The sequence below is a fragment of the Loxodonta africana genome, chromosome 21, assembly GCF_030014295.1.
Source record: "Loxodonta africana isolate mLoxAfr1 chromosome 21, mLoxAfr1.hap2, whole genome shotgun sequence".
In the NCBI taxonomy this organism is placed as follows: Eukaryota; Metazoa; Chordata; class Mammalia; order Proboscidea; family Elephantidae; genus Loxodonta; species Loxodonta africana.
In genome coordinates, this window is record NC_087362.1 from 20,271,353 (window position 1) to 21,424,785 (window position 1,153,433).

The window sequence follows — 1,153,433 nt, forward strand, 5'->3', positions numbered from 1 at the left end:
AAGAGACAGAGAGCTTTCCTTCATCTCATCCAATCTCTGCCCCCTTCAGTCTAAGCCTACATAGTGGGTTGAACCCATGGGCCACACTCCTCATCTGTTTAGCAAATGGTTATTCAGCTACACCTTTGGTGTTCTGTCCCGAACATGCACTTAATTTTGCACCAAAAAATTTTCTAAATTTTCATGTTTTGGTTTCTTTTTGCTTAAGAGTTCATGCCTCAATTTATATTTTTCCTCTTGTACTTTACTATAAGTTACAAGGAGAAACCAGACTGCCCAGTCAAAGTCTTACTTAGAAATCTCCTCAGTGAAATATTCAAGGTTATCACTTACAAGTTCTACCTTCCACAAAACATTTTCTAGGTAGAAAATCCCAAAGAAAATCCCTGAAACTCATAAGCAATTACAGATGGAGACAAGATTGGTATGCAATGGTCAACTACTTTCCTATGAACAATAGAAATTTGAAATTAAAAACACAACACCATTTATAGTAGCACAAAAAAATACTTATTATACATCTAACAAAATATGTACATGTTCTATATGAGGAAAATGACAAAGCTCTGAGGAGATAAATCAAAGTTCTAAATAAATGGAGAGATATTTCATGTTTATGGATTAAAAAAATTATCATTGCTAAGATGTCAAGTCTCTTCAGCTGATCTATAGATTCAATCCATTCCTCATCATAATCCCAATAAATTATTTTCTGGAAACTGACAAAATGATTGCAGAAGTTTATAAGCAAAAGAAAAAGAAGCGTAATAGTCAACACAATGCTGACAAAGAACAAAGCCAGAGGACTGACACTAGCTGACTTTAAGATTTACTATAAAGCTACAGCAATCAACACAGCATGGCACTGGTAAAAGAACAGACAAAGTGAACAATGGAACAGAATAGAGAACCCAGGAATAGACTCACACAAATATAATCAAGTCATATTTGACAAAGTAGCAAAGGTAATTTAATGACAAAACAGTCTTTTCAACAAATAATCCTGGAAATACTGGACATACACATACCAAAATATCTAGACACGGAGCTCACATATTTCACAAAAATTAACTCAAAAGGATTTTAGATAGATCTAAATGTAAACTGCAAATCTATAAAAGTTCTAGAAGATGACGTAAAGAAAAAACTAGGTGGCCTTGGGTTTGGCAATGAGTTTTTAAATACAGCACTAAAAGCACATTCCATGAAAGAAAATAGTGAGAGATTGGACTTTATTAAAATTAAAACTTTTGCTCTGTGAAATGTACTCTTAAGAGAATAAAGAGACAAGACATAGACTTTGAGAAAATATTTGCAAATCACACATCTGATAAAGGTCTTGTCTTCAAAATATGCAAAGAGCTCTTAAAACTCAACAACAAGAAAACAACACAATTACAAAATGGGCAAGATATCTGAAGAAACACCTCACCAAAGAAGATCTATAAATGGCAAATAAACATATGAAAAGATGCTCATCATATGTCATTAGGGAATTGCAAATTAAAACAATGAGATACCATTACACATGTATTGGAATGGTCAAAGTTAAAATAATAATAATAAAACTGTCAGTACCAAATGCTGATGAGAATAAAGAGTAACAGGGACGCGGACTTACAGCTAAAGAGAGTGCAAAATGGCACAGCAGCTTTTGAAGCTAAAGATAATCTTAGCATATGCCCACTTATCATGATTTTAAAAAACAACCTAAACCAAACCTGTTGTTGTTGAGTCTATTCCGACTCATAATGACCCTATAGGACAGGGTAAAACTGCCCCATAGGGTTTCCAAGGAGTGGCTGGTTGATTCAAACTGCTGATCTTTTGGTTAGCAGCCTGAGCTCTTAACCACTGTGCCACCAGGGCTCCAATCATGCTCTTAGGTATTTACAAAATTGGGATGAAACAAGTGTCTACACAAAAATCTGCACACAAATGTTTATAGTTGCTCTATTCAATATTGTCAAAAAACTCAAACTGGCCAACATATCCTTCAATAAGAGAATGGATAAACAAACATGGGTATATCCATACAATAGAATATTATTCAGCAATAAAAAGAAATAAGCTACCAAGTTGTGAAAACACATGGAAGAATCTTGGATGCATGTTGCTAAGTGAAGGAAAGCCAGTCAAAAAAGACTACTTACAGCATGGTTCCAACTATATGGCATTTTGGAAAAGGTAAAACTATAGAAGCGATAAAAAATATACTGATTGCCAGGTATTCTGGGGGAGGGAGGAGAGAGAGAAATAGGTAAATGACAGGAAATTGTTAGGGTAAAACTATTCTGAAAGCTAGAAACAGAAATATCAAATGATCCAGCAATCCCACTCCTAGGAATATATCCTAGAGAAATGAGTCGTCACACAAATAGACATATCCACACCCATGTTCACTGAAGCATTGTTCACGATAGCAAAAAATGGTAACAACCTAGATGCCCTCCAACAGATGAACGGATAAACAAGCCGTGGTGCAGACACACAATGGGGTATTATGCAACAGTACAGAACAATGATGAATTTGAGAAGCATCTCATAACATGGATGAATCTGGAGGGCATTATGTTGAGTGAAATAAGTCAATCACAAAAGGATAAATATTGTATATGAGACCACTACGGTAAAAACTCATGAAAAGGTTTACACACACATGCAAAAAAAAAAAAAATTCTGTACGAAACTGCAATGTTGGATACATATCATCATGTATTCATCAAAACCTATACAACTGTACAATACAAAGAATGGACTTTAATGTAAGCTATGAATGATTTTTTTTATTATGAATGATAGTTAATAATAATGTATCATATTAGTTCCATTAACTGTAACAAACGTACCACATTAATGCACAATGTTAATAATAAGGAGAACTATGGGGAGGTGTGGCATGGTTGCGGGTTGGCTATATGGAACCTCAGGTTCTATTTGCTTAATTTTCCTGTAAATCTAAAACTGTACGTAAAAAATAAGGCCTATTAATTATTGAAAAAGAAAAAAGATATTGCTTTCTCCTGATGCATCTACCTTATCTATGTTTCTGTGCCCTTCTTTACGTTATTTCTTCTGTCAATACTGACCCATGCATTTTTCACAGGTTATATAAATCAGACCCTTAGGACTGTGATCCAAACTCATCTCATCCTTGAAGCACACCTTACCCTCATACTTGTTGTCAGTTATTCTAGCTACTTTGTGTCCACGGATAAAGACATAAGCGTTTATATATTTGAGAATGTCTCAATCAGATTTATGATTCCTATTTAAAGCGTACTTACGAGGTACCGACCATGTGCTATGCACTTTACCCACGTGACCGTCAATCTGTACAATAATCCTGAAAGGAAGGAAAACGTGTTCTCATCTGAGGAAACCGGAGCTCAAAGGGAATAGGAATTGACTCACAGCTTGAAATGGAAAGACAGAGATTCAAATCCAGCCCTAATGATTTCACACCCATCTCTTCCCCTTGCGCTAAGCCCACTTTTTATATGTTCCTTCAAAGTGGGAAATACCTGTTACTTCATCCGTATTCTTCAACTTGCTCACAGTCATAATGAATACGTAATAGAAGGCACAAGCACAAAACCTGAAGCACAAAATTTTATCATTGACCCCTACACACAATTTCTCATGGTAATTACTGAAATTTATAAACTTAGTAACATAACTCCACATACAAACATAAACACACACACATACATGCACACAATTTTTGCCTATTTTTACAGAGAGCTTCAAAAATATAGTTTAAGGTGACCACATTTCATTTTCAATGTAGTTTGTTTTCTCTGGGATATAAGCTCCAGAAGAATTTCTTGAAGTCATGGGCCATTTTCATCAAATCAGATGGCTCAGTTACACAAAATGCCAGTTCGTGGGTCACCCCAAAATATATTAAACCAGAATCTCCAGAGTTACACCCCAGTAATCCACATCTTTAACTAACAGTTGAGACCACTGCTTCAGAATTTGAGGCATCGTTCAACGGTGTAAAATGGTGACCTAGGTGATTTAGACAGAGGCCGCATTGCTCTTGGCAAGATTTGGGAACCTTTGAGCTGAGGGTGTTCATACCCAGGATACAGTGCAATGTGACTTGCTTATAATTCTGTGCCTGCAGTCATCTCTTCTCAGGTTATATCACAGCTTTCAAATTAGTCCCTTACTTTCTTTTACTTGAGAAATAGACCTTAATAACATGTTCGTTAGTACTAATGAATAATGACTTAATCGCTTCCTTATTTGCATCTAATCCTGCGAAGGTCTTTAGCACATCCAAATATTTTAGATTGGCATATTTGGGGATTAAAGATTGTTCTCTTGAAGAATTCAATCATAATCAGTATTTTTAGGATTTTGAGACTAGGAAAAAAAAAAAAAACTCCCTAGCAAAGAATACTGTCAGCATTTGGAGAAGTCAATCTTGAGAATATATATATATATTTTTAATATTTATTATTCCAAATATTTATTGGGTGGGACTTGCAAGCCAATCAACTATTTTTGGAAACCAGAAATATTTAACTAGCATATATTATGAATTAACATCTTTTTTTTTTTTGCAAGTAACAGAAAGCCCAGTTGCAAATGACCTCAACAAATGAAAACATATTTGTGGGTATAATACGTACAAATGAAACAATATAAATACACACATATTCTTAATGTAATAGAACAACGAACAGAGAGACTTCAGGTGCCATTCTATCAAGAGATTCATGATACCTTTCTCCACATCCTGTTCTCCCTTTTATCAGCTTCATTTCCAGAGTGGCTCCTCTCATAGTGGCCAGAGTGGAGGCTCTGATTGAATCTGCTCTTTCAAAACTATTCTGAGGAGAAAATATTTGTTCTGATCCTATTTCAGGACAGTCAGAAAGCACTTTTTTTAAAGAAGCCTCTGACAAATGTATCAGTGTGTGTCACTGGCCTGAATTGGGTCATATGGTTGCATTTTCACTCATCATTTAATGTCATAGTGTTAGAGCGGGGCTCTGGGAGCGAAATATGAACTTTAACTTGAGCCTTTTAGGGTCCACCCCTTGGCTAATAATGGAGTTCAGCCTACCCAGAATTCATGGCTGAGAATGAGGAGGAGGGAATTCCCAAAGAAACACGTAGGTGATATTAACAGCAGAAGAAGGAAATGGCTAGGGCAGAGGGGAAAAGCAAACGTCCACAACAAAACCTCTCAATGAAATGGTAAAGTATTAATTTTAAGGGAAAGTGTGTGGGCATATCTAACAAACTTTCTGAACAGGTGGTAAAAATAGAGTTTTTATATAAGTTTGGAAGTTAAGTATATTTTCTGTTGCATATACAGAAAAAGTTGTTATTTAAGTAACATTGGGCTACCTAGAGGCCCCAATATGGAACTCCTTTGTAAGGAAAAACCTGAAAAACCAAACCTGTTGCCATTGAGTGGATTCGAACTCAGTGACTAGATTCTTTTATTGATTATGGAGTAATTTAGCAATGAAATTCAAATGTGTGAAAGGTTAGCATTCAAAACGCTGGCCAGATGATGCAAGCAGGGGAGATGTGTTTAGACTGGAGCGTGAGGAGCTTATACATAAACAAAGAAAGAAGTTTCCTGCGAGTGGGTTATTAAACCCTGCTTCCATTGTCAAGGGCGGCTCTGGAATTTACTCTGGAAGCCTACCTACAACAAAATGTTTCTTTTTTTTTCTCACTAACATTATTCAAAGAAATCCTGTCTAAAGATACATTGGACAACTTTTAATGAATACAGTGAAACCCGTGAGAGCCTGAACTTGATAGGAATCCCTTGCTTTTTCAGATCTCACGAGTTTTGTGCCTTTGACAGGGTGCTTACCTCTTTTCTACTATTCTCTGTGAAGAATCCTACCTCACAAACACCTAGTGAGTTTTCCTCCTCTGACAGGTTTATACCTTACACAGGTTCCTGCTTTCTCAGATTTAACTGTATTTAATAACCATCGATTTTTTTTTAAGTTGATATTTTACCCTGGAAAATATCAGCCATAAATAGACTAAAGCAACACAAATCCTTTCCCAAACATAATTAAATTTCTAATTCCTCATTTAGGAATAATACATCAGCAAGATATGATTTTATTTTATAGACTACAGCAAATGTGTCTTATAAAGCATCAGCTTAACATCTTATATTTAAATCACAACATCTTAAACAAAATCTATTCTGCGTGTAAACACCTAGGGTACAGGATTTTTAGAACATGGCGGTAATTCATTCTATGAAATTAGAGCAATAGTTTTTTTAAAGGCAAAAAAAATGATTTTTAGTTCTGTGCAATTTAAATCAGATTAACATACATTATTCATATTAGAAACCAAAATCCAATTCTGCTAGTCAGGGAACTTGTGTCAAGTAATTACTGGATATAACGTTGCTGCTATTGCTCACAGCTCTGCAAGTGTCCCATTGAGAAAGTAGCACTTATTTTAGAAACAAAATATGAAGCAAGAAAATTGCAACTGGCAATCAAAAGTCCATTAGAACCAATACATTTTTTTTCTTTTAGCTTTGCAATAGCTTTACATTTCACTCTTTGTGTTCCGACTATGCATAGATGGCACCCTAGAAAGAACGTTTTTATTTTTACCCTTTCATAGCAAAGGCCCATAATGAAAGTGAAGTAAATGATGCTTTTTAACATTAGAAATGATAAATTATGGAAATAAAATCCTTGGATATCCATGGTTTACCAATGGCAAACAACATCAGAAAGATTTTTAAAAGGTAAAAACTTGGAAATGGACTTTTAGAGACCCACAATTATTAAGAAATGTTGCTCATCTTAAATGGATAATAGTTTGGCACCAATAAAACTCATCTCTATAATGAAATGTATTTGAAACAAAAAAGAAATAACCTTCTCCTCACTTATTGACTACCTTGTTATCTGACATTTCACATTTACAACAATAGTAAAAGATCTACTCTCTGACTATTTTTCTCATTAACGACATATGCCTTGGCTGTAAGAATGTGAAGGTGTGAGGTGAGAGTAATGCTGGCTTTGATAGTTAAGGATGTGCGTCACCTTGGCTGGGCCGTGAATCTCAATGGTTTGACAGTTATGTAATGATCTCACTTGGCAGTTATGTAATGATGTAATTTGGAAGTTATGTAATGACAAAGTCATCCTCCATTTTGGATTGGATGAGAACATTCTCCATTTTCACAGAACACCTATTTTGCGTAACGACCTGGTCTTTGGAACCTAATCATGTCGATAAGTGAGAAGAGGGTGTACCTACTTTCAGATTTTGCATCATAAAATTAGTGGAAAAAAATTGGGGTGGTGTGTTATAGCAAAATTAAATGAACAGTGAGTGATAGGTTATTATTTTACAAAAAGATGTCTAGCAAGAAGCAGTATTAATGCAAAAAAAAAAAAAACCACCTCATTTTCGATGATTAATTCAGATAACCAGTGTCATACATACTAGGTATTGAATGCATGGTACCCTACTGAGGACTTCAAAGACTACCAGAGCAGTATGAGAATTCTGACCTAATACAAAAGTTATACCTGTTGTTATTGTTGTTAGGTGCTCCCGAGTTGTTTCCGGCTTATAGAGATTGTATGTACAACAGAACAAAACACTGTCCAGTCCCTCACCATCCTCACAATCGTTGCTGTGTTTGAACCCATTGTTGCAGCCAGTGTATCAATCAATCTCATTGAGGGTCTTCCAGTTTTTCGCTTACCCTCCACTTTACCGAGCATGATGTCCTTTTCCAAGGACTGGTCCTCCTAATAACGTGTCTGAAGTACTTGATAAGAAGTCTTACCATCTTTATTCTAAGAAGAATTCTGGCTATACTTCTTCCCAGAAAGATTTGTTTGTACACCTTTATTCAAAGGCATCAATTCTTCTTTGTCCTTATTCATTGTCCAGCTTTCACATGCATATAAGGCAATTGAAAACACCATGGCATGGGTCAGGCACACTGTAGTATCCAAAGTGAAATCTTTGTTTTTTAATGCTTTAAAGAGGTCTTTTGCAGCAGATTTGCTCAGTGCAATTACGTCTGATTTCTTGACTGCTGCTTCCAGGGGCATTGATTGTGGATCTAAGTAAAATGAAATCCTTGGCAACTTCAATCTTTTCTCCATATATCGTGATGTCGCTTATTGTTTCAGTTGTGAGGATTTTTTTTCTTTATGTTGAGATGTAATTCAAACAGACAGCTACAGTCTTTGAATTTCATCACTAAGTGCTTCAAGTCCTCTTCACTTTCAGGAACAAAGTTATGTCATCTGCATATCGCAGGTTGTTATCAAGTCTTCCCCCAATCCTGATGTTGCATTCTTCTTCATACAGTCCAGCTTCTGGTAATATTTGCTCTGCACACAGATTGAATAAGTATGATAAAGGATACAGCCCAGATGCACAACTTTCCTGTTTTTAAACCACACAGTATTCCCTTTTTCTGTTTGAACGACTGCTCCTTGGTCTATGTATAGGCTCCTCATATGCACAATTAAGTGTTCTGGAATTCCCATTCTTTGTAATGTTATCCATAATTTGTTATGATCCACACAGTGGAATGCCTTTGCATAGTCAACAAAACACAGGTAAATATCTTTCTGGTATTCACTGCTTTCAGCCAAGATGCACCTGACATCTGCAATGACACCCCTTGTTCCAAGTCCTCTTCTGAAACCGGCTTGAAGTTCTTGCAGTTCCCCGTCAACATACTCCTGCAACCATTTCCAATTGTCTTCAGGAAAATTTTACTTGAGTGTGATATTAATGATAATGTCCCGTAATTTCCACATTGGGTTGGGTCACCTTTCTTTGAAATGGGCACAAATACGGATCTCTTTCTCTCCATTGGCCGGAAAGCTGTCTTCCAAATATCTTGGCATAGATGAGTGAGCACTTCCAGTATTACAGGCATTTGCTGAAACATCTCAATTACTATTCTATCTATTCCTGAAGCCTTGTTTTTTGCCAATGCCTTCAGTGCATCTTGAACTTCTTCCTTCAGTGTCATAGGTTCTTGATTGGATGCTTCCTCCTGAAATGGCTGAATGTCGACCAATTCTTTTTGTACAGTTATTCCCACTCCAGGGAAATTGCACCATATAGCTAATATGCGATTAGTAAATTATCCTCATCTATGATTTACAAATGTGTGGTTTAAGAGATTTTGACACAAAATGATCTGAGCCACAAAAGTAGTGATATCTCATTCTGTTTCTTCAGGTGATCTTTTAAAAAGTATTTCATGTAGCCAAATTCTACATCCTTTGTCTTCTACTTGCAGCTCTGCTTAAATTATGTATTTGCAGATTTAGTAACTTAGTAATTTAGAAATTCATATATAACTATTAAAATTGTTTTGGCTCCTAAGAATAAACTGCTTTAGGGATCCTATGGGTTGAAAATATCCTGTGTATTCTTGCAAAATAATCAAAGTTCCCTAACAGAACACTGAGCGTTTCTCAATTCTAATCTAAGTCCTCTCACAACAACGGAGAATATCTGCTTTGAGAATTCTGGGCTGTATTGGTCTGTGTGTGAATTCCCAGGTCCTCAGGGAAGCTACTCTGCAGCCAGTCCAGCAACATTATCACAACTGCCCCACATCAGTGACAAGTCTAGCTATGAGTAGAAATTCACTCTAGGTGTCTTTTCCTTGGTTGACCCCCAATGACAAAAGTCAGACTGGCTACCATACTGAAGAACAATATTACTCACTCTGAGAATGCCTGTGGTTATATGAGACTCATTCTCTGGGCTGTTGCAAAATTCCTGAATATGGCAGCATGATTATAAGTCCTTACTTTCAGATATGACATTAACACAAGATAAAGAGACATGCTTTATCTCCTTTACACAACTATTTTTGTAGTATTGCACTTCAGAGTGATAATGTAAGTGTAAAATAAAGAGACATGTCGATTTAGAAATAAAAACGTTATTTGCACAGATCTCTGTCATAATGCTACTGTCCTTTTTAGTTAAGTAAGTCACTTACGTTTAAGTATTTAAGTGCTTTACTTGATTCATTTTCCTCAATTTCTCTTTTCAATGTATGTGAAAAATATTATTCCCAATAAACATTTACGGAAACTAGCAGTTAGAAAAGTTAAAATGATTGGCTTAAAGTTAGATTAATGATAGTAAGTGCTGGAGCAAAGGCAAAATCAAAGTTTTCTAAGAAGAAATCATAGGCTTAATCCACTCTCACATTTATTCACAGATTTAATCAGTGTATCTTATGCCATTTCTTTGAAAATATGACTTTCTAAAATAAATATTGTCTCCCTACTGTGGCATTAAATATTCCATATGTTACCCTGATCATTAATTGTCAGTAAATAGCACAGCTACCTGGTAACAGGAAAAACTTCATGAGTAACAGGAAGAAATATGAGACATCATGTATCAGGCAGGATGATCCATAGTGTTCGTGATTGAAATGATGGGATGGGGAGGGAGGAATTGTCATGGATTGAATTGTGTCCCCCAAAAATATGTCAAGTTGGCTAGGTCATGACTCCCAGTATTGTGTGGTTATCTACCATTTTGTCATCTGATGTGATTTTCCTATGTGTTGCAAATCCTACCTCTATAATGTTAATGAGGCAGGATTAGAGGCAGTTATGTTAATGAGGCAGGACTCAATCTACAAGAATGGGCTGTGTTTTAAGTCAATCTCCTTCGAGATACAAAAGAGAGAAGCTAGCACGGAGAGAGGGGGACCTCATACCACCGTGAAAGAAGCTCCAGGAGCACAGCAAATCCTTTGAACCCGAGATTCCAGTGTGGAGAATCTCCTAGACCAGGAGACGATTGATAACAAGGACCTTCCCCAAGAGCTGACAGAGATAGAAAGTCTTTCCCTGGAGCTGGCACCCTGGATTCAATCCCTCTAGACTCTAAGAGAATAAATTTCTCTTTGTTAAAGCCATCCACCTGTGGTATTTCTGTTATAGCAACACTAGATAACTAAGACAGGAGTGATCGTAGATGGTTTTCTTATGCCTTGATAAGCATCATATTTAATCATGAAATAAATGGTCAAGGATGAAAAAATTAACTAAGAGAGTAACACAATCATGTCTGCACTTAATGTAGAACACACGTGCGCTCTTTAAAGAAAAAGATTGATGGAGATAAACCAAGACATGAAGAAGCCATTTAGAAAGTGATTGTTGTGATCAAAGAAGAGCCAAATGATGATTGTCGTAGAATAGCCAAGGATGAAAATAATCCCAATTTAGACTCAGTCAAAAAAGGAAATCAAATCTCCCATCTAAAATTATTATCAATTTCTATTTTTTAACTCATTTATTACCTTTTGTTTCCCCCATCTAACAGTGTTTTCACTGTGCCTTTCACACTTCCAGTTGTACCATAAACTGTATTTCAGTTCTACATTTTTCACAGAATTTGAATTCTTTAACTCCAAGTTGTAATTGGAACTTAGCTAGAAACACTGCTTCTCTTATAGGTAGCTCCAAAGGAATTGGTTATTTCCCACGTGGAAAATTTCCCATATGGTTATTTCCCATGGAGCTTGAAGCTGCATTTTTCTAGTTAATGACTGTTAGTTCAAAATCATTACTCTTTCATCCCTGTATAAAAGTCCTAATTTTGAGGCTTTTGCCAAATTTGTTGTCAAAAGATTTTACCTTGTTTATTTATTTTCTTTATAAACAATCTTGTATATTTTAAATATTTTTTTCATATATAGGCTATTCATAAGGTTTATTTTATTAATTATTTATTCATTTTTACCATTGGATTGTTTCTTATCTGAATATAGAAAGTTCTTTATATATTGAGATTATTACTTCCATTTTTGCTTATAATTCTTTAGATTGATTTCATTTGCTTAAGTTTCTATGACAAACTCACAGAACTGCATCTTATTTCTTTGGAAAAACTGCTGCTTCCCTAATTTCACTCGAGTGTTGGTATGGGAGTTATAGAGTCATAGTGCCCCTACCACTGCCGACAGGGCTAGGTGTGTGGGTAAAGATGTGTAGGTGAATATGCGTGCTTTGCAGATGCTGGCAACCATGACTCTACTACTATGGAAAAGATGGCATGAAACAATGAAGCATATATGCAAAAAGCATTGAAGAGATTTTCTTAATTGGTTTTTCTAGTGGAGCAATACCAGTGAGATGTATATGTGCATATATATGTATACAAATGTGTATATATATATATATATATATATATGAATGCATACATAAATATATAGAGAGAGATTTACTTCAAGGAAATGGCTCATACAATTGTGGGGGCTGGAAAGTCTCAAATCTGTAGGTCAGACAGCAGGCCGGAGACTGTCACCGACTCATGGAACTGTGAGGCTATGAATCCAAAATCTATAGGTCAGGTGACAGGCCAGAGACTTCTTCAGGCTTATATGCCATGATCCAGAGGTCAGGTAATGAAAAGAGTGCAAGATCAATAAAGTGCAAGCTCTGCCAGAATACCCACGTGTACTCTGGAGGCAGAACACGATTCCAAGGAAACTCCTCTTTCAGCTGATTGATTGATCGTGTTATGGATGGTGATTACATTGCATTATGTTGCATTGGATTGCATTGTATTACATTGCATTGTTTTATTATGTTACATTACAGAACAACAACCAACCCAGTATCTGGCCAAACTACTGAAAATCACAGCCTAGCCAAGTTGACACATAAAATTAACCATCACATTAAATCGCTTGTTAACTTGGCACCTATAAACATTTTGTTAAACCATACATAATCTCCAAACAAAGACAATTATAAAGTCATATTTCTGCCTAAAATATATGTGTGTACAACTGAAAACTCACTGTCCCCTTTTAAATCTTGTATTTTATAGTAATTATAGAAAATTATAGAAAACAATGACATTTGCTAAACACACACACACATAAACATACGTCTAAACAAGGAAGAAATACTTGTAACAATTACAGCGCTTGCTTCTGCAGCTAGGCATTCCAGAAGGGTCTGGGCCACTAGCAGTCCTGTCTGAATTGAGTCGTTGTAGTTTTCCGTGGTATTTTCAATCATCTGATATGCATGTGAAAGCTCATCAGTGAATAAGGAAGACCAAAGAAGAACTGATTGATTTTAATTATGGTGTGGGTGAAGAGTATTGAATTTACTATGGGCTGCCAGAAGAATGAACAACTCTGTCTTGGAAGATACAGCTAGAATGCTCTTTAGAAGCATGGATGGCAAGACTTCATGTCTCATACTTTGGACATGTTATCAGGAGGGACTAGTCCCTGGAGAAGGATATCATGCTTGGTAAAGTGGAGTGTCAGTAAAAAAGAGGAAATCCTCAAAGAGATGGATTGGCACAGTGGCTGCAACAATGGGCTCGAACATAGCAATGATTGTGAGGATGGTGCAGGACCAAGAAGTGCTTCATTCTGTTGTACGTATGGTCTCTATGAGTTGGAACCGACACTTAACAACAGTTGTACATTTAGACAGTTCACAAATGTTGGCCATTATAAATGTGCTTTAATGAATACCTGAGCACATAAATTTTTATTCACATCTTTTATTATTCTCATCAAAAGTGTGAATAATTTTGAGCATTTTGGTTTTTGCTTCCAAACTGCTTTATTAAAAAGTTTGACTAGTTTATTAAATCCACATACTATCTTAATTATGATTGCTTTCCTTCTGTTTAGATGTGTGGTTTTTATTGTTGTCCTTTTTATATTTTACAGTTTACATGTTTCCATGATCTTGGAAAGTTTTTCAAAACCATAATTTTATCTTGTCCTAATATCTTACACTTAATGTATACCTATATTTCCCATTATGTTTAATATGTCTCCATAGAATTGGGCTGCTAAAACCATGAGCTAAAAATAACAAAGACTGAACTTCTACATTTCTCTTTTTTAAATATTGATATGGAGTATGCTAATTTAATTTTATAGCTTTTTATGCAGTTTATCTGACGTTATGCTTTGGTACATAACTGTCTATTTTTTATGCTCAGATATTAGTGTAGAAATCACGGCAATGAACTTTATCACCACATGATATCAATAATGAAAGCTGCTGCTTCTTTAAACATATTGCCTAAATATTTTCTTTTAATTCTAAGAATTTAGTTGATCATTAAAAGCTTGCTAATTACTTGAACCTCTCAATCTTTGTTTTTGTTTTTAATTGTGCTTTAGGTGAAAGTTTACATAGCAAATTAGTTTCTCATTATACAAGCAATACACATATCGTTTTCTGACATTGATTGCCAACCCACGACGTGTCAACCCTTTCCCCTCCACAACCTTGGGTTTCCCATTTCCATTCATCCAGCTTTCCTGTCCCCTCCTGCTTTCTTATCCCTTCCCCTGGGCTGGTGTGCCCATTTAATGTCATTTACATGGTTGAACTGCATGTGTCATTGTTTTTTTTATAGGCCTGTCTTAATTTTTGGATAAAGGGTGAAACTCAGGAGTGACTTCAGTACTGAGTTAAAAGTGTGTCTGGGGGCCATATTCCCAGGGTTTCCCCAGTTTGTTTTTTTAATTTTTACAGCTTTTGAATTTATCTTCTAGTCTCGGTGTTATGTCTACATCAATCCAATGCTCAAAATCAAATTTCACAGTTTCTTAACTTTCCCAGGATTTCTATCTGCAGGATATTTTTTCATCCTAATGATGGTAGATAGGCAGTCTTTGAAAATAATATTTTTGAATCTTACGTAAAATACTATGGAGCCCTGGTGACGGAGTGGTTAAGTGCTCCACTGCAAACCAAAAGGTCAGCAGTTTGAATCCACCAGCTGCTCTTTGGAAACCCTATGGGGCAGTTCTGCTCTTCCTATAGGATTACTGTGAGTCAGAATTGACCTGATGACAATGGATTTTATGTAAAACTATTTATTTCAGGAAAAGAGCTTATAGTTAAATTATTGCTGATTAATTAATAAATGAATAGTCTCTTTGAAGTTCAAGAAATATAAGCAGGAAAATCTAGATGCCTGGTTTTTGTTTTGCCTTGATTTTTCTTAAATTAGTCATGATATAGTCCATTTTAATACAATTTGTGCCTTTACCAGTTTTCAATATTTCAATGTAGAATGTAAACCAATTCTTTAACACTCATATTTAGAAATGTTAAACTTCAGCTTACTCAGAGTTGGTAGCTATTAACTGATGTTCTTGAATAATAACTATAAAACCAAGAAAAGTATTTCCAATAAGATGAGGAACTAAATATGCTTTATGATAAAAAGTCCCTCTTCCTAGTCCTTCATATGCAATTAATTTGCTCCTCTGGACTAGCTGAAATGAATAGAATTCCAATTCAAAATGTCTAAATAAAATTAAAATGAGTGAAGACTTCATTATGACATTTATGTGAAGAGACACTTGTTCCAATTTCTCTTTAAAGAGCTGAAGGAGTCTGACACCATATATTTCGTGAACTTTTTATCCTGTCTCAGGAAAATGTTGAAAATAATGATTTATGACTGTTCATTCAATTTTTTTTCCAAAGTAAAAGCCACTCAATCTGTGTGTACATTTCTAAGAAACAGATTTTGCTTCGTAGCTACAAATGGAACATGTATTGCATAATTGCAAGGAGGAATCTTAACCCAAGAATTGTGCCAATTTGTAGCTGAATCTTTAATCTTTCTACTAAAGAACAGTGTGGGGTCCACTCATTTAACAACCTTCCATTGAGGTAATGGATTCTGACGGCAATTTTGCCCAAAGGGAGGTTATAAAAATGCTACAGACCTCCCTATTTGAAAGTGAGTTTAAGTTGTGAGCAAAGTCCATTTTGATCAGCCTTCAAAAATTTTCGATGAGTGTGGGTGCCCATACCGTTTTGGACAGACGTGTGAGGATGAACTTGCATAAGCCAACAGCTGACATCAGTATTTTGAGATAACGAATGTTTGATAGTGTTGTTTTGAAAAAGGAATAAAAGGGGGTAGTAGAACATTCTATAAATACAACTAAATTTAGGTGAAGTGGAACGGTACCCGGAACAGGGAAAATTATGGGTCAACACCCTGGAGATACTGTTAAAATATAGCCATCTTTTGATTTCCATTTGCATGGCATATCTTCCATCCCTCGCTTTTAATCTATCTGTGTCTTCATATTTAAAGTGGGTTTCTTGTAGACAATACTTAGTTGGATCCTGTTTTATAACACTGTGACAGTCTCTGTCTTTTAATTGGTGTATTTAGGCCCTTTACATTTAAAATTTTCATTGTTATCACTGGATTAAAATCTATCATATTTGTGACTGTTTTCTATTCCTTGTATTTGTCTTTGTTTCTTTTTTTGTCATACATTCTTTTTCTGCCTTTTCTTGTTTTAATTGAGCATTTCATAAGATTCCATTTTCTCAGCATTTTAATTATACCTCTTATTTATTTCTAGTGGTCTGCCTAGAGTTTGCAATATGCACTTATAACTAATTTAAAGCCCACTTTCAAATGAAAGCATACTGCTTCATGGGTAGTTTTAGTAGTTTATAAGAAAGTATTCCGAATTCCGCCTCTTTTACTTATAAAAAAAAAAAAAAAAATCTGTTATTCATTTTTACTCATCCTAAGATATAATCACTGGATTCATTGTTGCTATTGTTATTTTGAACCAAGTGTTACCTACTAAATCAATTAAGAGAAAGACAAATAATTCTTTTCTTTTTATATACAGATCTGACTTACCGGCCTATGTCATTTTCCTTCTCTCTGAAGAACTTTTTTTTAACATTTCTTGCAAGGCAAGTCTACTGGTGACAAATTCCCTCAATTTTTGTTTGTCTGAGAAAATATTTTTCTTTTATTTTTGAAGAAAATTTCACTGGATGCAGAATTCAGGATTGGTGGGTGCGATGGTTAAAGTTTTCTGTCAGCTTGACTGGACCATGATTCTTAGTGGTTTGGCAGTTACGTAATGATGTAATTTGGCAGTTATGTAATGATGTCGTTACTCTCCATTTTGTGATATAATGTAATCACCCCCATGATGTGATCTGATGTGCTCAGCTAATCAGTTGTAAGGGGATTTTCCTTGGGTGTGTGGCCTGCATCTAATATATATGGATATTCTGGCAAAAGCTCGCTGACTTTTTGCTTGCTCTGAATCCTGCATCTGGCTCCTCATCACATTCTTCGGACTTGAGCCAGTGGCCTACTGCATTGCCTTTCAATCTTGGATTCATCAGCCTCTGCAGCTCGTGAGTCTACCATCTAACCTGCCAATATTGGGTTTGTCAGCCCTTGCAGCTACACGAGTCAGGTGAAGCCTTTGGCCTAATTGATGCCTGACCCACAGACTTAGGACTTGCCAGCCTCTAAAACTGCATGAGCCATTTCTTTGACATAAATCTGTCTATCTCTCTGTCTGTCTCTCTATCTATCTATTTATCTGCTTCACTGGTTTTCCTTCTCTTGAGAGCCCAGGCTAAGACAGTGAGGTTTTTTGGTTGTTTTTGTTGTATACTTTAAATATTTCAATCCACTCTCCTCTTGCATAAATGGTTTCTGAAAAGAAGTCTAATGTAATTTTTATTCTTGTTCGTTCATAGGTAAAGTGTTTCCTTTCCTCTAGATTTTTTCAACACTTATTTCTTAGTCTTTGGTTTTCTGAAATTTGAACATGGTTTTATGGCTAGTCGCTCAATCAACTTGGAAGAAAAACCTAGCAATCTGTTGTGGAGAAATCATCCATTGAAATCCCTATGGAGCACAATTCTACTCTGACATGCATAAGGTCACCGTAAATTGGAATCAGCCTCATGGCAACTACTTAGGTATAGAGATGTTGGTACATATTTTGCTTGAGGTTTTGGAATTATCAGACTATGAATTTAAAATAATTTGAATTAATATGCTAATATGTTCTCTATGTTTCTTAGATTTGTAGTTTAGATTTATTCATTAATTTTATAAATACCTCAGCCATTATTCTTCAGGTATTTGTTCCATACTTCTTGGGTATTCTATGCCCCTCCCTCTTTTTTCCATCATTTTCCTTTTCTTTGCTCTTCAGTTGGAGAGTTTCTGTTAAGTACCTCCAAGCTCACTGATGTTTTTCCATACCCATGTTCAGTTTACTGATAAGCATCAAAGTCATCCTTCATTTCTGTTACACTATTGTTTTGTTTTTCCTAGGATTTCCTTTTGATTCCTTAGAGACTTTATCTTTCTGCTTACATTACTCTTCTATTTTTGAATATTTTCCAGTTTTTCATTTAGAGCCCTTAACATATTAATCCTAAAAAAAAAAATTAAATTCCCAGTCTAATAATTCCAAAATCTCTGCCATAGATGAGTCTTGTTTTGATGCTCACTTTGTCTCTTCAGACTACATTTTGTTTATTTGTTTGTTTGCCTTTTAGCATCTCTTGTAATTGTTTTTCAAAAGTCAGACATAATCTGAAGTAAATAGGCCTATTGTGTGAGGTTCTGGCCAGGAGTTAAGGTGTATTTACTGTTTGTTGTAGAAAATTGTTAGTGCCATGAGCTAAAACTTCCTCTAGTGTCCTTGTTTTTTGTTTTGTTTTCCTTTCTTGTCTTTGTCTTTCCCAGGGATTACTTGTTAAATAGAGTTTGAGGCTTGCAGTTTTTTCACCTGTAATCCCCTGTTATCATATTGAAGCTAAATTAATACAGTGAGATTTCAGGGGAGAAATAGTATTCTATAATCCTATGATTAGGTCTCAGTCTTTAGCGAGTGCTCTTTTGCTGTGCTTTACAGGTACTTCTCAGCTCCCCTACCTCTTAGGTTAGATGGGAAGTCTAGAGGGGACAGGAGTTGGGTATTTTCTTTCCCTTGTGTGGAGGCTAGAAGTGGCTGGAATTGGGAATTTCTAATTCCACAGCTCAGCTTATTTCTAGTAAAACCCATGTCTGTTAGATTTGCAAAAACAATTTCCCTGAAGTGCAGGTTTTGTTAAGGAGAACAGAATGCTATGAGCGTATTTCAAAATGGCTATATTTTGCCTTCCCTCTGGAATCATGATGGAATTCTTTGCTGATTTTCACAGTAAGAACCTTGGTTGGGCACCTGGAGGTAAAACTTATAAAGTGTGTGGGCCCAGCTATGGCTAAAACCCAGAATTTTTAACCCTCAGACCCATCCACACTGAGACTGCAGCGATTTGTCAATCACAGTATAAAGTGTTTCTACAGGTACTAGCTCCACCAGTGGACTTCTGCTCCTGGTCTTCTGCACCCAGTAAACTATTATTCTCAGTATTATCCTGTCTGTCTCTCCGGTTTTGGCACTGTTGCTTGCCCTAAGACCTCATTTCTCTGATAGATATAAGTAGGATTGTTGATTTTCTATTTGGTCAGCTTTTGTGTGTGTGTGTGTGTGAGAGAGGATGGGAATGAAGACTTCCAAGCTCTTTACATGGCACACTGAATATGAGAAGTTTCTGTTAGGTTTTCAGTACTTTTCTGCCCCATTTTCTGTCTCTTCTACTTCTAATATTCCAATAACAGATTGTTTTGTATTGTTCCACAGTCTTGGATGCCATGTTATTTTGTCTTTTTTTTTGTGTGTGTGTTTCTGTTTTACTAATTTCTATTGTTATCTGCAAATTAACTGATATATTTATTCTTCAGTGTCTAGTCTATTGATGAGTACAAATGGTTCGTGCTCACCTACTAACCTAAAGATTGTTGGTTCAAACCTATCCAGTAGTACCATGAAAGAAAATCCTGGATATCTACTTATGTAAATACTACAGCCAAGAAAACCAGTGGAGCAATTCTACTCCGTAACATATCGGGTCACCATGAGTTGGAATCGACTTAACAGCAATGGGTAGTCTATTGATGAGCTGACAGAAGGCATTCTTCTTCAACTTTGGCTTTTTTTTTTTTACCCCAGACTTTTTATTTCTTTCTGAGTGTGGTTCTGTCGTGTAGAAGTGTGGCTACATTTTCTACTAGGCCTGAATGTGTGAGGTCGAATCAGTTAGTCAGGATCTGAGCAGGTTTTGGGTTTTGTTATTTTCTATGGTAGCTGTCAGTGCAAACTGATGTTAAATTCCTCTGGTGTTACCATGTGCTTAAAGTGGTGTTTGTGATTCTAGAGATTTATTCTCAACATACGTCTTCAATCCTAAACCTTAGTCCCCTTCCCTTTGCTGCTATGCAGTCTTTTGCTACATTTTTTTCCCTTTTTCGGTGGTACCTTGCTACTGCTATTTATTAGATTCTTGCTAACTTGGTGTTGGGAATTTGAGAAATGATTCTCTTGTCCTAGTTTAACCTCAATCTCAAGTTCTCAGGGGCAAAGCTTTCTCAATTATCCTGCCTCTTCCTCAGAGATAGGAAACTCTAATGTTCTAAATCCAGGATGTTATTCTATGGCCCCTCCCACAGAGGTAAAGATGAAACTTTTTTTTTTTTCTTTTATCATTTCCCTAGACACACTTAGTCTTCACCTGTGCCCTGGTGGGTAATTGGTTTGTTGTTCTTTCTCTAGCAGTTTAAGGCCATTCTTCCCCAGGGAAGAAAGGATGGCTAGACTTTGTGTTTTTCACATTCTTCCCCTCCTCCTGGCCTGCACAGACCAAAGAAATCTCTCTCTTCTCCCCTGCTCTGTTTTTAATCTTTCTCCTAAGCACCTAGTGAAGTTTGAGTAGAAGAGCTGGTAAGCAAGTTTAAACTTCCCTTTTGTCTGCATATCCTAGTGGTTCCCCAGTTTCATATTAACCCACATTTGGTCATTAGCAATTCCTTATTTTTTTTTTTTCTGCATTCTTCCTCCTGTTTATATGGTGGCCATACCCTCTCACCCTGACATGGGTGAGCCAGTGTTCATGTATCATCTCACTTTGGGGAATCTGTCACATCTTAGATTTCAGATTACTTGCTGTCCTAAGACATCAGCTGTCTCATAGGTCCACACAATTTATAATTTTGAAAATTATTTATTGTATTCCTCTCATAGGGTGTGTAAGAGGCTATTTTCAGATTTCTCCATTCTACGCAGAAGCCAGAAGCCCTAGTTTTAATGTATTTTTAGAAAGCTAATAAAATAAATCCCTGCTAATGAAATACAACTTTCTGGTTTAATTAATAGGTTGCACTAGTGTGCATGGTTTCATTTTAAAACTATAAATAGGTGGTATGATTGATATTATTAGAATATATACTAAGAATATTACATGATAACTAAATTTTAAACTGTTCTTTTTGTTGTTAGGTGCTGTCAAGTCAGTTCTGACTCATAGGGACTTTACGTAAAACAGAATGAAACACTGCCTGGTCCTGTGCCATCCTTACAATCATTATTATGCTTGAGCCCATTGTTGCAGCCACTGTGTCAGTCCTTCTCGTTAAGGGTCCTTCTCTTTTCCATTGATCCTGCACTTTGCCAAGCATGATGTCCTTCTCCAGGGTCTGATTCCTCCTGACAACATGTCCAAAGTATGCAAGACATAGCCCCACTACCCTTGCTTCTAAGGAGCATTCTGGTTGTACTTCCTCCAAGACAGATTTGTTTGTTCTTTTGGCAGTCCATGGTATATTCAATATTCTTCGCCAATACCACAATTCAAAGGCATCAATTCTTCGATCTTCTTTATTCATTGTCCAGTTTTCACATGCACATAATGCATTTGAAAATACCATGGCTTGGGTCAGGCACACTTTAGTCTTCAAGGAGACATCTTTGCTTTTCAACACTTCAATTTCTGGCATAAAATATACATTTATATATTACATATATTAATATATAGTAATAAGTATGTTTTTATTTTAATTTAAATATACTTATGCATAAATATTAATTATGTAATATACAAATATATTTTTTTATGCCAGAAATTTATAATTGACCAAGTATATTTCTGGGATGGATTAGGACTATTTAGCCAGGAATGTCATATTGTGTTATTGTACATACCTGGAAATGTATATTCATTGCTGTAACAAAATATGAAGCAAAAATATCTAAGCATTTTCTTACTTGTGAGGTTTTAATATCAGAAAAATATTTCAAAGTTACCTTCAGCTAATGTGAAGGAGCAATATATAAATGAATGTTAGTAAAATATACTTAGACATAATGTGTTCTTTTACTGTTGCTTAAATTTAGTTTCTTTAGAATTTGTTTTTTTTTTGGCCTGGAGCATAATTTTTTTCTCATACAAAATCAACTGAAAAGAAACACATAGCCAAAAACAACAAAATTAACAAAAGAATCATTTTGAGTATGTTAACAGTAAAAATAATACAGGATAAAAAGTTGAACCAATTTTAGGAGGAAATAATGGCCAAGTTACTAAAAACATGGGAATACTATGTGTTTGTTTTTATACTAACCTTATGAATACATTATATATAAACTGTTATTGTTTTTAATAACTTATTTCCATGGCAACCCCTGGATCATGATATAAATGGTCCTTTAGAGATTTAAAAAATATTCTTATAGAAAATGCAAACTCTTTTAATGGTTAAGAATGCTAGTAGGCAAAAATACATTATAGCAGGCGGGGCCAAGATGGCGGACTAGGTGGATGCTACCGCGGATCCCTCTTGCAACAAAGGCTCGGAAAAACAAGTGAATCGGTCACATACATAACAATCTACAAACTCTGAACAACAAACACAGATTTAGAGACAGAGAACGAACAAATACGGGGAGGCAGCGATTGTTTTCAGAGCCTGGAGCCGGCGTACCAGTCAGGTGACCTTCGGCGCCCGATTTGGGGCAGAGCCCAGGGGGGCAGATGGCACAAACAAGGGGCCCAGCCCTAGCCCCCGAACTCATTCTGAGAGGGGGCCCAGCCAGTTCACGCGGGCGGCGTGGTGGCGCAACCAGGGAGAAGTCCCCGGGAGGCAGTGACTGGTTTTGGAGCGGGGAGAGCAGCGTCCCAGCCGGGGAGCCGTCCCGCCGGGATTTTGGTGGGCCCCGGGGATGGCACAAGCACGGGGAGCAGCTCCATCCCCCTGAACTGACCCTGGGGGGGGCCCAGCCGGTTCACGCGGGCAGCGCGGCAGTGCAGCCAGTGGGAGAAGTCCCCGGGAGGCAGTGACTGGTCTTGGAGCGGGGAGAGCAGCGTCACAGCCGGGGAGCCGGCCCGCCGGGATTTTGGCGGGCCCTGGGAACGGCATAAGCATGGGGAGCAGCTCCATCCCCCTGAACTGACCCTGGGGGGGGGCCAGCCGGTTCGCATGGGAGGCTTGGCGGCACAGCCGGTGGGAGAAGTCCCCGGGAGGCAGTGACTGGTCTTGGAGCGGGGAGAGCGGCATCCCAGCCGGGACGCGCGGTCACGGCGCAGGCACGGGGAGCTGCTCCGCTCTCCAGAGCCGACCCCGGGGGGGCCCAGCTGGTTCGCGGGGGCGGCGCGGCGACACGGCTGGCGGGACCTGAGTCCCCGGGAGGCAGAGACTGATTTTGGAGTTGGGAGTGCACCGTCCCAGTAGGGGAGCCTTAACCTTGGGCGTGGGGCTGACAGCAGAGGATCTGACCGTGACTCCAGCGGGCCAGACCCCCTGGGGGCAATCTCCACACAGCCAGCACACATAGGCGATGCGCCCCAGGGAAATCTCAGATATAATAGTCATTCCAAGCAAGACAAGCAACTCTGGCTATATACTGAGGTGCTACTGACCTATCTCGCTGATCCCTCCCCCACCCTCCCCAGGCGACTTCATTAACATCCGAATAGCCTGAGCCAGAGGGAGAACTCTGATAGGGATCTGACTGCATTTTTTTTTAGCGGATTTTCTGGAAAAACTAGTTTTCCAGTGATGGCTCGGAGACATCAGTCCATATCAAACCACATAAAGAAGCAGACCATGACAGCTTCTCCAACCCCCCAAACAAAAGAATCAAAATCTTTCCCAAATGAAGATACAATCCTGGAATTATCAGATACAGAATATAAAAAACTAATTTACAGAATGCTTCAAGACATCACAAACGAAATAAGGCAAACTGCAGAAAAAGCCAAGGAACACACTGATAAAACTGTTGAAGAACTCAAAAAGATTATTCAAGAACATAGTGGAAAAATTAATAAGTTGCAAGAATCCATAGAGAGACAGCATTCAGAAATCCAAAAGATTAACAATAAAATTACAGAATTAGACAACACAATAGGAAATCAGAGGAGCAGACTCGAGCAATTAGAATGCAGACTGGGACATCTGGAGGACCAGGGAATCAACACCAACATAGCTGAAAAAAAATCAGATAAAAGAATTAAAAAAAATAAAGAAACCCTAAGAATCATGTGGGACTCTATCAAGAAGGATAACTTTCGGGTGATTGGAGTCCCAGAACAGGGAGGGGGGACAGAAAACACAGAGAAAATAGTTGAAGAACTCCTGACAGAAAACTTTCCTGACATCATGAAAGACGAAAGGATATCTATCCAAGATGCTCATCAAACCCCATTTAAGATTGATCCAAAAAGAAAAACACCAAGACATATTATCATCAAACTCGCCAAAACCAAAGATAATGAGAAAATTTTAAAAGCAGCCAGGGAGAAAAGAAAGGTATCCTTCAAGGGAGAATCAATAAGAATAAGTTCAGACTATTCAGCAGAAACCATGCAGGCAAGAAGGGAATGGGATGACATATACAGAACACTGAAGGAGAAAAACTGCCAGCCAAGGATCATATATCCAGCAAAACTCTCCCTGAAATATGAAGGTGAAATTAAGATATTTACAGATAAACACAAGTTTAGAGAATTTGCAAAAACCAAACCAAGCTACAAGAAATACTAAAGGATATTGTTTGGTCTGAAAACCAATAATATCAGGTACCAGCACAATACAAGGTCACAAAACAGAACGTCCTGATATCAACTCAAATAGGGAAATCACAAAAACAAACAAATTAAGATTAATTAAATAAATAAATAATACACATAACAGGGAATCATGGAAGCCAATAGGTAAAAGATCACAATAATCAAAAAGAGGGACTAAATACAGGAGGCATTGAACTGCCAGATGGAGAGTGATACAAGGCGATATAGAACAATACAAGTTAGGTTTTTACTTAGAAAAATAGGGGTAAATAATAAGGTAACCACAAAAAGGTATAACAACTCCATAACTCAAGATAAAAGCCAAGAAAAACGTAATGACTCAACTAACATAAAGTCAACCACTATGAAAATGAGGATCTCACAGTTTACTAAGAAAAAGTCTCAGCACAAAAAAGTATGTGGAAAAATGAAAAGGCCAACAACACACATGAAAAGGCATCAAAATGACAGCACTAAAAACTTATTTATCTATAATTACCCTGAATGTAAATGGACTAAATGCACCAATAAAGAGACAGAGAGTCACGGACTGGATAAAGAAACGCAATCCATCTATATGCTGCCTACAAGAGACACACCTTAGACTTAGAGACACAAACAAACTAAAACTCAAAGGATGGAAAAAAATATATCAAGCAAACAATAAGCAAAAAAGAAGAGGAGTAGCAATATTAATTTCTGACAACATAGACTTTAAACTTAAATCCACCACAAAGGATAAAGAAGGACACTACATAATGATAAAAGGGACAATTGATTAGGAAGACATAACCATATTAAATATTTACGCACCCAATGACAGGGCTGCAAGACACATAAATCAAATTTTAACAGAATTGAAAAGTGAGATAGACACCTCCACAATTATAGTAGGAGACTTCAACACACCACTTTCGGAGAAGGACAGGACATCCAGTAAGAAGCTCAATAGAGACACGGAAGACCTACTTACAACAATCAACCAACTTGACCTCAACGACTTATACAGAACTCTCCACCCAACTGCGGCAAAGTATACTTTTTTTTCTAGCGCACATGGAACATTCTCTAGAATAGACCACATATTAGGTCATAAAACAAACCTTTGCAGAGTCCAAAACATCAAAATATTACAAAGCATCTTCTCAGACCACAAGGCAATAAAACTAGAAATCAATAACAGAAAAACTAGGGAAAAGAAATCAAATACTTGGAAAATGAACAATACCCTCCTGAAAAAAGACTGGGTTATAGAAGACATCAAGGAGGGAAGAAGGAAATTCATAGAAAGCAACGAGAATGAAAATACTTCCTATCAAAACCTCTGGGACACAGCAAAAGCAGTGCTCAGAGGCCAATTTATATTGATAAATGCACACATACATAAAGAAGAAAGAGCTCAAATCAGAGAACTGTCCCGACAACTTGAACAAACAGAAAGTGAGCAACAAAAGAACCCATCAGGCACCAGAAGAAAACAAATAATAAAAAGTAGAGCTGAACTAAATGAATTAGAGAACAGAAAAACAATTGAAAGAATTAACAAAGCCAAAAGCTGGTTCTTTGAAACAATTAACAAAATTGATAAACCATTGGCTAGACTGACTAAAGAAATACAGGAAAGGAAACAAATAACCCGAATAAGAAACGAGAAGGACCACATCACAACAGAACCGTCTGAAATTAAAAGAATCCTTTCAGATTATTACGAAAAATTGTACTCTAACAAATTTGCAAACCTAGAAGAAATGGATGGATTCTTGGAAAAACACTACCTACATAAACTAACACATTCAGAAGTAGAACAACTAAATAGACCCATAACAAAAAAAGAGATTGAAACGGTAATCAAAAAACTTCCAACAAAAAAAGCCCTGGCCTGGACGGCTTCACTGCAGAGTTCTACCAAACTTTCAGAGAAGACTTAACACCACTACTACTGAAGGTATTTCAAAGCATACAAAATGACGGAATACTACCCAACTCATTCTATGAAGCCACCATTTCCCTGATACCAAAACCAGGTAAAGACATTACAAAAAAAGAAAATTATAGACCTATATCCCTCATGAATATTGATGCAAAAATCCTCAACAAAATTCTAGCCAATAGAATTCAACAACACATCAAAAAAATAATTCACCATGATCAAGTGGGATTTATACCAGGTATGCAAGGCTGGTTTAATATCAGAAAAACCATTAATGTAATCCATCACATAAATAAAAGATAAAAACCACATGATCTTATCAATTGATGCAGAAAAGGCATTTGACAAAGTCCAACACCCATTTATGATAAAAACTCTGACCAAAATAGGAATTGAAGGAAAATTCCTCAACATAATAAAGGGCATCTATGCAAAGCCAACAGCCAATATCACTCTAAATGGAGAGAACCTGAAAGCATTTCCCTTGAGAACGGGAACCAGACAAGGATGCCCTTTATCACCGCTCTTATTCAACATCGTACTTGAAGTCCTAGCCAGGGCAATTAGGCTAGACAAAGAAATAAAGGGTATCCGGATTGGCAAGGAAGAAGTAAAGTTATCACTGTTTGCAGATGACATGATCTTATACACAGAAAACCCTAAGGAATCCTGCAGAAAACTACTGAAACTAATAGAAGAGTTTGGCAGAGTCTCAGGTTATAAAATAAACATACAAAAATCACTTGGATTCCTCTACATCAACAAAAAGAACACCGAAGAGGAAATCACCAAATCAATACCATTCACAATAGCCCCCAAGAAGATAAAACACTTAGGAATAAATCTTACCAAGGATGTAAAAGACCTATACAAAGAAAACTACAAAGCACTACTACAAGAAATTCAAAAGGACATACTTAAGTGGAAAAACTTACCTTGCTCATGGATAGGAAGACTTAACACAGTAAAAATGTCTATTCTACCAAAAGCCATCTGTGCATATAACGCACTTCCGATGCAAATTCCAATGTCATATTTTAAGGGGATAGAGAAACAAATCACCAATTTCATATGGAAGGGAAAGAAGCCCCAGATAAGCAAAGCATTACTGAAAAAGAAGAAGAAAGTGGGAGGCCTCACTCTACCTGATTTTAGAACCTATTATACAGCCACAGTAGTCAAAACAGCCTGGTACTGGTACAACAACAGGCACATAGACCAATGGAACAGAATTGAGAGCCCAGATATAAATCCATCCACGTATGAGCAGCTGATATTTGACAAAGGCCCGGTGTCAATTAATTGGGGAAAAGATAGTCTTTTTAACAAATGGTGCTGGCATAACTGGATATCCATTTGCAAAAGAATGAAACAGGACCCATACCTCACACCATGCACAAAAACTAACTCCAAGTGGATCAAAGACCTAAACATAAAGACTAAAACGATAAAGATCATGGAAGAAAAAATAGGGACAACCCTAGGAGCCCTAATACAAGGCATAAACAGAATACAAAACATTACCAAAAATGACGAAGAGAAACCAGATAACTGGGAGCTCCTAAAAATCAAACACCTATGCTCATCTAAAGACTTCACCAAAAGAGTAAAAAGACCACCTACAGACTGGGAAAGAATTTTCAGCTATGACATCTCCGACCAGCGCCTGATCTCTAAAATCTACATGATCCTGTCAAAACTCAAGCACAAAAAGACAAACAACCCAATCAAGAAGTGGGCAAAGGATATGAACACACATTTCACTAAAGAAGATATTCAGGCAGCAAACAAATACATGAGAAAATGCTCTCGATCATTAGCCATTAGAGAAATGCAAATTAAAACTACGATGAGATTCCATCTCACTCCAACAAGGCTGGCATTAATCCAAAAAACACAAAATAATAAATGTTGGAGAGGCTGCGGAGAGATTGGAACTCTTATACACTGCTGGTGGGAATAAAATGGTACAACCACTTTGGAAATCTATCTGGCGTTATCTTAAACAGTTAGAAATTGAACTACCATACAACCCAGAAATCCCACTCCTCGGAATATACCCTAGAGATACAAGAGCCTTCACACAAACAGATATATGCACACCCATGTTTATTGCAGCTCTGTTTACAATAGCAAAAAGCTGGAAGCAACCAAGGTGTCCATCAACGGATGAATGGGTAAATAAATTGTGGTATATTCACACAATGGAATACTACGCATCGATAAAGAACAGTGACGAATCTCGGAAACATTTCATAACATGGAGGAACCTGGAAGGCATTATGCTGAGCGAAATTAGTCAGAGGCAAAAGGACAAATATTGTATAAGACCACTATTATAAGATCTTGAGAAATAGTAAAAACTGAGAAGAACACATGCTTTTGTGGTTACGAAGCGGGGAGGGAGGGAGGGAGGGAGAGTGTTTTTTATGGATAAATCAGTAGATAAGAACTGCTTTGGGTGAAGGGAAAGACAACACTCAATACATGGAAGGTCAGCTCAATTGGACTGGACCAAAAGCAGAGAAGTTTTTGGGATAAAATGAATGCTTCAAAGGTCAGCGGAGCAGGGGCGGGGGTCTGGGGAACATGGTTTGCGGGGACTTCTAAGTCAATTGGCAAAATAATTCTATTATGAAATCATTCTGCATCCCACTTTGAAATGTGGCGTCTGGGGTCTTAAATGCTAACAAGCGGCCATCTAAGATGCATCAATTGGTCTCAACCCACCTGGAGCAAAGGAAAATGAAGAACACCAAGGTCACAGGACAACTAAGAGCCCAAGAGACAGAAAGGGCCACATGAACCAGAGACCTACATCATCCTGAGACCAGAAGAACTAGTTGGTGCCTGGCCACAATCGATGACTGCCCTGACAGGGAGCACAACAGAGAACTCCTGAGGGAGCAGGAGATCAGTGGGATGCAGACCCCAAATTCTCATAAAAAGACCATACTTAATGGTCTGACTGAGACTAGAGGAATCCTGGCGGCAATGCTCCCCAGACCTTCTGTTGGCACAGGACAGGAGCCATCCCCGAAGACAGCTCATCAGACATGAAAGGGACTGGTCAGCGGGGGGGGGGGGGGGGGGAGGGGGGGAGAGATGCTGATGAAGAGTGAGCTACTTAAATCAGGTGGACACTTGAGAGTGTGTTGGCAGCTCTTGTCTGGAGGGGGGATGGGAGGATAGAGAGAGAGGGAAGCTGGCAAAATTGTCACGAAAGGAGAGACTGAAAGGGCTGACTCAATATGGGGAGAGCAAGTGGGAGTGGGGAGTAAGATGTATGTAAACTTATATGTGACAGACTGGTTGGATTTGTAAACGTTCACTTGAAGCTTAATAAGAGTTAATTAAAAAAAATACATTATAGCAAAGTATCCCAGTTTAAAATTACGTTTAGCTTAATGTGTATAAATATTTAGTATCTATTAAAAATAAATTATCTTTAGGAAAAATGCACAGACATTAATATTTGGCAGTTACTTTTTATCTTAGCAGATTTCATGACACTAAACTTACTATAAAATATGACCAATCTCGTAATTATGATAACTTAATAAATGGTGTTTTTCCAATTTTCCTTATGCTTCTGAAGATGAACACATTTAACAAGTAGAAAGAGCAATTGGGATTCATGCTAGTTGCAAATATTCTTTGTGTCTCAGTTATTTTATCTTTGAAATGAAGATGTGTTCTGGGAATTTTTCTTTACTGTACTTTTCCACCCACTTGTCCTATCTATCTGAGTAAATTATTAAACTCTCCCAAGTTGGGTACTTTATCTGTAACATGAAGGGACTATAAGGGTAAACATTCCAGTCAATTTTGTAAATTTATTAATTTTTTTTCTCTCAGATTGTGGAAAGCATTTTCTCTATCTAGATGACAGGTAACACTGTCCTCTCTACAAAACCTTAAATGAAGTAGAAAATACCCTGGTGTTAAATGAATGAATCCAAATAAACAAATGGTTGTACCTATAAGAAGTACTAAAAATCTTTTTGTAGTCATAGTTTTGTCCTTTCCTCATTTTAATTCACTGATATGTCATTCAGCTACTATTGTCCCATCTCTAAAACTAAAAACTTAAATTGTAGTACTATCTGTCTTAGGCTGGGTTCTCTAAAGGAGCAAAACCAGTGAAATATATATGAATATATATAGAGAGAAATTCACTTCAAGGGAATAGCTCACCCAATTATGAGGAAATGGCTTACTCAAGTCCCAATTCATGGATCAAGTGACAGGCTGAAGACCTCTGCTGGCTCACATGGTGGCACGGTCTGATGAACCCAAAATGTGCAGGTCAGGCAGCAGGATGGAGACCTTTGCTGACTCACAATGTTGCCCTTCCCCCCGCTCCAAAAAAAAAGAATGTTACCATCAAGTTAATTCCAACTCATAGTGACCCTATAGGATAGAGTAGAACTACCCCGCAGGGTTTCCAAGGAACGGCTAATGGATTCGAACTGCTGACGTTTTGATTAGAAGCCCTAGCTCTTAACCACTGCACCACCAGGACTCCCACAATATTGCAGGAGTTGGCAAGTCCAAAATCTGCAGGTTAGGCAGCAGGCCAGAGAGGTTTGCAGGTATATAGCCCAAGAATCAGAGGTCAGGTGGTAAGTAGAGTGCAGGGTTGAGAAAGACAGCAAATTGCCAGAACATGCATTTATATACTGGAGCCAGGCCACATCCTCCCAAGGAAACTCCCCTTCTAACCAATGGGCTGTTCACATCAAATCACAAAATGGAAGATGATTACATAGTGTCTGCTAAACCACTGAGAAACAGCCTAGCCAATTTGACACACAATGTTAGCCATCACACTATCATACAAGAAATGTTGAGGTTGAAGAAGTAGACATAAAAAAAAACATTGAAAATAAATGGGGTAAAAACATTACTTTCAAGATTACAAAGACAAAAGAATTATCTAATATCCATAACTAAATAATTAAAATGTTATTGTACATCTATAGAACAAATATGTTGCCAAAATATATTGAATGGCATAGTAAATCCCTTAAACTTTAAAAGCAAGATACAATGCTGTTTATGTATTTCATAAATTCAAGCTTGATTAGAAATGCACACAAAAAGATTGGAATAAATACCACAAAATATTAACAACAGTTATGTTCAGGTGATTAGAACATTATTTTTTCATTATGCATTTCTATTTGCTAAGTATGCTATGACAACTTGTATTAATCTTCCAATAGAAAAATAAATAAGTTTGGGAGAAAATAAAAAGGGGATTTTCACTTTAACATACGCTTACCTATTCTGGCATTTTTCTCCTGACAATTTGAAATCTAAACCTTTGCCTAACTTGTGTAAAAATGATAATAATTACATTTAAAATATTTTTCACCTTTGTAAAATGTTTACTGTTAGTTACTGTCATGGATTGAATTATGTCCCTCAAAAAATCTGTGTATCAATTTGGCTGGGCTATGATTCCCAGTACTGTGTGACTTCCTCATATTTTGTAAATCCTGCTTCTATGATGTTATGAGGGGTGGCAGGTGTGTTAATGAGGCTGGACTCAATCTAAAGATTGGATTGTGTCTTGGGGAAGTCTCTTGAGATATAAGAGAGCAGAGAGACATGGGGACCTCATACCACCAAGAAAACAGCACCTGGAGCAGAGCGTGCCGTTTGGACCTGGGGTGCCTGTGCCTGAGAAGCTCCTTGACCAGGGGAAGATTGAGGACAAGGACCTTCTTCCAGAGCCAACAGAGAGAGAATCCCTTCCCCTGGGGCTGACACCCTGAATTTGGACTTTTAGCCTATTTTACTGTGAAGAAATAAATTTTTCTTTGTTAAAGTCATCCATTTGTGGTATTTCTGTTGTAGTAGCACTAGATGACTAAGACAGTTGCCATCAAGTCTGTTCAAACCCATGACCACCTTAATGTATAACAGAATAAAACGCTGGCTGGGCCTGCACCATCTTCATGATCTTTGGTGTGTTTGTATTGATTGTTGCTTCTAATGTCCCAATCCATCTCACTGATGTTTTCCTTCATTTTTGTTGGCTCTTTATCAAACATGATGTCTTTCCTCATGACGTGTCCAAATAAGCAAGATGAAATCTCACCTTACTCTCTTTTAAGGAATATTCTGGTTCTTCTAAGATGATTTATTCACTCTTCTGGCAGTCCATGTTATATTCAACATTTATCATCAATACCACGATGTGAACATATCAATTCTTCTGCTTTCTTTTACAACTTTCGCATGCATATGAAGTGACTGAAAAAAATCATGGCTTGAGTCAGGCATACCTTAGTCATTGTCTTAGTCATCTAGTGCTGCTGTAACAGAAATATCACAAGTGGATGGCTTTAACAAAGAGAAGTTTATTCTCTCACAGTCCAGTACACTAGAAGTCCGAATTCAGGGCGCCGGCTCCAGGGGAGGGCTTTCTTTCTGTCGGTTCTGGAGGAAGGTCCTCGTCATCAGTCTTACCTTGGTCTGAGAGCATCTTAGTGCAGAAACCTCAGGTCGAAAGGACAAGCTCTGCTCCTGGCGCTGTTCTGTTGGTGGTATGAGTTTCCCATGTCTCTGTTTGCTTATCTCTTTACATTTCAAAAGAGATTGGCTTCAGACACTACATAATCTTGTAGACCTCATCAGTATAATTGCCGCTAATCCATCTTATTACCTCATAGTGACAGGATTTATAATAGATAGAGAGATCACATCAGAAGATAAAATGGTAGACAATCATACAATAATACAAGGGAATCATGACCTAGCCAAGTTAACAGATATTTTAGAAGGACACATTTCATTCAATGACGGTCATCAAAGTGACATCTTTGCTTTTTAATACTTTAAAGAGATCTTTTGCAGCAGATTTACCCAATGCACTATGTCCTTTGATTTATTGACTGTTGCCTCCATGGAGATTGATTGTTGATCCAAATAGAATGAAATCGTTGACAACTTCAATTTCTCTTCATTTCTCATAATGTTGCTTATTGCTCTGGTTTAAGGATTTTTATTTTCTTCACACTCAGGTATAACCTATCCTGAAGACTGTAGGCTTTGATCTTCATCAGTAAGAGTTTCAAGATGTGTTCACTTTCAGCAAGCAAGGTGGTATCATCTGCATATTGCAGGTTGTTAATGAATGTTCCTTCAGTCTTAATGCTGTATTTTTCTTCATATAGTCCAGCTACTCAGATTATTTGTTCAGCAAACAGATTAGATACGTAAGTATACAGGATACAACTCTGACACGTATCTTTTCCAATTTTTAACCAGACTATACCCCTTCGGTTTGTTAGAATGACTGTCTTTTAATCCTTGTACATATTCTGCATGAGTACAACTAACTGTTTTGGAATTCTCATTCTTCCTAATGTTATCCATAATTTTTTATAATCCACACAATCGAATGCCTTCACATCGTCAATAAAAACACAGGCAAACACCTTTCTGGTATTCTCCACATTCCACCAAGATCCATCTGACATCATCAATGATATTCCTTGTTCTGCATCGTCTTCTCAATCCAGCTTGAACTTTTGAAGATTCCCTGTCGATGTATGTCTGCAATCATTTTCATATTATGTTCAGCAAGATTTTGCTATCAATATGTAAATGTGTATAATTTTACCATATTTTCCATACTTTCAGATAACGCAGTTGAAATTATTTTTAACCTTTTCTGCAGGAACATATTACAGATCAGAAAGAAGAAACTTGATAACTTTATACCTAATCCAGTATTCATTCACCTGGGCCATGTGGCAGCAGAAAGTGGCTGAGCACAGAAGTCATCTTTACCTCTGTCTCTATCTATCTATCTATCTATCTATCTATCTATCTATCTATCTATCTATCTATCTATCTATCTATCTATCTATCTATCTATCTATCTATCTATCTATCTATCATCTACCTATCTACCTATCTACCTATCTACCTACCTACCTATCTATTTATCATCTATCTATAATGCCCTACTCACAAAGCTACTCTCAGTGGGGAGTGCAGGTCTTTCTGAGAAAGGCAATACAATTATAAAAACTTCACTTCTTTGGAAGTTGCCACTAGTGAAGACTTGGGAAGTAGAATAATATGGCTCCAATGAAGGCGAAAGAAGAAAAAGAACTATCTTTTACTGAATACCTAATATGCGTTAAATATATTGCTAAAGTTTTACTTTTGTAATCTATTTTAATTAGCATTAAAAACCTGTGAATAGGCATTTTTATCTTCATTATACAGTTTGTGAAATTTAGGTTCAAAGTCAAGCCAAGAGCTGGGACCAGACCTCAAACTGAGGCCTGAATGACTTCAAATACCATGGTTCACACTCTGCATACCATGAACCCCTAGAGATGTGTATGGTTTCTGATACTAGTTGGTAACTCTTTATAAAAGAGGTGTATATTAAATAATTGATTGATACCGTACCTAAGAGTTAGTAATTATTTTGTTTTGTTTTGTTTTTTAACTCTGCAGTTTACGAAGAGAATTGGGCATCACTTTTTCTTTACCATGAGCTTTGCTATTTAACAAGATTCTGTTGATTTTTCTCATGTGTGCACTTAGAATATTATGAATATGAAGTTATCTCACATTATTTCCGTGGAGATTAAGATGTTCAAACAAAAGTAAGGATATTATAATTGCTTTCTATGGCCTCTGTAGTCAAATTCATAGAAAGAGAATACTTAGGAAAGAACACACGAAACACTTAGGGGGATATAGGAATTTGAAGATGCATATTTTATGAGTGCAACCAAAGTAAATGTTGACTTTTTACTAGGTAAATATTATTCAATGGCAGAATGCAAACAAGCTGTGTCAGTAGGCTAGTGCTGAGTTAAAGTGCTTTGAATTGTATTAAGAACAGGTGGATTTAAAAGGGTAAGCAACGACTCCAAGAGTAGCAGTGATATGTTAGACAATGATCAAGTTTTGAATTATAAATAGTAATATCAGCAATGATAACATTATCTTAGAAAAGACACTGGAAAATTTGGGAGGAATCCTGGAGGTACCTGGAAGCAAGGCAAGTAGGACTTTTGATGTAATAGAGTTTTCAATCCTGTCATCCTTTTTTCAGGTTCTCTATAGGAGGGAGCCTAATACATATAGTATGGACCTACAACCCATGATACTACAATCTAGATGGAAAAAATAGTACAGCTTTTACTACAAATGATTTAGAGCAGGCAGAAACAATATCGATAATAATAATGTTAACAATGAAGACAATTTCAAAGATTTGTCATGCCAATTCTAAATATTAGGAAATGATTAGTTTAACAGCAGATTATATTTGTGGAGCCAATTGTAAAAGTCATGAAGAGCTATGTATTAGTCATTGCATACTCAGTTATAGCTCATAGTGAATATGTTCCGTATTCATTTATCATGGGTAGGTAGGAATAACTACTGCAAAATAATAGTTATGTTCAGAAACTTCTATATATGAGTTGAAAGATAAAAATGCTTTACATAAGACTCAAATTTATAACTTTAGGACAGAGAGTTTTCTTAAACTAATCTTGCCCATTATCTGAGTTAAAATTGTTCAAAATTTTGTTTGCTGTTACCACTATATAGTTTCCAGATTGTTAGATTACTAGATTTCCAATATTTGAAAAATGGATGGAGAGTGTTAGTTGATATATGAGACCCTCCTCCATTATATTAGAAAGGTTATGGATACAAAAATATAGAAGAGTAGGTAATATACACATCTACCTGGAGAAACAAGAGATGAGAAGTGGGACTATACATTTAAATATGCTAGGCATCAGATCACCCTCTCCCTGTCTCATAAAATATATTTACTGATGAAACCAATGAAATTTAGATACGAGTAAGTTACATTGATCGATCATCATAACATGATAGAAAAACGATTGGAAACAAAGCATTGATGAAACAGTGTCATGACCACCCACCATACATGCAGATTTATTCCATGTACACAGAATAGAGGAATAGAATGACACAATATAGCAATGTTTACAGATTGGTGATAAAACCTTTGGTGTATTACCCTGACTTCCTCACTGATGGTCCACGACTATCTAAAAGACTAAATGATGCTACGTGATAGGAACTTTAAGTTAGACATTGGCCCAAGAGGTATGTGGGAGTATACATAAATCCACATTAATATAAGTTGTTTACATAGTGGGACCCATTACTAGGACACAATTAGGGCTTAGTAAAAAAGCGACATTAACAATACAAAAGAGTTACCTTTTGGAGACAGGGCTTTGGAGCCTGGAGAACAAGAAAGGAATGTAGGGATGTAGGACCTGGAGAATTGATACATTATCCCAAAATATCAGCTAGAAGAAGAAGAGACATTACAAGTACTTCTCTAATGATGAGCAACTGTCAAGGCCAACATGACGAAGATCTGGAGATACTGATTGACAAACTAGGAAAAGACTAAATAAATATAAACACATTACAAATAGGTGTAAACTTCAATAGTCATGCAAAGGCAGATGATGATAATATGGTGTTGTTAAGATTTTATTTTAGAAAATTAATAGATACTCAGGTTTGTCATGCATTAACACATTTATTTTATTGCAAAGCAATCATGCAAGGCACGCAAGTAAGGCCTTAAAAGACCTTAAAAACCTAAACCAAACCCTTTGCCTTCCAGTCTTAAGAGATGAAAGGGAAGCAAGCAGAGAGTGGGGGGCCTCGTACCACCAAAAAGCAGCACCGGGAGTAGAGTGCGTACTTTGGACCCAAGGTCCCTGCACCTGAAAAGCTCCTTGACCATGGAAATACTGAGGACAAGGACCTACTTCCACAGCCAACAAAGAGAGAAAGCCTACCCCTGGAGCTGACACCCTGAATTTGGACTTTTAGCCTACTTTACTGTGAAGAAATAAATTTCTCTTTGTTAAAACCATCCACTTGTGTGGTATTTCTTTTATAGCAGCACTGGATAACTAAGACACCCACAGAGTTTCCAAAGAGCACTTGGTAGATTCAAACTGCCGACCTTTTGGTTAGCAGCTGTAGCTCTTAACCACTGTGCTACCAGGGTCTCTGAAAACCATTTTCCAGATTGAAGTTAATATATTTTCCCACTGTATTTTTATGTGTTTATAAATTTTAATAGGAGCCCTAGTGATGCAGTGGTTATAGTGCTCAGCTGCTAACCAAAAGGTCAGTGTTGGAAACCACCAGCCACACTACAGAAGAAAGATGTGGTGGTCTGCTTCTGTAAAGATTTACAGCCTTGCACAAAACAATATGTGTATTAATGAGAAACTAATTTGCTCTGTAAACCCTCACCTAAACGCCCCAGGGTTTCCAGTAAGACTTCACAGCATCCATTTAGAACTGGAGAATCAGAATTAGCAATTACAATGTTATTTAAATGGTTAGAGTCCAAATCTTTAGATTTAAAACTTTTATCTTTAATGAGAGGTCTGAGTAGGAAGGCTTGACCATAGCTTGAACAAGGTGGGGATCTCCAGTAGCTGGGGTCCAAGGTTGGCAATGGTGGGCAGAGTCTCAGCAGACTCTTGGTCTTCAAAGAGAGTAAGAGACTAGAAAAAGTACCTTTTTCTCTGCCTTTAATTTTTTTTTTTTTCTCGGAGAGCGAGCAGAAAATCAGGTTTTATATGTGAAATTCTCACCTTGGCCTCACACAGTAAGAGCTAGTGTGATGTCTAAGATTTGTATGTAATGTCTTTTCTCCAGGGTCAGGGAGTAGTGAATGTCACATTTTTTCAGAGATCAGGGAAGTTGTTTAAACTTATGTCTCAAGGATAGTTACAAAAATTAACTGTTATATCTTTGTTTACCACAGCATGCTGGGTCAAAGTAAACTTAATTTAAAAGTTGTTTATCACATTGTTCACGTCATATGCTTCTATGTCTAAGTTTAGAAGCTTTATAAGTAACTTTCTAATGAATTACAGGTTCCTGATGATTTACAGTTAATGTTAGAGAACCTCACAAATGTAGACATATTTCTGTTTCTAAGTTCATATCGTGAGTGATCATACATACGTGTTTTGAAAGCATAACAGTGCTTATACGTTATGGAATTTGAGATCGTTATAGAAACACATAAAACTTATGGTAAAGCCAGACAATTGTTGTGTTAATGAAGACATATAAGTACTTAGAACATCAGAGCAATGACAATATACAAAAAAATCAAAATTTTTATGCAAAGTTCATATTATATTATCACTTAGCCCTTTCATTACTACATTTTTTGCCTCCTAATTTTTTTTGATGGCATGTGTTTTCAGTATTGGAATGCATGCTTACTAATTGAGTGTATTTAAATTTTTGGTAATATGGATTTTTGGGGCCCTGATGGGCACTTTTTTTTTTGATGGGTGCTAACTAAAAGGTTGGCTGTTCAAATCCACCAGCTGCTCCTTGGAAACTCTATGAAGAAGCAGTTCTACTCAGTCCTATTGGGTCACTCTGAGTCAAAATCTACTTGATGACAATGGGATTTTTGGTTTTTAGTAAGGATTTTGAGAAATATGATCTGGTAATACAAGCGAGCAGTAAGGTGAGTAGCACTGTGGCACCACCCATTTGTCATATGACAATGTACCAACGAGAGCTAGATAAGTGGCGCCTTCCCCTCTGATTTTCCAAATATGAGACAGAAAATACAAAACAAACTCATCAGGGCTCCCTAACTATCACACAGGAAAGCCATAATTACAATTGCAATCCTTATCTCATAGAAATAAAGGTTAAAAAAAAAAAAAAGGCAAATGTTTACAAAACTAACATATCCAGGAAGTATCACCTAATAGAACACTCAACCTACACAACGAGGCCCTATTTCTGATCTGCTAAGCTTCACACATTTCAAAAGGGACTCACCTTGACTCTAAATGCATTAGAACTGAAATGATGCCTTACCTCTGAGGTTCAGAGGCATAGAAAGTGGCTGGTATACCATTAATCCAATAGTAACAAAAAGCTTAGCTTGTGAGCAGAATTCATCAAGGCCAGGACTAAGAAAATTCAATGTATGACCTGAATGTAGGAGATTTTAAGTGGACCAAAGCAAGACAATTAGCAAATAATGGCTGTGACAGTAAGGAAAAAATAGCATCAAATATGTTAGAAGTGATATCAGGAGGTGAAAATATATTTGTCCACCCAGTCATTCCTATGAGTATGTCTAGTTGAAAAGAAAAAAAAAAAAAAAGATCAATAAGTCAATTAGCATTAACAAAGTTGGTTGAGTAAGAAATAGTTCATGGACAGGGAGCACCCCAAAGTGAAAATGGTGAGGGGGCTTGAGTTTATGCAGTTACAATGACCTTTTAAAGCATAGAGGAGTATCTTGCCCTTTGTTTTGATTATCACAACTAAATTTTCCTTTTGTTTTGGGAAAGTTGATAGCTGAATGCTAAGCTTATCTTGATTGGATGAGTGTTACTAATTCATGCTGATAAGTACTTTTATGGTAACTTATGCTAATTAATGCTGATAAGTAAAATTTGCTTAAGTTTTGATACTACTTCTTGGAAATGGCCTTAAGATTAATTTTTGCTTGGCCCTTGGCCCAGAAAAGCCATTTTAACTCTTGCATCTATAAAATTTTTAACATTCTTACCTTGGCATTGGGATCTTGTCTTCGAAAGATAGCAAGTAAACACCATTCTAGTAACTATAGATTATGTGCTGAATGGTTATTACTCCTGGTATCACCTCCAACACAAACATGAACTCAGAATATTGGACAATTGTTCCTGGTCTAGATGAAAGAAAGTTTCATTTTGGGAAAATAATAATTTAACTAAGGAATTTGGTGTAGTTTGTTGCAAGAGTCTTCCAATAATAGACATGACTAAAAAGAATAAATATGGCATAATCCAGACATATAGACAACTAAAATATGAGGAAGAGCTTTGGATTCCCCAGAATTATATATTTTTATAATAAAACCACCTTGTTTCAAAGGAAAAAGAACTTGAGAAAATGTCTCCCCATCTCACTTGAGAATATAAAATGATGGAGTCACCTTGACAGCAATTAACAATTAATGCTGAACAGAGATCTAATAATGAAAAATACAGATTCACACAAGATATGATATTTGCCTCTTACTTTGGAGAAGCAAAAAGTAAAGGGCACCCTTGGGATTATGGGAAAGGTTGAACAAATTGAACTCATTTTGATACTATTGAGTTAAGCAAAGGTATTCTAAGAGGAGCTGTTATTACTATTGGTAGCAATCTGTAATAGGAGAAAATCAGTCTTAAATAAGACCTCAAGATAGAGTGTTATGAACTGAATTATGCACACCTGAAATATGTGTGGGAATTCCTGACCCTTTTACTTGTGGAAGAAATCCTATTTGGAAATAGAATTTTCTTTTGTTATGTTAATGAAGTCATATCAATGTAGGGTGGACCCTACATCTAATCACTTCTGAGTTGTAAGAAGACTAGATAAGACAAAGAAATACACCTAGGGAAAGATGGACATCATGTGAGGATTATTGAGAAGGAGGGATCTACAAGGCCTAGAGATTCCAGGGTCACCAAGAAGGAGGAAATCCACATGGCCTACATCTTGATTTGAAATTTCAGCCTCCAAAAGTGTGAGCAAATTAATTTCTGTTCTTTAAAGCTACCCACTTACTGTATTTGTTTTACAAAAGCACTAGCAAACTAAGATAGAGATTAAAGGACTAGACATTCTAGAGGTGGATCGTGATATATGAAATAGGATAAATAACTTTTTGTAAGGGTTATGCCATCCTAAATTTTAATAGGATTTAGTCAACTTTTTGCTGCACTAAAAAGTGGTAAACAAGCTTTCTTCCCTAAATCTTTGGTGGTGAACATGTTTTTCCCAAAAGTAGCTGAAGTTGTAAACATATTACCCCATTATGAATAAGCATATAACTGCCTCATTCAAAGGAAATACATATCTACTGTACCCAAAATCATAAATAGGCTTGGAAATTATCAAAAAATTATGGAGTTTATTATTAAGAGATGGCATAATCTGTAAACAATTTAAATAACCAATGATGTCATGGCTTGTGTATCTTTGGGTGTATCCAATCAGAATTAGCTTATATGACTATAAGCAATTAGAATGTAGGCTGCTAATTAGCACATAGTTCTGATTTATTGTACCATAATGGCTAGCCTAGTCACTGTCGTGGAAGTACTGAGATGGCTGGGGATAAACACATGCTGACCAGATCGCACCATTTACCAGTATGAAACAAAGCCATCTGTGAGTAGAGACCACTAGACATGCAGGCTGGTACTGAGCAACAGCTGCTGTAGTAAGAGATACTGATCAATCCATGCAATCCCTATTGTTTGATTTCAGATGCCACTTGTTAGTTGCCATCGAGTTGGCTCCTACTCATCGCAACCTTATATGTAGCAGAACTAACAGTTGCCCAGCCAGTCCTGGCCATCTTCACTATACTTGGTATATTTGAAGCCAGGGTTTGGACTATTGTGCCAAGCCATTTCGCTGAGGGTGTCCCTCATTTTCACCAACCCTCTACTTTACCAACCATGATGTTCTTTTCTGGCAATTGCTCTTTCCTCATGTGTCCAAAATAAGAGAGTCATGGAAGTCTCATCATCCTCACTTCTAAGGAGCATCCTGGTTGTCTTTCTTCTAAGACTGATTTATTTGTTCATTCTTCGGGCAGCCCATGGTGTATTCAACATTCTTCACCATCATCGCAGTTTGAATGCATCAGTTCTTCTTCTGCCTTCCTTTTTCATTGTTCAATTTTCACATGCGTATGAGATGATTGAAAAGACCATGGTTTGGGTTACGCTCTTCTTAGTCATCAAAGTGACATCTTTGCTTTTTAAGATTTTAAAGAGGTCTTTTTCAGAAGGTTTACCCAATGCAATACGTCCTTTCATTTTTTGACTGCTGCTTCTGTGGGCATTGAATGTTCACCCAACTAGAATGAAATTGTTGCCACAGAGCTTATTTAAGTAAACAAACACGAAAGCTGTTTAGTTAAGTGGTATGTGGTTGCAGTTTCCTTGGTTATATACTCATTTGTTGCCATGTAGATGCTAGGTTCCTGCTTTGACCTTGAAATTTAGGTCCTCGACACCAAATAGCATGTTTGAACATTAGCAAGCAGCACGTATGTTTTGACCTAAAAATTGTACAAAAATTAAGGTACCAGTTTATAATTAAAATGGGCAAGGATGTGGCAAAGCTGAAACAAAATAACCACAAACTGAAAATAATCTGAATTTCCAAAATTGGGCCATAATTGACTAAAATGTGATTTGGCAGATCAAAATACTCAAAATATTTTGAGAACAAAATATTAAAATGATTTATATTGATATCTATGAATCTGAAAGAAAATGTACAATGTATTTGAAATGACAAAAGCAAGATATTGATTGGTGTTTGGAGTGTGATCCTACTTTTTAAAACAGAAACAACAACAAAATTATGTTTATAGTTGTGTTGCTGTTGTTGTTAGGTGCCATCAAGGCGGTTCCGACTCATAGTGACCCCATGCACAACAAAATAAACGCTGCCAGTCCTGCGCCATCCTTACAAACGTTGTTATGCTTGAACTCATTGTTGCAGACACTGTCAATCCACCTCGTTGAGGGTCTTCCTCTTTTCCACTGACCTTGTGCTTTGCCATGCATGATGTCCTTCTCCAGGGACTGATCCCTCCTGACAACATGCCCCAAGTATGTAAGACGAAGTCTTGCCATCCTTGCTTCTAAGGAGCATTCTGGTTGTACTTCTTCCAAGACAGATTTGGTCATTCTTTTGGCAGTCCATGGTATATTCAATACTCTTTGCCAACACGATAATTCAAAGGCGTCAATTCTTCTTTGGTTTTCCTTATTCATTGTCCAGCTTTCACATGCATATGATGCAATTGAAAACATCATGGCCTGGTGTTAGTCTTGGGCTTAGTCTTCAGGGTGACATCTTTGCTCTTCAACACTTTGAAGAGGTCCTTTGCAGCAGGTTTACACAATGCAATGTGTTTTTTGATTTCTTGATGGCTGCTTCCATGGCTGTTGATTGTGGACCCAAGTAAAATGAAACCCTTGACAATTTCAGTCCTTTCTCTGTTTATCATGATGTTGCTCATTGGTCCAGTTGTGAGGATTTTTGTTTTCTTTATGTTGAGGTGCTATCCAGGCTGAAGGCTGTGGTCTTTGATCTTCATTAGTAAGTGCTTCAAGTCTTTTTCACTTTCAGAAAGCAAGGCTATGTCATCTGCATAACACAGGTTGTTAATGAGTCTTCCTCCAATCCTGATGCCCTGTTCTTCTTCATGTAGTCCAGATTCTCGGATTATTTGCTCAGCATACTGATTGAATAGTTATGGTGAATGGATACAACCCTGATGCACACCTTTCCTGACTTTAAACCAATCAGTATCCCCCTGTTCTGTCCGAACAACTGCTTCTTGATCTATGTAAAGGTTCCTCAGGAGAACAATTAAGCATTTGGGCATTCCCATTCTTCGCAATGTTATCCATTATTTGTTATGATCCACACAGTCAATTGCCTTTGCATAGTCAATAAAACACAGGTCAAAATCCTCCTGGTATTCTCTGCTTTCAGCCAGCATCCATCTGACATCAGCAATGATATACATGGTTTCACGTCCTCTTCTGACATCAGCCTGAATTTCTGGCAGTTCCCTGTCTATACACAGCTGCAGCCGTTTTTGAATGATCTTCAGCAAAATTTTGCTTGCATGTGATATTAATGATACAGTTTCTGCATTTGGTTAGATCACCTATCTTGGGAATAGGCATAAATATGGATCTCTTCCAGTCAGTTGGCCAGGAAGCTGTTTTCCATATTTCTTGGCATAGATGAGTGAGCACCTCCAGCGATGCATCTGTTTGTTGAAACATCTCAATTGATTTTCCGTCAATTCCTGGAGCCTTGTTTTTTGCCAATGCCTTCAGAGCAGCTTGGACTTCCTCTTTCAGTAGCATCGGTTCCTGATCATATGCTACCTCTTGCAGTGGTTGAACATCGACTAATTATTTCTGGTGTGATGACTCTGTGTATACCTTCCATCTTCTTCTGATGCTTCCTGGGTCATTTAATATTTATCACTGTATATGATTGTATAGACATGGTGATGGGTGTGGATACATGTCAGGTTTTTAATCAATTCTGTGGTGGGGAAAAAGTTACCATATGAAAAGAAAAGGAGATACTTTTTAAAGAAAGATAAGAAATAAAATATGCATGGCATACATTAACAGAAAATAGAAAATAAATGCTTCTATCTATGACAACTGTAAGTATGCAAACACTGAATACGTACAAGGGCAACAATTAGAAGGCAAAAAGAACAAATGAAAACATTAAATTGATTTCAATTTGGGATTGTGACCAACTTTTACCTGGACTTTTCTTAATTTTAGTATAGATTTTCAGTAAAGTAGTTGGAGATAAAAGTGCCTGAGGTTTGTTCTGTGTAAATATCGATTTTTCAGATTATCTTTCCAGGGCAATTTCTCCACAAAATTTTTCCCTTAACACTGAAGTACTCTGTTCCTCCTCTGAAGTATTATAGCAATTAGATCTTGCATAGTTAATGTAGCAATTAAAGCAATTAATCATGTGCTGCCTCATGACATAGCTTCTTTTTCTTCTTGACCTACATACATTTTTAATTCTTATTGAAATTTGAATAGTTGTCTTATTACCCAATTAGGTTTTGAATTCCTTGTGGCTGGAGAAGCTATCTAATAAATCTTGGGATTTCTCAAATCATTCACTGTATTGCTTTGCCTGTGCAGATGCCCTCAATAAAAGTTATAGGATTAATTCAAGGGTAAGGCTTCCTGACTTAAGGGAGGCAACTGATTTAATTTGCCACCTTAACCCCTCACTTAAATATTTGTTGAATGCCTAATCTTCTAAGCACTGGGGACATTGGTCAGAGACCCTATTACATATCTCTGGCAATAAATAAAAACCAAATAAAATAGCAGATACAACATGAGCAATGAAAAAAATATAAGGCAGAGTAAAAAACTAGAAGGAAAGAGAAATGATTTGTATTTAATAGAGGTAAGAAAAGTTTGGTTTGATGAGGTGTCATTTGAGCAGAGACTTGAATGCTGTGAAGGAGGAAATAATGTGGCTGTCTGAGAGAAAGCTATTTCTGACAGAATGAATAATGCTGGCTGTCTTCTAAGATAGCCAGAAAACCACTTGTGGTTAGAATATATATGAGCGACAAAAGCGGTAGGGAGAGAGTTCAGGCAGGTAGCAAAGGGTCAGATCAGGCAGATGCTTCTAGGATTTAGAATTTTATTCTAAGTGTGTTAGGAAGCCACTGGAATGTTTTGGGCAGAAAAGAGATACGATCGCATATACAGGCAGACCTCGTTTTATCGTGTTTTGCTTTATTGAGCGCATAGGATACTGCACTTTTTATGAATTGAAGGTTTGTGGCAAACCTGGAAACTCTGGTAGTGTGGTGGCTAAGTCTGCTAATCAAAAGGTTGGCAGTTCGAATCCACTAGGCACTCCTTGGAAACTCTATGGGGCAGTTCTACTCTGTCTTATGGGGTCATTATGAGTAGGAATCAACTGGACGGCAATGGGTTAGGTTTGCTTTTTTGTGTGTTGAGCAAAGTCTAACAGCATTATTTTTCCAATAGCATGTGCTCACTTTGTGCCTGTGTCACATTTTGGTAATTCTAGCAATATTTCAAATTTTTTCATTATTTTTATGTCTGTTATAGTGATCTGTGATGCTTCTATTATAATTGCTTTGGGATGCCATGAACCATGCCATATAAGAGAGTGAGCTTAATTAATAAATGTTGTGTGTACTCTGACTGCTCCACTGACCAGCCAGTCCTACATCTCTCCCCTGCTCCTCAGGCTTCCCTATTCCCTGAGACATGACAATATTGAAATTTAGCCAGTTAATAATCTTACAATGGCCTCTAAGTGCTCAAGTGAAAGGAAGAGTTGCACCTCTCACTTTAAATCAAAAGCTAGAAATGGTTAAGCTTAGTGAGGAAAGCATGTTGAAAGCCAACACAGGCTGAAAATTAGGCCTCTTGCACCAAACAGCCAAGTTGTGAATGCAAAGGAAAAGTTCTTGAAGGAAATAAAAAGTCCTACTCCAGGGAACACAAAAATGATAAGAGAGTGAAACAGCCTCATTGCTGATAAGAAGAAAGTTTTAGTGGCCTGGATAGAAGATCAAACCAGCCACAACATTTGCTCAAGCCAAAGCCTAATTCAGAGCATGACCCTAACTCTCTGCAATTCCATGAAGGCTAAGAGAGATGAGGAAGTGGCAGAAGAAAAGTTTGAAGCTAGCAGAGGTCAGCTTATGAGATTTATGTTATGGAGAAAGAAGCCATTTCCATAACATAAAAGTGCAAGGTGATATAGAAGCTGCAGCAAGTTATTCATAAGGTCTAGCTAAGGTAATTGATGAAGGTGGCTACACTAAACAACAGATTTTCCATGTAGACAAAATGGCCTTATATTGGAAGAAGATGCCATCTAGGACTTTCACAGCTAGAGAAGAGATGTCAATGCCTAGCTTCAAAGCTTCAAAGGACAAGCTGACTCTCTTGCTAGGGGCTAATGGAGCTCATGACTCCATGCATATTTACCATTCCAAAAATCCTGGGGTCCTTATGCTAAATCTACTCTGGCTGAGCTCTATACATGGAACAAAAAAGCTTGGGTGACAGTACATTTGTTTACAACATAGTTTATTGAATATTTTAATCCCACTGTTGAGACCTACTGTTCAGAAAAAAAAGATTCCTTTCAAAATATTACTGTTCATTTTCAATGTATCTGGTCACCAAAGAGCTCTGATGGAGATGTACAAGGAGATTAATGTTGTTTTCACGCCTGCCAACAGAACATTGATTCTGCAGCCCATGGATCAAAGAGTAATTGTAATTTTCAAGTCTTATCATTTAAGCAATACATTTTGTAAAGCTATAGCTGCCATAGACAGTGATTCCTCTGAAAGAGCTGGGCAAAGTAAATTGAAAACCTTCTAGAAAGGATTCACCATTCCAGATGAGAACATTAAGAACATTTGTGATTCATGAGAGGAGGTCAAAATACCAACATTAACAGGAGTTTGGAAGAAGTTGATTCCAACCCTCATGGATGACTTTGAGGGGTTCAAGATTTTAGCAAAGGAAGTAACTACAGATGTGGTGGAAATAGCAAGAGAACCAGAATTAGAAGTGGAGCCTCAAGATGTAACTAAATTGTTGCAGGCTTATGATAAAACTTTAATGAATGAGGAGTTGCTTCTTATGGATGAGCAAAGAAAATGGTTTCTTTAGATGGAATCTATCCCTGGTTAAGATGCTGTAAACGCTGTTGAAATGACAACAAAGGATTTAGAATATTACACAAAATTAATTGGTGCAGCAGTGGCAGGTTTTGAGAGGACTGACTTCAGTTTTGAAGTTTCTACTGTGAGTAAAACGCTGTCATACAGCACTGCATGCTACAGAGAAACCCTTTTTGAAAGGAAGAGTTAATCAATGCAACAAACTTCATCATTGCCTTATTTTAGGAAATTGCCACAGCCACCCCAACTTTTGGCAACTACCACCCTAAGTCAGCAGCCATCAACATTGAGGAAAGACCCTCCACCAGCAAAAAATTATGACTCGCTTAAGACTCAGATGATGGTTAGCATTTTTTAGCAATAAATTAAGGTATGCACATTATTTTTTAGACATAATGCTACTACACACTTAATAGACTACCAAAACCCTAAACAAAACTCATCATCATTGAGTTGATTCTGACTCATAGCGACCCTATAAAACAGAGTAGATCCGACCTTTTGGTTATCAGCTGAGCTCTTAACCACTAAGTCACTAAGGCTCCTAATAGACTATAGCATAGTGTAAACATAACTTTTATACACACTGGGAAACCAAAAAATTCATGTGACTCTCTTTATTGCAGTGGTCTGGAACCAAACCAGTAATTTCTCTGAGGTATGTTTGTATATTTAAAATCATCCTTCTGGCTGCTATAAAAACCAGACCGTAGAGGTGCAAAAGGAGAATCAGGGAGAAGAGTTAAAAGACCATTGTAGTATGTACTGGGCAAAAGGTGGTGGTGGCATGCACTATCAGTGGAAATAATAAAAAGAAATGATAATAAAAAAAATTTGGACAGGATTTATTGATGGATGGCATGTAGCATGTGAGAAATAGAGAGGAGTCAAAAATTATTTCACGTTATAGACTTGAAAAGCTGGGTGATTGATGGTACCATTTACTAAGATGGGGAACATAGGAAGAGAAGAAAGTTTGGCATACAGAAACTAGTAATTCTGCTTAGAACATGTTATGTTTCAGATGAATTATAAACAGCCATATTATGTAGGCTAACTGAAGTAATATACAACTCTAAAATATCAATGGCTTAACCCAAGTAATATTTCTTTTCTTACTCACATCATAGTCTAAACTAGTTTGGTGATGGGGAAGAGGGAAGGAGACCAGGTTCCTACTCTTTTCCCTTCTTGTCCCTGAAAATTCTGTTCTAAATGCATTAATTGGTCTGAAAATGGTTAGCTTTCACTCAAGATGGAAGGAAGCTGTAATGACCCAGAACAGTGTGCCTGAGTCCAAGCAGAGCGAGGAGGGTGTCTTCTCAGGTCGACAACCCAGCATGGGGTGTCAGAACTCTAGTAGCGTAAGGAAAGTATCCCCAGAGACGAGCTGCCTTGCATGAGGTGTGGGACCTGAAGCAGGATGATAAGGGCATGCACACAGCATGGTGGAATGTCATGAGATATGAGAGCGCAAGTAGGTTGAGGGATACGTTCACACAGATGCATAGGGCAGGCAGCCTGGAATGTGTTGTCAGAGTATGCGTGGGAGAAGGAAGGAATCCAAGTGAGGGAACAGAAACAGCGGTATGGCATGAGTTGTTGGAGCATGGGTGGAGTGAGGAGAGATTCCATATGAATTGGCAGAGGCAGCAGCCTCATTCAGGGTGTTGTTTTCTGAATGGGGTAAGGAGAACGTCTTCTCAGGAGAGGATTAATGGCAGAAATGGGAGATGGGTTACTGTAATGGACAGATATTTAGGGTTACTGTGATCCTTGCTTCCTTGACAAATCAATATTGAAACATTAATATTAACTAAAATAGTTTATGTTAGGATTCACAGTTTGTGTTGTACATTCCAATGGGTTCCACAAATGTATAATGTCCTATGTCCACCATTACAGTATCATACAAAATAGTTTCACTTCCCTAAAAATACCAATTCATCCCTCTGCCCTCCTCCTGAACCCCTGGCAACCATTGATCTTTCCACTGTCTCTATAATTTTGCCTTTTATAGAATATCATACAGCTGGAATCATACAATATGTAGCTTTTACATACTGGCTTTCCTTAGCAATATGTCTTTCAGGTTTCCCCATTCCTTTTTGTACCTTGGTAGCTCCTTCCTTTAATTGCCGAATAGTACTCTATCGTATGGATGTTTGTCCATCCATTCAGCTATCAAAGGACATCTAGGTTGCTTTCAATTTTTGACAATTATAAATAAAGTTGTTATAAGCATTTGTGTGCAGGTTTTTATATGGAGGTAAGATTTTCATCTTATTTAGATAAATGTCTAGGAGCTCAATTGCTGGATTGTACGTAAACCTATGTTTAGCTTATAAAGGAATTGTCAAACTGTCCTCCAAGTGGCTGTACCATTTTGCATTTCACCACCAATAAATGAGGGCTCCCGTTTCTCCATGTACTTGTCACCATTTGGTATTGTCAGTGTTTTGGATTTTAAGCACTCTTTTTAATAGGTGTGTAGTGATATCTCATTGTTGTTTTGATTTGTAATTTTCTGACATGATGTTGAGTATTATCTCATGTGACTATTTGCCATATGTCTATCTTCTTTGGTGAGCCTTCTGTCCAGATCTTTTGTCTATTTTGTAGCTGGTTTGTTTGTTTCGTTATTACCCAGAAACCAGTGTTGATTTCTGACTCATAGTGACCCTATAGGATGGAGTAGAACTGCCCCATAGAGCTTCCAAGGAGCACTAGGCGGATTCGAACTGCTGACCCTTCGGTTAGCAGCCGTAGCACTTAACCGCTACGCCACCAGGGTTTCCTGTTTCATTATTGCTGGTCGTAAAATATTTTCTGTATATTTTAGGTACAAATCCTTTATCAGCTATATGTTTTACAAATATTTTCTCTCAGGCTGTGGCTTGTCTTTTCATTTTCTTAACACTGTCTTTCTGAGCGCAGAAGTTTTTGCAGCTTAACAATTCATTTTATAAATCATACTCTTGTTATTATACCTAAAAGTCATTGCCAAACTCAAGGTCACCTAGATTTTCTTCTGTGTTATCCTGTAGAAGTTGTATAGTTTTTCATCTTACATTTAGTTCTCTGATACATTTTGAGTTCATTTTTATGAAAGATATAAATAAGGTCAGTGCCTGGATTCAATTTTTTGCATGTTTTTTCCAGTCGTTTCAGCACATTTGTTAAAAAGGTTATTCTTTCTTCATTCCTTTTGCTCCTTTGTCAAAGGTCAGCTGACTATACTTGCATGGGTCTGTTTCTGGGCTCTCTGTAAAGTACTACTGGGCTATTTGTCTACTCTTTTGCCAATACCACACTATCCTGATCACTGTAGGTTTATAGTAAGTACAGAATTTGGGTAACGTCAGTATCAGTCCTCCAACTCAGTATTGTGTTGACTATTTTGGGTCTTTTGCTTTTCCAGAAAACCTTTAGAATTATTTTTCCAATATCTGCAAAATAATTTGCAGGTGTATTGATTGAAATTGCATTGAATGTATAGACGAACTTGGAAAAAATTCACATCTTAATAATGTCAAGTCTTCAATTCGTGAACATAGACTACATCTCCATTTTATTAGATATTGAATTCTTTCATCAGAATTTTGTAGTTTTCCTCATATAGATCATATATATATATACATATATATATAGAGAGAGTTAGATTGATACCTAACTTTACAAGGCTTTTTTTTTTTTTTTTGGGCACTAATGCAAATCATGTTGCAATTTTAATTCAAATTTCAATTGTTTATTGCTGGGATGTAGACAATTGACTTTTTTAGGGTTGATTTAATTGTTGTTGAATGGGAATGGTGAGAGAGGGTCAGATTATTTATCTAATCAAACACATTTCTTTCCCCAAAAGGAAATTATACGCCAGTCAGTAAATTAATTTCTCACAGACTAAAATCTCATCCTAATACATTATGATCCCAGAAGAGAGTGTCATAGTCACAGAACAAACCCAGAGATAGGGTAAAATTCTCACTTTTTCCTTCTTGATAACTCCTCCTCAGAGAGAGCATCTTTCGTACAATTATTACAATTTAGCTTATTCTCCAAAACAAACTCTTTAATCCCTGAAAGATAAGTCTTATCTTTGATAGCAACAGAACTCAATTCTCAGCATGGGGACAGTTAGCTGAGAAATTTCTATGTTACCTGCAATCCTAAATAAACAATGATCACTTGTGCTCTATTGTTTAGATCAGGGAAACCCTGGTGGCATAGTGTTTAAGAGCTATGGCTGCTGACCAAAAGACTGGCAGTTCAAATCCACCAGGTGCTCTTTGGAAACTCTATGGGGCTGTTCTACCCTGCCCTATCGTGTTGCTATGAGTTGGAATTGACTCAATGGCAATGGCTTTTTTTGTTTTTGTTTTTAATTTAGATCTGGTATTTTTCTCCTTCATACCCCAGTCACCAACAAGTCCCCTACCCCCACAAGTCATCATCTGGGGTATCATACTTTTTCTATATACTCATATAAATCATTGTGCCATCCATAAGCCCATCCACTAAGACATCACAATCTTCAGCAAACTCCTTAATGAATTTAGTCTTCCCTATGTAAATTCAATTGATCTTGCTGTCCCCAAACTAACAATTTATCTACATTTATACCCATATATGCTGCTTCTTTTCTTGTATGACTCTGCTCTGTAAAGCAATAGCCCAGCCACTTGTGTGCTGTATCACAACCTTTCCTGCCTTTTAAATGACCTGACATTTTTAATTATGTCCTTTCTCTCCTGCCTCAAATTTTCCCTCTCTACTGAACTATTCCCATTAATACACTGTAAGTCTGAGTATTTTCTATCTTAAAACAAAACCAGTCAAAAACTTGATTATTTGTCCACTTCTGTCTCTGACCCACCTTCCTCTACTTGTCTGTAGTCACTGCTTCCAGTGCCATGATGATTGTCTTCTCATCCCACTCCAGGTAGGCCTCAGTCTTCACCACAGCTTCGAAACACTCTTGCCAAGATCAACAATTAGTTCCATTGCTCCAAATCTAATAGTCGCTTCTTTGTATCCTCTTGCTCCAGATTTCATCAACAGACCTACATTTTCCTAGAGATCCTAGCAAGGCAAAAAAGAAAGGAAAAAATACAAAGGCTACTCCCCCAAAAACTGAAACCCATTGCCATCAAGTCAATTCTGACTCATAGTGACCCCATAGGACAGAGTAGAACCACCCCACAGGGGTCCCAAGAGGTGCCTGGTGGATTTGAACTGCCTACCTTTTGGTTAGCAGCCGAGCTCCGACCCATTACACCACCAGGGATTCCATTTAAGGGATACTAGGCTTGAAAACATAAACCGACACTAGAGTTCCTGCAGTTGATATGACTGAATGCATAGAAAACTCATTAAAATCCATACAAATGATTAATATTACTAAAAAGTTGAGATATGAGGTAAGAGACAACTATACAAAAACGAACAAAAAAAAGACAAACAAATACCTATGAAGCAGAAATAGCGGTTACAAAGTGTAATTTAAAAAGAGATACTATTTACAGTGACAACAAAAACTCTAATACACTTAGGAACGAAATGAACAAAGGATGATTAAGACCTTTATTGCACATACTAGCAGCGGAACATGATCCACCTTTTAACATCCTTTGTAGAACAGGGAAACACTATTCCACATAGGTCATGCTACACTGTATGTCTAAGTTTTCGTCTAAGACATTAATTTCAAATGGAACCCTTCTTCCCTACCTTTAGACCTTCTCTTTATAGTGATGTTGCAAGCTTTTAGGTGATATTCTAGAATTTGTGATGGCTTTTTACGGACTGGCATAGCCATTACTACATTAATATTAATTCCCATGCCTTACCCTTTCACAATATTGATGAAATGTTCTATCCAAATTCATAACAGTGATAATTTGAGATGGAGCTGGTCGTACATCAAAACCTGACTAGAATTTCAGTAGCATATGGTAGATGTTTATTGGAGGCTGATAGATGTCAATATGGGAGAGGGGTAGACAGGAAGAGGAGGAGCGCATTGCAGTACAGAGATATGAACTAGATTATGTAAACAGACAATTAGATATTTCTAGTCTGGTGGCACAATTGGTTGTGTGCTTGTCTTAGAAGACAGGCCCCATGATCTGCTTCTGAAAGAACACAGGCTTGAATACCTCATGGAGCAGTTCTACTTTGCACACATATGGTCGCCATCGGTTGGAATCAAACTTGATGGCAACTAATAACAATGACAACTCTTAAGAAATCCTTTGGTCATTTTCATCAGTAGAATCTCAACCTCCCTCTATGTTATTTGTCTGTATCTGTCTCTTCATGCCCCCACTTGCAAATCGTGGTTATTTGTTTATGTATTTTTTAAGATACAAAAAAGTTTACCTACTTTTTGGTGGTCCTCCTCCCATCCATTCACAGATTCATATTGTTCATCCCAAAGTTATTATCAAGATAACTAACTTAACAGAAATGTTTTTATGAAAAGAGTACTGTTTCTAGATGATTATTTCTCTTAATGGAGTCCGTGGGTAGTATAAAAGTTTAACAGGCTAGGCTGCTAATAGAAAGTTAGAAGTACGAGTCCACCCAGGGGTGTCTTGGAAGAAAGACCTTGCAACCTGCTTCTGAAAAACCAATCTCTGAAAACTCTTTGGAGCACAGTTCTACTCTGACATACCTTGGATCTCCATGAGTTGGAGTTGACTCGACAGCAACTGGTATATCTCTCAATAGTTTAGTAGGTTGAGAGAAGGAGGGTGGGAGGTAAATATGTGACTACTTTTAACGGTTGTTGTGTCATCTGAAGGAAACAGTGATGCTACTTGAATCGTGGGCTTTGGAATCATAGCAACATGCATTCATATGCTAGATGTGCCATTTACAAGTTTATAATCCCAGAAAAGGCTAAATGAAGATGTGAGAATTAAACGAAATAGCACACTTAAAGCATTTTGCCCAAACCAAGTAATTAAGAATTGATGCATTTGAATTATGGTATAGACAAAGAATACTGAACATACCATGGACTGCCAGAAGAACAAACAAATACGTCTTGGGAGAAGTACAGCTGGTAGGCTCCTTAGAAGCAAGGATGACAAGACTTTATCTCACGCACTTTGAAAATGTTATCAGGAGGGACCAGTCCTCAAAGAAGGACATCATGCTTGGTAAAATAGAGGGTCAGAGAAAAAGAGGAAAACCCTCAAGGAGATGGATAGACACAGTGGCTGCAACAATGAGCTCAAACATAGCAAAATTGTGAGGATGGCGCAGGGCCAGGCAGTGTTTATTCTGTTGTACATGGGGTCACTGTGAGTCAAACTGACTCAATAGCACCTAACAAGAACATGATTTCTGCCCAACGGTTTTATCCTCTTGGTAATTACGATTTCTTCTCTGTTGATGAGGGCTGGATGGTGTTGGGTGATTCCCTGGGCTTTGAAAAACAAGGCAGGGAACAAGTCGACAAAAGGTCATATAAAAGGCAGTTCAGAAGAGGAAAGTACAAGGACACATATACTAAAGATATTATTTTGCCATCACACAGAAATATTATTTTACCATTGGGCAGAAATCACGTTGTTGTTTTTATAATTAAAGGAATAAATACTGTTTTGTAAAAATGAATTTTTCACTCATTTCCAATCTTGATTGTTAGAAAAAAAAATTTTTGTTTTATTTTAGTCTAATTTTAGAAAAAAAGTTGGTTAAAATGGAAGAAAATTAATGTAGTACATCTCCTATTCTGTGTATTGGAATATACTGATACAAGTATTTAACTTCATGTTATTTTTGTTCTTTTTTATTATGGTAAATATATATGCAACAAAACAAATATGTCAACAATCTTCACGTGTACAGTTCAGTAGCATTAATTATCTTTATCATGTTGTTCAATCATCACCTTTATGCTTTCCCAAATTTTTTCATCACTTTTAATATAACAGAAATTCACTGTCCCCTAAGCCTTGTGTCTTCCTTTACCCGTCCTTCCTGGCCCTGGTAACAACTAATAAACACTGATCTCTATATAAGAGAATCAACATCATGATTTGGACTTCCTTATTCTAGACATTTCATCTAAGTGGAGTCATACAATATTTATCATTTTGTGACTTACTTATTTCCCTTATCATACTGTTTTGAAGATTTGTCCATGTTGTAGCATGTATCAGGACTTTATTTCTCCTTATGGCTGAGTAATATTCATTGTATGTATATACCACATTTTGTTTATTCACTTATCTGTTGATGGACATTTAGGCTGTTTCTATCTTTCAGCGATTGTAAATAGTGCTGCAGTGAATATAGGCACACAATTACAGCAGAATCTGTGAGAGCCGGAACTCAGTGGGACTGACCTGCTCTTCCAGGTCTCACAAGTTTTCTGGCTTTAACAGGGTGCAGTCTTACCACTTTTCTATCCCTATTATTGGAAAATATTTGAATTTTCCTTCTCTGAAAGGTTTCCATCTTACACAGGTTCCAACTTTCACAAGTTTTACATAATTTGTTTGAGTTCCTTCTTGGAATTGTTTTGGGTATATACCTAGGAGTTGAATTGCTGGAACATACAGTAATTTTATGTTTACCTTTTTTGAGGAACTGCCAAGCTGTTTTCCACAGTGGCTATAATACTTTACGATTCCACCAGCACTGGATAAAGATTTCTATTTCTTCACATCCTTGCCAACCCCTGTAGTATTCCATTTTTTTAATCATAACCATCCTAGTAGGTACGCAGTGACAAGTCGTTGTGGCTTTGATTTGCATTTCCCTAATGCCTTATGACATTGAGCATCTTTTCATGTGTTTGTTGGCCATTTGTAGATCTTCTTTGGATAAATATCTATTCAAGCCTTTTGTCCATTTTTTGATTGGGCTATTTGTATTTTTGTTGTTTTTGTCTTTATGTCCCTGAATGGTAGGTCCTAATTTTTTAGGGTATTTTTTAACCTGAAAGGAAGCCAAGAAAAGGAAATACCACCTCAGTACAACAAAATGAGTATTGAAAATTCTGTTATAAACTGAACTGCTTATTCAGGATCTGACAGGAATCAGTATTCCTAAAAGCAACTTAAAAAAAATTGTTTCTATTTTCTCTATGCTTTAATTATATTAGGAGAATTTTTTTAATGAAAATCCTATGTGTATATTTACTATATCTTCCTTTTTATTTCAGAGATTTTTTTTCTTTTTAATTTCAGGGTTTAGAGGATGATAGATTAATTATGGACATTACAGGAGAAATGTAAGTTTGAACGTTGAATTTTTCTAACAATTCTCAAATATAAAGTTTCAAATCTTACCAAAATATGCCTAATTTATTATTTGTTGCTGTTAGTTGCCATTGGGCTGATTTTGACTCATGACATATATAGAGTCAATTATAATAAATGTTTTATTTTAAAGTTCCTTAGAAGACAAAAATTTAGCCATACAAATTAAAGTGCCTGTGAAACAAAAACTTCATTGAACATTGAAGTTCTCAAATCTAATTTCACATTAAAAAATACTGAAGCTCAGGCCCCACCTGAACGCAGTCCACAGTAATTTTTAAGCTCCGTAATGTGCAGCCAGAACCGAGAACCACTGAACTGTATCCCATGATATTTTGTTAATGTTTTTTGACAAGTAAATCAGAATATTTATAATCTATAATCTGAGAGATAAGTATAAATAATATGCTTTGTGAAAAAAAGAAAAATCCAAAACTCAATAATCTGAATTCTGTTACATAGACTTTTACTAATTTCTCTCTGATTTTAAATAGTTATTTAAATCACCTTATGGAGGAAACCCTGGTGGCATAGTGGTTAAGTGCTACAGCTGCTAACCAAAGGGTCGACAGTTCGAATCCATCACGTGCTCCTTGGAAACTCTATGGGGTAGTTCTACTCTGTCCTATAGGGTCGCTATGAGTTGGAATTGACTCAACAGGTTAGTAGCTAGGTTGTGTGATGGATTGAATTGTGTTTGCCCAAAAGATATGTTGAAATCCTAATCCCTGCATCTGTGAATGGGATCCTGTTTGAAAATAGAATTTTTCTTTTGTTAATGTTAGTGAGGCTAGCCCATAGTAGGGTGAGTCCTAAACCTAATACCTTCTACAAACCAAAAACTAAACTCATGGTCATCCAGTTGATTCTGACTCATAGTGACCCTGTAGGACAGAGTAAAACTGCCCCATCGGATATCCAAGACTGTAAATCTTCATGGAAGCAGACTGCCACATCTTTCTCCTGCAGAGCTGGCTGGTGGGTTTGAACCACTGACCTTTCGTTTAGCAGCCGAGTGTTTAAGCACTGTGCACCAGGTCTCCTAATCCCTTCTCAAGGGTGTTTTATAAAGGGGATTACAGACTTGGAGAGTCACACACACAGTAGGAGAGACTTAGAATCAACACCATGATTTGGACTTCTAGCCAGAAAGCTTAGTCTGGAGGCTAGCAGTCTATGAACTATGAGAAAATAAATTTCTGTTCTTTAATGCCACCCACTTGTGGTATTTTTGTTACAGCAGCACTAGGAAACTGATATAACGCCTTGAGTACCTGCTCTAAAAATGCCACTTTTCTAAAATAAATATCACTTCTTCTTGTAAGTCCACTTAAGGAGTAACCAACTAAAACCTTTTGTTGTAGCATTTTGGTAAGATAAAGAGGCAAATTATTCCATACATTTATGTAGTCACTCCCTCGTGTCTGGTGGAATTATCTAAACTTGAATCTATGTCTATGAAAAGAGGAAGACCTGACTTCAGTGTTTGTTAAACGTTTTAACCTTAGTACTGACTCAGTGGTTGCCCTTATCCTCCCTCACCATCTGACCAGTGTGTCTTCCCAGGGTAAGAGTACAATTGGCCCCTTGTAGAGACTTTTATCAGTCAGGGGTTGTAATGTGTCCAATACCAGGACAGGACAGAGAACAGCAAGAGAAAGTAAGAGCTGAATGAAATGACGTCTCTGCTTTTCCAAGCCATTTTTATATTTTCAAAAATCCTTGCTGGAAATTCTTTCCACTCTTGTTGAAGTAAAGTGCCAGTAAAAATTACTTTAAAATATTGTGCTGATGCCATGTTCCTTTTGATTGAAGACTGGGTGAAAAAGCAAAGGACAGACTGACCTGTATTAAATAATGTCCTTTTCCACACAGAGAGCCATGATCCATTGTTTCAAAGGGAATTTATAAATTTCAAACACTGTCGGGCTAATCAACATTTCTGGTCAAAGAGTGAAAGTTTCTGTTGCTAGAATTCACATCATAAACATCTTCCCTTGGCAATTCATGAGCAAATAAATCATGGGAGGCCTACACTCAGAAGGACGTGAATATTGTTTTTCTCCTGATACCAGTACTGACGGAAACAGCTGAAATCACAGCACCTCCCATGGGGCGGATGCTAACAATTTCACTTCCTGAAACAGCTGATTAAAATCTGAACATATTGTGGGCCCTTAATATAGATTTCAAAGTTACTTTAAGTAATACTTACAAGTTTTACTGCCTTCACAAATAATAAGCTCTAACTCAGTGTTTGCTAAATTTTAGTAAGCTTGTAAATCATCTAGGGATCTTGTTAAAATACAGATTCTGGAATGTGGTCTGAGATTCTGACTTTCTAACAAGCTCCCACGCAATGATGGTGCTACCAGTAGGTGGACTGTACTTCTTTGCAAGTCTCTTAACCAAGATGGTTTCAAAACATCATCTAGGAGCAATCTGCAATTAGAATTGCCTAAAACCCTCGTGTTGTAGTGGTTAAGTGCTACAGCTGCTAACCCAAGGGTCGGCAGTTCAAATCCGCCAGGCACTCCTTGGAAACTCTACGGGGCAGTTCTACTCTGTCCTATAGGGTCGCTATGAATCGGAATCGACTCAACGGCACTGGGTTTGGTTTTTGGTTTTGGTATGGTGCTCATTGGAAACTCTGGTGGTATAGTGGTTAAGTGCTACAGCTGCTAAACAAAAGGTCGGCAGTTTGAATCCACCAGGTGATCCTTGGAAATCCTACAGGGCAGTTCTACTCTGTAGCTATAGGGTCACTACGAGTTGGAATTGACGGCAACTTTTTTTTTAATGGTGCTTATTGGAGTAGCCGGGTGGTGCAAGCACTTAAGCACTCAGTTATTAACCAACAAGTTGGTCATTCAATCTGTGAAACATTTCATGACATGGAGGAACCTGGAAGGCATTATGCTGAGCGAAATTAAATTAGTCAGAGGCAAAAGGACAAATATTGTATAAGACCACTACTATAAGATCTTGAGAAATAGTATAAACTGAGAAGAACACATACTCTTGTGGTTATGAGGGTGGGAGAGGTTTATTTACTGATTAGTTTGTAGATAAAAACTACTTTAGGTGAAGGGAAGGACAATACTCAATACATGGAAGGTCAGCTCAACTGGACTGGACCAAAAGCAAAGAAGCTTCCGGGATAAACTGAATGCTTCAAAGGTCAGTGGAGCAAGGGCAGGGGTTTGGGGACTGTGGCTTAAGGGGACTTCTAAGTCAATTGGCAAAATAATTCTATTATGAAAACATTCTGCATCCCACCTTGAAATGTAGCGTCTGGGGTCTTAAATGCTAACAAGCGGCCATCTAAGATGCATCAATTGGTCTCAACCCACCTGGATCAAAGGAGAATGAAGAACACCAAGATCACACGATAACTATGAGCCCAAGAGACAGAAAGGGCCACGTGAGACAGAGACTTACATCTTCTTGAGACCAGAAGAACTAGACGGTGCCTGGCCACAACCGATGACTGCCCTGACAGGGAGCACAGCAGAGAACCCCTGAGGGAGCAGGAGAACAGTGGGATGCACATCCCAAATTCTCATAAAAAGACCAGACTTAATGGTCTGACTGAGACTAGAGGAATCCTGGTGGTCATGGTCCCCAAACTTTCTCTTGGCCCGGGACAGGAACCATTCCCGAAGACAACTCATCAGACATGGAAGGGACTGGACAATGGGTTGGAGAGAGATGCTGATGAAGAGTGAGCTGCTTGTATCAGTTGGACACTTGAGACTGTGTTGTCATCTCTTGTCTGGAGGGAAGATAGGAGGGTAGAGAGGGTTAGAAACTGGCAAAATTGTCACAAAAGGAGAGACTGGAAGGGCTGACTCATTAGGGGGAGAGTAAGTGGGAGTATGAAGTAAGGTGTATATAAGCTTGTATGTGACAGACTGACTTGATTTGTAAACGTTCACTTAAAACTCAATAAAAATTATTAAAAAAAAAAAACTACCCAGAAGCTCCTAGAAAAAAGCCTGGTGATCTTCTTCTGAAAGGTCATAGCCTTAAAAATCTTATGGAGTACAATCCTACTCTGACACTCATAGCCTTGAGTCAGATCAGTTTGATGGCAACTGTTTTTTATTGTTGTTGTTTTCGTGGTGCTCATTTAAAATTAGATTCATCTCAGCCAAGACCTACTGAGTTATTACAAGAATATGCATTTTAAACAAAAGCTGATGTGATCCTGGTTTATATCAATATTTGAAAGCCACAGCATATCTAAAAAAATTGGGTCATCACAGTTGTATAGTCTCTCAAAATTCTTATAAATTGAGTTTTTCACTGTTCCTTCAAGTAGTATATGAAACTGCCACTTTAGAATAGCTTTGCCAAAAATCAGGTATTATAAAATCAGTTAAACTTTAAAAGACTTTTAAAGTAAGATAGAGTATGGGCCTAAACTATGTTCATATATTATTTGATTTAATGGTGCTATTTAATTTTTCTCTCATTTCCTGAATTTTAAATGTAAAGAGAGGGAATGTCTTTGCTTTTGCTGAAGGCAGCATTTTGATTTGCAGGCTTGATATCTAAACTGTGATGAAAACTATTGTATATCTTTACTGTGGCTTCTCTCTCTCTCTCTCCCTGAATTACTTAAGAAATAAAAAGTAAACTTTTTTATAATAATAATCCACTTATTAGAAACCCTGCTTCCAGGAAATCTATACCCTTCAGAACACAGCCAAAACTCAAAAGGACCTCAGAACCTCAGAAACAAGAATAGCTTTCATAAGGGCTCTGCAGACGCACACACACAAACACACACACACAACACAACACACACACACACCCTTACTTGTTTTACCTCTACAGCTTAATTCCCTAATTCCGTAAAATCCATACTTATTTTGATATCTCCTCAGGGTTTCATAGATGTTTAGGAAGGCAAACTACAAAAATTGGGGGCCATTTATGGCAAGGACAAAAGCAAATTGGAAGTAGAGATGAGAGCTGACAAGTAAAAAATCAAAGAAGGTGAAAAACTACAAATTCAATAGAATTGTACGGTTTCAAGAATTTGTTAAAACTAAGTTCAGTTTTTCATGTATAAGAATGAAAGAACAGGCATATTTGGATTAATTGTCGGAGTCCAAGAATACAATTTCAGACAAGTCATGCTTCACTTGACTGAAATCCTTATTCTTTGGTGACACTGAATAAAATATTTGTCTGCATGCAATTTACTACGGATTGACTTTTAGGTACCCCAAAAGATATGTCGAAGTTCTAATCTCCAGTATCAGTGAAATGTAATTTTTTGGGAAATAGGGTATTTGCAGGTATAATTTTGAGGTCATACTGGAGTAGGCTGGACCTTAATTTAATATGACTGGTGTCTTTATAAAATAGAAGAGACACTGACATACAAACACAGAGGAAAAACAGCCATGTAATGATGGAGGCGAGGTTGGAGTTACACTGCCATAAGCCAAGGAAAGACTGGGGCTACCAAAAGCTTGAAGAAGTAGAGAAAGATCTTCTCCTAATGCCTTTATAGAAAGTAGGGCCCTGCTAACACCCTAAATTTGAATTTCTAGCATCCAAAACTGTGAGAGAATAAATTTCCATTGTCTTAAGTCACCCAGATTGTGATATTTTATTATATCAGCCCAAGGAAAATGATACAGGCTGTCATGGACTGAATGTCCCCACCCCCCATCTCCCACCAAATATCTGTCAACTTGGCTATGTCATGACTCCCAGTATTGTATGATTATCTACCATTTTGTCATCTGATGTGATTTCCCTATGTGTTATAAATCCTATCACTATGATGTAATGAGGTGAATTAGTGGCAGTCATATTGATGAGATCTACAAGATTAGATAGTGTCTTAAGCCAATTCTCTTTGAGATATAAAAGAGAAGTGAGCAGAGAGACAGGGTGACCTCATACCACCAAGACAGCAGCATCGGAGCAGAGTGTATCCTTTGGACCAAGGGAACCTGTTTGGAGAAGCTCCTAGTCCAGGGGAAGATTGATGAGAAGGACCTTTTTCCAGAGCCAACACAAGAGAAAGGCTTCCCTTGGAGCTGACAATCTGAATCTGGACTTCTAGCACAGTAGACCGTGAGAAAACAAATTTCACTTCGTTAAAGCCATCCACTTGTGGTATATCTGTTTTAGCAGCACTAGATAACTAAAACACACCTTTTTGAAATAATTCCAGCAGCCTTAAATGTGCTTACTATTTTCCTAACTGGTAAACATTCTAGAAAAATTTACCTATCAAAATTTGAACACTGGAAGACTTCTACTCACATAACCCATTGACCCTTTTTAATTTAGGAGCTAGAGAATTAAAGGCCAGTGAAGCTTAATGTCTCTCAACTCACAGAAAACACATTCTTGTGAAATACAGAGGACTGAGCATAACTTGAAACGTCACACACCTAGAGTGAGATTTAGTTCGCCGACATGACAAGGAGGAAAAGAACAGAACCACAACACTCAGCAGAGTAGGACGGACCATTTAAAATGGTAATACACTGGACTGTCATCTTCTTTTGCTCCCGGCATTTGCTCATGTCAGTCATTTGGTATAGTTTGTCAGCTGAATATCAAAACAAGCATGACAAGCAAATAAATATGAAAGTCAGAAAATTTACTCTGACAGGAGCTGAAGCTGAGTTTGAGCGGCAGGTACCCACTGATACTGATGATTGAATATTACTTTGTGACTAGAAAACTAAGTACTCTTCCTCTCAATTCTCTGTGGGTAGACATATTGTGATTTTCTCATATTCAACATACATAAAAAAATACATACACACACAAATATCTCAGCAGTTGGGAAAGTCTCATGTTACATTGGTTAGCTCATCACATCTACTTTCTGAGACAATTTTACATGTGAACATGTCTAGTTTAATGTTCAGGATGAATTAGCTAGGGCCTGAAATGTCAACGAAGACAATACTTACTGGTGAGCAGGAACCACCTCATCGGCCACCTTTGTTGTTCATTTATTGTTTAAATACATTCTGCCACCATTAGAAAAAAGGTAATTCCATTCTGTAAGAAGCAAACTCTATTCAGAAAACCCAATACACTGGTTTATTCATATTCTATCAATGGAAACCATTTCAAAGATCAATAAAGTCATGAGAATAGACATTAACTTTCAAATTGCAATGCAGGATTTTTTTTTTTTTTAAAGCATTCATCAATTCCAACAGATTATACTATGACATGCAGCATATAAGAATCCCCCAGCTGTCTCTTCAGCCTCTCAATAATGAATAATGAAAGGCTAATCTATTTAACTTGAAGGAGTAAGCTCTTGGAATGTTGATTGCCCCCACATATTCAATGTCTGCCTTCTGCATAATGCATACGTTAACTTGGCTTTTTCCTCGTGGGTCAATAAAAATAAACAACCACCAGGTGAAAAAGAAAAAAACATATTTTGTTTTTCCAGTGTTGGGGAATTGAACCCACCGTCCCAAGTGTGCCGTGTGGGAACATCCCTCCTGCGCTTCATCTGAACACCACAGGGTTTATGTGGAGCCACAGAGAATCAATCCTCCCACCTGATTTCTCTGATTCTAGACTTACTAGGCTTATGCCCAATTTAACCAGAAAATTGCTTGAAATATTACACAGTAGTCAACTACTACAGGTTTCTATGTGGATCTAACTTCTCTTAGAAATTTGGAAATGCAAACTGAAGCAGCTTTGCACAGAAGTTCTGTGTACTACTACTAGCCACAAAGAACTGATAAAATTTAGGCTTATACCATATAAAAAAAAAAAAGTTCCTCCTAAATTTTTCCCGAGATAGGAAAAAGTAACTCTTTTCTTCTCATGAATAAATAGGCGTATATCTTTCCCTAGAATTTATATAAATACTATGTCTAACCAAAGCATCAAATGATTAGGCATACTTAAAATATAAAGAGAATATCTCTTACTAGAATGTGGTTTAATTCAATATTTCTACTTTTTAACCACTACAAAGTCCTTAGGACTCCCTTGAAAATAGGCCATTGAATATTTATTATTTTCCTTGCAGTTCATTTGTATTCTCTTTAATTAAAAAGAGAGAATTTGAAGAAATAATTGCATGGGAGTAAAAGGATTTACACTCAGTATGAGTAAGGTTTATATGTTCTAGATTAGGTAGAATTACACATTCCGTTAGGAGCTCTGGTGGTGTAGTGGTTAAGAGCTCGGGCTGCTATCAAAAGGTTGGCAGTTCAAATCCACCAGTTACTACTTGGAAGCCCTATGAGGCAGTGCTACTCTGTCCTATAGGGTTGCTATGAATCGGAATTGACTGAATGGCAATGGGTTTGGTTTTGGCTAATCAAACTAAACCAAACCCATTGCCGTCAAGTGGACTCCGACTCATAGCAAACCTATAGGACAGAGTAGAACTGCCCCACAGAGCTTTCAAAGAGCAACTGGTGGATTTGCACTGCTGACATTTTGGTTAGCAGACATAGCTCTTAACCACTGTGCTACCAGGGTCTCTGAAAACCATTTTCCAGACTGAAGTTAATATATTTTCCTACTGTATTTTTATGTGTTTACAAATTTAATAGGAGCCCTGGTGGCTCAGTGGTTAAAGCACTCAGCTGCTAACCAAAATGTCAGCATTGGAACCCACCAGTCACTCTGCAGGAGAAAGATGTGGTGCTCTGCTTCCTTAAAGATTTACAGCCTTGCATAAAACAATATGTGTATTAGTTGTTTAATGAGAAACTAATTTGCTCTGTAAACCCTCACCTAAAGCACAATAAAAAAAAAAAAAGATTTACAGTTTTGGGGAAACTAATTTGGTCTGTAAACTTTCGCCTAATGCACATTAAAAATTTTTAAAAATAGGAGGCAGGGCCAACATAGCACTAGAGACAGACACACCATGACATTACTCCACAGCAAAAAAAAAAGACCCGAAAAAATAAGCAAAAGAGAGACAAACGTTAATCTTGGAACCCTAAGTGTCAAGTGAAAAGTTAAAGAACTCAACCAAGCACCGAATAGAATAAGTAACTTACAGAGAACAGAAAGTTAGGAGATATATGGAGCGAGATCCCTTATCAGCTAACGCAGCACTGATTCACCATCTTGGACTCCCATCAGAGATCAGCAGACAGGGAGTTCAGGAAAAGCGGCTTCACAGCACTCCCAGCAGGAGAGAGAGCACCGAGTAAACAGCGACACACGCTTTCCCACTCTTTACCCTTTTTCACCCTGCTTGGCCTCTGCTACTTCCCAGTGGGCTGAGGTTACTCAGCCAGGAGGCACCGGCTCCATGCCACTTGGATTCATCCCACCCACATTGGCCGGCTCCTTCAGTGTCAGAACAAAAGAAGGAATAAACAGTATAGGTATAGAACTTTCTAGTGGGGAGGAAGGCAAGGCGATATGAAGTAATAAAAGATTAGACCAAACTTAGGAAGATAAGAATAAATTTCAAGGTAACCATAAAGAAAGTTAACAAATCTACTCACCAAAATAAAGAACAAAAACATAAAGTTTCAGTAAAAACAAAACCTAGAAAAATTAAAAAAAATGCACAAAAGAAAAGGAATTCAGCACAGGAAAGTAAAAGGAACAAAGAAAACATCAGCACCACAAAAAAACTCAAAACAAACAAAAAACTACAAAATGACAGCAATAAACTCACACCTATCAATAATTATACTAAATATAAATGTCCTAAATATACCCATAAAGAGACAGAGAGTGACAGAATGGTGAAAAAAACAGGGTTTATCAATATGCTATCTACAAGAGACACACCTTATAAACAAAGACATAAATTTATTAAAAATCAAATGACGGAAAAAATATACATATATCAAGCAAGCAGCAACCAGAAAAGAATAGGAGTGGCAATACTAACCTCAGATAAAATAGACTTTAAAACAAAATCCACCATAGAAGACAAAAAAGGGCACCATATAAAGATTAAAGGGACAATCCATCATGGAGACATAACCATAATAAATATCTATACACCCAATGACAGGGCTCCAAAATACATTTAAAAAAAACAGAGTACTGAGAAGAGAAATTCACAGCTCCACAATAATAGTAGGAGACTTCAACACACCACTCTAGATGAAAGACAGAACATCTAAAAAGAAACTCAACAAAGATACAGAAGATCTAAAGAGCACAATCAGCAACCTTCAACTCACAGACACATATAGAACACTCCACCCAACAGCTACAAAGTACACATTCTTTTCCAACACACTTGAAACGTTCACCAGAATAGAACACACTTTAGGCCACAAAGCAGCCCTCAACAAAATCCAAAACACTGAGACACTACAAAGTATCTTCTCTGACCATAATGTCAACAAAGTATAAATTAATAACATGAAGAGCAAGGGAAAAAAAATCAATTGCATGGAAACTGAATAACAGCCTACTTAAAAATCACTGGGCAATAGAAGAAATCAGAGATGGAATAAAAAAATTCCTAGAATCAAATGAGAATGAAAACATATCATACCAAAACCTTTAGAACACAGTTAAGGCAGTGCTAAAAGGTCAATTTATAGCAATAGATGCACACACCAAAAAAGAAGAAAGGGACAAAATCAAAACATTAGCTGCACAACTCAAACAGATAGAAAGAGAACAGCAAAAGAAGCCCACAGCCACCAAAAGAAAGATAACAAAGACCAGAGCAGAAATAAATGAAACAAACCAAAAAAACAACAAAACCAAACCCACTGCCGTCAAGTCGATTCCAACTCACAGCTACCCTATAGGACACAGTAGAACTGGGCCATAGAGTTTCCAAGGACCAGCTGGTAGATTAGAACAGCCGACCTTTTCGTTAGCAGCCATAGATAGCTCTTAACCACTACACCACCAGGGTTTCCATAAATGAAATAGAGAATAGAAAAACAATAAAAAAGAATCAACAAAATCAAAAGTTGGTTCTTTGAAAGGATTAGCAAAATTGACAAACCACTGACCAAACTGACAAAAGAAAAACAGGAGAAGATACAAATAATCTGAATAAGAAATGTAATGGAGACATAAAAACAGACCCAAAGGAAATAAAAAGGATCATGACAGAGCATTGTGAAAAACTATACTCCAACAAATTTGAAAACCTAGAGGAAATGGATAAATTTCTAGAAACACACTACCTACCCAAACTAACACAATATGATGTTGAAAATCTGAACAGATCCATAACAAGAGAAAAGATTGAAAAGATAAAAAAAGAAAAGAAAACCTCCCAGCAAGAAAAAGTGCTGGCCCAGATGGCTTCACTGGGGAATTCTACCAAACATTCAGAGACGAGCTTACACTAGTATTACTCAAACTATTTCAGAACATAGAAAAGGAAGTGATACTTCCAATTCATTCTATGAAGTCAGCATAACCCTGATACCAAAACCAGACAAAGACACCACAAAAAAAGAAAATAACAGACCAATATCTTCATACATACAGATGGAAAAATTCTCAACAAAATTCCAGCCAGTAAAAGTCAGCATCATATCAAAACATAAAAAATAAAACACCACAACCAAGTAGGATTCATATAAGGTATGCAAGGATGGTTTAATATTATAAAATCAATCAACGTAATTCACCACATAAATAAATTGCTAGGTCTTCTCAATTGACACAGAAAAGACATTCGACAAAGTCCAACACCCATTCATGATAAAAACTCTCAATAACATAGGTATAGAAGGAAAGTTCCTCAACATAATAAAGGACATCTATACAAAACTAACAGCCAACATCATTCTTAATCGAGAGAGGTAATTGGTAATAAAGAAGTAAAACTCTCCCTATCTGTGCATAATATGATACTGTACATAGCAAATCCAAAAGATTCCATGAGAAAACTACTGGAACTAACAGAAAGATTCACCAGAGTTGCAGGATACAAGATAAACATACAAAAATCAGTTGGATTCCTATATACCAACACAGAAAATTGCAAAAAGAAAATCAGAAAAAAACAATATCATTTATAACAGCCTGTAAAAAAAATAAAATATTCAGAATAATTTTAAGCCAGAAAGTAAAAGATCTAAACAAATAAAACTACAAAATACTGCTGCAAAAACCCAAAAGAGACCTACATAAATGGGAAAATATACCACGCTCTTGGATAGGTAGACTTAACGTTGTGAAAATGACAATTCTACCCAAATCGATCTACAAATACAATGCAATCCTGATCCAAATAGCAGCAACATTCTTTAAAGAGATGGAAAAACTAATCATTAACTTTATATGGAAGTAAATCATTACTGAAGAGGAAGAATAAAGTAGGAGGACTAGCACTACCTGACCTCAGAACCTTCTATACAGCTAGGTAGTCAAAACAGCCTGGTACTGGTACAATGACATATATACTGACTGATGAAACAGAGTTAAGAACCCGGATGTAAATCTATCCATGTATGGTCACCTGATCTTTGACAAGGGCCCAAAATTCATCAAATGGCAAACAGACGGTCTTTTAAACAAACAAACAGTGCTGGCAAAACTGGATGTCCATTTGCAAAAAATGAAACAGGACTCGTACCTCATACACAAAAACTAATTCAAAATGTATCAAAGACCCTAAATATAAAACCAAAAACTATAAAGATCTTAGAAGAAAAAATAGCATCAATGCCAGAGGCAATAATACACGGCATTAACAGGATATGAACCCTTACTAACAGCACACAAACTCCAGAAGATAAACTAGATAACTGGGGTCTTCTTAAAAAAAAGAAAAAAACTTACGCTCATCAAAAGACTTCACAAAAAGAGTAAAAAGAGAACCTGCAGACTGGGAAATAATTTGTGGCTACTACAAATTTGACACAGGTCTAATCCCTAAAATCTACAGGCAAATCCGACACCTCTACAACAAAAAGACAAAGAATCTAACTAGAAAATGGGCAAAGGAAATGAACAGGCACTTCACTAAAGACATTCAAGCAGCTAACAGACACATGAGGAAATGCTCATGATCTCTAGTCGCTCCAAGAAATGCAAATCAAAATGACAATGAGATACCATCTCACACTGGCATTACCAGCATGAATCAAAAAAAACAGAAAGTAACAAATGTTGCAGAGGCTGTGGAGAGATTGGAACTCTTATGTACTGCTGGTGGGAACGCAAAATGGTAAAATCATTTTGGAAAACAATATGGCACTTCCTTAGAAAGCTAGAAATAGCAATACCATATGATCCAGCAATTCCACTCCTAGGAATATATCTTAGAGAAATAAGAGCCATTGCAAGGATAGACATACGCACACTCGGTTTCATTGCAGCATTGTTCACAATAGCAAAAAGATAGAAAAAACCTAGGTGCCATCAACAGATGAATGGATAAACAAATTATGGTACAGTCATACAATGGAGTACTAGACAATGATAAAGAACCACTATGAATTTGTGAAGTATCTCACAGCATGGATGAATCTAGATGGCACTATGCTGAGTGAAATAAGTCAATCACAAAAGGACAAATATTGTATAAGACCAGTACTATAAAAACTCATAAAAAGGTTTATACACAACGAGAAACAATCTTTGATGGTGATAAGGGAGGGGAGTGGTGGGGTGGAAAAACACAAATAGACAATAGATAAGTGGTAACTTTGGTGAAGGGTAAGACAGTACACAATACTGGGGGATCTAGCACAATTTGTACAAGGCAAGGTCACGGAAGTTCCATTGTTGTTGTTGTTAGGTGCCTTCAAGTTGGTTCCAACTCATAACGACCCCATGTACCACGTAATGAAATACTGCCTGATCCTGCACCATGCCCACAATCGTTATGCTTGGGCCTATTGTTGCAGCCATTGTGTCAGCCCATCTTATTGAGGGTCTTCTTCATTTCTGCTGACCCTGTATTTTACCAAGCATGATGTACTTCTCCCAGGGACTGATCTCTCCTGACAACATGACCAAAGTACGTAAGACACAGTTTCATTATCCTTGCTTCTAAGGAGCATCCTGGTTGTACTTCTTCCAAGACAGATTTTTTTGGCCCTTTGGCAGTCCATGGTATGTTCAATATTCTTCGCCAACACCACAATTCAAAGGCGTCAATTCTTCTTTGGTTTTTCTTATTCATCATCCAGCTTTTGAATGCATAGTGCAACACGGTACACAATACTGTGGGGAATCCAGCATAGCTTGTAAAAGGCAAGGTCATGGAAGCTCCATAGACACATCCAAACTCCCTGAGGGACCAGATTACTGGGTTGAGGACTGGCGACCATGGTCTAGGTGAACACCTAGCTCAACTGGCATAACATAGTCTATAAAGAAAATGTTCTACAGTTTACTTTGATGAGTAGCGTCTGGGGTCTTAAAAGCTTGTGAGCAACCATCTAAGATACTCCATTTCTCTTACCCCTTCAGAAGCAAGGAAGAATGAAGAAAACTAAAGATGCAAGGAAAAGATTAGTCCAAAGGACTAATGAACCACTACTACCATGGTCTGCACCAGACTGAGTCCAGTACAACTAGATGGTGCCCAGCTAGCATCACTGACTGCTCTGACAGGGATCACAATAGAAGGCCCTGGACAGAGCTGGAGAAAAACGTAGAACAAAATTCTAACTCAAAAAACAAAAAAAGACCGGACTTATTGACCTGACAGAGACTGGAGAAACCCCGAGAGTATGGCCCCTGGACACTCTTTTAGCTCAGTAATGAAGTCATTCCTGAGGTTCATCCTAAGATTAGACAGGCCCATAAAACAAAATGAGACTAACGGGGCACACCAGCCTAGGCTCAAGGACTAGAAGACAGGAAGGGGACAGGAAAGCTGGTAATAGGGAACAAACTCAAGGTCGAGAAGAGAGAGTGTTGACATGTTGTTGTGTTGTTAACCAGTGTCATAAAACAATATGTGTACTAACTGTTTAATGAGAAGCTAGGTTGTTCTGTAAACTTTCATCTAAAGTACAATAAAACGAAATAAAAAGGAAATTAAAAGAAAGAAGTAATTCCCTTACCAGCCTACTCACCACCAAAATAAAGATGAAGCTTAGAAAAAAGTTTCTGACAGCAATGGACATCAGAAGAGACTCTGACACTTGCTCTTGAATGTAGAGTAGCTAATGTGAACAGAAAAGATGGTGAAGTAAAAGAGCCAAACAAGATTTCAAAGGGTGGCTCTAGAAGACAAAGTAAATTATTGTAATGAAATGTGCAAAGAACTGGAGTTAGAAAACCAAAACAGAAGAACATCCTTGGCAGTTATCAAGCTGAAAGAAATTAAAAAAAAAATACAAGCCTCGAGTTGCAATACTGAAGGATTCTATGAGCCCTGGTGGCACAGTGGTTATAAGCTCAACTGCTACCCAAAAGGTTAGTGGTTTGAATCCATCAGCCACTCCATGGAAACCCTACAGGGCGGTTCTACTCTGTCCTATAGGGTCACTATGAGTTGGAATCAACTTGATGGCAGCAGGTTTGGTTTGATTTCGTGGGCAAAATATTGAATGATGCAGAAAGCATCAAAAGAAGATGGAAGGAATACACAGAGTCGCTGTATCCAAAAAAAATTGGTAGACATTAAATCATCTCAGGAGGTAGCATATGATCAAGAGCCAATGGTATTGAAGGAAGAAGACCAAGCTGTACTGAAGGCATTGTCAAAAAACAGGGCTCCAGGAATTGAGGAATACCAATTGAGATGTTTCAACGAACAGATGCAAAGCTGGGAGCACTCACTCTTCTCTGCCAAGAAATTTGGAAGACAACTTCCTGGCCAACTGACTGAAAGAGATGCATATGACACAGCCTTGCTTGCTGAAAGCAGAGAGGACTTGAAGCACCTACTGATGAAGATCAAAGACAACAGCTTTCAGGATGGATTGCACCTCAACATAAAGAAAACAAAAATCCCCACAACTGGACAAATAATGTCATGATAAATGTAGAAAAGATTGAAGTTGTCAAGGATTTCATTTTACTTGGATACACAATCGATGCTCATGGAAGCATCAGTCAAGGAATCAAATAATGTATTGCATTGGACAAATCTGCTGCAAAAGATCTCTTCAAAGTGTTAAAAAGAATTAGGGTGCACCTGAACCAAACCATGATATTTTCAATCACCTCGTATGCATGCAAAAGCTAGACTATGAATAAGGAAGATCAAAGAAGAATTGATTCATTTCAATTATGGTGTTGGCAAAGATTGTTGAATATGCTGGGGACTACCAGAAGGAACAAATCTGTCTTGGAAGAAGTACAGCTAGAGTGCTCCTTGGAAGCAAAGATGTAGAGACTTTGTCTCAAGTACTTTGGACATGTTATCAGGAGGGATGAGTCCCTGGAGAGAGACATATCATGCTTGGTAAGGTAGAGGGTCAGAGAAAAGAAATAAGATGGATGGACACAGTTGCTGCAACAATGGGCTCAGGTATAACAATGATTGTGAGGATGGCGCAGGACCAGGCAGTGTTACGTTCTGTTGTAAATAGGGTCGCTATGAGTCAGAATTGTCTCAAGAGCACCTGATGATAACAACAACAGCCTTCGTATCATCTCCATTACCAAGGTAGAAACAATGACTCTAATTCATACACATTTAAATAAACTCCCCTATAAGAAGCACAGGGCTCAGAATAAAAAGACCTGGATTTTCTTCTCAACTTTATCAGTTAAAGGTAGTTTATGAGTGAAGTGAATGGGCTGCGTGACAAAGTTCTCTGTAGATATTAACATTGCCTGCAATTCTTAGTTATTATTTGTGTTGGATTTCCTGGGTAGTGCAAATAGTTACAGCTGCTAACTGAAAGGCTAGAAGTTTAAGTCCACCCTGGCACACCTTGGAAGAAAAGCCTGGCTGTCTGCTTCCAGAATACCAGCAGCCATTATAAACCCAATGGCCTTGAGCATTATGCTCGTTTAAGAACTGTCTGCATGGGCTCCAACTAACAACAGCAACTCAAAAGATAAGAACATTAGGGGGCAGTGAATTTATGTTAATGGGGAGGAATAACTAAAAGCAGGGTAAGAATGGTTGCCGAGCTTGAAGAATGTACTCAATATCACTAAGATGTATGTGTAGAAACTGTTGAATTGGCATACGTTTTGCTGTATATATTCTCAACGACAACAAAATAAATAAAATAATAATAAAAAAAAAAAAGATTTGTAGCCTTGGAAACCCTATGGGGCAGTTTTACTCTGTCCTAGTTTTTTATAGGGTCACCATGAGTGGGAATTGACTTGAAGACAGTACTCACCACTAAAATATAGATTTTAGTATTGTCTTTCATCTGCCATTTAGAGTATAGCATAATTGATAAAATAGATTATTTCTTAATATTTATTCTCCTTTCATTGCATAAAAAACAAACAAAGGAGACAATTTTTGTTGAAACTGAAAAAATTTAGTTTTTAAAGTAGAAAAATAGCTCACAAGATGTTTTGTATTCTCTAAAGGTTAAAATTCTAGTAACTTAAGTTATATGTCTTGTTTTTATGACAGATATTAAAAAGAAAATGCATACTTAGCAAATAAAAGACAAAAGTATAAAAAATGGATCTTGCCTATTTTGATAATACTAAGCAAAAATTTGCTTGGAGAAAAATGTAACTTTGTGACAGAGAAGCCAGTTCTACTACTGATATATGAAGATATACCTACAAGACACAGAGTAAGGGTTTTCATCTTATAATAAAAAGATGTAATGAATACATGTAATCTAATACACCAACTTTCCAATGGGACCACCATTAAAAGGAAAGATTTTTATAGCTTGGTGCTAAAAAACCTACCCCATAGCCATCCAGTCGATTCTGACTCATAGGGACCCTATAGGACAGAGCAGAACTGCCCCATAGGGTTTCCAAGTAGTAGCAGCTACCGCTAAAGCCCTGAAGAGTAGAACAGCTTGGCATGTTCAAGATCCAGAAAAAAAAAGCCCGTGTGATTAGAACACAGTGAGCTGAATGTGAGTTATGAGATAGGAGATTTAGGCAGGGAGAAGAAAATATCAGGCCTCGTAGGATAGAGTGATGGCAACCGCGTGTGCTACAGAGTAGAAATGATCCATAATCTTGGCTATAATCTTTTTGGAAGCAGATTGCCAAGCCTTTCTTCCATGGAAGTTGCAATTGACTCCACAGCAATGAGTTTGTTTTTTGTTGTTTGTTTCATTTTTTGGTTTAAGATAGAGCAGTAAGTCTCAGTATTATTGTAAAAGTAATTAGTCATTGGAATGTTTGAAGCAAAGGCATAAAATAATCTGCTTTACACTTCAAAGAATTTAATTTCACTGATACAGGGAGAATATATTGTAGAAAGACACAAGGGAAGCAGGAGCAGGAGCTACTGCCAATGTCCAGGTGAGAGAGGTGATTGTGAATTAGCCTAAGGTTTCAGCAAGGGTGATGATGAGACCACACAGGTTCCAAAACATATTTTGGAGATCGTAGAAGATGATTTGCTGGTGGGTTAGATATGGGATGTGAGGAAAATGAATCCCACATTTACGGACTGAGCAACTGGGTGATTAGTGGTGCCACATGTTGAAATAAGCTAAGAAGGGACAGTAACTGAGGAGGGGTGGCAGATGAATCATTAAGTCTGCTTTGAACTTGTTAAGTTCAGGATGCCGCCCAAGTAGAGTTGTCAAGCGTACAGTTGAATATAAGATTCTAAAACTCAGGGAAGGGGTCGGAACTGAATATAAAGATTTGGGATTCTGTACCATATAGATCTGAGATAGACTAAGATCAACAAGGAAAAGAGAAAACTTGCAGGAGAAATGACTGTTTAGGGATGAGTTTCAAAGAATTAGTGGAGTTACTGGCTTCAATTAGAGCAGGAGGGAAGGCAAGGTATGAATTATGGGCATATGGCAAGAGTACTGATAAATTGGGAGGAAGAAAGAATACGTAGTTATTGCTTACGACAACTTTTCAGAGAAATATGATGCAAAGACATTAGCTAAGATTGAAGAGGGGGAATGGAAAGCGGGGGTTTAAGAGAAACAGGTTTAAAGGATTAATTTTCTGAAATATTATTGATCTTAGATAACTAATATATTTGCTAAGCATGATAGGATTTTCTGACAGTGCTGAGTGCCCATTTAAGAAATATAGTCATAAATTGAAAGTGTACCCAGCTACCTTCTTTTATGATTATTTTTTTTTCCTCCAGCAATACTCAGGTGCTTAGGCACAGGCATGAAGTTAGTGGATATTTTGCTATAACTCAGGTTGGAGCTAGCCAGGTAGCTACAATATAAAGGAGAGTGGGGCAAGGAGTTAAAGAGGCTCACAAATAAGAAGTTAAAATATTAAGCAATAATATCTAAGCTGGGAAAGGAGTGAAGTGAGTACATTATGGGTCATAAAAGCTGAAAATGCAATAACATCAGCAGATTGGAAGTCAAATTACAGTTGGGGAAAAAAAAAAAAGGTGGCCAGAGATTCTGGTACATCACAAAGAGTCAGTTTACTAAGGTGAAGTAATACCTGATCCCAAGAAGATAACGTTGAGTAGGAGTGGTCAAAATAAAGATAGCTGGAGTTGGGAAAGTTAAGTTCCTGATGAATCAGTGTTCTGAATGGAACTTCTATGCTGCTAATAATAATGAAAAGAGGCATGGTGGAAATCAAGAGGCAAAGTGTAATGTCATCACGAATGGGGAATGCCTGGGATGTAAGTGCATGTCTTCAAGTAAGGAGTATTGGGTGTTAAAGTCTTCTGGTTTGAAGTTAGAAGAGCTGGAGTTTTGAAGAAGATACAGATGAAAAATGGTTGGAAAGCAGCAGTGTGGTTCAAGGACACATCTTGATCTTACATGTCTCCAAGCCCTGAAGACTGATGTAGGAGAAAAATTGGCTTCCACTGGAAAGGTTCTCCAGGGCAAACAGTATTGTCTGGCTGGACTGCCCTGATCAAACCATGCACTGGTTGGATAATTTCCAGTTATTGTGGGACAGTAAAGTAGATTCGATTTATTAACAGTCTGTTCACCAGCATAAGAGGCAATCTTCTACGTTAAAACACCAAAGACTGGTTTTTGAAAGCCCTCGGATAGGAATAAGACCCTTATTTATTTCAAAAGCTCTTCAATGCAATTTATTCTTCCCAGTCTCTAACTGCCCTAATCCGGATTCCAAGTTGGGTGAGTGGGTAGTGATAGGGCACAAACATGAAAAATGTTTTGGAATTCTTTAAAATTTGATGAACTATTATTGTCTGAATTTATTTGCATTTAATAAAAAAAATTATATTCGTTATTGAAAATTCTACTCATGAAATATTTCTGTGTGATCATACAAGAACAGACATATATCAATATGTTGATTCAATATCAATAGCTAATTATTGATATCAATATCAATAGCTGATATCAATAATTTGTCATTAATATCAATAGTTATTTTTTTTATGAGTCAGAATTGACTCGATGGCAGTGGGTTTTTTTGGTTTGGTGGGTATCAATAGTTAATTCCTACCTTCATTAAAAAAAATTTTTTTTTTTTTTTTTTTTTATCAGTAGTTAATTCCTACCTTCCTGGAGTAAAGTGGAAGGAGCTTGGAATAGATGTGTTAGAATTCTGGTTCTACAATTCCCTACCTGTATAAACTTAGACAAACCACTTAATCTTTCCGAGAATGTTACTGGGAAAGTAGGACAAAAAATAATCTAAATTGAAGATAAAAAAAAAAAAAATTGAAGATAGCACATGCAAAAGACCTAAACTGTGCCTCACTCATATTTGGCACTCACCAAATTATAGTTTCAAATTATTATTTCAATCTATGACATAACCCTGGTGGCGTAGTAGCTAAGTGCTACGGCTGCTAACCAAAGGGTTGGCAGTTCGAATCCACCAGGTGCTCCTTGGAAACTCTATGGGGCAGCTCTACCCTGTCCTATAGGGTCACTATGAGTCGGAACCGACTCGACGGCACTAGGTTTTATTTTTACGACATAAGCCAATTTTATTGTTGTTGTTAGCTGCCATTGAGTCAGCCCCCGACTCATGGCAACCCCATGTATTACAGAGCAAAACTGTTCCATAGGGTTTTCCTGGCTCTAATCTTTATGGAAGCCGTTCTCCAGAAGGGTGACAGAACCCAGGGGTGAGGTTTCAGAAAAGGCTTCTGAAAGGAAGTGGTTCAGATGCTGACATCTGAAGGATGAGAAATTTAGTCCTACCACCATGACATGACCAAAGGCCTAAAGGGGAAGGTTCTTGGTGCGATTAAACCAAAAACCTGTTGCTGTCAAGTTGATTTCAACTCAAAAAAAAAAAAAAAAAAGACTGAAGTATAGAGGATGAGATTTGAAGCCAGGGTAAGCCTAAAAGGATGTATCCTACAGGATCTAATGGACCATGATCATCCTAAAAGCAAGGAGGACTCATTGAAGGGTTTTGAGTAAGAAAGAAACTGACATGAACAGATTTTACTATCAGAAAGATAGATCTGACTCAAGGCAGAGAAAGAATTAGAGGAGGCCAAGACTCGTGAGAAGGTTGTTGTAATCCATAAAAGCTGTGATTATCATTTGTACTAAGGGAAGTGTTGGTCCTTACTTTGTGTCAGATACTATTCTCAGTGCTTGACATATATTTACTCTTGTAATCCTCACAATAAAACTGTGAGATTGGTGCTATTTTCTCTAGTTTTCAGATGAGAAAACTAAAAGACACAACTATATTAAATAACTTACACAAGTTCACTTAGCTGAGATTCATACCCTCACTGCCCGATTTCAGCACCGGCAAGCAAATACTGCACCAGGGAATGAGGAAACAAGTGGTTAGGCTTGAGAGTTATACAGAAGACTGTATCAGCAGAACCTACTGACTGACGAAAGTTAGGAGTTGAGGAAGGAATAGTTTTATGAAAGATAACCAGATTTTAGCCTTGAGCAACTAGGGAGATGATTTTAGCATGAACAACATAGGAAATAAAGAAGGTAGCATGGTTATGGGGAAGATATTGTAGACATGTCACAGGAGGCCAGTAAGCAGTTATATTTATGTATATATATAGTCTGAAGTTCATAAGAGTCAGAGAGATCTTGAGAATCGGGCTACAAATTTGCGATTCATCAGCATATTTATTACAACTGAAGCTGTGGGAAGGCACAAGACAGCCCAGAAAAGAGGGTCCAGGGCAGCACCCTGAGGGATTTGGGCCTTTAAGGCAGTAAAAAAGAACTTGCAAAAGAGACTGAGAAGGCAGTGTCAGGGAAGTGGGAAGAAACCAGAGGAGTGCAGTGTCACCTCAGCCAAGAGGCAAGAGTTAGAGGAAGGAGCAATTAGAGGGCCAAATTCTGCTAAAAGTTCAAGCAAGATTAAAAATGCCCATTGTATCAGCAGAGTGTCCCTGAGAGCAGTGCTCGTGGAGTGATAGGTGTGGAAACCAGACTCCAGTGAGTTGAAGAGAGATTGGGAGATAAAGAACAGAAAAAGCAAGTAAAAATACCTTTCCATAAGATGGAAAGTAGTCATGAAAGGACAAACATTGTACAGTCACCATTACAAAAGGGCAAATATTGTATGATCCCACATAAATGAAACATCTAGGATAGGCAGGTATATAGCGATCAATGTTTATAAGTGGTTACCAGAGGGGGGAGGGAGGAGGAAAGGAAGAGTTGTTGCTTAGGGTGCCTTGAGCTTCTGATAAGAGTGATGGAAAAATTTGGAAATGGATAGTGGTGATGGTTAAAAAAAATAAATAAATCTTTCTAGAAATTTGATTGTGAAAGTGAAATGAAGCTTCCTGAGAGAAAATATGGGTCAAGAAGATTTTTAGTTTTGATGATTAGACAAGATAAAATTGCACATACTCATATGTTAAAAAAAAAAAAAAAAATTTATATGTTAGAGACAAGGTGCCAGTAGAAAGGACGGTACCAGGAAAATGGAGATAAGAATTACTAGCTTTCACCTGGTGAACAAAGATGAGATCCCAAGCTCAAGTGAAGGAATGAATCAAGACCACAAGAGCAATACCTCAACAGCTTTGAACCTAGAATCCAGACTTGAAAGATTTACTGGTTGTGTGCCTGGTGGTGCAGTGATTAAAAGCTCAGGCTGCTAACCAAAAGGTTGGCAGTTTGAATCCACCAGGCACTCCTTGGAAACCCTATGGGTCAGTTCTACTCTGTTCTATAGGGTCACTGTGAGTCAGAACTGACTCAACAGCAAAGGATTTGGAGTTTTGTTTTTTTGGTCCTAGATAACTTACTTAACCTGCATGTGTCATAGGGTCTTCATTTCAAAAATGGGGAAAATGATATTTACCTCAAAGAGTTGTTGAGAGTTAAGGACCAGTACTTGTAAAGCACTCAAAACCATGCTTGTTGCATAGTAAACTTTCAACAATATGTATATTGTTGTATTATTGATAATATTGACAACATAAAAGGATAACTGAGGATACATTTAAAATTCTGGGCAGGTAACAGAAGGTTATGCAAGTCACAGTCTCAAGGATTCTATTTCCTCTATGAATTAAAAACCAATTACCTGTCATGAACGTAGGAAGGAAGAGTCAGCGTCTGAGGTTTGAGAAACAAAGAGAGGCAAATATTCTCCTATGAATTTTCACCTATTTATATACTTGTTAATATAATTGTGAATAATTCCCCTACAAAACCTGACTAAGGCACTTCTATTGCATTAATGCACATTTTAGCTATAATCTCTCCTTATTTGCATGTGAGAAACTTGGGGGAAAAAAAGCAATGTATCATTATTTCTTCATCGTACTTGGGTCCATCGAGAATATTTACACACTGATTCAAGAAATTCTTCAAATCAAATTAACAAATTTTTAACAAGCTTTGCACTGTTTGCTGATGACCGTCAATTCCAGGCTCTGTCGATTATCCAGAATTACAATTCTTTATTAGAACACCTCTCCTGCTAATTCCAAAAATCAAGAGCCTGAAACTTTTATCAGGTCCTACTACAGAAGATCTAGTTTAATCAACTACAGTGAGTTGACTATACCCTGAATAGTAATCTCAATGACACAGAGATTTACAGTCAACAAAAGATGTGGTCTATGTACTTGAAGCTGCTGAAATTGAAAATAAGGACTTTTGTCCTAAACCATTCAGGACTTAAACTCCTTAAATTGTACACAGATAAGTTGAAATGAGACTATTTTGCACTTATGGGAATCCATTCTACTTAAAACGTAGACAGTAGCTTTTTCAACAGCCACTACCAGGTAATTAGTGCTTCTAGTTCTCAGGTGTCTAAGTGCAGTGGTCCAAATGTGTTTTCCACAAACCGGGTATTTTCCACCAGTGTACAGTTTGTACCCTCATAAACACGTACAGCAGTAGGGCTCAGGGTGACTGATTACATCGGCTTCCCAACTATTGCCTCCTCTCACAATATGTTTCGAGGGACCCTGAGTTAAACACCATTTGTAGAAGAGTATCTTAGGTTTATAGCCAGATTTCCAGGTAGGTCCTGTTGTTAGCCAAACATATCTAATCATGCCCTAATGCTATTCACAATTATGTCTTCAGCTTGCACGACAGGAAATAAACTATAAAATACATGTGAAAATTTCCTTATTAACAGTCGATAAGAGAAATAGTTCACAAAACCTAAATAACAGGTAAAGTAGGCCAGATGTTTCATTAATATCTAAAGCAAAGACCAAACTCATTGCCTTCTAGTCAATTCTGACTCAAATTCGCATTTTTCATTACGTTTTGTATTTCAGCTAGCAGTCAGTTATTTCAAGTCATAATTTATCTACTACTTTCTAAGGTCTGAAATTTAGGTAAGAATGCAGAATTTTCTTGGTTGCAGTTTTTATGAGGTATGCTTATGTGGAATTTACTTTCCTCCCGATTCTAAAATAAAGATTTCAAATATTTAGTACTTACGACCCATGCCGTATGAAATATGGTGTTTTCATTAACCTCACAGATACTTGACTCAGCATTTCCTGGGGATTTGAACCAGCGATTGATGGAAACTTCTGTTTACTTGTACACACTCTATTTCCTCTGCAGAAAAATTTCACTTTAATTTTGATAGTTGGCTTTCTTGTTTTCTTAGAAAGTTTTTTTTTTTTTTTTAATTTTTGATCTTCTCTTCAGCTCACAGTGATATGAGACTTTCTTCACAATCACTATAGATATTGTAATGGCAGCTTTTAGCATTGATTGGTCTAGTCACTGGAGTATGGCAATCCCGTTCAAACCAGCTTTATTGCACTTAACAGCTCCCCTCCCCCTCTCATGGATGAGTGAATGAGGTAATTCTGAACAGTGATGAATGGAGTTTCAGATTCTACTCTCCACCTCTGGGAACTCTCTAGGCACTGTTTCCAAGGTATTTGGTAACCTAAGTTGATAGGCCAGACTCCGGCTATGAAATCTCCTGAACTCTTGAGTTTTCTCCTCTGTCTGATGGAGTGATGCTTATTCAGACTGTCTTTGTGGCTCTCAGGGATATTGGTGGTTCAGTGGTGGCATTCTCATCTTCCATTTGGGGTACTCGGTTAGATTCCTGGCCCATGCACCCCATGGTGAGCCACCATTCTGACAGTGGAAGCTTGCGTATTCCTATGATGCTGAGCAGGTTTCAGCCCAGGTTTCAGACTATGATGGACTAGAAAGAAAGCCCTGGCAATCTACTTTCAAAAATACTTAGCCAATGAAAGCCCTATGTATCACAATGGTCCAATCCACAACCAGTCATGGAGATAGCGATGGATGGGCAGGATTTTCTTCCATTGTGCATGGGGTCTCCATGAGTTGGGCCAGCTCCAAGGCAGATAACAACAACTTTGGCTCTCACACCTACTTTTGTTACCTGAAAACTCCTTTCAGTGGCCTCAGGCTCCATGCCTGCCCAGCAAAGGGCAGCCTAGACCTGTCCCAGAGTCTCTCAGTGTCCCAGTCCAGGTCAGGGCTTTTGATACCCAGCTTATTCCAAGGAAGGGAATTGAGGCAAATATCTAAATAAGCACGCTTAATGAAACTCCTCAGGTAAAGTCAGTGTGGCTTAACACACATGGAACACAGTTCTTCACGGAAAATAGGACTATACCTGGTTGGAATGGGTCACAGAAGTAAGTGAACAACATCCAGGTAAAAGTCACGCAGTGCTTCACATAACCACCCAAGCAGATAACAGGTAGGTGGTTGTGAGAATGGAAAGGTAACAAGGCCTCACATTCTGGGAATGTCAAAGGGTCTACTTCAGATATGTAGCTCACTTTTCCATTATTGCAGAAACAGCAGTAAAAAATAGAGAGGAGACATTAGCAGAAAATATAAGAGATGAGCGGGTTATCTGGAAAATTTGAACTATACATACCTGCTTTACCATTTTAAATTAGAATCAAAAAATTAGGAAAACATTCAAAAGAGTCAAGTTTTATTACGGTGCAATCTAATGGGGAATCGTATAATTCAACACTTGCATGGGTCACTTAGATCTGACGAATGGAAGGTCCATAAATTGCTTAGAGTACAAGTTTTAGGCAACATTACCTACTTTACATAGTATCTAAACTTATCTCATCTTCACTTAACACTGGAGAAAACTGAGGGTCAGAGGTGCTAAGAAATTAACCCAATTCCAGATCAGTGGTAAAAAGGAAAGATTTTTAACTCAGATTGAATACCAATCTGGTTTGCTTTCAAAGTATTTTTTCCAATTCTTTTATTTTGGCTTCTTTTAGGGGTACAAGAGGCTCTGTGTCTTTGGAAGCATTATATAATGCACCGTTCTATTTTTCTCTGAATTTTGAATGGTATTTTAGCTAGATGAATAATTGCATATTAACTTGTACTCTATTCAACACCTTGAGAATATTAATTACCCCATTGTCTCCTGGAGTTTGCTGTTGCCATTAAGAAGATTGTTCTCATTCTACCTATTTTTCTGAAAACATATGCTTCTATTATTTATTTTAAAATTTTATTGATATGGCAACTTTCAGGCAAGACTCTTTATTACTAATATTCTGAAGTTTCACCACGATGTGTCTGGTAGGATTAATTTTATTTACACTGTTTGGTACTGAATGCCTTTTTCCATTTGCAAACATTTCTTTCTTCAGTTCTGGACAATTCTTTGCAAGTTTAGGTGTGAAGGCTGATTTCTCTGTCATTCTTTCCTTTCTCCTCTTCTAAAAGTAGGTTGGAGCCTCTTGATATCATTCATGTATCTTACCTGACTTTTTCCTGTATTCACTGATCTTTGCTTCTCTGTGTTGTGTTCTACGCAGTCCCTCTCATAAGGCTGTGTTCCAACCCACTAACTTACTCATCAGCTGGCTCCAGTTTAGGGTCTATTCTAGCTTTTCATTTTTATTTCACAGGTTTTATTTCCTTTTTAATTACAAGCTTTCTAATTGTTTCTTTTTTATCCTCTTGTCTTTCTTTTCTGTATCTGCCTTTGTATCAACTTTTCCATATATAATTTTTCCTTCCTGCCTACATGGGTTTTATAATTTCTTGGTCTTACTTAATAAGAATTTTTCTTTCACTTGTCAATTCGAACATCCTGGATCTCTTAACTTAAAGCCTTTTTCAAGCTTTTCTGTAAAGTTAAGTTTATCAAGGATAAAATCATATTCTATTGCTTCCCCCTTTAGGCATTTGTTTTCTTTGATATAAGACTTCTTCAAATCTTTTTGAAACTTGATATAACCACTTGGAGTAAGCTCTGTTTTGGTTTTTATTTCATTCTGTCTCTTTTACTCTGACTCATTCTGTGATCTGTGCTCTGCACCTCCTGAACAACCTCAGTGTAAGGCAGGGTCTTATATCAGTGACTCAGAGTGACTATATCTCGTAATGGAAACCCTCGTGGTGTACTGGTTAAGAGCTACGGTTGATAACCAAAAGGTGGGCAGTTTGAATCCAACAGACACTCTTTGCAAACTCTATGGGGCAGTTCTACTTTCCTATAGGGTCACTATGAGTTGGAATCATCTTGAGAGCAAAAGTTTTTTTTTTTATTTTTTGCATCCCTTATAATATTGAGGATATAAAAGATCCAGCCATAGAGTCATGGGGTAGTTTGACTCAGGCTGTGATCATAAGGCTGGCCATACCCCTTTCGAATAAAGCCCTAGACAACACTTGGCAGTGTTTTTTCAATCTTGGTTTATAATAGGAATAAGAAAGGAGGTGAATTTGGGCAAATGACTGGCTTTAAGCAGAGACCCTGGCCCCATTCCACCATCTGGATGAAGACCTATTTTGATGCAGGATCCATCCTTTTGCCACCACAGCCTCTTTCTAGACTGGAAGCCCAGTAAGATAGTGGACATTGGCTTGATTACTATTTTTCATTTCTTTTCTTCTTCTGATCCATAGACTTTGTATGTGAGGCTGTAGTGAACAACTGAGTGTGTACCATGTATGCAGTGGATGATTAAATAAATAATTTTTGAAGTCAATAGACCTAAAAAATACATTTTTGAATATTCCTGCATATTTTCCTAATCTGTGACACAACACTTGTACAAACTTGAAGTTTGTGATATTGATCAAGTTCTTGACACTGTCGCTAGATTCAGAAATGATAGACCTTTACCCTCAAATAAGGCTATATAAAGACCCAAGACCCATCTCAAATGCATTATATTTTTTGTTTGTTGGTTGGTTTCTGTCTCCCAAAAGTCTACCTGGTATTTACAAAAGAAAAAAAGATAAATGACACCCAGGACATCAGAGTGGGAAAGGACACAGACTCACTGTGGCAGAGCAAGATGTTAAAAATACAGACAGACATAATGGCTATGGAGGTGAGCCGTGGCAAGAAACAAACAAAGATCCTAAGTCTGTAAAGGACATCTGAAAAGAAAGACAGACAATATACGCTTATGGACTTAACTACAGCTTAAGTCAGGATGTTTGTTTGCAAGTACCTGAAATCTAATTAAATTAACCTAGGCTAAATGATAGACTTGTTGAAGGGAACTTGGAGTAGCTTACAAAGCAGAGTGTGGAACTAAGAAACTAAGTTTTGGAAAGACAGAAACTCAGACAGCTCCTGGGAACTCAGGAGCCAGGAAGAAGGAAGACAAATGCTATCTGTGTGCTCTCTTCCTCTCTCTCTTTCTCTGTCTCTCATTCTCTTCTCTGTTTCCATCCCCTTTTCTTTTCTTTTCTTTGTTTGATTGTGAATGCTTATTATATCCTTTCAGACCATCATTCTCTAAGAAACTGGATCAGGTCACAACTCTTCTTTCTCCCAGAATCTCTTTCAAAGACTGTGTGTAGGAACTCTAATTAACCTGATTTGATCTTATAACCACCCCAGAGATTAGTTCCTAGTACTTTGGGGTGGATTTCGTAGCACAGTTTCCTTCGAAAATGGAGTCTGAAGCGAACATTGTAGAAGGATTACAAATGCAGGACAGTAAAGGTGAAAAAAAAAAAAGCAAAAGAATGGAGGAAAGAAAACACAGGGAGGTGAATGACCAAATTGGCCAATGCTTCAGCAGAAAGCAAAGCTAGTTGCTTTTTATGCAGTATGTCTCAGGAGAGGCCATGTGGAGATAAGGGACCTCATAATAGTGTCCTGATGGTTGAAGAGAATTTACCCCCAGATTCTTTCCATCTTCTGTGTTCCGTTGGTCAAGTTTTCTCTACTGGGCATTAAGTTCTTCCACTTTTTTGGGTTCTATTTCCTCCAGGTCTTTGCTTAAAAAACCAGATCAGCACAAGAGTAGCAGTAAGATTCACCGTATACGCCATAACTTGAAGGGTGAGTCATCAAACAGAAACTGGCAACTTGCACTCTTTGCTTGCTCATTTAATGCCTACATCTCACTGACCCAACCAGGTGGTCATTAACATGAGTGTTCAGAAGGTCCTGAGATGCCTTACACCTTAATGGTAACAGAGAATTCCCAGAGTGGATGACTTAAGTAGGCGTGCAGGCAGGAGATTATCGGACTGTACACTGAGCAATATGAGGGACTGGTTGCTGCATCTGGCAAAAAAAGAGGGAGTGCTAAAGCAATATGGAATACTTCATGATGGTGGTGATGGAGGTCTATGAGCTTCTCTCCAACAAAAATCAAAACCTTCTTTCAGTGGCCCACAAGATTGTGGCTGATTCCAGGAGATCTTCCTGAAATGCTAATCAGTCACATCGAGTAGAAATATATGGCCATGTGAGTGTACGCAGGGACATACACTAGGACTTGTACATTGGGGTATTATAATTATTGCAGTTTGGCTGAGATACTTCTCAATCAATTAGTATAGCTAAGGCTTTCGGTCATTTAAGAAGAATGACATTCAAACGCACACACATATGTACATGAAGGATACAGTTTGAAATCTGTGTGAGAGGTGGGAGGTAGAGAGGAAGCAGGAAATAGAAATAAATCAGAGACTAGGATGAACAAGATTGTGAATTCAGTGACTTTAAGGAACAAAGAGAGGGAGGGAGAAAAAAGAGAGAGAAAATGGAGGTAGAAGCCAAAAAGAGACAAAGACAAAGAGATAGAGAAGTACAGATAGATAGAGGAAGAGTGAATGAAAGGGACAGGAAAAAGGCAGAGGTAAATGATGAAATGAAAAATATAAAGCAGAGGAGAGATGAATTGATACATTACTGTTCAAATTACCGTATGTCCTCATAGTTGGTTGTTTGAAAAGGAAATTTCTCTTGAAATTCTGAAAATTCAGTAAGGAATTAATGATGGGGCTAATCTTATGAGGTGGACCGTACCATGAATTTTAAGAAATTTTACTTCTTTTTTGCCTTTTACTTCATATAATAAATATAACAAGTAGATATACCTTCATCGTGATCACAAAGAACAAGGTTTTTGTTGTTTGTTTGTTTTTGTTTTTTAATAATGCACTTAATGTGTTTGTTTCGGGTAACAATCAGATAAAACAATGAAGACACTGAAAAGTGAATCAAGTAGAGCAATGAAGGAGATTGAAAGAACCACACCTCAAGTCATACCACATTTTCACCTCCCTTAGAGCCGAGGGAATGAAGTAAATGAGAGAGCCTGCAAACAACACAAAATTAAGTTAAAAAACAGGTCTATATATTTATATCCACACTATATGCACAGGTAAACATAGCCATGTTTCATGTCTACGTTTATATGAATTGGCATGTATCTATGTAACAATTTTATGTCAAAGAAGTATTTCTGGTATCCACTCCAATATTTACATGCCCATCACTCCTTGGCCATATCAGTAACACAGCATCTCTGCTCTGATTATAGGGTGTTTACTCATTACTTTGCTCATTGTTTTTCATCCTTGCTTGGAATGTGAGCTGCAGGAAAGCTGAAATCTGTCTGGTTCATTGCTATCCCATCACTAGAAAGAGTGTCTTCAATAGAATAAGGGTTTTACTCTGAAACACACACACACACACACACACACACAAAAACATTCACTCACTGGTACTCTCTGAAAAAAATCCTCATCTGGTCACTGTTACCACTAATCTATCCTGAGTTGCTTCTTCTCTATTTCGTATCTAGTAAATGAAATTATATGACTCTGAGCACTTCGATGTGATTGTATATTTTCTTTAGTTCCCTATACAACCATCTTTTTTACAGACATACTAGTCAATAAAAGTAGAAATATATATTGTAGTCATTTATCTGTTATCAAGTGTTATCCTGACCATAAATCACTGTTAAGCAATAGTTTTAATTTTTTTTCCTATTCAATAGTAACACTGACCTTGAATGCTATCTTAGTATCCCAAGTTAAATTATTTGCTAAATTTTATGTTGATTCCTTTCTTTCTAATTATTGTAAAGCTGATCACTCCTCTTATCTCTCTCAACAGACCAAGTGTTTCTCCATGTTTCTCTTAAGTGGGTGTTTGATTAACCAGACTATTTACTGACAAAACTATAAAATGGAGAGTAAATTTGGCATGACTTGTAGTAGCACAAGGCCCCCACATAAACATAGCAGGAAGCCATAACAAGATATATATGCATTCCACTACTTCTTGAACACTGTGATCTCCCCACATTCCAGGAACTATGAGGTAACCTTTGATCACTAAATTTACTTTCTACATGAGGCATATCACTGTATAATGACTGAGCACTACTGCTTTGGAAAACAGGGACTTTTTTTTTCCTGTGTTAGAATATGGGGGGAAGTTTGAAAATAGATATATATTGACATGATTTATTTATCTTAGCTTTTGTATCATGTATTTCATTTAACTGCCCAAAATGTATCCATTATTTCATTCTGTACTATTAATTAATAACAATCTACGGTCAGTCTACAAGATGGGTATAGTTTGTGCATGTAGTATCAATTTCAGAAACTAATATAGGGTCCTTAAATCTCTAATTTTTCCCTTCTAAATGTCACATTCTCTGAATAACAGGCATTTGTCATTTGCCTGGTGAATCTTAGACATGAAAGACAGCTTGCTTTTGGTAGTGAGGAGAAAGAATCAAGACATGTCATAATTTAGAGGATGCTTTTTTTTTTTTTCCTCTGGAAGCTGGGTTAATTGAACTTCTTGTCTCTCATTAATATGGTATAGTCTGTGTACATCTGGCCAACCTCTAAACTAAGAGGAAAACATTTATTTTTTTCTTTCTCAGGGTTTAGCTTTGGGTATAAAGTCATCAAACATTATTGCATGTAATTAAATTTAAATATTAACACAATTATTTTGTGCTTGGTAACAAGGTAACTGTCACACAATAGCTCAAACCAATAATTTCGTTACATGATGCCCTCATTAAAAAAAGAAAGCTAATCAATATTTATCCACTTCAAAAAAAAAAAAAGAAATGTTGATGCAATCTGAATCATTGACCTTGAAAGACTTTATTTCTACTGTATGCAGAGCACATTGCAAAATCAATGATTTAAATAATGTAAGAGGGAAAATATTCATACACATAGTCTGAATAGCTTTCTTTGCCTAAGTCAAAACTTTCATACTATTTGAGAAGAGGTATTAGATGACTTGAGCTAGAATCTCATAAGTGTAAATATAATTCCTATATTATTTTCAAAATAATGACAGAAACAGTTTGAATTCCAGAAATTACCTGCAAGTTTTATTTTATATGTTATCTCTTAGTTGAAATCTTTCCTCACTTGTCAAAATAAAGCAGAAAAGAGGCCAGATTGATTGATTTCCTCCTCAGTTCATTCTGTCAAGGGTAGTATTGGCTAGTCTAGAGAGCAAAAAAAAAAAAAAAAAGTAAAAGAGAGATAGAGAGAGAAAGAATAACTAAATTGGAATTTATAAACTGAAGCATCATTTTATTCAAGGGATAGACTCTAAAATCAACACAGAAGCTCAAATTGTGACTACTCACAATTATTACTGAGGAACATTAACACTATAAAGACCCATAAGATCAATGTTGGCAACAATGTGAAGTAACTGAAATGATTTTCTTTTTTGTATTTTCAAATTGTATAAAACTATTTGGATTATCTACTAAAGCTAATCATATATCTGCCCCATTTTACAGTGGTAGCACTCAAAATTTTTGAGTACATTTCCACCAAAATAGCTCCTTGAGAATGTACACAGCAGCTTTGTTTATAACAGCCTCAAGCAGGATACTATTTAAATGTCCATCAACTGTGGAATTTATCAATACATGATAGAATACTCATACAGGAGACTACTTCCAGCAATGAAAAAGAATAGGCTTCTGCTACAGGAAACAACCTAAATAAATTATACAAACATGTGGAGAACAAAAGAAGTCAGACAATAACACGTGTTTCCACCTAGGTTATAAAAAGCTGGGAAAAGTACAGCTCCCAACCTAACAATAGAGAAAAGCTACATACACTACAAAATGATAACTTTTAGTGAATCCATCAGAGAACTAGGTTTGCAGAGAGCTAGGGCTACAAATAAGGAGCTCTGGTGGCACAGTGGTTAAAGCGCTTGGCTACTAACTGATAGGTCAGTGATTCAAACCCACCAGTTGCTCTGCAGGAGAAGGATGTGGTAGCTTGCTCCCATAAAGCTTACAAAGATTGCAGCCTTGGAAACCTATGAGGCAGATTCCTACTCTGACCTATAGGGTCTCTATGAGTTGGAATCCACTTAACAGTAATGGGTTTTGGTTTAGGCTACGAGTAGCATAAATTGTAAAGGATGGGCATCTTCAAGGAGAAATGAACTGTTCAGGCTGGCTCATCCATGGCAGAGCATAGAAGAAGAGGTACCCGTTGATACACAAGTAGGTAAGAAAAAATCACCTAAAACTTTAAAAATTTGCTAAAGGCCAAGTATGGATTAGTGTAGTAACTCTGGAAGCTTGTGGAATAAAAAAACTTCCCTGGATTTCTCAGTGGTCCTGTAAAAAACAAACAAAAAACCACTTTCCTGAGACTAGGAAATGCTATCATCTAAAGATAAGGGAATGTTTGCTCTCACTTCCTCTAGAAGCACCTGACTCTTCACATACTATGAAAATTAGATGTATAGCTATTTGTCTAGTTAATTGCTCTTGATTTGAGAGGACCAATTAGATGCTGGATTAGATACTAGACTGAGCTTTAAGGTTCCAGAAAGACTGGACCACTACCTCTCTAGGTATCTATATTTTAAAAGGCATATAGTCCAGATTATGGAGTCACCTGCAGATCCTAAAAGCCAGAGAAATCCTAGATTTATTTGGCCCTTGAAAAGATGAATTTGCATTCCAAAAGTTAAGCATGAGAACCAAGGACACTTTTCATCTAATCCAATGAGCAGAAGTTGGTTTTTTGTTTTGTTTTTATCCTCTCCTATTGGGAAGAGAGGGGAACTGCTGTCTCTCTCCTATATACTATTGGAAACAACACATTGTTCTCCACTTCTTACTTATGGAGTGATTGGCTGATCCTGTAAGGGAGTTTCCCATCTGGATTTCATTGTGTTGCCCTGGGGGTAAGCTCTGGGACAGGAGGAAACGACACACTACTAACTAGAAGGAAATTAATACGAGTTCTGTCTATAATATAGAACACCTTTTGTTCATATTCAGGGTAAAATTAATAAAGATGAAAAATGAAAACCTGAGAGAGTCCCAAGCACAAGGGAAGTTTATACTTACACATGGGCTCCTTTCATTGAAACTTTATGCTGAGCTCAAGAAAAAGATTGGAGCGGTGCTAGAAACAGAGATAACTGCCCTCTGTGGTGTTGGTATAGAGGAAGTCATTGGAAGCTGCTGGTCAAAAGGAAAAAACTTCAGCCACCTGCCCAGACCCATCATTCATACAGAGCAATAGCCTTAGTCCACTGCAGAACTGGCAGCCTGTCCTCTCTCCCTCAGGGCACAGAATAATACTGATTGTACTTGGAGGAAGAATATTCAAAACCAATTGCCCTAGAGTCAGTTCCAAATCATGGTGACTCTAGAACAAAGTAGAACTGCCTCATGGTGTTTCCAAGGCTGTAATCTTTACATAAGCAGACTGCCACATCTTTCTTTCATGGAGTGGCTGGTGGATTCAAACGACTTACCTTTTGGTTAGCAGTCAAGCTCTTAACCACTGTGTCATGAGGGCTCCTTGGAGGAAGGATAGACAGGGAAAAAAATACCTCTATTCCAGGGGAGGAGCAGGAAATAATCCTGAACCCAATAACGAATACCAAAACCATTAGAGATCTGATACTGCTGTGGGAGGTGCAGGAAACTCTCATATACAAGATCTGCTGTGGATACAAGGCAGAGGTTAGCTGTTATAGGAACATGGCGGGAACACTGATCAAGCCCTCACCAAGGCCCAGGCACTCAAGGCCTGTCTATGACTGTGACAGGACAACAAAACCATATTTACTGCCCACCACCAACCTAGCAAGCAACAATGAACCAGCAATGTATAACTATTTCTTGCAGTGGGGCAAGGGTATCAAGAGAAATTGCATTTATGGAAAAGCTTCTGTGAGAAGTAAAAACTGACAGTGGACTGAGAAAAATACTATAGTATCCCATCCCTAATCTAAGCACAAGGCAATGGCAGCCCATTGCTATAGAAATTTAAAGCATAGAAACGACTAAACACCAATCAAGCTAAGCTCCACAGTAGATTGACTCAAACCACCACCAACGACAGCTAGACAGAAAAAGATGTGCCTATTTTCATGAGTAAATGTATAGTCTCTACTGCACATAATGCTTGGCACTTAATAAAAAATGAAACACACACACGCAAAAAGCGAGAACATAAATGTCAAGAGCCAATAGCTCAGGTGCTAGAACTATTAGATAGAATCATTAAAATAACAATTATTAATATGTTAAATTGGACAACATGCATGAAAGATTGAAGATGCTACGTGAATTTCCGCAGAGCGATGGAAACTACAAGAAACTGTCAAATAAAGATACTAAAAAAAAAAGTATCAGAAATAAATTATTTATTTTCTCTTAACTCATACATATACTTGAGACAGCTAAGGAAATAATAAATGAATTTAGAGATATGTTAATAGAAATTACCAAAACTGAAAAACTCAACACATCACAACAAAACAAAGGTTTAAAACAATAAACAGATCATGAAAGAGTCGTGAGATAATATTTATAAATCTGACATTTGTGTAATTAGAGGGCTAGAAGGAGAAGAGGGTAGGGGACAGAAAAAAAGTATTTTATGAGATAATGGCTAAGAATTTTTAAAATATATTGAAAGATACCAAATTCAGGAAAGTCAAAGAACTCCAAAAGGGATAAATGCAAAAACAATGATAAAACTTTAGACATACCATATTCAAATTGTTGAAAATAAAAGAAAGAGAAAATATTGAAAGCCAGCATACAAAAAGACACATTATACACGGAAAAAAGAACCCAAAATACTCATTGCCGTCGAGTCGATTCCAACTCATAGTGACAGAGTTGAAATGCCCCATAGGGTTTCCAAGGAGCAGCTGGTGGGTTCAAACTGCCGGCCTTTTGGTTAGCAGCTGAAGCTCTTAACCTCTACCCCACTAGGGTTTCCACATATAGAAAAGCAAGCATGAAATACAGCAAATTTCTAATCTAAAATTATGCAAGCCAGAAAACAATGGTGTGGCATCTTTAAAGTGACAGGGATAAAAAAAAAAAAAAAAAAAAGAAACTAAAGACTATTAGCATGAATTCTAAACCCAGTAGAAATAACTTTCAAAAATGAAGGCAAAATAGAATTTGTCAGACAATAAAAGTCTTATATTTTATCTCTCTTATAATCAGGAATCAGATCTGTCCTATAAAAAATGTTAAAGGAGGTTCTGCATGCAGAAGAAATAGAGAAAACTGTGGCTCTTTTACAATTAAGTAAAGAGCACTGAGATACGACAGAAATAAAGGTGCACGTACAAGACATTTTTTTCTTATCTGTAATCATTCTAAAATATTACTGGCTATCTAAAGCAAAAACAGAAGCAATGCACTGCAGTGTTTAAAATACATGCAAAATTAAAATGTGTAACAATAGCTCAGCTGATGGGAGAAAGGGATCAAAAGTATATAGTTTGATGGTTGTACACAGCACATGAACTGGTGGAGCCCAGAGGACTTCCTGAGACGTTTGCCCTCAGATGCTCTTTAAAACTTGAACCCAAACTATCCCCTGAGGTTACCTTTTAGTGAAATAACAGATTGGCACACAAAATAAAGGATAGTACACACAAGTATGGGGCTGTATTAAAAAAAAAAAAAAAATCTATATAAGACCAAAAGATCAAGAATTACTCTAAAGCAAAAAAGAGAAGGGGGCAAGAAAACTAGAGCACCAGAATTGGAACAACTGGAACACAATGTAAGATAATATAGACACATTGGGAAAATGTAACTAATGTCACTGAACAATTTGTATAGAAATTGTCAAAGCGGAATCTAATTTGCTGTATAAACTTTGACCAACAACACAATAATATATTATTTTAAAATGTTTATATATATATATGGCAAATATTAAAACACCAAAATAAAACAAGTATAACTAATAAGCTAATTGTGGAAGTAAAATATACAAAAAATAATAATTATAATAAAAGCATGCAGAATAATAGGGAAAAAGTAAAAGAAATGATGAAAAAAAATATGGCTTTGGCAAAGAATATTGATTATATTATGGACTGCCAGGGGAATGAAAAAATCTGCCTTGGAAGAAGTACAGCCAGAGTGCTCCTTGGAAGCAAGGATAGTGAGACTTGGTCTCACGTACTTGGGACACGTTATCAGAAGCGACCAATCCCTGAAGAAGGACATCATGCTTGCTAAGGTTCGGGGTCAGTGAAAAAGAAGAAGACCCTTGATGAGATGTATTGACACATGGAGCCTACATTATGGTGAGAGGTAATCAAAAAATAAAATGACAATAAGAAAATAAGGTTATAGAGGGTGATGGAGGCAACTCTTTGAAAAAGAGTCATCTGAGCAAAGAAACGAGTGATTAGAAGAATTGGAGGTTATTTTATTGAGTTTTTTTAAAATGAAAGTTGGTTAGCAATATTCAGCTAGACATCAAAAAATTAATACGTCCAAGGACAAAGTCTTCAGTTTACCGTGAAACCTGACCCCAGTTCTCTCCAGCTCAGTTTATGACATTACCATGCTTCTATTCATATTACCCTATTAATCTGATAACTAGTAGGTAAGAATTATTATGGGTACAAAATAGGATGAGATGGGAAGAAGATAATTTAAACATAAAATGCTTAAAGCACTGATAATTATTTAACAAGACCGTGTAAAAATCTTCTATGATACTCTTTGTATGTAGTCAATTTGTACTTGCTTAGGGCAAAATAATGAATTAAGAGTCTTTTAAGAAGTTTAGAATTGTAATTGCTATGTTCCCTTTTAATCCCTCGGAATTTACATGACCATTGCTCACTAAAAATACCAAACGCTCAAAAGCTATCTGTGGAAATTTAAAGGGCACTGAGGAATGAGCAACCTTCATAAAACATTATAGATTCACGTTAGAGCTGGAGTTCTGATTTTAATCTATGACATTGTCACAATAGTTTCCCAATCTAATGACCACTGTTTTGATAAAATGTGTTGTTTAATAGAAAATTATATTGGCTTCTGTGAGATTAATTTGAATAGAATTACAGAACCATCAGCAACAAAAGTATGTCTGTTTTTATTTATTTATTTTTTTTAATAACTTTTATTAAGCTTCAAGTGAACGTTTACAAATCCAATCAGTCTGTCACATATAAGTTTACATACATCTCACTCCCTACTCCCACTTACTCTACCCCTCTTGAGTCAGCCCTTTCAGTCTCTCCTTTCTTGACAATTTTGCCTGCTTCCCTCTCTCTCTATCCTCCCATCCCCCCTCCAGACAAGAGTTGCCAACACAATCTCAAGTGTCCACCTGATATAATTAGCTCACTCTTCATCAGCGTCTCTCTCCCACCCGCTGACCAGTCCCTTTCATGTCTGATGAGTTGTCTTCGGGGATGGTTCCTGTCCTGTGTCAACAGAAGGTCTGGGGAGCATGGCCGCCAGGATTCCTCCAGTCTCAGTCAGACCATTAAGTTTGGTCTTTTTATGAGAATTTGGGGTCTGCATCCCACTGATCTCCTTCTCCCTCAGGGGTCCTCTGCTGTGCTCCCTGTCAGGGCAGTCATCGATTGTGGCCAGGCACCAACTAGTTCTTCTGGTCTCAGGATGATGTAGGTCTCTGGTTCATGTGGCCCTTTCTGTCTCTTGGGCTCTTAGTTGTCCTGTGGCCTTGGTGTTCTTCATTTTCCTTTGCTCCAGGTGGGTTGAGACCGATTGCTGCATCTTAGATGGCCGCTTGTTAGCATTTAAGACCCCAGACGCCACATTTCAAAGTGGGATGCAGAATGATTTCATAATAGAATTATTTTGCCAATTGACTTAGAAGTCCCCGCAAACCATGTTCCCCAGACCCCCGCGCTTGCTCCGCTGACCTTTGAAGCATTTATTTTATCCCGGAAACTTCTTTGCTTTTGGTCCAGTCCAATTGAGCTGACCTTCCATGTATTGAGTGTTGTCTTTCCCTTCACCTAAAGCAGTTCTTATCTACTGATTAATCAATAAAAAAAACCCTATCCCACCCTCCCTCCCTCCCCACCTCGTAACCACAAAAGTATGTGTTCTTCTCAGGTTTACTATTTCTCAAGATCTTATAATAGTGGTCTTATACAATATTTGTCCTTTTGCCTCTGACTCATTTCGCTCAGCATAATGCCTTCCAGGTTCCTCCATGTTATGAAATGTTTCAGAGATTCGTCACTGTTCTTTATCGATGCGTAGTATTCCATTGTGTGAATATACCACAATATATTCACCCATTCATCCGTTGATGGACACCTTGGTTGCTTCCAACTTTTTGCTATTGTAAACAGAGCTGCAATAAACATGGGTGTGCATATATCTGTTTGTATGAAGGCTCTTGTATCTCTAGGGTATATTCCGAGGAGTGGGATTTCTGGGTTGTATGGTAGTTCTATTTCTAACTGTTTAAGATAACGCCAGATAGATTTCCAAAGTGGTTGTACCATTTTACATTCCCACCAGCAGTGTATGAGAGTTCCAATCTCTCCGCAGCCTCTCCAACATTTATTATTTTGTGTTTTTTGGATTAATGCCAGCCTTGCTGGTGTGAGATGGAATCTCATCGTAGTTTTAATTTGCATTTCTCTAATGGCTAATGATCGAGAGCATTTTCTCATGTATCTGTTGGCTGCCTGAATATCTTCTTTAGTGAAATGTGTGTTCATATCCTTTGCCCACTTCTTGATTGGGTTGTTTGTCTTTTTGTGGTTGAGTTTTGACAGAATCATGTAGATTTTAGAGATCAGGCGCTGGTCGGAGATGTCATAGCTGAAAATTCTTTCCCAATCTGTAGGTGGTCTTTTTACTCTTTTGGTGAAGTCTTTAGATGAGCATAGGTGTTTGATTTTTAGGAGCTCCCAGTTATCTGGTTTCTCTTCATCATTTTTGGTAATGTTTTGTATTCTGTTTCTGCCTTGTATTAGGGCTCCTAGGGTTATCCCAATTTTTTCTTCCATGATCTTTATCGTTTTAGTCTTTATGTTTAGGTCTTTGATCCACTTGGAGTTAGTTTTTGTGCATGGTGTGAGGTATGGGTCCTGTTTCATTTTTTTGCAAATGGATATCCAGTAATGCCAGCACCATTTGTTAAAAAGACTATCTTTTCCCCAGTTAATTGACACTGGTCCTTTGTCAAGTATCAGCTGCTCATACGTGGATGGATCTATGTCTGGGTTCTCAATTCTGTTCCATTGGTCTATGTGTCTGTTGTTGTACCAATACCAGGCTGTTTTGACTACTGTGGCTGTATAATAGGTTCTGAAGTCAGGTAAGGTGAGGCCTCCCACTTTCTTCTTCTTTTTCAGTAGTGCTTTGCTTATCCGGGGCTTCTTTCCCTTCCATATGAAATTGGTGAATTGTTTCTCTATCCCCTTAAAATATGACATTGGAATTTGTATCGGAAGTGCGTTAAATGTATAGATGGCTTTTGGTAGAATAGACATTTTTACTATGTTAAGTCTTCCTATCCATGAGCAAGGTATGTTTTTTCACTTAAGTATGTCCTTTTGAATTTCTTGTAGTAGAGCTTTGTAGTTTTCTTTGTATAGGTCTTTTACATCCTTGGTAAGATTTATTCCTAAGTATCTTATCTTCTTGGGGGCTACTGTGAATGGTTTTGATTTGGTGATTTCCTCTTCGGTGTTCTTTTTGTTGATGTAGAGGAATCCAAGTGATTTTTGTATGTTTATTTTATAACCTGAGACTCTGCCAAACTCTTGTATTAGTTTCAGTAGTTTTCTGGAGGATTCCTTAGGGTTTTCTGTGTATATAATCATGTCATCTGCAAATAGTGATAACTTTCCTTCTTCCTTGCCAATCCAGATACCTTTTATTTCTTTGTCTAGCCTAATTGCTCTGGCTAAGACTTCCAACACGATGTTGAATAAGAGCAGTGATAAAGGGCATCCTTGTCTGGTTCCCGTTCTCAAGGGAAATGCTTTCAGGTTCTCTCCATTTAGAGTGATATTGGCTGTTGGCTTTGCATAGATGCCCTTTATTATGTTGAGGAATTTTCCTTCAATTCCTATTTTGGTAAGAGTTTTTATCATGAATGGGTGTTGGACTTTGTCAAATGCCTTTTCTGCATCAATTGATAAGATCATGTGGTTTTTATCTTTTATTTATGTGATGGATTACATTAATGGTTTTTCTGATATTAAACCAGCCTTGCATACCTGGTATAAATCCCACTTGATCAGGGTGAATTATTTTTTTGATGTGTTGTTGGGTTCTATTGGCTAGAATTTTGTTGAGGATTTTTGCATCAATGTTCATGAGGGACATAGGTCTATAATTTTCTTTTTTTGTGATGTCTTTACCTGGTTTTGGTATCAGGGAGATGGTGGCTTCATAGAATGAGTTGGGTAGTATTCCATCATTTTCTATGCTTTGGAATACCTTTAGTAGTAGTGGTGTTAACTCTTCTCTGAAAGTTTGGTAGAACTCTGCAGTGAAGCCTTCTGGGCCAGGGCTTTTTTTTGTTGGGAGTTTTTTGATTAGCGTTTCAATCTCTTTTTTTGTTATGGGTCTATTTAGTTGTTCTACTTCTGAATGTGTTAGTTTAGGTAGGTAGTGTTTTTCCAGGAATTCATCCATTTCTTCTAGGTTTTCAAATTTGTTAGAGTACAATTTTTCATAATAATCTGAAATGATTCTTTTAATTTCATTTGGTTCTGTTGTGATGTGGTCCTTCTCATTTCTTATTCGGGTTATTTGTTTCCTTTCCTGTATTTCTTTAGTCAGTCTAGCCAATGGTTTATCAATTTTGTTAATTTTTTCAAAGAACCAGCTTTTGGCTTTGTTAATTCCTTCGATTGTTTTTCTGTTCTCTAATTCATTTAGTTCAGCTCTAATTTTTATTATTTGTTTTCTTCTGGTGCCTGATGGATTCTTTTGTTGCTCACTTTCTATTTGTTCAAGTTGTAGGGACAGTTCTCTGATTTTGGCTCTTTCTTCTTTTTGTATGTGTGCATTTATCGATATAAATTGGCCTCTGAGCACTGCTTTTGCTGTGTCCCAGAGGTTTTGATAGGAAGTATTTTCATTCTCGTTGCTTTCTATGAATTTCCTTCTTCCCTCCTTGATGTCTTCTATAACCCAGTCTTTTTTCAGGAGGGTATTGTTCACTTTCCAAGTATTTGATTTCTTTTCCCTAGTTTTTCTGTTATTGATCTCTAGTTTTATTGCCTTGTGGTCTGAGAAGATGCTTTGTAATATTTCGATGTTTTGGACTCTGCAAAGGTTTGTTTTATGACCTAATATGTGGTCTATTCTAGAGAATGTTCCATGTGCGCTAGAAAAAAAAGTATACTTTGCAGCAGTTGGGTGGAGAGTTCTGTATAAGTCAATGAGGTCAAGTTGGTTGATTGTTGTAATTAGATCTTCCGTGTCTCTGCTGAGCTTCTTACTGGATGTCCTGTCCTTCTCCGAAAGTGGTGTGTTGAAGTCTCCTACTATAATTGTGGAGGTATCTATCTCACTTTTCAATTCTGTTAAAATTTGATTTATGTATCTTGCAGCCCTGTCATTGGGTGCGTAAATATTTAATATGGTTATGTCTTCCTGATCAATTGCCCCTTTTATCATTATATAGTGTCCTTCTTTATCCTTTGTGGTGGATTTAAGTCTAAAGTCTATTTTGTCAGAAATTAATATTGCTACTCCTCTTCTTTTTTGCTTATCGTTTGCTTGATATACTTTTTTCCATCCTTTGAGTTTTAGTTTGTTTGTGTCTCTAAGTCTAAGGTGTGTCTCTTGTAGGCGGCATATAGATGGATCGTGTTTCTTTATCCAGTCTGTGACTCTCTGTCTCTTTATTGGTGCATTTAGTCCATTTACATTCAGGGTAATTATAGATAAATAAGTTTTTAGTGCTGTCATTTTGATGCCTTTTTATGTGTGTTGTTGACAATTTCATTTTTCCACATACTTTTTTGTGCTGAGGCGTTTTTCTTAGTAAATGGTGAGATCCTCATTTTCATAGTGCTTGACTTTATGTTAGTTGAGTCGTTACGTTTTTCTTGGTTTTTATCTTGAGTTATAGAGTTGTTATACCTTTTTGTGGTTACCTTATTATTTACCCCTATTTTTCTAAGTGAAAACCTAACTTGTATTGTTCTATATCGCCTTGTATCACTCTCCATATGGCAGTTCAATGCCTCCTGTATTTAGTCCCTCTTTTTGATTATTGTGATCTTTTACCTATTGACTTCCATGATTCCCTGTTATGTGTATTTTTTTTTAATTAATCTTAATTTGTTTGTTTTTGTGATTTCCCTATTTGAGTTGATATCAGGACGTTCTGTTTTGTGACCTTGTGTTGTGCTGATATCTGATATTATTGGTTCTCTGACCAAACAATATCCTTTAGTATTTCTTGTAGCTTTGGTTTGGTTTTTGTAAATTCTCTAAACTTGTGTTTGTCTGTAAATATCTTAATTTCACCTTCATATTTCAGAGAGAGTTTTGCTGGATATATGATCCTTGGCTGGCAGTTTTTCTCCTTCAGTGTTCTGTATATGTCGTCCCATTCCCTTCTTGCCTGCATGGTTTCTGCTGAGTAGTCTGAACTTATTGTTATTGATTCTCCCTTGAAGGAAACCTTTCTTTTCTCCCTGGCTGCTTTTAAAATTTTCTGTTTATCTTTGGTTTTGGTGAGTTTGATGACAATATGTCTTGGTGTTTTTCTTTTTGGATCAATCTTAAATGGGGTTCGATGAGCATCTTGGATAGATATCCTTTCGTTTTTCATGATGTCAGGGAAGTTTTCTGTCAGGAGTTCTTCAACTATTTTCTCTGTGTTTTCTGTCTCCCCTCCCTGTTCTGGGACTCCAATCACCTGCAGGTTATCCTTCTTGATAGAGTCCCACATAATTCTTAGGGTTTCTTCATTTTTTTAAATTCTTTTATCCGATTTTTTTTCAGCTATGTTGGTGTTGATTCCCTGGTCTTCCAGATGTCCCAGTCTGCATTCTAATTGCTCGAGTCTGCTCCTCTGACTTCCTATTGCGTTGTCTAATTCTGTAATTTTATTGTTAATCTTTTGGATTTCTACATGTTGTCTCTCTATGGATTCTTGCAACTTATTAATTTTTCTAGTATGTTCTTGAATAATCTTTTTGAGTTCTTCAACAGTTTTATCAGTGTGTTCCTTGGCTTTTTCTGCAGTTATCCTAATTTCATTTGTGATATCATTAAGCATTCTGTAAATTAGTTTTTTACATTCTGTATCTGATAATTCCAAGATTGTATCTTCATTTGGGAAAGGTTTTGATTCTTTTGTTTGGGGGGTTGGAGAAGCTGTCATGGTCTGCTTCTTTAAGTGTTTGATATGAATTGTTGTCTCCGAGCCATCACTGGGAAACTAGTTTTTCCAGAAAATCCGCTAAAAAAAAAAATGCAGTCAGATCCCTATCAGAGTTCTCCCTCTGGCTCAGGCTATTCAGATGTTAATGAAGCCGCCTGGGGAGGGTGGGGGAGGGAACAGAGAGATAGGAGAGTAGCACCTCAGAATATAGCCAGAGTTGCTTGTCTTGCTTGGAATGACTATTATATCTGAGATTCCCGCGGGCGCGTCGCCTATGTGTGCTGGCTGTGTGGAGATTGCCCCCGGGGGGTCTGGCCCGCTGGAGTCACAGTCAGATCCTCCACTTCCAGCCCCACGCCCAGCGTCAAGGCTCCCCTACTGGGATGGTGCACTCTCGACTCCAAAATCAGTCGCTGCCTCCCGGGGACTTCTCGTCCCTCCAGCCGCGTGGCCATGCTGCCCCCGAGAACCAGTTGGGCCTCCTCCCGGGGTTAGTTCAGATGGGTGGAGCAGCTCCCCGTGCTTGTGCCGTGACCGAGTGTCCCGACTGGGACGCTGTTCTCCCTGCTCCAATACCAGTCGCTGCCTCCCGGGGACTTCTCCTACCGGCTGCGTCCCACGCCGCCCGTGCGACCCGGCTGGTCCCCTTCTCGGGGTTAGTTCAGGGGGGTGGAGCAACTCTCCGTGTTTATGGCGTACCTGCGTCCAGTCCAAATCCCTGCGGGACGGTTCCCCGGCTCGGATGCTGCTCTTTCTGCTCCAAGACCAGTCACTGCCTCCTGGGGACTTCTCCTACTGGCTGCGTCCCACGCCGCCCGTGGAACCGGCTGGTCCCCCTCCCGGGGTTAGTTCAGGAGGGTGGAGCAGGTCTCTGTGCTTGTGCCGTATCTGACTGGTACGCTGGCTCCAGGCCCTGGAAACAATCGCTGCTTCCCCGTATTAGTTCGTTCTCCGTCTCTAAATCTGTGTTTGTTGTTCAGGGTTCGTAGATTGTTATGTATGTGATCGATTCACTTGTTTTTCCGTGTCTTTGTTGTAAGAGGGATCCGAGGTAGCGTCTGCCTAGTCCGCCATCTTGGCTCCGCCCCCTAAGTGTAGTATGTCTGTTTTAAGAATTGCAGTTTAACTATTTGAATTTTTATTTTTTAGAAACCTCATTGTGCATATGTGTGTTGTGTTTCACGTAGACTTAATATTCATTTACCTTAAAGTTTGAATCACTTTCTCAGATTATTCCTCCAAGGCTATTCTTTCCTAAAGAGCATGTCAGCCAAATGCAGGAGTATTAAGCAGTTTGGCCCATATTTTGGAGTTCTAATGAATAATTGTATCTCTATTTATTTATTTGAAGGTCCAGCTTTCCAAAGACACACACGCAAACATGGTAAATTGGACTTTGAGTCATACGTAAAGAGGTGTCTGAAAATAGACTGGAGAGAATCTGGTGTTCTACAATCTGTTATAATCAAAATGTTAAATGTTAACGTAATTGCTGCTTATTTTGTTGAGCTGCCTTAATCAGGCTTCCTAAAATGGCCCAAATCATAAGAACAGGCATCATTTATGACATCAAACTAAAGGTACCAAAATCTAGTTTCCTGGGGACAGTCTTTAGGAGGTCAAGTTCAACTGATATTTCATTTATTTTTGTTGTTGCAAATGTTAAATAATGCATTGCTGTATACCTGCATGACTCCATGCCTATTGAGGATGTTGTTAACAACGATAACCTTCCACATAATTCTAACAACAACCTCCTTCAAAAAATAATTCTGCTTATACAGTGGCTTTTAGTTTCTAGCATACTTCCACACTTAGGCAGTTTCCTCCTGGAAACTTCCTGGATTGGATCTGACCGAGTGAGTTAACATATGCCACATAGAGAAAGAAAATGATATAAAATCATTTGTCAGTTTCATATTTCCTTATTTGGGGACCTATTTGTAAACTTATGCCAAAACATTCTCTGGTGCACACTTCAGTCAGATCTAAATTCTTCAGGATGTCTAAATTTTTGGTAATCATTTTCATTACATAAATTATCCAGTTTTATTAAAAAAAAAACCCACCCAGATAACATGGAAGAATAAAACAGAAAAGAGAGTTCATGGGAGAATTAAGAAAACTGATCTATTACAGTTTTTCATGGTCCTTAAGTTACTAAGGAATAGTGAATTAGGAGCTTAGAAAATTTACTTAAGCTCTTCTTGGAATATAAACACCTCAAGACAAGCATTAAAAATATTAGGTTGGAAAATATACATAAAGCCATTTTCCATTTAAGTTTATTAATCTAAGCAAAGATCCAAAAGCAGAGGTTAAGCTAACTGGAAAATGGAATAATCCTACAACACTTTGAAATGGGAAGATTATAAATACTGGAAGGCCATTTTGTAAAGCTTCCGGTACTTTAACATTTTTGAAGTAAAAGTATATATTTTCAACTATTGGGTGGAAAAAAGAGGTTTTGACAACATTATTGTTGTTAGGAGCAGTCAAGTTGATTCTGACTCTAGCAACCCTATATACAACAGAGTGAAACACTGCCCAGTCCTGTGCCATCCTGACAATCATTGTTATACTTGAGCCCATTGTTTCAGCCACTGTATCAATCCATCTCTTTGAGGGTCTTCCTCTTTTTTGCTGGCCCTCTAGTTTACCAAGAACAATGTCCTTCTCCAGGGACTGATCCCTCCTGATGACATGTCCATAGTACGTTAGACTAGTCTCTCCATCCTTTTTTCTAAGGAGCACTCTGGCTTTACTTCTTCCAAGACACATTTGCTCATTCTTTTGGCAGTCCATGGTAATTCGATACTCTTCGCCAACACTATAATTCAAAGGTGTCAATTCTTCCATCTTCCTTATTCGTTGCCCAGCTTTAATATTGGTTTTCATTATAAAATTCACAGTGTTGCCATAAAATCTGATTTGGGACATGGCAGCTATACCACGATAGAGAAAGCTATTGAGAAAGTTTAAGACAGGGAGAATTCATCCTGTGAAGATTCCACAATATTAAGAAGTAAAATCAGAACAGAAGAATCTGTTATCCACACAGATATTATTTAATTGCTATATTCAATAAACTTCACATGTACGTGGAAAGTGAGGAGGAGAGAAGCTATAGAAAAGTTGGAAAAATCTAGAAATTAAAAAAAAAATATTTCTAGCATCAGCATCAGGTACCCACACATTCAGAAAAAAACAAAACAAAACAAAACAAAAAAACTCCAATAGAGTCCTCTCTGAGGAGATATGCTGGTGCAGTCTTACATCAGAGGTATTGATTCAGTGGTTTCAGAGGGATGAAATATTTAGAAGCCAGGAAAAAATGTATTTGTAGTGATGATATATTAGTATTGTTCACTTCAATGTGGTTTGCATTTTATTTACTGTTTTAATATGCTCTCAGAAAAAGCTGTCAATAAATTGAAGTAGTCCTATTTAAGCTTACTAAATGATGTAGCACAAGTGATATATCTTTTAAAGGAAGTGATTGTAATTTATCTCTCCAAGTCATCTTCTATGCCCAGTTGGACGCTCAAAATTTAGACTGAATTAATAAAAGTAGTATGTAATTAGAAGGCACAAAACTCATATAGGTCAGTTGCATACATCCACTGCTTCCTACCTGCAGAGCTTGTTAGGCTAAGCCATGCCTAAAACATTCCTAGTTTTATTTTCTCCATATCATTTTGCTCATGAACACTCTGCTGGTGCTTGAGACAAAGAGAGGCCAATTTCCCTTTGTCACTTTCTCCAAGCCTAGATCATCATAAAGCCATGGTATTTTCAAAAGCATCACATGCATGTGAAAGCTGGACAATGAATAAGGAAGACCGAAGAAGAATTGATGCCTTTGAATTGTGGTGTTAGTGAGGACTATCGAATATACCACAGACTGCCAAAAGAACAAACAAATCTGTCTTGGGAGGAGTACAACCAGAATGCTCCCTAGAACAAAGGATGGCAAGACTGCACCTTACATACTTCGGACATGTTGTTAGGAGGGGTCAGTGCCTGGAGAAGGACATCATGCTTGGTAAAGTACAGGGTCATCGGAAAAGAGGAAGACCCTCAACAGGGTGGACTGACACAGTGGCTGCAACAAATGACTCAAGCATAATGATCGTAAGGATGGCGCAGGACTGGGCAGTGTTTCATTCTGTTGTGCGGAGGGTTGCTATGAGCCAGAACCAACTCAACTGTGCCTAACAGCAACAACAACAGATCATCATGGCCACACATGTGTGGTAGTTAAGAGCCCTATCCCTGGAGTCAAGAATTCTGGTTTCAAAATTTGTATTCAGAAAGCACATAGGAAGGTTTGGAAGCAGAAGCTAAATCTCTCAGATATTAAAATATAGTCTAAAACTTAATAATTAAAACTCTGTGGTATTTATATATAAATAAATGGACAGAACAGTTGAACAAAATTTAAAAAAATCTAAAAGTAAAAGTGTAGTATATAATATACGTAGCAGCTCAAATCAGTGGTTAAAACAAATTTCTAATAGATAGTTATATAAAAAAAAAAAAAAAAAAAAAAAAAGCTATACCTGCTTCCATCCAGTTAATTTGGACTCACAGCAACCCTACGGGACCAAGTAGAATTGCCCAGTGGGGTTTCCAAGGATTGGCTGGTGGATTCAGACTGCCGACCTTTTGGTTAGCAGCCTGAGTTCTTAACCACCAGGGCTCTGATAGTTATACAGAGACATATAAAATTTATCCATTCATCACATCATACCCAAAAACATATTCCAAGTGGATTAGAGACCTAGACGTTAACAATGGAATCATACAAGTGTGTGCTGAATGGTGCGTTCAACTTCGTTAAGACTTGGAGCTTTGTTTTTCCAGGATCTCCTCACCTAAAATTGGTTAGATTTGGCCAGGAAAGAAACGAAGACAAGATCCAAAAGGATAACTGGAGTAAGAGCAATTACTCTTGGAAAGTTGTCCCACTCACATACATTGACACACAGACACGGAAGTGCTCAGTGGGTCAGATTTTCCTCACTCTCCTTCCGCTCCATATGCCAGTCCTGATGACCAAGGATAATCTCAAATCTACTACCAGATACTTGGCTGTGGACTCCACAGACAGTAGCTCCACAGAGGAATAAATCTCTCCATATGTTCCCCCTTGGTGGTCCCACTTTTGTGGTTCAAAACCCATGGCTTGTGGTATTATCAACCTGCAAACTGACTTGTCCACTTATACCAGTGTTTCAGGTGGACCCAGTAGGGATTCTTTCTACGATCTTCTGATTCCTGCTTCCTGACTAACTTCCTCAGTTTTAGCCACATTTATGCAAGGTTAATTCCCATCATATATACTTCTGCTCTATATACTGACCCTGCTTCTCTGACTGAATCCCAAACTATAAAGAAATTAATGTTTAGAAATTGGGTGCTGTCATAACAAAGACATAAAATAGATGGCATTAACTTTGGGACAAGAAGTAACAAGTAGGCTGAGTGGCTGGGAAACTGTTAGCAAAGTAAAAAATTGGTGAGCAAACTGTTTGTTGACACTGAAAAAGTAGTAAATAAGTTCTGTAACAGGTTGGAAAAAATGGTGACCTGTGTTTGTAGCTGCAGACAAAATACTGAAAATTTCAACAGTTCTATTTTACCTGAGTATAAGAAGGTACAGGAATAAGAACTAAGGAATGAACTATTCAGTTTTCAAGCAGAATTGAGGAACTATAGAAGAATCAGTGGGCCCTGTGGCAAAACGGTTACATGCTCAGCTGCTAATCAAAAAGCTGGTGGTTCGAACCCAGCCGATCCATTGGGAGAAAGATGTAGCAGTCTGCTTCTGTAAAGATTACAGCTTTGAAAACTCTGTGGGACAGTTCTACTCTGTCATACAGGGTCGCTATGAGCCAGTATCGACTAGACTGCAATAGGTATAGAAGAATCAGATTTCTAGTTCAGTAAAGAGAACTGTTTCTCATCCTTAGACTCTCTAATCAGTAAAAACAAATAATAACAGTAATTCCACCCAAAATGTAAAACAAGGTCTAGAAAAAAGGTCAATTCCATGGATATGGCTGTAAGAGAGTCGCTAAGATCTGTACTACATTTCAAGTAGTTCTTAACAGTCTCTTTAAGCTAGACAAAAGTGTTTCTCAGAATTTTAATAGTATTGGACCATTGCAGACTGACATATTCCTTGTAAAAAGAAGCCTGCAAAATCTGTGGCTGCAAGGGCATGAAGTGCACCTGAACCAGATTCACAGAAACTTTTCTTTCAAAACAAAAGAGGTTTCTGGGCTTTCAGCTTTCTATATGTAGAAAGAAGTCCAAAAATGTTACTCAGCTTTTATTTCGGTTACCTATTTCTGTGTAAAAAATTACCTAAACTTCCTTACTTTAATGTACTCTTGAGTCTGTGGCTAAGAATAACAACAAGGTCTAGTTGAGTTCTTTTGCTCTACTAGCGTTGTCTGGGGTCATTCACCTGACTGTATTCGGCTGGTAGCTAGACTGGACTGGAAGGCTTAAGAATGTTTCACTCACTTGTCTGGAACCTTGGTGCCCCTACAAGTAGACTCTTTCTCCATATAGCTAGCTTGGGCTTCCTCACAGGTAGTCTCAGAACAGTAGAACTTCTTACATGGCAGATGGTTTCCAAGAGGGATTATTCCAAACAGAGGAAAAGCAGATGTCTATCTCTCAAGATCCAGTCTCAATGGTTAAACAATATCTCTTCTGTCACATTCTATTACTCAAATCCAGTTCAAAGGGCCACACCAGGCTCTGGGAGAGAGCAAAGAGTCCCTGTCTCTTGATGGGAGAAGTGGCAAAGAATTCACTGGAATTTTTAATTCCCCATAAATGTCAACTTGGCCCATTTCTGATGAAAAATAAAGGATATCTCAGAGGGCAAACGAAAGAATATAGAAGGATGAACCATGAACCACTGAGAACATTCATATAGAGAACTCTCCCAGGAAACAGGATAATGGAGTGGAGACTAATCTGAGGCATATAAGTAGTCAGTGAACAGGGGGCCACTTCCAGGGACCATGTCCAGGATATATTCATGGAATACTTCCTGTCGCTGGTACAGGAGGTCCAAGCAATATTTGCCCAGCAAGATTTCAGAATTACTATAGTCAATAACTATGTGCCTTCCTTTCTTCCCCTATATGAATGGCAATGCCTATAGAGTGGTCCCAGGCCTGTCTCAACCTTTTGGGTATGTTAACTACAGGTTATTTGTCCTTAGGCATCCAAGTCAAGGGTATTCTCACCTGCATTCACAACTCAGAGGTAGATGTCATATTTGATAAAACTTTGGGTGTCCTGTGTTTGGTTTAGTATATTTTGCATATGGGAGAAGTATGAATACAAGTGGACAAAAACTGAATGGCAACTGATTGCAAAAAAAAACGAAAAATTCTTCCCTTCCCAGAAAAAGGGAATAATGGATCTGAGTCGGTCGGTCATATGACTTACTTTGGCCAACAATATATTACCAAGTATAACACACAAGCAGAAGTTTGTAGGGTGCATGCATATTGGAACTTGTCAACTCGATGCTCCTGGAAAGTCTTTGATTATCACAGTGTCAAAAAGCCAAGGCAACCTTCTGGGTGTTGAGAGGCATGTGTTTCAATTACCCCATCAACCCAGGGGATATTCAGGCATTAGCAAGTCCTGTGACATAATCAAGATATAAAGCTCAGCTGACACATTATTTGAGGCTCAATAATAAAAGTAAAATTTCCTGTACATTTTACAATTCATTTATCATTTTTTTATTTGAAATAAGCAATATAAACTGAACAATCTTTCATTTTATTTGACCTTATATTATTAGATTGTATATTGTTGTTGCTGTTGTAAGGTGCCATCCAGTTGTTTCTGGCTCATAGTGACCCCATGCACAACAGAATGAAACGTTGCTCACCCCTTGCCACCTTCACAGTAGTAGGTATGTTTGAGCCCATTGCTGCAGCCACTGTGTTATTCCATCTCGATGAGGCCTTTCTTTTTCACTGACCCTCTACTTTACCAAGCAAGATGTCGTTCTCCTTGAAATGGTCCCTCCTGATAATATGCCCAAAGTAAGCAAGATGAAACCTTGCCATTCTAGCTGTACTTCTTCCAAGACAGATTTGCTTGGTCTTGTGGCAGTCCATGATATGTTCAATATTCTTCGCCAACACCAGAATTCAAATGCATCGGTTCTTCTGCAGGCTTCTTTTTTCATTGTTCAGCTCGCACATGTACATGAGGCAACTGAAAAGACCATGGCTTAAGTCAAGCTTACTTTAGTCATCAAAGTGACATTTTGCTTTTTAAGGTTTTAAAGAAGTTTCTTTGCAGCAGATTTGCCCAATGCAATGCATCATTTAATTTCTTGACTGCTACTGCCATGGGCATTGATTGTTGATCCAAGTAAAATGAAATCTTTGCCAACTTCAATATTTTCTCCATTTATGATTGATGTTCCTTATTGGCCGAGCTGTGAGGACTCTTGTTTTCATTATGTTGAGGTATAATCCGTATTGAAAACTATAGTCTTTGATCTTCATCAGTAAGTGCTTCAAGATCCCTTCACTTTTGGCAACAAAGTTGTGTCATCTCCTCTATGCAGATAATTAAAAAAAAAATTAGACCCTATTAAAAAAAAATATTGAAAATTATGTTTAGTAAAATAAAATTTGGATAGCTCACTTCTATTCAGGTCTTTATAGCTACATATCAGCTTCCCTTCTTCCTGCTAAAAAATTAGGTGTATATTAAGTTGAAATGTTTTTAAATTAATGTTTAATTCATTCAGATTATTTCTATTATATGGTTTTATCAACACCCACACTAACTATGTCATTAAAATTAGTATCTTAAAATTCTAAACTATTTGCCTTGGTTAATCCTTTAGAAGAAAAAGGAGAAGACAGAATAAGATGGCAAAGTGAGTGGATGCTCCCATTTATTCCTCCAGCAACTAACTCACTGAACAATGAACAAAAGCAAGCACAGACTGAGATCTCAGAACTCTTGATGGCAGTTGAGTTCAGAAGCAGGAGAGAGGAGGAGCAGGGACGGCACAGAAATTGGGTGTCATGAATTGAATTGTGTCACCCCAAAATATCTGTCAACTTGGCTAGGTCATGATTTGCTTGTATGATTGTACGATTGTCTACCATTTTATCTTCTGATGTGATTTCCCTATATGTTGTAAACCCTGTCACTATGATATAATAAGATGGATTAATGGCAGTTATATTGATAAGGTCTATGAGATTAAGTAGTGTCTTAAGCCAATCTCTTGTGAGATATAAAAGACAGAAGAAGGCAGAGAGACATGGGGACCTCATACCACCAAGAAAGCAGCACTGGGAGCAGAGCACGTCCGTTGGACCTGGGGTCCCTGCACCTGAGAAGCTCCTCAACCAGGGGAAGATTGATGACAAGCAATCTTCCTCCAGAGCTGACAGAGAGAGAAAGCTGTCCTCTGGAGCTGACACCATGAATTTGGACTTGTAACCTATTAGACTGTGAGAGAATAAATTTCTCTTTGTTAAAGCCATCCACTTGTGGTATTTCTGTTATAGCAGCACTAGATGACAAGATACTGGGAGAACCTACCTGCTATCATTGGGAGTGCTCACTCATCACAGCCATTTTGAGATGGGGTTGGACAATGCCCTAAACAGGGAACAAAGAAAAGGAGCTAATCTGAGGGAGCTGTAGCCTGATAGTCTAAAGGTGGCACAGATTGGCTGTGGGAGTTCATGGGCCATGCAATTATACGGGGGAGAAGGGAGACCATGGTGCTATGAGTAAGCACTGTTGAATCTCATTCATGCCCAAGACAGTGGTCTCCAGGAGCAGAAGAAACTACAAGCGCAGCAGAGCAAGAGGAATACTTCAGACTGATGGGCAACAGAAGTGGAAATGGCTGCCTCTCTGCCCACAGCAGGACACTGTGGGAGAGCCTGTGCATGGGTGCCTGTGAGGGAAAGGCAAAGAGACTCTCCCACACTTGCCACAGGAAAGTTAAGACCCACCACCACATCAGCATCTGTGGCCACCTAAACTCCCCCACCCACCCACATGTATTGAATTCCACAGATCAATATCCAGAACTCCTGAATTAGCACTGAAAACAACCTAAGGAATAAGCATGCACTCTAGTGGTTCTCAGGAGAAGATGCCAAGCTAACTACTCTAGAGTCTATTTCGACTCACAGTGACCCTGTGGGGTGGGACAGAGTTGTCCATGGGGTATTCAAGGCTGTGAGCCTTTGTGGAGGCAGGCTGCCGCATTTTTTTCCAGTGGAGTGGCTGGTGGGTGCAGGCACTGGTCTTTTGGTTGGCAGCCAGGCCCTTGACCACTGTGTTACCAGGATGTCCAATCAGGAAATTATTCCACAAAAATCAGAATACAAACTTAAAAGTTAAAAAAAAAAAAAGAGATACCAAAATGGCTCAAGTTAAACAAAAAAAATACCAAAACACACAAAAATCACAAGAGACAAATGACAAATCAAAAGCAAAACAGAAAGAAGAAGTAATTTCTCCTGTGGAGTCCAGACTAACTCAAAGCATTGATAGCTTTCAGACTCTGGTGCCAAATATGTTTAAAGATATCAGGAAACAAATGGAGAAACAATACAAGAGACTCAACAATGAAACTGAAAACATCAACCAAAAAAAAAAAAAAAGAGAGAGAGAAAGAGAACTATTGGAACTTAAGAATAAAGTGACTGAATTAGAAATTGCAAGAAAACACTCATTAATAGAATCAAACACACAGGAGATAGAGTAAATGAACAAGAAGACAAAATAACTGAATTTAGCAAGTCTCAAGAGAAACAGAAGAAAAAAAGAACAAAGGAAAGCGAATAAACCCAAAAGCAAATATGAGATTTACTTAAGAAATCTAGCATTGGAATCCCTGAACAACATGACAACAATAAAGGTATAGAAACAATTTTCCAAGAGATAGAGAGAATTTCCCAGACCTGAACAGAAAACCAAGGCTGCAAATGAGGGAACTACATGAACGCACATGGAAATCCTGGTGGCATAGTGGTTGAGTGCTATGGCTGCTAACCAAAAGGTCGGCAGTTCAAATCCACCAGGTGCTGTTTGAAAACTATGAGGCAGTTCTACTCTGTCCTATAGGGTCACCATGAGTGGGAATCGACTCAATGGCAATGCGCTTGGTTTACAAGAACCCAATCAGAAGAGATAGAAAAAGATTAACTCTGTGCCATATGCTAATAAAATTCTAGAAAACCAAAGATAAGGAGAGAATCTGAAAGTAGCAAGAGAAAAACGCACTATAACATACCGTGGATCTTTCCTAATAACCAGCACAGATTTCTCCCCAGAAGCTCTAGAGGCCAGAGGACAATGGAACGACGTATATAAAATACTGAGTGTAAACAACTGCCAACCAAGAATTCTTTACCCAGAAAAGTTATAATTCAAAAACGAGGGGGAAATGAAGACATTCCCAAACAAACAGAACTACTGGGAATTTGCCACTAGCAGACCAGTTTTGCAAGTGTTACTCAAAGGAGTATTTCAACACTCTTTCCTGATAACTTTCAGCAAAAATAGTAATAGAAGGGAAATTTCTCAACATCATTGAAGGTCCTTATGAAAAACCAACAGTCAACATTATACTCAACATAGAAAGATTGAGAGCTTTTCCTGTGAGAAAAGAAACTAGCAAGGATACCATTTATCTTATTCTTATTCTCTTATTCAACATTGTACTGGAAATCCTAGCCAGAGCAATAAGACAAGAAAGAGAAATAAAGGTATATAAATTAGAAAAGAAGAAGTAAAACTATCTCTACTTGCAGGTGACATGATTCTATACATAGAAGACTCTGAAGATTCCACAAGAAAACTGCTGGAACTAACAGAAGAATTGAGCAACATTGCAGGGTACAAGATCAACACACCAAAATCAGTTGGGTTGCTCTACACTAACAAAGACTACTCCGAAAAAGAAATCCACAAAAAAAAAAGAAAGAAAAGAAAATTACGAGAGCCCCCAAATCGATAAAATACCTAGGAATTAACCCAACCAGGGGCATTCTGACACATAGCAACCCCGTAGGGCAGGGTATAACTGCCTCATAGAGTTTCCAAGGAGCGCCTGGTGGATTCAAACTGCTGACCTTTTGGTTAGTAGCCATAACATTTAACCACTACGCCACAGGGTTTCCTAAGAGACTAAAAAAAGAGACTAAAGAGACCTACAAAAATAAAAACTGCATGCTCGTGGATTGGAAGAAATAGTGAAAATGTCCATACTACTTAAAGCGATCTACAGATAAAATGCAATCTTGATACAAATCTCAACATTTTTTACTAAAATTGAAAACTAATGATCAACTACATATGGAAAGAAACAAAACCCTGAATAGCCAAAGAAATATTGAAGAAAAAGAACAAAGCAGTAGGCCTCATACTCCCTGATATCAAAATATACTATACAGCCACTGTAATCAAAATAGCCTGGTATTGATTCAATGACAGGCACATATACCTGTGGAATGGAATTGAGAACTCATATTCAAACTCAGCCATCCATGGACAACTTATTTTCGACAAGGAGTCGAAGTCCATTCAGTGGGGCAGAAACAGTCTCTTTAATAAATGGAGCTGGCAAAACTGGCTATTCACCCACAGAAAAATGAAACAGGGCCCACAACTCAACCATACATAGAAGCTAATTCAAAATGGATCAAAGACCTAAATGTTAAACCTAAAGCTATTAAATTCCTGGAAGAAAACATAGGGAGAGAACTATGGGACCGAATCTTTAAAAAAAAAAAAATAGGATAACTAACACAAGAAGCAATGCACAAACAGAAGAAGACAAAATAGATAAATGGGATCTCATAAAAACTAAGAACTTATGTTCATCAACAGACTTTATTCAAAGAGTAAATAGACAGGCTACAGACTGGGAAAAAGTCTTTGGAATTGACTTATCCAATAAGGGTCTAACCTCCAAAATCTGTAGAAAACTGGAACAACTCAACAACAAAAAGACAACCCAATCGCAAAATGGCAGAGGATATGAACAGAACCTTCACGAAAGAGGACATTCAAGCAGCTAATAAACACATGAAAAGATGCCCATGATCACTGGCCATTGTGGTACTGTTGTTTTCAGGTGCCATCGAGTCGGTTCTGACTCATAGCAACCTATAGGACAGAGTAGAACCGCCTCACAGGGTTGCCAACGAATGCCTGGTAAATTCAAACTTCTGACCTTTTTTTGAGTAGCGGCTGAGCTCTTAATCACTGCGCCACCAGGGCTCCACTGGTCATTAAAAAAAAAAATTTTTTTTTTTTTAAGAGATGCAAATCAAAACTACAATGAGATACCATCTCACCCCGACTAAAATGGCACTGATAAAACAATAAATGAAAAAAGATAACAACAAATGTTGGTGAGGATGTGGGGAGATTGGAACTCTTATCTATTGCTGGTGGAACTGTAAAATGGTACAATCACTATGGAAAACAGTGTGGTGCTGGCTCAAGAAACTAGAAATAGATATACCCTATGATCCAACAGTCCCACTTCTAGGTATATACCCTGTTGTTGTTGGGAGGTGCCATCGAGTTGGTTCCTACTCATAGTGACACTATGTAATACAGAATGAAATGTTGCCCAGTCCTACACCATCCTCACAATCCTTGCCATGTTTGAACCCATTGTTGCAGCCACTGTGTCATTACATCTTGTTAAAGGTGTTCCTCTTTTTCCCTGACCGTCTACTTTATCAAGTATGATGTCCTTCTCCAAGGACTGGTCCCTCCTGATAAGGAGTTCAAAGTAAGTGAGAAAAAGTCTTGCCATCCTTTCTTCTAAAGAGCATTCAGGCTGTACTTCTTCCAAGGCAGATTTGTTCATTATTCTGGCAGTCCGTGGTATATTCAATATTCTTCACCAACACCATAATTCAAATGCATCAATTCTTTTTTGGTATTCCTTATTTATTGTCCAGTTTCCACATGCATGGAAACCTTGGTGGTGTAGTGGTTAAGTGCTACGGCTGTGAACCAAACGGTCAGCAGTTCAAATCCACCAGGTGCTCCTTAGAAAATCTATGGGGCAGTTCTACTCTGTCCTATAGGGTCTCTATAAATCGGAATCGACTCGACGGCACTGGATTTTTTGTTTTTTTCACATGGACGTGAGGTGATCAAAAACACCATGGCTTGGGTCAAGTGCACCTTGGTCCTCAGAGTGACATCTTTGCTTTTTAAAACTTTAAAGAGGTCTTTTACAGCAGATTTTTATATATCCTAGAGACCTAAAAGTAATGACATGAACAGACATATGCACACCTATGTTCATTGCTGCTTTATTCATATAGCAAATAAATGGAACCAAAGTGCCCATCAGTGGATGAATGGATAAGCAAATTGTGGTACATAGATACAATGAAATACTACGCAACCCAAGGGAGGATTACCCAGTAAATAATGAAAGCAAAGGCTTACTTCTGCTTACTTATTAACCTGTAGTGAACAATTTCATACAAACCCATGTGAAATTGTTCACCACAGAGTAGTAAGTAAGCACAAGTAAACCTGCATTTCCCTTGCTTACTGGGTAATCCATCCATTTCAGGGATTGTAAATTTGAAGAGGCTTTGATTCTGTAGGAAGGTGATGTAGGATGGGGAGAGAGACAGATGCCAGCCATAACTAGAAGCGGAATCTCTGATGTGATGGAAAAATGTGAAGTTGTTCACTACACAAGATCTGGTAAACAAGGTAGGCACAGGGCTTACCTTGCCTATTGGATAACCTACCCCTAATGAAACCATAAAGAACTATGACCAGTCTGGAAGAGATATTATAACATAGATGGACCTGGAAGGCATAATGTTAAGTGAAATAAGCCAAGCATATAAGGACAAATATTGTATGATCCCTCTTTTACAAGAAGACAAGAACAGACGTAGAGAGAGAGACCAATGTTCACTGGTGGTTACCAGGGAGAGGAGGGGGTAGGGCGAAATATGCTTTAAATCCTGGAGACTTGTTGTTTATTTATCTGGTGATAGGAAAAATGGCACCAAAAGTGGATATAGTGAGCACAGCACAACCAAAGTAAAAAGGAGTGTTTGAGCATGTACGGAAGGATATAGGCATATTGGCATACAGATAGACACAGGTGTATTCAAAGATAAGAACAGTTAGAAATATCTATAGGTATTTGTGAATACATATGTTGGTGCAGGCACGTATATTCATTGAAGACACAAATATGAATACTACACAGATGTAACCAAACACCTTCCAGCACTGGTTTTCTGGGTTTGAAAGCTTAGAACCACAGTCTTATGGGACAATTCAGTCCATTGACATAACGTAGTTCACGAAAATAATGACCTGCATCCTAGTAAAGTGAGTAGCATCTGGGGTCTTAAAAGCTTACAAGCAGCTGTCTATGACACAGCTATCGGTCTCTACTCTCTAGGATCAAAACAGTAAGAAGGTAACCAAAGTTCAGAGAAGACACAAGTCTACACCAGCCACAACCCCCCATCCCCTGAGGTCAGAACTAGATGGTACCCAGCTAACACCACTGACCGTTCTGAGCGGGGTGGTTCCAGACAGAATGGGAGAAAAGTTTGGAGCAGAACTCAAACCTTATTTAAAAAAAAAAAAAAAGCCAGACGAACTGGTATAGTAGAGAACTCCCTGAGACTATTGCTCTGAGAAACTCTTTAAAGCTAGAACTGAGCCTATCCCTTGAGATTACCTTTAAACAAAATCCCAAAATAGCAGAATGGCATACAAAATAAAAGATATTACCTGTAAGGTCAATGTTCTTCTTAAAAATCATCAGTACGAGACCAAAAGGTCAACAAATATTAAAAAGCAAAGATGAGAAGACAAGGGGGTAAGGAAACTAGAGTACTGGAAATAGAACAAACAGAACACAACTAAAGAGGATGTTGACACATCATGATAAATGTAATTAATGTCACCGAACAATTTGTGGGAAAATTGTTAAATTGGTACCTAACTTGCTGCGTAAACCTTCACCAAAAACTCAGTAAAATATTATTAAAAAAAAAAAAAAGAAGAAGAAGAAAAGGTGAAGCCATATTTCATTTGTTCATGTTCTTTTACAGAGTTTGGTTACTAAGGTGACTATTCTCATAAGAAATCTTAAAGTACAGTGCTTTGATTTTGATTTAAAAATTACTTCTCTGAGAAAGCAAGGGAATATTAGAAATGAAAAAAAAACCTTTTTATTTTATAACTATTCCTTATTCAACTGTTATTTAAATAATACTAGGAACTTCACGATAATCCTTAAAATCTCACCCTCCTTTAAATTCCTATATATTAAAATACTAATGTTATAGCATTAGGTTCTAGTGATGTGTCATTTATAGTATTGTATAACATGCTCCATTAGAAAATAATTATTCGAAATCCATCTTGTTCTTAGGTGCTGTCGAGTTGGTTCCGACTCACAGCAACACTATGCACAACAGAAGGAAACACTGCCTGGACCTGCGCCATCCTTACAATCGTTGTTATGCTTGAGCTCATTGTTGCAGCCACTGTGTCAATCCACCTCGTTGAGGGTCTTCCTCTTTTCCACTGACCCTGTACTCTGCCAAGCATGATGTCCTTCTCCAGGGACTGATCCCTCCTGACAACATGTCCAAAGTGTGTAAGACGCAGTCTCGCCATCCTTGCTTCTAAGGAGCATTCTGGTTGTACTTCTTCCAAAGTAGATTTGTTCGTTCTTTTGGCAGTCTGTAGTATATTCAATATTCTTTGCCAACACCACAATTCAAAGGCGTCAACTCTTCTTCGGTCTTCCTTATTCATTGTCCAGCTTTCACATGCATATGATGCGATTGAAAATACCATGGCTTGGTTCAGGCGCACCTTAGTCTTCAAGGTGACATCTTTGCTCTTCAACACTTTGAACAGGTCCTGTGCAGCAGATTTACCCAATGCAATGCGTCTTTTGATTTCTTGACTGCTGCTTCCGTGGGTGTTGATTGTGGATCCAAGTAAAATGAAATCCTTGACAACTTCAATCTTTTCTCCATTTATCATGATGTTGCTCATTGGTCCAGTTGTGAGGATTTTTGTTTTCTTTATGTTGAGGTGCAATCCATACTGAAGGCTGTGGTCTTTGATCTTCATTAGTAAGTGCTTCAAGTCCTCTTGACTTTCAGCAAGCAAGGTTGTATCATCTGCATATTTTAGAATTTTTATATCTTATATTCCAATATAGTCATATTCTTAAAAAGGTTTTTTTTTCTCAACATACTCTGTTCAATGTATTTTCTGAAACATAGTATTCCAATTACTATGGCTTCATAACAAAGTACTCAAAACTTCATGGTGTAAAACAACCATTAGTATGCTTTTGGATTCTGTGGGTCAAGAATTCTGATAGGAAACAGTGAGGAGGCTTCTCTTTTCCCCCAATGTCTGGAGCCTCAGCTAGAACATGCAGGTGCTAAGGATTTTCTGGAAACCCTGGTGGCGTAGTGGTTAAGTGCTACCACTGCTAACAAAAAGGTCAGCAGTTTGAATCCACCAAGTGCTCCTTGGAAACCCTACCAGGCAGTTCTACTCTGTCCTATAGGGTCGCTATGAGTCAGAATCGACTTGATGGCAGCGGATTTGGTTTTTTGGTTTTTAAGGATTTCCTGAGGTTGCCTGCTGATGGTAGCTATTGACTGAGAACTTACCTGGAGTTGTTGGTCAGAAACCTCCCCCCAAAAATTATACAGACAAATTGGCAGTCTGATAGGTGAGGAATAGTGTCTCAATGTAGTTTTAATTTGAATTTCCTTTATTATGCACATGGTTGATAAATGTTTTTATGTTTAAGAGTCACGTCATCTTTTGCCATTTATCTTAAAACGTCTTAGTCTTGCCCTTCTCTGTTTTCAGATTCTCTTTATACAGTGGGGATATTAACCTTTTACTAGTGATACCAATTGCACTTTTTTTTAACTGTATTTTTACTTTGCTTACTTATTATGAATTTTTGTTTTGTTTTGTTTTTGTGCTTTTAAAATGATTCTTCACTGCTCTTATATTCTCTGAATTTTAACCTTAGGAAAATTTTCCCAGGCCAGTAATTTACCCGGGTCTTCTTCTAGTTATTTTTATGATATAGCTTTTGCTACCTAACGAACCACCAAAATTCGAGTGGCTTAACACGTTGTTGTTGTTGTTGTTAGGTGCCGTCGAGTCAGTTGGGACTCATAGCGAGCCTACGCATAACAGAACGAAACACTGCCCGGTCCTGCACCATCCTTACAATCACTGTTATTCTTGAGCTCATTGTTGCAGCCACTGTGTCAGTCCACCTCACTGAGGGTCTTCCTCTTTTCCGCTGACCTTGTACTCTACCAAGCATGATGTCCTTCCCTAGGGACTCATCCCTCCTGACAACATGTCCAAAGTATGTAAGACGCAGTCTCGCCATCCTTGCCTCTAAAGAGCATTCTGGCCCCACTTCTTCCAAGACAGATCTGTTCGTTCTTTTGGCAGTCCATGGTATATTCAATATTCTTCACCAACACCACAATTCAAAGGCGTCAACTCTTCTTCGGTCTTCCATATTTATTGTCCAGCTTTCACATGCATATGATGCGATTGGAAATACCACGGCTTGGATCAGGCGCCCCTTAGTCTTCAGGGTGACATCGTTGTTCTTGGACACTTTGAAGATGCCCTTTGCAGCAGGTTTAACATACAAACCCAGTGCCGTCGAGTTAGTAAATTTTTTTTTTTTTTTCTGTAATGGGCTAGAATGTAAATATTTTGGGCTTTTTGGACTACATGATCTCTGTTGTGACTACTCAACTCTGTCATAGTTTTCTGACCCACATTCTAGTCCTACACTTTTGTTTTATAGATAGGTATCTGACATTGTACGCAGTTCATCATGATCATTTGCTTCATAGCTGAAAAGGCAGAGAAGGGTGAACTGTGAGCCACGGAGAACATTGAAACAGAGTCGCTCTCAGAGAACAGAGGAGCATAATGAACTGGGAAACTCTCCCTGGTAATACAGACGTCAACGAACTGGGAAGCTACTTCTAGGCATCAAATCTGGGTCCTCATGCATGAGAGAAAACATTCAATAAAATGCGTACGGTAGAATGATGGAGTTAGAAGTTTAAATTGTAAGATTGTACAATTTATGTTGCTTTTTAAAAAATCAACTCAAACTACATAAATATATTAGGACACATATGGGCAAAGTTGTAACTAATCTCTAACAAGATAGATTTATTGATTTTAACTTGGTTATATTAAAATTGAAATGATTATTATGAATCCAATGTTGAATATATTTTTGCATAAAGCAAAGTTATACCAAATATTAGTACACAAGCTAACAATGACAGACAAAAACTGCCATGCATTAATTTTGAACGGAATTTTGAAGAAATTTGAAAATTGAATTGCAAATACAGTTGAACCTAGAAAATTTTAATAAAAAAACTGAAGTAATGGAAAGTATGTTATCAACATATCAGGATTAACATTTTTATAACTTTTGCACAAATGTGAATTTGGAAAGGCTATTATCTGTTACATGTTCTGAAAACTAATATTCTTTTAGAAAACCAGAAGTATAAATCATGTGAATAAAGCAAAGTTCCATATTATTAACCTTTTTACAAGAAATGACTCTAAAAATTATATTGGAACAGAGTGTAGATGTCCAAGTATTCTCCTGAACTCTACACTGGTGTTCTAAATGCCTAAATAATCATTTCTGAGCATAACCAGTGGCTCTCCCAAAAATAGAAATATAAACAAATTATATGATGTGGAAATCTCTAGCTACACCTATCCCTTTGTGATTGTGTGTGCGTATCCATGTGTTTGTGTGTGTATATGTCACATGTGTCTGTGTGTGTAAGCATGCGTGTGCTGAGAAAGAGAAAAGGAGCAATTTATGCATTTCTCTTTAATAAACTGCAATTTCCACACTGTGATTCTGAGTCTAGTAGTTGTTCTGCAAATTTCTATAATGGTACCTTTATTTTCTCAACTGGAGATGATGGCCAGCTGCAGTCACAAGCCGAGAATTGACCCAGTAAAATTCTGTATTCAGTAATAACACTGACCGCTGTGATTATTATACCTTATGATACATATAGTCATTAAATTTCAGTTTATATGATAATTCTGGTGTTAATGGGAGATACTTCAGTCAATTTAATTTTTCTCTCCCATATTGAGGAAGTTCTAGCGCTAAGATTTATTCTGATTATTCACTGTGACTAAAATTATAACAAAGTTTGCCAGAGACTAGATGGATCCCCAATTGTGACTAGTCTTTCCTAAGATCCAGGGGCTTGTGATTGGGTTTATTTTCTGGCAGAAAAAAAAAAAAAAATCCTAAAGTCTAACTTCAGGTCTACTTGTCAGCCTATTTTCTGATGCTACACCCCATGTTTTCATTCACTATCAAAATAAAAGGTGTAAAGAAGAGTTATGAAATTATTATTCTTTAGAATTTGTTTACCTCCCTCTTAAATGAATATATTTATTGGTTGGAAGTTAGAATTCTTATATATATATGTGTGTGTGTGTATATATATAGTGACCATAAAGCTGACTCTGACTCGTGACCACCCCATGTGTGTCAGAGTAGTCCTGTGCTCCATAGGGATTTCAATGGCTGATTTTTCAGATGTAGATCACCAGGCCTTTCTTCCTGGGCATCCTGGGGTGGACTTTAACTGCCAAACTTTTTGATAGCTTCCGAGGGTGCTAACCATTTGCACCATGCTGGTACTCTGTGGCATATACTAGGGACCCATGATGCCAGACATAGTTTAGGTGTGTGATATGTGCATTTATTTACGTACTATACTATTTTGTTATATGGACTTTTATTTGAAGTGACTATAAAATAATGCAAGGAACCCTGGTGGCACAGTGGTTAAGTGCTCCACTGCTAAGCAAAATGTTGACAGTTTAAACTCACCCAGAAGCTCTATAGAAGGAAGACCTGGTGAACTGTCCCGTGAGGATTACAGCCTAGAAATCCTTACGGGGAAGCTGTACTCTGTCACATGGGATTGCTGTGAGTCCAAACCAACTCAACATCACCTGACAACAACAGCAATGAAATAATATGAAGGATTTAACCACTAAGTCCATCAAAATTAAATGCTTTATGTTCAAAAACAATTCTGTTACAATTCCACTGATACCACCATTGGTAAAGCATGATTTTTATTGTCGCTTTAAGGTTTACCCCGTGGTGTGCTGGAGCTGGTTGCTCCCAGCTCAAGAGCTGATTGTGTATCTCTCCTCAACTATGAGTTTGCTGATAAAAAAGCCTCCGCCAAGGCTTCCTGGGCTCCACCACGGTTCTCCCCTCTCACAGCCCGCTAAGCCTGGGCTTCTAACTGGGGTTTGGCCTGACCACGTGGTGACCCTAACTGCAGTTTGAATTTGGCGCCAGAATCCTGTGCACGTGCAAACCAGGATTTTGACACAGGTGCAGAACCTGAAGAGCTGGGTCCTCAAACTGTCCTTGGACCTGAGTGTCGCTGACATGATTTAGCATCTGGACCTCCAAAAATGGACCTGGGAGGGCTAAGGGCAGAGAGTTCCAGGCACCAATCCCAACCCCCAGATGCCATTGGAAATAAAAAACTCCCCAAACCCTTTAGATGGGAAGCACGTGGTCTTTCAGCTGATAGGTCCCACTAGTTGCTTCTTGTTTGCACAAACAATAAATTGCTACTTTCTGTTTCCCTTGCAATTGGTGGTGTGGTGTCTGTCTTATTTCAATAGGCTAATAGGACAGAACGCGAACTAGTGTTTGGTTGCAATACCGCGTTTGTAGCTTAACTTTAACAGTTGTTAAGAGTATTTACACCAGATAAACTGGCAAACAGCACAAATTAGGGTTCCTCCATCCCTTCAGAACCCATTGTTAAATATTTACTGGCACAGGATATAACTCAATTTATTATTATTTTTTTAACTGAATACAGTCCACTGTCTTTACCTATGTTTTTACTCTTTTCTTTGTTTTCTCTCCTTTCCTGATGTTTCCTGGCTTTCACCGTGCCGCCCTAATGTTAAGTACTAGAGCAAACGGGGAGCTGCTGCACTTACTGTTCACTGTGAGGGTCACTATGAGTTGGAACCGACTTGAGGGCAAAGGGTTTGTTTTTTTGGTTATTTAATGAGAAATCTGTCTTTCACCCAGAATACCTCATATGCACACTCAAGATCAAATTAATAAAGATGAATATTAAAAATGCAACAGAGCAATAACTCTGTCTCCCGCAAAGAAAATACACATAACATTTATATACCCTTTAAACATGAAATATAAATAACCAATTCTAGGCCTTATAAAAAAAAACTCAACAAATTCTCAAAACAGATATTATATAGGTCCTTCCTTTGTCCTTACCAAATTACAATACAAGATCAATAGGGGGCTGTTCGAATAAATCATGGAACATAAACACATGGAATATGCATCATTTTAACTTTTTGTATTTTTGAACATTTTATGGTGGAGAATTTTGATAGATAATATTGTAGAAAAAATTTTAGACCAAAAAAAAACAAAATACAAAGACTTCCATGTAGCTCTCCTCCAGCACAGAAGTCCCTCATCAGTTAGAGATAACAATACTCCTCCATCAACCAGCTGCTGTCCAATCAAAGAGTGAGGTTGCATCCACCCCGGATAATGAATTCTGGGAACTTCCTCTTTATGCTTCCCCTGGTATTCGCAAAGCTGAGTCACTTCCCCAAGTAGGAACCATTACCACCAACGTGGCCTAAGGCACATTCTTTCTGAGAAAGAACTATTCTTCTCTAGGGCATGTGGTGAGGAGTAAAGACCAAAAAACAAAAATAAAACCTGTCTGTTCCCACTCATGACAACCCCATTTCATTGGTTTTTCAAGGTTGTGACCTTTCTCAAGCAGAAATCCTTTTTTTTCTGGGTGGGTGGGTTTGAGTCACAACCTTTCCGTCAATAGCTGATTGCTTAACTGTTTGCACCACCTAGGGACTCCAAGGAATAAGGAGAACTGAACAATTATTTCCATTTCAGTCTTCTCCTTTTTATCTGTGCAACCCAAACAGGGATTTTTCTTTTTTCCTATTTTTTTAGGTGCCTGGTGTTAAATAGGAATCCTGGTGGCACGGTGGTTAAGAGCTTGGCTGCTAACCAAAAGGTCGACAGTTTGAATCTACCAGCCACTCCTTGGAAACCTTACGAGGCAGTTCTGCTCTGTCCTACAGGGTTGCTATTAGTCAGAGTCAACTCGAGGGCAATCAGTTTGGTATTTTGGTGTTAAATAATCTTTAGTCCAGTTGATGCATGGAGATGGGATTAGAGAACTTGAAAAAGGCCATAAACTACGGAAGTTCCCCCCCTAAAAAAAAAAAAAAACCCATTGCCCTGAAGTAGATTCTGACTCCTAGTGACCCTGTGGAACAGGACAGAGCTCCCCATAGAATTCCAAGGCTATAGTCTTTATGGAAGCAGACTGTCACATCTTTCTCTCACAGAGCGGCTGGTGGGTTTGAACTGCCACCATTTCAGTTTGCAGCCACATGCTTAACCATTGCTCCACGGGGACTTCCTTTTCCCACGAAAGTTACTCTGTAATATAGGCTCATTAAACAGTTCTGTTCAAGACGCCATCAATCTGAGAAACCCCAAGATGATAAAAATTCACATTTCCTATTTTGGAGTAAATCCCTACAGCACAATTATTTTACTTTCAACCTTTAAACTTGGGTGGTTTATAAAAGGCAGAAAACAAAACCAAACCCATTGCCGTTGATTAAATAGCATTTTTGTAGTACTTTTTGAGCTTTCAAAATGATTGCATACATAATAAAAATTGCCCTGTGTTTTCATTCAATATCAAAATAAAAGGTGTAAAAAAAGAGTTATGAAATTATTATTCTTTAGAATTTGTTTACCTCCCTCTTAAATGAAAATATTTATTGGTTGGAATTTAGAATTCTTATAGAATAAAGCACATATTGTTATTCCAGTCATAAAATAATGTATGTTTAAAACAGTATTACAATAATCGATGACTAAGAAATTGGCTCAAATATTCCAAAAGAAAACAAATAAATGTCAACCACAGCAACAAAGGAACGAGGTAAAGAATCATTTAAATCAAATCTATGACCTGGCTTTTGCAGCAGATTAAGTTTGTCACAACTCTAAATTAATGGTAATTTATTATTGTGAAAAACCAAGCTGCATTATAGAAACCACTAATAAGTTTTTCTAAGGCTCAAAGCATCAATCTCAAAAATTAAATTCCCAAGTCACTAGACTCAACACATTCATTTAAGTGAATGGGTCTCCATGCATCAGGAACTTTCTACCAAGCACAGGCTATTGAGCAAAGTAGTAGAATTAATGGACTCTGAGTATTAAAAAGGAATTGGTCATAGTAACTCTCAGTCTTCCGTAATTTTATGTACTTATTAGATGTGTCTTCACCTGTAATAATCTTAATGTTAATAATAACCTACTAATTAGTACCTTTTTATAAAGAACTTTTTTTTAAAACCTTATTCAGTGTGGTTAATGAATATTGCTTTACTCCAGGTAGAAATTAAAATCCTTTATTGTTGTTGTTAGGTGCCATCAAGTTGGTTCTGACTTATACTGACTCTATTTATAACAGAATGAAACACTGCCAGGTCCTGTGCCATCCTCACAATCATTGCTATGCTAGCCCATTGTTGAAGTCACTGTGTCAGTCCATCTCCTTGAGGGTCTTCCTCTTTTTCTCTGACCCTCTACTTTCCCAAGCATGATGTTCTTCTCCAGGGACTGAGCCCTCCTGATAACATGTTCAAAGTATGTGAAGAATAGTCTTGCCATTCTTGATTCTAAGGAGCATTCTGACTGTACTTCTTCCAAGACAGATTTGTTCTTTCTTTTGGCAGCCCATGGTATATTCAATATTCTTAACCAACACCATAATTCAAAGGCATCAATTGTTCAGTCTTCCTTATTAATTACTCAGGTTTCACATACACATGAGGTGATTGAACATACCATGGTTTGGGTCAGGCGCACCTTAGTCCTCAGAATGACATCTTTGCTTTTTAACACTTTAAAGAGGTCTTTTGCTGCATTTTCTCCCAATGCAATATGTCATTTGACTTCTTGACTGCTGCTTCCATGGGCATTGATTGTGGTTCCAAGTAAAATAAAATCCTTGACAACTTCTATCTTTTCTCCTTTTATTACGATGTTGCTTTTTGGTCTAGTTGTGAAGATTTTTGTTTTCTTTATGTTGAAGTATAATCCATGCTGAGGGCTGTAGTCTTTGATCTTTCTCAGTAAGTGCTTCAAGCCCTCTTCACTTGCAGCAAGCAAAGTTGTGCCATCTGTGTATCACGGGTTGTTAGTCTTCTTCCCATCCTGATGCCGCATTCTTCTTCATATGAAGAAAGTACATTACAAGTAAACTTTTTGCTAGTCTTCACCTCTTCTCTCCCTTCTACATACCCTATTCCATCAAACAACACCCATCGCTCTCACTTTTCCTGCAAAACAGCCTTTCTTTCCCACATTCAATGCCTTATTTAAACTCTTTTGTCTTTGAATTCCCTACTCTTTCATGTGTCTTTGAGACCTGCAAATTTCTATTGTTCTCCAAGGAAATTTCTGAGATCCAAACCTTGAGATGTAATATTCCACAGTATGCTTGCTTGTTTTAGAGTTATGTAACTAAAAAGAAACAAAAATAAAAAACCCGTTGCTGTTAAGTCAATTCCGAGTAATGGTGACCCCTGTGTTACAGAGTAGAACTGTGGTCCATTGGGTTTTCTTGGCTATAATCATTATGGAAGCAGATTGCCAGGTCTTTCTCCTGTGGTACTCTTGGGTGTATTTGAACTGCCGAGCTTTAGGTCAATAGTCAATACTCAAATGCAAACCATTAGCACCACCTAGGGTTGAAAACCTGGTGGCATAGTGGTTAAGAGCCACAGCTCCTACTCAAAAGGTCGGCAGTTCAAATCCACCAGGGGCTCCTGGGAAGCTCTATGGGGCAGTTATACTGTGTTCTATAGGTTCACTATGAGTTGGAATAGACTTGGCAACAGGTTTAGGGTTGCTATGAGTTGGAATTGACTTGATGGCAAAGGGTTTGATTTTTTAGTTTTAGGGACGTTTCAGAGTCATGTAATGAGTCAATAATCACAGGCATTGAGATTTTACTTTTGTTCCAGAACTGGTCTAATTCTCAAAGCTAAGAATAAAAAAAAAAAAAAAAAAAAAAAATAAGAAACCATAATTAATCCATCATCTGAGATTTCCAAACTCTTGGTGAAACTTATGAAAAAAGCACAAAATAACTGCTTTACCCCACATCCTCACCTCAGTTTATCTAAGTAGATTGTCTTAGTCATCTAGTGCTGTTGTAAGAGAGATACCGCGGGTAGATGGCTTTAACAAAGAGAAATTTATTTTCTTACTGTCTAGTAGACTACAAGTCCAAATTCAGGGCGTCAGCTCCAGGGTAAGGCTTTCTCTCTCTGTCGGCTCTGGAGGAAGGTCCTTGTCATCCATCTTTCCCTGGTCGAGGAGCTTCTCAGGCGCAGAGATCCCATGTCCAAAGGATGCACTCTACTCTTGGTGCAGCTTTCTTGATGGTATGAGGTGCTCAACTCTCTGCTTGCCTCCCTTTCCTTTTAGCTCTTGAAAGATAAAAAGTCGTGCAGGCCATACCCCAGAGAAACTCCCTTTACTTTGGGCCAGGGATGTGACCTGGGTAAGGGTGGTGTTATAATTCCACCCTAATCCTCTTTAACATAAAATTACAATCACAAAATGGAAGACAACCACAGAATACTGGGAATCATGGCCTAACCAAGTTAATACACGCATTTTGGGGGGACATAATTCAATCCATGACATAGATGTCTAATAAATGAAAAGTCTGATATGTGAAAGAGTGACCTTGAGGGATTTCAGGATTTGTGAGAAGCAGGAAATCTTTTACCTTCTAAGACAATCATTTATAAAGATTCTACTGGAAGGTCTCACTGGCATTTTCATATACACATCTGCTTAGGTGGTGGCTTATTTAAAAAGCTTATTAAACAATTTCTTAATAATCAGGATTAGGAAAAGGGAATTGGGAAGGATGGTAAGTTGGGTGATGGCCAAGAGGGAGAAGTAGGACTTCTCCCTCAGGTTGCTAGTCACCAAGAGGTTTGGAAGACAGATTCTGCTGCCTAGAGGAAAGGTCAAGAATTAAGGACAAAAGTATTGCCTAGCTCTGCTATAGCCTGAGGAGTGAAAAGCCATTGACAGTAATGAAAGGGGACAAGTTGCTCCATTCTTAATATTTAATTGTTTATTTAAAAACAATTTAGACCTAAAACTGAATTTCTAAAGAAACATTTTTAAAATTTTTCATTTGGGATATTTTTATGACTTATGATCCCCATTGAAGGAAGCGAGGTCACTTTTATTGAATCTATATAACGTTCAGGTACTTTAAATAAATATTTCTGATTTTTCAACTGATGAAACATACAGCAAAGCTCTTAAACCAGAAATGCAATATATATTGCAATCTGATCCTTGATTATTTTTCCAAACATATGTGCCTGTAAACTTCATAAAAATGAAACCGGACCAATGGGTCTGTGCCCTGCATGCAAGAAGCCAAAATCTCAGATGCTGGTTTTGAGAGGAAGAAAGAGTTTATTTCGCAGGTTTGCAAGCGGGAACTCAGAGGTATTGGCCTCAGACTGATTTCCCCCATCTGTGAGACCAACGTACAATTTAACTTACACATGTTCATTTAGGTGTGGTGGGACACGGTAGGCAGGATCAGAGGTTTTACCTATTCATATTTTCTACTGATTATTTCAAGGCAGGGCTAAGACTCTGAACGGAAGTAGCCAACGTACCAAACACTTTTGAAATGGGCTCAACTATTGTCAACGATGCATTTTCAGTGATTCTGGTTCCTTGGTGTGAGTCTTTTGGTTCCTTGACATAAGTTCTCTTGCGTTATTGAGCATGTGTGGCAGCCCAGGGTCATTTGTCAGTCATCGTGGTCTGCTCTGTTCACGTCAGGCTACTCTGAGCTGGTTAAATCTGGACTTTCCTGGAGCTCTCTGGTGGGTCTGAAAAACAACTTAGAGGGACTGACCTGGTGGGGAGGTGACTGGGAGTGCCCTGATACCTGGTGGAGTACTAATTAATTAGCTGTCTTCAATGTCTTCAGCCTTCAGAATCCCTTAACAAAAACACCTCTCCCAAGTGAGTACAATCATTTACTATCAACCACATTTTGCTCAATCGTGACAATCTCATCACTCTTTCCAAATTTATGTCAGGTTTATTCTCACTTCAAGACATTTTTTCACAGTATTCTTTTCACCAGGGGTATGGACAGATTGGGCAGCAAGGAACATAACTGCTCCCTATACTAATTTTCTGTTGTTGCTGTAACAAATTAGTATAGACTTGTTGCCTTAAAACAACAGAAATCTATTATCTTACAGTTGTGTAAAACAGAAGTCCAGTGTAAGTCTCAGCTGGTTAAAATCAAGGTGTCAGCAGGGCTGCATTTGTTCCTGAGGCTTGAGGAGAAGATCCATTTCCTGCTCATTCAGTTGGCAGAATTTAGTTCCATGCTGTTTTAGAACTGAGTTTCTCATTTCTTTGCTGATTGCCAGGGGAAGGCCGCTCCCAGCTTCCAGAGGCTGCCATATTCCTTGTCTTCTACAGGCTGCCATATTCCTCATCTGTGGTCCTCTTCCTTAGACTTTAAAACCAGCAATGGTGGGAGTCCCTCTCATGTTTTGAATTTCTTTTACCTCATTTTTGACCTCATGTCAGCTGGTAAAAGTTCTATGCTTTCAAAGACTCATGGGATTAGACTGGATTTACCCAGATAATCCAGTATATTATTCTCACCTCCAATGTCTCTTTTGTCATGTAAATTAACGTATTCGCTGGCCCCACGCAGGGTGTGGAGATCTTTGGAGGGGCCAATATTCTGCCTACCACACACCCCTGGAACACAATTGCCAAAACAGAAAAACTTAAAGCAATATTTAATAAGTAGCCATTTGTTTAATAGGTAGCCATGTATTTAATGGTAGCCATTTTATGTTATGTTAACTAGTAACAAGAGACTCCTGTCAACACTATAATGAAAATACTTGAAGGAGTAACTATGAAAGCAAGACTGAAATTTTTTCAGTAAATGCTCTAACCAGAAGTTAGAGTGTGAGACACACAAAGGCGGTGTTTATAGAAAGGCTCCTTTCCATGGGCTCATTTGCTTTCCTCATACTCTTTTTGATATGCCTCTTTCTTCTTTTTGTTCCCCTTGTGCCATTTTCTTCCTTTGTTTACAAATTAAAAAAAAAAAAAAGGTTTGTTTTAAAAAAAGCTGAACTACTGGTGTTGAGTATGTTTTTGAATAATTTCAATAGAATCAGAGTCTGCCCGAGGTACTAGGCAAATGACCTCTATGTGGAGACCATCTTGTCTACTAGGATTTAATTTACCTCCTTAAATTATAACAATGTCACCCTGCACTTGCTATTCTCTTGCTCTATTATTTTGTACTTAGTGTTGATCACAATTTAAGAGACTATATGTTTTTCTCATTTATCTTATTAAAATATCTTTTACTTCTACTTAAATGTCAACTTTGTGAGGATGAACTCTTGCCTGTTTTATTCATAGTTGCATCCCAAGCATTTGCAATAGGGCCTGACACAAAACATGCACTCAGTAAGTATTTACTGACTGACGATTGAATGAATAAAAGAAGCATGCATACAAATATAATCATTTAGTAATAGAGCTCATACTACAAAACCAACTAAACTGAGGTAATCGCTTCAGACCCTAATCATTCTATATAAAGTAATAACCTACCCCCCCAAAAAAGAAAAATCACACATACTGGTTACTCTTCATCATTATCATTCTGTTCATTTCTTACTCAACCCTAGGACCATGTGAAATACTTGCCAGTACACATAATATGAGATCCTTCACAACAAGGACCTCACACCTCTACTTCAGACTGTATCAGAACAGTTCGTGACACTTCATAGAGTGCGTGAAATACTCATCTGTAGATGAGTGAGTAAATGAATGCATGAAAACTGTATGTTATATGCCTCCCTGTTGTTCAGTGGGTTGTTCAGTGATGGCAAAAGCCGATCACTCAGACAGGAAAAGAGAAAGTGGGCAGAAAAGGAAGAAATATAACTTTCTGTTGGTGCTTAAAAGAAAAAAAAAAAACTCAAATTGCAGTGAAAAAAGAACAACCAATGAATGAAACTAAGACACGTAAAATTAAACCATTACATCTCCCTTCATCACCAAGAGAACAGTGTGGGACTATTTGCCATGCCAAACTCTTGCCTGTGTATGGATGTTCTGATGTTTTCTCCTTCAAGGTTGTCAAGCTCTTCTTGATTTCACCTGTTTAAGATTGTAAGGGTTGAGGTAGGCATGAAGGAAAGGGGCACCGGATGATTAAACCAGGGATTAGGACCAGTTCTGGGTCCCACTGTTTTGAGGATAGCCCCTGGGATGAATTCATTGTCCTGTTCTTTTGTTCCATGACTCGTCCATATCTCCCTTTTTTGTATGACATTTTGGATTTATAGTTACCACGCACAAGATTTGTAAAATAAATAGAATACAAAAAATTAAATCACTTTTAACCTTTTGATGACAAGTAATTTTTTAATTAGAAATTATGGTTCTTAGTTGCAGACTTCGTTCAACCTGCACATGGATTTACATAAAAATGCGAAATAAGTAAATTAGCTAGAACTCTTGTTTTAAAAAGGAGCCCTGGTGACCCAGTGGTTAAGTTCTTGCCTGTTAACCAATAGGTCAGCGGTTCAAACCCACTAGCAGCTCCACAGGAGAAAGATGGGGCCATCTGCTTCTGTAAAACTTACATTCTTGGAAACTTCACAGAGCTGCTCCTCTGTTCTACAGGGTCTCTGTGATTTGGAATGGGCTCAACTCAACTCAACAACAATGGATTTGGTTTTTTCTTATTTTAAAGAATATCAGCTGTTATTATTTCTATGATCATATTTTCTAAATTAAAATAACTGACAAATGGATGGTCTGAAAACAGGGAAAAAAAAAATCTTCTATTTTCACACAGTGCTGACTTTCACATAACGACCTCATCTTTGGAGCCCAACCATGTCGATAAATGAGGAATGGGTGTAACTTTCCATCACAGCTAAGCTCTGGAATAACGTGATTGCAGTAATAGAATGAAAAGGATATGCCGCTGAAGCACTAGGTAGCTTTGTCTATTGTTGTTGTTTGGTGCTGTCTATTGGGTTCCGACTCGTACCGATCCTATGCACAACTGGGCTTTGCCTAGTGCAGGTGAATTATGGCCAAGAAATACATTGGTCATTGTGATGGTTAATGTTAGGTATCAAGTTGGCTAGACCATGATTACCGGTATTATGTAATTATCCTCCATTTTGTGATCTGATGTAAAGGGGGTTCCTTTGGGGGTGTGGCCTGTATCCAATATATATGGATATTTTGGCAAAGCTCTCTCTCTGTCCATCCTGTATCCGACTCATCATCATCTGACCTCAGGTTCTTGGGAGGTGAGCCAGCAGCTTGCTGCCTGACCTGCAGATTTTGGTATTCGGCAGCTCCTACAGCCCCCTAAGCCAGCAACTTGCTGTCTGACCTGCCGATTTTGAGTTCATCGTCACCTACAACCACTTGAATCAGGAGAAACCTACAGCCTGACACCAGACCCACAGATTTGTGACTTGCCAGCCTCCGCAGTTGCGCAAGCTATTTCCTTGAAATAAATCTCTCTCTCTCTTTCTCTCAGTAGATACTTATACACACTTCCCAGGTTTTGCTTCTCTAGATAACCTAGCCTGAGATAGTCATGCACAAAGCAACTGTATTTTGCTTCCTCAGATTTAGTTAAAGCACACTACAAATCAGTGGTGCTCAAAATCAGTCGAAAATTCCGTCAAATACAGCAGCAATACCAATACAGGTTTAACTCTGCTTTAAATTTGCAAACTGAAGTTAAAAGGCTTCTTTTCAACATAGGACTATTTTAATTCTTATCCTGGTGAATGCTGTAAAATATAGTTAATTTTTGTAATGTTTTACTTAGTACCATGAGAATAAATCATTTGCCACTCCATCATTACTGTCTAAACTGAACAATATTTATTCATTTTTTAATAAATATATAACAAACGCTTAGTAGATACTAGGCCATCCTCTACTTTCTGTGGATACAGACGTGAACAAGGCACACAAAGTACTTGCACCTCAGGAGGTTTATAAGTTATTAGGGAAAATAAACAACATGCAAATCCATCAATAAAAATACATTTCAGTTGAAATAAAGCAGTATAAAAAAACAAAGAAACAGTTCAATGGTTAAGAGTGATGAGGGAGAGGAGTATCTGAAGAAGTGACATTTGAGCAGTGTCATGGATTGAACTGTGTCCCCAGAAATATGTGTCAACTTCGTTAGACCATGATTCTCAATGTTGCCTGGTTGTCCTCCATTTTATGACTGATAATTTTCCTATGTGTTGCAAACCCTAATGTCTGCCTATGGTTAAAGAGGCGAGAATTGAAGTAACTAGGAGGCCTACTGGCAATTTATAAAAGATAATAATCATGAGAAAAAAAGTGGAAATCAGTGGAGGTGTGATAAATGTTTGAATTGGGATTTATTTTAAGGGTAGATCCATCATATTTTGCCAATGTGGAGTAATGACAGCACTTGAATTTGAACCCTTAGTGTCTGTGCGAATGATAATACCTTTTAAGGTTAATGAGGAAGACTAGAAGAAGAGGTTTGGGAAGGGGGAATGTATCATACATGCAGTGCATAGTGACTTAATGAGAAAAGATAAATATAGACAGCGATATAGCCAAGAGTTTTAGAAAACATTCACTTTATCAGTATTTAGGCTTAGATACGTTTTCTAAGTCAAAGCGACAATGTCTCACTAAATCTTAGTGGTATCTTTCTATTTATGGTGCTAATATTTTGTAAAAATATGGAAAATACATGAAAATTTTTGTAATCAGCATCTCAAAATATATCCAGAATCTGATTGCTTACTAACTCTACTGCTTACGCAGTGGTTTAAGCCACCATCATCTTTTACCTAGATTATTGTATACCTATCTCTGCTCTGCCCCTGCTCCACTATGGCATAGTGTACCCACTCCTCACTTATTGACTATCTCATTACCTGACATTTTGCATATACAACAATAGCAAAAAATCTACTATCCAACTATTTTGCACATTAATGACATATGTCTGCCAGTAAAAAACACCAAGGTACGAGGTAAGAGTAATGCTCATTGCGATGGTTAACGTTATGTGTCAACTTGGCTGAGCCATGATTCTGAGTGGTTTGGCAGTTATGTAATGATGTAATTTGGCAGATATGTAATGATGTAGTCATCCTTCATTTTGTGATCTGATGTAGTCATCCTTCATTTTCACATAATGCCAATTTTTGCATAATGACCTTGTCTTTGGAACTTAACCATGTCTCTAAATGAGGAGTGGTTGTACTTGCAAAATAGCCAGGACAGTCCCATTAAGATAAAAGTCATATCATTTTGCTCTTTCAAAAAACCATCCAAAGAGGCATATTCTAAATATGCCTGGAATATTTCAGGAGGAATAAAAATATTGTACGACAAAAATATTAACAGAAAAAGAGAAATAAAGCTAGGTCAGTCATATTGCCATCAGACAAAATAGATTTTAAGGTAAAAACTTTAACTACAGACAATATACTTCAGTTCATCAAAGGTGTAGCATACAAAAATAATGATCTCCCAAGCCCTGGTGGTGTAGTGGGTAAGAGCTACGGCTGCTAACCAAAAGGTCAGCAGTTCAATTCCACCAAATGCTCCTTAGAAATCGTATGGGGCAGTTTTTCCCTGTCCTATAGGGTCGCTGTGAGTCGGAATCAACTCAATGGCAAAGGGTTTTTTTTTTTTTTTAATCTCCAGAACCTGTCAATATATTACCTTATATGGCAAAAGAGACTTTGCAGATGCGATTAAATTAATAAGTTTGAGATGAGGAGGTTCTCTTGGATTTTCTGAGTGGGCTGAATATATTCAAAAATGTGCTTACAAGGGAAAGAGGGATGCGGGAGAGTCAGAGACGTAATGAGAGAAGCAGAGGTGAGGAAGAGAGAAAAGAGATTTGAAGATGTTCCGCTGCTGGCTTTGAAGATAAGGGAGGAGGCCAGAGGCAAAAAAATGTAGGTGGCCTCTGCAAACTGGAAAAGGCAAGGAAAAAGATTCTTCTCTAGAGCCCACAGAAGCGCAGTCCTGCCAACAACTTGATTTTGGTCCTTTAAAATGCATTTCTGACTTCTGAAGTATAAGATAATAAACTTACATTGTTTTATGCCACTAAATTTGTAGTAATTTGCTATAGCAACAATAAGAAACTAATGCAAAAAGTATGTGTTTCTAAATTATACACATCCACTAACTTTTAAATTTATTTTTAAAAACTTACGAAATTACAAGAAAAAATAACAAAAAGTATCATATCAAGGCATCTCAGTGCATTTATTTGAGTAATAGAGCTAAAGAAAAAAGCCATAAAGGATATAGATGATTTTCACATCATAATGATCAAACTTAACCTATAGTATACTGTAAGCAGGAACATTTTAAAAATTGACTACATAAGAAGGAACAAAGAAAGCTTCAACATGCTTCAATTAATTGGTATACCATGTTCTGATAATAAGATATTTAATTGAGGAAAAAAAACCCCAAAATCTATAGATATTGAAACGCCAAAATGTATTTCTAAAAACTCTGTAAGTCAAAGAAATAAATCATAATAGATTTTTTTTTTTTAATTTAAAGGCAAGCTAAAACTTAAAAAGTATAATATGAAAACTTGGGGGTATCAATTTAAATAATATTTAGGAGGAAATTAAAAACCTGGAAAAGAAAATAAATCAATAAACTAAAAGACCTAATTAAGAAAACATTATGTTTCTTAATTTACAATACTTCACTATATATATATTAAAAAAAAAAGTTTTATATATATATATATATATATATATATATATATATATATATATATATATATATATATTCCCCCCCCAAAATAAGGGTGTAAAATGGCGTCTCAGTATTTTAAATTGCATTCCCCTGACTACCATTATGAGCAGCTTTTTTTATCAGCTGGCTTCATGTGTGCCTTCAGGAACATTGTCTATTGGATTGTTTTTTTTCCATGAACTCCTAAAATCTCTTTTTATGTCTGGATAGTAATCCTATGTCAGTCATTTTTTTTCTTTCCACATAACTAATTCCCCTATCTATTGCTTCTCTTTTCACTTCTTCCTGTTGCCTTTTTATATACTTTTTTTTTTTACTGTGTTATTAGTAGAATTAACCATTTTCCTTTTTAAAAATGGAAACCCTGGTGGCAGAGTGGTTAAGTGCAACGGCTACTAACCAAAAGGTCACAGTTCAAATTCACCAGGTGCTCCTTGGAAACTCTACGGGGCAGTTCTACTCTGTCGTATAGGGTCTCTATGAGTCGGAATTGACTCGACAGCAGCAGGTTTGTGTGTTTGTTTTAATGGTTTTAAAAGCCTTATCCTACCTCCATATAATAAATTAGTTCCCTATGCTTCCTTTTAAATTTTATAATTTTGTTTTCATATGTGTTCATTTGTTATTTTATATACCCCAATTTTTATTTATGTTTGTATATGGTGAGAAGATAGGATTCCAATTATACAGGGTAATCACATATCTTTTTGTAATATTTGTTGAATAGTTCATCTTGTTACTATTTATATGTAAGATCATTCCATAATACATAAATCTTCTTAAAATATTTGACAATTTTTAGTCTCACTATTTTGTATTCATGATCAGTAGCCCACTGTTTTAAATACCATCTCTTTATAGTCATCTTAATTTATTATAAATAGGTCTTCATTTATTCCTCTTCTTCAGATTCTTGATCTTTTATGGAAATATGAAAATATGTAATTATCAACCTGCCAAAAGTTGATTTGGGATTCTCGATAGAATTAATTTAATTTATAAATTAAATTCCAAAGAATGATTTATCTATTTACTTTTTTGAAATATGATATATATTTTCATTTATTTAAGATATTGTCACAATTTGTTCTAGTTATCTATTTTAAATAGAATCTATTTTGTAAAAATAACACCTAATGTTAAAAAAAAATTTTTTTTTAATGTTGCAAGTATGAAGAAATGCTATCAATATTTTATATTAGTCATCTTTTGGAAATCTTGAATTCTTTTAATTAAGTTTTTCATTAAATATTCTTAGTTTATTGTTGCAATCATATTTTGATACTAATTTATATTATCATTTGCAAATAAGGCTTATTCAATGTCTTTCTCTCACGCTCACATACACACACACACACTGCATAGACTAAGACCTGCTGTAGCTATAGTTATGCCTTCTTTTTTTCCCACTGTGTTTGTTATTTCTTATTCTTTTTTATTGATTTACTTTGCCTGGGCTTTTTATATATTTATAGTTTCTTTAAAAGAAATGAACTTTTGTTTTGCTATATATATTCTTTGCTCTTTATTTCTGCTCTCATCTTATACAATATCCACAGTTCCTTTTCTAACTTAAATTGGACAATTTATTAATTTTCCAGCCTTCTAATATTCTAGTACAAATATTTAAACATATATATATATATATTTATATTTATAAGCACGCAAACATGCATATATACGCATAGTTCAAATCCGCCAGGCACTCCTTGGAAACTCCATGGAGCAGTTCTACTCTGTCCTAGGGTCGCTATGAGTCACAATCGACTCGACGGCACTGGGTGGGTATATATACCTTAACTACTACTTTCGTTTGTTTTACTACTTTGGCATAACCCACACATTTTGGTGTGAATTTTTCATAGTCATATACATATATTGCTGATTTGGTTATCTTCTTTTTTGAAGAGTCTATTTTTCTCTCCATACAACCTTCAGTGTGCATTACACCTTAATATAAATAAAACAAAAATCCTCACAACCGGACCAATAAGTAACACCATGACAAGTAGCAAAAATACTGAAATTGTCAATGGTTTCATTTTACTTGGATCCACAAGCAATTCCTGTCATGGATTGAATTATGTCCCCCAAAAATGTGTGTATCAACTTGGTTAGGCTATGATTCCCAGTATTGTGTGGTTGTCCTCCATTTTGTGAGTTCAATTTTATGTTGAGAGGATTAGGGTGGGACTGTAACACCACCCTTACTCAGGTCACCTCCCTGATACAACGTAAAGGGAGTTTCCCTGGGGTGTGCCCTGAACCACCTTTTATCTCTCAAGAGATCAAAGGAAAGGGAAGCAAGCAGAGAGTTGGAGACCTCATACTACCAAGAAAGCAGCACCAGGAGCACAGCGGGTCCTTTGGACCCGGGGTCCCTGCTTCTGAGAAACTCCTTGACCATGGGAAGACTGACGGCAAGGACCTTCTTCCAGAGCTGACAGAGAGAGAAAGCCTTCCCTTGGAGCTGATGCCTTGAATTTGGACTTTTAGCCTACTCTACTGTGAGGAAATAAATTTCTCTTTGTTAAAGCCATACACTTGTGGTATTTCTGTTACAGCGGCATTAGATAACTAAGACAATTCCTATGGAACATCCAGTCAAGAAATCAAGACACATTTTATTGGGCATGTCTGTTGCTGGAGACCTCTTTAAAATGTTAAAAAGCAAAGATGTCACTTTGAGAACTAAGGTGAGCTTGACCCAAGCCATGGTATTTTCAACTGCCTCATATGCATGTGAAAGCTGGAGAATGAATAAGGAAGACCAAAAGAGAATTGCTGCCTTTGAATTATGGTGTTAGCAAAGAATATTGAACATACCATGGACTGCCAGAAGAACGAACAAGTCTGTCTTGGAGTACAGCCAGAATATTCCTTAGAAGTGAGGCTAGCAAGACTTTGTCTCTTGTATTTGGATATGTTATCAGGAGAGACCATATGAGCCTTTGTGTATCAAACATGTGATAAAAATCTTTTCCCGCTCTGTGGTCCGTCATTTCATTGTCATAATAGTATCTTTTGAAAAGAAGTTCTTAATTTTAATGTCATCCAATATGTTAAACATTTGTTTCATTCTTACTATGTTTTATACCCAGTGTAAGAAATCTTGTCTACTACAAAGACATGAAGATATTTTCTGATGTATTCGGGTACACTATTCGTAGCATTATCTTTCAGATTTAGATCTACAATCCACCTAGAAGTAAAGTTTATTATCATATGAGGAAGAGTTTGGGATTTTTTTTTCTATACATATATCCAAATGACCCAAAAGATTATTGAAAAGACAGATTGTTTGGGCAGTATCAATTTTTCCATACATTTTTTCAAACAATCCATATATATCAGGGTCTCTGTCCATAATTTAATTATTTTCTATTCATCAACTTATGTATACTTTAGTCAACACCATACTTCCTTAATTTCTGTGTTAATTATATAGCTTTGATGGGTCTTGATAGCCTTAGTGTAAGTCCTTGAATTTTATTCTTTTTTTGCAATCTACTCTGTATTTCTAATAAAGTTTAGAATCTGCTTGTCAGTGTATATACACATGCACACACACACACACAAAGAGAAAGAGCAAGTGAGCTTGCATTTTTGTTATAATTAAATTGAATCTCTAGATCAATTTGTAGAGAACGAATTATCATAACAATATTGAATCTTCCAAACTGTGAACCTGGGTTTACTTAAGTCTTCTCTCACGTCTTTCAATTGTGTTTTATAGTGTTCTGTGCACTCCATCTCTTCGATTTTTTCCTAAGTATTCAACAGTTTTCTATGTTATTCTAAATGATATCTTTTAAACTTGTTTTTAACAACTTATTGTTGGCACATAGAAAATAAATCAATGTTTGTATATACATCTTAACTCCACAGACCTTGCTAAACTGATGTACTAATTTTTAAGATTTCTTATTTTCTTTTGGATTTTCTATACTCATAATTGCGTTGTCTGAGATTTACAGATTTATATTTCCTTTTCTAATCTTTACACATTTCTCTTCCTTTCTTTGCTTTAATTCACTGGCTAGTCTTCCAATACAATGTTGAATAAAAGGGGTAATAGTGGGTACCCTATTCACATTCTTGATTTTAGAGAAAATTATTTAATGTGATAAATAGCAATGATTTATTTTCAAATATTAAATCAATCTTGTATTCATAAATTATATTCACGCTGCTAATGGTATAATGCTAGTTTGTGAATATTTAAAAAATATTTTTTAACTATCCTTATGCATAAGATTGGCCCATAGTGTGTTTTTTGCTTGTCTTCCTCTTGTACGGGACAGAGGTTATGTTTTCCTGTTGAAAGTTTTGCCTCATTTTCCACCCCTTGCAATAATTTTTTCAAGATTGCAGTATTTTTTAATATTTAGTAGAAATCATTCAAAAAGCCACTGAACCTAGTTTTTTTCATGGGATTGTGTCTTACCAGAGAATCTGTCTGTTAATCCTTACAGGACTATTCATATTTTTTATTTCTGTCAGTTTGGCATATTTTTTTCCCTTGACATTCAATCATGTCATTGAACTTTGTTAATATATGGACATAAATTTGTATTTAATATTCTGTTACTAGTAAGTGGATCTATTGCATATGATTTCAATCTTTTGAAATAGGTTGACATTCCCTTTATGGTTTAGTGCATTGCAATTTTTTATAAATATTGATCACATACTTGATAAGATTACGTATTCAGCAATTGCTGGATATAGTTTATTATAAATGTTAAGTCAGTTGGCATTAATCTTGTGTACAAATTTTCTATATCCTAAGTTTTTATTGGTTGCTGTGAGATCCATACACTGTATTTTGTTATTTGTATTTTTAATTTTTATAAATTTCCCTAAATCCTTTTGTAGAGTTTCTAGCTTTTTATCAAAGTTATTCATACTTTCTTATATATTTTTGAACATATTCACTGTAGTTATTTTAAACCCTGTTTATAACCAAACTCCATTATCTATTTTATCTGGCTGCCTACTTGGGATTCCTTTTATCGAGAGATCATTGGCACATTTGTTACAATTGATAAACCAATACTAATACATTATTATTGATTAGAGTCCTGCCCTCACATTTTTATAACATGCATCTCTGTCTCATTTTATGTCCCACAATTGAACTTTTCCAGGTTGATGAACTTTGACAATGTTCCTTACCTACATAAGAACCCCTGCTCTCTCTCAAATACACACACACACATGCAAACACACTCAGAGGGAGTGCTCTGTCCATAAACATGCAACGAGATAGTCAAATATAATTCTATATCAGTCTATGTCCCAAAGTTTGAATTTTTCCATCTTAAATAACTTTAAGTGGAAGTATCAGTAGGTTAGGCTGAAGTTTGGTTAGTCCCATTCTTTATCTGTCTCTTCCTATCGCATGTTGAACAAAATATTGGGCCAATATCACCATAATAAACGTGACATGAGCATAAAAGTACCTACATCAGAGGGGTTTATGAAGTAATATATGGATAATAGCACAAATTCTATTTTTTTCAGTTGATGTTACCTAATGATGAGGAAAACAAAAGTGTCTTGGCAAAAGAGTTAGTGAATTGAATTACTCACATCTCCCTCCTCAACCATGAAAAATTTTATTAATCTAATCATCTCCTAAGTGTGAATTTTAAGCTTTATTCTAATCGTGAAATCAATGATTTTGCCTTGTATTATGAAAGATTTCCAACTCATAAGAAAATAATTTTGTTCAAAGGTAGTGCTTTTATTGTGATCTAGCTTCTCACACTCAGTCTTTGAGCCAGTCTATTCTAAGGGTTAAACTCTTACCAGAGAGGGAATTTTTTTTTAAGTCAAAATTAAATGAATATAAGGAATAAAGCAGTAAATGAAAAGAAAGGAAAACTTTGGAATACAATTGTGCCTCATTCTATAATAATCCTACACTCAAGGGTTTCCATTTTGTCCCTGAAAAGGGCGAGTTCTCATAGGGAGGAGCTCTTGCCAGTAATAATCCGTATTTAGAAGGTCAAGTGATAACCTGAGACAGTGGACACGTGTGCGGAAGGGCAGGACAGACACAAGTCCAGTCAGAATTCTTCTACTCTAGACCAGTCAAAGAGAGTCAAGAGAGATGTTGGCTAACGTATGGTCCAGAGCTACATAGGTTTCGGGGCCAAAATGTGACTAAGTTTTGGAGTTTATTAGCTTTTATAATTTGCTAGTCATTACTCTCTCTCAGGGCTATATGACAAACTTCACTCTATTTAAATGTCTCTCAACGATTACAGTTTATTCATCAATTATAAGGAAGCAAGCAATAAACATTCTCCGGAATTAGATTCAGCATGCTTGGTTTATAATACACTTACTCATCACTTATCAACATGGTTAGGTTCCAAAGACCAAGCTGTTACATGAAAATTGGAGTTATGCATAATTGGAGGATGACCACATCAGATCATAAAATGGAAGATGACTACATCATTACATAACTGCCAAATTACATCAGGACATAACTACCAAACCTCTGAGAATCATGTCCCAGCCAAGTTGATACATACATAACCTCAATCTTCACAGTCAGCGTTACTCTCGCTTCACACTTTGATGTTCATCAGTGCCAGACGTATGTCGTTAACGTACAAAATAGTTGGACAGAAAAGTTTTTACTATTGTAAATGCAAAATGTCAGATAACACAATACTCAGTAAGTGAGGAGTGGCTGTATACAATATGTAGCAATCACAATGGGAATCTCATTTTCATTAGATCTGGTATATTCCCGTACATGCCTTGATTTGGTTTTGCAAGTAATTTCACCAAGTATCAAATCATCAGGCATCTCTGAAGCTGTGGCAAAAGATTACTGTCCAGAGACAACATTTTTCTTACAATAATACACCTATAAATTGATGTTATTTGTATATCCGGTAAACTACAAATCTGTGGTTTATATCTATAACATAAAATAAACATACAATGTTTCAGAAATTATAACTACCTCATCATATGTACTTGGTTTAATTAAGGATACCCATTGCCCTCCAATTGATTCTGACTCATAGTGACCATATAGGATAGAGTAGAACTGCCCCATAGAGCTTCCTAGATTGTAATCCTTATGGGAGCAGACTGCCACATCTTTCTCCCACAGAGCAGCTCGTGTGTTCTAACCTCCAGCCTTTCAGTGAGGAGGCAAGTGCTTGACTACTGCACCACCAGGGCTCCTTAATTAAGGACCATCTACCTCCAAATTAAAAATGTTGTATGCTTAAAATATAAGTCAAATAACTAAATAGTTCCACAATTTTAAGAAGAACAAAATTACATCTTTTAAACAATTGGACTTTAATTAGAAATTTGTAATAATTAAAAAAAAAAAAGACCTTAAATTAGGTAAGAATTTTAAAACAATGCCCTAATCAGTTCCAATATACACAATAAAAAAAAAAAAAGGATGGAAATTGACTAAATTTACTCTCACAATAAATGATTAACATGACAAAAATTAGCTCTCCCAGACAATGAGGATATTATTTTCTAATTGTCATTTCTCAGAATTAGTAAAGTCAGGTTTTTAGTATATATATAGTTGAGCTTTTGTAAAAACAGAAAAAACATGTTTTTAAAAGGAATAAAACAACTTTTTTGGTAACTGATTTTATCGTCACTTTGGTTTAGACTACTAAAACAGATGTATCCAAGTCATCTTAAAACCAAAAACCCATTGCCATCAAGTTGATCCCAACCCATAGCAACCCTATAAGAGAGAGTAGAACTGTTCTATAGGGTTTCCAAGGAGTGGCTGGTGGATTCAAACTGCCAGCCTTTTGCTTAGCAACTGTAGATCTTAACAACTACAACACCAGGGCTCCTAAGTCTTCTTAGTGCCAGTATATCCTGTATAAAAACTTGCAATTCCATAAATTCAAAGGCAAGATAATAAACAATTGCTTCAATTATTAATTAACCATATTAAAATTTTAGAATATTCTGGGAAGTCTGAGTTGAGGAAGAAACTAAAACCTTTATTCTCCTTTAAACCCATTGAAATTAAATAATTTTAATTATACTGTTAATATATCTTGGGCATTAGTACAAGAGCATATCAGAATTTTCCTTCTTTACCAAACTCTTTCTTAAAATCATACGTATAAATCACATTTTAGGGAGAATATTTAAAATAAATAAATAACTGTATTCAAACACTTGTCAAGCAGGTAACATTGTTATGCTAACTTAGAACATACTTGGACTTCTTTTAAGTCCCTGAGTACCAAGTTATCACAGACTCATAAAAAATAAATAATTTTTTAGGCCTTTACAATGAAGGTGTTGGGCAATGCTGCTAACCTACCTAAAGTTACTGCAGGTGACTAAATATAATACAACCAAATTCCTTTTAGAATCAAGAAGTAATGTAGACTACTTTTATTATTAAGGAGCAATTATTACAAGTCGTGAGATTTACATGTGTTTTCTGATACTATTTTAATTACTTGCATTACCACAACACTCCAGCTGTCTTCATCTGCTAATGTCTTATACATACCAGGAAATTAGATCTTAGGGAACTTAATAACATCTATAAATATAGTTATGATTGGTTTTATAGTCACTACAACTACACCCCTAGATTTCCAATATTGTTTCCATCTGTTAAATGGCAAAGAGTATAGAATGAGCAGCCATGTTTTACGAAGCAAAATCATAATAATTTAAGTGTACTGAATGCTTACACTGGGCCAATCGATTTCTGTGTTAAAAGTTTTGCATGCATTATCTCATTTAATACTAACTATAGCATTATCAGAGCCCTGGTGGTACAGTGGTTAAGAGCTATGTCTACTAACCAAAAGGTCAGCAGTTCGAATCCACCAGATGCTCCTTGGAAACCCTATGGGACGGTTCTACTCTGTCCTATAGGATCCCTATGAGTCAGAATCAACTCACAAGCAATGGGATGGGTTTTATAGCATTATCACCCTATAAAATGAGTTTTATTATACACCTACTTACAGGTAAACATACTGAGGCTTAAAACTTCCAAATTTCCTCAGCTGGTCAGTATTTGCCCAATCAAATACTTGTTAGACCTTTCCCCCTATTTTCCAAATGTGTATCTGTGTATCTTGGTACAATTTCCTTCTCAACAATTAAGATAAACACTCAAGTTGAATCAAAATCAAAATCAAATATAATAAAGCAATATTTTATATATACATACTCCATGTAAACTAGAGAAAAATATTTTGATGTATGTATCATTTTTAATTATACCACAGATGAGGTGATTGTATTTTTTTAAGTAAAGAGATCAACTGAAAGTCATTTTTCTAGTATCTGATTGAGTCTGGTTGTGAATTAGGAATTATTGCTTTTCAGTTTTTCCCCTACAGGGCATCTATCTCCTGAGAACTTGACAGATCAACTCTTAAGTTACAATTATATAAAAGCCAGTTTTACAGCTTTTATCTCCTTAGAAATGAATCTTGCCATTAATGACATTTCTGGGAAAAGATAAAAAAAAGTATTTGCAAAAAAAAAAAATTAAAAAGACATTGGTTTATAAGCTAATGTCATGGACTCCATTGCATTAGATTACTTCCAACAGGGTGTGCATGTGTGTTGCTGGAGATGAAGGCAAACTGTATTATTTTCTGAGAGCTGCTGAAAAAAGTACCACAAAGTACGTGACTTTAAATTATGTCTCACAGTTTGAAGGTTAGTGTTAATCGTTTGAATTCAGCGTGTTGGCGGGGCCAAGTTCTTTCCAAAGGCTCAAAAGGAAGATCTTTATGTGTCTCTCAGCTTCTGGTAGCTCTAAGGATTCCATGGTTTGCAGCATAACTCTGTTATCATAAGACCATCTTCTCTTTGTCTATCTCTCTGTGTCTCCTCTACTCTTTTATAAAGACGCAACTCACATGGGCTTAGGACTCACCCTACTTCAGTGTGACCCCATTTTAACAACTAATAACATCTTTGAAGACCCATTTTCCAAACAAGATCTAGTTCATAGGTGCTAGTGTTTAGTTGTGCTCATGCAGAACCTGTACATAGACCAAGAGGCAATCATTTGAGCATAACAAGGGGATATAGTGTGGTTTAAAATCAGGAAAGGCGTGCATCAGGGTGGTATGCTTTCATCATACTCATTCAATCTGTATGCTGAGCAGATCATCTGAGAAGCCAGATTATATGAAGAACATGGCATCAAGATCGAAGGAAGACTCATTAACAACCTGCAATACGTAGACAACACACTCTTACTTGCTGAAAACAAAGAGACTTGAAACACTTACTGATGAACATCAAAGACCAAAACCCTTAGTACAGATTACACTTCAACATCAAGAAAACACAAATCTTCACTTCTGGACCAATAAGCAACATCATGATAAGTGGAGAAAAAATTGAAGTTGTCAAGAATTTATTTTACTTGGATCCACAATCAATGCCCATGGAAGCAGCAGTTAAGATATCAAAAGACGTGTTGTATTGGGAAATCTGCTGCAAAAGACCCTTTAAAGTGTTAAATAGCAAAGATGTCACTTTGAGGACTAAGATGCACCTGACCCAAGCCATGGTATTTGCATGGTCTCATATGCACGTGAAAGCTGGACAGTGAATAAGAAAGACTGAAGAAGAGCTGATGCCTTTGAATTTTGGTGCTAGTGAGGAATATTGAATATACCATGGACTGCCAGAAAAATGAACACATCTGTCTTGGAGAGAAGTACAGCCAGAATGCTCCGTAGAAGAGAGGATGGCAATTCTTCATCTCCCATACTCTGGACGTGTTATCTGGAGTGACCAATTCCTAGAGAAGGACATCATGCTTGGTAAAGTAGAAGGTCAGCAAAAAAAGGAAAGTCCCTCAGTGAGATGGATTGACACAGTGGCTTCAACAATGGGGCTCAAACACAGCAATGACTATGAGGATGGTGCAGGACCAGGTGATGTTTCATTCCGTTACACACTATTAGTTGGAACCGAGTGGAGAGCACCTAACAACAACAACAGTGGTTAGGGGAACACAATTCAGTTCACAACACAAACCAAATCATAAAAGAGGTACATTTTTCCATAATATTCAATATTTCCCAACTTTTCATTAAAATATTGTGTTTCATATATAAAATTGAAAAAGAATGCCACCAAAATTTGGAGTTCTAAAAAGAAAAAAAAAGCCTTCATCCACATACCCTGAGAAAAGACTAAAGGAGATATTTGTACTCCTCTCACTCCTCGCCAATTTTAAAGAATGAAAGGCTTACCACTTGGTATTCTAACTTCTAGAACTCAGTGTCAAATAATAAGAATCAGCACAATAAGATTTTCAAGCCCGTTAAGTACTGCAATAGCTAATTTGTTGTGATGACAGAAAGAAACATACTCTAAGAGTACTCTTAAAAAAAGCATACAGTTTCCTGTCCTCTCTTTTTTCTACTTACACAAAGTTGCTTAATGGTGGTATACAGTTGATTAAATGCAGCAGAAGAGAGGAAAAGCTGCTGGGAAAAATAACTGAGGTGCATCAGAGAGGAGGGGCTCAGCTAAGAAGAGTAGTAAGCGGAGTTTTTGAAAAGGAAAAGGAAAGACGTGGATTATGGTGGATCATGTGAGTGATGGGGAGGTAGTTTCCACAAAGTACATCTATAATTACTGACCTAAGCGTTCACGCACGCACACACACACACACACACACACACACACATACTTACACCCACTGACACACACATATACAGGTTTCCTCAGAGAAGTTACAGTATTGCCTTTGGTTTAAAATTGGTTGAAGCAATTCACATAATATGAGAGGAGAAAATCCAGCTGAATGTCATTCAGCCTGCTGTTTTAAAGCATTCCCTGTCTATATGTTTGGTGAAGAGTGTTCTCTAGGCTTCTGGAAAGACAAGGCCATATAGGAAACATGATTGCAAGCCATTGTAAATATTCTTCATATAGGAGATGTGATTGCAAATCATAGCACATATTCTTCATATAAATATAAACATTATGTGTGTGTGTATGTGTGTCTACGTATCTAGATCTATCTTATGTAATACTTTTGGAAATCCTGGTGGTGCAGTGGTTAAGAGCTACAGCTGCTAACCAAAAGGTCTGCAGTTTGAATCCAACAGGCACTCCTTGGAAGCCCTATGGGACAGTTCTACTCTGTCCTTTAGGGTGTCTATGAGTTGGAATCGACTCAACAGCAGTGGATTTAATACTTTTATGTACTACAAATAAACAGTTTGCATTTTGAAGATACATGGGCGTATACAAATTTGTTTGGTCAGCTGAGCTAAGTCTGGGAACAGAGAATAGCACCACTATTAGACTGAGCAATAATATTGCTGGCCAGAGAACTGGGGTCTAATAAGTCAGCTAACATATGCACATGGAATATGCATTTACTTTCCCCAAAGTAACTATATGAAGAGGGTCCGCATAGTATAAATTAAATATATGTGATATATTCACTGAGTTTTTGAATAATACACTGATGAAGTAAATTTTAGTGAAGAAGAAATGTACAGACAGCTATGGCTACCTTTTTTTTTTTTTTAACCCATTAAGGTAATGTTTCTGTCTGATTAAGAGTCGATTATGTAAAAACAAAGCTTCCAGAGGCTAGCAATTGTCAGCCTATTCTTCATTAAACTGCATTTGGCAGGGCGAAGAGGAAGTTAAGAGTTCTCAGAGCAGAAGAAATGGTTCTATCAAAGGATGCATTTGAATTGAATCCAGTCTACGTTAAATCTATTTCAGTGTGTCTCAAGGAGTTGCAATAAATCCAAACAAAATTCAAACCAATACCCAATTTCAGCAGTCAAGAATTAGAAAACCTTGGTAGGGTTCAGCCAATTTAAAGAGCACATTCGTTACGTGTTAAGATGTTTTATGATACTAATTGCAGAGGCTATCATGTACTAAAGTGTAGGAAACAATTTTTGATCAGAATGTAATGAGAAGATGTGAATTGGGGATGAACAATGAATAAGAACATTAACTCATTAAAGTTTTCCCTGAGAAACAGGTTGCCCATAACAACTGCTTATTTCAATTTTACAGTGATAAGAAAGGCACTTGAAGCTCTCCAGATGAGCTTTATAAGAATCAAATCAATTATATCATATCATAGAGAAGATGGAACTGAACAACTTCAATTGCAAAGCCCCAGCTGGTAATATCAACTCAAATTACCACCTACTGCGTTCACAGCTTAGGCTTTAACTCAGTCATCAAATAGTCAACCAAGGAGTTGTCTGATGATCATCCGAGAGACTTAGAAAGTGGCTTTGTCAAAAATTTTAAGATAAGCAGTTGTATAATGTGCATTCTAAGCTAATTAAATATTACACAGGGTAAAACCTATACGTATATAAATGGAGTCCCTGAGTGGTGCGCAGTTAAGGCACTCAGAGGGTAACCAAAAGGTTGGATGTTTGTGTTCACCCAGAGGCTCCTTGGAAGAAAGGCCTGGCAATCTACTTCTGAAAAAAGTTAGCCATTTAAAATCCTATGGAGCACAACTGTACTCTGACACACGTGAGGTCACTAAGTCAGAATAGACTTTACAGCCAACTGGTAGTGGCTTATTTATATAAAGTACACAAATACGTGTGTATTTCCGTGGTGCACTTCAAGTACTTGATCATTTTTCACACAGTCCCACCTCAATATCAGAAAATCATTTGCAGTAATAATCCTGAAATGAATGAATTATAATAATGACCAGAAAAGAAATGCAGCTGCAAAGACCTCATGAATGAACCCGAAGTATGAGACCCTCCAGTTTCCTCCTATAGGACTGAGTACGTTCAACGCGACTTTGGGGAGTCATTTTGTCGCAGCCTTCCTAGGCCTGACACTAACAAATCAAGGCTAGGGCACCTCTAACCTACAAGAAACATAACTTAGTCATTTCGAAGAGTTGGCTGGAAAACATAGTTTTTAAAAATGCCACTAAAATTTTGCCTTTCTTTTTTTTTTTAAGTGATACTTCAGTTGAACAAGAAACCTTTCTTATAGTATACCTGTAGTATCCTGCGCCATTTGCAATACCAGGTTAAGCTGTGCTTCTGTTGTTGCACATAAACCGCACCAGCCCACTCACTAAGGCATCGAGCCCTGTGTCTTCTTGCTAATCCCTCAACTGACGTAACTGCATTTACTAAGACTCAGCTGTTAGAAATAGCACGTCTTTATCAAAAGAGCGATTCATCTATGGAAAAGACACACTGAACTTCAATTACTTGTCAAAGTCAAATCTCAAATGGCTCATTTTGCTCAAGGCTAAAGTCACTTGATCGAGTCCCCACAAGGGCTTTATTCTCCAAGTGTTGTTTTGAGCATTCTATTTCACTTCTCTCCTGTTTCTCAGTGTACCTGGTCAATGTATCAGATGCTAAGATTTAAGTACCTAGTGCATAGTCCAAGATTCCCTGACAGATTTGAAAATAAATGAGTAAAAGAATTAGGAATCAGGCAAGTGAAGAGCAAAATATCACTTTAATACTAATTTTGTCATGAAATATCTGCCAATCAAGAGCCTTGTTAATACTTTACTGGATTACATAAATTTACCTAGACACACTTATAGGCAGTGTAGAATAACTACAAACTTTCCCTAATAGTAAAAAAGTTGAAAATATCTTAAATACACCTAAAAATTTTTTTTGTTATGTAAATCATGGACATGCTTTTCAGCCATTGAAAGGAATAAGGCATTTATCTTTTGTATGGGGATATAGACATAGATGGTATGGATACAGAAAAAGACAAATACGGATATAGATATATAGATAGAGATAGAACATTTTTCTTGCCTTTTTTAGCTTCTATAGGCTCCCCATATCCCTCGTGGCTTGTGGCCCCCTTCCTCCAGTTTCAAAGCCAGCACCATTGCATTTCCTTGACCATTCTCCTTGACCATCTCCTTCTAACTACAGTTGAGAAAGGTTATCCACTTTTTAGGGCCCATGTGATGAGATTGGGCCAGTCCACAAAATCCAGAATAATCTCCCCATTTTATGGTGCTTAATTTTATCACAGCTACCAAGTCCCTTTCGCAACGTAAGGTAACACATCTACAGGTTCCAGGGTGAAGGACATGGACATCTTTAGGGACCATTACTCTTCCCGACACAAAAAGTGAATGTTCCATTTCAACCACAAGTGGATTTCTGTTACCAGTGCAATTAAACTAAAAGATATCAAGGAGGCTGTACCGTATTTTTTAATTTATTGCCCCATGCAGACACAGGTCTCCTCCTTCTGTCACTTTGCTGTGGCCATTTTCAAATCATCTAGTCATATGCAATTTCACTTCCGGCGTTCTAACATTTCAGTTCTTTGTTCTGCTTTCATCTTTGTTGGACTATTTCATCTTTTGATTACACTTTTTTGCAAAATGTCAATTATAGGTGGAAGCCAAAGAGGCAACACAAACATGTACTTTGCTCTCAGTGCATGAACAGAAAGCACAGTGACCTGTCACTGGCAGGCTTTGAAAAAGTGACATGATTGGTCCTTGATCATGATATACACATTTGCTACTTATGGAATGATTTGTGGAATGAAGAGCTTGCAGTGAAGTTTGCACTTTATACAAACACTAATAGTTAATATGCCATGAAAACTGAAATTTAAACCATGTTGTTCGGGGATTGCTGTTATTTAACTAAATCATGGTACTGAAATCCATGCATATGAGAGCCGTGCAAAGAGAGAACTGGTGAAGTAAACAGCAATGAGAATAAACAAGTGTTATATGCAAAAGCATGGAAGAATCTCACAACTTAGCACTGAGTGAAAGAAGCCGGACACACACACAAAAAAAAACCCATCCTCTGTGATTCCATTTGTATAAACTGTTGGGAGGAATCTTTCTCCTTTTGGGTTGTAGAGTGGTAGGTGCATGCAGAGAGTGAATCCACATTTCTTAGGGCTTCGTAACAAACTACCACAAACTGAGTGGCTTAAAACAACAGAAGTTCAATCTCTCACAGTTACGTAGTCTAAAAGTCTGAAATCAAGGCATCAGCAGGGCCGTGCTTCTTTTAAATGTTCTAAAACCCAGTGCCGTTGAGTCGATTCCGACTCATAGCGAGGGAAGAACAATTCCTTGACTCTTCCTAGCTTCTGGTGGTTGCCAGCAATCCTTGGCATTCCTTGGTTTACAGCTGCCTCACTCCCATCTCTGCCTCCACAGCCTTCTTTCTTTCCTGTGTGTTTCCTCTGTGTCTCTGTGTCCAAATCTCCCCCTCATTATAATGACAATGGTCATTGATTTAGGGCCCACCCTAATCCAATCTGACTTTGCAAAAACCCTATTTCCAAATAAGGTCATATTCTCAGGCTCTGTATTGAGATGGATTGGGGAGGGCACTATTCAATCCAGTAAAAGGTATCTTAGAGAAGCAAAACCAGTAAAATGTATAAATATATAGAGAGGGGGATTTATATCAAGGAAATGGCCCACACAGTTGTAGAGGTCTGAATGTCCGAAGTCTGTGAGTCAGGATAGAGGCCTCTCCTGATTCACGTAGCCACAGAGGCTGGCAAGCCCAAGATTGGCAAGTCAGAGAGCAGGGCTCTTGCTCACAGGCTGCAAAGATCTATGAATCCCAAGACTGACAGGCAAGACCATAGGTAAACTGTTAGTTCAAGTCCCAAGAACTGGAGGTCAGATGAACAGGAGCCAGCTGCAGGATTCAGGGTAAGCAAAAAGTTACTGAGCCCTGCCAGAACGTCCACTTATATTTGATGCAGTCTACACGCCTAAGGAAACTCCCTTTGAACTGATTGACTACTCACAGCAGATCCCATCATGGAGGTGATCACATTATACCAAATCTCATCTGGAAGGGATCACAACACCATACAACTGCCAAACCACATCATAACTCCCAAACCACTGAGAATCATAGCCCAGCCAAGTTGACACATGACCTTAACCATCACAAGGGGTTTAATGATTTTGGCGATCTGGGTGGAGATCACATTCTCACTGTGTACTGTGTATGCTTTTCTGGATATTTTATGTACTTTTTTTAAAATTTCAGTATAAATATATTTCAATGAAGTAGTTCATTTAAAAATATACAATGTCATAGTAAATTGGAGAGACCACAGGACCTGGAGGCAGGAAACTGAAGTTCTAGTCCTGATCTATCATGAACTTATGCCTAGTCTTGTAAAAATCAACTCATTTGTCTGAGTCTCTGTATCTCATTTGGAAAATAAAATATTTGGACATGTGATCTGTAATTCTTCAAAATCTAAGTTTCTGTAATTCTTTGACTAAAGTAAGATGCCTTCTGCAGTTTAAGATCTAATAATAGACTCTATTCAGAGAGGAAGATGGTTTATAGAATGTAGTGACAAGAAAATTTGTTGTACCTTAGGCAAAAGGAGCAATTATCAGGAATATTTATTTAAAAATAGTTAAATGTCATGCTTAGATGCACTTTAATATCAACTGTAGCTGTCACACAAGAAATGACAGCATGAAGGCTCGCTCAAATATTAACAGTAATATAATATCCAAACTTGGCATAAAAGCTTTCTGTCCCACATATGATACAAACCACCATTTACAAAATGCCCCACTTTGCATCCACTTTGATCTGGGCAAAAGTTCACATGTTTTCTAATAACTAAGTATAAAATAATGTTTTTTTAATGCATGGAGAAAATAGCAGTTGTGTCAGCATAAGAGCAACCAGTGAAGAGGAAAGGATGAAACATTTTAATAGTATCCTAATGTGCTGAGACAGAAATTGCTAGGTGTGATGAGTCTTACCCTTGGCTCTTACTGTTTCCACATAAGAGAGGAAATATCTTGTTTTCTTGTTTTTACTTTCAGAGGAGAATAACATGTGAGAAATATTCTAGCTTCTCTGCTATGTCATTTTTTCTCTATATTCCCGGAGAGGGATCACTTATCTGACTGCTGAGTCTGGGATAAGAAATTTAGTGTCACATTTGGCCCTTTCAGTGTTTATTTTAGGAGCAGTCTGCTAACTTTTCTCTGATTTTCCACGCCATAACATAGCAAGGTGGTATACACCTCACGGGCAAGGCCTATAGAATTAGAGGGCTACGAGCAAGACCTTCTGCTCCTAGACGAAAAGCCATATTCTCAACCTGCTTTATTACTTGTAAGTTGGAATTTGGACCTCCACCTTTTCTTGGGTTATACTTCTTAATTGGGTCTGGATTAAGGATGAGAAAAAAACAGGTTATTTATTTGCCGCATAGACTCTCAACGTTATTGGACCTCTAAAAGTATAAAAAGAAGAGTGATGAACTAATGTAAGAATAAAAAAAAAAAAAAAATTGCTGTGAAGTTGATTCCAACTAATAGCGGCCCTACAGGACAGAGTAGAACTGCCCCATAGAGTTTCCAAGGAGTGCCTGGTGGATTCTAACTGCCGACCATTTGGTTAGCAGCCTTTGGTTAGCAGCTGTAGCCCTTAAACACTACGCCAAAAGGGTTTACCAATGTAGGATTAAAGGACACTTTAACTGGCAGGCTGAAAAAACAAATAAAAAAAAAATGAATCAGGAAGCAATGCTTCAAATATACGTGAGATAGCTTTGAGGAAGAAACATATCCGCTTTTGTTGGTCCCCGAATTCCCTCTTTAGAGGTTACACTCCTTGAGCACAGGTTCAGTATCTTATTTATATTTATTTCAAACACAGTATTGATAAGAGTGCTTGTCTATGATAAATGTTCATATAATATTGTTAAATTAAATTGGATCATCTCCTTACCTTGGCCTTTCACTTTTTAAAATCAATGAAATCATATTTGAATATGGATATATGTTTTCAATGCTTTAATCATAAAATTTCACAATCAACAATAATAAAAGAGGGCTAGTTCAAGACTTTTAAATATTCAAGAATAGATTATTGGTCTATGTAGTTCATGTTTTTAATAAATCAATTTAAATATTAAAAATAAATAAAAATGATTAAAAAAGAACAGCATTAGGATGTCAAATAAAAAAATTGGCCTCCATTTTAAAAAATCTTAATATATATGTTTGCATTTATTCAAGATGGCCAAAATTATTTTCCCTCAATATAGCCTTATTAAAAAATAAAATTTAATGGAGTTCGTCACTAATGTAAAATTGTGAAAGCAGATAGGAATTTTAGAGTATAAGGCAAAAAGTTACTTAAGAAATATGATGTCAGGGATAAGAGCAATAGTGTGTACATACATGCTGTTAATAAATTCAGATGTTCCCATCCCTTAATGAACTCATTTGATTGCTTTCTCCACATGCTTCTATAAGTCGAAGGTAGGATTCCACATTTTCAAACCAAAGGGAAGCATGTTCACTCTTGGGAGAACGCCATTTCACATTTTCAGGGCTAACCCTCTGGCATAATTACTAAAATTAGATAACAACAATATGTCATGGAGCAAGTTTTAAAACTAGAAACTGAATACTCTGTAACCTTGCTTATGGATTACAAAATACTTGTACCTGCTTTTAAATGACTGAGATGATGTAAGTAGTATATCACAGTCCAACCCAAAGCAAACCAAACCCACTGCCGTCGAGTCGATTCCGACTCATAGCGACCCTATAGGACAGGGTAGAACTGCTCCATAGAGTTTCCAAGGAGTGCCTGGTGGATTTGAACTGTCGACGCTTTGGTTAGCAGCCATAGCACTTAACCACTAGGCCACCAAGGGTTTCCATATCACGGTCACAGAGAACAAAACAGATGATTGCTTAAAATATTGGTTTAAAAAAATTTAATTTCAGTCTCTCTTCTTTTTATTTTATTTTTTGTGGTCAGGGAGTAGTTTTACTTCTCTCTGCAAATAACCCAGCACCTGGAAAGAGGTTTGGGGGCTATGTGGTGTATTGGTCATCCCTAACCTGGCAGCTCATGACCGTAGAACAGCAGCATGACTTCTGATTGTCGATGGAAAAACATACTTAGAAGCAGAGCTTGTTTCATTTGACTTTCAAAAATTCTCCTCCGTAATGATATATATATACTTTTTTTTGGTTAATGATATTTCACAGTATATGGAAAAGACAGCATTCAGTTGTTCATTTTAACATAACTCTTTTCTCCCACTACCTTACATACAAGTATTTGTTGAGTACAAGTAATTAGCTAATTTTTTTTTAAGAATACATCTTTAGGAAAATACAAAACTTACATATTGTAAAATTGTAGAAAGTAATAAATTCCCATTAAATGTTCTATACTTCAGTTCTATTCCCACTGGGAGCTTAATAGTGTCTTCTTGGTGTGTGTGTACGTGTCTGCATTTCGTATATTATTCCGGTAGCATAGATAATTTTATAATCCCTTTATTTTCTGACACATGGTGATTGATATAGATAATTTATGGGTTTTGTGTTAATCATGTAGGTAATGTTTGATCATTTAATCATCTCACAGCAAGTCTGAACAGAATAGCAAACTCACACTGACGTGCTGACTGTTTTTTCAAACAAGGAAACAGTGACTACGAAAATATATAATCTGAATCATTCTTCTTATGATATAAAGATGCACACTGCTTGAGGTGACATAATTAAATTGCCTATGCATCTAGATGATGTTTTAATATTAAAAAAGAAAGCCTGTGAGCATTTAAATTATTTGCTACGTTCATTTAAACAGGGTATTCAGTAGTACCTACTCAAGCTTATTCATTCTTTCTCTTCCTGACAGCAGGAATGAAGGCATTCGATTTTTAGAGTGATTTTTAACGCAATGGATTCGTTATCTTTGCTGTTTAAAATACTGCCGACTGGCTCCTTTGCAAATATCCTAATTCCATGGAGTCAGGTCTTTATTAGAAGAACACTCCTGCCTTCTCCTCACGCCGTGTTTACACCACCCTCCCTTGCAAATTGTGTTTTTGTTCATTTTGGTATCAAACTGGAAATCCTTCTTACTTAAATCTCTGCCAGCTAAAGGTCTCTCTCTCTGTGAAACCAGTAATTTCAGCATATGATAAGCCTATTACTTCTCATTCTTCATTCCTGGTTCCTGCTTTTTTCCCTTCATTTATTCCTGCCCACTGAGTGACTACTATATGTCAGCATTACACTTCGGATGTGGTAGCATAGTATGGGTCTTCCTGTTCAATAGCCATTTTTTTAATACACTGACAGGAGAAGAACTACATGGTTCCAGCAGAACTGAGAGCCTACCTAATGCTAGAAATGATGAATTTAAAGTGAGACCGATAAGCACAGCTATATCTTCTTCTCTGGCTACATAAACACCAGAGGTCTAGAACTTCAGTTTTAACAGTAGGGTATGTATTTCTGTAGATATTAGAATCAGATACATTTAATTTGGAAGAAATGAGGGAATATTAACAAGTTGAAACATGTTACAACCTTTTCTACAAAATATGAGTCCAGGTTTTTTCAGGGGAACTTGACTTTCAAAATGATTGGTAGAAAGATAGGTTGCTAAAAATGAAGTGCCAAAAAAGTGAAGACTATGTGAGAAAGAAGCCAAGGAAAAAGAAATACAACAGGTAATTCTTTAAGAGAAATATATGTCAAAAAATACATAATCAAAATAAATAAAATATGTGATGAATAACGAAGAAAAAGCACCAAATGTTAAAGCCAGACAAAGAATATTTGACATACAGATAACACAAACACCAGAGAATGAAAAAAAAAAAAAAAAAAACAGGGGAATAGAACTAAATATTAAATACTATAATGGAAAACAGCTTTCCTAACTAAATTTTAAATATTAATATGAAACTATCTATGGAAAAAGCATGTCACATACCTGAGAATATTGGTATGGAATGACCAACACTAAAACATATTCAATCAATATTGTTGTGCTAGGTGCCATTGAGTTGCTTCCAACTCATAGTAAACCAATGTACAACAGAATGAAACGCTCCCCAGTCCTGCACCATCCTTACAATTGTTATTATGTTTGAGCCCATTGTTACAACACTGTGATGATCCACCTCGCTGAGGGTCTTCCTCTTTCACTAACCCTCTACTTTGCCAAGCACAATGTTCTCCTTTAGGGACTAATCCCTCTTGATAACATGTCCAAAGTACATGAGACAAAGTCTCACAGTCTTTGCTTCTAAGAAGCATTCTGGCTGTACTTCGTCCAAGACAAATCTGTTCTTTCTTCTGGCAGTCCACGGGATAGTCAATATTCTCCAACATCATAATTCAAAGGCATCAACATTTCTTTGGTCTTCCTTATTCATTGTCCAGCTTTCACATGAATCTGAGACTATTGACAATACCGTGGCTTGAGTCAGCAGCACCTTAGTCCTCAAAGTGACATTTTTGCTTTTCAACACTTTAAAGAGGACTTCTGCAGCAGATTTGCCCAGTGCAATTTGTCATTTGACTTCTTGACCGCTGCTTCCATGGACATTGATTGTGGGTCCAAGAAAAATGAAATCCTTTACAATGTCAGTCTTTTCTCCATTTATCACAATGTTGCTTATTGGTCCAGTTTTGAGGATTATTGCTTTCTTTATGTTGAGGTGTAATCCATACTGAAGACTGTAGTCTTTGACCTTCATCAGTGATGACTTAAGTCCTCTTTGGTTCAACAAGAAAGGTTCTGTCATCTGTACATCACAGGTTTTTAATGAGTCTCCCACCAATCCTGACCCCACATTCTTCTTCATAAAGTCCAGCTTCTCAGATCATTTGCTCAGCATACAGATTGAACAGGTATGAAAGGATACAACCCTGACACACGCTTTCCCTGACTTTAAACCATGAAGTATCCCCCTGTTCTGTTCAAACAACCACTTCTTGATCTATATATAGGTTCCTCGTAGCACAATTAAGTGTTCTGGAATTCCCATTCTTCAAATTTTATCCATAATTTGTTATGATCCACAGAGTTGAATGCCTTTGAATAGTCAATAAAACACAGGTAAACATCCTTCTAGTATTCTCTTCTTTCAGCCAAGATCCATCTAACAGCAGCAAAGATATCCCTCCTTCCATGCCCTCTTCTGAATTTGGCTTGAACCTTTGGCAGATCCTTATCAAGGTACTGTTGTAATCATTTTTGAATGACCTTCAGAAAAATTTTACTTGCATATTACATTAATGATATTGTTTAAAAGCTGCCATGTTCTGTTGGATCATTTTTCTTTGGGTGGGTACAGGTATGGATCTCTTCCAGGCTGTTGGCCAGGAACAGTCACATAGATGAGTAAGCACCTTCAGTGCTACCTAAATCTGTTTATTGAAACATCTCAGTTGGTATTCTGTCAATTCCTGGAGCCTTGTTCTTCATCATTCCTTTCAATTCAGCCTGGACTTCTCCTTTCGATACCATCAGTTCTTGATCATATGGTACCTCTTGAAATAGCTGAACATTGACCAATTCTTTTAGGTAGAGTGACCCTGTGTATTCTTTCCATCTTCTTTTGATGCTTCCTGCTTCATTCAATATTTTCCCCGTAGAATCTTTTAATACTGCAACTCGAGGTTTCAATTTTTTCTTCAGTTCTTTCAGCTTTAGAAATGCCCAGTGTGTTCTTCTGTTTACGTTTCCTAACTCCAGGTCTTTGCACATTTCATTATAATACTTTCCTTCGTCCTCTTGATCATCCCTTTGAAATCTTTTGTTCAGCTATTTTCCTTCATCATTTCTTCCACTCGCTTTAGCTACTCTAGTTCCAAAAGCAAGTTTCAGAATCTCTTCTGATATCCAATTTGGCCTTTCTCCTTCCTGTCTTTTCAATGACCTTTTACTTTCTTCATGTATGATGTCCTTCCACAACTCATCTGGTCTTCAGTCATTAGTGTTTAATGTGTCAGATCTGCTCTTGAAAAAAAAAAATTTTTCTTGAGGTGGTCTCTAAATTCAGGTGCAATATACTCAAGGTCATACTTTGGCTCTTGTGGACTTGCTCCGAACAATATTACTGAACTTTAAAGGAAAGAAAATAATCCTCTGGGCATCAAGGCAAAAAGATATGGAGCCTTTTAAAGAAAATTAAAATTAGATTATCATAAACTTTTCCACAGAAATGCTTGTCTACAGAAAAAAAAAGAAAAAGCAGGAAGAAAATAGCATTTAAGATACTCAGTGAAAGAAAGTGTGAGCTAAGGAATCCAGGAAAAGATGACTTTCAAGTACAAAGGTCACAGGCGGAATGTTATGAACATGAAATACTCAGGGACTTATGTTCCTACAGTCTTTCCCTGAGGGATACACCAGAGAGATAATGATATAAGGATTGGTGACGAGCATTAAAGTCACACTTACTTGAAGAACTAAAATGAAGTGATGGATAAAAGTGAGAGCACACAGTATGCATTGGCTATATACTTCAGCAATCCAGGTACAGTTCATTTATTTCAAAAAAGAAAGAGAAAAGGGAAAGAAAAATATCAAAAAACAAGATAAAATTGCCTGAAGCCCTGGGAAGACCTCCTCCACCCCTTAACGAATACCCTAAATACTGGTTATACTGTGAGGGTTATTGACTGGATTAACATAAGAGGTGATATTTTAAGATGATGGCAATTCATTTGTTCACGGAATGAATATATATTCATACAGCGTATATTTTAAAAATAGATTTATTGAGCACCAATTGTGTGAATAGCACAGTGCTAGCTGCTGGATATTTCGTGATAAATATAATATTACAATAGAGAAAATATAAATTCTAATAAAATAGTTTTAAACCTTTGAGTTGGACTTGAAACATTACATTGCCTGCACTGAAAATGCCAGTGAGCATCATGGTATTAATATGGTTGCCTTTGACTTTGTCAGGTAGACTGTTATGTTTCTGGTACGTTACCAGTCATAGGCTGACTATCCCAGAAGGCAGGCTTCCATTAGAGACAACATTATTAATAAGCATTCATCTGTCCCAAAATTAAAATATTCTGGATGAAACATTTCTAGATATTCAAATGACTTAAGTTAATGCATAATGCTTACCCCTAAGAAACACACTTTCTTGTCCTAGGGAGAATTCTATTATTAACATCTCAATTTTTTTTTTAAGTAGATAATAGAGACAGAGTGGTGTTTGAACACCATTGAAAAACATTTAATAGCTAAAGTCAACATTTAAAATTTCCAGAGGAAAAAAAAACTCTACAACTTATACTAGGTTTATTTACAAATCTCCTAGAACTATACTAATGAGTTTTTTTCAAATATAAATTATAAATTTATAAAGAAATTGAAAGAGACCTAGAATTTAATGTTATGCTAATCCCTTATTATACATGACAGGTTTTAAAAAAAAAAAGGTATAAATAATACTGAATTTGTGCTCACAAAATTAATTCTTTAATTAGTATGTTTCAGACTTTTTGAGATCCTTGCTCAGCTCACCCCCCATCATTTTTTTAACTTGAGTTAATTCAAGTTCTTTCATGCATTTAGCAAGTATATATTGAGTGCTTTGAACAAATATGTATTGAAAGCAGTATGCTAGTGTGCTAGGCACTGGGATATAGCAATGAGCAAAGTAAAAACAAAAAATCACTACTTTCATGGAGCTTAAATTCTGGCAAAAAATGGAAAGTCGGCGGGCCCAAGATGGTGGACTAGGTAGACGCTACCCCGGATCCCTCTTGCAACAAAGACTCGAAAAACAAGCGAAACGATCACATACATAACAATCTAGAACCCTGAACAACAAACACAGATTTAGAGATGGAAAACGAACAAATACGGGGAAGCAGCGACTGTTTTCGGAGCCTGGAGCCAGTGTCGCAGTCAGCGGAATTTCTGGAAAAACAAGTTTCCCAGTGATGGCTCGGAGACAGCAGTCCATATCAAACCACATAAAGAAGCAGACCATGACAGCGTTGACAACCCCCAAACAAAAGAATCAAAATCTTTCCCAAATGAAGATACAATCCTGGAATTATCAGATACAGAATATAAAAAACTAATTTACAGAATGCTTCTAGACATCACAAACGAAATAAGGCAAACTGCAAAAAAAGCCAAGGAACACACTGATAAAACAGTTGAAGAACTCAAAAAGATTATTCAAGAACATAGTGGAAAAATTAGTAAGTTGCAAGAATCCATAGAGAGACAGCATGTAGAAATCCAAAAGATTAACAATAAAATTACAGAATTAGACAACGCAATAGGAAGTCAGAGGAGCAGATTCGAGCAATTAGAATGCAGACTGCGAAATCTGGAGGACCAGGGAATTAACACCAACATAGCTAAAAAAAAAAAAAAACAGATAAAAGAAATTAAAAAATTGAAGAAATGCTAAGAATCATATGGGACTCTATCAAGAAGGATAACTTGCGTGTGATTGGAGTCCCAGAACAGGGAGGGAGGGACAGAAAACACAGAAAAAATAGTTGAAGATCTCCTGACAGAAAACTTCCCTGACATCATGAAAGACGAAAGGATATCTATCCAAGATGCTCATCGAACCCCATTAAAGACTGATCCAAAAAGAAAAACGCCAAGACATATTATCATCAAACTTGCCAAAACCAAAGATAAAGAGCAAATTTTAAAAGCAGCCAAGGAGAAAAGAAAGATCACCTTCAAGGGAAAATCAATAAGAATAAGTTCAGACTACTCAGCAGAAACCATGCAGCCAAGAAGAGAATGGGACAACATATACAGAGCACTGAAGGAGAAAAACTGCCAGCCAAGGATCATATATCCAGCAAAACTCTCTCTGAAATATGAAGGCGAAATTAAGATATTTGCAGATAAACACAAGTTTAGAGAATTTGCAAAAACCAAATCAAAGCTACAAGAGATACTAAAGGAAATTGTTTGGTCAGAAAACCAATAATATCAGATATCAGCACAACACAAGGTCACAAAACAGAACATCCTGATATCAACTCAAATAGGGAAATCACAAAAACAGATTAAGATTAATTAAAAAAAAAATGCTCATAACATTTAATCACTGAAGTCAAAATGTAAAAGATCACAATAATCAAAAAGAAGGACTAAATACAGGTGGCATAGAACTGCCATATGGAGAGGGATACAAGGCGATATAGAACATTACAAGTTAGGTTTTTACTTAGAAAAATAGGGGTAAATAATAAGGTAACCACAAAGAGGTATAACAACTCCATAACTCAAGATAAAAGCCAAGAAAAACATAACAACTCAACAAACATAAAGTCAAACACTATGAAAATGAGGATCTCACGATTTACTAAGAAAAACGTCTCAGCACAAAAAAGTATGTGGAAAAATGAAATTGTCAACAACACACATAAAAAGGCATCAAAATGACAACACTAAACAACAAAAAAAACACATACTTATCTATAATTACGCTGAATGTAAATGGACTAAATGCACCAATAAAGAGACAGAGAGTCTCGGACTGGATAAAGAAACACGATCCGTCTATATGCTGCCTACAAGAGACACACCTTAGACTTAGAGACACAAACAAACTAAAACTCAAAGGATGGAAAAAAATATATCAAGCAAACAATAAGCAAAAAAGAAGAGGAGTAGCAATATTAATTTCTGACAAAATAGACTTTAGACTTAAATCCACCACAAAGGATAAAGAAGGACACTACATAATGATAAAAGGGACAATTGATCAGGAAGACATAACCATATTAAATATTTATGCACCCAATGATAGGGCTGCAAGATACATAAATCAAATTTTAACAGAACTGAAAAGTGAGATAGACACCTCCACAATTATAGTACGAGACTTCAACACACCACTTTCGGAGAAGGACAGGACATCCAGTAAGAAGCTCAATAGAGACACGGAAGACCTAATTACAACAATCAACCAACTTGACCTCATGGACTTATACAGAACTCTCCACCCAACTGCTGCAAAGTATATTTTTTTTTCTAGCACACATGGAACATTCTCTAGAATAGACCACATATTAGGTCATAAAACAAATCTTTGCAGAGTCCAAAACATCAAAATATTACAAAGCATCTTCTCAGACCACAAGGCAATAAAACTAGAAATCAATAACAGAAAAACTAGGGAAAAGAAATCGAATACTTGGAAACTAAACAATACCCTCCTGAAAAAAGACTGGGTTATAGAAGACATCAAGGAGGGAAGAAGGAAATTCATAGAATGCAACGAGAATGAAAATACTTCCTATCAAAACCTCTGGGACACAGCAAAAGCAGTGCTCAGAGGCCAAATTATATCGATAAATGCACACATACATAAAGAAGAAAGAGACAAAATCAGAGAACTGTCCCTACAACTTGAACAAATAGAAACTGAGCAACAAAAGAATCCATCAGGCACCCGAAGAAAATAAACAATAAAAATTAGAGCTGAACTAAATGAATTAGAGAACAGAAAAACAATTGAAAGAATTAACAAAGCCAAAAGCTGGTTCTTGGAAAAAATTAACAAAATTGATAAACCATGGGCTAGACTGACTAAAGAAATACAGGAAAGGAAACAAATAACCCGAATAAGAAACGAGAAGGGCCACATCACAACAGACCCAACTGAAATTAAAAGAATCATATCAGATTATTATGAAAAATTGTACTCTAACAAACTTGCAAACCTAGGAGAAATGGATGAATTCCTGGAAAAACACTGCCTACCTAAACTAACACATTCAGAAGTAGAACAACTAAATAGACCCATAACAAAAAAAGAGATTGAAATGGTAATTAAAAAACTCCCCCCCAAAAAAAGCCCTGGCCCGGACGGCTTCACTGCAGAGTTCTACCAAACTTCCAGAGAAGAGTTAACACCACTACTACTAAAGGTATTTCAAAGCATAGAAAATGACGGAATACTACCCAACTCATTCTATGAAGCCACCATCTCCCTGATACCAAAACCAGGTAAAAAAAAAGACAATACAAAAAAAAGAAAATTACAGACCTATATCCCTCATGAACATAGATGCAAAAATCCTCAACAAAATTCTAGCCAATAGAATTCAACAACATATCAAAAAAATAATTCACCACGATCAAGTGGGATTTATACCAGGTATGCCAGGCCGGTTTAATATCAGAAAAACCATTAATGTAATCCACCACATAAATAAAACAAAAGACAAAAACCACATAATCTTATCAATTGATGCAGAAAAGGCATTTGACAAAGTCCAACCCCCTTTTATGATAAAAACTCTCACCAAAATAGGAATTGAAGGAAAATTCCTCAACATAATAAAGGGCATCTATGCAAAGCCAACAGCCAACATCATTCTAATGGACAGAACCTGAAAGCATTTCCCTTTGGAACGGGAACCAGACAAGGATGCCCTTTATCACTGCTCTTATTCAACACCGTGCTAGATGTCCTAGCCAGGGCAATTAGGCTAGACAAAGAAATAAAGGGCATCCGGATTGGCAAGAAGGAAGTAAAATTATCTCTATTTGCAGATGACATGATCTTATACACAGAAAACCCTAAGGAATCCTCCAGAAAACTACTGAAACTAATAGAAGAGTTTGGCAGAGTCTCAGGACATAAGATAAACATACAAAAATCACTTGGATTCCTCTACATCAACAAAAAGAACCTCGAAGAGGAAATCACCAAATCAATACTATTCACAGTAGCCCCCAAGAAGATAAAATACTTAGGAATAATCTTACCGAGGATGTAAAAGACCTATACAAAGAAAACTACAAAACTCTACTACAAGAAATTAAAAAGGACGTACTTAAGTGGAAAAATATACCTTGCTCATGGATAGGAAGACTTAACATAGTAAAAATGTCTATTCTACCAAAAGCCATCTATACATACAATGCACTTCTGATCCAAATTCCAATGTCATTTTTTAAGGTGATAGAGAAACAAATCACCAACTTCATATGGAAGGGAAAGAAGCCTCGGATAAGCAAAGCATTACTGAAAAAGAAGAAGAAGGTGGGAGGCCTCACGCTACCTGATTTCAGAACCTATTATACAGCCACAGTAGTCAAAACAGCCTGGTGTTGGTACAACAACAGGCACATAGACCAGTGGAACAGAATTGAGAACCCAGATATAAATCCAACCACATATGAGCAGCTGAAATTTGACAAAGGCCCAGTGTCAGTTAATTGGGGAAAAGATAGTCTTTTTAACAAATGGTGCTGGCATTACTGGATATCCATTTGCAAAAAAATGAAACAGGACCCATACCTCACACCAAGCACAAAAACTAACTCCAAGTGGATCAAAGACCTAAACATAAAGACTAAAACGATAAAGATCGTGGAAGAAAAAATAGGGACAACCTTAGGAGCCCTAATACAAGGCATAAACAGAATACAAAACATTACCAAAAATGACGAAGAGAAACCAGATAACTGGGAGCTCGTAAAAATCAAACACCTATGCTCATCTAAAGACTTCACCAAAAGAGTAAAAAGACCACCTACAGACTGGGAAAGAATCTTCAGCTATGACATCTCCGACCAGCGCCTGATCTCTAAAATCTATATGATTCTGTCAAAACTCAAGCACAAAAAGACAAACAACCCAATCAAGAAGTGGGCAAAGGAAATGAACACACATTTCTCTAAAGAAGATATTCAGGCAGCTAACAGATACATGAGAAAATGCTCTCGATCATTAGCCATCAGAGAAATGCAAATTAAAACTACCATGAGATTCCATCTCACTCCAACAAGGCTGGCCTTAATCCAAAAAACACAAAATAATAAATGTTGGAGAGGCTGCGGAGAGATTGGAACTCTTATACACTGCTGGTGGGAATGTAAAATGGTACAACCACTTCGGAAATCTATCTGGCGGTATCTTAAACAGAAATAGAACTACCATACAATCCAGAAATCCCACTCCTCGGAATATACCCTAGAGAAATAAGAGCCTTCACACAAACAGATATATGCACACCCATGTTTATTGCAGCTCTGTTTTTTACAATAGCAAAAAGCTGGAAGCAACCAAGGTGTCCATCAACTGATGAATGGGTAAATAAATTGTGGTATATTCACACAATGGAATACTACGCATCGATAAAGAACAGTGACGAATCTGCGAAACATTTCATAACATGGAGGAACCTGGAAGGCATCATGCTGAGCGAAATCAATCAGAGGCAAAAGGACAAATATTGTATAAGACCACTATTATAAGATCTTGAGAAATAGTATAAACTGAGAAGAACACATACTTTTGTGGTTACGAAGGGGGGGAGGGAGGGAGGGAGGGAGAGGGTTTTTACTGATTAATTAGCTGATAAGAACTGCTTTAGGTGAAGGGAAGGACAACACTCAATACATGGAAGGTCAGCCCAATTGGACTGGACCAAAAGCAAAGAAGTTTCCGGGATAAGATGAATGCTTCAAAGGTCAGCGGAGCACTGGCGGGGGTTTGCGAACCATGCTCTAAGGGGACTTCTAAGTCAATTGGCAAAATAATTCTGTTATGAAAACATTCTGCACCCCACTTTGAAATGTGGCGTCTGGGGTCTTAAATGCTAACAAGCGGCCATCTAAGATGCATCAATGGTCTCAACCCACCTGGAGCAAAGGAGAATGAAGAACACCAAGGTCACACGACAACTAAGAGCCCAAGAGATAGAAAGGGCCACATGAACCAGAGACCTACATTATCCTGAGACCAGAAGAACTAGTTGGTGCCCGGCCACAGTCGATGACTGCCCTGACAGGGAGCACAATAGAGAACCCCTGAGGGAGCAGCAGATCAGTGGGATGCAGACTCCAAATTCTCATAAAAATACCATACTTAATGGTCTGACTGTGACTAGAGGAATCCCGAAGGGCATGGTCCCCAAACCTTCTGTTGGCACAGGACAGGAACCATCCCCGAAGACAACTCATCAGACATGAAAGGGACTGGACAGTGGGTAGGAGAAAGATGCGGAATAAGAGTGAGCTAATTATATCAGGTGAACACTTGAGACTGTGTTGGCATCTCCTGTCTGGAGGGGGGATGGGAAGATAGAGAGAGTTGGAAGCTGGCAAAATTGTCAGGAAAGGAGAGACTGGAAGGGCTGACTCATTAGGGGGAGAGCAAGTGGGAGTATGGAGTAGGGTGTATATAAACTTATATGTGACAGACTGACTTGATTTGTAAATGTTCACTTGAAGCTCAATAAAAGTTAATAAAAAAATGGAAAGTAAAGCAATAAATGAATAAGTTAGCTTATAAAGGAATGAATAAAACAATAAATGTACCCATGTTGAACAGTGATAGCGTTAAGGAAAAATAAAACAGGTAAAAAGGAGAGGAAATAACAGTGATTAGGTAGAAAAATGTAGATTGGAAGGCCTCCTCCATGGGCAGGTAGCATTAGAAATAAGATATGAAAGCTCAAGGAAGAAATTGAGGCACCAAGCAGGCAGAGTAGCAAGTATAAAGACTGATGCAGGAGTGTGGATTGCCATATTCAAGGAATAGTGAGGAGGCTACTATAACTGAAGAAAAATAAGTGAGATGACAGGAATAGGAGAGAAGGACACAGAAGTAACCAGCAATCAGATAATCTCGGGCCTGATTGGTGTAGACTTTGACTTTTACACTGAGTGAGATGGTAAACAACAATATGATACAGAGCAAAGGAGTGATGTGATCTGACATTACTGTTAGCAGGCTCATTTTTTGTGCTATTTTGTGAACAGACTATAGAGAGGTGTTAGGAATTGAATTTCATCCCCCAAAATATGTGTTGAAATCCTACCTCTGTACCTATAAATATGATCCTATTTGGAAATAGGAGTTTTCATTTGTTTTGCTGATGAGATCATACCAGAGTAGGGTGGGTCCTAAACCTAATCACATCCGAATTATAAAAAGAGTTGAGGAGACACAGAGACACATGCAGGAGGAAGGACACCATACAAATCCAAGGATTTCGTGCAGCTACCAGAAGCTGAAATTGACAAAAGAGGACCTCCCCTAGAGTCACACTCTGAGTTTGAATTTCTCGCCTACTGAACTGTAAGAAAATAAATTTCTGTTCTTTAAAGCAACCCACTTGTGGTAATTTTTTGTTATAGCAGCACAAGCAAGCTAAGACAAGTAGCAAGAATGGAAACATGAAGGCCTGAAAGTAAGCTATGAGGGAGATGGTGGTGGGTTGTACTAGGATGGGCACCGTGGGGTAGAGAGCTGAGAGTCTGGATCTTCAAAGCCCTCAGAGGGACCCTGGAAATTTATCACCATGTTTTTGTGAATTTTGAAAGATAAGATAGTTTAACTCTAACCAGAAGATTATGAAAGTAATATGTTTGAGGAAACTAAGAACAGTTTAGTTTTTAACATGTTACTTTTGAGATGTTTTTAGGTGTGGGGATATCAGGTAGTCCAGGAGAGAGGTGCAGGCTGAACACGTAAACTTGGGAATCATCCCATTATACACGGCATTTGAAGACATGAGACTTGTTGAGATACATAGCAGATATGGAGCATGGAGTTTAATGTATAAGCTTGAATTTTAAGTGAGAGTTATGGACTAGAGATATGAATTTGGGAGTCATCAGTACAGATTCCTTTCAAAAGTCACGAAAATCATGCAGATGAATACAGATGGAAAAGTAAGCTGTCCAAGGATTCAGCTCTGGGTCATTCCCCATTTAAAGGAGAAGGCAATGAGTAGGAATCAGCAAAGATGACTGAGAAGAAGCAGTTAGAGTGATCAAAGGAAAATAGATGAGTGTGGTATCCTGAAGACAAGTAAAATTCATCAAATGTTGACAAAAGTTCAAGTAAAAATGGGGATCAAACATTGTTTATCACAGTCAGCAATACACAGGTGACTGGTAACCTTAATAAGAGCATTTCATGAGAAGGGTCTGCCTTCTGAAGACACAGAATGAGTTCCCATCCCAAATTTGGTTTGAATGTTGAGAGTGATGATGCCACTTATACCAAGAGGGAATGATAATGTTTATTACTCACATAATGAGGCTTCAAGGGAAAGCAGGAAGGCAACCCTAGCTGGTTCAAGAATGGCTTCAGAAAACAGAGAAAGAGACTGGCTTTCGTTTTTTATAGAAATTATGGGTATGGTGCCAGGTGTGAGAGTTCCTGTGGCCAGAGGCTTACATAGTTTGAACCTGTCTCCTTATCCAAAGGAGGGAGCATCAGGGCTTTCTTATCAGTTTGCGCAGATGTGGAGCAGAAGGGGAAGAAAGAGCTGTGAGGCTTAAAAACTGTCAGCAAACACCAAGTTATGGAAGCCAGATTCTATCACAGGGTGTGAGCAAATATACAACCAAAAAGAATCCAGGAGAGAATGCAATGAGAGAACTGGGAAATAGTAAAAAAAAAAAAAAAAAGATTTTTTTTTTTTTGAAATAGTAGTAAAGCATAACTCACAGAAATTTTCTGTAAAAGAAAGGAAAGAAAAGGGGTGATACTGGTTCTGGGAATAGAGTCAAAAGAAGGTTGTTTAAAGATGAAAGAAATGACAGTATGTTGATAGGAAGTATTAGAAAGAGAAAACTTGATGTAAAGGACAGAATTGCTACATGAAGAAGGAATAGGATGATAGCAACAGGAGAGATGATGAGTATAAAGGCTTAGAGCAGGTCGGTCTGTAGATGAGTTGTGGGGGATTTTCTTTGCTTGCTTCAGTTTTCTCAACAAGATAGAAAATGAGGTCATCACTTGAAAGCAGAGAATGGAGGATAGTGTCCAAAATTTCAGGATAAATGGGAAAAATTGAAACAGTCATCTAGAAGAGTTGAAGATGTTCTGGGTTTTCCTCTCTTCTGGAAAGCAAACACTTCTAAATTGAGGTTAGATGATTGACACCTTTAAAAATAGTTGGATTTTTTTGAGAAACAAAATATTGCATAAGCATGCATAAAAAAAATTAAGCACGCATAGTCACTGTGAAATACATTAACAGTTGGGTTTTAATATCTGTTTATATCTATCAGCTTCTGGAAATTCAGACCACAGAATAATGCAATGACTAACAGCCTACTCTACAGAATTAGAAAGATTGATTAATTAAGGCTTCATCACTTCCTATAGGAGAGACTTGGAACAATTTCCCTAACCTCTCTATATATCAGTTTCTATTAATATCCAGTAAGGTAGTTGAGGAGACTAAATAAGACAAAACATGTAATGCGTTTAGTGCATTGCCTACCCACTACCCACTGCCATCGAGTCGATTCCCACTCATAGCGACCCTATAAGACAGAGTAGAACTGCCCCATAGGAGCACTTGGGGGACTCGAACTGCCGACCTTTTGGTTAGCAGGCAGCTCTTAACCACTACTCCACCAGGGTTTCCAGTGCATTGCCTAGCACAGGTTAAAAAATAAAAGTGTAACCCCCACCCATTGCTGGTAGGATTGTAAAATGGTGCAGACACCCTGTATTAACAGTGTGGTCATTCCTCAAAAAGTTAAACAGAATTACCATATGACCCAGTAATTCCATTCCTAGGTATACACCCAAAAGAATTGAAAGCAGAAACTGATACTTCTGCATCGATCATCATTACAGCATTACCCTCAATAGCCAAAAGGTAGAAACAACTCGAGTGTCTATCAGATGACTGGATAAATAAAATGTGGTATATACACACAATAGAATATTACCCAGCCATCAAAAGAAATGAAGTTCTGATACATGCGATGACCTTGAAAAATTATGCTGAATGAAATAAGTCCATCACAAAATGACAATATATATTACATAATCCCACTTACATGAAATATTTAGAATAGAGAAATGTATAGAAACCAAGGTTTATTAGTGGTTACCTGGGCGGGGCCAGAAGGGGGCATAGGGAGGTATTCCTTGAGTGGTACCGACCTCCTGTTAAGGGTGATGAAAAAATTTGGAAATGGATAGTGGTGTTAGTTGCACAACATGGTGAACGTAATTTATGTCACTGAATTGCACATGTAAAAATGGCTAAAATGGTAAATGCTTTGTTATACATATTTCACCACTATAATTTTTTTTTTTAAATAAAATTTTACTTTCATTAGTAGGTGTAATTTTTGGAATTAGAGTTCAGTACTTTTCTGTGTTCTGCTCAAGAACTGGCTATCATCCAGAATTGGCTGAAAAAAAGTGTTATATACACTTTGTCTTCTTCTCCCCTTTGTCTACAGCTAAGGTGGAATTCACTCAGCTGGCACCAAAGATGGTCTGACACTGTGAAAATGTCTTGACCCAAATGTGTCTAAGTCCCCTTCTATACCTCAAGAATAGCCATTCCTGTATACAGTACCTTGCAAAATTAGGTATTACAAGGCATAAGGACCTATATTTGTGGGTTTTTTTTTTAAGTTCTTTTTAAAAGAGCAAAGTTTTTTTTTTTTTTACCTTTCATAAACACAGAGACACTCTAGCAGATTTTGTATAAGATTGTACAAATTTTATCTCAGTTGATCTTCTTGAAGAAAACTGCATGAAATATTTAAAATGCTATGCCTCAAGGTCACTGCCAAGTGTTCTTATTTTATATGGAGCTGCTATGTGCCTCCGTTCAGCATTTTTAATTTGCATGTTTGTTAACCTCTTGACAGAAATGATTCTTTGGCAGAAATATCTTCAATTTTTTGCAGTTTTAGAAAACCACGTTATTTTTTCAGCCAGCATCACTATTCTCTGATTTGTTATGGTTTACATGCTGGAAAGTAATAGAAATGTATATATAAATACGTGTGTGTATATACACATGTATTTAAATATCCATCATAACACGGGGGAAAAAAAAAGAGGATTTACCCATTTGAGAAAGCTAGAAGCATCCTGTATAGTGAAAACCAGAGTCATAAATTTATAATATGTAGCCATGTGACTTGAGGGATAAATATTCAGCACCTGGGATGACCTGATAAAGTCCTACATATGCATAGCTCCATTTTACGTGATAATTACTGAATCTAACTTTAACATCTGCTTTTACCTGATAAACGGAATTTATTATTTTGAATAAGACTGTCACAGTAATTCACAGCATTGGGAAGAATTGGCAAATAAAGGGGTCATAAGAGAATGGAAAGGTGAGAATGCAAATTTATCAGAAATTCCAGGCACACATACAAAATGACAATTGTCCATGTTATAGAAATTTTTCAGAAATTATTAATTGTATGTTTAAACTCTATATTCTTCAGGAACAAAGTCAAAATAAAGCTCAATCCAAAGGCATCTGAAGAATTTCTGAACTATTATTCATTTTAGCCCTTGAATTTTAAAGTGACTTTTATCATATTTCAAAGTAGCCGTGCGTTTTCTCCCCACACTTAGTAACAAACAACTGATTCTGTCCCTCTGTTTCTTGTTCAACTGCCTACCATCTAAAAGCAAGTGATAAGCTGAGAAATGTATTTTAGTAATGAAAGAGATAAGCTGAAGAAGAATGTAGGTTGTTGTTCAAAGATATGGGTGTAATAAATCAGCTTTCACATCTACAGAATTCTTCTGCTTAGAATAAGCAGCTTTAAGCTGAATCTTAAAATTGCCTGTATCAACTGTGAGCTAATAAAAGACTGCTGTTTTAACTTGATAAATTTTTGGTAATTTGCTATGCATTAGAAAAAAAATAAAACAATACAAAACTTTAAGAGTGATAATTCTACTCAAATTTCATAAATTGGATGTAGTTTCATTAAAAACGCTTAGTTCTTCACAAATTATAAACTATAGAGGGAACAGCTAGAACCAGAGTAGATAACCGGAGGGGAAAACATTCCTCCCGTTATCAAGACTTGCTGTAAAGTCATAATAATGAAAATCAGTGTATTGGCCCAAAAGGCAAATATTATCAATTCCACCTAGCAAAAAGCCCTCAGACAAATACAAACATGGGAACTTGGCATATGAAGTTCATACGAAAATTTTCTTTAAAAATGAACAATTTATAGAGGGGAATCAGGAATAGTTAAAATATTTATGCAGAGATACTTAACCAATAGTTAGGGAAATGCAAAAGAAAATGGCAATGAAAGACTACTTTTGACATCTAAGTAGCTAAAAAAAAATCTACAGATGTCAAAAGTTCAAAGGATAAAGTATGGGACTCTGCTAATTGAAACACATATTATGATGCAATGAGATACTTTGTAGTAAAATTTAAAATGGCCAAGTCTCACAACCCATTAATTTCTTTCCTAGATATATAACTTGGAGAAATTCTTACCTGCAGCCAAAATCTTACTTTCAAGGATAGTCATTGCAGTATTTCTTCTCATATAAAAATGTGTCAGTAACCTAAATGTTACCAGAAAAAGGAATACAGAGAATATTGTATGTTTATAAAATGCAATATTACATAGCAGTATAAAACAAATAAATTAGATCTGCAAGAATCAACACAGATATGTCTTAAAGGCAAAATGATGAATGAAAAAAAGAAGAATTAAGACTACTTAGAGAAATGGCTGATTCTAGGACTGGGGCAGGGTATGTATGACACTGGAGAATCTTGAAGAGCCAGAAACTAAGGAAATGCTAAAAAAGGAAAAACAAAGGAAAGAAGGAGAGATGAAGGGAGGTAGGGAAGGAAGGAGGCAGAGAAATAGAGCCAGGCAGAGAGAGAAAGAAAGAAGGAAGGAAGGAAGGAGGGAGGGAGGGAGGGAGGGAGGGAGAAAGGAAGGAAGGAAGGAAGGAAGGAAGGAAGGAAGGAAGGAAGGAAGGAAGGAAGGAAGGAAGGAAGGAAGGAAGGAAGGAAGGAAGGAAGGAAGGAAGGAAGGAAAGAGAGAGCGATAGAAAGGAAGAAAGGAAGGAAAGAAGAACAGAAAAGTTACACTGATACAATTATGTCAAAGGGGCAAAGGGAGACAGGAGCTAGCTGAAAAAGCTCTCCCACTAGCCAAAGATGAAAAAAAAAAAATCAACAAAATAAATGATGTAGTTTTGGATTACAATCCAAAGTATAAAATAAATATCCATGAGTCCACATTGATATAAACAAATAGTTGAAGAAATGTACAAACTGTGGAGAAGAAGACAGATTTCCCTTTGTCAAGGATTGAATTGTGTCCCCCCAAAATATATGTCAACTTGGTTAGGCCATGATTTCCAGTATTGTGTGGTTGTCTTCCATTTTGCGATTGTAATTTTATGTTAAAGAGGATTAGGGTGGGATTGTAACACCCTTACTAATTCTCATCTTTGATCCAATGTAAAGGGAGCTTCCCCAAGGTGTGGCCTGCACCACCTTTTATCTTACAAGAGATAAAAGCAAAGGGAAGTGAACAGAAGATGGGGGGGCTCATACCACCAAGAAAGAAGCACTAGAAGAAAAAAAAAAAAAAAAAAAAGAGCACATCATTTAGACCAGGGATTCCTGCATGGAGAAGCTCCTACTCCAGGGGAAGATTGATGACAAGGACCTTCCTCCAGATGTGACAGAGAGAGAAAGCTTTCCCCTGGAGCTGACGCCCTGAATTTGGGCTTCTAGCCTACTAGACTGTGAGGAAATAAACTTCTCTTTGCTAAAGCCATCCACTTGTGGTATTTCTGTTATAGCAGCACTAGATGACGAAGGCCCCCTTGCAGAGGAAATTCCAAGTAATTTAATTTAGTTTTACACACCTCAACGAGGGTGTACATAACTACCAACTCCATCAGTGTAGAAAGAAGTGCATAATAACTTCCTTCCAAAGCATACAGTCTAGAAGTGGGGATATGACTTTAGAATGGTGAAACCTGACAAACTACTGTCAGGAGAGCAAAGTAAACATCATCAGAGATAAGCCATGCTGGCAACATGTGTGACCTTGACATGATGTGATGAAACTGGCACTGTACCCCCATGATCTTTCTCCCAAAAAGCCATAATCCCAGTCCTCAGCCTAAGCATTAGGAAAGTATCAGTCGTATCCCAGTAGAAGAACATTTTACAAAATGCCTGACCACTATTCCTTGAAACTGTTAAAGAGAGTCTGAAAAACTTCACAACCGAGAGGAGCCTAAGAAGACATGACAACTAAATGTAATGTGGTATCTTGGATGGGGACCTGGAAGAGAAAAAGAGTAGGTAAAACCGAAGAAAATCTGGATAAAATCTGGGCTTTATTTAATAAGAATGTATCAATTTTGGTTCATTAATTATAACAAATGTACCATACTGATGTAAAATGTTAATAGTGGGGTAAACTATGCTTAGGCTTCATACTATGGTCACAATTTTTTCATAAATCTAAAACTACTCTAAAAAAATTAAGTTTATTTAAAAAAATAAGCAGAGCTATTTGACAAGTATGATTCAATTAAAAAAAAGACAATGATGAAATTGACAAGCATTAAATCTAGGAATATATTATTGTATATCTTATATAACATTGTACATTATTACATTATAGTATACTATTTTTGTCTCTTTTGTTTTCTTATTTTAATCCTTATTATAAAACAAAATAAAGACCACATGGAAACAAAAAGAAAGATCTGCCAAATATTCCCTGCTTAGACAATATTGGATAGTCACTGATGTGGACCGTCACAGAATTAGTGACTTGATTTTGTTTATATGTTTTTGGCTTTTCTTTCTCCCATCCATGTATGTTAATGTGGCAAGGAATTAAAACAAGTCTCTAATATGTAGCTTTATTAGTAATAGTTGTGACATCTTGGCAAATGGAGGTCTGTTGCAACCTTATTGCTTTGCAGAATCTTTACAAAAAAAAAGTTTTCGTTTATAATAAGGCCCCTCCAAACAGGCAACCAAGACTGTATAGCTCTTCAGATCCTAAATGATAACAGGTAATTTTTATTTATAAAAATACTTCAAGCAGCTGAAAGCCTGTTACTATATGATGATTTGAAAATAATATTAGCATGTATTTACACTGTATTATAGATAATCTGTCTAATTTCCTCAGCTTTGGCTCCACAGGGATCAAGGCTGTACACCTCAGAAGTGTGGAAGGAGCGAAAGCTCTCTTTGTTCTCTTCCCACTCACTTTGTACATGCGGATAGCAGAGAACAGCTCTGTGGTTAATGGGCTGCCTGGGTAGTTTTCTAAAAGATTCTGAAAGCCTTTCTACAAAAGAATCTCAGCAGGGTGCCTAAAATTTTGCCCCCAAAAAAAAGAGAGGCAAGAGAATCAAGAAAAGGAACGAGGTAGCAGGGAGAAGAAAAATCTGGTTACCCAGACACTGAAGAGACAATTCTGCCAAAGAGAAAATGCCTTAATTATTTAAGATTGTCCTAAGGGGACTTGACAGGTAATTACTAATGACATTCTTGTGGTTATCACCCCATGGGGAATATGGATAAGCTGATGCAAGTCATTTGTCTAAAAACATCTGGTTAAAGATCATTGTTCTCTGACCGAATTGAAACATCATATTAATTGAAAACCGTAGGCATGAGTGCTTCTCTATGTTACCAAAGTCTTACAAGAGGTTGACCCTCAAATGTGGAACTTGCTCCACTGGTTCAACTCCATCATGATTTGCTTCTGTTTTAGTAAGAAACTGGTTTCAAGAATGTAGGAGGGGAAAAAGCCAATTTTCTAAAGCAAAGCTTTACGCATTATTTAACCTTAAAGGAAAACATATCTTTATTTACAAAGTGATGCTTAGCCTTGTTTTGAAAGATGACAGGCCCATTGGGGAATGAGATCAAAGATATGATAACTTTCCCTGCTGCCCATAAAACACAACTACATATAGACCTTCAATATTTTAAAAACCATATCTTGGGATCATGTACACCCAGGAGCCCTGCGATGAATCACGGGTTAATAACTTACATTCTTCTGAGCATTTGAAATTGGCCAATTTTTGCAGGCTAGTTTATTTCTATAACAGTATAAACGTTTCTACAACTTTAAAGAGCAACTGTGAAAATAAGCACAGTGCTGCAAATTGTCTCAAAGTTTTGCATAAAACATTTAGACACAAATAAATAGATTTAGTATTTAAAAGCAGGACATATGTTGTTTTTGTGATGGAAAATACTAATTATACTGAAAGCTTTAAAATGTGGAGGGGGGAATGTTTTGAGAACAACTTTTTCCCCCTAATTTTGAATGTACATGAGAGCAAGGAGTTCACTGAATAATTTGTAAATATAATTAGGAATATATATATATGTATATGTTACATATAGATAAAAGATAATTTAAATAGCCTCTAGAAACATATGCATATTAAATTTGTTATAAATATCTGTATCAGAAAATAAATCTCTGAACTCCATTTTACAGCTATTATAGCAACATAAAAAGCAAATTCACAGTTTAATGAAGTACAAGGTTATTGAACAAAAGCAGAAACGAGATGTTAAACCAGTCTTTGTAGCCATATGTGTTTAAGCCTATAAATAAAATATACATATGTACTAATTGTTTCTTTCCATCTAAAATTGTTTCTTGGTTCATATAATGTGTATTTATGGAGATCTTACTTTTTGCCAGGTACTATGTTAGGCAATAGAAATGCTAAGTAATAGAAATACAATAGCAGACAAGACAGACAGGGTCCATTTCTTCGTGGCACTTGGCAATTCCATATTGGTGGCAGATTAGGGGGTATGGGTGACCCAATCCTAGCCTGCCTTTCTAATTTCATCTCATATCACTTTCCCATTGCTCTCAACACAATACACATGTAGCCTTCTTTTGGATTCTCTCTTTCCTATCTTTCTACTTCCTATGTTCAGTGTTTCTTGGAAAGATATTCTGTACTAATCAGGACTCCAACACTCACTGGGGTCCCTACGCCCAGTCTACATTAGTTAACTCCAACTTTATTTCCAGGTCTCATTTAATGTTTTTCCCTCAAAAGTGCCTTCTTTTTAATACTTTTCACATTTTTAATTATTTGCTCAAAATTTATATTTTTTAACTAAATTTTGTGCTCCATAGTGGTATGGGTCCTACGACCCTCCATAACTCCTGGAAAGAGTAGGTGGTTTTTATTGATTGAATTGTCTGACCCCCTCAAAGTTATGTTGAAATCCTAGCCTCTGTATATGTAAATATTTAAATATGACCCCGTTATGGATTGAATCATGTCCCCCAAAATATGTGTTGTAAATCCTATCATCTATGCCTATGGTTATAGTCACATTTGGGAATGGGTCGTCTATGTTGTGTTAATAAGAAAAGTTTAGCGTAGGGTATGCCTTGAGTCAATCTTTTTTGAGATATAAAAGAGGTTATACAATCAGAGATGGGGTAAGAGGGATGCCAAGACACACAGAGATCTCCAAGGAACCAGGAAACAAACCTAACAGCAAAGACCTTCCTCCAGAGTCAACAGACGAGAAAGCCTTCTCTTAGGGCCGGCACCCTGAATTCAAACTTACAGCCTCCCAAACTGTGAGAAAATAGATTTCTGTTTGTTAAAGCCACCCACTTGTGGTATTTCTGTTGTAAAAGCACTAGATAACAGACAGACACTCTTTGGAAATAGAAACTTTCTTTTGTTATGTTAATGACTTTATACCATAGCTGAATGGGCCCTAAATCTAATCTGTTCTAAGTGGTGTCTTTTAAAAAGACCAGTATAGATACAGACACACAGGGCAGATGTATCTCCAAGAGACAGGGGAAAACCTTCCTGTAAAGCTGGCACCCTGAATTTGGGCTTCTAGCCTCCCGAACAGTGAGAAAATAAATTTCTGTTCTTTAAGCCAGCCACTGGTGTTATTTTGTTATGACAGGCCTGAGAAACCAAGACAGTGGCTCATATAAGAGAACAAACAAAGACATGAATAAATGAATGATTAACTAATGTGCCTTTGAGGGTTTACAACTTTCAGGAGCTTTAAGTATCCTGTTCAGAGAGTGAGATCTAGAGTGGCAATGCAGGGATCTGTTGTAGATGGTGGATGCCGCTGACACTGTGAACAACAACTGAGTATACAGCTGCATATTGGGTCTCATAGCAAATGTGGTTGATTGAGACCCTCATTTCATGCACCCTTCCATATATCCATCCATCAACCCATCCATTTATTTATACATCTATAAAAATGCACTGAATGCTCAAGAAACAGTAAGACATTGCTCTCTATCTGTCCTTTTCATAAGATTTCCTAGCACACAATAAAGGGCCTGGCATAGGGTCAGAGCTCAACATATATTTGTTCAGTGGGTGATTGATTGCACCGAACAAGAGTCACAAAACTGAATAAAAAGCATAATGTCCAAGATTGGGGAAATGATATTCTAAGGCTCTAATTCCTGAACTCGGAAAGCTTTAACAAAAATAATCCATGTTGAATATTTATGTCGTGTAAGCATGTTGGCATTTTTAGAAATTAAGCTTTCTTTTCCCTTCATTAGCTATCTTCATTAAAAAAGATTTATTTCTAAGTTTAAATGCATTGAAAATACAGCACAAATATTAAGAAGCAACATAGAACCACACATTTGCAAACATTTAAAATCCAAACAGAAAAACAGGCATCATCTGTTCCTTTCTCATCATACCTTAATTTGATATGCAAATTGGTATGACTTCTGCCCATATCTAAATTTTACTTGGCAATTTGCTAATTTATTTTACATAATATAGTACATAGACACAGACATTGATACACAAAATTATACTAAAATCTTTTTCTAATTTCTAATATTTTATTAACAGATGGTGAAAGTGTGATGATTTTTAATACTTCAAGGTAAACAACCATTTTACTGTAAATGTTCTCTAATCTTTTTTTCCTGATTACACATTTGATTTTATTCCAATAATATGACTTCATTTTCCTTTGTATCTATTTTATATACAAGGAATAAAGAGCCCAATTTAATAACAATGAGCTTTTTATAGAAGAGGAAATAAAACCCCAAAATAACTCCCTGAATATGAAATCAACTTCCTTGAACTCATCCCTCATACATAAGCTAATTGGTATCCACAGACAACATTTAACTTGAAGAATAAATAGATATTTACTGAATTTGTCATAAATTTGCTGTGAGAATTAATTTAGATAATACACTCAAGGTGGTATGGCTGACACAGGTCCATTGTAAGCACTCAATGTCATTTAGATTATGTTAGCAAGGACATTGAAGGTCCCTTTGTGGCACAAACATTTAAGCACTCAACTACCAGTGCTGCCAGGTGAAAACCAGATTTTGCTCAGCATGACTTGTTACAGCCAAAAAACAAGAGGGCACGGTAAGAGATCAGAAAGACGCCTTTATTTTGTTGCACAAGGAAAGGAGCAATTGAGGCTGTTGCATCCAAAGCTGCTTGTAGGCAGCTCGGCAAGGTGGGTTTTACAGACAGCGGACAAGGAAATGCAAATTAATCATGAATATTCAGGATTGATCTTCACAAGGCACTCAGAGCTTTGGGGATGACTATGCATTTTCTTTAGACAAGGGTTCCATCCCTCAGGATGGAGGAAGAGGTTGATTTTCTTTCATTAGGATGTTAAGCCTCCACCCAGAGGTGGGTTGAGACCGTCTATCGCCCGTTCTGTGGTTATCTAGTCAAGGACAATTTTAAAAGAATGTGCAGCTTATTCTGCTCCATGTAGGAGGATAAGCCTGGGCAGGTGTTTCTCAGAAGGGTTGGGCTCTGAAGGTGCCTGCTTCACTAGCAGAAATATTGGCAGTTTGAACCCACCCAGAAGTGCCTGGGAAGACAGGCCAGGCGATCTTCTTCTGAAAGGTCACAGCCTTGAAAACTCTATGGAGCAGTTCTACTCTGCAACCCATGGAATTGCCATGAGTCAGAATAGACAAGAGAGCAATTAACAACAGCAATAAGCCATAGTAGCAATATTTGTATTTGTATTTTGTGTATTATGTAGATCTTCTGAAGTTTACACCCTGACTGTGAAAATTGTTTCTTAACACAAAATATTGCTCATTGTAACTGGGCCTCTCTTTAGAGCTAATGCTATCCTGTTACAGGTGTGGGTAGGGCTGGCTAGTTGATTCTCTATATAGTATAGATTCTCTATATAGTATAATATTGATATGCAGCATTCTTTCTATCTCTTCTCTCCTCCTGGAAGAAAAAAATGATATTCAAGGAGATGATTTTATGCATAACCAAGACAGTGGCCGCCATTAATTTTAATATCAGAATTTCAAAAATAGGAAAATCCAATATTCTCTCCCACTCTCAGGTCTGAGAATATGGTCACCTGTTCTGATCTTCTGGTTCTGCTGAAGAACGTGACTTCACGCATGCTCAGAGGTTGGCCTCGCCTTTCTCTTCCACAAGTATTAAAATAAAAAATAAAGATTCTTTTTCTTTAAACTTTTATATCAATTACTCAAAACATTAGTTGTTTACTCCAAATATTTCCTGAAAGTGTGGGGGTAACACAGAAGATTCTAGTACAGGACAACATGTGATTTAATAATAACGTTGTTGTTGGGTGCTGCCAAGTCCATTTTTGACTGGTAGTGACCCCGACTGACAGTGTAGAAATGCCCATAGGGTTTTCTAGGCTGTCATGTTTATGGGGAAGTCCTGGTGGCACAGTGGTTAAGAGCTCAGGCTGCTAACCAAAAAGTTTGGTAGTTCAAATCCATGAGCTGCTTCTTTGAAACGCTATGGAACAGTTCTACTCTGTCCTGTAGGGTCACTATGAGTCGGAATCGACTCCACTACGATGGATTTGGTTTTTTTGGTTTTAATCTTTATGGAAGCAGGTCATTAGGTATTTCTCTGGTGGAGCTGCTGGGTGAGTTCCAGCTGCCAACCTTTTGTTTAATAAGAATAGACCACTTTTTAGAGAACTTGCCCTCCCTTCTTCTGTTTTCTGCAATTTCCTCTCTAGTTTTTTTGAAGTGCAAAATTTCTCACACTTTGTTGTGTAGAACAAAACAGGGTTTTCTTACCCCTGCCACAGACTCAGCTCTAGGGCTCATTTTACTTATGTAAAAATTTGTTAATGGACGCTGTCTGCTAAACAGAGACCCACTTAGTATAGAAGCCAAACCTTCAGCAACGCAAAGCGCTGGCAAAAAGCTTTGAAACAAAAATCTTCCTTCAATATTATCCCACAAAACTTTCTAAGCATTGTTCCATTCTCTGCTGGGTTGTCTAAGCAGAAAAAAAAAAAAAAAAAAAAAAGCAGAAGGAGGCAGAATTAAATTATCATCCCCTTGATATTAATTATAGCTATAATTAATATCACATATGGTAGAAGCATCTTAATTTTGTTGTTACTGTCGTTATTTTAAGTTACATTAAAAATCACAGCTCTTACGGGATGCTGTAAACACCATAAACCTGTGAAAAATACAGAAACAAAGAACAGCCAAATCAAAGACTCCTTGGCTTTTTCCTGTTTTGAAATTCTTGTCAATTCCAAGAACATGCATTAATGCATGAATATGGAAATGTATTTTCACTGAAAAAATGTTAAAGTTACAGATGTTGAAAATAATCAAAACTCAAACTGAAACTTAAGTTTTATTCTGAGCAGTTATTCCATATGCATATAGAGAGAACATTCTGACTTAACAAAAAAAAGCAAAAGGGTAGTTACAACGAAGCTTATCAAGAAAAGAGGAGGGAGAAGAATAGAAGGTCAACTGTTAGTTAATCTTAACATGATTAATTGAAACCTCCCCCCCTTTCCTTTTACTGAAATCAACTGATATCAGGTCACTCTCTGGCTCCCCACCCACCTGCAGCCATAAAACCTTTCAGGTATTTAAATACCTGAAATTTAGATTAAGTAAACCTGGCTTCGAACAGGAAGACTTGGTGGCACAGTGGTTGAGAGCTATGGCTGCTAACCAAAGGTCAACAGTTCAAATCCACCAGGTGCTCCTTGGAAACCCCATGGGGCAGTTCTACTCTGTCCGATTGGGTCACTATGAGTCAGAATCCACTTGATGGCAACGGGTTTGGTTTTCGTTTTTTTTTCTTTTTGGCTTCAAACAGGAAAGAAAAGATGAGTAATTTGGGGTGACAAAAAGCCACTGGCAGGATCAATTTGGGGTAAGAAATTTATTTATTTTTTATGGTTAATATTTGGTTTCATGGGTAAGAAAAACCTTAAAATTAAAGTGAGATGTCTGTTATTAATTTTTCTCTTTGACACAGATAACACCCGTATCATCTGTAACCACCACTCTGGCCTTATCCTCTTTCTCATATGTAAACAAGGTTATCAGTGTGCTATGCGTTCTTTCAATGGATTTACAAATCTCTAGAAGTATATACTGGAAGCCCTGGTGGCACAGTGGTTTATCGTCAGGCTGCTAACCAAAGTGTTGGCTATCGGCAATTAGAACTCATAAACTGCTCCGTGGGAGAAAAGACCTGGTGATCCGCTCCAGCAAAGATTACAGCCTATGAAACCAACTCAGTAGGGGCAGTAATAGTCTGTCCTATATGATCACTATGAGTCAAAATCGACTCCACAGCACACAACAATAACAGAAGTATGTTGTTGTTGTTAGGTGCCATTGAGTCAGCTCTAACTCATAGAGACACTATGTACGATAGAAGAAAACACTGCCCGATCCTGTGCCATCCTCACAATCATTGCTGTTTGAGCCCGTTGTTGCAGCCATTGTGTCAATCCATCTCCTTGAGAGTCTTCCTCTTTTTTGCTGACCCTCTACTTTATCAAACATGATGTTCTCCGGGGACGGGTCCCTCCAGATAAAATCTGCAAAGTACATGAGACGAAGTCTCACCATCCTCACTTCTAAGGAGTATTCTAGCTGTCCTTGGTCCAAGACAGACTTATTCATTCTTCTGGCAGTCTACGGCATATTCAATATTCTTTGCCAACATCATAATTCAAAGCCATCAATTCTTTTTTGGTCTTCCTTATTCATTCTCCAACTTTCACGCACATATGAGGCCATTGAAAATACCATGGCTTAGGTCAGGCGTACCTTAGTCCTCAAAGTGATGTCTTGGCTTTTGAACATTTTAAAGTTTTTTCAGAGGATTTGCCCAATGCAATACGTCATTTGATTTCTTGACAGCTGCTTCCATGGGCTTATACATCTACAAAATATACATCTACAAAAATAATGTTGTTTTGTTTGCATATTTTCACATGAAATATATCTTACTGTATATGTTACAGGTATATACATGCATACATATTTTTTTATTCAATGTGTCTTGGGCATACTCTTATTTAATTCATGTAAATACATCTCATTCTTTTAACTTCCAAAGTCCGGATGATTTATTGATGAAGATTTAGTCTGGTCCCATTTTATCTGCTCTTAGGCATAATACAATAAATAACTTAGAAAATATTTCATCACATACGTGTGTTCCTCTGCTTGACAAAACAAGAAGTGAAATTGCTGGCTTATATGGTACTACTATTAAGTATTTTAGTAGATACTGGCAACATCACTTTCCAAAGTGGCTGTAGAAATCTTCTGCCATGTATGAACTCCTGCTTCCTTATGAACCTTTTCTCTTTCTGTAATCTCTTTTTTGTTGTTAACTGTGTAAGTTGCCAGAAAAAAAAGAAATGCAAAAGAGTTGAAAATGGGCAAAAGATTACTAAATGCCTTTCCACTGAAATGATAGCCGTGGTCCAGATGATGCTTCCCAGGTTAGGTAAGTTTTTACTGCTCTTTGTCTTTGGCTATTTCTCAGTTCTGTAGAGATTAAAATTAATTTACGAAGATCTATTGGTTTGATCAGTGATGATTTTTGTTATAAAAAATGTAAAGGAATTTTCTCTGCTTGCAATACATTTGACATCTGCCCTGGGAAAAAGATGTTTCCAAACCTTACATTTTGTTCCCTATAGGACACTATTTTCATCTATTAGGAAATTCATTTTATAACTAATATAAGTTGTTGTTGTTGTTAGGTGCCATTTAATCAGTTGTGATACATAGGGACTTAATGTACAACAGAACAAAACACTGCCTAATCCTGTGCCATCCCCACAATTGTTGTTATGCTTGAGCCCATTGTTGCAGCCACTGTGTCAGTCCATCTGGAGACTCTTTCTCTTTTTCGCTAACCATCTCCTTCACCAAGCATAATGTCATTCTCCAGGGACTGATCCTTCCTGATAGCATGTCCAAAGCATGTGAGACAAAGTCTCACCATTCTTGCTTTTAAGGAGCACTCTGGCTGTACTTCTTCCAAGGCAGACCTGTTCCTTCTTCTGGCAGAATATTCAGTATTCTTCCTCAACACCACAATAAAAAGGCGTCAATTCCTCTTCAGGCTTCCCTATTCATTGTATAGCTTTTGCATGCATATAAGGTGAATGAAAATGCCATGGCTTGGGTCACGTGCACCTTAGTCCTCGAAGTGACATCTTTGCTTTTTAACATTTTAAAGAGGTCTTTTGCAGCATATTGCTCAATGGAATGGGTCATTTGATTGCTTGACTGCTGCTTCCATGGTGTTGATTGTGGATCCAAGTAAAATGAAATCCTTGACAACTTCAATCTTTTCTCCATTTATCATGATGTTGCTTTCTAGTCCAGTTGTGAGGGTTTTTGTTTTCTTTATGTTGAGGTATAATCCGTACTGAAGGCTATGCGCATTCACCAGTAAAGGCTTCAAGTCTTCTTCACTTTCAGCAAGCAAGGTTGTGGCATCTGCATTGTCATGGATTGAATTATGTCCCCCCAAAAATGTGTGTTATCGACTTGGTTAGGCCATGATTCCCAGTATTGCATGGTTGTCCTTCATTTTGTGATTGTAATTTTACGTTGAGAGGATTAGGGTGGAATTGTAACACCACCCTCACTCAGGTCACCTCCCTGATGCAAGGTAAAGGGAGTTTCCCTGGGGTGTGGCCTCCAGCTCCGTTTATCTCTTAAAAGATAAAAGGAAAGGGAAGCAAGCAGAGAGTTGGGGACCTTATACCACCAAGAAAACGGCACAAGGAGCAGAGCACATCCGTTGGACACAGCGTCCCTGAGGCTGAGAAGCTCCTTGAGCAGGGAAAGATTGATGACAAGGAATCTTCCTCCAGAGCCGACAGAGAAAGAAAGCCTTCCCCTGGAGCTGACACCCTGAATTTGGACTTGTAACCTATTAGAGTGTGAGAGAATAAATTTCTTTTAGTTAAAGCCATCACTTGTGGTATTTCTGTTATGGCAGCACTAGATAACTAACACATGCATATCGCATGTTGTTAATGAATCTTCCTTCAGTTCTGATTCAGATAGTCCAGCTTCTTGGATTATTTGCTCAGCATACAGATTGAATAAGTATGGTGAAAAGATACAAGCCCGATGCACATCTTTCTTAACTTTAAAACATGCAGTATCTCCTTGTTCTCTTCGAATGACTACCTCTTGGCCTAAGTTCAGGTTCCTCATGAGCACACTTAAGCATTCTGAAATTCCCATTCTTGGCAATGTTATCCATAATTTGTCATGATCCACACAGTGGAATGCTTTGAATAGTCAATAACATACAGGTAAACATCTTTCTGGTATTCTCTGCTTTCAGCCACTAGATCCATCTACATTAACAATGATATCCCTTCTTTCACATCCTCCTCTTAATCCAGCTTGAATTTCTGGAATTTCCTTGTCAATGTACACCTGCAACTGTTTCTGAATGATTCAGCAAAATTTTACTTTTGTATGATATTGTTAAATAATTTCTGCATTCTGTTGAATCAGCTTTCTTTGGAATAGGTACAAACATAGATCTCTTCCATTTGGTTGGCCAAGTAGTTGTCTCCCAAGTTTCTTGGCATAGATGAGTGAGCTCCTCCAGTGCTGCATCACTTTGTTGAAACATCTCAATTGATATCCATCAATTCTTGGAGGCTTGTTTTTCGCCAGTGTTCTCAGTGCAGCTTGGACTTCTTCCTTCAGTACCAGTCATTCTTGATCATATGCTATCTCCTGAAATGGTTGGATGTCGACCAATTCTTTTTGGTATGGTGACCCTGTGTATTTCTTCCACCTTCTTTTGATGCTTCCTGCATCATTCAATATTTTCACCATAGAATTCTTCAGTATTACAAATCAAGGCTTGAATGTTTTCTTTAGTTCTTTCAGCTTGAGAGGTGCTGAGCATGTTCTTCCCTTTTAGTTTTCCCATGCTACGTCCTTGCACATTTCGTTATCTAACTTTACTTTGTCTTCTGAGAATCTTTTTGAAATCTTCTGTTCAGCTCTTCACTTCACCTTTTCTTCCATATGCTTTATCTACTCAACAACATTCAAGAGCAAGTTTCAGAATCTCTTCTGATGTCCATTTTGGTCTTTCCTTTCTTTCTTGTCTTTTTAATGACCTTTTGCTTTCTCCTTATATGTTGTCCTTGATGTCATTCCATAATTATTCTGGTCTTTGGTCATTAGTGTTCAATGCATCAAATCTATTCTTGAGATGGTCTCTAAATTCAGGAGGGATATTCAAGATCATATTTTGGCCCTTGTAGACTTGTTTTAATTTTCTTCAGCTTCAACTTGAACTTACATATGAGCAATTGATGGTATGTTCCACAGTCGGGCCCCAGCCTTGTTCTCACTGATAATATTGAGCTTTTCCATTGCCTCTTTCTTTCTACAGATGTAGCCAATTTGATTCCTGAGTATTTCTTCTGGTGAGGTCCAAGTGTATAATCACAGTTTATGTTGTTGAAAAAGGTATTTGCAACGAAAAAGTCATTGGTCTTGCAAAATTGCATCATGTGATTTCTGGCGTTGTTTCCGTCACCAAGGACATATTTTCCAACTACTGTTCCTTCTTCTTTGTGTCCACCATTTGCATTCCAGTCACCAGTAATTATCAATGTATCTTTATTTCGTGTTTGATCAATTTCAGACTGCAGAAATCGATAAAAAAGTCTTCAAGTTCTTCATCTTTGGCATTAGTGGCTGATAAGTAAATTTGAATAATAGTTGTTTTAACTGATCTTCCTTGGTGGCATATGGACATTATCCTATCACTGACAGCTTTGCACTTCAGCATAGATCTTGAAATGTTCTTTTTGACAATGAATGCAATGCCATTCCTCTGCAATTTTCATGCCAGGTATAGTATACCATATGTACCATATGATTGTTGGATTTAGAATAGCCAATACCAGCTTATTTGAGCTTGCCAATGCCTAGGATATCGATCTTTATGTGTTCTATTCTATTTCATTTTTTACTGTTTCCAATTTTCCCAGATTCATACTTTGAACATTCCACATTCTGATTATTAATGGATGTTTTTAGCTGTTTCTTTTCATTTTGAGTCATGCCACATTAGCAAGTGAAGGTTCCAAAAACTTGACTCCATCCACTCATTAAGTTTGACTCTTCTTTGAGCAGAAAGTTCTTCTCCAGTGGTATTTTGAGTGCCTTTCAACCTGAGGGGCTCATCTTACAGCAATATATCAGACAATGTTCTGCTGTTATTCATAAGGTTTTCAGTGGCTAATTTTTTCAGAAGTAGATCATCAGATCTTTCTTCCTAGGCTGTCTTAATCTGGAAGCTCAGCTGAAACCTGTCCACAATGGGTAAACCTGCCAGTATTTGAAATACTGATGGGATAGCTTCTAGGATCCCAGCGACAAGCAAGCTACCACAGTATAATAAAATGACAGACACATGAGGAATTGGTTACACACTGGTTAAGAACTATGGTGAGCTACAGCTGCTAACCAAAAGGTCAGCAGTTCAAATTAGCCAGGCACTCCTTAGAAACACTACAGGGAAGTTCTGCTTTGTCCAATAGGGTTGCTATGAGTTGGAATTGACTCAACAGTAATGAGTTTTATATATATATATATACCTACCGTCACAGTGGTTCAGAGATAGGCTGCTAACTAAAGGCTGGGCAGTTTGTGTCTACCAGCCACTCCTTGGAAACATTATGGGCCAGTTCTACTAGGTCGTGTTGGGTTGGTATGAGTTAGAATAGAATCAATGGCAACAGGTTTTTTTGATTTGTATATATATGACTGTGTTTTTGGATTCTCCTTTGAAACTGCTTTTGTCTTACTGATTTTTTGGTTAATTAATTATTTAAATAAATTATTTTATACATGTTCATTTCATATTTTCAGGACTTAGGATTTTTCCCTTTTAAAACTTATGTTTTAGCAATGTTATTACATTATTTATTTACTCAGTCTTTTACAGTACAACGCACTGTTTCTGCACTAGATGAAATTTGGCAATATATGCAAACTATACAAAAAAAATTTTTTTTTTTATACATACGATATAAAGGTTTATTTCTGATATCACTTTTTCTCAAGTTAAATCTAAGGCTCTCGCTTTCTGTACCCTGTCATTTAGGCCAATTTTGTGTACTCATATACCCAGTATCCCTGATACATGAATGAGAGACAAGGATTTTCCAAAGTTGTTCATAAAATTAAAAACATCATATTACCTGGGTCATCATATATGCTCAATAAATGATTAATGATTGAATTATCCTGGATTCTTTCCAGATGCTCCTAAGTTGCATTTTATCTAAATCTGTCTTCAGCTTTCACAATCTCAGTTTGGATCTTGTTCTTTATCAGTGAGACTTGATATTTGTACTTATGACCCTTAGCATCCCGCTTTTGCCTTTAACTCTGAACTGACAGACCCATTTGTATATTTGCCCTACACACTTCTTTAAAGTAGAATCCACAGATATTGAGTTTTTGGCACTAGTCTTTGAATGTGCATTTTAATATTTTCCCTATATTCATAATTTCTTTATTCTTTAATTTCAAAGTAAGATCACTCTTCTTATTTGACAGTGTTTTTTCTAAATTTTACAAATTTATCCCAAACTCTAAATATTCAATATCAAAGTCATAAGAAAAAAAATGTTTCCAAGTTCTCTAAGTTTATTTTTCATGTTTTAAGTGAATTGTGTCCCCCTGCCAGAGTCACTTGGAATGGGCTACTCCATGATTCAGGATGTGTGCTAATGCAGGCAATTAGGCTACCAAGGACCACTAAAACATAGATTCATTCACTGGCTAGGGGAAAATTTTTACACTTCCTTACAGCACAGAGATTGCGCTGTTTGTTAATATAAATTTTTTGATTTATATCTCTGTGCTGCAACTATCACAGTCTTCTCATAAACGGCTAACCTTGAACCTGACAGATACATCCTCCTCTGGGATTGACCTAGAATATCTATATCTGCCCTCTCTGCCCTATGCTGTTCTTTTGTCCTGTAGAACTTCCTTTTATCCTTTTTTTTTAATATTCTCAAAAAATTTTTTTCCATAAGCTAATATATTCTGATGACTTAAAAATGCCTAAAGTGTGTGGATCAAATCATCAGTATTTTTCTAAGTCTTTCGTTTAGCCTTCATTTTCCTTCTAGTTCTACCCCCTTTCTTTGTAATTATACTGATGTTCTTACTTACTAGAACGTTAGACACAAATGGAACTTCTGTAATTTACAACTTTTTCCCATGCTGAAAAGCAGGAGCTATGATACAATGTAAGATGGGTTGAGTCGTAGTTCTTGACAAAGGCTACGTAATACATAAATATATTTATTATTCATATTTGAGTCTTCACATATATAGTTAAATACATTATTAAATTTTTCTAATTAATGAGTTTCATATTTATCAAATATTTATCAAACACTAGAAAGGTCAGATTTTTACAAGTTGATATGAATCATGTGAATTACCAACTGCAAAATAATTTCCTTTTACCTCATAACAATGCTCTTCCCCACCCCAATGAAAATACACCAGATAATCTTATAAAATTCTTCTGTTCAATCTGCTTCAGAAAATTCTCAATATTCGTTTTATCCCTACTTTCTAACTTTATATTTTCACATAATCAATTTTATGAATTTCCTTTGCAATTTTTATTTTCTTAAGCTGGGCATTCTCCAACTTTATTATATTATTTTGTGAAAATGGCATTATAATAAAATTTTATTTCTATGACTCCTTACTGTTGTAATACTTATTTGCTGTTTGTTTTGCTATCAAAACTTATCTTGCCACTCTGAAGAGAAAAAATGGTAGAAAATGCTAGCTAAGATGTATTTCCAGAGAAAACTCTTCTTTATTCTCAAAGCATTTTTTCCTCTCCAGTATCAGCCTTTGAATTGATCAGTTCATAACTCATCATTGCTGAAGTGCAAGGAGTCACAAGACACTAATTGCTCAAAATGTGAATGATGCTAATAGATGGGAGAAGAGGAGGTCGTGTCAAATCCATTAAGTTTTCAGAAGCATCAGATGCTGCTGGGAAAAATGCTCTAGAGACACATTTGACAATAGTGCTCAGTTCATAATGAGGTTTCTTTGAATCAGTTTTGCTTAGCCTCCGTTTAAACTGTGGAAAGATTGCATATTAACAAGTGGGGTTGACACTCAGCAGAATAGTAACAAGAGTGTCTCATCCTTCCAGTCTTAATTTACTGATGCTGACGATGCTATTTCCTGTGTTAGATGTCTCACCCTTAGCAGATCTTAACACCATAGATGTTCCCAGGTACCGTGACTTGCACCACACTCTCTACTCTATTAGCACCTTGCATTTCTTGTGATCTCATTCATTCTACCTACTCAGAGAAACAGGAAAAAAAAAAAAAAAAGAAGAATGAAGAATAAATATGTGGCATTAATCTGTAGTAAATCCCTAATCCAAAACCTTAAATCCAGCCCAGGTTTGAAAGAAGTGATACAAAAGGAGAAGAAAAGGAAATAGGCATTTCCCAAAGCAGTCACTATTCAACATGATAATTTTTATGCCAACATATTTATTAGAGGACAACCAGCTCAGCTAAATCCGGTTTACCTGAGGGGACTTCAGTAGAATGTTTATGATGGTCTAGTTACAGCCATGTTGACAAATCAAACATTATCTCTATTTACACAAGGAGAATCAAGTCAAAATTATTTGTTCAGCAAATACATATTAAGTGTAGCCTATTGCCAGGTAGGATACTAACACCGGGGATTCTGAAATGAACAAATTAGCCAAACATCTCTAAGGTGCTTATTTTCCTATTAAAATCCTATTCTACAGTGCTTATTTTCATATGTGTATGTGTGTGTGTGTGTGTTTCTGGTAGATAGGGGTTGAAGGAAAGGAGCCCAAGACAGACCCTAAACAACATAAATACACACACGTATGTCTACACATATGTCTATATATATATCTACGTATATATATTACATGGAGTTAAATGCTATTAAACAAAAAAAGCATAGAGCTAGAAAGCGTAGACGGATGGGGGCTTAGTAGAGGTTGAAATTTTTAAATAGGTTTTAAGGAAGAGCCCATTGAGAACATGACATATAAATGAAGGCAGTGAGGAAGTAGTCACATAGATAGCCAGGCAAACATCATTCCAATTATAGGAAATAGCAAATTCAAGATCTGGAAGTAGGAGGACGTCTGGTGTATTCCAACAACCATAAAAAACAAACAAACAAAAAACCGATGTTGCTGAAGCAGATATTAAGGGGAGAAAGAAGTAGGAGAAGGTTTAAGAGGGATCACTGAGACCATGATAAAAATTTTAGCTTGTATCCTAAGTGAAAAGGAGAGAATGCCATTGGAGAGTTTCATATAAAGGAGTGACCTGATATGATTTAAGTTTTGGTAGGAAAATTACAATTTCTGTATTAAAATCGACTGAAGGTGAGCAAGAATAGAAGAAGCAGAAAGACCAGGACTTTGCAGCAATATATGTGGGATAAATGGTGAGCTGGAACAAAGCGATAATGAGAGATGGCATAAGATGTTGCCAGCGACTATATATGCGTATGGCTCTACGTGTGTGTCATGGATTGAATTGTGTCCCCCCCCAAATATCTGTCAACTGGGCTAGGTAATGATTCCCTTGTATGATCGTATGATTGTCTACCATTTTACCTTTTACCTTCTGATGTGATTTCCCTATATGTTGTAAATCCTATCACTATGATGTAATAAGATGGATTAGCAGCAGTTATATTGATGAGGTCTACAAGATTAGGTAGTGTCTTAAGCCAATTTCTTTTGAGATATAAAAGAGAGAAGTGAGCAGAGAGACATGGGGACCTCATACCACCAAGAAAGCAGCACCAGGAGCAGAGTGCGTCCTTTGGACCTGAGGTTCCTGTGCTGAGATGCTCCCACACCAAGGGAGGACTGATGCCAAGGGCCTTCCTCCAGAGCCAACAGCGAAAGAAAGCTTTCCCCTGGAGCTGGTGCTTGAATTTGGACTTCTAGCCTACTGGATTGTGAGAGAATAAACTTCTCTTTGTTAATGCCACTCACTTGCGGTATTTCTGTTATAGCAGCACTAGATGACTAAGACATCTAGTGTGTGTTTGTTTAAAGGAGAAGCCAAACTTACTTTTACTATAGGATTGTATGTAGTATATGAGAAAAAAAAAGAAGAGACAAAGATGACACCAATGGTTAAAGTCAGAGAAACTGAAAAAAAATGGGACTGTTATCAACTGTGATCTGTAGGATGGCAGGAAAAGCAGTTTGGGTTAGAAGATCAATAGTCACTTGTGGATATTCTTTTGGGGTTAAAAGTAGATGCCCAAGTGGAGAAAACAATTAGGAAGTTGGATATGAGTCCAGTCCAGACAGTGATTCAGGCCAAACATATGATTTTGAGAGTCATTAACATACAGAAGGTATTTAAAGACATAAGATTAGCAAAGATCACCAAGGAAGTAAGTATAGATATAAATGGGAAAAGATGCATGGACTAAGCCCCGAAACTCTTTTTGTTGTCATGAGATGAGGTGGAAGCAGGAAAAGAAAGAGATTGAGGAAAAATGAACAGGATTGTGGTGTTCTGCAAGGTATGTGAAGAATGTTTCAAGAATGAGAGAATAAATGAAACTTTTCAAAATATTTGCTGAGGCTGACCTTAGGCTAGCAATAGGGAAGACACTGGTGACCTTGTTGATATCTGATTTTGTAGAAGAGTGAGAGCAAAAGCCTGTTTACAAAAATAGAATAATAGTAACTAGAGTATCAGATGTAGCACTGGAAGTGCTCACTCTATTCCAAGAAATTTTGAAGACAGCTACCTGTCCAACTGATTGGAAGAGATCCAAATTTGTATCCATCTAAAAAGATGATCCAACAGAATGCAGAAATTATCAAACAATGTTATAAATATCACAAACACATAAAATTTTGCTGAAAATCATCAAAAAGCGATTGCATCAATACATCGACAAGAAACTGTCAGAAATTCAAGCAGAATTCAGAAGAGGATATAGAATAAGGAATATCATTGCTGATGCCAGATGTATTCTGGCTAAAAACACAGTACACCATAAAGATGTATAAAAAAATATATATTTTTTATACTTATGTTTTATTGACTATGCAAAGGCATTTGACTGTGTGCATCAAAACAAATTATGGATAACTTGCCAAGAATGGGAATTCCAGAACACTTAATTGTGCTCATGAGGAACCTGTACTTAGACCAAGAGGTAGTCGTTCAAACAGAACAAGGAGGTGCTGCATGGTTTAAAGTTAAGAAAGATGTGCATCAGGGTCGTATCCTTTCACTACACTTATTCATTCTGTATGCTGAGCAAATAATCAGAGAAGCTGGATTATATGAAGAAGAATGGGGCAACAGGGTTGGAGGAAGACTCATTAACAAACTTTGATGTGCAGATAACACAACCTTGCTTGCTGAAATTGAAGAGGACTCAAAGCACTTACTGATGAAAATCAAACACTACAGCCTTGAGTATGAATTACACCTCATCATAAAGAAAATAAAAATCCTCACAACTGGACCAATAAGCAACATCATGATAAATGGAGAAAATCCTAAATTGTCAACAGTTTCATTTTAACTTGGATTCACAATCAACGCCCACAGAGGCAGCAGTCAAGAAATCAAAGGAAACATTGCGTTGGGCAAATCTGCTGCAAAAGACCTCTTTAAAGTGTTAAAAATCAAAGATGTCACTTTAAGGACTAAGGTGTGCCTGACCCAAACCATTGTGTTTTCAATTGCCTCATATGCGTGTGAAAGCTGGCCAATGAAAACGGAAGGTTGAAGAAGAATTAATGCCTTTGAGTGATGGTGTTGGTGAAGAATATTGAACATACCACGGATTGCCAGAGGAATAAACAAATCTATCTTGGTGGGTTTTTTTTGGGGGGATCTTGGAAGAAGTATAGCTAGAATGCTCCTTACAAGCAAGGATGTTCATGTTATCAGGAGAATGCAGTTCCTGGAGAAGGACATCACGCTTCGTAAAGTAGAGGATCAGTGAAAAAGAGAAAGACCCTCAACGAGGCTTTCAACAGTGGCTTCAACAATGGGCTCAAACATAACGTTTGTGAGGATGGCACAGGACCAGGCAGCATTTTGTTCTGTTGTACATAGGGTTGCTGTGAGTCAGAACCAACTTGGAGGTAACTAACAACACAGTAACAGAGAACATAGCCAGTGCTTTTAAAAAGACTTGAGAATAATTGGAGGAGTTGGATACAAAAGCAGTGACAAAATTTTTCTAGGCTTTTCTTTCTTCTTCTTTTCATTATTACTATTATTTTTAGTTTATAAAAAATGAAAGGATGCTGATAAAAACAATCCAATGTAGAAGGAAAAAGTAGTGATTCAGGAGCAATATTCTTGAGTAGATGTGGAAATTGCATCTATGTAGTCCCCAGGTGCCTTAAATGGGAACATGAACAAGTAATACATTATACCTACTTTTTGACATTGTTAGGTTTTAAAGACCAGGTTATTAGGTGAAAATTATCTTTATACAAAAATTAAGGATGACCACATCAGATTACAAAATGAAGGATGACCACATCATTAAAAAATTGCCTAATTACATCATTACATAACTGCCAAATCACATCATTCCATGACTGCCAAATTACATCATTTAATAACTGTCAAATTACATCATTACATAACTGCCAAACTACTGAGAATCATAACCCAACCAAGTTGACAAATAACCTTAACCATCACAGCCAGAGTTACTCATGTCATTAATGCAGAAAATAAGTCAGATAGTAGATTTTTTACTACTAGTATAAATGTGAAATTTTGGATAACGGCATAGTCAATAAGTGAAGAGTAGGCGTACAGTAAGAAATAAAATGATGGTATAGACATAAAGGCAGTGAAATTGTTAAAGATGGTGGTGTAAACTTGTGAAGGTTGGTTGTCTTCTAATTGCTTTTATTTTCTCAGTGAAAGAAGGAACACAACAACAAACTTTGAATGAGGGGGGGAAAGGAGTTAAGAGGTATTTGGAGATAAAGTTATGTAAAAGGAGAACAAAATAATGAATAAATGAGGAAAAATATTACAAATGCTGAGCAGATTTATGATGTTTGAAATTAATAGTTGTGTATTTAAAATGAACCTTGTCAGCACTTTTATTGGTTTATCTCCAGCCATGTTCAGCTGATTACGTGTAGCTGAATAATACTACAGTTGGATGTAATCAATAACAAGTTTCCCCAAATCAGTATCAGGAAGGGAGTAGGAGGGAAGAGAGTTAAAGATTTATAAAAAAGAGTACTAATAGTAATTTCCCTTGGAATGTTGTGATGTAAGAAGGGAAGGAATGTCATGAGAAGTCAGAAACAGTAAGAAACATGGTGAGATCAATGGATTGTTGATCCTAGTGGGGTCAAAGGAGTGTTGGATTAAGGGAGCCACAATCTGTGACCTGTAAACCAGGAGTAACGTTTGGTGAGTGGGATGCTTGAAACTGAGATTATGGTGCAGAAAGTATAACCATGTGAGGGGTTAAGGTAGGATGGAGGACAGAATCATATAGAGTGGCCCAAGACATTCATGGGTCTTGGCTACCATCCCTGCTTAATGGTGTCATATTTTCCTTTGAGAAACAGCACTCCTAACTCACTAGTAGACAAGAGGATTAGATGGAACTGACTTCTTTCACGTTTATAGGGATGGTCCCAGATTATCATCACTTTCCTGGCTATAGTGCTTGTTTCCATTTCCAGTCATACAAAATGAGATGACTACAAATCAAAACTACAATGACATACTATCTGACCCCGACACTACTGGCATGAATAAAAAAAGAGAAAATAATAAATGTTGGAGAGGCTGCGGGGAGACTGGAACTCTTATGCTCTGCTGGTGGGAATGCAAAATGGTACAACCATTTTGGAAAATGATATGGCACGTCCTTAGAAAGCTAGGGAAACCCTGGTGCCGTAGTGGTTAAGTCCTATGGCTGCTAACCAAAGACTCAGCAGTTTGAATCTGCCAAGTGCTCCTTGGAAACTCTGTGGGGCAGTTCTACTCTGTCCTATAGGGTCACTATGAGTCGGAATCAACTCAACGGCACTGGGTTTTTTTGGTTTTAGAAAGCTAGAAATAGAAGTACCATATGATCCAGCAATCTCACTTCTAGGAATATATCTTAGAGAAATAAGAGCTGTCATACAAACAGAAATATGCACACCCATGTTCATTGCAGCATTGTTCACAATAGCAAAAAAATAGAAACAACCTAGATGACTATTAGCAGATGAATGGTTAAACTGTGGTACGTTCATACAACAGCGTACTATGCAACAATAAAGAACAATGATGAATCTGCAGGACATTGTGCTGAGTGAAATAAGTCAATCACAAAAGGACAAATATTGTATGAGACCACTACTATAAGAACTCATGAAAATGTTTACACACAAAAAGAAACAATATTTGATGGTTACAAGGGAGGGAAGGGATGAGGATGGAGAAAACACTCAAAGACAATAGACAAGTGGTTCTATCGTGAGGGGTAAGACAGTATACTGGGGAAGCCAGCACAATTTGTCCAAGGCAAGGTCCCGGAAGCTCCATAGGTACATCCAGACTCCCTGAGAGACAAAATTACTGGGCTGAGGCCTGTGGGGACCATGGTCTTGGGGAACATCTAGCTCAATTGGCATAACATGTTCTATAAAGAAAATGTTCTACATTCTACTTTGTTGAGTAGTATCTGGGGTCTTAAAAGCTTGTGAGCAGCCATCTAAGATTCTCCACTGGTCTCACCCCAAGTGGAGCAAGGGAGAATGAAGAAAACCAAAGACACAAGAGAAAGTTTAGTCCAAGTGGCTAATGGACCACAACTACCATGGCCTCCACAAGACTGAGTCCAGCACAACTAGATGGTGCCCAGCTACCACAACCACCTGCTCCAACAGTGATCACAATAGAGGGTATATAGATGGAGCTGGAGAAAAATTCTAACTCACAAAAAAAGACCAGACTTACTGGCCTGACAGAGATTGGAGAAACCCCGAGAGTATGGCTACTGGACACTCTCTTAGCCCAGTAATGAAGTCACTCCTGAGATTCACCCTTCAGCCAAAGATTAGACAGGCCAATAAAACAAAATGAGACTAAAAGGGCACATTAGCCCAGGGGCAAGGACTAGAAGGCAGGAGGAGACAGGAAACCTGGTAACAGAGAACCCAAGCTCAAGAAGGGGAGAGTGTTGACATGTCATGGGGCTGGTAATCGATTCCGACTCATAGCGACCCTATAGGACAGAGTAGAACTGCCCCGTAGAGTTTCCAAGGAGTGCCTGGCAGATTCGAACTGCTGACCTTTTGCTTAGCAGCTGTAGCACTTAACCACTACGCCACCAGGGTTTCCAAACAGTATGTGTACTAGCTGTTTAATGAGAAGCTAGTTTGTTCTGTAAACCTTCATCTAAAGTACAATTAAAAAAAAAAAAAAAGAAAATGAGATGACAAATATTTGTGGGGACTTCAGAAAAAAAAGAAACATCCTCTCTCTTCCACAATAACTGCTTGAAGATGTTTTTCAACCACATGGGTGGTAAAATGTGGTTTTTATGTCCTTTTACATGAAAAAGGAGTGCTTGAAGGAGCTTGCATGAGGCCACCATGAAGAGCTCAATATGAAGCTGGAATCATAGTAGTTAGACTCAGGAGAAAGAGAGAACCTGGGTCCTTGATTATTTGAGTTCCTGGATCAAGCCTTGCCTAAAGAACTGTCTGTGAATTTTTCAGTTATGAGAGTTATATATATATTCTTTCCTTTAATAAGCCATCTTATTACACCTGGAGATGAGAATGTTCAAGAGTGAATGAAAATTTTACTTTGTAGAATCTGACTCCTTTGGAGTAGCAAACATTAAGTTTAGCTAAAAATTCAAGATGCCATCAGAGATACACTTAGAGAATCATATTACAATGTGTGATTTTTGACAGTTGAATCCATCACTGGGTATATCAGGAGATAAAATTTTAGATGAAGGTTGAATTAATAGTGATAAAGGACATAAAAATATTATGTAGTCCTTGACATATTGAATAAATTAATGTTTTTTTCTCATTTGTCCAACTGGTTGATTTTAAGTTTGGAGAGTAAGGTGTGCTAACATAATTGTTACTCTATGAATGAATTACTTGTTCTTCCTTTTAGAAACAACATGATGTATAATGTTGTAATATCAAAAGTAGAAATCAGTACAAAATAACCTGAAAACAGGGAGGTTTGTGTTTAAGTATTATAAATGTCCAAGAATATTTATGGTGACATCAGAAAAACTGTTAGGAAGTGACCTTAACTATTCCTTTAAGACTAACATTCCAGTTCAAATTATTCCTTATCTTTTGTGACTTTTACTGCCTACAGTTAATGGTTTGCTTTATTCAATATATACACTTGATGGGAAAACCCATTCACTGTTTCATTATTATCTATTCATAAATCTTTAAAAACTATTTGAAAATGTCAAATAATTCTCTCACCAAAATGACTGAAAACAATTGCACATTTTAATGCAAGAAAGGCATTGTTCTATATAGATCATTGTCCACTTTTTAAATTAAACAAATTTTCATGTCAACAGATTATGCAGACAATATGCATAATAGTTAGGAATTGGCTATATCATGACTGAAAAGATGATATTAAACTTATTTAAACAATAAAACTATAAGTATTTTAATGAAAAAATTATTTGAAGAAATGCTTCAATAGCTTCTGAGCTTTTTAAAAAAATAACAATAAATGATTACTTTTCATTCCTAAAGAGTATACTCTTAGAGAGTTTCATGAGATTTTATAGCCTCAGGTTTTCACAAATGTTTTATGATAGAAGTTTTATTACAGTCTTAACAGATATATCAGAAAGGTCCTAGAAATAATATGTCCCTTAGTAACTATTCCATTTTCCTCTTTCAACTTGTTACCAGGTGGAAATCCCAGGTTCTTGCTCAGCATGACTTGTATTGGCCAATAAACAAGAGACCAGGGTGGGAGAATAAGAAAGACATTTTTATTTTGTTTTACAAGGAAAGGAGTTTGTCAGAGCTGCTGCTGCCAAGACTGCTTGCCAAGAGTGAGCAGGCAAGGTACTTTTAGAAGGGTTTACAAGTAGGGAGTTCATACAAGTTACACCAGCAACATTCTTAATCATACTACATAGGCACAATGGAGTTCACACATAACCTCCAAGCAAAAGCAGGATTCTAAAGCAAATCTGGGAAGGAAGGGGGGAAGCCCAGCAAAGGAAAGAGGATTTTTCAATACAACACTCTAGGGGAAGGAGCCAGGCAAAGAAAACATGATTTTTAATACAGCACTGTGGGGGCTCTGTCTCAAACTAGTCTATGTTCTCATCAAGGTTTTATCATGGACAGAACCAGAGTCCCAGCTCCTACACCCCTGAACTGGGGTCCCCTTTTGCCTCCTTCTGCCAGCCCATAATCCAAGGCAGTGATTACCAAGGGGAAGGTCATATTATAAAATCAGAGGAAATATCAAATGGGACAAACAAATCCCCTGGCCTTAGGAGAGCACACAGGAGTCTGGAGGGATGGTGGAGAATATTAAACTTAATGGTACAGCTTGAAAAATATGAATGTGTTGCTCCTATACTCTCTAACTGCTTTTCTGTCCACATACCAACTACCGTATGTATGATGCAATATTGTTTGCCTCATTATTTGCCAAGCTAATCTATTACTATTTTTCAGAAAACTGTTAACAAAAATGTATACTCTAGCCACTAATGTATATAGTTCTCACACTTAGTGTGTATACTTTCTTCCCACAGCTCATTTTCTATAATAAAAAAAAAAATTTGGTGATGTCAAAGAAAAACAAATCCAGACATAGGTACGGAGAGATGTTATTTGAAAGGATTATTGGAATATAACTTAAGGGACTGTTACAATAGAGGGAGGATGATTATTGCAATAGGGAGAACTCTCTGGTCATGGACTCAGCAAGCATTTCAAAGGTCAGACAGAAAGGAATTTTCTCCTATAGGGAGGGATAAACAAGGTTCCGGTGTTCTGGTCTATTGCCAAAGCCATATTTTCTAACTGCTTTGCTTCCAATTTTGCATTCTGACTCAATGGCACCTAACAACAGCAACAAGCAAGGTTAAAAACAACAGGGTATGGAGGATTGGAATAATCAGATGGCTTGATCAGTTGATGGTTTTCCCTGAGGTCACCTAATTCTTCGGAAGGGTTGCTCAGGAGAGACTATTCTGTTTTCCAGTGCCCAAAGACGACCCAAAATTCAGGGGAAGGAGAAAAGCCTGATTAAGTCAAGTTAGTGGGATTTTGTTCAGCTTGTCAGTAGGTACAAACAGATCAGCTAATGATTTATAAGACAAAATCTGTGTCTGACTTTTTCCTAGGTTAAAAAAAAAAGGCATCATCCAGGTTAGTCTTACCTAAGTCATATGGAGAAGAATAGTTCTTGACAGTTAACTTGTTTCCCAGATAATGAAAAGGTGTTGGACTTGGGGGAGTGTATTTCTCTTAATCATTACTGTTTATCAGAAGCACAGGGCTCAGGTAAAATTTAATATTGGTAGTGTGATGAAAAAAAAAAGGAAAAGCCAGATACCTTAGGCTGGGTTCTCTGGAGAAGCAAAAACAGTAAAGCACATAAATATATATATATATATAGAGAGAGAGAGGTTTATATAAAGGAAACTGTTCACGTGATTTTAGAGGCTGGAACTTCCCAAGTTCGTGGATCAGGATAGAGGCTTCTCCTGATTCACATAGCCACAGGGGCTGGCGAACCCAAGATCAGCAGGTAGGAAATAGGGCTCTTGCTCACAGGCTGTAAAGGCTGATGAAACCCAAGATCGGCAGGCAAGATCACAAGGCTTCTCTTGATTTACACAGCTGCAGGGGCTGGTGAACCCAAGATCAGCAGGTTGGAGAACAGGACTCTTGCTCGCAGGCTGTGAAGATCAATGAATCCCAAGATTGGCCGGTAAGCAGCTAGCTCAAGTCCCAAGAACTGAAGGGCAGATGAACAAGAGGCAGCTGCAGGACCCAGAACAAGCCAAAAACCATGGCAAAGTGAGCAGGAAGGAAGTAGGCAGCAGAGGGCAGAGAGATGAAAAATGAGGGGGCAGTGAGCTGCCACAGGCCCCAACTCCATCAGTACCATTCAGCAGATTCCACCATGGGGGTGATCACATATCAAATTTCAACAGTGACGTGATCATAACATTATACAACTGCCAAAACACTGAGGTTCATCACCCAGCTGGTTGACGCAATGTTAACCATCACACTAGGTAACTGAGCTGCTTTGAAAAATAGAAAAGACTGCATTTGAGGAGCAGAGTTGTCCACAAAAATGTCTCAGAATCATCTTTATCACTAATCATATAATCTACAATGAATACCACTTGTCTGTCAGTTTGTTGTACTGAAGTGGCTTGTATGTTGCTGTGATAATGGAAGCTGTGCCAACAGTATTTTAAATACCAGCAGGGTCACCCAGGGTGCACAGGTTTCAGTTGAGCTTCCACACTAAGACAGACTAGGAAGAAGGACCTAGTGATCTACTTCTAAAAAAACTGTCCAGTGAAAACCTTATGAATAGCAGTGGAACACTGATATAGTGCCAAAAGATGAGCCCCTCAGGTTGGAAAGCACTCGTGGGGAAGAGCTACCTCCTGGAAGTACAGTCAACCTCAGTTAGATGGATGGAGTAAAGCTTTTGGGACCTTCATTTGCTTATGTAGCACTACTCAAAATGAGAAGAAAGTAACTGCAAACATCCATTAATAATCTGAATGTGGAATGTCTAAATATGCATCTAGGAAAATTGGAAGTTGTCAAAACTGAAATAGAACACTTGAAGATCAATATCCTAGGTATCAGTAAGCTAAAATGGACTAGTATTGGCCATTTTTCATCAGACAATCATATGGTCTGCTATACTGGGAATGAAAATCGAAGGGGAGCAGCATCACATTCACCATCAAAAACATTTCAAGATCTATCCTGACGTACAACGCTGCCACTGTTAGAATAATATACATACACCTACAAGGAAGACCAGCTAATTCAACTATTATTCAAATTGCGCACCAAGCACTCATGCTAAAGATGAAGAAATTGAAGATTTTTTACTACCTTCTGAAGCCTGAAATTGATCGAACATGGAATCAAGATGCATTAATAATTACTGGTGATTGGAATGTGAAAGTTGGACACAAAAAAAAAGGATCAGTAGTTGGAAAATATGGTCTTGGTGATAGAAATAACAGGAGATCAAAGATAGAATTTTGCAAGACCAACTACCTATTTATTGGAAATACATTTTTTCAAAAATGTGAGTGATGACTATAAATGTGGACTTCTTCAGATGGAATACACAAGAATCAAATTGACTACATCTGTGGAAAAAGACAATGGAAAAGCTCAATAGCAGTGAGAGCAAGACTATGGGCTAATTGTGGAACAGACCATCAATTATCAATTGCTTATATGTAAGTTCAAGTTGAAGCTGAAGAAAATTAGAACAAGTCCCCAAGAGCCAAAGTATGGCCTTGAGTATATCCCACCTGAATTTAGAGACTACCTTAAGAATAGACTTGACACCTTGGACACTAATGACTGAAGACCAGATGAATTGTGGGATGACATTAAAAAGACAAGAAAGAAAGAAAAGACCAAAACAGATGTCAGAAGTCATTCTAAAACTTGCCCTTGAACGTAGAACAACTAAAGTGAATGGAAGAAATGATGAAGTAAAAGAACAGAACAGAAGATTTCAAAGTGTGGTTCAAGAAAACAAAGCAATGTATTATGATGAAATATATAAAGACCTGGAATTAGAAAACAAAAAGGAAAGAACATGCTCTGCATTTCTTAAGCTGAAAGAACTGAAGAAAAAATTCAAGCTTTGAACCACAGTATTGAAGGATTATATGGGCAAAATGGAGCCCTGTCTGCAGTGGTTAAGAGCTTGGCTGCTAATCAAAAAGGTGAGCAGTTCAAATCCATCAGCTGCTCCTTAAAACCCTCTGGAGCAGTTCTGCTCTGTCCAATAGGGTCACTATGAGTCGGAATCGACTTGACGGCAACAGGTTTGGTCATTTTGTTTGATTGTCTTTATTTTGTTGTTGTTTTGGACAAAATGTTGAATGACACAGGCAGTTTCAAAAGAAGATGGAAGGAATACACAGAGAAAATGTACCAAAAAGAATTGGTCAACATTCAACCATTTTAGAAGGTAGCATATGACCAAGAATCGATGGTACTGAAGAAAAAATTTCAAACTGCACTGAAGGCATTGTGGAAAAACAAGGCTCCAGGAATTGGTGGAGTATCAGTTGAGTTATTTCAACAAACAGATACAACCCTGGAAGTTGTCACTCATCTATGCCAAGAAATCTGGAAGACAGCTACCTAGCTAACTACTGGAGGAGATCCATATTTGTGCCCAATCCAAAGAAAGCTGATCCAACAGAATGCAGAAATTACTGAACAATATCATTAACATCACACGCAAGTAAAAATTTGCTGAAGATCATTCAAATACGGTTGCAGCAGCACAGAGACAAAGAACTGCCAGAAATTCAAGGAGGATTCAGAAGAGGATGTGGAACAAGGGATATCATTGCTGATGTCAGATAGATCTAGGCTGAAAGCAGAAAATACCAGAAAGATGTTTATCTGTGTTTTGTTGACTATGCAAAAGTATTTGACTGCCAACTTTCCTCATTTCATCCACTTTAAAACTGCAGTCCCAGCAGTTTATGGCTTGGTAAGCATGTCAAAACAGGGTTATGTCTTCAGAAATTAAATCTGAAACATCACTGAGTTCTGAACTATCCCTTGGCAAGGTCATGTTGTTGTTGTTAGGTGTCATGAAGTTGATTCTGACTCATAAGGACCCCTATGTGCAAAAGATCAGTCCTGTACCATCCTCACAATGGTTGCTATGTTTGAGCCCATTAAGCCACTGTGTCAATCCATCTCATTGAGAGTCTTCCTCTTTTTCCCTGACCATCTACAGAATATTTTTCTCCCTAAAAGTGCAGAAAAGATACTTATTTTTCTCATTGACTTTGTTCATTTAACCAGTCATTCTCTTTATTCAATTAATGCCCTGGTGATGCAGTGGTTAAGAGCTCAGCTGTGAACCAAAACGCTGACATTTTGAACTACTAGCTGCTCCTTGGAAACCCTGTGGGGCAGTTCTACTCTGTTCTACAAGGTCGCTATGAGTTGGAATCAACTAGATGGTAACAGGTTTGGTTTTGGGTTTGATACCATCAACTAGATGGTAACAGGTTTGGTTTTTGGTTTGACGCATACTACGTTCAGTCACTAAGGGTACAGAAATTGAAATACATGGCCCCTTGTTCTCAAACAGCTCAAACCTCAGAAGACGCACACATATGCACACAAAAATAATTACACCACAATGTGATATCTATAATGTTCATAACTTCAAGGTATATGGGAACATAGAAAAACTGGGCTTAACTTAAACGTTTTACATTTTAACATTGTATTTAAAATCCATGACAGCCAAAGTGCAAATTAATTATTTTTATTTTCTTATTGGGTTCTTAAAATGATTTATATTTAACAGAAACCACAGGTCAAAAATGTAAGAAGTGTTCGGTACAGTGTGACTGCTATGATTATTAGTCTAGGTAGAAATAAGTGTTATTTAGAATCTAGTGAGTCAGGGCCTGGGGATGCTTATAACACCTGTCATTCCTCTTAACAGCTCTGATCTTGGTCAACTACTTAGAATACTATTGCACCATTTTTCAATCTCAGCCTGCAGTAGCTTAACAGAGTCACTGGTACTTTTTTTGCAATCTAAGTTGATATAGACAGGAATTTTTGAAGGCAGCCCTAGGGCCAAGGGGAGTATTTATATCTGCTGCCATTCACTGAATAACTGAGCCAATAAAGCACTCGATAGATTTTGCACTTTTCCCATTATGTTTCTGGGCTTCCTGTGGGTATTCTATGAAAAACTGTGGGTGTTCTTAATCAAGAAAAACAACATATTTTTTTCCATCAATCTGTTATTTGCCATGTTTTTATTTAAACAGACTTCTTGCCAAGCGATATTGAAGTTTGAAAAATATTTCCTCTATCCAGTGGAGCATGTACAATAATGCTAATATATTAGTATTCATTGACCGTATTCAATTAATTCTGATAGGCTAGGAAATGCACTAAAGTTTTCCATATAAAAGTTTTCCTCCTTACTACATGAAACCCAGGCATACAAGCTAAAAAGCTAATGAAGGAAAAAAAGAATTAACCCTTTTTTTGAGTAATACAATTATAATTTTGTTTATACTTTATCATTCCTGAGAAATATATGGTACAAGAAAATTTCTTCCTTAACGTTATATACTTCATTTTGATAATGGTTAATCAGGTTAGTATGTTAAATGTTCTAAAATATTAATCTCCCATTCTGTGACTTTTAGCCAGTACAATGTAAATATACGAATTCACCCAAATCACACGCCTTCAATTACAAGTCACTGCAGCAGTGATAAATCCTTCATATAAAACTTGCTTGACTGACGCTTTTCATGGGTAGTTGTCAGCAAGACAGGAGGAGGGATATTAACAACACTTTCTATATTGGCTTTAGCAAACTGATAAACACAGGAGGTATATGACAAGTGATCCCAAATATCAAATCTACGAGATTACAGAAATTGAAACTACTCTTCCAAACAGAAGAGAAGTTGGAAAATACTTTTGAGTTTGTTGTATTTAAAAATTCCTATTAATGTTCTCAGGTTTGCAAAAATAAATACCATATATTAACATCATCACACCCATCACACGCCCATCGCTATTCAGTCAATTCCTACTCATAGCAACCCTATAGGACAGAGCAGAACTGCCTCATAGGATTTGCAACACTGTAAATCTTTAAGGGTACATACTGTCACATCTTTCTCCTGTGGAGTTGCTGGTGGGTTCAAATGGATGACCCTATGGTTAGCAGCTGAGCATTTAAACACTGTGCCCCAGGGCTCCTTTGTGGATTAACATAGGCACTCTAAATTATAGCTTAAGTTACTATAAGCCTTTTGTCTCAATAAATAGGTTAATATTTTTTTAAGAATTAAATTTTGGATTAAACAGTGCAAGGCACGCTATTAAATGGCCCTCTTACATAGTGAAAAACATTCAAGGTTATCAAAACGGACAGAGAGTTTGTCATTTTATCATTGTTTTACTGTTTATAAAAAATTGTTTTATGGTTCAGTATGATTCTTTGGCTCCAGTAATATAACCAAAAATAAACAAAAAATCCTGCATTATCTGTGAGTCCTAATTTCATAATGGCTCAAAACCCAAGGACACTGAAAGTTTCAAATTTCCTATATACTGGTGGCACAGTGGTTAAGAGCTCAGCTGCTACGCAAAAGGTCAGCTGTTAGAATCCACCAGCTGCTCCCCGAAAACCCAGTGAAGCAGTTCTGCTCTGTCCTATAGGGTCTCTATGAGTTGGAGCTGACTTGACGGCAACGGGTTTGCTGTTTTGGTATTACATACATAATAGATATACTTTGCATCCTCTCAATCTCTTTTTGTCAGACAGTGACAAAAGAATCATAATAGGTCCTATAATTAGTGAATTAAAATCAATACGAAAATTTAATTTTTTTAAAGGAATAACAAGAATTTGTAAAGAATGTAAGTGCAAATAATGACAGAATTGTTATTGTTGTTAGGTGTCATCAAGTCGGTCCCGACTCACAACAACCCTATGCACAACAGAATGAAACACTGCCCGGTCCTGCGCCATCCTTACAATCATTGTTATGCTTCAGCTACTATGTCAATCCACCTCGTTGAGGGTTTTCCTCTTTTCCGCTGACCCTGTACTCTGCCAAGCATGATGTCCTTCTCCAGGGACTGATCCCTCCCGACAACACGTCCAAAGTATGTAAGACGCAGTCTCGCCATCCTTGCTTCTAAGGGGCATTCTGGCTGCACTTCTTCTAAGACAGATTTGTTTGCTCTTTTGGCAGTCCATGGTATATTCAATATTCTTCGACAACGCCACAATTACAAAGGCTTCAATTCTTCTTTGGGTTTCTTTATTCATTGTCCAGCTTTCACATGCATATGATGTGATTGAAAATACCATGGCTTCGGGCAGGCGCGCCTTAGTCTTCAGGGTGATACCTTTGCTCTTCTACACTTTAAAGAGGTCCTTTGCAGCAGATTTGCCCAATGCAATGCATCTTTTGATTTCTTGACTGCTGCTTCCATGGCTGTTGATTGTGGATTCAAGTAAAATGAAATGCTTGACAACCTCAATCTTTTCTCCATTTATCACGGTGTTGCTCATTGGTCCAGTTGTGAGGATTTTTGTTTTCTTTAGGCTGAGGTGCAATCCAGACTGAAGGCTGTGGTCTTTGATCTTCATTAGTAAGTGCTTCAAGTCCTTTTCACTTTCAGCAAGCAAGGTTGTGTCATCTGCATAATGCAGGTTGTTAATGAGTCTTCCTCCAATCCTGATGCCCTGTTCTTCGTATAGTCCAGCTTCTCATATTATTTGCTCAGTGTACAGATTGAATAGGTATGGTCAAAGAATACAACCCTGACACACACCTTTCCTGACTTTAAAACAATCAGTATCCCCTTGTTTTGTCCGAACAACTACCTCTTGATCTACGTAAAGGTTCCTCATGAGCACAATTAAGTGTTCTGGAATTCCCATTCTTCACAATGTTATCCATAATTCATTATGATCCACACAGTTGAATGCCTTTGCATAGTCAATAAAACAGAGGTAAACATCCTTCTGGTATTTTCTGCTTTCAGCCAGGATCCATCTGACATCAGCAATGATATCCCTGGCTCCACGTCCTCTTCTGAAACCGGCCTGAATTTCTGGCAGTTCCCTGTCGATATACTGCTGCAGCTGTTTTTGAACGATCTTCAGCAAAATTCTGTTTGTGTGTGACATTAATGATATTGTTCTATATCAGCTTTCTTGGGAATAGGCATAAATATGGATCTCTTCCAGTCAGTTGGCCAGGAAGCTGTCTTCCATATTTCTTGGCATAGACGAGTGAGCACCTCCAGTGCTGCATCTGTTTGTCGAAACATCTCAATGGATATTCCATCAACTCCTGGAGCCTTGTATTTTGCCATTGCCTTCAGAGCAGCTTGGACTTCTTACTTCAATACCATCGGTTCCTGATCATATGCTACCTCTTGAAATGGTTGAACATTGACTACTTCTTTTTGGTATAATGACTCTGTATATTCCTTCCATCTTCTTTTGATGCTTCTTGCATCATTTAATATTTTCCCCATAGAATCCTTCACTATTGCAACGCGAGGCTTGAATTTTTTCTTCAGTTCTTTTAGCTTGAGAAACGCTGAGCATGTTCTTCCCTTTTGGTTTTCCATCTCCAACTCTTTGCACATGTCATTATAATACTTTACTTTGTCTTCTCGAGCCACCTTTTGAAATCTTCTGTTCAGTTCTTTTACTTCATCAATTCTTCCTTTTGTTTTAGCTGCTCGACATTCAAGAGCAAGTTTCAGAGTCTCCTCTGACATTCATCTTGGTCTTTTCTTTCTTTCCTGTTTTTTGAATGACCTCTTGCTTTCTTCACGGATGATGTCCTTGATGTCATTCCACAACTCGTCTGGTCTTTGGTCACTAGTGTTCAGTGCATCAAATCTATTCTTCAAATGGTCTCTAAATTCAAGTTGGATATACTCAAGGTCATATTTGGCTCTTGTCGACTTGGTCCAATTTTCTTCAGTTTCAGCTTGAACTTGCAGAGGAGCAATTGATGGTCTGTTCCACAGACGGCCCCTGGCCTTGTTCTGACTGATGATATTGAGCTTTTCCATCGTCTCTTTCCACAGGTGTAGTCAATTTGATTTCTGTATGTTCCATCTGGAAAGGTCCATGTGTATAGTTGCTGTTTATGTTGGTGAAAGAAGGTATTTGCAATGAAGAAGTCATTGGTCTTGCAAAATTCTATCATTCAATTTCTGGCATTGTTTCTATCACCAAGGCCATATTTTCCAACTAGTGATCCTTCTTCTTTGCTTCCAACTTTTGCATTCCAATGCTACCTCCTGAAATAGTTGAACGTTGACCAATTCTTTTTGGTATAATGACTCTGTGTGTTCCTTCCACCTTCTTTTGATGCTTCCTGTGTTTTTCAATGTGATGTATTAATAAGTGCTATAAAGAAAAATACCCTTTACCGTGGTGGCACAGTGGATAAGAGCTCAGGCTGCTAACCAAAAGGCTGACAGTTCAAATCCACCTGCTGCTCCTTAAAAATTCTACAGGGTAGACTTACTCTGTCCTGTAGGATCACTATGAGTTAGAATCAACTTGACGGCACCAGGTCTTTGGTTTATAGAGAAAAATGTAGTAGATTTAAAGATAAACAGAAAAAAAAGAGGAAACTATTTGAAAGGAAGCAACCTGTGATCAGAGAAACTTAGTCCATTTACTATCTACAAGAGTGTTTTATGTGTTGACAAAGGCTGGACACCTAAGGTGAGAGCCAGGCTTTTGTTGTTAGGTGCCGTTGAGTCAGTTCTGACTCATAGTGACCCTATATGTACCACAGAACAAAACACTGCCAGGTCCTGTGCCATCCTTACAATCATCATGCTTGAGCCCACTGTTGCAGCCACTGTGTCAGTCCATCTTGTTGAGGGTCTTCCTTTTTTCCACTGACCCTGTGCTTTACCAAGGATGATGTCCTTCTCCAAGGACTGATCCCTTCTGACATGTCCAAAGTATGTAAGACACAGTCTCTCCACCCTTGCTTCTAAGGAGTTGAAAAGTACAATAACTGAAATGAAAAATTCACTAGAGGAATGCAAGAGCAAACTGGAGTAGGCAGAGGACAAAATCAGTGAACTTGAAGATAGGACAATTGAAATTACATAGCCTAAAGTGCAGGATAAAGAAAACTAAGGAACCTGCAGGACACCTTCAAGCAGACAACATATGCATTATGGGAGTTGCAGAAGACAAAGAGTAAAAGGAGCATAAAGAATACCTGAAGAAATAGTGGCCAAAAAAATCCCAAAATTTGATTAAAAACATGAGTCTACAATCCAAGAAGCTCATCGAAATTCCAGTAGGATAAACTGAAGGCGATCCACACTGAAACACGTTATAATCAATTTGTTGAAAGACAAATAGAGAATCTTGACGGCAGTAGGAGAAGGAACACCTCACAGAAAAGGGATCCTCAATAAGATTAAAAGTTAACTTCTCATCAGAAACAACAGAGTCCAGAAGACAGTAGGATGACATATTTAACATGCTGAAAGAAAACAAATGTCAACCTAGAATTCATTATCTGGCAAATCTGCCCTTCAAATATTAGAAATGAATTAAGACATTCCCAAACAAACAAAAGCTGAGGGAGTTTGTTACTACTAGACCTTCCCTACAAGAAATGTTAAAGGGTACTACTCAGATTGAAATGAAAGGACAGGAGATTAGAAGTCATATGAATATATAAAAACTTCCAGGAGAGGTAATTATATGGTCAAAAATAGAAGCCAGTATTACTGTACTTTTGGTTTGTAACTCTACTTGTTACATACTACATTATTTAAAAGATAAACATGTAAAAAATTATATACCTAAGTTATTGTGCACATAATACATAAATATGCAATTAGTGACAACAAAAATTAAAAGGGGCCCTAGTGGTACAGTGGTTAAGTGATTAGCTGCTAACCGAAAGGGCAAACCCACTAGCTACCTCATGGAAGAAAGATGTGGCAGTCTGCTTTTGTAAAGATTATAGTCTTGGAAACCCTATGGGACAGTTCTATTCTGCCCTATAGTGCCACTATGAGTCAAAATTGACTTGATAGCAATGTGTACAGGTATACATAACCTAGACTTAATAAACATATATAGAACAATCCACCAAACAACATCATGATGTACATTCTTCTCAAGTGCACATGGATCATTTTCTAGAACAGACCATATTTTAGGCTGTATAAAAAGTCCCAATATACTTAAATATATGAAAACCATATGAAGTATCCTCTGCAACCAAATGAAATTAAGCTAAAAATTAGTAATAAAAGGAAAACTGGAAATCTCACATATATGTGGAGATAAAACAGCACAACACACTCATAATAATTCAATTGGTCAAAGAAGATATTAGAACAGAAATTAGATAATAGTTAGAAATAAATGAAAATGAAAATATAACATACTAAAATTTATGGGATGCAGTGAAGTCAGTGCTCAGAGGAAAACTTACAGCTTTCAACGTCTAAATTAAGAAAATAATTTTTAAAAAATTCATAAATTAACTTTACACCTTAAGAAACCAGAAAAAGACAAGATAATTAAATCTGAAGCTAGAAAAAAGAAAACAAAAATGATTAGAAAGAAGTTAAATGAAGTTAAAAAAAAAAATGGAGAAAATTGACAAAACCAAAACTTCCTTCCTTAAAGACATCAGCACTTGACAAACTTTTAGCTACACTAAAAAGAAAAAGAAGGAAGATGAAAATAACTAAAATCAGAAATTGAAATGGGGACAATACTACTGACCTTACAGAAATAAAAAGGATTATCGGAGAATACTGTGAACAATTGTATACTAATGAATTAGATAACCCAGATGAAATGGACAAATTTTCCAAAATATACAAATTACCAAAACTGAGTCAAGGAGATACAGAAAATCTCCACAAATTTATAACAAGTAAAATGATTGAATCAACAACCAAAAACTTTTCCACAAAGAAATGTTGAGCACCAGATGGTTTCAGTGGAGAATTCTACTAAATATTTAAAGAAGAATTAACAAAAACCCTTCTCAAACTTTTCCAAAAATTAAAAAAAAAAACCAAGAGGTGGAGAAACTTTCCCATTCATTCTATGAAGCCACATTACCCTGATACTAAAGCTAGATAAAGACAACACAAGAAAAGAATGTTACAGACCAGTATCATTTATGAATATAGATGCAAAAACCATCAACAAATTATATCAGCACGGTTATACACCCTAATCAAGTGGGATTTTTTCCAGGGTAACAAGGGCAGTTCAACCTAAGAAAACCAATCAATGGAATGTATCACATTAAAAGCATGACGAAAAACAAACAAACACAATTATCTCAAGTGATGCAGGGAAGGCATTTGACAAAATCCAACCTCATTCATGATAAAAACATTCAGAAACTAAGAGTGGATGGAACTTCTACAACATGATAAAGGCATCTATGAAAAACCCAAAGATAACACTGCATTCAATGGTGAAAGACTTAATTGATTTTAAGCTTTCCCCTTTAGATGAGCAGAAAGTCTAAGATGCCTGCTTCCAACACTCTTATTCAGCATTGAACTGAAAGTTGTATAGCCAGAGTAAATAGATAAGAAAAAGAAAGAAAAGTTATCCAAATTGGAAAGGAAGAGTAAAACTATGTCTTTTCACAGGTGACACGATCCTTTATTGAGAAAATTCCAAAAATTCACAAAAAAGATACCAGAGCCCTGCTAGTGCAGTGGTTAAGAGCTTGGCTGCTAACCATAAAGGTCAACAGTTTGAACCCATCACTGTTCCTTGGAAACCTTATGGGGCAGCTCTATTTTGTCCTACAGGGTCACTATGAGGTAGAATCCATTCCAAATTGAAAAGAAAGAGTAAAACTATGTCTATTCACAGATGACACAATCTCGTATCGAGAAAATTCCAAAAATCTACAAATAAGATACTATAGCTAATAAATGAATTCATCAGTGGTACAAATTACAGGATCAACACACAAAAATCAGTTGTGTTTCTATACACCAACAAGTAATAATCAGAAAAGGAAATTAAGAAAGTAATTTCATTCATAATAGCATCTAAAAGAATAAAATACCTAGGTATCAATTTGACTTGCACACTGAAAACAACAAAACATTGTTGAAAGAAATCAAAGGAGGACTAAATAAATGGAAGGACATAATGTGTTCATTGACTGAAAGACTTAATATTGCAAAGATATCAATACTACCAAAGGCAATCTACAGATTCAGTGCAATCCCTATCAAAATTCCTACAGTTTTGTTTTTTTTTTTTTTTTTGAGAAAATAAAGAGCTATTCCTCAAATTCATATGGAATTGCAAGGTACCCTGAATAGCAAAAACAATCTTGAAAAATAAAAACAAAGTTGGAGAACTCACAATTTTCAATTTCAAAACTTACTACAAAGTTACAGTAATCAAAACAGAGTGGTACTAGAATAGAGCTAGAAATACAGAGCAATGAAATTGAATTGAGAGTCCAAAAATAAACCCATGCATCTATAGCCAAATGATTTTCAACCAAGTTGCCAAGTCCATTCAATGCAGAAAGCATACTCTTCAATAAATGGTGCTAGAAGAACTGGATTTCCACATGCTTTTTCTTTCTTTTACACCACATACAATAATTGACTCAAAGTGGAGTAATAGCCTGAATATAAGTGCTAAACCATAAAACTTTGAGATGAAAACGTAGAAATAAATCTTCATCTTGATTTGGCAATGGACTCTTAGATATGGCACCAACAACATGAGCAACAACAACAACAAAAATAGATGTACTGGACTTTATCAAAATTAAAAAAAAAAAAAGAAAACTGTGCATCAAAGAATATCATTTAAAAAGCAAAAAAAAAAAAAAGCCACCTATAAGATGGTAGAAAACATTTGCATTCATTCACATATCTGATAAGGGTTTAATATTTCAGAATATATAAAGAATTCTTACAACTCAACAAAAAAAGACACAATTCAATTAAAAAATAGCAAAGGACTTGAATATACATTTCTCCAAAAAAGATATATAAATGAACAATAAGTACATGAAAAGCTGCTCAGCAACATTAGTAATCGTTGTTCTTGTTAGTTGCTGTCAAGTTGTCTCTGACTCATGGTGATCCCATATATAACAGAATTTAAGTTGCTCAGCCCTGAACTATTTTCACAATCATTGGTATGTTTGAGTCCATTGTTGAAGCCATATGTCAATCTATATTATTGTGAGTTTTCCTCTCCTTTGCTGACTCTCCATTTTACCAAAGATGATGCTTTGAGTCAGTGTCTCAGACAATACTCTGTGATTTCACTGGCTGATTTTCAGAAGTAGATCTCCAGGCCTTTCTTCCTAATCTTTGGAAATTCTTTATAAACCTCTCCACCAAGGGTTACCCTGCTGGTACTTGAAAAAGCAATGGAAGAGCTTCCAACATAGCAGCTTGCAAGCCACCAGAGTATGATAAATTGATAGACCAGTGGTAGAATTAGTTGTAAGGGAAATGAAAATCAAAACCACAAGGAGATACCATTTCATGTCTTCTAGTAAGATGGGAACACTTTTTTAAAAATGGAAAATAATTGATAAGAATGTGGAGAAATTGGAATTCTTGTACATTGTTAGTGCAGGTATAAAATGGTACATCTGCTATGGAAAACAGATTAGCAGTTCCTCAAAAAGTTCAACATAGAACTACCACATGACCCAGAAATTCCACTCCTGGGTGTAAACCCAAAAGAATTAAAAACAGACACTCAGACACTTGTATACTTGTACATCAATGTTCATTGAAGCATTATTCACAACAGTCAAAAGGTATGAACAACTCAAATGTCCACCAGCAGATGAATGGATAAAAAAAATGTGGTGCATACATACAATGTAATATTCAACCAAAAGGTTGGCAGTTCGAATCCACTATCTGCTCCTTGAAAACCATATGGGGCAGTTCTATTCTGCCATATACAGCTGCTATGAGTTGAAATCAACTCAATGGCAGCAAGTTTTTGTTTGTTTGTTTACATGTATAAATGTGTATGTATATTTATATATATGTACGTGTTTTATATATCTAAAGACTCTACTCTTATCATTTACTTTTTTTCTACAGAAATTTACTTACTGAATCAAATGGGTATTTTTGTCAGTTACTAACTTTCAATTCTTAAAATCACTCCATAATCATGCATTTGTCTAATACTAGAAGCAAGCCAAAAAGACAGAAAAATAACGCAAATAAGTATTAACCAAATATAAGCAAATTATAATTATTTGTAAATAAACACAAAAAGTTTTTCATAAGATACTGCATTTAAATTGAGGGTCATTGCTAGAACAAAACTTAAAGGCGTACAAATATACAACATATTCAGGAAAAATTGAATAGTTCATTGTATTAAGAAAACAATGATCCTCGCACTAGGGAATACGTACCACAGAAGACTTTTCAAGGGTAGCAGAGGCTAGATGGCTTTAAAACAGTGACTCTCAAGCTTTACTGTGCAACAAAGTCACCTGGAGGGCTTAGTAACACAGATTTCTGGGCCTACAACCAGAGTATCTGTGTCCATAGACATAACTGGGGCTTGAGAATTGGCATTTATAGCCAAATTCCTAGTTCTTGCTACTGGCTATTGGGCCACACTTCCTGAATCACTGTTCTAAGGAAATCAATTCCTAGATTCCCACTTTCCATATACATTAAAAAAAATTTTTTTTTGCATAGGAAATCCTCCATGGTCAAATCCACAAGAGAATTCTCTTTTTCTGTTTCTCCCTTCCCATATGCCTATAACTCACTTTAAAAAGAGGAACGCATATCTGGAATCTTTCTGTGATGCATTGCTCTTAAGTTGTAACACCTCTGTGACGCCATAGAAAGTGACAATCACAAACATCACAATGATTGAATACAAACAGCTCTGTAAGTAACCAACTTTTACAAGCCAGGTAAATTCCAGTTCTTTGCTTTCAATAAAATTGAAGCAAGATCTAATAGAAAAGTCACCTGATAGATTTTTTAAACTAATTTGGGAGAATAGATAGCTATGTGAATTTGTCAAAGAGTTCACTATTGTTTAGAGACACTGGTATTAACAAGTTCCTTTATCTTGAACGATAAAAATTTGTCAGACTTTGCTCCTATTAAAAAATATATATATACGCCTGGTGCTGACTTCTGTGTCATTCCAGCAAAAAGTGACATCACCCATGAATACATGAAACAATATGAAAAAAAAAACTTTATCTTATTATGGGATACATTTCAAATAAAATTTTATCTGTAACTCTAATTTACCAAAATCTGTATGTTCAGCTGTTTTGATCACTTTTTAGTGCTAATAATTAGAATGATATTCCAAATCAGAAAAACAATTTTTTGTTTTGTTTACATTTAGAGCCACATAGTGACAGGAAATTTTAAAAGTTTTTTTCAATGTATATACTGATTTATATACAAATTACTTGGTTGTTATTGGGTGTTGTCGAGTCAGTTCCAACTCATAGTAACCCCATGTGATAAAGGAGAACTGTCCCATAAGGTTTTCTAGGCTGTAATCTTTATGGAAGCAGATTGCCAGGTCTTTCCCCCGTGGAGCCAATGGATGGATTTGACCTCCGACTTTTTGTTTGGCTGCCAAATGTACACTTTTAACCATTGCACCACCAGGACTCCTGAAACAATTATTTTAGACTTTATCAATAAAAGACTATCCAGCATAAAATAATGCAGTAGGTAAGAAGTCTGTGACTTAAGAGAAGCAGAATATGAGTTCAGGAAGAAAAGGAAATCATGTGTAAGAAAATCCCAAATAAGGAAAAATGATAACTAGGTGTCTGCAATAGAAAACCTTGCATTGTTTGCAATGCATCCTCCTAGGTTTTCTGGTCTCTCCTGGCCTTTACGCTATTTTACAACTCTGTGAATTGTAGATAACAGATATATAAAAAAAAAAAAACAAGCCCAGTGCCATCAAGTCGATTCCGACTCATAGCGACCCTATAGGACAGAGTAGAACTGCCCCATAGAGTTTCCAAGGAGTGCCTGGCAGATTTGAACTGTCTACCCTTTGGTTAGCAGCCGTAGCACTTAACCACTACGCCACCAGGGTTTCCAACATAACAGACACAAATAAAAAATAATAATATTTTTCTTCAGACAAAGAAATAAACTCTGCCAAGTGGATGTTGAATTGACGTCTATTCCCTGCCGTCATTAAAAAAGCCAGTTTTGGTCCATCTACAAATTAATTTCAGCATTCCTTTACACCTTATGTATTTTTGTTTCTTTTTTCTTTTCCTTAATCCAGTTGACATCTGCCTGGCTCCATCCTTAATAATAAATTAAATAAAGTCTTTAACACATTTTCATTGTATATCTGCATAGAGTAATGATTTTACTTTTTGGAAAATTATTATTTCATAGGTGCAGAATTGTTCGCTATTAAAACAAACTTAGTTCATGTATTCTCTAAACGGATGATAGTGTCTTATCCAAGCGCCATATAATTTAGATTCCACTGGACATGCTTTGAAAACCCTGGTGGCGTAGTAGTTAAGAGCTACAGCTGCTAACCAAAAAATGGGCAGTTCGAATCCACCAGGTGCTCTTTGGAAACTCTTTGGGGCAGTACACCTGTGTCATATAGGGTTGCTATGAGTCGGAATTGACTCGACGGCAATGAGTTGGTTGTTTTTGGTTGGACGTAGTTTAAAATGTGATGCAACAATTTTAACATGCTGATATTTGAAATATACTGCAAATTAGATGTTTAAAACTAATTGCATTATAATAAAAAAAAGAATTTAGCTATTAACTTAAAATGCACTAGGAATAATATTGAAGATCCTCAAACAAAATATTTTGACCTGCACTGGAATAGATGATACAGGAATGTGTAAACTAGTTAGGAAGAGATAGGAAAATTTGAAGTACTTTAAATGCTTTGCTAAAACTGTGATTTATTGTGTAAACAGTGGTTTTTCAATTAGGGAGTGAAAGAATCATGCTTGAGTAAAAAAAAGTCCAATTGCAATGGAATAAGTGGGACTAAGGAAGTAAGAAACCATAGGCAGGAGGATGGTTTAGGTGGTTATGGTAGTGTTAGGGATGGTTTCCTGGTGAATGAGTGAGAGTAAGAATAAAAAAAAAAAAATGGGTTCAGGGATGAGAGAAATTATGGAAATAAAATGAATACAAAATGGTAAATGGAAGCAGGAAATGAAGATACCATAAGATATCTGATGACTGTGGGAGGTAACTGAAATCTATGTATTTTCTCCTCAAGGCAGCCTATTGAGCTAGATATTGGAATGTCTGTTTTCAGAAGATCTATTTGGATTTTACCAGCACTTCTAATTCATTTTGTCCCAAGTAGAGCTAATTATATGCTCATCATTATACTAATCACTTCTTCCCCAGACTCTCATCCATTCTTGAAAATAATGTGCATTCTGCTGTTTTTGGGTGTTCTATAAATGTTAATTAGATCCCTTTGATTGATGCTGTTGTCCAGTTCTTCTATGTTCATATTGATTTTCTGCTGAGTGGTTCTATCAATTATTGAGAAAGGGGTATTGAAGTCACCAACTACATCTCTGGATTTGCTATGCTTCCTTTTAGTTCTGTCAACTTTGGCTTCATATGTTTTGAAACCTTATTATTTAGTGTATATATATTTATGCGTTATGTCGTCTTGGGGAATTGACCCTTTTATCAACATGTAAGGTCCTTCTTTGTCACTAGTAATTTTCTTGGCTGTGATGTCTACTTTGTTTGATATTAATTTAACCATTCCGGCTTTCTTTTGACGGTGGCGTAGTGGTTAAATGCTATGGCTGCTAACCAAGAGGTCAGCAGTTCAAATCCACCAGGCGCTCCTTGGAAACTCTATGGGGCAGTTCTACTCTGTTCTACCGGGCTGCTAAGAGTCAGAACCGACTCGACGGCAGTGGGTTTGGTTTTTTTTTTTAATAAGGACAGAGTATCCCTTAGGGTTTTCTAGCCTGAAATCTTTATGGGAAAAGATCACCAGGTCTTTTCTTCCAGAGAGCTGCTGGTGGGTTCCAACCACCAACTTTTCAGTTAGCAACCGAACACACAACCATTGCACCCCCAGGGCTCCTTATGTATAACTTAAAAAATCGTTATATTTGAAGTAAATTTCTTGTGGACAGCAGAAAATTGGGTCATGATTTTTTTTTTCTTTTCTACCAATATTTGTATTTTTAATTAGTATGCTTAGACTGTTTACATTGAATATGACTATTGATAAAGTAGGATTTGACCTGCCATTTTACTTTTAGTTTTCTGTTGCTTGTCTATTTTTCACTCCAGTTTCTCCTTTCTTGTCTTCCTACTGGTTGCTTGAATAATTTTTTTTTTTAATATTCCATTTTTCTTCATAGTGTTTTTCATGGAGTCCCTGGGTGTTGCAAATAGTTAAACACTAGACTAATAATCAAAAGGTTGTGCGTTCAAACCCACACAAAGGCCCCTTGAAAGTAAGGCCTGCTAATCTGCTTTCAAAAAGCCACAACCTTGAAAACCCTATGGAGACGTGATACTCTGCACACATGGGGTTGCCATGAGTATGGATTGACTTTCCAGTAACTAACAACAGTGACATAGCATATTTTAGCATATCTGCATGCGTGTGTGTGTGTGTGTGTACTGTTAGGTGCAATTGAGTTGGTTTCAACTCATAGTAACCCTGTACACATTGCCCTGTCCTGGTCATCCTCACATTTGTTGCTCTGTGTGTGTGTACACACACACACACACACACATTTAGTGGTTGTTCTGGGAATTGCAATTTACATACGTAACATAACAAAGTCTGCTAGTATCAGTGTCAATCCTTCAAGCGAAATGTAGAAAACTTACCACTAGTTAGACCCTTTGACCCTTCCCTTTTTATGACGTTGCAGTCATATATTACTGCTACATACATTGAGACATCACATAGTGTTATAAGTTTTGCTTTCCACCATCAAATATAATTTTAAAAACTCAAAGAGCAGAGAATATTTTAGGTACCTAATGTTGCCCCTGTGTATTGCTCTTTCTTAATTTCTGAAGTTCCATGTTTCCTTCTTTTATCATTTCTTTGCTGTTCGAAGCACTTGCTTTAGTAATTCTTTTAGAGCAAGTCTGCAAGAGACATATTCTTTTAGTTTTCCTTTATCTTAGGATGTCTTTATTTGACTTTCATTCCTGAAGGATAAATTCGGCATTGGCAGTTCTTTATTTTGAAAACTAGAAAAATGTTCCACATTCTTCTGGTCTGTTTGATGAGAAATTCACTGTCATTTCATTGGTTATCTTTCCATAGGTAATGCATCTTTTCGCATTGTGTACTTTCAAGACATTTTCTTTGTGTTTAGTCTTCAGAGGCTTGATAAATCAGTTATCTTATAAGACTGGATAATTTCTTTGGCTCTATCTTTAAGTTCACCAATTCTTTGTTCTGTCATATTGAGTCTACTATTGAGTTTTTTTTTCCAGTTAACATTCTATTTCAGCTATTGTTTGATTAACATCTAAAAGGTCTATTTGGTTTTTTATTATATCTGTTATTTCTTTGTTTAGACATTCTATTTTTTCTACATGTTTTAAAAGTGTTCATAATAGTTAGTTGGTTAGAGCATTTTTATGATAGCTGTTTTAAAATCCTTGTCAGATAATTCAAACGTTATATCATCTTGGTGTTAATATTTGTTGATTTTCTTTTCTCATTCAAGTGGAACTTTTATTGGTTCTCGTTAGGATGAGTAATTTTGAGATTATACCATGGACATTTTGCATATTATGTTAAGAGATTCCGTTTTAACAGGCAGCCAACCTCTGAGGCTCAGAATGTACATTCTTGACCACTTTGCAGGCTATGGCTTTAAAGTCAATTTTTTTTTTCAAAGTCTGTACATACTATTCTGGTACATTCTACTTTTGTACTACTCAGAGACCAATCTGAAACCAGAGTGTTAATTCACAAAATGCTTTAGTTTGTAAAACATCTGTTGCTTCTCATTGATTTCACATATGGACCACACAGAAGTCTTACCATGACTTTACACATGGATTTCAAGGATCCTTTCTCCAGCTCTCTCTTCTTCGTAGTCTCCCCTTCCTGTTCTAGCTGGGCAGGGTAGGGAGCTGCCTCTTTGTTGCCATTTCTTAATGTAGGACAAGGAAGATCAACAGAGCTTTATTTCAGGTCTCTGCAGTGCCTGGTGGGGATAATGAAGGGGCTGTTCTTATTAGAGCAAAGTGGGGATGGTTAGCAGGGCTCTACTACAGTCTCTGTGGCTGCAATACCCAGCAAAGAGCCAAAGTAGCACAGTTGTTGCTGTTGTTATTTATTTGTTTCTAAATGAAAGTGTTTCATCAGATCAAAACCAAACCCATTGCCGTTGAGATGATTCCAACTCATGGCAATCCCACACAACAGAGTACAACCGCTCCAAAGGGTTCTTGGCTATAATCTTGACAGAAGCAGATCACTAGCTTTTTTTTCAGTTGTCCCACTGGGTGCATATGAACTGCCAACCAGTAGGTTAATGTTGTTTTTGTTAGTTGCCATCCAGTCAGTTCCAACCCACAGTGACCCTATGTACAGCAGAACAAAACACTGCCCAGTCCTGCATGATTCTCACAGCCGTTGTTATGCTTGAGCCCATTGTTGCCACCATTGTTAGTCCATGTTGATGAAGGTCTTTCTCTTTTTCGGTGACACTGTACTTTACCAAACATGATGTCATTAGGTTAATAGTCAAGCACAAACTCTTTACTTCACCCAGACATCCTGGACTTTTTCTTGCCCTCTCATAGCCACCCAATAGTTGATTTCTGTATTTTGTCCAGGTTTTTAGTTGTAATTAGTGGGAGGAATATGGTAGAATGTGCTTGCTCCAATTTGTCCAGAACTGAAAATCTCATCTGCTTTTCTTGTGTTCCCCAAAACAATAAAGAAAACCACTATCCATTAAGTTGACCAAGCCAGGACCTAAGTCTGAGAGTATGTTCTTTACGTTCTCTTCATCCCCAGTACCACTGCTCAAGTATTTTTTATTGTTCATTGTTTCTGCACTCATTACTGCAATATCTTCATAGGTGTTCTCTTTGTTTCCAATCTTTTCTTGTTTCAGTCTATTCAGTAAGGAGCAATCAGAGTAACCAAAAATAAAAAAACAATCTGACCATAATAAATCTTTATTAAAATCTTTCAACAGATTTCCACTTCATTTAGGAAAACACCATGAATATTGATAAGATCTTTTAGCATCTGGGCCCTGTTAACTTGTTCAGCCTTATTCCTGCTTTTACATACTGTGTCCCAACAATAAGGAACTTCTTTAACTTCCTAACTTGGCATAATTTTATCACTCAATATTAATTGAGGTTCTGCTTTCCCTAAGAGATTATAAGCTTAATGAGAAAGTTGCAGTTTCAGTCTGTTCACCAATCTATCCCTAGAACATGACACATAGTAATTATTCAAAATTTCTCTTTTGTTTGAATGAATAAGTGTGCAAATCAAAGTGTCTGAGACTGGGCAGATAATGGTATCATTATCAAAGTTAGGAAATCAAGTAGGAGATTCTGTTTCCTGACAGAAGAGTTATAATGGGCCCTACTTTGAACTTTAATATTCATATACACGTATATGAGTGTGTTGTTGTGTGGGTGTTCTTGTTTGGTAGTTACTTACATGAGAAAAGTACAGATAGTAATATGTATGACTAAGCATAAGAAGAGAATACTTGAAAATATTTTAAGTATTCTCTTCTTATGCTTAGTCAGAAAGAAATGTTTCTGGTAATAAGAACACTAGACAAGTTTAGTTGAAAAATACACCTGTCATAAAAGAGTTGAGTATAGATAGACCTGTAACTGAAAATCCAGGAGAGGAGAAAGAGGTTGTAGAGGTCAATAATACATGAGAAAAGAATAACCTCCTTAAATGAACCGGATTATTGTGTGAAAAGTAGTGTTCATCCTTGGGCCTGGGTCCTTGGGTTATCCTCTCAAAGCCTAATGGCCTCAAATCTTAATTTTTTTCATTCCTAAAGTATCACAAAGAGATATTTGGTATAAAACAAATGTGAGAAATTACTTATTTTTAAGTAATTTGTATGAATGCTGAAATATAGCTGTTAGTTCCAATATTGCCTCTTTTAAAGTGGCAAGTATGAAACAATTTATATAAAAAGTACAGTAATGGTAAAAACACTTATGCTCCAGACATTAGAAAATACATAACAAATCTGTGTAGGCAGTAATCTTATATGTTAGGTGCATGGGTCCTAGTGTAGCTGTGTAAAGGTAAACATTGCATTGCAGACAGGATGCTACATTAGTGGAGCACTAATTTAATATAATCCTCAATGTAATAGCTGAGCTTCTAGTAAGTTTCAGTTTTTACATTACTGTTCTCAGAAATGACTTAGCCTTGGAGTTGAGTAACTGTGAGGTACAAAACAGAAAAAAAAAAACAAAAAAACAAAATATTAGGAATGTGTGACTAATACCAAATTCAGATTCCAAAGTCCAACAGATAAAACAAGAAAAAAAATATTCTCATAAGTACGTAATGCCTAGAAACACCAAAACCAAAAACCCATTGCCGTCTAATCAATTTGGACTCATAGCAACCCTACAGGTGAGTAGAACTGCCTCATAGGATTTCCAGGTGTAGCTGGTAGATTCGAGCTGCCAACATTTTGGTTAGCAGCCATAGCTCACCATAACTCTTAACCTGAAGCATAGACTGGAACCCTGATGGCACAGTGGTTAAGAGCTTACCTGCTAACTAAAAGGTGAGCAGTTCGAATCCACCAGCCACTCCTTGGAAGCCCTATGGGACAGTTCTACCCTGTCCTATAGGGTTGCTATGAGTCAGAATCAACTCTACAGCAGCGTTTATTTTCTTTTTTTTTTTAGGGATAAACTAAAAAAATACTTCTTTGTTATTTGCTGTACCAGCGAGAAACATCCACAAATACAAGGCTCTTATAAACTGAATTTGGAGTTTATGGTGTAGCCCAGGGGTAGGCAAATTATAGCCCTAAGGCTAAAAAGCACCCCTTGCCTTGCTTTTGTAAATAAAGTTTTATTAGAGGTAGCCATGTTCATGTCCCTTCATTACCTATGACTGCAATTAGGATGGCCCACAAAGAGGAAAATATTTACTCTTCTGTTCTTTATAGGTAATGTTTGCTGGCCCTCAGTCAAACCTAAAGGCTTGAGAAAGCCTCTAGTTTCTCATGAGACCAGATTCCAATCTTGGGACCTTCCAGCCCTCTGGTTAGTCACAGGATTCAGGAGAAACACATTCATTCAGGCATTCTATCTCTGTTAAAATACTAACAGGAAACATGATTCACTCTAATAAGGATGGTTGAAAGAGGATTTTTTAACAAATGTACAGGTTTTACTAATAAAGGTGTAGGTGGGGAATAAACAAACCATAGGAATACAGAGTAACCTTGGTCTAGTAATAGCAGAAGAGAATCAGAGCAAGACCTTGCTGACCCCGTTCTATTCCCTCCAATCTCTTACTGTTTTCCCCACTTTGGGAATCAAAACAGAAGCCAGAGGACATGGAAACCATTAATCAGTTCATCTTGGTCAGCCTCCTAGGGCAGAGAGTAGGGTGAGGAAATGTAGAAGGCTGGGATGTAAATCAAGGAGAACAAGTGAAAAGACAAAGAATATATGGCTAGAATAATATGAGTGGCTTTTTAAATAAATAGTCTTCCGCAATCCATTCATAAAAGGAGACTAATCAGTGACCTTCAGTCTCATCAATCACTCTAGCAAAGAGTCATCAATCAGGCTAACGAACGGTGAGAGAGAGAGAGGCAGAGAAAGAATAAGAAAAATAAAGAGGACTGGAATAGCTGAGGAGTTCCCACCTACACACATAGGGAAGAAATAAAAGCAAATAGTATAAATTGAATTTACCTTCTTTTTATAAATATGTGATTTCATAACATGATTTGTTCCAGGGAGTACTTTCAGGAAAAAAAAAAATACATATATGAGGTCCTGCAGCCATGTTCTTGACAAATCATTATCTATAGTTATTTAATGGGGGTGAGGGGGTTCAATTGCAACTGTGACCAAAATGAAACACCGATGTTAAGTTTTGGGGAATATCCTCTGCCCAGAATAGTTACGTAGGTTATAAAAAAAAAAAAAAAAAATTTTTTTTTATAGCGAACATAAATTATGTGAGTAATCTGTGTAATGCCTCCTTAAGTTCTTACATTTTCTATGCAAAAAATTATTCAACTCTTAATCAGACTAAGATCCCTTGCTTGGAAATATAATTTCCACTTAATTATTCCTTTTTTCAGCCGTAACACCACAAGTTGTTCCCCTGAGAATTTCCTTTACATATTTCGTAGAGTAGGAAAAATTCATGAACGACTTTGAAATGGACAAAAAAGATTACTGGATAGCTCACTTCTAGGCTATTTTTACTTTTAATTTTCTGTGAAATACTTTTATAAACCTTCAAATTGTAGAAAACTGATAATATTTTAATGACTTTTTTCTATAGATACACAAATTAAATTTGTACAGTGACAAGAAATTGGTTATTGCCCTGTGGATATTGATGAGTTTTACATCTATATGTAGCTTCAGTTCAGCATTATTGATTCTTTAATATACGTGTGGAAACCCCAGTGGTGTAGTGGTTAAGTGCTATGGTTGCTAACCAAAAGGTCGGCAGTTCGAATCTACCAGGCGCTCCTTGGAAACTCTATGGGGCAGTTCTCCTCTGTCTTATACGGTCGCTATTACGGTCGCTATGAGTCGGAGTCGACTAATTCGCGACGGATTTGGCTTGTTTTTTTATGTGCGTGTGCGGGGGTGGGGGGGGAAGCAAAATCAAATCAGATATTCATTTTCAAACTTTGTGGAAACCCTGGTGATTTAGTGGTTAAGTGCCATGGCTGCTAACCAAAAGGTTGGCAGTTCGAATCCACCAGGGGCTCCTTGGAAACTCTAAGGGGCAGTTCTACTCTATGTTATAGGGTCCCTATCAGTCAGAATCGACTCGATGGGAATGGGTTTGGTTTGTTCCTTTTCTTTTAATGTACCTGTGGTCCTTTAAATTCTCCTGGGAACCGAATGTAAGACCTTACGGTTTCCCTCATTAATTGATGAGTTAAATAGAAGCTATATACGTGTTTACTTAATATTTATATGAGAGTCATGATTTTACCATTTTTGAAAATTATGCTTTAGTGATAGCACGTCTAAAGCCAAGGGTCATGATTTAAACTGGAGAAGGTGCATTAGTTTCTTAAGAGGCTTTAAAAGATGTCACTGATTCCCTAGAGGGTGGAAGAAGGATTGCTCAGTAGCAGTTGAAGTAAACATCAATTTAAGCACTATGGGCTCCATGTGCCAAGTTGATAAAGGAAACAACTTAAAAAGACAAACACATCCAATGCTTCTTAACTTGATCTGTGATTTTTCTGATCAACTGTGGTATTTAAAGGCCTGCTGTGTAGTACTTCCTAAATACTTCAGAGAATGACGGGGCCTGATTTCCATTCCTTATTTTATGGTAAAGAAAAAAGTAATTTTATTGTTGTTTGACTATTTTTATACGCATCCTTCATGCCTGGGCTCCCTTATGAAAACTGTAGGCTTCCTAAAGCTTCACACTGTTACCCCATTAAGGAAAAAAGTTTTTTATTTTTCTCATGCAAGATGAATTAGGTTTTTGCCCACCTTAAAGGTATCTTCTATAGCCTGTAGGCTCAGAGCGAATTATGCAGGCAAGTACGCCTTGTGTAGGTACAGAAAGAAATGTTTTCATTTGGAATTTTTCAACAACATGTAAAAATTATTCTATATGTTCCTTTGATAATGGCCCAAGGTTTAACCTATATAAAATGTGAATACTAAAACAAACATTACTTATACATAATATTATCAGTGCTTTTGCCATAAGAATTATGCCTAATGCCATAAAAGATAATTATGTGACATAGACAATTAGAAATAGAAGCCTCAGATGTATTCAAAGATAGCCCAGTAAATGGCACTGTGGTTTTAAAAAAAGAAAACAATATGTGGTTAGGAGTTAGATTTAGTCACCCTTTTGAATGGGCATATAAGCAAATATTAAGGAAAATGACTTCCAGTAAATATTAATGCTAAATTATATTAAGAATTTCAGCAGAAGCATAGAAGTAGACTTTCCTCACGGCTGCCTGCTGAGGTAAAAAATTAGCTCATCCTTATTCCCTAGAGACCCTAAAGCTGTTGAGTTGGTGAAAATAAGCATGACCCTAACCACCTCTCATTTAAACAAATGGTAATTTATCATTTCAAACCAAAAGAACAAATCACCATCAAAATATTATTCTCAACATGAGAAATGCATACTAGCTAGCACAGGGTCAGTGACTTTTTGATATTTGCTGTATGAATCTCAATGAGTCCCAGTCAGCCTGGAATGTAGAATAATGGGCAATTTAGGCCTCAAAATGTTGATTTTGTATGTGCAAACAGACTGTTTCTCAAAAAATCTAATAGCCAAATCCTCAACCACAAATCTTTGGGGTATATAGATGTTCAACTATTTTTGAAATGATATAAAGAATTTGCTTAAGATTACCCACCCAACCCACTGCCGTCAAGTCAACTCCGACTCGTAGTGACCCTATAGGACAGAGTAGAACTGCCCCGTAGATTTTCCAAGGAGCATCTGGCGGATTTGAACTGCCAACCTCTTGGTTAACAGCTGTAGCACTTAACCACTACGCCACCAGGGTTTCCCGCTTTGAGCTACATTCTGTCTTCTGCTTAAGATTAGAAGACAGAATGTAGCTCAATGAAGGACAATTCATTGATTTTTTACCTCTTTTTAGAAGGTAAAAATGTGTGAGGCGTTTGAACTAACCTAATTTAAACCTCACAATGTCTTTGGATTACTTTCCTTGTCTAATTTAATCCTCACAATAGCCAAAAGTACATATTATTGTTATTTTTCCCATTACATAGGTGAGAATTAATAGTTTTCCCCAGCTCATTAAGGGATGAAGCTAGAGTCAAAGCCAGGTCTGTTTGCTCACAACACATATATTCTGCCTCTATGGGAGCAAAGCAGACATTTAACCAGGAAATATAATTTAATGTATTTTAAATACTACAAACAGTTTAAAAAAGAAAAACTAACAAATGTTAAAATTAAAAAACCATTACATACAGGATTTCTCTTAAGATAAACAGAAGATGTATAATGTTAAAGCACAAAGTAATAGGTAGTTTTATACATACCAAACCCAAAAAACCAAATCCGTTGCTATGGAGTCAATGCCGACTCCAAGCAACTCTATAGGAGAGACCAGAACTGCCCCATAGGGTTTCCAAGGAGCAGCTGGTGAATTTGGATTCCAACTGCCGACCTTTTGGTTAGCAGCCACCAGACTCCCTTATACACAACACACACACATACATACAGTTACATATATACATATAGCTTATATATAGTTATATATACATATCTACTGCTATCTCCTACTTTGTCCTATATCATATATTCAGTAGATGTATGATATCAACTGAACTGCTTAGAGAACAATTCTACCTGCTCTGTCCTCCTGCCTCCACACACCTTCATGTCCTGTCTATCTTCCCCTGGTTATGTGTTACCGGGGACATCTCTCTGCTATTACAATATGACTCTGCCCACTCCACAAATAACGGTTGGACCCAGGATATATCAGGTCTATGGAGCCCTGGTAGTGCAATGGTTAAGAGCTCCCCTGCTAACCAAAAGGTCCGTAGTTCAAATCCTCCAGCCACTCTTTGGAAAGCCTATGAGGCAGTTCTACTCTGTCCTGTAGGGTTGCTTGGAATCCGCGACATGTTTGATTTTGGTTTATGTCCCAACAGACAAGTATGTTCCTTGGCTGTTGTATTTTTGGAAACAGAACCGAGAAAGTTCACTTCGGAGCTGAAGTTACAACTTACAAAACTTGGAGAACATTGGTGGCCTCACGTCATTCAGTGTAAAAATAAAAAATAAAAAAAAAATCTCGTCTTCCTCAGAAAGACAATGAAACTAACAGGCATCAAGAAGCAAAGAAAAGCGAAGTCCTAGTTGGGGTCCTCATGTGGGTCATGACTGGTTCCGCTTGTTCCCCCGCTTCCTGTGGCTTGTTTGATACTTGTTTAGGTTCCCTGAGGAAATGAATTCTACTCTTTGTTTCAGCTTGTTTGAGTTCAGACTCTGTCACTTTTAACCGATCTGGTTTTAGCTAATACAAATTTTTAGAAATCCCTTACTTCAGTGTAAGAAGTTATCTCTGAAACATTCATCACATATACATTGCAGGGGAGATGCTAAAAGATAAGAAAATAAAGGTCAAACATTAGTCCTCTTCCAAAGTAGAGAAGAGAGAGTGAGACATTGATAAACAGAAGCAAATGGTTCTTCCATAATTGTACAAATATTAATAAATTTCGCATAGTTCATCTAGCCAGTAGTTAGCTTTAACAAAACTTCCCTCACCTTCCAAATACACACCCATAATCAGGAATGAATGAGCTTTTCTAAAAGGTTAATTAATATGAAAACATCAAAACAATGTCAAAATGAAATTCTAGATCAGTAGCACATATTACAAGATTAAATGCCAGACAAAAGTATCCCCGTGTGCTCAGTCAGTAATGTGGAGCAAGAAAATCAACCATTTGACCACAGCCTTGATGTTTAGCCTTTCAATGACTGGAGATTATAAAATTTTTGTTTCTATTCTATAAAATCAACTGAAATTTGGATGCTAAGCATATAAAATATGTATGTGTGTATACACATACATATGCGTGTGTGTGTGTGTTATATCTAAGCTCAGTTATAATCATCCTCATCAGACTCATGATTTTTTGTTTGTTTTTATTCTTTTTCAATGAATTCTAATAAATGATAAGAAATTGTCTCTTGTAAACTTTTTCCTGAGAAACATATATGCATTTACTGACAAAACCTGCCATTTTTTAAACAAAGTTTTTTTATTTATTAAGTATGTATTTAAACTTACGTTTAAAAATCTATTCGGGAATTGGACATTATAATGAGAAAATGTATTTACAAGTCTGATTAAACTGTAAAGCGAAATATCCTTATCATTTTTTTACTATTTCTTGTTATTACAAAGCTAGTTGTAGTACAATATACTAAGAGCAGTATTTCAAGTTTTTATAAAAACAAACAAAAAAGACCAAAAGCATGTTAATGAACTGACTCTTGTGTTTATGGTTTTCCAGCAAAGTATGACACGCTCTGACATCTGTCAGTACTCAGTAGACCTCCTAGTAGTACTGAAGAGAGAAAAAAGAATACATATAATTACTGATGAGATTTATTTGATCTGATCCAGGCGCTATAATAGAAATAAACAAAGAAATCACCATGGGACAAAGGGAGAAGTGTAGAGTCACAAATTAAAATTAATTTCCAAAGGGTGTTGCTAAAACCTGACTACCAACAAATAATTATTAGGCACCAGATACAGTGCAAAGCACTGTAATTCAAGTAATTACACTTGAATAAATTAAATGTTTTCTTTAAAGTGTCAAAGTTAGTAAAGGTCAAAACCTAACTTTTTACTGAGTACTCTTAGGTCTAACTAAGTGTTTATTTCTGCCCTCCAACCCCAATAATTTATATCCCTCTCATACGCAAAATACCCTCACCATCTCAAGGTCTCCAAAAGTCTTATCCTATTATAACATCAGCTAAGTGTCTAGAATCTCATCTGAATCAAGTCCTGACATAGAACAGGCTGCCTGAGAGTAGTCGTTCCTGCACAGTTCCTAGTGTACGGTGCCTCTCTATCTGTAGATGTTTGAAACTAAGGAGACAGATTATTTGCCTCCCACCCACCAATAAAACGTTGAGGGCATAAAGCAATAGTTGTAGACAGTCCTGTTTAAAAAGGAGGACGGAGGATAGGAGGCACAAAGCAGTCACTGGCCTACAGCGATTCCGAAGTGCAGCCAGCAAATGCTGGCATTTTCTTGAGTAGTTCTCATATCCTAGAAATGATTCTCCACGACCCTGGGTTTTGCCCATTAGGCTCTTTTTTCTGCCCTGCGAGTCACCTTTTTTTTTTTTTTTACTTTCATGAAAAGTGGCATGGTTTTGCACATAAATAGTTTTCTCTTCCTTCTTCCTTTTAGTAGAATTTTAGGGGTTCAAAATTTTTTTTTTAAGTTGTGCTTTTTCCCTTTCAGTCCAAGTTGCCGTTGTTTCTGCTGATAACATTCTCTTGAAAACATTGTGGCCCTTCTATAAGTTTTTGGGAAGATTGCTCAATTAGACAAAAGCCATAGGCCCAAAGCTTTGCGATAAGTCTTTCTCTGACGTGGGTTCGTACTGAGAAGGTTGAAGGACAGCATCTTTAAGATTCCTAGAAGCCCTATTTTTCAATTGAGAGAACCTGTGAAGTACACTTTTAATCTTGTAAAGCATCTTTTGTCTGACACCATTTTTGATCCTTCTGACATCTTAACAAAAAGGATTTACAGTCACATTCTTGACTTCATCTATAGACCATGTTTTCTTAGCAGCAGCCTGGAGTCAATATTTGCTCAGGAGCCAAATCTTAATTTTGACATTGTTTGTCATCTGGAAAGGTTGAGAATTTTTAAAACCATCTTTTTTGTTCAACAGTCGTTCCCTCAGTTTCTCTCTTCTTTCCTGTATTACCACAAGCAGCACATGGAAATCAGATACTCTCTTCCTTAGAAGTCTCCTTAGCCTTATCAACCAGTTATGTAGGCACATTTTATACTTTCTAGTTTAGTGTAGGCAACAGTGTTGCTAAGATTTTTGGCCCTTATACAACAGGGCTTCTCCTTTCTTCAGTCACCGGTCTATAGCAATTCCAAAGTTCAGCCAGCAAATGCTGGAATTTTCTTGAGTAGTTCTCATATCGGGAAACCCTGGTGGCTAGTGGTTAAGTGCTACAGCTTCTAACCCAAGGGTCGGCAGTTCAAATCCACCAGGCGCTCCTTGGAAACTACGGGGCAGTTCTACTCTGTCCTATAGGGTCGCTATGAGTCGGAATTGACTCGAGACATTGGGTTAGTTCTCATATTCTAGAAATGATTCTCCATGACCCTGGGTTTTGCCCATTAGGCTCTTTTTTCTGCCCTGTGAGTCACCTTTTTTTTTTTTTTACTTTCATGAAAAGTGGCATGGTTCTTTAGCTCTTTTGTGGCTTAAGTGACAGTGTCCTCAATGTCCAGAATTCTCCAGTCTGTTAAAGGCAATTTAGGCCTTCTCTAACACGCCTCCAAATTCTTTCAGATTCTACCCATTGCATTTGAAAAGCCACTTCCATATTTTAAGTTTTGTTCAATCAGCACCCTATTTGTGAGTGCTAGTATCAGTTCTGGCTGTATAACAAGTTACTTCACTCCCTAGCAGCTTAAAACAGTCAACTATTATTATTTCATGGATTCTTTGGGCCAGAAATTCTGGTGTGGCTTAGCTGGTAGCTCACAAAGCTGCAGTAAAGACATCACCTGGGGCTGAGGTCTCACCTGAAGGCCTTGACTGAGGGAATACCTATTTCCAAACTCACTTGTTTGTTGGCAGGATTCAGTTCCTTGTGCGCTGTTTGGACTGAGCACTTCATTTCCTCACTTGCTATGGGCCACGGGCCTTCCTTCGTGCCTTGTCACTCGGCCTCTCCACAGAGTAGTTCACAATACGGCAGATCACTTTCCTCAGAACAAGTGAGTGAGAGAGGAAGAGAGAACAGCCCAAGACAGATGCCTCGGTCGTTTTGTAACCTAATCTCAGAAGTGATATGCACCATTACGGTTGCCATATTCTGTGCATTAGAAGTGAGTCCCTAGGTTCAGCCTCAAAGGCAGAGAATTAAGAAGGGCATTAATACTGGGACACAGGAATCATTTGGGGCTACCTTAGATGCTATGTTTATTCTTTCCTGTGGTTATATGTGTCAGAGGCTAAAATTTCTTCTGATGTTTTTGTTTTTGTCTCCTTTGTTGTCTTGAGTTTCCTTAGAGAACTCTTGTTAAATAAGATCTGAGCTTCACAGTTCTTTTAGTTGTAATCCTTGTTATGATATAGGAGCCCTGTTGATGTGGTGGTAGGGGAAGTGAGCTTGGAACAAAATTTTCTATTGTCTAGTGGAATTCTAAGGATACCTTTTATAAAATAAATATGCAATTATTCTGCTGGGAAATTATTTTTATGTCAGTGTTCTGTTCATTCAATTAGGTATCCTTTCATTTAACAGACTTTAGCATTTCAGACTTTATTCAATATTCTGAATGGAATGATATTTAATACTGGCAGTTAAATAGATTCCCAAAGACCCTGAAAGTGTAGGGGAACAAAGTTTAAGAAAGTCATTAAGAAACTCCTAAGTGCAGTGATCACAAGGTAGCCATCACCAATGAAATCAGCCACTTTCTCAGTAGGATGCCTACAAGTCACAGATAAAACTTGATATCTGATGCCTATCAATGCCTACACACCTGCTGACAGCAGAATAATGGCCTTACCTTTCTTTTCCTGTCTCCTAAATTTTGTTCAAATGCCCCTAAAGGACAGAATTTGACTGAAACCTGGTGTCAAGGGACACCTGACTTGGTAGTTTTCAGACTTCACAGTTTTGCAGTACAAGGTATGACTTAGAAGGATGAGGATGAAATTGAGTATCGGCCAATAATATTTAGTAGGGTCCACTCATGGCAGCTTGGTACCCTTACACATCTTTCTATAGAAAAAACAGAAAAACATGGTAAGTTTCGGAAGGTATTCCTGGAGTGTAGATTTGAAGTTAAAAAAAGAAAGATGTCTGGATAAGTATCAAGACATGGAGACTATATATCATCCAAGAAGTTTTATATGCTAGAATTCAAACTCTGATTAGGTGAAATAGAATTCCCCAAAATTTTAGACTTTTGTTTCCTCTTCTCAAGTTAAATTTTGGGGGTTAGCATTCCATTGGCCTAGCTCTTTGATTATCAGAGCTGTGAATTCTGTATTTTCAAAGAACATACTGGGACAACTCAAATGAATTCACAAAGTAGTGTCCATAGGTGTCAACCTGTATTTCAATAAGTCATTCCTCCGTTCTATAAGACCAGATGCTTCTGGATGTTAAGATTCATAATAAGTCTAGAGAATATCTTAGCTATTATACCATTATCTTATATTTCTCACTGTTATGTGAGTTCCTCATTCAGACACCTTGTTGTATGGAATCCTATAATACTACATGGGGTATTTAGTAAGTCAAATACATTGTAGGATCAGAAGAGGCATGATTGGCATAGAAATAAAATACAAGTTCAGAATATGTTAATTTAATTGAGGGCAAATTACTACCTTTTATGAGATGGCAAGAATCCACAGTAATTTAGCTAACATCCGGTATCTGGCTAGTTCAACCGAAATATGGCCATATTGACAGGTGTTGTGAATTGAATTTTGTCCCCAAAAAATATATGTTGAAGTCTTAACCCCTATACCTGTGAATGTGACCTCATTTGCAGAAATAGGGTCTTTCTTTGAAGAACAGTTAAGATCAGTTAACAAGGTCATACGGGAGTGGGAGTAGAGTGTGTCCTAAGTCTAATACCTTTTGAGAGATGTCTTATAAAAAGAGTCGAATAGACACAGTGACATACACAAAGGGAAAATATATGATAACACAGGCAGATACACTTACACAATCAGGAATGCCAGGAATTATGGCAGCTACTAGAAGCTGAAATAGGCAAAGAGGACCTTCCCCTAGAGTTGATGCCTTGAACTTGGACTTCTAGTCTCTTAGACTGTGAGAAAATAAACTTCCCTGTTACTGTATTTTTTTTGTTTTAGCTGCACTAGGTAAGTAAGAGAGGGGGCTACAATGAATTGAGTGCTTAGCAGCACCCATGTTATCCTTGATGAAGCCAAGACCTTATCATAGAGCTCATGTATATTTTGCCTTCCTACCACTTTAAGCATTCATTTTGTTAAACCAAACCAAGTGCGCAATGAGAAACCTAGAAAAGTAGACTGACTGGAAAAAAAAAAAAAAAAATATTTTGCCTTCCTACCACTTTAAGCATTCATTTTGTTAAACCAAACCAAGTGCGCAATGAGAAACCTAGAAAAGTAGACTGACTGGAATACATAGAAAAATTTATCTGGATTACAAAATCCTTCACTTGCAGTACAGGTCCCTTGGTGAACATTTGTATGGGCACAAGTTTCAATTGGGCTTATTCTTAAAAGTTACTCCACTACATTTCCATGTTTTTTTTTTTTTTTTTTTTGTCATCAATCACCTTATTTCATCCTTCCAGATCCTCGGCCATCTGAATAGCCATTGGCTCCCTGCATCCAGTCATCTTTATTACCAGGAGAAAGGGAAAACAAGATATTCTAAAATCTTTCTGCTTGGAAGATTTACCTTCTCTAATGTCCTTTATGGCTATCCCAAATAGGGTTGTAATGTTTTAGTAGTCCATTTTCAATTTATGCCAAGCATATCATGCAGAACCTTCTGTAAAAGAGACTCTCTTCCTTTCTCTCTCTCTCTCTCTCTATATATATATGTATAGTCTGGGATATATATATATATATATATATATATATATATACATGCATTTTTTTTTTTTCCTCCTCATCTAATTGATGACCTAACTCCCTAGGATGGCAGGCACTGTACTGGTCCATAGTTGAATCACTGGGAATATCAAGAGCTTTTCAGCCTGAAACTTACTTATGCCTCAAGTAACTACTCAGGCTGAATATATGTATACCAATTCCACTTGATGATGTAGTGCTCCTAAGTATTTTTGACTCTGCCTAAATGTATCTGAAACCACCTGATTTATACTGGGTAGTTATGGTCACATTGTCAAATGGCATCTACGTGTTATACAGTCATCTTCTATCAGATTCTGATAGAAAACCAGAGAGCTGATTTGCCAAAGGAGTTACTTTCTGAAGAGAGAATAGCTATGCTTCAAAACCTAATGTTGTTCTCTGACCTCTAATGTAGACTGCCATCTTCACTATTCAGCATCCCATTTGATCACTGACACTTCAAGCTCCACTGGATTATACCTATTGGACCGTATCAGTTGAGTGGAAGAATGACTTATTCTGTAGGGTAGATTCTAGGTGTGTAGCCATTTCTTTCTTTGTATTCCAGTGAAAATTGGCAAATTTTGAGTCAACAGGTAAATGAGGTAAAAGCAGAATTTCAAAATATGGTATATGTTAAATCTTTCTTTACATCAGGTGATGTATGTCATTAAAGGCATTTAAGCAGGGGCCATTCATGCTGATAAATTAAAATGATAACTATAATGACAGAATTGGAAAGAGGAGAAATAAAATGCTAAGAAAGGTATCTGATAATGTCCGTAATGAACATAAGGAAAGACATGGAAGAAATAGTTGAGAAAATCATATTTGAGGATTATTAAGTTGAAGAATGGCTTGATTTACTGACTGAATATGAATGGAAGGAGAGAGAAGTTGGAAATTATGTCCAGATTTTTGCTTTGACAGTTGATTGACAAGTGGGGTCCTCAATAAAAATTGGGAGTCTCTAAAGCAAAGGTGAAGTCGACAAGAATTCAGTTTCTTAAATGGCGTATTTAAGGTGCTTCTGAGAGGCCTAAGCTGGACATGCAGAGTTAAAGCTGAGAATAAAAGCTTGAGATATTCATTTAGAAAATAAGGTCGCTATGAGTCTGAATCGACTCAACGGCAACGGGTTGGGTTTGGATGAGTGTTTGGCTATTGGTAGCTAAATCCTTTAAAGCTGAACTATAGATATTGATGCCCAACTATTAGTGATAAAGATATTCTTGTCATTGTGGGCATGCTGCAGTTTATTGGTTATCTTTCTTTTATTACCCTTTATTTAGTAGCTTAAAAAAACAGTCATTTAATATGTTCAAAAAATTTGTTGGGTCAGGAATTTGAGCAGCTCTTGCTTGAGGTCTGCCATGCAATTGCTATAGTTGTTGATTGAGACTTCAGTTCTCCGAAGGGTTGACTGGGCTGATGTTCAAGATTACTCAATCATTTACCGTTGGCTCGGAGCTCATCTGTGTGTCTGACGAGCGTACTTAATCATGGCTTCTCCATGTGATGTCATCTTGTCATATGGATTCAGGGTAGGTGAGATGCTTACATGCTATCTCACATGTGAATATTGCAGTGTAAAGTGATGTCCCAGGTATATTTCCTTCTATGCCCTCCCCTCAGCTTCCACACAGCATGAAGCATCCATTAGATTTTATTGGTATGAGTAAGTCACAAATTCTAGCATATACGTAAAAGAAGGTGACATCCCGATAAGAGGAATATATAAAAAAACAAATCCAAAATGTGTTTTAAGATGCCGAGCTTCCTTACAAATGGGGCCTTTTGTTTGCATTTGTTTCTTATTGCTGCTGTAACGAATTACGGAGAACTTAGTAGTTTAAAAGAACTATTTGTTTTATCTTACACTTCTGGAGGCCAGAAGTCTGAAATGGGTTTTACCAGGCTAAAATCAAACACTACACTTCTTCTGGAAGTTCTAGGGGGGAATCTGCTCCTTGGCTTTTCCAGCTTCCCGAGGCTGTCCACATTCCTTCGCTCCTAGCCGCATCACTCTGATCTCTGCTTGGGCTGCCACATCTCCTTATCTGACTTGACCCTCCTGCTTCATTTTTATAAGACCCTTGTGACTACACTGGGCCCAGCTGGATAATCCAATATTCTCTTTTTCAGATTCTTAAATTATCACATTTGCAAAGCCCTTTGTGCCACGTAAGGTAATGTATTTACACATTCTGAGGATTAGGATGCAGACATCTTTGGGGTGCCATTATTCAACCTACAATATTCCTTGGTGAGAACTGGAATGCTTAACACGTTTTGACCCAATACTTTCATATTTTGAGTGTAAACAGAACACATAGATTCATGGGTACTTATCTGGTGTGCACTTTAATCTACAATTTCAAAAGATGTTATTACTTATAGGGGTGTTTAAAGGTCATTCTGCTTGAATCCACTATTTTACAAGGTAAAAAACATGTCTAAAACCTGGACTGTCTGACTCCTGGCCTAGTTCTCTGTCCACTGCACCACTTGGATGACAAGTTGAGCAGAAACAGTAGAGGTCCCGGAAATATTGATTCAGTTCCAAGAAAAGCAGTGAAAAAGCATTTGGACTCAAGTCGGTCTTAAGCTAATTGCTTTAGGATGAGAGATGTTTGTAAAGCAGATATTCATGATGATGGTACCAAAATGAAAATCAATTTACCTATATCCACTCTCCATCTTTAAGCTAAAGCCTATATTTTTCTTTATTGTCTCCGCAGTCCCTGTTGACTTGTTACTTTAACAACATATATACAAAATATTCCTTTCCATTAGAACAAAATCTGAGTGCTTCTGTGCTCAGAATAACGGGATATATCCTTTCCCTTCATCTGTGCTTACTCATAAGGACTAATATATTTGAACCTACAGAACACAGTAATACTATGTTTTTTAAAAAAAGTTAGGTTAGTAGGTAAAGAGTTTTTTTTTTTTAAGACTTATTTAGTGTACTTTATATTCATTCAAAATAAATTTATGTTTATGACAGATGGTTCAGGAACATCAATCATGTTTCTGCAATAAAATGTCATAGAACTTGGGTTCCAGCTAAACACCCCATGGACTGAATGAAGGGTATTATTTCTTTAACCTCATAAAGTTGTTGTCAGCATAAACTCACATTATGTGTGAAAACCTGGTTTGTAACTGAAAAATACCATTGAGTACTAGAAATTATCGTCATTCTCACATTACTTGCCATTTCTTTCAGTGTTTCTATTTTTCCTGCTAATCAATAAAGCATTGCAATTATATCTGAGTATAGATAGTGTCTTCAGGGTTACTGCTAGTGTATGTTTTTATTAAACTACCAGAAAAAAGGCCTAAGTCACACAGAAGACAGGTGTGTTCAAGAACTGGATTTATTCCTCTTGATCCCATGCTCTGAAGGTCACCATGAACCGTAGCTATATTTGAGATGCTTTCAGTCTGCCTTTTGCTTGCTGGGTAGAGGCAAATTTTGCATTATCGTTACCTTTAGCCACACTCTCTTTGACCCTATTTCACTTCCTTTCATTGTGACCTTTAGCTGTGTTTACCCAGGGGAAACTGCTATACTTGTTAAAAACACAGACCTCCGTATCTCACTCCTGGAGGTGTGGATAGAGCGGGTTCAAGGTAGGGACCAGAAATCTAAATTATTGATCTGTGCCTCTGTAATTCTGATGCAGCCAGTACATGGTGCAGGAGGCAGGACCTATTACAGCCATCCTAGAGTCTATTCTAGGAGCCTGGATGGCACAAGCCATTTGGAATAGGCTGCTGATTTAAAGGTTGGTAGTTCAAATTCACCCAGTGGCTCTGGAGTAGAAAGGCCTGGAGAACTGCTTTCGTAACGATTACAGCCAAGAAAATCCTATGGAGCAGTTCTACTCTGTAACACATGAGGCTGCCATGAGTGAAGAGTCGACTCAAATGCAGCTAAGAAAAGCAATAACAAGGGTCTACTCTTAGGAGATTCATAAAATATAGACCTAAAATTGATTTACAAGACAATTTATGCATCCAAGTCAGTTACAAGATCCAACTATCTTCATGCAATTCCTATATCACTTTGTCAAATTTTCCTAAGTACTTCATCTCCCTAAGGGACCTGGCTCAGATGGTATCATACTACAACTGCTTTTTCTCCAATTCCATTTCTTCAAAAACCTTTTTTATCTGACTTAGACCTAGCATGTGGAAAGCTCTTATTTACTAAATATTTCCTTTGTGTTACATTAAATAATAGTTGAATTTTAAGAGAGCATTACCTTCTTCAAAAACAGGATTTTTTTCCATGTATTTTTTATGCTTTGGTAGAGCTTTCTCTGTCATGCTGTGAGCTGTTGGGTCAGTGTTTACCATATTGTCTCATGTTCACAAGGCGTTTGCTTTTATCCAGTGTTAGGAATACATATATACCTATATCTATGTCTATAATTATATCTATATCTGTATCTATAACTTTCTATATAAAAGAAAACATTAATGATTTTGGGCAAAAGGTCAAGGAATATATCTTTTACTTAATCTTTTAGTTTCTTGTACAGAATCCATACGTTTTAAAGAGCAATAACTTAACCAGGTATAAGCTAATCATAACTTACAAAGTGCTTCAAACGTACAATCTCAGAGCCGTTCTATAAGGCAGACATTATCTTACAGAGGGTAAACCTGGTTCAAACGTTCCTTTCTCAAGAAAGCTCCCTCCAACTCCTAACCCACTACATCTCTTACTGACTTTGCCTGCAGCAAGTATCCTGTACACTTGCAGGTATTGAAGACAACAGGCACGTGCCTCTTTTGCCTCTTCCCTTTCTCTCAGCCCACTTTCTCTTATCTAGGCCAGGAAATGATCTTATAAATGCAATATTCCATGCTGAATGAGGGAAGACTAAGGTCTTTAACTACTGTTGTCATTGTTGTTAGCTGCCACCCAGTTGGTTCTGACTCATGGCAATCCCACATACAACAGAATGAAATGTTATCCGATCCAGAGCCATCTTCACAATTGTTGGTATGCTCATATTCATTGTTTAGGTCACTGTATATTTGGAGTGCCTTACAATATAAAATCAATTTACAATCTAGGGGGCTCATCTCCCAACATACTGGGCAATATTCTATTGTGATCCATAAGGTTTTCATTGGCTAATTTTTGGAAGTAAATCATCAGGCCTTTCTATTCTGTCTTAGTCTGGAAGCTCCACTGAAACCTATTCACCATAGGTGACCCTGCTGGTATTTGAAATACCAGTGGCATAGCTTCCAGCATCATAGCAACATGTAAGAGACCACATTATGACAAATTGACAGATGGGTGGTGCCTTTAACCTAGTAACTTTTCTTAAATACCCTTCCAGGGCCACATGCACCATCTATATCTTGTCCTCGGCTATACTCAACAGTTTCAAAAAGCAATTTCAAGAATGCAAAACTATAAAAGAAGGGATTTCCTATATTTAGTAAGTTGCTTTGTTGTTTATAAGACTGTAGGATCATAAGAACTAATTAAAGAAGTACAACTGGTAGCTAATTTTGCCAAGTGTCATAATCTAGGATAAGTAAGAATATTAGTTTGAGAAATAGTGAAGGCCATGATCCATAAAAGGATGGAAAGGGAACAGTTAATTAGAAATAGATAGGTTGGGTCACAGTTCCAAGTCAATTAAGAATACAGGTAGTCCCCAGGTTATGAACACCCGACTTAGGGACAACTTCTACTTGTCCTTTAATATTATGTAAATTTGCCCTCATTTTGAAACGACTGAACCAACCCCTACTCACAACAAATTCCTCATCACAATCACTTTCACTTTTTGCACATGCAGTTTTTAAATCTTTGAAAAGGCTTCAAGTCTTTTCCTGCATTAAAAACCAAAAAATCCCATTGCCGTCAATTCCGACTCACAGCGACCCTATAGGACAGAGTAGAACTGTCCCATAGAGTTTCCAAGGATCACCTAGTGAGTATGAACTGCTGACCTTTTTGGTTAATAGCTGTAGCACTTAACCACTACGCCACCAGGGTTTCTTCCTGCATTAAAGTAAGGTTAAATAAGAACCATATGTACCTGTTCCGACTTACCTACCAATTAAGACTTAAAAACACAGTTAGGAACAGATCTCATTCATAACCTAGGGACTGCCTGTAGTTAAATAATTTATAGATTACACCAGTTCTCTGGGTCCTGAAAATATAAAGACAAACCTAGAGTTTACATTTTCCTAAATAAGAATTAAATAGTTTTAACATTTGAGCGCTATTTCTACTTAAAAAAGAAACAAAAAATCGAGTGCCGTCGAGTCGATTCCGACTCATAGCAACCCTATAGGACAGTTAAGCCACTATTAAAAAAAAAAAGAAGCAGAATACCCAATCTGTAAATCCCAAACATTTAATAAAGTATAGAGTAGAGCTCCTCACCTGAACTAAATACCTGGTTTGTATTATGACCTTTCCTAACACATTGTCTTTAGTGAAATTTCTCTGATGTTCCTCTACCTTTCAAACCACAGAGGGGGGAAAAATAAAAACCCTAGAGGAAAAGGTCGCACCACTGCACGGTATGCAGCTACAATTTCAAGGGAGTATGAAATTCAGACACTGAGTAGCTCTGGATTGTTTCCAGGAAGCTGTCGGGAGAAAGCAGCAGCCTTTCATGATCACAGGCCTCTATGTTCAATTGAGTGTGACTAGATGAAGCAAGAATTCAAACTGAGTCTCCTCGGTGACTTGTCAGTTGATTGAGATGTAGCTCAGTGAGAGGAAAACGGTCCCAAGGGAATGTGCTTCTATTGAGAAACCAAGAGCAAAACCTGCTTTCAGGCTCGGGAGTGCACTTCAGTTTAGGTGTAGTGTAGAATTCTAATGCGGTAAATAAAGATTAGATTGTAGTTATTAAGGGGCTTTACTTTTTGTCCTAATTAGGTAGCCCAATAACTGTTGAGGAAAGTATTTTTTTATTTCCCAAAACCTCAACAAAAAATAATTTTTATTTCAGTAAATTACTGCATGTTTAGAAACATCTTACCATCTAGCAGTATCTAAATTTCCAAAAAGGACAAATTCATCAAAACAGATTCATTTAGACTGAAAGTGAAAAACAGCAAAAGGGACAACAGTATTCCACTCATGATTTGTGAATGTTATTATTTTTACATAATAAAACTACATTTTTACCCATCTTACTAAGTTTGGAGTATAAAATAATACAAAGGATTTTTGAGCAGGAAGGTCATCTGATCTAATCCATTCATTTCACAGATGAGCAAGCTGAGAGCCTACAACACATTGTGAGCAACGGGCCCATTACCTGGGAATCCATGTGTCTTTCCTGCCAGTGTAAAGTTGGTATCCATTATGCCATGAGGCAAGGAATTAGAATTTTTAGAAACACATACAAAGCCACTAAACACACATATCTCTTGTTCAAAAATGATGGTCTCCTGACCAGGAGCATCAACGTAACCTGGGAACTTGTTGTTGCTGTTAGGTACCATCAAGTTGGTTCAGACTCATAGCCACCCTATGCATAACAGAACAAAACACTGCCAGGTTCTGTGCCATCTTCATAATTGTTGCTATGTTTGAGCCTATTGCTGAAGCCACTGTCAATCCATCTCATTGAGGGTCTTTCTCTTTTTCTCTGACCCTCAACTTTACCAAGTATGATGTCCTTGTCCAGAGACTGCTCCTTCCTGATATCGTGTTCAAAGTATGTGAGACAAAGTCTCGCCATCTTCACTTCTAAGGAGCATGTTGGAAATGAAAATTCTCAGGCCCACATCAGATTTACTGAATCAGAAACTCTAGGGGTGAGGCCAGCAATCTATGTTTTAAGAACTCCACCCAGCCACCAGGTGATTCCCATGCACACTAAATTTTTTTTTTTTTTGTACTTTAGATGAAGGTTTACCGAACAAACTAGTTTCTCATTAAATATTTAGTACGCAAATTGTTTTATGACATTGGTTAACAACCCCACAACATGTCAACACTTTCCTTTCTCGACCCTGGGTTCTCTATTACCAGCTTTCTTGTCCTCTCCTGCCTTCTAGCCCTTGCCCCTGGGCTGTTCTGCCCCTTTTGTCTTGCTTTGTTTTATGCGCCCGTCTAATCTTTGGCTGAAGGGTGAACCTCAGGAAAGACCTCATTACTGAGGTAAAAGGGTGTCTGGGGGCCATATTCTCAGGGTTTCTTCAGTCTCTCTCAGGCCAGTAAAGTCTGGCCTTTTTTTGTGAGTTAGAATTTTGTTCTACATTTTCTCCAGCTCTGTCTGGCATCCTCTCTTTTGATCCCTGTCAGAGCAGTCAGTGGTGGTAGCCAGGCACCATCTAGCTGTACTGGACTCAGTCTGGTGTAGGCCATAGTAGATGTGATCCACTGGTCATCTGAACTAATCTTTCCCTTGTATGTTTAGTTTTCTTCATTCTTCCTTGCTCCCAAAGGGGTGAGACCAGTGGAATATCTTAGATGGCTGCTCACAGGATTTTAAGACCCCAGGCACTACTCACTAAAGTAGAATGTAGAACATTTTCTTTATAAACTCTGTTATGCCACTTGAGCTAGATGTTTCCCAAGACCATGGTCCCCACAGCCCTCGGCCCAGCAATTGGGTCCCTCAGGGAGTTTGGATGTGTCTATGGAGCTTTCAGGACCTTGACTTGTACAAGTTGCACACTAAAATTTGAGAACAGCTGATGCCTTAAGCAAACTTGGCAAACTTTAGATCTTTGCTCTTCCCATCAATTTTAGAATCAGCTTATCAAATTCTATAAAAGGAAAGAACTCTGATTTAGAGATTTTTAAACTGGTACTGCATTGAATCTACTGATCAATTAGAGAATTGACAACTTTTTGACATTTTTTCTTTCCATCCAAGAACATTGGATGCCTTCCCATTAATTTAAACAGCCTTTAGTGTCTTTCAATAAAGTTTTATAACTTTCTTCATAATGTTTTTGGTCAGATTTTATAAGAATTTTACTTTGGTACCTTGTTTGCTTCTATTTAAAATTTTAATTTTTATCAGTTTGTGCTAGCTTACTGAAATGTAATGCTCTTTATGTAGTGAAGTTAAACAGAGGACTCTTTTCTAAAATCTATAATTAACTCAATAATTTGGTATACTGGCTAAGAACTCCGGTGTTTTGTTTAATAGAAATGATGACATCAAAAAATATCATCTTGTTCTTGATTTTAAAAGGGATGCTTCTAATATTTAATCATTACGAGTATTATTAGCTAAAACTTTGGGGGGGTTCCCCTTTATCAGGTGGGGTTAGATACTATTATTAACTTTAATGGTTTTGTCATAAATGATTTAATTATATCAATTAATTTTTCTGGATCTTATGAGAAAATCATATGGTCTTTTACATATGTCACTGTTATGAATTATACTGATAGATTATCCTTGTGTTCCAGAAATAAATCTAAATTACTTATAATAGTGAGTTATCTTTTTGTACATTGTTAGATTCATTTTGGTACTTTGTCTATTTATAACGACATAGGATGTGTTCCTTGTCCTCTTTCTAAAGAGTTTATATAATATTGGAATTACCTGTTTTTTGAAAATGTTTATGTACTCTACATGGAAAACAATCTAGGATGTTTGCTCTATTTTCAACTGCTGATTCATTTATATAATTTCTACTGGACTATTGAGGTTTTCTTATTTCTCTTAGAGTCAGTTGTAGTATGTTATATTTTCTCTGAAATTGTCTATATTGCCAAATTTTCAAATTTATCACCAAATATTTGTTTACAATATTCTCTTAACTTTTCATGCTCTGCTGCGTCTTTAGTTAACTCCTCGTTTTTCCATTCTTTACATTGCTTATTTGTGCTTTCTCTTCCTTTTCTCTTGATAAGTCTGGTCATTTACTTTGTCAAATATATTTTCTAACATTTAGTCTTATTAATGTTTTCTATTATCTCTTCGGAGCCCTGATGGTCCAGTGGTTAAGAGCTCTGCTGCTAATCAAAGATCAGCTGTTTGAATTGGGTTTGGTTTGTTTTGTATTCTCCCTTTTTTTTTTTTGTTTAATAATTTCTGATCTTTTCTTTGCTAGTTCTTTCCTTTTATTTTCTGTGGGTTAATTCTGAAATATATTTTTTTCATTTCTTAGTGTGAGAGGTTTAGCCCAATTATTTCTACCTTTGTTTCTTTGCGTAAGGCTTTGAGGTTATGAATTTCTCTCCAAGTAACTTATATCGTCATACATTTTGTCTTGTATTATTTAGCACATTGTACTCTAACCCAGTCTTTTACTGCTTACCTGTTTCATTACTAGGTGCTTGCATGGTTAATTAGAAGGGTTCTTTAGCCTTGTTCTCTCACAAGCCCTCCTTTTGTTTTTAATACTAAGAAGCACAATACCATGATTTTTGTTGTCATTGTTGTTAGCTGCCATCAAATCAGCCCCCAACTCACGGCAACCCCATGCACAACGGAATGAAATGCTGCCTGGTCTTACACCACCCCCATGGTTGTAATTCCTAGGGTTTTTACTGGCTGATTTTCGGTAGGTCACCAGGCCTTTCTTCCTAGTCCCTCTTAGTCTGAAAGCTCCCCTGAAACCTGTTTAGCATCATGGCCACACACAAACTTCCATTGACAGTCTGGTGGTGGCTATGCATGAGGTGCATTGGCCAGGAATTAAACCCTGGTCTCCCGTATCCCCAAAAAAATCCATTGCCGTCTAGTCAATTCCAACTCACAGCAGCCCTATAGGACAGAGTAGAACTGCCCCATAGAGTTTCCAATGGCCACCTGGTGGATTCGAACTGCCGACCTTTCGGTAAGCAGCAGAACTCTTAACCACTACCCCCAGGGTTTCCAGGTCTCCCTCATGGAAGGCAAGAATTCTATCACTGAACCACCAATGCCTCACATCATTACATTCACTATCATAGAAATAAAAAGCAATGCCATATATTATGAAAATAACCCGCGCCTTCTATGTTTGTTTCCTAGCCACTCCCCGCCCCCCCTTCACACAGACACCCCATGAGGTATTTTCCATAAGCAGCTATGCTAATGTTTTACAGAAACATGTAAAAAAAAAATCAGCATAGTGGCTTACAAAAATTCCTCCCGGGGGGAGTAAGCAGCTGGCAAACAAATGTAGAAGGTGAGCGCTGTTTGTGGGAAAATATGGCAAGCTTTTACATATCTGTAAAAACCTATAGATATCTGTGATAACTGTATAAAACCAGCAGATGGATATACAGGTATAAAATAAAAAAAAAAAAAAGTGGCTATAAATAGCTTGTGGACGAAAAATCAGTAGATGTGGAGCATATGCATTTCTTGGTATTTAATATACACTACTCCTGACTCACTGACATGGTTAGATTCCAAAGGCCAGATCACTATGCCAAAACCGGCGTTATACGAAAATTAGGGTAGCCTAGGCCTAACCAAGGCTGTCTCTGAGAGTTTACTTTAGCCTACCATACTCTGTGCGCAAGAGATAATCTGAAAAGAATAAAACAATCCTAATCTTAGGAATTCCTGACTGACTCTTGGTTTAAGGTGAATATTGTACATTTTAAGGTTCAGTGAGCCTTGCTGGAACATCCGGCCTGGAGCCTCTGCTGTGGTCACATCCCTACCCGGCGCAGGGTTACCTTCTTGGCCTCTTTGGTCCCCGCCTGCTGGGCTTGGGTGGCAGGACGGTGGCTGGCTGCACGGAGTTGAGATGGGGATGGTAGGGAGCCCAGGCTTGGCCGTGAGCATCCCGGGGCTCCACGGCGTCTTCGCTGCCCTGGCAGACAAGCTTGTGCTTCTTCCAGTCCTGGCACTGGTGCTCCTTGCTGCAGCAGGAGTTACAGCAGCCACTGCGGCGCAGCAGGTTCTCCATCTTCCTACAGAGCTCGCAGTACTGCCCGTCTCGTCTGCTCGGGCTCAGCCCGCCGGGCCCACCACTGTCATCGGCCATGGTGGTGGTGGTGGTGGCCGAGCAGCCTGGCGTAGCAGCCAGGTGGCCTCGCCTGAGGCCAGGGGAGCAGAGGTGAGCGGCCACGGCTGCCACGGCACCATGCCTCAGGGTGGCGGCCAGGGTCTCCCACTGGGCCTCTCGCCAGGCCGCTTCCTCGTCCCCTGGTCTGGGCCACAGAGCGCCAGTGGCCGCAGCCTCAGCACCTCATCCCCGCTGCCGCCGGCTGAGGGAACGCGGCCTGCAGGCCCAGGGCTCCCTGGGCTCCGACTGCGCGTGGTCCCGGGCACGCGAGACCAGCCCCCTTGCCGCCTCTGTGTCCCAGCTGCCCGGCCCAGCGTGCTCAGGAGAGGGGAGGGCGTGTGGGGGCCCCTAGCTCTGTGCACTTTCAGTGCACACTTGGATGCTGCATCTGGGCGTTAGTTCCTGCCAGATATCTGTCATTAATTCGCAAAATAGTCCAGATAGTCAATTTTTTAGTATTGTAAATGCAGAATGTCAAAACGTCCTATAATGAGATAGTCGGTGAGGACTAGGTGTAGGTGTAATTAAGAATATGAAGAATATCTTTAAGCCTACAATGGACCCATTCTTCATAATATTTGTAATTTCCAGGTTCATGCTACTAATTTAGAAGAGTAATTGAGTTTAATCTATTTGGTGTTCATTTTACATGGAATGTATTATACACTTCTGGAAATACATTGCTAAAAATAAACCTCTACCCCCAAATTAGTAAGAGATGAAATTCATAGGTGACAAAAATTGTGGGGGAAAAACAAAACGAAACAAAAAAAAACCCCAAGAGTATCTTTCCTGTAACATCACTTAAGCCTTTTTAATGAGACACTATGAATTTAAATTAGACTGTTTAATAGATGCAGACTAAGAACATGGAAATTAAAAGTGTGGGTTAGAAGAACATTGTTTGTATAAGTGCCAAAATAGCAAAGGTGATTAAAGAGGTTCTTGGGATTACACTAAGGATGAAGAGTTTCTCAATTATTCACGTAGACACCTATACAGCAATGCACATTTTCATAGCATTTAAATACTTAAAAGCCATCTGGTTTGGATATATGGTGCTACGATACCTAGCTAAGTTCCTTTTAAAGCTATCAAAGCTTAGCATTCTATTAATTTTCCATAGTAGTCAACATATTTATAAAAAGGAATAATTAAATTAGATATTCATTTTCAAACTTTGTGGAAACCCTAGTGGCTTAGTGGCTAAGCGCTACAGCTGCTAAGCAAAAGCTTAGCAGTTCAAATCCACCAGGTGCTCCTTGGAAACTCTAGCGGGCAGTTCTACTCTGTCCTGTAGGGTCACTATGAGTGGGAATTGACTTGACAGCAATGGCTTTGGTTTTGGGTTTTTCAAACTTCGAATAGTAAAATTGTACAATTGACATCTCTTATGATTTACAATCAGTCCTCTTCTCCATTCCTTCCTTGTCTTAACTTTAAACAATAACGTTACTTTATTTGTTTATTTACTCATTTATGGAATTCCAGAACTGAGGCCCCCAAGCTGATTTCCACATTAGTTTAAAACATAGTCTGGGGTTTAAGAGAAAGACATTGGGTTTTAGTTTCCCGGGGCAGCCATAACAAAGTACCACAAACTGGGTGGTTTAAAACAACAGAAATTTATTCTCTCAGAGTTCTAGAAACTAGAAGTCTGAAATCCAGCTGGTTGTGGGCAATCTTTGACGTTCCTTGACTTGTAGAGGTATCACTCTAATCTTTGCCTCTATCACCACGTGGCTAATACGTGTCTACGTTCTCCTCTGTTTTATAGACACCCGTCACTGGATTTACGGCCTACCCTAGTATAGTAATGACCTCAACCTGATTACATCTGCAAAGACCCCGTTTCCAAATAAGGCTACATCCTGAGGATGGGCATGAATTCTCAGGAGACACTATTTAGGATCCCTATGAGTCCGAGTCGACTTGACAGCAATGGTTTTGTTTTTTGGTTTTTAATACAGTCCAGTACAATCATAAAATTACAAGATATCACAGCTGGAAGATCAATACATAAGATCGAGGTGACGAGAGTGGTTGTTGTTTCTTATGACTGTAAGATTTGTTTTTGTTCCTAGAGAAGTCAACCAGAAACATCATTACTGACTTTTCTTTCCCCAAAACATTTAGCTATGTACATGAATATTAAATATATTAATCTTGTTGTAACAAAAGTCATTATTCGGGGGAAGATCCCTGATTTTGGGTCATAATTCATACTTTTTTTTTTAATTGAAAAGCCTAAGATTTTCGATTAGTATCCTAGAACCAAATAGACTGGATAAATTGAGAATTCTTGTTGTTGATCTGGTCAACATGCAAATAAAACATAATCTCCCTAAGTAGCCCTGGTTTTGAATTGGCTTTTCCTCACAGGCATTCACCATTTCACCATTTGGGTAGTATTAGATTATAGTCAGCACATTAAAAACATTCTGAATGTTTTAAAGTAACATGAAAATTAAAAGACAGATATTCTAAGAAGGCAGCATAAATGATCGGATCATTCCAGTGCATAGAAAAAAACCATCCTTGCCTCTAGTTTGGAGTACTGAAATGGTCTCTAAAACTGTCCCCATTTTTCCATTCTTGCTCCAGCCCCACACATCAAATTCTGTTCTTTACTGATCCCAAAAAAATAAAAGCAAATTTTTTTTTTCTTTTAATAGAAATCACATCACATTTCTCACCTGCAAGGAGTTCTCTAATGGTTTCATTTTGTTTGGGATAAAACTCAAACTCATTACTGTCCACAACGTGCTACACAACCTGATCTTTGCCTCACTCAGACCTCACCTCCCACCAGTGCAGCAGCAGACACTTACACAGCCCCTCTTCTGTGCTGAGGACTTGAGGTATATTAACTATTCAACTTTACCACGACCTTATGAGACAAGTATCTCCTAGTCCCAGTTGACAGACCTGCACTCAGAGGGAGAAGTTGCCCAAGGTTATGCAAAATAGTGAAGCCAGCATTTAACTGAGGCCACCTGGCTCCAGGCCCTGCACTTAATGCCACATTTTGCTCCAGCTCTTTTCCTGGTCTCCACACCTGCAGCCAGCTGGCCTTTCTTTAATTTCCTCAGCTCTCATGGCCTTTCCAACAGCTTTTCTCTCTGCTGGGAGAGCTGCTTTCCCAGGTCTTTGAATGGCTTGCTTTTCATGTTTTTCAAAGGTCTGTTAAATATCATTTTTAAGATAGGCCTGATTACCTCTCTAATAGTCTGTGTCTCATCCTCATCTACAACTCCCAACCTAGGTCCTGATCATTCACTAAGCAAATGGTTAAGGAGTTGACTACTAACAGAAAGGTTGGCAGTTTGAATCCACTCAGGTGCCTCAGAAGAAATGCCTGGAAATCTGCTTCCAAAAAATCAGCCACTGAAAATCCTACGTGGTGCAGTTTTACTCTGATACACATGGGGTCAACTCGATAGCAACTGTTTTTTTGTTTTGTTTTTTGGCATTTAATACTTCCTGTATTAATATTATTTATTGCCTCATTTACCCATTTATTCTCAATAACATTTACTAGGATGTATATTTCATTCTGTTATATGTAGGGTTGCTATGATCTGGGGCTGACTAGAAGGCACCGAACCACAACATGATGTATTTTATGGATATCAGGGTTTTATATTCTTCACTAGTATACCAGTAAATATTCCTTGAATTAATTAAATATTTGTCTCATATTTAGAATACTTTCCAGGAAAACATTTAAGATACTTGAGGAACTGACATGAGAATAATATAGGATTATTATTTCTGAGTATCGAACAAGTTTTATTGAAATGGTGAAGCCCTGGTGGCACAGTGGTTAAGAGCTTGGCTGCTAGCAAAAAAGTTGGCAGTTCAAATCCACCAGCTGCTCCTTGGAAACCCTGTGGGCAGTTCTACTCTGTCATATAGAGTCACTATGAGTTGGAATCGACTTGACGGCAATTGGTATTATAATTCTATTTGTCCTTTTTACCTGTCCACTCATTATAAAGCTGAATTTACTGTCTAGATTTTCATAAACTAGCGTTATGTGCTCTCTGGCTTTTTTTTTTCCTCCCCTTTCTTTCTTGGATAACTTACGAAAGAATAACGATATGGAGAAAAGGAGTTCCCCTGTTACAATTACAAAGTTGTTTTGTCCTAAATATGATAGTTTATTATTAGGGATTGCATATGGGTGCATTGAAGAATCTGCATACAGTTTAATTTAATGACATCACAACATTTGATTACACTCAGGAAGGTGAACATGAAAAGAAATAGAAAAAATAGCAGACAGTCACACACAAAAAAAGAGTTTCTTGAACACCTAGTTTAAAAGGTTACTAGTAAGTATTAAGGGACACAGTTTACTGATTTATCTCCTTTGCTCACTGCCTGTTTGTGTAAATCACTGCTTTTTTGGAACACAGCCAAGCCCGTTATGTATTATGACTGCTCTGATGCCGCAACAGCAGAGTTTAGTGCTAGCAACAGAGACTGGATGACCTGCAACACTCAATATATTTATCATCTGACCCTTTACGGAGATAGAATTTATAAAAGAGGGAACATTAGTCAACACCCCACTTCATTCATTACTTTTCTGTGAGCACCTGACAAAGCTTATAATCATGAAAATTAATTTCCAGAACCTAGTCTAGATGATATCAATACAATAATTTTGAAGAAAACCAAAAGGTGATGTAGAAAACCATTCCTCTAAATACATACCCAGTGACTATGAAAGGCCTCCTTGTTGGCTGGTGGTCCAGTGTGCAATACGTAAAGAAATCTGATAACTTATAATGAATGACTCTTGTGACAATTTAATAGACATGTGTAAAAAGTGTCCAAAGATTGAGCATGTCATAAAGGAAAACAGAGCATTTTCAACAAGGGAAACATAACTGTCTAATGTATTTTAGCTTATTGCTAGGCATAATCATTAGAAAGAAAAATTTCATTACTCAAAAGTATTTATACTGAAGGATATTTATGTAAGAAAACTTTATATAAGATTAAAATAATGTTTTTATCAGAAATATAGCTCTAGCTATAGACCGAGGGGCCATGAGTTGGAGTCAACTAGATGGCAATTTTTTTTTTTTTAATAGTTCTAGTTTAAAGAAAACAACTCAAAGAATGTTATAAAGAGTTTAGCTGGTAATGGGAGGTCCTAGGAATTGGGGCTGGGTCTAATACAGAGAAGCAATCTTAAATGTTGCCTGAGAAAGTCACAAATTCCAATTCCCTCTCAATATCTCATTGTGGGTCTGCCACCTACTGGTTTCCTTCTGAGACTGTTTCTTTAATATGTTTTTCCTTGAGATGTACATAAAGTGCATAGATCTTAAGTGTACATCTTTATGGATTTTTACATGTGGATACCCCCATGTACTTATTACCCAGATAAAGATGGTGAACTTTCCCAGAGCCCCCATGGGCTCTCTCATTCCCCCTCACATTTAATCCCCCACTTTTTCCAACCAGAGGTAACTACAATACTGACTTTTATCATTCACTGATCAGTGTCACCTTTTCTTGAGCTTTTTATAAGTCGGAACATATAATATATACTCTCTTGTGTCTGTGACAGATAACTTTGTGAATAAAAATCAGCATAAAGCTAGTTCCTATGAGGTGAAGGTCAAGTATATCCCCATTTCCAGCTTGGCCATCGTCTTTGACATCAGCACCTCCTCCCACCAATGGCACTCTCTTTCTCTGCTAAGTTGGATAACTCACTGCAACGTCTCACAAGCTCACAAGCTGTACTTTTGATTATGTGGATCTTTAGGGTAAAAGTATACAACTCAGGACTAACAGGCTACAATTTAGGATCAGTGTCAGGAAGAGATACACAAGCGAGGTCTGGAAGGATCCCCGAAATGGAAAGTGCATTGCTCCCTTTGTCGACCAGGGCAGCTCTCAGCCAGTACAGCTTTTGAAGCAGGAAAGCTCTCTGAGTTCCAGGACTTTTAATAGTCCGTCCGCATGCACCTTCTCTTTACGGCCTGGGCTCACTAGCCACAACGAACCAAACCCATTGCAGCAGAGCCAACTCCAACCGGTAGCGACTCTAGGGGACGAAGTAGAACTGCCCCACAGTGTTTCTAAGGAGCAGCTGGTAGATTCAAACTGCTGACCTTTTGGTTAGAAGTTGTAGCTCTTAGGCAGTACGCCACCAGGGTTTCCCTAGCCGCAGCAGTAACCCACAAATTATCAGGGGTAGTCAATTACCTGGGAAATCCCCTAAGACTATTTTTATCAAAAACCAAGGACAAAATGCCAAATAAAGATTTCTCTGCTTCACTGCCTGGCTTTCTTTGCTTAGCATTATGTCTGTGAGATTTAGCCATGTTATCATGTGCATCAATTTTTTTTTTTTTTTAAAGTTGGTATTTGTTGTATGAATATATATTAGTATATTCATAGTAACGTGTGGACTAAAGATTGCTTCCATTTCTTTGTTATTATGAATAAAGCTACTATGAACATTCTTGAATTTTTTAGTAGACATATATGCCCAATTCTTTTGGATATATACTTATGATAACGAAGAGTGGAGTTGCTGAGGCAACAGGTTACACAGTCTGTTTAGCGATAATTTCCAAACAGTTGCATAATTTTACACTACTGAGTGTGCAGCGATATCTCATTGTGATTTTTATATTCTTTTCTCTGGTGACTAATGAGATTGGGTGTCTTTTTATATGCTTAATTGTCATTGAAAATCATCGTTTTTCAAGTGTCTGTTCAAGTCTTTTGCCCAGTTTTAATTGGATCATATTTGTCTTCCGATTCACTTGCAGCATTTCTTTAAATATTCTAGATATGTGTTCTCTGTTGGGTATATTAATTGCAAAATTCTTTTCACAGGTCGTGGCTTGTCTATGCACCCTTCTTACTGTCTTTTGATGAATAAAAGAGCTGAATTTTAATTAAATCCAATTTATCAAAATTTTCTTTTAAAATTAGTGCTTTTGAGAGTGCTGTGCCTTGTTTAAGAAATCTTTGCCTACTTCATGGCCATCCATATATTGTCCTATATTCTCCTCTAGAAGCTTTATTATTTTACCTTTTACATTTTGGTCTCTGATCCTTTTCAAATTTATCGTGTGTTTGGTGTGATGTTGTGGTCAAGTTTCACTTTTTTTTTTTTTTGTATTATTATCCAATCCCTCCAGAACTATTGTTTAAAAAAAAAAAAGAAATATATTTTCCCCCACCGAATTGCAACAGTCTTATAGTAGTTTAGATGATCATGTGTGTGTGGACCATCTTTTCTGTTCAAGTAATTTACTTGGCTATTCGTGTGCTAATAACACTCTCTTAACTACTCTTCTAAGATACTCTAGAATTTATTATTCTCAATCTTTTATAACTTTTATTGTATTGCACAGTGGCACTTCATATTGTGTTCAAATACCTGTCTAAATTTTAAAGTTTCTGCTAGTGGTAACAGTGATTGTTATTTTTAATAAATACTCCCAGACAGAAAAAATAAATTAAAAAAAAAAATTGGTCAGGGAAATTACTGACCTGATTTTGCTGACACTGACTGGACAGCAGGATCAAGATTACTAACAGGCACAGTCCGGCCACCCTATCTGACCAATATCTAGTTATAGTCTTTTTACTTTTTAATAAAATATAAAACAATGTATCACTTAAAAATCACTGAACTACAGTATGAAGTGAAAATACAATTGACTAAATAACTGACAACAAATAAAGTGTGGCAAGGATATGAATTTCACGGCTTTCCTTTGATGTGCTATTATAAGTACCTTTATCCAACCTCAGTAATACTGCCTACTATTTTAGTCTGGGAGAGCTTTCTAGAGGTTCTTTTGATCTGCTTCTGATTGGCATGCTGAATTGTTCTATTCTGTTTGCATGGAAAGTAAGCATAATTTCAGCAGAGTTGCATTTAATATGATTAACAATTATATTAATTCTCAGTTAGAGCAAGTTGTGCAAAGTTTGCTTGACATAACGGATAATTTACTATTATTTTTTTAAATGGAAACCCTATTTCCTTCCAGTGTGCATAAGACGATATAAACTAAAGTTTACTGTTGTTCCTCCCTTTTGATTAAATCTGAGTGGACCAAATGTGTGAAGGAAATTTCTGGATTTCAACAGCACTATAGAGTTCTTTCCATCTTGCACTGGATTATCCATTTTTACTCTGTTTCATGCCTCAGCCTGACAAGGCATTCTGAGGTAGTGCGGTTGTAGTCCGAAACGCTTTGTGGTTGATTATAGCAAATGACTTGGATATTAGTGAACTCTAAAATCTATCGCTAATCTCTTTAAGAAGGTGTCTATTAGTCCCATGTTTGCTTAAAGAAATATAAATAGTATTTTTTTAACTCTGTTAATTAAAAGCCCTTTCAAGAAGAGCAAAAGAACAAAATCCTCCCTTTAAGACTCTTTGACAAAAATAGCTATACAGATCATATCAGTTTCCAATGAATGATGTTTCGAAGGCTATCATAAACTCCCTGGAGGAGGATCTCATGCTTGGAAAAGTAGGAAAACAAACAAACAAACAAACAAACCTGTTGCCATCAAGTAAGTTCTGACTCACAGCGAACCTATAGAACAGAGTAGAATTGCCCCACAGGGTTTCTAAGGAGCAGCTGGTGGATTCAAACTGCTGACCTTTTGGTTAGAGGTCATAGCTCTTAACCACTGCACCACCAGGGCTCCCTGGTAAAGTAAAAAAAAAAAAAAAGGGTCAGCAAAAAAGAACTTCAGTAAGATGGACTGATAGAGTGGCTACAGCAATGGGCTCAAACATAGCAACTACTGTGAGGATGGCAGTGGACTAGGCAGCATTTCATTCTGTTGTACGTAGGGTCGCTACAAGTTGGAACTGACTCAGTGGCACCTAACAACAACATCATAAACTCAATTCATTGACTTTCACTTTTCTATTTCCCAAGTAATCAATATAAAGGAAAGGTTCTGAAATAATATTTTAAAAATCGAATATTAAAAACCAGGGACAGAAAAGGTACAAGAACATGACAGGATTTGGGTTGTTGGCTTTCGTTTTTCCTTTTTATTTACATGTGGTTGCAGCTTCTCCCTTGGAACTAATGAATAAAGTCAACAAATAGTTTAAAAAAGGAAAATACTATTCCAGAAAATTGTTAGAAGTAGTATAGTTCCTTTTTTCTCTCTTTTCTCCTCTTCTTGTCTCTCTCCCTCTTCTTTCACCTTCTTTTTCTCCTCCTTCTCCTCCTCCTGCCATTGCTTAATTTCTAGCTTCTTAACTTCTATTTTTAACCCCCAGGATTTTTGTGGGTGGGGTGGAGAGCACAAGTGACAGAATAAAGACAACTAAGATAAAATTAAGCATTTTTATACAGAAAGTCCCCCACTTACGAGATATTTGAGTTACAACATTCCTTTATTTTTGTTTTTTTTTTTGTACACCTTTTTAGTAATACGTATACATACAACGATGCAGCATGTAATTTTTTTGATGTTATCATTCTCATGCCAACTCTCAAACACAAATAAAGATCATATTTATAATATCTTTGTATATTTATAAAGATACTTATATTTAAAGCCGATAATAATGAAAACTAAAAACGAAAACAAAAGTGAGGTATTCAACTTACTTCAGAACCAACTTATAATGGAGTGATCAGAAGGGAACCCTGTCATAAGTGGGGGACTACCTGTATATTCATCTTCCAAAAAATACAAGGTGATTTGCATACCACATCTTATTTAAAAAGAAAAAGAAGAGCATGGATTAGAATAGCTGTAATAAACAAGTGCTTTATTTGATTAGCCTTAGTTCATCAAAATCTGTTGAATTGCTGTATTTATGTACTGATTAATTTAAATATATTCCTTTATTTATCTAGAACTTTTGGCTGAGAGTCTCATTGTTGGCCTCCACATCTTATCAATTTTCTTAATGTAAATAAGACTCTTTTCAGTCCATATCTTGCTTGACCACTCAATGGTTTTTGACAGTGATCGACATCTCTTCTCTAAATAGACTATGTCCCAGTCTTTCCTAGACTCTCAAATTTCTGAATCATTTCCATTACTTTGGCCACTCCCCCAGTTCCTCTTTATTAGGCCTTCTTTTCTCTATCTTCACATTAAATATTCTGTTACCAAAGAGGTGGACCTTACCCTCAGCTCCTTTCCTTAAATGGTTCCACTCTCTTTAGATGATCTGATCAATTTCCTTAGTTTAGTTGCCATTATAATGCTGATGGCTCCAACCTGAATTTACAGTCCTCTCCTTAAAAATTTCAGAGCCATACCTACAAACTACTGGACATTTTCTTTTGGTTATCTCACAGTTAAACATTTGACATGTTCAGTACTAATCACATCATTTTCTCAGAACCTCCTCCTATTCCCACTTCAGCTACCAAATTTGCTACCCAGTTAATATTTTTTAATATTACCTGATATTAATTAATGGCACAATCATTCATTTGCCTCAAACAAAAGCTTTAGAATCATCCTTGACTCTTGCTCCCCTCTAATTTACAACCTCGATCCCATCCAAATGAATGCAGTAAATTTTGGAACTTATTTACTTATTGCTTCCAAAATACTTTTGGAACTTATCTACTTATTACTAAGTCCACTATCATATCCTAGTTCAAGATATGCAATGTATTTTCTTTGAACAATTATACTAGACTCTTGGCTGACTGCTGTGTCTAATTTTCCTCTCTTCTAATGGGGGCCCTGGTGGAGCAGTGGTTAAGCATTTGGCTCCTAAACAAAAGACTGCAAGTTTGAAACCACCAGCCACTCCTTGGAAACCCTATAGGGCAGTTCTACTCTGTCCTGTAGGGTCGTTATGTGTCGGAATTGACTCAACAGCAACAGATGGGTTTGAATCTGTTGTTCACTTTGAAAAAAAATAAGTGATCTTTTAAAGTACAAATTCTGTCGATTTCTGGCTTGAATTCTTGATTTGGTTTATACCCACGTGTCTAGTTCTGAAAGTTCTTCATATCGTGGATAGAATTTGTTCTCTAGTTTTAATCTCATCTGTCTTAGCTCTTAACCTAAAAGTGGACTACAGACTCTAACCAGAATTCTTCTATTAATATTTTTCTGTACTGCAATATTCAAATGTATCATCTCCAGAGTCTTAAATACATCACGTGATGCAACTAATGATCACCACCCCCCTCAAAAAAGAATAGGAAAACTTGATGTATATCAGAAAGAAGTTGATACAGTGGAAACAGAAGCTGGTTTTCAAACATCACTCTTCAAATAGTGGTGTACCTCAGGGTTGACCATATCCTCCAAATATAATGTTTTATCATCTAGCACGGGTCCCTGGGGAGACATCTAGCCTAAAGGTTAATGGGTCTAACCTACCCAGGAGCACCATGGAAGAAAGTATTGGTGATCTGCTTACGTAAAGATTACAGACAATAAAACCCTAGGGAGCAGTTCTACTCTGTAACACCTGGGGTCGCCAGGAGTCCGAATCGACTTGAGGGCAAAGGGTTTCATGTTTTTGTTTTTGTTTTTAATCCTCCAGCATAGACTGAAGAATTAACACAATGGGAGGCTAATAGCTGAGAAAATCTCTGGCAACATGACTCAGATAAAAATTTAGGCCATCTATGTCAAAGTTATTTAGTTTTTTCTTCCAGAAAATTCTTGCAAGGGAAAAAAAAAAGTCTCTAAATCAATAAGCAACTTTAATGTTCTCTTTAGGAAATCCTTACAGATCAATTTATCAAAAGCTATAGTGGGCTTACCTGGACAAACTGCTTACTTATTAAGCAAAATCTTTATTTCAGGACTCTTACTTTGCTTCTTCACCTGCCTTAAAATATTCTATGAAAAATTAGGCCCATTTCAGATCAGCTCCCCACCTTGAAGAAACAGTTTCAAACCACTTAAGCCCAGATACCAAAGTCCAATAAATATCCCACATTTGGCTTTCCCCTTCTGAAATACTACTTAGAGTCTGTCAAGGCAGCGTTTTCCCTTTGCTAAAATGAGTTAAAATTATATTAAAAATTATATTAGCTAGGCTTTATTTACACATTATCTGTTGATGTTTTAGAGAGTTCAGCCACATACTGAAATGATGAGGGTTTCTGACACAATCTTTGCCAATCAGTGTTCTATCTGAATAGTTCTGTTTGTTCATTAAGTATTTCAAGTCTGATACTGTCTACCCTCTTGAACAGACAAGATATAAAATTAAGAGCTGTTAGCCAGCAGCCATGTTCTACCATGTACAGTAGGATGCAAAGGAAGCAGACCTGAAGTCATAAAGAAAAATGAGGCTCTTGGAATGTGCAGAGGAGAATTGGAAAGAGAACTTCTTACATCATCCCAGACTTGTGTTCTAGAATATTCTTCAGTCTTGGTTCTTTTACCTTGGAGTCCTTTAAAGTTTCCTATTTTTGCTTTTAAGGGCTTCATTAGGATTTTGCTCAGTATAACTCATAGAATCTTAACAAACAGGAAGGTGGTAGATAACGGAGAGCTTCTAAAACCGCAGTAAGAAGTTAGAGAACTTTATCCTAAAGACAGAAATAGTTTAGAATGATTTAGACTGAAGGCAGTAAGATATTAGAAGAAATGGTTATGTTCTAACTTAATAAAGAGGTAGCAATGAGTCAGAATGGGTTTTTTTTTTTTTCTTTTTTAATGAGAAAAAACAATTTAATCTAGAGTATAGAGGATTTTTTTTTTTTATAGAGGAAGAATTGGTGACTGGTAGGAAGCGGTAGGTGATTGAAAAGAGGTATCAATAATGATTTTTAGTTTTCAAGAGCCATTTTTGGCAAAAACTGGGAGCATGAAAGTGTAATTCCCTGAGCTGTGAAGTAGAAAAATGTCACACAAATATTAAAGAGACCCTATGTTCAGACTGGGATATTGAAGATAGGCTAAAAATTAAGAGAAGACGAAAGAGGAGAAGGAAGGTGCTGTCAACCATGTCAAATAAAACAGAAGAGCTAGGTGATAAAAAGTTTGAAAGTAGTCACTTTTGGTGACCTTAGGAAGAGAGACTTCAACTTAGTAGTAAAGGAATATTTACATTTTATTAAACTTAATGTAAGGTTATAGAACTGCCAGATGTGTATTGTTCTTTAAGCAAAACATATTTAACAGGAAGCAGGAAATGCATAGTCTATATATTTCTTTTTTCTTTAAACATGATACTCTTGAAAGTTGTTTATGTTTTTAAAACAAAGAACTAGTAGAGAATTTGAAGATAAAGATAGGGATGCGAATGGATTAGGAAAAAGATTGTGAAGATTTGTGAAATTATTCAAAAGTCTAAGAAAGAACAAAGGAGAAAACAACCTTCTTGTCTGAGAGAGTCAATAAGTGCTTCACGAGTAAACGTGTTATTCTACCCATTGTATTTTAAGATTTTTAACAGCTTGTTACATAGTCAACTATATATGCTCTGTCTTCCTACAAATATGCAAAATGTTATCACGGCAGAGTCTTACTTATATAGTCCTTTCCATAGTGTGTCCAGTCCAGCTGTATCAGGCCTAATTGTAACTATTTATGGCATAATGAGAGTACGGAAGACCCAGAAATGGACGGAAGACTCTTGATTGAGTTAAAGTTTCTCTGCTTGTAAGTTTTACCCAATGAACTTTATTCTCTGTTTCTAGGTCCCAATTCTAGTGGTGTGGATGCTTGTGTCCCCTTTGTTCAACCATATTAAAGATTTGCTAGTGTCAAAAAAGGAGTGTGTACTAACTTGAAAGAGGGTGAAAGGAAAAGGGAGAGTAAGTATTTACTTACATACTTATTTTAGGATGCACAAAATGTGAGCATAGTTTTAGACTTCTCTGTGACTAAGCTTTCCTCTGGAGTACAGTGCATGCCACTCTAATCCCATTTATTAAAGATATCATTAAAGTAAACTTAGAATAATACTATGTACTTGTAAGAACTTCTTCCTGCATGGAAGTTTTTCTTTAGTTTTTGTAAGACTGTATCATCACCGGATGTTAGTCTTATCTGAGAGAAAGATCATGAGCAAGAAAACCAGGCAATATTAGCTTAAAGAGATTTCATCATCTTAAATGTGTCCAGAGTGTTGATGAGTTAAACATGTCTGCAAGTCCTTTGATCATCTTCTCACCAAAAGAAAGAGTCTAATTATTCTCCCATTGAGTATGAGTTGGCCTTAGCAACTTGCTTCTAGCCAATAGTATGTGTGGTGGCAGTAATGCTGCATGACTTCTAGCTAGGTCATCAAAGGTTGTGCAGCTTGTACTGGCTCTCTATTCCTGGGAAGCTTATTCTTGAAACCCAGTCGCCATGCTGTGAGGAAGTTCAAGCAGCCACATGGGAAGTTCATAGGTAGGTGTTCTAGCAACAGCTCTAGCTGAGGTTCTAGCTGACACCAAGAGGAACTACCAAGGAGTGATTGAGTGTTCAGATGATTCCAGCTTCTAACATTTGATCAGTCTCAGCTGATGCCAAGTTAGCTGTTTTCACTAAGTCTTTCAAAATGAATGCTGTTGTTATAAGCATTGAATTTTGGAGTAGCCTGTCATTCAGCAATAGACACTAGAGTGGCTATCTGTTAGCTAATGTATAAAATTAACTTTATAAGAGGAATAAACTACACATTGTTTTCTGAAATTATTTTATAGAACCTTTTTCTATAAACACCACATAGGACTCGTGTACTGTAGGACCCACTTTGAGGAACGCTTACCATTAATCATCACTTTTTCTTGAAGTTTTTGAAATCATCCCTTTAAAAAAAAAAAAAGAAAATCTTTTGCTGAGTGTTATTTGGGTTACATATCTTAATATGGCCATCCTTTTCTTCCATGATTGTCAAGAAATTTAAGATGAAAAACTTGTAGCCTCCCAAAGGGCATATCATGTCCATTATCCTGATGCGCGCTCTCTCTCTTTCTCTCTCTATTTTTAAGCCAAAGTTAGGTATGGAGTATAATGTTCTCTAGCTTGTTTTTTTGATTTCTGAGAGAAGAAATTACAGACAAAATAATTTAAGAATTTCTCATACAATATATATCATACAAATAAATAATAAAGCTGCCTATTTCAAATTGAAGTACTTCCATGAAAATTTTGTCTTCTTTCAAAAATCATCTGTTTCCATCTATATAAATAAAAGCATCTAGTACATTCCCTCATTGATATCATTTCAGTCTTATTCTCCTTTTGCTAGCAGCCAGCTTCTACCCTCATATTTAGGTATTTTCAAGAAGGTAAATGCTTTTAAGAACTACAGTTTTTATTCTGCCTTTCCTCTTATAAAGTGAATTTCTTTAGTATATGGAATACTCATAGCATGTTACCATTTTCCAGTCTTGATTTCCATTTCACGAAGTCACAGTAATAACTATAAGATTATATTTAGTGTTCTGTTTTAGAGTCTCAATTTAAGTTTTCTTATTATCCCTCTTCTGCGTGTTGGCTTATAGATACCAAAACCTTAAATATACTGAAATGATAGGATTTTAAGCCATGGTCCTGAAATTCAATTTCAACTCATCTACGACATTTTCAAACACAGATACCTCCTTATAGATTTTATTCTCTCTTCTGTAGTCCCAAAGCTCCGGAATAATCTGTTATGAAGTTGATATAACACAAAGTTTCATTATATCTATTGGCTTTCTGGGTTTAAGACACACAGTACTGAAAAAGCGCTCTACTGTTTTTATGTTTTCTTTACATATTCTTTACATTTTCACCCCCCTGTCTATAGTCAAATGTTGTAATATCAGTCTTATTTCTATATAAATTCATCAATGCATGTACCTGCAATGTCTCCTAGTATAGTATTTAGGACAAAACAACTTTGTATTTCTAACAAGGAAACCCCTTTTTTCTCCATGTTGCTATATTTTTGATAAGATATCCATGAATAAAAGAAGAAAAGAGCATTGCCAGAAGGGACATAAAACCAGTTTATTAAAATATACAAGGTAAGTTAAACTTTTTGAAGAATGGACAGGTCCAAAGGACAAATATAATGACAATAAGGCATGTTTAATATTGCAAAATAACAATCCTATGTTATCCTCATGCCAATTACTAAAGCATCTAAAATATTTTCCCAGAAGTTATTCTGAATATAAGATAATTATTTAATTAATTCATGAAAAAAGTTTTGCATACCTATTATAACAGATTTAGGCATAGGAAATATAACAATGAATAAGAAAAGTCCCTGATGTGCTTAAAATACATTCTAGTAAGTGATGTAGAGAAGAAATATATAAATGACAAAGTAGTATTATAAAAAAATTTTTTTTTTTTTTTTAGGAAGTGTTAAATGTTAAGAGAACAAAATGTGAGGGATCCAGGATTACCCAATGATTAGGGCCTAGGTTGGGAGTTGTGGATATGGAAGAGACACAGATTATTTTAGATGAGAAATAACACCTATCTTAAAAATGATATTTAACTGACATTTGAAAAATGTGAAAAGCCAAGCCATGCAATGACCTGAGAAAATAACATTCCAGGCAAAGGGGAAAAGCTATTGGAATAGCCATTGTCATGGACTGAATTGTGTCCCCCCAGAAATGTGCATCAATTTGTCTGGGCCATGATTCCTAGTATTGCGTGACTGTCCACCATTTTGCCATTGGATGTGTTTTTCCCATATGTTGTAAATCCTGTCACTATGTTGTTAAGGAGGTGGATTAGAGACAGTTATATTGATGAGATCTACAAGATTAGATATTGTCCTAAGTCATTCTCTTTTGAGATATAAAAGAGAGAAGTGAGCAGAGAGACATGGAGACCTTGTGACACCAAGAGGGCAGTGCCAGGAGCAGAAGACATCCTTTGAACCCAGGATTCCTGCAAGGAGAAGCTCCTAGACCAGTGGAAGACTGATGATGGATACCATCCTCCGAAGCCAACAGAGAAAAAGAAAGTCTTCCCTGGAGGTGATGACTAAGACAGCCATGAAGTGGGCGTGTTCCTGGGAGCTGAAGAAACCATATCAAGGCTAGCTGGCTACAGGAGTGGAGACCAGGAAAACAGCTGGAACAAAACACGGCATTAAGTGCAGGGTCTGGATCCCAGTAGCCTCAGTTAAATCCTGGTTCCACTGTTGCATAACCTTGGGCAACTTCCTCCTCTGAGGGCAGTTTCGTCAACTGGGACTACGAGATACTTGCCTGATAGGATCGCGGTGAAGTTGAAGAGTTCTTACAACTCAAAGTCCTCAGCGCAGAGGAGGGGCTGTGTAAGCATCCACTACTATATGAGATCTGAGTTAGGCAAAGATCAGATTATGTAGCACTTTGTAGGCCATAAAAAGAGTTTGGGTTTTATTCCAAATCTGCTGATGCAATTAGAGAATTCCAAGCAGATAAGAGACATGACCTGATTTGTATTTCAGAAGAAAAAAAATCACTTATTGTGCTGAGTGGGGAATAGAATTTGAGGTGCGGGGTTGAAGTAAGAGTGGAAGCACAGAAATAGGTTTGGAGATTATTTCAGTATTCCAAACTAAAGGGGAGGATGGTTTGTGATATGGTGAAATTAAATAGTTCTTTGAGTTTTGGAAACCCTGGTGTAATAGTGGTTAAAAACTACGGCTGCTTCCCAAAAGCTCAGCAGTTCGAATCCACCAGGTACACCTTGGAAACTCTATGGGGCAGTTCTACTCTGTCCTATAGGGTTGCTATGAGTCGAAACTGAAGTAATGGGTCTGGTTTTTTTAGTTTTGATTTTCTTGGCCTTAGAATTGTCTACAGGCCTGAAAAATATCTTGTGGACTTGGAAACCATATGTTATGGAACACTGGAAAACCACTGATCTTTAAAGCATAAGAAACATACTTGGTTTTAGTCTTAAAACTATTAACTTGGGTGAGTCCCTTGATACATCTAAAATAATTTTTACACAAAATTGGTCACTGAAAGAGATGGCAATGGAAGCTACTAAGTGGAGGTTACTAAAATTCTAGGCTATTTCCTGTTCTAAAATTCTATCCTAAATTTTATTTGGAGTTTTGGTAATATATTTTAATATGAAAAGATAGATTAAATGTTGTCTATCATTATTCAAAAAATAACCTTCAAATTATTGGCCCACTTAAAGTTAGCTTTGCTTTCTTTTTCTTTTCTTACATTTGAAATTACCAAATAAATTCCTCTTGTTAATTAAGGTGTACGTAATTCCTTAATTTTGGCCTTGTGGATTTTAAGGATAAGATGTCAAAATTTGCACTTAAATTGTTCAGTTATTTTTAAAGACACACATGTTTATGTCTAAAAGTATTTTCAGGATAAAAACATCTTAAGACCATTAATTTAAATTTATCCTAATAGACCACTCATCTCTGTTTCTTCTGTGTTACCTATTATGCTACTTTCTTCTTCCCATTTTTCACATCCTCGCATAAAAACAAAACAAAAGAATTACCATGGAGTCAACTTCAACTCATGGCAGTCCTATGTGTGTCAGTGTGCTCCACAGGGTTTTCAATGGCTGGTTTTCTGGAAGTAAATCACCAATCCTTTCTTTCAAGGTACCTCTGGGTGGGCTCAAACTCCCAATCTTTCAGTGAGCAGTCAAGTGTGCTAACAGTTTACATGACCCACGGATTTCCATCCCTTGCATATCCCTGTCCAAAGCCAACAACCCACCTTTCAACATTCATTTTCTCTTGCTTTTCTTAAGGCATCTTACATTGTCTGTTTAGGATTACGGCATTTTATAAAAATAGATGAGCACTGCAGCCTTAGTAATAAAAAGAATTTAAGAATCCCTATGTCTTAGAGTTGCCGTTTTTTCTGAGGCTTTAAATTTCCTGTGTTTTTTTTTTTTTTTTTTTGGCTTTACCTCAATATCCCAGGATACTTTTCTCAAAAATATAGCCACTTTTCATCTTGTTGCATGTTTTATATATTCTTTCTTTCCAAATGATTATGGCTATAAGACTGGACACTAGTTATTTAAAACATTGCATTTCCATGGGACATTTAAATCAAGAAAGCTAGTATTTGACTAAATTAATCCATACAATAAAATATTTAATAGTAACCTGTCTTTAATTTTACATTAAGTATCTTTTTTCTTCCAGTGCTATGGTACATAGTGATGGGTGTTAGGAAGTAAAAATAGTTAGCTTTATAAGAATCTGATACACATTTTCTTTCTTCTTTTATCATTTTTAGTAATTTTATAAATGATCATGTTAAATGTATAGGTTAAAAAAAAAAAAACCCATTGCCATCAAGCCAATTTCAACTCATAGTGACCCTATAGGACAGAGTAAAACTGCCCCACATAGTTTCCAAGAAGCACCTGGTGGATTCAAACCGCTGACCTTTTGGTTAGCAGCCATAGCTCTTAGCCACTATGCCACCAGGGTTCCCACAGTATATAGGTAGTTTCTGATTATTATTAAGGACATTTTTAGGTAAGCATTCATAAAGTTTTGATAACAAAATTTGCCATTGGAGAGAATAACAGATATTATTAATACTTAAAAAGTAGTTGCAATGTGAAATTTTTGAGAAAGATATGGCATAAGGGTGTTTTCAAAAACATATTATGTATTCCAAAAATTCCTTGAATATCATTAACGTACATGTTTTTGATAATAATGAGAAGATGGGAAACAATAATCCATTTTTGAAACTACTGCACTAAAACAATACCGCTACAATAATACCTCGGAGACAATTTGAATTTTTATGTTCTCTGAAATTTCAGTATAGTCAAGAAAAAAAGTTACTTAAATTGTATCTATTATCATGTTGTCTCATATATGATGAGGCAATTTTGGTCCCTACCAAGGAAAGAATATATCTGTGCACATTACCAGAATTTTCTTACGATAATAGGATATGATTTCCTTCCTCTTTTATATATTTTCTCTTTCTTTGTTAAAATAGACTATAACTAGGATAGAGAAAAGGAGGGTTAGACAATTTTGTTGCATGCTAAAATGATGGCATCCAGTTCTCTGTTTTAGTGATGTCAGGATATGAAAAAGAACATAAGCTAGCAGAGTAATGTCGATTGAGCTTAAGGAAGACTTTTGAGAAATAAAAGTTGTTTTTTTTGTTTGTTTTCATAGATAAAGGTTTTATATTGAAGGGTTGTAAAAGACTCTCCTAAATGTTTTAGAAAATTAGCTCTTGAGGTTCATCTAATTCTAGAAGTACAGAAAAAATAGTCATGACAAGTCTGTTTTTATGTGTCTACACATTTATAATTATTATTCTTTTCTGCTGATTTCACTTTTTATCATTAGAAAGTGCTCTACTTTATCCTTATTAATATTTGATGATCTTAAGCCTATTTTGCCTGATAATAATAGAAACCTGGTTTTCTTGTGATTAGTGTGTGCAGCGTTTAATTTTTTACATTCTTTTTCTTTTAAGCTATCTTTATAGTTCATCATATTTAAAATCATTTTCTTCTATACCTATATATAGTTGGGTTTTGCTTTTAATAGTTGTCTGATAATGTCTTTTAATAGGGTGTTTAAATCATATTTAATGTAATTATCAACTTGGTTAGATTTAAGTCTGGAATTGTGACAAAATAGTTTTGGATTCCTGCTTCACTTAGTGAAGACGATTCCTTTCTTTAAATGTTCAAGAGTCAACCTAGAATCATAATATTACCTTCACCCAGGGTTCATGTCATGGCTCAATATCCTTTGTCATGGAAAAGCTTCCATGTCAGTAAAGATGCCTCACTTCATATTTTGGCCCTTGATCCCACATCTCGTTGACCCAGGATCCTGAAGATTTAAAAACCAAACTTCTCTGGAACTCTGCTACTCTTGTAATTAAGTCTTGGGCCTGATTCTCAGTTTTTGTTTTTCTACCCTCCAGCTGCAGGAGATAGGAGTCTTTGTAAATACTGGCAAGTAGACTCTGTCTTCCTTACTTTGTTTTCAATGATTGATTAATCACACCCAGCCGTTCAAAGTATCATTTTATTTATCCAATGTACCCCGTGGTTTTCAGCAAGAGTCATCCAACTACATTGTCTTCCTTATTCCTATTTCTCAATGAGCTTTTAAGGAGCCCTGGCTGGAGCACAAAATTAAGTGCTGACTGCTAACCAAAAATTTGGTGGTTGGAACCTCCTCAGCAGCTCCAAGGGAGAAAGACCTGGTGAGCTACTTCCATAAAGAATATAGCCAAGAAAACACCATGGGGCTGTTCTTCTCTGTCACATGGTGAGACCAGCAGGATGCCAGCCACTTTGAATAAACAAGGAGCTGTGCCAAGGGGCCGAGCCTGCCATCTTCAGTAACATAGTTCACTCCCAGCTTGGAAACTATCCCCTTATTAGGCAAAACAGGAACTAAATCCTGCTTTTAAAGTGTCTTCTTATTTACGTATACTTCCTGTTCCAACTCAGTTAAAGAAAACAAGAGACTGGGGTCTTCAGTCCAGCTAAAACCAGTCTTGGGCCAGCTCAGGCCCTCCTGAACTGGAAAACACTGATGACCTTGACTCTCAGACAACTTATTGATGTTAGAGGCTGAAAACCACACTCCCCCGACTACACCCTGGATGTGGGCAAAATGCCACCTTCGTAGCCCCCTTTTAGATTGAACAGGCATAGAAGACTGGATGGCCCTGAGAATGCCCGCTCATGTCAAACCAGTCAGCAAGCTGGCCCCACCCTGGGGTGTTACTGGGGACCCCAGCCCTAATTTACTTTATCCATATAAACCCCCTTGGGCTATTGTTCTGAGAGACACCTTGGGGACCTGAGTCCTGGTGTTCAACTAAATAAATCTTCTTTCGCTTTCATCTGCTCCCTGTGTCTTCACAGCCTTGCCAAGCAGACCTTGGAGTGTCCGGTTACAATGGGGTCGCTATGAATGGAAAATCGACTCAATGGCACCTAACAACAACCAAAAACAACAATAATGCCCTTTTAATACTTGAGATGTTGCACTTGACAGTGTACTTCCTTCCGTTAGTATTCCATCCTTTGTTCGCCAACAGTGAAAATTTTAAGATCCAAATCCCTCCTACTACCAATAATGGGACCCTCATTGCTACCTTACACAGGGGTGATCCAACTCCATAATCCCATTAAATTCTGCTCTTATGGACCACTGCTGAATGTCACAAACCTGTTAAGTTGGTTTCCCTGGGAAATAGACAAAAATATGCATGAATTTTATAGAGTCATGCTCATGGGAACAGCACATGTAGGGGAGTGAAAGAAGGAGTGGGCAGAGGGAGAAGAGACAAATGAGAAGCAGCTACAACAGACTGTCTCCATTTCTAGAGGGAGCCCTGGAGCAAAGATGACCCTTTAGTGTTGTCCTAAGTTGAGGTCAAGTGTTGGGCCATTGCGTCTTCACATGGTCAGTCATACAATGTGGATTACTCCTGATGGGGGGAATATGCCTGGATTAGGTAGTTTTCTTCTACTGAGGGCAATTCCTAGGGAGAGGCTCAGCCGTATGTTACCAGCAGATAATAGTCCTGGCAGCTAAGGGAATGATCAGTTCAGTCCTCAGGGCAGTGATCTGGGGGTTGCACCACAGTATTCACCCGGCCCTCATAGTAGGCTGAAGATAAAGGGCAGAAGTAAAGTTGTGCAATTACCTAAGAAAGCAGGAGAGCAGGCTCGCTGAGAATGGTAATAGGATTAAAAGGCAATATTCAGTTCTCATCTGAGGTTGAGAATTAGGTTTTTAAAGTGAGAACATTGGTTCCTCTGAGGATTCAGGGATGATACTAGGATTGTATCCAGAGCTAGAGTTTTGACAGGAGAGAATGGATGAAGAAGAGAGGGACATGGGAGTTAAGGGGCATTGCAGGGGAATAGTAATGATGGGCAAGGATTCCCACAGGATAAGGAGGGTAGTGGGAAAATTAAATAGGCCATATTTTGGAAAAGTGATAGGAGCTGCAAATATTTGCTGAAATGTAACAGTTATGAACATTCACTGTCTTCTAATATCAAATTAATTGTTTCTCTCAGATTTTCATGTTTTCTTTCTCTGCTCATTCCTAGTTAATACTACCAGTAAATCAAGATCAAATGAGGTCATGGCTTTATTTTTCAGTGTGTAGTAAATTTTCTAGACAGACACTAGAATAACTAAACAAAATTACATTTTAATTCTTCCTGCTCCAAGTTCACAGATTTTGTAGGAAGGATTTATTATTGGTATGTTCAAATTTTAATTAGAGAGAATAAATGAAGACTGAAGTTTTCATTGTTATGGTTCTTAGTAAGGTTATTGATAAAATATTTTCTTACATAAAAGCATACATCTTTTGCGGTAAATAAAAATTCATTTTTAATTAGGTAACTTGGTTTTAATAGTGTTGAGTATACGTTGTGCATTTAAATTTTATGGAATAGTAGTTGCTCTAGTTTTTACTGTGCTTTGCAGTATTTGAAGGAATTTGATGGTTAATTTCTGCATTATCAAGTGAGAATAGCTTATCCAGTATTTTTAATGGAAATGTTGTAGAATGCTATGAATTATTGCTTGATATACAGAGCCAGTTATCTCAGGTTTATAATAATCTGTGTCATAGGTCTCCTAACACACAGAACAAAACCACTGCCATCAAGTCAATTCTGACTCATAGTCTATCCTATAGGACAGACTAGAACTGCCCCATAGGGTTTCCAAGGAATAGCTTGTGGATTTGAACTGTCAACCCTTTGCAGCCAAACACTTAACCACTGGTACCACCAGGGATCCACAGGTCTCCTACATGAATTTAAAGAGTTAAGGATTGATTATAAATTTCTAAGCTTCTCCCCCCCCCCCCAGATAAATACTGTCTGTCTTAGTTACCTAATGCTGCTATAATGGAAATACCACAAGTGGATGGCGTTAACGAACAAAATTTATTCTTTCCTAGTCTAGGAGGTTGGAAGTCCAAATTCAGGGTACCAGTTCAGGGGAAGTCTTTCCTGTCTGTTGGCTATGGGGGAAAATACTTGTCATGAGCCTGTCCCTGGTCTAGGAGCTTCTCAGCACAGGAACCCTTGGTCCAAAGAATGCACTCCACTCCTGGCTCTTCTTGCTTGGTGGTAATGAGATCTCTATCTCTCTTCTTGCTTCTCTCTCCTTATATCTCTTGTAAGATAAAAGACAATGCAGGCCAACCCCAGGGAAATTCTCTTACATCAATCAGGGCTGTGACCTGAGTTAGGGTATTGAATCCCATCCCAATTCTCTTTAACATAACCTAATCTTGCCTCATTAATCATAGGCAGAGGTTAGTATTTACAACACATAGGAAAATTACATCAAATCACAAAATTACATCAAATCATAATACTGGGAATTATGGCCTAGCTAAGATGACACATATTTTGGGGATACAATTCAATCTATAACACTGTTTTGCTGACCTCTTTATCTGCTTATAGAGAAAATCTCTTTCTTTCTTTCTTAACTTGATATTTGGAATTCCAGCTATAAACAAGCTAAAGCTTGTTTTCATGAAACCCTTGCCATTTGTTGCCTCCAAAACCTTCTTATAAGAATGGTATTCAATTTTCGTGAAAATATACAGCAACTTTGCTTGTTCATTCAAGATTGGGGATTGCAGAAAACTGGTCCATGACTGTGTGTGTATTTTTTTTTGAACATTTCTATGTAGATTCTAGTTTTTACTAGATCAGGTAGAGGGCTAGAAACAAGTTTCCGTAGGAGAAAAATATTTAGCATCTGGTCTTCGACCTCTTCGACTGTTTCTGAGCTTTTGCTGCTACTAACTGATAATCCACCAGGCGCTCCTTGGAAACTCTATGGGGCAGTTCTACTCCATCCTGTAGGGTTGCTATGAGTCGGAATCGACTCGAGGGCACTGGGTTTTTGGTTAACTGATTATAGATCATGAGGCATGAATCCACAGATCTATAATTAACATATAAGACTTGAAAGTAGTTATGGCCTCTTATATGATACCCAGTCCTGAACTATAAGATTTCTGTAACAGAAATGATACCTTAATTGTTACCAAGGATAGGCAATTTTTAATATATCAGAAATCACCCTACCCCACCCCCACAACCCAAGAAAGGAAAGAAAGAAAGAAAGGCAAATGAAGCCAATGTCAACTCAGTTCTGTTCATTTTACGCCTGTAATGGGCTTAGGGTAAGATATTAATCAAGGTTTAAAGTTCATCCATTAGTCACTGTATTTCTCTATGTGTCTCCAAATGCCTGAAAAGTTACTTCCTTTTAACTACTTTTCCTCCCAACCTCATTTTCCTGAATAAAAGCTATGGAAAAAAAAAAAAAAATTCATACTGTAAGCCTTTGATCAAAATGTGCAGCTGTTAAAAAAAAAAAAAAAGTTGATTACTCCTAAAGGCAAATAATCCCATTTTTCCTCAACTGTGTAGAGCCATAAATGTCCAGAAATCATCTGTGCCTCTTTCTCTGATCCAGTGTTTGAATTTTAAATGATGACAGCTAAATAAAAAAAGCTCCCAAAAGTAGCAAACACACAGTAACATGCTGGAGGGTCTCTTTAGTCAGCTATGGAGACAAAACATCTGTGAAAGATGTTTTTCTTTAATACAGTGGAAGGATGACCTTTAAAATCTCTACAAAAGCAAATCTTTAAGTACATGCTGAGAAATAGAAGGTAGTGTTTACGTTGCAAGTGCTTCTATCCATATAAATTGGAAACAGTGACAAGTCTGGCATTATGCTTGCGTGTTACATAAAGCCAGAAAAAGTTACTACTTGTAACCAACTTAAAATTTTCTCACTAAATCTATTCATTGAATAGGTGGTCTTCCTGGAGAATGATCAATTTATGGAAGAACTTAGGGCAAAAGAGTAATTTGGAGCCAGAAAGTAATGGAAATGCCTTAAAATGATAAATTCAAAGGAATATTAGATAATTTGGGGGAAAAAAAATGTTGGAATGACAACCTTTAGGAATAAATATGACTACAAGACATTTTAAACCATTAAAAGCCAAAATAAATGTAAAAAGCAAAATCTCTTAATGTATTTAAAGTTACAATTGGCATCATAAGGGAAGTACCCCTGATTTTCCAACTCTTGACCTTCATACAGCCCTTGCTTTCATACATTAAACTTTGATGCCTCTAATTTGCATATTTATGCAAAGTTTTGTTTTTCCTACATCAGTTGACGAATGATAATTTCAACCCTAACGGCTGGTTTCTGCTGCTAGAGAAAATGTCCAGGTCTCACCCAAATCAGAAGAAGTTGCTTGTCAGGTTTCAATGCACCCACTGGGTTTGTGCCTAGTGTACGCACGTTTGTTTAAGCCCCAGGTGAATAAGGTTATGTCACAGACTTAGTGTGATTTAGGCTCTTCCACATAGAACCTCCATCATGATATATCTCTAGTGGCTCTTTAGAGAGTCACCTTTTGTTTTCACAGGTTCACTGGATGAAAGGTAAAGGCCACCTCCAAAACGCAAATAAACCCAGGCTGATTTGATTCATCATGTTATTTATCTTACTGAAGATATTTCAGGAAATTTCCTTCTAATTCCATTAAAAGCTTTGTAATATAAGGCCAACATAACCATTCCTTTTAACACTAACTGCTGGTTTTGATTCCCTCAGCCTGCCATCATCTGAGCAGTTATTTATCTTACCCAGAAAATGTCCAGGGAAGTCACAGTGACACTAATAAGTGACATTTCATGCTTTCACAAATAACACATCTTTTCTTTTTCTGAAGCACTAATAAAAACAGTATTTGGAAACTATTTTGAAATAACAATTTCCTACAGAACAGATTTTATTTAAGAATTCAAAATGTTAACATCACGACCCCCTCTTGGTGTTTCAGAAAGGCAATGGATTTATATAAAATTTATTCTTTATTTTGTTACATCAGCTAGAGTGATTCTGATCCTAAGAAGCGTCTTCTCTCCCTTCAGTACTTCATTTCTCCCCCCTGGTTTCTTCTGCCCATAGTTTTTCCTTGTTTCCAGAATTGGTATTTCTTCCCCAATTCTTTTATAAAATACTGATGCAACTATACTACTTCACAATGTTTCTGAAAAGCACCAGGTCCTAGTTATTTGCTTTCATCTGCCATCCTTGATGCCAGAGAAACTGACAACGGAGACAAGAGGCAATCAGCAAAATGGGACCATGCTTCTCAGGAGAAACATTATACGGTACTTTATTATTGATGTGGGAGGTGAGGAAAGCCCAATCACTTGAGAGAGAGACGGAAAGATTTGCCATTTTGGCAGGTTTTTAACAGGCAGTAATGAGAGTAAAGCAGTGTAGCGGTTTTGAGTATAAGCTCTGTGGTTGGACCACCTGGGTTTGAGTCCTGGCTCTGACACTTCCTAGCTGTGTCATCTTGGACAGTTTATCACAACATTCTGTTCCTCACCTATGAAATGGGATGAAATTAGTAACACCAACCTCACAGGGCTGTTCTAAGGATTAAATAAGTTAATAATATAATTACTTATAACAATGTTTGGCACATGGTAAGCGCTCAATAAATGTTAGGAATTGTTATTAGCTTTTTGTACGTGAGGTACAATTGAACACTATTGTGTCAAGGTCAGAAGGCCCTCAAGGTCATCTATCACGACCACTCACCTGTGTTTGATTCTTCTCCACAAGACCCTTGCCAAGCAGTTGTTTAACCTCTGTCCCTACCATTTGTTTTAACTGTTTCTATATGACACATTTTTCAGTGCCCTCATTATTCTAATCCCTTTTCCATGATTTCATTTTACTTGTCTAGGGTTACCTGGGTGGTGAAAACAGTTAAGCACTCAACTACTGGACAAAACTTGGCGGTTAGGACCCACTCACTGATGCCTCGGAAAACAGACCTGGCAATCTGTTTATGAAAGGTCACGGGCCTTGAGAACCCTATGGAGCAGTTCTACTCTGCACACATGGAGTCACCATCAGTCACAATTGACTGAATGGCAACTAACAACAACAAACATACCCCATAGCAGTATGTGCCAAAAATGAAACAAAATGCTTCATTCACTTCAAAATAAAAAGGGACTAGCTACTGAGTTCAGGAGTCCTGGGGAGGCTCAAACAGTTAACATGCCTAGCTGCTAATTGAAAGGCTGGAGGTTTGAGTCCACCCAGCGATGCATTGGAAGAAAAGCTTGGTGATCTACTTACAAAAAATTAGCCAGTGAAAACCACTATGACCACTTATGGGGTTGCCATGAGTTGAAATTGACCCATAGCAACTGGTTAGTGGTAACTACTGAGTTCATCTTTCTACATATTATGTTCTACATATTATGTTTTTTTTTAGTGCAATTAAAGATCAATCAGATTTTTGGGAACTGTACCACACTGTCGATTCCATTCTACATTCAATAAAATTTGTCACTTCAACAAATTCCTACAACTAACTTTATGATAAACAGTGAACCAAGCAGTGGGGTATCATGTCAAAGTTTCCCTCAAGGAACTCAGTCTGGTAAATAAACCACTATGGTGTGAGCTGCAGTAGAGCTCTACTGAGGAAACCACTAGCAATCTAAAAGGTCTGCCTTCTTCACAGATGCCACTAAGATGCAATCCTCCCACATACGTTTATTCATCACTTTTAGGAACAGTATATAAAACCTACCTACACTTTGAGTTGATGTTCATTCATCTAGCTGAGTTCAACCCGTTTCATTTTCAGATTGGCAGACGCATATCTGTTCATTTCCTCTATTATTTCTAATATCTATACATTTAATGCTATCTATGTCTTTTTTCAAGTAATTGATCAAAATGTTAAGCAATTCAGGGCAAATGTCCAGCCTTGCTCCCTTACAATTTTGTCCATTGAAGTCAGAGTGATATTTTTGACAATAGTACTTATGAATCTTAATATAATATGATGTTGGTAGGAATTTTATACATTTTCTGAGTAACATGGCTAAAAGCAAGGTTCTTGAATTTCAGAGAGGTATCACTGAATTGTTAGCATTTGGAGCTGGTCAGTTCCCTGCAGTTTCCAGAACTATATCACCCATCACAATGCACCCTCAATCAGACAATAAGGAGTGCTGAGACAATCAGACAATAAGGAGTGCTGAGAGGCAGATGCTTATTAATCTTATGGATAAAATGCACAATATTGTGAAAAGCTATCCTTCCCCCTCCTCATGGGGGAAGGAAGGAAGATACTCTGAAGCTTGTTCTTGAATGTTGAGTAGCTAAAGTGAATGGAAGAAATGAAGTAAAAGAGCTGACCACAAGATTTCAAAAAGCAGCTTGAGATGACAAAGTATTATAGTGACATGTACAAAGACTTGGAGTTAGAAAACCAAAAGGGCAGAACACTCTCAGCATTTCTCAAGCTGAAGGGATTAAAGAAAAAATTCAAGCCTCGAGCTGAATATATAAGGATTCTATGGGCAAAATATTGAATGAAGCAGGAAGCATCAAAAGAAGATGGAAGGAATACACAGAATCACCTTCTCAAAATTAATGGACATTCAACCATTTTAGGAGGTAGCATGTGATCAAGAACCAATGGTGCCGAAGGAAGAAGTACAAGCTGTACTGAAGGCATTGTTGAAAACAAGGAAACAAGGCTCTGGGAATTGACAGAATAACAACTGAGATGTTTCAACAAACGGAAGCAGCACTGGAAGTTCTAATTCATCTGTCAAGAAAAGTAGAAGACAGCCACCTGACCAACCAACTGGAAGAGATCCAGATTTATGTCTATTCCAAAGAAAGGTGATCCAACAGAATTCAGAAATTCTCGAACAATATCATTAATATGACACGTAAGTAAAGTTTTTCTGAAGATCATTAAAAAGCAGTTGCAGCAGTACATCAACAGGAAACTTCCAGAAATTCAAGCTGGATTTAGAAGAGTACATGGAACAAGGGATATCATTGCTAATGTCAGATAGATCCTGGCTGAAAGCAGAGACTACCAGGAGGGACTAGTCCCTGGAAAAAGACATCCTGCTTGGTAAAACAGAGGGTCAATAAAAAAGAGGAAGACTCTCAAGGACATGGATGGACACAGTGGCTCCAACAGGCTCAAGCATAACAATGATTCTGAGGATGGTGCAGGGCCTACCAGTGTTTCGCTCTGTTGTATGTAGGGTCACCAAGAGGTGAACTGACTCGAAGGCACAGAGCAACAACATCTTTCCCTCTCCTCCTGGAGGAAGCAAGGAAGGTGCTTTCTCCTCCCACAAGTGAAGGGGGAAAGGGGTTCCAAGACAATCATTCCCCTGCAGGAGAGTGGCACCTCATTCTCCTGAGGAATGCCGCTGATTTGGGTAATTTACTTCTTCACCCTGATGGTGTACAGATTAGGCTAGGCAGAGCTGGAAGGCTTTCACTGTAATCAACATTTCAGTAAAGAAGGGCCTCTCCGGCCTCCTACTTGTCTACATATTCATAACGAAGTAAGTAAATGAAATGTGTGAGCCACTTTGTAACAATGGCAGCCCACTCCCAGGTCAGGGAAGTGGATCCAGTAGAAAAAGCAGCCTCTGGAGCTCAGGGGCTGTCATCGACCAATTCTACCCCTGAGCTAATCCAGTCTCCTGAGCTAATTTCATGCTAAACTCCAAAAGGACAGAGGAACTAAGCCTCCAGGGCCATCAGTTCTGTCATGGTCCCAGTTCTCCAGGTATTTGCATTCTATTGACAGGCTGAATCTGTTTTCCCTAATCTGCTATTCTACTGCCAGAAAAAGAAATGAGGTTAGTGTGACATGAATTGCACTTAGTGTGCCCATGTTGGCTCTCAATGATTACAAATCATCCTTTAATAATTGGATCTAGAATTGTTTTGGGAATTGATGTCAAGGTAACAACCGTGTAGTTTATGTAACGTACCTACTTACCCTTTCTGAGGATCGGAGCAGCTGTCTTCCAGCACCTCTCCTGTTTGCCATGGTTCAACAGAGCACCTGGCAGTGATCTCTGTGAAATGTTTCAGTGCCCTGACAAGTCCTTGTCCAAGCCTGGTGAACAGTACACATTTAAAACTATTGGGCATTTTCTTATAATCTCTTCACCCCTCTCAAATTTGAATTCATTTTTTCCCACTATTCATTCAGACTTCTTCTCATCAGAATTCATTCCTTTTAGAGAAGATGGAAGCAAAACCAATATATTGATATTCATTTTGTTGAATAAGACTGACTTTTAAATTCATGAAGAAACTTACAGGGCATAACTTTGTCATCACTGTTTGGTTAATCCATGATGCAACATATAAAAGATAGAAAATCTTGGATTACTCCACTGGATTCACACTGATCATAGTATAAATCCCAAAGAGTGTTGAATCCTTTTCCTCATCTTACCATATTTTTCTCAGAAAGATGTAAAAAGTTCTTAAAAACTGCTGAAGCAAGAGCACTTCTTAAGGACAAAGGGAACCAAGACCTCAGTTGATACTGCCATACTTTTTAACATCTTTGTTATGTTGGGTCTGTTAAAGATTTCTGCAAACTGGTGCAACACCAGGGAAGCATAAAGTGATATTTCTATGCTTATTTAAATGGCGATTTCTCTTTTTGCACATATGGCATTGTTTCAGGGTTAAAAAAATCCAAACGTAGATTATTTCCTAATATTTGCATGAAATCCTTGATACACAGTCTAACACTCTGAAAGCTTTCCAGGTCACTTAACATGGCGATAGAAAGAATTCCATTGATTTTCCGGTATCTTATTCTGCATGCATTGGCACCTTAGTGTTAGAATGTTCATTTGTGTGAAGAGCTATTCAGTGTTTATACCATTTGGAAGGTTGTAAAATGGTACTTTCACATTATTCTTCAAAGGGTCTTGTAGGTTCATCTTCAGATTGCAATTTTGTAAAGACATCTCAGGTAGTTGTTAAAATCTCAATACTGACTCAGTTCCAGGTTTTGTTCGCAGGGTTGCAGGTTGCTGCTGTCCAGGACTGGAATATCTTCATCAGCTGCAGGATTTGCTGAAGCCCTTACTCATCAAGTTTCCATTCAAATTCCATCTTGGTTCTCCGGGATGCCTTGATTTAAGTCTTTGAATCATGATACCCAGTGGAACTGTTATCACCAAGTTGGCCGCCAATATCTGGATTGGCTTTTTTTTGACTGCCGATTACCACTGCTTGATGTGCAGAAATTTATTATGAAGAATTCTGCTCTGAAGTCTGTCTAGAACTCTGGAGCGTCGGAGACTTCACCCTACTTGGAAGCTAATAAGATAGACTATTTTCATGACAGATATTTTTGTGAATGATGGTGGAAGACAGAAAACTCCTGGATCAGAGATAAAATATTTTATTACGTACAACAAAAGCAATGGCATAGAAAATAAAAACAGAGATTCGGTAGATTTGTGTCCATTCCATTTTCACCCAAGTCTCATGGCGGGATATAGGTGTAGATTATAAATAAGTGGGTTTGTATCACAGTGAGCAAACTGAGGACAAAAAGCCAGCATTAGTTCAGTGAATAGTAAACACTACTGCAAATCAACTTCTACCACAACCCGATACTTCCCCCTTCCTGACAGGTGAAAGCAGTTGTGGTTTTCATTCTGTTTTGTTTTGTTTGTTGTTTTGCTTTAGTTATTTTGTTTTTGTTTTTTTTTTAAGGATTATCAATTTGATTGATTTTTTAAAGAATCAATTTCTGGTTTTATGTGCTCTCTCTGTGGTTTTCTATTCTCTATTTCATTTACCTCTGCTCTGATCTTTGTTATTTCCTTTCTTCTGATTGCTTTCAGCTTAGTTTTCTCTTTTCTAGCTCCTCAAACTGTAAGGTTAGGTTATTGATTTGAAATTTTTCTTTTCTTTTTAATGTAGACATTTCCAGGTATACAATTCCCTCTGCACGCTGCCTTCACTGCATCTCATAAGTTTTGGCATGTTGTGCTTTCATTTTTATTCATTTCAAATTCTTCTCTAACTTCCCTTTTGATTTCTTCTTTGACTCATTGGTTGTTTAATAGTGTGTCATTTAATGTCCCCATAATTGTAAAATTTCCAGTTTTCCTTCAGTTACTGATTTCTAGGTATATTCCACTGTGATTGGAGAAGACAGTTTGTATGATTTTAGTATTTTCATAGTTATTGAGACTTGTTTTTGTGATCTAGCAACCGTATGGCCTGGAGAATATTTCATGAACACTGCAGAAGAATGTCTATTATGCTGTTTTTGGGTGAAGTGTTCTATGTACGTTTGTTAGATCTGTTATATGTCTGCCTAAATGGTTTATACTGTTTTTCCAGTCCTCTCTTTCCTTATTAAGCTTCTGTCTAGATATTCCGTCCACTATATAAAATGTTGTATTGAAGTCTCCAGCTGTTAAAGTAGAACTGTTTCTACCTTCAATTCTGTGTTTGTTACATGTATTTGGGGCTCTAGTTTAGATGCATATATATTTATAATTGTTAGATCTTCTTGATGAATTTACCCTTTTATCATCAATCATTGCATCTAACAGATTTCAACTTAAAGTCTGTTTTATCTGATATTAATATAGCTAAGCTAGCCACCCAGCTGTTTTTTGGTTACTGTTTGTATAAAATATTTTTCTATCATTTTATTTTCAAACTATTTGTGTCTTTTAGTCTAAGGTATGTCTCTTGTAGACAGCATAGAGACAGATCCTATTTTTTGTTTCTTTAATCTGCTAGTCTTGGCCTTTTTATTGGATAGTATAATCTACCATTTATAGTAACTATGAATTTTCCTGAAGTCTTCTTAAAACCACGGAACAGTTTAGCTTAATTAGTAAATCATGTCTGCCTTGAGCATTGTGCTCCTTTACGATCTATCTATATGGGATAAAACTGACAACAGCAACTCAGAAGATTAGATAAAAAAAAACCTGAAGCAATGTTGTTGTTGTTGTTGTTAGGTACCGTCAAGTCAGTTCCAACTCATAGCGACCCTATGCACAACAGAATGAAACACTGCCCAGTCCTGAGCCATCCTTACAACCGTTGTTACACTTGAGCTCATTGTTGCAGCCACTGTGTCAGTCCACCTCGTTGAAGGTCTTCCTGTTTTCCACTGACCCTGTACTTTGCCAAGCATGATGTCTTTCTCCAGGGACTGATCCCTCCTGACAACATGTCCAAAGTACATAAGACGCAGTCTCACCATCCTTGCTTCTAAGGTGCATTCTGGTTGTACTTCTTCCAAGACAGATTTGTTTGTTCTTTTGGCAGGCCAGGGTATATTCAATATATGAATTGTGGTGTTGGCGAAGAATACTGAATATTGAAGCAATGAGTTTATGTTAATGGGGGGGAACAACTCTGAAAAGAATGGTGAGAATATTTGTAAAACTCAAAGAATGAAATCAGTGTTGCTGAAATGTGCATATAGAACCTGTCAAACTGCTGTAAGCATTGTTGTGTATATTCTCAACAACAAAAAATAAATAAATAAAATTAAAAACAATAATAATAAAGTAACTACAGATAAAGAAAGGAGCCCTGGTGGCCCAATGTTAATTAAGCACTTGGCTACTAATCAAAATGTAGGCAGCTCGAACCCATGGCTCTGTGGGAGAAAACACCTGGTGATCTACTCGTAAAAATTGCGGCCTAGGAAACCCTATAGGGCAGTTGACTTTGTCCTATGGAGTCACTGTGAATTGGAATGAACGCAAAGACACACAACAACAACAATGTTAGTAAAGAAGGACTTGCTTCTGCCGTTTTGCAATTCTTTATGTGTGTGTCGTATCTTTTTTGTCACTAATTTTTTCCAACACTGCCTTCTTTTGTGTTTTGTTGCTTTTAATAGTGAATCATTTTTATTCCCTTCTCCTTTCCTTTTGTGTATATTTTTTAGATGCTTTCTTTGTGGTTACCATGAGGATTGTGTTTTATACAATTTTATCACAGTCTAATTTAAATTGATACCAACTTAACTTTAATAACATACAAAAACTCTATTTATATATCACATCTCTCTCTCCTTTATGTAGCTGTTGTCACAAATTACACTTTTTATGCATTTGTCATTTGAAATCATGTAGCTATAACAGCTAGAGCTACAAAACAAAAATACCATAAAACTGGCCCTAATTTGGCCCATGAAATTACTTTATGTGGATACCTTTTTTTTTTTTTCTATGTGTGGCTACATGTTACTGTTTATTGTTGTTGTTCTTAGGTGCCGTTGAGTCGGTTCTGACTCATAGCGACCCTAAATATAACAGAACGAAACAATGCCCAGTCCTGTGCCATCCTCACAATCATTGTTACACTTCAGCCCACTGTTGCAGCCACTATGTCAATCCATCTCATTGAGGGTCTTCCTCTTTTTCACTGACCCTCTATTTTACTGTTAAAAAAAAAAAAAAAGTTGGTAACCTGTCAATTCTGATGCGTAGTGACCCCATAGGACAGAGAAGAATTGCCCCATAGAGTTTCCTGTTTAGTGTCCTTTTATTTCAATCTGAAGGACTCCCTTTAATGTTTCTTGTAGGGGAAGTCTATCCATAATGAATTTCCTTAGCTTTTGTTTATCTGGGAATATCTAAATTTTGCCCTCATTTTGTTGAAGAATAATTTTGCCATGTAGAATTCATGGTTAACGGTTCTTTTCTTTCAGCATTTAAAAAATGTCATTCCACTCCTGTTTGCCTTCCAAATTTCTGAGAAGAAACTGGTGCTTCATTTTATTGAAGATCTTTTGTATATGGAAATTTGTTTATCTCTTGCTGCTTTTAGGATTCTCTTTTTATTTTATTTTATTTTTTTACAAATGTTTGATTCTACTATGCTTCAGTGTGGGTCTCTTTGGGTTTATCTAACCTGGAGTTTGTTCAGTCTCTTGGATGTTTAGATTTATGTCCTTCATTGAATTTGAAAAATGTTCTCCATTATTTCTTCAAATATCATTTCTGTCTCTTTCACTCTCTTTTCTCCTTCTGGAACTCCAATGATGTGTATATTGGTTTGCTTGAAGGTGTCTCACAACTCCATTAGGCTTTGTCTACTTCCCATCATTCTTTCTTCTTTTTGGTCCTTACATTCAATAATTTCAAATGACTTATCATCTAGTTTGCTGACTTTCTTCTGCTAGCTCAAAAACGTTGTGACCCTCCACTGAATTTTTCATTTCACTTATTATAGGCTTTAGCTTTAGCAATTCTGTTTGGTTCCTTTATGTCTATTTCTTTATTCATATTCTTTTTTGTGTGTACTATTTTTTTATCTTCTTTTATTCTTGTGCTTTGATTTAGTTCTTTGAGCAAATTTAACATGGTGTTTTATAGTCTTATAGTCTGTCCACTATCTTAGTTTCCATAAGGATGGTTTCTGTTACTTCATTTTATTCTTTTGAATAGGCCATCTTTCCTGTTTCTTTGTATGACTTGTGATTTTTTGTTGAAACCTGAGTATTTGAATATTATAATATGCTAGGTGTGAAACTCGATTCTTCATCCCCATGGCTTGGATTTTTTTTTTTTTTCCTTGGTGTTTGAGGCCATAGTGCATCTGCTCAGCAATCTCCCCTAACCCCCTATTTTTGCAATGACTGTTCTCTTGGATGTGTGTGGACACTGACGCCTTGTTCTCAGCCCATGTCCAGCTAGTGTTTTGAAAGAGATTTCCTTGTGTCTCAGGGGCAGGGAAAGGGGAAGAAACCAACAAAACACTTCATCCAATCTTCGAAAATTGGTTCTGTGACAGAACCTCCATTAACACTTAGCCTTGCTTGCAGTATCTTTAGGAATTAGTACAAGGTGGTCCTTAGGTAATTTCTGAGCATGTATTTTGCCCTAAGCATACATGTGACTTTTCTCAATTCCCTATATACATAGTTCATAATGCTTTTGGAAGTGCTGATTTCTGAAATAAATGCTCACTCTGGCTTCTGCTTTTGCCCTTAGGTGTTAATTGTATGCTGCATTTGCACTATTACATCCCAGGCAATTAATGGCAGTCACAACCTTTAGGTATCGCTTGCCACTTTTCTCCACCTATGTGAGCTTCAATGCAGGCAAAACTGAGGGGAGAGCCATGATTCAATCATTCAGGTAGGCTCCAGGCAGATCAGACCAGACATGCACAATATTCTGCTAGCCCAGCCTGTTCTGTTTATTCCAGAAGCGGAGATCAGGCCCCCTCTGTGTCAGCCCAGTCTGGGGTCAGGTGCCAGTGCAGCTGAGCCTGGGGAAGAACTGGTGCAGACAGTAAAAGATAAGTTTTCTACCATTTAGAAGTCACCTTTCTCTTGATTCAATGTTCATGTAGTTGCTGAAACCTATAGTTGCTTTATAGAGTTCTTACCGAGTTGAGTCTACCAACTTCTGGTTGTTTTCTTTGGCGATCGTGTGGAGGGACAGGAACATGGAACTTCTCATACCACCATTTTGAAGGTGTTAGCTGCAAGCAGCATTTTTAGAGCAAACTTCTTTGATTTTTAAGTTAGATTCTTAACTAACATTTTAAAAAATGTCTTTGATTCAAAATCAATTTAAACTGTTTCAACTTTATTAAAATATTACAAAAGTTAAGAACCCCATCATTTTGTTTTGATGTTTGTAGAAATGTCTGGCTTTTCATATACTTTTTCATGACTTGGAAGATTTTACCTAAATTTAATTATTCAGAAAAATAGACAATAGTGTACATTGCAGATGTTGAGCTTCTCAAATAATTTGAGTTAACTAAGTAAATTCTTTAAAAGGCAAATAAGATATTGAGTTTATATGATAATGATTACCGACAGACTTACAATCATCTACAGACCTTACCTTTTTTATCACAAAAAAATACGTATGAGAACAATGTAAGTATAACATATGGCATTTGAAACCTATGAAGTACAATGGAATTGAAAGGATTTTTCCTAATTGATGATTAGCCATAACATTTGTCCATCACGCCTTTCTACGGCTTTAAACTGAATATGCAACACTTAGTTCATGATAATGTATCTAGTATAATTTCATATGACAGTCCTAAAATATCAACCAAATCAAATATTGTGGAGTTATAAAGTTAAATATTTGCAATATACCAAGTGAGAATATATTAAAATTTGATGGGGGCAATATATTGCATCATTAAATTTCTTAAAATTTATGAGGTAAAATTTTGTCCAGGCCAAAGCAGGAAAAAATGGGAACCTCAAGTATTTACCAGGAGAAGAAACTCTGCTATTAAATTTTTTATATCACCCTTTATCCTGAAGAATTTTGAAGAAGACCTTGACACAATTTTTATAACATAGAAAATAATAGATAAAGATATGTATTAGAGTTTAGTTTCTTCCATTTGAAAAAATAAAATGGGTTCCCGAAGACATCAGATTGTAGAGTTAAAATAAATATTATAATGGCTCATCTGGGGGTACCTAATTCAAATTCTATGGGACTGTTCTACTCTGTCCTCTAGGGTCACTATGAGTCGGAATCAATTCGATGGCAACGTGTTTGGTTTTTTGGTTTAAATTTGGTATTACTTGGATCATTTTACTCGGATCCACAATCAACACCCATGGAAGCAGTAGTCGATAAATTGAAAGACACACTGCACTGGACAAATCTGCTACAAAAGACCTCTTTAAAGTGTTGAAAAACAAAGATGTCACCTTGAATACTAAGGTACGCCTGACCCAAGCCATGGTATTTTCAATCACCTCATATGCATGTGAAAGCTGGACAATGAATATGGAAGACCAAAGAGTTGATGCCTTTGCATTGTGGTGTTGGTGAAGAATATTGAATTTACCACGGACTGCCAAAAGAACAAACAAATCTATCTCAGAAGAAGTACAACCAGAATGCTCCTTAGAAGCAAGGATGGCGAGACTAGGTGTTACATAATTTGGACATGTTATCAGAAGGGATCAGTCCCTGGAGAAGGACATCATGCTTGGTAAAGTAGAGTGTCAGTGAAAAAGAGGAAGACCCTCAATGAGAAGGATTGATACAGTGACTGCAATAATGAGCTCAAACATAACAAGGACTGTGAGGATGGCACAGAACTGGGTAGTGTTTCATTCTGTTGTACATAGTGTCGTTATGAGTCAGAATAGACTCCACGGCACCTAACAACAACAAACAATATAATTTTTATAGTTCAAAAAATGTTTACTGAATGTAATGGGTTTATTATTGTTTTTTTGAAATGAGGTTATAAATATTTTTTTAAATGTTGTTAAATGAATAGAATATCAGATCCCAGTAATGGCAACTCTAAGAAACATAATTCCACAGATGTAAATATAAAAGCTTGTGGGCATCTAATATAATTGACATGAAATTATGTAAATTACATAGTCTGTCGTCCTTAAGCAGAGCCAGTTTTCTCCATCTTAACGTGCATTTTTGTTTACCATTTATGTTTTCTTAGACCAAAGCATGCTGGAAATAGAAGTCCTTTTCAAATCATGAATACTGATTCCTTTGAAAGTGACCGCCAATAGTCTCTTAACAGAATAGAAGCAAAACTGATAAAATTTTCTGTTATAATGCAAAAAAAAAATTGACATTAATGATTGTAACAAGTTGACAAAGAGTCATTAAAAAGTTTACATTATGCTCAATATCCACATATAAAAGGGTAGAAGGGTAGGATAGGAAGACTTAACATAGTAAAAATGTCTATTCTACCAAAAGCCATCTATACATTTAATGCACTTCCAATCCAAATTCCAATGTCATATTTTAAGGGGATAGAGAAACAAATTACTAATTTCATATGGAAGGGAAAGAAGCCCCGGATAAGCAAAGCATTACTGAAAAAGAAGAAGAAAATGGGAGGCCTCACTCTACCTGATTTCAGAACCTATTGGGTATATAATAGATTTTAAAACAGAGATTCCCACACATTTTCTGCCAGTATCACCATACTTTTACCCCACAACAAGCTGCCCTCCAAACATTCCCTTTATATGTGTTAAATGTTAGAATCTCTTGAAATAGAAAATGTATACATTTTAGAAAGTCTTCTTGCAAATGTTGAAACAAGCTTCCTAAGAGAAAAGCACCGCATTAAAAAAGAGTACCATAAAATAAGGTCAAATTAAGTGTTTTTTAGATCAAAGGGGATGTTCTATAATGTGGCAAGTTAATATATTTTAACCTAAATGCAGAAGAATTCATTGTGCCTTCAGAAAATACCTGTAAGTTTTGTGAAGAAAAAATAATCACAAATATATATTTACTAAAAGAAAGTGTTAAGAACTGTAAGACCACAGTAAAAATTGTTTACTACTTCAATTTGAAATCACCTGCTGAGTCAGTTTATGATCCGCAAAAGAAAAGCAGTATAATTATTTATGAATTTCCATGGTTTACTTAAGAGTCACCATAGAAATTCCTTATGTTGAGTATATGACTCATTTTGATTGCCCAAATGACTTTTGTCTCATAAGAGTTGCCTATTATTCTTAAACAGAAGAAATAATTATCACAACTGAAAATATCTAAAAGTACAATCTGGAATTTCCAAAACAAACCAAAATGAAAAATTACTGAAGCATTTGTAAATAAAATTATCACAAGAATAAACTAAACTGCCTCAAATACATCATTTTTGTTAACTTAGAGTAGCCAGATTTTCTACCTCACAGATGTAAGAGTTGTAGCTTTTATTACAATTTCTTCTGACTACTATGAAATATGGCAAAACATGAGTTTTTGTGTTCTAGCAGGTTTTTTCTTTTAACATATATAGTCTTAAATATAGTCAATGAGAATGATCATATTTTTTTTAATAAAACTAATTTTTATCTTATTGGAATCAATAAATAATGAAAAATAAATAAATGAAATATTAAATCAATATAAAGTGACTTTTAAATTTTTTCCAATTTAATTATTTGCTCAGAGATTCTGTTCCATTAAAAATTGACTATATCCTAATAAGTCAATAAAACACAGAGTGTTTTATATTCTTTGTGGAGATTTTTACTCCTGGAAAATATTTACTAGGATAGGCTTTAAACTTGGATTGCATATTCCTCAGAACTCCTCTGATGTTAAATCTCTCTATCTATCATCTATTCACACTTATATACACATACATGAATTCTTTGAGAATAGATTTAAAATTAAATAAGTGGACTGCTTGAATTCAGATTCAGGCTCTACTATCAGCTGAAAGACTATGGTTTCTTAATTTCTGTTACCTCTGCCTCATTTCCTAACAAATGAGAATAATTACAGAGACCCCTTTTGCGAATATGTGAAGGATCAAATAAGATTGTTGTTGTTGTTAGGTGCCATTGAGCCGGTTCCGACACATAGTGACCCTGTGTACAAAAGGACAAAACACTGCCCAACCCTGTTCCATGTTCACAATCATTGTTTTGCTTGAGCCCATTGTTGTAGCCACTGTGTCAGTCCATCTCATTGAGGGTCTCCCTTTTTTTTGCTGACCCTCTGCTTTACCAAGCATGTCCTTTTCCAGGGGCTGGTCCCTCCTGATAACATGTCCAAAGTACATGAGACAAAGTCTCACCACCGTTACCTCTAAGGAGCACTCTGGCTGTACTTCTTCCAAGGTAGATTTGCTCATTCTTCTGGAAGTCTATGGCATATTCGATATTCTTCGCCAGTACCCAAATTCAAAGGCATCAATTCTTCAGTCTTCCTTATTCATTGTGCAGCTTTCACATGCATATGAGGCAATTGGAAATACTATGGCTTGGGTCAGGTGTACCTTAGTCTCCAGAGTGAAGTATTTGCTTTTTAACACTTGAAAGAGGTCTTTTGCAGCAGATTTGCCCAACGCAATACGTCCTTTGATTTCCAGATTGCTCCTTCCATGGGTGTTGATCATTGAAGCCATGTAAAATAAAATCCTTGACACTTCAATCTTGTCTCCATTTATCATGATGTTGCTTATTGGTCCAGTTGGGAGGATTTTTGTTTCTGTATGTTGAGGTGCAATTCATACTGAAGGGTATAGTCTTCGATCTTCATTAGTAAATGTTTTAAGTTCTCTTCACTTTCAGCAAACAAGGTTGTATCATCTGCATCTGTTTATAAATCTTCCTCCAACCCTGATGCTGCTTTCTTCGTGTAAGCCAGATTTTCAAATCAGTTGGTCAGCATACATATTGAATAAGTATGGTGAAAGGATGCAACCCTGACACAAACCTTTCTTGCTTTAAGTCACGCAGCAATCCCTTGTTCTGTTCAAACGACTACCTCTTGTTCTATGTACAGGTTCTACATGAGCAAAATTAAGCATCTCGTAACCCCTATTCTTCACAATGTTATCTATAGTTTGTTATGGTCCACACGGTAGAATGCATTTGCATGGTCAATAAAACACAGGTAAACACCTTTCTGGTGTTCTCTGCTTTCAGTCAAGATCCATCTAAATCAGCAATGACATCCCTCATTCCACATCCTCTTCTGAATCTGGCCTGAATTTCTGGCAGGTCCCTGTCGATATACTGCTGCAACCGCTTTTGAAAGATCAGCAAAATTTCACTTGTGTGTGATAATAATGATAAGGTTCAATAATTTCCACATTCTTTTGGATTACCTTTGGTTAGAATGGGCACAAATATGGATCTCTTCCAGTAGGTTGGACAGGTAGCTGTCTTTCAAATTTCTTGACATAAATGTGTGGGCACTTCCAGAGCTGCGCCCATTTGTTGAAACATCACAATTGGTATGCTATCAATTGCTGGAGCCTTGTTTTTTGCCAATGTCTTCAGAGCAGCTTGGACTTCTTCCTTCATTACTACCAGTCCTTGATCATATGCTACCTCCTTGAAATGGTTGAATGCTGATCGATTCTTTTTGGTACAGTGACTTTGTACATACCTTCCATCTTCTTTTGATGCTTCCTATGTCTTTCAGTATTTTTGACCATACAATATTTCAATATTGCAACTTGAGGCTTAAATCTGTTTTTCAGTTTTTTCAGCTTGAGACATACCGAGCATGTTCTCCTTTGGTTTCCTAACTCCAGGTATTTGGACATTTCATTGTAACAATTTACTTGGTCTTCTGGAGCTACCCTTTGAAATCTTCTGTTCAACTCTCTTACTTCATCATTTCTTCCTTTTGCTTTACCTATTCTACATTCAAGAGCAGGTTTCAGAATGTCTTCTGACATCCGTTTTGATCTTTTTTTCTTTCCTGTCTTTTCAATGACCTTTTGCTCTTATAATATATGATGTCTTAAATGTCATCCCACAACTCGTATGGTCTTCAGTTATTAGTATTCGATATGTCAAAACTGTTCTTCAGATGGTTTCTAAATTCACGTGAGATATGCTCAATGTCTTATTTTAACTCTTGTGGATTTTCTCTAGTTTTCTTCAGCTTCAACTTGAACTTGCGTAAGAGCAATTGATGGTCTGATCCAGTTGGTCCCTGGCCTTGTTCTTAATGATGATGCTGAGCTTCTCCATCATATCTTTCCACAGGTGTAGTAGATTTGATTCCTGTGTTTCCCGTCCAGTGAGAGCCAAGTGTATAGTCACCATCTACGTTTTTGAAGAAAGGTATTTGCAATGAAGAAGTTGCCGGTCTTGCAAAATTCTATTATGTGATCTCCAACATCGTTTCTATCACCAAGGCAATATTTTCCAGGTACTGTTCCTACTTATTTATTTCCATTTTTTTGCATTCCAATCACCAGTAATTATCAATGCATCTTGACTGCATGTTTGATCAATTTCAGACTGCAGAAGTTGATAAAAATCTTCAATTTCCTCACCTTAGGCATTAGTGGTTGGTGGGTGAGTTTGAATAATAGCCATATTAAGTGGTCTTCTTTGTAGGCTTATGGATATTATCCTATCACTGACAGCACTGTACTTCAGGATAGATCTTGAAATGTTCTTTTTGACGATGAACACAATGCCATTCCTTTTCAATTTGTCCTTCCTGGCATAGTAGACGATACGCTTGTCTGATTCAAAATGGTCAATACCAGCCCATTTCTGCTTACTAATGCCTAGGATATTGATCTTTGTGGAGTCCATTTCATTTTTGATGATGTCCAATTTTTCTAGATTCATACTTTGTATATTCCGTGTTCTGATTATTAATGTACGTTTGCAGCTGTTTCTTCTTATTTTGTGCTGTGACACATCAGAAAATGAAGGTCCTGAAAGTGTGACTCCATCCACGTCATTTAGGTTGACTGTATTTTGAGGTGACATCTCTTCTCCAGTGGTATTTTGAATGCCTTCCAACCCGACTGGCTCATCTTTCAGCGCTATACCAGCCAATGTTCCACTACTTTTCATAAGATACTCAATGGCAAATTTTTTCAGAAATAGGCACACTCAGTTCCTTTTTCCTAGTCTGTATTAGCCTGGAAGCCCCGTTGAAACCTTTGTACTATGGATGTCCCTGCTTGTATTTGAAATACTGGTGACACAGCTTCCAGTATCATGAAACATGCAAGCCACCACAATATGAAAAACTGACAGATGTGTGAGGTCAAATGACGTAATACATGTAAAAGTGCTTAAATCAAGGGCTGGTCAACTTGTAAGTGATTAAGAGTACTACGTGTTGTGATTGGTACCTGTAGATCAAAGGAACTTTCTCTCATACACAAGTAGACCAAGAACAGGACTCAAGATGCACTTATGTTTCTGTGGGCAAACAGCAACTGACTTCTTTTGTGGATGAGTAGAAACAATAAAGGGTCTATATGAGATCAAATTGATAATAGAAACTCAAAAGATTACATAGGAAACTTAGGGGGCAATAAGTTTATGTTAATGGGGGAGAGACAACTTGGAAAAGGAGGGTGAGAATGGTTGTACAATTGGAAGAATATAATCAATGTCACTGAATTATACGTGTAGAAACTGTTGCATTGGTGTATGTTTTGCTGTGTATATTCTCAACAACAACAAAAGTAAAATAAATTATCAAAAACAAACAATAGGGGTAATGATGATGAGTAAACAAAAACAATACAGAGTATTTGAAAAATTACTGCAACACCAAAAAAAGAGAACTTTTGTACTTCTTCACACTGCCTGAGAGGCTCATCACCGTACTTTTGTAGCCTCAGTTTTTTAAGGTATCTACTCAAACAGCAGCTTCTCAGAAATGCCTTCACTGACCACCCCACCTAAAATAATGTTCAGAGCAACTCTCTGTCTGCTTATCTTGCCTTGCTTTTTGTTCTATTAGTTGTGGCTACTTGGCAACTTTAAATATCTTTGTTTTCATTTCCTCCCACTAGTGTATGAGTTCCGATAGGAATGACTATTTTTCTTATTTAGTGCCATAACTCCAGTGAGTAGTAGCTTTTACACAGCAGTCATCACATAAATATTTGTTGAATGAATATAATATATACTCCTTGAGAAACATATGTTATAGCTTTTGTTCTGTTTTATTCACAGGCAATAGCTCCAGCTAAGGCAAGGCTCTGGCCAACGTATATAAGATCGAGGTCTTTGCAAGTGATCAAGGCTGTTTCCTTACCATTAAATATAAAGCAAGGATTGTGCTATGAGCCATATATGTATTATCTTATTTAATCTTCATAACGTACCAGTGAAGTAGGTAATGTTCATATTCCCATTTTGCCAATAATGGAGGAGGAATGGCTGCCAACATGAACATCTGCTTCCTGTGCCATAAGACCAGAAGAACTGGATGGTGTCTGGTTACCATTACTGAACAATTTGATCTAAGATTCTATAGAAGAATCCTGATCAAAAGGTAAGGGTGGAATAGAATATCAAATCCTCAGTGGAATCCAGAACTTCTGGAGCCATTGAGGCTGGACAAACACTTGAAACTATTGCCCTGAAATAATCTTCAAACCTTAATCCTCAAACTAAAACTCTTCCTGGAAGTCTGCTTAGAACCAAACGACAGTTTAGCTTAATAAGTAAAATATATCTACCTCGAGCTTTGATATCTTTCAAAGATTTATCTACGTGGGATCAAATTGACAACAGCATCTCGAAATGTTAGATGAGAAGCTCAGTTGCCCTTTGTTGGTCCACAGCCTCTGGTGGCACACGGCATATGTGTCAGGTCTCAGAAGACAAGGCAGCAATCCTGGAAACCAGGGCCACAGGGGTCCAGTGGTTTTTGGGTGTGGGATATGGATGACCTGTTGGCCATGTACAGGAGGTAAACTTGGGTCCTAGACTTTGTGTTAATGGTAGTAGACTCAGTTGGAAAAAAATAGCAAGAATAGTTATACAACCAAAACAATGTAAACAATGTCACTGAATTATACACACAGAGTTTGTTGAAATGGTGTATCTTTTGCTTTGTGTATTTTCACCAAAAAATTAATTAATTAGAAAAAATTGCTGCAAAAATAACTTGAAAATTTTCTATTAATTGCAAGGCTAATTAAAGAATTTAATCTTCAAAATTGAAGGAAAGAAAGTGAGACTTAGAGAAGTTAAATAGCTTGCCCAGTTAGTGACTAGCAGAGACAAGATAAATACTTTCTCTGATTTCATGCCATAGATAAAAGGGTGCAGACGTGAACTATGCTACAAAGCCATCCCTACACCATGAAAAGCAATTCAGAGCTCAGATCCTTATGTGCTGGCTCAATAGCATCATTAGCAGGTACAAAGACAAAACATTATAAAGTCCATTTAAAATCCTGATGGACTTAATGCCGGATCAAAGACTTACTGTGTATCAGCTAATTAGTAACTAAATTAAGTTCTTAAAATTCTCTAAGTAATGGGTTTTAGACAGAAATTAGTAAAACCATTGCCAAATTGCTGGTTCGTTTGCCTGAGAAGTCAATTTCTGCTATTAATAACCTGTGAACCAGCTATTGAAAGCCTTTTCAGAATCAAGAGTATTGCTCCAGTTTAATCGTCAGGCTACAGATCACATAGCACTACATCATAGATTTGCAATAAGGTGGTAATTGTGGACAAAATTGCGATGGAATTTTACTAAGGAATATATTTTCATAATGCTCATGCTGACTGAGAATTGTTACAACCTCAAATTTTTTTTAAGGTAGGGTTGTAGAAATAGATTATGGGTTGCGGTTAATGGACCGCTAAAGTTTTATGATAATAATCAACCTTGTTCCTACGTAAGGGACAGGGATTGCCAATATTCAAACAACCATTGATCAGATGAACATGATTATCTTTTTGGTCATGGTTTCTTATGGCCGGAGTAGGGAAGAGTTCATCTCAGACTCTCTTTAACTGTGAAATGCAATTATCAATACCAGCGCAAGAACTTATATAGCGTATATTGGTTGTTTAGGTACTGAGACCTATGTATAACTTTCTAATTCAAATTCTCACTCAGAGACAGAAGTACACAATCCAAAAGATTGATTTAGACTGAGGTTTGAAAGACTTAACAAGTAGTTATTCCTCTTGCTTTGAAAATATGTGACATACAGAATGACCAGATTCAAAAGATAAGGTTATTATTCATGATTGCTTCCTAAAGAAGATCAGGATTTCCTTACCAGTCAGTAATTTTTCCATGCCCTGCTTTACTACTGCACACCAACTGGCTAAACTACTTTTAAGACCTCATCTTGTCAGCTGTTGACAATGTTAATTACTTACTCCCTGTCTAAAGTTTCCTTTTCTTAGCTTTTCTGAAAAAACACCATATTGGTCTTCCTCTTAACACTCTGGATCCGCCTTTGCTTTCTTCCACAAACTCTTGTCCTTATTTCCCCCGTCATTAATTATTAAGGTTACTCAAGCTTGGGTCCTAGAACTTCTCTCCCCTTTACACAGTAAAACCTATAAAAGCTGGAACCTGTGCAAGGTGGAAGACTTAAAATGAGAAGGAAAACTCAAACATTTTCCACTAAAGATTGTGATAGAAAATTGTAAGACTGCTTCCTGTCAGAGGTGGAAAAGTTACGAGACCTGGGAAAACAAGGCGTTCCCATTGAGTTCTGGCTCTCACAGGTTTTACTGTACGTACTCTTGAGCACACTCATAACATCAACGTCTACCTTTAAATTCACTATACGTAATGTATATCTCTAGGCCAGGCCTTCCCTATAAGCTATAGACTCATATTTACTACTTCCTTCTGTATATCTTGGAAATCCTGGTGACGTAGTGGTTAAGAGCTACAGCTACTAACCAAGAGGTTGGCAGTTCGAATCCTCCAGCTGTACCTTGGAAACTATATGGGGCAGTTCTGCTGTCTCCTATAGAATTGCTTTGAGTCGGAATCGACTCGAAAGTAAAGGGTTTGGTTTATTTCTTTTTTACTCTTGGAGATACACAGAAAATCCAAATTCTATTATTTTATGGTGAACTTGTAATATTCCAATCCTCATAAAATTCCAGTGAAACTCATATCATTAAATGGCATCACACTCCCCTCACTGACTCCCCATATTTAATCCATCACCAAATCTTGCCAAAATCACATCCTACATCTTGAATCTAATTGATTCCATTTACATTGTAATCATCCTAGCTATACTTTCTTTTGATTTATTGAAATAACCTCCACACTGTTAACCCCATCCACACTGTTCTTTCTTCCAATCTCTTCTCCCCAGTGCAACAGAAGTGATTATTCTAGAACACAGGTCTAATAATGTCAGCTGTCTGCTTAATACCCTTCAATAGCTTCCTAGTGGGGTCCATTCAAGAAAACAATCAATGAAATAGGTATTTCAAGCAGAGAAGATTTAATACAGGAAATTGGTTATTTGAGTGTTGAGAGGCTAAAATAGCAAAAATTGAGGTAATCCAGAGTTTAATGACTACAAGATGCAGTTACTATATATAGAGCTGGAAAACAAAAGGGAAGAGTTAGAATTACAGGAATTTAAGGACTCAGAACCTGGCTCCTGCTGGGCTCTTCATCAGACCTCTAAGAGGAAGCTTCATGCAGCCCTGCAAAGAGTAGAAGCAGGAATCTGAAGCTGTAGCCTACTGCTGTTGCTGACAGAAACTAGAAAACAAAGTCTTACTTCCCCTCTTTCAAACTTCCAATCTCCCTCTCGCCTGCTTCCTTAAAGGCAGAGCCTAATAGAAAGGCATTGAGGGGGGTGATCTTTATCCCATAAAAGTAAAGAGTTAAACTGTATTTGTGCGGCTGAACAAATTTTAACAGCTGGTATTGTATGAAAACCAAGAGTGATGTTTGTAATCTTGACCAAAATTTATGCGTGTCAGGGGTACTGCTGCTGTGCCTTTTACACCGTGGATTTAAGCCATTCCACCCCCATGATAACTAGGGGACAGGGCTGGAAGCAGTAATATTAAGATAGATTATGTATCTTGATATCTTTTTTGAATCTGATTAAATGATCATCCAGTGCCTTCCAACAAAAGAAGGTGAACACAATGTCTATAAAAAACCCAAACCAAACCCGTTGTCATCGAGTTGATTCCAACTCAAAGCGATCCTGTAGGACAGAGTAGAACTGTCCCATATGGTTTCCAAGGAGTGGAGTGGATTCGAACTGCCAACTTTTTGGTTAGCAGCCTGAGCTCTTAACCACTGCGCCTAAATTTACATGATCTTAGGAACCTATTTTCCTTGGCCTAGTTCCCATAGGGCAAGGGTAAAATTTCCTCGCTGACGGATGATATAAAAAAAAACAAAAAACACTGCCGTCGAGTCCGTTACGACTCGTAGCAACCCTATAGGACAGAGTAGAACCGCCCCACAGGGTTTCCAATGAGCTCCTGTTGGATTCAAACTGCCAGCCTTTTGGTTAGCAGCCATAGCGCTTAACCACTAGGAGCTGTACTTTTAGTGATACATGGCAATTTTCATTACAGGAAACTGTTTAATAGATAATAAAAATTTAATTGTTTCTAAAACTTTCCTTGATATCGTGAAAATTTAATTGGAGAAAAATTTTGAGTAGGATCAAAAGCAAAATTATGCTTGAAGGTGATATTATTAATAACATTTCCTTCATTAGAAAATCAGCAAAAATATCATAATTAAATAATATTAAAACCAATTTAAAGATGTTCCCTTTAGTTATACTGCCAAAGAACGAAAAGAGATAGAAATTAACTGTACTCAAACAAAAGTGTCAGTGGAAAGGTTTGTCAAAAGGAGGTTTATATCTTTGGGACTCAATTAAAATTTTAATGAAGGATTACAATTGGGATTTAGGAAAAGAAAGAATTCTATGTGGATTTCTGAGCAGAAATCACTTAGAGTGATATGCTGATAGCTTAAAGGTTTCAGAACTTAAGCTGTTCACTTTCTTGTGTGTATTCAGGTTGTTTTATAAGACCTTCATTAAATTTTGTTTGCGATATTAAGGAATCATTTATCAAAACAACTTTTCAACGTTGTGCAGCTATGAAGGGATTTTCCCTTTGATTTTTCAGAGTAGAACTCCCTACTTCCTTATATTGTAACTGATAATATATTCATCTCAGTTGACACCGTATTTTTTAAAATATTAAAAGTGCTGATTATCTTAATTTTTAGGAAATAGTTTTTCTCTCACCACTTGGACAACCAGATGATTCAAACATTGCGTGGCACAGTTACTAATATCGATAACGTTATAGATATTTACTAGTGTTTTGATTTCTTAAAATTGATAAGCACTTTAAAACCTTTTTGGTTTGGTGTTTTTACCTCGGAAACCCTGGTAGCGTAGTGGTTAAGTGCTACGGCTGCTAATCAAAAGGTCGGCAGTTCAAATCCGACCAGCGCTCCTTGGAAACTCTAAGGCGCAGTTCTACTCTGTCCTATCGGGTCGCTATGAATCCGAATGGACTTGATCACAGTGGTTTTGGTTTTTTTGGTTATTTTTACTTTGTTTAGGAGTCTGTTTAAATATTTCATATAAGGTAGGAGATTTTTAGATGAAATGATTGAAGGTATTTTTTGTGACTATAAACACACATCAGATACCAAAACAGTAAGGTAAGCAAGATAAAATTTCACTGATAGCTTTAATGGTTTGCTGACATGTAAAGCATTGAGACACTAGTAATCTAAGGACTGCACTAGGTCTGATAACATGATTTAACATAAGGGATTCATTGCCATCTATACCAATGTGAAAGCCTCATTAGTCCATATTTTGACAGTTTTGTTATTGTAGTTTCTTTGTATAAATGGCTCTTATTAGCAGATGATACTTGGATGCATTTAAAAATTTGTAAAACTGAGTCTGAGACATCTGCAGACTCTGATGGGCCTGCCTAAACCTCAAACAATCACACTAGACATATTACACGTCTGCCATCTTCTGTAATCTAAACCGTGGCAAGAAGGAAAATGCATTTCTATTTCAGAATGAAAAGGAAGTGTCTGAATGCCAACGAGCTGACACAAAAGATTACCACCTGAGTTGCCAGGCTTGCATTGTCTGGCATTAAATGTTTTAGCAGCTAATTCTTATGAATTATTGATGTTCTCACCATTTAGCAAATGGATCGCATCACTATAGTAATTAGCACCCTGTGTCTTCTGCTTATCATAGTTAATGTGTCATGAAAGAGCTTAGCATAGGACTTAAAAAAAAAAAATGATGAAATTTGTTTATAGTCAGTTGCTAAACAGAAGATAGTAATTTAGAACTGAGGGAAAATGTTCAACAGGTTTACGGTCTGAACAAGGTATGAAGTTATTCTTCCCTTCCGGGTGTTTCTTGGGAGAAGGAATACTAATCCGTTCATTTGAAAGATTAGAATTTAACATGCTCCCAAATTGCCCCCCAAATTACACCATTCTAACAGGGCAATTGGTTTTAGTCTGGCAGAGGAAAATCATTTTTAAAACAATTACCACTTTATAACTTTAGCTTTGTATTGATTATTATTCTTTATTACTGCCATTTACTACTAAAATCATTCCACTTAAAAAATACCTTAAATAATTCTCACTTAAATAAGTGATAAACAGTTAAAAAAAAAAATAACATACAAATTTTGAATACTGCTGTTCTCTTTTTGGTTTTTAACCCCACTCAATTTACAATGCAGTAATAATGTCAAGGCTTCCAGCATCATTGTCACCAGGGTTATATGTCAGGGTTCTCAAGTAGAGAACAATATGATATGTAGAGATTTAATAATCCATCAGCAATTGTAATGTTGTTTGATAAGTAAGCAATGTTCGTTTTGTAATAATAATGAAATTTATGGTACTTGATATTAGCATTTTTTCTTTTTTAACTCTAGTATCCTAACTATTCAAGTCATTTTGGCTTCAAACACTCCTTATTAAAAAAGTCATTTAATCTGGGAGTAAAAGCCATGTCAGCTACCCTTACACCTTGCTTAATTTAATATTAAAAGATCCAGGGTTTCTCACAAATAGCTCTCCACCAGTCTGTCCATATCTATTGGCAATGGAACTGTTTATGATTGCTGGCTGTGTGAGTTGCACAAGATTCTAGATACTACTGGGGCATGAGAAGCCAAGGAGTACACCCCAAAAATGTCTCCTAGAAGACTTGTTTATCTATATGCTTCTGACTGTCTACAAAATGAAGAAAATTTCATTTGCTTTCTATTTCTAATACTCACACACTGGGCTGCCAGAATAATGAGAGTGGCTAGAGCAGAAAGTTGCTTTATTGTCCAATACTAATTATGTCCCTAATAGCTTAAGGGGGTGTGTTGTACCTGTAGGAAAACATTACATGGAAATAGTCTCTGCCCTATAAAGTTTGAAATTTAAAGCAACCATAGATGATACTGGCAATCAAAATAATACACACAAATCATGAATAAATATATCGAGCAAAAAAGTAAATCACAATAAAACAAGCAAGTGGAAAAAAATGCACAGATTAGTGGTAAGTGCCTTTACAAAATTGAATGCAGTAAATACAACCTCCTTAAATAGCATGGAAGGCTTTCTATAAAAAAAAAAAAAATCTATATCAAGGGATTATTCAGTTATACTACTCCACACTTTTTAATTTCCCTTGAGACCAAGAATCACCAGGTTTCTTACTTTCTGGCAAGAAAGCTTGTGAATGCATGGAAACGGTTGTGCATCAGAGTTTGCAGTGAAAACTTTAGGCTAGTGTCATAGGCTGGGTTCTCTAGAGAAGCAAAACCAGTAGAATTATAAATATATACATAGGGAGAGATTTATATCAAGGAAATGGCTCAAGCAGTTGTACAGGCCTGAACATCCCAAGTCCATGGGTAAGGATAGAGGCTTCTCATGATCCACATAGCCACAGGGCCTGGCAAACCCAAGACTGGCTGGTTAGACAGCAGGGCTCTTGCTCACAGGCTGTGAAGATCGAGGAATCCCAAGATTGGCAGGCAAAATCACAGGTAAGCTGCTAGCTCAAGTCCCAAGAACTGGAGGTCAGAAAAACAGGAGCTGGCTGCAGGATCCAGCTCAAGCAAAAGGTTCCCAAGCCTTGCCAGAATGTCCGCTTATATTCAATGCAGGCCACGTGCCCAAGGAAACTCCCTTTTAACTGATTAACCACTCACAACAGATCCCATCACGGGGGTTATCACATATGGAATCTCAACAGGGACGTGATCACATTATACGACTGCCAAAACTCTGAGAATCATGGCTCAACCAAGTTGACACACAATCTTAACCATCACAGCTAGTTAATCTCAACATATCCACTGCCTAGAATTTAAAATATGATGAATTCTAAACTCTGTACATTTACGGAGAACTCTCCCACTATCTCAAGGTATTAATTCAAACTATATGTGCCCCTTTACCACAAGCCACACATACACATCCAGCATTGGAAAGCATATATATGCAAACTTTCTTTAATATTAGAGACTTGTTCTCCTACACCCAGGAAAAAAAAGCAGGACAATTTTGTGGGCCTATTTTTATTTTAAAATATCTGTTTGTCTACTTAAAACTACCTTAGCCTATAAGATTCAACGCAGAAAATAGCACCACAGTCTCTTCAGTGATCCAAGATAGAATCTTTAACGCTGTCGATAAGTCATTCAGAAAATACTTATTGGTGTTTACTTTATGCCATTTTTTATTTACTTTATGCCAAGCTATCTATTCTAGATACAAAGAGTATAACAGCGAACAAGAAGGACTGAGCCTCTCCCCTCAAGTTATTACCTGCTTTCTTTCTATTCAGAGAACTTTAACAATAAACAAGGTGCAGAAACAAAAAGATAGGATATTTTTTGATGTGGTTGATTTAGTCAGTAACGGAAATCCTTTTTGAGAAGATGACATCTAACTGGAGAAGGAAACAGTCATGCAAATATATGGGAGAAGAGTGTTTTAAGCAGAAAAGGGAGTGAATGCAAAGAAGTTGATGTGAGAATGAGCATGTGCTAAACGAACAAAAAGAAGAAAAATGTGCTGGAGCAGAGGTAATCAGGGACAGAGTAAAAAAACAGGAGCATAAATGATAAAAGGCAGTCAGAGTCCTGAGGACAACAGGTTTGGATTGAACATTGGGTCAACCATTTACTCCTTTATCTCTTCCCGATCAATTATTTGAGCTGGTGAGCTAGCTTTAGCTCCTCTAAATGTTGATTCTCCCTAAGTGTTTAAAGATGAAATTCTTACCAGAGGAATTGCCTGAAGTAGTACCAGGAAACAAATATGGCAATAAAAAAACCCAGACCAACTGGCAATAAAGAAAACCTGAAGAAGTTCCAACTCAGAGCAACCCAGTAGGACAGAGTAGAACTGCCCCCATAGGGTTTCTGAGGCTGTGACTCTTTAAGGGAGCAGGCTGCCACATCTTCTTCTCTCGAATATGGTAATAGTGGTATAATGAGGTCTGGCACTCAGCTCCCTTGGATTTATTCCTATCTTTTTTTTTCTGCTTGACTCCTAAGGATTGACAATGAGCCTAGCTTTTTAGCTCTTTCTTCTCTGACACAAGTTACCAGACAGAGTAGCTGATAACCTCAAGGTAACCTGAATTTACAGGTCAAAATTACTAGCCCTTTTAGAATAAGAACAGCAAACTTTATGATACATACCATCTGAAATACAGGTACTGAAAAACCTAAAGTAATTTAAAATAAAACAAACATATATAAGGCATTAAGGAAAATACTGGCAATATGAAACAGGATGATAAGCTATAGTAATGATCAAGTAGAAATTCTAGATATAAAAATGTATAATAGTTCAACTAAAGCAACTCATGAAAAATAGGGTTAAAAAAGCTGAATAAAAAATTGGAGGGTTGGAAGAACAGACTTTCTCAGATAGCAGCCTAAATGAAAATAAAGCTTAAAAAATATAAAATGAAAGTTAAGCCATACATACAGAGGATAGAATTGGTAAAACACAAAAATAGAAGTGTCAGAGACTTTTAAAAACAGAGAGCAAAACATGTTTGAATAAATAATTGGAATACATTTCCCAGAGTTAAAGATGTTTTCGAATTCTCAGACTGAAAGTGTGTACAATGTGCAATACAAGAGTGATAAGGAAAGAAAACACACCCAGATTTAAGAAAGTTAAATACAGAGAGAAGATGCTAGAAGCTTAAAAATAGAATGAGATTACTCTTGAAGGAACAAGAGTTAGACTGGCATTAGAGTTTCAACAGTAACTTGGGTTACAGAAGGTAGTAGAGTGTTATTTTAAAAATAAGAAAAAAGAACTTTGATACTAAAATTTTATAGCTGTCTAAGTTAGCATATAAATATGAAAGCGTAATAAAATATTTTCAACCGTACCCAAAACCCAGTGCTGTCGAGTTGATTCCAACTCATAGCGACCCTATAGGACAGAGTAGAACTGCCCCATAGAGTTTCCAAGGAGAGCCTGGCAGATTCGAACTGCCAACCTCTTGGTTAGCAGCTGTAACACTTAACCACTATGCTACCAGGGTTTCCTCAAATGAGACCCATCTAAAAAAAAAAGAGAGAGAGAAAGAGAAAGAAATAAAGAGTTAAAAATCTTATAAAGCTTGAAAATGAAAGGATGGGGAAAAAAATGCCTAGCAAGTACAATGAAAATCCACCTAGGGTAGTAGGCTTAATCTAACAAAATAGATTTTAAGAAAAATAAAAAGAGAAACTCTATGTGATGAAAAATGAATGTCATATATCAGGAAATGTTAAAGTAAAGAAGTTATATTCATGACAATAATATATCACTTAACGATAGAGCCTTAAAATACGTTTTTTTTTTTTTTTTTTTTTTTTTTAAAAAAGCCTGGCAGAACTGCATCAAAAACAACATAAATCACAATTTCAACGAGAAATTTGAACACTTTCTTCTCGGAAATCGATTGACCAGAGAGGTAAAAAGAGAAACTTGAGCAATAAAACTAGTAGATGTATATAGAAATATAAAACCTCCCAAAATAGAATGCATATTATTTTCAAGGATAAAAGTAATATTTTTAATAAATAGTTTGAGAAATTAGCTGTCTTATTAATCCTGCCTTTCCAGTGTAAAAGACCCACATTGCGTTTTTCCAGTCCCTGAAGACCTAGGGCGAAGGAACGTGAGCGAGGTGCCGCTGGCACTACCTCCCTGCATGAATACGTGAGGCTACCAGCAACAGATGAGATTCAATTTTTAGTAAGAATAATATTGGATGCATCTGACTGCCAACGGTTAATGTTAGAAGGGACAAAAATTCTGAAGTTCAGGTCAGGACAATAAATTACAGAGTCTATTTTCAAGCGCAAATTTTTTCACTGGCCAATTTTTTCCAGAGTAGGTTGCCAGGGGTCATTCTTCCCAGTCTGTCTTAGTCTAGAAGCTCCGCTGAAACCTGTCCACCATGAGTGACTATCCTGGTATTTGAAATACCAATGGCATAGCCTCCAGCATCACAGCAACATGAAAGCCACCACAAAATGACAGATGAGTGGTGGGTGTCACCTTGAGGACTAAGGTGTGCCTGACCCAAGCCATGGTATTTTCAATCTCCTCATATGCATTCAAAAGCTGGACAATTAATAAGAAAGACAGAAGAAGAATTGATGCATTTGAATTAGGGTGTTTGCAAAGAATATTGAATATAGCATGAACTGCCAAAAGAACAAATAAATCTGTACTGGAAGTACAGCCAGAATGATCCTTAGAAGCGAGGATGGCAAGGCTTTGTCTCACGCACTTTGGACATGTGATCTGGAGGAGCCAGTCCCAGGAGAAGTATATCATGCTTGTTAAAGTACAGGGTCAGTGAAAAAGAGGAAGACCCTCAATGAGAAGAACTGACACAGTGGCTACAATAATGGGCTCATGCATAGCAAGGATTGTGAGGATGGCGCGACCAGGCAGTGTTTTGTTCTGTTGTACATAGGGTCACTATGAGTCAGAACCAACTCCACGCCACCTAACAATAACAATTTTCAGCACTGGTAGTGCTAGAATACTCATTGCTGTCAAGTTGATTCCAACTCATAGTGACCCTGTAGAACAGAGTAGAACCTCCCCAAAGGGTTTCCAAAGTGTAAATCTTTTGAGAAGCAGACTGCCACATCTTTCTCCCATGGAGCGGCTGGTAGGTTTAAACTGCTGACCTTTGGATTAGGAGCCCAGTGCTTAACCGCTGCACCACCAGAACTCCTTAGGCACTGGAATAGTCAGTACAATTTGGCCATTGTTTCTAGTCATACAGTCTCCAGGCATGTCTCTCTGGATGTGGCAGCAATAAAAATATGCCCATCAGATCTGCTGCAAGAAGCATAGTTGAGTGACTGCCCCAATTGCCAAACCCTCTGCATCTACCACTGCTTTCCAGTGAAAGCCATAATTCCCTGGGATTGTTTCCTGCTAGTGACCGGGCGGCTCAAATGCATGGTTAAGAGCTTGACTACTAGTTCAAAGATTGGTGGTTTGAACCCACCCAGAGGGACCTCGAAAGCCAGGCCTGGAGATCTGCTTCCAAAACACCACAGCTTGAAAATCATATGAAGCCCTTCCACTCGGAACACACGGGTCATTAAGAATCAGAATCTACTCTACGGTGACTAAGAACAACAACAATGACAGAGAAAGGTGAGAGAATTGAGGCAAACCTATTCTGGGAAAATAAGGACGCCTCCTAACGGCAACTTTGGCTCAAGGACTTCTCAATCAACCTGGTCAAACATTGGAAATGTGCTACAATGCAAACTACAATTCTCCTTCCTTTTCTCATAACATCTGCAAGTATAAGATCTTCATAGTGGCCTAAAGCCTTTTTCTGCTCCCTCTCCAATAAATATCCTGTACATTTAATTCATTCTGGTTTGTTTCTTAGTTGAACTAAACTAATGGGAATAGTGTCTGTCAGTTTGTCATGCTGCAGTTCCCTGTATGTTGCTGTGATACTGGAATTTTGCCACTGGTATTTCAAATACCAACAGGTTCACCTTTGGTGGACAGGGTTCAGCAGAGCTTCCAGACTAAGACAGAGTAGGAAGAAAGACCTGGCAGTCTACTTCTGAAAAAAAAATTGGCCAGTAAAAACCTTATGAATAGTGGCAGGACATTGTCTGATATAGTGCTGGAAGATGAGCCCTTCAGGTTGGAAGGCACTCAAAGGACAACTGGGGAAGAGCTGCATATTTAAAGTAGAGTCTACCTTAATGATGCGGACGGACTAAAGCTTTCAAGACCTTCATTCAAAATGTGAAGAAAAAGCTGCAAACATCCATTAATAATTGGAATGTGGACTATGCAAATTATGAATTCGGGAAAAATGGAAATCATTGGATTCAGAAGAGGATGTGGTATGTGGGATATCATTATTGATGTCAGATGGATGCTGGCTGAAAGCAGAGAATACCAAAAAGATGTTTACCTGTGTTTTATTGACTATGCAAAGTCATTCTATTGTGTGGATCTTAAATTATGGATAACATTGCGAAGAATGGGAATTCCAGAACACCTAACTGTGCTCATGAGGAGCCTGTACTTAGATGAAGAGGCAGTCATTTGAACAGAACAAGGGATACTACATAGTTTAAAGTCAAGAAAGGTGTGCCTTAGGGTTGTATCCTCTCACCATACTAATATATTCTGTATGCTGAGCAAATAATCTGAGAACCTGGGCTATATGAAGAAGAACAGAGCATCAGAATTGCAGAAAGACTCTTTAGCAACCTGCATTATGCAAATGACACAACCTTGCTTGCTGAAAGTGAAGACAACTTGAAGCGCTTATTGAAGAAGATCAAAGGTCACAGCTTCACTATGGATTACACCTCAACATAAAGAAAACAAAAATTCTCACAACTGGACCAATAAGCAACATCATTATAAGTGGAGAAAAGATTGACGTTGACAAGGATTTAATTTTACTTGGATTCATAATCAACACCCATGGAAGCAGCAGTCAAGAAGTCAAACAATGTATTGCATTGGGCAAATCTGCTGCAAGGTATCTGTTTAAAGTGTTGAAAAGCAATGATGTCCCTTTAAGGACTAAGGTGCACCTGACTGAAGCCATGGTGTTTTCAATTGCCTCATATGTATATGAAAGGTGGACAACGAGTAAGGAAGACCGAAGAATTGACGCCTTTGAATTATGGTGTTGCCGAAGACTATTGAATATACCATGGACTGCCAGAATATACCACGGACTTCCAGAAGAATGAACAAATCTGTCTTGTAAGAAGCACAGCCGGAAGGCTCAACAGAAGCAAGGATGGCAAGACTTCGTCTCACATACTTTGAACATGTTATCAGGAGGGGCCAATCCCTGGAAAAGAACATCATGCTTGGTAAAGCAGAGGGTCAGTGAAAAAGACTCTCAACGAGATGGACTGATGCAGTGGCTACAACAATGGGCTCAAACACAGCAATGATTTTGAGAATGGCGCAGGACTGCGCAGTGTTTCATTCTGTTGTACAAAGGGTCGCTATGAGTCAGAATTGATTGGAAGGCAACTAACAAAAACAACATTATAGAAGTGGCTATATTTTACTTGCAAATAACAACTAATTCTTTTATCAACCCTGTGTGGCTCTTTGGGCTGAAGATCATTATTAAAATATAAGCTGATGACTTAATTTCAGTTGTTTTCTACTTTTATTGTAACAGTGTAGGGGCCATAAAAGGTGACATAGCATTAGGAACACCTGATATCCAATTACATGGTGTCAATATCCTCCAGCCAAACACTAGTGGGAACACATCTGTATTTGAACAAGTTGGGTTTATCACTTGTCACAGGGAGACAGAATAGGTGTGTCTCAGTGAGATGATGTTAGAAAGAACTTATTATAGGATTTGGGTTTGTGTTGTGATTTTATTAATCATTTGAAAAAAATCAGTGCTCTGCTTCTCTAGTAGATGCTATCAGGAAGTGGGGTAATTCCATGGTGGGTATCTTAATAAAGCTTGTCTAGAAGGAGGAAACACAAGAAGGAGGCTAAAGCTGTAATTGATAAAGAAGCAAGAGTCATTCATATTAGCAAGGAAAGGGGAATGTTTGGTCATTTTTGTGATTTAAACAATGATTATGTTCTGTCTGTGTTGAGGTATGAAACGGTTTTGTTTTTGCCTTCACCTGTCATGGTCACAGGGTGGTGTTATCTGATGATGTTGTTTTTGTTTGTTTTTTTATGTTCAACAGGAGAACACCATAACCTAGCTGTGAGTGCCAGGTCAGCTGCCATATAGGTCAGGGGCCAATTTTCTCTTTCTCAACAGTAAACAAAGCAAATAAAATGAATAGGCACACAGAAATACCTTCAGACACTCAATAGCTAGCTCCAACACTTCACTTTTAATTTCAGTGGAAAATTTAAGTTAAATGTTGTAATACATTTTTTTCCTGAGTCCCATTAAACCTTTTCTTATAGCCTATTAGTGCTATCTTTGGAAATCCACTCTTTATTATTCATAAAATATATAAGTAAACAAGACAATTATATTGTAATAGTGGAAGATTAAATAAACTTATATAAACCATTATAATCATTAAATTGGCATTACGGTGGACAATTTTTTAAATTGTGCCTCCAGAATATGTTCCCATTTTTCCAGCTGATTTGTGGATAAGGTAACAAAAATACCTGGGATAAAAAGGCTTGGAAAACCTTAATAACTTAAAAAGACTGTAGTGTTATATAGTCCGGGGTCTTATTTCAGATTCCAGTGGGGATAAGAGTAGTCAAATAGTTTACAACCTAATTGGAGCAATCAGAAAAATACAAATGAACAGATTTTCCAAAGCCAAGAAAAAATTAAAAACTTTATAAATGTTAAGTGGGAAATGAGTACAATAAGTAATAAAAATTTAAGACAGAAAGTCAACCAGGGGCCTATGACACAGAAAAGTTTCTCTGACAAAGATGGAATTTGAGCTCTAACTTAAAGGACGTGTAACTTGGATAGGCTGAGAAAGAAAAGAACATCTTTGATTGGCACATACTATGTACTTGACACCCTACACATTCACTTCATGTAATTTAACCCTACCAGGAGTATATTAATGGATGCCTAGAAAATTTCTGTAGCCATAGTTCATACAGCTACCTATTTGCAGAGTCCATATTTGAGTCCAGGTACTGACTTCAAAGCCCATATACTTTCCACTGTATAGTGGCAGAGAATATATCTGAAGACAGACAAGCAGGTTGTCTTAGTTACCTGGTTCTGCTATAACAGAAATACCACCAGTGGATGACTTAGTAACAAAGAGAAATTTTGTCACAGTTCAGTAGGCCAGAAGTCCAAATTGAGGACCTTAGTCCAGGGGAAGCCTTTCTCTCTCTGTTGGCCTTCTTATCGTTCTTCCCCCAGAGTAGGAGCTTCTCTGTGCAAGGACTCAGGGCCCAAAAGATCTACTCTGCTCCCAGCACTGCTTTCTTGGTGATTCGAGGTCCCCCTGTCTCTCTGCCAGCTTCTGTCTTTTATACCTCAAGAGATTGCCTCAAGACACAATCCAAGCTTGTAGCTTGAATCCTGCCTCACTAACACAACTGCTGCTCATCCTCCTCATTAACATCATAGAGGCAGGATTTACAACATATAGGAAAATCACACAATTCTGGAAATCATGGCCCAGCCAAACTGATACACACATCTTGGGAGGGACATAATTCAATCCACGACACAGGTGTAGCCAATATTCAGAGAAAACCATGATTAAAACATCCAGGCTTAGTCCAGAAAAATTAGGCTGGAATCTATAGTTGGTTAGGGAAAGAAAGGCAAAAAAATTGGAAACATAAATGTAAGACTGGGTAATATGGTTGAATTTTCTTAGGCATTGAGAGTCATTGATGAGTTGCTGTTGTTGTCAGGTGCCATCAAGTTGGTTCCAACCTATGGCGGCCCTGTGTATACCAGAACAAAACACTGTCCAGTTTATGTAGCATTCTCACAGTCTTTGCTATGCTTGAGCCCATTGTTGCAGTCACTGAGGCAATCCATTTTGTTGAGGGTCTCCCTCTTTTTTGCTGACCCTTTACCAAGCATGATATCCTTCTCCAGGGAATAATGCCTCCTGATAACATGTCCAAAATATGTGAGATATACTCTTGATTCTAAGGAACATTCTGGTTGTACTTCTTTCAAGACAGATTTATTCATTCTTTTGGCAGCCCATGATATATTCAATATTCTTCGCCAACATCACAGTTCGAAATCATCAATTCTTCTTCAGTCTTCCTTATTCATTGTCCAGCTTTCACTTGCACATGAGGCAACCGAAAACACCATGGCTTGGATCAGGTGCACCTTAGTCTTCAAGGTGACATCTTTACTGGTAAGTAAAGGAATGAAATTACAAAAGCATTAGTTTATGAACACTACCTATGTCAGTTAGCCGAGGGGTTGAACAGAAAATAAATTAAAGGCAAGGGATCAGTTAGTTATGGAAACAATAAAGAAATACCTGACACAAGTTTAGAAACATTTGCTGAGAATCTAAAAAACCAAAGTGTCATAGAAAGAAAATATTAATGTTCAATTGACTTCGGTGCTTTTTTTTCTAGGTTGGATAATTACCTGGGAAGCACTTCAAAAAAGCAATTGGATTTTATTGCTTCACGTTTGTGATCATAGCAAATATGATAACGTATTCTAAACAGAATGCTCTTTTTACTACTGTAATTTTTTGACAGGCAAGAAAATTAATTAAGGGTACATGTGTGGAAAGTGAAAAGTAGTACATTCTTATTTATTTTATTTAACATTTTGATAGTGCTTACCTCTTTGTCATATTACAAATATCACCTCATTTAATTCTCAATTTCATGAAGTATGTACTATTGTATCTTCATTTAAAAGAGAAGTAAACTTCAACACAGAGAGGTTAAGAAATTTGCCCAAGGTATCCTAGCTCCAGAGGATGAAACCTGTTGCCCTTGAGTCAATTCTGACTCATAGTGACCCTATAGGACACAGTAGAACTGCCCATGCAGTTTCCAAGGACTGTATGGTGGATTCAAACTGCTTACCTTTTGGTTGGCAGTCTTAGCTTTTAATCACTATGCCACCAGGGTAACCTATCTAGTGGATAGTAAAAACCTGGGATTTGAACCCAGATATTAAAGCTCCAAGGACTATGCTCTCAATTCATTTTACTTTGTCGACTACCTTGTTCCTACTTTAAATGATGGATAAAATGATGTGCAACTGTACTAGGACATATTGAATAAATTTGATTCTGTGAGTTTAAAACAAATCCAAAAACAACATATATTTTGGATGCCTGTTATGTGCAAGACATTGATATAAAATATGCAAGACATGTTATAAAAATGAATCATACACAGCTTCTGTCTGTAAGTTGACAATATAGTGGTAGATTAAGTAAGAATATAAATAATGATAATATATTGACTGTCATTAAGGTCTACAAACACTGTCAGAATTTAAAAAAAAAAAAAGGAGCTATCAAATTCAGGTAAAGGTCAGAAAAAATCCTGAGAAGAAGGTAGTTTCCACTTCAAAGAATAAGTAGGATTTCGATAAGCAAAAATAATAAAATGAATCATCTAGAGAGAAGTAAGAGTATCAGAGAAGATCAAGACTCAAGAGGATAACTGAATATGCATGAAGGGTGTACTGAGTAGGACTGTAGCAAAATGGTATACATAAGGTCTTTATAAAAGCCTGAGGCATTTGTACTTAGACAGGAAATAGTCAAACTAGTATAATTCTATGTTTTAGGTAGTACATGAGAGGTGGAAAAGAGGGAAAGAAGGAGAAATATTTCCGAATTAAAATAATTTTGATTTGCAATTGAGGGTCCGGGAAGAGAAGCATGACAAGGGCAACTTTAGGACTTCAAACGATGAGAGCTCAAGGAAGACATTGTAATTTGTAAGAGCACAGAAATCGAGAGCAAGCATGGAGGAAAAGTTAGTTTTCCCATGGACATATTGAATTTGAAACCCTGATGAAATATTTATAAGAACACTCCATATGCATTTGAAAATGTGCTATTAGAAATCAATGATATTGATTTGGAATTTGTCTATGATTATTTAATGCATGAGTGTAATTCTAAAAATGAGAGAGAAAAGAGAAGAAGCTTAATCATAGCAGATGTTCTATTTTAAGAAAATAGAAGAAAAATGAATACCTTGCAAAGGAAAAAGGGGAAAAGACGGGTCAACAAACACCAGAAGAAAAATATCATAAAAGTCATGGAAAGAAAATTTCAAGGTTAACGTGGCCCAGATTAAGGTCACATAGATGAGAACTGAGGAAAGGACTTTGTAGTTTGTTTCTGTGAAGTAATCATCTGTCTTAAAGAAAGAAGTTGATAAAAGCTAGTATCAATAGAACAGAAGGAGAAATCGATGATTAAAAAATAGAAATAGCTTGGTCAAATTGATGGTTTATTTACAAGGAAGTTCAAAAATAGCACACTTCAGGAACTGAATTACTAGGGAAGGGGATTTTGTACACAGAAAGGAATCTAAGACTAAGGGAGAGATTATGTTAGACAATAATTAATGAGTCAGATATGGGAGCCAAAATGTGAATGGATGGAAAAAATGGTTCTTCCTCTAATCTGATACAAACAAGAAGCAAAGAAAGGCAACTTCTCAGAGAATTTAAGGAGGTACATATCGGATTACCTCAGTATTTTCAGTTAGCTTTTGAGACAAGCGACCCTACAGGGTCACCATGAATAGGATTCGACTCGACGGCAGTGGGTTTGGTTTTTGGTTTTTATTGAAAAAAGATAACGTCACAATCCAGGCTCAAGTTGTGTAAAGATTTAAAGACTGCTCCACTAAGGAATGGCATATAGAATAAATAAAAAATTCAGTATAAAAAAAAAAGTACGGATTGACAAATGCAGTGAGTATCAGTTGAGGTTTGATAACACGAATTCCATATGTGTGATAGGAATGATTTCAATACTTTCCAGGAAACTTCAGGGGCTTGGAATATAAGTAGAGAACTTGGCGATCAGCTGCTACATGGAGCTAAAAAGGGCAAAATTGTCCATTAGATCAAGTTAGTGAATACTACTGTTTAAGTATTTTGTATTTCTAAATTTCGGTTTACGTGTTATATCAATTGCTGAAAAGGAAGTATTAAACCGACAACTATAATTCAAATTTATCTATTTCTTCTTTCATTTCTGCTAGTATTTTTTTTTTATTTCTTTGTTAGAACTGTTATGTCTTCTTAACCAATATGAAATGCCTTTTTTTTTTTTTTTTTAAAACTCTGGTGATATTGCTTGTCCTGAATTCTATTATGTCAGTTAATAATATAACCATTTCCCATTTTTATTTACTTTTAGCTTATCCTTGGCTTTATACATAAAGTGTAAAATTTATGGACATAATATAATTGAGCCGGTCATGCAATTGCCAATTCTATGACAATCTCTGCCTTTTAATTGGAGTGCTCAGAAAAACTGAATTTAATGTAATATTTGCTATGGCTGGATTTAAATCACTCATATTGCTATTTGTTTTCTATTTGTTCTATCTGTTCTTTGTTTCCATTTTCCCCTTTTTCTGTCTTTATTTGTTCAACTGATTAATTTTTTAGTATCCCATATTATCTCCACTATTGACTTTTTAACTATATATCATTGTTTTACTTTCTGTGTGATTTATCCAGGGTTAAATCATGCACTTTTTCTAACTCTTCCAAAAAATAGAAGGGAGGATGGAACATTTCCTAACTTATTCTATGAGGCCAGCCTTACCTTAATACTAAAATCAGCAAAGACATTATTAGGAGTGAAAATCACAGACCAATATCTCTCAGAACATGGATGTAAAAAACCTCAACAGAATACCAGCAAATCGAATCCAACAATGTATAAGGAGAATTTTACACCGTCACGAAGTGGAATTTATTCCAGATATTCAAGGCTGGCTCAAACTTGGAACATCAATTAATGTAATTCATCATATCAACAGACTAAAGAAGAAAAAAAAATCATATCAATAGATGCAGAAAAAATATTTGACAAAATTCAACACCCATTCATGATTTAAACAACAACAAACTCTTGGCAAACTAGGAAGAGAGGGGAACTTCCTCAACTTGGTAAAGAACATCTGAAAAAAAACCTATAGCTAACATAATACTTTACGGTGAGAAGCCAGATGCTTTCCTCCTAAAAATGGGAGCAAGCCTACGATGTCCCTTCTAACCACTCCTATTTAACATTGTACCGGAATTCCTAGTCAATGCAATTAAAAAAGAAGAGGAAATAAAATGGTATACAGATTAAAAAGACAAAATAAAACCGTGTTTGTTCACAGATTACATGACTGACAAGGTAGAAAATCGCAAGGAATCAACAACAATAAAAAAAAAAACAACTCTGGAACTAATAAGCAATGAAAACAAGGTTACAGTATGCTAAGCTAATATACAAAGGTCAATTGGTTCCCTATGTACTAGCAAAGAACAATTGGAATTTGAAATTAAAAAGACAACATTATTTACACTGTTGTTGTTGTTGTTAGGTGCCTTGGAGTCAGCTCCAACCCATAGTGACACCATGCACAACACAACACAACACTGCCTGGTCCTGTGCCATCCCCACAATCATTGCTATGTTTGAGGCCCTTGTTGCAGCCACTGATCAGACAATGTTTCATTGCTTTTCTTAAGGTTTTCACTGGCTACGTTTTTCAGAAGTAGACTACCAGGTCGTCCTTCGTAGCCTGTCTTAGTCTGGAAGCTCCGCTCAAACCTGTCTACCATGAGTGACCCTACTGGTATTTGAAAGGCCAGTGGCATAGCTTTCAGCATCACAGCAACATGCAAACCACCACAATATGACAAACGGACTTTATATCAGCACCAAGTAAAAGAAATAGTTAAGTACAAATCTAACAAAATATTTGCAACGTCTATATGTGGAAAGGAAAACCTGATGGCTTAGCGTTTAAGAGCTACAGCTGCTAATCAAAAGGTCAGCAGTTGGAATCCATCAGGTGCTCCTTGGAAACTATGAGACAGTTCTACTCTGTCCTATGGGGTCACTATGAATCAGAATCAGCTGAACCACAATGGGTTTTGTATGTGGAAAACGACAAAACTCTGTTGAAAGAAATCAAAGAAGATCTAAGTAAACAGAGAAGCAGTCCATGATCTCGTATAGGAAGTTTTAATATTAAAACATCGATTCTTCCCAACTTGACCTAAAGATTCAACACAATCCCAATTAAAATCCCAGCAAGTTATTTTTTGGGTATTGACAAACTGATTCTAACATTTGTGTAGAAAGGCAAAAGACTCAGAAGGGTCAATATAATACTGAATAAAAACACAGTTGGGGGATTGAAACTACTTGACTTCAAGACTTACTATAAACCTACAGTGATCAAGACAGTATGGTATTGGTAAAGAAATAGATCGGTAGAACAGAATAGAAAGCCCAGAAATTCACACACACAAATATCGTCATTTGATCTTTCACAAAAGAGCAAAGTCAATTCAAGGGAGAAAGGATAGTCTTGCCAACATGTGGTACTTGAACAACTGAACATCTACAGGCAAAAAACAAAAACAAAAATGAATCTAGAAACAGACCTTACACCTTTCGTAAGAACTAAACCGAAATTAATAATAGACCTAAATTTAAGATGCAAAACTATGCAACTTCTAGAAGATAGGGAAAAATTTACATGTCTTTGGGATCGGCAATGACTTTTCAGGTATAACAACAAAAGCATGATCCATTTAAAAATACATACTTTTAACTTATATTCTAATTTTAAATAATAAGATACCAGTTCACATATATATAATACATATTTTAAAGATACTTATATTTCCCTTCTCCATCCTTCTGTGCTATTGTTCTGTATACCTGTATATTTTCTTTTTCTTTTCTTGAGCACCTTGATCACTTCATTTTAACTTAGTTTAAAAATTATATACCTGTTTTTCTTCAGTGGTTACAACAGTGGTTGATGACAACACTTAAGGAAATGTGAACTCATATAACTAAAGGGTCACAAACACATTTTTTGCCTTGAAGGCGTTTGGTGATCCAGGTAAATTCAAATTTTCTCTGTTAGTGTTACAGAACAGTACTTCCTAGGTCAGGACTAAGCCCTGGTTAGGTTCTTACCTTCTTCTGACCAAGAATGACCAGGAGAGGCTCAGAGATTCCACACGAACAAAGGTTAATAGAACCCAGAACCCAGTGCCGTCGAGTCAATTCCGACTCATATTTAGAGACAGAGTGAAAGCCTCGCAAGGGAGAGAGGGAGAAGGGCTTACACCTACACTAACCTCCAGTCTCTCACTGGACAAAGGATTCCCTAGGGCTTATAAAAGTTTTTAGGTGGGAAAAAGGCATTATTTTTATTCATTAGAAGGGCGGAGATTTCCAGGAGAAGGGGAGGGATTATGAGAATCAAATGCGTGCACAGTTAGAATTCAAGATGGACTTCCTCGCAGAGGTTGCTGGAACCAAGATGGAGTCTGTCACAAAGGTTGCCGGGAGGTCGAACAGGACTTATTCTGGGATGTTGTGCATGTGTGATGTCTCTGGATCTTGGTTGGAGCCCTGGCGAGGAGTCCCTGTTCATGTTTGTCTCATGTGGAAGGTCATCCATAGTCCATGTTCTTCTTTACTGCAGATGCTCTGCACCTGGCGAGGCCTTGAAAAACAACTCAGAAAGATTATCAGTAATTTATAGCTGGTCAAGCACACAGGGTCTTGAAACGTAGCCCCTTATCTCGTCTAAGCACCTAGTTTGTTAATTATAAGTAGTTTTCGGGTGCCAGCAGCAAAAGTTATATGGTGGTTTGGACTTAGGTTTAGGTTCAGAGGCTAATTATAGCTGGTCAAGCACTCAGGGCCTTGAAATGTAGACTTTATTTAACTCTACCAGCCCAATCTCTTCCCTGTCTCATTAGCATTGTGGAATAAGAGGAACAGAAACCAAAGCCTAGGGCCTTATAAGTGGGGAATCAACAGGAATGCATACCCACAATAAGATGGATTCCAAAAGGTCAATAGTCTAGCACGTTCGTATTATGGAAATGTATTGCACATTAAAACCTGGATTTTAATATTCTAGGTTTTGGGGGAACCTATCAAACCTTGAACTGGATTAAAAATTTTCATATTTATCAGGAACCTGGTTGAAGTAAATGGACATCCTATCTAAAGAAAAGGTACAGTCTTAGTCATCTAGTGTTGCTATAACAAAAATACCACAAGTGGATGACCTTAACAAAGAGAAGTTTATTCTCTCACAGTCTTGTAGGCTACAAGTCCGAATTCAGGGTGCCAGCTCCAGGGGAAGGCTTTCTCTCTCTGTCAACTCTGGAGGAATGTCCTTGGTCTGGGAGCATCTCAGCGTAGGAACCTCCAGTCCAAAGGACATGTTCTGCTCCTGGCACTGCTTTCTTGGTGGTATGAGGACTCCAGCTTCCTGCTTGCTTCTCTTTCCTATTATCTCTTATAAGACAAAAGGTGTTGCAGGCCACACTCCAGGGAAACTCCCTCTACATTCGATCAGGGATGTGACTTGGTAAGGGTGTTACAATCCCACCCTAATCCTCTTTAACATAAAATTACAATCACAAAATGGAGGACAACCACACAATACTGGGAATCATGGCCTAACCAAGTTAATACACATATTTTTGAGGGGACGTAATTCAATCCATGGCATTACCTTTCATCTGTTATCTTTAGAATTAAAATTAATTCCAAAAAATTATCAACTCAGAAGCAAAGATAGGGAGGCACATAACAAAACTAGACTCATGCGTCAAATATAAGCCAAAAAAAAAAAAAAAGACAATAGAAATAGTTCCCCAAGTATAATGAAATTACCATACACAGGCCAAAAAGTAAATATGAATAACTTTTAAGGAAATAAAACACCAGATGGAAGATATTTTTGAGGAATAAGAAATCATTAAAAATGACAAAATTTTGAGAAACAAATATTTTAGGGTTAAAAAACTCGAAGTTAAAATCTTATTTAATAGTTTTAGCTGAATTAGTGAACTAAAAGTTAGATTAAAAGAAATGATCCAGAGAACATGAAGAGACGCAACTATTAAAGACATAGAAAAAGTTTTTTAAGCATCTTAGTTATTAGTGCTTCTATAACAGAAATACCACAAATGGGTGATTTAACGAACAGAAATTTATTTTCTCACAATTAGTAAACTAGAAGTCTGAACTCAAGGTGTTGGTTCTAGGGGAAGAATTTCTCTGTCTGCTCTGGAGGAAGGTCCTTGTCTCTCTTGGCCTATCTTCATGTGGCTTGGCATCCCTTTTCCCCCATCTCTGCTACTCATTTGCATGTTTAATCTCTTATATCCCAAAAGAGATTGGTTTAAAACACACCCTACACTAAACGTGTCCATTATCATAACAAAGACTACCCATTCCCAAATAGGGTTATAACCACAGGCATAGATGTTAGGATTTACAAGACATATTTTGGGAAGATACAATTACATCCATAACGTTTCACCCTGTGGCCTTCAAAAATTCAGGTCCTTGCCATATGCAAAGCACATTCACCCCATCACATCATCCTAAAAGTCTTAAATCAACACCAAGCCCATAATCTCATCTAAATAAAATATGGATAAAATGCTAGGAGTATTCCATCCTGGGGCAAAATTTCTCTTCATCTGTGAATCTGTTAAATCTAGAATACAAGTTATCTGCTTTCAAAGTACAATGGTGGAACAGGCACCAGGTAAACGTTTCTGTTACAAATGGGGGACATCGGAGGGAAAGAAGGGATAAAGGGCACCAAGCAAGTCCAAAACTCAGCAGAACAATTTACGTTAGCTCTCAAGTTTTGGAAACAATCTTCTGTTTTCTGAGAACACTTGGGCAAAGGCCCTGCCCTCCAGACTATGGGCATTGGCCACACCCTCTGGATTCTGGGTGCAGTCCCCTTGGCCCTGGGCTTCAGCTCCCCCTTCCAGGCCCACTGGGACAGAAACTCTTGGTGACCCCATTCTCCTAGTCTATCTGAGTGAGCACCCCACACCCTCAGCCCAACTAGCCCTGTTCTTCTGCAACTTGGGCATGTAGCCCCACTTCCTCAGCTTTAGGTAGATTCCCCATCCCCCTGACAAGCCTTAACGGCAGCCCCATGCTTCAGAACCTCGTCGGTGAAGGTCCAACTCCTTGACACCTAAGAGGCTGTGGCCTTACCCTTTGAAACCGAGAAGGCCCTGCTTCCCATGCTCCTTCCAACAGTTCTGTTGTTTGCCAAGGTGCTCCAGAGATAATCCTTTTCTTTTCTTGGAGGACAACAGATGTCATTCCTTTGACCTGTTTCCTGCCTATAGAATTCCACCATCTGTTGTTAAAGAATTGTTTCCCAAAAATATGTGTTGTAAATCCTAATCTCTATGCTTGTGGTAATAACCTCACTTGGGAATGGGTAGTCTTTGTTATGTTAATAAGGCAGGATTAGCATAGGGCATGTTTTAAGTCAATCTCTTTTGGGGTATAAAAGAGATTAAACAAGCAAGCAAAGGAAGAATAGATGGGTGAAGAGAGATGCCAAGCCCCATGAAGATTGCCCAGGATCAGAAGCTCAAAAGAGACAAGTAACTTCCTCCAGGTCTGACAGAGACAGAAAGCCCTTCCTTAGAGCCGGCACCCTGAATTTGGACTTTTAGCCTCCTATCTGTGAGATGATAAATTTCTGTTTCTTAAAGCCACCCACTTGTGGTAATTCTGTTATAGCAGCACTAGATAACATAACCTGCATGTTGTTCTTATTTATTCATCAATAAATTATTTTGCAAGTTTTATTGTATTTCATGCCTTACCTCTATTAGAGAAGGCAACATAATTGCTGTTGCAAAATAAAAAAATAATAAATGCCCCTAACAATGTAAGTTATTTTTTCTCACTAACACAAAATATAAAATGGGCATTCTTTCTGGTTCTCAGCTTTCCTCCAAGTAGTGATTCAGGAATCCAGGCTACTCCATCTATCAACATCTCCATATTCAACGTTTGCCTTCCAGGTTCACCTTGCTTGCCTTTAAGTCAGGGGAAAACAAAGACAGATGAGAATTGCCTGTGGAGGGTGTTTATCAGCCAGGCCTGGGAGATAGCACACATTACTTTTGCTCACATTCTGGTCTCTAGAGAGGGAGAATGATTGCACCTAACTATTATTAAGGTGTGTGAGATAAGTCATTTAAGAATACCCTTAAAGAAGGGAAAACATATTTGTTAACAGCCAATCTATCATAACCTGCTACTTAATGATAAAATCCAACACTATCAAAAAGAGAAAAGCTATGGATTTGCTTCCAGTTTCTGGATTTTAAAGGACTTTTTTTTTTTTTTTAATGGAGGCATGGAGGATGACAAAATATGCTTTGTTTATTAAAGTTTTTCAGATTGTGACCTCATATATGTTTTTACAATCTCCATAAAGAATGAAACTTTTACAAATTGATATAATGCTAAATATAGTTTTCTTGAATTTTTTAAAATATGCTACTACCCATGAGTTTATCTCAATCTCAATTGCTATTCCGTCAGTTCCTGGAGCCTTGTTTTTCACCAATGCCTTCAGTGCAGCTTGGACTTCTTTCTTCAGTACCATCGGTTCCTGATCACATGCCACCTCTTGAAATGGTTGAACATTGACTAATTCTTTTTGGTATGACTGTATTCCTTCCATCTTCTTTTGATGCTTCCTGTGTCGTTTAATATTTTCCCCATGGAATCCTTCACTATTGCAACTTGAGGCTTGAATTTTTTCTTCATTTCTTTCAGCTTGAGAAACCCTGAGTGTGTTCTTCCCTTTTGGTTTTCCATCTCCAGCTCTTTGCACATGTCATTATAATACTTTACTTTGTCTTCTCAAGAGGCCCTATTGAAATCTTCTGTTCATTTCTTTGACTTCATCAATTTTTCCTTTTGCTTTAGCTGCTGGACATCCAAGAGCAAGTTTCAGAGTCTCCTCTGACATCCATCTTGGTCTTTTCTTTCTTTCCTGTCTTTTCAATGACCTCTTGCTTTCTTCATGGATGATGTCCTTGATGTCCTTCCACAACTTGTCTGGTCTTCAGTCACTAGTGTTCAATGCGTCAAATCTGTTCTTCAGATGGTCTCTAAATTCAGGTGGTATATACTAAAGATCATATTTTGTCTCTCGTGGACTTGGTCTGATTTTCTTCAGTTTCAGCTTGAACTTGCATATGAGCAATTGATAGTCTGTTCCACAGTCAGCCCCTGGCCTTGTCCTGACTGATGATATTGAGCTTTTCCGTTGTCTTTTTCCACAGATGTGGTCAATTTGATTTCCGTGTGTTCCATTTTGCGAGGCCCATGTGTATAAAAAAAATAGTCAACGTTTATGTTGGTGAAAGAAGGCATTTGCAATGAAGAAGTCGTTGGTCTTGCAAAATTCTATCACTTGATCTCCGGCATTGTTTCTATCACCAAGGCCATATTTTCCAACTACTGATCCTTCTTCTTTGTTTCCAACTTTTGCATTCCAATCGCCAGTAATTATCGATGCATCTTGATTGCATCTTTGACGATGTCACACTGCAGCAGCTGATAAAAATCTTCTATTTCTTCGTCTTTGGCCCTAGTGGTTGGTACATAAATTTGAGTAATAAAGAGAACATATAAAAATAATGAAAACAAAAGAATACCAAAGAGGAAGCATGAAGATAGACATAAGCCTGAAAATTTGTTCACATAACTGTGACATCCAATACTTTTACCTTGTGAAACTTTTTAAAAATCCATTTGAAAATACTTTCGAATTAAAATTTTCTAATTCAATAACCTGCATTTCCAGGCCAAAGAAATTCCTAAAAGATATATACTGTTAGTAGGAAGATTAAAAATAAACATAGACAAATAACAAAATGTGCAGCCATATGTAGAATAAAACTTTCAATAAATGTCTCTTAAATATTTCCTAAATACTTGGCATTTAATTTTAAACAAATTAATTGAGATCACTTATTTCTTATTAATTAAGCAAAGAAATGAACCAGAAGTCCTCCAAAGGTACAGAACTAAAAGAAGCCCATCTTTATTTTTTGATCCTATAATATATCTGGGAGCCCGGGTTGCACAGTGGTTAAGCAATCAACTGCTAACCAAAAGGTTGGTGGTTTGAATCCACCAGCTGCTCCTTGGAAACCCTATGTGGCAGTTCTACTCTGTCCTGAAGGGTTACTATGAGTCACAATCAACTCGGCAATGAGTTTATAATATATCTGAGTTAGAAATCAACTTCAAAATTAAAGCAAAGTATTTCACAATCATTTCTCCATAGCGTTCCCATATTGAAATGCAATGAAACCATAAAAAATGAAATATGGAAACAATAATAATCCCAAACTATAAATGATGAAGAGTATCTCACATAATGTAAAATGTATATTCAGATGAGGTAAGAAGCTGAAAGTAAAATATCGTCAGATCTCACAATTTCCCTAAAAGCAACTGTCAGGACTCTGTGAGGTCCTTTCAATGATCCTTTGGTTAATATGAAGACAGCCCAGTAATTAGAGAAGGGGGTGGGTGTTGGGGGAGAGACATCTGTAGAGGCCAAACTTGATATAATAAAGTGGGAGCAGAGGTGGATCTGAAGTAGAAATCATGCTGTCACGCCATTATTTTTCTCTTTCTATTAGAGCCTGCTGTCCAAAAAAGACTATTGCAAAACGGATTTTTATTTCGGATCTTTTGTTTCTAATTTAATTCCCATTGCTGGGATACAGAAAAGATATTTTTGATTACCTTGTAATTGGATTACCCAGGCATTTCACCATATAATTTTACAATTTACTAGAGTTTTATTTAAATACAAACTCTTTGTTCTAGGTACGTAATAGTATCTGCAAAGCCATATTTTTCTCTTCAGTTCAATTTTTATCCATTGTCATGTCCTTATACTACATTAACTAAAATGCCCAAATAATGTTGACCAACAGTGGTGATTCTAACTCTCTGGGCACACTTCCCTCTGTCACCAACTGCACTGCATTTGTGCCCATAGCTCCAAGGTGGAAGTAATGCAGGAACAAAACCCAAGCAACAACAACCCACGTTGCTCTGAGTGAAGCCAACAACGTACAGATTCTTGCCCAGCAGACTAGCCAATGAAGTCAGCCAGACACGAGTTTGGAAGAACACAAAGGTTTATTCACACTTTGCGAACTGAGAGGCAGGCAGCGTCTCACGACCTAAGGCTGCCAGCTCCCTGAACTAAGGCAGATTTGCTCCTTATAAAGGGAATGGTATACATATTCATGAAGCGAGAGGAGGATCTTCATTCCTGCAATGCCAGCGCAGTCCGCATAATTTTTGTGAATGAATTTTTGCTCAGGGCTCTAGAAATACTGCACACAGTCCTAAAAAGATGGTAACAGCTCCTACTGCCCACCCCCAGGAAGGTCGCAGAGTGGGTAAATTTGGCGCACATGCGTCTCAGCCTCCTGCCAGGAGAAGGGAGGAAACCTGGGGAATCAACCATTCATGGTGCGATGTTGTAAAAGTTGTAACAAAAATGTAACAACACTAGACTTTTCTGAAAAGCAGCTATTATGGGATGGCCAATAACCCTCGGCCTGCTTCGTGAGCACCGAACCAGAACACCAAGACCTCCAGTGTTTCTCCCAAATTTTCCAAATTAACTTGTCCTCTAATATTGATCTCATCTTCTGAGCCTATACATAGACTCCTCCCTTTGATCAATACTTCTCATTTGCCAGCGATGGCAGCCATTTATTGGAAATGATTTCTACATTTCAGTGTTGGTTTGTAGGACTCTTTATTCTGTCAGTTTTTCTCCTATTACTATTTAGAGAATTTATTATAAATAGACGCTAAAGTTAATTTAATGGGTCCTTGGCACTTTTTGATATAATATGTAATTTGTTTCACTTTAGTTGTTGAGATAATATCGATATTAAGTCAACACTGGTCTGTGATAAGTAACCTGTGCTTTCTCTCTGGAAACCTGTAATTTTTTTTTTTTTCACATTATTCTTGGCAATCAGTAATTTCATTATGATAAGGCTAGGGTAACACATATGTTCATTAAACAGCCTGGAGCTCACTGACCCCATTTAATTTGGAGATTGAATATTTTACTAACCTCAGATAATTTTCCTTTATTATGTTTCATAACTCCTCCAGCATCTAGCCTTGTACACTCCTGGAGTTCATTTAGGAGCTTGTATGGTCTCTTGGTTCTGTCTTTCTAGTCTCTGATCTTTTCCCCATGGTTTCCTTTTCTTTTTCCTCTGAGTTACGACATAGTATTTTCATTTGATTTCTCTCATTAAAAGTTTGGAGATTAGCAATGATTGGTCTCATATTCCATTTGTCTATTGATTTTTAAGGTTTATTTTCTTTTTAGTCATAGCATCAGGTGTGTGTGTTACGTGTGGTACGATTACATGTACTTAGTAATTTTTACTCGTATTTTATTAGAGAGCTCTCGGATATATCTGAGGGAAATAAATCACCAAGTGTAGGTATTCACTCTCATCTTTCTCCTAAGCCACTTCTTAAGTGAGTAGTGATTTTTTTTTTGGGGGGGGGGTCAGGTTATAACTTTTTTATTTTCTAATGACCACATTTTGTGTTCGTAGATGGCCACACATCAGATCATTGGGATTTATAAGACAACAGAAATCCAGTTTTGCTGTCAAACAGAGGCAAACAAACTGGCAAACCCTCACTTATTGTCTGAAGCATGGTTAGAAAGCTCCTCCGTGACTAACCATTCTTACCATAACTATAGGGTCAGCACTTTTCTGTGCAACTGTCCTGTTCCCTCCCTGTCCTTCGAGTTTCCTAGGGTCAGCAGGGTTGCACACGCACAAGAGAGAAAGCCACAGCCTCTCTTAGAGACCATTTCCAGGCTTTAGAAGGCTGAACATTTTCAAGGACTTGTACAGCCCCATCTCTGCTTCAGGCCTTGAGCAGAGCCAGTTCACTCTCTTCTGCTTCCATCTTACCAGGCCTGCTCTAAAGAAGCAGTTGAGAGAGGAGAGGTGTAAGGAATACACCTGCAATCTGCCATCATCCCTTCTATTTCCTGTTCTTTTTATCCATTCTAGTGCTGAAGTGATTAGCCTCCTAACTTTCAGTCTTTCCCCTCTACTTCTTCTGGTGAGTACCCAGTTGCATACGTATATATACACACACAGTTGTTTTAACCTGAGAAATATCTAGAATAATGACTTCCAAATTTTCAAAACAAAAAATATTTTTTTATTATATATATAGAGAGAGAGAGAGCGAGCATTGATGGCCACGGCAGTTAAATGCTATGGGTGCTAACCAAAAGGTCAGCAGTTCAAATCCACCAGCTGCTCCTTTGAAACCCTATGGGGCAGTTCTACTCTGTCCTAAAGGGTCACTATGAGTAGGAATCAACTGAATGCAAATGGGTTTCGTTTGCTTTGGTTTTATAGATAAATGTGTATGAACCCTGGTAGCACAATGGTTAAGCGTTCAGCTGCTAACCAAAGGTTGGCAGTTTGTACCCACCCACAGCTCCACAGGAGAAAAGACCTGTAGATCTGCTCCTATAAAGCTCACAGCCTAGGAAACCCTATGGGGTAGTTCTACTCCATCATATAGGGTCACTATGACCCCTGGTGGCTCAGTGATTAAGAGCTTGGCTGCTAAGCAAAAGGTGGGCAGTTCGAATCCACGAGCCGCTTCTTGGAAACCTGAAAGGGCAGTTCTACTCTGTCCCGTAGGGTCGCCGTAAGTTGGAATCAACTCGATGGGAACTTTTTTTCTAAATGTAGCAATATGTTTTAAAAAGAATAAATAAATCAGGGAAGGGAAAAAGGGGGGAGTAAAAAAAAATGTCAGGACAGAAGGATGGAGAATATATTATACGTACATTTTTTCTTTAAACTGTCCTTAAGTAAAGTGAAGCAACAAAGACAGCACCTTTATTTGCTGCTTGCAGGAAGGTTGGTCTGAAAGTGAGAGCTGCTTCTCTTTTTTGGCAGTTAGCAGAGGCTTTGTATTCCACAGGCACTTACCTTGGTCACAAATAAAAGGGAATGAGTAAGGTGCGGAGCAAGGCAGAGATTATACTTATGAGAAGTCGATGACTGAAGCAAATCCAGGGAAATACATTCTACAGTTAGAAGGTTTATGTCAGGAAAGAAAACGGATACATAAAGCAAGTCTGAGAAAACATATTCCTCACTTTTGCTCAGGTTGAATAAGAAAAACTAGTGCATTAGTCCTCGGGCTTGAAGCTCTTGGTTTAAGAGCTACAAAAGATCTCAACCCTTTACAGATGGAGTGGCCGTGAAACGACTCTGAGAAGGTGACTTTTGTGTAAGTACTGAAGGAAGCAAAGGAATGAGTTCTGTCGACATGTAGGCAAAGAACATTCCCTGAAGGGAGAACTCAAATTGCAAAGTCCCTGAGAAAAGATCATGTCTGCTTTATTCCAGAAACATCAAGTGTGGCTGGTGAAGAGCGAAGAGCTGGTTAGGTAGGAGAAGAGGAAACCTAGAGACCACAGTCAGAGCATGTAAGACTGAGTAAGTCACAACGAAGCGTTCTGGCTTTGACTCTGGAAGACATCAGAGGGTTTTCAGCAGAGGAGTGATGTGATCAGGCTTATATTTGAACTGGACCGCTCTGGCTGCTATGCTGAGACTAGTTTACAGAGAGGGCCAGGGAAGTAGCTGGAAAAGCAGTTTAGGAGCTTACATGGAATAACCAAATCCACTTTTTCTGACACCAACTATGAAAATACAACAAACCCCAACATTTCACTACTCTGGTCAGTCTGACACCAGCTGCTCCTGCAGCTCTCCTGCTGACCCTAACCACCCGGAGCTAGGTCAAAGCTCACAAGTTAAATGACACGGTCCTGCAGACTGCAGAGTATGTCAAGATTTCAGACAAGAGTCATAAGCTAAGAGGTCCCCAGATTCCCCTTACTCCTGATCTCCTATCTACAGATTCTAGGGTTCTCTCTACGCTTTCAGAATACCAGCTGTAAACTCAGGAGTTCCCAGCCCCCTCACTTCTGACCTGCTGGTTCCCACTACTCCCGCAGGTTTGATAATTCACAATGACTCACAAAAAGCTCTAAACTTATGATGGCGGTGTTACTGTGAAGGATACCCAGCAGAGTCAGCGTAAAGAAGAGACACATAGGGCGAGGTCTGGGAGGGTACCCAAAATGAAGCTTCCATACCCAGAGAGGGCATGTCACCTTTCAGAGAGCTGATGTTTACTGAAAGAAACCAGGAGGCAATGGAAAATGGAGATTCAGTATCCAGAGATTTTATTGGGGGTCTCATGTAATGCAAACTCTCCTGAAGTGGGCTGATGTCACTAGGTGATTACAGGTATTAGGTGGTGGATCTTTCTGGTCACATCGTCATGAGGTGATCATCAAAAGGTAGGTCCCTCTGGTCTGGCCAAACCCACCCCAGAACTGTTTCATTACCTCACTGGCATAACCTGTTAGTTAGGTGTGGTCTGGAGTCCTTATACCAAAAAAAAATCAAACTTGTTGCCATCAAGTGAAATTCCAACTCATTATAAAATATACTTAAATCCCATTAGGGAAAATCTAAGCTTTTATGAATTCTCTCTCAGGAACCCAGGGCAAAACCCAAATTCTTTGGGTAAGGTTGAATTCTAAAACCCAGAGAAGTTAATACAATAATACAGTTTTGAAAAAGCCATAAGGCAGTAGCAGTGATGGAAATGGCCAAATAATGTATACATTTTGAAGGTCAAACCACAAAGATTTCAGGCAGACCTGATGTGGTATGTGACAAAGAAGAGATAAGGATGGCATAGAACTTATTAACTATTATTTAAATTCTTCATATCCTTTATATCATTAACTAATCTGTAGACTTCTTAAAAGTTTAGGGAGAGTAAGTGGGAGTATGGCGTAAGGTGTATAGAAGCTTATATGTGACAGACTGACTTGATTTGTAAACTTTCACTTCAAGTTCAATAAAAATTATTAAAAAAAAAGGGAGAAAACACATATGGTTTTTCAGTTTCTGTATTAATTCATAATAATGTAGATAATTTCTCTGTTAAAATTGAACAGTATTAAAATACAAGGGCAAGGTTAAGAATTAATCACCTAAAACATGATACTCAATGTAAAATAGATTTAACATCCTTATTTTACATATTATATTAAAGTTAATTTACTCATGACAGCAAAAAAAAAAAAAGATTATGTCAAATTTCTCTATTAAAACTAGATTTGTCTGTTTGTCATTTCATATCTAATAGGGCATTGTATATTGTAGCTCTGTATTGATATATATATATATATACACACACACACAGGCATAGTTGTGGTGTGCCATCAAGTCAATTCTTACTCATAGTGACCCTAAAGGACAGAGCAGAACTGCCCCACAGGCTATAATCTTTAACAGAGTAGACCTTTTCTCCTGAGGGGTGGCTGGTGGATTTGAACTGTTGACCTTTTGGTAAGCAGCTGAACACTTAAGCATTATATACCTGTATCTATATCATCTATGTCTTTATCTATCTACCTATCTAATCTATCTGTATATAGATAGATAGATAGATAGATAGATAGATAGATAGATAGATAGATAGATAGATAGATAGATAGCTAGCTAGCTAGCTAGCTAGCTAGCTAGCTAGCTAGCTACCTATAACTATGTCTGTATCTTCATGATTCTTTTATCTTCCTGGATGATTTTATCCTCTATACTTATAAATTTTAAAGGTTTGTTAAAGTATGTATCTTACATCCCTTTCTTTTAGAAGGAAATGTAATATAGCCAAACTTAATAAAATCACTCGTATGTTCAGAATTACCAAGGAATTATACTTTATAATTCTTGGTTACTATGGTACTTTATCATTTTGATTGTGTGTGTGTGCTTGTGTGTAACTTTTGTTAAATTGTTTTATATATGCTATTGTTGTTTTGTTACCATTCTCTTTGCTTAATTAGCTTAACAGCCTAACTGTAACAACATTAATGATCACAAAATAAATGGATCTATACAACCACTACTTGGAGCCCTGGTGGTGAAATGGTTAATTGCTGGGCTGCTAAATGAAAGTTGGCCACAGGAGAAAAGACCTGGCGATCTGCTCCTATAAAGCTTGTTGTTGTGCGCCATTGAGTTGGTTCCAAATCCCAGTAATGGGAGCAGATTGCCAGGTCTTTTCTCCCAAGGAGCAGCTGGTGGTTTCAAACCCAGAAACTTTTAGATTAGCAGCTGAGCACTTAACCACTGTGCCACCAGGGCTGTTAAACACACATATCTACTGACATTCTGGTGCTGGCTGCACACGAGGTGCGTTGACCGGGAACCAAACCCGTGAATTTCCCCTGGAAGGCTCGAATTCTACCAACAAACCACCACTGCCTTCCCTTAAGGATTACAGCGTAGGAAACGCTGTGGGGCAGCTCTACCTACTCTGTCCTATAAGGTCACTATGAGTCGGAATAGACTCCACAGCAAACAAGAGCAATAACATACAACCTCTACCACGGTCAATATATTTGATGTTACAAGGAGCCCCTTTCAGCCCTTTTCCACTCTCGAATCCCCTCCTCTTCTCTGAGTAGCCACTGTCGCATCTACTAGATTAGTTTTGTCTTTTTTTAAACTTTATATATAAATGCAACCACTCAATATGTATTTATTTTTGGTGGTCTCTTTCCATTCAACATTTTGTTTGTGAACGTATTCTTGCAGTTGCCTGGGAATTTCTATATTTTAAACTCATGTCAATTTCATTTTTTTCAGTATTCTAATTCAAAATAATGCCCGTCAAAATATTGATTCATATAATACTATGTTTTTCAAGATGTTACCATTGGGGGAAAATGTGTAAAAGGCACATGGAGGTTTCTCTGTATTGTATTTACAGTTGCATGTGAATCTTGAGTTTACAGTTATCTCAAAATAAAAAGTTTAATTAAATGGATGTTGATGATGGTGGCACAACAGGATGTAATAGATGATGTTAAATTGTGCATGTAAAAAATGTTGAATTGACAAATGTTATATTCTTTATATTTTACAATAATAATTTTTTAATTATAAAGTGTTAAATTATTTGATAAGTGCCAGAAGAATGAAAATTTAATAAGGATTAAAGATGACTATATATATTTTATATATATATATATATATACCAAACTCAAAACCAAACCCATTGCCATCAAGTCAACCCTGACTCCTAGACACCCTACAGGGCAGAATAGAACTGGCCCACATCATTTCCACGGAGTGGCTGGTTGACGCAAACTGCTAATTTTTGGTTAGCAGCCATAGCTCTTAACCACTGCACCACCAGGTCTCCATATATATATATATATATACACACACACACACATATCTATGCATATATACTCATATTTATGTGTTTTATATATATATATATATATATATATATATATATATATCAAGTAGAACTACCGCATAGGGTTTCCTAGGATGTGATCTCTACAGGAGCAGATAGCCAGGTATTTCTCCCGGGAACAGCTAGTGGGTTTGAATTGCTGACCTTTCAGTTATCAGCCAAGTGGTTAACCATTGTACCACCAGGGATAAGCACACACACATATACACACACACATACACTCACACACAATTACGTGTATGTGTATATATATATATATATCTGATTAAGTAAGCAGACAGAAGCCAGGTTTGGAAAGCCCACATGCAATATAAATTTCCCTCAAGTAGCCTATGAACTCTCTAGATATTATTTACAAATATGAATCCAATATTAGGAGTCAAATACAGTGCTAAAGATACAGATTTGGAAAGAGTGGGTACATAGGAGACTTCTTATAATTTTGAAGCACATTGATTAAGAAAGTATACCAAAAAACAAACCCGTGCCCATTGAGTTGATTCTGACTCATAGCGACCCTATAGGACAGAGTAGAACTGCCCCCGTAGGGCTTCCAAGGAGTAGCTGGTGGATTTGAACTGCCAGCCTTTTGGTTAACAGCCATAGCTCTTAACAACTGTGTCACCAGGGCAGGGTATAAATCAGGATACAGTGGGGTTTTGTCAGTACAGTATAGTAAATTGATACTAAAAGCTGCTTTTACATTAATTTCATCTGATAGTAGTCCTAGAGGTCAAAAGACTTAAAAGAATAAGGTAGGTGCCAAGTACTCTCATAACCAATTTTAGTTTTCTATTTCTGCATAATTACCACAAACTTAACCACTTGAAACAACACACTTATAAACAACCACCAAACTCCTTTAATTTGGCTTCATTTGGAGAAAATCAACAACAATAAGGTGAAGGAAGAACACAGTTATATATCTCATACCAGCACACAACTGAACCAGTAATGTAAATGCTTTTATCCTTTGCCAAGAACAATGAAAGGAGGAAGAGAAAAGAAAAAAAAAAAAAGATCAAGATGGTAAATACAGCAGAAGGAAGAAGTTGCCCCATCCCTTTCCCCATAATTCATGTTTCCAAGTCTACAGCATACCCGAACTAGGGGTAAATAAATTTTAAACTAAGTATAAAACTACAGAAACTGTCTGAATTTCATCCAGAGAAGGAAAAAAACAAGTCAAGAATTCACGTTTAAGGGGGCATATATGAAGAGATATACTATTCCCTGCTTTCACCATAACAGATCCATATCATCCAATAAAACGATCACATAAATGTTAGAGGTACATTAACTCCTTCACAAGAACATATATTTTATTGAATACTGTAAAAAACTTTGCATACTAGTGACAAACACCGAATAAGGCAAACCTCACAGAAACCTTATTAACTGAGGATCTTTGGAAATATAGTCCTGAAGCCTAATGTTATAATTGCTATGAGATACTATCAAATAACTGAAAATGAACCATTCAAAAGGCAAGAAAAGTCTCAAAAACATTTAAAAAGCCACTACACCATTTGAGAGACCAGCAGTCATACGCAGGAATATCAAATTTCAGGTGAAGCAAAAATTCAGAGAAGCCAGGGTTATTAAGCAATGTCGTATAACCATTTGATTTGGACTTGTTACCAATAGTATTTTCAACTTCAGAAGACTTTACTAATGTCACTGGGCCACAATAAATAGTGAAAAATGCTAAGGAACCCCGGACCATTGGACCCCTAGAAATTTCATAGAGGTGGAAAGTGCCTGATTTTTTGTTGGGTTAATTCCCCATCCCCTAGCATGCAAATATTTTACCTATAAGTCCACAATCATTTATACTCCTTTCTTACTAGGTCCAGTCAGCATAATGTCATCAATGCAATGGACCAGTGTGATGTCTTGTAGAAGGGAAAGGTGATCGAGTTCTCTGTGGAGGATTGATATAGCTCTGAGGTAGGACACCGAAGGTGTATTGTTGGCCTTGCCAGTTGAAGGCAAACTGCTTCTGGCGGTCCTTCGAAACTGGAATTGAGAAAAAGACATTGGCCATACCAACAGAGCTGCAAACCAGGTACCAGGAGATGCATTCATTTTCTCAGACAGTGAAACCACATTGAGAACAGCAGCTGCAATTGAAGGCTCCACCTGGTTAAGTTTACAATAATCCACTGTCATTCTCCAAAATTCATCTGTATTTTGCCCTGGCCGAATAGGCAAGTTGAGTGGGGATATGATTGGAATCACTACACCTGCATCCTTCAAGTCCTTGATGATGGCAGCGATCTCTGCAATCCCTCCACAAATGAGGTCTTGCCTTTGGTTTACTATTTTACTAGGTAGTGGCAGTTCTAATGGCTTCCACTTGGCTTTTCCAACCACAATAGCCCCTACTCCACTTGTCAGGTATTCAGTTTGGGGGTTCTGCGAGTTGCTGAGTATACCTATTTCAATTACACATTCTGGAACTAAGGATATCATGACAGGATGGGTTCATGGACCCAGTGGAAACACTGTGAGATGAACCTGAGCTAATACTTCATTATTAACCTGACTCCCATACACCCCCACTATGACTGGTAGGCCAAGGTGATGTTTTGGGTCTCCTGCAGTTAGTGTCAGTTCAGAGCCAGTATCCAGTAATCCCCCCAAAGTCTGATTATTTCCTCTGCCCCAATGAACAGCCACTCCAGTAAAAGGCCATAGATCCTTTTGGAGAAGGCTGGGAGAAAACATTATAAAGTTTTCACAGTGTAATGGATCTTTCCTCAAGGGGACCCAGCCTCCCCTTCATTAAAAGGGTTCTGGGTCTGTAAACTTGCTCATGTCTAGGAATTATATGAGGGGCTGTGACTCTGTATTCTGTCGATTTGAGTTAGACTGCTGTTCACTGACTTACATAAAAAAGCAGTCACAGCAGTCTTCAAGGATGCTGGGGCTCCCTTCACAAATTTGTTCCTCACCGCTGTGGTAAAACGTGTGTCCTCTGGGCACTCCATGTGTGGGTCTGTGGGTCTAACCTGATAAATCCACTCTAACACGCCAATTTCCCTAAGCCTTTAGATACCTTCTTCTGTAGTATACCAAAGCAGATCTGGTACTTTAACTTAATTTAGTGTAGGACACCACATAATCTATGCTTCAGTGAAACAACCAAATAAACTATTAGATCCTTTCCTAACCTCTTGAGCTGAAACATTGAATGAAGACTCTGTGCTTAGCAGGCCCATACCAATAAACTCAGACTGATCCAACGTTATGTTTCTTGCACCATTATACCACACCCTTAATAGCCATTCTCACAGATATTTCCCAGGTTTCTGTTTGTACATATTAGAAAAGTCAAGCAGTTCTTTCAGAGTGTAGCATACCACCTCCTGGGTCACACTTTGCACTTCATCTTTCGGGGCTCTCTGGGACTTAAGTCTTATTATAAGTCTAGAAGCAAAAATGGCAGTGAGGATGTGTTCTCAGACCATCAACAATGTCTTATGAGGCGCCTGCCTCAGGTGATGCCCCAGGCAATAACTCAGACACCTCCCTAAAAAATGACTCAGACAGAGGCTCTTGAGACACAGCTGTGTTAATATCATCAAGTGGGGGTAGAGAGGTTAACGGTTTTACTTGAGAGGATGGCTAAGCAGACAAAGAAGGTGTAATCTCTTTAGATAGGAGAGAAAGGGCTGGTTCTCTTGGCAGGAGTGATTCAATGGAATTTAGGGGTTCAGTGCCCCTAGCTTACTGATCATCTGCCCATATGTACCCATCCCAAGTTTCAGGATCCCATTTCTTACCAATCAGTGCTCTCACTTTAAATTCAGAGACCATTTGAGGATGGGAATTCAATTGGCGTAATTCAGCAACTCTTAAACAAGACTCTGAATTTAGTTTTCAACAGTATGAGCTCTGTTGCTACAAGAAAATAAGGCTTTCTTTCAGAACACAAGTGGCAACTTTCAGGTCATTTATACGGCAGTTGAGCTGCGACTCTGAAGCCCTGAGCTCATCTCTTTCATCACTTTGTCTAGCAAACTTTGGACCAACCAGCTAGTCTCCTTATACTTCTCATTCTGACAAAATTATAGAAAAGTATCAAATGTGATCACCCAGAACCTCACCTCTCAACAATGCTTGATCTACTGGTAGTGATATTTTGTGTATTTCTATTGCCACCTCATGTCACAGATTAGCAGTGCCCTCTTTACTACCAGAAGCAGCCAGAAGCAGAGTCATCAACATCTTTAAGAGTCACCAGACTTGACAACCAATTCAGAAAACTCTTCCTTAGAATGTCGTTTCTCTAGAACCACTCTTGCTACCAAATGTCTTAGGCTGGGTTCTCTAGAGAAACAAAACCAGTGAAGAGTATATATATATATATATATACACACACACACACGCATAAAGAAAGATTTATCTCAAGGAAATGACTCCAAGGTTATAAAGGCTGACAAGTCCCAAGTCCTTGGGTCAGGTGGCAGGTTGGAGGCTTCTCTGACACATGTAGCAGCAGGGACTGATGAACCCCAAATTGGCAGATCAGACAGTATGCTGCTGGCTCAAGGCTGCTGAGGCCAACAAACCCCAAGATTAGCCGGCAATATGGTAAGCCACTGGCTCAAGTTCCAAGAACCAGAGGTCAGATGATGAGCTGAATGCAGGATTCAAAGTGACCAAAAGCCTTCAAGCTTTGCCAGAATGTTCATACATATTGGATGCATGACATACCCCCAAGGAACTGCCCTTACATCGGATCACATAAAGGAGGTTATTACATTATATCACAAAATGGAAAATAACTACATCATTATATAACTGCAAAATTACATCATTAGATAACTGCCAAACCACTGAAAATCATGGCCCAGCCAAGTTGAAACACAACCTTAACCATCATAGTCATGATGCAGACATATATAAAGACTAAAGCCTACTTCCCTTTTGTATTATGACTTGGAGAACAAAATATCAATAATTCAGCAGGATTAGGGGACAAAAGGTATTTGGCTTGGGGTAGAGAAAAAGTGACCAAAGTAGCTGCACTGGAAAAATTCCCTTTTGAAGAAAACAGGCTCTGAAACCAACCTGCCTTCTCTGTTAGTTTTAGTGTTTGCTGGAGAGAAGAATATCAGACTTCAGTGGTGTATGTTTGTAGGTTGGTTTATATGTTGTGCGACTATGAGATTTAGTAGTAAATATATGATTCTGAACTCACCGTTTTTAATAAAGGAATAGAAAATTGCCTAAAAAGTAAATGACAGTTTTAATCATCTACTAGGTGCCATGAACTGGCCAAGGAGGTCCATGCACGTTATCACATTTAACACTTACAATATTCTATGAGGTAAATTAATAATTTTAATATTTGCATGGAATGAAAAAGGCTTGCGCAGAGGTACAGAGTCAAGTGACGCATAACACTTTGTACTCCTGTAAGCTCCCTAGAGAATAAGCCTGTCCTGTTCACTTAGGATTTCTTGTATTTCTCAAGTGATCCAAGACATTTGTAGTCTTGATCAAGTTTCAAGAGAAGCGAAGATGAAAAGGTACTTGTCTTTAGCTTATATATAAAAAATAATAATAATAGATAAAATAACTTTGTGTTTTCTAAAATTCTTGAGAATTAAGATTGTTTTTTAACAAATTAAAAAAAAATTCTGCTACACTACAGTACTTTTATGCAAATAACACACTCCTTCTATGTTTGTTTGCCAACTACTCCCTCACCCTGAAGTATTTTTGTAAAATTGCTATGAAAAAAAACTGGCATAGCTGCACTTATGGAAATAACCTCCCAGGAGGGAGGGAGCAGTTGGCAAATGAATGTAGAGCACACATGTTATTTGGGTAAAAATATGGTATACTCTAATTATTTTATAGAAAGGGGAAGAATCAACAGAGAAGTACATGGTAAAGATAAAAAGATGAAAAGTGGGAGAGGATAATTCATTCATAAGGTGAAAGAGGATGGGACCAAGAAAACAAATGAATAATTCACCTTTAAACAAAGAGTGACTTTCCCTTAAAGTGAAAAACAATAACTGGAGGTACTACTATAAGGGAGAAGAAAATTGAGGAAATGTATAATTACAACCATTAATTTTGAACTGGTAGGTTAGTGTATTTCCTGAGAATCACAATAAGCGAGAAGTAGTCAGTTTGTAGAGAGTGATAGAGATATGCACTAACCATTTATGAGATTACGGATTGAAGGTAAAACTAAAGAGGTAATGTAAAATAGATAAAAGCCTAAACTCTGGTTTTGTAGGGAAAAGAGGAAGGTGCTTTACAAGGACAGAACCAGAGGACCATGGCCATCGTGGTCATGAGCCCTCCGGAAAAATCTTATTTAAAACAAAACAAAACAAAGCAAAAAAAGAAACAGGCAAAAAAACCCTGTCATTTCAAAGCTCTGCCTACATTTATATTGTGAATGTAACAGAGATCTGACTATACAACCCATTGCTCTCGAGTCGATTTCGACTCAGAGTGACCCTATGGAACAGAGTAGAACTGCCCCACAAGATTTCCGAGGAGCCGCTGGTGGATTTGAACAGCCAACCTTTGGTTAGCAGCCGTAACTCTTAACCACCATGCCACCAGCATTTCCCTGATTATACTAAGCTAAAACAATATACAAGATGGTGAGATTTGGATACATTAGAAACTAAAATCATCCAATCAATAAAAGATGGCTATTTTCTTTGCGAAAGTACATTATTATTATCTTAAATTTGCTGTAATTTCCTCTGGCCAGGGCAGATAAAGAGCAAGGGCTTGGAGCTGAGGAAAAACAGGCCCCAATTACAAAATAAAGAGCCTAGAGGCTATGTTCTAAGGAGAAGAAACATCTCCAGGAGGTAATGGCTGATATTCAGTTTTTATTTGTTTCTGCTCTGTGATGTAACTCCTTCCAGTAAAACCATATTAACCAAGAACACTTAGTGTTGCTTTTGTATTAGCTATGCCTGGGAAATAATGAAAGAGATCAATGTCAGCATTTGGGGCAATGTGGACCAGAGAGAGCTTGTAACTTCCTGTAATAAGAGGCTGTAATAAGATTTCCAGAAGTGATTGGAGAGAAATTGAAATCCAGAGGTTAAAACAAGAAGTGGCATGTGCCACAGAAAGATTATAAACAATCCATGCACAGAAATAGTCTGCCAAACACTAAGTTTTCTACAACCAAAGTAGCAGCTGGTCAGTCCTATAGTCAATGAAGCCATGGTGGCTCCAAAGGAAAGGGAATATCACAAGGCCGCAGGACTTAAGGACACAAAGGAAACAGAAGAACTGCCAAGCTGTGACAATATAGTCAATCATAGTGTCTCCAGAGTTTAAGTAATTTGCAATAGTCTCCATCACTCCTTGACCCATGTATTCTTTCAAAGAAATGAGTGAGCATTTTTGTGACTACCAAGGTATCTAAATTAAGATTTAGGCATTGCTCTAGAAACAAACATAATAAATGTGAATTAATTATTAAAAATATCTTACTTTTTGGAGACAGCTCTATAGCTGTCCTATAACTGATTATATGTTTGAGCTACTAAAATTATAATGAGTTAAAAAATCTGATGCAATCTGGTTTTTATACAGTTGGACACATTAAAAATGATCAATATTATCTCTGCTCCAAAAGTGCAGTTTTTTGCAAACAGCACAGTTAATAACAGGTTTCTAATCAGTTTTTTTTTTTTCAAATTAGCTTATGTGATAGATATGATCTTACATTTCTAAAGTTAGGAAAAAGAAGTAAAACGTAACACAACTAGTGCCATTCATACTTCAAATGCCCATGTACTTACTAGAAACTTTATCACTTTGAGGGAAAATCCGTTTCTTTTTTCCATTTGGAATTATGTAAGTTTCAAAGCTTCATTTGGCCCAAATGATATTCAGTAAGTTGTAGCATGTCTACCCACAAACATGGAGCCTTGGAGGCACAGTGGTTAAGAGCTCACCTGCTAACTAATAAGGTCAGCAGTTGAAATTCACCAGCCACTCCTTGGAAACCCAATGGGGCAGTTCTATTCTGCCCTATAGGGTCGCTACGAGTTGAAACTGACTCAACAGCAATGGGTTTAACGAGTTACCCACAAGCATAGGATAGCATTGTACTGTAAGTGCTGTACAGTCTCTTGAAATAAAAATGAACATTTTCTCAGAAAAGAAGTACTTTTAAAACTTAGAAAAAGATGTATATCAAAAATATGTATGACAAAAAGATGTATACGAAATCTTTGTGTACAAAAGACTTGAAAGAGACAGCAAAATGAAAGAACAGCAGAATCAGCAGGCATCAACTTTAGGCCCAGTTCTTATATGACACCACAATAGTAAGTTGTATCAATGGATATTTATCAAAAGCTGTGATTTTTAAAGGCTATAGTTTTTTTTTTTATAGTTTAGGTAGTTTTTTTAGACTGAGACTTTCGGTGTTGAATAACTTCAATTTATAAGATAATCTCTGAAATAAATACCATTAGCTCTTTGATTTTCTCAATGTTTTAGGCACCTCTTTGAGGTTTCACTTTGCAGTAGGAACTGGAGGGAAATACTGCACAAAGTCATATGTGGTCTTGGCCATTAAAGAGTGAACAACCTTGGAAATAGACAGGTATTGATCAAGTGTTCATCAGCTACCTGTGAAATTCCAAAAGTGATAAGTGCTTTGAATAAAAGATTCCTGATGCTATGAGTGCTTATAACAGGGGGCCTGACCAGGCCCACATTTGCTTCTTTTTATATGACTTTTAGATATAAAAAGTTCTAGCAGTTTAAAAGGAATTAAAAAAGAAAAAAAAAAAAAAACACCTTTCTATCTCTTCTTTCTCTCTTTCCTCTCTCACTATCTCCTTCTCTCCCTCTCTCTTTTCTCTCGTTCTCTCTCTCTCTATCTCTCCGTCTCTACTCTGGATCTAAAAAGACAACATGTCCATTATGCAATGTTTTCCACTTTAAAGAGGTTCCTGCTTAAACTTTTATAATCATGGTTTATGCATTGGCTTCATGTTTTATGAATCAAACTTCAACATCGATTTACTTAAATTTTACCATATGTTTCTTCTGCACTGTCCATTCTGTCATAGATATTTCTCCATTTGAGTAGAGTTGCTTTCTCAGATGCATGAAATAAGTGTGCTACACCAAACCTAATTGTACTTGTCAGGAGAAAACTGTATTGGCGGCATAAAAATTGTCAGAACAAATTAAGTCATTTGGAATGTGATAATTCATTTGGGAAATCATGTTTTACAATTTGTTTCATTTTGTATAGTTTGACATAGTTTTTTAAAAAAGACATAAAACAATTTACTCCCTTTAGAAAATGTATTAAAGCCATAAAGAATGACGATTTTGTGAAAACTTTTCTTTAGCTAAATGGTAACTATTTGTAAACTTGAAAACAAACGAACAGTGTTTTAAAGATTGATACACAATTTATTATCTTTGACTGCCATATAAACATCTTAGTACAGTGGCTTTTTTAGAACATATGCTTGATCTCTCTGGCAAAAGAATTTATGAAAAAATATGGGTGAATATCTGACACCACCTTTCGGTCACAAATTTGACATTCACATTCATCATTAAACAGAGAATCAAGATTGTGAAAGATGAAAAAAAGATGAAGTCATTTTTCAATTTCAGTATTCCAAATTATGCATTAAGAACTGACAGTAACAGCTCAGCTACTTGACTTAAAACCAAATGCAAGCTTTTAAAGGTTGTAATAAATTACATATGCATAAAAATTCTAAGTTAATATGATTATTACCGGGAAACAAAAGCCAAAAAGAGCACTAAAAGCTTTCTTTCAAATGTTTTCCTTTTATGCCTGTACCCATGGGAACAGGAGAGTAGGAAAAAGAGAGCTAAAGAGGCAGCAAAGAAGAGTGGAGAGAACCAGAGAAGCTGGAACTGAATTCTGCCTCTACCAAACAACCAACCCACCCACTGCTGTCCAGTCAGTTCCAACTCATAGCTACCCTACAGGAAAGAGTAGAACTGCCCAAGAGGGTTTCCAAGGCTCTAATTTAGAAGCAGACTGCCACATCTTTCTCCCATAGAGTGGCTAGTGGGCTCAAACCGCCAGCCTTTTGGTTAGCAGCCAGATGCTTTATCCAGGGCTCCTTAATTCTGCCTCTAGTACTTACTAACTGTACTATCTAAAAAAAAAAAAGCAACCACAAACTCTCTCTGAGGCTCAGAAAAAATTAAAAATATTAATGCTTATCTCTCAGGGCCACGGTGAGGGTTTAATAAGATGATGCATATATAGTGCCTAAGAGAGTATCTGGTACATGTCATTGTTAGGTGCTGTTGAGTCGGTTCTGACTCACAGTGACTGTCTTAGTTATCTAGTGCTGCTAAAACAGAAATACCACGAGTGGATGGCTTCAACAAACAGAATTTTATTCTCTCAAACTCTAGTAGGCTAGAAATCCAAATTCAGGGCATCACCTCCAGGAGAAGGCTTTCTCTCTCTGTGGTGGAAGATCCTTGTCATCAATCTTCCCTGGTCCAGGAGCTTCACAGCGCAGGTACCCCAGGTCCAAAGGACAGCTGTTCTCCTGGCTCTTGTTTCTTGGTAGTATGAGGTCCCGACATACCTCTGCTTGCTTCTCTCGTTCATATCTCAAAAAAGATTAGCTTCAAACACAACCTAATCTTCTAGATTGAGTTCTGCCTCGGTAGCATAACTGCCTCCAATCCTGCTTCTTTAACGTCACAGAGGCAGGATTTACAACACATAGAAAAATCACTTCAGATGACAAAATGGTGGACAGTCACACAATACTGGGAATCATGGCATAGCCAGGTTGGCAGCCATTTTTTGGTGGGACACAATTCAAGCCATGACAATGACCCTATGTGCAACAGAATGAAACACTGGTCCTGTGCCATCCTCACAATCATTGTTATGCTTGAACCCATTGTTGCAACCAATGTATCAGTCTCATTGAGGGTCTTCCTCTTTTTGATGCCCCTCCACCTTACCAAGAATGATGTCCTTCTTCAGGGTCTGGTCCCCTCTGATAACATGTCCAAAGTATGTGAGACAAAGTCTTGCCATCCTTGCTTCTAAGAGCATTCTGGCTGTACTTCTTGCAAGACAGATTTGTTCATTCTTATGGCAGTCTGTGATATATTCAATATTCTTCACTAACATCATAATTCGAAGGCATCAGTTAATTTTTCTTCTGTTATCCTTATTCGTTGTGCACTTTTCACATGCATATGTGGCTATTGAAAACACCATGGCTTAGGTCAGGTGCACCTTAGTCCTTGAAGTGACATCTTCACATTTTAACACTTTAAAGAGATCTTTTGCAGCAGATTTGCTCAATGCAATACATGGTTTGATTTCTTGACTGCTGCGTCAATGGGTGTTGATTGTGGATCCAAGTGAAACAAAACCCTCAACAGCTTTCATCTTTTCTACATTTATCATGATGCTGCTTATTGGTCCAGTTGCAAGGATTTCTGAGGTGTAATCCATACTGAAGGCTGTGATCTCTGATCTTCCTCAGTAAGTGCTTCAGGTCCTCTTCACTTTTAGCAAGCAAGGTTTTATCATCTACATAATGCAGGTCATTAATGAGTCTTCCTCCAATTCTGATACCCTGTTCTTCTTCATGTATTCCAGCTTCATGGAATATTTTCTCAGCGTACAGATTGAATAAGTATGGTGAAAGGCTACAACCCTGCCGCACACCTTTCTTGACTTTAAACCATGCAGTATCACCTTGTTCTGCTCAAAGTACTGCCTCTTTGTCTAAGTACAGGTTCCTCATGAGCACAATTAAACACAAACCCATTGCCATCGAGTTCATTCTGACTCATAGTGACCCTATAAGACAGAATAGAACTGCTCCATAGGGTTTCCAAGAAGTAGCTGGTGGATTCAAACTGCTGACCTTTGGTTAGCAACCATAGCTAGCTCTAGCTCTTAACCACTGCACCACCAGGGCTCCACTGCACTACCAGGGCTCCACAATTAAGTGTTCTGGAATTCTCATTCTTCCCAGTGTTATCCATAGTTTGTTATGATCCACACAGTCAAATGCTTTTGTATAGTCAATAATAACACAGGTAAACATCTTTCTGGTATTCCCTGCTCTCAGCCTTCTGACATCAGCAATAATATCCCTTGTTCCATGTCCTCCTCCTAATCCAACTTGAATTTCTGGCAGTTCTCTCACCATGTATGGCTGCAATCACTTTCGAATGAGCTTCAGCAGCATTTTACTTGTGTGTGATATTAATGATACTGTTCTATGATTTCCACATTCTGTTGGATTTCCTTTCTTTGGAATGGGTACAAATATGGATCTCTTCCAGTTGGCTGGCCAGGTAGCTGTCTTCCACATTTCCTGTTATAGACAAGTGAGTGCTTCATCTGTTTGTTGAAACACCTCAATTGTTATTCTGTCAATTTCTGGAGCCTTGTTTTTCATCAATGCCTTCAGTGCAGCTTGGACCTCTTCCTTAGGTACCATTGGTTCTTGATCGTATGCTACATCCTGGGATGGTTAAACATTGACCAGTTCTGTTTGGTATAGTGACTCTATATATTCTTTCCATCTTCTTTTGATGCTTCCTTTATCATTTAATATTTCCCCCATAGTATCCCTCAATATTGCAACTCAAGGCTCAAATTTTTTCTTCTGTTCTTTCAGCTTGAGAAATGCTGAACATGTTCTTCTCTTTTGGTTTAATAACTCCAGGTCTTTGCACATTTCATTATAATACTTCACTTTATCTTCTCTAGCCACTCTTTTAAATCTTCTGCTCAGTTTTTTTACATGATAAATTACTTCCATTTGCTTTGGATTCTTGACATTCAAGAGCATGTTTCAGAGTCTCTTCTAACATCAATTTTGGTCTTTTCTTTCATTCCTGTCTTTCTAATAGCCTCTTGCTTTCTTCATGTATGATGTCCTTGATGTCATTCCACAGCTTGTCTGGTCTTTGCTCATTACTGTTCAGTGCATCAAATCTATTCTTGAAATGGTCTATAAATTCAGGTGGGATATACTCAAGACCATGTTTTGGCTCTCGTGGACTTGTTCTAAATTTCTTCAGCTTCAACTTGAACTTGCTTATTAACAATTGCCCCTGGCTGATGATATTGACCTTTTCTATAGTCTTCCTGCACATGTAATTGATTTGATTCCTGTGTATTCCACCTGGCGAGGTCCACATGCATAGTCACCGTTCATGTTGCTTAAAAAAGGTATTTGCAATGAAGTTGTTGGTCCCATGAAATTCAATCTTGCAGTCTCTGGGGTAGTTTCTATCACCACGTGCATATTTTCCAACTACCAATTCTTCTTTGTTTGTAACTTTTGCATATCAATCATCATTAATTATCAATTGTGTGCTTGATCAATTTCAAACTGCAGGAGTTGGTAAAAAAACCTTCAATTTATTCATCTTTGACCTTAGTGTTTGGTGTGTAAGTTTGAATAGTCGTATTAACCAGTCTTCCTTGTAGGTTTCTAGATATTATCCTATCTCTCTCAGCATTGCACTTCAGCATAGACCTTGAAATGTTCTTTTTGATGATGAACATGGCACCATTCCTTTTCAATTTGTCATTCCTGTACAGTAGACCATATGATTGTCTGATTCAAAATGGTCAATACAAGTCCATTTCAGCTCACTAATGCCAAGGATATCAATCTTTATGTGTTCCATTTCATTTTGGACTTCCAATTTTGATAAATTCATACTTCATCTATTCCATGTTAAGATTATTAGTGGATGTTTTCAGCTGTTTCTCCTCATTTTGAGTTGTGCTACGCCAGCAAATGTAGGTCCTGAAAACTTAACTCCATCCAAATCGTTAAGATTGACTCTAATTTGAGGAGGCAACTCTTCCCAGTTGCATTTTGAGTGCCTTCCAACCTGAGGGTTTCATCTTCTGGCACTATTTCAGACAGTATTCCGCTGCTATTCATAAGGTTTTCACTGGCTAATTTTTTCAGAAGTAGACTGCCAAGTCCTTCTGCCTAGTCTTAGTCTGGAAGCTCCACTGAAATCTGTCCACTAAGGGTGACCCTCCTAGTATTTGAAATACAGGTAGCATACCTTCCAGTATCACAGCAACATGCAAGCTACCAGAGTAAGACAAACTTGCAGACATGTGGTGGGTCTGGTACATAGAAGAAGCTAATAAAAGATGACTATTTTTCAGTCACTGCTATTAGTATCTCAAGAAATCTGGATCAAAATTTGTGTAGGTAGTTAAATGGTTTCTGGAAACCAGTATCTGGTAATACCTTTAATTGTCAATCACGTGGAAAGTAACATTTTTTAAAAACACAAAATGTGGCATTATTTTTCTCCAACGTTTTTTATGAAAAATTTCAACCATACAGCAAAGTTAAATTTTCTTTACGAAAGCACTCATATAACCACTACTTAGAGTCTACCATTAACATTTCATATCCTTGCTTTGTCATCCATTGGTGTTCCCAGCCATTGTTGTTGTTGTTCTTAGGTGCCGTCAGTCAGTTCTGACTCATAGCGACCCTATGCATAACAGAACGAGACACTGCCCAGTCCTGTGCCATCCTTACAATCCTTGTTATGCTTGAGCTCATTGTTGCAGCCACTGTGTCAATCCACTTTGTTGAAGGTCTTCCTCTTTTCTGCTGACCCTGTGCTATGCCAAGCACGATGTCCTTCTCCAGGAACTGATCCCTCCTGACAACATGTCCAAAGTGTGTAAGATGCAGTTTTGCCATCCTTGCTTTTAAGGAGCATTCTGGCCGCACTTCTTCCAAGACAGATTTGTTCGTCCTTTTGCCAGTGCATGGTATATTCAATATTCTTTGCCAACACCCAATTCAAAAGCGTCAACTCTTCTTCAGTCTTCCTTATTCGTTGTCCAGCTTTCACATGCATGTGATGTGATTGAAAATATCATGCTTGGGTCAGGCACACCTTAGTTTTCAGGGTGATATCTTTGCTCTTCAACACTTTGAAGAGGTCCTTTGCAGCAGATTTGCCTAATGCAATGCATCTTTTGATTTCTTGACTGCTGCTTCCATGGCTGCTGATTGTGGATCCATGTAAAATGAAATCCTTGACAACTTCAATCTTTTCTCCATTTATCATGATGTTGCTCATTGGTCCAGTTGTGAGGATTTTTGTTTTCTTCATGTTGAGGTGTAATCCATACTGAACGCTGTGGTCTTTGATCTGCATTACTAAGTCCTTCAGGTCCTCTTCATTTTCAGCAAGCAAGGTTGTGTCATCTGCATAACTCAGGTTGTTAATGAGTCTTCCTCCAATCCTGATGCCCCATTCTTCTTCATATAGTCCAGCTTCTCAGATTATTTCTTCAGCGTACAGATTAAATAGGTATGGTGAAAGAATACAACCCTGACTCACATCTTTCCTGACTTTAAACCAAACATTATCCCCTTGTTCTGTCTCAACAACTGCCTCTTGATCTATGTAAAGTTTCCTCATGAGCACAATTAAGTGTTCTGGAATTCCCATTCTTTGTAGTGTTATCCATAGTTTGTTATGATCCACACAGTTGAATGCCTTTGCATAGTCAATATAACACAGGTAAACATCCTTCTGGTATTCTCTGCTTTCAGCCAGGATCCATCTGACATCAGCAATGATATCCCTGGCTCCACGTCATCTTCTGAAACCAGCCTGAATTTCTGGCAGTTCCCTGTCGATATACTAGTGCAGCTGCTTTTGAATGATCTTCAGCAAAATTTTGCTTGTGTGTGATATTAATGATATTGTTCTATAATTTCCACATTCGGTTGGATCACCTTTCTTGGGAATAGGTATAAATATGGATCTCTTCCAGTCAATTGGCCAGGACGCTGTCTTCCATATTTCTTGGCATAGATGCGTGAGCACCTCCAGCGCTGCATCTGTTTGTTGAAACACCTCACTTGATATTCCATCAATTCCTGGAGTCTTGTTTTTCGCTAATGCCTTCAGAGCAGCTTGGACTTCTTCCTTCAGTACCATCAGTTCCTGATGATATGCCACCTCTTGAAATGGTTGAATATCAACTAGATCTTTTTGGTATAATGACCCTGTGTATTCCTTCCATCTTCTTTTGATGCTTCCTGCATCATTTAATATTTTCTCCATGGAATCCTTCACTATTGCAACTCGAGGCTTGAATTTTTTCTTCAGTTCTTTCAGCTTGAGAAACGCCGAGCGCTTTTGGTTTTCCATCTCCAGCTCTTTGCACATGTCATTACAATACTTTACTTTGTCTTCTTGAGAGGCCCTTTGAAATCTTCTGTTCAGTTCTTTTACTTCATCAGTTCTTCCTTTTGCTTTAGCTGCTCGACGCTCAAGAGCAAATTTCAGAGTCTCCTCTGACATCCATCTTGGTCTTTTCTTTCTTTCCTGTCTTTTCAGTGACCATTTGCTTTCTTCATGGATGACGTCCTTGATGTCAAATCTGTTCTTCAGATGGTCTCTAAATTCAGGTTGGATATACTCAAGGTCATATTTTGTCTCTCATGACCTTGCTCTGATTTTCTTCAGTTTCAGCTTGAACTTGCATATGAGCAATTGATGGTCTGTTGCACAGTCGGCCCCTGGCCTTGTTCTGACTGATGATATTGAGCTTTTCCAGCGTCTCTTTCCATAGATTTAGTCAATTTCATCTCTGTGTGTTCCATCTGGCAAGGTCTATTTGTATAAAAAAAAATAATAAATTTATTTATTTATTTATATTTATTTTTATAGTCACTGTTTATGTTGGTGAAAGAAGGTATTTGTGATGGTCTTGCAAAATTCTATCATTTGATCTCTGGCATTGTTTCTGTCACCAAGGCCATATTTTCCAAGTACTGATCCTTCTTCTTTGTTTCCAACTTTCACATTCTAATCACCAGTAATTATCAATGCATCTTGACTGCATGTACGATCAATTTCAGACTGCAGCAGCTGATAAAAATCTTCTATTTCTTCATCTTTGGCCCTAGTGGTTGGTGTGTAAATTTGAATAATAGTCGTATTAACTGGTCTTCCTTGTAGGTGTGTGGATATTATCCTATCACTGACAGTGTTGTACTTCAGGATAGATCTTGAAACGTTCTTTTTGACAATGAATGCAACACCATTCCTCTTTGAGTTGTCTTTCCCGGCATAGTAGACTACGTGATTGTCCAATTCAAAATGGCCATTACCAGTCCATTTCAGCTCACTAATGCCTAGGATATCGATGTTTATGCATTCCATTCCACTTTTGATGATTTCCAATTTTCCTAGATTCATACTTTATACATTCCAGATTCCAATTATTAATGGATGTTTGCAGCTGTTTCTTCTCATTTTGGGTTGTGCCACATCAGCAAATAAAGGCCCCAAAAGCTTTACTCCATCCACTTCATTAAGGTCGACTCTACTTTGAGGAAGCAGCTCTTCCCCAGTCATCTTTTGAGTGCCTTCCAACCTGGGGGCTCATCTACCAGCACTATATCAGACAGTGTTCCACTGCTATCCATAAGGTTTTCACTGGCTAATGCTTTTCAGAAGTAGACTGCCAGGTCCTTCTTCCTAGTCTTTCTTAGTCTGGAAGCTCAGCTGAAACCTGTCCTCCCTGGGCGACCCTGCTGGTATCTGAATACAGTGGCATAGCTTCTAGCATCACAACAACACACAGGTGCCCACAGTATGACAGACTGACAGACACGTGAGGACCCCAGCCATTAATGCACCTTATTTTTGATGCATTTCACTCTCGCTGTTCTTCTTCAAGACAACTTGTTCATTCTTGTTGCAGTCCCTGATATAGTCATTATTCTCCACCAACACTATAGCTCAAAGATATCAATTCTTCTTTGGTCTTTCTTATTCATTGTCCAGCTTTCACATGCATATGGGATGATTGAAAGTATCACGGCTTGGGTCAGGACACCTTAATCCTCAAAGTGAATCATGGAGTAGTAAACGACATGACATTTTAAAAAAAGGAAAAGTCAGTAAGGAGGTATTTGGTGATATTGAGCTAAAAGTACAAGAGATTTGAAAAAACATATTTCCTTTTCATCTCCATTCCATTTTCTCTAGTTCTAACCAATCTTAAGAAGCACGTTGCTCAATTGAGACAGCTTTTTAAAAATTGCTCTTTCACGTATTATTTTGCAGACTTGCTTCTTCCAAAACTTCTATGTCTATGACTAAATAAAATGCAATGTTTAATGTTAGTGAATTCAAAGGGACTTGACAGTTTGAGATTAGTAAGCAAACACATTGTGGAAAACCTTGAAACAAAGAGTAAGCTGAATATTATCACGGATGCATAGGCCAAATAACAAAGTGTAGTGTTCCTCATGGTGCCGCAAATAGGGATGAGGTACCGCTGGAATCTCTACCAGAGAAAACTGTATTCAGCCATGTGGATTTAGAGAATGCTTCTCCTTTCGTGGTCATTATGAGATAAACCATATCACAACTTGTATTTGTTAGTATGCCGGAAGAATGCCGTCCTGCATTCATCATACATGTGGATGACGTAAATGTGCAAAAAGCACAACAAATAGAAATTTTTAATGGTGGATTAGTGACAAAAACAATCATTACAATAAGTGAAATAAGATTCCAGGTGTTTCCTGGGTTACAAAGGAGATCCATTCCTAAGTGTACCTTTAAGAATTTGTAGGTAAGTCAGACCAGGTGCATATGGTTCTTATTTAGCTTTACGTTAGTGCAAGAAAATGCTCGAAACCTTTTCAGTGATTTAAAAGCTGCACACGCACCGGGTGAAGAGGATTGTGATGAAGAATTTGTCGGGAGTAGAGTTGGTTCATTCATTTCAAAATGAGGGCAAATTGACTAACATTAAAGGTCAAGTATGACTTGTACATAAATCGAACGTTCATAACCTGGGGACAGCCCTTACTAAAGTTTTACCACTGATTAATAAGCTTCAATGTAATCAATCACATGGATAACAAAATCCCAAAAGAGGATAATTATCCTACTTCATTCATTTAACATGTCCTACAAACACACACACACATATATATATATTTATATGTATAAAACCAAACCAAACCAGTTGCTGTCGGGTGGATTCTGACTCATAGCAATCCTATATGACGGAGTAGAGCAGCCTCATAGGGTTTTGAAAGAGCAGCTGCTGGATTCAAACTGCTGATCTTTGGCTAGCAGCCAAGCTCTTAACCACTGTGCCACCAGGGTTCCATTTATATGTACATGTGTGTATATATATATGTACATACACATACACTTATATGAGGCCTAGGCAGCCCAGTGGTTAAGTGCTCAGATGCTAGCCGAAAAGTGGGTGGTTTGAACTTACCAACACCTCAGGAAAAACATGTGGTGAACTGCTCTTATAAAGATTACAGCTTTGGAAACTCTATGGCACAGTTCTATTCTGTCCTATAAAAAAAACGGAAAAACCAAATCCCTTGCCGTTGAATGGATTCTGACTCAGCAACTTTACAGCACAGAGTAGCACTGCCCCATAGGGTTTCCAAGGAGTGCTTGATGGATTTGAGCTGCCCACCTCTTGGTTAGCAGTCGCAGCTCTTAACCCTTACGCCATTCTGTCCTATAGGGTGGATATAATCAAATTGACAGCACACAACAACAACAACAGGTGGTGCAGTTTGTTTACCTAAAGGTTGGTGGTTCAAACTCACCCAGCAGTACCATGGAAGAAAAGGCCTGGTGATATGCCTCTGTTAAAATTACAGCCAAGAAAACCGTATGGAGCAGTTCTTCCCTGTAACACACGGGGTCACCGTGGGTTGGAATCAACTCAGTGGGAACTAACAACATAAGTATCTCAGACATACGTGTGGTCAGCATGAGTCAGAATCGACTAGACAGCATTTAAAAAAAAAAATAGTCACATGCAATATTTAATTTTGATGCTTCAAATCATCTATTTCCATGCCGTTCCCTCGTCTTGCGAAATCTCACCCTTAACCTAGTTAATTGCTACATCTTCATGAAACCTCCAAATTGATTTGAGCAATCAGTTTTGCTGACCACTGGTTCCTAAAGGACTCATGCCCAAAAGTTCTTTCCATTATCTGAAAGAAGGCCCACTTTTTCTTACACTCAGAATATATTGACATAAACTTGCTTCATAAGTGTACACCAGACTAAATACTTCAAGGCTATTCTCACTTATCCAGGAAGTGAAAGAAATACAGACCTACCTTGAACCCTAGGAGCCCTGGTGGAGCAATGGTTAAAAAGTTTGGCTGCTAACCAAAAAGAAGGTCACGGGTTGGAACCCACCAGCAACTCCAAGGGTAAAAAGACCTGGTGATCTCTTTCCGTAAAGATTACAGCCTAGGAAACCCTGTGGGGAATTTTAGTGTCCTATAGGGTTTTTTTTATAGGGTTGGTATAGGTCAGAATCCACTGGATGACACACGACAGCCCTGAGCCCTATACCTAGGGACTCCATTTCTCCAGACAAAATAATCAGTACTCTGAATAATTAGTACAGCTGCAGAGCATACAGGTCTGGACTCTCCTGCAAGTAAGCTCAGATATGGAGTTCCTCCTCCTGCTCACATTGTATTTCCACTGGTTTATAGAGACTTTGATGTTTACTGTCAGAAAATTTGGGCTGAACATCCTGAAGGATGGCTTTGAAAAATCTGGAGGCCTTAGTGAGCACAGCTCCTGAAACCCTCTCCACATCATGTTAAATATATTCAATTTACAAATACCTTGTTTATGTACAGTTTTTCTGGAAATCTTTAGAAGGATTTATTTTTAAATCTAGGATTTTGTTAAAATAAATCATTTCATCTTGTGATACAAATTTTATCTATATAACCAAGAGTTGTGTTACAGTTCACTAGCTCACATCTTTAAGTTTATTAATTTAAATTTTGCCTTTGAATTTTTATAACTTTAAACAGTACATTTTGTATTTATGTTTGTGTATATATATATTTTTTTTAAATATGTATGTGTATGTACATGTGCGGTGTTTTAGTCTCAAAGAATTTCGTACATTTTTGTGAAGCTGAGAGACCTTAGATTCTGGGCTTGTAATACCTTGTGGTTATGTTATCCTAAATTTGTCAGTGATAACTATGTACCAGATCAGGATACAGGAGACTGGCCCAAATGTATCACTTACTTTATTCAAATCTTATTTAATTACTTTTTTCTGACATGAGCATAAGAACAAGACTCTGAATGTTTTTCCTCAACTACCTTTGTTTTCCCAAATTATTCCACAAAACCATCCACTCCTGCTCTTCCCTCACTCTTAATTTTCTATTTCTTTCTAGCTCAAATTTCTTCCTTTTCTAGTATGACATACCATCATATCATTCAGCCAGCCCAGTCACTTTATGTAAAATTCCTACATATCTCTTCTTGACATTATTTTTTCTGTTATAAAGTAATATCCAGTTATAATAGAAATTGCAGAAAATTAGAAGCCAAACTCCTATAGTTTTAAATTCATATTTAAAATTGTTACTATTTTCTTGTACTAACTTCCCATCCATCATCCATCTCTCAGTTCGTCATACTATGGTGGACTGTGTGTTGCTATGATGCTGGAAGCTATATCACTGGTATTTCAAATATCAACGGGGTCACACATGGTTGACACGTTTAAGCAGAGTTTCCAGACTAAGACAGGCTTGGAAGAAAGGCCTGGTTATCTACTTCCAAAAATTATCCACTAAAAACCTTATGGATTACAACAGAACATTGTCTGACTTTCTTTGGAAAGATCATCAGGAGGGAGGGATCAATCATTAGAGGAGAACATCAAGTCTGGTAAAGCAGTGGGCCAATGAGGCCATGGGAGACCCTCAGTGAGACGAATTGGCACAATAACAGCAATGATGGGCTCAAACATGCAGGTGATTATGAGGATGATGTAGGACCAGACATCATATCGTTCTGTTGTACACGAGGTTGCCGTGAGTTGGGGTCCACTCGGATGAAAGCTGACAACATTTTCCCATTTTTTGCACTTACTCATATTGTAAAAATAAATATGTTAAAAACCAAAACCAAACCCGTTGCCATCGAGTTGATTCCAACTTATATGACCCTGTAGGACAGAGTAGAACTTTCCCAGAGGGTTTCCAAGGAGTTGCTGGTGGATTCGAACTGCTGACCTTTTGGTTAGCAGCCATGCTCTTAACCATTGGACCATCAGGGCTCCAAATATGTGTTATTACTTCTTATATATCTTTTCTAATTATAAAGGCAACACATGATCATCGTAAACATTTTGGAAAATTTCAATGCATTAGTTTTTAAAGAAAACATCCAGATTTCCCTTATACACAACTACTGTTAATTTTTTTTTTTTCTGAATATCCTTATGGATATTCTTTGCATAGTTTTATATTGTCGATATCATATTCTATGTGTCACTTTTACAGCACAATTTATCAAAGAAACCTTCACAAGGACAAGATATAACATGATTTAAAGAAAGAGACTTATTAAAAACAACCCCAGGTGAGTGTCTTATTAGTATATCTTGTTTAAAAGACATAGTAACATCAATTATTTAATATGAGTTTTAATTATGAAGCAAATGATTTCTTAGGCTTTTCATAATAATAATACAAATACTTAATCTAATGATAGCAGCTGTATTGTGAAGACACATCTGACATTGTTTAGTCTTTATACATACATTCTAAAATTCAACAATGATATAAAATATGTAATATTTTATTTCCTCTTTATACATAATGAGCCATGAAGTTAAATCATATGTTTATTGATTGTTTTTTAAGTGCCTACTATATGCTGGGATTAGTTTCTAAGGATAGAGTGGAGAGATATACCACACAATCCCAGACCACCTGCAGTCTTAGTTATCTAGCACTGCTATAACAGAAATACCACAAGTGGATGGCTTTAGCAAACAAAAATTTATCATCTCAGTTTAGGAGGCTAGGAGTCCAAATTCAGAGTGTCGGCTCTGAGGGAAGTGTTTTTCTCTTTCTCAGTTGACTCTGTAGAAAGGTACATTTTTCTTCAGCTTCTGCTTCCTGTTTCCTTTGAGATCTCCATGCATCTTGGCATTTATCTTACCCCATCTCTCCTCTGCTCACTTGTTTAATCTCTTTTTATAACACAAAAGGGATTTACTTAAGGAACACTGTATACTAATCCTGTCTTATTAGCATAACAAAGAAAACCCATTCCCAAATGGGATTATAACACAGGCATAGATGTTAGGATTTACAACACATATTTTAGGGAACATAATTCAATCCATTTCTTCTCATTTTGAGTCATGCCAGATCAGCAAATGAAGGCCCCAGAAGCTTTACTCCATCCACGTCATTAAGGTCGACTCTACTTTGAGGAGGCAGCTCTTCCCCAGTCATCTTTTGAGTGCCTTCCAACCTGGGGGCTCATCTTCCAGCACTATATCAGACAATATTCCACTGCTATTCATAAGGTTTTCACTGGCTAATGCTTTTCGAAGGAGACTGCCAGGTGCTTCTTCCTAGTCTGTGTTAGTCTGGAAGCTCAGCTGAAACCTGTCCTCCATGGGTGACCCTGCTGGTATCTGAATACCGGTGGCATAGCTTCCAGCATCACAGCAACACGCAAGCCCCCACAGTATGACAAACTGACAGACACGTGGGGGGTGTCTGTCAGTTTGGCACAACTCAAAAAGAGAAGAAACAGCTGCAAACATTCATCAATAATCAGAATGTGAAATGTATGAAGTATGAATCTAGGAAAATTGGAAGTCATCAGAAATGAAATGGAACACATAAAATCGATACCTTAGGCTCTAGTGAGCTGAAATGAACTAATGTTGGCCATTTTGAATCAGACAAACATGGTCTACTATGCAAGGAATGACAAATTGAAGAGGACTAGTGTCACATTCATCATCAAAAAGAACATTTCAAGATCTATCCTGACGTACAATGCTGTCAGTGATAGGATAATATCCACACACCTACAAGGAATACCGGTTAATACAAATGTTATTCAAATTTATGCATAAACCACTAATGTGAAAGTTGATGGAATTGAAGACTTTAACCAACTTCTGCAGTCTGAAATTGATCAAACATGCAATCAAATTTCATCGATATTTACCAGTGATTGAAATGCATATGTTAGGAAAAAAAAGGATTAATAGTTCAAAAATATTGTTGACAGAAATGATGCCAGAGATCACATGATAGAATTTTGCAAGACAAACAACTTATTCATTATAAGTACCTTTTTTATCTACATACATTGTGACTATATTACATACATGGACTTCACCAGATGGAAAACACAGGAATAAAATCAACTACACCTGTGGAAAGAAATATAATCAGTCATAGCCAGGCCAGGGGCCAACTGCAGAACAGGCCATCGATTGCTCACATGCAAGTTTAAGTTGAAGCTGAATAAAATTAAAGCAAATCCACAAGAACCAAATGTGATTTTGAGTATATCACACCTGAATTTAGAGACCATTTCAAGAATTGAATTGAAGCACTGTACACTAATTACCAAAGACCATATGAGCTGTAGGATGACATCAAGGATATCATACATGAAGAACACAAAAGGACATTAAAAAGACAAGAAAGAAAAGATCAAAATGAATGTTGGAAGAGACTCTGAAATTTGATCTTGAACGTAAAGTAGCTTAAGTGAATAGAAGAAATGATGCAGTAAAAGAGCTGAACAGAAGATTTCAAAGGGCACCTCGAGAGAACAAAGTAAAGTATTATAATGAAATGTGCAAAGACCTGGAGTTAGAAAACCAAAAGGGAAGAACACGCTAGCCATTTCTCAAGCTGAATGAACTGAAGAAAAAATGCAAACCTTGAGTTGCAACATTGAAGGATTGTATTGACAAAATATTGAGAGATGCCGAAACAACAAAAGAAGATGGAAGGAATGTACAAAGTCACAGTACCAAAAGGAATTGGTAGCTGACCAACCATTTCAAGAGGTAGCATATGATCAAGAACTGAGATATCAAAGGAAGAAGTCCAAGCTGTACTGAAGACATTGGGGAAAAACAAATCTCCAGGAATTGACAGAAAACCAGCCGAGGTATTTCAACAAAGGAATGCAGCACTCAAGATGCTCACTCATTTATGCCAACAAATTTGGAAGACAGCTACCTGGCCAACTGGAAGAGATCCATACTGTGTCCATTTCAAAGAATGGTGATTCAACAGCATGTGGAAATTATCAAACAATATCATTAATATCACACGCAAGAAAAATTTTGCTGAAGATAATTCAAAAACCATTGCAGCAGCACACTAATAGTGAACTACCAGAAATTCAAGCTGGATTCAGAACAGGACATACAGTCAGGGATATCATTGCTGATGTCAGATGGATCATGGCCGAAAGCAGAGAAAACAAAGTTTTTTAACTGTGTTTTATTGACTATGCAAACACATTTGATTGTGTTGATCATAACAAATTATGGATAACATTGCGAAGAAAGAGAATTCTAGGACACTTAATTGTGCTCATGCAAAACCTGTACATAGACCAAGAGGCAGTTGTTTGAACAGAGCAGAGGGATACTTCATGGTTTAAAATCAGGAAAATTACTTGCCAGGGTTGTATCCATTCACTGTACTTATTTAATCTGTATGCTGAGCAAATAATCATAAAATCTGGACTATATGAAGAAGAACATAGTACCAGGTTTGGTGGAGGACTCACTGACAACCTGTGATATGCAGATGACACAATCTTGCTTGCTGAAAGTGAAGAGGACTTGAAGCACTTACTGATGAAGATCAAAGACAGCATTCTGTGCGGATTACATCTTAAGATAAAGAAAACAACAATTCCCACAAATGGACCAATGTACAGCATCATGATAAAGGGAGAAAATATTGAAGTTGTCAAGGATTTTATTTTACTTGGATCCACAATCAATGCTAATGGAAGCAGCAGCCAAGAAATCAGACAACGTATTGCTTTGGGCAGATCTGCCACAAAAGATCTCTTTAAAGTGTTGAAAAGCAAATATGTGAGTTTGAGGACTAAAGTGTGCCTGACTGGAGCAGTGCTATTTTCAATTACCTCATATGCATTCGAAAGCTAGACAATGAAAAAGTAAGACTGAAGAAAAATTGATGCCTTTGAATTTTGGCGTTAGAGGAGAATATTTAATTTACTATGGACTGCTAGAAGAAGGAACAAGTCTGTCTTGGAATAAATACAGCCAGAGTGCTCCCTGGAAGCAAGGATGGCAGGAATTCGTCTTGCACTTTGGACATGTTATCAGCAGAGATGATTCCCTGGAGAAGGACATCCTGCTTGGTAAAGCAGAGGGTCAGAGAAAAAGAGGAAGACCTTTGACGAGATGGATTGGCACAGCATCTGCAACAGGGGGCTCAAACATAACAATCATGAGGATGGCCAAAGACTGGACAATTTTTTATTCTTTTGTACATAGGGTCGCTGTTAGTCAGAACTGTCTCAATGGCACCTAACAACAAGTTGGTTAGATCCATCAGTCACAGGCTTAGTTTCTTTATGAAAAGATAGCATAGCCACGTACTTGGTGAACATTCTAGGACACATGTCCTTAGTTTGTACAACAGAAATTTTATGAATCTGTTTTTTTGTTTTGCACGGCTCATTTTTTTTTTTTAATAACTTTTATTAAGCTTCAAGTGAACGTTTACAAATCCAATCAATCTGTCACATATAAGTTTACATACATCTCACTCCCTACTCTGACTTGCTCTCCCCCTCTTGAGTCAGCCCTTTCAGTCTCTCCTTTCTTGACAATTTTGCCGGCTTCCCTCTCTCTCTATCCTCCCTTCCCCCCTCCAGACAAGAGTTGCCAACACAATCTCAAGTGTCCACCTGATATAATTAGCTCACTCTTCATCAGTGTCTCTCTCCCACCCGCTGACCAGTCCCTTTCATGTCTGATGAGTTGTCTTCGGGGATGGTTCCTGTCCTGTGTCAACAGAAGGTCTGGGGAGCATGGCCGCCGGGATTCCTCCAGTCTCAGTCAGACCATTAAGTTTGGTTTTTTTATGAGAATTTGGGGTCTGCATCCCACTGTCTCCTGCTCCCTCAGGGGTCCTCTGCTGTGCTCCCTGTCAGGGCAGTCATTGATTGTGGCCGGGCACCACCTAGTTCTTCTGGTCTCAGGATGATGTAGTTCTCTGGTTCATGTGGCCCTTTCTGTCTCTTGGGCTCTTAGTTGTCGTGTGGCCTTGGTGTTCTTCATTTTCCTTTGCTCCAGGTGGGTTGAGACCAATTGCTGCATCTTAGATGGCCGCCTGTTAGCATTTAAGACCCCAGACACCACATTTCAAAGTGGGATGCAGAATGATTTCATAATAGAATTATTTTGCCAATTGACTTAGAAGTCCCCCCAAACCATGTTCCCCAGACCCCCGCGCTTGCTCCGCTGAGCTTTGAAGCATTCATTTTATCCCGGAAACTTCTTTGCTTTTGGTCCAGTCCAATTGAGCTGACCTTCCATGTATTGAGTGTTGTCTTTCCCTTCACCTAAAGCAGTTCTTATCTACTGAGTAATCAATAAAAAAACCCTCACCCCCCTCCCTCCCTCCCCCCCTCGTAACCACAAAAGTATGTGTTCTTCTCAGGTTTACTATTTCTCAAGATCTTATAATAGTGGTCTTATACAATATTTGTCCTTTTGCCTCTGACTAATTTCGCTCTGCATAATGCCTTCCAGGTTCCTCCATGTTATGAAATGTTTCAGAGATTCGTCACTGTTCTTTATCGATGCGTAGTATTCCATTGTGTGAATATACTACAATTTATTTACCCATTCATCCGTTGATGGACACCTTGGTTGCTTCCAACTTTTTGCTATTGTAAACAGAGCTGCAATAAACATGGGTGTGCATATATCTGTTTGTATGAAGGCTCTTGTATCTCTAGGGTATATTCCCAGGAGTGGGATTTCTGGGTTGTATGGTAGTTCTATTTCTAACTGTTTAAGATAACGCCAGATAGATTTCCAAAGTGGTTGTACCATTTTACAATCCCACCAGCAGTGTATGAGAGTTCCAATCTCTCTGCAGCCTCTCCAACATTTATTATTTTGTGTTTTTTGGATTAATGCCAGCCTTGCTGGTGTGAGATGGAATCTCATGGTAGTTTTAATTTGCGTTTCTCTAATGGCTAATGATCGAGAACATTTTCTCATGTATCTGTTGGCTGCCTGAATATCTTCTTTAGTGAAATGTGTGTTCATCTCCTTTGCCCACTTCTTGATTGGGTTGTTTGTCTTTTTGTGGTTGAGTTTTGACAGAATCATGTAGATTTTAGAGATCAGGCGCTGGTCGGAGATGTCATAGCTGAAAATTCTTTCCCAATCTGTAGGTGGTCTTTTTACTCTTTTGGAGAAGTCTTTAGATGAGCATAGGTGTTTGATTTTTAGGAGCTCCCAGTTATCTGGTTTCTCTTCATCATTTTTGGTAATGTTTTGTATTCTGTTTATGCCTTGTATTAGGGCTCCTAATGTTGTCCCAATTTTTTCTTCCATGATCTTTATCGTTTTAGTCTTTATGTTTAGGTCTTTGATCCACTTGGAGTTAGTTTTTGTGCATGGTGTGAGGTATGGGTCCTGTTTCATTTTTTTGCAAATGGATATCCAGTTATGCCAGCACCATTTGTTAAAAAGGCTATCTTTTCCCCAATTAACTGACACTGGTCCTTTGTCAAATATCAGCTGCTCATACGTGGATGGATCTATGTCTGGGTTCTCAATTCTGTTCCATTGGTCTATGTGTCTGTTGTTGTACCAATACCAGGCTGTTTTGACTACTGTGGCTGTATAATAGGTTCTGAAGTCAGGTAAGGTGAGGCCTCCCACTTTCTTCTTCTTTTTCAGTAATGCTTTGCTTATCCGGGGCTTCTTTCCCTTCCATATGAAATTGGTGATTTGTTTCTCTATCCCCTTAAAATATGACATTGGAATTTGGATCAGAAGTGCGTTAAATGTATAGATGGCTTTTGGTAGAATAGACATTTTTACTATGTTAAGTCTTCCTATCCATGAGCAGGGTATGTTTTTCCACTTAAGTATGTCCTTTTGAATTTCTTGTAGTAGAGCTTTGTAGTTTTCTTTGTATAGGTCTTTTACATCCTTGGTAAGATTTATTCCTAAGTATCTTATCTTCTTGGGGGCTACTGTGAATGGTATTGATTTGGTGATTTCCTCTTCGGTGTTCTTTTTGTTGATGTAGAGGAATCCAAGTGATTTTTGTATGTTTATTTTATAACCTGAGACTCTGCCAAACTCTTCTATTAGTTTCAGTAGTTTTCTGGAGGATTCCTTAGGGTTTTCTGTGTATATAATCATGTCATCTGCAAATAGTGATAACTTTACTTCTTCCTTGCCAATCCGGATACCTTTTGTTTCTTTGTCTAGCCTAATTGCCCTGGCTAAGACTTCGAACACGATGTTGAATAAGAGCGGTGATAAAGGGCATCCTTGTCTGGTTCCCGTTCTCAAGGGAAATGCTTTCAGGTTCTCTCCATTTAGAGTGATACTGGCTGTTGGCTTTGCATAGATGCCCTTTATTATGTTGAGGAATTTTCCTTCAATTCCTATTTTGGTTAGAGTTTTTATCATGAATGGGTGTTGGACTTTGTCAAATGCCTTTTCTGCATCAATTGATAAGATCATGTGGTTTTTGTCTTTTGTTTTATTTATGTGATGGATTACATTAATGGTTTTTCTGATATTAAACCAGCCTTGCATACCTGGTACAAATACCACTTGATCAGGGTGAATTATTTTTTTGATGTGTTGTTGGATTCTATTGGCTAGAATTTTGTTGAGGATTTTTGCATCAATGTTCATGAGGGATATAGGTCTATAATTTTCTTTTTTTGTAATGTCTTTACCTGGTTTTGGTATCAGGGAGATGGTGGCTTCATAGAATGAGTTGGGTGGTATTCCGTCATTTTCTATGCTTTGGAATACCTTTAGTAGTAGTGGTGTTAACTCTTCTCTGAAAGTTTGGTAGAACTCTGCAGTGAAGCCGTCCGGGCCAGGGCTTTTTTTTGTTGGGAGTTTTTTGATTACCGTTTCAATCTCTTTTTTTGTTATGGGTCTATTTAGTTGTTCTACTTCTGAATGTGTTAGTTTAGGTAGGTAGTGTTTTTCCAGGAATTCATCCATTTCTTCTAGGTTTTCAAATTTGTTAGAGTACAATTTTTCGTAATAATCTGAAATGATTCTTTTAATTTCATTTGGTTCTGTTGTGATGTGGTCCTTCTCGTTTCTTATTCGGGTTATTTGTTTCCTTTCCTGTATTTCTTTAGTCAGTCTAGCCAATGGTTTATCAATTTTGTTAATTTTTTCAGAGAACCAGCTTTTGGCTTTGTTAATTCTTTCAATTGTTTTTCTGTTCTCTAATTCATTTAGTTCAGCTCTAATTTTTATTATTTGTTTTCTTCTGGTGCCTGATGGATTCTTTTGTTGCTCACTTTCTATTTGTTCAAGTTGTCGGGACAGTTCTCTGCTTTTGGCTCTTTCTTCTTTTTGTATGTGTGCATTTATTGATAGAAATTGGCCTCTGAGCACTGCTTTTGCTGTGTCCCAGAGGTTTTGATAGGAAGTATTTTCATTCTCGTTGCTTTCTATGAGTTTCCTTATTCCCTCCTTGATGTCTTCTATAACCCAGTCTTTTTTCAGGAGGGTATTGTTCATTTTCCAAGTATTTGATTTCTTTTCCCTAGTTTTTCTGTTATTGATCTCTAGTTTTATCGCCTTGTGGTCTGAGAAGATGCTTTGTAATATTTCGATGTTTTGGACTCTGCAAAGGTTTGTTTTATGACCTAATCTGTGGTCTATTCTAGAGAATGTTCCATGTGCCCTAGGAAAAAAAGTATACTTTGCAGCAGTTGGGTGGAGAGTTCTGTATAAGTCAATGAGGTCAAGTTGTTTGATTGTTGTAATTAGATCTTCCGTGTCTCTGTTGAGCTTCTTACTGGATGTCCTGTCCTTCTCCGAAAGTGGTGTGTTGAAGTCTCCTACTATAATTGTGGAGGTATCTATCTCACTTTTCAATTCTGTTAAAATTTGATTTATGTATCTTGCAGCCCTGTCATTGGGTGCATAAATATTTAATATGGTTATGTCTTCCTGATCAATTGTCCCTTTTATCATTATATAGTGTCCTGCTTTATCCTTTGTGGCGGATTTAAGTCTAAAGTCTATTTTGTCAGAAATTAATATTGCTACTCCTCTTCTTTTTTGCTTATTGTTTGCTTGATATACTTTTTTCCATCCTTTGAGTTTTAGTTTGTTTGTGTCTCTAAGTCTAAGTTGTGTCTCTTGTAGGCAGCATATAGATGGATCGTGTTTCTTTATCCAGTCCGAGACTCTCTGTCTCTTTATTGGTGCATTTAGTCCATTTACATTCAGGGTAATTATAGATAAATAAGTTTTTAGTGCTGTCATTTTGATGCCTTTTTATGTGTGTTGTTGACAATTTCATTTTTCCACATACTTTTTTGTGCTGAGGCGTTTTTCTTAGTAAATTGTGAGATCCTCATTTTCATAGTGCTTGACTTTATGTTAGTTGAGTCATTACGTTTTTCTTGGTTTTTATCTTGAGTTATAGAGTTGTTATACCTTTTTGTGGTTACCTTATTATTTACCCCTATTTTTCTAAGTAAAAACCTAACTTGTATTGTTCTGTATCGCCTTGTATCACTCTCCATATGGCAGTTCAATGCCTCCTGTATTTAGTCCCTCTTTTTGATTATTGTGATCTTTTACCTATTGACTTCCATGATTCCCCGTTATGTGTATTCTTTTTTTTTTTTAATTAATCTTAATTTGTTTGTTTTTGTGATTTCCCTATTTGAGTTGATATCAGGACGTTCTGTTTTGTGACCTTGTGTTGTGCTGATATCTGATATTATTGGTTCTCTGACCAAACAATATCCTTTAGTATTTCTTGTAGCTTTGGTTTGGTTTTTGCAAGTTCTCTAAACTTGTGTTTGTCTGTAAATATCTTAATTTCGCCTTCATATTTCAGAGAGAGTTTTGCTGGATATATGATCCTTGGCTGGCAGTTTTTCTCCTTCAGTGTTCTGTATATGTCGTCCTATTCCCTTCTTGCCTGCATGGTTTCTGCTGAGTAGTCTGAACTTATTGTTATTGATTCTCCCTTGAAGGAAACCTTTCTTTTCTCCCTGGCTGCTTTTAAAATTTTCTGTTTATCTTTGGTTTTGGTGAGTTTGATGACAATATGTCTTGGTGTTTTTCTTTTTGGATCAATCTTAAATGGGGTTCGATGAGCATCTTGGATAGATATCCTTTCGTCTTTCATGATGTCAGGGAAGTTTTTTGTCAGGAGTTCTTCAACTATTTTCTCTGTGTTTTCTGTCCCCCCTCCCTGTTCTGGGACTCCAATCACCCGCAGGTTATCCTTCTTGATAGAGTCCCACATAATTCTTAGGGTTTCTTCATTTTTTTAAATTCTTTTATCCGATTTTTTTTCAGCTATGTTGGTGTTGATTCCCTGGTCCTCCAGATATCCCAGTCTGCATTCTAATTGCTCGAGTCTGCTCCTCTGACTTCCTAGTGCATTGTCTAATTCTGTTATTTTATTGTTAATGTTTTGGATTTCTACATGTTGTCTCTCTATGGATTCTTGCAACTTATTAATTTTTCCACTATGTTCTTGAATAATCTTTTTGAGTTCTTCAACAGTTTTATCGGTGTGTTCGTTGGCTTTTTCTGCAGTTATCCTAATTTCATTTGTGATATCATTAAGCATTCTGTAAATTAGTTTTTTATATTCTGTATCTGATAATTCCAAGATTGTATCTTCATTTGGGAAAGATTTTGATTCTTTTGTTTGGGGGGTTGGAGAAGCTGTCATGGTCTGCTTCTTTAAGTGGTTTGATATGGATTGTTGTCTCCGAGCCATCACTGGGAAACTAGTTTTTCCAGAAAATCCGCTAAAAAAAAAAATGCAGTCAGATCCCTATCAGAGTTCTCCCTCTGGCTCAGGCTATTCAGATGTTAATGAAGCCGCCTGGGGAGGGTGGGGGAGGGAACAGAGAGATAGGAGAGTAGCACCTCAGAATATAGCCAGAGTTGCTTGTCTTGCTTGGAATGACTATTATATCTGAGATTCCCACGGGGCGCATCGCCTATGTGTGCTGGCTGTGTGGAGATTGCCCCCGGGGGGTCTGGCCCGCTGGAGTCACGGTCAGATCCTTCGCTTCCAGGCCCACGCCCAGGGTCAAGGCTCCCCTACTGGGATGATGCACTCTCGACTCCAAAATCACTCGCTGCCTCCCGGGGACTTCTCGTCCCTCCAGCCACGTGGCCGTGCCTCCTCCGAGAACCAGTTGGGCCTCCTCCCGGGGTTAGTTCAGATGGGTGGAGCAGCTCCCCGTGCTTGTGCCGTGACCGAGTGTCCCGGCTGGGACCCTGTTCTCCCCACTCCAATACCAGTCGCTGCCTCCCGGGGTCTTCTCCTACCGGCTGTGTCCCACGCCGCCCTCGCGACCTGGCTGGTCCCCTTCCCGGGGTTAGTTCAGGGGGTGGAGCTGCTCTCCGTGTTTATGCCGTACCTGCGTCCAGTCCAAATCCCTGCGGGATGGTTCCCCGGCTCGGACGCTGCTCTTTCTGCTCCAAGACCAGTCACTGCCTCCCGGGGACTTCTCCTACTGGCTGCGTCCCACACCACCCGTAGAACCGGCTGGTCCCCCTCCCGGGGTTAGTTCAGGGGGGTGGAGCAGCTCTCTGTGCTTGTGCCGTACCTGACTGGTACGCTGGCTCCAGGCTCTGGAAACAATCGCTGCTTCCCCGTATTAGTTCATTCTCCATCTCTAAATCTGTGTTTGTTGTTCAGAGTTCGTAGATTGTTATGTATGTGATCGATTCACTTGTTTTTCCGTGTCTTTGTCGTAAGAGGGATCCGAGGTAGCATCTGCCTAGTCCGCCATCTTGGCTCCGCCCCCCCCACGGCTCATTTTTAAGTCTATCGTTTTCCTCTGGCAAGGTGAAACCATGGAGCCCTTTAATATCTTCTTCAGAAATCTCATCAGCCAGGTACCCAAGTTCATCACTAGCAAGTTCTACCTTCCATCAAACTTTTGAATATAATTCAGACACGTTCTTTGCCACTGCATAAAAACATCTCCTTTTCTCCTTTGTCCAATCACATTTTCATCATTCTTTTTTAAAGCTTCACCATAAGTACATTTAACATCCATGTTTCTAGCAACATTATGTGCCATATGTATTCTCTAAGATGACAGAGACTTTGTCTAATAGCTCTCCTCACTTCCTTCTGAGCCCTCACCAGAATTGCCTTTGATGTTCATAATTCTACCAACAGTCTCTTCAAAGCAATCTAGGCTTTTGCTTTGCTATTAGGCACTTTAAACTCCTCTAGCTCTACTCATTACCCAATTCTAAAACTGCTTCCACATTTTAGGTATCTGTTAGAGCAGCACCCAACTCTCGGTACCAAGTTCTATGTTAGTTACCTAGTGCTGTTATAACAGAAATACCACAAATGGGTCACTTTAACAAACAGAAATTTATTTTCTCACAGTTTAGGAGGCTGGAAGTCTGAATTCAGGGTGCCAGCTTTAAGGGAAAGATTTCTTTCTCTGTCAGCTCTGGAGCAAAGTCCTCGTCTCCTCTCAGCTTCTGCTCCTGGGCAGCCTTCTTGTGGCTTGGCATCTCTCTTCTCTGCTACCATCAAACTTAAAGCCATCCACTTGTGGTACTTCCGTGATAGCAGTACTCGATCACTAAGACACCTGCCAACAAGTGGCAGAGGTAGCATTTGCGACCAATTGCTCTGACTCTACAGCAGCCAAATGCTAAACCAGATTCACTGCTGTCCAGCAGATTTTGAGTCTTAGAGACCCTGTAGGACAGAGTAGAACTGCCCCGTAGAATTCTCAAGGCTGTAAGTCTTTACAGAAGAACACTGCCACATCTTTCTCCCATGGAGCGGCTGTTGGGTTTGAACCACCAACCCTTTGATTAATAGCCGAATTTTTAACCACTGCACCACCGGGGCTTCTTGCTCTACAGCATAGGTCTTTATAGTTGCTCCGTGCTACCATTCAGCTGCTTTCTATCAATCTGGGTTTCCTAATAGGTATAGAGATAGTTTATTTGTTATTTCTCCCAGCAGAGTGTCCAAAATGTATAAACAATTTGGCAATTTTTACTTGCAATAATAGAACAGAACATGTACTAGTTTTATGACTGTTAAATCTGGCAAAAGATTCCCCACAAAATGTGGAGTGAAGAAATTACAAAGCCATCAACTGTTATGATACAATGAAATTATGGTCAGTAATACCTGAAAACAGATCGTGCAGTTAGATTTCTGAGTCTGAGGATCAACTTGAGCAAGGGAAGTTCCACAAGATTTTTTATCTCACAATTTCTCCATTTTAGATGTCTTAATTTTTTTGTTCAATTTTAAGTTAACTGGAGATTACCTTCCATAATTATTTTTATAACTAAGTAGGTGGTATAAACGCTAGGACTGAGCAGGAAACATAGAAAATGAACCTGTAGCATCTTGTAGTGTCAGAAAAGTAAGAAAATGCTCAAACAAAACACACATGTATAATTATGGAAGTATATCAAAGGGACACAGGAGCCAAAAGAAAGCTTCCCCTGGGCAAAGCAGGAACAAAATGAGCAACAAAATAAATAAATTAGAATTGGAATATAACCCAAAATATAAAATAAATATCCATGAGTCCATACAGATATAAATAAATGGCTAAATTAATGAAGGAGAAAAGACAAATTTTGTGTGCAAAAGAATTCCAATTAATTTATGTAGATATTTCTCCCCCAAGGAGGTGGAGCATAACTCCTGACTCATCAAATGATCTGACATAATGACTTCTGTTTTAGTCGTCTAGTGCTGCTATAATACCATGAGTGGATGGCTTTAACAAAGAGAAATTTATTCTCTCACATTCTAGTAGGTTACAAGTCCAAATTCACGGCATCAGTTCCAGAGGAAGACTTTCTGCCTCTGTGGGCTCTGAAGGAAAGTCCTCGTCATCAGTCTTCTCTTGGTCTGGGAGCATCTCAGCACGGGAGCCTCAGGTCCAAAGGACATGCTCTGCTTCCGGCAGTGCTTTCTTGGTGGTATGTGGTCCCCATATCTCTCTGCCAGCTTCTCTCTTTTATATCTCAAAAGAGATTGGCTTAAGACACTATCTAATCTTTTAGACCTCATCAGTATAACCACCATTAATCCATCTTATTACATCGTAGTGATAGGATTTACAACAGATAGGGAAATCACATCAGATGATAAAATGGTAGACAATCATACAATTATACAAGGGAATTATGACCTAGCCAAGTTGACAGATATTTTGGGGGGACACAATTCAATCTGAGACAACTTCCTTCAGAAGAGTAGAGTATGCAAAGGAGGAGGGAAAAAAGGAAGAATCTGAAAAACACTACCAGCCAGGTGACCAAGGTTAACATCAACAATGATAAGGCAGGTTGATTGTTTGTACCGTTGATATGATGTGGTGAAAATGGTACTTTACCTCTGTGGTCTTCCTCCCCCCAAAACACTTAAGCCCAGTCTAGTCATGGAAGAAAAACAACAGACGAATCCCAGGAGAGGGACCCTAAAAAAAATACCTGACTTGTAGTCCTCAAAATTGTGAAAAGCAAAGAAAGTCTGAGAAACTGTCACAGCCAAGAGAGGCCTAAGGAGATATGGGTAGTAAATGTAATGTGGTATACTGGATGAGATCCTAAAACAGAGAAAGGACATAAGGTAAAAATTAAGGAATATGAATAAAAAATACCCTTTAGTTAATAATAAAAACCCATTGCTGTCCAGTCTATTCTGACTCGTAGTGACCTCATAGAGTAGAGTAGAACTGCCCTATAGGGTTTCCAAGAAGCAGCTGGTGGATTCAACTTTTTAGTTAGTAGCCAAGCTCTTAACCACTGTGCCACCAGGGCTCCTCATTAATAATAAAGTATCAATATTGGTCCATTAATTATAACAAATGTACCATATTAATTTATGATGTTAATAATAGAAGAAACTGTGCTGGTATGTGGTAACTTCATTTGCTATCATCACAATTTTTCTGTGAAACTATTCTGTAATAAAAAGTTTATTTAAAAAAAAAAAAGATGAACCATGTTTATGGGCATAGGAACCAGTCTGAAAGATCTCCCAATGGCCAAAACTGGAATAATTTGAACAAAACAAGATAAATAAAATTATCATGCATTAAAAAAGAATCCATTTCCGTACTGATATAAATGAATAATTAAAACAAATAAAAACACGGGAGATAGGAAAGCTCTTCTTTACAAAAGAATGTAAATTAATAAATGTAGAAGAAATTCAGGAAATAGAATATTGCAACTAAAACAGCACTGTGATAATTGTTGCATTGTGAAAATCCAATGGTGGATGGTAAAGTTGGCGAGCAAAAGTCTGAGAGGAAACAGAACTTTTGCATATCTAAAAGTATCTCCCTAAAAATATTAATTACTAAGGAAAAAAGATAGTGACGTCACAGAGGGGAAATCTAACAGTCAATGTCTTATGCAGGTCATAAAGATTAACATCATCAATAATAAGACACATTAACATGAAGTATAAGATGAATTTTAAAATCGTTCTGTGGTATTCTTGCCAAAAATAACCTCAGTCAAATCTTGAGAAACATCAGGCAAATACCAATTAAGTGTAAGATTACAAAAGATGGGAAGGCGACTATGCCCCCTGGTAAATCATGCCCGTTCCCTACGTGGATCCCTAAGACATCAGAGCTTTAGTTCACAGTGCCTTGTTCTGCCTGTTGGGGTGAGCTCGAAAAGTCTGCCATTGCTTAATTGCAAATATTACATCCTGGGGGGTAGTGCCACACGCTACGGTATCTCCAAAGGCAGGCATTTAATAACCTATTCCAGTGTTCTTTTTGGCTGTGTAGGGCAATGCATTAAAATAAAAAGTTCAGTGGATTCCATAAAATTCAAGGTAATTTTATGTGAAATCTCTTGTAATGTTTCTGAGCCCATTCATAGCTTCCATCATCAACTCCATCCACAGGTCTATTGTGCAAACAAAAGGGTATAAATATTTTAAAATTTAGCCTTGTGGTGTACATTTTTACATTTCTTGTAAAATTACTATCAAAACCAGTAATATTTTGTATGATTTTAATATAAAATATTGCACTATGTGAAAAATTACCTTTATGGTTTAATATAAAAAATATATTGATATCAGGAATTTCTGCTAGCTCAAAAATTTTTCTTCATTGGACAAGAGAAATGTAATCCATTATATTGCATTGATTTATTCCAGAAGGCTCAGAGCTGAATTTATTTTTATAACAATTAACCTTTACTTAGGTTGTCTGCACCCTGCACCCATTTATTGCAAGACTGTTGATCGTTCACCAGTATTTTAATCCTTCTGTTTTTGTTTTGTTTTGTTTTAAATGCATATATCAGGAGACTGTGCGGTGTACAATAAGCAACACAAGAATGGCGATACTGGAACCTGAGAAAAACTTTGCCTTGTAACCTAAGTCTCTCAGTTTTGTGAAACCTAGAATAATAAGATATGTATAAGGCTCTTTGTACAATGAAATAAAATAATCTGTGTGAGGCATTTTGAAAACACGAAGGAACTGTAAAAATTAAGGGAGTTTTTTTTTTTTTCCTAAATACATAGAAATTCAAAGAACTCTGTGCACTCGAGGTTGATATTTGGAAAATATATGAATTTATGAAAAATTCATTATAAAGTTGGTGAAACCTGTAAGAAATGTACCTAATTATAATGAAGCCATTTTATATGCCAAATATATCTTTCAAAAGGCTCAACAGTAATAAACATATAAATGTGGTATTAGATTTAGATATAACCATACAAATGACAACAAAACCCATCCTCAAGTTCCATTACAATGTACAATTTTGTACCCATTTCGACGGCACTGGGGTTTTTTGTTTGTTTGTTTTGTTTTATGACAATGATCCTTTAAGAATTGGCTATTCTAATGTAATTATACATTTTTAATTCATGCCTTAGTCCAATATCACCATTATAATAGCTTGAAAAAGTAATTGGGAATCACTAAATTATTAAATCAATCAACAGGAAAATAAAACAGGCACCTAAATATAATAATAAATGTGATTTTGCCTTTCTTATTACTGGTTAATATATAATTTAAGATTATATGCAGTAATATTCTTAAAATTTCAGTCAAAATCTTCTAGCTAAGAATTGCAAATTTCATATGAATCATTAATGTTTTGCTATATATCCTATGAATTGAAATAAAAAATTTATTCAATCAATATACTTGAAAATGATAGTTTTTCTGAACTGTTTCCCGCTTCCTGATAACACTGAAGAAACGTAGCAATTATTTTGCTCTTTAAAAATGTAATGTCCACTTTCCAGTAAACAATAGCTTTTGAGATTTAGCTGAAAATAACTAAAAAAAAATATGTGAAAACTTAGTAACATATGACTACAAACATTTCTTCAGTCGGGGTATGGAAGCCTATGAGGCTGATAGCAAAGGTATGTAAGATTTGTTAATTAAAAAAAACTAAAACATTGTGAAAGGTGCTTGAAGTATTTTATAAGGGATTAACAACAAATACAAATAGTATGAATAGATAATATTCAATGTAGGACCCATAGAATCTAGTTTCTCTCTAATCTATGAAAATTAGCAATAAAATGTGAGGTTTTAATATTTTGAATATAAATGTGGTAATAAATAAGTCCAGACACTATGATAAGGATTATTGTCCACAGGTTATTCGGTCTTCACTTCTGAACATTATCAGATCAGCGTGTTTATAAAAGAACTTGAGTTTTGAAGATACAGTAATTAATTAACTGAGCTATCAGGTTGAAAATTAAATTACTTCCTCAGTAGAAGCATATTTTAGCAAATAGGATCTTGAAACTATCAGAGCAATAAATTGCCTTAGATAATTTTAATAACATTTAAATAAAAATCAAATCACTCTGACTCTATTTATGTCGAAGGATGCATGACATAAGCATGCTCGCATAATTTTGTGAACTGCAAGCTTTATGTGTTGCAAAAGTGCCTGAAGAATAAAAGCCTATACTCCACTGTTTTGGAACATTCTGATTGTATACCCAGATTGCTCCTTAGAAGCAAGGATGGCGAGAGTGCGTCTTACATGCTTTGGACATGTTGTCAGGAGGGATCAGTCCCTGGAGAAGGACATCATGCTTGGCAGAGTACAGGGTCAGCAGAAAAGAGGAAAATCCTCAACGAGGTGGATTGACACGGTGGCTGCAACAATGAGCTCAAGCATAACAACGATTGTGAGGATGGCTCAGAACCGGGCAGTGTTTCATTGTGTTGTGCATAGGGTCACTATGAGTCGGAACTGACTCGATGGCACCTAACAACAACAGCACTCCACCTCTGAAGAAAATTTTATTAAGCCTGTTCATTCTTAATCACTCTATCTCACTTTTCAAAGTTCCCAATTTCTTAAGCAGGGCAAATGGATTAAAAACTATTAATGATTAACATATCAATACCTACCACTTATGTCAAATAAATCAACAGGTATAGTAAATGATTGAATGCTTCAATGAACACAGTTATACAAATATTTATTCATGTTCTGTCATAAACAATATTTCCACAGTTGATCAAAAACTATAGAGAAAATTTTCTTTTCATTAAAAATTTGCCTCACTGATATCTTTTTGAATTCATATATATTAAAAAAAAAAAATATTGCCATTAACTCCATTCTGACTCAGCAACCCTATAGGACAGAGTAGAACTGCCCCACAGGGTTTCCAAAGAGCAGCTGGTAGATTCAAACTGCGACCTTTGGGTTAGCAGTCATAGCTCTTGATCACTGCACCACTAGGGCTCCTTGAATGTTTAGATTATCTTTTGGGGTGTCCCAGAGAACTAAGCTTATTAGGAATATTTCTATACACTTTTTTTCCCCCCTGATGTGTTGTTTAAATGACATGGTGATTTTTTTCATCTGGGCCTAAATGTGAGCTAATGGTTCTAAAACACACACTTAATTTGTAGTAGTATTTAGACACCAAGTCAATCATTATATTTAATCAAAATACATACCTGATATTTACCTCATAGCTCAGGGTGTAATCTATAAAATATATTACATAAAATTATAATTAATCAAAATTAATTGATCAACTTATAATACAGAAAGATTCTCTATTAACTTTTAAGAAGAGGAGTTACATTGAAACACAATTCTGTTTCTAGGAAACTGTAAGCTCCATGAGAGCAAGATGTGTCTGTCTCGTTCCTGGATATATCTCAATTATTAGGTGCTGGAAGGAATTGTTAGGTTAGATGCCCTCGAGCCCATTCCAACTCATAGCGACCCTATGTACAACAGAACGAAACACTGCCGGTTTCTGTGCCATCCGCACAGAACTGTTCCTACGTCTGAGCCCTTTGCCGCAGCCACTGTCAATCCATCTCACTGAGGGTCTTTCTCTTTTTCTTTGGCCCTCCATTTTACCAAGCATGATGTAATTCTCCAGGGACCAAACGTGTTCAAAGTATGTGAGACGAAGTCTAGCCATCCTTGATTCTAATGAACATTCTGACTACTTCTTGCAAGACAGATTTGTTCCTCCTCCTGGCAGTCCATGGTATATTCAATATTCTCCACCAACACATAGTTCAAAGGCATCGATTCTCCAGTCTTCCTTATTCATTGCCCAGCTTTTATGTGCACATGAGGCCATTGAAACACCATGGCTTGGATCAGGCACACCTTAGTCCTTAAAGTAATTTGCCCAGTGCAATGTGTCCTCTGATTTCTTGAGTGCTGCTTCCATGGGCATTGTTTGTGGATCCAAGCAAAGTGAAATCCTTGACAACTTCAATATTTTCTGTATTGATCATGATGTTGCTTATTGATCCAGTTGTGAGGATTTTTGTTTTCTTTATGTTGAGTTGTAATCCATTCTGAAGGATGTAGTGTTTGATCTTTATTAACAAGTATTTCAAGTCTTCTTCTCTTTCAGCAAGCCAAGTTGTGTCATCTGCATAAAGTAGGTTGTTAATTAGTCTTTCTCCAACCCTGATGCTCCATTCTTCTTCACACAGTCCAGTTTCTCGGATTATTTGCCCAGCATAGAGATTGAATAAGTATGGTGAAAGATACAACCCTGACACACATATTTCCTGACTTCAAACCATGCAGTAACCCCTTGTTCTGTTGGAACGACTGCCTCTTGGTCTAAGTGCAAATCCCTCTGGAAGGGATTACACACATCTAAAGAAAACTAGTACAGTATTAGCCCTCTAAGATATTCACCTTTCTGAGAAAGGCCTTCAGTGTAAAGGCTATCAATCTTTTTTTCCATTCCCTGGGTGTTACATAAGCTCAAAATTTCCATTCTGACACTGTTTATTCCATACCAAGAACTTTAATTACTGAACTAAATTTTAAGAAACAGTTTTATAAAATACAAAGAATATATGTTTACATGAGATTCCCTTAAAAGGAAGATGGATAATAAAAATTTGGAGAATAATAACATGTTATAACTCTTGTATAACCAAAAATCCTGATTTAAAAAGAAAAGATGAAGGCATCTAAAGAAGTCAGTGTAGCAGCCAGGTTGCTCTCTGAGGGCACAGTCTTTGAAAGAACAAAGTCTGATAGAGCAATTAGATGCAAGGAGAAATACAGAATAGTAAAATGAGCCTATCATAATTTCGTCAGGATTATTAAGTGCAGAATATGAAACATTAAGAATTAAGCACAGCATTCATTCTTAGTTCTGCTTGAAGCATAAAAGAAAAATAAGAAATGGGTGGCTCCAGGAGACAGCCAATATTTTAACAGACAGCAGAGAAGAAAAAACAAAAAATACACCTTTCTATTTAGCTTCTATATCTTATAATTAAGATGATAATATTCAACTTGGAAGAATAGAATAATTTAAAAATAGTTTTGGAATTAAAATACACAGTTGAGAAGAAACTGGTGAGAGTTCACCACATTCCATCGCCTGGCTGAGGTAAGTTAGATCATTCGGCCAATATTTTCAAATATGATCTCAAGTCCAGACACCATTTGTATTTGAAAATTTATGGGAATGAGAGAGTTGGCAGAAGGCTTAATTTAGAAAAAAATCAAGATTTTCTAAAGGAAAAATAGGTAGAGAGTAGATACCATGATTACTAAGATTTATAACTGTCTTCATATTCATATTATTTTTATTTGTATTAAATTGTTATTTAGATGGTTTGTGGGGTTACTTATCAAAGCATGACTATATTCTAAACATTACTCATTAGAATTGTAATGATAATGAATTACTCTTCCTTGTCCCATGGGTTTTTAGATGGAAACAGTACAGAAATTATATAAACAGACTATAATAAAAATACTGACTTTTTTTTTTTGTAAATGAATTCCTATTATGTGTGTCGGAATACTGTATAATTAATTACAGATAGTCAAAGAGAATGAATAAACCTAGACAGAAATAAACCTGGCTCTATCTTTGACTCTATCTCACTCTGTTTTTAATCACTTATATCAAGATATAAAATGAAGTTTATTGCAATAGTAAATTTGGAATAATAGAAAATAATTGTTAGACTTTAGCTTAACACACCAAGACAGGTTTTTTTTTTTTTTGTAATCTAAGTTTGTTTGTTCATTGGTTTATTTTCACCCAATTTGAAAAAAGTCAATTGAACAAGAAAAACAGTAATTGACTTGTGTGACTAGTTCTTCACAATGGGGACATGCAGATAGAAAAAAAAAAAATCTTGGAGTTTTTACTTAGCAAACAAAATAGCCTATTAACAAAATGATAAAGTTATTAAGCTGTATTAATAGTATGGTTCACATGACGGAGGTAATAGTTGCACCTACATTGTAGAATTCAACTCAGAGACAGGGTAAGCCATGCAGTTGAAAGCGTGTAATGTGGGGTGACTGACAAACAAGGGAAGATTCAAAGACTGGTGACCAAGAAGATGAAGGCAGGTAACAAGAGTAAACCTCAAATGGGAAAAGCAGACAAACAACAACCTTTGGATGTCTAGTATATAGAGAAAAAGAAATCGAGATTTAAAAGTGTATATGTTTAAATTCTGGTGTAGTTGAAGACAAAAGAGAGGGTATCTAGTAGCCAGACAATGAATAAGGAAGACTGAAGAAGAATTGATGCCTTTGAATTGTGGCGTTGGTGAAGAATATTGAATATACCAAGGACTGCCAGAAGAATCAATAAATCTGTCTTGGAAGAAGTACAGCCAAAATGCTCCTTAGAAGCAGGGATGTGTCTTACATACTTTGGACATGTTGTCAGGAGGGATCAGTCTCTGGAGAAGGACATCATGCCTGGCAGAGTACAGGGTCAGCGGAAAAGAGGAAGACCCTCAACGAGGTGGATTGACATAGAGGCTGCAACAATGGGCTCAAGCATAACAATGATTGTATGGATGGTGCAGGACCGGGCAGTGATTCGTTCTGTTGTGCATAAGGTCCCTATGAGTTGGAGCCAACTCAACAGCACCTAACAACAACAACGACAACAACATCTAGACTTACATTTTGCAAGTTGGATATTCTTCTTTATCTCTTAATATATGCCTACCTAGAACAAGAGTTCAGGTATGTATATAAGTAGCATAAAGAGGTAGAATGAGTTACGGGTTAGAAAAAAAAAGTTGATGTAAAAATAGTGTAAACAACATGGAGTTGTTACAATGATACTAAATGATAAATACAATTTATGAAGTCTGGAAATTCTATCAAATGGTTATGGGCATTGCTATGGATTGAATTGTGTTCCACCAAAATATATGTTATAAATCCTAACATCTATGCCTGTGGTTATAATCCCATTAGGGATGTTCTTTGTTATGTCAATGAGACATGATTAGTGTAGGGTATATTTTGAGTCAATCTCTAAAGAAGTGAGCAGAGGAGAGATGGGGTAAAATTGATACCAAGACACATGGAGATCGCCAAGGAACCAGGAAGCAGAAGCTGAATAGACAAGGGCCTTCCTAAAGAACCGACAGAAAGAAAGATTTCTCCTAGAGCCAGCAGTCTGAATTTGGACTTCTAACCTCCTAAACTGTGAGAAAATAAATTTCTGTTTGTTAAAGCTATCTACTTGTGATATTCCTGCTATAGTAGCACTAGACAACTAAGACAGGCACTGAGAAGAAAAACTTATTATATGGAAGGACAAACATAAAGAAGACAGTGATGGAATTTAAGATATAGAAAATAGATCAAATTGATGATACTTTTGCCAATAGAGTAATAATTGGAAGGATTTTTTGGCTTTACTTTGTTTAGTTGCTTTTATTTATTTATTTTACTAGCTGTTTCTATTCTTTTTTTAATTGTGCTTTAGGTGAAATTTTACAGAACATATTAGTTTCTCATTAAACAATTAATACACATATTATTTTGTGATATTGGTTGCCAACCCCATAATGTGTCAACACTCTCGCCTTCTTGACCTTGGGTTCCGCATTTCCATTAGTCCAGCTTTCCTTGTACCCTCCTGCCTTCTCATCCTGGCCTCTAGGCTGGTGTGCCCATTTAGTCTTCTATACATGGTTGAACTATGCGTGTTATCGTTCGTTTTATAGGCCTGTCTAATCTTTGGCTGAAGGATGAACCTCATAACTGACTTCAGTACTGAGTTAAAAGGGTGTCGAGGGGCCATAATCTCAGGGTTTCTTCACTCTCTGTCAGACCAGTAAGTCTGGTCTTTTCTGTGTGTGAGTTTGAATTTTGTTATGTTTTATTAGAGGACCAGTGTAATTTAATCTATGCTTCACAAAGACATAATTAGGCAATGGTGGTTGAGATAAGAGAAAACAGACAATTGCCATGAGAGCTTGAAGCAAGAAAACAGTGGTTGGAAATGGAGAAGAGGACTTAAAGACATGTGAAGTAGAGTTGGCAGAACTTTGCAACTAAGTGACTACAAAGGAAAGAGACCCCAGGAATGCTCAATGGTATTTCAAAAACAGGGAGTCAGGATCGGTGATGCTGACTGGAGGAAAGCAGTGTCACTAACAGAAAGGGGATGCAGGGAAGGCCAAGTAGATGTCAGAGGAAAGATAGTGACATTTTTCACATGCGAAATTTGATGTACTTCTCATGTATTAAAAAGATGTCTCTTTACCCTGAGGAATACTTCAAATCAGACTGATTTCACAGTTTATTTTATTTTATGCAGCTATGTTTTTGCAATGTAGCATAAAATAAATCAGATGGAATGGTGCAGGACTCTTTGGTTCAGAATGAATAATTACACTACTCATTGGCATTGTCACAAGCTTATTACTTACAGTAAGCAGGATGATGATAAATGCAGTAAGGGTTTATCAAGACCTAAATTCTCCCAAAAGGCTCCCATCCAATGGTGGGAAGTTTTTAATCACTCCCACGTGCAGCCCTTATGCGCCGTGGGCAAGAGAACAAAGAGGGCTCAGGCCTGGGATTTATATAGATAAACAAAAAGGGTTTACATGCTGGACTGAATGGAAGCAACAAGAGGAAGGGGCAGAACAGGAGGGTGCCTTTGTTTTTAGATGCAAACAGGATAACCATCCTGTGGCTAGCTTCTTTCCTAGATACAAGATTAATTACTTTAGTACGATTAGGTAGTCATAGAGACAAAGAAAGTTACTGTGAGCACAAAATGGGGAGAAAGCTTTCTCTAACAAGGAGAATAAACTGGGAGAGAGAGTGAGATCCAATTCTCAGCCTGTCTATCAGAGAATGCTTTGAGTTTAAGGCCTCAGTTTTGGCAGTCTGGATGGGAACCATAAAGGCAGATCGCCCTCCCAGCAATTTCACTTTATACAATATATATTATTCTAAAGTAACATGTCCACATTTCTCTAAATTGCATGTATACTTATACGCTAATAAACTTTAAGAGAATTCCCCCACTTTTTAAAATTGTTTTATAACATATATACAGGAAAAGAGTATAAATCCATGAATACATAGCTTGAGGGATTAAAAAAAACATGAGTTCATTTGTGTAACCAGAATATAGATTAAAAAAAAAAAAAGGTAATAGTAATAGACCACATCTACCACGCCCTCCACTAGACTGAGCCCAGTACAACTAGACGGTGCTCAGCTACCACCACTGACAGCTCACAAGGCTCACAATAGAGGGTCCTGGACAAAGGTGGAGAAAAATGTAGGACAAAATTCTAACTCAAAAGGAATGACCAAACTTACTAGCCTGGTAGAGACTGGAGAAACCCTGAAAGTATGGACCCCAGACAACCTTTCAGCTCAGTAATGAGGCCACTCCTGAGGTTCACCCTTCAGCCAAAGATTAAACAGGCCCATTGAACAAAACAAGACTAAATGGGTGCACCAGCCCTGGGGCGGAGCTGGAAAGTAGGGGGGAACATGAAAGCTGGTAATTGGGAACCCAGGGTTGAGAGGGGAGAATGTTGACATGTTATGGGGCTGCTAACCAATGCCAAACATCAACGTGTGTACTGACTGTTTGACAAGAAACTTGTTTGTTCTGTAAACCTTCATCTAAATTTCAGTAAAAATTAAAAAAAAATAGTAATAAAGCATTATCATCCGCACAGGAGCCTCCCCCAAACCATTTAACTGACGGCACTTTTCAAATGTAACCAATATCCTGAATTCTAACAGCCTACTTTTATATTCTATATAAATGGGTTAATAGTATATTAAGTCTTCTATGCCTTTCTTTTTTTGCTCAAAATCACATTTTTAAGATTGATCCACATTGTCGTGTATAGTTGAAGTACTTTCATTCTCATTGCATAACATTTCACAGTGTGAATATGCCACAATATATTTATCCAATCACTGTTGATGGTCATTTAGGGACTTTCTAGATTTTGCATATTACTAATTATGCTGCTATAAACATTCTTATACATGACTTTTGGTGAACGCATTATGCATTTTTGTCGGGCACGTACCTTATACCTAGGACTGGAAATACTAAGTCAAAATTATGCATACTGTAAGTTTTAGTAAATAGTGCCACTTTTCCGAAGTGGTTGTGTGAATTATACTCTTGCTTGCAGTGTTAGAGTGTTTTGGTTGCTCTACACCTGCACCAAAACTTGGAATTGCCAAGCTCTCTCATTTCAGTGGAAACCCCTGTGATGTAAGTGGTTAAGTGCTATGGCTGCTAACCAAAAGGCTAGCAGTTCAAGTCCACCAGTCGCTCCTTCGAAACTCTATGGGGCAGTTCTACTCTGACCTATAGGGTCGCTATGAGTCAGAATCGGCTCCAGGGCAACTGGTTTGGTTTTTTGGTTCTCATTTCAACTACTCTGCTAAGTGTATGGCGTATCCCTGATTACAAACAAATTTAAGAATGTTTTTACATGTTTAGTGGTCAGTTGTATATTCCATTTTATAAACTGCCTGTGTAAGTTACTTGTCTTTTTTTCTGCAGATTTTTTTCCTCTATGATTTGTAGTTCATTATATAATCTGAATGTGTTCTTTATTAGTTAAATTATTGCATATGTCCATTTCCTGCTTTGTGGATTTGCATTTCATTCATTTTCTGGTCCCTTTAAACTTAAATTTATGATAATAATGTGATTCAATTTTAATAGTTTCTTTCTTTATGCTTTATATTTTTATATTCTGTTTAAAAATATCTTCACATACCCCAGCCCATGAAAATACTATGCTATGTTATCTTCTAGAAACTTTACTGTTTAACTTTTACATTTAGAGCAACAAACCATCTGTAATTTATTTTCTATATGGTGTAAGGTGGATGGTGTGAGGAAGAAGTAAATACAGGTTTTTAAATATTAGCACCCAAAAGACCCAGCCATTTATAGAAAGATTATCTTTTCTCCATTTACTACAATGTCTCTTTAGTCAACTAAATGGCATCTGTATATAAATGGAATTCTTTCTCAAATTCATTCTGTTCCACTAATCTGTTTTCTACCTTTGAGCAAAAACCATGCTGTTTTAATTACTATTGCTTTATATAAGTTTTTATGATTGCCAGTATAAATCCTCCAGTCTTTGTCTTCATCATCCTGATGTGTTTTGGGTGCTTGGGTTTTAATATAATTGTTAGAACCAGCTTGTCAATTAAAACACACACACACACACACACACACACACATCCTTGCTGGGAGTCTGATTGAAATTACGTTGACTATATAGACAAACAGAGCCCTGGTGGCACAGTGGTTAAGAGCTAGGCTGCCAAGCAAAAGGTCAACAGTTTGAATCCACGAGCCACTCCTTGGAAACCCTACGGGGCAGTCCTACTCTGTCCCATAGTGTCCCTATGAGTCAAAATCAACTTCATGGCAAAAGATATTTTTGGCTATATAGATAAAACGGGGAAAATTGATATAGCAATACTGGATGTTTCTATCCATAAATATGTCATATGACTCCATTTCTTAAGATATTCTTCAACTAATCCAAATAAAATTTAAAGCTTTTGTTATATGTGTAGATGTTTTGTGTAGCTTTACTTAGGTTATCCTTAGACATTTCCCAGATCCTCTGTTTTTAAAGAACTTACTGATAACGTATAAAAATACATTGTTGTTTAAAATTTATAATTTTGGATTTCTGCTTGTCCTATTTATGCAACATAGCATTCTGTGAACTGTTACTCTAGGTTTTTCTTCAGTTTTTATTTCTTATTTCTATAAGTCTCCTCTGTGTTTGTGGATGTGTTTGGTTCCTTGCTATTCTTTATGGATGACAAAACATTATGAACTCTACTATTCCCATTATACAGTGAGGTTGCACAATTTTCTAGACTTCATGCTGTTTGACAATCCCTCAGGCAAGTATTTCTGTCATACTAGTCACCTGCAGGAGTGACAATGGTGAAACAAACACCCGTATGTGTTACAGCAAGGTTATGGTAGATGACTTTTCCCATCAGACTCTACTAGTTGTAAACTTAGATAACAGTGAATACTAGCAAGAATATATACTAGCAAATTTCTTTTTAAATATTGGTTCCAGGAAGTGAATGACTTAATAATAATATATAAATAAATAATTTGATGTTATGATAAATATAAAGAGCTCCATAGATAGACATGACATGTTATGTTTTTGTTTTCTATCTCTACCTGAGTCATCCATCATGCTAACAAGGAGTATAAATACAGAGGAGACAATACACAAGAGTAGATGAGAAAGTATGATGTGAATCAAAAGAAAAAATCAAAGCATCTCAAATCCAGCGTCCTACCTATCCATTTTGGACACAAGTCTTAATGGATTTTGTGGTGAATTGATGCCTTTGAGTTTTGGTGTTGGTGAAGAATACTGAATATGCAATGGACTGCCAAAAGAATGAGAAAATCAGCCTTGGAAGAAGTACAGCCACAATGCTCTTAGAAGAAAGGATGGCAAGCCTTCATGTCACATATTTTGGGCATGTTTTCAGGAGGGACCAGTCCCTGGAGAAGGACATCATGCTTGGTAAAGTGGAGGGTCAGCAAAAAATAGGAAGAACCTCAAAAAGATGGATTAACACAGTGACTGTAACAATGGGTTTGACTATAGCATCAGTTATGAGGATGGGACAGGACTGGGCAGTGTTTCATTTTGTTGTACATGGGATGGCTATAAATTGTAATCACCTCGATAGCACCTAACAACAACAATAACCAGGTAAGCACACTTAATTATTTTCAGTTAGTTAGGCATGCAAGCACTGTTATGCTTTGTTTTGCTTTTTTGTATTGAAGGCCCACTGAACTTGAACAAAGCCTTTGTTCAAGTGATAACAGATTCATAATAATCTCTCAGTATGCTGATGAAGAATACATAATAATGGAGTACAGCTGGAAGGGCATAAATCTCTCACCTCTATTATAGGGGTTGGTTTAAACTGGGAACAAATATAATTTGACATAAACCTGGGTTTATGTAGAACCACACGCTATGGAACAGAATTCGCTTATTCATTCTTTGATTTTAGTTTTACTGGTCTTAAAAATTTATCAAGCACCTACTCTGTATAAAAAGAAGATTAGAAAGGAAGGGGAAGGAAAGGAAAAGAAAGAAAAAGCAAAGAAACTATTTTTCTTGTTTTTATGGAGTTTCCCTATGGTATAGATATTAACATTCTGATTTATATAAACAATAAGTTTCTATAGAATACAGATAGTATAATCTTAAAACAAACTACTGATTTACAACAGTGATTATATAATCAGGGTATGATGTACAAATTTCAGTGGGTAAGAGGTAAAAGGCATTAGAAAAGACTGGGAACCTTTCAAAGTTATTGAAGATTCATTGTAAGGATTCATTTCTGACCCTATGGATCCAGTGGCATTGAACATTTGCTTTATATAATTTTGAGTGTCAAAAAATTAACTGAGGCATTTACCTCTTTCCTGCACCTGTTTACTGAGATGATTCAGAGGCTGGGTACGGTGGGCTATTTTCCTAGATACATGAAAGCTTTCTGACCGCTCAGGCATCCTCAGAGAAGCCCATCTTTGGAAATATATATTTGCCAGATTTCTTGTTACATATAATTGTGAAGCTATTGTCTTAGTCATCTAGTGCTGCTATAACAGAGATACCACAAGTGGATGGCTTTAACAAAGAGAAGTTTATTTTCTCATAGTAAATCAGGCTAAAAGTCCAAATTCAAGGTGTCAGCTCCAGGAGAAGGCTTTCTCTCTCTGTGGGCTCTGGAGAAAGGTCCTTGTCATCAATCTTCCCCCGGACTAGGAGCTTCTCAGCGCAGGGACCCTGGGTCTAAAGGTCACTCTCTGCTCCTGGCACTACTTTCTTGGTAGTATGAGGTCCCCTCTGTCTCTCTGCTCAATTCTTTCTTTTATGTCTCAAGGGATTGCCTCAAGACACAATCCAGTCTTGTAGGTTGAGTCCCGCTTGACACAGCTGCTGCCCATTCTCCCTTATTAACATCATAGAGGCAGGATTTACAACATGTAGGAAAATCACACAATACCGGGAATCATGGCCCAGCCCAATTTACACGCACATTTTGGGGGGGACATAATTCAATCCATGACAGCTGGGCTCTTAGTATGCTAATATTGTAATACTAGATAAATAGGACATTTATTCAAAATTGTCGATTTTAAGGATTTTTTTTGTTGTTCTTATATTTCCACATGGAAATAGAGCAATAAAAGATACTCAAGGACACGTTGTTTTCCTCTTACACTCCCCTATATATTGCTGCTTATCGACAGCACTGGGTATCTGTAATATTACTTTATAAATTAGTTTACTAATCTGACGTTCTGTACCACTTTCTTGAGCCCTATCTATGGTTTATTTATATAACTTCATTTTCTAAGTATTGCAGAATAATACTGTTACGGTCTGATGACATCTAAATGATTTTAGTAAAAAAATTTTAGCAGAAGATAATATTTTAATCTGTTTCAGAAAGCAAGATCCAAGACTTGTGAACTCATTGCCCTGAAATTCATTTCCATTGATTAGTTCCCTATGGTCACAGAGAAGAGATTTTTATTTCCTGCTTCCTATTTTTCAGGAGAACATCACCTGAGTTTAAAGTGGGGTAAAATGTTTTCTGAAAAGAACAGACACTCAAAAAGAAGAAAATGAGAGCCAGCAGGAGGCTTAGGCAGTACATTTTCACTATAAAACTACAGGCAGCTTCTGAAGGAAATAAAAAAGGGTAAATCAAGTATTTGCCCTTAACCACGAGCCATTCATTCTGTTTGATAAGTGTTTGTTTTGAACAGCAAGGACGCTGAACAATTAACAATGAAGGCTAGTAGTCTTAAACCAGTAACCAAAGATTCAGTGCCATATACAACCTAAAATCAAAAGGTTCTAATTTTAGCACCAGCATCAATATAGTTACATTTAAATTTTAAAATCTTGTTATCTAGCAAATTAGCCTGCCTGCTTATTGTGAGCTACATGATAAGGAAAATTGCCACACTGATTGCCTTTTCTTAAATTAATATGTAAAGTACTTTATTAAACTTTCAAGTGTTGAAATAAATAATCATAGTATTGTTTGGGTTTTTTTTTTTTGCAACTTTACCTAATCACACCAGTCAAAAGATGCTGCTGGCATATATATGCTTCAAAACTTTCTTTAAAAACTTTCTAGTTCTTTAAAAAATATATTGTACAAAAGAAGTGCTGAAGTGAAAATTTTCTTTAACAGTTTAAATTATTTTAAATTGAGTAAAATAGGTTTTATTAATCTGTGTCGGTTTACACTTCAGGGTCTTCACTAGAATTGTATTCTTATTTAACATAGCTAAATATTCATGTTCACTTTATCACACAATGATATGAAGAATCTTTTCTCGTAGGAGGGTTGCTTTCCTATTTATCTGTAGATACTAAACTTTTCCTAATGGCTAAATAGATCTGACATATGTCAGTAATGCTATATTAATATTAACCACTGTTTTGTTTTTTCCTATATTGGAGGTTTTTGGAGAAGTAGCCTAACTCTAAGCAGAGATTCGGAGTCTTTGTCTCATTTTAACTTCTATGAGTACATAAGGGAAATATGAAAGAAGACCTAGACTTTCTTTGGATCAGATGGATATAAACTTGTTTGCAAATACATAAGTTTCAAGCCTTAATGTAATATTAACCACTGAGTCAGTAGTGTAGTATTGTTAATTCTGACTCATGGTGACCCCATGTGTGCAAAGTAGAACTGCTCCATAGGCTTTTCAAGGCTTTGACCTTTCAGAATTATATTGCCAGGCCTATCTTCCAAGGCACCTCTGGATGGGTTTGAACTGCCAGCCTTTCGGTTGGCAGCTGAGCACTTAACCAATGTACCAGCAACAATCCTTAGTCAAATGTATAGACCCATCTTACGATGGGGTTTCGTTCTAACAACTCCGTAGCAAGTCATTTCTAACGTAAGTTGAATGCCACTTTTTTTTTTTTACTTTTCATTATTATTGCCTTTTATTATCAATAAATCTGATCTTTGTCTTTGAGGGTTGGAAACATTGCACACAAATTTACTGCTTCAACATCCTGCTTCCGGTTATATGTGCATTATAAAAGCCAAAAAAAAAAAAAAAAAAAGAATCGTGTTAAGCCTGAGTCATCATAACTCAAATACGTCCTAAGTAGGGGACTACCTGTAAATTATTCTCAATATCGAAACATATATGATTAAAAGAATATAGTATGTCTTGTCAGCATTACTTCCAGGGCACACTTAATGATTACTTTTTCATTTTTCTCTTTGCGTGTTTCTAGGATATGAAAGCTGCGCACGTAGAAAGAACTCAATAAATAATGTTAATTTGACAATATTATATATAATGTTGTCTGTCTTCTTCCACCCTTATGCTTAATAGATTCATCTGCCATTCTCCCAAAATATATTGTTGTATCTATTAAGCTAATTGCTTCATTTTAGGTAGGAAACCATTTTAAAATAAATTTCATAGAAAAATTAAACACAATGTCCATTTCAAACACAGTATTTCTACCACATAAAAAAAAAGGTGGATAGATGATGTATATGACATAGTGAAACAGTAAATGCTGAGTTGCCTGTCATGAGACAATGAGATGAATGAGAATATCACCAGTGAGCATTTACTGGGTTGACAGTGACCTGTGTTAGCCCTCCTCTTTCTCCCATTCAATAAGAACATGTTTGGTTGAAGGTTTTCAAGTAGGCTTTAGCTGTTACTTCACTAATGATCCCAGTATCAACCAGTGACCCAGAAATGAAACACTACATTTCACAAAACTCCTGGAGTGCACTAAAAACAAGACTTAAAAAATGTCGTGTCCTTGAAAACACGAAATCTGACATGCTGGCATATGTCTTTTACTTGAAATCGAGTTCAAAAATAAAATGTTTTCTGGGCCACAGGATGGTAGGGCCAATTCCAAAAGAAACACGAACCTCTTCTGCTCTATAAGCTAAACATCAGAAAATCTGAGATGTGAAGTTACTATTATAGAAGAGAAACGGCACAACTCCTTTTGTACACTGGTGATGACATTTCACTATATTTATAATTTTAAGGAGACTACACAAGTTATTTTATGATTTTGGGAAGGTGATGATTTAGGAAGTTCTAGAAGATCTGAGTTTGCCCACACATAAAGATTATTAAATCTATTTTATCACTTTAAAACCACCTAACTGATATTCTTTGACCAAAATGATAATTATGTTGAACTGTTTTGTAGGGAAAACAAATCACTCAATAGTTTATATGATTAAATGCAACGTTAATGCTTATTTGTGCTTTACAGCCAGAGAGAAGCAAAAACATGAATCTAATAAATACTCAATTTAAGTACAGTATTAAAATATATGAAGAATGATTTGAGTATCAAACTGCATAGACATTTTCTTGACTATTTATACACCCAGCTAAATTTAGAGAATAATGCTACAATTATGTATCCAAACATTGTGGAGACATAAATACGTATCCAGATGCGGCAGTGATGAAATCATATGGAAGTGAATTATTCTCATTAAGTTTTCCTACACCGTTTTAAAATATTGTAGTTTTTATTTGAATGGTTTTAAAAACTCTCATATCACAACGTTCTCTTACTTTTTTTCCCAGTATGAATTTGAAAATGTTTCTGATATATGTTATTTTCATCTCTCACTTTCCTATCATATATCATTCTGTTTTATTTGATAAGTGTAGAAAACAACTTTTCAAGGACAACTCTATGAAATACAGGTAAACTTCTGCGTGGTTTTGTGTGCAGTAAAAGTCATGGTAATGGTAAATGAATACTTCTTAGGGTGCAGAGACAACTAAGCATTCTTTAGCCCAAATTAGCTTTCAGTTATCAATTTTATATCACTCAACACATGAAAGTAGTCATATTTTACATTTTCATTAAAAACAAATTGAATGCAGCAGAGCTAAACAGAACTTGTAAAATGGATTCAATGTCTGTGGAAAATATATCTTGACTTTTTCCCCACTGGAAATACAACTTATAGTGCCAAATAAATGAAGAAATTACAGCAGCACAAGACGAATGATTCATATTACAGAAATGGACCTCATTTGTATCTTCAACATCAAGATACACGAAAACACTAAGCCTGTTTTAAAATACCACTTGTATGTAGTGTAGGTAGGCTGGAAATGGCACTAAGCTTATCTTTCAATATTAGACATGAGGCTGGAGCGTTTCAAAAAGCAGTTTCTTCACTAATCTTCACCGAAAGACATCACTTCTGTTTAACTCTCTTTAGAGAATAAAGAAGTATTTGATTCATAGACAAATAAATAATTAAAATCAGAAAGCCAATGTTGGATCCATATCAGAAATGAGGAGTCTTGTGCAATGCAGAAAACCCTGGTAGCATAGTGGTTAAGAGTCACAGCTGCTAAACAGGTCAGCAGTTCATAAACCACCAGGCACTCTTTGGAAACCCTTTGGGGCAGTTTTACGCTGTCCTGTAGGGTTGCTAATGAGTTGGAATCAACTCATCAACGATGGCAACGGGCTTGGTTTTTTTGGTTTGGTTTGTGTGATGCATATGGTGAAGTGCTTAGCCACTAAACAAAAAGTTGGCAGTTTAAACCTACCCAGGGAGACCTCGAAAGTAAGACCTGGTGATTTGCTTCTGAAAGGTCACAACCTTGAAATCTCTATGAAGTAAGTGCACGTTTACTCTATGGAGTCAGAATTAAATCAATGGCAACTGGTTAAACGGTTATCAAAAATAAAATTAATTTATGAGAAAAAAGGGATCTACAGTATCCAATTCAATGATCTAGGCTTCTAGGGTGGTGCCACTTTTTAAATGATCATACAGGACTTGAAATAGAAATTGTGCATATGAATTAATCTTCCAATTTTCCTACATTTGTACTTCGTACATTCCAGTTTCCAATTATTAATGGATGTTTGCAGCTGTTTCTTCTCATTTTGAGTCGTGCCACATCAGCGAATGAAGGTCCCGAAAGCTCTACTCCATCCACGTCATTAAGTTCGACTCTACTTTGAGGAGGCAGCTCTTCCTCAGTCATCTTTTGAGTGCCTTCCAACCTGGGGGCTCATCTTCCAGACCTATATCAGACAATGTTCCGCTGCTATTCATAAGGTTTTCAGGGGCTAATGCTTTTCAGAAGTAGACTGCCGGGTCTTTCTTCCTAGTCTGTCTTAGTCTGGAAGCTCAGCTGAAACCTGTCCTCCATGGGTGACCCTGATGGTATCTGAATACCGGTGGCATAGCTTTCAGCATCACAGCAACGCGCAAGCACCCAGAGTAGGACAAACTGACAGACACAAGGGGGAAGCACATTTTAATCAGTGGTAAATATTAATCAGAATGAACTTTATTCATTAATACCAGAAAAGTTTTCCAGTTTTCGTTCTGTCAAAAAAAGATATTAAGAATTCACTTTTTTCCACTAGAAAAGAATTCCACAAGGAAGCTTTGCATTGTAGTCTATATAGGTTTAATGCTTCGTTTTAGGTCATAAACTCAAGAAATTTAGTACTTCATATATCTTCTTAGTCTTAATTTCTTTCACGTTTACTCATTTACCTAGCATTTCAGACACAAAAAATATGTACATATTTTAAAGTCTCCCCCAAATATGATAAAATATATCAATAGTTATCAATAAATGTAATACTCAAGTATAGCAGTTAAAAAATGTATAGTCTATAAAGGAAAAGAATGCTGTTAAATGCAATAATATTTAATAGACTAAACCAGTTATCATTAAATTGATTTCAACTCACAGCTCCCCATGTGTGTTAGAGTAGAGCTATGCTCAAAAGGGTTTTCAATGGTTGATTTTTCAGAAATAGTTTGCCAGACCTTTGTTCTGAGACACTTCTAGCTGGACTTGAGCCTTCAATCCTTTGGTTAACAGTCAAGTGCAATAACTTTGCACACCCAAGGACTCTATTTAACAGAATAGGAATATCTTATTAATTTGTTTTTTTCCTTTAACGATAATATGCCATAGGGTTACGTAGAGACAGCATGCATCTGAAATGAACCCTGTCCTGAAAATAGACCTATATAAGTTAAATGCATAAGGTGAAAATACATATAAAATTATGTTACCTAAAGGGCTGTGAGAAGCCAGAGAAGCATGTCTTGAGGGTCAGGAAGAGGGTGGTGAGTGAGTTTATCAAAGATTTCCCATTAAGCAGATACTAGTTCTAAGCTTTGAAGCTGTAAGAATGAGGGAACTAAGAAGTAAAGTAATGAAATGAGATGGGATAAGGAAGGCTGTGGCAAGGACTAGACAGTGATTGGATTACTATGGCAAGTTGGAGCAGTATAATTAATCGGCTCCAAGATAAACACTTTTTTCTTCATTGTTAATTACGTGTTTAACATTAAAACGTGCATACTTTTTACTTACTTTATTGCTCTTAGTTACGAACGTCATCTTGTTAGAGATCAAGGTCATAATTTCCTTTTCATTTAACTTTTACCTGGCATACCTCCCTGCCACAATCTATCCACTGAATGCTATAAATGAACCTGTAAGTCTGCCTTTAGGTATATCCTATAAATTTTGGTACTAATGTTTTCATTATCGCTAACTTTAAACTCTTCTATTTCCCACTGTGCTTTCATCTTCGACACATGGATTCTCTGGAAGCTTGTTGTTTAATTGCAGTTTTAATTTATTGCACTGTGATCTGACAATACGTGTTTGTGAATTTCAAAATATATAGCATGAACCACTTATAATTCAACAGATTTATAAAAAATTGTATCATTTTTATTTATAGGTACTGATATTCTACTGACAAAAAATGTTAATTTTTGTAACATTTTCAAGTAGCACTACAACTAAGAACAAAATAGTTTCTAATTTTTTTTAAATTAATACATATGTATCATCTCTATTTCAATACCTGTGAGATTCTTGAAATTTTGAGATTATCAGGAACCCAACTATGGCAAATTTTATAAACTGTTCCATAAAATCCAAAAACCAAACCTGCTGCCACCGAGTTGATTCTGACTCATAGCGACCCTATAAGACAGAGTAGGACTGCCCTATAGGGTTTCCAAGGAGCGGCTGGTGGATTTTAATTGCCAACCATGTGGTTAGCAGCCAAGCTCTTAACCACTGTGCCACCAGGGCTCCGACTGTTCTATGGGTATTTTAAAATAGTGTAATTCAGCTATTGTTGGCAGTGGTGTTTTGTATGTTAATGAAGTCAAAACTTAATATTCTTTTTCAAATGTCTATAACCTTATTTTGTTTTTTTGTCTGCTTTCTCTAAGTTACTGTAAGTCAATTTGCATATTTCTTTTTTAAATTCAATAACTTTTTAAAACGTGTATATTGTTACTGTCGTTAGGTGCCATCGAGTCAGTTTAGACTCACAGCAACCCCATGTACGACAGAATAGAACACCACCCGGACCTGTGCCATCTTCACGATCGCTGTTATGCCTGAGCCCACTGTTGCAGCCACTGTGTCAATTCATCTCGTCGAGAGCCTTCCACTTTTTTGTTGACACTCTACCAAGCATGATGTCTTTATCCAGGGACTGGTCCCTTCTGATAAAGTGTGCAAAGTAATGGAAGTCTCACCATCCTGGCTTCCAAGGAGCACTTTGGCTGTATTTCTTCCAAGACAGACTTGTTCATTTTTCTGGCAGTCCGTGATATATTCAATATTCTTTGCCAACACCAAAATTCAAAGGCATCAATTCTTCTTTGGTCTTCCTTATTCATTGTCTAGTTTTTAGCATGCATATGAGGTGATTGAAAATATCATGGATTGGCTCCGGGACACCTTAATCCTCAAAGTGACATCTTTGTTTTTTAGTGATTTCAGGAGATCTTTTACAGTAGATTTGCCCAATGCAATATGTCATTTGATTCCTTGACTGCTGCTTCCATGGGCGTTGATCCAAGTAAAATGAAATCCTTGACAATGTCAATCTTTTCTCCATTTATCAAGATTCTGCTTATTGATCTAGTTGTAAGGATTTTTGTTTTCTTCGTTTTGAGGTATAATCCACACAGAAGGCTGTGGCCTTTGATCTTCATCAGTAAGTGCAAGTTCTCTTTGTTTTCAGCAAGCAAGATTGTGTCATCTGCATAACGCAGGTTGTTAATGAGCCTTCTACCAATCCTGATGTCACATTCTTCTTCATATAGTCTAGCTTCTTGGACTATTAGTTCAGCATACAGATTGAGTAAGCATGGCAAAAGGATACAACTCTTAGGAACACCTTTCTTGATTTTAAACCCCCTTGTTCTGTTTGAATAACTGCATTTTGCTCTATGTACAAGTTACATATGAGCACAATAAAGATTAACACTATAAATTTTTGGCAGTGTGAAAAGCCAAACCCATTGCTATTGAGTCGATTCTAACTCATAGTGACCCCCATAGGGTTTCCAAGGAGCGGCTGGTGGGTTACAACTGCTAACCTTTGGTTAGCAAACTCTTCACCACTTCTTGTGTAGTGAGGCCCTTATTTTAGGAAACCTGGCCTTCCCTTCCTTCAAGGGGTTGTGGGTCTGAAAACTTGCTCAAATATGGGAGTTGATTCAGGGGTTATGATTCTCCGTTTAAGTAATTCACGTTGGACTTTTGTTCACTTGACCTAAACCTCTTCCTCTTGTGTAGATCAAGTATGAATTTAGTGGACTTTCTATCCATTTCACTTTGAAGGAGACCATGATCCTCTAGCCAAAGCTACAGGTCTCTCTGTGAGTCAGATTATTGTGATTACTGTTTTATCTAGGGTAATTTCCACTACTTAGAGTCAATTTATTTAAACACTAATCATGGGTAAATACCTTCATACCAACATTTTGACTGGTATTTGTCCTAACAAATAGGCTGTCTAGCCTAACCAAGTGTAGGCATAAAATTAACACATGCACCCTAAAATATGGACCCTAAAATAGTCAAGTCCTTCAATTGATAAAGAGGAAATTGAAATTCTATACGTTAAAATTACTTTAGAGAGATCAAGTGGTTTTACCAAAGCACTTCAACCAATTTTCAATACTATTTTAATAAAACATACAAAAAGTGCATTATTGTTATACAATTCCTAACATAATCCCAAAGATCAGTTTGATCGAAATGTTCAGTAATGGTAGCTGGGCACCTTCCAGTTCTTCTGGTCTCACAGCAAAGAAGGCAGTTGTTTATGGAGGCGATAATCCACACATTCCATATCCTCTTCCTGTTCCTGACCCTCCTTCTTCCTCTGTTGATCCAGGTGAATAGAGACCAATTTTTAGGCCTTGGATGGCCACTTGCAAGCTTTTAAGACCCCAGGGGCTATGCTATGAACGAGGAGGTAGAACAGAAGATCTAAACACAATATTAGGCCAATTAACTGGGATGTCCCATGAAACCATTACTCTAAACCTCCAAACAAATTCCACTAGGTCTTTTATTGTACATAAATAGCCCCACCAGTTATCTTTTTCTTTTTGTCCCTGTAAATATATCTGTCATATGACTTTTGCCAATTCAACTTTTTACAGGTGTACAACTTTTGACAGTAATTACAATAATTGGCTATGCAACCTATCCTCAAACAATGGGATTTTTCCAACACCATTAACTCCTCTTTTCCCCCTCCCTCCCACCCTTGGTAACCACTAATAAACTTTGGTCTCTATACTTTTGCCGTTTCTTATCTTTTTATATAAGTGAGGTCATATTTTTCCTTTTGCAATTGGCCTATTACACTGAGCATAATGTCTTCAAGCTCCACCCATACCATAGCATGTACTAAGACTTCATTTCTCCTACAGGCTGAGCAGTGTTCTATTGTATGTGTGTATCACGTTTTGCTTATCCATTCTTCTGTTGATGGCATTTAGGTTGTTTTCGCCTTTTGGCTCTTGTGAATGGTGCTTCAGTGAACATTGGTATAAAAGTCTCTTTTTGAGTCTATCGTTTCAAGGCTTTTGGGTATATTCCTAGGAGTGGAATTGTTGGGTCACACAGCAATTCTATTTTTTGTTTTTTGGGGAACCACCACACCACTTTTCACAACAGCTCTACCGTTTTTTATTCCAACCAGCAATGGATAAGGATTCTAATTTCCCCACAACCTCAGCAACATCTGTTCTTTTCTTTTCTTTTCTTTTCTTTTCTTTTCTTTTCTTTTCTTTTCTTTTCTTTTCCTTTTTACCTTAGCCATCAAGTGGCAGTGAAATGGTATCTCATTGTGGTTTTGATTTCCATCTGTCTTAGGCTGGATTCTCTAGAAAAGCGAAATCAGTGAAATACATATATGTGTGTATATACGTCTATATACACATACACATATACATGTACATATACATATGTGTATGTGTGTGTGTGTGTGTATAAAAAAAGAGAGAGAAAGATTTATATCGAGGAGACGGATCACGTGGTTGTAGAGGCTTGCAAGTCCCAAGTCCAGTCCATGGATCAGGCATCAGGCTGGAGGCTTCTCTTGGCTCACGTAGCTGATGAACCCAAGGTCGGCAGGTCAGATGGCAGGCTGCTGGCTCGCAGGCTGTGGAGACTGATGAATCCCAAGATGGGCAGATAAGTTGATATATCAAGTCCCAAGAACTAGAGGTCAGATGAAGAACACAACCTTAACCATTAGAGTATATGTCTTATGGTTAATCAAACCAAGCACCTTTTCACGTGTTTGGTGACTATTAGAATGCCCTCTTTGGTGAAATGTCCTTTCAAGTCCTTAGTCCATTTTATGATTGGGTTATTTGTCTTTTTGTTGTTAAGTTTTTGAAGTTTTATATATATTTTGATTATTAGGTTCTTGTCAAATATGTGATTTCTGAAGATATTCTCCTAGCCAGTAGCTAGTCTTTTCATTTTTTCGATAAAGCCTTTTGTTGAATAAATGTTTTTAATTTTTATGAGGTCTCAGTTATTTATTTTGTCTTTGGCTGTTTGTGCTTTTGTTATTATACTAGATAAACCATTGTCCAAAGCTAGGTCTGACAGTGTTGCTCCTGCTTATTCTTCTAAGAATTTTATGGTGTTAGTTTGACATTTACGTCCTTATTCCATTTCAAATTTGTTTTTGTGTATGGTGTGAGACATGGATCCTGTTTCATTTTTTTGCATATGGAAATGCAATATTCCCAGCACCATTTATTAAAGGAACTCTTCTTTCCCCATTGAGTGGACTTAGTACCATTGTAAAAAATCAGGTTATCATAGATGTGTGGGTTTATTTCTGGACTCTCAATTCTATTCCATTGGTCTTTATGTCTGTTGTTACACAGTATCAGGTTGTTTTCATTACTGTATCTGTATGATACATTTTAAAATCAGGTGAGAGTCCTCCTACTTTATACCCTGCAACTTTGCTAAATTCCTCTGTTAGCTCTAGAAGTTTTCTTGTGGACTCTGGAGTTTTCTATATATGTAGGACCATATTCACATATAAAGGTAATTTTACTTCTTCTTTCCCAATTTGGATACTTTTTATTTCTTTTTCTTGTCTTATTTCTCTGGATAGGACTTTTAACATAATAACTGAATAGAAGTGGTGAGAGAGAGCACCTTTGTCTTATTTTAAATTTCAAGGAGAAAGCTCTCAGTCTTTCTCCATTAAGTATAATGTTGGTTGTTGGCTTTTCATATACACTCTGAATCGTATTAAGGAATGTCCCTTCTATCTCAATCTTCTTGAGGGTTTTCATCAAGTATCCACAAAATTTTTAATGGCTGATTTTTCAGAAGTCAATTGCCAGGTCTTTCTTCCAGGCATCTCTGGGAAGACACAAACCTCCAACGTTTTGGTTAGCAGCAGAGAATGTTAACACTTTGCACTACCCAGGGACTTCTTAACATAGATAACCTGCCAACATTTCTAGCCTAAATAATGCTAACCCTTTGCACTGTCCAGGAACTTCTTAACGTAGATTCAAACCAAAACCAAACCTATTGCCATCAAGTTGATTCCGATTCATAGCAACCCTACCTAGCCTGCTTGTCCTAGAGATTTCAAACTCAAGATGCTCAAGTGTTAAGCCTACCTAGTCTATGGATTTTGGGCTTGCCAGCCCCTACAATTATAGGAGTTAATTACTTAAAATAAATCTCTCTTCCTCTGTTGGTTTTGTTTCTCTGGTGAACTCTGACTAATACAGACAAGGAAAAGTTTCATTTATAACCAGGACAACTTACGTTTAGCTCAATGTAGTATAATTGAATAATGATTCGATGACTACATTTCCTAGAATGCTAAAGTTAGATTATCCAAATTCCCGACAGCAAAGAATTCAGTTTTATTTAGTGATAGGTATGCTTTCTATGTGTACATAATATATGAATCTTTTTCTGACAGTTCTTGGAGTCAAAATGGGAAAGTTTAATAGTTTTCCTGGGCACTGATCAGAATTTTACTGATTTGCTTCTTGGTTCAGTTTAATACATCTATCAAATGGAGTCTTAAATTATATAGTAAGCTGTGAAGGCTAAATTCCGTTGTAAATATTGTTTCAAGATTTATTATGCTGACTATTCCAAATCTCTAAATGGTTTCTTCGTTGTTTATCTGTAAAGCTTGGTCCAGTTGAAAGAGCACTCTGGTCACTTGTTCTCATCAGTTAGGTATTGACTTTTCTCTCAATGCTGGAACTGGTTCTCTTAGTGTTTTTCCTTTCTTTTTTTAATCTCTGTAACATATTTACAAAGTCTATGGTGTATGCTTAGAGTTTGAATGAATGAAGTAGATATATCACAAGTAAAACTAAAACCAAACCCATTGCCATCCAGTTTATTCCAACTCATAGCTACCCTACAGAACAGAAAAGAACTGCTCCATAGGGTTTCCAAGGAGCAGCTGGTGGATTCGAACTCCTGACCTTTTGGCTAGCAGCAGAGCTATTATTCAATGCACCACCAGGGCTCCAAAGTAGGAGAGTGTTAATGATCATTTCTGCAGCCTGCCCTGAGATACAAAAATGTGATTTATTCCTTAGAGATTTTCAGATGAATCCTATCTTTTATTATTTATTAATTGAGTAGAGGGATTAAGTGGGTTTGTTTAATTTTGTTTTATGCTAGAAAACTAAGAATTTTATGAATAATTAAAAGCTTCCCTCTGTCAGTTACTCCTTTGTAAAAATCCATAGAAGTTTCTTAGATACACAGCACCAATCCCTCATAAACTTGAACCATTAAAAAATAAACAAAAAAGCAAAATGTTCTACTTGTTAAAATGTATTGAGAAACATAAATTTTAAGTCTATTTTCATCTTCTTGCTATTCCAAACCTATTTCTTTACTCACAGTGAAAATGGGTCATAGACTTAGCTCTACCAGAAAGAGAAAGAAAAATATAAGTTTTAGCAACCTCCCATATTTAGCACTTAAATTTGCAAAATAAAGTTGTACATAGATAAAGGATTAATGTTTTTCTGGATTGTAGACATCTTTAGAGAAATCTGGAGTAGTATTTTTCAAGGCATAGTCTGTTACCTCCCATATCCTTATAACCCGATTATCTTATTTAAAAGTTAGGTTTCTGGACTCCACCGTAAATATATGAACCAGATTTGGCAAATGGATAGAAAAAAATTTTAGGTAAAAGAATAATGTTAGTATCTGTAAAGCGAGGTTCTTCCTATCACAAACATTCAACTTCAGTGTTTTCTAATGACAAATTTTGAGACGTGAAATACAAAATCTAGCTAAGAAATAATTACAGGTCAGTTAAATTTAAAATTCTAAGTCTAGAGCAGAGTTTCTCAATCTCGGAAGTATTGACATTGTGGGCCACATAAATCTTCGTTGTAGGGGGCTGTCCTAAGTGTTCCAGGATGTTTAGCAGCATCTCTAGATGCCAGTACCAAAAACAATCATAATAATAATATGTTTCCATGGAGTCAGTTTCCAACTCATGGCAACCCTATGTGTGTCAGAGTAAAAATGTGCTCCATAGGGTTTACAAGGGCTACCAAAAAAAGAAAAACCAAACCCACTACCATTAAGTCGATTCCAACTCATAGCTACCCTATAGGACAGACTAGAACTGCCCAATAGTTTCCAAGGAGCACCTGGTGGATTCGAACTGTTGACATTTTGGCTGTCAGCCATAACAACCACTACGCCACCGTGGTTCCCACAACAGCCCCCCCCAAAAAAACAAAACACCTTTTGGTTAGCAGCTGTAGCACTTAACCACTACACCACCAGGGTTTCCACAATGGCTACAGATAATGCCAAATCCCTTGGGGAGAAAATTCTCTATAGTCTTCACTGAGAAATACTACTCTAGAAAAATGCTTATGAGAAACATTTCATTTCTTGTATATTCACCTGTAAGTGCTCTATAGCAGTGAAATCTAGAGAGCTGGAAGAATACTATTTATTTAGTAGTTTATATTTCTAGTTTTATTGCAATTGGCCTACAAAACTGTTCTCTCTTACAAGTTGGCTTTGCCAGAATGGTTGTTGCCCTCATTTATCAGTCAAAGCCCTGGTGGAGCAGTGGTTAAATGCTTGACTGTTCACCGCAAGGTTTGTGGTTGGAAGCCACCAGCGACTCCATGGGAGAAAAATGCGGCCGTCTGCTTCCATGAAGATTACAGCCCTGGAAACCCTGGGAGGCAGCTCTGCTCTGCCCTACAGGGTCACTATGAGTGGGAATCAAGTCGACAGCAATGGATAATTTATCAAGCTCATTTTCATTTTATGGAACCCATATTCTTGTCCTTCAATATTATTTTTAATTTTTTAATTGAGTAATTTGAATGAGAATATTTTTTCATATTTAGAAGTGGGTTTCAGTGTGTAGAGTGTCAAAATTCATTTCAGAGCAAACTATCTTATTGTGTATAAAAGCTCTTTGTTTTTCTTAAAAAGAAGTATGATACACTGACTTTAGTTATATCATTCGTAAATTATTGATTGAGCTAAACAGTGGTAAGATTAGTCTGGTAATTTTGCATAAAATCCCTAGTTTTCTATCAAATTAATTTCCCAATTTCTAGTGATAAAATTTCCCAGTTTCTAGTGATTAAATCATATAGTCTAATGCTACACTGTGGTGTTCTTCAGCGCTTAAGAAGTGCATAAGGAAAAGTCCCCAAGGTCGTGTCATTCTCACTCCCAATGTGAGGTTTGCTATTGTTTTCGATCTACACAACAAGTCCCCCGTTGGTATCACTGGGAGTTCCGCTGAGGACTATGAGGACCGTGTGGCCGTTTCTACTGTGTCCTTGGAGCCCTAGTGGCACAGTGGTTAAGAGCTTGGCTGCTAACCATAACCAAAAGTTCTGCAGTTCAAATCCATCAGCTGCTCCTTGGAAACCGCATGTGGCAGTTCTGCTCTGGCTAGGGGGTCGCTGTGTGTCCGAATCGACTCAACAGCAATGGGATTGTGTCCTCAGGTTCATAATGAAAAACGAGCCCAAAACTTGTCAAAATCCTGCCACAGTGTCAGGGAAAATTTAATCATTGTAAGCTCAGTAGCTTTATTCTCTAAACCGTGTTCTGTCTGTAGAGAGCATTTTAGGTGGGCATAAAAATGGGAAATAATAGCGATATACCCATTTCGTTAGTTGTAGCCCTAGAATGGTTAGTGGTTTTCTTAAAACTACTTTCTAATCTAGCTCCATCCCTTATTTTATTGTATTTCCAGTGTAATGAATTTTTAGATTAAAAGGTAAAGTGGTTTCAAGTGCAAAACTAAATTGTTTGATTCTATATTAAAAATGAGAGGTTTTTTGGTTTTGTTTTGTTTTAAGATAATTTCCCCAAGATTAGTAGTCCTTCTTGTTTGTACGAGGTTTCAGAAATCACAAGGGGGCGCTCTTTTACTAAACACACGAGGAAAAAAAAGAGGGCGCTGAATTAAGTGGTTTGCTTTTTTTAAAAAGAGAGTTTTCCAATAATAGGATAGTTATAGTCATACATCTAATACTATTTCGAATGTTAAATTTAGAATATTCTAAAAAAGTACTCTGTCCATTAAAAAAAAAAAAAAGCTTAATTTCCTAACCTAATTGCAGCAAGGTGTTTAGGGAATTGAACTTATTTTAAAATTGTTCTACCAAAAAAAAAAAAAAAGGCTGTGTCTTAAGAGTAGTAAATATTCCTACTGAGAACATAAATTTTAGAATGTTTGCTTTCCTTTGTTATTAAGACATAGGAATTCTTTGAAACAGTGTTTTTTCTGCATATACTAAGAAGTATATTGATGGGGCTGTCATTTGTAAACATTTCTCTTACCAGCTAGTAAACATCTTATCTTTTCAAGAATTTTATATAATTTAGTCACTTTAGTAAAAGTCCTATATTAGAGTGAATTTCCCTTATTTTCTCTATGTGATGGTGGTGAGTTTTTGAGTGTCTTTTTCAGGGATGATGACATTTGAGGACGAGCTCGAGTACGTTATTTATCATTTATAAGCAAAACTGGAACTGTACATATTAGGTGGTGGGAACGGAAACAAGAGAAGTGACCCACATAAAGAGTATAAAGCCAGCCTTGCGTTAAGTAAGAATAAAATCTGTTACTCTAATTAAAAGTCAGAAGCAAAAATAAAAAGCAGAAAAAAGCTATAAAATAACTCTACCAGCTAAAATTTTAATACGTTGTATGTGAAGGGTAAAAAGATATCACAAGACTAGCAATAAATACCAAATTGATTGGTGTGGCATTATCATTGCCAGTTGAGATGATTTATTTAGATTCCAAATGTTCCAAGTGAATGATTCTTATTAAAGTTAAACGAACAGAAAAGTTTATAAATCATAAATACAATCATGTTTTTCCACATAAATTATCTATAATAACTGGAGAAGAGCCTAGAGTAGTTAAAAAATGCTAGAACTACTGAAAAGAACCCTGATTTAGAAAATCTAAATCTATTTCTGGCTTTGCCAATTTATTAGCTATGCAACTGTAGGAAGATCAATTCACCCCTAAGATTCTTCATTTTTTTACATTGCAAAATGAGGGAAACGAACTACATTAACTTTTACGATCCCTTTATCTCTTATATCTGTAATATCTTTAATTGGTAATTTTTGTATCTAATACAATAAACATTCATTGAAGTTTTTCCAACTTATTAAGACCTTCAAAAACCAAAAAACCAAACCCAGTGCTGTTGAGTCAGTTCTGACTCATGGCGACTCTATAGGACAGAGTAGAACTGCCCCATAAAATTTCCAACAAGCGCCTGGCAGATTCGAACTGCCGACCCTTTGGTTAGCAGCCTTAGCACTTGACCACTACACCTTAGCAGTTGGTAAAGACTAAGTACTTATTCATGGAGTTCTCAGTCAAATGCCAAGTCCCATAGTGACACATATTCTAAGATTGCATTAACTCTATGTTAAGATTTAAAAATAATATTTAATAGTGCTTTATATTAATTAAAGTATATTGAAGAAATTTGGAGGATGTATATCAACTCATCCCAGCAAAGTCATATGAGCTTTGAAAATGCCGTTGAACCAAGATACGACAGCCCTCATCATAATGAGCCATCATGAGGGTCTTTTATGTTTTAGCTTTATTTTATTAAGATTTGCCTCATAGAATTTATGCCAGATATAATCATATCCTGTTTCTAGTTCTAGGCATGAATTTGTATTATAGAGATTTTAAAAAAATCTCTTATGCTATTTCTTTAAAAAATGTTTTTATGAAGTACTCACTTTGACTCTAGTTTTAGTTTAAAAATTTCTATAGTATTTGTTTGAGGAGCTTCCATGTTCACAGAAATCAAGCTATATGTAAAATACTACTAGTTTTAGTGGCAGACTTGGAATTGGAACTCAGGTGCTGTGACTCAAATCCCAGTTATTTTCCCCTAATGCCATGTTGTTGTTGTTGAGTGCCACCTACTAGATTTTGACTCATAGCAACCCCATGTGACAGAGTAAAACTGCCTCCATAGGATTTCCTAGGCTGTAATTTTTATTTCATAAATCTATATGAAGAAGAGCACGTCATCAGGATTGGAGGAGACTCATAAGGAACTTTCGATATGCAGATGACGCAACCTTACTTGCTGAAAGTGAAGAGCACTTGAAGCACTTACTGATGAAGATCAAAGACTACAGCCTTCAGTATGAATTGTACCTTAATGTAAAGAAAACAAAAATCCTCACAACTGGACCAATGAGCAACATCATGATAAATGGAGAAAATACTGAAGTTGTCAAGGATTTCATTTGACTTGTATCCACGATCAACACTCATGGAAGCAGCAGTCAAGAAATCAAAAGACGCACTGCAGTGGGCAAATTGGCTACAAAAGACCTCTTTAAAGTATTAAAAAGCAAAGATGTCACTTCGAGGACTAAATTGCTCCTGACCCAAGCCATTGTATTTTCAATTGCCTCATATGCATGGGAGAAGCTGGACAAGGAATAAGGAAGTCTAAACAACTGATGTCTTTGAATTATGGTGTTGACAAAGAACATTAAATATACCATGGACTGCCTGAAGAAGGAACAAATCTGTCTTGGAAGAGATACAGTCAGAATGTTCCCTAGAAGGGAGTCTGGCAAGACTTCATCTCACATACTTTGAATATGTTATCAGGAGGGACCAATCCCTGAAGGACATCATGCTTGGTAAGGTAGAGGGTCAGCAAAAAAGAGGAAGGCTCTCAATGAGATGGATTGACACAGTGGCTGCAACAATGAGTTCAAACAAAGCCAAAAGTTTTGAGAATGCTGCAGGACTGGGCAGTGTTTCATTATGTTGCCCATAGAGTCACCATGAGTTGGAATCAACTAACAGCAACAAATCTTTGTGGAGGTAGATCACCATGTCTTTCTCCCACGGAGCTGCTGGCTGGATTTGACTTGCCAACATTTTGGTTAGCAGTGAGTGGTTAAGTGGTGTGCCAACAAGGCTCCTTACAATGCCATCCAAAAACCAAACCCTTTGCCATCAAGTTGATTATGACTCAAAGCGACCCTACAGGACAGAATAGAACTGCCCCATAGGTTTCTAAGGCTGTAATCTTTATGGAAGCTGACTGCCACATCTTTCTCCCATAGAGGGGCTGTCAGGTTTAAACTGCCGACTTTTTAGTTAGCTGCCAAGCGCTTAACCACTGTGCAACTAGGGCTCCTGTTAGCAAACCATAAAACCAAAAAAACCAAACCCAGTGCCATCGAGTCAATTCTGACTCATAGCGACCCTATAGGACAGAGTAGAACTGCCCCACAGAGTTTCCACGGAGCTCCTGGTGGATTTGAACTGCTGACCCTTTGGTTTGCAGCCGTAGCACTTAACCATTATGCCACCAGGGTTTCCCTAGCAAACCATAGCAGCCAGGAAACGTGTTTTCTGTGTAGGTAACAAATGAACCTCAGACTTTACAATGACCATAATGTTTAAAGTAGTAAGTACTTGAATAAGCTATGTTTATCATGATTTGCTTCTAAACATGATTTGCTTCTAGTAAAATAAAATTGACTTTCATTGCTTGGATGTCTTAGAAAATTGCACCCACCAAAAATAATGTCTATGCTCTTCATTAGTACATTTTACTAATATTGTTGTTGTCATTAGCTGCCATTGAATTGGCTCCCTACTCATGACAACCCAGTGCACAAAAGGATTGGACCATTGTGATCCATAGGGATGTTTGTTGGCTGATTTTTTTTTTTTTTTAATTTTTATTAAGCTTCAAGTGAACATTTACCATTCCAATCAGTCTGTCACATGTAGGTTTACATACATCTTACTCCCTTCTCCCACTTGCTCTCCTCCTATTGAGTCAGCCCTTACAGTCTCTCGTTTCGTGCCAATTTTACCTTCTTCCCTCTCTCTCTATCTTCCCATCCCCCCTCCAGTCAAGAGTTGCCAACACACTCTCCCGTGTCCACCTGATTTAATTAGCTCACTCTTCATCAGTATCTCTCTCCCCCCCACTGACCAGTCCTTTTCATGCCTGATGATTTGTCTTTGGGGATGGTTCCTGTCCTGTGCCATCAGAAGTTCTGGGGAGCATTGTCTCTGGGATTCCTCTAGTCGCAATCATACCATTAGGTGTGGTCTTTTAATGAGAATTTGGGGTCTGTATCCCATTGGTCTCCTGCTCCCTCAGGAGTTGTCTGTTGTGTTCCCTGACAGGGCAGACATCGATTGTGGCCGGGCACCAACTAGTTCTTCTGGTCTCAGGATAATGTAGGTCTCTGGTTCATGTGGCCCTTTCTGTCTCTTGGGTTCTTAGTTGTCGTGTGACCTTGGTGTTCTTCCTTTGCCTTTGCTCCCGGTGGGTTGAGACCAATTAATGTATTTTAGATGGCTGCTTGTTGGCATTTAGGACCCCAGGTGCCACAATTCAAAGTGGGATGCAGAGTGTTTTCATAATAGAATTGTTTTGCCCATTGATTTGGCTGATTTTTTGAGTGTAGATTATCAGGCCTTTCTTCCTAGTCTGTCTTAGCCTGGAAGCTCAGTTTATTAATATTACCATAGGGTATATCCATATTGTTTTTGTTACGTGCCTTCGAGTTGGTTCCAACTCATATTAACCTTATATACTGCAGAATGAAATCCTGCCTAGTCCTGTGCCAGCCTCACAGTAGTTGCTATGTGTGAACACATTGTTGCAGCCACTGTGTCAATCCATCTCGTTGAGGGTCGTCCTCTTTTTTTGCAGACCCTCTACTCTACCAAGCATGATGCCCTTCTCCAAGGATTGGCCTCTCCTGTTAACTTGTCCAAAGTAAATGAGACAAAGTCTTGTCATCCTCACTTCTAAGGATTATTCTGGCTGGACTATACCATGGCCAACAGTGTTCTCTGATAAAAAATAATAACAATAAGATAATAACACTTAACTATATCTAGTAAAATCAAAATTGCCACTATTGGAGAAGTGTTTACAAACTGAAGTTATTAAGAAGAGATAAACTATTAGTTTTCATGATACAGTCTATTGACTCATACCTGAAATTCTGAGTAATACACATGTGTCAGAAATGATAAATTAGTTTGAGAAGGGGAAATGTACTGAGTATGACTATACACAGCCATTTTACAATATGTCAAGATTTGAATCTCAAGTATCATCTCCTTCCTTCCTTCTTCCCTTCTTCTGTTCTTCCTTCATCTAATTCTCTTCTCCCATAAGCCATCCTCACTCTTATTTCCTCCTTTTTTAAGAATATGATTGGCTGTCTAATAAACTTTTCCAAGTCACATCAGTTATCTGCAATATTTAGAAGAGTATTTTCTAGACATGCTAGTGAGAAAAATGCTTGAATTTCTGCCTCCTATGTTTTTTTTTTTTTTCCTAATGGTTCATGTAGAAATTAACCATCAGTTGTGCCGAACTGGATTTTTGTGCCAATGCACAAGCAAACTGAAGGCTTGCTTTTCCAACACACCTTCTAGGAACCAAGTGTCTCAAAATCTTCCCCTAAATTAATGTGCATTGCTCCTTTTTTTTGCTTTCACTAAGCAATAATACTCTTAATAAAAAATGTTAAAATATAGAAAACCAGAGAGAAAAAATGATCATATTCCCATCACCTTTATCCTTAATATTATTTTTGTTGGTTTGTTAGTTTTTTCTTCATGTTCATTTGGATAAATTTGTATCACACAGTGTATATAATTTCTTAATTACTGTTCTTGTTGTTTGTATCATTTAAAAAATTTTTTCCATGTATAATCAGCTCCATGTATCTTTAAGAGCTTTGGAAACAGGATTAAATGTTACATAATATCCCATCAATTAATTATGTGATAATATCATAGTATTTCTGCATTGTTTTTGTTGTACAATGACAAAATAGCCCCTGCATTTTATCTGAAGACCAACTATTGCTGATACTGTTGACTTTTTAAGCTGGTTCCAACTAGTCACAGCTATAAATGATGCTGTAGTAAACATTTTTGTGTGTGACGTTTCAGTGTTACTGCTACATTTTTTTTCCTTTTGATTCCCACAAATAAAAATATAGTCACAAAAGGTACTAAAAGTTTAAGATTATTGGTAATAAAGGCCAATATTTTCCCAAAGACTGTGCTACTTTATTCACCCACTGGTTACATTGGGTCACTAGGAGTCAGAATTGACTTAACGGCAATGGGTTTGGTTTTGGGGTTTACTTACATATGAAACAACCTGTCTAACCACATCGTCTGTCAAACAATTAGTGACTCCCAATTCTATATTACTCCACACCAAGGAACGTAAATGTCATGACTTGCACCAGTGTTCCGTTTGGTATTATTTTCCACACAATACCATATGCAACAAGGGACCCATCCTTCACTAAATTGATGTTTTCTGGAGAATAGATCTTTAATTAATTAAGTAACCCTGCCAATAACAAAGAAGCCAAGAAATTCTACCCATATATTTTTACACCTGTTTTCACAAGCCGTATTGATTAGATGCCTCTTTGAGATTTTCTTTTTGATTGATTTAGGGTGTCACATTTATAATGTCATCAGTGAATGACCTCAAGTGTATTTTTTCTCAGACGTGTAACACCTATTTATACAAGTTAGGAAGAATATTACCTAAGGCTGACATGTTGAGTCATCTGCATTAAAGAGCTCAACTTTGGCAGCTTTAGGAAGCTCGGGCTTTTCTTACTGTTTGCTTCAGGCCGACCATAGTCCGTGTCACCTAGAGTCCCAAACTGATCAGGGTCTTAAGCTAGGTGCATGTAAAATGTCATCATAAAACTACTGGAAATTCTTTCATATGCCATCATCTTGTTTTTATTTATTTAAGAGATGCACTGGGAGTTCCTTAATTAAGAACCAAACACTAGGCACCAAAGATACACAATTAGTAAAGATTCTTCCTGCCCTCAAGCAGTAGAGAGTCCAGTGGGCAAGGAGACAGAGAAGGAAGTAATTAATAAGAACCAATGATCGTTTCATGTAAAATGAACAATGGGAACACAAGAGAGGGAACACCAAAATTGCCTAGAGGAACTTAAGAGGTTTCAGAGGCATTTGAAAAAAAAGAGCAGGGGTTCCAAGGCAAGCAAGTCAAGTCACGAAACCATCTAGGAAGAGAAAATGGCATATGCTAAAAAATGGGAAACTTTTATAGATGATATTTGAAAATGCAGGGAAGGAGAGAGGTATGAAGGAAGGTCTAGTAAAGTCTGTAAACTGCCACAGTGACGTCTGGGATGAAAATGTAGTTTACAGAAGTGCCAGTAAGTAATGTGGTGAAGGGAAATGCTACCAGCTTGTGCTGAGTAGAGAGAGCAGTGAATAGGGGGAGAGAAAGTAGAGACAATGAAATGAAATGAAAGACATAGATTAGGCATGAAAAGGTCTGGTGGAAGAGCGTTCTAAGAAAAAAGTATGTTCAAAGTTCTTGAGATGGTTGTAAGCTTTTCATGCTGGAGGGGCAGGCATTAGACTAGTGTGCAGTAACTGAAGCAGGGAGAGAAGAGATAAGAGGGCAGGAAGAGAAGGTTAGCAGGGACATCACAGAGAAATTAGGAGGTCAGATAAGTATTCTAGTTGCAATGACAATATACACCTACTCCTCAATTATTGGCTATTTCCTTATCCAACATTTCTCATTTATGGCAACTTTGAAAAAATTCCCAGGCAGCATCTCCAGTGGTCCAAGCCACATGCAGGGCCATGGTTGAGCCTGGGGCACCCTCCGCTGGCCTGTCCAAACGAGGAACTGGAGGCCGCGGGAATGGCCTGGCCACATAAGGGATGGCAGTGGACCAGCTGCGGAGCACCTTCTCTCATTTCTGCGCTTTCTCTTGGCCAAGACAAGAAGTGACTATGGGGTGACATGAGGTCAAGGGTGGGCAAGGGGAGGTCAGATGAGGGCCTGATGGTGCCAGGGAGGTTGGTGGAGGAAGGCAAGGAGGAAGGAGAGGGCAGGAGGCCATGTGGGGTTGTGGGACCAGGGCAGATGGAGAATGAGAGGGTCTCTGTCCAGGGATGGCTCCAGGAGGCGATGGGTGGAGGGCAGCACTTGACCACCACCACCCCCAATCCTGAGGACTCTGCAGTGTTGGGGAAGGTGTGGTGGGGAAGAGGGGCCCACTGCACCACATATATCCTGAGACATGTTGGGGTCGCTTGATGTATGATGAGCAACAGGGGAGGAGAATACTGGCACTGAAGACACGGTGTGGCCCCTGACTCTCTCATAATGCTGACTTTGCCTTTTGACATGATTAGGCCTTTGGAACCTAACCATGTCAATAGGTGAGGAGTGGGTGTATTAGATAAGTAAAGAAGCGATGCAATATATACAACCAGTAAAATCGGTTGCCATAGAGTCAATTCTGACTCATGGTGACCCCGTGTGTGTTAGTTTAGAACTGTATTCCACAGGGATTTATATTTCTGGAAATAGATCTCCAGGCCTTTCTTTCAAATCACCTTTGGGTGGACTCATACCTCCAACCTTCTGGTTAGTGACTGAGACCATCAACCATTTGTACCACCCGGGGACTCCAACATAATATATACTTTAGGAAAATTATTCTGGCTGTTCTGTGGACTTTAGGACAGGAGAAAAAATGCATGACGAGAGAAGCCAAAGGGAACTGAGTTTCCTGCTAAGTAAAGCTACTGCATCGGAGTGGAAGCTGTATTTTTTTTTTTAATAGACTTTATTTTCTATAACAATTTTAGGTATACAGAAAAATTGTGCAAAAAGTATAAGGAGTTCCCACAAATTCCATCTCTACCCTGCACACTGTTTCTCTTATTATTAATATCTAGTGCATTTGTGTGGCATGTTTGTTGCCGTTGATGAACCAATATTAATACATTATTATTAATTAAAGTCCAGAGTTTACATTGGAGTTCCATCTTTGTGTTGAATGAGTTTGCGAAATGCATAATGTCCTGCGTGGACCATTACAGTGCCATACGGAATAATTTCACTGCCCTAAAAATCTTCTGGGCTCCACCTCTTCCTCCCTTGCCCCAAGCTGTATCCTTTTTGACAATGGCCATATTTCCCTTAAGTATATTACATGTTGTACATTTGGGCAAGCTACTTGAGCTTTTAACGTCTGTTTCCTTATCTATGAAATGGATTAGCAAAAATAACCTTCCTGCTCCTCCCTGTTTTGTTCTTTGGATTTAATAGGGTCATTTATGTGAGAGACTTGAATAAGCTGTAAAGCATTCGACTTAGTGCTATTATGGTCTGTTCTGTTAAATTGGCATTGGCAAGAACATCTGCTTCCTCGGGATTTATTCTGACACGGAAAAGCATAAAAAGAAATGTAACATATAGCTGTTTCCTTTGCGAAACCCACCAAAGGCACGTGCATTTCTGTAAAATATGACTTAATGGTGTTGTTTTTGATGTTTAGTGACTTATCCAAAATCCACTGCTACTCAGTAGCAGACCTGACATTAGATGGTTTATCATGCTCGAACATATACTCTTCCTTTCAATATTCAGAGACCAAATACGGACATCCAGCCAGAAGGGTTTAATATGAAGGGACTGAGGGACACGCTTAATCAAATCAAGAAATGAGGCAATTTGTTTATTTGTTAATTTTTTGGAGGTTCTTACTCTGATTAGTCCCCAAAAAGACCCAGGGTGACTAAATCACAAGTTACAGATATATACAGGGAAATACACAGGGCTTTTGATGTTCCCATCATAATTGTCTTTATGGTCACTCTAACAAATTTTACTTTTGCATTAAATAATTTTTAATAAAAATAGTCAATAATGAGAGGCATTGGTATGACTTTTGATGTATTGTAAGTACATTCTCTTTCTGCTTATCCATCTCATAGATACAAAAAGCAATTTAACATTTAAACAATGTGATATTTCTTTACTCAGCATTTTCAATTTGTTTTGCCAATTATGAGTAAATTTGAGTATCTGATCTTTGAATTTAATTGACTTCTTGACCTGTAAGTTTCAAATCAACTCAAAACTTATCCAATTTTGCCATTCTACTTCTGATCAGAATTACAGTACTTCCATTATTGAAACTTTTCAAACCTAAATGCTTTCAGATTTTTTAAACCACATAAATTGAACAAGTCTATAGCAAAGTTTATGGCAAAGTTACGTGTCACATGAAATAGATCTGTTATTTTGAATCAAACCTATTTTGAACAAGTAGTCATTTATTTTAAAAAAATTATATATTGGATCTACTATATGTCAGGCACTGTTCTTAGCACTTGGCACACATAGATGGGGAAAACACCTGGCACACATGAAACTAACTTTCTAGTTCTGAGAGACAAGCAAAAAGAAATAAGCATATCATTGAAAAAAATATGTTGATGGAGATAAACAATATGGCAAAAATAGAGCAGATAAGGAGGATGGAGAATTGTGATTGTGAGCAAGATGAAACTAAAAAAAAAAAAAAAAAGCTGGCCATGGTAGACCTCACTGAAAAGGTAATGTCTGATGGATGACGTAAAGGAGACGTGGGTGTTAGCCATGCGGATTATCAGGGCAGTTCAGGCAAGGTCATCAGCCAGTCCAGAGGCCCCATAATGGGAAGGGGTCTGAGACGGCAGTGTGACTAGAGCAGAGTGAGCAAAGTGAGACTAGGCAATGACGTCAGAAAGAATCAGAGCTTTGGGACTACTATGGGGAATTTGACTTTGAATGAAATGGGAAGATATGATTCACATTTTGGTGGGAGGGGATGGGGAGTGGGTAGAGATGATAAATTTGGTTTGGATATACTCGTTTAAGATTATAATGGTCACAGGAAGTCTAAGTGAAAACCCATGCCTCAGGAGGAAAGGCCAGTTATAAGTTTGGAAGCGGCAACATATGTTGTCAGGTGCCCTCAAGTCGGCTCTGACTCACCGCGACCCTATGTACAACAGAAGGAAACACTGCCTTGTCCTGTGCCATCCTCATAATAGATGTTATGCTTGAGCCCATTGTTGCAGCCACTTTGTCAACCCATCTCGTTGAGGGTCTTCCTCTTTTTCACTGACCCTCTGCCTTACCAAGCATGGTGTCCTTTTCCAGGGACATACAAAGGATAGTAAAAGCTTTGAAATTAATAAGATAGATTACGGAAAATGTTCAGAAAGAGAAGCAAAATGGGCCTGGAATGGCAGTAAGAAAGAATGGCCAGCAAAGATAAATGTGATGAATCAGTGTACTAGTCAAGTGTCTTAGCTACATGGATAACTGCTATGGTTTAGGAGCTTGACTCTATAGAGTTTGCAGAAAATCCTATTCTTGCTTTCATTGGCTATAAGAACCCCACTCTGTGAGTTTATTTTTCCTGATCCTTGGATAAAAATTTGAGTACAGCCTATAAATTTTAAGGTTATTAGATACATAAGAGTTCTCTGATCAATTTTAACTCCCAAAACAGAAATTAGAATGCACATTCCAGTATCATCCTCATGTCAGACTTGTTATTCTCCAATTAAAGAATGACTTAGCCGGGGTTGATTTAGGCTGGGGAGCCTGCCATGGGGTAGGGGAGCCATAGTGGTTTCTTCTCTGTTGAACTTCAGTGGTCAGTTGAGAGTGGGAGTAGAGGCAAAGTAAGGAATGTCTTTATCAGACTTGGTTCAGAAGTAATCGGGTTGATGCCCTCTAGATGTGTCAGATTTGACAAGTTGATTCTTTTCCTGGGAGGTGGTGGAGGTGGGTGAGGGTAGAAAATTTCACAGGTAATTCAATTTTAACTTCCTTCTGGTGATTTAACTGGAACTTTGGTCTGGAATCAATGTTTCTCATCACTGTTTGCCACAATGCATGCTGCATGACACACCATCCCCCAATTTAAATAAGCACCCATGTATTTGTTCACAATTCCACGGGGTGGCAGGTTAAGCTGGAGTAAGCTGAGTGATTCTTCTGTTCTCAGTTGGACTGTCTCATGCTTCTGCCTCAGCTGGGCAGATCTGTTTTAGGGGCAAAAGATTTGGTAGGTTATTGGCTGGGGCATTGGGACCAACCAGGTCACATGTGTCTTGTCACCCAGCAGGCCAGCTCAAAGCAGCAACAAGAAAACAGAAATGTACACATCTTCTAGAGGCCTAGACGCAGAGCCAGCACAGAATTACTTCTGTTTAATACTACGGTCAAGATGAGCACAAGAGCACCCCAAGTTCAAGGATTAGGGCATTAGTCCCTACTGCTTGATAGACGTTGCTGCAAAGTTTCATCACAAAGTGGTGTGAGTATGGGGAGGGAAGTCATACTGATAAATTTTGCAAATAATCTAACAAAGTTTGGTCTTTGACCATTTGCTCTCTATAAATTTTGCTGTAAGACATAAAAAAAGGAACAAACAACAAAAAAAAAAACAGTTGCTGTTGAATAAAAAAATGAAAACAGTTGCTGTTGAATAAATTCCAACTCATGGAGACCTCATCTGTGTCAGAGAAGAACTGTGCTCTACAGGGATTTCAATGGCTGACTTTTTAGAAGCGGGTCAACAGGCCTGTCTGCCAAGGCACCTCTGGGTAGGCTTGAACTTCCAACTTCTCCATTAGCAGCCAAGCATGTTCACACTTTGCACTACCCAGGAAATCCTCAGAGAGCATACACCCACTTTACTTCTGCTGAAGTTGCTCCACCCTGTGTAGGACGCTTCTTGGAGTGAGACTTTGTTATGGATTCAATTGTGTCCCCCACCTCCAAAGTTATATAGAAATCCTAATCCCTGTACTTGTAAATATGCCTTCATTTAAAAATAGGGGATTTCTTTTATATATGTTAATGAGGTTATACCTATGAGGTTGGTAGGGTGGGTCCTAAACCTAGTCTCTTCTGAGTGGTGTCTTATAAAAAAGGTAAACAGCTATGGAGACACACACAGGGGGTAGAGACCATGTAAGGAATTATCTACAAGCCAAGGAACGTCTAGAGATACCACAAAGGGAGGGATCCTCCCTTAGAGCTGTTGCCTTGGATTTGGACTTCTATCTTCCAGAACTAAGGAAAATAAAATTATGTTCTTTAAAGCCACACACTTGTGGTGTTTTGTTGTTGCAGTTGTTATGGCAGCACTAGATCACTAAAACAGACTCCTTTTAAAAATATTATCCAAACTAGCTCACTTTCACTTGTCCACTTGGACCTCAGGAAAATAATGGCATTCTTGGCACCTATTAATTTATTAACTTTTGGGTTGTCGACCAAATTATGATGAATAAAGTTGCCTTTTAATATCATACACCAGGAACAGGCACTATTAGGCTTATAACTTCAGCAAAAAGAGTGAATATTAGAAGGATATCAAGCAATCTATTCAAACTAAGGAGCCCTGGTCGGGCAGTGGGCAAAAGCTATGGCTGGAAACCAAAATGTCTGGAGTTCAAATACACCAGTGGCTCAGTGGAAACGCCATGGGACAGCTCTACTCTGTCCTATAGGGTTGCTCTGAGTCGGAATTGGCTTAATGGCAATGGGTTTTGGGCTTTTTCATGCAACCTAAAGGTGGTCAGACCTCATAGAAGACAAGAATGGGTAAAATAAATCCATGGCTTTTTTTTTTTTTAACCTCTTTTCAATGATTTGTGCATCTATTTCTTTTATTCTTTTTTTTCTCTGCCGACCCAGTTTTACTGAATTGGTATCCTTAACATGAAACACCTTATGGTCTCTTCATTTATAGTTTCGTTTTGATATCCAGCCAAGACTACCAGGAATTTCTCAATGCCATCTCCTAATTCCTGTGGGAGAGAATCTTAGTGTTCAGCTTGAGTTATGATTCCAGTCAACTATGGACCTGAGTGAAAACATGTCTTATAAATCTCCAGTTAGAGGTTCACCCCTTGTAGAGAGAAATTATCAGAGAAGAGGGTTAGGGGTTCCCCTTACACAGTGCATTGACTTTGCAACCTCTGGCTCATAATCGTAAAATGATTTCTGCAGACCACATCCTCAGAGGACACGTTCAATGTCACAAATTGGGGACTACTTGGCCAGGGCGTTGAGAGAGAGAACTTTCTTCAGGCATCTTTTTGTTTCAGAAAGGAATGTCTTCTCTAAAAGTCTACCTTTATATTTCTTAGATCTTATCCACCTGGACTAGGTCATTAGGTTTGAAAAGCCAATATCTGGCAATGTGATCCTTTAGTTTAAGAAACAGGCCATGTCAGTATGGAAGAAGTGGTAGAAGATTATGGGAACTCATGGTACCCACTAATATCGGAATATCAGGTGTTTTGACTCCCCACCAATATTTTCATTTATCTTAGTAAGCACATTTTTCTTGTTCTTTGCTCATTAACCCTCTCACTTGTTGAAGGTTAAAAAGAAATGGGTTTTCTAAGATGTTTTATTAAGAACACAAGCTTGATTAAAATTCCCCCAAAACAGGAAATTTGCTACTTAGATATTTTAAATATCCAGAAACCAAGACTTATTTAAATATTTTACTGAACATGTGTAATGTATGAAAAGTATAAGGTATTAAGGCATAATTTAATAAATTTCTATCAACCCTTTTTCTCCAAGTGTCCAATTAAATATCTAAAGTCATGTTGCAATTAATAAAGTCCACTTTAATGAGTAAAAGTCTGTTTTCAACCAAATTCATGGCAGACATATAGAATCTAATAAAAAATTAGGGAGTTTTTGAGATTTTTTTTTATATTGAACACTGAGCAAGAACTCAAAAGGCATTCATGTAAGGGGAGATGTTTTGTCCTCCATTCTTTGTGAAACTCAGGGCCATGTTTCCTACAGCCAGTACTAAAGAAGATGGGAAGCATTCTTCACCTAATAAACGGCTTTGGGTGGACAGTCACTATTCTGGATCTTAGGGTATAACATTAAATTATTCATGTACTCTGGTTTTAGAGAGATCACAGTCTTCTAGTAAAGAAATGAAATGAAAAGAATTAAGATAAAAATGATAAAGGCTAAAATAGAAATATAGACACAAGATGCAATATATTCTGGGAGCATAGAGGAGGAGTATCTAGCCTTGCATAGAAAATGGAGGAAGGTTCCAGAGAAGAGGGCATTTGAGTCAAATGAAATTTATTCTCCCAGACAGTAAAAGTGGGAGAGGTTTTTGTGAAAAGGACTCAGGATACACATTAGCATAAAGACCTGAAAGGGCACTGAGTATTCAGAATAAACTTTAATCCATCTTCTGGAGACAGAACAAGAGTGGGAGTGAGGAAATAGCAGAAGATAAGCCTAGAATAGAAGTATGGACATGAAACAGACTATATTCTGGAAGCACTGTGAAAGTCCCTTTCCGTGATATTGGGGACAGGGATTTTATTTTGTAAGGAAGCAGGAAGTCACCAGAGGTATTGCAGGAGGATGATAGTATGAATTAATTTGATTTTTAAAATATTATTTTGAGAACGCTTATGCACTGCTGGTGGGAATGTAAAATGGTACAACCACTACGGAAAACGATATGATGCCTCCTTAAAAAGCTAGAAATAGAAATATCATATGACCCAGCAATCCCACTCCTAAGAATATATCTTAGAGAAATAAGAACTACCACACAAATAGACCTATGCACACCCATGTTCATTGCAGCATTATCCACAATAGCAAAAAAGATGGAAACAACCTAAGTGCCCATCAGCAGATGAATAGATAAACAAATTATGGTACATACGAGAGACTACTACTCAACAGTAAAGAACAATGATGAATGTGGGAAACATCTCACAACATGGATGAATCTGGACGGCATTATACGGGGTGAAACAAGTCAGTCACGAAAGGACAAATGTTGTATGAGGCCACTATTACAAAAACCCAAAAAAAGGACTTACGTCATAGTCAGTGTATAAAAAAGATTCCTCCAGAATATATTTAGCAACAGAAGATTGATTCTGTTAAGTGGGCTATTAAAACAGGATCCTTTGCAGTATTGATACTTTCTTACAGAATCTCTATTGACTTCTAATCAATGCTCTGTTCTTAAATTTAAGAGGTATATTTCTGAAAAGTATCATTTTTGCTTTAAAATGATGTATTGTTTATGAAAAATGTATTTCTTTTATTAATATTTGATTTCCAAAGACAATGAGATTAATCATAATGATATCAGTCAACATTTAGAAATTCAAATAATGAATCATACTTGCTTTGTATAGTATATTTATGTTTGTCTCCAAAGTTCTTGATTAAAACAATATGACTACTCATATCATTACAGGGATGTTATTAATAAATTAGTGACACCTACTCTCATTTTTTTTTTTTTTTTTAGTTTTTTTTTTTTTTTTTTTTTACTCTCATAGACCCACTTAGAAAAAGTGAAAATTTCAATTATTTATTATCAATTACTTATTATTTTTTTTCTCATATGCTTTTGAATGTTATCATCTGGTTTTTAGGGCTGAGCCTATGTCTACTCAACAGCAACGAGTTTGGTTTTGTCTAAGTTCACAATAAAACAACACAAGAACAATATTTTCTTTTAGGCTAAGAGGATATTCACTACATATTTTGACTGAGAATTTCAAAATGCTGAAGCATATTGTATGAGGTATTAATAAAACAAATACATGTTATCAAATAAATATTCATACTGCTTTAGTTGTGAAATGTACATAAATGCTGCAGTACATCAAAAATGTAAATTGTCCATTTGTATCAGTTCTATGACTTTTGAAGATATTCTATTTAAAGATTAAACATCCTCTTGTCTCTAGCAAATAAGCATGCAAGAGGGTCATGGCATAGTTTGAATCTCTGGTTTGGAGCAATTAAATCAGTCTCATAAGACAACTTGATGATAACTCTAAATATTCTATGGTAATAAGAGCTCCATCAATGAAGTGCTTATCAGTTTGCTCTGGTCAAAGTGATTAAATTAATAGCTGTGCTTGGGATAAAAACAGAATGCTACAGGATAATTATTGAATATTGGTAGAAAATTCAGTACATTTTAAATTTTACCTGGAATAAATAACCATGGAAAAACATACATTACATTAGCGTGGCAAAGACTTTCAAGAATATAAATATGTAACGATAGGTAACTGATTAAATGTAGAGTCATACAGTGTAGTACCATGCAGATATTTGAGATGGTGTGTAGAAAACTATGAAATCATATAAAATAGATTAATAATATATTGATAAGGGGAAAATATCCAATTTCAGTGCCTTTTGGGGAAAGGCTAATTCCTATTCTAGTAACAAGTAAATTTCCTACTGTAACTTTCTGTGACTTGATACCCATCTGACTGAGAAGATGCTGGTTCTCTGGAGCTTTAGTCTGTGCTTAGATCTCAGTTCAGTTCAAGTGGGGAAGAGAAGATCTACCACCATGACAAATATTTTGATCCTTCTCTCTTTAATGTATTTTCCACAATTTGTTCAGCAACTGAGTAAGGGAGTATTGTGAAAAATTGGTCCCCAAAGGTGCTTTAAAGAATTCCACTGCAAATGATAGTCACAGAATATTAGATTTGGAAGAAGCTTTAGAAATTATCTAGTTTCACTCCTTATTTTATTTTAGAAGATGAGGGACGAACCTGTTAACTTAATATGAGTTGCACATTTGCGTCTAGAATTGGTGAAAACATAAACATTATGCAAAACCTATTGTAGCATTTAAAGGCGAAAAACAAAATTCACAGACCTTTAATAAAAAATTGACACAGTCACAATTTCTCGTAGTCACAGTGGGAGACTTTATCACCACTCTCGGAAAACAACAGATGGTTTAGTAAAACACAAGTAAGGATAGGAAGGTTTTGGATAAAAAATTTTAAACAAGATCATAAAGAACACCTACGTAAACACATATCACTCTGTAATTAATAAAGAGGAAGTACATATCATTTCCAAATACACATTGAACATTCATAGAATTTGATCATGTAGTAGGTCATACACACACACACACACAAACTGAACAAATTAAAAAAGAAAAAAAAAAAAAAACAATTCTTCCAGGCCTCACTCTCTGTATACAAGGCAATATAAATTTCTCATTTGCATTTTTAAAAATATGCATCTGAATAACTCTTTGGGTGGATAGATAAGCAACATGCATTTAAAAATTATGGAGAACTAAAATGACAAAATATCATTCTACATTAAAAGCTGTGATGTGACTAAGGTACTATTTAGAGAGAATTTCTTAGTCTTGAAAGCATTCATTAGAAAACAAAAATAAAATTTTATTAGAAAAAATAACATAAGAGCAATACAATATTAATCCCCAAAATACTTTAGAGAAGTAATAAAGACAAACAAATAAATAAGCGTCCCACGTTTGAGTAAAAAACATATGGATTGTATGATTACAAAAGAAAGAGGCAAAGAGACAAGATGAAAAGGGACAAGAGAATACTGAAAATATATTCCAAATTTAAGCACTGCAGAAGAATATTATGTAAAATCTGTAGTTTGGTAAATATAAAAACCCAGAAAAATTTATGCATTCCTTTGAAAGTACAATTTCATAAATTAGATAAACTGAATTGAAGAAAAACCATAAAAGGTGACCTAAAGGCTGTCATCCAAATAGGAATCAAATCTGCAAAAAATAGGCAAATCCAATTGTCTACTATTTTATTCAAGGGCATAGTAAAAGATGAAACTATTTCCACATTCGTTCCACAAGTGAAGTAGAATTCTGACGTAAACTTTAAACATGAGAACACAGAAAAATCTCTCTAGTGAAAATAAAATACCGGGAAATAAAATCCAACCATATATCATTAGATTATAACCAGTTTATCCCCATGGTATACAGAATCCGCTAATTTAACTTACCACATTAAGACTTTGGGGAGAAGAGGAAAAATCAAATGAGGCTAAAAATCTTTTCAGAGAAAAACACTCAGTCCATCAAAATGGTATTGGGAATTCTCAACCCAAAACAAAGCAAAGCAAACAAACAATAGGTTAGGCATAACAAACATTATACTTAGTGAAGAAATAGTTGGTATACTGTCAGTAAATTATACAGGAACAAGGTAACATTGCCTTTCCTCATCAGTAACATTTACTATTTTACTAGCAGGCCTACTCAATTGAAAAAGATTAAAAAAAAAGAAAAATACTGAAAACAGAAATTCAACAAGTATTACTTCTTTTATTCCCTATAGCTACCAATGATGAATTATAAACAATCATTGAAACAGGACTCACAATAATAATAGAAATATCCTGAACCAACATGTAATACGGTATATTTCCAAAGAATAAGAATAATTAAAAGCTGTATAAGAAGAAAACTTTTGCAGGTGTTGTAAAAGAAGACTAATGTTCACTGAGAAACACACTAACATCTTCATTAGGTTTGTAGACAAACCCCTTATTATCACTTTCTTTTTTTGGTGACTGAAAATCTATTTAACAGCCTTGTAAATATTAAAGTGACCCTTAAAAGCACTCACATTTTCTTTCTATGAATTTTGCCAACCTGCATTGAAAACTTACGATCTTTCAATTTTCTGTTTAATATGTGATGTAATAAAGACATTGGATGTACTCATTTAAATTAACTTCTACTTTATGCCTGTCTTAATTTAATTTGCTCATTTTTTAATTGGATTGTAAATTCTTTTTATTGATTTATAACTTCTCTTTGCATAATAAATGAATTAACTCTATATTTTATGTACCAAACGTATTTCCTCCCATACATTATTATTCTTTTGATTTTGTTTTGGCTGTTAATTTTTTTTCTTTTTTAATAACAACTATGTACATTTTAATGTAAGAAAATTTATTGTCATGTGTTTGCTTTCCTTTCTGAATATTTTTTCCTGCTTAATAATACATTCCTCACTCTAAGATTATAATATGAAAGCATATTTTTTTTAAGATTCTGTTTCTAGGATTTAAAAGTTTAAAATATCTAAAATATATTTTAATTTGATCATCAGTGAGGTATTAAATTTTGGAATAAGTGCTCTGCTGGTTGCAGGAAGATTCCTTTCTCTAGCTGTGGTATAATTTGAATAACTTCAGAATTAACTTTTTCTAGAAGATTTAAGGAAAATTCGTTTATGTAAGGATTTGGACCTGACAATTTTATTTGTGATTGCTAGTATTTTTAGAAGAGCCCTGGTGGTACAGTGCTTAGGAGTTCAGCTGCTAACCAGAAGGCTGGTAGTTTGAATCCACCATCCACTCCTTGGAAACCCTATGGGGCAGTTCTACTCCGCCCTACAGGGTCACTATGAGTTGAATTCAACTCTATGGCAATGAGTTTTGCTTTTTTATGAAAAATCATCAATTTCTTCCAGCTATTTTATTTTCCCAGAATTAGGAAAAATACTTTCTAATTGTTAACAGTTATTTAATTCAGAAGATATGGTTATTTCTCCAATCAGAGACTAATATTTCTACATCTTTCTTTTTTGGGAGGTGGGCAGTTCTTGATTAGATTAACTAGTAGTATTTCATTTCCCACAAATTTCTTAAAACTATTTATTAATTCCTTTTTTTCCAAATTCTTAACTGTTATATTCTTCTTAATTGTCCCAATATCTTTCCATGAGTTTCTTTTTTTGTTTCTTGTTTGTTTATAAGTATTTTAAGGTTCCTAGATGGTGCAAATAGTTTGCGCTCAAATACTAGCCAAAAGGTTGGCACTTCCAACCCACCCAGAGGTTCCAAGAAAGAAAAGTCCTGGCAATCTGCCTCCATTATAGCCAAGAAAATCCTATGGAATACAGTTCTAGTGTATAACACATAGAATCTCCATGAGTAAGAATCAACTAGACAACAACAAAATAAGTTTTTCTGAGATGAATACTTAATTTACTATAAATCTTTGTAGTTTTCAAAGACATACATTGAAGACCCTGGATAATTTTCTGACAGTTTTTTACTTATCTCTAAACATTGGTTTTCTAAACATTTTATCCCTCTTGCACCTGTCAGTTTGTGGAACTGTGGGGGCTTGTGTGTTGCTGTCATGCTGGAAGCTATGTCACCAGTATTCAAATGCCAACAGGGTCACCCATGGCAGACAGTTTCAGCTGAGCTTCCAGATTAAGACAGACTAGGAAGAAGGATGCAGCAGTCTACCTCTGAAAAGAATTAGCTGGTGAAAACCTTATGAATAGCAGCGGAACATTGTCTGATACAGTGCCAGAAGATGAGCCCCTCAGATTGGAAGGCGCTCAAAATACGACTGGGGAAGAGCTGCCTTCTCAAAGTGGAGTCAACCTTAATGACGTGGATGGAGTCAAGCTCTCGGGACCTTCATCTGCTGATGTGGCAAGACTCAAAACGAGAAGAAATACCTGCAAACATCCATTAATAATTGGAACATGGAATGTATGAAGTATGAACATAGAAAAATTAGAAATGGAATGCATAGAAGTCAATATCCTAGGCATTAGTGAGCTGAAATGGACTGGTACTGGCTATTTTGAATAGGACAATCATATGGTCTACTATGCCAGGAATGACAATTTGAAGAGAAATGCCATTGCATTCATCATCAAAAAGTACATTTCAAGATTTATCCTGAAGTACAATACTGTCAGTGATGGGATAAAATCCATACGCCTATAAGAAACACCAGTTAATATGACTATTATCCAAATTTACACACCAACTACTAAGGCCAAAGATGAAGAAATCGAAGATCTTTACTAACTTCTGCAGTCTGAAATTCACCAAATACACAATCAGGATGCACTGATAATTACTGGTGATTGGAATGCGAAAGTTGGAAACAAAGGAGGATCGGATGCCAGAGATTGCATGATTGAACCTTGCAAGACCAACGCTTTCATCATTGCAAATACCTTTTTTCACCAACATAAACAGCAATTATACACATGGACCTCACCAGATGGAATACACAGGAATGAAATCAAGTACATCTGTGGAAAGGGACAATGGAAAAGCTCAATATCATCAGTCAGAACAAGTCCAGGGACCAATTGCAGATCAGACCATCAATTACTCATATGCAAGTTCGAGTTGAAACTGAAGAAAATCAGAACAAGTCCACGAGAGCCAAAGTACAACCTTGAGTATATCCCACCTGATTTAGAGACAATCTCAAGCATAGATTTGATCCGCTGAACAGTAATGACTGAAGACCAGATGAATTGTGGAATGACATCAAGGATGTCATACGTAAAGAAAGCAAGAGGTCATTAAAAAGACAAGAAAGAAAGAAAAGACCAATTTGGACGTCAAAAGAGACTCTGAAACTTGCTCTTGATTGTAGAGTAGCTAAAGCAAAAGGAAGAAATGATGAAGTAAAAGAACTGAATAGAAGATTTCAAAAGGTGGCTCGAGAAGACAAAGTAAAGTGTTATAATGACATGTGCAAAGACCTGGAGACAGAAAACCAAAATGGAAGAAAATGCTCAGCATTTTTCAAGCTTAAAGAACTGAAGAAAAAATTCAAGCCTTGAGTTGCAATATTGAAGGATTCTGTGGGAAAATACTAAAGGATGTAGGAAGCATCAAAAGAAGATGGGAGGAATACACAGAGTCACTATACTTTTCTTTGTCTCTTCTTCCAGTTTATTGTTTGCATATGATTTCTGGAACTCCAACAGTCATATTGCACAGCACCGATGAGAGCCACTCCCTGGGAATGCTGTAGAAGCTGGAAGAAGTTTAATTTCTGATTAATATGAAACTACCCTAAGAGACTTTTCTACTTCTGGGTTTTTGCTATGTAGTATTATACTAGTCAGATAAAAACACTGTTAATTTCTACATTATATTGAGTCGAACTATTCCTAATTGATATACTATGTATGTTTTGTTAGCTTCTTTATTTTTTTATTTTTCAGTTACTGTGATTAGTAATATTGCAAGTATGAAAGACACACGATCTTCCCTGCTTGAGAAGTGTAAAACTTCAAACTCCTACCACACTTAAATCCTTCTGGTCTGAATTCACAAATTGTGTAGATTATACTCACCTTCATCTCTTAAGAGTATTAAATGTCCTGCACATTTTATTCACTCATTATGCTTTCAATTTAGTGACTTTTGAAAAAAAATAGAGTGCCTCATGAAATCGTAAATAACTGTTGATTTTCACACACAATATCTGACACAGCTGAAAACTGAACTTATTTAATGTCATGGTTATTTATAGCATAACATTTGTTTAATTTAATGGAGTGTCCTTAGACTATGAAATCAGAAGGCTCTTAGTTGATATTAGAGCCTGACCACTTAATTTAAAGGGTTGAAATCATACATAGTATGTTTTTTGACCATAATGGAATCAAACTAGAAATCAACTACAGAAAGACCACAGGAAAACATCAAATACTTGGAAACTAAACAACTCACTTTGAAACAATCTATGGATCAAAGAGAAAGTTTCAAAAGATATTTTAAAAAGCATAGAATTGAATAAAAATGAGCAAAACAAAAAAGTCAAAATACGTGGGATGTAGTTAAAGCAGTGTTAACAGGAAAATTTATAGCTTTAAAGGCTTGTAGTAGAAAAGAAGAAATGTCCCAAATTATTAATCTAATTTACTATCTCAAGAAATTAGAACAAGAAAATCAAAATAAACCCAAAGCAATTCGAAGAAAGGAAATAATAAAGATGAGAGAAGAAAGCAAGAAAATTGAAAACAGGTAATAGTAGATAAAACCCAAAAAACAAAACAAAAAGCTGTTCTTAAAAAACAATACAATAAAATTGACCCCTAGCTAGACTGACAAAAATAAAAAGAGAGAAGTCATGAATCATATTATTAATAAAAGAGGACATTCCTACAGATCTTACAACCATTAAAAGGATAATAAGGGAATACTACAAATTACACTCATAAACTTAGAAGAAATTGATCAATTCCATAAAAAATACAAGCTACCAAAATTCAACCAAGATGAAGTATTCAGCTTGAGTAGATTGAATAGGAAAGAAATTGAATTTGTAATGAAGAAGTTCCCAAAAGGAAAAAAGAAACCAGAAATGAAAGTCAAGAAAAATACTTCAACTCAAAATATAAATAGATTGAGCTGGGTTGTTGATGGCAATCCTGACAAGTACAGGAAAGCTTTTAAATTCGTGTTGTTTGTTAAAACAAATAAACACAAAGAATAACAAGAAAAAATTTTCCCTATAAAAAAAGAGGAAGGTCCCCCCTTTTTTTTTGAGGGTTGCTTTATTGATCTGCATTATCCCTTGTTTCTTTATGTTCTCAAAAAATAAGGAAGTAATCTGTTTGAATTACAGGGAAAATATCTTAAGATTAGTTTGCACTAGACAACATTTTATGCAGCTAAGTGAGCCACATTATATTGAAAGGCACTTCAAAGATGTGTTTACCGGAGAAATTTTTTGCTTTGATTTTTCTAGATATTCTTGCTCACTCTATTTGTGTCTATATAGTAATGATGTTTTAGATATAGAACAGAAAATTTAAAAATGTGAACACCCTGTTATCCACAGCTCTCTGGTTTTACCCGTGTTCCTTCCTCTACAAGGCATGTGATTCTCACCACCTTTCTCCTAATAATTCTTATTCTTCAAAGATTAGAAGCCTTGTGTCCTAGATGGCCTGCTTTTTCGCTCTAACACTATCCCATGCATAGCTTTAGTGGTAACCTGTCACTTTTGCCAGCCTTGATCCTGCCATTGGTAATGTAATGCCCTGATCTATCCTTTAGGCTATCTCCACTCACAAATCAAAGAATTAGTAGTGACGGCTCCCAATTACTGTCCCGTGTTGGGTCCTGACTGGCTCAGTTCAGTTACATCTCATCTTCCATAACAGAGGGATTTGTTCAATGTTGGATATTTAACCAAAAGCAATGTGATTCAAGCAGTGAACTGCTGAAGCTTCTGTGGTGGGAGGACTCCCCTTGTCTTGTGCAGGAACTGCAGGAGGAGAATCCCTCCCTTCTCCTTGACCACATCTATGGGAATGTGAAATTTTAAGCACCATGGTCACTTTTTTTTTTAACCACCAGGAAAGCACCTGAGTTTGCTTGGGTGGAGTTTCATATCATGGAGCCCATTGATTAAGATGGCTGGTGATGAAGAAGTACAGGTCTTCATATTATGTTATAAAGCCCACAGATTCATTGATTCATATTATAAAGCCCAGTGATAAATCTAGGTCTTCACAATTCCTTTGCTCAAGCCGTTTGTTGGAGGTGAAGTCTACAGCTAAACTTTTCACTTTACATTTGACAATTAATATAGAGCTAAGCTTCTTGGTTTTGGTTCAGGAAAAGACCTGATCAATATAATTTCTATCTTAACAGCCATAATACTGTATTTCAATGACGAAATTATGTGTTTTCTCTTTCACAGGAGTGTGAGCTTTTTGTGGACTGGGATCATGGAGCAGCTTATTCATATTTTTATCCCCAGGGTCAAGCTTGTTGCATATCACATACCCATACAAAAAAAACCATAGCTGTCGAGTGGATTCCAACTCATAGCAACCCTACAGGACAGAGCAGAATGACCCCATAGGGTTTCCAAGCAGCCGCTGGTGGATTTGAATTGCTGACCTTTTGGTAAGCAGCCAAATCCTTAACCACTGCACCACCAGTGTTCCATATCACATAGAGGGCAGTCAATAAATATTTTAAGATAAATAAAAATAAAACAGCCTTTTAACTTTAAGAGGGGCAAAATCGCATTATTCGGGAGTTGTTTCACATTTTTGTTTAAGATTCAGTGAAAAACCTTCTTTACTTGCAGATATCTTGTAGAGTACAGGATTCCTGACATTGAGTGCATAGACAGGAATCATAATCCACTCCCTTTTTTAGTACAACTGCCTCACTTGGAGAAAACTCCTCACTTAACCAAGCTGATATGATAACTGGCAAGAATTTTATCCTCTGAAAATAGTTAGCCAATAATAATTTAATAGAGAATGGTACATGAAGCTGACTTTACAACAGTCAGCCAAAAAAAGCGAACAACAATTCTTTACAGATCTTGATTTAGAAACTCTGTTTATAGCCATGTGTCTTAGTCGTGTAGTGCTGCTATAACAAAATTACCCAAGTGGCAGGCTTTAACAAAGAGAAGTTCATTCTCTCACAGTCGAGCAGGATAGAAGTCCAAATTCAGGGTGCTGGCTCCAGGGGAAGGCTTTCTTTCTCTGTCGCCTCTCGAGGAAGGTCCTTGCCATCACTCTTCATTTGATTTGGGAGCATCTCAGCGCAGGAACCTCAGGTCCAAAGGACGCGCTCTGCTACCGGCGCTACTTTTTTGGTGGTATGATGTCCCACTGTCTCTCGGCTCCCATCTCTCTTTTATATCTCAAAAGAGATTGGCTTAAGACACTACCTAATCTTGTAGACCTCATCGATGTAACTGCCACTAATCCATCTTATTACATCACAGTGATAGGATTTACAACATACAGGGAAATCACATCAGGAGGTAAAATGGTAGACAATCATACCATCATACCAGGGAATCATGACCTAGCCAAGTTGATGGATATTTTTGGGGACACAATTCAATTCATGACATATCTCAATGAGACTGGCTTAAGACACTATCTAATCTAGTCTATCTCATCAATATAACTGCCACTAACCCACCTTGTTTCATCATAGTGGTAGGATTTACAACACATAGGGAAATCACATAAAATGGTGGACAATCATACAATACTGGGACTCATGGCCCAGCTAAGTTGACAGATATTTTTGGGAGACACAATTCAATCCATGGCAACATTAGAATGTAATACCCTATGAGCCAAATAGCATCCTGAGTTAACAAGTAAACTCTTTCTATACACATTCTGATGCTAAATTATTAAAATAGTGTATCTGCAGGTCAAACAAATAAAAATCCACATTCATATGAATCTTGAGGACAGAGGATTTTTTAAATTAAAATATTTTATGTCTTCAGTGAAAGTTTACACTACCAGGATTTTTGTTTTGTTTTATTTTTTTGACCAGTGAATTTGTTAATTTAATAATCTTAATATAATAATATGCATATTTTTGTGTGTATGATGAGTTCATTCTTTTAATATTCTCTGTGCATTTTATTTTATCCATTTTTGTGTCAGTACCACACATCTCTCCAAAAAAAGTGTATTTATCATTAACGCTCTTTAAACCAAAAAAAAAACATTGCCATCGAGTCGATTCCAACCCATATCAACCCTATAGGACAGAGTAGAACTGCCCCATAGAGTTTCCACGGAGGGTCCGGTGGATTTGAACTGCCAACCTTTTGGTTAGCAGCCGTAGCACTTAACCACTATGCCACCAGGGTTTCCAATGTTCTTTGGAATAAAAAAAAAAAAAAAAGTTTTCTTTAAAAAGTCATGAAATGCATCTCAATTTAAAGTGTAATTCAATATTAATTGCCTTGTTGGTCTCTTTCTAATACCATATATTTAGTAAACAATTCATTTAATGAGATTTGCCCTCTGGTTTAAATGTTGAGAACTGTCATTTTAAGAATTATAGTAATTGAACTGATTGACGCGCTTCTTGTATTTACTGCAGCTTTTAAAGTCTGTTTATCTACCGAAGGTTTTAGATTAAGTTAAAGCATAAGAAGACCTGTTTATCAAGTTTGGTGTCTAATATCATCTGAGTTTGCTTGAATGGGATTGATCTCTAAAACAAACAAAACAAATAAACAAAAACAAAGAAAAAATCCTATTCTAGCAATTCATTCTAGTTTTTTGTTTAAATAGAAATAGATTATGTATATGATTTATATAATTTCAGCAAATATAATTCCAAATCAGGACATAAAATATACCTTCTTAAATGTTTTATGATGTGTCAAGAAGCCTTCTAATTTACTACTGAATGTTTAATACCTAGAGTTTTGCTTTATTATTATTATTTTTAGTTTTATATACTGAGTTTAAGGTCATAGATAAATTTGCCTTAAAGTGCCACTGTAGATCGTTGACTTTCATAGGCCAGCTATTGTTTCCCTTGGAAACCCTGGTGGCCTAGTGGTTAAGTGCTACAGCTGCTAACCAAAGGGTCGGCACCAGGCACTCCTTGGAAACTCTTTGGGGCAGTTCTACTGTGTCCCATAGGGTCGCTATGAGTTGGAATTGACTCGATGGCACTAGGTATTGTTTCCCTCACCTTAAAATGATATGTTTCAGAAATGGCCGAACTGTGTTTTTTAGGATAGCTAGTGGGAGTCTATCATTAAGAAGCCCTGGTCGTGCAATAGTTAAAGCTATCAACTGCTAACCAGAAGGTCAGTGGTCTGAACCCACCAGCAGCTCCATGGGAGAAAGACGTGGCAGTCTGCTTCTGTAAAGATTTACAGCCTTGGAAACAGGGCAGATCTACTCTGTCCGGTAGGGTCACTATGAGTCAGAAATGATTGACTGGATAGCAGTGGGCTTTAGTTTTGGTTTGGTCTGTCATTAAATCACAGCTCTAATGAACTCAGACACTCTGAGAAGACCTTTAATGCCCAGCTATTCTTATCTTTTACCAGCTGGGTATAATGGGGAAGCAAACAACATTTGCTTGATTGGCAAACAACATTTTTGCATAAGGAGAGAGAAGCAGGCTTGATGAATTCCCTTTACAGCCAACCAGGTGGATCATTTGCTGGACTCCTAGCTTGATGCTGCTGAGACTGTGGGTCAGAGTAGAGGTCTCATCATTTCAGAAAGGGGCGAAGATCTCAGCATGGAGGTGCACGTGACTTCTGCTATAGCTTATCGGTTCCCCTGACTAGCCATCCCCTTTTCTACTAACTATAGGTACTTTTTTTGGTATAGATGAGTCCTAGCTCTCTCTGAGAATAGAGATAAATAAATGGGGGCATGAACGGGGGATGGAAAGATATGGGGGGAGAAGAATTTAAAAAAAAAAAAAAAGAAGAGGATTCAAACAGATAAGTTTCTATATAAAAACCAAAAACCAAACCCGTTGCCGTCCAGTTGATTCCGACTCATAGCAATCCTACAGGTCAGAGTAGAACTGCCCCATAGGGTTTCCAAGGAGCGCCTGGTAGATCTGAACTGCCGACCTTTTGGTTAGCAGCTGTAGCACTTAACCACTACGCCACCAGGGTTTCCTAAGTTTCTATACAGAAGGGAAAAATCTAGAAACAGTATAGCACGACCATTACTAAGAACTTTGTAGACCATCAAGATCCTTTCCTTGCATTTACTAGCTAATGTATCTTGGGCAAGTTGCCAAGACTAAATGACAGCATGCATGTGAAGTGCCTGGAATTTTGCCCGGCATACAGAAATTATGCAATAATTTGAACCTTTCTTGCATATTTTCATGATGGCTAGAGAAAACATCTAAATGTAGAGATACATTTTATAGTAGCTGAGAAAGAAAAAAAAAACCTATGAAAGACAACTGGATGTGTGCACATGTATGAATTTAAAAAAAAGGAAGTTCTATTTAAGGTGTTCATAGGTCTCAGTCTCAAAGGCAGTTATAATGGAGTCCCTGGCACTGTGTGCTTAGCATTCATTTGTCTGAAATCAAGGAAAATCTGAAATTGTGAAAGGAAAACCTGGAAAAGAAATAGATTTGGTAATGATAAAAAATACCAAGCAAAAATGTCTTGTACATGTTTGATTAGAGATTTTTGTTGATTAACTAACTGAAGTACATCCACAAGGAACTGCCAGAAATTCAAGCCAGCTTTCGAAGAGAACATGGTACAAGGGATATCACTGCTGATGACAAATGGATCTTGGCTGAAATCAGAGAATACCAGAAGGATGTATACTTGTGTTTTATTGACTATGCAAAGGCATTCAACTGTATGGATCATAACAAGTCATGGATAACATTGCAAAACATGTGCATTCCAGAACACTTAGTTGTGCTAATACAGAACTTGTATATAAACTAAAAGGCAGTTGTTCAAGCAGAACAAGAGAATACTGCATGGTTTACAATCAGGAAAGGTGTGCGAAGGGTTGTATCCTTTCACCTGTGCGAAGGGTTGTATCCTTTCACCATACTTGTTCAATCTGTATGCTGAGCAAGTAATCCAAGAAGCTGGATTATACGAAGAAGAACATGGCAACAGGACTGGAGGAAGGCTCATCAACAACCTGAAATACGGAGGCCACACAACTCTGCTTGCTCAAAAAGGACTTGAAGCACTTACTGATGAAGGTCAAAGATTACAGCCTTCAGAATGGATTGTACCTCAGCATAAAAAAAAAACAAAACAAAGCTCCTCACAGTTGGACCAATAAGCAACATCTTGATAAACAGAAAAGAATGAAGTTGTCGAAGATTTCATTTTACTTAGATGCACAATCAATGCCCATGGAAGCGGCAGTCAAGAAATCAAATGATGTATTGCACTAGGAAAATCTGTGCAAAAGACCTCTTTAAAGTGTTAAAAAGTAAAGAAGTCCTTTTGTGTAGTAAGGTGCCCCTGACCCAAGCCATGATATTTTTAATCGTTTCATATGCATGCGAAAGCTGGACAATGAATAAAGGAGACTGAGGAAGAATTGATGCCTTTGCATTATGGTGTTGGCAAAGAATATTGAATATACCATGGACTGCCAGAAGAATAAATAAACCTATTTTGGAAGAAGTATAAACCTATCTTGGAAGAAGTAAAGTCAGAATGCTCCTTGGAAGCAAGGATGCCAAGATTTTGTCTCATGTACTTCGGACATGTTATCAGGAGGGTTCAGTCCCCGGAGAAGGGCATTATGCTTGGTAAAGCAGAGGGTCATGAAAAAACAGGAAGATTAAATGAATTGAATGGACACAATGGCTGCAACGATGGGCTCAAACATAGTAATGGCTGTTGAGTATGGCGCAGGATTGGGCAGTGTTTTGTTCTGTTATACACAGGGTTGCTATGACTCAGAACTGACTTGACAGCACCTAACAACAAAATGTTTAATACAGAAAGTGTTAGAAGGATAAATGACCACAAACATAAAGTTCAAGCTTGGAATAGCTTTTCATTATATGTATAAACTATTATTTTTCATGAAGAGGCTGAAGTGACAGAAAAATGCAACCTGGAAACATTTCTCTTGCCTTGTAAAACATGATTGGGAACACAACATCAAGTTTCAGCCCTGCTACTTAGTTTTCTGGCACCAGGGTCTTATTCTGCCCACACCACACTCCATTCTACTTTTTGATTTCTTAGCATCTCCAGTTCCCTCAACTGGTCCTCAATAAAATTGAGAAGCAGCCAGTGAATAACTCCCTTCTGTGCCTGTCCCCCTTCCACCCGGAACTGCAGGGTTCCTAATTACTCCTCCCATGTTTACCTGCACCTAACATTCTTCAGTATTCTGCCCTGCTGTGATTTGCTCTCAGCAAGCTTTCATTTAGTGTTCACTGAGGTATTAACTGATAACCATGGTGCTAACTGAAGTGTGATCCCAGTCTGAATTATTTACATTTCAAAAGCAGGCTTTTGGAAGACCCAACAATTCAGTGACATAGGATAACTGAGAGGAGACTTTCCCTTTGATTAGTAACACCACACTTAGTAGAACTTTGCTCTCAATCCTAACATTCACAGAAGTTTAATGTTGATAAAGAATGTGGCTTTTGGAAGGAGAGATTTGATGAGTTCTGGGAAAAAAAAAAATTTTTTTTTTTTGGTACTAGTGGTTAAGGGGCTTTTGGGGTACTAGTGGGGAAAGCCTGGTGGCACAGTAGTTAAGAGCTACGGCTGCTAACCAAAAGGTCGGCAGTTTGATTCCACCAGGCGCTCCTTGGAAACCCTATGGAGCAGTTCTACTCTATCCTGTAGGGTCTCTATGAGTCAAAATCGACTTGACAGCAACCGGTTTGGTTTGGTTTTTGGTGCTACTAGGGAGGGATGAGCTGGACCCGTACTAGACCACCATAAGTACACTGATAGGCTCACCTTAACTCTTGCCTCATTGGATTTAAAATGTACAAATTCCTGGTAAATCCTGTGGCACTGAGAGATCTAGAGTTTGATGCCTCTTCAGAGGCTTTACTCCCAAGGTGCACCTGACTGTCATTACAGGTTATTCAACCCATTTTTGCAACTCGGAGCAGTCCACATGGAGTTGCATTTTGGAAAGTTGCCAGTGAAAGCTAAATGTGAAGACATTCTCTGAGCATGTCAGAGTCAGCAATGATATATATGCATCTGGGGAGAAAATAGGGACATAAAAATAAATACACGCGTTTCCATATATGGAAAGGTGATCATATTAGCCCTAGGAGACAAATATCATGCTAAAATATATAACGATCACTAAAGGAAGGAAAAAGAGCATTATTCTTCCTCAAATATCTTATAACAAATAGCATATATCTTTTTTAAAGGCAAGTTACAATTGTTGGAAGGGATATTTTTATTTTAGTAATTACTGATCCCAGCTGTGCCTCAGAGTTGCATTTAAGGCACAATTTCTATGTTTTTCCCATCAAATTTAAAGAAAAGAGTGAGATTTTTAAATATGTTGAAATATTTTTATTGAATTGAGAGGAAAGTGCTTCCTCAAATTTAGAATAGAGGGGTGGGGGGAGGGATTGGAGGCTTGAGGACAAGAAAGCAGGAAGAGGAGATGGTGAAGGATGGCGCTTCTAACCATTACCTTGATGATGTCTAAACAAGAACGAGAACTCACTAAAATACATGACATTGTCGGCTGTGATTAGGCCAAAATAAGTATCTTTGGCAAATCGTTGCACATCAATGTTCTTAAACTGGAGCATGTTTACATCAGTCAGGGGATTTATGAACTGTAATGGCAGATTCTTTTTTTTTTCCTTACTATCATTTATCAGAGTAGAAATGAGGAAAAATTGAGGGGAATAACTTTTTCTGATTTAAAAATAACAGCTTCTTTGTTTTCATTTATTTTACATGTTATACATTAATTTTTAATACCACTGTACATCCATTTTAACCCTACATTTAAAAATTGGAATTAATATCTACTAATCATTGTGTTTTATTCCTACTTTAATATAATTTTGAAAAAAGTTACACAAGTGTCATATAAAATTGAAAGGGAAAATGTGAGCAGAAAAGTATTGCTGCTATTCAAGCAGCTCCTGAGGGTTTGGAAACTACGAGATGTTTTCAGAGGTCGGAGCCAAAATATTTAAAAAGTTAAACAGAGATATACAGGGTCATTTCAGTCTTTTAAGGCTCTATAAATGTCTTGATTTACACTTAACATTCACTTCACCTGAATTCTCTAAGCATGTGAAAGAGATTCCCTTGATCACATTCTGTTTATAGGGGGCTAATTACTTCCTTCCTTCTGCTTTATTTAGGCTGCTTAGAAAAGGCTATGAGAACTTATTATTTTGTCATAAATGGTGTTTTGGAGCTCTAAATTAATGTCAGGATCTCAAAACTGTTTTCTCATGTTGCAGTGGGGAAACATAGATATGGCTTTTAAAGTTTCTGATTCAGATTCTAGAACGTAAAATATAGTTGTGAAGAGGTTTTTATGATGGGAAAACGCATCTACAGTATGTGGGAGATTTATGTGTTCTCAAACATCTTACCTGGTAGTGATTCTCTTAAGAAAAAAAAAAAAAAAAAGGAAGGAAGAAAGAAAAAAATTTCCACCCTTAACATGGAAGTTTGTCCTCTGTAATAATCCTGCAGTTCGTGGAAACAAACCTGAAATTTTCTGAGATTAAACCGTTTTCCCAAGGTCCAACACCTGGGTTTACTTTAGGGCGGAGCTCAGTCCAGGGGGTTTAGAAGAAAGTCCAGGGTGATTCTTGACTGGGTGGTGCATAAAGTTTTCTTCAGAGCTCGTTTCCAAAGTCAGCCCGGCCATCCTCGAAATTGCAGAAGCCAATACGAGAGCTAGTACGCTTTGGTGTTCAAAAAATGCAGGAGCAGGGAGAGACCGGGCTGCCTCGCCAACAGGAGAACCTCTTGGCGAGGGGAGAGCTTAGGTAGAGAGATAAGGAGTCCGAGGCGAGGAGCCACCGCAACGTCTGGCTCCAGCCGAGCGTCGCTTCCGGAGCCCACTGCAGCCTGGATCCAGCGTGAAGGTGGTGGAAGAGGAGGCAGTGGAGGAAGCAGGAAAAAGGAGGCGGGGAGGGAGGGGTGAAGAGAGGGGAGTGAGCGAGAGGGCGGCGCGCGGGGGGAGGTGGCGATGGGGAGAGCGCGCGGGGCGCAGGGAGCTGAGTGGACCGCTCCAGACCGCGGCGCGTGCGGCAGCAGCTCCTGAAGGCAGCGAGTTGGCCGCGCCAGGCTGCGTTTCCAGCGGGAGCTGCGGGCACAGTCAGGGCGCACAACAAGGTGATGTGCCTGGAAGCGTTTTCGCCAGTTCAGGGCGCCGCGGCTGGGGCTTCCTTTGGACCCACATTCCTTCCCCCGGGTTGGCTTGGGTGTGAGTGCGCGGGCTTCGGAGGTAAAGCCTGCGGGGAGGCTGCCTCCCGGTCCCTGCACGTCTCCTCCCTCTACCCGCGTCGTTGCTGATGCATGTTTCCCAGGGTCGCCCTGGTCCTCGTACCCCTCGTTTGACACTGTCCACCCCTCCGGTTGTGTCTCCTTCCCCAGATGCTCAAGCTGTCAGCGGTATTGTGTGTGTGTGCAGCGGCTTGGTGCAGTCAGTTTCTCCCAGCTGCCGCCGCGGTGGCTGCGGCCGGGGGGCGGTCGGACGGCGGTAATTTTCTGGATGATAAACAATGGCTCACCACGATCTCTCAGTATGACAAGGAAGTCGGACAGTGGAACAAATTCCGAGACGTAAGTGCTGCGCACCCCGATCCCCGGGCACGCGCGAGGGCGCGCGCTGCTCTGAGGCCGGGGCCGGGGCCGGGGCGGTCGGGTGGTCGGTCGCTAAAAGGTGGGCCCAGTTCTCCCAGGAGAGGGGTTTTGGCTGACTCGGTGGCGCACAGCTTTTAGAGAAGTTCGCAGTTCCGATGCTCCCATCCCGGCTTGTGCAAGGAGAAGGGTTTGCTTGTTGAATGTTCAAGAGTTCGGGTCTCACCAGGTTCGCACTCTTCTTGCCCCAACCACACTCTTTCGCTGTACCTCCCTCTCCTGCCCCCCCCCCCCCCCACAATGCCAAGGCTTGTAAACTCTGGCTCTACCTCCTCAACTTTCTGAATGGTGTTTTTGGCACTAGTAAACACAGCACAGCAGATGTGCCTTTGCGATGTATCGCTATTAAAGTAACTAGGATCGATGCCGTTACTAATGGTCCATTAAGGAATTTGAGGGAGGAGGTAGAAAGATGTAAGATTTATAAATGCCTGCCCTCCAAGGGTGGGCGGTTGTTTGGCTGCACCAGTCGTCAGAAGTTGAACTGCTCCTGATTACGTAAAATTACTGATCAGATTTATGCTTCGGCAGTAACTTTAATCCAGAACATGTTTGCAGTATCTCGAATACGTTTTATTCTAAAATACATCACTGCCACAAAAACTGCGGACTTCTTGCAGGTGGCAACGAGGAAAGGGTTAATCAGTAGACTCCTTAGGGAGTTTCCTGAAGGGTTATTGAGACCGAGACAGGTTGGGAGACTCCTGACGCTCAAGGTTGTTTGCCTTGGAGCCAGTGGCTGTGACGTGCTAGTTTTTTTTCCCACCTGATCTGAGTGGAGCCTAGTAAGGGCTGCTCGTGTCAAGAGCGCAGTTCATCCCCACGCAGTCAGCTTGGTTGTCCCAGTGAGTGGGCAGCCCTAGCTGCCGCTGACGGACCCCAAGCACCGTTTAAAAGCCAGAAGACCCTTTGAAAGGGAGCAAGTGGTTCACAGACACGTTGCTAACTCTTACTGTGGCATTTAAGAGAATTTCTAGTGGAATCAGTCTGCAGTGTACTGCGTGGAGATCAGCTAACTTCTTTCATCACTTGGCATTATGTCACAATTTGGGAAAATGGAAGCTTAGGCTAGCTTTCCCCCTGGCTGTTCTGCCAGCACCCCTTACATAAAGTTACTGACAAGCCAGATCCAAGGCATAGCTTATTCTGGCTAAGAGATCCCTGCAAAAACGTTAATCTGTACTTTAAAATTAGGTGTACCTAGCTAACCAAAGGGTCAGCAGTTCGAATCTGCCAGGCGCTCCTTGGAAACTCTATGGGGGCAGTTCTACTCTGTCCTATAAGGTCGCTATGAGTCGGAATCGACTCGATGGCACTGGATTAGTTGATACCAGGTGGGTATCTAGGATGAAAAATGATAATATTAATATTTAATAGAGAGCTTTGCCTTACATGCCTTAGGAACAAAACTTCAATATCATTTTATTGCTACATGAATATTCTTTATAAAAGCAAACCCCTTATACATTTGTTTTATGTAAGTTTATACTAGTATTCGATACAATCAAAACAGCAAGCAAGCAGCTGAGATATTTCTAAACTGGAGAGAATTTCTGGTTGTCACGCCTTCATTTGGAAAAACTCAGATCGAGTGTTTTGTCAGAATTTGAACAGTGCTTCCCATTACGGCATTTCATCACTTGATGGCTGCTTTAAAATCTTTTAAAAATTCATTTTAGGTTTTCATCTCTAGAATATATTTTAAATCTAGAATAAATATTCTTTGACTTTATTCAAATAACTTTATTGAATTACTATTAAGAAAGCTAATGTTTTATTGTGTGTGTAATATTATTAGGGGTTTTTATGTCCTTTCCTTTGCCTCCAACATTGCCTTCATCCATAACGCCTGACTGGTTCAGGGTTTATGTGAGCGACAAGTCTACACTGAGACACTTTTAGAATGTGTTTGATCTAAAATATGGAGGCAAGCTGAGTTTCCTACAATGGAAATTAACCATTCTAGAATTCAGCCACCAGCTTCTCTAGAGACAAAGTAAAATAGTTTGTTGCCGTAGTATTTTCAGTTATTTTGATATGATCTCAGGAAAAAGTCCATCGAATTATGTTAAACTTTTTAAATAAAGGATTTACAGAGTACAAGCACTGCATGAAAATGTAATAAAGATTGATTTGGAAAACATAGATCAGGTTTTCACATTGTCATTTTTGTGAGATAATCACGTTTTTGCACAGATGAATTTTGGAAGATGTGGAGAGATGAGAGCTGTCATTTTTCCCCCTTTAGCCACCTGTTGCTTATTGCTAACATGCTAAAATGTGTGCTGACAGTGTGGCTTCCCAGATAATCACCCAGAATGCATAATATAAAATCCTTCTTTAGACCGCCCATTTAATGACTTATTTATCTTGGTAGGGAATCATTAGCATAAATTTTTGATTGGTCCTTCAGGATGTTGTTTATTTTTACTTCGTTTTCAGTTGGAAACACATGATTATGAGGCATATCTTGGAAAAGAATGTATGAATCTACCTTTTAGTGTTCTGCATCGGCATTTGTATCTCAAAAATGGATTTACATATTCAGTTTAGACTAAAGCAAAGAAACAAGGAAATTTAAACCTCTTATTTTAGAAACACTTTAACTGAAGGCCTTTGTTTACTGCTTTGCTTCCTTAACTGTAAATTTCATTTCATTTAGAACAAAACTTTGGGATGCCTTAGTTAGTAATAGAATTAGTCTTTTTTGTAGCCTTATGGGGCAGTTCTGCTCTGTCCTGTAGCGTTGCTGTGAGTCGGAATCGACTCAACAGCAATGGATTTTTTTTTGTTTTGGTTTCCTCTTGTAAGTGCCTAGTTGACACAACCTGTTATTTTCTAGGTAAGTCAGAAATTTTGAACTGTGCCGCCTTTTGAGTAAAAAATAAAACCTGAAAAAATATTTTGAGTAATATTTGAAAAGAAATTCATCATTATGTTTTGATGGAAAGATTTTAAAAACAAATATTACTCTTCATAGATGTTATATATAATTATGAGAATATATTTTATGTATAATAAAGCTTTAGGAATAAGGAGCATGAATTGGAAGTATTATGTGAAACTAGATGAATAAATGAAGTGCTGTTATTAATCACTAATTTTCTCAGTTTCTTCCAACATGAGCCACAGAGAAATAATAAAACCAAAAGCAAGATTAAATAAATAAGTACTAACATAGAAGAAACTTCAAATAATTTTGATCATTCTATATCATCTACACTCATTGAATGAAGCTGGGTTACTTATTTTACCCTCCAAAATGTAAAAAATGAAATTACACAGAGAACTTTTATCCTTTTGAAAATAATATATTTGGTTACTAGTACAAAAATTCTAGTCTAGATTTTAATCCCTATGATTTAGGAAAAATAAAAGTTAAGTTTAATCTATAGAGATATAGCGAAGTCACTACATTTAAATATAACTACATTAAATAGAATCAGTACGCTATTTTCAGAGTGTAATTACGTGATCTTAAAAACAGAACAACAACAACCTGGACACTAGTATATGTTTAGTATATGCACTGGTTGCTTGCTGTTTCCTGCTTTTTTTAGCTCAGTGGGGGAAACGTGGGAGTCTTTATGTAGGCAGACCACCAACCACTCACTACCTTCATCAAGAACCAGGGGTGAAGAATTGCCTGGCTTCATGTTTGCCTGTACATGGATGGGTCTATTAAGAGAATTGGAAATCAGGACATTGTGAGGAAATTGAATCATTAGCTCCAATGGCTCATAGATTGCTTATATCAAACACTGATATTTAATAACTTCAATTAAACCCTATACATTATCATACAATAAATGAGCATGGACTTTGAAAACCAAGAATTAATTGGTGATGCCTGACATAAGGAAACCCTGGTGACGTAGCAGTTAAGTGTTATGGCTTCTAACCAAAGGTCAGCAGTTCGAATCCGCCAGGCGCTCCTTGGAAACTCTATGGGGCAGTTCTACTCTGTCCTGTAGGGTCGCTATGAGTTGGAATCGACTTGATGGCACTGGTTTGGTTTTTTTTTTTGGCTTGCCTGACATAATGCCATCATCAACTTTTATATTTACTGATTCCACTGAAGTGGTTACAGTGATTGAGAATGATGAAAAAGAATATATATAATATATGAGAAGTCCTCAAATACTGTATATTGGAAGTGATATAAAAATATAGCAAAAGTAACAATGATCCCATGTTAATTTTACATAAATCACATAAGAAAGCCGGGATTGTACCTTTACTTCTAAGTTCAAATCGTTTCGGTTAGATTTGTATGTCAGTAAAAATATCTGGGGCTCCTTTTGAACTTTGTTTTAAGAAACGTTTACCGTTTGTGTTGCAGAAACCACAAGCAACTTCAATTTCAATTTATTCCTGAAGTGGTGTTTAATGCCCTTGAGATATATTGAAAACCAATGGTAAAGTCCTACAATTTAACTTTACCAAATTTACCTTAATACAATTTAAAGGACATATAAAATGCTGTGAAAATGTTGAAGTGTCTCAGATGAACACAGGTTTATAAATTGACATTTTTTAAATTTAGGGATACTAAAATAGTAAATAAATCGTTCTTTTGTTTTATTTCCCCTTTTCACTTAAGCTGAGGTTCTTGCATGTACAGATTAGGTAAAAGACGATGTTTGATGCCAAGGAATATTTCCTGTCATGTAGTGGGTACAGAGGAGTAAAGGCCCTGAGAGTCCATCAACCTTTACTGCTGTTAGCCAGTAAGTAAAACAATGGGTTGCTGTGTTTACTGCAAGTAAAGTGCTCAATTGCTTTGTAAAGCATTAAAACAAAACAAAAACAATGAGAATCTTTAAAGACTGCTTTCTCAGTACTCTTCTGGGGTTTTTGACTTGCCATGGTTGTACTTCTTGAATAGCAGGCATACCCTTAGGACTTAAGTAAGGCTCCTCCTAGGTGGTGCCTTAAATAGTAGGCAGCAGAGTTAGAGGCCTTTATTTTTCAACAGTATATGCCAAAAATGAAATGAAAGAACGTTAGTAATTTGGAGAAATATAACAAAGCATATTACTATTCTCCCTTTTCTGGAATACTTTCTTAGTAAATGGATATCCAGTTCTTATAAAGTGTACATTTTTAGTGCTTCTCACTCTGAAACAGTATTTTTTAACTGGGATAACCATATGTATTTCCTCATAGCCAGAAACAGGCTTTCCTTGGGAATTTTTGCCAGGTTATTCGTTACATTATCCTGAATGTTCTTCTTTTTCTTGTACTGTTTGGATGATTGTGGGCACTACATTTAAAAGTTCTTTAAAAACCTTTGTATACAATATACACATTTGCAGATTAGAGCTGGTGAAACTGTGGCATGCAATATTATTTATATTGGATTATTGTTTATATTGTCTAAATCATGAAGAGGCTTAATAATGAGAGATGCAGCTGACTTCTTAAGAGATGCAGGAGGCAGTCTTTGACAATTCCGGGGCCAATGAGGAATTGCAGCAATGTGTGTCCTGACCCCTGTTTTTGTAATCCTGATCCTTGTCAAACCATGGTTGTGGTTCAGCTTCCCCTTTTTCCATTTCTTTACTCCTACTCCACCACTTCCATGTTCACCAGTCAGGATTTAAAATTAGTTCAGGTCAAGGAGCCCAGGTAGCACAGTGGTTGAGAACTTGGCAGCTGACTGAAAGACCAGCAGGTTTGAACCCACCAGCTGCTCTGTGGGAGAAAGATGAGGCAGTGTGCTTCCATAAAGATTACAGCCTTGGAAACCCCATGGGGAAGTTCTCATCTGTCCTATATAGTCGCTATGTTTTGGAATCAACTCAATGCCAATGGGTTTTTAATGGGTTTTGTCAAGTCAGGTGTCCTATGAGGAAGGCAGGTCAGAGAAAGTTCACTGGCCTATTTTCTGAGAGGGAATTTTATGCATAACTGGGGCCAGATTACCAGCTGTCATCAGGAAGTCTGAACTGTTTATAAAGTTTAGTCAATTTGTCAGAGTTCATTCTAACAAATACCAGTCATCAAGAGGCAGACAATGCTTTTTAGCTTTTTAGTCCTCAGTTTCTAGTGAATTATGAGGAAGATGCAAATAAGCAGATTGAGAAAGAAATTACTGTATGTGTGTGTTTTTTATGTTTGTGTGTTTTGCACATGCTTATATATGTATGTATATGTGCTTATAGGCATAATTTATATATATATGTACGTGTAGACACTGTGTGTATGTGTGTAAAGTCACTATGAGTCAGAATTGACTTCACTGCAACAGGTTTTTGGTTTATGTGAGTATATGTGTGCATGTCTTCAAATAGAAAACAGATGAAATAATCTGAAAATTAAGCAATTATATATTGTATTATAAGCATTATTACATGCCAAGTAGAAAGAAAATACCCCTAAAATGTCGTTGAGACATCATTTTTTTTTTTTTTTTTTTTCTGGTTAGATTTCCTGGATCTCATAATTTGAGGACATGATCTCATTTGCTGTTACTGTACAGTCACAGTGTACCTGCCTGGCTCTTCTGGGAATCCAGCTTGTTTGGGATTTTATGCTTAAACTTTGGGGCTAGATATATAAAGGGAACACTGTGTACTACTCTAAAGCATTTATTTTCCTACTCATACAATCAGTCTCCTGGGTTAAATGTTTCTAGATCTCCTGATTCTGACTCAGGGTGCCATTTTATCTTCTTATATAACTTTAGTTTTCACCATTTCAAGATCTAGGTCAGAATATAATTAATTCATTACGGAATAATACTTTTCTTTGAGTCTTCTACACACACCATGCATCTTCTACAGGTTTCTGGATTTTTAATGCATCTTTCCCTATTTATAGAAATCCTTTGATCTTGACTACTTTTTCCACCTCTAGTAGTTTACAGATTTGGCTATATCCCAGTCAGCTGTGAGCACCCTATAGCAATAGCTTGTAGCTTTCTTCCCCTCAACCTCACAGTTCACCTAGGTGAATTGAAGCTGGAGGTGGCTGTAGGAGCTTGAGGACAAGTAGCAGTGTTCTGGTATTAGCACAAGGACTTGCTCAGAGGCAGAATTAGAAAATATTTACTAAATAAAGGAACACTGTATTCAGTGTGCATTGCCAACTGAACAGCTCTTCATTAAAGACTTTCAGACTGTGTTGTCTTTTATTGGACATTTCTGTTTCTGATGACCTTGAGTCCAGCTTTGGAAATGAAATGAAAAATTTAATTTTCGTAGAAAATAAATTTTCAAGTACTAATTGGTTTAAAAATTTTTTTTTTTTATACTACTTTAGTCCTATGCACCAAAATGGGATTGCAGTGGCCGCTCTGTGATGTGCAATTTCAGAATGGTCACTAATGATATGACTTTTGGCAATCCTGCTATTTCTTCCAATTATTTTCCTAAAGTTCCTCCTTGATCTTATAATTTTATTGCTCTAAAATCTTTAAAGCTTTCTTGCTGCCTACTAACTAACATCCAATACCAGTATCTTCCCTCTCTTCTTGAACTACTGCACTTCAATTAATGTTTCATGAATCAAGATATCTCATAAACAGTCCAGATTAATTTCTTCTACTTCTGCCTCACTTAGAATTGCCAGTGTGTTAGTTAAGAGATAGATAAAGTTCCTGCAACAGAGACCCTGAATCAGAGTGGTTTAACTAAGATACAGTGTTATTTCTCACCCATGTTATTGCCAGTTGCCATAAAGTCTATTCCGACTCATGGCGACCCCGCGTGTGTAGAGTAGAACTGTTCTATAGTGTTTTCAAGGATGTGATCTTTTAGAAGCAGACTGTCAAGCCTGTCTTCTAAGGCACTTCTGGGTGGATTCGAACCGCCAGCCCTTTGGCTGACAGTTGAGTGCTCAACCGTTTGTGTTACCCAGGGACTCCTTTCGCAACCACGTAGCCAACCAGAAATGAACTGTTGAAGGCTGGGGTTTTTGGGATTACTTCTCTATGAGTTGCCATTTTCAATCCAGCAGAAAGCAGCTTAAGAGAAGGTCTAAGACAAGCAGCTTGTGGTAGCAGTGACCTGAAAGTTGTCACATTGACTTCTGCCAGTATCCCATGGACCTGAACTTTGTCACATGGCTACATCTAGCTGCAAAGAAGGCTGGGAAATGTAAACTCTAAAGGGAAAAAAATTGTTACTACAAGAAATAAGAGAATATTGGATATTGGAAGAAAATTATTTATAACTACTCTATCTAATCATGCTGTTCCAACCACCTAAACATATTTTGAATATATTCTTAGTCTCCAGCCCTATGGCCACTGATAGGAATTATTATCTTTGCCTGTTAATTGTACTCCTTGCTTTCAGTCTGTTTCCTTCCTAATTCCAGATAATCTCTATATTCTGTCTGCCATCAGGGATAGGATGAATACTGCTAGCCAGAGTAAAAGTGGAGTACCTTGTACCTATGGTTGTGGGTGTAGGAGCTTCAGGGCAAATCATAATGCTTTAGTTTCTAAAAGGAAAAGTTGAGGGTCAAAACCAAAGAATATCTAGTCATGTTATCACATTAAAGAAAAGCTTCATCTGATGGTGGCTCCTATTTTTCTTTTTTTTAATTTTTATTGTGCTTTAAGTGGAAGTTTACAAATCAAGTCAGTCTCTCATACGAAAATTTATATACACCTTGCTATATACTCCTAATTGCTCTCCCCCAATGAGACAGCCCGCTCCTTCCCTCCACTCTCTGTTTTCGTGTCCATTCTGCCAGTTTCCAATCCCCTCTGCCCTCTTGTTTCCCCTCCAGATAGGAGGTGCCAACATAGTCTCAAGTGTCTACTTGATCCAAGAAGCTCATTCTTGACCAACATCTTTTTCTGTCCCATTATCCAGTCCAATTCCTGTCTGAAGAGTTGGCTTTGGGAATGGTTCCTGTCCTGGGCTAACAGAATGTCTGGGGGCCATGACCACCGGGATCTTTCTAGTCTAAGTCAGACCATTAACTCTGGTCTTTTTACGAGAATTTGGGGTCTACATCCCACTGCTCTCCTGCTCCCTCAGGGGTTCTCTGTTGTGTTCCCTGTCAGGGCAGTCATCAGTTGTAGCTGGGCACCAACTAGTTCTTCTGGTCCCAGGCTGATGTAGTCTCTGGTTTATGTGGCCTTTTCTGTCTCTTGGGCTTGTAATTACCTTGTGTCTTTGGTGTTCTTCATTCTATTTTGGTCTAGGTGGGTTGAGACCAATTGATGCATCTTAGATGGCCGCTTGTTAACGTTTAAGACCCCAGATGCCACTCTCCAAAGTGGGATGCAGAATGTTTTCTTAATAGATTTTATTATGCCAATTGACTTAGATGTTCCCTGAAACCATGGTGGCCAAACCCCTGCCCCTGCTACACTGGCCTTCGAAGCATTCAGTTTATTCAGGAAACTTCTTTGCTTTTGGTTTAGTCCAGTTGTGCTGACCTCTCCTGTATTATGTGTTGTATTTCCCTTCACCTAAAGTAGTTCTTATCTACTATCTAATTAGTGAATACCCCTCTCCCTCCTTCCCTCCCTCCGCCCTGTTGTATAACCATCAAAGAGTATTTTCTTCTCTGTTTAAACTATTTTTCAAGTTCTTTTAATAGTGGTCTTATACAATATTTGTCCTTTTGCAACTGACTAATTTCACTTAGCATAATGCCTTTCAGATTCCTGTGAAATGTTTCACAGGTTCATCACTGTTCTTTACTGATGCATAGTATTCCATTGTGTGAATATACCATAATTTATTTATCCATTCGTCTGTTGATGGGCACCTTGGTTGCTTCCATCTTTTGCTATTATAAACAGTGCTGAAATGAACATGTTTATATACAGGAGTGGGATTGCTGGATCATACAGTAGTTCTATTTCTAGCTCTTTAAGGAAGTGCCAAATCAATTTCCAAAGTGGTGGTACCATTTTACACTCCTACCAGCAGTGTATAATATCCTTTCCCAATTTTTTAATTGGGTTATTTGTCTTTCTGTAGTTGAGTTTTTGCAGAATCATGTAGATTTTAGAGATCAGACACTGATCAGAAATTTCATAGCTAAAAGCTTTTTCCCAGTCTGTAGGTAATCTTTTTAGTGTTTTGGTGAAGTCTTTGGATGAGCATAGGTGTTTGATTTTTAGGAGCTCCCAGTTATCTAGTTTCTCTTCTGCATTGTTAGTAACATTTTGCGTACTGTTCACGCCATGTATTAGGGCTCCTAACGTTGTCCCTATTTTTTCTTCCATGATCTTTATCGTTTTAGATTTTATATTTAGGTCTTTGATCCATTTTGAGTTCATTTTTGTGCATGGTGTAAGGTGTGGGCCTTGTTTCATTTTTTTTTGCACATGGATAGCCAGTTATGCCAGCACCATTTGTTAAAAAGACTGTGTTTTCCCCATTTAACTGATTTGGGGCCTTTGTCAAATATCAGCTGCTCATATGTGGATGGATTTATGTCTGGATTCTCAATTCTGTTCCATTGATCTATGTATCTGTTGTTGCACCAGTACCAGGCTGTTTTGACTACTGTGGTGGTATAATACGTTCTAAAATGAGGTAGAGTGGGGCCTCCCACTTTGTTCTTCTTTTTCAGTATTGCTCCTTTCCATATGAAGTTGGTGTTTTGTTTCTCCATCTCACTAAAGAATGTCATTGGAATTTGGATTGGAATAATATTATATATATAGATGGCTTTTGGTAGAATAGAGATTTTTACAATGTTAAGTCTTCCTATCCATGAGCAAGGTATGTTTTTCCACTTACGTAGGTCTCTCTCGGTTTCTCGCAGAAGTGTTTTGTAGTTTTCTTTGTATAAGTCTTTTACATCGCTGGTAAGATTTATTCCTAAGTATTTTATCTTCTTGGGGGCTACTGTGGATTGTATTGATTTGGTGATTTCCTCTTCGATGTTCTTTTTATTGGTGTAGAGGAATCCAACTGATTTTTGTATGTTTTTCTTGTATCCCCGTACTCTGCTGAACTCTTCTATTAGTTTCAGTAGTTTTCTGGAGGATTCCTTAGGATTTTCTGTGTATAAGATCATGTCGTCTGCAAACAGAGATAATTTTACTTTTTCCTTGCCAATCTGGGTGCCCTTTATTTCTTTATCTGGCCTAATTTCTCTGCCTAGGACCTCCAGCACAATGTTGAATAAGAACGGTGATAAAGGGCATCCTTGTCTGGTTCCCGTTCTCAAGGGGAATGCTTTCAGGCTCTCTCCATTTAGGATGATGTTGGCTGTTGGCTTTGTATAAATGCCCTTTATTGTGTTGACAAATTTCCCTTCTGTTCCTGTTTTGGTGAGAGTTTTTGTCATGAATGGGTGTTGAACTTTGTCAAATGCCTCCTTTTCTGTGTCAATTGGTAAAATCATGTGATTCTTGTCTTTTGTTTTATTTATGTGGTGGATTACATTAATTATTTTTCTAATGTTGAACCATCCCTGCATACCTGGTATGAATCCCACTTAGTCATGGTGAATTATTTTTTTGATATGTTGTTGAATTGCTTAGGCTAGAATTTTGCTGAGGATTTTTGCATCTAAGTTCATGAGGGATATAAGTCTGTAATCTTCTTTTTTTGTGGTGTCTTTACCTGGTTTTGGTATCAGGGATATGCTGGCTTCATAGAATGAGTTTAGGAGTATTCCATCGTTTTCTATGCTCTGAAATACCTTTAGTAGTAGTGGTGTTAACTCTTTTCTGAAAGTTTGATAGAACTCTGCAGTGAAGCTGTCGGGGCCAGGGCCTTTTTTTTGTGGGGAGTTTTTTGATTACCTTTTCAATCTCTTCTTTTGTTATGGGTCTCTTTAGTTGTTCTACCTCTGTTTGTGTTAGTTTGGGTAGGTGGTGTGTTTCTAGGAATTCATCCATTTCTTTTAGGTTTCAAATTTTTTAGAGTACAATTAAGTAATCTGCTATGATTCTTTTAATTTCAGTTGGGTCTGTTGTAACAGCACCAATCTTATTTCTTATTCGGGTTATCTGCTTCCTCTCCTGTTTCTCTTTTGTCATTTTGGCCAATGGTTTATCAGTTCTATTGATTTTTTTCAAAGAATCAGCTTCTGGTCTTCTTTATTCTTTCAATTGTTTTTTTCTGTTTTCTATTTCATTTAATTCTTCTCTAATTTTTATTATTTGCTTTCTTCTGGTGCCTGGGGGTTTCTTTTGTTGTTCTCTTTCTATTTGTTCAAATTGTAGGGATAATTCTTTGATTTTGACCCTTTCTTCTTTTTATATGTGTGCATTTACTGATAGAAATTGACCTCTGAGCACTGCTTTCGCTGTGTCCCAAAGGTTCTGATAGGAAGTGTTTTCATTCCCATTGGGTTCTATGAAGTTCTTTATTCCATCTTTAATGTCTTCTATAATCTAATCTTTTTTGAGTCGGGTATTGTTCAGTTTCCAAGTGTTTGATTTCTTTTCCCTGCTTTTTCTGTTATTGGTTTCTACTTTTATGGCCTTATGGTCAGAGAAGATGCTTTGTAATATTTCAATGTTTTGGATTCTGCTTTAGTCTTGCTTTATGACCTAATATGTGGTCTATTCTAGAGAACATTCCACGTGCACTAGAAAAGAAAGTTTACTTGGCTGCTGTTGGTTGGAGTGTTCTGTATATGTCTACGAGGTCAAGTTGGTTGATTGTGGCATTTAGTTCTTCTGTAACTTTATTGAGCTTCTTTCTGGATGTCCTGTCCTTCACCGAAAGTGGCATGTTAAAGTATCCTACTGTTATTGTGGAGCTGGCTATCTAACTTTTCAATTTTGGTAGAGTTTCTTTTATGTATCTTGGAGCCCTGTCATTGGGTGCATAAATATTTAATATGGTTATATCCTCCTGATATATTGTCCCCTTAATCATTATATAGTGTCTTTCCTTATCCTTTATGATGGCTTTAACTTTACAGTCTATTTTGTCAGAAATTAATATTGCCATTCCTGTTCTTTTTTGATTGTTGTTTGCTTGATATATTTTTTTCCATCCTTTGAGTTTTAGTTTGTTTGTGTCTTTAAGTCAAAGGTGTCTCTCTTGTAGGCAGCATATAGACGAATTATGTTTTTTATTCTACTCCGTCACTCTCTGTCTCTTTATTGGGGCATTTAGTCCATTTACTTCAGCGTAATTGTAGAGAGGTATGAATTTTTTTTTTTATGAATTTAGTGCTATCATTTTGATGTCTTTTTTTGTGTGCTGTTGATGGTTTCTTTTTCCCACTTAATTTTTTGTGCTCAGTAGTTTGTCTTTATATATTCTCTTTTCCCCATATTCGTTGTTGTTGATTTTCTTTCTGCTGGGTCGCTATTTTTTTCTCCTATTTTGATGTGTAGGATAGTTTGTCTCTTTTGTGGTTACCTTATTACTTACCCCTATTTTTCCAAATTTAAACCTAACTTTTATTTCTTTGTATCGCCTTGTCGTCCTCTCCAGATGAAAGATCTATGGCCGTTTGTTTTCTTGACAGCTGTTTCCATATTCATTGATTGTGGAGCCAAGTAAAACAAAATCCTCTACAACTTCAATCTTTTCTCCATTCATCATGATGTTGCTCATTGGTCCAGTTGTGAGGATTTTTCTTCTCTTTATGTTGAGGTCTAATCCATATTAAGGCTGTAGTCTTTGATCGTCGTCAGTAAGTGCTTCAAACCCTCTTCACTTTTAGCAAACAAGGTTGTGTCATCTGTATATTACATGTTGTTAATAAGTGCTCCTCTAATCCTGATGCCTCTATTCTTTGTATAGTCCCTCTACTTGGATTATTTGCTCTACATACAGATTTAATAAGTATGGTGAAGTGATACAACCCTGACACACCTTTTCTGATTTTAAACCATGTAGTATCCTCTTATTCTGTTCCAGTGACTGCCTTTTGATCTATGTACAGGTTTCACATGAGCACAAGTAAGTGTTCTGGAATTCCTGTTCTTTCTGATGTTATCTGTAATTTGTTATGGTTCACACAGCGGAATGCCTTTTCATAGTCACTAATAACACAGGTAAACATCTTTTTGGTATTCTCGACTTTAGCCAGGATCCATCTGACATCAGCAATGATATCCCTTTTTCCACATCCTCTTTTGAATCTGGCTTGAATTTCTGGCAGTGTGCTGTTGCTGCAACCATTTTTGAATTATCTTCAGCAAAATTTTACTTGACTGTGATATTAATGATATTGTTCAATAATTTCTATATTCTGTTGAATCACCTGTCTTTGGAACGGACACAAATATGGATCTCCTCCAGTCAGTTGCCCAGGTAGCTGTCTTCCAAATTTCTTGGCACAGACTAGTGAGTACTTCCAACATTGCACCCGATTGTTGAAACATCTCAATTGGTATTCCGTCAATTCCTGGAACTTTGTTTTTCGCCAATGCCTTCAATGCAGCTTGGATTTCTTCCTTCAATACCTTGGTTCTTGATTATATGCCACCTTATTAAATGGGTGAATGCTGACCAGTTCTTTTTGGTACAGTGACTCTTCGAATTCTTCCCATTTTCCTTTAATACTTCATGCATCGTTCAATATTTTCCCCATAGAATCCTTCAAAATTGCAACTCAAGGACTCAGCTTGAGAAATACCCAGCATATTCTTTCCTTTTGGTTTTCTAACTCCGGTCTCTGCACATTTCATAATAATATTTACTTTGTCTTCTTGGGCCACCCTTTGAAATATTCTGTTCAGATCTTTTATTGCATCATTTCTTCCATTCACTTCAGTCTACATTCAAGAGCAGCTTTCAGCGTTTCTTCTGACATCCATTTTGGTCTTTTCTTTCTTTCCTGTCTTTTTAATGACCTTTGCTTTCTTCATGTACGATGTTCTCGATATCATCCCACAACTCATTTGGTCTTCAGTCATCCATGTTCAATGTGCCAAATCTGTTACTGAGATAGTGTCTAACTTCATGTGGGAAATACTAAAGGTTGTATTTTGGTTTTTTGTAGACTTGTTTTAAATTTCTTCAGCTTCAATTTGAACTTGTACATGAGCAATTGATGGTCTGTTCCTCTGTTGGCCTCTGGCCTTGTTCTGACTGATTATATTGAGCTTCTTCATTGTCTCTTTCCACAAGTATAGTCAGTCTGATTCCTGTGTATTCCATTTGGCAAGGGCCATTTTTATAGTTGCTGATTACGTTGTTGAAAAAGGTAATTTCCAATGACAATGTCATTGGTCTTGCAAAATTCTATCATGTGATCTCTAGAATTGTTTCTATGAACAAGGTCAAATTTGTTAACTGCTGATCCATCTTCTTTGTTTGCAATGTTTGCATTCCAAAAACCAGTCATTATCACTGCATTCATCGTCAGAGCACCTTCTCTATACTTTTGTTTTTTTCCCTGCCCAATTCAAATCATTTCTACTTACAATAATTATATCCTATTACACTAGTTTCTGGTGTTTCTCAGGGCAATTTCAGACTTCAGAAGTTGGTAAAAATCTTCAAATTCGTCATTGTTGGCGTTAAGTGGTTGGTGTGTAAATTTTGAACAATAGTTGTATTAACTGGTCTTCCTTGCAAGTATATGGATATTTTCCTATCATTGACAACTGTACTCCAGGATAGATCTTGAAGTGTTCATTTTGACAACAAAGGAGATGCCATTCTTCTTCAATTTGTCATATGTCATAGTAGGCCATATGATTTTCTGACTCAGAATGGCTAATACCAGTCTGTTTCTGCTCACTAATGCCAAGGATTTATATATTCAAGCATTCCATTTCATTTTTGACAGCTTGCAATTTTCCTAGATGCATACTTCAATACATTCCTTATTCTGGTTATGAATGGAAGTTTGCAGCTGTTTCTTCTCATTTTGAGTCATGCCACATCAGCAAATGAAAGTCTGGAAAGCTTTACTCCATCTATTTCTTTAAGGTTGACTCTTCTTTGAGGAGGCAGCTCTTCTCCAGTGGTATTTTGAGTTCTTCAAACCTGTGAGGCTTATCTTCCGGCACTGTATCAGAGAATGTTCTGCTGCTATTCATAAGTTTTTCACTAGCCAATTTTTTCAGAAGTAGACTACCTGGTCCTTCTTCCTAGTCTGTCTTTGCCTGGAAGCTGCTCTTAAACCTTTCTACCATGAGTGACCTTGCTGGTATATGAAATACGAGTGGCATAGCTTCCAACATCACAGAACAGTATGGCGAACTGACAGATGAGTGATGGATATTGTTTATCTTATCATTTATTTGTAACTATTAATGCTTTCCACAATATCCTTCAACTGGAAGACATCTGGCCTTCAGTGTCTTGCTCACTTGCTGCCTTTGATGGCATGCAGTAAATAAGAGGCAAGGTGGGCATGTCCCACTTTTGTTGCTAACTGCATGGTGAGAATCAACATGAATCCATTTCCCAGTAAATCCAGTCCTTACGTTCCCCACATTTCTACCCTCAAAAAAAAAAAAAACTCAAGCTTTTGCAAAAGACTATTCAACCTCTAGCCATCCAGGGCTGAATTGAAACTCTCAGGTTAAAGTACTCCTTCCTTCAGATTGGCCACCCTGAGCTAAGTCAGATTTCACACAAGGTAGAAAGACTCTGTCCTTCAAACTGCCAAATAGGCAAATGCCAGCCTCTGTTGGCTCTCCCTGCTTCCTGTGGGTTCATTAGTTCCTGGTAAAAGCTCACAAAACTCACTTACAGTTACCCATTTATGAGAACCAGAAAGGATAAAAGCAAAGAGATGCACAGGGCAAGGTCAGGGAGAGGTCTGGTCAGGAAACTTCTGTTATTCCCAGGGACTTGCCACCCCATCTTCCCCACTCCAGAGTAGGTGCTCTTGCCAATCCAAAAAGCCCCTGAATTTCTGCATTCAAATCCTCTTATTGGCTTCATTGCAGAGTTGTGATGGGGCTTCATTGTACTGTCACGATGACCGAATCAGTGAATATGCGTTATCGATTGCATCGTGTCCTCCTGCCTTTCTGAGGTAGGCTGGGCAGGTGTGGTGTGTAGCTCCCATTCATTTGCACATATTATCAGGTGTTGTCTGGAGGCTTTACACAAAAAAGGCGTCTCAATTACTGGGCAATTTCAAGGGCTATCTGTCAGGAACACGAGACAGAGGCCAAATGAAGTTCTTTCTATCACAGCTTTCGTTCCACGCAGAAATGTTGTCTCCCGTTTTGAACACATAGAGCATGTTTTTCTAATCAAAATCTAAGGATAAAAAAAAAAGTATAATGGTCTATAAATTCTTTTTATTCCCTCCTTCAAAAATAACACCACGCTTTTTTTCATTAGGACAAAAAAAATAATCTTTAGAATTTGAGTGACATAAACTTCTTATGTACACTTTGGACACTTTTTATCAATATTATTACTCTTATTGTAAAGTAGAGATAAAATTCAATATTTTCTTCTTATACCTTAAAAAATAACTTTGCAATTTGTTTAATTATGCTATTTAAATATGGAAGCAAGTTTGAATTGCTTGGTACTGCAGCAATCTGTAATCTTATTATTTTTTCAGGTTTAAATATGCTGAGTTATTTGATAGTTTGATTTACTCTTAATGATTTAGAAAATAAATTTAAATGTATGATATATGTATGTTTTGTATACCCAATTGCATATTGAGCGGCACATAGGTGGATCACTCCTTTTTTCATTGCATTCTTTAAGCTCTTTCTATGAATTTAGGAATTAACCATATTCTAATGTGCTTATTTTCATATGGTTGCTGTAGTCTTTGGTCAGTAAAATAATAGGATATTTTTATCTATGTTCTCTGAATATGCAGGAATAATAAATTATATTTAAATTTTCCTTTTTTTAATAATAGATATGCTCTGTTTTTCTTATTTTCATCTCTGAAAGTGCCAATCATCTGTGGCATTTATGCTGAGATAAAAACATCTTTAATTGTGTAATAAAGATATGTTTCACAACCCAAGATGTGAAACATAATAAAAATGAAAAAGCAATGATAGAAGAATTATAGACTCAGAATTTACAGAAATAAATACAACTTTACTAGACACTTGGAAATAATTAGAATATTTTGATCTAATTAATATCACTTACTCTTGTCTAATGACTTTAAAATTAAGTTAAATTGATAAATTTTCTGTATTTTATGTATAAAATAAATTATTCTTAAAGATTGACTCAGTTGGGCTAGATGGGGTGATGGTGGTAAAAATGCCATTCAAAATATCAAGAGAGGTAATTACTAAAAATAAAATAGCAGTGTAATATAACACAATGGCAGAATCCTCCTTGTCCAAATATTAATAATAATAAAATAAAACTAACTGGAATTTAACAGAGCTTACTATTTGCCTCTAGAGGAGCCCTGGTGGCACACCGGTTAAGCACACGGTTGCTAACCAAAAGTTTGGTGGTTGGAGCCCACCAGCCTCTCTGCAGGAGAAAGATGTGACAGTCTGCGTCTGTAAAAGATTTACAGCCTTGGAAACCCTATGGGGGAGTTCTATTCCCTCCTATAAGGTCCCTATGGGTTCGAATCAGCTGGAGGGCAAAATTATTATTATTATTTTTTAAAGCCAGTTTGGAGAAACAGGAACTCCAGGGTCCAACTGGGAGCTGTGTTTTAGAATACATGTCATGTCCTTAATGACTCTGCTTTTACCACTGACTAACCTTGACAGCCTGCATGCGCTCTGACTCTGTCTCCTGAGAAACCAACCCGAAAGGAATTTACGGTAACCCTCAGGAGACTACCCTGCCTGGACACTGCCTATATAACCTGTTTTCACTCTCCCCTCTTTGTAATGCCTTCCGTTGACACTGCCTAATTCAAATCGTATTTATTTGTTACCGAATGCAGTGGGTCCTCTGCATGTATTCTCCTAAAGAATAACTAAGAGTCAAGTGGATTTAAAGCAGGAATAGTTCAATACTTGCAGCAAGTAGGACACAGGGAAATCACACTCAAAGCACTGTCTCTCAGAACAAAGGGCTGGGAGATGTTTTGGTGGTTTTTTAGTAAGAGGGAAGTTATACATATTCATTAAACCTCTGGGAAATAGTATGCATATTTAAAGAAGGGCTGGGCTGAGATTTAGCAAGAAAGTGGGTGTCAGACTTATCGTTTCTAAACTGGGTCCGGCTACTGTCTGGTGATGTGTATCCTGTGTGTGTTTTTAGTTCCCTGACCCAGGTGGCATAGTGGTTAAGTGCTACAGCTGCTAACCAAAGGGTCGGCAGTTCGAATCCACCAGGCGAATCCTTGGAAACTCTATGGGGCAGTTCTACTCTGTCCTGTAGGGTTGCTATGAGTCAGAATGGACTCGAAAGCACGGGGTTTTTTTTTTTTGTTTGTTTTGACATGAGTTTCTTGGTTTCTAGGCAGAACTTATTATGGGATAGGGACATGCAGTGGTCAACCAAATGGTTTCTGCACCTGCGCGTGATTCTGGTTTTAGCTGGTTTGCCTGAAAAACAATCCTAAGGGAAAGCATTAAGGGAAATCTGGTGGCTTATCGTTTAAAATTTAACCACAGGTTGAGATACTGGTTTTCTCATGTCTGGCTTATGCCATATCTTGTTTGCTTAGGAATTTTCTACAGCCTCTGTTCACAAGAGAGTTTTAACTTTACCTCAGAACCCCAGGCCTGTCTTATACTCACAGTAAATATATTCTGCTACACTAATTTCTGGTGTTTCTTGGTGCATTTAGGCTTTTAACATAACCAAAAGGTTGGAGATTTGAGTCCACCCAAAGGCACCTTGGGATAAAGGCCTGGCAATCTACTTCCTGAAAAATCAGCCATTGAAAACCCTGTCAAGTATAGCTCTTCTCTAACACACATGGATTGCCATGAGTTGGAGTTTACTCAGCGACAACTTTTTTTTTTTTTATTTTATTTTGTGCCAGACACTTTAAGTGTATTATACTATTTGCAATTTTTCAACAACATGAAAAAACAGATATTATAGTCCACTTTTATAATGAAGGAACTGACTTCAGCAAGCTTAATCAACCTGCCTAAGATGAGTGAGATTTGAACCTAGGTTTCCCTAACTCTAAAGGTCACGTTTGTTTGTTTTTATTTATTAACAGTCATTAAACGAGTCATTATAGGTTATTCAAATTGGTTTTCTATCTTTTGAAAGATTTTGTTTGGTCCTTTTAAAATGTCGCATTGACTATCTTTTTCTGCTATAACAAAAAGTTTGTGAAGAATTGGAATTTTTGTTAAAGCTTACTGAGGGAAAGTCTTAGAATTGCAGTGATTTACTATAATTTGGTTTATCTTTTTTTTTTTTAATTTGGTTTATCTTGAAGATACACTATCAAAGCCAATAGATGCACATCACATTACTGTTCAAAGAATATCCTTTTGGCCATATTAAATTTTGGCACCAGCATTTAGGATTATTATTAGTGAGTTTTGTTGCCCTCACAATGTAATTCTAAATATCTTAGTTGGAGTAAACCTTCAAAAGAACGCTAATACAGTTTTATAATAGGTGCTGTTTGGCTTGTATCTATTGAATCTTTGGAAACTTAGGTATCACTGTGACTAACTTCCACCTGCCACAATTGTGGATTTTTTTTTTTAATTGAAAGAGAGAATTTGACTTCTTTGCCTCATTTCTGAAGAAGTAGTTAAAGAAGGAAGAGAAAAAGAAATTATTTTTTTGAAGACTTGGAATTCACAAATTATTATTATGTATAACGCATATATATATATGTAATTGAAGTGTTATCAGTGTAGAATGGGGTCTAAGACAGACTAGCAATCTGTCTATAGTAGAATCACTTATATTCTTACACTTGTCACGTTGACTAAGACAAATGTAATGAAGTACTATTGACCTTATTTCTTTTAATGAAATTCTGTCATATATAAGTTGGAGTAGTTCTAGTTTTAAAAATAATTGAATTGCCTACATACGTTTTGAAGTCCCCTTTATCTAGAGTTTCATTGATGTTAAGCATGAATATTTAATGAAACATGGGTTCCCTGTGTTTAGAGCTTTGTAGCAAAGAGCAAAATTAGTTACCGTATTCCAGAATGTATAGTGATTTCTATATTCTGTTTTTATTAAAACTAAGTAATAACTGAACTTATTTGATGCTAAATTTTATACTATGTATTTATATGAGATAAATTGTTATACAGGATATTTTTCTTCAAAATATTAAAACAAATTTATATGGTCAGTTTTGAAATCTTATATTGCATTTTCAAGATAATCCTGCATTTAAAAAAAAAATTCTTAGCGTAAGGAAAAACCCATCCCATAGCAGTGATGCACAAAAAAGGAAAGTAACCAAAAATGCAACAACTTAATTTAATTGTGTCATAAAACATTAGAATGGCACATTCACTCCTGAATGTGGTAAAATGCTTGCTAGATATAGCTCCTAAAAATAGTAATTTGATAGTCCCTTAATCACAGCTCACTTTTACTTTTGTATCACCAGGCTATTTAGTGACTTTCAAAATATTTACATAGGGTACTCTATACAGGGCATTTTGAAACATGAGCTTCTTAATTGCTTTGGCACATGGTATCAGCATCTGCTGAAGGACCAGTTTTAGAATATAAGGAGAATATTTATAGGCCTTTCATGGCATATACAGTATACTATGAAATTATAGTCAACCTTCTAGTCTTTCAGTAAGACTGTCTAAGGTGCCCTTGGCAACATTTGATATTCTCCCTAAATGTCCCTGAGGTAGTCAGCTTCCTCTAAAATGACCATTCCCCCAGGCAAAACTTTTTTAGAAAGTAGTGTCAATGAGTGTTAACCTAGTGCTACCTGAGAAATTGTTCTTTGATATGAAATATAATTGGTGGGAGTTGAGATGTCACATGTTTTATAGATTTAAGGAACCGTTGCTTACTGAAGCTATGAATTAAAGGCATACATACGCCAGGCAGATCACAGGGGAAGTCCTGGTTTGAAAGGTGTGGAATTTGAAAGTAACCCTAGGCAAAGTGATATTTTTACATAGCTCAACACATTGAGCACATCATCCCCCAAATTACTTGTTGATTAAACATTTGAATTTTGCTCAATAATCTTACTGTCATATATATATTCTGTTTTTATTAAAACTAAGTAATACTGAACATATTTAATACTAAATTTTACATTACATATTTATACAAATTAAATGGTTACTACGAATTTGGTACCTGAATTAAACATGTTATTTCCCATTGGCAATTTTCCCATGTTTTTAAAAATTTCACTTAGGCAAACATGTGGACTAAAGAAAAACTATGGATAGTATTTCTTTATATATTTATAATTTATATATATTTATATGGAGACCCTGGTGACGTTCTGGTTAAGTGCTACAGCTGCTAAGAGATTCGGCAGTTTGAATCCACGAGGTGCTCCTTGGAAACTATGGGGCAGTTCTACTCTGTCCTACAGGGTTGCTATGAGTCAGAATCTACTCGATGGCAACAGGTTTTTTTTTATATATATATATATATGTATATATTTTATATATAGTTTATATACATATATAGTTTTTCTTTATGTATATAGTTTTCCTCTCTCTATATATGGTTTCTCTCTCTCTTTATCTCTATGTGTGTGTGTGTAGTTTTTCTTTAGTCCACATATTTGCCTAAGTGAAAAATTCAAAATACGTGAGGAAATTGCCAATGGGAAATGACATGTTTAATTTAAGTAGCAAATTGGTAATAAAGCTAGTAGGAGACATTCTACATCTTTGCAGAATAAGTATTTGAAAAAAAATTTTTTTTTTTTTTTTTAAATGTATGCCATGTATCAAGCATTGACTCGATTGAGAAATGAGATCTGGAAATCTAATTTCAGAATGGCTTTGTTTCCTCTGAGTAGCTGAAAACCACCTGGGCTTTGCTGCTAAAAGTCTTGTGTTTGTTCTTGAATACGAGGCCTTTTATTTGTGTGGAGCCCTGGTGGTGCAGTGGTTAAGAGCTTGGCTGCTAACCAAAAGGTCAGCAGTTTGAATCCACCAGCCTCTCCTTGGAAACCCTGTGGGGCAGTTGTACTCTGAATATTTACACGTGCCATTTGCTGTGGCACGTGGATTCTGGGAAGAACAAGAGGAAGCTTGCCATCATTTGGACTCTGAAAAAAATTCCTTTTAGAAAGTACTCAATGTTAGTAGTAGGCACTCTTGCAATTTCTTAGGTGATGTAACTAATTATTCTCGTTGTGTAAAATAATTTTAATTTTCACTTTTTCGCTATTGGGCTGGAATGATGTTTCTGCTTTGCCTTTGTGGTTGAGTAAGAATCCTTCTAAACTGTGGTTTGTGAGGTTAACTTACTTATTTATTCATTTTTCCATGAGTGAAACTATAAATTTAAATAACTTTTTCCTGGAAGGCATGATCAAAATTTCATAATTTAATTTTTAGAGAGAGGTAACCCATTGCTGTTGAGTTGATTCCGACTTATAGAGACCCTATAGAACAGAGTAGAACTTCCCTGTAGGGTTTCCAGGGACTGGTTGGTGTTTTCTATTGCCAACCTTTTGGTTAGCAGCTGTAGCACTTAACTACCAAGCCTCCAGGGCTCCTAGAGGGGTATGGGAATATTGATACCCACGTATGCTTATCCAATATGTAGTACTATTTGTTTGATTTAAGAAATGCATATAATCTGTATGTTCATTGACAATTTTCTCAGATGAATAAAATATTGGATAAATCACATAGAAACCAAAATAACCTATGCAGAGAACCTAAGATGGTAAAATTATTTGTTATACAAATGCTAAGTAGCAAAATTTCCAAGTTTTGTAATGTGTTTAATACATTATAATTTTTAACTGAAATAGTTCTCACTAAGTACAATTGACTGACTAGTTAAGGAAGTTCAAATTATTTAATGAACCCTTGTTTCCTTTTTGGAAATTCAAGTTCATTAATAACATGCATATGTAATAACACTGCAAATTTTATCTCACATGTTTGACAAATGAAATAAAAAATAAAACCATTAGGTTAAGGCAATTCATTTATGTATTTGTAGCTCAGCATCAAAGTTTTTGTGCTCGGATCTTGTTTATATTTATTTTAGGGTTTTCCTGTAATACTGGTGCTGGATTTTGGGTGTTTATGCAACATAATTAATAAAGAGTTTCTGCATTTACTGTGATGATGTGGAACAGGGTTTAGAGGAGCTTCCAGACTAAGACAGACTAGGAAGAAAGGCCTGACAATCAATTTCCAAAAAATTAACCCGTGAAAACCCTATGGATCACAATGGTCAGATCCTATTGTACACAGGGTTGCCGTGAGTCAGGGGCTGACTCAATGACACCTAATAAAAACACAGAAAACAACACATTTGTTAAACGACTCCTTTTCAAAGCTAATCTTCTGGGTCAAAAATTCTTAGCTGTTTTGGGGTTAAGGAACTCTTTAAGAATTTGAGGACAGCTACGATCATTTCTCCCAGAAAACCTTCAGATGTACATAGATTTACATAAATATTCAGCGAATTCCTATTTCGCTGCTGTGATAAATTATTAAAATTATGGGTATGGATAAATTTTGCAATAATGTCATTTCCACAGAACTTTTGACAGGCTATTTTACTTAATACTGTGCAAAGGTATTTTTAATGTTCTTGCAATCCTAGAAGATGTCTTATTGAAGGTAACTTGGACTTGAGTTTTCCTCTACACTGTTCCTAGTCAAATCACTTGTGAGTTATATTGGGTCTTCTCTGCAGCACTTATCGGATCCATGACTCTTCTTTCTTCTTTGGATAAAATACTTATTAACTCTTACTTAGGCTAGTCTTGTAGATGACCTCCATGTTTTCAAGCTTTTCACTGCCTGAAAGCATCTAATGCTTTATTGATAAACTGATTTTCCTCAAATTATGTTCTTAGGTGCTGTCAAGTTGGTTCCAAATCGTAGCCGCCCAGTCCTGTGCCAAACTCACAATAGTGGGTATGTTTGAGTTCGTCTCGTTGAGAGTTATCCTCGTTTTTGTTGACCCTCTGCTTCACCGAGCCTGATGTCCTTCTTCAAGGATTGATCCCTCCTGATAAAATTTTCAAAGAGAGTGAGATGAAGTCTCTCCATCCTTGCTTCTAAGGAGCATTTTGGCTGTATTTCTTCTAAGATGGATTTGTTTGGTTCTTCTCTCAATCTGTGGTATATTCAGTATTTTTTGCCAACACCATAATTTAATTGTATCAGTTCTTCAGTCTTCATTTTTAATTGTCCGACTTTTTCATGCATATGAGGTGATTGAAAATGCCATGGCTTGGGTCAGGCACACCTTAGTCCTCAAAGTGACATCTTGCATTTTAAGGTTTTAAAGAGGTCTTTTGCAGCAGATTTACCCAGTGCAATATGCTGTTGGATTTCTTGACTGATGCTTCCATGGACATTGATTGTGGATCCAGGCAAAATGAAATCTTTGACAACTTTAGTATTTTCTCATTTTATCATGACGTTGCTTGTTGGTCCTGTTATGAGGATTTTTGTTTTGTGTTGAGGTGTACTCCATCCTGAAGGCTATAGTCTTTGATCTTCATCAGTGTCTTAGTTTTCTAGTACTGCTATAACAGAAATACCACAAGTGGATGGCTTTAACAAAAATAAATTTATTCTCTCACAGTATTGAAAGCTAGAAGTCTGAATTCAGGGTGCCAGCTCCAGGGGAATGCTTTCTCTCTCTTGGCTCTGGGGAAGGTCTAGGGCTGGTGTGTCCCTATAGTCATGCTTTGTTCCATGGGTCCGTTCAGTCTTTGGCCAAAGGGTGAACCTCAGGAGTGGCCTCATTACTGAGCTGAAAGGGTGTCCGGGGACCACACTCTCAGGGTTCTTCTGTCAGGCCAGCAAGTCTGGTCTTTCTTTTTGAGTTAGAATTTTGTTCTACATTTTTCTCCAGCTCTGTCTGGGACCCTCTGTTGTGATCCCTATCAGAGCAGTCAGTGGTGGTAGCCGAGCACCATCTAGTTGTACTTGACTCAGCCTGGTGGAGGCTGTGGTAGATGTGGTCCATTAGTCCTTTGGACTAATCTTTTCCTTGTGTTTTTAGTTTTCTTCATTCTTCCTTGCTCCTGAAGGGGTGAGACCAGTGGAGTATCCTAGATGGCTGCTCACAGGCATTTAAGACCCCAGACGCTACTCACCAAAGTAGAATGTAGAACATTTTCTTTATAAACTCTTGTTACGCCTATTGAGCTAGATGTTCCCTGAGATCATGGTCTCCATAACCCTCAGCCCAGCAATTCGGTCCCTCAGGGAGTTTGTATGTGTCTATGAAGGCACTAGGTTTGGTTTGGTTTTTTTTGGTGGAGATACCGTGGTCTTGCCTTGTATGGGTTGTGGTGGCCTCCCCAGTATTGTGTACTGAGCTACCCTTCACCAAAGTTAGAGAACAGTCACTTTAAAGGCTGTTCTAATGCCCTCCTACATTTGGATGACAAAAAATTTTTTTCTTTTTCGGGTTCCATGCTCACCTAGTGAAATCCTTATATTAGCATCCCTCAGCCTCAGGAAGAGAATGTTCCAGTTATTCTGACATGTGTGTTTTGATGACAGAACCAAAATTTTGAGGCCTGGAGGCTGAAGGCCAGATCCTGAGTGGTAGTAAATTCATCAAGGTAATGCCACTGGGTGAGGTCTATGGTAGGTACTTAGGATCTTCCTGGCAACAGGCCTGTCTCACCAGGAGCTTTCTATTGTAATGTCTGCACCAAATAAAACTCAAATTTCCTGTCCCCAAATCCAAAAGCCCTTCACTACCTGGCCGCAAATCATATTTGCTTTCTCATCTTATTTTCTTTCTCAACCACTCTTCACACTAATAAAATTGAGCTGTCATCTGTTCTTCATATAGTACTGTCTGCTTCCTCTTTTTGTGTGGTTTTCTCACAATGAGTCATTCCTCTGTAATGGAAAGCCCCTTTCCTGATTCTTTGTCTTGTTCCTACTATTTTTCATTTTTCATGGCCGATTTTATATTCTTTTTCCATGATCCCTCCCATGATATCCACAATCAAATATAATCTCTCTCTGCCCAGAACCCCTGAATCATTTTTTAAGAGGCAGTGTTAGCAATGGAAAAATCCATGTCTCCTATGAGAATGGTGGCTTACACCCCAGGAGGAGTGACGAAATACTCCTCAAATGAGTTAACATATAGATGAATGAATGAGGATGTAACCAGTTCTCTTCAGATCAAGTACAGGAGTTAGTATTAATATAGATATCAAGTTAATACTATTAGTTGTTAAAGCAACCTATCATCTTATTTTATCCCTAAGGGTTTTATTGAACATGTTATTTATGGAAGAGACATTCTTTTCCAATTTCTAGAAAATCTTTCTCAAATATATGGCTTCTGAATGTAAGTTCTCTCTCTCTCTCTTTTTTTTTTTTTTTTAACAACAACAGTGTTGTTTTTGGCACTAAATTTGAACTATTTAATAAGAAGGGAAGAGAATATTAGCAAGGGTTTGCCATGTCACATTTTTGCTCTTACAAGCAGACAACTTCTGATCTATAATTGCTATGAAAATGTCAACAGTAGGCTGCTGGATTTCTGCCATAAGTCATCACGTGTGGATTATCCACCCCAAGGCAAAATTGCAAATCTCTGAAAAGGACTTCTGCTGCCTTTTTTCTTTTAAACTCAAACTTTCTATAAAGAGAGTCCTTAGTGAGAAGAAACACTGGTAAACTTCTGTCTAGATTGAAATGATTCATTATCTCTATGTAACATTATAGAAGAGTGAAACTTAGGGAAACCCTCCTTGTCTTCTCGAAGAGCATCTTTTGAATGGTAATTCTTAACCTGGATTTAGAATAAAAATATAATATTAGTTAAGAACAGTCATTTTGAAAAATACCTGTACGAAAAGACACAGGTGCTCTGAGACTTTACTTCTGTAGCCTCAGATTTTAAAATATGCATTAAAAAAATTACAGTTTTTTGATTACCTACAAACATAAACTTTTATTTTTTTCTTTTTTGCATTTAATCTCAAAGTGCTGTGCTTTCAACTGTGGAGAACCTAAAACTATCAATGAAAGATAGCCAAAATCATAATCTATAATACAGGTAAAGGTTGTTTAAGAAAGGTGATGGTTCCTGTTTGTAGATATTTTGCTATTTATATTTAAACTATATAAAAACAGTGTTATGGAATGACATGTGTTCTCCCAAAATATGTGTGTATATAATCTGTGTACATGTGGAAAGGAGCCCTGTTGGTGCAGTGATTAAAGTGCTTAGCTGCTAACCAAAAGGTCAGCAGTTCAAATTCACCAGCCACTCCGCCGGAAAAAGATGTGGCAGTCTGCTTCCGTAAGTATCATGGCCTTGGAAACCCAGTGGGGCACTATGAGGAGGAATTGACTCAACAGCAGCGGGCTTGGTTTGGCTTTGGTTATACATGTGGATATAACCCTATCTTGGAATTGGGTTTTGCCTGTTATGTTAATGAGGGTGTGTCAGGGTAGGGTATGTCTTAAGCCAATCACTTTTGATATATAAAAGGAACACTTTAGGCAGAGAAGCAAGCAAGGACAAACTGGAGAAGACTGATGCCCTATGGTGATTGCCAAGGAACCAAAAAACCAAAGCTGAAAAGAGGCCATGACCTTTCCCCAGAGCCAATAGAGAGAAAAGGCCTTCACCTAGAGCTGCTGTCCTGAATTCAGACCTCTATCCTGGGAAAATAAATTTCTGTTCATTAAAGCCACCTGCTTATGGTATTTCTGTTATAGCAGCACGAGATAACTAAGACAGGTAGTAAGAACAACTATAATACCAAAACCTAAAATAATAACTGCAGTCTATTGAGTGGTTTCTAACTATACTGTGTTATGCTTTGCTAGTTTCTTCAGTTTCTAAATTATATCTTAGACCAATTATGCAGATGTATCTATACTGTAAAATCAAAACCAGAAATGAGAACAAAATAAATCAAAACCAGAAATGAGAACAAAATTTGAGAACAAATCATGGCCTCCTGTTGCTTGAATATTACTGTAACATCTTTATAGTGTATGATTAAAGTGTTTTAATTGTCTTCTTACTAAAAATTCAAAGTATTTATCCTACAGTCTTATGACAGTGTAATAAATGAGCAAACCCACGTGATGAAACGCCATCCTGAAGTTTATAATTTCTTATGCTGACTACTTCTTGGTATTATAATTTGGTATTTTATATTAAGTGCACTTTTGGAACATTTCTAAAAATGTAAGAGTTAAATGCATAATTTCTTATGATTTCACGGTCTGAGGTTAGTAAATACCAGTAGTCTAAATTACTTATATTAAAACATGATTTTTTTTAAATAATATTTTACTGCATGGAAGGTGAAAGTTTACCCAGCAAATTAGGTCCCCATGTAACAGTTTCTACACAAATTATTCAGTGGTATTAGTTACATTTTTCACAGTGTGTCATCATTCTTATTCATTCTGTTCTGGTTGTACCATTCCCAGTACTCTAGTTTCCCTGCCTTCTTACCTTCTCATCTTTGTTTTAGAGTAACTGTTGACCCTTTAGTCTCTTAAAGATGATTTTCTAAAGGAGTTTATTACTCACAGGTGACATTCTTTATTTTATGAGCCAGTCTGTTATTTTGCTAAAAGGTGACCTCAAGGGATTTTCGGTTAAGGTTTAAAGAGCATCTCAGGATGATAGTTTGGGGGAGTCCTTTATTCTCAGTTAGTCCAGTAAATCTGAACTTTTTAAGAATTTGAGTTATGTTCCACGTTTTTCTCCCATCCTATAAAGATCCACCTCTCATGGCCCTGATCAGAATGGTCGGTAGTGGTAGCTGGGCACCATCTATCGTATTTTTTGCATATAATGCGCCCATAAGAATAAAATTGTTCATAGATGTAACACATGGCATAGCACAATTGTAAAAATAGTGCAGAGCAGGGGTGCTGGGTTGGAGTTGCTTGGTTGGCATATAAAATATAAAACGCGTGTGTTATTTGCGTTATACGGTAGTTCTTCTGGTCTCAGGGTAGTTGAGGCCATGGTTTCTGTAGCTTATGAGTCCCTGTAGACTGCTTTCCTCTCTGAATCTTTGAATTCTAACTTTCTTTTATAGTAGTAACTTAGATGTCTGCTTTTAAGAATGCAGACACTACTTACCACCTTGGGAGTAGAGAATACACTTTATCAGCTATGTTATGCCAGTTAACCGAGTTGTCTCATGACACTATGGTCCTAAGCCTTCAAATTCAGAAAACTAATCTCACAAGGTATTTGGTTATATCTAAGAAGTGTCTGTACCTGTGTCCTCTCTGTAGTTTACTTTATATTTTTTTTATATATATATATATATGGATATACATGTGGGCATTCACGTATTTGTGCATACATAAGACAAGAATATTTACAGGGACCAATGCTTGTTTGTGTAAAACCATGGTGTTCTGATTTATAGTTATCACTGAAATTCATTATGGAGGAAGGAAGAAGGTCTGTATTTTCTTCATTATACTTAGATCGATAGTTCTGGCCATAGTGTTTGTGTTTTCAAACTGGAGCTCTGTTTTCTTGCTTAACATTAAATTGTGGTTGTTACTGGTGAAAAGACAGAATGAAAAACCAAGACAATGTGAGCGTAATACTGCTGTTAAATATATAAGTTTCCTAAGTTTCGGAAAAATTAGTTTTGCAATATCACTTGGATATATTATTCACTTTTAAATGATGACATTAATGCAGCTCAATGGCATGAAGAAGAAAGAATATCTTCATATTAACAGAAGAAAAGTTTTAGTGATAATTTAATAACTCCTGAATAAATTATGATATATATCTATGACAGCAATATCCATACGTGGTTATTTCAAATGCTGTTTAAAACAAAATTTTAATTCCATGAAAAATACTCAAATTATAGTAGAAAAAAGGGAACAATTGTAAAAGTATGTGCTCTCAATATTGTTCAGAAAACAATATTCATAAAAAGATATATTTCACTATCTTTCTATAGATATCATTAATATTATACCAAAATAGTAGGAAAATGATCATTTTATTTAAGTCCTTTTTTTTTTTTAATATGAAAATACTCAGCCACTTACTCTTTTCCCTTACTCCTGAACTTAAACTTAATTAAAAAAAATGACTATACACGGGGCTAAAAATAAGCCTTTATTATTGTTATATCAATTGATGAAGCTATACAAGTAACTGGTTAGAATAGTTTTCAATGGATTGTCTTTTTAAAAAAAAATTTTTTTTTCTTTTTTTTTTTTTTTTTTTAGCTTCGGTTTATTTTGGAAGGCTTCAAGTTGTCCTGCTTTCTGTTTTCTTCATGTTATCGTTATAACTCTGAGTGACTCAGAATGACATCTGCCTTTTGCAGAAATTGAACATGTAAGCTGTTCAATATATGCCAAGTAAAAGAAAATACATTCTCACAATTGAGTTTATTTCAAATGGCTGCAGGAGAAGGGCAGGAACTGAGGCCCCCAGGAGCAGCTTTGTCATTTATTTTACCATCACTGAGCACAGACTGATACTGTGTCATCTATACAAAACCTAAATGATTCACGTGCGTAGCGCTGCAGACATTTAAAATTACTCTCAGTGAACATCCGGTATATGCCTAAAGTAGGCTGTGCTCCAGCATCTTCATTATAGGCAGTTGTTGTTGTTGTTAGGGACCTTCGAGTCGGTTCCCACCCACACAGGTGACCCTGTGTACAACAGAATGAAACTTGGTTCAGTCCTGTGCCATCCTCACAATTGTTGTTATGCTCTAGCCCATTGTTGCAGCCACTGTGTCAATCCATCTCGTTGAGAGTTTTCCTCTTTTTCATTGACTTTCTACTTTATCAAGCAGGATGTCCTTCACCAGGGACTTGGTATCTCCTGATAACATGTCCAAAGTACATGAGGTGAAGTCTTGATATCCTCGTTTCTAAGGAACATTCTGGCTGTATTTCTTCCAAGATAGATTTGTTTATTCTTCTGACAGTCCATGGTATATTCAATATTTTTTGCCAACACCACAATGAAAAGGCATCTATTCTTCTTCGGTCTTCTTTATTCATTGTCCAGCTTTTGCATTCCTGTAAGGGGATTGAAAATACCATGGCTTGGGTCAGGTGCATCTTAGTCCTCAAAGTGACACCTTTGCTTTTTGACACTTTAAAGAGGTCTTTTGCAGCAGATTTGTCCAATGCAATATTTTGTTTGATTTCTTGACTCCTGCCTTCATGGACATTGACTGTGGATCCAAGCAAAATGAAACCCTTGAAAACTTCAATCTTTTCTCTGTTTATCATCATGTTGCTTATTGGCCCAGTTGTGAGCATTTTTGTTCTCTTTATGTTGAGTTGTAATTCATACTGAAGGCTGTAGTCTTTGATCTTCATCAGTAAGTGCTTCAAGTCTTTATCTCTTTCAGCAAGCCAGGTTTTTGTCATCTGCATATTGCAGTTTGTTAATTCGTCTTCCTGCAATTCTGAGGCTGTGTTCTTCCTGTAGTCCAGCTTCTCTGATTATTTGTTTGCATACAGACTGAATAAGTATGGTGAAAGAATACAACTCTGACACACACCTTTCCTGACTTTAGACCACGCAGTATCCCCTTGCACTGTTCGAACGACTGCCTCTTGGTCTGTGTACAGGTTCCTCATGAACACAATTAAGTGTTCTAGAATCCCAATTCTTCACAATGTTATCCATAATCTGTTTTGATCCACATAGTCAAATGCCTTTGCATAATCGATAAAACACACATAAACATCTTTCTGGTATTCTCTGCTTTCAGCCAAGATCCATCTGACATCAGCAATGATATCCTTTGTTCCACATCCTCTTTTGAATCTGGCTTGAATTTCTGGCAGTTCCCTGTTGATGTACTGCTGCAACCATCTTTGAATTATCTTCAGCAAAATTTTACTTGCATGTGATATTAATGATATTGTTCGATAATTTACGCATTCTGTTGGACCCCCTTTCTTTGAAATGGACACAAATATGGATCTCTTCCAGTCAGTTGGCCAAGTAGCTGTCTTCCAAATTTCTTGACATAGATGGGTGAGCACCTTCAGTCCTATATCCATTTGTTGAAACATCTCAGTTGGCATTCTGTCAGTTTCTGAAGCCTTGTTTTTCACCGTGCCTTCAGTGCAGCTTGGACTTTTTTCTTCAGTGCCATTGGTTCTTGATCACATACTGCTTTCTGAAATTGTTGAAAGTCAACCAGTTCTTTTTAGAACAGTGACTCCGTGTATTCCTTTAATCTTCTTTTGATGCTTCCTATGTCGTTCAATATTTTCCCCATAGAAACTTTCAATATTTCAACTTGAGGCTTGAACTTGAGAGATGCCGAGTTCTTTCAGCTTGAGAAATGCCGAGCGTGTTCTTCCCTTTTGGTTTTCTAACTCCAGGTCTTTGTACATTTCGTTATAATACTTTATTTTGTCTTCTTGAGCCACTCTTTGAAGTCTTCTTTTTAGCTCTTTTACTTCATTGTTCCTTCTCTTCTATGCTGGGAGTGAAATTATACATAGTGATAGTAGCCAAACCAAACATTGTAAGGTAGTTCTTGAAATCCTTAAATCTAGTGTTCTGCTTAATTTGTTTTGTATTTTGTCATAAATTTTTTTTGTACTTTTTAAAGTACTTTGGCTTGGTGCAAGATTTCTAGTATCTTAATACAAAATTTTTAGTTCCATTATGTAGCAGAAATATGACTTGTATCAAAATTCGAAATGACTCTAAATGGGTTTTGAATTGAATGAGGTTTATATTCTGTACTGTCATCTGGCAGATGAAGAAATGTGTCCCTTGGATGTTGATTCTCTGATTTACATCGAAGGGTTCTCTGATACAGATATAACTTGTGTGATTTTTTTGATGCAGTAGAAAAAGAAGAAAATATGGTTTAAGCAACAATTGTCAGGTTTTTTTTTAATGCAATCATTTGTCCACAGTTGAGAGTTAAAGAATAGATTTTTAAAAAAAAAAATTGAATAAATAAAAATGTCAGCTTTACTGAAGATTTGAAGTGAAAATTACCCAGAGTATAGAACCTAAGTGCAGAAAACCATTTTTTGAACCTGGTTTGTTAAACATTATCTGTTTGTTTGAAATAGAATAAGTAATAACAAGTACTGTGAAGTAAGTGTTATCATTATTTTATAAAGACCTTAAGTAATTAGATGAATAGAAAGCAGTGCTCAGAGATTTTTTTAAGAAAGTGGATTTAAAGACAGTGAGTCACAACCAACTAGACAACACCTAACAACAACAAAGCTACATATTGATACTGTAAGTACATTGTCTTTAAATCCACTTTCTTAAAAAATCTATCACCACTTCTTTCTAGGCACAACAGAACATAACACTGCCTGGGCCCGAGCCAGTTGTTGCAGCCATCGTGTTCAATCCATCTCATTGAGGTTCTTCTTTTTTGCCGATTGTCTATTTACCAAGCAGGAAGTCCTTCTCCAGGGACTAATCCCTCCTGAAAACATGTCCAAAGTATGTGACATGAAGTCTGGCCATCGTTGCTTCCAAGGAGCACTCTGACTATATTTCTTCCAAGACAGATTTGTTCATTCTTCTGGCAGTCCATGGTATATTCAGTATTCTTCACCAACATCATAATTCAAAGCATCAACTTGAAAATTTGGTAAATAGTAATTCAAGAGATCTTGAAGATTGTTTTAAATTGCTATATGTTTAGCCCGGCACAGAGAAACTATTTGATTTAGAACACTGACTACAAGTATGCTGATACCTGTTTTTAAAATGAAAAATACCATTTTTACTGGGTTCTATTATATGCATTTTATCACTTTTTAAATGACATTTCTGAAATTGAAATGCATTTTTAAATTGGTGTGTAGGTTTAATGTGACAGTGGTATATGTTTTGTTATTGTTTCTAAGAACTGTTATTACATATGTAGAAAGATACAGATTGAAGAAAGACAAATATTTATCTATCGTAACTATATACAAAACTGATTCGATTAGCTCCATAAAGTTGCCTCTTAAGACTAATAGTTAAATTCCACTAACTCTGAAAGTACTTTTAAGGCAGTCAGAAATGCAGTGGTTTCGACATGTGATATTAGCAATTGGCTCATTAGATTATAATGGACAAATATTTATATTTTACAAAGATAAGATTTGAAATTAACCATCCCATCTAGGAAAAGCAGAGGCGATCTTATTTCCTAAGATGGGTATCCATTTCATGTGAAGAGATGACTGGCCTCAGTAGGTATGTATTCTCTATAGTTGGAGGGGTTATGCATAGTAGATAACATGGGTCTTGGACTCTCTGGACTAAAAATAACACTATATAAGATAAACATTTTTGTAAAGTTATAGAAAAAAGAAATAATTTATGAGTAAAAGCAGATTTTTACTATGTGCGATTCCCTGAAATACTGCTCAAACATGAATGAGTCTATTATTCAGTAATGCCTAGATTCTATTATTCAGAGAATTCTAGAGATACAGGCACCTATTTCTGAAAGTTCTTCTTAAGTTCTATATGATTAACATCTTAAGAAAATCGAAGTCTGAATTATTGATCTGATTAAAGACTGGAATGAACTTATTCAACCAGAGTAAGACTAGAATATGCTTCAGTACACAGCAACAGCAATCGACGTTTATACGCCCATAAACATAGTGGGGCTGTTATTAATTTAGTTCATCTTGCTGCTGTCTGCTATTAGGTTAGGTCTGACTGTAGTAATGAATGGACATTATAGCATTGCCATCATCTTGCAGCCAGACTTCCTGAGTTTGGACACTGGGTCTGTCTCTTCCTAAGTAAGTGTGAATTCTAGCCCAGTCACTTAATACCGGGTAACTGTGGGCAAGTTACTCTGTCTAGCCTTTCTGGCTCTGTAAAGAGGGAATGATGTTAGAAGTCCCCCCCTATTGTTGGTGGAGGTTTATGAGTTAATACATATGAAACACTTCATTCACTGTAGCATGTATTAAGTATATAATAAGTATTAATATTAATCATCATGACTATCGATATTTAGATTTGTAACTTAAGTTGAACTTTAAAAGGACCATTCACTGTTCCACAGCTGAACTACATTTAGATGATGCATGGTTTTGCAATATTGACATGAACACACTTTCTTCCCCTCAATTTCAAATAGATTAGAAGGATCTATTCAAGGAACGGCGCCCTGGTGGCACAGTGGTTAAGAGCGCAGCTGCGAACCAGAAGGCCGGCAGTTCAAATCCACCAGTGCTCCTTGGAAGCCCTATGGGGCAGTCCTACTCTGTCCTGTAGGGTGGTTGTGAGTTGGAGTCGACTCGATGGCAACGGGTTTGGTTTTCTGACTTTTTATTCAAATAACTGAGAAATAATGTCAGCAATTATTCTACCCTTCTGTACCTGAAACCTCTGTGCTCTAGGGCTAATCACTTCACATTTGTAAAATGCAGTTACCAAGCCTGTAAAATGAGAACACTTGTTCTTTCAGAATATCAGAGGATTGTTATAAGTATCCAGTGATCAGATGCACCTGAAAACACTTTTGAAAATAGTAAATTGCTAAAGGATGATGTCATTTCAAAAGGAAACATTCATGCATTCGTAAATCGAAGTCCTGTTTTTCTAAGTATACACATTTTTTAATATTTATAAAGTTTACAATTATCACTGAACCTAAAAAACATCGAAACAATGATGAAAAGGCTGCTTTATTTTTAAATGGTGATGTGTGAAACCCTTAGCTGTACACCTAAGGCGGGCCATCTCCTCCTGAAGAACCCTTGAGTCCTTGACGAGACTGACAAGTCGAAGAATGAGTAGAATGCCTTGAGACAAGGGAAGGAAGATAAGTACATGCAAATTACAGCTCTAGGGGAGGCGATTCAATGAAGGAGTCCACGGCACTCAATCTGGGTTTTGATGGATGAGTAAAATTTTTTATTTGGACAAGTGAAAGAAGGCATACTTGACGGGAAGCTGCACGAGAAAAGGTTTGAAAGGACGCGGCATGTTTTGTAACTACATGATATTAAGTGTGGCAGAAATAAAGAGTGAATGATAGGCCATTTTCAGAGATGAGACTCCAAAGTGTAAGGAACGGAACTTGAAGGTATTTCTAAAACCCGCGAAGCAGGTTGTCTTTTACAGAAGATGGAGGGTTGCTACAGTTACCACGACCAGTGGCTGCTTGAGTGGTTTTGTTGCATGTCCCCAGGGTAGCAGTAAGACCTTCGGAGGTTCTAATCCCTGAGCAGGTTGTGATGCCCCCTTTCCTGCCCCCTATGCAATTGAAAATAAAAATGAGAGTGTGAAATTAATACAAGGAATTTCAGGGAAGTTCTGCCTTCCCCTCCCTATGAGGTCTATTTTGACACTTTTTGACAAAGTAAAAATATAAAATCTTCACTGCTTTTACCCCATTGTTTGGCTGTCTCCAGCTTGCTAGTGTTCTAAGCACATGGCTTTCATCAGGTGTTGCAGCGCTGAAGTATTAGTCTTCTCTGTAATGGCTGCTGAGTGCATTCACGGTGCAGAGTGAATAAATGAGTGAGACACTGAGAACTGAGATAATTTGTGTCCCAAATAAATCAACAAGAGATCCCTAAGAAAAGGATTCTTTTGAATATAAGGACTTATAAAGACTTCAAGGTTTAATTTCTAGCCTACAAACACAGAAAATCCATTGCTATGAAGTCGATTCTGACTTATAGCACGCTATAGGACAGAGTAGAATTGCCCCATAGAGTTTCCAAGGAGCACCTGGAGAATTTGAACTGCTAACCTTTTGGTTAGCAGCCAGGGTTTTCACAAACACAGAAAGCACCAGTAATTTCCATGAATTACAAGACTTTTCAATATTTGCACTGTGAAATATCTTTGAGATAATGTTTTCCCCTAAAACTCATATGCTTTTTTCATTCGATTTCACTCTAGTACAAATGACAAACCCTATCAATCCATTAAACTATAGATGAAGCATCATGTTGCCGTTTTTGTAAATATTTTCAAATAATTCCTACTTGGAAAGCTGATGCAGTAAAAATTCAGAGACAAATGACTACTTCTGCAGTGACACTGAGCTTCCCACAGCATGTCACCCAGTACATACACCCCACTGCGAGAAGCACAGTATTGGCCATAGCTAAATCTCCTTTGTCTTGGCTTTATTGAAACTAAACTGCTGATGACTGTCAGGAATGTTTCACTTGTGACTGTTGTAGTTATTTTACAGCAACCAGAAGAGAGTAATCTGAATGTAACACTTTTGTTCCTCCAGTGTTATTTGCATGTAAAGATATGTTAATGTAATTTTTGGATATTAAAGCAATTTTGCAAAAAAGTGGTTGCAACCATATATATTTTAGATAGATACCTGCCATTGAGTCTGACTCATGGTGACCTTATGTGTGACAAAACAAAACATTGTCCAGGCCTATGTCATCCTCACAATCGCCACCAGGGTCGAGTCCACTGTTGCAGCTATGGTGTCAATACTTCTCGCCGAGGGTCTCCTTCGCCCCTGCTGACCCTCTACTTCATGAAACGTGATGGTCTCTCCCAGTGACTGAACCCTCCTGATTACGTGTCTGAAGCTAGTGAGTTGGACAGCATTCTGCTATGATAAATAAGGTTTTCATTGGCTGATTTTTGGAAGTAGATCACCAGCCTTTTTTCCTAGACTGTTTTAGTCTGGAAACCTGTCCATGATGGGTGCTCTTTCTGGTATTTGAAATACCAGTGGCATAGCTTTGAGCCATAGGGTCACTATGAGTCAGAATCAGCTCGATGGCAACGGGTTTTCAGCTTCAAACATCACAGCAACTCATAGTGTGACGATGTGACAGATGGGTGGTGGTTATAATATATATAGGCTGTTGTATGTAACATTTACGAGATTTTAATGTTTTCCTTGTTAGATTACTCTTCCTCAGATTCTTATTACTTGTAACTTGAATAGGAAAGGAAAGTTTCCCAGCAAAATGTCAATATAATTATCAGTATTCATTTTAATATATAAAATCATACTAAGTTTACAGAAATATTTTTCATCTAATCAGTAAAATCTACTTGTCTAAATGAAAATCTAAATTGAACGTTGTTCAATTTGCTGCCATCAAGTAATAAATATATGTTCCCGTTATCAAATAGGAAACCCTGGTGGTGTAGTGGTTAAGTGCTACGGCTGCTAACCAAAGGTCAGCAGTTCAAATCCGCCAGATGCTCCTTGGAAAGTCTATGGGGCAGTTCTACTCTGTTCTATAGGGCCGCTATGAGTCGGAATCGACTCGACGGCACTGGGAGAGAGAGGAGAGATTATCAAATATGTGCTTAGCTCAAAAAGGTATAAAAAGAAAAAAAAATATAAGTGCCAGTTAAATTTGGAATATTAAAATTGAAAATTAAAATATGGATCCAAGGTAACTTAGCTAGTAGATCAAAGAGGTGGCCTGTTTGACTCTGAAGCCTAGGATCTTATTCACTATTCTTTATGGACTCTGCAAATTGGAGTGTATTTTCCTAAAAGTAATTGGCTTGTGTCCATAACTATTTGAAATGAACTAATGGCTCTAAAATAAAATGCTTACATTTCTTCTTATTATTAAGGGTGTCATAAATTGAATTGTGTCCTTCAAAAATATCTGTCAATTTAGCTGGGCCATGAGTCCCAGTATTGTGTGATTGTCCGCCGTTTTATGTGATTTTCCTATATGTTGTAAACCCTGTCACTGTGATGTAATAAGATGGATTAGCAGCAATTATATTGATAAGGCCTACAAGGCTAGATAGTGTCTTAAGCCAGTTACTTTTGAGCTATAAGAGAGAGAAACGAGCAGAGAGACATGGGGACCTCATACCACCAAGAAAATAGGAGAGGAGGAGAGCACGTCCTTTGGACCTGAGGTTCCTGCCCTGAGATGCTCCCAGACCAAGGGAAGAGTGATGCATTACAAAGACCTTCCTCCCGAGCCTACAGAGAGAAAGCCCTTCCCTGGAGCCAATGCCCTGAATTCAGACTTCTAGCCCATTGGACTGTGAAATAATAAGCTTCTCTTTGTTAGAGACATCCACTTGTGGTATTTCTGTTACAGCGGCACTAGATGACCAAGACAGTGGGGAACAACTGTAAATACTGTCTCAGTTGTCTAGTGCCGTTCTAACAGAAATACCACAAGTGGATGGGTTTAACAAAGAGAAATTTATTTCCTCACAGTAAAGTAGGCTAGAAGTCCAAATTCAGGGCGTCAGCTCCAGGGGAAGGCTTTCTCTCTCTGTCGACTCTGGGAGAAGGTTCTTGTCTTCAATCTTCCCTGGTCGCGGAGGTTCAAAGGGTACATTCTGTGCTTGGTGCTGCTTTCTTGGTGTATGAGTCCCCCTGTCTCTCTGCTCGCTTCTCTCTTTTGTATCTCAAAAGAGATTGGCTTAATACATGATCTGATCTTGTAGATCTCAACAACATAACTGTCACTAATCCATCTCATTAACATCATAGTCATAGGATTTACAATACACAGGAAAATCATATCATATGAAAAAATGGTAGACAATCACACAATATTGGGAATCATGGCATAGCCAAATTGATACACATATTTTTGGGGGACACAGTTCAATCCATGGTAAATATAATGCCAAAAGCCCAATCAAACCCACTGCCGTTGAGTTGATTCCAACTCATAGTGACCCTATAGCAAATGGCAAATAATTGAAAACAGTCAGTTACCCTGTTGTTGAACTATAATATTTTTTTTTCTCTTGTTCCTTCAATGAATCTTTGAAATTGCCCTTCCAAAATTATCCCCCCGCTGTGTTAGGCAATGGTGATTCAAAGAGAGATATTTCAAGGGCCCTGCCTTGATATTTTTGGTCAGGAAATGTCTCATTTAAGAGGTGTCCTTGGTGTGAGCACTGAGACATAAGAAGGCATTTGTGAAGTGTTTGGGGAGTAGGAGTGACATTCAAGTCAGAGGCTTGAGTGAAAGCATGAAATCACCAGGAAGGTTCAGGGGCTGTTTACAAGTCGTGTTTTGCTTTGCTTCACATTAAAATGTATCTGGATTTTTTCCACCAAAACTTAAAGCAGCATGGCTCAAAAGTTTAGTGGATACCAGAGGCAATCTGGAATTTAATATTTATTACACAGTTCAAACGGAGCCCTGGTAGTGCAGTGGTTAAGAGCTCGGCTGCTAACCAAAAGGTTGGCAGTTCCAATCCACTAGTCGCTCCTTGGAAACCCTATGGGGCAGTTCTGCTCTGTCCTGTAAGGTCCGCTGTGAGTCTGGACGGTAATGGGTTTTTGTTATGTAGTTCAAAAACTGAGTGATTGAATATTAATTAACTGAAATATGTTCACATTAATATTAAACATGGCTCAAAAAAATCTCGAACTTGCTTTATAATATTTAAAATGGCATACATCAAAATACATATTTTAAACAGGTGACAGTGGGTTTGTATGCAGTACACGAGTAATAGCGTGATTTTACATTGTGCTCAATATTAATTAAAATAATTACACCCAAAATAACAAACCCATTGCCATCAGGTTGATTTTGACTCATAGCAACCCCGTATGTTACAGAGTAGAACTGCTCCATGGGGTGTTCTTGGCTATAATCTTTATGGAAGCAGTTCACGAGGACTTTTTCTGCAGTGCCTCTGAATGGGTTTGAACCCCTCACCTTTAGGTCAGCAGCTGATCATGGACCTTAAAATAATTAAAGGTACATATTAACACAGATTTTATGTACAGTTATAGTGGTTTTACACCATATATAAGACGTGTGGTAATTCAAAAATGACTATTATTTTAATGTTGTTTTCCTATCTTAATTTTATAGCTGTCTTTATTAGAAAGCAAGATAGATTAATATACAGTATTTCTATAATAAAATGGTGATGCTATGACTGTGGTCCCTAACAGATGCAAATGGTTTGCACTTGACTGTTAACCTGAAGGTTGGCAGTTCAAACCGACCCAGGGGTACTGTGGACGAAAAGGCCTGGGGATCTGCTTCCTTTAATATTGTATCCAATAAAACTCTATGGAGCAGTTCTACTCTGTACCACATGGGGACGCCACGAGTCAGGGGCTGACTCGACTGCAGCTAACAACGAAAATGCTATGAATCTGACTGTTAGTACCTGAAAGTTCATTTACCTCTATGATCAGGTCATAATTTCTTTTGTCGATGTAATAGTACCAGTTCATGCTCACAGACTGTAAACAAATAACAGTATGTATTTAAAGAGTAAATCAACAAATCTGTCAAGATTTATCACTTATGCATTCTCAGGTAATTTTATTATAGGCTAATAAAAACAACTTGAAGACAAAATCTATGGAGTATTTTCCTGTTGACAGCTGGCCCCTTAGTTATTTAATTTTGATAGTTTTCAGCCACAAAATTTACTCCCTAGACTAAAAACATGCCAAGAAGTCAAGCCCAGGAACAGAACAAAAGATATTGTGAGTAAAAATAGAAAAGATGGTGTCTGTCAGCAAAAATGTTTGAGTCTTAAAATTGAGTGTTATTATGTTCGGTAGTTACAATATTCCAATTTGCAGCAAAAAGTATCTCTCATTTCTCTGGTAATATTTATTTTTGTTCAAGATACTTTAGTTATGAAAGCCAGCATCTGTATTTATTGAGGAAAGTGCTGTGTCTCACTCCTCTGAGGACTTGTTAAAATAACACGATAATTTGTTTTTTTTAGGTAATATTTCATATATTTAAAATCAGCTATTCTTTTATCAAAGTTATTCATTAATTTTTTTGCAAATACAAATATTATTTTCTCTTAATGAATGCTACATACATAGACTTCTTTTAAAAACCTTTAGAATTATAGGTAAGTAATATAAAAAAAAATGGTATTTTTCATCGTCTGATATGCATGCAGAAGTTGGACAATGAATAAGGAAGACCAAAGAAGAATTGATGCCTTTAGCTGCTACCCTAGTTTAAACCTAGCCCTTCTACTAAACTCCTGCTGTTTTTAGGTAAGGCACAAAATTATCAGGTGCGATATTTGTTTTTAATTTCTAGAATTGGAGAAATAGCTTCACATTAGTAGCCACTTTGGAGAAAAAAAAGTGAAATCTTCTTTTGTTATAATTCAGAAAATGTGTTTGTAATCTTTATGTGAGGATGCATTTTGTATTCAATTTATTACGTGTGTCCAATTGAGGATTGGATTTATGTTGATTCTTATCCATGAAGTACACGTATACGTATATGTCTACTAATTAGATAGCATTATTCCTTTGAAATCAGGCACACAATGATTTTGAGCTATTGATATATAGTAATGGTTTGGAATTTAAATTTAAGAAGTACTTTAGATGCGTTAAGGAAATAGAAGTAGTTTGTAAACATAATTGTATTTGTGTTTCCTTTTCTTTTCTACTCCTATCTATATATTTTGTAGAAGCCCTGGTGGCGTAGTGGTTAAGTGCTATGGCTGCACACCAAAAAGTCAGCAGTTTGAATCCACCAGGCGCTCCTTCCAAACTCTATTTATGGAAACCCTGGTGCGTAATGGTTAAGAGCTATGGCTGCTAACCAAAAGGTTGGCAGTTTGAGTCCATCAGGCACTGCTTGGAAACTCTATGGGACAGTTCTACTCTGTCCTAAAGGATGCTATGAGTCAGAATCGACTTGACGGTAACACTTTTTTTTTTTTGGTTTTATATTTTGTAGACTTTTTGGATGCCTATTATTTACTGTTCATTGCTCTTTTAAATGACCAAACAAGTTGTTATTGTTATTATTATTAATGTGTCTAACAACTTACATCCCACTGAAATGTTATTACAGTGATAAATTTGTTATTACTATTAAAAGAGAGGAATGCATAACATAAAGTGTGGAATTTTAAACCTTTTATGTTTTTACTTAACACTCAAAGGACTGCATTTTTATTTTCCCTCTTCTGATTTGTTTTTGTTAACCTTTCTCTTCTCTGAGCTTCAGCTCTCTCTCTCTTTCCCTTTCTCTCCCTTCTTCTCTATTCATAGTGCCACCTAGGAGAAATGGCCAGTATTCTATGGACAAAATTTTATTCAGCTCCTTTGTCTCGAAGTTTGATAAGAAGCTTTAATGAACTATGCAGCCACAGTTAAAGCTGAGTTGTTTAGTTATCTCTGGTGTGCCAGCAAAGAGCCACAGTGGGGTAGCTTTCGCTAAGGGCTGTTTTCTGGCTGACGTCCTGTACAAAATGCCATGCCAAAAGGATGACTTTTCTTTTTTGTCAATTAAAAGTTTCAGGCATTTTGCTTTTAATAAAATTAACTTTTTTTTTTTTTTTAAATCTGTTAGATTTAAGTGGCTTGTTATAACTGATTAGAATTTCTTATTTGCTTTTCCAGCTTTCAAGCTTAGAAATTCAGAATTGCTGTTGAGGGGTCCCTGGTGATGGTGTAATCAGCAACTTTCAGGCAGATAGTTTGCATTATTTGACCTTCTCTTGTTCCTTAGCATTCACTTATTATCTCATGACTTCGCTCTTTGTAACTGTTATCACTGGAATATTATATGTGTGTTACTGAAGTAAAAGTGCTTAGGTACGAAATATATGAAAAAGATACTTGTCAAGAATGCCCTGTGGCATATCTAGTGACTGATGGTGTCTATTGCCTTTTAATACAGCATCCTTGTTGTATTTTGTAGTTTGTATTCCCACCTATAGATTTAGTGGTTAATGGAATCTTATATGCTATCTTTAAGCAGCATAAAGAGTGTATTTCCTAGTTGGGTTGTACCTGTTTGAGTGAAATTCTTTAAGTTAATTGTTCATACCGTTCATGTGTATTTAGGGAAGGAGTAGATAATAATGTTTTCCTTGAGGACGTAGAGATCTGTAAGCTGGTTATATCTTATTCAAGCAGGATTGCATTATATCAGATAGAAGCATCCTCTTTATGCCTTCTCTTTGCAGCCTGAATTTTAGGGCAAGCAACGGTTATTGGAAAATGTATCCTTGTATGTAGTTAATATCTACCGCACAAATTCATTGTATTAGTTCTGAGTCTGCCTTCTGGAGAAATACAGAAAATATCTACTTCTTCGTTTCTATGGTCAGCATACACATACTTCAAGTCATCTATTATAACTTCTGTTCTCCAAGTCAGCCATTCACTATTGAAGTACCTCTTCCATGGACGCTGCACTATGCACAGATGATGTGCTAAATGACGGCTGTGGTCCCCATACCCCTCAACATAATTGCTCTTTGTGAGATGAACTCATACATCAATTTCTCTTTTTAAATGTTGAACTGAATGGACTATTTCACCATGTTTTGAACAATTGGAATATTGCTACAACTTACATTTCTCATTCTAGAAACACTATAGTAAAATAAGGCAAATTTGCAGATAACAGTCAGAAATTAGCTTTTTTTCTCCACTCAGTTTTGCTCTCAAAGATCAAGTTCTTGATCTTCTGGCAGGGATGGTATTAGTAATGGGTGTGGGGTAACATGAAGGAGAAAGTGAGGCCAGATGGACAAATGGCGTGTTCGGGACATAGTGGACAAGAGACAGCTAAGTGTCCATCCATGAATACCTGGAGAGAAATTAGTTCCATGAACCCAAGCTGCAATGGTCAGTTTTGAAGTACTTAACGATTGGCATTTTAAGAAAACAGCAAAGTCATTTAAGTATTAAAAGTGGGCCCAAATTTAATGTCGAAAAATATTGCAATGACACAGTGGGCATTTTGATAGTTGTTTCACCACCCCAGTATTCATATGAGGTGCTCTAGTATGTTTCATTATAAGTATTGATATAGTGGATATTTTATTGACAGCAGATAGGTAAAGAATCAAATGAACAGCTTGAATTCCTCATCTTCCTCATTCCTTGTGGCAAGATATTAGATAACTCGTATCTTCTTATACTCATATCTTCAGGGTGAATATTTTTCTCCAGCGTTTCTGATTCAATTTGTAAAATGTAACAAACTGAGGTGATGGCTTCTGGTACAATAGCTAATACCAGTATATTCCCCAATTCCCTTTATTCAGAATATCCCCTTTGTGATTTGGGACGGTATCCATTTAAAAGCAAGGCACATGTTTTCATGTTGGCACTTTTATGTTCACCGTTGTTAGATCTACCTAAATGCTCACTAATACATTGCCATAATTTTCTACTTTTCGTTGACTTCACGTCTCCAAAGCTTTTGCTATTTGTTTCATAATTGACAAATTCTATTAAACATAAGATGAGCAACTATTATGAGTATAGTAGTGTTATTGGATGTTGGATTTAGAAACATTAAAACAGAACTTCTTGCCTTAAGAAATTTTCAGTGGAGTAAAAGACAAAACAAAGTACATTTTAAATCAAGATGGAATAGCTTAAGTATAGTAAGAGTGCAATAACATAATGTGATGGCATTTCAGGAAGGATTAGATCACATAACTGGATAAGTTCTAGATAGATGAGGAAAGCATTTTATAAAGAAATGGCATTTGAATTGAAATTTGAAACATGGCTGAGATTTCAACCCATAGATGATGAGTAATGCAGTTTGTACACTGGACATAGTGGTTGAGGGGATTACAATGAACTTTACTGGAAGTATTTGTTTGTTTTGTCCTTGGTTTTCTTGGTTCCTGAGAGATAACCTGTAAAATCTTGGAATTTTCCCAGTGATTGAAGTGTCTTCCTTATCTAAGAAGGCTCCAGACCACACCTACCTAATAGATTATGCTAATGAGATGACTCTTGGGTCAAGAATGGCCAGGCCAGAAAGACCTTCTATGTCATATCAGCCCAACCTCAAAAGAGGGGGGCTTTTGGTTGGGTTACTCCATGTGGGAAATGATTGAGCCTATCATGGATATGTAATAAGACCTGAATATAAAACTCTGGACATGAAACTCATTGAGCTTCCTGGTTGGTGACAGACATTGATACATGGGAGAGGGTAGCTCTGCATTGGGGACCCTCCCAAAACTCACCCTATTTGTCTTTTCATTACTATCCTTTTTGTTACAATAAAGCTTTAATCTTAAGTATAGCACTTTCCTGAATTCTGTGAGTCATTTTAGCGAATTTTCAAACCTGAGGGCATAGTGGGAGACAGCAGGTCAGAAGTGAAGAGGCACCTGGGGTACCCACGAGCTTACAGCTGGCATCCTGAGGGCATACAGGGACCCCTCAAATTTGTAGGTAGCAGATAAGAAGTGAGGGTGTTGTGGGGCCCCTGAGTTTGTTGTTGGTATCTTAAATCTTGGACAGACTTGTCATTCTGGAGGACTGTGCCCTTTAACTTGTGAGCTATGATCTAGCTATGATGGTTAGGGTCAGAGGAAGAACTATTATATTTATAGTTGGTGTCAGAACAGAATTGAATTGATTTCACTTATTAGTACAGTATGGATACAGCATTGAGACACATTCAGGGAAATGGAAGCACATGAACTGGAGCCAACATTGCATATATACACATGCATCTGTATGTCTGCTTAGATAGTGTCTATCCATCTGTCTTTCTGTCAACAAGAGGGGGGATATGAATAAACAGAAAACTTTTAATTCTTTAAATATTCACGAGCTTAAAGTGCTTCTCAAACTTAAAAGTACATGCAAATCAACTTGGACTCTTGCTAAAATTCAGACTCTGATTCAATAGGTCTTCATTTCTAACAAAAATTTAGGTGATACTAAATGATAATAGAGGACTACAACTTTTTGGTAGCAGACGTTATAATTTTATAATTTTGGAATTCACAAATGTAGTCAGAAAAAAGTGAAAAAAAAAATTAAACAATCTCCCGTTCTGTTTAACACAGCAGTGTTTCTTAAAGTGTATAGGTTTCAGAATCAGAAAGAAGGGCTAGAGAAATGAATGATAGAACATTTTCATTGTTATTTAAAAAAAATAATAAAACACTATTTTAAAATAATTTTGACGCCCCCCGAACTCAGTAGGAGTTAATTTTATCTAGATTTACCTTCAGGCAGCACTTAAATTTTTTTCTGAAAATTGTGTTCTCAGGCTGTAAATTCAAATTTGTGTGAAGGGACAGCTGTTTCTAGTGAGGGATGCCCACGCTATTGGTTTACGCTGAAGTGTGGAGAGCTCCAATCTGTTCTGGATTTTCATGTTTCTTGCCATAGACTCCACTGAATACTGTAGTTGCCTAATCAGCTCAAGTATTTGTGGGAGCAGAACCCACACAGCAGATGGCCCTTACACAGGGAACCTTGACTCATGGTCACGGCAGAGCACTGGATAATTAGACTTAGGCTCTGTGGCGGAGAAAGAAAGGGAAGAGAGAGAAGAGAGGAAGGGAAAAAGAACCAAGGGTGAGGACCAGAGAGGAAGAGCCACTGATTGTCGACTCTCTGGGTCCAAGGTGAGAAGCCTGTGCACGAAAGTGCAGGAGCCCTTGGAGGCAGGGATAATATGGCTGTTAGATTTATCAAGGGTGAGGATATTACAATAAAAGATAAGTTTATGACATGCTTGTCAGCTGGGTTTAGCCTGCCTCTTATTATTTGACGTAAAGTAATTCAAACTCTACCTCTCACACTTCATACTGTAGATTCCAATGCTCTTGTTAGATTCCTGTGGATTTCCAAAAACCTAACGTTGTCAGATCACTACTACCTTTTAGCTTCTTTTTTTACTGAATTCATTCAATATTTTGATCCAGAGGTACAACTCATACCCTTGATTTCCACCTATTGACAACACATGAAGGAAAGGAAATATCACTCGTACAGGCTAATGAATATAGCAGACTTACTGAAAATATGGAAACCTTGGTGGCATAGTGGTTAAGAGCTACAGCTGCTAACTAAAAGGTTGGCAGTTCAAATTTACCAGCTGCTCCTCGAAAACCCTATGGGGCAGTTCTACTCTGCTCGATAGGGTTGCTATGAGTCGGAATCAATGTCAACGGGTTTGGGGTTTTGTTTTAATTGAAGGTGTGGACGGGTAGGACATTTTGTATCACAAGTACAACATAAAATTGAATTTCTTTTTAATTTTTTTTCTGCTTCCTTTTTTTTCTAAGTAAGTGTCTAGATCCCTTGGTTTACTCCCCACCACCAAATTGCCATTCATTTCATATTTCGATGAAGTTAACAATAGGTTTTATTTTCTTCACTAGATAAACTAATGATAACTCATTCTCTCAGGGCCTTAGTTTTTATATCAGAATATTTTCCAAAGTATTATTCAAACCTGATCGTTCTCTCCTTAAGAGGCAATCTGGCGATAACTGTTTTATTTCACAGTCTTTAAAAGGATTAAGAGTCAGACTGCCTGGTATATTATCCTCGTTTTCATCTTGGTTTGGTGATGCTAATCTTCCATTTTCAAACCTGAGAAGTAGAAATAATAATACCTACTTTACAGAATAGTTATGAAGCTTAAAGGAGTTTATTCTAGCAAAGCTCCTGGCTCAGTGTGAATGCTCAGTAAAAGTGACCTGTTAATATATTCTGTATTAGTGTAGTTTTTGTTGGATATAAAGGAATACAGGAATAGGGAAGAGTGCTTAATAGTAAATCAGGAGCTTTTAAGATATACCCATTAAGATATAGATAGCCAAATACACATGTTATTGGCCTTCTGAATTCCTGTAAGTTGAAATAAAGTGGTTGTTTCTGAATTAAGCTTAGTGATATCTTCTTGTCAGACTACAGAAACATCCAGATAGATGTTTGATAATTCTTTTGGGAAAATAGGCTAAGAGTGAAAGGGGATTAATTTCAAAGTCTCTCTTTAAAAGATATATGTTCAATTTTCCCAAAAGAAGGATAATTTCTTTTAGTGTATATATTTTAATAAGAATAAATGGGAAGTTAAGTGAATTATCTTCACAACCATTTTGATTTATTAGTGTCTTGGTGGCTCATGAACCATTTGTGTTTCGGATAAATGATCCTGGTATAATATTCAAAAAGGTTTTTCAATCAATGTTTTATGACATTGTCTAATAAAAGTTTCTATGTCTAGATACTTCTTCCATGTCTTCCTTTAACAGGCCCTGAGGGTGATGTTAGGTGATTCTGGTAAGCCCTCATGGCTGAAGATTACTTGCTGACATTGTTCTCACAGGCTTTTAGACAGCCTCTTATTTACAGTCTGATAAATTGTATGCTTCCCTTCATTCCATTTTTCAAAGGATAACTTTTATTGTTCTGGGAATTCATTTCTTTTAGGCAAATTATAGTTTTACACGGCTATGTACACTAAGATTTTTTGTGGAATAAAAATGAAGATTCTTTGTGGAATAAAAATGCTAACATCAATGAATATTATAAGTCTTCTAGTCTCTTTATTCCTATTTTATTCAGGGTTCTTTGTCATGACAGCACTTCGATATCACATTTGGTGCGTATTTTCATAGGAAGATAATTCATTTGAAATTCTTTCTATACTTATTTTTTTTAAGTGTCTTTTTTTTTAATATATGTATTGTTTTGACTGAAAGTTTGTTCTGTACTTGGCTGAACTTTTTTTTTTCACTCATGATGAAGAAATATTTTTTGGAAAATAAACTTCCTTTATTTTAGGAAGTTCAAAGAAATATTTTGGTAGGAGACTATATGGTTTGCTTTTAGTGCATAACTATCTCAAAACTCAGTGGCTTAAAGCAGTGATTATTTATTATCCTTCGCATACCTGCACCTTGGATGGGCTCAACTAGGCTCAGCTGAGTGCGTTCTTCAGGTGTTTCGGCTGGAAGTCTCTGCTTCTTGCTGCAGTTCTGAGGGCGGGTCGACATTGCTTTGTTCCACATGCCTTTTATCGTTTTTAGAATAGCAGCGTGAACAGGGCATATTCTAATTATGGTAATGACCAAAGAACAAAAGGATCAGGTACATACATGAACAACCTCATTGACACAGTGCTCAGGACTGGCACACTGTTACTATGCCTGCCTTCCTTCTGTTGGTCAAAGCAAATTACATGGCTGAGCCCAAAGTTAAGGGACAGGTGCCTACTTTCTGTCAGTGATGGAAAGGACATGGATACAAGGACATGTAAAGGATTGAAGTCAGCGATACAATCTAGCGAAGGCTAAGTAACAAAGGAAATGAGAACTTTGTTTTGTGCGTTGGGAATGTTTTTATAATTGTCCATTTCCATCGTTCATTTCTGACTTCTTTCGAACATCCTTGAGCATCAGCATCGAAGTCAATCTTTTGTTGTTCTCTTTTCTTTTGGCTTCAGGTCTTTTGCTCATATATACTTGTGGTGAGATGGGATGGGGTCAGGGGAGGAGTAGTGTCAGTTCTGGCTTCACGTTGTTATAATTCAGTATGCATAACTCCTAGTCTGTTGGATAAATGGACAACTCAGTCTGTGGTTGTATTCTGAAGGTTAGAAAACTAAGAATGGATTCAAAATTGATAACCTGTGGAAAGAGTTAAGCTTGCCAGACAGTTGTGTTCTCTAATAATTTGTTAAAAACAGAAAAAATCTTGTATTATTTTTCCATTTTACAAACTCTTCACTGTTATTTAGGAAGCCATTAATGTGCACAGAAAAGAAAAATAGATTAAAATTAGGAAGTTCTCCTTTTCCTGCCTTTTTAAAATTCATTTAATGGATCTTTATTGAGCATATGATACACCTGCTGGCAATACCACAGTGACCACAGATGACAGCACCATGTCCCCGTGGTACTTACATTCTTGGAGGGAAAGACAATTATAAACAAAAATGTAGATGTAACTTGAGTAATTATTGCAGTAGAGAAAGATAAAACAGTTAAATTTAAGAGTAAGAAAGCATACAATATTGTATGTTGTTGTTATGTGCTGTCAAATAGATTGTGACTCGTAGTGACTCTACAGGACAGAGTAGAACTGCCCCATAGAGTTTCCTAGGCTGACGTCTTTATGGGAGCATGGCGTTCAAAAAAGAAAGACCTCTCTGAAAATGTAACTTTAAAGCATAGACAGGGAACGAACCATACATATATCTACGAATGACAGTTTGAAGATTTTTCTAGTCAAGAGAGTAAAGCAAGTGAAAAGGTCCTGAGTTGGAAATATAGGATTATTTGGGCTACACAAAGGATGATTTTGTGCCTGGAATGAAGGAAGCTGAAGGGGAAATTGGCAGGAGATAAAGTTTGAGAAGTAGCAAAGAGTTGGATAATGTACAACTTTGTGGGCCAAGGCAAGCATTTTGGGTTTCACCATTTTTGAGAGATGGGAAACTCTTGGAGGTTTTTAAACAGAGGAATGGTTTAATCAAATTGTCTGGAGAGTAAAATAGAATGAAGACTAGATACATGGAGTCAGGTTAAGAAGCTTGTGTAGTAGTTTTGAAAATGGTAGCAATAGAGGTAGTGAAAAGTGGTCAGACGGTGGATATATTTTAGAGATGAAGTCCACTTGACTTGCTGATGGATTGGGTGTAAGGCTTGGAAGAAAGAGAGGAGTCAGTGACGGCCCAATGCTTTTTGTCTTACGCATTGGATGAATAGGAGTTGCCTTTAATGAAATGAGGAAGATTGTTGGAGGAACAGGTTAATAGGGAAAGTTAAGAGTCATCTACTGGGCATGTATTTGAGAAATCTTAAATTTAAGATTCCTCATATATATCCAGCTCTGGAGGCATTTGAATATAGGAGTTTGGAGTACTGGGGAAAAATTGGGGACAAAGATAAATATGTGAAACTCATCTGCATTTAGATGGTATTAATAATTATGAATCAGTGTATGATAGGTTAGTCCTATCTAATATAATCCAAGTTGTTACAAAAAGTTAAATGGCACAGGAATAATTTTAATTTAAATGAGACAAATAATTTGTACTTTTATGCACTGTGATGTTGTAACAACATACCATTTATTGGCTCTTCAGTTCGTTGAAAATTTATCTGTAGCGTGTGCTTTTAAAACAATATTAAAAGTCTTTTATACATGTTCATATTCTCAAAATGTTGGGCCTAGTATTCTCGATTTCAGTCTGGCCTTTTCTTAAGTATCTGGATTGTAGGGCTCATAGTCATAATCGTAAGTATTTTTCCTATGGCTAGGAAAAAAAAAATCACTAACCACATGATTGATCTTTAAAATGTAAATGCTGAAATATCAGTATGCCTCATCATTCTGTACATAAAAGTAAGGCCACTTTAATATGTAAATCACCATATTAAATAGGCTTCCTCCAATCCTGATGCCAAGTTCTTCTTCACATAGTTCAGCTTCTCAGATTATTTGCTCAGCATACACATTGAATAACTATGATGAAAGGGCACAACCCTGACACACACCTTTCTTGATTTTAATCCACAGAAAAAAGTATCCTATTTTTCTGTTTGAATGACTGCCGCTTGGTCTATTTACAGGCTCCTCATGAGCACAAATAAGCGTTCTGGAATTCCCATTCTTTGAAGTGTTATCCATAATTTGTTATGATCCATAGAGTCGAAATGCCTTTGCATAGTTAGTAAAACACAGGTAAACATCTTTCTGGTATTCTCTGCTTTGAGCCAAGATCCATCTGACATCAGCAATGATATCCCTCATTCCATGTCCTCTTCTGAATCTGCCTTGAATTTCTGGCATGTCCCTGCCGAAGTACTGCTGCAACCAGTATCGAATTATCTTCAGCAAAATTTTACCTGTGTGTGATATTAATGATATTGTTCAATAATTTCCACATTCCGTTGGATCACCTTTCTTTGGAATAAGCATATATATAGATTTCCTCTAGTTGGTTGGACAGATAGCTGACTTCAAAATTTCTTGGCATAGACTAGTGAGCCCTTCCAGTGTTACATCCGTTTTTTGAGACATCTCAATTGGTATTCTGTCAATTCCCAGAGCCTTGTTTTTCACCAGTGTCTTTAGTACAACTTAGATTTCTATAGGACAGAGTAGAACTGCCCCAAAGAGTTTCCAAGGAACGGATGGCAGATTCGAACTGCCGACCCTTTGGTTAGCAGCTGTAGCACTTAACCTGTACGCCACCAGGGTTTCTTTATTTTTAATAGCTGGATATTTTACATCATTCTTTTATCTCTTTGAAATCATGGTTATGATTCACTTTCCCCGCAAAAGTTTTTACTATAATTTTTTGAAAAAATCGTTTGTTCATTATATTATTACACTTACTCTCTTAAAAACATAAATTGATAAAAAAAATTGATATTAACTTAAAATGTGGTTCTGACATCATGATGTTCTAAATTTTAAAATTTTCACTTTGATTATGTTATGTAACAACTGGTATTTAGTATACCAGTGATTCAAATGTGGAATGTATATTACAAACTTATTTCAATGGCTATCAATATAAAAAAGTAAGAAAATAATTGAATTTGAGAGTGGGAATTAGATGGGTGACTTGATTAAAAACAATTTCATTCAAAACAATATTTTAAATTGCTCTTTGGATTGACACAGAGGAGGATTTTGATCTTGGTGCAATTCTCAGTCCATAGAAAGACTGGATAGATAAATGTTGTCATTGCTTAAATGGAGGAATGGTGAATGTAAAAGTTAGGGTTTAACAGTTTTAAGTATAAAAGTTTGAAGATTTGGAAATCAGTCCCCTTAAAATCATACAGGACCTTACGCCTCTTGGAAAATCTCTGAGATGAGGTCTGGGGTAGGAAATGTGTCATTATGGCTGTCAACGCCGCTCTTGCTGGCTGCTGATGTAGCATAATGGTTAAAGGTTTGGAATCTGGAGTTCATCTGCCTGGGTTCAAATCCCTGCTTTGTTACTTATGGTCTGTGGGGCCTTTGGTGAGTTATTGAGACTTCCTGGCCTTATCTGTAATATGGGGATTGAGGGAAAAGAAAAGGAGCTGTTTGGAGTTGGCCTAACTTTGGTGTTCTGATGGACATTAAAAAATTTCACAGCATGGCAAAATCAGACAAGATCATTCTGTGACCATGATAAATGAGACCACTTAAGAATTATGTTTAAGCAGAGACAAAAATGAGGTCATTGTGTAAAAATCAAAATATCAATTAATATAAGTGACTGTTGCTTCTTATATCTCACTCTAGTCTGCTTCCCTTCTGGGAAAGATTTATTGATATAACCAATCATAGAATTATCCCTTCTTCCTGAAAGTGCCCAATCCAGAGTGAACCTGAGCCTACTGAACTTTCACTCCAAGTACCAAATCCTACCATAAATCCTTTCTAACTATCTCTTCAAGGAGCCCTAGTGGTGCAGTGATTAAGTGCCCGGCTGCTGAAGAAAAGGTCTCTTACTATGACACCCAACAGTTCTCCATGGGTCTTCCTCACTGTAACAATGAAACCCAGCTCGTAACTACAGGTGCCTCCCCCATGGTGTTTGACTAGAGGGATGATGATGATGATAAACTTCTTCGTAGGGTTTTTACCAGGATGAAAAAATTGATTAGTTAGTATCTAAAAAGCACTCAGAAAATGCCTGATATGTTAAAAAAAGAAAGGTGCCACTCTCCATCCATGTCCCTGTGTCCCTGTTTCCTGGGAATTTTGATCTGTCCACTTCTGGGTGCTTTGCCTGAAGACTTTCCATCCTCTGCCATTTCCCTGCTCTCAGGCTTCTCAGGACACAAGCCAGTAATCTCCATATCTCCTGGTGCCAAGAAAAGCCCTTGAAAACTAGCAAAACAAAAAAAACAAACCCAAACCTGTTGCCATTGAGTTGTTTCCAAGTCATAGTGACCCTACAGGACGGAGTAGAACTGCTTCATAGGGTTTCCAAGGAGCCACTGGTGGATTCCAACTGCCAACGTTTTGGTTAGCAGCTGTAGATCTTAACTGCTACACCAACTATTGCCCCTCTATTTTCTGAAAAATGACAAATGTTTTCACCTAGAGTTTCCTTGTTGCCTTGTTAATGCCAACATTTGGGATAACTTGGAAAAATAGCACATTCTGTCGTCTTTGTCATTGGTTGATTCAGCAAATCAAAAATGCTGGGACATCTTGAGCAGGCATCGTCCTTGAATTCAGTGCTACCGCAAGCTCATGTGACAACTTTGCCAAAGAAGTCATGTGTGCAGGACTTGACTGGCTTTCCAACTCTGTGTGCCCCCTTGGCCTGGGGCCCATATACAGCAGCCCCAACTACACTCCTTTAGAGGTTGAGGACCTCTCTGCCTCATTATGTTGTTCTTAGGTGCTGTGGAGTCAATTTTAAACTCATAGCCACTCCCTGTAACAGAGTAGAACAGCTCCATAAGGTTTTATAGGCCACCATCTTTATGGCAGTAGTTCACCAGTTCTTTCACTCAGGGAGCCTTTTAGTTAGCAACTGAATGCTTAACCATTGTGCCACCGGGGCTCCTTATTGACAGCCATATTTCTACTCCATCCAATTCTGCATATCACACACACTCCTCAGATTGCACTCACTGCCCCATCTTTAGGAGTCTTGGCTAAATATGGGATATTAATATTGGAGAACTACAAGAGCACTGGAAGCGCTCGGTCATCTATTGCAAGAAATTTGAAAGACAGCTACGAGGCCAACCAACCGGAAGAGGTCCATATTTCTGCCCATTTGAAAGAAAGGTGATCCAACAGAACTCTGAAATTATCAAACAATATCATTAACATGAGGTAGCATTGCTGATTCAGTGGTAGAATTCTTGTCTTCCGACTGGGAGACCTGAGTTCACTTGCTGGCCAATGCACTTCATGTACATTTACCACCCACGGTCAGTGCAGGCTTGTGATTGGAGCCCTGGTGGCACAGTGGTTAAGAGCTCAGCTGCTAACCAAAAGGTCAGCAGTTCGAATCCACTAGCCATTCTTTGGGGCAGTCTGTTCTGTCCTATAAGGTTTTGACTCAATGGCAGTAGGGTTGGGATCGTTAATATCACAGGCAAGTAAAATTTTGCTGGAGATAATTCAAAACCCTTTGCAGCAGCAGTACCTGGACAGGGAACTGCCTGAAATTCAAGCTGAGTTCAGAAGAGGGTGTGGAATGAGGGATATTATTGCTAATGTCAGATGGATCTTTACTGAAATTAGAGAATACCAGAAAGGTATTTACCTGTGTTTTATTGACAATGCAAAGGCATTCAGCCATGTGGAGCATAACAAATTATAGATAACATTGTGAAGAAGGGGAATTCCAGAACACTCCTCATGAGGAGTGGTTTAAAATCAGGTTGTATCCTTTCACCATACTTAATTCAATCTAAATGCTGAGCAAATAATCCAAGAAACCTTAGACTATTAAGAACACAACATTAGGAGAGGAGGAAGACTCACTAACAACCTGCGATATGCAGAAGACACACCTTGCCTTCTGAGAGTAAAGAAAACATAAAGCACTTACTGAAGAAGATTAAAGATTACAGCCTTCAGTATGGATAACACCTCAACATAAAGAAAACAAAAATCCTCACAAGTGGATCACTAAGCAACATCATGGTAAATGGAGAAAATATTGAAGTTGTCAAGGATTTCATTTTACTTGGATCCACAATCAACACCCATGGAAGCAGCATTCAAGAAATCAAATGATGTATTGCGTTGGGCAAATCTGCTGCAAAAGACCTTTTTAAAGTGTTAAAAAACAAAGGTGTCACTGAGGACTCACATGCACCTGATCCAAGGTATGGTATTTTCAATATGCATGCGAAAACTGCACAATGAATAAGGAAGACCAAAGAAGAATTGATTTGAATTATGGTGTTGGCAAAGAATACTGAATATACCGTGGACTGCCAGAAGGAACAAATCTGTCTTGGAAAAAGTACAGCCAGAATGCTCCTTAGAAGCCAAGATGCAGAGAGACTTAGCCTCACCTGCTTTCGATATGTGATCTGGAGGGACCAGTCCTCGGAGAAGGACATCATGCTTGGTAATGTAGAGGGTCAATGAAAAAGAGGAAGACCCTCAATGAAATGGACTGCCACAGCAGCTGCAACAGTGGGCTCAAACATAGCAACGACTGTGAGGATGGCGAAGGACCAGGTAGTGCTTTGTTCTGTTATACACAGGATTGCTCGGAGTGGGAACTGGCCCCATGGCACGTAACAGCAACAACAATCAAAAAAAGAGATGGAGTCATTATCTTTATGTAAAAAAGTTATACGTGTGGCTGCTAGAGACACATGGATAAGAAGAAGTGGCATTTAATTATGTTTTGTGAAAGAGCTTGGAACAGCATCATACAAAATTTAAAATCCTCAAATAAAAGGGGTGTAATAATAGCTGTTGTTCTTGTTATTGTTGTTAGTTGCCATTGAATCAGTTTGAACTCATGGCAACCCCACGTGTGCACTGCTCCATGACCTGTTCCACAGGGTTTTCAAGGCTGTAACCTTCCGGAAACAGATAGCCGGGCCTGTCTTCTGAGACACCCCTGGGTGGATCTGAGCCCTCAACCTGTTGGCTAGTGGTCTAGCACGTAACTCTTTATACCACCCAGGGACTTCTATACCATAAAATGATCGTGAGGATTAAATGAGAAAACTAATGTAGCCTCTGCATATTAATCACTCGACATGTGTGGTGACAGAATAATGGTTCCCTAAAAATGTTCATGCCCAACATGGGGCACGAACCCACAACCCTGAGATTAAGAGTCTCATGCTTTACCGACCAAGCTCTGAGTCGAAATTGACTCAATGGCAGTGGTTTTTTTTTTTGGTTAAAGATGTTCACGTCTTAATCCCCAGAACCTGTGTATGTTTTACTTACATGGCAGAAGGGGTTTTGCAGATGTGATTCAGTTAAGGATTTTGAGGTGGGGAGATTATCCTGAATTGTGTGGTGTGTGTCCACTGTAAACACAGGGTCCTTACAAGAGGAGGCAGAAGGGCCAGAGTCAGAAAAAAAGGAGATGTCAATTTGGAGGCAGAATTTGAAGTGAATGTAATGACGGGCTTTAAAGATAGAAGGGCATCACAATCCAGGGAAGGCAGGAAGCCTCTAGAAGTTTGAAAAGACGGGGAACATACTCTCCCCTAGAGCTTCCAGAAGGAATGCAACCCTGCTGATTTTAGCCTGTTGAGACTACTGACCTCTGGAATTATAAGCTAATTAGTTTGTATTGTTGCAGCTATTAAGTTTGTGGTAATTTGTTACCACAGAAATAGGAAGCTAATACAACATAATGCTTTATTATTATTGATATTATTAGATGCATTTAAGAGGAAGCCCTAGAATTTGAAAGCTATGACTCTGCCCTCAGAAACAGAAAATACCTAAGAATTATTTTAACCATAGTTTTCATTTTGACGGAAGCGGCTATTCTAAAGGGCAACATGATTGGGAACGTGCTATATTCTGGAGGGACTGTGAGTTATTGGCTTAATAAGAGGTGTTACCATTGATTCTACCACTGGGATACAACCTCAATTATGGGAAACGACAATTTAATCGTTCTAAAAACAATTCCCTTTTATAATTATAGAGAATTTCCTTCAGTGGCCTCAGAAGTTCTTTAAGTCATTCCTGTTTTCTCCTGAGGTCTGCCCAAGTGTGTGGTTACTCCATCATTCTGAACATCCTCAGTAATTCTGCAGGCGGTAAGCAAGAAAGCATGTCTAATGTAGCAAGTGGCAGCTGCATCCTCCTTCTACGGTAGAAGCAGCCAAATAATATTTACAGATGAAATCTGACTTCCATAACATTTGTCCTGGATCAATGGGACTTAAACTTCAAGGACTCCTTTGAGAATATGTATTTAAAAAAGAAAAATTGGTTTCTCACTGGAAAAGAAAGGATGTGTGTGTGTGTGTAAACACAAAACTTCATAAATTTCAAGGAATTTGGAGAACCTTTAAAGCTTATTTATTGCAGCCCCAGGTTCCTAATCATGGCAAGCTTTTTTTCTGAGGCAGTTTCTAACACAGGACTCTTGAATATCTTGGCTACATCTCCCTATGTGGTATCTTCATAGGCTTCAGGGCCTCAGTCCTCATCCCTTAGGCTCTAGGCAGGAGCCTTGGTGGCACAACAGTTACGTGCTGCCAAAAAGTTGGCAGTTCGAACACACCCAGTGGCAGTCTGCTTCCATAAAGATTATAGCCTGGAAAACCCTATGGGGCAGTTTTACTCTGTCACATGGACAGTAGCGTCATTAGGGGAGTACAGACTGCTCCTGGTGACGCTGTCAGAGGGGGTGACACCAAAATGATTGTTTGTAAAATTTTTGTGCAGTGTTCCAGCAGAAATTCATGTTTTTTAATTAAAATATCCCTGTGTAAAAAAAAAAAAAAAATTTTTTTTTTTAGTGATTAGTTATAACAAATTTTTTTTCTTAAGCCCATCTTAAATGTATCAATATACCTATAATGTTAAAACTGTATGCTAATTTACTTTTTTTTTTTTTAAATTTTTATTAAGCTTCAACTGAACATTTACCATTCCAATCAGTCTGTCACCTGTAGGTTTACATACATCTTACTCCCTTCTCCCACTTGCTCTCCCCCTATTGAGTCAGCCCTTACAGTCTCTCGTTTCGTGCCAATTTTGCCATCTTCCCTCTCTCTCTATCTTCCCATCCCCCCTCCAGTCAAGAGTTGCCAACACATTCTCCCGTGTCCACCTGATTTAATTAGCTCACTCTTCATCAGTATCTCTCTCCCCTCCACTGACCAGTCCTTTTCATGCCTGATGATTTGTCTTCGGGGATGGTTCCTGTCCTGTGCCATCAGAAGTTCTGGGGAGCATTGTCTCTGGGATTCCTCTAGTCGCAATCATACCATTAGGTGTGGTCTTTTAATGAGAATTTGGGGTCTGTATCCCATTGGTCTCCTGCTCCCTCAGGAGTTGTCTGTTGTGTTCCCTGACAGGGCAGACATCGATTGTGGCCGGGCACCAACTAGTTCTTCTGGTCTCAGGATAATGTAGGTCTCTGGTTCATGTGGCCCTTTCTGTCTCTTGGGTTCTTAGTTGTCGTGTGACCTTGGTGTTCTTCCTTTGCCTTTGCTCCAGGTGGGTTGAGACCAATTAATGTATTTTAGATGGCCGCTTGTTGGCATTTAGGACCCCAGGCGCCACAATTCAAAGTGGGATGCAGAGTGTTTTCATAATAGAATTGTTTTGCCCATTGACTTAGAAGTCCCCTCAAACCAAGTTCCCCAGACCCCAGCCCCTGCTGCGATGACCTTTGAAGCTTTCATTTTATCTCGGAAACCTCTTTACTTTTAATCCAGTCCAATTAGGCTGACCTTCCTTGTTTTGAGTGTTGTCTTTCCCTTCACCCAAAGCAGTTCCCAACTACAGATTGATCAATAAAAAGCCCTCTCCCTCCCTCCCTCCCTCCCTCCCCTCTTTGTAACCACATAAGTATGTGTTCTTCTCCGTTTTTTCTATTTCTCAAGATCTTATAATAGTGGTCTTATACAATATTTGTCCTTTTGCAACTGACTCATTTCGCTCAGCATAATGCCTTCCAGATTCCTCCATGTTATGAAATGTTTCAGAGATTCGTCACTGTTCTTTATCGATGCGTAGTATTCCATTGTGTGAATATACCACAATTTATTTACCCATTCGTCCGTTGATGGACATCTTGGTTGCTTCCAGCTTTTTGCTATTGTAAACAGAGCTGCAATAAACATGGGTGTGCATATATCTGTTTGTGTGAAGGCTCTTGTATCTTTAGGGTATATTCCGAGGAGTGGGATTTCTGGGTTGTATGGTAGTTCTATTTCTAACTGTTTAAGATAACGCCAGATGGATTTCCAAAGTGGTTGTACCATTTTACAGTCCCACCAGCAGTGTATGAGAGTTCCAATCTCTCCGCAGCCTCTCCAACATTTATTATTTTGTGTTTTTTGAATTAATGCCAGTCTAGTTGGTGTCATATGGAATCTCATTGTAGTTTTAATTTGCATTTCTCTAATGGCTAATGATCGAGAGCATTTTCTCATGTATCTGTTGGCTGCCTGAATATCTTCCTTAGTGAAATGTGTGTTCATATCCTTTGCCCACTTCTTGATTGGGTTGTTTGTCTTTTTGTGGTTGAGTTTTGACAGAGTCATGTAGATTTTAGAGATCAGGCGCTGGTCTGAGATGTCATAGCTGAATATTCTTTCCCAGTCTGTAGGTGGTCTTTTTACTCTTTTGGTGAAGTCTTTAGATGAGCATAGGTGTTTGATTTTTCGGAGCTCCCAGTTATCTGGTTTCTCTTCATCATTTTTGGTAATGTTTTGTATTCTGTTTATGCCCTGTATTAGGGCTCCTAGGGTAGATCCTATTTTTTCTTCCATGATTTTTATCGTTTTAGTCTCTATGTTTAGGTCTTTGATCCACTTGGAGTTAGTTTTTGTGCATGGTGTGAGGTATGGGTCCTGTTTCATTCTTTTGCAAATGGATATCCAGGTATGCCAGCACCATTTGTTAAAAAGACTATTATTTCCCCAATTGACTGACACTGGTCCTTTGTCAAATATCAGCTGCTCATACGTGGATGGATCTATGTCTGGATTCTCAATTCTGTTCCATTGGTTTATGTGCCTGTTGTTGTACCAGTACCAGGCTGTTTTGACTACTGTAGCTATATAATAGGTTCTGAAATCAGGTAGGGTGAGGCCTCCCACTTTCTTCTTCTTTTTCAGTAATGTTTTGCTTATCCGGGGGTTCTTTCCTTTCCATATGAAATTAGTGATTTGTTTCTCTATTCCCTTAAAGTATGACATTGGTATTTGGATTGGAAGTGCGTTATATGTATAAATGGCTTTTGGTAGAATAGACATTTTTACTATGTTAAGTCTTCCTATCCATGAGCAGAGTATGTTTTTCCACTTAAGTGTGTCCTTTTGAATTTCTTGTAGCAGAGTTTTATAGTTTTCTTTGTATAGGTCTTTTACATCCTTGGTAAGATTTATTCCTAAGTATTTTATCTTCTTGGGGGCTACTGTGAATGGTATTGATTTGGTTATTTCCTCTTCGGTGTTCTTTTTGTTGATGTAGAGGAATCCAAGTGATTTTTGTATGTTTATTTTATATCCTGAGACTCTTCCAAACTCTTCTATTAGTTTCAGTAGTTTTCTGGAGGATTTCTTAGGGTTTTCCATGTATACGATCATGTCATCTGCAAATAGTGATAGCTTTACTTCCTCCTTACCAATCTGGATACCCTTTATTTCTTTGTCTAGCCTAATTGCCCTGGCTAGGACTTCAAGTACGATGTTGAATAAGAGCGGTGATAAAGGGCATCCTTGTCTGGTTCCCGTTCTCAAGGGAAATGCTTTCAGGTTCTCTCCATTTAGAGTGATATTGGCCGTTGGCTTTGCATATATGCCCTTTATTATGTTGAGGAATTTTCCTTCAATTCCTATTTTGGTTAGAGTTTTTATCATAAATGGGTGTTGAACTTTGTCAAATGCCTTTTCTGCATCAATTGATAAGATCATGTGGTTTTTATCTTTTGTTTTATTTATGTGATGGATTACATTAATGGTTTTTCTGATATTAAACCAGCCTTGCATACCTGGTATAAATCCCACTTGATCAGGGTGTATTATTTTTTTGATGTGTTGTTGGATTCTATTGGCTAGAATTTTGTTGAGGATTTTTGCATCTATGTTCATGAGGGATATAGGTCTAAAATTTTCTTTTTTTGTAATGTCTTTACCTGGTTTTGGTATCAGGGAGATGGTAGCCTCATAGAATGAGTTGGGTAGTATTCCGTCTTTTTCTATACTTTGAAATACCTTCAATAGTAATGGTGTTAAGTCTTCTCTGAAGGTTTGGTAGAACTCTGCAGTGAAGCCATCTGGGCCAGGACTTTTTTTTGTTGGAAGTTTTTTGATTACCGTTTCAATCTCTTTTTTTGTTATGGGTCTATTTAGTTGTTCTACTTCTGAATGTGTTAGTTTAGGTAAGTAGTATTGTTCTAAGAATTTATCCATTTCTTCTAGGTTTTCAAATTTGTTAGAGTACAATTTTATGTAGTAGTCTGATATGATTCTTTTGATTTCATTTGGTTCTGTTGTGATGTGGTCCTTCTCGTTTCTTATTCGGATTATTTGTTTCCTTTCCTGTTTTTCTTTAGTCAGTCTAGCCAATGGTTTATCAATTTTGTTAATTTTTTCAAAGAACCAGCTTTTGGCTTTGTTAATTCTTTCAATTGTTTTTCTGTTCTCTAATTCATTTAGTTCAGCTCTAATTTTTATTATTTGTTTTCTTCTGGTGCCTGATGGATTCTTTTGTTGCTCACTTTCTATTTGTTCAAGTTGTAGGGACAGTTCTCTGATTTTGGCTCTTTCTTCTTTTTGTATGTGTGCATTTATCGATATAAATTGGCCTCTGAGCACTGCTTTTGCTGTGTCCCAGAGGTTTTGATAGGAAGTATTTTCATTCTCGTTGCTTTCTAAGAATTTCCTTATTCCCTCCTTGATGTCTTCTATAACCCAGTCTTTTTTCAGGAGGGTATTGTTCAGTTTCCAAGTATTTGATTTCTTTTCCCTAGTTTTTCTGTTATTGATTTCTAGCTTCATTGCTTTGTGGTCTGAGAAGATGCTTTGTAATATTTTGATGTTTTGGATTCTGGAAAGATTTGTTTTGTGACCTAATATGTGGTCTATTCTAGAGAATGTTCCATGTGCGCTAGAAAAAAAAGTATATTTTGCAGCAGTTGGGTGAAGAGTTCTGTATAAGTCAATGAGGTCAAGTTAGTTGATTGTTGTAAGTAGGTCTTCCGTGTCTCTATTGAGCTTCTTACTGGATGTCCTGTCCTTCTCCGAAAGTGGTGTGTTGAAGTCTCCTACTATATATGTGGAGGTGTCTATCTCACTTTTCAATTCTGTTAAAATTTGATTTATGTATCTTGCAGCCCTGTCATTAGGTGCGTAAATATTTAATATGGTTATGTCTTCCTGATCAATTGTCCCTTTTATCATCATATAGTGTCCTTCTTTATCCTTTGTGGCGGATTTAAGTCTAAAGTCTATTTTGTCAGAAATTAATATTGCTACTCCTCTTCTTTTTTGCTTATTGTTTGCTTGATATATTTTTTTCCATCCTTTGAGTTTTAGTTTGTTTGTGTCTCTAAGTCTAAGGTGTGTCTCTTGTAGGCAGCATATAGATGGATCGTGTTTTTTTATCCAGTCCGTGACTCTCTGTCTCTTTATTGGTGCATTTAGTCCATTTACATTCAGCGTAATTATAGATAAGTAAGTTTTTAGTGCTGTCATTTTGATACCTTTTCATGTGTGTTGTTGGCCATTTCATTTTTCCACATACTTTTTTGTGCTGAGACGTTTTTCTTAGTAGCTTGTAAGATCCTCATTTTCATAATGTTTAACTTTGTGTTTATTGAGTCGTTACGTTTTTCTTGGCTTTTTTCTTGAGTTATGGGAATGATATTCCTTTTTGGGGTTACCTTTTTATTTACCCTTATTTTTCTAAGTAAAAACCTAATTTGTATCCTTCTATTTCGCCTTGTATCACTCTCCATCTGGCAGTTCAATGCCTCCTATATTTAGTCCCTCTTTTTGATTATTTTGATCATTTATCTATTGATTTCCATGATTTCCTGTAGTGTGTATTATTTTGTTTATTTATTTATTTTTTAGAATTAGTCTTAATTTGTTTGTTTTTGTGCTTTCCCTATTTGAGTTGCGTTGATATCAGGACGTTCTGTTTTGTGACCTTGTATTGTGCTGGTACCTGATATTATTGGTCATCCGGCCAAACAATCTCCTTTAGCATTTCTTGCAGTCTTGGTTTAGTTTTTGCAAATTCTCTAAACTTGTGTTTATCTGTAAATATCTTAATTTCTCCTTCATATTTCAGAGAGAGTTTTGCTGGATATATGATCCTTGGTTGGCAGTTTTTCTCGTTCAGTGCTCTGTATATGTCGTCCCATTCCCTTCTTGCCTGCATGGTTTCTGCTGAGTAGTCTGAACTTATTCTTATTGATTCTCTCTTGAAGGAAACCTTTCTTTTCTCCCTGGCTGCTTTTAAAATTTTCTGTTTGTCTTTGGTTTTGGCAAGTTTGATGATAATATGTCTTGGTGTTTTTCTTTTTGGATCAATCTTAAATGGGGTTCGATGAGCATCTTGGATAGATATCCTTTCATCGTTCATGATGTCAGGGAAGTTTTGTGTCAGGAGTTCTTCAACTATTTTCTCTGTGTTTTCTGTCCCCCTCCCTGTTCTGGGACTCCAATCACTCGCAAGTTATCCTTCTTGATAGAGTCCCACATGATTCTTAGGGTTTCTTCATTTTTTTTAATTCTTTTATCTGATTTTTTTTCAGCTATGTTGGTGTTGATTCCCTGGTCCTCCAGAAGTCCCAGTCTACATTCTAATTGCTCGAGTCTGCTCCTCTGACTTTCTATTGCGTTGTCAAATTCTGTAATTTTATTGTTAATCTTTTGGATTTCTACATGCTGTCTCTCTATGGATTCTTGCAACTTGTTAATTTTTCCACTATGTTCTTGAATAATCTTTTTGAGTTCTTCAACAGTTTTATGAGTGTGTTCCTTAGCTTTTTCTGCATTTATCCTAATTTCATTTATGATATCTTTAAGCATTCTGTAAATTAGTTTTTTATATTCTGTATCTGATAATTCCAGGATTGTATCTTTATTTGGGAAAGATTTTGATTCTTTTGTTTGGGGGGTTGGAGAAGCTGTCATGGTCTGTTTCTTTATGTGGCTTGATATGGACTGCTGTCTCCGAGCCATCACTGGGAAACTAGATTTTCCAAGTAGTCAGCTAAAAAAAAATGCAGTCAGATCCCTATCTGAATTCTCCCTCTGGCTCCGGGTATTCGGATGTTAATGGGGCCGCCTGGGGAGGGTGGGGGAGGGATCTGAGAGCTAGGAGTGTAGCACCACAGAATATAGAGCTGAACACCACTTTCACGCTCCGCCCCCGTTCGCCAAAATCCGGGCTGGATGGGTCCCTGGCTAGGACACTGCTTTCCTTGCTCGGAAACCAGTCACTTCCTCCTAGGGACTTCCTCTGGTGTGCGGCACTGCTCGTGGACACTGGGTGGGTGTTTCCCGCACGAACGGGTGGGCCCGCCTCCAGGGTCTATTCAGGCGATTATAATTGGGTCCCGCCGTCACGCCCCGCCCGTGCGCGTGCCCAAATCCCAGCGGGATGACTTCCGGGTTGAGACGCTGCTTTCCCCGTTCGGGAACCAGTCACTTCCTCCCGGGGACTTCTCCTTTCGGAGCGCCACACCTCTCGCGCGAACTGGGTTGGCATCACCTGCACGGCCAGGTGGGCCCGCCCCCTGGGTCAATTCAGGGTAATAAAAATGGACCCCGCGCTCACGCCCTGCTCGTGCGCACGCCCAAGTCCCAGCACGCTACTTTCCCCGCTTCCGGACCAATCACTTCCTCCCAGGGACTTCTCCTTCCAGTGTGCCACACCTCTCGCGCAGACTGGGAGGGCGTCACTCGCAAGACCAGGTGGGCCCGCCCCCTGGGTCAATTCAGGGTAATAAAAATGGACCCCGCGCTCACGCCCTGCTCGTGCGCACGCCCAAGTCCCAGCACGCTACTTTCCCCGCTTCCGGACCAATCACTTCCTCCCAGGGACTTCTCCTTCCAGTGTGCCACACCTCTCGCGCAGACTGGGAGGGCGTCACTCGCAAGACCAGGTGGGCCCGCCCCCTGGGTCAATTCCGGGTAATAAAAATGGACCCCGTGCTCACGCTCCGCCCGCGCGCGCGAGTGCCCAGATCCCAGCGGAATGGCTCCCTGTCTGGGATGCTGCTTTCCCTGCTTTGAGACCAGACACTTCCGGGGATTTCTCCCTCTGGTGTGCTGCGCCACACGCGCGGACTGGGTGTGCGTCCTCCCGCACGAAGGTGTGGGCCCTGCCCTGGGGTCACTTTAGGGAAATATAGTTGACTCCCCTCCGCTCGCGCCCCGTCGGCTTCTCGCCTAACTCCCGGCGGGACGGCACCCCAGCTGGGACGCTGTTCTCCCCCCTCCCAGATCAGTCACTGCCTCCCGGGTGCTTCTCCCTCCGGCTGCGCCTCTACGCCGCCTGCGCCAACCTGCTAGACTTCCTCCCGGGATGGGTTTGCGGGGGGAAGGGGTGGGCCCCCTTTCTGTGCCGTCTGCCCCCCTGGGCTCTGCCCCAGATCGGGCTCCGAAGGTCCCCTGCCTGGTACGCTGGCTCCTGGTTCTGAAAACAGTCGCTGTCTGCCCGTATTTGTTCGTTTTCCGTCTCTAAGTCTGTGCTTGTTGTTCAGAGTTCGTAGATTGTTATGTATGTGATCGATTCCCTTGTTTTTCCGAGTCTTTGTTGCAAGAGGGATCCGCGGTAGCATCCACCTAGTCCGCCATCTTGGCCCCTGCCTGCTAATTTACTTTTTGAAGCTCTAATGCATTGTTGTCAGAACTGTCATTAATACCTAATTACGATGACATTTCAAATTAGGTGGCTTTGTCTGTACGCTCTACAAGCAAGCGCTGTTGTTGTTGCTGCCAGTGTTTTTATAAAATTTTTTGGTGTTTTTGGTACAATATTGTGGTAACTAGCATGCGGGGGTGACTTCATCATTTAGTTGCAGCACTGGGTGACACCAACCCTAGTGACGCTACTGCACTTTGAGTATCTATGAGTCACAATCAACTAGATGACACCTAACAGCCATAGACTCTAAGCTCGTCTCCTTTGTCTTAGGTCCATGCCAGCTCTTATTATGTGGTACTTGACCTTACTGGTCCTTGAGAGCTTCTCTGAACTCTGTACTCCATCAGCTGCCCATCTTCTTGCTTCGTCTTGGAATATAAAAAGTCTTTCAGTGATTGCAAATCCCTCTGTACTTTGATTAAGGTCCTCCGGTGGTGGGTGCAGGTGGTTTGCTCTTGGCTACTAACCTAAAGGTTGGCAATCTGCTTCCATAAAGATCATAGCCAAGAAAACCCAACGGAGCAGTTCTACTGTGTAACACATGGGGTCACCATGAGTCAGAATTAACTTGATTGCAACAGTTTTTTTTTTTTTTTCTTACGTATTTCAGTTGACTATAGCCTAAGTTATGAATTGGAATCGAATAGACGGCGTTGAGTTTGGTTCTTTTGGTTAAGTTAACTCTGTGCTTTAGAATATTTATTTGACTTTTTCCTCCACATTTTAAGTACCATGTGTAGTGCATTTGTAACTATGAGTTTTACTCTTTCCTTGCTTCATGGAAACATAGAGTACATCACTGAAACATAGATTACATCTATGAGCACATCGCTGAAACATAGATTACATCTATGAGCACATCACTGAAACATAGAGTACATCTATGAGCACGTCACTGAAACATAGAGTACATCTATGAGCACATCACTGAACATAGAGTACATCTATGAGCACATCGCTGAAACATAGAGTACATCTATGAGCACATCGCTGAAACGTGGAGCACATCTATGAGCACATCGCTGAAACGTGGAGCACATCTATGAGCACATCGCTGAAACGTGGAGCACATCTATGAGCACATCGCTGAAACGTGGAGCACATCTATGAGCACATCGCGGAAACGTGGAGCACATCTATGAGCACATCGCGGAAACGTGGAGCACATCTATGAGCACATCGCTGAAACATAGAATACATCTTTGAAAGGAATATAGTTTCTCACATACAGGACCATGTGTATCACCACTTTTGGTTGTACACATTTTATGAACCTTTAAGAAAAAAACATTATTTTTTAAATTTTTAGTGAAATTGCTATTTGCTGTATGAGTATAACTGTTCTGGAGTACAGGAATATTACATCTCATGACTGCTTTTTAGTCAATATCATGGAACTGTATATTTCATTGGGATTGGCTGTTCCATTGTGTTGTTCAGAAAGAAGGCATAAATAAAATGTTATTGGTTCAATGGGAAACTAATTTGCTATGTAAACTTTTACCTAAAACGCGATATATAATATTTCAAAAATGTTATTGACTCCTCTCCAAAGCTAAATGTCAGAAGCAATGACAAATCTACTTAACTAAATGTTGGAAATCAGGAGACAAAACACAATCAAAAAGCACATTAATGTGGAATTACTCAGATTGCATGTGCCTTTGTTCTGTTATTCCTTGTGCCTGGAATGTTGGCTTTGTCTCCTCTTCCTTCAAGATTCAGCTCTGTGAAGTGTTCCCTGAGCCCCTCAAGCCTGGGTGACTCCTTGAATTCAGGCATCCTTCTGTCTCAGCAGTTATCACCTTAGATTACAATCATTCATTGTTTTTTTTTTTTTGGTCAGCCTCTCTGTACTTTGGAATTCTTGAAGTCAAACACTGTTATTGTTTGTTTAACTCTATTATCTAGCAGAGCGTCTGTTACTTAGTAGGCATTCAGTGAATGCCTCTTGAATTATAAAAGGAAGTTTAAGAGAATAAAGGAATGATTCAGGGATTGGGATACTCTTCACATTAAAACAGAATTTTCTTTTTGTCATTGTCACTATTGAAAAACTCTCTGAAGTTGTATGAAGCAATTCAGTAGCAATATCTAATAAACAATGTTTAGATTCAGAGCACTGTCTAGATACGGAGGCCAAAAAAGATACTTCTCTGCGGAAATTTACAAAGTAGGTGAAAATATAGGGTGAAAATATTGGAAAGATTAGTTACAAAATGCAAAGGAAATTATAATATGCCAAGCAATATTGTGCAAGCTATTTACAGATACATTGAAAAGATGTAATAACAGTGATTGGACCCAGTGTAATAATAGAGAGAGCAGAAAATAGGGAAACATAAAAATACAAAGATATTTCAGTTTTTTTACACTATCAAATGAAGCACCTGTACCCCATAGATAAACAAAGCACTTTTGGGCGTCCACTCCCAGTCTGATGTCATCCTGGGGAATGAGAGTAGGAAGTCATACACGTATAACTCATGGCAAGTAAATGTAAACGTGTACCACTTGCCTGGACTCCAAATACCTGGCATGAATGAATGATAGGAATGAAAGAAAAAAATTCTATATGCCTAAAAAAAAAAATTTCCAGCTTAATTCATATAAAGAATATGGAAAAGTAATAGATAGGAATTCATTTCTGTGATCAATTTTATCAGAGTTTTCATATTTAACGCATGAAAAATTATTTAAAATAACTGTTCCATGAAGGCGGATGAGCTCTGAAATCTTGCCAAATTCCACAAACTTTTGGTAAAATGTCAACCAGAGATGTCTTTCCAAATTGAAATGCCTGTCATCTCAATCGCCTTTGTTACTTGTCTGGTTATCTGAAAAAATCCTTATCTTCTTTTTCTGTTCTCATTTACCTTTTAATTTTTCTATTTCTCTCTTTCTTTGTCTCATTTGCATTATAATACAGCTAGTTTAGATCATGGGACAGATGATAAACACACACATATACCTATATACACAAATACGTAGATATGAGTGCACATATGTGTCTGTGTATGTTGTTTTTATGTGTAAATGCATACAAGCGTATATATATATATACACATGAAAACACACACGGACACATACATACAGCCACTTTGTTCTAGATGTAATCATATTCATTTAAAATGTGTTCCTAGATATCACTTGAGAATAATATAAATTAACTGATGAGACTGGTTTGAACTAATTGGGGGAAACGAGTTTCAGGAGGTGTGGTTTCTTTTGCAGCTTTGTATGGTAGTGAGAACTATATGAAGGAAGAAACAATTAGTAGGAATTCTATTTCAATCAATAGATTTGAATGTTTACTCATCACTTCATATGAACATCAAATAGAGTAGCTTCTGTTTTCTCTGAAGATGCGTTATCTTTAGGAAGTGGATATCTCTTTATTAGGTAAACATTACCTTGAAAAATGATATCTGATAATTCTGCTTTCATACTGCTAAACCTAAATTCAACGTAGTCTCTGTCAGAGCAATGATCAATATTAAATCCATGCCTGGTAAAGAAATCCTGGTTTTTCAGCTTGGTTCTAATTTTGGGAAGTGAATACTATATTGATAAACTTGGCACACATTGTACTCTGCTCCTTCCTCTGTTTCACTTTTCCTATCAATCTCTCAGTGCCTCTCTTGACCACCATCTTAGACACTCCAGGCTGGTCTTCACACATTTCTCTGCTTGGAGAATCTCTACCGACAGCTGCCTTTGCTGTGCTGTCCATTAGTCCATTAGTCCGTTAAGCCCCTCTCATCCAATGTCTTCTTACCACCCTACGGCCTCCTCTTCAGTCCCTCCTGTCCCCTCAATCTTTTCTAGTTTGTCTAGTTATCTGAAAAGATCCTCCTCATCTCTTAATTTTTTTCTCAGCTTACATTTAAATCTTTTTATTTATCCTTTTCTTCATTCCACTTACAAAATAATAGCAATAGCTCAGATCATGAGAGAAATATCTGATAAGACAAAGACCACTTCATATTAAAGAATAATAATGCCATAGGTTTTAATGTGAGATTAAATATGACAGGAAAATAGTGTCTTTAACTTTCAAAACATTCTGAAGTATTTAGGGTTAGATTATCTCTGTTGCCTCATCATTTTCCTCCAGTTAAATCTACGCTGTTTTGTAAAGTATCCAAACATGTAAGTAAAACATAATGAATTTTTTTTTCTTTTGGCTAATGAGCAGATTACGATATTATTATCTATTTTATTCTAAATATTAACATTTCAGCTAAATTAAAGGCCTAATTAAACCCCCTCAGCCTTCATCTCTCCACCTTCCACCACCTATTTCCTTCCTGCTTGCTTGCCAAGGTTTTTGGCTTGTTCTGGATCCTGCAGCTGTCTCTTGTTCGTCTGACCTCCAGTTCTTGAGACTTGAGCTAGCAGCCTACCTACTGATCTCGGGATTCATCGACCTTCACAGCCCGTGACCAAGAGCCCTGCTCTCCGACCTGCCAGTCTTGGGTCTGCCAGCCCCTGCAGGTACGTGAATCAGGAGAAGCCTTGCAGTTTTACCTGCCCATCTTGAGATTCGTTGACCTTCATCAGCCTATGAGCAAGAGTTCTGCTCTCCAGCCTGCTGATCCTGGGTTCACCAGCTCCTGTGTTATGTGAATCAGGAGACACCTCTATTCTGATCCATGACCTTGGGACGTTTCAACCTCTACTTTTGCATGAGCTGTTTCTTTGGTATAAATCTCTCTCTATGTATATTTATACGCTTTACTGGTTTTGCTTCTCTAGAGAACCCAGCCTAAGACATATAATAATGCCATGTGAGGGAATTCAACTTGGAAGTGTCCCATAAACTCTTGGAAATATACTGGAATTTTAATTTCTCACCTGGTTATTAAAAATATTTAGGATATGGGACTCCATTATAAATGTGATTCATTATAGAAAGTCTGTTTCTTGTGATTGAAAGCTTTGGAAAATACTCCGCATGGGTTTGGTATATGCTTTATTCTGCTGTGGGATCATGATAAAAAATGACTCCTGAGTATTTTAGAACAATGGCCACTTTTCAAAATCGCACGCATACATTTTTAACAATTTCAAAAGAAGTATGTAAACCGCTGTTCTGCTGAGGAGGGAAATTAATGATTGGTGGGCCACACTTCCACAGACCATTCACCTTTCCCTTGTCATAAATATTAGCTGCCTGACAGGATACTATTAACTAGTCCGCAGGAAACTAACTGCTGAAAAGGCTTATGGGTGCTTTTATAACTAGAGTATAAAAATGCAGGAAACTGACAGTAAGAGCACATGAACTCTTGACAGCCTAGTAAGAAATTCAACATTTTCCTGCTCTTGAGAGATGGATTGTAGTACCAGTGTCCCTGACAGCTCAGTTTACCTTTTAGTGCAACACAAAGAGAGTGAGTTGTAGACTGTCAGGCACCTCAGGAACTAAGAAAAATGACATAGCCTTGAGGTACAGTTGAAAAGAGTTATGTCCATTCCATTCTTTGAAACACTGAGTTACATTTTAATTTCCTAGAATTTGATAGGTGTTAACTTCCTATTTAAAAAAAATTTTTTTTTCTGAAATGTTCTATTTTTGTCTAGGAAATATTAAAATAGTGCAAACATTTTCCAGTTCTCTGCAAAGCAAGTAGCCGTTTGGGTTTTGGTAAAATGCAAGTTTTATAAAGTAATTTTTTCCCGTTTTTATTTCTCTATGGAATTCCCATTGAATGTGGGTTATGAGTTTCTCTTGCCTGTATTGAATAGTAATTTGACTTTTTTCTTAAGGTTCATTGCCTTTGCAATAAATTGGCGTTAACCAAAAAAAGACCCAACTTGTTGCTCTTGAGTTGACCCTATAGAACAGAGTAGAACTGCCCCCTGTAGGGTTTCCAAGGAGCAGCTGGTGGGTTCCAACAGCTGACCTTTTGGTTAGCAGCCTTAATGCTTAACCACTGTGCCACTAGGGCTCCAAACTGACATTAAAACCATAAGTCTGTTTCCAGAATTCACTGTTTTTACTTTTCCTTTCATGGATTACGATAATGGTACCAATTTTTGGAAAGAAAAAAAAAATAGAAAATTTAGCCTGCATATGCCCACTCAGCATGATGTAATCTATATCCTTGGACATTTGTTTGAGTTTTGCTTGAGTCTCTAATAGCTCCCACTTGCATGCCGTGGCAATACTTAAGGATCAATAATACTAGCTATGTTCAACCGGCCTCTCTCAATCTACTCACTCCATTAGAAAGCCTTTTCTTACTGGTATTTATATATAGCCTTAAAATAAGTATGTTTTTTATTTACTCATAGCGACTCAAAGCGACCCTATAGGACAGAGTAGAACTGCCCAATAGAGTTTCAAAGGAGCGCCTGGCGGGTTCGAACTGCTGACCCTTTGGTTAGCAGCCATAGCACTTAACCACTTTGCCACCAGGGTTTCCTATGAGTCAGAATCGATTTGACGGCACTGGGTTTGGTTTTTTGGTTTTGGTTGCTTATTTACTCATTTTATATTTTTTAATTTATATATATAATTTCTAGGAATTAACCAAATTTAGCATGGGAGGAGTATTAGTATTTACCTTGTTTCTTGTTTAGAATTTGTGTTTTTCATAAGTCCCGTTTTTTCCTCATTAATTTCTTGAATTTGTATCTTTTTATATGTTTATTTTTAAATCCATATATACAGACTTTGAATAAATACTTTTAAATTTTACAGTACTATAATTGCACTGGAAACCAGGGTGTGTAGTGGTTAAGAATTTGGCTGCTAACCAAAAGTCAGCAGTTCGAATCCACCGGGAAACTCTATGGGGCAGTTCTACTCTGTCCTATAGGGTCGCTATGAGTCAGAATTTATGGCAATGGGTTTATAATTGCACTGCTTATGAAACCCACATAATCTATGTTTACATGTGAATACTCAGAAATATTCTGTTGGCTAGAGTGTTATCATTTGTTCTCGGTAATGCAAAAATGTATCATTTGTTTGGGGGTAGATTTAGTTTGTTACCAAAATTGCAGCACTTTGCTCAGTCTCATCCCCAATAGATCAATGGGCAATTCTTGTTTGGAGGAGACCCTGTTACTCTGGTTTTGGTATTCTGAAGAAAATGAGGTCTGGAAATGTTAACCTTAAATCCTAGGATCTTATTATTTTTCATCTCCAGACTTCAAATAAGAATTCTAAGAATACTTCGTATCTAGTTTCTATCAAATAATTGAATACTTTTTTAAGCCTGAGCCCCGGTGGAACGGCGGTTAAGAGCTTGGCTGCTGACCAAAAGGTCAGCAGTTCAAACCCACCAGCCACTCCTTGGAAACTCTATGGGGCAGTTCTACTCTGTCCTATAGGGTTACTATGAGTCAGAATTGATCAACAGCAAGGGGTAATATATAAGCTGTATTAACTAATATATAATCAGTTATATTATGTTTAAACGTCATAACGCTTGTCTGAAGACCTAGTTTACCTTCAAATTTCAGATCAGGTTTTTTTTTTTTTTTTTCTCCTGAAAGCATACTGACTTCATTGTCTACTTAGCTAATTGCTAGTTTGCTTACCAAGACAATCTGCTATGAGGGACACATGCTCATGTAATGCCATTTTCTTGTATTTAATATGTTGGGGATTACTATATGCTTAGGTTTTCAAAAAAAATTCTCCTTTTTTATTGCGGAATTCAGCTCAACTGGTACAAAAACTGTATTAAAAGAAACAAAAGCAATAATATTGGTAAAAAAATTTTGCATAAGGTTTTAGTATAATTTGTTTAAATAAAGTTTGAACATAAAACAATATAAAAAAGTGCAAGTCATTTATTTAATAATTATAAAAACTGCAAATGCAGTTTTTACATTATAATTTTGCATACTGTTCTCTTGAGAACTTAATGTAGCCCAGTTACTGAATGGATATTGCACATATTCGTATTTGATTTTACAAATTACCCTCACATGTAAGGCTTTATTAGAAAAAAATGAAAATAAATACAGTTGACATTTGTTGAACATTTGCCAGCATTTAGAGGGCAATTAGATTGCCATGATTTCATCCTAGCTTCAGCCCTTACTACCAACGTATAGCCTTGGGCAAGTTTCTTCCTCTTCCTATTACTATTTCCTCTTGTAGATATGTAATAATAGATACCTCAGAGAAGTGCTGTCCAATACATCTCTTTGTCATGATAGAAATGTTCTATAATCTGTACTGTTTAATATGGTAGTCACTAGGCACATGTGGCTCTTGAGCACTAGAAATGTGGCTAGTGTGACTGAGAAATTAATTTTTAATTTTATTAATTTTAATTTAAATAGTGAGGCTAACCGGTTGCCTTCGAGTCGATTGCGACTCGTAGTGACCCTGTAGGACAGAGTAGAACTGCCCCCATAGAGTTTCCAGTGAGTGGCTGGTGGATTCAAACTTCTGACCTTGTGGTTAGCAGTCATAGCACTTAACCACTGTGCCCCAAGGAGGCTAGTGACTATGATATTGGACAGTGCAAATTTGGAGGGTTATTGTTAAATATTACAGAAGATAATATCTGAGTAGGGCTTAGAATAATGCCCATCAGATACTACTACTACTGGTAATAGTTATCATGGACTGCACTCTGGGTCAAACAAGGGTTTAGCAAACATTGCTTCTGGTAACACATGCAGCAATCATGTGATACAATCATTACATTTCAGATAGAAAACTAAAGTTCCATTGGGTTGAACAACTTACCTCATGTCATGAAGGATCAGGGTAAAAACCAAGGGTTGATAGGTGATTTTAACCTCTATTCATACTAGCGCCCATGTTTTTGTTAATAAGTATCATTTTTAGGGGATATACATTTAATATTCAAGCTCATCTGGCTTTTTTTTTTTTTTCAATTGGGCCTTTTACCATGTATACAATAACATTTTTCTCACTGACTAACTCTTCCTTCCAGTTTGCATGAGTGGATGGGTATTTTAGGCTTATTAAGCCCCTCCTTGAGAAGAAAACAAAAAGTTAATACACAAAATAAAAATACTTAGATGACCTTTTGTCTCAATTACATTCTTTTTTTAAGATTCAGAGGCGATAACCTCCCATAGAGAGTAGGAAAATAAATTCAAATGCAATGCTTAGGTAATATGCATAGATAAGATTTTACTATTCATTTTGTTTCCTTTACATAATTTCAAAGAAAAGGAATTTATTTGCATTGAACTATATGAAAAGTGGAACCGTAGTGGCGCAGTGTCTAAGAACTTGGCTGCTAACCAAAGGATCGACAGTTCAAACCCACCAGCAACTCCTTGGAAACCCTATAGGGCAGTTCTACCCTGTCTTACAGGGTCACTATGAGCCCGAATCAACTCGATGGCAACGGGTAATGGATGTGAGAAGTATAACATTCTTAGGCTTTTGTTAATAACTATTAAGAAAACCTCCTGAGAGTTTGTTCGTCTTAGAAACTCTGAAAGATTATTTACTTGGTTCAAGATAGAATAAATAGCCTGGTAAGAAGAGTAATCCTCTGTGTATAATCACGCATCCTAACAAAACCCCATTAAACATTAGAGTGAAACATGATGTGTGATAGATTGTTACTGACAAGTCGATGATGATATCACCTGCATTTCTTACAAATGTGTGTGTGCATTCATGTTTGTTGGCCATGCTTGATATTTTAATGTCTTTTCCAATTACTGGAAAACTATTTTAAAACCATTGTGCTTAAAACCAAAACAGAGACCATTCTTGGGGGTGTTGACGTGATGAGGCCTATATCTTCCTGTGTCCTGACTTCAAAGATGGTAGTATATTCTCTATTGTAGTGTTTAAAACAACCGACCAACCAAAAAACCTCATATTATGTTAGAGCTGAAAGAATGTTTGATAATAAGCAACAACCTCATAATCTAAGATTTTTTCCTCTGTTTCTATAATTATTTTTGGTGTATTCTTCTTTATATGTTCCTCTTCCTATAACCAATCATTTTCAGCCTCAAATATCAGTGTTAATGTTAAGAATTAAAATGCTTATAAAGAAATGGTGATTTTTACACTTAACTTCCCAGCCCTCCAAAATATTTGTCAATTTTGAATGAAAACTGTAAAGAATAGGAAGGGGAATTTTGATTTGTTCAGTATCAACATAAAAATATATATAATAACTTGCATGGGTATCTTTTTGCAAAATTCTGTGGAAAATTTTCTGTGAGGTGGAATTGATGTAAAGCACAGGAAATACATGCAGAATAAATTGTAGATTTCCATGAATTTGTTGAAATATCAGAAGGAAAACTTAAACTTACTTTTTTTTTTTTGGTAGCAATAGTAATAGTTACAACTGGGAAGAATTCCAGAAGTGTGCTTTTCAAAACTCTAGATCAGTAGCATGTTTACAGATGTTGCATTGAAAAAAGTTTCAAAAAGCATCTTTTAGACAACTCTCTGTTGTGGAATTTTTTGAAAACCTTCTCTGTATGAAAAAGTGCTTGGCATATGTCCGGAAGGAGGGATAGAAAATGTGACATTTCCCAAATGTCCTTAAATGCTAGGAAAAAATCCCGCCATCTTTTTCTGCTGACCATCTGATGGGGGATGATTCAGCATTTAAAATTTTATGAGTGTAGCATTAGTCAAGGAAATGAAAAAAAGAAACATTTTTTAAGTTTTACTTTATTGCTTCTTGTGGATTGAATTTAAACAAACAAAAACCAATTTTATGAATTACTTTAGACCTATAAATGCTTCACATTTTAACCCCCGTCTCCCTGAGTCATCATGCTATGATATGGGATGTACCTTTATCAACCTTGAGAAATCATCCTACCAGCCTTGTAGAACTAATTGTTCTCAAAGACATAAGAGACATGCTTTGTAATTCTGAGTCTTCTTCATTGATTACCTGATTCAGATGTCATTTCATAAATTGTTAAAGCAGATATTCACCAATACCATAAATAGATTTTGAAGGAATAATTCTAAAAATTATATTCCCTACCGTATCTCTATTCCTCCCCCAAAATAATGTAGTGATGAACCTTCTAAATAATTTTTATGCTAGGAACGTGAACTTACTCAGAATGAGGTACCTAACCCACATAAAACACATGGGGTACAGTATAATGATATTTGTGAAAGGTTGGAGAATATTTTTCAGGGAGCTCTTTGAGTAGAAAACCAGTGTTTGGTTAAATTCCAGTTCAAGTAATTTTAATCTCTTTCTCTTAAGTCTTGCCCTGTAATTTTCATTCTTAAATTATGGAAGAGTTTTAGCAATTGTGATCATTTAAGTTTCTGCTTCAATTTTAAGCTCTTTAGATGTTTTGGATGGGAAGCTCTGGGCGTTGTGAATGCTTAAAATGATATCAGCATAGTTGGTCACACGTTAGGGCATATTTCTAAGAAGGTCTTTTAAATGCAATAGGGAAATTATATGGACATCAGTGAGTTATAGCATCTGATTTTTCAGGTTCTTTGCTTTCATTATGTTTTGACTTTTAAGTAAATCTTATAATTTACTTTTTTTTCTTTTTAATTAAAAGGAAACTCTTGTGTTGCATAGCTTTTCTCTATCAAGTTACTGTTGCTCATCTTCTCACCAACCGAAACTTCAGGATGGGCACTGAAGCACTAAACGACGAAGAGTGCTCATCCTATGAGCATCTGTTCATGGTGCACAGGGGTCAAGATGTTCTCGTGTATGTATATGTGCACATGTTTCTTATAGTATTATATTTTTATAGTATAAATGGGAAATGATTTAAAAAACAGAGTCCTAAGTCACTAGCTTTGTATGTTTCTGTGGGTTGAAGCTGGAACAGTTAGGGGCCAGTCATCTTAATGTGTAGCCTGATTCTGATTAACTCTATCGGCAGACCTACATGGTCCAATATGGCGGCAACTCAGTACTTGAAATGCAGCTAGTCCAAACTGAGATGTGTTGTAGATATAAATAAGGAAGTATTAAAAGTAATGTAAAATATTAATAATTTCATGTTGATTAAATGTTGAAATAATGCTAGGATTATATTGGGTTAGACAAAATATTAAAATTTGCTTTACCTGTTCTGTTTCATTTTTTATTTATGGCTACAAAAATTTTAAAATTGAACATGTGGCTCACTTAATATTTCTATTAGACAGTGCTATTACCTGTCTTTAAAATATTGGTGTAAATAGTTATTTCCCTGACATTTTAGTTTAATTTACCTTGATTTTCTCAAGCTTTTCTATATTTGCTTTTAACAATAAAGTCCCCATTTAATACCCACTGCTTAATGATTTTTAAATTTTTTCTTGATAGATTTTTAGTCACTTTCCATAGGTTTTGGAAACCCTGGTGGTGTAGTGGTTAAGAGCTGCGGCTGCTAACCAAAAAGTTCGCAGTTTGAATCCACCAGGCTCTCCTTGGAAACTCTATGAGGCAGTTCTGCTGTGTTCTATAGGGTTGCCATGAGTTGGAATCGACTTGATAGCAACTATTTTTTCCCTCCCCGTAGATTTTTTTTCCCTGAATTTCGTGTGGTTTATGTTTTCTTTCAAGGTGTTGTTCCAACTTGAGTTAAGCACTTGGAAATTATCTGTTTATTTTATTTTCTGTATTCTAAAAGACCAGATTCATGACAAAATCTTGGGATGAATTACATAATATTACCAGATATACCATATTGTTTCCTGTTACTAAGGCAATAGACACTTTTTTGGGTAGACAGTTTAGTTAGCCCAGGTATTTGAAAATAATTCCAAGGCAAAACATTAGGAAAACTATATTCTATTTTTCCTCATATCATCACAACTACCAAGTACCATGAAAGCAGGACAGAGAATAAAGCACCGTATTAGGGTCTTTAGTTTGCTTCCATCGGCTTTGAGGCAATTCTGACTCATACCATCCATATAGGACAGAGTGAAACTGCCCCATAGAGCTTCCGAGGCTGTAATCCTTATAGGAGCAGACTGCCACATCTTTCTTCCACAGAGCAGCTGGTGGGTTCGAACTGCTGACCTTTTGGTTAGCAGCTGAACTCTTGACCCTTGCTCCACCAGGGCTCCTTAGTTTGCTGTTGTTGTTGTTAGGTGCCATCGAGTCAGTTCTGACTCATAACGACCCTGTGCACAACAGGATGAAACATTGCCCGGTCCTGTGCCATCCTTACAATCCTTGTTATGCTTGAGCTCATTATTGCAACCACTGTGTCAGTCCACCTCATTGAGGGTCTTCCTCTTTTCCGCTGACCCTGTACTTTGCCAAGCATGATGTCCTTTTCTAGGGACTGATCACTCCTGGCAACATGTCCAAAGTATGTAAGATGCAGTCTCGCCATCCTTCCTTCTAAGGAGCATTCTGGTTGTACCTCTTCTACGACAGATTTGTTTGTTCTTTTGGCAGTCCACGGTATATTCAATATTCTTCACCAACACCACAATTCAAAGGTGTCAATTCATCTTCGGTCCTCCTTATTCATTGTCCAGCTTTCACATGCATATGATGAGATTGAAAATACCATGGCTTGGGTCAAGTGCACCTTAGTCTTTGCTTTTCAACACTTTAAAGAGGTCCTTTGCAGCAGAGATGTGGTCCGTGTGGTTAGATTTTGGAGCTCCCATTCTGCAAGATTAAGTTTCTTATTCACTCATTGACTCCAGAAAAAAGGGCCTTTTGTAAGGATGCCTCAAAATCTGTATCAGTTTTATAAGGTGGAGACTGATTTGTTGGAAAGATCACAAAAATGGTAGACGTTTTCTGCCTTTGTTGAATCAGCCATGCTAGGATTATGCTAAAAATGAATCTTGAACATATTTTTCTTCCCCACTTCCAGTGAGTCATTTCAGGGGCAGATTATCCAATAGGCATACCGTGCCTGCTAGATCATCTGTAGTGAACAATTTCATATGTTTTCACCACATCAAAGATTCCGCTTCTAGGTATGACTAGCATCTGTCTCTCTCCCAACCCCACAGCACTTTCCTACAGAATCGAAGCCTCTTTTCAAATTCACAGTCCCTGACAGGGATGAATTACCCGGTAAACTAGGTAAACACAGGCTTACTTGTGCTTACTTCTTACTAATCTGTAGTGACCAATTTCACCACAAGGCGTATCACTATGGATTAGTAAGTAAGCACAAGTTAGCCTGTGCTTACCTTCATTACTGAGTAATCCAGCCCTGAGTCAGTTGTTTCTTTGTGGTGGGTGGTTTAAATCTATAACTGCATAGGGACTGAGAACTCAGTCTTTTACCATGGTAGACAGTTATTATTTTTTCTTTTTCCTAACTCTCTCATATTGGAACAATGACCCCATTTTCCTTGTAGCTGCCCTGTACTCATTCCACACGTAATGTGTTTGCTGGGCCCTCTGTGTTTTCAGCACTTGGCCTAAATTGGGCCACTCAGTCCTTTCCCTGGAAATTCTGTAGTTGAGGCCAGAGAAAATAAAATTTTAGTCTCTTTCTAGTTTCAGATATTCTTAATTTAATCTTTTTTTTTTTTTCTGATGAGGGTCAGTTTGGTGAAGACTATGGACCCCTTCTCAGAATAGTTAGAAAAATAATTGTGTTGAAATGACAGTTACCAAAATACAGAAGAAGAAACAAATCTGTCATATAGTTTTATATGTTTTCTTAACAAAGAAAACAACAACTGGATCAGGTCTGATAATGATCACAATTACAGAATAGTTATGAGAACAAATGATATTTTGAGTTGTCTGGAACAACTGTAATGTAATACAAAAACATATGTGACTGCAGTACCGATAATATGGTGCGCTTGCCTATTTTCCTAGTGGAAAGAAAATGAAAAATTTCAGTTATAGGTTAGTGAAAATAAAGATGCAGCTATGTCCCCATCCAAGCTTGAGCACCCTGAATTCTATCCATACATACTGTAGGGGTCCAGGGGACCAAGTTAAGATTCCCTCTTGGCTTATACTATAAAATGCAAAGCTTGTCCTGTCCTCTAGCACGTTTCTTGGAATGTAGATTAAAAATGCTAAGACATCTGGGCTTCGAGGAAGGGCCGTGGTATAGGAAATGAGAATGAAACAGGTGTGGAGAGAAGGCAGCGGTGGAAAATGGAGAGATGAAATTCTGACAATGATTAAAGCCCTGATGCTTGTTTTTTTGGTTTGTTTTTTCCCTTTCCTGAAATCCAGCCATAATCCTGTCATTTTTCTCACTTCAGTTAATTTGAAGTTGGTTAGTGTCACCTGCAATCAGAGTAACGCTAAGTAATACAATTGTGTTTAGTCGATGACTTTCAAAAAGTGCTCCAATTTCTGTTCTGATACTGTCATTTGAATGAACATCTTTCTTGGTAAAGTAGAGGGTCAGAAAAAAAGGAAGACCCCCAACAAGATGGATTGACACGGTGGCTGCAACAATGGGCTCAAGCATGACAGTGATTGTGAGGATGGTGCAGGACCGGGCAGAGTTTCATTCTGTTGTGCGTAGGGTCGCTATTAGTTGGAACCGACTTGATGGCACCTAACGACAACATTTGAATGGTAATGCTCTACTAACTCGGGTATATTATAGACATATTAGTGAAAATACGCTAACATTTAGAATTACAAAGTCAAAGATCACACTATACTTCCTGACTCTAAGCTTTTAAGGTAATATTATATGGTATTGTCCAATAAAACTCTGTGATGATGAAGATTTTCTATATCTGCTGTAGTGGTTAAGTGCTACAGCTGCTAACCAAAGGGTTGGCAGTTTGAATCCGCCAGGGCTCCTTGGAAACTCTATGAGGCAGTTCTACTCTGTCCTATAGGGTCGCTATGAGTCGGAATCAACTCGACGGCACTGGGTGGGTTGGGGCAGTGTCCAATATGGTAGCCACAGGTTATGTTCCATAACATGTGGTTATGAAACATTGAAAATGTGATTAATGCGACTGAGGAGCTGATTTTTAAATTTTATTTAGATTTGGTTAATTTGAATTTAACCTTAAATAACCACATGTGGAACATCTGAGGCTATAAAGCAATCCTCTTGATTTATATAGCCTAATAGTTTCCTAAGCAGGGATGTCTCAGATCACTGCCAAAAGTTGCTTTGGATACTGTCACATGGATACCCTATTCCCATTTGTTTTTTAAACAGTGATTCCTAAGTGCTTTAGTAGGAAGAGAGCCTCCTGTGATGGACAGCCTTGGCTTAGAAGTCAGACAGGTGGTCCGAGAGTCAATGTAAGCCTGGTCACATACTAACTGCATTAGTTAGTAACCTTAAGTAAATTATCTAACAACCTCTCTCAACCTCAGTTTCATCACTTACAACGAAAAAACTAGTTGCCATTGAGTTGATTTGGACTCATAGTGACCCAACAGGACAGAATCAGACTGCCACGTCTTTCTTACAAGTAGTCACTGGAGGGTTCAAATTGATGACCTTTCAGTTAGCAGCCAAGCACTTTAACCACTATGCCACCCAGGTTCCTTTTTATCATCTACTGTTGTTAGGTGCTGTCAAGTTGGTTCCAACTCATAGTGACCCTAAGTACAACAGAAGGAAACACTACCTGGTCCTGTGCCATCCTCACAATCTTTGCTATATATGAGCCTCTTGTTGCAGCCACTGTGTCAGTTCATCTCCTTGAAGGTCTTCCTCTTTTTCACTGACCCTCTACTCTACCAAGCATGATGTCGTTTTCAGGGAATGGTCCCTCCTGATAACATGTCTAAAGTACCCAAAACCAAACCCAGTGCCATCGAGTCGATTTTACATGAGACAGTCTCACCTTCCTCATTTCTAAGGAGCATTCTGGCTGTACTTCTTCCAAGACAGATTAGTTCATTCTTCTGGCAGTCCATGGTATATTCATAATTCACAAGCATGAGTCCTTCACTCTTTCTTATTCCTGGTTCAGCTTTCACATGCATATGAGGGAACCGAAAATACCAAGGCTGGGGTTAGGCACACTTTAGTGCTCAAAGTGACATCCTTGCCTTTTAACATCTTAAAGAGGTCTTTTGCAGGACATTTGCCCAATGTCATTTAATTTCTTGACTGCTGATTCCATGGGCATTGATTGTGGACCCCAGTAAAATTAAATTCTTGATAACTTCAATATATTCTTCCTTTATCATGATGTTGCCAGTTGTGAGGATTTTTTTTTTTTATGTTAAGATATTCATACTGAAGGCTGTAGTCTTGTATTGCCATCAGTAAGTGGTTCAAGTTCTCTTCACTTTCAGCAAGCAAGATTGGATCATCTGCATATCACATGTTGTTAACGAGTCTCCCTCCAATCCTGATGAAACATTCTTCATGTATAGTTCAGCTTCTCGGATTATTTGCTCAAGAATCTTTGGAATGGGTACATATATGGATTTCTTCCAGTAGGTTGGCCAGGTAGCTGTCCTCTGTATTTCTTGATGTAGATGAGTGAGTGTTTCCAGTGTTGCAAACATTTATTGAAACATCTCTGTTGGTGTTCTGTCAGTTCCTGGAGGCTTTTTTTTTTTTTTTTTTTTTTGGCCAATGCCTTCAATAAAGCTTGGACTTTTCCTTCAGTACCATTGTTCTTGATCATATGCTACCTCCTGAAATGGTTGAATTTTGACTCTGTGTATTCCTTTCTTCTTCTTTTGATGTTTCCTGCATCCTTCAACATTTTGTCTGTGTTGTTATTGTTAGATACCATTGAGTGGGTTCTGACTCAGAACCACCCTGTGTATACCAGAATGAAACATGCCTGGTTCTGGGCCATCCTCCCAATCATTGCTTTGTTTCAGCCCATTATTACAGCCACTGTGTCAGTAGATCTCCTTGAGGGTCTTCCTCTTTTTCACTGACCCTCTACTTTACCAAGCATGATGTCCTTCTCCAGGGACTGGGTCCTACTGATAACATGTCTAAAGTACGTGAAACGAAGTCTTGCCATCCTCGCTTGTTTTTTTTTTTTTTTTTGCACGTGGAGTTCTTCAGTATTGCAAGTTGAAGCTAAATTTTTTCTTCAGTTCTCTCAGCTTGAGAAACATTAAGCGAGTTCTTCTGTTTTGATTTTCTAACTCCAGGTCTTTGTACATTTTGTTATGATACTTTACTTTGGCATCTCAAACTTCCCTTTAAATCTGTGCAGCTGTTTTACTTCACCATTTCTTCTGTTCGCTTTAGCTACTCTATGTTCAAGAGCAAGTTGCAGAGTCCCTTCTGACTACATTTTGGTCTTTTCTTTCTTTCCTGTCTTTTTAACAACCTTTTACTTTATGTATGATACCCTTGATGTCACCCCACAACTCATGTGGTCTTCTGTCATTATGTGTCACATCTACTCTTGAGATGGTCTGTAAATTCAGGTGGGATGTACCCAATTATTGTACTTTGGCTCTTGTGAACTTGATTTAATTTTCTTCAGCTTCAACTTGAACTTGCATATGAGCATTTGACCATCAGTTTCTCATATGCGTCATCATTTAGAATGGAAATAATATCCATCTCATGATGTTATTGTGAAAATAAAATTAAATACATTGATAATAAAATCAAATTCATTTAAAGAACTTAGAGAAGTGCCTATCCCTATTGTTAATCCATAAATATTAGGTATTAATAGATTATTTTAAACTTGAATAATTACTTAATTTATGCTAGAGTAGTGGTAAAAATAAAACCTACCTTTTGCAGAAGATTCAGTTTTTATCTCAATATCTTTGGAACACATTTTAAAAGCGTATTTTTATAAGATTCCTTGGCTAATATATTAAAGCAGATTTTGGGGTAGATCACTATATTATTCTAGAAGCTAGTGATGCTTGATTTAATGCTATGTTGAAACTTTTCCTACCTTTGTAAAAGAGAATTGAACATGCCAAAGTGGGAAATTCTCAGTTTTCAACAACTGCTCGTAATTATATTTAAGTTTAAGTGCACTTTGATTATTAAAGGAGTTTGAATTTCAGTTTAGTCCTAGTGAAGATAACTTTAAAGGGTTTGAACAATGGTCACTATGAGTCAGAATAGACTCGACAGCCGTGGGTTTTTTTTTTTTTTTTTTTTGGTATTATCACATAGAATTGTCTGTTACTGAACTGCCAGGGAAATGAGCCTTTCATGATTTTACTTACCTGTCTTGATTAGTTAGTTATATTCTCCATACCTGATACATGGAAAAACTACTCTGTAGTTCATTATCATACATTTAAAATATATCAGCCTTGGTCATGTTTTCTTGTAATGCTCTTACCCTTTATCATTTTGTTTTTCTGTATCTTCATTATTGTGTAGTTATTGATGGACAATCTGACTTGTATACATTCACCTAACAACTGTTCCAAAAACAGTTTTATGGAACGTTTGTATTAATACTATATTTTAAGTTGATACCTTAAATTGTGAAATTATTTATGGAAGTCCCTGTAGTTACCGATTAGGATGCACAGTGCTGTATTTTTCAATGATATAAAACATTTACATTCTCACCTCAAAATACCCAACCTCCTTTCTTCAAATTATAGTGCTCTTATTTACTGACGTGTACTTGGGGCTCCATTATACATTAATTTGCATTTCTAAATGCAAATTTCAAAGACCAATTCTTGTATTCACCATAAAAAGCAAACAAAAAAAAAACTAGTATTAATAGGGCCCCTCCCTATTATCCAAAGCTGAGAGCCATTTTGATACTAGCTCTAATTGAATTCATTAGCTGTGGGATGGCTTATTTATCATGGCAATGATCAGCAGATACTTCAAGATAGTATTTTTTTCTCCTTTTTTTTTAAATTGTGATTTAGGTGAAAGTTCACAGAGCAAATTAGTTTCTCACTAAACAGTTAACACATAGATTGTTTTGTGACATTGGTGGCCATCCGCACGATGTATCAGCACTCTCCTCGTCTCCACCCCAGGTTCCCTGTTTCCATTCATCCAGTTTTCCTGCCCCTTCCAGCCTTCTTGTCTATGCTTTTGAGCTGGTGTGCCCATTAGTCTCTCATACATGGTTGAACTACGAAGCATGTCTCTCACATGTGATGTCGTTGGACCTATAAAAACAAAAAAAACCTATTGTCCTTCAGTCAATTGCAACTCATAGAGACCCTATAGAACAGAGGTTTCCAAATGGCAGCTGGTAGATTCAAACTCCCGACCTTTTGCTTAGCAGCTGAACTCTTAACCACTATAGACCTGTCCAATCTTTGGCTGAAGGATGAACCTCAGGAGTGACTTAAGTGCTAAGTTAAAGTGGTATCCAGGGCTGTACTTTCAGGGTTTCTCCAGTCTCTATCAGCAAGCAAGCTTTTTTTTTTTTTTTTTTTTAATGTGAATTTAAATTTTGTTCAACCTTTTTCTCCTGCTCTGCCTGGGACCCTCTGTTGTGACCCCTTCCAGAGCAGTAGGTGGTGGTAACTGGTTATCATCTAGTTGTTCTGGGCTCACTCTGGTGAAGGTTGTGGTAGTTGTGGTGTGTTAGTCTGTTTGACTCATCTTTGACTTTTGTCTTTTTGCTTCTTCGTTCTCCTTTGCTCCAGCCGGAATGGGACTAGTTGATGTAACTTAGATGAGCGCTCCCAGTTTTTAAGATCCCAGTCATTACTCACCGCAGTTGGATATAGAACATTTTCTTTATAGACTCTTTTATTCCAGTGGGGCTAGATGTCCCCTGAGACCATGGTCCCCAGCCCTCACCCAACAGCTCTGTCTCTCAGGACATTTGGATGTGTCTGTGAAGCTTTCAAGATGGTATTTGCTCAAGTATACACTGGAAGGACTGTGGACGATTTCTTTAACCAGATATTACCATTAAAACAATTATGTAGAACAGTACTCTGAATATGATGATAATTCCATGGTAAGAAAAAAAGATATTTAATGCCTGATTTCACTCCTTTTATTTTTCTCTCTGTTTCTTTTTATCTCTTTATGACATCAAAACTAAGAGTGTGGAAAGTGAGAATGCTTTATAAACAAAAAGCTAGCCTGGGCAACCCTTAGGTATAGCAAGTTTGCACTCAAAGTGCTTTTATGCCCACTGTCCTTAGCTCAGGGGTCCCTGGATGGTGCTAACGATTGGCACTTGACTGCTAACCTAAAGGTTGGTGGTTCGAACCCACTCAGTGGCCCCATGGAAGAAATCCCTGCTTCCAGAACAATTACAGCCAAGAAAATCCTATCGAGCAGTTCTACTCTGTAACACATGAGGTCACCATGAGTCAGAATTGACTCAACGGCGTTGAGTTTGATTTAGGTTTTGGCTGTGTCTCTTTAGCTTTTTCTACCCAGTGTAGGCCTGTACACAGTGAGAAAAATAGTGTAAAACCTTGGCACTTGCTTTTCTCTATTTAGAGTGGAGCACTGAGTCTCCAATTTTGCTAAACATTGAAATCACATGGAAGCGTTAAAAAAAATTGATGCCTGAGGCCCACCCAGAAGATTCTAATTTAACTCATCTTGCCTGTGGTAGGGCATAAGAATTTTTTAAATGTTCCCAGATGATTCTAATATATAGTCCAGTTTGAGAACAATCATAATGAGCACCCTAGCCTACCAGATCATGCTTCGTAGGTGGACTCAAACCGGTATCGTCTTATCTTCAGCTATCTCAGTAGAAAATGAGGCAAACTGACTTCTTAATTTTTTTTACTCTGATCATAAAAACTCTGAAAACAAATGATATACTTATTACCGTCTGTAATTTGGACATCCACGGTTTGCGACTCTCTGGATTACTTGCACTCAAAGTTTCTTTTATTCTTTTCTTGACACAAGGAACGTACCAGCATCAGCCATCAGTACTGACTGACCATTATCAGGACAACTATTGGAAAACTCCACCTCTGTCAACACGTCCACTTTGACACAACTCACTGATCTCCTGACAGTCTCACTTTATGGACCAAACATATCTTTACTTCTCCATCAACATTAAATATTCACCCTTCCTTGCACACATAAGGCTATACTGATTTATAGTTACGAAAGTTTATGGTCTTTTATTTTCCTACTCTATCTATCCATTTATCTTTTTTAGGCCTGTCAAAGCTGGTTTGCTATTCTCCAACAGTGCATCCTGTTTTCTCAGTATTTCACCCATTCCACCCTCTGTCAGGATATCTCTGGCTCAGATCACTTCTAATTTTAGTCTCTCCTTCTTTCTCCACCTCTCCTGTGGATGTGCACAAAATTTTCCTTGAAAAAATATGTGTGTTCCTTCTTTGTGACCGAAGTAACATCTATTCCCCCATATATATATATATGACCTGCCCAGAATCACAACGCGAGTGGCAGAGCTTAGACTCAAACTCAGTCTTCCTGACTCCAAAACTCAAGCTTTTAGCCACTGAGTGTAACTTCAGCAGGTGGCCTTGTCCCTGCCATTAAGGAGCTTAGTTTTTATATTTGGCTAGCAGTTGACCGAAATCCCAACACGTGTAATGTCATTTAAGACTTCCAGGTAACAGAGAGCATTATGTGCTGTGCCATCATACAACAATTTATGTTTCATTGGAAATCACTAACAGGCTTTTAGCATTTGGAGTTGATTTGAAAATGTTAATGTATAAATTAAGAACTGAAAGTTATGTATTATTAGTGAGCAACCTTAAAAAATAAAAAAAAAAAAAAACTATTTTCTTCAAAACATAATTGAAGTCCAGGATATACAGGCTTGTAATACCCATTAAGAATTTCACAGGAATCCTTTATTGTGTGCAGCTGAACAGATCTTAGAAGTATCCTTCTCTGTAGCAAAAGAGATTTCTTAGGAGTAAATGAAAAAGAATAAAAGGATATATTCAGCAGGAGGGCAAGGATCATGCCTAAATTATTCTCTGTTGTTTGCTCATTGCTTAGCAAAACATTTGATGATAATAGACAATAAATATTTGCTGCAAAGAAGAATGAATAATTGGGGACAACTGCAGAACTGAATGACTTGCAGTTGTAATTGTGGAAGAGTTTTCAGATCTCTTTTAAATCAAAAGCAGTGACTACTCTCACGCTCACGTTGGCCTGGAGTTCTTTTTAATTTAATTTTTTACGTGCCTTTTCAATGCTTAGTGAATTTAGTTAAAGAAAAAAAATGCGCAAATGGTTTCTTTGAATGTGAGATAGATATTCAAAAGAATTATTCAGGTTAAATTAATACACTCTCGGAGTGAAACAAAGCGTTTATTCAGAACGTTTGCATAGCATGTCATAATTATTTTTAAATGTCCTTTGCTTCTTGCAATGATGTTCCAAATACCTTTTTTTTTTTTAGCTTTTCAGAACAAATGTAGTCACCTTGTTCACTGTCTTGCATATTATTTTTAATATGCATGAACAACTTTATGAAATCTAAATTATTCAGACTTTTGGTTCAAGGAAGACACTTTATTTAAAGGGAAATACAATTTAGTAAATGATGTCAAAATCTGAGAAAAATGCACATGTCTGGAGGCTATTAGCTTCTGTATCTGCATACATGTGTATATGTGGGACCACAGATTGTAGTTATAGTTACAGGAGCTTAGGGGCATCTCAGCCTAACAGGCTTCTGTAGTCGGAGAATCATTTACTTCTGTAGAGATGATTAGTCTCTAGTCCCTATTTTAATGATGACAGAATAGATAAGTGGTAGTTAAGTATTACGTTAAAGTGCTTGGTTAAAGTCAGTTAGTTAGGTTGCGTCAAAATACTTAAAACACTGTACCTTATTTATAAACTATGAGAATCAGTCCTAACTCCGAAGGACCAAGTTAATTATAGAAAATCCTTTTAGAGGAGGGTTTTTGAATCTTGGCATTATTGGCATGTTTGGGCGATAATTCTTTGTCCTGGGGACTTTCTTGTACATTTTAGGATGTTTGGCAGTATCCCTGGTCTCTACCCACCAGATGCTAGTAGCAACCACTACCCACCCCCAGTCGTGACAGTCAAAAATATCTCCAGGCATTGCCAGATATCCCCTGGAGGGCCAACGCTCTGGATGAGAACAACACTGAGAGTGATGATGTAGGAAAACCAGGCGTCTATCCCCAGCTTTACACTGCAGCCGCTCTGGCAGTGTCATCGGTGATCTACAAATGGCACAATCCAGTGATCGTTTTTTTTATTATGGTATATATATAGAGAGAGAGAGAGAAAATAAAGAGAAACAGAGAGAAGGAGAGAGAGCACCCTGGTGGGACAATGGCGTTTTTCTGACCTCATTTATTCATCTGTCTGTGGCATTGGTTTGTTGATCTTTCTGCCTGGAAATACTTTCTTCACCTGGCTTTCGGGAAACCACAGTAGTTTGATTTTTCTCTTACGTCACTGGCATCTCCATCTCAGCTTCCATTCCTGTTTCTTAATTTTCTTCACCTTTAAACATAGGAGTGATATACAGGTTAGTCCCGACAACTGTTGTCTTCTTGCTTCACACATTTGCTTAGTCATCTTATTCAGTTCTGTGACTTTGAAAAAAAGGTCATGTATATGCTCCCCACTTTTACATCTTCAGACCTTACGACTAACTACAGTCACATATGCAAATGCCTAAAGTTACCTTCATTTGATTATCTAATATGCATCTGGAAACAGTATGTCCAAATCAAATATCTTCCCACCGTACCAATCTAGTCTTCCCCATGTCAGAAAATGGCAGTTTTATTCTTTAATTACTCTGGCAAAACAAAACAAACAAACTGAAAAACCCTTGGGATCATCCTCTTATTCCTATATTTCTTTAACACTGCCCATCCAATCCATGGAAGCCCTGGTGGCGTAGTGGTTAAAAGCCACGGCTGCTAACCAAAAGGTCAGCAGTTCAAATCCACCAGGCGCTCCTTGGACACCCTATGAGGCAGCTCTACCCTGTCCTTTAGGGTCACTCTGAGTCAGAATTGACTCTACGGCAATGGGTTTTATCCAGTTCATCAGTAATTCACATCGGTTCTGTCTTTAAATATAGCCAGAATTCATCAATCTCTCCACAACTCGTCTACGACCACCCAGCTGAACTACCTTATATCACCTGGATTAATTTAATATCTCCCAATTTGGTCCCAAACAGTCTTTCATCAACTGCAGACTGAGTGATCCTTTTAAAACCTAAATTAGCTTATATCAATGCTGTGTTCAAAACACTCTCATAATTCCCTCTCTCACTGAGCGTCCTCCCGATATCCTATGATGCTCTGTATTTTCAGCTTCCTGGTTAACCCTGGCCTCTCTCTTTTCATTCTCCCATTTTCACTCTGTCCTCCAGCTTCCTGTTTCCCAAGATTTTCAGCCATTTTTTCTATCAGGATCCTTGCAGTTGTTTTCCCCTTTTCTTAAGTTTTTTTTCCCCTAGATACCTTCATGGCTTTTCTTCTTACATCCTTTTCAATGAGATCTTTACTGACTACGCTGTATAAATCCATAACCTCTCACTCTTTATCTCCTTTTCCACTTTCTTTTTGCCTCTGTGACACTTACCACCTATTGCTATCTAACTTTTCTTATTAATTTTCCCCTTTGCTTTTGTATCCTATGACTGTCTTGCTAGGTCTAATACCTAGGATAGTGCCTGGCCGAATAGTAGTTTCTTAATATTTGCAAAATGAGTGAATGAATGAATGAAATGCAAATACTACTGACCCTTTTGATATTTTTAGTGGACTTTAAACACTGGAGTTGTTTGATGAGTTGTTTTCTTTGAGCTTCTCTGTAGCTAGATATGGATGAGCCATTGGGGAGGGAATCCTTGTGTGTTACATCTTTAGGTCTTCCATCTTAATATGATCACATTCCCCAGAAAGCACTATAGTCTCCTACCTGGAAGATCAGAGTGTGGTTGCTAGAGTTACAGGAGCCTCGTTTGGGAAGAGTACAGGGTGTCTTCAACTTCAGGATTCAGTACTCATGTAGGGTCACTTGGCTCTAGTTTGTCATGGTGCTCACTCAGCTGCGTCCGATGTTTCCCCTCAATCTCTATTCACAAACCGTCTGTGGAATCCTCTTTAGTGAGTAAACCTCCAGACATCTTCCTGTATAGGGGGAGGAACAGTGGCCTAGAGAGTTAATGCTTCTCACATAGATTTAACCGAATATGCTTTATTTTAGCTACCCTCTTCATTCCCAGCTCCAGATGTGCCTGATGGTGCTAATTATGGAGCCGATTGACTATTTTGCAGCCTACGTATGTCTGGCTCTTAGCTTTCCCACCACGGGCTTTACATATGGCCTTCATCTGATTCCCAGCTTCCAAGATTTTGTCACTGTTGTCTCTTTTTCTGTTTTTCCTGTCTTTATTGTTTTCAGTTTGAAAAAACGTATATGTATATATTTACTGCAGTGTCAGCAGGGTTTGGGAAATGCAGTTAGATGTATATGTTTATCTTTATCCAGAAGCACCAAGAACTATCTTAAAAAAAAATTCTGGGGCTCATGCGATGTTGAGTCTTAAGGTTTAAAGACATGATAATAAAAGCATGGCTTGACTTAATGAAAGCAGCTACCATTTCTGAGTGCTTGCCATGGATCAGGTGTACTCTACATGCATTTTCTCATTCCAACCTAGAACATTGGTTAGAGATGAATGCTCTTTGCAGGTCCATTTTGCATATCAGGGAACTGAAGGAGAGTGATTAGCTCACTTGCCCTGCTTCACAGAGCAGCTATATGGTGGAGCTCAAATTCAAACCCAACAGTCTGTCTCCAGATTTTCCGCTATATGCCCCTCTCCTATACAAACTCACCAGGTAACTATATTCGAAGAAAGAAATTGAATCATCTCTTGGGACATTTTGAGCCTAAGGATTTGTATGCTGTGCTGACTCTGATAACATAAAAAAAGATTTGGATTTTGAATAAAAACAGAGGCAATACAATGTATAATTGATATGGAAGGGGAACAAGTTATTACAAAGAAGTGTATTGAATCTATATAATGAATGTGGTTACTTAATATTTCTACATAGTTTAGTGTAGAAATTATGCCTACGTATCATCAATAAATTGTGGTGTCACCAGTTTTCTGTCAGTTATAACTGTGTATTACTGGGAAATATAGGAGCTGTTTGAATGAACAGTGATGCTATTTGCTATGGGTTATATTAAGTGCAGCCATGCTATATGCACTGTAAGACTGAGTAGGTATAAAAAAATAGGCTGTATTTATTAAAAAAAAAAAATATGTGTAACATTTGTAGTCGAGTTAATCTTCCTGAATATTTACACCTGTCACCAACAATATATTCCAGAAGATTTACTGTCTTAAATAGATATGTTGGAGCACATACATTCATTCAGTATCATCCAGGGTGCTTTGTGCTACAAGCAACTGAAAATCAAACTCAAAAGAGATGTAAAAGTAACTTGATTCATCATCTTACATCTAAAGAAATCAAAGGTGAGCTGGTTCCTAGTCTGATTAATTCAGTTACATAATTATGTGACTAAGCATCCAGATTTTTTCTCTCTTATTTTCTGCTCTTCTGTGTGACCACTTTGATTGCAGACTTGAATGCATCATGATTACAAGAAAATCCAGGTATCATATCCAGATAAGGCAGTGACCAGAAACAATTCTTGTATCTCTTGGTAAGAGTGAGAAAACCTTTCCCTGAAAACCCTAGCACAGAATTGGGTCACGTGGTCACAACTGCATCACATGACCCTTTCTAAAGTTAAAACCGGGCAGGGTAATGTAGGTTTCCCTGGGTGGCGTAAATGGTAAAGTGCTCAGCTACTAACTGAAGGTTGAAGGTTCAAATCTGCCCAGAGGGGACTGGGAAGAAAGGCCTGGAGATGTAATTCTGAAAGGCCACAGCCATCGAAACCCTTTATAGTGCAGTTCTACTCTGACACTCATGAGGTCACTATGAATGAATTGACTGGACAGGAACTAGCTTGCTTCCGTTTTAAGGTAATATAGTTACCACGACTGACTCAAAGTAATTATCTGTGGCATGAAAGATATAAGGTGTGATGGGAATATAATTCGAAATGCCTTGTTAACATTGAATTGAAATGATTTTGTGTGTTTTTTATTTATTTCTTTTTGAGTGTAGTTTACTAATACATTTGTATCAACTGAGTGAGTAACATTCAGTAATGGACAAAGAAAGTATTTTAAGTGCTTGTTGAAGAATTCCTTAATGCAGTGATACCTTTAGATTTACACTCTCAGCTTTTTACCTGCTACCTACAGTGGTTTTAAATGGTTCATTGGATGCGTGAAGCTATTGTATTGACTTATGAGTGAAGCATGGGTTTAGGGTTTAAGGATTTTGCTACAGTCCCTTCCTATGACAGGGAAAAGTAACCTAGTGGTCAGGTCTGTTTCAAAGGAACCCTTCCTATTCAGTGGAGTTTTCCACTACCATTACTTTCCAACAGATTTGTACAGAGTTTCACATTTATGGTTGTTGTTAAAAATTTAATATAACATTTCAATTATAAGTCATATTAATTGAAGTGCAGAAATGTGTTAATTTATTCCAGTCTTCTGATGCTTTTGTTTCTCTCTGAATAACTCCTGTAGATGTTTTGTAGAGAAAATTTAGGCTAAGAATTACCCCTGGTATTTTTGCCTTTCTTCATTTTTGCCTCTGAGGTTTTCTTTTTTGAAAAAGCAGTAACATTTTTGCAGTGACTTCCCAAAGCAAATTTACTTTTGTTTAAGGCAACCAAAGTTGAAACTTGAGAAGCCACTCTTATCATTGATTGAGAAGCAGCTAGAAGCAAGTGCTAATTTCCTTTCTTTCTCCCAACCTTATGTTTTCATGATTTAAAAAATAATAATAATTTTTTTTTCCATGATATAGTCCTATTTATATTTTTGTATACTGAAAACACAGAACTGTTTTTCTCTCTGGACTCTTACAGCAGGTGGGGGAATAGACACGGTGATCCTAGCATCGTCAGTAGTCGCTCCTTCTTCCTCTGAAATACTGGTATAATATATGCAGGAAAAGAGAAGTGAAATCCTGGATCTATCTGTTACTTTTCAGTCACCTCCACAAAGTCTCTGTGTATGTCTATTATGGACAGAATTAATCTTCTATTAAATTTTTCTGTAAGTATAAACAATTAATGAAGTAATAAGAGTGCCAAAGACTCTAGCTTGATCACAGAAAGTTATATATGAATAAAAATTTAAGGAAAAAATATTGGAAATAATAAAGCTGGTTTAAGGTTAATATCTCATTCGTGGTTTTCTTACTTTCCTACTCCAGGACCTCTGCCTCCTTTGTTATACTGGGTCCTGTTAGGACTGGGAGCCCTGGTTGCAGAGTGGTTAAGAACTCGACTGCTAACCAAAAAGTTGGTGGTTTGAATCCACCAGTGGCTCCTTGGAAACCCTATCGGGCAGTTCTACTCTGTCTTGTAGGGTCACTATGAATTGAAATCTACTCGATGGCAATGGGTTCAGTTTTGATTTTGTTAGGACTGAGGATACCACAGCATGGTGAGGAAACCAGGACGGCCAGCATTGGCGCTTACATTGTAGTTATCTAAAATAATCAGAGAAAGGGCAGCTTCTCAATGAACTGGTGCTCTGATAACTGGCCATTTATCAAAAAAATAGCATGGTAATACTGTTAGAAGCGCAACTAACACCAGAATAAATTTTGGATTATTTAAAATGCTAAATATTAAAATGTAACATCATAAAAATGTTAGCAGAATCCCACTTTGAAGAGTGGCATCTGGGGTCTTAAATGCTAGCAAGTGGCCATCTAAGATGCATCAATTGGTCTCAACCCACGTGGATCAAAGGAGAGTGAAGAACACCAAGGACACAACATGATTACCAGCCCAAGAGACAGAAAAGGCCACGTGAACCAGAGACTACATCATCCTGAGGCCAGAAGAACTAGATGGTGACCAGCTACAACCAATGACTGCCCTGGCAGGGAACACAACAGAGAACCCCTGAGGGAGCAGGAGAGCAGTGGGATGCAGACCCCAAATTCTCATAAAACCAGACTTAATAGTCTGACTGAGACTAGAAGGACCCTGGTGGTCATGGCCCCCAGGCCTTCTGTTAGCCCAGGACAGGAACCATTCCCAAAGCCAACTCTTTAGACATGGATTGCACTGGACAATGGGTTGGAGAGGGATGCTGGTGAGGAGTGAGCTTCTTGGATCAGTGGACACTTGAGACTATGTTGGCATCTCCTGCTTGAAGGGGAGATGAGAGGGCGGAGGGGGTTAGAAAGTGGCGAAATGGACACGAAAAGAGAGAGTGACGGGAGTGAGCAGGCTGTCTCATTAGGGGGAGAGTAATTGGGAGTGCGTAGCAAGGTATATATCGGTTTTTGTGTGAGAGACTGACTTGATTTGTAAACTTTCACTTAAAGCACAATAAAAATTATTAAAAAAATCTTAGCAGAAAAAAATGATTACAAGTATTTGATTTTTGAATTTCACACTGGCGAAGAGGCACCTTAGCTTAAAGCCAATAGAAGATCTACATCGGAACAGATGGATAAATTTGAATACCTAAGTATGTATTAAAACTTTTTATATAAAAATGTTGCATATTTTTATATGCATTGGTATAAAACACTGAAGATGCTTAAATAAAAATACTTTTGGTAGATTTCCTTGTGGTTTAAAATTAACAAAAATTTAATCCCTATCCTTTCATATATTTTGTAGATTGTCTTCAATGGCCATCATTTAGTTGTATAATGAAGACAATAAACAATAAATTGGAACCCTTTGCAAAGGAGTTGATGATATCTAGTAATGTTGGAACTAAACAATGCTAAAATTTTATTTCAGATTTTAAATAATATGTATACAAAAACCAAATCCCTTTTAAATAATGAATTAACAAAACTTTAATTTTTAAATAGAAAAAAATTGATTTTTAAATTTATTATGGCCGTCTTCATGTTAAAAATTTTAAAAGGTTTAAGTCTAAAGTTGAAATGTAACCAACTCTATTTTATGTCAGATTCCATGACTTCAGATCCTATTGTTTCTGTCTTCTTCACTTGATCTCATAGGTGCGAACAGTCTCAGAAACAAACGGCGATATGATGTCTGTTTTCACTGAGCCTTTTGTTTGTTCTGGTTTTGTCTTTGGCCTGAAGGTATTTCAGAGGAGATGCAGGTTCCTGTCTGGCCATTTCCAGACAAGAATTTGTATAATGAGGGGACAAAGAAAATGAGGGGCAGGATCATTTACGTAAAGAAATACTAAGTGTACGATGAAACTGCCAGCTGTGATCCAGAACTGTGATGCGGGATTGATTTGTCATCTAGGATGTTAGTTTTATGGATGACAGAATTGAGAAGTTGAGAGATTTAGTCAGTCAAGGTCATCCATTCATTCATTCATGAAATAATTATCGAGCATCTACTCTGTGCCAGCTACCCTTCTCAGCACTGGAAATAGAACACTTAATATGACGTAGAAATTTCTACTCTCCTGCAACTCACTAACAGGAACAACTCAGCTTTCCTAAATGTCATTCTAGTGCACAGACCATTGTACACTCCTTCATAACTGAAAATTTTGTCAATATGAGTAAGCACTCATGTGTGGGATTTTTTTTAAATCAGAAAATAGACTATTTATCAGTTTATTATTTGCTTTTGCAATTACATCCACCAATTCCAACTATACCACAAGTACCAGATGTCCCTGGGTGGCACAAAGGGTTTGTGCTCAACTATTATTCTAAAGATTGGCAGTTTGAACCTACCCAGAGGTACCACAGAAGAAAATCCTGCCGATCTGCTTTTGTAAAGATTAACCCAAGTCCATTACCATCAAGTTGATTCTGACTCATAGTGATTCTGTAGAACAGAGCAGAGCTGCCCCACTGGGTTGCCAAGGCTGTAAATCTTTACTGAAGCAGACTGCCACATCTTTCTCCTGCAGAGCAGCTGGTGGGCTCAAACCGCCCACCCTTCGGTTAACAGCTAAGTGTTTAACCGACGCACAGCCAGAGTTCCTTCTGTAAAGCCAAGAAAATCACATGAAGCAGTTCTACTCTGTAACACAGGGGTCACCATGAGTAGGCATGTACTGGAAGACAACAGATCTGTTGTTTTGGGGGGTTCTTTTTTTTGGTATGTTAAAAAAACCAAACCAAACCCATTGTCATGGAGTTGATCCCGACTCACAGTGACCTATAAGATGGAGTAGAACTGCCCCATAGGGTTTCCAAGGAGCACCTGTTGGATTTGAACTGCCAAGCTTTTGGTTAGCAGCCAAACTACTACGCCATCAGGGTTTCTTTTCATATCTTAGACACAACAAAAATAAGTTCTGTAATACCAGTCTTAAAAATTATTTGAAGATGTTTTGATAGATATTTAATATTTCAAATAGTCCATGCTGATGATAAAAATAAGAGCTTGGGAACACGATTGAAAAATATAGGATCTTAGTATTTTTACTACTAGTGTTAATTAGCTTCATTTTCTTTGTTGATCACCTTACTTGAGTGCTTATACTGTCTTATTTTGTTGTTGTTATAGAATTTATATGTTTTTGTACTATAAGATTTTTAAAAAACTAAAGAAGACATTTAAAAGTATTCATATTATTAAAATTAGGAAAAGGCTTTTGTTACGCCTTGTGTTCTTTATTTTTCTAGGATATATACAATAGCTAGAGGATGTTCTCAGCATACTGAGTGTTTTTGATGTTAGTATGGATTTTAGTTTCCCTACTAAAAATGTAACCAATGAATTATAATCATTTCTGTGTTGTGAGTTTTTTCTTTAAAAATTAAAAATATTTTCACTGTAAAATGATTAATTGAATACTATGTATGCACAATTTTTTCAAAACTCATGATTTTATAACAAAAATATACATATAAATAGAAGACTTATAATAGAAACTTATAAAATCTAAACTTTATATTCAAATATATTAAAACATTGATTTATATTATCTACTTAAGTTTTCAATGAGCAAACATCACAGAAAAGGAAAGTACATCTTATATGTAGTTTATACCAATAATTTGGTATGTACATTGTCATATATGATATGATACAAACAAAATCAGGAAAATATTAAAGCTCTATGCTCTTCACTCATACATTAGTGTCTTATTCATCTAGTGCTGCCATGAAAGAAATACCACAAGTGGATGGCTTTAACAAAGAGAAGTTTATTCTCTCACAGTCCAGTAGGCTAGAAGTCCAAATTCAGGCTGCTGGCTCCAGGAGAAGGCTTTCCCTCTCTGTCGCCTCTGGAGGAAGGTCCTTGTCATCAGTGTTGCCTTGGTCTGGGAGCATCTCAGCACAGGAACCTCAGGTCCGAAGGATGCGCTCTGCTCCCGGCACTACCTTCTTGGTGGTATGAAGCCCCCATGCCTCTCCACTCACTTCTCTCTTTTATATCTCAAAAGAGATTGCTTAAGACACTATCTAATCTCGTAGACCTCATCAGTATAACTGTTGCTAATCCATCTTATAACATCGTAGTGATATGATCTACAATGTAAACAGAAATATATCAGAAGATAAAATAGTAGACTATCATACAAGGGAATCATGACCTAGCCAAACTGTTGGATATTTTGGGGGGACGCAGTTCAATTCATGACAATTAGCAATTGAGTAAAAAAAACTGGGTATATATATGTATGTAAATATATATATATATACACACACACACACATATGACATTCTCTTCACTCAGCACCTATCTGTACGGAAATTTGAATTTAGAACGTGAGGAAAATACGAACAATCAGGTGCCTATAAATTACCTGGATATGAAAGAAAGTAATATTACTGATTGCATCAATATAAATCCCAAAGAATATAAACACTTAAGAAAATTTTACTCGTCTATTATATGCACCATTGAATCTAAGTTTGAAAGGTAGGTCTACTGTGAAATGTTATTGATATATAAAATACAATTTATACTTTATTGACAATTTACTACCATTAGAAATAGTTACCTCTATGAAGACTTGAAGGTTTATTGATCACTCCTTCTCCCAGATAACTTCCTAACCCAATTCTGTGACAAGTGAAGATGTTGTTTCTTGATAAATATAAGAATTACCATAGCACAAAGCTTTTTGTAGTTACCTGATATTTTTACTTTGTCAGTTTTGCAATGGTGTTTCCATGATTAAATGGTGGTTTGGAAACCATGCAGCAAATAAGTACAGCCTAATTATCTTGGTTAAAACATAGGTGTGTATACACACACACACACACACCCATGCACACACCTTTTATTCTAGATATCCATAGAGCAGTGGTTCTCAATTTTAGACTGGATCAGAATCACCTGGGAACTTTGTTAAAATGCAAATTCCTGGGTGTCATCTCTAAATTTTCTGAATCTGGATTTTTTTGAATTCTGAATTTTATGGTGGTGGTAAAATTAGTGAGTTGTATTTCTATCAAGTCCCTAAAAGATCCAGATGTTGCTCGCCTTGGAGTCCACACTTTGGGAAACATGTGGTAGATGAAAAAAAAAAAAAAAAGACATGAGCACATTTGAACACTGGGCTAAAGGGAGGAATAGTTCTTTCCTTTCTTCTTTGTTAGTTACTTTAAGAACATTTCTTTTTATGTACATTTTCTTCAGTCATTTATTCTTAATGGGGTCATATTCTTTCAAGTGGATGAAAATAGACTAAATTTATTTCACACATACACACTCTCTTTCATTTGTTATAGGAAATACACTGATGTCTCTAGGTTAAAAAAAGTGAAATAATTATTTCTATGTGTGGCATTTGAATTGCCATGAAATTCCAATATATCCCTAATAATATGACTCATATGCTATCTTGGTAGTCAGAATGATCACAACTGGCTAAGACAAGTCACCTCTCTTTCTCCAGTGATGCTGTTGAAAGATAGGAAGTTTACAAATACTCTTTGCTTCCGTGGAGTAAAATCTCGAGATATTCTTTCTAACCTGTGATTTTTCTTTGAGAAAATGGTAAGAACAGGAATTACTTTTAGTCCAATATGCATTAAACTTTGAAATGTGACATTTTCCTATCTTTTAAATTTCCAAATATTTAGTATATCTTGAATGCTAGTGGATATTAAAACTTAAAACATTATGTTTTTTATATATGCACATTTAGCCATGTAAAGTGACAGAATGAATGAGCTCTTCATTTTTCATGTAGACATTATTTTGTTATATTGAAGGAAGTTCAAACCATTCATTGAGAATTAAATGTGTATGTATGTGTATAAAATCTTGAGGCTGAAAAAGGTATCTTAAAAGTACCTTCTTATGTTCTACTCACTAACTTGAGGATGGGTGTTGGAATCTATCTTTTTCACTTTACGGGTCTTAGAACTCTAAATAGATCAGGGAATAAGGTATTAAATAGTGCTGACCAAAGCACTGGGAAAAAGCCAATAAAGTGTAATTGAAAAATAATCCAAGTTTCTAAGATAAACTTGGCATGCTTCATAGTTGTATTCTTTTAAATTCTTTTTAAGGTTATCTAGCACAGTGGAGCCAAGTGGACAATATAATAGCATGTGAAAGGATACGTATAACAAAATAGTGAATGCTCTAACTAATAGTAAATATGACTTTTGAATATCTTTAAAGCAGTTTTTTTTGCTTTAAAAAGGAAACTAAAGTTTGTGATACGTAAATGAAAATTGAAATTGAAAATACTACTGACTTCATTTTCATGCTATTAAAATCATACATATATGGAAAAACTATAGAAAATTAAAATTACATAAATTAGGCCTTTAATACCAGTTCTTTCTCACCACCCGACCCTATCTCAAAATGTTAGTTTATCCCTTTTTGTATACAAGGCATACAAAATCATCAGAGTTAAAAGACAAAACTCAATAAATACAGCATGTGACAACATCTTGAATTTTTATGTTAAATGACAGCTCTTAGTTTGAAGCAGAGGAATCCTGGTGGCACAACATTTAAGCAGTCTTCTGCTAACCAAAAGGTTGGTGGTTCAAACCCCCCCCGTAGCTCCATGGGACAAAGACCTGATAATCTGCTCCCGTAAAGATTACAGCCTTCAAAACCCTATTGGGCAGTTCTGCTCTGTCACATGGTGTCACTATGAGTCAGAATCAACTCAACGACACACAACAGCAACAGTTTGAAGTAGAAGAACAAACTCTCTTTGAAATTTTTTAGCTACCTAGTACTTTCTAAATGTGTTTTGGGTAAATACGTCAATTTATTGCATAGTTTTAAACAAAGATAGAAGTTTTTAGGCAGAGCTTAACTGAGAGGGAGAGGACTAATGGAAATAGCCTGATCTAATGCTAATCTATCGTATTGTTATTTTTTTAGTAAATTTTTGATGAGAGTTTACACATCAAATTCGACTCACATTTAACAATTTCTACACAGGTCATTCAGTGACACCAATTATATATTTCACAATGCGTCAATTTTCTTATTTATTTCATTCTGTTTGTCATGAGTTCTTTTTCATTTTTTCTCCTACATTTTACTTATTTTTTTGTTGTTGAGAATATACACAGCAAAACAAAGTTCATTCTTGATGGTCTCATTGGACGCCCAGAGCATTATTTGATAATGAAGAACTCAGACCTTAGAAGCCAAGAGGGTGAAAAAAAAAATAAATAAAGCAAGCTTCAAATTCCTGATTATGTTAACGGCAAACTCAATTTAAGTAAGATAACTTCTGTGGTTAAAAATAGAATAGATCTTATTATACTTTTCTTAAAGCAACTGACCCAACAGTAAGCTAGACCATAGCAACTCAGGCTTTGTTCTTGAAGCCATACAAATAGCTATTTATCTACTTTTCTTTAAAGAAAATAAACATTTGGACAGTGTATTACTTTTCTGTTGCTGCTGTAACAAATTACCACAAATTGAGATGAGCTAAAACAGCACACATTAATTACCTCTTAGTTCTGGAGGTCAGAAGTCTGAAATGGGTCTTATGGATTGTGTCAAGTGTTGTATGTCTTCTGGATGCTCTAGCCGAGAATCTATTCCTTGTCTTTTCCAGTTTCTAGAGGCCGCATGAATGGCTTGTCTCGTGGCCCCACACTCTGACCTCTGATTCCATCATTCCATCTCCCTCTTCAACACTGAGCCTCTGCTTCCCTTTTGTAAGGACTTTGTGATTTAATTGTGCCCACCCGAATAAAAAAAAAAAATCTGGGATAATTTTGACTAGCTCTTGATCCTTAACTTGACCACTTCTGCAAAACACTTTTGCCATATAGGTAACATATTCACAGGCTATTGGGATTAGGATGTGGACATTTTTAGGGGCCATTATTCTGCCTACCACAGACAGTAACAAAAATTTTGTTGTAATGAAAATACTTAGTCTTTACATTTGGAAGTTGTTCAAAGATTTCGTTTGAATGCTGGAAATTTTTCAAAAAAAGATTTATAAGAAGTAATTTTTGATAGTCATAAATCCAGTTTATGTCAAAACACATTTTTAAAATACCACATAGAAATATCAGATCTAGAGCTATATATATAGTTCTCATTTGTAATAATACTTGAAAGTATGAAAACTTTATCTTTGATATGAAGTGCTGTTGCAGGGGTTTAATAGGTTTTTTTTTTTTCAGTATTAAAAGGTTTACTAAAGTTATATTGTTAATGGATTTAGCAAAGTAAATTTATAAATTCCTTGAGTGCTTGTGTGCTATTGTGCAGCACTTAGAAATTAAATAGTCAGGTTTGTCATGCATAAACTTATTTGGTTTACTGCAAGGTGGTCATGGCAAGGTACACAATTTAGATGTCGTGGCATTCATTTAGGACCAGATAATCAGAGTTAACAATTACATTTACAATATTAGCTCAGTGGTGAGGGTTCAAAGCTTTAGATTCCAGGCATTTACCTTTAACAAGTGATCTTGGGAAGAAGGCTTGACCATAGCTCAAACTCCATGGAGGACCCTTGTAGCTATGGTCTGGGGTCAATGGCAGCAGACAGAATCTCACTCCAGAGTCTCAGTTTCCAGAGAGATTGAGACTCTAGAAGGAGGTCCTATCTTTGTCTTCTCTTAGTGAGTGAGCAGAAATTCAGGGTTTATATGTGAATGTCTCACCTTGGCCTTACATGATAACGGCTAGCGTAAAGTCAAAGACTAGTATGTTGTGTCTTCTCTCCAGGGATAAAGATTAGCTTAATGTCCTATATTTTTTCAGAGTTAAAGATTAGGGAGTTTGTTTAGACATATGTCTCAAGGATGGTTTTCAAAGATTGACTATGTTATGTTTTCTTTTATCACAGCTATGCCAGTTTGAAGTCAACTTAAAGGTTGTTTACCACATTCTTCACATCTTTGTTTCTAAGTTCAGAATTTTTCTAAATATCTTTCTAATGACTTACAGTTTTCTAATGACTTATAGTTAACTTAGAGAGCTTCACAAAAGTAGACATATTTCTGTATCTAAGCCAATATTATGAATTCTTATTATACACATGTATTTTGAAAGCATAATAGTGACATACTTTTTATGATTTGAGAGATTAAAGAAACATACAGAATGATTGCATGTTGGTTGAATTAAAATCCTATGTAAAGAGTGGAATGTGTTGGATATGACATTGTTACTCTGGCAGCTAAAACGCCAAAATTTTAAAGAAAATCACAAGATGGGTCTTTTGAAGGATATTTGATAATAGAGTACATGAATTCATCACTGAAGTCGTTATTTATATTTCTCATATAAAATTTTTTTTTTGAACAATGGTAGCTTAAAAAGTTGTAAGATGAAATTTTTAAAGACTGGGTTTCATCAGAGTTATCCCAAAACTCAAATACTTTTGAATCTTTTTTAAATATCATATGACTACAAAGATGCATCAGATTTTTCTTAGTTTTGGGACTTATTAGCATTTACACTTCGTGAGTTGTCTTTTTGTTAGGTTTCTTATAATTTCTTTTATACGTATCTTTTATTTTTAACCTAAGCATTGGATAATGTCTAAATTGATCTCAATTCAGAATACTCTTACGATGTATTTGAGGACTAATTTTATGTGTCAATTTGGCTAGGCTATGGTGCCCAACTTTTTGGTCAAATACTGGTATTTTGTAGATGTGATCAACATTTATAACCAGTTGCCACTAAGCAAAGAGTGTACTCTCAATAATGGAGGTGGATTTACTCAATAAGTTAAAGGCCTTAAGAGTAAAAACTGAGGTTTCCCAGAGAAGATGGAAAGTTGCCTTCAGACAGTTCCATTTAGAAATCCTGCCGGAGTTTCTTGCCTGCTGGCTGTACAGATTTCAAGCTCAAGACTGTACTGTCAACTCTTCCCTGAGTTTCCAGCCTGCTGCCCTGACCTACAAGTTTTTGATTTTCTAGCTCCCACAATTTTGTGAGCCTATTCCTTATAGTCTCTCTCTTTCTCTCTCTCTCTCAGATAGATAGACAGACAGATAGATTGCGTATTTCTATAGTATATAGTATGTATATAGGTTCTGTTTCTCTGGAGAACCCTGACTGATGTAGTCAGTATAAACCTGTGAGAATCCATACACCAAGTGTTAATACAAAAATAGTCTGCAGTTATCAGAGGAGTGAAAGTATTAAAACTGTTAATTGAATCACTCTGATTTTCATGTCACAGTTTAGCATGTGTTTTGATCTCTGATTTGGTAATTTAATTTTATTTATTTTTAATGATCTGATTTTCAGTGTGCTAAAGAAAGCAGCAAAACTTTAGCCACAAACAATGAAGACAGAATAATCATGACTTTGTGCAAGTCTGTGTGTGTGTGTGTATAACTGATTTAACAATATTTGCATAATATCCTGAGACATTAGAATTCAAATAACACAAATTTAGAATAGAAGCACTATAAGGTTTGTTGATTTTTGTTCACCACTATGTCCTGAGTCTAGAACTATGCCTGACATCGATAAATCTGCTTAATGATCATGGATAAATGAATGAATGGTATCTATAATCTGCTGATTAATAATGTTTTCCTTGGGAATTAAAATGTCTTTCACATTGAAGCATATTGGAATCTAAATGTTGATAGTGGAATGTTTAAAATACACCATCCTACAATTCAGTCCTGTTCTCATAGTGTTTATATTTTGATTGACTGGAAAACAACATTGATTTTATATAGCATTTTTTAGAAGAATTGCCAGTTATAACTTGTAAAAGACTTATTTGGACTAGTGTTTTTTTAGGTGCTGATTTTTTTTGTTTTTTAATATAGTATCTATTTTGCACAGGCTAATGGTGGTGTTTAGTTGCAAATTGCTGGTGGACACATGTTTAATTTAGATATAAGAGTATCTAAATTTTACAAAAAATCTTTTATTTGAAGTTATACAAAAGGCACATTAGACTAAAATATTGATGATCAGTGTAAGCAATCAGAAATTTATTGGCATTATATTTAATGGTTTGACATCTTTGTTTTCTTTGTTTTGAATTTCCCTCTTATTAATCATATTCCGTATGTTGCCAGTAGCCATATAGTATATTTTTTTCCAGTAAGTAAAATCAAATCCCTAATTTTGATGTTTAATTTAAATATATTTAACTATTAGTAGTTAAAAATTAGAAACATCTAATTTTAGATAATGGTGCAATGGTTAAACACTAACTAGGCTGCTAGCCTAAATTTTGGCTGTACAAACCTACCTAGTGACTCCATGGGAGAAAGACCTGGAGATCTGCTCTGGTAAAGACTACAGCCTAGACAACCCTATGGGGCAGTTCTACTTTGTCACGTGGGGTCTCTATGAGTTGAAATTGACTTGATTGCACCTAGCAACAGTATTTTTTTTTTTTAAACATGTATTTGGAAATATGCACTGTCTTTAGATTGTTAGCTCCAGATATCACTGGAATATCCTCTCATGACTAGGTCAGTTTCAGATTTTTATTACGAAAGCCCAATAGAGATGAAACTAAAAACCTTCTTATAATTTGAGATTAAGAAATCGCATCATATTTTTAAGTACCATATATTCTAACTTTTTATGTGATTTCAGATGTTTTCGTTATGCAAATTTACATTTTATTTCTTACCTTAGTCCTTTTGTCATGAAATATAGGCTTCTTTTAGTTTTTTTTTTTTTTTTAGGTTTATGAATTTCCATATCCATAAGTTTAAGTGTGTTAACTACATGTTTTATGATTCTATGTAGCATTTGGCACTTTATCATGTTTCTTAAATACCATTATACTTGGAATGATAAGGAAAGAAGCATTGCATTAAAAAAAAAAAGCCTGGAATTACAAATGAAATAGCCAAAGATATAGAAAGAACAGAGGCTGCTAAAACATAAAATGGAATAGAATGAAAATGTTGAGGTCAAACATTGGCAAGGAGGAACTGCAGGCACTAAGGAGTGCTGTGCCTGCCTCAAGCAGAGAATAGACTACCTGGGGACAGAGAAAAAAACAGAGTGTGTTCTCAGCAATATTACCAAGGGCTGCTTTTAGTGAGTCCAGAGCCAGCATGCCGACACTTCAGCCCTGGTGTCTAACGCTCTATACAGGTGTTTCTGAAACAAGAGCATGCATCAGAATCACATGGATGCTTGGTTAAAATACAGATTGCTAGGCCCCATACCTGGGGGTTTCAATTCTTATGTCTGGGTAGGACTCAAGAATTTGCGTTTCCAGGATTTTCTGAGGTGATGTTAATAATGCTGGTCCGAAGACCATACTTTGAGAACCACTACTGTGTACCATGTTCATTCTTACCTCTCCTCTTCTGTTTGTGGTTAAGAGACTTGAGACACTGAAAAACAGCCACCAAATAATGGTGTGGAATAGAGACCAGAACAGGGTAGTCCCTCATTCATTCATCAGTCTTAAACGGGTTGGGAGAAATCCTGGTGGCATAGAGGTTAAGTACTATGGCTGCTAACCAAAAGGTTGCCAGTTTGAATCTACCAGGCACTCCTTGGAAACCCTGTGGGGCAGTTCTACTCTGCCATTTAGGGTCACTGTGAGTTGGAATTGGCTCTACAGCCACAGGTTTGGTTTTTTTGGTATGTTGTCATCGTTGTTAGGTTGCCATCAAGTCGGTTCTGACTCATCGCGACCCTATATAGCACAGAATGAAACACTGCCTGGTCCCGCGCCATTCTTACAATCGTTGTTATGCTTGAGTCCATTGTTGCAGCCACTGTGTCAAACCATCTCGTTAAGGGTCTCCCTCTTTTCGCTGACCCTGTACTTTGCCAAGCATGATGTCCTTCTCCAGGAACTGATCCCTCCTGACAACGTATCCAAAGTATGTAAGATGTAGTCTCGCCATCCTTGCGTCTAACGGGCATTCAGGTTGTACGTCTTCCAATACATTTTTGGTATAGGGGTTAGGATTTTCCTTGGTGCCCAGAAGAATCTGTAAAAGCCCAGACATCATAGCTCAGTCCTTCATTCAGAATCGGTCAGGATGAAGACTGATCAGATGGAATGGATGCTTCTGGTAGAGCTGGCAAAAGAAATTAAGTTTGCAGAGTATGCTTTAAATTCCTCCATGGGCAGTGGAAGTTGTGAGAAAAACAATTCGTATATGGGACTGAGTTGCAGGTACAACATTTAAGATGCAGAGAGTCGAACCTTGAGAAGATGAAGGTCACTACTTTTGTAGACACCACTTTTGTAGTGCCCTAAAAATGTATGGGCAAAAGAGTGAGAAAAGAGGTAACTGATCTACAGATTTAGATATTACAGAGAGGTCCAGTAAGAGAAGAGGTGGAAATCTAGTTTTGGCAGTAAGGGAAACAACTTTGACAGGAGTTTTGTTGAAGAGTTCCCAATCGTGGCAAGATGGCTGTGGGTTTAAGAGTGAAGGAGAGGAGAATAGAGAGAGCTTTCCAAGGTGCTTGACTGTGGAGAGGAAGAACTAGAAGGTCTAAATTATTTTTGTACTTTTACGAATAATAATAAAAAAAGCTTAAGCATTTTTGTTTGCTGAAAGTTAAAAAAAAAAAATCCGTTGTTGTTGAGTCAATTCTGACTTGTATCTAGTAAAACAAGAGTTTGAAAAAACAAGAGGAACAGGCTATTAATTACAGGAGCTCAAAAAAAAAAAAAAACCCTTTGCCAGCAAGTAGTTTTTGACTCATCACGACCCTATAGGACAGGGTAGAACTGCCGCATAGCATTTCCAAGAGGTGGCTGGTGGATTCGAACTGCCAAACTTTTGGCTGGCAGCCGCAGCTCACCATAGCTCCTAACACTGGGCCACCAGGGCAGAAGGAGATAACTGATTTGCAAGTTCCCTCAGGAAATGGGACGGTTCCAGTGTTAAAGTTCAGAGGGAGCTATTGGATGTCCAGTGCTGTTCCCGAAATGTTTCTTGTGACTGTTGTCACAGGTGTGTGGTAATTTATTTTTTTATTTTCATTTTACCTGAGCTGTCAAGAGAAATTGCTATTTGGAGAACTTTAAGCCAAATTTTTATTTTCTTCTCAACTTACTCAAGGCATTGCTATTTATCATCACTCCCTTTTTGTGTACTTCTATTAAGTAAAGAAGTGGTCATCAGCTAAGAAATTTCCCAACAATGTTTTCCTGCCTTTTTGGTGGCTGCTTGGTTTATTTCTTCTGAAATGCAGAGAAGCAGTCTTGGCAGTAACACAAAGTACAGAGGAGAAGATAAGTTTGACCCACTTAACTCTATTTTTTTCTTTCCGTATCCTATATTGATGTTAAAGGAAATTAGTGTCTGCTAACACATTTTATATAAAAAGAAAGTATTAATACTAGATTTTGGATCTAATCTTAGCAATATCCTTCAGGAATAGTTCATTGGAGACCTCTTAAAAATATATTTCCTTTTAACCTGCTTTTTTTTTTTTTTGCCTAAACAGAAATGCATGCATAAATATATCCTCCTTACCTGCTTGACCATTTTGTAGATGGTTTATAGTGGTCAGATCCATCCATCACCAAGGCATATCCTAGGTGGACTTTACAGGACAAAGGTGGAATTGCCAGAAAAAGAGATATAAGGATCTAGGGAGCCTGAATCAGGGCAGGGCTCTTTTCATCAAAGATAGTGTGAGATTCTGTGAAGAGGGAGGAGACAGGGTGGAACAGGCTGAAAATAGGAGTTGGAGTAGGATTTAAAAGCTTGGAACAGGTAACATAAAACAGATGTGCATGTAGCTTTTTAAAAAATATAAGTCGCAATAACTGGGACTTGGTTGTAAGGATGAGAGGCATACTTCGGCTAGCTTAGGTATAGGAACTTGAGGAAGGTGCTGTTGGCTATCTGAAAGACATGAAGAAATGAATGAGTTGGAAACCTATAGAAATGGCAAGCCTGTCAATATGCACTTATCATGACGTTTTTCACAGCTATCTAGTCAGACTGTGGATTAACGGAACTGTCTTAGGTACATTTCATTGTGCTTAAAGTGGGTTGGGGAGATAGGAGTTTGGGCAAAGAATGTGGCCAGTTGTTATCCAGTGTCAATTTTCACTTTTATACCGGGGTTCATAGTCACCTAGACTAAATAGTATATTTCAAAGCCTCTGTTGTGGTTAGGTGTACTCTGTGACTAAGTATCACCCATGGGATAAACCAAAACCAAACCCATTACTGTTGAGTCAATTCTGACTCATAGCAACCTTACAGGACAGATTAGAACTGCCCCATACTGTTTCCAAGGAGCGGCTGGTGGATTTGAACTGCCAATAGCTGAGCTATTAACCACTGTGCCACCAGGGCTCCACCCATGGAATAAGAGTAGCAATAAGATGTGTAACTTCTGGTTTGTGCTTAAAGGGAAAGGGTCATGCCCTCCATTGCCCTTTCACCTGCTACCTACCCCCGACTAGAAATCAGAAATAATGATAGGAGCCTCTTAAACCACGCAGTGATTCTGGATGTTAAAGGTGACAAAGCAATAAGTTAGAAGCAGCATCAGTCACCAGCACTGGGAAGCCAAAATACCAGTTCTACATTGCCTGCTTGAACTTCTACGTGAGAGAAATACAGTCATCTTTTTTTTAAGCACCGTATTTTTATGTCTTTTTTTATTACAGCAGACTCTATCACAAATAATACTAGTGTCAAGGCCTCTCATCAATTAATTTAATAAATATTTACTGAGTGTTACCTATATGGTAGTCTTTTAGGTTCTAGCAATAGCAAACAACACAACACACACACACAAAAAGCCCTGCCCCCTCACCTCTTTAAAAACCTAGAAATGGAAATGATCCAGCAATCCCACGACTAGAATATATCCTAGAGAAATAAGAGACATCACACGAATAGACAGATGCACACCCGTGTTCGTTGCAGCATTATTCACAATACCAGAAAGATGGAAATAGTCTAAGTGCCCATCAACAGATGCATGGATAAACAAATTATGGTATATACATGCAATGGAATACTATACAATGATAGAGAACAGTGGTGAATCTGGTAAACATTTCACAACATAGATGAATCTGTGGGGCATTACACCGAGTGAAATAAGTCAATCATGAAAGGACGAATATTGCATGAGACCATTATTATAAAAACCCAAGAAAAGGTTTACACACAGAAAAAAAAAAATCTTTGATGGTTACAAGGAGGGGGAGGGAAGAGGAGGAAAAATCACTAGATAGTAGAAAAGTGTTAACTTTGCTGAAAAGAAAGGCAACACACAATATAGGGGAAGTCAGCACAGCTTGACTAAGGCAAAGTCGTGCTAGGCACATTCAAAGTCCTAGGCACATTCAAACACCTTGAGGGACCAATTTACTAAGCCTGAGGGCTGTGAACCATTGTCTAGAGGGATATCTAGGTCAATTGGCATAACTTAGTTCATAAAGAAAGTGTTCTACATTCTACTTCGGTGAGTGGTGTCTGGGATCTTAAAAGCCTGTTAGCAGCCATCTAAGATACATCTATTGGTCCCACTCAGTCTGGAGCAAAGTAGAATAAAAACAAACAACAAAGATACAAGGACCACATTAACCACAGCCTCCACCAGCCTGAGCCTAGAAGAACTAGATGGTGCCCGGTTATCACCACCAACCACTCTGACAGGGATCACGATAGAGAGCTCCAGATAGAGTGGGAGAAAAATGTAGAACAAAATTCAAATCCACCAAAAAAAAAAAAAAAAAAAGGACCAGATTTACAAGTCTAATAGAGTCTGGAGAAACCTCCGAGACTATGGCCCCAGGACACCCTGCTAACTCTGAACTGAAGCCACTCCTGAAGTCCACCTTCAGACTACAAAACAAAGAATAGCACATGTGCTTCTTAGTTCAAGCAGGTATAGGAGACGGACTGGTTGACCCTTGCCCAAAAGCAAAGACGAGAAGGCAGGAAAAGGACAGAAAAACTGGATGAATGGACACGGGGAACATGTGGTGGAAAGGGAGAGGGGGAGAGTGCTGACACAACGCAGTGATACAACCAATGTCATAAAACAATTTGTGCATAAATTTTCAAATGAGGAAAAAAAAGAGTAACGGTTAAGTTGATAAAAAAAAAAATTGGTGAGAAAGTGTAATGAAACGTAATTTCCAGGAGAAAAAGAAATGATATGAAATTTCTCATAGTGAAGGAATAGGTTTGTTCACATATTTTTAAAAACAGGTGATGAGGTATCAACTATTAGAGTATTAACATTATATAGATATATATTTGAAAGAAAGATGTGACAGTTTTATTTTAAAAATGCCATTATTTACAATATACTAGAACTTACATCCTTCGCAACTATTTGAACTTATGTTAAAAAACGTTAAATATGAACTAAAAATGTGCAGGGTGACTACATAGTATTTTTTGTGGATTTTTTAAATTGAGGTAAAATTCACATAACATAAAGTTAACTACTAATCACTTTAACATGTACGGTTCAGTTGCACTTAATATATTTACAGTGTTGTAAAACCGTCACCTCTGTCTAGTCCCAAGATATTTTCATCACCCCCAAAAGAAACCCCATACCCATTAGACAGTTACTCCACAATCTGCCTTCCCTCCAGCCCCTAGCAACCTCTAGTTGGCTTTCTTTCTCTATGGATTCACCTATTCTGGATGTTTTATATAAATGAAATCATATATGACCTTTAAAAAAAAAAAAAAAAAGCTCGTTCCTCTGGGAAGTTACTTTTGAGTGGAGGAGCTAGCCAAAAAAAAAGATGAATGAGTAAAAATATATAGTTTGTTAATTTAATACTAAGGACAAAATGTTGCAGGAAAGAAGAGAAATAAAACATTATGATATAATTGATTTTTAGTATAACATGGCCAGAAAAGACTTGACTTTAGAATTGAAATCCTGAAGTAAATGAGGAAGCCAACCATACTGTTACAGGGTGAGGGAGAGCGTTCTAAGCAAACACCCCATGGGTCAAAGACTATGAGAATTCACTGTACCCAGCTTATTCCCTGGTATAGCCAGGAGGGCATATAGCTAAAGGTGGGTAAAGGAGGGGAGTGTCGTAACATGAGATCAGCTTGATAAAGTGGGCCAGAGAGTGTAAGGACTGTGACTGCTACTCTTGATGAAATGGAAAGTCATTGAGGGGCTTCTATCAGATGAATGACGAATTAGATTTATATTGTAAAAGTGTAACTCTGACTGATTTGTAGAAAATAGACTGAATGATTCAAAAACAAAAGCAGGCGTACCTTTTAGGAAGCTATTATTGTAATTCCAGTAGAGGCGATGGTGACTGGGATAAGGGTCTTGAGAGTGCAGTGATGGGAACAGGTTGAATGATTGGATATATCTTGAAGGTAGAGCCGACCAGATGGGTGGCATGGCAAAAAAAAAAAAAAAAAAAGAAAAAATGAAGGGCATCAAAAATGTTACCAGAGATTTGGGGATGAGCAGCTAAAAGAAGAGTTACTATTAACTGAGATTAAAAATTTTGACTGCAAGAGGAGCCAATCTCAGAGGTGGGGATAGGCAAGATCAGGAGTTGTGGACGTGTTTAGTTCTGGGTACCTGCTTGATATCTGAGAGGACCCTAGGTGGCACAATTGCTAACCTAAATGCTGGCTTTTTGAACCTACCTAATTTTTTTTTTTTTTTAGTGGTACCATGTAGAAAAGGCTGGTGATCAGCTTCCATAGGAGTACAGCCAAGGAAACCATGGGGAGCAATTTTAGTCTGTAGCACATGGGGTTGCCATGAGTTGGAATTGGCTTGATGGCAACCAACAACAACAAAATTAGATGTCTGAGAGAAGATGTTGAGTAGAGATGGGTTTACAGGTCTCCAGTTAGAGGAGAATCTGCGATGGAGAAATAATTTAAGAAGGCTTCAGCATATACCAACAAACCCACTGCCATTGAGTCAATTCCAACTCATAGCGACCCTATAGGACAGAGTAGGGTTTTTGGTAGTTGGGATAGTGTATCAGACAGAAAGCACCATCTTTGGGAGATTAGTTGTGAGAGTAAATTTTCAGCGATGATATCTTTCCCTACAAAATGGTGCTGGACCATCACAGATGCATGCATACTCATGCTAGCATTTGTTGGTTATTATTTATTAACCTCTACATTAGAGCTTAATGAAGTAGAGGGTCAGTGAGACTGTCAACTAGATGGATTGACACAGTGGCTGCAATAATGGGCTCAAACATTGCAATGATCATGAGGATGTACAGGACCAGGCAGCGTTTCGTTCTGTTGTACATAGAGTTGCTATGCATGAGAATCAACTCAATGGCACCTAACAAAAACAGCATTCATTAACCTGTGAAATTTTATAGTATTCATGTGTAAAATAACTAAGGATAAGCTATTTTCACGTCATTATGTTGTTCTGTGCCATTGAGTCGATTCTGGCTCATTTACCACTTTAATTTCTGTTTAACTTTTTTACATTCTTATGTTTTCTCTTCCTCACTTGATGTCATATTTCTTAAACACAGGAATAATTTTTTTTGACCTTCTTTATACTGCACCTTCCAACCAATTCTACCTTCTTTTTACTTCCACAAAACTAGTTTTATTGAGGTTATCATTTTTTTTTAAATTTTTCTTTGACCTCCTCCCTCCTTTTGTAAACTCTCAATATATTTCCATTATTTCGTTATTTTGTAACATAGCGTCTAGTTATATTTCTCATTTTTATAAGGTTGGTACTGCTACTTTTCTAAAAAAGGTAAAAGTGTTTGGAAGTGACATTGCAATAGTGGATCATTTTTGCTGAGATGATTATTTTGTCATGTGAAAATCTTGAGAATTTAGTCAATGATCTTAACATTTCCCAGAAATTCTGAACGAGATTTGTGGTAATTATGAATTTTATTTCTATGTTTCTTCACTTTACTTACCTTTTTCTTCAAATACTGGCTATAAGAAATGGGGAGAATGGTTGATATACATGTATGTCAGTGGCGTATCATATTTGTCTGGGTCAGGGATGACTTCATCAGTACAATATGACAGTGCTTTCACACTGCACTGTGGTTTCATGATGTGGACTGACGATTTTTTAAAGGAAGTAATACTGACTTTGCCCCCAGATCTATTGGAAAGAAAAAGTTAGTGATTATATCTTTTATTTTTTTAACGGTGCAATTTAATAACAGAACAAATGTATACTTGAGAATTATTAACTTATAACCTGGAATAGCATTGGCCTGTGGTTAAGTTAGGGGCCCTGACGATGCAGTGGTTAAGGTGCTAGACTGTTAACCAAAAGGTTGGCAGTTTGAACCCTTCAGCTGCTCTGCTAGAGAAAGATGTGGCAGTCAGCTTCCATAAAGCTGTACAACACTGGAAGCCATTTGGGGGTGTTCTACTCTGTCCTATAGAGTTGCCATGAGTTGGAATGAACTTGATGGCAGTGGGTTTGGTTTTTTTTTTTTTTTGTGGTTAAGTTCACAGGCTTATTTTTGTATTATTTTGCAGTTTTTTATGCTTCTAATGATTTTAATTTTTCTCACATAATTTTTTGTTAAGGGTATTATGAATTCATATGTTCAAATTAGTATATTAATATCTCATCAGGCATGACTTATTGTAGCCCCTGACTTGTGAGAACTTTCAAAGCAACTCTATTTTCACTAAAATACTTGGCAGTGACAAGCAGACTATCACTGCTATGTCTCTGCTCTCTAAGAATGTGAATATGTGGCATTAGGAGGTGAACATGACTCCAACCGATACCCAAGACCAGAAATAAATAGGATAAACGTTTGTTATGCAGTCACAGAATACAAGGAACTCTGTCAGATAAAATTTCACCCACTACTATCTCTTACAATATTCTCTTATCTCTTACCTTGCTTCCTATCATTTGATTTAACACTGAGGAAGGAAAACTAATCTTATCCTCATTCATTTTTCTTAGTTGAAACTGGGTAGGAAATCTCTGTGAGGCACTAATGGATCCTGGCAACTCTCACCTAAGACTGTAACACAAAGCTGAAGGGAAGATAAAATCAGGCTGCTGGAGGAAGAGAGATGAGAACTGGTTAAAACAGAAATTTTTATGAGGTGTAATTATTATCCAACCTTTGATCTGAAAGGAGAAATATGAGCTATTTATAAGAATGAATTTCTTTAATTTGGGAGAGTCTTGCCCTATCAATGGTAATATTCTGGAAACAACTTTGGCCATCTCATATTTCTATGAATTTTACATTATTTAAACATATTTTTAGATTTAAATATGTATATCTTTTGCTCATTATTAATTTTAATTGAAGGGAAATAAAAAAAACTTTTTGTTTTCAATACAGTAGTATGGATTTTGGAACTGCAGAACGACTATTTAAATCCACTGAATTGTGAGGTGTACAAATAATCTGGTGGGACTAGGCATTCTAAAAATATTTTGGAAGAAAAAGATATTTGTTATGTTTACGGTTTTTTTTAGAGACTAATCTTTATTCAAACTAAATGTTACACAGTGCTGAAATGAATTCAAATGGTAATATTGGCGATAGTTTTTTACTCTATATATTAAAAAAAGAGGAAACCAAACCCGTTGCCGTTGAGTCAGTTCCGACTCGTAGTGACCCTGTAAAGTAGGGTTCCCAAGAAGTGGCTGGTGGATTTGAACTGCCAACCATTTGATTAGTAGCAGAGCTCTTAACCAGTGCCCCGCTCTATAAGATACGGATTTTAAAATAACACAAGTGAAAACTTTCATTCATGTGGGAATACCTACTTTTGACATTAAAAGTTTTAAAAAATGCCCTTGTGTTAAAATGAATTAAGTTATAACCATTTCAAATCATGTTCCCTACTATTAGGGATTATGCAGTGCCTGATAAAATGTGTAACTAATGATAAATTTAATCACAAATCCTAAATAGGAGGGGAAGAACGGGATAACATGTTCTGCCTTGTTTCTTGACTAAATATTTTAACATAAATTAGTAGTAAGTACAAATATTTGGAATGATTGAATTATTTGTTCTCAAGAAGTATTTTAACAATCAGTACCAGATTGTCAAGTCATTATTATGTTCGCTTGAAAGTCAGAATCTTCAATATGGTTCTCCTTGTTTTCACAAATGGCTTTTAGACATAAGTATTAATAATTATAATAAAAAAAGTAGTATCAAAAAATTTTATAGCCTTACTGTGTGCCAGGCACTGTGTTAAACTCACTGCCTTCAGGTAGATTTTGACTCATAGCAACCCCATAGCATTTCCAAGGCTGTAAATCTCTATGGAAGCAGACTGCCGCATTTTTCTCCCAAGGAGCTGCTGGTGGTTTTGAACCACTGACCTTTTGGTTAGCAACCGATCACTTTAACCACAGTGGCACCACAAATATTAGCTCATTTAATCCCCACAATGGCCCTCTAGGATAAGATACTATTATCACCCCATTTTCTAGCTATGCTGTCTCTCTGTCTTCCTTGTCTCCTCCATTTCCAGTAGTCCTGGATGTTCCTTGGTGTTCATTGGCTTTTCAATGCAACTTCACAGGGTGTCTTCCCCTATGTGTCCCTGGCTCCATGTCTGTCTTCTGTTTTGTAAGACCCCAATCATATAGGATTGTGTATAGACACTCTATTCTGTCATGACTTTACTGATAATATCTTCAAAGAAAGACCCTATTTCCTCAAACAAGGTTACAGGTACAGGGGTTATATACACCTGGGGGGGAAGTACACAAATCTATTCGTAACAACCAGGTATATTGAAAATCATTGAATATATGACAGTAGAGAATAGTGTGTGTGCTGGTAAATTACAGATATTACATTTCCTATCTCAACACTTCAAGCACACTTTTTTAACCACATCTATCAAATAGGGTCACTATGAGTCGAAATTGACTGAGCGGCCACTGGTATCAAACAAACAAGTTGTGACTGATGTCAGCCTTCAGGCCTTCACTCTGGGTTTTGTTTTATTAGTTTTCCTATATGGTTTTGCAGATATTTTTCACTATGGCTTAAATAACTTCCATAGAAACTATTTTAAAGATGACTATTTGGTCAAATCATAATATATAATATTGACGGACAATTTTCTTTGTTATTCTTTCTGACAAACATTTGCAGCCTTTCAATTTCAAATGGTAAAAGTAAGCTATAAGGAAGATTGAAAAAAAAGCCTTCCGAAAGACTTTGTAATGCTTTTTAATGCCTGAGACTGAAATATCTGCTCTAACATTTATTAGAAATTCTTCCACATGCTCACTGTCTTTTCACCAAATTCCTCTCGTGTACGTATGCTAACTCTCTGATCGTGTAGTTAATACATGAGAGTTTGTTCAGAAACAGTTCACCACCCCTTTTTGGATCTACATTCCCCCAAAGGCAGTAAAATTTTGCTTCGGTTTAAGTCCAGAGCTGGCGTTAGAAATCATTCTCGTGGCTCTCCATAGTTGAATTTAAATTATGCTTTTTTCCCTTCTGCTAGTTCAAAGGATAAAGTTCTAATGAGCTAAACTTTTGTGCATTATAGTTATTTGTGAACCTCACATCTATTTGTGGAGCCCTGGTGGTGCAGTGGTTAAGAGCTATGGCCAGCTATGGCGAGCTATGGCTGCTAGCCAAAAGGCCTGGCAATTCAAATCTACCAGCCACTCCTCAGAAACCTTCAGGGACAGCTCTACTCTCCCCCGTAGGGTCACTGTGAGTCGGAATCGACATGACAGCAGCTGGTTTGCGTTTTTTTTTTTTTTTTTTGGTCATCTTCTCCTGGGCTGGATTGAACTTCCCTGTTGAGCCCAGACCACTAGTCTTGCAGATGCATCGGAAGGGCTGAGACTGGTGGCAGAGAGACCAGTTAGAGTCTGAGATAATCTAAGTCAAGAAGAGCTGGACAAAGAACAGAAAAGAAGGGGTGGTGAAAATTGGAAATTCAGTGTGGATTTTATTAAATCCCTTCTCATAGGTTTGCTATCAACGTTTGAGTATTTAAGAGAAGCACAAGAATAGCCAAGAGAAAAAGGCATTTCGGTTTCCTGCCAAGTTGTTCTTTTTTTTTTTTTTTTTCCTGATAGGAAAGGAACTCAGTGTACTTGTAAAACAGGACATAATGCCACTTTGATGAAGCTTTTCAAGAATAACTGGTACATGAAATATGAGCAATTTCTCTATTTACGATTTAACTAGGATGGCAGCTGGTGTTCAGAAGGATTCATTGACATGAATTTCAAAGTTGAAAATGCTACATAAGCAATCATAAAATACAGGCACAGTCAAAGTAAATGAGACAGTCTCTTAAGGTATAAACTATTCACAGGAATGTTTCAGCTCTAAAACTACACAGCCATTTAAAGTGAGTAATAGGGGTTTTTCTCGGTATCATTGGGATGAATTTATTTAATTAAAGGTGAGCTGTAGAGATAGGCATTCTTTGAAATTTAATGTAGCAGTAACTGAAAGAAAAGTAAGGAAATAATAATATTGGATTCATAAGTAATTGTGCAGATCTTCTGGTAAGAAAGCTTTTAAAATAAGACGTGTGATTCTCATCATGTTAGGTAAGCTTTAAAATCCCTTTTAGCTTCTGGTTGTAGCCACTTTATACCCTGAATTAATTATAATCGTATACACATAAAAAGACACATCAGTTTCAATACATTATTGCACTCTTTTACTGCCAAAGACTACGTTTAAATCCTTACCTCTTCACTACCAGATTCTGCTTGGCTTTTCTGTACTTATGGTTTGGTGAGTACCTAGAGGAGATACAGACAGAGCTCATTTATTTGAGATTCCTTTTCCTCAGAGTTCCTATCTACTTAATCCTTGCATCATGGGAGCCTTGATCTTCAGGAGTTCACTCACCAGCCCAAAGAAATGAGCAAGACCTGAGTTCAGATTCTCTGTCTCTTCGAAGCCACTCTACTGAACATCTTATCATTGCTTTCTCTGCTTTAGAAATTGGTAGGTACCTTGTGGTGAAGGGTGATATGTACTATCAGGCTCTTTGCAGTGAGTTTCTTTTCTCTCAAGGGTTTTGGCCTTTCAAGTATTGGCTCATTTGCTAGCACTCCAATGCCTCCAAGTAGATGTTTGTTTGTGTGTTTTATTTCTAGCTTCTCTAGTTTTCTCTTGGTGGGCAGTTTGCTCTGCTGTAAGTTAGTCCATTGTTAATAAAAAAAAAAAAAAATTACTGGGGGCTAATCAGTCACTTATCTCTTTTTAATTGTGTGAAAGCGACGCAGAATATTTTTCCTCTTTTTACCACTTTGTGCTGGTTACCTTCTATTTCTACTTCAAATTCCTTCTCTGCATTTTTCTTCTCTGTTCTGGGCCTCAGAGAGGTCTTAGAAAATGCATTACTCATACTGCTTTGGTTTGTGGCTTCCTCTTGGGTTTGGAAAGTGGAAAGCTCCAAGGGGAATTAAATCATTGTAGCTAAGAGAGGCTGAGGTATTCATTTGCTCTCTTCATGGAAAGAGATATTCTCTAACTTTGTCCATGGCTCCTGTTGAGTAAATGGCTGTACAGAGAGTATCATTATGCCCTGTTGCCTCCTTGTGCTTTGAGGACTAAGGGTAGGTAATGGGGTTTCCTGCTGTTGCTTGAACTTGGGTGTTTAACTTGCCCTTGGTTGTTTCCTACATCCTGCTCGGTACTCTCTTAATATCTCCTTAATTAAAGTCTTATAGTTAATCTTTGAATGTGCTGTCTATTCCAACCTTGACTGATACACGTTCCTATTCAGTTCTAGTCAAGATAATTAGGAGTCTGAGGAGATTATATGAATGGTTTGGTTAAGTTTTTTCCCAAAGCTCTGGACTTTTTACTTAGGTAGTCTTGTAGTCAATTGAGAGTTACACCTAGAAGATAGTAAATAAAATTATATAAGAAGGACCCCAAAATGCAAATGTGCACTAATGTAAATTACGAAGCTACAAGATGCAAAATTAAAAAAGAAAATGTCAGGTTACTGCATAGAATAAGATATAAACAGTTGATGGATAAGAACCTAAGTGACCATGCACTACAAAGAAAGTCAGTAATTAAAATGCAGTGGTCTAGACTAACCAAAAAAAAAAAAAAGAAAAAGAAAAAAAAGTTCTCATCAAGTAGATTTCTGATTCATAGCGATCCTATAGGACAGAGTAGAACTGCCCCACTGCGTTTCGAAGGAGGAGCTGGTAGACTGAAACTGCCAACGTTTCGGTTAACAGCTGAGCGTTTAACCACTGCGTCACCAGGGCTTTGCCTAGACTAAAGTGGGATGGAAAAACCTCAACGAGCTTCAGTTTGTCAGTCTTTTTGACTTTGAGTATTTTTCATTACTACAACAATTGGTATAAGAATTGCAGTTCTTCCCTTGACATGCTGACCTTTTCACACCGATTCTTTCTACCTGCTGCTAAGATACAAAATCAATATAATCAAGCAGGCAAATCACTTGGTACTGAAATAGCCTGATAATAGAGGAGAAAAATGTAGTTATCCAGTGTCCTTGGATGTTCTTATACGTGCCAAAAGGGAGGCACACAAGCCTACTTCGGAGTAGTTCTTGATTTACAATCACGTATCTAGTATGTAACCTTTATTTTAAAAAGATCACTGTTGAATAGAATTCAGGGAGCAATATGTTAGCCTAATTTTTTAATTTTATTTCTCCGAATGACACTATATAGTATTCCTTTATTTTTCTTCAAAAACAGTTTTGTGAGACTTCCTTCAATTCCTATTTGTCTCCTGTTTCTGCTTTTACCTGACGCACAGCTAGTTGAAGCTTGATCTTTAATGAAACAAATTTTAAAGAAGTGGAAGAAAGGGATAGCGAACCTTGAAATTTTTTTTTTCCTTCATTTAAGAATTATTGTAAGTACCTGTTTTATATAACCACATTTAGGAATATATTGCTGCATATCAGAAAGAGAAAAATGAATAACTTTTTTATATAAAATTTTATTTCTATTTTGCTGCCCTAGTAAGTGGCCAGTAGCTTGTTATCAAATAAAATATATTTGCATGCTATTCTGAACTTGGCGATTGTAACTGTTTGGCATAGATACTCTTGATAATGAAAGGACATTTTAAAATATGAAAGAAAATGAAAAATCTCTCACCCAGTACATTAAATTATATAGAGTCTGCCAAAGCTATCAATAAAAACAAAACAGTTTTTTTTTTTTTTTTATCGATAGCTTTGGCAGACTCGTCTTCATTTGGTTCATTCATTCATTATGAACTTTTCACTCACTGTGGTTATCAATCAACATGGTTCATACTCTCATAATGGAAGGAGATTTTTTAAGAACTATGTAATTTATTAAAAATTTCCTGGAATTTTTTGCTATATTTTAGATTTTCCTTCTCCTTCCTGCTCATTAATGTATTTATTAATTCATTCAGTAAATATTTATTACACTTTCTTGCAAATACTGAGGGTTCAATGGATATTTATGTTATGAATAACTGATTATATAGAATGCAAATGAAGGTGATATGCATTCTTTCTTTGACTGATACTTACATATCACCTCTGTTTTTTACCTTTGGCTCATTGACCCTCCATTATTAAGGGTTTTTCAGTTATCAGCCTTTACACTGGATTCCTTATTTGTAAGTTCAGAGACTAGAATCATGTACATGAGACATTCAGATCCTCTCTGCATATGTATATTTCTTAAGCAATGTACATTTGTTTTTTAGGGGGATGTGGGAGAGTGTCAAATCACTTTATTGAGGGGCCTCTGAAGAGTAGAAGGTCCCCCAATGAGATCCAACCAGGATCTCCCCAACCACACAGCAACTGAAAAAGCCACAGTAAGAACCTAGAAGACATTTTTGTACCCAGACACCATTCTAACATTTAACAGGAGTACAAATATGGTGGTGGAAGCTTGTGGAATATCTGCTTTTTTTTTTTTTTTCTCTAAGAAGTAGAGAAAAAGGGATCCTAAATGGTGAATAAGGATGGAGAGTTCATTTGAAGAGAGAGGAGACCTGAAACAGTCTTCTAGGAATGTGGGAGATTGAATGGACTAGGGAAAAGCCCTAACTGTTGTTTTGCTTAAGCTCCCACTTAAGGTGAGCTATCAAAAAGTTAAATCGAGACAGAGTTTGTATGCTTGTGTGCTTTTCTCCAGCCACACACATCTGTGTGGCCTCATACCTGAAGGAGAAAGAGACTTGGTTTAAACGAGAGTTGTGATTTATCCATACAAACAAGCTGAAAGGAGAGAGGATTAAGGGGGTTGTGAGTGCGTGCCAGAAAGAAATTAAAATAATTTCCAGTGGAATTTAAACTAGTAGGACTAGAAAGGAAGGCATGGGTGGTGATAAAGAATATTGAAAAAGCTGTGGGATTGTTGGATTGAAAGGACTAGTGGATTTGAGGTTGTTTAGGAATTAGAGTACTGGAGGATGCAAACTGGAGACATAGGAGGTGGTGGGGGAGAATGGGATCCTTAAATTGTGTTTATAAAAAATGGTAGCTGTTGGTAATGACAAAGTACAGGTATGATATGTTAGTGCTGAGGTATGAAGGAGAAAAGTACTGGAGAAAATGAGGTCAAGTAACTGAGAAACCAAGGTTGAAAGTCATCAGTGTGCAAGATGAAATCATAAAGAATTTTGATGGGGGTAGTTGTGGAGAAATGTTCATTGGGTCAGTCTTCAAGGAATAAGAGGAAAGAACACAAGGTTACTAGAAGATTATAACTATGGAGGAGGATAGTGGGTATATGAAGGAAGAGTATTTCCAAGATGTAGATTCAAAGGCGGGAAATTTTAGGAAGGAAAGAGAGAGAGAGCATGGTCTTGGAAATGATCAGGGGGAACTGTGGCAATTCCTAGAGATGCCAGAAGGACTCCTCTCCCACATCCAGGCCTTTGTAGGAAGAATGGAATAGAAAAAACAGTCACCACTTGAGAAGGCTGCAGGGAAGGTAGAGCCCCCAGAAGAGAGGAAAAGCGATTGAAGAGACTGTTGGGAGTAGCAGTCAGAGATATAGGGAATTTTAACAAAGGCAGATCATGAGGTTCAAATATCAACATGCAAAGTTGTCAGGAGATGTGTGAGGACATTACATAACTGAATGGGAATTTGAGTCTGATAGGTGAGGGATGACACGTTTAGGAATTAAATCCAAGAAGGTCATTTTGCAAACATAAACCAAAACCAAACCTGCTGCTGTCAGGTTGAATCCAACTCATAGTGACCCTATAGGACAGGGTAGAACTGCCCCACAGGGTTTCCAAAGAGTAGTTGGTGGATTTGAACTGCCAACCTTTTGCTTAGCAGCTGACCTCTTCACCACAGTGCCATCGTGCAAACAAGTAACTAGAAACATTCGTTTAGGACTGAAGCATACTCAGTTTCTCAGAAATATATTTTAGAAATAAATTCCACCGGTTATGTTAATAGATAGGTTTGGGAATAAAATGACCTTATTTTTTTTATTGTTAAATATTTTGTTCAACTCAGACCATTCACCACAAATTAGCCAACATTTAAATAATTAGCTTAAAATAAAATAGAAGCTTTAAAACTCTTTTGAGAATAGCTTAATCTTTTTTAAATTGGAAGTAAATTCATTGCTTTTGAGTGGAATTTTACCTTCTAATTATTTCTGGAGACAGTTGATGTGGAGGAATGGGTTGGGGATGTGAGTTTGACTCTACACTGACCCTTTAATAAATCTGAGAAATAACTTTCTGAGAGAGACTGAGATAGTGAGACACATACATATACACATACGGAGAGAAAAAAAGAGAAAAAGTGTGTGTACATGTGCTGTAGCAGATATCCCTAGGGATTTTTTTTTTAAATCCCTGAGCTAAGCAAACTGTGAAACACTTTTAGCAATAGACAAAAGAAGGTTGGAAGCTACTGAATAGAAGGACCTGGTTAGAAGAGGTCAGCCAATCAGAGAGAGAGAGAGAGAGCTGCCTAAGTTAAAAGGCATTTAAAATTACTGAGATAAGAGACCTTGGAAAAAGTACACCTAGGGTTGCATTATTTATTGATGGAAATAAAATATTTTATAAGGAGAAAGTTGATAGTGGGTTTTGGTATTCACTACTTTTGAAAAGGTAGGCTTATATTTCAGCAGCAGTAGCATTAATTGGTACAGCATGTGAGAATAAATAAAATTCTGAACACAGTATAAGATAGGAAGGAAGGACTGGGTGGTATTAGGTTATAGTTATTGTAAGAACTCAGACTAAAGTGTATAGAATTGAGTTTCAGGGAGAAAGACATTAATATGTGAAATTATATATATATAATTATGCTTCAACTTTGATAACGTCTTCAAGTATTTTTTCAAATATGGTATCCAATACTATTTTTACAGATACTCTGAAGTATTTATGTTACTCATTCAAAAAGAGAACATTTAAACAGAGAGAAGAAAAAATTAGATAACACAGACGGGACTTGAACTAAAAAATTGAAGTCTGTTAAATGCAAGTTCAATATTCTTTCTAAATAAAAAAAAGTGGAAAAATACAACTGATTTTTAATGCTCATTGTTGAGCAGTACTCTTTGATGATTTCAGGAGGCAACAAAAAGGACAAGCTATCATCAAAAGAAGGTTTAAATGCATTATGTAAACACATAAGATAAGCATGTGTGATTCATGAATTCCTGAGCCTTTCCAGAGTCCTGTCAGTCAAACACACTGACTTTTCATTAACTCCCACCTCTGTAAGGTTAAGGTCCCTTATACTTCTGCTAAATGAATTATCACTGTCAAACAAGAAAATCTCCCACTCTGATAGTAGCAAAAGGAAAAGGATCTTCATTGTGGAATAATACAGCTCGAGCTGAGCACTACTAAGTAAAAATATAAAGCACTCCACTGCTTGTGTAGAGTGGGGGGTTTTTATACATACAGAATAAAGGAGAGGTGGGGGTTAATGGTTAATTATACATAAAACCAGCTTCAGTTTTGAAGCCCTTTGATAGTTAAACGTTAGCTATTTGGCTAGGAGGGAGTGACAGTACTCCTTAGGTGAATGGTGGGAGCCACTTTGGTAATACATGACTGGAACTGTAAACATATTCTTCCCAGGAACAAATTGTTTACGTCTTGACCTTTTGTTCCCTGGGACTACATGTTGACCCTGCTTTTCTTTATGTCTTGATATGAGTGCCTCCATTTTGAAAGTTTCTGTTCACATTTCCCCCTTTTGATCACGCCTCTGCTAGGGGCCGCATCCACAATGGAGTAGCCTTTCTTCTGCAAGGACATTATTTGTTTTTCTGAGGTGCTTTGGCTAATTTTTTTTTTTTTTTTCACCTTGCTGAGCTAATAGCCTTCATCTTCAGGGTGAGTAGGTTTTATGGGAAACAACGATCACATTTGAGAAATATTTCTCCGTTAGGACAGAATGACAGAGGTAAAGATGACACATACCCAGGGAGACAAAAGGGAAATGATTAAACCACATGATCATTGGTAAAAACCTGTGAAACTAGCATGATTTTATGTGATGGGTCAAATCGTTTTGAAATACAGCATTTTGTGGACAAAATATGTTGATCTAAAACAAAACAGCATTTTATAATCACAACAGTAGAGATGATGAGAAATATAAAGACTTAAAAAAAAATATATCAATTTTCCATCATCCACCTCAGGAACAAAACTGACTTTATAATATCAGTTAGGGAAGGAACAGTATTGTTGAGGCAAGATACTACTATGGTGCATATTTTTAACACAGAGTATAATATTGACACTATTGTCAGGAATATAAACACAGCAATCAGATTTTATTATGGTGCAGGTACATCCTTGAGCTGCAGTGAGAATGTCAAGGGCCATCTTATTTTGGAGTACTATTTTTCTCATCATTGCCATTTCAGCATTGATCTCTTGAAGCCCATGGGTACTATCATTTAGGACAGTTTGTATATACAACTACTCCTTACTTATTGACTATCTCTTTATCCAACATTTTGCATTTATGACAATAGTAAAAAATCTACTATCTGACTACTTTGCACATAACGACATACATTTGGCAGTAACGAATGCCGAGTTGTGAGGTGTGAGTAACTCTGACTGTGAGAGTTAAGGTTACGTGTCAACTTGGCTGGGCTGTGATTATCAATAGTTTGACACTTATGTAATTATGTGATTTGACATTTAAATAACTTGACAGTTATATAATGATGTGGTCATCTTGGATTTTCCCACAATGCTGATTTTCACATAATGACCTGGTCTTTGAAACCTAACCAAGTCAATAAGTGAGGAGTGGGTGTATTTGATTAATATTTCTACATGTGCCATAACATTTTCAAGTCCTGTCTGAAATAAGAATACTTCTGCTATATGGTCAACCCAACAGAACACCTAATGAAACCATGAATCTCTTAATATGCGTGCATTAGCTAGTAAAAGGAATTTAGGTAAAATACATCCTTGAGTCCATCTCAGGGCCAGAGGGTGTTTTTCAATCCAGCCTGGTAGAAGCCAGGGCAAAAAGGTTTAATCCGCATAGACAAAAGGTGCCATTAGGGGTTACCCAAGAGATACCTGTTCAACGTAGCCAGTTGGTGGTGAAGAAATCAATAGCTTGTAAGGTTATAATTGATGCACATGCAGACATTGGAAGCCATCCCATAGGTTTGGTGATGGCAGGGTTATTTGTGGTTAGATTGTTTCCAGCAAAGGGGAACTTTCTGATGTAGCCTCCCAGCTTGGGGAGTTAGCCAGGTGAATCCATCCTATGTTTGTTGATATGAGCCTACAGTACTAAGAATATTTTTTGTGAGTTTGGAAGATTCTTCATCTAGCCCTTCTTGGGCAATTTTATCTAGTAAAATCTAGCAGAACTGGGCAGTGTTTCATTCTATTGCGCATAGGGTTGCTATGACTCAGGACTGAAACGATGGCACCACACAACAAGAACAATAGGAATTTTGTGAGATCTGAATGGTTTGGAACTTAGATTTAAAAAAAAAAAAAAACTAAGAGAATGAGCTTAGTCCGGGACAAATTTAGGGTTTCACAGAGCTTGGCTATTTGGGTCTTTTTATTCCACCAGTTCTTTGTGTTAAGGTGGGTATGAAGATTTTAAGGAGTTTTTTTTTTTTTTGTTACAAAGGCTGCAGTAGTACAACGACTGGTGAAGGATTCTAACAAATCATTAACAATACATATTTATAACCATTGAAAGGTGGAAGCTGAATAAAATCTAGCTGCCATTCAAGATAGGCCCAGAAGTTAAAGGGTATTATCCAGTTAGGACTTTAAGGTGTTTTCCAGGATTTTAATGAGTGCAAATAGGGCAATGGGTGGCAACATGTTTGGCAGCCTTGAAAAACTGTCCCCACCAATATCAATATATTTTTTTTAAGATCTCAGTCATTTTATGTCATCCCGTATGGGAGCCTTCATGTAATGCTCACTTCATAAGAACATGCAGGAAGTTAGGTAAGATAGTTTTCTCATTAGGCTCAGTTCACGATTTAGTGGCAGGATTCTGGTAACAGTGTTCCCTTTTCCATTCTTTAGTCTCATCTCTTTGGGCTAACTGTTGGTGCTTTAAGAGTTTTCCTAGAGTTAATTCATGAAGGTCAGAGTTATCTATAGACAAATTTGGGCAGTAATTTATTTATCGTAAATACAGAAATAAATTGAGAGGCAGCTTGCTTGGCTGCCATATCAGCAAGATTATTTCCTTGAATTTCTTCAGTTTGAGGTACCACTTTTGGTTGGTGAGCTTATACTTTTATTACAGAATTTTCAGAGAGGAATAACAGGAAATCTAGTAGGTCCATTAGTAAAGTTCTACTTTTTTATGGCATTTCTGGAACAGGTTAAAATCCTCTTTGTTTCATAACAGGCCAAATTTATGTGTACTTCCAAATGAATATCTGCTGCTGCTAAAAATATTAACAGATTTTTCCTGCAGCAATTCTACAACTCTAGTGAGGGCAATTAATTTGGCTTGTTGAGCTGAAGTGTCTTCAGGGAAAGGATGACTTTTGAGGACTTCAGTAGATGTAGTAACAGGATACCTAGCTTGTAGTGAGGACTAGCAGGGTTTTACATAGGAACTATCAACAAACAAAACTAAATCAGGGCTGGATAAAGGGGTGTCTTTTAAGTCTTTATGATGAGTTAAAAGTTGCTTGGTCAAGTCTAGTCAATCACGTGTAGGATAGATGTTTTCATTAGCTGCGTGGAGAAGGGTAGTTGAATTTAAACAGGCCATGAACTGTAGTCTAATGTTACATGCAGCCAGGAGTAGAACTTTATAGGAGATGAGCCTGCTGGCACAAAGGTGTTGAATCAAGGCAAAATTAAGTAGCACAGATAGACACATAGACATAGGCACATAGACATCTAAAAAGTTTCCTAGCACCACATCCACTGTGTTTTCCACAAGTTTGGCAGTATAAGCCACAGCCCTCTGGCTACAAGGTCAGTCTGCAGCCTACAGGTTTGGTTGTCATCTCTGTGTTAGTATGCCTAAAGCATTTCCAGACACTTCATATACAAATAATGAAAAAATCTAGGTGGTAATTAGGAAAACCTAGAGTGGGTGTGTTCATTAAAAAAAAAAAAAAAAACTATGGTGCAATTGGGAATGCAATATGGCTCAAAAGGGGCTTTTAAATATTTGTATAAAGGTTGAGCCAACAAAGAAATATTGGAAATCCAGGTCTAACAATAGCAGCAGAGTCCAAGAAACTTACATGGCTGTTTCTTAGTTTTGGGTATAGGAAAGACAAGAACAGCTTCTTCCCATGTAGGATCAATAGAGATACCTTCTGCAGAGATTAGGTGCCTCAAATATTTAACAGCAGACAGGCAATCTTTTTTTTTTTTTTTTTGGATACTTTATTTCTAAGCACAGCCAGATGTTTTAATAAGGGCTGTACTATCATCAAGGGAGATTGCTGGGAGGTTGAGCAAACTTGCAAGTCATCAATGTATTGCAGCAGTGGGGATTTGTTTATAAACTGTAAAGGCTGCAAATCTACATGCAGAATCTGTGAAAAATAGGTGGGAGGTTCAGTAAATCCTTGGGGCATTACAGGGAAGGTAAATTTTTGATTTTCCCAGGTAAAAGTAAGCAAATTTTGACTTTGACCATGCACAAGAATGGTGAAAAAAGGCACTACAAAGATCAACAGTGGTAAAATGAGTTGTACCTGAAGGAATATTAGAAAGTAATAAATGAGAATTAGGGACTACTAGGAATCTAGGGATAACAATAATGTCAATTGCCCTCAAATCTTGAACAAATCTCCAGCTCTTACTATTTGCTTTTTTAACTGGGAGAACAAGAGTGTTACAAGGGTGGGCACAAAGGACAATTAAATCTTCAGAAAGAAAATCTTATATAATGGGAGTTAGTCCCTCTTTTCATTTTGGCAGAGGTTTAGAAAATCAATTTGAATTTCAGTTGGCTTAGTTGACAAAACGTGGCCTACATCTGCGGATGTTGTGGCCTATCACTGTTAGGTGCCGTCAAGTCAGTTTCAACTCATAGTGACCCTGCATGCACCAGAACGAAACACTGCCCGGTCCTGAACCATCCTCACAATTGTTGCTATGCTTGAGCTCATTGTTGCAGCTACTGTGTGAATCCATCTTTTTGAAGGTCTTTTTATCTCTGACCCTTTACTTTACCAAGCAAGATGTCCTCCTCCAGGGACTGATCCCTCCTGATAACATGTCCAAAGTGTGTGAGATGAAGTATTCCCATCCTTGCTTCTAAGGAACATCCCGGCTCTACTTCTTCCAAGACAGATTTGTTTGATCTTTTGGCAGTCCATAGTATATTCGATATTCTTCTCCAACAGGATAATTCAAAGGCATCAATTCTTCTTTGGTCTTCCTTATTCATTGTCTAGCTTTCACATGCACATGAGGTGATTGAAGACACCATGGCTTGTGTCAGGCACACCTTAGTTTTCAAAGTGACATCTTTGCTTTTTAGCACTTTAAGGAGGTTTTTTGCAGAAGATTTGCCCAGTGCAATGTGTCGTTTGATTTCATGACTGCTGCTTTCATGGGTGTTAATTGTGTATATAAGTAAAATGAAATGCTTGACAACTGCAGTCTTTTCTCCATATATCATTATGTTGCTTATTGGTCCAGTTGTGAGAATTTCTGTTTTCTTTGTGTTGAGGTGTAATCCATACTTTGATCTTCTTTCGTAAGTGCTTCAAGGCCTCTTCACTTTCAGCAAGCAAGGTGGTGTCATCTGCATGATGCAGGTTGTTAATGAGTCTTCCTCCAAACCTGAGGCCTTGTTTTTCTTCATATAGTCCAGCTTCTCGGATTATATGCTCAGCATACAGATTGAATAAATATGGTTAAAGGTTCACATGTATAGTTGTTTTTTATGTTGTTGAAAAAAGTTATTTGCAGTGAAGAAATTGTTAGTCTTGCACAATTCTTCCATGCAATCTCTGGCATCCTTCTATCACCAAGGCCATGTTTTCCAACTACCAATCCTTCTTTGTTTCTAACTTTCACATTCCAATCACTAGAAATTATCACTGCATCCTGATTGCATGTTTGATCAATTTCAGACTACAGAAGTTGGTAAAAGCCTTCAATTTCTTCATCTTTGGCCTTAGCTGTTGGTGTGTAAATCTGAGTAATAGTTGTATCAATTGTTATTCTTTGTAGACATGTAAATATTATCCTATCACTGAGAGCATTGTACTTCAGGATAGATCTTGAAACATTCTTTTTGTTAATGAATGTAACACCATTCCTCTTCAAGCTGTCTTTCTTGGCATAGTAGATCATATGATTTTCTGATTCAAAATGGCCAGTACCAGTACATTTCAACTCACTACTGCCTAGAATATCATTGTTTATGTGTTCCATTTCATTTTGGCAATTTTCAATTTTCATAGATTCACACCTTGTACATTCCACATTCCAATTATTGATGGATGTTTGCAGCTGTTCTCATTTTGAATCATGACAGATCAGCAAATACAGGTCCCAAAAGCTTGACTCCACCCATGTCATTAAGATTGAGTCTACTTTGAGGAGGCATCTCTTCTCCAGTCGTCTTCTGAGTGCCTTCCAACCTGAGAAGCTCATCTTCTGGCACTATATTGAACAATGTTCCACTGCTATTCATAAGGTTTCCACTGGCTAATTCTTTGCAGAAGTAGACCATTACGTCCTTCTTCCTAGTTTGTCTTAATCTGGAAGCTTAGCTGAAACAAGTCCGCCATGGATAACCCTCCTGGTATTTGTATATCGGTTGCATAGCTTCTGGTATCACAGCAACACACCAGCCCCCACAGTATGACAAACTGATCAGAGTTGTCAAGGATTTCATTTTACTTGGATCCACAATCAACCCTCATAGAAGCAGCAATCATGAAATCAAATGACATATTACATTGGGCAAATTTGGTGCAAAAGACCTCTTTAAAGTGTTAAAAAGCAAAGATATCACCTTGAAGACAAAGGTGCACCTGACCCAAGCCATGGCGTTTTCAATTGCTTCGTATGCATGCGAAAGCTGGACGATGAATAAGAAAGACTGAAGAAGAATTGATGCCTTTGAATTATGATGTTGGCGAAGAATATTTAATATACTATGGACTGCCAAAAGATTGAACAAATCTGCCTTGGAAGAAATACAACCAGAATGCTCCTTAGAAGCAAGTATGTCTCATATACTTTGGACATGTTGACAGGAGGGATCAGTCCCTGGAGAAGGACATCATGCTTCGTAAGGTAGAGAGTCAGAGAAAGAGGAAGACCTTCAACAAGATGGATTGACACAGTAACTGCAACAATGGGCTTCAGCATTGATTGTGAGGATGATGCAGGACCCGGCAGCATTTCGTTCTGGTGTGCATAGGGTTCTGGTGTACATAGGGTCGCTATGAGTCGGAACTGACTCGAGGGCGCCTAACAACAACAACAATCTTCACCTGATTAATTGAACGCTGCCTCCCCCTTCTACTGAGATCAACTGATGTCAGGTGGCAAGGTGGTCTCTTATCCTCCATTCACCTGCAGCCACATCATTTGAAATTAAAATTCAGTAAGCCTGGCTTTGAACATCAAAGAAAAAATTAGCAACTTTAGGTGAAAGGAAAGCCACTGGCGGGATTAATTTTGGTAAGGAGTTTCTTTACAGTGAATATTTGATTTCATGGGTAAGAAAATCCTAAAATAAAAGTAAGATGTGTCATTAATTTTTCTGTTTGACAGTGAAAAGTAGTGTTTGAAATTGGCTGGACTTTGGATGTTTTCCTGTAAACAGTGAGGAGTATTGTAGACTGTAAGCAAGGGTGTGAGATGCTAAGAATTGTTCATTAAAATAAGTCCAGCAACTGTTGAATATTTTACTAACTGGGGAATTGTATTTGAAATTATAAAAGTAGAAAAGATGGAATTCAGTTAAGATGTCCTTATTTGTTGCAATGTCCTCACCTGGAGCAGAAGCCACTGAGCTCCACTGAACATTTCAACAGTAAGAGGGATTGCTGGAGGATTAGTGAAGCCTAGTATGGCAGCGAGAAACTACTGGGGATCACAGTCGAAATTATATGGATTCAGTGACCAAACTCATGCAAATTTATCCAAGATTTCTTACCTCAATACTTCCACTCAAAGAGAGTCTGTATCTTGCATCTCTTTCCACTGTAGTTCGCTGTTATTGTACTGAAGGTCTTAATTTTAAGAAAATTAATGTACCTCATTTAGTTCATGTAAGTACTCACTTTGCAATATTATTTGCTATGATACAAGTAAAAATAAAGGATTCTCGTTTTTTATGAAAAGGAGGCCAAAGGTGGTTGAAGTGCAAAAGGCAATCTGCTTTTGAAAAGTCACAGCATTGAAAACTCTATGGGTCGCCTTGAGTTGTAATTGACTCTGTAGTAACTGATTTTCATGGAAACTGCACTCTCTGGGTCATGTCCTTTTGACATCCTGTAGCAGTCCTCACCTGATACTCAAATATAAGTTCTCACAAACGTTTTCTTTTTATCTTAGTGCCTTTCTTTGAGTTTTCTCTTCAGAATTGCTACATTGAGCTGATTTGGTAAAATGTTTTTGAAACTTGCAGTTGTTTGGTTTTTCTCTTCATTTTAATTTAGATGACTTTTGGAAATTGGAAACAGTGCTAGCATGAAGAATATAAATCACCAGAAAACCCTAAAGACTAATTTTAGCCAGAACATTCAATCTCCTTGTCAACATTTTTGTAAACTTAACATTCTGTTATGTTTAGTGGTAAAGTTTTGCATCTTTTTTATTTTATTTCTTCAAACATTGAGGAAGATGCTACTAAGCAGTAAAACGTCAAACAGTGAAGGATAATGAAGAAAAATTTTTATTCAGAGGCTTGAATGATCCGTAAATTTAATAACAACTTCCAAAACCTATTACCTTCCCCTACAGTGAATATTTCTGTGGTCCACAATTTGGTCCCCTCCTTCAATTTTCATAGTCTCTGTAATATCAGGTAAATAACAGCAGATTTTTCCTGATTATCCACTCCAAAGAGTTTGTAAGATTCATAAAGTGTCACATAATAAAAACAGTAAAGAAAACGCAAAGAATTACTGATGAGGTGGTTAATTTTCATTATTTCCTATTATTTCAGGATTTTCTTATACGTCCGTACCATCCATCTTTACTCCTGAAGTCCTCTGGCTTTTAGGTGTTGCCTTTATCCCATTGGATTGTATGGATTATTTACTTTGAACTACCGCACATGCCATATTGTCTCACGATCATTAAAACTCTTGGACCAAATGCTTTGATTACTTTCCATGCCCTATTTTGGTAATTTAGTCACATTATTCCTATGAATAATTAATATATAAAACCCACTACCCACTGCCGTCGAGTTGATTCTGACTCATAGTGACCCTATAGGACAGAGTAGAACTGCCCCATAGAGTTTCCAAGGAGCGCCTGATGGATTTGAACTGCCGACCTCTTGGTTAGCAGCTGTAGCACTTAACCACTACGCCACCAGGGTTTCCAATTAATTAAATATATTGGTAATAAATTAAAACACTATATCTCTCATTGTGTTTTATGAATCAGCTTTAATTTATGATATCATGAAGACTAAGTAAATGTAGATATAATGTAATTTCAGATATCTTAAATGCTATCTGGAAATAAAGTGGATCCCTAATGGCGCAGTAGGTAAGTATTCAGCTGCTAAACAAAAGGTCGGCAGTTTGAATCCACCAGCCTTTCCTTGGAAACCCTGTGGGAAAGTTCTACTCTGTTGCTATGAGTTGGAATCAACTCGATGCCAATGGGGTTTTTTGTTTTGTTTTGTTTGTTTTTAATTGGGAAATAAAATCTGACTAAATGGATAGAGAGTGATGGACAATTTTAGTAAGTGTAAGAGAAAACGCACCTTTGAGAAGGTGACATTTTAGTGAGATCTAGTAAAAGAGTTTAAGACTCTAAAATAGGAACAATATGGTTTATTACTGACCAGCAAGAAGACTGGTGTACCTAGAGTAGAGGAAGAGATGAATGAACAAAGATGAACTCACAGAGGAAGGCAAGGGCCACCTTGTATAATGAAAGTGGATAATTTATAGAAATCATTGAACGTTAAAATGCAAATAAAAATTTCTATAACCAGCACTCAATTCTCATATGGTTGCAAGGACAGTGCCTAGAACTTAGAAAAAGCCTAATAAACTAAATATTTAGGAGTTGAATAAATTACTAACTCCATATTACTTAATTACTATGGTTTTATGATTTTTTATAATGTCTTACGGTTTTGTAAGATAAATCTTTACAACTTTGTTCTTTAGGGAACTCTTGGATATTTTGGGGTTTTGTAATTCCATAAGAATTTTGGTATCAACCAGTCAAATTTCATGAATAAACTGTGACTGATTAGAATAATGCCTAGTCATTAATTTTGAAAGAAATGTCATATTAAAGTTATTGGTCTTCTTATCAATGAACATAACATAGTTATCTATTTATTGAGTTCTTCCCAGTGGCATTCAGTTCACTATTTTTCTCTTTAAGTGGGTCTAATCTGAAAGTGAAGAGGACTTGAAAAAGTTACTGACGAAGATCAGACTTTTTGTTAGGTGTCATCAGTTTTATTTCCAACTCATAGCTACGCTATGTACAACATAACAAAACACTGTTCAGGCCCGCACCATTTTAAAAATCATTGCTATCTTTGAGCCCATTGTTGAAACCATTGTGTCAATTCATCTCATTGAGGGTCTTCCTCTTTTTTGCTGACCCTCTACTTTAGCAAGCATGATGTCCTTCTACAGAGACTGGTACCTCCTGATGATGAAATATCTGGAATGAAATTTCACCATTCTAGCTTCTAAGGGGCATTCTAGCTATATTTCTTCAAAGACAGATTTTGTTCATTCTTTTGGCAGTCCATGATATGTTCAATATTCTTCAGCAACAACATAATTTAAAGACATCAATTCTTTGGTCTACCTTATTCAGTATCCAGTTTTCACACGAATATGAGGTAACTGAAAACTCCATGACTTGGGTCAGGCACACCTCAGTCCTCAAAATAGCATTTTTGCTTGGTAACACTTTAAAAAGGTCTTTTGCAGCAGGTTTGCCCAATGCGATATGCTTGTTTATTTCTTGACTATTGCTTCCGTGGGTGTTGATTGTGGATAAAAGTAAAATGAAATCCTTGACAACTTCAATATTTTCTCTGTTTATCATGATGTTGTTTACTGGTCCAGTTGAGAGGATTTTTGTTTTCTTTATGTTGAGGTGTAATTCATACTGATGGCTGTAGTCTTTGATCTTCAACAGTAAGTGCTTGAGTTTTCAGCAACCAAGACCGTGTCATCTGCATATCACAGGTTATTAATGAGTCTTCCTCCAGTCCAGGGGCTGTGTTCTTCTTCATATAGTTCAAAAGCCAAAAACCAAACCCATTGCCATCGAGGAGATTCTGACTCCTAGCAACGCTATAGGAAAGAGTAGAACTTCCCCATAGGATTTCCAAGGAGCGGCTGGTGGATTGGAACTACCGGCCAATTCAAACTTCAACCTTTTGGTTAGCAGCCGAGTTCTTAAGCACTGTGCCCACAAGGGCTCCTCATATAGTACAGCTTCTTGGATTATTTGTTCAGCATACAAATTGGATAAGTATAGTGAAAGGATGAACTCCCTGAGATACACTTTTCCTGATTTTAACCATATAGTATCCGATTGTTCTGTTCAAACGACTGCCTCTTGTTCTGTGCACAGGTTTCACATGAGGACAATTCAGCGTTCTGGAATTCCCATTCTTCGCAAAGTTTTCCATAATTTGTTATAATCCATGGAGTCAAATGCCTTTGTGTAATCAATTAACCACAGGTAAATATCATTCTGGTATTATTTGCTTTGAGCCAAGATTCACGTGATATCAGCAATGATATCCCTCGTTCCACATCTTCTTCTGAATCTGGCTTCAATTTCTAGCAGTTCCTTGTCCATGTACAGCTGCAACCACTTTTGAATATCTTCAGAAAAATTTCCCTTGCATGTGCTATCCATGATATTATTTAATAATTTCCACATTCTGTTGGATTACTTTTCTTTGGAATGGGCACAAACATGGATCTCCTTTAGTCAGTTGGCCAGGTAGCTGTCTTCCAAATTTTTTGACGTAGTCAAGTGGTCACTTTCAGCACTGCAATCATTTCTTGAAACATCTTAATTGGTATTCCATCAGTTCATGGAGCCTTGTTTTTCTCCAATGCCCTCAGTGCAGTTTGTGTTTCTTCCTTTAATACCATCAGTTCTTGATCATATGCAACCTCCTAAAATGGTTGAACATCAACCAGATCTTTTTGGTACAGTGACTCTTTTTTTATTCCTTCCGTCTTCTTTTGATGATTCCTGTGTCTTTCAATATTTTGCCCATAGAATACTTCAATATTGCAACTCCAAGTTTGTATTTTTCTTCAGTCCTTTCATCTTGAGAAATGCCAAGCATGTTCTTCTGGTTGGGTTTTCTTACTCCAGGTCTTCGCACATTTCATTAAAATACTTTACTTCATTTTCTCCACCAGCCCTGTCTTGGTTTTCTAGTGGTGCTATAACAGAAATACCACAAGTGAATGGCTTTAACAAAGAGAAGTTTATTTTCTCACAGTCTAGTAGGCTAGAAGTCCAAATTCAGGGCATCAGCTCCAGGGGAAGACTCTCTCTCTCCGTCAGTTCTGGGGAAAAGTCCTTGTCATCAATCTTCGCCTGGTCGAGGAGTTTCTCTGCACAGGAACCTCGAGTCCAAAGGATGCACTATGCTTCTGGTGCTGCTTTCTTGGTGGTATGAGGTGCCCCGTCTCTCTGCTCACTTCTGTCTTTTATATCTCAAAAGAGATTGGTTTAAGACACAATCTAATCTTGTAGGTCTCATCAACATAACTGCTGCTAGTACATGTCATCAACGTCATAGTGATGGGATTTACAGCATATAGGAAAATCATATCAGATGACAAAATGATGGACAATCAAGGAATACTTGGAATCATGGCCCAACCAGATTGGTAAACATATTTTTGGAGGACAATTCAATCCATTATATGCCCTTTGCAATCTTCTGTTCAGCTCTTTTATGTCATCATTTCTTCTTTTTGCTTTAACTACTACAAGTTCAGAGGAAGCTTCAGAGTCTCTTTTGACACCTGTGTTGGTCTTTTCTTTCTTTCCCTTCTTTTGAATGACCTTTTATTTTCTTCATGTGTGATGTTCTTGATGTCATCCCAAAACCTGTCTGCTCTTTGGTCATTAGTGTTTGATACATCAAAATAATTTTTGAGATGGTCTCTAAATGCAGGTGGGATATACTCAGGGACATATTTTGGCTCTCATGGACTTATTTTAATTTGTTCAGCTTCAGCTCGTACTTGCATATGAGCAATTGTCCGTTCTGCAGTCAGTCCCTGGCATTGTTCTGATTGATGAGATTGAGCTTCTCCATTGTCTCTTTCTACAGATGTAGTCAACTTGATTCCTGTCTTCCATCCAGCAAGGTCCACATGTGTTATCACCATTTATGTTGTTGAAAAAAGATATTTTCAATGAATGAATTGTTGGTCTTGCAAAATTCGGTTATGTGATCTCTAGAGTCGTATCTATCACCACGGCCATATTTTCCAGCTAATGATCCTTCTCTGTTTACAACGTTCACATTCTAATCACCAGTGATTATAAATGCATCTTGATTGCATGTTTGATCAACTGCAGTTTGCAGAAGTTGGTAAAAACCTTCAATGTCTTCATCTTTGGCATTAATGTTTAGTGTGTAAATTTGAATAATAGTTGTATTAACTGGTCTTCTTTGTAGGTGTATCGATATTATCCTATCACTGGCAGCATTGTACTACAGAATAGATCTTGAAGTGTTCTTTTGACGATGCATACAATCCCATTCTTCTTCAATTTGTCATTCCTGGCATAATAGACCATATGATTATCTGATTCAAAAAATGGCCAATAGCAGTCCATTTCAGCTCACTAATGCCTAGGATATCGTTCTTTATGTGTTCCATTTCATTTTTGGCTACTTCTAATTTTCCTAGATTCATACTTTGTACATTCTTTATTTCAGTTGTTAATGGATGTTTGCAGTTGTTTCTTCTCATTTTGAGTCTTGCCACACCTCAGCAAATGAGATCCTGAAAGATTTACTCCATCCATGTCAATAAGGTTGACCCTACTTTGAAGAGGAATCTCTTCTCCATTCATATTCCAACCTGAGGGGCTCATCTTCTGGTATTACATCAGACAGTGTTCTACTGATGTTCATAAAGCTTTCACTGTCACTGGCCAATTTTTTTTTAGAACTAGATTACTTGGTCCTTGTTCCTAGTCTATTTTAGTCTATAATCTCTGTTTAAACCTGTCCACCATGGGTGACTCTGCTGCTATTTGAAATATTGGTGGCATAGCTTCCAGCATCACAGCAACATGCAAGCCACCGCAGTACTACAAACTGACTGAGGAATGATGGATCAAAGACTACAGCCTTCAATACGGATTACGCCTCAACATAAAGAAAACTAAAATCCTCACAGTTGGACCATTAAACAACATCATGATAAACAGAAAATATTGAAGTTGTCAGGGATTTTATTTTACTTGAATCCACAATCAGTGCTCATGGAAGCAGCAGTGAAGTCATCAAATGATGCCTTGCATTGGGTGAATCTGCTGCAAAAGACCTCTTTAAAGTGTTAAAAAGCAAAGATGTCAGTTTGAGGCCTAAAATACGCCTGACGTAAGCTGTGGTATTTTCAGTTGCTTCATATTCAGGCAAAAACTGGATAAGGAATAAGGAAGACCAAAGAAGAATTGAAGCCTTTGAATTATGACGTTGAAAACATTTTACATCAGGATAGAATATTGAATATACTGTGTACTTCCAGAAGAAAGAACAAATTGTATTGGAAGAAGTACAACCAGAATGCTACTTAGAAGGGAGGATGGTGAGACTTCTTCTCATGTACTTTGGGCATGTTATCAGAAGAGTCCAGTCCCTGTAGAAGGGCATCATGTGCAGTGAAGTAGAGGGTCAGGGGAGAAGAGGAAGACTCTCAAAAAGATGAATTGACACAGTGGCTATAACAATGGGTCAAACATAGCAATGAGTCTGAGGATGGCACAGGACCAGACGGTGTTTCCTTCTGTTGTACATAGTGTCACTGTGAATTGGAACTGGCTGGATGCCACCTAACAACAACAATGTTTTTAATATATACATTGATATTTTATTGTCTACAATTATTTATTTTTAGAAATTCTATAAGGGATTTTTTTTTTTTTTCAAATCTGCCTCTCCCTATCCCGTAGTACTTTGTTTTTTGCTTTTTTATATAATCCATTTCTTCTTGTGTTTTTTATATGTAGAAATTTTATATTACTAATTTCATCGAGTATGTGAAATGTTGGGAATTGAAGACTCACAGTCTGTTGTTTGTAATCGTAGTTTTCTTCTTGCGTAGTTCTGTTCATGTTGGTGCCTTCATGTGTTTGATTGCTTAATTAGGAATTATTTGAATTTAATCTTTGAGAATATTGAGGAACCTGAATGCCATTCTTTATATAAAGAAGATCAGAATTTGCTTCAGGTTTCCATTTAACTGAGTTCTATTTAATTTCTCAATGTAGGGGTTATCAGGAAGGGATAGTAGTTTCTGGTAATACATGAGACTCGTGTGAGAGCAAGTTTATTTTATCCCAGCAGACGGAATTACAATTTTTTTCTTTTTTTCAGAAATAAGATTTCTCATCGATCTTTTTTGTCTCCAAGTATCATTTTTGTCCCTGCAGGTGGGTTTTTACAGCTCAAACTTTCATTGTATATGTACACCCATTTTAGCTGTCTTGGCTTTATTTGGTATCTGTGCTTCAGCTGCTGAAATTAGTGTAAATGTGAGGCTTCGACTACCGCTTCCCTTTACATAGGCAAATATCCTGACATTCTAGGTTCTTATACTAGACATTTCTCCAAAACAATGCAACTTCTGTGTTTGCTTAAGCAAATTAATTCAATACCCTGTGTGTGTATTTCCTTTTGGAGATTTCTTACAGGCACAGAAATGTACTTAAAATTATGGTTTATCCAGCAACTGAATGTTTTATGGAAACTAAACCTTTCTGAATATTTAGGCTTCTATTCTTTTGAGTCTCTGGGTCCTAATATTTTAATTCCTGTTATCTGTCAAAATCCAAAGTTGTCCTTGAGTGGCACAGTTAAATACTCAACTACAAGCCAAAAGCTTGTAGGTTTGAACCCACCCAGAGGCATCTTGGAAGACAGGCCTTTGGTGATCTGCTTCTGATAGCCCACAGCCTTGAAAACCCTATAGAGTAGTTCTACTCTGTACACATGTGGTCACCACGAATTGGAATCAGTTCAAAGGCGACTAACAACAATACACAATATAATTGGTTTAAGTAAGGGTTCTAAACATTCTGGCTAACTTTTCGAAGAAAAAATTCTTTCTTTTTTAATTCTGCCATCTCTCTCTTACTCCTGTTTTTTTTTTTTATTCTTAAAATTCATCCTCCTTTTTTGTCTTCCCATACTCATTAAGTGGAAAAAAATACACAATTTCATTTTGGATATGATTCTGTGATTTTTTTTTTTTAATTAACTTTTATTGAGCTTCAAGTGAACGTTTACAAATCAAGTCAAACTGTCACATATAAGTTTATATACACCTTACTCCGTACTCCCACTTGCTCTGCCCCTAATGAGTCAGCCCTTCCAGTCTCTCGTGACAATTTTGCCAGCTGATTCTGTGATTTTTGTGATTAGAACTAGAGCATAAGATGAGAAAAGGGATAGGGAGTAATGGTTAGATGGAAGCCTTTCACTTTCTTTATTCTTTAGGATTTTATTCTTATTTATTCCTAGTAGTACATGAAATAGAGCTTTTATATTATCCTTTAGCCTTGGTGGTGCAGTGGCTAAGAGCTCAGATACTAAATGAGATTGGCAGTTCTAATCCACCAAGCTGTTCCTTGGAAACTCTATGAGGCAGCTCTACTCTGTCCTATAGGGTCGCCATGAGTTGGAATCGACTGGACAGCAGTGGGGTGTTTTTTTTTTTTTTTGGTTGGGTGCATAAGCAATGTACCTTTGTTTCTGATGGCAATACTGCATATAATGCAGGAAAATGTGTCCACCATTCTAAGAAAACAAATTATATACCTTAGTGTGGGGAGTAGTGATTTTCATATGTTGTAAATTTTATATAGATAGATGATAAATGGTAGAAAGATAGATGGATAGATAGATAACGTATTAACATTTAAGTATTTTTTTTATCAATATATGAGCTAGGTGGTGTTTTTATATAAAAGAACTGTGTAATAGATACTGATAATACCACATTTTTGCAAATGAGGCAGACATACTCTGAGAGTGAGTGTATGCTCTTCACATAATTCAAAATGGCATGATTCCAATACAGTATTGAAAATCTCTGATCCTATAAACATTTAGTATTCGATTATGAAATACTAATTTAGTATTTGGTTACTGCTTTAAATCAGTTTATTCTCATATATGCTTTATGTGCCATTTTTATGTGATATTATGTAAGCATTTAAATGTTTCAAAGCTGTTTAATGTGTGAAGTACGAATTTTTTATTGCCTTTTGCAAAAGAGCGTTACAGGGACTTTCAGGAACAGTCTTCAGAAGACAGTTTACACTAGTTAGTGTGAAATGTTTAAACGTTATATTTTTGACTGTTGTCCTTGATTCTTCTGTTTGGGCAAGTTTGAGGTAATAGGAATCAAAAATATTTTTATCTGATTATCATCAGCTGATTTTGATTCTTTGTTGAAGACTGAAAGGTAGTATTTCCTCATTTCTACCTTGACATTTTTCATGATAAAGATCAGAACAATGTAAGATTGATTAATGGGGTCGTTGCTTTTGGACTTGTTTAAAACTCTTGATTACACTTGCAACACAAGAAAAACCAAATCAAACCCGTTGTCTTTGAGTGGATACCGACTCATTACAACCCTACAATGACCCTCTAGGGCAACGTAGAACTGCCCCATAGGGTTTCCAAGAAGCAGCTAGTGGATTTGAGCTGCCGACTTTTTAGTTAGCAGCTGAACACTTAACCACTGCAACACTAGGGCCCCAGACATGAGAGAGTGATTGGTAAAAATGCTTTTATATTTATACATATCAATTTACAGTGCCTCAGAAATTAAAAATATTACTCCATTAAAAAAATATTTATAGATACTTCACCAAAGATTTGATATGGATGGCAAACAAAGACATGAAAACATGATCAGTAATATCTGTTATTATGGAAATGCAAATTAAAACCACTGTGAGAGACTAGTACACATTATCAGAATGTCAAAAAAAACTGGCAATGACAAGTGCTGATGAGAATGTGTTCAGAATTAAAATGATACAGTCAATTTGGAAAACAGTTTGGCACTTCCTTATAAAGTTATACCTACATTGACCATATGAGACAGCAATTCCACTGGTAGGTTATTTATTCAAGAGAAATGAAGATACATGCCCAAACAAAAACTTCTGAGCAAATGTACATAGCAGAGTTATTCATAAGTATGCAAAACGGGAAACTACCCAATACCCTTCTGAATGGATATGCAAATATGGTACATCCATACAATGGACTATTACCCTGCTATGAAAAAGAACAAACTATTGGCATATACAACAATAATGATCAATCTCAAATGTACCATGCTAAAGGAAAGAAGCAAGACTTGAAAGGATGCATACTCTGTGACTCCATTTATGGGACATTTGGAGAAGACAAAACTATAGGATCAGAAAACAGCTTTGTAGCTACCAAGGCCTGGGGGAAAGAGATAGACTACAAATGAGCTCGAAAGAGCTTTGTTAGGTGGTGAAAAAGTTCTGTATTTTGGTTGTGGTGGTCTTATGTGATTGCATATTTCTGTCAAAACTCATTGATTGGTACACCTAAAAAAGGTGAATATTACTTATGTGAATTATACCTTAATAAATCTAAATTAAAAATAAACACAGTTATTTTTATGCAGCTTTGAGTAATAAGTGCAGGCAGCACTAATATCTCCAGAACTTTCCTATAGTTGAGCAACCTGTTTACTTCCTTGGATTGAAAGAAGAGGTAGTTAGGTGAGCTTGTAGACATTTTTCAATCCTTTTCTCAACAGTATTCAATGCTTCATCTTGTAGACTTTTTCTTCTGGGCTTCTTATCTGAAAGAATACCAGATACTATTTGAATAACGATATTTTTAATTTCCTCAAAAATGGTACATCACACGGATCATTCTATGCATTTGGTGAAATAACACATATGGATGTCCTAAGGCAGCATTGAGCAAATGTTAGCTTGCAAAAAATCACCTGGAGGATTTTCTATAATGTAAATTTCTGGGCCCAACACTCAGCTTTTCAGATTCATTTGGTCTTGAGTGGATGGCTGATAATTTGCATTTTTTTCAAGTTCCCAAATAATGCTGAAGCTGCTGGTCTAGGGGCCATTTTTGAGAATCATCGCCCTTAGGGTTTTAGAGCTTAATCTTCTTCTGTCTTGATGAGGGACAAAGGCTACCAACCTTGAATAACTTCCTCTTTCCAAACACTGAGTTTGGTGCTGATTGACTTTATTGAGTTTGGTGAGTGAAGAGCTGGTGTTAAAGGAGTGAAAAAAATAGACAAAAACTTCCACACATGTAATTTAGAATAAAGATTAAAATATAGTCATTGATATAATGTAATGTCTTGTTAAAGAGGACCAAAAAAAAAAAAAAAAAAATTCACAATGGGTATATATGTCTGTGGCATTGCAATTTCAGACAAGCTATCCAGGAAAGCCTTTACAATGAATGTGATGTGAATTAAAGCCTCATAACTGCCGTCTTACTTTTTTATTTCCATTTTTCTGATTTGTCTCTGTTATTTTTTTCTTTCTTGATTTTTAAAGTATCAATTTAGTTTTGGTTTAGTTTTGTTTTCTCATTACATTTATCCCTGTACTAATACTAAAGTTATAAATTCATTCTTCATTGGTTGATTACCTTTGAGTGTTTACATGCTTTCTAACAAAGTTGATGTCTCAATAGCTTTAGCCAAAATACTTACTTGACCTCATAAATTAGGCATTTTTTAAAATAAAAAGATTTATGCTCTGGTTAATCTACCAACTGCTTTGTGCATCTTTGTTTTTTTGGCTTTGAAATGTGTCTTTGGAAATAATTTGTCTTCTTTCTTTTAGTGTCAGTCTGCTGGCTGATACATGCTGTTTTTGTTTGTCTACTACTATCTTTTTTTCCCAGTTCCATTAAAATTCAACAACTAAAAAAAATCTATGTATACATTGCTTATGTTATTAAGCACAGTTCTGAGAGCTGAAAACAGAGGGCTTTTATTTAGATTGTAAATAAGCAGTGGTCTGAAGCACGCACGGTATTTTAAGAATTTTACCATGATGTGCCATTTTAGCTCCCTTGGATGTAGGAAGTAAATGAAGCATGAGAAAATGAAGCATTTTCTATGTCAATAAATGGTGTTTACTTTATATATGAAAGCTTGAAATAAAGTCAATAACTTTGGGCAATGTACTGCAGCAGAAATCTCAGATAGCATGCGCTCACCATTGACCAGTTCTAAATGAGGCTGAATGGCTCCCAACATTTATCTTGTGGTGAAATGTTATAAAATGTGTTTAAGCACCTAGAGAAAAAGGAACAGGTGTGTTGCTGGGATAAAATTTGTGGATGAAGTGTATTCTGTTGCCACTAGTACCAAAAAAAAAAAAAAAAGAAGTGAATTTTCTATTAGTGGTGCTTACTGTAACCTCAATATATTTATCAAAAACCTCAGAAGAATTACAGTTGAAATTTTAAGACGGTAGTTATGACACATTTCTTAAAATATCACATAGACTATAATGATCAGGAGAGCCAAAACTGAAGACCCTCTGCCAGGGTTCAAATTCTGGCCCTGAAATTTGTAAACTCTGTGAAGTTGTTTGTATTATTTAATCTCTATTTCATAGTTTTCTCATCTCTTAGAAGGAAATTATGGAAACACTTACCTCATACGTTGTTATTATACTTAAATGAGTTAAAACTCATAAGCTACTTCAAACATTGCCTGGCACAGAAGAGCATTAAATAAGTAATTAATTAATAAAATGATGTGTGGAGAAATTATCTAGATAATTTTGTTTCAAAGACATGTTTCTTGCCTATATAATCTGTGAGGAGGGTGTAGGACCGGACACTGTTTTGTTCTGTTGTACACAGTGTCACTTTGAATCGGAGCTGACTCAATGACACCTAAGAACATCTATCAACTTCTGAGGTTCATGAAAAATTCATGTTCGTTTTTGTTTTGGGAGCATAATGAAGAAATAAATTAGTTCTACTTTGGCTTGCTGCCTTAACAAAGAAATTGACATTTGTATGAGGTCTAAAACTTTGATAGTAGCTCCCCAAGTAAAGTTTTTTTTTTTTTTTTCCCCAAGCAAAGATGGTGAGCACAACATGAAAATCCATGGTGTGTTTCTGAAATGTGTATGTAGAATGGATTTCATCTACTCTGACTATATATTCTAGATTTCTCTTTTTAAATCATTAAATTTGACCATATTTCTCTCTTCCTATAAGATAAAAATCATCTGTCATTGAACATAGAATAAAAACCATAGTTTCAAGATAGCAGACAAAACCTATCAGAATATGCCACTGACAAAGTTTTCCAACGTGGTCTCCAACCACCTTTGCGTAAAGCAGTCAGTTTGGTGCTTTACTAAGATAGCTCTTTTCACAGTGCAGAGAACGAAATGGGCATGGAAGGAGCAGGAGTTAGAGAAGTAATTTAAAACCTAAGAGCAAGGTCCATGGCAGAGTGACACAAAGATGTGAATTCAGAAGACTGGAGATAGAATTACAAGATGCGTTGAATGTTCTGTGGGTGATAATAAAAATTAATTTAGGTTTAGAGTGTGGTGTAATAAATTGTTTGGGGCATGATAAGTTTGCTTGTAGGACACTTTTAGTAGGTAGAAGGATAATATATCTCAAAAAATTAGGGCTAAAAATTTAAGATTACATGTTATGCAAGTGTTGAAGTGACGGGAACATATGGAGAATATATAAAGTTAGAAATAGACAACCCTGCAGAACATCAACCGTTCAATTACAGGTGGAGATTCAGTAAAAGAGATTAGGAAAGAATGATTATAGAAATGGGAGAACCAGGGAGAGCGGTGATAATATAAGCTAATACATGAATATTTTCTCTCTGTTAAGTGCTCATTTTTATAATTTAATGCATTAATATAATCATTATAACAGTCTTATGATGTAGATGCTAGTATTCTCTATTTTCTAAACTAAAAACAATTGCATAACTTGTCCAAAGTCACTGAGCTAATGAGAATAGGAGCCAGGATTTAAGCTCTTGCCTTGGAGCCCAGGCTTCCTTAACCCCTATGCCATGTTTCCTTAGGCCTGTAAGGAGAATAAGTTCAGTACCTGGGTGAAAATAAGACTCAGTCTGCTTTAGTTAAGGAGTGGATTGAAGAGGAAGCAGAACAACTAATTCTAGAAACTGATGATGAAAGGAAGGTCAAATTTTGGTAGTTTCAGGGGATGAGAGGGTGAAGAACATTTGACATTTTAGTCTTTAGTTTTGAGTATGTTATATACCATAAACCTGGTGGTTTAACCATGGCACCACCAGGATTACTTGATGCAAGGGTATATGAGGCAAAATAATATAACAATTCTAGAATCCAGCAATGCAGTTTAAAAAATCAATTCTGAGCCATACTCTCTATCTATATGGGATCAAATTTACAATAGCAACTTAAAAGATTAGAAAGAAAACTTAGGACTCCCTTAATATTGAGTGAGAAGTTAGACATTATCTAATACCATCTCTAAACACATGCAGTTAATTCTTTCTTCAATATAATTGAAAACTGATCATTCAGTTTTTGTGCTTTACCTTTTTACCTCTGAACGTTAGAAACTTCTTCCTCATACTGAACAAGAAATTGCCTTCATGTAACTTCTAAGAGGTTCTAGTTCTGACCCACATATCCATGTGTTGATAGCTTCCTTACTTCTTTTTCTTTTTCTGCTTCTCACCCTACTCATCCTTCCCTCCTTCTCTCCCCATCCCTTTCATCCTCCTCCTCCTAATTAAATAGTTCTCCTCCATACAGGGCACTGTGATACATTTTTACATAATTTGTTCCATTTAATTTTCATCAAAATCTCCAAGTTTGGCAGAAGAAGAAATCAACTCACATAAAGGTTCGCTATCTTAAGTCAAATTGCCATTAACTTAGAAGCAGTTATTTCAGTTCGGGATTGTTTGACTCCAAAATCACCGCCCTGTGATGTCTTAAAAATGGTCATGTCAGGAACCATTCGCAAAGCCAACTCTTCAGACAGGGATTAGACTGGAATAAAGAATAGTACTGGTGATGAACGAGCTTCTTGGATCAAGTAGACACATGAGACTATGTTGGTATCTCCTGTGTGGAGGGGAGATGAGAGGGCAGAGGGAGCCAGAAGCTACCTGAATGGACACGAGTAGAGAGAGTGGAGGGAGGAACTGTGCTGTCTCACTGGAGGGAGAGCAATTAGTGTATGGCCAGGCATATGTAAATTTTTGTGTGAGAGACTGACCTGATTTGTAAACTTTCACTTAAAGCAAAAAAAAATTAATTTAAAAAAAATGGTCGTGAAAACAACATTGAAACCAGAGAGAAGTACTGAGCTAAATCTAAGTTTTGCCTTTTAGCAGCCATATGACATTTCTGGCCCTTCTCAGAGTTAGTTCTGCCCAATTTAATGAGCAATTTAAAAATAAATGAAAACATATTTTGGAGACGTTTTCCCTCTTCTTCTCATTTTTCCTGCCCTTTGAATTTTTTTTTTTTTTCCCTTCCAGGAGAAGCCTCTCAAATTCCTATACATCTTCTCCTGACTTATTGACTGTCTTGTTATCTGACATTTTGCATTTACAGCAGTAGTCAAAAATCTACTATTTAACTATTTTGCGAATTAACAATGTTTGTCTGGCAATAACAAATGTCAAGGTGTGCGGCAAGAGTAAAGTTGGTTTGATGGTTAAGGTTCTGTGTCAGCTTGTCAGTTATACAGTGATATAACTTGGCAATTATGTAATAATGAAACTGAGCAGTTAAATAATGATGTAATTTGACAGCTGTATAATGGTGTAACTTAGCAGTTATGTAATGATGTAACTTGTCAATTATGTGATGATGTAATTTGACAGTTATATAATTATGTAGTCATCCCGATTTTGTGATCTGATGTGCTGATCCTCCATTTTTGTGTAACACTGATTTTGCATCATGACTTGGTCTTTGGAATCTAACCATGTTGGTAAGTGAGTAGAGGGTGTGGTAACTCCTCAGAGGTCATATTTGCTAGTCTATTATCAGACCAGGACAGGAGGAAGTGTAGCTATTACTTCCTTTGATTCTGACATTTTGCTTACTTGCATTAGATAGCATTAGAGATTTTATTGGCGTTATTGTTAGTAATCTCACATAGTTGGCTCATATAAGCTTACATTCAAGTGAAACCATCGCCCTGATTCCCCTTATTTAAAAGAGCGAGTGGAAGAGGAGAAGCAAAAACAGATTCTTCGATTAATAGGGCTCTTAGAGCCAAACTGAATTTCCAGGGACTGTATCTACATTATGTCATATCATTATGTAATAATATTATTATGTTTTAGCCTATTATGTAATAGGTTCCTATTTGTGACTGCCCTCATTATTTGATATGGTCACAACTCACAGTGTTATGTTAAATTAAACATTTTAGTGTGAAACTTCTAATAATGATCATTTCTAGATGAGCATTAATAATTAAACGTGCCATTTATATTCACTTTCATTCTAGCTTTCACCAGACACCCAGATACAAAGAGAAGCATCAGGAAGGTGCGCACTGCAAATACTTGAGCTCTTTTAATGTGACTCCTCTAAGACTTCCCACTACTCTGCCTATGAAAGGAAATTTAGGACAATTTCAAGACCAAATGCAGTACTTTGTCACATTGCTATGACATTTTCATTTACATGGTCCACATAGGTAAGGGCTGTTGCAAAAGCAGCTGTCAAGATAATGATTCTGGACTTTGTGAGATGTATCCAGACTTCAGTCAACCTCAGTGCATTAGCCTTAGGGCTGTGCAGTAACATTGAATATCAACAGTGCGCTTATTCTCAAGAAGGGGGAAAAAAATAAAAAAAGGGAAAACATGTAAAAGAGGAAAATGTTATAGAGACACTGAAAAAAAAGGAAAACATTAGGGAAAGGAAAACATGCAATAGTGTCTAATGGTAGAAACAATGCTATTATTTGCCTTTTTCATATTGAGGCTGATAGAGATTGTAATTTTCAGCATACTTAGATAATTATAACCTGTATCTTTTAAAAGCTTTTAATCTACAACCAAAAACTGAAAGAGCTAATGTTGAGTCTTCTTGTGCAGGTGTACTAACAGGGAGCATATTCTTATAAACCATGAAATTTCAGCCCAGTGATCAAACTGTGATAATCTTCAAATATCACCAATAAAGGATTGTTCCGTATACTTGGAGTGACCTTGAAAAATAAGCAGCTCCTCTGTTATATAGTCCAAGTTACTAACATTTCATATCAGTGGAAAGCCAGCAGTTAGTCTGCCCAGGTGATGTGTCATTATTTAACATTCAGTCATTCTAGCTGAGAAACATAGCAATTTAAGTTTAAATGGTCCTGCAGCTAAAGAAACTAACTTCTGAGACTCCACTGCTTTAACTGCTACTCAGGAAATACGAACAAAGAAATCTAAGAACTCGGATACGTTTCTATTACCTTCTTTGTTATTGCTCGCCTTCTAAAATTAATATACATTATATGTTTTTCACCTCATTCATGAAGCCTCATTATTACTTTCCTGAATTGGAGAGTACAAGTGGAAAATTGTACTAACAAAAAGTCCTAAGCTGAGCCTGCCCTGAATGTAAGTATACAATAGATCTGAAATGACGGGCTGTGTTTTGTTGTCTAAGTAAAATGGTAATGTAGTATTCTCCAAAGTTGAATAGTCTCTCTGTATACAGATAAGAAGTTGTATACGTGACTAGTTTGTAGACAGAGTATTGGGAACATGAATTGCTAGTGATCACCAGCCAAAGACTACTGGAAACACCTAAGATTGAACAAGTTGGGTTTCTTATCCATCCAAACAAGGGAGAACACGGACCATGAGGAGCTGTGTAAGAGCATGGTAGAACCTGTTATAGAATTTAGGCTTTGGTTGGGTAGTTCTGGAAAAGGTCTAAGGGAGCAGATATTCCCTCTGGATTGAGTGTTATCAGAAAGTCTGAAAAAATCAATAGATCTTGTCTTTAGGGAGAGCAGTACAGAGGGAGGGATATGGCTGTAATTGGTAAACAAGTAGCAGTCACTCATTTAGCGAGACAAGGGGATATTTGGTATTATATGGGTTGCACAGTGATTTTGACTGAAGTGGATGTTCTGTGAAATTGTTAATATACAAAAGGAGACCAATATAGCTTAGTTGTGAACATCAGATAAGTGTGTAATAACACCAATGCCTAACTGTGAAGTCAGATACATTCCAGATGTCAGGGGCTGTTTTTCCTTGTTCCTTTTTTATCTTCCTTCTTAGAATAAAACCTCTAGCCTGGTACTCATTTAAGATTGATGTTACTACTGTTAAAGACTGCTTAGAGGTCAGCGGAGGCAGAAGGTCTTCCTGCTTGCAGACCCACACCAACAGGTGAAAGCAAGAAAGTCTTCAGCCAAATTCTACCAACTTTACTAAATTCATTTAAATGCACAGGGACAAAAATGTCCATATAACCTGCTCTTATATGCATTCTCAGCCTTTAGGAACTCTAACAAGCTCTTTGCAGGAAAGGTTCCCACTGAGGAAAACACAATTATGTAAAACAGGGCTAGAAAACACTCTCTGTAAGGGACCAGATAACAAATACTTTTGGTTTCGTGGGCCATATGGTCTCTTTCATACTCTTCTGCTGTTGAAGTCTGTCTTAGTCATCTAGTGCTGCTGTAACAAAAGTACAAGTGAATGGCTTTAACAAACAGAAATTTATTCTCTCACAGTCTAGTAGGCCATAATTCAGGCATCAGACCCAGGGGAAGTTTTTTTCTGTTGGCTCTAGAGGAAGGTCCTTGTCATCAATCATGCCCTGGACATGGAATCCCAGGTCCAAATGACATGCTCTCCTCCCAGTGCTGCTTTCTTGGTGGTATGAGGTCCCCCTCGTCTCTCTGCTCACTTCTCTTTTTTATATCTCAAAAGAGATTGGCTGAATACACAATCCAGTCTTGTAGATTGAGCCCTGCCTCATTAACATAACTGCCACCTATCCCACCTCATTAACGTCGTACTCATAGGATTTACAACACATAGGAAAATCACATTAGATGACAAAATGTTGGACAATCACATAATACTGGGAATCATGGCCTAGCAAAACTGATACACATATTTCTGGGAGACACAGTTCAATCCATGGCAAAGTCCAAAAGCAGCCATAAACCAAAACAAAACCAAACCCTTTGCTGTTAAGTTGATTCCAGCTCATAGCAACCCTACAGGACAGAGTAGAACTGCCCCATAGGGTTTCCAAGGATCAACTGGTGGATTCAAACTGCTGATTTTTTGGTTAGTAGCCGTAGCTCTTAACCATTGTACCACCAGGGCTCCAAAGCAGCCATAGACAACATATAAACAGATAAGCTATGTTTCAATAAATCTTTATTTACAAAATCAAGAGATGTGCTGATTTGAAAAGACAAATAAACCAATCTTCTTGTCATATCAAGCAACTTCTTCTGTGAAGAGCATTGACCCAAAACCAAAGAGGGTACAAATGGATTGCCAAAGGCTTTGGGGCACAGACACTCTTTCAAATCGGCCATATTAATGCCTTATGCTGAGACACTATCTTGTGTAGATTTTTACAACAGAATCTGCCCTTGTTTCACAGCTATCCTAGAATATGGATTCTTGTTTAGGATACTTCATATGTTAGTTAATCACCCCCAGGGCTTATATCAAAGTACTTGCATCCAGTTAATTCAAATATTCATACCAAATTATTTTTTGAGTAAATTATTACTCAGTGTATCCGTTAGAATCTTGTTTGCAGGGATAGAAATTTACTCAGGCACCCTAAGTATTGGATACTAATGGTGAGAGCGCATGTATTGATAAGAGATGAACACGGACATTCATGGGAAGAACAGGAACTATCTACAGCTAGCCATTATGGAGGCTGGCACAGAACCCTCATTCAGGATTTGAGACAGGAGTTGGCCATGCTCTTTCTTTTCCTCCTGTCTTTTATTAAGACTCAGTTCTGCTCTTTCTCTTCTCCCACTGCTTTATCTTCTAGTTTGTATATATCTTTTCCCCTTCATGAGTTTATTTTAGTTGTAGATTTTCCCCACTCATTCTTTTGACTTTCTCTTCATTCCGGCTCTGTCATCACCTCTCTCCTCATGGCACCCCAGCTGCTGTTCCTGCTGCAAATGCTTAGTTCTTTACACGTTTCCCTTTCGAATTCCCTAGAGACTTAATCTGATTGCCAGAGCTTAATCTTGTTGTGAGAGCACTTTAATATCTTTGCGTGTTTGTGTGTGTGTGTGTGTGTGTGTGTTTGGGGGTGTCTTCGTCATCTAGTGCTGCTTTAACAGAATTACTGCAAATGGATGCCTTCAACAAACAGAAGTTTATTCTCTCACAGTCCGGTAGGCTAGAAGTCCAAATTCAGGGTGCCAGCACCAGGGGGAGGCTTTCTCTTTCTGTGGGACCTGGAGGAAGGTCCTTGTCATCAGTCTTCCATTGGTTTGGGAGCACCTCAGCATAGGAACCTCAGACCCAAAGGACGTCCTCTGCCCTGGCACTGCTTCTTTGATGGTATGAGGTCCCCATGTCTCTCTGCTCACTTCTGTCTTTTATATCTCAAAAGAGATTGGCTTAAGACACTATCTAATCTTATAGATCTCATCAATACAACTGCTGCTAGTCCATCTTATTACATCATAGTGATATGATTTATAACATATAGGAAAATCACACAAAATGGTGGACAATCACAATACTGAGAATCATGGCCCAGCTGAGTTGACAGACATTTTTGGGGGGATACAATTCAATCCATGACAGGAGGGGGTTAGTTTCAAAGGGTGTATCATTCCATATTAAATATGCATAACATCATAAAACCCATTGCCATCAAGCTGATTCTGACTCATAGTAGCCTTGTAGGACAGAGTAGAGCTGTCCCACAGTTTCCAAAGCTGTAAATATTTATGGAACTAGACTGTCACATCTTTCTCCCACAGACCGGCTGGTGGGTCGAACCACGGACCTTTTGGTTAGGAGCTGAGTGCTCAGCCACTGTTCCACCGGGCTCCTGCATAACATCATATGTATTAATATACCGAACTATGATTATATGGATGAGTGAATGAGTAACTGAATGAATGAATGCATGAAAATTTGAAGCTCTGAAAATGTTAACAGGAGAATGCTTACAACAATTTTCTATTTAATATCATTTGGGAGTCAAAAAGAAAGGCAGCAATGGTTTATTTAAATGCCAGTTTAAATGGTTTATTTAAATGCTTCATTAAATGCCAGTAACTGTGCTTGGTGTTTTCACATGTTCTCTTATATAATATTCACAGAGTCCTGTACAGGTGATATTATGCATAGTTGAAGAATTTGATGCAAAAAATGTACAACCTTCTCAATGCCCTTTGCTAGTTAGTTGTAGAGCTTGCACATTTACCCATGTCTGTATGATTCCTGATCTTTCTGCTATCCCTGCTGCCTCAAAAGCCTGTGTAGTAGCAGAAGAAAGGATTTATGGGATAAGCTTCAGAGTACAAGACATCACTATCATCAAGACAATATGGGGTTCGGAATCTCTACCCCACCATAGGAAAAAAAAAAAAAACAAAAGACCTGTCACTGTAGAGCCGATTCCGGCTCATGGCAACCTCATGTATTACAGAGTATGACTGTGCACCGGAAAGTTTTCTTGGCAGTAATCTTTACAGAACCAGATTGCCAGGACTTCTTCAGCAGAGCCACGGGGTGGATTCGAACAGCAAAACTTTAAGCTAGTAATCTAGGGCAAACAGCCATCGCAATGTTTCCTTTTGATTTCCCATGTGGGTGACTCCACCTACCCTTCATGAAATCAGGTAATCCACAGCTTGTTCTTCAGCGTCAGGTAGGCAGAGATCCATAGTCACATCCAAGGCCTGGACAAAATTGCAGGGTAGATGTTTTTGTCATTCCACTCTTCCAAATACCATGTTAATCCAGTCCCCTCATACTGCCCGATGGATTTCCACACACTGTACTTAGACTCTGTTGCCAGGGCTCTACTTTCTTAAAGTGACCTATCGTGTTAAATTGCCCTTTGTCCTTTATATTTCCCTTGCTCCAAAGACAAACGAACAAACAAATCCAAAACCGTGTGGGAGATGCTCATTCCCATTATTGAGAGTCTACTATGTTTTTTTTACTACTACTCAAAACAAAACAAAAAAAACCAAACCCATTGTTGTCGAGTCAATTCCAACTCATAGCAACCCAATAGAACTGTCCCACAGGGTTTCCAAGGCTGTAATCTTTATGGAAACAGGCTGCAACATCTTTCTCCCATGGAGCAGCTGGTGAGTTCCAACCACTGACCTTTTGGTTAGCACCTGAGCGCTTAACCACTGCACCACCAGGGCTCCCTAGTACTCCTCAACAGTACCATAATTCCTTCTTAAGAATGATTGATTGCATGTGCTCAGGGGACATTTACAATATAAAAAACCCAATATAAAAAGAGAGTTAATTAATCCAAATCATGATTTTCTGGGAAAATTAGAAAAATTTTTCTCAGGTGGCCTTCCCCATTGTCTCCTGGTCTCCTTAGATTATCTCAGCTCTTCAGAGTCAGCTCTGAGGACAACAGACCATACGTCACTAAATTGGGACTACACCGATGGAAAAATTGCCCTTTCCCCAGCTTTAGAGTGTGAAGTATCCTAATAAGTAAGCAGTTGATTATTGGGGACAAATACAGGTTTACTTAAGCTAAAAATATGAAAAATAGCAGGTTGGAAACTGGTAGACATGAAGAACATTTGTAAAGGGAAAATTTGCCGTCTATGCATTTTGCGAGAACTCTGCTTAGTGAGATATTACGTGCTTCCCCAGATGGCAGATTCTCTTGCATTCTTCATTGTAGGCATTTTGAACTCTACTCTCTGCTTTTTCTAAGTGTCTAAATCCTTTTATCTTTGTAGTCCATATGGCCTCCCACGCTGGAACCGAGAAACACAGTTTTGATCTAATTTAATATCCACATTAGGGTACTTTTAAATGTCATATCACTAAGTCCATAAACAACTATGCTAATGTATGAAGTCGCTCAGCACTGCTCAAAACATTCCAGTTGCCAACACCATGAAATCCTATTTACTTTTGCTTAAAAGTATTTGATATTGAATTTATTTTCCCCTGGACTGTAATTAACCGCATTCTGAACCACTTACAAGCTTCAGTTGACTGGCAATATTAATCACACATTCACAGAGAAATTGGCTATTACATTCGATTTTTTTAATCTTCTGTGTTCTTGGGATCTTATCGTTGATTAAAACTAAGGAAATGGCCCTTTTTACCATGCTCCATGGATATTTATTTGCTTGGTATGTTTTTCTGTGAAGATTTTTTTTTTCCCCTTTCTATTGGATCTTGCTTCTAAATTTCTCTAGACATGGAGTAAAACCAAGAAGTAGTATTTCTTGTCAAGAGGAACAGTTTATTCCAGATAATTAAATCCAGGAATGTTCAAAGGAAACACAGCAAGGAGCATAAATTAGGTTCTATCATGGGATATAGGTCCTTCCTCACGAATGAATACTGACAAAACAGTTTTGTGGAAGCTTTGAAAAGTCATTAATAGTTTTGAAAGCTTTGAAAACCAGCACATTTTGTAGAGAAAACCAACAAGGTTTAGTTTTGTGTTTTAAAACCTACTTCAAACACTCACCATTGTTTCATTTCTGTATTTGACAATGTTTTTGAACGTGCATCTGAGATTTCTGTGTGTGTACTATTACAAATGCTTGGCTAGACATTTTTTTTTTTTTTTGCATTTGCCCAAATACCATTTCACGAAACAAAAATATGTAAATATCGAATTAGAATAAATGGAGAAAACTAAAAGAGATCGTCATAACTTAATAATTGTTTGTAGCACTTCTCTTTTGTTCACAAATATATGGAACTGTATTGTGTACATCGCCTCAGAGCCAGACTCTGCACTCCAAGAAGGCAGGGATAACTTTCTACCTTATTTACTGATTTACCCTTTTGCTTAGAACTAGAATAGTAAATATTTGCTGAATAAATTGATGAGCAAAAATAATTTCTCTGGACTTCCCAATTTATTATGCATAGCAGGTTGGCTACTGGCACTTAGAAATGAACTAATAAACTTAAAAATTAGAAAATTGAAGCTTAATGAAATTATTAAGAGAATGGACTCCAGAAGCAGGCTGTTTGGTTTTGCATGTTGTCTCTGATAGTTACTGACTGTACGACCTAGTCCCTTAGCCTCTCCTCATCTATAAACTAGTGAGGATGCTTTATCGGAGAGGGAAGGGTAGTGATGGTTCAGTGGTAGAATTCTCACTTTTCATGCAGGAGACCTAGGTTCGATTCCTGGCCAATGCACCTCAAGCACAGCCACTACCAGTCTGTCAGTGGTGGATTGCATATTGCTATGATGCTGAGCAGGTTTCAGTCGAACTTCCGGACTAGGATATACTAGGAAGAAAGGCCTGGTGATCTACAATCAGCCAATGAAAATCCTATAAGTCGCAACAATCTGATCTGAAACTATCATGGGATGGTGCCGGACCAGGCAGCACTTCATTCACTTGTGCATGGGGTTGCCATGAGTTGGGGTCTACTCAATGGTAGCCGACGACAACATATCATAAAGTAGTTACAGTGCTTAATGAGTGACACCGCCACTCATCTGTCAGTTTGTCATACTGTACTGGCTTGTGTGTTGTTATGATGCTGTAAGCTATGCCACTAGTACTTCGAATACCAGCAGAGTCACCCATGGTGGACAGGTTTTAGAGATACTAGAAGGAAAGGTCTGGCAATCTACTTCTGAAAATAAGCCCATGAAAGCTCTATGGATCACAACAGAATATTGTCCAATATAGTGCTGGAAGACCAACTCCTTGTGTTAGAAGGCACTTAAGATACACAGTAGCTGCAACAATGGACTCAAGTATACCAACAATTTTAAAGATGGTTCAAGACCTGGCAACATTTTTTCTGGTGTACATGGGGTCACCATGAGTGAGAGCTGACTTGATGACAGCTAACAACCAAGAATGATGGGTATATAGTAAACACTATATTAGAAGTCATGGCTGTTATTATTATTATTACTCCATGATTCTGGACTCTGTCTAGTATTAAGAACTTATGTAGATATACCACTTTTTCCGAGAAACCATCTGGTAACCTTAAAGCATTTAGAATGGCTTTAAATTTGGAAACAAAGGGAATAATACGTCTTTCAGCAACCTGTCTCTTCCTGGCCACATTGCCTGTCACGATACCACCATCTCCATTTTTTCCCCTATGCTCTGAGTCCCTCTCTCACATGCACACACATACACACAGTTGTTGATTAAGTGTGTAGGGTATACATAGGCACACACTTCCATTATGATCCAGTAATACTGAGGTCCTTGTAGTTTGCAGACTTCTTGTGTCTACATGTCTTTTCTACTTGCTAGGGCTTCTACATGAAACGTCACCCATCTGTGATGACTCAAGCGCAGCTCTTCTGCTATTTACTCTGGTCTGGATCACATCGGCCTGAGGCAGGCTTAAGTCCTTGTGTGTTGTTGTTAGGTGTCGTAGAGTTGGTTCCCACTCATTGCAACCTTATGTACAAAACACTGCCCCGAACTGCACCATCCTCAAAATCGTTGCTATGTTTGAGCCCATTGTTAACCTTTGTCCTCGAGGATCTTCCTCTATTTCACTGACTCCCTACCTTACCAAGCATGGTGTCCTTCTCCAAGGACTGTCCCTCCTGATAACATGTCCAAAGTATGTGAGACAAAGTCTCACCATTATATTCCTACCATGATTGTCTATAGACTGTAGATTACATGAAAACAGACTTACTAAAGCCAAACTAAACCCATTGTCATCAACTTGATTCTGATGTATGGCAGCCCCATGTGTTACAAATTGTAACAGAGCTCAATAGAGTTTCTTGGCTGTAATCCTTATGGAAGCAGATTTTCAAGGCTTTCTTATGTGGCACCACAGAACCTCTAATCTTTTGGTTAGTAGGCAAACGCAAACAATTTACCCCACAAACAGCTTGCACCACTCAGGGACCTAAACAGAGACAAAGTCTTTGTATTTTCATCTTTTGGTGGCCTGAGCCTGCTATACAGGCCAGAGCCTATCAGAGCCTGGCATGTATTAAATGAACATTTGTTAAATTAAAGACCACTGTTCCTTCCTTTTCGTTCATTCGTCTTTCCCTCTCTCCCATCTTCCTTCCCTCTCTTCTCCTTTCTTTCCATTCTTCCTTTCTTCATTCCTTCCACAAATGGACTTTCCTACAATTATTAAAAAATGAAACAAAATGTATGAAATATATTACATTGGTTAATAATATTCATCTTTTCTTCCATAATTTAAAAAACATACTTAACTTTAAAACAAAAACAAAAACCCATTGCTGTCTAGTCAATTCCAACTTATAGTGACCCTATAGTACAGAGTAGAACTGCCCCATAGAGTTTTCAAGGAGTGCCTGGTGGATTCGAACTACTGACCTTTTGGTTAGCAGCGGTAGCACTTAACTGCTACACGACTTGCAGAGCACAGAGAACCAATACAGCCAGATATTATATGTTAAAAATTAGCATTGTGCCCTATTAGAAAATTCCCTATGGGTTTTTATTCAGGAGAAGGATAAAGGAAGCAGGATGGTATGCTATATAATGTAAATGTGTAAAACTACTTTTTTAAACAACTTAAAATATATGTAATCTAGATGCTGTCTTGCTTTACATTCTGGTAATTTGAGTTAGAAGATGCAATTAGATAAGAACATCTTCTGTACTTCCTTATGAGTTTCATTTCTGCATTTTTCGCTGAGCCGTAGCTTTTCTTAAAAATAGTTCTTTTTTTTTAAGTATGAGATAACAATAGTCCAAAATAGTAGGCCATATGAAATTCTTTGCAAATCTAAAGAATTTTGTACAAACATACATACCTTGATAAGAACGATTATCTTTTCAAAACCGAACTTTTCAAATCATAAAATAAATATTTTAGTTGTATCGTGGTTCTTTTTTAATAGTGCCCTTATTATTAGTCTTTATTATTACTGTCTTTATTTATATATTAAAAAAAAAATTAGCACCGACATATTATATATACATTATGTATCTTGGTGTCTTTATTATTAGTGTCTTGTTTAATAAAAAATGAAATATAAGCCTTTGATGAATTACAACTGTATCCGTTTTTGTTTTTTCTTTTGATCTTAACTACTATATTTTAACGGAGTTGTTAAATACCAACTGAATTCCATTCATAGTTTTATAATAAGTGTCAGGTTTTTACTTTAATCTCTTGTGTGTGGACTTGAAATAACAATGGTAATTGTTATTTTATGATATGTTTCTTAAAGGATGTAAAAATAGCAAGGCACAAGTTATTAATTGCAGCTTCTATGAATTTAAAATCTTTTCTAATTTTTGGTTGCTGCTATCTGAAGTCACTCCATTTTGACTTCCTAAATGTGTATTAATTAAAAAAAAAAAAAGCCTCATTGTAGAGCATAAGCCTAATTAATAGATGGTCATTTAGCTTACTGCAAAAACACAGATTCCACAAGTGGTGGCTTTAAGGAACAGAAGTTTATTTTCTCTCAACTCTGGAGGCTTAACGCCCAAATCAGTTTCGGCCATGTTGATTCCTTCCTTGTCAGCAACTAGGGTGTTCCTTGGTTCTTCGTGATGCATATAAGACATCTGTCTTCCTCAGTATGTGCCCGAATCTGTAGCTAATCTGTTCTTTTTATAATTCAGAAGTGATTAGATTTGGGCATGCCCTATTTTTTTTTCTACATGGGAATGGCTTCATTAACATAACAAAGAAAAGCCTATCTCCAAACAGGATTACATCTGAAGGAATAGGGGTTAGGATTCCAGCACATATTTTGGGGGACACAGTCCAAGGCATAAGAGACACCTAAGACAATAAGCAATCTGTATTGTTTTAAAAATTTATTTATTTTGTAAATTATGTTAATGGTAGAAGAGGTTACCAACTGACATAACCCAGACCCAGTGCTGTGGAGTCAGGATCATACAGGTTGCAATTTTTACATTGGATTTCTATTGTAAGGAGTGTAAGGGTTGTTTAAAGTTTTCTATTGTGTGTAGTTTATTGTATGTAGAGCTGTGTAGTTTATTGTATACAGAGCTGTGAAATGCGCAGCTCTGTAGAAGATTGCCTGCAATAAAATTTTCTGTGATGAACTTAAAATGTAAATTTCAAAATGTGATTTAGGGCAAACATATTTATCTCCCATGGCTGCCATGGTCACTTGTTGATAGCTGGTTGCTTTTTAACCAAGGTAGACTAAAGGAAGAAAAGATGAACTCATTCATTCCTGAAGTCACAGGAAAATTAGAAATAAAATATTATTTTTTTTCCCTTAGCTTCTTTTGATGTCATTTTCTTCAAATATCAAATTAGCTAAAACAATCTCAAGCTTTTGGAGATGTGGTGCTTTCTTATTGGTTTGATTCAAAGCATTCTGTCAGAAAAAATAAAACACTGCAGACTTCAAAACAAACAACATACCCAATGCCATCAAGTTGATTCCAACCCATAGTGACCCTATAGCACAGAGCAGAACTGCCCCATAGAGTTTCCAAGGAGCACCTGGTGGATTTGAACTGCTGACCTTTTGGTTAGCAGCCGTAGCATTTAACCACTATGCCTCCAGGGTTGCCACTGCACTTAGATGTAGAAAATGTAGAAAATGTATCTTTAACTACATGTCTCTGTATCATATAGACCAGTGCTGCTCGAAATATGGTCCGCACACTACATGTGATCTGCAAATTATGTGAGATAGGTACAGTAATTGAGTGTAAGCATTGAAAAATCTGTCATACCAATGGGACAGAACGATTTTATATGGATTAAATCTAAATAATATGTAGTTGGAGTTTGCATTTTGTATGTCTTTATTTTATTTCATTTCTCTAGTAATTCATTTTATTGTATTTTCCAAGAAGTTTATTGTGCAATAGACAGGGACAAATAAAACTGATTCTTCACTAGAAATAGTTTTGAAGCACTGACACGTACATAGCCGAGTGAAGTTAACTGAATCTTGAAATAAAGACAATTAGAGGAGTGAGATTTGAAATTCCTTTTTTTTTTTTTGAAAATCTTAGCAATAAAAAAATGAAGTATTTTTGTTTCAAATGAGGAAAAAGAGACTCCAGCATCCACCCTACGGTAGCAAACTTCTCAGATGCTGGATTTTGGCATAATTTGTCAGGCAGCCATAGACAGCTGTTACGTCCTTCTCATACATACTACCAAAGAACGGAGATTCAAGTGGATTCCTGGAGACGTCTTTTAGTGACTGTTGTTAGTTGCTGTCAAGTTGATTCTGACTCCTGGCGACCCCACGTGTGCAGGTTAGAACTGCTCGATAGGATTTTTGGAAGCAGACTGCCAGGCCTGTCTTCTGAGGCTACTCTGGGTAGACTTGAACCACCAACCCTTTGGCTAGTAGAGGAATGCCTAACTGTTTGTGCCACTCAGGGACTCCCTTTTTAACTGCTACCCTTCCTATAATCCTTTAGTAAGGATTATGGCTGTTACTTTTGTTTTTGTTCTTCTGAGCTGTTGTTAAAACTATCATGTTGATGTTTTTGGTGGTATTACTATTAATTATAGTGGTTTTAAAAATCCAAAATCTAAAATTTAATGATTGGACTAAACCCCAAGATATATAAATTATGCTATTTTCTTATAAATTGAGCCAAGAGTTGCTCTTTTTAGAAAGTCTTCTATCTCTCTCTAATGCTAAATAGAAAGGAGGGGATACCAGTCACAAAGCAAGCTATCTAGGCCGAGAATAAATTATACTTTAGCTCAAAGAATTTACAAACCAGCGAACCAAGAATGTAAGACCATTGCTATTGATCGAAGCAGCTACGCGTTGGAATCTCAATTTATACTTGATGACATAAAATTATAACAGCAATAATGGCAAATCACAATTTGGGTCTTAAAAACAAAAAGCAAAACTCAGTGTGAAAAGGAAAGTTTGCAGTTTATGTCTAAAAATAGGTATGTTCAAAATGTATTCACAGGTATTAATCACAGGATGGGATTATTTGAAGACAAGGGACTCAGAGGGAAATAATTGGAGTTCACTTATAAATGTTCCCTTCCTGCTCCCCAGTCAGTATAGATTCTGAAAATGCTTATTTTTACTGCTAGAGAAAAGCATAGAAATATATTATTGACTTAATGATGAAGCCACTGACACTCTGTGTTTCTTAAAATAGGACATTTTTAAGAAGATTAAACATTATTTTGCTTTTATTTATGATGATGAATTTTTCTTTATGTTATGCTGTTTTTAGTTTGTATTTAAATAGTGTTTTATTTTCATTGACTATATATACAAGTAATCTATACCAGACTGATAATATGTGCTATCACATTTATATATTATATAATGTTATTTTTTATTTATATTTGATGATAGGATTAAACATTGCTATATTTGAAATATATTCAATATTGTGTTTCATGGAGTTTTAAAAATACGAATTATGAACAATTTCAAAATAATTCTGTGATAAGTACCAAAAGAATGCAAAATAAATTTGGAAATATTGGTATTGCTGTTTTGCATCAATAACTAAACAATTAACTAGAGTTTTTTAAAAATAATATTTTATTATATTTTTGGTAGAAGTATACATGGCAAAACAGGTTCCCATTCAATAATTTCTACGCGTATTGTTCAGTGACATTGATTACATTCTTCACATGGTATCAACATTCTCATTATTTCCATTCTAGTTGTTCTGTTCCCATTAACCTTGTCTCACACCCCCACCAACCTTCTCATCTCTGCTTGTTGGCCATTTGGGCTCACATAGGTGGTTTTTGAAAAAAGCACAGTACTCAAGAGTGCTGTTCTTTGCTTTATGACCTAACATGCTATTTAGCTAAAAGGTGATTTGACAGGATAGTTTCAGATCAAGGCTTAAAGACTACCTCAGGGCAGTTGTCTCAGAGATTCTTCCTGTCTGAATGAGTTCGGTAACCATAACTAGAGATTCGATTTAGTAATCTGAGGTTAGTTCTGGGATTAGAAGCACTTTTACAACACCTACAGGCACTTAACATTTATTTAGCCTTTGCTTTTCATCTTAAATTGAGCATTCTGATCTTGTCATACAGAATACACGTTTACAACTTTGCCTACAACACTTCTTGTGTAATACATAATAAAGATCTTGAGAACAGTATTCTTCCTTGGTTCCTGATTCTATGTCTTGATTTCCTGTTCTGAAAATATGGTAAACTCACCTGTAGATTATATATATCCAAAGCTAGATGACACATTGATAGAAAAGGAAAATGAAATATATTGGGAAAATTTATAGATTTTAGTATTGGATCACGCAAATTCAGAACATGACACACTTCCCCAAAAAGTGTGTGTTTTCCTGTATGGTTTTTTAATGCAGAGTTATTCCCTTAAATATTTTTTTCTCATTTTTTTATAAATCTTCTTTTGGGGGGGAATAATATAGTGTAAGGTAGTGTAGTACAGGGATCTTGTAAAGACCAAATAGTAAACTATTTAAAGCTTTGTAGGCTCTTTCATGATCACTCGATTCTGCCACGGCACTGTTACCTAAAGCAGGTTCTTCTCAATGCGGCTTCTCTCCAATAAAGACACACTGAGGTAAGGAAGGGAGAAGATCGTTTATTGCAAGCTTGCAGGCAAGGAGCAAGGAGGTGTAGACCTCAAATCTAGTTCCCTGAACAAAGGGAGGCAGAATCTTTTAAACCATCTCTCACAAGGAGGTACATACAATCATTATGGACTGCGTAAGTTATCAAGGCTCAGTAAGACAAATTGCATTTTTTCTTTGGCCTGTAGGTTAGTAAACTGGATTTGACTGGCTTGGACCACACCCAGTGCTTTGAGGACAATGGACAGGAGGGGGCAGTTTCTTGGTCTGAGCAGCTCCCAGTGGAGCCACCTCCATGGCCATCACCTAAGGTTTTGTTTGCTAATGGCCAAGCAGCTCCTAGCTTCCTTGACTATCAGTAGCATCAGAGTGGGCATGGACAATACATATATGAGGGGATGTGGAGTTGCTGACCCTAAGCATGGTATGGGACACACATGGGTTCAAACTTCAACTCTACTTCTAACTAGCTAGGTGAGCTTTCGAAGAATTCCTAATCTCTTTCTTCTTTACTTTCCTCACCTGTATAATGGGAGTGATATTAGAAGTGCTTACCTCTTATAGATACTGTGAGGATTGAGTAAAGCGCTTAGAAGAGTGCCTGATATAGGATAAGTGAGAAATAACTTTAAACCACCATTTGCCTTCATTACTTTAATTGTGCTAGTTTTCCTAGGGTTGGTTACAACCAACGTTCATTCCCAATATTTACATGTCCCTATTTTATTTATTGGAAACCCTGGTGGCATAGTGGTTAAGTGCTACAGCTGCTAACCAAAAGGTTGGCAGTTCGAATCCACCAGGTGCTCCTTGGAAACTCTATGGGGCAGTTCTACTCTGTCCTATAGGGTCACTATGAGTTGGCATCAACTTGATGGCAACAGGTTTGGGGTTTTTTGTTTGTTTGTTTTATTTTATTTATCAAGGCCAGCTGCTTTTTGTGCCTTTTTTGGCTATAAATAGATCGTAAGTTTTGTATATAAATGTAAAAACAATGAGTACACCTCCCATGTATATTCAAAGGGGTTTTAACCTCAATTTGCAGAGATTTTCAGAGTCAGCTGAGGAATTGTCCCAAATGGCACTGTCCTTTTCGCATGGTTTATTTTATTTATATGTTTAATCTGTGGTGAGTCGGGGAGCATAAAAAGCTCTTTGAAAAATAATGGCTCACTAAAGTGTTATAAATGAATTCTTTCAGGGTCCTAGCATACCACATAGAAAAATGAGTGCTACTTGGATAATAAATGGGACACTTGGGGGCCTCAAACAGATAGTTTGTCTGATATAGATAATTCCTTTATGCCCAGACAAAGCTTTACTTACTCTATCTTGTGATTCAATCACGTGGTATGTATGTCTTCACAGTGCACTTTCCTCTTTTGTGAAATTTATTGGCTTAACTATTTTGCTAGCCTTTCTTCCCACAATAGGGTGAATTGTGTAAATGAGACTGCCTTAATATATAACATATTTCAATAGAACAAACGAACTACCATGGTTATTTTTCAGCTGACAGGACCAGCCATGCCTCCTGATTTTGCTGAGATATTGAAATACAGCAAGCTGCAGGGATATATTTTAGTAAGGAAGATTTAAAGTTTTGTTGGAGAGGGTTTTGGGTACCTAATCACAAAATTGAGAAATCCTAGGAAATTCACCTTCTCACCCCACAACATAGATTCACACACTGGTCATCATTCTATGTTTACTTTTGTGTACATATAAAAAAGATTAACAAATTTTTTTGCCAGTATGTGAATCGACAGCTTATTTTACTTATTGTTGCTTTGATTCTAGAGATTTGAATAAAATCAAGGGTCTTACTTTCTTTTATATTCCTCAAAAATATAACATTGTTGCAGATTGATTTACTCCTAGGGAATAAATAGGACATATTCAGGTTGGGGAACCCTGGTGGCACAGTGGTTAAGCATTCGGCTGCTAACCATCAGGTTGGCATTTTGAATCCATCAGCCGTTTCTTAGAAACCCTATGGGGCAGTTCTAGCCTGTCCTATAGGGTCGCTGTAAGTTGGAATCAACTTGACGGCAATGGGTTGGGTTTGTGTGTGTGTGTGTGTGTGTGTATCTTTCTTTTCCTGAAGAGGACTAAGGGGCAGAAGTACTCTCCCTAATTCGTTATAGATTTGTGACTGTGTCCTAAAAAAAAAAAAGTTAGGTGGAATTTGAGACCAGGAACCCTTTTGTCCCTTACTAGCTTGTGCAAAATGTATTGTGGGGTAAGTTGGTGAGAGGATACTTAGAAACAAGACTTAACCAAATAGAGGCCAGTGGATCAAGAATGTGAAGTCAGGTGAGTAGGTTTGGATTTAGGGTAACAGATGGTGGCTAGGGGGTGAGTGAAAAATCCTGGAAAAGAAGCTAAGTCAGTAGGTAAGGAGGAGAATCTCAGAGAGTATTGAACAGATTGCAGATTAACATCCTTATATTGAGCTAAGACGCTGGGTGATTCCTTAGGATTTGCTCCGAGGGTCCTCTGCAAGGTTATGTAGCCATGTTCCAAAGCTAAAGCCGTTATTCAGTATTGGTTACAAGTAGGAGTGAATTTGTAAAGTTTTACTTGATGGAGAACAGCTTAAACCTCAAGGCAAGAGAGTGTGAAGGTTTGTTATCTCTGTGCCCTAAGACATGCTGTTATGAAACCCAAACTAGATCAGATATTAGGAGATCTTATTTTTGTTTTTATCTTTCCAACTGACTAATTCATTGTATGACTTGAGGTCTGTTCTAGTTATTCACTGTTCTGTAACAAATCAGCCCCAAATTAAAAAAAAAAAAATTAGTGGCTTAAAAATCACAGTTCATGATTATCTCTCGTTGTTTCGTGTGTTGACTATGTATTTCTCACTTTGAGTGTCTGGAGTGCTTTCAGTAAAATGGATGCTGGGCCTTGGTTCATTTAGAAGATCAAAATGGTTCAATCATATGGCTGGCAGCTGATTTGGGATGTCATCTGGGAGCTCAGCTGGGGATGTAGAAAAATGGTTTTCCGTGTGTCCTGAGCTTCTCTTATTGTGACTGGGTCAAAGGTATCTTATAAACTAGCCTTAGAAGTTGCTGAATGCCATTCTGTAACATTCTATTGGTCAAGCAAGTCATGAGTGCCAGACTATATTCAAAGAGAAGGAGCTGAGACTTCATCTTGTGAGTACCTGGATGAATACTCAAAGAGGAATACAACTGATGAAGGCCACCTGTGCACAGGATCTGCTATAGGAGCTCCCAATTCTTCATCTACAAAGTTAGAGAAGATTAGGTAATGTGTCAGAGAGCTTGGAAAATTTTCTTTCTGGTTTATACATCCTGTATGATCATGCTACACATTACTTTACCTATACAGACTTCTCATGTGCAACATTACAAATTTATTATTTCTGTTCTTGCCCCCACCATGTTTTGAACAGGTTTCTCTTCAAACACTTGATCTGGTTTGGAGTGCATGTGGCTTTCATATTAGCTTCTGAGCTCCTTGAAGTCAAAGGCCATATATCACTCGAGTTTCTTATTTTCTAGCACCTATTTATTTTTTTTATTGAAAGTACAGTACATGTCTATTGGAAAAAGTGAAAAATAATTTCTCTAATATGACATTGAAAGATTAATAAGATTGTACGTTATGTGTATTTGGCTTCATAAGACAGATGGACCATCAAAGCCTGCTTTTCCACTGCCTATTTCATATGTCAGTTTTCCTCCCAGCACATAACACATATTTTTTTCAAAAATATTCCTTTGTTATATAATGTCAGCTTAATAATGGTAACCATTTCTAACATTGAAATATTTGGTGGTTATTGGGTGTTTTTTATCAGACTATCTTCTGGGTGATAATAATAAAAACAACAACAAAAAAAACAAACCCGTTGCCCTTGAGTTGATGCCAGCTCATAGTAACCCTATAGGACAGAGCAGAACTGCCTGTCCATAGGGTTTCCAAGCAACCACTAATGGATTCGAACCACCGACCTTTTGGTAAGCAGCCATAGCTCTTAACCACTGCACCACCAGGTCTCCCATAATAATAATAGCTCCCAATTAGTAAGTACTTATTGAGAGCTAGAAACTACACTAATACTTTAAATACATTATGCAATTTAATCTTTACACGGTTTAATGGCATTATTATTAGCACCTGTTTTCAGAAAAGGAAACAGAAGATCAGATTGGAAATATCAGAGTAAGTGGAGATACAGGGTTTAAACTCAGGCTTTTCCTGTTCCAAAACCTTGCTTCTGGCCCTGATGTCTAATTTTATCTTTCTGCTTTGTTTTTTTCTTTTTTCATTATAACTCATCAATTGAAATTGTTAAGCTAGGGCTTGAAAATTTATACCAAGATACTATCATCTTTAAATCCTTCTGTTTAAATTCTTTGCAGCATTTTCTCAAAAAAAAAAAAAAAAATTTTTTTTTTTTTCATCCTAGTTGGGTACAGAGAGTACTGTTGTCAGGGACTGTCTCCTTGTTTAATGTGTGTGGTGCCAACATCATCAATTTATGGGAGAGTTCCCTGCAAAGATGTTCATTGTAACGATAAAGTTTCAGTACACACAATTAGTGATACCGTAGGTGAATACATTTACTTATTTATATTTTATCTCTGGGTTTCAGAATTCTAGGTTTCCATTATCATGTATCAGCTAGTTCTGTAAATCTTTAAAGAAATCTTGTCAAACTTACCACATAGTTTTTTTTTGGGGGGGAAGGGGACAAAGCTATGATTAGATAAAATATATCTGCCTTGAGAGATATCTCATGTGAACCCTAAAGTATTATTTAAATTTCATGGGACAGACACTAATGAAATGCATTTCTGAATAGACCCATCTATTTCAAATCTACAGTTATGTATGTATGTGCATTTCAATGTATGTGGATGAGTATATATGTATATATACATGTGTGTCCATGTGCATTTATTTCCATGGATGACTATGCACAAAAGTCCTGTATAAAATACTAGCTATTCTGCCAGATATTTTCATATCAGACATCAGATAGTGAAGAGAAATATTGTGGAAATGTTGTCATGTATCTATCTATCTATCTATCTATCTATATATATATATTCACACATTTTTTTCGTATAGATTCACCATAAGATCCAGTAATGCACCTAAAATTGGATTATCATATTTACTTAAGATAGGGAGTATTCTGTGTCAGATTTAAAAAAAAACCTATTGCTGTCAAGTTGGTTGCAACTCATAGCTACTCTATATGTAGCCCTCTGATACTCATCACATTGCCGCTTATTTTATTTTTCAGTGCCCCTCTGAAACTGTTATATTCTGTCTCATTTATAACTCTGTAATACTTTTTCTGTAGCTTGAAAATACTTTATAACTGTTTGCTAATATAAATTGCAGAAGGTTTATTGGCATATAGAAAAAAGTTTTGTCTAAAAACCTTCAACAGTATTTTTGTTGACTATTATTTAAAACTGGAATGTTCTGTTAACAATTTATTTTCCAGTATGTACTTCAGTCAGGTGTACTGCCCGTGCAGCTAGCTGTTCATAGGCAAGGGAACAGGTTGAGAGGTCATCAAAGCTGTTGAAATGCCCTGAGACTATTTCAGACCTTGCAGCCATCACTTCTTTTTGATGTTCACATCTAAGCCTACTGTCATGGATTACGTTGTGTCCCCCCAAAATATCTGTCATCTTGGCTAGGTCATGACTCCCTTGTATGATTGTGTACCATTTTATCATTTGATGTGATTTCCCTATGTGTTGTAAATCCTATCACTATGATGTAATAAGATGGATTGGTGGCAGTTATATTGATGAGGTCTACAAGATTAGATAGTGTCTTAAGCCAATCTCTTTGAGATATAAAAGAGAGAAGCGAGCAGAGAGACATGGGAACCTCATATCACCAAGAAAGCAGCACTGGGAGCAGGTTGTGTCCTTTGGACCCAAGGTCCCTGCACCCGAGAAGCTCCTCCACCAGGGGTAGATTGAGGACAAGGAACTTCCCGGAGCCAATGCCCTGAATTTGGACTTTTAGCCTACTTTACTGTGAGGAAGTAAATTTCTCTTTGTTAAGCCATCCACTTGTGGTATTTTTGTTATAGCAGTGTAACCAAACGCCACCTGGGTTCTTGTTCTCTCTTATTAGCCGATTGAAATAAGACAGACACTGATTGCAAGGGAAACAGAAAGTGGCAAGTTTATTGTCTGTTCACACAAAGAGTGCGTGGGGTCTAGTAACCATAAGGCCACGTGCTCGCTGACTAAGGGGGCTGGGGAGCTTTTTGTTTCCAGTGGTGTCAGGGGTTGGGCTTGGTACCTGGAACTTTTGCCCTTAGCCCTTCCATGCCCATATTTGGGGGTCTGGGGAGGGGGTCAGTTGAAGGATGTGATTTCTTTAATCTGTGCATGGTTCAAGGTGTAACTCCACCTAGTTCAGTGGACGGAGCCACTACTTGCTGTGACTTCCTGAAAAATGTTGTTCAAAACAAGCTTGTGGTTAGCAAGATAAAGAGAGAGGGGAGGGGGTGTTGACTGGGGTTTCCAATATGGCTGAGCAGCCTGTTTCAGCAGCACAAAATGACTAAGACACCTATCTTTTGCGGAACTCTTGGGCGTCATTTCTTCCCATTCTCAATTGATTACTTAATCAAAATCCATGAAAGTTTTAATGATTAAGTTCCCCCCGGTCTAGGTCCGTGACAATATTATTCCTTAGGCAATGGGAGATTTTTATCAATACAAACATGACTGTGTAGGCATCCATGAATCAAAGAGTTGCACTTTGAATATAAACTTTCCCTTCTGACCACGTCATCTGGACAAAGCCGGTGGTTACTGGTTTTTATCATAGGAGATTAGTTTCTCTATTCTGGAAATGATTTTTTTCTTTTTTTTCTCCACTGGTCACATTCTTAACCTTATGTTTATACTCTGTATTTATAAGAAAATGTAAACTTGGGCAGACCCTTGTGCATAGATTATTTATTATAGCAAAATACCATAGACAATATGAAAGCACAGACATATAAGGGATAACTAAATGATGGTAGATCCATCCGAAAGGGCAACGTCCAGCCATTAAACATTTTGACTAAGTATTTAATACAACTGTAAAATGATCTCAGTAAAATGTAACATACCAAAAAAAAAACAAAACAAGCCCGTCGTCAATTCTGGCTCATAGCGACCCTATAGGACAGAGTAGAACTGCTCCATAGAGTTTCCAAGGAGCATCTGGTGGATTTGAACTGTTGACCTTTTGGTTAGCAGCTGTCAGCGTTTCCAAATGTTAACATAGAAAACTTGAATACAAAATTGAGTGTATAATGGGATCTCAGTATTGGAAAATATTTGTGGAGGACATCCATTACTGATAGTCATCCTTTGGCTGTAGGATATTTTGATTCATTTATCTTCCACAATAACTCTATATCAAACCCATTACCATTGAGTTCATTCTAACTTATAGTGACCCTCTATGACAGAGTAGAAGTGCTCCATAGGATTTCCTAGGCTCTAATCTTTATGGGGAAACCCTGGTGGTCTAGTGGTTAAGGGCTAACGCTGCTAACCAAAAGATTGGCAGTTCCAATTCACCAGGCGCTCCTTGGAAACTCTATGGGGCAGTTTTACTCTATTCTCTAGGGTTGCTATGAGTTGGAATTGACTCAATGGCAATTATTATTATTATTTTTAATCTTTACGGGGAGCCTTGGTGGCAAAGTGGTTAAGAGCTCAGCTGCTTACCAAAAGGTCAACAGTTCAAATCTACTAGCTGTTCTTTGCAAACTCTATGGGACAGTTCTACTCTGTCCCATGGGGTTGCTATGAGTTGGAATTGACTCCGTGGCAATGAGTTAATCTTTGTGGAAGAAGACTGCCACATCTTTCTCCTGTGGAACAACTGGTGGGTTGAACTGCAGACCTTTTGTTCTGCAGTTAACCACTGTGCAGCCAGGCCACCAAACGACATCGTTAGTTCCCAGATGGGTTAATTATTATTATTTTTTTTTAACCCAAGGGACATTTGACGATATATCTGGACACATTTCTGTTTGTCACAACTTCGAGGAGAATTGTTACTGATGTTCAAAACAAAATCTTGTATTAATCAAAATAATAACAAATATTTGATTTGCTCTGTGATTTAATAAACAATTTGGAAGCGGAAACCACTTCCAAAGAATGGAGAAATTCACAGAAACTTAACTTTTGCTTAAAGAATACAGGTTTCCACAGTGATGGAGTACTTAGTAGCTTCTGAGTTAACATGGAAAAGGTAGAACTTTCTGGAAGATTAGCCTCCTCCACCCACCTGCAGTCAGGAGACCTCTAAAAATAAAAATTTAAAGAAGTCTGAGTCTGTCTCATTCAATCACAGGTTAATGGTTTTGTTACGGTCTGGTCTTTGGAAGAGGACAGAAAAGTCTCACTTTGGGTGAGAGAGGAAAAAAAAACTGATGATTAATTTTGGGAGAGTAATTTTTAAGTTCATGGATAAGAAAAGGCCTCTTGAAATAAAAATATATATATATATATTTTTAATGTAAATTTGATTCTGAAACTGGACCAATGGGTCCGTGCCCAGTGTGCAAGAAGCCAAACTCTCAGACGCTGGTTTTGGGAGGAAGAGTTTATTTCGCAGGCTCGCAGGTGGGAACTCAGAGGTATCCACCTCAGATCGAGTTCCCCGATCTGTGCGAGCGATGTACAATTTACACTTATTAGGCGCGAAGGGAAACAGTATGCAGGATCAGAGGTTTTACCTATTCATAGTTTCTACTGATTATTTATTACGAGGCGGTGCTAGGACTCCGCACGGTAGTGGCCGATGGAGCAAACACTTTTGAAATGGGCTCGACTATCGTTGATGATGCCTTTCCGGCAATTTTTGTTCCCTGGCCTGAGTTTTTTGGTTCCTTGATATGAGTTCTCTTGCATTTTTGAGCATCCCTGACATCCCAGGGTTATTTGTCAGTCGTCGTGGTCTGCTCTGCGATGTCAGCCAATTAGATCTGAACTCTTCCGGGGCTCTCCAGAGGGTCTGAAAAACAATATAGAGGAAGTGAGTGATGACGTAGTGTGGAGGTGACCTGGAGTGGCCTGATACCTGGTGGAGCACTAATTAATTAGGTGTCTTCAGTGTTTTCAGCCTCCAGAGCCCCCTAACAATTCCATTCTGGTGTTGCCTGAGTAGAGGCCAGGAATGTTTCTGAACAGTCTGCAACACACAGGCCAGCTCCCAAAGCAAAGAATTATCTCTCCAAAACAGCGGTATGCTAAGACTCAGAAACCCTGTTCACCATTAAATATGTATTTTAAAATCAGAGAAAAATTACATCATTACAATCACAAGAAAGAAATAAACAGATGAAATAACATAATAATAATGTAATACATAGATCAGGTTTCCTTATGCAGACTATGCTTTCTGGAAAACTAACAATTATTTCTTTAAATATAAGAAACTGGGAAAGATAAAATCTTACATTCTTATGGTCACTGTAATTCACTAGTATGTTTTGGAACACAAGTGACAAGAACCCAACTTTGCTTGTTGATACACTCAGGCTCAGTTTAAGAAACCTGAACCTGAATTTCTCCATTTGGGGCCATTTCTGGCATTTGTTTTCCTAGTCCCTGCTTGACTTCTTTTGGATCAAATTGAAGCCTGAGAACAACCAATATTCACACAAAGCTTTTTGAGACAAAAGACATTGCGCCTGAATGAACACTTGTGTGAAAATACTTTTATTTCTCATCCTGGCAAAATTCCTCTGCTTTAATGAGGTGAGAAAAAGAAAAAGAAAAAAGCCCTCTGATGTGAAAACACAAAGAATGTGTCTAAAAATACCCAATAGGCTAACAACTTTGCTTTCTACGTTGTATCGGATCCCCATAGTGGGCAGATATCTAGATTGCCCCTAACATACACACAGGCACACACACTTAAAAAACTGGCTTATGTGTTACATTATGCATGGAGATTTTTGTATAGCTCTTGTCCCAAACAAACTGAACTTGATCATTTTATTCTGCAGGAAGTTAATAAAATGAGATTGAGGTTAGACATGCTCTAGGGTAAAATCACAACGAAGTTATAGTAAAGCAAAAAGAAAGATTTTATTCGCCATGTTTTCCAAGAGGCAGAAGTAGGAAACAGACCAGCATGCTGCCAGAGCCATGTCTATCTGAGTCCGAGGAATATTCCAGAACATATTAACATTAAAAAAAAAAGTTGCCATCGAGTCAATTCTGACTCGTAGTGACTGTATAGGAGAGAGTAGAACTGCCCGATAGTTTCCAAGGAGCACCTAGTGGATTCGAACCACTGACCCTTTGGTTAGCACCTGTAGCACTTAACCACTATGCCACCAGGGTTTCCATATTAACATTACAAATGGGTAAAATCATTGAAAGCTTCACTTTTTCAGTTTGGCTAAAAATTGCCAAATCACAGTAATTCTGTATTTTGAATTGTTTTTCTGAATAAACATTGGTACAGGTTTCAGTAAAAATAGTCAGGAGGCTCAACCCACCTGGATCAAAGGAGAATTAAGAACACCAAGGACACAAGGTGATTACAAGCCCAAGAGACAGAAAGGGCCACATGAACCAGCGACTACATCATCCTGAGACCAGAAGAACTAGATGGTGCCCAGCTACAACTAATGACTGCCATGACAGGGAACACAACAGAGAACCCCTGAGGGAGCAGGAGAGCAGCAGGATGCAGACCCCAAATTCTCATAAGACCAGACTTAATGGTCTGACTGAGACTGGAAGGACCCCAGTGGTCATGGCCCCCAGACCTTCTGTTGCCCCAGGACAGGAACCATTCCCGAAGCCAACTCTTCAGACATGGATTGGACTGGACAATGGGTTGGAGAGGGATGCTGGTGAGGAGTGAGCTTCTTGGATCAGGTGGACACTTGAGACTATGTTGGCATCTCTTGCCTGGAGGGGAGATGAGAGGGTGGAGGGGGTTAGAAGCTGTCGAAAAGGACACGAAAAAGGAGAGTGGAGGGAGAGAGCAGGCTGTCTCATTAGGGGGAGAGTAATTGGGAGTGTGTAGCAAGGTGTATATGGGTTTTTGTGTGAGAGACTAACTTGATTTGTAAACTTTCACTTAAAGCACAATAAAAATTATTTTAAAAAAATAGTCAGGAGGGTCTTCATCGGTCCAAAAAATCTTACTATATAGTACATACTAATAGAAAAAGGTAGAAGTGAAAAGTCTTTGGGTCTTTTGTGCCCTGTTTGATTTGTTTATGTGAAAGTTTTCCTAAAAGATGTTTTCCCTGATAGTCCTAGCAATTGTCTTTATACCTCAGGCCCCAGTTGATGCGTCCTTGTGAGTCCTTGTGAGTCCAGCTGCAGCTGGATCACGTTCTTTTTTATGCTCAAGAACAGGGATTAATTGCCCCAGTATTGTCTTCTAAATCGGATATTACCATCAATGTATATATATATTTTAAATATTCACCTAATCTCCTATAACTTGTTATTTTGGAGATAATATTGGAGCCATTATTCCCTGTCCTAAAATGTCACCCAGCTAGATTTTTGTTTTCTTTGTGTTGAGGTGCAATCCACACTGAAGGCTATAGTCTTTGATCTTCATAGGTAAATACTTCAAGTCCTCTTCCCTGTCATCAAGCAAGGTTTTGTCATCTGCATATCAGAGGTTGTTAATGAGTCTTTCCCCAAACCTAATGGCACATTGTTCATATAGTCCAGCTTCTCGGATTATTTGCTCAGCATACAGGTTGAATAAGAATGGTGAAAGGATACAACCCTGACAGATACCTCTCCTGTTTGAAACCTTGCAATATCCCCTTGCTCTGTTCGAAAGACTGCCTCTTGGTCTATGTACAGGTTCCTAATGAGCACAATTAAGTGTCCTGAAATTCCCATTCTTAGCAATGTTATCCATAATTTATGTGTTATGATCCACATATTCAAATGCCCCTTCATAATCAGTAAAGCATAGGTAAACATCTTTCTGGTATTCTCTGCTTTCAGCCAGGATCCATCTGACATCAGTAATGATATCCTTTGTTCCCCTGTCTTCATCTGAATGCTGCCTGAACTTCTGGCAGTTCCCTGTGATGTACTGCTGCAACTGTTTTTGAATGATCTTCAGAAAACTTTACTTGTGTGTGATGTTAAAGATAATCAATAATTTCCCATTCTCTTGGAGCATCCTTCTTTGGGATGGGCATAAATATTGGTCTCTTCCAGTTGGTTGGCCAGGTAGCTGTCTTCCAAATTTCTTGGCATAGATGAGTATGCATCTCTGGCAATGCGTCCAAGAACAGGGATTCTGTCAGTTCCTGGAGCCTTGTTTTTTGCCAACGCCTTCAGTGCAGCTTGGACTTCTACCTTCAGTACCATTGGTTCTTGGTCATCTGCTACCTCCTGAAATGGTTGAACGTTAACCAGTTGTTTTTGGTACAGTTTTTCTGTGTATTGCTTCCATCTTCCATTGATTAAGCAATCAATATTTATTTAATTTTTTAGTGGTGTTATCCTACTTTAATCTAATCTCAAATAATTTAGTGCAGAACCTATCAAAGTGGATTGTCATCATTTGGCTCCTCTTCATATAACCCTATCTCAATATTAGTATTGGGCTGATAGAGATGTCTTCTGTGATTTTTCTTTCTCTTTTTTTTTTGTTTCATTTGAAGTTGATATGGTGTAAATGTGGAAGGTGGTGGTGAACGGTAGGCCATATTAAGCAATAACTTTAGTAGCTTAATTACATTTTTTTCCCCATAAAGAGCTTAGAAAAGTGCATTTATTTCCATGATTAAAATGTGTGCTACATTTTCCACTTTGTACCTCAGAGGGTGCTAGCAAAAAGGCTAACAAGAAAATGGAAAGAATATCTAGTTGGACTTCTTCAAGTTCCTAGGGTCTCTAGCTTTCTAGTCAACCAACATTGATAGGTCTAAGAGTATGACCGAGGGAATGTTACCTCAAGGAGCTTTGTCATGACATGATACTCTTCTGACAGATTACAGTAGTGAAAACAACATATTAATTTCAACAGTAAAATGTGTTTCATTTACAGTAAAAAGTGGTATGGGCAAGGCAATTTATAAGCCTTTTAGAGTCATAGAAATAGTAAATAAAATAGACTTAGTCAATTTGGCTTTATTATTTTAAATTCTTTTCAGTATACGTTACTCCACTTTTACGTTGTACTGTCACATTTTACTAAATATATAGTAAATATAATGTACTGATTCTTTTCTGTATCAGTGATTAAAACTTGAGGCAGGATCGAATTAAACATGCATCTCTGTTTAAGCTCAGAATTGCATTTTGATCAACTGCTTAGATATTCAATTAACGTGCAGTATTTGCATAAAATATTTCTATACAGGCTATTGCAGAATCACTTGATATTTTCCTTGTTTTATTAATGGTCCATTTGCTATTATACTAGTGGAAAGTGAAGTTGCATAATTGGAAATGGGTCCAATACTTTATAGCTTATTGGCTTAGAGTAATTAACTGCATTTTCTATTGAATTGCAGTAGAAAGTATTACATTATAATATTTAGAAGTGGCAGCCTAAAGTTGTTAAACTGCTATAGTAAACATTGACTTGCAATGAAAATGAGCACATTTATTGAAAAACATTTCTATAATATGTAAACAGTGTGTTCTCTTGTGATAACTATTCTTTTTCTCTTGTTTTTTTTTTATTTTTTTATAATTTGCTGCTTGCGATTGCAGGAAGTAGAGGTTTGTATACACCTTCTGTATTTCATATTTTTCTTTAGATTTTATATGAATCTTTATGTTTTAATTGGCACACACGCTCAATTCACATTATTTTCCCCTCTAGGATGATTATTTCCGCACTTGGAGTCCCGGAAAACCCTTCGATCAGGGTAAGGATCTAATTATTTTAAAATAAAAATCTTTATATGTTTACAGTTACTGTACTTTTTATCTGGTTAAACTTTAAAAGTCTAAATAGGAATAAGAAATATTTGCCACAATTACTTTTGCAATGAAACCTGTGAGAACCGGGACTCTGTGGGAGCACCTTGTTTTTCCAGGTCTTGTTAGTTTTCCACCTTTGAACGGGTTTAGTCTTACCACTTTTCTATCACTCTGAATCAGTGGAAAATATCTGAGTTTTCCTTCTCTGACAGATTCGTGCCTTACACAGGTTTCAGCTTTCACAGATTTTACTGTATTTCAGCATAACGTATTTAGAAACAGTCAATTAGGTGTCATTATTATGTCACAATGCCTTTTATTTTTAGATACATGTCTTAGATTACAGTTTAGGCTTCTGAACTTTTTACACCACCCCCTTTTTGACTAGTTGATACAAGCCACTTCTGCCAGCTTTCAAATGGATTCAAAGGCGTACACTGGGCAATAGGTTTTTTTGTGCAGAACTTCAAAAAAACAAATTATTTTGCTGCCTCTTTTCCAGTTATAAAAACTTTCATTTAAAAGGGAGCAGACTTGTAATTAGTCTCAGTTGAAGTTCAGCAAGATCCAAAAGAAGAAAGCATATGCCTTCATTGTACAAAATTAGTATTCCCCCTCCTCTGTACACACAGCTTGCAGTACTGGCTAGGTTACTTTAAGAAGGAAAAGCAAGATTTATGGATGACTGAGGAGGTAGAAGCACTGCCCCACATGCAGGGAGAATGGAAATATCAAACTCAGTGCAATCATAATTATATAATATCTTAACAGATCTATGTATTAAATTCTACAATATTAGAACCAGAAAATCTTCCTTTTAAAGTTTGAAACAGAAGAGATTTCTACCTGACCTAGGCTATATTAACCTTACAGAAAATATTATTCCATGAAGTGGTATCACCTAAATATTGATGTTTTTGTTGTTGGTTGTCAAAGAGTTGCTCCAGCTCATGGTGATCTTAAGTATAACAGAATGAAACATCGCCTGGTCCTGTGCCATCTTTACGATCTTTGATATGTTTTAGAACTGGTAAAATGGTTTGGGAAATGATTGAATGATGGAGCCATGATGTATTAAAGGGAGCTCTTAGTATGTTTTCCCATTTCTTCAAACACGTGAATTTAGTATTTAAGATTGATGCTACACGAACCCCTTCCATACAGTGAGAGTTGACCTGGGTGGACCTAGATATGGATATTAATCTGGAGTCTGAAATTAAATTAATCCAGAGTCATTCACATACAGTTCCCCCCTTTAAATTTAGTTTCTTTCTAAAATACTTTATGTCATTTCACTGTTATTATCATCCAGAGTATTTATTCATATAACTGCCTTTCAAAATAAAAAAGATTAATTTTGATTTGGTTACTAATAAGCCAAGTCACATGCATAAAGGACAGACAATAACAAAGTATTCACATGCAAACTGAGACTTATTTGGTATTTAATGGATTTTTCTGATGGAGCCAAAAACCTAAAAAATGGTAGTTATCTTCACAGGGATGTTAACATTTAAATGTGCCATACTTAGTGCATCCAGTCTGATACTTTTTCTTTCTTTGTGTATATGTGGCAATGTATTGAACTGTAATTTATTTCTCATTAAAAAATAAAATGAAATGATTGCTATAGGGGAGGCTTCCAAAGTCTGATGAATTACAAGACCGATTCACTTTAATTTTCAAAAGTTTTTTTACTTACTGAGTTGTCTGTGTCCTATTTAGCAGGCATATTAATCATGAAATAATAATAGCTAATATTTATTAAGAGTTTGCTATACCTAGTCACTATTCTAAGTGTTTGGTATATACTAGTTTATTTAATTTTCATGATAATTCTGCAAAATAGATGAGGGAATTGAGGCATTCAAAGAATTAAGCTCTCGCCCAAGATCATACTACATACTAGCAGAGATGGGATTTGGGTCCAACAGGTCTGACTCCAGAACCTTTTTTCCTAATAGCTGTGCAGTACTGCCACTCACATTATAGGATTAAAAATAGTAATAATGGCATATGTCTTAGTCCTCTAGCTCTGCTGTAACAGAAATACCACAAGTGGATGGCTTTAACAAACAGAAGTTTATTCTCTCACAGTCAAGTAGGCTACAAGTCCGAATTCAGGGTGTCAGCCCCAGGAGGAGGCTTTCTCTTTCTGTCAGCTCTGGAGGAAGGTCCTTGTGATGCATCAGGCTTCCCTTGGTATGGGAGCATTTCAGTGCAGGAACCTCAGGTCCAAAGGACATGCTGTGTTCCCAGCTGCTTTCTTGGTGATATGAGGTTCCCATGTCTCTCTGCTCGATTTTCTCTTTCATATATCAAGGAGATTGGCTTAAGAGACTACTTAATCTTGTAGACCTCATCAATATAACTGCCACTAATCCATCTTATTAATCATAGTCATAGGATTTACTACACATAGGGAAATCACATCAGAAAATAAAATGGTAGACAATCATACAAGGGAATCAAGACCTAGCCAAGCTGACAGACATTTTGGGGGGATACAATTAGATCCATGATAGCATACTAATGGTGCTTTGAAGTTTGTGTTTTAATAATAACTATTTACTTGAAAAAAAAATTAGAAATAGAGTGATGTTTTGATTGAACATGTATAGTTGATAAAGATACATAGAAAACGTTTGGTATCCAAAAAAAAAAAAAGAAAAGATAAGAAAACTAGAGTGAGATGCACATAATTGTTTTTCATTTACTTTTGGCTTTGGATCAAATTAATCAACTTATTTGTAGACCACACCAAGGGATGAGAAGAACTGTACTTTTCTCATCTAGCTCTGAAAATATATATATAGTATACATCACCTGGATAGAATAGATTTGAGATTATTTAATTGCTAATATGTTTCTGTTCTTTCTAATGAGAGAACTTTCCTTTAAGTACCGTTTTCATGAGCTGATCAAGCTCAATATTGGAACTAAAAGTTTCCCACATTAGAAAAACCTTGTGAATTCTCCTGAGTTCTAGAAAGTGGTTTAAGTTTAGCTAATCTAGGAACTGGGAAAATAATAATTTATGTTTTACATATACAATATTATTAACTTTCATGTTCAAAAATCATTCTTGAAGGAAACTTAAAAGTTAGGGATAATATTTGAATCCAAATATCCAAGTTTTATCAAAGAAAAGACAAAAAAAAAAGAAACTGCTGAATACCAAAGAAATTATCTTAAGTGTGGAATGATCCACAAAATATGCAGAAATAAAAGTACCACTAAAGAAATTTTTAATTAATTTTCCATAATATGAGTAGTGGAAACCCTGGGGGCATAGTGCCCAAGAGGTCAGCAGTTCTAATCCACCAGGAGCTCCTTGGAAGCTCTACGGGGCAGTTCTACTCTGTTGTATGGGCTTGCTATGAGTTGGAATCAACTTGATAGCAGTGGGTTTGGTTTTGAGCAGGATTTAGTATGAATAGTACCTGTCAGTCAATTTGTCCTACTGTGGTGGTTTGCATGTTGCTATGATGCTGAAATCTATGCCAAAGGTATTTCAAATACCAGCAGGCTCACCCATGCTGAACAGGTTTCAGCAGTGCTTTCAGAGCAAGACAGAGTAGGAAGAAAGGCCAGGTGAAGTATTTCTGAAAATAAATGACTAAAAACATTATGGACAGCAACAGAACATTGTCCCATGTGGTGTTGGGAGATGAGCTTTTCAGGGTGGAAGGCACTCAAATATGACCGTGGAAGAGCTACCATCTCAAAGCAGACTCAACCTTAATGATGTGGAAGGAGAATAGACCTTGGGACCTACATTTACTGATGTGGCAGAACTGAAAACAAGAAGTAACACTGGCAAATATCCATTAGTAATTGGAACATGGAATGTACAAAATACGAATCAAGAAAAACTAGAAGTCATCAAAAATGAAATGGAATGATGGAGGATGGATAACCTAGATGTTAGAGAGCTGAAATGGATCAGTATTGGCCATTTGAATCTGACAGCCCTATGGTCTGCTATGCCAGGAACAACAAATTGAAGAGCAATGTCTTGCACTCATTTTTAAAAAGAATATTTTGAGATCTGCCCTGAAATACAATGCTGTCAGTGATAGGTTTGCCTATAGGAACACCAATTGATATGACCACTATCCAAATTTACACGCTAACCATAAATGCCAAAGATGAAGAAACAGAAGATTTTTTATGAACTATTACAGTCTGAAGTTGATTAAACGTGCAGTCACAATGCATTGGTAATTATTAGTGATTCAGTGCGAAAGTTGGAAACAAAGATCAGTAGTTGGAAAATATGGCCTTAGTGATAGAAAGGACACTGCAGTTCACATGATAAAATTCTACAAGTCCAATGACTTCTTCATCCCAAATACTTATTTTCAACAACACTTGGACCTGGCTGGATGGATTACATAGGGATCAAATATATCTGTGGAAAAAGGTGATGGAGAAGCTTAATAGCATCTGTCAAGACAAAGCCAGGGACAGACTGTGGAAAAGACCATCAACTGCTCATGTGCAAGTTCAAACTAAAGGCAAAGAAATTCAAAGCAAGTCCATGAGAGCCAAAGTATGACCTTGATTACACATACCTGAATTAAAAGACCATCTCAAGAATTGATTTGATGCACAAAACCCTAATGAACAACAGAAGACCAGAAGAGTTGTGGGATGATATCAAAGATATCATACATGAAGAAAGTGAATGGTAGTTAAAAAGACAGGAAAAAAGGAAAAGACCAAAAAGTATGTCAGAGAGACTCTGAAAATAGCTCTTAAGCACAGAATTGCTAAAGAGAATGGAAGAAATTATGAAGTGAAAGAGCTGAACAGAAGATTTCAAAGATCAGCTTGAGAAGACTAGGTAAAGTATTATAAAGAAATGTGCAAAGAATTGGGGTTAGAAAATCAAGAGGGAAGAGCATGATTGGCTTTTCTCAAGCTTTAAGAACTGAAGAGGAAATTCAGCATGAGTTGCAATACTGAAGGGTTCTGTGTTAAAAAAAAATATATATATATATTGAATGACACAGGAAGCATCAAAATAAGATGGAGGAATACACAGAGTCATTGTATCAAAAATAAAAAATAAAATTGGCCAACATTCAACCACTTCAGGAGGTAACATATGATCAAGAACTGCTAATACTGAGGGAAGAAATTCAAGCTGTACTGAAGGCGTTGGTGAAAAAGCAAGGCTCCAGGAATTGACGGAATATCAATTGAGATGCTTCAACAAATAGACACAACATTGGAAGTGCTTATTCATCTGTGCCAAGAAATTTGAAAGACAGCTACCTGTGTCAGCTGACTGGAAGAGAGCCATATTTATGCCCATTCCAAAGAAAGGTAATCAAACAGAATATGGAACTTATCAAGCGATATCATTAATGTCACATGCTAGCAAAATTGTGCTGAAGATAATTTAAAAATGGCTGCAGTTATACATCAGCAAGGAACTGCCAGAAGTTCAAGCTGGATTCAGAAGAGGACTGGGAATAAGGGATATCATTGCTGATGTCAGATAGATCTTAGTTGAAAGCAGTGAATATGAGAAAGATATTTATCTGTGTTTTATTGATATACAAAAGCATTTGATTGTGTAGATCATAAAAAATTACAGATAACATTACAAAGAATGGGAATTCCAAAACACTTAATTGTGCTCATGTGGAACCTATGCAAGTCATTCGAACAGAATAAGGGGATACTGAGTAGTTTAAAATCAGAAAAGGTGCGTGTCATGGTTGAATCCTTTCATCTTACTTTATCAAACTCTATACTAAACGAATAATCTTAGAATCTAGATTATATGAAGAAGAACATGGCATAAGGGTCAGAGGAAGACTCATTAACCTCATGCAATATGAGGGTGATACAACTTTGCTAAAAATGAAGATGACTTTAACTATTTACTGGTGAAAGTCAAAGACTACCACCTTCAGCATGGATTATACCTGAACATAAAGAAAATGAAAATCCTCACAACTGGACTGACAAACTACATCAGGACAAATGGAAAAAAAAAAAAGTTGTCAAGGATTTCATTCTACTTGGATCAGCAGTTACGCCTATGGAAGCAAGAGTCAGGAAATCAAATGACATATTACACTGGGAAAATCTGCTGTAAAAGACCTTTTAAAAAATTCTTAAAAGCAAAGATATCACCGATGTCAAAGATGTGCCTGATTCAAGTCTTTTTGATCGTCTCATATGCAAGTAAATGCTGGTCAATGAAAAGAGAAGACAGAAGAACTGATGAATTTGAATTGTGGTGTTGTTGATGAATACTGAATATACTGTGGACTGGCAAAAGAATGAACAAATCAATCATGGTAGAAATATAAGTGGAATAAGCCTTAGAAATGAGGACTTTGAGACTTCAACTTGCTGGCTTCAGACATGTCATTAAGAAAGACCATTCAATAGAAAAGACAATTATGTTTGATAAAGTAGAGGGTCAGGAAAACGAAAGCAAGATGGATTGACACAATAGCCTCAACAATGGGTTCAAACATATCAATGATCATGGTGAAGACACAGGACTGGGCAATAATTCTTTCTTTTTTACTTAAAGTCAAAAAGAGTAGGAGCCAATTTGACTGCAATTAACAACAACACAGTATGAATAGTGTAACTTTTCAACACAAAACTCCTTTTTCTATACATGTATAATATGCACACACAAACACAATTATATATAAATATACAGGTATATATTTACACAAGAACACACACATTAGAACCTGCATGTTTGCCATTAGGTAAAATAACCTGTTTGTTTATATGTAGATTTTCTACTCTCTGGTTTAGCTGTGACAAATTTTTAATCTCATGTTAGCTTCTTTTTATCAATCAAGACACTTCCATTTGGCTTTTCTTTGCCATTAAAATAGTAAGAGTTTAAGGAAAATATAGAGATTTCAAATAGGTTTAAGTAAAACTATTTTGGTTAAGGAAAATCTGGTGTAAAATAAAAGAAGACATTGTTTCTGTCATTGTTGGGTGCCGTTGAGTAGATTCTGACATACAGGGACTGTATAGGACACTGAATTAAAAAATTAATTGCTTTGGAATTTTTCATGTTGATTTTCTTCACAAATACATCTTTATGTAAGTGTGGATAATCAGGAATTGATACCACAGAAATCAAATGAAAAATAATTTCAATGAGGACATAAAAGTTTTATGTTTACTGTGTCAAATAAACTTAAAGAGAAAATGCACTCATGAGCCTACAGTAGTAAACCAAAAACCAAACCCATTGCTGATGAGTTGATTGACTCATAACAACCCTATAGGATAGAGTAGAACTGCCCCATAGAGTTGCCAAGGAGCACCTGTTGTGTTTGAACTGCCGACCTTTTGGTTAGCAGCTGTAGCTCTTAACCACTATGCCATCAGGGTTTCCCTACAGTAGTATATGATAAAATTTTTAAATAATTTAACAAATGCTTTTATTCTCACATAGGAATGGAGAAAAAAGTGCTGTAGCTTTAAAAAAAAAAAAAAAAAGCTCTTTTCACTATGTTAACCTTGCCTTGTTTTTGGTCATGGATTAATTTGGGTGTGTAATGGATAAGTCACAGAAATTTTTAGCTGTGATTCCTGTGAGTTATTTAGAGAATCTACCTGTACTGAAGCACTATGCCTTTTACTCAAAAGTTATTTTCCCCAGCATGTGGTATCTCGGTGCCTTGTTTTAGTTGATGCAAAATGTATTTTCTGCATTTGCCTCATTTTCTTATAATCTGAACCAGCTTGGAGTTTGAGCCACTTGGTATTTGTCATGATTAGAGTTATAACCAGATTTATAATCAAGAAATTGAATTTAAATACCTTGAGGGATTCCAGGATAAATCAGTTTCATGTTATGGATAATTTTCCCTTGTTACTGATTTCTGGGGATATGAAATTCAAAGTAGAAAGTATAGCTGTCGTTTTAGGTCAGCACTTTTGTTTCCTAGCAGTATCGTTTTGTGCTTTCTCCCTAAATTAGACTACTACTTTCGGAAGGGCAGTCTGACTCGTACTGGCTCATTGGATTCCATGTAACTCAGCCTGAATTCATGAGGAAGTGGTTTGCTAGATCATTCCTAAATTCAAGCAGCTCAAAATCTAGCTAGGAGAGATATACATATTAACAGGTAACCGTGTATCTAGATAAGCTATTCTTGCAATGATTGGAGACTCAACTCTTTGTAAGGGCAGCCATATGCTTCCAAACCCTTTGCCCCCAAGTAGATTCCAACTCATAGCAACCCTATAGGACAGAGTAGAGCTGCCCCATAGGGTTTCCAAGGAGTGGCTGGTAGATTTGAACTGCCGACCTTTTGGTTAGCAGCCAAGCGCTTAACCGCTGTACCACTGCTACAGGAGAAAGGTTCTTGCCTCTCACTGGTCAAGAATGAATAGGTAAGGCACACAGAATTTTCCACATGAGCAAAGCTTTATTGAAGAGACTTGCAAGCTGAGATGAGGAGGGCCTAAGCAAAGCGTACCCCCATCTCACAGAACAAAAGATGGGCTTGGGTTTTTAAAAGTTCTTGGGCAGGAAAAGATTCATGTTTATTCACAGGTGTAGGTGGGGATATGTTAACTACGGTGCACGCAGCAGCTTTCCAAGATGGCTCCTGTTCCGGAGGCCTCTGGGATTCGTAGCAGGACTTATTATGGGGTGTCGCACCCGTGCAGTCACCCAGCTGCTGCAGCCCCTCACTGCCCGTGGTGGAAGGTCACACAGCAGTCACAGCTGAATGTTCTGTTCATGTCCCTGGGGCTGGTTTTCTCTAGCTGCTTCTGTAAGACAACTTTAAAAAAGTTTGCAGACTGTTTTCTGATACCCTGCCCCATTGTTCTTGGGAATGGCTTTGTTCCTGTGCCCTGGACCATTTCTTCTTCTTTATTTGCAGATTTGGGGGGCCCTCTGTTCTCTGTCTTAATAAGTTTCTAGATTCCACACCCAAACCCCTATTACCTCCCTGATAGTATAGCCTATCTCTCTTTTACTTGCATCTCCTCTAACCACACCGGTCTCTTTGCTATTCAAACAGGAACCCTCCGATCTCAGGGCCTTTGCTCCCTGTCTTACCACCACCAGGGCTCCAGCCATACGCTTGTTGTTGTTGTTAGGTGTGGTGGAGGCGGTTATGACCCATATCGACCCTGTGTACAACAGAATGAAACGCTGCCCAGTTCTTTGCCATCCTCACAATCATTGCTATGTTTGAGTCCATTGTTGCAGCCACTGTGTCAGTCCATCTCATTGAAGGTCTTCTTTGCTAACCCTCTACTTTACCAAGCATGATGTCCTTCTCCAGGGACTGATCCCTCCTGATAACATGTCCAAAGTGAGGCCATATGCTTAGCCATATACTTATCCATTATTTCTGTCCTTTCAGAATCAGTTCTTAGAGTTGAAATACTTCATTTGATTTCCATCATCCTTCACATCCATTTGCAAAACTTCTCGCATATGCCGGCAGTCACAGCCTGATGTGTCCCTTTGTAATGTAGTTACAGTGGAAGTGCTGCCGCGATTTCGTCTGGGGTGTTTATTCCCCATCAGTGAACAGAGCTGTTTGTAGTATTGTGGCAGTAATTATTTATCAAATTAGCTTGATGTGTCCCTTTACAATCTAATTACAATGGAAGAACTGTTGAGATTTCATTTGGGGATTTTATTCCAGGGCTTCGAACATGTTCCTTCTGGTTCAAACCCCTACTGAAAATTTGCCCTTCCATCCCATATATACTGAATTGGAATCTACTTTTTAACAAGATCCCAGGTAATTCTTATGAATAATAAATTTTGAAAACCACTGCTCTACTAGTGGAGCCCTGGTGGCACAGTAATTAAGAGCTCAGCTGCAAACCAAAATGTTAGCAGTTTGGATCTACCAGAGGCCCCTTGTAAACCCTATGGGGCCATTCTACTCTGTCCTCTAGGGTTGCTATGAGTTGGAATAAACTCCAAGGCAATGAGTTTGGATTTTTTCGTTTGGCTCTACTATTGGTTCTCAGAATTGGTCCCTAACCAGTAGCATTAGCATGACCTGGGAACTTGTTAGAAATGCGAATCATCAGCCGGGTTCAAACTGGGCAGAACAGGCTGAAAGCCCTGTTTCATTCCCTTCAGTGATCATAACGGTTCTTAGTATTACAACAGTAATTATTTTTCAAATTGAAAAAGTACTAGTGGTTGAGAAAATGCATCCCCAACTTAACTTTCCTTTCCTAAAATACATTATCATACTTCTTAAGAAACAGGCTATGTAGATTACTCAACGTAGATGTCGCTCCTCTTTCGGGGCCTTTAATTTCCACTGTTTATATGAGGATCTGCTTTTTTTTTAATGCTCTTAGATGGTATTTATTGATAATATCCTGAAACAATAGGTAGGTCTTATCCATGATTCATGGTACAGTCATGATGGTGTGATAATGTTGGTTTGTATAACAGCTTGGTGTCTTTTACACTTTCCACTGGAGAAACTTGTCCCAGATTTGATACTCAGTGAGGGCAGTACACAAATGTGATTACAAATTTTTCTAAATGCATTTTCAATCATTTAGAAATGTAAACCTTGGGCCTCTATGTGATCACCTTATACTTGAAATCGATTTAGGAATTTTGTATCTTTTTGGGTGAATTACTTGTTAGGGTATTTAAGTACTAACGTCCCTGTCAGTTTACATTGTCTATTGGTTGAATAGTCATGTTGGCAACCTTGGATCGTAGAAGCACTCTGTATTCTGGATTTTTCCCCAATTTTTTCAATTGTTACTATTAAGAATATGTCAAGCATTATAGAACTCACTTTTTTATCATTCAAAATGTAGAAAAATTTTATAGAATAACTTCAGGATTTTTTTCTTCTTTCAAAATTATTTTTCCTTGTGTAACTTTAAAGAACGTGATGGGAAAAAAAAAAAAAAGGTCTACTTGAGTGTGGTGCTGATATTAAAATAGCTTATCATTATGTCACTTTAAAAAGTTTATTTCTATTAATTTGAGTTGAGAAATCCTGAACATTTTTTTTTAAAGAAGGGTTACTAGTGATTTCCTTTACATTGAAGATTCAATTCTTTTGTGCTATTGCTTAAGTTTATTTTGAAATTATTTACTTGTCACTCTCAAAAATTGTAAAGTTAGGAAGATAAAAATAAGAACCTAAATGCTCTTCAAATCATGAGGAGACCAGTATGCAACAACAAACTATAGTTTTTACTAGTAAGGAAGATGTCAGAATATCAGTACATAAATTACATAAATTCCATTGTGCTAGAAGTAATCCAGACAGATTAACACATGTAATATGGCATTGCTTCATAAATATAATCTCAACAGCACCATGTAATCCATCTGAATGACTTAAAGAGTAATAGAATGTCCAGCATTATCATAGGAAAATATTTAAAAAATTCACATAAAAATCGAAATTATACACTCAGTACTAGAGTCAAATTTATCCATTCATCTTTCTCTAATCAGCATTTTGGTTTTCTGGTTCTGAGTCTTGCTTCTGCCTCCCACAATTTATATACCTTTTAAAATCTGGCTTTTATGATGAGCCCTCCAGTTAAATACTGTTGTTTATTTCATGCTCATTCACAATACAGAGCCCTGTTAGTGCAGTGGTTAAGCACTGGGCTGCTAACCAAAAAGTCAGCAGTTCGGTTTCACCAGACACTCCTTGGAAACCCTATGGGGCACTTCTACTCTGTCCTGTAGGGTTGGTATGAGTTGGAATTGACTCAATCCAACTGGTTTGTTTATTTGTTTTTTTCTCACAATACATTGCATTTTTAATGTAAGTATATACCTACCCTGCACTTATTGACTACCTCTTTATCTGATATTTTGCATTTATGCCAATAGTAAAAAATTTACTCTCCAACTCTTGTGCATCAGTGATGTACATCTGGCAGTAAACATTTCATGACCATTGGAACATATACATTTTCCACCTCTCAGGTCATTCGTGTCCCGTATGTTTTTACGATCTGATGTGGTCATCTTCCATTTTTGCATAATGCTGATTTTCACATAATGATATGGTCTTTGGAACTTAACCATGTCGACAAGTGGGGAGTGAGTGTATAATGATTTTATAAACAATGACATAGTACCAGGAACCTATAGTAAATTCCCTGAAAAAGCAAGTGTGATATTTTGTCGTATTTTCTCATACAGAATGTTATATGTATCCAGTCAGTGAAATTAATGAATGAATGAGTTTGTGGTCAAGGTGGATGGGGCAGGATGACAATCTGATTTATCATTGAATTTTGGATAGGTGACATCTCTTACAATGGTTATACAGGACATTTTTATTTTTAATATGGTGGTCTGTGCAAAGGCTGATCTGACTTGCGGATCTGTTTTGTGTAATCTGAACAATGTTTATAAAAGTTTTGGTTGAACATTTTAAAAACGAGAACGTTTCAAATAAAACCCAAAATATAGTGTCTAAGATACAAGTAACAGTAGGTGGTTTACTTTAACAATATACCTTATGGTTTGGCAGTTTCAGGACTGTTTAATTGAGTGTCTTGGTGACATCATTAGAGACCTGGAGTCTTCCCATTTTTCTCCTCTGCCATCTTCAGCACATTGTCTGTGTTTCCTCTCTTGGCCTGAAGTTACCTGAAGATACTAGGTCAAAAAAGAGGACATTTGTTTCTGTGCTTGTCATCTTACGGGAGAGAAAACCACTCCTCTGAGGGCCTTAGCAGACTTTTCTCATATCCTATTTGCCAGAACTGGTTCACCAGCCCACTACCCACTTCCAAACCAATCCCAGGCAAAGAACTTTCGGTTTAACATGACTTTAGATCTTGATTGGAACCCATATTGCGTAAGACTGTTACTCTCTGACCAAAACTGGAATTATTTAATATGATGCAGGTGTGAATGAGAAATAGGTATCTATTGAATAAAAAACCAGTAGTTCTCTAGAGAACCAGTAGTTTTAGCATCTGTTCAAAATAGAATAATCTGCTAGCACTAAATGAATGTTAGTTATTGAAGAGCACTGATCAGAGGCACATAAATAAAAACTTCCTTCTCCACAAGGGGCATGCCTGTTGGTACAACTACACATATGCACATACACTCCCTCTCATGCCACTCATTTACATGACTTACTGCCACTTGTCTGTCAGTTTGTCATACCATGGTAGCTTGTGTATTGCTGAAAGCTATGCCACTGGTAAATACCAGCATGATCACTTGTGGTAGACAGGTTTTAGCAGAGTATCCTGACTAAGACATAGTAGGAAGAGAGGCCTGGTGATTTGTTTCCAGAAATTAGCCAATGAAAACCTTATAGATCATAACAAAACGTTGTCCAACTCATTTGCTTTGGACATGCCATTGTGAATGATCAATCCCTGCAGAAGGACATCATGTTTGGTGAAGTAGAGAGCCAGTGAAGACAAAGGATATCCTTGGTTAGGTGAATTGGCACCATACCTGCAAGGATGGACTGGAACATGCTAGCAATTGTGAGAATGATGAAGGATTGGTCAGCTTTTCATTCCATTGTACATAAGGTCACCATGAGTTGGAGCCAACTCCAGAGAAGCTACCTACCTACCTACCTACCTACCTACCCACCTACCCACCTACCCACCCACCTACTTACCTACCTACCTACCTATTTTTGGAAGTAAGCTTGGTCCTGTGTGCTATTTTATCTAGAAATTCTGTGTCCATATTCCAAAGCACTTATTTTAATGACATGATGATACAAGCCTTTTAACTTTAAGACAAATTTATTATTTTACCTTTATGGAGGGTGCATATAAGTACAGATAGGTCTTAACTATGGGTTACTTTTCAGGGTTCCCTTTTCTTTCCATTTGCTAATTTTAGAAGTATTTGGTGAATCAGGGATTTTTCAATCAGGTTAGTCATCAAACTCATCTAAAAACCCCTTGCCGTCGAGTCCAGCTTACAGCAACCCTATAGGACAGAGTAGAACTGCACTATAAAGTTTTCAAGGAGTGCCTGGTGGATTCAAACTGCCGACATTTTGGATAGCAGACGTAGTGCTTAACCTGTGTGCCACCGGGATTTCCCAAACTCACCTAGGGAGAATTTTAAAATACTAATTTAGGTGCTATTCCCTCTGCTGCGTCATCAGCTCCGTGTACGAATCCCTGGATTTTCTATTTTTCACGAACTCTGCCCCAAGTGCATCTAGCTCAGCCTTGAGTAAATAAAACCTTTGTTGCATAACTCCTTATTCGAGTCCTCCTGTCTATTCTTTTTAACCCACTGTAGTATAACCGTTACATTTCATTATTTATTATTTGGGAATTTTTATGATTACCTTTGACGTACCTAATTAAAGGCTGAAGAAAAGTTTAATGTGCAGAAGGAAGAACGGAATCTTGAATACACTTTTGTCTCATTCAAATAGAAACAGATGACTGTGTCTGTTTAATAGTTTCTTATCATAAAGGAAGTTATATTGAATTATATTTAACTTATAATTTACATTTGCTCTTTTCTTTATTGTCAGTAATTTTGCATCTTATCAAACGTTTTGATCACATTTTCACATATATGGTTTTATCTGAGCCTCACAAAAACATTTCAAAGTTTGTGGGGGAGCAAGGTTGCTGCTAATTCTAACAGATGAATAACTTGGGTTTGGATTTGTCCAGCATACGCAAATATTGATAAATGCAGTTGGTCTTAAATTTCAGATCTTCTAAATACCAGTCTTGGGCTTTTTCAAGATACCAAGGAGTCTTCAGTGTTTTATTAATGGTGCGAATAGCAACATCACCTGGCTATGCAATTAATGCCTTTGATTAAAACATGATTTTCATAAGTCCAGAAATTAAAAATAGTTGCCATTTTTTGAGCACTGGTTACCTACTGTGAGCAATATAGTTATCATCTCAATCAATTCTCACACCAATTTCAGGGGGTGAATTTTATTGTTTCCATTACATGGAGGAGGAAAATTGTTTTTATGGTAAAATTATCTGTCCACGATCACACAGTGATTCAGAGTAAGAACTAGGATTCGTATCAATCTCTGCTGGACTCTAAAAACTCTGAGACTTCTTCACTCAAATATGCTACTGCTGAATCATGGCCTGGGTCAAGGTTTATGTCAGGGCATCTGGCTGTGTCCGTGACCATCACTGCCATTTCAGCTTAGATTTTAGGAGGAAACTGCGATTACCCTTAGAAAAATGACTTGATCTCTTGCTACTTACTGTAACTTTGCTCAAATCATTTAATCAAACGCTGTATGCCTCTTAATTTCTAGTGCATAGCATGAAGAGTTGGCAGGTGATATTTTAAAGTCCCTTTTAGCCGTTAAGTTTTATCTTTTAATGCTCTATACATCCTTTGAATGGCATGTTAATAATGATTTGAGTATGAGTCTTGACAGGTTATAACATTTAGTTCTGCCAATAATTTTATTCATTAAAAAAAAGTAATGATTTATCATGATAAGGAAGAATTTAATTTTCTAAAAATATATTAAATTTATTTTAAAACACTATTGTCATCATACATAAAACTTAAAACCAAACCTATTGCCTTCAAGTCGATTCTGACACATAATGACTCTGTTGGACAGAGTGGAACTGCCCCATAGGGTTTCCAAGGCTGTAAATCTTCAGAGAAGCAGACTGCCACATCTTTCTCCTGTGAAATGGCTGGTGGGTTTGAACTGCCAACCTTTTGCTTAGCAGCCAAGCTCTTAACCACTGTGCCTTCAGGGCTTCTTTCAGAATACATAAAAAACCAAAACCCATTGCTGATAAGTTGTTTCTGACTCACAGCAACCCTATAGGACAGAGTAGAACCACCCCATAGAGTTTCCAAGGGGTGGCTGGAGGATTCAAAATGCTGACCTTTTGGTTAGCAGCCAAATGGTTAACCATTGCACCACTAGGACTCCTCATCAGACACGGCACACGCAATCTCAGTCAAGACTTATGTCTGTATAATGCTTTGTAATTTTCACACAATTCAAATTTTAGGGTAACAATGTTTTATATTATCGAAAGAATGAAGATCACTATCCTTAAGTTTATAGTCACACAACCAGAAAGTTAAAGAACTTGCTGTAAATTATACTAAATACCTATAAACCTAACCATTCACAGTCAGATGACACATCTGGAATTAGAACTTGTGTCATTTACCACCTAGCCCTGTTCTTTCCCACTATACATGCTCCAGAATGATCCCCTGCCATTTTTCACCATCTTAGTAGACATGAGAGAATCATTGCCTTCTTGCAGGAGATTAGTTTTCTTTCTAGCCAAGGCTGGAATAATTAGATATTAAAACGAACTTTATTGTAAGATAAGAGACAGTATGTTTAAAAAGTCTAAGTGACTTTTACAGTGAAAGAGGAGTCCGTGTGACTTTAAGGACATTTTGTGGGCTCTGGAAGCAGATAGTATTGGCGTGAGTCTGGCCTCTACTACTTATTAGCTCTGCAAATGTGGAAAAATTAATGAGCCAAGTCTAAAGATAATATTTGCAGATAACATTTAACTTAAGTGCTGAAGAATTCCAAGAGATAGTAAAGAGAGAGAGGAAGAGGATAAATTGGAAAACTCATAAGTTGTCATATGGGCTCAAGGTATCTTAATTTGTACAAGTGCATGTCTCATATTTATATGATTTGCCCAGTTTAAAATGTTCTTCCAAATACATTTAAAGTATGAATATAACATTTCAGTCTCAAATGTTAAAAATACCCATCAAAAAAAGAATGAATGGACATATTATTTCCAATGTATTTTGGCATTCTATTCTGTGTAACTTTTACATGTTGTTCTTTAGTAAATGGAGATAGGGATTAATGGATACATTTCTATCACCCACTTACTATAAACTGAAAGTATTGGGAAGAAAATAGAGATAAATAATGTAGACATCCTTGATAATGAATCTACTAGCTCTTATTACTGGAAATAAATAGTATCTTCTATTTACTGACTAGTACTGTGTCTCTTATAAGGTAAGGATCAGAATTCTTGAAATGAGGTTTAAATGAAATCTGTAAACACTGAACATATTCCATTACATAAGCCCAAAAAGCTGAGGTGGAATTAAATGCAGACCATTTTCTTTGATTTAAATATTAAAAATAGCACGTAGTACTTATGAATTTTAATACATGAGAGTGTTTTCTGTGATACTTTATATATAAATAAGTCTAACTATAAATGTACATACATGTATCAACAGTGTGTGTGTGTTGGATAAATATTTTTGCTTAACGAGCATCTGCCCTTCTTGACTCACATCTTTCTTTTGGAAAAACACACCATATCCCCACCCCTCACCCTCGCTCATGCAGTCTTGATAGGTTGATGTCACCCCACTCTGTGAGTGGTTATGTGACTCACATCTAACAAATTGGAGGCTTTTTTTTTTTTTTGCTCTGTTCCTAGCGACTACTTTAGGTATGCGAACATAACCAAAACAGGAACATTTAGACTCAATTCTGCAATGTGCAGGGAAATTATAGGATAGAGGAGCCCTCGTATGATGCAAACCCACTGCACCGAGTCGATTCCGACTCATAGCGACTCTATAGGACAGAGTAGAACTGCCCCCATAGAGTTTCCAGCGAGTGCCTGGTGGATTCGAGTGCCGACCTTTTGACCAACGTTTTGATTAGCAGCCGTAGCTCTTAACCACTATGCCACTAGGTTAGTAGAGCTACGGCTGCTAACCAAAAGGTCAGCAGTTCGAATCCACCAGGTGCTCCTTGAAAACTCTATGGGGCAGATCTACTCTGTCCTATAGGGTGACTATGAGTTGGAATCGACTGGACAGCAACACGTTTGGTTTTTGGGTTTTGGTCATTTGATGTAAGTTTAGAGATAAACAGACCCTGAGGGGAGAGCGCCAAACAGAAGTGTAGCAGTGAGAGATGACCCAGGGAGACCTGGCCCTAAAGGTACCATTTGGGCCCTGGATCTGGCCGTGTCTAAAGTAAGCTGTAATCAGTCATAGAGTTCTCCTTCATTTCTTTCTTTGGTTAAATGAATTATAACCGTTTTCTCTTATATCCAACTGAAAGAGTCCTAACTACATAGAAACAAATACTTGGAAGTGGGTTGTAACAAAACCTAAAATATTTGTAATTGACTGAGTTGTGGTAGGGTCCAGGGCAGAGGGGATTTCCAATCCCGATGTATGCACTTGGCATTCCGTGCTTTATGATAGGGATGAAGTGACTGTTCTGATGACTGCTGTCTCTGGAGTCTCATATCCTATACCTGCTGAGGCTGGTCCTTTAGGGCAGCTGCTAGATAATAGTCCTTTTTCCTAAAAATTCCATGTGGTGATAATATAAAGAACTGCATTTTTCCAAAGCTTTACTTAAGATTTTCTGTGGCTTGTCTTGACACTGTCCCAACAAGTTAAAAAAAAAAGAAAGAAAAATAAAAAATTGGAACATCTTTGACCTTCTTACAAACTAAAGAATCACTTTATTTAATTAGGCCTGGAGACGGGCTCTGCAAAATACTTAATTTAACTAAATTATGTCAAATTAAATAGTTGGTATGAACCAGATTTTCTGCAAAGGTCGAAGTCACTTTCTTATATTCAGTTAGTTCTTTTAGGTGACACATCTATCTATAGCAGCTTCTCTGTTTCTCTTCCATTTGGCCCCAGCAATGAAGGAAAGCTAATGTGTCTCCTGGGCTCTTGTGACTGAGATGTGAGTATATGGAGCCTGGACTCTGAAAGCAGTGAGCTAATCTGGCAGTGACTTTGAAAATGTCTTGGGATATTTCAGAAAGAATTTAAAGAAGTTATTGTTTAAGCAGCAGTGTTGCTGCAAAATGTTTGATCTGATAATGTAGACGAATCGCAAGTAACATCCTTACTTTCTTCCCTATTTTGAGGATAGCACTGAGTTGCTTCAGTGATGAGAGAAGTAACCAGTAAAAATCTTCAATCCCCAACTTTCCAATCTCCTTCGTAAGAAATGCATAATTTATAAACCTGTCTTCCCACTACATTACTACTTGATAATGGCCAAGCATTTCAGGCAGTAAGAATAAAATAGGGAACTGCATCCAAAATCTTACTCCGGAAAAGACGTTCAATGAAATCCCTGAGATTACAAATTACAAAATACTCAAGCAATATGGATCCCCCAGAATGCTCTTTAGTTGTTGGCATAACAGATAACAGAGCACCCATCCCTCTAATCCATCTAAATTTTGGTTTTTAACTAACTATAAAAATCTAGAAAGTCATATTTATTTTCGTTAGAATACAGAACAGTGTAAACAAATGTCACTTAATAACACTACTTAGTCACTAGCTGTATGTTTCCATTACAGTAGATTATGCCTGACAGAGAATGATAGAAAGGTGAATACAATTTAAGAGTTTTATATTTCACAGAACAATATGTTTTGAAGACATTAGCTACTTTACCAGAAGTCTATCATTTGAAATTCCATTAAGTAACAATCAAAAATCCAAAATAACTGTACTGGTTATAATATTTTAAAGATTTATTTATTTTTATTCTTGGTATCTGGCTTACAGTAGGACTGAAAAGTATTTTTGGCTTAAAATGTGACTTGGGACAAGACTACAAGAGGGATATGCAAAAAGAAATGAGGTCAATGCTAGAAGGAGAAGAAGCTCTCATACTTTGGGTGTTTTTCACTTAGTTTAGAACAGAGAAAAAAAGCAGTTAAGGGATGCTGTAAAGCCAGATCAGCCATAAATATCCAGGGAAATACATTTTGACATGCCACAAAGGAGTACTAAACAGAACTCAAATATTTAAGGTAATTTGGTATATTTTATTAGGAATGTCACCTTCTATCAGTAGGTGGCTGTGTGGGTAAAGAGATTGTGATACTATTTTTATTTTTAGGGGAAGAAATATTACATTGTGTTTCATAAAATTTTAAAGTATAAAGGTAAAAATAATTATTTTATTGGAGGCTACCTTCAGCATAATATCAAATGTAATCTTTAATTTTAATGATTTTATTTAAGCTGTGGTGAAGAATTTAATTCAGGTCCATGGCTAAGGGGTAAAGGGCGATAGGAGTTATTAAAGTGGGGATGGCTTGGAGCAAAGTTCTCTGGAATGATACTGGCTTGCAGAAATCAGAAATACATATTTACAGAACTCCTGATAGTAGATGTGTGACTTAGCAGGTTTTAGTAGGCCAATCTGTCAGAGACTAACGGTCATCTATTCCTTTGTTGCTGGGTGAAAACCCCAGGTTTTGCTCAACGTGACTTGTTACAGCCAATCAACAAGAGGCTGAGGTGGGAGATCAAGAAGATGCCTTTATTTCCTTGTACAAGGGAAGGAGCAATTAGGGCTGCAGCCTCCAAGACTGCTTGCAAGCAGCTTGGGGAGATGGGCTTTTACAAGGTGCAGACAAGGAAATGTAAATTCATCATGAATATTCAGGATTGACCTTTGTCCAGGCGCTCAGGGCTTGAGGGTGATTATGCATTTTCTCTAGACAAGGGTTTGATTCTCCGGCGGGGTCCGTATATGTATTTTGCACTTAATGAGCTAGTAGTAGGTCACTTGAAGTGCTGAGATAACCTAGAAAGCCTACTAAGACAGGTTGGGGACCACTGTGGCTGTTCTGTGGTTATCTTGTCAAGGATAGCTCTTGGCCCATTCTATAGCTATCTTGTCAAGGACAGTTTCAGAAGAAAGCGTAGCCTGTTTTGCTCAGTGTAGGAGGGTAAGCCATAGCAGGTGATTCTTAGAAGTGCAGAGCTCTGAGGCTGCCTTTATCTCCCTGAAGTGTTGAGCTCTGAGGCTGCCTGTCTCACCTTCAGAATGAGAGTGAATGGTTTGGATAAACTAGGGCAGGCCTAGTTCTAAAGCCATGATAACAGGAAGAGCCTCATAGCAAGGATTCTGGTAGGGAAAGAAGATGGATAACTATTTACCAGGACTAGGGAAATAGCGGACAATTGTTAGAGAGTATCCAGTTACTGCACATGAGACAAATGATCAGAGGTAGACTTGCGATAGGGGTTTTATATGGTGACTGTCTCAGAGTGTTAAACTGGAGCTCTTTAATTCCCTTTTACTTAAGGAAACATGGATCCTTTAGGGATTCTACATTGACAGGGGAGGTTTCTAATTTTATATGCTAGGGACATTTTTTCTTCACGTCTTCCATTGTTTCATTAGCTTATCATGATATCTAAGCCTGCTCTACTTTCACACATTGCCCTTCTGTCTAAACATGTGTTTATACTTAAGTGTTATGACAACCAGGTAGATATAATGGAAGACATTAAAAAAAAAAAAAAAAAAAGCAATCCTGTGGTATATCTATGAGATATTCAGAATCTGTAGAAGAGATGACTTTTTTTTTTCTTTTCATTTTGACCTATACTCCTTGACTATATTTTCCTTTTATTTGGCTATTGCTCATGTGTTAGATTTAAAATAGTTACGCTTTTACTAAGTCACTAGTCTATTTTTTTTTCCAAACCTACACTGAATAGGTTCCTATAAAATTTTAAAATAAGTTATGAAAACAATATATTTTACCAATGGGTAGATGTTAATCTGGAAACTGATATATTACTCAAAATGTACTTAAGTACTATTGTGTTTGTTTTATAAATACTTGGCTGGCATATGAGGAATCTCAAGAGTTAGAAATTCTATGTGGAGATAAATTACTTTTTAATCCGACTACTGCCAACTGTATTTTCCACCCCAAAACTACATAACCATTGATTATTTTGACATATTCTAGTCCTTTAAAATAAATTTAGCATTGCTTTTGTGGTGTGATGCATCACTTTTGTGTGGCCTTTCCAGCCGTGGTCTTATAATTCTCACCCAAGCGATTGGGCGGGACTGTACGGATATGGTCATTGTGACCCACCAAAGGGATTGGTTAGTTTTGCCATCCCACTGGGCTTGAAATAAGCCATCCCAGAGGTGACAAAGAAGAGCCCATAACCACCAAAGAAGAACAGCCAGGAGCCAGTGCATCCTTTGGACCTAGGATTCCTGCTCTCAGAAGCCCCTGGAAGTAGGAGACTGAGGAGGAGAGGGAGCTATAACCCTGAAGACAGGGAGAAGAGGTGGCAGAAGAGACCCTGCATCAGAGACCTGGCAGCAGGAGACAGCGTGGTGGACTTCCCAGCCCACAGAGAGAGAAAGCTGAATGCCTTTGTGCAGAGGCCAAGAGCCAAGGAGAGGTATGCCTGTGAGCACGGCTGGGAAGAGGCAGTCTTGATGGAAGAACTGTGTCCTTGAGTGTTCCTGAGCCTGAATTGTAACCTGTTACTTCCCTAATAAACCACATAATCGTGAGTGTGATCTGTGAGTTCTGTGTGGCCATTGCAATGAATTATCGAATCCAGCAGAGAAGTAGAGAATGCTGTGGGAGGGATGGTCGGTGCCAGAATTGGTAAAGATGGTGGAGAGAGAAGGCATGTCTGACCTCTACCTCATAAGAATTAGCCTTGGCTGTTGATCTTGATTCTCCTTCCCCCTTGTGAAGTTAGCGGAGGTCAGACGCTGTCCCCATGCCATTTGTATAGCTGTATATGCAGACAGATATATTATACTTCAGTGATTTTTCAAGGTAGAGAATTTCTTGGTTTAGTGAAATTGAATTTCTAACAAGATAGAGATCTCAGAGGCCATATTTAATCTTTATAAAAAGGTTTGTTATTGACGGTTGCACCCAAATGAGCTATAGTTTTAATCACAGAACATGACCTAAGTCTTGCTGATCAGATTAAAAAAAAAACAAAACAGAGTCATTACTATGTTGCCAAGTTAGGTTCTGTATTACAGCCCTGTTTTTAATTAGATGGTTAAGTTGCCTTCAAACTGTGCTTTCAGACCTTATCTCCATCTTTCCATTAAGCAGAAGACACTCTGTACCTCATATTGAGAAACAAGAGGCGTGACCTTTTATCAGCTATCCCTCTTCCATGCTTAAGATAATTTCTTTGGTATTCAGCAGTTTCTTTTTTTCCTTTCTTTGATAAAACTTGGGTATTTGGATTCAAATTTTATCCCTAAATTTTAAGTTTATTATCTTCTTCAAGAATGATTTTTTTTTGTCCTGGCAGAACCCTTGAAATTACGGCCCCTGGATGCCCTACTAACTCAGACCTGAAGTCGCTCTCGAAGCTCACTTTTCAGGCAAAGATTAGACAGGCCTATAAAACAGTTTTTTTTTGGGTGGGGGTATAAAACAGTTAACACATGTGAGGAGTGTGCTTCTTAGTTAACTCAAATATGTGAGACCAAATGGGCAACTCCTGCCCAAAAACAAGACGAGGCGCCAGGAAGGGACAGGGAACCTGGACAAATGGACACAGGGAATCCACGGTGGAAAGGGGGAGAGTGCTGTCACATTACAAAGATTGCAGACAATGTCGCAAAACAATATATGTATAACTTTTGGAATGAGAAATTAACTTGAACTGTAACCTTTCCCGTAAAGCACAAGAAAATTAAAAAGCAACGACAAAAAAAAAAAAAAAAGATTCTTTGAACCTGAAAATTGTTTTATATGCAAAGCATAAAATATTTTGCCCCCATCCCTAGATTGGAGCCCTGGTGGTGCAGTGGTTATGAACTGTGCTGCTAACCAAAAGATTGGCAGTTTGAACCTACCAGCTAGCTTGTTCCTTGGAAACCCCAAGGGGTAGTTCTGCTCTGTCTTACAGGGTTGCTATGTGTTGGAATTGACTCCATGGTAATGGGTTTGGTTTGGTTTTTATTCCTAGATTTGCCAAACTTAAAGCACTTTCTAGAAATCAGGAGGAATCGGAGAATTTTGCTAATCTGGGAAACTTTTAGTTCCAATATTCAGATTTTCTCTAAGTTAACTCATTATAAGACTTTTGAGAAAGAATATAGTGTCTATTTCAATTAATAAATATTTTCTTATACTACATGCAGTTTCGGAGCCCTGGTGGCATAGTGGCTTTAAGAGCTTGGATACTAACCAAAAGGTGAGCCATTTGAATCCACCAGCCGCTCCTTGGAAACCCTATGGGTTCTATTGTGCCCTGTGTGGTTGGTATGAGTTGGAATTGACTTGATGGCAACAGGCTTGGTTTTCTGGGTTTGATTTATATGTAGTTTCTGCCGAATAGAAGGGAATTCTGAAGTACAGTGGCATATATAAGCTAAATACTTTTAAAATAATATGTTATAAGCACACATTTATTGGAGATAAAATATCTGACAATTTGACATGCAATTTTCAGAAGAAAACAAAGAAATTATTGTAATTGTATAGAGGAGAGGTTTCATCTAGTAACTATAAATGGAAAATTGAGGCAGTTTTACTGATGACACAAACCTTAGCCATGGACATTTTCAGGAACACAGGGGTAGAGGCTGGCAAGGACGATTCCTCAGCATCCTAATTCACATGATTTGGTCCTGCTGAAATGCTGCGTTGAGAATCATTTTGGGGCTCACCTAGCCGACCTTTTACTGCCTCCCCATAATTCCTTAAATTATAGGCTTTTGTCTCCCTACTCAATTTCCCTTCCCTTTCCAATCTGCAAAGGAGGAGTACTTTCTCCTTCATAGGACTGGTATGAGAATTAAACGATATGTACGGAGCTTTGAAAGCTGTACTTGGCCCATGTCGTTTTTGTTGTTAGGTGCCTTAGAGTCAATTCCTATTCACAGCAACCCCACATGACAGAGTATAGCTACTCCACAGGGTTTCCTTGGCTCTAATCTTTAAGGAAGTAGATCACCAGGTCTGTCTCCTGCTGAGCTGCTGGGTAGGATTGAACTGCCAACCTTTTGGTTAGGAGCCCAGTGCCTTAACCATTAGCACCAACAGACAGCCTACTTAGCCCCTCTTAAGCACTTAATAAGAGCTTGGGTGGTGCAAAAGGTTTGCTTTCCAATGCTAAGGTGGCCTAGTGGTTAAGAGCTCGGCTGCTAACCAAAAGGTCAGCAGTTTGAATCCACCAGCCACTCCTTGGAAACCCTATGGGGCAGTTCTACTCTGTCCTGTAGGGCCACTGTGAGTTGGAATTGACTTGACAGCAATGAGTTTGTTTGTTTTAACCAAAAGGTTGGCAATTCAAACCCATCCAGCAGTACCGTGGAAGACAAGGCCTGGCAAACTGCATCCATTAAGATTACAGCTAAGAAATCCCTATGGAATGGTTCTCTTCTGTCACATGGGATCACTATGAGTTAGGTGCAAACTCAAAGGCAGCTGACAACAAGAAAGCACTTAACAACAGCAGTAAATAAAAAGTCACTGCCATCAAGTCGATTCCGACTCATAGTGATCCTGTAGGACAGAGTAGAGCCACTCAAAGCTGTAATCTTTACAGAAGCAGACTGCCACATCTTTCTCCCATGGAGCCCCTGGCGAGTTTACACTGCCGACCTTTTGGTTAGCAGCAAGCATAAGCACTCTGCCACCAGGGCTCCTTAACAATAATGATAACAACATATGCTATTTGGTGAATGTCATGGATTGAATTGTGGTCCCCAAAAAATATCTGTCAACTTGGCTGTGCCGTGATTCCCAGTATCATGTGATTGTTCTACCATTTTGTAATCTGATGTGATTTTCCTGTGTGTCGTAAATCCTATCTCTATGGTGTTAATGAAATGCGATTAGTGACAGTTATGTTAATGAGGCAGGACTCAATTTGCAAGATTGGATTGTGTTTTAAGCCAATCTCTTTTGAGATATAAGAGAGGGAAGGAAGCAGAGTGACATGTGGACCTCATACCATGAAGAAAGCTGCACTGGGAGCAGAGTGTGTCATTTGGACCTGGGGTTCCTGAGCAGAGAAACTCCTAGACCAAGGCAAGATTGATAACAAGGACCTTTCTCCAGAGCTGACAGACAGAGAGCTTTCCTGTGGAGCTGGAGCCATGAGTTCAGGCTTCTAGCCTGTGAGACAATAATCTTCTGATTGTTAAAGCCATCCGCTTATGGTTTTCCTGTTATAGCAGCACTAGGTAACTAAGACAGTGAATATAGTTCTCACATGAAAATTTTAAAGAATAAATATAAATTACTTTTTGTTTTTCCAGATATGATGCTATCTCGAACGTTTGTTAAAAAAAAAAAAAAGAAAAAAACCTCTTAAAAATGTCCTGTAGCAAATTATTGTAGTGAATACTAGGCAAAAATTACTTTTAGTTTTAAAAGCCGTATATTAATGACTGGCGCTCCTGATTTCCTACTCCTAAATTAATAGTAATGCTGATTATGATGATGATGTCATGATACCGTGTTATTATGACTAATATATCCTGCCAGTGACTCTGAGCTGAATTAAGACACAGTAGCAATAATGGGCAACCCTGCTGACTATTTCTGCTAAGCATGAATAATTAAAAATAAATCCATTAAGAGTACTTGAAGAATTTGTGTTTGTAGGTAGTAGGTTTTCATAGAAAGCTAAAGGAGATGAATCCCAAATCAGCCCCAAATAACAAAATAATCAGTCCTCGTTGCCTCAGCATCTGAAGAGATAATGACAATTGAGCCTTTTACTGTGTTTTCCAGAACCTAATTAGAAATACAGCTTACAGTTTTTAGTATTGGATACTGAACCAGTGTTTGTCAAAAAGTCATTAAAGTTGAGCCCTTTTCCTTTTATTCTATGATAACTAATGAAAAATTGAGATGACAGAAATGCATATAACTTAGTAACATATATTTTTTTCTTTGAAAAATCTTGGATATTTTAGTCATAGGCACAAATGCTTGTTTACATGTGCTAAGATCCCAGCAGTTACTTAGAAAATATTGAATAAGATAATGTAACATCTGCTAAGGGTGATATTAGGAGCCCTGGTGGTGCAGTAGTAGTTAAAGCCATCGACTGCTAACAGCAGCTCTTCGGGAGAAAGACATGGCGGCCTGCTTCCGTGGAGATTTACAGCTTTGGAAGCCCTGTGGGGTCATTGTGGGTCAGAATCAACTCAAGGACAATGGGTTTTGGTTTTGAGGGTCATATAAGATACTTTGTATGCCTTAGAAATTGCACAAATGAACTGTGCCATTTTTCAGATGAAGATGCCAAAGCACAATAGTGTGGTAATCTGTGAAGCTGGTTAATTTCTATCTCTGTGTACCATCCCCAACAGTAGGGCAGGCTCCATGCTTCATTCTTTGGTTTCTTGTTTCTTTTTCCCAGTGATATCCAAATTGCTGGATTATTACCACTTCAATTTTGCTTCTAGAGCTACAACTAATAATTGAATAGCTCTATATTAATGAATTAAATCACATGTAAAAATTGGACACTTTGTCTTTACTTCACTCAACCCCCTACCACATTCAAATCTGCTCTGAATGTGGTATGTCTCTTTGTTTTCTTGGGCTTTTATATCTGGGCTTTTTTTCACCCTTTTCCTCTTCTTTATTCAGATCCTCTGTTATTTGCTGAACTAATCCAGCAGCTACTTCCTCTTTAATAAATCCGTATAAATTTTGGCCAAGCAAAATGAATCAACCCTGCCTACTTTAAGCAAAAAAAAAAAAAAAAAAAAAAGACTAAAAGGACTCTGGATTTATCACAGGATCAAAGACAGAACTGACATTGCCTTCCCTGTGTGTGGTTTAGGTTAAAAATCATAAAGAATTGAAACTGGTAGAGTTTTGGTCAGATATTCACTGTATGACTAGAGTGGCTAGAGTTTTACGATTGAAATAGAACTACACTGCTGGGGAGAACAGATCTTCAAAGGAAAAGATGTTGCAAGGAAAGGAAATGAATGAATTATAATTGGCAGGTAAATAAAACCCAGCTTGGTTTTGTTTTTTCTTTTTTATTCTTATGGCGGAAACCCTGGTGGCAAAGTGGTTAAGAGCTACGGCTGCTAACCAAAAGGTTGGCAGTTTGAATCCACCAGGTACTCCTTGGAAACACTACGGGGCAGTTCTACTCTGTCCTATAGGGTCACTGTGAGTCAGAATCGACTCGATGGCAGTGGGCTTGATTTTTTGGTTTATTCTTACGGCATTACTGTTTCCTTTGTCCAGGTTACTTCCAAGTACTTAAGTGCCTCCTCTGTCTCTAATATTTTCTTGCTTATTTCTATAATGTCCAGGAGGTAGACAAGCATCCTCAGAATAAACTTTCAGATCTTTCAGTTTATTGTTATTGCCATGCTATAACATAACAATATTTGATTTTTGTAATAAGTGAGCCATTCATTACTCATAGTATTGTAATGTGTTCCCGAATACTTTGATCACACCATGGTTTTTATGACCTCATATTGTTTTCCCAGAATAAATATTTTAGAAAAGGAAGGAATAATATTAAGTGAATTTATTCTCTTTGCTCACAGCAAATATGACTATCCCTTTACTAAAATAGCTTATAATAAAATAAATAATAAAATAATTCATAATATTAAAGACAATAATAAATATATTTATTCTCTTTATTTTGTTATATTCCTATGTCTAGTAGAGTAAGTACCATTAACAGCGTACATTGTTGTTGTTGTTAGGTGCCCTCGAGTTGATTCTGACTTACAGAATCCCAATGTGACAGAGTAGAGCTGCCTCATAGGGTTTACAGAAGCAGAGAGCCAGGTCTTTTCTCCTGCAGAGCTCCTGGGTAGGTTCAAATTTCATCCTTTTGGTTAGCAGTCAAGCTCTTAACCACTGTACCACCAAGGCTCTTTAACAGAGTAAGATACAAAGAAAAAAAAAAAAAAACATTTGCTGCCAAATGGATTCTGATCCATTCATAGTGACCCTATAAACCCAAACCAAACCAAACCCATTGCCATCAGTCGGTTCCAACTCATAGTAGAACTGCCCCTTAGGGTTTCCAAGGAGCACCTGGTGGATTTGAACTGCCAAATCTTTTGGTTAGCAGCCATAGCACTTAACCACTATGGCACCAGGGTTTCTGTGACCCTATAGGACAAAGTAAAACTGCCTCACAGTGTTTCCAAGGAGTAGCTGGTGGATTTGAACAGTCGACCTTTTGCTTAGCAGCCGAGCTCTTAACCACTGTACCGCCAGGGAACCAACAGAGTAGGTGGGGGTCAATAAATATTATTAAAATATTAATGAGATTAAACCAAGAACCAAACCCTTTGCTGTCAAGTTGATTGCTACTCACAGCGACCCTATAGGTCAAAGTAGAACTGCTCCATAGGGTTTCCAAGAAGCGGTTGGTGGATTCGAATTGCTGATCCTTTGATTAGCAGCCAAGCCCTTTAATGACTGTGCCACCATTCAGTTGTTATTAATTGAATATTGCTGAACTGAAATAAAATATATAAATGTACTAGACATGAGGGTGAAGCTTACATTTAAATTAACTCCTGGTGAAGTTTAATTTTTTAATTGAATCTTTTAATTGTACTTCAGACAAATATACATAAATAAGAAAAATGAAAAAAATTAAAGAAGACACAGTCTTGGTCAACACAACAGAACTCTGAGACAAATGGAGTGAAAAGTCTGTTTGAATATTTGGAGCTGGTCTAAACCTGGGCAGAAGTGACCAGGAGTTCACCTCCTTTGGGGAAATGGTTATGGGAAGAGCCCACTAAAGAGCCTTTACTTAAAAAGTAGGATTACTACTTAAAAACAGGGACAGCAGTAGGGTTTCTCCCCGTTCAAGGGAGTAGATTGAAAGTTAGCAAGTGTCCTCTGTCAACTCTGGCTTCAAGTTCAGGCTCGTTTCAATCTATCTATATATTTGTGCTGCTATCCCATAGACTCAGTGACTAGATCATTAATGTTACTGATAGTACCACTGGCTGATGGAAGCTGGAGCCACCTGTTTTAATCTTAGTTCTGGTTTGGGAGCCTTGAAGTCCCACATGGAAGCATATATACTAGGCAAAACTTAACCGGAAAGCAAGACAAGGGACACTACCTAATGAGAAGAGGAGCTATCCTCCTGGAAACATCAAGCATCATGGAGTTGCATGTACAAAACAACACAGTCTTTACCCTCATGCATACACATTAATGGAATTAACTAGAGAACAGACAAAACCTGCAGATATAGAAGGGAAAGTTAGTACATTTTATCAGAAACATAGACCTAGCACTTAATGTTCCAAATTGTGAAGAGTGCTATGATGAAATTGTTCAGGGTGTAACGGGGTCATATAAGAAGGAAACCTGATCTATTCATCCTGAGGGAGTTTGGTAAGGCTTCATTAAAGAACGACATTTCAAATAACATGTCAAGAGTAACTATTAATAAAGGTGAGGGGGTGGTCAAGTTCCAAGGAGAGGGAACATGGAAGAAACAGTTTGGGGACTTTGTGATCTGATTAGAAATGAGAAAGTGATGTGATATGAGGCTGGAAAATTTTTCACAAACCATATCATACTGGTTTTTCAATGATCCTCTCCAGATCATCTCAAAATGCCTTATTTGGGAAAGGAAGATTTCCTTCAAGTCAAAGAGAAAAGCCAGCAAAGTTGACAAAAATATTTATGCAAGAACTTATTTTTCTGCCAAGCCTATACTTTCAAACAAAATTTTAATTTGAATTTAACATGCAGAGTGTGAATTATATTCAAAATATATACATTTAGATAGAAAAGTAGTATGTTATCTAAGCCATCTTCACTTGACTATTCAACTTATAGAAATTCTTATATTTTAGTCCTTTCTTAATTTGTCTTTGGTAATTGCAAATAGCTAATTTCAGGATTTAATAATCCATTTGCTGTCCTGTAATGAAACTTGTTGTGTGTTTAAATGTTTTTATTTGTTTGAGGGCATTGGTCTAATGATCATCTTTGTCTCAGGTAAAATTTTCAGTAGGCAGGGCAATTACAGAGCTTTTCTCTCCCTTATGAAGTTGCTCTCTATAAGAATGTCTTTTAGCTATTTTATATATTATTCTTAGGAAAGACCCTAGGCTTCCAACATGAGAAATTTCTTGTGATGTAGTGATCCAATACATATCACAATTAAGACATTAAATTAAAAGTCTATTGAATTGCTCAAGTTCAAGTGTATAGATTGTCTTCTTAACCATCTCTGTAATATGTAGCTAGTTAACGTAACAAAGGGCTCCACATGAACTAACCATCAATTGATTTATTTACATCATATCTTATTTCAAGAAAATATAAGAAGCATAACTCTGAATATTAGAGATTTGAATTCCCTGTCAGCTAGTTGTAGTGACTTTTTTTCTACTGACAAGTCATCTGGTGTTTTATTTGGGATGCCTACTGGAACCATCCTGTCCTGTTTTTTGTATGTTTTGATATTGTCTACTCTATTCAGGACATTCAGTAGTTATTTTCTTTGTTTATTAATTGTAGATTTGTTTTGTCCTGTTTTTTTGTTTTATTTGGCTATGTCTGGGTAGGCGGGCTCTATGGTCTTTGTTGTTTGCTCGTCTCTAGGCAGAATACTTTTCACCTCCTTGTCCAATGGGAAAGAGGAGAGATAGGCGAGAGAAACAGGAGCTGAAACCAACCAAACAAACAAACGAAAAGAAGTGCTAAGGGAGCTTGCTTCTGGAGGGGAGAGATGAGAAACTGAGAAAAACAAAAAGGAAAAAAAAAAGAAAATTAGAAAAAGTAAAAGAAAAGAAAAGCTTCCAGGGATCTCACTGGTGCAGCTGTAAATACCAGGAAAGTGGCTCCCAGCTGCGCAGTACAGCCTGGCAAGAAGGGATAGAGATGTCACACAGCGCCAGGTATTCAGGAGACAGGAAAAGAAGGTAAGTATAGAGAGATGAGAAATTGAGAAATGCAGAAAGACTAAAAAGAAAAATGAAAGAAAAAAAATGCCCCCTGCTTAATCTTCCTCTTCTATTTTACTATCCCCAGAATTATATGCGATATAGCTTTTTTTTTTTTTATAGCTTAGCTATAATAATCATATATACGTGATTAGCTGGAGTCCTGGGTGGTGCAAATGATTAACTCAGTTGGCTGCTAACTGAAAGGTTGACGATTCAGGTTCACCAAGAGGCACCTCCGAAGAACAGCCTGGTGATCTACTTCCAAAAAATCAGCCATTGAAAACCCTGTGAGACACAGTTCTACTCTGCACACACAGGGTTTCCATGAATTAGAATTGACTCAGTGACAACTGGTACTAGTTGAAAGACTGACAATTCAGACCCACCCAGAGGTGCCTCAGAAGATAGTCCTGGCAATCTGCTTCTGAAAGGTCACAGCCTTAAAAACCTTACGGAGCAGTTCTACTCTGCATATATGGGGTCGTTAGAAGTGGAAATCAACTAGATGGCAACCAACAGTATAATGAATGAAAAAAAACAGAGCAACCATTATGTTTTTATCATTTATACCATAATCCTGAAAATTTTAAGAAAAGTTTAGCTTTTATTTCTAAGTACATATATAAAATAAGGTACGTTCACTTTTTCTTGTTGTTTAGGAGTTTCAGTAGAGGCCTCCAGGCCAGAAGCTGTAAAATGGGCGTCAGATGCTCAGAGAATTGAAAGCTTAGAGGAGGGCACATGACCACTTATTTGGGAGGTGCAGAGATTGTGCAATGTTTTGCCAGCCTCAGCTCTAAAATTTAACTGAGAAGTTGAAGACTGACCAGGGGCAGAGTTGGCATTCCCTTGTAAAGAGTTGTTGGGTGCGATATGGTGCGTCCCCTCACCATGCCTCTTGGTAAATGGAAGGAGAGCTGCTTTCTTATTTCAAATGATTTCCTGGCGATCACTTGGGGAGACTCGTGGCCCATTCATACTGAGGGACTAGAGGACTGATATTTGACTTTAACCAAAAAAAAAAAAAAAAAAAACCATTGCTGTCAAGTCAATTCCAACTCATTGTGACCCTATAGGATAGAGTAGGACTGTCCTGTAGGGTTTCCAAGGATGTAATCTTTCAGAAGCAGACTGCCACATCTTTCTCCCATGGAGTAGCTCATGGGTTTGAACCACTGACTTTTTGCTTAGCAGCCAAGCACTTAACCACTGTGCCACCAGGGATCGTTGGTATTTGACTCAGGCCTGGATATTTAGTGGTAAATGCCAACGACTATTGCTGCCCCTGCTCACTGCAAGACAAACTTGAGATAGCTCCGTTAAGAAAGAGCAGCTCTTCCCCCAAAGTTAGGGCTGATGCTTGCATTTCAAAAAGATCAAGAAGAAAACCTGGTGGAAAGTTGGGATGCCAAGTGAACTGTAAGTGATAGTTTTAGGGATTCCTGGGGGCCGATGGGGAAATCAAACATGGCCAGCCAAAATGGAGAAATGGTCACATTCAGGGAGGTGCAGTCAGAGGTCCTGTGTAGGAAAATTTCCAAGGAAACCACAAAAACATGTCTCAAGAGAAAGAACCAGCAATTGAGCATTTACCCAGGGTGCACATACGCCATATTGAAAAGGACGGGCCAGAAGTAGTATGTCCTTTTCTAATACTCTCCTTTTACCTTAGCCAGTGGCTATAGAGATAAGAAGTAGTAGTCAGGGAATGGGGAAAGAGGCAGACAAGAACCTTCCTCATCCCACTCCACGATTCCAAAACTGAAGTAAGATTTGTTGTTGTTACGTGCCATGGAGACTCATAGACCTTATGTCAATGGAATGAAATACTGCCCAGTCCTACACCATCCTCACAATCGTTGCTATGTTTGAGCCCATTGCTGCAGCCACTGTGTCAGTCCAGCTAGTTGAGGGTCTTCCTTTTTTTTTCACTGACTACATCTGGGTATGAGTGGAGTATGGAGACATTTTAAATTGTGTGATAATTAAATCAAACTGGATATTTCATTATATAAAAATGACTAAAAATACTACCTCAGTTTTTATTTGAAAGAGAAATATTGGGTGAGAGGAACATATTTACATGAGAATTGAATAAAGAATCAGGTTGCTTCTTATTTGTGCTCTATTAATCCATATAATTCAGTGTGCTTTACAAATATGTACATGAGCCTACAAAGCTGAACTGGAATGTCATCTTTTTAATTGGTCTGTACCTATTTTTCTTCTTCCCAAGTCCTTCATATGGTTAATGAGAAAAACAACAGTAACAACCACCACAAATGTACAATATGGTGTAGTTTACTCTAATTCAGTAACTTAATCCCATTTAGGTATTGTTAAATCTCTAAACAGCCTCCCTGTGCCTTCCTTCTCTTTCCAAGATATTGCTTTTCAGGGTATGTGGTGGGGCATGGCAAAGGGTAGACAACCTGTTGGGTATAGACCACTAATTATCTAGTATAGCCTCTATCCATCCCGCGGGCCCCACTCCACAGCCTTTGTATCACTATTACCTAACCCTGCAGAGTGCTGCCCGTTGCAAGGTCTGATGGCCTTCAAGTTAGTGCCCATGGCAAGGTCTGATGACATTCAAGTTAGTGACCAGGTGGCATGGGAACTGAGGGCAACTTTAAAAGTCCAGGTATAGGGCCGTTCTGACCAAGAAGCTGTCCCATTGAGGTTACTTAGAGGTGTCACTGTCCCAGAATATTTCAGGACAGCCTGTGAGATGGCCTCTGTATTACAGTCCAAACAGTGGAGCAGGAGTAGTCAAGTAACCCCATCTGCCCACTATTTGACTCTAACTCAGTTGAGCACTGCCCAAAAATTGTGTTGAAGTTTGAGGAGAGGTATCCAACCCTTTTTCCCACATTCATCCCTAAATGTAAAATGGGAACGCTCTTCTTTTATTCCCTCCTCATTTTATATATCTTCTACAGCCTAAGAAAGATCTATTCCATACCACAGGGCAATCCTATAATCAGGCTCATTGTTTATAAGCCGAGGAGCAGAATAATGTAAAAAGAATGTGGGAAACAGTTTGCTCCAGCTATTTTCTCACAACATGATTCAATCAGCATGTTCAAAACTGAGTGTTTTCTAGCTTAGGCTTTTTGTGTCTCACAGTAATGAATTCCAGTTTCTCTGCTGGAAAATTCTGTACAATAGAGTCAGGGTTTTGTATCCAAAAGGACAGTAGTGCAATGCAAATTAATAGTTTTCAAAATATTATATCCCTCACATAGGTTTTAAAGTTGAACAGTAATGTGCTGTGACATTGTAGCCTCTGTATTCTAAACGTTTTTCCCTATCTAGCAATCATTCAGTACTTTGGAATTTCTGGTGTTTCAGTTTTGTCCACGTTGTCATTATCTGGTACTTTTCTGGAAACCCTGGTGGCATAGTGGTTAAGTGCTATGACTGCTAATCAAAGGGTCGGCAGTTCAAATCCACCAGGCACTCCTCGGAAACTCTGTGGGGCAGTTCTACTCTATCCTATAGGGTCGCCATGAGTCGGAATCGACTCGACGGCACTGGGTTTGGTTTTTTGGTTTGGTACTTTTCTAATGACATTCTTTCAATTTTCTAACAACTTAGAAAAATATTTTTTAATATTAAAAAAAAAAAAACAAACCCAGTGCTGTCGAGTCGATTCCGAAATATTAAGTATTAAAAAAAAAACTTCAGGAATTAACTTTTTAGCCATTGGTCTGTGCTGCTTCCATAATTTTTGATGTCGTGGCACCACATCTTGTAGTTCTTTTGGCTTTTATGTTAGTCACTAGAATTGAATTCTGGGTTATAATGATTTAGTCAAGCCTGATTGAATCCTATTGGATTGCCAATTTACGGCCTATTAGAAAGTGACACTCTTTGAATACTTGGATAAAAACCTTAGTCAACAAAATTTTTTGCTGTCTTTAGGTTTCTAAGTTTGGTACTTGGTGATATTAGTTTGCTGGATATGGTAAAACACTAACTTGATAGTATGGTATTAAATAGCTGCCCTTTCATAAGTAACAATTATAAATTTTCATTTGTGCCAGAGTAAAATACAAGTGGGAATGTCTGGCAACAGAAGCTGGCTGAAAGGACTGTGAGTGTCGGAAACACACTTTCAATCGAATTAGTTATCTGGATTTCTAAGGGGTTTTAATCTAATCACATGTAAGTCAGTGGTAGTCAATGAAAGCTTCATTTAACAACAGTTAGGTGATTACTTTGCAAAGGATTATGTTTATTGCATGCAATGATATTAATTGGAAATGACAAATTGAAGGCTAAGAAAGATTTGTAAGGATCTTACCTGCCAGGGTGATTCTTGTCATCGCTTTTCTAAGATTGTACTTTATTGTTGAAATTGCAGTTCCATTTTAAAGTAGCATCAATCTCTTGCAAACAGTATTTGAAAATTATTTTAAAAGTTTTAATTAATAAAAATGGTTCTGTTACTATATTTCTAAATATATATATTTTAAATAAGTATTCTTAATTACAAATTCTATTAACATGTTATTTTTGTTAGTACTGTCACTGGATCTGAAAAACAGCTTTAATTTTAACGATCCGACAATATGTAAAACCTCTTTTCATTTTTGAGATAATTCAGATAAAAAAAAATAAATTTTTTTTTTTTTTTTTTTTTATACCAGTGGTTGAATACAGTGTCTTTTATGGACATTGCCAACAGAATTTGAATGCAGTTTGGGGAGAGTACAATCTAGTTCCCCATTCTATTTTCTACCATAATTTGTTTATTATTAATTTTGTACATCTTTGCTATGTAGTATTTACCTTCTTTAAAAGCATTCATCATTGATGGGGGAAAAATTAAATTTTAGTATATAAATATTAACAACGGTAAAAATATCATGTTTGATGCATGATTGTATGCTGTGATGCCCAGAGACAGTTTAATGGAGGAGTCACTAAATAGTTCCATATTAAAAAATAAAGTTTTTAAAAAAGACGCAGAAAGAAGGAGGATGGTTTTTTTTTTATATATATATAATTTGCATACAAAAATGCAATGATTTTAAGTGTACAGTTTAATATACAGTGAAACCTGAGGGGAGCTGGAACTTGAGAGGACTACCACTTTTCTATCACTCATTTTTAGTGGGAAGTGTATGAATTTTCCTTCTTTGACAGATTTTTCCCTTTACTCAGGTTCTAGCTTTCACAGGATTTACTGTATTTTGGTATATACATATACCTGAGATAACAGCACCCCAATCAAGATAGATAATGTTCCCATCACCGAGGCATTTCCTGGACTTCCTCCTCCCACCTCCCTCAAGCAATTGCTGCTCTAATTTATTTCACCTTGGTTAGATTTACTTATTCTAGAAATTTGTTTCAGAACCCTTTCAATGCCCAATTATTTTCGCCTTTGCCTTTTTTTGTTGATATTATGTGTTTTCACTAATGAAGGTACGCTCATTAAAGGACCAATTCAGAATTGTTGTTACGAGTTATGGATTTTGATACCTGGGATCACATGTGTCCCAGCAGCCTCTGGTTGAAGTGAATCCTGCTAATATGAGGCAATGATAAAATCCTTTTATTTTTTTTAAATTTTATTTCTTGAAAATTTGCAAAACATGAAGGCACCTGGCAATGACTGCATGTACATTTTATTCTAATTTCCTTCTTAGCCTTTTTATTGCTTTTCATGAAACTTTTCAAAACATGGTATAATGCATTCTTCCTTAACTGCAGAAGCAGCACTTACAGCCCAAATAAATAAAGCCAAGAGATTTTTATATCTCAGGAAAATTACCACTACAATGCAGTCTTCATTATGGCAAAAGCAGCAAAAATAAATAAAACTGAAGGAATTTGAATCTCAGGAAAATCACCACTACTATGTGCTCTTCATATCAAAAGCAGTACTAACATCCATGAAGCGGAAACAGCTGACTTGGAGTACTGTGGGCCTGCTTACAGCGGTGCATTCAAACAGCTACACATGGAAGCAATGATTGGGCCCTAAAACAGAATGCAGGGTGGGAATAACTTGTAAGATCCCAATCTCTTGCAAAGTACCACTGCAATGCATTATTCCTTGTTAGAAAGGCATTGTTCAGAAACTAGAAAAGAAAGGAGCCAGTAACACCTATTTGTAAGGTTTTCAGTGGCTAATTTTTTTCAGAAATAGACCGCGGGGCCTTTCTTCTTAGTCTGGAAGCACAGCTGAAACCTATCCGTCACTGGTGACCCTGCTGGTATTTCAGTACTGGTGGCATATCTTCCAGCATCATAGCAACACAGAAAGTCCCCATAGTATGACAAACTGCCAGATACGTGTGGAAAAAGGTTAAGTGATTTATGCAAAATCAAGGAGTGAATTATTGGCAAGGTCAGTATTTAAAATCTGATTGAAAAGTTCAAGCTTTTAGCCACAGCAATCATAAGAGTGATATTGTAGTAAAATTCTAACGTTGATGTGTTGCTTATGTCTACAAATGTAATGGTGGGCTTATTTACCTATTGTATTTTTATGCAATTAATGTGGGCATTCTGCTTCAATTTGCCAACCCTACCCTCCCCTTAGGAGGTATTTTTGTAAGTGTGCTATGCCAATTTTTTTTTTTTCATGTTGCTGTTAACAGATTAGCATAGTGTGCTTATAAAAATTCCTTACAAAGGTGGGGAGAGGCAAGTTTGACAAAAAAAAGGTAGAATTGGCACTTTTTATTTGTGTAAAAGTACAGTAGTCAGAAAACTGTGAAAAGCTTGATTTTTTTTTTTAATTGAAAATGTTGCCACCCATTCATTCAAGCAGGAAGTAAGTAGTTAAGCCAGCATTATAGAGTCAATAATGTGAATGGCATGGGAGAGGTGAGTTGGAGACTAATTTGAATAATGAATTAGTAGGACTTGATGCCTGATGGGATTAAGAATGGTGATGGAGAGTCAGTTATGATGCTAAGGGGTCCCTGTGTGGCACGAAGGTTAGGTGCTAGACTACTAGCCAAGGCTGGTGGTTTGAACCCACCCAGAGGCACATGGGTAGCAATCTCCTTTCAAAAGGTGACAGCCTCAAAAACCCTATGAAGCAGTTCTACTCTGCACAGGTGGGGTCGCCATGAGGAGGCATCGACTCGCCAGCAACTAGCAACAACAACATCAGTTTGGAAGGCTAAACACTTAGGCACATAGGTGTTCTTCTGGTAGAAACATGTAATATAGAATTGAAATTTTGAATTCAATTCGTGGTAATTAGAAAGCCTACAGATCATCAGGCATGTAAATATCTTGGAAAGAAAAAAATCTCTATGTTGAGTCTGTTGTGTTGATTTTGTAAATTAAGATGTTCTTTCTAAGAATACGAATTCTGAAATTCCTTTCAAATGCAATTTACATTCATATGTATCAATATGATACAGAGTAATTTTGTGATTTGCATTCAAGATCAGTGATATATCTTCTGACTCATACCTAAGATTAAAGGAAATGTTTGTAACGAAATCTCTTATTTATTCATATAAATAATTTCATGTGAATGAGAGTAATGTTACAGTTTAATATATCTTTCAGGGGAATCACGCCTGTGCCTAGTAATCTTGTCTTGGTCTTTTAAGGGTTAGCTTCATTCTTCTTTTATAAAGAGTACATGTGACAATTATTTTTTACCTCTAAATAGGCAAAAATAAGAGTACAGTTTATTAAGGGAAGGAAGAAGTTCTGAGTCAATGGATTTTGCTGTGTGGAGGTATAATTCTGTGCCCAGTAAAAACAGCTGAGAAAGGCAAAAGGTAACTCAAAGTGGGAGATTCTCTAGCCGCGTAGTTACAAGAGCTTCCTGGCTTCTGGCTTGTTACAAGGATTTAGGACTTTAATAGCTATGAGTAATAATATAAACAATAATTGTTAAATATAATACTTCCCATGTTCCTGGAAATATTCTATGCGGTTTACACACATTAATAAAAAATCATATAAATATCTTTCCAACTCAGTGTGAATTTTTAAAATACCTCTTATTTTTCAGTGTTCTACCTCTCAGCTCAGTTAATTCACATCATTATATAATGTGTTATTTTATATTTTAGAATTAATAGCCCAATTTCTTCAATTTATAGCTGAAGATAGTAAGGTATAGAATAGTTGGGGGACTGTATTAAGGAACTAGAGATCAACGTTTCATTAAACCCCAAATCCATAGTTCTCATGTTAGTAGGGACTTTACAATTCTATCTCAGGCAGCCTTTTTGTAAGTGTTAACTTACTAAAGGTATTATTATTCCCTGATATTGAAAAAAAAAAATCCCAAATACAAATTCTTATCGTAGTGATTCAGTAACATCATCTTTACATATCACATACTAGCCCAGAAAATGTAAACCAATAAAATAGTAAGTTTTTACACATAATCAGTTTTGCTGACAGACATATATCTTAAAAAAGAAACAGTCTTAGTGTTTATCACGTTAAAACGTTTGGAAGACAATGTGACGTACTGACAAAGAAAAAAGACAAATGATGAAAAAAAACACGTAATTAAAGAGGATGGTAGTTTACATCTTCACCAGTCCTTTGACTAAACCCAACTCACTGCCATTGAGTCGATTCTGACTCCTAGTGACCCTATAGGACTGAGTAGAACTGCCCTATAGAGTTTTCAAGGAGCACTTGGTGGATTCGAACTGCCGATCTTTTGGTTAGCAGCCGTAGCTCTTAACCACTACAGCACCAGGGTTTCCATCCAGTGGCCTGTGGTGTTTCATACACCTTTATAAGACTGGGCATCAATGATATTTCTATGTTTACTTTTTACAGAATAAATTAATCCTGCGATTACATCTGAATATGCTAATTCTGTAGACCCACATGTTTAGCGTTTGTAATGGTGAGACAGAGTTAGAGTGGATGGTTTTTATAGAAACTAAGTGATATTAAGGTTTGAAACTAAGAAAGTCAGTCCAAAGACTTGCAGCTACATTTAATCACATTTAGCACCACAAAATTGGCTGTCAGAAGTCTAATTAACTATCAGACATTAGCTCTATTTTCCATGCTGCTCACTTGCATAGCCTTTCATTGTAACATCTGGCAAGTTCAAAAAATCCCCTGGAAAACACTTCTTCCTGTAGTTTTACAGCATAGAATTATAGTGAAATGAGCTTTTTTACTAGAACAGCAGCAAAAGCATATTTAATGCTTCATTGTTGAACCATGCAGAGGATTTTTTCAAATCATTTGTAAATTAATGGTCACTTCATTTTATGTGCGAGCACACAATTAACCCTAAGGAGATACTAAGCAAATGAATGGCTGATATGTATTTTGATTTCACTATTTAACGATGTTGCAGTTTTTCGGAAATGTTTCTAAAATTGCAAGACAAATCTCAATGGCACAGCTCAGCTCCTCTTAAATCATAATGAATATCCAACTTTTTCTTTGGTTTCTGGATGCTTTGTTTTCCAGCTGCTAAAGAGCTCTCTCATCACCTAAATAAAATTTATGCTATGAATTCAGATTCAAAGAGAAGGAATATTTGCTTATATGTCTGCTGCAAGAGTCACAACACAGCACAAAAGTTTGATGGTATCAAGGCAACCTCTTAATTTTGTATATTTGTCTTTTTTTTTAACTCATATTTGCATATATAACTCCAATAATTTTTCACACTTTGCAATTCTAAATATATTACATAACAAGTTCTCGCTCTATTCACTGATATTCTTGGCTACATATAGATTCCTTTTGGGTTTTCATTTTCAATCGCTAAAGAATAGACCAAAATAATTATTGATCAAGTTCAATGGAATAGAAATTGCCTTCTTTTTTTCCAGTTCCTTAGCTATCCCTCCCAACCTTGAAAAGTGTCACTAAATTGAATGTGAAATAACATACAGCTTTTTTGAAAAGAATGAATGAAAAGTTGAATATGATTTTTATTTAAAAGGTACATCAGAGAACATATTAAAATGAGGAAGTGGTGGCAAAGGAGAAATAAAGCACACGTATAAAATAAAACAACTATAATATTGGCATACAAAATGCATGTCATAAGGTTCTGTACAGTTAGAGACATGCCTCATGTTTGGTTTGGAATTTCTTGGTGGCTAAAGCCATCATCCATCTGTCAGTTTGTTGTACTGCAGTGGTTCGTGCGTTACTGTGAAGCTGGACGCTATGCCACCTGTATTTCAAATACCAGCAGGGTCACCCATGGTGGGCTGGTTTCAGCGAAGATTCCAGACTAAAACAGACTAAGAAGAAAAGCCTAGAAGTCTTCTTCCAAAAATTAGCCAATGAAACGATATTGTCTAATACAGTGTTGGAAGATGAATCCACTAGGCTGGAAGGCACTCAAAACACACATGGCTGCAGCAATGGACTCAAGCATGCCAATGGTCTTGAAGATGACTCAGGACTGGTGGCATTTCTTTCTGTTGTACAAGAGTCAGAGCAGACTTGAGGGCAGGTAACAACAACACAAGTAAAGAGAATGGAATCATCCACTAGATTCATGTTGTCTAAAAGAGCCTGGCTTTACTGAAAGCTACAGATTTCCTTATGTGTTTGTTTATGAGGAATGTATATTTACCAATGAGTTGATGCTAATCTGTCCAATTACTTTGTTCATCCCCTTTTAAGATTAAGACTCAGTATTTAGTAAACCAAAAAAAAAAAAAAAAAACCAAACCCAGTGCCGTCGAGTTGATTCCGACTCATAGCGACCCATTTAGTAAGACATATGCAAATCATTGAGGAAAAGTAACATCCCTTTTTTTTTTATATTGTGCTTTAGGTGAAAGTTTACCGAGCAAATTAGTTTCTCATTAAACAATTAACACACAAATTATTTTATGACATTGGTTGCCAACCCCTTGATGTGTCAACACTCCCCCCTTCTCAACCTCAGACTCCCTGATCTAGTAGATTTGTGTATTTGCCCAAGTCATAGCCCTAGAATTTCTAATCATTTAATGCCAAGTTTTACTAATTCCTTAACTTGAGGTTCTTACACCATTGAAATAATGTGGGTTCAAATTTCAATACCCGTGTAGGAAAAATTATTTTTTTAACCTGAATATCTATACACACAGCCAATTGCTTGCTTTTTATGGCTAATTAGTGGGTTTTCTTAATGAATTAATGAGGAAGGTCTCCAGAAATCCAGACTTTCAGTAGAGTTCCTAAATCTAGCTTCTATTATTTTCCCTGGCCCATGGGCACATATAATGTCCTTGAATACATATTTAAATTCCAGGCCCCAGCCTAGAGTTTAGATTTTCTTTTATCATTCCCAAATTCTGTTGTTGTTGACAATGTATTAATATTTTGTGCTTTATTTTATTTATCATTTCTTTCTGACAGACTTAATGGAATGTGGAATGATCTCTCAGTTACATATGATGGTATATTAATTACATCAAAAGGAAAGAGAACAAAAGAGATTTTGAAAGAGTATTCAACACATAAGCACAATTTTCTTGGTTAGAGAGCTAAATATAATATTTTATCTGAAATAATAATTCATTTTGGAGACAAAAATTGCTTGAAAAGTTAAAATTGTATAACATTATATAGTCTTAATATATGAGACAGTATGTTCAAATACTCATTTAAGTTACATTTTTTATGACTTTATGCTAATACTACTACTAATATATTTTAAAATGTAGCTAACAGGAAATAAGAATTATGAAACGTATTTGTTTATATTTATAATATGAATAAAATTCTCCAGGCTTTATTTATAAAAATCATTATCACAGAGTACTAATCCTTCTAAAATTATATATAACCTGCTATATTTACAAATATTGTTGTTGTTGTTAGGTGCCCTTAAGTCAGTTCTGACTCATAGTGACCCCATACACAACAGAACAAAGCACTGACTGGTCCCGCACCATTCTCACAATTGTTTTATGCTTGAGCCCATTATTGCAGCCACTGTGTCAATACATCTGGTTGAGGGTCCTCCTCTTTTTTGCTGACCCTCTATTTTATCAAGCATGATGTCCTTCTCCAGGGACTGATCCCACCTGATAATATGTCCACAGTATGTGAGACAAATATTAGGTATTTAGAAACGATTTAACTTTCAAAATGTTATTTAAGTAATTCACTTTTAGATATAACACTTATGTCATTGTAATTCTAATGAAATAATATCATTTTTTAAGCTCAAGACATGAATCTTCTGTATTTTTAAAATTTATCTTCACTAAAAATCCCTCTACCTTCACAGCCTTCCCAGTTTCCATTAACCTGGTCTATAGTTTATTAACAGTGATAACTTCTCTTCCTACCATTCCTTTCTTTGCTTTTTACTTTTGACATTTGTATGTTTCCTTTTCAACACTTACCAATATTTCTGCAAAAAATTTTTTTTTTCAAAGACCAGACTTAATGATCTGACTGAGACTAGAGGAATCTCGGTGGTCATGGTCCCCAAACCTTCTGTTGGCCCAGGACAGGAACCATTCCCAAAGACAACTCATCAGACATGGAAGGGACTGGACAATGGTTAGGAGAGAGAAGCTGATGAAGAGTGAGCTACTTGTATCAGGTGGACACTTGAGACTGTGTTGGCATCTCCTGTCTGGAGGGGAGATAGGAGGGTAGAGAGGGTTAGAAACTGGCAAAATTGTCATGAAAGGAGAGACTGGAAGGAGGGAGAGGGCTGATTTATTAGGGGGAGAGTAAGTGGGAGTATGGAGTAAGGTGTATATAAGCTTATATGTGACAGACTGACTTGATTTGTAAACGTTCACTTAAAGCTCAATAAAAATTATTAAAAAAAAATACCAGATTTCAGAAACAATAGTTGAAAATAATAATGTAAAGTATCTCATTTATAATGGTTCATACTAATTACATGTTTAAATAATATTACTTTAGATACACCGGGTTAAATAAAATATATTAGTGAATTAAAAAAATATATATTGTTTCATAGAACCATTTAAACAAAAATTTGAAGCAGGTATATTAAATGGATATTTAGAATGTCTAATGCCTTGGAGTCAATTAGGCTTTGGTCAGTGTGAATATTCATAATTGTACTCTGCCCTGTTACATCCACCCCTTGATGGGAAGAAAAGCTGTTGACAAAGAGCAATATCAGTAAGCTCTTTCAGATTCTACTCAACACAGGCGTCCTTCTGAAAATTTTAAACTTAATGCTTTTTTTCACCAAGGAAGAAAAGGACTTTCTGAAGCTGTAATAAAGGACATTTTAGATTGCCATAGAGTCATGTCCTTGTTGGATAAACTATGTAACTAGCCTCTTAACAGGTGGTCATTTTAATCTTTTATGGGGATTACAGGCAGGACTGACCTGTTGCTTAAATGACATTCTGTGTATTGTATTAGTCACACATGAATAGAGCCACAAGTCAGGATATTTATGTTTTCTTGATCGGTATTCAATTCATGAAACACTGAGAACTGAAAAATGTGCTAAATCATTTATTAATGTGTCTATCAATAAGAAATATGAGAATTTTCAACTGAAAAAAAAGTTTATATTTGCTCTTAAGTTCTGCATTGTATCCCTTAAATAGAAAGCATGAAATTACTATTTTGTACTGATTATATTCCCCCAAATATATGTCTTTAGCATATATATTCTGAGTAAGGACTAAGCCAGAGCTGATACTATTTATTGGCTGCAAAGAACAGGTAGAAAACTATGTATTTGTGCTGTGTTTTTATTCCTGATAAAAAGGGTAGGTAATTGTTTTCTTTCACGAGTCAGTAGGGTAAATATTGGCTCATTCTAGTACCATGTTTTAACTGACAGGCACTGATAACTTTAAGGAAGTCAGGATATCTTAATTCAAATGAATCTTTTTAGTTGAAATCAGAAATATATCAGGAGGCCTAAGTAAATTAATATAAAAATTTGTTATGCGTTTTTAATTATCTTATTGAATAAATCTTTGTTTTCAATAAAACTACTTTATTAAAGGCATTGAAAGACTTATATGATAAGATGAAATGAATGTATACGTGTGTGTGTTCATCAGAGTTTACAATTTCCATGAATTTGTTTTGGAATTTTTTGGTGATGTCATGTTTATTCACTAATGGAATGGCTGCTGAATCATTGTTGGTAGTTTTTTATTATTTGAAAAAATGTCGTGCCAAACTCAAGTGGTCCATTTTGGTACCATGTTCTATGAAGTACATCACAAATGTGCTTCATATCAGTACCATGGCCCAGGAAGTTGGTTGCACTTCCTGTTTCCATTTGAGTTATAAAATATCTTGCTAAATTTTCTGGTGAGCACTTGATAAAAGATGTCATCAGGGAGGTGACTAATGCAAGTGAGTAATCTCAGTCCCATGTTCCATGAAGCACATCACGGATGGTACCATGGCCCAGAAAGTGCAACACAAACTGTTCTCACCCCAAAATAACTCACGTACCTGACTATTTCCTAATGCTGGTAACCGTACCATCCCAATAACACAAAGGAAATAGTAAACATACTTGCAAGCCTTATCTCACTGTATAGAAGCCAAAAGACACAAAGGTTTCACATAACCACTTCCTGGAGGAAAGTGATACCAATGGCTCTCAACAATCAAATGCATCGCAGATCAACTTCCTTGCTTTTTTGGGCTCATACTGATGGTTTTTAAGTGGGGCACCAATGGTATGGGTAATATCCTTCATTCTGCGTGCCACTGTGCTGTTTCACTAAAAGGTAATCTCAGGGGATAGGCTTGGCGCTAGGTTTAAAGAGCATCTCAGGGCAGTAGTCTCAGGGAGTCCTTAGTTCTCTACTGTTTTAGTTTGACTTTTTTTTTTTTTAATAAGAATTTGAGTTCTCCTCCATATTTTTCTCCCGTTCTGTCTGGTACCAACTATTGTGACCCTGATCAGTGTAGCAGTTTCTTTACCATAGTTATTATATGGAGTGACAGAAAAGCTGCAGAGTGAATGTAGTCACCGGCTGACTACTTGGAAGAAGACTGTGCTAGATGAGAACGTGCTTATGAATTCTAGTGGTAACAAAAAAAAAAAAAGTTTCCCTGAAGTAACTCACCATAGAAAGGAATCTCTGAGAAAGGGAATGGAAACAAAATTTATTCAAGGAAGCCTTCGGCATGGCTATGCTATGATGAAGGCACAAACTGGAGCTTGGTAGTGTTGAGTCGTGAGAGTCCAAGAGTGTTTGAGGAAGGAAGTGTTATAATTTAGAATGGTAAGAGAACACTGGCCCATGACTAGAAAGGCATCTGTGAAAAAGTACAGATTTAAAATTGAGCATAGATTGTCATACTGTGGTTACTTGCATGTTGCTATGGTACTAGAAATTATGCCACGAGTATTTCAAATACCAGCAGAATACCCATGGTGGAGAGGTTTCAGCAGACCTTTCGGACTAAGACCAACTAGGAAGAAAGGCCTGGTGATTTGCTTCCAAGATTTAACCAATGAAAACCTTATTTATCAAAACAGAATATTATCCCATGTAGTGCTGGAAGATGAGCCCCCAAGGTTGGAAGGTATTACACAATAACTGCAACAGTGGACAAAATCATACCACCAATCAAAAAGATGGCTTTTTATATATGAGGTCACCATGAGTCAGAGTTGACATGCCAGTAATTAACAATGGAATTAAAAAAAAAAAAAAGAAAAGCATTAGTGGACATATAGAAATGTTAAAGGGTTTTCCAAAGTCTGTATTTTGAAAAGACATAAAATGGCCATGCTTTCATCTGAAATGTGAAAGATCAGAGTAAATAGGTGGTTTCCAGGTTCTGTCAAACAATTTTCTAGGTTGGAGAGCTATCATTATACAGTATGAGGTTCTAAGAAATTGTATGTGGAACTTATTAGGGAGAAAGTAGCAGGTGTGTCCACAAATATCAGCTCTTAGAATAAAAACTAAGCTTAAGTATTCTAGTAATACTCAGTCTTGTTATCTTACTACATAGTACATATTGCTGAGCAGTTTTAAAATTTATTTGTTCTGTGCTTGATAAATAAAAAGGTGAGCTGGTCATAGGAGATTGCTACAGCTGCTCTCCATATTGGAAACCCTGGTGGCGTAGTGGTTAAGAAGTACATCTGCTAGCCAAAAGGTTGGCAGTTCAAATCCACCAGGCGCTCCTTGGAAACTCTATGGGGCAATTCTACTCTGCCCTATAGGGTTGCTATGAGTTGGAATTGACTGGACGGAGATGAGCTTGGTTTTGGTTTTACTCTCCACATCACTTGTAGACCGGGGAGCAAAATTCTTCAGTGGCAAATCATTTAGGCTTTGAAGTTCAAAGGGGTTGTGTTTGTATGCCAGTTGACTCGGTAACATACAACACCAATCCTAGTTTTAGAGGTAACAAAACTGTAGTGCGAATATAATGTTTGTTCCAGGGTGTATAACTAGTAACTAGTAGACCTGGCATATAAATCCAAGCCCTTTGAACTTCAAAGCCTAAATGATTTCCTGCTGATGAATTTTGCTCCGTGGTCTGCAAGCGATGTGGAGGGTAAATTCAAAACCAGATCCGTTGCCATCGAGTCGATTCCGACTCATAGTGACACTATAGGACAGGGTAGAACTGCCCCATAGAGTTTCCAAGGAATGCCTGGTAGATTCGAACTGCTGCCCTTTGTTTAGAAGCTATAGCTCTTAACCACTGGGCCACCAGGGCTCCAAAGCTAGGATGGTAATACACATTTCAGGTAATAGGATTAAGGAATAGTTTGCATATAAACAATCAAGAATTGGAGTGTCATGGAACATAAACTAAGTACATGGCGTTTATTGCATGTCCATGTAATATGTTATTCAAATCCATAGCCTGGAAGTATTTTAGAATTTAGAAATTTTTATATTATTTAGAACGTAATATCCTATGCAGGAGCCCTGATGGCCCAGTAGTTAAGGGCTTGACTGTTAACCTAAAGGTCGGTGATTCGAATCCACCACTGCTCCACAGAAGAAGGATGTGGCAGTCAGCTTCCATGAAGATCTAAAGCTTTGGAAACCCTGTGGGACAGTTCTACACTGTCCTATAGGTTTGCCATGAATCAGAATTTTTTTTTTTTTTAATTTCCTAAGCATGATGTGTTTTATATCTGTGGAAGGAATACACAGAGTAACTGTACCAAAAAGAATTGGTTGATATTCATCCATTTCAGGAGGTAAACATATGATCAAGAACCAGTGCTATTATGGACTGAATTGTGCGCCCCGAAAATGTGTGTCAACTTGGCTAGTCCATGATTCCCAGTATTGTGTGACTGTCTACCAATTTGTCATCTGATGTGATTTTCCTATGTGTTGTGTATCCTACCTTCATGATGTTAATGGGATGGGATTAGTAATAGTTGTGTTAATCCATCTGGTTAAGGGTCTTCTTTTTCACTCATCATCTACTTTACCTAGCATGATGCCTTTCTCCAGGGACTGGTCTGTCCTGATAACCTATCCAAAGTAAATGAAAGAGTCTGACTATCCTTACTTCTAAGGAGTATTCTGGCTGTACTTCTTCCAAGACATCAATTTGTACACTGAGCAAATAATCAGAGAAGCTGTACTATGTGAAGAAGAATGTGACATAAAGATTGGAGGAAGACTCATTAACAACCTGCAATACAAAGATGACATGCCTTGCTGGCTGAAAGTGAAGAGGACTTGAAGCACTTACTGATGAAGATGAAAGACTACAGCCTTCAGTATGGATTACACCTCAAAATAAAGAAAACAAAAACCCTCACAATTGGACCAATAAGCAACACCATGACAAATGAAGAAAATTTTGCAGTTGTCAAGGATTTCATTTACTTGGATCCACAATCAATGCCCATGGAAGCAACAGTCAAGAAATCAAAGGATGCATTGCACTGGGCAATTCTGCTGGAAAAGACCCCTTTAAAGTGTTAAAAAGCAAAGATGTCAACTTGAGGACTAAGACGTGCCTGACCCAAGCCATGGTGTTTTCAGTCCCCTTATATACATGCGAAAACTGGACAATAAATAAGGAAAACCAATGAAGGACTGATGAAGGATTGATGCATTTGAAATATGGTCTTGGCCAAGAATATTGAATATATCATCGCCTGTCAGAAGGAACAAGTCTGTTTTGGAAGAAGTACAGCCAGAAAGCTCCTTAGAATCAAGGACGGTGAGACATGGTCTCACATACTTTGGACATGTTATCAAGAGAGACCAGTCCATGGAGAAAGACCTCATCCTTGGTAAAATAGAGGGTCAGCAAAAAAAGAGGAAGACCTTCAATGAGATGGATTGACACAGTGGCTATAACAATGGGCTTAAACGTAGCAACAATTGTGAGGATGGCACAGGAAGGGGCAGTGTTTAGTTCTGTTATACATAGGGTCGCTATGAGTCAGAACTGACTTGATGGTATCTAACAACAGCAACAACATGCATAAATTGTTTTATTTATATATGTGTGTATGTATATATATATATGCATGTATATATGTATATCTGTATATATATATATGTACACACATATTTATAGGGTCACTGTGAGTCAGAATCGACTTGAGGGCAACGGGTTTAGTTTGGCTTTGTATATTACTGCAGCATACCACCTTGTAACAAAATACAGTAAAATTTTGGCAGCTAAACATTTCTCTTTCTGACAATTGGTTATCCTCCCTATATTGATTACATAGTCTTTCAGTGCATCTCTGTATTCTTGGGTTGGATCTTTATGCATATAAACCTGATATGCCACTGTCCTACCTAAAATTATTCAGTGTCATGGCCTTCTTCATAAGGTAAAACTCTGAAAGGTAAGACACATTTGTCTGCCTGTCTATTGATTTTTACAAATTCTCACAGGCAAAAATGCACATTTTATATTTCATTAATCCTGAGCTATCTGTTCTTTCATGAATACAGCATCCTTTTTTATATGATTACAGTATTTGTACTGGGTCTGTATATTGGCGTATCTTTCCATTTTGTACCCTTGATGATTCCTATACATCTTTCAAAACCTAAGGTTTTGAATAATCAAATCAGCATTTCCCATCACTTTAATCACCCTCTATGCAACAGCGTAGATATGATCTCTTTGTGTGTGTGTTTCTGTGTGTGTATATTCCCTTAGTAGCATATTTTCATTGTCTAATTATACATCTATCTTCCAATAAAATTGTTGAATTATTTGAAAGCAGAGTCCAAGACTTAGGATACCTGGCACCAAAAATGTATGTACTGAAGCACCATAATCTACCTTTAGAGCAGAATGCAATATTGGAGATTAATTAGATCATCATTTTATAGATAAGTCTAATAGGTGAGATGGAGATTTACTAGTTTGTGCTAGATTGGCCTGTCAAAATCTGAATCAATATCCGGAGAGATAAGCTTCTGTTATACTTGTCAAGTATCTGAGAAATTTTTTCTTGGCATTTGCTGAGCTAAGTGCTGACTGGTCAGTCCTTAACGCCATCAAAAATAAAATACAGTATGATTTAGGAGTGCTTTAGCCTTGATTCATTAGGCATTCAACTTCCAAAATCCACACTCCTTGTGGGCAAACACTGTTAAAATCCAGATACGAGCTTGTGCAGGTTAGAAGTTCCAGCCTTGCTTATTAAAGTGTATGTTAGCTCTGGATACTAATTTTAATGCCTTCTTTTTGCACATTAGTTATGACACTTTGTACTTTTGTTACTGTCAGGACCATTGGCACTTAATATGAATACCCACAGTAAGTCTTCTGGTCCATAAAGAACTCAACATATAACTCGCAGTCGATGTTTCTGGCTTTTTGCTGTCCTGACCTGTTGTCAGCGTTGTGTGTCTCTATATTTCTTTTCTCTTCTTTGAGACTTCTCTTTGTGAATTAGATCTTTCCTTACTGACACACCTGTCTACACTCACATTTGTTTTCTGTTCTCTCCTACTCCTGCTGGCTTAGTCACTCTCACCATTAGTTGTTGTATTGGGCTGCCCGGTCTCCTTCCTAGTTTACCAAGTATGGCTGTAAGCAAGGAATTCTGAACTGAAAACCAAGACTCCCTGTGAAAGTGTGGATTTACTTCCCTAATGCACTACAGCTCAAAGGTTAAATTTTAAGGCAATTGTTTGAAATTCAATTGAATTTTCTGAAAAAACAAAACAAAACTTAATCTTAGGTAGTTGTCCACATTAGTTCACATTGATCAGAAAAGTTATTAAGAATTAGGAAGAAGAAATAAACATGGCCAAATGAACTCACAGGAACTAGCTGAAATCTTTCTTGAGATAGTTGCACTGAATGGTTGGGAGGAAGCTACATACAGTGATACGGAACACATTACCACCTGCTATGAATACAACAGAAGATGCTAATATGAAAAGAAAGAAGAGGATAGTGACAGAAGAAGGTGATGAATTAAGTCAGGCCTCTAAGACACAGAATTGATTATAATCAATGGACTTTAGCCAGGAGGAAGATGGTTCTGTTATGATTTCTAGAATGAAATCTCAGGCATATTTACAGTGTGTGATGTTTTATAGTTTTTAAGCTGCCAGACATAGATTTTTGAAAATACAATTGGTTTAAACCCATGGAAAGAAAGTGGTCTTAGACATTTTCCTTATTTCAAATCCTGTTATATCTGATGGAAATCCTGGTGGTGTAGTGGTCAAGAGCTATGTCTGCTAACCAAAAGGTGGGCAGTTCGAATCCACCAGGCACTCCTTGGAGACTCTTTGGGGCATTTCTACTCTGTCCTATAGGGTCACTATGAGCCGGAATCTACTCAACGGAAGTGGTTTCTTTTTTTTTTTTTGTATTATATCTAAGTCTTAACATTTACTTCCTAGATTTTGTTTTCCATCTCGTGCCAAATACTGCTACTCTTTTATTAGATCTTTTTGCTCGTTCCTGTAGAATTTTATGCGAAACTTTGTCATTAAATTTCTTTTTACGTGTAATATTCTGATAATTTCCTTCCATTTGTCTGCTCATTTTTGAGTTCTGATTTATCTTATTAAAAAAATACAAAGTAAGAAATGTCATAGAACTTTTGAAAATTATCTAGCAGACTGTATAAGGTAAAGAAAATAGAAATAAGTAAAAAAAAAAGTATGGGTAGTGTACATTCAAGATTAATCGTGATATTTTTATTTGTACTACTGTGTTTTATTTCAAAATGAAGACATCCCTTTTTCAGAATATCTCCTAGATTAAATATATTCGCAATGAGTATATAACATTTGTGTATAAATAGTACAATAGTAAGTAGCGATGACGTTGTTTAGTCATTAGGCAAAATTGTTTAATCTTTCATGAACTTTACAAAGTGATTTTAATAATTAGAAATCAAAATAGACTAAGGATTAGAAATGGCTGAAATCATTTTAATGCCTTCTAAATTCTAGTATGTTTATCTTTTATGTTGTTCAACTGAGGCAACACGGTTTTAAGGTATAATAGTTTGATGAAATATTATTTTTTAATTAGTGACAATATAAAGTGTGATAATATGAGAATGTTTTAGCAATTGGTATTTGCAGTGTGAAGAAAATATATTCAGTGTTTTATAGATAATAAAATAATTAATATAGATTTTCTTAATTTTTGAAAATACTTGGAAACTAAGACCCAGACCCAGTGCCTTACTATAATTGATCTAATAATTACTGATTAAAAAAAAACAACCAAACAAAAAAAAACCTTTCCTTAGTATGGAGGAAATCGGAACATTTGTATTTTCAAATAGATGAATTTTATGCTTTGACCATTTTATCATGGAATAAGATGTCTATTAATGTTTTATCAACTATACGTGTTAGTATTTTCTATTTTAAATGATGCTTATTTGAAATCTTAAGTTTTTCAGAAATACACTTTGTATTTTTAAAGCAATAAAATGTGTTTATATATACATATGTATAGTTATATTAAAGTCATTGATTATCAAAACTGATGCACTTTATTTAGATTATTGAATAAATATGCTTGTGATTTAACAAATTCATAAAGCTAAATTAGATTTTTATGTCAGATGTCATTTGGGGCTTAACCTAGGATTAAGATCTAAACAACACTGGCACAAATCATATTCCATGCCCAGTGGAAGGCCCAAAGCCCTCTCAGATATTTTTGCGTATTCCAAACACACACTGTTCTGATCACTCTGGCTTTGATATTCTACATCCACTAAAATTTTATTTTCGGGTTGCCACTTTTCATTGTTTATGCCTCTCAAATTTGGAATGTTACCAAATCTGAAACTAAGTTCCTTTTCCTTATATGTATCAACTCCCCCTCTAAACTTCCTATCAAAATAAATCACAACAACATATCAGTGACCATCACCAATGGCTATTACCAATAGCAGCATTATTAATAATAGCCAAAAAGTGGAAACAAACCTAAGACCCATCAGCTAATGAGTCGATAAATAAAATGTGGTATATTCATACAATGGGACATTATTCAGCAATAAAAAAGATGAATTACTGACAGATGCTACAACATAGAAGAACCTCAAAAACATGATGGCAAGTGAAAGAAGGCAGTCACAAAAGGCCATGTATTGTATGATTCCATTCATATAAATTGTCCAGAATAGGCAGCTTATAGATACAGAAAGTAGATTAGTGGTTGCCTAGGAGTTGAGGGGAGATTTGGAGGAAAGAGGTGACTGATAATGGGTACTGAGTTTCTCTTAAAGTAATGAAAATATTCTAAAATCGATTCTGGCAATGGTCACACAACTGGGAATATTCTAAAAAATTTGAATTTTACCTTTATATAAATTAATTGTGTAGTCTGTGAATTATATCCCAAAAAAACTATTTTAAAATGTCACAAACCAGTTGCACACATCCTTGTGTTGGCAGCCACCATGAGAGAGGTTTTGTTTGGAGCAATGCAGGTATTTTACATGTCGGGGAACAAACACTTTAATGAAAACAGATCTTTTACCATCTCGCAGGCAGCCCCCAAGTACAGTTCTAGACTTTTCTCATATAATCAAAGACTCATTTATGCCCACTGTATCTATCTAGGGAAAGCAGAAAGTATAAATTGTAGTGCCCCACTGACATAAAATATTGCATTAATGCACCCCAACTTTACTACTTAAAGGGTAGTAGCCAGTGAGAAGAATTTTGGTCTTGACATTTCTGTTTTGATTACATAGTGTTTGATCACAGGGGTATGTTCAAACAATGTACATTCAAACATGTGATCACAGGGGTATGAATAGAATATGTGATCACAGAAATATGAACAGAATGGATGAGACCAAACTACACCTACCCATTAACTCTGAGTTAGATGGGCTTAAGCAAAAATAGTTCTTGTTAGAGGAAGGAACACTGTGAAGAAAATTTCCAGCTACATGCTCTGTAAATTGCTTGATCACATTGTGTTTGATGAGATTATATATCTCTATTTACAGACACCTATTTTAATACTATCTTTAATTTTTTTTTTAGCTTTAGACCCAGCGAAAGATCCATGCTTAAAGATGAAATGTAGCCGCCATAAAGTATGCATTGCTCAAGATTCTCAGACTGCAGTCTGCATTAGTCACCGGCGGCTTACGCACAGGTAAACATTGTTAAATTAAATCTCCCTGATTGAACAAGTACCCCTTGCCATGAATAGCTGCAGAGTATAAATATTTGGTAATACCTGTTAAGCTTTTAGCCAAAGCTTTATTGAAACAGTTTCAGGAGTGTGGCTAATACAATTATGATTCCCTTGGGTTAAACATTGTTATCAATCAGAATTACAATGGATTATAGAATTTTAGGCATATATTATTAAATAAAGGAGTTATTTTTTTAAGATTGGATTACAGTGTTATAGCTGGATACTTATGTTTTTTCAAGTTCAAGGAATAATTGTAGTTTTGGCACCATCTAAATATTTTTGTGCCTACCTGGATGTCCCTATTTCTGTCAGGGTAGAGTTAGAAACAAAGTTAAAGGAGAAAAATGGGTAATTGATGTTCATAAAAACATGAATATCATGTATTAGAGATTTGTGACTGGACCACTTCAGGACACCGTCACACTTGCGGAGTCTTTGCATTTTATTTCCTGGAGGCTGACACAAAATTGCTAGAAGGGAAAAAAAAAAAAAAAGGGAAGGATGGCTTTTAAATATATTTTATAATGATTGAAGCTGCTTCTATAAGAGAGGCTGTTTTGAGAAGTATCAGTAATTTAGAAATAGTCAGTGTAGTTTGGTGTTGAGTATTAAGAGTTGGAACAAGTGAAGTAGGTGTGCTCATTCCCTTTATTGCTTTTAAACAAACTCTCTTTGTGGGAGGTCTTTATTTCAGTGATAGTAGACCTAATTCATGTTCTCCTTTTAGAGCAAATAAGCAGGGAGATTTAGCTCTTCGGGTATGTTCAGAGACAAATTGGATTTTTGACTTTAGTGTACTTGCATCTAAATTCTATTATTCAAATACATCAAAAGACAGAGAAGAACATTAAAGAATAAGAACACAAGTGGCATTTCTAGAAAAAGTAAATATTTAAGGTTCATTGATATTCCTTATTAATATAAAAGCACACAGTCATAAGACTTTTATTACATGCTGTGTGGACGAGCAGAATTTCTATATTCCATTACGTCATATCTACAGTGGTATATTTCAAGGCAGACTGATGCAACCAAGGTAGAGGGTTTAGGAATGTGCTCATTTGAGACAAATCATCATTGTGTACCAATAGTGTAGGGTGACGGAAAGAGAGGGAGGGAGAAAGAGACAACAGTTTGAGTTTGTAAAGAATAAAAGAAAGTTTCTGGAAGTAGTACTTCTATAAAATCAACCTGCTGTGGGAAGGCGCAAAATGGTGAAGCCGAATTATCCAAAATGTATTTCCAATCAATACTAAACTATTAAAAAGAGGTAGCAAACCTTTGATACAGAATTTTATTTCTCCAATTATTTTCTTACAATCCTTAAAAGTGTCGGAATTTCTTGGAATTCCTGTTAGTAATTCCTCAAATATATTAAATATCAGTTTTTGAATGTGTGTGTGTGAGGGATGAGGAATTTTATTTGAAAAATCACTAAGAGGTCAATGTTGAAATAAATTCATGTGTGATCCCTCACCTAAGTTGCAGAGACTTAGTTAATTCATCCTACGTGAAAAGGAAAACTTTTTTCACAAGGCCTAGAGACCCTGCAAAAGGTTTTCACCTATACACATTTAACATTAACACTTTTGATATAGGTTCATCTGCTGTTTCATTCTTGGCCCCCTAAACTCAAGTCAAAGAGCAAATGAAGTCTTCACAGCTAATATCATGCCTGTGGCAGAGCCTCGCTCCTTTTGACACCTGACACTGAAGCTAGGAGAGGTTATAGTAAGTGATTCAAGATCACGAAGCTAGGAATTTTCAGAGAATGGATCCCAATTTAAATTTACTGACGGTACAGCCCATGCTTTTTACAATTATGCTGTATCACTCTCTATTTAACTTCTTATTTAACAAAGACTTAAGTACAAACCAAAGGAGATTTCCTTAGCATGATAAAGACTATTTATCAGCAACTAATAGCCAAAATGTTTCATGATATAAATAGCCGAAACATCCTGAGTGGAAAACTATCCACAGTTATGCTGTTGGTTTAGTTGGTGGACTTCAGCATGTTTTATGTAAATGATATTCAGTCCTGTTCTATTTCTGATAGGGGCAATTTAAAAATTTACACTCAACACACACTGCATGCAATAAATAAATAACTAGTTTCTAAAGAGTTGATATGGTTAATATTTGATGTGCTTTATTTGCTTTGAGGAGATCAGTATATAGTGTCTATTTACAGGACAATTAGGGAAAGAGATTTTTGCGAAGTAGTTTGATCAACAAAGATGGGTAATCTAAATAATTTATGTTTTAAATTTGAGGGGTGTATGTGTACGTATTTTGGAAGTGGAAGAGAGAAGGGAAAGAATGGGGACTTAATTTGAATCATCTACATACTTTTGATTATAAATTCCTTTTTTTTTTTTCAGTTAAAAAAACAACTGTTCTTCTTTCCTTTCTCAAAAAAAAAATGGAATCTGCTGTTTTCCTCCACAGAGTGAAATGCAGTTTTTCAAAGAGGCCTTCATAAGTCCCTGAGACTAGATGTCACACCCAATTCTCCAGTACCTTAGAATTCTCTAATGCTTACCACGTTTGTAATAGCTTGTTCAACATCACTCTCCTTCAGTTGCCTAGAAGCTTCATGAAGGCAAGGCCTGTCTTAATCACTTTACACACAGATTCTGACATAGTAGCTAGTACATATTTCCTTTAAGGAGTGCATTGTATAGCTGTTATTTATAGGACATTTAGGGAAGAAATTTTAGGAAGTAGTAAGAATTGTTTTTGTGTGCCTTATACAGTAAAACCTGCAAAACCGGGAACCTATGTAAGGCGGAACCCTGTCAGAGAAGGAAAACTCAAATATTTTCCACTAGTACAAGCTATAGAAAAATGGTAAGGCTGCAACCTGTCAAAAGTGGAAAACTTGTGAGACCCAGAAAAACAAGGTGGTTCCGTCGAATTCCAGTTCTCACAGGTTTCACTATGTATATTTGTTGAGTGTGGATTGGTAGGGATACAGGAGTCAATTAACAAATACTTTGAAATGATTTATTGAGTGAATGAGCGATTACTAAAAAAAGTAGAAAAATATATGAAAATGTGATTGGGGGTAAACCCACAGCAGTTGATTTCATGTATAGCCTTGGCTTGAATCTTTAAATAATTGAAATAATTGCTAAATTTCTACTTAGTGCTTTAAATGACAGTAATAGCTGAAAGAATAACAAAGTAGGAGGACTCATGCTTCCTGATTTTAAAACATACTATATTAGTGGGTACATAGCTACAGAAAGAAAACAGCCTGGTACTGGTATAACAATAGGCTCGTAGATCAATGAAATAGAATTAAGAATCCAGAAATAAACCCACACATCTGTGGTCAGTTGAATTTTGACCAGGATGCTAAGTTCATTCAAGGGGAGAAAGAAGAGTGTCTTCAATAAATGATATTGGGAAAACTGGATTTCCACATGCAGAAAAATGAAACAGAATTCACGCCTCACACCATAAGCAAAAACAAATTCGAATTGGATTAAGGACTTAAATGTGCAAACTAAAAACATAAAATTCTTAGAAAAAAATTCAGGAGCAAGGCTGTTGGGCCTAGCTTTTAACAATGGATTATCTAACATAATAACAAATGCACGAACAGCAGAAGACAAAATAAATAAATGGGACCTCATAAAAATTTTAAAAATTTGTTAAAAGGCTTTACTAAAAAAGTGAAAAAAGAAACTACCAACTAGGAGAATATCTTTGGAAACCACATATCAGATAAGAATCTCATAACTAATATATATAAAGCTTTGACAACTTAACAACAAAAAGACAAATGACCCAGTCAAAAAATGGTCAAAGGACTTGAATAGGCGTTTCAACAAAGAGAACATTCCAATGGCCACTAAACACATGAAGAGATGCTCAACATCATTGACCATCAGAGAGATCAAATCAAAAGCACAGTGAGATACCATTTCACTCCCACTAGGTTGGCTAAGATTAAAAAATAATAATAATACCAAATGTTGGCGAGGATGTGGGGAAATTGGAACCCTTATCCATTGCTGGTGGGAATGCAAGATGGTACAGCTGTTGTGGAAAATAGTGGTGGTTTCGTAAAAAACTAAAAATAGAACTACCATATGACACAGCAATACCACTCCTAGGTATATACCCGAAAGACTTGAAAACAGAGACTCAGAGACTTGTACAGCAATGTTAATTGTGGCACTATTCACAATACCCAAAAGGTGGAAACATTCTAAATGCCCATCAACAGATGAATGGATAAACAAAATGTGTCAGTACATACAATGGAAACTACTCAACCTGTGGGAGAAACAAAGTCTTGATACATGCTACAGTATGGATAAAGCTTGAAGACATTAAGCTAGGTGAAATAAATCAATCACAAAATACCAAATATTGTATGACCTCACTTATATAAAAAGGACAAGAATGGGCAAATGTATAGATAACAAAGAGTATTGGTGGTTACCAGGGAAAGGAAGGAGGGGGGAAGGGAAGATTATTCTTATGGAGTACTGAGTTTCGGTTTACAGCGATGGATAAATTCCATTGATTAAGGGTAGGACTGCACAGCAGATTAATGTAATTGGTATCAGTAAGTTGTATGCCTATAAAAGGTTGAATTAGCAAATATTGTATGATAGATATATTTACAACATCAACACAACAAAAAGATTAGCTACTAAGGCTCCTTATGTACAACCAAGTATCTCATGGAATTTCATTCCTTGGCTTGGAGGTTACAGTCATGGTTTCAAGGGACGTTCCAGTTAATAACTGAGCTATTGACCTAATACCTTGTTTAGTGCTTCTGTTTTATCTCTTAGTTCATTGTGTAGTGCCTGGGGCCTTTAAAGCTTGCAAGCAGCCATCAAAAGAATAACAATTGGTCACTATTTCCCTGGAGCAACAGAGGAAGAAGGAGAGTTGGAAATAGGAGAAGGAAATGGAATATGTGGCTAATTGCCTCCAGGAAGAACTACCTCTTTGGCCATGAGATCACAAGAACTGCATGGTGCCTGGCTACCATTACCGAACATTTTGATCAAAGATTTTATAGAAGAATCCTGATCAAAAGGGGGAAAATAAAAAGAGAATTTCAAGTTATCATGGACTCTGCACTTTTTGGAGCCATAGAGGCTGGATGAACCCCTGAAACTATTGCCCTGAGAAAATCTTTAAAACTTAAACCAAAAATGTCTGCTGAAGTCTTGCCAAAACCAAACAGTAGTTTAGCTTAAGTAGTAAAGAATGTCTGCAAGACCCTATTACTTTCTTCTTAAAAAAATTTTTTTTTGATAGTACGTGTTTTGAATAAAGGAAGGAATGCTGAATCAAGGAGTCACTCTAGATTTATGTTATGAAACATGGCTTTCAATACAGATTTTGTGGGGAAATACATCACCCCCCCAAAAAAGCCAAAATATGGTGCCCTTATTGTGGGACAGCAATGTCCCAATGATAATCAGAAGCATCATCTAATTACACTGGGCACCTCTGGTTTTCCAAATATGACACACACACGCACGTGAAAATCAAACCCACCAAGGCTCCCTAACTATCACATCAGAACCAAGCTGAAAACCAAACCCAGTGCCGTTGAGTCGATTCTGACTCATAGTGACCCTATAGGACAGAGTAGAACTATGGCCCCATAGAGTTTCCAAGTAGTGCCTGGCAGATTTGAACTGCCAACTCTTTGGTTAGCAGCCATAGCACTTAACCATGTGTACCAGGATTATCTAGCTGTACAAAAGCCAGAAGACACAAAATTACACTTCCTGGATGCACTGTCTCGTACCCAAGCCTCCTACCTTAGTGAATTTTCTTTAAAGAACATTTCATTCATTTTTTACCTTTATACAAGACCCCACTGAAAGGCAGCAAATACTTTTATTGGAAAAAATAGCCTCCCAAGGAACTTGAGAGCCTGAAAATATTTGTGGGCACATTCTGTCTCAAGAACCATAAAAGGGTTACGATCTATCTCTATGGGATCAAACTGACAACAGCAACTTGAAAGCTTAGATAGGAAACTGTGGCTATGAATTTATATTAACGGAGAGGAACAATTTGGAAAAGGAGTGTGAGAATGGTTGTACAACTCAAAGAATATAATCAGTGGCACTAAATTGTACATGCAGAAATTGTTGAATTGGTTTACGTTCTACTATGTATATTCTCAATAACCACAAAAAAAATAAAATAAGATAAATTATATAAAAAAATAGTATGCCTAGATGGTTCATTATGGTTTTACCCCAGCTTTGATCTCCATTGCCAGTTAAAAGGTGGTGGAAACTACATATACCAGGATTGAAATTATATATTTGAATATTTGTCCCCTAATGGCTTTTTCTGTAAATAATTGACCTCAAACAAGCATGACACCTGTGTTATTGTACTGGCTTCCTGTTACCATTATCATTCCCACTTAAAATCAAATAGTTTTATTAACAATGGGAAAGAGGTATAATAGATACGACCTGATTTTCGTACTGTTATCCTGGAAAAAAGTTGTGGAGATGGTTGTAGCTGGGGATTTTTCGTTTAATTGGTTTTGAATATTGTGAGCAAGAAGCCCAGTGTTTTATGCTCTGTTGCTGTTTGTGCATCTGCAGATAATTAACCCTATTTCTAGACCAGTGTTTCGGGCACCAGTCAGTGCTACTGATATTAAAAGAAAAAGGTTTGGCATAATAATACAGAGTAAGTTTGAAGAAGTTGTTGTAGGACAGAGTTAGCCGTGTTAGTTTCTGCTTTGTTTACACCAAAGGATGAAAACAATTCAATAAGGAAATGTTTTGACCTCCTAAGAATGAAAAAAAAAAGAATGCGTTGCATAAAAGAGTAATAAAACTAATTTAAAATACTAACTACCCAAAAGAGATATCAGAAGAAGGTGAAACTTCTCTATTTCAATTATGTACTTTTGGAATACACAGTTTATTGTGACCTTATTTAAAAGAAAATCCAAAACTTGTATATGATTACTAAATGCATGCCTATGGTCTTTATATTTTCATTCCTCTAAAATTGAAGTATTTAAAATGAAAAGGTTCAGTCATGGGGTCTAACTTATAGTAAACCAAAAAAACAAACATTGCCATCAAATTGATTCTGACTCGTAGCAACCTCATAGGGTTTCCAAGGCTGTCACATCTTTGTTCCACAGAGCTGCTGGTGGTTTTGAACTGCTGACCTTTTGGTTATCAGTCGATTATTTTAACCACTGTGCCACCAAGAGCTCCTTTAAGTTACAGTAGACACCCAAAAAATATTTGTTGAACTGAATTGAGACCATAGCTAGTTTAAAGTAATGCTCCTTATATATACTGTACACACACACATCTATATGTTGTTGGTGGTGGGTGTCTTCAAGTAGGTTCCAGCTCATAGCAACCCTATGCGTCAGAGTAGAACTGTATATATATATATATATATGTCACAACACTGACTGTACTTTTGAAGTACACTGCACATCTTCTAATCATTTTAATATATTCCTTCCTCAATTGAAAATCAGGGACCTGTTGATAAATGTCTAAAATCTTTTTTTACAGCCCTTTATAGTTGACCCAAGTAGTTTTACACTATTGTCTGAAGCTTCTCCTACGAGGACCCATTACAACCTAATTACAAAGGAAAACTCACTGCGTAGAATCGTGGTTCAGAACGCAAAGGCCACAGCCGGACTGCCTGCTTTCACATCCCAGGTGCACTCTACTGAGTGATCTCAGGCAGGTCACTTAAACTCTCTGTGCTTTGGCTTCTTTCTGTCTAAAGTAACCATGATAAAAATGATACCTTCTGATGATATTACTTTAATGATTAAAGAGTTAATATACAAAGATGAATTACAATAGGACTTTGTCCATGGTACATTCTACATAAGGATTTGTTGTTGTTGTGTCCTGCTGAGTCAATTCTGACTCTTAGCAATCCTATAGCACAGAGTAGAACTGCCCCATAGGGTTTCCAAAGCTGTTAGCAATCCTATAGCACAGAGTAGAACTGCCCCATAGGGTTTCCAAAGCTGTTAGCAATCCTATAGCACAGAGTAGAACTGCCCCATAGGGTTTCCAAAACTGTAAATCCTTACGGAAACAGATTGCCACATCTTTCTCCTTTGGAGTAGCTGGTGGATTCAAAGCACCGACCTTTTGGTTAGCAGCTGAATGCTTAACCACTGAGCCACCAGAGGTCTTACTTAAGGGTTAGTGATTACCGTTTTCCTTAATACATTGTATATTTTATAACCATAGAATTTTGTTATGTCTGAGCAATTTTTCTAATAAAATGTTCTGTCTGTGTATTCTGTGATCTTCTGGCAAATATTCCACTTCTGAGGAGGCTTTTAAGATATTCGCCAATGGAAGGCAATTTGAAGCTAGACTGATTGAAGTGTGGTTCCATCGTTTGGTAGCAGAATAACTCTCAGCAAATTCTCCAAGACTCAATTTTCTTATTTTTAAAGTAGAGATGATAATGATACTGTCTATTTACCGGTGTTTTGTGAGAATTGAAGAGATAATTTGTGTAAAGCACTTATCACAATGTAAGCACCCAATAAGCATTAATTACTGAGATATCTCTGTTCAGCTTTCCCTGAAACATCCCCCAGCCCGAGGTAGAATTCAATTCTCCGTTGTCTTTGTACACATAGCATGCTAGAAAGGCTTTTATAGATACGCTTGTACGGTATTATAGTCATTTGTTTACGTATTTAATAGCTTAATGTTAATTTGTTGAGTTGGAATTGACACAATTATTTGTCCTGATTATAGAGATGGAACTTAAGATTATATTTTATCTAAAAAGAGGGATGTACTTTTGCTAGTTGAGAAAGGAGAGAATGAGGACAATGTATAATGTCTTTGTTGGGGAAAAATATAAGAGACACTCCTTCAAGATAAATAGCAGGGAATTGGGCATATCTTTGTTCTTCTGTGGTGTAGTAGTTAAGTGCTACAGCTGCTAACCAAGAGGTTGGTAGTTCAAATCCACCAGGGGCTTCTTGGAAACTCTGTGGGGCAGTTCTACTCTGTCCTATAGGGTCGCTAGGAGTCGGCATCAACTCCACGGCAGTGGGTTTTTGGTTTTGGGTTTTGTCCTTCTGGAAGTTACTTGAGTGCTGTAATTTGCATAAATTTGCTGTTGTTTATGATTTCTTAGTGTAAATGCATTACCATTGCCTATATCTCCGTGTCCAGAGAAGAGAGTGTTCAGAGTAAAAACTATAAAATACCGGAGAAAGATTCATGTGCACAAAATACCTCCTCAATAACTGTTTATAGATAACTCTTCTCATGTTTTTTCAAATAGCTATATCCCCAGTGGAAACCCTGGTGGCATAGTGGTTAAGTGCTACGGCTGCTAACCAAAGGGTCAGCAGTTCGAATCCGCCAGGCACTCCTTGTAAACTCTATGGGGGCAGTTCTACTCTGTCCTATAGGGTTGCTATGAGTCGGAATCGACTCAGTGCCACTGGGTTTGCTTTGGTTTGATGTCCCCAGTGGGCCTAGAGACCATTAAGCTCCTTGTGCTTAGCAGGGAACTGCTTTTCTTTGTAGGAGGGAAATACTGGGTCTGAGTGGAGATTCTTCTCAGTTATTTTATCAAGGAGATAGATGTGTGTATATATATATATATATGTATCCTCGATGTAAAAGCACTGAAGACAGCCAATTTCAAGTATCATATCTCTGTGTATACTTCTAAATCTCCTGATACCTGGAATCCAGCAGTGAGAATAAGGATTCGAATGATGACACTTGGCAGAAGAGGACAAGATGAGTAGACCACTCCAAGAATCCTGTGTTATAACAACACAGGAAATGGATGAAACCCAGTTCATGGAATACTGTGAGCAATGAATGTGAGGGATTAATTCACACATCAATAGTTTCCTCCACCATCGCAGTCTTGCTTCATGGATGTCTCATACACAGGCAAAAGAATAAGAATTCTTAAAAAAGTACAACAAAGGAAGATTTGAGAACTACTTCATGTAGTAGTTTCTGAAATAGACAAGAAGCTAGTGGAGGCTTTTGAGGGGAGGATAAACTGAAGAATTAAATAAGAAGGTAATTTTTTTTTTAATTGTGCCTTAGGTAAAAGTTTACAGCTCAACTTAGTTTCTCATACAAAAGTTTATACACATATTTTTATGTGACCCTCATTGCAATCCCTGTAACATGACAGCACACTCTCACTTTCCACCTGGATTTCCTGTGTCCATTCAACCAGCTCCTATTCCTTTCTGCTTTCTCATCCCACCTCCAGACAGGATCTGCCCATTTAGTCCCGTGTATCTACTTGAACTAAAAAAAAAAAAAAAAAAAAAATTCTATCTACTTGAACTAAGAAGCACAGTCTTCACGAGTATTATGTTATGTTTTATAGTCCAGTCTAATCTTTGTCTGAAGGCTTGGCTTTGGGAATGGTATTACTTCTGGGATAATAAGAGAGTCTGGTGGCCATGTCTTCTGGGGTTACTCTAGTATCAGTCAGCCCATTAAGTCTGGTCTTTTTACATGAATTTGAGTGTTGTACCCCACTTTTCTCCTGCTCTGTCAGGGACTCTCTGTTGTGTTCCCTGCCAGGGTGGTCATTGGTGGTTTCTGGGCACCATCTAGTTCTTCTGGTCTCAGGCTGATGGAGTCTCTGTTTTACATTTTTTTTTTTGTCTCTTGGACTAAAATTTTCCTTATGTCGTTGGTATTCTTCATTCTCCTTTGCTCCAGGTAGATTGGGACCAATTGATGCGTCTTAGATGGCCACTTGCAAGCTTTTAAGGCCCAGATGCCACACACCAAAGTGGGATGCAGAATATTTTCTTAATAAACTTTGCTATGCCAGTTGATCTAAATGTCCCCCAGAACCATGGTCCCCAGATGCCAGCCCTTGCTACTCTGTCCCTCAAAGTTTGATTGTGTTCAGGAAACTTCTTAGCTTTTGGTTTAGTCCAATTGTGCTGACTTCCCCTCTTGCTTGGTGTTCTTCTCTTCACCTAAGATAATCCTTGCCTTTTTATTATCTAGTTAGTGAATTCCCCTTTCCCTCCCTCGCCACCTTTGTAACCATCAAAGAATGTTTTCTTCTCTGTTTAAACCTTTTCTTGAGTTCTTATAATAGTGGTCTCATACAATATTTGTCCTTTTGTGACTGACTAATTTCACTGAGCATAATGCCTTCCAGATTCATCCATGTTGTGAATAAAAAAAAATAAGAAGGTAAATTTTAAAGAAGTATTTAGATGAACCTTAATTTTCTCTTAACCTAACATCCTTAGAGATAAAGATTATAATGTGCAAGCTCAAAGTCCAATTACAGTACTTAGGTTTCTGAATTATAGGTGGATAGATAATTACACAGGTGGGTAAATAAAAGCTTTCTAACATTACGAGACAATACCATTCTTTTATCTGTAAGAAAATTAAAACTGTCTGCCTATTAAGAATAATGATTATTCTTGTTTTTCTAAATAGAAATCTATTACCATGTTGTTGTAATTTATTATTTTGAAGTAACTGAGAAAAAACATAATTGCTTACTAGCTAAATGTAAAAAGGAAGTAAAATGTTATTCATAGAAGGTGGCGTAAGTGATATCAATCTTTTCAAATTGTTTTATAAATTTTTTAAATCTGAACTAGTTTGAAAATAACTTGGCTATGGTAACTTCATGGGAAGGAAAAAGGAGTACATATTGTACTCCTTCTACCCTAGACCCTCAGTTCCATTTCCACCTCCCAGAAGTTTACTAAACATATACACTCACACAAACATAGTTATAACCAAATGGAAATATTTTATTCACATTCTTGTGTTTTTCTTTATTAAATCAATATATTTTGTGCTCTTGAAATTCAGCATATTCATTTTTCCTCTCTCTTTTAAGTAGCCTCTGAGTAATTCATTACATGTATGTACCATAATTCATTTGACCAGTACCCTACAGGGTCGATATGAATCGGAATCTACACGATAGCATCAGGCTTAGGGCACTAGTTTATTTATTTAACCAAGGTCATTAGGGCTGGTTCTAGTTTTTCCTTTTGTAATGCTACCTATGGCACTCTTCTGTGGGTATCTTTGTATACACATGTGTACAGGTTTTTGTCCTAAATTTGTAGCAATTGAATCGTTAAGTCAAAGGGAAAATGTATTTAAATATTGATAGGTATTGCCGAATACCCTCCAAGGAAATTGTATCAATTTCTACTGCAAGCAGTGCATCTGGGTATCTGTTTTATTATACCCTTGCCAAAAAATGTTTAGGTATTAGTAATTTTGAATTTCAATATTATTGTTTATTCTTGATTAAAAGTAAAATCAAAACCAAACCTGTTGCCATCAGATTGATTCTGACTCTTAGGAACTCTATAGGACAGAGTAGAACTGCCCCCTAGAGTTCCCAAGGAGCACCTGGTGGATTCGAACTGCAGACTTTGATTAGCAGCCACTACGCCATCAGGGTTTCATGATTAAAACTAGTATAGGTGAATTCATATTATATCTTTTTATTCTCAAAAAATAAGTACATGTGTGTTGTGTGTCTTTAATAACAGAGCGGTGTGTCACCCATGGTGGCAGTTTGATGCCAGCCATTCTCTGCAATATAATGTACTGAAATCCTGGTAAAAGACGGTGATAAATTTAAGGAACTCACTTTACCAGTAACATTTTATGTAGCAGCATTTTTTTTTCAGACATGAGGATGGTTTTAATGCAAGATAAAGAGGTTTAATGAAAGTGTCCCAAGAGTTGAAAAGAAGCCCTAGATCTTCAAGTTGTAACAAAATGTGCATAATTTATCCTCACTGTTTTTTAGACCTATTATTTGTAAAGCAGGTGCTATGTGAATCCAAATTACTGTTTTAGGTATTTTTGCTTTTTGTAATCTCTTCATTAAATGAAGATTTCTTATTATAAATACTTCTCTCTCCAGGTGATCAACTTTGTTTTTCAGCATTTTAGAGAATTTAATGTTATCCTTCTTAATTTTGTGATTTCCAGTGATCGACCCTGCTATGAATTCATTTAACATTAATTATGATATTTTAAATAGTAAGCCCAAATATTCTGTTACTGAGTTGTTATTAAGAATTCAACATTTTGGATAAATTACTGCTGAACAGTCTACTAGCCAAGTGTTGGCAGAGAGACAGTAGTATTTCTGGGTAATGGATATGAAGGGCTGGAGCATATTAATTTTTAAACTTTGTAGAAAGCCTTTTTTCTTGTAGCTGACTAATGTAAAAAAAATAATTAGGGAATTTAGAGCCTTGTGCTCCGGTTGTTTAGTCTGAATGATCTGATGTTCATCTCCTAGATTCCTGCTTTATCTTACTTGTTTCCTTTAGGTTTACGTAAAATACTTTAAAAAATGTTAATACTAGGCCTAGTTAAGGTTAAAATATAAAATACAGTTTGCTTCCTATTTACTCCTGCATTCCCACTGTGATTTTAAATATGTACATTATACTAATTGATACTCATCCGTGGGCAGAGACAGCTAACAGTGCAACAATGGATTTTGTTCTCCATCCACGGTATAGAGTTGTTGCTGAGAAATGGCTGCCCAGGCAGGTACTGCATTTTTTTAGAAGCTCTGCATGCTAACCCTCACATCTTTGTAAGGTCGTGTGACTAGCTTCTTTCCTGTGAAAACGCAGTAGAAGTAATATTTGTCACCTCAGAGTCTAGGTTAAGTAAAGGTTTTGATGGCTTCCTCTCTTGTATCCTACTCATTGTCTGGAAGCAAATAATTCTGAGGCCTTAGGGGATGGCATAGCCACAAGATATAAGGGACTTGGGTACCTAAATTACCATAAGGGAGACCATTCAATGTACAGTCTCATTGGCTATTATATGAAAGAAAAATAAACTTCTGTTATGTTAAGCCACTGAAATTTTGAGAGACATGACAGTAACTAGTATTATCTTAATTAATGCATCTCTTTGAAATTTACTATCAAGAAAATTTGTGAGCAGCAACAGTGGTGGAAAATCATGGAGATATATGATGGACTAATAGTTATTTCAGCAAGTTTTGCATTTTAGTAAAAACACAGAAAACCAGATATGTGTGTCGAAAAACTTGTCCACTTGGAATCTGATCTTGATAGGCTATAACCTTGGTACCCCGTAGGTACCATTGACCTCTTCCAAAACCCAACCAAACCCATTGCCGTCGAGTTGATTCCGACTCATAGTGACCACATAGGACAGGGTAGAACTGTTGTATAGGGTTTCCACAGCCGTAATTTTTATGGAAACAGACTGCCACAATTTTCTCCCACAGAGTGGCAGGTGAGTTCAAACTGTCCACCTTTGGTTTGGCAACTGAGGTTTTTAAGCACTGTGCCACCGGGCTCCTTTTGACACCCCCAGAACATCATATCCCCAACTGTCACATGTAATTGCCAGGTTTTAGTTATTCCCAGATGTAGGTGCTTTATTTGTTCTCACTCCTGTTACAGAATTGCAGCATATAAAATACAAGAACCACTGATTCAAATTTCCAGATGCTTATTAAAAATTTCTCCAGATTCTGAGTCTTGCTAAAGTTAGAGGCTATAAACTCTGTTATAAAGTTTTATATTAAGAATAGCTTATATGTTGTAATATAAGCTGTTTAATATATGCCTTCAGACCCAGTTATAGATTCCAGCATTTAATTATAGGCAGTCCCTGGAGTTCGAATGAGTTCCGTTCTTAAATCTGTCTTTAAGTAGAATTTTTAAGTAAGTTAGAACACTTAGGTACAGTTTGTATCTAACGTCAGTTAGTCAAATATTTGCCTTAGAATATAGTATATAGTATATAGTATATAGTGTACTTTTCTGAGCACAAAAAACATTAAAGAAACACTGCCAGATACACCAAAACATCTTTAACAACAACAGCAAAAAACTTTGCCATTGAGTTGATTCCGACTGATAGCTACCCTGTGGTAGAGCTGCCCCATAGGGTTTCCAAGGCTGTAATCTTTACAGAATCAGACTGCCACGTCTTTCTCCCACGGAGTGGCTGGTGAGTTCCAACTGCAGACCTTTTGTTTGGCATCAGAGTGCTTTAATCACTGTGCCACCATGGATCCTCTAACATGATAATATAGTAATAATGAGAATAATTTTTTGATGCACATTGCAAAGTAACATCCTTTTGTTATTACAAATCATTGTACGTACCTTGAATTTTTAATATAATAGGCTTTACGGGGGTTGGTTTGTGAACCATGGGCTGTACTAAGTCAGATGTTCATAGCCTGGGGACTGCCTGCATTTAAAATTTGTGTACTTTAATGACAAAATGTAAATACTACATTTGTAGGGGCAGAGTACATTCTTTGTAATTTCTCGATATCCTTTTCTCTTTTGGGTCTAAGGTGTTGAGTATAATTAGAATAAAGTGAATTTGGAGCTAGAAAATTATTTAGAGAATTCATTTGCTCATGCTACGTGTAAGGAGATGATTGCTATGATTATGAAACTGATGATGATGAGAATTTGGTATGAGTCGGAACCGACTCGACGGCAGTGGGTTTTGGTGGTTTATCATAGTAACGATAGTAACATTACCTAAATACTTCTTGCTAACAGTTTACAAGGTACTTTGTCAAGTACTTTACATGTATTACCTTATTTAGTAGATAGCATCATTGCTGTCATTTTACAGATAAAGATATTGAAACTCAGATAGTATATGTGAATTGCAAAATGTCACATAAGTATTAAGTAACTGAGCCAGGAATTGAATGTAGGTGTCTGTTAGATTTCAAATCCCCGTTATTTGTTGCCACAGTAAAATTGCCTGTTTGATTGCCTTGTCCAGAGTCACAGAGATCTGTAGTTATTAGTCTATTTAAGACTGAAGTCCAGGTCATCTATAGCTCACATATTGTCATTGAGACTTGCCTTGTTCTAAGAATCGATGTCACTACAGACGAATGATTGGTTGCCACTCCTAGCTGGATCGTCCAAATTTTACTGGCTGTTATGAGTGTCTTGGATCAGCTTCATCTCTATTTCTATAAGCTGCTGTTGTAAAAATATATGTTCTTGTCATGCTTTGTGTCTTACCATCTTCCATTTTGCTCTCCTAGGGTGAACTCACCTACTTCCTCACCAAGGAAAGAAAGCCTGACATTTTGCTTCCTAATTTACAGAGTTATCAGTTTAATCGATACTTGTTAAACACACAAAACTCTGCCTGCTGTTATTTTTATTGCTGTTGTAATATCATCAGAATCAGCAGCAGCCGTCATCATTCTATCCTGTATAACTCTGATCCTGAAACGTGTTCTAGAGTCTAGACTCGTCATTTCCTGTCTCTGTCATCCTTGCTCGGGTTATCATTACCCCGTATCCTATATTTTCTATCTTTCTGTAGCTGTAGTTTAGGGCTTAGAGTATATAAACAAATTCAACTTTCTGAAATGATAAAACAAAGCAAGCATTCAAAAACTCCATATTCTTCTTTTACCTTGGGCCTCCTTCTAGTTCATACTGTGAAAATCTACTGCCATTTGAAGGCAGATCTCTAAAACGAATTTGATTCTTATTCCTTTGCTTCCCGTTTGTTCCTCACCTACAGTACCTAATTATAAACAAATTGCTACAGGTTATGTCATCTTTCTCTACATAGAACCATTTGCCTCACTTAACTGACAATTACTTAACTTACAATTTTTATGTAGCTAAAGCAGCAAAACTACTTTTCCAAGAGGCCCTGGAATGAACCTGTGTTGTTAGGTTCATTGCCTAGACTTTTGTTTTCGTCTTACTCGAACTTCCTGCTTATTTATTCATAATTCTTTCATCCACTGAGCACACGTATCGAGCACCTGTTATAATCCAGTCACTCATGAAGGCAGTTGGATTACAGTGTTGATAAGGATAAAGAAAGCCTGGAATCTCGTGAGTTTCACATTTTGGAATGGAAGACAGGCAATAAAGAAATAAAACAATATATATATAGCATAATTTAGTATGGTAATTAATAACATGGTGAACATAGAGCTTATGAAGGACAAAGAGTAGCAGGAGGTGATAGGCAATATTAGGTAGGTTAGGTAAGGAAGCCTTCCTGGAATAGACAATATTTGAAAAAAAATACCTAAATGAAAAGAAATGATTCATGTTCAGATATCAGGGAAGAGTGTTCCAGGCTCAGGGAACAGAGAATGAAAATATCTCAGAGTAGGAAGACATGTGCAAAGAACAGCCAGAAGGCCAGTGCAGCTCAGCTACAAGAGCAGTAAGGTATCAGGTCCAAAAGGTGGGCAGCACTGAGATCTTATCTTGTAAGCATGGTAAGGATTTTGGATTTTATCTTAAGCAGCGAGAGGAGTTTTGTCAAGAGAGAGAGCTAGAAAATATGTTTCTTTTTCAAAGGATCACTGCAGATACCGTGAGGAGCAAGAGTGAAAGTCTGGGTCCATCCGGTGAGAGGATGAGAGCAATAAACCTTGGGGAAAGATGCTGCTGGAGCAGGGGAGGTGGTGAGAAGTGGTAGCATATACAGAATATATTTGCAAAGTGAAACCGAATGGTCTTGTAGATGAATTGGCTATCTTGTTTGGGCTGTGTGTTTGTGTATTTTGTTGAGGAAATTCTGAATCTGTGGTGAAAAATTTGAAATAGGCCTGAATTTGTTGGAAAATCAATACAGCAGAGAGACATATGGTGTGTTACATCATACTAGCTTTATTCTCCCACTTTCCTTCTTGGATAGTAGGGTCTCCTTCCTTGTTGCCTTAGTCTCCCACGTCAGTTGATAGCAGTGATCATGAGTTGTGAACATGTTTTTGTGATGATACCTGTCCTGTCATATGATTCAGGACTTATTTATCCATTGCCGTACTCAGCAGCATTAGGCAGCAGTTTCGGGAAGGTGCAGGTCCCTACGCCAATCACCATAGCTAAGCTGGTGACAATCTGCGCATCATGCCCTCCTCTGTAGGCGGGATGCCCTGTGTTATGGTTGGAGGTGCCACCAGAATCACACGGAATGGGGAAGGGGCCTTCTTCCAGATAAGGAAAGCTACGTTGTAAGAGTATGTGTGTGTGTGTGTGTGTGTGTGTGTGTGTGTGTGTGTGAGGGTGGAAGCAGATGAACTGTCCACCACCTTTGTTAATAAGCAAAACATTCCATGGTAAATATGAGGAAAAAATAAATGGATGAACAGGTAAAAATTTGACTTTTAGTTGTGTCGCTTTCCAGCATTTTACTTGGTATTTCAACCGATGAGCTAAACTTTTTGAAGAGTCTATAGGGACAACAACTTTGTAATTCTGAAGAATGAATTTTGAAGTGAAATTGTTTTGTTTGTGCGTTATCTGTGATTCAGAATTCCATACATTTTGATGGGCTATTATAGAGAAAAAGAGGAAAGATATATTAAATTTTGGAGTTTTGGCGAAGAAAATATAACATCCCTTTACCATCTGTTCATTCTGTTGGCATGGATGACATAAATTGAGAGAAATCTTAATATTATAGTGTTTGTAATATTATAATTCTCCATTGAGAGAAAAGGTATCTTTTCCTCCATATCGCTTCATAGAATAAATAAACCTCCATCCAACAATCCATATTTATTTTTTACATGAAAATAAAATCTTCTAACTTTTTAATGTCATGGCAGTTTTCTGACCAATGACATAATTCTAGTGTTATTCTGCTTGCTAGAAAATATAGTACATTAGACTTCAATAATTCTTTGTTATAAACAGTAAAATGATTGTGAATGACAAACATAAATTTTGAATGAAGCATTAATGACACTAGTATTTACATTCCCTGTATTTTTATTTTTTAATCTATAGTTAATCATATAGAAAAGATACAAATGCTGCTAAGAGGCAAAAAGGCAGAAACTATGAATTGTTAGAATAAATGAGCATCTCTGCACACTTTGGGAGTGCCACCTTTTCTGCATTTTCCATGCTTAATCAGTTCCTGCTCTTGTTATAATCAGAAATCTCTCCTGTATATTGAATTATGTCTAACTCTGTAACATTCATCCATTGATCCTTATTCCAAGGATTTAAAAGGAGGGGAGAGGCAGCCAACAAAGAAAGAAATGACTTCTCAGTATTTTGTAATAAATTTATTAGAAAGTTTTATGAAATAAATCTTGTCATAAATTTAGTAGAAAATATTCAGTAGTGATGTTTGACCAATTCAGTAATTGATTAAAATATATGCTTGCAGGAGGAAGTGAAGACAGCTTATTTTGAGACCAAACTATGCAGTTTATTAAATTATATACTTGACATTTGCTCACTTAGAATTCCTTTCTAGAGTGTGAAAATTGTGTTTTCAGAGGCTGGTGGAAGTGCAATTATTTAGTAATGGACTCCCATAGTGGGCATTATGTAAGCAGCATGACAACACTGCTTTGGGACAATCTTCTTGATCAACATTTAGTGAAAAGTCCTGTTTGTCCTTTGTGTTGCTTTCAGTGTTTTAGATCCCAGGGAGCAATCCCTCTGAGATCTTCATGGATCATGATAAAACCAATAAGCATGTTCTTCAACCCAGCAAATTATCAAGAGACAGGTGAATACGTTATGGAGGAAAATATGAACAAATGTGCTAGCATATTTGAAAAGGAATTTAAATGAATTCGTGGTGTTAGATTTATTGGAAGTATTATTTTCTAGGCAGAGATACTTCTGCTTCATTTAGCCTGAATTATTCGTCTCAAAATAATTATCTGAAGACTGATTAGCATATTGCTGGAAGGAGATACTTTCTTAGGCTTCCTGCAGGTTTCATAAGAGAAGTCATGACTGCATCCTAATGCCACAGTGATGTATGATCTCTTTTTCCTCTTTATTATAACCAAGTAAAATAGGAAAAAATACTTCCAATCCAGTATGTGTTTACTAAGCACCTATTATTCATAATGCATGCTGATAACCATGGGGGGAAATCCACTTCAATAATAAATTATACTATTGGCTTGGCTTTTAAACAGCATTATTTCAGTAGAGATATAACTATGATTCTGCATAGGGATAAAATACATTTAAATATAAACTAAAATATTTGTGGAAAAATAAATATGTTTTAGTTTCATAAAGTTTTTTTTTAAAGGAGCCCTGGGGGTGTAGTGGTTAAGAGCTCCACCAACCACTCCTTGGAAACCCTATAGGGCAGTACTACTCTGTCCTACAGGGTTACTATGAGTTGGAAGGGACTCCATGGCAATGGGTATAAGTATACAGTATAGTACCTGTTGCCATCAAGTTGATTCCAACTCATAGTGACCCTATAGAACAAAGTAGAGCTGCCCCATAGCTTCCAGGGAGCACCTGGTGGATTCGAACTGCCAACCTTTTGGTTAGCAGCCATAGCACTTAACCACTAGGACACCAGGGTTTCTGGATACGGGTATGGGTAGGCATTAAAAAGGAGCCCTGGTGGAGCAATTTTTAAGCTCTCAGTTGCTTATCGAAAGATTGGCGATTCGAACCCACCAGTGGCTCTGTGGGAGAAAAGATCTGACAATCTGCTCCCATAAAGATTATAGCCTAGGAAACCCTGCGGGGCAGTTCTACTCTGTCACATAGGGTCCCTATGAGTAGGAATCTACTCGATGCCAATGGGAAAAAAGAAGAGAAAAGGCAAAAGATAAGGTGCAAATAGATGTAATGGTCATTGTATCTTTTTTACATTGGCACTGAGATATTTTACTCTATTACTCTATCCTAAAAGTTAATGACTGTATTATTAGTAAGCAAATTTATTTTTATGTAGTCATGTAACCATACCTTAATAACAAGAGCTCAATTTATATTCATTGGAAAATTGCCTCAGGAAAGAACCTGAGGAAAAGAGGTTAAAAAAATCACAAATATTGCCACTTATCATTATAACTGTGTACTATCCAAGTTCCTAGAAATGTATTATTTGAGGTTGACAGACATGACCTTTCTGAATATAGGGCCATGATGTTCTTAAAATGTCTAAAAAATAAATATAGCTTGAATTTGTCAGTCAAGCTTTATCCTTGATTCAAATGGCTATGTGTTCTGGATAATGTATGGAAATGTTAACTTAATAACCAAATCCACACTGCATTTTCTGCAATTTGTGGAATTCAGAATTGATTATCAATTGATTATCATTCCTTCCTACTACCCTAAGATCGCTATTTTCACCTATATTTGATGTGTTTATGATTTTGTGAAATTAAAAAAAAAGTGTTCTTACTTTTCCATGTACATAACTGAAAGACAGATCTCAAATCAACAAAAGACAGTTTTATATAATCAGTGAACTCTATATGGATGACGTAAACTACCTCCCATTGCAGTGAGCTGTCAATTGATGTGATCAAGCAAATTCTTGGTGATGGTAATGGTGGAAGTCTAAAGAAGATATTACAGCATTAATTACTCCTTCATACATTCGTGCAATACTTATTTGTTATCTGCAATATTAAAGTACTCTTCTAGGTATGGCATATATATCAGTGAAGAAAAGAGGTATATATTTTGGTCTTCTGGAGGTTAAAATCTAATGTGATTAAAGAGAAAACAAGTAAATAATGGATATATAAATACAGTATGAGATCAGTGATGTGAAGTTGACCAACAAGATGAAGTTGGCGTGGGAGTCATAGCCAAATTAATACAGTTGTCAGGCCTTTTTGAAAGTGTGACATCTAGGAGAGGACATGGAGGCTTAAATGGAGGTCATCAGGCAAAACACAGGAAGAAGAGTGTTTCAGGAAAAGGAATCAGATGTGAAAAGGCCCAGGGAAGGAAAAAATGTGACATGTTGGAGGAATTGAATGGAGAACCCATAAAAAAAGCCATTGCCGTTGAATGGATTCTGACTCATAGTGATCCCATAGAACAGAGTAGAACTGCCACATAGAGTTTCCAAGGAGTGGCTGATGGATTTGAACTGCCAACCTTTTGGTCAGCAGCTGAACTCTGAACTACTCTGCCACCAGGGCTCCAAAAGGACAGTGGGGCCAAGTTGCATATCATGGGCTAGAATAGTAGCTAGTCCTAGACGGAGAGAAGTGGATGTCAGTGATACACTTTGAAAATAGAAGCAGCAGCGCTTACTGATGGGAGGCCCGTGGAGAGTGAAGGGAAAGTCAGGGATCATTTCCAAGTTATTGTATCAATTATTACCTGGGTAGGTTGTGGTGCCATTTACATACTCAGGTAAGACTTAAAAAAAAAAAAAAAGACTGGAGGACGAATAAGGAAGAGGGATGTAGAACTCTCTTTTCAATCTGATAAATTTAAAAGGCCCAGGAGCTATGCAGTAGAGATATGAAAGATGTAGTTGGAATCACAGATACCAGTTGATCTAGAGATAGATGGCAACTTATGAACGTTATTTAAACTCACAGAAATGGACACTAAAGACACATAGGCACTAAAGACAAAGAAGTAAAATAAATATCTGGGAAATTCCCATTATTTGAAGGTAGGCATTGAGGAGGAGCCTGCACTGAAGACGGAGAACGGGCAATTAGTGAAATATGCAAAACATTAGGAGCCCATGGTGGCATAGGAGTCAAGAGAAAAATTTGTACGTCAAAGGAGTTGTTGACTGTGTTCATGCTGCAGAAGGGTTGAAAGAAATGTTTACGGAAAAATCGCCATTGTAAAACTGAATCATTAGAGTTGTTATTATTTGAATAAGTGATGCATTCACATGATTCAAGATTCAAAATGTGCTAATGTATACACAGTCTCCCTCCCAACCTCTCACACCACTCAGTTTCCTGAAAGCAAACACATGTAAATAGATGCATTTAATATTTTCTTTTTTCCCCATAATATCCCATGATTTTCACTCTCTCTCTGCCTGTCTATGTATTTAGGTGTGTGTGTCTTCACTCAGTAATGGGTATTTGAGACAATTTTCAGTAAATAGAGCTTCCTTCTCTCTTTTCTTTTGGATAGCTATATTGTATGCCTTATTATTGTTTTGTAAACTATTAATACATGGCTAGTTTGTATATAGTGCTTTACTCCTAGCTCAGCACATGGTGGGTATACATATTTTGGATGCATTAAGGAACTCTAGTCTGCAACCAGGGCACAGCATACATCTATATGCCTTGTTTATTCAGCTCTGACCTTAAAGCTTGTTCTACCACTGAGTTCTGGTGTTGTTCCAAACACCAAGTCTAGTGCCAGGACTGCTAGCTTTCTTCCAACTTGATTCATGAGGCCTCTGTTAGATTAGATAATTGCTCACTATACCTTTTTCAACTCTTGGACAGACCTTCTGCTGCCCTCTCCCAGTCTCAGTCTTAGACAAGGCTTCCATTCCCCCCTAGCCTGAGGTAAAGTCTCGGGATCCTTCCAACTAACATCAGGAACAAAACAAAAAAAAGAAAGAAAGGTAAAATTTTTTTCAGTGTAAGTGTTCAACCGTCTGCTCTTATGAAATTGTCACCCCAAATATTAATAATGTGGCTCTTGGTTCATCATTAGTGAAAACATTCTGTGAAATACTTTATGGTGGCCTAACTCTGAAACCTCGGGTCAATACCTGCTTCCTTTGTAAGAGAAGATTTCCTCTTTGTTTCAAAAGAATCAATGGAGACTTTCAAGCGGATTTGTAGTAATAACGTTGAATCATGGCTAGCCTTTAGTCAGAAGCTTGTATTACTAATAGGAATCCAAAGTCTTTGTGTATATGCATTTGCAGTTTTGCCGAAAGAGAAAATTGATGTAATGCTATACTGATTCAAATCTGTTTTACATCCTTCTTCTTAAAAGAGGAAAACTTTGGCAGCTTTCTCTACTAATGGAAGATTTCCAGAGGAAAGTTAATGGCTATCAGATTCTGGCTTCGCTATCAATGGAACAATCACTTAAGAAGCATTAGGTTTAAATGACTTACCCTAGACTGTTCATTCAGACTTATCTGATATCAAAACCCTCCAAATATCCTTGAAAATATATATTCTGAAATTGAACAATGAGTATTCAGAAGCAATCCATATTAAAAACAGCCATGAAAGTAATAGTCAAAAACTCTGCAATTTCTCAGTTTAAAAATGATAAAAATATTTTAATTTTTGTTAAAGAAAAAATACATTATCAGAGACTAATATAATAGTGAACTTTTATAAATAGTGCTTTATTCCCTCCTTCATAATTATCATTGTTTTGGGTTGAATTGTGTCTCCCCAAAATATGTGTTGCAAATCCTAACCTCTATGCCATGTGGTTATAATCCCATTTGGGAATGGGTTGTCTCTGTTGTGTTAATGAAGTAGGATTAGTGTAGGGCATATCTTGAGTCAGTCTCTTTTGAGATATAAAAGAGATTAAACAAGCAAGTTAAGAAGCACAGATGGGGTAAGGTGGATGCCAAGACATATGGAGATCTCCCAGGAACCAGGAAGCAGAAGCTGAAGAGACAAGGACTTTCCTTCAGAGTTGACAGAAAGAGAAAGCCTTCCCCTAGAGCCAACACCCTGAATTCTGACTTCTAGTCTTCTAAACTGTGAGAAAATAAATTTCTATTTGTTAAAACCACCCACTTGTATATTTCTGTTACAGCAGCACTAGAGAAGTAAGACAAAATTTGGTACTGGAAGAGTGGGGTGCTGCTCTAACAAATACCTATATTGTGGAAGTGGTTTTGGAATTGGGTAATGTGTGGAGTCTCGGAGAGTTTTAAGGTGCCTAGTAGTGAAAGTCCAGATTGCCTTCAAGAGACAGTTGGTAGAAATATGGATGTCAGTTCTTGTGAGAACTCAGGAGGAAGCGAGGAGAGCTACAGAGAAAGTCTCCATCATTTTAGAGAACACATATGGTGCCAATAACAGAATGTGCTAGAAATGTGGAAAGTTAAATGTGCTTCTAGTGAGGCTTTAAAGAAAATGAGGAACATTTGATTGGACAGTGGAGGAAGGGTGATGATTTTTATGCAGTGGCAAAAAACTTGTCTGAATTATGTTCAAATGTTTGAGGGAAGCTAGAACTTCTAAGAGATGAATTTCTGTATCTGGCTGATAAAATTTCTAAGTAAGATCTCAAAGGGGCCATGTGGTTTCTTTTTGCTGCTTATAGTTAAATGCGAGAGGAAAGAGATGGACTTAGAAATGAACTGTATAAAATGAAAACAGAACATAAAGATTTGGAAAATTTTTTTTTGTACAAACTAAAGACACATGTCCTAGAATGTTCAACAAAGATTTGGCTACACGATCTTTTGTTAAAGAGATTAAGCTTGTGGCAGATAGCTCCAATCAACTGGGATAAATAGAAAACCCATTGGCTTAGACTGAAGGGGACAGAGAAAGAATGAAAGAGAAGAACACTGTCTGCTTCTTGTGATTCTACAAGCAAGAAAAAAGCCAAAGGAGCTACGTCTGCTGTCCTCCAAAAAAGAGAAAGACTATCCCTGGAGTGGCTCTGAGATCAGCAGAACTGTTGGTTGAAGGAACACAGGAAGCAGAGCCTTCTTGGTTTCAAACGGTGTGCCACGGCCTCCTAGATTTCAAATGTGGGGTTATACCCTCCGGTTTCAAAGAGTTGGAAATTTGCCAACTCAGTTCCAGAGTGTGGGGCTGCCTTAAAAATGTGCCAAGGGGATGGGGATGCGACTCAAAGCTGAGAAGGGGGGCCGCCATGCCCAAAGAGCAGAAGAACGGGGCCTGTCGAGGTCTGGGGGTGTGGTCGCCACTCAGATGGGCTAGGAAAATGGGGTCACCTAAAGCTGATGGACCAGAGTTACTATCCCAGAGGGCATGGAAGACAGAGCTGAAACCCTAGAGGAGCTTCCATCCAGATTCAGAGGGCGTGGCCGACACCCAGAATCTGGAGGGCAGAGCCATTGCTCAGATGGTCTCAAAGAGCAGAGGATTATTCTCAAGCTGAGAACTTGAAACAATTTATTGTTTCTGCTATATTTTGAACTTGTTTGGTGTCCATTATCCCTTCTTTCCAATTTCTCCTATTTGTAATGGAGATGTCTACGTTGAGCCTGTTTCACTGTTGTACTTGGGAAACAGATAACTTGTATTCTAGATTTAACAGGCTCATGGAGGAGTTTTTCCCCAGGATCAAATATGCCGAAAGACTCACCCACATTTGGTTTAGATGATTCAGAAGGTGAGATTTTGGATGTGGAGTTGATTTAAGACTTTTTGGATGATGGGATGGGGTGAGTGTTTTGCATGTGGCAAGGAAATGAATTTTTGGGAGCCAAAAAGTGGAATGTTATGAAGTGAATTGTGGCCCCCAGAATTCGCATTGTAAGTCCATACCTCTATGCCTGTGATTATAAGCCCATTTAGGAATGGACTTTTTTTATGTTAATGAGGCAGAATGCCTGTTGGGTGTATCTTGAGTTGATCTTTTTTTTTTTTTTTTGAAGAGTCGATCTCTTTTAAGAGATTTAACAAGCAAGCTATGAAGTAGAGATGGAGGAAGAGAGATTTCAAGACACATGGAAATCTCCAGGAACAAGGAGGCAGGAGTTAAAGAGACAAGTACCAGACCCAATCGAGAGAAAGCCTTTCCCCTAGAACTAGTGCTCTGAATTCAGATTTCTAGCTTCCTGAACTGTGAGAAAATGAATTTCCGTTTGTTAAAACCATCCGCTTGTTGTATTGCTGTTAGCACTAGATAATTAAAATGATCGTAGTGAATACTTTAAAGTATTTGAGAATTTACTCCTCTTTCTATATTTTTGGTCGTCATCATTTTATCTAAATTTTCATAACTATTAATTAATTAAGTATAAATGAGAAGTAATATTATTAACTCCATATAAAAAAAGACCTTTAAAATGGAATGAATCAACCCATAACTTGTACGCATCTACTAAATACAAATAATTATAAAAACATTGCCAATCGAATAATATAGAAAAATGGATTTAATAGAATGTATAATGTTTTCATTGACACGTCTGAAAACCACAACAATAATCTACCGTTTAAATAAACTTAGTAGAATCCTTGGGCATCATGATTTATATTGAAAATAAAATGAGTTTTAAAATAATACTTTGATCTGGATTTTTGCTCAGTCTCCTGTAATCTTGGTCCTGTTGCTTCATCTTTCTGAATCTGAGTTTCTTCACGTATAAAATACAATTTTAAGTGATTTTAAATAACAATTTTTTAAATAACAATTCAAAATTAACTTTATAAGACTTAAACGAGATAATTAAAATATTTAAACAACATGTGAACTGCATGTAGATCATAAAAAAGTGCTAGTTTCTCAAAAATGGCAAGTGTAGAGATTAATAAAACAAGTCATTAAAACATTTAGTATGTCATAGTCAGACTGAGTTCTCAAAAGTAGAAACAATAGTACCAGTGCATTCCTTTCTTCAGTAAGTATTTATTGAACGACTATTTACAACATGTACTTTTCTAGACACTAGTGGTACAATAACTTTGTTTTATGGAAAAAATAAAGAGGATAGAATGTGTTGGTGGGGCAAGGGGAGAAGATGTTACAAACATAAATAGGGCAGCCAAGGATGGCTGCATTGAGAAGAGAAGGTAAGGGAGTTTAAGCCAGGCAGGCATCCAGGTCCTAATCTGGATATCAAGTCCCAAGCTGGAGAAAGGAATGATTAATTCTTGTATGTTCTGGAGCAGCAAAACTCTCTGGGTGGTTGAAGCATAGTGAGCAAGAGGGACAGTTGTGAGATAAAATCAGAATGGTAGTGGGAGCCAGATCACATAGGGAGTTATGGGACCATGGGAGGATTGTAGATTTTATCCTGAAATGGCAAGTTGTGGGTGTGATTTAGCTAGAGCATTGTCATAATTAGATTTAAACTCTGTGTAAGCTGTCAGTGCTAGGCTAAGAATGGACCAGCATGGGCAAGAGCAGGAGCTTGGAGACCAACTGCAGTGATCCAAGTGGGAGAGGATGATGACTTGGGCTGGGATGGTAGCAGCTGCAGGCAGTAAAAAGTGATAGAACTTGGGACATATTTTTATTGTAAATCCAGTAGGGTTTGCCGACAAGTTAGACACAAGGTCTGAGAGAAAGAGAGGTGTCAATGATGCGTCTAAAAATTTGGTCTGACCAAGTAGAAGGGTGAAGTTGTTATTAAGTGAGATGGTAAGAAAGTGGTAGGGACAATGTTTTTTTGTCTGTTTGTGGTTGTTCCTTTTTTTTTTTTTTTTGGTGGGGGAGAATGTTGTATGTGCAACTTGAACAGAAGCTCACTTTGGGACATATTGTTAGAGAGGTCTATGTCATTGGACAAATGAGTCCAGCGTTTAATGTAGAAATGAAGCGTGGAGATTTATATTTCACATTATGCCTATAGACATGTAACTCAATAATAATACCAATATATTGTGTATAGATAAAAGAAGAGTTCCAAGAATTGAGCACTGAAACAATCCAACAATACTAGGTAAGGGAGAAGATGAATACATAAATGATTCTAAGACAGAGTGGCCACTAGAGTAGATAATGAAAGATTCAAAAATGATAAAGGATAACTTTAATAGAAATGCAAATATTTTCTAGATTTTGAGAGGAAGCACAAAACAGAAAATACCATAGTGAAGGCAAATTTATTTTAAATGGGCTTTATGCCATCAAAAGTGGACAAGTAGTTTCCCTTTTATTGCATACTAATTATCTTTCTTTTTACTGAGTGTTGGTTAATGTTTGATATTTTAATCAAGGAAACTTGTCCCAGTGACAATTACTTATAATAAAGATGAAATAAATTAGTAGTTTCTACTTAGATCGTCCTTCATTAACAAGTTCTTTACCCTGTATTGTGGTCATGTTGAGTATGTTTTGTATATAAAGAAGAAAAATATACTTGAATAATTATGGGCAGTGTGTCATGGGAAACCCTGGTGACGTAGTGGTTACGAGCTATGGCTGCAAACCAAAACGTTGGCAGTTCAAAGCCACCAGGCACTCCTTGGAAACCCTAGGGGGTAGTTCTCTGTACTATAGGGTTGCCATGAGTTGGAATCGGCTCGACGGCAATGGGTTTTGTTTTGTTTTTTGGTTAGTGTGTCATGAAAATAATGCCATCTATTTTTTTTTATATTTGGTGATACCCAGTCCGTGTTTATAGTTTAAAATAGGAAAAGCATGCTATGGTGAATAAACATCTCTCAGGCAGAGCTGACACAAGCTACTGAATTAGTAACTGTTTTCAATGTGATCAAAGTTTAGTGTAAGTTAGTAATTAACATCATTGTTCAGTTAACTTGATTCAGTTATTAATATGTCACACATTTGGTTATTTTTATATTTTTAAAACTATTCTATCTATTGTTATATATCAAATATATGTGTATGTATATATATAAAATATATTGTTAAGACTGTAGTGTTATTGGTTCCATTGCTGATCAATGATTAGAGAAAAAATAAAAGCTCAAATGAGCTTACATTGGAACAATCACCATTTAAATATGAAAGGGGCAAGATTTAGTATGGGCTAAAAATATAACACCCAACCCCTTGCCATCCAGGTGATTTCAACTCATAGTGACCCCCATAAGACAGAGCAGAACTGCCTCATAGAATTTCCAAGGAGCAGCTGGTGGATTTCAACTGCTGGCCTTTTGGTTAGTAGCCTAGGGCTTAACTACTGTGCAACCAACCAAAAAAAAAAAAAAACCCATTACCATGGAGTTGATTCCAACTCACAATGACCCTATAGGACACTGTAGAACTGCCCATAGAGTTTCCAAGCAGTGCCTGGTGGATTCGAACTGCCAGCCTTTTGCTTAGTGACCATAGCTCTTAACTACTACGCCACCAGGGCTCCCACTGTACCACCAGGACCCCTAAAATAGGTTATTAAAATTTGGTGGTGTAGGATTGCACAACCTTTAATTTATTTTATTTTTGTTTTTTGGAATATTAAGAACGCTCAATATGAAAAATCATTTTTTTTTTTTTAATCCTTTCTCCTGGGAGTGTTTAGAAGTAGCTGACGTTCTCTTCATTTGTCAGTTTTTCTTTCTGATGTGCTTGTCAAAACAGGGAGCTAACTTGGGACAGAGTGTGCAGAAGCTGCAAACACTGCTATTTCGAATGTCATCATTTTATATTCTAACATTGCTGTGTGATGAAGGCCAGCTGGTGCATTTAAGTTTCTTATTGGAAATTTTCATCTGATTCATTATTGTGATTTGTGGTTTTGTACAGAAACACTTAATCATTCTTATGTAGCAAGCACTTCTGAAGCTGTTGAAGGCTTTCTCTTTCGCTGAGTAATTTGTGCTATCAATCTGCTAGTTCGGAAGAATTTCCAGCTTGTTGTATTATCCATGTTTGTTTGCACAGGAAGTGATGTACCACAGTGACTGAATTTATTGTAATGGCTTGCAGTGGGCTAATGAGGAGCCCTGCTTCTTTCGTGACGATAATGTTACATAACTTGGATTACCACCATTATTATGTACCTATCCAGCCATAATTCTTTTTGGACCATCTCAGCAGCCAGTGGGGAATCGCTTGCATCCTTGCAAAGTGAAAGTAGACTGTACCTTGTGCCTCGGTTTTATCCCTTTACTCTAAAGATATTGACCCTTAATATTTTGACCTTTTTTTAAATGGATCTAATATACAACTAGTAATTTCACACAATTACCCGTGTTTTTTTTAATTCTGGGAAGTTGCTTTAACGTTTGCATTCAGTTGTAAACTGAAGCTGCTGATGTCTAGCCAGTTTCAGGAAAGTACAGACTTACAAAATAGATTACTTTATTGAATTCATGGAATACTAACTGAATTGTAGGAGTCATATTGCTAGCCTAGCTATTTTATGTTTTGCGTTGTGTCTTTTTTTTTTTTTTCAATTCAAACCCAGGACTTAGTTTCTGGCAAAGAAAAAGTATTCCTAGTAATTAAGAATAAGAAATATATTTTATTTGAATGCTTTAAAATATCTTTCATCACTATATGATGAAAAAGCTTCTGTTCTTATGAAAAGACAAAGAATATGTTTTATGAAAAGACAAAGAATATGTGACTTCATATTTTGTACTATTTGAGAGAAATAAAATGAAAAGACCCACTGCCATTGAGTGGGTTCCGATTCATAGCGACCACATAGGGTTTCCAAGCCTATAAATCTTTTCTGAAGCAGACTGCCACATCTCTCTCCCAAGGAGCCACTGGTAGTTTCGAACCACCGACCATTTGGTTAGTAGTCTGTGAGAGAAATAAAAAAAAAAAAATTTTTTTTTTTTAGGGGCACTTAAAACACAGGAATGAATTTAAGCAAAAAATGTCAGGGGGTTCAAATAATCCCCAAATACCTGTTAAAGACTTTTTTTTTCCTTTTTCTCACATCTGCCTTTTATCAGAGATTATTGCCACTCCTGTCCTCTTTTGCTTACTGTTTGCTTGATATATATATGTTTTTCTATCCTTTGATTTTTAACTTGTTTGTGTTTTTGTATGTAAGATGTGGAAACCCTGGTTATGCAGTGGTGAAGAGCTACGGCTGCTAACCAAAAGATCAGCAGTTCGAATCCATCAAGCAGTTCTTGGAAACTCTATAGGGCAGTTCTGCTCTGTCCTAGAAGGTTGCTCTGAGTTGGAATCGACTCGATGGCAACGGGTTTGGTTTGCTTTTTTTGGTCTAAGGTGTGTCTCTCGTAGGCAACATATGGATGGGTCATTTTTTTTTTTTTTAAATCCACTCTGCCACTCCCTGCCTCTTGATAGTTCATTTAAAACATTCACATTCAGTGTGATTATCGATAAGTATGAATACTTCTATTTTGTGTGTGTGTGTGTGTGTGTGTGTGTGTGTGTGGTGGTAATGATTTCTTTGTTCCCAGTAATTTCTGTGCTGAGTTCTTTTTGTGTATGGATTTTCTTTCCATATCTTTCATTACTTTCATGTTTACTGAGTCTTTTTGATTTTCTTCTTCTTTATTTTGGTGAGGAAATTTATTACTTTTATTTATCATTAATCTGCAATTTACCTTTGCCTTTCTAACCTTAAAACAGTTGATTATTTCTTGATATCACCTTGACTTCCTCTCTATTTGTAAGTTCTGTAACTACACCGTTTATTCCACTTTTTTACTTTGAAGTTGCCATCATTTACCAAATAACCTCTCAGATTCCCTATTATCAGTTTTGTAGCTTTATTTTACTTTTGAGAATTCTTTAACTGGGTTGGTATCTGGGTGATGCTGTTGTGTGTCTTTATCTCAGGTTGTTATCTGATATCATTGGTTTTTTGTCCAAAGAACTTCGTTTAATATTTCTTCTAAAGTTCATCTGTTTTTGACGAATTCCCTTAATTTCTGCGTATCTGAGAGTGTCTTAGTTTTGCCATCATATTTGAAGGACAATTTTGCTGGATTCTTGGTTGTCAATTATTTTCTTTCAGTATTTTATATACGTCATACTACTGCCTTCTTGCTTGCATGGTTACTGCTGAAAAATTAGTGCTTAATCTTATTGGTGTCCCTTTGTATGTGATATTTCATTTTTCATGAGCTGCTCTCAGAATTCTTTGTCTTTGATTTTGGGGAGTTTGGTTATGTTATATCTTGGTGACTTTCTTTTGTAAACTATCCTGTATCGGGTTCGTTGAGCTTCTTGGATGGAAACCTTCTTGTATTTCAGGTTATTAGGGAAGTTTTCTGTCAATAAATCTCCAAAAATTCTCTCTGTGCTTTTTTTCTCTCCTCCTTTTCTGGAATACCAACTATATTCTTTCTTTTGATAGTGTTCCACATAACTCTTAGGCTTTTTTCATTGTTTTTGCTCTTTGTTCTTCAAACAGATTAGTGTCAAGGAATTTTTCTTCTATTTCACTGATTCTTTCTTCCATTGATTTGATTCTACCTCTGTGTTCTGTTCTGTTATCTATTTCATTTCGTTGTTAATCATCTGGATTTCTAGGTGTTGTTTTTATATGGTTTCTAATTGTCTATTTACTTTGTCATTTTGTTCTTGTATTGTTTTCCTAAATTCTTCAAGGGTTTTGTCTGTATTTTCCTTGATCTGTTTGAGGATGCTATGTATAAGTCTTTTGAATTGCTTCTCATGTAGTTTCATTACCATGTATTCCTCAGGAAGGTTTTCTGTTCCTTTATTTTGCTCACTTTTTTGAGCCATCTCATCCTGTTTTTTCATATGATTTGTTATTGTCTGCTGTTTCCAGGGCATTTAGAAGTTATTTCACTCATGTATATATTTATTGATTGATTGTATGCTTGTTTCCTTCTGATTTTTTGTTTTGTTTTGATGTATCAGGGTGGGTAGGGCAGGCATGCTCCACTGATTGCTCACCTGGCAGCACTGGCGTGCTCATCACCTGTCTCCAGGTGGGTGGGACAGTGGCAGGCAGGACGAGCTTGTGCTGCTGTTCACCGGACATGCTGGGCAGCTGAGGACAGGCTTGGCAGGTGCAGGCCACCATCTTTTGTTGATTCAGTGGTGTGGGAGCATAGGATGGTGCATGTCCAGTGGGCAAGGCAGCGGGCGAGGTGGGTGTGTCAGGCAACCAGGGATGCAGGAGTGCTCTCTGCCACTCACAGTGTAGTTGAGGTGGTGGGCAGGAGTGTGGCAGGCAACTGGGGACCATGAATGCTTTCTGCCACTCACTGGGTTGGTGGGTTGAATGTGTATGGTCGGTGATGGGGAGTGCAAGGTGTGGTAGGTGGCTGGGTTCATGGGACTCTCACTGCTTACTGGGTGAGGGTTGGGCAGGGGGTGGGGCGGGTGTCCAGAATGAGAGAGAGAGCTCTCTGCCTGCTCAGCAGGTAGATGGGGCTGGGAGCAGTGCAGGCCTCCAGGAGCATCGTCGACCTGCTCAGTGAGTAGGCTGGGCTGTGTGGTTCCATGCTTTTCACCTGCTTGGTGTGTTGGCAGGGTGAGGGAAGGTGTGAGCAGCTGGAGAGTGCTCTTGCTGGGTGAACAGGGGTGGTGGTAGATGGAGTTGGGTGGAGGGGAAGAAAGAGGGGGCTTATACTATGATCCCCAGTGGCTGGCACAGCAGGGATGGGAGCAGTCTGTGCCACTAATCACCAGGAGGGTTGGGAGAGGAGGAGCATGCTTCCCTGGTCACTTGGTGAGGGTGCTTCCCATTGCCTGTGGCCAGCAATTTGGACCTGGCCCCAACCAAGTGCCAAGAGAGGGGGCGTCTGCCTGCTGAAACTCTATGGATCTATTACTCTGTGCTCACCGCCTGTCCTAATGGTCAGAGACCACTGCTGGTGAGTCACCTCATCTCTAGATCTTGGCTCCTTTCCTGCTCTGAGCACCAGAATTCTTGGAACTCTCACCCTCCTTCCTATACTTTCCCTCCTTAGCTCTGGTTCATGTCCTGCTCACCTTGCTTCACTCTGAGTATGTCTACACAGTTTCTCTGTCTCATATTGGGAATTTTATGATGTTACTTTCCTGCGCTTCTCACCTGAGATAGCTGCTGGCCCTGCCTCAAGATGGGTATACTGTGTTGGGCTGGTTGGCAAGGCACCTCTGCTCTATATTTCTCCTTGTTTGCTGTTCTCATTCAGTTTCTTCTTCCAATCAGTGTTCAGTTTAATTCTTTATCCTTTCATTTGATGCTCAGGGTTCCAGGATTGGCATTTTTATCTGTTTCACTTGGATTCTTGGGTCTTTGCTGTAGAGGGATGGCATGGTGTGTGTGACTAATCCGCCAGGCTCCTGACATATCTGCCTTTTAAAATAGTCAAACACTTTGAAAACAAAATCTCTTTTGTTAAGAAGTTAAATAGCGCCAAAACATCACTGAGGAATAGGGACACTGAGAAGGACATAAAAATTCATGTTAGTAAAATTCTTGACATATTTATGAAAAATCTAGGGCTTGTATCTGTACAAATATCATGTATCAGAAAACTTAAGACCGTTTACCCTTTTTCTCTGTTACATCTTTCATACACCTCTAGATCTTTTTTTTTTTCAGAATTGTGTGAATTGCACATTGAAATTAAATGCCAGAAAATGCCTGTGTCTCGATTAGTTCTATTCCACTTTGTATTTTTAGTTTAAGAAGTCACATTCTTGGGACTGTATCAAATAACCTTGATATATTTTATGAATTTAGATTGCATTTTTTTTTTAACGATATCTTTGAGGTTCTTAAGTTCTGTACTACTCTATTTTATGAAATCTTGTTTCTGGAATCTGCAGTTATTTGTAGACTTTTAAGATATGGTAAGGAATGTAAGAAAGTATGATGGTATGCTGATGTGGCAGTCTCACAGGACTTCAGATGAAGTCTGGACAATCTATAGTGTTACAGAGAATGAACGAAAGAGCATTATAAGGAGGGTACTAGTGAAAGTCAGCCTGTGTTTAAAGCCTGGATAACTGATGATAGACAAGAAAAAGAAAATGCCCACATGTTGATGGAAAAGGTCAATGAACTCTTCAAACCAGAGTTCAGTAAGATGATGGAAGAATTAACATACTGAGATTACAACTACCTTTTTTTTTCCTGATAATTGAAGTTATTTGTAAGCATGTTTTGGCAGTAAGGAAGACGGGTATGTGTCTAATCTCTGAGATACTATTAATTGGTGAAAAAAAAAAAGTTTGCATTTGGTAATTTAAAACCCTTCCAAATCCATGTGACCAACTGCTAAGAGAATTATTTCTGTGTATGTTGACACAGAAAAATCAACAAAACATAATGCATTTGATCAGGGGTAGTAAGAGTTTCATAAGACTACCCATGATACTCCTGTAAGATATAATAGGTAAGGTATCATTTTTAGATTATCTAAATATAATATGTAAATATAAATATAATAAGAAGACCTTGATACAGTAACTGATACTGGATTAGCCTTCCCACTATAAACCAGTATAAAAGAAGATGAACAATATGAGACAACTCTTTACTGATATTAGAAAACAGGCTGTACAGGACAGTGATCCCTGAATAAGGGGAGACGTATTTACTGATATTAGAAAACAGGCTGTACAGGACAGTGATCCCTGAATAAGGGGAGACATATTAGCTGGCAACAGACAAACATGCTGGCAGGTAGAACCCAGAGCATGGTGGTCTGGCTAAGCTTTGGAGGCAGAGATCAGAATTTGAGTTGTTGAGGTGGCTGAAGATTGTAGGGCAGGCTTCTAGAAAGAAGAGAGCTGCTTCATAAATCTGTATAAAGGTAGTTTCACATCTTCGGCCAAATACACAGATGTGCAAATTTAAGGAAATACGTGCCTCCTAGGGAGCTGTGAGTTTAGTGGAGAGTCTAGAGGCCACATGATGCTGGTAGGTATGAGAGTTACAACTGGTCAAGCACAGACACATCTCTGTGGAAATTGCAGGGGCTCCATTAGGACTCTAAAAGAGTCAATCCTTAGAGTCAGGGCAAATTTAGCCTTTGTGCAGTGATTCTTAAAGTGTGATCATAGACTCCTGTGGGGCACCAAGGCTCTTCCAAGGAATCATCAAGGGGCCCTCATCACTGTTATCATTATCATCATAGTAACTATAATCATGCTGGTGTTTGCCTTTTTCACTGTATTAACATTTACAGTAATGTAGATTAATAAATGATATATATAGGGGGAGCCCTGGTGGCACAGTGGCTGAGAACTCAGGCTGCTAACCAAAAAGGTCAGCAGTTCGAATCCTTAGAAACCCTATGGGGCAGTTCTCCTCTGTCCTATAGGGTTGCTATGAGCTGGAGTTGACTCGACGTCAATGGTTTTGGTTTTTTTGTTATTGTTGGTATACAGATATAGATATCTATAGGTATAGATACAGATTGAGTATTTGAAATTCAAAATTTTACTTATTGAATACTGTGTAATGGGGGAGAATAGAAATATGCGATGAAGACATTAGTTGATATCCTGTGTACTCTAATCCTTGTGAATAATTAGTTTTGTATACATTCTGATTTGCATTTTTCTAAGACCTCAGAGATGCTCAGAGATGCACAGCAGTGATTATAGGATCATGCCTTTAGAGAATATAAGGTTATGTTGAATAATTACCTTTAAAAAACCTGAACATCATAAGTTAATTTGCTGTGCTTCCGCTATTTGTCCCTGTTTTTAGTTAATTCTTTTGTTTCCCCTTTTTCTCTGATGAAAGTAAATAATAAATACTTATAGAAAGAAAGCAAATATTCATTCACAGGCAAGTCTCTATGAGAAATTTAAATTATTTAGAAAATAATATGTTTAAAAAGGTGGACACCTGTTTATCCCTCCATTTGCGTATTCATTCAAAATGTATCCACCACCTAGTATGTATCATCCGCAGTACAGGGAAATAACTTTGTTCTCAAAGAATATACAATGTAATATAGGATGTTGAAAATAAAGAGCTAGTGTGTTAAGATTTATGATAAAGGTGAGTGGAAACAGACCATGTGGGTATAATTTTCCCATCCTGAGGCTCATAACATGATCATTACTTCATATATAAAATAACATCAATAATCAAGGCATTTTATGCAATGACATAATATCTAATATCATGACTTATTTCTCATTTATATTTTTTGAAGATAGGAAGAAAATAAAATCTGGTTTTGGGGTAAAAAACAAGTTGCAAATAGTGCTACCACTGTATTCATATTCATGTCCTTTCATTGAAAAAATGTAGAATGTTAGCCAAGGGCTTTGCATAAAAAGAAAGGCAACAACATTTTGTGTGCAGAATATCTAATAGTGCATTTTAATTTGTTTTTAAAAGTTGAAAAAAAAATAAACTGTCAGTTTTATATGTATCTTGGCGATTCAGCATCATCTCCTGGGGTTTAGTTAATGAATTTTAATACAGGGACTTCTTGGCTGCTCGAAGGCCTTAAAACTTTTTTTTTTTTTAGTGTCATGGTGCTAATACTAAATTTATTTAATATATTACCAACAATGATGATTCAAGTACAAAATGCTAACTGATAGAAAATAGTATTTTAACTTCTTATAATGAGGATAAAAGAAACATCTATTTCATTTAGATAATGTTAATATCTCAATTTTCAAATAACTAATTGTATTAAATAATATAAGCATGCTCGTTTACTCATTTGTCTATTTCTCAGGCCAAATCATGTGTATTTTTAACCATATGTCAAAAACATCAACAAGATGGTTCAACTTAATTATTTTTGGCAATGGTAGAGAAAGTATAGGACAAAAATTAGAACTAGGGCGAGGGTCAGGAAGTCTGATTTAAAGTGACACCAAAGTAGCAGAGCAAAGGTTTAGAAAAATTAGGAATTTAGATTTGCCATCATAGGTCGGTAGAACAAGAGCCAATGGTATACATAGCCTTGAATAGAATTTAAACTCAGCAAAGGGAGGAAAGTAGGCATAAATGACTGAATGAATGATATTTCCTCAAATATGAACTTAAATAAACTAAGCCCCATGTAGCAAATTCTGAAGCTATGCCAATGTGATAAATACTATTTATGGAGCTAATGCTAATGCTTTCTATTTTAAATGAAATAGTAGTTATTGGGATCTATGGAGTTTTACCTGGTGATTCAACATGACATTTCGCAGAGTTGAATTTTTGAAATGATGTGTTCTATGATTGTAAATAGAATGAGCCATTTTCACCAGCTACTTGAGGCTCTCTGCTTCTGTGATCTTCCAGGGTCTCTGGATATCCAAAAATATTTTCTTAAAAAATTTCCTGATGCTTGATCATTATAATGCAGTCCAAGATAATATCCTATAATTTAGATAAAAATTTAAAGAGAATATATTCCCATCATAATACTATTTTTCTTACCTTCGATTTCCTATATCTACCCTCGCTAAAATATTTCCAATTGACACTGGCAATCTTGCTACCTATGTAAGATTCTCTAATGCTGCCGGGAATCATGCAAACACTGACATGAAGGAAAAAGTCTGATTTAACACATAGATATTTAGAGGTTGGCAAGAGCTATGAAGTGTCTAAGTGTTTATCCTACTTGAAAGACTGCCACAGTTTTATAGATGCTGGAAGAAGACACAAGACTCTTGGGTCAGAGACAAAGGACAGTTAATTCCATGAAATGAATGCAGTAGCTGGAGTAACATCGTTTGCAACTGGTCCCTGAGCCTCAATTTCCACAGGGTGACATGATGAGGGCCAGGTGATAGCCACAGAAACAGTAGTTGTATAATGGGAGAGGGAACATTGCTATAAGGGGTATGGTAGACCAGACAATAGCTTGCTAAGAACATCCACGTGTTAGTCCCTGAACTTGTGAATTTGTTGCATTACATAGTATACTAGGAGACCTTTGTTGGACACCAACTGAAATAATAACCATGACTATAAATACCCTCATTTTCCAACTTCCTCACTATCTCTGACAGCAGCCATTCCCCCCACAGAGCTCTTTCTCTTTTGAGTTCCATAATTCATTGCAGTGGTCACAGACAACTCATGGAAACATCATATCTTCAATAATAACTTTAATAACAAAGAAGGATATAAACAGAGATGTAAACAGAAACAAAAAAGTACATAGGGTGAGATTTGGGAGGGGGCCCGGCACAGATCCTCAACATCTCAAGTGGACCCACTTCTTCTTGAAAAGAAGTGTTCTTTCTCACCCATTAGGAAACTTTTCGATAGGAAACTCAATGACGCCATTTGGCAGGCTTGGCTATTGTGTGTTCTCTCAAGTGGCTCCTGGCTCCCCCGGCTAGCTCTAGGACAGCCCTAAGATGTCCCTTGCTCTGTGTGCAGCCCCCCTGCTCCAGAAACCCCAGCTCTCGGAGAGTTACAGCTCTTGACTGGGGTTACTGTTTACACTCTGCTGTCACTGCCTGGGTCTGTTCGTTGTCTTTGCCTGTTCTTTTACTGCTGCAGCCACTGCTTTCATTGCCATTGCAGGTTTACCCAGTCTGGGAGATCCTCAGCATAGGGCCTCCATCTCCAAAGGATGTCTTCCCCTCTAGCTCTCACCCATCAGGAACCTCCATCTGAGCCTCCCTGTTCTAAGGTTTTTATTTGTTCCCAGGTGGGCTCCCCAGCCAATCTTGGCAAAGTTCGACTACCCGGTGGAGGGGTCAATGGGTGGAGAAGACAGCCAATTTGTGTAAAGGTCATCTACAAGGTGGGACCCATCAGCCAATCCTGGGTAAAGGTCACTTGCCAGGTGGGGCACCGCAGCCAATGTGGAAAATCTCAGTCTGAGCAGGGTTTAGGAACCAGGACCAAAAGGCCAAATTGCTTTTTGTTAATATAGTTCCACACACATGCAAAGGAAAACTAAGATAGCAGATGGAATTGAAGTTGCTAATTAAAGCTGACCTAACGATAGTTATCCAAAAGAAACCTGTGCAATCAGAAGTGTCCTTAAATGTGGAAGAGAGAGGCAGAAAAGTTAAGATTCTGAGTGATGAGATGTGAGAAGGACTCAGCCAGCTGGCTGAGAAGATGGAAGGAGACAAGCCAAGGACTGTGGGCAGTCTCTAGGAACTAGAATAGTCAAGGGAACAGATTCTATCCTAGAGTCGCCAGAAGGAATGAACTGCTGACACGTCAATTTTAGCCCAGAAAGACCATCTTAGGATTTCTGACATCCAGAACTAGAAGATAATAAGCTTGTGTTGTTTGAAGCCACTAAATTTGTGGGAATTTGTTACAGCAGTAGTAGAAAATGAATACTGTGGGGCTGCTAGCAAACCTGTTCACATTTTCCCTGGAGGAAGACATTATCTTGATTATTGCTGTCAAGGAACAAATCTTCCCACTATTCCAGAAGGTGATATGACCTCTATTTTCAAAGGTCCCTTGCTCTACTAACATACTAGACAAGACAGTCTGGAACAAAAGCTGTAAATACCTTTACTCAGAAGATGCCCGAAGATCAGAGAAAACCACGGGGAACCATTTTGCAACAGATGTTTGAATTTAGGAAAGAAATATAATCTTTAAGCCTTAGATTCTTCTACAAAACTAGGGAGTATGTTGGCCAGTGCTTCCCAAACTAGTATACAATTTATTTTTAGCTCACTGTGGAAAATGAAGAAAGCTCTTTGGTAGAGCTAGAGGCTTTGTTGGTACCAGGGTCTTTGTTGGCACCAGGCTGTGCTACATTTAAGGGAACAATATTCAGAATCCCAGTATACTAATTGAGATGCTATGGTGGCTGAAAAGTGGGTCATTTTAATGTTTATCTTTTTTTTCTGTTTGGATTGTGGTTGACACTTCTGCTTTTATGGGTCAGTTACAGAATGCCATTTAAACATTCCACTGCTTGTAATTTATTAGGGTAAAAGAAAATATTTTGGAAGCCTTTAACTTCCTTCTTATTCAAAGCTCCCTCTCAATCTCTCCTTTGAACGCCCTGGTTTAGGAATATAGGGTTGCCATTCTGCTTATATGCCTCTAATACATGTAATGTAGGGTGTAGAATTGAGTTAAGACAACTCACCAGTTAAGCTTGTTTGAATCAGTGCGAGTTATAAAATTGAAGCTCATGACTGGTGCTCTGCTGAGGCCTATTTGGAGATCTAGATTTAGATTCTAAACAAGAAGACGACCCTCAACGAGGTGGATTGACACAGTGGCTGCAACAATGGGCTCAAGCATAACAATTGTGAGGATAGCTCAGGACGGGTAAGCGTTTTGTTCTGTTGTACTGAAAGTCGCTGTGAGTTGGAACTGACTTGATGGAATCTAACAACAACAAGAAGAAGGTCCGCTTAATTGTGCTGGATTTTTTTTTTTTAAGCTCAACCTTGTAACAGTAATAGAAGAACAGTAGGTGAGTAATTTGGCTCTCCAGTTCTCTTTACCTAATGGCATTTGGAGAGGACCCTTTTGATTGAGTAAGAAGATTCCAGTATTCTTTAACAGTTTAAGGATGGATGAATGAAGTGAGAAATATTGGACTCAGCATTACAGACATATAGGTACTTAAACCTATAGTAAGCAAAATAAGTAGATAGGATTTTGTTACTCAAGTTGGTGAAGCAGTCTCTATTGGTTATATTACCAATAGGCACATACATTCTTCGAAACAGAAAAATCTGCAGATAAATTTACTCATAACATTTATTACAAAATGTGTATCAACATTAAACTATAGATGATGTCAAACAGCTGAAGAAAGAATGAGTTTTTTAAGCAAGCCTAATAATTTAGAATAGGGCTTATCACCCCATGTGCTGAGGCAAGATGTTACCTTAATATCTTCAAATCTGTGCTGCCAAATTAATGTCTGTTTTAGTGATAGCTACCGGATTGTATGTTGAATGAGTATAATACATTTTTAGTTTTTTGTAATTTGTGTTGAGGTTTATATAGAAGACATAGAGTTCAATTTAACAGGAGAGATCCCATGTTCATGGAAACATGCAATAATGTTAATTCATGAATGTCTAAAGAACACTGTTGGAACAGCAACCTGTTTCAAACAGTAATGTAGCACGGAAGAGCAATTGCATAATTGAGATTAAAAACTGGCTGTGACACATTTTAATGCAATACCTATTTTGCAAAATCTCTATCTGCAGATTATTTTTTAGAACTAATTTGGCAATTTCTAACCCAATTCTACAACCTTTATTGGCTCTAATTACCTTATATGTATAGAACTCACCCATCAGCCTCGAGTCTTTCTATAGAAACATCTTCAACTTCATTCCAGCTAGCCGTCCCTGCTGTTGTTATTCTGTGCTGTCGAGTCAACTCTGATTCACAGTGACCCAGTGTAGCAGAATAGAACTGCCCTATAGGGCTTCCAAGGTTGTAATCTTTATGGGCAAAGATCACCATATCTTTTCTCCGGAAGATCAGCTGATGGGTTCGAACCACTGACCTTTTGGTTTGCAGCCAAATGCTTAACCATTGCACCTAAAGCTCCTTCTTCTATACCTAGACCTTTACAAAACTGACCAGACTGGACCTGATGTGTTCATTTTCTAGGACTGCCATAAAAAATAATACAAACAGAAATGCATTCTCTTACAGAATCAAGATGTTGGCAGAGTTGGTTCTTTCTGAGGGCTTCGAGGTAGAATCGTTCCATGCCTCTCTCCTAGCTTCTGGTAGCTGCTGGCAGTACTTGGCATTCTTTGGTTTGCAGCTGCATCACTCCAGTGTCTACCTCTGTCTTCACTTAACCTTCATCCTATGTTTCTGAGTTAAATCTCCTTCTCCTTTCTCTTATAAGGACACCGGGCATTGAATATAGGACCCACCCTAAATCCAAATTGATGTCATCCCAAGATCCTTGGCTGAATTACATTTTTGAAGACCTTATTTACACATAAGTCAAGTTCATAAGTATCATTAATTAGAATTTGGACATACCGTTTTGGGGGACTGTCTTAGTTATCTGGTGCTGCTATAACAGAAATAACTGCAGCTGGATGGCTTTAACAAAGAGAAATTTGTTTTCTCACAGTCTAGTAGGGTAGAAGTCCAAATTCAGGGTGTCAGGTCCAGGGGAAGGTTTTTTCTCTGTGTTGGCTCTGGGAGAAGTTCCATATCATCAATCTTCTCCTGGACTAGGAGCTTCTCAGCATAAGGACTCCAGGTCCAAAGGACACGTTCTTCTCCTGGCACTACTTCTTTGGTGGCATGGGGTCCCCCTCTCTGCTTGCTTCTCTTTTTTATATCTCAAAAGAGATTGACTTAAGATACAACCTAATCTTATAACACGAATCCTACCTTATTAACATAACTGGCCCAATCCCACCTCATGAACATCATAAAAAAAATAGAGATAGGATTTTTAGCACACAGGAAAATCACATCAAATGACAAAATGGTGGAAAGTCATACAATATTGGGAATCATGCCCTAGCCAAGTTGACACATATTTTTGGGGGACACAATTCAATCCATGATGGGGACCCTACTCAATTCACTGTACCTGATACTTCTGTGTCTACCCACTTCCATTGTTTTTCTCCTGCTGTTCCTTGCACATAAATATTCTTTCAAATATCCCTTCAGTTGCCCCATTCTGGATGGGGGCACAATCAGTCACCTTCTGACCCCAAGCATCAGTTCCGTGGACCTGGCTAACTGGGTTAAATCTCTTTCGTCTTCACAGTTCCAGATGCAAACTTCATACTTAAAGAATAGGTTGACTTCCCAAAGATGTTATTTTATTTGCATTGCATTGTTTGAGTAGCTGTCCTCCCATACCAGATTTTCTGCCAAAGCTCTTTTTTTTTTTTTTTTTTTTTTAATACTCTGGGGTAATTAATATTCTGAGATAACGGATATATACACCCATTCTTCCGAGTAAATTCCAAGTGCTTTATTCTGTGAATTTTTTATGCTGTTTCTCATCTAATGTTATTTCTCCCTCTTCTATATATGAAAGAAATTTATATCACTCATTGTAGCCTTTCACTGTTATGTGAGTGGTACATAGCATCTACTAGGCTTTGTAATTTCATTTGTCTTGTTTATCTTTTCATTCTCCATATCAACCTGCATAAAGCCTTCCTTAGATTTTAAAGAATAAAAACTATGATTTAATAAAAGCAACACTTAAAATAGTAATTTTTTTAATGTGCTCTAAAAATTTTTTTTTTTTTAAGTGAAAGCACAAGTCAGTTTCTCATACAAAAAATTACACACATCTTGCTATGTACTCCTAGCTGCTCTCCTTCTAATGAGACAGCACACTCCTTCTCTCCACTCTGTATTCCCTATGTCCATTCAACCACCTCCTGTCCCCCTCTGCCTTCCTATCTTGCCTCCAAACAGGAGCTGCCCACAGAGTCTCATGTGTCTATTTGAGCCAAGAAGCTCACTTCTCACCAGTATCATTTTCTGTCTTATACTCCAGTCCCATCCCTGTCTGAAGAGTTGGCTTCGAGAATGGTTCCAGTCTTGGGCTAACAGAAGGTCCAGGGACCATAACCTCCAGGGTCCTTGTAATCTCAGTCAGACGACTAAGTCTAGTCTTTTTACCAGAATTTGAGGTCTGCATCCCACTTTTCTCCTCCTGCATCAGGAATTCTCTGTTATGTTCTCCGTCAGGACAGTCATTGGCTGTAGCCAGTCACCATCTAGTTCTTCTGGTCTCAGGCTGATGTAGTCTCTGGTTTATGTGGTCCATTATGTCTGTTGGGCTCATATTTACCTTGCCTTTGGTGTTCTTCATTCTCCTTTGCTTCAGGTAGGTTGAGACCAATTGATGCATCTTAGAAGGCCCCTTGCTAGAGTTTAAGACCCCAGATGCCACTCACGCAAGTGGGATGCAGAACGTTTTCTTAATACATTTTGTTATGCCAATTGACCTAGATGTCCTCTGAAACCATGGCCCCCATCCCTGCTATTCAAAATGTTGGATTGTATTTGAGAAAATTCTTTGCTTTTGGTTTAGTCTGTAAAATAGTAATTTTTGAGTTATCAGGAGATTTTACTTTTCAAATCAAGCATTTCTGTATTGTTTGATGTTTTTACAATGAGTACATACTACTTTTGTTATTAGAAAAATAAAAGATTCTTATGCAAGTTATTGAGTTTGTACTTCAGGAGTAGCATTATGAAAGTGTTCCAAAAGTCATTAAATCTAATTAGACTAAAATGTTTCAGTTATTATTCTAATATGATTTTATTGTGTTTTAGTATGAAAGTAACTATAAAAAAGGGAGGTGGAAATATTTCTAATATTTTTGTGCCTACTCCCTTAATTATATGTTTTGTTGTTTTCCATTTCGTGATTTTTATATATCTTTTTCTTAAAATATATATGATATACTTTAAAATAGTGTTACTGTAGTTTAACAGTTTAAACCAAACCTGTTGCTGTCAAGTCAATTCCGACTCATAGTGACCCTATAGGACAAAGAAGAACTTTCCCATAGGGTTTCCAAGGAACGCATGGTGGATTCAAACTGCTGACCTTTTGGTTAGCAGCTGTAGCTCTTAACCACTATGCCACCAGGCTTTCCAAACTAGCAGATTACTAATAATAAATAAACATAATGTCTAGACCTATTTTAGAAGACCTATAACCTATAGTTAAATGGTAAAGATGATATTCATATTTTTATCTAATTATGTTTCTCTCTCTTTCTTTGCAACATTCTTTTAGAATTTATTCTCTTCCTGTACTTAATCAGTTAACCAGTTTCTCTCATTTCTCTCGAAAGCACTAATTAATTGGGAAAAAGTCATAGCTTCTATTTTCTGGAAACCCCGGTGGGGTAGTGGTTAAGTGCTACAGATACTGACCAATGGGCTGGCAGTTGCAATCCACCAGGCACTGGTTGGAAACTGGATGGGGCAGTTCTACTCTCTCCTATAGGATCACTATGAGTCGGAATTGACTTTATGGCAATGGGTTTGTTTGTTTGTTTTTTGGTTTCTGTTTACTGGTGTATTCAAATCCTACTTGATTGCTCTTTATTTCCATCTCTATTTTTTGCTTCATTAACTTAATAGGAACCAGGTAAACAATGTCAAATGAGCAAACCATATTTGCAATGAGCACATTTCACACATTCTAAAATCATTGAAAAGTAATTAATCCTATGCTTAAAGCATCAATTGGATGCTTGTCAGCTTTTATAAATGAAAATTAATCTCTTTGTAACTAACTAGTAATGATTAAATATAAGATGCTTTTGAAGATTTAAATAACATTATTTAAGCTTGTCACTTTCCTTCTTTCCCCCAACGTATTTAATGACTTTTAGTTTAAAAAAAGGACAGAGCACTTTACTATCTTGGTCATCCCTTTGGTGTGGCTACACTAGTGCCCTTCATAAACATTTATTGAAGGAATGCAGTTCTAGGCTCTGGGGGTATAGAAAAATTCAAACCTTCATGAGCCTTGCATTCTTGTTGGAGAAAAAAATAAGAAGAAGAATAAATAAACCTTCACTTAAATATCACCTCAATTTGGATTTCTATGATCACCTTATTTCTTTCTTTCTTTTTTTTTAAATAATTTTTATTGTGCTTTAAGTGAAAGTTTACAAATCAAGTCAGTCTGTCACAGATAAATTTATATCCACCTTACTACACACTCCCATTTACTCTCCCCTCAATGAGTAGGCCGCTCCCTCCTTCCTTTCTCTCCTTTGGTGACCGTTTTGCCAGTTTCTAACCCTCTCTACCCTCCTATCTCCCCTCCAGACAGGAGATGCCAACACAGTCTCAAGTGTCCACCCGATACAAGTAGCTCACTCTTCATCAGCATCTCTCTCCTACCATTGTCCAGTCCCTTCCATGTCTGATGAGTTGTCTTCGGGAATGGTTCCTGTCCTGGGCCAACAGAAGGTTTGGGGACCATGACCGCTGGGATTCCTCTAGTCTCAGTCAGACCATTAAGTCTGTTCTTTTTATGAGAATTTGGGGTCTGCATTCCACTGATCCCCTGCTCCCTCAGGGGTTCTCTGTTATGCTCCCTGTCAGGGCAGTCATCGGTTGTGGCCGTGCACTGATCACCTTATTTCATTTGCAATCTTTTCACACCTCCCCCTGTACTCCTTTTGCCTCTTCCCTGATTTTTCTCCATAGTGCTTTATCACCTTCTATATATTTTATTATGTAATTAAGAGGATAGGGAAAAAGGCCACCCTCCTGGACCAGGGACAAGAAGCAAGGCAGGGAGACATATTTAGATGATACCCCAATAATCCAGAGAAAAGATAATGATGGTTTAGGCCAGAATAGTGTCAGGGGAGTTGATGATAAGTGACTGGATTTTGAATATATTTTGAAGGAAGAGCAAACAGGTTTTGCTTCAGACTGTGAGAAAGAGAAAGAAATCAAAGATTATCCCATGAACTTTAGCTTTAGTGACTAGAATGATGGAGTTACAATTAATGGAGATAGGGAAGATTGCAGGAAAGCCACATTTATGGGATGAGGGAATCAGGAGTTCAGCTTGGGCCATGTGTATATGTATGACATACTTCTCTAAGAGGGGGCAGAGAGTAAATGTTCTAGGAAAACAATGTATGATTTCAGAGTCCACTTGAATTTAGTGGTCCTAAGTTTCAAGTAAGACCATTTATTGAGTTTTTTTTTTTTTTTTTAAATATGAAAAGCTGAATGAGTACAAGAGCCGAGTTGGGATTTTGTTGACTATACGTGATGAAGTAAGAGAGTTAACGGAATGTTTTCAAGAGAGAGATTTTGATAATTGTTCATGGACTCTAAACTGGGTAAGTAGAGAAGTTAGGGCATAAGCAAGGTGAGGGAGAGTCAGAAGATCCTCGTGCGTGGGAGGGTTGTTGAAGTTGATAAAAGAGGGAGTGGGTTTGAATTTGAGATCATGGAGACGTCACAATTACAGGTAATAACATGGAGTGATGTATGACCGTGGAAGAGAATGGCTGAGGTTGGGTGAAGGAAAAGGTCATTGACATCAAAAGTATTAAAAGTATCTCTATGAATATTAAAATCACCAAAAATCCTGAATAAAAATAGTGATAAACTGAGTGACAGTGTACTAGGAGCAAATGCCATTAAGGAATGATTAGGAAACAGGGTCTGTAAAAGACTGTAAAAAGGAAGGATGGCAAAGTCTGAGAATATGTGATCCAAAAGTGGGTGTGTTTTTAGGGAGAAATGAGAGAGAATGGAGGAGGAAGAGAAATATTTATCCTGCTTCAAGGCTCAATGATATGAGTCACATAAAACAAAAAAGACATCTTTTGAGAGGGCTGAAAAAAAGCAGAGGTTTCAGGGGACATGAACATTTGGTCAGAACCAGAAAGTGAAGGGAATGAATATACTGTTAAGAATTGTACATTTTTTAAGGAAAACTATTCATCATTAATTTATACCTGCATACTTTTGGAAATGCTGGGAACTACACTGATGGGTTATTAAAATGTGCTGAAATGCAGAGGTCTGTCTATTATATAGCAGCTAACGCTCTTGAGTTCCTGTCGGAATGGCAAATCAGTAGTGTAGCAGGCAGGTCAAGAGAGTGAAAATATATGAATAAAAAAAATGCAGGTATTATGATAGTACAGTATTCTTTTAAAAAAAGGTCTCAAATTATTTCTAGGCAAGAAAATAATACATTTTCTTGCTACCAAAACTAGAGATATTAACAAAGGCTTTTATATATTTTTACCAAACCAAAACCAAACCTGTTGCTGTTGAGTCAATTCCAACTCACGGCAACCCTATAGGACAGAGTAGAACTGCCCCATAGAGTTTCCAAGGAGCAACTGGTGGATTCGAACTGCCAATCTTTTGTTTAGGAGCCATAGCTGTTAACCACTACACCACCAGGGTTTCCATATTTCTACAGTGTTGTAAAATATTTTTCAAAATAAATTATATGTAACATGAATTCACATATCAATGATTTCACTTAATAGTTGCCTGGACAAGAATTCTGCTCCTAGAGTTCACACCAGAAAACATTATTGTGAACGTACTCATGGGAAATGTAAACTTTTGCTGTCAAGAGGTAGTACAGGCAGTATGGATGAACATCAAAAACACTAAGTGAGAGAAACCAGAGGTAAAATACCACATATTGCATGATTCCATTTATGTGAAATATCCAGAAAAGGCAAATTTATGTAAGAGAGAGATAATTATTTGCCTTGAGCTAGTGGTGGGAGGGAGGATGAGTACAAATGAGCACTAGCAATCATTTTGAGATGATAGAAATGTTTTAAAATTGTATTGTGGTTATGGTTGCACAGTTCCGCAAACTTACTCAATATTATTGAATTGTACGTTTAAAATTAGTGAATTTTATGATATTTTTTCTTTTATATTATACCTCAAAAACTGTTAAAAATAATACAAAGAATGTTTTAAAACATATTTAGATAACAAAGCTAGAACGCAAAATTTAAGTGTAGTGTTGGTGAATTTTAGCAGATAAAAGTATTATGTTCCTTTTTTTTTTCTTTATTGTCAGTGACCTTGTAATTGGAACAGCAATACAGTCCTTTGATCTAGTAATCTCATTTCTGTTGTTTTCTAAGGAAAATAAATCAAAGGACAGAAGTGTTACATTCACAACTTTACTTACTACAGGATTTTTCCTTATAGTAATATTATAAATAAGCAAGCAACAAATACAATGTTGTAATGGATGAACATTTGATAAATTATTCTATATTAATAATATTTTATGCAACATCCCTCTGAACGTTTAGAAATATGTGTGAGGTGGTAGAAAAAGTAGTATGCTGAGTATATACATGGGCACGAAAATTTAAGGTCAAAAAAATGAAAAATTGAGAAATTGTTCGCAGCTCATTTATATAATTGAAATGTCACGATTTATACTTAAAAAGTAATGGAAAGTAATGAGATGAAAATATTCGCATTAAATAAATAAAAGATTAGTTGCCAATTCAAAAGTGCAAATAAGTAAAATTAGGAAGGAAAAGAGTGAGTACTCTTACTTTCTTAAGCAATGGGGCCTGAAAATGTGGTCTCCATATTAGGATATCAGGTATAATATTCAGAGGTATTTTAAAGTAAATTTTAAAGAAACTTAATGTACTTATATAACCTTCCTGATGTCCATCTTAAATCAAAATATATTTGGGTTTTTTTTTCCTAGTTAGTTTGGATGTTTTGTACTAAACTCCTTTACTCATTTATTCAACAACTATTTGTTGTCCATCTACTATATCCCAGGCACTTTTGTAGGTGCTTAAGAGTCAGTTTTGAATAAAACAGACAACATTCCCATCCATGAGGCACTTATAGTTTAAAGAGAAAAGCTATATTAAATGTAATAAATAATGCAGAATATTTTTAAAACAAAAGTTTATTACAACTAATCAACATGGATTAAAATTAAACCAAGGGAAGAAGTGCACAGGGCAGAGTTCAGGAAAGTACCTAACGTGGACCTTCCCATGGAATAATGGACAGTTACTTTCTGGACATTGATGTGTGACAATACACATGGAGCATTGCTAATTAGGGAAGCTCTCTTAAACCTTGGTATTCAGCTGATACCACAGAACCCAAAGCCCTCACCTTAAATCACATTGTTTGTGTGCCTCAAAGCCCCCATCATAAATCACAGTGTTATTACATGGCTGGCCCAATATCTTAGGCAAACAAAGACATATCCTTCTAATGGCTTGGAGATTACCTCCCAGAAACCCAGGCAGGGGTAAGGCCAGACCTGTCTTAAAAAAAAAAGGCAAGATTAAATTCTTTACTACTCAGGTAACTACAGTTCAGAATGCTAGAAGTCTGAATTCAGGGCACCAGCCCTAGGGAAAGGCTCTCACTCTCTGCTCTGGGGAGAAGGTCCTTGTCTCTTTTAAGCTCCTTATCCTGAGTTCCTTGGCAACCAGGTGGAGTGTATCTTCCCTTTTATGCTTGCTAGCTTGCTCTTTTATATCTCAAAAGAGATTGACTAAAGCCACACCCTGTACTAATACTGCCTCCTTAACATAACAAAGAAAACCCTTTCTCAAAAGGGACTATAACCACAGGTATAAAAAAAAAAAATCTGTTGGCCTTGAGTTGATTCCAGCTCAGAGTGACCCTATAGGACAGAGTAGAACTGCCCCATAGAGTTTCCAGGGAATGCCTGGTGGATTTGAACTGCTGACCTTTTGGTTAACAGCCATAGCACTTAACCATGACACCACCAGGGTTTCCACCACAGATATAGAGGTTAGGATTTACAACTCATATTTTGGGAGGACACAATTTAATCCATAACATATAGTAAAAGATACAATTTATAGGTCATTTTATCTTATTTTAATTTTAACTGTACACGAGTTTTATTTAAGTACTAAAGTATTTGTGACATAGAAGAAAACGGGTACTACTAGAATACATTCGAAGACTACTCTCCCTTGTTATCTTCAAAAGCTTAACCTTTGTTTCTTATTTTGTTAACAATAATTTGGGAAAAAAAAAATCCAATTTAAGAGCAAAATATATCACCACCTCAAGTCATTGACAAAACAAGACCTGAGAAATAAAAACTATACCTTCGATTAATACTTTGAAATATCTAAAAACGATATCTAACTGTAACAAAAACGAAACACCTCATGTGCATTTCAGATTCATTTAGATGAATTTTTTTCCCCTCTTTTCAGTCTCTTTTCACCAACCTGTCAAAATAGAATGAATAGTTAGGTTGATTTTACCGTAATGTTTCTGTGAGTTTGTGATCTGTCTTCTTTTGGCCAAATTTTAGGATCCCAGTACCCAGCGCCATCGAGTTAATTCCGACTCATAGCAACCCTGTAGGACAGAGTAGAACTGCCCCATAGAGTTTCCGAGGAGAGCCAGGAGGATTTGAACTGCTGACCCTCTGGTTAGCAGCCGTAGCACTTAACCACTACGCCACCAGGGTTTCCAATTTTAGCCTATGGCATTATTATGAAGTCTCTTTCTGCTTTGTTGTATACCTGAACAGGATGTAAATGGGTCAGTGTGTTTTCCCACTGCCTGGGGACTCCCAAAGAGGCGATGTCTCTGTGACAAAGGGTGTGGCTTCCTAGAAATGAATTATTATTATTTCTTTTTTCCCATGGCGGAACTGTAAACATATCTTTACTCTGAACAAATTGGAATTTGCTTAGAAACGTTTTTTTTTTTTAAGCCATTATCATTTTAACACTTTTCAAAATACTCAGAACTAGAATTGTAAGTATGAAATACAATTATTGCCTAATTAATATGTTATTGCAGCTGTTAATGTAATGTCCTTGAATGGCCCACTGTCAAGAAAATCAAGTAGAATTTTTTGTAAGTTGTGTTAAAATTACACACCAAATTAATAATAATACTGAAATGCAATCAATGTTTCCTTCTTTCTTGATAAGGAAAAAAAAGGGGGGGGAATGGGGGGGGAGAATACATATATTTTCTTCCAAACTAACTGATATAAACAGCTTCTGCATGTCAAAGTTTTACCTAATGATGATTCCAGAATGGCTTAAAATTGCAACACGTCACTTTCATTAAGCTCTGCATATTGAATAGCAGTTATTGCTTAATAGGCTTTTTATAAAACACTATTTACAGTACAGCTGCTAAGTTACTATAAATTCTGCTTGAATGTATCATGCAAATATCAACACCTGTGATACCTCCTAAGTACTGAGCCAAATTTTATAAGATATTCTGGGTGTAGTCTTTTCTACCTCATAGCTGTTGAGTTTTTGCTTATTTACATTATTATTATTATTTTACATTTTGTCCAATAAAATCATCCATTTATTATGTTGTAGATTATATGGTTCTCTATGAATATCGGGAATTGTGAGAAGGAGTATCTTTCTCAGTGCTTTCAGAGATCATGTCTCTTTTGTCTTATTAATAGGCCAACTCAAAAAAATTTAAAAAATCCATTTCAAAAATAAAAACACTATATGATCTAAAAGCAAACTATGGGTTTATTAACCACACTTTAATGCGTGATTAATTTTTAGCCTAAAGGACAAAAAATAACTTTTAAATAAGTTTATGAAACTGTATCTAAAAAATACCAAATGATTAGTTTTCTGCTTCTGTGTAATGAATTACCCCAAAACTTAGTACCTTAAAACAAAAAAAACTTGCATTATCTCAGTTTCTGAGTTAGTAATCTGGATGAAGCTTTTTGGTGCCACTGGTTTAGTCTTTCATGAGGTTGTGTTCTAGCTGTTGGCCTGGTTTGAAGTCATTTCAAGACCCCCGTGGGGCTGAAAGATCTGTTCCAGGTTCAGTCAAGTGCCTCATGACAGGCTTCAGATCCTGGGCTATTAGACTACTGGCCTCGGCTCCTCACCATCCCATGGGAGCCCCACCATACGTTACTTACAGCACGCAGCTTGCTTTCCCAACACAAGTGACAAGAGAGAGAAAGTGAGAGCCCAGGACGGAGGGAAATCACGCTCTTTTTGTAACCTGATATTGGACTTGACATCTCATATTTTGTCACGTTCTATGTATTTTTTTTTTTTTTTATGTATTAGATAAGGTCCCTACGTGTTGCAAACTCTTTGCACTCAACTGCTAAACTAAATGTTGGCGATTCACCCCCGCTCAGTGACACCATGAAGAAAAGGGCTGGGGATCTGCTTTCATTACAATTCCAGCCAAGCAAGCCCTATGGAGCAGTTTTACTCTGTAATCCATGGTGTTGCCGTAAGTCAAAATGGACTCAATGACAATGAGGTATTTTTTGTATGTGTTAGATACACAAGGGAGTGAACAAGGAGGAGGGAATCACTGAGGGCCATCTATCAAAATATTAAAAGAACAGTACTGTATTACAAAAATTTTCAGACTTTGGCTGGGAGGAGTGATGCTGTAATTGGTAAAAAGGGAAAGAGTCACAACATATATGAAATAAACCTACTTCAAATGTTTCTATGTTTTTGTCCTTGATTTAGTAAATCACATCTTTCTTAGATTGATTTTTGCTAATTCCAGGACAAAATCATGACACACGCACACACACACAAAAACACCTGATTCTCCATTTCTCTTGTCTACAGCTTCTGATTTTACATTCTGATAGTGCTAATTCCCAGTGGAGACAAGAGTTTTCTGTAAATTCCTGGGAGGCATACATTGGTTGATCTAGCTTTTGTCTTTTAGGCATCCTGGATCCATGTAACTGTAACCAAACATGACTGTAAGATCCGTATCTTTTTCTATAGGGACGGCCGAGTAGCGGTAGAGGTGGGTTGGGAGGCCGTGGTGGTTGAATTCCCAGATAGCTCAGTTGGTAATTGTGAGAGAAGAGGGAATGTTATAATCTGGCCACACTTGTAAAAGTTGACTCCTAGAGATTATTGTGTCATGATGAACTGAAGGATAACTGACTCACCAGGATAAATATTTCTTTCCTGAAAATTCATTCCCAGATTGTTTGAGCAATGGTAGAATATATGTTACTGAACATTCTGACTCCTTGTTGTGCATGGTACAGACAATTGGCCACTTTATATTCCTTCCATGCTTCCCATTTATTTTATTTATCTTATTTTAAACTCCTTTTTTTTTTTTTTTTTCCTTAGTACAACCAAACCAAACTCATTGCCGTCGGGTCGATTCCAACTCATAGCAACCCTGTAGGACAGAGTAGAACTGTCCCAGAGTGTTTCCAAGGGACAGCTGGTGGATTGGAACTGCCGACCTTTTGGTTAGCAGTGAAACTCTTAACCACTATGCCACCAGGGCTCCTCTTAGAAACCAACTGACTAACTTAGAAACTAACTAACTCTTAAAAATAAAAAATAGAAAGAGTTAATTCTTTATTTCATTAGATCAATTCCACTGTTTATTTCCAAACAGAATCTTGAAAAAAAATTAAAGGATTTTTACCTTATGTGTTTTAATTCACCTTAATATGAATAAGGAGCCCTGGTTGCACAGTAGTTAGGAGCTCTGCTAACTAAAAGGCTGGCAGTTCAAATCCACTGGCTGCTTCTTGGAAACCCTATGGAGCAGTTCTACTCTGTCCTGTAGGGTCACTGTGAGTCAGAATCAACTCAGTATCAATGGGTTTTGTTTTTAACACCAATAAGATAATTTTTTTTTTTTTTTGCTACTACAGCTGCTCATTTTATCATTGATATTTTCCTAGAGACAACAGCTTTAACAAGAAAAATTAACTCAGTTACATTTACCAATTTTGTTGAATGTCTGTTCATTGGAGCATCTTTTTTTCTCCTTATTAAACACAAAGAAACTCAAGTTATATCTTTAGAATGTTATGATCAAGACTCTATTTTTGAGCTGTTTTAAACAAGACTGCTTTTTCCAAAAACTATAATGGTAATGAAGAAGAATATTGAATTTCTGTCAACACTTCGGAAACATCACAATTTATATTATCTTACCCAGTAGTTCTGTATTTATGTGCAGTTTAACTATGAAGCAGATGAAGGGCAAGCTCAGGAAAAGGAGGCAAAAAAAGAACTGAAAGGCTTGACGAAAATAGGGAAGGCTATCCTGCGTGAGAAGGCGAAGCAAATCGCCTACGTATTTTCTGAATGGTGTCTATTGAGAGTGGGGTGCTTGCTTCTCCTTCTCTTTAAAGGGGCTTATGCCACCCATTCTCTTGAATCTAGGTGAATGCAAAACTACTAACCAAAATTACCAGCATAAAATATACCTCAAGTGGTTAACACATGGGAAGTAAACTTTTTAGAGAAAATAAATGTTAAGCACAAATTTAATGTTCTAAACAATGAAAAGCAGTTCATGAAAAAGAGATACCAATTATTGCCAATTTTTATTGTTTTTTTTTTTTAAAAATTATCGAGCACTTAGGTGTTAAGAACTATTCTAGTGGAGGCGCATGTTGTTACCTGCTGTGCAGTCAATTCTGACTCATGGTGACCCCAAGTGTACAGAGTAAAACTGCTCCATAGGGTTTTCCAGGTTGTGACCTTTCGGACGTAGATACCCAGGTATGTCTTCTGATGTGCCTCTAGGTGGGAACTGCTAACGTTTTGGCTAATAGTTGAGTGCTTAACCATTTAACCAGGGATCTGTTACAGAGCGTACACAAAGATGAATAATATATGCAGAAATCTCCACCATCGAGTGGCCTATATTCCTGTGGGGGGAAGTCAGATGACAAACTTAATATCTAGAGGTTCAATATTAAATATAGGCAAACTAATGTAATACTAATGTTTTTTTTTTTAATGTAAATCAGTGGTATTTCAACTGCAAGACCAAAGGCTATGCAAATATTTTTCTGTCACCAGTACTACTAAATTAGTGTGTATGTGTGACTACAGAAAAGTATCTGTGTATGCCTGCATACGTCTATGAGAAAGGTGGAACAAGACGTATTTCCAGGGAGTATCTTATTTTTTTTTTATCTTATTTAACAGTTGAGCAAGGGAAGTAGTGTAAATCTTGCTACTGTATTTAAATGAAGTAACACAGTATAAGAGCCCTCTAGAATTGAACGTGTGGTTGAGAAGGTTCTCGAAATACCATTAATGGAATATCTCCAGCAGTCTGTTTACCCTCAATGGCAAGTGACAGGTTGATACATTTATATTTAATAAAGACTAATTAGAGAGTTTCGTTTTATCTTTAAACCTTAGTTTTTAAAAGTGATTTTAAATGCAGTGTATAAAAATGTGATATTTTGGGGCAAATATAAGTTGGTCTCAGGGAAACATGTCTTATAGAATAATGCATGTTAACTTCCTTGCCTCTACTTCGCTTATGATCACTTGACAAGAAAGGCAAATGTTTTCTGTAAGTGCCTTCTGTGGTAATCTAAGTGTCTGATCTTTTCTTAATTTTTTTTTTTTTTTTTTTTTAGTCAATTCTCTTTGATTCATCTTCTCTCATGAAAGACTTTCTTTTTTAATTTTTCATTTCACAGTGCCAGCAGAATTATTAAAGAGCTGTCAATCGAACATGGCTGTCATTGTCCTTCTTTACAAGGAGAGAATATTAAACAGTATGTTGATTTGCTAAGAATAGCTATTTTCTAAATACAAAACACTTTTGTATTTAGAGTAAAATGCTATCATCAATGATATTTAAAAGGCTGCACATGTAGTGTAAACAGTAAATGAGGTATGTTGACAGATTTTCCATTTACTTTGTGTTCAAGACTCAATCTTTACTGCCCTTCTCTCCCCTCCTCCACCGCAGGTGACATAGGTAAAGCTTATTTTGAGAAAAAAGAGATATATTCTCCTCATAATTTTATTACAGTTGCTTTACTTTCATTTGGAAAGGATGGTCATGTATTCAGCGTATTTTTTCCCTAAAGGAAGTCACTGAAACTTCCCTAGCAGCCAAAGAATTAAATTGAAAATAGCTGGTAAAATTACAGGGCTAGAGGGCTAACATACCAGTTTATTAGAAAGTGTCCAAAAACCTCATGGTCCATATTCTTCTTTGATATGTTTACCATTTTTTAAACATTGCTTAAATGAAAAGTTCTTAACAGACCGAGTAAAAACCACTACGTTTTTCTATAATTATCTATTTGACAATTAATGTGCGCCTTATACATTAAAAGTATTAAAGTATATTTAAATGTTTTAGATAATTATGTTTTTATATATGCACAGACCAATTTAAGTGGTGCAGCGCATGGAACAGATTCAAGGGGGAACGTTTCTAAGGCATATCTTATTTACCAACTGAGCAAAAGAAACCCTTTGCTGTTGAGTTGATTCTCGTAGTGACCCTACAGGACAGGGTATAACTGCCGCATAGGGTTTCCAAAGAGTGGCTGGTGGATTCGAACTGCCAACCGTTTTGGTTAGTGGCTTTAGCTCCCTGTAGCTCTTAGCCACTGCACCAGCAGTGCTCTGAGCAAAGGAAGTAGTATAAATCTTGTATTTAAATGAAGCAACGCATCATAAGAGCATTCTAGAACTGAACACATGGTTGAAAAGAAGCTCTTGATTTTAAAAAGAAACTACATGGAAATTGCTGATTTCTGTTGGAAAATTTTAACAGTATTCACAACATCACAATAAGGATATTTAAATTCCTAAAACTTGCTGGCTCTTATCAAAATCTTCTAGGAAAGAAATCCTAATTCCAACTCAAGGGGAAAAAAAAGAAAAAAAAAACATTATGCCTGTTTAATGATATCATTAGCAATCTCTTCTCTTATAGTGTGGACATAATCAAGAAAAAAATTCACAGTGTTGAATTCCTGCAGATTTAGAATCTGCACAAAAATGTATCAAATTGCTCACTCCAGCATTCGGAGGGGGTTGGAAATTATCTGTAAACTGGTGCTCTTAGGGCCATGATCCATCAATTCATACCAGAGCAAACCTGTATATGTGTTTTAAACATAAAGGTGCTGTCCTTATTTTAACTTAATAAAAAAACAAGATTAAGAAAATTGAATATTGTTAATATAGATGCATTTTCAATCTAACAAGTTTTTGTATATATCCCATTATTCTCTAGCTTATAAGTCGTAAATAGAAGATAATTTAATTTTTCCTCAGCATTTATTTCTTTATATCTAGTTGCTTATGATTCTTGAAATATTAATTTTGGAAGTATTTTTTTAAAGTTGTGGTCAACACAAATAGCTAAAAGGTTAAGGGACAAAAACAATTCACAATAGAAGAAAAATACGAAGAGGAAAAAGATACTTAGTTTTCATTGGTAACCACAGTGATGCGTGAGACAACAATGCTAGAACAATTTTGTCAACGAATTAAATATTTTCTTAACCAATCTCATAAGGTCATTTGCCATTCAAACACTTCAAACACTGGTATAAATTTTGCATTGTAACTTGCATAGTGAAATAGGAATTGGACATAAATATGACAGTGACTATACAGGTAATCTCAGGTCATTGCCAGCAATTTATTTCAAGACAGAAGGATCTCCTCTGTCAGTTTTGCTGCTTGTTGGGCACCAAAACCTTAGAAGCCACAGAGCTATTGTCAGGCTTATACAAATCCACACACACACACACACACACACACACACACACACACACCAGGCATTACATTCATCATTTTTCAAAACTGCTGTGAGTGACAATGGAGCTCTGGTGGCGCAGTGGTTAAGTGCTACGGCTGTTAACCAAAAGGTTGGCAGTTCCAATCCACCAGCCTCTCCTTGGAAACCCTATGGGCGCAGTTCTTCTCTGTCCAGTAGAGTCACTATGGGTCAGAATTGCACTGGACACCAACAAGTTTTTTTTTTTTTTTTTTTTAAAGGAGTAACAAAGTAAAAAGTAGGTTCTTGTCATGTTATTTCTTAAGGAACAAATGGGAGTCATGCTTTTATCTTTGTTCTAGTAAAGTCTGTAAACCATTATTATAGAAGAAAATCTTTGCTATCTTTGTATGCTACATCTGCACACAAATATGCCCACATTTCCTATCCAAACTTACCAGAAGCTGTTCTTTCATGACCCGCAGCTATGAAATATATATTGGCTCTCTCGTTAGGAAACTTAACTATCCGCCGCCACAGGGCACTTTACACCTCGTATTTGGAATTTAATCACTATGAGGCTTGAAATAAATTCATTCTAAATTTGTCCCTTTTCACACCCAGTAAAAATGGTGAGCCAGAGAGGACGGCCTTTCTTGAATTGGTTGGTTAACAGGACTGTTGGTCCTCTGAGTATAACCCAGAGTGCCCATTTGCAGAAGGTGGGGAAACAGTCTCATTAGTTAATGAATTATTAAAATAGAATTTGGGAATTTTTTTGGAAATGAATTATACTATAAATATGGGGGCATCAGCCCTGATGTTTCATTTCTGTATTTGACAGTATCTTTGAACCTGCGTGGAAAATTTCTGTGCATGTGATCTTATAAATGCTTTGCTAGATTTTTCTTTTTTGTGTTTTTCCAAATACCATTTCAAGAAACAAAAAATACATATACATAAACATCAAAACAGAATAAATTTAGAAAAAAAAAAAAGCCTTCACAGTGCTTTTTTTGTAGACAAATTTTCTTTTTTTTATGGAAAAATTTTATACATAACTGTGTTATATACATGGAAACCCTGGTTGTGTAGTGGTTAAGTGCTACGGGTGCTAACCAAAGGGTCGGCAGTTCGAATCCGCCAGGCGTTCATTGGAAACTTTATGCGGCAGTTCTACCCTGTCCTATAGGGTTACTATGAGTCGGAATCGACTCAACGGCACTGGGTTTGTTTGTTTTTTTGAGTATTGTATACATAGCCTCAGAGTCAGACTCTATGCCCCAAGAAGGCAAGGATACTTTCTATCTTATTTACTTATTGATTTACCCTTCTTGCTTAGAACTGTAACATAATAGATAATACATATTTGCTGAATAAATTAATGAGCAAGAATAATTTAGGCTGGAATTCCTAATTTATTATGTATAGCTAATTCCTACTTGCACCTGGAAACGAACTAATAAACTTAAATGTCAGAAAATTGAGAATAATAAAATGACTTAAGAGAGCAGACTCCGGCAGCAGACTGCTTAGGTTTGAGATTTGTCTGGGAGGATTACTGACTGTGAGACCCAGCCTCCTGGACTCTCCTAATATATCAACTGAGGTACATGACAGTGTTTACATCAGAGAGGGAGGACAGTGTTGTTTCAGTGGTAGAAAGCTCACCTTCCTTCCATATGGGAGACCAGGGTTCGACTCCCAGTCTGTGCACCACATGCGTAGCCACCTGTCTGTCAGTGGAGGCTTGCATGTTGCTGTATTGCTGACCAGGGTTGAGAAGAGCTTCAGACTAAGAGGGTCTAGGCAGTAAGGCCTGGTGATCTACCTCCCAAGATCAGCCAGTGAAAGCTTTATGGGTGAAAACAGTCCAATCCATGTCCAATCATGGAGATGGAGCAGGACTGGGCACCATTTCATTCTCTTGTGCAGGGAGTGGCCATGAGTCAGGGCTACTCAACAGCAGTTAACAAACAACAAAAATACCGTAAAAAAATATTATCATTTTTTTTCTGACCCCCCACTTTGGGAAGGATGTCAAGTGTCATGAGGCAAGGACAAAAGTTAAAGTATCTCTTACCACTAGTTGGTTTGCACACAGATGAAGGCAGAATTTTAAAATTCTTTTGAAGTCAGAAGCCTGCAATGTAGATTCAAATAGGTCATCAGAGAAAACATCTCAAAACTTTCCAAAAAATTGTTGCAGATGGGTTTTGGAGGACATTGTTATTGTTGTCAGCTGCCCTGACTCATGGCAACCCATGTACAACAGTAGTAAGCACTACCTGGTCCTGTGCCATCCCCATGATCAGTTACTTATCAAACCCCTTGCCATTGAGTTGATTCCAACTCATAGCAACCCTATAGGACAGAGTAGAACTGCCCTATAGAGTTTCCAAGGAGCACCTGGGGGATTCAAACTGCCAACCTTTTGGCTAGCTGCCATAGCTCTTAACCACTATGCCACCAGGGTTTCCAGTTACTTATCAGGCCATTGTAAACCATAGGGTTTCCACTGGTTGATTTTAGAAGTAGATCACCAGGCCTTTATTTCTAGTCCTTCTTTATCTGGAAGCTCTGCTGAAACTTGTTTAGCGTCATAGCAACATGTGAGTCTCCACTGAGGAAAGGCTGGTGGCTGAGCATGAGCACTGGCCGGGAATCAGAGGGGAGTCTTCCGCATGAAAGGTGGGAATTCTACCACTGAAATGTCACAGGTGATGATTTTCTTAGGAATTCATATATATATATGCCTTTTACACTAAAATGAGTGACATATAAAGAAGAATGCAAAATGCAGTACATATAAAAATGCAAAATTGGAATGGGTTGCATATATATGTAACATAATAAAACATAATACATATATACATATATATAACGCATTCCAATTTTGCCTTCTTTATATTTCTGTGTTCGTTTTGCTGTAAAAGATGTATAATCCTTGAGAAAACTGAAATTCTATACATGTGGTCAAGTCTGCCCTGTTGCTCTGACTATGCTGACACACTCTTAAGGACCCACAGGGTTATCATAGCTATTGAATATAAAACTCAATGAATAATTCATAAACTGCATCTTAATTTATCTCAAGCTCTGTATTTAGTGAAGCTTTGCCATTTACTCAGCATCTGCATTTCATTCCAACCTAAAGGTTTGCAAAATTTAGCTTCACCAAAGGAATTACTATGTCATAGTTTATTTTCTCTTTATGAAAATGATAGACATGCTATTCAAGTAATAATCTTGTTATATACATTCACCCAGCTTTGAAAAAAAAAAGAAAGAAATTGTCTACTAACATTGGTGTACGTCATTGTGCAAATTTATGTGTGTAACATCAAGAAGGAAAAGGTTACCTGATTTCCCAGTAGGATGTAAATGTATTTGATTTGCATCCTTTTAAAAAAATGTTAAAAAAAAAAAAAAAAAGAGCACCAATTTAATGCCTCTGTGTGATTCCCATTAGATATCTCAAAATACAGCAAATTTTGGAACTCTTTTTTCTTGCATATCAGGAAATTCACAAGCACTGCTTTGAACTCAGTATATGTATTGTTGAGCATTGTATTTTTGCTTTATTTCTTCACACTTTGAAGTACAAGCTTGAGGCTTTATGCTCTGGGAACTTAGAGAAGATCTTAAATCATTTTTTTAAAAATAAACTTACATGCAATGGTTGAATGATGTCTGATTTGAAACCAAGAAAGCTAGAAATTATTATTTGCTCTTTCTTTTTTTCAATTCTGTCTCAAAATGAGATGTATTATAAAATAGTTGTATTCCTAGATTACTTAAAACATCTGTATTACTTAAGGTAATGCTGTCTGCTATAAGAATTTTACCCCCAAATTTCAGTGATGGCGACATATAAACTTTTACTTCTTATACACATATTTAAAAAAAATGGATGTTCCTAGTAAGGGGGCAGACAGGCCAAGACTTTCTCTATTTTATAGCTCCACTGTCTCCTAGAGTGAGGTTAACGAACTAGGCCTGTGGATGAAATTCCTCCCACAGACTGTTTTGGTAGGGACAGCAAGCTGACTGTAATTTTTACAGTTGCAATAGTTGAAATATTATTCAAATTTATGCACCAGCCACTAAGGCCAAAGACAAAGAAACTGAAGATTTTTATCAACTTCTGCAGTCTGAAATTGATGGAGCATGCAATCAGGGTCCATTGATAATTACTGGAGATTGGAACGCGAAAGTTGGAAGCAAACAAGAAGGATCAGTAGTTGGAAAATATGGCCTTGGTGATAGAAAGGATACCAGAGATAGCATGATAGAATTTTGGAAGATAAATGACTTCTTCATTGCAAATACCTTTTTCACCAACATAAATGGTGACTATACACATGGACCTCACCAGATGGAATATATCAGTCAAAACAAGGCCAGGGGCCAAATGCAGAATAGACCATCAGTTGCTCATGTAGAAGTTCAAATTGAAACTGAAGAAAATTAGAACAAGTTGACAAGAGCCAAAGTACAAATTTAAGTATATCCCACCTGAATTTAGAGCTCATCTCAAGAATACATTCGATGCATTGCACATTGATGACTGAAGACCAGACCAGGTGTGGAATGACATCAAGGACATCATACATGAAGAAAGCAAGAGGTCATTAAAAAGACAGGAAAGAAAAAAAGGACCAAAATGAATGTCAGAAGAGACTTTGAAACTTGCTCTTGGACGTTGAGAAGCTAAAGCGGAAAAAGAAATGATGAAGTAAAAGAGGTCAACAGAAGATTTCAAAGGGTGGCTCGAGAAGACAATATAAAGTGTTATAATGACATGTGCAAAGACCTGGAGACAGAAACCAAAAGGGAAGTACATAGTCAGCATTTCTCTAGCTGAAAGAACTGAAGACAAAATTCAAGCCTCACATTGTAATATTAAAGGATTTTATATTACTGAGTCTATATTAAATGACTCAGGAAGCACCAAAAGAAAATGGAAGGAATACACAGAGTCATTATATGAAAATGAACTGGTCAGCATTCAACCATTTCAGGAGGTACCATATGAGCAGGAGCCAATGGTACTGAAGGAAGAAGTCCAAGGTGCACTGAAGGCATTGGTGAAAAACAAGGCTCCAGGAGTTGACGAAATATCAATTGAGATGTTTCAACAAACGGATGCAGCACTGGAAGTACTCAGTCATCTATGCCCAGAAATTTGGAAGACACCTACGTGACTGAAAGCTATCCATATTTATGCCTATTCCCAAGAAATGTGATCCAACCAGATGAGGAAATTGTTGAACAATATCATTAACGTCACATGCAAGTAAAATTTTGCTGAAGATCTTTCAAAAATGGCAGCAGCAATATATCAATAGAAAACTGCCAAAATTTCAGGCTGAATTAAGAAGAGGATGTGGATCCAGGGATATCATTGCTGATGTCAGACGGAATCTGGCTGAAAGCAGAGGATACCAGAAAGATGTTTACCTGTGCTTTATTGACTATGCAAAGGCATTCAACTGTGTGGGTAATAACAAATTATGGGTATCATTTCAAAGAATGCAAATTTCAGAACACTTAACTGTGCTCCTGAGTAACCTGTACATAGATCAAGAGGCAGTTGTTTGAATAGAACAAGGGGATACTGTGTGGTTTAAAGTCAGAAAATGCATGCATCAGGGTTGTATCCTTTTATCATGCCTATTCAATCTCTATGCTAAGCAAATAATTGGAGAAGCTGGACTATATGAAGAAGAATGGAGCATGAGGATTGGAGAAAGATTTATTAAAAACCTGCATTATGCAGATGACACAACCTTGCTTGCTGAAATTGAAGAGGACTTGAAGCACTTACTGATGAAGATCAAAGACCACAGCCTTCAGTATGGATTGCACCTCAGCATAAAGAAAACAAAAATCCTCACAACTGGACAAATAAACAACATCATGATAAATGGGGAAGAGATTGAAGTTGTCAAGGATTTCATTTTACTTGTATCCACAATCAACACGCTTTAAAGTAGCGGTCATGAAATCAAACGACTCATCGCATTGGACAAATCTGCTGCCAAAGACCTCTTCAAAATGTATTGAAAAGCAAAGATATCACCGTGAAGATTAAGGTGCACCTGACGCAAGCCAAGGTGTTTTCAGTCACCTCCTATGCATGTGAAAGCTGGATGATGAATAAAGAAAACTGAAGAATTGATGCCTTTGAATTGTGGCGTTGGTGAAGAATATTGAATATACCATGGACTTCCAAAAGAACGAACAAATCTGTGTTGGAAGAATACAACCAGAGTGCTCCTTAGAAGCAAGGATGGCGAGACTATTTCTCACCTATTTGGACATGTTGTCAGGAGGGATCGCTTCCTTGAGAAGGACAACGTGCTTGGTAAAGTAGAGGGTCAGTGAAAAAGAGGAAGACCCTCAATGAGATGGATTGACACAGTGGCTGCAACAATGGGCTTAAGCATAGCAATGATGGTGGGGATGGTGCAGGACCAAGCAGTGTTTTGTTCTGTTGTACATAGGGTTGCTGTGAATTTGGAACCGACTTGATAGCACCAAACAACAATAACAACAGGTGAAAAAAATCAAGAGAAGAATAATACCTTGTGACACAGGAAAATTATATGAAATTCAGTTTCAGCATCTGTCTTAGGGTTATCTAAACCCATTGCTGTCGAGTTGATTCCCACTCATAGTGACCCTATAGGACAGAGTAGAACTGCCCCATAAGGCTTACAAGGAGTGTCTGGTGGATTCAAACTGGCACCCTTTTGGTTAGCAGCCGTAGCTCTTAACCACTACACCACCAGGTTTTTCTAGGGTTGCCTAGAGAAACAAAATCAGTTGCACTGGGGATGGGGGGAGAGGGAGAGGGAGAAAAATTGATTGATTTTATGGAATTGGCTCATGTGATTGTGGGACACTAGAAAATCCATATCTGTTGGTCAGGCAACAAGCTGGAGATTCCTGTAATCTTGCATCCCAAGTTCTTAGGTCAGGTGATGCGAAGAGTGAAGAGTGAAGGAGTTATGGCAGAGTATCCATTTATATAGTCTGAAGGAGGTCCCTGGGTGGTGCAAACGCTTTGCTGCTAACCAAATATTGACTGTTCAAGGCACACAAAGGCACCTCAGAAGAAAAGCCAGGTGATCTACTTCCAAAGAAATCAACCACTAAAAGCCCAGTGGAGCACAGTTATACTCTGACATTCCTGGGGTTGCTGTGAGTCTGAATTGACTCCACGACAACTGGTTCTGCTGATTTAATTACATCCAGCAACTTCATGACAGCCTAGGCTAGTATTTGACCAAACAACTGGACACCATAGTATAACCAAGTTGACGCATAAAATTAACCATCACAGTGTCCGTAAAATGAAGTTTTACTGGAACCTAGACATAGTTTATGTATCGTCTACAGCTATTTTGTGCTACTACATTAGAATTTGGTAGTTGTCACAGAGGCTGTATAGCTCCCTAAGCCTACGATATTTACTGTCTTTCACTTTATAGGAAATGTTCCAATATTTGTCCCACAGCATGTACATATAGCTACTGGTAGTGAAAAGAACACTGAGAAGTTTTCACTCTATTTTAAATGTTTTGATCCAAGGTAACACACCTCACTATAGGTACATTCCACTGGCAGAACATAATAGAATGACCACACCCAGATGCAATAGGGGATGGTGTTGCTGAGAGATGTAGCCTGAATAGCCACTGACCAGTAACAACTCTGAATTGCAGAAGGGGGTTTATGAATCTTGGGGAACAGCTAGTATATCAGCTACAGACATCCATGAATACATTTCTTGTATACTCACAATATATTCTTGTAAAAAATGACCTGGCAGAGGTGTGTGACCTCCTTGTCTAACTTCACAAAGGGAAGGAGAAAGAATCAGCATAAGCAGCATCAGTCCAAGGGTGATTCTTAAGAGGCAGAGGTCAGACATGCCTCTTCTCCCCAACCTTTGAACCAATTTGACACCAGCCATTCCTCCCATGGCACTCCATGCTTCCCTGCTGGGTTTGATAATTTGTTGCAAAGACCACACAGAAATCACAGACAATACTCATGATTTGGGGGTTTATTAGGGAAGCAACTGGTTACTTCTTTATTAAGAAATAATAAACAGGATACAATTCTTTATTAAAGGTGCCTTTTCTGTGCCATGCCCACAGGCAGGCCTCTCCCTGGCTTTTGGCCTCTCGACCCTCAACCGCTGGGGCCCCTTGGCCCCTTGACCCTTCAGCCTGGCCTCTGCCAATAAGTGCCCATAGCATCTCATTCTGCCCTTAAGCGTTGTCCTGAAGGCACTCAGCTTTCTCTCTCCATGGGTTGGCAAGCCTTCCTTTGTTGACAAGTACCCAGAGGCATGCCAATCTGCCAGAAAGCCTCCTGCTCGAAGGCGCTCAGCTCTCTTGCTTGGTGGGTTGGCTAGCTTAGCTTTAACAAGTGTTTGTAGGCACCCTACTCTGCCAGTGAGCCTCCTACCGAAGGCACACAGCTTTGTCCCTCTGTGGGTCGAGAAGCCCACCGCACTACCTCTTACTGATCTCCTGGTTCCACCGCCTCTGCTACTGCCATTTCTCTGCCACTGCTTCTTGCAGTCTCTTGCTGTCTTCTGTATTACAGCTCCTGTCTGTGTCTCCTGGGTCCAGGAGGTTCTCAGTGGAGGGATCTTGGGTCCAAAGGACACCTTCCACTCCTAGTTCTTCTTTCTTGGTGGTAGTGAGGCCCCCTCCTTTCTACCTCTGGGATGGCTCATTTTAAGCCTAGCAGGATGGCAAAACTGACAAATTCCCTCATTAGGGTTCCAAACACTGTATTTTCATGGTCCCACCCCCAAAGGGATTCCATGCACGTTATTTACATTATTAGCAAGCTATCCAATTCTCCTGGTGTGCCACAAGCAATTCGTTTGCCTAGCTCCACACAGTCATTTGGTGGGAGGTACAAGACCATGACTAGAAAGGCCACATAAAAGTGATCCATCACACCATAGTTCATCTCCTTCCAAGGGAGACAGTCTGAATTTCAATGTAAAAGTGAACATGTCTAGGTGATATGTATCTTCTCCATCAGATCTGAGTGTAGCAAATGGTGGTCTGAAAATTTATAAGGAAAAAGACAAATGGTCTGTCTCTAATATTCTAGAACAAAATATTACAGTGGAACATTCAAGATAACTGCAACAATAGCTCCCATTCAGAAATGGAAGATGGTAAAATAGCATTAACCACTATATATAATAGATATATTTTTTGTTGTTGTTAGGTGCTGTCGAGTCAGTTCCAACTCATAGAAACCCTGTCTGTGTACCACAGAATGAAACACTGCCTGGTCCTGCACCACCCTCATAATCGTTGTTATGCTTAAGCCCATTGTTGCAGCCGCTGTGTCAATCCATCTCATTAAGGGTCTCCCTCTTTTTCGCTGACTCTCCACTTTACCAAGCATGACGTCCTTCTCCAGGGACTGATCCCTCCTAATAACATGTCCAAAGTATGTGAGATGTAGTTTCACCATCCTTGCTTCTAAGGAACATTCTTGTTGTCGTTCTTCCAAGACAGATTTGTTCATTCTTTTGGCAGTCCATGGTATATTCAATATTCTTCACCAACACCACAATTCAAAGGCATCAATGCGCCTTCAGTCTTTCTTATTCATTCTCTAGCTTACACACACACACATATATACTTATCAAATCAGGTGCTTTGGAGTCAATTCCAATTCGTGTCAGAGTAGAACTGTGCCCCATAGGGTTTTCAGTGGATGTGATCTTTGCAAAGTAGATTGCTAGGCTTTTCTCTAAGGCTCCTCTGGGTGAAGTCAAACTCCTAACTTTTTATTAGCAATCATGACCATTAACCAATTGCGCCACTCAGGGATCTAACTGGAATATATAAAACCAGTTGGATCAAGTCAGTTGCAACTCACGAGCTGCTGCATAACAATGAGGAAATCCTACTGGGCAGTCATTGCGAAGATCCCTTCCTCTAACTGTGGAGGTAATTTCTTAATTAGACTCTGATATTGTTCTCTGTTAGGAAGCATCTTGTCTACTGTTTTCTGTGGTTTCCGGTTATGCCTCTTGTGCATTACCTTCATGGTAACATCTTCCGTTCTTTGAGGTCTAAGATCAGTTTTCTTCAAACTTCTGAAATTTTTTAAATCTGTTTTTTGTTTTTTTTCTTCACATAAACCAGCCAAGTATTGCCATAGTTTATCTTTTTCTTGTGATACTTGGCTAAGTATATCAAGTGAAAGCCAAAACATGCCGACAATCTGGCTTTGCTGATGTTTTCCCATAAAGCTATAGGTTTGATCTGCTCTGCGAGTTTTCACAGGCAACAGATTTCGAAATGTTTTGCCACATCATAAAATAATACAGCATGGTTAGTTGAAAATAATATGCATTCTAAGGCAACTGGTTTTCTATGTACAGCCAACTCTCCATCTATGTGTTCTTTGACTTTTGTAACTCGAGCTGTTGATCTCACCTAGCCCTGTTTCCTCAGACTCCACTTCAGCCTCTGCCTCCCATTTTCTAAAAGCACTGGTACATAGTTCCCTTCTCTACATATGCTATAATAATACATAAATATAGATTTATATCTATATTGACTGCAGTTTGTGAACAGATTTTCCATCAGAACATAGTGAATCTGTTGAATCCAAGAATACCCAAATCTTACTCCAAAGGAGAGAAGTGCAAGGAGAAAAATGTAAAGAAGTTAATACTTATTCCACATTGGAGTTTCACCATGAAACTCCAAATAATTCCGTGGAACAATTCTTTACCTAAGCTAGTGTGCCTAGATAATACATCAGTGGAACCAATATATGCCAAAGACTTTCTTGCTTAAAAAAACAGACAAAAAACCAAACCAAACCAAAATAAAACTTGTTGCCATCCAGTCAATTCTGACTTATAGTGACACTATAGGACAGAGTAGAATTGCCCCATAGGGTTTCCAAGGCTGTAATCTTTACGGAAGGAGACTGTGACATCTTTCTCCCAGCAGATAGGCTGGTGGGTTCGAAGCACTGACGTTTTGTTAAGTGACCAAGTGCTTAACCACTGCACAACTCCTCAAATCCTAAAGAATTCAGGTTTGAATTTTTTCAGACTAATGTGAAATGGACATAAAGAAAAAAAAACATCCCCAAAAGAAGCATAAGAGTGAGAAAAAATATTATTTGAATTAAGGTTTACTGTGCCCATATGCTAGATTAGGTTGGCCACTACTGTCCAATCTGGGAAGACAGTGGCCAAATCCCAAAATAGCATACTCCAGGTGAGTTTAATTTAGCCTTGGGAGAATCCAAAAGAGTAACCCACACCCAAGGACACATTAACTTTTTATTCAACACAGTGATTCCACCTACCAGCCCTTTGGTCAATGAAATGATAGTAAAAACGATAAGCATTTAGCCATCCTTCTATGCGTGAGTGGGAGAGCTGGGATTTGTGGAGTATCCCCAGCCTACATTATGTTTTATGGCCTCTAATTGAGCAGGAAAAATTGTCAGAAAGGGCAAGTGAGACTGTGGTGGAGTATTTTTCAAAGGGAATTGAGCATGAGGTTATAGATTAAATGAATTTATTCTTCCACAAAGTCAAATAAGACCAAAAAAATTGCAGTAAATTATTAAAGTTCTTAAAAGAATTAAAGTATTGTTGAAAAGAAGAAGCCTGTATAAATCACTCTTCCGCATACAGTTGTCAAGAGCCAAGTTTTTATTTCCTGAATGCTTGCTTCCTGAGTGAGTTATGGAAAGCCTGCTAAGAATTCTAAAACACAAAGCCAAAAAGAGTCCTTGACAGACTGAGCCTACTCAAGGAAATTATATAAAATGCTTTATCATGTTCCTGTATGCCGTGGCATAAAATAATTGTTTGGAGAAAGGAGATTCTTGTTTGCCTTCAGAGCCAATTGTATTATTTTTATTCTGCTCTAACTGACTGGCTTTTGAAATGGTATGCCGGAACGACTTAATTTAAAATTATTTATAAAAAGTTTCTTCAGTAAAAATATAAGGAAATAAAACGAACAGAGCTAAGAAAATAGCACCAAGCTCAGTGCTTCAAGCAGGGAATCCTTCTTTCCTTTTTTTCTTTCAGTTCTTTCTACCTCCATCCCTTCTTCTCTCCCTCCCTCCTTCCTTGCTTCCTTCCTTCATTCTTTTTTTTCCTGATGCTACGTCTGGTTACACTATGGAAAGTCAACACATTCTTAGAGTCAACATGCTCTTTCTAGAAAGATAAAATCTGATAGAGGAAAAATACTATGGAGGCAAGAATTACAAGACATTCTTTGCAATTTTTTAATTAATTAACTTGAAAAATACAGCAGGAACTAATGCATAGTGAAGGTTTTGTACTTTTAATGCTTTTCTTAACCTAGACGTCAGATTCATGCAAAATGCAGTAGCTGTTTTCTCCTTTCATATTTCCATAGCTTTACTTTTCCAAAAAAGGGGTAAGCAAAGAGGAGGCCAATGTTGACTTCAATGGAGACAATTCAGGGAGGAAAAGCTCTAAGTTTTCCTTCCCTGAACTTTGGATGGCCTTAGTTCCATTCCCTTAAATAAAGTGAGTCATTTGGTTAAGTGCTTCTACTAAAACCGTCAGGTGTATTTGTTGAATGGTAGCTAAAAATATTTTCTTCTGTTCATCAAGACAAACAATGATCAAAACAATTCTTCATAATTAAGACATATTTTGATATATAAAATATATTTTGAGTTGTTAGAATATTTTCCCATGCCTCTTGATACTTGTTGGATTATTAGCCATTTTCTTTTAGGTAGAAGATCTTTGCCTTTTTCAGTTGCATATCTATCACTGTTATTTTAAGTGTGTGAACACGTTTTGCCAAATATAGAATCTCCTTGATCTTTCAGACTCACTTTTTTTTTTAACTCAAATCTCAGGTCACATTTTCCTCAAGCTGACACTGTGGAACCACGGTTAATGGTTGAAAGCCTCCTTTGCATATGAGCATTCATAACTGAAAACTTGAGATATTTTCCCATTTTTCTTTTAAATATAGGAAGCTAGACCTAGGAAACATTCTCATCTGCTCATATCTGGAATCAAAATATACCTACCAATGAAATTTAACAGAAGCAATTCACACATTAGTTAATTAATCTTTGTATGAATGCCCTGAATCATAATCACTGTGGTTACTTGTTTCACTTGATGCAAATTTCAGGCTGAATTAGCCAGATATACTGTCAAGAGAACTCTCATTGTTGGTTGTAGGTGGAGATTTTTTTTTTTTTTTAAGTAAACATTTGAGAAAGTGATGGTCTCATCTTTGACCTTTAAGTAAAATCCATTTAGAAATTTATCAATTATAGGTATGAAATTTCCATGATATTTAAAATGGCAAAATGAAAAGGGGGACACTCTAAGTCAGTCGGTTATAAGCAACAAGCTTGAGCAAGGTAGTAAAGCTCTTCTAACCTCCCTCTTAATCTCAAAATGTGAAGAATACATACTGCATAGAGTTGTTATATTTAATATTATATGTATCTGTCACATAAAAGGCTATCAATAAACATGTAAATCTAAACATAAATTTGTGTAAATACTTGGCTAAGTTACTAAAACATTGCTTCAAAAAATAATATTTTATTGGCTTGAAAGAAAAAACAAATTTCCAACTCAATACAATTACATTGATTACACCTGTAGAGGACCAGTGAAAATGTGGGAAACCCTCCAGGAGATGGATTGACACGGTGACTGCAACAATGTGCTCAAACATACCAAAGATTGTGAGGATTGTGCAGGACCCAGCAGTGTTTTGTTCTGTTGTACATAGGGTTGCCATGAGCAGGAACTGATTCAATGGCACCTGACAACAAAAACAATTAATTACATAGCTGGTTTAGTCATACATCAGGCTATGTATTTTAACTTCTTGGCTGCTATTTTGTAGAAAATAGGTTTACGGACATTTATATTTTATACTCTCAAGATCCTTTTCAGTTGCATGCATTTTTCTGTAGCTTAAATGAAGAAGTCCACAGTAATCAAAATAATGTTGGGGATTAAATACGTGGAAACCATAAGAACCTAAGTCGTTACTATAAGAATTTGACATCATCTACATTTTAATATATTTACAAGATTTTCTTGTTTCCTTTAATCAATCAGAGGTAAAATTGGAAAGATTATAAATATCATTTGTATTAATATCTATTTTGAAACTGTTTATTACTGCCTTTTACAATTGTGAATATGCACACCACCAAAAAGAAAATTGTTACCTTTACAGAATCTGTTACTCAAATATTATTATATCTTTTTCATGATTTAAATCTCTCAATGAAAATATAGGTTCTGAATAAGAGCGGTGAAAACATTCTTTGGTAGAATATTAGCCTCACTAAATAGTTTAGTTGTATTTGCGAGATCTTAATGGGGCTCTGCCCTAATACGTGGCATGAACAGTATACAAAAAATTATAAAGAATGTAGAAGAAAAACTAGATAGATAACTGGGAGCTTCTAAAAATCAAACACCTATGCTCATCCAAAGACTTCATCAAAGGAGTAAAAAGACTACCTACAGACTGGGAAAAAGTTTTTAGCTATGACATTTCTGATCAGTGCCTGATCTCTAAAATCTACATGACACTGCAAAAACTCAACTGCAAAAAGACAAATAACCCAATTAAAAAAGGGGCAAAAGATATGAATAGACACTTCACTAAAGAAGATATTCAGGTAGCTAACAGATATATGAGGAAATGTTCACGATCATTAGCCGTTAGAGAAATGCAGATCAAAACTACAATGAGATTCCATCTCACTCCAACAGGCTAGCATTAATCCAAAAAACACAAAATAATAAATGTTGGAGAGGCTGCAGAGAGATTGGAACTCTCATATGCTGCTGGTGGGAATGTAAAATGGTACAACCACTTTGGAAATCTATCTGGCGTTTTCTTAAAAAGTTAGAAATAGAACTACCATACAACCCAGAAATCCCACTCCTCAGAATATACCCTAGAGAAATGAGAGCCTTTACACGAACAGATATATGCACACCTATGTTTATTGCAGCACTGTTTACAATAGCAAAAACATGGAAGCAACCAAGGTGCCCATCAATGGATGAATGGATAAATAAATTATGGTATATTCACACAATGGAATACTACACATTGATAGAGAGCAGTGAGGAATCTGTGAAACATTTCATAACATGGAGGAAACTGGAAGGCATTATGCTGAGTGAAATTAGTCAGTTGCAAAAGGACAAATATTGTATATGACCACTATTATAAGGACTTGAGAAATAGTTTAAACTGAGGAGAAAACATTCTTTCGTGGTTATAAGAGGAGGGAAGGTGGGAGAGGGGCATTCACTAATTAGATAGTAGACAAGAGCTACTTTAGGTGACGGGAAAGACAGCACACAATACAGGGGAGGTCAGCACAATTGGACTAAACCAAAAGCAAAGAAGTTTCCTGAATAAACTGAATGCTTCAAAGGCAGCATAGCAGGGGCAGGGGTCTGGGGACCATGGTTTCAGGGGACATCTAAGTCAATTGGCATAATAAAATCTATTAAGAAAACATTCTGCATCCCACTTTGAAGAGTGGCATCTGGGGTCTTAAATGCTAGCAAGCACCCATCTAAGATGCATCAATTTGTCTCAACCCACCTGGATCAAAGGAGAATGAAGAACCCTAAGGACACAAGGCAATTAGGAGCCCAAGAGACAGAAAGGGCCGCTTGAACCAGCGACTACATCATCCTGAGACCAGAAGAACTTGATGGTGCCTGGCTACAACCGATGACTGCCCTGACAGGGAACACGACAGAGAACCCCTGAGGAAGCAGGAGAGCAGCGGGATGCAGACCCCCAAATTCTCATAAAAAGACCAGACTTAATGGTCTGACTGAGAGTAGAAGGACCCCAGTGGTCATGACCCCCAGACCTTCTGTTGGCCCAGGACAGGAACCATTCCCGAGGCCAACTCTTCAGACATGGATTGGACTGGACAATGGGTTGGAGAGGGATGCTGGTGAGGAGTGGGCTTCTTGGATCAGGTGGACACTTGAGACTATGTTGGCATCCCCTGCCTGGAGGGGAGATCAGAGGGTAGAAGGGTTTAGAAGCTGGTGAAATGGACACGAAAAGAGAGAGTGGAGGGAGAGAGTGGGCTGTCTCATTAGGGGGAGAGTAAATGGGAGTGTGTAGCAAGGTGTATCTGGGTTTTTGTGTGAGAGACTGACTTGATTTGTAAACTTTCACTTAAAGTACAATAAAAATTATCTAAAAAAAGAAAAAAAAGAGGGCTCTGGTTGCACAATGGTTAAGTGTTTGGCTGCTGATCAAAAGGTTGACAGTTTGAATCCACCTTGGAAACTGTATGGAGTTCTACTCTGTTCTATAGGGTTGCTATGGGTTGGAATCAGTGGCAAGAGAATTTTTTATTTTAAAAAACACAGGTTCTTGAAATAAACCTATGTTTAACTTTTTTTTTTTTTAACTGTATTTTTCTTAAGTAGTAACAAAGCTCTGCAAACTTGTTTAAAGATCATTTCAAAGACCCTGGTGCACATTATAAATTTTCCAACTCTCATTAAGGGCTATGTTCTGAAGTTTAATTCCATTACTCTGTAAAGATATAAACTCTCTAAATTGCTAATGACTTTGATTTTTTAGTATGTTGCTATATCTTATTAATTGGCCTGGTAGACATAGTTTGTGATGAAACGTCGTAATTAAAATCAGCATTTTAAATGTATTCAGTTTGTGTAAGGAATATTTTTAAAAGACACATTTTATTAATTACTTCTACTACTGTATTTTGAAATACATCTAGAAGTGGGCTTCTTGTGTGAATCTTGATACATCTAAAATATATAGACCAAGTAGGTTTTCTGTTTATATTGCAGAATAAGCGATGTCAACTTATTTGTTACATACTACCTGTTGTTTAATAGTCATATAGTTAATAATGTTTTCAAGTGTAAAGATTTTCTGTATTGGCAAAGTAAGTATTTTTCTTAAAAGTAAAATTCATTGTGTACATTATTGTGCTTCAATGTTCAAATTACTGTCATATAGAGTACAGACATCATATGAAGCAGATAGTGTCCATTACAACTTTAATGAGTTTTATGTAGGGTTTTCCAATTTTCATATAATTTTGTCTTCCAAAACGAAAATTGTCTGCACTTTGCTAATATCATCTGTCTTTTCCTATGGCCCATGGCAAAGAGTAATGAGGCTAGCCTTGTTTCCACAAGTGCTATGGCCAGTAGGAAGAAAATCAAGACTTGGCAGTCGTGTCCTAAAGAAGAGCTTGGACAAAACTCTAGCAGGCTTTAAAAAACTGATTGCCTAAAGGAAAATGAAATATTAGGTGTATTGACAAGACAAAAATACATCAAATTGCCATAAATTGTGATCTTCACAGAATTTCTCCCTTCCTTGGAATTCCTTTTTTTTTTTTTTTTAATCAGACTATATCCAAATTCTTCCACTGAAGCAGTCATTAAGAACTGAGTTAATATATGTACACGTAGAAAGAAGCACAGCGAATACACCTAAGAAATTAAGACTTACATATTAATAGTTCTCTCCTAAGATAAATAGGTAAATCATTTAGCCTTTAATTCTATTTATGTATTTAAGGCCTTAAGAACTGGGAATTTATATGGTATTAGATTCAGAAATTACAAGGTTTTATAAGATTATGTATAAATTTATGATCTAAATGTGATATAGTACTTATTTTTATGACTTACTGACAGTGTCCCTTGACAGTGTAATACAAATATTATATGATTGCTAGGTATGCTTTAATGGAAATCATGTCTATTTAAACATGACCATGTTTTATCTTCCCTCTATTTCATCATTTGTCACATGACGGTGCCCCCTCCATGTCTGTCATTTGCCAGCTTGAGTTAGTGGAGTTTTGGAACTTAGAGAATTGCCAGAAATCTCTTTCGCCATTTACACATCCTTCCCCCCATGCTGATATATATATTTCACTTGGTATCACTGACTCAAATCCTAAAATCACAACATGTGGTCTGTCTGCACTATGCCTCTAATTTTCGCTGATTGCCTTCAAATGAGTAACTCTATCAAAGATTTAGTGACTCACAAAATGATCAAGATCAAATGATCCATAATGATGAAACCTATTATGGAGCAAATGAAGAAATTAAGACCCAGGGAGGGTACTGACTTGCTAAGACTGATTAATGCTAGAGCCATTGTCATAATATCTCTGACGATAAGAATCAGTACCAGGCTGTTTCCTATAAGCCAGAGGTCATATATACCCCCATCCTCCAACTTCTCCACCATTTTTGATACCAGCTGTTCCCCCTAGGACACTTGTTCTCAATTGAGTTTGATAGTTCTTTAGAATGGTCACAAAGAACTCATGGAAACCACATCGCGGCAATAACAACTTTAATAACAAAGAAGGATAAAAATGAAAGACACAAGGAGAAAGGAAGATTTGCAAAGGGTTCAAGAAGGGTCCCAGTACAGGCCCTCAGTGTCTAAAAGGCAACCTTTTTACACATCAAAGGGGACCCACTTACCCTTTTCAAAAATCAATGTTTATTCTTACCCATCAGGAAACTTTCAAACAGGAAACAGTAATTGTCACTTGGCAGGCTCCGTGGTGGGTTACTTTTCTCAGCTATCATTTGATTTCACACTTTGCTGCCACTGTCAGGGTCTGCTTATTGTCTCTGTTCTCCCGGTACATTTGCAGCAGCTGCCTTCTTGGTTGTCATAGTTGTTGGGAGGGTCGGAGCACTGGGCCCCATGTCCAAACAATGTGCTCTTCTCTGAGTTGTCATCAGCTGGGAAGACCCATCTGAGGCTTCTTGTTCTAAGGTTTCTATAGGCTAGCCCATGTACTCCTTCTTAATTACAACGCAGGCTGTCTAACTTATCTGGATAAAGGTCAGATTAGTAGGGGAGGTGGGAAGAGCCCAGCCATCGCAGTAAAGCACAACTAAAAAGATGGGTTATAAACAAACCAATCATGTGCAAGCCACTTTTGCAGATAGTAAACTGACCAACAGTTTGCAAGTTTTGGGCCCAACCAATCATTTTGGGAGAATTTCAAACCCAGGGCCAGGAAGGCAGTCATACTTGAAACTTAAATCAAAATAAGATTTTTCCGCTAACATTTTGATTAAAAACTTTTATCCTCTTTCCAAAATCAATGTTAATCCTAAAACGTGGATGTATTTTTTTTTCAAATTATGTTGTTAAAATGTACAACATGATTTACTAAGCTGAAAACGAATGGAACATAATTAGTAAATAGATGTGCCAGTACCTAACACCATAGTTATTAGAATAAATAAGTGAGTGTTCAGTTTTCACATGATACTGATCCTGCAGACTTGTGCTAAAAGCTAGAGAGAAAGGTAAATCAGGAACACAGTAGGATAGCTTACATAATATGACTTAATTGCCTCAAAACGATTCATGTGAAGGAACACTAGCCATAGTAGAAATTCTTCTTTAATTCTCAAACTTTTAGAATCATAATAACAGTCATAGTAGTATAAAACTAACCTCAAATAAATATTCTGAAGGGTGGTGTATTGAAAAATGAAGGCTGACAAAAATATTAACTTTTTGTATCATGCATTATCATCTGATTGGTTAATTTCACTGGTCTTAAAAGTAAGATGATTTGCTCTTTCAGAGAAAGGATGTGGTCATACATATGATGTTATTATAAACAGAATTTAACTCCTCTTTTCAAAATTGAAGTATATTGTCCTGAAAATTAGTTCTCTTAAAGGTATACATTTGTTTCAGCAGAGTCGCTGTTGGAAGAACAGTAATTTTAAAATAAATTCAGAGAATTCTCCAGCCACTTTCTGTTTTGTATCTCATTATTATTTTTATTATTATTTGTACCTCAAATATTATTACCCTGCTTGGTAATTATTCACCATAATTAACTGCAAATGTTTTTGGTTACATCAAAAAATTTGACTTATTCTCAAAGAGTACAGATATATTTGAATCCAGGATATTCATATTGGTATATATAGTAATCCTTTTCTAGGACTAATTTTTTACCTGTCATTACTCCTGCCACAATTGCCAGTAACCATTCTGATACCCTGAGTCAATTTTGCATTTCCCTAAGTATGTTACTTCACCCATCTTGGGCCGTAGACTGACTGCCATGATTTCATCTCTCCCTTAGAAACACAACAGTCTTATAGATACTTTGCTGTTGAGTCGAATACAACTCATAGCAATGCTATAAGCCAGAGGAGAGCTGCCCCACAGGGCTTCCAAGGAGCAGTTGGTAGATTCAAGCTGCCAACGTTTTGGTTGGCAGCTGAAGTCTTAACCACTGTGCCTCCAGGGCTCATAGATAGGACCTTCAAAATATAATTTAAAATAATGAATGAAAAATGTTATCTCAACTTACACGTCACTACACATGCCTTGGTTTCCTTGTGTTGCCATCACAGAAATATCACAAGTGGATTGGTTTAAAGAACAGAAATTTATTTTCTCATAATTCTCCAGATTAAAAGTCCGAACCAGAGTCCTGGTTGTGTCAGTTGCTTCTGTGTGTCCCTTTCCTAGTTGCTGGCAATCTCTGACATTCCTTGGCATCTGTCTTCCCCCTGTTTGTGTCTCTGTCTACTCTGCTCTTTTTTATAACTCAGTGGTGATTCGATTTAAGACCCACCCTACTCTGACCTGACCTTATTAACATAACAAAACAAAGGTCCTATTTCCAAACGTGGTCGTATTTACAAGCACCAAAAATACAAAACAAACAGAAACACAAACCTGTTGCCATCAAGTGGTGACCCTATGTGTTGCAAAGTAGAACTGCACTTCACAGGGTTTTCAAGAGAGTGACCTTTTGGAAGGAGATTGCTGGACCATTTTTCTAAGGCATCTATGGATGGGTTGGAACCACCAACCTTTCGGTTAGTAGTGGTGCGCTTAATGGTTTGTACCACCCAGAGATCCCCATTTACAGGTAGAGGGGTTAGGATTTCAACACATATTTTTGAAGGATATAGTTCATACCATAACAACATATTAAACATAATGCATAGATATTTAAATTGTCTTAGAATTTTCAATTCTAGCCTTATTTGCTTCTCTAATTTTTCTACGAAGTGGAAATATTTCTGTACACAAAATTAAAAATAATATTCTCAGTGCCGGATCAAGCGGATTCTGCATCACAATAAAAAAAAAATAAAATAAATAACCTCTAATAAAAAGAACTCTGGGAATGCAATTATCTCTTCCATCATAAACAGAGACACCGCTTACAGTTGAGCGGGTGGAGCACTCTGCAATGCAAGGGGCACCACAGACATTGTCTTCAATGTGCACAACTTGGACAACTGCTTAAGCTACGTGGTATGAAGCCTTGTCCAAAACCTATATAAGCTATCAGTTTTTCAGAACCTACAAAGTCCTTGTTAATGATGCAGCTTATTAGCCACCAAGTGTCTGCTGTAGTATATTATTAGTTTTGTTTTCACATGTAAAAACCCTATTTCCTCAATTATAAATATTTTGTTTTTTGAAACAAGGAACATATCCTATTTGTATGTCTTTTGATGCTTATCAGTACATTGTTAATTAATTTATGAACTTGTAAAAGTACTTTTTTATTCTCTTAATAAGATTCTTAGAAACACGTTTTATCTGTACACTAATTCCAAAATGAATACATGCCAAAAAAACTACATTTTGTACTGTACTTTATGCACTTTAAAGTAATTTATCCTCTACAGAAAATGAAAAAAAAAAAAAAAAGAAGACTAATTTTTATATATTTGAATTATATAAAACAATCTGGGATGATTTCATTAAAAAACACATTAGAAACCTTGAAAATTAAAATTTCAGACTTCAAATTAAGGCCTAAATTTTCTAGACAACTATGTAGAATATAAAGTGTGTTCTATCAAGACTGTTGTAAACCCTGGTGGCATAGTGGTTAAGGGCTATGGCTGCTAACCAAAAGGTCAGCAGTTCAAATCCACCAGGTGCTCTTTGGAACCTCTATGGGGAATTCTATCCTGTCCTCTAGGGTCACTATGAGTTGGAATCGACTTGACGGCAATGGGTTTGGTTTTTCGTTTTATAAAGACGATATTATTATGAAAAAATATTGTTAGGTATTTTCATTTGGGCTTATGAGTATAGTTATAAGTTTATGATTCACTGTCCTTATGTGTTATGGTATGAATGTTGTCGTTGTTGTTGTTAGGTGCATTTGAGTTGGTTCTGTGATGCTGTGTACAACAGAACTAAACACTACCCTGTCCTGCACCATCCTCACAATCATTACTATGTTTGAGCCCATAGTGGCAGCAACTGTGTCAGCTGATCTCCTTGAGGGTCTTCCTCTTTTTCAATGACCATCTACTTTACCCAGCATGATGTCCTTCTCCAGGGACTGGTTCCTCCTGATAACATGTCCAAAGTATGTGAGCGAAAGTCTTGCCATCCTTGCTTCCAATGAGCACTGACTTGGTGGCACCTTACAACAACAATAACATACAGATTGAATGAGTATGGTGAAAGGATACGACCCTGATGAACATCTTTTTTTTTAATTTTAAACTGCGTAGTATCCACCTTGTTCTGTTTGAATGTCTGCCTCTTGGTCTACATACAGGTTTCCCATGAGCAAAATTAAGTGTTCTGTGATTCCCATTCTTTGCTATGTTATCCATAATTTGTTGTGATCCACACAGTCAAATGCCTTTGCATAGTCAATAAAACACAGATAAACCTCTTTCTGGTATTCTCTGCTTTCATCTAAGATACATCTGACATCAGCAGTGAAATCCCACATTCTACATCTTCTGAATCCAGCTTGCATTTCTGTCAGTTCCCTCTTGATGTACTGCTGCAACTGTTTTTGAATTACATCTTGCCAGGTTTTACATGCATGGATATTAATGTTATTGGTCGATAATTTCCACATTCTGTTGGATCACCTTTCTTTGGAATGGTCACAAATATGGATCTCTTCCAGGTAGTTGGCCAGGTAGCTGTCTTCCAAATTTCTTGCCGTGGACACATGAATGCTTGCAGAATTGCATCCGTTTGTTAAAACATCTCAGTTGATATTTCGTCAATCCCCAAAGTCTTGATTTTCTCCAATGGTTTCAGTGCAGCTTGGAATTCTTCCTTCAGTGCCATCAGTTCTTCACCACATACGACCTCCTGAAATGGTTGAACATCGACCAGTTCTTCTTGGCGCAGTGACTCTGTTTATTCCTTCTACATTCCTTTGATGCTTTCTGCATCGTTTAGTATTGCAACTCAAGCCTTGGATTTTTTCTTCAGTTCTTTCAGCTTGAGAAATGCAGAGTGTGCACTTCCCTTTTGGTTTTATAACTCCAGGTCTTTGCACATTTCCTTTTAATACCTCACTTTGTCTTCTCGAGCCACCTTTTGAAATCTTCTGTTCAGCTCCTTTACTTCATCGTTTGCTCCTTTGACTTTAGCTACTCTACATTGAAGAGCAAGTTTCAGAGACTCTTCTGAGAACAATCTTGGTGTTTTCTTTCCTTCTTGTCTTTTTAACGACCTTTTAGCGTTCTTCATGTATGATGTCCTTGATGTCATCCTACAACTCGTCTGGTCTTTGGTCATTAAGGTTCAATGTGCCAGATCTATTCTTTAGATGGTTCCTAATTCAGGTGGAATATACTCAAAGTCTACCTTTGGCTCTAGTGCACTTATTTTAATTTTCTTCAATTTCAACTTGAACTTGCATATGTACAATTGATGGTCTTTTCAGCATTTTGCCCCTGGCCTTGTTCTGACTGATGATATTGAGCTTTTCCATCATCTCTTTCCACAGAAGCAGTCAAATTAATTCCTGTGTAGTCCATCCGGCGAGGTCCACATGTGTAGTTCCCATTTATGTTGTTGAAAAAGGTATTTGCAATGAATAAGCTGTTGGTCTTGCAAAATTCTATCATTCAATCTCCTGTGTTGTTTCTGTCATCAAGGCCGTATTTTCCAACTACCAATCCTTCTTCATTGTTTCCAACTTTCACGTATCAATCACCAATAATAATCAATGCACCTTGATTGTGTGTTTGATAGATTTCAGACTGCAGAAGTTGGTCAAAATCTTCAATTTCTTCATTTTTGGCATTGGTGTTTGGTGTGTAAATTTGAATAATAGTTGCTTTAACTGGTCTTCCTTGTAGGTGTATGCATATTATCCTATCACTGATAAATTTTGAAATTTTTTTTTGAGGATGAAAGTGACACCATTCCTCTTCCATTTGTCATTCCTGGCAAAGTAGACCATATGATTGACTAATTCAAAATTGCCAATACCAGTTCATTTCAGTTCACTAATACCTTGGATATTGATCTTTATGTATTCAATTTCATTTTTGAATACTTCCAATTTTCCCAGATTTGTGGTTTGTACCTTCCACATTCAGATTATTAATGGACGTTTGCAGCTATTTCTTCTCATTTTGAGTCATGCCACATCAGCAAATATAGGTCTCAAAAGCTTTATTACATCCACATAATTAAGGTAAACTCCACTTTGAGGAGGCAGCTCTTCTCCTGTCATATTTTGAGCGTCTTTCAACATGAGGGGCTCGTCTGCTGGCACTATATCAGACAGTGTTCCACTGCTATTCATTAAGTTTTCACTGGCCAATCTTTTTTGAAGTAAACTATCAGGTTCTTCTTCCTAATTTGTCTTAGTCTGGAAGCTCCACTGAAAACTATCCCTCCTGCATGACTCTGCTGGTATTTGAAATATTGGTGTTATAGCTTCCATCATCACAGCAACATGCAATCCACCACACTAGGACAGTCTGACAGACAAGTGGTGAATGGTATGAATAATATTTATGAAAACATCTAATATATCATCATCTTATGTTCTTTTTATTTTTAAGGAATCATAAATATTCTATTTTTTTAGAGAAATGGGGTAGTTTGCCATGAGCTCCTTATCAAAATGGTGAAGCAGATACATGCAATATTATAATGTTTATAATGATGGTGATTATATTTTACTTAAGAAAACTCACTAGGATCAAATTGAAACTTCAAAATACCATTTTTTATTGATGTACTTTAAGAATCTGAAGGTGTTTAATATTTAGCGAGATTAGCTTTGAAGGGAGTTACTTTTTACCTCAGTATGTATTTTGCACCACATTTTAATTTCAGTGTTTAAAAGTTCATTTCAGTAAGTTCCCCTTTTGATGTCTTTACTCTCCATTAATTGTGACTTGCTAACCAGTCATAAAATGTGTACTTACAAAAGAAAAGCATTAACATTATATTTTTTAAATGTGCATATATTATTAGAGTTGTTAGTTACATATTTTAAGACATAGGGTTGAATATATATATATCTTTTTTTTTAATAAAATAAATTTTATTGATTAGAGAACAGAACTTGATAATAATTTTCCTAATGTTTTGGAAGAGTGAATAATTTTATGCCTTGCTCTGATTACACAAGGTGGAAGAACAGTCCAAGTAGAATATTTTAATTTTTTAATTGTTATTTCTCTTTGCTGCATTTCTGCAATTTACTTACCTTGAAGAGGTGTAGAATAATGTTCCAGGTTTTTCAGTCATTGTTTGAATTTCCATTAGGACCTCGTGCTAACTATTCAATGAGTAATCCCAGCATGATTATTTCCCCATTGCGTCGATTATGAGACAAACTCTGTAGCCAGGCAGGTTTTTAAAGTAGTCTTTTGGAAGAGAGAGACAGAGGAACAAAACTATGATAAATTCTTCCTTGATCCAAATTTAATAAAAATTTGAAACACATCATCAGAAAAGCTTTTCCTTCTTATGAAGCTTTCATTAGCATGCTTCTTCTTAATCCTTTGGGACTACTCTTTCTGTTGGTTTGACTTGTTTATGGGGAAAAAAACAAAAAAAGAAATGTTTCTAGTAAAACATTTTTCTTATTCTGACATGCATACCATATTACTCTCTATAAGACAATTATAATCAAAAGAAAATGAGTGTTAATTTATTGGAAGACTTCTAAATACTATGTGTTTTGTACAAAAAACCTGTTCCTTTGCTTCTAGTTTTAAGCCCTTACCCCTCTTGATGTAAATTGTTCACACTAATAGGGAGGGAAATAAAGTGGTTTTATCAAAGTGGAAACCAAATAAGTCAGCTGAAGTTGAGTGTAAAAAGCGGAACTCAATGGGTTTTCCCAAGTTATTCTAGATCAAAGCCTAGTAGATCTATGTTGTCATTTTTACACAATTAAAGGGGAGTTTTCTATCACTAAAGCTACTAATTTGGGTCTCTAAATACTGGTCCCCATTGAACTGGACTTCTTTACTACTGTTTTCTCTGAAAGTAAGCTGCTCTTATTTTGAGACGTATTGAGGGCACCTAGTGAATGAGATCCATCTCTTTTCTGTCACTGTTCCTAATGACATACTAAAGGATCTTAAGTAGATGCCAGATATATAAGTCCTTTATTGCTGTTCAAATGTCGCTTCTGTTGCCAGGCTATCAAAATCACGTTTTACAACTACGCGTGTATATACATATATATATATATTTTTTCAAATCCATATGATGCAATATAGCTATAGTCTGTATGTGACTAGCAGAATATTTTGAAGGAATATACTCTTGTTTTATTGTAGGAAAATTTTGAGATGTAAGCCAAAGGTTTATACTGGAGAACACTACAGATTAATACAATGAAAACAATCATACAGTTTACTGATTTCAATTTATCTTTAAGAGTTGGAATAAAGGTAGAAAAAAGTGTATTATGTTAATAGATAAAAATATTTTCAATAAATTCCTTAATTTTTTTTTTTTAATAGTATGAAAGAAATAGGCGTAGGCCATAAGCAATGGAGAAGTCCCATGTCATCCGCCTGCAAGCAGTGCCCAATGGTCTATACCAGCCCCATTTGTGGTTCAGACGGCCATACCTACTCTTCTCAGGTAAGTACCACTACAATCATTTAATACGAAATGAACAATGTACGTGTATTAGCAAGTCATTAAAATTATTAATTCTCCATTGTGACCATTCAAATAAATCATTTAGCTTTGTCAATAATATGAATAATTCCAGCACTTTGAAATATGATCAAATGTATATTTGTTTTTCCTATATCTCAATGTTTAAAGGTTGAAATATTAATGCTTTGAAAACTCTAAACTCTCAAATATTAGAACTGTTCCTTTTGTCAGTAATACGCAAGAGGTCAGAAATGTTAATGTGCTATATGATAGCATTTTTTATTTATTATAATAGTAGCAGGTACAATTTGTCAGTATCATTATCTTGTTTGTTATCTTCTATACAATTTCATTTCAGTCTCCAAAAATCCTTTTAATTGATGAGAAAACTGAGGATCAGAAAGGTTTAGTAAATTGACCAGTTTCACATATTTAGTTGATACTGAAGTCAGGATTTGAACTCATCTCTGATGCAATGCCTTTTCTGTCTCCTCTGCAATGTAACCAAACCAAAATCAAACCCATTGCCATTGAGTTGATTCTGACTCGTAGCAACCCTATAGGACAGAGTAGAACTGCCCCATAGGGTTTCCAAAGAGCAGCTGGTGGATTTGAGCTGCTGTTAGCAGCCGAGCTCTTAATCACTCCGCCACCAGGGCTCCCTCTATGCTATGCTTCCTCCTTACTTTGTGCCCCACATTGTTCATATATTTAGAAATTTTTAAGAACTTTGAGAAGAGTAGTTAATGGATTAACAGTATGCCAGTCGCTGTTTATGCCACTGGACCTCAGAGGTAAGGCGTTACTCAGGTTCTAAGGCATTTAGCATCAAGGTGGGTCCCTTTTGAAATACATGAATCCTGTAGACAGAGCTTCAGCCTCATTGTTGTATAGTTAGAGCATTCCCGGATGTGTTAGTTTTGTAAACTTTCACCTTTTTTTCCCCCCTCATTTCTGTGATATAAGGCTTGCCTGCATAATTATGGCTTTCCTTTGTGATAATTAGGGAGTCCTGGTGGGTTCGTTTTAGTTTTCCTGTGTCATATTTGGAAAACTAGAGTTTCCCCATGTAACCTAATCAGAAGGCACCAACAATGAATTACTTATCTGGCTCTCACTGGTGTATCATCACACCACAGATCAGGGGTGCCACGGTGCCACTTGCCTTATTGATGGCTTATATTACCAGATCGTACTTCTCAAAATCCGTATTACCAACCAGAAATTTAAAAACTCTCAATTAGTAAGCATGCATTCCAATACTGAAAACACATACCATCAAAAAAGAAAAAAAAAATTAAGGAGAAAAAAATGTAGTAACAGAAGAGTTAAAGAAGACCTTGATGACGTTCTTTGATTGTGTGACAGATGAAATATAGACTCAGGATCTCTTACTTGAAACCCTCAGAATTAGATATACTGATAAATTTAGTTTTATGTTTTGTTTTTTTGTTGTTTGTCTTTAAAAGGTAATGTAGTACATATTACTTAGTGTCCCTAAGGATCTGGTGCAGTGTCCTATAATCAAACATTAATATCTCTTTAGGGAACTGTATGAATATTCAATTTATTAGGCTTTAACCATTATCTCTAAATCTATAAAACCAAAAAGTTTAGATAACTAAAATGAAATTCGTTTTCAGTAAGTGATATGAAATAAAGTGAGGCTATTTATAGACTTGGTGTAGCCTGTGCCACCAGGGTCCTCCATTAATTTAATTTACTGGCATCCATCAAAGATAGATGTATGTATTTATTTCCTAAATACCAGTAGATGTTTGGAAATTGTAGCTCTTTATTGCTGTTTTCTCTAAATGTGAGCTGCTCTTATTTTGAGGCACATGGAGTACACCTAGTACAATATTGACATACCTGTACTGAGGAACTGACAGGTATGTTTGTTTCTATGATACAGTTGCCATTGGAGAGTGTGAAAGATACTCCACGTCTTTCTTGACAGTTCCTCTTTAGGTGGCTCCCAGCAGGCAATCCTTTCCTTTCCCAATTTAGTTTCACAGGGAACCAAGTTACAATCACAAGTGACTTCTACCTGCATAAGACCACATGGGAAGCCTTGTTTGATGATGTTGAAGTAAGCACTCAGCTGCTAACCAAAGGGTGGGTGGCTGGAACCCACCAGGGGCTCCAGGGAGAAAAGGCCTGGTGATCTACTTCCATAAAAATTACAGCCTAAGAAACCGTATTGGAGCAGTTCTGCTCTCACATATAGGGTCTCTATGAGTCAGAACCAATACCAGAACACACAGCAACAACAAACAAGAAACACATTTGTCACATTCCTGCCAAAACTAAATAACCTATCAATGTAGATTGATTTAAGTTTGCTTCTAGTTTGATATGATCTTGCCCATTGTCCTCCATATGCACCAGTTACACTGTGAAGCCACAGCTTACAAATTATGCAGCCTTATTTATATTGCCAATAAAACCAATCTGCTAATAAGTAATCCATAATTGGGTTATTATTTTGGTATTTATTTGTATAAGTATCACTTTTGATAAATGCTTTGTTTTCAGAGAAAGACAGAAAAAGAGAATATGGCTCAAATGAATATGGGTCTTTAGTAACTTCCAATCACCACCTATACTTTTATTCATTCTCATTTAATTTGGTGGCTTTTCCAGTTGGGCCACTGAATGTGTAAATTAACAGCAGTAAGGGTGCAGTGTAAAAAATAATGAAAACCAAGTAGAGTTCTTTGCCCAATAAAAACTTATTTTAAACTCTTTTTCTTAATACTTTTAAAAGTCTCTTGGGTTTGAAATTTATATTAAGGTTCTCGCTTCTTTTTTTTTTTTTTTTTTCTTTCCCTGTAAGAGAAGTTATTATCCTAGGCTCTTTAGGTATTAGATCAAGTATAAAGAAAACAGAGCAAGTGCCTTCTGGAAAAGATCATTGTGTTATTTCCCTAACATCTACTTATGGCTGAAAATATAGGATACGTGGAGGAGTGTCAGGATCTTTCTTATGGCTCTTGGCTCACTAAACTTTGTTAATACACTAAGAAAATTATGACAATGCAGATTTGAACAGGTATTGGGTGCTTGTAGGCATTTGAGCTCATAATAATGATCCTTTTCATGGGCTTCCAAGCTGGGTACGATCCATGAAGGTCTTCCTTGAAGTTTTTAATCTCTAAGCTGAGTAGTTCTGATATGTTAAATTTTGGCCAGAAGCCAGGTACCAGCAGTCCAAGATGTGAGAACCTACAGCCAGGAGAGGAGCCCAGTTCTACCCTTGAGGTCTCCTTATTCATCTTTCTGTATTAATGTAAATTTCTTTTTTTATTACTGAGGGTAACATTCCTACAGGTTCTAGTCCTCATCCACGGTTTTTGCTCATTAGCTTTGGCTCAATTTATAAAGATGAGCTTATAAATTATATTCTACTGAACACCTTAACAGGAGGTAAGGTCAATCCAAAATAGAGTAGAGGAAGGAGTTGGGGGATGAGGTGGGACAGGGGAGGTTATCAGAAAATACTCAAAGGGAAATTTTTGTCAAATGACACAACTTAGATATAATTTTAGAAAATATGCTTCATTATGCAATGTGACCAATTTTGTGTAATTGCTTTATTAACGTTCAAGCTCTGACACTTGTCAGCTTTGTCAAGAATTCCTCAGCAGAGTATTTAAAAAATGCGTACACAGTATGACAAAGGAATTGATAAAGAACCATGGAAAATAGATCTACTTGAAAAAATATTGGAAAATTTCTGATTTTCATAAGAAGAATATATTTGAAATGTTACCTTTTTTTTTTTTTTTTTTCCTCTAAGAAACATGATTGACTTTCTTTGGAAGTCTATGTCATCCTTCATATAAAATAATGGATGTTTTCTGAATTCTTTGAAATTCAGCAATGTCAGAAAAATCAAGTCTGTTCAAGGTTATTTGAGAAGTAATCGTTCCTGAAATTGAAACAAAAGATAAAGGTCTTTGTTTCTTTACTTCAAGCAAAGTCAATTTCGATTGCAGTGCTAAGCTTCAGTAGGAACTGGGAATTGTTCTGCACTATAGCATCTTTGTTGGAGCGTGGATATATTTTTCACTGACTTGTGTAAATTCTATATTACATGTGCTGAGCACAAGTCAATAAATAATATCAATGTTTTAGAACTAATCAGGCCATTCATAATATAAACTCCCTGGGGACAACACATTGGATTATTTTAAACATTTTTCTGTCATGTTTAGGTATGCCATGCTTGTCAATTGAACTAGATAATGGTGAATTCCCTAGGAATGAACATTGTTTAGAAGAAATTCTGTGTGTGTGTGCGTATGTGTGTGTGTGTGTGTGTCTGCATGTGTGTGTGGAGGGAAGGGGAATGGAAACAGAACTCATTTGATACTGGAGTTCCCAGCTCTGCCTGCAGAGATGGTGTTTGAATTGGCTTGAAATGGAGCCCAATAAGTCTGAATTTTAAAAGTCCCCCAGGGTGATTTTTATGTGAAGCTCAGATTGAGAACCACTGTTGCATGCCTTCAAATTATTGCCTCTGAATTCGTAAATATAAGACTTTTTTTTAAAATAGAAGAATGGCTGTATTATTTAAGGAGAAGCATTTACTCTTTTTTTTTTTTTTTTTTTGAATTTAGGAGAATTCCATTTTAAGTTTCAGTGTTCTATTATGTTGTTTTTCTCTCATTTATTTTTTTCCAGATTTGAGACATTTTGTTACTTTCCCTGTATAGTTACATAATTCTAGTGAATATGACATATATATATATATATGTTTTGAAAGACAATTTCTGACACTTGTATGTGTTGATATATAGTTATTTAATTGTCCTATCTTTCTTCCTCTGGCTGCTTTGTCTCGGTTGAGATAATTTTATGTTGGAAGATCAACTGTCAGAGATAGATTTACACTATTTGTATTTGAGCTATTTTTCAACTTCGCCTAGGTTTTACTTCTTGGCTTGGGTATAGCAACTTCATTAAGATTACAAGCCTAGCATATTATTAAGACAGTTTACCAGATAAAGCTCTTAATATGAATAAACTCTTACCATAAAACCTCAGATTTATAAGGAACTTGATGGAATGCCCAATACAAACTTCTATACAGTGTTCAAGTCCCTAGATTATCATGTTCCATGAGTTAAATCTCTATATTTGAGGAAATTCTAATTGTCAGAAAAGCATTCCTTCCTAACGTTGATTTAGCTCCATTCTCCATCCTTGCCCCTGGAGGCATATGTTGAAGTGTAAAATGCATATTCTTTTGTCATCATTTATGGAAAAAAAGTATGAACCCTCTAAAATTTCCTTTTAAAATGGAGTGAGAAGCTAAAAGACACTTACAAAGCTGTCTCTATTCTTTTAGAGTCACCTTAACCCATTACCCATTGCCATTGAGTCAATTCCGACTCATGGCGACCCTATAGGACAGAGTAGAACTGCCCCTAGGGTTTCCAAGGAGCACCTGCCAGCAGGGTTTCCAGAGTCACCTTACATGTATTTATTTAGAGAAGGCCTTTTGTGTGTAGCTAACCATCACTGATTCTGAGGATCCAACATTGTTTTCCTGGAAAACAAGCACTCTGTTTTGCACTTATATTTAATCATGTTAAGTAATATTTAATTAAACTATGTAGTCATGATATTAATCCATTTGAACAGGTTATAAAAAAAAACTATGTAGTCATGATATTAATCCATTTGAACAGGTTATAGGAACCCAAAATTGGAGTGGTGGTACAGAACCGACCTGACAGAAATAAAAAAAGTTTACAATTACTAGCCTTGCACGTCCAACATTCTGTGGGCATCAGTTATTTCTCTAGATGTTGATTGAGAGACAATTTCTTGTGTGATTTTTTTGTCAACCAACAAATTTTTCAACCAGAAGAAATACAACTATCAACGCTCTTCTCTTTTGTTAACTATTTCAAATATGGGCTAAGTACCATTATGGGGTAAAGGTGAAATATGAATATTTTATCAGCTGAATATGAATAATAAGAAATGATAAATGGATTTTCATAAAACCTTAAATCATTTCTGATAAAAAATATAGGATACATTAGTTTCCTAGGGCTGCCATAGCAAGTTGTCATAGACTGGGTGGCTTAAAACAATAGAAATTTATTTTCTCACAGTTCTAGAGACGGTAAGTTCAAAGTCAAGTGTCAGCCTGGTTAGTTCCTTCTGGAGCCTCTGGAGGAAAATTTGTTCAGACTCTCTATCCTAGCTTCTGGTGGTCGTTTGCAATCGTCAGAGCTCCTTGGACACATCACTGCAACCTCTGCCTTAGTCTTTGAGTGGCGTTCTCACCTGTGTATCTGTGTCTCTATTTTCTTGTCTTACAAGGGTGTCAGTCCTTGGATTATGATACACCTTCATGCAGTATGACTTCATCTCAACTAATTACATCTGTAAAGGCCCTATTTTCAAATAAGGTCACATTCTCAGGTTCCTTGTGGACATGATTTTTTTTTTTAGAGAGAATGGTCGTGCTATTCAACCCAGTACCTAGGGTATGAATAAATTCTAATTATTTTGTTATTCAATCCTGGATTTATTTTATCATCTTAATAATGTTTTTCTATGTATAAAACGTTATGTGTTGAACAGCTTAGAGTTTTGGAATACATGATTTCTTTAATTATTAGTGCATTTAAATGTAGACATAAGCATACGGGAAATAGCAATATACAGCCTTGAATTATTTTTGTCTTTTGAAAAGGATGAATGAGAAAATTAAGTTAAAATGTAAAAAAAAAAAAAAAAAAAGGGCTATTTCTGTAAAAGAATTCTTATAGAAAACTAACTGCTTTTGTTGTTAAATGTTCAAAGAATTATTTCACCATTTCAATTGTAAATAGTTCAGTATGGCATTGCTATGCCAATGGCCTCTTCTGGCTAGATGCATCGATAATTGCTGGTGATTGGAATGTGAAAGTTGGAAACAAAGAAGAAGAATCTGTAGTTGGAAAATATGATCTTGGTGATAGAAAAGGCACTGGAGATAGCATGGTAGAATTTTGCAGGACCAGTGGAGATAACATGATAGAATTTTGCAGGACCAGTGGTTTATACATTGCAAATACCTATTTTCAACAACATAAGCAACATGTGTACCCATGGAACATGATGAATGGAACACACCAGAATCCATTCGACTACATCTGTGGAAAGAGACAATGGAAAAGCTTAATATCATCAGCCAGAACAAGGCCAAGGGCCAACTGCAGAGTAGACCATCAATTACTCATAAGCAAGTTCAAGCTCAAGTTGAAGAAAATTAAAACAAGTACACGAGAGCCAAAGTATGACCTTAGGTATATTCACCTGAATTTGGAGACCATCTCAAGAATAGATTTGATGCATTGAACATTAAGGACAGAAGATCAGACGAGTTGTGGAATGATATCAAGGATATCATACATTAAGAAAGCAAAAGATTACTAAAAAGACAAGACAGAAAGTAAATATCAAAGTGGATATAAGAGGAGATTCTGGAAGTTTCTCTTGAATGATGAATAGCTAAAGAGAATGGAAGAAATGATGAAGTTAAAGAGCTGAAAAGAAGATTTCAAAGGGCCACTCCGGAAGACAAAGTAAAGTATTATAATGACATGTGCGAAGACCTGAAGTTAGAAAACCAATAGGGAAAAACGCACTCGGCATTTCTCAAGGTGAAAGAACTGAAGAAAAAGTCCAAGCCTCCAGTTACAATACTGAAGGATTCTATGGGCAATATGTTGAACAGTAAAAGAAGCACCAAAAAAAGACAGAAAGAATACACAGTCACTGTACCAAAAATAATTTGTCAACTTTCAACCATTTCAGGAGGTAGTATATGATCGAGAACCGATGTTACTGAAGGAAGAAATCCAACCTAACAAAAAAACGAGGCTCCAGGGATTGACAGAGTACCAATTAAGATGTTTCTACAAACCTATGCAACGTTGCCAGTGCTTACTCATCTCTGCCAAGAAATTTGGAAGACAGCTACCTGGCCAAGTGGCAGGAAGAGAGAAGAAATCTATATTTGTGCCCATTCCAAAGAAAGGTAATCCAACAGAATGCAGAAATTGTAGAACAGTATTATTAATATCACATGCAAGTAAAATTTTGCTGAAGATAATTAAAAAATGGCTGCAGCAGTGCATTGAGGGGGAACTTCCAGAAATTCAAAATGGATTCAGAAAAGGCAATGGAAGGAGGGTTATCACTGCTGATGTCAGATGGATCTTGGCTGAAAGCAGATAATACGAGAAGGATGTTTGCCTGTGTTTTATTGCCTATGCAAAGGCATTGGACAGTGTGGATCACAACAAATTATGGATAACATTGCAAAGGGTGGGAATTCCAAAACACTTAATTGTGCTCATGAGGAAACTGTACATAGACAAAGAGGCAGTCTTTCAAACAGAACATGGGAATACTGAGCAGTTTAAACTCAGAAAAGATGTGTGTACAGGTTGTGCCCTTTCACCATAGTTACTCAATTTTTATGCTGAGCAAATAATCTGAGAAGTTGGACTATGTGAAGAAGAAAGTGGCTTCCGATTGGAGAAAGACTCACTGACAGCCTGTGATATGCAGATAACACAACTTTGCTTACTGAATGTGAAGAGGGCTTGAAGTACTTCCTGATGAAGATCAAAGCCTTCCATATGGATGACACATCAACATAAAAAAAAAAAAGACTTACAACTGGAACAATAAGCAACATCATAATAAATGGAGAAAACATTGAAGTTTTCAAGGATTTAATTTCACCTGGATTCACAGTCAACAACCTCAGAAGCAACAAAGAACGTATTGCATTGAGCAAATCTGCTGCAAAAGACCTTTTTAAGGTACTAAAAGCAAAGATGTCACTTTGAAGACTAAGGTGTATCTGACCAAAGCCATGGTATTTTCAAGGCTTCACATCCTTGCAAAAGCTGGACAGTGGGTAAGGAAGACCTAGAATAAGAATTGACACTTTTGAATTATGGTGTTGGCAAAGAACATTGAATATACTGTGGACTCCCAGAAGAACCAAGGTACCTGTCTTGGTAGAAGTACAGCCAGAATGCTTCTTAGAATTGAGGATAGTGAGACTTCATCTCATGTACTTGTATGTATTTTAAGGAGAGACCAGTCCCTGGAGAAGGACATCATGCTTGGAAAAGCAGAGCATTATCAAAAAAGAGGGAGACCTTGAATGGATTGATGCCGTGTCTGCAACAATGGGCTCAAATATATCAATGATTGTGAGGATGGCGCAGGACCAGGCAGTGTTTCATTCTTTTGTACTTAGAGTTTGCTCTGAGTAGTAACCAACCTTGGGGCACCTAACATTAACAGTAACAACTAAATTCCAAGGGATTTTGCTAATGCTCTGATCATTGTTTCCAACAGCTCTGTGCCAGCAGCCGAGCCCTGGGGGTGAGGCATGGTGCATTCTTGGGTCAGAGTCACATGTGCCTGTGTTTGTTTTACCATTTACAAACTCTGTTTAGATTTTGAAATATGGTTGTCTATGATCTTTTTGAGACATTGTTTCATAACCTCGTAAATACATGTATGTGTGTCTTTACTGATTCACCATTTATTTAGCTTTTTTTAATATGGCGTTATCAAACCAGTTGCCTTGTGCTGATTCCAACTCATGGTGACCCCATGTGTGTCAGAGTAGAAATGTGCTCCATAGGGTTCTCAATGGCTGATTTTTTGGGAAGTAGATCTCCAGGAGTTTCTTTCGAGGTGTTTCCGGGTAGACTAGATCAGCCAACCTGTTGGTTAGCAACCGAATGCATTATCAATTTGTACCACCAACAATTTGGACCTTAACAAATATATTCCCCTTTTATAGGTGATAACACTTCTGCACAGATAAGTTAAGTAACTTGTCCATTGTCACTCAGCTAAGTAGCAGAGCTAGGACTCAAACCCATTTCCTGTTCTCTGACACTTTGTTATTTTCTTTACGTGAATTTGGAGCAGAAACTCATACCTTTTTGATTCATCATTCTTCAGGTTTTTTTTCTCAACGTTTCTACAAAGAATCATCGTATTGACTACAATTATTTGAATCACTAAAAAAAAAAAAAAAAAGATTGCAATAAATGGCCTTTAAATTTATAGTTTGTTTTTTTCTGGTTTGAGGTAGTTAATCTCAGAGCATCAGTATTAAAAAAAAAAAAAAAGACAAAAAAATCTTGAAGACGCATTTTAGAAATATGTATTTTTAGATATCTTGCACAATGAAGAGTTTGAATCCATCATCTTCTGTGCTTAATACTTTTTGTAAAATAAAACAGATTCTATGTTTTCTTCTAGAAACTGTAGTTTCAACTTTTAGGTTTAGGTTTATGATAAAAATCAGAAACCAAACCTGTTGCCATTGAGTTGATTTCAACTCATTGCGACCCCATATGTTATATAGTATAACTGCTCCGTAAAGTTTTTATTGCATGTAATCTTTACGGAAGAAGTTTTGCCAGGCTTTTCTTCTGTGGCAGCACTAGGTAGGTTTGCACAGCCAACCTTTAAATTAGTAGTCAATCGCAAACCATTTATGCCAAGAGGGGACCTTGCTACCGCTTGATTAATTTTCATGTATGATAAGAGGTAGGGTTTGAGGCTGATTTTTTTTTTTATTGCACTTTAGATGAAGGTTTACAGAACAAACTAGTTTCTCATTAAACAGTTAGTACACATATTGTTTTAGGACCTTGGTTAGCAACTCCACGACATGACAACACTCTCCTTTCTCAACCTTGGGTTCCCTATTACCAGCTTTCCTGTCCCCTCCTGCCGTCTAGTCCTTGCCCCTACGTTAGCGTGCCCCTTTCGTCTCGTTTTGTTTTATGGGCCTATCTAATCTTTGGCAGAAGGAAGAACCTCAGGAGTGACTTCATTACTGAGCTAAAACAGTGTCTGGGGGCCATAGTCTCAGGGTTTCTCCAGTGTCTGACGGGCCAGTAAGTCTGGTCTTTTTTTGTGAGTTAGAATTTTGTTCTACATTTTTTCCAGCTTTGTCCGGGGCCCTGTATTGTGATCACTCTCAGAGCTGTCAGTAATGGTTACCAGGCACCATCTGGTTGGACTGGACTCAGTCTGTTGGAAGCCGTGGTAGTTGTGGTCCATCAGTCCTTTGGACTATCTTTCCCTTGTATCTTCAGTTTTCTTCATTCTGCCTTGCTGAAGATGGGGTGAGACCAGTGGAGTATCCCAGATGGCCACTCACAGACTTTTAAGACCTCAAACGCTATTCACCAAAATGGAATGTTATGCCAATTAAGCTAGATGTTCCCCTAGACCTTGGTCCACACAACCCTCAGCCCAGCAATTTAGTCCCTCAGGGAGTTTGGATCTGTCTATGGAGCTTCCATGACCTTGCCTCATAAAAATTGTGCTGGCTTTCCCAGTCTTGTGTACTGTCTTACCCTTCATCAAAGTTACCACTTATCTATTGTCTATTTAGTATATTTCCATCCCCACCTCGCCCCTCCTTGTAACCATCAAAGATTATTTCTTTTTGTGCATAAACTGTTTCATGAGTTTTTATAGTAGTGGTCTCATACAGTATTTGTCATCTCGTGATTGACTTATTTCACTCAGCATAATGCCCTCCAGATTCATCCATGTTAGGCAACCATTGTTTTTTATCATTGCATAATATGCCATTGTGTATATGTACCACAGTTTGTTTATCCATTTATCTGTTGATGGGCATCTAGGTTGTTTCCATCTTTTTGCTGTTGTGAACAATGCTGCAGTGAACATGCGTGTGCATATGTCTATTCATGTGATGACTCTGATTTCTCTAGTATGTATTCCTAGGAGTGGGATGGCTGGATCATATGGAATTTCTATTTCTAGCTTTCTAAGGAAGTACAATATCACTTTCCAGAATGGTTGTATCATTTTACATTCCCACCAGCAGTGCATGGGAATTCTGATTTCCCAGCAGCCTGTCCAACATTTGTTATTTCCTGTTTTTATTATTATTCCTGCCAGTAACATTGGGGTGAGATGGTATCTCATTGTGGTTTTGATTGGCATTTCTCTAATGGCTAGTGATCGCAGGCATTTCCTTATGTGTTTGTTGGCCTCTTGAATGTCTTCTTTGGTGAAGTGTCCGTTCATTTCCTTTGCCCATTTTTTAATTGGATTGTTTGTGTTTTTGTTGTAGAGGTGTTGGATTTTCCCATAGATTTTAGAGATTAGACCTTTTTTCTGATTTGTAATAGCCAAATTTTTTTTCTGAGTCTGTAGGTTATCTTTTTACTCTTTTGTGGTTTCTTTACCTGGTTCTGGTATCAGGGTTATACTGGCTTCATAGAATGAATTCGGAAGCATTTCTTCCTTCTCTGTGTTCTGAAATAGTTTGAGTAGTACTATGTCAGCTCTTTTCTAGATGTTTGGTAGAATTCTCCAGGTAAGCTATCTGGGCCAGGGCTTTTTTCTGTTGGGAGTTTTTTTTTTATTTTTAACCTTTCAATCTCTTGTTATGGTTCTGTTCAGATTTACAACATCATTTTGTGTTAGTTTGGGTAGGTAGTGTGTGTCTAGAAATTTGTCCATTTTCTCTAGGTTTTCAAGTTTATTGGAGTATAATTTTTCATAATACTGTTATTATCCTTCTTATTTCAGTTGGGTCTGTTCTAATGTCCTCCATTTCATTTCTTATAAATTTGTGTTCTCTCCTGTTTTTCTTTTTTCAATTTGGCCAGTGGTTTGTGGATTTTGTTGATCCTTTCAAAGAACCAACTTTTTGTTTTGTTTATTCTTCATATTGCTTTTCTATTTTATTTATTTCTGCTTATTTTTATTATTTCCTTTCTTCTTGTACCTGTGGGCTTTTTTTTTTTTCTGTTCTTTTTCTATTTGTTTTACTTGTGTAGTTAATGTTTTGATTTTGTCCCTTTCTTCTTTTTTGATGTGTGCATCTGTTGCTATAAATTGACCTCTGAGGACTGCTTTTTCTGTATCCCAAAGGTTTTGGTATGATGTGTTTTCATTCTCATTTGATTCTAGGAATTTCGTTTATTCCATCTCTGATTTCTTCGATTACCCAGTGGTTTTTAAGCAGGGTCTCATTCAGTTTCCATGTAATTCCTTTTTTTTTTTTTTCTCTTCTTGCTCTTTCTGTTGTTTATGTCTACCTTGATGATGTTGTGGTCAGAGAAGATACTTTGTATTATTTCAGTGTTTTGGATTTTTTGAGGGTTGCTCTGTGGCCTAAGATGTGATCTGTTCTGGAGAATGTTCCATATACATTGGAACAGAATGTATACTTTCCAGCTGTTGGGTGGAGTGTTCTATATATGTCTATGAGGTCAAGTTGGCTGATTTTGCCCTTTAGCTCTTCTGTGTCTTTGTTGAGTTTCCGTCTAGATGTTATGTCCTTTACGGAGAGTGGTGTGTTGAAGTCTCCTACTATTATTGTGGAAATGTCAGTTTCTCTTTGCAGTGTTGTTAGAGTTTGTTTTATGTATTTTGCAGCCCTGTCATTGGGTGCATAGATGTTTATTATGGTTATGTCTTCATGATGGATTATCCCTTTAATCATTACATAGTGCTCATCTTTGTCTTTTATGGTGGATTTTGTTTTAAAGTCTATTTTATCTGAGATTAGTATTGCCACTTCTGCTCTTTTTTGATAGCAGTTTGCTTGATATATTTTTTCCATCCTTTGATTTTTAATAAATTTACGTCTTTGTTTCTAAGTTATGTTTCTTGTAGACAGCATATTGATGGATGCTTTTTTTTTTTTTTTTTTTTCCATTCTGTCAGTCTCTGTCTCTTTATGGGTGCATTTAGGTTCAGTGTAATATTTGGTAAAAAAAAATATTTGATAGGTGTGACTTTATTGCTGTCATTTTGTAGGGCTGTTTTTTGTGGTGCTGACATTTTCTTTTTTCCTCTTACTCTCCTGTGCTGAATTCCTTTTGTTTGTGGATTTTTTTTTTCATTTGTTTTGTAGAATTTGTTTTTACCAAGACTTTATGTTTTTCTTTCTCATTTTTGCTGAGTAGGTTTGTTAACTTTCTTTTTGGTTACCTTATAATTTACCCATATCTTCCTAGGTTTGAACCAGTATATCATGACTAGGTATCACCTTACCTTTCTCTCCCTTTGAAAGTTCTATAGCTGCACTATTTATTCCCTCTTTTATTGTTCTTTCATTGTTGTTATTTACAGATTAACCTGTCTGGTTACTTGTTGTAATTCTTTTGGTTTGGATAGTCTGTCTTAGTTATCTAGTGCTGCTATAATAGAAATGCCACAAGTGGATGGCTTTAACAAAGAGAAGTTTATTTTCTTACAGTGAAGCAATATAAAAGTCCAAATTCATGGTGTCAGCTCCAGGGGAAGGCATTCTTTCTCTGTCGAGCTTCTCATCAATCTTCCCTGGACTAGGAGCTTCTCAGGAGCAGGGACCTCAGGTACAAAGGATGCACTCTGCTCCCAGTGCTGCTTTCTTGGAGGTATGAGGTCCCCCCTGTCTCTCTGCCCACTTCTGTCTTTTGTATTGAGAGATCGCCTCAAGACACAATCCAATCTTTAGATTGACTCCTGCCTCACTAACACAACTGCCACCCATCTTCCCTCATTAATATTATAGAGGCAGGATTTATAACATATAGGAAAATCACACAATACTGGGAATAACGGCCCAGCCCAACTGGTACACACATTTTGGGGGTCATAATTCAATCCATGACATAGTCCTTGAGAGGTAATTTCCTAGGCTGGTATCTGGCTGGTGTGATCTTACATCCTAGATTCAGGCTGTGGTCTGATGTTGTTTGTTCTCATTCTGAAGGACTCCATTTAATAATTCTTATAAGTTTGGTTTGGTTTTTGCATATTCCCTTAATTTCTGTTTATCTGGAAATGTCCTAATTCCACCATCATATTTGAATGAGGGTTTTGCAGGTTATATTATCCTTGGTTGGCAATTTTTTTTTCTTTCAACATTTTATATATGCCATCCTGTTGCCTTCTTGCCTGCATGGTTTCCGCCAAATAATCAGAGCTTAGTCTTATTGTTTCCCCTCTGTATGTGACTTTTTGTTTTTCTTGAGCTGCACTTAGGATTCTTTCTTTGTATTTGGATTTAGTGAGTTTGATTATGATATGTCTTGGTGACTTTCTTTTGGGGCCTACCCTATATGGGGTTCATTGAGCTTCTTGGATGGTCAAATTTTCATCTTTTATGATATTAGGAAAGTTTTCTGTCAGCAATTCTTCAATGATACTCTTTGTGTTTTCTGTTTTCTCCCCCTTTTCTGGAACCCTGATGTCATGGATTGAATTATATCCCCCCAAAATGTGTGTATTACCTTGGTTAGGCCATGATCCCCAGTATTGTGTGGTTGTCCTCCATTTTGTGATCGTAATTTTATGTTAAAGAGCATTAGGGTGGACCCAGGTCACATCCCTGATCCAATGTAAAGGGAATTTCCCTGGGTAGTGGCCTGCACCACCTTTTATCTCTCAAGAGATGAAAAGGAAAGGGAAGCAAGCAGAGAGTGGGGACCTCATACCACTAAGAAAGCAGTGCTGGGAGCAGAACGCGTCCTTTGGACCCAGGATCTCTACGTGGAGAAGCTCCTAGTCTGGGGGAAGACTGATGAGAAGACCAACAGGGAAAGAAAGCCTTCCCCAGGAGCTGATGCCCCAAATTTGGACTTTTAGCCTACTTTACTGTGAAGAAATAAATTTCCCTTTGTTAAAGCCACCCACTATGGTATTTCTGTTATAGCAGCACTAGATGACTAAGACATCTGATTACTCGCAAATGTTTGGTTTTGATTGTACCCGACATAATTGTCAGGGTTTCTTCATTTTTCTTTGTTTTCTGATTTTTCCTCAAAATTGTATCCCAGTGTTATTCTTCAATTTTTCTTATCCTGTCTTCCATTGTTTCAAACCTGCTCCTCAGCTCTTCTATGACACTCCATTTCTGAAATCTTGTTTTTTATCTTTTGGATTTCTAATTATTATTATTTTTTTGATTTCTAGTTGTGAATTTATTTTGGCATTTTGTTCCTGTATAATTTTCTTGAATTGTTCCATTTTTTTGTCTGTATTTTCCATGAATTTGTGTGCCTTTTCCATGAGTTTGTCTATTTTTTCCTTATTTTTGTTCGCTTTTTGCTTCAACTCTTGGGGAGCTCTAAATATTAGAGATTTGAGTTCTGTATAAGGTAGTTCTAGTGCCTTTTCTTCTACTGGAAAGTCATCAGGTCTTTTATTTTGGATGCCTACTGGAACTATTCTGTGCTGTTTTTAGTATGTTTTGATATTGTCTGCTGTTTTTGAGGCATTCAGTAGTTATTTTCTTTGTTATTGATTGTAGATTTGTTTCTTTTGTCATGCTTTTTTGTTTTATTTTGTTATGTCTGAGCAGGCAAGCTTTGCATTCTTTGTTGTTTGCTCATCTGTTGGCATGATACTTTTCACTTTTTTGTCCAATGGGCAGGGTCAGTTGCTCAGTTATTATGTACCAGGGCAAGTCCAGCTGAAGGGGAGCTGCTGGGATGGGTCGTTTGTGGTAAGTACTAGGGTCAACAGGGCAGGCCAGGAGTCAGTGCAGGGCAGGTTCCAGTAGGGGGTATGATGTTCAGCATGTGGTGGAAGTAGGCAGAAAGGAGGGGGGAGGTTGTGATGTGTGGAGCTAAGATGGGCATGGGGAAGAAGAGAGGGAGGAGAGAGAAACAAGACAAAAAACAAACAGTAAAAAAGAAAGAAAGAAAAGAGTGCCAAGGGAGCTTGCCATTGTTGTGCAGAGACAAGAAACTGAGAAATGGAGAGAAACAAAAATGAAAAAAAAATAAGTGAAATATAATTTGAAAAAAAAAAAAGCAAAATTCCTAGGGATCCCACTGGTGCGGCTGTGAGACTGAAGAAGTGACTCCCAGGCCATGCAGTACAGCCTGGCTTGAAGGGGCTCCTAAGCTGCAAAAAGAAAAAGAAATCAACAAAGAAAACAAAACGGAGCAAAATTAAACATAACAAAAAGGCCCCGGGGACCTCACAGACATGGCAGCACTGACCGGGGAAGCAGTTACCTAGCCAAGCTGAGTTTCACAACCTTTCAAGAAGAACCAAAGATGGGACATGAAGCCAGGTGTTCAAGAGAAAGGAGGGGGAGGATGTGAGAGGCTGGGAAAAAAACATAAGAAGCAGAAAAAAGCAACATCAGCAACAAAGGAATGGCACTGAGAGAGCTGGCCAGTGTGGGTGGGGCGAATCCAAGTGGCACGGAGTCAGAGCCAATGCCTCCTGGCCTAGATACTGTGGCCAGCAGGAAGTAAAAGCCAAGCAGGGGAAAGAAGGTCGGGGGTAGGAAGGCATATATCGCTGGTTACAAGATGCTCTGTCTCTTGCTGGGGTCTCCATGAAGCTGCTTTCCTGTACTCCCTGTCTGCCAATCTCTGATAGGAGTCCAAGACGGTGAATCCATGCTGCCTTAGCTGATAGGGGACTGTTGAATGTATCTCTCCTCACTCTATTCTCAGTCAGTTTCTTATTCCACTCAGTGCTTGGCTGAGTTCTTTATCTCTTCATTTGACCCTCAGGGTTCCAGGATTGATGTTTGTCTGTGTTTTACTTAGTTTTTTGGGTCTTTGCTCTGGAGGGATGGTGTGGTGCCATGTTGACTCTGTGAGGTTGATTTTTTTTTTTTTAACCCAGATAGCCAATTCTAGCAGTACCATTTGCAGCACATTGCCCCACTGGATTACTATAGTACCTTTAACAAAAATGAATTGATCCTAAAATGTGTGTCTATTTTTATCTTTACTTCATTGCATTGAACTATTTGTCTATTCTTAGCCTAACATCACAATGTGTTGTTTGCTGTTTTTATATGTTAAGTTTTGAAGTCAGGTATTTTAAGTCCGACTTCATTCTTCTACTTTTCCAATATTGTTTTGGCTGCTCTTTGCCCTTGGCTTCTACATATGAATTTTAGAATCAGTTTGTCAATATCTGTTGTTGTTGTGTGTGCCATAATTGAGTTGATTATGTTTCATAGTGACAGAGTAGAACTGCCCTTTAGGCTTTCCTAGGCTGTAGTTTTTTTAGTCTTTACAGGAGTAGATTGCCAGGTATTTTCCCCTACAGAGCCACTAGGGGGTTTAAACAGTTGTCCTTTAGTTTATCATCCAAGGGCTTAACCATTATACCACCACAGATCCCTTGTCAACATCTAGAAAAAAAAAGCTGGAATTATGATAGGGGTGTGTTGAATCTCTGTATAGGCTTGGGGAAAATTGATATCCAAACAATATCGAACCCTCAGATTCACAAACTTGGTAGATGTCTCCATTTAGTTAGGACTTTTGCTAAATTTGCTAAATATTTAATTTTTATTAATGGTATTATAAATGGAATTGTTTTATTTGTTAAAATTTTTTGTTGTTAGTATAAGGTCATATAATTAATTTTTATATGTTGACCTTGTATATTGTCAACCTTACTAAATCCACTTATTGTTTTAGTAATGGTTTGTAGATAACTCAGGATTTTCTACCTATAAGATCACCCTCTGTGAATAGAGGCAGCTTTATTTATTTTTCTCATCTATGTGCCTTTTACTTCTTTTCCTCACCTTATTTTTCTGGCTAGGCCTTCCAGTAAGATGTTGTGGGTAGCTCCTTGACTTAATCTCAATTTAAGAGGAAAGTATTCAGCATTTTACCATTAGGTATGATGTTATCTATAAATTTTGTATGTGAAAACCTGTAATCTTTAATAGAGCTTAAGACAGTGCTTATAAGGTTTTCTATAGCGGTCCTAGAAAACTAGAATATATAATCTTAATTCTTATAATTGCCCTGTAGTGTAGTGGTTAAGAGCTTAGCTGCTAACCAAAAGGTCAGCAGTTCAAATCCATCAGTGCTCCTTGGAAATCCTATGGGGCAGTTCTACTCTTTCCTATAGGGTCCTTTTAGGATTACTATGATTTGGAATTAACTCCACGGCAACAAGTTTTTTTTTTTTTTTAATGTATAAAAATGGAATAGTGCCACATATATCTTTCATATTCATATGAACATATATTCACATGTTCATTCATGTATTTCTTTTTAACTTTTATATCTTAGTACAAACTTTGTCTTTTTCATTAAAAGGATTTTGTCTTTTATGAATATTTCACATAGTTCACGTTTCTAAGTTTGCATTTAGGCCAGTTTCACAAAAGATTTTAAAATAAAGAGAACATGCTTGAACCTACATGTTTCTTAAGAGAAGTTTAGAAATAATATTGGTATATAAAGAAAAAAAAAAATTTTTTTTTTCTTTATGTATACTAGTAGTAGTAGTTTTAGTATAAGCATTGGATGCCAAAATAATTGAGCAATAAGGTCAAGTGCTGTTCTAAGTACTGATTTAGTCCTTAAAACAACCCTATGAGTGAGATTCTGTAATTATCCTCAACTTATAAATTAAGAAAAAAAAAAGGCGTGTAGGGGCTCTAAAGTTAAAAATAACAATGCTGGAATTTGAACCCAGCTTAACACTCCCACAGTTAACCATTGTACTGTACTATGTAATAAAGCTGCCAGCAAGTTCTTGATTGATGCATTTGTCACATGTGGATTAATGATGTTCTTTGTAACATCAATTATTCAGCACTTTACCAAGAACAAAGAACCGTGGGAGGCAACAGGAGAGATTTAAAGAAGGCGTATATATTCTAACTCTTTAAAAACTTAAATTATAGCAAAGTAAATAGGATATCCATGTGTAAAGATAACTGTCACCTGTGTCAATCTTACTCTGTTGTTAGAAGGTATTCTAGTTGAAGTATTCAGAAGGTTTCTAGGTAATTCAAAATCAGTGTATCCAAAGCACCTTTGGAAATGTTGTGGCTGCTTTCTCAAAGTCACACAACTCATGCCAACAAAGAAGAAAATAAAATAAAAAAGCTAGCACTCAGTGAATGCCTAATATGTATTATTCGGTGTTTTAAGTTAATGTATTAATGCTTTAATGCCTTAATTAATGTAGCAGTATACTCACGTATATTATGTATTCTACATATGAATTCATTTAGTCCTCTGAGATGTATACTGCTATCCCCATTTTAAAGAAGGAATATGAAGCGTAACTCATATTCTATGGCAAATAACAACAACGTGAAGCATAAAGACAAATGATTTCATGAGGTCACAGAGTTAGTAAGTAGCAGAACTAATAATATGGCTATTAATAAAAATACAGATGATATAAAAATAATAATGAAATGATATATTATCTGTTATGTTAATATTATATATTATATATTAATAATGATAATATTAATATAGGTATGCAATTTTAACATTAATGCAGTGAGAACCTATTTTTCTATGTAGAAAAAAGAGTATGCCATATATAATAACTACTTACACTTATATGTTTATTACTATTTAAAAAGTAGATTAATGACAGTGTAACGTGGTAGTCATAAATTTTCAGTGACTATATGGGCAGTGGGTTTGGTTTTTGGTATTGGTAGGGTCACTAAGAGTCAGAGTCAACTCGATGGCAATGGGTTTGGTTTTGGTTTTTATGTGGTTTATTGGAGCCCTGATGACACAGTGATTAAGAGCTCAGCTACTAACCAAAATATTGGCAGTTCGAATCTATCAGCCACTCCTCAGAAACCCTTTGGGGCAGTTCTACCCTATCCTATCGGGTCGCTATGTGTCCGAATCTACTCAACAGCAGTGGGTCTATTTTTTTTTTTAATGTGGTTTATTGAGCCCTAGTGGCACAGTGGTTAAAGTGATCAACTGCTAACCAGAAGGTCGGTGGTTTGAAACCACCAGCAGCTCTGAGGGAGAAAGATGTGGCAGTCTATTTCCACAGAGATTTACAACCTTGGAAACCCTATGGAGCCTGTGAGTTGAAATTGACTCAATGGCAGTGAGTTTGGATTTTTTTGGTTATGTGGTTTATTATATATATGCATGTACATTCACACACATACATACATTTTATACATACATATGGATACATCTATTTGTGAACATATATGTACACACATATGCATACCCATACTTATATATGCATACATATATAACAACACACATATTTTTTGGTTGTTGTCGGTGTTGAAACATTATATGTGGAATATCCTTTATCCAAAAGCCCCTTTTCTCTTCTGTATTTCTTATTTCATTTACCTTGGTCAAGTAGTACATTCTTTACCCACATTCAGTGCTATCTTTCCCATCACCCCCCTGAAATATCTAGATAGATAGATAGATGGATGATAGATAGGTAGATAGGTAGGTAGATGATTAGATAGATGATAGATAGATAGATGATAGATAGATAGATGATAGATAGATAGATAGATGATAGATAGATAGATAGATGATAGATAGATAGATAGATAGATAGATAGATAGATAGATAGATAGATAGATAGATAGATAGATGATAGATAGATAGATATAGATTAATAGATGATAGATAGACAGACAGACAGATAGATAGATAGATGATAGGTAGGTAGGTAGGTAGGTGGTAGGTAGGTAGGTAGGTAGGTAGATAGGTAGGTAGGTAGATAGATGATAGATAGGTGGACAGATAGATAAATAGATAGATGATGATAGATAGATAGATAGATGATGATAGATAGATGATGATAGATAGATAGATGATAGATAGATACATAGATACATAGATAGATATAGATTAATAGATGATAGATAGACAGACAGAAAGACAGACAGATAGATAGATAGATGATAGGTAGGTAGGTAGGTAGGTGGTAGGTAGGTAGGTAGATAGGTAGGTAGGTAGATAGATGATAGATAGGTGGATAGATAGATAAATAGATAGATGATGATAGATAGATAGATGATGATGATAGATAGATAGATGATAGATTGATAGCTGACAGACAGATAGACAGACAGATAGATACATAGATGATAGGTAGGTAGGTAGGTAGGTCAGTGGTAGGCAGGGCGGTGGTAGGTAGGTAGGTAGGTAAGTAGATAGATTAGACAGATAGATAGATAGATAGATAGATAGATAGATAGATAGATAGATAGATAGATAGATAGATAGATAGATGATAGATAGATAGATGATAGATAGATAGATAGATAGATAGATAGATAGATAGATAGATAGATAGATAGATAGATGATAGATGGGTAGGTAGGTAGGTAGGTAGGTAGGTGAAAAAAAAGGTAGGTAGGTAGGAAGGTAAAAAACAGGTGTCTACTTTTTTTTTTTTTTACTATCTAGAAATTGATTTCCTCTCTCCATCCCCCCTAACCATCCTGAGTTCCTCTCTCCATCCCCCCTAACCATCCTGAGTAAACACTAATGAATGTTGGTCTCTGTACACCTTTTTCTATCTTCTTATATGAAAAAGAGATAATACAACATTTGTCCTTTTGTGATAAACTCATTTCTCTCAGCATAATGACCTACAGATGCAGCCCTGTTTTAATGTTTCGAGAACTCATTATTCTTTATGGCTATGTAATATTCCCTTGTGTGTATGTACCACATTTTGTTCATCCATTCATCCATTGATGGTTGAATTAAGTTATTTCTATCTTTTTTTTACTGTTGTGAATAGTGCTGCAGTGAACATAGGTGTGTTTACATCTGTTTGTGTCTTTTATTAGACCTCTAGGGTATTTTTTTTTTTTTCTTTTTAGGGTACATACCTAGAAGTGGAATCAATAGATCATAAGGTAGTTCTAGTTTTTTGAAGAAGCACCTTACTCTTTTCCATAGTGGTTGTACCATTTTACAACCTTACCAGCAGTGGATTAGGGGTCCAATTTCCCCACATTCTTGCCAACATTTGTTATTTTCTGTGTTTTTTCAACAGAGCCGTTTTTGCAGGAGTGAGATGATATCTCATTGTAGCTTTGATTCACACCTCTTTAATAGCTAATGATCGTGGACGTCTTTTCACGTGTTTATTGGCTGCTGGACTCTCTTCTTTGGCAAAGTGTCTGTTCATGTCCTTTGCCCATCTTTTAATTGAGTTATCTTTTTTTTAAGTTGTTGAAGATTTTTATATATTTTAGAGATTAGACCCTTATCAGATATGTTTTTCCCAGAGATTTTTCTCCAGGCTATAGGTTTTCTTTTTACCCTTTTGACAGTCTTTTGATAAGCATAAGTATTTTGTTTTTATGAGGTTTCAGTTATCTATGTTTTCTTCCGCTGTTTCATTTATAGCTGTGTTTGATAATGTATCTTAAAAAAAAAAGTCCCATAGTTTTGCCCCTATGTTTTCTTCCAAGAACTTCATGCTTTTAGTGTTCCTAGTATTTTTGTGCTGAGGAGGTAGCCAGCATAATTGTGAGGTTGATTCTGTCGAGAAATTAAGAAAAGAGATTGAGCATTTATGCAAATATATGAAGAAAAATGAGACCCTTATTTCTCATTATTGAAGAAATTACTTCTAGGTAATGAGAAATAGGACATGGAGAAAGGGAGGCTGGAAAGTATCCTAGGGTGTTAGGTTGGAATTGGAAATATCAGGATACACTCATGTTGGGCTTGTGTGTGTGTGTTTAATCATACATACAAACATCAGTAAAGAAATGATTATAGATAAATAACTATATATATCCTAGGATGAGAGTTGATTAATTACAATATTTAGCGAATCTTAACCTTTGAAAAGCTAACCAGTTTGCTTCTTCTTTCTCTGATTCACTCTAGTCAGTTATCATTTATATTACTCACCTCTCCTTTATAAATTCATTCTCAATAATATGTTTTTACCACTCTAGTTAACAGCTTCCTCTTCTTTACCATAGCCAACACTGCCAGATTTCTCCTTCCAAATGAGTAATATAGGTTGTCATCCTAGAGCCATGTGAATTCCTGAAGTGAGTCAATAGGGGGCACTTTCGCTCTCAGGAAATAGTGACTTCTCAGGATTACTCAAAAGGAAACTTGACAAGGTGGAAAACTAATTTTTATGTGTTCATAACTCTGTATAAAAATGATTTCATCAGTTCTTCCTCATCTTTCTCTTTTAGCACACCCCAAAATATATTATTTCTCTGAGTGCAGAAAACTATATGGAGGCCATTGACCATTAAGCACATATAATTGTGTCTTATTCACCTAGTACCACCATAACAAAAAAATTATTTTCTCACAGTTCTAGAGACTGGAAGTCCAAACAAGGGTCTTGGCCATGTTACTTCTCTGAGCCCCTGTCCTAGTGCCTGGTGTCTGTCAGCGACCCTTGACATTCTGCTTGTACAATATTTCTCACATGGTATCTGCCTTCCTTCTGGGTGCGTGTCTCTGCGTCTACTCTGTTCTTTTTATAAAACACCACTCAGAAGTGATTAAGTTTAGGATCCACCAACTCTGGTATGACCTCATTAACAGAATGAAAGAAAAACCTCTATTTCCCAAAAAGGTCGTATTTATTGGTACAGAAGTTAGTGCTTCATAACTTTATGAGGGACACAATTCAATCCATAATACTTAGCTATAAGAATAGTACTTACTTTTGTTATTTCTTGAGCATAATAAATGAGGAATTTACTCATGTTTCATGCTTATTAAAACAGTTAATTAAAAAATTTAAGCCTATAAGCTCCATAAATATGAAATGTATGCACAAGATACCATATTTAAGTATTCTCACGTTTGTATGATGGTTGAAATCATCTACTATTTTGATGTCTTTAGAGACTTTCTTTTCTTAGCTCAATTTAACCTTCTGTCCTAAATCTTCCATCTCGTTGTATGTTCTTTTAAAATGTATCCTTTGTTGCTTACTTCTATTCTTTTTTTTTAATCCTCTTCCTTTTATACCTGTAAAAATAATTTCCGCTCAAATGTCATCTTCATTTTTAGAAGTAGTTGGCATCATGACCTTCTTTTCTAATTCAGATTCTTTTATTATTATTAACTACTTCTGTAACTTTCTGGAAAATTCTGTGAGTTTTCATCTGTCAAAACCTACCTTATATATTAAAGTAAATAATTAAAATGTAAATTTAAAGTAAGTTAATTCATATATGCATATATATATCATTAAGTAACATGATTTTATACATTTTATTTTTATTGAATTAATTTTAATTGAAAAAAACATTGATTTGGAATCATTTTAACAAAAATTTTGGTTCTAATGACAAAAATAAATTTAAAAAGTAAGAATGAAGTGATTGTAAAATAACCATACTGTCTTTTCTAACTTTATTTTTTAAAAATTGTTATCAAATATTGAAGTCTAGGATATCTATTTACAAAAAGGGCCCAATAAATGAGGAAAACACACACACAAATGCCACTTTATGCAGACAAATCGCAAGATAAGAGACATTTGACTACAGCTCATATTATAACTCATCTAAATAATTCCGTAGTATGAAAGACAGCAAGATTTTTTTATATGCATTGGCTAACAACTTCAGCTGATGCTAGTGAATACACACACTGGGCATTCTAGAATTACTTTGGATTCAATTAATATAGAGTTTAAGGCAGAATGCAATTCATCAGTCCCACCTATCTACATACTCTTTAAAGAGACACTATCTAAAAACTAGTTCTGAGCCCATAATCCCTTTATCAAGATGATTTCTTTTTGCACATTCTGATGTTGGTCCAAAGATATTGTAAAATCAGTGCCAAATGAAATTTACTGTTGAGTATTTTGAGATGTGTTTAATTGTGAAGGAAAAATAAAATATCAGTAATAATAATTCCTGTTTGAAGATAGACTGGTTGAGACAATATTCTGTATCAAGAAGAGTGTACTTACTAAGGCAGAGATTAGGTGTCCCTTCGCTGCCTCATTTTTTCATCAGTTACCTTTTTTCAAGAAATGTCGTCGCCAGCTGGAGTAATGTTTTAATTGGCTTATGATTATTTGACAAGGATTGTTAATTTATTAGCCTGGGTTGAAGATATCCTTGCTGCCCTCACCTCATCTCACCTGCACAACCAAAACTAGTTGCAGTCGAGTAGATTCCAACTCATGGCAACTCAATGTGTGCAGAGTAAAACTGTGCTCCGTAGAGCTTTCAAGGCTATGACCTTTCAGAAGCGCATCATCAGACCTTCCTTCCATAGCATCTCTGGTGGGGTTTGAACCACCAAAATTTGGTTGGGTTTGAACCACCAAAATTTGGTTGGTAGTCAAGCACTTGACCATTTGTACCACCCAGAGACTCCCATCTCACTTCAATTAACTTTAATTTAACTGTTTTTGTCATGTGCTGTCGAGTTGATTCTGACTCATAGTGACCCTATATGGCAGAGTAGCACTGCCTAGGCTGTAACCCTCTTGGGTTCAGTTTCTCAAGTCTTTTCCCCAGTGGAGTAATTGGTGGGTTCTTACCATCTGCCTTTCAGATAGCAGCTGAGGGCTTACCCATTTCTCCACCAGGGCTCCTTTTAATTTAACTAAACCAAAAACCAAACCCGTTACCATTAAATTGATTCCAACTCATAGTGACTCTCTAGGATGGAGTTTAACTCAACCAGACCTTTAAAGTGTCGGTTTTCAGGTGCCAACTTACACAGCATGTATAAGGTGTATATGTAGAAGTTAAATGGCATGTCAGTGAGCCTTACGGATGGTGTGCATTAAAAATTTTGATTTTCTTAGCACTTGGTGTTTTTCTCATTTTCTTTTGCTTAGTAGTGTCTGTGCTCACATCTATGCTCGCATCTGTGCTCAGCAAAGACCTAGCCCTTCTTCCCTCTGTTTTAAGACTGCAGAAAAATTATTCTGACCTGCATTATGTCACATGACTGTCCTCCTGTGGTGAGGATGGTATGATATAAAGCACTTCATAGTGAAAAAAGTTTCCCAAATAGTTTCTGATGACGAAAAGAAAAGTTTACCATAATTAAGAAGGATATTATTCTTTGTCGAAAAGTTGAATTTTAAAAAGATAAAACGATGGTGTAATATCCACTATAGTGCATAACACACACACAAAAAAGTTGCCATTGAGTCAATTCTGACTCACAGCAACCCAAAGGACGGAGTAGAACTGCCGCATAGGGTTTCCAAGGAGTGGCTGGTGGATTCCAACGTCCAACCTTTTGGTTAGCAGCCAGGCTCTTAACCACTGTGCCACCAGTGTTCCACTGTAGTGCATAGGTTTTTTAAAATGTTACTGTTACTATGTTTAATCCCTGCTTTTGTGTTTTTTTTTTTTTTTTTGTGTATATGTGTCATTATGATATGTGTATGTAAATGGTACATTCTATAATTGAATGAATGGTTTCAAAGGTGAATCGAATCTTTTTTTTCTTCCCCTGTTTGTCTTTGCATGGGAAACATCAGAGTGGGAATCAGAGGAACTCAAGTGGACAGGGTTTGCTTGGAAAAGGGTTACCTATAACTGAGTCCCTGGGTGGCTCAAACAGTTATGCACTTGACTACCAGCTGAAAAGTTAGTGGCTTGAACCTCTCCTGAGGCACCTCTGAAGACAGGCCTGGCAACCTGCTTCTAAAAGGTCACAGCTTTGAAAGTCCTATGTGGCAGGTCTACTCCACACATGAGTCACCATGAGTCAGAGTCAACTTGGTGACAACTAACAACAACATTGCTGAATGTAAGAAAGACTCTCTGTAGAACTCAAATTATGTATTAAGATATTGGTTGTCCAAGATATTAAAGATGTATAATATATTGGTCAGTCTTAGATAGATTAAAACAAAGACTAAAAAAATGTGATTCATTATAGTCCATATTTCTCAAATTATGTTCTTACTTGAATAAAAATTTTTATTGGTACAATATAAAATTGAACATTGCTGCTATATCTTACCTATCAATAATTAATTACTTGGTCTGTAACGTTATTGTTATTAGCTGATATCAAGTTGGCTTCCAACACACGGGACCCAGTGTGTCATGGAGTAGAACTGTTCCATAAGGTTTTCTTGGCTGTAGTCTTCATGGAAGCAGTTCACTGTGCATTTCATCTGTGGAGCCACTGGATAAGTTCAAACTGTTAAACTGTTTAGGTTACCAGCCAGGAATTATAAAATAGTGTTCAAATCTGAATTCAGCCATATATTCTCGATCAAATAGCATAAACTGTATAAGATTCGCTTGCAAAGTTTATTTTTAAAAATATATCTCACTGTAAGACACAACTATTGGTCTCTTTCTGTCTGAAACAAAGAAAAGTGAAGAAAACCAAAGACTCAGGGAAATAATTAGTCCAACCTGAGACCAGAAGAACTAGATGGTGCCCAGCTACCACTAACAACTGCTCTGACCGGATCACAATAAAGTGTCCCCGTTAGACTGGGGAAAAAAGTGTAGAACAAACTTTAAATTGTTAAAAAAAAAAAAAGATTACTGATCTGAGAGAGACTAGAGGAACTCCCGAGACTATGGCCCTTAAACCAAAAAGCCAAACCAAACCCAGTGCCGTCGAGTTGATTCCGACTCATAGCGACCCTATAGGACAGAGCAGAACTGCCCCATAGAGTTTCCAAGGAGCACCTGGTGGATTTGAACTGCCGACCCTTTGGTTAGCAGCTGTAGCACTTAACCACTACTCCACCTATGGCCCTTAGACACCCTTTTAATTGAGAATTGAAGCCATTCCCAGAGATCATCTTTCAGCCAAATAATAGTAAAAATAGTAAATAATAGGCCTATAAATAAACAATAACACATGGGAGGAAAGCGCTCCTTACAACAATCATCTACAGGAGACCACAAGGTCAACGGATGCCTAAAAGCAAAGAGAAGATGGCAGGAAGGAGCAGGGAAACTGGTAAATGGAAATGAGGAACTCAGGGTGTTAATAGGGAGAGTGCTGACACATTGCAGGGAGTACACCCTATGTCATAGAACAACTTTTGTATAAACTATTGAATGGGAACCTAATTTGCTCTGTAAACCTTCACCTAAATCACACACACACACACACACACAAAACCTAGAGATTTCTGAAGTCACACACAAAAATATATGTGTATATGTATCTATATATCTCATTGCGATGGCCAAAAGAATAATATGCTAAAATTGCTTACTGCAGTGCTTGACACACAGTGATACCTCAGAAAATGTAGACTGTTTGATCTGTTATCAACTGTGTGCTTTGTTGTTTTGCCTGATTTGTATTTTCTGATTTCTCTGCATAATTAAAATACTTATAGCCGGTAGTTTATTTATACCATTGTTATTTTAATGAATGCTCAAGAAAGTATTTTTAAGGAAATATGGAAGGGATCTTGAGAGTTTTATCCATTCACTGCTTTAAGTCTAAATCAGAAACCCTGGTGGCGCAGTGGCTATGAGCTATGCCTGCTAACCAAAAGGTCGGCAGTTGGAATCCACCAGGTGCTCCTTGGAAACTATATGGGGCAGTTCTTCTCTGTCTTATAGGGTCGCTATGAGTTGGAATTGACTCGATGGCGATGGATTTGTTTTTTTCCTTGGTAAGTCTCAATCAGGCTTCTCAGTCATTTCACTATTGACATTTTGTGTCAGGTAATGCCTTGTTATGGGGGGCTCTTCTATGTATTTTGAGCTGTTTAGCAGCATTTCTAGTTTATACACTAGATGCCAATAACACCCCTTCCTGCCTAGTTGTAATAACCCAAAATGTTTCCAGGCATTGCCAGGCGTCATTTGGGGGAACAAAATTATTCCTGGTTGAGAACTTGTGATCTTGAGCCATCAACCTTGGCTGAAAATTTGAAAACTGTTGTCAAAAGATTATTGCATTTTTTACTCATTCTGATACTTAGGGTCCTTCCTGCATGAAGCCAAATCTCTCCTACGGTATATTCTTCGGTGGTCCTATTTCTAAACAAATGGTTATAAACATATGCTCAGTGGCCAGCGTCAGTCTTGAATATTGCAAAGATCATCCTGTAGTCTTGCTTTTTCAAAATACTGATAACCTAAGTGTTCTTAATACTCAGGGTCTTAGATACTCAGGAATATATTAATCATGTCTTTCTCTATGGTATTTGCATTTTTGGTAATTAAATACTCATGAGCATGCCCTTTATGTGATATTTTAGTTCACTTATACCTTTATAAATATTTCAGCTTTGTGATAATTAAGTAGATTGATCATTATTAATTAGGAATGCAATCAGTTGGTATAGCTAAAAATACTTAAATGTAGCATTTCTAATGTGTTCTAATATTCTTTGAGTATAATTCTTCACTAAGATTCATGAATATTCTTTTTTTTCCAAAATCAATCCATTGGTAAATAAAGCTAAGTGGTTTTCTGATTACAGATAGCTGGATTCATATGATTATTCACATGGGCGTACTAGCTGTACATCTGATTTTGTTGCTCTTTACAAAAACACATACAGAAAAAAAAGGCGTTTGGTAGAATCACTCTGAAAAGAAAAAAAAAATGTTTCACTGATCAAGTAATTATTTTGTAAAACTATAATTTCATCATACGGTATAAATCTTAAAGACAGCTTTAAATGTTTTTTAATAACTATGCCAAAAAAGCAAGCTAGAAGTAAGGAAACGATGAAAAATTAAATTAAATATTTTTTGTGCCAAAAAAGCAAGCTAGAATAAATAAGAAAACGATGAAAAATTAAATTCAATTTTTATATAGATCACACTCTTTCTTGTATTATTTTCCTGAGTCAATAACAATACATACAGTGATTCATCAACTTTCAAACAGAAAAATATGTGATTGTCTTTTTAATAATAGTTCATATATTTTTGATATTTAAGTATTATAAGAACTTTCATGTTTTTGGTATAAAAAATTACTAGTACAATATTTAAAATGCAAATGAGTGTGGCATAAAGTATCTTTGAAGAAAGCTAATACATTTCCAAAATTTTAAGTCCAGTATCAGCTATAATTAATCTTGACTTTTGGTATTGTCTGGTCATACGCCACTTACAAATTGTCATGAGTCAGAATTTTCACGTGATCACATCCAGACTATTCCTAATTACTTCACTATTTGTATCTCCTTGTGGTTAGACATTGGACATTTTAATCACATTTAAAAGTCAGTGTAATTTTACAAGATAAAATCATTTTTTCAATTATTGAAACATTGAATAATGAAAAATAATGAGGCTTTTGAAAGGTCGTGGTTATCAGAAAAAGCCCACTAGGCCGCTACGAGTATGTTAAATGTGTATAATAGCTTTTTAATCATTTGTTAAGAATTTTGCCTCCCCATTAAAGAATTATTTGGCCAGGAAAAAAAACGTTGTACTGCTGTGAGTAATCTGATTAGTCACTGGGACATTTGGCTGCTGGAGACAGAAAGTCTACTTTATTTAATTTTAAAATAATGCACCGAGTATATTACGGAGGTGGCCACTGAAGAAATCACTTTACTTCAGAATTAGCAAGATCTATTTCTTTTCAAGTAGGAAGGTAATCGTTGCCTCTTAAAAGATGGAGTAAGTTTGTGAATTTTTTATCACATCACACGCCCAGTTACAAAATATTACTTTCAACATAAGTTAAAGCTATTCAGACTGAACCTCTAGAAAAGGTAACATCTGCAAAACAACAACTCAACATCAACAAAATCGTGTGCTGTAATATTTGTGGCTATTTGACTTTCATTGAATTGAGTTTTTATTAACATTTACTAAGAACCTGGTCCATGACAGTTATTATACTGAGAGAAAGCTGGCTCTTCTTAAAATGCTCTAGAAGTTCTATTATCCTAATTCATATGGGAAAACTGAGGATGGGAACATTTAAGAAACTAGCCCCAAATTCCACAAATAGGAAATGGTACTCCTAAAATTTGAATTCAGGTTGAATGACCTTTGTGCAACCACCAAAGAGATTCATGCTATACTCCTACTTTCTAGAAAAACATGCAAAATAATCTTGGAGGCTTGTAGCAACAGTCTTACGTGACAATAACATTTGATGATTTCATATTTATGCAACTGTATGACCTATGGAGAGCTCAGTTTAAAAATCACTTGCCCGGCAGGATAAGAAAGGCGCTAAAAAATCGTGGTATACACATGATCAATCAAACGTAAATAAAATATATACATATACCAAATGTATGTAATATATACATATACAGTATTAAAAAAAAAAAAAAAACTGTTGCTGTCGGGTCGATTCCAGCTTCTAGTGACCCTATAGGACAAAGTAGAACTGCCCCTAAGGTTTCCATGGCTAAAGTCTTACAGACAGACTGGCACATCATTCTCCCTTGGGGCGGCTTGTGAGTTTGAACTGCTGACCTTTCAGTTGGCAGCCGAGTGCCTAACCACTGCCCCACCAGAGCTCCTTCAAAGAAATTCCAAAAAAACCCATTGCCGTGAGTCGATTCTGACTCATAGGGACCCTATGTAACAGAGTAGAACTGCCCCATAAGGTTTCCAAGGAGTACCTGGTGGATTCGAACTGCTGACCTTTTGGTTAGCAGCCGTAGCACTTAACCACTACGCCACCAGGGTTTCCATACACAGTATAGGAAATATAAGCACACATGCATAAATATTACTTACAAATATACAGGTAGTTTATTTTATACATAAACTTGTATGTCTGTTTTGTATGTGTGTATTGATATTGTGGTAATTTTGTGGGAAAGCCTAAGTAACCATAGAAGTATTTCATAAGCACATCATCTCACAAATTTATACTTTACCATTGTTTGTCTAGTGTGATATTAGACCATTCAATGATGTGCAAACATCTGCTAAAACCTAAATAGATACATTCTCTGTACTCAAAAATTAAAGACCAGTGAGAGAGACAAAATACATGCATACTCAAGTAACTAAAGGCCAGGAATATAAGGAGGGCTTAAAAAAAAAAAATTTTTTTTTTAAGATAAACACTGTCAAAATTCATGTCCTCCCTCTGTCCATTTGATTCCAAAATTTCTGAACTCAATTCATGTAATGGAGCTGTCAACTCCAGGTCACTATTAGATTTCTCAGTGATTGCTCACCAAAGTGGAGCCCTGGTGGCACAGTGATCAAGAGCTTGGCTGCTAACCAAGGAGTCAGCAGTTTGAATCTACCATCCACTACATGGGAACCCTGTGGAGGGCAGCTAGATGCATTTTTTGGTTTTGACTCACCAAGATGACACCAAAAGCAACCCCATGCCTTGCCTCCTTGATGGAGCAGTGATACATGAGTATGTAAAATTGTACCTTAAAATGAGGAGATATATTATCTAGTGGAAAGACTTTCAAATTATATGCAGAAAAAGTCTTTCTTTCTGTTTCTTGACTTTCTATTGATATAACTAAATGTATTTGAATTTCTTTTTCTTTCACTCTCTCTTTATACAGTGCAAACTGGAATATCAGGCATGTGTCTTAGGAAAACAGATTTCTGTCAAATGTGAAGGACGTTGCCCGTGTCCTTCAGATAAGTCCACAAGTACAAGCAGAAATGTTAAGAGAGGTAAGTGATGAGAATTTGTTTATACATATATATATGTATGCTTGGAGAATATAAAAGGGCTATAAAAACTTATTGAAATATAGTTTTCCATTCTTCCCAGCCTTTTTAAATGTTTTGCAATAAATGTCATTAAATTCACAATAAAGTTCACTTTTTACAAATACTTAACGGTAAGTATTTTGCCAGTGCGATTCTGTATTTCTTTTTAATTTAGTGTCAGTTGTTATAGCAAGTGATGGTTTTCTATGGATTTCCATTTACCTCAATAGTCGTAGCTGGAGGCCTCTTACCTCTGTGCTTTCCCATAGTTAAGAAATCTAAAGTAATGCCGTCCGCTAATTATTGTGTCTAATGTTATCTCTTTTTTCTTTTGGAGGAAAAAACTGATCAGTGATAAGGTAGTAAATCCTGATATAGTATATACTATATAATTTGACTGTTCTTAAATTATTGGCTATAGTTTAAATGGTGGATATTGGTGTTCAGTATCAATGTCTCATTCTTTTTATTGGCAGCATTAAGGACTACAGTTGAGAAAGAGTAGTCATAATAAGTATATACCTCTAATATATCACAGCTTTTGACAAAACAGTCCCCCCTTCATCTTACTTTTGCATGAAAAGGTATATTTCACGTGGTATCAATTTATCACAGCTTTTCGCAAAACTGCAAAAGGAACTCAATATGCATTTAATATAGAAGGTAGCAAATCTGAGAATAGGATCCCTAGTGAATAAACAATAATTATGTTTCATGTTCCTCAGATTCTCAATACAACGTTTATATTAGTACGTCAAGAAGGAAACTTTCCTTAAAGTCATATCATCAGGGGATAAAGATCATCTGTGTTCAATTGTGTATAGGAAAAGAGGCAAGAAGAATTTAAACTAATCCTGCTGTGACATTGTCAGGGCAAAGCAAGTGCCAAATTTTCTTAGCTGCTGTCGAAAAACAGTACAGAAAATTTCGAGTGTCATTTCTACACAGTGCCAAAGGCCAAGAGACATGGGAAATGTAAAACTGAGTTCACTATCATTTCTAATCTTTCAGCTGCCATTTACATTACCAGTGTGCCTTCAGTAGACTGCACAGTTCACAATACTCTGTTTAATATCAGCTCTGTTCTAGAAAATGTGAGGAAGAAACTACCAATGATGAAATATTTCTTAAATCTTTCTGTCTTCCTGCATCTGAGGACAAGTTTATCACATAATACTTCTGTATTTACACTATGTTAAGAGGAGAATGGATTGTTTAAATCTGCTTGAAATACATTAAAACTAACAAAGGCACATTTCTTTTGTAAAGTAGGAAAAAATAAAATTCTTCACTGTTACCCTAATGTATTCAGTAGTCGGTGTGCAGAAATTGGTCAAAGTATATACATTCAAGTATTCCAAACAAAGAAAAGCAGATAATTCACATTTTTAAAATTAATGGTTCTGTATAACTTTACTCTTCTTCAATCAGTAACGTAACTGTACAGTTTTTTGCTTTTCTAACTCTTCACGTCAAGGTTACAGAAGCCAGTGCTTCTGGTTATCTTTAATGGATTCCATCCTTCTCTTCTTTTTTAAATTTTATTGCAATACAGGAATTACTATGTGGAAGGTGAATTAACTTTATCAAAGAATATTGACATTTCAGCTGATTTTTAAAGGCCCAAAATATTATTTTTACATGACCTGGAAATATGAGATTCATAGTGATGAGCATAGAATACTAAGATATAGATACATATTTATACATATGTACATGCCTTCTCATGCGTACATACGTGTGCGTGTAACCAGTCCTAAGGCTTAGGAGGAAATTGTAGAACAAAAGATCTTTTACCAATGGAAAGGTCCCTAGAAAGCATTTATTTTGCAGTTGATAAATCCTAACTAAAAAGAGTCTACCCTAGACTTGTATTATAGGGTTGATAACACAGTAGTACATAAGGTAATCTTTAGCCCTAACATATATCATGAGAGTTCTATTAGGTTATTCATTCAATTGACTAAGTTTAGAAGATTCACTTAATTGATGTTTTCCTTCTATTTCAAACGTTGTGTTCTAAGGCCCAAAATAATATTTTTATTGTTACATGTTTTATGTCACTATTATAGTTTTATGTATCTAATCTCTCATTTCTTATTAATTTTAATTAATCTCACTGTCTTTCTTTTTTAACTTCATTACTAACATGCATCTATTTAAACAAACACACACAGTAACATTTTGATACATTGCATTTGAGTAGAGACAGTCTTAGGGGAGGAAGAGGGTAGATAATATTTCATAAGGTAAAGCTGGGGGAGAAGTATAAGGAAAGGGGACAGAATAGAAAAAGTAGATAGAGCCCTAAAGGCATGGGAATATTCTAGGAGGGCAACTATCCCATTTCACCTGGACTTTACGATACTTCTAAGTAAGACACAGAGGGAAAAGCAGATAGGCATACAAAAAGCTTTGGGTTTAATTCATTAGAGTCACACACGAAGTCACTCTTGAGCAGAGTCAGTATTTCTAGTGATAGGATATTATCCATATGCTACAAGGAAGACCATTTAATAAGGCTATTATTAAAATTTAGGCACCAAACACTAATGCCAAAGATGAAGAAACAAGATTTTTACCAACTTCTGCAGTTTGAAATTGGTCACACATACAGTCAAGATGCATTGATAAATACTGGTGATTGGAATGTGAAAGTGCGAAACAAAGAAGATGGATCAGTAGTTGGAAAATATGGCCTTGGTGATAGAAATTACGCTGGAGATCACATGATAGAATTTTGCAAGTTCAATAACCTACTGCTTGCAAATACCTTTTTCAACAACATAAATGGCAACTATACATGTGGACTTCTCCACATGGAATACACAGGAATCAAATCGACTAAGTCTGTGGAAAAAGACAAGGAAGAAGCTCAATATCTTCAATTGGTCATATGCAAGTTCAAGCTGAAGAAAATTAAAACAAGCCCCAAAAGCCAAAGTATGACCTTGAGTGTATCTTACCTGAATTTAGAGACCAGCTCAAGAATTGATTTGACCCATTGAACACAAATGACCAAAGAAGACCAGACAAGTTGTGCCGTGACATCAAGGACATCATACATGAAAAAAGCAAAGGGTCATTAAAAAGACAGGAAAGAAAGAAAAGACCAAAATGGATCTCAGAAGAGACCTGAAACCTGCTCTTGAACATGGAGCAGCTAAAGCAAATGAAAGAACTGATCTCATAAAAGGTGAACAGATTTCAATAGGCAGTTTGAGAAAACAAAGTAAAATATTATAATGAAATGTGCAAAGATCTGGAGATAGAAAACCAAAATGGAAGCACACACTCAGCATTTCTCAAGTTAAAAGGACAAAGAAAAACTTCAAACCTTGAGTTGCAGTATCAAAGGATTCTACGGGCAAGATATTGAATGACTCAAGAAGCATCAAAAGAAGACAGAAGGAATACACAGAATCACTGTACCCAAAAGAATTGGTTGATGTTCAGCCATTTCAGGAGGTAGCATATGATCGAGAACGAAAGGTACTGAAGGAAGAAGTCCAAGGTGTACCGTACTGAAGGCTTTGGTAAAAAAAAAAAAAAAAACAAGGCTGTAGGAATTGACGGAATACCAAGTGAGATGTTTCAACACACGGATGCAATCCTAGAAGCCCTCACTCGTTTATGCCAAGAAATTTGGAAGACAGCTACCTGGCCAAGTGACTAAAAGAGATCCATAGTTGTGCCTATTCCTAAGAAAGGTGATCGAACAGAATGCAGAAGTTATCAAATGATATCATTAATATCACATGCAAGTAATACATCATTGAAGATAATTGAAAAATGGTCACAGCAGTGTCCTGACAGGGAACTGCCAGAATTCAAGCCAGATTCAGAAAAGGATGTGAAACGAGGTATATCACTGCTGATGTCAGATGGATCATGGCTGAAAGCAGAGGATACCAGAAAGACCTTTACTTGTGTTTTCTTGGCTATGCAAAGGCATTTGAATGTGTGGATCGCAACAAATTATAGATATCATTGTGAAGAATGGGAATTCCAGAATAATTAATTATGTCCATGTGCAACCTGTACATAGACCAAGAGGCAGTTGTTTGAACAGAACAAGGAGATACTGAGTGGTTTAAAATCAGAAACGGTGTGTGTTCGGGTTGTATCATTTCATCATACTTACTGAATATTTAATCTGAGCAGATAATCCAAGAAGCTGGATTATGTGGTGAAGATTGTGGCATCAGGTTTGGAAGAAAACTCATTAACAACCTGTGATATGCAAGTGGTTCAACCTTGCTTGGTGAAAGTGAATAGGTCTTGAAGACTACAGTCTTCGGTATGGATTACACCTAAACATAAAGAAAACAAAAATCCTCACAATTGGACCAATAAGCAACATAGATGGAGAAAATACTGAAGTTGTCAAGGATTTCAATTTACTTGGACCCACAATCAACGCCCATGGAAGCAGCAATCAAAAAATCAAACCGCTTATTGCACTGGGCAAATCTTTTGCAAAAGACCTTTTTAAAATGTTAAAAGGTAAAGATATCTCTTTGAAGACTAAGGTGGGCCTGACTGAAGCCTTGGTATTTTCAGTTGCCTTATATGCTTGCAAAAGCCGGACAATGAATAAGCAAGACCAACAAAGAATTGGTGCCTTTGAGTTATGGTATTGGTGAAGAACATTGAATATACCACGAACTGCCAGAAGAACAAATGAATCTGTCTTGGAAGATGTACAGCCAGGATGCTCCTCAGAAGCGAGGATGGTGAGACTACACCTCAGGCACTTGACATGTTATCAGGAGTGACCAGTCCCTAGAGAAAGACATCATGTTTGGTAAAGTAGAGGGTCATCGAAAAAGAGAAGTGTCCTCAATGAGGTGCATGGACTCAGTTGCACCAACAGCAGCTCAAACATAGCAGGAACTGTGAGGTTCGTACAGGACTGGGCAATGTTTTGCTCTCTTGTACATAAAGTCACTATGAGTTGGAACCAATTGATGGCACCTAACACAACAACATGTATATAAATGTTTAGGAGAATTTCTTCCTCTTTTATGTGTTATTATGCTGTGGGGTAATATAATTTAGTAGTTTAGAGTATCAGTTTTGGAATCCTAGTTCTACACTGGCTGACCGTGCAATACATTTAAGTTTCTAAACCTCAGCTGCTTCATCTGAAGAATTTAAAATACATAAATGGTAAGATTTGTGGATGTTGACTCTTCATATTAAATCATCTTTGCATTTCTACTTCATTTTTACGGATGATACTGGTAGAATACTGTTGAATTCAATTTATATTATCGAATTTGTCATACGTTGTGTCCTTTGTGCATAGTTTTATTTTTTATGCCTTTTTTAGTTACAAAAAACGTGAATTTTTTTATAGTTAATATAGTATACATTGAGTTTGATATTTATCTATACATATGGTTAATATCTATACATTGAGTTTAAAATAATTCAGCAGTAAACTCTGTCGCCTAGGAACCATTATGGTTTTTTTTTTTCTTTGGTAAACCGTTTATGGTCTTCCATAGTTACCGGGGAGCCCTAGGGGAAAGTTATTAAGGTTTTAGCTGCTAACCAAAATGTCAGAAGTTCAAATCCACCAGCAGCTTCTTGAAAACCCTGTGGGGCAGTTCTACTGTGTCCTATAAGGTCATTATGAGTCAGAATCAACTTGAGGGCAATGGATATATTATATATTATATTATATATTTCATATATAATATATTCTATATATATTTTTCTAAATATATAGTATATATTATATATTATTTGTTTTAAAGTTATAAAAAATTTTTATTAAGTACACTTTCATATTTAGAAGAACTTCCAATCTTACAGATGTGAATGGATCTTTGGTATAATTTAGTCTTAAAACACACATTATATACAGACATTTAAAAAATTCAGGTTCCAAAATACTCAATAAAGATGTTTGGGTGATACCTATAAAACTGACCTAGCAATTTTTCCTTCTCTTTGGCAGACAATTTTGAATCCTCATCAATAGTTTTTAGTGAATTCAACAGTTCATCTTTGGTTGTCTTCTGTTTACTGTTGGGATAGTCACTTTGACCAGTTTCCTGGCATAAACATATCCTGTTTTGCTGTTTGGATCTCTTCCTCCCTGTATGGCCATGAGCTTAACACTGGCAATTTTATGTAGAGTTCTAGAAATCTTAAAAACATCTTCCTGATGATCCATTAAGAGTACTAGAAGATCAGTGTTGGTTTTAGATAAATTTTTATCATCAACAATAGCTTTTGAAAATATCCTTTTCACAACCATTCTTCTAAATTCTTCTCTATTTTGGGAATCCAAAAGCTTGAGAAAGAGCTGAGTAGCTTCTAATGCTATTTCAGTCTTCCCAGTCAGTAAGAGTGAATATATATATGTACAGCACTGGGTTACATATAAATACATATATATATATATATATAATATATTAAAAATATATAAAATATATTTTATATATATTTTTATGTGTATATATACACACACACATATATATACACATATGTATACCCCCGGAAACCCTTCAGGGGCACTGGGTTCTGGGTATATATACCCCCAAACTAAACCCATTACCCTCGAGTCTATTCCGACTCATAGTGACCCTATAGGATAGGATTGAACTGGCCCATAGGGTTTCTAAGGAGCAGCTGGTGGATTCGAATTGCTGACCTTCTGCTTAGCACACAAACCCTTAACCACTGCTCCTACCAGGGCTCCAACATATGTATATACATAAAAAAACCAAAAACCCGTTGCCGTAGAGTCGATTCCGACTCTTAGTAACCCTACAGTGACCCTATAGGACAGAGAGGACTGCCCCATAGAGTTTCCAAGGAGTGCCTGGTGGAATCTAACTGCTGACCTTTTGGTTAGCAGCTGTAGCACTTAACCACTATACCACCACGTTTTCTGTGTACCTGTATACATACATATGTATATATATATATGTTCATGTATGTATATGTGTGTGTATATTTTTTTATAGATATATGTATATGTTCTTGGTAAAATTATGTTAATTTATTCATTCTCAGATAAATGCCAGGTTATGGAGATTTTAAATTATTAACCTAACTTGTACATAATATTATTTTGTAAAAAAAAACACCCTTCCTAGGTCATTAAAAATCTTCAGAAATATTATATTACAAAATGTTTAACTACGACTCTGAATACGTATGTTAATGCCTATACCTGCCCTCTGTCATTGTTTTAGTAATTGTGTGAAGTTACATTATTTATATATTCTTAAGTTCTTTATTCCTTGGTTTATGCTAATTCGATTATATCAGAATATTGCCTATTAAAATGCCAAATTGGCATAGTAGGACCAGAAGGAAGACTGGAAGAAAGCTGTGTTCAAGAATTCATACTGTGTTGTTGCCAAGTGTGAGTAAAAGACATTTTTAAAAAACCGAGCCTAGATTTCAGCTACACATTTCTAAACACTCTGGGGTCCTAACAAAGTACAAGCATGTTGTGCTTGATTTAATTCTTCTGTGGAGCCCTTGGGGCCCATAGCATTTTGGAGTGGAGTCAGAGATCACGTGACAAGAACATAATCAACAAAAAAGTAACAAAAGTTACACCATCTGAGACTGATCAAAATGTTTTTAAACAAATATGGAGCTGTGAATACAGGTTTGTAAAGTCTTCAGCTGTCTTTTCATGTAAATGCCAAACTAGGAAGCCTGATTCTTTTTCCCACAATAAGGCAGGACATGGGATGAGTTTCTTCTGTGAACTGACACAGTTGTTTTTTCTTTGCTCTTTTCACACCTTTGAATCCTGTGGACCCTTTTTTAAAAAAACAAGAGTTTAATTATTATGCTATCAGCATGAATTTACCTACCTAGAGGAAGAACATTGAATAAGGGCTTTGTATGCCTTTTTCAAGTGGCAAAATTTTTTACTTTCAACATCCTGTTTCGTATAATAGACTTTAAAAAATATATCCTCCATATGGTGGAATGAATTTTCAGTAAGAAACAGATTGAAACAGATTAACACCAGAATATTAAGATAGTCTCGCAGCATACGTATTTCCCCATAGGATTCAACATTCATAAGAGACAAGTTCTTCAATAATTTTGTTTTGATAGATTAATAGAAAAATGACATTAAATAAAATTATTAGGAAGTATTACATGATTTATTAAAAAAAAAAAGAAACTTTTGTCTTTTGGACTATTGGAAAGACATACCTGGACTAAAATTAAAATTTTAGTTGAAAACAGAACATAACCTGGAAAAGGACAGTTTTAAATGTAAAGATCGTTAGAGCTTTTTCTGACTATTATTTTTTGCGTTGCTGTTTAAGTCACCAATTTCAAATGGTACATGAATATTTAATTTTCTACATGAAATTATCCTGGGATTAACTTTTAATCTTCCCTATAAATTCTGGATAGAAATTTTGTATTTTGAGCCAATATAATTGCATGTTATCAGGAATAGGTGTTGGGTAGCTCAGTATTAGTTCTTATAGTACTAAAAAAAAGGACTATTTATATTTGGAAACCCTGGTGGTGTAGTGGTTAAGTACTACAGCTGCTAACCAAAGGTTGGCAGTTTGAATCTACCAAGCACTCCTTGGATACCCTGTGGGGCAGTTCTGCTCTGTCCTATAGGGTCACTATGAGTCAGAATCGACTTGATGGCAGTGGGTTTGGTTTTTTTATTTACATTTATTCCTTGCTTACCTCCTCTTCTGCATATAATCTTATCAATTCTTTGAAAATAATTTTTTACAGAATCTAAGATAAGCATTATTTTAAAAATGGAGGTGATAATCACAATATTTAGCAATAAATATGGGGTGAAAAAAAATGGGGTAGGCTGCAACAAATCAGAGGAAGACTTGCTGGATCAGATCTAAAGTCCAGTGTGTGTGGCCTATCAGCAATTACCAGACTCAAAGACAACCAAAAGATGAGTCCAAAAATAGAGAAGTTCTGGGTTTCAAATAGATATTCTGAGGTTTATTAAGAGTTTGACATCAGTCAACACTCTCCTTATGATTCATACAGTAAGACAGGCTCATTTTATGAAAAAAATGAATTAAATTACACTAGACAGAGGCATGCTATGATTGAAACCATCTCTGGGTTCAAATCATATATTCACCTTGCTTTATTTATACTTCATTGGTTTTAATCCTAACTCAGAAGCCACATTCCTTTCAAGTTAAATAAAAGAGAGGAAATAAATCATAATTACCTAATCACAAATGAAAGTACAAAAGAATATTTTTTTCCTATTATGCAGTGTTACAGGTGCTAATCAAAGGGTCAGCAGTTCGAATCTGCCAGGCACTCCTTGGAAGCTCTATGGGGCAGTTCTACTCTGTCCTACAGGGTCTCTGTGAGTCGGAATCTACAGGACAGCAGCGGGTTTGGTTTTCTGGGGTTTTATTATGTGCATGTCAGCTATACTGCTTTTCAGGGAATACATATCTCAAAGAAGTATCCTCTCCCCCATGCTAACACGTAGTCTCTCACCAATATTAAGTACAGTAATGTAAGATAATACAGAGATGTTGGTTATTACATTCTAATTTAGACTGTAGAGTTCCTATATGTGAATATGAAATCAGTCGGTATGTATTTAGAAGATCTTCTGTGGAATTATTTTGTAAGTAAAAGGATCATTAAATGCATTCAGAATTTAGCATTGTATGTTCTGAGCAGTCTCTTAGAATAATATGGTTGCAAACTTTAAATTATGGTACTTTTATGTCATTGACCAGCTTTTTTCAAAACTTGTGATGAGATTCCAGGATCCTGATGATAATTTTAAGACTCAGAAAAGGAAAGGAAAATCGATGCAGTATTTACACCTCATAAATAATTGTTGAGTCGATATTTCAGAAAATAGGGATAAAACAAATTGTTAATTTCGGATATAGAAAAATATCATCTACATTTGTGGAGAAAAAAAGAAAGCCTGAGGCCAGATTGAATTAATTATGGAAAACAAAAGTGTATCATTTTTTTTATAAAATATTTTTAAAACTGGTAATTTAGTTGAACAAAAGATACTGTGTATAGTACTCTATACTTATTGATTTGTAATAATACTTATAAACCATTTGAGGAATTAATATTAATGATTTTACTGATTGAATTATTTTAACTTAGTAATAAAATAGCTTCTGTGAATTATATATCAAATTATCTGTTACTTTGCAAATTTCTAAAATAAAAAAAAAGATTGGTGCAATTGAATGATGTTTCATTTACAGGCTAAAGAATATCAGCTATGCCTGTGCATTATCTTTCAATCTGAAAACACTAACAAGAGTAAAATTGTATATTTTATTCTACGTAACTCAACAACTAATTTTCATATATAATTTTTTGTTGTTGAGAATATACACAGCAAAACATACACCAATTCAGCAGTTTCTACATGTACAATTTAGTGATACTGACTACAAGTTGTGTAACCACTCTCATCGTCTTTTTCTGAGTTGTTCCTCCCTCATTAACATAAATTCACTGTCTCCTAAATTTCCTATCTACTTTTTCCAGTTGCTGTTACTGACTTGATTCCATATAGATAATTCTTAAAAGAGAATGATGCTCAAAGCAGACATTTTTTTTACTAGTTAAGCTAAACAGTTGTTCGGTTTTAAGAAGACTTTGGGGTATATTTTGGCTCAAGGAAGTCCAGAGTCCATGCGAATTTGAAATTCTGCTCTGCATTTTCCCCCTTTTGATCAGGATTCATCTATGGTAGTTCAATGTGTAGTGCATGGAGTCTTAAAGGCTTGCAAGCAGCCATCCCATTCACAACAATTGATCTCTATTTGCCTGGAAAAATAGAGGAAGAAGGAGAGTGAGGAATAGGAGGAGGATATAAAATGTGTGGTTAATTGCCTCCATGAATGACTGACTGCCTCTTTGCCATGAGACCAGAAGACCTTGGTGGTACCTGGTTATGATGATGCAATAACTAATTTTCAAAGCACACTTTCAATGTCTCATGACTTTTTGTTCATTTGATCACCATTTATCTTTCCACTATTAGCATGATTAGCTTTTTGGAAAATCACATTTAAAAAGTCCATGAATAAGGAGGCAGGGCCAAGATGGCTGATTAGGTAGAAGCTACCTCAGATCCCTCTTGCAACAAAGACTCGGAAAAACAAGTGAATAGATCACATACATGACAATCTATGAACCCTGACCATCAAACACAGATCTAAAGAGTTGACCTGAGCGACAGGTGAGTGAAAAGCTGCATCCTGAAGCAGCAACTGCCCTCACGGTTCCCTGGTGCCGAGTGGCAGGGCTGATTGCAGCTTGCTGAGGTGGGGCAGGCACGGGACACAGCCCTTACCCCTAGCCCCCTGGGGTAACCTCCTTAGAGACTCAGCCAGTGCAAGCAGGCTACACACTAATGGAGCTAATGAGAGAACGAGCAACCACAGGGGAGCAGTGACTGTTTTGGGAGCCTGGAGCCAGCATCCCAGTCAGAAAACCTTGGCGCTGGGCTTTGGACTGGGTGCAGGGGAGCTGAGCACAGCATCCTGAGATGGTGCAAACACGGGATGCAGCCCTAGCCCCCAGAAGTGACCTCGGGGGGGGGGAGGCCCAGCCAGTGCACACAGGCAGTGCAGTGACGCGGTTTACAGGAGGAGAAGTCACCGGGAGGCAGCGACTGGTTTTGGAGCCTGGAGTGCGGCATCCCAGCCAGGGAACCTCGGCCCTGGGCTTTGGACTAGAAGTGGAGGAACTGACCAGGGCTTCTGAGACAGCACAAGCACAGGACACAGGCCTGACCCTCGGGGACAGTGTCAACCCAGCCAACTCACACAGGCTACGCACCCCTCGGAAATCTCAGATAAAACAGTCATCACCAAGCAAGATAAGTAACTTTGTCTATATTCCTGGGTGCTACTCTCTCCTATCTATCTGATCCCTCCCCTCCCCTTCCCAGGCGGCTTCATTAACATTGGAATTTCCTGGGCCAGAGAGTGAAGTGCTCTGCGGCTTTTTTTTGGCCTTTTTCTAACCCATTCTCCTGGCCTGAGAGAAGCAGCTACAAAAAACCCAGGGACCAAAATTCCTTCCCTGACTTCCCAAAATTGAACTAAAAATAGAGAACCACCTCCAGCCAAGCATATGAGATCCATAGTCTTGGGCTTTCATCCCTACAGGGAATGAGGTGGCTATTATAATGCAAAGGCAATGCTGATAGTGATCTGTCTGTAATTGTTTTAGTTGATTACTGGAAAGACAAGTTTCCCAGGTCTGATATCTCTACCTATTAAACAGAGCCCTCACTGACCCGCAACTGGGAACTGAGGACTGAAGCTCCACCCAAATCACCTAGCCTCCTGCCATAGGGGTCTGAGGATAGTGACACCTACCAATCTGTAGAGGTACATGCATTGGGTGCCTAAGGTACAGCTGCAGAGCCCACCTACCAAAGTGCTTTAGGAATAGAGACACACCTACCTCACTGGCACTTGGGGGAAGCCTGTCAGCATCCTGCCCCCCCCCGGAGTGTGACCCCTGCTACTACTAGAAGCTGGTGCACACAACTATCACCACTACTCCTCTAAGTGAATAGGTGACAGTCTACACCACACACTTAGTGACCCAAAATCAGATGCTACTCAAGAATAGTGAATGGACTCTTAGGCTTATATATCTGGTAACAGCCCAAACCAGCTGGTAATAGGACATAAGTGATTCAAAGGCTACAACAGTCAAGACAGCACAATGTAGTAGCCCATCTACACATATTGAAAGAAAACAAAACAAGATAAGACTCAATGAGCAAATATAAAATAAATCATTACAATATCTTATAGATGGCTCAGAGACAGCAGTCGATATCAAACCACATAAAGAAGCAGACCATGATTGCTTCTACAAATCCCCAAATTAAAGAATCAAAATCTCTCCCAAACAAAGATACAAACCTGGAATTGCCAGATGCAGAATATAAAAAACTAATTTACAGAATTTTTTTATGGGTCAAGACATCAGGGATGACCTCATAAATGAAATAAGGCAATCTACGGGAAAAGCCAAGGAACACACTGATAAAGCAGCTGAAGAAATCAAAAAGATTATTCAAGAACATAGTGGAAAAACTAATAAGCTGCAAGAATTCAGGGAGAGACAGCATTCAGAAGTCCAAAAGATTAACAGTAAAATTACAGAATTAGACAACTCAACAGGAAGTCAGAGGAGCAGAATTGAGCAATTGGAATGCAGAGTGGGGGAATTGGAGGATAAGGCAATTGACACCAATATAGTTGAAGAAAAATCAGATAAAAAGAATAAAAAAAAAAAAAAAAGGAGAAACCCTAAGAATTATGTGGGACTCTATCAAGAAGAATAACTTGCGTGTGATTGGAGTTCCAGAACAGGGAGGGATAACAGAAAATACAGACAGGATAGTTGAAGATCTGTTGGCAGAAAACTTCCCTGACATCATGAAAGATGAAAAGATATCTATCCAAGATGCTCATCGAACCCCATTTAAGATTGATCCAAAAAGAAAATCACCAAGACATATTATCATCAAACTTGCCAAAACCAAAGATAAAGAGAAAATTTTAAAAGCAGCCAGGGAAAAAAGAAAGGTCTCCTACAAAGGAGAATCAATAAGTTCAGACTACTCAGCAGAAACCATGCAGACAATAAGGCAATGGGATGACATATATAGAGCACTGAAGGAGAAAAACTGCCAGCCAAGGATCATATATCCAGCAAAACTCTCTCAAATATGAGGGCGAAATTAAAACATTTACAGATAACCACAAGCTTAGAGAATTTGCAAAAACCAAACCAAAGCTACAAGAAATACTAAAGGAAATTGGTCAGAAAATCAATAATATCAGATACCAGCACAACACAAGGTCACAGAACAGAACATCCTGATATCAACTCAAATAGGGAAATGACAAAGACAAATTAAGATTAATTTTAAAAAGAAAAAAATGCTCAAAACAGGGAATCATTGAAGTCATTATGTAAAAGATCACAATAGTCAAAAAGAGCGACTAAATACAGGAGGCATAGAACTGCCATATGGAGAGGAAAACAAGGCGATATAGGACGATACAAGTTAGGTTTTTACTTAGAAAAATAGGGGTAAATATTAAGGTAACCACAAAGACGTCTAACAATTCCATAACTCAAAATAAAAACCAAGAAAAACATAACGACTCAGCAAGCATAAATTCAACTATGAGGAAAATGAGGAACACACAATTTACAAAGAAAAACGTCTCAGCACAAAAAAGTAAGTGGAAAAATGAAATTGTCAACAACACACACAAGAAGGCATCAAAATGACAGCACTAAACACATACTTATCTATAATTACGCTGAATGTAAATGGACTAAATGCACCAATAAAGAGACAAAGAGTCTCGGAGTGGATAAAGAAACACAATCCGTCTATGTGCTGCCTACCAGAGACACACCTTAGCCTTAGAGACACAAACAAACGAAAACTCAAAGGATGGAAAAAAATAGATCAAGCAAACAATAAGCAAAAAAGAGCAGGAGTAGCAATATTAATTTGTGACAAAAGAGACTTTAAAGTTAAATCGACTACAAAAGCTAAAGAAGGACACTACATAATGATTAAAGGGACAATTGACCAGGAAGATATAACCATATTAAATATTTATACACCCAGTGACAGGGCTGCAAGATACATAAAACAAACTTTAACAGAACTGAAAAGTGAGATAGACACCTCCACAGTTATAGTACGAGACTTCAACGCACCACTTTCGGAGAAGGATAGGGCTTCCAGTAAGAAGCTCAATACAGACACAGAAGACCTAATTGCTACAATCAACCAACTCGACCTCATAGACTTATACAGAACACTCCACCCAACAGCTGCAAAGTATTCTTTTTTTTTTCTGGTGCACATGGAACATTCTCTAGAATAGATCACATATTAGGTCATAAAACAAACCTTTGCAGAATCCACAACATCAAAATATTACAAAGCATCTTCTCAGACCACAAGGCCATAAAAGTGGAAATCAATAACGGAAAAATCAGGGAAAAGAAATCAAATACTTGGAAACTGAACGATACCCTGCTCAAAAAAGACTGGGTTATAGAAGACATCAAGGAGGGAATAAAGAAATTCATGGAATGCAACAAGAATGAAAACACTTCCTATCAAAACTTCCAGGACACAGCAAAAGGAGTGCTCAGAGGCCAATTTATAGTGATAAATGCACACATACAAAAAGAAGAAAGAGCCAAAATCAGAGAACTGTCCCTACAACTTGAATAGAAAGCGAGCAACAAAGAATCCATCAGGCACCAGAAGAAAACAAATAATAAAAATTAGAGCTGAACTAAATGAATTAGAGAACAGAAAAACAATTGAAAGAATTAACAAAGCTAAAAGCTGGTTCTTTGAAAAAAAATAACAAAATTGATAAACCATTGGCTAGACTGACTAAAGAAATACAGGAAAGGAAACAAATGACCTGAATAAGGGACAAGATGGGCCATATCACAACAGACCCAACTGAAATTAAAAGAATCATACCAGATTATTATGAAAAATTGTACTCTAACAAATTTGCAAACCTAGAAAAAAGTCCATGAATAATGAATAATAGGACAGAAGAGTAATATGTTAATGGCTGATCAAATCTAACGCAAAACAAACTTTCAGTGAATTCAGCATGTAGGGGAGGTCATATTTGAATTTGTAAATATTTAATTTTTGTGTGTGGGTTTTAAATGAAATGGTGCCAGAACAGAGAAGCAAGAATGCCTAGGAAGTTGGGAAGATATGAGGCATGAGATGATGGTGGTTAAGGTATTAAGATAGGAAGGACAGGATAGATGCAAGAAGCCAGGACTCTCTGGTTAATTAAATTTAGGAAAGGAGAAGCGGTGAAGAGTTGATATCTCCTGAAAAGATTATGGTTATAAACCTGAGATGGAAAAAATGTTAAAATATCTAATTTAGGTGGGAAAATTATTTGTGTTCAGTGTCTGTGGACCACCCTAAGGAACCTTGGTTTTGTAGTGGCCAAATGCTTGGCTGCTTACAGAAAGGTCAGTGGTTCGAACCAACCAGCTGCTCCTTGGGAGAAAGATGTGGCCGTCTGCTCCTGTAAAGGTTTACAGCCTTAGAAACCCTACAGGGCAGTTTTACTCTGTCCTGTAGGGTCACTATGAGTTGAAATCAACTTGATGGCAATTAGTTGGGGTTTTGGGGGGGTTATGTGCAAGGTATTTTGCTTCTTTTATTTTGTTCTCTTCTCAGAGCGTGTAGGTATTATTGTTATGCCAGTTGGACACATGAGGGAACTGAAGCCCAAAGAGTTAAGGGACATTCCCAGGTTACACGAATAGTCTATCTTTTAAGTCCACATTCTGCATATTTCCTTCTAATGATGAAGAGACTAATTTTAACTCATTAGCTACATATGTAAGTTTTTGGTAAATCTCTTTGTTGGTCTTAAACTTTTAACAATTATAAAGTCAAAGGGCTGTATTAGTATTATTTAGCCCTTATTAACATATGTTTGACATTTCTCAAGGTGCTTTATATGTATTATTTCCTTTAATTGTATCTTAAAGATATAATTAAGATACATTGTATCTTAAATTGGAAACCCTGGCTGCATAGTGGTTAAGAGCTACTGCTGCTAACTGAAAGGTCGGAAGTTTGAACCCACCAGGCGCTTCTTGGAAACTGTATGGGGCAGTAGTTAAGTAACGAGTTTAAAGTCACCTAGTTAGTCAAGTGTCAGAGCAGGATGACTGAAGCCATGTGTGCTGACCCTTCACTAAGCTGTGTTAATATCTCTGGAGGGTATCTCCTCTATTATGACCATCTGTCATATGCTCTTTCATTAACAGTATATTTTTCTGTGTATATGTGTGAAATAACTTATAATCATATTATGGTACAGTTTTCAAACACATGTATGGCATTAGCTATTAATGGCGTTAGCTATTAAAACTGAATGAGTACAAAAGTAAACAGGTTTGTAGACATTTAAAAGAAGCAAAGCCTACTCAATTTATATTGCATATTGAAAGTTTGAACATTTATTGGCTTACTTCAGCTGCAGTCTTGGCCAGCTTTTGCTAGTGTATTATTCCCAGCACCAAATTTTTATAAGATATTACATAATAAACATTCTGAGGTGCTAACAGAGAAACATACATCCTTTAATTTCCTTAGATATTTGCTTTGTACCTTTCCTGGTAGAATTTTTAACATTTTAGGGCAATGCAGAAAGATTGTTATGGCAGCAATGGCCTACTCACTTATGTATTACTCATTAATCTTCTTTGTGCATTTTCTCCTAAAGTTTGTTCATATCAATTTTCTGCTTATTGGCAAATGATTAGTGTTTCTATTATTATTTTTTAAGAATTTAGTAATATTGTTACCGCAAAGCGCGGATTTGAGCCCTCTGCCCCAGAAACCAGTACTGAGACAGGGAAGAGGTGAGCAGCAAGAAGGTCTTTATTGTACACCAGTATACAAGAGACAGGGGGAAATGGGGTCCTCCAAAATCTATCTGTCTCCTGGAGGGTTTCATAGGGATGGGTTTTGGGTCTGAAGAGCTCAAGAAATTTGTTAGACTCCCCGTGAGGTGGAAATGATGACCGAGTTCTGGATATGGTGACCTTTTGCGAGTATTCTCAAAGATGCTCTGACGTCATCCTAGTTCCAGTCACCAGATTGGCCCTTTGTTTAGTCTCTCTTCCAGATTAATTGCTTGTTGTTCTACTTCTCAAAGAGGAACATTAGGTTAGTTTCAAACTTTATGGATCATGGAAAAGACCTGGAGAGGGGTAGGGAAACTGCAAAATCACAAAATCACTGTGGTATGCAAAAGTTAACCATGCAGGCTAGGCAAAAACAATACCATAATGCCCAGGACCTTAGGTCTATACAGTCTGTATACCCTCTTTCCCTCGCTGCCCCTTTCAATATCAGTTTAATCACTGGTAATGAAATTATCACCAACACTAAAAATGTGCTCAAGAGTTTTGATATATAACTTTCTCCACGTCATCTCTCATAACACCATTGTTTTCTCAATGAAGGTGACCTGAATGATGAGAACTTTTACATTACAACATGCTATCCAATGGAGTTAGACGAAAAGAGAGAGTGGAGGGAGAGAGCGGGCTGTCTCACTAGGGGGAGAGTAATTGGGAGTAGGGAGCAAGGTGTGTATGGGTTTTTGTGTGAGAGACTGACTTGATTTGTAAACTTTCACTTAAAGCACAATAAAAATTGTTTAAAAAAAAATGGAGTGTAGAATCATTTTGTCTTTTATTCTCTCTTCAGAAGTTTTTCATAGCTTTTGTTTTATTTTCTTCTGCCTATCCTCACCAGAGATGTGATATTTGATAGCACCTACTTGGTTTGAATTTATATCATTTTTTATCTAAAAATTCATTTATATGAGTATTATCAGCTTAGGTTTTCTGACTTTTTTAATGAAAATCTTTAGTGAAAATGTGACAGTTCTATCACAATAAAGAAAGTATTTCAATGCTAATAGGGGAATTCACCCAAACAAAAATAAATCATCAAAGAATGTTTTAAAGAGTACCAGAGAAAATAGCCAAAGAAAACTCTATTGCTTACATTACAATAAAGATTAAAAAGGTTTCTGGAAAGTATATAATTCTAATATCTCTTAGAGGATGGACACCTCAAACTAATTCATATGTATGGTAAATATCAACTAATACAAATGTAGGTATAATGAGATCAACTCTTCCCCACCCCACTCCTTCAAATCCCCTGTTATTGCTTCCATGTGACTAACCACTTTTAGCTACTTTTGTATTCAGCTATTTTATTTCTTCCTATCTTAACTCTAACATACATATTCCTTTAATGAGGCTGTATCAATTTCTGACACTTTCCTGTCTATTTTGAAAAATAAGGATTTAACTTATTTTTACTGCCTCAGTTGTCACCTCTCTGTGATAAGATCCCCTTGGTAATTTTTATAACATTAATAAATGTAAAATTTTGTTTCCTGTTCTATCAACTTTAGAAAATATCACTGAACTTTTTTCTTTCCAAAACACCTTTCACTCATTCACCTTAACTTCTTTCACATAGATTTTATGATTGTTACACTTAAATACTGTTAAGATTGGTCTTCTGTGACTTGTCTACAGTTTGATCATAAGTACCGAAAATCAAGTAATACTTGTAATATTATTGACTATAAATAATTTTTAGTACAATGTAATATGCTATACTACAGACACACGCCCATCACTACTGTTTAATGATATAATCCTTGTGCAACTAAAATGAGACTGTAAAAAACAAAGGGAATTTTTTTTCAACACTCTATCAGTTGCTTAAAATTATGCCCAATTCTGGTTAACTTTATGTTTGAACCATGGAGTTTCTGAATTGCCTTTTGTTGATGAAAGAACAAAATGGCATTACCATATTTTAAAAATCCCTTAGCCTCTTAATTGTATGAAAGCCCCATACACTTTCCCAGTGCTGTGTTGGGAGGAAATACTCCAGGGTGTTTCTACGTATCTTGGACTATCTTTTTAAGCACACATCCTTGGAAACCAGATGCAGTGTCTCCCTCCAGGTGAGAGGGCAGATTTATTTATACTGGAGGATAGTAAAGCTTCCCGCCTTAAATCTCTGTGAGATTTGCTTACCTTACAGAGTAATAAAGTTAATGTCTTCCTCCAGGGCAAAGATTGGGTGGGATTGCCAGCAGTCACTCTATATATTTGGGAATTTCTGAAACTCAGTGTCCCTGATGCTCCTATTGGACAATGGACCTATGTGAACATGAAGCACATGTTGCATGTCATACCATGAGTAATAAATTGTATAAATCCCTTTGGACTTGTTTCATTACCAACTGAATTTATGGAAATGTGGCCAGCAACGTTCCCAGCTCCCAGCTCTTCAGAGATCCCTTGACCTTCACTTGTCACATTATCTGTTTTGGACTTTTTTAACCTTCTGCTCCAATCCAGACCTGTTGTCTTCTAAGCCTGCAAAAAACTCTCATCTCTAATTCTCCTAACATGCACTCCTACTCCACACCCACTTTTTTTGTTTTATTTTGATTTAGTACTTTACTAGTTGTTATGTTGTGTTCTGCAGTTTTCTGGACTATATCCTTGGGGTGGTAAACTTTTTGAGAATTTCAGTGTCAGAAAAGTATTTGTGCTTATGGTTGGTAATAAAATACAGATAAAATATTTTCCCTTGGAATTAGAAGGCATTGATCTTTTGTCCTCTGACTTCTACTGTTGCTGATATGAAGATAAATAGTGAACTAAAGATAGGATTAGTGGCTTGTATATACTGTTGGGGTACTACAGATAGTTAGCTAGAAAGTTACAAGATGGTCATTATCGAGAGTCATGCTTGAAATGGAAATTACGGAGGGGGTTGTAATTACTAATAATGGTAACGAATAGGGTGTGACCATAGGAACAAGTACTCAAGCAGGGAGAAGAACACGATCATTAGGAGAGAGCAGTTAAGGAACTGAGGGACCAGAAAATTAAAAAAAGCATATCTTTGGCTATTGAAATAATCTAAAATTATGACAAAAGTAGTTTTAAGAAAGTGAGAGTCATCCAGGAAGTGAAAGCTTTAAGGAATGGAGAAGAATGATCTGAGGGGTCTGTAGATGAGTAAAACCAAGAGGGAAGAGGGATAGCTGGTGGTATAGTCACACTGGCATGAGCTTATATGCAGGGTGTTTAAGGAGGAAAGAGCAATGTTGGCTCAGGACACAGGAATGAGAAACAAGAAGCAACCCTGCCCTCCTCCAGGCCAGTAGGTGCAATGGACACAAAGGAAAAGAGCTGCCACTTGATACAGCTGATTAAAAGGCAGTACCCTCAGAGGAGAAACGTGTCATTTGAGTCATGGAGTGAATGTTCAGAACTGCGAGAAGTTTGGTTATTTGTGAGTCATGTGCTCCTGAAGGCCCCATGGAAGAGGTGTAGGAGTTAATGTGGTTGGGAGATGGAATCATATTAGGGATGGTGCAGAGTTGTACACGGATTAGTTCTGCTTTGAGGAATGGCCTCAATGTCTTATGCTTCTTGTGGCAACCCAAGTTTGCAGTGTCAGGGGTTGCAACACACCCCTTAAGCGATTAAGGAATTAGTGATGCTAAAACACAGGAAGCATTTTCTTTGTCCAACTGCCATTTCTTGTTTAGTGAAGCAGAGTTTATTAATACTAAACAATTAGTCAGACACGCCTGTCGATATAAAAATTATATAAAGTTTTATACAATTTATTCAAAAAAAGCATATCACCAATATTAACAGTATAAGTTTGTTTATGATCTTTCTTTGTATGTCCTTATTCCAAGCCAGAATATTTAAAACAATGTTTGGGGAAAGAGCTCATGTCAGAGGATGAAACTAAATTTAAAAAAGAGAAAAATTGTTTATATCAGAATGGAGTAAAAGAAAAACTTAAAGAAATTTATTAAATCATAATTAAAGTGACATTCACTGTAGTGCACCATGTAGTATCTCCAGATATTTACGGAAAAACAGAGTAAAAGCTTTACGAAATTCTCCATAAAAATCCTTCACTTAGAAATTCACAGTACATATTGCTATTGTATAGGTTAAGATCTCTGGGCAAGTGAGAACCCTATGCAGAAGTTCTACTCTGCACACACGGGGTCGCCATGCGTAGGAATCAACTTGACAGCAACTAACAACAACAACATTATATAGGTTATGAAAAGTCTTGCACCAAAAAAAGAACCTGCTCTACATGGTTTCTTTCGGGTACTTTCTATACACATTTATCTTCAAAATCCTTTATTTACATACTTCCAGAGAATGCTAACTTAGAGATCTCTATCCCAGTTTATGTGCAAAAGAATATCAAACTTTTATGCAAGATAATAAGGTCACAATGATATTTCCAAAGTTCAATCCAATATTGATATGTAATATCCACCTCTTTTATATGTACAAGGAGCCTGGTGGCACAGTGGTCAAACAAATTTGAAATTTTTTTTAGAATTATTTTAGATTTACAGAAAAGTTTCAAAGAGAGTATAAAGAATTCCCATACACCCTACACCCAGTTTCCCCTATTAACATCTAACATTTCTCATGACAAATGATCCAATATTAATATGTTATTATGGCTGAACCCAATATTTCATTGGAATTTCATTAGTTTTTAACTGCTAACCAAAAGTTTGGCAGTTCGAAACCACCAGCGGCTCCATGGGAAAAAGATGTGGCAGTCTGCTTCTGTAGAGATTTGCAGCCTTGGAAACCCTATGGGGTTGCTATAAGTCAGAATCAACTTGGCAACAGTGCACAGGTTTATATGTACAAAACATGTAAAAATATTTGCCCAAGCGATTCTCTTCTCTCCCATTTCTGTCTTCATTTAAGTGCACGTGCAAGTTTTATCTTTGTCAATAAAGGGTTTCTTTTAAAGAATATAATAAATAGCAGACATGATACCTTTTTTTTAAAATAAGTGTATGGAATATAATTTTGTCTCTTATTAGATTCTCAATCATGTATTTTACATTAATTCAAATGCTGTATGAATACCTATAAAGAATATCATATTTAAAGCACCACACGGATAAAATGGTGTACTTATAGACTGAAAAAATGAATCTTAAAATCCAAAGCAATAAATTAAACTAAAAGGAGATTTAACATCTTCCAAGAGTAAATGTTTTAATAGCACCTAGTTTCAGCCTCTTGTCCTTTTAAAGATACAAAGACATTACAGAAAAGTGCCATCCATTATACAAAGTAATGAGCAACATATCACAAATTAATACTTGTATGTCGTGAGTAATCTATATATTTTAGCATAACAAATCTCTCTGTATGGCCTGCAAAAAACTTTAGACATATTTAAGTACAACAAAAATAAGATACATAAATTATTTAAGACAAAAATATGTTGCCATCTGGATAGATTAGCACAATTAAATGATGTTCTGGTCTATTCATGTAAATAGAAAGTATTGATATAATTGCTTAAATAGGCGAGGCAAAAGAGTTTTTATTGAAATTCTACAACTTCAGGAATTATTTCTTCCAGTAAGATATTAAATTTGCTTCTAGCCTAATTTTCTGCCTTTTCGTAAATATCTCATGTACCAAATCCAGTTCCGCAATTCACATTTCTAAAACAGGTGATCGTTATGAAGTCTTTCATTTATAATTCAAGTGTCCGGGGAGTTAGTCAATCCTAGTGGTGAACCTCACAGATGTTTTGGTCAGAAAAACATATATGAATTACATTGGTGATACAGACTCTGAATTGAAGTGTGCCCTTGAGGAAGTGAGTAAAATGTTCTAATTTTCAGTCTCCTTTTTAGTGATATAGGTAAAATAAAATCCAGTGGGTGTCCAGGAAGATTAAATTTGATTAAATGGATACAATATTCTTAGCACAGTACCTAAGTGATAACTTCTATTTGTCGAGACTTTTGTTTTTCAAGAGCCTGAGATTTTATTCCACCTGGGAGCTTACAGGTTAGCCTAGTACAGTTTCATAGTTGCTGGCAGCAGAGAGGAGACAAGGGCTTTATTGAAGTTCACAATCATTCCCCTTGACCTCAACTTCACAGGTGCAATATGGAGCAGCCTAGGAGGATGCCATACACACAGTGGGTTTGTTCCACAGCTGAGGAATCTCAGTTGAAGAAATCCCCATTCTCATAAGGGGGCTGATAGCAAACCTGCCCATCCTTTACCCAGAGGGAGGAATTATCTGTATTCTGGAGAGGAAACAATTTTACCCTTGGTCCTATGGCAAGCCACCATCTCTATCTCCCAAGTCCATTTGCTTTTGTTGTTGTTGTTAGGTACTATCCAGGTGGCTCTGAATCATAGTGACCCTATGTACAACAGAATGAAACACTGCCCAGTCCTGTGCCATCCCCACAATTATTGTTATACCTGAGCCCATCGTTTCAGCCACTGTGTCAGTTCATCTCGTTGAGGGTCTTCCTCTTTTTCACTGATCCTCTGATTTACCAAGCATGACGTCCTTCTCCAGGGACTGATTCCTCCTAATAGCATGTCCAAAGTACATGAGATGAAGCCTTGCCATCCTCGCTTCCAAGGAACATTCTGGCTGTATTTCATCCAAGACAGATTTGTTCATTCTTCTGGCAGTCCATGGTATATTCAGTATACTTTGCCAACACCATAATTCAAAGGCGTCAGTTCTTCTTCCATCTTTCATATTCATTGTCCAGCTTTTGAATGTATATGAGGTGATTGAAAATACTATGCCTTGGTTCAGGTACACCTTAGTCCTCAATGTGACACCTTTGATTTTTCACACTTTAAAGAGGTCTTTTGCAGCAAATTTCCTCAGTACAATACATTGTTATATTTCTTGACTGCTGCTTCCATGGGTGTTGATTGTGGATCCCAGGAAAATAAGTCCCTAACAACTTCGATATTTTCTCCATTTATGATGATGTGGTTTATTGGTCCATTTGTCAGGATTTTTGTTTTCTTTATGTTGAGGTGTAATCCATACATCATTTATCAGAAAGTCCTCTTCAAATCCTCTTGACTTTATGTGAGCAAGGTTGTGTTACCTGCATATCATAGGTTGTTAATGAGTCTTCTTCCAATCCTTGATGGCCCATTCTTCATATAGTCCAACTTCTCAGATTATTTGCTCAGCATACAGATTGAGTAAGTATGACCAGAGGATACATCTCTGACTGACACCTTTCCTGACTTTAAGCCATGTGGTATCCCCTTATTCTGTTCCAATGACTGCCTCTTGATCTGTGTACAATTAACTTTCCTGGGATTCCCATTCTTTGCAATATTATTCATAATTTGTTATGATCCACATAGTCGAATGCCTTTTCATAGTCAATAAAACACAGATAATTATCTGTCTGCTGTTCTTTGCTTTCAGCCATGATCCAGCTGACATCAGCAATGATGTCCCTTGTTCCACATCTTCTTCTGAATCTGGCTTGAGTTTTTGGCAGTTCCTTGTCTATGTAGTGCTGCAACCAATTTTGAATGATAATTTTACTTGCATGTGATGTTAATAATATCATCCAATAATTTCTGCTTTCTGTTAGTTCACCTTTCTTTGGAATGGGAACAAGTATGGATGTCTTCCAGTCAGTTGGCCAGGCAACTGTCCTCCATATTTCTTGGCTTAAAGGAGTGAGCGCCTCCAGCGCTGCATCTGTTTGTTGAAACATCTCGTTTGGTATTCTCTCAGTTCCTGGAGCCTTGTTTTTGCCACTGCCTTCAGCACAGCTTAGACCTCTTCCTTCAGTACCATTGGCTCTTGATCATGTGCTACCTTCTGAAATGATTGAACATTGACCAGTCCTTTTTGGTACAGTGACTCCGTGTATTCTTTCCATCTTCTTTTGATGTTTCCTGAGTAGTTCAGTATTTTCACCGTAGAATCCTTTAATATTGCAACTCGAGGATTGAGTTTTTTCTTCAGTTCTTTCAGCTTGAAAAATGCCGAACATGTTTTAACCTTTTGGTTTTCTAACTCCGGCCCTTCGTACATTTCATTACATTTTATTTTGCCCTCTTGAGATGACCTTTGAAATCTTCTGCTCAGCTTTTTTACTTCATGTTTTTTTCCTTTCACTTTAGCTACTGTAGGTTCAAGAGCAAGTTTCAGAGCCTCTTCTGACATCCATTTTGGTCTTTTGTTTCTTCCCTGTCTTTTTAATCCATTCCTGCTTTTTTCATGTATGATGTCCTTGATGTCATTCCACAGCTGAACTGGTTTTCAATCATTAGTGTTCAATCCTTCAGAGCTATTCTTGAGATGGTCTATAAATTGGTCAGGAATCTAAATAATTTAGTAGTAACAGTGAATTTTAGAGAAGTACTGGTAGAATTTATCTATACCATGATTCTCAATGTCCAATACATATCCCCTATAGATACTAATGGAGCAGTGGCGGCTAGATGATAGTGGTTATTTAGTGGTAGAATTTTTGGCTTCCATATGGTAGAATTCTTGGCTTCCATGCAGGTTTACGTGTTGCTATGATGCTGAACAAGTTTCGGGAGGGCTTCTAGACTAGGAAGAAAGGTCTGGCAATCTACTTCTGAAAAATCAACCAATGAAAACTCTGTGGATCACAGTAATTATGTTGTGCATGGAGTCACCGTGAACCAAGGCCAACTCAATAGCAGCTAACAACAACTTATGTTTCTAAGATGAACACTTTCATTTCAGTGAAGGTTTATTGGAAAAAATATTTCTCAGCTGTAAAATATAAATAATAGCTATCACAGGTGTGTTTGAACTTTAAATGAGATACTACATGTGAGAGCATTTTTAAAATTTAAATGAACTTTAATTTTTTTTTAGAATTGGTTTAGATTTCCAGAAAAGTTGCAAAGAGAGTATAAAGAATTCCCGTACACCTTGTACCCAGTTTTTTCTATTAACATCTAACATTTTTCATGACTAATGATCCAATATCAATATGGTATTATGGCTGAACTCAATATCGCATTGGAATTTCTTTAGTTTTTAACCTAATATCCTTTTTTTCTTCAAGCCTCTTATCCAGGATACCCTATTACCTTTTGTGATGATGTCTTTTTAGGCTTCTCTGGGTTGTTTCTCTGATTATTCTTGTTTTTGATTATCTTAACAGTTTTGTTAAGTATTGGTGTAGTGCTTTGTAGAATACCCTTTATTTTAGGCTTGCCTAAAAATATATATATATATTTTTAATGTTTTGCCTGATGGTTAGGTTGGAGGTAGGGGCTTTTAGGCAGAAGATCACAGTGGTGAAGTGCTATTCACAACACATAATCCAAGGGTAAAACTATCAACATGATTTACAATTGATGATGTTAACCTCAGCCACCAGGCTGTGGTAGTTTCTGCCAGGTTTTTCAACTGTAAAGTTGTTTTCCCCCCTTTCCATCTGCACTTTTTGGAAGCAAGTCACTAAGAGTAGTAACATGTAAGAGGTGAGGGGTTATCCTCTACCAACTTGAGGTGGAATATCTACATAAATTATGTGGAATTTTTCTATGTGAGTGATTTATCCCTTCCCCTTTCCCATTGATTGATTTATTAATTCATTTATTTATAAAACTATGGACCCATGAATATAATTTTATACATTCAGTTATAATCCAATGCTACTGTAATTATTTTGTTGCTCAGATTGCTCCAACTCTGGCCATTGGAAGCTGTTGGAGCTGGCTTACGGTTCCCCATTGGCATACCAATCATTGTTTTGTCTTTTGAGCCCTTATTCTCTGGCACTAGAAGATGCTCCAGGTTCATTGTGTATATATCTTGCCTCAACCCTAAAATCAGCAATTTCTTCAATGATTCCTGGTATCCTTTATTGAGGAATGGTGTTAAAAACCACGTTCTGAATGCAGGATATGCTTATTGCTAATAAATATATACAGACATATTTATAATTATTTCTTTACCTATCCATTAGTATCTCTGTTAAGATAAACATAAATTCATATTGATTGCTCCAACTCAAATTCAGTACCCTATCCTAACCTCCCACTCCAACAAGGACAAACCTGACTCCTGCAATCCCCCATTCATTTACTTATTTGTTCAATCCTAGCATACATGTTTCAGTATACTGGTTTCAAAATTATTAAACCTACCCCAAGGGAAACAACTTCATAAACCAGAGTACAGTGCTAAGTACAGTTCCTTTTTTCTTTAGTCTTACAGATCCCATTCATTTCCAAAGTTGCTTTGATCAGCACCTTTTTTCCCTACCCCTTTTACTGAGGGTGTATCATGTGATTGGAGTCCCTGGGTAGCACAGATGTTTAAGCACCCAACTCCTAACTGAAAGGTTGGTGTTTCCAAACAACCCAGAGACGCCACAGAGGAAAGGTCTGGGGATCAGTGTAGAGCAAAATTCTCTTCCTAGAGTCGGAATGAGGTGTCAGCACTGCCACCTGGTGAAGTCCTGTTCCCGAGAGACTGGGAGTATTTCTAAAGAGAAAGGACTGAAGATTTTCTGATGGCTACACTTTCCCTCTCCCTGTCAGGGCCACATAGACAGCTTTCTCAAGTCCTCTCCATGACAGTATTATAGGGTTCCTGGGGGAAAAAAGAAAAGCCTGCAATAATTTGGGGTCCTCCCTTTGACTGCAGACCCAAGGAGCTTCTCATTCTTAAGTTTGATCACGCACAGCCTCCACCTATGAATCAAAATTACTATTTAAGTGTAATTTTTATAGCATACCTATGCTTCAGGTAAACAATTGAGATTGTTCTATCTTTCTGGATGTGCGTGACTCCAGATTTCAGTTTGGTGGTTTTTCCCGCAACCTCTGTTCTCTAAAGGTTCCGAGAAAAATAATTGATTTTCAGTTTCTTCAGGTTTTTCTTCATGTAAGGATACAAAAAATGACTTTCAAGCACTTTATACGTTAGAGCTCAAACCAGAAGTCCCTGAAACGACTTTTAAAATACAAGTCACTCCACATTTTGCAATTTATCATTAGCTTGTTATCATGATACAGGAAAACGTGCAAAAGTTGGGACCTGTGTAAGGCATAAACCCGACAGAGAAGGAAAACTCAAATGTTTTCCTCTAAAATGAATGATGTGAAAATGTAAGGTTGCATCCTGTCAAAGGTGGAAAACTTTCGAGACCCAGAAAAACAGGGCAGTTCTGTCAAGTTCTGGCTCTCACAGGTTTTGCTGTACATATAATTTATTAGAGTGTAACACTTATCAGTTGTGTTTTGATAAAAAGAAAACACTTTGATTCAATAGTAAAAAAAACTGTGTTGGCATTTTTTTCCTTCAAGTAGTATAGACAATTTTAATTTTAATGTAGTCATCTTCTGACCCAAATTTTCTGGAAAATAACAGCACAAATGTGTGAAGGGGCTATTATACCTGAGGGTTTATTTTGTAGTTCTGAAATTGAGGAGGGATCCTCACAGATCTTAGGGTTCCTGGCTTATTTAGATAGCATTATACTTAGTATTATACGATCCTTGACTATATCATTTGGCATGAGTTTAATTCCAAGTGGTCTAACTGAGAAGACTAACATGTCAATATTTTACATTCTTTAAAATTAACAGAAATGTCCTTTTAACTATTCCTGCTGATCCTGCAACATCAAGCACCAGAAAGGCCTGCTAGGCGATTGTCAGTGGTTGCTAAGTTGAGTCAAATTAAGAGCTCTGCTCCATTAGCGTAGGAGCTGCTTGTAATTTTCTGAATAATTAATGAGGACACCAACTCACGGTTCTCCCATCTAACAGAGAATTTGGTTGTTTAATTGATTTTCATAACATACTTCTGTTCTTAAAAACTTTTATTAAAAAAAAAAAAAATTGGCTCCCTTATCAAAACTAAACTTCACTAAAGTCACTTATGAGTAAACGTAAAGTCAAGCCAAGTCAGTACAGCACAGCACAGGAGATAATACAGGCATTTTATATAATTTTGACTAGAGAATATTTGATTTCTGTAGGTCCTGATTCCAAATATGAAGCATTTACACTTAGAACATACCTGTTGTTTACTTTTGTTCTGTGGGATTTAAGGAATAATTTGGTACAGTTTGACTTTTTCAGCAAAGCTATGTTTTTGTTTTTTTTTATTTATAAATAAATAAAAGGATGATTATGATTTTAACCTAAATTTTTGCTTCCCAGAAGAATTTGTATTTACCTAGATGTATTTTATGGACTACACTTAAATATTATGATCCTCTCAAAGAGTATTTGGATGAAGTTTTACAATAATTTAACATTATAACCCCAGATTATGCCAGATGACACCTAGAGTAATATTTAATTCAGAAATTTTGTTTCCAGAACATTAAACTTCACAAACAGGAAACAACACTAACAGCCAACCAAACAAACAAGCAAAAACACAGAATCAAGCAGGAGTTTCGTAGTTAGCTAATTTATTTTCTAAAAATTACAACTGAAATGCAAAAAAAAAATGATGTTTAATACCTCCAAATTTAGTTTAGTTTTGTTTTTATTTTAATAGTGTCCTTCATTTATTAGTAAGGCACCCTGATGGTGCAGTGGTTAAGCGCTCAGCTCCTAACCCAAAGGTCAGCAGTTTGAACCCACCATTCGCTCCACAGGAGGAAGATGTGACAGTTTGCTTTGTACAGAGTTAAGCCTAGGAAAACCTATGGCGCAGTCTACTCTGTCCTGTAGGATTGCCGTAATGGGTTTGGGTTTTTTTGGTTTTGCTTATTAGTACATCAAATCAACTATACCATTTACATATAGCATACAAATATTAAAACAATAAAACTTAAAACAGACTCATTTTCTCTGGGTTACATAGTCTGGTGGTTAAGAATATTTTTGCTTCAACATAATGCCTTTTCAATGTTAATTTTTCCTTTTATAAATTAGTATATGGTACTTAAAATGGTTGACATTGACATTAAAAATATTGTAATGCATTTATACCTTAATATATGCATACTATTAATATTTTGTAACCATGCCTATATATAATTTACTTTTTTTAATATTAGCATAGATTTATTTATTTTTTAATCTTTAAAATCATTAAACGTTTTCTACTTTTCATTAATGATTTAATCTCATTTAATATAATTCATTAATCAATAATCAACCATTAGCCAAAAGACCTTTTCAAATGTACTATAGTTAGAAGTCATTCATCTTAAAATGTGACTACTTATTAAACAATAATAATGAGTCTGTTTATAATAATTGCAGGTGCTTTAGGTATTGCCACTCAGATTTTCTTTCATACTGTTTGGAATAGATCTCTTCATTATATCCTGTTGAATCTAATAATATTTTCTTTTCCTCGCCAGAATCGGATTCTTTAGTTTTTCTCTTTCTCATGCGTTCTCCATATTAAAGCCATATGGAAAGGAGAGAGGAAAATTCTTTGCAGCAGTGTGTATAGATAATTATTATTTATTTTCATTATCATCACCATTATTATAGTTATTATCATCATCTTCATCCAGAATGTCAGAGGACAAGACAATTTAGAGGAAGCCGTATTATTAAATTCACCCTAGGTTCTGCAAATGGTGAATTAAAAAATACCTTCACCAAGAGTCCACTTTAGAGTTGTTAGAAGGGCCTTCTAATTGATGCTAAGGGCACAAAGAGTGAGGTTCACCTTGTTCAGTCTGAAGAACTCTATAGTCACGGTCCAGCATAGTTAAAAACATAGTGCTTGTCACTATATTTATTGAAGGCACAGTTTTTGTGTGTGATAAATAGACTTGTTTAAGACAAAATTGTGTGTTTAATTATATTTATCTTAAAGTATTATCAGCCTAGAATTAATGTGGTCATGCAATATGGAGTTGCTTATGTGGCAATGCATTAATGAGGATTAAAAATTTTTTTCTATAGGAAAACATATTCCTGTCTGTGGGTATATTAGAAGCTCATTTCTGATTGGCTATAGAATACTTTTTAGGAATTTATTCTTCTAAAATTTTTCCAGTTTTCACACAAATTGTCAAGTATACTCATAGTTCAATGATAAGTTAGTATTTTTACCATCCTCCCAGGGAATATAGAATAGTTTTGCTCTTTTGGGGGGGGGGCAGCCAATTGAAAAGAAAAACAACTCAACTAATAAATGACCAATAACTACACAAAATTCAGTTGAAATACAGAATGATGATGATAATAGCAATAATAATAATAAAACCAATTAAAAAAAGAAAAGAAGTTATTGTTCTCTTTTATTATTTGGTAAATTAAAGGTAAAAAAAATCGATGGATACTATATTAAAGATATGTATTTACATTCAAAAGAGAGCCTTCACAGTAATTAACATGTATGTGACGCAGAGGTAAAGGTATTTATATTTGGCAAGGCTTGAATAACTATATGAACTTTCTGTGCACCAGCTACAACAACAAAAAGACATTAGAACCAATAGAAAATGGCAATACATATAGAATATTACAGGTGAGTACATTTAAAAACTTGTCATCATGAATAAGAAAAGTAGAACAAAATGAATTATAAAAAAATTATATAAATTAAAACAAGCAGAGCTAATAATACACATTTCAAAAGTATAAAAAAGCCCATTAAAATGCATATGTACCTATGGGTAAAAGAAAAGAAGTATATGGATCCCTGATGAAGGGAAAAATTTAACTGAAAAAAATGAGAGACAGCAGGGCCACAGGGAGGTAGTATTCCTTGAACCGGGGAGTACAATTAACTCTGTTCTCTGCACCAGAAGGTAGCAAAATAGTTAACTGAATAACCAAGTCTGGCGTACAAAGCAAAACCAAATGAATTCATTGGATATGTGAATTTTCTTGACAGGAAAAGTATACCTAATTTCTGTATTTAGTAATACAGTGAACAACATATTCTGACCAAAATTGAGAGGGAAGAAAAAATAGAAAATATGTAAAATGTTGAATATACCATTAAATTTGAACACAAAGCCTATCAATAATTGCATTTCAAGCAAATGAGCTAAATATTCTAGTTGAAAAAGAAAGATTACCAGCCTGAAATTAAAAGAAAATAAATCTGCTTATGAGAGACGCATGTAATATTATTACTTTCCCCAGGAATTCAAGAGTAAAGAATAAAAATATGTAACAGGGAATTACTAACCAAAGAAATGTAGTGAGTCTATACAATTCTCAAATGAAAAAACTTCAAAGAAAATTCTTTGAGATGAAGAGTGTTCAGCTGCTGAAGATAAAAGCTTAAAATCACCGGAAAGATGAAGAATTTTTTACTTTCTCTGCATCCAGCAACATGGTGTCAAAATGTACAAGACAGAAATTGACTAGACAGTGGTTTTTTTCACCTCTTAGTGAAAATCAAACAGACAAAAAATTAGAATATAGACTTTTCATTTGCATATAGACTTTTCATAATGTAATTAGCTATGGGTGTCACAGATTAACTGGTGCCCCCACAAAGAAATCTATTCAAGCCCTCACCCCGGTGCCTGTGAATACCTTATTTGGAATTAATGTCTTTGCAGATGTAATTAGTTAACATGCAATTATCTTGGAGTAATATCAGAAACTGGACTCTATGAAGAAGAACGGGGCATCAAGATTGGAGGAAGACTCATTAACAACCTGCGTTATGCAGAGGACACAACCTTGCTTTGCTGAAAGTGAGGAGGACTTGAAGAACTTACTAATGAAGATCAAAGACCACAGCCTTCAGTATGGATTACACCTCAACATAAAGAAAACAAAAATCCTCACAACTGGACCAATGAGCAACATCATGATAAATGGAGAAAAGATTGAAGTTGTCAAGGATTTCATTTTACTTGGATCCACAATCAACAGCCATGGAAGCAGCAGTCAAGAAATCAAAAGACGCATTACATTGGGTAAATCTGCTGCAAAGGACCTCTTTAAAGTGTTGAAGAGCAAAGATGTCACCCTGAAGACTAAGGTGCGCCTGACCCAAGCCATGGTATTTTCAATCACATCATTTGCATGTGAAAGCTGGACAATGAATAAGGAAGACCAAAGAAGAGTTGACACCTTTGAATTGTGGTGTTGGCAAAGAATATTGAATATACCATGGGCTGCCAAAAGAACGAACAAATCTGTCTTGGAAGAAGTGCGGCCAGAATGCTCCTTAGAGGCAAGGATGGCAAGACTGCATCTTACATAGTTTGGACATGCTGTCAGGAGGGATCAGTCCCCGGAGAAGGACATCATGCTCGGCAGAGTACAGGGTCAGCGGAAAAGAGGACGACCCTCAACAAGGTGGATGGACACAGTGGCTGCCACAATGAGCTCAAGCATAACAACGATTGTAAGGATGGCACAAGACCAGGCAGTGTTTCGTTCTGTTGTGCATGGGGTCGCTATGAGTCAGAACCGACTTGATGGCACCTAACAGCAATAACAAGACGGGCTGCAATCCAATATGACTGGTGTCCTATTTAGAAGAGGAAAATAACCTTGTAAACAGAGAAACAGAGCAGAGAGGAGATGACTTTGGGAAGATAGAGGCAGAAATTGGAGTTACCTGGCTGCAAACCAGGGAATGGCTGGGACCACCAGAAGCTAAAAAAGAAAAGGAAGCTTTCCTTCCCTAAAACCTTTTGAAAGAGCATGGGCCCACCTGACACCTTCGTTTCAGACTTCAAGCCTCCAGAACTGTGAGGGAATACATTTCTGCTGTTTTAAGCCACCTAGTTTGTTTGTAGTAGGAAACACTGGTGGTGTAGTGGTAAAGAGCTATGGCTGCTAACCAAAAGGTCCCTCCCCAGTGCCCTCAAGTCGATTCAGCAGTTTGAATACCAGGCAGTCCTTGGAAACTGTATGGGGCAGTTCTACTCTGTCCTGTAGGATCTCTATGAGTCAGAAGGGATTCGACAGCAAAGCGTTTGGTTTTTGGTTTTACAGCAACTCTCAGAAACTGATACAATGGTATGTATATTTGAGTCAAAAAACTTACTCCCCAAAACAGTTGCCATTTAGTCAGTACCAACTCATGGTGACCTATGTGTTTGAGAGTAAAACTTGTTGTAAATAGTGTAAGAAAAGAAAATTTCATTGTGAAAGTAGATGCAAAAATTTCCACAAAAAAAAAAAAAAAAAGCAAACAGAGTTCTGGGATGACATGTAATAAAAACCAAACCCGGTGCTGGAAGTTGATTCCCCCTCATGGCTATCCCACACGTTTCAGGCCCCTGAGAGGTGCAATGCTGAAAGACTCGTGGTTGAAATCCACCCAGAGGCACGGCAGAAGAAAGACATGGCAATCTGCTTCTTTAAGATTACAGCTGTTGAAAACCCTGTGGAGTACAGCTCTACTTTGAAACAGTGGGGTCGCCACGAGTCAGAATCGACTCCATGGCAACGAGTTTGGTTTTTATCTTACCGAAGTAGATTGCAGACCGAGATCAAACCATTTGTGGTTTGCAGAAACATGCTTAAAAAGGCTCCCAAGTGTTGCACAAGCGGTAATTTCTACCTTTGGAAAGCGGTCTAAATAACTAAAAGAGTAAGGCATTCTTCCAGGTTTGGATAGACAGAAATAAATCTTTGCACGGTATGTGGGGTGACATTGCTGTGGACAGATTCTCCTCAAGAACCAATTTCCTACAGATTTTTATACCTAAAAGTAGAACTACATATGGAACAGAGATGTGCCGTCTCTGTTGACTGCTAATTAAGAAATATAACTTTGAAGTTTCTAACAAACGAACCTAAAAAACTCTATTCAGACCCTTAGTATATGAAGTTAGTATCTGATATATGAGGCAGCATTAACGGAAAAAGAAAGTTTATCAAAACAAACAATATCTGGAAAATTATTTGGTGGAATAAAGTCAATCGTTACCTCATACTATTAGAACTAATGATGGGTGAAATAAATATAAAAACAAACAAGCATTTTAAACTAGAAGAAAATATACATGAACTTCTAGCTTATCTCTGGTTGTGGAAACTTTTTCTAGATTTAAGAACAATTACATAAATGACAAACGACTTATTTGATACATTTTTACCAGATGATTGTATCACATCAATTTGTCACACCATATTCAAAGGTAAAAAAAGCAAAATGGATTATTCACTACCACTTTTACTGCTTAATATATATTTTCAGTATATTAAGAAGGCCTATACAGTAACAGAAAACTACCAAATTTTAATAGAAAAATGAGCAAAATATTTATCAAGAAATTTATTACCTTTACAAATGGTAATACATTTGTAGAAAAACTATTCAACCTCACCAGTAATTGCACAAATACAAAGTAAAGAAAAAATGTGATGTGATTTTTGGACTTTCAAATTAACGAAGTAATAATTCTAAAATAATAATACCTGGGCTTAATGAAGGAGTGGTAAAAAGAGAACCAATACAGAGAATGCAGTATAAATACATAGAAGTTCTGAGTACTAACTTGCATCTGAATCTTTAAAATATTAAGAGCCCTTGACATATTATCATACTTCTGATCATTTATTTAAAACAAAAATAATAAATTCACAAAATGATTACTGCAAAAAGTCATTCATTCCAGCATGTATTTGTTTCCTTGTTTATTTAATGGAACAGTAACTAGAGAAAACCTAACTTCCCAACAACATGGGAATGGTTAAATAAGGTACATATAGATTTTAAAAGAGCCATTAAATTGTAATTTAGGAATATTTAATATGTACAAAAACAAGATATATTCCGATTATGTTACTGGCTACATATCAATACCTGAATCTCCAGATAAAAAAGCAATTTCCCGGAGAATCATAAACATTCACCAAAGAATTCTTCTCTAAAGCTACAGAATATTTTTCTGTTTTATGTATTTATACATTGTCTAAATGTTCTCAATCATCATATGTTTAATATTTGGTACAAAGGAATGCAATATCTTATTTTTAGTGAATTAAAAGACTCAACAGTGAACTTTTTTCAGAGTAGATATGAATTTTCTAATCTTGTGGAGTGTCATTTATTGTAAGCATTCCTGATTTATTAAGTGAAAGGGGAATCAAAACAAGTTATACTTCCCTGCAGATCATATCATTTAGAATAACCAGTATATCTAATTAATTTATTCATCATATCCTTTAAAGAACATGGAACATACAGCTATAATACTTGACACTGTCTTCTTAATACACCGACTCTCCTAGGAATTTGTTCTAGTTTTATGAATACTTTACTAACATATTAATTTTGACTTTATGAAATAATTAGGAGATAAAATATCAAACCCAAGTATATGTATTTTTTTAATAAAGAAACAAAATCCTGAATAATTTACATAAATAAACTTAATGGTACTTGTCTAAGTAGTTGTAAAACAGCAAATTTAAGCTAGGTGTTCTGATTCGAAACCACAGAAACAGGCTGAAAGAAAGAATGCTGGTAACGCAAAGAAGTTTGGTATTTGTGGTCATTAATTGTAAATGATTATGTAAATGGAAATTTTGAGTAAGCATAAAGGGTCATAGAGGAGATGGCTACTGAAGGCTCTTAAAGTAAAGAAATGCTTAAGAGCCGATTTAATCCTCATTTTCACTTTGTCTTGCCTGCCACATTAGGGGAATCAGTATCACCCACAATCGGGAAGGAAAATGACTTACGTACTATTTACATGAGCATGTTGCATTATAATGGCTACTCAGGGAGATTAATATCTGTCCAGGTTTTCATGTTCCAAGTAAGTATGACAACTGTAATTTGAAAAGGTAGTTTCTTTAAGTGTTTAAAATTGTGGTTGTTTAGTAAGATAAAATACAAAGTAATACTCAAACTAATTTATAACCAAACGCATTATTTTCTCTTTACTCTTTCACTATTATTATTGTTGTTGTTAGATGTTCTCAAGTCAGTTCCAACTCATAGTGACCCTATGTACAACAGAACGAAACACTGCCTGGTCCTGCATCACCCTCTTAGTGGTTGCTATGCTTGAGCCCGTTGTTGCAGCCAATGTGTCAGCCCATTCCATTGAGGGTCTCCCTCTTTTCTGTTGACCCTGTACTCTGCCAAGCATGATATCCTTCTCCAGGGATTGATCCCTCCTGATAACATATCCAAAGTATGTGAGACGTAGTCTCACCATCCTTGCTTCTAGGGAGCATTCTGGTTGTACTTCTTCCAAGAGAGATTTGTTCGTTCTTTTGGCAGTCCATGGCATATTCAGGATTCTTCGCCAACAACACAATTCAAAGGGGTCAGTTCTTCAGTCTTCCTTATTCATCGTCCAGCTATTAGGTCACTTGAATACCAGCCCATGAACTTGACATGTGTATTGTCTCTAGATTACTTTCCATTTAATTTATTACAGCTAAGTCTTTTTCATAGTCTTACTGCCTTTCTATCTTTTGATATATATATTTTTAATCTTTGCCTTTTTAAGACTCCTAACTCTGTTACCTTCAAATATTCCAAGCTCAAAAAACATATCATGTGCATTAAGTAGGAAGCCTACCTCCCACCTGCTTTTTCTAAATTTCACTGCACTCATTTTCAAAGCTTCTATTTCTGGCCTTTGAGGGAATCTGATCCAATTGCAACGTACTTGTAGCATTAACTCCTGAAATTATAAAAATTTACAGGATTTTACTTGCTGTGCTAAAATAATATGGTAGAGTAACAGAACCAAATCCAGAAACCCAGTGCTGTTGAGTCGATTCTGACTCATAGCGACCCTATAAGACAGAGTAGAACTGCCCCATAGAGTTTCCAAGGAGCGCCTGGTGGATTTGAACTGCCGACCCTTTGGTTAGCAGCCATAGCACTTAACCACTACGCCACCAGGATTTCCAACAGAACCAAAGGGAAGCTTAATTTGCTTAAGGAAGTACCTAATTAACAAATGCCATCATTCAGGCTAGCTAGGGCATACAATGCAAATGTCTACAGAGGAAAAAGCAAACGAAGTATTATCTGGGAATTACTAACTTGGAGCTAATGAGTCCACAAATATGCTGTATTTGAACTGCTGACCTCTTGGTTAGCAGCCGTAGAACTTAATCGCTACGCCACTAGGGTTTCCTTTTCAGAAACAACAGTGTATTTAAATGAGAAGTAAGAGTGCAACGTATTAGCTCACCATTGGGAGAGCCACAACATGCATAGCACATGAAAGGCAGTGTGGATGCCACACTACCAAAAAAAAAAAAAAAGTAACTTTATTTATTCTTAAACAAACTTATTGCTCAAGGCAATCTTGGAGTAAACTTTAAACATCTACCAACATGGGTTTCTTGCCATTTTAGGAAGTGCTGACCTAGAGTATTAAAATGAAGCTCAATAATGTAGGATTTGCTTTTATTGAAGTATATCTAGGTGAAAGTGGTTCTTAGTGCAACTGGTTAAGGACTTTGAGAAAGGACTGGAGAAACAGGAGACGCACAAACACACACACAAAGAGAGCGAGTTAGCAGCTGGGTAGCTACTGATTTAACCTGGACTTTTACACAAGGGTTGGAAACCCTGGTGGCCTAGTGGCTAAGAGCTATAGTTGCTAACCAAAAGGTTGGTGGTTCAAATCCAGCAGGCATTCCTTGGAACCCTATGGGGCAGTTCTTCTCTGTGCTATAGGGTCACAATGAGTTGGAATCGACTCTACCGCAACAGGTTTGGGTTTCTTTTTTTTCTTTTTTTGTCTTTTAAGATAATCCTTGCCTGGCTCAAACAGTTAAATGCTCAGCCCCTAACAGAAAGATTGGTGGTTCAGGCTCACCCAGAGGCACCTCAGAAGAAAGCCTGGTAATGTGTTTCTGACAGGTCACAGCCATGAAAACCCTATGAAGCAGCTCTACCCTGCAACACGTGGGGTTGCCATGAGTCAGACTCAATTGCAACTGGTTTTTTTTTTTTTTTTGGTTTTTATCAGAGGGAAAGACTATTTCTTCGTGGCATAACGTTCAGGCTACTCTTTGTCCACGTATTTATTTTATCATTGACCCTTCAGTAATTGTGCTCTGAAGGGCAAATTCACGCCAATCAAACTCATTGTTTAATACATTCTTTCCTACGGAAAGGTCTCCAGTGAAATCCATGGCCTACAGATAATCCTGTGATTGTTTTCATTCTCAAGGTAAGAAGAATTGATTCCTCCAGATACCAAGCCAGAGAACCAGAGCACATAAGTGCCAATTGACACCCTCTGTTAAAGCCTTTACCTGTAATGATACCCAAAATAATAGTTTTATTCCAGGCTTTATATTTTACTTAGAAATGATTGAGAATCACCAAACACACATTATGACAAGAATTCTATGAGGTTTGGAAATCTGTTAATTTAAACGTGGAGATGTACTTTATGTACATACATGAATGTGTGTGTACATGTGTGGATCACAAGTAAGGAATGTAATGTAAGGCGCCAGAAACTTCCACCTTCTTTCCATCATATGCTCACTGAAACCCTTAGTGATATGGCTGTGGGTAGTGTCTATGTGTTGGTTCTCATCTTCTATCATCCTGCTTCTGTATTATTGAATGATCTTTTACGTATACCAAGTTGCTTAGAGATAGCTTGCAAAGTTTACATCATTTAAGGAGACTTGTCAGTCTTTCTGTTTGTACCATTTACACTTCAATGTTGTTATTGTTAGCTTCTCTCGGGTCAGGTTGGACTCATGGCAATCCCATGTATGCAGAAGAAATGTTGCCCAGTCTTGCAACATCTTCCCAGTCATTAATATGCTCGGGTTCATTGTTGTGGCCACTGTATTTTGAGTGCCTTCCAACCTAGGGGCTTATCTTCTAGCACTAGGTAAGATAATTTTCTGTTCTTTTATGATCCACAGGGTTTTCATTGGCTAATTTTCTGAAGTAGATCACCCGACATTCTTAGTTTGGAAGCTCCCCTGAAACCTGTCCACCGTGGGTGATCTTACTGGTATCTGAAATACCAGTGGCATAGCTTTCAGCATCATAAAAACATATAAACCATCACTGTATGACAAAATGACAGATGGGTGGTGTACACTTCAATAGTGGTGTCATTAACTAGTTTAACTACATAAATACTAAAGATTTTAAGGCCTGTTTCTTCTTTCCCCTGGGAATTTTTTCTACAAAATGCTGAATCCAGTTGCTCCCCAGGAATAGCAGCTTCTTAACTTCTCTCTCCCTCTTTCTTTCTTTTTCTCTCTCATCTGTGTTCTATTTTTTTCCCCCAGTGTTAGTATGAAAAAAATCTATCACTGCTAAATTTTTTCAGTAATAGAAACTGTTCATGGATGATTATGCTTGAAAATGCCCCTAACACAGTGCAGAAGTGATTGGAACTCTGATACTTGTTAAGCAAAGAATCCTGATGCAAAGAACACCATCATGGCCAAGTGGACAGCAATGCTGGTATGAGCCATCAAAGCATAGTCTTCCCTGAAGAGTAGTGGAGATTTTACTGTCTCTCTTTGACTTACTGGGTGACATCCCACCTACCATACCAGAGTTATGAAAACATAGAAAGTCCATCACAAAATGCTATCTGGTTGAAATGAGTGCAGTTTTATTTGAATCTCTTTATTCCATTGGCTTTTTTTATATTATAAACTCTAGCCATCTTGCTTATCCTAGAGAGGTTTGCTCTTCTTGATAGATACTAGGTAAATCCTTTGTTCTGGTCACTAATACATTTATAAATTCTCTTTCCTGGCAGGTTACTTATAAAGCAAATGATATAGTTCTGCTATTGTTGACTCTGTATAGATTTTTACTGGAGTAAGTGTCTTTGAAAAGTGTTATTTTCGAATTTTGTACAGTTTCTAAAAATGTTTTCTATTTAGTAACAGGAACCCCCTGAGGACTTATTATCCTTATAACAATCCCATTCTGATCTCTATCCTGAAAGAAAACTTACAGTTTGACTATGTTCCCCAAGCCACAGTGGCTAAATTTTCCCCTTCATCATGGCAATGATTTTACTCCAGTTGCTTCTAAGAGGCATGAATTTTGAAAGAGCTCATATCACTGCTATACATTGTAATTTAGGATATAAAATTATTAACCAATCCAGTTGCCATCCAATCAGTTCCGATTTATGGTAACCCCATGTGTGTCAGATAGAACAGTGCTCCACAGAGTTTTCAATGACAGATTTTCTGGAAGTAGGTCACCAGACCTTTTTTCTGAGGCACGCTGAATGGACTGGAACTTCCAACCATTTGGTTAGCAGCCAACCATGTTAACCACTTGCACCACCCAAAGACTTTATGAAATTATTGCAATAGTGAAATCAGTAGCTAATTATTATATCTTATTGTTTGTCAAATATTTCCTGAATTTATATAAAGTCTATTTTCTTTGCAGTTAACAACTAAAGGTAAATACATTTTTTTCGACTTTAAAGTCAGGTTGACTTAATAGAAACTAATTTCTCCCATAAAGTAGCTGTGGTTAAGATACAAAGTTTTGTTAAGATTAATATGTGTTATTTATTTTTCATATCTCCATACCAACCCAGACCATTGATATCTCTGCCTTTACTTCCATCTCTATCTCTATACATATCAGCATATATACAAATGTGTATGTGTGTATATACGGTCATGCATTGTTTAATGTCCACAACACACTCTGTGAAATAGGACATTATGTGATTTGGACATTGTGCAAACACTGTATAGCCATGTGCTCCATAAAACCCATTTGGGCAACATCCAACTGCATATACATCCATGGTCCCATAAGGCCTGTCCCCTTCCCAACCCCTTCCAACCTGCAGGACAGGTGCCTTCTTCCCCCAGCCTAACCATATTAGATAAGAAGGAGTAGGGGAAGGGACAGGCCTTATGGGACCACGGGCGTATATGTGGTCAGACGTTACTGAAGGAACTTTATGCGATGCATCGCTATGTGTGTATATGTGTGTGTATATATATATATACACATATATATACACACACGTGTATATATATATATACACACATATATATGTATATATATATATAACCTGTTGTCAAATTGATTCCAACTCATAGCGACCCTATAGGACAGAGTGGAATTGCACCATAGGGTTTCCAAGGAGCAGCTAGTGGATTCAAACTGCCAACCTTTTAGTTAGCAGCCAAATGCTTAACCACTGAGCCACCAGAGCTCTTTCTCTCTCTCTCTCTCTCTCTCTCTATGTATATATGTTTATTAATCTACATTATAAAAATGTCTCAACAATGAAGAAACAAGTAAAGTACTAATCTATTTTATATTTGTTTTATTTAAAAGAAATTATTAATTTTTTCTTAGGCAATACCTCACCTGATAGTCCTTCTCTGCTTCTTGTAAAAAAAAGTCTTCTTGTAATTATTCTGAATTACATGTTACTGTAAAAAAAAATTAGCGTAGCGCACTTAAGAAAATACCTTCCAGGGGAAGGGAACAGTTGTCAAACAAACATAGAAGGCATGTGTTATTTTTGTAAAAATACAGTGTGTGAACATTTATTTCACATATATTATACTTCAAATTAAATACAAAATTTATGCAGTAAATTTCCACCTATATCTATTTTACATTCATTAAAAAATCTTATTGAAAACCTACTATGTAAAACATAGTATTCTAGGTAATGCTGGAAGATATAGTTTTGAGAACAGCGTAGATTTGTTTTACTTCAGGAAATCACAGACTATAACATGTTTATATTAATATTATAATATGAAATAAAGACAAGTAAGTCCCATAAAAAAGATGGAGATTAAGGTCTCTGGAAGTTTAGTAGAAATCAGAATGAGCTGAATGGAAGAGTTACCGTTTGACATAGACCAAAGTTTAGGTATTGAGGTAGAAGCACAAACAATGTAGACAGAGGAAGAAGCCCAGTCAAAGTATAGCAGTGAGATTTCACAAGGAGGTCTGTGAAGTAGGGAGCCTCCTAAACTATGAGCAGAATGTTTACACTTGACTCTTCCAGACTTTACCTGCCAAATGCTAACTATTATATGTTTGGTATTATAGTGGATCTGAAAGGGCCAGTGGGTGTGATGGAAGAAATCACATTCAATTAAAAGAAATCTATCAAGTGTTACAGACCATCTCAAGAATAGATTTGATTCATTGAACACTAATGACCGAAGACCAGACGAGTTGTTGAATGACATCATGGACATCAAACATGAAGAAAACAAAAGGTCATTAAAAAGGCAGGAAAGAAAGAAAAGACCAAAATGAATGTCAGAAAAGACTTTGAAACTTGCTCTTGAATGTATAGTATCTAAAGTGAATGGAAGAAATGATGAAGTAAAAGATTTGAACAGATGATTTCAAAGGGCGGCTCGAGAAGACAAAGCAAACTATTATAATGAAATGTGTAAAGACCCAGAGTTAGAAAACCAAAAGGGAAGAACATGCTTGGCATTTCTCAAAATGAAAGAACTGAAGAAAAAATTCAAGCCTACAGTTGCAATATTGAAGGATTCTACAGGGAAAATACTGAACGACACAGAAAGCATCAACTGAAGATGGAAGGAATATAGAGTCACCGTAGTAAAGAGAACTGATTGATTTTCAACCACTTCAAGAGGAAGCATATGATCAAGAACTGATAGTATTGAAGGGAGCACTCTAAACTGAACTGAAAGCACTGGCAAAAAAACAAGGCTCCAGGAATTGATGGAGAACCAATTGAAATATTTCAACAAATGGATGCAGCAGTGGAGGTGCTCACTAGCCTATGACAAGAAATTTGGAAGACAGCTACCTGGCCAACTGACTGATAGAGACCCATATTTGTGCCCATTCCAAAGAACGGTGATACAACAGAATGTGGAAGTTATTGAACAATGTCGTTAATATCACACAGAAGAAAAATTTTCCTGAAGATCTTTCAAAAGTGGTTACAGCACTACATTGACAAGGAAATCCCAGAAATAAAAGCAAAATTCAGAAGAGGACATAGAATGAGGGATATCATTGCTGATGTCAGATGGATCTTGTCTGAAAGCAAAGAATACCAGAAAGATGTTTACCTGTGTTTTATTTACTACGCAAAGGCATTTGATTGGGGGATCATAACAAATTATGCATAGTATTGAGAAGAATGGGAATTCTAGAACACTTCACTGTTCTCATGAGGAACTTGTACTTAGACCAAGAGGCAGCCATTTGAATAGAACAAGGGAACAATGCATGGTTTAAATTCAGGAATGGTGTGTGTCAGGGTTATATCCTCTCATTATACTTATTCAATCTGTATTCTGAGCAAATAATCCAAGAAGCTGGGCTATATGAAGAAGAATGAGGCATCAGGATTGGGGGAAGACTCATTAACAACCTGTGATATGCAGATGACACAACCTTGCTTACTGAAAGTGAAGAGGGCTTGAAGTACTTACTGATGAAGATCGAAGACTACAGCCTTCAGTGTGGATTGCACCTCAACATAAAGAAAACAAAAATCCTCACAACTAGACCAATAAGCAACGTCATGATAAAGGGAGAAAAGATTGAAGTTGTCAAGGATTTCATTTTATTTGGATCCACAATCAACACCCATGGAAGCAGCAAAGAAATCAAATCATATACTGCATTGCGCAAATTTGCAAGGGACCTCTTTAAAAGTATTAAAAAGCAAAGATGTCACTTTAAGGACTAAGATGCACTTGACCCGATTCATAGTATTTTCAATAGTCTCATATGCATGCGAAAGCTAAACGATGAATAAGGAAGACCGAAAAAGAATTGATGCATTTGGATTACAGTGTTGGCAAAGAATATTGAATATACCGTGGACTTCCAGAAGAATGAACAAATCTGTCTTGGGAGAAGTACAGCCAGATTGCTTCTTAGAAGCAAGCATGGCCAAGATTCCATCATGCTTACTTTGGACATGTTATGAGGAGAGTCCATCTCTAGAGAAGGACATCTTGCTTGGCAAAATAGAGAAGTCAGCAAAATAGTGGAAGGCCCTCAGAGGGATGGATGGACACAGTGGCTTCAACAATGGGCTCAAACATAGCAATGATTGTGAGGATGGTGCAGGTATAGGCATCATTTTGTTCTGTTATACATAGGGTAGCTATGTGTCAAAACCAACTATATGGCACCTAACGAGAAGAACATGCACAATACTGAGTAAGGGTATTCTCTGGCAGCAAGAACATTTATTAAGTAAAATAAGGAGTAACTGGCCTGGTTTATTAGGAAGCACAGTTTGCACTACATGGAAAATATTGGTTAAAATTTCAGAGCAGTCAGGAGCTACATCTAACCCTGTATTATCAGTTAATACATGTCACTCTCAGGGGGAGAATGTACAATTGCTTTATACCTGTAGGTGGCCATTTAGCTCTTGTCTCATTCTTGGGTACCACTGGTTACTATGAATTTAGCTGTAATTTGTATTGATTTTGAGTGTGTGTGTGGTTTTTTTTTTTTTTTTTTAATTTTATGTTGTGTTTCTCAAACAATGGAGGATAAGGGTCATCATGATTTGTGTACGAAGCACTCAGCTGATGATACTGCTGGTGCTAATAGCAGCAAGGACTGTCCTAGCACTAGCTCAACAAACAGCAAGATGTGCATATTATTCAGAATTTTCTCTGTGTCATTACATGTATTTGTTTCAGCTTTGTCAACAAATTATCTTCAGTTTGTGTTACCCTCTTCACCATTGAAATTCCAAGTGAAAAACTAATTTGCTCTGCCTGAAGCTCTCTAGCCCTTTCTGCCTTCAATACCGCCCTTACCATTTAAACAATTTTTTTTTCTACAATACAACTTTAGGAAATAAATTCTTAATTATTTTATACCAAAATTGCATGCAATGTTCTAAATGTAGACAGCCCATAAATATTGACAGAAATCTTAAAATGAATTGTAGCTGCTGGTAAGGCCATGCATTTTTTATACCTTTCCCTAATAGAGTCAGGGAACCCAATTTGTTGCAACTATTTAGGTATTTCTTAACTATTCTGCTCAGCGAACAGAGCTGAGCAAATAATACCAGACATAATCTGTTAGTTAAATCACAATTTGGACAATTCAAAATAGAGTATATTTATATTCCAAATGAAATTGTATATTTATTTAAAACATACTCTGCACAGATTACCATGTGAAGTACTGTTGGGAAATAGAATGAGTATCAGAAACCAATAATCTACACAAAACATGAACTGTAATTGGAAACCCTGGTGCCATAGTGGGTAAGTGCTACAGCTGCTGACCAAAAGGTCAGCAGTTCAAATCCACCAGGGGCTCCTTGGAAACTCTGTGGGGCAGTTCTACTCTGTCCTCTAGGGTCGCTATGAGTCGAAACCAACTCGACGGCAATGGGTATGGTATTGTAGTTTGTTAAGAATTCTAACATTGTGTACTTTGCTATTACAGGACAGTTGTACTTGTGTTTATTTGTTTTGGGAAAGAGAAAGAATTTATTTATGTGTGAATTCAGTGGATCCACAATGGTTAGAATGTCATTAAGGAATACATAACATATTGAGTTGAGCTGTATGAAATTGCCTTTTTAGAGATCAAATGCATTAAATATCAGCAATTTCATTCTGCTCAGCCTAATATTGTTTTAACATGTTGCTTTACAAATTGTGAAATACTGTGCTTTATTTTTGGCTAATTTGTGATTGATTCTATCTGTGACTGGTTTCAAGGAGTCTACATAACTTCTATGTATCTCCATTCCCTGTCCTGTAAAATGCTTTGGAAACTTCGGAGTGAAAAATCTGAGAGAGATGTTAGTGTCTTACAACACAATGGTCAAGAGCTCAGCTGCTAAACAAAAGTGTGGGAGTTCAAATCCACCAGCCGCTCCTTGGAAACCCTATGGGGCAGTTCTACTCTGTCCTATACGGCGACTATCAGTCAGAATTGACTCAATGGCAATGCATTTTTTGGTTTACTATGCTGCAAATTAAATGATGCTCTTGTGGCCTTGAGTTGTTTCAGCTTTGAAAAAAATAGCTAATAAAATAAGAGGAGCTGAGCACAAAGGAAACATTTTCAGTGGTTAATATTTAAATTTTACCTATAGGTTATAAAATTGATACGAATACTTTAGAAAATGGTCTTATACTCATTCTTCCCATAAAATAATTATTTGTCTTTATTACTATTGACCTTTAATTTCACATATTGGTGGTTTTATTTTAGTGCTTCCTTTATCACTGTTTTGTGTGTTGAATAAATAGAAATATACAATTTAATTTTAGAAAACAACTGGATTTATCCTATCTCAGTATCTAACTGAATAAAATTTAAATTACATATGCATAAATGCTGGAATTGTAGGAAATGCTGTGCCTTTGCATATGGTCTAGGTCCTTTATTTTATTAAAAAGAAAAACTAAATCAAAAACATTGAGAACCAGCACTCAGATAGATATTAGAAACCCAAGTTGCCTATACCTAGTCCAAAGATAATTCCTCTAACTCAGACCGTAAGAGGCAGATCAGACATGTTCATACATAGGTAGTTCTGTTGTAATTATAGATACGTTGATATTTATAAGCCGTTTGTATAATGATTGCCATTTTCAAAAATATGTTTTGAGTGTTTCCCTTACTTTATTTCAACCCACAAAATGATTCCAGTTTAGCATTTTTTTTTTTGTTCCACATTCATGGCACAGCTCCTTCCTTAAAATCTTTGCTAAATTCCTTTTCCCTAGATGAAACTTCAAATACTTTAGTGTCACATCCAAGGCCCTCCAAATCCAGGCCCCAACTAGGTTCTCAGATTATTGCAGGGAATTCTAACTACAGAAACCTTTCATTCTATCAAAATCTATTTACTAATTGTTATTAAAACACAGTGAATGCATCTAGATTTTTTTGTGTGTGTATTTTGGTTTGTGAACAAAGTAAGGCTGCTTTCAAGGCCATGTTCTTTCTTGTCTGGAAGAAGTATTGAATGATTTTTTTCTCTAATGGTGTATGTTGCTAGTGGTCTCTATAGTGGGGTACACACAGTCCAGGGTGCATAGAACAATTCACTCTAGTTCAGGACAAAAAGATTTTTTATACATTTTTTTTAATTTATTAAGAAAAGGAATTAATTTCTTCTTAATATTCAATAAACAGGCTGACATAAATACACATGCATGCCCATAATTTATAAATAACTATAGAGAAACAAGAAGAGTGGATACAAAATCGTTTTACTTCTGAGGATGTCAGATCAAAAATAAAATGTGCAGACATAGCCCTATATAATTGATTATTTATACTATCTCTCTGGCTTACTTTTTTAAATATATGCCTCACTCCCATAGCCAAATTAAATCTCCTCAATTACAGCACCTGTGTTTGAGATGTTTATATGTTTCCAAATTCTGTAACTGTGTTCATGTTAATAAAAAAAAAAAAAAAAAGTCAATAGATACTGGCTTCTTATACCATTTCCTGAGTTTCTTTAAAAAATTAAGCCTAATCATGTCCATGGTGCTGATAAATATTGAAGGGAGAGCAATGACATATTTCACTTTACCTATTGGAAGGTAATTGCTAACAAGATACTGTAAGCAAAACAATCCACTTAATAGTGGGGAAAGGATAAGACGGGCCTGGAACTGAGAGTGAAGAACAAAGCCATAAGGATTATACTGTGAACTGTGCACACTCTCTCCCTAAACAATGGCCATTGCTGGTCCTGTATCCCATCAGTGCACACTGGCTCAAGCAGCTTATATTTAATGTTCTGCACCAAGAAGCTGCAGGTCTGGCCATATTCAATTATTATACACACAGAATTCAAATGTTGAGTTACCTTTGATCTCCTGGCTGGTTTTGAAGTCAAGTACTTGTTTCATGAAGTACCCAGCCTGGAACACTCAAAGCACATGGCAACTCACCAAACAGTTTAAATCAGAATGCTTTCCTAGTACATCCAGCAAAGGATTTTATTGAACATTTCTCTGCATTATATTTATATCTCAGAGCATTTCAAAACATCACTCTGTCACAAAGAGTTCTTTTTGCCTTAAGGCTAACTAATTCAGGATGCTGCAGACCCTGAGAGAAAGTAAATGGTATGTCAGTGTTTCAGTATTTTTATTTCATCCCTTTTACTGAAGTTTGAAATGCAAGTTCTCTGACTCCCTTCGCTAGTCAATACAGTTATATCTGTGCTGCAGTCATTTAAAGAGTTAATTGGTGTAAGCTCTACTAGATATTCCTGCAGTTTGTAAATAACATACAATGCAAGTAAGTATAATTTTATGCTAAATAGACCATCCAAGCATATATAAAATTGAATGACCATAATCAAAATGCTGGCAACTCAATGGAGTATGGAAACTGTAGTGTACTGATAAGACGTTGAAGTTTTGTTGCCATTTCCAATTTCATCTTAAACAATTTATGAGTACACTGCCATCCAACAGTTTGCATTAACTTTAAGAACCATTGTGTATAATTTTCAGAAAACTTGATTTTGACTCTGAATTAAAAACTAGGTGGCCACCTGCTTTAATTTTAGAAGTTTCACGAAAATCTTCACATAAATTCAGATGATGCACGTAATTCCCAAGTTTAGCTACATAATTAGAAATTATTGAATCGTTATGTGATTGACATATGAATTGCCAAAACTGTATTGATATTGTTTTAGTTTTTCTGTCTGTTTTGTTGGATGTAGAGGAAATTATACCTAGTCAGTCTTTCTTAAGTCTGAGCTATACTAGGATGGCTGGTAGTTGATTATAAAAATAATTCTGAAATTGCTGTTTTCAAGCTGTGAAAAGTAAACATGATTTATCCTAAAAAATATAGAGAATGAAGTCACCCCAGTAGTGAAGTAAGAAGATCCATGTGGTTGTGCCCCAAAGACATATCAAAGACCAAGCAGAAAGGGTCAGATGTAACAGTCAAACCTGGACAATACTCAGAGGTTCACAGCAACCAAATGAACGGAACACACTGAATCAAGAAAAAGGCAATATCAAGAAAAGGATAGGAAAGCTGTGTGACCTTTTGTTACTAAACTGTGCCCCGCCCCACCCTGATTCAGCAACTGGCTTAAGTAGCAGCCTCCATTTCCATCTTGGGATCCTTGTCTTGGGTCATGAAGGAGTAGTCCATGCCTTATGCTTTATTCAGTTTGTCTCTTCTAACCTGTATGTTTGCTACCTAAAGATTAAAGCAAGTTATGCATCTCTGTTTCATCTAACCTGAAGATAGAACAGGTTGAAGAAGTGGCAGGCACTAGAGGATGGATAGAAAGGTCAGTAACTGACTGGGGCAAGAGGTAATTTTTTTTTTATTTTTTTTGTCTTTGCAAAAATAATTTGAAAAAATCCCTAAACAAACAGACTGCTACACCCTTTAGCAATAGGAAAAAAAAAAAAAGAAGTGGACTAGCATACCCTGAGGATAGGGGAAAAGTTCATTTCCAGAATGACCACATTATACTACTCAAATGTCCTGCTTTCAATAAAAAAAATCACAAGGCATACATAGAAATAGGAAAGGATGCCCTACTGAAAGTAACAAAAGAAAGAGACAGATATCGTCTCTGAGAAAGCCAAGACATTGGACTTCATAGGTGAAGAATTTAAAACAACTGTTAAATATGCTCAAATAGCTAAAGGAAAAAAGATATAGAACGAGAGGAAATCAGGAAAATGATCTATGAACAAAATGATAATACCAATAAACAGAAATTGTAAAAAAGGAACCAAACAAAAATTCTGGAAGTGAAAAGCTCAAGAATCGAAATATAAAATTCACTACAGGTACTTAAAAACAGAGTGGAGCTGGCAGAAGAAAGAGTCAATGAATGTGAATATGAAGTTGAAATGATCTAGTAAGAGGAACAGGAAAAAAAAATGAATAAGTAAAATGAACAGTGTCTAAGGTACCTGTGGGACGCCATCAAGAAAACCAATATATGCCTTATGGGAGACTGAAAAGGGAGAATATCTGAAGAAATAATGGCTGAACTCTTTCCATATTAGTGGAATCTACACATCCAGGAGGCTCAACGAACACCAAGTAGCATAAACCCAAAGAGATCAACTTCAAGACACTTTAATCAATCTGTCGAAACCAAAGATAGAGAATTGCAAAAGCAGCAGGAGAGAAGCAAAGTAAAACATGCAAAGGATACTTAATAATATTAAGTGCAAATCTCTCCTCAGAAACCATGGAGGCCAGCAAGCAGTGGGATGGTATATTTTAAGTACTAAAAGAAACAAAAAAATTATCAACCAAAAATTCTGTATCTGGCAAAACTGTATGTCCAATATGAGGGTGAAATTAAGACATTCCCAGATAAACAAAAGCTGAGGGAGTTTGTTATCACCAGACCTGCCCTACAAAAAATACTAAAAGGAGTCCTGATGAAAGGAAAGGACAATAGATAGTAACTGGAAGCTATATGAAGAAGTAAAGATCATGTCCTCGAGTATTTTCATTTATACACAACCACAGTCCTTTCAGGTGTCCAGGGATCAAACCTATCTTTTAGAACACTTAAAAAGTTCTGTTGTTGTTATGTTGTTAGCTGCCCTCAAATCAGTCCCCAACTCATGGCAACCTCTACTCCATAGGGTTTGCTTGGCTATAATCTTTATGGAAACAGTTCACCAGACCTTTCTTCCACAGAGCCTCTGTGGGTGTTTGAACTGCCAACCTTTAGGTTAGCAGCCAACTGCAAACTTAGGCCCTTTACAAAACTCTAGATCATTAAAAGAAAATATGTTGTTGTTATTGTTCTTAGGTGCCCTTGAGTCAGCTTCGACTCATAGTGACCCTATTTACAACAGAACAAAAACACTGCCCGATCCTGTGCTATCCCCGCAATCATTACTATGTTTGGGCTCATTGCTAAAGCCACTGTGTAAATCGAGGGTCTCCCTCTTTTTCGTTGGCCATCTTCTTTACCAAGCATGATGTCCTTCTCCAGGAACTGGTCCCTCCTGATAACGTCCAAAATACGTGAGACAAAGTCTCGTCATCCTCTCTTCTAAGAAGCACTCTGACTGTACTTCGTCCAAGAAAGATTTGTTCATTCTTCTGGCAGTCCATGGTGCATGAATTTCTTCTTCAGTCTTCTTATTAATTGTCCAGCTTTCACATGCATATCAGACAATTGAAAATACCATGGATTGGGTCAGGCACACCTTAGTTCTTAAAGTGACACCTTTGCTTTTTAACACTTCAAAGATATCTTTTGCAGCAGATTTGCTCAATGAAATACATTGTTTGATTTCTTGACTGCTGCTTCCAGGGACATTGATTGTGGATCTGTGGGTGAAGTATAAGCAGCTATCAGTGGGGATCTCCAAGGGATAGCAGAGAGAGTTGTAACAGAGCTCTTTGGCAGGATGGCATATAGCACTCCATTGAATGATGGTGAACTGCCTCCAGCATTGACTTGGCTCGCATGTCTGTCTCTGGGCTGGCAATGATGTTCTTCATTTGGCCAGAGAATGGGTTCTTTCTCAATATCATCTCTGCTCTCCTCCATGTGATCCATCTAAACCAGAAGGTCAGCTTGATCTCTGTCTTTCTTAGGTTCTCTATTTTCCTATCAGCTCCCTGGTAAACTGTAGTTTTAATTTTTATTAATAAATTGTAATTGATTAAATTTCATTAATTTTATACTTTTATCTATCTCTAAATCAAACCTTTGCCTCTCAATTTCCTAAAAAGCGTTTATTCTCTCAAACAGTTTGGTCCATAAAAATCAAGAGCTTTCAAAACTTTTATCCTTTATATGGACTTCAAGAAAATTAACTGTGTGTGTATGTTCCAGTCAAATAATTTTTTTCTAATTCTTATTGTGCTTTAAGTGAAAGTTTACGAACCAAGTCAGTCTCTCATACAAAAACTTATATACACCTTGCTATATACTCCTAGTTGTTCTCTTTCTAATGAGACAGCACACTGCTTCCCTCTCTCTCTTTTTTTGTGTCCATTTGGCCAGCTTCTGACCCACCTCTGCCCTCTCATTTCCTCTCCAGACAGGAGCTGCCCACACAGTCTCATGTGTCTACTTGATCCAAGAAGCTCATTCTTCACCAGTATCATTGTCTATCCCATAGTCCAGTCCAATCCCTGTCTGAAGAGTTGGCTTTGGGAATGGTTCCTGTCTTAGGCTAACAGAAGGTCTGGGGACCATGACCTCTGGGGTCATTCTAGTCTCAGTCAGACCATTAAGTCTGGTCTTTTTTACAAGAATTTGGGGTCTGCATCCCACTGCTCTCCTGCTCCCTCAGGGGTTCTTCATTGTGTTCCCTGTCAGAACAGTCATCAGTTGTAGTCAGGCACCATCTAGTTCTTCTGGTCTCAGGCTGATATGAGAGACTGACTGATATAATTTCTGGTTTATGTGGCCCTTTCTGTCTCTTGGGCTCATAATTACCTTGTGTCTTTGGTGTTCTTCATTCTTCTTTGCTTCAGGTGGGTTGATACCAATTGGTTCATCTTAGGAGGCCACTTGCTAGCATTTAAGATGCCAGATGCCACTCTCCAAAGTGGGATGCAGAATCAAATAATTTTTAAAGTATTATTCTCACCATCCCCCTAAAAAATCTAGTACTCTCTTTTGAAATTTTGGCTTAAATTAATGCCTTGGTGATGGAAACAATGCCAGAGATTGCATGATAGCATCATGCATGCAGAAGGTAAAATGTCATTAAAAAGACAGGAAAGGAAGAAAAGACCAAAATGAGTATCAAAAGTGACTCTAAATCTTACCCTTGAGGGAAGAGTAGCTAAAGTGAACAGAAGAAATGATGAAGTAAAAGAGCTGAACAGAAGATTTCAAAGGGCAGCTCAAGAAGACAAATTACAATGAAATGTGCAAAGACCTGGAGTTAGAAAATCAACAAGGAAGAACACGACTGGCATTCCTCAAGCTAAAAAGACTGAAAAGAAATTCAAGCTTCAAGTTGCAATATTGAAGGCTTCTATGGCGAGAACATTGAACAATATAGAAAGCAGTCAAAGAAGATGGAAGGAATACAATTACTGTACCAGAAAGAATTTCTTGAAGCTCAACCATTTCAGAAGGCAGCATATGATCAAAAAACATTGGTACTGAAGGAAGAAGCACAGACTACACTAAAAACACTGGTGAAAAACAAGGCTCCGGCAGTTGTGGAATACCAATAGAGATGCTTCAACAAACAGATTTAACACTAGAAAACTTATTCATCTATGCCGAGAAGTTTGAAAGAGAGCTATTTGGCCAACCTAATAGAAAAGATCCATATTTGTGCCCAATCTAAAGAAAGGTGATCAAACACAATACGGAGATTATGAAACGATAGTATTGATATGTCATGCTACCAAAATTTTGCTGAAGATAATTCAAAAGTGGATAAAGCCATAAATGGACAAGTAACTGCCAGAAATTTAAGCTGGATTCAGAAGAGGATGTGAAACTAGGGATATCATTGCTCATGACAGATGCATATTGACAGAAAGCAGAGAATACCAGAAAGATGTATACCTGTGTTTTATTGACCATGCAAAGGCATTCAACTATGTAGATCATAAGAAATTATGGATAACATTGAGAAGACTGGAAATTCCAGAATAATTAGTTGTACTTATGAAGAACCTGTACATAGACCAAGAGGCAGCCTTTTGAACAGAATGAGGGGATACTATATGGTTTAATATTAGGAAAGGTGTGTGTCAAGGTTGTGTACTTTCACCATACTTATTCAGTCAGTATGCAGAGGAAATAATCTGAGAATCTGGACTATATGAAGAAGAACACAGCATCAGCACTGAAGGAGGACTCAATAACAACATGAAATATGTAGATAACACAACTTTGTTTGCCAAAAGCGAAGATGACTTGAAGCACTTACTGATGAAGAGCAAAGACTACAACCTTCAGTATGGTTTACACCTGAATGTAAAGAAAAGAAAAAAATCTTTACAACTGGACCAATAAACAACATCATATTAAATGATGAAGTAATTGAAGTTGCCAAGGATTTCATTCTTCTTGGAACAACAATCAATGCCCATGGACACCAAACAACATATTGCATTGGGCAATACTGATGCAAAAGACCCCTTTAAAGTGTTAAAAAGCAAAAGATGTCAATTTATGACCAACGTGCACCTGACAAAGCTGTGGTGCTTTCAGTCATTTCATATGCATGTGAAAGCTGGACACTGAAAAAGGAATACTAAAAAAGAATTGAAACATTTGAATTGTGATTTTGGCAAAGATTGTTGAATATACCAAGGACTGCCAGAAGAACAAACACATCTGTCTTGAAGGAAGGACAGCTGGAATGCTCCTTAGAAGCAAGGATGGAGAGACATTGTCTTGTGTAGTTTGGACATGTCATCATGAGAGAGTAACCACTGGAGAAGGACATCATGCTTGGTAAAGTAATGGATCAGTAAAAAGGAATGAGACCGTCAATGAGATGGTTTGCCACAGTGGCTGCAACAATGGCTCAAGCATAGCAACGATTGTGAGAATGGAACAGGACCAGGCAATGTTTCATTAGCCCTGGGTACCCAGCTGCTAACCAAAAGGTCAGCAGTTCAAATCCACCAGCTTCTCCTTGCAAGCCATATGGAGCAGCTCCACTCTGTCCTGTAGGGGTGCTATGAGTTGAATTGACTCAAGGGCAACAGATTTTTATATATATATAAGTCAAACCAACTGGGCAGCACATAACTGGATCAAAGATCTAAATATGAAACAAGAAATTATAAAGATCGTAGAAGGAAAAATAGGGTCAACCCTAGAGGCCCTATACATGGCATTAACAGGATAAAAACCATAACTAACAATACACAAACATGAGAAGATAAGCTAGATAGCTGGAATCCTCTAAAAATTAAAAGCCTATTCTCATCAAAAGACTTTACGAAAAGAGTAAAAAGAGGACCTATACGCTGTGAAAAAGTATTTGGCTATGACAAGTCCAACAAAGTTCTAATATCTAAATTTTACAGAAAAATCCAACCTCTACAACAAAAAGACAAATAATCCAATTAAAAAATGGGCAAAAGAGAAGAGCAGACACTTCACCAAAGAAGATATTCAAGTGGCTGACATGAGGAAATGCTTGGGATCACTAGCCACTAGAGAAATGTAAATCAAAACCACAATGAGATACCATCTCACCCCAACATTACTGGCACGAATAAAAAAGCAGAAAATAACAAATGTTGGAGAGGCTGCGGGGGGATTGGAACTCTTATGCATTGCTGGCAGGAATGGAAAATGGTACAACCATTTTGGAAAACAGTATAGTGCTTCCTTAAAAAGCTAGAAATAGAAATACCATATAATCCAGCAATCCCACCAGAGCTTTAAGTTATGTAATATGATACCTAGACCAACCACTAAAAAATTATAGAAAGAGATGCAGTCAAAAACACTATAGATAAATTAGAAAATGGCCAAAAGACATAAGGAAGCATTTCAACAAAGAAGACATATTGATGACATATAAGCACATGAACAGATTTTTAACAGTAGGGAAATAAAAATTAAAATCGCAATGAGATAAAACAAACAAAAAAAACCAAACCCACTGCGATCGAGTCGATTCCGACTCCTAGCGACCCTATAGGACAGGGTAGAACTGCCCCATAGAGTTTCCAAGGAGCGCCTGGTGGATTTGAACTGCTGACCTCTTCGTTAGCAGCCGTAGCCCTTAACCACTATGCCACTACGGTTTCCCGCAATGAGATGGCACTACATAGTTGTCAGAACAGCTAAAAAAAAAAAAAAAATAGTATACTGGCAAGTATATGAATACTGTGGAACACTCCTGCATGGCTAATGGGAATGTAAGATGAAACAGTCACTCTGGAAAACAGTTTCTTTAAAAAGGAAAAAAAACAAAATAAACAACAACAACACAGAACTACCCTATTGCACCCCCTGGGCATTTATCCCAGAGAAATTACAATTCATGTTCAAGCAAAAACCTGTACATGAACTTTTATAGCACCTTTATTCTTGCTAGCCAAAAACTGAAAACAACACACATGTCCTTCAAATGGGTGAACGTTTAAAGAAACTATGGTGCATCCATCCCATGGACTAGTACTCAGCAATAAAAAATAAGAAAACTGTTGATAAACACACAACCTGGATGAAGTTCCAGTATATTATGATGAGTGCAAAAAGCCAATCCTAAAAAATCATGTAATGCATGAGTCCATTTATATAATATTTTTCATTTGTCAAAATTATACAAATGAACAGCAGATTAGTGGTGATTAGGAGTTAAAGAGGGATGGGATGAGAGGGAAGTGTGTGTGGCTACAAAGGCATATATGAGCAATCTTTGTGGTGATAGAAATATTCTGTATTTTAACTGTATCAATGGCAATATGCTGGTTGAGTTATTCTATTATAGTTTTGCAAGATATTATTGAGAGAAACTGTGTAAAATGTATATGGAACCCCTCTACTATTTCTTACAACTTGATGTGAATCAATAATTACCTCAAAATAAAGTGCTTAATTAAAAACATTAATATAAGGTGCTTTAAATAAAATGCCATCCTAGAATCATGCAAAATACTGAGCAGTACAATATCCATGAATGAATTTCTGTTTAGTATTTTTGAATTATTTATCATAGAAAAGATACCTGACCCCAGTGACTCTGACCCCATCTGAATATATGATCAGTTACACACACAGACACACATTCATGCCAAGGGTATCTGTGGGCTCAACCTGAAAATGTTCATAAGAGTATTGTAACCATTAACGGTTAATGACTACGGTATACGGCTCTAATTTCACACCATTAAGAGGGGAGAGAACACTTAATTGTACCCATAAGGAACCTGTACATAGACCAGGAGGCAGTCGTATGAACAAAGCAAGGGCATACTGAGTGGTTTAAAATCAGGAAAGGTGTACATCAGGGCTGTATCCTTTCACTATACTTATTCAGTCTGTATTCTGAGCAAAGAATTCTAGAAGCTGGACTATATGAAGAATTGGAGGAAGAGTCATTAACAACCTGTGATATGCGTAGGGCAGAACCTTGCTTGCTGAAGGCAAAGCATTTACTGATGAAGATCAAAGACTATAGCCTTCACTATGGCTTACAACTCAACAAAGAGAAAACAAAAACCTCAAACTAGACAATAAGGAACATCATAATAAACAAAGAAAAGATCAAAGTTGTCAAGGATTTCATTTTACTTGTATCCACAATCAATGCCCTTGAAAGCAGCAGTCAAGAAATCAAACAACATATTGTGTTGGGCAAGTCTACTGCAAAAGACCTCCGTAAGGTGTTAAAAAAGCAAAGACGTCACCATGAGGACTAAGTTGTGCCTGACCCAAACCATGGTGTTTTCAGTTGCCTCATATGCATGTGAAATCTGAACAATGAATAAGGGAAACTAAAGAATTGCTGCCTTTGAATTATGATGTTCAAAAAGAATATTAAATATACCATGGGCTGCCAGAAGAATGAACAAATCTGTCTTGGAAGAAGTACAGCCAGAACACTTCTTAGAAGCAAGAATGATGAGACTATGTCTCATGTACCTTGGACATGTCATCAGGAGGAATCACTTCCTAGAGTAAGTCATCATACTTGGTAAAGTAGAGGGTCAGCAAAAGAGAGGAAGACCCTCAATGAGATGGATTGACATAGTGGTTTCAAAATGGGTTCAAGCATAGCAACTATTGTGCAGATGGCACATGACGGGGCAATATTTCGTTCTGTTGTACATAGGGTGGCTATGGGTTGGAACCGACTCAATGGCACTTAACAAGAGTGGAGGGAACTGAAACTGAGCCACCTACACTCAGTCAGGTCATTTAGGACTTCATAATCTTTGAAGGGAGGCCAATAAAATTCACCTCAACCACTTGGAGAAGCTATAATGAGAAAGGCCTTCCTGGGCAGCAAGTAAATGAGAAGGAATTTGGGAGATATCAGACATTCTCTAATTTTCTGGGCTAGAAAATAGCATGCAAATTGGTTCACATCCAGGAAATTCCATAGGCCCTTAGAGAGTGGGGATAAAAAAGCCCCACTGGGAAACTTTCACCACCTAGAAAACACAGAACTACCCAGGGAAACAAGTTTCACTGAAGAATTCACAGGAAGACAAAAATCTCAAACCAGACAAGGAAAAGGGTGTGTTAGGAAATTCACCAGGAAAAGTAACTTTCTTCCCATGATCTGGAAGTAAGAGTAGGATATGGAAGTTTTAATATAAGTTCATTGTATTTGTTTCTTGTGTGAAGTTACAGAAAAGAAAGGAAAGTATGGGTGACCAAAATATTTATAATATGTTACTTTTACATTTTTAAAAGAAAGTTGAAAAAAATGACAAAATCCTTTTAATTTTGTTTTTGGATACAGGAATGCTTATATTACTCTTGCACTGTTTTGTATATTAAATTTTCAGAAAACAACAAAACCCCCAAAACTGAGAGGGGACACTGGAATTAGCTGGGGTGTCTGATTTAAAACATAGCAGATCACTTCAGATATTCTTTTTCATTTAGTGTAAGCAATTTATGAGCAGAAAACCTAAAAATAAAACTTAAAATGTCACTATGCTGATGTTGATATAATTACCACAATGATCCACTTTTTTGAAGGTATCTCAAAGGTTTCAATAATGAAATAGCATTCTTTGCAGGAATATTTATATTGTATCAAGAAATCCCTCTGGTTATGAATCAAAAGGGTCTACAAAGGATAAACAAAGTCTAAAATTCACAGAAGTACAGCTCACTACACTGAAATATAGAACAATGTGCAAGATAACTAACAAATTATTTAAGAAATAGTTTGACAGCAAGGGAACAGTGAGTGTTTCCATACAGTTAAAAATGAAGACCTAGTTTTACATGGTCTATTCCCTTCTGGCCCTTTTTGAATAGTTTAAAATACAACATAAAAAATAACCTTAGATGTTTAAAAAAAAAATGTAAAGGATTTGTTTTGTTTCCTTAGGTAACTCTATTTAAATATTGTTTACGAATCTTTCTCACAAAATGCTGATGTCATTGTTGACACCAAAAGCATTCTTGATTTCAAATTTCATGAATTCTGCAAATAAGTAGACACGAGTCTTTTGGATATGAACTGCCAACCTTTTGGTTAGCAGCTGGGCTCTTAACCACTACGCCACCAGGGCTCCTTTATAAGTAATAAATTCATAGGCTCTCAATATTGTCAATTTATAGTTCCTTACACACTAAGGTATAAATCTGTGTAACCAGTTAGTTCAAAAGCCTCTACTAGCCTATAACTAACAATGACTTTATAGATTAATCCATGGCATTATTATTGATGGCAATACTTATATAAATGTAATAGTAAATTGACATAATAGAAAAACATTTTCATTATTAATTTGTTTATAGCTTGCAAATTCTGATTTGCTCAATTTATTGTTACATCTCAGCTCTATTTCGAGAATAAAATGTGTTCACATCCACCCAGTAAAAGGTTGAGATATTAGAGAAAATACAACTGTTTTTTACAGAATCATTACTTAGAAATCACAAGGCATAGTAGAGGTACCCGTTTATAGAAAAACATGATCAAATTTTCCTAATTAAGAAAAAGATAAAGGGAAAGGGGAGAGAAAGGGAGGGGGAGAAAATACTTAGCATCTACTGAAAAATATTCTCAGGCTGAATATAGAGTTCTGTGGTCCAATATAGTTTAGAAAAAGGGGATTCATTTCCTATGCCATGCTTTTTTTCTTTTTTTGATTGTTTATCATCTAATTTTTAATAATATCTTATAAGGCAGGCATTTTGTAAAATACACTTGGATAAAAGATGCTGAGTACAAGTTCTTAAAGTTATAATGAAGAATTTGGACTGTTAGACAAATATGAGATAGCAGGGTTTGCACTTCCACCTTGGATGTAGACGACCTCCAGAGAACATCAGTCCTGACCGTTCCAATCTCAACACAGCAAAAGCCTGGTAATCTATAAAATCATAATTTCCTTGATTCCATCAGAGAGATGAGGTAACAAGGCAATCAAATAAACTGAATTCCAAAGAGACTTCTTCGATGAAGATGGTTCACATGAACTGTGTCAGATTTGGCAGATCATGTGAGAAAGAAGTACCCTCTTACAAGAGAGAAGATGTCAGAAATTGAATGAGGTAGTAAATCCCACATCTGAGAAGATGGGTCATTTGGGACACTTGGGGGCTCCAGACACAAAAGAAGTTTGCATTCCCTAATAAAAACTCTTTTTCATGGGCTTTCATTGGTACTTGGGAGAAAGATTTGGGTGGAGCAGGAGACCAGTGACACTCCTGATTGATGCAGGTGAGTGAAAGTGTTAAATAATTAGGGCAGGGTCAACAAATGTCACCCCCAGGAAACAGGAAAAGATCTATCACTTGAGAATGGTGGGAGAAGCACAAACACTTTGCTTTGGTGGAGAGATGATTAGCAGGACCCCTCCTGGGCAGAGGAACAAGCAGTAGTGAGCTATCCCTGGGAGAGGGCAGGTAACACTATCCAAGAACAACCACAGATGGATGACAGTTTGGCCACCACCGGGAGGAGAACAGGATTGCTGAAAAAAGCCCAGCCTAAGGCCAAGGTGAACGAGGCCTGCCTAATGGCTAACAAATAAGCCACTAACTAAAACCCAAACCAAACCCACTGTCCTCAAGTCGATTTCAACTCGTATCAACCCCCTAGGACAGAGTAGAACTGCCCCCATAGAGTTTCCAAGGCTGTAAATCTTTAAGGAAGCAGACTGCCACATCTTTCTCCCATCAAGTAGTTGATGGGTTTGAACCTCCAACCTTTCAGTTAGCTCTTTAACCACTATGCCACCAGGGCTCCAGAAATGGAGCTAAAATGGTATTAAAAAATTAATTCATTCAAAAGGCAGGAAGGGGGGAGGAGAATGGGAGTAGGTGGGAGAAATAAAATACAGCTAGCAATAACTAACCATATCAATAATTATAATAAATGTAAATGTAATCATAAGTGTGTATATATCTAACAATAGAGTTTCAATAAACATGAAGCAAAAAGTGATACAACTGAAAGAAAAAATAGACATAGCTAGTATTATAATTGGAGACTTCAGCTTTTATCTCTCAGTAATCAATAGGACAAGCAGTCAGAAAATCGGTAAGTATATAAGAAGGCCTGAATAGCACTATCAACCAACTTGACATAATTGACATTTATTGAGCACATCGCCCAAAGAGAGCATAAAACACATTCTTTTTGAGTGCACATGGAAAATTAGCCAGGTAACTCATATTTTGAACCATTAAACAGCTTTAACAGAATTAAAATTATATAATGTATATTCTCTGACAACAATGGAATTAAACTAAAAATCAGTAGCAAAAAGGTATAAGCAGTTCCTGAATTAGGAACATCTAACATACAGACAACTCATTCATACCTAAAAATGGACAAAACCTGTTGACAAAACCCATCGTCATCGATTCCGACTCACAGCGATCCTGTAGGACAGAATAGAACTGCCCCATAGAGTTTCCAAGGAGTGGCTGGTGGATGTAAACTGCTGACCTTTAGTTAGCAGCTGACTGCTTAACCACTGCGTATATTAAAATTTTGAGTTAAATACAATGGTTCCCAATAACGAAAACATTATATGCAGTTTGTTTTTCAAGTGTTTTATATGCATAGAACAGAGCCCTGGTGGTGCAATGGTTAAGAGCTATGGCTGCTAAGCAATGGGTTTGGCTTTTTTGGTTTTACATGCATAGAAAGGTTAAACATATACTATATACTAACAAACACTTGACTAAAGCTGAATGAGAACTGTATGTACCTATTGCAACTTACCTACAAATTTAACTTAAAGACAGACTTAGGAATGGATCTCATTTGTAACCCTAGGACTGCTTGTAATTGGAAAATTCCACAAATATAATTAAAGAATATACATCTAAATAAGCTATGAATCAAATTTGTAGTAACAAGTGAAATTAAAACATTTTGAATTGAACAAAAATGAAAGGATAACATGCCAAAAGTCATGGGAAAAAGCTAAAACAGTGCTTAGAGAAAAAATTATAAAATTAAAGATTTATGCTATAAAATAAGGAAGGATTCAAATCACTAAGCTTAGCTTCTAACGTAAGAAACCAAGAAAAGCAGAGCAAATTAAACTCGAAGCAAGAAGGGAGAAAATAAATATAAGAGCAGAAATAAATAAATTGAAAATAAGCCAAAAAATAGAGATCAATAATGAAACCAAAAATCTATCCTTGAACATATCAGTAAAATTGATAAAACTCCACCCAGGTTGGTCAAGAAAGTCAGATAAGATACACACATACCACCCTCACTATAGACATTATGCAAAAGGTTAAAAATAGCTTGTTACCAGTAACTCATGTCAGCAGATTTGGTCACTTAAATGAAATAGGCTAATTATTTGAAAGACGCAGACTACCAAAGCTTATACAAGATGAAATTCCTAATCTGAACAGCCCTATGCAGTGTGTGTGTATGTGTGTGTGTATATATATATATGTCAAAAAAAAAAAAAAACCTTTGCCATCGAGTACATTCCGACTCATAGCGACCCTATAGGACAGAGTAGAACTGCCCCATAGAGTTTCCAAGGAGTGCCTAGTGGATTAGAACTGCGGACCTTTTGATTAGTAGCCCTAGCTCTTAAGCACTACGCTACCAGGGTTTCCATATATATGGCACACGGCTATTTAATGTAATTTACAGTTAAATACTTCCCTGCAAAAGAAATGTCAGCTGAGATGGTTTCATTGACAAGTTCTATCAAACATTTTAGGAAGAAATTAGATCAATTGTACTCCAAATCCTTCCAGAATAGGAAAGGAGGAAGCACATAAAAAGTAATTAAAAAAAAAAAAAAAACCCTTGCGGTCAAGTTGATTCCGAGTCATAGCAACTGTATAGGACAGAACAGAACTGCCCCATAGGGTTTCCAAGGACTGGCTGGTGGATTTGAACTGCCAACCTTTTGGCTACAGCTGTACCTTTAATATTATTCTGATGAAATTTAATGCAGGAAATGAAAACTACGAATCATTCACAAGAAAAATAAAAAGATTTAAATAAATGGGGAGGTATACGTATTAATGGATCTAAAGACTCAGTATTACTAAAATGCCATTTTCCCCCAAACTGCTCAATGAATTTCACACAGTAACAATAAAAACCCCTATAGGCTTCCTTTTTTAAAACCAAGGCAGCCAGAATGGCCAAAACTATTTTAGGAAAAAAAAAAAATTTTTTTTTTGAGAACTCATACTACCTAAACAAGACTCAGTATAAAAAAAAAAAAAAAAAATAGTATTGGCAAAATGATAGAAGAATATAGTTCAGAAATAAACCTATATAAACCCCAAAAACCTATTGCTGTCAAGTTGATTACATGGTCAACTTATTTTCTACAAAGGTGCCAAAATAATTCAATGAAGAAGGAATAGTCTTTTTGATAAATGTTGATAGAAAAATTGGACACCAATATGGAAAAAATTTTTTTAATTTGTACCCTTATCTCATACTGTGTACAAAAATTAAAACATAATAAATCACCAAACTAAGTGTGAAATCTAAAATTATGAGACTTCTTCCAGGAAATGTCAGAGAAAAATCTTCATGACCTAGCACTAAATTAGGAAAAGACTTTCTAGATGGGACACAAAAAGAATGAAGGATGACAGAAAAATTTAATAAATTGCATTCCATCAAAGTGTAAAACATGTACTTTTTGAAAGGCATTGCTAAAACGTGAAAAGATAAGCCACAGGCTGGGAAAAGTATTTGTAAAATACATACCTGATAAAGAACTTGTATCCAAAATATATAAATAGTTGTCACAAATCATTAACGGGAAAACAAGAAAACAATCCTTACCAAACAGAAGGGCAACATATTCGAAGGATCACTTCAACAAATGTGGGATACGAACTTCAAATGACCATACAAAATGATACTCAGCGTCATTACTCATTAGGGAAATGCAAATTAAAAAACACAATAAAGATTATTGCTACTACACAACTATTAAAATAACTCAGATTTTCAATAACTGGCAGTACCAAGTGCTGCTGAGAATGTGGCAAAACCAGAACGTGCATACATCACTTCTGGGAATGCAAAATGGTACAGCCACTTTGGAAGACAGCTTGGCCATCTTTTGTTATATTAAACGTACACTTACTATAACCAGTGAACGCCAAACCCACTGCCATCGAGCGTAATCTGACTCATGGTGACCCTGTAGGACAGAGCTGAGTTGCCCCATAGGGTTTCCAAGGCTGTGAGCTTTACAGAAGCAGACTGCCACATCTCTCTCCCAGGGAGTGGCTGATGGGTTCCAACTGCTGACCTTTTGGTTAACGGCCGAGCGCTTAAACCACTGTGCTACCAGGGCTACATTACCTAGCAGTCCCACCCCTAGAACTATAAATGCGTATTTACATACACACACACTTGTTCAATATTTACAGCAGCTTTATTCATAATCGTCAAAAGCTGAGGAAAAAAAAATGCACACCAACTTGTGTTAATTAATCCATACAAGGAAATGCTACGGCCATAAAAAAGGAGCAAACTACTGACAGATGCGTTTGGAAATGTATGACTTTCAAAATCATTATGCTATGTGAAAAAAGCCAGACACCAAAGGTTACTGTCTGTGTAATTCCATTTACATGATATTCCCGGAAAGGTAGAAGTATAGGAACAGAGACCAGAGCAATCCTTGCCGGTAGCTGAAGTGGGAGGATTGATTACAAAGACGCAGGGGGGAACTCTTTGTGGTGACAGAAATATTTTATGTTTTTATTATAGGATGGTTGTACAAGTAAAGCGGAAACCCTGGTGGCGTAGTGGTTAAGTGCTACGGCTGCTAACCAAAGGGTCAGCAGTTTGAATCCGCCAGGCACTCCTTGGAAACTCTATGGGGCAGTTCTACTCTGTCCTATAGGGTCGCTATGAGTCAGAATCGACTCGACGGCGCTGGGTTTCGTTTTGGTTTTATTTTATACAAGTAAATACTTTTGAAAAATTCATCAAACTATATCCCTAACAAGGGTGAATTTTACTGTGTATAAAGTACACCTCAATAAATTTTATTTAAAATAAAAAGAAGCAGTGACTGCTAATCACTAGAATGAGTTTGCTAAATATAATCAGGCCAAAATGACAACATTGCTTCTTACGATGGCATTCCTTCAAAGTCAGACATGGTCTTCACTAGTTTAATAAGGCACTTGGGATAATGGATTTAATGCATTAAATGAAAACTACAAGCAGCAGTGAACAAGATCAAAGAAGATTTCAATAAATGGAGTGATACACCATGCTAGTGGATCTGAAGACACGATAGAGCTAAACTGTCAGTTCTCCCAAATTATTCAGTAGATTCCATACGAAAAAAAAAAAAAAAAAAAAATCCAAATGTCAGGTTTTTTTTTTTTTGGTACAAGTTGACAAATTGATTGTAAAATGAATGTTAAAAAATCAGAACAGAATAGCCAAAACAATTTTGTAAAAGAAGAAAAAGTTGGAGGACTCAAATATCTGATTTCAAGATTTTTGATAACTTTGAATATTTGTGCAAAGCAGTGAAGAAATTACAAAAATAATTTATATAGTTCTAAAAATATCTATTTAAATTGTTTTAAATAATGGATCAGTGCCAACCTCGGGGAAGTTTCCTAGCTCTTTTTTTTTTTTCTTTTTGTCTGCCCTTGGTCCTAGCCTGTTTATCACGGTTTCCTAATAATGTAGGAAAAAAATCTAGAAATATACTTACCGAATCTGAATATGAAACAAGCTTGGGCATAACCTATCCTTCAAGGAATGATCTAATCAGACTCAGACTTGTTAAAATACAACATGAAATAACTTTGAAGCAACAACTTTTAAATGAACGGAAATAATTATAAAAACGTGTATTTATAGTCTTAAAAAAAAATCACTTCGAAGTTGACAGGATACAAATCGCCTGGTCTGAGAGCAATTCATGTGAAAAACAAATTTGTGTTAACTGCCAATATGGTAAAGAAGACAAAAGTAGAGGGTTACTGATTAACATGCTAATGTAAACCTGGTCAGCATTACTGGGAGCATCTAGATTGGGAAATAAAGCCATACAACAAAGTGGTGATAAATAATTACCGCATGTAGAAGGAGGAATAGTTACAGGAACTAAGATATTGAATCTGAAGAAAGTGAAACAGTTGGTCCAGAGAGTTGAACATTTTAATATTTGAATGGTTGCCAGTTGAAAGAGGAATAAGACTTTTAATGTTTTCACAAATAAGAATTTCAGTGAGATATAAATGGCACAATCAACGGCACAAGCCTTGTACGAATTTTGAGGAATCAGACTGTCCTTCCAAAAACAGAGCTTCCGTAGGAGTCCTGTTGACCTTGTCAGAACTTTCATTGAAAATATTTCTGCACTGAAAATACTAATAGATTAGAGGATCATTCCAGAGTACCGGTTTCTTTAAAATTATTTTAATATTTTTAATCAGTAATTAAATACAACTGTGTAATCATGGGAGCCCTGGTGGTGCAGTGGTTAAGAGCTATGGAAAGCTACGGCTGCTAACCCAAAGGTCGCCAGTTCAAAACCACCAGCCTCTCCTTGGAAATCCTATGGGGCAGTTCTACTCTGTTCTATGGAGTCGCTGTGAGTCAGAATCGGCTTGACGGAAATGGGTAAGGTAAGGTAAGATATGTAATCATACTCTTTACTTGATCTAAAATATGGATAAACCGATAAGGATATTGCAAATCAGAATATTAGAAAGAAGGCAATAGTCCTTTTCCCCTACTTAAAAAAAAAAAAAAAAAAAAAACAGCCCTATATAAATAAGGAAAAAACAGAACAAATGTTCTGTCATCTATCTGGTTAATGGCTGCTGTCATCGTTTACAAATTTAGAATTATCTGATCACCTCTAAATTGTATAATCTCTATTTAAAATTACAACATTTTGATTACATTAAACCATGTTAATCTGATATATAATCTATAATCTTTATAGGCAGTATCTAATTTAATCCGTGTGTGTGTGTGTGTGTGTGTGTGTGTGTGGCAAAACAAGATTAAACCCTTTGTGGTCCAGTAGATTCTGACTCACAGCGACCCAATAGTTAAACATTACTCACTAATATTCTTTGCTTGGAAACCAGCTGCATTAAAAACCGTAATAATAGATCTGGTTTCGGTTGTGTAAATAGTTTAAATCGGCTTATTAAAACTGTCGTAGATAAACATCTCACGATATTTTAGGTGAAAGTATTATTTAATGGAGAAACATACTAAATGCATCAGTAGAAATATTATATCTCACAAGAAATTTCTCCCTATTAAAAGCAAGATATATTTCCCATGGGAGATTCAAGCCTTTCAGGACCAACTTGAGTAAATGGAAAATCAGTAGTCAAAAGAAATATTTGTTTCACTGAAATGTATTATTCTTTAAGTTTAGCAATAAGAGCTACTGTCTATGTGATATCCCTTATCTTGCTGGTAGTTTTGTTCTTTCTCTGTTAAAATATTTTCATTTTAAATAAGAAAAATGAATTTCCCCGTTTAAATGCTTATTCTGTACTGCCACAATGCAAAACAGTCACTTTCCCACTGTCATAATGTCAAAGAGGAAGCTTTTTATCCTTGAAATATGATTAACCCTGTGAGAAGAATAACCTGAGTGCCTTGGGAGATAAGTGGTAGGATGCTATTAAAGCAATAATTGAGAAAAATTGTTGCCCACATAGCATGATAAAGCTGCAAAATATATCTAATTCCTATTTATTGCTGATAATAAATATTTTTCTTCTAGGAAACTAGTAAAACAAAGAATAGTAAATCTATCCAAAATTACATTTGGAAACAAATGAGATTTGCTAATTTAATACAAAAAAATTTTTCAAACTTTTTGCTTCTGAAAATTATTTTCATATGAGAGCATGTTTCTAAAAAAAAAAATAACATGAAACTAAGTTCATGAAGTATGACTGGTCACTCTGTACTATTCAAATAATAAGAAAAAAATACTGTTACTCCACTTCTACACCACTTAGAATGTATGTAGACTATTCATATCAACCAATACTCTTTGGAAAGCTGAAGGTTTTATACTACAAATTAATTGAGCTTATGATTGTAAAAAATAGGCAAAAGAAATACTAGATTGATGAGAATTGAGCTTTTTATGAATTTTTCTAAAAACTTGTATTCTTTAAATAGCAAAATTCAGATTCACTGAATTTGAGGGAATTTAAATCTTTATTTGTAAAATACTAAAATTTTTTTCTTCCTTTTAAAAAAAATTCTATAATAGATGTAGTGTGTTTAGCATACAGTCCTCAAAGTATGTTCCTAGAATAGTTTATATTCATCAGAGTCTCCTTTTCATCAGGACTGAAGAAAGTTTGAGGGCCATTATTTTACTCTCTCAGAGCTGAAGTGGGTGTCAGTCACAAAATGTTGTATGTGGGGGACATACTTGGTTTCAACAAGCTCCACAGTTTACTGCTAATCGAAGCAAGTAATGTAACATAGCCCTTTAGAGTCAAGCTGCTCACAGTGCCCAGGCCATTCTGACTTAAAATGGTGCTGTCTTTGTTCTTTTTGCTGTTCGCTCTAAGGTATAGTGCTGCCATTGATATATAAGTTAAAATAAAAACTTTAAAATATTTTATTTATTATTATTAGTCAAAAACAAAATGATGTGAACCCAGGACAATTAGTTTGGTCATTCTCTTTATTGAAATGACTATTCTTCTCTGTTATTTAAATGATAAGAAATAAATTGCTCAGTACACTTTAAAGACACCCACAATTGTCAATTTCTAAAACATGCGAGTAAAATTTGCAGGTCATCTATATAGAGAATTGTTTGCTTTCATATGATCATAAAAATATGTCTCACATGATTTTTTTAATTCTTCTTATTATTAAGTTTCAAGAGTCCTTTACATTTTTTTTTCACATGTTGGATATCAGTACTTTATCAGATAAGTTGTTTGCAGATAATTTCTCCCAGTCTGTGTATTTTCTTTTCACATTCTTAACCCTTTTTTTTTTTACTTTTGTAAAAATACGGTTGACACAACATTTGCCAATTGAATGTTTATCACATGTATAATTCAGTGAGATCTATTACGTAAATAATGTTTCACAACCATCACTGGTACCTGTTGCTGGATTTTCCATCCCCAGTTTATGGTGATTAATTGTGTCTTTTGAAGTGCAAATATCTTTAATTTTTATGAGGCCTAATTGCAGTCTTCCTCCACACGCCTGTTAGTTTGTCATACTGTGGGGGCTTCTGTGTTATCGTGATGCTGGAAGCTATGCCACCAGTATTCAAATACCGGTAGAGTCACCCATGGTGGACAGGTTTCAGCTAAGCTTCCAGCTAAGAAGGACTAGGAGGAAAGATCTGGCAGTTTACTTCTGAAAAGAATTAGCCAGTGAAAAACTTTATGAATAGCAGCAGAAGATTGTCTGGTATAGTGCCGGAAGATGAGCTCCCCAGGTTGGAAGGCACTCAAAATATGACTAGGGAAGATCTAACTCCTCAAAGTAGAGACAACCTTAATGACGTGGATGGAGTCAAGCTTTCAGGACCTTCATTTGCTGATGTGGCATGCCTGAAAATGAGAAGGTACAGCTGCAAACATCCATTAATAACTGGAATGTGAAATGTAGAAAGTGTGAATCTAAGAAAACTGGAAATTGTCAAAAATGAAATGGAATGCATTATTTTCAGTATTTTTGTTAGTTTGGTAGGCATTAGTGAGCTGAAATGGACTGGTATTGGCCATTTTGAATCAGACACTCATATGGTCTACTATGCCGGGAATGACAAATTGAGGAGGAGTGGCATTGCATTCACCATCAAAAAGAACATTTCAAGATCTATTCTGAAGTACAAGGCTGTCAGTGATAGAATAACATTCATATGTCTACAAGGAAGACTAGTCAATATGACAGTTACTCAAATTTATGCACCAACCGCTAAGGCCAAAGATGAAGACATTGAAGATTTTTAACATGTTCTGCAGTCTGAAATTGGTTAAACATGCAGTCAGGATGCACTGATAATTACTGGTGATTGGAATGCAAAAGTTGAAAACAAAGTGGAAGGATCAATAGTTGGAAAATATGGCCTTGGTTATATTAGAAATGATGAAGGAGATCACACGATATAATTGTGCAGGACCAAGGACTTGTTCATTGCAAATACCTTTTTTCAACAACATAAACAGCGACTATACATGTGGATCTTGCCAGACAGAATACACAAGGATCATCTGTGGAAAGACACAGTGGAAAAGCTCAATATCATCAGTCAGAACAAGGCCAGGGTGGACTGCGGATCAGATCATTAATTGCTCATAGTTCAAGTTGAAGCTGAGGAAAATTAGAACAAGTCCACAGGAGCCAAAGTATATCCCACCTGAATTTAGAGACCATTTAAAGAATAGATTTGACATGTTGAACACTAACGACTGAAGACCAGACGAGTTGTGGAATGACATCACAGACATCATGTGCAGAAACCAAGAAGTGATTAAACAGACTAGGAAAGAAAGAAAAGACCAAAATGGATGTTGGAAGAGACTCTGAAACTTGCTCTTAAACGTTGAGTAGCTAAGACAAATGGAAGAAATGATGAAGTAAGAGAACTGAACAGAAGATTTCAAAGGGTGGCTTGAGAAGACAAAGTATTTAAATGACATGTGCAAAGGCCTGGAGTTAGAAATCAAAAAGGAAGAACACATTTGGCATTTCTTAAGCTGAAACAAGTGAAGAAAAAATTCAAGCCTCAAGTTGCAATATTGAAATATTCTACAGGAATAATATTAAATGAAGCAAGAAGCATCAAAAGAAGAGGGAAGGAATACAGAGTCACAATACCAAAAAGAACTGATCCACTTTAAACCATTTCAGGAGGTAACATATGATCAGGAACTGATGGTGTTGAAGGAAGAGGTTCACGCTGCTCTGAAGACATTGACGAAAAACAAGGCTCCAAGAATTGACAGAACACCAGTTGAGATGTTTCAACAAATGGATGCAGCACTGGAAGTGCTCACTTGACTGTGCCAAGAAATTTGGAAGACTGCTACCTGGCCAGTCAACTGGAGGAGATCCATATTTATGCTTATTCCACAGAACGGTGATCCAACAGAATGTGGGAATTATGGAACAATATCATTAATATCACAAGCAAGTAAAATTTGGCTGAAGATCATTCAAGAGCGGCTGCAGAAGTGCATCAATGGGGAACTGCCAGAAATTCAGTTCAGATTCAGAAGAGGACATGGAACAAGGGATATCATTGCTGATGTCAGGTGGTTCCTGGCTAAAAGCAGAGAATACCAGAAAGATTTCCTGTGTTTTATTGACTATGTAAGGGCATTTGACTGTGTGGGTCATAACAAATCATGAATAACTTTGCAAAAAATGAAAATTCCAGAACACTTAATTGTGCTCATGAGGAACCTGCACATAGGCCAAACGGCAGTCATTTGAACAGAACAAGGGGTTACTCCATGGTTTAAAATCAGGAAAGGTGTGCATTAAGGTCGTATCTTTCACCATACTTCTTCAGGCTGTATGCTGAGCAAATAATCTGAGAATCCGAACTATAAGAAGAAGAATAGGGCATCAGGATTAGAGCAAGACTCATTAACAACCTGTGTCATTCAGATGACACAACCTTGCTTGCTGAAAGTGAAAAGGACTTGAAGCACTTACTGATAAAGATCAAAGACTACAGCCTTCAGTATGGATTACACCTCAACATAAAGAAAACAAAAATCTTCGCAACTGGACCAATGAGCAACATCATGATAAAGGGAGAAAAGATTGAAGTAGTCAAGGATTTCATTTGACTTGGATCCATGATCAACACCCATGGAAGCAGCAGTCAAGAAATCAAAAGACGCATTGCTTTGGGAAAATGTGAGGCAAAAGACCACTTTAAAGTGTTAAAAAGCAAACATGTCACCTTGAAGATTAAGGTGCACCTGACCCATACAACGGTGTTTTCAATTGCCTCATATGCATATAAAAGCTGCGCAATGAATAAGGAAGACCGAAGAGGAACTAACGCCTTTGAATTATGATGTTTGCAAAGAATATTGAATATACCATGGACTGCTAAAATAACAAAGCTGTCTTGGAAGATGTACAGCCAGAATGCTCCTTAGAAACACAGATGGCAAGACTTCTTCTCACATATTTTTGACATCTGATCAGGAGTAATCAGTCCCTAGAGAAGGACATCATGTTTGGTAAAGTAGAGGGTCAGTGAAAGAGAGGAAGACCCTCAATGAGATGGATTGACACAGTGGCTGCAACAATGGGCTGAAGCATAACAAGGTTGTGAGGATGCTGTTGTACATACGGTTGCTATGAGTTGAAACCAAGTCGACAACACCTGACAACAACTGGAGTCTTTGAGTAGTTTAAGCAGTTAATGAACTAGGCTGCTAACTGGAAAGTTGGAAGTTCAAGTCCACACAGAGGCATTTTGGAATAAAGTCCTGGTGATCTGTTAAAAAATAAATCAGCCATTGAAATCTTTATGGAGCACAGTTTTACTGTGACACACATGAGTTGGAATACACAAGTAAATGATTTGGTTTGGTTTAACTTATTGTTTTATTTATTTCTTGTGATTTTGGTACAGTAGTTAAGAAGCAGTCACCTAACTCAAGGTCACAAGATTTACTCCTGTGTCCACTGAGAAATTTTATAGGTTTAGCTTTTACATTTGGTTGTATGACCCATATTGTGTAATGTTTGTATTTATTGTGAGATAAGGGTCAAAATTCTTCTTTTTGCATTTAGATATCCAATTGTCCCGCAAAATTTGTTGAAAAGACTACTTGTCTCATTGTATTGCCTTAACACTTTTGTCAAAAATAAATTGACCATAAGTATACAAATTTATATCTATAGTCTCACTTTTATTCCGTTGATCTAAATGTCTATCCTTATGCCAATACTATACTCTTTTGATTACTATGGCTTTGTAGTAAGTTTTAAAATTGGGAAATCTAAGTCTTCCAACTTTATTCTCTTTCAAAATTGTTTGACTATTTTGGGTCCTTTGTATACCTTCTCCTCGCTTATTGACTATCTCATTTGACATTTTGCATTTATGGCAATAGTGAAAATATCTACTGACTGTTTTATGCATTAACAACATACTTCTGGCAGTAACAAATGCCAAGGTGTGAAGTGAGAGTAACACTAGCTTGGATGGTTAAGGTTATGTGTCAACTTGGCTGGGCTATGATTCTCAGTGTTTTGTCAGTTATTTAATGATATAGCTTGGCAGTTGTGTAATGATGTAGTCATCCTCCATTTTGTGATCTGATGTGGTCATCTTCCATTTTCACATAACTCCAATTTCACATAATGACCTGGTCTTTGGAACTTAGTTGTGTCAAAAGTGAAGAGAGGGTGTACTTTCATATAATTTTAGGATTATCTTGCCTGTTTTTGCAAAAGAGCCTCCTGCAGTTTTGATACAAATTACATTGGAACTCTACAGCAATTTGGGGAAAATAGTTATTTTAATATTGTTGAATTTTCCAAACCACAAGCATAGAATTTCTCTCATTTATTTAGATCTTTGATTTCTTTCAACAACTTTTAGTAGTTTCAGTGTGCACTTGTTTTTGTAAATTGGTTCCTAAATAGTTTGTTCTATTTGATACTTTTGTGAATGGAATTATTTTCTTGACTATATGTTTCGGATTATTTATTGCAAGTGTATATTACCATAGTTTTTGTATGTTGATCTTGTATCTTGTGACCTTGCTGAAGTCCTTTATTTGCTTTAGTGGTTGTGTGTGTGTGCGCACACGCTCGTGTGTGTGTGTAGATGTGTATATTTACTCCTTAGAATTTTATATATGTAGGATCATGTTGTCTGCAAATAAAGACAGTTTTATTTTCTCCCTTTCCAATACTCGTGCTTTTTATTTAATTTTCTTGCATGATTTTTTTTGTTTTAAAACCTCCAGTGTAATATTGAATATAGGTAGTAAAATCAGACATCCTTGCATTTTTTTTTTTTTTTAAATCTTGGGGAGAAAGCAGTTAGTCCGTCACCCCTGTGATGTTAGCTATACATTTTTTTTGTAGATGCCATTTATCAGGTTGAGGAAGTTCCCTGTTATTACTAGTCTCTGGAGATTTTTTAGCATGAATGAAAGGGTATTGGATTGTCAAATTATTTTTCTGCATAGTGAAATCAGCAATTTTTTTTTCCTTTATAGAAGTTCTTTAAAGTAATAAAAATTAGGTATAAGCAAGACTTAGTCTTTTCCTCTTCTTTTCTAAAAGAATACAACCAAAAATTAGTTACGTGGTGTGCTAAAAGTCAATGCAAAATTCGCAATTATGTATGCAGTTCGTGGTAATGGACTCTTGGACTCTTAGGTCTCACATAATAATAAAGCCTAGAGATTCTTAAAAATGATTCTTGTCCCTGTTAAATAATTTCATTTATATTTGTCTTTCAGTAATAAAAATAGGAAATCCACAAGGATCTGTTTCCAACTCTGTTGATTGAAAACCATTTTAAGAGTCTTAACTGTAGTTGCAATAACAGTTAAACTAAGCTGGAATATTTTTAAATCCATTTTTTGTATGAATTTAATGTTATGCTTTCACCAAAGATTTTTTAAATGAGGTATACGTCTTATATGCAGTTTTTAGCAGCAGCTTTTAGCACTAGGTGTGATAAGTGAAGTATATGCCAATTTTAATCGGTAACGAGAGAGAGGGAAAGAGGAACTTAATGGATATGATATCTCAGGTTTATATCGTGTAGACAGTAACTGAGGACCTGGTAAAATTCCACATAATTTTTAAAAGTCAGTTGAACTCAAACCTGCCAGGAGAAAAAAATTAAACTATTTTATTAAAAATTTATGAATTATTTCATAAAACTAATCAACATGTCTTCACTACAATGCTAGCTAGTATGTTAGGGCATCGGTATGTGTTTTACAATGTATAATAAGAGCTAACATTTATTAAGCACCTTTATACTATAGGCAATGGGTCTGGGTATACTACAGGCACTATACTGAGAGATTTAAAAGGATTGTTCACAAAACAACTGTCTGGCAAAATTGTTTATTAATTACGCAGACTTGGGCGACAACTTAACTCTTTGTGCTTGGGTTTCTTTACGTTAAAAAAAAAAATGAACGAAAGAAAGAAAAAGATAAGAATGGTAACCAAATTTATTGTTGTTGTTGGGTACCGTCAAGTTGATTTTCGACTTATAGTGACCCCGTGTGACAGAGTAGAACTGTCCCATTGGGTTTTCTAGGCTGTAATCTTTACAGAAGCAGATCGTCAGGTCTTTCTTCCATGGGACTGCTGGGTGGATTCAAACCACCAACCTTTTGGTTAGCAGCTGAGCTTTCAGTCTTTGTGTCACCACAACAGGGTTGTAGAAATAATGCAAAGACTCAGTAATTTTAAAGAGTTTAGAACAAGACCATACATATTGAAGTTGTTGACTCACAGTGACCCCATAGGACAGTGTAGAACCGCCCCATAGGTTTCCTAGGCCTAGGCTGTAATCTTACTAGAGCAGATCGCCAGGCCTTTTCTCCACAAGTTTGGCTGATTGGTCCTACTGCTGACTTTTGGGTAGCAGCCAAGCACTTAACCATTGCATCACCAGGGATCCTCCATATATATTACATTCACTAAATAGATTTTCCACTCCCCATCTGTCAGTTTGCCATACTGTGGTGGCTTGCATATCACTATGATGCTGGAAGCTAAGCCACCAGTATTTCAAATATCAGTAGGGGAACCCATGGTAGACAGGTTTTACCCGAGTTTTCACACTAAGATAGACTAGGAAGGAAGGCCTTGCAATCAGCTTCTAAAAATTAGCCAATGAAAGCTCTATAGATCACAGATTATTGTCCAATATAGTGCTAGGAGATGAGCCCCCTAGGTTGGAAGGCCCTCAAAGTGCCCACAGCAATGGACTTGAGCATACCAGCAAACATGATGGCACACAGGACCAGGCAAAGTTTCTTTGGTTGTACATGGGGCCACATGAGTTGGAACCAACTCGACTATAATTAACAACAACAAGAAATACATCTTAATCTTCTCTTATTGTGGGATTTGGGACTTTGTTGCTATTTATGTATCTGCCAATTACTATGATATTACTCGATCCACTGCAGTTTTTAAAATATATTTACATCTCTCTCTGCTTTTTAAACTGTTGTTTTTTTCCTTGTCTTCCATTTTGTTTGATAATATTATTACTCTGGTCTTCTTTAGATTTGAATTGTCTTTTTTTTCCACGCCTTAATTTACATCTTTTTTAGAGCTCCACTCTGCTGATTTAATGGCTCCAACCTCAGTGTGGTTGGGGAGGTGTTGACAAAGGACCATTCAGGATTGGATAATGGGTTTATATTAATTACTATCTGCTTTCCATCCATGCTTGATGCGTCTGCTACCACCAGTTGGGTACAATTTTCCATGAACTTACACAAGCAGAGGCACTGGCTGCCCTTGTACTGACCTCCCTTTTCAGGGGTGCTTATATAATCAATAGCCTTTGAAGAGAGAAGGACTGTCTCCCTCCATAGCAAAAAGCAGGTTTCCTTAGATCCTTGGAAGATACTTCTAATCTCTTTCCCTCTGCTAGAAAAAGGGCAGATTTGCTTGCAGCCCATTATAAAAAAATGTGGTTTTCCTACACTCAGGTCCCCCTCCTATGCAGGCAACACATTGCGTATGCAGACATCGCTTGCCTTTGTCAAGAATCCTGGCCCTTGCCTTACTGTTCTGTGGCAAGCAGGCTTGGGGAAACAGCAATGAGATAATTAAGCTCTGCCTGCTTCTATTGCCCTGGGTAATAAACTGGCCTTTGTTTTTGGCCCAGGGGCCTGGGTCTTCTGCCACTATCCATAAGCCTGTGGCAGGCTACCATGTTAAGTAGGTAAAATCTCAGACCGTTCATAATTCTTGACCCTGTCTCTCTACCATAAGGTGGTGAAGACAAAGGAAATGATTTACCCTGGGCGATAAAGTGGTGAAAGGATAAGAACTGATGCACCCCGGGCAATGTTGAGATAAAGAAGTGTCAGACCCCTCACTTAGCACTGAGACCCAACCCCCAGAACGAATTTGTTGGCCTTACATTGAAACACAGAGGCCTTCTATCGTCTAAAAGATCCTTAATAGTGTTTTCCTTAATTGCTTTGACCCAAGTGTAGTTGCTATTCCGTGGTTTCTCCAGATTTGCTATGAGGAAGGGAATAAGGATTCCATGCCTTTTCGGCATCTTGTGAGACCACATAGAATTTCTGTGGTTTAAAATTTGTTTGGCATTACTCTTAACATAAAGTGTTTGATTTGTATATAATTTCCTTTCTAATCAACACAGTGATATTAGGAAGCCTGCCCTTAGAGAGAAAAATAATAATAATAATATATTTGGCAGGGTGGAGAATTACAGCCTTAGAAAGCACACAAAATGCTTTCTAAAAATGCTACTTGATGGCAATGAAATTAATTAAAATTCTACAGGGCCAAAATGTGCACATACATAAGAATCACTTTTGACGTCAATCAACAGAATGAATAATGAAGTTTATAGCACCAGTTACCTAGGATATACAAAGAAATTTGAGACAGCCTAGAAGAACAACAAATATTAAAAATCACACATACATACACACTTGAAATGGCATTTTTTTAAGTCAGAACATAGATTTTTGAAATAGTTTTGCAATAATCCAGGCTATGACATTAAGTTACTTTGAAAAGAATTATGCTCATTATTAAAGAAAAAAGGACAAAATGAGCTGCAATTAAAGCAGAAATTATTTAAGTTCATTTTCTAGATAATTACTTTATTTTAATAGAAGGATTATTATTTCCTACCAGATAATGCACTTTTTTTAATCCTCTATAATTGTAAAGATGCAGTAGCATAATATAGTAAGAAGAACATAAATTTTGAAGTCAAAAATAACTATATTTGATGCATGTTGTTGTTGTTGTCAGGTGCCCTCGAGTCGGTTCCGACTCATAGCGACCCTATGCACAACAGAACGAAACACTGCCCGGTCCTGAGCCATCCTTACAATCGTTGTTACGCTTGAGCTCATTGTTGCAGCCACTGTGTCGATCCACCTCGCTGAGGGTCTTCCACTTTTCCGCTGACCCTGTACTCTGCCAAGTATGATGTTCTCCAGGGACTGATCCTTTCTGACAACACATCCCAAGTACGTACGATGCAGCCTCGCCATCCTTGCTTCTAAGGAGCATTCTGGTTCTACTTCTTCCAAGACAGGTCTGTTCTTTCTTTTGGCAGTCCATGGTATATTCAATATTCTTCGCCAACACCACAATTCAAAGGTGTCAATTCTTCTTCGGTCTTCCTTATTCATCGTCCAGCTTTCACATGCATGTGATGCGATTGAAAATATCATGGCTTGGGTCAGGTGCACCTTAGTCTTCAGGGTGACATCTTTGCTCTTCAACACTTTGAAGAGGTCCTTTGCAACAGATTTACCCAATGCAATGGGTCTTTTGATTTCTTGACTGCTGCGTCCATGGCTGTTGATTGTGGATCCAAGTATTAATGAAATCCTTGACAACTTCAGTCTTTTCTCCACTTATCATGATGTTGCTCATTGGTCCAGTTGTGAGGATTTTTGTTTTGTTTATGTTGAGGTGCAATCCATACTGAAGGCTGTGGTCTTTGATCTTCATTAGTAAGTGCTTCAAGTCCTCTTCACTTTCAGCAAGCAAGGTTGTGTCATCTGCGTAACAGGTTGTTAATGAGTCTTCTTGCAATCCTGATGCCCTGTTCTTCTTCATATAGTCCAGCTTCTCGGAATATTTGCTCAGCATACAGATTAAATAGGTATGGTGATAGAATACAACCCTGATGCACACCTTTCCTGAGTTTAAACCAATCAGTATCCCCTTGTTCTGTCCCAACAACTGCCTCTTGATCTATGTAAAGTTTTCTCATGAGCACAATTAAGTGTTCTGGAATTCCCATTCTTTGCAACCTTATCCATAATTTGTTATGATCCACACAGTCGAGTGCCTTTGCATAGTCAATAAAACACAGGTGAACATCCTTCTGGTGTTCTCTACTTTCAGCCAGGATCCATCTGACATCAGCAATGATATCCCTGGTTCCACATCCTCTTCTGAAACCGGCCTGAATTTCTGGCAGTTCCCTGTCAATACACTGCTGCAGCCGTTTTTGAATGATCTTCAGCAAAATTTTGCTTGCATGTGATATTAATGATATTGTTCTATAATTTCCACATTCTGTTGGGTCACCTTCCTTGGGAATAGGCATAAACATGGATCTTTTCCAGTCAGTTGGCCAGGAAGCTGTCTTCCATATTTCTTGGCATAGACAAGTGAGCACCTCAAGCGCTGCACCCGTTTGTTGAAACATCTCAATTGATATTCCATCAATTCATGGAATCTTGTTTTTTGCCAATGCCTTCAGAGCAGCTTGGACTTCTTCCTTCAGTACCATTGGTTCCTGATCACATGCCACCTCTTGAAATGGTTCAACATCGACTAATTCTTTTTTGTGTAATGACTCTGTGTATTCCTTCCATCTTCTTTTGATGCTTCCTGCATTGTTTAATATTTTCCTCATAGAATCCTTCACTTTTGCAACTTGGGGCTTGAATTTTTTCTTCTATTCTTTCAGCTTGAGAAACGCCAAGCATGTTGTTCCCTTTTGATGCATAGTAGTACAATTTAACTAGCTGTATGGATTTGTTTTAACTACGTAATTATGATCCTCAGTTTCCTCATCTTTAAAATGGGGATAATGCCTCCCAGGTAGACTAAATGACATAATTATGTTAAAGTCTATTATAAGTCCAATATGTGGTGGAAACTGAAAAACATGCATGCTAAAAGTAGATTATATTCAATATATGTAAGTGTTTTATGGAAGACCAGACAATTTATTCAGAATCTTGTTACTCTGACAAGAATGTGGAAACCCTGGTGGCCAAGTGGTTAAGTGCTACAGCTGCTAACCAAAGCGTCGGCAGTTGGAATCCGCCAGGCGCTGCTTGGAAACTCTATGGGGCAGTTCTACTCTGTCGTATAGGGTCGCTGTGAGTCATAATCTACTCGACTGCACTGGGTTTGTTTTTTTGTTTTGTTTTACCAACAATGTAGTTTTCCACTACTAACTCCATTACTAATAAGGTCGGTTTCTAAAGCTACACTCAGTATCATGGTACTTTGCCATTTTCATATGCTTTTCTGCAATTATACAATTCTGTGGACATAGGGAGGTTTTTGTTCATTTTGTTTTTTCTGGTGAGTTTGTAGAAAAAAAGAAAAAACCTGTTGCCTTCGAGTTGATTCTGACTCATAGTGACCCAATAGGATAGAATAGAACTGCCCCATAGGGTTTCCAAAGAGTGGCTGGTGGGCTCGAACTGCTGATCTTTTGGTTTAGCAGCCATAACGTGCCATAGCTCTTAACCTCTGCACAACCAGGGCTCCATGCATCTAAATTCTTTATCTGTTTTGAGGTGGTCTGACAATATGGGTACATTTCCAAATACAGGAAATGCGTCTTCCCATTGGCTGTATCTTGGGAGATCTAAAGATAAAAAAATTCAACATGAAGTTTGTGTAACTAATATCCTGCTAACAGCCATCTTGGTTTCAATACAAATATGTGCACTTAAATACATGTATTTTTTTTTTTTTTCCCTCTGAGGGTAGATAGATAGAATCTCATTACCCCAATTTATCCAAAATATTTTTTGGGTATGTTCTCCTTGGATAATAATTGTTCACTCGGATGCATTAATATTTCAAGGAATGAATACATGAAAAGAAACTTCTAGATATTATGTAATATTATTCTTCGAGGTGTTGCTCTTCAATTTCAGGTAAGTGTAGCACTGATGTCATTTCAGACATGTTTCTAAAAGCACACCTTTTCCTTCCATCTTCCATTTACTAACTGTTTTATTTCCATCTTCAGATTAGAATGTAATTTTCATATTTTATATACAAATATGCTGTGGACACTTTCTAAACATTTCCTGAATATGTATTCCTTATTCTGTCTATATAGGCAGTGAGTTTTCATCCTGCAAGTTGTGAGTAGTTTGACCAACTGTGATAAGAGAATGAGATCAGATTTACTTTATGAAAATGAAATTTAATATAAAGAGTATTAAATTTTATGATACATTCATCATGAACATAATGTGTGTAAGGAACATTAATTTGAAGTGGTAAAAATACACAGCTGTGTTTCTCTGATATGCTAACTGTAGTATTTATATTAACTATCTCTTGAAATGAAATCATTGGAATAGAAAATTAATTATGTTTCATTAAGGAGAGTGGAAATCAAAATACTTGTATTTATTAATTTTACAATATACCCCGTTCTCCTATACCCTCGTGAAAAAAAAAAGTATTACTTTAATGATGACATATATTCAAAAAACTTAAAGGAAGCATAAGATAGCATTACTCTATATGTAATTGTGTGAGTGTGTATGTGTTTGTGAACAATGATAGTGTATAGACTTAAAATTTTTTTAATCAAAAACTTAATTCATCCCATTGAAAAATTATCATCCAAAGAGAGAATATCCAAATATAAAAAAGTCCATTCCAATATAGACTTTTAATATATTTCGAATACATTAAATATTAACGCATTTTAAAATGTATCTGTTCATAATGACCGTATAGAACAGAGTAGAACTGCCCCATAGGGTTTCCAAGGAGCACCTGGTGGATTCTAATTGCCAACCTTTTGGTCAACAGCCTTAGCCCTTAACTACTACACCACCAGGGTTTACAAATTAATAGTATTAATATATTTAATATACTGTTAATATTATTACTATATTTTGAAGATTTTAGTTGAACTGACACAGTCAGAAATACAAAGTAAGTGGAAATACTGTATCTAAAAATAGAATATTTCACCATAGCCTTCAATATCATTCAGCTAGAATCTCTTTCTGCATTTAAAGTGAAAATATTTTGTTGAATTTACTATCTGTGTAACAATTTGCATCAAGTGAAATCTCTAATCATTTGCGTGATTCTTTTGAAGGAATATTTCTATGAATGAAACATAAATATTTTCTTATAGGCTGATTAATTCCAATTTAAATTTAGTGAGACAATAGAAAACTGTGATGGAAGAACCTACTTGATTAAGTTTGTATATTATGGTGGTTTGAGTGTATGCTGAGCTTCTGAAGAACAGGCGTAAAATTATCAGTGAACTTGTTAGAGCAAATTGTTGCATACTCGTGCAAGGAAATACTGATTAGAAACCTTAATTCATTAATATTAAGAAATGGGGCATTTAAAAAATACGTATTTTGTGTGAAACTGCTCTTCTATTGAGATATATTTTTACATCATTTTGTCTGGAGAAGTTTTCAAATATATACCCCCGGCTTTTTTTTTTCAAATTTTCCTTTAAATATTTTTAAAAATATACAACATAATAAGAAAAACGTAGATCTTTAATTTAGAAAGTTAAGTATGGTTTACTATCTTCATACAATTTGAAAGAGCTAGGAATCAGATTTTCCTATTACCCAAACTAGAGTTACCTGGGTAGGTCAAATGGTTTAGACGCTCAACTGCCAACCAAAAGGTTGGTGGTCCAGATGCACCCAGTGCTGCATCAGACAAAAAGCCAGGTGATTTACTTCTCAAAAATCATAGATCATAGCTATTGAAAACCCTAGGGAACACAGTTCAACTCTGAAACTCATGGAGTCACAATGAGCCAGGGCCAACTGGTGGGCAATTGTTTTATGACTCAAATTAGGCAATCTCATTGTAAATTATAAAATTAAAACATTTTCCTAAATTTCTCTGTTTCCTGTAAGTAGTGGTCAGAAAAAAAAAAAAAAAAAAAAAAACAGAGATCCTTGAGAACCAGTATGCTAAGAAGTGAAATTTGAATTGGAATATAGTAAAATAGATTTTTGATAAATAACTACAAAGAGTGTATTGCAGACAGTGGTAATCCATTCCCATCATTCCTCTGGGATGGCTGTTTCAATGTCCACATTTAACTCCATATTACTAAAATTAACAATCAGGAATCTGTTCTCACCTTCATTGACCTCTTGGTAGCATCCTCCACAACGAATTCCACTCTTTTCCCTGAGTCATTCCAAGTATATTCTCTAATCACAGTGCAATCCAGCTAGAAATCAATAACAAATCTAATACTAAATTCTCCCACATATTTAAGCATTAAAGAATACACTACTACATAATTTGCAAGTCAAAGATAGAACCAGAATGGAATTAAAAACATTGTGAAACTAGATGATAAAAAAAATAGTAAATTTCATAGATCGTGGGATCAGACTAAGTCAGTGCTTAAAAGGAAATATTTATCTGAAATATGTATACTTAAAAAGAAAAGCAGAATACAAAATGATCAAATTGTCTAGCTCAAGAAATTAAAAGAAAATAAATTCAAACAAGAAAGAAGGAAGGAAATAATAAAGATAACATAAATTAATAAAATATCAAACAAATAAAAGCAAATGAAAAGATAATGAAAGAAAAAATTTGGGTATTTAGTCATGTAAATAAAATTGATAACCAGAAACTAAAAGAGTAAATGCACAAATAAATAATATGAATAAAGGAGACATTATAATAGGTCAAACAGAAGCAAAAATGAAATAAGGTGAATAACTTTTCAGTCAGTGTATTTGAACATTAAGTTAAAGTGGATAAATGCTGAGGGAAAAAAATCCATACTAAAACTGGCCAAAAAAATAAAGAGCAACAGAAAATTCAAATATTCCAATACTACTATAGAGATGGAATTCTTAATTTTTGTCTCTCTACAAATGAAAACTTAAACGCAGATATTAGAGGGGGAAAAAACACCCATGTTATTCAAACATGTTTAAATACTAGAAAAACAAGTAACACTCTCCAATTAGTTTTATGGTACCAGCATTACCTTGACAGCAAAATTCCTTAAGCAGATATATAGGCTCTTCTCATTCATATATATAATCATATAAAACAACAAAATAGTATAAAAATTAGTCTGGAAATATATAATAAGTGTAATACAGCACCACAAAGTTGAATTGATTTCAGGAATTAAAGAGAGTTTTAACATTGAAAAATCAGTTTGGCTTATAACACTAAAAAAATACATTGAAAATTACATGTCTAAAATTATTTAATAAAATCCGACATCCGTTTGTGGTAAAAAGCCTAAGAAATTAGTGATCAAAGGGAATGTCCTTAATGTGCTAAAAAGCATCTACAAAAATATCTATAGCAAATATCATTCTTAATGGTGAGATGTTGTAAACATTCCCTTTGAGGTGGATGAAAGATAAGGATGTCTGACATATGACTTATATTCAGAATTTCATCCAACTTCCCTTCTGGTTAGGTAAGCCTAGAAAAATACAAAGAAGCGGTAAACATAATAGAAGAAATAAAATTGCAATTATCCAAAAATTATTAAAAATTCGAATGAATGTAAAGTTAAACCTTTAGAATGTATAAGTGAATACAGCAAGGCTGCTAAAGTTAAAAAAAAAAATTTTAACAGTTACCACTTAACGTGCCATTCAAAAATATATATCTAGAAATATTTCAGATTAAAAATATTTAAGACCACACTACAAATAAAGCTATAAAATATTGGAAGTAAAGAAGACCTAAATAAATGGAAGACTTCATGCCATGTCCATGAATTAAACTTATCAATATTGATCTTTAATCTCCAAGGACTTGACCTTGTTAAAATTCTTCACTATGGCAAACTGTAAAAAAGAAGATATAAAACATGTAGCATTAGATATTGCTAGTAATCAAAAGATGTAAATAATTTATTATTGATGTCATGGCAAAGACTTGAGCTATTGTGAAGTACTTTGAGCCACTAAGGAGGCTTAGTGGCTCAGTGGTTAAAGCCATTGGCTGCTAACCTAAAGGTCAGTGGTTCAAATCTACCGTCAGCTCTGTGGGAGAAAAATGTGATAATTTGCTTCCTCAAAGATTATAGCCTTGGGAACTCTACAGGGCAGTTCTACTCTGCCCAATAGGGTTGTCATGAGTTGAAATCAACTTGAAGGCATGGGTTGGTTTTGGTTTGAATATAGTATAAAAAACATTTACATAAATATAAAGAATATATATTATTATTTAAATTCATATAAAGAAATATAAATATGAAGAAATATGACTATAAAGACATTTTCAAATTTGTGGATTCAAATTAAAATGGCATGCATTTAGCTGTTGTGTACTGGTTAAGAATCTGTCTCCTAACCAAAAGGTCAGCAGTTCGAGTCCATCAGGCTGTCCTTGGAAACCCTATGGGGCAGTTCCACCCTGTCCTATAGGGTTACTATAGGTCAGAATCGACTCCATGGCAATGGGTATATTGTTTATTTACATTGTATTTTAACAATAGTACAGTAGTAATTGAGAAAAATATACCTGTATGTTAACAATATCGCATAATTCAGGAAATTTTTCAATATCACTTTTACATCGCACTGATATTCTACAACTCTCAATTACCTTTGAGTCCAGTGTAGGGATATAAACTCATTAACATTTTATTGTGTTTTTTTTTCCAAAACAGTAATTTTAATCAAATGTAGTAATAGATTATACCTTTCACTGTAGGTGGAAGAAAATTGTTTGCAAAAAGATAGTAACCAAAAAATAATTGGTTACTACTTATGTAGTATTTATTGTAAGGGAATTTCTGAAATTTGTACTTATGATATTTTATTAACTTCAAAATTCTCACATTTGTTTCATACTTATATGTATTGCTTTTGCAAAGCAGTCTTTTTTTTATTATTTCAAATTATTGCTGAACATTTCAACCTTTGAGCCCTGCAGCTTCATTTTTACCTCCCAGAAATTCTCTTAATGGCTACTGGAATTGATTATAATAGCAGGCATGCCTTCTATTAATGTTACGCAAGAGTAAAAGCTGTTCTTGGCAGGTCCCTAAATGGAATTCGTCTGATTAAATATGCATCTTTTGATTCTATCTAACCTTGTATAACCTTTACTGTCTGTCTATTGCCATGAAAGATTAATCTGCCAGTCTATCAAATAAAGTAATAATCTGAGTGGATCTGCATTGCTTCATCTCATCTATCAAATCAGATTAGACTATTATTTTTACTCTATTGTAGATATATGCATGACCAAAAATTATTTTTTGGATGAAGGAAAACGTTTTAGGATGCACTGTTATGTTTGAAATATATATCTGGTTTTGACAGGATTATAACACATACGTCCATACTTTATATTCACCTACTACATAAGATAAACTCACAGACACGTTTAAGTAGCAATCATCTGTGTGCTGAACACCTGATAGACCTACGAAAAGAGAATCTCAAAAAAAAGTATAAAAAAGAGTACAAAAAAGAGTAACAGTGTAGTGTCCATTGATTTATCCATCTGTCCATCCAACCATCCATCATCCATCCATCCATCCATCCATCCATCCATCCATCCATCCATCCATCCATCCATCCATCCATCCATCCATCCATCCATCCATCCGTCCATCTGTGTATCTAATAATCGTAAAGCCTTATTTATTATCAGTGTGTTTGTGCTGTGCACAAGATTAGGCATACATAGAAAAGATATGACAAGTAGTTGCATTTGTTTTTTGTACAGTGGCGTTTCCAAAAAATATAGCCGTAGAACATTAGTGCCTGAAGGAAAATATTGTTCTGTGGTTTTAAAAAAATGAAATTTTAATAATGCTACATACTATAGCATTCTTATTGTTGCTGTTGTCTGCCATTGAGTTGATTCTGACTCTTAGCAATCCTACAGGACAGAATAGAACTGCCCCATAGGGTTTTCTAGACAGCAATCTTTATGGGAACTGATCACCAGGTTTTTTCTCCCACAGAGCCACCAGTGGGTATCAAACTGTAGACCTTTCGGTTAACAGCCAACCACTTAACCATTTTGCCACCAGGGCTTGACTGAAAGCATATTAAAAGCCTTAATATATGCTGCAGAAAATAAATCTACTTAACAGAATGTCAGCTCTGGGTTTATTAAGCTTATTTCACTATGAAACCTTTCTTCATGAAACAAAATGTAACACTCCTCAGAATTGTCAACTATGGACCATATCTTGGGAACTGCGGTAGTACAGTTGACTGTTTAATCTGTGTTTTTCTCATGCTGGCACTGCCTAGAGACAGATGTATTGTTTTTAGATGGGACATCCTCAAATCAGCTTGGAAACAAATGAGAAATGAAAATTCCCTTTTTGTCATCTTCTTCAATATGCAGTTACGAATGATAATTTACAAGGAAATTTAATCTTTGAGATTCAGACAAAAACATATCATACAAAGACTTAAAACACACCCAAAAACACATGTTCTTGACGAAGAGCTTATGAAAGTTTACAAAATGACTTTCAGGTGGTTTAAGCTACAGTCTGCAATATTGGCATATGTGCCACCCGTCAATGCATCCCTATAAAGCCATATATTTTATGATCTTTAGATCATGGTGCAATGCTGCACTCACCTGTCATCCGTCAAGGATCTTAAAGCCCCTTTCATCCAATGAAGCTGCTAGTAAATATCTCTTCTTTTCAGTTTCACTGATTACGCCATAGCTCTGTGTTCCCCTAAAGAATATGGCGTAGCTATTAAAATTAGTGGAGGACTGTTTCTCTGATCAACGCTACAGTTAATATACATCTAATGAAAGGACAGAAACAATCCTATATACCTTCAGATGAGTTAGATGAACATATTTTATTGTTCTTTTTAGAAATATTAATTAGTATAACCCTAGGCAAGAAATTTATTAATAGTCTTTTTGGTTATAGGATTAGTAAATGTCATAGATAAGTTTAAGCATTAGTGTCAGGCTCCATTGGCAGAAAAGATCAGCAGATGTTTGAAGACTTACTGTAGTGATTCATACTCTTCAGTTTGGAAAGTCTTCACACAACTTAATATTCAGTTTTCACCTACCCTGAGGACACAGAAGAATTTATCTATATTTTGTAGGACACTAAATATTCCAACAAAGTTTGTCATCTTTAAGACATTTGTCTGGAATGCATTTGCTTCTGCGTCACTTGATCTCATCCTTAGTTGTTCCTGCATTTCAGGGAGACCTTTTTATAACCCAACATGTCAGTGACTGTCAGAATATGATGAATAATGTCTTATTACTGCCCAAATGTCTGCTTGGAGACTCACCCATTCAACAAACACTCTCTAATGTGTGGACAAAAATGTCCTTCAGTATACAGCACCTCCAGCCTTAAGCTGGTCTTCAAAAAGCAAATTATTTACGAATCACAAACGTTCAGATACACTTGTGGACGAAAATATACTTTAATGGCTATAGAAATTGTAGCTCCTGTTTTAATAAAACTATATGATTTATAGCAATGCTGAAGACTCATGCTTGCACTTTCGTAATTTAAAACATGAACCACTTAAAAATTTTAGATGGCTTTAATATGCCACACACTCAGACTGAAATAATCCTTGGTAAGGAATTATTCTCTAAGAGGTATGTGTGTGTGCTTGTGTGTGTGTGTTGTGTGTGTGTGTGTGTGTGTGTTATGTATTTGTCAGACAGGTTCGGAGAGCAAGTTACCTGATTTTGCACTTTTTTGCAGCAGAATCATGGCTACTATAGTGTAATAAGGAGTAGAATAAATTAATCTCTGTCTCTGTGACAATGCCTGAAGGAATTTTTAAACTCAGCTTTTTAAGAAATTGTTTAAAATAGGTTAACACTTGCTTCAGAATGAGATTTATATGCATTGTATGTTGTATACATGTGTTTGTGGATATATATATATATGTATTATATATATCTTAAAGCATCTGCAGATGTATATATTCTGCTTTAAATTTCCAGTTCCTCTTTGTTTGCCAGAAATGTTTCTAGAAGCATTTCTTTTGATCTGGTTTCCTCCTTTTTTCAAAAATGTCAAATACCTGCTGATCTTTTCCTATGAGTCCACACTATTCTTGTACTGTCTATCATTTTCTCACATGTTCCAGCTCTGGAAAGCTTTTTGTAACTTGTGTCATTTGCTTAAATCACTACAAACCTTTACGACTTCATTTCTCAACGATTCAAATAAAAATAAAACAATGTGTATTTTAAATGCTTTGTGGGATTAAAAGTTTGTTTTTTTTAACAAGCAAGTATACCCACTGCTCACTTACCAACATGGTTAAGTTCGAAAGACCTGGTCGTTACGTGAAAATTGGCTTTATGCAAAAATGGAGGATGACCATATCAGATCACAAAAGGGAGGATGACTACATCATTACATAGCTGCCAAATTACATCATTACCTAATTGTCAAACCACTGAGAATCATGGCCCAGCCAAGTTAAAACATAACCTTAGTCATCACAGCCAAGGTTACTCTCATACTCTTACCTCACACCTCAGTGTTTGTGACTGCCAGACCTATGTCATTAATGCACAAAATAGCAGTATAGTAGATTTTTTACTGTTGTCGTAAATGTGAAATATGAGGTAAAGAAATAGTTGATCAGTGAGGAGTAAGTGTAATCTGTACATATTAAGAGCTTTTAAATGTTTATATTCTGTAACCCACTAACTCTGTTTCTAAGATTTTTCAAAGGAAGTAATGAGAGTAAAAGTTTTGTGGAAAGAAAGTTTTATCCTAGTGTTACTTTATTTTTTTGATGTGCACACAAACTGAAAACAATGTACACGTTCTTTGCACAAAATATTTATTGTGGGAATTTTTAACAAATTATGATATATTCACATGACAGAATATTTGTATCTACCAGATATTTCATTTCAGAAATTTTAACAACCTGAGAAAATTATCATTTTACAATGTAATATAAAGAAGTTAGATTCAAATTTTTTTTCAGACATGAACGAAGCTATGAAAAATATGCATATACAAATTGAGTATTTTTATAGTTGTTTCTATTGGTTGTGGGTTATGTATGTTATACATATATATAATTAGGAACTGCATTTGATAAGTAGAAAAATGGGTTTTAAGTAATGTTAAAAATATAAGTTCTCATCATCATCTAATGTGAACTAGATTTTAAGTTCTCTAACAGCTAACAGAAGCCCTGGTGGTGCAGTGGTTAAGAGATCAGCTGCTAACCAAAAGCCTGGCAGTTAAAATCCACCAGCTGCTCCTTGGAAACCATATGGGGCAGTTCTGCTCTGACCTATAGGGTCGCTATGAGTCAGAACCTACTCCATGTCAAAGGGGCAATGAGTTAACAGCTAAAATGGTTAATAATTGCCTTTCCAAATTACGTTGCTGTTAGGTGCCATGGGGTTGGTTCTGACCCATAGCTACCCTGTGTATAACAGAACAAAACACTGCCCAGTCCTGTGCCATCCTCACAACTGTCATGCTTGAGTCCATTGTTGCAGCCACTGTATCAATCCATCTTGATACTCTACCAAGCATGATGTCCAAATTATAGGATGAAAAAATCATTATGAAAGATTTCAGCATAGAAGAAGGAGGGTGGAGCTTCTTGGGAAGTGTGTCATAAGCTAAAACCACCAAAAAAAAGCTGAACAAGCCCTTCAAACTTATATCGCATTACCCCTTTATTTACATATTTGAAGCCAGGTTTGTCTAAATGTGGATTAAGTAAGAAAAAATCAAAGAAATCAAATACTCAAAGCTTTGGGGAGAAAGTCATTTAGAAATACAGAAGTCTTTGTCATTTATCAAATATTTACTAATCACCTTTTATGTGCCTGGCACAGCTAGATATAAAGAATAGAGATAATTACAGAATATTTGATTACCCATACTGAAATAATTAAAAGTGAAGTTCAATAAGAAATAAATTTTCCGTACTTTTCTTCACCACACATCTGTCAGTTCGTCGTGCTGTGGTGGCTTGTGTGTTGTTGAGATGCTAGAAGCTGTGCCACCAGTATTATAAATACCTGCAGGGTCACTCATGATGGACAGGTTTCAACAGAGCTTCCAGACTAAGACAGACTAGGAAAAAGGACCTGGCATTCTACTTCTGAAAAAGTTGGCAGGTGAAAATCTCATGAATAGCAGCAGAACATTGTCTCATATAGTGCTTGAAGATGAGCCCCTCAGGTTGGAAGGCACTAATATTACGACTGAGGAAGAGCTGCCTCATCAAAGTAGAGTTGACCTTAATGATGTGGATGAAGTCAAGCTTTCAGGATCTTCATTTGCTCATGTGGCATGACCCAAAATAAGAAACAGCTGCAAATATCTGTTAATAATAGGAATGTGGAATACATGAAGTATGAATCTAGGAAAACTGGAAATCATCAAAAATGAAACGGAGTGCATTATCATCAATATCTTAAGCATTAGCGAGCTGAAATGGACTGGTAGTGGCCATTTTGAATTGGAAAATCATATGGTCTACTATGTCAGGAATGAAAAATTGAGGAGAAATGTCATTGCATTCTTCATCAAAAAGAATATTTCAAGATCTATCCTGATTGTGGAAACCCTGGTGGCGCAGTGGTTAAGTGCTACTGCTACTATCCAGAAGGTTGGCAGTTTGAATCCACCATGCACTCCTTGGAAACGCTACCAGGCAGTTCTGCTCTGTCCTGTAGGGTCACTATGAGTCAGAATAGACTCGACGGCAATGGGTTTGGTTTAGTGGGTATCCTGAAATACAACACTGTCAGTGATAGGATAATATGCATATACCTACAAGTAAGACCAGTTAATATGACTATTATTCAAATTTACACACCAACCACTAAGGCCAGAGATGAGGAAATTGAATGTTTTTGCCAACTTCTGCACTCAAATTGATTCAATGTACAATCAGGATGCATTGATAATTGCTGATGATTGTAACGCAAAAGTGGGAAACAAAGAAGAAGGACTGGTAGTTGGAAAATATGGCCTTGGTGATAGAAAGGATGCTAGAGATCACATGACAGAATTTTCCAAGACCAATTATTTTTTCATTGCAAATACCTTTTTAAACGACACAAACAGTGACTATACTCATGGACTTCACCAGATGGAATACACAGGAATCAAATCCACTACAACTGTGGAAAGAGATGATGGAACAGACCATCAATTACAATTACTCATATGCAAGTTCAAGTTGAATTTGAAGGAAATTTGAACAAGTACATGTAAAACAAACTATGACCTTGAGTATATCCCACTTGAATTTTGAGACCATCTCAAGAATACATTTGACACATCGAATGCTAATGACTGAAGACCAGACGAGCTGTGGAATGATGTCAAGGTTATCATACATGAAGAAAGCAAAAGGTCATTAAGAAGACAGGAAAACAAGGTGCCCATCAGTGGATGAATGGAGAAATAAATTATGGCATATTCACACAATGGAATACTATGCATCGATAAAGAACAGTGATGAATATGTGAAACATTTCATAACATGGAGGAATCTGGAAGGCATTATGCTGAGTGAAATTAATCAGTTGGAAAAGGACAAATATTGTATAAGACCACTACTGTAAGAACTCCTGAAATATAGTCTAAACAGAGAAGAAAGTATTCTTTGATGGTTATGAGAGGGGAGAGGGAGGCAAGATAGGAGAGGGGTATTCACTAATTAGATAGTAGATAAGAACTACTTTAGGTGAAGGGAAGGCAACACACAATACAGGCAAGATCAGCACAACTGGACTAAACCAAAAGCAAAGAAATTTCCTGAATAAACTGAAAGCTTAGAAGGCCAGCGTAGCAGTGGCGGGGTTTTGGGGACCATGGTTTCAGGGGACATCTAAGTCAATTGGCATAATAAAATCTATTAAGAAAACATTTTGCATCCCATTTTGGAGAGTGGCGTCTGGGGTCTTAAATGCTAGCAAGCGGCCATCTAAGATCCATCAGTTGGTCCCAACCCACCTAGACAAAAGGAGAATGAAGATACCAAGGACACAAGGTAATTACAATCCCAAGAGACAGAAAGGGCCAAATAAACCAGAGACTACATCAGCCTGAGACCAGAAGAACTAGATGGTGCCCGGCTATAACCGATGACTGCTCTGAAGGGAACACAGCAGAGAACCCCTGAGGGAGCAGGAGAGCAGTGGGATGCAGACCCCAAGTTCTCGTAAAAAGACCAGATTTAATGGTCTGACTGAGACTAGAACAACCCTAGTGCTTATGGCCCCCAGACCTTCTGATGGCCCAGGACAGGAACCATTCCCAAAGCCAACTCTTCAGACAGAAATTGGTCCTGACAATGGGATGGAGAGGGATGCTGGTAAGGAGTGAGCTTCTTGGATCGGGTGGACACTTGAGACTATCTTGGCATTTCCTATCTGGAGGGGAGATGAGAGGGTAGAGGCGGTTAGAAGCTGGTGGAATAGACACAAAAAGAAAGAGTGGAGGGAGGGAGTGGGCTGTCTCATTGGGGGGAGAGCAACTGGGAGTGTGTAGCAGGGTGTATATAAGTTTTTGTGTGAGACTGACTTGATTTGTAAACTTTCACTTAAAGCGCAATAAAATTTTTTTAAAAAAAGAAGACAGGAAAGAAAGAAAAGAACAAAATGAATGTCTGAAGAAACCCTAAAACTTGGTCTTGAACACTGAGTAGCTAAAGTGAAAGGAAAAAATGAAGTAAAAGAGAAGATTTCAAAGGATGGCTTGAGAAGAGGAACTATGAAAATGAAATATGCACAGACCTGGAGCTACAAAACCAAAAGGGAAGAACACACTCAGCATTTGTCAAGCTGAAAGAACTGAAGAAAAAATTCAAGCTTCAAGTTGCAATTTTGAAGGATTCTACAGGTAAAACATTAAATGATGCAGGAATCGTCAAAAGAAGATGGGAGGAATATATAGAGTCACTGTACCAAAAAGAATTGATCGACATTCAACCATTTCAAGAAGGGGAGCATATGATCAAGAACTGATGATACTAAAGGATAAAGTCCAAGCTGCACTGAAGTCATTGATGAAATAAAAGGCTCCAGGAATTGATGGAATACCAACTGAGATGTTTCAACAAAGGGATGCTTCTCTGGAGGTGCTCACTCATCTATGCCAAGAAATTCAGAAGAGAGTTACTTGGCCAACTGACTGGAAGAGATCTATGTTTGTACCCATTCCAAAGAAAGGTTATCCAACAGAATGTGGACATTATGAAAAAATATTAATATTGCACACAAGTAAAATTTTGCTGAAGATCATTCAAAAGCGGTTGCCTCAGTACGTCAACAGGGAACTGCCAGAAATTCAAGCTGGATTCAGAAGAGGTTGTGGAACTATGGATATCACTGCTGGCATCAGATAGATCTTGGCAGATAGTCAAAGGCATTCAACTGTGTGGATCATAACAATTTATGGATAACATTGTGAAGAATGGAAATTCCAGGACACTTAATTGTGCTCACCAGGAATCTGTGACCTAGATCAAGAGACAGTCATTCCAACAGAACAAGGGAATACTGCATGGTTTAAAATCAGGAGAGATGTGTGTCAGGGTTGTATCCTTTCACCATACTTTTTGAATCTGTATGCTGAGCAAATAATCTGAGAAACTCACCTATATAAAGAAGAACGCGGCATCAGGATAAGAGGAAGACTCGTTAACAACCTGTGATATGCAGATGACACAACCTTGCTTGCTGAAAATGAAGAGGACATGAAGCGCTTACTGATGAAGATCAAAGACCACAGACATCAGTATGGATTAAACCTCAATATAAGGAAAACAAAAATCCTCACAACTAGACCAATGAGCAACATCAAGATAAATGAAGAAAAGATTGAAGTTGTCAAGGATTTCATTTTACTTGGATCCACAATCAACGCCCATGGAAGCGGCAGTCAAGCAATCAAATGACATTGCATTGAGCAAACCTGCTGCAAAAGACCTTTTTAAAGTTTTAAAAAGCAAAGATTTCACTTTAAGGACTAAGGTGCACCTGACCAAAGCCATGGTGTTTTCAATGCATGCAAAAGCTGGGCAATGAATAAAGAAAATCGAGGAAGAATTGATGCCCTTGATTTATGGTGCTGGCAAAGAATATTGAATACGCCAGAAGAACAAACAAATCTGTCTTGGAAGAAGTACAACCAGAATGCTCCTTAGAAGCAAGGATGGCTAGACTTTGTCTCACATACTTTGGACATGTTATCAGGAGGGACCAGTCCCTGGAGAAAGATATCATGTTTGGAAAAGTATAGAGTCAGCAAAAAAGAGGAAGACCCTCAACAGGATGGATTGACACAGTGGCTGCAACGATGGGCTCAAGCGTAGCAATGATTGAGGATGGCACAGGACTGGGCAATATTTTGTTCTGTTGTACATAGGGTCATGCACCAAGAGCACCTAACAACAACAACACTGTTCTTCAACCTGAAGTAAAACAGAGCAGTATTCAAAGCCATTTCTTACTTTGCCTTTTTCATGTCTTTGTAGCATAGCAGCTTATGCAATGAGCTAAAAGAGTTGATGCTAACAGACAAGTTCCTTGGAATTTACTATGAGTACTGGACTTAAAAATGCAAGGAATTATTAACATCAAGGTTAAATTAAACTCTGTTATCTTTAAGGGATTTGTTTCTGCAGGGTTTTATTTGTATCACATTCACATATCAACATACCTGACTGAGGCAACAGTCAACATCTCTGTATTTTGAATTGTTGAAAGGGATGACAGGTATTTTTATCCACCAAGAGTGAGGTGTGGTGATTTTGTTTCTTTTCTTCACCATACAAAGCATCACAGATCAAGGGAAATCTTTTCTTTACCATAAGCTCTTGAGGAAAATAAAATAGCAAAACATGTCTAGGTACCCGATGTATTTATTTTCTAATAGAATGCAGTCCTGGGCTGGTGCCCGATTAACGTGCTCTGCTGTTTACTGAAAGCTTGGAGGTTTTAGTCCACCCAGAGGCACCTCAGAAGAAAAACCTGGCGATTTGCTTCCGAAAGGTCACAGCCATTGACAACACTGTGGAGCACAGTTCTGTTTCGAAACACGTGGGGTCACCATGAGTCAGAGTGGACACGGTGTCAACTTTTAGTTTTTTTTTTTTTTTTTTAAGCAGGAATAAGTGATGACAAATGCTTTTTAAAATCTTATAAATGAAGCCTAATCGAGATCGGAGTCAGTTTGCTACCGCTATTGGTAGAACAAAGCTTATGCGGTTCTCTCAGTTTTAATGGACAGCAGGTAGTATAGATTGTGCTTTTGATTTGACGCTTCCCGGAGAATCCTTCCTGCCTGGAACACAGTAGCTATGTCTGGGTTATATAACATCCCCACTATTAACAACACGTAGTCACAGACATCAGTTTTCACTCCTAATAAAGTACTATTCTTAATCACGTTTAAGTCTGCTACAGTGTGAAGAAATCAGGAGCATTTAATAGTATTCATAATCGGCAGAATGTTTGATACCCAGGAAAATCTAAGACCGTATGGAAATGTTTCAGACACAAAAACAATTTTACTGGTGCTAAAATACAAAATAAAATATGAATAATCAAAATTAAATATTTAAGAGGGGCACATATGCTGACATCATTCATTTTTAAATAGATTTATAAAATTTAATTAAATATCATGAATTATGGGGTTCCAAGGTCTGATTTGGCAATAATTCTTTTTTGCCAAATGATTTCAGATAAATCATTGGCAATTTTAAGTTAAATGAGTCAATCCTTGGCAAAAGAAAATAAACTTGTAAAATTTTAAAAATGCTTTCAAAGGTTTAGTACATAAAATGTTCTTTTTAATTTATATTTATACTGTAGGTTAGGGCCTCCAAAAATAAATTTCTTGGGCTTATGGAAGGCACTGAAATTTCTAGTGCAAGTCTCACTGTATGTGATCTTCTCTGAGTGATTCTGCAAATCTAGAATGTGGGTATGCGGTCCTTGGGCGGACCCCTCACTGATATTTTATACTGTGCGTTTGTAGGCAAAGAGATTCTGCTTTAGCGTAATAAAAATTCCTCAGAATTAGTAGTACCAGATTTGCCACCTAATAACTATGATTTGAACATGGTTACATAATTTCTCCAAGCTAAAAAAAAATTTTTTTTTCATAAGGAGAACTAACATTCTGGTGTTTAGTTAAATAAATATTTTCAATAAATGTTAATTAGCCTCTCTTAGCACTCATCCTCATAATGTGAATTTAGTAGCCTCCAGTGGTTCCTGAAGGGAAAAGAGAGGGGAAGAGAGAGAAGGAAATAAAAATAAGAATTTTCATTTGCGGGGTTAAAAAGTCAAATGGTAGAGAACGGAATACCATGAAAGTCAGCAATCAGCCTTCTTCCCAATCTCTTTTTATCCTCCCCTCTGAGTCAGAGTCATCATTTTTCATCGTTTTCAGCCCCCATCTCCTGCATGATAACTCGGTTGTGAAATAGCTAATTATAAATTCAAACATTAGCTTTCGATTTTCTGTTTGGAGGAAGGAGAGTATAATTCATTTCCCAATACAATTATATAAAAAAAAAAAAAATTTTTTTTTTTAAACATACCGTTAATTTTCCTCTGGTCACATCAGCAATTTAAAAAACAAAAACACGTTAGGAAAACAAACAACACAAAAATCAAACAGCTTAACCCTCTGTTTTTAGTTCCTTGGAAAGTATCTGTTGCCTCTTCATTTTGTATCACTAAAAAAAAAAAAAAAAAGCCCATTGCCGTCAAATCAATTCCAACTCCTAGCAACCCTATAGGGCAGGGTAGAACTGCCCCATAGCGTTTCCAAGGAGTGCCTGGTGGATTTGAACTGCCCTTTTGGAATCGACTCCATAGCACTGTTTTTTTGCAGCCATAACACTTAACCACTATACCGCCAGGGTTCCCTTTGTATCATTAGGACATTGGAATTACCACACTTCATTCTGCCTCTTGTCTTCCGCCTACCTATGTGTACCAGTGATGACTGGTATAATTGATAACATTTACGTTAGGTTCTATAGCCACAGTTAAGTCTTCTGTGAATTCTTTATAAGGTGAGTCAAGTTAATATCAAATGCCTTTACAATACGAAGACTATGTAAATATAGTTCAATAAAGAGTAAGAATTTGAGCTACTTTTACATCTGTACCAATGCATTCTTCCTTTCTCACTTAGTGGAGAATATTACTTGCATCAATTTTAAATGCATTCTACCATTTCATAGTTTAACTGCCTTTATCATGACTACAAGTTATTACAAGCTGTCAGTTCTTCCACAATCCTATCAAACAATGATCTTTCCCCAACACGCACACCCAATTTTTCCCTCCCCCAGAGCCCCCATCATTAAATGAGTTGCACAGCTTCTTAGTTTTTCATGAGTGGAACCCTTCTTTGTGGAATTTCATGCCTTTATTTTTCTTGGTTTTCTCCAGTTTTGCGGTAGCCCTTTCTCATGGTGGATGGAATACAGAATCTTAGTTCTTGCATATCAAAATTGTCTTTACTCTGCCCTCTTTGATTGATAGTTGAATAAATATGGAATACTAGATTGGAATTCATTTTTTCTCAGAAATTTTTACTAATGATTATCGGGATGCCAAGCTGATTCTTTGGCCTTTGTGGGTAATTTTTTGTTTAATTGGTGGTTTTATGCCTTCCTGAATGCTCTTAAGATTTTTGTATTGAGTATTCTAAAAATTTCTTTAAAATGTCTTGGTGTGTGTGAGTGTAATTCATTCATCTGAGAATTCAGTCATCCCTCTTTCTCTGAGAACTATATCCTTCAGTAGTTATAAGAATTATTTTCTATATTTTAAAATAATTTCATCTGCTCTAATTTTTTTGATCCCTCTTTCAATAATTTCTATGAGTCAGATATTGGACTCCTTAAACTGAGTTTCTGTGTCACCTATCGTCTCACTTATATTCTCCTGTTCTAGTCTCCCTTCTTGTTTTTATTCTACATTCTGGAAGGATTTTTTGGCTTTATCTCCACCCATTCTATTACATGTTTTATTTTGTCAAATACGTGTGTTTGCACATATATATATGTATATATATATATATATATATACATATAGGCTCACTATGAGTGGGAATCGACTCGACGGCAATGGTTTTTTTATATATACGTATATATACACATATGTGTATACATATATGTCTTATTATCTAGTGCTGCTGTAACAAAAATACTGCAAGTATGGCTTTAATGAACAACTATTTATTTTTATTTATTTTTCCAGAGTTTAGGAGACTAGAAAGCTGAATTCAGGATGCAGGCTCTGGGGAAGATCCTTGTTTCTTAGGGTTCTCTTTCCTGTTTTCTTGGAAATCTCCATATGGCTTGGCTTTCCTCATCTCTGCTTCTCTTTTAATCTCTTTCATATCTCAAAAGAGATTGACTCGAGACACACCCTACGCTAATTCTGTCTCACTAACATAAGAAAACACATTCGCAAATGGGATTATAGCCACAGATATGTCATTGTTGGTGCCCGCGGAGTCGGTTCCAACTCATAGTGACCTTGTATACAGCACAACAGAATGCTGCCTGATCCCGTGCCATCCTCAAATCATTGCTATCTTTGAGCCCAGTGGCGTCACTAGAGGGGTACGGGGAGGGAGGGGGTGCGGACCGCACCAGGGTGACACTGTCAGAGGAGTTAACACCAAAATGACTGTCTATAAAATTTTAGTGCAGTGTTTCAAGGTGAAATTTATTATTTATAGAAATATCCTTGTAGTTAGTTATAACAAACAAAAAAAAGTTTTGTAAACTGTTGTAGGGAAATAACATCACGAAGTTTAGTAAAGCAAAAAAAAAAAAGTTTTATTTGGCATATATTCAAAAAGGCCAAAGTGGGAGCGGATAAGCGTGCTGCTACAGCCATGTCTGCCCGAGTTCAGAGAATGTTACAGAACAGGCAAGAGTGGGAAAACGGACAAGCACGCAGCCACAGCCATGTCTGCCTGAGTCCAAAAAATATTACAGTCATCAGTATATATTAACTTTACAAAATGGGCAAAACCATTGAAAGCTTCATCTTTTCACAGATTGGCTAGAAACTATGATCCTATATTTTGTACTGTCTTAACAGTCATTGGTACAGGTCTCAGTAAAGACAGTCAGGAGGGTCCTCACTGGTCCAACAAGTCTTCTATTCACTATATGTTAACAGAAAAAGATAAGAGTGGAAAGTCTCGTGTGTTCTTTTTCATTGGCTTTATGTGCACAGTTCCCTAAAAGATAGTTTCCAAGATTATCCTATCTATTGTCTCTATCTCAGGGCCAGTTGATGTGTTCTTGTGAGTCCTTGTGGACCCAGCTCCAGCTGGGTCACATTCTCTACACTCAAGGGCAAGGAATAATGATTCCAATATTATTTTCTAAATCAAAACGCAGTTTACGTATATCAATATCCCTACAGAAACAAGGATAAAACTCTATGCTAATTTGCTTTTTGAACCTTCTAAAGCACTCCGGTCAGAGCTGTCATTATTACTCAATTACAACGATGCTTTGAATCACATGGTTTCACCTGCACGTGCTACAAGTACGAACTGTTGTTTTCCTTGCTGCCGGTGGTTTTATAGTCACTGATATTGTCAAATTTTCTGGTGTTTTAGCTACAATATTGTGGTAATGATATTGCTCTATAATTTCCACATTATAGAACAATATCATTAATATCACACACAAGCAAAATTTTGCTGAAGATCATTCAAAAACGGCTGCAGCAGTGTATCGACAGGGAACTGACAGAAATTCAGGCCGGTTTCAGAAGAGGACGTGGAACCAGGGATATCATTGCTAATGTCAGATGGATCCTGGCTGAAAGCAGAGAATACCAGAAGGATGTTCACCTGTGTTTTATTGACTATGCAAAGGCATTTGACTGTGTGGATCATAACAAATTATAGATAATATTGCAAAGAATGGGAATTCCAGAACGCTTAATTGTGCTCATGAGGAACATTTACATAGATCAAGAGGCAGTTGTTGGGACAGAACAAGGGGATACTGATTGGTTTAAAGTCAGGAAAGGTGTGCATCAGGGTTGTATTCTTTCACCATACCTATTCAATCTGTATGCTGAGCAAATATTCCGAGAATCTGAACTATATGAAGAAGAACAGGGCATCAGGATTGGAGGAAGACTCATTAACAACCTGCTTTATGCAGATGACACAACCTTGCTTGCTGAAAGTGAAGAGGACTTGAAGCACTTACTAATGAAGATCAAAGACCACAGCCTTCAGTATGGACTGCATCTCAACATAAAGAAAACAAAAATCCTCACAACTGGACCAATGAGCAACATCATGATAAATGGAGAAAAGCTTGAAGTTGTCAAGGATTTCATTAATACTTGGATCCACAATCAACAGCCACGGAAGCAACAGTCAAGAAATCAAAAGACGCATTTCATTGGGCAAATCCGCTGCAAAGGACCCCTTCAAAAGTGTTGAAAAGCAAAGCTGTCACCTTGAAGACTAAGGTGCACCAGACCCAAGCCGTGGTATTTTCAATCGCATCATATGCATGTGACAGCTGGACGATGAATAAAGAAGACCGAAGAAGAGTTGATGCTTTTGAATTGTAGTGTTGGCAAAGAACATTGAATTTACCATGGGCTGCCAAAAGAATGAGCGAATCTGTCTTAGAAGAAGTACAACCAGCATGCTCCTTAGAAGCAAGGATGGCGAGACTGCGTCTTGCATACTTTGGACATGTTGTCAGGAGGGATCAGTCCCTGGAGAAGGACATCATGCTTGGCAGAGTACAGGGTCAGCGGAAAAGAGGAAGACCCTCAATGAGGTGGATTGACACAGTGGCTGCAACAATGAGCTCAAGTATAACAACAATTGTAAGGATGGCTCAGGACCGGGCAGTGTTTCGTTCTATTGTGCATAGATAGGGTCGCTATGAGTCGGAACCGACTCAATGGCACCGAACAACAACAACATTGTGGTAATTACTATTTGTGAATTTATATTAGTAACTTTTTTTTTTGAGAATTAACTAATAATTAAAGGAAAAGGAGAAAAATCAATAAAAGTTTTTGCTGCATTATAATGTTGTTAACTAATGATGTAATTCAATGTAGAAAGATTTTACAAAAACATTTTGTTGTTAGTATATATGAATAAAAAAAAATAATAATAATAATCTGCAGCCCTGGTGGTGTGATGGTTAAGAAAGAGCTTGGCTGCTAACCAAGAGGTCTGCAGTTCAAATGCACCAGCTGCTCCTTGGAAACCCTATGGGGCAGTTCCTACTCTGTACTATAGGGTCACTATGAGTTGAACCTGACTTGACAGCACCTAACAGCAACAATACCAGTATTCAGATAATCTAAGAAGTATTACATTTAATCAGTTTACAACTATATTTATCACATATTATTCTATGATTAAAGTTGATAGTAAACATTACTAAGGATTCTGCATGCCCTGCTATGGGAGGAGGTCCATGGCAGCAGGTAACACCATGAATTACTGCACTGGGTGACACCAACCCTAGTGACACTGTTAAGCCCATTGCTCAGCCACTGTGTCAATACCTCTCATGAAGGTCTTGCTCAGAAATGACCCTCTTTTTTTTTTTTTTTTTACCACGCATGATGTCTTTCTCTAGGGACTGGTCACCTCCTGATAACATATTCTGAGTATGTGAGATGAAGTCTTGCCATCTTCACTTCTAAGGAGCATTCTGATTGTACTTCATCCAAGACAAATTTGTTCATTCTTCTGGCAGTCCATGGTATATTCAATATTCTTCACAGAGACTGTAATTCAAATGCATCAATTTTTCTTTGGTTTTCTTATTTGTTGCCCAACGTTCACATGCATATGGGGTAATTGAAAATACCATGGCTAGGATCAGGTGCACCTTATCCTCAAAGGATATCTTTGCTTTGTAACACCAGAGAGGTCTTTTGCGGCAGATTTGCCCAATGCAGCGCACTGTGTGATTTCTTGACTGCTGCTTCCATGAACGTTGATTGTGGATCCAAGTCAAATTAACTAAAACCGCAGATATAGGGGTTAGGATTTACAACACGTTTTGGGGGGACACAATCCAGTCCGTATCATATATATACGGTCTTAATAATTATTATATTAATCAATTTTTGACACAAATTAAAAACCTTGGATTGAAATTTAGTTTTCATTTATACAACTTAATTTAAATGTGTATTTATTACACCATTGACATTTATTATTCTGGTACCCATTCCTGACAGTAAGTCTAAGTAGATCAATGAGCCCCAAGCACTGTTCAAGTTCACTACTGGCTCTTAAACTTAGGGCGGCCGTTAACTTCCTTGTCCTAGTTTCCACAGCTATAAAAAATAAAGATAATAATTCTTTCCCTAGCCTCCCAGTCTTGGTACTGAAATCAAATGTGAAACCTCATTAAAGTCATTTCATGCTGTATAAATGCGAGATGTTATTTCTAGAAAAAGTTCAGTTAGTAAAGCCATTGCAGAATATGAAGAATAGGCAGTAATTGAATTCTTCTGGAAAAGGACTGTAGCCAAGAGTCCTTTTGATGTCTGTAAATGCCTTTAGGGGGAGATCTGAGTGATCGTATTCCAGTCGGATCTGGGCTGGTTCGTCTGGAATGAAGGATTCGGTAGCCAGTGAACTAGGAATGCCTTCTGTCTTAGTTTCCTAGTGCTACTGTAATAGAAATACCACAAATGGGCGGCTTTTGAAAACAGAATTTTATTTTCTCACAGTTTAGGAAGCTAGAAGTCTGAATTCAGGACAATGACTATAGGGGAAGACTATCTCTGTGTCGTGTCCCACTGATGGCTCTGGAGGAAGATCCTTGTCTCAGCTTCTTTGGCCTCAGCATTCCTCAGTTCCTTGGTGATCTTTATGTGACTTCTATCTTTCCTTGTTTATACTTGCTTGTCTCTGTGTCTGTCTGCTCTGTCAAAGATCTCTTTGTGGAAGGTGATTACATTACCTTATATTACAGTAAAGCATAGCACATTACATTATATCCACAGGTATGAAACCAAAACAAACCCATTGCCAGCAAGTCAATTCTGACTCATGGCAACCCCATGTGTGTAAAGTAGAAGTACACTCTATTGGGTTTCCAAGGCTGTGGCCTTTTGGAAGCAGGCCTTTTTTCCCAGGCACCTCAGGTGGGTTTGAATCACCAACCTTTTGGTTACCAGTTGAGTGCCTCTTGGCGCCACCTCGTAACTTCTATCCAAAGGATTAGGGGTTAGAATTCCAACACATATATTTTGGGGACACAATTGAAACGATAATACCATCCTATAAACAATGTTATATTTCAAAATTATATAAGCTACATATTTCCTTTTTTAACACGGACAGTTTGCCCCATGATTTACAAGATAATGATAATAATAATGGCACCGTAATGGCCTCTCTAAAAAAAATAACGGAAGTGAAATCTGTCTCGGTGAGTAATCTCTATCATGGGCGTTGTCAGCTGTTGTAGAGTATGTAGTGGCATATACTTTAGTTTATTACTCAATAAGATCTCTGTGAAATGTTTTTAATTGGCAATAAACATTAGACTTGAAGACGTAAGACTCCATTAAAGTCAAGAAGATGTCTAATATAGGTTTTGTTATTGTCTTCTGAAGATGTGTTTTGCTAACATTGTATATCTCTGCTATGATGATCATCTCATCATTATAATCATGTGTTAATAAAACGGAAGTTTATAAGCTTTGAGTGAAGCAGTGCTTGAATTGTTTGCTTTAAACTGGAGTATGCTATTTGTTCATTTCCTTTGAGGTTACTGAGTTAGTTTGCTAGCGTGATTAACACCTTGACTCTGAAGTCTAACTTTCTGGATTCAAAACTTGGCTCTGTCACTTGTCTCTCTGACCTCCAGCAAGTTCTTCAGCTCTCTTTGACTCAGTTTCTTAACCTTTTTTAAGTGGGAGCAAGAGTAATATATACCTCGTAGAGTTGTTAAGAATATTAAATGTGTTCTTGTAAAGTACATAGGGTTGCTAGGAGTCGGGATCAACTCAATAGCAACAGGTTTGGTTTGTTTATGCGGTATAAGCTGCTATTATCATTAATATCACAGGAGTCTTATCCCTAAAATATTTCATTATAATAAATGCATAACCTTATATTGAAACTTAAGCTTAGGTGTTATACTGTAAGTATATATAAGGTCTCACATTTGGATAAATTTGAAAATACTATTATGCTTAATGGAAAACCTGGTGGTGGTGTAGTTAAGTGCTATAGCTGCTAACCAAAAGATTGGCAGCTCGAATCCATTAGTTGCTCCTTGGAAGCTCTGTGGGGCAGTTCTACTGTGTCCTATAGGGTCACTATGGGTTGGAATCAACTTGACAGCAATGGGTTTACCATACCTAATCTAATTTTCTGGAAACCCTGATGGCATAGTGGTTAAGTGCTATGGCTGCTAATCAAAGGATCAGCAGTTCGAATCCACCAGGTGTTCCTTGGAAACTCTACTGGACAGTTCTACTCTGTCCTATAGGGTTGCTATGAGTCGGAATCGACTTGACACTGCTGTTTTTTTTTTTATTATTATTATTAATATGCTACTTAGGTTATAAGTTTAAAAATAATGTAAGTTCATAATATCATTATATATGCAGGGTGAGCATTATATTACTAAACTCAAATTTGCTAACACAATAAAATATTCTGCGCCGACTTGCTCGACAAGATCTTTTGTTGTTCTTTTAGTATATATTTATTGAATAAAACTGTGCTCTTGGCTGGATGTTATTGTTGAAAAAACACAAGATGGACAAAGGAAAAGGGGAATTCAAATTTATTTTTAAATTTTTCTCTAAATTAGGAAATGCATTCACATGATTTAATTTTGAAAAGTATAAATGCGTATGTATAGTTTAACAATAGTGAAAGCAAACAAATATGTGTATGATATGTATGTATTTATGTAAGCATGTTTGTGTATAGGTATCTTATGTGTGTATATATAGCTGTATACATGTTTATATGCATATGCATCTATATGACCATATGCACATATATTCATATATGTAATAAAGCATATATGGGGCACAGTTACAGATACTTCTTAGATATAATCAAACACCTCGCAGGATTGGATTTCAGGGTTTGAAGGATTAAGACCATAGTCTCGTGGGACATCTTGGTCAATTGGCATATAGTTCATAAAGTTATGTTCTACATCTTAGTTTGATGAGTAATGTCTGGGATCTTAAAAGCTTGCAAGCAGCCATCTTTAGGTACGATTATTGGTCTCTACTTGTCCGGAGCAAAAGTGAAAGAAGGACACCATTGAGGCCAGGAGAAATAAATGGTGCCTGGCTACCACTACCAACCATTCTAATCAGGGCCATAATAGACGAACCCTGGTAGAATGGGAGGTAAATGTGAAACAGAACCAATTACTTAAAAAAAAAAAAAAGACCTACTGGCCTAATTGAGACTGGATGACTCCCTTATACTACTGCCCTGAGATAACTCTTCAAACATTGAACCAAAACTAACCCCTGAAGTCACCTCATAGCTTAATAACAAATAGGCTCAAAAAATAATGAATGTCACCCATAAGTACTGTGCGCCTTTAAAAAATCACCTATATGAGACGAAACAGTCGGCAATTACTTTAAAACAAAGATGATAATATAAGGGGACAGGGAAACTAGATTAATGGAAACGAACAAGCAGAATAGAAATAATGAGAATATTCACACATTGTGAAGAATGTAACCAATGTCATGAACGCCTTGTGTAACACTAGTTGAATGGGAACCTAAACGACTGTATAATCCTTCACCAAAAACATAATAAAATATTATTTTTTAAAAAAGTATAAATGTGTGTATAGTGAAAAGTTTCCCACCACTTTAGTTCCCACTTCCCAATTCCTGTTAAATAGGTGATAATGTTTCAATCCCTTATGTATGTTTCCAGAAATATTTTAGATATATATAAGTAAATGAGTTTTTTCTTCCTTTTTATACAAATGGAAGCATAATAAACAAACTTTTGTGCTCCTCTCTGATTTTCACCCAAAGCTATATTTTAAATATAGCCCTGTATCAGTTCATACTGAGTCTCTTCAATTTATTAATTATTCATATAGCTCAGTTGGGTGGATATATCTAATTAATATCACCAGACTACTGTTGATGGACAGTTTTGTTGTTAGTAAACTTTCTATTACAAGAAAATGTTGAATAAGATGGCACATGTAAAATGAATCTGTCATCCAGAAGCTGTAACCCCTAATACGCCTTGCTTGCTTTCTTCTCATCAGTTATACCTGAGTGATAAATTTTCCTAAGTGTATTTGTTAGGTGAAATGGTAGATACATTTGTAACTAATTCATAAAAGATTGTATTGTTTTGTCCTTATTTTGAATATTAACACATTTATATAGCATGCAATATAAAATGAAAACAAAAAACAGATGAACGGTAAAAATAAGAGCCCTTCACTCCACTTTTGCCTAGACATGAAGTCCCCCTAATGGAAATTAATTAGTCAGATCAATTTTGTCTGTATCCTTCCAGAAAGATACCAAAACCAAACCTATTGCGATTGAGTCAATTCCAATTCATGGCAACTCCATGTATTACAGAGTAGACTGAGCGCCATGTGGTATTCTTGGCTATAATCTTTTTTAGGGAATCAGATCACCAAGCCTTTCTTCCCTGGCAGAGCTGGGTGGGTTCAAACTGCCAACATTTCAGTAGCACCCAAGTGCGCACCATTTGCCACCTCCCCCAAGGAACCTTCCAGGGAGATAAGTGTTGCATATATGTTGTTGTGTGCCATTCATGTGATTCTGACTTACAGCAACTCCATGCGACAGAGTAGGATTGCCCCATGGGGTTTCCAGGCTATAATTTTTACAGGAGCAAATCACTGGGTCTTTTCTTCTGTGGAGCTGCTGGTGGAATTGAATTGCTGCCTTTTTGGTTAACAGCCGAGGGCTTAATCATTGCACCACCAGGGTCCGTTGGTATTTATATAAGCATGTATATATATGTGTTGGAAACCCTGGTGGAGTAATGGTTAAGAGTTTGGCTGCTAACCAGAAGGTCAGCAGTTCGAATCCACCAGGCGCTCCCTGGAAACTCTATGGAGCAGTTCTACTCTGTCCTGTAGTGTCACTATGAGTCAGAATTGACTCAAGAGCAGTGGGTTTGGTTTGGAGTTTGGTATATGTGTTTAGAAAAATTTCTCTTATTAAGGAGATCTTTGTTTTCTTCTGCATAGTAGTGTATGGATTCCTTTACACAGAGAACCCAGACTAGTGTATAAATACTCATATTTGGAACACGCTATTTATTGCCTCATCACTCATATTCAGCCTTCGTGAATGTTATTAGTAAAAGTGATGCTTTCTCTGACATTCATTATAGCTTGTTGTTTTCCCTCGATGAAAGGATAGCAACATATTCTGTACATTTCTCTGACACTGGCCAAGTAATTTTCAAACCTGCTACCACCTACCTCTACCCTTGGTACACACAGCCATTCTGGAATTTTCTTTTACCGTCTTCCTAGGACTTGCCTTTACGTCTTTCTCCGATAGCTCTCATTTCCCATAACTTAGCCCCCACCTCCTTCTTGGATTTCTCTCTGGCGTATCACATTTTCTAGTATCTCCCAGGAAAAAGATTATGTGAGTGGTTAATTTTTTTGAAACTATATGTTTAAAATTTTCTTTAGCTTACTCATCCATCTGATTTTTCCAGGTATAGGGTTTTCAGTGGAAATTAGAAGTAATTTCTCAATTCTTTTTCTGCCTTCCAAGGTTGCTATTGAAAAATCTGAAGGCATTCTGATTCTCTATTTTTGTAAATGACAACATTTGTAACCCTCCTCCACGGAAGATTATAGTCTCTTCATTTATGTTTTTAAATGTCCAATAATTTGCTAGTGTGGGTCATCCATTTAATAACTACTAAGAAGACCCTTTTAAATTGGAATATTATTTATGTTAGGGCTTGGCTATTGTCTTGAGTTATATTATATTGCAATGTATTATATCATGGTATATTATATTTTACAATACATATTAAAATGAAATGTATATACTATTGAACACAATAGTATATTAAATATAATATGCCATGATAGCATTGGGCAAGTTATTATTTTTAACAAAATGAGCAAGAAGAGCTTAAGGAAATTTGTCAGTTGAGGAAATTGTACATTTCCAACATGCTCAGAAGTTAGGTCTGGAGTAAGAGTCTCCATTAAACAATATAAGTTTTTTTTAATATATTTTCAAAATATTTTGGGAGTAAATTACACAATTTCATGTACTATATGTTAACATTCAAACAAACAAACTTGTCGCATTAAGTTGATTGATTCATGGCAACCCTATGTGTGTCAGAGTAGAACTGAACTCCATAGCGTTTTCAATGGCTATGACCTTCTGGAAGTAGATTGCCAGGTCTTTCTTCTGTGGCATATCTGGGTGGATTCAAACCTTCAACTTTTTGGTTAGTAGCCAAGTGCTTAACCATTTGTGCCACCTACACACTGCCATCAAGTCAATTCTGACTCATAGCGATCCTATAAAGGACTCCTATATTAACATTATGCATTGTTAAATTATGCATCTTATCAGGGCCCTGGTGGCATAATGGTTAAACATTCAGCTGCTAACCAAAAGGTTGGCAGTTCAAATACACCAGCTGCTCCTTGGAAACCCTATGAGGCAGTTCTACTCTGTCCTGTAGGGTCACTATGAGTCGGAAACAACTCGGAGGCAATGGATTTTTTTTGGCGTATATGTGTGTGTGTATATATATGTAGATATGTTTTTTTTTATGTATGTACATATATATATACATATACATTTATATACACACACAGCTATACTATAACAAAAGTGTTCAGTACAAAAATACTACAACTTAATACATATGAAGTTAAAAATAAGGATCTTGGACAAAGTGTCATATTTCAGTGAGGTGTAAAAGTAAAATCTAATAATATTTCTTTAGTGAATCAAAGGTTATCATTATATTAAAAAAAAAATTACATACCATTATGTTGGAATCACCCTATTTTAAGTTTGAGACATTTGAAACACAGTTATTATATATATATTTTTTCTTTTAGCTGTTGTTACCTTTCAGTTTCCTGGAATAAGTTGAGAAATAGCATTTCCATCCTGCTAAGTTATTATTCAAAATGTGTGCTGTTCCTCTTTGTTTTTAGCATGTAGCGACCTGGAATTCAGGGAAGTGGCAAACCGACTGCGGGACTGGTTCAAGGCTCTTCATGAAAGTGGAAGCCAGAACAAGAAGACAAAAGCATTACTGAGGCCTGAGAGAAGCAGTAAGATTTCTCTATTTTATACATGCTTTTTTTTTTTTGCCTCCCATGTGAGATTGTATCTCCAATGAATCACTCAAATAAAAACAAATATTTCAAAGTTTACCTTTATATGCATAACAAATCAGAATATTGTTATTACTTCTGAGCACACCCGGAATATTTCGAAGGAAATGAAGCATTTGGGACAACAACTGTGATTGCTTAAAAAGGAATGTTTCCTCAGAGACAGCATTTAACTTCTAGTTGAATTCTAGTAGGAATATTTTTCAGTATTTTAATGGCAAAGGGTAGAACAATACAGGAAATAAAGGTAAGAATTTTAAGTACTTAGATTTTTAGGGAATCCTGTGGAGTTCAAAATTTTAGCCTTTTCATAATTGCTTTGAAGACGTATCTTGCTTGGATGAGCAGACAAAAAAGGATATTGTTAATAATACACTGCAAATCAAATTCATAAAACACAGAGAAAAAATAAGTCATATGATTCTTCTATAATTATTTCATCATTTGTATAGTTCTCCAAACTTTTTTTCCTAATCCTTTAGAAACGGAAATACAAATTGAAACAGAACACTTGTTTTGAATGGTCTTATGAATTTTTCATCTTGTATTATTTTAATTTTTAGAAACATATATATATATATGGATATAAAAAAGGATGTTGAAACATGGGCTTAATCTTAGGAAGCTTTCGGAGGTTGAAGGAATTGCTCTAAAATGCAAGAAGAGGGATTGGGGAAGCAGTCATGAGCTGTATCTCCTAACTGACCAATTTGTTCCAGTAGACCGACCTTCATTGCTCCCGGTGACGCAACCCGGCTGCTCTCACTTGGAATCCTCAAAGGCCACTTGATAGTGAAGTCAGAGTAAGGGGACACAGTCCCCATAATCTGTGTTTCCTAAAACACCTCCCTTGTTTTCTTCTTGTGAAGGACATTTCTACAATCACAATATTTTTCCTGTTAGGAATTTTATTTATGTTCTTAAATAATTTAATCTAGGGAGAAATTAAGCCATCACCTTTAGACATAATCATTGTCTTGGAATGTGTAGTGACTGTGTGTTATGTGTTGTTTCTTAATAATTTTGGAAAGGAACGATTTCAGACTTTCCTTACTCTGTGGGAGTGTTTCTCACGTTTTTCTTCAGAATCATTGACTTGATTTTTGGCAGGTTTTCTTTATTTTTATATAATCTTATCTTATGTATTTAATAGAAACAATAAGTGTTTTGTCACTGGATGCGTGAAGCAAATATATCTAGCGTGAGAGGAGGGCTTTTTCTAGGCTCTTACATTTTGATTGTATTGTGGAGCCGGTTCTTTTGTGTGTTTGCCTATTTAATTTATATTCTCCCCCTGTCCTTCCAATACTCATTCCTGAGCATTTTTATTGCTTGCTCTCAAATTTCTTGTTTGAGCTTGAGCTCAGGCTAACCGTTCAGAGATGGACAACAAGAAAGCTTGTAGAACACTCAGCGTGGTGCCTGGCTAATTGCACACATTCATGAAACATTATTTCTCTTTCCATCTTTTTTTTGTTTTGTTTTGCAATAAATGCCATGAAACTCTCTTAAGAAAGAGAGTAGGTTAATTACAACAAGATCCTTGGGAGTTGAATATCTTTGGAGAGTACAGGAAAAAAAATGGGTCACAGTGTTATTTATAGGGCTTGGAGGATTCAGAGGCCAAGTAGGAGTAAATTTACAAAGGAAAGCTAACCATTAAAAGAGATATGACAAATGCATAGAATAAAAATGGCTGGCTCTGTCAGATCTTCGGGTATTTACACCCACTGAAGGAGTCCTTCCCTTACTTTATCATATTGAATTTAGAAACAACCCTCCAACATTATGCTGTCCCGTTTCTCTTCTTTACTTTTTCTTCATAGTATTTATTACTATTTAACATACCACGTACTTGACTTATTTATTTATTTGATTTTCTTTCTCTCCCCACTAGACCACTACAGACTCAATGAAGGCGGAGATCATTATTTACCTCTGCTTACCCCAGAACCTAGAATAAACTTTTTACGCATAATTTTCACTAAATAAAAATGAGTGAAATAAATTAATGACACAAAGAAGCAGTATGTCATGACTGTGAAATACTCCATTGTGTGGAGTAATTTACTCAGTTTTTCCCCTAGGAATTACAACTTACTGTTTCCATTTATTTTTTTCCTCCATGAAAAACAGTGCTGCAGCCAATTTTGTATGATTTTACTTCTAAGAAAAATATTCTAAGCAATGCAATTTGTCAAAAAGCGCATGCATTTTACATTATAAGTGTTAACCGATGTTGCTAAGCTGCTCTGCAAAAAAGAGTAGGACATTTCAAATTTCCACCAACAAGGCATCAGAGTAAATTTTTATCTTCCTCAGTGCCAGCATAAAGTATTACCATTACACTTATTCTTTCCATTCTTGTGCATAATATTATATGTTTCCTAACATTATATATCTTTGTTAATTTTATGTGCATTTATTTCAAGTGAATTCGAACATATATTATTGTGGGAAGAAACTTCTTAATGGCAAAAAAGAAAACCAATCAAACCATCATATATATACTCTACTTACCTGTTTAATTCTGGAAAAGGCGTATCGATGGCTTTCATTCTAATTATATTTAATGAAGTTGGCATCTTCAGTAGTTTTTGCTTTATGTGTTTGCTGTTCTCTTTTGAAGAATATACAGATTTATGCATTATTAAATTATGCATCTTATTATTTTATTAGGGAGTCCTGGCGATGCAGCGGTTAAGTGCTCAGCTGCTAATTGAAAGATTGGTGGTTCCAGTCCACCAGCCGCTCCCAGGGAGAAAGCTGTGGCAGTCTGCTTCCGTAAAGATTAAAAAAAAAAAAAAAAAAAGATTACAGCCTTGGAAACCCTATGGGGCAGTTCTACTCTGTCCTACAGGGTGGCTGTGAGTCGAAATTGATTTCGTGACAAAGGGTTTTGTTTTGTTTTGTTAATAACTTGCCACCCTTACTTTCAATCTCATTACATTTACCTGGTATTCTTACTCGCATTTTATTCTCAATCTTTATCACTTCAGTGTAAGTGCGTTTCTTGTAAATACCCATAGCTAGATTTGGATTTTTATTTTAAAATGACAGTCTAAGTTATTTAGTGATATAATTCAGTTCAGCCCGTTCACGCCTAATGCATTGACAGATATACTGGATTTTAATCAATCGGTATTGTATTGTGTATTGTTTTATTTTACATTGTTATTTCTTTTTACCTTTTTCTTTAGTTTTTATGGTTCGATTATGTTGCTTTTCATTCCATTCAAATTTACTTTTTTGTTTCACTTGTTACTTTTCTTTGAATATATAATCTGACACAGTTCCTTTACTATTATTGGAATCAAGTTATTCTTATCCCCCAGAATACTCACCTCCAACACCATAAAGTGAGACCTTGAGGATAATTTTTAGTTATTCCGTCTCTAAAACTTTACCTCTTCTTCCACTCTACTTAAATGATATTTTTGGAAAAATTTCTTTTGTTCTCCCTCTGCTTTTCTCCAAACACTTTGAACTAATTTAGTTACTTTAGGAATTTCCCTTTCAAAATACCTCTTTTTCAAATGTTATCTATTATATTTCACATCCTCAAGTAATCTAACCTTATGTATTTAGATTTAATTATGAAAAGTCATGTTAAATTAAATTATTTATATAATATGTAATGTATATATAAGGAGCCCTGGTGGCACAGTGGTTAAAGTGCTCGGCTGCTAACCAAAAGGCCTATGGTTGGAACTCACCATTGGCTCCATGGGAGAAAGATGTGGCAGCCTGTTTCTGTAAAGATTTACATCCTTGGAAACCCTATGGGGCAGTTCTACTCTGTCGATAGGGTCACTATAAGTTGAAATGAACTCAATGGCAATAGGTTTGGTTTGGTTTTATTTGTGTGTACATGGTGTTAGTTCCTGTTGAGTCAACTCCAAATCATGATGATATATTAAGTCTTATATATAATGTACATAATTGATATTAAAAAAAAATAAAACCCGTTGCCGTCGAGTCAATTCCGACTCACAGCAACCCAATGGGACAGAGTAGAACTGCCTCACAGAGTTTCCAAGGAGTGCTTCGTGGATTCAAACTGCTGACCTTTTGGCTAGCAGCAATAGCACTCAACCACTACGCCACCAGGGTTTTCATAATTGATATACAGGGGTGAATATTATTTATATTATTTGTTAGTAACCATTGTTTCTTCTCCTTTTCTTCATCTGCCATAGTATATCTCCGTTTTATTTCATTTAATTTTAATCTTATCTCAAGTATTTAATTTTTAAAGAGTTTATCAGTCAGGGATATTTATGTCCTTTTTTGCTTAGAAAAATGCATTTTTTCTTTTAGGATATTAGTGAGTACACTCCATAGCACTCTCACCTTCCAAAGTATAAGATTCCCTAAAAGGGAGTCACTAGAACTCTGTACCTAAATACAGTGAAACTTGTGAGAGCCATAACTTGATGGGACTGCGTAGTTTTTCTGGGTCTCACAAGTTTTCCACCTGTGATAGGGCACAGTCTTACCGCTTTTTCTCTCTCTCCTTTTAATGGAAAATATTCAAATTTTCCTTCTCTGACAGGTTTCCACCTTACATAGGTTCTGACTTTCACAAGTTTTACTGAATAAACAATCAAATTATCTGTTAAGCAACAGTATGAGGCTCTGTTATAAGCCTTTTATTCACCATCTTTTTTTTTTTTTTCAAGATTTTGGCTATATTTTGGTATATTTCTTGCACTTGATTGTCCGATTCACTAATTTGTCACTCAAGAGTGGCAAACCATCTTCACAATTTATCTGTAAGATTTAGTTGGGAAATTATGTTTTTCAGCTTCAAAAATTGTTTCTATGTACTTTTTATGTGTGCACTTAAATGTTCAAGCTCGTGTGTGTCTGCATATCTTAAATGCATGTTGTAGACAGTCTACCCCTTCATTTCATTCAGCCTATAACTGATTTTTTTTTCTCTCTGACTACTGGCTCTCTTCAGATTATGTGGTGGTTTTTCCTTGTCTCTTCATTGGGGCTTCGGTCTGTTTGATGACATCCCTTTGTTGGTAATATTCCAAATTCGATGGAAAGCTGTCTCACTTGCCTTGACTTTGTCTTAAAAACACCACTTCCCTGCTGAGCCTTGAATGCAGCATCCTTATTCCTGTGCCTCTTACCCTGGTGGCATAGTGGTTAAGTGTTAGGGCTGCTAACGAAAGGGTCAGCAGTTTGAATCTTGCCAGGCACTCCTTGGAAACTCTGTGGGGCAGTTCTACTCTGTCCTATAGGATCACTATGAGTTGTAATCGACTTGATGGCACTGGGCTTGGGCTTGGCCTTGGGCTTAGACTGCCCTTCATGAATTCTTGAAGTCACCAACAGTAGGCCCAATTACAGCGTGATGGATCGAATTGTGTCCCCCCAAAATATGTGTTGTACATCTTAGCCCCTAAACTCGTGGATATAATCCAGTTTGGGAATAGGATTTTCTTTGTTATGTTAATGAGGCCCTATCAGTGTAGGGTGTGTTTGAAGCCAATTACTTTTGAGGTATAAAAAAAGCAGATTAGGCACAGAAACAAGCAAGCACAGACGTAGGAGGATAGATACCACACCACATGAAGATCACCAAGCACCTGAGGAACAGAAGCTGAAAAGGGACAAAAACCTTGCCTCCAGAGCAGACACAGAAAACAAGCCCTCCCCTAGAGGTCCGAATTCACACTTCTAACCTCCCAAACCTTGAGACAATAAATTTCTGTTCATTAAAGCCACACACTTGTGGCATTTCTGTTACAGCAGCACTAAGAAACTAAGACATACAGGTGGTAGATATTGACCTTTCCCCCAGCAGTCAGTTCTCCTTGAGACAGGCTGCTCTCACTTCCTAATTCTCCACCCTGATCCCGTCTCCTGCACTCACTTAGTCCACAGTGAGAGAAAACTCGGTACCAGTATGCACGCATTTGCCTGCAAGCTCCAACACCCATTTGGCTGAAGAGAGAGGGTTAATAGATTGGAGTTGATCATGGACAGAAAGGCTACTACATTTTAGGTAGTCAAAATACATTCTTATGCATAATCAAGCAACTTTAAATTTAATAATGAAAACGTGATATATAGCTAAAAAAAACAGTATTATGTTTGTTTTATTTAAATATCAAAATAGAGATGGTAGGGGAAAATATGTAAGGGGGAAAAAGGTGTATATTTTTCTGGTTGTGTAAATATGAATGCTTAAATGCCAATGTCTGTTGTTTAATATTTACTGTTATTTAATATTACCTTTGAACTTGAACAGGTCTTTGTCTTTTGATGCAACTGTATAGCCAATGACATTTAAATGATTAATGTAAGTTTATAATAATGGTGAACTTTTACTTTACTATCTGGAAATTTATATAGAGTGTGATTTATATAATATTAGAATACTTGTGAATGGAATATGTAGTTTATTTAAAAAAAAATAATTCTCAAACTTATACCTGTTTTTCCTAACAGTAGACTAAAATAAAGTGAAATGTCTTAATGGATGACTTCGAGAGGTAAACCTGAGCTGCTTCTGAACTGGTTGGGGTGCAGGAGGACAGTGGAGGAGGAATATTAGCACAAGCCTTCTTTGTAAATTCTTTATACCCTTAAAGAACCTAAAAAATTCAGCACTCTAGTTCATTTCATATAAAGGCTGCCGTCGAGTCGATTCCGACTCATAGCGACCCTAGAGGACGGAGTATAACTGCCCAATAGAGTTTCCAAGGAGCCCTGGTGGATTTGAACTGCCGACCTCTTGGTTAGCAGCCGTAGCATTTAACCAGTACGCCACCAGGGTTTCCTACAAAGGCTCAGATTGGTGCTATTTCTTGTTCCAACAAATAGAGCAATAAACGTCCATGAGTACAATCCAGCAAAAGTTGGTTCTAAATATTGGGCAAAATAAGGGCTACTGCCTTGTCAAACATGGTGGAACATAAATACATATGTATGATTGAGCCATATGAAATTATCAATTCTGGAACTATAGCAAGAGTTGTACCTTAAAGGTCAACCTATTAAAATCGCCTGAAAATTCACTGTTTTACTTTTCATATGTATGTTAGTTTGTGATACCTTAATAGTCTATTTATTTTTCTTTCCCTGAGTAGCATGTACTTTTTATCTATTAGTTTAATTTTTCTGCAGCTTTATAACAATTAAAAATACAAATTCAGTTATAAAATACATTGTTTTCTTTTCCTATCATAACTGAACTATTTAGGCTCTGATTCTGTTATTATACCATAAAATTAAACACTTGAGGTTTTTTTTTTTTAAACAATAAATAAGTGGTGTGCCTATTATAACCTATATACCTTGATTTTTTTCATTATTTAAATATATACTAATAATTAAGAAACAGAAATACTATGCCCAGATTTGTTATTATTGTTGTTGTTTTTAAACATATTTTAACCTAGTGCATGTGTTTGTGTGTTGTGTCTTTCTTTGAAAGAGATATTATATTAATTTTCCCTCTGTCAATTTGGAAAGTATCAGGTCATCAGCATCCTATGCAAAATTCTCATATTAACAATCTGATTCAGATTAAGATAGTGTCTTATTTTTGCCTTTCCTACGAACTAAATTCTCTCCTCAGTCAGAGAAAATGGTAGAATTACTTAAGCCCCCAGGGTAAATGAATACATTCTAATTTCTTACCAAGACACTACTCACTTTATGTCTTGCTGTCTTCACGTTGAGAGGAAGATTGCATTTTGAATCAGATGGCTCAGCAATGATGCTCCATTTCAGTGCAATTAGGAGGCTTCTAGGTATGGCAGGGGACTGCATTTTTGAGAATAAAGATTTGCCAAGTTGGTATATAAATTTTCTGTTCTTTTTTCAAGTAATAAAATGAAAGATTTAGATTATTGCTTATTTTGTTTCTTCTAATTATTGAGACATCTGGAACTTTTTATTGGATAGATACTATAACTGAGACATTATAACTCCTATAATAAAATTTACTTATACACATTAGTAGCAGTAAGATAACTTAATATTTGAATATTACAATTTTGTAGAAAGTTTACTTTGTACTTGGCTGAATTTTTGTAATCCTAAAAAAACTATCTAGTTTTTTATGCAGATTAAACTGATAATTATCAATAAAAGAACTACATGAATGATATAATATAAATTTTTGTTGCATTATTATATTCTGGGACACTACCCAATTGGACCTGCTGGGCACAATGCTTTTAGATAGCTCCTAGTCTTTAAGCCAAAAACCAAACCCGTTGCTGTTGAGTAGATTCCAACTTATAGCGAACCTGCAGCAACCCTGTAAGACAGAGTAGAATGGCCCCGTAGGGTTTCCAAAGAGTGGCTGGCGGATTTGAACTGTCGACCTTATTGATTAGCAACCCTAGCTGTTAATAGCTGTGCCACTAGGACTTCTCCTAATCTTTAGGGACTATATTATTCCAAGTAGAAGGAGTTACCATTAGCATTGGTAATTTCTGAATAATAATAGTAATATTTTAGTATAATAGTATATTATTTGTAAAATTTTATTACTGAATTATTATTGTTGCTTCTCATCAGGTGAATGAAATATTGCCTTTTTAAAAAATTCTGTGTTTTCAACACAATGAATACATTATTTCAAAATGTAATCATGTAGGGCATTCAGAGCTCATTTCACCAGTAATCTGAACTGTTAGGACCTAGGGGAAAATGAAATAATAACTCTCAACAATAAAGAAGTTATAAAAAAGATATATGAGCACACACACAAAATATAGAAATGTTTACATTTTTCAAAGAGTGTAACTGAGACCTATACTCCATGTATATATATATATATGTATAGTCATTTATAACATAGCATTTAGATCCACAATCAACACCCATGGAAGTGGCAGTCAAGATGCATTGCATTGGGCAAATCTGCTGCAAAGGACCTCTTTAAAGTGTAAAAAAAGCAAAGATGTCACCTCGAAGACTAGGGTGTGCGTGACCCAAGCTACGGTATTTTCAATCGCCTCATATGCATGTGAAAGCTGGACAATGAAGACTGAAGAAGAATTGACGCCTTTGAATTGTCATGTTGGAGAAGAATATTGAATATACCATGAACTGCCAAAGGAACGAACATATCTGTCTTGGAAGAAGTACGACAGAATTCTTCTTAAAAGCAAGAAAGGTGAGACTACATCTCACATACTTTGGGCATGTTATGAGGAGGGCCCAGTCCCTGGAGAAGGACATCATTCTTGGTAAAGTAGTCAGCGAAAAAGAGGAAGACCCTCAACAAGATGGATTGACACAGCGGCGCGAACATAACAACAATTTTGAGGATGGCACAGGACTGGGCAGTGTTTCATTCTGTTATACATAGGGCTGTTTTGAGTCTGAACTGAGTCGACAGCACCTAACAACAACAACATAAACATTATTCCCTATTACATTTTATTCCAGTGTCAGTTGAATAATACATAAAAGTCTTGAATCTTTGCATAATAGATGCCCTGAAAGCATCAAAAATTGATAGCTAACACCAAGGGGAAATGTATAAATGAGAAGCAAATATATAACTTAAGAAGCTAACTATCTGGGGATATTTAACATGAGAAAACATGATGCTATAAACCACAGCAGCCCTTGAACCATATACTAGCCAGTAAGCAAAGCTATTAATTTTATGATGATTCCTCGGAGACATTAATAAGTGTTTAATTTTTTTCCACATATCACAGTTAGGAAGGAATTTTCTTTTTTTTCATATTCTAATTATACAATAATACATGTTTATTTTAACAATTGACAGTTAAATGTAGATGAAAAAGGTTAATATTTTTCCACCACCTCCATCAGTTTTCTCCAAAATGAAGTAAAACTTGCTAGCAGCCTGATATATATGGTTTGTCAAATCCTACTTGATTCTCATACAAACCTATGTACTCACATCAAATGGGCATACTTTTTTATTAACATAAATGATATCACACTACATACAGTATTCCACAGTATGCATATTATTATTATTCACCTATTTCATTCTTCTTTATTATTTTCAGGAGTGTATATAATGTTGTACCACAATTGATTCACCAGTTCTCTTACAAGTGGACATTTTATGCTCTTTCTAGTTCTCTCTCTCACTGTATGCAAGATAGCAGTGAACAATCTTGTTTACAGTAGCTTTTTTTTTCTTGATTTTCTTTGCTTTGTAGAATAGCTTTCCAAAAAAATTAATGGATCCAAAATACTTTGTGAATTTAAGTTAATAGGTATTTTAGATTTTATTTTACCAAAGCAATTCATAGGAATGTTTAAGAGTAGACGTCTGTTATCCTCAGTATTAGATGGTATTGCTCTTTTTTGCAAATATTTTGAGTGACGATCTCATTTTTATAGACATTCTCATTACTATAAAAAGGCAGATTTTATCTTTTGCCAATTGATTTTTAAAAATATTTTCTTCTCAATGGTTAGAAGACATTTGTATTTTAACCCTTTATTGTGTTACAAATCTATTCTCACATCCTCTTTTTATTTTGACTTTATAGTATCTCAGGTTGCGTTCCTGAAGAACATCTCTCTCAAAAATGCTGTCATTTACATTAATATAATTAAACCCTGGTGGTGTAGTGGTTAAGAGCTAGGGCTGCTAACCAAAAGGTCGGCAGTTCGAATCCGCCAAGTACTCACTCCTTGGAAACTGTATGGGGCCTATCTCCTCTCTTCTGTAGGGCCTTTATGAGTCAGAATCGACTGGATGGCAACATGTTTGGTTTTTTTTTGGTTTTGTTTTACCTTCATGTTAGTTGTATTCTATTTGTTCCATTTATCATTTGCCTATTTTTCCCTCTCATATGCCTTATTCTAGATTAATTGAGTATTTTTTATCATTCTACTGTATCTCCATTACTGATGTTACTTTTATACCTTTCTGGAAGATTTTTTTCATGGTTACACTAGGGTTTACAATGTACAAATGTAATTTATCACAATCTACCCTCAAAGAATATTTTACCATTTCACATATAGGATAAGAGACTTAAACTCCCAATTTCTCGCTCCCATTTTTTGTGATATTTTTGACATAGTTTTTGTTTTTAAATATGCTATAAAGACACAGACGGGAAACCCTGGTGGTGTAGTGGTTAAGTGCTATGGCTGCTAACCAAGAGGTCAGCAGTTTGAATCCTCCAGGCACTCCTTGGAAACTCTATGGGGCAGTTCTACTCTGTTCTATAGGGTCGCTATGAGTCGGAATCAACTCAACAGCAGTGGGGTTGGGGCTATAAAGACACAGGACACTGCTAATAATTTTATATTAGAAACTCAACTATCTTTTAGAGCATTTGGAAAAAACAAATGTATTCCTGTTCATTTATGCTATTTTCAGAAATCCTTAGATCCAAGTATCTGCCTACTATGATATTCTCTGGGACATAAGCTCTTTGATGAGTTTAAGAAAATGCATTTTTTTTAGATTATTCATGTTTTTCTTATGCTCTGAGGGCAGCAATACTTTTCTAAATGGCTGAAGAGTATTTGCACTGGATGTAAATTTCTTTTTTGACAGGTTTTATTTTTGTTTTTAGTTTTTTTCCTTCAGTCACTTAAAGGTATTGTTCAACATTTTTCTGGCCTCCGAAATTTTTGATGAGATACCAGTGCTTAATCAAATCAATATTTCCCTGACTACGTCATTTTCTTTTATTGCCAATTTCAAGTTTGATTTCTATCTTTAGTCCTTAAGAGTATGATATACCTAGAAATTTCCTTTTTTGTGTTAATTCTGCTTGAGGATTATTTCATCTTTAACCTATAAACTTACGTTTTAAAGCAAAATTTTTCTCATTATTTCCTCAAATATTTTTCCAGCACCATTTTTTTTCTTCTTCTTCTTTTCTGGAACTTCAGTTGTATGTCTGTTATACCACCTGATATTATAAGAATTGCCTGAGGATTTTTTTTTTTCTCCAGTCCCTTTGTTGTTGTTCACATTAGATCTTTTCAAGTGCTGTATACTCAACTTTATTTATATTTTTACTCATTTATTTATATTTTCCTCTGTCAACAGCATTCTGCTGTTAACTCAATCTAGTGATTTTTTTTTTAATTTTATAGCTTTTTGTTTTTGTTCTTTAATTTTCATTTAGTTCTTTCTTTAATTTATGTTTCTCTTCTAACAGTTTCCATGATTGCAATTATTCCAAGCATATTTTCTCAGACTTCATTGAACACAGTCATTTTAGTTGCTTCAAAATCTTGTTTGTTATTTCCAACAACTGAATCATCTTAGATTTGACCTCAACTGATTGTCTTTTATTTTGAAAATAAATTCCATTTTCCTGATTCTTCATATTTCACATAATTCTGAATGGTATTCCAGACATTCCACTGACATCAAGTCGATTCTGACTCATAGTGACCTTATAAGACAGAGTAGAACTTCCCCATAGAGCTTCCGAGGAGCACCTGGTGGATTTGAACTGATGACCTTTTGGTTAGCAGCTGTAGCTTTTAACCACTATGCCACCATATCTAATAGCACCTCTTTTTTTTTTTTAATATTAATCTTTTACATATGAGTACAATCGTTCAATCTTTCTAAACATGTCTTGAATTCTACGTTTACTGAGATTTGTCTCATTTAGATGGTTTTATCTTGATTTATGTTAATCTCAATTATGGTAATGATATATTTGCTGACTAAGCAAACGGTTTGTTAATATAGTGTGATCAGTAAGGTCATGTGTCGACTTGGCTGGGCCATGATTCTCAGTGGTTTGGCAGTTATGATATAGTTTGGCAGTCCTATGATGATGTGATCACTTCCATGATGAGATTTGGTATGATATGATCATCTCCTTGATGGGATCTGCTGTGAGTAACCAATCAATTGAAAGGGAGTTTCCTTGGGGGTGCGGCCTGCATCAAATATATAAATGGACTTTCTGGCAAAACTCGTGGGCTTTTTTGCTCACTATGGGTCCTGCAGCTGGCTCCTGTTCATCTGACTTCCAGTTCTGGGGACTTGAGCTAACAGCTTACCTGTGGTCTTGACTGCCAATCTTGGGATTCATCAATCTCTGCAGCTTGTGAGCAAGAGCCTTGCTGTCTGACCTGCCGATCTTGGGTTCACTAGACCCTGCAGCCTCTTTAATCAGGAGAAGCCTCCAGCCTAACCTATGGATTTGGGACATTCCAGCCTCTACAACCGTGTGAGCCATATCCTTGACATAAACCTCTTTATGTAGCTATTTTTACTTTCACTGATTTTGCTTCTCTAGAGAAAGCCTAAGACATAAAGCTTTTCTATTTCATAAGATTAGTAAATTAACTATTTTTGTGTCCATATTGGGAAAGTAAATAACCTCATTTTCTTCAATGGCATAAACATTCAGATAAGGATGAAATGTTGAGATACTCTTTTTTCAATTATAAAAACTTTGTGTTTGATAGCTTCTACCTTTCAGAATTTTTTGAGACATCTTTGAAAATAAGAGATATTGTTAGATGTATTTTATAAATGATTTTAGTGTCTAATGGAGATTATGATTGCTCTCCAAGGACTTAAAAAGATTGATGAATATGGGAAGATCAGGAGGCAGGATGAGGAAATGGGTTCTTACTATTAATAAGCACAGTGTGGTCTGGACCTAAAGGTTGTAATCCAGTCAAAATTCCATAGGCTTCAGCCACTAAAAGCTGTTGTGTGCATTATTTCACGTGCTCTTCAAATAATCCTGCAAAGTGGGTAGTATTCCCCCCAGTTTGCCACTGAAGAAAGTAGAGAGGTTAAACCCAAAGTCACCCAATTTGTAAGTGACAGTGCTGGTGTTCGAATCAAGATTTATGGACTCTGAACCTATGCTCTCTTTGATCTACTCAATTCAGTAAATGGCAAATCTATTATTTCAATAGCTATCCTAGTTATCTAGTACTGCTATAACAGAAATACCACAAGTGGATAGCTTTAATGAAGAGAAGTTTATTCTCTCACAGTCTAGTAGGTTACAAGTCCAAATTCAGAGTGTCACCTCCATGGGAAAGTTTTCTCTCTCTGTCAGCTCTGGGGGAAGGTCCTTGTCCTCAATCTTCCCCTGGTTGAGGATCTCCTCAGGCACAGGGACCCCAGGTCCAAAGGACTTGCTCTGCTCCTGGCACTGCTTTCTTGGTGGTATGAGGTCCCCAACTTTCTGTTTGCTTCCCTTCCCTTTTATCTCTTGAGAGATAGAAGGTGGTGCAGGTGACACCCCAGGGAAACTCCCTTTATCTGGGATCAGGGAGGTGACCTGAGTAAGGGTGGTATTATAATCCCACCCTAATCCTCTCAACATAAAACTACAATCACAAAATGGAGGACAACCACACAATACAGGGAATTAAGGCCTATCCAAGTTGATACACACATTTGGGGTGGCACATAATTCAATCCATGACAGTGGCTCAAGTCAATCACCTTGAAGATATCCTTGAGAGAAAGAATTAGAGGCATAGATGGGATTATCTCTAAGTAAAATCCAAAGTCTTTATTGTGGCCTAAGTCAGAGAGCGGAAGCACTAGCGGTGCAGTGGTTAAGAGCTACAGCTGCTAACCAAAAGGTTGGCAGTTCAAATCCACCAGCTGCTCCTTGGAAACCCTCTGGGGCAGTTCTACTTTGTCTTATAAGGTCACTCTGAGTCAGTATCTACTCAACAGCAATGGGTAAGTGAGTGAGCAGAACACTAATTCTCTGACCTTATCTCTCTTAACACTTCCTCCTGACCCTTCCACTCCAGGCATGTTGGTCCTTTGCCCTTCTGTGATGACATCAAGCATATTCTAGCTTCAGACACTTTTCACTTGTTATTCCTTCTACTTGGGTTGCTTTTCACTCAGATACCTGTATTGCTCATACTTTTACTTGTTTTATATTTCCAATCAAATATTCTATTTTTAAAGAGGCAGTGTGGTAAGCAGAATTCTACAGATGCCCCCCCCCCCCCGAGATTCCTATCTCCTGGTTATTCAATCAAACATTAATCTGGGTTCTTCTGTTAGGAGATTTCACATATCTAAATTAATTGACCTTAAAATTAATGGAGATTATCCCAGTGAGCCTGACCTAATATAAAGATAACTTTTAAAAGCACAGCTTTTGCCAGATGGTAGCGGAAGAGGAAGTCAGAGAATTTTTAAGTATGAGGGAGATTCAACACAAGGGAGGTTCTTTGTTGTTGACATGGAGGGGACCGCACGCAAAGTCCTCACAGTATCTTCAAGGAGTTTATAGCAACTCCTAGCTGATAGTCAACCAGGAAATGAGGATCTGAGTCCTACAACCACATGGAACTGAATTCTTCCAGTAACCTTAATAAGCATGGAAGATAAGGCCCCAACCCATTGAACACCTTGATTTTGGCATTCTCAGACTCTCAAAGATCCCAAGAGAACCTGCCTAGACTTCTGATCTACGAAACTATGAGCTAACAAACTGGGAATTTTTTAAGCAGCTAACTTTGTGCTAGCAAAACTAACAGAGATGGTCTCTGATCATTCTATTTGAAATAGTCAATTATCTTCTTCCTCAAACCTTTCCTTTTTTCCTTATCTTGCTTTATTGTTTTTTATAGCACCTACCCATCTGACAGTATAAATAATGAAGTTTTTGCTATTATTATTTTATTTTCTCTTTTCCTATTAGGATGTTGGCTATTTGGGAGCATTCACTGTCCATTTGGCTTTATAGCATTTTCTCAAACATCTAGAACAATGCTTGGCTCATAAGAAGTAAATAACAAATATTTTTTTATGGAGGTCAGGAATGGAAAGTTTTTTTTGATTGTGTAACAGAATTTAGAAATTCAACTCTTCTTGTCTCAGATTCTCCTGAGGCAGAAGATGATAGATGCAAAATTGTTAACATCGATTACCAAAAGATGACCCTAAGGCATTTAAATGCCTGATCAAAACGAGAATTTAAAAAGAGTTGAGAGAACAGAAATGGAGAAATCACTCATGAAGAGCTTTTCTTTGCAGAGAGCTGTACTAGGATTCTACCACTAAGAAGGACTCAGGATGCTTCCCCCTCACTTCAAAACAAGGGAAGTCTTTCAACAGAAAAGGTTTCAAGAGAGTATGCTACATGTTCCCAGATGTGTCGATTAGGTCCTGAATTTACCAGCAAAGTCTGAAAGGCAGAGACACCTATGAGCTCTCGTTTGGTGTCAAAGCAAAGGAAAGGCACTGCTGCTTAGAGCTCGTGTGTCTGGGCAAAAAACAATGAGAATATCCATGTGGATCAGATTTAGTCCATGTAAGTGAAAGCCCGATGTAAATTTTGTCCAAGATGGAGATTTGGAACAGTGATGAGACTTCTAAAAAAAAAGCAGATCACCAGATATCCAGGGACTGACTCTGTGGTGATTGCCCCCCAGAGGAAAATATCACATATCATGAGAAGGGCAGTCATATATTTACACTGTGGGCCTCTGAAGGATCCCAAAAGGATCTAGGAGGAAAAACAATATAGATGAATCTTTAAAAACTTGATAAACCTATGGAGCACAAAGTTTCCTAAGATAGTTATCAGTTTGATAAGAACTTCTCTGCGCTCTCTTATGTATTCTTCTCCACCCACTCCAAAACTAAAGGTAGTCATGAAAAAGATGGAGGAGGAGAGTTGGAAATATAAGTGGAAGAGGATGGAGGAAGCACCAACTTCCCCTTACTTGCCTTTCCACCTGCAAAATCCCCATCCAGGGAAAGAAAGAATCAAGTTGGGGGTTGTGATCGTTACAGTGAAACCTATGAGAGCTGGAACTTCATGGGAATGCCTTGTTTTTCTGGGTTTCTCAAGTTTTCCACCTTTGATTTGACAGGGTGCATTTTTCTTTTTCCCCTCTCATTTTAGTGGAAAATATTTGAGTGTTCTTTCTCTAATAGGTTTCTGCCTTACATGGGTTCCATTTTTTTCAGATTTTACTGTGTATGAGATTGAACATTTTGAAACACCAAATTAAATTAGTCTATAAAATCTTTTGTTACTGAAAGCTGAGATAAATAATTATTGGCACCTTCTGAGTTTCCATACAAGGATAGGAGAAAAACTTCACCCTTGAGCTAGTATTTAAGAAACTGTCAGAGAAGAAATAAGTGGTTTCAGATTATATCATATAACCAGTACTTGTTCAGTGTATGTGTGGATACGCATCCTGTAATCAGTGTACTAGTTAATATGTAGCTTATATGTGTGCTTGGGTGTATATATATGTAGCTGAAACTCAGAAGAGGTATGTGTTTGGAGATTTAGATTATGAACTACAGGTGATGTTAGGTAAAACCATAAAAATGAATAAGCGCACCTAGAGAGTTGATGTGGATTAAACAGACAAAAATCAGCTAACAAATGAGCACGAGTAATATCAATATTTGAGGAATAGATAGAAAAAGAATAAGTGAAGAAAAGGAAGACAGAAAAAAAATGAATAAATAAGAGGAGAGAATATTATAAAACATGTAAACATTAAGCATCACTGTTTTCTACCAGGCCCTTTAAACCCGGTATAATTTATTTTCAACACAACGTAATCTAGCTATAAAGCTAGAATCCTATTATTAAGTGATTGTGCAAGAACATTTAAGTTAAAAAAAAAAAAAAGTTAAAAGATAGCACTTAATTGGAAAAAATACACCCCTAACAAAGTGTCGGTTTTTTCAAGCAACATTTGATAGGGTCTTATTACATGACAATAAATGTAGTTTAAAATATTTGCAGTCATTTTGAGATATTTACTGAAACTTTATCATAGGTACATTGCAAGAGCTTTATTTAATGTTTTATTCTAAATATCTCAAATATTTGAGCCCTGGGGAAAAAACAATATAAAATTTCATAAAAATAGTCTTAATTGAGGTAAGAGAGCCTTATAAAAATATCGATCCAAGAAAGAACCTTAATAAAATCAGAGACGCGGGCACCTGAAGCTGACTGCGTGTAGATTGATATCCAGAGTCCTGAATCCACTTTCAAAGCAATTTTACTGTGACTATACATTATTTCTGAATTTCTAATAGGGCAATTTTAAGCAATCTTAAAATTCCTCTCAAAAATTGTTTTCGACAATTCCTCTGGATCATTTTCCTCACTAATATTGTATTTCAATTATATAAATTTAAATTTTTCTTTATTAGTTTTTTTTATCTCTTTTGTCTATTCTTTTGATAGAAAAGCAGATTTAATCAAATCTTTTTATGACAGAGAGCATTTCATGAATACATTCTCTTACCTTTATGATAATGATATGAAATGTAGGTTCTTGAAAACTGGGCACAAAGCCTATAAAAAAAAGTCCCAGTTGCCATGCTTATGAGGTCACATTATAATTCAGGCACAGCAACGTAGAAACATTCAGTAGAGAGTAGTGTGATAGAAGAAATACATGTGGTATGTGGTGTTTTTAGAAACACTAAAAGTAGGCAGCACTGGACATTTATTTAATGCAGTTGTGTAATTTCTGGTATTCTACTGTATTATTTGTAGCTTATGCTACCCCTATTTTAACATTCTAAAATATGAGAAAAAGTGAGAATTAATAATAAAATACATTTATCTCTAAATAACTTTTTATATCCTGTGCCATTGTCACATTAATTTTAAAATTTACTATAAAAGAGTCATGGGTAGCAATCCGTGCATATACTACTTCTGCATAATTTTCTTCAAGACTTTGATATTTCTTGGATTAATTTTGACTGAATGTTCTCAATTGTAGAGCAAACAGTTCTTTGTCATGCAGAACAGTGGGAAGTGTCCATTTGTACCTGGTTTTCACACTGAGAATGTGCAGCTTCAGGATCCAAAGTGGCAATAGTCATGGTGGTGGCAGCAGTAAAAATGGGAGAGGCTGCAGTTCCTTGGCAGAATGATCAGGCTTGTGTACCTTCTCCTGAGCTCTGTGACAGGGAGAAAGACCGGGTGAACCAAAGAGAGGGACACAGGAGTTTAATATCTACCTCAGAATTTTCCTTTCCCCTAAGAAGCTACCATTACCAACATGCAACCATAATTACTGTGCCTGCTCTCGCAACTGTGTTCTGTATCATGTAAACACATGGCCTTACAGCATGTGCAAAGAAATAGGGAACATACAAAAAGAAGAAAGAAAGAACGGTGTTTTAGTTATCTTGCACTAGTATAACAGAAATACCACAAGTGGATGGCTTTAACAAAGAGAAGTTTATTCTCTCACAGTAAAGTAGGTTAAAAGTCCAAATTCAGGGTGTCAGCTCCAGGGGAAGTCTTTCTGTCTCTGTCGGCCTTCTCATCAATCTTCTTCCAGACTAGGAGCTTTTCTGTGCAGGGACCCTGTGTCCAAAGGACGCACTCTTCTCACAGCACTGCTTTCTTGGTGGAATGAGGTCCCCTGTCTCTCTGCTTGCTTCTGTCTTTTATATCTCAAAAGACTGCCTCAAGACCCAATCCAGTCTTGTAGATTGAGTCCTGCCTCACTAACACAACTGCTGCCCTTCCTCCCTTATTAACATCAGAGAGGCAGGATTTACAACATACAGGAAATCACAGAATACCAGGAATCATGGCCCAGCCAAACTGATACACACGTTTTTGCAGGGGGATATAATTCAACCCATGACAAACAGTAAGTATTCTTAGCTGGACATTTGGTACTGAGAGTAGTTCTGGAGAAATGAAATTGTAAGGATGAGTTTTCTAAATTGGTACTCAAGTCTGGATAGTCTTAAAGATGTTGATGACTTTGCTTCCAGTAGTAAAGAGGGCACTGCTAATCCATAGCATAAGAAGGTCATACAAATACACAAAATATCATCACCAGTAGATCAGGAATTGGTGAAAGGCGAGGCTCTCGGTGATCGTATGTGTGATACCTTTCTATATTTTTGTCATAATGAGAAGTATAAGGAAGCTTGTTAGTTGGTGCTACTTTCACTAGACAAACAGGTGAAACAAACAGATGAGCTCAGGGCTTCAGAGTTAAAGCCCAAGTGCTGCATAAATGACCTCAAAGTTTCTTTCAAGGTGCAAAGCTTCCCCTTGTGCCTTGAAGAAAGCCTGATTTCCTGTAGTAACAGAGATGATATTGCCAAAAACCAAACCCAGAGTCTTATCATAAGAGTGGCTGAATTACAACACCAACTGAATTGCCAACCTTGAGAGATTTCAGAAGTTAAAGTTGATTGATTGGGAAGAAATGGGATCCTGAAACTTGGGATGGGGACCTCATACCACCAAGAAACAAGAGCCAGAAGAATAGCGAGTCCTTTGGACCTGGGGTCCCTGTGCTGAGAAGCTCCTCAACTGGGGAAGATAGATGATGAGACCCTTTCCCCAGAGCCAAAAAAGAGAGAAAGCCTTCTCCTGGAGCTGACACCCTGAATTCCAACTTCTAGCCTCCTAGACTGTGCGAGAATAAATTTCTCTTTGTTAAAGCCATCCATTTTTGGTATTTCTGTTACAACAGCACTATGTAACTAAGACATGAATGAAGAAACAAAACTCCGTTTGTTTGCAGAGAAACCATAGAGGCATAGTGATTAAGTCCTATGCCTTCTAACCAAAAGGTTGGCAGTTCGAATCTGCCAGGCACTCCTTGGAAACTCTGTGGGGTTGTTATACACTGTCCTATAGGGTTGCTATGAGTTGTGATCCACTCGATGACAGTGAGTTTTTTTGGAAACCCTGGTGGCATAGTGGTTAAGTGCTAAGGCTGCTAACCAAAAGGTCGGAAGTTCGAATCCAGCAGGCCCTCCTTGGAAGCTCTATGGGGCAGTTCTACTCTGTCCTTATAGGGTCGCTGTGAGTTGGAATCAGCTCTACAGCAGCAAGTTTTGTTTGCAGATGCCATGATTTTCTCTGTAGAAAATAGCAAAGAATCAATTTAAAAATAAGCAATTATAGCAAGGTTACAGATATAAGGTTAATACGTGAAAGTCAATTACTTACTTTTATAACAAAAATGACACTGGAATTTGAAATTAAAATAAAATAATGACAATAACATCCATCTTTTTTTAAGATTTTCATATTCACTAAGACACTTTTCAAAATATATGAGAATGGGACATGTTCTAAACAATTTATATTCCCATTGACTCATGGAGTGGCTGGTGCATAGATCTTGATACCAATAATTTCACTGATCTATGCTGAATGTTTAGGAAATACCTATAACATAGGTGCTATCCATAACGTAACAATGTGCTTTTTTCACTCTTCCCAAATAATTGTAATGCCGTTAATTACAAGAGGCCTCTTTTACCTCGTGTTGAATAAATTCAGTGTTTTCCTTATATAACTGTGTGTTCTTGAATATATATGGTATTATATGTATACATTTGTCTTTAATTCATATAAATAATATTCAGCCATAAATCTGTTTTGTACTTTTTCACATTGTGCTTTTGACACATACCACTAACCTGGATAGATGTCAAACTGTTGTTTATTGCTTCTAATTGATTCTTGGTATTATTCTGTTACATGCCTCTACCACATTTTGCTTATCCATTATTCTGAAGATTGACACTTATGTTGCCTCAAACTTCCTGATAACAAAAATGATTCTTCACTGAAAAACTTGAGTTTTCCTTTGTGAACTTCGGTAAGAATTTCATTGGGATGTAAACCTATGGGTTTAAGTACCGTAGGTATCTTTTACCTTACCTCCTTGCCAATGTTTGGTGCTATACACATTTTCATTTTTGCTGATTTCATGACTTTAGATTTCAATTATGATTGAGTAGTTTAATCATTCATAATTAAAATGCAATTCATTCAGTTTATAGCGCACCTGGCAAAAGATACATACCTAAGTTTATTTCTCTATGTGTGTGTTGTTGTTTTTGGGTGCCATCAAGTTGATTCTGATTCATAGTGACCCTATAGGACAGAGTAGAACTGCCACATTGGGTTTCTTAGGCTATAATCTTTACGGGAGCAAATCTCTAGGTCTTTTCTTCCGTGGCGCTGCTGGTGGGTTTGACCTGCTGACCTTTAAGTTAGTACCCTAGCACTTAACCATTGTGCCACGAGTGCTTCTTTCTCTCTGTAAACCAAAGCCCACTGCTGTCAAGTTGCTTCTGACTCAGTGACCCTGCAGGACAGAGTAGAGCTTCTCCATAAGATTTCCAAGGTTGTAAATCTCTACGGAAGCAGACTGCCATGTGTTTCTCTGCAGAGCAACTGGTGGATTCGAACCACCGACCTTTCAATTAGCAGCCGAGCTCTTAACCACTGAGCACCAGGGTGACTTCCTTCCTCTCTGTATAGGAGTCCTTTTAACAACTCTTACTAAACATAACTATTTCTTCCAATTCAAATAGCTGAAGTTGGTTTTATTGTCTTTTAGTTTCTATTGCTTCTGCAGGAAGCATATGGTAATCTGTTTCTTTGTGTACTTTATAATTTTTTATAGTAGGTGGCTCATTTTCATTGAAACATAATCTATGAGGAAACTTGGAAACCTGTGTTGCTAATCACCCAGTGTCATGAGTACGGAGGGTGGTGTAGGGATGCACAATCTGACACGACTTTGTATTATCATTTCCCTTTTACTGTTCAGCACTCTTGATATATGATTTTAATCATAGGCTTATTTTTTAAGTTATTTAAGCAATTTTATAGGTTTTTGTTGTTCTTGTTTTTTTTTTTTTTGTTAAAGAGAACCTTGTTATATCAAGTTGTGGGGGTTCTCTACACATGTCCATTTTATTTGTCTTCTGATGAATGTTTTGTTGTTGTTGTTATTGTGTTTTTTCCTTCTTTTTTGTAATTTGATGTTTTCTTTAATCAAGTGCTGTAAATTTTATGTAAGATCCTGTGCACATGGGTTATGCCCTTAAAGAAAAATAATTTTGCATTCGTGTAATTTGACATTGACCTCATGCATTGCATTGGCTCGAGCTTAGTTTTTTATTGTTGTTTTTAATCCCTTGAATTATTAATTAAGTTACAGACGGCTGCTATAAGAAACATACTCCAACTTGTTAGTGACATAAAAATAAAAAAAATTTTCTTATGCACATAATAACTCTATGTTTTTTGTGACCTCCAGTGATGATTCAGGGACTAGAAAGATTCTAAATGGTGCTTTTCTATCTGGAACACGTAATTAAAAATCGGCCAGGAGTTAATACCAATCCAGACAGTCGTAAAGGGGAAAAAAGTTCTACATTATCATAGCTATCTTTTTATTATTATTATTCCCTTTTCACAGAGAAGACAGATTTACAAAGTGTTCTCAGCTCCAAGTCTGTCTCAGGCAGGCCAAAGACTTTGTTTCCTCTTCCTAAAAGCATTAAACTTTTAACTTCTCGACAAATAGGACTTTTTGCAATGATGTAAATGTTTTATGGCTGTGTTGTCCATTACCATCCAAATGCTACTGAATATCTTAAATGTGGCTGGTGCAACCCAGGGGCTGAATATTTAATTTGAATTAATTTTCAAATTAAATTGCCACAAATGGCTAGTCATTACTGTAATGGACAATGCCACTCTATACTTTAGTTCTAATGTCTACCCTCTCTAGGCCAGTGTCTTTAATTGTATCACTGTTATGCAGCTTTGTGACCTCTTGTTAATTTTAGCACTTGGGCTCTTCTTCTCCAAGTTCAGCAATGATTTTTTTAAAAAATAATTATACCTTATAAAGCCCTTTTTTGTGTGTTGGGAGAGGTGGTCATGATCCATGCCCCCTCATGATCCATATTTCAGTATTTAATTATGGATTCTCAAGTTTGAAAAACCACTGATATTAAACAAAAATGGGATGCATTAAAAACTTACACACTAATAAATAAAAAAAAAGAAATAACACTAAGTTGTATTCATACTAAAAAAGAAGGAGGAAATATTCATTAGCCTATATATTTCAAGTTCTGAAATTTTGCACATCAGAAATCACTCATGGCATTGACTTCAGTGATTGGAAACAAAATTTGTTCAAACAGGACTCTTCAGGATGGGTGTAAGTGAATTAAAAAAATAGATTAAATCAATTCACTCCTAGCATTTATGAACAGTTCTCAGTAAAAAGTCTTGAGAATTTTTGGTCTAAGGATGATTTTTAAAATAATCATATTTTGACAAGAAATCAATTTAACCCTACTGTTTCTATTTTCTGAAGAGTCTGACCCAGAAACAGCATTCAAAGACATGCATGTGTTTAACAATAACTAGCCTTCTACGAAGATTGAAAATAACGCCAATTACAGAATTACATCCCATAATTATATTGCTGATTAAAATAATTTATTATACTGTGCAAACAGGTCAATAGTAGCTTTATTATCTTTGAATCACCGGGGAGGATACACATTTATTTTGCATCCACTGTTTTTGGCAACAGCTTGATTTTTCTTGATTGTTCCAATATTTCTGATTCATATAAAATATTTTGTGAGTATGTGATATTATTGCCCTAGAACTCTCAAACTCACCAAATACTAGCTATTTCTACAAGAGTTCAGTACAAGACAAGGGGAAAAAAAATCCAGATTTTTTTCATATTCTGTCTACCTGGAGCATCAACAAAATCATGTTTGAAAATTTTGTGTTTAATTGAGGATATCAAAGTATTTTATTTTCAGTTCTTTCTTGTTACGAATCATCCTAGTGACCCTTGTAAATCAAACTTTGTGCATAAGGACTTCATTTAAATAACAAAGTCATAGACTCACTGTATTTTTCATCTTCAGGTGAACTTAGAGATAATTTTGAAAAAATCCCCACATTATCTAGATGTGGACATTAAATCCTGGGTGGGAGGGAGTGCTTCACCAAGGCGAGATAGTAGCAGAACACAAGCCGGTGACCTGAACCCAAGCCAGATGCTTGGACATTCTTGATCTAATACATTATTATATTGGATCTCATCAAGTTGATCATTCTCTGGGCAGGTTCTCGTTAAGAATTTCATTTCATTTTAACGCAAAGGGTGAACTGTTAGTTGAATATTGTCTAAAAGTTGTTACATATCTGAGCATGTCATATTTTCAGAACCATTCTTTTATGATGATGCCTGGATTGTCCTCAAATAGAGCAACAAAACTTATTGGATGTTTAAGGATGCTTTTCTTTCATGCTGTGTTAACAGCGTGTTACTAGAACAAAGATATTAACATGATATATCATAAAAGCTATACAGAAATACTTTTTAAAATTATATTTAAAGACTGATGATTTGTCAAAAGAACCATACAATTGTGAAGATGTGATACCAAACAAGCCCCAATAATCTCTCACTTGGATTATTCCATTGCTCCCTACTGGTCTCTTTCACATTTGCCTCTGGAATCCACATGCCAAAAAAATGTTTTCTGTTTAACCTATAAATCAGTTCACTTTCTGCTTTTAACATTTCAGTAGCTCTCCCTCGCACTTAAAATACAATCCAGAGTGTGTTTGCTCTGGTTCTATTATCTCTTCGCCCCTCACCAGTCATCACTAGACAAAAGACACTAACTGGTGAATCCCTAGATGCTGGCCTTCTGCCTAGTTCCTCTAAACAACCCTTTCGTCCTACAAAGCCTCCCATCTACCTCTGCAACCTCAACACTGAAACCGAGCCTTCAGGTTTTGGCTGTATCTTAGAACAGTCTTTGCCTTATATTTGCATGGTTGCAATAGTTAAGCAGTTGACTGCTAACCAAAAGGATGGGAATTCGAACCCACCAACTGCTCTGTGGGAGAACGATCTGGCAGCCTGCTTCTGAAAAGATTACAGCCTTGGAAACCCTGTGGGGCAGTTCTACTCTGTCCTATTGGGTCGCTAATAGTTGAAATCAATTAAAAGGCAATAGGTTTGATTTGGATTTTAGTCACAACTCTCTTTCGCCGTGTCTCTTTTCCTACTCTGACAGTCTGTTAGATGGCCAAGCAGATACTCCCCTGAATATCCCCTTCTTGCAGACATGTGTAGACCTTACTAGTATATTCTTAAGGATCTCTATACTAATCTTTGAAGAAAAAGGAAAGCTTCTTTTCATTAACTCTGAATATTCACCAAAAGGTGATGGCTTTTCTCTCTTCCATACATATAATTTTATTGATGTCATGTAGTTAGGTTTCTCATTCTCGAGAAATGAGATTGGAGGATGAGGTCTGATTCAAAGGCCTACCAGACATCTCACGACAAGAATCCAGCTTCTTTGAAGGCATTAGAGAGTTTAATGTATGTGTTTACTATAAATCAAAACCCAGTGCCATTGAGTCGATTCTGACTCATAGCAACCCTATGTGTTTACTATAGATTGCATTATTCATGTAATCCCCTATACATTTGACAACTTCTGGTAGTAGTTGTGGAAAGCCTGGTGGTGTAGCTATTAAGCGCCACGGCTGCTAACCAAAAGGTCAACAGTTCAAATCTACCAGACGCTCCTTGGAAACGCTATATGGCAGCTCTAATCTGTCCTATAGGGTCGCTATGAGTCGGAACTGACTCGACGGCACTGGTTCAACAGGTTCGGTCATAGTTGGAGCCCTGGTGGTGCACTGGTTAAGAGCTACAACTGCTAACCAAAAGGTCGGTTGTTCGAATTCACCAGCTGCTCCTTGTAAACCCTACAAGGCGGCTCTACTCTGCCTTAGCGGGTAACTATGAGTAGGCATCAATTCGATGGCAATGGGTTTGATAGTAGGGAAAAGTTTCAAACAATATCTCAAACAACTTGCTGTTTTAAAAGTCAGCTCCAGAGAATAGGGGCCTTGTTTATATTTTTAAACTTTGCTTTCCCAGACAAATGTCAGAACCTGGAAAGTGTATAGGAAATGAACAATTCATGTTTGCTATTTGTTTTTGTTTGTTGATTAGGATAATTCTGGTTCGATTCTACAAACAGTTTTACCAAGAAAATAGAAATAGTGGGAAAATTTTTCTGTTTCCTTCTGTATATTTCTGTGGGAATTCCACAAATACCTCATTTACTTCTGTGTCCCCCTAGCCTAGTTCAGTGATACACACATGGAGAGCACTAAATATATTCTGAATAAGTTAATGAAATAAATTCCAAAAGACTAGTATAATTATGAATCTCTCAAGTTCAAATATCTCCTAGTGTAAGTATCTATTTAATTTTTAGTCTTAATTATCCATACCGATATTTGCAATTATTCTTAGAAATATTAAAAACCAAAACGAAAACAAACCCATTGCCATCAAGTCAATTCTAACTCATAGCAAACTAAAATTATCAAAATAGATTCTCTAAAACTAGAGCATAAAATTAACTACTTCATCGTACAGAGAATTGCACTTCTAAATGGCTAAAGAGCTAAATCCTTTTGATACTCAGTTTTCAGAAAAATCTCCACATCTCCAAACACGGGCTGTCTTCCCTGCCAGGTTATTGAGTTAATATGTGACTTTCACTTGTGATGAGTAGAAAATGGCAAGTAAAACAAAAATGAGATTAGCAAAGTACATGTTTAACCTGGCTTAAATCTGAAAAATAAGAATTGTTGAAAGCAAATTTTGAAACAGTCAAAAGACTGACATTGCACCTGATGCTGTTTAGGGCACTGTGCCCTAGCGTGGCATACCCAGGTAACCCATCTTTGACGGGGTATTTCTGATGCAAACCCAATGCTGCCATCTCTCTACACCTGCCCCATCCAGTGCACCATGCTGTCTCCCATTATAGCATTCTGTTAATTGTAAAAATAGTGTCTTGGAGGAGGCAGAAGACAAATAGCTGTGTAAAGTACATGATAACTTTGATTTCTCTCTTTATGTGAAATGTCATAGTCATCATGGTTCTATCAAGATTGGGAGCATTATTGAGGTTATTACTTATTGTGCATTATACTTTCATTTAAAGTGTTTTTATTGTCTTGAATAAAAATGAATTAATTCCCTTATGAATAGGCCATAATTATTTAATAATACTTATATGCATCTAATGCAGCATGTCAGGAGCCCTGGTGGCACAGTGGTTAAAGTGCTCGGCTGCAATCTGAAAGGTCAGCAGTTCAAATCAGCTGCTCCAAGGAAGAAAGATGTGGCATTCTGCTCCTGGAAAAATTACAGCCTTGGAAACCCTATGGGGCAGTTCTACTCTGTCCAACAGGGTTGCTGTCAGTCAGAGTCAGCTTGACAGCAATGGGCTTAACACAGTGTGTGTCATGATAACCTGTTTATTCAGAGGAAGCTTGACAACAAAAATAATAATAAATAATATATAATGTAATAGCTGTAACAGTAACTGCCAAATAATGGATGATTAATAAGTACCAGATGCTTTATATATTTGTTAATTAATCTTGAAACTATCCTGTGAGGTAGGTGTTACTATCCCCATTTTACCTGGAAACAAATTACCCAAGATTAATGTAAAGCCCCACATAGCTGTCTCTTGAGTTGGTGCCCTACATCATTAACCATGCCCTACATTAACCATGCCCTATATTAACCATGCCCTACATTAACCACGTCCTACATTAACCATGCCCTACATTAACCACTTAATAGGTTGCTTTATTTTTCTTGCTGCTGATGGCATCTTTCAGATTAAGCTAATAATTTCCTTGTCTTTGCTTTTTAGGATTTGATACTAGTATTTTGCCAATTTGCAAAGATTCACTTGGCTGGATGTTTAACAGGCTCGATACAAACTATGACCTGCTACTGGACCAGTCAGAGCTGGGAAGCATTTACCTCGATAAGAACGAACAGTGCACCAAGGCGTTCTTCAACTCTTGTGACACATACAAGGACAGTTTGATATCTAACAACGAATGGTGCTACTGCTTCCAGAGACAGCAAGGTAAATGATGAGACACCTCGAGACGCAGATAGTTGACCAGCATGCCAACTTTATATATTCCTTTATGACGGTAGATGTCTAATTTGAATGTTTAATAAAGGAGCACATAAACAGCATGTTGAACAAAATGCCTCTGCTAGAGATGCAAAACATGCTAAATAAGATGAAAAAATAATTAATACTTTATATTAATGCAATTTATTATAGCTGCCATGATGAACCGCCCAAAAGCACTTTGAGATATGAGAACATAGATATTAAAAGTAATCATTAAAATTAATTTGCTATCTGCTTTGCCTACGGTATAAAATAAATGGTTTTTTTTTTTTTTTATCACTATACTGTGGAGTGTTAATGTTCTATTTTGTGATCTTATTAAATGAGCCAAATGAACCACAGCGTTCACCATATCGTTACTTTTGCTCATTTAAATTGTAAAATGGCTTGGTCTTTCAAACTTTCTGAAATAACTTAGCTTTTTCAAAATTAGCTAGCAAAGAAAGTGTCTTAATTATTTCAAAGAGGTGAGGCTAGATGAGTTGGATGGATGCTAGTTCTTTATGCATCCTTCTTTATTAGGAAATATCAGCTTGTAAAATTGGAGTCCCGCTATATAATCAATCGACATGAAAATTTCAATTAATAATGTACAGGAAATTACATCCGAAAAACTCACATTATGCTAAAGTTTTAGGAAGCTAAGGAGACAACAATATAGGCAATGTTGGTGCTAATATTAAAAAACTGGGAATTAGGCTAATGTATTTTTTTTTTTAATACACTTGCGGAAACCCTGGTGGCCTAGTGGTTAAGTGCTATGGCTGCTAACCAAAGAGTCAGCAATTCGAATCCGCCAGGCGCTCCTTGGAAACTCTATGGGACAGTTCTGCTCTGTCCTGTAGGGTCTCTATGAGTCGGAATCAACTCGAAGGTAGTGGGTTTGGTTTGGTTTTTTGTAATACTTTTGATATTGTGAGTGCATTTGAAAATTCTTGACCACTGAGAGAATGAACAAGGTACTTTGGATTCTACTAAGGATTCTCGGCTTTTCATATGGAAAACTAACAAATTTTACAAAGTGTCTTACCATCCAGATTACTTTTTCATATATTAATAATAGTTTAGCAATTGGGGATGCTGTAACCATCCATAAATTGATTAGTGGTGAATCAATATTAAGGTTTGTAGAGTACTTTAACCTTTTATAAACTATTTTAAAGAAAGCGCAAAAACAGGTTCACTTTATTAAAATATTTTAAATCATACACGCACAAACGCACTGTTATTTTACTAATACATGTAAGCTTTCCAGGTAATTGGACACCATTAAAGAACTACATGCTGCTTTTAATGACTAGTGTATATTTAAGTAATTCAAAGAATAAAAAAGTAAAAAAAAAAAAAAAGTCTAGGTAAACGCCCATAAAAGGACATGTAATCAGTCTTTTGTTATTATGGAAAATATTGAAAATACTATTCTTAACTTTATGTTAGCAAAGCAAACTTCAGGTGTTTATACATGAGCATTTAAACAAATTTTGATAACTCTGAATCTATAATCTACAGAAATAAATACTCTCATCTTCAAACATTTCTGGGTTTTGAAGTCATATTTATAGACTGAATAAAAGTCCCCAAAGCAAAATTTTGCTTTATGTACTTTTCATATATTAAGTGGTTTCCTCTCAGCGTGTTAAAAACTTTATAGTTACATGAAGATTTACTTCTGAAATCATTTCATGCTTGGCAGAAATATTTTATTCAATGGAATCTGAGACAATATGGAACTTTATACAACTCCTCAAAAGCCTAAGGGCATTTGGGCAGTTATAGTCATTACTTAAATATGCTAGAAAAAGTTACAAAAGTTATTTCAGGGTAACTAAGAGGGCTCATGACATTTTACTACTCTGTAATCTTTCAATTCAGTAAGTAATTTCTTAAGACGAATAAACATTAATTTTTTTTCTTTTAAGATTTCCTCTTGTAAAACAGTGTTCTTTTGTCATTTATGTATTCAATAAAGAATACCAAGAGTTCCCTGAGCCGCCTTTAAAAGTAATGGAAAAATCTGGAAACACGTAGTGATGATGGCTGAACAACATAGTGAACATTATAAATTTCATCAAATTTTGCATGTAAAAATGCTGAAACTGCAAATATTTTGGTACATATATATTTAGCACAATAAAAAAACTAAATTCTCAAATTTATTATAATTGTGAGTAGAATGGGAAGCAATACTATCCAAGGTGACTTAAAACTGCAGTGTAAGATTAAGTTTATTTTCCAACAGATATTGGATATTGGAAAATAAAGCAGTAGTGTTTTTCAAAAAGAATTTTCAGAAATATGAAGATAATGTTAATTTCAAATGTTTAAAAATGAGATTGAGAATGTAAAATTTCAAGCAAGTAAAATTCTTAGTTTTCTGAAAAATGTTTTAACATTAATTCAAATACAAATTTGTTTCTATGACTAATTTTCTGAAATCATGGCAATTAACAACACAAAATATTTAAGATTGTGGTTTCTAGAATTCTTTTTTGTAAGCAATCTTGAAAGACTGAATAGGATGAATACTGACTTGGGATTTTGAATACTTCATAAAACTGTGCTCAAAGCTCTCAAAAACCAAACCAAACACATTGCCGTCCAGTCGATTCCAACTCATAGTGACGCTACAGGATAGAGTAGAACTGCCCCATAGAGTTTCCAAGGAGCTCCTGGTGGATTCAAACTGCTGACGTTCTAGTTAGCAGCAGTACACTTAACCACTGTGCCTCCAGGGTTTTCCATATATATATGTTTTGTGAAATCAATGAAAGAGAAAGAAAACAAACATTTATTCAGGTCCATCTAGTCTTTCACTTACATAAAATTATTTATTATTCAAATAACCCTGTGATTGTATTATTATTCTCATTTATGGCTAAGCACTGAAAATTATTGATCTTTAAATAAGTTTTTAGACTTATTTCTCACTCTTTAAATTATAGAATGAGTAAGTAAAGGAACTGGGATTTGAAACTAGAGCCCTTAACCTCTTTCTCCAAGTAGTTTTAATGCTGTTTTTGTAATTTGCAAGGTTATTGTTTACATAATGTCATACAGACAACACTTCACAAATTTTTGGCAAGTACTATTCAGTACCAATAACATCAGCAAGTCTAATTTCAATAATAAAAAAAAAATCCAATATGTTTTCCTCAAGATTACAATGGAAATGGATGACATGAATGACCTCTAAAGTCATTTATACATTTTACCTACAGGTAGAAATATCAAAGTTTGGATTAAGCAGGGTTAATTAAATACTTTTTAAAGGAAATGCTTTTTTTCCTGTTGAATAAAAACATTAAATAAGGAGAATGTTGTCCTTAAGCATAATGAACATTTGAAATTTCCATAGATGAAATGAATCTAATAAAGACAGTCAAGTATATCCATTCTGTGAGAAGCTAGATGACTAATGATATATTGAGAGAAAAAATAAGGGCAATGGTTTATCTAGAAGTTAGAGAGCTATCTTGCTGCATAACTTCAGGGCACCATTTATATTGCTGTGTAGGTAGAGTTGTGCAGTCTACAGCTTGTGAGGCCTAGTGATGCCAACCTAGGTACTAACTCACAAACTCCATAACGTGTTGTTGTGTGCCATCCAGTTGATTCTGATCACAGTGACCCAATAGCGCAGAGTAGAACTCCCCCATAGGGTTTCCTAGGCTGTAAATCTTCACAGAAGCAGATCGCCAGGTCTTTTCTCCCAGCACTTAATCATTGCACAACCAGGGCTCCCAAACTCCTTAATATACACCTTTTTTTAGTTTTTACTCTAAGTTGTCTCTATACATCTGAAGGCTAACAAAAATATACTCCCCGGAAAGGACTATAACTGTGAGTGTAGGAAAAAAAAATTTTTTTATATATATTTTAGTGGCTATTCTAAGAGGTGGAGCCCTGGTGGCACAGTGGTTAAAAGCTATGGCTGCTAACCAAAAGGTTGGCAGATTGAATCCATCAGCTGCTCCTTGGAAACCATGTGGAGTAGTGGTACTCTGCCCTATAGGGTTGCTATGAGTTGGAATTGACTGGACAGCAATTTTTTTTTTTTTTTTTTAATTCTAAGAGGCATTGGTTGTTCACTGGTAGAATTCTCACCTTCCATGTGGGAGACTCAGGTTCCACTTGGGTTCCATTTTCGGCCAATGCATCCCGTGCGCAGCCTCCACTCTTCTGTCAGTGGAGGCTTGCACGTTGCTATGATGTTGAACAGGTTTAAGCAGATCTTCCAGGCTACGAAGAAAGATCTGACAATGCACTTCCGAAAATCACTCAGTGAAAACCCTATGGAGTGCAGTGGTCTGATCCCAGATCCCTGGGATGGTACAGGACTAGGCAGCATTTTGTTGGGTTGTCCATAGGCTTTGGGCCCACTCAATGGCAGCTAATAACAACTAGTACTGTAATCGTATAAAAAAAAATAGTATACGTATAGATATGTTTTTTTGTCTGTTTTTCCCAGTGGCACTTTATTCAGCTCAAAATGTTGTGGGAAGATAAAAATGCATTGCTACTGTCGTATTAAAAATTATCAGTCTTAAGGTAGATCATGTCGGAATGGCCCCAACGTAGTTTCACATTTGAGTCTTGAAATACAGAATGCTAAATGTAATCAATTTTCAAAGACATTGCACTTACTTAAACAGTGAATTTTTTCCATGCTTCTTTTTCCTTGAAATGAGTTTAGACTATTTAACTGTAAATTTATTGATTACATTAAATTATATTTTATTCATTCATGATTCTTATTCAAGTTTTAGATATATAAAATCCAGAATTATCCAAAAATTTGTAACACCATTAGACAGTAAACAGTCTAGGGAAAATAAGTTTTCTGATATAAGTCTGTGTCTATACCCTAAACTAAAATATCCATAGTGTAATCATGTTCAAACATCCATGCAATTTGTTGGATTGCTACCCTTTCATCTAGATTCATTCTTGCAAGTGGGCTGAAATGGCAAACAAATTCTCAATTAAATGCTCCAGGTATACCTGTACTTACGGAGCTGGCTGATAAATAATCAAACCAAACCAAACCTATTGCCGTCCTGTTGATTCCAACTCATAGCAACCCTAGAGGACAGAGTAGAACTGCTCCATGAGGTTTCCAAGAAGCCAAATGTTATATATATTTCACAGCCTAGTCTGTCACATTTTCTTTTGAAATCTTAAAATGTTCACCTATCCAGATCTTACAGGACTGACATTGACTCTTGAAAATCAGGCTTATTTAGTAATGTTACTAATTGAGAGACAGACACAAATATACCTGAATGTTCAACCAATCCAGTAGTGAACACGTAAGCAAAATTATTCTACTTTCAATATAATACTGAAACTTCAGCTAAAATCTTTTCTCTTTGTTCTAAGATGTCATACTTGGAGGACAGTAAATTTTGAAATGTTGATTTTCGTAAAAACATACTATACAATTTGATTACTCTTCCTGTAACAGTGCAAGAGACTCTCAAGGTTATTGGTAAAAGCAAAGGGGTCAGGTGGACCAATTTCAAAATGAGTGGAACAGTAAGATATTTATTCAGGCTTTACAATCAAATTACTTTTCTTCGGATTTTAGAGTCTACAAGATGAACATTTTCTTTTTTTTTTTTTTTTTTTTGCCTCAAATATTAAATGGTCAAGTACATACTAAGCACTTTATTTCTTTCCTTCTTTTCACTTTGCTACTTTAATAATTGAATGTTTTTAAGACTGATAAATGATTTAAAACTTATCGGAATTAAGTATACCTTTTGTCTTCTCCCTAGTACAATGTAGTGCGAGACAATAGGTTCTATTTTATTGTTTTGCTTTTTCAATAGTTTAAGATGAAAATTTCACATAGTAAGCATTGACAGCAAGTTTTTAGAATAAAAAAAAAAAAAACCAAACCCGTTGCTGTCAAGTAGATTCCAACTCATAGCCACACTCTAAGACAGAGTAGAACCGCTCCACAGAGTTTCCAAGGAGCGCCTGGTGGATTCAAACTGCTGATCTTTTGGTTAGCAGCTGTAGCGCTTAGCCACTACGCCACCAGGGTTTTCAATTTTTAGAATAGGAGTACAAAATACATTGAATTGTTTTTAGGTAAGAATGTACAAGAATAATCTAACCCAAACTGTATCCTTTCTATTTACAATTTTTCAATTCTCCACAAATGCCCACCTTGAAGTGATTGAGGTTGAAAAAGTAGGCAAATACTTATTTTCCAAACTTTTTAAGTGTTTTAAGTTTATGTTTAAATGATGGTTTATCAGGTATTATTGCATATTGTGCCTTGTTTCCAAATTTTGTGTATACATGAAACATCTGGATGGAACTAAAAGACCAAATTTTATTGATATCATACAGTTTTAAAAATTATAGCTGTGTCTCTGACATAACTTGAAAGAAGCACTAATCTTTTTCAAAGAGGATTTCTGTAATACACAGCTATTTCTCTATATCCTAGGAACTATTTTAAATGGGAGGAAAACATAATCAGTTAATTGTTGTGGCAGCCGTCAATTAGTAGCATTTACATTGAGCTGGCTGACCTTTTAAAACTAAATGATAAGAAGTATTTTTCATTGTATAAGTATTTGCACCATTTTTATTTTTTTATCCAATTTAGTCATTCTGAGGAAAATCAAGATGATTTAATATTAATTATAATTAGGAAAGTATGTATATATACACACATACATATACATACACATAAATATGAAATAGATACATATTATACATATATAATTTTTTTTTAATTGCCCTCGAGTCTATGCCGACTCATAGCAATCCTACAGAACGGAATAGAACTGCCCTATTGAGTTTTCAAGGCAGAAACGAGGCTGAAATCTTTACGGAAGCAGACTGCCACACCTTTTCCCACAAGAGGCGGTGGGTTTGAGCCACTGGCCTTGTGGTTAGCAGCCGAACACTTAACCTTTGTTCCACCAGAGCTCCTTATATATAATTAAGAAAGCGCTCACAAACACACACACACACATACAGCCCCACACGCAAATATACGTGTATTCATATGTATGTATCTCCATAAGTTCGAGATCTAGTGTCTCCTAAAGGGTTGTAAAGTTAAGTGAAGTTTGATAATGTAGAAATTTTACTTTCTTTCTTTAACTATAATCCTTGAAGTAACACTTTTAATGTCGTTGCAGACCCACCTTGCCAGACGGAGCTCAGCAATATTCAAAAGCGGCAAGGGGTGAAGAAGCTCCTAGGTGAGTAATAGATCATTCTTCTGAAGGCTTTATTGCCTACATAAATAACCCCAGGGAAACAGAAACATAAAATCAATATTAAGCCAACAAAGATAGAGTGCACTAAATTTTAGCAACAAAATTTATGAAGTTTTTGAATGCCATTAAACTTACTTTTATTACCTTAACTGTTGAAAGATATTATGTCTGGTTTATTACCCTCATATAATGTTCATTTTGCAAGTTATTAAGTAAAAAAGAGATTTAAACAATGCTAAAGTTAAAACATCAGCAGAAACTTCAATTCTAATTCCGTGGTTAACATTTCAAGAATTGAAGGCCATAAATATATATATGTGATATTTAAAGCTGATACTTGTAGGGATCAGGCAAAAACATTCCCAGAGTACCTCAGGGAATTTGAACTGACTTTTCAGTGTTTTTCATTTGTACTTTTTACTGTCATTGTGTGTGTGTGTGTGTGCGCGCGCGTGTGTGTGTAGGAGCAGGAGGCTTGGTGGCAAAGTGGTTAAGAGCTCAGGCTGCTAACCAAACGCTCAGCAGTTCGAATCCACCAGCCACTCCTTGGAACCCTATGGGACAGTTCTACTGTCACTATGAGTCGGAATTGACTCAACAGCACACAACAGCAAAAACAAATATATATACATAAACATTTATATATATACACACAAAACAAGTATATATGTATATACACTAAACAAGTATATATATAGAGAGAGAGAGATTTAGTGACACATAATTTGATTAATTTGCTGGATATACATATAACCAAAAATCTATCACCACCAAGTCAATTCCAAGTCATAGTGACCCTATAGGACAGAGTAGAACGGCCCCCATAGAGTTTCCAAGGCTGTAAATCTTTACTGAAGCAGGCTGCAGCATCTATCTCCTGCACTGTGGCTAGTGGGTTCCAACTGCTGACTTTTTGCTTAGTAGCTTAGCACTTTAACCACTGCACAACCACATGTAGAAAGAGAAATAGTTATTTATAAGTAGGTTTTTTTTTTTTTTTTAGGTAGGCAGGTAGGCAGATAGATGAATAGAGAGAGAGAGGTTAGGTAGATATACCACATTTCATGCAAAGCCTTGAAATATTAGAATGTTTGGCTATCGACAGTTTACTAAAATATTATTAAAAAAATTACATAAGACTATTTTGTGTTCTTGTAAATATATAATTTTTACAAAAACTTTTTTATTTTGAATAATTTTAGAGTCATAGAAAAGTTGCACTGATAGTACTTAGGTTTTTCTTCCAGCTTCCACAAAGTTATCATCTACCAAATCACCATGATACATTTGTCAAAACTAAGAAATTAATTGCTAGAAAGTTATTAACTAAGCTGTGTACATTATTTGGATTTGCCAGTTTTTTTTCTGATAGCCTTTTTTTTATGTTCAGAATTTAGTCTAGAATGGAGCCCTGGTGGTACAGTGGTTAAGAGCTCAGGCTGCTAACCAAAAGGTCAGCAGTTCAAATCCACCAGGTGCTCCTTGGATACCGTATGGGGTAGTTCTGCTCTGTCCTATAGGGCCGCTATGAGTCAGAATGGACTCGATGGCCACGGGTTTTGTTCTTGTTTGGTTAATCTAAAATACCACATATACAAGGTTTTTCATGTGTATTCATGTCCTTGTGTCTTTAGTGACACATAATTTGGTAAATTTGCTGAATCTGATTAATCTATAGTACATTTTGACATGCTACCTTTACAATTATAATATTGCCTGTTTAGATGATGGTTTTCCTATTACTCGAAAACCCTCGTTCAGTCATATCGTACAAAATAAAAAATCCTAATGGTTTGTAATAAAGCAGTTATAGATGTGAAAAATGACTCCATATAAAAGCTAAAATGTGTGTTTTCTCTTAATTCTGTCACAAGATACACGAGACATATAGCTCACAAGTGGACTTAATGCGTTCATGTGTAGGCTGGTTGGTTTCCATGCATCGCAATTCAGCCCTGTGCAACAGGAAAAGTCATTCAAATTCAGCTGGAAAATGTTTTAGACTTGATCAAAGCTTATGAGTGACAAAATCTCTGGAAATTCAGGTTTTGATTATTTGTGGTTAAGTTACAGACAAAAAAAAAAAAACTGCTTATTTTGGATTAATGAAAATTATTATTACAGAGTATTAAATGGCCTAAATACTTCTCATTTGAGTAGGACAATCCAATTATCTATTACCTTAAAATAGATCAGTTGTTGTACAGGAGTAGGGGACCATGTGTTCTAATCTGTCAGTTCAGTTCTGGGTGATGCCTGCAGCTGTAGCCTTATCCTGAATAGTGCTCTCTTGAACTTCCAAAGTGTACTACCCTAAAGGATAAGCTATATGGCCGCATTAACCATATGTCATATCATTTTTATGCTACATGTGCCAAATTATAGCATTTTTTTTCACATATAGAGATAGGTGAGATGATTTATTCTTGTAGCCGGGCCTTAAATCTACAGGAGCTGTTCTCAAGTTTTCCATATTGGTGATGTTGTATCTACCTCATTTAAAGACTAATAGGAAATATATTTCAAATGGATTGTAATTTTTAAACTAAATTAATCACCTACACATCAGAATTATCAAAATTTTTAAGAGTGAAATATGCTTTCATATGGTTGCAAGACTAAATGTAACAGTTTATATTTTAAACATGTATTAATTTGTTTTTTGTTTTCCAAAAAATAATTATAATGTGTCTGGCCACTAAGAAAAAAATGGTCAGGAAAGACAAGAAAATTTCCCAGTTTCCTAGAGTTTGTATTCTAGTATTAGAGTGTTTGCTGAATAATTCTAAGTTCCTGATTAAAAATACAACTTTAGCAATATATCAGGTACTTTTATGTTAGATATTATAGACATGAAAATGAATGTCTATCTTTCCTGCTACTGTGAGGCTTAAGAGATTTTGTTTATACAACAATCAATACGAAGAGATACATCCTAAATATTTCTAAACATGCAGAATAACAGTGTAGTGGTGAAAGCATGGAGTGACAAAATAGAAATTAAAAAAAATTATATATATGTGAAAACATATATATATGTGATGGAAGAAGTATATCGGAAAACATATATATATGTATGTAAGTATGATGGAAGAAGTATATCAGAAAACCTCTCAAGAGAACGCTTCATATATGTAGTCAAATCAAAGATGGAAGGAAGGAGATTCTCTTAAGATAAAAGATGTTTAAAAACATGAAATGGCATTGAATTTAGAGGAAACGGCTTGATATGGCAAGAGCTTGGAATATATGAATGGAAATTTAGGAAAATGAAGATAGGAAGTTGGCAGTGACCAGACACTGAAGGACCTGGTATGTCATGCTAAGTAGCCTGGGTGATCAGTTACAGGCTTGATATTAATAAGATTCTAATTCTGTATTATCTCTCTGAAAATATCACCATTGTAGAATGGGAAAAGGTAAGAAAGGTAATTTGCTTACCCAAGGAAAAGAATTCATGAAATGTAAGCAGTTGACCATGGTAAGGGCAACTCCATGACAGCAGTGACCTTACCTGTTTTGTTCTACATGTGTCACTACTAGATAGCCTGGAATACAGTGGGCACTCACTGTGTGCATATCTTGCATAATTGATGTTAATCAAAAAGAAGTAGAATTCCTGGTATATGTGTGTGTGTGTTTCTCAGGTCTGTACATCCCACTATGTGATGAAGATGGCTACTATAAACCAACACAATGCCACGGCAGTGTCGGGCAGTGCTGGTGTGTTGACAGATATGGAAACGAAGTCACAGGATCTAGAACAAATGGTGTTGCAGACTGTGGTAAGGAGAAGGGTTACTTATTTAATAACATCCCAGGCACAGTATTCCAAAACCCATTTCTTTGTTCAAATATTTATTCAGGACCTACTTTATGCAAAGACTCTATAATACACTTAAGAGTGGGCACCATGAAAGACTTTTTTCCGGGCATATTGAAAATTGTATAGATAACAAATGGAATCATATGGTTAGATGTTTTCCTACTTCAAGTACAGAAAAAATTTTAGATACCCCCTTTTTTCCCCTCAGGTTAGGCAGCCCTTTGCTATCCATTTTACTCCAATTCAGCTACACCCAGTAAGGGCCAGGTCCCCATATGACAGCCCCTTTGCTGTATACCTCTGGAGAAAGTGACATAGGAAATATGTAGGCTCACCACCAAACAAAAACAGCAATTTTATAAAGTAAGAGTCTATAAAGGGAAACCTTGGTGGCATAGTAGTTAAGTGCTACAGCTGCTAACCAAAAGGTGGGCAGTTCGAATCCACCAGGGGCTCCTTGGAAGCTCTACGAGACAGTTCCACTCTGTCCTATAGGGTCGCTGTGAATCAGAATCGATTCAGTGGCAATGGGTTTGGTTTGTTGTTTTTTTTATAAATTACAGATATATACCATGTTTTCCTATGTTTGGCTGAGGGCAGTGTAATCTTTCGTTTGAAAGATGATTATACTTAATACTGTATTCTAACTCTTTTTTATGGTCATACATTCTATGGATATACCTAAAAAACAATATTACACCTCACAGACGTTCATTTTACAGTTATAAATGTAGGATCTTGATTTGCTTCATGCAACATTTTTCCACAATACAAGATGCAAACCTGTATTGTGTTTGTGCTGAGGTTTTAGTTGCTGTTGTTTGCTTTAACGACAAATGCCACTTGACTGTATTCACACACATATCCACAAATGTACGGAAACTTGGAATTAACAGATTGAGTTTCAACTGATAAAAAAATGACCAAAATTTAAAATAGATATGCTTACTCAGCCTCGCATTTTAGAAATGGTTTTTTTTCTCCTCAGTGCATTGTGTAAAAAAAATTAAGCTGAGATTATATGGGAAAATACAAGTGGTGAACAATTTAAAATGATCTCATTTAGTGGTATGCTGTATTTATTTATTCCATAACATTTTTTATAGCTTTGTTGTGGTTTTCTGACCTGACTGATATGATTGGATTTAAGTGGAAAGAAGCCATACTCGATAGCTATAGCTGCCAAATATAGCATGACTTAACATGTAGAGAGCATGTCTTAGAAAATGTACGTATATATGTATGTATGTATGTAATTTAGTAGTCCTTGGGTGGCACAAATGTTTAAGCTGAAAGGCTATAGTTTGAACCCACCCAGAGGCACTTTGGAAAAAAGGCCTAGCTGTCTGCTTCCTAAAGGTCACAGACTTGAAAACCCTGTAGAGCAATTCTGCTCTGCGCACATGGGGTCTCAGTGAGTCAGAATCGACTTGATGGCAACCAACAACAACAACAAATACGTAGTTTAAACTGATTTTATTATTAATTATTCCAATGACCAGTGATACCAGTGATAAAGAATTTTATTTTTTGTTATGAATGAAAGTTCTATACAGATGAATTTACTGCATTTTTACATAAATAATGTGCACTTTCTATGTTTGTTTGCCAACTGCTCAAAATAGCATAGCATGCTTACGAAAATACCTCCCGGGGGACGGAGTGGTTGGCAAACAAATGTTGAAGGCATGTGTTATTTCTGTAAAAATAACCTGACAAGTGCCTAGGGGAATTATATTGGGAGCATAAACATTTATGAATTATCTTAGCATGTTTAATTATTAAGAAAAATACATAAAGTTGGAGAATAGAGATAACATTTTGCTTGAATATGTCAGTGTGATTTATTGTGAGATTAATAATTTTATAAACATTGGATTACATGAATGAATTTCTTCTAATCAGCTACCATGGAATTTCAAGACAACTATTAGATAGAGTGGGGAATAAACACATACACACATTTGATGGATGGAAAAGTGAACACAGGTTGAGATAAATGAGTATTGTGGTCTCTATAAATATAAATGGTTTCAAAATATATTTAAAAATATTGACTAGCTGTATCAGTGTTCTACTGATGTAATAAATTACCAAAAACTGACGCAAATTTACTGTTTTATTGATCTGTATGTCAGAGCCCAAGATAGGCCTCACTGTGCTAAAAATAAAGGTGTCAACAGCACCTTATTCTCTCTAGAGACCCTGAAGTTGACTTCATTCCCTGCCTTTTGCTTCTTGTAGAGGCCATGCACATTCCTTGGCTGACACTTTTGGTCCATCTTTTAAGCCTTCAGCATTGCACACCTCTGACAATTCTTCTGTAGTCATGTCTCCCTCCGATACTATTTGGGAAAGATTATCCAATTTAAAGAGGCCATGTAATTATATTCGGTCATCTATTTAACCCAGGATAAACTCCCAATCTAAAGGCTCTTTATTCAATCACGTCTACAAAGTCCCTTTTGCCAGGTTCCAGGGACCAGGAAGTGGACATGTTTGTTAGAAAATTATTCTGCCTACCATACCAGTGTAGGAGTTTTAATCCTTTGTATAATTCAAAACAAAGTCTGAGAGGTTTCTATAAAAATTGGGCTGAGCTCAATATAACTGAACAGGGAATCTTACATATCACATATCAGTGATAATTCTGCTTGTTAGTATACGACATTTTAACAAATGGGAGAGATTCAATATGTGATAAAGTTGTCATGAGAATGGACCTTTCCTTATCTTTGTAAAGTGAGCTAAAAAGCATATTAAAATTTTATTAATTTCATCAAACTTGTATATCTCTCAGTAACTATCCCACTAACTCAACCAATAAAGATAATGTTTACTTTTTTTAGCTATAGATTTTGAGATCTCTGGGGATTTTGCAAGTGGAGATTTCCATGAATGGACTGATGATGAGGATGAAGAAGATGACATTATGAATGAAGAAGACGAAATCGAAGACGATGATGAAGATGAAGGGGATGACGATGATGGTGGTGATGACCATGATGGATATATTTGATTGATGGGATCTGAGATCAATAAATTCTAAGTTTCTAATATTTACAAAGTGATAGCCTATTGAGAATTATCTTCTTGCCCAAAATACAGTGATTCTAAACCTCACATATATTTTGTATAATTATTTCAAATATTGCAGCTAAAGTCATAGAACTTTATGTTTGAATAAGAATCATTTACTTTGAGTTTTTGTTTATGCCTTATAGAAAAAGAAAACACATATTGAGTCTAGTCAGAAAAAAAAAGAAAGTTATGCAGAGCTATTAACAAATTTTCGTAAGAACATTTTTTAGATCTCCCACAAACAATGATAATCCATTTCTTGGACTATATGTGTTATTTTACTGAGATAAATTCTAAGTTAAATTCACATTAACTTATTAGTGACCTGGAGCCCTGGTAGCACAGTGGTTAAGCATTTCACTGCTAACCAAAAGGCTGACTGTTCGAATTCACCAGCCAGTCCTTGGAAACTCTATGGGGCAGTTCTACTCTGTCATGTAGGGTTGCTGTGAGTTGAAATGACTCGACGGCAGCGGGTTTGGTTTCCTGGTGTTAGTGACCTGGGCCCTAAGGGTTTTATAAAATTATGCATGACTTGAATTGCAATTCCAAGGTGGCATCTCCCAAACCTAGAGTGAGTCAAAGGTGAATGAGGAAAATACCACACGGTGGGAAACACGAAGTGACCGTTGTAGAGTCCTCCAGTGTGTTACATTAATGGTGATGCTTTTAATTATAAAATTATTCTGGATATGATAGAGTATTTCACAAAATGGAAAATATGAAAAGCCATGGTTTCTGAAAGTTAAAAACTTAGCTGTCCTTTCAAATTTTTATTTTAATTTGGATGGCAGTCTCATGTAGATTCTGTTTTATTTTTAAGCAGCATGAGTTCTTTACTTTTCTAGCTTTCTTTATCCTTCTGACCAGCAATTTAGGGTGCAGAATTTAAAGTAAGAAGACAAAGGGAAAGATTTATTTTAATCATATTTTCACATACTGGTAAAAGTGTCACTTGCCCCAAGGTTAAGTTTAAAAATCTGAATTCTCCTTTTATTTCCTATTTTAGAGAAAAATTTCATTTACTATTAGAATTACAACATTTTTGTTACTAGTGCTGAAACTTAGAGAAAGTATTGTATGGTGCCTTGCAAAATAGAAATAGAAAGGTTTTAGCATGCATACCAATATAGGATATTAGGCAATATATAAGCACACCTAATTACCAAATTAATGCCAGTATAGGTACTGCTGCTGGAATGAAGAAAATGGACTCTATTTCTTTCTTTTATTTTTCCTATTGTTACATAATTGCCATGTGGACTTGTTTATGATTATTGTGTAGAGTAGCATTTAAGATTTAACTGTAGCAAAAATTGCTTTAATTGTTGTATTTAAGTTAGCATGTTAATTGATTGTGCAGACATTTTGGCACACCATCACTTTTAAGTATATCAGATCTATGGTTTTATGCCCATAATAAAAATGGAAAAACCTGTTGAATGTTACACATTGGTATCTTTAATTTCAACAGTGAGTCAGCTGGTTTCCCAATATACAATTCATTGAAAGCAAAAAGGTGGATTCTTTCCATTTGATTTATACACACTAAATAAAAGCATTAATGTTGACCTTAAGTAATATTTAAAGTATAATGCATTTTCTTTTTTACTGTTTATGTATAGTTTACAAAATAAAGAATCTTGTAACCAACTTAAACTGTTCCTTAATCATTTTCTTGGGTGTGGTGTAACAGATTGCTTTTGTGCGGCCTTTCACACCGTGGTCCTGTAACTTCCAGCCAGGAGTTTGGGTAGGACAGTGCAGAGTAATTGTAGCCCACCGAGGGGATTAGTCAGTTTTGCCATCCTGCTGGGCTTGAAATAAGCCACCCCAGAGGCGGGAAGGAGAGGACTCCATACCACCAATTAAGAACAGCCGGAAGCAGAGTCCTTTGGACCCAGTATCCCCGTGCTGAGAAACTCCTAGAAGCAAGAGACCGAGAGAGAGCAAACTCTAACCCTAAAGACAGAAGCAGTGGCAAGAGAGACTCGCAGGAGATGGTGCAGGGACTTCCCGGCCTACGGAGAGAGAAAGCAAAGTGCCTTTGGGCAGAGACTGGGCCAGGGAGAGGCATGCCTGTGAGCACGGCTGGAAAGAGGCTGTCCTGTTGGAAGAATTGTATCCTAAGCATTCCTCAACCTGAATTGTAACCTGTTACTTCCCTAATAAACCCCATAACTGTGAGTAGAGTCTGCAAGATCTGTGTGGCCATTGCAATGAATTATCGAACCCAACAGGGAAGTAGAGACTGCCATGGGAGGGACGGTTGGTGTCAGAATTGGTAAAGATGGTGGAGAGAGGAGGCACGTCTGACTTTCACCTCATTGGAATCAGCCTTGGGCTATTTGTTGGCCTTGATTCTCCTTTCCCGTTATGAAGTTAGCAGAGGTCAGACACCACCACCATGCCATTTTTACATAGGGTATAGATAATAGCATGATTTCCTGATTTTTAAAATGGTTACTTCACAAACTAAGTAAGGAAATTGTTTTGAAAATTTTGAACTTCAAACTTGGAGCCCCTGGCATCTAAATATTGTTTTTCTAGATATGTTATTAATTTTTTTGTTTGTTGTTTTATTTTGATTTTGGCCATTTGTCATAATATTACAAAGTAGATAATTTTCTTCACTGAGAGTAATATATTCAAACCTGTTTTTGTACTGGCATATTTAACATACCTTATTTAATTTTTATAGCAATAGCATTATTTTTGAAGAGTGGTAGGATAATCTTATCTATTTATCAAATTTATAGGAATCATAAAATATAACTTAGATTGCTTGGCAAAAACAAAACAAAGCAAAAACCAATTCTATATGGAGATTTAGCAAATAAAGTTAAAATAACAAATATAATGGTCTTAAAACTAAGTTACTTTTAAAAAGATGTCAACATTCATACTCCCAAGAAAGCAACCAATTCAACAGCAAATATAAAATTGAAAATACTTTATATAAAGTATCAATTTGTATATAATATATATTTGTGTGTATGTGTATAAATATACTACAGGCAGTCCCCGGGTTATGAATGAGATCCATTCCTAAATCTGTCTTTAAGTCAAATTCGTAGGTAAATCGGAACAGGTACATAGGCTCTTATTTAGCATCAGTTAGTCAAATGTTTGTATTGGTATATAGTATATATTTTATCTTTATATGCATATAAAACATTTAAACACACCCAAACCACAGTGTTTTCATGAGCATCAAAGAGTAGTGTATGTATTCCTTATTACAAACCATTTTATTTAACTCAAAATTTTAATATAATAGGCTTTATAGCGGTCTGTCCTTAGGTATGAGTTGTCCATAAATCTTAAGTTTGTAATCCAGGGAATGCCTGTATATATAATGTGTATTAGCTCCCTTTTTCATCCTTTAATTCATTCTGAATATTTGCATTCAATACAATTTTACTCGTTCATTTATTCTCAAAATATGAACACTGAGAACCTACTACAAACCAGGCTTAGACACTGGAAATTCAGCAGTAAACAAAATAATCTTGGAACTAATATTCTAGTGTAGAAGACATGCAGTAAATAAGAAAATTAATCATAATAGGTAGGATGTTCTGTAGTTATAAATACAAGGAAAAAATAATGTAGAAAAGGGAGATAGTAAGTGTTCTGGGACAGGTTGAAATTTGGAGTGGTTTAGCCCTGGTGCCATGTTAGGAAAAGTCCTTTTGAAGTGAGGGAGCAAGACATGAAGATCTGTGTGGGAAGAACATTCCAGGAAGAAGAAAGAGAAGCCTCTGAAGTGGGGGCAACCCTGCATGTTGAAGGAGCATCTAGGGGACACTAAGTCTGAGATGCTGGAAGTAATACTGATGCAGTGCCTGCTTTTCTATCACTTTTTATTCTCTCTCTCTCTCTCTCCACCCAGCTATAAATCTACTTGTCTTTTATTTCAAAATTTACTACAAAAGCAAGGTAAGCATTAGCTATATACAGTACACACACCATCCTTCCTGGGGCAAGGCAATTTCAAGTAGTCTTTTTAAATAAATAGTATTTTCTCTCCTTAATTGTATATGAATTTCTGCCAGCTTTGTACTGCCTAATGTCTCTTTGACTTATTTTTCTGTAAACCAAACCAAACCTGTTGCCATAGAGTCGATTTCGACTTACAGCGATCCTATAGGACAGAGTAGAACTGCCCCCTAGAGATTCCATGGAATGGCTGGTTCATTTGAACTGCTGACCTTTTGGTTAGCAGAAATGCTCTTAACCACTATACCACCAGGGTTCCAACTTTTCTATATGCCTCATTAAAAGCTTTGCAAGTAAAATTAAAATAAATCAGTAAAATATAGTTTAAAATGGCAAAGTAAACAGTTGTAAGGTTTTTGTAAACATGCACACTCCACCACGTCAGTATTCAATTTTTAAAAGACATCCTTGGGGAATTTATTTTTAATGTACTGTAATTTCCTTTGAACAGTAAACAAATGCATGTATGCATACCTGGCTTTGATGTCTATCTATCCCCCAAACAATATTCTTTTTTTTAATGTAAAGTATCTCAAGTAGGTTAGCACCAGACTTTTACTGAAGTTTACATGCAGACAAAATTGCCTTCTCTTTTTAGAGCTCTATTCACATTCATTAAACAAATGATCCAGTTTATAATACTCTCATGTATTAAACAGGGTTAATTATAGTACTTACTTCATAAGGTTATCGTGAAGATAAAATGCATTAAAATGTGATGACCAGCACGTAGGAAATACCAAAGAAGCACAATTATGATCTTAATGTACAGGGGCATAGCGTACCAAAATCATATTAAAAAAAAAAAATACATGAATTCCACACCCAAATTTCTTATTATATTTGTTTTCCCAAGTATTTCTTCATTTTTGAATAGCTAATTATCAAGGGTATTGTCTTAGTCATCTAGTGCTGCTATAGCAGAAATACCACAAGGGGATGGCTTTAACAAAGAGAATTTATTTTCTAATGGTAAAGTAGGCTATAAGTTCAAATTCAGGGTGTCAGCTCCAGGTGAAGGCTTTCTCTCCCAGTTGGTTTTCTCGTCAATCTTCCCCCAGACTAGGAGCTTCTCTACACAGGGACCCCAAGTCCAAAGGACTCACTCTGCTCCCGGCACTAGTTTCTTGGTTGTATGAGGTCCCCAATTCACTGTTGATTCCCTTTCTTTTTATTTCTTCATAAAAGTTCCCCAGGGAAACTCCCTTTACATTGGATCAGGGAGGTGACCTAACTAAGGGTGGTGATACAATGCCATCCTAATCCTCTTTAACATAAAATTATAATCAGAAAATGAAGGACAACCACACAATACTGGGAATCATGGCCTAACCCAGTTGACACATATTTTGGAGGGATGCAATTCAATCCATGACAGGTACTATTAACTAATATCTGTGTACATTTACTATATGTAGCACACATGAAACTTTACATACAATGAATCCATACAATAAACTAGGAGATGGGTATGATTTTTTTTATATTACAAAGTATTAGAGAAAATAGAACTCACCATACCCAGTTCTCCTCTTGGCATAGGGGACATCTTCCTCGTCTTCTTAACAGTCACGTTGGAGCAATGTGACTACTTTGTACAAAGAACTCTGAGTAGAAGTAATGAGTGTGGTGCCTTACAAAGTAGGTGTCAAAACCACCAATTTTAGAGGCTGTTGAAATTGAAAAGTAATATAGCTCATATTGCCTTGACTTCAACCTAAGTCTCCCAATCCCACTGAGAATTTCAATGACAATCCTACTAAAGCATCTAATGCAAAATGCATCACCTGTTATAAATAAAAGAGGGTTGTTGTTGTTAGGTGACATTGAGTCAGTTCTAACTCATAGCAACATTATGTACAACAAAACTAAACACTGGCTGGTCCTGCTCCATCCTCACAATCATTGCTATGTTTGAGCCCGTTGTTGCAGCCACTATGTCAATCCATCTCACTGAGGGTCTTCCTCTTTTTCACTGACCCCCTATCTTAAGAAGCATGATGTCCTTCTTCAGGGACTGGTCCCTCCTGATAACATGTTGAAAGTATGTGAAACAAAGTCTCACCATCCTTACTTCCATGGAGCCTTCGGGCTGTACTTCTTCCAAGACAGATTGGTTTATTCTTCTGGCAGTCCATGGTATATTCAGTATTCTTCGCCAACACCATAATCCAAAGGTATGAATTTCTCTTCAATCTTCCTTATTCATTTTCCAAAATAAAAGTATGACAGTTATTTAAAAAACAAACAAACAAAAACCATAAACACTACAACCTGGCTTCCAGGGTTGAATCTTGGCTCTGTATGACTTGAATCCTGGCTGTGTGACTTTGGGCAAATCACTTAACCTCTCTGTGACTCAGTTTTCTAATCAGTAAAATAGGTGTGATACTAATCCCTACCTAATAGATTTGTGTCAAAGTGGCTAAGCACTCAGCTGCTAACTCAAAAGTCAGCTGCTTAAGCCTACCAGTCACTCCTCAGGAGAAAAATGTGGCAGCCTGCTTCTGTAAAGATTACAGCCTTGGAAACCCTATGTGGCAGTTATACTCTGTCCTATAGGGTTGCTATGAGTCAGAATTGACTCGATAGCAGTGGGTTTTAATAGAGTTGTAGGGGAGGATTACAAGCCTTAAAATGTGTAAAGGCACTTAGAACAACACCGAGCCCTCAGAAAGCACAGAAGTATAGTTTTTATTTAGAGGAGAAGGGGAAAAGTAAAATCGATACATGAGCTACTATTTTTTGACAAGTCACATTTTTGTTTTAAGATGGGAATACAGATACTGTTATTCTTTTGCTCTATCTTAGGAAATCTCTAGCTCAGAAAAATTAAGTGACCTCCAAAAGCCACCCAGGACAGCAGCATAGAGACTAAAGCACCAAGTCAGGCAGCCCCAGCTCAATACCATCCAATACTAACTTGATTTTGATCTCTCCTAATTGTTCTTTCTTAAAAGGCACTTTCTGTTTGAGGGCTAACCTTTTCAAAACATTGGTTATCTGCATTTTAAGATGGCCCATCCAAAAGAGGGGTTATTTACAGAAACTTCTTAATACAGGTTTCCAGAAGTACAATTTTCAAGGAGTCATTTTAATTGATATGCTAAATACTGCCATGTTCCACTGATTTTTAGCCCCTTGGAGTAAGATTTATAAGTGCCAGAGTTCAAATAACCGCAATAATTAAATATTAGAAATCCATTTTAGAACTTAGAGCATAGGTTGGAGTAAAACACTTGAAAAAGTAATTTAGAATTTGTTTGGGGAGGGAAAAGATAATAGTGGAAACTGAGGAGAATAGAGAGCCCAATTTGGCATTTCTCAAATTATCTCAAACAGAGTGTAAATATGTGACATGAATCATTTTACATTTTTCAAAAATTTCAAAATTCTTATTTTCTCATATAAATATTACTGTGAAAATAGGCCACTATTTAATTAGATATTGTTGTTCCTGATCTGACCTGTAAGTTTTTAACACTTTTTGGATTTAGAATAATGTGTTCCAGGTGCTTATCATTAACCCATTCAAAGCAACAGAAACTTTTTCCGAACTAATTTGACCATCTGGAGAAAGATATATACATGATAACAGGAAATGCCATTTTCTGTAAGAAATATTTCTGGGGAAAGTAACACATAAAAAATTCTAAATCAAGCCTCATTTTCTTCTTATAAAATAGAATGACAAAAAGATGAGTCATATATATGTGATATTTGCCAAAACCCCAAATAATCGTATCTCAGGGTTGGTACAGTAAGTCATGTGAAGCATGGACTGCTGAGAATAGTATTTGGTATCAGGAGTAACATCATGAACGCCCATGTAAATGAACAATTTCTTTTATAAGGATCAGCACAAAGCTGGTTCCTATGAAATGGAGGTTAAAGAGGTCCCTAATGCCCAACTTTTCCAGGCTGCTCTATCTCTCCATCAGCTCCGACATCAACTACTCCTTCTCCCCTCAGCACTCTCCCTACCATCTTTGGGTTCCATCATTTGCTGCAACTTCTCACAGTGCTCACAAACTGTATCAAGGAAATGGTTCATGCAGTTGTTTAGGCTGGCAATTCCCAAATCCGCGGGTCAGGCATAGATTTCTTCTGACCCAAATGGCTGCAGGAACTGAGGAGTCCAAAGCGACAGGTCAGAACACAGGCTGCTGGCTTACAAGCTACAGAAGCTGGCAAATCAGGTCAGATGATAGGCTGCCGGCCCATGGGGCTACATTTAAGCTGGCAAATCCCAGAATTGGCAGGTGAGATGGCAGGCCTCTAACTCAAGTCCCAAGAACCAAAGGTCAAACAGTAACGATCCAGATGCAGGATCCAGATGCAGAGAAAGAGAGCCCCGTCAGGCACTACATATATATCTTGGACACAGGCTACACCTCAAAAAAGGACATAACTTGAGTAAGGCTGAGACTTGAGTCATGCCCTCCTGCAAGGCTGTGACTCAAAATATACCCACACAAATCCTGCCTCATTAATATGTAGAGGTTAGGATTTACAACACATTAAATGTAGGACAATCATATAATACTGAAAATCATGGCCTAGCCAAGTTGACACATAACCCCAACCATCACAGATTCCATATACCTTATTTGCATAGTCCCACTCAAGCATTATGTATGAGTCACAAAGACCGTGGCTATAAGGGCTATATTAAGTAATTCATTGCACTGTAGGCCAGTCCCTGGCACTTCTAGCCACTGACCCTTTCATACTTGAAGGATTAACTTCCCCCTTCCAATCATTTTATCTGTCCAAAAGAGTCATTAACAATTATCCTTTAGTAGGGCAAAAGAGTTCCACGGGTGAGATTACTCAGGTACTGGCCATTTAGGTCTGCTGCAAGTATCCATCTGATCTGGTCAGGTTCTCCAAAAGTCATCTCAGCTTCACCCTTTCTGGTATCTGATAGAATTTAACTGGGAGAAGGTTATTCCCTTGCTCTGAGCCTCACGATGTATCAGCACAGCAAAATCTTCAAGGGACTTTAGGTTCTGCCACTGTACTTCAGTCCAGTACAGCCTCCCTCTTAGTCCTATCTTTCATACTTATGTCTTCTACAATTACAGTTTTTACAATCACAATTAACCCTGTGAACAACCAACACTCACAAATGAATCATATAATCCTAAAACAGGAAACAGAGGCCCACCCAAATCTGCAAACAAAGTAACAAGAAATGGGCCAGGGTGCAGAAACAAAGCCATTCCCCAGAACAATGCGGCAAGGTATCAGAAAACAGCCCGCAAACTTCTTTAAAGTTGTCTTACAGAAGTAGCTGGAGAAAACCAGCCCCAGGGACATGTACAGAACTTCCACCTGTGACTGCTATGTGACCTTCCACCAGGGGCAGTGAGGGGCTGTAGCAGCAGCCAAGAGACTGTGCAGGCGTGACACCCCATAATAAGTTCTTCAGGACAGGAGCCATCTTGGAAAGCTGCTGCACGCACCATAGTTAACATATCCCTGCCTATTCCTGTGAATAAACATGAACCTTTTCTCGCCCAAGAACTTTTAAAAACCCAGGCCCGTCTTTTGTTCTGTGAGATGGGGGTATGCGTTGCTTTAGGCCTTCCTAAACTCCACTTGCAAGCATCTTCAATGAAGCTTTGCTCATGTGGAAAATTCTGCGTTCCTTTTTTTTTTTTTACCTGTTCATTCTTGACCAGCGAGAGGCAAGAACCTTATTCCAGTCACAATCCTATCAGCATCTGCCCCACCCTCTCTGCCCCATACCAATCAGGGAAAAAGGAAACTATTTAGTGGGGTTGTCCCTTGGTCCCCTTATTCTGAGTGTAAGCACACCCACAAAAGTGTGTAAGCCATACTTCATGCCTTTATCTCTCCCCATTTTAGATAGCCAATGTTTAAATTGCCTGCCCCTATCAAACCAGTACTCTGAGGAGACAAGCATGTTCTTTGGTCTTGAAGAATCTTCTGTTCCAGTTGGAACTTTGAGAACCTGCATCCATAAGCAAAGTCCAGTCTAGAGCAAGCCATCAAATTGCAGAAATTTATACTAGCTTATGGTTTCAAACATCTTTCCCTTTATTTGGTCGGGTTACGATCAGCTCATCCCCAGCCATCCAAGCTAGGTCACAATGGGTAGCCCCTTCTCTCTCTCTCACCCCTAGCCCCCCTGGGCTAGGTCAACGGGCTCCACCTATGAACTCATGAGTCCACACAACTCTCTGTACTTCTCAGCAGCCAGCCTTCCTTACTCTCTTATCTCTAGCTCCCATGGGCTAGACACCACTGGAACATGTCCAAACCCAGCCCATCTCTTCATTGCTTCTGTTCTGTCACTTCCACACATTGAGTGGATCCAGGTGGTCACCACAAGGGAGCATGTCAGGCTGTCTATTTGCAGGCTCATTTTGACTAACGGTCCTGGAAAGCAATTCCTTCTGACGGGCACTGACTTTTCCTGCCTCAGGGCACCCAAAGGCAAACCCCTTGTTGAAATTCAAAAAGCAAAACAGTCACTGTTTTTTTCCCTGCAGGTCCTTCCTTCAAATGCAAATATTCTGTTCTCTCAGCAGTTCTAGGTGGTTCTGCTTGTCTTTTCAAATGCAAAATTCCTGGGTGGGGCTCAGATTTTCAACCTAAGGCCCCATACGCTACACACATGGCTACTGCGATCAAGCCAACAGCCTGTATTTGTTCTGGGCAAATTCTAGTTCCCTTTTAGCTTATCCAATGAAGTATTGAATAAAGGCAGAGTTATATGCTTTCTGCAATATAAACTAAAAAAGCAAAAACCAAATCCAGTGCCGTTGAGTCGATTCCGACTCATAGCAACCCTATAGGACAGAGTAGAACTGCCCCATAGCGTTTCCAAGGAGCTCCTGGCGGATTTGAACTAATGACCCTTTTGTTACCAGCTGTAGCACTTAACCACTATGCCACCAGAGATTACAATATATAACACCCAATATTCATGCCCGTCATACATTTAGGCCTGCTTTACAACAACAACAGTAGGTAGGAAATATTCAATATCCATAGTACATTCAAATAAACACATGACCCTTTTAAACATTTCATTCTCGTCTTTTCCACCCATTCACTATCTTTCCATTCATGAGCATATGGCTGAAGGCTTCTGGCTGGGTGGAAGGAGAAGACACTGGCCCCCTATCAATCATCTTGCTTGTCTGGATTGGCTTTTTTCAGGCACCACCCCAGATGAGGCTTTTCTCCCCTTAGCTGTGACATAACTTTCCATCTAAGCAAACTATCTAAGAATCAAAAGTTTCACTTCTCAAGCCTGACTTCCTTTAACTTCACAAGGTGGAAGAAGAATCAAGGTCAAAAGCCCAAGGTTCCTTCCTGTGAGGCAAAGGTCCCATATGCCTCCTCTCTTCACCATCTTTACCAATTCTGACACCAACCATCCCTCCCATGGTACTCTCTACTTCTCTGCTGCGTTCTGTAATTTATTTCAATGGCCACATGGAACTCACAGACAATACTCATGATTATGGGGTTTATTAGGAAAATTATAGGTTACAGTTCAGGTTCTGGAATGCTCAGGATATGGTTCTTCCATCAGGACAGCCTCTTCTCAGGTATGCCCACTGACACACCTCTCTCTGGGCTCTTGGCCTCTGACCTGCAGCAAAGGGTTACAAATCTCTTTTAGCTCCGCCAATAAATTTCCCGAGGTAGTCCACTTGGCCAGTAAGCCTCAGGCCAAAGGCATTCAGCTCTGGCTCTATGGGTTGACAAACTTAGCTCCACAAAGTGCCCAGAGGCACCCTGCTCCGCCAGCAAGCTTCCTGCCTGAAAGCACTTAGCTTTCTTGCTCCTTGGGCCAGGAAGCCTACCATGCCACCTCCTACAAGTCTCTCCTGCCACCATTTCTCTGCCACTGTTTCCCACCATCTTCACTGTTACAGCTCTCTCTCAGTCTCCTGGTTCCAGGAGCTTCTCATCACAGGGATCCCGGGTCCAAAAGGTTTGCTCCAGTCTTGGCACTTCCTCTTTAGTGGTGGTAAGATCCTCTCCTTCCCACCTCTGGGATGACTTAGTTTACATCCCTTTGAGAATGAGCATTTTTGATAAAAGATTCTATAAAAAAGATCATGATCCAAAAGAGAAAACCATGACAGAGTTGTATGTAATTCTCCCAGAATCCAGATTTCTGGCTTTCATAGAGGTTGGGGCAACCCAGACAGGCCATCGCCTTTGGGTGTCATTTTGAACCTCAAGTTTGGAAAAAAAAAAAAAAACTGATTCCTGAAGCCACTTTGAGGTAAACAATTATCCAGATAAACTAACAAGACTATTTTTGCTCTGGGCATTGTGCTTTTTTTTTTAAAGAATTCAGTCTGTTTTGAGACACTGACTCCTAAGATCAGTAAATAGAGTTATGTTTAGGGTAAACCAGTAATTGGTTTAATTAGTCTTCAAGACAATGTTGTATAAAATACCTGTCTAATGTTTATAATCAAACTCTCACCCTCTTGCTATACAGAAAATTATGTATCTTAAGAAAACCAGGCTCTCAGAAGAGATCGATCTCATGAGTCAGACTCCATTTTGTCTTAGATTCCACTTCTGCTTCTGAGAAAGTGACCCGTGGCTGTTAATAGGTAAACCAAAGAGGGGTGGCCTGCCCTCAGGGAGTGCACTTAGTATGTTTTAGACATTAACTGGAGACCTCCAACAGGAGGAGTCTATCCTGTATTATCTTGCTAATCATGAATTCTCTAATGAAAACTTAGTTATCATATGTAAGTTTTTCTATATTTCCTGTTTTCTCTGGACAAACTTTGTGTGTTCCTTCTAGATTTTTTATTTATGTGATATAAAAAATAGTCACCTATATATATATATATATATATATATATATATTCACCTATACATGATCCCTTTCCAACTGATTGTGAATTTATGTGGACAATTCCTTGTTTAAATTCTTGATAAACACATAGACAGTACACTTTGGGAACTTTAAGATTATCTTTAGATATCCACAGTAAATATTAGAAAAAAAAAGGTAATGTTAAATTTGTTAAAAAAAAAAAAAAAACATAAGAATCAGAAAAAAAAAAGCCCATTGGTCCAACACTCAGGGTATAGTGGGTAATTTTAATTCCTATTTACAGTATTTTTGAATTGGAGAAATCTTTAAGAAATTTATCAATCACTATGGGACAAATAACAGATGAAGTTGTTAGTGGGATGGAAACACAACAGTGATCTCTGGCCTCATTAAGCCAAGGTGACATGACATGACGTAATAGCCTTAGATTTTTATTTATTGGTCCAAGAAAAGTGTAGCCTGTGCTATAACAAATATGTCTCGTTAAATAACACAAGAAAATAGAACACATAAAATTGGACAACAAGCTACTTGGTTACACACTATAACACCCTTACAAACATCAAATTTATTGGGTTGGTTACTATGAAGAATAAATACATGAGCTAGGTCACTACTGCTGGGGACAGTCCTGATAGTATAAGACATAATAAAATTTATCCTCTATTGTCTTACATACTTAAAAGGCAAAAGAAAAGCCTCGGACTACAATGTTGATGTACATTGAGCCTGCAGTTGGTGAGAACTTTGCTCTTACTTAAGATCCTGGTGAAGAACCAGATGGTATCCAGTGGAAAGCAAACACCATGAGTTTAAAAAGCCTGCAGTGGCTGCCATCCAGGAGCTCAACTAAGTCCAGGTATTGATCATCGATGTGTTCTCTGTCCTTGAGCATAGGGAATGTAACCCAGCTGGAGCTGGGCTCACAAAGACTCACAAAGACACATCAACTGAGCCCTGAGATAAAGACAATAGATGACGCAATCCTGAAAATTATCTTTTAGAGAACTTTTCACAAAAAAAGCCAATTGAACAGAACGAAAAAGACTTTCCACTCTTATCTTTTTTCTATTAAAAAAAAAAATTTTTTTTCTATTAGCATTTAGTAAATAGAAAATTTGTTGGACCAATAAAACCCCCCAAATCCTGACAAATTGCCAGCCAATAGTGCAGTCCCTGGAATTGATCCAGAGTGGGACTACTATTCAAAAGAGGGTGTGAGTAGGCTGAGGCATTATAGAAAGTGCTTACTAAAAGGCCTTAAAACTGGGGTACAAAAACAGAAAAACCTCGCAAAAAATTTATGAAACAATTCAGGAACCTAAAGAAAAGCCCTCTGAGTTTCTTGAAAGAATTTTTCAGGCCTTCCAGAGACACACTGGCATAGATCCTGAAGTTAGTGAAAATTAACAAATGGTTAATATCATCTTCATAGGATAAAGCTGTATAGGTATCAGAAAAAACTCCAGAAATTGGATAGAGGACCAGACTGCAGCTGGTGAGATAGTCAAGCACTTCCAGCAGTAGGGATGGGCGGTAAACAAAGAAAAATACAGGGACCTGGCTTGTCGGTCAAGTACTTGAGTGTTATCTGGTTGGGTAAGAAGGAAGTGGTGCCTGAAGTGGTGATATGGTCCAAGCCTACCCCCACCCAAAAACTGTAAAACAACCACAGATATTTGTCAGGCTCCTAGGATACTGTGCTCCTTTATACCCCATGTAACCCATAGCCTACAGTCCCTATACAGATTAGTGAAGAAAAAGTGAGAATAAAGTAAACAGAAAGTTTGGATGAGAAAGTGACACAGGAGGATAGAAGAAAAGAGAATGAGTGAGAGAGACAAAAAGAGACAAAGGTTAGAGAGAGAGAGCTAGAAGGTGAGACTGGGGAGAGTTCTAGAAAGCAAGAGTGTGAGAGAGAGAGCCCATAAGAAAAGAGAGACAGAGACACAGAGAATGTAAAGAAAAAAACTGTGAAATTGAGAAACAAAAGAAGGGGAGGCCAAGATATTTGGTGGACAGTGTGGGAGGCACTCCCCTCTAGTACCTGGTTTCTACCCTTTTTGGGCCCACCGGTTGCTATACTTCTACTTCTGATTTTTGGGCCTCATCTCCTCAAGCTTCTGGTAAAGTTTGTGTCCTCTAGGTTACAATTCCAAGATGATGTAGGGCTTCCAGCCCATTCCTGAAAGTGAGACCACCATTTCTTACAAAATTTTAGACCAGATAGGGAGAGATTTCTACTCTGCTAGGCAGGCCAACAACCCAGTGTTAGCTTGAAGAAGTTACAGAAGAAGAGACATCCTCATAAAGAATAATGAATATGAAATCTCTCAGGGGGGATTGAGACAGATACGGTTAACTGTGCCAGTGGAACAAAAGAGCTGTTGAAAGATTACTATCTAGAAGTTGGGTAAACAGGAACCACACCACAACAACATGAGATAAGGCTGAAAAAAACCATGAATTACTATCTCCTTTTTAGTGTTTTTCTAGTCCCTTCCCCCTTTACAGGCTCCCGCATGTGCAGAAGAACAAAGTGCGACTGCTGTTTAACCTTCCCTAGCCCTCCAAGGATGGTGATGTAGGACCAAAGATCAGTGTGCTTGTGCAATATAACATAATAAGTGATGCCAAGAGCTGCCAAGAGGACTCCATCTTGAATATCAGCGGGTTCCATCTTGGATTCCAGATGTGTGCGCAACCTAATTAACATGCACTGCCATTCTGAAAAGTACCCACCCCTTGCAAGAAGCTCGCTAAATATTCATTACTCTGTTGTCTCCACCAAACCCATATAAGCCCTAGCCTTGCTTTCCTTTTTGAGTCAGTCTTTTGGAGAGGCTTAGATCCTCACTGACTCCTTTTGCTTGACTCAACCAAAATAAAGCCTGCTGAAGATAAAGTTTGTCTTTTTCTCGTATTCTTACTAGGGATAAGGCAAGGAGCCTTTTTTATCAGATTGGCAATTGGTAACACCTTTGTTAATATTCCATGACCTATTTACATTTTTTCTACTCAATCATTATGTATGAGTCACAAACACCATGGTTAAAAGGGCCACATTAAGTAACTCATTGGATCACACCATGTCACTTTCAGTTTAGTTTCTAAAATTCATGATAATTTGAATAATATTTTGTTTCCATTTCAGTGTGTGTGTTTCTTCTGGTCTTATTTTTTGTTGGGGATTCCTCAATGGGCCACCATTTAAAATGACAATGCAGCCCAGCAATTGAAAGTATAGAGGAGCAGAAGAGAGTTAACGAGGTTAATTTCTACATTAATTACTGTATACCTCTGGCATTTATGCATTTCTTTTGTTATCTTTGTTATTGTTAGGTGCTGTCAAATTGGTTCCGACTAATAGTGACCCCCCACGTGTCTGTCAGTTTGTCTTACTGTGGGGGCTTGCAAGTTGCTGTGATGCTGGAAGCTATGCCGTCGGTATTCAGATACCAGCAGGGTCACCCATGGAGGAAAGGCTTCAGCCGAGCTTCCAGACTAAGACAGACTAGGAAGAAGGACACAGCAGTCTACTTCTGAAAAACATTAGCCAGTGAAAATCTTATGAATAGTAGTGAAATATTGTCTGATATAGTGCTGGAAGGTGAGCCCCCTAGGTTGGAAGGCACTCAAAAGATGACTGGTGAAGAGCAGACTCCTCAAAGTAGAGTAGACCTTAATGATGTGGATGGAGTAAAGCTTTTGGGACCTTCATTTGCTGATGTGGCATGACTCAAAATGAGAAGAAACAGCTGCAAACATCCATTAGTAATTGGAACCTGAAATGTACAAAGTATGAATCTAGGAAAATTGGAAATCATCAAAAATGAAACGGAATGCATAAACATCGATATCCTAGGCATTAGTGAGCTGAAATGGACTGGTATTGGCCATTTTGAATTGGAAAATCATATACTCTACTATGCGGGGAACAACAAAGTGAAGAGGAAAGGTGTTGCATTCATCATCAAAAAGAAAGTTTCAAGATGTATCCTGAAGTACAACGCTGTCAGTGATAGGATAATATCCATACACCTGTAAGGAAGACCAGTTAATACAACTATTATTTAAATTTACACAGCAACCACTAGGGCCAAAAATGAAGAAATAGAAGATTTTTATTAGCTTCTGCAGTCTGAAATTGATTGAATATGCAATCAAGATGCATTGATAATTACTGGCGATTGGAACGCGAAAGTTGGAAACAAAGAAGAAGGATCAGTAGTTGGAAAATATGGCCTTGGTAATAGAAACAATGCCAGAGATCGAATGACAGAATTTTGTAAGACCCACAACTTCTTCATTGCAAATACCTTCTTTCACCAACATGAACAGTGACTGTACACATGGACCTCACCAGATGGAACACACAGAAATCAAATTGACTACATCTGTGGAAAGAGACGATGGAAAAGCTCAATATCATCAGTCAGGACAAGTCCAGGGGCCGACTGCAGAACAGACCATCAATTGCTCGCATGCAAGTTCAAGCTGAAGCTGAAGAAAATCAGAACTATTCCACGAGAGCCGAAATATGACCTTGAGTATATCCTACCTGAATTTAGAAACCATCTGAAGAATAGATTTGATGCACTGAACACCGGTGACCAAAGACCAGACGAGTCGTGGAATGACATCAAGGACATCATCCAAGAAGAAAGCAAGAGGTCATTGAAAAGACAGGAAAGAAAGAAAAGACCAAGACAGATGTCAGATGAAACTCTGAAACTTGCTCTCGAACATCGAGTGGCTAAAGCAAAAGGAAGAACTGATGAAGTAAAAGAACTGAACAGAAGATTTCAAAGGGCAGCTTGAGAGGACAAAGTAAAGTATTATAATGACATGAGCAAAGAGCTGGAGATGAAAACCAAAAGGGAAGAACGTGCTCAATATTTCTCAAGCTGAAAGAACTGAAGAAAAACTTCAAGCCTCAAGTTGGAATAGTGAGCCATTCTATGGGGAAAATATTAAATGACACAGGAAGCATCAAAAGAAGATGGAAGGAATACACAGAGTCATTATACCAAAATGAATTAGTTGATATTCAACAATTTCAAGAAGTGGCATATGATCAGGAACTGATGGCACTGAAGTAAGAAGTCCAAGCTGCTCTGAAGGCATTGGAGAAAAACGAGGCTCCAGGAATTGACAGAATATCAATTGAGATGTTTCAACAAACAGATGCAGCACTGGAGGTGCTTACGCGTCTATGCCAAGAAATATGTAAGACAGCTTCCTGGCCAGCTGACTGGAAGAGATCCATATTTATGCCTATTTCCAAGAAAGGTGATCCAATCGAATGTGGAAATTATACAGCAATATCATTAATATCACACACGAGCAAAATTTTCCTGAAGATCATTCAAAAATGGCTGCAGCAGTATATCGACAGGAAACTGCCAGAAATTCAGGCCAGTTTCAGAAGAGGACGTGGAACCATGGATATCATTGCTGATGTCAGATGGATCCTGGCTGAAAGCAGAGAACACCAGAAGGATGTTTTGTTGTGTTTTATTGACTATGCAAAGGCATTCGACTGTGTGGATCATAACAAATTATGGATAACATTGTGAAGAATGGGAATTCCAGAACACTTAATCGTGCTCATGAGGAACCTTTACATAGATCGAGAGATAGTTGTTCGGACAGAACAAGGTGATAATGATTGGTTTAAAGTCAGGAAAGATGTGTGTAAGGGTTGTATTCTTTCACCATACCTATTTAATCTGTATGCTGAGCAAATAATCTGAGAAGCTGGAGTATATGAAGAAGAACAGGGCATCAGGATTGGAGGAAGGCTTATTAAGAACCTGTGTCATGCAGATGACACAACCTTGCTTGCTGGAAGTGAAGAGGACTTGAAGCACTTACTAATGAAGATCAGAGACCACAGCCTTCAGTATAGATTGCACCTCAACATAAAGAAAACAAAAATCCTCATAACTGGACCAATGAGCAATATCATGATAAGTGGTGAGAAGACTGAAGTTATCAAGGATTTCATCTTACTTGGATCCACAATCAACAGCCATGGAAGCAGCAGTCAAGAAATGAAAAAGATGCATTGCATTGGGTAAATCTGCAAAGGACCTCTTTAAAGCGTTGAAGAGCAAAGATGTCACCTTGAAGACTAAGGTGTGCCTGACACAAGCCATGGTATTTTCAATCGCATCATATACATGTGAAAGCTGGGCAATGCATAAGGAAGACCGAAGAAGAACTGACATCTTTGAATTGTGGTGTTGGCGAAGAATACTGAATATACCATGGACTGCCAAAGGAACGAACAAATCTGTCTTGGAGGAAGTGCAGCCAGAGTGCTCCTTAGAAGCAAGGATGGCGAGACTGCATCTTACATACTTCGGACATGTTGTCAGGAGGGATCAGTCCCTGGAGAAGGACATCATGCTTGGCAAATTACAGGGTCAGCAGAAAAGAGGAATACCCTCAACAAAGTGGATTGACACAGTGGCTGCAACAGCGAGCTCAAGCATAAGAACAATTGTATAAGGATGGCTCAGGACCAGGTAGTGTTTCCTTCTGTTGTGCATATGGTCTGAGTCGGAACCAACTCGATGGCTCCTAACAACAACAACAACAATGTACAACAGTACAAAACACTACCTGGCCCTGCACCATCCTCACAATCGTTGATATGCGTGAGCCCATTGTTGCAGCCACTATGTCAGTCCATCTTGCTGAGGGTCTTCCTTTTTCACTGACTCTCCATTTTACCAAGGTTTCTGTCCTCCAGGGACTGATCCTTCCTGACAACATGTCCAAAGTATATGAGACGTAGTCTTGCCATCCTTGCTTCTAAGGAGCATTCTGGTTATACTTCTTCTGAGACAGATATGTTTGTTCTTTTGGCATTCTGTTGTATATTCAATATTCTTTGCTAACACCACAATTCAAAGGCATCTATTCTTCTTCAATCTCTCCCTTATTCATTGGCTAGCTTTTGCATGCCTATGCGGTGACTGAAAACACCATGGCTTGGGTCAGGCACACCTTAGTCTTCAAAGTGACATCTTACTTTTTAACACTTTAAAGAGGTCTTTTGAAGCAGTTTTTTTTTTTTTTTTCAAATGTATGTATTTAACATTCGCCATTTTAATTATTCCAGGGACATGCAGGCATTTCTAACTTGAGTCGCTCATCACCCTAGACAGATAAGAATAAGCACCTACCTTGGCTTAGTAAGGGAGGGAGGCTAGCCAGTTACCCGGCATCCAATTTCAAGGCAGCTTTGTGACTGTAATGGATTAAAAAAAAAAAAAAAATTTTTTTTTTTAATGGATACCTATCTTTTTCTTGCCAGCAAGCTTATTGTTTTGCAGAAGCACTCTTTAATTTTTTACCAGATAGAGGAATTCTCAATTACGTTTTAATCCCATTTTATGAAGAAAATTGCATGCCTTAAAAAAAAAAAACATAAATTTGCAGTGTTAGGAAAACTTTGACAAATATCCCTCAAGAATGTTGAGAGAGCTTCATATTACTGCCAGTAGTTTCCGGTTGTGTTTATAATTATTCCTAATAGGAAGTGACTTCATGACTAATTTTAGCTGGATAATAACTTGTCCTCTAGAGTGATTATGGGGATAGTTGTGCCAGAATCTGGTCCAGAATCTTACAAGACGAAAACACAATTGATATAACAAGTCAATCATACTTTTCCCTAAGGGCGGCAACCTGAGCCTCTTTAATGCCAGGAAAGACACTGTCATGTCTTATCAGCAAAAACAAGTCCATTCTGCCCATGGATTGCCTCAGGCAAGCTAATTTTAGCCTTGAACTTGATGAGGCTCATTCAAAGATATGTTCATTTAAAATACGGGCTAATTGCTGGGTCATGTGATAGCTCTATTTGTAGTTTTTACAGGACCTGCCACAGGGTTTTACAAAAGGGCTGTATCATTTTGCACTCCAACTGGCAATGGATAAGGGTTCAAATTTCCCCACATCCTTGTCAACATTTGTTATTTTCTGTTTTGTTTTTTAATCTTACCCATCCTAGTGGGAGCGAAATGGTATCTTAACATGGTTTTGATTTGGATTTGGATCTCTCTGATGGCTAACAAGGCTGAGCATCTTTTTATGTGTTTGGTGACCATTTGAATGTGCTCTTTGGTAAAATGTCTGTTCAAGTCCTTTGCCCATTTTATGATTGGTTTGTCTTTTTGTTGCTAAGGTGTTGAAGTTTTATATATATTTTGGCTATTAGGTATATACTCAAAAGACTTGAAAGCAAAGACTCGAAAAAGAGATATTGAATGCATAGCTAATTGCCTCATGAACTGCTGTCTCCATTGCCATGAGCCCAGGAGAACTGGATGATGCCTGGCTATCATTTCTGAACATTTTGATCAAAGATTCCATAGAAGAATCTTGATCATAAGGGGGAAAATACAGAACTGATTTTCAAATTCTCATGGATTCTAGACTTTCTGAAGCCATGAAGGGTGGATGAACCCCTAAAACTATTGCTCTGAGATACTCTTTAAACCTTAAGCCAAAAATATTCCCTGAAGTCATTTTAAAAGCAAACTATTTTAGCTTAACTAGTAAAAAGTTATGCCTTCAGCATTATGATCTTTTAAGGACTATCTATATGGGATCAAATTGACACCACCAACTCAAAAAATTAGATAGGAACCTTAGGGGGCACTCAGTTTATCTTAATGAGGGAGGAACAACTCAGAAAAGGATGGTGAGAATGGTTGTACAATTCCAAGAATGTAATCAAGTCACTAAATTGTACACGTAGAAACTACTGAATTGGTGTATATTTTGCTGTGTATATTCTCAACAACAATAAAATAAATAAAACTTAGAAAAAAAATATGGTCTAAAATATGGTATAAGCAGAGCTGTTAAACACTTATATATGTCACAATCTCTATTAAAATTTTTTCATGCTGAAGGAAAAAATGAAAAATAATAAAGTCCAAAATGAAAATTAAATATATCTATTAAGTGTATTTTTTTATTAGAGTAGCAGCCAGTTGCAAAAAAAAACATCTCTACTAATCCCTTTCAAAGTGTAATTCCTAGGGCATTACTTATACATGCATTATTATTAGTGTGACTTTCCCCTGAGTTTGTAATGTCCTATACAATCTTTGTGCCTCCCATAACTTTTCCTCCTTTTTCTTACTCTTCAGGAGATGAAAAAGGTAAATAAAATCAGTTAAAATTCGTGTCATTCCACTTTACACTTGTCAGTGCCCAAACAAGATGATGTTAGTATTAACTGATATATTAATCTGGGAAAATTATACTGATTTCCATTATCTTCATAATCTCTACAGCTCAACAGTGTATATATTTAAAGGGGTAGGCATTATAAATGGAACTCCCTGTGAAGAATACATGCCATTAAACAACGAGTCTTGGTGGGGAGAAAAACTGCAAGGGTTTCAGGGAATAGTGACATCCCTTAAGGAGAAAGGAAAGTAGACGGAGTCCCTCGGGCCAGAAATAAAGCAACAAAGTAAAGTATTTGTTGAGGTTTGAGTCAGAAAACCACGCTTTCTAGACTTAGCAGGAGCGCTCATGCAGTGCTCGATGGTTAATGAAATTAATAAATACAGTCAATCATGTGATGAAATTACAGTGTTTATGGGCCTTTTATTTTTTTTTCTTTTTCCGCATTAGCCAAAAATATTGCCCTAGCCACCCCCCAGAAAAAAGGTTTCCTGGGTGGCGCAAATGGTTAAGTGTTCAACTACTAACCAAAATGATACTGGTTCATACCCACCCAGAAGTGCCTTGGAAGACAGATCTGGTAATCTGCTTCTGAAAGATCACAGCCTTGAAAACCCTATGGAGCAGTTCTGTTCTGCACATGTAGGGTCACCATAAATCAGGAACTGACTTGAAGACAACTAACAACAACCTTCCAAAAGGGGGAAAAAACTTAAATCACAGAAAAATATCACTTTCTTCCAGTGTGTTTCCTGCCAATAACACATCTCTATCCTGGTGTTTACTCTGTGATACTCTTAATGCCAGTAAGTCAGTATTAATTATGAAAATCTAGTCTTAAATTGGTCACCAATACCTGACTTGCCAATACTACATAGCTAGCAATGTGATGGATGGTTCACAGTTCCTTGGGGTTGCGGGCCACGTGAGGCCTTGACTTTGAAAGTCTCAGTAACTTCAGCTATTCCTTTGCTTTTCATTTCTTTAGCAGGTAAGATTATCCGGCTTCAGATAGTATACATTGTTAAAGGCTCCCCATGGATATTTATACCTGGCAGCAAAACAATTGATTGTTCTATGTCACACTGTCTCAGCTTCTATTGAAAATGCTGATTCAGTCATTTCCTTCAAATTTCAGCTATCTCAGAAATGGCTCAGTGTTGACATGCTTCCCCTCGTTTATACATACTCTCTCTCTTTCCTACTTCTCTTTCTCCTTCTCCTCTTCTTCCAAAGTGTTAGAGAACACAGGTCAGTTCCTAAGCACAAATACACACACACACACACAAATATATACACACATACTGCTTCCTACCTCCACACCACTTGTTGTTGTTGTTGTTAGGTGCCATCGAGTCGGTTCCGACTCACAGTGACCCTATGCACAACAGAACGAAACACTGCCCTGTCCTGAAAAAATGAGCTATCCTTAAATTGCAGTTACGCTTGAGCTCATTGTTGCAGCCACTGTGTCAATCCACCTCGTTAAGGGCCTTCCTCTTTTCTGCTGGCCCTGTTCTCTGCCAAGCATGATGTCCTTCTCCAGGGACTGATCCCTCCTGACAACATGTCCAAAGTATGTAAGACACAGTCTCGCCATCCTTGCTTCTAAGGAGCATTCTGGCTGTACTTCTGCTAAGGCAGATTTATTCGTTCTTTTGGCAGTCCATGGTATATATTCAATATTCTTTGCCAACACCACAATTCAAAGGCGTCAACCTTTCTTCGGTCTTCCTCATTCATCATCCAGCTTTCACATGCATATGATGCAATTGAAAATATCATGGCTTGGGTCAGGCGCACCTTAGTCTTCAGGGTGACATCTTTGCTCGTCAATACTTTGAAGAGGTCCTTTGCAACAGATTTACCCAATGCAATGCGTCTTTTGATTTTTTGACTGCTGCGTCCATGGCTGTTGATCCACACCACTTAAGAGAAAGGAGATATCGAATCAATATTTTTATACAATCAGAAAACTTACTTTTGAAACACTTTTGAGTTTTCATTTTCCTTTTCAAAGCTTGAGTAATGAGCAAATATATAGAATATGGTAACACTTTGAAAGTTGTTTATCAATTGTATCATGTTAAAAACTAATTATGCTCTCTTGTTCTTGTAAAGTACCCTTGAGCAGGTTCTGACTCATAGCGACCCCATGTACAACAGAATGAAACAGTGACCATCCTCACAATTATTGCTAAGTTTGAGCCCATTGTTGCAGCCAGTGTGTCAATCCATCTTACTGAGGATCTTCCTTTTTTTTTGCTGACTCTCTATTTTACCAAGCATGATGTCCTTCTCCAGGGACTGGTCCCTCTTGATAACATACCCACAGTACAGGAGACAAAGTCTCGCGATTCTCTCTTCTAAGGGGCATTCTGGCTGTACTTCTTCCAAGACAGATTCGTTCCTTCTTCTGGTAGTCCATAGTATATTCCATATTCTTCACCAAAACCATAATGCAAAGGCACTGATTTCTTTTTCCGTATTCCTTACTCATCGTCCAGTTTTCTAATGCATATGAGGTGACTGACCATGCCATGGCTTGGGTTAGGCATACCTTAGTCCTCAAACTGACATCTTTGATTTTTTTTTTAATTGTAATTTAGATGAAGGTTTATAGAACACACTAAAAAAAAAAATAGAACACACTAGCTTCTCATTAAACAGTACACATATTGTTTTACGACATTGGTTAACAACCTCACAACATGTCAACACTCTCCCTTCTTGACCTTGGCTTCCCTATTACCAGCTTTCTTGTCCTCTCCTGCCAACTAGTCCTTGCCCCTGGGCTGGTGTGCCCCTTTAGTCTCGTTTTGTTTTATGGGCCTGTCTAATCTTTGGCTGAAGGGTGAGCCTCAAGAGTGACTTCATTACTGAGCTAAAAGGGTGTCCAAAGGGCATATACTCGGGGTTTCTCCAATCCCTGTCAGCCCAGTAAGTCTGGTCTTTTTTTGTGAGTTAGAACTTTGTTCTACATTTTTCTTCAGCTCTGTCCAGGACCCTCTATTGTGATCCCTGTCAGAACAGTCAGTGGTGGTAGCCAGGTACCATCTAGTTGTACAGGACTCTGTTTGGTAGAGGTTGTGGTAGTTGTGGTCCATTAGTTCTTTGGACTAATCTTTCCCTTATATCTTTAGTTTTCTTCATTCTCACCTGCCCCTGAAGGGGTAAGATCAGTGGAGTATCTTAGATGGCCCCTCACAGGCTTTTAAGATCCCGACGCTTCTCACCAAAGTAGAATGTAGGACATTTTCTTTATAAACTATGTTATGCCAAATGAGCTAGATGTTTCCCAAGACCATGGTCCCCACAACACTCAGCCCAGCATTTCTGGCCCTCAGGAAGTTTGGGTGTGTCTGTGGAGCTCTGATAACCTTGTGCTGTACAAGCTGTGCTGGCTTCCCCATTATTGTACTGTCTTACCCTTCACCAAAGTTATTTAGTGTTTTTTCATCCCCACTCCTCCTCTCCCTCGTAACCATCAAAGATTGTTTCTTTTTGTGTGTAAACCTTTTCATAAATATTTATAGTAATCACACAATATTTGTCCTTCTGTGATTGGCTTATTTCACTCAGCATGATGCCCTCCAGATTCAACCATGAGATGCTTCACAGATTCATCATTGTTATTTATCTTTGCATAATAGCTTGCATAATAGCACATTGGATGTATGTACCATAGTTTGTTTATCCATTTATCTGTTGATGGGCATCTAGGTTGTTTTCATTTTTTCATTGCTGTGAACAATGCTGCAGTGAACATAGGTGTGCATATGTCTATTCCTGTGAGGACTCTCATTTCACTAGGATATATTCCTAGGAATAAGATTGCCGGATCATATGGTGTTTCTATTTCTAGCTTTCTGAAGAAGCGCCATATCATTTTCCAAAATGGTTATATCATTTTACATTCCCACTAGCAGTGCATAAGAGTTCCAATCTCTCTGCAGCCTCTCCAACATTTATTATTTCCTGTTTTTGTTTGATTCTTGCCAGTAATGCCACGGTGAGATGGTATATCATTGTGGCTTTGATTTCTATTTCTTTACTGCCTAGTGATTGGGAACATTTCCGCACGTGTCTGTTAGCAGCTTGAATGTCTTCTTTGGTGAAGTGTCTGTTCATTTTCTTTGCCCATTTTTAAATTGCATTATTTGTCTTTTGTTGTTGAGGTGTTGGATTTTCCTGTAGATTTTGGAGATTAGGCCTTTATCGAATTTGTCATAGCCAAATTTTTTCCCCCAGTCTGTAGGTTCTCTATTTACTTTTTGGGTGAAGTCTTTTAACGAGCATGAATGTTTAATTTTTAGAACATCCCAGTTATCTAGCTTATCTTCTGGAGTTTGTGTGTTGTTAGTTACAACTTGTATCCTGTTAATGCCTAGTATTAGGGCCTCTAACATTGATCCTATTTTTTCTTCTATGATCTTTATAGTTTTTGGATTCATATTTAGGTTTTTGTTCCATTTTGAATTAGTTTTTGTGTATGGTGTGAGGTATGGGTCCTGTTTCATTTTTCTGCAGATGGACATTCAATTTTGCCAGCATCATTTGTTGAAAAGACTCTGTTTTCTCCATTTGATGGAATTTGGGCCTTTGTTGAAGATCAGGTGACTGTAGTTGGATGGATTTACAGCTGGGTTCTCAATTCTGTTCCATCAGTCAATATATCTGCTGTTGTACCAGTACCATGTTGTTTTGACTATCGTAGCTGTATAGGAGATTCTGAGGTTTATTCATCTTCAATAGTGCTTTACTCATCTGGGGTTTCTTACCTTTCCATATAAAATTAAGGATTAGTTTTTCCATCTCTTTAAAGAATGTATTTAGATCAGAATTGCATTGTATTTGTAAGTTGCTTTGGGTTTTTTTTTTTTTGGGTAGAATTATCATTTTCACAAGGTTCAGTCTACCTATCCATGAGCATGTTATGTTTTTCCATTTTGTAGATCTCTTTTGGCTTCTTGCAGTAGTGTTTTGTAGTTTTCTTTGTATAAGTCTTTTACATCCCTGGTTAGATTTATTCCTAAGTATATTATTTTTTTAGGGGCTATCATAAATGGTATTGTTTTCCTGATTTCCTTTTCATTCTTCTCTTTATTGGTGGATAGGAATCCAACTGATTTTTTTTATGTTTACTTTGTATCCTGCTCCTCTGCTGAATATTTCTATTAGTTCCAGTAGTTTTCTCTTGGAGTCTTTTAGGTTTTTTTATGTATAGTACCATGTCATACGCAAATAGAGATAGTTTTATTTCTTCATTACCAGTTTGGATGCCCTTTATTTCTTTTTCTTACCTTTTGCTCTGGCTAGGAATTCCAGCACAATGTTGAATAGGAGTGGTGATAAAGGGCATCCTTGTCTTGTTCCTGTTCTCAAGGCTAATGTTTTCAGCCTCTCTTCATTAAGACTGATGTTGGCTGTTAGTTTTGTATAGATGCCCTTTATTATGTTGAGAAATTTTTCTTCTGTACCTATTTTATTGAGAGTTTTTATCAGGAACAGTGTTGGAGTTTGTCGAATGCCTTATCTTCATTGATTGAGATGATCATGTGATTCTTTTATTTATGTGGTGGATTATGTTGATTGATTTTCTAGTGTTGAGCCATCCTTGCATGCCTGGTATGAAGCCTACCTGGTCGTGGTGTATTATTTTTTTGATATGGTGCTGAATTCTATTGGTTAAAATTTTGCTGAGAATTTTTGCATCTATATTCTTGAGAGATATTGGTTTGTAGCTTTATTTTATTGTAGTGTCTTTGCCTGGTTTTGGTATCAGGGTTATGCTGGCTTCAGAGAATGAATTTGGAAGTATTGCTTCCTTTTTTATGTTATGAAATAGTTTGAGTAGTACTGATGTAAGCTTTCTCTGAATGTTTAGTATAATTATCCAGTGAAACCATCTGGGCCAGGGCTTTTTTTTGGGGTGGGGGGAGTTTTTTGTTTTTTTTTTAGTTTTTCAATCCCTTCTCTTGTTATGGGTATGTTCAGATTTTCAACATCATTTTGTGTTAGTTTGGGTAGGTAGTGTGTTTTTAGAAATTTGTCCATTTCCTCTAAGTTTTCAAATTTGTTGGAGTAGAGTTTTTCATAATCGTTTTATTTCATTTCGGTCTGTTGTAATGTCCCCCATCTCATTTCTTATTTGGGTTATTTGCTTCCTCTCCTGTTTTCTTTTTCAATTTGGCTATTTTTTTTTTTTTTTTGCTGATCCTTTTGAAGAGCCAACTTTTGGTTTGTTGATTCTTTCTGTTGTTTTTCTGTTCTCTATTTCATTTATTTCTGCTCTGAATTTATTTTTTCCTTTCTTCTGGTGACTGTGGGCTTCTTTTGCTGTTCTCTATTTGCTTGAGTTGTTTAGCTAATGTTTTGATTTTGTCACTTTCTTCTTTTTTGATGTATGCAACTATTGCTATAAATTGACCTCCAGTTCTGCCTTTGCTCTGTCCCAAAGTTTTGGTATGATGTGTTTTCATTCTTGTTTGATTCTTAGAATTTTCTGATTCCCTCTCTGATTTTTCTATAACCCAGTGGTTTTTAAAAAAAAATTTTTTTTTTTTTAAGCAGGGTATTATTCAGTGTCCATGTAATTGATTTTTTTTTCCCTTGCTCTTCATGTTGTTAATTTCTACTTTGATGGTGTTGTGATCAGAGAAAATGCTTTGCGTTATTTCAGTGTTTTGGATTTTGTTGACAGTTGCTCTGTGGCCTAAGATATGGCCTATACTGGAGAACGTTCCATGTGCACTGGAAAAGAATGTGTTTTTGAAGCTGTTGGATGCAGTGTTCTATATATGTCTATGAGTTCAAGTTGGCTGATTGTGTCCTTCAGATCTTCTGTATCTTTGTTGAGTTTCTTTATCAAGAGTGGTGTCCTGTCCTTTATCAAGAGTGGTGTGTTAAAATCTATTGTTCTTGCAAACCTGTCGATTTCTCTTTTCAGTGCTGGTAGACTTTGTTTTATGTATTTTGGAGCCCTGTCATCAGGTGCATAGATTTTTATTATGGTTATGTCTTCATGATGGATTATCCTTATAATCATCATGTAGTGCCCTTCTTTGTCTTTTATGGTGAATTTTGTTTTAAAATCTATTTCATCTGAGATTAGAATTGTCATACTTGTTTTTTTTTGGTAGTTGCTTGCTTTATATATTTTTTCCATCCTTTGATTTTTAATAAATTTACATCTTTGTTTCTAAGATGAGTCTCCTGTAGACAGCATATAGATGGATCCTATTTTTTAATATATTCTGTCATTCTCTATCTCTTTATGGGTTCATTTAGGCCATTTACATTCAGTGTAATTATTGATAGGTGTGAGTTTATTGCTGTCATTTTGTAGTGCTGTTGTTTTCTTTGTTCCTCTTACTCTCCTGTGTTGAATTCCTTTTTTTGTGTGTGGATTTTTTTTCATTTATTTTGTTTTTGTAGATTTTATTTTTACTGAGACTTTATGTTTTTCTTCATTTTGATGTGTAGGTTTGTTAACTTTCTTTGGGGTTACCTTGAAATTTACCCTTAACTTCCCAGGTTTAAACCACTCTACTATTACTTGGAATCGGCTTGCCTTTCTCTCCATTAGAAAGGTCTATACCTACACTTTTTATTCCCTCTCTTATTGTTCTGATTTTGTTGTCATTTGCAGATTAACCTCTCTGGTTCCCTGTTGTAATTCTTTTGGTTTTGAAGAATACTTGAGCATTCATTTCTTAGGTTGGTATTTGGCTGGTACGATCTTGTACCTAGATTCGGGCTGCGGTCTGATGTTGTTTTTTCTCAAACCGAAATATTCCCTTTAATAATTCTTCTAACTTTGGTTTGGTTTTTACATATTCCCTTAATTTCTGTTTATCTGGAAATGTCCTAATTTCACCATCATATTTGAATGAGAGTTTTGCAGAATATATTATTCTTGGTTGGCAATCTTTTTCTTTCAATGTTTTATATATGTCATCCCATTGCCTTTTTGCCTGCGTGGTTTGTGCCAAATAATCAGAGCTTAGTCTTATTGTTTTCCCTGTGTATGTGACTTTTTGTTTTTCTTGAGCTGCTTTCAGGGTTCTTTCTTTGTCTTTGGTTTTAGAGAGTGTGATTATGATATGCCTTAGTGATTTTCTTTTGGGGTCTATCCTCTATAGGTTTCATTGGAACTTCTTAGATGGTCAGCTTTTCATCTTTCATGATACTAGGGAAGTTTTCTGTGAGTAATTCATCAATGAACCTCTCTGTGTTTTCTGTTTTCTTCCCCTGTTATGTAACTCCGATCACACACAAATTTTTGCTTTTGACTGTATCCCACAAACTTGTCAATTTTCTTTGTTGTTTTTGCTGATTTTTCCTCAAACAAAGTTGTAATCTAGGATTTGTCTTCAATTTCACTGATCTTGTCTTCCATTGTTTCAGGCCTGCTCCTCAAATCTATGACACCAACCATTTCTGAAATCTTGTTGCTTATCTTTTGGATTTCTAATTGTTGTTTTTGTATGATTTCTAGTTGTAAATTTTTTTTGACATTTTGATCCTGTATTATTTTCCTGGATTCTTTCATTGTTTTTCTGTATTTTCCATGAGTTTCTCTGCCTTTTCCATGCATATGTCTATGTTTTCCTCATTTTTTGTCTGCTTTTTGCTTCAACTCTTGGATAGTTCTGAATATTAGAGATTTGAATTCCCTATCAGGTATTTCCAGTGTCTTTTCTTCTACTGGAAAGTCATCTGGTGTTTTATTTTGGACACCTACTAGAAACATCATTTTTTTTTTTTTTTTTTTTAATATGCTTTGATATTGTCTGCTGTCTTTAGGACATTCAGTAGTTATTTTCTTTGTTTACTGATTGCAGATTTGTTTGTTTCATCCTCCTTTTTTGTTTTATTTGGTTATGTCTGAACAGGCTGGCTGTGCTTTTTTGTTGTTTGTCTGTGGACATGATAGTTTTTACCTCCTCATCCAATGGTTAGAGCCAGTCACTCAGGTATGATGCAGCAGGGCAGGTCAAGCTGAAGGGGAGGGGCTGGGATGGGTTAGTTGCCATGTACACTGGGTTGACAGGGTGGGCCAGGGGTCACTGCAGGGCAGGTTCCAGTAGGTCATGGCTGTGCTGCTCAGGGGTGTGATGTTCAGTACACAGTGCAGGCAGGCAGGAGGGAGGTTGTGATGTGTGGAGCTAAGGGGGTATGGGAAAGAAGAGAGAGAGGAGAGAGAAACAGGAGCCAAAAAAACCAAACCAAGCAAAAAGATGCTAAGGGAGCTTGCTGCTGGAGTGGAGAGATAAGAAATCAAGAAACAAAGAAAAAGAGGAAAATAATGAATAAATTAAAAAAAAAAAAAGAAAGAAAGAAAGAACCCCAGGAATCCCACTGGCAACTGGGGAAGCGGTTCCCAGGTCTCGGGACACAGCCTATGTAGAAGGGGCAGAGATGACACACAGTGACAGGTATTCAGGAGACAGGAAAAGAAGGAAAGCAGGGAGAGATGAAAAATGAAGAAAAAGAAAAAGGAAAAGAGAAAATAAAAAAAAAGAAAAAGAAAGGCCACTTGGGATCCCAGTGTAGCAGCTGTGCAGACATGGGACATGACTCCCAAGGCCCACAATACAGCCCAGCTAGAAATGGCTTCCAAGCCCAGAAAATAAAAATAAAACAAACAGACAAAACAAAACACACAATGAAAAAAAGCTACGGGGATCCCACCAGCATGTCGCCTCTGACACGGGAAGCAGTTCCCCAGCCTGTCAAGAAGAAACAAAGATGGCACACAGAGCCAGGTGTTCGAGAAAGGAGGTGGAGGAGGCAGGGAAAAAACCAAATGAAGCCAAAAAAGCAACATCAGCACCAATGAAATGGCACTGAAGGAGCCGGCTGCTGTGGGTGGGGTGAATCCAAGTGGCACAGAGCCGGTGCCTCCCAGGCCATGATCACTTGGCCTGCTGGGAAGCAGTGGAGGCCGAGCAGGGAGAAGAAAGGTGTGAGTGGAAAAGCATATATTGCTAGTTAGTGGGTGCTCTGTCTCCCATTGGGAGCTGCATGGAACTGCTTTCCCATACTCCCTGCTGGCCAATCTCTGCCAGGAGTCCGAGATGGCGAATCCAGGCTGCGTTCGCTGGTAGGAGACCTCTGCTTGTATCTCTCCTTGCTCTCTGTTTTCTGTCTGTTTCTTATTCCATTCAATGCTTGGTTGAGTTCTTTATCTTTTCATTTGATGCTTAGGGTTCCAGGATTGATGTTTCCCTGTTTTACTTAGTTTTTCGAGTCTTTGCTGTGGAGGGACAGCACGGTGCTTCTATCTATGGTGCCATGTTGGCTTTGCCCATGACGTCTTTGACTTTTAATACTTTAAAGAGGTTTTTTTTCCAGGAGATTTGCCAAATGAAATATGTCATTTGATTTTTTTGATTGCTCCTTCCATGAGCATTGATTGTGGATTGAAATAAAATGAAATCCTTGATAACTTCAATCTTTTCTCCATTTATCATGATGTTGCTTATTGGTCCAGTTGTGAGGATTTTTGTTTTCTTTATGTTGAGGTGTAATCCATACTGAAGGCTGCAGTCTTTGATCTTCACCAGTAAGTGCTTCAAGTCCTCTTCACTTTCAACAAGCAAGGTTGTGTCATCCGTGTTAACGAGTTTTCCTCTAAAGCTGATGCCAAATTCTTCTTCATATAGTCCGGCTTCTCGGATTATTTGCTCAGCATACAGATTGAAAAAGTATGATGAAAGGATATAGCCATGACACACACCTTTTCTGACTTGAACCCACAGAAAACGTATCCCTTTTTTCTGTTCTAACAACTGCCTCTTGGTTTGTGTACAGGTTCTTCATGAGCATTCTTAAGTGTTCTGGAAATCCAGTTCATTGCAATGTTATCCATAATTTGTTATGATCCTCACAGCACATTTCGTAGTCAAAAAAACACAGGAAAACACATTTCTGGTATTTTCTAGTTTCAGCTAAGCTCCATCTGTAGTAAGCAATGATATCCCTCATTCCACATTCTCTTCGGAATCTGGTTTGATTTTCTGGCAGTTCCCTGTCCATGTACTGCTGAAACAGTTTTTGAATTTTTCTTCAGCAAAACTTTACTTGCATCCGATGTTAATGACATTGATAATTTCCACAATCTCTTTGATCTCTTCCTCTGGAATGGGAACAAATATGGATCTCTCTCAGTTTGTTGGCCGGGTAGCTGTCTTCCAAATTTCATGCCACAGACTAGTGAGAACTTCCAGAATTGCATTCCTTTATTGAAACATCTTAATTTGTATTCCATCAGTTCCCAGAGGCTTGTTTTTTCACCAATGCAATCTGTGCAGCTTGTATCTCTTCTTTCATTACCATCGATTTCTGATCATATGCTACCTCCTGAAATGGTTGAGCATCAACCAATTCTTTTCGATACAGTGACTCTGTGTAGTCCTTCCAGTTTTGGTGCTTCCTGCCTTGTTCAGTATTTTGCCAGTATAACACCTCAATATCGTCACTCGAGGCTTCAATTTCTTTCTTCAGTTCTTTCAATTTGAGAAATGCCGAGAGTGTGCTTTCCCTTTTGGCTTTCTATCTCCAGGTCTTTGCACAACGCATTATAATACTTTACTTTGTCTTCTCCAACTGCCCTTTGAAATCTTTTGTTCAGTTCTTTTACTTAATCATTTCTTCCATTCACTTTTGCTGCTCTGCTTTCCAGAGCAAGTTTCATAGTATCCTCTGACATCCATTTTGCTCTTTTCTTTCTTTCCTGTGTCTTCAATGACTTTTTGCTTTTTCCATGTCATCCCACAACTTGTTTGGTCTTTGGTCATTAGTGTTCAGTGAGTCAAATCTATTCTTGAGATGGTCTCTAAATTCAAGTAGGATATACTCAAGGTTGCACTTTGCCTCTCATGAACTTTTTAAAATTTTCTTCAGCTTCATCTTGTACTTGCACATGAGCAACCGAAGGTCTGCTCTGCAGACAGCCACTGGCTTTGTTCTGAGTGATGATATTAAGCTTCTTCATCATCTTTTTGCACAGATGTAGTCAATTTGATTCCTGTGTATTCCATCTGGTGAGGTCCAGATGAATAGTTGCCCTTTATGTTGTTGAAAAAAGGTGTTTCCAATGAATAAACACTTGGTTTTGCAAAATTCTATAAAGTGATCTCCAGCATCGTTTCTATCACCAAGGCCATGTTCTGCAACTACTTAATCCTTCTTTGTTTCTAACCTTCTCATTCCAATCACCAAGAATTATCAATGCATCTTGATTATGTGTTTGATCAATTTCAGACTGAAGAAGTTGTTAAAAGTCTTCATCTTCTTTGTCTTCGGTATTAGCAGTTTGTGCATAAATTTGAATAACAGTCTTATAAACTGGTCTTCCTTGTAAGTGTATAGATATTATCCTATCACTAACAGCGATGTACTTTAGGAGAGATCTTGAAATGTGCTTTTTGACAGTGAATGAGATGCCATTCTTTTTCAATTTGTCATTCCCGACATAGTAGTTTATATGATAGTCTTATTCAAAATTGTCAATACCAGTCCATTTCAGCTCACTAATACCTAAGATATTGATATTTATGTGTTCCATTTCATTTTTGAAGACTTCCAATTTTCCTAGATTCATACTTTGTACCTTCCATGTTCTGGTTATTAGTGGATGTTTGTAGCTGTTTCTTTTCACTTTAAGTTGTGCCACATCAGCAAATGAAGGTTCCGAAAGTTTGACTCCATCCACATCATTAAGATCAACTCTACTTTAGGAGGCAGCTCTTTCCAGTTATATTTTGAGTGCTTTCCAACCTGAAGGGCTCATCTTCCTGCACTATCTCAGACAATAATATAAAGTTTATCAGTCATAAAGTTTTCACTGGCCAATTTTTTTTTTAGAAGTAGATCACCAAGTCCTTCTTCTTAGTCTGCTTCGGTCTGTAAACTGTGCTGAAGCCTGTCCACCATGGGTGACCCCGCTGGTATTTGAAATACTGGTGACATAGCTTCAGTATCTCAGCAACATGAAAGTCTTCACAATACGACAGACAGATGAGTGGTGGAAATACGCTCTTACATTCTAGCCAAATTGAGCTGCTGTTGACGGTGTCTTTAATGATGTCTTCCTTGCATGAAGAGGCCATAAACAAGTCACTGCTGCCTTACTAGCACATTAATTTCTGATAGTAAGAGGAAGTTTCTTTCTAGCAGAACTGAGCTTGCAATCCAAGCATTACCACCTGCTTAATTATAAAAACATATGCTGTAATATAACAGAGTTCCAAGTTAACTCCTTTATGAAATTAACGAGCAAGTAAATGATTGAGTATTAAAATAAAATACTCAGTGATTATTTTAATTTCCTATATAAATGTCTGTGAAATAAAACTAATGGTAAATAACCAATCAAATCTACATAACAGTTATTTTAATATAACAATGCGAATTGTCTGAGTTCTATGATACCTTATTGTATAAAGATAAGCAGTTAACTGAAATGCTCAGTGCAGTTAACTATGAAGCTTTAGTGACCATGAAGTATATAAGAGCACCGGGCAAATTTGTGAAAAATAACTTTTAGTCCAATTCGCTAGGAAAAATGGAAGCCTTACATTGGTGCAGGGTAAAAAGAAAAGAAAAACAAATAAAAAAGATGAAGTCTCAGCTCAAGTCTCACGTTCTCTATAAAGGCTTTTGCAAGAACAGCCCATTTTAGACTATTACTCTGTTCCTCTGCCTGTATTCTCACAGTGAAGTATAATGCCCCTCTCTCATGGAACTTGCCATATTGGAATTTAACTACCATTTGTGTACCACACTCTAAACTCCTGTAAGATGTAAGAATATCTTACTTCTCTATGAATCCTCTACAGTAAACATAACCACTGGATCTATTAGAGCTGAAAAATTGTTAAGGAATGAGTTGTTAGTCAGAAAGCCAACAGCCAAAATACAAATGGGACAACATTAAGACAGAGTAAGAGGCAAGTGAGCTAGAGACTAAGATGGCGGGAGGACTAGCAGTTGAATCAATTACAGAAAAGTAAGTCTGATAGCTGCTGGGCTCTGAGATGCTTTTATGGAGAGTTGTGTGAATATGATTTAGCTTGGAGAGTTAGAAAAATGTCACGAGAAACAGAATTTGTTAAATTCCATGTGTTTTAAAAAATGAGGAGTATTAATGGCTCATTCCATCAGTAGAAATTTGGCAACTATGACAGTAGCTATTTACTTCATGGATCACACTAAACCCCAGAGAGAACTGTTTTGGTAAACTCAGATATGTGTCAATGCTAATTCACTGGAAGAATCAATTGTCAGTCCCACATGAATGCTTCAGCATCTGTTGACAGCTATGGTACTTTTCATTCACTACACAAATCAAGGATTAGAATCTGCTCATCAGTTTCAGTTTGATTCCATTACCTTTTGAAACCTAATGAACAAAGATTGGACTAAAACAAATCATTTATTTAAAAGAAGTATTCGGTTTTTGCTTATGATAATCACATATGACTAGTCATCCTAAGGCCAAGAGCGTTTCTGAAAGCATATTCTATTATTTTGAATCTTTATATTGCAAGTGAAAGAACCCCAACTCTAACTACTAATGAACAAAAGGAGAATTTACACATCTTAAATCTAGAGGTTCAGGGTGCACCATCCTGCAGGCTTAATCTAAATATGTAACCATACTTTAGGGCGCCATTTCTCTCCTCTTCCCTTGTTCTGCTTTTCTTATGTTAACCTCACTCTAAGAAGAGGTCATCTTATGTTCTCGCATAGATGGCATCTGCAGTTGCAGGCATATTTAGTGTTAGCTTAATAAACAGCGAAGTAAGAGAAACTCATTTTCTCCCTAATAGTTCTAAGTCTAGAATTAACTCTGATTTGCCCAATTTGAGTACCAGGAGATTTTTGAAACCATCACTTAAGCCAAGGCAATGTGGCATCTTCCTTGACTCTGTGTCTATTATGTGTCCATATGTGTGGACAGAAAGTAGAAGGACTCCCAAAATGGAGAAATGGTTCTGCAATACAAGAAGATTTGCTTGCTGGGGGTGGGAAGGTGTGAGGAGTGGGGCAGTAGATAGTCAAAGGAAGAGATAATTTGTATACACAAAATTTTGGGCTATTTCTATAAACTTCAAGGTTCCAAGGAAATGTATAAGATATTACTGCAGCTAATTCTTACTGGCTTTGTCTTCCTGTCTTCTGTACACACCTCTGTATGCAGCAGCACCTCAAGAGGGTTTTAGACCCTCGAATGTACCTTCTAACAATTGCTCTTTTGGACTCTTTAACATGGCTCTGAATTGCCTACCCTAATGTAAAATTCGATAGAATGCAACATATTTTATTGGTGAGGCAGTGGAGAAACAGACACTTCCATACATTGCTGGTAGGCATGTAAAATGGTACATCCCTTCTGGTGGAAATTTTGCAATGCTTAACAAGCTGATATATACAAACTGTTGGATGCAGCAAATCCCACTTTCTCAAAATCTACCCTGAAGATACCTTTCCAAAAATCCAAATATATTTATATGCCCCAGGTTTCCTGCAATTACAAATATTGGGAAAAAAAAATGCTCAAACAAGACAGAGAGGTTGAATGAACTATGGCACAACCACACAATGGAGTACCATATGGAGATGTAAAGATATATATGGATGTATATGGAATATCTCTTTGCAGTTATATAAAATGATTTCTAGGCTATATTTGTGAGTGAAATAAAGACACCATATCGAAGTATTCACAATATGTTACCCTTCGTACAATAAAAAACTACCGTAAGAAATTAAACATAGATCTGTTCATTTGTGCAAAAGAAATACAGGAAGAATAAACCAGAAGCTATTATGATTGGTTCACTGCAGGGGATGAGTGGGAACAGGGGATGAAAGAGGACATGAGAATAAGATCACAATAATGAGAGGAAGGAAGTACTTTTCTGAATTTACCTCTTTCATGCAGCTCGCTCTTAGAACCATGATAATATTTCAATAATCCCAAATGAATGAATGAACAAGTGGATAAATAAATAAATAAAATAAGGACACGTGAATGATCCAAAAGCAGAAACAAATGATAGCAAATGAATCTAACTTTATGACAAATGAATAACTTCACCACACTGAAAGGGGTTGGAAGAGAAATACCTTACCTAAATCACTTTAGAAAACGATGTGATAAACCCAAAACAATGTGATATATACTATAAATCTGAAAGAACTGAGCACAAATAGTATACGCTAGTTAGTAAATTTGTTTCTCACAGAGTAAGTTGTAGACATTCTAATACTACTTTATGTGTATACTAAGTGTAGAAAAATAAGTAAAAGCATTGTGAATAATGACAGCTAGTTTTTCTCCATCAGAGAAAGATGTTACAAAGAAAATGCGATACTAGAATGACCCCGTGTTACTGGATTGGAATCAGAGGTATCAGGATAAACTCAACATTCTTTGTGTACATAAAATGATAGGTGCAAACATAACTATATTATGGGTATATGTGGTTATGAGGGTTCACATATATGTTTTCCAGCTCTATCCACTGAGGCCATCATTCATCTGTCAGTTTGTCAGACATGTTGCTGTGATGCTGGAAGCTATGGCACCAGTATTTCAAATACCAGCAGGGTCACCCTTGGTGGACAGGTTTCAGTGGAGCTTCCAGACTAAGACAGACTAGGAGGAAGGAGCTGGTGGTCTACTTCTGAAAAAAACTGGCCAATGAAAACCTTGTGAATAGCAGCGGAACATTATTAGGCACAGTGCTAGAAGATGAACCCCTCAGGTTGGAAGGCACTCAAAATATGACTGCGGGAGAGCTACCTCCTCAAAGCAGAGTCGACCTTAATGACATGGATGGAGTCATGCTTTTGGGATCTTCATTTCATGATGTGGCATGACACAAAATGAGAAGAAAAAGCTGCAAACATCCATTAATATTAGGAACATGGGATGTATGAGGTATAAATCTGGGGAAATTGGAAGTCATCAAAAATGAAATGGAAAGCATAAAGATCCATATCCTAGGCATTAGTGAGTAGGTCATGTTCATTTTATAATTATGTGAAAAAATTGCAGACATGTTAGTGATGTTATAAAAAATAATCACATAGGAATAAAAAGTTGATAAACTTCATGTATTTCTCAATAGAGAATATTTTCAATTATAATCATACATCGAATCATGAGACATGGCTTTGAGAGCTCCCTATAACACTTACCGTGATGGTCAAAGTTGTGTGTCAACTTGGCTGGCCATAATTCTCAGTGGTTTGGCAGTTATGATGTAATTTGGCAGTTGTACGTGATGTGATCACTCCTATGATGAGATTTGATATAATGTGATTACCTCCATGATGGGATCTGCTGTGAGCAACCAATCAATTGAAAGGGAGTTTTCCTGGCAGTGTGGTCTGCATTGAATATAAGCCGATGTCTGGCAAGCCTTGTGGGCTTTTGCTAGCTCTGGATCCTGCAGCTGACTCCTGTTTGTCTGAGCTCAGGTTCTTGGGTCTTGAGCTAGCAGCTTACCTGCCATCTTGCCTGCCGATTTTGGGATTCGTCCATCTTTGCAGCCTGTGAGCCAGAGCCCTGCTGTCTGGTCTGCCTATCCTGGATTCACCAGCCCCTGCAGCTACGTGAAATCAGGAGAAGCCTCCAGCTTGACCTATGTTCCAGCCTCTGTAACCACATGAGTCATTTCCTTGATATAAACCCCTCTCTATATACACATTTATTATAAAACGCTTTACTGGTTTTACTTCTCTAGGAAACCCAGCCTAAGACACTTACACATTGTGTATGCCCATTGTGTGATTATTCAGCACATGCTTGGATTATCTGAAAACTAAATTTTCTTTTGTGTAATTTAATGACAGATGAGTTTCTGGCACTTGCAGGCAAGAGTCTTAAGAAATGACGAGAATAACCAAAGTTATTTTAGCAAATAGCAAATAACAGGAAAAGTATGTTAAATGCCCCATAAAGGCACACTTACGAAGGTACTGTTATCCTACCAAGGAGAGAGAAAATCAGTCACGGAAAGGATAGAAGTACAGAAATAATTTTTAAAATATATTAAAAAGACACTCAAAATTATTAGGGTAAAAATCCATTAATCAATAAGTACTGTAATTGGTAAGCCTTCTGGAGAAAAAGAAAGTAAGCTCCATACCTTAACTCATAAAAAAAAAAAAAATCATACTTAACTCATACATACATAAAAATATGTGTGTATGTATTAAATATTTTAAGAATGAAATAAGAAAGGTTACAGTGAGAAGCATAGATGGTTATTTATGTTTCATAGGGACAGACCTTCTAAGCATATTTCTAAAGTCAGAAATTCTACAAGAAAGATTGATAGATATTATATTATTACACTATAACCATATTAATTTTATTTGAATTAAAACAAATTTACACTCAAGAACCAAATTCTGACAAATATTTACAGCTACATGATACACACAGGTCTACTCTGTTAATTAAATGAATATACTTTGATTATATAAATAACAGATATATTTCAGTGATTCCATTTTCAAAGCAAAACACCACACATACACACACACACACCTCTAATAATGATAATAGGATTCACGTGAAGTCATATTCCCATATAGTAAAGGTGGGGTCAAAATAATTGTACAGCCTTTCTGGAGGACAATTTGGCAATCTTTATCTAAAATCTGAAATAGGTATTAAGACAATCGGTATATATATTTGTGAAAGATTTATCTACAATATGATTGACATAATGCCATTTGTAATCCAGATAATAAAAAACCTCAATGCCCTAAAACAAGGAAAGTATTAAATCAGTTATGCTGCATACCAAAAAAAAAAAAAGTACGAGCAATACATAATCATTAAAAAATGGGACTCTAGTAAATTACCTGATGACATGTGTATTTGTTTACAGTATACCAAAAAAAAAAAAAAAAAAAACCCAAAAAACAAACCCACTGCCATCCAGTTGATTTCTACCCCTAGGGACCCTACAGGAGAGAGTAGAACTGCCCCATAGGGTTTCCAAGGAGCTACTGGTCAATTCCAACAGCAGATGTTTTGGTTAGCAGGCGAGCTCTTAACTATGGCGCCACCAGGGCTCCCCATAAATGTCTACACACCCATATATCATTGAAAATATATATACAAGTATATATATATAGATATAAATACATATTATACATATATATATAGACATATGTCTACACATATATGGAAATATACATATATATAAGAATATGTGTGCACATTCATGGAAAAATTGTTTCTTTGTACATAACATATGCACACACACTCACAGGCTATATGTGTGTGTATGAATATTGAAAACCCTGGAGGCATTGTAGTTAAGAGCTAAGGTTGCTAACCAAAAGATAAGCTGTTTGAATCCACCAGGCGGTTCTTGGAAACCCCATGGGGCAGTTCTACCCTGTCCTTTAAGGGTTGCTGTGAGTCGGAATCGACTCGACAGCAATGGGCTTGGTTTTTTTGATTTGGTATTAGGATTTGTATCTATAAAGAATACTTTTTTATATCTCTTGATATATGTGAACAATTATATGTGTGTTCTCAGTAGTGTCATTTCAAATGATTTTTCTTTACTATTTTATATGTCCTATATATTCTAAATTTCTGTTCTACATATTTTTTAAATTTCCTCCAAAGGTTTCTTTTTTTTTTTAATTTAGACTGGATGAGGAACTGCAGATTCACCTCCTTTATGCCATAGGTTGTTCTAACACATAAGGGAAACAATTTATTTTCTAGTGCTTCTGCTGAATAACGGCAGGTTCTTTTTTTTTTTTTTAACCATATTCTCTTGAACATTTTAATGTCCCAAGTTTCCACTGACATAGAATAGACAGCCAGACACACGGAAGACAGTTTTTCCTTGTAGTTTCTCATGACTTCTCCCCTCTGACTACTGATTTCGCATCACACTGACACATGTGCTCTTAGTTCCCTTCCTTAAATCCAGCTCCCACTTTGGACTTACTTGATTCGGCTTTCTCCGTCTTTGGATCTCAATTTTACTAACTCCTTTTATACTACTTTCTCTTTCATTCCGCCTTGGTGATAACACCCTTGGCTTTTAGCCAGAGGTAGACAAAAGAGAACATTTAAAAAACTGAAAATATTTATTTAAACGCTCCTCTGGAATAGCCTTAAATATATATATTTACTTATCTACTTTCACTTGGTTATAAAAGGTATGCCATGAAAACATTTACCTGAAAGATCTGCAAATTAGCTTAAATAGCACGTTCCGTAGGATAGATGGTATTTCTTATGCCTTCTGTTAGAGTTGATTTTATAATTCTAGTCCCTGATACTAATTTCGTCAGAGATTTTTTATAAACTAACGTTGACAGAACTGAGGATTCAGACAACCTCTTAAATAGAGTTTAGACAGCCGTCTTTTAGTTTGTGAGGTTAGAAAGGAAAGAAGACCTTGAGAAGCTGTTCCCTAACTCAACCCGGTTACAAGGACTTCTAATATGGTGGCCACGTTCATACTTTTCTTCAATATCTGGATGAAAATGTAGCAATTAAATTAGCTAATTATGTACTTCAAACTGCCTCAACCATTATATCCACACATTGTCTGTTGGTGACTACTCCCACATCTTAATTTTTTTGTTGTTTGTCTTTGAAGAATGAGATCATCTAGAAGTGCTGAAAAAGGCAGAGAACTGCCTGAAGAGACTGAGAATAGAAAGTCGCAGCCAGATTTGATTGATTGATTTTAATTTACCAACTCTCTGGGATTAGGTGCTACATAAAGTTTTGTTAGGGTTTCCTGGGGTAACTTCTCTTTTGTTTTATTGCAAATACTCTTAAACATATTCATGAAGATGTATCTCTCCTAACCTTCCTATCCAAGATCCAGCAGGAAGAAAATTAAGACTTCTTTTAGCCACTTCTGTCTCTACCATTTTTCAAGATTATATCCTCTCATTATGAGACGGGCACCATAGGAAACAGGATGTATAGGGTGTATAGTTCTAACATCCTGGGCATTATGGTATTTTTACCCAGCTTGCATTTTTTTTGCATAGTTAACTTTTACATACCCCAGTGATTTTGTGTTTGGAGGCTTCCTTCTCCCCACCCCTTACCTTTTCTATAATCCTATAAAGTTTGAAATTAACCTATGTACCTCTTTGAGAAAACAAGCAATATATCTGGATGATAGAAAGATTAAACAAAGGGCCAGTCTCGTGACTGGAACCAGGATGGTGTCAGAGGGTTTTTGAGAATACTCTCAGAAGGTAAACATGTCCGGGACGCAGTCCTCGTGCCCACGTCAAGGGGGAACTAACAAATTCCTTGAGCTCTTCAGACCGAAAACCCGACCTTATAAAACCCTCTGGTCGGCCTCCAGCAGACAGACAGATTTTGGAGGAGCCTATTTCTCTCTGTCTCTTGTGTACCGGTGTACAATAAAGGCTCTCTTGCTGCTCACCTCACCCCGTCTCAGCATTGGCTTCTGCGGCAGGCAGCTGGAATCTGTGCTTTGCTGTAACCGTTTTTAATCACAGACTAAAATGATATGATGATTATATAGGGCAATTTATAATATAATATGCCACAGAAATGGGCAATGATAGTAATTTGCTATGTAAACAAAGCTATAGTGACCTTTTTTCCTGTGTCGTATTTGTCCTAGCTGAATAAATTTTCCGTATATCATGATTAAGAAATTTGCAATTGTATTAAAAGTAAATTTACTTGGATACCAAAAAACCAAACCCAGCGCCGTCGAGTCGATTCCGGCTCATAGCGGCCCTATAGGACAGAGTAGAACTGCCCCATAGCGTTTCCAAGGAGCGCCTGGCGGATTCGAACTGCTGACCCTTTGGTTAGCAGCCTTAGCACTTGACCACTACGCCACCAGGATTTCCTTACTTGGATCAGGCAGGGCATAAAAACTGAAGTAGCATGAGAAAGGAAGACCTCCCTTTTGGCCATTCTCTCCTCTGTTCACACACTAGCTGCCATGGCTCAGGGCCTAAATACTTCTTACCAAGATTGCTGCAGTTTTCTCCTAACAGAGCAATCTTCTTCCAGACTTTTCTCTCTCCAACTTCTCCTAAAGGCTCTTCCAACACCTGCAGCAGACTCTTACTAAAATCAGTATCTAATTGGGCCTCTCAGATTGAAGTCGTTTAATAATTTATAATAATTTCCCAGTCCCTCAGTGTGCGCCCTCCAATCTGTTCGGCCTATGTCTGCCCACACCCTCCTGTTAAAAGATCAGTTGCCATTGAGTCTATTCTGACTCATGCTGAGCCCGTGTGTGGCAGAGTAGAATCATGCTCCAAAGAGCTTCCGATGGCTGATTTTTCAAAAATAGATTGCCAGGACTTTCTTCTGAGGCACCTGTACATGAACTGGAACTTCCGGCCTTCCGATTAGCAGCTGAGCATGTTAACTGTTTGCACCACCTAGGAAGTTCCATGCTGTCATTTGCCTCTGTATTCTGGCAGTCTTTCTGAATTAGCCCTCTCCCTTCTCCACCTATATAATCCCAATTCATCCTTCAAACCTCTATGCAAGTCAGGATTAGATTCGGTTTACCCCTCTGCGATGTTCCTCCTTGAGTGCCCATCCCTGTGGGAGGATGATATATGTCCAGCCCGCTGAACTCAGGTGAAGTTTTGTGACTTTCTTTGCCTAATGACATGTTTACAGAAATGGCATGAAGCTTAAGAGCCAGCATGCATACTCTGCGTTCCTTTTCCTATACCCCAAGACCAAGAGTCACTCAAACAGAGACTGCTCTATAGCTGTGCACCTGATAGAAGACAATTTGTAGCAGGACTACATGACCAGCAATGGATTGTGGTGCTGAAGCCACTGAGATTTTTGCTGTCTTTTGTTATCACAACATAAACTAACTTTTCTTGACGGGTGCACTATCTCTCTCCACACTGTAATTGCAGGCTTTGCTGTTGATTTGTATTACATCCGTCCCTTTTGAAGTCCTCAAAGAAAGGACGTGCAATTTTCAACTCTTTTCTCCAGCAAATATACAATGCATTACATATAGAGGGGAGGTAATAAATGTTTGTTTCACAGAAGAAATTAGAACGAAAATTTAGTTCTAAAAACGTAAGTCAATTTTCCAACATTATCTTTAGGATACAGATAAAGGCAGGAAATTTTTTTTTTTTTATTACTCATGTATATAATAGTTTATGCCTTTATCTGTATCCTAAAGCTACAGATGAAAAAAAAAAAAAAAGGCTACAACAATGGGCCCAAGTATAACATTGATTGTGAGGATGGCAAAGGACTGGGCAGTGTTACCTTCTATTGTACCTAGGGTCGCTATGAGTTGGAACTGACTCGATGGCACTTAACAACTACATTACCCACTTAAATATAACATTATGATCCTCCGTGACTAGTTAATTTAGATTTGACAGAGAATAGGTGGACAGACGTAAGCACACACCTTTGTTCTCATTTATTTAACGATGACTTATCATGTGCCTCTCATGTGCCAAGCACAAGCTAGGCATTGCAGCACAGAGATATAAACTCTACACTTAAAGAGTGCAGTGGGGGATTCTAGGAAGGAAGGCAGACTAGTATCTAAAAAATATTAAACCATAACCTGATCGCTGCATTGATATAGAATTGCCACAAAAGGTGATGAAAAACAGAACACAAAAATATCAGGTACCAAACCAAACCAAAAACCCGTTGCCGTCGAGGCGATTCTGACTCAGCAACCCTATAGGACAGAGTAGAGCTGCCCTGTAGAGTTTCCAAGGAGCTCCTGGTAGATTCAAGCTGCCTACCTTTTGCTTAACAGCCGTAGCACTTTACCACTACGCCACCAGGGTTTCCATACCAGGTACCAGCTGGTACAAAGAGCAGAACAGGCATCTTAGGTAGCGGAAGCAGGAGGCATAATGGCCCAGTATCAAGGGAAAGTGCGGGTCATGGGGTACAGCAGAATACCTGGTGAGTAGGATGTGAGGTGGTGAGGCTCAGGACAGGACTGTAGGACTAACAAAGCCAGATCATGAGGCACTAACATGGAACCTTAATCAGTTTTACTTTATTCCGAAAGATGTGGGAAAAGCATTGAAAATTTTTAATTAGAGAAGTGACAAGACCAGCTTTTGATATAGGAACAACATTCTACCAGTATGTAGAGAATACATGGGGTGGGGAGGACAATGAGGCTAGACACGTAGCCAAAGATTTATAATTCATGGCCATGTGTAAAAAAAGATAATCAGAGGCCGGCATTTTTTTTTTTCCTTGTGAATTTGGAAAATTAAGGGCACCTACCACTACCCACCTGTCAGTTTGTTAAACTGTGATGGCTTTCATGTTGCTATGTTGCTGGAAGCTATGCTACTGGTATTTCAAATACCAGCAGGGTCACCCTTGGTGGATGGGTTTCAGCAGATCTTCCAGGCTAAGACAGAGCAGGAAGAAAGGCCTGGCAATCTACTTGAGAAAATTAGCCAGTGAAAATCCTATGCATCACAACAGAATATTGTCTGATAAAGTGCTCAGAGATGAGCCTCTAGGTTGGAAAGGTCGGAAGGCACTTAAAATACACAGTGGCTGCCACAATGGACACAAACATACCAACGACGGTGAAGGCTGCCCAGGACCAGGCAGCGTTTCTTTCTGTTGCACATAAGGTCTCCGTGAATTGGAGCTGACTCCACAACAAGAAACAACAACAACGTCAACTTCAGTGAAAGCTTATGCATGATGAGGGGGGGATGGCAAACCAAGCTTCGAGAGATGGACTTTCTGAAGATTGGAGGCAATTACATCTGCAGCAGAAAGAGAAAAACAGTCATGACTTGCAAAGAACAATCCTGGAGTCTGAGGGTGGAGATGTTCACACCTACTGCTTAGTCCCAAGATCTGCCTTGCTTTAGTTCCAGCTCCCATGAGCTCTGCTTCCATCATGGCTTCTCTCTTTGGCTTTAAAAACCATGTCCACATCCTGTATTGTTTCCCATGTGTCCCTGAAAAACCTACCCATTTTGAGACTTGAAAAAGTCTCCTTTCTTTATAAAAAAAGTTCTCAAAACAAACGGTAGCATATAGCCATAAATTTGCAGTAGCTTACGTGCACTTTGTACAAGCCATCATTTTAGAAGGAACAGGCTTCCATATAAACCGTTATGACTCTAGAGCTTGACATGGACGTTGAAATGACCCCAAAAAAGCAGGAATTAAAAAACGAAACAAGACATACATTTTCTAACACAAATATATACTTCGGCAGCTGGAAAATTAATCAATATGTCCCTATTCTCCTGTATCGAGGGAATAATTCAAATTGCACAGCTTGAAAGAGCTCCTTGGGATATTTCCAGATGAAAGATGTTATCTTAATATAAAAGATTGTTTTTCACTGTGTGGTATTATATATTTCTTTTTTAATAAGTTTACCTGCTTCAGGGCAGCAACATTTTTGTTACATGTGGCAAAATGTTTTGATGTATATCAAAATTCCTGTTCACTGTTTTATCTTGCTTGAGATCCCTTTGCACACAGTTATTTTGGGCCTGCAGGAAATGGAATCTTGGGTGACAGAATGACAAATTGAAGTGTTTGACAATCCTCTTGCAGTTTTTGGTCCCACTGGGATTGGATGTCAGTACAAATGTGATCATTCAATTTATGGCGCAGCAGACAATGTATGTAGTACAGCCTCAGTTTACTTGGAAGTGTAGCTGCCAGGCAGTGATATATTAGAAATATTTTTCTATTTACTATGATAACATGGGTTGAAGGATGTGATGAAGGCATGAAGGGTGAAAGGAGGGAATCTTTTCTGCAAAGCTATTTATGATCTAGATCAGGCTCTCAGCAATCACAATGGTTGTCACTCCCAGAGGACAATGTGGTCCAGAGGCTAAGCACTGGCATAGAAATAAAAACATCTGTTCACACACTTGGTGCTATAGGAATCTCATCATTGATTTTTAGATTTTTTTATCTTAAAAAAATTCTTTTTCTTTTTTCAGAAAGTGCTGTGATTGTGAGAGAAGCAAGTGCACGTAATTCTTAAAGTTACTAAATGAAAAAAACATTGTAGTAACTATGCAAGGCTCTGAATTAAAATGGTACCCTATCTTCAAGTTTATTTGATAGGATGATCCAGACCCAGATTAAGAAATATTGGTTATTTCTTCCAGACTTCACTTATCAACATCATGATTCTAAAAACAAATGTAAATATAAAAACTGAAACTCAGCAGCTACTGCTGGATATTCAGTTGTTTTAAAGAGCGCTACCTATAATTTTTTTTTTTAACCTATATATACTTTCTTTTAGGTGATCACAAAAATAAATAGGACATTTTAATTATTATTAATGATATTGATTTTAATTTATCATTTCATTGTAACATGATAAAGAGAAAAATTAAATTCTAGTGGAGACAACTTGTGAATACCTGAAAATACTTGTAGACCGAAGTTAGAACAATCCTGATAATATTTGGAATAGACATTGGCAACATAAGCCTTGGTGACGTTCATTTGATTGTCACACTCTTTAGAATGATAACTCTTTAATTTTAATAAGTTTGCACACAAATTTTGCTGACCTGGAAGAAATTCAGTTTTTTTTTTTATAAAAAGATAATAAATTTGATAAGAAGCTTCCTTTCAAGACTCAAAAAAAAAGTGTTAACAAAACTAGTGCCTAAATTGAAAGTAAGTTTCTGACAAAAAATCAAATGATTAAAAACAAGATCTCAGTTTGTAGTGGCTAGAATGGATGGTATACTTACGCAAAAAAGAAAACACTTTTTAAGTGTAGAGATTTAAAAGAAATTTTAATTTCAGTCATGAAAATTCTATGAGGTTATTATGAGCAAAGGACAAAAAAAATATTTTTTAAAAATTGAATGATGGTCAATTAAGCCACCAAATAATTGTTCACTGAATATGAAAACTTTCTAACAACACTGAAGATCAATCAATTCAAAATTTGAAAAATTTATTTACCAATTAATGAGGTCTTACAATGTGAAACACTACCCAGTTAATAAATTGGTATATTTTGTCTTAAAAGGCTTCCAAATCACAAAGAAATGTAATTTTGAAGACTAAAAAACTAAACTCATAGAGTAGATAGGTTTGCATGCTTTATATATGTCAAGCAATGGTATGAGCTGGAAATGGAAAAAAAAAAAAAAAACTTCCCATCACGATGAATGATGCTCCAGTTATTTTAGACAAACAATCTGGACTTAGCAGAATTCTAAAACAAGAGACAGTATCAAAGTCGAATCACTTCTTCTACAAAAAACGAACCAGCTTTGTCAGTAAGTTTGCAAATAATAAAGGAAAAAAATTATCTGATTTCATTATAAGAAGGAAACCCTGGTGGCATAGTGGTTAAGAGCTATGGCTACTAACCAAAAAGGTCGGCAGTTCGAATCCACCAGGTGCTTCTTGGAAACTCTATGGGGCAATTTAGCTAGAGGGTCACTATGAGTCAGAGTTGACTCCAAGGCGATGGGGTTAGGTTATTATAAGAAAGCTTTTGCATATTTTGGAACAGGTTGTGTACAGAAATCTTATTTTTCAAGTGTAGATATTACGAAATGGGAGAGTATTTCTGAAGAAAAATTATCATCCAGTTGTGATGTGTTGTAAAGTGCAAAATACACACCAGATTTTGAAGTATGAGTGAAAGAAAGGAAAATATTAATAATAATTCTATACTGATTGCATGTTCAAATGATAATATTCTGTAACATATTGTTAAAATTAATCTCTCCTGTTTCTTTTTACTGTTTTTTAAAATGGATACTAGAAAATTTAAAATTACATTTGTGGGTAGATAGCATTGGTCTAGGTGTTTAGAAATTGATACATCAAAGCTTTTGTTGTCAGTATTATTATTTTGTCAAGCTCTTCCCCTAAAATTTAAACCAATGCAGTCTGTGTCATAGATTAGTCTTTCAACATATCCTGTGATGCTTAGCAAAAATTATTTTTTTTAAGTTTATATTTTAAATTAATTTGGAAAAGCAAAATTGTGTTTAAAACGTGCATGTTAGTAAAATTTTCCCCGTAACTAGACAATAAATGGATTAAGACCATCAGTGAAAAAACAAATATTACATATAAGGTAAGAAAAAAGTTAAGTTCCATAACATTGAGCAGCAAATAATTTCTAGTAAACACACCAAAGTTTATCATTTTTATTCCTATGAAGATAACCTGAACTCCAGCCCTTTTTAGGATCCATGCATGCTCCATGTTATCTGAATGTTGGATAAAGTGTTCCTATTTTATATTGAGAAAACCTATATAAAGTACAAAGGAAGCAAATGAATCGTTTCCAGTGATCATTAGGAAGAAGTCAAGAGTGTATTGACATCTGTATCTGCACACTCACAGAAACCACGTTGCGCTTCTATGCTGAGATTTACATGTTTTCCAATTCAAAACGTTTGCTCTACAACACATTAATTTATGTAGCATTTGGATTTTTTAGCAGAAGAACAAGCAAGTTAATTAATCGTTGTTATTTACATATTTTTCCCTTTGGCAGCCTATGGATTTTTTCATTACATGTTTTGCAAATTCTCCTTTTTTTTTTTCTTTCATTTATTCATCAAATTTCTTCCCTACTGTGCATTAATAACAGCATGTTGGAAGCTTGAAATTGTCCATGGTTGGAGTATTTATGCCATAAAAATGGCAAAGGTTAAAATCAGAGCTTTCTTTCTTTCTTTTTTATTTTCACGGAGAACTGGTTATCAATTATTTACCAGTACGTCATGGCAGAATTTTTTTTTTTTTTTCATGGCAAGTCAAGGTGCCAGCCTTTACTGAATACCTACTTTCTTCAAATGCTAGGGATGACTATTCTGGCAAATGAACTAGGCTCAGTGAGTTTTAGGAATTTAAGAATAAACTGCCCAAATCCACTACAAAGTTGTACAATCAAAGTCTCACTTCACATCTCCTTACTCCCTTTTCACACTCCCACTGAATTAAAAAAAAAAAAACGAAATACATGTATAAAGGGATGGGTAGTTGTCCTTGGAAACCAAAGGGCTGAAATACTTTTCACGTACGTTTTAAACTCAGGGAACTCAGGCTACATCCAAATTAGCAAATCGAGAGCCCAGCTCAAAAATAGAAAGGACACAGCTGGAAAGAAGATCTGGCTCTTCGTGTTCAAAGGTAGAAAGTTAGAAAGTGGTCCACATTGAGAAGATTGGCCTTGGCTTAGGAAGGATAGGATCATGAATGGCCCTTGACAAAATCTCCAGCTTTACATCTTACCACTTCCCTCTTCAAAATCTATTTTCTAGCAACATGAGCAATAGAACGTTCTTAGCACATCCATGTCTTACCTCCATGCTGAGACTCATTGCCACAATTGAAATTTGCCCTTATTTTCAGATTTTTCATGGCCCCTGGGTGGCACAAATTGTTTGTGTTTGACTACTAACATAAAAGATGGCAGTTTGAATCCACCCAGCGGCACCAAGGAAAAAAGGCCTGGAAATCTGCTCATATAAAGATTACGGACAAGAAAACTCTATGTAGCATTCTATTCTGTAATGCAAGGGTCACCATGAGTTGGACTCGAAAAAGGGCAGTGGGCTTGGTTTTTTTTTTTTTTTTCTGGCTTTCTAGTTAATTCCTACGCATTCACGGTTCCTAATTCAGCTCAATGAGTCAGAGTGGATCAATGGCTTCTCCTGGCTTCTACAGTGTCCCAGGCTTACCTCTACCATGGCCTTCACCACACCATTCAGAAGGATCTCTTCATTTGTCTGTCTTTCTCATTGGACAACAAGAGTTGGGAGAGGAAAAAGTGTATTTTTCTAATTTTATATTCTCATTGACAAGTGTATTTTGCAGCACAAGTTGTACACTCAGCAAATGTTTGCTGAAATATTAAAATGTCTAATAAGCTTGGATTTGGTCAGTTTGTTTAACCAAATCCTCCTGTATATTATCTTTAGATTCTATGTAAATTCTAATGACTACCTCCATTCCCCAGGCTTCTCTGCCTCAAACCAGTGAAATTATTTTAACCAGTTTTCATCCTTATAAATGTTTGAATAGAGAAAATGCCAAAAAGCACATGGGTTGGCAATCTGACCCAGATTTTGAGATGGATCTCTTACTTCTTGAGGAGAATGGATCTCTAAATACCTTGATTTGAGATCTAAAACCATCCAGTTACAGAATTGGTATATCATATGTTTCTGACAAAGATATAAATCCTCACTCCATAGTACCTAACATTAAAATCTTCAGCACGAAAGATTGTTCACTTCAGAATTAGCTGTATAAAATATTAAAAAATGAGAATCTGACTACAAGAAACGCATTTTCTTCAGGCTCAGGCTCAGCATATACTTGCCTCATCGCTGAAGGTTTTAGGTCTTTGCAATCAGCTCCATCACATTTTTTTTTTGGAGGGGGAGGGGTTTCTTGATTGTATTCTTTTTTTTTTTTCCCCATTTTTTAAAATTGTGATTTAGGTGAAAGTTTACAGAGCAAATTAGTTTATCATTAAACAGTTAACACACAAATCGTTTTGTGACAGTCGTTGCCAATCCTGCTATGTGTCAACACTCTCCCCTTCTCCACCCCAGTTTCTCTGTTTCCATTCATCCAGTTTTCCTGTCCCTTCCTGCCTTCTCATCTTTGCTTTTGGGCTGGTGTGCCCATTAGTCTGTTATACATGATTAAACTATGAAGCACGCCCCTCACTTGTGTTATTGTTGGCCTTATAAACCAAAAATCAAACCTGTTGTTGTCTAGCCAATTCTGACTCATAGCAACCCTCTAGGACAGAGTAGAACTGCCCCATGGGGTTTTCAAGGAGCAGCTGGTGGATTCAAACTGATGACCTTTTGGTTAGCGACTGAGCTCTTAACCACGGCACCACCAGGGCTCCACTGGCCTTATAGTCCAGTCTAATCTTTGGCTGAAGATTGAACCTCAGGAATGATTTCTGCACTGAATTAAAAGGACTAATAGTTCATCACCACATTTTGAAGCATTTTTAAATATGATTATTCCTTTTCAGGGAATCAGTGAATTTCTCCTGCATCCATAAAAGCAATCATTTCTTAACTCCTTGATGGCTTTGAGACAGAGATCCTGCTACTTTGAAAGGCTTTTCACCTGCTTTGCAGTGAGAAATGACAAATTAATTACAGTCTTCTCAGGAGATATTTCCACTAAGCGCTCTACAGATTAAGCTATTTGATCTCTCTGTGTAGCTTTAAGACAGGAGTCAGGCAAATTCCTGTACTCCACAGACATGGCAGAAAGGACTTTTCTTTTTTTTTTTTAATAGGAGTAAGCAAGAGCCTATGTCTTGCTATGGGGAACTTTTCCATGGAAAGGCATCTTTTTGGTAATGTAGACGAGGAAAGAGCTGAGTGTTCACAATAGAATATTATATATAGTGCTGGATTAAGAATCAAGAGACCTAGAATTTAATCAAAGCTTCACCACAAGTTTGTGGGGTTTTCTTCAGATTCCTAAGGTTACAATGGCTCTCAAATTTGGGACATACTTGATATTAGTGTATCTGACAGAACTACACAGATCATCAGGCATGATGATGGCAGTGCCGGCTGGTGCTGATGCACACCACCGCACACCACCACACCTGGTCGCTGGTGTCCACACCCTTCCCTGTGTGTTCACGTCAATGTCTTTAAATTATTTATTTATTAGCAGTGGGAAGCTGTTAAAGTTTTAGTGTGAGGAGATTATCACAAGAACGTATTTATCTTTTAAAAAGACACCATGGCTATGGTTTGGAAAATGGATTGGAGACGGGGTGTGTCCATATGAGGAAACCAAAAAGAGGTGGTTTGTAATCACTTAAGAAAGAAAAGATGACAGCTTGGATGACTGTGGTGACAGTAAAGAAGGAGATAATTTGTTGTATTTTAGTTGTATTTAAAAAATAACATCAAGAATTTATGTTGTATTTTATAGACGGTGAGGGATAAAAAAAAAAAAAGATACCAGGTTGGATAATTTATTAATAGTAATATTGTAAAAAGATTGTGTAATTTTTTCAATGCTAGAAAAAACCTCTTGCTGTCCAGTCAATTCTGACTAATGGTGACATCATGTTTGTGAGATTAGCAATGCCCTATGCAGGGATTTTCAGTGGCTGATTTTTTTTCTAAGTACGTTGCCCAGCCTTTCTTCTGTGGTGCCTGTTAGTGTACTTGAACCTCCAACCTTTAGGATATACCACCCAGCAACCTCTGAATGTTATAAAGATGTTTAATTAACAGCAAAGGCAGAAATATATTCTCCCCAAAAAGTCTTCTAAATAATCTTTTTTCCCCTTTATTTTAAAATATTTTAGGGAAATAGTTTTTTCAGCGCAATCTTGTGAGAAACAATTAGAATCCCTACCTAGTAGTGCATTTGCTGAGCTTGGTGTAGATAATATCCAAAAGATATAAGTAGAAGCAGGGGGAGAGATGGTGATACAAAGGTTGTGGCTTGGCCAATAGAATTAGGATCTTTTAATTTGCAGGAGGAAACGATCATATTGTATTGTTTAAAAATATTGGAAATAGTCTGGAGAAAAGGTTGGGAAACATCAATGGCAAAAATATATTTGAACTTGCTATTTATACAAGTAACATTTGATATTTTATCTAAGTCCCCTTTTCTGTCTATTACAGTCAAATGAAAATTCAATCTAGAAAGAAGGTAATGAAGATGGATTTGAGGATTTATGTGAGCTTATATATGAATGTGTTTTATGAGTTTTAATATGGAGGGTGACTTTGATGAGAGTCAAGGAAATCATTGTTTATTCCTCTTTAGAGAAAGAGGTGCTTTGATTGATGAATTGATAGCCTCTGCATTAATCTCAGCAATGCAGAATGGACACTTTTATTAAGACAAGAGACTTTTATTTAAGAGATGAATAGATTACACAAAAGAATAGCGCATCAGATTTTTGTATTGAGATTTCCACATAGGGATAGAATTTAAATGCACTACCAACTCGACAGCACTGGGTTTGGGTAATCTGAGTTCTCTTACATTTTTTTAGGTAGCAGTTGTGAATAAGCTAAAAGAAAGACAGAATTAGGATCTTCTGCTCATTACTCTTGTACCCAAGGAATCAAAAGAAAGAGGAAAGAAAAAACATGTAAGACCTGTTATTTGACACAAACACGCATATCATTGTTAAGCATGTTTGTCACTGATGAAAGGAGAAGTAATAGTTCCATCAGCAACAGGCTCATGGACACGTGAGGATGTGTCAAAGGCAATTGTCTTTGAATTCTGACACAAAAATGATCTTTAGAGCTTGCTTGGAATTCTTTTTTAATCTACTTATTCCTGACATAGAGGCTGTGAGAGCTGGAAATCAGTTACAGATGTCAGAGCCTCCGCCAATGTTGGAGTCCCCTGTTTGACACCAATACTGTACCATAGGTGTCTCCTATCCCACTTCCCACTACTCCTTGTCCATTGCCAGGCCAGGCAGCTACCTCTCTATACTGTAGGTAATTCTGCCACTGAATTTACTGCAGTCTTCATCTTTGCTTCAACTTGGGAAAACTTCTGGATAACACTACTCTGCCCTTCTTAGCAATTTACAAAGGTAAACTAAAATTTGAAGTGTGTATATGTTTGTGATATATATATATATATATATATGCCAAACCCACTGCCATCAAGTCGATTCTGACTCATAGCGACCCTATAGGAGAGTAGAACTGTTTCAGAGGGTTTCCAAGGAGCACCTGGTGGATTTGAACTGCCAGCCTTTTGGTTAGCAGCTGAACTCTTAACCACTATGCCACCAGGGTTTCCATATATATAGTCGCTATGAGTAGGAATCGACTTGACTGCAAAGGTTTTTTTTAATACGCATAAAATATAAATACATATATACAAAATATGCTTACTACTAAGTGGAGTAGCTAGTTAGAGGGAGAGAACACCAGAAGGTTTCTTTAGCCCCAAATTTTCACTTGTCATATTACCCCACTCCCCATTAACATTGTACAAGGAATTCTGTTATGAATAGGATCAGTACTTTCATTATAGGAACCATACTACTTGGATCACTCATATTATTTAAGCACTTGACACTGTGGACTCTTCTGTAAAATGGTGCTTACCCAATTTCATATACTTTATATCATATCCATCCTGGCTACAGTCATCTCTTATACTCTTACAAATCCCCAGGGCTGATAACATTCTTATTAAAATGGACTATTACCTGCTGAATCAGTTGTCTGCTTCCAAGCACTTCTTGTTTATACATAAGGCATGTCATCTTTCTTTAAATATATGAGGCATGTAATTGGCAGCAGATTTTTTATTACCAGCCATTTAATTCATTTTTTCTTAACTTTAGATTCATTTTACTGTTCCTCAGGCTGAGAGGGAGAAGTCTGAATGACAAATAAATGACTTGGCATTCACTGAGAGACATATCGGGTTCCATCTGGCCAACTTACAGAGAGACAACCTGGATTTATACATATTTATTTATATTTATATTTATATATATAATTTTATTTATTTTTTGTGGTTGAGAACATACACAGCAGAATGTACACCACTTTAACAGTATCTACATGTACCATTTAGTGACCTTGTTTACATTCTTCGAGGTGTGCAGCCATTCTCACCCTCCTTTTCCTAGTTATTCCTCTCCCATTGACATAAACTCAGTGCCCCCTAAGTTACCCATCTAATCTTTCAAGTTGTTATTGTCAGTTTGATCCCAAATAGATAGCTCTTAAAAGAGCATAATGCTCAAGGCAGACATTTTTTACTAGTTAAGCTAAACTATTGTTTGGTTTTAATAAGACCTCAGGGGATATTTTTAGTTTAAGGTTTAAAGGTTCTCTTAAAGTGGATTTTTTTAAAGATTTGAAAAAAAAAACTATATAGTGGTGATTATAAATTCATTCATATAATATTTTTAAGCAAATTCATTTTCCATCTCATTATCCTCAATTAAACATATAAATAATACCACTTTATGGCTATAGGAGAGCCCTGGTGGCAAAGTGGTTGAGAACCCAGGCTGCTAACAAAGAGGTAGGTCATTTGAATCTACCAGCTGCTCCTTGGAAATCCCATGGGGGAGTTCTACTCTGTCCTATAGGGTCACTATGAGTCAGAATCCACTCAACGGCAATGGGTTTGGCTTGGTTGCTTGGTTTATGGTTATAATCAGGAGCTGCTAGTAGCACAAACTTTAAGTGCTAGACTCCTAGCCAAGAGGTTAGCAGTTCGAACTCACCCAGAGGAATCTTGGAAGACAGACCTGGAGGTCTGCTTCTGAAAGATCACAGCCTTGAAAACCCCATGGAGCTTCTACTCTGCACACATGGGGTCACCATGAGTAGGAAATGACTCAACAGCAACTAACAACAACATGGCTATATTCACACAGGACAACACAAAGTGTATTTCAAAAACAAAAAAGCAATAGCTTGTTTAAGCTTTCTATTGCCTTGGAAAAAATCCAATGAAATTTTAGCAAGACAGAGTGTAGGGCAACTAGGTTGAATTATGTTTTATTTTTTCTACCTACCTGGCTTCATGAAGAACCCTGGCGGTGTAGTGATCAAGAGCTTGGCTGCTGAGAAAAGGTTGCTGTTAGCTGCCGTCGAGTTGGTTCTGACTCATAGCGACCTTGCATGTAACAGAACGAAACACTGCCCTGTCTTGCACCATCCTTACAATAGTTGTTACACTTGAGCTCTTCTTTGTAGCCAATGTGTCAATCCACCTTGTTGAGGGTCTTCCTCTTTTCTGCTGACCCTGTGCTTTGCCAAACATGATGTCCTTCTCCAGGGACTGATCCCTCCTGACAACATCTCCAAAGTATGTAAGATGCAGTCTCTCCATCCTTGCTTCAAGGAGCATTCTGGTTGCACTTCTCCCGAGACAGATTTGTCCATTCTTTTGGCAGTCCGGAGTATATTCAACATTCTTTGTCAACACCACGATTCAAAGATGTCAATTCTTTGGTCTTCCTTAATCATTGTCCAGCTTTCTCATGCATATGATGTGATTGAAAATACCGTGGCTTTGGTCAGGTGCACCTTAGTCTTCAAGGTGACACCTTTGCTTTTCAATACTTTAAAGAGGTCCTTTGCAGCAAATTTGCCCGATGCAATGCATTGTTTGATTTCTTGACTGCTGCTTCCATGGCTGTTGATTGTGAATCCAAGTAAGATGAAATTCTTGACAAATTCAAACTTTTCTCCCTTTAACATGACGTTGCTTATCGGTCCAGTTGTGAGGATTTTTGTTTTCTTTATGTTGAGGTGCAATCCGTACTGAAGGCTGTGGTCTTTGATTTTCATTAGTAAGTGCTTCAAGTCCTCTTCACTTTCAGCAAGGAAGGTTGATTCACCTGCATAATGCAGGTAGCTAAAGAGTCTTCCTCCAATTCTGATGCCCCTTTCTTCTGCATATAATCCAGCTTCTCAGATTATTTGCTCAGCATACAGGTTGAATAGGTATGGTGATAGAATACAACCCTGACGCACACCTTTCCTGACTTTAAACCAATCAGTATCCCCTTGTTCTGTCTGAACAACTGCCTCTTGATCTATATAAAGGCTTCTCATGAGCACAATTAAGTATTGTAATCCTAGGCATTAGTGAGCTGAAATGGACTGGTATTGGTCATTTTGAATTGGATGATCATGTAGCCTACTATGCTGGGAATGACAATTTGAAGAGGAATGGTATGGCATTCATCATCAAAAAGAACATTTCAAGATCTATCCTGAAGTACAACGCTGTCAGTGATAGGATGATAGACATACACCTACAAGGAGACCAGTTAATATGACTATTATGCAGATTTACACACCAACCACTGAGGCCAAAGATGAAGAAATAGAAGATTTTTATTAGCTGCTGCAGTCCGAAATTGGTTGAAAATCCAATCAGGATGCTTTGATAATTACTGGTGATGGGAATGCGAAAGCTGGGAACAAAGAAGGATCAGTACTTGGAAAATATGGCCTTGGTGACAGAAACAATGGTGGAGATTGAATGATAGAATTTTGCAAGACCAACAACTTCTTCATTGCAAATACCTTTTTTCACCAACATAAACGGTGAATATACACATGGACCTCACCAGATGGAACACACGGGAATCAAATTGACTACATCTGTGGGAAAAGTCAATGGAAAAGCTCAATATCATCAGTCAGAACAAGGCCAGGGGCTGACTGTGGAACAGACCATCAATTGGTCGTATGCAAGTTCAAGCTAAAACTGAAGAAAATCAGAGCAAGTCCACGAGAGCCAAAATATGACCTTGAGTATATCCCACCTGAATTTAGAGACCATCTCAAGCATATATTTGACGTATTTAACACTAGAGACTGAAGACCAGAAGAGATGTGGAATGACATCAAGGAAATCATACGTGAAGAAAGCGAGAGGTCATTGAAAAGACAGGAAAGAAAGAGGAGACTCTGAAACTTGCTCACGAATGTTGAGTAGCTCAAACAAAAGGAAGAAATGATGAATTAAAAGAACTGAACAGAAGATTTCAAAGGGCTTCTCGAGAAGACAAAGTATTAGAATGACATGCTCAAAAAGCTGGAGATGGAAAACCAAAAGAGAAGAATGTGCTTCACATTTCTCAAGCTGAAAGAACTGAGCAAAAAAATTCAAACCTCAAATTGCAATAGTGAAAGATTCTATGGGGAAGATATTAAATGACGCAGGAAGCATCAAAAGAAGATGGAAGGAATACACAGAGTCATTATATCAAAAAGAATTAGTGAATGTTCAACCATTTCAAGAGGTGGCATATGATCAGGAACCGATGGTACTGAAGGAAGAAGTCCAAGCTGCTCTGAAGGCCTTGGCAAAAGATAAGGCTCCAGGAATTGATGGAATATCAATTGAGATGTTTCAACAAACAGATGCAGTGCTGGAGGTGCTCACTCGTCTATGCCAAGAAATATGGAAGACAGCTCCCTGGCCAACTGACTGGAAGAGATCCATATTTATGACTATTTCCAAGAAAGGTGATCCTACTGAATGTGGAAATTATAGAACAACATCATTAATATCACATGCAAACAAAATTTTGCTGAAGATCATTCAAAAATGGCTGCAGCAGTATATCGACAGGGAACTGCCAGAAATTCAGACTGGTTTCAGAAAAGGGCGTGGAACCAAAAGGTGGGTAGTTCAAATACACCAGCTGCTCCTTTGAAACCCTATTGGGCAGTTCTACTCTGTCCTGTGGGGTTGCTATGAGTTGAAATTGACCCAACAGCAATGTTTTTGTTTTTTTTTTTTGGAGCTCATGATCAAATAAATTTGCCTAGCTATCTGTATATTTTTATGGGCACTTAAATAATAATAGAATCAGAATGGACAAAGTTCCTTGAAGTCATTGTGTGAGACTTCTGTGGCTTTTTAAAAGCTTTTGGTGTTTACTGTGTATGTGTGTACTAGAGAGAGAGATTGGTAGAAAAAATAAGGGAGGGAGAAGACACAATGTATTACTAATGGGGAGAAAAGAGCATAAAATAACAATTATCACACCTGTACTATATGCACAAATTTAGTTGCTTCCGCATGTTCTCTCATTTTACCTCATCAGAAACCTACGTACTGAGTATTATTATCCACATTTTACAGGTGAAGAAACTGAGAGTCATAACTTATCTTTTTTCTAGGTCACAGATTCAGTAGTGGGGCAGGATTTAAATCCACATTTGCCTTTCTGCTTAATTCCAGAATCTATTATTTTTCACTCTGTCATGTCACTAACATTAAAAGACTGAGGCAAGCCACACTTTTATTGCTTTGAAGTGATATCTTCAGTGCAAAAGCTGTTATTCATTGGTAATAATAAAAATTTCATTTCAGATGAGTCTGAATGGAAAAGCAAAGAGATCAATGGACATATTTTCCAGGTTTCTTCAGAGAGAAAAGGCAACTGTGTCTGTCATAAGAAAAAGTGAGTGTGGTTGATAGGTGATTTGGATCCAATTCTTTCCAGCATTTTATTTTTTGAATAAAATGTGGCTTTTAAAAAAATAATTAACACAATTAAAAGAAATTGATTGGAAATGGCAGCTTGTTCCTACATATAAAAATTGAATACACATAGGACCAATGAAAGCAGAAAAGAGAAGGGCTGCCTAGCTTTTAAGGATATTTTAAGCTTGCAAATAATACCCTTTTCAAGAATTAAGGATTGTTATTTTGAAAAAGAACATAATTTCACAGACTCTCAAAGAGAGGTAAATCACAAAAGAAGTCTGAGTAAACTGAGGGCAATAACAAGTTGTTTTCTTTATTGCACACAACTCAAATGTTGAAATATTTTTTCTTTTATTAGCATTTGGACATTTAAACAAACTTAAATTTTTTAAATGTATTTCTGTCATTTGAAGAAGAATATAATCATTCAGACTAGGGCAATGAAAAGCAAGCAAGACTACAGCCTCGAGGGCAATAACTTTGAAGAATACTGCAAATTTAATTTAAAATAATGTTGCTATATTTCTTATTGACATGATTTTATAAGCATTCAAAATAAGCGATCCTTCTCCGAAGTCCTTTGCTGGTCGTTGACCTCTCTTTTTGTTTGTGTGTTTATATCCGTGCTATCATAGAGGACTAAGCCTGTCATGAATTCAGTGAGATATGAAAAAAATTGGCATCCAAAGTGTTAGTGTGTTTCGTAAGAAATGATAAAACATACCAACCCATCAGTGACCTGTGCTTTCCAAACTAATATCCCTGTGAACTATGTAAGAAAGGAACACATTGAGTCACTGGAGAACTATCTCTATATCAGACATAATTTTTTATTTTAACATTTTAACATAGTTTTCTGGGGTTGAAGAAATAAAGAGATTTCTATTTGTGTAGATCATATTAAAAAGCATTCAGGAGACAGAGAACTCAAATCTGAGAGAGAAACCCAAGGCGGAATCAGTTGAATGACTACAGAGTCTGCAAAGACCAGAGTCAAGGTACACACAGTTCTGGTCAGGGTTACAGAGCTGTGTCTTTGGAGTTCAGCCTAGAGAAACCGAAGTGAGGAAAGTTCCCAAGCAGCTGGGGGCTGGGGACCAAGCAGTGGGAGGGATGTGAAGGGCTCACTGGGAAGGCCTTAGATGAGCAAAGGGTTTTGGTTGTATCTTTATTGAACTAAGACCTTGTGATATGTGCTTAGCATGAGGTGAGTTTAAGAGCTGTGGACAAGACAGAAAAGCATTCACATAAATACAATTTTCTTTCAAATGTTGTTTGGAAAGAAAAATGGATTAAGACTTGTGAATGAGAACACACTTCCATTTCAAATCAGAAATGGGTAAGAACTGCAAATACTGAAAAATTTTATAGGAAAATTTGAAGTTCCAGGGATTTAAGAAATTACACTATTACACAGCTATTTCCCACCCTCTTTTTTTTTTTTTTTCTCTATCCTTGTCTTTTTCTTGATGGTTTTACCATTTCTTAAGATTCAGAAAAATCATTTTAGGAATCTGAGGCATGAAAAAGCAAAGAAGTATGAACTTTTTTGGTTTGTTGCTTTGTTTTGTTTTCTTTTGTTGTGTTTTACTTCACACCCCTCTTCCCACCACACTTGCATAAGTTCTTCAGGATATTCTGAACCAAGATTTGTGATGGCTGAAATATCCAAGTGGATTGGAGTTGTTGGACTGCAGAATGGGTGTTCTTTCAAATATCAACATCAAGTCTCAAATTGAAGAGATACAATCATCTTTCACACCAAATAAACTGTTCAGTGGGAATGGTTTACTTATTTTTGATTTTCCAGCTCAAATACCTAGATACATATACCTACAGAAGTTAATGTTCATTTGCAGAGAACAGAGTCCTTAGAAAAAGGATTTATTTTAAAATACTAAAATCTTACAGAATGTTTGAGAGGGCTACAGATACAGACTTTGGGATGAGTTTTCATTAAGACTGCCTGGGTGGATTACCAAAGGAACTGCTGCCTCTTTTATAATCAGAAAGTGTTTTACCAGACTGAGAAGGTGTGGCTTCAGCTACTGGCTTCAGAACCACATCCTATTGCAGTTCAGGAATCCCCTACATTCAGGAAGTTCTGACACTGCTCCCAACTTTTATCCTACACATCAGCAAAATGGGTGCCCCACTATAGGCTTCTGTTAAAACCAAACCCAAAAAAACCTATTAAGACTGCAATAAACCAAAACACCAGTTGCTGATCAGTCAACTTGGAGTCATGGCAAGCCCAGACTCATGGAGATTTCATGTGTTTTAGAGTAGAACTATGCTTGATAGGGTTTTCAGTGGCTGATTTTTCTAAAGTAGATTGCCAGGCCCTTTTTCCCAGGCATCTCTCCACTTTTTCAGTTAGCAGCTGAGGGTATTAACAGTTTACATCACCAGGAACTCCAATACTGCAACAGGATAATCAAACATCTGTGGGACTAGGCTTGCAAGATAAGTAACAGAGCTTTGGGAGCACTCCCTCTGCCTCAGTTCCTTCCTCCACATATTATGTGACTGAATGTGATTGGCTGATAATCTGAGCACAGTGCTGAGTCTAGGCAATGTAATGTTTAGCCACCCCTGTGTTCAGTACTGGAAGGCACACTGAAAGGAGGCTGGAGTAGGTACTGAACTTCAGACCACCATATCCATTACTTTCCCTTTTCTTTTGTTACTGAACAGAAACTTTGTAGCTGATGAAATCCAAGAAAATGTGTCAAAGATCTTAGATCAGTTTTTTTAGTCACTAATGAAATACTCATTTCCAAGGATGTGATTGTGGACAGTAACATTATACCAAGTTTTGGTGAGTCACTCAGCCTCCACGGGCTTTGATTTCAAGTCCCAGGCATTATGTGCAGCCACCTTCTTCAGGGGAACTACTATGTCAAAGCCTGTTTTTTTGTTGTTGTTGTTGTTGTGTGCCAACAAGTCGATTTCTACTCATAGGGGCCCTATAGGACAGAGCAGAACTGCCTCCAAAGTGTTTCCTAGGCTGAAATCTTTACAGGGACAGATTTCCAAGTCCCTCCCCTCACTTCCACCCTCCTGCACCCCCAAAAGAGCTCCTGGTGGGTATGAACCTCTGGTCTTTCAGTTAGCAGGTGAAGGCTTAATCGTTTGCTCCACCAGAGTTCCTTAAATCACAGTCAGACTCCAGTATTTGGAAACTAATCAACTGTCTTCCCAGTCTCTGGGACCATAACTCTCACTGTGAGTTTTTGCCAGACTCATCTCTTAGTTCAAAACACAAAACCCTCCGTTCCCCTTCCTCAGAGACAACTTAACTCAGTCTTCCTGTAAAGACTAAAACTGTTGGGAGCTCCAAGTCATAAAACTAAGAATGTCCTTCAGGTGAAAGAGAAAGTTTACAATTTCACTAACACTCTGATAATTGGAGTGCAGCAAAAAGGCAAGGCAATAATTAATTTTGTAATAGCTCACACTGTTAGAAGTTTATGTGTATTTTGAGGGTGGAGTAGATGGAGGATGGTCCATAGCTTTCTTTGGAACATTGACGGAGTCTGTGAATGCATGATGTTAAAAACACTGCATTAGGCCATTCAATTTTTCTCTTTATGACTCTTTCCTAGCCTACAGGCTCTAATACAAACATCTCATCAAAGACTGGCACCCCTTGTCTCCCATAAACCAAAAATAACCAAACCCATTTCCATCAAGTCGATTCTGAATTGTAGTGAGCCGTTTCTCCTATAGCCTCTGGAATTCATCCTAGACTTAATTTGACAAACTCCCTCTATACTTTTAAAAAAAAACCTGTTGGTTATTGCCTCTTACATACACTTTACTTGTAGTTTAATCTCTTTCTCTGCCTATAGACTTGTATTTTCTTGTTGTGTCCTCTTTATTCGAACTCAGATTCCAGACCTCCTATTTCCCACACATGACAGCTGTGAACTAACTGTACCCATTGCATTCTCAGCCTGAGGCTCTGGAAATCCAGACTTGGCCAACCCCCACCTCCTATTGCTACTGCCCCACTGATTTTCTGCTTACTTGAATGGGAGGTGAAATTTAAGCTGCTACTGATATATACAGAACACTCTGCCACATTTAAAATTATCTACCAAATATTAATATTGTATTAATTATATGAAATTAACTCACCTGATTTATTTTGTACATACGTGTGACATATAATGTTTAAAATGTAATTTAAAAGGATCGTTGTAGTATGTTACTACGTACGATAATCTGTTTTTTAAATTATTGCATTGAGTTATTTGAAGAATGGGTGATATTGCCATACTAGCTATTAGACTAAAGGATAAGTGCAGGTGCAAACGTGTGCCCTTAACTGCCTCAGGACTATGGAAGTGGGAGAGTATGAGGGGTACTAAGTGTTTCCTCGGTATTCACTGTGGTGTTCCCTCTGGATATGGATTAGATGCGATGAGCATTTCCAAAAGAAAAACCTCCTAGACATTAGGATGTCAATACCTGAAACATAGGATATAGGATATGGAAGACGCACGTTATGTTGTTATTTTGTTAGGTGCCATTGAGTCGGTTCTAACTCATAGCGTCCCCATGTTCAACAGAATGAAACAGTGACCAGCTCTGTGCAATCACTGTGTCAATCCATCTCGTGTAGGGTCCTCCTCTTTTTCAGGGACCCTGTACTTTACCAAGCATGATGTCCTCCTCCAGGGACTGATCCCTCCTGATAAAATGTCTGAAGGATGTGAGACGTAGTCTCTCCATCCTTGCTTCTAAGGAACATGCAATAGTTTCATATACTTTTATGTGCTAGAACTCCCTGGGAGAATTGCCAGACTGCCCTGAATTCCTTGAAGTATCTTTTATCAGACAATGGCCTTCGCTGTTCATCTATCATAAAATTGACTTGTCGTATCGTACAGGACGTATTCCAGTGTTTTCTAATACACTGCTCCAGGTGCCTCCCAGCCTTTTGAAAAAGTCACAGATTTATAGAACCCAGGACCTGGTTATCAGTAATAGGTTTATTGGAATATTTACACATGCTAATGACATTGCAGACTGTGAACTCCTTTTCAGGAAGCAGCATATGATCAAGAACAGATGCTATTGAAAGAAGTCCAAGCTGCACTGAATGCATTGGTAAAAAATAAGACTCCTGGAATTGACAGAATACCAGTTGAAATATTTCAACAAGCAGATGCAATGCCGGAAGCACACTTACCCATCTATCTCCCACAATTTGGAAGACAGCTATCTGGCCAACCAACTGGAAGTGGTCCATATTTGTGCCCATTCCAAAGAAAGGTGATCCAACAGAATGTGGAAATTATAGAAAAATATCATTAATATCACATGCAAGTAAAATTTTGCTGAAGATAATTCAAAAACAGTTGCAGCAGTACATCTACAGAGAACTGCCAGAAATTCAGGCCAAGTACAGAAGAAGACAGGGAATGAGGGATGTTCATTGCTGATGTCCTATGGATCTTAGCTGAAAGCAGACAATACCAGAAAGATATTTTCCTGTGTTTTATTGTCTATGCAAAGGCTTTCGAGTCTGTGGGCCATAACAAATTATGGATAACATTGTGAAGAATGGGAACTCCAGAACACTTAATTGTGCTCATATGGAAACTGTACATAGACCAAGAGGCAGTCATTCGAACAGAACAGGGGAATACTGAGTGGTTTAGAACCAAGAAAGGTGTGCTTCAGGGTTGTATCCTTTCACCATGCTTATTCAATCTGGATGCTGAGTAAATAATCTGAGAAGCTGGACTATATGAAGAAGAATGAGGCATCAGGGTTGGAGGAAGATTCATTAAATTTACAACTTGCAATAAGCATATGAAACAACCTTGCTTGCTGAAAGTGAAGAGGACTTGAAGCACTTACTGATGAAGATCAAAGACTGCAGTCTTCAGTATTGACTACATCTCAATCTAAAGAAAACAAAACTCCTCACAACTGGACCAATAAATAACAACCTGATAAACAGAGAAAACATTGAAATTGCAGAGGGTTTCATTTTACTTGGATCCAAAATCAACGCCCATGGAAGCAGCAGTCAAAAAGTCAAACATTATATTGCATTGGGCAAACCTGCTGCAAAAGACTTCTTTAAAGTGTGAAAAAGCAAACATGTCACCTTGAGGACTAAAGTGCACCTGACCCAAGCCATGGTAGTCTCAATCACCTCACATAAGGAAGACTGAAGAAGAATTGATGCCTTTAAATTATTGTGTTGGTGAAGAATATTGAATATACCATGGACTGCCAGGAGAATGAACAAACCTGTCTTGGAAGAAGCACAGCCAGAATGCTCCTTAGAAGTGAAGATGATGAGACTTTGTCTCACATACTTTGGACATGTTATCAAGAGAGACTAATCCCTGGAGAAGGACATTATGCTTCATAAAGTAGAGGTTCATCGAAAATGAGGAAGAACCTCAGTGAGGTGTATTGACACGGTGGCTGCAACAATGGGCTCAAACATAGCAATGATTGTGAGGATGGTGCGAGACTGGGCCGTGTTTCATTCTGTTGTATGGAGTTGCTACGAATAGGAATCAACTTGATGGCACTGAACAACAACGAAGCTTAAGCTGAAGGCTCAAGATTTACTTATATGAGCTCCTTGTAGGTAACTTTATATTTCTATTATTTTATACCTTTTTTTCTCAGTGGGGTCTCCAAAATATATAAGCTTTAAGCCCCCAAAAATGTGGATTAACCATCGATGCCAATGAAAATAAATGTTGACAATGAATCTTACGTTTCTTAACTGAACAAGCCAAGCAGAGTGCTTGCTCTTACCACCAGGACTGACACACTTCCTCCAGGCATTGGGAAAGATTTGGGTAATGCTGAACGTTCTAGTTATCCCATTCTCAAGCCTCATGACCCAGCTGCAGGTCAGCCTGCTCCACTTTCTGGATGGGACAATGCAGCCCTCTGGACTGTCCTTTCAAATGATCTTCCATTTCCTGTTTCTATTTATTTTTAACTGTGTTCTATAAAAATGCCAGTGACTAGACTCATAATTCTTATGATATCCTTATACGATGCTTAGAGGCTGTGATTTTGCATCCACTGTGAACTAAGAGGAAACCTGCCCAAGACTGATCTTCTGCAGGAGAATGTCCCCAAAAATGAGATGGGCTCATGTAAAATTACCTGGAAACTGAGTCCAGCCCAGGGTTGGCAATCAATCATTGTCACTAACAAGAAAGCTGTGATCCAAGGCTTCTCATCATGCCAAGGAATTGCTGATAGATGCTTCCTTGATTATTCAGCTTTAAAGCTTCACAGCCCAAAGTTTGGAATTCCTTTCGCAGGTTCTGATTCCCAGCCAGTCAGATTTCTGTGCATTTCTCAAGGATCCAATAGGCAACAGAAGATGACATATGTTACTACTCACATCTTTGTTAGTATTTCCTAGTGAACTTTGCCAAACAGAACTAATGCCTGGGTTCAATTTGTTTGCATGACAATAACTTTGAGCAAGTTAAACCCAAATCTGATTTTGACTTTTGTAGATCTATAATATGGTGATAATAAGTATATATAGCTCAGAGAATTGATGTAAAGATTAAATGGATTAATACATATAAAAAATAGAACCCTTAAAACAGTTTCTAAGACAAAAAACAAAAGACAAACTCATTGTCATCAAGTTGATTCTGATTCATAGTGACCCTACAGGACAGAGTAGAACTGCCGCATAGGGCTTCCGAGGAGCTGATGGTGGATTTGAACTACTGAGCTTTTGGAGACCAGCCTGAGCTCTTAACCGCTGTGCCACCAGGGCTCCAGTTTCTAAGTGCTAAATAAAGGCAAGGTATTATTTTTTATTAGTGCTATTGTCGATGCAGGATCCCTGGTGCTATTATAACAGAAATACCACATGTGTATAGCTTTAATAAAAATAAATTCATTTGCTCACACATCTGGAGACTGCAAGTCCAAACCAGAGTCTCGCCCATGTCAGTTCCTTCCTTGTTGTTAGTCCTGAGTGTTGGTTGGCTCCTCTCTCCCCCTGTTTGTGTGTCTGTGTCTAAACTACTCTTTTTATAACTCAGAAATGATTAGGTTTAAGACACATGCTATACTGGTATGATCTCATTAATATGACAGGAAACCGTATTTCCAAACAGGGTTATATCCACAAGTAGAGGGATTAGAATGCCAGCACATATTTTGGAGGGACACAATTCAATCCTGACACATACATTGGGTGAATTTCCCATCTACCTTATCATTAAGCTCCATCTATAGATAACAGATCACGCCTCTCATTGTAAAGTGAGAACAAATATTTAGATTAATCCGGAAAATTTGAAAGAAAATCTAATATGAAGGAAGTATTTGAAGTTAAGTATTATTTGAAGTAGGGATTTGAAGATTGTGAGAATAATACATTGAAATTTACTTATCATTGATTGACCTTAGGCAGATCCATCAAGTAAGCTGATTTTCAATTGTTTGGTCAAAGGAGTCATACTCATAGCGACCCTACAAGACAGAGCAGAACTGCCCCATAGAGTTTCCAAGGAGCTCCTGGCGGATTTGAACTGCCGACCTCTTGGTTAGCAGCCGTAGCACTTAACCACTAGGCCACTATAGGTTTGCTATGAGTCGGAATCGCCTCCACGGCAGTGGGTTTGGGTTTTTTTTGGTTTGGTAGAAGGAGGAATTCTATGAAAATTCTAGTGAGCAGGTTGGAATTATGTATTCTTTGCTCACCCTCTTCTGCATTGCGGGACAAAGTTGAATTGAATCTTTTTCTGATGATGTGGCTTGTTTATTGTGCCCTCGCAAGAACGCCTTTGAACATTTGCCACTTTAAAAAAGAAAGCTGTCAATCCATCTTGATTTGCAGCTCTCCTCGGGAAATGAACAGTTCTTTGTGACTGAAAAGCTCAAAAAAAAAAAAAAAAAAAAAAACCCAGATAGCTGCTATCTGAACTACACATCATTACTTCCCTTCAGGTTATTATCTGAAGTGATATTTATTACAACTACATGTTTTTTCTCAGTTGATATTTTTCCATTATTGGCTTGAGCCGATATAAATCTTAGCATTGTTCCTTTTTTGCATGCTGAACAACTGGGGATTAAAAGAGAGAAACCAACAGCGTATTAAGCAGAGTGCCCTTATAGCAAAAGAGAAGAATTAGACCTAAGCTGAATTTGTTTTAAAAAATATCATTTACTTAATTCTTTATTCATACATGTATAAACTCAGAGTCATCGAGTCGATTCTGATTCATTGCAACCCTATAGGACAGAGTAGAACTGCCCCTGTAGGGTTTCCAAGGTTGTAAATCTTTATGGAAGCAGACTGCCACATCTTTCTCCCACGGAGTGGCTGGTGGATTCAAACCACCAACCTTTTGGTACACAGCTGAGCACTTTAACCACTGAGCCACAAGAGCTCCTTCATATATGTATACATATGAAAATTTACATGCAAATGTATTTATATACATTTAAAAATAAACTTTCTAAGGTATAATTTATATTCAATAAAATGAACCAGTGTAAGTATACATTTCAATGAAATTTGAAAAAACATGTACCCATGAGTGACGACCAACAAAATAGATAGAACATAAAACGTTTCTAAGACCCCAGAATTACTTTCCTTCTGGCCTTTTCCAGTCACACACACACACACACACACACACACACACACACACACACACACTTGGCCTCAGAAAACTACTGATTCTACTTTCTGTCACCATTTGTCTTTTCTAGAGTTTCATGTGGATTCATACTGTATATACTCTTTGGTAACTGGTTTCTTTATTAATGTTTTTGACATTTATCTGAGTAATTGCTTGTTTTTTGTGCAACCCATGTGGTTGCTTGATCAATAGCTCATTTCTTTTTATTAGTGAGTATTATGCCAAGGTAGGATATGTATTCTCCTGTTGAAGGATATTAGGGTTGTTTCCAGTGCTTGGATATTATGATAAAATGCTGCTATGAACATTTGTGTGGAGATATATTTACATTTACACTGGGATTGTTCCGGTATGTGTTAAGTGCATGTTTAATTTTATTAGAAATAGGCAAAGTCTTTTCCAAAGTGATTGTATCATTTTTTATCCAACCAGCAATGTAAGAAAGTTCCAGTTTTAAGCCTTATTTTAAGTGAACATATGCATTGAATTATAATACACATGTATAAGCATGCAGAAATCATAAGTGCTCAGACTGATATGTTTTTATAAAATAAACACACTTGTGCAACTACCGACAAAATCAAGACATGCATATACATACATACATACACATAAACATAATATATTTACGTATGTATGTGTGTATGCATATGTCTACCTATCTATCAGCCTGTCTATCTTTCTGGCTTCTGCTGTCTATCTACCTATCATCTATTACCATGAGCCCTTTAGAAATCCCACTCAGGTGCCCTTCTAGTCATTACTCTCCAGTGGTAATCTTTATTCTGACTTCTATTGACTTAGAAAATTTTGCCTGATTAAAGTTTATAAAAATGGAGTCATGCACTGTGTATGCTTTTTTGGCTTGATATTACATTTTTGAGACTCACATATGCATGTTGATGTAACAGTAGTTTATTTTTCATTACTGTGTAATATTCCACTGTATAAGCATAGCACAGTTTCTTTTTGCATCCTACTATTGAGCCGGCATTGACTCGATGGCAATGGGTATTGATGGAGATTTGTTTTGTTTCCAGTTTGAGATTATGAATAATGCTACTAAGTATACCATGTGCATGTCTTTGCTGCACATATGTGCATGTCTCTGTTATTTTTATTGTATACACCTAGAAGTGGAATCACTGGGTTTTATTATATATTTACTATAATATCATATATTTGATACCAAACATAATATCAAGCAAAATAAGACAGGCAAAAAAGCATACACAGTGTTTGATTCTATTTACATAAACTTCAATCAGGCAAAACTTTTCTAAGTCAATAGAAGTCAGAATAAAGATTACCACTGGGGAGTAATGACTAGAAGGATGCTTGAGGGAGATTTCTAAAGGGCTCATGGTAACAGATGATAGATAGATAGACAGACAGACAGATAGATAGATGATAGATAGACAGAGAGATAGATAGATAGGTAGGTAGGTAGATAGATTAGATAGATAGATTAGATAGATAAATTAGATAGATAGATGATGATGATAGATAGACAGACAGACAGACAGATAGATAGATAGGTAGGTAGGTAGATGATAGATAGATTAGATAGACAGATGATAGATAGATAGATAGATAGATAGATAGATAGATAGATAGATAGATAGATAGATAGATAGATAGATAAATAGATAGATAGATAGATGGATAGATGGATGGATGGATGGATGGATGAATAGGCATATGCATACATGCATACATAAATATATGTTTGTGTGCATATATATATATTCAGCTTTAATAAAAACTGCCAATTTCCCACAATTACTGTACCAATTTACAAAATCAGTAGTGGTCTGTGAGAGTTTAGCCTGCTCCATACACTTGTCATCATTTGACACTGTCATTTTAAAAACTAAGTTCAGCTATTCTGGTAAGTAACAGTATCTTTTTGTGGTTATAATTTTATCTAAAAACATTCCTTATACTTTCATTTGTTTAATGGCTATTGGGTATCTTTTTGGTAGAGCTACTCTAAGTCTTTTGTCCACTGTTTTATTAAGTTTCCTGTGTTTCCTTATCGGTATTTACGAGTTCTTTACAAATTATGGAGCCAGTTCTTTGCTGCATAAATGTACTGCAAATATGCTTTTCTTTCTCTTTTATTTTAATTCTCTCAACAGTTTACTTTGATCAAGAGAATTTCATGATTTTAATGAAGTCGAATTTATCAGTATGTTAAGGTTATCACTCTATGAACTTCATTTAGAAAAAATTGTCAACCTCATGTTTACAAAGATACTCTTCCCTGTAACTTTTACAGTTAGATTCCAAATCCATTGAAAATCGATAGCATTTACAATGTGGGATTAAAGGCATGGCAAGGTTATTATTTGCATATGGCTATCCATCGGTCCAGCACCATATAGTGACCAGACCATCCCATCACTACTCCATTGCAGGAGTCAGTTTGTTGTAAAGAGGGTGAAAAAATATGTGTATATATACATAAATTTATGTTTTGAGAATCGCTATTTTCTTCCCTTTATTTGGATATCCTTCTAATATTAGTATACTTTTAAGATTACTGTAGTTTTATAATAAGCCTTGATATCTAAAACTATACTTTCTGTGCACTGTCTTCTTTAATATTTACTTGACTATTCTGAATCCTTTTACTTCCATGTGAACTTAAGGATAAATTTATGAATATCCACCAAAAACGTCAAGAAGCTTTGACTAGAATTTCATTGAAATCATAGATCAATTTGAGGAATACTTACTTTTTAAAAAAATATTGAGGCTAACAATCCATGAATAGACTATTCTTTCAATTATTTACACCCACTTTAATATCTTTTATAATTTAAAAAAATTTTCATTTATTATGAATAGAGTTCTTACTAAACTTTTTCTTAGGTAGTTGTTTTGTTTTATAAATTTTATTTGTTAATTTTTGTTGCTATTATATACACTTTTTTAAAATATAGAATTAATTCCAGCAATCTTGTTAAATTTACTTATTAATTATATCAATTCATAGATTATGTTCTATGTAAACAATGATGTCATCTTCAAGTAATAGCGATTTTTGGGTCTGTGTGTGCTCATACATATATACATACATATACATGTCCATTTGTCTATCTATCATCTCTCCACCCATCCGCCACCCACCCACCCACCCACCCACCCATCCACCCATCCACCCATCCATCCATCCGTCCTTCCATCCATCTATCTATGAGCCCTGGTGGCACAATGGTTAAGTGCTCAGCTGCTAACCGAAAGTCTGGTGGTTTGAACCCACTGGGTGATCCACAGTAAAAAGATGTAGCAGTCTGCTTCCATAAAGATTTACAGCCTTGGAAACACTATGGGGATGTTCTGTTCTGTCCTGTACGGTCGCTGTGAGTTGGAATCGACTCGACAGCAGTGGGTATCTATCTATCTATGTATCTATCTAAATCCTTATTACAGGAGTCTCTGGGTGGCAAAAACAGTTAAGCTCTCTACCACTAGCCAAAAGTTTGGTGGTTCAAACCCTCCCAGAGGCATCCCAGAAAACAAGCCTGGTGATCTGCTTCTGAAAACCCTAGGGAGCTGTCCTGCTGTGCACACATGGGATCGCTATGCATCAGAATTGACTTGCCTGCAACTACCACCAACAACCTTTTATTTTGTCTGATGTTTAATGCAGCAACACCTGTGAAAGACGGAAACTGTGTAAGGCGGAAACCTATCAGAGACAGAAGACTAAAACATTTTCCACTAATACAAATGATAGAAAAGTGGTAAGACCACACCCTGTCAAAGGCAGAAAACTTTCCAGACCCAGAAAAACAAGGCATTCCCATCCAGTTCCAGCTCTCACAGATTTCACTGTAATAATAGTGAAATTTGACATTCTGACTTTCCAAAACCAGGACAAAACCTTTCAATAATTCACTATTAATTATGATGTTTGCTATAGGTTTTTTGTAGATGGAAAGTTCATTCTATTATTAGTTTCCTTGGAAATCCTGGTGGCATAGTGGTTAAGTGCTACCAGTGCTAACAAAAGGGTCAGCAGTCTGAATTCACCAAGTGCTCCTTGGAAACTCTATGAGGCAGTTCTACTCTGTCCTGTAGGGTTGCTATGAGTCGGAATCGACTGGATGGCAACGGGTTTGGTTTTTGATTTTTTTTTTTTTTTTTACTAGTTTCCTAGGAGATTTTATAATGAGTAAGTATTGATATAAATTGAGTGCTTTTTCTACATCCATTATGTTAACCATTTGTTTTCACTTCACTATGCTAATTTTGTGAATTGCATTGATTTTCAAACATTCAACCAACCTTGCCTTCATGTAGTAAACCCAACTATATTGCCTGTATTAGCTGTTTTACATATCAATGGATCTGATTAATATTTGGGCTAGAATTCTTGCGTTTAGGATCAGGAATAAGTTTAGACTATAATTTTCTTTGCTTAAAATGTTCTTGTGAGGTTTTGGTATAAAAGTCATGCTGACATCCTAAAATAGGCTTGGAAATGTTTCCTATTTAAATCTCTGGAAGGAGAGCCTATAAACTAGATGTTATTTCTTCCTTAAATATTTCATATAAATCACCACTAGAGTAATTTGAGCCTGGATTTTGTCTTTATGTCAGGTTTGGTAAATGGCATTATGCAGCAAATTTAACTCTTTCACGTATTTGCCAATCTTATTAGCATAAAATTATTCACAACATCTTTTTGTTACCTTGTAAATGCCTTATAATTTAGAGTCATGTTGCTTCTTCATTTTACATTGTCTCTTGTGTTTCTCTCTTTAATCTTGATCTTTTTTGCTCTCTGTTTGAATTTGGATCACAAATCTTCTAATCAAATGCTAACAATCTGTTCCTAAACTCCATATTGAGTTCTTAATATTAGTTATTGCATTTTCTGTTTTAAAACTCCCGTTTGATTATTTTCTTTGTAGATTAAAGTTTCTCCATATACTTTCTTGAAAATCAGTTTCTTAGTTATTTTTAAGGCCCTGACTGATTATTTTAATACCTGGATCATCTTTGGTTCTGCTTATTTTTCCCTTTGCATTTGGTTAATGATGCAAGTGACAGTTTTTAAACAATATCCAAATTCCTGGAAATACTTCTTATCAAGAGGTGATATCTATTCCCCTACCCTTGAAACTGAGTGGAACTTAGATATTCACTTGTATTCAACAGAATAGAATGGAAATGGTACTGTATAGCTCCTGAACTTAGGTTAGAAATTTTTATAGAGCTCCTACCTTGTTCTCTAGGAATGATAACTTATCTTGCAGACTTCAATCACCATCTAAATTCTCCAAATTTCCCAGGGCCATTATGCTGCAAGAAAACCCAATGTAGACTACACTGAGAATTCTGAATCGTGGCTGAGAATAGAGAGAGGCAAAAGATGTACCTGGGATCTAAAGTTTAGGAAAGCACTCACTCTTAGTGTTCCACGAGTGGAGAGACAGCCTTAGAGAGTAGTTACCCCTTAAATTTTGTACCCTAAATTCTTTATTCTTAAGGAGGCACTCACTCTTAGAGACCTGTAGGTGCTAAACTATACTTGTATAATATTGAGAGTGAGTATTTCCTTATATATTGTGCCCCCAGTATCTCTCTTGCCTCACTCTAGTCCCAGCTCTGCTCTGACTAGAAAGAGGCTCAGCCAGCCCCCAGATGCTCCAAACACACACCCCACCACTGTCGCACCTCTATCAAAAGTTGAACTGTTACTGCATGAAAGAACTTCAGCCAGATATGCAGAGCCAATTCTTAAACAATTTGCTGGTCCACAGATCAATTATGAATAATAAAATTATGAATAATAATAAGCCACCAATTCATGTACCAAATTGGTATGTACCATTTGATAACCAAAACTGTCCTATTTACTGCATACCTGGTAATTTCTGGTTAAAGACTAGACATTACATATGAAAACTCTCAAGGGCTAAAGATGATCTTTTCTTCCTCTAAGAAAAAAAGAAAAAAATTATTGTGGCATACAGAGTGTGGGCTGATATACTTGATCAAAACGGTGATGGATACGGTTTAAGATGAATTTCAATTTGATCTATTTATGGTTTACTTGCAATCTAAGACAGTTATCATTCTGGATTTTAATTGAAAACTGGAGTGTTTTCTGTAGCATCTCTTTCCTGAAATGTCTTAAACTCCATTTTGTTGTGTCAGATGACCAAAGGCTCAGCTTGGTCATGTAACCTTTTAGCAGCAGATCTCTACTGGGTTTATTCTACTTTTAATCAGAGCATTTTAAGATTCAGCAAATGCTTTCAAGGGAAATGTAAGCAGAATGTCTATTTCACTTCTTTAATGATTGCTTTCTCAGAGGTTTGCCAATTTTGGCCAAGGTTTGCTCTCTTGGTAGCCCTGAATTTCAGAGTTTGCCTTCCATGCCAGCAACTCTGCCATACGCTCTGTGCCACAGCTTCAGTTCAGCTTCTGTGGTGTGCGGCAGGTGGTAAGTAGCCAACAGTCCATGGAAAAAACGCAGTAGTAAATGTGGGTCTCATATAGTTGAGTCTATTTCCTCTTGGTTCTTGCTTCCTACCTCTTTGTCCATGTCTTGGCTGTGTCAGATGCTTAGTATTATAACCAAAAACCTATTTTTATATTTCATTCAGCTTTTATATATTTTGGTGAGATGTTTCTTCTACCATAAACTATAGATAGAAATCTCTTCAAAGCATTTTGTGGTATGATTATTATTTTTGAATCCACCCTAGTATATTCTAATGTATTTTATTGTATTTTTTTATATATCATTATATATGTATATACATATAATTTATATTTATTATATAACAGACATTTTTATGGCACTGGACAAAATATGTTTCCTGTCTTGAAGGAACTCAAGGAATTGTTTTGAGTCATATTCCTATGAATTCTAACTCTGAGTAAGACATATTAAAGAAAAAAAGTAATAAAGTACATAGTATATTTGCATTTAGTCTTCTAATCTGCTTTAATTATATTTGCAAAGTTGATATTTCTCAATGCTACATAATATTTAGCTTCACCTCCTGATCTAAGAGACCCCCCCAGTATTCTAATATTAAAGTCTTACAATTATCTGTTTGTAACCTGTGTCTGAGAGAGGCAGCCATGCCTTCATGTGTTATATTTCCTGTATGATGACTGTAGCCCTCATTATAGGTTATTGCAAGTCTCTAAGGGCTAGAGTCTCTTTGCCTTTGAGCTATTTCCTAACAAAATAAAAATGACTTGCATTGCCTGCTGTCACTGCGCAAGCTGTAGTGTAAAGATTGCCTCAGTTACAGCATAGCTTATGTTATCTTAAGCAGAATTGATTTTGTTTTCATGTCATAGGGATGAAAGTTGGCTCAGTAAAAGCTGTTGTAAGTACTGTGTTGTTGTATTTCCATCTACCTGAATCTTCCTATCATTCTGATTTTGCATAGTGATAATGGCATTATTTAGTATTTATTTTGAATACTTAGCCAGAAAAACCTTCTGAGATACCATCAGCCATCTGTTTGCTATAGGAAGAAGGCATTCTTTAGAATTCATTATCACAAAATTAAAACAACAGGGTAGTTCTTTCAATTTAGCATTAAGACACTGGTGTCAATTATCCTCCATTACCCAGACCAAAGCCAGGAATTTTTAGAGCAGAACAGAATAAATCTAGTCACTCGGCTCTTAAAGTCAAACAGATAATGTGAGAGACATATTATTTCTGTCTGAGCATTTTTCAATTCATGTTCCTGTTTCCTCACAAAAGTGCAGCTAAAGTATTTTTAACTTGCTGAAAGCAAAATGCCAAGTCCTGAGCACCTTTAGAATCTGATAACATCACCATGCACCTTTACTATCAGCCTAAAGTCTTGACCGTTTCTTTAACTCTTTCTAGATTAGCCCTGCATTTTTAGTGTAGGTATTTTTCATCAAATTTAGCAAAAAAAAATATTTTATTGATTAAATATATAGAGAGAAAATAAACTATACCATAATAAATAAAGCACAAAATTAAGACCCAACAAAGTTAGGCTCTATTTTTGGCAGTATGATCATGGAAAGTCACTTGATTTGACCTAAGATACTTACATTTATAACGTAGATGGAATATATTTGATAAACTCTAAGTTTCTTTCTCATGAACAGTGTGAGGATTTTATGAGAGCTAGCACAGTCCTGGAAACCCTGGTGGCATAGTGGTTAAGTGGTACGGCTGTTAACAGAAGGGTCGGAAGTTCAAATCCACCAGGTGCTCCTTGGAAACTCTATGGGGCAGTTCTACTCTGTCCTATAGGGTCACTATGAGTAGGAATCGACTCAACAGCACTGGGTTTGGTTTGGTTTGGGTAGCACAGTCCTGGAGCCCTGGTGCCACAGTCGCTAAGAGCTTGGTTGTTAACCAAAAGTTGGCAGTTCGAATTCACCAGCTGCTCCTTGGAAACTGTATGGGGCAGTTCTGCTCTGTCTTACAGGGTCACTATGAGTCAGAATTGACTCAATGGCAATGGGCTTGGCTTGAACATAGTCCTGGTGGCTTTTAAACTACCCCCAGACAAATGTATTTTCATCCTATTCTTTATTGTTTTCAGTTCAAAAAGTACACATTTTCTGTTGACACTTATACTTTTGTTTTTAAACCATAGTTAATAGTTTAATATACATATTTAAATCCCACGTTTCTTTTCTTTTCCACTTGTCTTGATGTCATTGAACTTTCTTAATTAGGGTCTATCCATGAACCCTTTTATATTTTTTTTGCTCTAAAATATGCATAAATAACTGAAGTCCTAGGTTCATTTCACCATCTCTCAACTTCTCTTTGAAGAATTAAACCTTTCATTAGAGTATTAGGGAATAGGCAGTAATCAATGCAAGTTACTTTTGTGTTAAGTTAGATCAATAGTAATGTTTAGGAAAGAAAACCTGCACTTGAAATTACCTCCACCCTAGACACTGCACATGAAAGCCACAAAAGCAAAAAAAAAAACAAAAAACCCACTGCCGACGAGTCGATTCCGACTCATTGCGACCCTATAGGACAGAATAGGACTGCCCCATAGAGTTTCCAAGGAGCGCCTGGCGGATTTGAACTACTGACCTCTTGGTTAGCAGCCACAAAAGCAGGTAAGGAATATTTGATTTAGTGTTAGAAGAGGTGGAAAATTAAATGAAAATCATATCATAGGGTTTTTTTTTTTTTAACACAAAGCTAGACACTAAGTAGAATTTAAATTATAACAGTTGGGGACATTTTTGGCCACTATCATAAATTTAAATGCCAAAAATCTTTTGACCTCTAGCCACATAAATCTGAGAATTAGATTAATAGAAGACGTCCAATTCAAGGGATTTTCTAAGGCAGATTTAGAAATGTAGAAGTATTCGAGAAAAAAATCTGTTATCATGTTGCCATGACTAAGTAAATGTGAAACATATTACCAGACCAGTAGTCTGCTATTTCTTTTGGTCCATAATCCCAAGGGAGATCTTCCAGAGCAGACATAAACCTATTGTGAAAACAGATTACATAAAATGATTTTTTTCCTTAATTTTTTTGTTGTTCTCCTAATTCTGAATATATTAATAAAGCAAAAATCATCTATGTTGTCACATTTTATCTATCTCTACCTATTTATATCTATTATTTTATCCCTATCAATTGATCTATCTATCTCAAGAAGATACAGACTTCCAACTCTCTTTACCATAAACACCTTGCCAAACATCCAAAAGTGTTCAATCCTACCACACAATTTAGCAAAAATTCTTTCATTAGTTTCCCAAATTCATACTCACATTCTAACCATGTACTGATTGATTGGATTCTCTAACGTTCAGTGTGGTTTGTTGGCATACTGAATATATAACTTTGCAAATTTCTTTAAAATTCTGCTTATTGGATAATATTGGCACCAACCTTATGGGTTTATATAGAGAATCCTAAGAGAGAAAACATGTGAGGGGCTAATTTTTTCCCACTTTTCTTCTCCCCCCCTTTTCTTTTAAATCAGTTGAGACTGTAAATAATTTCCCTCTTCTTCCCCCTCTTTTCTTTTAAATCCTTTGAATCCGTAAATAACTATAAGGAGCTTGTGTTTTTAGTATATCCTGGGTATGGATGCACCAAGCAATAAACAACCAATTATAAGTTTGGAAAAATATTTTACGATGTTTTGCTCTTCCAAATAATGGTTCATTGAACGTGCCTGAGTGTGTATCTTTGCATATGTGTGCTGTTTCAGCTTTAATAACTATTTTCAAAATATCTTTCTGAATAAATATGACAAGTTAAATACCTACCACACAATTGCTTTGACCAGCACTCCACACTTCAAACTTATAAAAATTTTCCTTAATAGATAAAAAAAGATATATCCTTTGTGTATTGATTTTACATTTCCCTAAGCACTCTAGAAGATAATTACCTTACAATGTTCACATGCATTTATAATTGGATTTTCTACCATTTCTGTTATTTCATAGGAGCTCTTTGTATATTGCCAGCCCTGGCGGCACTATCGTTAAGCACTTGGCTGCTAACTGAGAGGTTGGCAGCTTGAACCCACCCAATGGCTCTCCAGGAGAAAGGCCTGGTGATCTGTTACCATAGAGATTAAAAAAAATTACAACCTGGAAAACCCAACAGGGGTAGTTCTTCTCTGTCATATGAAGTCACTATGAGTTGAAAATCAACTTGACAGCATCTAACAACCTTTGTATCTTAAGGATATTAGCTCTAGACCTGTTTTTTGTGTTATATTTTTTGATTTTTCATTTTTCTTTGTAGAGATTTAAATTTAACTTTTTTGTGGGCGGTTTTGCCCCTTTTTATTGTTCCTTATGGTTTTGTAGTTTCTGGTCATGCTTATAGCCAGGTCTTGCTCCTCCTGGTTAGGACATTTGAAAGTACTGAGAGTTAACTCAGGTCTCTTCCATTTTCTCTAACAGTAACACTGATTTTCTCTAGGTTTCTAATAAACCAGGACTGCACTTTTCCCTTCAGACTTCCATTACGACTGTGGATTGAAGTAGATATTCCTGCAACAGCAATCAACCATAATAAAGATGAAGTGTGCAAGCAACTGTAATGGCTTTGTAAGAACAGAACCATTTTAAAAGCTCATCATTTTTAAAAAGAAAACGTATATATTGAGGAAAAGGAGAATTCTGTTTCGAAGCATTTTAGAAAGACTTTTAAAGTATCTCATCTTCTCTGTCCAAATGCTGATGAGCCTGGAAACTTAGCAGTTAATGCATTTTAAAATAATTTAGACTCTTGAGGAAGCCTCTCCCCAATCTTAACCATTGTTACTTACTATTTTACCAATGTTTTTTGCTCTACCTTTCCCATCCATAAAATTAAGAGGAAGGCAATGCCTGTCCTCAGTATTTTTTTTTAAATACTGTCTTTGTTTTGTTTCCCACCGAATTATTTCAAGTATATAAATAATGTGCTTGTGTGTGTGTGTCTGTCAATAAAAACGTGGGAGAAGTTATATCTCGAGAGTAATCAAAGAAATTCAAATTAGAGCAATGAGAAATCATTTTAATCTGTCAGATTTACAAAATTAATGGTAAAATCCGGAGTTGTCAGTGATGGTGGGGAACAGATGATGTTTAGCTCTGCTATTAGGGATATAAATTGCTGTAATATCAGAGAGCAACTGGGGAATATGAAAGTATGCAAATTCTTCAATCAGAAAAATTCCATTTCTAGGAGTTTGTCCTGAAGAAACAATTAGATAAGGATATCAAGATATGCAGATGTATAAGAAATTATTTTTAACAATAAAATATTAGAAGCACCCTAAAAGTTTCTTTCTATTATCTATTGCTAGGTAGCAAATCACCTGAAAACCTGGTGACTCAATAACAATCATCTTTTTACTATTTCTTATGGTTTTGAGGGTTAACTGCTATCAGCTAGGCCTTGGTCCTCTCCTATGGGGTAACACACAGTAACTAGCCCTGGAGTCGTTTGAAGCTCACTCAAGCATTTGGCACCTGGACTGGAAAGCCTCAGACAGCAGGGACATAAAACTGCTGCGCCTCCTCAGCTTGTCTACCTCTGTGGGGCCTCTCCACATGATCTCCCCAGCATGGCAGCTTCTGGGTAGTCAGCCTTACTTGACTTAAGGCTCCAAAGTTACCATCCAAAGAGAGAGAGCCAGTTGGAAACTGTATCACTTTTCCCAACCTAGGCTTGGGGGGCAAAACAACAACAACAAAAAAAACCCAACCCCTCCCCTTGGCTGTCAAGTGGATTCTGGGAGTAGAACTGTCCCACAGGGTTTCCAAAGAGCTCCTGGTGGATTTGAACTGCTGACTTTTTGGTTAGCGGCTGTAGCTCTTAGCCACTCTGCCACCAGAGGCACTGAGCATCATTTCTTATTCTTCCCATCCATACAATAACAAGGGTCCTCCAAGACTCAAGGAGAAAACACATAGATTCCACATTTGGTGGTAAGTATGTCAACTAATTTGTTCACATGTTTTAAAACTACTGTAATATCCAAAAATAGGAAATCCCCAAATTACTTATGATATATAAACACTGTGAAATACCATATAGTCATTAGAAGCCCTGACACCTCTTTCTAAGTATTAGGAAAGAAAGATGCTTGCCATGTTTAATTTTTGAAATGTTGCCCTCATTCATATACTGATATATACCCACACAAGTATTTGTGACTGACTTTTAAGAAGTATGACACATTGAAATATAACTATCTCCTTGATTTAATTTTAATATAGTCAGCAGTAACTAAGTAAAGAGTAAAGGCTGAACATTTATGATACCTAAAGACTTCTATGCCATGTGGCTGAATTGAATATACTAATTGAAGTAAGTAGATTATGCATTTTTACAATGATCTGAAGAATTTTGTGTTTATCACATCTGTAAATGTATTATAACACCAGAAAATGGTGTTTTTTAAAATATTAATAGTTTCATCATGACCTATCTATATATAGTAGGAGCTACAGTTAAATGGGCCAGATAAAATCGTAGCTAATCAAGTTGTAGCTGACAAAGAAGATGACAGGTACCCTTCAGGGCTTAACTTGTATCTCATCCTTCTCTACCTATAAAATTTGAGGAATGGCTGTGAATTTGGAGAACTCCATTTGAAAATCAGTGTGACAGATAATCTCTCTGCTCCCTTGTATCAATTAAAAAAAGAAATCTGTGAGTGCATAGCTCAAAATGTTTTTTCAGGTTATGGAATAAAAAAGAGTTTACATTCAGTCCCTTTCCAGTAAACTACAAACTGTTGTGCTTAGATGTAAGTATTTTTCCTCACTAATATCCTGCCGCTTTTTGCTTCTCATAAAAATTTTAGAACAAATAGGAAATATTAAAATATGCAAGCTCTTTGATCTGAGCAATTGCACTCCAGGAATTTAAATTCTGAAGAAATAATTAGACGAGGGCATTAAGATATACACATACGATAAAACCCCTCAATGCCAAATAGGTGTTTTGTTTTCTATGTGCAATATTCTTTGATAGGACAATACATTTCCACAATTACTTGAGTTGGTGTGTTGGGCTCTCATCTTAAATATTTTAAATACCGCTGTATCAGTGTTTGAGTGTATTCCACCAGTCCATTGTCAGTGCTACTTAATAAAGTTTCTCTCTCTCTCACACACACGCACACACGCAAGCACCATTAGGAATTCCATGAGCATCAAAGAACTATATATCTGGAGATATGCTTCAGAGAATGGGAGATCTATATTTGAAATAATTATTAGAAAATAAATTTGCTCAAATGGCAAAATAGGGTAAACACCAAATACAATGTAATGTAAGCTTGTGGAGCAGAAGGCCAAGACAGGTCACACTTGGAAACACTCCAATAGCCCTAAAAACAGCAGGAAAAGAGCAAATTAAAATCGTTCCCATTGAGGCCAGCTGTTGGCACTTCACATGCCTCAATTTTTAGGCTGCTCCTGTTAAATGCCATATTAAGCTAATTTTTTATGGGAAAGATCTTTGGGAAAATTGGGAAAATTAAAACCTGATAGGATTTAACTTTGTCAATTAAAGCTTTTAGGCAGGGCCCAACTGTAAATGATTTCTGCCCCATGTTGTTTCAAGCCAAAAAGATCAGCCACACGCTGATTTAAAAAATAGTTAAAAGAGAAAACTAAAACCAAACTTGTTGTCGTCGGTATTTATTTCCACTGACCCAGAAAAAAATACACTTACTATGTTATAGTAACTGAAAGCTTTAGTTTTAAGGAATAGTATTCAGAACTCATTTATTCACCTGACCTCATTGCTTCTCAGTTTGCACGCACTATTTTTCTCATCAGTGTTATAAACTAGTATCACTCAAACTGATTTTAAAACACTGACGGTCTTTGACCAGCACTGACCATCTTTAGGAGCCCTGGTGGCACAGTGGTTAAGATTCGGAGAGCTATAACTGCTAACCAAGAGTTTGCCAGTTTGAATCTACCAACCACTCCTTGGAAATTCTATGGGGTAGCTCTCCTCTGTCCTATAGGGTGGCTGTGAGTCAGCAATGGGTTACGGGACCATCTCTAGGAAGTACAGAAAATCTTCATTATCATCCTGTGTAAGTTTGTGGTTGGTAATAAGATAGCTCAACTCAGTCAAAAATTAGGATCTTTTTGTTTTAACTTCTTTTTTTGACTAAGGTCTGTAGTAAAATGTTGTTGTTGTTAGGTGCCACTGAGTCAGTGACGCTAAGTACAACAGAATGAAACACTGCCCGGTCCTGTGCCATCCTCACAATCATTGTTATATTTGAGCTCATGTTGTAGCCACTGTGTCAGTCCATCTTGTTGAGGGTCTTCCTCTTTTTTGCTGACCCTCTACCAAGCTTAAATACCCTTCTCCAGAGACTGGTCCCTCTTGATAACATGTCCAAGGTATGTGAGATTACTGCTAGTCATCTTCCCTTCTAATGAGCGTTCTGGCTGTACTACTTCCAAGACAGATTCGTTTGTTCTTCTGGAGTCTATGGTATATTCAATAGTCTTTGCCAACACCATAGTTCAAAAGCATCAGTTCTTAGGTCTCCTTATTCATTGTCCAGTTTTCACACACATATGAGACGATTGAAAACACCATGGCTTGGGTCAGGCGCACCTCAGTCCGTAAAGTGACATCTTTGTTTTTTAACACTTTAAAGAGGTCTTTTGCAGCAGATTTGCCCAATGCAACGTGCCATTTGATTTGTTGACTGCTGCTTTCATGGTTACTGATTGTGTTGTAAAATGAAATCCTTGATAGGAGTAAGTTTGTCGGTATAGTAAGATAGAGGTAGCATATAAACCCTTATATTCTGATGATCTTTGTATTAGGTTGGGTGATCTAGAAGCAGATGCTGAGGCTGGGGTTTAAAGGCTCATTATTTAAGGGGTAAATGCTTTTTAGGAAAAAAATCTGGCAATTGAGTGAGCAAAACAAAATGAGGAATGGGAATGAGCTAGAGAAGCATTCAGTTTATCCCGGAAACTTCTTTGCTTTTGGTCCAGTCCGGTTGAGCTAACCTTCCATGTACTGAGTATTGTCCTTCCCTTCACCTAAAGCAGTTCTTATCTACTAATTAATCAGTAAAAACCCTCTCCCTCCCTCCCTTCCTCCCCCCCTCATAACCACAAAAGTATGTGTTGTTCTCAGTTTATACTATTTCTCAAGATCTTATAATAGTGGTCTTATACAATATTTGTCCTTTTGCCTCTGACAAATTTCACTCAGCATAATGCCTTCCAGGTTCCTCCATGTTATGAAATGTTTCACAGATTCATCACTGTTCTTTATCGATGTGTACTATTCCATTGTGTGAATATACCACAACTTATTTAACCATTCATCCATTGATGGACACCTTGGTTGCTTCCAGCTTTTTGCTATTGTAAACAGAGCTGCAATAACCATGGGTGTGCATATATCTGTTTGTGTGAAGGCTCTTATTTATCTAGGGTATATTCTGAGGAGTGGGATTTCTGTGTTGTATGGCAGTTCTATTTCTAACTGTTTAAGATATCGCCAGATAGATTTCCAAAGTGGTTGTACCATTTTACATTCCCACCAGCAGTGTATAAGAGTTGCAATCTCTCCACAGCCTCTCCAACATTTATTATTTTGTGTTTTTTGGATTAATGCCAGCCTTGTTGGAGTGAGATGGAATCTCATCGTAGTTTTAATTTGCATTTCTCTAATGGCTAATGATCGAGAGCATTTTCTCATGTATCTGTTAGCTGCATGAATATCTTCTTTAGTGAAATGTGTGTTCATATCCTTTGCCCACTTCTTGATTGGGTTGTTTGTCTTTTTGTGGTTGAGTTTTGACAGAATCATGTAGATTTTAGAGATCAGGCGCTGGTCGGAGATGTCATAGCTGAATATTCTTTCCCAGTCTGTAGGTGGTCTTTTTACTCTTTTGGTGGAGTCTTTAGATGAGCATAGGTGTTTGATTTTTAGGAGCTCCCAGTTATCTGGTTTCTCTTCATCATTTTTGGTAATGTTTTGTATTCTCTTTATGCCTTGTATTAGGGCTCCTAGGGTTGTCCCAATTTTTTTTTCCATGATCTTTGTCGTTTTAGTCTTTACGTTTAGGTCTTTGATCCACTTGGAGTTAGTTTTTGTGCATGGTGTGAGGTATGGGTCCTGTTTCATTTTTTTTGCAAATGGATATCCAGTTATGCCAGTACCATTTGTTAAAAAGACTATCTTTTCCCCAATTAACTGACACTGGGCCTTTGTCAAATATCAGCTGCTCATATGTGGATGGATTTATCTCTGGGTTCTCAATTCTGTTCCACTGGTCTATGTGTCTGTTGTTGTACCAGTACCAGGCTGTTTTGACTACTGTGGCTGTATAATAGGTTCTGAAATCAGGTAGAGTGAGGCCTCCCACTTTCTTCTTCTTTTTCAGTAATGCTTTGCTTATCTGAGGCTTCTTTCCCTTCCATATGAAGTTGGTGATTTGTTTCTCTATCACATTAAAAAATGACATTGGAATTTGGATCAGAAGTGCATTGTATGTATAGATGGCTTTTGGTAGAATAAACATTTTTACTATGTTAAGTCTTCCTATCCATGAGCAAGGTATGTTTTTCCACTTAAGTATGTCCTTTTTAATTTCTTGTAGTAGAGCTTTGTAGTTTTCTTTGTATAGGTTTTTACATCTTTGGTAAGATTTATTCCTGAGTATTTTATCTTCTTGGTGGCTACTGTGAATGGTATTGATTTGGTTATTTCCTCTTTGATGTTCTTTTTGTTGATGTAGAGGAATCCAAGTGATTTTTGTATGTTTATCTTATAACCTGAGACTCTGCCAAACTCTTCTATTAGTTTCAGTAGTTTTCTGGAGGATATTGATTTTTAAAACTTACTGAACAATCCTAGAGATATTATCTCATGTTTATTTATAGTCAAAATGCTTGATATCTCTAGGTTAGTTTGTGCTTAAAACAAACACACCTAACCTTTCCCCACAAATTTAAGAAATTAAAAGGTAAATTAGTTATGTAATACTAGATTATCAATTAAATTATTTGACTATAATTAGAATTTTTATAACAAAAGTTGAACTCATTATTGCATTTGTGTTTAATGAGACAATAAGGTATCAATGATTTTGTTATGTTTTATCAGAACAATAAAAGTAATCTTACTGTTACTATTTATAAGCACTGAGAATCCCTGCATATAAGCTTCAAGTCAAAAGGCAAAAATATCCTTAAAACATAATAAAAGAAAAAACTAGAACTGAAAATGGAAGTCATGTTAGCTAAAATTGGTGCATATATTTAACTTCCATGGGTATATAGTTATAAAAATACTTTATCTTTTATAAAATGTAACATTGTATTCAGTCATGTGTTTTTGACCATATGATCTTATTCTCCCTTGCACCTGAGTTATAAAGAGTTTTAATGCCATATTTAGCTTGGTGCCTGAAACACAGGAAATGTATTATATTGATAAAAAACAGACATAAGATCAGAAGTCAGATTCAAAAGGAAGACTATCTGACCAAATTATATCCATTGCCGTCAAGTCGACTCCAAACCATAGGGTTTCCAAGGGGCAGCTGGTGTATTCGAACTGCCTACCATTTGGTTGGTTACCCAGGCGGTGTAGTGGTTAAGTGCTATGGCAGCTAACCAAAGGGTTGGCAGTTCAAATCCGCCAGGCGCTCCTTGGAAACTCTACAGGGCAGCTCTACTCTGTCCTATAGGGTCTCTATGAGTCGGAATCGACTCAACGGCACTGGGTTTGGTGGTTTGGTTTACCATTTGGTTCCCAGCTGAGCTCTTAACCACTGCACCACCAGGGCTCCCCTGACTAAACTAATAGGCATTATAATAGTACCAACATTTTTGTAGAACTTAAAAAGTCTCAAAATCATTTTTCAGTAATTATTTATGGAACACCTATTAAGTATCAGGAACCCTGGTGGCACAGTGGTTAAGAGCTCGGCTTCTAACCAGAAGGTTGGCAGTTTGAATCTACCAGGCACTCATTGGAAACTCTCTGCTGCAGTCCTACCCTGTCCTATAGGGTCACTATGAGTTGAAATCAACTCGACAACAAGGGTTTTTTTTTTTTTTTTTTTTGGTTTATTATGTACCAAGTCCTGTTCTAGACACAAAAGAGATCATTAATGAATTAAACAAAACAAAAAAATGTCTGTGCTTTTGCAGTCTCTCCTATATTCTAGTGGGGGAGACTAACGATAATTAAAATAATAGGTAAAATACATTTTTGCCATGTTCTGAAATTGCAATGGAGAAAAATAAAATAGGAAACACAGTGTGCTAATGGTTGCAGTTTTAAATATGGTGGTCAGGAAAGGCATTAATAAACAAGGTCTTAAAGGAGGAGAGGGTATCGATCTCTAGGTGAGTAGCATTCTAGACAACAGGAATAGCAAGTTAAAAGACCCTGAAGTAAGAGTAAATCTGTTTAGAGCAAAGAGTAAGACCATGAGAAAGCAGTAAAAATATGTTAGAATCCATGATTTGTACATACCAGTGGGGCCAAAGATCACAAAAAATAATCCATATCTAAGACAGTAGGTATAATTTCCATTTACAGGTGACAGAAATTGAGATTCAGAAATTTTAAGTGAGATGTGAGATGTCTGTTCAAATAGCCTGTGTCAAGGCCAACATTGTAGACATTTCTGATCCCAAACTCACTGTTTTCCCAAAATGTTAAGCCTGGTGTTGCTGTGATGATAATGAAAAATGCCTTCTTAAAATATGTATATTTTTTAATATCACTGTTTTGGCATTTGCCACAATGATAAACCTAGACATTTTTTCACTAACTACTTACTTTTGAGCAGACATATCTTGACATAATCTCTTAGCTGAGTGCCTTTATATTCAATACTAAACATCTATGCATTTTTAGTTTAGTTCCTGTCCTGGATTGAATTGTGCCTCCCAAAAATATCTGTCAGCTTAGCTGGGCCATGAGTCCCAGTATTGTGTGATGGTCTACCACTTTATCAGCTGATGTGATTTCCCTTTGTGTTGTAAATCCTATCACTATGATGTAATAAGATGGACTAGCAGCAGTTGTATTGATGAGGTCTACAAGATTAGGTAGTGTCTTAAGTCAATCTCTTTGGAGATATAAAAGAAAGAAACGAGCAAAGAGACAGGGGGACCTCATACCACCAAGAAGTAGTGCCGGGAGCAGAGCGTGTCCTTTGGACCTGAGGTTCCTGTGCTGAGATGCTCCCAGACCAAGAGAAGACTGATGCATCACAAGGACCTTCCTTCAGAGCCGACAAAGAGAAAGACTTCCCCTGGAGCCAGCACCCTGAATTTGGACTTATAGCCTACTGGACTATGAGAGAATAAACTTCTCTTTGTTAAAGCCATCCACTTGTGGTACTTCTGTATAGCAGCACTAGATGACTAAGGCAGTTCCACAGCATGATTTAAAATATATATATATAAGCTTATATATATATAAGCTTTCCAAAACTAGGCTTTTTAAAATGTGACCCTTGTTTGCCTTTGCGTTGGGTATGTTGTCAATGCCTCATGCCTACTGAACTTCCTTTACTAATCCCATGTTTGTCTTTAACCATCTGATTATTTAAAATATGAGATTTTTCACTGGTAAAATGCAACACTGATTTATGGTTATACATGAACATTTGTCAGGCTTATATTTACTTCATCCCACAAATTCAAATCTAATTGAGTATAAGGACTTGGAAATAAGGATTTGTTAGCTCAATTAGGATTAGCTTCTGTTGATAGCTCTTCTTTGCCCAGTGGCCAAGGAAAGATGGGTCTACAGGGGAAAGAGGAATATAGCCAGTGAAACTAATTTGAAAATGGAACAGCAGGAAAGAAAAAATCGTAATAACTTAAAGTGGTTTCGTGCAATTTTTTTTTGTAAAAACTTCTGCTCCAGGATCATCTCCATGTGTTAAGCCTACAGTCTGGTACAATAGCATCTGTGATTAATCACGGAGAAACTTCATTCCCAGCATGCCTTCAGTGTAATAATTTTGGCATGATATTCATCAATTTGTCACAACTCCTTTCTAAATGAAGTATGCTTTCTAAAGGTGTCTTTTGCAGTAAGCAATAGTGCAAGTATATAGAATCTGAGAGTACATCACTAAGATTCAAATGTAGCTTTCCTTCTAATAGTTGTGATCCCTTGAGTAAAGTCATTTTACTTCAAATCCTTCATTTCCTCATCTATACAATAAAATTTTAATTGCACTAATGGCAGCCCTATGTATCTCCCAAGGTTGTTTTAAGAATCAAATCAAATCAATACTATGTAAGGGAATTTCTGGGAAATCACATTCAAAAAGCAATGACTTCTATGATAGCCACATCTCATATATACCTCTTCAAGGCATAAATTGTCTCCATTTATATAGATGTGGAAACAGGCTCACTGGTGATAATAAGTGGGTCAAAGATCACAGAATAATGATGAGAGACGGTGCCAATATTCAAAGCCAGGTCTGTCTGGTAAAATCATGGATAGTTTCTACAGTGGTTTGTAAATGATGAAGGTAAGTTGGTAACAGAGAAACTTCTGTGGGTCATGTTTTTCCACACTTTTATACCTAATGTCTGTGGTTAATTCCACACTGTTGACAGAATTAGGCTTTTTGAGGGCAGGTTTCCAACTGCCTAAAGGAGCAGGAGATAATCTCAAGTATGTAGTAATTTAAGATAAATTTGGAAGAACCACTAGCCCGTTGCTGATTCCTACTCATACGACCCTGTAGTACAGAGGAGAACTTTCACAAAGGGTTTCCAAGGAGAGGCTGGTGGATTTGAACTGTCAATCTTTTGGTTAGCAGCTGAGCTCTTAATCACTGTGCCTACAGGGCCAAAAGGTTGATTTTTAAAGTTTCAAAAGTAGAACTAGAATTCCCATGAAACCGTAAGAAAGCATTTAAACCAATAAATACCCAACAAACTGATGAGGGAGAGCAATTATATTTTTAATTCCATGAGCATCCTAGATAATTTAAAATCCATTGTGAGGTTTGGATTAAGACCTTCAATTCAATTGTTTTTACAGCCTAAAGCAATATGAGAATACATGTTTTCCTTTCTTTTATATTAGGAAGAAATGAAGGGAAGGGCCTTTTAGTTTGGCATTTTGTTGTTTCTCTTTGTTACTATTTCTGATTATACTAGAATCTCAACTTAGAGCAAATATTTTAAAAATGATTTTCCTAATTAAACAAAAATATAAGAAAAGATTAAAATGACATAATATGTAAAGATTTAAAGTGGACGGTCACCCACTATCTACTATGTATATATCCATTATGCTTGATGATCACACCTATTATTTTCTTTGCTGCAGCATAAAATAAATTTGAAAATTTTCTCCTCCAATTTTGCTCTAGCAAAAGTCATAAATTTGTTTATATCTGTCCATCCAAACATTTCCAGTTGATGGTATTCTTCATGAGGAAATAATAAGCATATACTCCCAGATTTATATTTAAAGTTATTCTTACATAATAATTAAAATATATTTTCTTTAATTCGTGAGAACATAAATGTCTACGAATAGGAAATTGACGGAACATCTATATAAAGACAATGTTTCTATGTATGTATGCACACACACACACACACATACACATACCAGAAACATTAATAGTGGCTTTTTGGGGGGGGGGGAAGCAGTCACAGTAAATTTTTAAGATTTTCTGTATGCTTTTACCAAATATATGTACTTTTGTTAATTAAAAAAAAGCTACTTTCAGTAAAAAAAAAAAAAAAATCAGTGTTTTCACTGTAAAATAGCACTTAGCTAGCTCTCCCAGAATGTTTTATTCTCCAAAATTTTGTTATTCAAAGCTTGGCATAGAACATTTAAACAGCAAGGCCATTTCCTAAGAGCCGTCAGCAGAAATGTCTGTTTAGCAAAATTACTGCCATTCCATGTAATCATACAAGCAAAAGAAAAGGAATTTTTTTTGGCATCTAGTCATCAAAAGTTTAAATTAAATTCCCGCTTCCTTCCTTTCTTTCTTTTTTTGTTTTGTTTTCATATCTGCTTTGTTTCTGTGCACCTTAGAAGAGGATCATTTGTATGAATGCCTCATTGCTATAGGAAGTAGAAGAAAATAGGGCAAGAACTGGCAAAGCTGGAACAAACACAAACGATGAAATGCAATCTTTTAGTCCTTTTGTTGACTGTGATTGTTCAGCCCATCTATACGATTTCTTGTGCTTATGCTGAGAGTCTTCACCTGCCCACTTTTTATTGCTTCTGCCACCCGTGGGACAGATTGTCCTTCTGGACCCTCATTGTAAGGAGGAAAGGATTTGCTATCATAAATAATAGCACCAGCAGGAAGGTTGTTTTCATCTTTGCCAAAGTGTTTGGGAATGTGAAGTAAAGGAAATGATGGCTCTCTGTTGTTCTATGGCTCTGCTTTACTTCTTTTCTTTCTTCTACTTGATTGAAACTGAAGTTGTATAAACGACTGCTTAGAAAAGAGAGTTTAACCTTCCTTTTCTATTGAAGCTAAAATTAGAGACTTAAAGGTGTAACTTCTCTCCACAGGCAATGTAACCCCAACTTCAGAAGTATTTTAATTCAGTCCTTAAATGGCAATATATACACAAAGGATAGATTTTAACAGCAAAGATTGAGAAGATAAACCATTTAATGCACCATTTCCCAAAATAAATATTGTTAAAAATTAGTTGTACATAAACATGGTAGTTGTTTTGGGAAAAACAATTCTAGCAAAAACTTGGGAAATAATGAGAAAAACAACATTAAATCAGATTTTTACATCAACTTTCCTTAAAGTTTCTTATGTTTGAGTGCCTTGTGATATTTAAAAAGGAATTGAATTATACAGCCTTTTCTTATGCTATTTGACAATAAAATTTTTATCGTGCCTATTACTGTTAGGCAATCCTGCCTAACAATTTTGCCAGGCAATACCTTTTGGGAGATTCTTTTCTAAGGCTTGAGAGCATGCGATAGTGATGGAAAATATCCATTAACACAATATCAGACAAAAAAAGAGAACAGCAAGGTGATGGATATAAATTTAATATGTGGAAAGAAAAACAGAAATTTTTATAAGAATAGTATTAGAAGAATGCATTCTTAGATATAAACAAAAAACAATGGTATTATAAAAAATGTACTCCTGTATATCGATAAAACAGCCAGGACCATACTGAAGAAGTAGACCTATGTAGAGAAGAAGATACGTATAAGTATGTTCAAGATTTATACACTATTATTCATTGCAGTATTATACCTAATAAAAAAAATAATAATAAATTGCTAAAAAAAATTAGGAATAGAATTAATGAATCAAATTTACCATATGAGTTCTCCATGAGTTTCTCATATATCTGCATGTTTTCTGAGCAGAGGGACTGGTTCCTTTTTTTTCATATTTTTTTTTTCAAGGACGTTTGTGTAGGGATCAATTATGGAAGATGGCGTTTTCCTCAGGCATACTTACCATTCATTAGAAAAGATTCGGGTTCTTTAAGTTCAGTGTTCTTCTTCTGTAACGCAACCCACACTATGTGCAAAAGCCACCTGGACCTCTTGCCCCTGTTCTGTGAGTACTGGGGCTTGGGAAACAGGCAACAGATAATGCGCTACTGTGGTCACTGCTATGAGTAGTAACATTCTTTGTTTCTGACCCAAGTGTCTCATGTCTCTGACAACTATGAAATGCAAACTTGTAAGCTTGTGAGTAAGTAGGGTAAAATATCAGACCCTTCACAATTCTTGATGTGATTTACATAGATTATATTAATATGAATAAATCTCTGAAAGATATTGTGGAATGAAATAAATTACTTACAATTAATTTTACACAGAGTTTAAGATGTGCAAAAAATACTATATGTACTTTTGTATGGATACATACATATATAGTAAATGTATAAGATTACTTGTTCATGTGTTAGATACCCAAGGCAATTCAGAGGCAAGTGGGATCAAAGAGCTCTCAGAAAGCTTCCACTGCCTTAATAAGAGTTTGCTTAAAATGTAACCAAGACAAACTCTTAGGATTTGATAAAACTGGTTATGGGTACACTTTGTTATACTTTTAAAATATTCATTTATGTATTGTATATTTGATACTAAAACAGCTATGCATATTTCATAATTGCTTTGATCATCTTTATCCTCAATAGAATTGTTCTGAATTTTTGAAAAATCACTTATCCAGATTTTCTTAAAAAAAAAAACAAAACTCCAAATTCTGGTATATTAACTTTTGTTGCTGCTTTTCATTAACTTAACATTATTTGCTTACCCTTCTACTTTAATTATTGTGTTCACATGCTTGTGGCTCTGCATCTTTTTTGTTTTCTTTCTCCAAACTGAGGATTCAGAAGCATTTAATAATATATTTCACAGGTTTAAGTGATTTTAACTTTTAAGCGTTCTGTTTCAGTCTCTATATTCTGGTAGCTTCTTGAAACATGTTTCCTTGAAAGGCTGGAACATACTTGAGCTGTAACTGGATTTCTGCAGAGAATATTTGCAGGTACACGTACCTTGTATTGGGTTCCCCAGACTCTGATATGGGAATTTGTATACAGGAAGTGTAGTGGGGAATCTTCTTGGGAACAATACCTTTGAGGGAGTGAAGGAGACAGCTTGACAGTTGTAGATGTGGAACTGTGCTGCAGTCACGCCCAAAACTTCAGCTGATCCCATGGTGGGGGGAGGGGGTGGAATGCTGGGGGCAGTTCTGGAGCTTAGATGGACCTTAAGTATTTTCCCCAATGAGATCCAGATGGACAGGAATTTGGACCTCTGTTTTGACCAATTCTTGGATGTAGGCTATGCAAAGGGAAGACTCAGCTGTGACATTTCAGCAGCCAACACTCCTGGCAGCAAATATCTCAGTCCAAAATATGGGAACTCTGTGGCAAACCATGATATCCACTACAATTCATCATTGTGCAACCCAGATTCACTAGCAAATTCACCCCACCAGGAAAGAGCTCCTGGAAAATTCCAGTTGGCCTCTTTTCCTAGGGAAACTTAAAAGATAAGTGCTAAAAGAATAAACTCTAGTTTCTGCAGCTGTAACAGTTCTGGGGACTAAAACTGACACTAATCATCTTCCTCCTGCATTATCCATTCTATATCTCCTTCGCCCTTGGGTAGCAATTATATTAGTCAAAGCAGTTATGATAAAGTAACCCACACCTTCCTCCTTGAGGGTTCTAAGACTTTGGTCACCATGTTCTTATTAAACCATGCTGGTTATTCCGGTACAACTTACTGACCAAAAAAAATGCCAAGAAATGTCCAACATGGGAACCAAACGTAATCTTCCCTAAACCCATTGTGTAATAGCAGCTCTCTCTCTTCTTCCTGATAATTATGGACAATTACCACTGATGATTTGTTTCCTTTCATGTTGATTCCCTGGCATTTGTAGCTTAAAGTTTAATGGGAATCTTGTTATATTCCATGATGGAAGCATTAACCCTAAACTCTAAACATGCAAAGTTAGAAGGACAAGAGGCACTGGAGTGACTGCATGTAAGTTTTTGACTGTTATATAACAAATTGTCAGACATTTAGCAGCTTAAAATAATCCCTATTATTATTTCATGGCTTCTATAGGTCAGAAGTCCAGATATGGTGTAGCTGGATTCTCTGCTCAGGGTCCTATGCAGTTGAAATCAAAGTATGATCTGGGGCTGCTCTCTCGTTTAAGTCTCAGTGTCCTCTTCTCAGCTCATTTCAGTTGTTAGCAGAAGTGTGATTGTAGGATGAGCTTCTCATCTCCTTGCTGGTGTCAATCAGGAGTCATCTCAACTACTAGAGGCCACTCACATTCTGTCTGGCAAGGGCAGCAATGAAAAAATCTTTCTAGCATAGTACTCTTCCTGTATTAAAGTCAACTGCCCCATATAACACAACCCAGTCATGAGAGTGACTCTATCTCATCACATTCATAGGCTATTCACCTCTCAAGGAGAAGAGAATATGCAAGGATATATGCATTTATACATGATTGGTGTCATAGTTCTCTGTGGGTCAGACCCTCTAGTTACCACTCTAAACTTAGCACTCATTACTTTAATTGTCCCTACTTTTAATTCAGAAGTTTAGTACCACTTCCAGTATTTTGGTATCTTATTATCCACATTGTTATTAGGTAGCCCAGTTGTATAAAATCTATCAACCTTGGCCCACAGACAACAGTCTTCACTGAACTTTTCAACGATGCTGATATCTCTCTCTCCAGTGAACTTTTTTTTTTTACCCTTGATAAAATAAATGTATGCCAAATCATCCCACAGAGCACAATCAGCTGGTAAATCCAGAAATAATGTAGTGGAAATGTTTATATTATATGTATAATATATGTACTCTTCCATATATATGGAGATACATATACACACTATACTTAATATTATGAACATTTTGATCTCTTTTCCACTGTCTGTCATGGTAGTTCTGGCATTTGTGTTTTGCTTAGTGTGATCCATTGCCCAATCTTTAGAAGTCAACAGGTGTGGATTAAATTGTGCCCCCCAAAAGATATGTTGAAGTCCTAACCCCTGTACTTTGTGGAGATAGGGTCTTTTTTGAAGATATTATCAGTTAAGTCATACTGGAGCAGGGTTGGTCCTAGTCCTAATCTCTTCTGAGTGGTGTCTTATAAAAGGGGAGAACAGATGTGGAGAAAGAGTCACAAAGGGGGAAGACACCATGTGAAGATACATCCATAAGCAGCAAAGGAATGTCAAGGATTTATGGCAGTCACCAGAAGCCAGGAAAGAAGAGTAAAACAATTTCTCTCTCAAAACCCTCAGAAGAAACTGACATGGCCAGTACCCTAATGTGTACTTCAAGCCTCCAAAACTGTAATAGAATACATTTCTGGTCTTTAAAGTCACCCAATGGAAATACCACAAAAATTTGGAAATTAATCAACACCCTGTTAAGCCCCAAACAGGCCAAAGGAAAAACCATAAGAGAAATAAAAAAATATATTTAAATATGAATGGCAATGAAAGGACAATATACCAAAATCTATTAGAGACAGTGATGACAATACTCAGAGGGAAATTTAGCGTTTAAATGACCACATTAATAAAGAAAAAAGACCCCAAATCAATAACCTAACTTTGCACTGTAAGAAACTAGAAAAGGAAGAGCAAATAAAGCCCAAATCAAAGGAAAATATAAGTAAATAAATATCAGAGCCGAGATAAATGAAATAAAGAATAGAAGTACATCACAGAGAATCAACAATACCAAAAATTGGTTCTTTGAGATCAATAAAATTCACAAACCCCTAGCTAGGTTGACAAGGAAAAAAAAGAGAAAACACTAGTAAAAAATTAGAAATGAAAGTGTGACATTACTATCAACCTTATGAAAACTGAAAGGAATATAAAGGATACTGTTGACAATTGAATGACAACAAACCAGATAACTAATGGGTAAATTCCTAGATATACATAAACTACTAAATTGACTCAAGAAGAAATAGAAAATCTCAACAGATCACTAAAGGAAGGAATTAAGACAGTAATCAAAAATCTCCCAACAAAGAAAAGTCATGGACCAGATGGCTTCGCTGGGGAATTCTACCAAATGTTGACGGAAGAATTAGCACCAATTCTTCGCAAACACTTCCAAAAGATAGGGGAGGATAGAACACTGCCTGACTCATTTTATAAGGCCTGCATTACCCTTATACCAAAGCCTGATAAAGGCACCTCAAAGAAAGAAAACTAGAGACCAGCATCTGTTAAGATAGATGCAAAAATTCTTTAAAAAAAAAAAAATAGCAAACTGAATTCAACAGCATGTTAATGCAAGGATGGTTCAACGTGAGAGAAATGAATTAATATAATACAACACGTTAATAGAACCAAGGAAAAATCAACAACAACAAAAAAACACAGGATCACCTAGACATAGAAAAGCCATGACAAAGTCCAACACCATTTTATGATAAAAAATAATCAGCAAACTAGGAATAGAAGGGAAATTATTGACTGTGATATAATTAATGAGTATGATAAATGGCATTTATGAAAAACTCATATACTCAATGGTGAAAGGCTAAAAGCTTACCCCTAAGACTAGAAAGGAAATCCTGGCGGCATAGTGGTTAAGTGCTATGGCTGCTAACTAAAAGGTTGGCAGTTCAAATCCACCAGGCTCTCCTTGGAAACCCTGTGGGCAGTTCTACTCTGTCCTACAGGGTCACCGTGATTTGGAATCAACTTGATGGCAATGGGTTTTTTGTTTTTTTTAAGACTAGGAACAAGGCAAGGATGCTCCTTTTTACCACTGCTAGTTAACGTTTTACTGGGAGTCCTAGCCAGAGAAATTCAGCAAGAAAAAGAAATAAAAGGCAATCAAATTAGAAAAGAAGTAAAAGTATCTCTATTTGCAGATGGCACGATACTATGTATAGAAAATAACAAAAATCCCTCAAGAAAGAAACTAGACCCCTGAGACTATCACCCTAAAATACCCTTTTAACCTGGAACTAAAGCAACTACTGGAGGTCACCTTCCAGTCAAATGATAGATTGACCTATAAAATAAACAAAAACACCCATGAGGAATGTGCTTCTATAAATAACCAACAAACTATAAATAGAGACCAAAGGGTCATCATTTACATAAAAGCAAAATGAGAAGGCAAGGAGGGGCATGGAAACTAGATGAATGAAAACAGGACAGGTGGGGTGGAAATGGTGAGAGTGCTGACACATTATGGGGATTATAACCAATGTCACAAAAATAAATAAACAAATACCCATCTGCTACCTTAAAAAAAAAAGAAGAAGAGAAAGAAAGAAACTAGAGCTAACAAGAGAATTTAGTAAAGTTGTAGGGTAGAAGATCAAACACAGAAATCAGTTGTGTTTATATACACCAGCAATAATCTGAAAAGGTAATTCAGAAAATGCTTTTACAATAGCATCTAAATGAGTAAAATACCTAGGAATAAACTTAACTCAGGAGGTGAAAGACCTTTACACTGAAAACTATAAAACACTTCTAAAAAAATTTAAAGGAGATCTAAGTAAATGGCAAAACATTTCTATTCATGAATTGGAAGACACTATTGTTAGATGTCTATTTTACCCAAAGTGATCTACAGATACAATGCAGCTCCTATTGAAAGTCCAAGGATTTTTTTTTTTTTTTTGCAGAAATGGAAAAGCTAATACTCAAATTCACACAGAATTTTAATGGACCGTGAATAGCTAAAACCATCTGAAAAAGAACAAAGTAGGGGGACTCACTCTGCCCAATTTAAAAATGTACTGCAAAGCCACAGTAATAAAAACAATGTGGTACTGGTATAAGGACAATAGAACTGAAAATCCAGAAATAAACATATACATCTATTATTACTTCAATTGTGATAGGTATATCAAATTAATCAATGGGGAAAGAATAATCCCTTCAACAAAAGGTGATGAGACAACTGAATTTCCACATGTTTGAAGCTGGACTCACACTTCATACTATATACAAAAATTAGCTTAAAATGGATCAATGACTTAAATGTAAGTGCAAAAACCATAAAACTCTTAGAAGAAAACATAGGGGTAAAGCTTCTGTACTATTCTGTTGTACATAGGATTGCTAGGAGCTGGAACCAACTTGATGGGGGCCTCACAACAACAAAACTTCTGGACCTTTTTTAGGCAATGAATTTTTAGATATGGCCCCAAAGGATGAGCAATAAAGAAAAAAAATAAATAAATTGAGTTTCATTAAAATAAAAAAAAAATTGTTCATCAGGGGGCATTACCAAGAAAGTGCAAATGCAACCTACAGAATGGGAGAAAGTATTTGGAAACAGTATATGAGATAAAGATTAATATCCAGAATATATAAAGAACTCTTAAAACACAACAACAAAAAGATTAATAACCCAATATAAATATGGACAAAGGGCTTGAATAGATGTTTCTCTGAAGAAGATAAATAAATGGTCAACCAGCACATGAAAAGATGCTCAACATCATTAGTCAACAGTGAAATGTAAGTCAAAACCACAGTGAGATACCACTTCACACTTACTAGGATTGCCCTCATAAAAACAAACAAAAAAGAAAAATAATAAGTATTAGTGAGTGTGTGGAGAAATTGGAACATTAGTACATTGATGGTGGGAAGGTAAAGTGTTGTAGCCTCTGAGGAAAACACTTTGGTAGTTCTTAAAAAACGTTAAACATAGAAATACCAGAGGTCTCAGCAATTCTACTCCTAGGTATATATCAAAAAAAAATTGAAAAGGTGACTCAAACAGATAGATGTATGCCAAAGTTCGCTGCAGCATTATTCACAATAGCCAAAAGGTGGAAACAATCCAAGTGTCCATTAACAGATGAACAGATAGACAAAATGTGGAATATATATACAATTCAGCTACAAAAAAAATGAAGTTCTGATACATGCTACCCTGTGGATGAGCCTTGAACGCACACCAGTTGAGATAAACCAGACACAAAAGGACAAATATTGCGTGATTCCACTTATATAAAATATCTAGAACAGTTACATATATCAAGAAAAAAGATTAGTGCTTACCAGAGGATGGGAGGAGGGAGAATGGGAAGTCTCATTTTTTTAAAGAGTAGCAATAATTTCATCGGATTAAAACAAACAAGTAAACAAAAAACTTCAGAGGTTGGAATGGCTCTTCATAATACTCTTAAGGCAAGAGGGTTGTGTCTTTCACATCCCCAATGCCAAGCCTTGAACCCATGCAGCCTCTGAAGAGGTGTATAACTTTGTGCCAAGCAATGACCTTGAGCCACTGGCAATTTCAAGGGCAGGACTCAGTTGTGAGTCCTCAGCACCCAGCATCTCTAGTAATAGAGGTGTGAGTGCTTAGGTTTATCTGGGGGCACGCTATGGCATCCATTAAAATGTTTTCTTTATTTTAGTAGGTGCTCTGAAATAATAGAAAAATGATCTTCAGTTTGTGCTCAACATGGAAAACAAAGCCTACTTCATGTATAATATTTGAATCCATTCAACCAGCATTTACGAAGAATGAAAGGCAACGTGCTACACAATTTAAGTTGAAACATGCATTCACCAGTGATATCAGAACAATGTTAGATAAAGTGGAACTGGAAGTGAAATAGCTTTGAAGATAAACTTAAAACACAGACGTCACTTCCTTACTTAATATTCATGAGATGTGAAAATGGTTAGTGTGAGATATTTTTCTGGTGGTATCATCAACTGTGTTATTGCTTTATGTCCACATATTTTAGAGGTCAGCATTTTACCAATATATCATATATTCCTTTCAGACAAATTCTGCCCTTATTTTTTTCTTACTTGCTAAGAGGAACCATATACATTTTTATTCTTAAAAAAAAATGCAGAAGAGGCACTATACGCAGCTCAGTTTGCAAGCCATTACCTTCACGAAATCGTACCTTCTTGTGGCAAAAAATCCTTTTCTTTTTCTTGTACTTGAATACCTGGCTGGATTTGTCCTCTGCTTGGTACTGTGATATACTGTTCACTGTTTTTGATGCAGTTATTCTGGCTTTAAAAGAGCAATTGTGTATTCAGTCTCGCTGTGTCCAATTGTGTACTTGGTATCCCCACAGTCGGAGATACTTAAGGATTTACTCTGAAGCTCTGCATTTAGATATCTGAAAAGCCTTATTTAATGTCTTTCTGTAGTACTAACCAATTTATTCATACTTAAAAAAAATCTTAGTACTGCCCAAAGCCTGACATGATTCTGTTTAATTTGCATGTGTTTGGCTGGTGATGAAGGAATGCAACAGGCAACACGAGAAATCAGTTTCTAGAGTTATTCTATGAACCCTGACGGGTATATTTATACTGATGCTACCTCAACTTAACCCTGGTGGCGTAGTGGTTAAGTGCTATGGCTGCTAACCAAAGGGTTGGCAGTTCAAATCCACCAGGCGCTCCTTGGAAACTCTATGGGGCAGTTCTACTCTGTCCTATAGAGTCGCTATGAGTCGGAATCGACTCGACGGCACTGGGTTTGGTTGATTTGGTTTACCTCACCTTAAAGAAGATGAAACTAGTTAAAAAAAAAAAAAAAAGAAATTCTGGTTGCACTGAATGACTCTTTAAAAAAAAAAAAAGTTGCCGTCGAGTTCATTCCGAGTCATAATGACCCTATAGAACAGAGTAGAACTGCCCCATAGAGTTTCCAAGGAGTGCCTGGTGGATTCGAACTGCCAACCTTTAGGTTAGCAGCTGTAACACTTAACCACTATGCCAACAGGGTTTTCCTTTTTAAAATAGGGTTGTATTTGTCTAAAAAAGAGGTTCAAATAGTGTCAGAGACACTGTATACACTGTGTATGGTGAAAACCAAGGTTCACTAGTCCGTTTGTATAAGCAGAGTGATGGGATGTAGAAGCAGCTTAGGATTTACTCATTCTAAAGATTTTTAAAATTAATTATTACAAATAATGCTTAAGATAAAAATCTTCATAATGTGTATGAAATATAACATGTGAAGAATATCCAAAGTGTTTTTGAAAAAAAATATGGAAAATGAGACATTTTACCTTATATCAAGACGTACTTACAACACTGCGTGTGGTACTTAAGATGCTTTGATAAAAACTCAAGAATAGACACTCAGTCCTATTGTGGGTGGACATTTGCATTGTTCCAGATGTTGGCTCTCATAAACAATGCATGATTTATATGCTTTTTGATATCTACCTATAATGCACCCTTACATGTGTGCACAATGCATACGCCCCTAAGAGTTATAACATGGGTCATGGTATGCTTAGTAGTATTATTATATTTTTGGCTGCTGCAACAAATTACTAGAAACCAGGTGATTTATGCAAATTTATTATCTTACAGTTCTGAAATCAGAAGACTGAACTTGGGTTTCACTGGGCTAAAATCAAAGCGTTGCTAATGCCGTGTTCTTTTCTGAAGGGCCTAGGGAAAAATCAGTTACCTTGCCTTTTCATGCCTCTGTGACTACCCGCGTTTATTCCTTCTTGACTCCCTTCCTCCGTCTTTAACGCCAGGAGTTGTGGGTGGAGTCTTTCTCACATCATATCACTCTGAGCGACCTTCTGCCTCCCTCATCCTTTTTTAAGGATGCTGTGATAAATTGAATCCACCTGCACAACCCAGGATGATCGTCCTATCTTTCATTTATTGTTGTTGTGTGCCACTGAGTAGATTTTGGCTGGTCGAGACCTTATAGGACAGAGCAGAAATGCCTCATGGGGCTTCCTAGGCTGTAATCTTTATGGGAGCAGATAGCCAGGCCTTTTCTCCCATGGAGTGGCTTGTGGATTTGAACCTCCATCCTCTTCATTTAGAAGCCAAGTGCTTCACCATTGTGCCACCAGGGCTCCTGTTCTTAAATTTATTAGCAATCTTAATTCTACTGGCAACCTTATCTCTTTTGCAATGTAAGGTGACATATTCAAATATTTCAGAGATTAGGATATGGACAGACATCGTTATAGGGCCATTATTTTACCTACAACACATATAAATAAATTTTATTTATCATTTAGAATTAATTACAGGGATTTTTTACTGTAGGAACAAATGTATAAGGAGCTATTAACAAACTCTATGAGAGATTGGAAACCCTGGTGGCATGGTGGTTAAGAGTTCGGTTGCTAACCGAAAGGTTGGCAGTTTGAATCCACCTGGCGGTCCTTGGAAACCCTATGGGCAGTTCTACTCTGTCCTATAGGGTCACTACAAATTGGAATTGAGTTGGCAGCAATGGGTTTGGTTTGGAGTATGAGGGACTAGGGCTGCTCTGGGGTACTTCATAAGAAATTATTCAGCTTTTTTATTAGTTATTTTTATTTTTATAATTTTTAATTATCTGAGGTGACATTGGGAAAAAAGTTAACTTTGGCTAAAGTCAATTCCATTTCAAAACGGTTTTTGTTAAGCACACAAAACAACACATTATAGCAGATTGAGGATAGTGGCCAATATTCCAGTAATACAAAATCTTTACTTAGGCATTATTTTCTTTTGAAATCAGAAAGCATAGATTTTAACCTAATATGGTTAACCAAACATTTATCACACCAAGACAAAAAATTCAGATGTTAGCTCTAAGCCCCCATATATAATAGATAAAAAATCATATTGTATGATTTTGATATGGTCATTTAAGGAAGATAGTTTCACACAAAATACTTCTCTGCATTAATTACATATTTTTTATGAATGTGTTGGCACCTCATTTATTTATTTTGTATGTCTTGTGCAAGTGGTATAGTTGCATGTGAATGAGGTCAAATCTCCAAGGAATTTGTTCTGTCATGTGTGAGAGAAAAGTTGATGCCCCCCAAACTGCATTGTTTTGGCATTTTTTTATATTTTCCCAATATCCAGAGACAATCAGTTGTGCTGTCATGATAATTCATTCCATACTTCCCCTCAGACATTTAATCCTGCAGGGTGACACTAAGCCTTACTACTACATACTTAAGGTGTGAAAAATTAAAATCTTAATATGAAAGGAAAGAATAAAATAGGAATGTTTCAATGAGTAATTATTAAAAAATTAACTTCTTAAATTATGTAACAAATATTAGGTAAATCCCTGGTATTACAGATTTTTTTTCTACAATTAACAATATTGTGTCTAAATTTATAACAACAACAAAAAGCTCAAATAGTTGAAATTAGATCTATTAATCAAATATTATGGAGCCCTGGTGGCGTAGAGGTTAAGAGCTCAGCTGTTAACCAAAAGTTCCCCAGTTCAAATCCATCAGGTGCTCCTTAAAAACCCTATAGGGCACTTCTACTCTGTCCTATAGGGTCACTATGAGTCAAAATCGACTCAATGGCAACAATTTTTTTTTTTTTTAACTTATAATGTCAAAAATTCTGTAGGCCATAAATCAAATTAACTTGTTGTTGTTTTTGTTAGGCGTTGTAGAGTCTGTTCCTACTCATAGCAACCTTATGTACCACAGAACGAATCACTGCCCGGTCCCGTGCCACGCTCACAATTGTTGTTAGGCTTGAGCCCATTGCTGCAATCACGATGTCAATCCATCTCCTAGAGGATCTTCCTCTTTTCTGCTGACCTTGTACTTTACCAAACATGATGTCCTTCTCCAGGGATTGATCCCTCCTGACAACATGTTCAAAGTATGTAAAATGCAGTCTTGACATCCTTGCTTCTAAGGAGTATTCTGGATCAAATAACTTACCACATACGAATATGGCTTATTCAACAGTTCATCTAAAAATAATATTTTGTGTCCTATTAATTCATAAAAACATTTATCTTATGTTCTAACCTCTAGGGATGGAACACTGTCATTCATAGAGCTGAAATTCTAATGTGTTATTGCTTGTTCTGTGCCACCACTCAATTCCAATCTAGGGCAGCCCTATGTGACAAAATAAAGCTGCCCCATGGGCTTTCCTCCGCTGAAATCTTTATGAGAGGAGATCGCCAGGTCTTTTCTCCCACAGAGTGGCTGGTGGATTGGGACGCCTGACTTTATGGTTAGCAGTGGCGCACTTAGCCATTGCATTACCAGAGCTCCTTGAAATTCTAAGGAATGATTAATCTTAAAGCTTTATACAATATTAAGCATCCTTGGTGGCGCAGTGATTAAGCACTTGGCTGCTAACTGAAGGGTTGGCAGTTTGAACCGGCAGTGGTTCCACAGGCGAAAAGATCTGGCAATCTGCTCCCATAAAGATTACATTCTGGAAAACCCTATGGAACAGTGTCCTGTCGTATAGGTTTGCTATGAGTTGTAGTGGACTCAATGGAACAAGACAAGCAAGAAGAACATACAATATTAAGAAATAATAAGAATCATGTGTCAAGAAGGAAACCCTGGTGGTGTAGTGGTTAAGTGCTACGGCTGCTAACTAAGAGGTCAGCAGTTCGAATCGACCAGGTGCTATTTGGAAACTCTATGGAGCAGTTCTACTCTGGTCTGTAGGGTCACTATGAATCGGAGCTGACTCTACGGCAGTGGGTTTGGTTTGGTGTCAAGAAAGTCACCAATTATCTATTAGTATTCAGTACTAATATTTTTAAACCTAAGTAAAATTAAAATGTATTAAAAATTAAATTACAAAAAATTATAGTGTGGGATTTTTCCTTCCTTTTTTTTTATAATGATAGATTTGCTCTTATGAGACCACCCTTCCCATCGATAACAGCTATGACCTGTGGAAAAATTATAAAAAACCAACCCTTTGTAAGCACTCAGATTTGAACAAAGCTCTCCAAATAAGGCTAAAGAAATTGAATGGAGATTTCACCTGTCACTATCATCAGCAGAGAAAGTTTTGGTTTTGAGACTAGCTAACTTAACCTCCTGGAAAAACAACCAAAAATATACTGTAAAACAAAAATCAGCATTTTCAGAGAAATAGAATCCAGAATCTTCAGAATTTATCACAATAATGTTCAGAATAGAAAAATGTGACTCATATACAAGAAAAAAGACAATCAATGGAGGCAGACACTGAATGACGCTGATGTTGAATTTCAAGCAGCAATTTTAACTATGCTCAGGTGCGTGCAGGTGTGTACTTGCAACAAATAAACATATAAGAAATCTCAGCAGAGAAATAGAAACTGGAAAAAGTGCTCTTTAAAAATTTAATACAAGAATAATGCAAAATGTAAAATATGAATGGTATCAGATGAGCTTAAGAGCACATTGGAGATGACAGAAGAATGAGAAGGTAAAATTGACCAATAGAAACTATACTATTGATAAAACAGTTTAATGCATAAAAGACACTTCAAATGATAATTGGAATTCTAGAAGGAGGGGAAAGAAAAAGGACAGAAAAAAAACCTGAAAAAATAAAAGTTGAAAAATCCAAACTTGGTGAGTGATCTTGGAGGTGTAATTTTCCATAGATGAGTCTTCCGATAAGATCACAACTCCAGCCAACAGTTAGTCTGCAATGTCATGAGAAACCTGAGGTGAGGACATCCCAATATGTCATATCTGGACTCCTAATACTTTATTATGATAAATGTTTGTTGTTTTAAGTTGGAAAAGGTTGGGGCAATTTTTATATGCTATAGATAACTTTTTTTTTTAAAGTTATCTATAAAAAAAAAATATATAAAAATTGCCCCAACCTTTTCCAACTTAAAGCAACAATCGATTTTGATTATGAGATACACCTTAAATGTAAGTCTACAATAAGATTGAAAGTAAAAGACGGTGTGATAAATCTAGTATGTACAATGACCCAGGTCCACTCAGCCATAGCTTTTTGCTTGACGTTACTGATGACTATCTAGAAACATCACGTAGCACCAATCACATTATTTAGTCCCAGAGGGAATGATCCTATCTTAATAATTTTAGCACATTTTACAATCTGGATTGGCTAACACTTTTACAAATCACCAAGTCATGTTTCCTTTTTGCTTAACTGCTCTTTTTTCTTTCACATTTCATTATTATAAGCAACAAGAAAAATGCAGACCACACCTCCAGCACTTTGCATGAAAGTCTTCTCAGTTAAATATTCAAATTCATTGCTTACATGTTCTGTTTTCCATGTAACTGTAGGGCATAATTCAGCTGAGTTTCTGTCAACATATAATAAGCAACCTCTAGATTTCAGATTTCAACACTATGTTCCTCACTTCTTTCTGATCCCTCACTAGCACTGTCTTTAACCTCCATATTCTACCAACAGCCTGGTTATGCCAATTTATGTATCCTGTAGGATGTATAGCTTTTTTCTACCAAGCTCCTTCCTTCTTATGAGTCCTTAGCAGTAAAGTCTTTAACATTTGTATTTGTACTAACAATATCAAAGGCAAAATTTGACAGAAATATAGGAAAAAGATAAACCTAAGTTCAAAAAAAAAAAAAAAAAAACAGTTCATGGTAGATCATTTAAAATCCCTTCTCTCAAACACTGATAAAATAAACAAAAAGAAATTCATTAAGGATACAAAAGCTTTCAACAATGGCTGAGCTAGTTTGTTTTAGTTGATATATATTACAGAATATTAAACCAACAACTACAGAACATGCATTGGTTTTAGAGTGATCACAGAATATTAACCAAAATTGAACACATGTTGTACCATAAAGCAAGTCTGTAAACTGACTAGTTTGATAATTCTTAACAAAAAGATTACTAGCCATGAATCTTAAAATAGAAATTAAGTACTATATTTTTAAATGACAAATATGTAAAATATATCACAGTAGATAAGAAACATTTTGAAATATATATGATCATGAAAATATGATATATGGTCATGAAAGTATGGCATATCAAAACTTGTAGAACTCAGCCAGAGCCATGGTTAGAAGAAAATTAATAGACATTGATGCATACACTAGAAAAGTAGGAAATCAATGATTTAATACTCATCTTGAGAAGTTATAAAAATTAGGAAATTAAACACAGAATGAGTAGAATAGTCCAGACAAGAGTATAGAGAAAATGGGAAAAATAGTGAAGTAGAGAAAAGAAAAAAACCTTTAGCAAAATAATAAAATCTATTGTCCCCTAGAGAGATTGACCAAGAAAAGAGAGAAGACAAAAATAACCTAAGGAATGAAATACCAAAAACACATTGTTGCTGAGTCAATTCTAACTCATAGCAACCCTATGGAACACAGCAGAACTGCCCCATAGGGTTTCCAAGTTCCAAGGAGCAGCTGGTAGATTCAAACTGCTGACCTTTTGGTTAGCAGCCATAACTAACTGGGCCACCAGGGCTCCAAGGAATGAAATAGGAAACATTAAAGATCTTACAGACATTTAACAAACCTAGGGATGGTAATGAACATATTTAAACCAAAACTAAAACTTTTAGATAGAAAAAAATTTCTATAAGAATACAATTTACAAAAATTGATGAAAGAAGGAATAGAAAATTTGAATGCATCTATGGTATTTAAAAAATGAAAGCTATAATTAAAACTATTTATAAAGGGTCCATGTGAACCCTTCAGCAAGTTCTAGAAAACATTTGAGGAACTTGAAAGAAAACAAAACCTTGATCTTATACAAATTTACCCAGAGACCAAAGAAAAAGGGAATCTCTACCCAGTTGATTTCATGAGAGGATGAGAGAGGCCTAACCTTCCTACCACAACGTAACAAGTTATTCTAAGAAAAAAATTATAGGCCGATCCCCTTCTTATAACTATAAATGTTACAATTATAGCAAGTCAAATACAGAAAGACTTCAAAAGTATAATATGACCAAGTAAAGTGTATTGATACAATGTAAGGTTGGTTAACATTCAAAATCAAGATGTAAATCATTACACTGACAGAAAGAAGAAAAATGGATATATGGTTTTGCTCGGGTGATAAGAAAAATATATATGATAAATTAAATACTTATTTAGGACAGATCTGTTAGATACTAAGGAATAGAAGGGAGCTTCCATAATGTGAGAAGGAATAGTGGTAGGACGATTGATAATCCCCCAAAGAAGTCCATGTCCTAGTTCCAAAAACCTGTGCATCTGTTACCTCACATGGTAAAAGGGACTTTGCAGATGTGATTAAGTTAAGGATCTTGTGATGAGAGATCATTCTGGATCATCACAGTGGGGCCAGTATAATCACAAGGGCCCTTATATGAAGAAGGAAGAAGGATCTGAGTCAGGAGCAGATGTAGCATTACCATTCTACAATGATTTGTGGAAAGAGCCACAAGCGAAAGAAAGCAAGAGGTTGCGATGATGTGAGGAAAGCGCCATGATCCAAGGAATGTAGGCAGCCTCTAGAAGCTGAAAACTCCCCCAACAGCCTCCAAAAGAAATACAGTCCTACCAAACTTTAATTTTAGACTTCTGACTTCCAGAACTCTAAAAGTATAGATTTGTGTTGCTTGATGCTGCTAAGACCATGGAAATTTGTTCCAGCAAAAATGGGAAAATAATACCCATATTGGTACCAGAAAGTTGGGTGTTGCTGTATCAAATACCTAAAAATGTGACATGGCTTTGAAATTGGGTAATGAGTAGTGGCATGAGAGAAAAGAAGCCTAGATTGTCTTAAATAAACTTAGTAGAAACATAAATATTAAAGAATCTGCTGGTGAGGTCTTAGAAAAAAGCTACATCATCTTAGAATATACGTTAATAGACATAAACAGGTTTTTGGTAGAAATGTGAAGGTTAAAGACACTGCTAATGAAGGATCAGAAGGAAGTGAGGAATATGTTATTGAAAACTGGAGGAAAGAGGATATTTATATGACAGAAACTCAGCTGAATTATGCCCTATAATTATATGGAAAGCAGAAGGAATAATCAATGAACTTAGATATTTAACTGATAAGATTTTTATGCTAAGTATTGAACGTGTGGCCTAGTTTTTTCTTGTTGCTTATGATAAAATAAGCAAAAAAAAAAGAAAAACAAAGGAAAGGGCCGTTACACAAAAAAGGAACCAGAACTTGATGATTCAGGGAATTTTTAGTCTATACATATAGCAAAATAAACTAAAATTAGAAGACTCACTCTCAAGAAAGCATGCTCTGGAAAGAAAGTCAGGTGGCTGGATACCCTTGTCCTTGTGCCTTAAAAAACAAAACAAACAAAGAAACCCATTGCCAGCAAGTCGATTCCAACTCATAGCGACCCTTTAATAGGACAGAGTAGAACTGCCTCATAGAGTTTCTAAAGAGTGCCTGGTGGATTTGAACTGCTGACCTTTGGTTAGCAGCCATAGCACTTAACCACTATGCCACCAGGCTTTCCACTAGTGCCTGGAAAGGATCAAAATATAAGGGTATTCAATCACACAGAGGTCTCTTTGAATAGACTAAGTATGTGATTCATGGATCCCCTAAGCCTTCTGAGGAGAAGCCAAGAAATGAGCTGATATTATTCAGGAAATATCTATGGGAGACTCTCTTGTCTAATGATGTGAATTCCCATGACTTACACAGGAGACCTACAAGATGTTTCAGAATGTTATATCAGCAGAAATACTGCCAGGTTAGGCTTAAAGAAACAGAGGACAGAATGAAAGAAAGCTGTTTGATTCCCAAAATTCTGTAGGCAGGGAAGAGATTGATAAACTACTCAGCGGCAAACACATGCTACCCTTCCTGGAAAAGGAAAAATGCCTCTGAATGCAGAGCTGTGGGCCAAGTGGGAGGAGCTATGGGTCAGAGTGTGAAAACAAGAGTCACATAGATTATTCCCATGCCATGAAACCTAAGGAGTTTGCCTTGTTGGATTTCAAAATTGCTTGGGACTGGTTATTACTTTTCCCCTTCAATTTTTTCCCTTTTTGAGTGAGGACATCTATAACTTTTATCTTATGCCTGTCCCACTAGAGTATTTTGGGGAAAGTAATTTATGTTTTTGATCACAGTTTCACAGAGAGTTCACAGAGGGAGAGGAATTTTGTCCCAGAATGAATCGTACCCAGAGTTTCACCTAGACCTGACTTAGATTATTTAGATTGTGAGGTTTGGGATTCTTCAACTGATGAGATTTAGAAGAAATTTCAAATTTGAATTTACACTGTAAAAGGTTGAGACCTTTGGGAACTTTGTGATCTGATACTGTGAATGTATTTTGCATGTGTGGCATATATAAATCTTTGAGATCCAGATGGCCGACTACGAGAGGCTGAATTCCCAAAGGTGTCTATGTCCTAATCCCTAGAACCTGTGAATATGTCACCTCACATGATAAAAGATACTTTGCAGATGTGATTAAATTAAGGGTTTTGATATGGGAGGTCATCCTGATTATTTCATGGGATCAATGCAACCATAAGGGTATTTATAAATGGGGGATAATAAGGATCAGAATCAGTATTAGATGTCGTATTGTCATTCTATTAAATTTTAGGCAAGAGTTTCAAGTAATATGAGGAAAGATCCACAAGCCAAAAAGTGTAGGAGGTCTCCAGGCTAAAAAAGGCAAGAAAACAGATTTTTTTTCCCTGAAGCTTCTGGAGTAAACTCAGCCTTGCTGACACCTTGGTTTTAGAGTTCTGGCTTCCAAACTGTAAAAAAATAAATGTATGTTGTTAGAAGCCACTAAGTTTGTGTTAATTTGTTACAGCAGCAATCGGAAACTAATATGAACACAAATTACAAAGCTTACAATAAATATCATATTTTATAGTAAAATTATAATACATTTCTGGACGATCCCTCCCCTTTTCTAACCACTGTATTGCAATTTCTAAGGAGTGCAGAAATGCAAATAAAAGAAACAAAAGGTAAAATGATTAGAGGGGGTGCACATTGCAGATATTCTAAGAAAATGTTGTCTTGTATGTAGGAAAATCCAAAGAATCTCAAACACTATCAGAACTAAATAATTTTAGGAAGATCAGCAGATACGAGTTCAATGTAAAGATCAACTGTATTTCTATATTCTAGAAATTAAAAAATACAGATGAAATTGTAATATATTTCTCAATTGTAAAAGTATTAAAAAATCAAATAACTAAGAATATACCTAACCAAAAAATCTACAAGACACCTATACATTAAACCACAACACGGCATTGAGAGAACTTTGAGAGGTGTAAATGACTGGAGAGATAGAGCACATGGATTTATTGGAAAACTCAATATTATGACAATTCTTTCAATAAATCATTCTGTGACAACTGAATATCCATATCTGAAAAAATAAAAATAAATACCGGTATCTGACACCATAGACCAAACTAAATTCCATATAACATAACAGACTATATTCATCAACTTGGATCAAGTAATGCTTTACTAAAGAAGACTCAAACGACATTATCCATAAAGGGAAGACGGATAAGTTCAAGGACATAAAAATAATTTTGTTTACTCAGTGATACCGTTAGAAATGTAATAAGGTAGCCCACAGAATACAAGAAAGTATTTTCCATATTATAATTAACAAAGAACTTGTGTCCTAATATATAAAGAACTACTACATGTCAACAAGAAAAAAGGCAAACAAACCAAAGGAAACATGGGCAAAAGATATAAACAAGCAGATCTTAAAATTTATCCAAAAGGCCACTACATATGGAAAAGGCCTCAACTGCATTAATTTATCATGGAAATTCAAATTAAGCAATGAAATACTACCAAACACCCACTGTTGTTTGTGTTGTTAGGTGCCGTCAAATTGGTTTCTACTCATGGCAACCCTACGTACAAAAAAACAGAACACTGTCTGGTCCTGGGCCATCCTCACAATTGTTACTGTGTTTGAACCCATTGTTGCAGCCACTGTGTCAACCCATCTCATTGAGGGTCTTCCTCTTTTTCATTGACCCTCTACTATACCAAGGATGATGTCCTTCTCCAGGGACTGGTCCCTCTTGAAAACATGTCCAAAGTATGTCAGATGAAGTCGCGCCATCTTCTCTTCTAATGAGCATTCTGACTGTACTTCTTCAAAAACAGGTTTGTTCATTCTTCTGGCATTCCATGGTATATTCAATATTCCTTGCAAACACCATAATTCAAAGGCATCAATAGTTCTCCAGTCTTCCTTATTCATCATCCAGCTTTCGCATGGATATGAGGCAATTGAAAAATACCATGGCTTGGGTCAGGTGCACCTTAGTCTTCAAAGTGACATGTTTGCTTTTTAACACTTTAAACAGGTCTTTTGCAGCAGATTTACCCAATGTAAAACATTTGATTTCTTGACGCTGATTGTGGATCCCAGTAAAATGAAATTCTTGACAAATTCAATCTTTCCTCTGTTTATCATGATGTTGCTTACTGGTTCAGTTGTGAGGACTTTGCTTTGTTTATGCTGAGGTGCAATCCATACTGAGGGCTGTGGTCTTTGATCTTCATCAGTAAGCGCTTCAAGTCTTTTTCATTTACAGCAAGCAACGTTGTCATCTGCATATCGCGGGCTGTTAATAAGTTTCCTCTAATACTGATGCCTCGTTCTTCCTCATATAGTCAGTTTTTTGAATTATTTGCTCAGCATATAGATTGAACAAGTATGGTGAGAGGATACAACCCCAACACACGCCTTTCCTGATTTTAAACCATTCAGTATTCCCTTGTCCTGTTTGGACGACTGCCTCTTGGCCTATGTACAATTTCCGCATGAGCACAATTAAATGTTCTGGAATTCCCATTCTTCACAACGTTATCCATAATTTGTTATGATGCACACAGTCATCCACAGGATGGATAGATAGGTGAACACGGGATGGATAAAGTTTAAAAGACTAGCAGGTGAGATTTTAATAGGTAAAATTTTATTAAATAAGTAATCAGAATTATATATTGAAGCTAAACAGGTGTATACGACCCAGGTATTCTACTACTAGGTGTAAAAACCCACAATGGAAATCATACCTAAGTACACAAAAAACATAGAAAATGTTTATATAACCACTGTTCATAATAACAAACCTGGAAACAATCTAAATGTCCAAGAAGATTAGATTGAATATATATGTATATACCCATAGTGTACATATGCAGTATTCTCTGCAGTACTAGAGGGTCATAAATTACCACTTGCAATGGAAACCCTGGTGGTGTAGTGGTTAAGGGCTGTGGCTGCTAACCAAAAGGTTGGCAGTTGGAATCTGCCAGGTGCTCCTTGGAAACTCTATGGGGCAGTTCTACTCTGTCCTATAGGGTCACTATGAGTCAGAATTGACTCGATGGCAGTGGGTTTGTTCTTTTTTTTTTAATTGCTTGCAATATGGGTAACTATCACAAACATAATTGCATAATGTTATGAGAAATGTTAGATACAAAATAGTGCAGACTTTGTGATTTCTTCTTTGTAAAGTTCAAAATCAGGATAGTGAATACCCTTGGAGAAAAGCGAAGGGTTAATAATTGAGGGGTTTGTAAGGGTCTCCTAGGAGACTAATAGCATTTTATTTTATGATCTGTGTTGTAGTTACACAAATGTGTTTATTTTTGTGGTAAAGATTTTTGATTGTCCGTTTCTAGACAAGGAAGATTGTTAACACCATAATACAAAACCAAGAACCAAGCCCAGTGCTGGTGAGTTGATTCGGACTCATAGCGACCTACAGAAAGAGTAAAACTGCCCCACCGGGTTTCCAAGGAGTGGCTGATAGATTCGAACTGTCGATCTTTCGGTTAGCAGCCAAGCTCTTTACCACTGCGGCCACCAGGTCTCCCCCCTAATACTGAAGTATGCAAATTTTTTTTCTTAAAGGACCAGATTGTAAATATTTTAAACTTGTTTGGCTCATAGGAAACCCTAGTGGCATAGTGGTTAAGAGCTATGGCTAACGGAAAGGTCGGCAATTTGAATCCACAAAGCAGTCCTTGAAAACCCTATGGGGCGGTTCTACTCTGTCCTGTGGGGTTGCTATGAGTCAGAATGGGTTTGGCTCATGAGACTTTGTTGGAGCTATTCAACCCTAAAGTTGTAGTGTGAAAGCAACTTTTAGTGATATGTAAATAAATGGATGTGGCTGTGTTCCAATAAAATGCTGTACAAAAACTAGGTGATGAGCTTACAGGCTTGTGGCTGAGGACTCCTGCCCTAGTGTATATAACATGGGAAAGATGAGACCTTTAAATAATTATTTCTACAATGCACATATACTTGTTAGGTAGAATTTGCCTGCAAAAGCACCTGCTTATCTCTATTTTCAAATTTGTTAAAATTTGGCCATTTCTCTAATTTTAAAAAAAATTTTCATCAGTGTGGAATTCAGAAATCTGAATACAAATCTTAGAAGAACCCTCACTTAAAATGTTTAATTTGCTTCATGATATATGACGTAAATTATATATCATTTGTATCATTACATTTCAGCTTTGTTTCTTGATCATTTGTGTGATTAGTCTGTATTGATTGCTTTGTAATGCAACTGCTTTTACATTACTTTGGGTATATTTGGAGCTCTGGTGGCACAGCAGTTAAGCATTCAACTGCTACCCAAAAGGGTGGCAGTTCAAATCCACCAGCCATTCCTTAGAAACCCTAAGGGGCAGTTTTACCCTGTCCTATAGGATTGCTATGAGTTGTGATCGACTGCATGGCAAAGGGTTTGGTTTTTTGAGTTTTGGATATATTTATATATATTTGTGAGAATGTGTTATCTCCCAGCTTCCTCTAAGGTTTTCAAAGGGAAGAGCTAGGCTTTTTAATTTATTTTTAATTTCTCACAGAGCTTTTGCATCCAGGGAAGTATTAAGGGCTTATCAAGGAGAAACAAACAGAACCGTGCACAATCATTTTAAATCCACGAATACATCTTAGAATTAGCATCATGAAGCCTTATTGACCCTGCTTCGGAAAATAACATGGAGAATTTTCTGAAAATTTTTAAATAAGACCAAGAGTGAATAAAAGTTTTAAATTATGACTAAATTAAGTCTTTTTTTTTTTTTTTTTTTTTCCAATTCCAGTGCTCCTGAAAACGCCATGATGATTAAAGCTTAGATTTTGGTAGGGGGTTGACAATTTACATATTACTTAAATCAAGTAAAGATTATTTCCACTTTCCTTAATGAATCTAATTCTTTCTGTAGATAAGACACACTCATGGGTCTTCTCTTGCCTTTTTATCTCTTGGTATATTTCACTATTAAAAATTAACGCAGGGACAGAAGATGACAAGATGTAGTGGAAGGTTCTTGATTCTTGCCAACTGAGAATTTCCAGCAAATTATTCATTTTTGAAAAAAAAATTTAAAAATTATATCAAAAATGAAATTAGGAAAAAAATAAGGAACAAAAGAGATTCTGATGCAAAAAATTGCTGAATTATTTCATCAATCACAGTGAGAGAGTATTAAATGTTTAATGGCATTATAATGATGATAAACTTATAATTAAATTACCCCAGCAGTGTTAATGCCCAGGGAGAATATTTAATTCATTTTTAAATGTCATGTAGGTGGGATTTACATAGTTAGAGATACACACACATAAAAATATCAACTAATATTTGCTTTACTTTGACAATTGCTTTGTCAGTGAAGTTCACTGACAGTACATACAGCAATAGAGTAAACCATTTTGTACAACCAATGAAAAAGGCAAATTAGCCTGTTGCCATGGGATTTTTATGCGAAAATTGCTGACTAGATCCAGGTTTACTGATATTTTAAATTCCTTGCTTCTTTGAATAAGACAATTCCAATAAATTGAGGATATGAAAGACAAGAAGCAGGCCTTCCCCTGTTCCATATTCAGATGTATGCATTTAGTCCAGATAAGACACTTTGTCCCTAGAAAATCAAAGGGTGACATGCAATTCTCTTCCTTTGTTCACACGCAGCATTACAATTTCCTGTAAATCCAAGTTGAACTCTATTCTTTTGCTGTGAGTCTCATGTCTGAATAAGCTAGTGTTAATAACATCCAGTTACAGAAGTAGAAGGACCTGGAAGTCTACTTCTGAAAAGTATTAGCCAGTGAAAACCTTATGAATAGCAGCAGAACATTGTCTGATATAGTGCTGGAAGATGAGCCCTCCAGGTTGGAAGTCACTCAAAAGATGACTGGGGAAGAGCTGCCTCCTCAAAGTAGAGTTGACCTTAATGACATGGATGGAGTAAAGCTTGCAGGACCTTCATTTGCTGATGTGGCACAACTCAAAATGAGAAGAAACAACTGCAAACATCCATTAATAATCAGAACCTGGGATGTACGATGTATGAATCTAGGAAAATTAGAAATTGTCAAAAATGAAATGGAGCACATAAACATTGATATCCTAGGCATTAGTGAGCTGAAATGGACTGGTATTAGCCATTTTGAATTGGACAATCATGTAGTCTACTATGCTGGGAATGGCAACTTGAAAAGGAATGGTGTTGCATTCATCGTCAAAAAGAACATTTCAAGATCTATCCTGATGTACAATGCTGTCAGTGATAGGATAATATCCATACGCCTACAAGGAAGACCAGTTAATACTACTATTATTCAAATATATGCACCAACCACTAGGGCCAAAGATGAAGACATAGAAGATTTTTATCAGCTGCAGTCTGAAATTGATCAAACATGCAAACAAGACGCATTGATAATTAATGGTGATTTTAATGTGAAAGTTGGAAACAAAAAAGAAGGATCAGTAGTTGGAAAATAAGACCTTGGTGATAGAAACAATGCCGGAGATCGAATGATAGAATTTTGCAAGACCAACGACTTCTTCATTGCAAATACCTTCTTTCACCAACATAAATGGCGACTATACACACGGACCTAGCCAGATGGAACACACAGAAATCCAATTGACTACATCTGTGGAAAGACGATGGAACAAGGCCAGGGGCCAGGAGCTGACTGTGGAACAGACCAACAATTGCTCATATGCAAGTTCAAGCTGAAACTGAAGAAAATCAGAGCAAGTCCATGAGAGCCAAAATACGACCTTGAGTATATCACACCTGAATAGAGAGACCATCTGAAGAATGGATTTGACACATTGAACACTGGTGACCGAAGACTGGATGAGTTGTGGAATGACATCAAGGACATCGAGCATGAAGAAAGCAAAAGGTCATTGAAAGAGAGGAAAGAAAGAAAAGACCAAGATGGATGTCAGAGGAGACTCTGAAACTTGCTCTCAATCGTCGAGCAGCTAAAGCAAAAGGAAGAATTGATGAAGTAAAAGAACTGAATAGAAGATTACAAAGGGTGGCTCAAGAAGACAAAGTAAAGTATTATAATGACATGTACAAAGAGCTGGAGATGGAAAACCAAAAGGGAAGAACATGCTCGGTGTTTCTCAAGCTGAAAGAACTGAAGAAAAAAATTCAAGCCTCGAGTTGCAATAGTGAAGGATTCTATGCAGAAAATATTAAATGATGCAGGAAGCATCAAAAGAAGATGGAAGGAATATACAGAGTCATTATACCAAAAAGAATTAGTCGATGTTCAACCATTTCAAGAGGAACAATATGATCAGGAACTGAAGGTACTGAAGGAAGAAGTCCAAGCTGCTCTGAAGGCATTGGTAAAAAAACAAGTCTCCAGGAATTGATGGAATATCAATTGAGATGTTTCAACAAACGGATGCAGCACTGGAGTTGCTCACTCATCTATACCAAGAAATATGGAAGACAGCTTCCTGGCCAACAGACTGGAAGAGATCCATATTTATGCCTATTCCCAAGAAAGGTGATCCAACTGAATGTGGAAATTATAGAACAATATCATTAATATCACACACAAGCAAAATTTTGCTGAAGATCATTCAAAAATGGCTACAGCAGTATATCAACAGAGAACTGCCAGAAATTCAGGCCAGTTTCAGAAGAGGACATGGAACCAGGGATATCTTTGCTGATGTCAGATGGAACCTGGCTGAAAGCAGAGAATACTAGAAGGATGTTTACCTTGTTTTATTGACTATGCAAAGGCATTGGACTGTGTGGATCATAACAAATTATGGATAACATTGGGAAGAATGGGAATTCCAGAACACTTAATTGTGCTCATGAGGAACCATAACATAGATCAAGAGGCAGTTGTTCAGGCAGAACAAGGGGATACTGATTGGTTTAAAGTCAGGAAAGGTGTGCTTCAGGGTTGTATTCTTTCGCCATACCTATTAAATCTGTATGCTGAACAAATAATCCAAGAAGCTGGACTATATGAAGAAGAATGGGGCATCAGGATTGGAGGAATACTCGTTTAACAACCTTGCTCTTGCTGAAAGTGAAGAGGACTTGAAGTACTTACTAATGAAGATCAAAGACCACAGCCTTCAGTATGGACTGCATCTCAACATAAAGAAAATGAAAATCCTCACAACTGGACCAAGGAGCAACATCATGATAAATGGGAAAGAGATTGAAGTTGTCAAGGATTTCAATTTACTTGGATCCACAATCAACAGCCACGGAAGCAGCAGTCAAGAAATCAAAAGACGCATTGCATTGGGTAAATCTGCTGAAAAAGACCTCTTTGAAGTGTTGAAAAGCAAAGATGTCACCTTGAAGACTAAGGTGCACCTGACCGAAGCCATGGTATTTTCAGTCACATCAAATGCATGTGAAAGCTAAACAATGAATAAGGAAGACTAAAGAAGAATTGATGCCTTTGAGTTGTGGTATTGGTGAAGAATATTGACTATACTATAGACTGCCAGAAGAATGAATAAATCTGTTTTGGAAGAAGTAAAACCAGAATGCTCCTTATAAGCAAGGATGGCGAGACTGTGTCTTACATACTTGGGACATGTTGTCAGGAGGGATCAGTCTCTGGAGAAGGACATCATGCTTGGCAAAGTACAGGGTCAGCAGAAAAGAGGAAGACTCACAACGAGGTGGATTGACACAGTGGCTGCGACAATGGGCTCAAGCATAACAACGATTGTAAGGATGGCTCAGGACCGGGCAGTGTTTCGTTCTGTTGTGCATTTGGTTGCTATGAGCTGGAACTGACTTGATGGCACCTAACAACAACGACAATAACATCCAGGAGCCTAGTTAAAATTGTTCCATGTTGAAAACTATAATAAATGCTCTCAAAGGTGTATGAAGGAAAAAAAAAAAAAATCCTCAATCCAAAGCACCAACTCTTTCCTATTTAATAAATTCTATTGTATCTGTTCTTGGTAATGAAGTCTTCAGTGTTGCAGGCTATCGTTCTTACCAGAACCCTAATATAACTTCAACTCAACCATTTGAATTAGGAGAAATGTTGTCTGGAAAGGGAATCCATTTTCCCTGTTAAAACAGAGCTCTGGGTAATAGTAATTGACAGAGAAACGTGTTCACTACTGGCTGTCTGACCTCAGCTAATTACATTTTCCTTTCTCTTTCATGCATTTCTATACATCTAATCATTTAGCAATCATTTTTATCTCTTTCCTAAACTAAGCTTTACACCGAGGGAAAAAAAATAAAAAGATATTGCAAACGTCAAGGCCTGGGAAGCTAGAACTGGATATTAAGTCTATTAAAATGATCATATTCCAGACTTACCAGCTTCTCATCGACTGTACAAATTTTAATAATGCAAGACCCAAAATAAAACAGAAGATGGGAACCCACTGCTTGCTTTGATTTGAACAATTTATTATCAAAACAACATTTTAAATATTTAACAAGGAAGGGTGAAACCACTGAAACCCTCTATCTTCTGGGCTCTAATTGTCAATTTCTGCTAGTTAGTTTTATTTTTAGCACTGGTTTGCATATGCTATTCCAGAATGGATATTCATGTATATTGGAGAAAACTTTTTCCGAATGTGTCTGAAACAGGATCCAAGTAACTCTTCTGTTATTTCCACCGTTAAAAACAAGAAAAAACCTAACAAAGCGTTCCTTGGAAGGCTGCCAACACTTGGTCTATGCTACTGGGGATTAGTGAGTGTGATTTTATTTGCCTAATAAATCCAAGAATACCTGTACTTTCCGTTCAACATTATCAAGGGAATCAGAAATCAGTAGAAGACAAGGCAAGCTTTATTGCCAACTAGTTCAAGATAGTCTTCCAATAAGCTGGTCTTGATAATATGGAAATATTTGTCTATGTTAGATGGTACCTGAATCCCAGGCCCACTCACAGGCCCAAATGCCAATGTTGTTACTTTTCCCCATACCTGTCCCCCACCTGATCAGTAGCATCAGATCATTTTAGTGCCATTGTCTAGCATATAACAGGTTATTATTTAATATTGTTGAATAAATGAGTGACTATCACTCCCATGGTAATAAAATCCAAGTTCAGAACAAGGAACCAGAAAAGAGAAAAAGGTGTTTGTCCACCATTATGTTCTTTTGCTAAGACTCATCCCTATAAAATGTGAAAGAGCCAATGGTCTTGATTTTGGACTATGGAGAATAAAAAATTCCATGGAGTGGATTGAGGGGAGTGTTCTGATCACATCCTATCCACTCTTGCTCTAAATAGTGTGGGATGATCAAACATACAACTGATGACGCTGGATAGATGAACTGGCTGCAGTTTATTGGTCACATACACTCACAGCTGGGGAAGAGTACACCACACACCATGCGGGGTCACAGGAGGGTTTCACTAAGGAGCAGAGTGAACCAGTGGGGGCTGTGGAAGGAGACATTGTAGTAACCAGAGGACGAGGTGGCCCCTGGTTCACTGAATGGAGTGCAGCTTATCTGGCTGCTAGGGAAACTGTAGAAACTAAAGAGTTTCCAGCGAGGTGAGGGGCACATCTGGCTAGATCAAGAGAATTTGCTGTTAGAACTTTTTAGAGACTGTGAGACTCAAAGATGCCAAGACAGCACTTGGAAATTTAGGTCTTATAATACCAGAGGCATTGTGAACATCTTTGGGCTATAATTTCAGTTTTTATAATTTTTCGACATTTCTATTTAGCACAATGAATTTAAAAGGCAGACTCTGGTTGACCAGGGTTATTGTTTTCTGCATTCCTTCACCTTCATTGATCTGCTTTTTCCATCCTGGCCACTGAACAAAATCACACATGTGGAACCAATGAGTTGGAGAGTTCAACCTTTCAAGGTCTTTCTAATGCTTCTTGAATTTTGTCCACAAAATATCTTTGAAAAGTATTAGGAAAGAGTGTTCACTGGAGGCGATGTTAAATATTAAATGGAGTAGTCAATATTTATTAAATTTCCATTCACAAGGGATGGCTAGTTATATTTTCCAACCAAGTTCCTTGAATACGTTTATGCAAATATAATGACCAAAAATCCACTGCCGTTGTGTTAATTCCAACTCATAGTGGCCCTATAGGACAGAATAGAACTTCCCCATAGGGTTTCCAAGGCTGTAAATCTTTATGGAAGCAGGCTGCCATATCTTTCCCCCAGCAGAGTGGCTGGTGGGTTCGAACTGCTGACTTTTCTTTAGCAGCTTAGTGCTTCAACCACTGCACCAAAAGTGCTCCTTGCAAATATAATACAGTAGTACAAAATAAGTTTCTAATAATATATGGTATTTGGTGAAATTAAAGGTTCCTAACAGAATCTAAGCTCTGACTGTGACCACAGGCAAATTAACTCCCACACTCTTTTCATATGTATTTTCATTCTGTTCTGCTCAAGTCAGAAGGATTTTCCCAGGTACCTGGATAAAGTCTATTTTCCTTCTTCAGCAGGTGAAGTATGAACTTCTGCTGGGATTGCTTCAGTATCTCCAAAGGCTGATTATTCAAACTAGAATCCCTCATATGTTCTACATTTCCAAATTTCGAAGAGTCAATAATATCTGTAAAAGATGACATAGCCGCTTCCCCTAATCCACAAAATTTAGAAAAAAAGTGAAAATTCCTATAACCAAATGCAATCGTAAACCAACTTGTAATCCAAAAACTAATTGTCTTATAGAATATTATTTCTCAAAGATATCAAATCTCTCAATGCCCAATGTACACTCAAGTCTAGGCCTTAAAATATCTATCTAGTGATTAAATATTAAGGATTTTTTTGTCTGTTGAGACTTATTTACATATATATACGTTATATATATAATGGTAAAATATATATAATATTAATTTTTACATTTTAACAGTTCTTAAGAGTGCAATTCAATGGCATTAATTACGTTTACCATGTGCAAGTATCACCACTATGTATTTCCGGAAGTTTTCATCACCCCAAGCAGAAACTCTGTACCCCTTAGGTAATAACTTCCTATTCCTCACTTCCTCCAGCCCCTACTAACATCTAATCTACTCTTTATCTCTATGGATTTGCATATTCTAGATATTTCATATAAGTGAAATTATATAATACTTGCCCTATAGGGTCACTATGAGTCCGAACTGACTTGATGGCAGTGGGTTTGGTTTCGTCCTTTTGCATCTGGCTTATTTCACTTACCATATGTTTCCAAGTTTCAGCCAAATTGCAGAATGTATCAAAACTTCATTCCTTTGTATGGCTGAATAACATTCCGTAGTATCGATACACTACATTTTGTTTATCCTTTCATTTGTTGATGGACATGAAAGACTGATTACAAAGGACAGACAAATACCCTATGATAATGTCACTGACTTTCTGCTGATCTTCTTTATACGTGAGATAGACACATTTATAAACAGTAGACTTGAATTTCAGCTTAAAGGATCAAGAATGGAAAGAATGAAAAAGAGAACGTTTGTCTCCATGAGAAGCTTGACTCTTCTCCTCAGAATCTTCCTTTATTTTAATTGGCCATAAATTGGGCCAATCTGGTTGTACTTGAGTTTATAAAGTTTACCAAAACTTGGATGTGTTTCTCATCTTTTTGTTTTCTCATGATTGTAGGGAAAAACTCATTGGATATTTACTCCCATCAGAAACTTCTTGTGGTTGTGTACAGTGGAGTCAATTCTGACTCACAGCAACCCCATATGACAAGTAGAACTGCTCTGTTGGGTTTCCTAGGCTGTAATCTTTACGGGGGAACCCTGGTGGCATAGTGGTTAAGAGTTACGGCTGCTAATCAAAAGGTGGTCAGTTCAAATTCTCCAGGTGCTTCTTGGAAACCCAATGGGGAATTCACCAGGGGCTCCTTGGAAACACTATGGGGCAGTTCTATTCTGTCCTATAGGGTTGGTATGAGTCAGAATCAACTCAAAGGCAATGGGTTTAGTTTTAGTTCTTTTTTTTTTTTTAATATTTATGGGAGTAGATCTCCAAGTGTTTTCTCTCACAGAGCCACTGGAGGGATTTGAACTTCTGTCCTTTTCAGCTAGCAGTCAAGTGCTTAACCATTGCACCACCAGGGACCATTATGCAGAAACTAGACCTAGGGAATTGCCCCACCATAAATCCATACTGTCCTTATGACTGTTATTTTTGGTCTTTAGCCTGACATTAATGAAACGGTCTTTCTTCATGGAGTGGCTTAGGAGGGAAAGATACTCTTTACTCTTAACTAAAATCCTTACTGGAAGACTGAAGAGTCTTCTAATGTTTATTTTCTTAGATGTGTACTTGGCCCTTGGGTTTAAATTTCTCGTAATTATGACACAAAAAGTGTTACTTTGATTTCTAAAAGCTGATCATTGTGCTTGCACATATTCCTCTCAAACAAGTAGGGAGGTATATTAGGCAGTGGTATGCACAAAGATTTGGGTATCCCTCATCAGATGTCTACTCTCAGTGTAAATTTATAACAATGATGAGGTATGTAAAATAACCCTTAATTTTCAAAGTCGTAAGTAGTTGTAACAATATACTCAGCTGTTCTAGCTCATAATTGGGCATGATAGTTGCACTGAAGAATGAAGAATTTTATCATAAAAAACCTTAATTACGTAAGCAAGGTGCAAACAAAAGTAACTCCTCTTTTTCTAAGAAAAATCAGCACATTAGATTTTGACTTGAAGTATTGAACAATTTTGTTTGATATAAAAGCCAACAATTGATGTGACTTTTATAAGGGCATTTGTTTAATAATATTAAAAGTGCTAAAATGCAGTTTTGCTTATAATTAAATTCAATTTGATCCTCTTTACGCCCATGAACAGTACATAGTATGTAAAAACTAAGTGGAAATCTGTAGCAAATAATGCAGAAAGCCTTGAAAAGCTAACTGTGTAGGCAGGCTGTTATGAACCCCACGGTAGCTAAGTGTATGTTAGTGACAGGTGGTCTTGGAGATAAGATATTCAGGGCCACATATAAAGATGATCTAGACCTATTCTTTAGCAAGGCCTTCCAAACAATTATACTCTGAAGGGACATAGACCTGTAAACAACAGTCTATTGATAAGAACTATATGAGCTTCCTTTTCATTGAATTTTTATTTATATAAGCTATTTAGGCACAATATCTTGAACCACCTTGCCCTTGTTCAACACAGACGTTGCAAATTGTTATAGTGAAAATTCCAAGAAAATACCAATGTGGTGTTGTTAGGTGCTGTTGAATCTGTTCCTACGCATAGCGACCCTATGTACAACACAGAAAAGCACAGCCTGGTCCTTCGCCATTCTAAAGATCGTTGTTATGCTTGAGACAATTGTTGCAGCCACTGTATCAATCCATCTCACTGAGGGTCTTCCTGTTTTTCACTGACCCTATACTTTACCAGGTATGATGTCCTTCTCCAGGGACTGGTCCCTCCTGATAACATGTCCAAAGTATGTGAGATGAAGTCTCCACATTCTCACTTCCAAGGTGCATTCTGGTTGTATTTCTTCCAAGACAGATTTGTTCATTCTTTTGACAGTCCATGGTATATTCAATTTTCTTTGCCAACACCATAATTCGAAGGCATCAATTCTTCTTCTCTCTTCCTTATTCATTGACAAGCTTTCTCATGCATATGAGGCCATTGAAAACACCATAGCTGCTGTCAGGTGGATCCTGGCTGAAAGCAGAGAATACCAGAAGGATGTTTACCTTGTTTTGGAGACAATGCAAAAGCATTCAGCTGTGTGGATCATAACAAATTATGGATAACATTGCAACGAATGGGAGTTCCAGAACACTTAATTGTGCTCGTAAGGAATCTGTACATAGATTAAGAGGCAGTTTTTCAAACAGGACAAGGGGATACTGAATGCCTTAAAGTCAGGAAAGGTGTGTGTCAGAGTTGTATCCTTTCACCATACTTATTGCATCTATATCCACCATACTAAAAAAAAAAACTACACCACAACCAGGTAGGATGCACACCAGGTATGCAAGGATGGCTCAACATTAGAAAAGCAATCAACATAATCCACTACATAAATAAAAAGAAAGAAAAGAATCAAATGATCATCTCAGTCGAAGCAGAAAAGGCATTCAACAAAGTCCAACATCCATTCCTGATACAAACTCTCAATAAAATAGGTATAGAAGGAAATTTTCTCAACATAATAAAGTGTGTATATGCAAAACCAAAGGCCACTGTCATTCTTAACGGGAAAAAAAAAAAAAAACTAAAAAAAATATTTTTTTATTTTTTTTATTTTTTCCATTAAAGGCTGGAAAAATTCCCCTTGAGAACAGGAACAAGACAAGGATGCTCTTTATAACCGCTCCTGTTTAACATTGTGTTGGAAGTCCTAGCTAGATCAATAAGGTAAGAAACAGAAATAAAGGGCATCCAAATTGATAATGAAGAAGTTAGACTCTCCCTATCTGCAGATGATATGATACTACACATAGAAAACCCAAAAGACTCCATGAGAAAACTACTGGAACTAACAGAAAGATTCAGCAGAGAAGCAGGATACAAGATAAACAGACAAAAATCACTTGGATTCCTGTATACCAATAAAGAAAATGATGAAAAGGAAATCAGAAAAACAATACTATTTGTAATAGCCCCTAAAAAAATAAAATACCTGGGAATAAATCTAACCAGGGATGTAAAAGGCCTATACAAAGAAAACTGCAAAACACTACTGCAAGAAACCAAAAGAGATCTACATAAATGGAAAAACATACCATGCTCATGGATAGGTAGATGCAACATTGTGAAAAAGACAATTCTACCCAAAGAGATTTGCAAATACAATGTAATACCAATCCAAATACCAACAAGATTCTTTAAAGAGATGGAAAAATTTATCATTAACTTTACATGGAAAGGGAAGAAGCCCCAGATAATTATAGCACTATTGAAGAAGAAGAATAAAATAGGAGGACTCACAATGCCTGACCTCAGAACCTACTATACAGCTACCATAGTCAAAACGGCCTGGTACTGGAACAATGACAGATGTATTGACCAATGGAACAGACTTGATAACCCAGATGTATACCAATCCACCTGTGGTCACCTGATCTTCAACAAGGGCCCACAGTCCATCAAATGGGGAAAAGACAGTCTTCAACTAATGGTCCTGGCAAAACCGGATGTCCATCTGCAAAAAAATGAAACAAGATCCATACATCACACCGCATACAAGAGCTAACTCAAAATGGATCAAAGACCTAAATATAAAGCCAAAAAGCATGTAGTTCATAGAAGAAAAAATAAGAACAATGCTAGAGGCCCTAATACAAGGCATTAACAGGATACAGACCACAACCAACAGCACACAAGGTCCAGTGGATAAGATAGATAACTTGCATCTTTGAAAAATTAAACACTTATGCTCATCAAAAGACTTCAACAAGAGAGTAAAATGAGAATCTACAGACCGGGAAAAAATTTTTTGGCTATTACAAATCAGACAAAGTTCTAATCTCTAAAATCTACAAGAAAATCCAATACCTCTACAACAAAAAGACAAATAATCCAATTTAAAAACGGGCAAAGGAAATGAACATACATTTCACCAAAGAAGATATTTGAGTGGTCAACAGACACATGGAGGAAATTCTCACGATCTCTAGCAATTAGAGAAAGGCAAATTAAAACCACAATGAGATGCTATCTCACCAATAAAACCAATAAAACAGGAAATAACAAATGTTGGAGAGGCTGCGGGGTGATCGGAAAGCTTATGCACTGTTGGTGGGAATGCAAAATGGACAACCATTTTGGAAAATGGTATGGCCCTTCCTTAGAAAGCTGAGACAAGATTTAAAAAGCCTCTTTATTCATAAATGTGGTCGCTTTTGTTTCAAAACAAGTTCAAAGGGTGTTACAAAGGAGTATACATTTTGTAAAGAGAAAAAACTCACTGTATGATTGGCAAGCTTTCTCTTAAGGTGGGATTTTTGAAAGTGGAAAGCTTCTAACTGGTCTTCAGGTACATTTTCCAGGCATTACTGGCTGCAAGGGAACAAATAAGCAGTTTGGGGACATTTCAGAAGAGGAAGCATTGTTCAGTGCTAGGCATGAAGGGTTTTATATGCCTGGTCATTTCTGGGAATAAGTTGGGGACCATGATGATGTTTTGTTTTTTGTTTTTGTTTTTCAGTTCGACTGTCATATTGGCCCTTATTGTGTGTGAAGGAGTGGGGATAAGAGTGGGGAAGGAGGAGCTGGCTGTCATATTAGCATGTTATTGTTAGTTGCTGTTGAATCTGATTCAACTCATGACATAACAAATAGAAACATTGCCATGTCCTGTGCCATCTTTGTGATTGCTGGCATGTTTGAGTCCATTGTTTTAAGTTTGAGTCCATTGATGTTAACCCATCTCATTGATAATTTTCCTTATTTCTGCTGACTTTCTCCTGAACATGATACCCTTTTCTAGCGATTGGTCTTTCCTCATGAGTCCAAAATAATTGAGCCAAAGTCTCGCCTATCATCACGTCTAAGGAGCATTACTGACTGTATTTTTTTGAACACTGATTTATTTGTCCTTCTTCAGTTCAGGGTATATTCAATATTCTCTACCCACACTAGAATTCTTCTGTCTTCCTTTTTCATTGTCTAGCTTTTGCATGCGTATGAGGTGATTGAAAAGACCATGGTTTGGCTCATGTATACCTTAGTTATCAAAATGACATCTTTGCTTTTTAAATTTCAAAGAAGTCTTTTGCAGCAGACTTGTCCAATAAAATACATCATTTGATTTCTCGACTGCTGCTTCCATGGGTTGATTGTTGATTCAAGTAGAATGAAATTGTTGACAACTTCAATTTTTGGTCTATTTACCATGATGTTTTCTATCAGTCCAGTTGTGAGGATTTTTGTTTTCTTCAAATTCAGGCGCAATTCACAATAAAACTTGCAGTCTTTTACCTTCATCAGTAAGTGCTTCAAGTTGTATTCATATTTGGCAAACAAGGTTCTGTTGTGTGCATGTTGCATGATGTTAATGAGTGTTCCTCCAACACTGATGCCAAGTTCTTCTTCATGTAGTCCAGCTTCTTAAATTATTTGTTCAGCATACAGATTGAATAAGTGAGGTGAAGGGATACAACTCTACAGGGCACATTTTCCAATCTGGAACCATGCAGTATCCCCTTGTTCTGCTAAAAGCACTGCCTTTTGATCCATGTACAGGTTCCAAGTGAACACTATTAAGTGTTCTGGAATTCTCATTTTTTTATAATGTTATCTATAATTTGTTGTGATTCACACAGTCAAATGCCTTCATCTAGTCTATAAAATACAGTCAAGTGTTGCTTAACTTCCGTGATACATTCTGTGAAATAGGACATTATGTGATTTGAATGTTGTGTGAACACCAGATCATATACAAGCAGTCCCCGGGTTATGAACATCTGACTTATGTACAATCTGTAATTATGAGCCAATTCCTATAAAGACTATTAAAAATTTGAGGTACACATAATGGTTTGTAATAACAAATGGGTGCTACTTTTGGGCACACAACAAAACATTGTTATTATTATTACTCTATTATTATTATGTTAAAGATGTTTTAGTGTTTCTTTAATGTTTTTTATGTGCTGAAAGGTACACTATATACTATACACTAAGACAAACCCTTGACTAACTGATGTTATATATGCCCACTATGTCCTGTTCTCCAATTGGGATATATGAACTCTATTATAATTTATGGGACCACAGACGTATATGGGGCCAGATGTTGCCCAAATGGATGTTATGCAGTCCATGACCGTACAGATAAACATCTTCGTGGTAATCTTTGCTTTTGGCCAAGATCCATCTGATAACAGCAATCATAATCCCTGTTTCACATCATCTTCTGACCATAAACCCACTGCTGTCGAGTCAATTCTGACTACAGGACAGAGTAGAACTGCTCCACAGGGTTTCCTAGGAGCACTGGGTGGATTCTAACTGCTGACCTTTTTGTTTAGCAGCTGTAGCACTTAATCACTCTACCACTGGGGTTTCCCTTCTGACCATAGACATTTGTTAATGTATAATTGCAGTGTTTTTTTTTAAATTATCTTCCACAAAACTTTGCAAACTTGAGATATTAATGATATCATTCAATAGTTTCCACATTTGTTTACCTTCCTTTAGAACGGGCATGAAACGGTTCTCTTCCATTTGGTTGGTCAGGTAGATGTCTCTATTAAGTTTGACCCAAAGAGAGTTCGTGGGTGTCTTGAGTGGTCTGTTGGGTGCAGGAGGGAAAATTGAGACTCACAAAGAAAGCTGAGAAAATGAAAAAAGTTTGTTACTGTAAGTACCAGAGAGAATACCACACAGCAAGCCTCACAGGACCACAAGGAAGGGACACAAAGCTGGAGACATTTAACCAAGCTGTGCAGAATGAGAAAGAAAGAACCTACGGGCTGAAGCTGTTATTAAAGTCTTGGGGAATAATATGGGAAATGATGGGAGGAGCAAGGGGTAACTACAACCTTTGTAAGACTGGATTACAAAATATTAACAGGCTCCTATCACGGGAAACCATATGGAGCATAGAGACCAGTTACAGACTGAAACTGTTGACAGTCTGTGTGACAAAATAGGACTGGCCATGTCAGAAACTGGGTGAAAGGTCAAGTAGGAGGAATTTATGGATGTTGAAGCATAACTGTGTAGGCCTCAAATTGGTCTTATGACACTTGTCTTCCAAATTTCTTGACGTAGATGAGTGCGGGCTTCAAGAGTTACTTCCATTTGTTGAAGGATCTCAGTTGGTATTCTGTTAATTCCTGGAGCCCTGTTACTACCATGACAGGTAGCGTTGTAGCACATTCACTTACATTCTTTAATGGATGTGAGAAAGATGGTCACAACATCTCCTGATTGACTTCTAGTAGGATTTGTGGTCCTGAGAAGGGGGAAAAATTGCCACAGGCAGTCAGCAAATGACCTGATGTCTGTGTTAAACAATCCCAAATAAAATCTCCAATGGATGCAAACATCTTAGCCTGGCTGCGTGGCACTAAAACAAGTGATAGTTCTTTTTTTTACAATCTTTCCTCCAAAGTGCTGCAGAGAATACTGACCTTTTGTGTACCAAATATATTTATTAAATTTAAAGAAGATCTCAGTTTATCCAATAAGATACCTGATACTCATCAAATTTGAAGAATGTCATAAAAAGGAAACAAGTAAGTAAATTAAGAATTAAAAGTCTGAAATTTTACTACTTTATTTAAAAAAATTAAGAGGCATTTAAGAAAAAATAGCACTTTTAAATTAAAACAAAATTATCAGATTGGGATCCTCAAGTTGAGAAAGATAGTTTAAACAAAAATAAAAGCTCTCTCTGACTTGAAAGTAAATGTTAAGGAGAATCTGGTTAGATGTTAATCACACTACTTTAAACAGAATTTGTTTCCCATGATCATTATTAAAAAATACTTTTTATGCTAAAGTAAGATGGACAACATTATTTTACTATTTAAAGTTAATTGACTTTTGGCTCAGAAATAATAACTGTGGATGACATTTCCTAAAAATAAAAAGTAAAACACTAAAGGACTTTTGTGTTGTTGTTATTGTTAGGTGGTGTCGAGTCAGTTCCGACTCATAGCGACCCTATGCACAACAGAACGAAACACTGCCCGGTCCTGAGCCATCCTTACAATTGTTGTTATGCTTGAGCTCATTGTTGCAGCCACTGTGTCAATCCACCTCGTTGGGGGTCTTCCTCTTTCCCGCTGACCCTGCACTTTGCTAAGCACGATGTCCTTCTCCAGAGACTGATCTCCCCTGACAATGTGATGTCCAAAGTATGTAAGACACAGTCTCGCCATCCCTGTTTCTAAGGAGCATTCTGGTTGTACTTCTTCCAAGGCAGGTTTGTTCATTCTTCTGGCAGTCCATGGTATATTCAATATTCTTCACCAACGCCACAGTTCAAAGGCATCAATTCTTCTTCGGTCTTCCAGTATTTACTGTCCAGCTTTCACGTGCATATGATGCGATTGAAAATACCATGGCTTCGGTCAGGTGCACCTTAGTCTTCAAGGTGACATCTTTGCTTTTCTACACTTTTGAAGGGGTCCTTTACAGCAGCTTTACCCAATGCAATGCATCTTTTGATTTCTTGACGGCTGCTTCCATGGTTGTTGATTGTGGATCGAAATAAAATGAAATTCTTGACAACTTCAATCTTTTCCCCATTTATTATGATGTTGCTCATTGGTGCAGTTGTGAGGGTTTTTGTTTTCTTTATGATGAGGTGCAATCCATACTGAAGACTGTGATCTTTGATCTTCATTAGTAAGTGCTTCAAGTCCTTTTCACTTTCAGCAAGCAAGGTTGTATCATCTGCATAATGCAGGTTGTTAATGAGTCTTCCTCTAATCCTAATGCCCCATTCTTCTTCAAATAGTCCAACTTTCAGGATTATTTGCTCAGCGTACAGATTGAATTGGTATGGTGAAAGGATACAACCCTGACATACAGCTTTTCCTCACTTTAAACCAATCAGTATCCCCTGAGTTGTGAAATGACATCGAGGACATCATACATGAAGAAAGCAAGAGGTCACTGAAAAGACAGGAAAGAAAGAAAAGACCAAGAGGGATGTCACAGGAGACTCTGAAACTTGCTCAAGAATGCTGAGCAGATAAAGCAAAAAGAAGAAATGATGAAGTAAAAGAACTGAACAGAAGATTTCAAAGGGTCGCTTGAGAAGACAAAGTATTATAATAACATGTACAAAGAGCTAGAGATAGAAAACCAAAAGGGAAGAACACTCTCAGCTTTTCTCAGGTGAAAAAAACTGAAGAAAAAATTCAAGCCTTGAGGTGCAGTAGTGAAGGATTCTATGGGGAAAATATTAAATGATGCAGGAAGCATCAAAAGAAGATGGAAAGAATACAGAGTCATTATACCAAAAAGAATTAGTCGACGTTCAGCCATTTCAAGAGGTGGCATATAATCAGGAGCCGATGGTACTGAAGAAAGAAGTCCAAGCTGCTTTGAAGGCATTGGAAAAAAATAAGGCTCCAGGAATTGATGGACTATCAATTGAGATGTTTCAACAAACAGATGCAGCTCTGGAGATGCTCAATGGTCTATGCCAAGAAATATGGAAGGCAGTTTCCTGGTCAACTGACTGGAAGAGATCCATATTTATGCTTATATCCCAGAAAAGGTGACTCAACCAAATATGGAAATTGTAGAACAATATCATTAATACCACACACAAGCAAAATTTTGCTGAAGATCATTCAAAAATGGCTACAGCAGTATATCTACAGGGAACTGCCAGAAATTCAGGCTGGTTTCAGAAGAGGATACGGAACCAAGGATATCATTACTGATCTCAGATGGATCCTGGTGAAATCAGAGAATACCAGAAGGATGTTTACCTGTGTTTTATTGACTATGCAAAGGCATTCAACTGTGTGGATCATAACAAATTATGGATAACTTTGAGAAGAATGGGAAATCCAGAACACTTAATTGTGCTCATGAGGAACCTTTACATAGATCAAGAGGCAGTGGTGCAGACAGAATAAGAAGATACTGATTGGTTTAAAGTCAGGAAAGGTGTGTGTCAGGGTTGTACCCTTTTAAAGGAGGAGTTATGTAGGATATATAAATTCAATTATCTTTTGGGTCTGTCTTCATTACTCATCATTGGTATTTTATCTTATTTTATGACAATATTTATGTAAAACTTTAAACATTTATCATGTTTCTACCCATCTGCTAGCCAGGCGTCTAACAAAATTAGCATGTTCAAAAATGTCAATGGCAGCAAAATGGCCCAATATTTCTTTGCCTCCATAGCTATCAAAAGAATATTTATTAGCCCATCTCTCCACGTGCACATTAAAAAAAAAAGATTTAAAGACTAGCTATGTAATCTCTAAAAATATGGTCTTTTGGCACCAGATTTTCATAGTAAAAAATGTAATATTTGTACGTTACCGCTGTGAGAATGGTGTCCAATTTTTATTAAAATTTTTAGTCGCTTTGAAGCTTTTGGTTAACGAGAGATTCATAATAAAGCCCTCCCTTTTTTTTGCTAAAGCAAGAAATTATAATGCTATTTAAAATCAATATTTCATCTGAGTTAACAAAGGAAAATCTCAAAATTTAAAACTGTACCAAAAAACTTCTAAATGTAATTGAAATAGAAATTGATAACTATAATCTCGCAACAATGAACAGAATGCATGGCATCATTGAATAATAATTGTTTAAATGTAGTATCCTTAACAGATCAAATGACTTACCAAAATCATTTAATAATATGGTGCTGCCCTTTCTGAATAGAGTTAAAATAATAGAAGTAAAAGGGATTTTTTTAATGTGCAAATATATTTCTATATTGGCTGTCAATACTGTCAAAGAAATACACAAAACTTTCTCATTAACATCAAGAACAAAACTTCTCATAATTATTTATTGTTTGTTGTTGCTGTTAAGTGCCATCCAGCAGGTCCTGACTCACAGCAACCCCACGTCCAACAGAAGGAAACACTGCCCGGTCCTGTACCACCCTCGCAGTTGTTGTTATGCTCGAGCCTGTTGTTGCAGCCACGGTGTCAATCCATTTCTTTAAGGGTCTTCCTCTTTTTCAAGGACCCTCTACTTTACCAAATATGACATCCTTCTCCAGGGACTGGTCCCGCCTGATAACATGTCCAAAGTAAGTGAGACAAAGTGTCATCATCCTCCCTTCCAAGAAGCATTCTGGCAGTACTTCTTCCATGCTTATTAAAAAAAAAAAAAAATTTTTTTATTACACACTAATAAATATCTGGAAACCCTGGTAGCATAGTGGTTAAGAGCTAAGGCTGCTAACCAAAAGTTCAGCAGTTCTAATTCGCCAGGCACTCCCCGAAGACCCTATGGGGAAGTTCTACTCTGTTCTATAGAGTAGCACACATGGGCTTAATTGTGCTTACTTACTAAACTGTGGTGCACAATTGCACATGAAATTGTGCACTACAGATTGGTAAATAAGCACACTTAAGCCAGTGAATACCTTGTTTGCTACAAGCCCGTGCACACCTTGTTCACTTAATCTGGCCCTAAATGTTGCATGTGAGTGGAATTTATAAACAGACTTTTTGTTAACACTTACAGGGAAAACAATAAATAAGATGGGTTTTTATCAAAGACATTAAACAGAAAGAGAGGTATTCCATCAATTTATCACTGTTTTATAGAAAACATCTTTTTTTCTCCAGGTGTAATTTTCAAAATATTTAACCACCCGTAGGGAATGGACTTGCAACATGCAGATGATACTACCTTGCCTGGTGAAAGAGAAGAGGACTTGAAGCAGTTACTGATGAAGATAAAAGACTACACCCTTCAGTATGGATTGCATCTTGATATAAAGAAAACAAAATTCCTCACAATTGGTCCAATAACCAATGTCATGATAAACGAAGAAAATATTGAAGTTGTCAAGGATTTCATTTTACTTGGGTCCACAATCAACTCCCATGGAAGCAGCAGTCAAGAAATCAGACAACGTATTTCATCTGGCTAATCTGTTGCAAAAGACCTGTTTAAAGTGTTAAAAAGCAAAGATGTCACTTTGAGGACTAAGATGCGTCTGACCAACGCTATGGTATTTTCGATTTCCTCATATGTATTCAAAGGCTGGACAATGAATAAGGAAGACCTAAGTATAATTGAGGCCTTTGAATTGTGGTATTAATAAAGAATATTGAATATAACATGGACTGCCAGAAGAACGAACAAATCCATCTGGAAGAAGTAAGCCAGAATGCTCCTTAAGAGCAAGGATGGCAAGACTTCGTCTCACATGCTTTGGTCATGTTATCAGGAGGGACCAATCCCTAGAGAAAGACATCATGCTTGGTAAAGTAGAAGGTCAGTGAAAAAGAGGAAGACCCTCAACAAGATGGATTGACACAGTGTCTACAACAATAGGCTCAAACATAACAACAATTGTGAGGATGTCGCAGGACCAGGCAGTGTTTCCAATGTTGACACCTAACAACAATAGGGAATGAACACTGAAAAATGAACAGAGACAGTGGCAATAAAGCTTGAGCAGGGCCTGGGAACCCCAACTGGGCTATGCTGTGGGGACCCCCATGATGTCCATGGGATGGTGACACTGTGAGCGTGGCTTGGGACCAGGGGAATGAGGGGAAGGGAGTAGCCATTGATAAAGCCAAACACATGTGTGCTCATCAAAGAAGAGTCCCAAAGTTTCTTTTTCTTCTGACTTTTAATGCTGCCTTTGTTGGAAATGAAAGAATATTAGAAAACTGCTCAAGGTGCTTTCTTTTAACAACAACAACAACAAAAAGCAGCATAATGTAATTTGATATAGAGAATTCACTATTCTGAAACAGGGAAATTGTCCCTTTACCAAAAACTCTCCTTAGTATTCTAAGAAAAAAGTCAACTATATAGAAAGAGTCCAAATTCATGTCTAGATCTCAAAATATCTGAAATTATCTGTTAAAAAAAAAATATCTGTTAGAGGATAGTTTTTGTAAGTTTTTAATGTAATACAGTATAGCTAAGTGAATTAATTTACATATTAAAATTTGGCAATTTGTATTATTAATATGTAATTTTGCACATGAAACATTCACCTTGTTTTTAAGAAGATTTTCAAATTAACCATACTTTAATTATACTGAGTAAAGCTATTTTTTTTTAAATTAAAAAATGGCAATCAATTTAGTTCATTCTCGCCTAGCAAGTTGTAAAAATAGATCTGCAATTATCTGAAATGGCTTAAACTAATATTCTTCAGAGCTTGTTCTCATTAAAGAAATGGTTGAACGGGTTTTACTTAGATATTCCAAAGAGGGTAAATTTTCGGATCATAATTAAATATGGCTTCTAAACTCCAAAAATCAGCACTAAAGATAACTGCTTCAGATTTGCAGGGAGATAAAAAAGAGCAATAGTGGAAAGGCATTGAGAATAATACCTAACAATTTTGGTATCATTATATAGAATTAACACTGAATTCTTTAAGCCTATTAAAAACTTCTGATTTCCGGTCTTAGCCCATTGGGAGAAAATTAAAATATTTTCCTTTCTTCTTGAATCTCAAAAATTTGAAATTAAAGGTATAAATATGAATTTGAATATACGCCATGCTCTTTTTTTTTTTAAACCAGGTTTTAATCATGCAGAGATAAATTAGTTTCCTTAAAATTGTCTATAATTACCTGATCCCTTTTACTGTTTATATAAAGAGCCCTGGTGGTGCAACAAAAATGTTGGCTGTTTGAACCCATCAGTTGCTTCTAGAGAGAAAAGACCTGGAGATCTCTTCTCCTAAAGATTACCCATACCGTACCCATTGCCATCAAGTTGATTCCGACTCATTGCAACCCTATAGGACAGAGTCGAACTGCCCCACAGAGTTTCCAGGGAGCGCCTGGTGGATTCAAACTGCCAACCTTTTTGTTAGCAGCTATAGCACTTAACCACTATGACACCAGGGTTTCCGCATAAAGATTATAGGCCAGAAAACTCTATGGGGCAGCTCTACTCTGTCATATAGAGTCAGTATGAGTCAGAATCGACTCGATGGCAATTAACAACTACAACATTGTTTATATAGTTGAGTAATTTTAAATACATATAATATATAAATATGTAAAAAAATATATATATATATGAGCCCTGGTGGTACAGTGGTTAAGAGCTATGGCTGCTAACCAAATATATAGTAGATAGATTATATGCCTTTTTATGATTGAAAGTCTTCGTAAAAATATGCTGAGTTAGAAATGAAAGTATATTTAAGAGTATTTAAATGTTATTAATTTATTCTCACCCCTTCAATACTTCTTTATCAGTTTAGTTTATTCCTTTATGAAGTCGATAAACCTTCCAGTAATCTCCCCGTCATTCTCTAAATTGTGAATATTTTTCTTTTTGTAAGGGAAATTTAACCATTTTGACTCTCATTTCTAAAACATTGCTTTATATTTTCTTTTTGCTCAGCATTTTCCCTGCCCTCCTTTTTTTTCTTAAACCCGCTATACTTAGCTGAATTTACTTTTTCCCCTGTTCCTTTGTATTTTCTTGTGGTCTAGAAATTTTGTATCCTATTTTTACCTTTAAATTTGAGCAACCTATTTAAGAACACTTTTTTTTTTTTTCCTGTCAACATTCCTGTTTAATCTATAACCATAAGCCCTCCTGTCAAAACAAATATGCTACCATCATGTTCCACAGGATGGATATAGGTCTTATTTAATTTTGGCATAAGATATACCCCATATTCACTCCATATATAAATATATGTATACTCACGTTTTAAAGTTTGCCTATTCTTTTCACAGCCAGTTTTAACAACTTTCTTAAGCATCAAAACTATTTAGAATTTTGGGTTCTTCTTTTGTTTGTTTTCTCTCTTCACACTTTGGAATTCTAAATCCTCCTCATTCTGGAATTTGTTTGTGGCTTATTTGGTTGGAATTTACTGACAATTATTCCTGTCCAAAATAGTGTGTTTCTAAAAAAAAGTTTCTAAAACTTTATATTTGAAAATATATTCTCCTCTCAATTTTGAATACTGATTTTGGGTAAGTATTGATTTTAGGTAAAAAAGTAAAGTCATAGCAATTTTGTTTGTTCCTTTTTAAAATAGCTGGTTGTCCCTTTTTAAAATAGCATCCAGTATGAGCAATATGTAATCTAATGGCAACACTCTTCGTTCCTCCACACGTAATTGTTTTATTTCTTTCTTCCTTTTTCCGTTGAGGCCTGGACTTTCACCAGGATCTGATTACATGCAGTCTTGTTTTATTTCTCCAGTTAACAAACAAAAGAAAACAAAACCATTGCTATCGAATCAATTGCAACTCCTAGGGACCCTATAGGACAGAGTAGAATTGTCCCATAGAGTTTCCAAGGAGTGCCTGGTGGAATCAAACTGCCAAACTTTTTTGATTAGCAGCTGAAGCACCTAACCACTACACCACCAAGCTTTCCTTTCTCTGGTTAGGTTAGGTATTCTCTTTCTCCTCTTTCCTCTCCTTGCCTCTCAGGAATCTCCTTCTTCCTCCCCTCCTCCTATTTTTCTTCTTTTTAAAATTTCATTTACTTTCATCCTTCTGGTAGATAATTACTAAACTTTACGGATCGATCAATGCTATATATATATCTTACCTATTTTACATTCTATTTCTAATCATTTTTCCATAACAGTGTGTTGACTCAAGCTTCATCGAAAGTGCTGTTAATGTCAATGAATGGAATTTTATTTTGAGAATCATGTATTTAACTTAAGAGAAAATTCTGAACGCTACCTTTTTATGGTATCAGGATGTTTTGTTTTATCTTTGTGATAGTTTCTCACTGAGATTATTAATTATAGTTTTTTCTCTCTTTTTTTAAATTCCTATTCTTTTTATCAAGGATTAATTCTCTTTTGTCACTGAACTTTCTTTCATCATACTTTGTTTTTCTTAAAATTAAAAATTTTTTTTTCAAATATTTGCATGTAATCTTTGTATTAAATAATGTTGGCACCTAAAATACATTTCCTACTTTCTGACAATAAATTCAAGTTTTCAGAGAAGGAGACCTGACTCTAGTGTTCCTGGAATGTAGACCCTGGCTGGACAGGGTGTGATGTTTATCTTATGGATTTGACTACATGACATTTTAAAAGTTCTTCAGGACAAAACACACCATAAAATAATTAAAACACAAAAGCCTAGGAAAATACATACATATGTACAATCAAAGTACAAATATTACTAATTTTTAAAGGGCTTCCACAGATCGATAAGAAAATAAATTCCGACAAATGGTCAAAATCTATTACTGACAATTATAGAAAAAAAATATTCAAAGGACATTCAAACTTGTGGTCAGAAAAATAGATATGAAAACAATAATTAATTTTTTACCTATTACATTGACAATAAATGTTTTCTAGGGCTTATGGAAAGCGGTATGCATACATTGTTTATGAGTATATAAATTGGCACAATTTTTAGAAGAAAGTTTGACAGTATTTATCGACATTAAACTGCTCCTCTCTGTATTACTGCTGTACCAAATTAAAACATATTCAGTGGTTTATAACAACACAAATTTTTTCTCTTAACTTTCTAGGGGTTAGAAATTCAAAGTGAGTCTTAAGGAATTAAAATTAAGGTTTCAGCCAAGCTGGTCCATTCTGCAGTCTCCTGAGGAGAATCCGTTCCTTGCCTCTTTCAGTTTCTAGAGGCTGCCAGCATTCCTTGGCTTCTGGACACATCACTCCAATCTCTGTTTTCATTGTCACTGTCTTCTCCCTACTATGACCTTCTTGGTTCCCTTTTATACTTATGGTTACATTTAGGACCCACTCAGGTAATCCAGGATACTCTTCCGTGTCATAATCCGTAATGACATCTTCGCAGTTCCTTTCACCATATAACATAATATTCACAGATTCTGGAGACTTTTCTTGTTGTTAAGTGCCATCGAGTTGGTTCTGGCCCATAGCAACCCTATGTAGAACAGAATGAAACACTGCCCAGTCCTGCACCATCCTCACAATCATTGTTATGTTTGAGCATATTGTTGCGGCCACTGAGTCAATCCATCTGGTTGAGGGCCTTCCTCTTTTTCACTGAGCCTCTATTTATCAAGCATGATGTGCTTCTCCAGGCAATTTCCAGGGGTAGGAGGAGAAAGACTGTCATTATTTAACCTATCACTTATCTTTCAATTCCTCAATTGATTATCTGGGAAGATCTTTATTCATAATAATATATAAATAAGAATTTAATTGCAGCATTGTTTATTAATGAGTAATTGAAAGCTGAAACATTGATCAATGAAAGACTACATATATTATGGTAAATGTATAGTATGGGTTACTACATTCAAAATTATGCAGTGGATCGCTATGTACTTTGTACAGTAAGTGTTCCACACTGTTATTGGATGAAGAACTCAAAAAAATAAAGGTTATTTATAGCAAGACTCAATTTTTGTGGGAAAAATATCTGTGTGTGTGTGTGTGTGTGCGTGGTGTAGATTTGTGTCTGTGCATATATGGGAGGATGTGAATAAATATACATGCAAAACCATTAAGAGCAATTATCCATTGTGGGCTTTACTATTAACTTTATCCAAAGAACCTTGTCTCTGTCCTTGGCTCCTGAGAGATAACATCTAAATCCTTGGAATTTCCTCAGTGATTGAAGTGTCTTGTTATTTAAGAAGAATTCAGACGTGGGGGTTTATGCTAATGAGGTGACTCCTAGACGGGGGCTGGACAGTCACAAATATCCACCAAGTGATTTCAGTCCAAAGTCAGGGGCGGGGTGCTAGAGGTTCTGTTCAGCCACACGAACAATGATTCAATCCATCATGCCTACGTAACGGAATTTTAAAGTAATAGCTCTGGACACTGAATGCCCACGAACTTCTTGGTGATTGACATCAAAGAAGGTAGTGCATCCTTTGGTACAAGGAAGCTATGGGTTGAGAACCCTCGCAGACCTTGCCCTATGTGTCTCTTCATTTGTATCCTTTTTGCTATAATAAAACTTTAACCGTAGGTATAATGCTTTTCTGAGTTCTTTGAGTTACTTTAGCAAGTTATTGAAGCTAAGGGAGTACTAGAAGTCAGCAGGTCAGAAATGAAGGCAGCTTACAGCTGACATCCTGAAAGAATAGAAGGAACCCTCAAATCTGCCCTGGGAAGGTTTGGCGGTCTGAAGGACTGTGCCCTTCCACTTGTGAAGTCTGACCTAGCTCTGCTCTGAGAGTCAGAAGTCCTGCATTTTCAGTTGGTGTCAGAACTGAAGTGAGTTAGCATTGAATTTGATTGATTTTACTTATCTCTGGAGGATTGAGTTGGAAGTAGAGAAGGGAGGGAGGAATTATGAGTGTCTGGAGTTGCACTTTGGACACTACTGAAGTGCCTGACATTTGAAAATTACCTAAGTGCCTATTTTGTAATTTATAAAATGCTGCCATCAGCATTCCATAGAAAATGCTTATCTACAACAGTAACAATTGGCGCACCCATCAACATGGTGCCCATAAAATTATTTTCATATTTAATATGGAGTAAAATGGCTTTAAATTTCTTCCAGTCTTCATTCTAAAGGAAAAAATCCAAACAAACAACTTCAATCTTTTTTTTCTTAATGGCTTAAAAGTTCTGCTCAATTTTCTTTAATGTTCTGCAATTACTGATACCTCATAAAAAAAAAAAAAATTTATTGTACTTGAAATTTGCACCTTGATACTATTGAATGAGTTGAGCATTAGAATGCATATGCATACTGCTTTTTGTTTTGCAAAGGACATAAAATGAAAACCCAGAGAATAACGTGTTGTACAGTCATTGTATCACCTCAGAGGTTTCAGTGGTGCTGAAGTCATGGGCACGTAACAGGAAATGTCAACTCAGCAACAGTCTGAGATGCAATCCCTGCCCCTCCCATATGTTTTCACTTTCCTTAAACAAAGCTGTTGACAAGCATCACTAATTAAATTACAGCGATGTTTTGGAATTTGATGGGCAATCCTACAGAACAGTCTCGAATCCATTCAGCATTTTTTTTTTTTTAATATTCTATCCTCTGAGTTGATGAAGCTCTTTCCCAACGCACATGGCGTGGAGAGCAGAAAGCAGTCTGAATTTCAGCCACTACTCATTTTGTCATCAGGCATCTCCATACATACTGATCCTGGGCAATACCATGGTTATATGTAACACTATATAACTATGTGTTTTGGAAGGAGCTGATACAAAGGAGAGATTAGTGACCGAACACCATTGCCAACTATTATGATTTGGGTTTTGAGAAGTCGAACATTAAAACATTATACAACTAGGAGTTTGAGGCCTAAAATTAAAAAAAAAAAAAAAAAAAAAACCCTGTTTGCACAGCTTTGATTCATACTTTGCTTTTTCAATTATTATAGAAGGTCAAGAATGTGTACGTTCATGTTTTGCCATGACAGATAAGTTCCTATGTTTCATAGAAACACGGGATGTTGCCTAGAATTATCCCAACCACATTTTCCTTTCATTACCAATGAGTTTGCATGTGTACTAACTTACACATGACCAATTTGCGTTAAGAATACAATTATTTTTTAAGATTTCTATGAAATTCTTGTTTTGTTCTTGTATTGTTTTTCTATTATTTTCCTGATTTCCTTTAATGTCTTAAAGTGCTTTCCTTTATCTTTATGAGCATAAATAATACTATATTTTGAAATCTTTGTCAAGTAATTCAATTATCTGCCCTTCATCAGGGACAATTTCTATCCTCTTGTTTTAGTCATTCGGTCATTTCCTATCTCTTCCTGTGCTTTGTCATTATCTGTTGTCTGCAGGCCCTGGTGGCTCAGGGGTTAAGAGCTATGGCTGCTAACCAAAGCAATGGCAGTTCAAATTCACCAGCCACTCCTTGGAAACCCTATGGGACAGTTCTACTCTGTCCTTTAGGGTCACAATGAGTCAGAATCAACTCAAAGGCAATGGGTTTGGTTTAATTTTGGTTTTAAGGACATTAAGATTTATTTACTTATTTATTTTGATAGCTCAGAAGAGTGAGTTCTTTCCTTTTTCTTTAGGTTGCCTTCTTCCTCCTTGTTTCTTCCTTGGGTTCACAGGAACTCTATCAGCTTGTTCAGGTGTCTTGGCCCATTATGTCACCCGAACCTTTCTGCATTCAGGCTGACTATTCAGGTATTGTGTCTTGCGTTGGAGCCTGGGTCAGCTGTCAGGTGTCTGCTAGATGTCTCCTAGATTTTTTTCCTTTGTTTTGGGAGGAATAGAGTCCGTGGCTCTCTGCATGTGTTGTCCAGGAGATTCGATTCTGACTATGGAGCCCCTGGCTGGCTTGGCAGGTTCCTGTATTGGTCCAAAGCAGGATATGTGACTCAGGTGCCACTCCTCTCTGTGTTAAAGCTGACTGTTCATGTACTGTGATCTGCTTTGCATCCTGAGAGAGGTGTCAGGAGTCAGGCTGAAGTTTCCCAGGCTTATTTCTGTTGTGCTGGAAAAAGTAAGGGTGGAGGTTCTCCTGATATTATGCCCAGGCAATCTGCTTATGGTTTCAGAGCTACTGGTTGGCTGGGTGAGGCCGCCTGTTGTGGGTAGGTGGTCGTGTCGAGCTCCCATGGAGGGCCTGTGGCATTGATTCAGGGACACTTCCTGCTGAAGGCTGCATGGCTCTGGGGCGGTACCCTTCCATGGGAAGCTAGGGGCGGGACCCTTGTGTACTCTGAGGTGTGTTGTGCCAGAAATGGGCTCTTGTGCAAAGGAGGTGCTGCAGTATTTGAGACAGGGCCTTGGTGCATGTTAAGGCATTGGGTCTGTTCTCTGAGCTGGCGGAGGGCAGGCAAGGTGTTTCCCAGTGGGTTGCTGTCCCGTGGATGCTAAGTCATCCCAGGTTCTGTTCCCAGGGCTCTGCCACCACTGCCCTTACCGGATGTATAGGAGCACTTGCCTACCCTGTGTTCCACCCAAGGGGTGCACACTTCAGTCTTCCTGCCCTCTGCCCATGAATTCCCTCTGGTTATTTCACACTGCTCTCACTTTATTTACTTGGGGTTCCTGGGATTCACATCTATGCTGCTTTCGTGTGCTACTCCCTCTTAGGTCTGCCTACTCCCATAAGTGCTTTGCCCACCTTGTCATTCATTTCCAGGGTATATATTCAGTCTGTCTTTGTCTAAGTGTCCCATTTTGCTCCCACCCTGTGCTCTTTGTTTGGGTATGCCATCTGTAGCCACCTCAAAACAGTCACATTGGGCTGGGCTAGTGAATAGGATGTTCACAGTACACAAATTTCTACCTTCCTGCTGTCTCCACTGCAGCTCTCCCTTAACTCGGTACTCAGTTTGGTTCTGCCATCCTTCAGTTGGTGTCTTGTCGTCTAGGGCTGCTATAATGGAAATACTACAAGTGGATATCTTCATCAAAGGGAAATTTATTTTCTCACAGCCTAGTAGGCTAGAAGTCAAAATTCAGGGCATCGCCTCCAGGGGAAGGCTTTCTCTCTCTGTCAGCTCTGGAAGAAGGTCTTCTTGTCAATCTTTCCCTGGACTAGGGGCGTCTCTGCACAGGAACTCCAGGTCTAAAGAACATGTTCTGCTCCTGGTTCTTCTTTCTTGGTGGTATGAGGTTCATATATCTCTCTGCTCCCTTCTCTCTTTTATATTTTAAAAAAGATTGGCTTAAGACACTATCTAATCCTTTAGACCTCATCTATATAACTGCAACTAATCCATCTTACTACATCATAGTGATAGGATTTACAACATATAGGGAAATCACATCAGAAGGCAAAATGGTAGACAATCATGCAAGGGAATCATGGCCCAGCCAAATTGACAGATATTTTGGGGAGACACAATTCAATCTACTGTTGGTATCCAGAGTTCCAAGACACTGGTTGTGTCAGTTTTTACTTATTTTCAGTCATTGTTGTGGGGGGACTGTGAGGGTGCTCCTATCTATGCCATCATCTTGCCTCTCCTATCCCAGGAATACATTTTAATTTCACACGGTCATGTCAACTACATTTTAGGAAATTTAAACTTTCTCAGTAAATAATTGCAGTTTTTTTTTTTTTTTTAAGCCTAAGATCATCTTGTAAAGAAAATAAGACCAGTAGCAAATGGCCATAAGTCCTTACCATTCTTTGTATCTACATTATTATATACTTTGAAGCACTTCCCTTCCATCTGGCTTGCCTGGTGTTTCAGTCATCTAGCACTGCTATAGCAGAAATACCCCAAGTGGGTGGCTTCAACAAACAAAAGTTTATTCTTTCACAGTCTAGTAGGCTAGAAGTCCAAATTCAGGACATTGGCTCCAGGCGAAGGCTTTCTCTCTCTGTCAGCTGTAGAGGACGGTCCTTGTCATCAATCTTCTGCATTTGAAGAGCTTCTCAGCCCAGGGACCCTGGGTCCAAAGAACAGGCCCTGCTCCCAGTGCTGCTTTGTTGGTGGTAGAAGGTTCCCATGTCACTCTGCTCACTTCTCTCTTTTATATCTCAAAAGAAATTGGTTCAAGACACAATCCAATCTTGTAGAATGAATTCTGCCTCATTAACACAACTGCTGCTAATCCTATATGATCAATATCATAGAGAAAGAATGTCACCTCCAAAGGCAAAAATAATCAAGCTAGCTCACTTAAGCAACCCATTTGGGCATATCTAAACAAAACAAAGCAAGAAGCTAAGACACAGTAAGCAAACATAAAATAAACTAATACAATAAATTATAGATGGCTTGGAGACAACAGTCACTATCAAGTCATATAACGAAACAGACCATGATCACCTCAATAAGCTCTCAAAACAAAGAATCCAGGAATCTTCTAGATGAAAGAGACTTCCTGGAATTATCAGAGGCAGAATACAAAAGATTAATATACAGAACCCTTCAAGACATCAGGAAGGAAATGAGGCAATACAAAGAACAAGCCAAGGAATACACAGATAAAGAAGTTGAAGAAATTAAAAATATTATTCAGGAACATAATGAAAAATTTAATAAGCTAGAAAACTCCATAGACAGACATCATTCAGAAATTCAGAAGATTAACTACAGAAATTACAGAAGTAAATAACTCAATAGAAAGTCAGAGAACCAGATTGACCAAATGGAGGGCAGAATTTCTGAACTTGAAGATAAAGCACTTGGCACTAATATATTTGGAGAAAAATCAGACAAAAGAATTAATAAAAAACAAAGAAACCTTAAGAATCATGTGGGACTCAATCAAGAGAAATAATCTATGAGTGATTGGTGTACCAGGACAGGCAGGGATAACAGAAAATACAAAGAGAATTGTTGAAGATTTGTTGGCAGAAAACTTCCCTGATATCGTGAAAGATGAGAAGATATCTATCCAAGATGCTCATCGCACTCCATATAAGGTAGATGTCAAAAGAAAGTCACCAAGACATATTAAAATCACACTTGCCAAAACCAAAAATAAAGAGAGAATTTTAAGAGCAGCTAGGGATAAAGGAAAAGTCACCTACAAAGGAGAACCTATAAGAGTAAGGTCAGACTACTGGGCAGAAACAATGCAGGCAGGAAGACAATGGGGCGACTTATATAAAAAATTCAAGGAAAAAAATTGCCAGCCAAGAATCATATATCCAGCAAAACTGTCTCTCAAATATGAAGGTGAAATTAGGACATTTCCAGATAAACAGAAGTTTAGGGAATTTGTAAAAACCAAACCAAAACTCCAAGAAATACTAAAGGGAGTTCTTTGGTTAGAAAATCAATAATATTAGGCATAGACCCAAGACAAGAACACTGGGCAGAGCAACCAGAAGTCAGCCCAGACAGGGAAACCAAAAAAATAATTCCAGATAAAAAAGAAAAAACACTCAAAACAGTGTAACAGGGATGTTACTATGTAAAAGAAGATAACATTAAAACAATAAAAAGAGACTAAGAAATGTAATCATAGATCTTCCATATGGAGAGAAAGAAAAGGCAATACAAAGAAATAAAAGTTAGGTTTAAATTTAGAAAAATAGGGGTAAATAATAAGGTAACCACAAAGGAGACAAACTACCCTACACAACAAAATAATATACAAGAAAAAAATAGAGACTCAGCAGAAACAAAATCAACAACAACGAATATGAGGAAAGGACAATATTTAAGATAATCTACTCAGCATATAGAAATAAATGGGGAAAAAAACTGTCAACAACACACACAAAAAGATATCAAAATGATAGCAATAAATTTGTACCTATCCATAATTAATATAAATGGACTAAATGCACCAATAAACAGACAGAGAGTGCCGGAATGGATTAAAAAACAAGACCCGTCTATATGCTGCCTACAAGAGACACACCTTAGACTTAGAGACACAAACAAATTAAAGCTCAAAGGATTGAAAAAAAATATATCAAACAAACAACAATCAAAAAAGAGCAGGATCGGCTGTATTAATTTCTGACAAAATAGACTTTAAAGTTAAATCCATCCTAAAAGATAAGGAAGAACACTATATAATGATTAAAGGGACAATACACCAAGAAGATATAACCATATTAAATATTTATGCACCCAATGACAGGGCTGCAAGATACATAAAACAAACTCTATCGGCATTGAAAAGTGAGATAGACAGCTCCACAATAATAGTAGGAGGCTTCAACACACCACTTTCAGTGAAGGACAGGACATCCAGAAAGAAGCTCAACGAAGACACAGAAGAGCTAAACGTCACAATAAACCAGCATGACCTCAGAGGGATGTACAGAACATTCCACCCAACAGCAATAAAGTATACTTTCTTTTCTAATGTACATGGAACATTCTCTAGCATAGACCACACATTAGGTCATAAAGCAAGCCTTAGCAGAATCTAAAACATTAAATTACTACAAAGCATCTTCTTTGACCATAAGGCCATAAAAGTGGAAATGAATAACAGAAAAAGCAGGGAAAAATACCAAACACTTGGAAACTGAACAATAAAAAAAAAAATACCTTGCTCAAAAAAGACTGGATTATAGAAGACATTAAGGATGGAATTAAGAAATTCCTAGAATCCAATGAGAATGAAAACACTTCCTATCAGAACCTTTGGGACACAGCAAAAGCAGTGCTCAGAGGCCAATTTATATCAATAAATGCACACATCCAAAGAGAAGAAAGGCCCCAAATCAAAGAATTATCCCTACAACTTGAACAAAGAGGAAAAAAAGAAACAATAAAAGAAACCCTCAGGAACCAGAAGAAAACGAATAATAAAAATTAGAGCTGAACTAAATGAAATAGAAAACAGAAAAACGATTGAAAGAATTAACAAGACCAAAAGTTGTTCGTTTTTTTTTTTTTTTGAAAAAAACAAAATTGATAAACCATTGGCCAAACTGACAAAAGAAAAATAGAAAAGGAAACAAATAACCAGAATAAGAAATAAATGGGCAATATTACAGCAGACCCAACAGAAGTTAAAAGAATCATAACAGATTACTATGAAAAATTGTACTCTAACAAATTTGAAAACCTAGAAGAAATGGATAAATTCCTAGAAACACACTGCCTGCATAAACTAACACAAACAGATGTAGAACAACTAAATAGACACATAAGAAAAGAAGAGATTGAAAAGGTAATCAAAAAACTCCCAACAAAAAAAAGTCCTGCCCTGAACGGCTTTGCTGCAGAATTCTAGCAAACATTCAGAGAAGAGTTAACACCACTACTACTAAAGGTATTTCAGAGCACAGAAAATGACAGAATACTGCCTAACTCATTCTATCAAGCCACCATATCCCTGATACCAAAACCAACTAAAGACACCACTAAAAAAGAAAATTACAGGCCTATATCCCTCTTGAACTTAGATGCAAAAATCCTCAGCAAAATTCTAGCCAGTAGAATTCAACAACATATCAAAAAAATCATTCACCATGACCAAGTGGGATTCATACCAGGTACGCAGGGGTGGTTCAACATTAGAAAAACAATTAATGTAATCCATCATATAAATAAAGCAAAAGACAAGAATCACATGATTTTCTCAATTGATGCAGAAAAGGCATTTGGCAAAGCTCAACACCCATTCATGACAAAAACTCTCAGCAAAATGGAGAGAATCTGAAAGCATTTCCCTTGAGATCGGGAACCAGACAAATATGCCCTTTATCACCGCTGTTATTCAACATTGTGCTCGAGGTCCTAGCCAGAGCAATCAGGCTAGATAAAGAAATAAAGGGCATCCATATTGGCAAGGAAAAAGTAAAAGTATCTCTATTGCAGATGACATGATCTTATACACAGAAAACCCTAAGGAGTCCTCAAGAGAACTACTGAAACTAATAGAAGAGTTCAGCAGAGTATAAAGCAGAAGATAAACATACAAAAAACGGTTGGATTCCTCTACAGCAACAAAAAGAACATCGAAGAGGAAATCACCAAATCAATGCCTTTTACAGTAGCCCCCAAGAAAATAAAATACCTAGGAATAAATCCTACCAGAGATGTAAGAGACTTATACAAAGAAAACTACAAAAGAGTTCTGCAAGAAACCAAAAGAGACTTACGTAAGTGGAAAAACACACCTTGCTCATGGATAGGAAGACTTAACATTATAAAAATGTCTATTCTGCCAAAAGCCATCTATACATTCAATGCAATTCCAATCCAAATCACAACGACATTCTTTAATGAGATGGAGAAACAAATCACCAACTTCATATGGAAGGGAAAGAGGCCCCAGATAAATAAGGCATTACTGAAAAAGAAGAACAAAGTGGGAGGCCTTACTTTACCTGATTTTAGAAGCTATTATACCGCCACAGTAGTCAAAACAGCCTGTTACTGGGACAACAACAGATACATGGACCAGTGGAACAGAATTGAAAATCCAGACATAAATCCATCCACATATGAACAGTTGATATTTGACAAAAGCCCCCAAACAGTTAAATGGGGAAAAAGTCTTTTTAACAAATGGTGCTGGCATAACTGGATAACCATCTGCAAAAAAATGAAACAAGACCCATACTTCACTCCATGTACAAAAACTAGCTCAAAATGGATCAAAGACCTAAATGTAAAATCTAAAATGATAAAGATCATGGAAGAAAAAATAGGGACAATGTTAGGAGCCATAATACATGACATAAACAGTATACAAAACATTACTAACTATGCAGAAGAAAAACTAGATAACTGGGAGCTCCTAAAAATCTAATACCTATGCTCATCCAAAGACTTCACCAAAAGAGTAAAAAGACCTCCTACAGACTGAGAAACAGTTTTTAGCTGTGACATTTCTGATCAGTGCCTGACCTCTAAAATCTACATGACACTGCCAAAATTCAACTACAAAAAGACAACCCAATTAAAAAATGGGCAAAAGATATGAATAGGCACTTCACTAAAGAAGACATTCAGGTAGCTAACAGATAGATGAGGAAATGCTCACGATCATTAGCCATTACAGAAATGCAAATCAAAACTACAATGAGATTTCATCTCACTCCAACATGGCTGGCATTAATCTAAAAAACACAAAATAATAAATGTTGGAGAAGCTGTGGAGAGATTGGAACACTTATACACTGCTGGTGGGAATGTAGAGTGGTACAACTACTTTGGAAACTGATTTGGGGTTTCCTTAAAAAGCTAGAAACAGAACTACCATACGATCCAGCAATCCCATTCCTTGGATAATATCCTAGAGAAATAAGAGCCTTTACACGAACAAATATATGCACAGCCATGTTCATTGCAGCACTGTTTACAATAGCAAAAAGATGGAAGCAACCAAGATGCCCATCAACAGATGAATGGATAAATTATGGTATATTCACACAATGGAATACTATACATGATTAATTAACAGTGAGGAATCTGTGAAACATTTCATAACATGGAAGAATCTGGAAGGCATTATGCTGAGTGAAATTAGTCAGTTGCAAAAGGACAAATATTGTATAAGACCACTATTATAAGAACTCGAGAAATAGTTTAAACAGAGAAGAAAATATTCTTTGGTGTTTACGAGAGGGGGAAAGGAGAGAGGGAGGGAGGGAGGGAGAGGGGTATTCACCGATTAAAAAGATTAGATAGTATATAAGAACAACTTTAGGTGAAGGGAAAGACCACACGCAAGACAGGTGAGGTCAGCACAACTGGACTAAACAAAAAGCAAAGAAGTTTCCTGAATGAACTGAATGCTTTGAAGGCCAGCATAGCAGGGGCAGGGGTTTGGGGATCATGGTTTCAGGGGACATCTAAGTCAATTGGCATAATAAAATCTATTAAGAAAACATTCTGCATCCTATTGGAGAGTGGCACCTGGGGTCTTAAATGTTAGCAAGCAGCCATCTAAGATGCATAAATTGGTCTGAAGTCACCTGGATCAAAGAAGAATGAAGAACACCAAGGACACAAGGTAATTATGAGCCCAAGAGACAGAAAGGGCCACATAAACCAGAGACTTAATCAGCCTGCGACCAGAAGAACTAGATGGTGCCTGGCTACAACTGATGACTGCCCTGACAGGGAACACAACAGAGAACCCCTGAAGGAGCAGGAGAGCAGTGGGAGGCACACCCCAAATTCTCATAAAAAGACCAGACTTAATGGTCTGACTGAGACTAGAAGGACTCCAGTGGTCATGGCTCCCAGACCTTCTGTTGGCCCAGGAGAGGAACCATTCCCAAAGCCAATTCTTCAGACAGGGATTGGACTGGACAGTGGGTTGGAGAGGGATGCTGATGAGGAGTGAGCTTTTTGGAACAGGTGGACACTTGAGACTATGTTGATATCTTCTTTCTGGAGGGGAGATGAGAGGATAGAGGGGGTTAGAAGCTGGCAAAATGAACAGGAAAAGAGAGATTGGAGGGAGGGCGTGGGTTGTCTCATTGGAGGAGAGCAATTGGGAGTATGTAGCAAGGGGTATTTAAGTGTGTGAGAGACTGACTTTATTTGTAAACTTTCACTTAAAGCACAATAAAAATTTAAAAAAAGCAAACTACAATGGTGGAACAGACATATGTAGCCTTTCCCATTCCAAAAGAGAAAATTTGAAGAGAAAGAATTAATCTTGGAGACCAAGGAAATTGGAAACTCAGCAGGGCAAATTTCTTTAGATTTCAAATCTTGAAAATCCTCCTCTGTTCTCCAGGTCCTTCTGGGTGACAGTACCACCTCCTGATGTAGGTGGTAATCCATCAGACTTGGCCATTGGTCCTTTCCCTTTATCCTTGTGTGTCAACCCTGGTTTCCTGTATCACTGTGACATTGGTCACCTCCTCTGCTTTGGTGGTAGTCCCATGTTCTGGCCCATCGACTTGGTGGTCCATTCCCATCAGTCCAAAGTTGCCTCATTCTTCTTGCCCATGAAGGTAGTGGCCTCAACCTCTGGAACCAGTGAAGCAGTGGTCCAGCCTCCCAGACCCATGGGAGTCCTCTGAACTGCTCCTGGGATTGTCTCTTCCTCTTCTTGAAGGACAACAGATGTTTGCAGCTAAGCAGCTTCATTAGCCCATCTTCTACCTACAGAATTCTAGGTAACAAATAGCTTTCTTTCATTCTGTGTTATTTCTGCCTCCTTCAGTGTAATCTTGTGGCAGGTCACCTGATAATGGTCGATTGGATCTATAGGTTACATGCCTAAATCTCCTTAACATATCGTTATCTAACTACACCATTGGTGTTCTCTTCAGGGCATGCTTTCTCAATTTTTACACTAGAAGTTTCCCAATATTCGAGTTCTTGTTTGTTCTTGCACAGTTCATTACTTAATTTATCTCTTTCCTCCCATGTTTACTAGAACAGCAAGGAGAGAGCATGCTGCACCTTCAAGATTTTCCTTAGAAAACTCCTCAGCCAAGTATCTAACTTCACGACTTACAAGTTCTACTTTCCACAAACCATTTGAACATAATTCAGCCAAGTTCTTTGCCATTTTATAACAACATCACTCTTCGTTCAGTGTCCAAGGACATGTTGATTGTTTTATATTAAATCCTTACAGACGCACATTTATGGTCCACATTTCTAGCAACATTTTATTAGTGATGATAGAAACTTTCCACATAGCTCTCTTCAGTTCTTTCTGAGCCCTCACCACAACTGCCTATTAAATCTATAGTTCCTCCAACAGTCTTCAAAGCAATGTAGGCTTTCACTGCCAAGCACTTCGACACTCTTTCAGCCTCTACGCATTACCCAATTCCAAAGTCTTGTCCACGTTTTTAGGTATTTGTTAGAGTAGCACCCATACTCTCCAGTACCAAACTCTGCCTTAGATGCCTAGGGCTGCTGTAGAGAAATACCACAAAGTGGGGGACTTTGAAGAACAGAGATTTATTATCTCATATTTTTGGAGCTAGAAGACCAAATTCAGGGCTTCAGTGGGATCATGCTCTCTGAGTCAGCTCTAGGAGAAGATCCCTCTTAGACTCTTTTAGTTTCTTGAAATCCAGACTGTTTCTTGGCATTCCTTGGCTTGTAGACGGGTGTCTTCCCTGTATGAACCTCTGTGACCTTTCATGTCTTCCCTCCTCTTTTATGAAACATCAGTCACAAAAATTAGGACCTATCCTACATTTATGACTTATCTTCAGAAAAGACCCGATTTCCCCATGCAGGTACACAGGGATAAAGACTTCTACATATAGTTTCGGGGTCACAAATTCAATCCATCATATATATGTGTGTGCTTGCGTGTGTGTGTTTGCGTTTGTGTGTAGAGGGAGAGAGTTGCATGGAGTAAACGTTGAGAACTGCTTCCCCAGCATTTTCTTTTTAATGGCTACGTGGTATTCTTGGTGTGGATGTGCCTTAATTTATTTAGGCATTTCTTATTTGCAGATTTCCTATGTTTTCTAGCTTTTTTCACTATGAGAATTGCTCTAATAAATTTGTCCTCATGACCATAATGCTTTTATTTCTTGGAAAACAATACCCAGGAGTATGATTGCTGAGCCAAATAGTATATGTATTTTTAATTTTAATAGATTTTAGCAAATTGCTTTTCAAATAGGCTATAACAGTACACATATCCACCAGTAATTTGTGAGATTACTCCTTCTCCCATATTCAGTAAAATAAATCTGAATTTAATTATGGTGCCTTATAGTATGACTTGTTATCTGGTAGGGCTAATGTACCTCCCAGTTTTTTATTTTTATATTTTGCATGCTTACTTTTAGATGGTTTACTGAATTTAAAAAGTAACCATTTTAATCTCTTTAAATTTTTATAAATTTTAAAAGATAGTTTAGGGAAAATTGTTATTTTCATTTTGTGAAATATTCATATCCAAGTATGTAACATGTTTTTCTGTTTGTTGAGATTTTCCTTTATGTATCTCAAGACTATATTTTTCAAAAACATAGGTCCTGGGCCTTTCGAATGAACATCGTTTCTAAGCATTTTATTGTTATTGTATCCACTTTGGAAGGAGTTGTTTCTCATTTTTATTTCTAGACATTTCTTGCTATCCTAGAGATAAACTATTGACTTGTATATTTATCGCTTTTGTCAACTGTCAACTTAGCAAAACACTATCAGAAAACCCTGGTGAAGAGACTAAATTAACTTTGTTGGATTTACTGAAATAAGGAAAAGAAAAAAGAAATCTTGGCAGAATCAAGAGAAAGTAGTTAGGGGTATTTGTAGGGTCTTAAAAAAAAATTTTTTTTTTTTTTCTAGGCTCTGGGCTGGGTGATTGACTTTAAAACAGGTATTGCAAAGTTGGAAACTAGTTGGGATTGTAAAGTGTGTATGTCATAATCATTTTAGATTGATGAGCATAGTCAGAAAAAGTCCTGAACCAAGCTTTGGTCAACAAACTGTTTGTCTGGATAGTTCAGGTGTTTTAGTTGATGTGTATTTTAATTTTAGAGCACAAGTATTTCATAGAGCAACAGGTTAATATATTTTATTTTTCATTTTGCTCAATATTAGCCTAGGGACATGAATGTATCCTGTCCTCTGTATTATTTATCATAGGGAAAAAAACACATTGGTTTACATTCTCATTATTCCTCCTCTGTTTTTTTGTAAATTTTTGAGCTTGAAATGGAGATTACGACATTATCATTTTTATACGTAATCGGCTTAAATCTGCCCTACTCTTTACTATTTGCTATGTTGTGGGAGTATGGAAGATTCTGCTGGCTGTCTTTCTTACTTCTGTGTCACATTTTTTTTGTTCTTTTTTTTTTTTTGGAAGACTATTTGTTGCGTTGCTTGATGGGACATGTGTTTGCAACAGAATTTTATTTCAGACTCCAGAGATGACACATTTGAGCACTGCAACACATAAAAACAATAAGAGAAGGATATTACTCAGAGTTTTTACTCATCTTTTGAACAGAAGCTCAGAATACTCAAATTCTATTTCTGTGAAAGTTTGGCTACCAAAGCTAGCTTTTAGTAAAGGTTGGTAAGTATCATTATTGTTGAGACAGATATTTCCATATTTAGATATTATTTAATAGGAGTTTTATATTTCTAGCTGCATGATCCATTGTTTGTCCTCTAAAATGACATTTAGTGCTTTAGTACAAATACACAGGAAACCATCTTTTTTTTTTATTATACCAGATTGGTATCAGAGGAAGCTGGCTGTCACCCAAAAGGATTGCAAGCATAATAATTATATTAGATGTGTGTTTCAACAAAATACATTTATTGAATTTATACAAAGCGGTGACTGAGGGTACCAAAAGCAAAATTAAAGATGTTGTTGTTGTTAGGTGCCATTGAATCTGCTCTTACTCATAGCAACCCTATGTACAACAGAACCAAACACTGCACGGTCCTGCACCATGCTCACAATTATTGCTATGTTTGACCCCACTGTTACAGTCTCTGTGTCAGTTCATCTCATTGAGAGTCTCTCTTTTTTGCTGACTCTCTGCTTTACCAAGCCCGATGTCCTTCTCCAGGGACTGGTCCTTCCTGATAACATGCCTAAAGTACATAAGACGAAGTCTCATCATCCTCACTTTTAAGGAGTATTCTGGCTGTATTTCTTCCAAGACAGATTTGTTTGTTATCCTGGCAGTCTGTGGTATGTTCAACATGCCTTGCCAACGGCATAATCCAAAGGCATCAATTCTTCTCCGGTCTTCCTTATTCATTGTACATCCTTTGCATGCATTTGAAAGCATTGAAAAAACCATGACTTGGGACAAAGTAAGGATGGGGAACTTAGAGATAACATAGATGAGAAGTTCGAATATCTGTTAATAATGCAGACACTCAAAGAAGTGAAGAGAAAAAAATGGCTATGAGAGAAAGAACAAAGCAAGCAGATAAAAAAAAATGGCGATCTGTATCTCTAATCCTCTGGAGTTTGTTTCCTGGATTTTGAATAGAAACTGTCTCCTTAAGGTGGTCATCATCTTGATACTATAGTCTGGAATAAAATTTATGCACTTTCAAAAATTGCCGCTGGAAGCTTCTTAAGGACCCTGGCCTCCCTCTAGCTGAGATAGTTTTTCATGGTTTGCAAACCAAAACCAAACCAGTCACCCTTGAGTTGATTCCAACTCATAGCGACTCCATGTATGTCAGAGTAGGACAGTGCACCATAGGATTTTCAATGGTCGATTTTTCAGAAATAGATACCAGGCCTTTCTTCTGTGGCACCTTTGGGTGGGCTCAAACCTCCAGCCTCTTGGTTAGAAGTCAAGTGCTTAGCTGTTTATGCCACCTAGGAACTCCTCATGGTTGGCAGATGGCTTAAATATCTTTAACTGTGAAATGTATATCTGAGTATCAGCACCCTAAAATTTTATTGCTATTTTAGTTGTTGACATTTATACGTGATAGATGTCACCCTGAAGATTAAGGTGCGCCTGACCCAAGCCATGGTATTTTCAATTGCATCATATGCATGTGAAAGCAGGACAATGAGTAAGGAAGGCTGAAGAAGAGTTGACACCTTTGAATTGTGGTGTTGGCGAAGAATATTGACTATGCCATGGACTGCCAAAAGAACGAAAAATGTGTCTTGGAAGAAGTGTGGCCAGAATGCTTCTTGGAGGCAAGGATGGCGAGACTGTGTCTTACATACTTTGGACATGTTGTCAGGAGGGATCAGTCCCTGGAAAAGGACATCATGCTTGGCAGAGTACAGCATCAGCAGAAAAGAGGAAGACTCTCAACGAGGTGGATTGACACAGTGGCTGCAACAATAAGCTCAAGCATAACAACGATTCTAAGGATGGTGCAGGACCGGGCAGTGTTTCATTCTGTTTTGTATAGGGTCGCTATGAGTCAGAACAGACTCAACGGCACCTAACAACAACAACAACAACATGTTTTCCTTAGAAGCACTTGCATACATGTTCTCTGTTATTTCATCCAGAAGATAAAATCTCCTGCATAAGTATCAGAATTTATGAGAGTGAAATCATCTCTTGAGGTGTAATACAAAATTAATTTATAAGGATATAGTCGATGATTACTCTGGGCATAAATAAGGATATGATACATGAAGACACTGAAGACCTACAAGAATTTTTTGACTTATGAAGAGCATCATGATTGTCCCTGACAGACAAGAGAACTGGAATCTAGTGACCTAGAAATACATTTTTGGTTGGATTTTTTTTTTTTAAAAAAAAACCAGTCCTCCACTATGAAAACAAGTTTGTTCTTGAGATGAAAACAATAATTAAAATATGCTGATATTCTTTATTTTTACATTAGTAAACTAGGAAGACTGTACATTTATTTTTCTCAGGATTTTTATCCTAAATTTGTTAAAGAGCTCTTACAGTTGTATTGGCTTAATTAAAATTTAAAGAATGAGAAGTAATCTTAATTATTTCTATTGTCTTCCTTCTATATGGAAAAGGAGCAAAACTTCATGTTACCTAGTGACTGTTCCAGGAGCCCACCCAAAGCTTCAATCTTACAAGACATTTTAAGAGTTTGATTTGTTTTTAAATTAGGAACCTATACTGGAAAATACAAAAATACAAATACAAACCATATTTATTTTCTTCAAATACATGTTTCTATCTCTCAGAAACAATTTATAGTAATTACCTACTTGACAGACAGTTGGTTAACATTTGTTTCACTGTGTACCAGATAAACTAAAAAAAAAAAAAAGAATTATCTAGATGTTTTCCTTTTTTTTTCTATAGCCACATATTTTATATCACTTTCACAAATTTTAAGGTGATTACATACGCATGGGTGTGCAGTATGGTAATCTATAGTTATTTTCTTTGTAACTTATAAAAGAGTAATTTAAATTGTTTAGTGAACAATACTTGTGTATTTCTCTAACTTAGCTATTTTGTAGACATCAACAAAATACTTATTAGTTAACTTCAATTAATAGTAGCCTATTTTTTTTTTTTTTAATTTTTAGAGTCTTAGAGTCTTAGGTCCAGACTAAGACGGACTAGGAAGAAGGACCTGGAGATCTCCTTCTAAAAACACTGGCCAGTGAAAACCTTATGAACAGCAGCTGAATGATGTTTGATATAGTGATGGAAGACAATTCTCTCAGGTTGGAAAGCATTATAAGTATGATTGGGGAAGAGCTGCCTCCTCAAAGTAGAGTCAACCTTAATGACATTGATGGCGTAAAACTTTCAGGACATTCATTTGCAGATGTGGAACAACTCAAAATGAGAAGAAACAGCTTCAAAAATCCATTAATAACAGGAACATGGAATGTACAAAGTATGAACTAGGAAAACCGGAAGTTGTCAAAAATGAAATGAAATGCATAAAGAGCGATATCCTAGGCGTTAGTGAACTAAAATGGGCTGGTATTGGCCATTTTGAATTGAACAATCACATGATCTACTACGTAAACTGAAAGGGAATGGCATCACATTCATCTTCAAAGAGAACATTTCAAGATCTACTGTAAAGCATAACACTGTCAGTTATACTGTCCATATACCAATAAGGAAGACCAGTTAATACAACCGTTACTCAAATTTATGCACCAACCACTAATGCCAAAGATAAACAAATTGAAGATTTTTACTAACTTCAGCAGTTTGAAATTGATCAAACACACAATTAGGATGCACTGAGAATTACTGATAATTGGAATGCAAAAGTTGGAAACAAATAAGAAGGATAAGTACTTGGAAAACATGGCCTTCGTGATAAAAAAAGACTCCAGAGATCACATGATAGAATTCTGTAAGATCAACTACTTATTCATTGCAAATGCCTTTCTTTAACAACATAAACAGTAAGTATATGCGTGAACCTTCATCTGGTGAGGTTCATGCGTATACTTATTCTTTACGTTGTTAAAGAAAGAGACGATGGAAAAGCTCGGTGTCACCAGTCAGAACAAGGTCAGTGGCCAACTGTGGAACAGACCATCAATTGCTTATATTCAAGCTCAAGTTGAAGTTGAAGAAAGTTAGAACAACTCCACAAGAGCCAAAGTACAAACTTGAGTATATCTCACCTGAATTTAGAGACCATTTGAAGAATAAATTTGTCACACTGAACACTAATGACTGAAGACCAGATAAATTGTGGGATGACACCAAGAACATAATACATTAAGAAAGCAAAAAGTCATTAAAAAGACAGGAAAGAAAGAAAAAAAACCAAATGAATGTTAGAAGAGACTCTGCAACCTGCTCTCAAAAGTCAAATAACTAAAGCAAAAGGAAGAAATGATCACGTAAAAAGCTGAACACAAGATTTCAAAGGGCAGTCCAAAGAGACAAAGCCAAGTACTATAACTAAATGTTCAAAGACCTGAAGTTAGAAAGCCAAAAGGGAAGAACATAACATGCCTGGCATTCTCAAGCTGAAAGAACTGAAGGATTGGAGGATTCTATGAGTCAGAATTGACTTGATGGCAATGGCTTTTTTTTTATTTTATAGGTAAAATATTGAATGACAGAGGAAGTCATCAAAAGAAGATGGGGGGAATACACAGTCATTATACCAAAAATAATTGGTCAATGTTCAACCATCTCAGGAGGTAGCATATGATCAAGAACCTATGGTATTGAAGGAAGAAGTCCAAGCTGCACTGACAGTGCTGATGAAAAACAAAGCTCCAGGGATTGATGGAATACCAGTTGAGATGTTTCGACAAACAGATGCAATGCTATAGGAGCTCACTTATTTATGCCAAGAAATTTGGAAGACAACTACCTGGTCAACTGATTGGAAAAGATCTATATTTGTGGCCATTACTAAGAAAGGTGATCCAACAGAATAAGGAAATTATTGAACAATATCATTAATATCATATACAAGTAAAATTTTGCTGCAGGTAATTAAAAAACTTACAGTAGTTAATTGACACAGATCTGCCAGAAATTCAGGCTGGATTCCTAAGAGGATGTGGAATGAAGGATATCATTGTTGACGTCAGATGGATCTTGGCTCAAAGCAGATAATACCATAAAGATGGTTACCTGTGTTTTATTGACTATGCAAAGGCATTTAACTGTGTAGATCATAACAAATCATGAATAACACTGAAGAACTGAAATTCCAGAGCTCTTAATTGTGCGGATGTAGAACCTGTACATAGAACAAGAGGCAGTTGTTTGAGCAGAATAAGGGAATAACGCATCAATTAAAATCAGGAGACGCGTGACTTCGGACTGTATCTTTTCACCATACTTATTTAATCTGTATGCTAAACAAATAATCTGAGAAGCTCCACCATATAAAGAAGAATGTGGCATCAAGATTCAAGGAAGACTGACTAACATTTGCAATACGCAAATGACACAACCTTTCTTGATGAAAGTGAAGAGGAATTGAAGTACTTACTGATGAAGATCAAAGACTACAGCCCTGAGTATGGATTACACCTCAACACAAAGAAAGTAAAAATCCTTACAACTGGATCATTGACATGGTCCATTTATTTTCTGCTTTGAATTTTTTTGTAGATATTCTGTAGTTTCCTTAAAGGAAGCATGATGAGTCATGGAGTGTGTTTAAAATTTTAGTTGGTAATATGGATTTTGAGAAATATTATGTGGGAATACATGGATACCAAAAATTGGGGGAGGGGAGGTTTCAGGGACTATTATTTGGTGGGCTCCCATCTTTCCCACTGGACCATGGTTACTGGATGTATTGTGGAGTGTCTTCCCTCTGGGAATAATGATATTGCTTGCGGTTTACTATTTTCCTAGGTAGGGGCAGTTCTAATGGCTCCCACTTGGCTTTCCTTACAACAATAGCCATTATTCTACTTGTCAGTGATCCAGTGTGGGGGTTTTGCCATTTGCTGAGTATATCTATTCCAATTACACATTCCAGAACTTGGGAAATCACCACCAGATCAGTTGCGGGACCCACTGGACCCACTGTGAGATGAACCTGAGCTAAGACTCCATTAAAAACCTGGCCTCCATGTGCTGGTGGGCCACAGTGACGTTTTGGGTCTCCTGGAATTAGTGTCTGTTCAGAGTCAGTATCTAGTAATCCCTGAAAAGTCTGATTATTTCCTTTTCTTAATGTAAAATCACTTTCTTAAAAGGCCAAATACCCCTTTGGGGAAGGCTGGGAGAAAGATTAACAGTACAAAACTTTGAAATGTAGTGGGGTCTTTCTTCAAGAGAACCTGGCCTCCCCTTCATTCCAGGGGTTTTGGGTCTGTAAACTGGCTCATGTCTGGAAATTGATTGAGGGACCTCGACTCTCCATTCTGGCAATTCAAGTAAGACTGCCGTTCATTTGACCTAGAATTCTTCTGCTTGTACAAAACCAAAAAAAAACCAAAGCCAGTGCCGTTGAGTTGATTCCGACTCATATCGACCCTATAGGACAGAGTAGAACTGCCCCATAGAGTTTCCAAGGAGCGCCTGGCAGATTTGAACTGCCGACCCTTTGGTTAGCAGCCATAGCACTCAACCACTACGCCACAGATCAAGTAAATATTTAGTAGATTTCCCATCTATTTCACTCATAGGGACTCCATGATTAAGTAGCCAATGCCTTAAAAAAAATAAATAAACCCATATAAATCAGATTATTCTGATTATTGCTTTGATTCCACAGTCTATTATGGTAACCATGCCCACCTTGTCTTTGTTGAGTTCTGCCGCATGGCCCCTACCACCATGGGCTCCAATCAACCCCACTGCAGTTAGGTGTCTGAATTTACTCCCCACTCTATGAGTGGAGCTTAGTTACCCTCTCCCTGGGTTTGGGTTGTAGCTAGTGACTAAGTTCTAATGAAAGAAATATAGAAAGGAAGACATCATAACTTTATAGTAGAGAAAATTGAAACAAATTAGCCAAGAGATCAAGGTTACATCACCAATGGCAGGTAATGTTATCTTGCATCCCTGGTAGGATTCCGCTAGAAGGGCACTTAGCCTTCATATTAATCTCCTCCAAAACTTAAAACACAGTATAAACACGAGAAAACATCAGACAAGCCCAAACTGAGGAACATTCTACAAAATACCTGACCAACACTCTCCAAAGTGCCCAGGTCCTAAAAATTAAGAAAAGGCTAGGAACTGTCACAGATTGGAGATTACTAAGTAGACATAGTTACCAAACGAATCCATTATTCTGGAATGGATCCTAGATTAAAAAGGATAAAAATGGAAAAAACTGATGAAATCTAAATAAAGTCTGTAGTTAATAGTGTCATACCAATGTTAATTTTTTAAGTTGTTACCAATATACCATAGAGTTATAAAATATTAAGGGAGGCTGGCTAAAGGATATACAGCAACTCTGTGCTATTTTTGCAACTTATCTATAAATCTAAAACTATTTCACAATAAAAGTTTAAAATTTAAAAGAAAATATTTAGCTATTAAATACGTAACCCCCAAAATTTCATCAGAACCCAAAGAGTCAATGGGAAAATACTCTAAAACTGTTAATAACATGAAACATTTTCCTTAGCATGGTAACTCTAGTCTTTTGTTACTTTAGTCTTTTGTTTATTATGTGTCACTCAATTTACTTCTTTCCAATTGGAATCATTTGAGAAATATTTTAAGAGACCATTCAATACAGAGTTCATAGCATTATTAATATAAAAATATTTCATTTTGCTTAAGTTTTTTTCTGTTGATTAAACCTACTTCTTTATGTAAAAACCCTCACCACATGAATTTACCACTATGTCAAATGCTTTCTTTTTATAAACTTTTACTTTAATGGCTCTTTTTTAGACTCTGAAAATCCTGCTGAGATTAGTGAGTATTTAATTTTGTCTCCATGATTGAAAGAACACACAGTACTGAAATGTAAAGTACTGTTGAATTTTCTACACTTGAAGCATGTAGATTTTTCCCCCCAAAATACTCTAGCCTAACAGAACAGAGGAAATCACTCATGTTGCTACAAAGTTAGAAACTGCCGTCATGAAAGCAATCAATTTTCAATTCTCCCTGATTTTTCATTCTAACTACAAGCTAAACATAGTATCTTTGGAAAAAATGTTAACAGAATTAAGGATCTCCCATGAACTTAAATGTATTGCTACTTTCTTTATAACCTGTAAGAATGCAGAAAAATCTCAAAATATTGCCCAGACAAGAGGAGACATTTACAAATACTGAACTTGATAGATTTTGTAGCTTTTCCTGAAATTAATCATTAAACCAGGCTGCTGCTAACCCTCCAGATTCTATCCTTTCATCTGGCTGAAGAGTTCAACCTCTATTTGTACTTTCCCCTATCCCCCCACCCCCCGCCAGTTTTGGCCATGAATACCCTATTTTTCTTTTTCGATATTGATAATGTATTCTAGATCTCAAAAAATATTTTAATAATTGATCTTCCTTCTCTACATGTTTTAGTAATTTTTATGAACCCAATTTGTGGCAATTTTCTTGAAGCTTCTCACTGATACGTTCTGACAGTTGAGTGAATTGGTTGAAGAATGGTCAGCTATATAAGATAGAAGAATGTGAATACCAAATGTTTAATTTTTTTAAGGGGCAGCATATGAACATGGACAATATGTCCTAACTAAATATTTCATCACTTTCTAGATGTTTGTTATTAATAAGACTATAAATCTGTGCAAGTCATTTGCTTTCATAATTTCTTACATCTTTTGTAAGTAAATATTTATTGAGCCTATGTCCGAGGGACTTAACAATGTATGGAAATAAATGGTCTTTACTAGCTACAAGGAGCGGATGGTCTCAAAATTTGAAGCTGCCCATCTATCTCACATATTGTTAATAGCGGTCCCAAGATATGTTGGTCATTTTAGCTAATGCAAAAAGATAAAGAAAATATATATACAAAAAACCTTTATGTTAAAATATTAACATGTAACCTGCTTAATATAAAAGATACATAGCATACATATTTACATCTATTAAAAAAATAATAAACTGCCTTGGTTTATTATTCAATTGCATACTTCAGTAAAAATAACAAAACATTTATTGTGTGCTTCTTATGTACTAGGTGTTACATGCATGCAGAAGTTAGGTCATTTAATATTCACTATTTTTTATGGTTATGAGGCAAGTTTGATTCATTTTGTCATTGAGTTGAGACACAATAATCTGAGGCAAAGTCACCCAGCTAGTAAGCTGGCAAATTGAATTCAAATGCAAACTTAGCTCATTTTGATAAGTACTCTATGATCTGATTTTTTCCTCTCTCTATTTTATAAAAACATAGAACTTGAAACATGAGAACTATTTTAATTTAATTGCAAGTTTATTGCTCTTTTAAAGATATAATTCTGCAAGTAATAGTTACCAAAAGCCCACTATGTGCTAAGTATACTTCTAGACATTCTGCATGTATTTATTCTTGTAATCCTAAAAATAATTCTGTGAATTTAGCAAAATTTTTACCCCCATTTTACAGGTGATAAAACTGAGGCTCAGAGAGATTAAATAACTTCCTCAACATCACAAAGCTAATTAAGAAGAAGTTCCAGAATTATCTAAGCAGGCTGTCAATGTTCTTCATTTGTGTGTTGCTTCAGGCATCATAAAACACAATTGTGTTATACAATACAATGAAAGCAAACAGTCTTATGTTTTTCTGATTTATCAGAGTTCTTGATGCATACCTATTATGATGGCTTTAAAGCTTGGAATCTGTGAATAATCTTACATCTCTAAGAACTGAAATTTTAGATCTAAAACTTTCAATGAATGTTTTTGTTTCTTGTTTCTTCGTTTAATTATTCACATTTCAATGTTGCAGCTAAATGTTATATAATAAAATACGAAATACTAACAACAGCAACCACAGATTCTAAAAATCATATTTAAGTGTTGTCATGGAGTGAATTGTGTCCTCCAAAAATGTGTGTATCAATTTGGCTGGACCGTGATTTCTGGTATTGTGTGATTGTCTACCGTTTTGTCATCTGACGTGATTTTCCTATGCGGTGTAAATCCTGCCTCCATGATGTTAATGAGGGTGGATGGGTTGCAGCTGTGTTAGTGAGGCAGGACTAAATCTACAAGATTGGATTGTGTCTTGAGCCAGTTTCTTTTGGGATATAAAAGAAAGAAGTGAGCAGAGAGACAGGGGACCTCATATCACCAAGAAAGCAGTGCTGGGACCCTGAATTCCTGTGAGGAGACACTCCTAGTCCAGGAGAAGACTGATGAGAAGGACTTTTTTGCCGGGCCAACTGAGAGAGAAAGCCTTCCCCTGAAGCTGACGTCCTGAATTTGGACTTATAGCCTACTTTAGTGTGAGGAAATAAATTTCTCTTTTTCAAAGCCATCCACTTGTGGTATTTCTGTTACAGCAGCACTGGATAACTAAGACAGGTATATATGTATGCCTACATAAAAAAAAATAGACACGAACATTTCATGAGGTTTTAAAAATACTAACTTAAACTTTTTTAGTAGAAACTAATGTAAAATCTGATAGTATTAAGAAACTTGATGTTCATATTACACAATACTTGAAATTGGGGATTTTTATATTCTAAATGTAATATCTGTGCATAGACCAAGAGACAGTTGTTCAGACAGAACAAGGGGATACTGACCGGTTTAAAATCAGGAAAGGTGTGCTTCAGGGTTGTATGTTTTCACTACATCTATTGAGTCTGTATGCTGAGCAAATAATCCAAGAATCTGGACTATATGAAGAACCGGGCAACAGGATTGGAGGAAACTCACTAACAACCTGTGTTATGCAGATGACACAACCTTGCTTGCTGAAAGTGAAGAAGACTTGAAATACTTACTGATAAAGATCAAAGACCACAGCCTTCAGTATGGATTACACCTCAACATAAAGAAAACAAAAATCCTCAAACTGGACCAATAAACAACCTCACAGCAAATGGAGAAAAGATTGAAGTTGTCAATAATTTGATTTTACTTGGATCCGCAATCAACACCCGTGGAAGCAGCAGCCAAGAAATCAAAAGCTGCATTGCACTGGGTAAATCTGCCGCAAAGCACCTCTTTAAAGTGTTGAAAAGCAAAGATATCACCTTGAAGACTAAGGCACGCCTGACCCAAGCCATGATATTTTCAATCGCATCATATGCTTGTGAAAGGTGGACAATGAATAAGGAAGACTGAAGAAGAATTGACGCTTTTTAATTGTGGTGATGGAGAAGAATATTGAATATACCATAGACTGCCAAAGCAGGACCAAATCTCTCTTGGAAGAATTACAACCAGAATGCTCCTTAGAAGCAAGGATGGTGAGACTGACTGGGTCTTATATACTTTGGACGTGTTACCGGGAGAGATCAGTCCCTGGTGAAGGATATCATGCTTGGTGAAGTAGAGGGTCAGCAGAAAAGAGGAAGACCCTCAATGGGACAGACTGACACAGTGGCTGCAACAATAGACTCAAGCATAACAACATGGTGCAGGACCGGGCAGTGTTTCATTCTGTGGTACAAAGGATCGTTATGAGTGGGAAGCGACTCGACAACTCCTAAGAACAACAACAAAATGTAAAAAATAGATTTTAAAGCATAATACTTGGACCCAGAGAGTCATTTAACAATGGATTTCTAAAAAATGAAATAAGTAACCTGGACCTGAAGAAATGCAGAGTTATTTTTGGAGAGATTGAACAGAATTTGAATTTCAAAAGAGGCAGTAATTGACTACATGGAAGTAGCAATGTTTTTATTGAAGTTTTGGTGAAAGTCTTTCCTTCATGTATTTTTAGCAGAGGCTGTTAGTTTTATCAATTTGTTTGAATCAGCAAAATCAGATGGTTCCACAAGTGTACAAGTTTTGATCTTCTTGAGTTTACTAAGTTGTCTTATAAATGGTGGGCTGTTGCACGGAAACTTCCATCACTCACAGTGCTGGGTCAACTGGTTCTAGTTTACTAGACAACTGTCTTTGGTTTCCATCCAACTGTGCTGTGATCAGACAGGAGCAACTATGTTTTAGCTGAGAAATCACTCTGTGGATCATCTGATTTAATCTCTCCTTTAAACAAATGAACATCAAAGAAAAATGGTACTTCTATTTGCATTAATGATTCTAATAATAATGTTGATTGGTCATTGAGTTGTCTTCAACTCATGGCAACCCTGTGTGTCAGAGCAGAACCGTGCTCCATAGGGTTTCCAATGCTGATTTTTCAGAAATAGATCACCAGACCTTTCTTCTGCAGCACCTCTGGGGAACTGGAACCTGCAAACTTTTATTTAGCAGCCAAGTGCTTTAAGCATTTGTACCATCCAGAGACTCCTTCTACTAATAATGCCTGACATTTGTTTACTGCTTGATTTGCTCCATGCGTTAGCTAAGCATTTTAAGTGCATTTTTTTTTCAATTTGCTATATGTTTGTAACACAAAAGAAATGCTGGCTATCTATGTTTACCATTCCATTCTCAGCTAAATTGCAAAAGCTATAGAGACGACCATAGCCGTTAATGTAGTACTTAATGAAGGAAAATGTGTAACAATTGTGCATTTGGCACCAAAAGGCATCATGCAGTGGGCATATACTGCCAGTATACAATATTATTGAGCCCAGTTCACATTCCGTCTGAAATCCACCACAGAATAACCATCTCTGAAATGCAAATCTGTTCAGATACTTCACACAAATAGCCTATCTTTTTTTAATGACTCCCTAACCTGGGAACAAGGATAATTATGTCAGCATTTGCTATGTAAAGGAAGCATTTAAAGTGGTTTGTTTTTGCACAAATAAGAACAAGTCTAAATGCATGTATTTTGAGAAAACTAGAGTTTACTCTCTCAATTACAGATATTTAAGGCTTAGTATAAGCAGGGCATAAAATTTTCGGGAGCCCTGGTGGCACAGTGGTTAAGAGCTCAGCTGCTAGCCAAAAAGGTGAGCAGATGAAATGCAAATCTGTTCAGATATTTCACCTGAATAAGCTATTTTTTTTTTTTATGACTACCTAACCTGGGAACAAGGATAATTATGCCAGCATTTGCTATCTAAAGGAAATATTTAAAGCAGTTTGTTTTTGTACACATTAGAACCAGTCTAAATACATATATTTTTTTTGAAGAAAAATAGTTTACTTTCTCAATTATAGACAAACCAAACCAAACCCATTGCCATCAAGTCAACTCTGACTCATAATGACCCTATAGGACGGAGTAGAACTGCCCCATAGGGTTTCCAAGGAGCACCTGGTAGATTCGAACTGCTGACTTTTTGGTTAGCAGCCATAGCTCTTAACTGCTACACCACCAGGGTTTCCCAATTATAGATAATAAATAAATAAATAAAGGCTTACTGCAAGCAAGGTTTAAAATTCTTGAAAGTACATATCAGATCTTATCAAAATGTTTTGATGAAACACTTAGGTTAGAAAGTTTACCAGCGTTGATTATTTAAGACCCTGCTAATATATTTTCTTTTGAATATTTTTCAAGAAGACATTTCACTGATAAGCCTGGATCAACACTTCAATGAAATCTATCTTGGATAAACTGAATTTCATTTTGCATCCTTCGAATAAAATTCATCACAGAAATAAGCTTTTGGTTTCTCTTTTTATTCAAAAGTTACCTTCCATGATTGTCTCATTTATCCAAATCAGGCTTGTAGGACATATTCTGTTCTGAGTTTATAGCTTAACAAACAAGAAGGGGGTGACTCTAAAACCATGCCATTCGTTGACCTACCAGGATCCTTGATTCTTGAATCCTATCTACTTAGGAATCTTCTGTCACTAGGATCTAACAGTCCATGTCAAATAAGGGAGCATCAATAAAGATGTATTGAATCGAAAATTTTTTTTTTCAATACAGGTTAATGCAGATCTCTCTCTTTTTTTTATTTTCATTTTTAAACATCTCCATTTATTTTAATGTCATTTATATTAGGGAACTTAGAATATTTACAGGCTGTATTTTACATTTGTAAAAACTTTACCGGTATAACTATTAGTAGTATGAGAATTGGTCAGCACTTCCGTCAGGACTCACCCAGATAGCTTACCTCCCGTGGATGTTGCTTTAAATGTTCTTGATAAAAATACAGTTTAATCTAGTTACAGAAAACCTGCAAGTGACACTCCTGAGCAGGTTACAGTAGACTTTTCTTTTTCTGATATGCTCTTTTATCATTCAAATTTAACATTTTTAATGTGTTTATACTGATACTGTTCTATTTCTAAGAAGCTATATTTCATGATATCAATACTTTATTTGTGAATTTAATAATTATAGCTTGAATTACTGACCGCACTTTCACACAAATATATTTTACTTTGTAACCTTTTTCTGTTTCATTTATTTTTATACAAAACCTCTTCCTCCAGCTCTCTCTGATCTTGTCTGTTTCTTACCAACTTAACGAATTTGTTTTTTAAAAAAACACTTCATCCAGTTTTGCATTTAAAACGCAGCCCAATATTTTTAGAAAAGCAAGGGATGAATTTTTGATGCATTCCACATAAATTGATGGATTTTCAAGGAATATATATATACACATATATATATTTTGCCCTTAAGTCTCTTTAGCAGTTACAACATCCAAAGAAGGCCATTAGAGCAAACTTTATCTAGATGTTTGCTTGAAAAAGGAAATAAAGCCTTTCCTCTGTTGCATGAGACATTGCCCTCAGTTCATCTCTCTATCTCTGATCCCCTGGGAAGCTGGTAAGAGTAAGAATGTCAGCTGTTTCTAAGAACCAGATTACTTATGATACGATTGACCCTTGATTGGTAAATTACATATGGATGAGGCGGAATGATAAATAAATTATAAATACTTGATAGGAAGCCTCAGCAGTGGGTTTATCTGAAGACTATGACTCTTGTAACTGGCTTGTCCTTGGTGAGGCCTTGAAAGATAGCCTCTGTGGAACTTCTGAGCCACGGTGCATTCCATACCCATAATGTGAATCTCACTGTCTTAAACCTGGGCTGTCATCTTGGGAGAATGTAACTCCTGGGTGGCTGTATAAAATGCTTCAAAAGCTCCTGTCAAGAAGAACCTTTGTGCTGCCCTGCTGCCAGGCTGGCAAGCTGTGATTTCATATTCTTCTGAAGAGACAATGCTATGCTAAGCATAGCCTGTGATGGCTTTGCAAGTCCGAAAATTTAATTACTACTCAACCCTGGTAGCCACTAATAAACTTTGGCCTCTATACACTTGCCTATTATAAGTGAAATCATACAATATTTGTCCTTGTGTGATTGACTGATTTCACTCAGCCTAATATTTTCAAGGTTCATCCATGTTACAGCATGTATCAGGACTTGGTTTTCTTTTACAACTGAGTAATATATTATTGTACATATGTACATTTTATTTATCCATTCTGTTGATGGGTGGAAGCCCTAGTGGCTTAATGGTTAAGTGCTATGGCTGCTAACCAAAGTGTCGGCAGTTCAAATTCACCAGGTGCTCCTTGGAAACCTAATGGGGCAGTGGTACTCTGTCCTATAGGGTTGCTATGAGTTGGAATCAACTCTACGGCACTGCGTTTGGTTTTGGTTTTTTTGGTTGATGGGTATTAAGGCTGTTTCTACCTTTTGGCTCTTGTGAATAATACTACAATGAACATTCCTGAAAAATGTCTATTTAAGGGAGCCCTGGTGGCACAGTGGTTAAGTGCTGGACTTCTAACTGAAAGGTCAGCAGTTCAAACCCAATAGCCACTTCACTGGAGAAAGTTGTGCCAGTTTGCCTCCTTGGAAACCATATGGTCAGCTCTACCCTGTCCTGTAGAGTCACTAGAGTTGAAGTCAACTTGAGGGCAATGGGAATGGGATCTATTTATATTCCTGGTTCAGTTGTTTTGGGTATATCTTAGGTGTGGAACTGTTGGATCAAATGGTAATTCTATGTTTCACGTTTTTAGGAACTGCTAAACGGTTTTTCACAGTGGTTATACCATTTTACAATCCTACCAGTAAATTTTCACTTAAAATTTTCAAGGTCAATAGCAAGCAAATATATTAACTTTTTTCCTCTAAGGAGTATTTTTTCTGTTTTCAATTTTAAATGATTGTAATTATTGTGCTTGCTTAAACTGAACCAAGTACAGTGTGGAATCACTTTACTAAAAAAAGCAATTTGTCTTTTCAGCCCTAGCTTCAATGCTCCGCCTAGAAGTTGATCCAGTAGCTGATCTCTATCAGGATTGGCTGGCAGCCCCATCAATTCCGACCTCTAACAAGGGACTGTCTAGGAAGACCCCACCCAGGAGTTAACCTTCACCAGGATTGGCTGGTGGCTTCTGCCCAGCCTGACCTTTAAACAGATTGGCTGGAGGGCCCGCCTGGTGACTGATAAAATCCCTATAACATGGAGGCTGAGATGGAGGTTCTTGATAGACAAGTGCCAGGAGAGGAGCGCTTCCTTTGGATGCTGGGGCCCTGCGCTGTGAACCTCCCAGACTGAGTAAACCCACGGCAGCGGCAGGGGCAGCAGCTGCCATCGTGCTAGAAGAAGTGGAGACAATGAGCAGACTCCGATAGTGGCAGCAATACATAAAGACTGAACCCCAGCCAGGAGCTGAGAGGAGTGACCAATAGTTGAACCAGCCAAAATGACATCACTGAGCTTCCTTTTTTATAAGCTTCCTGATAGGTGAGAATGAACGTTGGTTTTGGGGCAGGTTAAGTAGGTCCCCTTTAAAACATAACCCCTTGAGAAACTGAGGCCTCCTGCTGAGACCCCTCCTGAACCTCCTCCTTTGCATATCTTTGCTTCTCTGTATATCCTTCCCTGACATTAAAGTTGTTATTGCAATTATGTTGTTCCCAGGAGTTCTCTGTGACCCTTTCAATCAATTATTGTGCCCAATAGAGAAAGAGTACTTTGGGGAGAACGGCTGGTGTCAGAAATAGCGGCGAAGTTGGAGAACAGGTATATATTGAACCTCCTCATAGGAAACCCTCTGTGCTAAGTCTTATGGACAGTGTTATCATTACACCAGAATATCATAGATTTAGTGTAAAACTGTAGACATAAGTATATTTTTAGCTTGTGGCTATGTTTTATAACAGCAAAAGTAAACACATGTGGAACAGAAGGGAAAAAGATATCAGGTAGTGTATGAACCGTGTAGGGGAAGAGTTGGGGGATGACATGTGGTCACACAGAACGCACTTCCTCCAGCATTAACTGTAATTTATATAGTAAAGTTCAGTAGATTCCACCAATTAAACCAGGTTTTAATAAAAATGTCAGAATAGAGTCATCTTCAAAACTGTATGTCGGAGAAGAAACATCTTAGTAAATTAACTTAATAATAAAAAAGTAATTACACTAGTGAGCAGACTTTGACAAAAGTTAGATTACAAGACTGTTTAGGAGGAGAGAAAAAGTAATAAAAATAGATCTAAGTACTACTTCCTTTTTCAGACTTGCTGTGTGTTTAAAAATTTGTGTCTTCATGTATGTCTCAAAATCATTTCTGAAGCGGAATTGTCATTATCAAAATGATGAAAAATGAATCCTGCCTAAGATACACTCATCTTAACCACTTACATCATTTTTTTACTTTTTTAAATTGCATTGAAACACAAACCTCATCATCTTTTTCTCTCATCGTTACCCATCTCTGCACTTCACATACACCCTTTGATATTTTCTGAAACAAGCACAGCCTAAAGGAAAAGAGACAGGCAAGTAATTATGCTGCTTTCAGTACTGTGTACTTGTGAATTGGCAGTGGTATCTGGTTTTTTTCCCATAACCTGAGTTTCGTATTCCCCTACTGAATTTTCTTCACACCTTTAATGTGTATTGAGTTTTATCACAGCAAATACTGCCTTGAAATGAAGTACAATCTCTTCTTTGAATATCCTCAAAATGCTTGGCCTTGTGTAAACAAAAAAACAGAACCATGTAGAACGAATGTGAAGCTACAATACCTGAACTTTGTTGCTCCACAAAGAAAAACACAAATATTTTAGAATAAAAAATGGCAATATAATCAAAATGTAGACTGGAGTCACAGAAAGATCAACCAGGAAAATTAGAAGAAATTTTAACCTGAGAAGCAATACATAACCAGTACATGGATAATTCCAATGTTTCCTTAAACAAATGATTTAGTGTACTTGCAAAGAAAATACCTACTACTTGTTTAAGAATGCTGCTTCTTAGGTGGACAAACATCTTGATACCAAATATAAAAGGAAGATATGCAGAAATATATACCTTTTATGAATGTATTATAATGATATGTTCATAATTTCAAAAATTCTGGTTTTCTGTGCTGTCTAAATTTGTATCAAAAGGTTCACTGGAAATCTACAAATGAAAAATAAATGTACTTATGGTCTCAGCTCACATGGAGCAAAAGAGAATGAAGAACACCAATGACATAAGGTAAGTATGAGCCCAAGAGTCAGAATGGGCCACATAAATCAGAGACTTCATCAGTCTGAGATCAGAAGAACTAGATGGTGCCTGGCTACAACCGATGACTGCCATGACAGGGAGCACAATAGAGAATCCCTAAGGACCAGGAGAGCAGTGGGATGCAGACCCCAAATTCTCATAGAAAGACCAGACTTAATGGTCTGACTGAGACTAGAGGGACCCTGGAAGTCATGGTCCCCAGACTCTCTGTTAGCCCAAGATAGGAGCCATTCCCAAAACCAACTCTTCAGACAGGGATTGGACTGAACTATAAGGCAAAAAAAAAAAAAAAAAAAATTTATTTTTTTTTATAAGGCAGAAAATGATACGGGTGAGGAGTGAGCTTCTTGGGTCAAGTAGACACATGAGACTATGTGTGCAGCTCTGGAGGGGAGATGTAAAAGCCGAAGGGGACAGAAGATAGATGAATGGACAGAGAAACACAGGGTGGAGAGAAGGAATATGCTGTCTCATTAGGGGGAGAGCAACTAGGAGTATATAAATTTGTAAACTTTCACTTAAAGCACAAAAAATATATAAAAAAATAAAATAAATTTACCTAAAAGTTCAACATTGTCCAATGAAAAAGAAAAAGGATGGTATATCAATTAATAAACATGGAATATTTAAAAATAAACAACATTTTACACTATTTTACCTGAAGATGGCACTTTTTTTTTTTTACAGATAAATGTTGCTTCATATAATTATGAGAAAACGAAACAAAAAGCAAAAAAAACCCAAACAACTTTATATCCATTGTTCAGCATTAAAAGAGAGAACACTTGAAATATGCAGATTTTTCTTTTAAATAGTATATGCATTCAGATTTTGTTCTGGATATTACACTCAGCCTTTTAAATAATTGCATTTATAGCAACGATGTAAAGTTCATGATAATTGAGTCTTTGTTTTCCTTGTAGCATTCATTTTAATGTCTGTACTATGTCATAGCCCTTTACCAAAAGGACTTTTTACTGCAGAATATTAGTGGTACGAACAAGTAAAATTAATGGAAGAGAAGACTGGATGGCCCCATTAGAAAATGCTATTCACTTTTAGGATGAAGATGATTGCTTTAAGATGATAATGCTGATAACAGAGAGCTCAAATGCTAAGATGAGACTTCAAAGGTAGGCACTAACGTATTGTAAAGAGTAATTTGTTTAGAACTGATATGAAATTAACCTTCGGCTCTACCCCATTCCCCCAACTCCATTAACAGTCAACACTGAACTAGTGTATTAAAAAACAAAACAAATTCTAATGCATGTTTTGCTTCCCCCACAGCCTTTCTTCTGGGACCTCTAGTAGCTGTGAACTTATCTTTAGAATTATCTCCCAGTAGGAATGCTATTTTGAAAATAAGCACTTAGAAGCAGTCTGAGAGACCTTTAGAACCTTTGATTTCAACTCATGGCGACCCTATGTGTGTCAGAGTAGAAATGCGCCCCATGGGGTTTTTTTTTTAATTGAAGAATTACAGTCTTTATAGGGCTCAGACCAGGAGTCTGTGGGCCTTGAGGACCTGTGTGTGATGAATATGGAGCTCTTCACAAATTTGCATGTCATCCTTGCACAGGGGCCATGCTCATCTTCTCTGTATCGTTCAATTTTAGTATGTATGCTGTAGAAGCGAGCACTCCATAGGGTTTTTAATGACCGATTTTTGAGAAGTAGATCCCTGGCCTTTCTTCTTAGATACCTCTGGTGGACTTGAACATCCAACCTTTCAGTTAATAGCCTAGCACATTAACTGCACCACCTGGGGATGTATCGGTTTGTGTCCCCATACGATAAACGGATTGTATCTTTAATAGGGTAATAAAGAGAGTTTCATGAAGAGACCATTTCAAAGATGTGGTCTGGCTTAAGGAAAGATAAAGAATCATTGCTGTCCCTGTGGGAAAAGGACTGCTAGTGGAAGCAGTGGCTTTAGGGAGAGGAAGGCAGCTACTGTCACACTGTCCCCTGGCAGGTAGAAAAATAAATATTCTGATGCCCCTCTCCTTCCACCCCCTGATCATTACTCAGGCTCTCTTGCCTCTGGAAGCCAGTGGACAAGAGATCATGCGAATCAGCCTCTACAGGAAAACATCAGGACAGAAATGGGTGGAAGGTGGAAAAGAGTGGAAAAAAAGTATCTAACATGGTTAGATGGTGTAATTGTGGTCCTTCCATCCATGAATGCCTTGAAATATTTCAGCTCCCAGCCTTCAGATAAAAATCTTGTCAAAAGTCAAATAACTGCAATGGAAATAATGGTACCTACTATGAATATTCCTGAGTATTTCTGAACTTGCTCTATTCTCAGGGGGATAACTCATTTGGTATTTGAATAGCACTCAACATAATATTTATATAAGAACTTAGTAAGTAATGACTGGGGTAGAATTACAGGAAACTGGATAAAGTTGGGAAAACCTGGTGGCGAAGTGATTAATAGTTATGGCTCCTAACCAAAAGGTGGCAGTTCTAATCCAGAAGGCACTCCTTGGAAACCGTATGAGGCAGTTCTACTTAGTCCTATAGGGTCTCTATGAGTCGGAAACAACTCTACCGCAACAGTTTGGTTTGTTTCTTTTTGGTTTGGATAAAGTTGGGACCAGAGGCAGAAGCAGAACTAGAGTCAGCTACTTTTGAGACAAAAAAAAAAAAAAAAAATTGCCATCCAGTCAATTCTGACCACTATGCCACCAGGGACTAAAAAAAACTCTTATAATTCATAAAGAAGAGTTTGCACCTCCCAAAGATACACATTGAATTTGATTTTTATGTTCACTGCATAATTTATTATTCTACACTTTTCCAGAGTCCATGATGCTAATTGTAGGGAAAGGAAATAAAAACTACATGTCTGGAACAGTGCTAAAAGTTTTTCATATTTTATTGAATCCTTTTACCATATTTTACACAAATAACGTGTACCTTCTGCATTTGTTTGCTGGCCATGCCCTCCCCCACTCTGAAAGACCCTCACAAGTGCCGCGACGCCAATTTTCTTCCACATGTTGCTGTTAAAAATATATATATCCTTGGCGTGCTTACGAAAATACCTTGGCTCCTCTAGAGAACCAAAAATAAGACAGAAGACTTCGGAGGAGTTGGAAAATAGGACTGACATTATGTTAGTCTTTATGAATAGTCTTTGGAATTAATTACATTTAGCATCCAATTCCATTAGGCAAAGATTTTGTTTTCAAGTTACTAACAGAATCTTAAAGCCAAGTGTCTAGTATTGTAGAAAAATGACACAGTAAATAATAAATATTGTCAATATTTTGATTAAGTTTACTGTAGCCTATGCTGATCTTGACATGTTTCCCAATATCCATTCTTATCTCTGCGGTACTGTTGTTTAAACTATTTACCAGAAAGAAGATTAAATATTGCACCATGTTATTGTACTGCTGTGTGTAGTATGCCTCTTATAACTGTAAAGATTTAGACATTCTGTTCAGAACTGTATTGCCAGGAGCCACTACACATTACTATAATGCTCGTACAACCAACTCTGTCGGAATTTTACTAAGACAAATGGCAGTCTGGTAATTCATTAAAAGGAGGTGGCTCAAATGCAAAAAAGAAAAAAAAAATTAGAAATGCCCAGAGGTACAGTAGCACCCACAGAGTGCGATATTGTATGTACCCTCTGAATCTAAAAACATTTTAGAAAATGAAGATCCACCTTTGCTCTAATATTTTCTTAAGTCAAGAAATCTTTCTATAACCGTATTAGTCTCAGAAATGACGCTTTCTTATTTCACATTTTTGTATATGTATTTTTTTCTGTTGTAAAGAACCAAATTTAGTAATAACACATTTTACTGATCATTACTGAAAAATATTCAGTTCAATAAGAATTATTCTAGAAAAGCAGATAAAGATTAACCAAAGATAATTACATGCGCTCATTTAGAAATCCCTCCTTTGAACAAGTAATTGAAATCAATAAAGAGATTTATTTTTTCAGAACAGTCATAATTTTGCTACTTACTTGTTAGCCTTAATAAGAATCCTTTAGCCCAGAGAGAAAAAACAACAGATCTTGTCAGTAAACATAAAAGAAATATATAGTTTATACTATAACCCTGAATTTTGGTGTATTAATTTTAACCACATAAATGCATTAGTTCCCCAGATTCTACAGGTCTAGTTTTTAGGGCTCATAAATTTCATGGCTTATCATAGGGTGAAAAAATCCACAAAAAACCGTTTTCACTTTGACACTGCCGCCCCTCCTAAGGGGCTGCCGGGATGCCAGCAATTCATGAAGACCTGTCATGTTTCATTTGATCCCTGAATTAAATAAAGGGCTTTACTGTAAGGAGGGGGGCTGGGGGTTGGTTGCCAGGCAGATTATTACAATAGTGCCTGTTTTAGTAACCTAGTGATGCCGTAACAGAAATACCACAAGTGAGGGCTTTAACAAAGAGAAGTTTATTTACTCACAGTCCAGTGGGTTACAAGTCCAAATTCAGGGTGTCGGCTCCAGGGGAAGGCTTTCTCTCTCTGTCGGCTCTGGAGGAAAGTCCTTGTCCTTAACCTTCCCTTGGTTGTGGAGCTTCTTGGGCACAGAGACCCCATGTCCAAAGGATGCGTTCTGTTTCTGGTGCTGCTTTCTTAGTGGTATAAGGCCCCTCACTTTCTGCTTGCTTCCCTTTCCTTTTATCTCCTGAGAGATAAAAGGTGGTATAGGCCCCACCCCAGAGAAACTCCCTTTACATTGGATCAGGCAGGGATCAATCCCACCCTAATCCTCTTAACATAAAATTACAACCACAAAATGGAGGACAGCCACACAATGGTGGGAGCCATGGCCTAACCAAGTCGATAGACACATTTTTGGGGGGACATAATTCAATGCATGACGGTGCCTAACCAATGCACATGACCCAGCTAAAGTGGAAACTCTTAATGTCATTTTCTTAAAAAGGAAAATAGACTTATTTATCTGAGAGCAAAAACAAAGGATGATGGGGTACCAATTTCTTTTACCCTTTGTCTCATCCCCTTGGTTCCAGTGCGGGGTCATCTTCCAATTCCCAAATCTTTCTGGAGATGGAACTGCTAGGTGATGGGTGTGATATTAATGATTCCATTTGTCTTATGACCTTTTGGTTGCTCATTCAATAAAAGAAAAGTTAGGGAGTGGAGTTAGGTCTAACAACGCATCTAAACAAAGAATACACTCGTCCCTTCAGTCCAATTCCATGAATGAGAGCCCTTCTCTGGAATGCTTACTCCTTCATAGGAAGAGGTTCATCTCCCCAAGAATGTTACATTGGAAATAAAGACTTAATTATCATGGACTTACCTACTACTGGGAAACCCTGGTGGCGTAGTGGTTACGTGCTACTGCTGCTAACCAAAATGTTGGCAGTTCGAATCCACCAGGCGATCCTTGGAAACTCTATGGGGCAGTTCTACTCTGTTGTATGGGGTTGCTATGAGTCCAAATCAAAGCGATGGGTTTGATTTTTTCTTTCTTTCTTTCTTTTTTTTTTTTTGGATATTTTCTGCTGAGAAGCAATCATTAGAAGCAGGAGCCTAATTCTTATGGGCACCAACATTATTTTACTTGGTGAAGCACACTAGCCATTGAAACATTTTCAGAGTTCACAGATACTGAAATTAGAACAAAGTCTTCATTTGCTTTTTATGATATAACTTTTAGTCATAAGTATGCAAACTTCATCTTTGTTCTGTTCTCAACACAGAAGGCCAAATAATCACAAATATAACTTCAATAAACTCATTTTCCAAGCCATAAGAAATATAAATGGTCTAATATGTGTTTGACACTACCATTGTGATTTAAAATGATAATAATAAAATCCAGCCATTATTTTTTCTACCGATGAACTTACTACAGAATCCTTCAGTGCGTAACCAATTCCTCCTGCATTCTTTTGACTATTCACTCCTAACATTGTGTGTGTGTCTGTGTGTCCAGCAATGTGTGTCCAACAATGTGTCTATGTATCCAACAATGTATTTTAGACTCTATTTTACAGTGTCTTATCATGGTGGCTGCCAAGTCTTCTCATCTTGGAAACTGTCATAATTCTGAAAGGACAGATATTCTATGTTATGACAGTTTGTCGTTATAATAATCCAGGTTTAAGAGGTCAAAAAAGTTATTTTTGAAGATGCCCTGGGGTATTGTCTGAAACAGGATAAGCTTACTGGAAACCTTTGGGAAGTATTTCAGTGGAGTGTCTTAGTTGAGTTATATAACACCACAACAAGAGGAAATTATATAAGGAAAACATTTTAGAAGCATAAATTCTATTTTACCAGCAGGACCATATATAGTTTGCTTCTGATATATTGATGGATAAATATTTTTATCTAAAGTATTCAAATGTTGTATTATAATAATATTTGTATTTTCTATTAGAATATTTTGTCAGTTTTCATCAATGTTACATTTCTTTGCAAGCATACGGTGGCATATGAACGTAAAACAATTTTCTTACGTGCAAAAATCTAGCTTAATATTTTTGGTTGATCTAATTGTCGTAGGAGGCCTGGTGGTGAAATGGTTAAGAGCTATGGCTGTTAACCAAAAAGCCAGTAGTTTGAATTCACCAGCCTCTCCTTGGAAACCCTATGGGGCACTTGTACTCTGTCCTATGGTGTCGCTATGAGTCAGAATTGACTCAATGAGTTGGAGTTTTGTTTTTTTTTAAATTGTCACTAACCACTCCTTCTCTATTCATTTGGTCTTGTGCTTCAGCATTTATTATATGAAATAAATTTATTATGTGAAATATGTTTCCATTTTTCATATGCATTTGCTCAACTGCAAAATTACTTAGTTTCTGTCTGCTGTTAGTTCTTGGAGATGAGAGTGGGTAATAAAATGTATGTGGACCTAAATAATACTAACAACTCTGTTTTTCACAACAGAAATTTAGAAATTACCATTCACCTCTTCTTCTCTGAAATAGTCATTATGTCTAGTGGGGAGTTACCAAGTATAGTTGGTTAAAACAAACATTACAGTTTTTGTTTTTACTGAGATAAGCCAGACAAAGCCTTCCTGCCTACATTGTGGCCTTCTGCCAAATATCAGTCTCCTTATTATATATGTTTAAAATTTAAACCTAATGAAATCTCATGCAAAAACTTACATAATCTCTGTTTTTGTGACTCTCAGTCCTCCCATTCCTCATACTCAAATATTCTCCCTTTGTATACACATATGTATACACAGATACACACATATACATGTATAAAATCATATGTAGTTTGTTCTTTGAATTTGTCATGTCTTTTCACTTTTATACATATTGTTCTCTCTTTATGCTTGGCAATCTCCCATTATCTTTCAAGAGGTAACCCAAGTGTTAAGTTTTTTTTTTTTCAGTGCAAATATTTTTCTTTATTCTCTTCTCATCCTTACATATATGAGTATATTATTGCAAAAACCTAATTATATTGCTTACATTATTGCAATTTTTTAAAAACACTTTATTGTGTTTTAGGTGAAAGTTTATAGAGTAAGTTAGTTTTCCATTCAGCAAATTGTACGCAAAGTGCCCCATGACATTGGTCGCAATCCCTACATTGTGCCAGCCCTCTCCCCATTTCCACCCCGAGTTCCCTGTTTCCTTTCGTCTGGTTTTCCTACCCCTTCCTGCCTTCTCACCTATACTGTTGGGCAAAAGCTGCCCTTTCAGTCTCGTATAATTGTTTGTTCTATGGAGCATGTTCTTTCCAGATGTTATTTATTTTATAGGTCTGTCTGGGTCTATTTCTTGGCTGGAAGGTGGTTTCTGGGGATGGCTGCAGTTCCAAGTCAGGGGGGTGTCATAGGGCCATAGTCTCAGAGATTCCCAAGTGTTCATTTTTAAAGAGGCATTCTTTGTTTCTAGTTCAATTTGAATACTCTTCAAGAAATGTGTTTAGAACACTTTATTTGGAAGACTTTTTACTGGATCCTGGAGATAAAACAATAAATGAAATATTTTCTCCATCCTTGAAAATGTCACCTTTTAGTGGCCAAGTGTATTCCCTTCTCTGTGGTCTCATTGTCTGTATACACTATGAATACTACTCATATCAAAACATACAGCAGTTTTTGATTTATATGTGTGCTTCACCCTTGAGAATATAAATGACATTGGTTCAACGTAAATGTCTTATTTATATCCCTAACCACTGGGAAAATCTGTAAATATTTAAAATGGATTAAAAAGTCTTCTTTTTTTTACATAGATTATTTCTAGTACTTGATAAACGGAGAGTGACTAATTTTCATAAAGCAAAAATGTTGCCATTACTTCTGCTTTGTCATTATTTCTGTTTTTTATTGTGCTTTAAGTAGAAGTTTACAGAGCAAATTAGTTTTACATTAAACAATTCACAGATTGTTTTGTGACATTGGTTGCCAACCCTGTGATATGTCAACACTCTTCTCGACCTCAGGTTCCCCATTTCCATTCATTCAGCTTTCCTATCCCCCCCGCCTTCTTATCCTTGCCACTGGGTTAATGTTTACATTTAGTCTCGTATACATACATGTTGAGCTACATGTCTTTGGCTGAAAGGTGAACCTCAGGAGTGACTTCACTACTGAGTTAAAAGGGAGTCCGGGGCCATACTTTTGGGGTTTCTCCAGCCTCTGTCAGACCAGTAAGTCTGGTCTTTTTTTGTGTGTGTGATTGAATTTTGTTCTACATCTAGTTGTGCAGGACTTAACCTGGTGGAAGCTAGAGTAGTTGTGGTCCATTAGTCATTTGGACTAATCTTTCCCCTGTGTCTTTGGTTTTCTTCATTCTCCCTTGCTCCAGATGGGGTGGGACTAGTAGATGTATCTTATATGGGTGCTCACAAGCTTTTAAGGCCAAATAGGAGGTAGAACATTTTCTTTATAAACTATGTTAGGTCAGTTGACTCCGAGATCATGGTACCCAGCTCTCAGCCCAGTAACTTGGTCCCTCAGGGAGCTTATTAATGTCTATGACTCTTCTATGACTTTGCCTTGGTCATGTTGTGCTGATTTCTTACCCTTCACCAAAGTTGCCACTCAGGTATTATCTAGTTAGTGTTTTCCCTTTCCCACCTCTCCCCACCCTGCCTTGAAAGATTTTTTTGTGTCTGTGTGTAAACCTTTCCAGGAGTTTTTAAATAGTGGTCTCATACAGCATTTTTCCTTTTGTGATTGACTTATTTCATTCAGCATAATGCCTCCAGATTCATCCATGTTATGAGATGTTTCATAGATTCATCATTGCTCTTTATAATTGTACAGTATTCCACTGTGTGTATGTACCATATTTTGTTTATCCATTCATCTGTCGATGGGCACTTAGGCTGTTTCCATTTTTTGTTATCATGAATAATGCTGCAAGGAACATGGATGTGCATATGTCTACTTGTGTGACATAGTCCTAGGAGTGGGATTGTTGGATCTTACGTATTTCTATTTCTAGCTTTTAAAGGAGTGCCATAGGTCCAAAATGGTTGTATCATTTTATATTCTCACCAGCAGTACATAAGAATTCCAATCTCCCTGTAGACTTTCAAACATTTTCTTTTTCTTCTTTTTTTTTGTGCCAGTAATGTTGGGGTGAGACAATGTCTCATTGTAGTTTTGATTTGCATTTCTCTAATGGAGTCCTGGTGGGACAGTGGTTAAGAGCTATGACTGCTGACCAAGGTCAGCAGTTCAAGTCCACCAGCCACTCCTTGGAAAGCCTATGGGCCAGTTCTACTTTGTCCTACAGGGTTGTTGTGAGTTGGAATAGACTCGGTGGCAATGAGTTGTTTTGTTTTGTTTTTGGTTTAATGGCTAGTGATCACAAGGATTTCCTCATGTGTATGTTAACTAACTGAGCATTCTCTTTGCTAAATTTTCTATTCATATCCTTTGCCCAATTTTTATTGCATTATTTGTCTTTTTGTTGAAGAGGTGTTGGATTTTTCTATAGACTTTAGATAGTAGAACTTTGTTGGATATATCATAGCTAATTTTTTTTCCCAGTCAGTAAGTTCTCTTTTTACTCTTTTGTTGAAGTCTTTTGATGAGCATAAGTGTTTAATATTTGGAAGATTCCAGTTATCTAGCTTATCGTCTAGTGTTTGTGTATTGTTAGTTATGGTTTGTATCCTATTTATGCCATATATTAAGAGGAAACCACAAGACAAACAGACGGAGCAGGAAATCCAAGTCTTGTAAGTGTGCTGAAAGAAGACCAGATGACTAGAGCATAGCAAACCTAGAAACAGGACACAGAAGTCTGAAAATGATAGAAAGGGTTGAAAAAGCTTCTGTTTAGAAACATAAAACTAACTTAAAAGATGAGGAAGAATCTGGACAAAATAATTTACAAATATCTATGATAGATAAATATCCCCAATTTACATATTTTAAAATAAGTTAAAAAAAAAACCTCACTGTAGGAGAAAAATTGATTAGGACATGAACTGCCAATTCACGATTTAGAAATTCTTATTACCAACAAAGTTAAAACAATCAACATGCTTAAGCTCACATCTAAATGAGCTCAGCATAGATTATTATATTTCCGTTATAAAATCAAACATTTTCTTGCCTTTCATGAAAACTGACCATTTCCTTATACTGTTCTTGGAGGTGAAAATAACAGCAAGTTGATAGCACGTATCAAAAACTGCCACATGGAGCATATCATTTCCCAGAGCTTCAGATACTGAAGTTTATACTTATTAAATGCTTCAACTAGGATGTACAGCTGTGTATGTGCAAGATGCTTATAATTCCATCATTTACAAAAGTGGAAACCAAAAACAATCAAAATATCCAAAAATAATTGATTTTTAAATAATTTATAGTGTGCCAATTAAGTGAGAGTATTATAATCTAAAAAAAAAAAAATCATGGAAGATCGTTCAGAATATATTTTTGGATGAGAAAAAAACATGTTATAACAGGGCATACACATTAATTTTTTAAAACTATATATATTATGCATACTACATGTACTTAATATTTGAATGGAAAAATTTTTCAAGCGATTTACTTCAAATATTACCCATAGCTATCTTGCAGCAGTGGAATTGCGAGTGCTTTTAAGTTTATGTTCTATTACCTGTATGGTTTAATTTATATTTTCTTGCCATTATTAAGTATTGGTTATGTAATTTGAAATGCAAAATTTAAGCAACAGCTTTAAATAGTGATTTTTCTCACAACTTATACACCATTGCCTTCTTTTTTGTACTTAGTCTTATCTCCAAATATTATCCCTAAATGTAAGGAAGAATGTCATTTTCAAAAGCAAGTTTTTTATTTTTTTCCTTTCTTTCTTGTAACAGCTGATATATGAGTACTTTATTATTAGACACTAAATTGAACTCAATCGAAAAATAGTGTGGAAAGTAGTTTTTCTCTTTTGCCTTAATGGAAAAGAAGAATTACTTAGTGATCTTTTAAGTGAACTTCTTGCTACACTTCAGGTCATATGCAATCATGTTTTTAAATAGAAAAAATAGAATGCAATTTTATATATCCAATCTTTTGTATTTCTCTCAATTTCAAAATTTTAAGCCATTCTTTTTAATACATATGTAGTATATCAAGCATTTATTTGGGGAAAAAAATACCATTAAGCTTTTCATTTTGGAGAATAAGACATTAGTTGTCATGGTGTTGCCCTTGACTTATTTAAAACTGTAATTCTCAATAGCATTCTTTTACTTAAAAAAAAAAAAATACCAAGTTGCTACTTGGTGAATAAGAAAAGGAACATACGTGGGCTGAATGCTAAAACTGTATAAAAATAGGAGTAAGGTCACTGCTGTTTTTGAAATATCATTAAAAGGCCATGGTAATTCATGGAATGTCTTCAAAATATGAGGGTTCTCATGTGTTATGCTATAACTGCCACATGATAACTCTACAGAGTTTTCTAGTATTCCATATGGCTTCATTAATTTCACAGAGAATTAGGCTGAGTCCTTAGGCTTTATTAACAAGAGGTACATTCTTGGACTCATTTTACTTGACATTAGTTTGCCATTTCTTCTCCATAAAGCATTTTCTTTATTTGATGGGGCATACTGCAAAGAATCCTCATAAATTCTTTTAAGCTCTTTGCAAAAGATGTATATTTGTTTTCCAATCACTTTTATATTGACTCAACTTGTTACTCACTTTGATGAATAGATCTGGTAGAGGTAATGCATGAGTTCCAAGCCTAAGTCTCAAAAGACACTGCAGAATTTGCACTCTCTGTCTTGGAAAGCTGCCACCATGTGAACAAGCACAAGCTAGCCTCTTAAAGGATGATAGACCAAGTGAGAAGAGGCCTCCGCCATGCCAGACTTGCCCAATGAGGAAATAAATAAGTCTGGGTGATATCACAAGAACAACAGGGAGGTCATGCCAGCAGAGTTCAACCAGACTTTCTACCTACAGAATCATGAGCAAATACATTGTTTTTTAAATCAATATATTTCAGAGTGGTCTCTGTACAGCAATAGGAATATAATACACTTGTCTTCCAGGAAACAATATCTTGATTTCCCTTATTCTCTGTGACCATTCCTTCTTAGTTTATTTTGCTTATCATTCCTTGTCTCTCCATTTCTTTTTGATTGGGTTGGAGTTCTCCTCTCTAGCATTAAAGTTGTTGATAATCTTATTTAGTGCGATGGCTTAGCTACCATCAATAATCTGGCAACTACCAAATTTATCCACCAATCATCTGTCAATTTGTCATACTGTGATGGCTTGTGTGTTGCTGTCATGCTGGAAAGCTATGGTACCAGTATTTCAAATACCAAATGGACCTCTGCTAAAAGCAGAGAATGCGAGAAAGATGTTTACCTGTGTTTTATCGACTCTGCAAAGACATTTGTGTAGATCATAACAAATTATATGTAACATCGTGAAGAATGGGAATTCCAGAACACTTAATTGTGCCCATGCAAAAACTGTACATAGATCAAGAGGCAGTCATTCGAACAAGGGGATACTGTATGGTTTAAAATCAGGAAAGGTGTGCATCAGGGTTGTGTACTTTCACTGCACTTACTCAACCTGTATGCTGAGCAAATACTCCGAGAAGCTGGGCTATGAAGAGAAGAACACAGCATCAAGACTGAAGAAAGACTCATTAATCACCTTTGATATGCAGGTGACACAAACTTTTGAAGAGGATTTGAAGCATTTACTAATGCAGATCAAAAGCCACAGCCTCAGTATGGATTTCGCCTCAACACAAAGAAAACAAAAATGCTCACAACTGGACCAATAAGCAACATCATGATAAGCAGAGAAAATATTGAAGTTGTCAACAATTTTATATTACTTGGATCCACAATCAATGCCAATGGAAGCAGCAGTCAAGAAATCAAATGAAGTATTGCACTGGACAAATCTGCTACAAAAGACCTCTTTAAAGTGTTACAAAGCAAGACATCACCTTGAGGACTAAGGTGAGCCAGATACAAGCCATTGTATTTTCTTTTTTTTCATTGTACTTTAGATGAAGCCAAAAGGTCAGCAGTTCAAATCCGCCAGGAGCTCCTTGGAAACTCTATGGGGTAGTTCTACTCTGTCCTGTAGGGTCGCTATGAGTTGGAATTGACTCGACGGCAGTGGGTTTAGATGAAGGTTTACAGAACAAACTAGTTTCTCGTTAAACAGTACACATATTGTTTTATGACATTGGTTAACAACCCCAAGACATGTCAGCACTCTCCCTTCTCAACCTTGGGTTCCCTATTACTAGCTTTTTTCTCTCCTCCTGCCTTCTAGTCCTTGCCCCTGGGCCGGTATGCCCCTTTGGTCTTGTTTTGTTTTATGGGCATGTCCGATCTTTGGCTGAAGGGTGAATCTTGGGAATGACTTCATTACTGAGCTGAAAGGGTGTCCGGGGACCATATTCTCAGGGTTTCTCCAGCCTCTGTCAGGTCAGCAAGTCTGGTCTTTCTTTTTGAGTTAGAATTTTGTTCTACATTTTTCTCCAGCTCGTCCAGGACCCGCTATTGTGATCCCTGTCAGATGGTAGCCAGGTATCATCTAGTTGTACTGGACTCAGTCTGGTGGAGGCTGTGGTGGATAAGGTCCATTAGTCCTTTGGACTAATCTTTCACTTGTACCTTTAGTTTTCTTCATTCTTCCTTGCTCCTGAAGGGGTGAGACCAGTAGAGTATCCTAGACGGCCACTCACAGACTTTTAAGACGCCAGACATCGAAGCCATGCTATTTTCAATCACCTCATATGCATGTGAAAGCTGAGTGATGAATAAGGAAGACCAAAGAATTGATGTCTTTGAATTACGGTGTTGGTGAAGAATATTGAATAGACCATGGAGGATCCCTGGTGGCATAGTGGTTAAGAGCTACGGCTGCTGTTCAAAAGGTCAGCAGTTCGAATCCACTAGCAGCTCCTTAGAAACCCTATGAGGCAGTTCTATTCCGTCTTATAGGAATCAACTCAGTGGCAATGGGTTTGGTTTTTCTTGGCCAGAAAAACAAACAAATCTGTCTTGGAAAAAGTACAAACAGAATGCTCCTTAGAAGGGAGGGTGCGAGACTTCTTCTTACATACTTTGGACATGTTGTCAGGAAGAACCAGTCCCTGGAGAAGGAAATCATGCTTGGTAACATAAGGGCCAGTGAAAAAGAGGAAAATCCCCAATGAAATGGGCTGACACAGTGGCTGCAACAATAAGCTGAAGCACAGCAATGATTGTGAGGATGGCACAGGACTGGGTAGTGTTTCGTTTTGTTGTGCATGGGGTTAATATGAGTTGGAACTGACTGAATGGAACCTTACAATGACAACACCACCATATGTATATATATATAATATATATATATATATAAAATCTCAGACATCTATTCTAAATTTTAGATTCATATATCTAACCATCTACTTATTTTTACTTAAATATCTAAGGGGCACGCAAAACTCCTCATGTACAAAACCATACTCTTCGTTTTTCTTCCCATGTTTGCTTGTCCAAGAGTCTTTCTCATCTCAGGAAATGGTAACACCATTATACCAATTCCTCAGGTCAAAATTCGTAAAGTCTTCCTTGACTTTTCTCTCTCACACCTCACATTCAATGTATCAGAAAATCTTATTGGATCTATCTTAAAAAGTATCCATAATCTAGTCACTTCTTATCACTTCCCATATATCTCCCTGGCTTAACCCACCATCATCTATCACATGGATTATTTTCATAAACCTGTAGATGGTCTCCCAGTCTCCTTCCTTGTTCACAACACCCTCCCTGCTGCATCTTTCGGTCCATTCAAGACAGTACTGTGTCATTCTGTTAAAACATGTCATATTGCATAACTGATACATAAAACCTTCTACTAGCTTACACAGCTCTACACCTTCAATCCCTTCCCACAATTCCTTGACCTACTATCCTGTTACTTTCATTTTCCCTGTGTATACTCCACCCTGTCTGGTCTTTTGGCCTCTCCTAGATCTTGTAAAGAACAATTCTAACTTGCATGTTCCCCTGCCACTATTATGTTCATGATTCAGATGTTCACCTCCTTGCATGCTTTGCCCAAATGTTATCTTCTCAGTGGGGTCTTTCTAAGTCCCCCATTATTCTGGATATCATTTCTCCATTTCCTATCTCATCACCCATTAAAGTTCTGAGAAAATTCAGCATCCAAAGATGAATATTCTATGCAAATGTGTACAAGGAGAAGCATAGTGAATTATGTGGCTGTGCAGTTATAATCTACATTATTTGGTAGCAGAGTCATGGTATGTATTTGAGAATGTAAAAATACTCATGATTAGTAATAAGATAGATAGCTTACATCATGCAACACCTTATGGAAAAATCTTAGATCCATAGCTATAGATTATCTACTAACTGGATTTTTTCCAGTTGGGGGCTATTATAAATACTCCTGCTAAGAATATTCCCATATAAATCTTTGTGTGGACATATGTTTTGATTTCTCTTAGTGGACATGCTTTTTCATTTCATATCTTAGAGTAGGATTGCTGGACCATACAAAAGGTATATGTTCAAATTTTAAGAAACTGCTAAACTATTTTACAAAGTGGCTGTAACATTTACATTTCCATCAGAAATATATGAACGTTCCCAATTCAATTCAGTATCTTTACTTGATGTATGTCTATCCAGATTTTCTATTTTGTTTTGAGACACTTTGTGTGTTTTGCTTCTTTCTAGGAATTTATCCACTTTACTTTTTTTTTTTATACTTCTTATATTATTCCCTTATGACTTTTTAATTTTTGTAGTAATTCCTGTTTAATTCTTAATTTTACCAATAATTCTCTTTCTTTTTACCTGGTCAATGTAGTTAACAGTTATTCTCAAAAATTAACTTTTGATTTCATTTTTCTTTTGCTATTTTGGTTTTTATTTCATTGATATTGGCTCTGGTATTTATTATTTCTTTCATTCTACATAGCCTCTAACTATATTTATAGTAAAAGCTGCTTTAAAATCTTTGCTTGCAAAATCCATCTTCAAGGTCCATTCAGAGTTAGATTAAATTGACCGCGTTTTTCCCTTAGTACTGGTCAAACTTGCTTGTTTCTTTGCATATCCAGTGTTTTATATTTTGATGAATACTAGATATTTAGTAATATTTTTAGTAACACCGAATTTTGTTTTATTTTTTCCTCTTTGTGGGCAGCCATGGATGTCTCTGCTCAGTTTTTTATTCTTGTTTTTATTTTCAGGCTGGATCCCTAGTGGTCATCCCTTTGTGTTAGTCATCATTTACTGCCTGGGGCAGAGATTGTGTTCAAACTCCTAAAGCCTGCAAGCTTCTACCTTCTGATGATTGGCCTGTGTGTACACTGGGAAATGCATTCAGTGTTACATGGGTCTTGCTCATGCAAGCATAGTTTAACAATCAATCTGAGATGTGTGGAGAGCTTATCACAGTCCTTATATGGCTCTGTCACGTCTAGAATCTAGTAAATTTATGGATGGTCATTTTCTTGCCCTGAACCAAGACTGCAAACTTGATTCTTCCTAAGGAAATTTACCACTTGTAGTGGTAAAGTCATGAGTATTCACATTCCTGGCTCTAGATAGAATTTTTCACTTCTGGTACCAAAAATGCCTTTTTGTTTTGTTTTTTAGCAAGGCCTAAGCTCCTAAAGCTAGAGTTTTCACCTGCCAAGCTGGGATGATTGGTGCAGCCCCATGAAAGCAGACCACAGCCTCTAGCTTTTCTCTCAGTTTTTGAAGGATAAATATTTCACTATTCGTTTCCTAATTTTGGTCAATTTCCAGAGCCCAGAAATACTGTTTTTGACAAATGTCGCCCACTTTTATACTTTTTGCCTGAATTAGAAACCTCTTCATGCTGCTGTTATAAGAAATGCCTCTTGTGATTTCATTGTGAATATTCAAAATATGCTATATGTTGAAGAAGAATCTTCAAACTACACGCCAAAAGTTTTGAATATGGTAAAAAGAGGTAGGGATAATATCGAAAACGTTTCAGGTATGTAGACATCTAGGATAATAAAGCCAAACCAAATAAAAAAAAAATAGCTAGCATGCTGCTGTGGTATCACTAAGCTTGACTGAGAAAATTAAGAGCAGGTATTATAAAAAAGAATTCCATTTTCCTACTGATTTGAACTGAGCATATGCCTCTGTGAAACATGTCTTCAATCATATAAAAGCATTTATAGAAATGACTGTTTTCACATTTGATGCATCGGAGCATATGTTCCTCTCTGAAAAATAAGTGAATCACACAAATCGTAAGATTTCTACTGAACTGCTGTCTCTTTAGTTGACTGCGCTTCTGGATTTTCCTGGGACTGCAGATTATGGGATAGAAAAACCAAAGACTAAAAATTGTTGACCTCTTATCTAAGCCAGGAAAGAATTTTCCAGAAGTTACATGAATCTGTAGAACTTGTACTTCTTCAACCATTGTCTTCCATATACCCCCTCTCTCTCATTGCCCATCCGCAGAGAAAAGCCTATGGCAGATCCCAGCTGCCCTCTGCAACTTTCCCACTGCTCTTTAGTTTTGTCTCTGCTTCTCGCCCATGAACACTCATTGAGGGGCCACCAGCTGGGCTCAGGAAGACTGGCCAAAAGACTGAAGCAGTTGCCACATCTGGTGTTATCTCTTTTGAACCTGAGTTAGTGCTTTCAGACATTCACCCATGGAAGAGTACTGTAAAATTATCTTTTGGGGTCATCTTAAGTAATTTATGAAGTGGTATTTGATTAGCAATGCTTTTATGACTTAAGAAAGTGGATAAATTTGGTGAAAATTCAGTGAGCAGAAAAGTGTACTTTTCTTCCCTCTGAGGTTGCCAAGGTGTGCTTCTCTATGAAGTAGAAAATGATGATCTTTCAATGTTTTCATTCCCCTTTAATGCTTCCCACCACCCTACTGACTTATTTTAAAGACGAAGTTTTTTTGTTTGTTTGTTTGTTTTGATTTTTCTCAAAAGGAGAAAAAAAGAAATTAGGCTTCATTTCCCACAAATGAGAAAAGCCCTATCTTCCTATCTTCTGCTTTTTAATAACTCTCTAAAATAACTCCCTTCTAAAATTCCTCTAATTGAGCAAAGTTCAGGCCCTCTCTTACTCTTGACCCCTTATCAATCTCACTTTAAGTTCTAAACCACTTGACCTGTTGGTATGGGGTAACTGTAAAATATGGTGAGACCATATGGCTAATATATAGTTGGCTGAACAATCATGCAGTTGTCCACTTATCAATATGCTATTTCTTCTTCATGAGGAGAAGTAGCATTTTTTTTCAAAGTACCCAAAGTACTGTTACCACAAAGCACGGATTCGAGCTGCCTGTCTCAGAAGCCAATACTGAGATAGGGTGAGGTGAGCAAGAGGGTCTTTATTGTACACCAGTACACGGGTGACAGAGGGGAATGGACTCCTCCAAAATCTATCTTCTGGAGGCTGACCGAAGGTTTTTATACAGATGGGTTTTGGGTCTGAAGAACTCAAGAAACTTGTTAGTTCCCCCCTGAGGTGGGCACAATCACCGTGTTCCGGACATGCTGACCTTCTGCGAGTATTCTTGAAGATCTTCTGACACCATCCTAGCTCCAGTCGCTCTGTTTAGTCTCTCTCTCCTCTAGATTTATCGCTTGTTGCTCTGCTTCCCAAAGAGGAACATAGGTTAATTTCAAACTTTATAGAATCATGGAAAAGACAAGGGGTGGGGGAGAAGGAAACTGTAAAATGACAAAATCACTGGGGTATGCAAAGTTAACTATGCAAGCTAGTTGAAAACAATACCATAATGCCCAGGATGTTAGACCTATACACCCTATACACCCCCTTTCCTACACTTCCCCTTTCAGTACTAGATTAAACCCCAAACCAAAATATAGATCATATTGCTAAAAAAATAAAAATATTAAACCCATTCTCTTCGTTTTATTTAAATGTAGGAAAATTGGTGGTTTTTTGAATTTGAATTTTTTTTTGATTCGTCATATAAACCCATTCAAAGAACTCACTACTTCATCATCTTGGGAAAATCATCTTCTCCCTTTGTCTAAATAGGAAACGAATGGTATTTCATATCAAAGGATGAATTTCAGTTTCAAAGAAATAATGTGCAACAATTATAATGCACATATAGATTTTTGGGGTCTGAGCCAGAAGTACTGAGAATAGGAAATCATATCATTTATCAATTTTTGATATGAAAGATTTTTCCTCCCTTTGGCTGTTGCTTGTTTACAGTTATTATCAGCAGGTGGGGAGAAAGAAGCAACTCACTGCCTGCTTTGCTTCAAATTGATTTATACAGTTCTCAGCAGACAATATACATGATGAATGTTCTGTTTAATTATACTGTTATAAAAACTGTAATTACATCTACTAAGTGCACTTTTACGTCTGCTTACGTAAGCAATTTCAGGAATGTCGTTTATACTCCACGAGGCATTATCTGGGGTTGTGGAATTAGTTCTTTGGTGTGTGTGTGTGTGTGTATGTTTTCTGGGTTTTTATTTTGTAATCAGTATACTGACTTCTAAAAGGGATGATCTATTCAGGAACACTCTTAAAAATGTGAAGTCTAGGAAAATGTTATCAAAGAGATATTTAATATGAACTATGACTTTTTGGACAAAAACCTTCTGAGTTCCACAATTTAAATTGAGCCACTTAAAAACAACCATTTTGAACATAACAAACAAACAACAACACACACAAAAAAACCTGTCTGATATATCCATCTGTTGAACAGCTTATAAGGCATTAGCAGTGAAGTCTATAGAACTAATGGTGTTCACTATATTCAATTTAGACTATCATTTGTGTGGCGTTCTCACCCTCTTTGTGATCCATTAGTAAAATGGCTTTGCCTTATTGCATGGAATAAAAATGATTTATTTTAAAGTTGTTATTAGTCTTTGGACTCATGCTGTATCTTCAGCTGTTAGAGAGTGATCGTAGCCAACAGAAATGCTTTCTATATGTGAAACTGACAGAAAACATTTGCCAAAAGGCAAAAGAAAATTGACTCAAACAATTCAGAGATTCCATGTAAATGAGCTGCTGTTCTTGCTTTCAAAATTTTTCTTTCTTTTTAGTTTCCACTTATCAATAGCACAGGTAGGCAAATTATACGTGCAGTCTTACCAAACTTTCTTTAAATCATTTTCAGAAAGTTATAATTTTTCCACTTAAACAGAAACTATTTAAAATAAAAGTGTTGTTACTTAATAGGTCTAGGTAATCTTGCTCATTTGAATGATAGAAACAAACAAAATAATTTAAAACAAGGAAAAAGCTCCATCTGGAGACCTAGTTTATATTCTTCACATTACTGTTTCTATTAACTCCTTTAATGTTGGCCTCTCATCCTACCCAACATCACCCCACTCCTCAATGTTGTACCTTCTGTCCTAAACAATACCATGCTTATCTTAGGCTTCTTGATATCGCAAGAATATTTTTAAAGCCAATACTTTGGCAATTTTTATATGATTAAGAAATTTAAGGTAAAAAGTTTAAATTGCCAATAGCTCAGTCTGGTTTACTTTGTTATGAATCAGTATGAATGTTTGTTGAAGCTGTAAAAATGATAGCAACTCCCTACCCCAAAAATAACTGCATTTTATTAGGTTCATTTACGTTTCTTCATTACAATGAATGTCCTTAACAAGGCAAATAACCTGGTCTTAGAACATAGGAAGTAGAGCTTGACATTATTCATTGTTGTAGTCTCTTCCATTGTCATTCATCATAGATTCTGCAGCCAGTTTGAGAAATTTCAACTTAAAATGCTTGTTAATAACAATAGGTACATATTTCTCTTCAATAGTGACTTCTACATGGGATGATCTATTCAGGAATATTCTTCAATAAAGTAATGTTTTAATTACTAAAATCAATCATTTTAATTATTTAATTGTACCACCGAAGAACTCCCAATTTATGAAATGGGGAGGAAAAGATTTATTCATAGTGTTCGTGTATTACTCTTTGCAAATATTTTATAAATAGTAGCTATTATTACCTTCAAAGTAGGAATGATGTTATAAGACATACAGTTCTTACAGTTATGTTCATATCTTTGCCCTTTTGTAATTTCTATCTTTAAAGGCATTGCAATCTTTAAATGTCATTTCTAATATTCGTTGAGAACCTACTTTGCACTAGGCATTGCTCTATGCGGTGTAGAAACAGAGACACAGAAAAAAAAATTATTTGATGGATCATGGGCTAGTTGATACCAGTAGATGCGGTTGAAAAGAGTAATAGTGCCATTTTTCTTTTTTTACAGTAAAGGCCATATTGTTGGCAGAGGGCTTGCAACATAGTAAGTGCTCATTAAAGACTAGCTGTTAACAGCTGCTCCACAACTCCTCTGCAGATAGTATTAAATATTTTCTCTAATTTAAAAAATAATATTTCTATAATTATTACATTTTTATCATCCCTGTAACTTAATTGTACTAAAATCATGCTTTTTCTCCATTCTTAGTCTGATTTACAAAGAAGTAATGTAAGTGTGATCTTTCCTTCCCTCAGCGCTTTGTATTTCTTCTTGTGAATATGCCACCTCCAGCAGAACTAACATTTAACGAGGAGAGCCTCCACAAATTTAGGGAGTTCTTTGTCAAAAATGACAGTTTTTGTAGAAAAATGATAGACATCTAGACAGAGCCTAGAGTGTTTAGATTTTACTTCCATTGTAATGTTAAAACTGACATTATTTATATCCTTGCTCTTAATCAGTACCTACGGAGTTATACTGAATTAGAACAGAAATAAAATGTGAACTCAGAAATGCTCTGTGACCTCAATCACAGTCTTCATATGCTGGGTCAAAATGAATTTGCGAGATTTCTTATAATTTTCGGCACATATAGCATGACTAGGGCTTATATTCTAGGGAAAAAGTCATCTCTCTTAGTTTTAACTAATAACCCTCAGTGAGTCAGAAGATCACGTATTAAATACTAGTTTTGACTTTGTGAACATCTGTGAGAAGGGAGACAATGGTAAACAAGCTGGAGGGCATTTCGGGCAGGAGTTAAGTGAGTATGGTCTTGAGGGACTACTCAGGGGCCAGCTAATCTTCACTCCATATGCTCCCTGCTCAAAACAAAAGCTCAATACAAAATCATAGAATGACACAGAAGACATTGTAGTATGATTTTTTTCCATAGTATGATTTACATTGTCTTAATTTTGTGTGGAAGTTAGAGGATTGCTGATACTCCTGAGAAGCTTGGAGAGAAGTATGAGAAGTAGATTGTCCACTTAATATACTAAAACAATCAAACAAAGTCAGAAAAAAAAGCAAAGAGAAAAGTTTTAAACTTAAAACGTTAATAGTTAAATGAGCTTTACAGGGATGTATAAGAGAGGGAGAAAAAAAAAAATTTTTTTTTCTGTTAAACGCCTGGAGCCCTGGTGGCACAATCAATGGCTAAAGTGTTTGTGTGCCAAGCAGGAGGTCGGCAGGTCAAATCCACCAGCCGATCCTTTGAAACCCTATAGGGCAGTTCTACTCTATCCTATAGGGTCGCTATGAGTCAGAATCAATTTGAGTATATACTCACAGTAAAATCCATCCTACGCATCCTACACACACACTCAAAAGTAATCCTGAAATAAGTCATATATATATTTCTCATGGTAAGATAAAGACCCAACGAAATGTGGGAAATATTGAGGGATTAGCAGGTGCCAGCTCTCATAAGTGATTTAAAAACAAAAACAAAAAACCAAATCCATTGCCATTGAGTTGATGCTGACTCATGGCAATTTCGCTCCTACAATATTCACAGTTAAAAATGGGAAGAAAGATCAGGGGAGCCATGTTTATCGAACACTGCCTATAAAGTAGGGACTGTTCTAGCTGCATTTACAATTTTATTATATTAATGGAGGTATATGGCTAATTTTGCTCAGCATTGAGCTAATTATTCCAACATTCTACTCGTATCCTTTTCTAACAATAACACAAAATGGGCAATGTAAATATAATTCATCACCTTTTGGAACTGAGCATCCATTTGAAATTTTTAATCTATGTTTAGTAATGTAGCTTCAAGATTGGCCAGTGTCTTTATTAAATGGTTTATAGCTATAAGGAGCCTTGTTCTTGTTCTAAGATCTCCCCCAGTCCTAAACTTCTTTTTGGGAGCCACCACATCGAGCAACATTAGCAGAGATTTTCAAAGCAGAAAGCAGATGTTAGTTTCTTTAAAAAGCACTGTCATGGATTGTATTGTGTCCCGCTAAAAAGCTGTCAATTTGGCTAGGCCATGATTCCCAGTATTGTGTGACTGTCTACCATTTTGTCATCTGATATGATTTTCCTATGTGTTGCATATCCTGCCTCTATGATGTTAATGAGACAGGATTGGAGGTAGTTATGTTAATGAGGCAGTACTCAATCTACAAGATTAAGTTGTGTGTTAAGTCAATCTGTCTAGAGATATAAAAGAGAGAAGCAACCAGAGAGACGGGGGACCTCATACCACCAAGAAAGCAGCACGGAGACCAGAGAGTGTCCTTTGGACTCTGGGTCCCCGCACTGAGACGCTCCTAGATCAGGGGAAGTTTGATGACAAGGACCTTCCCCCGGAACTGACAGAGAAAGTCTTCCCCTGGAGCTGGCACCCTGAAAGCAGACTTCTAGCCTTCTAAACTGTGAGAGGACAAATTTCTCTTTGTTAAAGCTACCCACTTGTGGTTTTTCTGCTATGGTAGCATTAGATAACTAAGACAAGTACCTAGAGTCTAAATTTTTACTAGGCATAAATAACTTTGAACTTCAAGATGATTCCATTTGTATTCTCTGAATAAAATTAATACCATTAAAATTCAGAAATCTTAATATGAAATAAACATAACATCCTATTTCAAATTATTTGAAATTATTTAGATCTTTCTTTTTGAGAAGAATAAATTTGATGTTATCTAACCCAAACTTTGGTCAATCATGTAAAAAATAGCAGAAAATTCAGATATACTTTTTTATTTATTTTAAATTATTCTCTAAGAAACAAAACCACATAGAGTTTTTATTGTTTAGGTTCAGGCAGTGGGATAAAGAAAAAAAAATTTTAAAGATAGATTTTTTTTTTCAAACAATCTGGCAAATTATTTTATAAAAACAGTGAGGTTTGTATTTTTTGTTGTTTGGTTCTGACTCATAGCAAACTGTACAGAACAGAGTAGAACTGCCCCATAGCGTTTTCAAGGATTTGAACTGCCTACTTTTTGATTAGCATCCCGGCTCTTAACCACTACGCCACGAGGGCTCCTTTGTACTTATTATTGCTGGTATGTCATTACACTTTATAAGCCCAGAAGAGTTTAGTGATGTGCATAATATCATCTAGCATAATCTTATTTCAGCCAGAGATACAAGTATTTTAGTAGCTATGACAGGAAAACTCTTTACCTTTTGCCGACTATGAATCCCTGCAACACTCTGAATACTTTATTTTAATGAGTTTTTTTGTGTTCCTCTCCTCCTACTTCCCTGGTGATTGACAGCAATCTATAACTCACAAAACAGAAGCTCTGATGGAATGATGAAGGCTGTTCTCTTCCCTCTTTCAACATGATGTCTTTTCATCTCTCTATTCTCCACTTATTATTCATCTTTGGCACCATCAGTCACCAAACGGAACAGTTCACAAATACTCGTATGACAGGAGAGAAAAAATAATGTGGAATCTATCAAATACCTGCCAGGGTGCAGCTCCAAACTCCCTCTTGGAGCTCCAGTCAGAGTAAGATCACGACTTAGATGACAGTTTTTTTGTTTTTTTTTTTTAAGCAAATAGATTTTTTTCCCCCCACTCTCTCATAGCTACTCTGATTGAGATGGCCTATAGGAGGCCATGACCTTCTTTGGTTGAACAGAGGCTGATCAAATTCTGGGAAGCAGTGAAAAAGAGGGCCAGCGACACCTGGATTTCTCTTTGTTAGATAAAGCACACATGGACTACAAAGAAAACTCATGTAAATACCCACCTTTCGGGAAAATAAAATGTAATGTCAATTACTGTGTTTGAAATGAAAATACGGTAATCCCATTGCAGAGTATTTTATTTCTCGAATTTGCAGATTTTGGTCCACAGAGTTAAACAAATAATTTTAACAATGGCAAACTCCCACTGTTTTCTAAATGTCCTTCATTTGGGGGTCAGTCTGTTTTTCTACTAGGAATAGATTCAATTTTGTTTGAAATAAAGTTTAATTGAATATTCACTTAGTATTAAATTTTTTAATGTTCTTCATGTATAGATTTCCACTAAAAATTAGGCAATAAAGCATAATTTTTAAAATGGGTGTAATGCTACATTTTTTTTTAGAAATGTTGTGAAAAGTCAATGGGGTAGTGTATGAATATGGCCTTACCCAGAGTCTAGCAGGTTTTAGGTCCTATTGTTGTATTGATTTTATTATCATTGTTGCAGTTAGTTGCCATCGAGTCAATTCCAACTCATGGCGACCCCGTGTGTACCAAATAGAACTGCTCCATAGGGTTTTTAAGGCTGTGATCTTTTGGAAGCAAATCACCAGACCTGTCTTCCAAGCTGCCTCTGGGTGGGTTTGAACCACTAACCCTTTGGCTAGTAGTTAAGTGCCTAACTGTGCCACCCAGGGTTGCCATTAGTACTATAATTAAAACTCTAAGATGTGAAGAAATTTACTAATAAATAAATAAAATTGGAAAATATGCTGCATGCAAAGGCACGCCCACATATACCCTTTACATAAAGGCCTACACATAAATGATTCAATGGACAGTAGTGGAATAGATCAGTGTTTCTGAATTAATTAGTAATGTCTGATTGGATGAAGGAGGTTTTGCGCTTAAATACAAGACCGGAGCTTAGAATGTGAGAAGTGCTCTGCTCCCCAGTTTTCAGGGCAACATAAGTAATATCTCTATATAGTGGTGCAGTGGCTGCTAACCAAAAGTTGGGCAGTTCAAATATACCAGGCGTTCCTTGGAAACTCTGTGGGGCAGTTCTACTCTGTCCTATAGAGTCCCTGTGAGTTGGAACGGACCCATGGCAACTGGTTTGATTTTCTTTGGTATAGGAGGAAAATGTTATGTTTTTAATAACAGGAAAAAAAGCTGGGTTAGAGAATTATATTTCTTTCGGATAAATTTATAAATGTTTTGTGGATAATTCTGTGGTTAAGGATCAGCATGAATGAATCTAATCCCCAAAAAAGTGGAGATGGATCCAGTCTCCTCCTTCCCACTTCTCAGCCACTGCTGATACCAGCCACTCACGTGACACACTCTGACTCTGACCATAGCCACCCAGGTCTAGGGTAGATACCACAGGTTAGAAGGACACTGTCTTTTTAGACTGTCAAATAGGCAAATGCCAGCCTCAAGTTTGGGAGTCCACAGGACACCCTTTCACCTGCCGCTCCCTGTTCTCCTTTGGGTTTGATTGTTTGCTGGAACAAGTCACAGAAAGTGCTATACTTACAATTATAGATTTATTATAGCAAAAGGATACAAAACAGGGTCGTCATAAGGAAGAGATACATGGGCAACGTCCGGAAGGATTCCGAACGTGGGGCTTCCGTGTCTCAAAGAGGGCGGGTCATCCGGTCTTTGCAGACAAGGAAGTGCTTTGAGCCTTCCTTCAGGGCTTTTATTGGCCAGTCCTGCATATGTGTTATCAAAATGCCAAGCTGGGATGTCATTTTCATAGTGACTTCAGAAATTTTTTCACTTTTATTTTTTTTAGATGCAAAGCTAATAGCTGATTTTGAAATTCCATTCGTCCAGCTTATCTTTAAGATTTGTTTCTCCTTATAATTCATGAATATTATCCTCTTAAATTTTTCCTCTTCCTGAAGCATTTTACTTACTTTATAGCAGTCCTTAATATGTCTGGCATATTTTCAAAATGCTCATTCTCATTTTATCTGACACTTCATTTCCTCTAGTGATATTAAGTGACAGCTTACAAAACTTCTGTTCGCAGACAGTGGAATGGCAAAAATGGCGCAGCTTTTTTTGAAAGAAAAAGAAAATTCATAGGAAATTGTTGTTATTCTTAGGTGCCGTCTAGTCGATTCTGACCCTCAGCGGCCCTACCTACAAGAGAACAAAACACTGCTCAGTCCTGTGCCAAACATAGAACCACTGCAACGTTTGAGCTCATTGTTGAAGCCACTGTGTCAATCCGTATCATTGAGGGTCTTCTTTTTTGCTGGCCCTCTACTTTACCAAAAATGATGTACTCCAGGTCCCTCCTGATAACATGTCCGAAGTATGTGAGATGAATTCTTGCCATTCTCACTTCCTAGAAGCATTCTGAATGTACTTCTTCCAAGACAGGTTTGTTCATTCTTCTGGCAGTCCACGGTATATTCAATATTCTTCGCCGACACCATATTCAAAGGCATCAATTCTTCTTTGGTTTGCCTTATTCATTGTCCAGCTTTCACACGCATATGAGGAGATTGAAAATACCATGGCTTGTGTCAGTCATATCTAAGTCCTCATGGTGACATCTTCGCTTTTTTACACTACCATGAGTGACCCTGCTGGTATTTGAAATACTGGCCGCAGAGCTCCCTGCATCACAATGCGCAAACCAACACAGTAGGACAAATTGACAGAAGAGTGGTGATACATATATATATACATTTAGAAATTATAATATGTATTTATAAATCATATACATTTATAAGTCAATATATATTTTTATGTAATTATAAACATTTATATATTATAATGTATTTCTATATCATAACATATATTTATATATATATTTATGTCTATGTCCATATCTCAATCCATATCCATATCTATATCCATATCTATCTACCTACCTACCTATTTATGGACATTTCATCAACGTTGGTTAAACAAAATCTGTGGCAGGTAGGTTCAAGATGCCATCTATTTGTCGTAAGAAGAAAACAGCACATTAAAAAGCAAGTGTTAAGGACACGTCTATATATGAGGTTAGAATTCTGAAGTCTCATGCTCCAGCATTTCCACCCCCAGTGCCACTGAGTCAATTCCGACTCATAGCGACCCTATAGGACAGAGTAGGACTGCCCCACAGAGTTTCCAAGGAGCGCTTGGTGGATTCGAACTGCCGACCGTTTGCTTAGCAGCCGTAGCACTTAACCACTACACCACCAGGGTTAGTGCACAATAAAGTCAACTAATATGAAGAGGTGACATGGTTTCAGACACAGATCAGAGACAGAGCACCGAGCAATAAGATCTCATTTTAAACCCGCTATTTTTATAGAATTGCTATAAGCAGCAAACAAAAATGTAGGATATTATAGTTGGTCATATTTATGTTTAGAACAAAACTGTTTTCTCTGACAAACCTGTGAATTTACCTATCTCATAGTTTCCTTGTTCCCTGTAATCAACAGTAGTGGA

At 37.0% G+C, this 1,153,433-nt stretch overlaps 1 protein-coding gene and 1 non-coding gene across 2 annotated transcripts; one reads left to right on the forward strand and one right to left on the reverse strand.

Moving 5' to 3' along the window:
- The first annotated feature begins 435,974 nt into the window (after positions 1 to 435,974).
- Positions 435,975 to 950,040, forward strand: SPOCK3 (SPARC (osteonectin), cwcv and kazal like domains proteoglycan 3). Its single transcript, XM_003415798.3, has 11 exons — positions 435,975 to 436,082; positions 436,344 to 436,532; positions 618,519 to 618,564; positions 673,752 to 673,866; positions 760,057 to 760,180; positions 793,461 to 793,575; positions 905,292 to 905,411; positions 934,003 to 934,224; positions 941,445 to 941,507; positions 945,173 to 945,310; positions 948,201 to 950,040. The coding sequence occupies exons 2-11, from the start codon at positions 436,344 to 436,346 to the stop codon at positions 948,368 to 948,370; spliced, it is 1,302 nt and encodes a 433-aa protein (XP_003415846.2). The 5' UTR covers positions 435,975 to 436,082; the 3' UTR covers positions 948,371 to 950,040.
- A 176,045-nt stretch (positions 950,041 to 1,126,085) lies between these two features.
- Positions 1,126,086 to 1,126,191, reverse strand: LOC111752196 (U6 spliceosomal RNA). Its single transcript, XR_002787190.1, has one exon. It is a non-coding gene; the product is annotated as a U6 spliceosomal RNA (small nuclear RNA).
- Positions 1,126,192 to 1,153,433: the final 27,242 nt, after the last annotated feature.

Excerpts from the sequence above, each read along its gene's own strand:
- SPOCK3 (XM_003415798.3), top strand. The coding sequence starts at position 436,344 with ATGCTCAAGCTGTCAGCGGTATTGTGTGTGTGTGCAGCGGCTTGGTGC. Across the intron at positions 905,412-934,002 it reads ACTGAGGCCTGAGAGAAGCA|GATTTGATACTAGTATTTTG; the intron begins GTAAGATTTCTC and ends TTTGCTTTTTAG. Across the intron at positions 945,311-948,200 it reads AAATGGTGTTGCAGACTGTG|CTATAGATTTTGAGATCTCT; the intron begins GTAAGGAGAAGG and ends TACTTTTTTTAG.